Source organism: Meles meles, chromosome 2 (assembly GCF_922984935.1).
Source record: "Meles meles chromosome 2, mMelMel3.1 paternal haplotype, whole genome shotgun sequence".
Classification (NCBI taxonomy): Eukaryota; Metazoa; Chordata; class Mammalia; order Carnivora; family Mustelidae; genus Meles; species Meles meles.
Window position 1 is genome coordinate 70,535,522 of NC_060067.1, and position 1,153,433 is coordinate 71,688,954.

At 37.6% G+C, this 1,153,433-nt stretch overlaps 2 protein-coding genes, 1 non-coding gene and 1 pseudogene across 8 annotated transcripts; 2 read left to right on the top strand and 2 right to left on the bottom strand.

Annotated features, from left to right (window-relative positions):
• Positions 1-164,475: 164,475 nt before the first annotated feature.
• Positions 164,476-164,945, bottom strand: LOC123933446 (annotated as a pseudogene).
• Positions 164,946-294,194: 129,249 nt separating this feature from the next.
• INPP4B (inositol polyphosphate-4-phosphatase type II B) lies at positions 294,195-857,446 on the top strand. Of its 4 annotated transcripts, none has more exons than XM_045992576.1 (26): positions 294,195-294,273; positions 343,896-343,947; positions 376,966-377,064; positions 486,369-486,578; positions 489,603-489,647; positions 515,764-515,882; positions 517,914-518,030; positions 595,510-595,560; positions 604,200-604,279; positions 639,052-639,163; positions 648,110-648,182; positions 660,928-661,075; positions 685,130-685,260; positions 685,642-685,746; positions 698,510-698,618; positions 721,083-721,260; positions 734,026-734,229; positions 749,988-750,147; positions 768,455-768,627; positions 769,452-769,575; positions 770,535-770,652; positions 775,565-775,705; positions 780,300-780,397; positions 800,454-800,566; positions 804,363-804,517; positions 851,446-857,446. In XM_045992576.1, exons 4-26 carry the CDS (start codon positions 486,488-486,490, stop codon positions 851,576-851,578), a joined length of 2,778 nt encoding a protein of 925 aa, XP_045848532.1. In that variant the 5' UTR covers positions 294,195-294,273; positions 343,896-343,947; positions 376,966-377,064; positions 486,369-486,487; the 3' UTR covers positions 851,579-857,446. The 4 variants fall into 4 exon arrangements, with proteins under 4 accessions (XP_045848532.1, XP_045848550.1, XP_045848523.1 ...); XM_045992594.1 differs by having other exon boundaries at positions 851,451-851,571; XM_045992567.1 differs by lacking the exon at positions 851,446-857,446 and adding an exon at positions 850,014-851,411.
• Positions 350,281-350,384, top strand: LOC123937780. The gene has a single exon (XR_006817575.1). It is a non-coding gene; the product is annotated as a U6 spliceosomal RNA (small nuclear RNA).
• Positions 857,447-1,018,970: 161,524 nt separating the features above from the next.
• Positions 1,018,971-1,100,771, bottom strand: IL15 (interleukin 15). 3 transcript variants are annotated; one of them, XM_045998380.1, is made up of 7 exons: positions 1,100,405-1,100,771; positions 1,033,073-1,033,171; positions 1,031,895-1,031,992; positions 1,030,703-1,030,787; positions 1,024,605-1,024,649; positions 1,022,634-1,022,774; positions 1,018,971-1,019,967 (listed from the first exon to the last, which is right to left on the bottom strand). In XM_045998380.1, the coding sequence occupies exons 2-7, from the start codon at positions 1,033,082-1,033,084 to the stop codon at positions 1,019,860-1,019,862; spliced, it is 489 nt and encodes a 162-aa protein (XP_045854336.1). In that variant the 5' UTR covers positions 1,033,085-1,033,171; positions 1,100,405-1,100,771; the 3' UTR covers positions 1,018,971-1,019,859. The 3 variants fall into 3 exon arrangements, with proteins under 3 accessions (XP_045854336.1, XP_045854337.1, XP_045854338.1); XM_045998381.1 differs by lacking the exon at positions 1,100,405-1,100,771 and adding an exon at positions 1,099,859-1,100,230; XM_045998382.1 differs by lacking the exon at positions 1,100,405-1,100,771 and adding an exon at positions 1,072,443-1,072,950.
• Between the last annotated feature and the right edge of the window lie 52,662 nt (positions 1,100,772-1,153,433).

Below are 1,153,433 nucleotides of genomic sequence, written 5' to 3' on the forward strand. Positions count from 1 at the left end.
TCCGGCCTCGTCGACCTTCCAGGGCTGAGCCCACCTGCGCAGTCCTTTTAGAGAGGCCGCGGTAGCCCCGGGGTTCTCTCTCAACCCCATCCCGGCCGCGCCAAGCTGACGCCACCGGCCTCAGGAGAAGTCGGCTTTAAGGCTAGGGGTGGGGTCGTGGCGGGAGCTAGGGTGACTGGTACTGAGGTTTCAGTTGCCCCATGTCCTGGGTTTTCCTAAGGAGCCCTTCTCCGTGACCACCTCCACCCTACGCCCCGCAACTCATTTTGGAAGAGAAGCCCGGCACGTCTCCTCTTGGCCGAGGAGCATCCCTTGTCCTACCCCAATGAGATCTCGCTGATAGGGTTAGAAAGAGAGGGCCTGGGGTGAAGGCATGGGGAAGGAGGGTGGTGGCGGTGCGGTCATTGTCCGGAGTCCGAAAACTGCGCTGCTGGCTCCGCAACCTCCGGCAGGGAGGGCCCAGGCGGAAGGGTGTCTAGGAGCCAGGGCTGGTTCCTGAGTGGACTTTCAGGCTTGTAGCTGGGAGGGAGATGAGGATGCTGGATCTACACATACCTGTTTTTGCACCTCCCTGTGCCTCTGAAATCTCCTTCCTTTTGGGGGGTGGTTTCTGCCCCTGAGGACAAAGTGAAGAGGGACCCGCTGTTTTCTGTTTGGGGACAGGAGGTTTTATGAGCGTGAGGGTTTGCATATTGATTGGGTTGTTGCTGCTACTGCTACTGCTGCACAAAACTTACTGGAAAAACCTGAGAGGGTTTTCTATTACTCCTGTTTTAGTGGTGCAGATTCGCTCCTTTGCCTCTTTTTTTTCCTTCTCTGGAACCAGGACCCTCCCCCCCCCCCCCCTTCTGGGATGTGTTGTTTGAGGTCATTACATTTTATGACTCCAGGTGTTACATTTTGCATATCTCCTTCCCCTCAGTGTGACAGAACTTGTTTATAAAGGTGTGAGTTTATAAAATAAGTAAAAGCCCAGAAAACAGAGGATAATTTCTTCGTTTTCCCCTCAAGATGGGCACTCTATAGCCCTTTCATAGGTGTAAAACTACATTTCAAAGACCTTACTTGTAACAGGAACTTTCTTAATGGGTCCTGGACCAGAGGTGGTAGTAATCTGACTTACTGCTAAAGCAGCATATGAGGTACAAGGGATCACCAACAGGGCAGCTGGCTGAAGGTGTGCAAGAAGTTGAGTAAAAAGAGGACTGGGCAAGTGGGCATTGTCTTACTTAGTAGACAGAGAAATACATTATCTTGTGTTCCTTTGCAATATGTTCCAGTAAAACATTGATAATAAGTCAGAGTAAATGATTAATTGGTTTATGATAAGTATGTGGGTGTTAAAAATTAAACCTCTTACATTTATAGTAATGTAAAATGTTACTGCCGTGGAATGCTTTTTCAGCATATTTCTTTAAAATGTGATTTAGAAGATTGTCCTTGAAAGGTTATGAAATTTACATGTGGAGAGAGTCTAAATGTTCAGTGTCATTAAGAAACGTATGTGCTTATTGAATTATGGATCTTATTTTGGAAGAATATTCTCTTTGATTAGGCAAATCAATATTTATTTGTGATAAACTAATGACCAGTTAGAATGCACATATTTATAACCATGTTTTGCTTTTGATCTTTCCATAAACATAAGAAAACCCAGATAGACCAAGTTTAGTCTTCTCCCTCTAGTTGTTCAAAAAAGCACATGGTCAAAGTTATAGGCAGAGAATACTTTTAAAATGTTGGATTTGAACTTTACTTTGGGAGTGCCAGTTGACTGAATGACTTCATTTGTCATAAAATTTTTGTGAAAAGACTCAAACTCATCAGTTAAATTTATAAAACAATGTATTATATTTTAGTTGCATGAAATGGAAACTCATTAAGCTTGGAAGAAAACCCAGATATTTGTTTTAAATTGTATGAATTGAGAGTAATTCATCTCTTTTTTGAGACATGGGAGTTTCTTTTAGTACAAGTAATACAAGTCCCTACATGGGCAGCAGAGTTAACTTTTACTACTTTGAGGTAAAACCCAAGAGAGCAATTCTCCTAAAGATAAAGAAAAAAATGCAAACTGCTCTCATATTTCTTAGCAACCAGCTGGATTTCTGTTTCTGGATAAGTATCTGACATCTGAGAATACAAAGTTAAAAAAATTATGAAATTATAATTAGTGAGTAAAATGCTCACTGGGTGTGGTGCATAATCAATGAATCTTGGAACACTGAAAAAATAAAATTAAATTTAAAAAAAATTAATAAAAAAATGCTTACTGAATATCTATTACATATTCTTATTTCAGTGTGCAATTCCAGCCAGTATGTCTAATATTAGACATACCAATATCATGATTTTTGTAGTCTTTGTGGAATAAGTTCTTGCCTTTCATAACCATGGGGATTCTAATAGATAGAGATGTGCTGTTTTAAATAATCTCAAGTTAAATGTTAATGTTCATTTCAAAGCTATGTCTTTCTCTTCTGTATTCTCTAATTTTAAAACATGTCTTATCTTTCTAAAGCCTTAGGGAATTTGCTTCATAGGCCATTTTGTTACTACCTTTTTTATGTTGAGTTAGAAATTCTTCATTATAGACCTTAGGAAACACTCATAAATACACATACTTTCATATTCAAGCTTAAGAAATGAGGCTATTAGATAAATAATTTCAGCTTAAATATTTATTTTTAGATGCATCCAAATGATGATATTACAATCGCATATGTGTGTGTGCATGTGTGTGTGTGTGTGTGAAAATACACATAGCCTTGTTTTTCCAAAACTTTAAATGCGGTGTGTACCTAGAAAACACACTAAGATATGTAAGAAAATTCTAAGGAATCTTCAGAGTCTCAGGCACAATTGTCATTTGAATCAAGACTTGTTAGTTACTTGACTTTATACCTTTTCACTACCTTGTAGACTAACAGGAGAATTTTTAAAATGTTTTTGAAGTTTTATAGTAATATAACTAATATAATAATTTATGTTGTGTATATATCTGCAACTGCAGTGTTTTTCCTTATATCAGGCATAGTTGTAATCACTATCTTATTTCCTGGAATTATCTTGTTATAGACCATATACCATAAGGCCGATGGACTATCTAGGAGTTACAACTTAAGACCTTATACTCAATTATAATTTTATGAACATTGAAATGTCATAATAAATGTAATCCCAACATAGTGTGAAGAATTGGATTTCAATATAATATAAGTTCTTAAGTCATATTTTCCAAACCAACTTTCTCAAATTGCAATATTTTGAGTAAATCTTTCTCCTGCCTTGGGCAGTCATATCAACTAGGTTTCTTGAGTATGTGGTGAAGGCCTCAAAGTAGCACTAAGAGCCTCAAAGTAGCCTTAATAGAACTAAGTGAAATAGACTTGGCAGTAGTCATTTGGTTAAGCTGATTAAAGGAAATCTTGAGAAGTTTTCTAGATCATGTGGCTTTGATCAAAGATTCCTTTGAGAATTATCCAAATTAATGATTTCGAGGCGATGGAGGTAACACTTCCCTTAAAGGAAAAATTCTTTCTCCTTCTGTCTGTCTTTCCCTCACTTTCTCCCTTCTTTCTTTCTCGTGTGTTTCTTTCATCCATTTGTCTATCATCTATTTTTATGTGACCTTGTGGTTATTAAAATGAATCAGTGCAAAAGGCCTAATGTTGAAGTCACTGAATGACATTCTCTATTGTCTGCATTTCCAAGGATGGAAAACGTTTATAGGATACACAGGAAGCCTTAATACTCATGCTGATTTTAAATTACTGGAGTAATGGCAACATTGAAATCTCTAGTTTGATCTTCTGAGATCAAACTAAAAATAGAACTCTTAAAAATTTCCATATATTGTTTTAAATATATCTTTCATTTATAAATTTTAAGTACTTTAGAAGGAGAACCTGAGATTTTTATGTTTCTCAAAAAGGTGTGTGATTCTGAAAATTTAGGTAAAATGGTTTAAAGAAACCCTCTGATTATTTTTACTATGAAAAAACTTAATTGACAGAAATATGAGTCTTTCACTTTTCACTTAAGTTCTTAAAATAGGTAGTTATGCATATTAAGTAGACCAAACTGGGGACTACAATTGCAAAATACAATGAAGCAAATAAAATATACTACCTAACGACAGTAAAATAATCTATAGCAATCCTTTCTTTAGTCTTTCAAATGATCTCATTTCATTTTCACGGGGATTTATTTTTCTACTCAAAAGATCAGAGATGACCTATAGTGATTAGCACAACTGAAACACAAAGAAATTATTCACCTCTAGGAAAATAAGGTAGAACTAAAAACCAGTGGCATCTGAAATTGAAATTATAACCTGTAGATGAGGTGAGATTGTAGTTATGTCCTTAAGAAAGCTTATGAGTATCTTTAGTGATTTTCTAACATCCTGTGACGCCTTTTCAAACGTCTTCATATGTCGAATTTGTCAGCTAAACACATATTCCATCTAGCTCATCAGCATACATCACATGCATAATAGAATATGTTGCATACTGGGTGAACAGTATTAAAAATAACTTAAAAAAACCCAAACATTTCATGCCTTCATTAACAAAGCCCATAGCTTTTTATATTTACTAATCTAATCAGAACTTTCTTATGTGAATTTATAAGACAGGGCTGATTTTATGGCATGTGTAATTTCATGTATTTTAAAAGCCTTCTTATATTGAAATAATTATAAATAAATATGCTTCCAATTTATCTTCATGGATAAATTTGCTTCAAAACAGAGCATTTCCACTTTCCTGAAGACATCCATTGTGCATTTGGACTTAAAAAGACATTTAGCACTAGGTGGCAGTGTGCAATGCTTAGTAGCCTTGCGTCATTTTAATTGCAATATATTCATTATTAAAGCTTTTCTTTAAAACAGAATTTATTTATATTGTGTTAATGAAATTGAAATCAACTGGCAGCTAAACCTTTAACACTATGTTGAGAAGATCTATTGTTTGTAAGACTTTAAAGATTTGATGGTAATATTTAACATACTCTGCTTTTATGTAGGGTTTGCTTACATGAGGGATTGTTAGGAATTAATTGAATTAAATATGCCGGAATTCTGCTTATGATGGAGTAAGAGAAAAGAAAGGGAAAATTAAGTGAACATGATAGGGAAGAAACCATATGGCCATTCTAAAATAGACATCATATTAACTGTATTTTAATCCTAATCCTCTCACTACACAGGCTGAGCAAGAACATTTTTTCCTAGGGGGTTGAATGCTATGATTGTTAATTTTTTCCTCTATCTCTTTGCTGTTGGGACAATGCAAAAAAAAAAAAAAAGTGCAGATTGTCTTACTGATGCTTCAGCAAATCCCTTGCTATCCTCTGTAATAGTGTTGGCCTGGCCAGCACAATGACCAAATTGAGTTAGTTATGTAGCACTACAATTTACTGGTTATTAGGACAACTGAAGTTTATCTACACCATTTTTCTTGGTTAATCTAGATGTATATATCTCTGTATTTGGCTAAATGATTAAATTATGGGTCTTGGCAGAATTAATCCATTTATTCCATCATCGGTGCTCCAGAATGGGACCTCTGCATTGTTTAGCCACGTGGCTGGAACTTCCTCAGGAACGGTAGGTGTTTCAGCCATGTTTACTGGACATGGCTGTTGTAGGAATGGAGACCAACGGAAACGTTAATCAACATAAATTGACATAATTAAGAAATATGCTTCTTTAAAAAAATTTTACAACGTAAAATTTCAAATCTAATAAAACTCAGAATAATACAACAAACTCACAAGTACCTCCAGCCAGCTTTAACAATTGTTAGATCATATCTATTCTTGTGTCATCCACAGTCCCACTTGCTTTTCCCCTCCCTCAAGTTCCTGAAATCAAATCCTAGAAATTATATCAAAGGAAATGCCTTTGTGAAGTAGTTGTTTACCAAAAATAGGGGCTGTATGAAGGGCAATTTAAAAAATAATTGTTGCAGTTAAAACACTACATATTTCACTTAAAAAGTCTGAAATCTTGATATCAGGTAAATTAAGCTCTTGACTTTGTTTCTGGAGAATATGGCAGACTTTATATAATTAGGGAAATAATTTCAATTAAGGTTATATCTCAAGTATATTTTTAATTGCTAGAAGTATGTAACAATCTTCCTTAAACATGTTAGGTGGTTGTACATACTTGATAAACCAATGACTACATTGGGCTTCTTGGTTTAAGAAAAATGTTGACTGCACACCTTATCATCACAGTTCCCTTATGTAACATTTTGCTTCTAAAGAGGCAGACATAGAGCAAACCCTTGGCATGCAAGAATTCAGTTTGCATGAGTCAAGATTTTACCATTAATCTTACAGGTACTTGACATATAGTAATCTGTAGTTTTGCTGAAATGAGTTTAAATCACCCAGTCCTGGAAACTGACCTTTCAGTGAATGAGCTTAGCCAGTGACCAAGAGGTTATACCTCTGGATGATTTTGTGCTCCAGGTAACATGGCACTTCACATTCTTGGGCTAATTATCCCTGATGCTTGTATTTCAGAATATGGGAATCTGAGAGTTGCTCCTCCCCTTTGAGAATATCGTGAATATTCTAAAATATACCTATTGGATTTTGTATAGAGTTAGGATTTTAAATAAATAAAGTTCTTTCAGATTTCAAAAAACTGATGGTAACCACTATGTAAATCTTTGAGACATTATGTGTCTAAGAGAAAATATAATTCCATAGTAGCGAAAACAAGTAATTTATATTGAAAGGGTTCATATGTCATGCCATATTTTTCATATGTATGAATTATATGGGGAAAAAGCCCCTGTATGCTTTTCTTAATATTAGACCCATGATATTTTGACTTTATTTTTGAAATTTACTATAATGTTTTCTTTCCTGGGCTGTTTTAAGTCTGCCTCCCAATTTATTCATGTTATTCATACTTCCACTTCTCATTTTATGTTCGGGTGGGAGTGAAGAATGGTACATACTTAGAATAGTGTAATGAGAAATAATTGAGCCTGTTGGCTTCCAGTTGATTTCTGGGATTCTTTCTTTCCTTTTTTTCCCCTACTCATTTTCCTCCTTGATTATAAATGTAATAAATTTCCATTGAAAAAAATTTGGCAGGTAGAGACAAATCTTAAGAGTCAGAAATCACCTGAAGACAATATTGTTAACATTTTATCATATTTCTTTCTAGGTTTTCCTGTGACTATCTTACAAAAGTTGAGATTAACCTGTGTTCAAGGGATGTGTGTGTGTGTGTGTGTGAGAGAGAGAGAGAGAGAAAATAAGTGTTCTAGTTATTTTTCCACTTCCAATTTTGTTGTTCAATTCAGGTTAGACGTTGATTGAGCAATGTACCAGGTAGTATGTGCCAGGTACTGCGCTTGTCTTTGTTCTAGTTTACTACAATGAATACAAAAGAAAAATTACTTTTACCATGCCTGTTAACAATTTCTCTGTCATTTTTTAGTTGCTATCTGTTAGGCCTATAGATCATTATCATTTGTTTATTCTTATTCTCTCAACTTAGACTTTTAGCTTATTGTAAAAGTCTTTTGCTGTTGCTACATGGTGATGAGTATTTCCTGTATGACCCCATTTTCTGCTATTCCTTTTCTATATTTTTCACTGTTATCTGAGGAGTGATTTCTAGAAGTAGTATACTGGATAAAGGGCTTGAGCTTTTTAAAAAGATCTTAATACATATTGCCAAATTGCTTTCCAGAAAAACTGCACCTACTTCCATTCTCCCTGAAAGTACATAAGTCATATCTCCACCCTCAGCAGGACTGAGGGATATTATTTTTTTTTTTTAAAATCTTGTTATTGGGAAAGGTGAAGATGATTGTTAAAAACACCACCAATATCATCATCAATAATCACAACAATAACACTTACTGAACATCTCTTACAGGCCATTCATCATGCATGACCTTTATACTATCTCATTTAATCTTTACAACTGTAAGAGAAGAATATTATCATCCCATTTTAAAGTGGAAAACTTATTTTTTGAGAGGTTAAGTAACTCATCCAAGGTCAGGCAACTAGGAAGTGGTAGAATTAGGTCCTGGCCTGTGGTTGATTTTATTTTAGCATTTTTTTAATTTATTTTTTCAGCGTAACAGTATTCATTGTTTTTGCACAACACCCAGTGCTCCATGCAATACGTGCCCTCCCTATTACCCACCACCTGTTCCCCCAGCCTCCCACCCCTGACCCTTCAAACCCCTCAGGTTGTTTTTCAGAGTCTAGGCTTTAAAGTGCTACTTTCTTGTTGCACGATTGTTCGATTGGACGAAGTTGAAAAATTTTGAAAGTCTTATTTTCATTTATACTTTTTTTTATATGAATTCCTATCTTCAACCGGTTTGTGTATTGGAACCTTGGTTTTCATCATTTTCAATATCTTTTAGGAGTTAGGGGCACTGTTTCTTTTTCATTTATGTCATCTATACTATTTTCTTATTTTCTATAACATATAAAAGTTGAAAATGTGTCTAGTAAAGTTGAATGTCATATTTCCATTATTGTTTGTTTTGCTTAGATAATACTTTCTCATTCATAGAACAGATTAAAATTTCCCTGAATTATTCTTCCCCTAAAAGAATTTACATCCAGTTCTTCAATGACTTTTTCTCTTGAGTCCACCTGACATTGTGATGGTGTATGGTGTGAGATAAGACAACTTAATTTATCTCCTAAAAATAGTTAAACATGTTCCAGCAGCAGTTTCTGAATAATCAATCCATTAATTCCCCATTTATTTGTTATTGTATCACATAATATCATAAATTGTCTTATTGTAGAGGTAAGTATACACACTCCTTCTTAGTGGGTTTCTGGTTCTGGTATGCATAGTCTAGTTTTCCATCATTTCTTTTATTAATATCACACAGGTTTAAATGTTTTTATTTGCTTAATATCTGATAAGATTGATACCCTTTTCTTGTTGAATTTTTTCTGTGTCTATGTGTAGCTTTTAAGATTCTCACTGATATTTCTTCCAGACTCATTTTAGAATAATTTGATAAGCTGTCCCCAAAATAGTTGTAGAGTTTTCATTGAGTATATAAATGAACTTGAGGAGAATTGACAAGTTTACGAGATCTAGTCTTCTTATCCAGGAACCTGGTGTATCTCTCAGTAAAGTTTTGATATGGAGAATTTTTCATGCTATATATAAAGGCTTATGCTAGACATCAATTATTTTGCCAAAATACTTTCCTTTCTCATGTTTCATTCTTCAGACTGACCAAGGAATAATAGAGCCTGTTCTATGCACCATGAGTCCACATTAGTTTTGCTCATTCATAGTCATATGTTTGGCCTAATGGCATCTCTTTGCTCCTGGAAGGAGGGACCCAGGAGGTCTGAAAGTTTCTCTTTCCCATAACTGGGTTACAACCTTGTTTTAAACAAATATTTAGGTTAAATCATGTTACTTAAATTATCTCAAGAAGATAACTTTAGTATAAATATTTAAAACATCAATATGAATAATTGTGCAACTTCAACAGCTTACTAATGAGATATCATAAAATTGTCCAAAAATATGTATTACTTTGTATGTCAATAGCATACAAGGCAGCAAGCATTTCTCAGTTTGATACTTGGTTTCCAGTTGTCAAATCCAACATAATTACCTTTAAGATCATCAATTTTATCCCGTTACAATGGTGTGGCAGGGTTGGATAACTAGCCGGAAGCTGTAACTTATTCATCTGTGTCTATACTCCAGTTAATGCAGATTTTTAGAATGGAAATCTGGAAGTATTTTCACACACACAATATGTTCATGAGTTTCTTAAATGCTATATAGCTATGTACTCCAGCTCTCTCCCACTGATCATGGTATGTTAAACAATTTGTTACTGGGATCATTCAGAAGATAATGTCTTACTTTTACTAACTTGAGTCCTCCAGATTTTTTTGAAGGGGACACTTATTTATTTCAGGCTAATGGATCCTACTTCTGCTGGCATTGTGTTACAGGAAATTACAGATAAGTAAGAAAAGTACTATGTATATGTGTGTGGGGGGGTGGTCTTCAGGCCTTCTCATCTATACTTCCAGTTCTAGTTTTATTACTTCCAAGGGCAATTCTGTGTGGTGGAATTGTGCATGTAAGTTATATATGAGCTACAAGTATTAGGTGAGGTGGTAAGAACCGTGTTCATTTCCCTGCCTAAAATTGCAAGAGCTCGTCCATGGATGGGTCACCAAGTCAGATTCTAGTAACACCTACTTTTCATTTCATAGGTTAAATAACTGAGATCAACAACAAAAGACAACAAGAGAAGAGCTTATAATTTGCTTCTGTTAAGATTTTCTAATTTCTATGCCAAGGTTTATATATTCCTTTTTAGTTGAATGCTTGAAGTAACAATGCACTAGCAGTGATGAAAATCCTCCCAAAGCCTCAAGAGACTTTTTCTACCACTTGTTGAAATTTCCCTGTCAAAATCTCTTGGGTAATATGATGCTAAGAAAGAATATGTGAGAGAAAAAATAGACTAGTGCAGACAGTATACAGCAAAGAAAATGTAATCTGTTTCTAGCTCAGAAACATTAATTATAATAAAAAATGATAAAAACTCACTGAAAAATACAACTTTAGTTCAAGAAGGTACCTTCAAAGACCTTTAACTATTTCTGTGCTCCATTGTAAGATGACCAACATTTTCATTTGTTTGGGACTGAGGAATTTCAGGACTAAAACGAAGAGAAGGTAGAGCAAATGGCATGGTTGGTTATCTTATCTCCACAAACATGGTGAAAAGTTTAGGGAAGTAATAGGTATAAGATTATAAGTAGTCTATTATATTCAGGAGAAAGAAAAGACAATTTTTGATTATTAAAGTGTTACTTCAACATTCTCTTGAATAAAAATGATATAAAATATGAACTCAAGTTGTCCTTTATTGGCAGAAGCTCGGTATTTTTAATTTACGTACTTATGCTTATTTATTCATAATTTATTCCCTGAATACTTCCAAAAATGATTTGAGATGCCTTACAGTAAAGCCATGTACAAAGATACTGAGCTTTTATAGCAGTTCAATAATAATGTAAAAAACACATTTTAGAGCTTGATTAAAAGTAGTATGCCCTAAATATTAAATTTGTTAATATGAATACTATCCAATTCAAGATCTGAAGTGCTCTAGGTAGAAAAATATATATTGGGAAATTTAAAATCTCTACCCAAATCCTGTGATTTTGGATAGAAAGCTAGCAATTATTTGATATAATAAGGCTCTCATCAGATAGTCTGGGTGAGGTACTGAGGAGAGGCCCAATATAGAAGAACTCTGGATCCATCCAAATAGGAACAGCAGCTTTCTTTCATATGCATGTTTTTGATTCTGACTCCATGTATTCTAACATTAGACACAGCTGTTTTGCATTGAAAAGACTGTTGGATTTATTAAAAGACCTGGTGTAGGTCTTTGTTCTTCCAAATCTAGGCCATAGTGATTTGGAGAAAGTCATTGTAATGTATCTGAGCCTGTTTTCTCATTATTAAGTACAGTTAATAATAACTCTCTCATAAATTTGTAGTGAGAATTAAGTGGGATTGTATATTAAAAAAAGACACAAAATATACTATAAAAGCATAGTATTAAAAATATTGATAATCATTATTTAATTATTTTCCTGTTATTATGTCCTATACTCAGAATTATCATTTAGGACTTGATTATAGTTCTAAATGTAACCAAGGATCTATCTACATTCAATTCATCTCGGATAGGGGCAGGTGGCAGGTGTCTTTAATAGAGAGATATACTTATTCAAATTTATACAAGTTAATTTTTTTTTTATAGTTAAAATTTTTATGTACAGGGGTACCCGGGTGGCTCAGTCTGTTAAGCATCTGACTCTTGATTTTGGCTCCGGTCATGATCTCATGCTCATGAGATCAAGCTGACTGATAGATAGGCTCAGCACTCAGAGCGGAGCATGTTGGGAAATTCTCTCTCTTTCTCTCCCTCTGCCCCTCCCTCTCACTGTTTGCATATGTGCATGTGCTTTCTCTGTCTCTAGTGAAAATTTTAATTGCAAATGTAATTAATTGACTCCATAGGTATAATAAATGAAATTCCTCATTTTTGTGTAGTAGCCATTGAGAACTAGAATAAATGACAAAAACGTAAGTATGTTTAAAAAAAATTAAATTGTCTTAGAGAAAATTTAAATTGCCTTAGACAAAGCATTTTTTTAACTCAATATTCAGTTTAACAATATTCAGTTTAACTCAATATTCAGATAAGGTATGTTTATGCAGATGGCAACAGTCTCTACTGTTGTAGTCTCTACTACTCTGTTATCTTACACTTGACCAACTTCACCTATGTGTGTTAATTGTCTGACTCTTGCAGGCATTTGAGCTTGTATCTTCTAAACTAGAAAACAAAAACAAAACAAAAAACCCAAATGGATTACATAGTCCTCAACTTATACTTTATGTATACTATCACATAAAAGAAAACTTTAGTAAAATGTAGCATATACTTCAATGTTATGTTTTCTGGTAGTGTTTTGGTTTGACTATACTCTATGTTACTTACAGCTTAAAATAGAATAATAGACTTGGCATTATTTTGTGAAAACTGAGAACCTAGTCCAGATTCTCATCCAAATATGTAGTTGTTTTCTCCTTTCAAAGGGAGAAGGGCTAAGGAATTATCTATGGGCACAGCCAAGAAATGTTTTCAAAAACAATTCAGAGTCTACTCTGATGAGTTTCAAGCCATAATCTCCTTATCTATAAACTGGTTCATTAACACCCACTTGCAAAAATGTTATGAGGATTAACTATAATAAGGAGTGTAGAGTGTACCATGTCAGAACATGGTAAGTCTTCAAGCTCTTTTATTACTATGATTAATACTTTTTATTATTATATTAATGAACAAGGAATTGAGATATTAGTCACCTGACAGTATTTTCTAAACTTTTGACAGTAGAATTTTAAATGAAATCCTAGTGTATAGAAAGATATGAAGACAATATGCTATTAAGATAGATACATTCTATAAGTTCACATTTTAAAAATATGCTTATTGATCATATCAATCATATCAATAGGGTAATCAATGAAAACAAGGAGGTTCCTTTGCTGAACACAATTACATACATAATTACATTACATAAAGTCTGGACATATAGAATAGTTGTGCAGTTACATCAACTTCATCATGCAATTCATTTTTTAATCGTTTGTTTTAAATTTCTCTTTATTTGATTTTTGTTCTTTTGGTATTTTTATTTTGTGTCTTTTTTTGCTTTATATGGCTTCTTCCTCTATATTACTAATTTCTCGAGGATGGAGACTCTTTTGGCCCCAATATCCAGTAGAATGCATAGCACATGATAGGTCTCAATAATGTTTTTTGGATAAATGAATAATCAGCAGAATGGGGCTTACTCTACCTGGAAAAAATCACTGTGCTGTTAAAGGTGTTAGAATTTGAAAACAACTGGTAATGGTATGATAAAATAACTGTTCTAAAAATGGTACTTTCTAGAAGAACTTTAATCTTTTAGTAAAGCTCTTGCTATACCAGGAATAATCTGGTCTTTGAAAAGTCAGCATGCATATGTGTGCATATACACAGGTGCACACATGCACACGTTTGTATGCTCCTTTATGCATGTGCTTTTATAAGAATTAGTGAGGGACAAAGTGAGGGAAGTGAGAAGGGAATGAACATTTGTGGAAAGCCTGCCATGTGCTTGGCACGTACCTGACCTGAATATGGTTTAACCTTCTTCAGGATATTTGCTACATTAGAGCCTTTAATATATATATTATATGCCCATTGAAATATTTATTACATTTCAGCAGGTGGAATATGGAAAACAATTACAAACACCATGTAGAACTTCTTTTTGAGGCTGAGTAATTTGTAGAGTTTTTTTTTTTTTGTCTTGTTTTTTAACCACACCTTTCTAATTGATGAAAATCAGCATAAAAGGTTAAGATAAACTGAAAAAGAAATCCTCATGGTAACTCACATATATGCTTGGTAACAAGCATGGTATACATGGTAACACACATATCTATTCTGCTGAAAATAACAATAGCTAGCATTTATAGAACAATAAGAGTGCTTCACTCACATTTCCTCTTTTACTCCCATCAACTGTATGAGGTAGGCACTGCTGTTACTCTCATTTTACAGGTGATGAAATTAAGGCACAGAGATTAAATATAACACAGTCTAGTTACATATTTAGGAAGAGGTAGATCCAAGATTCTGAGCCAATCCCTTAAGGAACCCACTCTTGCAATCTGACTCTTTGAATATCAGTAGTAGAAGTACGTGGAAGCCCTATATTCTTCTTGCCAGTTCTATGTTGGAGGTTCTTCCCTTGAGCGTCAACTGGTAAGAAAAGATGATGATTGCCCCTTTGAGGGTGGCTTGCAACAATGGTGCTAGAAACAAGGTGTGCTCTCCAAGTTGTGGTCATGAAGGGGGAAGGAGATGGTTCCCATCCAAAGAGGAGGTCTAGCTAGAAACAATGTAGATATCTGTAGGATACTTCCCTTTGCCATTTGTTTGTTCTTTAAGTTGGGAAAATGGTTATTTAGCTCTGGTTGGATCATACTGTTGAATATAAATATATATACTATCTGGAGACTTTATGATAATTATGAACATAAAATTGCCCAGCCATTGGAAACCTTTAGTCATGCACTTTGAACATTTTAACGAAAATTTTTCTGTGGCCTGAAAAACATCATAGGTGGAAGGAAACATCTGCTGTGTTTTTCGTGAGAGCTATAGAATCCAATGTGCTTCATTTACAAGGTCATTTTATATGCATTGGGCACACTTAAAAATTTTACTTGTCACTGAATTTTCTATTCAGAACATTCCACATAATTAGAAATAAATGTTAACCTCTGTAAAATGCCCTGGTTACAGCCATCTATAGAAGTTGGCAGCTAACTGTAGAAAAACCACTGTACAGGCTGGATTGTTTTTCCCTCCTGCTGTCTTAGAAGGTATATCTTGAGCACAAAATATATTTTATATTTAGGAAGGATTTGTTTATACTATGTGGTGCCAATGTTGCTAAGATTTATTTGTGCCATGGCTACTTATAGTACAGAGTACCAGTGGGACTTTATCTACACTGTAAGAACAATATATTTGAAGAAAATGAGCACACCTTGGGTGACAACTCTTCATTAAGATAAGCATGCATTAAATCTCATTCTATGAAAAGTCTTCTATTTCTTAACGGAAGACAGTGTTGTGAGCTAACATTGCGTGACCATTGCAGATTTGTTTGCCGGTCTCTATGGGGAGGTTCATTTGCAGATCACCCAATACAGAGGCTTAATCTCAGGAAGAGCAAAAAATACTTTTAGAAAAACACTAGAGGAATTGGTGGTTTCAGCCTGATCATAATTCATTGAAAGCACAAGGGGATCTATATGAGCCATGTTCTTTAAATTAATGGATAGTGAGAAGTCTTTCTTCACCCTTGTGAATCCTTGTAGAAGACATTTGCAGAGAAATTGCTGGAGCTGCTCCCCCATGGGGAGATGAATGTTTTAATACGCAAAAGCAGACAACTCACATTTCCTTTGCTCAACAGCACACTGAGCTGCAGTCTTACTGCTTTATTTTCTCCTTATAGCTTGTCTTCTTAACTTTTGTAGAGTCAAATAGAACCACTAATGTGAAGCCATATCCTTGGCTGACACATGAGGACTCTGCTACGTGGAACTCCCATGCAATTTGTGACCTATCTCTGGTGGAATTAATATCTATGGGTAGGTATGAGATTCTCCTGTTCATCCATTTGAATTTTCTACTGGAGTTATCAACATCAAAGTTAAACACTGGAAAATGTTCTTAGGGGAAGATATACCCCTAAACTCTCTTACCACTAATTTCTAGTAGAAGTAAAAGCCAATACAAGCTTAATTTTTAATACCCCCGCCCCCACAAATCAACTCCACTCATACATCTTGTCATCATCTTCTCCTCCTTCCTGGACAGCCAAACTAAGCGCCACACCTTTGCACACAACTTATGTTCTCATGGAATCATAGGGATCTCTACATGGCCATCATTCTTTATGTCTCCTATCTTCACTTGTCTGCTTCCTTCCAATGAACGGTGAATACATGCAAGATTTTCACATGTTCAAAAGAGTAAAACACCCTCTCTACTGCATAATCCACTCCAGCAACCCTCATTTCTCTTCCATTGGTTTCCTATATTTTCCCATTTCACTGAAGTCTGATCTCTACCCTCATAGCTCCAAAGAAACTGCTTTCACAAGGGTCACTAAGAGATTTTGTGTTACATTCCATGGGTAGTTCTCTGTCTTTGTCTCACTTGGCCACTTGGTAATATCAGATCATGTTAACCATTCCTTTAAAAGAAATTCTTCCTTTGTTTTTCTTTACATTGATTCTCCTTTAATTTTTGAATATTAATTTTTTTATTATGTATATAAAATGTACATATTACAAGAAAAAATAAACAACCATCCTTATATCCCTCTCTTCCAACTAAATCCCTCTTTATTTGGATTTACACGGAATTCTTAGATCAATTTGGATAAACTTGACCTCTTACAATGTTGATTATAATTTTGTGTCCATGATCCTAATGTAGCTCTCTCTTTCTCAGTGTGTTTCAATACAATTTAAACATTTGTCCTATAAAAGTCACCTACATAATATGTTTATTTCATTTTTACATACCTCACTTTTATTGTAGTTATTTGAAATGCTATCTTTTTTTTAAAATCACATTTTTAACTATTTGATAATCATATATAAAAATTGACCTTCTATTCAGCTATTTTACTGAGCTCTCTTGTTCTAACAATTATTTTTCTATAGCTTTTTGTTTTCTAAGTATATTTATTATAATCAGTCTATTACTAGTCATTGCTCTTGGTTCTCTGTTTATCTTAAGCTGCTTTTATTTGGGGCTTGCTCTTAAATAATAGTGTTAATCCCACGTTTATAGTTTTTCCTCTCAGCACTTTTATTGTTCCACAGTTTTCTGGCTTCTATTGTTACTATTAAAAATTTTCTGTCAGTCCAATTGCAGTTTCTTTGTAGGGATCTCTCTTTTCGTTCTGGTTAGGGTAAAAGGGAACCACAAGGAAGAGTGCAGAAACTCAGGAATAACAGTGACAGAGCTGTTGGAGAGAGAGAGGTTGCTGGAAACTGGAAGAGGGGAAGATTGTGTAGAATGGGAGCACTGAGCTTCTGTCAAGAGGCACAGTCCTGGGGATGTCTCAGAGAAGAGTAAAGGTTATAAATGCCTGGACTTGGTCCCCTCCCTTCCTCTGATCTGCTTGTGCTCAGCACTAGCCAAACTCAATCAGAAGACAGGGATCATGATAAGATTCATATGATGATAGACACAGGTCAGATAAATACAGGGGTAGAGAGTATGGTAGAAAAGCGTGGGAAGAGGGGATCTGGAGGGTTTAAGGCAAGATATTTAGCCCATTGTATTTAGTTTCTTTTTCTCTTCACATCTGTTTCCATCACTTTCTCTCATTCTTGTTCCTTTCTCAAATTTAAATCTCATCTTTTATTTCTTTAGGCATCTCATCCATACTTGTATCTGTCAGGTCTAATGTCTCAAGTCTTAAAGTTCTATAATTTTTTGTGTTCCTGCTGATTCTTGCCATGATGGCTGGTGTTATTGAGTTTATGTTCATTTTTAAATGTGAACACATTTTGACTAAAGTTAATCTTTGCGATTCTTAAGGGACCAAAGAAGATTTGCATTTATTTCTGCCAGATACCATGGACCTCCACAACCTTCTCTATATGAGCAGTGTCACTTAAAATTCAGACTCTTAAAGAATAGTTATAGATACCACTTTTCAGAAAAGGCCATCGTTTTCTATTTTTCTGCTTCCCTTTGGTTATGAGTGGAAGTTTTCCAGGCTGCCTTTTACAGACAGTACCTTACTTTTGAGTATTGCAGTTCTGTGTGGGGCTCAGGGTCATCTTCTCTCCAGGACACAGGTCCAAGGCCTTAATATCAGTTCTGCTTTACCTTGGGGAATTGAAGGTCTAGTTTTCTGGTATTAACATTTACCCAGCCTTTCTTGATTTTTTTAAATGTGCAACTGAGACATTTTCTTATATATAATTGCAATTTATCTGAAGTCTAGGACTTTGGTGTGAAAGGAGATGACCAGTTTTGTTTTTTCACTTCTTGTCTTACCTTGTATTCCTTCTCAATGTCATTTCCCTGCCTGTTCTTTAAACTTGAGGTACTTTGGAGTTCTCCAATTCTCTGTTCCTGTATCATCTTACATTTATAAATTAATTATTACTTTAATTCACCATCGATTATAATCTCTTTTTGGGCCAGGATCGTGTTGCCAATTTTCACCAATATCTCCCTAATGTTTAACATAATCTCTAGCACCTAGTAAATGTCCAGTTCATATCTGTTTGAAAAAAATAAGTGAATGGGTTTAATGTGTCCCAACAGAGAATGGTTAGTTTGTTGCACTGTAGGCAGAAGTGGTTGGAACAGCGGCAATCCTACAATGGATAAATGCTTTGATTAAGCTTCAGTTTTTTGAAGTTTGCCCTTATCTTCAGGAAATACAACTTTGCTTCTGGACTTCCCTCTCCTTTATACTGCAGGCAGTGTTAAATATTTTTACCCCTCTCTTAAAATATATATGCGTTGATAATATATGTGAACATGTAGAATTCTAAACAGCTGCAGTTGTTAGTGGGATTTTTCTGTCTGCTGAGAGGGATGTTATCGCATCTCTCCTGGTGAATAGTAACAAATTATCATTGGCCTTTTGTCCCAGTTGTTATGAGGACCTATTAGTTTGTGACTTTGTTAAATTGGAATGTTGGGCTTGAAGACTTAACTTCAAGTAGAACAGATTAAAGGAAATTAACTTTTGTTAATATTCAGAGCTTGCAACACCTTGATATATAGGAAAGCACTTTAAGTGCACCAGGGTAGAGAACTAGGGTGAAATCTGTATCAATACTGCACAGCTCTTATGCTGACAACTTGGAACTGACTGGTGTGTATGAAAGTCTTCCTGCCAGGAATAGGATGGAGAAATAGCTACTGTTGTGTAGGGGCAAACCAAAGGCTGACTTTCAAAATAAATGATTTCTGACTTTTCTAAATAAGAGGTGACCTACCTTGAAAGCAAGTGACTGTTAGAAGCAGTAAGGTAAGAACTTATGTGTGTTCTACAGTAAGCCCTGAAAACAATGGTGGGGGAGATGACTTTGGGAGCATATTACAGAAAAGCACCAACAGACCAGTGAACAAAGAGATGCTACCGCAGACTTCAGTAGCTGCAAAGGAAAAGCTATTTCAACAACAGTGACAAGCTTTCAAGAGCTTCTAACAATGAAAATGGTTATTGTGCTTTATCTTGGCTACTTGAGAGAGCTTGCTGGGTTATTCATTTTTCCTGTGAATCAGAAGCTGGAGAGTTGAGTTTGTGAAGACCATAGTGGAGAGAGCTCCTGTCAAAGTGAATGGAAACACAGGATTAGCTGGCTGTGAGATTCCAAGGAGAAACAACAGTTGAAAAGAACATTATTATAGATGAAGACACAGCAGCTGAAACATTGGAGAGGGAGACCTGTGCAGGAGGATGGGTATTGTGCCATTTCAAGAGATGAGGGGGGAAAGTTTTCTGTGTTTTCCTTGTTTGTGCTTGTGTTTAAGAAAATAATTTCACTTTCAGAGCATGAAAAAGGGGACAGAGCAGTATCTACTGGAACTTGGGGATTTGAGGACTTATGAGAATGTCTCTATGAGCAATACTAAAGAACGGCAACTTCTCAAATAAAATGCTGGGAAAAATGGTGTTAGTTCTTTTGTAGCATTGTCCTGAACATTCAAATGAAGAACTTTCTTTATATAATTTAAGGGTGTGTTAGCCTCATTCTTCTGTGTAGCCAAATAAATTTACAAACTTAACTTAATCAACTAAAGCTTAAGAAAAGCATTTGCCATCCTCAAATTTTGGCTGTTAGATCTTCTGGAAAAAGGAAGTCCTAGTCATTATTTCTCATGTGTATGTGTATTTCCCAAATAAATTTGTTAACTCTCTCTCAAACTACTTGCAGTGAAATGAAATTTGAGCCCATCAATGGAAAATGGGCAATATAATCAAATTAAAAAAACTATCTGGAATAGAGGGCACATAAAAAATGGAACATGTGAAAAGGGGCTTTAATTTTCTACTCCTGTAAAAATAAGAGAGTAAGCAAAGTGTTCACTGAGATCCCTTCTAGCTTGAGTGTTATACGGCTCTAAGAATCTGCAGTTTGCATTTTATTTCCTACTTCTTTACTCTGTCCTGTGCTATAACCAAACGAGACTACTTGATTTTTCTCAAACATACTCTCTGCTTGTTTACATTTTCTCTTTTCACAGTGTTCTATTTTCTTAATTCTGTCTCTTAACATTCTTCCCAGACTTTAAGGTTTAATCCAGGTGCTATGCTACTCTTCTATGGAGCTGTCCTTGAGTTCCGTGGCCGAAAGTGATCTCCAAGAGCTGTACACCAAAGCACTTGTGGTTCTAACGCTTTTCATATGCTTCTTTGTATCATGCTTATTTGTTTATATGCTAACTCTTAATACCTCTACTAGATTAAAGATATCTTAAGGTCAGGGATTTATGGTTAGGTTCCCAATATCACTGTGCTTTGCACATAATAGGCACTTCTTATTCATACATTGATTGGATTGAAAGTTGAATAAAAAACAAATAATTTGTTGGTAAATTGAAGCCGGCCTGATAAAGTCATAGTAAAATTTTAAGCTTATGTAATACATTTAGTGAAAATAATCAAACTTATGATCAAGGATCTAAAACAGGTGAATAGGACTTTTTTTTTTTGGCATTTCTACTGCAGGTAATGAGATGTTAGATTATCAATAGTCCTATTACTACATGTAATCTAGTAACTATATTCCCCCTGAAAAAGTACTAAATTTTCTAGAAGTCAAAAGAAAGAAAATAACCTATCATATTCATAAAATGCAAATAACTTGCCCTTAAAATGTATCAAGAGAAGCACAGCTACTAGACAAGTTTGACACGTACTTTAGCTCATCAAAGAGATTAGCACACAAATCCAAGGTCGTAGTACACAAAATTGCCATCATTTTTTCCCCTCCAGTATATCTCTTAGCTTTAATTTTTCTGGTGCTAAAATGCAAATGACTTTTTTTTAAAAAAGTCCTCAACACTTTGTCAAAAAATGTTATTTTCAAATCCAAAGGCAGTGATTTTCATTTTGAATTATTTCTAATTTATATCATTAAAATTAAGATTTTTTTAAGTTCTTAATGTTGTTTTTTTTAACAAAGAAAGGATCCTCTCTTTAAAGAAAAACCATTTGTATAAAGTGGAACAGTGTTGTGGTGATTGAACTCTCTTTTTGAGAGGGAGACATTGAAATTCTGTATCTGAATAAAGAACTGGGGAAAATGAGTTAGAGTTGAGATTGCTGATAGCTCATAACCAAAGAAATCTCCTCTTCTGGTATTACAGAGAGAAAACTTATGGACGGTGGCTTTGGGAAGAGTGATTCATAGCAGAAAACCCATAGCTTTGGAGTATAGTTAATTCTAAATTTCAAAGTAATCACTTACTTAATTGAATGGTTTTAAGACAACACTTACCAACTAACTGCTCTTTGTGTCTTAAAGCCAAGAGGGTTTAGTGGAAAGAAGGGGTTTAGGGAAAGAACCCAGGGGACTGACAGCTCCTGCATGCAGCTTTTGCTTTCTCACTGGAACTTCCAGATCAGGGCAACAGCTCTAGTCCTAAAGTGCTATCATTGCAACTGGAACAACCAAAAGTCCACCAAGTTTTGTGTGAATGAGTGTTGAATGTAGAGGTCATTTGAAAGAGAAAATATTTAGTGGCAGGCATTTAGTGTAGTTAGTGATTTATATCTGTAAACAATAAAGCACTTTTTAAAAGAGATTTTGTTTACTTATTTGACAGGGGATGGGGGAACACAAGCAGGAGGAGCTGCAGGCAGAGGGAGAGGGAAAAGCAGAATCCCTACTGAGTAGAGAGTCTGATATGGGGCACTGGGACCATGGACACAGGCACCAGGACACTGGGATCATGACTTGAGCCAGAGGTAGATGCTTAGCCAGCTGAGCCATCCAGGTGCCCCAACAATGAAGCACATTAATAAAAATAATGTATCTTCATCCTTTAAAATTATTGAGATAGAAATTCAGTCTGTTTCTAAAAAGGCTACATATTAGTATTGTGTCATTATCTCTACTTCAGTGGGTTGTTTTGGGTGTGGATAAATATACCCTTGTAGTATTTTACATCTTAATTATTTTTTATTCAAGTTGGGAGAAACTACATTTTCAGAAGAGGTATAAATACTGAAAAAAAAATAAAGAGACAGTACCATAGCAATATTATGCTAGCACGGGATGTTTACGTGTCTCATTCATACTTAAGAAAAATATTTTGAGAAGCTGTGAGATATCAGCAGCTTTTGAATGAAAGAATACTTGAAAACTTTGTAGTGAAAATATGGTAGTCTGTTCCCAAATACTTCTTTTTGCCTTCTGAGCTATCACAAAATTGCACTTCCTGGCCAAGATTTTTTTTTAAGTTTTTATTTAAATTCCAGTTAGTTAGCAGGCAGTATAATATTAGTTTTAGGTGTACAATACAGCGATTCCACACTTCCATACATCACCCAGTGCTCATCACAAATGCCCTCCTGAATCCCTATCACCTATTTCACACATCCCCCACCCGCCTCCCCTCTGGTAATCATCCATGCGCTCTCTATAGTCTGTTTTTCGGTTTGCCTCTCTCTCTCTCTCTCTTTTTTTAATCTTCCTTTGTTTGTTTGTTTGTTTTGTTTCTTAAATTCTACATGTGAGTGAAATCATATGGTATTTGTCTTTTTGTGACTAACTTAATTTCACTTAGCATAATACTCTAGCTCCATCCATGTCATTACAAATGACAAGATTTCACTCTTTTTATGGCTGAGTAATATTCTCTTGCATATACATACACACCACATCCTTTTTAATCCATTTATCAGCCGACCTGGTCCTGGGTGTTTGGGTGGCCAAGTGACTTGTTCTAACCAGTGACTTGTGAGTAATAATTAAATTTGCGTCACCTTTACCGAGCATCTAACGGCTAGTGCAGCCCACTTCAGATATTTAATTTTCCCTTTGCTATGGTCACCAACATCTTTTGGGTTGGTGGCTGCTCCCTAAACCCCAATCCAGTATCAGGAAATGCAGACCAGGTCACCAACATGTGGAGTGTGTAGTGAATGAGAAAGAAAGCTTTGTAGAAGACAGGAAGACTTAGGAGTTTTTGTTAATATAGCATGACCATGCATATTTTGACTAAAACCAAAGCAATTCCGAATAATAGAACCAGGTTAGAAGAGATGTGGAAAAGAGGATGGGAGGTTCAGCTCCACTGGAATTACTGAGGAGACCCAAGTCATGTGTATCATGTCTTTGGAAGTCTAATGGTTAAGGGCTGCTGAGTCCCCCCATTATTTCTCTTTTTATAAAATGGGAGTGATTATCTTAGTATTTACCTCCCAAAGGAGTGATGATTCAATAAGATGATGCACTTAAAGTGCCTTTCACAGTGTCACAAGGTAACCATGCAGTGAGATTTTGTTGCCCTTGTTTTACCATTATTGAAATTGGGATGAATTGTAACAGTTGTTAGGAATCTTGAAATCTTTTGGTCAAACTTCCCAGCCAGTTGGGGAAAATCTCTTTTACAATATCTCTGAAAGGCAGTTATTCTGCTTTTGCTTTGTCTCCAGTAACGGGACTCAACTTTCTGAGGCAGGTGGACATTTTTCCATATAAGGAAACAAAGGCTGTCTTTCCATAGCTTCTGCCTTTGGGTTTCATCCTGGCTTTTATGGACGACCAGAACAAAATTTAATCTTCCCCCCACAGAATATGCTAGTTCCTTCAGTTGGTCTTTTGGTGATACTTACTTCTTCAGACGTACTTTGATGTCACAGTGACCCATTCATGCTGTGTGTCCAGACCTAACCACAGTACTATGGAACCAGTAACACCTGTGTCCCTGCCAATCGAGTTAGCATTTAGCAGGTGCTCATTACATGCCAGGTTGTCTCTTCTTTACAATTCTATGAATTAATTTTTGTTAATATCTCCATTTTATACATAAGAAGTGGAGAAAAGCAAAAATACATCGTTTTACCTGTTTCTAAATAAGATTGTTGAATATATAGGAAAATATTTGCATATAGAATTAGAAATGGAAATTCACAGAGTAAACTACAAAATTAAAAATACATTAAATGAGAGTACATAGGTGGTGACAATTGAAAAAGAAATAATAATAATAATATATTAATATTAATCAGATAAACCAATAATATAATATAGGAAATGTGTATTTTTATCAGGCTTATTGTTAATTCAGATTAGTCTAAGCAACAAAGAAAGAACCTTGTCGCCCAAAAAAGGTATAGCCACCTTGTGGTGTCATGTTAATTAAGGCTGTGTGTGTTCCTAACATAATGTGTGAAAATAGAACACTGAACGAAATATAAATCTAACTGTTCCCTGAAAAAGTAGTATATAAATCAAATATATATAAATGCCTCAAGAGAATTCAGGCCCAAGAGAATGTAATAAATACTATATCTCCATTGAAGTTTTTTATAATGTTATTACTTAAAATGTAAACTAAAAATAAAATAGCAATTGACTGAGTTCTCAAGAGGCATTTTAATTCCTAAAAGAAATAACTGACCAGACAGACGCAAGCCTGCATATTGTGAAGATAATTCACAGTTTGCTAATAAAATGCAAGAGACAGATTAAATTCTTAACTGACTATAACCAATATAAAGTTATAATGGAAACCATGAGATAGAGTCCTCCTAAAATCCATCAAATACACAAGAACAACTTCAGAGAATAAACAATTTAAATTAGAATAAAAGGACTCTGAGTTGGCTAAATAAATGATTCTTCAAGCTGTAGAATCAAATTTTCTATATTAAAAGATGAAAAACAAATACACAAATAAAAGCAAACTAACCAACTATACATGCAAAAAAGGAGCAAAATAAAAAGTGGTCCAGGACACCACAGCTGTCCATTTGAATGGAGAATGCCCATTTCCTCCCCAGTGTTGTCACGGCATGGAAGGGTGATGAACTTGTCAGCTGAAGTAGAAAAAGTTCTTCCTCTGCACACAATATCTTTGTAGTTCTGTGAACTTAGAGTCTGTTAAATTCAAGTATACTTAAAATGAGGTAGGATTTATTTCAATTTAATCTAATTTAAGCCTTTCTAAGTTTGGATTTTAAGTCAATAGCCTAACCTGGATATATAATGTTTTATTCTGTGTTTTTAGAAGCAAAGCCTGAGACAGAGATTCAGGTGCTGTGACTTATTGAGGGGGTGCTCGTCAGGAAAAGGGCTGTAAGGGAAGAGGTGATACAGGCCAGGGGAGGGAGAAGGCTGAGCAAGGATGTGATTTCAGGTGCATTCTAGCCTTGGCTTGGGGGTGAAAGGAAGGACAATGGAGGCATAAATCACACAATAAACCACACCACACCTTGTCATCCAAGGATGTCAGCCTGTCATTGGCTCTGTGTGTTTGTGTGTGTGTCTGTGTGTGTGTCTGTGTGTTTAGGGGTGGGGTGGGGAGGAAGCAGTGATAATTCCCTGGTGAGGGGGGATCTGGACATGTCATCAACACAGCTTCCTGCTCTATTTTCCTTTCAATTTTATTACACCAATTTTAAGATCTTCAGAAATACCTTTTCTGTAGAACTCACTTGCTAGAGGGAGGAGGAATGCAGATAGAATTTGTGGCTTAAAAATTATGCTGGGTGTTTCACCCAGATTGGTAGATTGCTGTAGATTTAGATGAAGTGGGTAAAAGTCTTCATTTAGAATTCCGGTTTCATAATTTTCTAAGACTTACTTTGAATTTTCTAGTTGCCATTTTAAGACTTCCCACTTTGTGTGCTTAGTTTTTTCTCTGTTGCTTAGAGAGTGACTCAAATCTTAAGTGGACCCTATGTTCTGCCATCAGTGGGGTCCAAGATTTTACAAGTTGGTTTGAAAAAAGTGGATTAGACACATCTCAGCACATTTTATTCAGGCCACATGGTTAGGCAGGAGAGCCCTGGTCTTTAAGACACTGGGTATTTCAAAATGAAGTTGTATATTCAAACTGCGAACTCTTTATTTTCATCAGCATCTCTCTCCTCCTCAATTCTTGATCTGAAACATTTGAGTCCAGGAAGGCTGGGAACATGAAGGTCTGAGTCACTCCTCTTCCTGCAGTAAATACCACAAGGTAATCCCAGCACAACAGTGTCGAACTGAAAGTCATCCATTCCTCAACGAAGATTCATGAGCTTGTGAGAACCAGGTGTTCTTCTAGGTGCTGGGTATGCAATAAACCAAACTGACCAAGTCTCTATCTGAGTGGTATTCACATGGTAGTGGTCCAAAAACTCATACCCAAATGTAAGAATGTATTAGTGGGAGAGATACAGGATGGGTAAAAATAAAACAGGACAAAGTGTTAAGAAATGTTGGGTGGTTGCTATTTTATTTAGACTGGTGAAGGGGAAGGGGTTTTCTGATACGGAACAGTTGAGTAGTAATCAACAGAGCCATGGCGGTAAAGGGGAAAAGAGAATTTCAAGTATCAAGTGTTAAGTATGGAAAGGCATCTTGCAGAGAGGATAATGAGGCTGCTGGGATGGAACAGATGTTGGGAAGACACCCAGGAGCTCAACTACCTACAAAATCTTTCTTGATTTTATATTTATTTTTATTTTTATGTTATTGGTGCTGTTCTTACAATAAAGACTTTGAGGCATTCACCTGACTTTATTCAAAATTTGGTTCCAGTAGAAATTAAAATTCTACTGAAATCTAGATTAAGATACAATTGGAAACACATACACACACACATACATGAAAGATAAATGTATATGTATGTATTTAAAATTGCCTTCCTTTTTTGGTAGAAAATTCAGCCCTGGAATAGACTTGAAAAAGCGATGGAAATTTTACTTCAGCATAATGGAATTAAAAGCTTACTTCAAGTTTTTTTCTGAGAAAGCAGTTGTTGCTCAATGAAGGAATGGTGGTCTTTGAAATTCAGGTTGTATTAGAGAGGAAATGCAATGCTGGCAAGGCAAGGGCCTTAGAATGACTCAGGAGCCCCATGTTGTTCAAGGTGCTTCTCTCACACTTTTTCACGTAATGTCAGGAGGAACGTTTCTTATCATCTCATTCTGTAACATTACTGAAGTTCCATTTTTCTTGCTATTTTTGACTACTTGATTTTTTCCCCCCTCTCTGTCACTTTCTTGTCATTTAAGTGCTCTTTCTTACTTCCCTCCCTTTCTCCCCCTTCCCTTCTCCTTTTCTGGAAAGCTGGCTATTTATTTTTTCTAATTTTGGTGAAAGGAAACCAAAAGGCCACCCAGATAAATTTATCTAAGAAGTTCCAATTTCCTCGTGTCTTTTGTCATTATTTTGGTGTCTTTTTTATGTCATTGTATAGCAGTCATAAAGTAGGTTTAGCTGTTTTTATTTTATTTTATGTACAGATATGTCCAGAATATGAAGTGGCACAAATATGACGACAGAAGTGACCCAAGAAATGTTCACATAAGTTATTTAAAATGGATTTAATTCTAGTTGAAAGCCAACTTCCTGGGTGACGCACTGTGAGGGAGGCTGAATCCCTGACTGCGTGGTGTGTGTGGGTCGGCCTTGGCATACTAAGCACTTACCAGTTAGTCTCCACACTATTATGGCCTGTTGGGGCCCAGGTAGGACAGTCTGCCCGTCACCTCCCTGAACATGCCCCCTGGAAAAGAGATACCAAGTGGATGCAGGAAAAGCAGTAAAGGGCTGGGCAAGTCTGAAGTAGCTACATGTACAAAGATTAAAGCATTTCATACACAGTGTGACTTTGAAAAGTCTAGGTAATCAAGTGGAAAACAGGGAATAAAGAGGCTTGTAGTAGGCAGTTCGCTTGTGTTCTGGAAGCCTATCAGGTCTCTGACTGATGATTTCATTTCACACGCCTTTAGTTTTATGTTGCTTTTTAGCCATGGCTGGAAACCTCAGTGAAAAACTTTCATCCTAGAATCAGAATGATCAACCACCTTGTTGAATGAATGCACATAATGAGAGATATAGGAGCAGACCTATAAACAACCAAGAAAAGAATTAAATCTCATTTCCTCCTGGTCCACATCTTATTTATGCTTTATAGTTTTACATCTAGGACAACTATTTTGATGTGGAAGGCCTGGTGTCTATCAGCATTTTTGAGGGCTGTATTTAAGCTGAATCCATTCTTAAAGAACGCTTTTCTGTATATTTATCTTTCTCAGCCCCTTCATGAATTTCCTAGGGCTGCTGGAACAGTGCACCATAAACTTGGTGGCTTAGAACAAAAGAAATTTATTTTCTCACAGTTCTGGTGGTCAGAAGTCTGAAAGCAAGGGGTGGTCAGGGCTGTGCTCTCTCTAAAGCTTCTGTAGAAGAGTCCTTCCTTGCCCTTCTCCTCACTTCTGATGGTTGCTGGCAACCTTGGCATGCTTTGGCTCATTGAGGCACTATTCCAGTTTCTGCCTCCATTGTCACACGGTATTTTCCCTGTGCCTCTGCATGTTTCGTTTGTTTTTTGTTTCTGTTTTTATAAGGACAACAATCATGGATTAGGACTCACCTTTGTTCAATATGACTTCATTTTAACTAATTAAATCTGTAAAGGCCCTATTTCCAAAGAAGGCCATATTGTGACCAGTCAGGTCCAGGTAGACATGAATTTTGGAAGGATACTCTCCAACCCGGTACCCCATCCCCCGTCCTACTAGATGGTAAACATTTTTTGAAAGACAAGACTGTACCTTATTTGTTTGTATGTATCTAGAGTGGCACTTGGAACTCAATGGGTGCTTGATAAATGGTTGTTAAATCAAAAGGTTTTACTTTGAGCATTCAAATATACTATAAAGAAAAAAATGAGAGATGCAAATGATGCCTAAGAACATTTTTATATGTTTGTGTGTGTATGTATAAAATAAATACACACATATGTGTATATATACACAGAGATATATGCATATTTTATGTATCATTTATATATGATTTTAAAGAAGTTTGGCACCACAGAATAGTTACTATTTATTTTTTTTAAGATGGAAAGTAGTTTAGGTCTGTAGAAAAGGACTAAGTAGATCGTTTTGCCTTCTCCCACTTACTCTTAACTTTCCTGTGATATCATATTTGACATAAGGCTATGGGAAGTGTGAATACATAATTAAATATTCTTTAAAAAAGTATTATCATGATATTCTTGACAATCCAACTGCTTTTAACAATTCCTTAATAAGTGGAAATTGGCAACTTTGAAATTAGCCTGCTTTTTAATCTATTCTGAAAATTACCCCCTATCAAAGTTATAACCCTACAAAGGGAGAGTGGCAAAATATTACTTCGATTAGATATCAATGCCTAAAGACCCAATCGTGGGTGCAAAGGTAAACGTACTTCTCTGAAAGGCCTACCCGGGAAGAAAACCAGAAGACATGCATATTTGTCATTAGTCTGTCATTAGTCTGTTGTCACAGAAACGACGGTGACACAAATTTAGCACTATGACTTCCACAATAGAAAGTAGGCCTTTACTTTATTTTACTTTCTTTACAGAGTAGGTGAACAAGATCTCCTGTGAAGGGGGGGAAGAAAGTATCTTGTTTGAGTAAAAGCCAGCAATTGACAAAAGTGGAGACAAAAATTAATAATTACCTATGGAGAAAAAATGGGGTTTTCTGAAGTAGATTTTCACCTTTCCTTTAAAGCAAGACATCTTAATTTTTGAAATCTGTCTCCAAATAATACACCTGATTTGTAAAAAAGTAAACTGCATTGAGAATGATGCTAGTATATGTAATAATATCTAGAAATTAATGTAAAGTTTTATCAAGTTTACTTACCTAATTTGTCTTCATAAGATTCAAAAATCTTGCAGAAAGAGTTCTTTTGGGATGTCAGAATTTTTCTCATTACAGCTTACATTTAATGTAATGAGTAGCGCAAAAGTTAATTGTTCTATTAAACTAAAACATTTGAATGGCGTGATAGGCTTATATTTGTGTGGTTTTTGTTAAAATAAACTTTCTATTTTAGAAAGTTTTGGATTCATAGGAAAAATTATTAGTAAATACAGAATTCCCATAGAACACATATCAAGTTTCCCCTATTAATAACATCTTACATTAGTATGGTATATTTGCTAAAGTTAATGAACCAATGTTGATTTTTAATTATTAACTAACATCCATGGTTTGTTCAGATTTCCTTAGTTTTTAATCCAGTATTCTTTTTCTGTTTCAAGATCCCATCCAGGATACTATATTACATTTTAATTGTAATGTCTCCTGAGACTTCTCTTGGCTGTGACAATTTTTTAGATTTTCTTTGTTTTTTTTTTTTTAAAGATTTTATTTATTTACTTGACAGAAAGAGATCACAAGTAGGCAGAGAGGCAGGCAGAGAGAGAGAGAGGGAAGCAGGCCCCCTGTTGAGCAGAGAGCCCGATGTGGGACTCGATCCCAGGACCCTGAGATCATGACCCGAGCCGAAGGCAGTGGCTTAACCCACTGAGCCACCCAGGCGCCCCTAGATTTTCTTTGTTTTTGATGACCTTGACAGTTTTTAGAAGTACTAGTTGGGTATTTTATAAAACACCCTTTAATTTGATGTTTTCTCATGATTTGATTGGGTCTACAGTTCTTGGGAGGAGAATGAGGTAAAATGTCATTCTTATCACATTATATCAGGAGTACATACTATCCATATGTCTTCACAGTATTGATTTTAACCTTGATTACGTGGTCAAGAGGGGTTTTTATCATTTCTCCACTGTAAAGTTACTATCTCCCTCCCAAAGCTCTGCCTTTCCATATTGTGTTCTTTGGGTAGCCGACACTTAAGGAGTTTTGGGGTGTGGGGTTATGCTCCATCTCCTTGAATCTACATGCATAATTTGGAACTATTCTGCATGGGAGTATTCTTCTCTCCATATTGATTTATTCAATTATTTCTTTAGTGTAGACTCATGGATATTTATTTCACATTGGATTGTAATCCCATACTACTTTATGAATATTGTTGCCGAAGTTTATTTATTTTTGCCCATTGGGAACTCTTTCACAAGTTGGTTCTTATATCCTAGGTATAATTTTTAGGTCAACCAAATTGAATTTTAATAGTCCATGACATCTTTTTCCATCTTTGTACAATCACTGTATAAAATAATTTTGGAGATGAGGACAGATTATTTGGCCATGGTATTAGCAGGTAGCTTGACCAGATAGTAACATCCATTTTCTATCTTTGTTTTCATTTTTATCTTAGCATTTTGTTAATTTTTACCTCAAGAAAATGCACTTGTTTCACAATTTATGTTAATATATACTTGCTAATTATTTCATGCTCTTAGTAGAGTTTTAAACCTATTGGGTGTTGGGAAAAAAAGCTGAGGATGTGGACGGTGAGGGAATCCCCTGCCCTCACAGAAGTTGCCTCATCTTCTACTGATATTTTGCTTTTGCTTGAAGATCTTGTACTTGAACTATGATCTCTCTCATAGAGAAAAAACAGGCTTGGTCCTCCTTTATCTCTTTCACCTGCTTGCTTTTTTTTTTTTTTTTTTTTTTTAACCATTGCTCTCCTTTTGTCTCTGGCACAGCAATGGGGAAACACCTGCTAGGGCAAAGACTATGTGCCAGTCTCAAACCACTGTCGTGTTTGCAGCACCCCCTCAGCCTATAGGTCAAACCACTTTCCAGTCTAGGCATACCTGGGAGAAAGGTCCAGATTTTTTGTTATTGTTACTTTTCCCTCCTTTCAGGGACAATATCAAATTGGAAAGTCTGATGGTTTGGAGTGGAGTGTTTTTAAGGTTTCTAGAGAAATTGGTATCATGGTTTTTTTTAAATAGTTACCACCGTGTTTTATTTGGAATAAAAATTTCAGTTCAGAATATAAATACTGCTCAAAGACACAAAATATAGCACAATAAAAGGAAGTGAGAGGTAATATGTGGAGTTCTTCAGTTACTTTTTGGTTTTATTGTATATAGGACACTAATACACTGTAAATCATTGATTTAGTATTCATTTATTTTGTTGTTGGCACTATGATCTTTTAAAATGAAACTTTTTATTAACTTGGTTCTATAATCTGTGTCACTAGAAAGCTTTGCCAACCTCTTTTATGTGTTATTGTTTATTTCTTTATCTTTTTATTGCCAGTGACAAGATATAGAGCAAAGCTGAACACATAACACAAAACACCATTACATCACTTAGTAACATGGAGGTGAAAGCAAGACATGAAGAAAGTGATATTACAGAAATACTGTGTTATACTTACTGCATTAACCCAAACTGACTCAGACAAGTAAACCCTAGGCTCTGTTCATCTAGAAATTTTTTTTAGCTCCATGTGATGATTCGTCTGGAGAGGTTTCTCCTAAAAGACCCATTGGCATTCCTTTATCTTTTGTCAAACGGATGTTTAGAAAAACATGTTAATTTCCATTTTGAAATGACATGTATATGAAACATTTAAAAGCTGCAAGGTAGAGTTATTTTTACTTATTATTGGTTTGGAATATGAATAGTGTGTGTGTAAATCTCCTTTCTGGATTCAGGAAGAAAGTGGTGTGGACGAAACTCCCTCTACAGTGAGGCTGTTTTTAAATTTCACTTTTAACATTTTCAGGAGCTAGATCACAGGCACGTGGGGAGAAGCTGAGGCAGGACATATGGCATTAAGTACTTGAATGTACCTTATATTATGAATGTGAATTTAGTGTTGACCATAGTAAAGCCTTTTATTTTTTGGCATCTGAAGGATAAATAAAATCCTCCATCTGTGATTGGTGAGGTGTTCCAGAAAGGTTTTCTTCTAATAATTATAAAGGATTGTCGTGCTTTTTAAAATACAACCTGTCACAACCGTATAGCTAAAAAAGTTGGGAAGAGGTTATGGATTCTAGAATTCTTTGTTGTTCAAAAATATTTCATTAAAGTCAGGTGTTCTGATGTCTTTTTTTTACCTTATTTTGTTATGAATAAATTTAGATAAGTCATCAGTGAGGTAATATAATTATTTCTATTTTTCTCTAATGGTTTCCTAGTTCTTACTTAAACTCTAAACGTCCAGGTTGTATGCATCTCAAGATTAGGTACCCACATCCTTTATTACACCTTAGGCAAGAAGAACAACATGTTTGTAAGGATGGGATTGAACAGAATTTAATGGAATTAATAAAACATTTATATGTATTAGAAATACATGCTATAATTTTCTAGCTTTGAAAGGGGAGGAGGAAACAAAGCAAAACCAAGAAATTTGTTGATGAAGCAGTTGTCACTGCCTAAAACCAGAAAGTGCAATTTCTTTACTCAACAACCATAGCTATAAGGGAAACAGCACTTCTGGGGCAATGTAGGACAGGTACAATCCTGAAATTCCAAGCCCTTTCCCAAGTCCAGGGTGAAATGCCTACCACAGGTGTGTGGCCATGTGCATACCATGAAGTATATCATGTCCTGAAGAGGCTGTTTTCCTTAGAATGTAAAATTCAGTATAGAAGTGTGAAATAAATATTAGGGATTTTAATTTTTCTTAAGAAGCTCTGTCTCACATAGACCAGTGGAACAGAGTAAACATGTGTTGGAGAGAATGTGGAGAAAGGGGAACCCTCTTACCTGTTGGTGGGAATGCAAGTTGGTGCAGCCACCTTGGAAAACAGTGTGGAGATTCCTTAAGAAATTAAAAATAGAGCTTCCCTATGAACAGGCAATTGCACTATTGTGTATTTACCCCAAAGTTATAGATGTAGTGAAAAAAAAGGGCCATCTGTACCCCAATGTTCATAGCAGCAAGGGTCACAGTTGCCAAACTGTGGAAAGAACCATGATGCTCTTCAACGGACAAATGGATGAAGAAGATATGGTCCATATATACTATGGAGCATTATGCCTCCATCAGAAAGGATGAATACCCAACGTTTGTATCAACATGGACGGTACTGGAAGAGGTTATGCTGAGTGATATAAATCAAGCAGAGAGTCAATTATCGTAAGGTTTCACTCATTTGTAGAGCATAAGGAATAACATGGAGGGCATTGGGAGATGGAGAGAAGTGAATTGGGGGAAACTGGGTAGGAGATGAACCATGAGAAACTGAGAAACAAACTGAAGGTTTTGGGGGCAGTTGGGTGAGCCTGGTGGTGGGTATTATGGAGGGCACATATGTCATGGAACACTGGATGTGGTGCAAAAACAATGAATTCTGGAACACTGAAAGAAATTTAAAAAAAGTTAAAATAAAAAGTGGAGCCTTACTCCTATAAAAAATTATTGAAGACCCCCCAAAAAGCTTTGTGTATATGAATTGTATCATAAAAATTATATTAGAAATTAAAACCAGAAAAAAAAAGAAGCTCTGTCTCTCATTCAATTTTAAGTTGGTTGAGGGTGGGGACTGGGTAATTGTCTTCATACTCTCCTCAGAATTCCCATGGTAACTTACACTTAGTAGGTTCTCATAATCTTTTTGTTTTATGAAATTGAATTGTTGACTTTGGATTTAGGAAGACTTGGGAAATTAGAACTGCTAGTTGAATTTATACGTATTTAATTATTTAGGCATTCATTAGATAATTTTTTGAGACATTGTGTACCAGTACCATGTTTTATAGGGGGGGAATATTACTAAGAAAATATAGATATAGGGCCTCATTTTCACAGAGTGGGGTGATGCAAGTAAAATGGAAAAAAAATGGAAGTATTATTGACTAAATGGTCAGATAATTAATATGTAAATGAATACACAAGAAAAATTTCAAGAATATTTTGTTTTCTAACTTAACTGGTATATATCAGAAGACAGTTTATCAAGTCTTATAAATTTAATTTAAATACATTTACATTTATCAAATCATTGTGACAATTTGCAGGTCCTTGGTTGATTTTTAGATAAAACCCATGTGATATTTTGTTGAAGTTTGTCAGTAGTTATGATGCTCCTTTCTCAGTCAGGATGTGATTAATGGCATCAAACTTTTCCAATAACCTCCTCATCCAACCTCCCCAGGTCAGCATTTCTCTGCAGTCAGAGGCCAGCTGGCACCATATCCTTGAATCAGGGCAGAGCACACACCTGGATGTCAGTGATTCCCTTATGGCTTGGACCTACGGAGACCCTGGATTGGCTTACTGTCAGCAGCACCTCTACCAGTGCTTCCTGCTGTGCCAGCCACATACCCACCCTGCCTGCATTGTGCTACCCTGAGGCAGTAACAGCCATTGTCTATGACTCCACTGCCAAGGTCACCCCATTGAGTACCAGATGTATGTGTGGGTGGATGGAGTGTGTACATATTCAACCACAATTCCCCCTGCCCTATCCCAGCCTCTCCTGCCACTGCTCCATGGCAATATCCTTAAGCAGCATGTAATAAGGCAGTAAGTGTTTGGATTCAAAATAGATTAGTATTTTAATAGCCAGTGCAGAAAAATATGAGCATTGTATACTGGTATCTATGTAATATCTTTAATTTTTAAATTGCTAGACAAAAACCCTTCTGACTGGACATGGATAATTAGTAAAATCAGGAAGAAATAATGTTAATAAATAATATATACCTTTGTTGGATGACATTTTGTCTTGCAAGGATTTTTTGTGGGTGGGGAGCAAAGAGGCTTTGGGGTTATACATAAGTATATGATACATATGATAAACAAGAGCTGGTTGTGGAAAATTACCATAGTGACTTTGGGATTACAATATAAGGTTAATAACAATCTTACATATGAATATACCTATATTATGAGTGTAAAGCCTGCAAGTTAGTCAATAATATATTGAGATAATAATAAAAGTGTCTGGGAGAATCCTTTGTGTTCTACAGGAATTCAGTAGTTGTTAGTTGAATTGATTTTATGAAGCCACGGGCACAGTACTGAAAATATGATTGTATATATTAGCTGTGGTCCCATAACTGAAATGTTAATCTCAGTAGATTACTGCTCATATTTATGGCAGTAAAATATTTATGTTCTGAATCAATGAATAAATAATGCTGATGGATCAAGATATGGTTCAGTGTTAGTAAAAGAAGCTAATGCAATAGGAACAAAATTTTGTGGTGGATGCAGAATAAACAGATATGAAATATTTTATAATAAATGATAAATAGCACTATTAATAAGTGTTTAATGATAAATCCTTTTTTAAAATTTGTGGTAAAATATACATAGTAAAATTTATCTTTTTAACCACTTTTTAAGTATATATTCTATGACATTAAGTACATTCACGTTGTACAACTGATAATAAATCCTTATTAAGACCAAGGTCATGTTATATCCTGTAGGGTTTTTTTTTTTAAAAACTGGGAAAAAAATTCTTTTCAGAGTCACTGACTGTATATAGTTCAACTGAGTCTTGTTGACTTATGAACATAAGTCATAAGGAAGGTACAGGGAAAGAACACAGATTATTTGGTTCAAATTTCACCACTTTTAAATACATTCTAGTATATATACTAGGATGTTTGTACAAACTGAGGGTTGCTGGAGGGGAGATGGGTGGGGAGATGGGGTAACTGGGTGAATGGCATTAAGGAGGGCACATGATATAATGAGCATTGGGTGTTATATGCAACTGATGAATCACTGAACTCTATCTCTGAAATTAATAATACACTATGTGTTAATTAACTGCATTTAAAATAAAATTTTAAAAAGTTTTACATTATTTTCTTAAAAATATAGGCCACTTTCCTTTTTATGCATTTTTTGACATTAAAATTCCTTCAACATACACTGGATTCCAAAACACATTTTACTGATAAAAATCTATTTACTGATAAGATTAAACTTTCCTTCTTCAGTAATAAGCAGGGCAACTGGTGAAATCACTTCATACACAATATATTTGATAGAAAAAAAACTAAAATTCCTTGTGTTATCTTCACTAACCAACTTGAATATTTGATTTTTAATTTTTAAATACTGTATTCTAGATTAGCAAATCCACAAATATTTCAGGTAACAATATTAGTGCTGTTTAGGCATTGTAGTCTCATATTAAAAGATATTGATTGTTTTCATTTTGAAGTTTTTTGGCTTTTTATTTTGAATAGTTAAATAATTATTTTGACATTAGAAATCAAAGTATTCTGAAAAAATATCTTATGTAGCAATTTCTGTTGGTGTTTTGGTCATTAATGAATTAGATAAGCCTAGAGAATAATAGGGATTATGTTTGCATTGTCGAAGGCTATTTCTAAGTAAAAAATTTCTCGGTTAACTTCGAGCTTCTGTAGCATAACAATGTCCTAATGTACTCACTTTATACTCTTATTAATTGTTTATGCATGTTGTTTATCTAAAGTAAAGTAGTCTTGGGGCGCCTGGGTGGCTCAGTGGGTTAAAGCCTCTGCCTTCGGCTCAGGTCATGATCCCAGGGTCCTGGGATCGAGCCCCATATAGGGCTCCCTGCTCAGCAGGGAGCCTGCTTACCCCCTCTCTCTCTGCCTGCCTCTCTGCCTGCTTGTCATCTCTGTCTATCAAATAAATAAATAAAATCTTAAAGTAAAGTAGTCTTGTTGCACTGGAAAAGATGAGTACGATTAGGACTAAGCTTTATTTCTAACTAAATGTTACATATTGTGTTCCTCCTAACTGCATGATTCTTTGGATCTTAAAACAGAATACCATAAATGCCCTGAGAGACTTCCCTTATGTCATTTTCTTATTTATTTTCATAGAACTTCCAGTTTCAGAAGTCTTGTGAATTCTCTGCATTTTTATTTTCCATTCACCCAGTTCTACATCTCCCAAGGATGAAGCCCAAACTGTACCATTAGCTGTCAAGGTGTTTGATAATTAAGTCACTATTTTTTTCTCCTAACATCCCCCCTCTCTATCTGAAAAAAACATACTTATCATTTTAGCAACTTACTGTTCTCTAAACTTGTCTTCATGCTACTTTACATATTTATCAGTTTTCCCATGTAGTTCCTCCTGGAACATTCCCCTTTTTGCCAGATGAATATGGTCAGAGGCAGGCACAGTTATGGAAAAAACCATCATTGCAAAGATGGTTGTTGTTTCTGTTCAAGCCCCAGGAAGACTTCATGTTTTTTTCTTCTCCTGTTACCTTTTCAACTTGTTTCTTAAGATTTTTATGCCAACATATGGTTTAGAGACAGATGTTTCTTTCCTTAGAAATGTATTAAAGGTTTGAATAGATCAAAAATATAAAAAGAAGTATCCTATCAAATTCTCTCTCAACTTTGTCTCACATTTGCCCAGTTCCCAATTGGCCCTAATAGATAAAAATATCCAGAGATTTGTTGTGCTTGTATGAGCTAGTACACACATGTATTTGTGTGTTCTTTTTTTCCCTCTTTGTTTTTAGCCAGAGTGTGCTATACCTATACATACTCTTCTGTACAGCTTTTTTTTTTTCACCTAGCAATCTCTCCTAGGGATTTTCTACATAAGTGCATCAGCCAGGAGAAGTTACTATGTTGATTCTAAAATCTCCATGCCTTTAAACTACATAGATTTTTATCTCACACAATGTCTCTACTGTGGGTCACTTATAGTCTATACCAAGTCATTGTCTGTCAAGAATTCAGGCAGATTGAACAATATCTAGCTGGAACAGTGCTAGACTTATGACAGAGGGTAAAGTACTTTTTGGCCCTTAAATCTTCTGTCTGAAGTAACACATGACATATATGCCCACACATCATTGGACAAAGCAAGTTACATCTTTTCTGAAGTTCAACAGGGATAGATACATATGATTCTCCTGTAGGGAGCGGCATCATGGTAAGGGAGTTGAGAATAACTGGTGAATAGTAACCTAGTCCGCCCAAATCAGTAATAAAGATCTCAGTGTCATTTTATAGCTGCACATTCTTCCATTGAATGGATGTACCATAATTTAACTGGTTTCTAATTAATAGACATTGGGTTTTTAATCTTATTATAAATGATTCTGAAAGGCATTATTTCATATGATTGTGAGGACCTCTTTAGAATAATTCTAAGTAGTGAAATTCCTGGATCAAAGACATGTATTTGTAATGTTGATTGATATCACTAAATTACCTTTTGGTTTATAACAGCCAGCCACCTGCGAAAGTGCATGAGTTTTTTTTTATGTTCACCAACACATGGTGTCATTAAACCTTTTGGAATTTAACAGGTCTGCAAGGTACAAATGGTATTCCAATATAGTTCTAATTGAATTTTTCTTATAAGTGAGGTTTGAGTTTGTTTAATATATTTAAGGGTGATTTGAATTTCTTTTTTTTTTTTTTGAAAATTGTTCATGTCCATTGACTATTTTTCTACTGAGAGATTGATCTTTCTTTCTCTTGTTGATTTCTGGGACTTTGTTTATCTATTGAGGAGATTATCATTTACTAATTACTTTAAAAATCAACTGACTTTTGATTTATGTATTCTTGTTTTTTAATCATGATATTTGTGTATCTGATTCTTTGCTTTGCAATACTGAAGTTTTGAAATTTTAATGTAGTAAAATTTATTTACTTTCCCTCTATTACAAATGTTGAATCACCGTATTTGTTTTTCATGTTGCGTGACAAATTACCATAAATTTAGCAGCTCCAAATAACATACATTTATTATTTTACAGATTCCGTAGTTCAAAAGTCTAGGAACTAATGAGTGGGGGGAGGGGAGAGTCCTCTATCAGGGTCTCACAAAGCTGCAATCAGTATGTTGGCTGGACTGTGTTCTTTTGAAGACTCAACTGTGGAAAAATCTGTTCCCCAAATCACTCTGTTGGTGGAATTAATTTCTTTTCCTTCATAATTCTTAGAGTTTTGCAAAAGACAGAGAATGAGAGAGAGAAAAAGGGAGAGTAATTATCAAAATTGATTCTGCACATATAGAGCCACAATAATTATATACATCCCATTATCTTTGCTACATTCTGTTGGTTAGGAGCAGGCTGTAGGTCCACCCATACTCAGGCAGAAGGGATATACACAAAGACATGAATAGTGGGAGCGAGGGATGATGGTGGTCACCTTAACGTCTGTCCTCCATAGTCGTAATTAGAAGAGTCTGACCATGAGGTTATAAAGACATTTGTCATACTTTCTCTAATATATCTATGGCTCATTTTTTTTACATTTAAATATTTTGATCCATCTGGGGTTTATCCTGTTATACTATGTAAAGAATGGATTTAATTTAATCTTTCTCCCAAGGACTACTCAGATGTCCTAAAACCATCCATTAAAAAGTCCAACTTTGTACAAATCATTTGAGATGATAATTTTATCATATATAAGGTTATTTAAATATTTAAAGCTATTTCTGGGTATAGTAAACACAGCAATAACCTTCCAAAGATGTCTGCATCTTAATTCGCAAATCTACAAATACACTATGTTACATGGGAAAGTGGAATTCAAGTGGTGGATGTGATCCAGTTTCCTAATCAGCTGATGTTTGGATAGGGAAGTTATCCTGGATTACCTGGATGAACACAGCATTGTCATAGCGTTGTTAAAAGTGAAGACGCGGTGGGGGGGTGTGCCTGGGTGGCTCAGTGGGTTAAAGCCACTGCTTTCAGCTCAGGTCATGATCCCAGGGTCCTGGGGTCGAGCCCCGCATTGGGTTCTCTGCTAAGCAGGGAGCCTGTTTCCCTCTCTCTCTCTCTGCCTGCCTCTCTGCCTACTTGTGATCTCTGTCAAATACATAAATAAAATCTTAAAAAAAAAAAAGTGAAAGCAGGAGTCAGAAAAAGAGTCAGTGTCAAAGTGATATGATTGAAGAAAGACCTGACCAGCCACCTCTGAAATGTGGCAGGAACTATAAGATGAGGAAATTCAGACAGCTTATAAAAGCTGGAAAAGGCAAGAAAAAGAATCTTCCCGAGAGCATTTAGAAGGCATATAAACATGCTGATGCCTTGCTGTTAGCCCACCGAGACTAATTTTGACCTTAACCCCCAAATTTATTGAGGTATACCTGACAAGTGAAAATTGTATGTATTTAAGGTGTATAATATGAGGAGTTGATAGCATGTACACTATGAAATGATTACTGCAATCAAGCTAATTATGGTATCCATTGCCTCTCATAGTTGCCATTTGTGTGTGTGTATGGTGAGAGCAGTTAAGATGTATTCTCTTAGAAAATTTCAAGTGTACATACAGTATTGTTAAATATGGTCACCACACTGTACATTAGATCCCCAGGACTTAGTTGTCTTATAAATGTAAGTATATACCCTTTGACCAATATCTTCCCATTCCTCCCGCTCTGAACTTTTGGAAACCACCATTTTACTCTGCTTCTGTGGGTTCAATTTTTTTTAGATTCTACATAACTGGGATCATACAGTATTTGTTGTTCCATGTCTGGCTTATTTCACATAACATGTTCATCCATGTACTTGCAAATGACAGGATTACATTTCTTTATGGCTGAATAATACTCTATTATATATATTTAGCAGTTAAAATATAAAATGAAATAGAAGCTCCAAGCTACAATAGCAAAAAGAACAGCATAACAATAAAAGAGTTAGAAATTCTTTTTCAAATAAATGTGCAAAAATGTATTATTCTGATACCTGATTAAGCTTATGTTCAATTTGGTAGTTTTTCATTTGACTTTTTCACTCTAGTTGTATAATCCTCTTATATATATGTAAGTTATATATATGTATAACCATATAACTATATATATAGTTATGTTTATTCTGTCCATTTTATATTTATATGTAATTACTTTCTATATATAACTAGATCAGCTTATACATGCCATAGAAGTTAAGTGGTAAGTAGTGGTAGTTGTCACCCTTGCACCTAATGGTAGTGGAATCCCTTCAGTGTTTTCTCTATCAAGAATGTTTTTTAGATAAATACTAGTAAGGATTTAGCCATTAATTTCTACTAGTTGAGTAAAAACTCAAGCAAGAATGTGTATTTGTTTGCCAAATAGTTTTTTAAAATTTTTTTCCCTCACTATAGCACATACCCTCCCCAATGTCCATCACACAGCAACCCCATCACTCCCATCCACTCCCCTCCAGAAACCTTCAGTTTGTGTCCTGAGATTGAGAGTTCCTTATGGTTTATCTTCTTCTCTCATTTCATCTTATTTTATTTTTCCCTTCCTTCCCCTATGATCCTCTGTCTTGTTTCTCAAATACGTCATACGTCATATCAGTGAGATTATATGATATTTGTCTTTCTCTGATTGACTTATTTTGCTCACCAAAATACCCTCTAATTCCATCCACGTTGTTGCAAATGACAAGATTTCATTTTTTTTTCATTTTTTTGATGGCTGCATAGTATTCATATATCTATCTATACCTATATCTGTATCTATATCTATAGATATATCACATTTTCTTTAGCCATTCATCTGTTGATGGACACCTAGGCTCTTTCCATTGTTTGGCTATCATGGACATTGCTGCTATAAACATTCAGGTGCACGTGCCCCTTCAGATCATTACATTTGTATCTTTAGAGGAAATACCCAGTAGTGCAATTGCTGCATTGTAGGGTAGCTCTATTTTCAGTTTTCTGAGGAACCTCCATACTGTTTTCCAGAGTGGCTGCACCAGCTTGCATTCCCACCAACAGTGTAGGAGGGTTCCTCTTTCTTCACGTCCTGGCAACACTTGCCAGTTCCTGACCTATTAATTTTAACCATTCTGACTGGTGTAAGGTGGTATCTCACTGTGGTTTTGATTTGTATTTCCCTAATGCCAAGTGATGTTTTTCACTTTTCCATGTGTCTATTGGCAATTTGGATGTCTTCTTTGAAGAAATGTCTGTTCATGTCTTCTGCCCATTTCTTGATTGATTATTTGTTCTTTGGGGATTGAGTTTGAGAAGTTTTTTTAGAGATTTTGAATACTAGCCGTTTATCTGATATGTCATTTGAAAATATCTTCTCCCATTCTGTTGGTTGTCTTTGGTTTTGTTGACCGTTTCCTTTACTGTGCAAAAGCTTTTGATCTTGATGAAGTCCCAATAGTTCATTTTTGCCCTTGCTTCCCTTGCCTTTGGCAATGTTTCTAGGAAGAAGTTGCTGTGGCTGAGGTCAAAAAGGTTGCTGCCTGTGTTCTCCTCAAGGATTTTGATGGATTTCTTTCTCACATTGAGGTCTGTCATCCATTTTTAGTCTATTTTTGTGTATAGTGTAATGAAATGGTCCAGTTTCATTCTTCTGCATGTGGCTGTCCAACTTTTCCAACACCATGTGTTGAAAAGACTCCCTTTTTTCCATTGGACATTCTTTCCTGCTTTGTCAAAGATTAGCTGACTATAGAGTTGAGAATCCATTTCTGGGCTCTCAATTCTGTTCCATTGATCTATTTGTCTGTTTTTGTTGCCAGTACTATACAGTCTTGATGATGACAGCTTTGTAATAGAGCTTGAAGTCTGAAATTGTGATGCCGCCAACTTTGGTTTTCTTTTTCAACAGTCCTCTGGCTATTGAGGGTCTTTTCAGGTTCCATATAAATTTTAGGATTATTTGTTCCATTTCTTTGAAAAAATTCAATGGTATTTTGATAGCGATTGCCTTAAATATGTAGATTGCTCTAGGTAGCATAGACATTTTCACAATATTTGTTCTCCCAATCCATGAGCATGGAACATTTTTCCATTTTTTTTGTGTGTTTTCCTCAATTTCTTTCATGAGTTCTCTATAGGTTTTGGAGTACAGATTCTTTGCCTCTTTGGTTAGATTTATTCCTAGGTATATAATGGTTTTGGGTGCAATTGTAAATGGGATCTACTCCTTAATTTTTTTTTCTTCTGTCTTGCTGTTGTTGTACAGAAATCCAACTGATTTCTGTGCATTGATTTTATATCCTGACACTTTATTGAATTCCTGTATGAGTTCTAGTAGTTTTAGAGTGGAGTCTTTTGAGTTTTCCACATAAAGTATCACATCATCAGCAAAGAGTGAGAGTTTGACTTCTTTGCCAATCTGGATGCCTTTTATTTGTTTTTGTTGTCTGATTGCTGAGGCTAGGACTTCTAGTACTGTGTTGAATAGCAGTGGTGATAGTAGACATCCTGTTGTGTTTCTGACCTTAGGGGAAAAGCTTTCAGTTTTTCTCCATTGAGAATGATATTCGCTGTGTGTTTTTCATAGATGGCTTTGATGATATTAAAGTATGTAACCTCTGTGTCTACACTGTGAAGAGTTTTGATCAAGGAAGGATGCTGTGCTTTGTCAAATTCTTTTTCAGCATCTATTGAGAGTATCATATGGTTCTTGTTCTTTCTTTTATTAATGCATTATATCACACTGATTGTTTTGAAGATGTTGAACCACTTGCAGCCCAGCATTAAATCCCATTTGATCATTGTGAATAATCCTTTTCATGTACTGCTGATCATATTGGCCAGTATTTTGGTGAGAATCTTTGTATCCATGTTCATCAGGAATATTGGTCTGTAATTCTCCTTTTTGATGGGAGTCTTTGGTTTGGGGATCAAGATGATGTTGGTCTCATAAAATGAGTTTGGAAGTTTTCTTTCCATTTCTATTTTTTGGAATAGTTTCAGGAGAATAGGTATTAATTCTTCTTTAGCTATTTGGTAGAATTCCCCTGGGAAGCCATCTGGCCCTCGGCTCTTGTTTTTTGAGAGATTTTTGATGACTGCTTTAATCTCCTTACTGGTTATGGGTCTTTTCAGGTTTTCTCTTTCTTCCTGGTTCAGTTTTGGTAGTTTACATGTCTCTAGGAATGCATCCATTTCTTCCAGGTTGTCAAATTTGCTGGCATATAGTTGCTCATAATATGTTCTTATAATTGTTTGTATTTCTTCCATCCAAGTACTAACCAGGCCCGACCCTGCTTAGCTTCCGAGATCAGACGAGATCGGGCGCGTTCAGGGTGGTATGGCCGTAGACTAATTGTTTGTATTTCTTTAGTGTTGGTTGATATCTCTCCTTTTTCATTCATGATTTTGTTAGTTTGGGTTCTTTGGCTTCTCTTTTTGTTAAGTCTCATCAAGGGTTTATCAATCTTATTAATTCTTTCAAGGAAACAATTCCTAGTTTCGTTGATCTATTCTACTGTTCTTTTGGTTTCTATTTCATTGATTTCTGCTATGATCTTTATAATTTCTCTTCTTCTTCTGGGTTTAGGCTTTCTTTGCTGTTCTTTCTCCAGCTCCTTTAGGTGTAGGGTTAGGTTATGTACTTGAGACCCTTCTTGTCCCACTCTTCTTCTTCTGGGATCCCAATTATTCTCATATTGTTTCATCTTGTGGTATCAATTATCTCTCAAATTCTCCCTTCATGATCCAGTAGTTGTTTATTTGTCTTTTCTCATCTTCTTTATTCTCCATCATTTAGTCTTCTTCTTCTTTTTCTTAAATATTTTCTTTATTTGACAGAGAGAAATCATAACTAGGCAGAGAGGCAGGCAGAGAGGCAGGCAGAGAGAGAGGAGGAAGCAGGCTCCCTGCAGAGCAGAGAGCCCGATGTGGGGCTCGATCCCAGGACCCTGGGATCATGACCTGAGCCGAAGGCAGAGGCTTTAACCCACTGAGCCACCCAGGCGCCCCATCCATCATTTAGTCTTCTATATTACTAATTCTCTCTTCTGCCTCATTCATCCTAGTAGTAAGAGCCTCCATTTTTTAATTGCACATCATTAATAGTGTTTTTTTTTCAACTTGGTTAGATTTTTAGTTCTTTTATTTCTCCAGAAAGGGATTCTCTAGTATCTTGTTTGTGTTTTTCAAGCCCAGCTAGCATTTTTATAATCATCATTCTGAACTCTAGTTCTGACATCTTACTAATGTCCGTATTGATTAGGTCTCTAGGTATCGGTCCTGCCTCTTGTTCTTTTTCTGAGGTGAGTTTTTCTGCCTTGTCATTTTGTCCAGAGAAGAATAGATGAATGAGAGAAGAAAATGCTAAAAGGTAACAACAACCCCAGAAAAATATACACTAACTAAATCAGAAGAGACCAGAAACCAGGAGGATAAGAAAGAAAAAAAAATGTATATATATATATATATATGATTAAGCTGGTGAATAGAACAGAGGCACACACTTGATTTTGGGTGTATTTTCATCTATTAGAAGAGATTGCCTCCTAAAACTTTAAAGAAAGAAAAATTTATAGATAGGTACATGATAGATAGATAAGGATAAACACAATGAAGGGATGGAATATGACTGTAAAGCATAAAATTAAAAAAATATTTTTAAAAAGGAATTGATAAGAAGTCAGTTGAAAAAAGGACAGAATGTCATCAGGCTGAAGACTAGAACAAAGCCATGTGCTAGATTGAAGGTATATTTTGGTCTGTAAGAAGAATGTGTATCCAAAAATTTTAAAGAAAAAAATACTTATATGTATACAAAAAATAAAGTTAAATACAATGAAGGGATAGAATATGACTATCAAAATGAAAATTAAAAAAAGATTTTTAAAGAGGTATTGATAAGATAAAATAGTTAAAACAGGAAAGAGGAAATATTAAAAAACAGAAAAAGGAAAAAATAACAGAAATTAAAAAAATTAACTTCAAAAATCTAAACAATCATAGGAAAAAAAAACATGAATTCTAAGTGTTGTATTCCCCTAGCACTGGAATTTCACAGTTCTCATTGATCTGTAAACTTGGTCTTGGCTGGATGTTCTTGCTGATCTTCTGGGGGAGGGGCCTGTTGCAGTGATTCTCAAATATTTTTGCCTGAGGCAGAATTGCACTGCCCTTCCCAAGGGCCAGGCTATCTGCTCAGGTTTGCTTTCGTAGCTTTTGTTCCTTGAACTGCTTTCCATACAGCTTTGGAGGATGGGAATGAAGATGTCAGCCTCCCAGTCTCCAGCCCTGGAGGAGCCAAGAGCTCAGGGCCTCCCTTTGCAGTGATCCCTCAGGCAAAAGCAGTCAATCACTCCTGTCTCCATGGTCTCCTGCCGAGCTCTGTACTCACCCAGCCTGTGACCAAGCATTTCTGTATCTGGCACTTGGCCCCACTTGGAGTCTCCAAATCCAGCAGATCCCTGCAGTGTGCTCCAGTGCCATTCCTCCTGGAGGAGGAAGGAGAGAAGGGTGTTTCCGGATATGCCACTTGTGGGGTCCCTGCTACAAGAGCAGTGGCCTGACTATGCCTCGGATCACAGTTTAAGGTAACCCCAAGCTGAGAACACACTCCTCAGCTCTGTCTCTGCAGCTGGCTTCCCCGCTCTGATACCTAAGAGTTCTGTCACGCTCAGACACATCTGGTCTTTCTGTGACCCCATGGATCCCGAGACCACACAGTCCCTCCCCACAAGGACTCCACCCCCCACTTAGCCTTTGGAGTGACATCCCTCTCCAGAGTAGACTTCTAAAATTAATGATTTTGTGCTCCTCTGCTCTACTGCTTTCCGGGAGCTGGTCCTTCATCCCATGGCCTATCTTCCTATGTATATCACCTTGGATTCAATTCTCCACAAGTTCTACCAGTAAGCTGTCACTTTTATGTTCATAGAATTGCTGCTATTCTCTTCAGTCTTCTGTTGAGTTTGTAGGTGTTCAGAATGGTTTGGTAACTAGCAGAATTCCTGGGACCAGAGGAAGTTTAGATCTTCTACTCCTCTACCAGCTTGCTCCTCCTTCTTGCCAAACAGCTTTTTAGTGGCTATGGAGAACACCATGTGACTTTTCTTTAGATGTATTAAATAACCATTCATTCATCTATTTTAAGAAAATCAGTTGAATACAAACTATGTGCCAGGTACTATTGTAGGCACATGGAATATCATGGTGAATGAAATGAACAAAGCTTATATAATGACAGGAGAGAGGGAGACAATAAATAAAAATTATGATATATGAATACATTGAGTTAGTTCTAGAAGATGATACAGAAGTGCTACTTCAACTCTTATAACAAAAGATAGAAAGAAAAACACAGAGCAGGATAAGAAATCAGAAGTGCCAGGGGTGGGGGTAGGAAAGTTTCAACTTTAAAGCAGCATAAACTTTATAGGGAAGGTGACATTTAAGAAAAATATTTTAGAATGTGAGGGACTTAACCTCAGAAATATTTGGTGGACGTTTGTGTGAGAAGAGTATAACAGTGCAAAGACATTATGGCAGGAATATTCCTGGGTTGTTTGAGGACCAGCACTGTTCATTGTGGCTGGAGCCATGTGACTGAGGAGAGAATAAGAGACAGAGACAATAGTTGTCAGATTATATGGACCTTTTAGTTCAGTGTAAGAATTTTTGACTCTTACTCTGAGTGAAATGGGAAGTCTTCAGACATTTTGGGGCAGAGAATTGACATGATCTGACATGAATGTTAAAGTAATACATCTATTCTAAATAGTATTAATGCATTTTATCATAGTGAATGATCTTAGAGTTAGCCATATTTAGTCATAATGCAAAACCCTTCAAAGTATTGATGGATTTTGTTTGTTAATATTTTCTTTAGGATTTTTATAGTGATAGTCAAAAGTGAAATTGGTCTAGAGCTTGTGTTGGTGTGTGTTTTGAATAGTGTATATATCCTCAAGGTCAACATCAGGTTTTGCTCACTTCATGAAAATAATTTTGAGAGGTTTTCTTTGTTTTTCTACATTTTTTCAAGTTTAAAGAGAATTGGCATTATCCTTTAAAAAAAAAAAGTTTCCTGGAATTCCCCTGGGAAACCAGAGACATATTTCTCATCTCTCTTCTTGCATTAGACCGTAGAAGAGAAGACACTTTGTAAAATTCTGTGTAGTTAAAAAAAAAAAAAGTAAAGTAGTAGATATTATTGGGTTTTTAGGAAATTATTTTATGATAAAATGCAAAGAAAAGACTGAGTTTTTTCTTACACAAAAACATTGAAAATGATTTTACTCTTAATTTTGAGTGACTCTCACATCAAATTCAATCAAAAGAAGATGTGGTATATATACACAATGGAATACTATGCAGCCATCAAAAGAAATGAAATCTTGCCATTTGCGACGACGTGGATGGAACTAGAGCGTATCATGCTTAGTGAAATAAGTCAATCGGAGAAAGACAACTATCATATGATCTGCCTGATATGAGGACATGGAGAAGCAACATGGGGGGTTGGGGGATAGGAGAAGAATAAATGAAACAAGATGGGATTGGGAGGGAGACAAACCATAAATGACTCTTAATCTCACAAAACAAACTGGGGGTTGCTGGGGGGAGGTGGGATTGGGAGAGGGGGAGGGGGCTATGGACATTGGGTAGGGTAAGTGCTATCGTGAGTGCTGTGAAGTGTGTAAACCTGGTGATTCACAGACCTGTACCCCTGGGGATAAAAATACATTATATGTTTATTAAAAAAAAAATTTGGAAGGGGAGGCGAACCATAAGAGACTATGGACTCTGAAAAACAACCTGAGGGTTTTGAAGGGTCAGGGGTGGGAGGTTGGGGGAACAGGTGGTGGGTAATGGGGAGGGCACGTTTTGCATGGAGCACTGCGTGTTGTGCAAAAACAATGAATACTGTTACGCTGAAAAAATAAATAAAGTGGAAAAAAAAAGATATACAGAGTTTTCAAAGCCAAAAAAAAAAAAAGTATTTGTTGAGAATTTACTGTCTGATTTTTAAATAAATGTATACTTGTGTCTTAAGTAATTGATAGCTGTTATAAAAACCCATTTAAAGATTTGATATTGTATAAAATATTTTAAAGAACTGGTTCTGATGTTTTCTGTCTTATATTCTACTAACTATTCAATTTTATTATTTTTGCACACAGAAGGGGTGACCAGTGCTATCTTTTAAATCTTACTGTCTTCTAACTATAAACTGAAAGAGAAAATAGAAATCCTCATATTAAAATCTGAAGACTCTTAGCTTTAACAACCTGAACAAGTTGACATCTTAGCTTGCACACTGAGACCTTCCATAAAATGAAATGACTGTCTCAAAGAAAGATCTGCATCCTTATGTTCAATGCAACATTATTTCTAATAGCTAAAACATGGAAACAACTAAAGTATCCATGTGGGGTGTGTGTGTGTGTGTGTGTGTGTGTGTGTGTGTGTGTACACATACATAATAGCATACACAATGGAATATTATTCAGCCATAAAAATAAGGGAATGTTGCCTTTTGTAACAACATGGATGAACCTGGAGGCATTATGCTAAATAAAATAAGCCAGACAGAGAAAGACAAATTCTGTATGATCTCACTTAACATGTGGAATCTAAAAAATGTCAAACTCAGAAACAGAGAGTGAAATGGTGGTTGCCAGGGCCTGAGAGTGTGGGAAATAGGGAGATGTCATTTAAAGGGTACACACTTTCAGTTATAAGATAAGTAAGTTCTGGGAATCTAATGTACAGCATGGTGGTTATAGTTAATAACAAGATTTTGCATATGCAAAAATTGATAAGAGATTAGATTCTAAATGTTATCACCAAAAAAAAAAAAAGTATACAAGTATATGAGATGATGGAAGTATTAATTAACCTGATTTTGGTAATCCTTTTGCAATACATATGTGTATCTAATCATCATGTTGTCCAACCTAAATTTAAACAATGTTGTATGTTAATTATATCTCAAGGAAACTGGGGATAAAAAGGATACTTTTCATATCATTTAGTGGGTGAGCTATTTGAGGGAAATCCTGGTACCTATTGGAGTGCTTTTGGCTTCACAAAACAGGATTTTTAACTGGAAGTGGAATGAACAATGGGGGATTATTTTTCTCCCAAGACAAGAGAAGTGGAAAGGGATTCCAGGATTATTTCAGCAACTACACAGGTCCAGACCCCCTGGGAGGCTTTTCTTCAATTTTATTGACTTTCCCTCCTTCTCACAACATAACTACTGCTATACCAAATATGGCATCTTCTCAATAGTCCTCAAATTCAAGAAGAAAGAGGGAAATATCTTTGCACATTTTTTCCCTTTATCAAGAAAAAATTTTCAGATATATTGTCACTGGAAATGAATAAGGCAAATGCCTACTAAATATTCTCTGGCAAAGGGAAGGGGGATTACAATGATTTCCATGTACCAATCATGATTCATTCCCTGGGGCTTGGCACATTACTGCCTGAAACCTGATCCAAAATAAGCCCCTGTTAAAAAGAAGAAAAGGGGAATGTGTTCTGGGTAGGCATTCAAGTGTCTGCCTCAATACCTAAGAGCCAACACTTAGTGATCTTTGCCAGAGGAGCATAGAACCATCGTGAAATTTTCATTTCTATAATCTTATATCTGCAAGTCACCAAGTGCAAGCAATGGTTCTCCTATCTCCAACAGGGTCTTCATTAATCTGCATGCTGATAAGTGCAGGCCCATTTCTCCAGCCAAACTCGCTTCCTGAGTTCCAGAGCCATATATCTATGTAATGGTCTAACCCATAATTAGATGTTCACTTGGATGTCTCATAATTACAAAGAACTCATCAGATCCACAGCTGAACTGGTGATCTTTAGTCCATCCTGCTCCCCCCCGTGAAGTTCCTGACTCAGAAAATGGCTCCCCTATCCAGAGTCACCATGGTTCCTGCCACTTCATTTAAACTTAATTCTAGTCACTGAATTTAATAATTTTGACTGCTGAATATCTCTCAGATCCATTCATTTATATCCATCTCTATTCATTTGCTATGCAACATAGTAAAATATCGTAGACTGAGTGGCTTATAAACCAGCAGTTAATTTTCTCACAGTTTTGGAGGCTTGATGTCTGATATCAAGGTGTATCAGAGTCGAGGCCTCTCTCCATGGCTTGCAGGCTGCTGCCTTCTTGCTGTCTTCCTGTGGTCTTTCCTCTATTGCACACATCCTTTGCATCTCTCTATGTGTATGTATTTGCTCTTCTTATAAGAACACCAGTCAGATTAGATTAGGACCTACAGTAACAGCCTCATTTTAACTTTATCATTTCTTTATAAGTCCCTGTGTCCAAATGTAGTCACATGCTGAGGTACTGGAGGGTTAAGGCTTCAACATCTGGATTTGAGGAACACAGTTTAGCCCACAACACCATCTCAGTTCTAGTTTCTTAACTTTGGCTATTGTCTCTTGCCTGTATTACTGCAACAACTTCTTTTTCTCCCAGTTATTTCTTTGTTCTCCAGGTAGAATGTTCTTTATGCATTATGATGACATCCCATTTTTAAATGTCCTCAATGATGTTTTACTACTTTAACCTGGTGTATAAGACGCTTTGTGATTTGTTTCTGGTGAATCCCTCCATCTTTTTTTCTTTCTTTCTTTCTTTTTTTTTTTTTTAAGATTTCATTTATTTATTTATTTGAGAGAGAGAAAGAGCTCACAAATGAGGGGGAGGGGCAGAAGGAGATGGAGAAGCAGACTTCTCACGGAGTAGAGACCACGTTGTGGGGCTTGATCCCAGGACTGTGGGATTATGGCCTGAGCTGAAGGCAGGTGCTCAGCTGACTGAGCCACCCAGGCCCCTCTGAACCTCACCATCTTTGTGTCTGGACAATTTTTCTTCCACCACATTCCTCATTAAATTTACTTTCCAGCCATATTGATCTTTCAGATTCTCATAATGACTTGCTCTACAAACTCTGGGTCCTCAAATACCCTTTTTGTTTGTAACTTGCTTCCAGTGTGGAACAATTAGCTGTCTTTTACTTTCTTCATCATCTTGTGCCATGCAACACCTTTAATCACTTGCGGGCTGTGAGAAATCACAAGCATAGTACCAAGAAGGATACACCAAAAGAGACCCTCAACATTTAAAAAAATTAATTTACTTGTTTTTTTAATTCTGGTATAATTAACATAATAATAATGTTAATAATAATAATGATTCAGCAATTATATACATTACACAGTGCTTATCATGGTAAGTGTACTCTTAATCCCCTTTACCTATTTCTCCCTTCCTCCCATCCACCTCCCCTCTGGTAACCACCAGTTTGCTCTCTCTATTTAAGGATCTGATTTTTTTCATTTGTCTCTTTTTTATTTGTTTGGTTTCTTAAATTAGACATATGAGTTATATCATGCACTATTTGTCTTTCTCTGCCTGACTTATTTAACTTAGTATTATACTCTCAGGATCAATCCATGTTGTTTCAAGTGGCAAAATTTCATTCTTTTTTATGGCTGAATAATATTACATAGTATATATAGTACCACAACTTCTTTACCCATTCATCCATGAATGGACACATGTGTTGCTTCTGTATCTTGCTATTATATAAGTGCTGCAATAAACAGGGGTGGACATACCTTTACAAATTAGTATTTTTGTATTCTTTGGATAAATATCAGTAGTGGAGTTACTGGATGATATGATACTTATATTTTTTTTATACTTATATTTTTAATTTTTTGAGGAATCCCCATACTGTTTTCCACAGTGGTTGCACCAGTTTGCATACCCACCAATGGTGCATGAGGATTCCTTTTTCTTCTCCACATGCTTGCCAGTACTTGTTATTTCTTCTGTTTTTGGTTTTAGCCATTCTGACAAGGATGAAGGGATATTTCATTGTGTTTTCATTTGCGTGTTAAGAGACTCCCAACATTTAACACCTAAGTAATTAATACAAGTCCCTAAATAAAAATAATCATTATATTACTAATATCCTAATGTATTTTCAGGATTATAATCCAACTATTATGAAAACGTTAATTAGGAGTTTACCTTTAGAAATTAAAACACTAAGAGATCTATCAAAGTCATTGGATCTCTTCCTTCCTTTCAGAGATCTGTATATAAATGTCAGTTATTGAATATTTCTTGAGAAAATGATTCTGTAATTTCTAGTGATTCCCTTCCATTAGATCACAATTCCTTTAATTTGGTGCCATGCAAGAATCATTAGGATCAGAGAGGAAGCATGATTCTTAAAGCAACCCTTTAAGAGCCGTGTAAATAAGCACTGGTACTTTATAGTTGACTGAGAATCATTACCTTCTCTGCTGCTTTCATAGAGATACACTGGCTATAAAAGGAATGAAACCAGCAGTTGTTTGTTTGCCTGGTATAAATTATTACTCACTTTTGGGAGAAAGGAGATTGTTATTTCTAAGATTTCTGTGTGTACCTTCAACCTAAAAGGTGTCATATTTTCTTACTGACTTTAAAAGCATTTGAAAAGAACTCACACTACTGCTTTTGATTTTTAATTATTCAGCAACCTCTTACATAAGTCAAAGAATCACTTCACCTTCATCTAAATTACATGCTTCTTCAATTACTGTACTCAGAATGATCTTTACACAGTCTAATGTTATTATACTTCTTCCTAGAGACAGTATTTGTACTTCTAGAAATTTAAGCAATGAAAATAATCCAAAAGAGACAAAGATTTTATGCACAAATATATTCCTTGTGTTGTTATTTGCAATTTGAACAATTAAAAAATCAGAAGAAGAATATTTAATAGTAGGATAAGAATTTAATAGCATTTAATAATGGGACAAGAATTAACTAAAATTGGATAAGTAAAATGTAAAAATATTTATGAAGAAGTTGATGTACTAGGGAATAGTTTTTATTATAGTGTTTAGTTTAAAAAAAGCAGGAAACAAACTTCCAGATACAATAGATCAATTATTAAAACACACTATATACAGAGCAAAGATGGGAAGAGATACAAGAAAATGTTAAAACTGAATATCTCTAGACTATAGAATTGTAAAAGCTTATTATTTTCTGTGTTTTTATCTATTTTCTGACTTTTCTCTATTTGATATGTACTATTTTTATAATCTGTCAACATTTATTTTAAAAATTACATTTAAATAGTCCTTTGATAGTATGGACAATTTTATTTTATATATGAATTTCTGTAAGTAGAATGTAAAATATTAGTCATGTTATGCTTTTAGTTATGTTAAACAAGGAAGATAATTGAAGATAAGTATCAAAAGTGTTTGCTTCCATGAAGCACCTGGGTGACTCAGTCGGCTGAGTGTCTGGCTTTGGCACAGGTCAGGATCCTAGAGTCCTGGGCTCCCTGCTCAGCGGGGAGTCTGCTTCTCCTACTGACACTTTGCCCTCTCATATTCTTTCTCTTTTTCTCTCTCTTAAATAAGTAAAATCTTGAAAGAAAACAAACAAAAAATCCCACCCAAAATTATTGCTTCCATTATTTTTTCTATTTAAAGTTTTTTTTTTTAAGTTTTTAGTTAAATTCTGGTTAGTTAACATATATTTTATTTTATATACATATACATATATATGTATATATTAGTTTCAGGCGCACAAGTTAGTTTCTGAAGAGTCGATTATGATTGTTTGATCTGTATATTTTTCAGAATTGTCCAATCTTTCCATGGTATGTATACCTTTTCATATGTACAATTTAAAATAAGCAAAAAAAGCAAATAATTATTTAAAATATATTGGGACTATTTAAAATATATTGGGACTAATGAGTTTCCGTTAGAAATGGGTAGAAGGTGATCCCTAAATATATATGGGGAAAAGAGAATTAAGAGATTTTGTAAGTACCATTTGTAAGCAATATTGGTTGTAAAGCATTTAATAGAGGTTGAATATGAAAATTTATGCTGTGTGATGACATTTCAATAGACATTAATCCCAGTCTTAGAATCTCTTGGGTTTTCTTAATCACTCATCCTTTTTTATTGTAAATGACCAGTGTGTTATGTGTACATGGGTAAAGTCCAGTAGTACCAGGGGCTTATCAAGAAAAGGACAAGCCAGTCTCTCATAGTCCCCATCCCACTTCTCAGACACACTTTAACCATTTAAACCGTTTTGATCTTTTTCTGAATGACTTATTTCACTATTTCACTTAGAATAATACATTCTATCTCCATCCTCGTGGTTACAAATGGAAAGATTCCTTTCTTTATGTCTGAATAATATTATATATATATATATATATATATTTAGATATATAAAACATCGTCTCTTTTTTTTTTATTAACATATAATGTATTATTAGCCCCAGGGGTACAGGTCTGTGAATCGCCAGGTTTACACCCTTCACAGAATTCACCATAGCACATACCCTCCCCAGTGTCCATAACCCAGCCACCGTCTCCCTCCCCCCTCCACCCAGGAACCATCAGTTTGTTTTGTGAGATTAAGAGTCTTCTATGGTTTGTCTCCCTTCTGATTCCATCTTGTTTCAGTTTTTCCTTCTCTACCCCCAAACCCCCCACTTTACCTCTCAAATTCTTCATATCAGGGAGATCATATGATAATTGTCTTTCTCTGATTGACTTATTTTTCTCAGCACAATACCCTCTAGTTCCATCCATGTCATTGCAAAAGGCAAGATTTCATTACTTTTGATGGCTGCATAGTATTCCATAGTATATATAAACCACATCTTCTTTATCCATTCATCTGTTGATGGACAACTAGGTTGTTTCCATAGTTTGGCTGTTGTGGATATTGCTGCTATTAACATTTGGGTGCAAGTGCCCCTTCGGATCACTACATTTGTATCTTTAGGGTAAATACCTGGTAGTATGATTGCTGAGTCATAGGGTACTTCTATTTTCAACTTTTTGAGGAACCTCCATGCTGTTTTCCAGAGTGGTTGCACCAGCTTGCATTCCTACCAACAGTGTAGGAGGTTTCCCTTCTCTCTGCAACATTGCCAGCATTTCTCATTTCCTGACTTGTTAATTTTAGCCATTCTGACTGGTGTGAGGTGGTATCTCATTGTGGTTTTGATTTGTATTTCCCTGATGCCAAGTGATGTAGAGCACTTTTTCATGTGTATGTTGGCCATTTGGATGTCTTCTTTGCAGAAATGTCTATTCATGTCCTCTGCTCATTTATTGATTGGATTATTTGTACTTTGGGTATTGAGTTTGAGAAGTTCTTTATAGATTTCGGATACTAGCCCTTTATCTGATATGTCATTTACAAAATATCTTCTCCCATTCTCTCATTTGTATTTTGGTTTTGTTGACTTTTTCCTTTGCTGTGCAAAAGCTTTTTATCTTGATGAAGTCCCAATAGTTCATTTTTGCCTTTGCTTCTCTTGCTTTTGGCGATGTTTCTAGGAAGAAGTTGCTGTGGCTGAGGTTGAAGAGGTTGCTCCCTGTGTTCTCCTCAAGGATTTTGATGGATTCCTTTCTCACATTGAGATTCTTAATCCATTTTGAGTCTTTTTTTTGTGTGTGGTGTAAGAAATGGTCCAGTTTCATTCTTCTGCATGTGGCTGTCCAATTTCCCCAACACCATTTGTTTCAAGAGACTGCCTTTTTTCCATTGGACATTCTTTCCTGCTTTGTCAAAAATTAGTTGACCATACAGTCGTGGATCTATTTCTGGGCTTTCTGTTCTTTTCTGTTGATCTATGTGTCTGTTTTTGTGCCAGTACCATACTGTCTTGATGATGACAGCTTTGCAATAGAGCTTGAAGTCTAGAATTGTGAAGCCACCAACTTTGGCTTTCTTTTTCAGCATTTCTCTGACTATTCAAGGTCTTTTCTGGTTCCATATAAATTTTAGGATTATTTGTACCATTTCTTTGAATAAAAATGGATGGTATTTTGATAGAGATTGTATTAAATGTGTAGATTGCTTTAGGTAACATAGACATTTTCACAATATTTGTTCTCCCAATCCATGAGCATGGAACATTTTTCCATTTCTTTGTGTGCTCCTCAATTTCTTTCATGAGTACTCTATTGTTTTCTGAGTATAGATTCTTTGCCTCTTTGTTTAGGGTTATTCCTAGGTATCTAATACCTAATCATAATATACTCATATATACTCATAATACCTGCTCATAATTTGTTCTTAGAATTGTTTGTATTTCTTTGGTGTTGGTTGTGATCTCTCCTCTTTCATTCATAACTTTATTTATTTGAGTCCTTTCTCTTTTCTGTTTGGTAAGTCTGGCCAGGGGTTTATCAGTCTTATTAATTCTTTCAAAGAACCAGCTCCTAGTTTCATTGATCTGTTCTACTGTTCTTTTGGTTTCTATTTCATTGATTTCTGCTCTGATCTTTATGATTTCTCTTCTCCTGCTGGGTTTAGGCTTTCTTTCCTGTTCTTTCTCCAGCTCCTTTAGGTGTAGGGTTAGGTTCTGTATTTGAGACCTTTCTTGTTTCTTGAGAAAGGCTTGTACCGCTATATATTTTCCTCTCAAGACTGCCTTTGCTGTGTCCCACAGATTTTGAACCATTGTGTTTTCAGTATCATTTGTTTCCATGAATTTTTTCAATTCTTCTTTAATTTTCTGGTTGACCTATTGGTTCTTGAGTTCTTTAGGATACTCTTTAGCCTTCATGTATTTGGGTTCTTTCCAAATTTCCTCTTTTGATTGAGTTCTAGCTTCAGAGCATTGTGGTCTGAAAATATGCAGGGAGTGATCCCAATCTTTTGGTACCAGTTGAGACCTGATTTGTGACCCAGGATGTGATCTATTCTGGAGAATGTTCCATGTGTGCTAGAGAAGAATGTGTATTCTGTTGCTTTGGGATGGAATGTTCTGAATATATCTGTGATGTCCATCTGGTCCAGTGTTTCATTAAGGCCTTTATTTCCTTGGTGATCTTTTTCTTGGATGATCTGTCCATTTCTTTGTGGAGGATGTTGAAGTCCCTTACTATTACTGTATTATTGTTAATGTGTTTCTTTGATTTTGTTATTAATTGGTTTATATAATTGGCTGTTCCCATGTTATGGGCATAGATATGTAAAATTGTTAGATCTTTTTGTTGGACAGACCCTTTGAGTTCGATATAGTGTCCTTCCTCATCTCTTATTATAGTCTTTGGCTTAAAATCTAATTGATCTGATATAAGGATTGCCACCCCAGCTTACTTTTGATATCCATTAGCATGGTAAATTATTTCCTACCCCCTCACTTTAAATCTGGAGGTGTCTTTGCATCTAAAATGAGTTTCTTGTAGACAGCATATTGATGGTTTGTTGTTGTTGTTGTTTTTTATTTTAATCCATTCTGATACCCTGTGTCTTTTGATTGGGGGCATTTAGTCCATTAACATTCAGGGTAAGTATTAAGAAATATGAATTTAGTGCCATTGTATTGGCTGTTACTGTGTATTGTCTCTGTTCCTTTCTGGGCTACTACTTTTAGGCTCTCTCTTTGCTTTGAGGACCCCTTTCAATATTTCCTGTAGAGCTGGTTTGGTGTTTACAAACTCTTAGTTTTTGTTTGTCCTGGAAGCTTTTTATCTCTCCTTCTGTTTTCAATGATAGCCTAACTGGATATAGTATTCTTGGCTGCATGTTTTTCTCATTTAGTGCTCTGAATATATCATGCTAGTTCTTTCTGGCCTGCCAGGTCTCTGTGGATAAGTCTGCTGCCAATCTAATATTTTTATTATTGTACATTGCAGACTTTTTGTCTCGGGCTGCTTTCAGGATTTTCTCTTTGTCACTAAGACTTGTAAGTTTTACTATTAGATGATGGGGTATGGACTTATTCTTATTGATTTTGAGGGGGGTTCTCTGCACCTCCTGGATTTTGGTATTTGTTCCCTTTGCCATATTAGGAAAATTCTCTACAATAATTTGCTCCAATATACCTTCTTCCCCATCTCTCTTTCTTCTTCTTCTGGAATCCCAATTATTCTAATATTGTTTCATCTTTGACATCACTTATCCCTCAAATTCTCCCCTCGTGGTCCAATAGTTGTTTGTCTCTCTTTTGCTCAGCTTTTTTATTCTCCATCATTTGGTCTTCTATATCACTAATTCTCTTCTGCCTCATTTATCCTAGCAGTAAGAACCTTCATTTTTTATTGCACCTCATTAATAGCTTTTTTTATTTCAGCTTGGTTAGATTTTAGTTCTTTTATTTCTCCAGAAAGGGATTTTATTTCTCCAGACAGGGAGAAATAAATATCCTCCATGTCTTTTTTGAGCCCGGCTAGCACCTTGAGAATCATCATTCTGAACTCTAGATCTGACATGTTACCAATGTCCATATTGATTAGGTCCCTAGCCTTTGGTACTGCCTCTTGTTCTTTTTTTTTTTTTTTTGTGGTGAGTTTTTCCCCCTTGTTATTTTATCCAGATAAGAATATATGAATGAGGGGCGCCTGGGTGGCTCAGTGGATTAAGCCGCTGCCTTCGGCTCAGGTTATGATCTCAGGGTCCTGGGATCGAGCCCCGCATCGGGCTCTCTGCTCCGCAGGGAGCCTGCTTCCTCCTCTCTCTCTGCCTGCCTCTCTGCCTACTTGTGATCTCTCTCTCTGTCAAATAAATAAATAAAATCTAAAAAAAAAAAATATATGAATGAGAGAATAAAATACTAAAAGGGTGGCAAAGACCCCAGAAAAATGTGTTAACCAAATCAGAAGAGATCCTAAATCGTGCTGAGAAGAAAGGGGGTAAAAGAAGTTCTCTCTCTATAGATAGATAGATAGATATATCAAGAGCCACCCACTTGATTTTGTGTCTGTTTTGCTCTCTTAGAAGAAACTACCTACCAAAATCTTAAAGAAAGAAAAACATATATATATATATATATATACACACACACACACACACAAACACAAAAATAAGGGTAAACACGATAAAGGGATGGAATATGACTATAATGATGAAAAATTTTTTAAAAATTTCTAAAAGAGGGGTTGATAAGTTGGTTGGGAAAAGAAAGAAAAATAAAGTGGAGAGAATTTGCTCAGGCTGGAGACTAGAACAAAGCCCTGTGCTAGATTTAGGGTCTATTTTGATCTATTTGAAGAAGTTATATACCAAAAAATTTTTAGAAGAAAAAAACCCTATAGGTATATGAAAAATAAAACTAGATACAATGAAGGGTAAAATATGACTATAATGATGAATTTTCAAAAATATTTTTTTAAAGAAAGGTATTGTTAAGATAAACCAGTTTTAAAAAAAAAAAAACATTACGGGCACCTGCGTGGCTCAGTGGGTTAAGGCCTCTGCCTTCGGCTCTGGTCATGATCCCAGAGTCCTGGGATCGAACCCCGCATCAGACTCTGCTCAACAGGGAGCCTGCTTCCTCCTTCCTCTCTGCCTGCCTCTCTGCCTACTTGTGACCTCTGTCTGTCAAATGAATAAATAAAATCTTTAAAAAAAATAAGTTAAAAGAGGAAAGAGTAAAAGTTAAAAAAAATAGAATAAGAAAAAAATTTTTTAAAAAATTAATTAACTTTCCCAAACTAAAGAATTATGGGGCAAAAGCCAGGAACTCCATGCTTTGCTTTCTGCTCCTCTGGAATTCCGCTATTTTCCTTGATCAGTGAGCTTGGTCTTGGCTGGATGTTCTTGCTGATCTTCTGGGGTAGGGGCCTGTTGTAGTGATTCTCAAGTGTCTTTGCCTGAGGCAGATTTGCACCACCCTTGCCAGGGGCTGGGGTGAGTAATCTGCTCTGGTTCCTTCTGGGGAGCTTTTGTTCCCTGAACACTTTCTGTAGAGCTCTGGAGGATGGGAATGAAGATGGCGACATCCCAATCTCCAGTCTGGAATAGCTGAGAGCTCAGGGCCCCACTCCTCAGTGCATTCTTGGCGAAAAGCACTCAATCACTCCCATCTCCCTGGTCTCCGGCCACACTCCCAGCTCACCCAGCCTGTGACCAAGCATTTCTGTCTCTGGCACACAGCCCCATTTGGAGTTTCCAAACCCAGCAGATTCCTGTCACTCTGCTCTTCTGGTGGCTCTCCCTGATCTGCCACTTGTGGGGTCCCTGCTCAAAAAGCAGTGGCCTGATTGTGCTGCAGGTCACAGTTTAAGGTAACCCTGAGCTGAGAGCTCACTCCTCGACTCCTTCTCTGTAACCAGCTTAACTGCTCTAATACCTGTGAGCTCCGCTACACTCAGACACCCCCAATCCTTCTGTGACCCCGTGGGACCTGAGACCATGCTGTCCCCGTGAGGGGTCCACCCCCACTTAGCCTCTGGAGCAATATCCCTCAGTGGAGCAGCCTTTTAAAAGTTCTGATTTTGTTCTCTGTTGCTCCACCACTTGCTGGGAGCTGGCCCCTCCCCTCCCCACTGCAGTCTATCTTCCCGTTGCTTCTTCTTTTTTTTTTTTTTTAATATTTTATTTATTTTTTTGACAGAGATCACAAGTAGACAGGACAAACATATGGGAAGGAAGAAAAGAGAAAAAAAGGAGAGAGGGAAACAAACCATAAGAGACTCTTAAAGACAGAGAACAAATTGAGGGTTGATGGAGGGAGGTGTGCAGGGGATGTGATAGGTGGTTGATAGGTATTAAGGAGTGCACCTCCTATGATGAGCACTGGTGTTGTATGTAAATGGTGAATCACTGAATTCTATTCCATAAGCCAATATTGCTCCATATGTTAAATAAATAAATAAATAGAGGTAGGATGCTTAAACTAAAGCGTAATTGCAAAGAAAATACTAGGGATAAGCACGATGTACTCAGTCGCCTTGAATTCCCACAAGCCAGTGAAAAAGTATGGCTCTTTTGTGGGGTGGGTGGAAATTGTGAGATAAAACATATGAATATAAATATGTTTTTGTCTAAGAAGTTTTGTGTATATATGTGAAATATTATTGCATTTATACTAAAATGATTATGAAATTTTTTAAAATTTATTTATTTTTTCAGCGTAACAGTATTCATTGTTTTAGCACAACACCCAGTGCTCCATGCAAAACGTGCCCTCCCTTTTACCCACCACCTGTTCCCCCAACCTCCCACCCCTGACCCTTCAAAACCCTCAGGTTGTTTTTCAGAGTCCATAGTCTCTTATGGTTAGCCTCCCCTTCCAATTTTTTTTTTTTTATAAACATATAATGTATTTTTATCCCCAGGGGTACAGGTCTGTGAATCGCCAGGTTTACACACTTCACAGCACTCACGATAGCACATACCCTCCCCAATGTCCATAACCCCCTCCCCCTCTCCCAACCCCACCTCCCCCCAGCAACCCCCAGTTTGTTTTGTGAGATTAAGAGTCATTTATGGTTTGTCTTTGCATAGTTACAGCATGAAGGCAATGAAGTTCAATGCCAGAAGTGACTGTCAATGCAAATGTAATAGAAGCTTGAAAAAATAAACCATATCTTATTTAGGTTCTTCTATTAGCTAATGTAATAATTTTAAATAAATGCTTAAATACTACTTTAAGTATTTAACTTTTATCAACTTTATCAAATTTATTAAGATTTATCAACTTTAGACATTTTTTCTACTTCTCACTATGAAACATGGCAGGTCATCTCATTTATATAATGTCCTCCACACAATTCCTCCTCCTTTTCAATTTTGAATAGTTATCTAGTTTAGGAAAGGTCTTCAATTATGCATCTGAATAACTTTTGATAATACACTTGAATCTCTACTCATATGTCCTAGCCTTTAGATGGGCTTTCCTTGTCCTCACTGTGCCCCAGGAGGTTGTCAGCACCTCCCTTCCTCTCTACACTTTTTCTAACTCTGTCTTCCACCCTCTGTTAGCTATATATGTTAGATAGTATTTACATTCTGTTCTGAACCATAATCAATTTTTTCATACTTTCATTCTATGTCTGTTCTAAAGATGGTAAGATTGTTTTTTCCTTCTTTGTGGGTATAGCTACCCAAGTATCCTATTACTTGAATCAATCTAGCATCAAGGTTAAATGAGTGCTGTTGTTTTCTTATGCTCTACTAACTGCTCAAAATCATGCCGCATGTTGGTTGCTTTATATTTGTAACAAATAGTTTTCTTGCACAGTTTTTTTTTTCTCCCTCCCCAGATGTCCCTCTCTCTTCTCTTCCCTCCCTTAGGTAATCCTGAAGAACTTTTTTGACACATAGTGCTAATATCTTTGACTTAATATTTTTTATATTGATTGGAATCTATTTCATCTCCTCCAAAATTTTCTACAGGTGGCCCAGTGTTTTACTCTTTTAATAGAAACCAGTTGCTTTCTAGGCTTGCTACATAGCTGTTAAGATTTTCTTTCACTATGCTCTGAGTCATGTCCACTGTTATTTCTTATGTCTTTCTCTTTCTTTCATTTTTTTAAAAGATTTTATTTATTTATTTGGCAGACAGAGATCACAAGTAGGCAGAGAGGCAGGCAGAGAGAGAGAGAGGAGGAAGCAGGCTCCCCATGGAGCAGAGAGCCTGATATGGGGCTCGATCCCAGGACCCTGGGATCATGACCTGAGCCAAAGGCAGAGGCTTTAACCCACTGAGCCACCCAGGCGCCCCTGTCTTTCTCTTTCTTGATTGACATTCTCATTTTGATGAACCATCCTCAAGTGATTTCCTCTAAGATGTGGATGCAAGAAAAAAAATAATGTAATTTTTGAGTATATGAAAATATATTTATTTTACCCCACATTTGAAAATAGATAATCTAGGTTCAAAATTTTTTCCTTAAACTCTGAAGGCATTACTCTAAATTTATTTTCTAGCATTTAATTATGATAATGTCATGTTGTCATTTGCTTTTCTTGAACTTTATTTTTATGTTTGTTGCTTTGGAAGCATTTAGGATATTCTTTTTATGCTTCAGGGTATAAAACGGCATGAAGCTCAAGCTGCTCACACTTACTGCATGTGAATATTGAAACCAAATTCAAAGGTGAGGGGCCTGACTTTGGGAGGAATGGACATAAAAAATAGCATGAATGTGGAAGCATTGTAGTAGTCTTAAGTTGAAAGTAATGACCAAAATGAGATGAAACATACAAGGAGCATACAAAACGAGGCTGCCACTATGAAAGTTTTAGAAAGAAGATTTGTAGTAAAAACAACAGGATATATATTATTAAAAAGATGGTTGAGTAAAGTCATAATTCATTAACTTAATTCATTTTTGTTGGTTATAGAAAGCATTAAAGCATTAGGTAAGCAGACAGGCCATAGATGGTTTTGGCCACATTGATAGTTACATGGGTAATAACAGATATGATGATGTTGATGATAATAATGATAATTAACAGTTATTAAGCACCTGCTATGTATAGTATACTATTTTAAGATATGCTATAATAAATATTGTTTTTTTTCTTTAAACTGAGAGCACAGGCTTAAAAAATGGAATTTATCAGCCCAAGGACATTAAGAGGAACTTCAAACAGCACTCTTTTGTATGTTTTGCTTTTTACCTATTGTACAAAAACAAAAAATGATTTATTAGTATGCATAATGTTATAGAGAATGAAAGAACATCAATCTCTTGCATACCTACCACTTCAGATTAAGAGGACATTGCCTTTGAGGCTCCTTGGGTGTTTATCATTGTAACTCTGTTTATGCTTCCTAAGAGATAGATACTAACTGGATTTTGCTTTTTCTTCATAGTTTTATCATATATGTTTCTATCCCTAAACCTGTATTATTATTATGTTTTTCATGCATTTGAAGTCATATAAATGAAATTGTGTGTTCTTCTATAGCTTTTCACTCAATGTTATATTCCTAAGATTCACCTGTGTAGTTGCATGCACTTGTTATTCATTAATTTTTATTGCTACATAGAGTTGCACAGAATGAACATAACAGAATTTATTTATCCATTGTCCTCTTGGAATATTTTTTGCCAATACAGGGGATTTTAAATGAGTATTTTGAGAAATATCTATCATCTATCTATATATATGTTTAAGATTTTTAATTTTCTACAAATGTGTCTTAAATATATACATATATTATATGCACATACTTATATCCTACTACTTAATGCCAAATTGTTTTCTAAATTACATTTTAAAAATTATTTTAGCCATTTTTATTGCTGCTTTTGTTAAGTGCTGCTGTCTTCTCATTAGCTCATTTGTCACTTGTGATTCATTTCTAGGTATCCTTTCTTTTTTTTTTTTTTAAAGATTTTATTTGTTTATTTGACAGACAGAGATCACAAGTAGGCAGAGAGTCAGGCAGAGAGAGAGGAGGGGAAGCAGGCTCCCTGCTGAGCAGAGAGCCTGATGTGGGACTCGATCCCAAGACCCTGGGATCATGACCTGAGCTGAAGGTAGAGGCTTTAACCCACTGAGCCACCCAGGTGCCCTCCTTTCTATTTTTTTATGATAACATTTTAAACATTAGAAATATCTCCCAGTTCGTGTCTTGAATTTTCACTTTCTTTATGATATCTTTTAATGGGCAGAAGTCCTTACGTTTAATACAATCTAAGCATATCAACATTTTCCTTTATGATCTCAGCTTTTTATATTTAACTTAAGAATTATTCCTTGCTTTAGGGTATTAAAGATATTCTATCCTATCTTCTTAAATTTTTATGTTTTGTCTTTTATATTTAATACACATAGAATTACTTTTGTGTATGTTATCAGTACAAACTCTAATGTTATTATTTTTTCCCATTTTGTCTCAGCTTCTCTTACTGAAAAATTCCTCCTTTTTCTATGAACTTTCAATTCAAGTCTCTAATAAATCAAGCTTCCATATATCTTTTATTTTGGACCTTTTATAGTGCTCTTGTCCTATTTATCTATCCCTAATCCATACTATCTTAAACTGTAGCTTGATATACTTAATACTTTATTTATAACTTAAACATACTAAGTCTTAATATCTGGTAAGACACATCCCTTTACTTTGTTTTGATAATCCTTAGGAGTGTCTTGGCTATTCTTGATCTTTTTCTCTCCCATAGACACATTTTAGAATAGGCTTGTAATAAGGAGATATATGAATGGATGGATGGATAGATAGATAGATAGATAGATGGAATTAATACCTCCAAAACCAAGTCATTGATTCTTTACTTGTAATTGCGTGGCTTCTGTGGATCAGTTTAGGTAAAACTGATATCTGTATGATATACAACTAATCAGAACATGGTATTTGTTCATTTAGTTTTAATTTTTCATTTTTACTCTTCATCCCCTGATTTTAATCCTTCTCATCACCACCAATTGATCGCCTGCTTTGATTTTGTTCTAATTATTATTAAGTATGAGCTTACCTTCATATATTTGTTAGCCATTCAGGTTTCTCTTTCTGTGAAGTTCATATCTGTGAACTCTTTCTGTGAAGTTCATATCTGCATCTTCATGTGATTTCTGGTTGGTTTCTAATTTTGCAGAAATTTTTTAATATCCTATATTCTTTTCATAATAGTCTATTAATTTTCTCATTTACATCATTAAAGGAACAGAAGCCTTTAATGTTAAATACATCAGTTTTCACCTAATAGTTTGAGTTTGGTGTCTTATTTAAGAAGTCCTCATGCACTTAAATTCATAAAAAATATTTTCATATTTGTAATATTCTCGTATTTGTTAGCTTCATATTTTTCTATTTCATATTAAGGTCTTCCAACTTTTGTGCATAATATAGGAATGATAAATAGTATTAATTTTCATCATATAATGAGCTGGATTTCCTAACATCAACTTTATACAATCTGTCTTTTCCTTACTGCTAAGCTCTATTTTCAGATCTATCAGGAGGAACATTTGTTCCATTGTTTAATTTTTTTTCCATAATTGCATATAGCTGTTATTACTGTGGTCTTGTTATGTGTTAAAATGTGGTAGGGAGGGAGTCCTTTTATTTTCTAACTTGGTGTATCTATCCAGGGATACACAGACAGACACACAGACACACACACACACACACACACACACACACAAACACATGCACACCATGAAATAAGTTTATTAACTTCTTAAAAATATATAGCTGGAATTCTTGGTTAGTCTAATGTTGAATTTATAGATTAATTTGGAGAATACTGATTTTGGGAGTATTTGTAGCATAATTTTTTCCATTTATAAATACATTATGCATTTATTCAAGTTTATGAATATTTTTTAGGTAAATTTAAAAATTTGCTCTCTGTAGGTTTTTGTAATTTTTGCCAAATTAATTTCTTAGTAGTTTTAATTTGTTCACCATAATGAATGATATCATTTTTTAAATGAAATTTTCTAGATGGTTATTAGTAATTTAGGAATGTTTCTGAATTTTGCAATTTAACCTGTATTTGGACCTTGCTAAACTTTTTATTAATTCAAAGTTTTTTTCTGTTGATTCTAATGCTTTCCCATGTAGATGATCATAGTGACATGACAATTTTGCTTCTTTCTATTTCTTATGTTTTTTTTATATTAAATAACCATGATAAGTTATCTCTGTCTTATTTCTGAATTTAAAGGCTCTTTCAAAAATTTCTTTGTTAAATATGGTATTTGCTTTAGTATGTAGCCATTAAACATGTTATAAAGTTTAGAAAGTGTTTAATTATTTCTATTTTCTTTGGCATCTTTGGTTTATTTTCTTTGCATAGGTTGTTGAATTTAAAGAAATGATATGTTTTGTACCTGTTGAGAGTCATATGAACTTTACATAGTAGTCTTCTTTAATTTCTTTTCCATTTAGTTTTCTTTAATATTTTAAATGAAGCTTTAAATACTTTCAAAAAGGTATTGCTTATATTTTCTTAAATTTATTCCTATTTTCTGTCTTTATGCTATTTTAATGTAGTATCTTTATTGCATTTTATAACTCTTTGTTGCTAGTGTTTAGAAATGCAACTGAATTTTGTATATTGATTTGTTTTCAGTCACCTTGCTACAATGTTTTATTAATCCCAGTAACAAATACATTGTGTTTAGAACTGCACCTTATTTATTTATTTTGTATTTTCTGTTTGACTTTTGAATCATAGTTTTTTTTTTTTTTTTTAAAGATTTTACTTATGTATTTGTCAGAGAGAGAGAGAGAGAGCACGCACAAGCAGGGGGAGCAGCAGGCAGAGGGAGATGCAGGCTCCCTGCTGAACAACGAGCCTGATGCGGGACTCGATCCCAGGACCCTGAGATCATGACCTGAGCCGAAGGCAGCGGCTTAAACCACTGAGCCACCCAGGCGCCCTGAATCATAGTTTTTTTGTGCACAGTTGATTAGTGTTTGGTATTACCATCTTTCTAGGACTTTGAGATCTCTAAGGAAATCCTTACAGATGCATTTCTTTTTTTAACCTGTAGGGCTTGAACCCCAACTGCTGCAACAAATGCATCCTTTACTTTATTTTGCCCTTAATTCGTTTTTGCTCTATTAGTAGTTGCGTTGAAATATGTGCCCTGCTTACAGTTCTGTTTCTTTGTTTAATTTAATATTAACTGAGTTTCTGCTGTGGGTCAGTGCTTGTCCAGACAGTGGCCTGGGTGCTGGGAATACAGAAATGGTCAAGTCAGTCTCAGCCTTTCATTAACTGAGAGTCTGGTGGATTTTTGGCAGATTTGTTCCTGCTTAATTCTTTGTGTTGCAAAGGATAACTTATTTTCTTCAAGGAGCTCCATTTCTGATGGGCTGTTACTAGAAAAAAAACACTCTATGTGTGTGTTTCATGTTTTTTAATCTTTGTGTTGAAGCAAATAAACATGTGTTATTGACCCATTCCTGGTTCTATGGCACTGTTGCCATTCATTCTTTACTTCATGTGGCATCTTGGGACAGTAAAAAAGTTAGTTCCGTTTTGTGCCAATATTTTGGTTTGGTCACAAATATCTGTCTGGTCATGGAGACATAGAGTTAAGGTTAAGGTATAGAGAAAACTTGCATGATCAATCCGTTTGGAGATTATTTTTGGTAACTTTTTATCTTGTGTTTCTAAGAATGTCTTGGACAGTTCATTTTCAGTTTTGAAAGTCAGAGTAATGTCTGAATTAAGTTGGTGCTGTTGTCTCACACCAACTCTTTGCTAATGATGTGGAAAGCATCCTTCTTCTGCTTATGCTATGTGGCTTGGAAAGACTGCTGTGCTTAGATGTGGAGTGATTTTTCCATTTAGGATGTCTCTCATGACATTTTCCATTCTAATGACAATGAGAATATGGCCGAGAAATCTGTCACTTTTTCTGAGTCCATGGGAATGCTTTTGATTTCCCTGTTTGACCTCACCTTAAAGCAGTTTCATAAGGTAAAAGAAAAAGACCTTGGGGAAATGATTAAATAAATGATTATACTTTCATATGATAGAAAAAAAACATTTTTTTTTCCATTTTATTTATTTTTTCAGCGTAACAGTATTCATTCTTTTTGCACAACACCCAGTGCTCCATGCAAAACGTGCCCTCCCCATTACCCACCACCTGTTCCCCCAACCTCCCACCCCTGACCCTTCAAAACCCTCAGGTTGTTTTTCAGAGTCCATAGTCTCTTATGGTTCCCCTCCATTGGGGAGAAAAAAAACATTTTAAAGGTATTTTTAATGTCAGACAAAAATGTTCATGACAAAATACTAAGTGAAATTAATAAGACAAACTATTATAATTCAATCCATCTTATTAATATTCATTTAGACATGAATTGATAAGTGAGAGTCAGTATTTTTCTCTCTCCCACCCCAAACCAAGTTCCCTAATATGCATGCATTGTTTTGATAAATGGAGGAAAATTTTCTAAAAAAAATACTAAAATTTAAAAATTACACATATACAAATATACCCAGTGGAATTAAACATGAAACATTATAGGAATATTTGTTTCAGAAGTGAAAAAAACTCAATATCAACTTTTAAACAATTATCTCTTGGTTCCTGCCATTTGAAGTTTATTTTGAAGTTTACTGTTAACCACACTGGGTGCTAAAATTGTGGGAAATGGGCTGATGAGCAGTGAGAAGGCAGAGTAAGGCAATGTGAGACCATCTGGGTGGAAAATCAGTGTTTGGGAGGATCATATCGATCGGTGGCTGGTTTGGTTAGCATTCAGTGGGTGGGTAAGTAGAAGAGTCTGTCTCAGGGTTCAGATTTTAGGGAAGGGTTATGGCTCTGGAGATAATTATAACTTAGAAAGAAGGCAAAAAGAAGACATTTTGGTCCTTGAGGTTATAGTACAGAGAGACAAGGTAGTAGGGAATTCCTCTGTACGAAGACGTGGGCAAGATATCAAGCTAGTAATTGAATGCCTGGGTCGCTCAGTGGGTGACCTCAGCTGAAGCTCAGGTCATGATCTCAGGGTCCTGGGATCGAGCCCCGCATCAGGCTCCCTGCTCGGCAGGGAGACTGCTTCCCCCTCCTACTCTGCCTGCCTCTCTGCCTACTTGTGATCTTTCTCCCTCTCTCTGTCAAATAAATAAAATCTTAAAAAAAAAAAGTTAAGAACCATGTTGCTGGTAGAGCATGGTATAGGCCCACTGGAGGCCTTGATCCTGAACTTCAACATCAACTCCTTCCTGACCTACCTGTCTCCTGCTGGCTGCCCCCTACCACCTGTGGTGAAATTCATCCTGGAATCTGAGTGGACAGCATGCTAATGCTATAGGCAGAATCCCATTTTAGTTGTCGCTACTATAATCTCCTTCTAGTATGAAGCCATTTTCTTTTCCTAGTGAACTGCTCATAGAAAATGGTATTCAATGAATTACTGAAATCAAATGAAATGAAAGAAGAACCTTCATAAAACAGCAGAATTTAAAAGTCCCTCTTCATGTGGCAGCCAACTTCTGAGGTAAAGTCATTGATGCTTTCAAAAGAAAACTAGATGTCAGGCACTTTCTTAGGCATCTTATCTTGGATAGATCATGTCAATATTCCAATTACCTATTTCCTTTCTATAAAATCAAGATATGTGTACTCCTGCTGTGAAGTCCAAAGTCAAAAGTTAATAATGTGTATGAAAACACTTGATAAACAATGAGTTTATACAAATATTAGGTATTATCATAGTTTTTCTTTAATATACAACATTCTGAAATGTTGGTAGTTTTCTAAAAGTTTGCAATGGTGTTAGTGTTGGGTGTTAGGGAACTAGGGTGAAGTGTGGTGCTTATCGAGTAGTATGCCCATGCTGATGTTGTACTTTTACCTTCTAAGCCTTTAAAAGAAAAAGGAAAACTTGGGGCACCTTGGTGGCTCAGTCATTAAGCATCTGCCTTCAGCTCAAGTCATGATCCCGGGGTCCTGGGATTGAGCCCTGCATCATGCTTCCTGCTCAGCAGGAAGCCTGCTTCTCCCTCTCCCTCTGCCTCTTGTGTTCCCTCTCTTACTGTGTCTCCCTGTGTCAAATAAATAAATAAAATCTTTTAAAAAATAAAAGGAAAAGGAAAACTACCATATGATCTAGGAATTGCACTACTAGGCACTTACCCAAAGAATACAAATGCTAATCCAAAGGGATACATGCGCCCCAATGTTTATACCAATGTTATCCATAATAGCCAAATTATGGAAACAGCCCAAATGTCCATCAACTGATGAGGGATACAGAAGATATGATACACACACACACACACATATATATTTATATTTATATATAAATATATATTTATATATATGCACGTATATATATTTATGTATATATATAACTATATATATATTTTACACATATATACATGTGTGTATATATGTGTATATATATTTTCTACACACACACATACATATATTTGGAATATTGCTCAACCATAAAAATGAATGGAATCTTACCATTTGCGATGCCATAAATGCCATAAATAGAGCTAGGGTATTATGCTAAGTGAAATACGTGAGTCAGGGAAAAACAAATACCGTATGATTTCACTCAAATGGGGAATTTAAGAAACAAAACAAGCAAAGGAGGGGGATAGAGAGAGGCAAACCAAGAAATAAGCTCTCAACTGCAGAGAACGAACTGATGGTTACAGGTGGAAAGGTAGGTGGGAGGATGGATTAAATAGGTGATATAAGGAGTGCACTTGTTATCATGAACACCAGGTCAAGTATGGAAGTGTTGAATCAATATACACCTGAAACTAATATTACACTGTGTGTTAACTAGAACTAAATAGCAGAAAGAAAGAAAGAAAGAAAGAAAGAGAAAGAAAGAAAAAGAAAGAGAGAGAGAAAAAAGGAAGAGAGGAAGGAGGAAGAAAATAAGGCAACCTCTGAACCTGGTTACCTGGTTTATTTATAATATGGGGAGAAAAAAGGATCTCAATCTGAAACAATACTCTATTCTGTACCATATTTTTATGTAAATAAAATATTCAAAGTATAGTGTAACTTATTACTCAATCAAATTAGTTACAACAGTTTTCTGCCCCAGTTTGCATTTCTTTTCCCCCTTTAGGCTCACTAGTTATGAAAATGTATCTGTTAGGACTTTTTCAGTTCGTCTAGCATTTTAACAAATATTCAAGGAGATGCAGCAGAAGCAAGAGAAAATCTCTCTTGTATAACACTCTGGAAATTCAAATTTTAGTCTCAGATCTATCTTAGAAACTCCATTTTCTGTTCTCTTATATAGGCATTTTTATCTCATTCTCTTACTACATTCAAAGATTTTAAAAACTTATGTGAGAGATATATATTTGAGAGATATATTTGAGAGATATATTGAGCTTCATAGAATAAAGATACATTATTAAAGTTATTAATATATGCTTTACATTTATCAAGCACTTATTGGATAGGATATCATAATTATTATGCTCTCTGCCCCATGGATCAGCATTTTGGGGGACGTTGCTAGGAGGGACAATGTCCATATTTCTTAAGTTGATTTCAAGACCCTCCACAATCAGAAGTGGTCCTTTTGCATCTATCTGACTTCTAGGGCTTTCCTCCACTCTATCTGAATGGCTTTATTCTCTGTGCTCATTGTATTTCTGCCCTCTCTTCCTTGTAACTTTCTGAATCTTGTACTAGTTTGTCTTTGACACATTTTCTGATTGCTCAAGTCTACATCAATCTTTCTGAACTCACATAGTGCTTATATTGACTTGGTTGTTACTGTGTTTCCTCATATTACTATTTGCCTTCTTATATGTAAGTCTTTTCTCCCCCTTATCCTGAGAGTAGTTTTTTTTTGTTGTTGTTGTTGTTTGTTTTTGTTTTTGTTTTTTTTTTAGCAAGGACTCGCTACCTGTTATAGGCTATTTTATCTTTTAAGCACAAACCTAGTGTTTTACCCAAAGCAGAGTTTGGATACAGATTTAACATTGACTATTATAATTCCCAATTACTGTTGTATAAAATAAAACAGCTGATGGTTTAATGTCATAAAATGAGTTTGTAAAATGGATAGGTATGGTACCCAGAATATGGGATTTCTAGTCATCCTGATCCCGGCACTTATTTTAATAGATTTTATTTTTTAACTGTTTTAGAGTTACATCAAAATGGAGTAAATCATACAGAGAATTCCTATATACTCCTACACACAGTTTCCCCTATAATTAACATTTAATGTTAGTGTGGCACTTTGATATAATTAATGAAGCAATATCGATATATTACTATTAACTGAAGCTCATATTTTACTCATATATCCTTGTTTTTAATCTAATGTTATTTTTCTTTTTTAAGATCCCGTCCAGGATACTACGTTACATTTAGTTGGCATATGTCTTTAGAGTCCTCTTGATCATGACATTTTCTCCCATTTCTTGTCTTTGATGAACTTGACAGTTTTGAAGAGTCTGTTTAGATATTTTGTAGACTGTCTCTCAGTCTGGGTTTGTCTGATGTGCTTTCATGATTAGATAGGAGTTATGTTTTTTTTGAGGGGTGAGGGGGATAACACAGGTAAAGTGCCATTTTTTAAAAAGATTTATCCACTTATTTGAGAGGGAGCGCATGTGGGGTGGCAGACAGAGGGAGAAGGAGAAGATCCTTAAGAAGATTCCCTGCTGAGCATGGAACCCATTGTGGGGCTTAATCCCATTATCCTGACATCATGACCTGGGTTGAGATTGAGACTTGGACATTCAACAGACTGAGTCACCTAGGCACCCTGAGTGCCATTTGTATCATATCATATTGAGGGTACATACTATTGAAATTATTTTTCACTATTAATATTGACCTTGAGCACCTGGATGAAGTAGATTTCTTCACTGTAAAATTTATTCCCTCCCCATTTTTTAGAGAGAGGTAGAGGGTGAGAGAGAGAGAGAGAGAGAGTGGGGGAAGAGGCAGAGGAAGAGGGAGAGAGAATTTTAAATAGTTTCCACATGCAGTGCGGAGCCCGAGATGAAACTCAGTCTCATGACCCTGAGATCATGGCCTGACCTCACATTAAGAGTTGGATGTTTAACTGACTGAGCCACCTAGAAGCCCCTCCCCTTTTTCATACGATTCCCTTGGAAAGAAATCAGTGCCCTCAGTCCACACCCGAGGAGAGCAGCATTATGTTTAACTCCTTTAGGGCGGAGTATCTGTGTAAATTATTTGGGCCATGTCTCTTATCCCTGACTTATTAATTTCTTTACAGCCATTTATTTGTATCTTTGTGGACTCATTGATATTTATTTTATACTTTGGATTATAATCAATACAACTTTATTTATTGCTTAAATTGTTCTAGCTTTGGCCAAAATGAGCTCTTAAATTTGTTCCTAATACTTTTTTATTATGCGCCCATCAATCTGGGGTTTCTTAGGTTTGTTTTTGTTCTTTTTGGCCTTACATGATGATCCAGGTTGATCTTATTTATTTCTTGCTTCAGTCCTAGAATCAGCCACTTCTTCAAGGATCCCAGGTTCTTTTTATTGGAGAACAGAATTAGAACTAAGATATGAGCACTACGTAGATTTGTTTCATTAAGACTCCCTCTGCTGACATAGCAAAGAAATATGCATGTATATTAACTTGTGCACACGCACACATCTCTATTTAAGCATATTTATCTATATGAAGCTAAGAATTATATATTACTAATGGCTTCAACTGTAACCATTACCATATGAATTATTCTAGTCTCCATTTCTTGCTTATTTGTAAACATTCACCCTAATAGGAGAAACCCAGCTCTCACCATCTATCACCCATTAATTGAATTGCTCAGGTCCAGTTTACATGTATACTCTTTCAGAACTGTTAACTTATATCCCTTTGAGAATAACTTTATCAACTAGAATACAGTGCTTACATGGGCTTCTTTTTGTTTTTAGTCTTAGAGATTCCATTTGTTTCCAAAGTCACTTAGGTCCACATCATTTCCCCCAGCCACATTCAGTGAATATGTTTATACATTTGTAATACATTGAGAGTTATTTGTCACTGGCTATCTTACTTCCTTGGATCCCCTGATCTCCAAAATGATGTATTTAAAAAACTTGTAAACATTAAGTTTTGCTCTTTGTGTTGTGTGTTATATGGGTTTGAAAAATGCATAATGTCATAAATCCACCATTATAATATCATGCATAATAATTTAATTACCCTGAGAATTCCATGTGCTTCACCTATTCATTTCTCCCTATCCCCTTCTAAACATCTGTCAACCACTAATTTTTTTTTTAAATATTTTATTATTTATTTATTTATTTGACAGAGAGAGAGGTCACAAGTAGGCAGAGAGGCAGGCAGAGAGAGAGGGAGAAACAGGCTCCCCACTGAGCAGAGAGCCCCACGCGGGGCTCGATCCCAGGACCCTGAGATCATGACCCGAGCCGAAGGCAGAGGCTTAAACCACTTAAACCCAGGCGCCCCAACCACTAATTTTTTTTTTTTAAAGATTTATTTATTTGACAGATAGAGATTACAAGTAGGCAGAGAGGCAGGCAGAGAGAAAGAGAGGAGGAAGCAGGCTCCCAGCTAAGCAGAGAGCCCAATGCGGGGTTCGATCCCAGGACCCCGGGATCATGACCTGAGCTGAAGGCAGAGGCTTTAACCCGCTGAGCCACCCAGGTGCCCCCCAACCACTAATTTTTTAAACATCTCTGTATTTTTATCATTTCCAGAATATCATATAATTAGAACCATATAGCTTGCAACCTCTTCAGGTTGGCATCTTTCATTTAGTGATATGCACTTCAGGTATTTTTAGCATTTATGGCTTCAACAGATTTTGCTCTAGGTAAGCTGTTCTTGGCTGTGATTCTCTGTACTTTGCCTGTCTTCACAGGGGTGGTGGCTTACCCTGTAACCTTAATTCTTTGATTGGTCTAAGAATAGTTGTAGATTTTTAGTTTGGTCAGCTTTTTTCTTGCTGTAAACATGGGAATTGTGTCTTCTAAGTCTTTACCTACAGGAACCAAAATTCTCTGGCATTTTTCTTAACCTTAAAAGTCTTAAAATCTTTTCTTCTTATAAAGCAAGTCCAACAAGACACATTTACCTGCTCTCAGCCATTCTGCCATTCCTCTCAACCTGATCTATATTGACTATTTCCCACCCAGAACCTCATACTTTTGGTGCTGAACCTGCCTCAGTAACTGGTAAGAAAGAGGTGGGGGGGTAGTGGGAGAAAGTGGGTAATATGCTACATGAAGTGTTATTACATTCTCTATTCTTTCTAATGTATGTTTTCTATCATTTTAATGTTTTGCAGAGTACACAGAGGATCTAAATTTCTGTTTATCATAATCCCAATGTAGCAAAGTGTGGTGTTTCAAAAAAATTAATCTTTCACAAGGGATGCATAAAAATGAAACTAGGAAAACTAAACACTGAGAAGAGAGGAAATGAAGCCAGGTCAATAAAAATTGTCTATACATGGTGCTACAGTCCTCTCTCTAACATAAATATTGCTAATAGGAAGATCTTTACCTTATTTTATTTTATTTTTATTATTTATTTTTATTTAAATTCAATTTACATCCAACTTATTTTAAAATAAGGTTTCTCTAAAAAAGATTAGCAAGACAAAAAGAGGGTTAAGTCATTCCAGTTGAACCATTAACTAACAAGTAAAGCAGTGGCTTTTCTGTAGTAATTTTTTAAAAGACAGTAATTAAATTCTTTTTTTTAAAGATTTAATTTATTTGTCTGAGAGAGAGAGAGCATAAGCAGGAGAAGCAGTAGAAAGAGGGAGAAGTGGGCTGCACACTGAGCCCATATCACGATGTGGGACTTGATCCCAGGATGCTGGGATCATGATCTGAGCTGAAGACAGACACTTAGCTGACTGAGCCACCCAGGTGTCCCAACAGTAATTAAATACTTAGTTAATGTTTATTTTCTCATGGAAAGACTATTTTCATAGTTTTATTTTGCTGTTATATTCAATATGTTTAATATTTTAATGTCAATTTTATGTACTTTAAATGAAGACTTATATCTTAATTTATAAAGACTCATTCTTACTGACTCCATAGATTCTTCTCTCCATTGCAAAATCTTCCCTCCAATCTGATTTTTCATCTGTGATTTTTTAAACACTTCTCAAATTCATTAAATCAAAGATAAGAAATACTCATCTAATCCAGCCACAAACATTCACTTTATATTTGTGTCTTATCTGTGCCTATGAATGGTGCATGTGTGTCTGGTGTCAGGAAAATCATCTCTTTATAAGATGACCTATTCCATATTGAACAACACTGGCTGTCATGAGGTTTCTTTATATAATGACTAAAAGCTGTTCCCTCCTATTCATATCTACACAGAGTTAGAACCTGCTCACAGCTGGACAGAGGTGGAGAGGAGCCAAGTCCAGACCATGGGAGTAGGAGCAACAGCAAGATGACTCCTCAGCAGAGGCAAACTTATATGGGACAGGCAGAATGAAGTTTTCTTTGTGATTTGGAGAAAGAAGTGCCTACCTAGTCATCCCTATAGGATAAATCTCTATGTGAACAACCTCTCTCCACTTCTGTTTTCTTTTTTTAAATTTTTTAAAGATTTTATGTATTTATTTGACAGAGAGGGACACAGCAGGAGAGGGAACACAAGCAGGGGGAGTGGAAGAAGGAGAAGCAGGCTTCCTGCTGAGTAGGGAGCCCCATTCTAGCTCAGTCCAGGACCTGGGGTCATGACCTGAGCTGAAGGCAGACGCTTAATGATTGAGCCACCCAGGTGCACCCACTTCTGCTTTCTTAACAACTACTCTTATGCCAGTACTCAACTCTACCACTGTCTTATTGAAAATCTGCCATATTGAGATTATCTCATATGTATGTAAAGAGCCACAGCAATGATATGGTGCATTGTTTCAATACTTCTTAGTTCACAAGTTTAGTGAGCATTATGAGATTGATTTTTCTAAAGCCTCTAAGGTCTTGAGATAAATGAGCTTTTAGGAACTCTCTATATTTCATTAATTTTATATTCACAACTGAAAAAGAAACAATCATCTAACTTCTGACACCTTTATGAGATGTACATTAAGATCAGACTCAGTCTAGACAGAATTGAATTTTCGGTTAAATTGAAAGTTGTTTTCTTGGAATTTATTAATGCCTAAATTCCTTAGTACTAAATGCATGTGTCCTAAGCATGTATCAGGTCAAATATAACTTTGCTTTCCTGTCCTACTTTCCTCACCATTTTGTATTTTGAGTATGTCCTGTTTATCTATCCCTGAATGTTTCTTCCAACCTATCTCTCTCTCTGTTTCCTCTAATATTCAGCCTTAGTTAGAACCCTCAGTACTGCTTTTCTGGAATTTTGTTGAAGGTCAGAGATGAGAAAATCTACTTGATTTTATCATATGTTGAAAGGCAGATACTTAGCTTTATGGAATTGACATTAATAAACTGTTATAATAATGTTCACTTTTAAAGAAAAGATGTAATTCTCTCTAAATTGAACCTGAACTTGTTTGAACTGTCATTGAGGTACCAGAAATTGCCCTATTCTTTCTTTCTTTCCTGTGAACATAAAAGTAATGATATTTGTTTAATGAATATGAGCTCATTTCTCTAAAGAGCACTGCAGATATCTCTTCCTATACCTGCTTCCACCTTAGTTTCGAGCTCAACTCAGTATGTCTATAGTCTTTGCCACTCCATTTTGAGGTCTTTGCCACTCTGACCCTACATCACCATGCAATTTTAATGACCTTTTAGCTTTCTTTTCATCCTTCCTGCTTTTCTTCTTCCATTCTTTTCCTCCCTTTGTTTATTTTTTTCTCCAGAGTCCAAGTCTACTTTTCTGTTCTTTAAAAGCCAAATACGGCCTCCTGATCTCTTAGGTGGAACATGGACCAACCTCTCACGGTTTCAACCACTACTTTTTTTCTTTTTCTGTGAACATGGAATATAGGAAAAATAGAGGAGGAGTGCCATAGTAGTATTGACTCCAGTGTACCACACTGGTATGGAATAATTAATAATAATAATAATAAAAGCTAGGAGTTCTAGATTTGTAGAAAGAAGAGAAAGCAAAAATTTTGATAGGATAGTAAACATATAACTAATGTGTCATTGTCTTTTTTTTAATAATATCCTCTGGTCTTTACTATTGGTGGTTTATAGATCCATGCAGATCCCAAATTATATGGCATCTATATTTTAAAAATGTTTTTCTAAATGACTTACTTGAGATCTTATATGATTAAAACATTATTACCAATATTTAGATTTTCCCACAAAACACCATTCAACCCATTATAATAAATCTATCATTTTAATAATGTTAATTATATAATAATTATTCAAATTAATAATTAAAATCATGATAAAGCTATTATTTTAATAATTTCATTGCTTATAACTGCTATTTATTAAATTGATCTCAGGAGTGCCTGGGAGGCTCAGTTTGTTGTGTCTGACTTTTGAGTTTGGCTCAGGTCATATCTCAGGGTAATGAGATCGAGGCTCCACAGTCAGCCTGGAGCCTACTTAAGTAGGCTCTCTCTCCCTCTTCCTGTGCCCCCATTCTGCTTGTGCTCTCTCTCTCTCAAATAATAATAATAATAATATATATATATATATAAAAATATGTATATATATATAATTATCTCAGAAAAGATATTCTGAATTTCCTCTTAGGATTCCAAGGACATTTGCCTGTGATTCTGTTAGTGACTAAATTAGAATAGGCTCTAATGGTAGATCACTAAAAATCAGAGTTGTATTAACTCTACTCATGCACATGGAAAGCTGCCTTTCATGTTTGCATGAAAGGAAATAAGTTGATAATTCCATTTGTTCTCTAGAAGCTACAATGGTTCTGACTCTTATGTGTGTGGGCAAGTATAAATGCTCTGAATTTAGACCCCAAGCCTCCAACCATCTTTTTCAGTATGAATTGATTTCTTCCCCAATATTAAAAGTCATATGTTGCCTGTGCACAAATATGTATGATGGAGAGGTTAGGGAGTAGCAATTTATAAAAAACTATAGACTCAGACAAAAAATTACATAGGAAGTAAACATAACCCTTTCTATTCCTAGAAGAGAAACTATGGAAATCTTTCTAAAATAATGATTCCCAACAAAGTAGTGTTGGTGAGTTGTATGCTTACCTTGTAGGAAACACCAAAGGGTCTTTCTCAATCTACCCACTTGCTTAGTTCTTATAGCTCCTCCTTCCCACTGTCCAACTGCCAGCACTTACCCCTTTGGTGTTCTCTATCATTGTGTCACTAATACTGATAAGAGTATGCCACATTGCTCAGGAGTACTGGGTAGGGGAAAGCTCTCTAACTACCAGCTTTTAAGAGTAGGTAGTAAGATGACAGAGATCTATTGGAAAACCCTGGGCTGTTTCTGAATCTGTGTTGTAAATCTCTAGGTAACTTGCCTTTTTTTTTTTTTTTTTTTTGAGTTCTGAGGAAAAATCTGAAAACAAGTAACAAGTCACAAAAATCATCTTTAGGCACTACATGTCACCAGTTTTCTTTGGATGACTCAAGTTACTATATTATCTGTGTTAGGAGAAAAAAAGAATAAGGAAGAATTGTGTGCTTGAGGTTGAATGGCTCAATAATAAGCAGACAGGGTGGGTATTAAGGAGGGCACATATTGCATGGAGCACTGAGTGTGGTGCAAAAACAATGAATACTGTTACGCTGAAAAGAAATTAGAAAAGTGTTATGAATGAAAAAAAATAATAAGCAGACAGAAAAGAAGATAAAAAAGCAAACATTTGTTGATTACCTATGCTAGACCAGGAGCTTCAAAACACACATTTCACAGTATTATGTGTGAATGCCATTCACACATAATATGCCATTTTCTACAGAAGAGTGCATTGAGACTCGGCTTAAATGATCTGCTCGAGGCATATCTAATAGGGCAGAATTTCCAACATCATGAATAGTTGCTCTGATGAGCCCATACTTGGTATCATGTTCTGTTCTCACCATCTTGAAGTTCTTAAAACCTTTTGAGCAAGAGGATCCACATTTTCATTTTCCTCTGGGCCTTATAAATTATATAGCTCTTATTTCTGGTAAACTATGCCAAGGTCTCTCATAGAGTTCCCTAAAGATGTACACAGAAAATTCCCAAGACCTGAAAGGCAGACTGAGAGAAGAAGAAGTAGCTCCAAGCCTTGCATAAGAACTTTGTGTTCTGGAACCAGGATATTGGGCTTGGGGGATGTGCCTCCCTCAGAAGAAGAATCATTGCCTCATAAAATAGTATAAGTGGTTGCTGGGTGCCAGTGTGGTTTGATGGTTTAATTTTTCAAATTTCTATTGCTATGTAGCAAATTACTACAAATTAGTGGCTTAATTCCGCACATATTTATTATGCTACAGTTTCTGTGGGTCAGGAGTCTGGGCATGGCTTAACTGGGTACTCTGCTCAGATTGCTACCAGCATGCAATCAAGGTGTCGGCCAGGCTGCATTCTTTTCTGGAGTTCATGTGTTTGTTGTCAGAATTCAGTCCTTGGGATTATAGGATTTAGGTCCTAGAGACTAGGCCTGGCTAGGCCTCCTAGAGGCCACCTGCAGTTCCCTGACATGTGTCTCTCTCCATAGGGCATTCACACATGTTTACATGATGACTTCTTCAAGTAACTCTCAAGGAGAGTTAGTCCTTGATCCCAGGGTGATCTAATGTAATCACAAGAGTGACATTCTTTTACTTTTGCTATATTCTGTTGATTAGAAGCTAGTCATGTGGAGAGAAGTTTACACAAAGCCCTTAACAATAGGAATGAGGAGTATTGGGGATAACCGTAGTGTCTGTCCAGCACATATAAAACAAGTCCACCATTGTTGAACACTCTGCCTAGGTGGGCCTCTCCCTTCACACAGATTGCCAAAACCACCAGGTTTGGGACATAACATTCGTGAGATATAAGGAAAACAATGCGGCTACTCACTCCTCCTCTGTACTTATGTCTTCTATAATTTTTTGCATTTCTTATTGCTATTCTACAAGTCAGATTAAAAGCAAGTTCGAATTGAGTTCATCATTCTTCATGATCATTCTCAAATCCAGGCCAGAGTATGTGTCTGCATTACCTGACAGTGACTGGCAGATGTGGCATTTAATACCAGGTTTGTGTAGCTCTGGATTTCACAGTCTTCACTGGGATAGATCCGGGTCTTGTGGGGTCTGAAATTTATATATTTTGGGGGACCCTACATTGAGTAAAGGAATGTAAAATAATTTATAAGATCAGATACAAATTGAATATTTAGAATGAGATAAGAAATCACATAAGAAATCACAACAAATTACTCAAAACTTGAAGATTCAGTCTCTTTTTTTCTGAAATCCTTAAGTACTTTACCAGAAATGCTTGTGTAGAGATGCTTCCTAGTTGCAACCTGGTTTTGTCCCATTCACCTAGAATATTCTATAGCTCCTGGTAACTTCCAGTGCTCCTGGCGGGTAGTGCAAGTGATGGGCCTTAGAGCTTTGTTAGCTTTCCAGTAAGTGTGCTTCTGCATCTCACTATATCCTCACTACTTGAAAATCAACAGTATTGCTAACCTCTGGGAGCTTGTTCAAATGCAGATTCTCAAGCCTTATCTACACTTGCAAAAGAAAACCCTACATTTTTGCAAAATCCTAAGTAATTTATATGCACATTAGTGTTTGAGAAGTACCACAATATACCACATACTGAACAGCATTGCTTCTTCTGTGGACTGCACCCTACTTGTTTTTTACTTGGCCAGAGCCAAGTAGAGGTAATAGACCTTAGCCCACAGCTGGTAACAATCTTGATAAGAAATAGTAAGAGCATGTCAAACTGCTTTAAATTAATACAAGTGTTCAGGGTCAGACAAATTATATCCTTGGATATAGAAAAAAATTTATAGCTATGATTAGAGAAAAGCCACTAGCAATCTCTGAAGAATCACAGGAAAGCAGAGAGGTGCTTTTTTTTTTTTTCAAAGAAAGAAAAAGATGAATTCTGAAAATTACTGGGTCATGAGTCTGACAGCAATTTCCTACAAAATTTTGGAAGGAATTATTAAATGGGTAGCTTGTCAGCTCTTAGAAATGGTGATCACCAGGAATCATGCCAAATTAACTTTATTTTAAAAAAATGCTGTCTTTTGAACAGTGAGATGTCTAAGGAAAGTTATAGGTGTGATAGTTTTGATTTTAGACTGGTATTGATAAATTTTCAAAGGATATCCTTATATCCTTAGACACCATATGCATAAATGTGGTGCAGGTAATAGTATAGCTAAAGAAATTATGGTTCATTGAATAATTGTTTCTCTAAGTTGAATCATAAATCATTTGAGGAAAGGAGTTGATAGTGGGTCCCTGTGTTGATCAGGGTTCAGTTATAGAGGTGAAACTCCTAGGAATAATGTGAAATAAGGCATTGTTTTTTGAGATTTGACTTTATACAATTATAAAAACTGGATCAAATTCTGTGTAAGTTGTTGCTTTTGCTGGACCTGAAGTCAGCACTGCAGGAACTCAGGAAGAAAAGATTGATGTGAAATTGGGGAAAATAAGGACAAATAGAAATGTGTGATGAGTGTGGTCTAGATCCTGCCTCAGACTCCGTATTTCCAATTCTGATCATGGAAGTATCTGGCAGGAGAAGCTGGGGGCCAAATATGCTCCTGACCCGGGAGTGGGAGAAGCTTGGATGGGGCTGTGACCCTGGCAGCTGCTGTATGCCAATGAGATCAGCCAGCAGATTCACAATCAGTCTGTAGGAGCTGCAAGAGCGCCTGGCCCAGTGCTAACTTTCCAAACTTAAAGATGACTGCTGCCTTACTTTTGTCTTCCTATCTCACTAAATTTCTCTTGTAGCCAATCTTAACTCAGAGCCATGGGGGAAAGGAATTCTGGGAAATGTAATTCCCACTTCACTGAGTTGACATAGTTCAAAATAATACAATCACAAAGCACTGTTTTTGGCCTTATCTTGTTGATTTTTTTTTAAATAATGCAAAGCTGTGAACGATTATACATGCTGGATGGCAGGAGTCCAAGAAAAATCTCAAACTAAATTCTCATCCTTCAAGTATCACATTAAATGGGAAAAGTTCTTCTTGACTATACTCAGTGAACTGGTACCCCAACCTCTAATATCCCAATATATTCACAGACCTTAACCTATTTTTCCATTGTACATATTAGGATCTGTTGTATGCAGTTATTGACTTAGTATTGCTTTGTCACCTCTACCAGAATGAAAGTTCCATAAGAGCAAGGACATTGCCTGTCTGCTCAGTGCTCAATCTTTAGCACCTAGAATAGAATGACACATAGAAAGCATTCAATAAATACTTATTGAATGAATCTATTATGAAACAATAATAATAAACATAACATTGTATGTGGAGGGATAAAAGAACAATTACATTAGTAAAGAATTAAAGATATCTAAATTAAGAAAATATCATGAAAGAATATAAGTCTGGAACTTTTGTTGATATAAGCACAAATTTCCAATCAAATTAGAAAATTAATACATGTTTTATTTATATTAGTAGAAAAAAAGGTGGTAATATTCAACTGTACTATATGTGGAAGGTCAAGAAGTATTATCTTTTTAAAGACAAAGAGCTACCATATCAATAGTTTAAAGAATAAAAATTACATGGTCATACCAATTAATGCAAAAAATATTTGACAGAAATGCAATACTCAATTATAAAAACTCTTACCTAACTACGAATGGAGGGGAACTTCCTTAACTTGAAAGAGAACATCTATATAAAAAACTATAGTTAATATCATACTTTTAAAAAAGATGTTATTTATTTATTTTTATATATTTATGTATTCATTTATTTTAGAAGCATTTATTTATTTATTTATTTTATTTAGAGAGTGAGAAAGAGAGTGTGTGCATGCAAACAGGTTGAGGGGCAAAAGGGATGGAGAAGGAAAAGGAAAGATTCTCAAACAGATGCTCTACTGAGCCCTGAGCTGGACATGGGGCTCAATCCCATGACCTTGATATCATGACCTGAGCCAAAACTTAGAGTTAGATGACCAATCAAATGAACCACCCAGGGGTCCCCATCACACCTTTTTTTTTTTTTAATCATCATACTTAATGTTGAGAAACTATATACTTCTGAGATTTGGACAAGGCAAGGATGTCCACTCTTACCACTTCTATTCAGTCTCATACTAGAAGTACTAGCTAATGTAGTAACACAATAAAAGAGCATGAAATTTATACAGATTGGGAAGCACTTGTTTGCAGATGACGTGATTGTCTATCTAGAAATCCCAAAAAATTGACAAAAAAAAAAATTCCAGAAGAAATAACCAAGCATAGCAAGTTTGCAAGAAAAGGCTAATTGTTTTCTTACATACCAGTAATTAAGATTGTTTTCTTACATCCCAGTAATTAAGAATTTGAATTTGAAGTTTAAAAAATGCTATTTACGAAAGTACTAAAAATGGAACATTTAGGTTTAAATCTAATAAAGTACGTATAGACGTAATGAGCACTGAGTGTTATATGAAACTAATGAATCATTGAACAGTACATCAAAAACTAATGATTTACTATATGTTGGCTAATTGAATTTAAATAGAAATATATAGAGAATCTATATGAGGAAAACCATAAAACTCTTATGAAATCAAAGAATATCTAAACAAATACAGAGATATTCTGTGTTGGTGAATTGGAAGATTCCGTGTTGTTAAAATGTGGACTCTCCTATTTGATCTATACACTCAATGCAATCCCAACCAAAATCCTAGCAATGTATTTTGTAGATACTGATTAAAGTTTATGTGGAAAGGCAGGACAACTAAAATAGACATACCACACTGAAGAAGAGTGAAGTTGATGGACTTATACAAAAAGATTTCAAGACTCATTAAGAGCAATAATAATCAACAGAGCATAAGATTGGTGAAAGACAATTAATGAAATAGAAATAGCACCCGGAAATAGACTGACATAAATATAGTCAACTGATCAACCAAGGATATTCAATGGTGGAAGGATAGTCTTTAACCAATGGTGATGGAATAATTAGACAATCATGTACAAGAAAATGAAACTGAACACAGAACTTAACATCTTTCACAAAAATAAAATCATAATGGATAATAGAGGTAATTGTAAAAATGTGAAACTACAAAGCTTTTAGAAGGAAACATAGGAGAATACCTAGGTGACCCTGGATTTGGGGGTGACTTTTAAATACAATGCCAAAGGCATGATCCATAAAATAATAATTTAAAAAATTGGTTGGACTCACTAAAATTAAAAACTTCTGTTCTGAAAAAGACATTGTTAGAATAAAAAGACAACCACAGGTGGGGAGAAAATATTTTAAAAACACATATCTGATAAAGGACTACTTTGTAAAAAGTATAAAGAATTCTTAAAATTTAAAGAATCTGATTTTTTAAATGTGTAAATGATCTAAACTGACATCTCACCAAAGAAACCATACAGATGGTAAATAAGGATACAAAAAGATTCCCAACATCATTTGTCATTCGGGAGTTTTGAGATAAAACAATGACATGCCCCAGCTCTTTGAAAAATACCAGTGGAATTTTGATCAGAATGGCTCTAGGCAGTTTAGACATTTTAACAATGTTTATTCTTCTGATCCAAGAGCATGGAATGGTCTTCCATCTTTTCATGTCATCTTCAATTTCTTTCATGAGTGTTCTGTAGTTCTTCGAGTACAGATCCTTTACCTCTTTGGTTAGGTTTATTCCCAGGTATCTTATGGTTCTTGGTGCTATAGTAAATGGAATCGATTCTCTAATTTCCCTTTCTGTATTTTCATTGTTAGTGTATAAGAAAGCCACTGATTTCTGTACATTGACTTTGTATCCTGCCACGTTACTGAATTGCTGTATGAGTTCTAGTAGTTTGGGGGTGGAGTATTTTGGGTTTTCCATATAAAGAATCATGTCATTGGTGAAGAGAGAGAGTTTGACTTCTTCATTGCCAATTTGGATACCTTTTATTTCTCTTTGTTGTCTGATTGCTGTTGCTAGGACTTCTAATACTATGGTGAACAAGCGTGGTGAGAGTGGGCATCCTTGTTGTGTTCCTGATCTCAATGGGAAGGCTGCAAGCTTTTTCCCATTGAGGATGATATTTGCTGTGGGTCTTTCATAGATAGATTTTATGAAGTTCAGGGATGTTCCCTCTATCCCTATACTTTGAAGCGTTTTAATCAGGAACGGATGCTGGATTTTGTCAAATGCTTTTTCTGCATCAACTGTGAGGGCCATGTGGTTCTTCTCTCTTCTCTTATTGATTTGTTCTATCACATTGATTGATTTGCGAATGTTGAACCATCCTTGTAAGCCAGGGATGAATCCCACCTGGTCATGGTGGATAATCTTTTTAATGTGCTGCTGGATCCTGTTTGCTAGGATCTTGTTGAGAATCTTTGCATCCATATTCATCAGTGATATTGGTCTGAAATTCTCCTTTTTGGTAGGGTCTTTGCCTGGTTTGGGGATCAGGGTAATGCTGGCTTCATAAAAAGAGTCTGGAAGTTTTCCTTCTGTTTCAATTTTTTGGAACAGCTTCAGGAGAATAGGTGTTATTTCTTCTTTGAAAGTTTGATAGAATTCCCCAGGGAATCCATTAGGTCCTGGGCTCTTGTTTTTTGGGAGGTTTTTGATCACTGCTTCAATCTCGTTGCTGGATATCAGTCTATTCAGGTTGTCAATTTCTTCCTGGTTCAGTTTTGGGAGCAAATAATCCTAAAATTTGTATGGAATCAGAAGAGACCCCAAATTGCTAAGGACATATTGAAAAACAAAAACAAAACTGGTGGCATCATGTTACCTGATTTCAAGATTTACTACAAAGCTATGATCACCAAGACAGCATGGTACTGGTATAAAAAGAGACACATAGACCAGTGGAACAAAGTAGAGAGCCTAGATATGGACCCTCAACTCTATGGTCAAATAATCTTTGACAAAACAGGAAAAAATCTACAGTGGAAAAAGACAGTCTCTTCAATAAATGGTGCTGGGAAAACTGGACAGCTATATGTAGAAGAATGAAACTCGACCATTCATTCTCTTACACCGTACACAAAGATAAACTCAAAATGGATAAAAGACCTCAATGTGAGACAGGAATCCATCAGAATCCTGGAGGAGAACATAGGCAGTAACCTCTTCGATATCAGCCACAGCAACTTCTTTCAAGATATGTCTCCAAAGGCAATGGAATCAAAACCAAAAATGAACTTTTGGGACTTCATCAAGATCAAAAGCTTCTGCACAGCAAAGGAAACAGCCAACAAAACAAAAAGGCAACCAATGGAATGGAAGAAGATATTTGCAAATGACAGTACAGACAAAGGTTGATATCCAGGATCTATAAAGAACTCCTCAAACTCAACACACACAAAACATATAATCATATCAAAAAATGGGCAGAAGATATGAACAGACACTTCTCCAATGAAGACATACAAATGGCTATCAGACACATGAAGAAATGCTCATCATCACTAGCCATCAGGGAGGTTCAAATTAAAACCACATTGAGATACCACCTGACACCAGTTAGAATGGCCAAAATTAGCAAGACAGGAAACAACATGTGTTGGAGAGGATGTGGGGAAAGGGGAACCCTCTTCTACTGTTGATGGGAATGCAAGTTGGTGCAGCCACTTTGGAGAACAGTGTGGAGATTCCTCAAGAAATTAAAAATAGAGCTTCCCTATGACCCTGCAATTGCACTACTAGATATTTACCTCAAAGATACAGATGTAGTGAAAAGAAGAGCCATCTGTACCCCAAAGTTTATAGCAGCAATGGCCACTGTTGACAAACTGTGGAAAGAACCAAGATGCCCTTCAACGGATGAATGGATAAGGAAGATGTGGTCCATATACACGATGGAGTATTATGTCTCCCATCAGAAAGGATGAATACCCAACTTTTGTAGCAACATGGACGGGACTGGAAGAGATTATGCTGAGTGAAATACGTCAAGCAGAGAGAGTCAAGTATCATATGGTTTCACTTATTTGTAGAGCATAACAAATGACATGGAGGACATTGGGAGATGGAGAGGAGAAGGAATTTGAGGGAAACTGGAAAGGGAGATGAACCATGAAAGACTATGGACTCTGAAAAAGAACCTGAGGGTTTTGTAGGGGCCGGGGGTGGGAGGTTGGGGGAACCAGTTGCTGGGTAATAGGGAGGGCACGTATTGCATGGAGCACAGGGTGTTGTGCAAAAACAATAAATACTGTTACGCTGAAAAAAAATTAAAACAAACAAACAAACAAAACAATGACATGCCATTATGAAAGGTGTTAGAATGGCTAAAACCTCTAAAACTTTAATACCAATTGCTGGTGAGGATGCGGAGCAAAACAAAAGCTCATTCATTTCTGGTGGGAATGCAAAGTGATTAAGAAACTGCCGGTTAGCAGTTTCTTTTAAAACAAAACATAATCTTGGCATACGATCTAATAATTGTAGTATTTATGTATTTACCCAATTGAGTAAAATACTTATGTCTTCACAGAAACCTGCACATGAATGTTTGTAGTAGTTTTATTCATAATCACCAAAGCACTGAAAGCAACCAAGATGTCCTTTGTTAGGAAAATGAATAAATAAACTATAGCACATCTATATAATGGAATATTATTTATCAATAAGAAAAATACACTATCAGGTGACAATAAGAAAAATGACCTAGTAAGGCACAAAAAGGCCTAGTGGAATCTTAAATGCATATAGCTAAGTAAAAGCAGCCAACCTAAAAACACTACATATTGCATGATTCCGATTATATGGCTTTCTGGAAAGGCAAAACTATAGAGATGGTAAAAATACCAGTGGTTGTCAAGTGCTCAGGGAGAGCAGAAGAGGGCTGAATAGGTGAAACATGGAGGGTACTTCAGGATGGTTAAACAATTCTGTATTAAATTATAATGGTGGTTACATGACATTGCATATCTCTCAAAACCCACAGAACTTTAAAGCACAATAAGTAAAACTTAATGTATGCAAATTTAAAAATCATTTGTATGTTGGGGATATTTCTAGGATAGAATACAGAATTAACAAAATAATTTAGCTGTATTACATAAGTATGAAACAACTCACTGAATGGAGTGAGATGGAAAGAAAGTTGTAATCTTTGGAAATGAGTTAAGTCCATAAGAATAAAACCAAAAGAAACATGTATAAACATTGTATATGTTGTTTCTCACCTGGAGACAAGTTAACACTTCTGGCACTGCTATACAAGTGTACTGTAATTGAATAGCTAAGTAAATGGGTGACACATGGTGGGAGCCAGATTTATCAATGTTGGAGTGAAAATTTACAGATAAGCAAGAGGGGAGGCTAGAATGAATCATGATAATGGATTAGAGTTAGAACCAGCAATATGAACTCATGTTTAGCTTAATATAGATACAGATAGTTACATACAGAAATATTTTTAGATATGCATATAACATGGGTAAATTTATAGACATATTATTTTTTTACCCTGTGAGCTGAAAGAACCAAGAAGCAACTTCATCCCAATAGCAATAAGCACACCTAACTCTCAATGCTTGGTTCTAATGTTACCTCCAATAATAAAAACAAATAAACAAAAAGACCACAAAAACAGATTATCTAGGAGAAATGATTGATTTTACATATGAGGCAGAATATATACAAGATGATCCCAGAGAATCTTATGGTACCTAAAAATAAGGAAGTATTTAAACAAAGAATTGAATAAACAAAATCAAACAAACAACTCTCCCCCAATTGATGTGGGTATTTCAGAGAAATACAAAGCTAACTGAGAGAGCTCCCAGTAACCAAAGCTGGAACATTCCATGAGCAAAATAAAAAAAGCAATACTGTGTTGTAACCCACAGTACAAGATAAATATCCATGGGCCCATACAGGTATAAATATCTGATTTAATAAATAAATAAATAGGGGACAAAGACAAATATCACATGTAAATGATTTCCAAATAATGCATACTGATACTCTACCCTCAAGGAGAGGGAACTGAACTACTCATTTTTTTTTAATTTTAATTTTTTAAATTTCTTTCCAGTGTATCAGAATTCATTGTTTATGCACACAGTGGTCCATGCAATACGTGGCCTCCATAATACCCACCACCAGGCTCACCCAACTTCCCACCCCTTTCCCCTTCAAAACCCTCAGGTTGTTTTTCAGAGTCCATAGTCTCTCATGGTTCATCTTTAAATATGTATTCTGCATAGTGACATTCTTCCAAAGAATACACTATAGAAAAGGGAGTCAGGGGAGAGTAAGTTTACAGTGGAGAAAGCTGACAGACACCACCTTACCAGGGTATCACGGTCAGCATCAATAGTAATGTCATGTTCACTTTTGATATGCCATGTACTTTTGATATTGTGCTGACAATGTCACTCTACATCTCTTGTCTCTGTCCTTAAACCCATAACCCCACTGCAATCACGAGGAAAACATCAAACAATTCTGATTGAAGGACATTCTACAAATACTTGACCAGTAGTCCTCAAATTTATCAAGGTCATCAAAACAAGAAAAGTCTAAGAAGCTGTCACAGTCAAGAGAAACCTAATGTAATGGTATATCAAAATTGGATCCTAGATATTATGTAAAAACTAAGGAAATACTGAATAAAGCATGGGCTTTAGTTAATAACAATATGTCAATATAGTTTCGTTAATTATGACAAATGTCCCACTCTAATGTAAGATATTAATGATAGAGGAAATTGAGTACACATGGTATGTGGAAACTCCTCTATCTTTGCAATTTTTCTGTCAGTCTAAAATAATTTTAAGATAAAGAGTTCAATTTTTTAAAAAGACAAACATAAAGTACAGAAGATTTAATCAATGAATTATTTGGCAACCAGGTCATAGATGGAATGGTTGATTAAAACTAGAATAGTTGGGACGCCTGGGTGGCTCACCTGGGTAAGCCGCTGCCTTCAGCTCAGTTCATGATCTCAGGGTCCTGGGATCAAGTTCTGCATTAGGCTCCTTGCTCAGCAGGGAGAGTTCTTCTCTCTCTGTCTCTGCCTGCTTGTGTGCTCTCTCTTCTCTCTCTCTCTCTGAGAAATAAATAAATAAAATATTAAAAAAAATAGAATAGTTATATGGTACTTAAAATTGAATAGTTATGAAGTAGTTGTAATTAGAGTGTTTATAATTCTTGCCTTCATATATTTCAGCTGCTGAATATAAAGGTATTGTGCTTTGTGTAGCTTACAGGGGTTCAACAAAAAATGGAAGCAGATATCAAATTAGATTGAAAAACAGAATTTTATAATGACTAGAGCAGTCCAAATGTGACTAATCTGCCTTTGGAGGGGGATAGAACACTTCTTACTGATCTTTAAGCAGAGGCTAAAGGAATGTCACAGAGAAGAATAGTTGGATGAGAATGAGCCTGAAGGTGCCTTCATCTCAGATGCAGTGATTACATGAGTGTTATCTAACTCCACTATGATTGCATGAGTTCAGGTGGCTGCAGGCAGGCCTCAGAAACTAGTTATTTTCTTATGATGTCCAGATGGCAAGTTTTTCTCTGATCATCTTGGAATTACACACTCTAGGTTGGAAGGGAGAAATAATTATTGAGCACTGTGAGGAATGGCTTTAAGAAAAGCCTTTGAGACTGTATTTATGAATATGCCTTCTTCTTTACTCTTAAAAGGAATACTAACAAATGACATGGAGGACATTGGGAGATGGAGAGGAGAAGGAAGTTGAGGGAAATTGGAAGGGGAGGTGAACCATAAGAGACTATGGACTCTGAAAAACAACCTGAGGGTTTTGAAGGGGCTGGGGTGGGAGGTTGGGGAACCAGGTGGTGGGTAATAGAGAGGGCACGTATTGCATGGAGCACTGGGTGTTGTGCAAAAACAATGAATACTATTACGCTGAAAAAATAAATAAATTAATTAAAAGAAAATTCCATATCAAAATGAGTAGAGAAGATAATAAAATTTAAAAAAAAGGAATACTAACAAAAAGTTTAAGAAAACAAAATGAAGACATGAAACAAAACCCCACAGTGGTTTTATACTGGATATTATCATTCAGTTTTAAATATTATCTGGTGTAATGGTGCTTGAGGCCAACTCAGTGACTAGGAATCACTTGGAGGGCAGGCATGCACTACCGTTATCCATGGGACCAGATGGCTGTCACCTGCTGGAAATCCATTTATTTATTTATTTTTTCAGCGTAACAGGTGTTTTTGCACAACACCCAGTGCTCCATGCAATACGTGCCCTCCCTATTACCCACCACCTGGTTCCCCCAACCTCCCACCCCTGCCCCTTCAAAACCCTCAGGTTGTTTTTCAGAGTCCATAGTCTCTTATGGTTCGCCTCCCCTTCCAATTTCCCTCAACTTCCTTCTCCTCTCCATCTCCCAATGTCCTCCATGTCATTTGTTATGCTCCACAAATAAGTGAAACCATATGATACTTGACTCTCTCTGCTTGACTTATTTCACTCAGCATAATCACTTCCAGTCCCGTCCATGTTGCTACAAAAGTTGGGTATTCATCCTTTTTTTTTTTTAATAAACATATAATGTATTTTTATCCCCAGGGGTACAGGTCTGTGAATCACCAGGTTTACACACTTCACAGCACTCACGATTCACCTGCTGGAAATCCAGATCAATTAATTTTCTTCTGAGAAAACAGCACCAGCAGAAATTTTGGTCACCACCCTTTCTGCTACTACTACTGGCAAATGAGTATTACCTTGCTTATGTGTTTTTATGTTCATCCATTTTCTCTTCACAAATCTCTACTTTGTGATTCGTGCTCTAAAAGTTATAGAACTTTAGGAATACAGAAATGAATATGAGATGGCAGTATCTTCTATCATGTCTTGTCTTTGACAAGTGTATGCATCGAAGTTCAGGCAACTAGTCCTTCCTGTAAAAAATAGTTTAGCCAATAGATCTCAGATCAAGAAATATCTTAGTATATCTAACACAGGGAGAGTCATAATTGCATATGTACATTTGTGTGCATGTGTGCAGCTTACATGATTTTTAAAACTTATTTGTTTTTATTTGAGAGAGAGTTGGTGGGGGGAGGGCAGAGGAAAAGGGAGAGAAGCAGACTCCCTGCTGAATGCAAAGCCTGAGGATGTGTCTTGAAGCTCAATCCCAGATATCATGACCTGAACCGAAATCCAGATTAAGTTGCCCAAATGAGTGAGCCACCCAGGCACCATTCGTGTGATTTTTGAGAGACCGTTTGAATTCAATTAGAGAGCTCTGTCACCTTGAAATATAAGTACATGGTAGCTAGATCATCTGTCATTTGTAGGCTTTATATTCCTTGGCAATGGTTTCTGTGCAATAGGAAATATAAATAAAGTGATTTTTTAGTAGAAGACACTGACCTTTGGGTTTTATGTCTGCTCTAGTATCACACTAGTGTTCTAATTTCTTTCCTGATATTAATTATGGTCAAATTAATGCTATGGTGTATGACAAAGTGCAAGAGAGAGCACAGACCTATTTTTTTATTGAGAATTTGCAGGCATAACAGTCTACTATCTCTTTCCCATCTTTCTGTCTCTCTCTCCCTCTCGTTCTTAAAGATTTCATTTATTGGGACGCCTGGGTGGCTCAGTTGGTTAAGTGGCGGCCTTCGCCTCAGGTCATGATCCCAGCATCCTGGGATCGAGTCCCACATTGGGCTCCTTGCTCGGCAGGGAGCCTGCTTCTCCCTCTGCCTCTGCCTGCCACGCTGTCTGCCTGTGCTTGCTCTCTCCCTCTCTCTCTCTCTCTCTCTCTCTGACAAATAAATAAATAAAATATTTAAAAAAAAAGATTTCATTTATTTATTTTGAGAGAGAGAGAGAGGACGAGCAGAGGCAGAGGGAGAAAGAAACTCAAGCAGACTCCATGCTTGATCTCATGACCATGAGATCATGACCTTAGCTGAAATCAAGAGTCGGAAGCTTAATCAACTTAGCCACCCAGGTGCCCCTGGCCCATCTCTTTCTTGTCTCTAGAGTGGGAGGCCTCTAATTTTTACTCTCCAGCATCAGTTTCTAAGAGTATACATGTCCTGGATTCAGAGCTCAAGAGCAATTGTACCGCTAGCCTAGGTCTTTAAGGCATCAGCTTTCGTAGTATTGATTTGCTTTTATACTTCACACTCTTCTATGACCCCTTTGGAAAACCACTTTTGTTATTTGTGTACATGCAGTTCTCCTTACCTAGACCCTAACCTCCTTCACTGTTGGACACTGTGTTGTGTTTATTTGTTTATTCCTTCCTGTTTCACGATGGTGTTTTGTATTTGCTTTTACACCTCCCAGCTACTGCTCACACTGGACCATCAACCCTTTCCCTGTTCATCCACCTACTAATATCCACACATTATTTTAGGGCCACCTGAAATGCCATAGCCTCTGAGAAACAGATTGTTCAGTTGGAATTAATCACATCTTTCACTATATTCCACTCCCCTTTGCTTTGGTCTCTTTTGTACCTATTTCCTACTGCTGTGTATTTTATTTATGTCTTACACTCACCCCAGAGAAACACACGTGCATATACTATGTCATAAGCTCCTAAAAGACAACCATCCTGTTTATCCCAGCACAAGGACTAGAATCTCCTTCACACATGCAGGTGCCTCATAAATGTGAGCTGAATAATACACCTCCAGGGTCTTGTTAAGATAGTTTCAGAAGCATCTCTTCTCAAATGGCTCACAAATTTATATCCCCAGCCTGGACCTCCCCTTTACCTCTTTTGTATTTATATATTCAATTTCCTACTTATCTACAGTTGGCTTTCTAATTAGAATCTCAGAGTTAACAAGACCAGAAAACTCTTGCCTTGTTTTCCTCACTAAGCCTCCCTTATCTCAGTAACAGTGAGTAAGCCTTGATTTCCTTCCTCTCATCGTCCATATCAAATTCACTAATTAATAAATCTTGCCAGTTCATTTCCAAAATATATACTGAATTTTACACATTTTCACTATTTCCATAACTATAGCCCTGGTCTAAGCCTCTGTCAACTCTCCCTTGGATTAATGCCACCATCATCTTACCTACACTATACTTACAATCTCCTAATCAGTCTTCTGACCTCCATTATTGCTCCCCTAAAGCTAGTTCCCCACACAGTTGCCAAGAAAACTCTTTATGGCATACATTAGACCATGGCATTCCCATTTTAATTTATTTATTTTTTCAGCGTAACAGTATTCATTGTTTTTGCACAACACCCAGTGCTCCATGCAATACGTGCCCTCCCTATTACCCACCACCTGTTCCCCCAACCTCCCACCCCTGACCCTTCAAAACCCTCAGGTTGTTTTTCAGAGTCCATAGTCTCTTATGGTTCGCCTCCCCTTCCAATTTTTTTTTTTTTATAAACATATAATGTATTTTTATCCCCAGGGGTACAGGTCTGTGAATCACCAGGTTTACACACTTCACAGCACTCACCATAGCACATACCCTCCCCAATGTCCATAACCCCCTCCCCCTCTCCCAATCCCACCTCCCCCCAGCAACCCCCAGTTTGTTTTGTGAGATTAAGAGTCATTTATGGTTTGTCTCCCTCCCAATCCCATCTTGTTTCATTTATTCTTCTCCTATCCCCCTAACCCCCCATGTTGCTTCTAGATGTCCTCATATCAGGGAGATCATATGATAGTTGTCTTTCTCCCATTGACTTATTTCACTAAGCATGATACCCTCTAGTTCCATCCACATCGTCACAAATGGCAAGATTTCATTTCTTTTGATGGCTGCATAGTATTCCATTGTGTATATATACCACATCTTCTTTATCCATTCATCTGTTGATGGACATCTAGGTTATTTCCATAGTTTGGCTATTGTAGACATTGCTGCTATAAACATTCGGGTACATGTGCCCCTTCGGATCACTATGTTTGTATCTTTAGGGTAAATACCCGGTAGGGCAAATGCTGGGTCATAGGGTAGTTCTATTTTCAACATTTTGAGGAATCTCCATGCTGTTTTCCAGAGTGGTTGCACCAGCTTGCATTCCCACCAACAGTGGAGGAGGGTTCCCCTTTCTCCGCATCCTCACCAGCATCTGTCATTTCCTGACTTGTTAACTTAGCTATTCTGACTGATGTGAGGTGATATCTCATTGTGGTTTTGATTTGTATTTCCCTGATGCCGAGTGATGTGGAGCACTTTTTCATGTGTCTGTTGGCTATCTGGATGTCTTCTTTGCAGAAATGTCTGTTCATGTCCTCTGCCCATTTCTTGATTGGACTGTTTGTTCTTTGGGTGTTGAGTTTGCTAAGTTCCTTATAGATTTTGGATACTAGCCCTTTATCTGATATGTCGTTGGCAAATATCTTCTCCCATTCTGTCAGTTGTCTTTTGGTTTTGTTAACTGTTTCCTTTGTTGTGCAAAAGCTTTTGATCTTGATGAAATCCCAATAGTTCATTTTTGCCCTTGCTTCCCTTGCCTTTGTCGTTGTTCCTAGGAAGATGTTGCTGTGGCTGAGGTCGAAGAGGTTGCTGCCTGCGTTCTCCTCAAGGATATTGATGGATTCCTTTCTCATATTGAGGTCCTTCATCCATTTTGAGTCTACTTTCATGTGTGGTGTAAGGAAGTGGTCCAATTTCATTTTTCTGCATGTGGCTGTCCAATTTTCCCAGCACCATTTATTGAAGAGGCTGTCTTTTTTCCATTGGATCTTCTTTCCTGCTTTGTCGAAGATTAGTTGACCATAGAGTTGAGGGTCTATTTCTGGGCTCTCTATTCTGTTCCAGTGATTGATGTGTCTGTTTTTGTGCTAGTACCATGCTGTCTTAATGATGACAGATTTGTAATAGAGCTTGAAGTCCGGAATTGTGATGCCACCAACTTTGGCTTTCTTTTTCAATATTCCTTTGGCTATTCGAGGTCTTTTCTGGTTCCATATAAATTTTAGGATTATTTGTTCCATTTCTTTGAAAAAAAAAAGGATGGTATTTTGATAGGGATTGCATTAAATGTGTAGATTGCTTTAGGTAGCATAGACATTTTCACAATATTTATTCTTCCAATCCAGGAGCATGGAACATTTTTCCATTTCTTTGTGTCTTCCTCAATTTCTTTCATGAGTACTTTATAATTTTCTGTGTATAGATTCTTAGCCTCTTTGGTTAGGTTTATTCCTAGGTATCTTAGAGTTTTGGGTGCAATTGTAAATGGGATTGACTCCTTAATTTCTCTTTCTTCTGTCTTGTTGTTGGTGTACAGAAATGCAACTGATTTCTGTGCATTGATTTTATATCCTGACACTTTACTGAATTCCTGTACAAGTTCTAGCAGTTTTCGAGTGGAGTCTTTTGCATTTTCCACATATAGTATCATATCATCTGTGAAGAGTGAAAGTTTGACTTCTTCTTTGCCAATTTGGATGCCTTTAATTTCTTTTTGTTGTCTGATTGCTGAGGCTAGGACTTCTAGTATTATGTTGAATAGCAGTGGTGATAATGGACATCCCTGCCGTGTTTCTGACCTTAGCGGAAAAGTTTTCAGTTTTTCTCCATTGAGAATGATATTTGCGGTGGGATTTTCATAGATGGCTTTGATAATATTGAGGTATGTGCCCTCTATCCCTACACTTTGAAGAGTTTTGATCAGGAAGGGATGCTGTACTTTGTCAAATGCTTTTTCAGCATCTATTGAGAGTATCATACGGTTCTTGTTCTTTCTTTTATTAATGTGTTGTATCACATTGATTGATATGCAGATGTTGAACCAACCCCGCAGGCCTGGAATAAATCCCACTTGATTGTGGTGAATAATCCTTTTAATGTACTGTTGAATCCTATTGGCTAGTATTTTGGTGAGAATTTTTGCATCTGTGTTCATCAAGGATATTGGTCGGTAGTTCTCTTTTTTGGTGGGATTCTTGTCTGGTTTTGGGATCAAGGTGATGTTGGCCTCATAAAATGAGTTTGGAAGTCTTCCTTCCATTTCTATTTTTTGTAACAGTTTCAGGAGAATGGGAATTAGTTCTTTTTTAAATGTTTGGTAGAATTACCCTGGGAAGCTGGCCCTGGGCTTTTGTTTATTTGGAGATTTTTGATGACTGTTTCAATCTGCTTACTGGTTATGTGCCTGCTCAGGTTTTCTATTTCTTCCTGGTTCAGTTGTGGTAGTTTATATGTCTCTAGGAATGCATCCATTTCTTCCAGATTGTCCAATTTGTTGGCGTAGAGTTGCTCATAGTATGTTCTTATAATTGTCTGTATTTCTTTGGTGTTAGTTGTGATCTCTCCTCTTTCATTCATGGTTTTATTTATTTGGGTCCTTTCTCTTTTCTTTTTGATGAGTCTGGCCAGGGGTTTATCAATCTCATTAATTCTTTCAAAGAACTAGTGCGTAGTTTCATTGATTTGTTCTATTGTTTTTTGGTTTCTATTTCATTGATTTCTGCTCTGATCTTTATGATTTCTCTTCTCCTGCTGGGTTTAGGGTTTCTTTCTTGTTCTTTCTCCAGCTCCTTTAGGTGTAGGGTTAGGTTGTGTACTTGAGACCTTTCTTGTTTCTTGAGAAAGGCTTGTAGCGCTATATATTTTCCTCTCAGGACTGCCTTTGCTGTGTCCCACAGATTTGAACCATTGTGTTTTCATTATCATTTGTTTCCATGAATTTTTTCAATTCTTCTTTAATTTCCTGGTTGACCCATTCATTCTTTAGAAGGATGCTGTTTGGTCTCCATGTATTTGGGTTCTTTCCAAATTTCCTCTTGTGATTGAGTTCTAGCTTCAGAGAATTGTGGTCAGAAAATATGCAGGGAATGATCCTAATCTTTTGATACCGGTTGAGACCTGATTTGTGACCCAGGATGTGTTCTATTCTGGAGAAGGTTCCATGTGCACTAGAGAAGAATGTGTATTCTGTTGCTTTGGGATGAAATGTTCTGAATATATCTGTGATGTCCATCTGTTCCAGTGTGTCATTTAAGGCCTTTATTTCCTTGTTGGTCTTTTGCTTGGATGATCTGTCCATTTCAGTGAGGGGAGTGTTAAAGTCCCCTACTATTATTGTATTATTATTGATGTGTTTCTTTGATTTTGTTATTAATTGGTTGATAGAGTTGGCTGCTCCCACGTTAGGGGCATAGATATTTAAAATTGTTAGATCTTCTTGTTGGACAGACCCTTTGAGTAGGATATAGTGTCCTTCCTCATCTCTTATTATAGTCCTTGGCTTAAAATCTAATTGATCTGATATAAGGATTGCCACCCCAGCTTTCTTCTGATGCCCATTAGCATGGTAAATTGTTTTCCACCCCCTCCCTTTAAATCTGGAGTTGTCTTCACGCCTAAAATGAGTTTCTTGTAGGCAACATACTGATGGGTTTTGTTTTTTTATCCATTCTGATACCCTGTGTCTTTTGATTGGGGCATTTAGCCCATTAACATTCAGGGTAACTATTGAGAGATATGAATTTAGTGCCATTATTAGCCTGTAAGGTGACTGTTACTGTATATTGTCTCTGTACCTTTCTGATCTACTACTTTTAGGCTCTCTCTTTGCTTAGAGGACCCCTTTCAATATTTCCTGTAGAGCTGGTTTGGTGTTTGCAAGTTCTTTCAGTTTTTGTTTGTCCTGGAAGCTTTTGATCTCTCCTTCTATTTTCAATGATCGCCTAGCTGGATAGAGTATTCTTGGCTGCATGTTTTTCTCGTTGAGTGCTCTGAATATATCATGCCAGCTCTTTCTGGCCTGCCAGGTCTCTGTGGATAAGTCTGCTGCCAATCTAATATTTTTACCATTGTATGTTACAGACTTCTTTTCTCGGGCTGCTTTCAGGATTTTCTCTTTGTCACTAAGATTTGTAAATTTTACTATTAGTTGATGGGGTGTGGACCTATTCTTGTTGACTTTGAGGGGGGTTCTCTGCACCTCCTGGATTTTGATGCTTGTTCCCTTTGCCATATTAGGGAAATTCTCTCCAATAATTCTCTCCAATAGACCTTCTGCTCCCCTCTCTGTTTCTTCTTCTTCTGGAATCCCAATTATTCTAATGTTGTTTCGTCTTATGGTGTCACTTATCTCTCGAATTCTCCCCTCGTGTTCCAGTAGCTGTTTGTCCCTCTTTTGTTCAGCTTCCTTATTCTCTGTCATTTGGTCTTCTATATCACTAATTCTTTCTTCTGCCTCATTTATCCTAGCAGTGAGAGCCTCCATTTTTTATTGCACCTCATTAATAGCTTTTTTGATTTCAACTTGGTTAGATTTTAGTTCTTTAATTTCTCCAGAAAGGGCTTTAATATCTCCAGAGAGGGTTTCTCTAATATCTTCCATGCCTTTTTCGAGCCCGGCTAGAATGTTCAGAATCATCATTCTGAACTCTTGATCTGACATATTACCAATGTCTGTATTGATTAGGTCCCTAGCCTTCGGTACTGGCTCTTGTTCTTTTGTTTGTGGTGATTTTTCCGCCTTGTCATTTTTTCCAGATAAGAGAATATGAAGGATCAAATAAAATACTAAAAGAGTGGCAAAGACCCCAGAATAATGTGCTGTAACCAAATCAGAAGAGACCCCAAATTGTGGGGGGGAGAAAGGGGATAAAAAGAGGTTCAGAAAAAAAAAAGAGAAAGATTTAAAAAATAAAACAAATAAAGAAAAAATATAAAAAAGAAAGAAAAAATATATATTTAGATAAACTAGTCAAAAAACGTTAAAAAGACAAGGGTAAAAGTTTTAAAAAATTTAGCAGAAGAAGGAAAAAGAAAAAAAGAAAAAAAATTGAAAAAAGAAAAAAAATTGAATTAGCCGTCAGACTAAAGAATCATGGGGAGAAAGCCATGAGTTCCGTGCTTTGCTTTCTCCTCCTCTGGAATTGCGCTGCTGTCTTAGGAATTGAGCCTGCTTTCCTTGATAGATGAACTTCGTCCTGGCTGGATATTTTGTTGATCTTCTGGGGCCTGTTGTAGTGACTCTCAAGTGTCTTTGCCCGAGGCGGGATTGCACCGCCCTTACCGGGGGCCGGACTATGTAATCGGCTCTGGTTCGCTTTTGGGAGCTTCTGTTCCCTGAACGCCTTCCGTAGAGTTCCGGAGGACGGGAATGAAAATGGTGGCCTCCTAGTCTCTGTCCCGGAGGAGCCGAGAGCCTGGGGTCCCACTCCTCAGTGCGCCCCCAGAGGACAGCACCCAATCACTCCCGTATCCCCAGCCTCTAGCCGCGCTCCGAGCTCACCCAGCCCGCGACCAGTTCAAGGTAACCCCGAGCTGAGAGTTCAGTCCTCGGCTCTGTCTCTGTAGCCGGCTTCTCTGTTCTAATACCTGCAAGCTCTGCGACACTCCAACACCCCCGATCCTTCTGTGACCCTGCGGGACCTGGGGCCACGCTGACCCCGCATGGGCTTCACTCTGGTTTAGCCTCTGGAGCAATGTCCCTCAGTGGAACAGACTTTTAAAAGTCCTGATTTTGTGCTCCTTTCCTCCGCCACTTGCCGGGAGCCGGCCCCTCCCCCCGTGGTCTATCTTCCTGTCGTTTTAGATGCACTTCTCCGCCAGTCCTACCTTTCAGAAAGTGGTTGATTTTCTGTTTCTAGAGTTGCTGTTCTTCTTCTCTTCGATCTCCCGTTGGATTTGTAGGTGTTTGCAATGTTTAGATAGGCTATCGAGCTGATCTCCTGCTACCTGATGTAGTCTCAGCCTGCTACTTCTCTGCCATCTTGACTCCTCCCCTGGCATTCCCATTTTAAAGTTCCCCAGTGGCTTCTACTTAAAATCAAATGTAAATTACTTTAACCAATCAATTAATTAATTTTTATGGCTATAGTAATTTTTAATGAATATATAATATAAAAATATAAATTACGCCATAAAAAACATAAAAGAGGGCTTTTATTTATTTATTAATTTTGCTTGTGCTGAGCCGGTAACCTGAATGACTGCCATTTATTTACTTATTCATTTTTGTTTTAATTATTTATTTATTTTTTATTGTTTTATTTTATTTTTTATTGTTTTATTTTATTTTATTATTTATTTTATCTTATTTCACTTTTTTATATTTTAGTATTATTTAATTTTGTTTTATATTTATTTTTGTTTTAATTAATTATTTATTTAAGTTATTTATTTTCGTTTCATTTTGTTTTTAATTTTGTTGTGTTATATTAGTCACCGTAAAATTCTTAACTACGTCATCCAAGATCCCACACAATCTGAATCCTGAATAACCTTTGACTCTTTCTCTCTCCCCTTTGTTCACTGTGCTGCAGTGACATCGGCTCCCTTCCTGTCCCTCACATGTGGGAAGCTTGTTTATTCCTGCCTAGAAATTTTGTTTTTGCTATATTTTCATTTCAGAGCTTTGCAGGATCATCTACTCTGTATCCTCAAAGAGGCTTACTGTGACCACCTTGGCTAAAAGCACCCTCAGCTATCCTCTACCATGATTTCATCTTCTTCTCAGCCCTTACTCAGTGCAGAATGCATTTGTTCCCCCACTTCCCTCTCTAGAATCTAAAATAGTGTCTGTCTTGATATGTATTTATTGACTGACAGATAGACTAATGCCATCTCTTCAGCAGTTCATCTTGCTTCTCTAGATAATTGGTTCTTTGGTTAAAGATTTTTGCCCTGTCTGGAAGCTGTCAATACACCTCACAGCTCTTTCTCATGCTTGACTGTGAGCCCCTTAGACATCATGCTTCTCAGAGAATGTGGCACAGAGTAGTCCTGAATAGATGAGCACACGTGTTTTCTCTTTAATTCTGTAATCACTTTTTCCTCCCTCATTCCTTTTCTAATGGAATTGCTTGTTAGTTAGAGGAAACTTAAATTCCTATTAGCGCCTTTTAAAACTGAGATTGGGGAATTGATGAGGCCTATAATTGGTAAAAGAAACTCTGACCTAAGGAACTTGCCTAATGAAAGAAGGTGGTAGGAGGGCAGTGGGAATAGTTTCACTTAATAGAGGAGATGAAGATTTGATGCTCATGGTACCAGTTTATTAGGCAGGAAAACCAATGCTATTAATTCATTGGAAAAAATGATCTGTCAGAAAAGTTCATTTGCTCTGTAAGCTGAGAGACTGGCTTAGGTCTTCTCACAAATTACAGCCCTTTTACTTATATTAACATGATTAAAAATTTATCTTTATTATAAAATTTTGCATTGTCTAACTTAATGTTTTAAACTGAACATTGATATATGACCTAGGTCTTAGACTTTACACCCAACTAAGGGGATGTTTCACGTTCATTGGTAAACTCTCATGACTAAAAAATAATATAATTTTGTAAAACAAACAAATGTACAAGCAAACTGTTATCATTATTCTGCAACCATAACTCAGTCTGTTTTCAGTGTTTCCATTTCGGTTGCCTCACACTGCACACTTCATGCCAAACCCTTGAAAATTATGCACAAAGAGCTGAAATAATGAAGTTGTCCTTTATTTCCCACTCCCCAGCCCAAGATCATCTTCCCTCCTGAAATGTTCTGGGCCCCTTGATAATGACTTCTGATTCTAAAGAAAGATTAGAGTCTCTTTCCCTCCTGTTCTCCACCTCTGAGCTTCAAATAACCCCATTCCTCTGTCTTCACATCAAAGTTCCCATTCCCTAAGTGACTTTCTTCCACCTAGATTAATGAGGAAAAGCATATATTTGTCAATGAGTAATAACATCTCAATCTGTGTATCCAAAGGTATTTGTACCTTTAAAATACAAATTCCTGGAAAGAACCATATCTTTAGAGTAATAAATCATCTGTGGTGGTATTTCAGACACAACATTCATCTATATCATATTCTATTCATCTACTCTAATGATGTCATAGTAAGTTAAAGGAATTTTAAACTCGGTTGTATATAGCTTGGTTTTAGTTTACTAAAATACCACAGACTTATTCATTAAGGTCTGGTTTCAGTTTGGGACCCAGAGAAGTACTTCAAAGTGCTCTTCAGAGTATGGTGGGAACCTCTTTTTGTCTTTCTCACCTCACCGTGGTCCTTCTGGCTGAGTTTACAATGGAGACAGGCACAGCAGCTGTGGGCAGCATGAGCTTGGTAATCACTCAAAGTGAGCATATGCAAAATGAAGTCATTATTGTTTTCTTCTTTTCTCTGAGCCATAGTATCTTTTTTATTTCCTATCTTCATTGAACATTACTAAACATTTACTTAAACTAGAACCCTGCAGGTCATCTTGGAAAAATTATTCTTTCTCAACTTCCATATATATTCATTCATCAAAACATAAATTCTACCTCTTATCCTCATTTCTAGATTAATTTTGGTCTTCATCACATTTACCTCAGGTCATTACAGTAACCTCCTATCTGATTCCTTCTTCGTCTTTCCACACCAATCCATTCTCTGTACTTCTAACAAGTTTCTAAAACATGAATCCTTCCCTCTTTCCTCTTTCCCATAGAATTATTACAAACTAAAGAAAATTCTACTCCTTTTCCTTGATAATTACGTTTTGACTTTTCATGATACAGATTTGTTTCCTCATGTTCACCCATGGAAATCTGTTCTTTAAGAGCTCCAAGTTCTTTCTTTCCCTGTGACATGCTTCTGTGTATGTTGCTTCCACTACTTGAAATGCTTCCCCTCCTGAGGCCATTCCTACTTACTGTCGAGACTGTACAGACACATCTTCTGTGAAAACTTTTTGGTTGCCATCATCTCTGGCAAGAGTGTGTTTCTCCCTACTTTCTGTAGTAATTAAACCCAATATATGCCTTTATCATAAAGCTTATTGCTTTGGTTAACAAATGCTTGATAATTTGCCTGCTGTCTCCAGTAGACTGTAAAGAGCTTGAGAGAAGAGTCTGTTAATTATACATTATTATTATTTTTGTATCACTTGACAACATACATGGCATCTGGTAGGTGCTCAGTAAATATTAGAGGAATAAAAATCACAGCCAACATGAATCGATCCCTTATAATATGCCAGGCTGATTCTAATCACTTTAACATGAGTTACTTCATTGTGGGACATCTGGATGGCTCAGTTGGTTAAGCATCTCCTTCAGCTCAGTTTACAATCCCAGGGTCCTGGCATTGAGCCCCACATCTATCAAGCCTGATCAGTGGGGAGTCTGCTTCTTCCTTTCCATCTCCCTCTGCTCCTCCCCCAATTCATGCTTTTTCTCTCTCTCTCAAATAAATAAAGTCTTTAAAAATTAATTATTTTATTGAATTCTTACAGTTTTTGAGGTAAATAATGTAGCCAGTACTTTCAGTGTCCTGTCCTTATTGTCCTTTGACTCAACTCTGATCTCAGTCATTGCTGTGACAGATAGTTTTGTGTGAGCTCACACTTGTGTTGAGTGTCTCACCTCAAACAAACTATGTGTCAATCTGTTTTTTGTCTCAGGTTTTCTCCAAAACTGCATGAAGTCATTATATCTGTGAGATTATCACAAAATGAAGGAGACTTAACATTCTCAGGGCAGCCCCCACCCATAGGTGCACAAGAGCTGCTGGGTAAATACTCCAGCCTCCCTCCCTTCCTTTGGATCAAAAACTCTCAGAGGCATTCTATATGTTCATAAATGTCCCAGCTGAATGAACTTCCTGTTGGATATAGAAACAGCTTTGATAATATAGTCCTGTAGAACTCTGTCTCACTTGTCAATTCTCACTCCTTCCAGAGACATTTCCCAAGTAAATCACTCACGCACAGATCTTATCAAGTTCTACTTTGAAAAAACCCAAATTCAGGTAAATGCTTCTGCTATCCCCATCGTATCAGAAATAGAGGCACATAAAGGCTAAATATCCTCCCAAGGTCCTACAGTGGAAAGTAAGGAAGACTGGATTTGAACTCAGATAGTCTAGCTTCAGAGCCCATTTTCTTGACTACCACTCCATAGTGAACAAAGATTATAACAGATGTAGAGGTCTCAAATTGCATGATATAAGTCATCTACTCTAACTGTGTTTAAAACTTACAGTTGACAGATTAAAGTTCATATCCTTGACCTAGATTTAGAATACAAAAGTACATTGCTTCTTTGATGTTTTCTCCCCTCCAAATAAATTCCTAATATTAAGTTCCAAAGTGTGTGTGTGTGTGTGTGTGTGTGTGTGTGTGTGTGTTTTCTAGGAGAAGAATGGTATAGAAGAGTGACAGAGGAGACATTACAGTGTTGAAATTTCCCATTTTTAGAAGCTCAATTTTTAAGATTTCACAGTGGAAGCCTCTGAATAGTGGTGCTGTGGAAAAAGGAATGGCGATTTATGTCATAATCTAGGAGACCAGTGTCACCTGAACCACTAACTAGTTCTATGGCCTTAGGTGACTCTATTCTCCAGTCTATGTCTCAATTTCCTAAGGTGTAGAATAAAAATACAGAGCTTATTGTACATGTGTAGAATGTAGAGAATGAATCTAATGTGTAGAAAAAAGATAAAGTGGATATCCTTACTTTTTTTTTCTGTTTTTTTTTATTTATTTATTTTTCAACGTAACAGTATTCATTGTTTTTGCACAACACCCAGTGCTCCATGAAAAACGTGCCCTCCCTATTACCCACCACCTGTTCCCCCAACCTCCCACCCCTGACCCTTCAAAACCCTCAGGTTGTTTTTCAGAGTCCATAGTCTCTTATGGTTCACCTCCTCTTCCAATTTTTTTTTTATAAACATATAATGTATTTTTATCCCCAGGGGTACAGGTCTGTGAATCGCCAGGTTTACACACTTCACAGCACTCACCATAGCACATACCCTCCCCAATGTCCATAACCCCCTCCCCCTTTCCCAACCCCACTTCCCCTCAGCAACCCTCAGTTTGTTTTGTGAGATTGAGTCACTTATGGTTTGTCTCCCTCCCAATCCCATCTTGTATATCCTTACTTTCTTTTAGAATCATGCAATCACTTAAGAATCTGTTGAAATTTCTGTGTATCATCCCCACTGTCTCTCCCCCACCCCAAAAGCACATGCGCAAGTGCTGGTGTAATTTCAGAGGATGGTGTCATCTGTGGACCTTCTAGGTAAGAACCCATGGGCATGATCTTTATATTCCATTCCAACTCTATCCTACCACGGTCTTTGGTTTTGGTAAAGAAGCACTCACTGAATTCATCCTGCTTAAGATTTTTCTACAAGAAAATTTTACATATTTGCCAACTGAGACTCACCATGAATGAATTATTCAATAAGAATCCAGGTGATTTTTAAAAAGACGTTACTTAGAAGGAGCAAACATTTATATTTTACTTGCATCTTATTGTGTTACTATTCTATGTTTGAATATCTTTTTAAACCATGTCAGTGGAATATGTAATTGGCTGACTGGTGGGCTATGCTCTAAAAATATTTGCTGTACAATATAAATAAATTGAAAGGTATTAGGAACATGATTGATTAAATGAATAAATATTCTTATATATTTCTATCACTGATTCCATGTCTGTGCTTAGGACATTTATGCAAATATTAGACTGCTCCATGCATTTCTACAGGAAGCTATATTGATTCAATATCTCTATTTTCTTTAAAGAGAAAAAATCTCATTAAGTGAGAATCTAATGAGCTGGAAAAAAATCAACAGACTGACCTTGAAGAATGAATGTATTTATTGGAAAAAAAAAAAAAAGAACACCTTGTTAGCTGGAAAGGAATGGTAGCTTTGATTTATATTGTATTTGTTTCATAAAATTAGCACCTCTTGCAGACAGTTTCCCGTACATATTTTATTAGTTGAAATCCTAACTTATAAAAGAGAGATAATGATAATCTAAAAAGCGATGCTCAATTTTAATCCAGGTTGTATAAGTAATAGAAAGGAGGCATTCTATGCTGTTGTAACGGTTTAGTTAATCTTTCTCTTAGGAATGATATGAATTATTATGATATTAGCAAGGAAAATCCTGTACACTTTTCTGAATCTAAATAAAACAAAACAAAAACCCTAGTTCTATTTTGTTAATTTTGTTTTGAGACAAAGTTACTCTCAGGTGACTGATAAAAAGAGGGTAAGGAGATTCATCAGTTCCAACCATGAGATCACTATCTATTTGTCTACTGATGCTGTGTAGGAACTCTTCTCCCAAGTACAAAGTGATCAGTCCAGCCTGATTTTCTGTGCTGTGTTTGGAGAGAGTGTTTTGGTGCAATATACAACTCAGTGTATGTTAGGGCTGAGAACACACCTAAGTGACCATGATTCTTGTGTTATATTTTACAGCATTACATATCCAGTCTTTTATTTTATTTTATTATTTTAAAGATTTATTTATTTTAGAGAGCAGGGAGAGGGAGAGAGAAACCCAAGCAGACTCTGCACTGTGTGGAGCCTTAAATGGGGATCCATCTCATGACCCTAAGATCAGACCTGAGCCAAAACCAAGAGTCAGAATATTACTTGATTGCACCACCTAGATGCCCCTAGTCCTTTATATTAGCCTGTCCATCTTATGTCATCTTGGCTCATAAGCACCTTACATATTTTGCTTGCCTTCCTTGTCCCCCTGAACCTCTGGTTAGTCATTTCAACTTTTCCATTGCCTTGCTAATCTCTAATACTGAGTCACCCAATTGTCTGATTTCTCCACTATCAGGTAACCAAGATTTGTTGCAGAAAGCCATGAAATTGTTTGGGCTGAGGTCTGTGAAGTATCATGCTCTCTCCTCTCAGCTATGTCCTCAGCATGGCTTAATCTCCTATTTATCTGTTAAAGACTTTTAGAATATTTCTGATAACATTGCACCAAATCTTTTTCACTATTTTCAAACACTTGATTATTTGCCAGTTTGCAGAGTAGATAACCTACTCTATTTTATTGAACTCACATACATTCCCTTCTTTAAAGATTTAAGGCCTTTTTAGCCAAGTCCAACTTCTTGGCCTCTTACTCAAGAGGATTCTCCATGCTCTTGCTCCAGCATCCGTGCTATGGTGCATATATCTGCAGGTCTCCAGTTTCTTAAGTTTTTTGGAGGATCATTTGTTCTCAGAGTATATTTTGATTATCACTGATAGTGGGAGGTGGAAGAGTAGGAATAGAGAGGAGGGTACCTATTCTTTTGGTGTTGCATAATAAACAAACCTTCTGATATCTAGGGTAACTTTCAAGAACATCTCTGGAGGAATAGTGGCTCTCTGATTTCTAATATGCTACTGGGAGAACAGCTGGTTCCTCTTTGTTCTTGTCAAAATAAGATGGTTATGTTCACAGGGTGGGATCCCAGTATCATCAGAGCGCCAACAAAGTTATTTTTTTGTTGGAAAGGAACTAGAACATCAACAGCTTCTTTGATGTCAGCTCGGTATGGTGCTGTGCCAGCTATTTTCTGACAGTTGCCTTGAATTTTTCATTACTATATAAAGCAAGAAATGACCTTTGAGGGTTTCAGTATCTGTTTGAAGTATGTACTCATTCCTGTACTTTTTCAATAACCATCTTAAAAGGGTCAAGAAATGAACACAATGATTTTAGTTAGAAAAGAGTTTTTATTGATGTCTTGGTTTACTTGTAAGTTTTTACTTACTGAGTACAGATTAAATGCAGCTTATATTTTGAATGTAAATTAATGAATGAATGAATGAAAATAAACATACTGTTTATTGTATACACATATGTAATTTTGTCTGACACATTAAAAAGGGAGATAGAAAATATCTTGAGAATGTGATAAAACCTTTTTTTAGGGAGGAAAAATTTATGCTGTCATAAATTGAGTAACAAAATTAGCATTTTGTCATAACTTTTTGAACTTGAAATAAAATGTTTTAAAAGTGGATCAGCTCGGGGCGCCTGGGTGGCTCAGTGGATTAAGCCGCTGCCTTCGGCTCAGGTCATGATCTCAGGGTCCTGGGATCGAGCCCCGCATCGGGCTCTCTGCTCCGCAGGGAGCCTACTTCCTCCTCTCTCTCTCTGTCTGCCTCTCTGCCTACTTATGATCTCTCTCTCTGTCAAATAAATAAAATAATAAAATCTTTAAAAAAAAAAGTGGATCAGCTCAAAGAATTTTAAACAGCAGTTTAGTGCTTTTAGGAAGCTGTCAATGAGTAACGTTAGTCATGATTTCCTACAGAGTTTTCTTGTTGTTTCTTTCTTGTAACACGGAATAATTTCATCTAACTGGACTACATTGCTTTTTTTGTTGATTTTTTTAAAATTTAAATTCATTTTTTACCAAGCAAGGTTTATGTTATTATCTTGAAAAATGTCTTAGTTGCAGATAAATATGAACCTTAGTTAACATTAGCTCTGACATCTCTTTTACTCTGATAGTATACCTAGTACATTGATTTGTTGTTAGCAATTTCCTATTTCCTTGTGATATTTTTATTCTTCCTTTAGAAAAGCAGTAAGTCCAAACTAAATATGTTCATGATTTTCAGAATTCTTCCTTAGAATTTGATATTGTAATCCTCAAGCTTGTTTCCCTTCTCAGTCATGTGTCAGTTTCTCTGGTTAAGTTTCTATCCTGTTATGCAAGGGCAATATCTTAAGTATTTATATAATATGTTATTATATATTTATATAATATCTGTTTGTTTCTTGGTGTTACATCTTGTGACTGAGGATTAAAGCCAGACAAGGAAGAAATCAATTAATAATAACTGGGGGTTGCTGGGGGGAGGTGGGATTGGGAGAGGGGGAGGGGGCTATGGACATTGGGGAGGGGAGGTGAACCATAAGAGACTATGGACTCTGAAAAACAACCTGAGGGTTTTGAAGGGTCAGGGGTGGGAGGTTGGGGCAACCTGAGGGTTTTGAAGGGTCAGGGGTGGGAGGTTGGGGGAACAGGTGGTGGGTAATGGGGAGGGCACGTTTTGCATGGAGCACTGGGTGTTGTGCAAAAAGAATGAATACTGTTACGCTGAAAAAATAAATAAAATGGGAAAAAAAAATAAAATAAATAAATAAATAAATAAAATAAAATCTTAAAAAAAATAAAAAAAAAAGAATGAATACTGTTACGCTGAAAAAATAAAATGGAAAAAAATAATATTGAGGTAGTATTTCTCTTAAATCTATCATTTTTATTTCATAAGTAAATGTGCTGAATTTTACAAAATTACAAAAACCTTTCTTTAGTGCTGACAAGTTCACATACGTGGAGAAAGATCTTGATTGAATATAATTATAAACTTTTGACCAATATTCACAGTGTATAAGGTTCAAGTAAGAAGGTAATGATATCCAGGTAGAAATGACTTTAAATGACTTCTCTAAGATGGCATGGCTAGAGGCTAAGATGTCATTCTTGTCCTGATATTCAACCTTTGACTTAACACAGCATCTTCAAATGTCTATCTTCCCCCTCCCCAGGCCCCCAATATACATTGTATTATACTACAGGGATTGAAGAAAACATAGTTAGTTGTTCTTTCTGTCTCTTAGAATAGAACAGTGTTTAGCAGTGGATTATATCTAGCCTCACCAGGCAGGGAAATTCATGGAAAAATTTGGGTTGGCTTGCTGCAAAGTGCTTCTGTGGGATTGTTTTACTACTGGCAATATGCCATAAACTAGCTTTAACCAGAGGAGTTAGCTTAAGGTAGCTATTTTTAACTCTTGACACCTTACAGGATTATGGTGGCTCCCAGAATTACACTCAGAATTTAAGTTCCTAAGTGATCTACCTTACCCACCTCTTCTAAACTCTGACAACCTACACATATGGGGGGATGTGTGGAGGGGAAATGCAGTTGGAGAACCAAGGTGAGTACATCCATGGATTTCTTTTGCTCCACTGAAATATCAACTACAGTGATTCCATGAGCCCTTCCAGCTCTAAAAGGTTTCCAGAATGCGAGGGGAATGCAGAGTGGGGCATGAATGTGTGTACTTGGCATACAATTGGAGACAGCTCTCTCTGCCTGAGACAGTTAAGGCCATTAACTCCTAAGCCAGGGACTTGAGCTGTGTAACACACTTTTATTTTAAATTCAATTGTGTCAGGGTTTTATGTGGGATATAGAAAATCAGAATGGTCTTTTTTGGCTCACAAGCTGAATCTGGCCAGCTTCCATGTCTACACAGTTGGCCTTGTGTTCTGAAAGATTTTGAAATGGTTTATGTTCCACCCTTGCCTAAAACTGTGTTAACATGTCTTAACTGTTCCTGTGTGACTGATTCATATTTGAACGGACAAAAAGTCAGAGCTGCTGCAATGTTCCATTGTAACAGGGAATCCATCACACGATTCACTTAATATCTGATGAAAAGGGCTGTGCAACCTTTCTACCTCTGTCAATGTATGAAAAATAGAAATAATCAGTATCATGTGGGTTTGGTTATCTTGACAGTGACTTTCAAGTAATTTTCCTAATATGGAATAGGCTTTAAAAAATCTCTCAGAACAGGGATTACAGTGAGATCCTCTGTAAACACTTCTCAAAAAGATACAAAATTAATTGAAAAATATGACCCAGTAATCTGAAAATATTTTTATGAATGTTGAACTAGACACATTTCTCAATCTTGACTACATGCTATTTTGATGCTCTGTGTAGAAAGGCCTTTATAGAAATGGCTGAAATAAATTAAATACTTTATACATTTTCTTTGTTTTCAGAGAGGATAATCAATATGCAAAAATATCAAAAGGGACTCATATATAAAGCTTCAGTCAGTTTTCTAACTCGTAGAACTGAGAACTCCTGCTACCATGACCAGTAGATAAAATGGAAAATATTGTAGAATATAATTAAAAATAGTCAAGATGTGGATGTTTTTAAGCCAATAACAAAAGATTACTTACTTTATGACAATGTATTCATTTATGAAAAATATGTTAGGTTTGTACCACATTCTTAGAAAGATAGCAAATGCTATGTCCTGGTCCCAAAGGAGCTTATAGTCTGTCTGTGTGTGTGTGAATGCATGTGTGTACGTGTGTGTGTGTGCACAATATGGGAGAATACAAATAAATAAGAAAAGATAAGACAGTTTGCTTTGTGCTATATTAGAGGCCTTGTGCACATTTTCGGGTTAGGGGGAGGCCTGAATCCAGTTTTGCGAGGGATGTTCAGGGAAGAATGCTCAAAGAACTTGTCATCTGAAACTTAAAGAATGGATGTAATTTAGGCAGAGAAGAGGATTTGGGAGTGGAGAATGGTAATTGATAATGATATTCCCAGATCTAACACAATTGCTTGACCAAAGGCAAAAGGAGAGAAAAGCTTGTTCAGGAAACACTCTCCTTTGGAAACTTATTTTCAGTGGTTTTTTTACACCAAATTTATTACAAGAACAATTTGAATTTTTAAAATGATGAAATTCACTTTTAGTTTTTTTATAATTAGCAGTTATTGTATATTGGGCTTCTTTAAAACATGGCTACCCCGTTTTTTTGGATTCAATCACTGAAAGTATTTTCAGCATAATTTATTGCTCTTTAAGGGTATCTTGACTTTTCAGCATAGTTGATTTCCTCTCTAGAACTGGCTGTGAAAGCGTTTATAAATGTTGACACTAACTTCAAGTATATTGCTGGTTATTCATGTAAATTTTGAGTTTATATGGAACAGTCACCTTTTATAATTATTTATTTTGCTATATTTTTCTACTAAATTCTCTGATTTTGCATTCTTCTCTGTGTATCTCTTCTGAGTTGAAAGACATTTTCTTTGCCTTTTCCACATGTGACACAACAGAGAAGCTGTTAAAATGATTTATTGCCATTTCTTAATATGATAGCGTAAGAACAGCATTTTCCAGATTTATTTGTTCAGAGACTGTGTTCTCAATCCCATGATACTATCTATTTAATTTGAAATGTGGGTTTCTGAATATTTGTGAACTTTAGCAGTTGTATATTTAGTGACTGCACTGACAGATCTTGGTTTGAACTACTTAAGTCTTGGCTTTAATTATTTAAGGTGAAATATCATTCAGAAGTATGGCAGCAAACAGATTTTCTGTTTTGTTTTTTATTTTTGTCAAAGAAAATCGGAGGACTTCTGCTAAAAAATTTTGCCTTTTTTTCCTCTGCCCCTTTAAAAGCTTAATCATATGTTCTTTTCTTATTTCTAATTATATAGGAATGTAGCAGAGTTGCCTCATGGTATAATTAAATAATAATATTATTATTAGCAATGCTTTATATAAGATGTAGACTCAAAAAAAATGATATAGGCTCAAGTTTTGGTAGAAATACAAATTACTTTTGTAATCCTGGGCTAATCACTTAAACTCTTTGTAGCTCAACATTTTTCCTCATTTATTTATTTAATCAGAATGTATTGACTAATCACTGTAAACATGGTGGTACATTCAGTTTGGAGGGAATTTGGTGGGGGGTGGATTTTAAAAATAAGTAGGAGAAACTAGACACATAGAAAATTGTTATAATATGACTCAAACACTCACACACGTAGACATCATAAATGCAAAATAGAGTGTTAATACTGTGAGAGAACTAGTATAGAATGTGGTAAGGATTCTCAGGATAGAAAACTGAGTTTGAATTGATAAAGAGGAAACGTGAGGGTGAAGCATATGAACTTGTATTTGAATAGAATTTGAGTTTAGAGAAATGTATAGAAGAAATGGTGTTAGAAGAAAGAGGTGTTTTTTTTTTTTGAGCTTTTAAAAAAATTTTTTTTAATTCACATATATTTTTTGTCTCAGGGGTACAGGTCTGTGATTCATCACTCTTATCCAACTCACAGCATTCACCATAGCATATACCCTTCCCAGTGTCCGTCATCCAGCTACCCCGTCCCACCCACCCCCCATTCCCTCTAGCAACCCTCTGTTTGTTTCCTACCCTATGGTTTGTCTCCCTCTCTGGTTTCATCTTGTTTCATTTTTCCCTACCTTCCCCTATGATCCTCTGTCTTGTTTCTCCAATTCCCCATATTGGTGAGATCATATAATTATCTTTTTCTGATTGACTTATTTTGCTTATCATAATGCCTTCTAGTACCATCCACATTGTTGCAAATGGCAAGATTTGGGTTTTTTTTATGGCTGCATAGTATTCCATTGTATATATATACCACATCTTTATCCATTCATCTGTTGATGGACATTTAGAAAGAGCTTTAATATAGGTATTGGAGTCAGGAGACTTTGGAGCTAGAAGGAAACAAGTAATTTAATAATTTAATTTAATTTAATTTAATTGGATTATAAAGTGAATTGAGGTTAATCATGGAAAATAAGGGTGAAAATGTAGGTTGGTGAAAAATCATCAAAGTTCTTCAATCCAAACCAGATTCATTGTGTTGACCTTGAGAAGTCATTGGGGGTTGTTAACTAAAAAAAAAAAAAAAAAAAAAAAGGAGAGAGAGCCCTTGGCAAGACTTAGTTTTAAATCCTATGTCTTCCATTTTAATGGCTTAAGGTAAGTTAGAGATTTTTAAAGAAAATTTGTTTTCTTTTCTATAACATAAGACTAACAACATGGTCTTGCTGGGTTGCTGTAAAAATTGGGGATAATATTGTATGAAGTGTCTGACATATAGTAGTTGTTCATTGAGCATTGACAATTATCTGTTGAGTGAAGAACCTTTAATGGGTGAATTCCAAGGTTGTTTTCTGAGCTATGTTTCTGTGATCATTATGTGATATATTTTCTAAGGGTATCACAGACTCTCAGAATCAAATATAACCTCAGAGGTTGAGGTCTACTCCCTATTGGGGGCTAGTATCCCCATCACAGCTTTCCTGATTGTATTTCAGAATATCAGTCATCTGTCTTCTTGGGGGGAATTGTAGTTCGAGAAAATTGTTATTTTTCAAAGCAGTCCTTTCCATTGTTTAACATTTAATGGCTTGAGAAGTTTTCTTTACACTGATCTAAAATCAGCGGCTTTCTAACTCCACCCATTAGTTCTTTAATCCTCTTTCAGAGCTATCAAGGAGTAGCACCCCTTCCACATTTCAAATCTTAAATATCCAACGTGTGTATATAGTTTTCTTTCGTGAGTTCCATCATACTTTCACCCCTAGGAGTGAAAGCTTGGGTCTTTCATCTACTCATCATATGACATAATTATAAAACACTTTATTATTTTTTTAAAGATTTTATTTATTTATTTGACAGAGAGAGAGAGCGAGAGAGCGAGAGAGAGCACATGCACAAGCAGGGGGAGAGGCAGAGGGAGGGAGAGTAAGGGAAGCCTGCTATGGGACACGATCCCAGGACTCTAGGATCATGATCTGAGCCAAAGGCAGTGGCTTAAACAACTGAGCCACCCAGGCACCCTACAAAACACTTTACTCTCTTGGTTGGCTTTCTTTGTGTTCATTCCAACTTTTAAAAGCCATTTTTGAAAATATAATTCCAAGAACTAAATAAAGTCTCACTGATGAGGCCTAGAGTTGAATTCATCAGATTTTGCTTGATCTAGAGTCTAGATCAGTCATCAGCTAAAGCTTATGGAATTTTACAAAATGCATGAAGCCAGGTCTGCCTCTAAAATATTCTGAGTCACCAGGTCTGTAGTTGAGCCCAGATATTTACACTTTTAAAAGGATATAGATAATTTTGATATCTAACTGGGACTTAAGATCCTTCAGTATACTTAGTGAAGGAAGGAAAATCACATAATATTTTTGGGTAGCCACATAACATTATTTTTATGTGCTGAACTTAGAAACAAAATCTCTAGAGCTTTATCCTTCCTTCCTTACTTCCTTCCTTCCTTCCTTCCTTCCTTCCTTTTGGTTCTTTTCTTTCCTTTCTTTCTTTCTCTTTTCTAAATTTGTACACTGCTTCTTCTTCTAGGACCTAGATCTAAGACTTTACATTTATTCCTATTATATCTCATCTTGGCCATCCCGGGTCATCATTTTATTCTACCCATATCATTTTCAATCTCACATACCTTATTCAGATAACCTTTAAGGATTCATTAATTTTGGGTAGGCATTCCAGGATGATAAATATAAGGAAAATTACAGATTCAGACCTGTCCTTTATTTATCACTACTCTTCTCTGGTGAGTATTATGTATTGCTCTCACTTTTTTCATATTTGACATATTTATTATTTTGTTTAATGCTTTGAATCACCTTTCCTTTCTAAGTTATCATAGCACATGACTTTAACATTGGAAGCCATTGAGACAGTGGGTCTCAGAATGCTATAATGCAATGTCAGAACCCCCCGACCTAGTACTTAAGTGATGGACAACTTTTGGCCCTTGCAAGCACCTCATAAAATGACACCACTGTAGCTTAGTTAGGCTTATCTTGGCCGCAAGTATCATGAACCCTAACTTAAGATATCTTAAGTAATGAGTGGTTTCAATATCTTATATACCAAGAACTCTAGAGGTAGGATGGTCCCAAGGTTAGTTAATTTGGCAGTATTTGAATGTCCTCAAAATCCTACTTTACTTTTGTCTTTCTACTCTGCCCTTCCCAGCATTTCCTTTCAGGCTGACTTCTTTCATGGCCTCAAGATGGGTGCTGAGACATATCAGTATCCAAGAGCAGAAGAGGAGCCCTTTCTTCTTCTTTATCTGTTTTTAGAATCTTCTCATCAGTCATCTTCCCCTATTTCATTCTCCTGAACATGTCCCAGCAGAAAGCAATCAGGTGCAAAGTGCACTAGACAAATAGTGACTCACTCCCAGGTCTAGTACAGGGGCTAGATCTGGAGATCAGGCCATTGCCCTTGATGTTGATAGATGGTTTGATACCTGGTCACAACCGGGGTTTAATGAGCAAGACCTGAATGAAATTGGGATTATATGAGCAAGGAAGAAGGGGAGTGGGTATGAGAAATAATTTCTGGGTGAGAAACTACCAGTATTCATTATACGATGAAAGCTCAACAACACTTGCCTTCTTCAGAGAGTAGATATTATTAGGCCACTGAAAATGTTATCAAAATAACATTTTATGAATGGTAGTTTGTTGCTGAAGATCAAGCAACCAGTTTATGGGGCAAAGGTAAAAGAATAATCTGCTTTGTTGACCACATGGTAACATTCTATTTCTCTCTAAAGCAAATTAATTAAAGCCCAACTTTAAAAAAATACTCCATGCATGGTTCCAGATTAACACTATGTTTGTGATTCTTTGCCCTGGGTGGATATACTCCATCTTGCTGAGAAGAGAGATCTTCATTTCTTTGAAGCAATGACTCTTATTTTTCCTTCAGTCTGATGTCTTATAACAACTCTTTTAAAAGGAATTAGAGTTTTAACTTTGCAACTGGGACATAATGGGGAGAAAAGGACAATTGAGATCACTGTCAGAGGAAAGTAACTGGGGGAGAAAAAATAATCTTTAAAAGCTGGATTTTAAAATACAGATTAAAAATTTGTTTGAAAAAGTTTGTAAAAAGTCAATGTAATATTATTTCTAATTGATCCTGGTGAAGCTTAAAATCAGGAAAACTGAGAAAAATAATATCGGTAAGATGTAGTCTGAGGAATTCATGCAATATAAAGTACTCAATGGCTTTCAGAAAGAAAACCCAAGGTGAATGAAAATCTATGGCTATTATTTGATTTTAGTGTTAACCTGAAGAGAAGACATAACAGATTTATGAAAATAGATAGAATGAAAATGTTTGTCATCTGCAGAAGAAAATGAAATCTGCGACAGGAATAAGACTTTCCATTTATTGTGACCTATGTATGTGTCAAGAATTTACCCACTTTGTTTCATTTAATCCTTGCAACCCTTTGAGGCAGGTGCAATATGGGGAAGGTATAATCATGAAAAATTATGTAATTTTAAATTTCGATGCACCATACAAATGCAAGGTATTTTTAGTGTTTTTCTGCACCCATGCCTGTCTATTGATGAGCATACTGGCTCGCCTCAATTCTAAGGAAAATATACCAAAGCCCATGCATGCATGGGTCAGAGCTTAGTTATACAAGAATCATGAAGCAATTTTACCTGGCACTATTCTCAAAACCTTGTTGTGTTTAATAAGTTCTGTAAATCAGGAATGAGTTACAAAATCAAATTCATGAGCCATATCACACTTTGAAACTGAACCCATCCATATTGCAAATATACATATATTCTTAAAATTGGCAAATATTAGCACCTTGAATTCAATAACTCTGAAGCATTTAAATTTTTTGTTGTGTTTTGTTTGGTTTTGGAAAGGATACATCTTGCTGAATAGCATCGTGCTGCATTGAAAATACTGCTCCAAGAATTTTTAAGCCTGGATATAGCATAATTATGAAAAAATTCATTTCAATGGTAAATATTGGTGTGGACAGAAAGGGAATATACAAGGAAAGAAAGAATAGGTATATATCTCAATGTGCACTTGGCTTATTCACGTACAAATGCACTGTTTGGGTTCCAAGTAATTATTTTTGCTGCTTGTCAGGACTTGAGGTCATCATTGCTTCAGCCCAAATAAAGAAGCTCATTACTAAAAGATGTCCTGGAGAACAGCATGACTCATTTACTTGAGAAACTGAATACAAAAGAAACCCCTAGCTAATAATATTTTGGAGTTATTTTTGAGAGAAAAAGAGATATGGTGGAATTATAAGAGGCATAAAAGAAAATTCTGAATGAAAAATTCACACTCTTCTTCATTCCAGATCAACTACTTTGGAAATGAGCACAGATTCCACATATGACATTAAGTATGACCTTACTTGGAATTGTACTATGTTTTTCTTCATATTTTTTAGTTGCTGAAGGTAGAAATCAGTCATCAAGGTAATGCCTTCTAGGGTTTTCTTAGTAATCAGCAAAACTGAACCTGAGCATTTGTGAGAAAGAAAAAAAATAAAACAAGAAGGAAAGGAACAGAATTATAGGTGGGATTCAGACAGGTGGTAACAAGCCATTTACAGAGTTTTTAATAACATTACACATAGTAAGCATCCTAGAATTTTTTGTAGCAATTTGCACAAACAGAAAATGATACTGACACGGTTTTTAAATAGTATCTTTGTCATAAATATATTGTCATACAGCTCACTTCTTTTATCCATAGGGGGGAAACAATTTATTGAAAAATATTTTATTTCCTCTTTGAGAAACATTTCTACTATGGATGAGCTTTAACAGTAAAATTCATCTTGAAAACAAATTTGTGAAAGATTTGAGGTTTTCTCTGTTTGAAAAGACATATACTCCCAAATGTCCCTAGATCACAGCAAACCTCCAATGTGGTCAAAAGGAGATATGGAGAGAGGGGGATCAATATGCAAATTTGTTTTGAGAGGTTCTCCTGGGCTGACCTGGTCTTCATCATACCAGCTGCACTGCTGATGTCAAGATGATAATCAGCAGGTTGACAACAAATCGATTTTGGCTTCACTCTAAAGTAGGTGCAAAAGCCTGTAGCATAAGTAATTCAGCAACCTCAAGCTGGCTATCAAGTCATATTGGATATGCTTAAATATTTTATGACAAAGACATAGTACATTATTATTGTTACCCTCCCACATACAGATAAAAGTTTACCTTTGAAAAAACTAAGTATTCAAAATAAAATTTATGTCACTTTATTAGCTCAATAAATAACAAATTGTTGTTAGGCCAAATCCAATTAGTGTAAGCATGGTCTTATAAAACTAATGCTGCAAATATTCTGTAACATTCCGTTTCAGCAAAATGTTTATTTTGACTGAAAAGTCCTGGCTGTGACATTTATAGGTCTGACAGAATAAAGGCTTTATCACATATCCTGAGGCTTAGAGCTCTGCTCTGCACAGAGCTGTTTCCACCTGGGCAGGTGTGCTAGGAATTCCTTACACTATTCTGAAGCAGATCCGTAGATTCTAAGTCAGTTTGGGGCTCAAAGGAAACACTTTGGAAGTGCTTCCTGGGTCACTGAATTATAGTAACTATCTGTTAATCCATGTGCTTCTTTTCCTTTTTCATAGAGAAAAGGAAAATTTGCTTTTCTTCAAAGACCTCTCAGGATGTACAGCAAATATGGCCAACAGAGAAGACACATCTGGTCCTTCTTCGTTGGGGAATTTATAGGAGGTAGAGTCTCTGCTCTCAGGCCATTGGCAACTGATAATATAAAATATGATGTTAGCTGAAGAATTATGGATCTATAAGACTCCTGTACAACACTTGCTGCCTGACAGCTGCATTCTATGACTCTTCCAAGGACAAAAGAAGGGCTCATTAAGTTCAGAATTTCCCCAGCTAGTTGTTTAAAATTAAACAGTAAAGCTGTGAAAGGACAGAGCCTCCTTCTTCTCCTCCAGTAACCAGCAGGGTATTCACTTCTGACAGAGGAAATACAGATAGTTCCAAGCCTCAGGGACAGGTGGCTCAGCAGAAATTCAGGCTGTGAGTCTTGACTATAGAAAAGTTACACGGAAAAGATCCACCGAAGGGAAACTGAGGACACACGTGGTGTGTGGCCTCTACCCATGAGATTTAACACTGATCTTTGCCAGGACAAAGATTGCCAGGACAGCTTCCTCCTGGATCAGGATTTCATTTCTCAAGCTTGCATTCCCCTGCTCACTAGACTACGTGGGCCTCCTAAATCTCTGCTCTCCACATAGAACAACTTCAGTTTTTGATGTGATTCCTTGATCTTTACCTTATGTGGCTGGCTTCTGTTCTTCTGGCTCTGAAAAATGTCTATTTTCTTCAGCAGGTCTTACAAGAAACCTCAACTTGGTTGTCTGTAGGCTTATAGTGTTTGTGTCTCAGTTTTGCATATTATGAGGCAGGCCCTAAATAGGAATAAAATAGAATTGCGCATCCTAAAAATGTTAAATTGTTTAAAATAATTTCTTTTTCTTTTTGAAAAGCAGATATGTCTTATTCAGTTTGGACTGCCAAAGCAAAACCGTTTACCATAGACAGGATAACTTATAAACTACAGGAATGTATTTCCACAGTTCTGAAAGTTTGAAGTCTGCGATCAGGACGTCAGTGTGGTGGGGTTCCACTGAGGACCATCTTCTCAGCTGTAGATGGGTGACTTTACATTGTACCTTCACATGGTAGAAAAAGAGTGAGCAAGCCTACTGGCCTGTTCTTATAAGGGTACTACTAATCCCATTCATGGGAGCTCCATCCTTATGTCCTAATCACTTCCCAAAGGCCCACCTCCAAACACCATCCTTTTGAGAGCTAGATTTCAACAAATGAATTTTGGAGGAATATGAACATTCAGTCCATAACAGAATGTATGTGGGGTCTGATATGCTTTGGGGATACTGAAATAAATAACTTTCCAAAGTACATGGAGATTAGAGAATTTGCGGAGTGAAGCAACAGCCAGGTTAGGAATGAGACAACCCAAGTTTCTAACCAACTGTGTCTTTTGGAAAATGCACCTAATCTTCCAGACCTCAGCAACTCTTCCCTATTTGAGTGATTTTGCTTAAAAATTTAAAAAATTTAGGGTTCAAAAAATTAAAAAAAAATTAGGAATCAGAGTCAAATATGGACTAAGTGATGAGCCCATAGTATCTGTCACACCATTAATTTCTGATCACTGGTTCATATGTTTCAGCTGCCTTCCAGGAAGTACTCTTTCTAGAATAGAAGATCAGAGTCATGGGGTTAGAAATGTCTAGAGGAGGCCTTGGAGGAATATGAATTTAAAAAGAACTGCTTCTTCATAATTTTCATGGAATTGGGTTGAAAGAGAGAGAGAGAGAGGATGGAAGTTATGTATTGGAAGAATTTTTTTACTTCAAGGTGAATACATCTTGTTTTCATAATTAAGCCCACCTTCTATTGCACTGTCCTCCATAGCTCTCTCTCTCAGTACCTGAGGGTCATTGTCATTATTGGACTTGTTTTTTGACTCTGTTAGCACTCATTACTTTGGAAGGGCAACAACAATAACACTTCTACTTTTGCCTTTTATTTACTTTTACTACTCCTCTATCTAATGTTTAACACTCGATGGATGAAACTACTGTACCAAGTTCTGATTATATAGCATATATTGACCTTTCATTGTCATATCCCGTTTTGATATTTCTCAGCATCAAATTAGTTTGACAGTTGTAGTACAAATAAGGCAAGTGCCTACAAAGTCTTGAGGCCTTTCTACAATATTTATATTCAGTTTTTGCATACCATATTAATTCCTTACTCTTCTATTTTAAAACTTTCCCTTATTAAGTTCTGTCATCTGATATTTTGCATTTTATCTCCCTGATTTAGATCCTTCTTTCACATTAATTTATCTAAAAGACAATAGTATACGTCATAACCCTTCCCTTAGAAACTTCCGAAACTTCCCACTACCTATACATACGGATAATGGTTTAAATTCTTTAACTTGGCATCCATGCTCATCATCTGACTTAAAAGGTACTCCTCATTTATTACTCCCCTGGAAGAATCCCCTGATCAGGCCATGTGCCCAGGGCCCTCCAAATGGATCCCTCAGCCTGTCCCCTGTGTGTAAGCCACTGTTGCCACCAGCTCTCAGACCTTTTTTCATTGCTTTGCGGTGATCTGTATCCCCCTCCTACTTTGTCCTGGCTTACATACCACCTTTGTGGTGAGACCTCTCCTGGCTCCCTCAGGAGCTTCATCCTACCCTGTCACCTAGGGCAGGTGACTCCTGCCTCCCCTACCTCTACATCTGCCCTACAGAGCCATACCCATTTCGTAAGTATCATAACATGGTGCAAAACAAGATTTTTATTTCTTGCCACTGTTTTCCTATTGAGTTACATCCTTCTTTAAATATAGGACTCTTATTTTGTCAAGGCCATTTTAAAACAAGTTTCATTTTTGCCGAGTGGTACCATTATGAGAGACTAATTTGTTTCTCTTTATATTTTCGTATTTTCCAAATATTCTTTACTAAAAAATATTGCAGCTATTATTTATGGTAATAGTTACAAGTCGTTACTATATGCTAACAACCATATAGCATAGCACCGTAGAAAGTACAGTATTATAGGTATTATTATTTCCATTTTACATGTCAGGTGATTTGTTTTGAACCTTAACCCAAGTCTGTCTGACTTGAAAGCTGAAGCTCTCAACCACTGTAGTCCTTTTAGTCCTTTAGTCCTTTTAATCCTCTCATTTATCTGGAGGAATCTGTAATAGAAGGAGGATATCATTCAATTTTTTATTTCTCTTTGAGTTAGTTTTGGCAAGTTGAGTTGTTCAAGGAATATGTGCATTTCATCTAAGTTGTTGAGTTAAAAGGCATAAAGTTGTTCATAATATTTCCTTTTTTCTTTTGTAGAAATGTTTATTCTTTCATTACTGATTTTCTTTTTTTTAAGATTTAATTTATTTATTTGAAAGAGAGAGAGTATGCACACGTGCACACACGAGAGAGAGAGAAAGAGAGGGAGAGAGCACGAGTATGGAAGATGGAGAAACAGGCTCCCCACTGAGAAGGGAGCCTGGGTGGGCCTCCATCCCAAGGCCCTGAGATCATGACCTGAGCCGAAGGCAGACACTTAACCAACTGAGCCACCCAGATGCCCCTCATTACTGATTTTCTTAATATGTGTTTCCCTTCTTTTCCCCCCTGACTAGTTTGCTAAGAGTTTATCATTTTTTTAAACTTTTCAAAGAACCAATTTGTGTTTTTAAAATTTTTCTCATTTGTCTATTTAATGTTTCTTCCGTTTCTGTTGTTTTTTTTTTTTAAAGATTTTATTTATTTATCTGACAGAGAGAGAGAGAAATTACAAGTATGCAGAGAGGCAGGCAGAAAGAGAGGAGGAAGCAGGCTCCCCGCTGAGCAGAGAGCCCAATGTGGGCCTCTGTCCCAGGACCCTGAGACCATGACCTGAGCCAAAGGCAGAGGCTTAACCCACTGAGCCACCCAGGTGCCCGATTTTTTAAAATTATTTTAAAAATTCAAGTATAGGAGCACCTGGATGGCTCAGTGGTTTAAAGCCTCTGCCTTCGGCTCGGGTCATGATCCCAGGGTCCTGGGATCAAGCCCCACATGGGGCTCTCTGCTTGGAGGGGAGCTGCTTCCCCCTCTCTCTCTGCCTGCCTCTCTGCATACTTGTGATCTCTGTCTGTCAAATAAATAAAAATCTTTAAAAAAAATAAAAAAATAAAATTCAAATATAATTAACGTAGTGTTATATTAGTTCCTGATGTATACATACAGATTATAAGTATCAGTATAATGATTATAAATATCAATATAATGACTCAACAATTTTATGTATTAGTGCGCATAACGGTAAGTGTTCTCTTAATCCCCTTCTGTTTTGCCCATCCCTCTTTCCTCTTCCCCTCTGGCAATCACCAGTTTGTTCTCTATCCTTAAGGGTCTCTTTTGTTCTTTGTTTTTTTTCCCCTTAAATTCCACATATGAGTGAAATCATATGGTACTTGTCTTTCTCGGACTGACTTACTTCACTTAGCGTTATACTCTCTAGATCTACCTATGTTGTTGGAAATGGCCAGATTTAATTCTTTTTTATGACTAATATTCCATTATTAGCATAACTTCGTTATTCATCCATCAGTGGATACTTCACTTGATTCCATATCTTGGCTATTATAAATAATGCTGCAATAACATAGGGGTGCACGTATATTTTTGAATTAGTGTTTTTTATTTTCTTGGGTAAATACCCAGTATTAGAATTACTAGATCATACGGTAATTCTATTTTTATTTTTTAAGGAAACTTCATATTATACCAAGTCTGCATTCCCACCAACAGTGCACATCCTCCACTTCCTCCCCAACACTTGTTTCTTGTGTTTTTGATTTTAGCCATTCTGACAGGTGTGAAGTTATATCTCATTGTGGTTTTGATTTGCATTTTCCTGATGTGAGTGATGCTGAGCATCTTCTCATGTGTCTGGTGGTCATCTGTATATCCTCTTTGGAGAAATATTTATTTATTTATTATTATTTTTTTTAGCACTTTTTTTTTTTAAAGATTTTATTTGTTTATTTGACAGAGAGAGAGCACAAGTAGACAGAGAGGCAGGCACAGAGAGAGAGAGGGAAGCAGGCTCCCTGCTGAGCAGAGAGCCCAACGCGGGACTCGATCCCAGGACCCTGAGATCATGACCTGAGCCGAAGGCAGCGGCTTAACCCACTGAGCCACCCAGGCGCCCTGGAGAAATATTTATTAATGAATTCTTCTGCCCATTTTCATTTGGAATATTTATTTTTTGGTGTTGACTTATAAAAACTTCTTTATATATTTTAGAGATTAACCCGTTATCAGATATGTCTTTGCAAATATCTTCTTCCATCTGTGAGATGTCTTTTTGTTTTGTTGATGGTTTCCTTTGCTGTGCAAAAGGTTTTTATTAAACTATAAAACATTGATCAAAGAAATTAAAGATGACAAATGAATGGGAAGATATTCCATGCTCATGGTTTTAGACAACAAATATTGTTAAAATGTCTATACCATGCAAAGCAATCTACACATTTAATGTAATCCTTATCAAAATACCAATAATATTTTTCAGAGAACTAGAACAAAAAATCTAAAATTTGTATGGAACTACAAAAGACCCCAAGTACCCAAAGTAATCTTGAAAAGAGCAGAAGTGGAGCTATCACAATTCCAGATTCCACGATATACTACGAAGATGTAGTAATCAAAACAGTGTGATACTTGCACAAAAATAGACACATTGATCAATAGAGCAGAATAGAGAGCCCAGAAATAAACCCACGATTATATGGTTAAAGGAGAAAAGAGCATACAATGAGAAAAAGATAATCTGTTCAACAAACGTGTTTGGAAAGCTGGACGTCCTTACATCATACACAAAATGAACTCAGTGTGGATTAAAGACCTTGGGGTTACTGGATAGTTCAGTCGGTTAAGTGTCTGACTCTTGATTTTTGGCTCAGGTCATGATCTCAGGGTCATGATCTCAGAGAGATTCTCTCCCTTTCCCTCTGCCCCTCCCCACCGCTCTCTCTCTCTGGAAAACAAAACAAAAAACAAAAACAAAGCAAAATAAAAAAAAGTTTGACCTGAAACCGTAAAATTTCTAGAAGAAACATAGATAGTGCTCTCTTAGAAATCAGCAGTAGAAACATTTTCCTAGATATGTCTCCTTTGGCAAGGGAAACATAAGCAAAACTAAACTACTAGGACTACACTAAAATAAAAAAAGTTTCTGTTGTGATTTTAATATTTATTTCCTTTTTCTTACTTTAATTTAATCTTCCTTTTTCCGGTTCTTAAGTCAGAAAACTTCTCTCTTGTTTTCTAATATAGGCATTTAAAGCTATATATCTTTTTTTTTTAAAGCTATATATCTTTTTATATTCACTATTTTAGTTATGTCCCACACGTACCATTGTGTTGTATTCTTGTCATACTGTTTGAAACATTTTCTAATTTTGTTATTTTTTTTTCCTTTGACCCATAGATTACTTAGAAATAGATCATTTAACCTTCAATTATTTCTTTTTCTATTGTAGATTTTTAATTTCAATTTGGAAAAAGAACATGGTCTGTGATATTTCAATCTTTTAAAGTATATTGAGGTTAGTTTTATGGCTAATATTTTCAATTATGGTGAATATTACATGTGTTCTTTTTTTTTTTTATTTATTTATTTTTTTTTTTACACGTGTTCTTGAAAGGAATGTATGCACTGCAGTTGCTGGGTATAGTATTTTATAATTGTCAATTCAAGATTTTTGGGTGGTGATATTAAGATTACTTTTTCTTTATTGACATTTTTGTTTTCTTATATGAATTACTGAAAAAGGGGTATTGAAGATCAATTATGATTATGGATTCGCTTGTTTTTCCCTCTAGTTCTATCAGTTTTTGCTTCAGGACCTTTTAACTCTATTATTAGATGCATACATATATTTAAGATCATTATCTCTTCCTGATGAATTGACCTTTTCATCATTATGAAATGTCTATCTTTATCTCTTGGAATATATTTAGCTTTGAAGTTTACTTTGTTTCATATTAATATAACCAGACCAGCTTTCCTGTTTCCTGTTTACAGTGTACATCTTTCCCCATTCTTTTCCTTTCAACTATTTGTCTCTTTAAATTAAAATTTTAAATGAGTCTTTTGGATCCTAGGGTAGTTCTTCTTTTTAACTTTTTGAGGAACCTCCATATTCCATACTGTTTTCCAGGGTGGAATTTAAGAAATGAAACAGATGAACATAGCAGGGAATAAAACAAAAAGGCAAACCAGAAAACAAAACAAACTCTTAACTAGAGGGAAGAAACAGGTCTACTGGAGCGGAGGTGGGTGGGGATTCGTTAAATTGGTGATGGGGATAAAGGAGGGCACTCGTGATGAACACTGGGTATTGTATTTTAGTGATGAATCACTAGATTCTGTACCTAAAACTAATGTTACACTGTATGTTAAACAACTGGAATTTAAATAAAAACCTGGAAAAAGAAAAAAGAAAAATAAATAAAAGAGTCTTTTGTTGCTAGCATATGGTTGGATCTGACTTTTTTGTTCAGTCTTATAAAATCTGCTATACAATTGGAGTATTTAGTTCAAGGATAGGCAAAGTTTTTCTGTCAAGGGCCAGATAGTAAATATTTTAGGCTTCATGAGTCATATGGTCTCCGTCACAACTATTGAACCCTACACTGTACCACAAAAACAGCTACAGACAATATGTAAATGGAAGAGGCTATTTTTCAATAAATATTTATAAAATAAATGGGCAAAATTTGATCTGCAAGTCATTGTTTCTCAACCCCTTATTTCGTCTGTTTGCTTTTCTGTCTCTGTTTACATTTTATATAATTATTAAATTTGTTGCATTTAAGTCTATCTTCGTCTTACTTCTTTTCCATTTTTCTTGCTTTTTTTTTGTTTTTTTTTTTTGTTGCTCCTTTCCTGAGTACTTTGGGCTAATTGAATATGTTTTAATACTGTTTTATTTATTTGCTTGGCTTCTTAGCTCTTTAAAAAAAATCAATACAGTATATTCTGTAGGATTAACAATATCTTATCCCTAACTTACTAAACTCTGTTTGAGTCAATATTCTGTTTAACACATGACCCTTTCACTTTATTCACATTTGATGCTTCTTACTTTCTAGTTTCTAATTCGCATTTCCAAAGTATTATACCCACTCAATAGTAGAATTTTATTAACTTATACCTTATATATTGTGCTGTTATTAAAAAATTTTCTACTTTTTCATATATTGTAAACTCTACCTTACAATTTTGTTATTATTGCTTTTTAATAAGAAATAAGGAGAATAATATAATCTCTTTATTACTCACTATTTATTTTTTTTCAGTGTTCATCTTTCTTTCCTGTAGATCTACCTGTTCATATGCAATAATTTCCCTTCTTTTTTTAACATTTCTTGTAGCTTATGTTTGTTGTCTAATTATTTTCAATTTTAGTTTATAATTAAATGTTTTACCTTATTTTTGAAGTATATATGTGTATGTATATATGTGTGTACATATATCAATTTTTAATTTAATTTAATTTTTATTATTTTTATTTTTTTAAGATTTTATTTATTTATTTGACAGAGAGAGAGAGAGCACAAGCATGGGGAGAAGCAGAAGGAGAGGGAGAAGCAGGCTCCCTGCAGAGCAGGGGAATCCTGATATGGGTCTCAGTTCCAGGACTCCAGGATCATGACCTGACCCAGAGGCAGTGGCTTAACCAACTGAGCACCCCTTTATTTTTATTTTTTAAAGATTTTATTTATTTATTTGTGGAGAGAGAGAGAGAGTGAGCGAGCACACAAATAGGGGGAGCAGCTGGTAGAGGGAGAAACAGGCTCCTGCTCCCAAGGAGCCCAATGTGGGACTCCCATCCTAGGACCCTAAGATCAGGACCTGAGCCAAAGGCAGACACAACTAACTGAGCCACCCAGATGTCCCTCGGTTTTTCATTTTAAATTAATTTTTTTTTTCATTTAAGATTTTATTTATTTGTTTGACAGACAGAGATCACAAGTAGGCAGAGAGGCAGGCAAAGAGAGAGGAAGGGAAGCAGGCTCCGTGACAAGCAGAGAGCCCGATGTGGGGCTCAATCCCAGGACTCTGGGATCATGACCTGAGCCGAAAGCAGAGGCTCTAACCCACTGAGCCACCTAGGCATCCCTTAAATTAAAGTTTAAATTACATTTGTTTAATCTTTAGAGAGAGAGAGTGGGAGGAAGGGCAGAGGGAAAGAATCTCAAGCAGTCTCTGCACTGAGCATAGAGCCCTACTCGGGACTTGATCTCACGATCCTAAGATCATAACCTGAGCTAAAGCCAAGTCAGATGCTTAACCAACTGAGACACCCAGGTGCCCCATATTTAAATTTTTAAAATCGAATTATAGTTGACACACAATGTTACATTAATTTCAGGTATACAGATAATTATTTGACACGTCCGTACATTATGCTATGCACATCACAAGTGTTGTTACCAAGTGTCACCATGGAACTCTATAGTCAATACAATTGACTATATTCCCTATGCTGTACTTTTTATTTCCATGACTTATTCATTCCATAACTGGAAGATTATTCTATCCTCTTGCTTCACCTATTTGCTTATCCCCCTCCCTTCTGGCAACCATAAGTTTGTTCTCTCTATTTATGGGACTGTTTCTGCTTTTTGTTTATTTTGTGTTTTAGATTCTACATATAAGTTGTATCATGTGCTGTTTGTCTTTGTCGGATCATTTCACTTAGCATAGTACCTTCTAGGTCCTTCCAGGTTGTCACAAATGGCAAGAACTGATTTTTTTATGGCTGAGTAATAATGAATTTTATATACATGTATATATGCATACATATATATATATATATGTACATATATATACACATATGCCAAGATACGGAAGTAACCCAAGGTTCCATCAATAAATGAATTTATATAGGAAATAATGCTGCAATAAACATCGGGGTGCATATATCTTTTCAAATTAGTGTTTTTATTTTCTTTGGGTAAATACCCAGTAATAGAATTAATGGATTGTGTGGTATTTCTACTTTTAATCTTTTGAGGAATCTTCATACTGTTTCCTACAGTGGTTGCATCATTTTGCATTCCTACCAATAGGGCTTGAGGGTTGCTTTTTCTCCACATTCTCTCAAATGCTTGTTATTTTCTGTCTTTTTGATTTTAGCCATTCTGACAGGTGTTAGGTGATGTCTTATTGTGTTTTTTTTTTTTAAGATTTCATTTATTTTTCAGAAAGAGAGGGAGAAGGAGGGAGAGAGATTGAGAGTACAAGCAGGGGGAGTGGCAGGATAAGGGAACAGGAGAAGCAGACTCCCGGCTGAGCAGAGAGCCTGACAAGGAGCTCAATCCCAAGATTCTGGGATCATGACCTGAGGCTAAGGCAAATGCTTAACCTATTGAGCCACCCAGGTGCCACCTTATTGTGGTTTTGACTTGCATTTTTCTGATGATTAGTGACATCGAGTATCTTTTCATGTATCTGTTGGTTATTTGTAGGTCTCTTTTGGAAAAATGTCTATTTAGGACCTTGCCTATTTTTTTTAAATAAAGATTTTATTTTTAGGGAATCTTTGTACCTAACATGGGGCTTGAATTCTCAATCCCAAGATTTAGAGTCACATCCTCTACTAACTGAACAAGCAGAATGTCCTTGTCTGGTTTTTAATTGAATTACTCACTTTTTTTTTGTTGAATTGTATAAATTCTTTATGTATCTTGGATATTAACTCCTTATTGGATATATCATTTACAAGTATCTTCTCCAATTGTCTTCTCATTTTGTTCATGGCTTCTTTTGCCATGCTGAACTATATTTTTAATAGATATAAAATTCTTTTTTTTTTAAGAATTTATTTATTTATTTGACAGAGATCACAAGTAGGCAGAGAGGCAGGCAGAGAGAGAGGGGGAAGCAGGCTCCCTGCTGAGCAGAGAGCCCCCATATGGGGCTCCATCCAAGGACCCTGGGATCATGACCTGAGCTGAAGGCAGAGGCCTAACCCACTGAGCCACCCATGCACTCCTAGATATAAAATTCTTAAATAACAATACAGTTGGCCCTTGAACAGCACAGGGATTAGGGGCACCAAATCCCCACGCAGTTGCAAACTGTGTGTAACTTTTGAATCTCTGAAACTTAACTACTAGTAGCCTACTCTTGACCAGAAGCCTTACCGATAATGTAAATGATAGATTAACAGACATTTTGTATGTTATATTATACAAGCTAGAGAAAAGAAAATATTATTAAGAAAACCATAAGGAAGAGAAAAAAAACATTTACAATACTATACTGTATTTACTGAAAAAAATATCTGTATATGTGGACCCAAACAGTTTCAAACTGTGATGTTGAAGGGTCAACTGTATTTCTTTTCCTTTTACAGCTTAAAGATGCTGTTCCATTTTTGTCTGGAGTACCTTGTTCAGATGAGAAATGAGCACTGATTTTTATTGGTCCCTGTAGTAATATGCCTTTTTCTCCGACTGCTTTTTGTTTTCAGCAGGTTGACCAAAGATATACTTTGGTGTAGTTTTCTTTGGTTTTATCTTTTTTGGGATTTCCTCAAATTTTTGACTCTGTGGGATGCCAGGGTGGGTTCAGTGGCTTAAGTGTCTGCCTTCAGCTCAGATCATGATCCTAGGACCCTGGGATCCAGTCCTGCATAGGGCTTCTTGCTCAGTGGAGAGCTTTCTCCCTCTGTCTGCCGTTCCCCTTCTTGTACCCCCACTCTCTCTGACAAATAAATAAATAAATAAGATCTTTAAAAATATTTTTGACTCTGTAAGTTCATTTCTTCCCCCATCATGGAGTATATTTTTAGTCATTATTTCTTTAAATACTTTCATGTCTGTTATCTTTTCTTTTTGAGACTCCTAGTGTGTGTGTGTGTGTGTGTGTGTGTGTGTGTGTATGTGTATAATTTGTTCATTCTTCTTCAGACATTTGTTTCTCTGGTCCTCAGATTGTGTAATTTCTTTAAAAAAATCATTTATTTATTTTGAGAGAGAGAGAGAACTTGAGCAGGGGGAGGGGAAAAAGGAGAGAAAGAGAGAGATTCCCAAGCAGATTCCATGTCATGTGTGGAGTCTACCATGGGACTTGATCTCAAGATTCTGAGATCAGGACCTGGGCTGAAATCTAGAGTTGGACCCTCAACTGACTGAGCCACCCAGGTGATCCATATTGTGTAATTACTCTGATTTTTTTTTTAACTTTTTTCTTCCATCTCCAACTTGTTATGAAGCCCATATAGTACATTTTAAATTTTATTATTCCTCGTAGTTGTAGAATTTCTATTTGCCTTTTAAAGCTGCTTCCATTTCATTTCTCTTCTGAGATCCAGTATCTATTCTCTCATTAATACCATATTCTTCTTTAATTCTCTGAACACATGTTCCATTGGTTCTTTATTTGTAATGGCCTTTTAAAAGTCATTATCTGCTAATGCAAGATCTGTGTCATCTCTATTTATTTTGATACACTTTCTTTACTACATATCCTATTCTTCTTTTGTACATCTAGTAGTTAATGTATACTTACATTGTAAAAATCTACCACATTAGAAGGTATTAAAGGACTATCTTTATGCTGGCTGGCATGGACTCCAAAATCCACCAGCATCCACAAAATCCACTGCTTGATCTCCAATACTCTGTTTCTAATACCTCTGTTTCACTCTTAATAACTCTCTAAAAGCATCATGTTTTCTTGCCCTACTTATGTACAGCCCAGTCATTGCCCAAGAACTTATAGGGACTATTACTTGGACATCTGAGTCCTCACTTCTGCACAGTTCCCCCCTTTCTGACTCCTTGCTGTGCATATTCCAGGGACTTCAGCTTCTTTGAACTCTAATCTCTGCCTTCTAAGCACAGCAGGACCATATGTTGGCCTGCATCTCAGCTTGCTTTATTTAGGTTGGAAAATTGTTTTTAATGAAGAGAGGTGGGAAAATTGTGGAGCTTTCCTTTCACTCATAAAGTATAATTTTAGGCTGCATGTTGTATAATGCCCCCAAAGATTAGCCTTATATTTTTGTCTAACTTTTGGTTGTTTATAGTGAGTGGACTAATCCAGGACCAGTTACTCCACTGAGGCCAGAAACAGAACTTTCTGAAGGGTTCATTCTGATTGAGGTCTACTATTCTTTTCTTTCTTCTATTCTTTGCTGATTTGAAGTTAATATGGTTGATTTCTACTTTTTAGAGAATGACCTTATAATACTTGTTGGCATACTTAAAATCTTAAATTAACTAATCTCTATTGCCTGCTCAACAATGCAAGACATCACAATTTAAATTCAATCATATTCCTCCTTTTTTTGTAAAATAATTTATTTGTTGTTCCTAAATAAGCATTATTATTAATATTATTTTAAATACAGTTTTGTTGATTAAATCTACTCACATGATCATTAATTAATCATTTTCCTTATTTCCCATCCCTCTTGTGTTTCAGATTTCCCATCTGGGATCATCTTCTTTCTGTCCCAAATTCTTTTTTTAAAAATTTTCTTGGTGTGGATCTATCGGTGATAAACTCTGTCTTGATATATCTGAATACTTATTTATTTTATGTCTGGTTCAAACTACAGTTTGGGAATAGAGTCTTAACTGACAGTTACTTTTCTCAGTGCTTAAAATATATTACTCTACTGTCTTCTGGTATACATTTTTATTTTGAGAACAGCTGCTGTTCTATTTGTCATTTGCTTCCTAATAATTGCACTTCTTAGATTCAAACCCAAGATGAGGGTTTTCAGCTTTGTTGAAATCAGAAAAAGAAAATTAAGGAAGTATTATAGCATGGGAAAAGCAGGTAGTTGAAGATGTGGATTTAATGGAAGATCAGCCTGGTTCCATAAGACAATCTGCATCCTGAGGGTACCATAAAAATGTCACAGTTAATGCTGGGAATTGGCCTTGGTATCCATTCATTATTCTTTGGCAGTGGGCTGTCCCCAGTGGGAGTATGGAAACTCTTAAGATATGAGGACAATTATTAAGAGAATGGTAGGTGTAAGTTCAGTGGCTGGTAGAGAGGATACGGGCATGGCACCTACACTGTCTGCTAAAGTAGTCAATCTTTTATTTCTTGCTGCTTTTAAGACCTCTTTGTCTTTGGTATTCTATAGTTTACTATTGTCACTGGTATAAATTTGTTTTTATGCATCCTGCTTGGAAAACGCCATTTTCTGGATTTCAAGTTTCAATTCTGGAAAACTTTTAGCCAATTATCTTCTTGATATTGCCTCTTCCACGTGACAAAATTTAAAGAAGACTGAATGCGTCCTTAAAATGTTGCCCTAGCTGCCTCACTTGCCTCACCTGCCTCACCCTAGGCCAGGGAGGTCTAGCCTCTCCTCCATTTTCTCTTACTTCTTTTTCAGGGAATTTGATTGGTCACATGTTAGAACTTTGCATTTTTTCCTCTATCTTATGTATATTCCATTACCTTTTCTTTCTTTGTTGTATTTTATGTAATTGCTCAAGTGTACCTTTCAGTTTATTAACTTTCTCTGAAGTTGTACCTGATTTTGTATTCAATGCATCTATAGAGAGTGTAATTTTATTTTTTTTCTAGATGTTACCTTTTTCCTTTTAAAATTCCAATTGACTTTAATATTCTATTGTGTTTTTAGTTCCTTCTTTTACATATTTAGAGATTTTTGAAATATTCATTTTATGTTGTATTCCTGACAATTACAGAATCTGATGTCCTTGGCAGTCATATTTTGGTGTTTGTTGCTTCTTTGGACTCTCCTTTATGAAGGCCTCTTTTCTTTTAGGTTGTATAATTTTAGATTGTTTGCTCATTTTTGGCTTTATAAAAATTCTGGGGATTCTGAGAGGTCTGAGATGAAGTTATATTATTTTGGAATAGATTGAATTTGCTTCTTTAAGTTAGTTCCTCTCCTTGAAGCTTTTCCAGGTTTATAATCAGTATAAAACCAAGGCTAAAAGCTATGGGGGAAGAACTTACGGTTAATTCACTTTTAGAAGAGTGATTTTCTTTTTGTCTACTCCAAGCTAGGGATGCTATAGATAAGTTTCCCCTTGTCACTTTCCTATGGTAGAAGGCATTTTTTCAAATTGTACATTTTCTTGGGGTTTTAGATATTCTGAATTACAACTCCTCACTTTTTTCAAACCTAAAGCCTTGTCCATTATTTCCTACCAGGCTAATAAATAGTAAAGCTTCAAGATTTTAATATTAGTAAACAACATGAGGACATCCATGCTTTTGCATGTGGATGTTCCTATTGTTTCCACCCTGCTTCATTCTGCCACTTTAAAGTTGTTTATGTCTTATGAGCTCAGCAGTGCAGTTTAAAGTATGTTTGTTGTATTTTATCAAGCATTCTAGATGTTCTGAAGGAGAGGGCTTTTTAGAATTCTTAGTGCCAGTGTTACCAGAAGCAGAAATTCTCTGATTGGGCACCACATAGTTTTTAATTTTGTCTCCTTTTTTTTTCTCTGTAATACTTTGATATGGAATATGGAGACATTCAACTATAATTCTCTTTTCTTAGATTGTTTATTTATTTATTTTTTTGCATTTAAATATTGTTTAGGTTTTCTGAACATGGATTCAGCATTGCAAAATGTTTTTCCAACTGCATTACTTTTGATGTTCATATGCTTTACCAAAATTATTGGTTCCTAGAATGGGGTAGAAAGTAAGAGTTAATGTAGTTGAAATTTTTTTGATGTCTATTAATTTCCAAATTTTTGGACTGTTTTACCACTTATTCTACTGCATTTAGACACAGAAACCACCTATAATAAGAAGTGACTGTCTGACTAATCAAATTAGAAGATAGACTGGGAAGGTTTACTATAAAACAGTGTAAAACTTCTGGCCTTGGGTCAAGCCAAAAATGTTATGAAAGTGGGAAAAATGTTCATGTCTCTTCTAAATAACTATTTTCCATCTTAAGAGCAGTGATATATATAACGAGTTATCATAGTGATTAGCAGGAACAATAAGTCCATAAAATGTGTCCATAGCATTTTTCAAATATAATGTTAGTTCAGTTACATTATGAATATTGAAAAGAAACATTATTTTTTTCTTTCACTGCTCCACGTCACTCGGCATCAGGGAAATACAAATCAAAACCACAATGAGATATCACCTCACACCAGTCAGAATGGCTAAAATTAACAAGTCAGGAAATGACAGATGCTGGAGAGGATGTGGAGAAAGGGGAACCCTCCTCCACTGTTGGTGAGAATGCAAGCTGGTGCAACCACTCTGGAAAACAGCATGGAGGTTCCTCAAAATGTTGGAAATAGAACTACCCTATGACCCAGCAATTGCGCTACTGGGTATTTACCCTAAAGATACAAACATAGTGATCCGAAGGGGCACGTGTACCCGAATGTTTATAGCAGCAATGTCTACAATAGCCAGACTATGGAAAGAACCTAGATGTCCATCAACAGATGAATGGATAAAGAAGAGGTGGTATATATACACAATGGAATACTATGCAGCCATCAAAAGAAATGAAATCTTGCCATTTGCGACGACGTGGATGGAACTAGAGCGTATCATGCTTAGTGAAATAAGTCAATCGGAGAAAGACAACTATCATATGATCTCCCTGATATGAGGACATGGAGAAGCAACATGGGGGGGTAGGGGGATAGGAGAAGAATAAATACTTTTAATTTAATGTACTAATCGCTTATTTAAGCCTCCTGCATTGATACTAAAATTTCCCTATTATTGATGTTATTTCTAGATTCTTTTTTTTTAAGATTTTATTTATTTATTTGATGGGAAGAAAGAGATCACAAAGACAGAGAGGCAGGCAGAGAGAGAGGGGGAGGCAGACTTCCTGCTGAGCAGAGAGCCTAATGCAGGGCCTGATTCCAGGACTCTGAGATCATGACCTGAGCCGAAAGCAAAGTCTTAACCCACTGAGCCACCCAGGTGCCCCAGTTTCTAGATTCCTAATGGTCCTCTTTCTCTTCTGTTTTTGTAGGTGGTACTTAATTTTATTTCATTTTTAGTGATGGCACTTTATTTCATTTTTAGTGGTGTATCTGTATGTCCTATTGGAAATTTCTTTTGACATTTCAGCCCACATTTTTTTCAGTATATGTTTCTAAAAGATAAGGATATTAATCTTATGTAACCATAATATGGTTATCACACCTGACACAATTGAAATAAATTCCTTTTTATATCTAATACCCAGACTACATTCAAACATTCTTCAATTTTCTGTTGGCAAAATTGTAATGAATGATCTTCCTTGATTCTATATGCTCAAGTAAATTAACCTTCTTATCCCAGCTAGCTCATAAGTTAGAAATACATTCAGAGCCAAAGCAAAGAGATAAGGTGATAAGGAAATTTAATAATTTTTTTTGAAGATATAAGTATTGGTACTTTATTAAAACGGTAAAAAATACTTAATAGCACACAACATTGTCTTCTATCTTAAGGTTGTTTTTTTGCATTAATTTGCTGTTTTTGAAGCTTATTTTTTATGGTTTTCAATATGGATGTTTCTCTTTGAGGGTTTTATTAGTTATTATGTTTGATTTTGGTTGTTGTTAATGGTGTTTGTTTTAGGCAGAGCAAAATCCTTAGCTTAGTAGTAATACTAAAATATCTTTCTGGAACCTTTTTAGGTCATCTTATGTAAAAAGCTAGAAAATCGTAGGGCAACTTATAAGGGAAAACCTGAGAAATAAGAAAATTTGAGTGGAATTCACAAAGGATTTGAGATCAGCACTGTGCTATAATATAGCATAAAATCTCTCAGGATTTTGAGAAAACAGTAGCTACTCTAGTATTGATTTTTTAACTTAGGAACTCTCATGGACATTTACAAGGCTACACACCAGAACTAAAGCATGTCAGCTCTGCCTGTTTTCAATAAATAGCATTTGTAGTTACTTGTGGAAGATACAGTACCTTGCAAACAGCCTTTCAGACAGCCTTAGAAGAGAAGCTTCTGTTTTAAGTCCTCAATAGTTAATTCAGTAAAATTCAGTAATACTGCAGGCAGCAAAATTGATAGAAATAGTGAAGTACTCAATAATAATTTTAACAGACTACAATTTAGTGGTAAAATTGGTAAAGATAAATTTTGCAGAAACGACAGAAATAAATTTGCTGAAGCAAGGATTAAGAAAGCCTTTAGTTTAGAGGAACAGATCATCTAAAATTTTTTTTAAAGATTTTATTTATTTATTTTCTTATTTATTTATTTATTCGAGAGAGAGAGAACATGAGAGGGAGAGGGTCAAAGGGAGAAGCAGACTCTCCTCTGAGCAGGGAGCCTGCTGTGGATTCCATCCTGGGACCCTAAGATCATGACCTGAGCCAAAGGCAGTTGCCTAACAACTGAGCCCCAGGCACTCCTAAAGCGGCTTTTTTAAACTTTAATATGTCTACTGAGCACTTTAAAATGAAAATTCTGACTCAGTTGGTCTAGTTCAGTGCCTGGTTAACCTGGTAACCAAACTATTCTTCAGTTTTCTCGTCTGTAAAATGGAATAATAGTATACCCAGCTGTCAAAATTGTAATGAAGCTTGAATGTGTAAGACAACAACTCAAAACAATGTCTGATATATATTTGGCAGTGGTTAGTATTTATTTTAATTATTACAGTAATAATAAGGTACTTCTAAGGTAATTCAGACTAAAAGATTAAAAAAGTAGTTTTCAAAGAGTAAAAGTTTTTTTAAAGTCTTTTATTGCTAAATTGCCTATGGGAAAATATTTTGATTATTTTTTGACTAAACAACAGAGAGTGAAAAACTTATGATTAAATACGTAAAATTATCAGTGAAATTAGGGTTCGTCATTTAGAGAAAAATGTTTTCATTAATTGTTCCTAGTATTTACTTTTTATTGTGCTTTAAACATGGTCTGTGACTTTGTTGTTCTTATTTCTGCCTTTTCTCTGGGATATATTAAGCATACATTTCAAAATGTCTGTGCCTTGGTTATTATCTTTGTAGTTTTTCATTATTGATGCTTGATCTAGATATAATTATAATTCAGAGAAGAAAAAGTTTTTTCTCTCTCATTGCTTGCAGACAAAGATAAATAGGTGTTTATTGTATTTTTGTATTCTATTCATGTTTTCTTCCCAAAGTTTAAATGCAGAAAATTTTAAAAACCTACAATTACAAATGTAATAATTGTATCAAAAAATAATAAGCAAAGGAAAATTAGAAAGGTATCAAATTGGTAGAAATTTTGGTATTTGCAAAAGGAAATAATTTAAAAGGTCAGATATAACACTTAAAATCTGACTCTGTTTCCTGGATAATGTAGCTGAAATTAAAAATAAAATCCCAGGGCACTTGGGTGGCTCAGTGTTAAGCCTCTGCCTTCAACTCAAGTCATGATCTCAGGGTCCTAGGATCTGGCCCCGCATTAGGCTGTCTGCTCAGCAGTGAGTCTGCTTCCTCCTCTGTCTTTCTGCCTGCCTCTCTGCCTACTTATGATCTTTGTCTGTTAAATAAATAAATAAAAACTTTAAAAAAAACCCTCAAACATGTGTACTATCAAATATGCAAATATGTTTTAAAATAGAATATACATATATTTTATACTAGATTCCTTTTTATTGAATGGAGTCAACAATGAATAATATTGAGAGGGGGAATATATAGGTTGAAAATATGGAAAATGGCTTGTGTTCCAGGGAAAACACTAATGTTCCCTCTCCAGTTGCTGCCCTGAATTTTCAGACTTGTAGATGCTAAGAAAGAACATTTATAGATTGAAATCTGCTCTTTAATTTCTTTCTGATTGTGTTTAAAATCAGGGATCACTCTTGAAACTTCTTTGTACCTTTTTTTTTTTTTTTTTCAAGTGGTATATACACAGATGGGTTGGGATTCCAGGACCACTTAAAAAAATGAACTTTATTGGAATATAACATCCACATAGAAAAGGCAGCAAGTATAAAGTGTGCAGCTTGATAAAGTTTTGCAAGTGAACACACCTGAAGATCCAACAGTCAGCTCAAGAAAAAGAATAGGATCTGTACCTTAAAAGCTCAGGTCATGATCCCAGTGTTCTGGGATTGAGCCCTGCACTGGGGTCCCTGTCCTCTCCCAGTCACTACCTCACAAGAGGTCCCCTCCACATTATATATATATATATATATATATGACACACATATATATATATATATATACATATATATGTATATATATATATATATATGTATATATATATATATATAGGACACACATATATATGTTGTCATATGATATGTGCTTTTTTGCATATGACTTCTTACCCTGATTATTGTTTGTGATAATTATCCATGTTCATGTAACTGTGGTTTGTTCATTCTCATTAATGTGTGGCATTTCATTCTATGAATAAATCTTTATTTCTTAATTAGTTCTGCTATTAATGGAGATTTGAACTGTTTCCAGTTATCCCTTACTATGAAGAGTGTTATTATGAACATTTTGTACATAATTTTTGGCAACCAGTGTGCCTTTATAGTGATTATAAACCTAGTTGGAACTCGGCCAGCCACGAGGTGTGCACATGACCACCCTTAGTAGGTATTACCAAACTGTGTTCTAAAGTTACACCAGTTTCCATCCTCTGCCCTTCACAAGCAGGATATCACATTGTTCCATATCCTTGCAACTCTTGATGTTATGTGTCCTTCTTATTTTGGCCACAGTGGCATCTCATTGTGGTTTCCAAGGGACTAATAAAGTTGAGGAAATTTTAATATGTTATTTGAAAATTTGAATACCTCCTTTTGTAAAGTCTTTTTCTTGTCTGCCTTGTTCTTGTTGATTTGTAGGACTTTAAATACCCTGAATATGAGTCATTATATGTTGTATGTATTGCACGTTTCTCCTTATACTCTGTGGTTTGCACTTCATTCTCTATGTGGCGTCCTTTGATAAACAGAAGTTCTTCATTTAAATGCAGTGACCTGTATTGTATTTTCCCTTTATAACTACCACTTCTTCTGTGTTCTCTAAGAAATCATTGTCTACTCCAAAGGGAAAGATATTCTTTTCTGAAAGCTTTATTGTTTTGTCATCCATGTGTTAGGAAACAACCCTCTGAAGTAATTTTTTTTTTTTTTTTGGTATGTGTCGGAGTTTATATTCACGTTTTACCCCAAATGGATATATAATTTGTTCAGAATCAGTTAGTGGAAAAATTGCCCTTTACCAAGTGCTCTACATTGCCTGATTTACCTGTGTAATTAGTTATCATAATTTGTGTGGGTTTTTTGTTTGTTTTTTGTTAGTTTTGTTCCATATATATATATTTTAAGATTTTATTTATTTGTTTGACAGAGAGAGATCATAAGTAGGCAGAGAGAGAGAGGAGGAAGCAGGCTCCCCGCTGAGTAGAGAGCTGGATGTGGGACTGGATCCCAGGACCCTGGGATCATGACCTGAGCCAAAGGCAGAGGCTTAACCCACTGAGCCACCCAGGCGCCCTATCTGTTTGTTTTTACACCAATTCCATACTGTGTTAATTATGAAAGCTTTACAATAAGTTTGATATCTGGTCATTGAAGGCCTCCAGCTTTGTTCTTCTTCTTTTTTTTTTTTCCATTTTATTTATTTTTTCAGCGTAACAGTATTCATTCTTTTTGCACAACACCCAGTGCTCCATGCAAAACGTGCCCTCCCCATTACCCACCACCTGTTCCCCCAACCTCCCACCCCTGACCCTTCAAAACCCTCAGGTTGCCCCAACCTCCCACCCCTGACCCTTCAAAACCCTCAGGTTGTTTTTCAGAGTCCATAGTCTCTTATGGTTCGCCTCGCCTCCCCAATGTCCATAGCCCGCTCCCCCTCTCCCAATCCCACCTCCCCCCAGCAACCCCCAGTTTGTTTTGTGAGATTAAGAGTCATTTATGGTTTGTCTCCCTCCCAATCCCATCTTGTTTCATTTATTCTTCTCCTATCTCCTACCCCCCCATGTTGCTTCTCCATGTCCTCATATCAGGGAGATCATATGATAGTTGTCTTTCTCCGATTGACTTATTTCACTAAGCATGATACGCTCTAGTTCCATCCACGTCGTCGCAAATGGCAAGATTTCATTTCTTTTGATGGCTGCATAGTATTCCATTGTGTATATATACCACCTCTTCTTTATCCATTCATCTGTTGATGGACATCTAGGTTCTTTCCATAGTCTGGCTATTGTAGACATTGCTGCTATAAACATTCGGGTACACGTGCCCCTTCGGATCACTATGTTTGTATCTTTAGGGTAAATACCCAGTAGCGCAATTGCTGGGTCATAGGGTAGTTCTATTTCCAACATTTTGAGGAACCTCCATGCTGTTTTCCAGAGTGGTTGCACCAGCTTGCATTCCCACCAACAGTGGAGGAGGGTTCCCCTTTCTCCACATCCTCTCCAGCATCTGTCATTTCCTGACTTGTTAATTTTAGCCATTCTGACTGGTGTGAGGTGATATCTCATTGTGGTTTTGATTTGTATTTCCCTGATGCCGAGTGACGTGGAGCACTTTTTCATGTGTCTGTTGGCCATCTGGATGTCTTCTTTGCAGAAATGTCTGTTCATGTCCTCTGCCCACTTCTTGATTGGATTGTTTGTTCTTTAGGTGTTGAGTTTGCTAAGTTCCTTATAGATTTTGGATATTAGCCCTTTATCTGATATGTCGTTTGCAAATATCTTCTCCCATTCTGTCAGTTGTCTTTTGGTTTTGTTAACTGTTTCCTTTGCTGTGCAAAAGCTTTTGATCTTGATGAAATCCCAATAGTTCATTTTTGCCCTTGCTTCCTTTGCCTTTGTCGTTGTTCCTAGGAAGATGTTGCTACAGCTGAGGTCGAAGAGGTTGCTGCCTGCATTCTCCTCAAGGATTTGGATGGATTCCTTTCTCACATTGAGGTCCTTCATCCATTTGGAGTCTATTTTCGTGTGTGGTGTAAGGAAGTGGTCCAATTTCATTTTTCTGCATGTGGCTGTCCAATTTTCCCAGCACCATTTATTGAAGAGGCTGTCTTTTTTCCATTGGACATTCTTTCCTGCTTTGTCGAAGATGAGTTGACCATAGAGTTGAGGGTCCATTTCTGGGCTCTCTATTCTGTTCCACTGATCTATGTGTCTGTTTTTGTGCCAGTACCATGCTGTCTTGATGATGACAGCTTTGTAATAGAGCTTGAAGTCCGGAATTGTGATGCCACCAACTTTGGCTTTGTTCTTCAATATTCCTTTGGCTATTCGAGGTCTTTTCTGGTTCCATATAAATTTTAGGATTATTTGTTCCATTTCTTAGAAAAAAATGGATGGTATTTTGATAGGGATTGCATTAAATGTGTAGATTGCTTTAGGTAGCATAGACATTTTCACAATATTTATTCTTCCAATCCAGGAGCATGGAACATTTTTCCATTTTTTTGTGTCTTCCTCAATTTCTTTCATGAGTACTTTATAATTTTCTGTGTATAGATTCTTAGTCTCTTTGGTTAGGTTTATTCCTAGGTATCTTATAGTTTTGGGTACAATTGTAAATGGGATTGACTCCTTAATTTCTCTTTCTTCAGTCTTGTTGTTGGTGTACAGAAATGCAACTGATTTCTGTGCATTGATTTTATATCCTGACACTTTACTGAATTCCTGTACAAGTTCTAGCAGTTTTGGAGTGGAGTCTTTTGGGTTTTCCACATATACTATCATATCATCTGCGAAGAGTGATAGTTTGACTTCTTCTTTGCCAATTTGGATGCCTTTAATTTCTTTTTGTTGTCTAATTGCTGAGGCTAGGACTTCTAGTACTATGTTGAATAGCAGTGGTGATAATGGACATCCCTGCCGTGTTCCTGACCTTAACGGAAAAGCTTTCAGTTTTTCTCCATTGAGAATGATATTTGCGGTGGGTTTTTCATAGATGGCTTTGATAATATTGAGGTATGTGCCCTCTATCCCTACACTTTGAAGAGTTTTGATCAGGAAGGGATGCTGTACTTTGTCAAATGCTTTTTCAGCATCTATTGAGAGTATCATACGGTTCTTGTTCTTTCTTTTATTAATGTGTTCTATCACATTGATTGATTTGTGGATGTTGAACCAACCCTGCAGCCCTGGAATAAATCCCACTTGGTCATGGTGAATAATCCTTTTAATGTACTGTTGAATCCTATTGGATAGTATTTTGGCGAGAATTTTTGCGTCTGTGTTCATCAAGGATATTGGTCTGTAGTTCTCTTTTTTGGTGGAATCCTTGTCTGGTTTTGGGATCAAGGTGATGCTGGCCTCATAAAATGAGTTTGGAAGTTTTCCTTCCATTTCTATTTTTTGGAACAGTTTCAGGAGAATAGGAATGAGTTCTTCTTTAAATGTTTGGTAGAATTCCCCTGGGAAGCCGTCTGGCCCTGGGCTTTTGTTTGTTTGGAGATTTTTGATGACTGTTTCAATCTCCTTACTGGTTATGTGCCTGTTCAGGTTTTCTATTTCTTCCTGGTTCAGTTGTGGTAGTTTATATGTCTCTAGGAATGCATCCATTTCTTCCAGATTGTCCAATTTGTTGGCGTAGAGTTGCTCATAGTATGTTCTTATAATTGTCTGTATTTCTTTGGTGTTAGTTGTGATCTCTCCTCTTTCATTCATGATTTTATTTATTTGGGTCCTTTCTCTTTTCTTTTTGATGAGTCTGGCCAGGGGTTTATCAATCTCATTAATTCTTTCAAAGAACTAGTGCGTAGTTTCATTGATTTGTTCTATTGTTTTTTTGGTTTCTATTTCATTGATTTCTGCTCTGATCTTTATGATTTCTCTTCTCCTGCTGGGTTTAGGGTTTCTTTCTTGTTCTTTCTCCAGCTCCTTTAGGTGTAGGGTTAGGTTGTGTACTTGAGACCTTTCTTGTTTCTTGAGAAAGGCTTGTACAGCTGTATATTTTCCTCTCAGGACTGCCTTTGTTGCATCCCACAGATTTTGAACCGTTGTGTTTTCAGTATCATTTGCTTCCATGAATTTTTTCAATTCTTCTTTAATTTCCTGGTTGACCCATTCATTCTTTAGAAGGATGCTGTTTGGTCTCCATGTATTTGGGTTCTTTCCAAATTTCCTCATGTGATTGAGTTCTAGCTTCAGAGCGTTGTGGTCTGAAAATATGCAGGGAATGATCCTAATCTTTTGAAACCAGTTGAGACCTGATTTGTGACCCAGGATGTGATCTATTCTGGAGAAGGTTCCATGTGCACTAGAGAAGAATGTGTATTCTCTTGATTTGGGATGAAATGTTCTGAATATATCTGTGATGTCCATCTGGTCCAGTGTGTCATTTAAGGCCTTTATTTCCTTATTGATCTTTTGCTTGGTTGATCTGTCCATTTCAGTGAGGGGAGTGTTAAAGTCCCCTACTATTATTGTATTATTATTGATGTGTTTCTTTGATTTTGTTATTAACTGGTTTCTATAGTTGGCTGCTCCCACGTTAGGGGCATAGATATTTAAAATTGTTAGATCTTCTTGTTGGACAGACCCTTTGAGTAGGATATAGTGTCCTTCCTCTTCTCTTATTATAGTCTTTGGCTTAAAATCTAATTGATCTGATATAAGGATTGCCACCCCAGCTTTCTTCTGATGTCCATTAGCATGGTAAATTGTTTTTCCACCCCCTCACTTTAAATCTAGAGGTGTCTTCGCATCTGAAATGAGTTTCTTGTAGGCAACATATAGATGGGTTTTGTTTTTTATCCATTCTGATACCCTGTGTCTTTTGATTGGGGCATTTGACCCATTAACATTTAGGGTAACTACTGAGAGATATGAATTTACTGCCATTATATTGCCTGTAAAGTGACTGCTACTGTATATTGTCTCTGTACCTTTCTGATCTACTACTTTTAGGCTCTCTCTTTGCTTAGACGACCTCTTTCAATATTTCCTGTAGAGCTGGTTTGGTGTTTGCAAATTCTTTCAGTTTTTGTTTGTCCTGGAAGCTTTTTATCTCTCCTTCTATTTTCAATGATAGCCTAGCTGGATAGAGTATTCTTGGCTGCATGTTTTTCTCATTTAGTGCTCTGAATATATCATGCCAGCACTTTCTGGCCTGCCAGGTCTCTGTGGATAAGTCTTATGCCAATCTAATATTTTTACCATTGTATGTTACAGACTTCTTTTCCCGGGCTGCTTTCAGGATTTTCTCTTTGTCACTAAGACTTGTAAATTTTACTATTAGATGATGGGGTGTGGACCTATTCTTGTTGATTTTGAGGGGGGTTCTCTGCACCTTCTGGATTTTGATGCTTGTTCCCTTTGCCATATTAGGGAAATTCTCTCCAATAATTCTCTCCATTATACCTTCTGCTCCCCTCTCTCTTTCTTCTTCTTCTGGAATCCCAATTATTCTAATATTGTTTTGTCTTATGGTGTCACTTATCTCTCAAATTCCCCCCTCGTGGTCCAGTAGCTGTTTGTCCCTCTTTTGCTCAGCTTCTTTATTCTCTGTCATTTGGTCTTCTATATCACTAATTCTTTCTTCTGCCTCATTTATCCTAGCAGTGAGAGCCTCCATTTTTTATTGCACCTCATTAATAGCTTTTTTGATTTCAACTTGGTTAGATTTTAGTTCTTTAATTTCTCCAGAAAGGGCTTTAATATCTCCAGAGAGGGTTTCTCTAATATCTTCCATGCCTTTTTCGAGCCCGGCTAGAATGTTCAGAATCGTCATTCTGAACTCTTGATCTGACATATTACCCATGTCTGTGTTGATTAGGTCCCTAGCCTTCGGTACTGTCTCTTGTTCTTTTGTTTGTGGTGATTTTTTCCGCCTTGTCATTTTGTCCAGATAAGAGGATATGAAGGAGCAAATAAACTACTAAAAGGGTGGCAAAGACCCCGGAAAAATGCGCTGTAACCAAATCAGAAGAGACCCCAAATTGTGGTGGGGAGAAAGGGGATAAAAACAGGTTCTGAAAAAAAAAAAAGAAAAAAAAAAAAGAAAAAAAAAAAGAAAAAAAAAGAAAAAAATTTAAAAAATAAAACAAATAAAAAAATATAAAAAAGAAAAAAATATATATATTTAGATGAACTAGTCAAAAAACGTTAAAAAAGAAAAGGGTAAAAGTTTTAAAAAATTTAGCAGAAGAAGAAAAAAGAAAAAAGAAAAAAAAATTGAAAAAAGAAAAAAAAATTGAAAAAAGAAAAAAAAAATTGAAGTAGCCGCAAGACTAAAGAATCATGGGGAGAAAGCCATGAGTTCCGTGCTTTGCTTTCTCCTCCTCTGGAATTGCACTGCTGTCTTAGGAAATGAACCTACTTTCCTTGATAGATGAACTTCGTCCTGGCTGGATATTTTGTTGATCTTCTGGGGGAGGGGCCTGTTGTAGTGACTCTCAAGTGTCTTTGCCCGAGGCGGGATTGCACCGCCCTTACCGGCGGCCGGACTAAGTAATCGGCTCGGGTTCGCTTTTGGGAGCTTCTGTTCCCTGAACGCTTTCTGTAGAGTTCCGGAGGACGGGAATGAAAATGGCGGCCTCCCAGTCTCTGGCCTGGAGGAGCCGAGAGCCTGGGGCCCCACTCCTCAGTGCGCCCCCAGAGGACAGCACCCAATCACTCCCGTATCCCCAGCCTCTAGCCGCGCTCCGAGCTCACCCAGCCCGTGACCAGTTCAAGGTAACCCCGAGCTGAGAGTTCAGTCCTCGGCTCTGTCTCTGCAGCCAGCTTCTCCGTTCTAATACCTGCGAGCTCTCCGACACTCCGACACTCCGACACTCCGACACCCCCGATCCTTCTGTGACCCTGCGGGGCCTGGGGCCATGCTGGCCCCGCGTGGGCTTCACCCCGGTTTAGCCCCTGGAGCAATGTCCCTCAGTGGAACAGACTTTTAAAAGTCCTGATTTTGTGCTCCGTTCCTCCGCCGCTTGCCGGGAGCCGGCCCCTCCCCCCGCGGTCTATCTTCCCGTTGTTTTAGAATCACTTCTCCGCCAGTCCTTCCTTTCAGAAAGTGGTTGATTTTCTGTTTCTAGAGTTGCTGTTCTTCTTCTCTTCGCTCTCCCGTTGGATTTGTAGGTGTTTGCAATGTTTAGATAAGCTATCGAGCTGATCTCCTGCTACCTGATGTAGTCTCAGGCTGCTACTCCTCCGCCATCTTGACTCCTCTGCCGCTTTGTTCTTCTTTAATATCACCTTGGATAATCTTGGCCCTTTACATTTCTATATAAATGTTAGGTTGTAAATTTAATATTAAAAAACAAACTACTGGGGGGGCGCCTGGGTGGCTCAGTGGGTTAAAGCCTCTGCCTTCGGCTCAGGTCGTGGTCCAGGGTCCTGGGATCGAGCCCCACATCGGGCTCTCTGCCTGGCGGGGAGCCTGCTTCCACCTCTATCTCTGCCTGCCTCTCTGCCTGCTTGTGATCTCTGTCTGTCAAATAAATAAGTAAATTATTAAAAAAAAACAAACTACTGGGATCTTTATTGTGATCATACTGAATACATGGGTCAGTTCGGGGAGAATCAACATCCTGTAATAACGAATCTTTCAATCAGTGAGAACAATGTGGCTCTTTCCATTAATTTGCCTGCTTTATTTTTCCTAAGTAATGTTTCTCTAAGTAATTTTTAGTTTAGAGGTAAAAAAAAAATCTTTTGCTAGATTTATTCCATGGTATTTGAGGTTTTATTTCTATTTTAAATGTAGACTTTGATTTTCTTCTAAGTAGTCTCCATGCCCAGCTCCACATCCAGCTCCACAGCCAGCATGGAGCTTGAACTCATGATCCTGAGATCAAGAATCAGATGCTTAACTGAGTGAACCACTCAGAGAACCAGAATTTCTATGTTTTTGTTTGTTGTTATGTGGTAGCACAACTGATTGTTGTACAATGGCATTAAATCAGTAACCTTGCTAAAATTACTAAATAAATGAGACTAATAGTGTTTCTGTGGAATCATTATTCATTATTTTAATTTTAAATATATTTCATTATTCATTAAAACAAATGGATTTAAAATTATTGATATTTTTATTTAAAACAAAATTTGAATTTTTATTTTTAAATATTAACTGAATAATAGCGTTAACTGATATTTAGAGTAAAAAGGAGCTGGATAAAAATGTAGGATAGTGTGTAGGCATTCCAGTAAGTATTAGAAAAACTGAAATTACTATTTTGTGTCCTCATTTGCATAATACTCTTGAGTAGGTGAGTCTGCCACTCTGTTTTTTTGTTTCCTCATCTGTAAAAGAATAACCTTGGACTAGATACATTTAAGTTCCTTTTTACTAGGGGTATATGACTGAGACAACTTTTGGGTAAATGTTTGTGCTTTCAGAATTTTTTCTTTCTTCTACTCTTTCCTTTATAGTATCGTGACTCTGGAGACAGTGATTTCATTTTGGAGTTGGGGAGTAGGTGGGGGACCACATCTACTCAGCACTCCCATATTCCCTGATCAGGGTACTTGGGAACTTCTGTCTCCCTGGGGCACCGCACATTGGTTGTGGGCATAATGGGATTCTGTCTCAGATTCATGGTTTTAGATATTTCCCTCCCTCTTCTAATGCCCCGTAGTAGCTCCCATGTAAGTGTAGTGTTAAATGCTGAATGCTAGTTTTCTCAGAGAGTCTGGAATTCTCTCCAGGCTGTGCTCTGAAAAGCAGTCTGCTAGTCCTACTGTTCTTATTACCACATTCATGTGGAGGTTTAACTTAGAGGAGGGAAATGAGGATTTGATATTTGACCTCTTCCTCTTCTGTCTTCTTTTCCTTACAACCTTTGAGCCTAAGATAGTTTTCCATATCCTTTATATCATACCCTATGTTTTCTTTCCTAATTCTATTATATAACTTCATGATCTAGTTTTCTAGTTCTGACTTCTAATATGTTAATGGCAACTAAGATTGTGTTTTTAACAATTAAAAGGAAAGCCTGATTTTTCAAGACCATCACCTTACTATCAATCTAGAATGTTGCTGGTGAAGCTGTAGTCTCTTCCTTTCCTATTTTATTTGCCTTGTAACAATCCTAATCCTTCTGAGACAAGTGCTACCCCTGCAGAAAGGTGAAGTCAAACATAGAGAAATCCAAAAGCATTGCATATGGTTTATATTTCCAAATAATGACATCCTTGTTTTCTGTTGGCATTTCACCTCTCATATTCCTTTGTCTTCTGCTTCTGGTCTATCTGACATACTAGTTTGTTCAAATGTTCTTTAAATTTTATGTGGCAACAATAAGGACTTACTATGCAATTTCTATATGAGACATAGTAAGATATTTATGCCACAAAAGTTAGCTTTCTTATCTTTGTTAATAGATATTTAGAACATGGAAGTGAGCATATATTTATTAGGAAACACCTCCTATGTGCTGAGCATTGAATCAAGTACTAAAGGGGATATGTGAGAGGCACAAGATACAAATACTCTTGAGGAACTTAAAATATAGTTGGAGAGACATGACAGCGTAAGACAACCCAAGAAGGCAATATAAATTATATGCATTGACTATAATTGCTACACAAGGTCAGAGACTGATAAAATCAACAAAGTCCAGAGTACCTGGGGATCACTTTGTGGAGAAGTTGGCATTAAAACTTTGACAGGGTGGTAAATTTTGAAGGTATTGAAAAGTAAGAATTCAATCACAACCAGAAGGAACAGACATGGTAAGTGGAACTGGTGAGAGTAACATGGGAGTTTTTGAGCACTTCACCTGACTGAAGATGAGAGATTATATTGAAGATTAAGAGATAGAATATTGATTGTATTTTATTGAATTTATATATAAAACTCATAGAATGCTCAAGAAACTTTAAAAAGAGAGTATATCCAGTAGACATATTATACAATTTTTAGCTGATTCCCCCATGAGTCTCTTAAAATTCAGATTGTGAAAACTCATATCACAGGATGTAAAATGGGAAGATATTGACTCTTTAAGACAAAAGCTATCCGATACCAAAGTGATTTATGAACTCAGGTCACCTTGTAGAAATTCCCTAGTAAAAATGTGAGAACTGGTTAGATAACTCCTACATTCCTGATCCCAAAAAGGGTGGGAGGTCTAGAGATTAAAGGCATATTTCTTTGGAGTAAACTGAGGGTCCATTAGGAATGTACACAAGGATGTATGTTGTGGGGTGTTTCCTTTTTTTTTCTCCTCCTACTGATAAAAGAGGTGGTTCAACAAAACTCAGTGAGAGTTTAGTATGTGTCCCTTTAAGTTTTGGTTGTGGTTGTGGAGACCGGGGATGGATTTCAGATGACTCTAAAGCCAAGATGAGCTAGTGAGCATTTATGGAAGAGAAAGGAGAGTTGCTGAATTGAGAGTAGCCCATTTCTCCAGGGTTTGTAGGAGAGCTCCCTGTGCAGTAGATGTGGGCCATGAATGTGAGGGAGCAATCATGATGCTGTCCCAGAGAGCTACCCAGGGGCTTCAGCAGATAGGGCTGAAGGTGTTAGTTGGAGCTGTGGATGTAGTAGGTGATAAAATGAGACAGTGTGACTCATATCGAGGTAGTACACATGAAAGCTCCTCAGTGACTGGAGAAGGGGAAACAATCCCTGAAAAACCTAGAAAAGCATCCACTGGTTGAGAATCAGCTTTAAATACAAAACAGCTCTCTTAGCTCAGTGAACAGAAAGTAAAATTTCCTTCTCCAGTTACCTCTTCTTTCCTTACCTTCCATTTTCCACTCCACTCCCGTATCCCAGAGGCACTGGGACCAAGCTTAACTGGGCTGGGGAAGAGGGACATGGGGTAAAAATACAGGACCAACATATCCCTCTTCATTTGCTGTTGGTTTGTACTTGCAGCAGATCCTAGCTATGGAGGGAAGGCAATTTAAACCTTAAACCTAATGATATACTATATGGTGACTAACATAACATAATAAAAAAAATTAAATAAGATTTTTTTAAATTTATTTATTTTTATTTGTTTATTTACAGCATAACAGTGTTCATTGTTTTGGCATCACACCCAGTGCTCCATGCAGTACGTGCCCTCCCTATTACCCACCACCTGGTTCCTCAACCTCCCACCCCCCCGTAGCTGGGCATTCTAAATTCTAAATTGAGAATATGTTTGCTGGGTTAGTATAACTGTAAGATTTTTTAAGCTCCAAGTGATCAGGGTAAAGACCTAATTCTTGTTGCCTCAAAAAATGTTACATTAGTTTAGTAGGACTGCCATAACAAATTACCACAAACTGGGTAGCTTAGAATAAGATAAATTTATTCTCTCACAGTTCTAGAGGCTATAAATCAAGAATAAAGGGATCAACAATGTTGAGAGATCGACAATGTTGAGAGAGAACAATGTTCTCTCTGTAAACCTAGGGGAGAATTGGTTCCATGAGTTTCTCTTAGCTTCTGTTGTCAGCAATCCTTGGCATTTTTTGGCTTGTTGACTCCAATCTCTTCTTCCCTCATCACATGGTGATCTCTCTCTCTGTGCCTTGTCTTCATGTGGCATTCTCCTCTCTGCATGTGTCTCTCTTTGTGTCTCATCTTATAAGGACACCAGTCATGTTGGATTAAGCTCCCCTCCTCCCATATAGCATCATTATATCTGGAAAGACTCCATTTCCAAATAAATTCACACTCACAAGTACAAGGGTAGGACTTCAATATATTTGTTGGGGGACATAATTCAACCCACAAGAGATGTTATATAGACTTTGGTCTGCTTGATTCCAGCAACTTGGAGTTGGGGACTGTTGGTGTCAATCAAAGTCCGTTCCCAGTTTCTTTATTTCTCATCATATATGCTGTGTCTTCCGAAATATACAGTATGAAGTTTGAGTCTAAAACAGTGTTACTTAGTCTGTCCCTATCAGGGGTGCAGCTACTAGAAATACTTTTTTATGTTTTGTCCCTTTTCTTCTGTTGCCATTACCAGTATTTCTCTTCTTTAACATCCTCTGAGCATTTTAATGAGAGACTGGGGAGAAACACAATGGACTCTGCAAGTCAGTCTCATGTTAATCTGGTCTCCATGTTTTGTTGTTGTTGTTGTTGTTGTTGTAGTTGTTTTTATGTTTCAGTTCTTTGTATGCATTGTCCCAGCTCCCTGGAAAGACATATTCTTACTTACCTGCCTTCCAGACCTAGTCTTGCAAATTTCCTCTCTTTTGTGAAATTTTCTTAGACGAAAGAGGGCGGATTGTCAGCCAGTGTGCATCGGTTCACCTATTCTGACTGACTTTATAAAGTTTATTTTTAAAATCTCCCTTTCCTGACTGTACAGTATCCTTTCGATACCTTCTGTTGCTCCAACACAGTGTATATTGTTTAATGTTTTAAACTTGCTATTTACACCAATTACTTGAAATTATTGTCTAAAGATGTTTTTTTGGGTCATTTTTTGTTTACTGTTTTCTCTAGTCAGTCCATACCCTTGGTTTGCACTAGGAGCTCATGAGGTGTTTTCTGAACGGGATTGAATACTGACAAGAGTACACAAGGGCCAGTTGCTTTAAGAGAATCTTAAACTATATCATACTTTCTTGAGGGCCTTCTTTAAATTAAAATCTTTAGCAAAATCAAGAGAAGCCAGTGCAATAGTGTGGTTGCAACTTAACTCATCTTCCTGAAAATTTTTTTTCCCACCTGCCCAAAGACATACATGACTATTTATTTATTTATCTATTTCTGTCATCACGGACTCTGATTAACAAAAGACAAATTCAATGATATCCAGTAGGATATTATTTTAATTATTCCACCACATGGCTCAGAGGCAGAGATTTTCAATGAGGTAGTGAGATTTTTTTAAAAAGGGGAATAATGATAATAATATTAATAATGTTATTAATGTTATTGATAATTATAGTAGCTAATAATCATTAGTCCTATATCCTTTATATATTTTATTTCATTTATTTATCAGCTCTGTGGAGTAGGAGGAATTATTATTTGGATATTACAGATGAAATTTAAAGGTTTACAAAGTTTAATGTTCTTGCCCAAGGTCACATAGCTAGTAAGGTGTTATATTGATTACAGTTATAGGACTATTCTTATAATGACTGTTGTAGTCAATTAATCAATGATGCTTTTAACTGTTAACATTTGTCCAAATAACCTTCTTAAGGGAATTTAAATTCTTACCTAGCTATGTAACATTCTTTTCTGGAAAGCTGTTGCTCAGACTTGAATTTCTTATTCTCCAATCTGAACATTCAGATAATGATGCAATAAAATCTCTTAAGGAATACTCATCAAGATTGTTATATGCTAAGAGAGGGAATAAGACATATTTTCATACTTTTGACTTCTAGAAAGTGCTTTCCTCCTTGTCGCGGCATAGAAAAGCTCTGAAATTGCATCTTATGAGCAGGGTAATCTGCAATTATTTACAGAGTCATCCCATACTATCTCATGTTATCACTTCTGTGGAAAGACAGAATAGGAAAACACCCAAGCTTTCATGAATATTTTAAATCCCATACTCACTGCAGGAGGAAGAAAAGTAAGTTTAGATAATTGCCAATTCCATTTCAGTTAGTTGTATTCCAAGTAAACATTCTGTCCCAACATGGCTTACATCTTATCTTTTGAAACAGTGGAAGCTAATGCTTTTTCATGTTCAAGTGCTTATTTTCTTCCCATGGGAGAAGAGAGAGAAGCAAAGAAAACAAGGCTGAGTATCTGCCACAGTATCTGCCATGTTCTCAGCTGTAGGAGGGGGGGACTTTTGATAAACTATTTGGCATTTATAGCAAGTACTTCCCAAGGCATCTGCTGAATGGAGCTGAGTATTTTGCTAAATGATTTTCCTCTCTGACCTTTATTACTAATGAATCTTCTTAAAGAAGTATTTAAAGAGCAAAAAGAAAGGTTGTTTTCATTAATCTCTTTTCTCTTTGCCCACAGAACCCAAAGAAATGGTGTTACCTGGCAAGAGATCTGCTGTTTTTTATGAAGATTCAGATCAAGGTAATGCTTATTTTGAACTGATAAGTTTTTTAGTCTGTTGAACTCTGACACATTAAACTAGTTGGCTTTCTTTGATTACTGGTTTTAGCTATTGTATAGCTAAATCAAAAAATCAAATCATTATCTGAAAAGTAGAGGGAATGATTTATGATGAGCATCGTATCCATGAAGTGAAGAGTAAATTTTAAAATATATATAGCTTATCAAAACGTTATGGATAATGGTTAATTTTATGACACTTTGATTTCATTTATGTTAATATGTGAATAGGATCTTGACAAGAAGATTGCATTCTCTTTGGAAATAGCCCCAATTAGTGTATCATATTTCCAAATGATAGACAATAAGACAATTAGATTCTTATCGGGTTACAGTGATGAGATTTTCCTTTCATTTAAGCATTAGTCAGATGGCTTTACCTTTTATTTTTTGAATATGTGAAAATTTCAGTGCAAATTCCTAGAAAACTTCATCAAGCTTTTATAAAGGCACCCTCATGCAAAACATATATTTTCTTTGGAAGATTGAATTATATCATACAGTTGCTGAATAGCATGTCTGATTATACTTAACAGATTGCCTATTTAGTTGCTAAATTTTCAAATTGCTATGTGATTTATTTACATATGTTGGCCTAAGAATATGAACACTCATGCAAATATTCTAATGACATGTATATGTAAATGAAGTGTGGTTATAGATGCATATAATGTGTATATGTTTTATGAATAAAACTGCTATCTCAAAATAGTTTTTTATAGAAATGTTTCTAAAGCTTAGAATTGTGATGGGGAACTGGACCCATCTCTCAATACTTTCTATTCATACAGTTGTGAAGAGAGGGTATAACTGTATGTATATGAACACAAATAATAGAATTATTGAAATGTACATTAGGCTGCATATTAATTGGAATTAATTGGGTTTTATTTTTGACAAATCATTGAATTCCTAAAAACAAATGAGTGCTGAAATAAAGGTAGCATTTAAATTTAATAGACATTAGGAGAAAACTTGCTTCTGAACTTTAATTTGCAGTTGAACAAAAATTTAGGCTGAATTGCAAATTGGGGTGTTTCTACTTATTTCTGACTTCCAGTTAGTTCTTCAAAAGATGTACAAACCCCTTAGGGAAGCAGCTTTTCTCCCCTAAAGGGGATTTTGAATTGTGGGCACTCTATTTAAGTTTTATCTATATTAAAATGTTAATTCAAACTATAAAATATCTTAAAAATGGTTAATGGCATCAATTGAGGGTTGCCTTTTGCATTGAACTATTAACTGTGATTCGTCAAAGAGAGACATAATGAGAACTACCTGGACCAAATGTGGAAGAGGGTGAAGCTGAGCTATATGATATAGGCATAGGGAGATAAGTGGTGGTAAAGTGTTTGCTGAGGGTAAATTGATGAATGACCCAGTAAAGAGAGGGGAAAGGAAAAAAGACCGAATGAGAGGAAACCAATAAAGAGGGTCAAGGATCTATGAGCTTTAGAATGAAAATAAAGGATAAAGAGAGCACGGACTATCCAGGATGCATTCGTGTGATATTTTTTTTTCAGAGGTCTGCATATGATAATATTCAATTATACTAACCTTTTATTTTACATATGTAAGAGATGGATAAACTTATTTTGAACTGAATGTAGTAAAAGAAAGAAGGGTAGAAGGAGGGATATTTCCATTAACATGGTAGAGTTTTCAGAATTGTGTACGCACAGTAACAAAACCCCTTCTCCTCAACATGAAAGTAAAGAAACAGTTCTGTATACTCTAGAGTCCAAGTGCTTTGGTCTGACAGAATTCTCAAAGACCTTATGCTTTAGCATGTGTGTGTTTATATGCAGGTTGGGAGTGGAATGTGGATGAGTATTTGGGGTGGAGAAAATGGTGTTCACATCATCATCTCTCTAAGTTAGACCTTTTGATTCATTGAAATAGGGGTGTTTGCAATCTTATAGAAAATTCCTATTAATATGACAGAGTGCTAATTATTGATGCTCAATATTTATTATCTCAGATGGAATATAGACACTTAAATTTCAATGTTTAATGTGCTGTTGAGTTTGTTTTACTAGTGTCTTATTGAGAATTTTTGTATCCATGTTCATCAGGGATATTGGTCTGTAGTTTTCTTTTTTATTGGAGTCTTTTTTTTTAAAGATTTTATTTATTTGACAGAGAGACAGAGAGAGAGGGCACAAATAGACAGAGAGACAGGCAGAGGGAGAGGGAGTAACAGGGTCTCTGCTAAGCAGGATGACTGATACGGGGCTCCATCCCAGGACCCTGGGACCATGACCTGAGCTGAAGGCAGATGCTCAACTGACTGAGCCACCCAGGCACCCCTTTAGTGGAGTCTTTATCTGGATTTGTTATCAAGGTAATGCTGGCCTCCTAGTAAGAATACTAGGAAGTTTAAGACACACTAGTAAAGGTGTTATTTTTAGACAAATGGGACCATTCAGTTTCCCCAGTTGAAAACTAACACACTTTTGTGTAAGATTAACTGTGACAATGGAGTTCAGGGAACAAGCTGTTGGAACAGCATGCACTTTCGCATGGGAAGATACTTAAAAGTTCTGCATTTGACTCTTTTACAGGGAGTGATTTAGTCACAATATTCTGAATTTTGTCATTCAAAGAGAGAAGCAACTTCAACTAGTCAGGTCAAAATATCCTTCTATACACCCCTAGAAAGATTATGTACAAACATAGAGGCTGGTTTTTTTTTTTTTTAATTTATTTATTTTTTCAGCGTAACAATATTCATTGTTTTTGCACAACACCCAGTGCTCCATGCAAAACGTACCCTCCCTATTACCCACCACCTGTTCCCCCAACCTCCCACCCCTGACCCTTCAAAACCCTCAGGTTGTTTTCAGAGTCCATAGTCTCTTATGGTTCACCTCCCCTTCCAATTTTTTTTTTTTATACACATATAATGTATTTTTATCCCCAGGGGTATAGGTCTGTGAATCGCCAGGTTTACACACTTCACAGCATTCATGATAGCACATACCCTCCCCAATGTCTATAACCCCCTCCCACTCTCCCAACCCCACCTCCCCCCATAAATGACTCTTAATCTCACAAAACAAACATAGAGGCTGTTTTTACATGTGTTTTATATGTCCTAGAAATAGATAGAATTTCATTAAGAAAATTTCATGTCTGTAATTTATTTTTATTATGTAAGAATATCAAGTTTTTTTCCTCACATATATTTAACTATAGGTAACTGTAATGAGATATTAAGGATCTGACTTTTTTTTTTCTTATTTTCTATACACATATAATGTATTTTTATCCCCAGGGGTACAGGTCTGTGAATCGCCAGATTTACACACTTCACAGCACTCACCATAGCACATACCCTCCCCAGGGTCCATAACTCCAATCCCCCTCTCCCAAACCCCCTCCCCCCAGCAACCCTCAGTTTGTTTTGTGAGATTAAGAGTCACTTATGGTTTGTCTCCCTCCCAATCCCATCTCGTTTAATTTATTCCCCCTAACCCCCCATGTTGCATCTCCATGTCCTCATGTCAGGGAGATCATATGATAGTTGTCTTTCTCCAATTGACTTATTTCACTAAGCATGATACCCTCTAGTTCCATCCATGTCATCGCAAATGGCAAGATTTCATTTCTTTTGATGATTGCATAGTATTCCATTGTGTATATATACCACTTCTTCTTTATCCATTCATCTGTTGATGGACATCTAGGTTCTTTCCATAGTTTGGCTATTGTAGACATTGATGCTATAAACATTCGGGTGCACGTGCCCCTTCGGATCACTACGTTTGTATCTTTAGGGTAAATACCCAGTAGTGCAATTGCTGGGTCGTAGGGTAGTTCTATTTTCAACATTTTGAGGAATCTCCATGCTGTTTTCCAGAGTGGTTGCACCAGCTTGCATTCCCACCAACAGTGTAGGAGGGTTCCCCTTTCTCCGCATCCTCGCCAGCATCTGTCATTTCCTGACTCATTAATTTTAGCCATTCTGACTGGTGTGAGGTCATATCTCATTGTGGTTTTGATTTGTATTTCCCTGATGCCAAGTGATGTGGAGGACGTTTTCATGTGTCTGTTGGCCATCTGGATGTCTTCTTTGCAGAAATGTCTGTTCATGTCCTCTGCCCATTTCTTGATTGGATTGTTTGTTCTTTGGGTGTTGAATTTGCTAAGTACCTTATAGATTTTGGACACTAGCCCTTTATCTGATATGTCATTTGCAAATATCTTCTCCCATTCTGTGAGTTGTCTTTTGGTTTTGTTAACTGTTTCCTTTGCTGTGCAAAAGCTTTTGATCTTGATGAAATCCCAATAGTTCATTTTTGCCCTTGCTTCCCTTGCCTTTGCCGATGTTCCTAGGAAGATGTTGCTGCAGCTGAGTTCGAAGAGGTTGCTGCCTGCGTTCTCCTCAAGGATTTTGATGGATTCCTTTCTCACGTTGAGGTCCTTTATCCATTTTGAGTCTATTTTCATGTGTGGTGTAAGGAAGTGGTCCAATTTCATTTATCTGCATGTGGCTGTCCAATTTTCCCAGCACCATTTATTGAAGAGGCTGTCTTTTTTCCATTGGACATTCTTTCCTGCTTTGTCAAAGATGAGTTGACTGTAGAGTTGAGGGTCTATTTCTGGGCTCTCTATTCTGTTCCATTGATCTATGTGTCTGTTTTTGTGCCAGTACCATGCTGTCTTGATGATGACAGCTTTGTAATAGAGCTTGAAGTCCTGAATTGTGATGCCACCAACTTTGGCTTTGTTCTTCAATATTCCTTTGGCTATTCGAGGTCTTTTCTGGTTCCATATAAATTTTAGGATTATTTGTTCCATTTCTTTGAAAAAAATGGGTGGTATTTTGATAGGGATTGCATTAAATGTGTAGATTGCTTTAGGTTGCATAGACATTTTCACAATATTTATTCTTCCAATCCAGGAGAATGGAACATTTTTCCATTTCTTTGTGTCTTCCTCAATTTCTTTCATGAGTACTTTATAGTTTTCTGCATATAGATTCTTAGCCTCTTTGGTTAGGTTTATTCCTAAGTATCTTAGAGTTTTGGGTGCAATTGTAAATGGGATTGACTCCTTAATTTCTCTTTCTTCTGTCTTGTTGTTGGTGTACAGAAATGCAACTGATTTCTGTGCATTGATTTTATATCCTGACACTTTACTGAAATCCTGTACAAGTTCTAGCAGTTTTGGAGTGGAGTCTTTTGGGTTTTCCACATATAGTATCATATCATCTGCGACGAGTGATAGTTTGACTTCTTCTTTGCCGATTTGGATGCCTTTAATTTCTTTTTGTTGTCTAATTGCTGAGGCTAGGATTTCTAGTACTATGTTGAATAGCAGTGGTGATAATGGACATCCCTGCCGTGTTCCGGACCTTAACAGAAAAGCTTTCAGTTTTTCTCCATTGAGAATGATATTTGCGGTGGGTTTTTCATAGATGGCTTTGATAATATTGAGGTATGTGCCCTCTATCCCTACACTTTGAGGAGTTTTGATCAGGAAGGGATGCTGTACTTTGTCAAATGCTTTTTCAGCATCTATGGAGAGTATCATATGGTTCTTGTTCTTTCTTTTATTAATGTGTTGTATCACATTGATTGATTTGTGGATGTTGAACCAACCCTGCAGCCCTGGAATAAATCCCACTTGGTCATGGTGAATAATCATTTTAATGTACTGTTGAATCTTATTGGCTAGTATTTTGGTGAGAATTTTTGCATCTGTGTTCATCAAGGATATTGGTCTGTAGTTCTCTTTTTTGGTGGAATCCTTGTCTGGTTTTGGGATCAAGGTGATGCTGGCCTCATAAAATGAGTTTGGAAGTTTTCCTTCCATTTCTATTTTTTGGACCAGTTTTAGGAGAATAAGAATTAGTTCTTCTTTAAATGTTTGGTAGAATTCCCCTGGGAAGCCGTCTGGCCCTGGGCTTTTGTTTGTTTGGAGATTTTTGATGACTGTTTCAATCTCCTTACTGGTTATGTGCCTGCTCAGGTTTTCTATTTCTTCCTGGTTCAGTTGTGGTAGTTTATATGTCTCTAGGAATGCATCCATTTCTTCCAGATTGTCAAATTTGTTGGCATAGAGTTGCTTATAGTATGTTCTTATAATTGTCTGTATTTCTTTGGTGTTAGTTGTGATCTCTCCTCTTTCATTCATGATTTTATTTATTTGGGTCCTTCCTCTTTTCTTTTTGATAAGTCTGGCCAGGGGTTTATCAATCTTATTGATTCTTTCAAAGAACCAGCTCCTAGTTTCATTGATTTGTTCTATTGTTTTTTGGTTTCTATTTCATTGATTTCTGCTCTGATCTTTATGATTTCTCTTCTCCTGCTGGGTTTAGGGTTTCTTTCTTGTTCTTTCTCCAGCTCCTTTAGGTATAGGGTTAGGTTGTGTACTTGAGACCTTTCTTGTTTCTTGAGAAAGGCTTGTACCACTATATATTTTCCTCTCAGGACTGCCTTTGCTGTGTCCCACAGATTTGAACCGTTGTGTTTTCATTATCATTTGTTTCCATGATTTTTTTCAATTCTTCTTTAATTTCCTGGTTGACCCATTCATTCCTTAGAAGGATGCTGTTTATTCTCCATGTGTTTGGCTTCTTTCCAAGTTTCCTCTTGTGATTGAGTTCTAGCTTCAGAGCATTGTGGTCTGAAAATATGCAGGGAATGATCCCAATTTTTTTTTTTTTATCATGAAAAAACTGTATTTAGATTTAGCCAACTGGACTCAGTTTAGATGATCCCAATTTTGTTGGCAACATCCAAAGCATCATAGTCAGGGGCCAGTTGAACGTATGCCTTCTTCTCTCCATCAGGCCTGATTAAGGTGTTGACCTTGGCTACATCAATATCATAGAGCTTCTTCACAGCCTGTTTGATCTGGTGCTTGTTGGCCTTGACATCCACACTGAACACAATGTGTTGTTGTCTTCTATTTTCTTCATGGCTGACTCAGTTGTCAGGGGGAACTTGATTATGGCATAGTGATTAAGCTTGTTTCTCCTGGGGGTGGTCTTTCGAGGGTATTTGGGCTGCCTTTGGAGACGCAGAGTCTTGGGTCGTCGGAACGTAGGTGATGTGCGGATCTTCTTTTTTTTGTGACGGTGGGTGCCTTTCAGCACCGTTTTCTTGGCCTTCAAAGCCTTTGCTTTGGCTTCGGCTTTGGGAAGGGTAGGGGTTTCCTTCTTAGCTTTCGGTGCCATCTTCGTAAAAGGGATTTCCCAATCCCAATCTTTTGATACCAGTTGAGACCTGATTTAGGATGTGATCTATTCTGTGATGTGATCTATTCTGGAGAATGTTCCATGTGTGCTAGAGAAGAATGTGTATTCTGTTGCTTTGGGATGAAATGTTCTGAATATATCTGTGATGTCCATCTGGTCCAGTGTGTCATTTAAGGCCTTTATTTCCTTGTTGATCTTTTGCTTGGATGATCTGTCCATTTCAGTGAGGGGAGTGTTAGTGTCCCCTACTATTATTGTATTGTTATTGATGTGTTTCTTTGATTTTGTTATTAATTGGTTTCTATAGTTGGCTGCTCCCACGTTGGCATAGATATTTAAAATTGTTAGATCTTCTTGTTGGACAGACGCTTTGAGGATGATATAGTGTCCTTCCTCATCTCTTATTATAGTCTTTGGCTTAAAATCTAATTGATCTGATCGAAGGATTGCCACCCCAGCTTTCTTCTGATGCCCATTAGCATGGTAAATTGTTTTCCACCCCCTCCCTTTAAATCTGGAGGTGTCTTTGTGTCTAAAATGATTTTCTTGTAGGCAACATATAGATGGGTTTTGTTTTTTAATCCATTCTGATACCCTGTGTCTTTTGATTGGGGCATTTAGCCCATTAACATTCAGTGTAACTATTGAGAGATATGAATTTAGTGCCATTGTATTGCCTGTAAGGTGACTGTTACTGCATATTGTCTCTGTTCCTTTCTGATCTACTACTTTTAGGCTCTCTCTTTGCTTAGAGGACCCCTTTCATATTTCCTGTAGAGCTGGTTTGGTGTTTGCAAATTCTTTCAGTTTTTGTTTGTCCTGAAAGCTTTTTATCTCTCCTTCTATTTTCAATGATAGCCTAGCTGGATAGAGTATTCTTGGTTGCATGTTTTTCTCATTTAGTGCTCTGAATATATCATGCTAGTTCTTTCTGGCCTGCCAGGTCTCTGTGGATAAGTCTTATGCCAATCTAATATTTTTACCATTGTATGTTACAGACTTCTTTTCCCAGGCTGCTTTCAGGATTTTCTCTTTGTCACTAAGACTTGTAAATTTTACTATTAGATGATGGGGTGTGGACCTATTCTTGTTGATTTTGAGGGGGGTTCTCTGCACCTCCTGGATTTTGATGCTTGTTCCCTTTGCCATATTAGGAAAATTCTCTCCAATAATTCTCTCCAATAGACCTTCTTCCCCCTCTCTCTTTCTTCTTCTTCTGGAATCCTAATTATTCTAATGTTCTTGCATCTTATGGTGTCACTTATCTCTTGAATTCTCCCCTTGTGGTCCAGTATCTGTTTGTCCCTCTTTTGCTCAGCTTCTTTATTCTCTGTCATTTGGTCTTCTATATCACTAATTCTTTCTTCTGCCTCATTTATCCTAGCAGTGAGAAACTCCATTTTTTATTGCACCTCATTAATAGCTTTTTTGATTTCAACTTGGTTAGATTTTAGTTCTTTAATTTCTCCAGAAAGGGCTTTTATATCTCCAGAGAGGGTTTCTCTAATATCTTCCATGCCTTTTTCGAGCCCGGCTAGAACCTTCAGAATCATCATTCTGAACTCTAGATCTGATATATTACCAATGTCTGTATTGATTAGGTCCCTAACCTTCAGTACGGCCTCTTGTTCTTTTGTTTGTGGTGAATTTTTCTGCCTTGTCATTTTGTCCAGATAAGAGGATATGAAGGAGCAAGTAAAACACTAAAAGGGTGGCAAAGACCCCAGGAAAATGCGCTTTAACCAAATCAGAAGAGACCCCCAAATCGTGGGGGGGGGGGGGGGAAAGGGGATAAAAGAGGTTCAGAAAAAAAAAAGAAAAAAGAAAAAAAGAAAACAAATGAAAAATATAAAAAAGAAAGAAATAATATATATATTAGATAAACTAGGTAAAAAACGTTAAAAAAGAAAAGGGTAAAAGTTTAAAAAAATTTAGAAGAAGAAAAAAATGAAAAAAAAATTAAATTAACCGCGAGACTAAAGAATCAAGGGGAGAAAGTCATGTATTCCATGCTTTGCGTTCTCCTCTGGAATTCCGCTCCTTTCCTAGGTATTGAACCTGCTTTCCTTGATAGATGAACTTTGTCCTGGCTGGATATTTTGTTGATCTTCTGGGGGAGGGACCTGTTGTAGTGACTCTCAAGTGTCTTTGCCCGAGGCGGAATTGCACCACCCTTACGGGGGCGGGGGCGGACTAAGTAATCCCCTCGGGTTCACTTTTGGGAGCTTTTGTACCCTGAACGCTTTCCGTAGAGTTCTGGAGGACGGGAATGAAAATGGTGGTCTCCCAGTCTCCAACCCGGAGGAGCCGAGAGCCCGGGCCCCACTCCTCAGTGCGCCCCCAGAGAATAGCGCCCAATCACTTCCATATCCCCGGCCTCTGGACGCGCTCCAAGCTCACCCAGCCTGCGACCAGTTCAAGGTAACCCTGAGCTGAGAGCTCAGTCCTCGGCTCTGTCTCTGTAGCCAGCTTCCCCATTCTAATACCTGCACGCTCTGCGACACTCCAACACCCCCGATCCTTCTGTGACCCTGTGGGACCTGAGGCCACTCTGACCCCACGTGGGCTTCACTCAAGTTAGCCTCTGGAGCAATGTCCCTCAGTGGAACAGACTTTTGAAAGTCCTGATTTTGTGCTCTGTTGCTCAGCTGCTTGCCGGGAGCCACCATTCCCCCTGAGGTCTATCTTCCCGTCGTTTTGGATTCACTTCTCCGCCAGTCCTACCTTTCAGAAAGTGGTTGATTTTCTGTTTCTAGAATTGCTGTTCTTCTTCTCTTTGATCTCCTGTTGGATTTGTAGGTGTTTGCAATGTTTAGATAGGCTATCGAGCTGATCTCCTGCTACCTGATGTAGTCTCAGCCTGCTATTTCTCCACCATCTTGACTCCTCCCCCGACTTTTTTTTTTGATGTACACTAGGTTGAGATCTAAACTTAGTACAAACGGTTTTAAGAATTGAAAATAAACTGTATCATAAGGTTAGTGTATGTTGCTTAGGTTCAAGAGCACTAATAAATAAACTGTAAATAAATTGTTTAGTTATGTGTTTCACTGTAGTTTATTATACAGGCTGTAGGAAACATAGATGTAATATCTTTTGAGGTTTAAAAGCATGAAAATCTTCTGATATTTTAAGAGCTTACTACATTACGTATATTTTATATTATTTATTGCATACCTACCTTAAAGTAACAATGGAAAGTAAATCATCAATACTTGCGGGTTGATTAGTAAGTTAATGGCTGTGAATTTAAAGGAGAAGTAGAAATACGTCTATGGCATGTGATAAGAGGTGTGATAATTGTCACATTGCCTGAATTAGGTGCTGTTTGTGATTCATGTAATGCTATGCAGGAATATAGGTATAGCATCAGGCCAAGTATGCTCCCAAAGAAAGCTTATAGTGCAAGTCAGAGAAGAGATCACAGAGCATTTTCTTACAGAAGTGATTAAAAATAATTCTTAAAGAGGATTTACATGACAAAGAGCTATTATGATAGTTTTAGATAATTTTTTTTGCTTCTATGGTTTTTGCCATTTGAAAAGTTCTTCTTATGTTTTACTCCTCTGAGGAATAGAATCTGTGGGTTACTCCATCTTTTTAAAACCTGTTTTAAAACTCCCAATACTATAAGGCATCTCACTGTCTAAAATCAACTCCTGCAGATAATATTCAAGCTCTTCCATCAATCCCCTGCCTGTATTTCTTCCTTTGTCTCTCTCTTACTACACCTCTTACCCTAAACATTCTTGTCTTTCTTTAAGCTAATACTCCACCCTGAATGCCCAATCTTTCTCCGTTATTCCTAAGCCTACATAACCTTAAAACTTCTCTTTAAGAAGCCTTCTGAATTCCTCATGACACTACAACTATTTCTCTCCCTTAACCCATATTCACTTGGTAAAGTGCTCTAGATGCTGCACTGTCACTGATTTACATAGATTGCTACTACTAGTTCTTATGTGTACAGGTGTATATATGTGCATATGTATAAGTATCATTTTATTATATATAGGTACATACACAGACATGGGATTTCTTTCCTTTAATATGAATGTAAAGAAGATTCTTTTGCCATCCATTTTTACTCCCACTTTGAGTGAAGCACACAAACTTTGAATGAATGAACTCCTTGTATCACCATGATTTCCACTAAAGTAATATTTAAAGGCTAAAAGAGTGCTTTGTTCTTTGAGAGTTATAATCTAGCTATGTTTTGTATTATTTAAGATTGCCTTGAGAACCTACTGTCCTTTTATCACATCTTTTCAATGAGAATAAAATCTAAATTCAAATACATTAACTTATAAAGAAAACAATTTTTTTTAATATTTTTGTTTATTTGACAGAGAAATCACAAGTAGGCAGAGAGGCAGGCAGAGAGAGAGGAGGAAGCAGGCTCCCTGTGGAGCAGAAAGCCGGATGTGGGGCTCGATCCCAGAACCCTGGGATCATGACCTGAGCCGAAGGCAGAGGCTTTAACCCACTGAGCCACCCAGGCGCCCCTAAAGAAAACAATTTTTCACTATTGAAACATTCTCTTCACCAAGAGAAGATTGCCCAATTCTATCACCCATTGGCTTTTGCCACTTTGCACACATGTCATGGAAGAAAATTCTAACCTGAGCCACACAGCTAAGGCACTTGTTGTCCACGAGCAAAACCCTGCCTTATAAAGACAATACCTATAGCCTATCTCACATTAGAACCAATAGCAAAAAAATGTTTTGTAATTTGTCCCCTCATTCATTTATGTATTCATTCATTAAATCAGTGTTTACCTACTATATTCATCAATGTTCTAGTTTGGAGTGGGGGTACATGCAAAACTTGAGAGTCTCTTGTTCTACTCACATACACACATGCACACCTTACATACATATATACATACATACATACACACATACAGAGACTACAGAACAAATCTCTTTACATGCTTATAGAAGCATGCTCTATGCACCTTATCATTTTTCCCAAGTTCAGTTTTTTCTGTGTTTTTCTATACATCATTATTCATGTTGATGCTTGGAAGCCATTAAGGCTGTCCTGAAAGCTATTTTTAAGTTTGCAATAATTGTTGAACCTCATGACTAAGAAGTTTGTGGCCATTTTGAATGTGTGTGTATGTTTGCATATATGCAGTCTGAAATAAAATATTCTCTGCTTTACAGTATTTTCTTTAGGCCATGATCTTAGAAGTACCTAAATACTAGGTGTGGAAAGGGCGATTGTTATTTAGAAAGTGGAGATGAAATTAACGACTGTTGGGGTTGGAGCAGGGCTTTTGGGAGTCAGGGCTGTCTGGGAATTGGTACTTCCCAGTAGAGGACAAAGATTTTTGAGGAAATTGGTTCCTTTAAGGCTTTAGCATGTGTGTTAGTTTTCATTTCTTTGGTTTTTTGATACTAACATTAGTTTGGAAGGGGAACAATTCATGGCAAACAAAGTAGTGTGGGCAGAGGCAAATGATTTATGACATGGGGTGTCCACTAGACTTTGCAAGTGCATTTTAATGTACGTTTGTCCCTTTTTCTCTCTAGTTATATATTTTTAATGCATTTGGCATTTAAAAAATTATGCCACTAGATGTCAGCAGCAACCTCCCAGGGTTCCTGTGGCCTTAATTCTTAATGACAACAACAAATTGGTACTCTGTTAGAACATCTTATCTGAGAATAGTAAGTACCTATTCTGAAAATTTAAGAGGCAGTTTTTGAGTTATGAGGAGGGTTACACACATAAAATGTCTTGAAATTATTTTTTAAACAGGTTTCTGTTGACATGTAACCACTTACTTTTACTTCCAACATTCTCTCTACCAATGAGATGACATGAAGAACAATGTTTGCAGCTGAGTAGTTTGTCAGACGTTGTATTTGATGCCAGAGCTCTAAACTTCTGCTTCAATGCTTTATGATTCATTTATGCCATAATTGCATGAATATTTGTGGTTGGGTTTATTTCATTCTGTTTTTGCAGAAGCATTTTGGTACTACAGCCCATCAGGTTGTGTGGTATTAATTTTTCAGCATCCACATCTGTGTGCTGTTTATTTAGTCATGTCTAAACTTTCTTGGATCTGTGTTCTGTTGTTATAAGACACTCAGAACACTTTGATAAATGCCAAAGATTCTGATAGATGTTTGCTCACCAGTAGACAAGGAAAACAACCTAGAAAAAAAATATATATGTTTTCCATGAATTATAATACATAATAATTGTTTACTTCTTGAAACAGCAGTAAGATGACTTCAGATTTTTTTTCCAGAAAAAATAAGACAATTATAGTCCTGGCCAATGTTCAATATATCCTAATAACATTTTAAATAATGCAGTTAATATCTGGTCAAATCAGATTCACATTAGCAGAATGATTCAAACTAATCTGCTGGATTTTAGTCTTGAAGTAGAACTCAGGTGATTGACTATTAGTTGATCAAGTACCAAATGATTTTTAAATAACCTTGAAAAAGATAGAGTTACTTCCATGTTTCTCCCTTAGAAAAATTACATTTTCACTGCATTAAAGAATATCTCTTAGGAAAAGCTGGAAATGAGAATTATGAAAATATTTTCTTTCCTGAAACCAGTCCTACCAAAGAAGTTATTAATGTAAATGTTACACCCACATCACTTTAAAGATTTTTTAAAGATTTTATTTATTTATTTGACAGAGAAAGACACAGCGAGAGAGGGAACATAAGCAGGGGGAGTGGGAGAGGGAGAAGCAGGCTTCCCGCTGAGCAGGGAGCCCAATGAGGGGCTGGAGCCCAATGAGGGGCTCGATCCCAGGACCCTGGATCATGACGCGAGCCGAAGGCAGATACTTAACAACTGAACCACCCTGGCGCCCCACTTTTAAGGTTTTTAAAAATTGTTTTACTTGGTGTAGTGAGGTAGGGGCTAACTTAACTAGTACATAATCCAAAGAAATAATTCCTTTCATACTGAAGTTGTTATATTTGAGAGTTATTGGCTTAACTTCATAAGATTATCACCAAGTTTCTTATTTTTTGGATTTCTGTTGTAGAACTATTAGTAAAAGGGACTCACCGAGATTTCCCCCCCACGATTGTGGTTATTATTCTTGAATTATGTTTATAGATGGTAAGGCAAACATTTGAAATCATTCTGCAGTTACTTGACCCATGTACTTTCCTTCCATTGGCCAGGTTCCATATAAGTGCTGCTGAAAAATGGAAGGCAGATTATTAGCTGGATGTTCAGTTAAGGAACTTTCAACATTAAACCTTGTGTAGAAGCACACAGCTGGCTTGATATAAAACCATCCATCCTATGTTTCCAGTACTTAACCTTCCAGAAGGGGTTAGGGCTGAGATGTGACCAGAGCATCTGCCTGCAGTCTGTCTCTTTCGTCTTTTACAAATAGTTAAACGACACGATGTTCATGAAGTATTTTAAATAGAAATGCTTCCAATTCTAAACAAACTCTTCTAGCTCCACATCAAGAAACTGACTGCTTCCATATATACCAGTGCACTTTTCCTCAATGTGTTCATTTGCTGGTGCATTGACATAGATTAAGTTAAAGTATAGAGAGGGTCAGGTTACCTTCAGGCCGTTGCAGACGCTGAAACACCTCAACCTGATCATCAAGGGCCACTTTTTTGAGGCTGCATCATAAACCTTCCCAACCTCATTTCCACCTGATTCTTCACCCAGATGTTGTCTCATAACCCATACATGAGGAATGATCCAGCCTGTGTATGATTTACTTATTTCTACCTTGATAAATTTGCATTTACCATTACTCTTCTCTCCTCTCTCCTAACTTCTTATTCTTCATTTCAGAGACAGAAGAGGGTAACAGGGACACTTGTGGGAACCAGATGGTCTATATTCAAATCCCCTGTTGGTGATTTATTAGCTTACTGCTACTAGACCGAATGCAAGCTCTTTAACCCGCAGAGTCTCATATTGGTTTCCTGTACAAAACCATGAAAAAAGTACTTAAATAATTGAGTTAATGTTAGTATCAACTTACAACATTACTTTTTACAATAGCTATTGGAACATAGTAAGTGCTTAATATACATTAACTACTGTTGATTTTGTCACATTAATCTGAAAATTTGCTTTTACAAAATTTAGTCTCAAACTGATTATTCTTCACACAGTCGTTATTAATCTTATTGGTGTGTGGATATAGCTGTACCTGTTATCCTACCTGTACTTTCATATTTGGTGACCTACACATCTTATCCCTTTGGTACTCATAATCAGTAAATAGGATAATAAGACTTACATAGCCAAACCTAGGGTTATTGCGAAGACAAAATTAGAAAATAAAGGTAACAATGAAATTGGCGATGATTACTGCTTATCCTGCTTTTGTTACATGTGAAGAACAGGACTAGGAGCTTTATTTACATTGCACTATCACTTAGCATACATGTATTTTGTGGGTGATGGACAGGGAAGCAGCAATTCATGTTAAGACCTATAGAGAAGAGAAATAGAATACACGAGTACAAAAGTCAAAGAGAAATGGAAATATAGAATTGGGTTCACAAGACAATTTACAAGCTAAGTTGGAGTCTGTAAACTACCACAGAGTTCTACTGAAGTTCTGTAACTGGGTGTGTGACTTACCTGAGAGAGAGAGCGTGAGAAGGGTCACTATGAAAGAACAGCCCCTCCCCCCAGTACAAGTACTCACACTGACAGATGAAGCTCAGAGGCATCTGGGTCTCCAGTATTTGTAAAGCTAATATATAGATATAATAATGTTTTCTTGGAGCGAATGAATTTATTCTTCTAAAGTCTACCATTGAAAATTGTATCAGATGTATAATTATTGTGTTTAAAAAATGCTAGGAGATATAAAATTACTCTTGTCCTAATTTTTGGACAAGTATAAATATAGTTAACAACAGCAATTAATCATATAATAAAAATGTTAGCATCCATTTTGCAAGGAAGAAGCTTGCTATTTGATCTAATTGATGGTATGACAGCTGGGCATAGATCAGATATTAGAAATTTATACAGGATGTGTGAGGGGCTTTGGAGATCATCTACTTTTACTTCACTGAAAATAAGTGATGTGCTTCCTATTATAATATGCTTACTTTTTCTTTTAAATTTATTAAATTGCTAAAAATTTAATAGATCAATATTCTGTCCTTATTAGACCTCATGCAGCATGTGGTAGATACCTCATTTTTAATTTTGTTTGATTTTGGAGTTTAGTTTGAGAAACTTTTTCTTCTTTAGAAAGCTACCACACTCAAATTCTGTGTGGTACTGGCAGGTTATGGATAATAAAAATAGCAAATATTTACTGACTACTTTTTTGAGGTCAGACACTGTTTTAAACAGAATACTAAGATTTAGGGACTAATGGTATCACTGTTTCATATTTGTCATAATAAAACTATGGAACAAACACATAAGGAACAGAACTCATGGGCACAGTCTACAGATTGGGTGACCTTAGGTGGGTTTGCTCATGTGTCCTCAGATAGCTGAAATCAGCTGTGGGTTGGTTTTGCTAATCTTGGCTGAGCTGATCTATGTGTCTCTGACTTTGGCTGGGAGAACTGGGCTGACTCAGCTTTGCTCTACTTGATGGTTCTTCCCCCAACAGTCCAAACTGAGCTTTTTCTCCTGGTAGTATCAGGGGTCTGTGAGACAAAGAGCAGAAATGCTTAAGAGATTTTTAGGTCTATGCTCTGAACTGGCACAAAGTTAGAACTAGCACAAACACCTTCTATTGGACACAAACACAAAGAACTGGCACAAACACCTTCTATTGGACAAAACTAAATCTCAGGGTTAGTGTGAAATCCAAGGATAGGGAAATAGACTTCACCATTGGATGAAAAAGGCCACAAAATCACATTGCAGTTGTTTGAATACAGAAAAGGGGAAAACTGGAGCAAGTTTTGCCATCAATCTATCACAATCTCCTTTCTACCTGTGAGAAAACAGCAGTTCAGTGAGGTTAAGTAACTTGCTTCTAGGTAAAATTTACCTGGCCTAAAATTCACCTTCATTTTCCAGATCCCAGGATTGAACAAGGGGTGGGCATGGTACCTGAACAAATTAATCACAGTCCTTCCTTGAGACTTGGTATACAAGAAAAATACTTCCTTTAGGTTCAAAAATTGTCAGAATGTTGACTTAGCATCACCAGTAATCTAGTTCTGCTATTTGGAGAAGACACTGAGACAGTTGAAAAAGAGACAGAGACAGAGACAAGAGACAAAAGAGGCAAGAAACAGAATGATTAGCATGTAGGGGAAAGATGAAATTATGTCATTTGAGCCACTAGGTGCAGCCATACTTGAAACTTTAAGCTAACTAGTTCCTTAAAATAGTAAGTTTCTTTTTTTCGTTGTTAATCTAGTTTGACTAAGGCCTCTATTACTTGAAGCCTAAACTATATTATTAAACAATGATGGATTATTTTTGCATAAAATGGCTACAGCAATATATCTAGTCTTATGCGCATTTCCTTGTGTACCTCCTCAGCACCCCTTATCAAAAGGTGAAGACTCTTTTCACCTGATTGGGTTTGTGTCTTCTCTGATGATCAGAGTCCTACAGAAGCAATGTTATGGGATGTCCAGAGCTAGGCCATAAAGAGGGTACAAAACTCTTTCTGGACACTTGCATTTGGAATGCAGTCACCATGTTGTGATAAAAGTCCAGACCTCATGATGTAGCCATTTATAAAGTGTTCTGACTGATGGTTCAGCAGTTAGTAGTCAGTGTTATCTCCAGCCATGTGTGGGGACAATCCTTCACATGATTCCAGCTCCCAGCCTTGGGTCAATTCGGGCAATGCTGACTGGAACAGAGACGCTCTATCTTCCCATGGGCCCCACCCAAGTTGCAAATTCATGAATAAAACAAATGTTATTTGTTTAAGCCACTAAATTGTGGGGTAATTTGTTAGACAACCACGTATAGTTACACTCTTATCCTGTAACTCTTTTTAGGATTCTCCTTTCTTTTTTTTTTATTTCTTTTCTTTTTCTTTCTTTTTCTCTTTTCATTGAGGTATAATTGACATAAAACATTACATTAATTTCAAGTAGTGACGATTTTTTTTTAAGAGCGAGCATGAGTGGGGGCAGGACAGAGGGAGAGGTAGAAAGAGAATTTTAAGCAGGCTCTGGCATGGAGCCTGACATGGGGTTTGATCTCACAACCCTGAGATCGTGATCTGAGCTGAAATCAAGAGTCAGACACTTCACGGACTAAGCCACTCAGCTGCCCCATGACTTGGTATTTTTATGTATTTGTAAATGATCACCATGAGTCTAATTAACATCTGTCACCAACACATAATAAAGAGTGTGTGTGTGTGTGATAAGAACTTTGAAGATTTACTCTTAGCAACTTCCAAGTATGCAGTACAGTATTATTAACTATTGTCACCATGCTGTATATTATGTTCTCATGATTTATTTATTTTATACCTGGAAGTTTGTACCTTTTGATCGCCTTTACCCATATCCCCTTCCCCCAACCTCCTGCCTCTGGCAACCACCAATTTTTTCTCTGTATATGAGCTCATTTTTTTCTTAAGATTCCAAATATAAGTAAGATCATACAATATTTGTTTTTCTCTCTCCGACTTATTACATTTAGCTAATGCCTTCAAAGTCCATCTAGGTTGTGCAAATAACAAGATTTCATTCTTTTTTAAAGGCTGAATAATATTCCAATGTGTATAAACATACCACTATTTTTATCTATTCATCTGTTAATGGAAATTTAAGTTGTTTCTATGTCTTGGCTATTGCAAATAATGTTGCAATGAACATGGATATATTTTTCTGAGGATTCTCTTGTCTTACTAAGACACATGTCAGACTCTCCTTCTACCAGTGACTGCCATTCCACTTTTACCCATGACTTTATTTAAACTCACTCTGATTTTCCAAGTAGACATGGTCAATTTTTATTGACTCTTGCCATTGGCTTTGTGGTGTAACTTTGCTTGGAAGGAAATGACCAGGGAACATGTTTTGGGGATATCCATGTTTCTCTATGTCCTCACTAAAAGGCTGGGGCTCCTGACTTGATGAATTCAGCTCTCATTCTCCAGTGCTATGCTGTCTACCATGGTGACAACTAGGCACATGGAATTACTTAAACTTGAGTTCATTAAAATTAAGTAATATTGGCAATTCACTTCCTTAGCTATACTAACCACATTTCAAGTGTCCAATATTTATGTGTAACCACTAGCTAACATGTTAAGCAGCACAAAGTTATAGAGCATTTCTATCATCTCACTGTGTTCTTTGAATGGTGCTGCTTCGATTTGCAACTTGCACATGCGGTCCAAGGTCATCTCCTTTAAATATTGTCATGCAATGGCAAAAACCTTTTGACCTAGAACAGAACTCTAAAGGATCTAGTCTCTATTTCCTAGGTATAAGCTCCAGGAGAGGACAGAGGTGAGAATCCCAGCTCCATTAATAAAATTATGTTTCATTTACATTCACATGAAAAGGCTGCTTTTTGTAGCCTTACTTACATTCTTTCTCAGTCCCTCAATTTGTGGACGATGGTTTATTTTCTTGGCTACATTGGTTCCCTTTTTACAATCCTGCCTGAATTTGGGAACAATTCAATTCACAGAAGTTATCCTAGTAACAAAAGATATCCCTCTGAAAATACTTGGGGGCTCTGTTCTCTCAGCAGAGAGTCCTCATGAGCACACAGGGCTTCTGTTGACTTGAAAGTGAACTCTGGCTGTGGAGCGGATATTACTCCCTTAAAAAAGAAAAAGAATAACTTCAAGGCAAAAGGGTCTGTATTCTCCCTGGGTATAAGTTTCCTTGAAAGCTTGTTTATTGATTTTCCTTGTAATAACTGAGCTTGCAAGCTATAAGAGAAAAAAAAAGCAAGTAGAAGCAGGGAAATAATATTAATGATCAAGTTTATTCATCAGCTTTATCTCATTTTTACTCAGTTATTATGTACACTGTGAAATAAAAAACACCACAAACCCCAATCCCATTTTTTTAATGCATTGCATAGAATTTTGATGATCAAAAGGGAAAGCAAACACTTAAACTCTCAAGCAAAGGTCCATTGCCATTAAAAGTGATGGTGACCAAATTAATGTCATTATGTGAGGAAAAAGTTGAAAGTGGGTAAAGTGGAAAAAATGTCTGCTACAATAGGGTGATACCTGGTATGGTTACAGTGGTGTTGATTTGATCTCTAATTAATTTGCCACACTTCCTAAAATACCCACCATTAGCATTATCCTCATAGGAAGATATCTTCCTAGATTTCTGAACCATCTGAAAACTTTTTAAAAAAATTTTTATTTATTTCTTTTTTTTTAATAAACATATAATGTATTTTTATCCGCAGGTCTGTGAATCGCCAGGTTTACACACTTCACAGCACTCACCATAGCACATACCCTCCCCAATGTCCATAACCCCCCTCTCCCTCTCCTAACACCCCTACTCCCAGCAACCCTCAGTTTGTTTTGAGATTAAGAGTCACTTATGGTTTGTCTCCCTCCCAATCCCATCTTGTTTCATTTATTCTTCTCTTTTCATTTCTTTTGATGGCTGCATAGTATTCCATTGTGTATATACACCACATCTTCTTTATCCATTCATCTGTTGATGGACTTCTAGGTTATTTCCATAGTTTGGCTATTGCAGACATTGCTGCTATAAACATTCGGGTGCACGTGCCCCTTCGGATCACTATGTTTGTATCTTTAGGGTAAATACCCAGTAGTGCAATTGCTGGGTCATAGGGTAGAAGTAGACAAAAAGAAAGACCCAAAATCAGCATTCCTAAGACGTTATCTGTATTATCTGTTTAACCAGGGCCATATATAGGTATCTTTGACTTATAGGGTAAACCAGAAGGAACACTGCTAACATAGGATTAAGACCTGATTATGGATTTCATGGAGCATGGGGTGTTATATCCAAACAATGAACCGTGGAACACTACATCAAAAGCTAATGATGTACTGTATGGTGACTAACATGACATGATATTAAAAAAAAAAAAAAAAAAAAGAAAAGACCTGGCTGTGATTTTCAGACAACTTCTGGAAATATTTCTTATTTTTTGCTTAATAGCTAAAAACTCTCTTAAAAATGTTACATGCAAAACTGCATAGTATATAGTGTGGAAATTACATAACCTATGTGTACTCTGAGGCCTGTCATTATCACAAGAATACATGATTGATGATAGTCACTCATTCTTTCAGTAAATTTTATTGGTCTCCTATATGGACCACCAATCCTGGATTCTGGGGATGTAGTATTCTACTAAACAGACCTCTTTCTCTTGCTGGATCTTATATCCAAATAAGAGGAGACAGACAGTAAACAAAATAAGTAACTGTATAGTATTTTATACAAGGGTTTTGGAGAAAAGTAAAGCAAGAGAGGGGGGGACAGGACATTTTGTAGTGGCAGTAAAGTTATATGTTTAAGGAGAGAGGCTTGGAGCTCTTCACTATGAAGATGTTATTTGAGCAAAGACCTGAAGGAGGTCATGGGGCCAGTGAATGGTTCTGATCAAATCAATGAGATGGTCTGACTTTCCTTTTACAAGAGTTACTCTGGCCACTCTTTGAGCATAGAAAGAAGAGGAGACCAGTGATTAGGCTATTGCAATAATCCAGGCAAGAGGTGGTAGTAAACAGGGCCAGGGAAGTAGTATTGAGGTGATAAGTGGCAGAGATAAAGTTCAGTCTCAGTGTGTGTGTGGCATCTCTGAGGCCCGTGCTTTGTCTGCAGAAATGCAAGCATTTCAGGGGAAGACTGGGTGAAAGAACCAGAAAATAAAACTTTGAGGGAAACACTGGGGAGAGAGCAGAAAGATCGTATAGAAAATGATGTCACACATGCCAAAGCCAATGCAAATTTTAAGAAAGAGATATGAACAACATTCCACACTGCCCAGAATTCAGTTATGAATGTATATGAAGGAGGTTACATCCAATCTGATAAATAGAAAGCCATCAGTGACATTATTAAGAGCTATTTTGGTGAGTTTACTGAAGCAGAAATAACAGATTGAGATTGGGAAATAAAAAAGGCATATACAGAGGAATATAGATTATTCATTTTTGAAGCTTGTAAAACACAAACTAGTGAGTCCAAATATATATATATATGTATATGTGTATATATATATAAAACCACAATTTTTACCACAGTAAAAAATACATTTATACTGTAATCTACTGTACATGCATACACATACCAATATACATATAGATATGACATAATTACTACTTTTTTATATGTGTTATGCACTTTACTTTCTATTTGCCTATTTAATTTCTTTTCAAAATACTGACTAAACTGATTTTATAACCTTCTCTAAGGTCTTGACTCATGATTTGAAAATCATGATTATGGGCAGCAGTTAAAACAAAAGTTTAAAAAAAAAGTTTTCCCCTCAGAATTATTGCACACAGTTTCTGCATGCCTGTCAATCATATCTGGGCACTTGCGTTGAAACTTTCAGAAACATAATCTCTCCCTTATATTTGGAATTTCTGTCTTGCCATGTGTAGTCAAAAAACTGAAAAGCAGGGGGCCCCTGGGTGGCTCAGTGGGTTAAAGCCTCTGCCTTCGGCTCAGGTCATGATCCCAGTGTCCTGGGATGGAGCCCCGCATCAGACTCTCTGCTCAGCGGGGAGCCTGCTTCCCTTCCTCTCTCTCTCTCTCTCTCTCTCTGCCTATTGTGATCTCTGTCTGTCAAATAAATAAAAAAAAAAATTCATTCACACGAGAATTGTTAAAAAAAAAACTGAAAATCAGTAAGAGAGTTAATCCAAACTTATCATAATATGATTAAGACTCAGTGTGTAAAGAGCCAAGCAGAAAGGATGACTACCCAACTTTTGTATCAACATGGACGGGACTGGAGGATATTATGCTGAGTGAAATAAATCAAGCAGAGTGAGTCACTTATCATATGGTTTCATTTACTTGCAGAGCATAAGGAATAACACGGAGGACATTGGGAGATGGAGAGGAGAAGTGAGTTGGGGGAAATTCAGAGGGGGAGATGAACCATGAGAAACTGTGGACTCTGAGAAGCAAACTGAGAGTTTTGGAGGGGATGGGGTTGGGGGGTTAGGTGAGCCTGGTGGTGGATATTAAGGAGGACACATATTGCAATGAGCACTGGGTGTGGTGCATAAACAATGAATCTTGGGACACTGAAAAAAATAAAATCACATACACACACAAAAAAGGTCATCAATACCAAAAAAAAAAAAAAAAAGGCTCAGTGTGTAGTAATGACATTGGCTGTGTTGATAGATAAGCATTTCTTGTGGACTAAACAATATGGGTCCATATCCATTCTTTGATTTCATTCTGTCTCTATGACATGCAAACTGGAGATCCATAACCCATGACCGAGTGGTTTAACTGTGCTGTATCACTTCAAGCTCAACTGGGATTTAGAATGGATCACTCTTGAGGAGTGCTTGGTATATACTAGGCTAATGAGTATTTATCAAATGAACAAATGGCTTTAAGTAATACATTTTTTTGAAAGTCAACAAACTTCACATACATCAATAAAAATGATAGCTTCTTGTTCTGTAAATCTATGCTAATAGATAGTAAATCTCATTGAAAATTACAAAAATAAGCTTTACTTTAAAGGAAATTTAAAAGAGGGAGCAGTAGGCCAAAGGAGGTCCCTTGCCCCAGGAGGAGACTATCACTAAATTGAGCAGAAGGATGAAATTGAAGATCTTTGAGAGAAGAGGATAATGAATGGAGGGGACATATTAAAGGCAAGTGTGGGGGGAGTCCCTTAAGCAGGAGAAAGGCCACCTCTCCCTGAGGTTGGATGGTTCCAATAATGGGCAATTTTGCAGATTGAGAATAGGAAGGTTGTTACTAATGTTAACCAATCTGTAAAAATCAAGATTTTCTGATGAGAGTGAGAGGTTGTATGTTAACCTCAAGGTGCTTGAGAATAGCATGGTATCTCTGGAACTCTCCTTGGGTAATCTAAGGTAAAGACATTCATAGACATGACATGGTTGTCACAGATTTTTGTCTTCTCATTGGTTTAAGGCCAAGATCATAAATTGGTAATTCACTATAACTGAATAGGCCCCATCAATGTGTTTTATTGGTTTCTCATTATTTTAACCGGCCGTATTTTAAAAGATTTTATTTATTTATTTATTTATTTATTTTATTTTTAAAAGATTTTATTTATTTATTTGTCAGAGAGAGAGAGCGAGAGTGAGCACAGGCAGAGTGGCAGGCAGAGACAGAGAGAGAAGCAGGCTCCCCGCCGAGCACGGAGCCCGATGTGGGACTTGATCCCAGGACGCTGGGATCATGACCTGAGCCGCAGGCAGCCGCTTAACCCACTGAGCCACCCAGGTGTCCCTCGGCCATATTTTAAAATGAGTAGGCTTACCTCAAATTTTGGATTTCCAGGTTTAAAAAACCAGCCAGAAGACCTGAAATAATATACTGGAGCTGAGCAATGTCTGTTCCCTTTAGAAAAGGCCTGCATTCTCCTTTTAGCTCAGTCCCCACTGTCCTACAGTATTCATTTACACATATCACTCACTTATGTGCTTGCAGGGCCCCTCTAGGCATGTGAGTATAAAATTCCTGCTTTAAGTCTCAGCCTATGGGATTTGTTTTGAAATAAGCAGTGAAGGTATGCTACCTTATTTAGCTTCAGACTAGGGTGGTCATAGCTCAATGGATTGATGGTTTTAAGGTTTGGTCACTAGCCCCTGAGGACTGAGTTCTGAGTATTAATTCATGTCAATAAAACATATGAGACAGATTTATAAATAAACACATATCCTGACCAGACTAGATGATGAACAGGCCATCCCTTTCCTACACGTAAGGCTACTTAGCAGCCTAAATTATTTATTCATTTATTGATATACTCAAAATTGTTAAGTACCTGCCATGGGTTAAGAAGTCTGCTAGCTTCAGGGATCACAAAGATAAATAAGATAAATATGGATACATATCCTCATCTGTCTCAGATAGCTAAAAACCTGGAGGGGTGGGGGACAGAAAATTTAACAATTATGATAGTGCCATACTCTGGGTATTCCAAGGTACTGTGAATTTTCTCATAGTCAAATCAATGACCTTAAGTTCTGGAACCTGATTGAATTAGCCGGGTAAAGGGGAGGAGGAAAAGTTGTCCAAATGAGGGGAATTGCATTTAGAATGTTTAGAGATATATGAGCATGAGATTTGGGGGTGAACTAAAAGAAACTGCCTGAGAACATATAGAGGGCAGGAGTAAAGGTTGAGAGATAAGACTGAGAGAGTGGCAGAGGCCAGATCATGAATGATCTGGTAAACCATTTCAATAGCTTTGCATTTTATGCCACATGCAACAGGAATTACCAAATGGTTTTAATTTGAGAAATGATTTCTATTTAGGAAGATCATTAATATCAGATCATTTAGAATGATCCATTCTAAATCCCAATTGAGGTTAAAGCTCCTCAGCAGAATTAATCCACTCTGCCATGGGTCATGGATCTCCAACTGACTTGTCATAGAGACAGAGTAAGATCAAGGTAGGGAAATTAATACATATTTAGTTGTGAAGAATGCAAAACAAAGAGAAAGGCTGGCAGCTTGGAAAAGCTTTCTAACACATACTGAGTACCTAAGTATTTTCCAGCACTATGACACGATCTTGTGCATTATTTCACTTAATTTTTACAATAGTCTTATGAGGCTAGGTTTTATAATCATTCCAGTTGTAGAGATGAAGAAATGAATGTTTAGAGTGATTAAGTAAATTGTTTCAAGTAGCATAAGAAGTAAATTGCAGAGTTGGGAATTCAATCACAATAGGGAAAACTAACGCTCTTAACCATTAGGCTCCCTGACTCCAGTTGCACTTACCCAGGAGCGATATATGATCTAGGGCTGTAGAACAGGCTGAAGAGACGTTGACTGTATTTGGAAGTGAGGAGAGTATGATTATTTTTGTGAGTGTGGATGGAAGGGGTACTTTTTGAGGATTAACTGGAGAGAAGGATAACATCTAGGCTTTTTGACCTCATCCATTAAATTGATGATTGGCCAGTTTGTGGAAGATTATGATAAATTCACGTGAATATGTTAGAGTTAAGGTGCTATGGGAATGCCTATAGGAATTGCAGGAATTGTGATCTAGGTTAACAATGGAAAACTGATAGTCCCGGACACCAAAGTAGCTGCCAGATCCAGGTGAATACGGACCATTTCCCAGAAACTATGTTTGGATTGGGAGAAGCTGTCATAGGAATAGTCTCAGAAATAGTCAGAGAGAGAGAACGAACCACTGAAGGACAATGGTAACAATTGTTGGAGAGAAACCTAGAAATGTGGTGAATTTTAAGAAGGAGATAATGACCAAGAACATAGTTTCCAAAATGCTAAATAAGGTAAGAACACAAAAATATAATAAATTGAATGATTGGTCAGATGGCAAAGGGCACTTTTGGGGGAAAGTAGGGGAAAAAGTCAGATTACCATGGATTGAAGAATGAATGGGGGTGAAAAGTATGTAAAGAATTGACCTTTATTTATCTAAAGATATTTGTGAGTGGAAGAAATGAGGGCAGTGTCTGTGAGGAATATGGAATTGACAGAGAGAGGTTCTTGTTTGTTAAGTAAAAGTAATCTTCTCTATGTTTACCTGCTGGTAGGAAAAAGTGAGTAGAAAAGGAGAAGGTGGAAGATGCAGGTAAGAATAGACAAGTGATTGAACTTCTTGAACAAGTCATAAGGGGCTAACATACAGAGCATTGGTGGAAGATCAGTTTTAAATTGAATTTTCCCACAGTAATGGTATTAGTCTATTTGGGCTGCTATAACAAATATACCAAAGGCTGAGTAGCTTTAAAAAACAACATTTATTTCTGGAGGCTGGGAAGTGCAAGATCATGGTGCCACCAATTTGGTTCTTGGAAGGTACCCTCTTCCTGGCTTGCTGATGGCAGCTTTCTCCTGTGCTTATGTGGTGGAGGCAGAGAAAGAGAAAGAGGGAGAGAGGGGAAGAGGGAGGAGCAAGCTCTGTGGTGCCTCTTCTTACAAGGACACCAATCTCGTTATGAGAGCTCTACCCTCCTGACCTTGTTACCTCCCAAAGTTTTCACCTGCTAATACATTCACCTTAAGGATTAGGGTTTCAACATATGAATTTTGGGGGGACAGAAGTTTTCAATCCATTGCAGTAATAGAAAGAAATGGTTAAAAAAATACGTGAAAGCGTATAAAGGTGCAAGTTTTGTGGTAAGAAGTTAGAGGAATTCTATATGATGGCTTCCGTTTGTTCTGTGAAGTGATGGAGGTCATAAATTCCTTGGTTGTATGTTTTAAATAAAGTAGATGTCCCAAGGGGTAACTTACTAAATTCATATAGTTCATATAGCATCTCACTCACCAACATGCAATGAAATGCAATTTCATTTTCTTACAGTAACATCCTTATGACAGAAGTCTGATTTGTTGCTGAAAATTAGCTCTCTCAAAGTGTGTTCATGCGCTGTTCATCACCCCACTCCATCTTTATCTCCCTCCCCCTCATCATGCCTTAGTGTGTTTGTTTTTAAGTTTGCCTCACATGTGTTCTGGAACGAGTTCCTGTTGTTTGTCAGTCTGGCCCTTTTATCTTGCCATCGTGTTTTATCCTGTGTTGCTGATGAGCCCTGAATCCTCTGCGCTGTGAAACACACCTCCTTCTATTAGTTACTCCTACTTGTGTGCCCTCCTTGGCTTTGGGAAGAGGTACCACTCTCCTTTTGTTTCAAGGACAGTCATTAATTCTTTGAAAGTTAAGTGCTAGATTTTGGATACGACATGTCCCTCCACACTCTGAAGAAAATGTTCTCATATTGATCTTCCCCAAATGGTAGAATTTCAGAGACTGGCCACACTTCTGCTTTGTTAGTCTGGTGCTGCTGGCAAAAGGCAGAGGCTGTGTGGGTCCATTTACATCTAAGCTTTCTTTCACTGCTATAACATTTCCTGTCTCCTATATGCTTCAGGGTTTGGTAACAATGCACTGTCTCAGAGAGGGGAGCCTCTTTCTATTTTAGGACTAACTCTGAGGAATGTAGATAATTGCCATACTTATTCTTTCAGGGATAATGGGTTATTATTAGGAAATTAAACTGCCTTAGAGAATTTGAGATATCTCTATCTATAGATAGATATTATCTATCCATATCCATATAATGTATATATATCTATCATATATATATAAACATATGTCCCTACATAAATATATATCTCATGTATCTATAAATATTTATATCTATATAGATGTATGTACTATATCTGTAAACGCCAAACACCCTGCACCAAACCCTGTACTAGTTTGTTTACTAGGACTCACTGGTCTCATTGTTGTTACTTCTATTCTCCTGAAGCTCTTGACATCTCCAGATTTCTCAACAATCTGTTTAAAGTTATCCTGTCATCTTTGCCTCTCAAGATGTCCCTTAACAGTAAATCTGGGTGTAATAGTATTGTGGTCTAACCACTGAGTACAACTAACTGCAAAACATACTAATGTTATTGTAAGGTATCTACTCATCTTTATAAAATGTGAGAACTGCCTATTAATTAAAAAACCTGAGATTTCAAATACTTATTTGTTGTTTGTGAGCAAGTAGCTTTGTTTGGAAGAACCAATATGATGGTTGGGGGTGAGGTTGGCTGTTGGGACACTCTTCATGAAACTTCTCAGATTTAAGATTCATTGTCCCAGGTGGTGGAGCTGATGCAGTCACTTCTGTCACTGCATTTTGGCAGTTTGGAGCACCATGACTAAGTCATGTATGTTAATTAAAGAATGGGAATACCCTTGAAAGGGTCCGAAGGAGAGCAAGGTGGGGGTGCCTGGGTGGCTCAGTCCATTCAACACCTGCCTTAGGCTTAGATCATGCTCTCAGGATCATGAGAGCCTGCTTCTCTCTCTGCCTCTGCCCCTGTGTAAGACAATAGGTACAAAAGTGGAGTTACAAGTCAGGAATATCTTTAAAAAGTAGGCTTGCAAACAGGTCTCTCAAACTCCTAACTTAGACCTGACTTGGGTGAACTGTCAGTGTGAGTGAGAGCTTCTTTACAATAACCTGATTTGGTTTAATTTATTTTATGTTGATCTATCACAATATCTACATGTTCCTTATACTTACTCATGTTTGAGAAACAGTAGTAGTTCACTGTCAACCTATGCAGATGTTTATTATGATAGGGTTTGGAAGGAAATACCCCACAGTGCCAGATTTTCAGGTTCTTCACAGTTGATTCAGTTCTCTGCATCAGGGTAGAGGTACCAGCCCCTGACTTTTGGGAGCTTTGAATATAAACAATGATCCACAAAGTACCTAATAGGGAGAAAGGGTAATTTTCCAGCTGGCATTCAAAACAAAATCCACAATTTCACTTACATCTATATATACCTGGCAAACAAGAGGGCAAAGCCCTTGGGGTATCTGGGTGGCTCAGTTGGTTGAGTGTCCCACCCTTGATTTCCATTGCGATCATGATCTTGGGGTCATGGGATCAAGCACTGGGTCGAGGCCCATGTAGGGCCACATGTGGAGGTGTGTATGAGCCCCCGAATGAGCCCCTTGTCAGTTCAGCATTCAGCAGGGAGTCTGCTTCTCTCATTCTCTCCCCGTCTCCTTCTGCCCCTCCCCACCTCATGCTCTCTCTCTCTAAAATAAATAGATCTTTAAAAAAAAAAAAGGCAAAGCCCCTTTCCTTTCCTTGAAACCTCACCTTTTTCCTTGCTAATCAATCCTTCTTGTTACTATTTTTCATTCCCAGGTGTTTCTTGTTTCCGGTGCTCATTTCTTCCCATTGCACCTGTTGGCATGTGGCTGCCTTTGATGTGGTTGGATCTGTGAGGCATTCCTTCAAGGATGGCCTGGAGTTGACCTTCATGATTTTCTTGATTATACCAATTCCCTTGGTTATACCAATTCCCTTAGGTTATACCAATTCCCTTGGTTATACCAAATTCCTTTTAGGTTATACCAAATCCCTTTTAGTGGATATGAGGTGGGAGCTTGTATACCTTCTGATTATTTATATTTTATTCCCCTACTGTGCAAGCACCAGGTAGAGGGGAGTGTCCACTAAACATTATGGAAACAGAATGGTCTCCTCTTGCCTAGGAAAGTCAGGGGTAATCATGACTGTCATCTGTACCTTCCTGACACTTTCATGCAGAACTTGTATTAACAATGAATGGCATGCTGACCAGACTGTTCTCACTGTGACTTTTTCTGTGATTTCTGCTGCCTTCTTCCAGCTCACTTGTTCCCACCAAGTTTCCAGGAATGGCTCTCTAGTCTCTCATCAGCCCTGAAATCTCCCTAATAAATTTCATTATGGCTTAAGGTAACAGAGCAAATTTCTGTTGTTTTCAGTCTTAGCTTTGCCTGATATATGATCTTTACATGTTCTGAAATAATGAATGTTTAAATCATCTGATTATCAATCTTATTATATGCAATATTAACAATATTCTTGACCTAGTCTTTTTTTTTAATTTATTTATTTTTTCAGTGTAACAGTATTCATTGTTTTTGCACAACACCCAGTGTTCCATGCAATACGTGCCCTCCGTATTACCCATCACCTGTTCCCCCAACCTCCCACCACCAACCCTTCAAAACCCTCAGGTTGTTTTTCAGAGTCCATAGTCTCTTATGGATCGCCTCCCCTTCCAATTTTTTTTTATAAATATATAATGTATTTTTATCCCCAGGTGAATGGATAAAGAAGATGTGGTATATTGACCTAGTCTTTATACTGAAAATTAGCATGAAAAATATAAATTTAAGACATTTCACTGATGTTTAAACACAATAATTTCACAGAAAGATTCTAAGAAGAGATTATAATCTGAGGTAAAAAAAGAAAAACACCTGCTGCAATGCAAGAATCAAAGATTTTAGTTCCTTGCCAATGATCCAGGGCAAAAACAAATGAGTAATAAATTGGGCAAAAATATGATGGCTGGGTGTTTTCTTAAATAAGAATGCTCTTCATTTTTTATAGGAAGGAATGAAAAGGTTAATAAAATTTAGAACATATATTTAGACAAAGAGAAATTCTTTACTTACAATGGAAATACATACAAAGATATAGTTCTATAGAAATCTAACTGACTAGTGATCTTAGGGTCATGGAGTTTGAAATATGCTTCCCTATGGCCAAGTTGAAGAAATACTAGATATACCACAGAGAAGAATTGTTAGTATCATATTTAACTCAGTATTGTGCATTTATGGGAAATACAAACCATACAACTTCTCCATTTAGTGCATTTCATAAGTTACAATGGCAACTTATAACCTGATGCCTCAATTTTATTATATAAGTGCCCAAAGACTGAGCCAGATTCCTCATTTAGTGAGCTTAAACTTTATTTTCCCCTTTGAGACTTTAGAAGTTAGTACTTGGCATCACCATGGGCATAGACTGAAGATAACCTATCACCCTTGTATCCTATCTTAACTAGAGGGGCAAATTATAATTCCATTTCTGAAAACCTAGCTAATTATTTAGTTATTAGATCATGGTTGAATGACCATCATTACACAACAAGGATGTTGTTGGTGACATGACAACTGAAATTTTGATAGAGAGATAAAGGCAAAATTTGATTGGAACAGTTTCAGAGAAGAATAGAAAAGACAATTTAAGGACCAAGAGTACAGGGAAATCTATCAAGATGTTTTAGTACACAGGGATGTAGAGAAAGGAGCATTGTTGCTGAAGAAAAGTTTTTTTTTTTTTCATTTTTTTAAATATGGGAGATATAGCAGCATGTTTGCAGGCTGATGGTAAAAAAGGTTAAGAAGAAGAAACTGTGTAGAAAAAAGAAAGAAATGTTGAATGATGCCCTTGAGTAATCAAGAAAGGTTGAGATCTGGTGTGCAATTAAAGGATTGGTTTTAGCCAAGAACTTATAGAGTTCACCCATAATGATGGGCCAGGCTCAGAATATACAGGTGCAAATTAAGTTAAGAAGGTGGATATGAGGTGGGAGCTTGTATACCTTCTGATTATTTATATTTTATTATTGAAGTAGAAAGCAAGGCTGTCAGAGAAACATAAGGATGGAGGAGAAGGTTTTAGACATAAATAGAAGACAAAGGTATCTAATAGTCCCTGAGGCATGTGGAAAAATGAAAGTATTGGGGATGTACAGTACATTTGCTAGCCTGTGTTAGGAGTACATTGGCGATAGAGATCATGGATATAAAGTGACATCAGTCAGCATGGATATGACCTTTTCTCCAGACACATTCACAACTGCACAGGTCAAAGTATAGAGTAGGTGGGAAGATATTTTTACCAAGTGTGTGTTTTTCTCAAGTGAGATGATGAAGTGCCAGAGACTCAAGGTAGTTTTAAGTTTGAACAAGAGGTTGTATGTAAATGCCAACCACGACATTCAAGTTGGGTAAGAAAGGAGTCAAGGACATGAAGAGATAAAGTAGTCTATGCTGACCAGTGGTAGTCCAATGGATTGCAGATCTTAGGGACCTAGCTGAGTTGGGAGAGAACTGAGTTGGGCTGCCAGGTATCAGAATAGCCAGTTAAGACAATAAGCCAAAATAAAAATTAAGTCAAACCTTTAGCCACTTAGTGATTATAAGTATAAACAAGAGACTAAACCAAAGAAAGCACTGACATCTTTGTTCCATATTTCCATGTGAACACTGCTGGCTGGGTGATCAGTGATCAACAAAGATACGAGGAATCACTTTACTACCGGAGGGAGTACCAAATAAAAGATTACTATAGTCTTATGGTCCCAGGACCCAGGGAAAAGGACAAAAAGGAAGGACTAACAGTGTGAAGAAAAACTTCTTCAAGGTTCCCTTCTGCTCCTCCCAATTGGAAGATCTAGGCAGACATTCCCGAGGAAGGCCGTAGTCCAACAGTTCGTAATAAAAAGTCCTCAGAATAATGGTGTTGAGCCAAGAATATAGATATGTCTGACAGCATGGCTGGCCTTGGGGTCCTGAGTCCCTCACGACAGATCCCTTCAGAGACTGTCTTGCCTGAGCTGTGCATCAGGTCTGGTGTGGGGAGGGCTGCCTATCCTTGTGAGGCCAGCCAGGTAAAACCTTTCTAACTGCCTAGCATCAAGTCTGAAATATCACACAGAGATTTTTAGGCCAGGAGATGGACTACTCAGTTTATCCTGATGAAGTCCGAAAATTGTTAGTGACAGGAAGTGAGTTAGAAAAACTGAGAAATGAGATGCTTGCAACTGAGGTACAGAGACTCTAGATATTGGTATTGATGACATCTAGGGTTTGGTTATAGAAATGAGTGGTTCTAATGTAGGAAAAAATCCTTTGAGAGAGGAGAGGCAGAATCATCTCTGGAAATTAAAATTGCAGCCTCATGACAGGAATTATGCTGGAGAGAGAAACGATGACATATCCTTTTGGTGTAAGATACTTAAACATTTATCTCATCTATGTCTTTTTTTCGATGAAAAATATTTCATGAAAAATTATTTGACTTGAAATTTATCAAAATAACATTTGTATCAGGAGTTTGTCTAAAAAAGCTGAAGATCTGTAACTGCATTATTTTCTTTTACTGGAAGGGTATGTTCAGACAAACAGTTGCCCTTATGAGATGACTGCGGTTGCTTATCTTTATGTAAAAAAAGAAAGAAAGAAAGAAAGAAAAACAGATTCATTTCAACTGGAGTATTTTTTCCAACTTTGTCAGGGGATAATTGAAAAATATAATTGTATATATTTGAAGTGTACAATGTGGTGTTTTTTCAATTACTTCTTTTAAACTTAGATTTATTTATTTGTTTGAGAGAGAGAGAGAAAACATAGAAAGAGAGGGAGAGGAAGAAGCAGACTCCCCGCTGAGGAGGGAGGCTGATGCAGAGCTTGTCCCAGGACCCTGAGATCATGACTTGAGCCCAAGGCAGACACTTAACTGGCTGAGCCACCTAGATGCCCCCTTGGTGTTTGGATAGACACACACACACACACACACACACACACACACACACACACACATTGTGGAATGATTACCAAGATCAGGTAATTAACAGATTTATCAACTCACATGATTTATTCCTTTTCTGTGTGTGTATGTGCGTGTGTGTGGTAAGGACAGTTAAGGTCCTGTTTTTCTTGTAAGTTCCCAGTGTATGGTCTAATCACATAAAGTAATGAACAACAATAAGCTTTTGTCATTTAATCATATAGAAAATCTCACTAAGAATATGTTGTTCAAACCGTTTTCAGTTGAGATTGATAGTTTTATCTAATTGGATGGGATTCTTAAAAGAAGATGAACAGAACATTATCCTGTGATTAAAATCTACTGCCAGAAATAATAAATTTAGCTTACCTATTCTGTTAGAGTATTATTTTGATTTATATGCTAATATATATAATTCAGTTTCACAACTGATAGCAGACTTTTGTTTTTTAATTAATGACAACTCCATAAATTTAGTTTTTCCAGGAATAAGGCTGATGGTGTTGGTTGGGGAAAGCTAAGCAGTATCATTGGGGAGGGCGGGATTGGGGTTACTTGGCTTATGTTTAGCCACAGAGGTCTTTTCACTGAAGTCTATTATTTGAATGTCTTATTTTCTTGGAAATTATGTAGCATTGTACAACAGATAATTTAATAACAACTTAGGCTGCTTATAACTGACATCAACATGTAGATGATGAGATTCTAAGAAATTTTTTAAAAAAATTCATCATTGGGATAATAAACTACAACTGACATACTTTTAAACTAAAAGAAAGTGACAGCTTGCCAACCTCCCTATTGTGTTTCACTCTCTGACTTACCATTCTAAGAATAAATGCATACAATGGAGTGTGCTGGGCAGCAAACAAGGTTTTATCGACTTCCTTGCTGGAAGTAAGTACTTTTATAAAAACAAGAAAAACATGCAAAGGAAGTAATATAATAAGGAATTTTGCAAGAAAAGAGTGGAACTGTAAACCCACTTTTGCATGGCTATCCTTGGTGTTATCCAATTTGCCCCCTCACTAGGCTTCTCAACTGGCTGGCTGGCAAAGGGTATGGTGAACTGAGATGTGCAAAAATGGATGACAGCGTAGTGCCTCATTTTGAAATGTCCAGAGTTTTGCAAGTAGTAGCTGAGTATAAGACAGGAATACGGGGGTGAAATAGACATTCTGATGCCAGGATAAGACAGTTTGGGTGTAGGCAGTGAAGTGGTAAAGTTGGGTAGACACTGGTGGGGTAGTTTGTGTAGGAGGTAGAAATTGGTACAAGGTGGGAAAAAGGAGTGTTTGTGCTACAGAGGTAAGCACTGTGTCCATTATTGCCTTCCACTGATATGTGGATATATTCTGTTCCCTCAGCTAGATTTTGTGCTCTCTGGGGATAGAAGCCACAATTTATAATTGTTTCCTCAAGCCTCCTGGCACAGTTATGGAATGAGGTTGGTCGTTGTATGAGGATCTCTTATGAAGTTCTCTTGTGGCTTTCTGACCTCTTGGGGTAATTGTCTAATTCTCAAAATCCTGGCTTATTCTCCTGGAACTTGACCTCTGACCTGATCGAAGTATCTGCGTTTAAGTTCTTTCTGGCCCGTTCCGTCCCTTTCAATCCAACATCTTGATAAGAAAATTGGCTTCATTTGTGTGAATGATATGTATGTGACTACTGAGACCTATGCCTGATAGTTAAAATTTGGTTGCAGTTGCATTATAGATCATAGACAACTTAGTGCTCTGCTGGCTAGAGCACTGTAGCTGCCTTAATGAGCTTTATGTAACATATTTAAATTCTGCTGCACAATTTATTAAATCATATGTGTTGGATAGGTTCCTGGCTTTGTGTCATGCTGCTAACCACACAATACAACATCTTATTTTTCCTTCAACCAGTTATTTCCAATCATAGGCTTATGCATAGTATTTTAAAAATGAACTGCTAATTTATAGATAATTGCATGAGGAAAGTGACAGCTGCATTATACTTGATCCTTTGCTTAAAAAAAAAACACATTAGGAACTAAGACATTCAGATCTTTTGCATGGGGAAAAATGTTTTCAGCATTATTAAATCTTTTTCAATGTATTAATTTTTTAAAAATTTATTTTTAGGGAAACAGAATAGTTATTCAGTTTAGCACTTAGTTATTCAGTAGTTATTCATAGTTATTCAGTTTTGGACTTCCTGGCTAACAGAACACATGCTTTGACTTTGGCAGAGATGTTTCAGAATTAGCTCCATGTTTAGGACTCCTCAGTCTCCTGGTTTATTGCTGGACTTCAATTTCAGAACTCCTTATCTTTGTACGATACTGAAGCAGGGTCAATGATTTTGATGTATCCATAGTTGAGGTTATTTTGTCAGGCGTTGCTTTGTACAACATATAGATGATTTTATAATTTTTACCACACAGGCATAGGGGTCGTTTAACACTTAAAAAAAATTAAGAAGGTGTTCTAGATACAATAAATTGCATTATAATTTTTAGAGATTACCTACCCCCGACACATCCCCCTACACACCCACAAGCAACCTGCAAAGTCTCTACGTTATAACTGGACTGATAATGATATGTGGGTTTTAATGAAGAAAATTGTTGTTTTTGAGTTTTATCTCCTACTAGAGAAAAATACTTTCCTGAGGGACTTCAGCTGGTATGCCCGTACATTTAGTAAAAGCAAATGTATTTTTCAAGCATGCTAAGTAATTTAATGGAGAATATTTTAGCAAATTTAATCTGAGAATATTTTTAAGCTCACTGGTAAGTCTCGTTGGCAAATGGAAGGAAATGAATTATAAAATTGTAGGAGGGATACTTTCTATTAATATTCTGTATTCTTTTTTGCCTTAAATGTTTATTTCTCTTCCAGTAGTTTTTATTTGTTTCCCACTAATCTATTTAAAGTAATGATAAGGTAGCTGAGAACCCAACCTGATTTGTTCCATCTGTGGTTTCTGAACAGAGGTCTCTAATGGGACAAAGGAATCATTTCACATGGTCCATAAGGTTCTTTTCTGTGTAAAGACTCAGTATTAATCTGTTTTAAGAACACTGAGTAATTTTCCATAGATTTTAAGTCAAAAGGTGGTGCTCAGGTTGTCTATAACACATCCCATGCATTTCAGAGGAGGCTATGAGGTCCGGAAAAGTGAAGGGCTGCCTGTCTGTGATGAGTGGCAGAGTCAGAAGTAGAACCTAACCTTCTGGTTCTCCCTTACATTTATTTCTTAGAGCTTCCACAGAGCTCCTTGAAAGGAAGGCATGAACAAAGGAGAATTTGTAATCTAAAGTCATTAGTTTAGGGACTTTGTTCCTGTGAAGTATCTACCTGTTTCCTGAATTGGCCTGAGGAATTACAGAGAAGAGAGAATGAAAGCAGTTTACTCAAGAGTCACAGGATAAATTGAGGTTCCCTAAATGAGGTGACTAGGATGCTGTGATTGTGTCTCTAAATCTAGATTGTCAATGGGTAAGTAGGTGCAATTTTAGGAATGGTTTTGAGACTCAGGGTACCTGCCCTGATATTTTCTTTAATGGTCTCCCTATCCCTGCCTGATTCTAATTGTTTGACCCTATGAAAAAGGTACAATTTGACTATTAAAGTATTAATCAGGGGAAATCTTTCTAGTAGCATGTTTTCCAAACATGGACCTTGTAACATATGCTGTATTATGTGGATCCTGAGAAACTAACACTAACAATGAAAAGTCCGCCCTTTTTAGGCATTTTGGACCTACTGGTCTTTTTTTTTTTTTCGAAAATGTTTCAAAAACACATTCTAGTGTTGGTGTCAAAAGGGCTATCATTTTCCTTTGAGGTTTTTTTCCCCCCTGGGCTTTTAGAATTTGCTAGAAAATGTAGTGACAGTTACAGCTAAAGATAATGTTCAGCTGAGAAGGAAATGAGACACATTGGAAGGTGGAGGTGCACTTAGAGCTTCGTAGTCTCAGTGATGGATCTAAACAGATGGTTCCTGACGAATCCTTAGCTCCGTCAAGTCCCGCAGGTCGGCTGGTCATCACAGCATCGTACACTTTATGATAACAGAGAATTACATGCAGAATTTGGGGGAAAAAATGCCAAAGAGACTAGTTGCTGGCTATAAACAGTTTTTAGGGTAGGCTTCTTAAAAATAGGTTCCAGGGAAAAGGTCCTGTGCTCCTGGTTCCTGGTCTCTGGAGGTGGGTGTGGGGGGAGGTGCTGAGGGTCTTCTAGACTAATTTCTAAGCCCTTGCTGTGCTTTACAAAGAGGTCAATTTCACTATTCACTGGGATAGAAAAGTCAGTTTTGGGAGCCATTTAAAAAGCCTAAATTGGCTTTTCTAATGAAGTTGAAGGCACCAGGGGAGGCTCTCTAGGAGGAACAGGAGGCAAGCATTTACAATTCTTTCTCTGGTCCTTTTTGCCAATTCTCCAATAGCTCCCTGCAGGGAAGCGGGTTTCTTTCAAGATTGTTTCAATGTTAAATTGACACTAAATCAAGAGCACAGTAAGCCCCTTAACCTAGTCTTTTTAAGTGAAGAAAATTTTGAAGGCAGCCAGGTCTCCTGTGGGGAACTGATGCAGAAGAGGGTAGACAGTAGATAAAACCACTGAAGAAGGTGGGGAATGAAAAGTTGAAATTAAAAGACTGTTATTTTTATTTTTAAATATGTCTTTCTGGTCTTGTATATCTTCCTCATTTCATTGTTTGTATTATTTGTTTTATATGGTGAGGTTTTTTTTTTTTTTTTTTTTTTTTTTAGAGCAAAAGAACAAGAACTACCTCTGAAACAATTTTCTCCATGTTATATTTAGGCCAAGACACTCCAGAGCATCCTTTCTATACCTGCATGACACCTGGTTGGCTCAAGCTCTTAGGCAGTTTTTTCGTGCTTTGTAACAGACCTGAATCAAATAATAATGGATCAATAAAAGATTCCCTATTGTGTTTTAAAAGGATGTTAAGAACCAGATCCTAAGTTGAAGGCCTGGTCTTGATGGTGACTAGATCTCTTGTCACCAATACAGAGCTGAGTATGTCATTCCCTTTTCAAACAAAACTCCAAAGTATATACAGGGTATTTTATTATGGAAAAGGTTATTAAATATATAAATGTCAGTACATTTTGTTATGCTGATGGTAGTTGCCTTCTATCTATTTATCTATCTATCTTGCAAGATAAGGCAAGATTGATTTTTTAAAATTCCATGAAACCAGAATTTAGTACTTACGTGTGAACTTAATTCTAGAGGGAAGGAGGGAATATAGAATATTTTCTAAAGAATTACTCAGCTATACATGAACATGTACATTTATGTAAAGTAGAATGTGTTTCCTTATGAATTTTTTTTTTCAACTGTGAGGATTTTTTTTTTAAAGATTTTATTTGTTTATTTGAAAGACAGAAATCACAAGTAGGTGGAGAGGCAGGCAGAGATAGAGGAGGAAGCAGGCTCCCTGCTGAGCAGAGAGACCCATGCGGGGCTCGATCCCAGGACCCTGGGATCATGACCTGAGCCGAAGGCAGAGGCTTTAACCCACTGAGCCACCCAGGCGCCCCTGTGAGGATTTTTTTAATGCTTTAGAATGTGAGTTGTATTGTGGCTCATGCTATACCATCAGCTTGGGCTACTTTTTAAAGAAGTTTAGTATCAAAGATTTTGAGACTTAATATCACTAGGTAGAGAATTGTGATTAGCTCTTCAAATATTTTATGGAATTTTTGTTCTAAAATGACTCTGAAACAAAGAGTCTATGTAATTCTGTTGAAATAATTATAATTTCTTGATTTAAACCTAAAGAAATAGATTGTCATGGGCAGCTTGGTACTATCTGTTGGAAGTGCTCTTAACATGTTATTTGTGTAAGAGATTGCAATTTCAGAAAATTCCATTCAATTTGCAAATATTGACTGTCTACCAATATTCTGGGACCTTCGCTTGATCCTGGGTACTAGTCTTCTAAGAAGTCCATAACAAAGAAACATGTATTTAATTGCTGTGAGAGATTCATTTTCATTGGCATATAAGTAAGAGATTCCATTAGCACATATGTGAGGAACGCATTCCCATTAGCGCATACATGAGAGATTCATTTCCCTTAGTGTATATCTGAAAGATTCGTTTCCACCAGTGAGTACACTATGTACAGCAGTGATACACAAACAGGACTTAAGATGTCTCAGGATATCTACCAGAAATGAGGATCTCCTAGCTGAGTCTTAAAGGAAGGGTATTTCCAGGTAAAAATATTATGGGAAGTCTTTCCAGAAAAAAAGGAAATAACATGTGCAGAGTCATAGAGGCAAGAAATATCATAGTGTATTTAGGGAATTGTACATAGTTTTGCAGTGTTTCTTATCAAAATCTTGCTCTCATTTCAATATTCACAAAGAAAATAAATAATATAGGAAATGACCTTCAGTTAGCTACTAAAGAGGATGACTTTGTACTGATTAGGGTTCATTCTGGTGATGAAATGAATCTGCAAAGCATTTTGAAGACAAAATTTTCAAAAAAAATCTAAGATAAGAAAAAAATGATGTTCTAGAAAGGGCAGATGTCTGTATGTAGCTTTGGTGTCTATTCATGAGCTGTGGGTCATAGGAGAATGAGCAAGGCAGAGAGCACAACAGCCAAGAGTTGTTTCTTGGAGGCGAAGAGACATAGAGCAAAGTTCACTCAAGTCTGTCATGGTGGGATGGGGGTTCACAGAACGGTAGAAAGAGCTGGGCAGAAAGAGAAACAGGAAGGCTAAAAGGAGGGACAAAGCCGAGATTGGTGCAGAGACAAGGAAGATGTCTCCCTGGCAGTATAGATAGTGCTTGAACCTGATAGGGATCAGAAGGGTGGGATGCAGGGCGCCTGGGTGGTTCAGTGGGTTAAAGCCTCTGCCTTCGGCTCAGGTCATGATCTCAGGATCCTGGGATCGAGCCCCACATCGGGCTCTCTGCTCTGCGGGGAGCCTGCTTCTTCCTCTCTCTCTGCCTGCCTCTCTGCCTAGTTGTGATTTCTCTCTGTCAAATAATAATATATATATATATATATATATATATATATATATATATATATATGAAGGGTGGGATGCATATGGTGGCTGAGAATCCCACATCCCAAACTGTTGGGAGTGTCTTAGCAAATAACATCCATATCGTTGATAGTCAGCTGGACTGTGTCCTCTATTCCTAGCAATGTAAATGTGGCACAAACAAGTCCATGACCCAGCCCCTTGCTTTCCACATATTTGCTGTTTCTGGCTGCCATCTTCCTGCTGGCTTTTGCCTGAAGCTTCCATGACCTGAACAAGCCCAAGGTTTCTGTTTTTCCTTCAGGGGTTTTCCTAAGGAAGGATGACTGAATAAAAAAAAAAAAGAAGAATTAGCAATCTCATTGCCCTTGTGTCCCATTTTGCTTTGAGTCCTGGAAAAGTGAAAGCTGAATTTGCTTCCCAGCTCAGGCAATCCTATGCTTATCTATTTCTCTATACAAACCCTAATCAGAGCCTTATCAAATTCTCAATGGTTACTTTCTCTTTTTCTCCATTTTTTTTTCACTCATAAATTTTGTGATCTGGTATTGTAGCTATTTTAGAAAGTCTTCTGAAACCCTTTTGAAATGAATTAATTAATTAGTAAAAATAATCAAATAATGTTTCCAATCTCATGCATTCTTTGGCATAATCCTCTCGGTTCTTCTCTGCCTTGGAGCATATTCTTGATTCCTTGTCAGTGGGTCAGTTTCATATCTTTTTCTATTTGTTATTCCTTCTAAGTAACTCTCAGCACTCATGAGCTTTCAATAAAAATGAAATCCCTCATTTTTCTTGTGGCAAAACTCTTTGTTTCTGACCAGATTTTTCAAGAAATTTGAGATTTTTTTTTTCCTCCTGAAACCATGACTCTTTCCAGTGAAAGGGAAAGAAAACCCTGCCATACATCTGATTTTTTAATCTCCAAAACTACTTAATTTTTAACAAGTCTGGGTCATCATCCCTTATCTCCTATAAAATGGATATATACAGCTCTTCAATTTTTGGTTTGGATGACCTGCTATCTAGCTTCTAGAGAATGGAGATAAGGAAGACACATAATCTTTCTCTCAGAGTTTTTTTTCTCTTAACGAAGATTTATTTTTCCAAATTTTAAATTGTATATGAAACCCAAGAATAAATGAAAATTATCCTTTATAACTGAAGTTGTTTCTTGGGCATGTTATAAACTTTAAAACACATTAGATACTACACTGAAGTTCAGAGTGGCTGATAGGAATTATCAAAGGCGAACAGTAGTCTGGGGATCACTGATCTTCCTTTGCATGAAAATGGTGTGAAGATATTGTTGGTCTGTGTTTTATTACTCAAAGTGTTCCTGTGATTCTTTGACATCACCTGTACTCCAGCCTTCATTGTGAATCCTGACTACTGAGTATCAGGGCAGCTTACACAGAGAGCCAACTAGACTGAGTCTGGTTTACAGTTTGAACTTTGTTTCTTGACTTTGACCCAAGATTCAACTATAGATTGCTTATTCAAGGGGCAAGAAAGGTCATCAGAATTTCTCCCTACTCAGCGATATTAACCTGTGGTTGGTAGCTTTGTCATTTCCTCCCGAAGATCGTCTTAACTTTAACTTTTTGTTAGTTGAGAACTGGAATCTTCACTTAACCACACTTAAACATTTAAACTCTAGCATTCTATAGAATTTCTCAAAAGCTTATGGGCTATCTAGGGAGTAGAAACCACAGTCTTAGTGTGTTAGAAGCATTCTAAGTCTCAATTCCAACTTGATTCTAGAGTTTGGAAAATCTGATCAAAGTTTAGGGGTTCAGTAATATCCAATGTTGAAAATGTGCCTTCTGGAACTTGTAAACCTGTGCCTTGTAGTTTGTTATTAACTTCAATAACCCAGTCTTTAAAATCAAACATCTACTTATGGCTCGTGTAATCTATGCAGTTAATTTTTTGTTATTATGTAGCAATGCATTTTTATATACTCACTTATTTAAGTCAGTTGTTTGGTAAATATTTTTAATGCTATGGATAAATTTGCACATAGAAATGTATTTGATTCTAGAGAAAGTATAACCGATGTGGGAGTTTAAAGACAACTTAAGCTTGGTAAGAAAACTCTAAATCATTTGTATTTTTAGAAATGGTTGTAGATAGTGGAATTTCAGTAGAATGAAAGTAGACCATATCAAAAAGCCATACTATGAAATTTTCACCATGGAAGCCACTAAAATATTTATTGTTTATAAAACATTTCTTCGCCCTTGAACAGTCTTTGAAATATTATTCACTAAAAATGTCTCCCCAATGAAGGATTTTTCTAAAGTGCAATCGGCTTTTTTTTCCTTACCTCTTCTCTGAAGTCAGGAAGGATATATAAAATGGTAAATATTCAAATGTTCTTCATATAAAGTGCTATATATTTTCCTGCCTCAGGCAAGTATAGGACTGTGTTGGCAGAAGTCAGCTCATTACTATTAAGTAATGTTGCTATGGCTTGTAAAATTGGGAAGCAGCATATATGAACCCATAGCATTCCTTTGATACATCACTGACTGTTATGCTTTTCAGAGTTAGGGAAGACATACTTAAGCCTGACTCAGGAAATAATGTAAAAAAATATATATATCTACCTTTTGGGCAGCAGTTTAAATATATTAAATTTTAGAGGTGTTCAAAGTCACATATATGTTCTTAAGGTTTAGACATTTTAAGTCACACATATGTTCTTTAATTCACTTCCCTTTATTTATATATAACTAGCAGGTAGCATTCAAATGGACCTTTTGTGGTTTGAACAATCACGCTGGCTAACTTTTTTTGTAGTCTTATACCAATTTAGTCCAATTAAATTTTTCCAAATAATTAGTAATGGGGAAGTGTCTTTTTTCTCATGTACGATTACTATGACCAACATATATTTAATTATAGATATTTTGGCTTTTTCTTTCAAGCTGAAATGTCTGTTGCTAAATATCAAGATTCCTTTTCAAAAATAATGCTACTGAACTCTCAGGAAAATCCTGTCAAGTATTAATGGCTATACTAAATCAAACTGAAAGACTGTTTTTTGTTTTTTAATTTCTTAATTTCAAACTCCCTTTATACCACTTTCCTAAATTCTCAGGTCTTTCTCAGTTTTGTGGCTGTAGAGCTATTTGGGAATTACTGGTAGTGGAGTTCTCTCTTGCCTAAATACTGTAGTAGAGGGAAAGACCTTTTTATAGTAGACTTCATGTGGTCAACTTAGAGTAATCTCCAGTCTGAAAACATTGACCTGTTCATAGCTCTGCAACACCCAATCATATGCTCTTGGATACGTTATATGAAACTCTGGCATTAATATCTTGGTTTCCCATGAAGGATTAAATATGTGCAATCTTTTTGTCAGAGCCATTCATAAAGGTTCAGATTTCCTCCTAAGAATGTCTCATTTTGTGTTGCTTCACAGAAGCCACATGAAATCTTGGTAAACCTATCCACTGGGAATTCTTGTTGGATGGCAGCAAGTGCTCCATTTGCAAACATGCTAACAACAAATATCCTAAAGAAAGTTTTACTTATGTATATAAATTGAAGGAGTTTTGCAATGGAAAAATCCAAGTTATACCTTCCCTGATTTATTTATAGTCACTCCACCTCCATAAATACCCTATGCTTTAGCCTCCCCAAATCACATCTAGTCCTGAAATACACCATGGCTCTCTTTTCACTTTGTTTCTCTAGTATGTCCATCAAGCCTGTTGCTACCTGGCAGACATACACTCATTTTTCCTGACTCAACTCAAATGCTGATTCCTCTTTAATGCTTTCCCAAATTCCCTTCCCTTTTTCCAGCAGATTGGTTTTGATATTCCCTTTTTAATTTTTTTAAAATTTTTTTGTTAACATATAATGTATTACTTATTTCAGGGGTACAGGTCTGTAAATCATTATCTTACACCATTTACAGCACTCACCATAGCACATACGCTCCCCAGTGTCCATAACCCAGCCACCCCATCGCTCCCACCCCATCCTCTCCAGCAACCCTCAGTTTGTTTCCTGATATTAAGAGTCTCTTATGGTTTGTCTCCCTTTCTGGTTTCATCTTGTTTCATTTTTCCCTCCCTTCCCCTATGATCCCTTGTCTTGTTTCTTCAATTCCTCATATCAGTGAGATCATATGATAATTGTCTTTTTCTGATGGACTTATTTCGCTTAACATATACCCTTTAGTTCTGTCCATTCAAGTCATTGCAAATGGCAAGATTTTGGTTTTTTATGGCTGCATAGTACTCCCCTTTAAAAAATCACCCTATGGGGCGCCTGGGTGGCTCAGTGGTTTAAACCACTGCCTTCGGCTCAGGTCATGATCTCAGGGTCCTGGGATCGAGTCCCGCATCGGGCTCTCTGCTCAGCAGGGAGCCTGCTTCCCTCTCACTCTCTGCCTGCCTCTCTGCCTACTTGTGATCTCTCTCTGTCAAATAAATAAATAAAATCTTTAAAAAATAATAAAAAAATAATAAAAAATCACCCTATATTTGTACCTGTTGTAATACTTAATAGATTATATTGAAATTCTCTTGTTTGTTTACATATATAATCATATATCCCCAGATCCTCCAGGCTTGGAGAGTAAAACATATGATCATAATAACTTGAGGAAAAGGCATTTGTCTGGCTTCTTTTTCCAAAGTTAGTAGTCATGGGATGTCCTATATGAACCTGTTAAATATTCCTGTTAATTTTCAAGTGCTAGACAGCAGTTTTTTTCTTTTGTATTATGTTCTACTGATGTTCCTTGGAAGGCACCATCACCAAGAAGTCCTGTTTAGTGCTCTGAGTGCCTTACAGAAGTTTTTATAAATTACTCTTTTAGTATTTCCTCTTCCACCAGACACACAAACAAAACACACTGAGAAAAGGTGTCCTTTTATTCTAGAGCTACAGCATTGCATTTAAATACAGGAGGAGCTTATTTGTATATGTAATACACATGTGCTATATTAAAAATGACTTAGAAGTTCTGGGCAGTATTGTTAGAGAACAAAAAAATGCATAAGAAAGGTTTTGATTGAGGAGTTTCAGTTATCTAGAAAAAGTTATCTCAAATTGCAAAGATAAATTATTCTGAGAGGCTTTCTCCCTTTATCACATATGTATGTGTGAATACATATGTGATATATAATCACTGCAATACCTTTATTATATAATACATTCTTCCTTTCCCAAAAGCTAAAATAATCTTTTTTTTTTTTTTTGGCTTCTTTCCAACCCTACTGATTGATATCATATAGGTACCAAAGTTATTTTCTATTAAGTATTTTTATAATAACAAATTTCCAAAACAGCATACTGTTTCTTTTGATAATGAAATGCCAGATATCACTTCCCTGTCTGTCTCTCCGAATTCCATGGTAGGAATCCCTGGGAGGAAGATATTTTTACCTTCATACATCAATACTCAATGGAAATATTTTCTATCTTGCTCCAGTAGAGAAAGTACTTTGTTATTTGTTTTTCAAGGGATTATACTCTTTTTGTTGAGAAATGATTGTTATAATCATTAAATACTCAAATTAAGACATTGAAAATTATTAAAATATGAATGCAAAAGAAAAGAATTATGGTCTTTTCATAAGTTAATCAAAATAATTAAAATTAATTTGAATCTTTTGGAAAACAATCCATAAAAACTGCAAAAGTTGATGTGGGAAGACAACTTAAAGAGATAGACAATTTTAAAAATCTAGATTTATTCTATATTAAATTGTTTTGTAAGTATCTTTAAATTCTCACTTTTGTTTTGGGGATCCCCAAGACCACCTCTAGGTTTGATGATTCACCAGAAAGACTCACAGAACTCAGAAAGCTGTTATAGTTACAGTTTATTTCAACAAAAAGATACAGATTAAAATCAGTAAGATGAAAGTTACATAAGACAGTGTCTAGAAGAGACCAGGCATGAGTTTCAGCATTCCTTTCACAGTGAGGTTGTATGGAGAACACTTAACTCTCCCACCAATGATAGGTGAGATGTATAATGTTTGCCAACCACGGAAGCTCACTTGAACCTTGTGTCCAGGGTTTATATTGGAGTTCAGTCACATAGGCATGGAGACCACATGACTGACCTGACCTATTTAGTTAGTCTCTAGCTTTACTGGGTGTTTACTGTGTGGTACAATACTCCAGAGCCCAAAGTAAATAAAATAAAATTAAGTTAAATTAAAAAAGAAAGAGAGAGAGAGAAGAGAGGCATTCAATATACTGTGTTCTTAGCATAACCTATATGCTGTGGCCTGAGGTCTCAGGTATACAAAAACAGTCTTATCAAGTAAGATATTCCAAGAGTTTAGAAATTACCTCCCAGGAGCCAGTTAAGAACACCTCCTTTCATTGGAATGTATAGGATTTGAGCATGCAAAGTCTGCCAATTTAACCCTTTATTGAAGACTTCACTTTGGAGACATCCAAGCTGAAATGATGCATCATGATTACATTGTATTTAAGAAAAACTGTGGTCCACCAATTCCCCATGGATATACTCAAAGAAGAAGGCTTGTTCCAATCTCAGAAGATTGACAAAGATGTGTGTGTGTGTGTGTGTGTGTGTGTGTGTGTTTCAGCTGAAGTAAAACATTTAAAGCAGCACATACCATTTTTGATTCATTTTTTTAAATTTTTAAAAAAGATTTTGTTTGTTTGACAGAGAGAACACAAGCAGGGGGAGTAGGAGAGAGGGAGAGGGAGAAGCAGGTTCCCTCATGAGCATGCAGCCTGATGTGGAGTTTGATCCCAGGAGCCTGGGATTATGACCTCAGCTGAAGGCAAACACTTAATCACTGAGCCACCCAGGCACCCTAAGATTTCTCTTTTATATTGGCTTTTTAATTTCCTCTTTGTCTCTAACTCATCTGCCAAAAAGTGCGTCTAATGAGCTTTAAATGATCGTAAAATTCTCATAGCCATGAAACAGCATACAACATAAGGACAGAGTGAAGATTAGAAATATATATTACATATATAGTATTTATGTTTATATAATACATAATTATAATGATATTATATATGTGTGTGTATGTATCATACACACGCACACCATATATATGTGTGTGTGTGCACATATATATATATATATGCACACATGTATATATGTATATAAAGTAACCAGGTTATTCTCAACAATCATAAATAGAAATGGTGCAAAAACCATCATCATCCAACATATTTAAATACTGATCATTATCTGATGCTTCTTCGCAGATATGGCTCCAAACTTCAAATATCAAATAAAAGATACTGAAGTAGACACATGTAAGGAAACAAGCAACAGAGTTTTAAATTGGGGATGTGGAAGGTCCTTTTTTGTTCTTCTTTGTGCTCGAAAGCATGCCACCAGTGAAACAGACCTGTCTCCACACAATCTTAACCCCCTGCCCAGTGCAGAGAGGATTTGGCTGCATATACCAAATCCGTGGGATCAGATCCTCTCCTTGCTGCACACATTTTTGTTTTACACAACTGCATGTAACTTCTCTCCTAAAGAATCTCTTTTCTGCACACAGGAAGGGTCCCTGCCAGCTTTCTTAGGACTGAAGGGGAATATCAACATGGTTATTCTAAAGATATTCAACTGTGCAATATATGTTAGAACTATAGTAACCACCTTAACGTTAGGTATGGGATCTGACATGGAAGACAAAGACTATCAGTGAGGGAGCCATCACTATTTTTATAGAATTACCTATGTTTTATTTAATCAGTTGTAGCACATTAATGATAAATTAGTAAGAAGTTATTTATTTGGATTGTGCTCTGCTGAACCTCACAATATCCCAACCTCCAGTACTCTGGATTCAGTCTTACAGAAAAATTATTCTTCCACTCAGTGCACAAATTCATTGTTAATTTTTTGGCATTTTCACTCAAGAGCTCTGTAAATATCTAAATAATAATCATGAGTACAAAATTATTTTTTACCTTAAATCAGCTTCAAAATAATTTCAATAAAAATGTGAGAACAACCCAAAAAGTATTGATAGTCACATTTTTGTCCCTGAGAAAAATAAATATATCGAGTAATGAACTATTGATTGAATGTTGATGAACCTGAGTTTATCTTGAAACTTCTATCTTGGATTGGTGAACAGCTAGAGTTTGATGTCCCTTCACTGATTATGAAAGCAGGTGGGTTGGAACAGCTCTAGGAAATACAGGTTCCTGACATTTTCTTAACAGAGATACCTATGCATACAATTTAATTAATCAAGCAACTATTTATTGCCATCTTTTTGCACAACAAATGCTAGGTGCTAGTGGGAGGAAAAATCAATATTGTATTGGATAAATATACAGAAAAATTGGTACTTATGAAGGTAGGCTTCATATAGAAGCAAGGCAATACATTTTGTTCCAAAACAAACATTAAATATTTAACATGTACACAAAATTATAAGGCAAGCCTGTAAGTGCGATTATTTTCTTTCCAACTAAAAATTACCATACCATAAAATTAGCATCAACTTGTACTTCCTTATTTTCATGGATTGCATGAAGACAATATTCCAGAATGTGTTGGTGTATCATCTCTGTATGTTAAGAGTATACTTCATCTCCCAGCTCTTGTTTTTTTGCCTACATGATTACTCCATGATAAGGCTAGTTAATTATTTTGTCTGAATGAAATAGAGTAGATGACAGAGCAGTGATTGAGTCAATGAAAAAATTTGTACACCTTTGCATGTACATCAAGATAATTTAAAATACTGACTCTGTTGACCTCTTATAATATAATTAGTGTTCATTTTATTACTTAAGCTGCATTATTTATCCTGATTAATGTAACTTTAACTTTATTTTATCCAATAAAATAAGTTGCTGAGTTTATCCTGTAAATTACTGCAGTTTTATTTTCATCTATCCCTAAATCCTGGCTAGTAGATGAGGAAGTTATTCTATAACAGTGATGTATAGGAAAGTATTAGTGTAGTGAACCTAATTATCTGGCTTCTCAAATTTTTTTCTTATGAGCCTGCCCTGCAGCCCATCTCATTCATGTCTTTGAATGAAAGTGACCCTGTCTTAGGTAGAAATTATTATAGGTGAATTAGTGATGATTTTTTTCCTTTTTTTTAAATTAATTAATTTATTTTTTCAACATAACAGTATTCATTGTTTTTGCACAACACCCAGTGCTCCATGCAATACGTGCCCTCCCTATTACCCACCACCTGGTTCCCCAACCTCCCACCCCCGCCCCTTCAAAACCCTCAGGTTATTTTTCAGAGTCCATAGTCTCTTATGGTTTGCCTCCCCTTCCAATTTCCCTCAACTTCCTTCTCCTCTCCATCTCCCAATGTCCTCCATGTCATTTGTTATGTTCCACTAATAAGTGAAACCATATGATACATGAGAATGAGGCACTAAGGGCAGGGGAAGAAGGAGAGAGAGAAATTTTAACAGGGGCTTAAGCAGGGCTCAGTCTCACAACTCTTTGATCATGACTTGAGCCAAAATCAAGAGTAGGACACTTAACTGACTGAGCCGCCCAGAGGCCCCTAGTGACGATATTTTAATGAAATATAGAATATTACATATATTTTATCAGTGACATAATTTAATAATTTTAAAGATCATTATTATGTTTTATGTGTATTATAGAAATATTGTTCCTTTTCTAATGTTTATTATTTTATTGACATCAATGACAGGAACTTCAAAAAAGGATATAATAATAATTCAGATTTTTAAGGTGTTGCTTTTGCTTTTTGTCTTTATTTATTTATTTTTTTACAATCCTTGTTAAGGTTAAATTGGGTAAGTATTGTTTTATAACCACAAGGAAGAAAGAGAGAGAGTGAGGGAGGGAGGGGGAGAGGAAAAAAGAGAGAGTCTCCTGTCAAGGAATTTCATTAAATGTTCTCTCTGGGGGAAAAAATGTGTCAAAAAACTAGAGAAGTTGTGGAAATTGAGAGAATAAATTAACTTCTTGTAAAATCATTTTCCACATCATTAGAACATTTGTTTTCAAATGTCAGAAGCAGATGAAATAATTTTACTAGAGATATTGTTTCAAGGATGAGGCTAAAACTCACAGAGCACTAGAACAAATGAAGGATACAATACCTCCCAAAGGTATATATTAAGACTAAATTGTGCATTGGGCAGAAAAAATAGTGCTTTTTGTGAGTGAACTTTGGAGTTGTTTCTGTAAGGACTTGGGATAATTATACATGATGAAATATTGTACAGCATAGACAGCAATATCTGCCAGCTGTATTTATTAAGATTGAATGTACATGGAGAACTAAAATGCCATACAATACAATTTGTTATGTTAAATTTTAAGAAATTTCAAGGCAGATTAAAAATGACATTAGAACAAATTGACTGTCTTTGCCTTCTGCTATAAATCTTCCCTTACTGTGGGCTTTTTTTTTCTTTCCTTATCATTAACAACCTTCATTTCCTTGGCTTAAACAGACATCTACATCCTTGAAAAGCCTTTAATTTTTTTCTTTTCTTCTTTCTCTTTTATTTTTTCCTTATTTTTTTGACTTCTATTATCCACGTTTGCTTTAATGCCAAAATTAATGACACTTTTAAATGTTTTCTTTCATTTTAAGCTTTAGACACCTGACCTTTCCTGAGTATATAATCTCTTTTTTCTTCAACTTTCCCCAGTTTCTCAAGGGCAGCTAATTAATTAGCATCCATAGCAGAGGAGGAGAAACAGCCACATTTGCTTGCAATGCCTTTCATCTCAGCATTAAATTGCACTTAGAATTCATAAAATCTGGTCTGGTTCAATAGACTATTCCATGTTTAAGACTTGCAGTCCTGGCATCCTCAGGTTAAGTGGAGTCAGTTGCCCTGAACAGGATGTTTCTCTTCTTTATATTATAATAGGAGTATAATGCCTGTGTTAGGAAATGATATTGACCTCAGATCCATGGCTCATTAAAAGACGGTACAGAGCTTAGAAAAGCTGGTACAAACATAAACATGTGCTTTAGACTGTTTAAAGCACCATGTAATTGCAGTCAATTCTAGCATAAACTGAGTGAAACTATAGGAAAGTAGGATTTTCTACATGCAACCTGATGCAACAATATAATTACATACATTGTGTGTAGAATTAAATAAAAACCTGGTCATCCCAGCAGCCTCTCCGCATAAATGTATAGCTTTGGGGCTGGACAGGATTATTCTCTGAAAGAGATTTGTTCAAGACAATTTACTAAAAAGTAAATGATGCTTGGATTTTCTGACTCTTGTGAATGGCTGTGAAGAGTGTCAGGCTTACTTTTAGGCTGGTAGTATACATCAAAGCATACCCGGTGCTGTGATAGTAATTGGAGTCCTAAAATACACCATGAATGGGAGAAGAAACCCACGGGCCATCGTGGTCAGCTCTAGTTTGCCCTCATAGCTGAAGAACCTCTCCCAAGGCCTAAGCCTAAAATCCAAATGAGATGCCTTGGAAGTGGAAATAAGAAGACAGTTGAAAGGACATTTCTGGTCTTGGCAGTCCAGTTCCAGAACTGTGTTTGGTGAACCAGCACTTCTCTCCTAAAAATGAAACAACGGTGCTGTGTGTCTCTGTGTGTGCGCGCACGTGTGTGTGTGAAGAGGGGGAGGGAGAGAGAGAGATTGAGAGACAGAGAGAGACTGCACTTTTTTTATTTTATTTTTTCAGTGTTCCAAAATTCATTGTTTATGCACCACACCCAGTGCTCCATGCAATATGTGCCCTCCATAATACCCACCACCAGGCTCACCCAACCCCCCACCCTCCTGCCCTCCAAAACCCTCAGTTTGTTTCTCAGAGTCCACAGTCTCTCATGCTTTGTCTCCCCCTCCGATTTCCCCCAACTCACTTCTCTTCTCCATCTCCCAATATCCTCTGTGTTATTCCTTATGCTCCACAAGTAAGTGAAACCATATGATAATTGACTTTCTCTGCTTGACTTATTTCACTCAGCATAGTCTCTTCCAGTCCCCTCCATGTTGATACAAAAGTTGGTTATTCATCCTTTCTGATGGAGGCATAATACTCCATTGTATATATATGGACAATATCTTCTTTTTTGTTGTTGTTTTGTTTTAGAGGTTTTTTAATTTTTTTAAATTTAATTTTTTTTTCAGTGTTCCAAGATTCATTGTTTATACACCACATCCAGTGCTCCATGCAATACGTGCCATCCTTAATACCCCCTGGCTATATCTTCTTTATCCATTCGTCCGTTGAAGGGCATCTTGGCTCTTTCCACAATTTGGCAACTGTGGCCATTGCTGCTATGAACATTGGTGTACGGGTGGCCCTTCTTTTCACTACATCTGTATCTTTGGGTAAATACCCAGTAGTGCAATTACAGGTCATAGGGAAGCTCTATTTTTCATTTCTTAAGGAATCTCCACACTGTTTTCCAGAGTGGCTACACCAACTTGCATTCCCACCGACAGTGTAAGAGGGTTCCCCTTTCTCCACATCCTCTCCAACACATGTTGTTTCCTGTCTTGTTGATTTTGGCCATTCTAACTGGTGTAAGATGGTATTTCAATGTGGTTTTGATTTGAATCTGCCTGATGGCTAATGATGATGAACATTTTTTTCATGTGTCTCTTAGCCATTTGTATGTCTTCTTTGGAGAAGTGACTTCACCTTCTAACTAGCTGCAGGTAACTCATTAAATAAAAAGGCTTAAATTATGCACTTGCTGGAAACTGCTTCATGTCAAGCAAACATCTTTGATTCTGATTTTCTATCTTTTTCCTTTTCATGGTTATTAAAATGAATAGCCAGCTATAAATAAAGGTTCAGGTTGTTTGGCAATAGTTATTTTAAAGGGGAAATGAAATGCCTTTTTAATTTGGAAACAAACCTAAAACAAATGATCATGTTAGTTAAAGCGTTTCCCTTGGGGGATGTGATAGGTAAGAATGGGCAATAGGATTTGGCATGGAGTATGTAATCTTGGAATGCAGTATAGTTGCAAGAAATATTTTGATTTGCCTTCCTGTTGGTTTCTTGGCTGGGGTTCCTGGCACAAAGTGAGAAAATCAAATTAATAGGAATATGTGAAGTTTTAATATTTTATGTTAAAGTGCCATTTTAACATTAGTCTAAAAATGATCAAGCCGAGTTTGAATTCACCAACTAAGACCAGTAATTAGATTTATGCACTGTGATGTTATGGTTCCAAATCAGAACTCAAAGTGGATGAAGAATAAGGCTAGCTAAAACCAGCCAGCTTGTCCATGGCTGAAAAGAAAATGGAACAGTTAGAAGAGACATTACATCTTCACTAAAAGTTGCCACCCATTTCTAAATTTAACCACTCAAGTCTCCAGTGTCTAAATAAGATCATGGTGTATCCATTTTTTTCCCATTATGTTCAGCTAGCCAACATATAGTATATCATAATTTTTGTTGCAGTGTTCAATGATTCATCAGTTGCATATAACACCCAGTCCTCATCCCAACATGTGCTCTCCTTAATACCCATCACCAGGTATATCTATTTTTTTTTTAATGTATTGACACAGTAAATGGTGTTAAAAGGTATCTAGGTCTTATTGCCCTCTGCCTGACTTAAGGAGAATGTTCTCTTCATACAGTGGGAGCGATCATTTGTTTTTCTGGGTAAGGACGATTCCTCTATATAGAATCTTTTTTTAAAAAAGATTTTATTTATTTATTTGACAGAGAGAGATCACAAGTAGATAGAGAGGCAGGCACAGAGAGAGAGAGAGGGAAGCAGGCTCCCTGCTGAGCAGAGAGCCCGATGCGGGACTCGATCCCAGGACCCCGAGATCATGACCTGAGCCGAAGGCAGCGGCTTAACCCACTGAGCCACCCAGGTGCCCTCCTCTATATAGAATCTTAAGGAGTCTCCCATAGAATAGTGTTTTCTGCTCGATAACCTCTTGTCAGCTCTTCATCTTCTAGAACTCAAACCTCTATATCTTCTTGGCCTTTTGGCTAAGATCAAGTGTAGAACTCAAACCTCTAAGTGGGTTTGAAGTGCTGATGGTGCCAGAGAATAAACTGTCTCCATCAACTACATGCCAATGACACACAATTCCTATAATGATCTTCTTTTAGTGCATCTCAACCTTTCTATAAATATTATTTTGGAATACCTGCTTTACTACCCTGAAATAAAATTCAGAGATATCATGCAACCTACCTATGTACATAATTTAAAAAATAAATTTAATACTAGGAATGGAGAAATAAAAAGTATATTAAGTTAGGGGCTCCTGAGGGGCATGCACTTATTCCCTAGCCAGCTGATACAGAAAAAGTATTAAAGGATTACAGCTTTATTTTCTATCTCCTTTCATGCTCCCCCTCCCCCCCATCAAAGTTCTCTTGTCACTGGCCTTCACTCCTTTCTCTCTGGTTCCTCCCCACCCCCAACTTTTGTTTTAGGTCCTTGCCTTTAAATCCGGCATGATTTTGTGTCTTTAATGCTGTGACAAGTGAACGCTAATTGGTTCTCACTTGAGCAAAGATATCAACAGGAAATCTGTGCCTGGTGTACCACAGCCCAACCCAAACAGCATGTCAAGTGTCAATTATAAATGTTGCTTTTCTGTGACATTGTGGGGGTGCCAGGAAACCTGTAGCCCCAAATTATGTCTGTGACTTTTTGAAAATGCCTTTCCCCCAAGCTTCTTGCTCACCCACTTGAAGATAACTCTACCCTCTTAAAAAAAAAATAATGTTCTCCTTAAATAAGCCAATATACAACTGACACCCTGCCCACATTCCACTGGGAGGGGGGGGAAGCAAAACAAAACAAAACAAACCAACCACTATCCTGAAATAAAATTCAGAGATATCATGCAACCTACCTATGTACATAATTTAAAAAATAAATTTAATACTAGGAATGGAGAAATAAAAAGTATATTAAGTTAGTGGCTCCTGAGTGGCACAGTTGGTTGAGCATCTGACTCACCAGATTTCGGCTTGGGTCATGATCTTGGGGTCATGAGATCGAACCCTGCCTTGGGCTCTGCACTCAGTTTGGAGTCTGCTGCAGTTTTCTCTCCCTCTTCCTCTCTCCTTCCCTGATCTCTCCTTCTCTAAAATAAATAAATAAATCTTAAAAAAAAAAAGAATATTGAGTTACTATAAAATAATATGTCTTTCAGTAGGTAAATACTCATGCAGGACTTTACCAGAGGACAAAAAAATAGCCCTGCAATTTTTAATGCCATTTCAGTTTCCAGAAACTTTTAGGGGATTCTGCTGATCCCATTAAGATCCCTGCTTTAAAGAAAGTATATTAGGTGCCTCCTCAAGTGTTTGTATTTTAGATAGATGTTTTCCTGACTTGCTAAAGCAGGAGGACCCTGTCTTCCAAAGAAATCATATTCAGAAGTATTATATATTAATAGTATATAAAGCAGATAAAAGCTCTTCCTCACTCCAGTCCACCGCAGTGGCTATCTCTGAAACACTGCAGGTCTAGGGGCCTGGATATCTGATTGTTTCAGTGACATTTTGAGAACTAAAAATAACTTGAATTAGATGAAAGAAATCTGTTTTTACTAGTAAGGAAGTACATTTTTCCTTAAATTTTCCTTTTTGCCCCCCTTAGAACAATACAGTAATTCCCTCAGCCTTATCATTAGAAAGAATTTTTAGGGATTAGAAAAGATAAATTAATGTCTCTTGGGAAGATGTCTCTGGAGTGTTTTATACAATTCTTCATTGCACAGTTAAAGGAAATAACAAATGTTTGAGTGCATGAGATGTTCTACGAACTAAATGGTGGTCTAACTTTAGGTCAGTTATTCATGTCTAAAATAAACTAATTTGAGGACAGGCTTTCTAACATTCTCTCCAGTTCAAAATACAGATTGAAAGTTTATCTTGTGAATGGATTGTGATTATACAATTTTCTTTTACTAACCTTTTAGTGACAGATCTCCTTTATATTTAGTCTTCTTTTTTTGGAGTAGCATATCGCAGAATCAACATCTTCTAGAGTCAGAAGAAACCTGAAGAATAGCTATCTCAACATCTAAATTAAAAAAAAAACAAAAAAGGAAACAAAGCCTAAGGATCTACATTTTTTCCCCAATATCACACACAAAGTCAGTTGATAATGAGAAACATATGCTAGAGACAAAGTCTATATCATCTAAAACAATACTTCCCTGAAAAGAACTTAAATTTTTACTATTATTTTGGACATTATCGGATACTTAGAATTAAATCCTCCTATCAAAACAAGATTATTTTTATTAACTGGCAGGAACCAGAAATGTTGCAGGACTAGAGGAGGTCTGATATGGTTGACCTGTGGGTGACTCACTTCCTATTATATTCTAAATGGTCAGTCAGCAGGCCTCATGGGCTTCATTCAAGAGACCATCAGCACAGTCTTCTAATAAATAATGCCATAAAGGTCTGCCTTTGTATTTCTATTTCTTCTGAAAAGGTCAATTCATGTTTCATTATTAATTGATCTCAATATGGCAGGAGTCTTTCTCGATATACTCTAAGTTTTAATAGGCATATATATATTTTTTCTTTTTTTTTTTCTTGAAAACTTACTACCAGAATTGGCTCAAAACACTACAAAACCCTATCCATAATGCCAATAGTTCCCAAGCAGGATTCCACATCATAAACACCTGAGAAAGCTTTAAGACCACATTGGTCTAGACTGCACCTCACACTTACTCAAAGAGGAGCTCTAGAGATGGAGTGCATGCAGGTGTGTCTTAGGACAGATTATCCAGCATCCATTTTTGGAGGGGTTTACATTTTTGGAGGGGTAGGAAGGTTAACTGGAAAGTACTGTTGAAAATAACCCTCGTAAGAAATTGGAAGAAAGGTGGGCAAAAGGAGAAGATGACAGAATGCAATTGCAATATAGGGAGGCCTCTGATGACTTTATGGGGAGCCTTGGACATGGCCCTAAATTAAGGAAGGATGTGGGGCCCAGTCATTGGAAGTAGACTCTTCCTGGATAGAAGTGTAACCTAAGCATACAATTTCTGTCTGCCATTTAGGCCTTGCTTAGAGATTCAACTATGACCTATCAACAGCCAACAGTCTTAGCAGCAAGGGAAATGAATCTGGGGCCTGGCAGGTTATCTAAGTGCTGGCTCCACCCAGATTCACTTGCTTTATATAGTTACTTTCCTCATCTAGAACAGCTTTTCTTGGATTGTGGTTGGTTTCTTTTCCTGGCTAACCACAAGAAAAGAAAGTTAGTATGACCAACTTCAGTCATCTTCTGCTACAACAATACTCCATCAGCTTGTAATCATTCTGGATTACATTCACCCTTGGCGGGAACCTCTACTGGTCTTTATGGCTTAGCTAGTGAGCTGATCCAAGTCTCTGAAGGGTCTGAGCTCCAATTCCCCTTGTCTATCTCAGGCTAAGGTCCACCATCATACTTGCCAACTTACCATTGACACTGGGTAAGAGAATACAAAGAATTGCCCAAGTCATCTACAGATTGCAAATGTATTATTTTCTGTCCTCACTGAGTAACAACATCCTTACCTCTTCATGACAATCAGAGTCAACAACACTCACAGAAGTATAACTCCTTCCCTTATCTACTAGTATTTTGATATGAAGAGCCAAGAGTGATGGGCAGAATTTATAGGTCAATATTCAACAGGACTCTCTCTAAACTACTTTAAGAATCAGAGTAAATGCAATGCAATCTCAATATGAGTGATTTTAAAAAAAATAAAAACCAGCATGTTGATTTTAAAATTTGGAAAGGTGAAGGAACTAGAATAGCTGAAATATTTTTTAAAGATGGCCAAAGGTAGAGAACTCACACTATCTAATTTCAAGATTTAGTGTAAAATATAAAACTATAGTAATCCAGAGAGTGTGGTAATAGAAAAAGGATAGATGTATAGATGAATAGAAAAGACTGGGAACCTCAGAAATAGATTTATATGTACACAATCAAGTGATTTTGACAAAGTTACAAAACTAATTCACTGGATAAAGGTAGTCTTTTAAACAAGTGATACTGGGAAAACTAGGTATCTATATGCAAAAAAATGAACTTCAATCCATACCATGCACCATATACAAAACATAACTCTATATGAATCATAGCTCTACATGTAAAAGCTAAACATCTAGAAGAATACATGGGAGAAAATCTTTATGACCTTTGGTACAAAGATTACTTAGATATGATACCAAAAACATGACCCATAGAAAAATTATAAATTAGATTATCAAAATTAGAATTTTATGCTCTTCAAAAGACTGGCTAGGCCACAGATGGGAAGAAAATACTTGTGAAACACACATCTGGTATAGGGATTATATTCTAGAATATATAAGGAACTCTCAAAACTCAACAAGAGAACAAAACAACCCAAACCAAAGCAAAATAATTGAAGAGACACTTTGCCAAAGAGGTAAACAGATGAAAATTAAGTACATGAAAAGATGGCCAATATTATTAGTCATTAGGGAAAAGCACATTAAAGCCACAAAGACCTATTAGAATGTTTAAAATTAAGGGAGGGGAGAGAGAAAAAAGACAATAAAAGTCCATACCTATACCAAGAACTGGTAGGGATCCAGAAGTCTCAAATGTTGCTGGTAGGCGTATGGAACAGCTGCTTTCAAAAACAGTTTGGAAGTCTCTTATTGAGGTCAACATATACTTACCATATGATTCAATAATCTTTCTCCTATGTATTTGCTCAAGGGAAATGGAAACTTCTATACATACGTAAGTACACAAAAAGTTGTATGTTTGTAGCAGCTTTATTCATAATAGTCAAAAAATGGAAACTATGCAAATATCCTTCAATTGGTTAATTTATAAACTATGATACATTTATACAATGGAATACTACTAAACAGTAAAAAGGAATGGACTACTGATATATACAACAATATAAGTTATACTAAGTAAAGAAGCCAGACTTAAAAGGTTACATACTGTACTGTATGATTCCATTCTGGAAAAGGCAAAACTATAAGGAAAGAAAACTGTATCAGTCATTGCTAGGCATCAAGGAATAGGTAAGAGTTGATTGCAAAGCAGCATGAGAAATTTTTTTTTCTTTTTAAATTTTAATTTTAATTCCAGTTTAGCTAACATACTGTGTTATACTAAGGAAATATTTTGGAGTTATTGTATACCTTGATTTGGTAATGGTACCTCAATTATATGCACCTGAAAAATTCAGAATTATATACTCTAAAAGGTAAATTTTACATTATATAAATTATATCTTTGTAAAATAAAACTTTTAAGTGGTTCAATGGGGCTTTTATTGTGTCCCCTGGTAGAAGTTGTTACTTTTGGGAATTAAGACTTCTAAACCCTCAGAATCTAAAGTTTTGCTTTTTTTTTAAGGTTTTATTTATTTATTTGAGAGAGAGACAGAGTGAGAGCATGATGGGGTGAAGGTGAGAGGGAGAAGCAGACTCCCCACTGAGCAGGGAGCCCAGTGTGGGACTTGATCCTGGAACTCCAGCATCGTGACCTGAGCCAAAGATAGATGCTTAACTAACTGAGCCACCCATGTGCCCAGAACCTAAAGTTGTGAAGATGAGAAGCACAAATTTCCCAGTATCAGTGGCAATGATAGTACTTAGGACAACATGTCATCTTTACCCTTGTTTTCTAGATCCATATGTTCTACCTAATTCAAGTTGCACCATCATACAATGAAATATGCCGAGTTAGGTAGATATGTAGAGATATATAGAGATAGGTAGAGTTGCAACAGATTTACGAAGTACAAGAGGTTCAGGAAGAAGAAATTTTAACAGCAGAAACCAGGAGCCAGGAAATGCATAGCATGTTTCAGTCTGTTTCGTTGGAGTACTAAGTATAGGCAGGAATATACTGGGATAAAGTCTGCAAAGGAAAGTTGACTTATACTATGAGGTTATGCTGAAAATATTGTATATAATTCTGTAATACATTAAAGGGCTTTGAGAGACAACTTGGCAGACGATCATAGCTGCACTTTAGGGAGATTGGTGGGTCAGGATGGATTTATATGGTTCAGGAGTAAAGGTGGTTGCAATGACCCTGTGACTTTCAATATAGCCAGCTTCCAAACCCCAGAGCATTAGTGTTTTTACCTATGTCTACATTCTCATTCCCATCTAGATCTCTAGAATTTTCTTTTTTGGTTGGGTGAAATTTCAGGCTTATCTTAGCTTTTCAAGTAAGTTTACATTAAAGTAGTTTGGTTTTTCCTTGCCACTGACCTTATGCATAAATACGTACACTTCTAGTTTTTATATTTTAGAGGACGAAGATTTAACCCTGAATCATAATCCCAGAAGTTGGTTCTATAGCCAACTAACTGTATGCAATCATCTATTCTGAGACTTCCTTCTTGGCCAGAAGGGCCTGTGGGCTCTTGTCATTTTTCTTGCTCTTGAAAGCCTTATATTTTTCACTAACGATGGGTAGACTGTTCCTAGACGTATAAAGTGCAAGCCATATGCCTGGTTCTTTATGTGAGATCTCCTTTAATTTCTAAAACAAACCCCCTGGAGACATTTTCTCAGAAAGAAACAAAGCTTAGAGAAGTTAAATGCCTCATTCCTATTTACACAGTCAGTAAGCAACTGAGACAGGACTGGGACTTAATAGTCTGATTCCAGAACCTATACTCCCAGCCTCTCTGCTATGTCCAGGTAGAGACCATAGTCAGACATGTCAGTGCATTACTGTTACTGGGCTTGGCTGTCTCCACTTTGTGGAGCTGGATTCCATCAGCATCATGCTTAGTACCTGATGATGGAAGAACCTTCCAATACATAGATAACAAAGTCCCAGCCAAGTGGGTCAGGACTCTGCAGAAAGAGACTGGAGGACCTGTCAGGAGACAAGAAAAAGCCAAAGCAGGAAGATCAGGTGAGGGGTAGAGAAAGATTGAGCAGGTACACAGATACTGAGAACTGCCCCCAGTTATACCAGGTAAGCTAGAAGTCTTACTGATGACCCATCTGGTGGTGGTTCTATACCCCGTTATGCTGTGAGTATGGTCAACATATCTCCAGAATTTAGGCTTTCTAGTGCCAGACCATGAAGATTGATCCAGCCTCAGGAAGACAGGTGTTGACAGACATGTCATATTCAATGATTTCCTTTGTTTATGAAGTCCATGCTTAAATATATGGGTGGGCATTTGGTGTGTGTATTTATAGCTACTGAACTCCTGCAGCCATTAAAATCTAACAGAACAGCATGAAAATAGCCTCAGGCTATGTTGACCTTCCATTCATATAAAATGGCTTGTTTATCAAGCAAATGAATATTAAGGGTTATTAGTCCTCATTAAGGGATTTTAGCAAATTAAAAGGTTGATAGATAGTACTCTTCTTTATCCTTTTGTTCCCAAGGCCAATGCTGGTGATGTCATTGGACATTAATAAGTTGTAGCTGTTCAGCAGCAAGGAAAGTAAGCACAGGCATGCATACACACACAAACACAGAATATCAATCCCATGTTAAAAATTTTTATTTCCAAGAGCCGAATCTTAGAACAACCTCAAAAACTCCAGAAAAAGAAAATTCATTTGATTGATTTTTTTGTTGTTATTGTTAAAATGTTATTCTCTGTTTCTAGTTTGTGAGTAGGAATATTACTGAATTTGTTTAAAAAAAAACAAGAAAAGCTTAAAGGGGGTACTTTTTCATTGATTATCTCTTCCAATCTTAATGTTAATATAAAGATGATTGGTTTCTATAACTGTTACATATTTTATGTTTAATTTTTTTTCTGATTATAAAGACAATAAATTTGTATTTAAATATGAAAACATGCTATGAACTTTAAAAAAAAGAGTCACTTATAATGAATCTCTCAGGGACATCATTATGAATATTGTGCTTTATTTCTGACAGTCATTTGACTTTTTTTGTGGAAGTAATGCTTTTATCTCTAATTACTTTTTGTTTTAATTTAACTTAATACTCTTCCTCATCTTTGTACTTTATTTATTTTTTAAAAAGATTTTATTTATTTGTTTGACAGAGAAAGACACAGCGAGAGAGGGAACACAAGCAGGGGGAGTGGGAAAGGGAGAAGCAGGCTTCCTGCTAAGCAGGGAGCCCATGCAGGGCTTGATCCCAGGACCTTCAGATCATGACCTGAGCCGCCCAAGTGCCCCTCATCTTTTTACATTTAAATTTTTCTTTCATTTTCTTTTCTTCCCAAGTTTTTATTTAAATTCCTGTTAGTTAACATACAGTATAAATCATTATTTATTATTTGTTTTCTTTAGGTATATTTCCTGTAAATAGATTTTTTAAATTTTCTTTAATCTGAGATTGCATATACATTTTTATTCTTTTATTGCAGAAGTAAAAATGTATATCTTGCAGAATAATTAGAATTAGGAATTAGGGATTTTGTGTAAACCTCCCCACACCTCTTAATATTTTGATGTACACTTTTCAATTTGTGTGTATATATATGTAAATGTATACACATTTATTTATTTATCAAGTGAAATAACTATTTTAAATATGAGATTGATCTATTGTTTTTAGTGTTCTTCATTACATAAGAAAATATTCTGACTCTTCATATCATTTCGGATAGTTTATAGAAATATCTTTAATGGGAAGTAGCATCTCACTATATCACTGTATCATAATTTTTTAATTGGTTCCTCTGGCTGTTTATATTATTTCCATTTTTTGCATTAGTAAACAAAGTTATAGTGAATGACCTTGTAGCTGCCGTTGACATATCAATCACTACTTCTTTAAAATGAAATCTTAGAACTGAAAATTCTGAGGAAAAAAAGGGTATATGATATATTAGGATTTTGGTTCAAGGAAGTAAGATATTTAATTTCTTCCTTCAGTTGTCTTGTTCATGTTTTATGTTTGCATGTTATCTTGATTTTTCTTCTTTGCTCTTAAGTCTCTATTCTTTGTTTTCTTTTAGTAAATAGAAACATTTACATCCAGTTTCTATTGGTGCTTTACTTTAAATTCTTAACACTTAATCTTCATAATTATAATCAGTAAGTATAAAACTGATTATTAATCCTTTATAACAAATAACAATTTGTTGTCTGTTTCATGCTTCTAAATGAAAGGGATTAACTTGATTTTGGCATTCCACAGTGTTCATCACTGATATTCTATCCTGGACCCTTGCATTGCCATTTGTATATGTAGCTGTACCAGGTACCAGATGGCAACAACCCAGTCTAGGCCAAGAAGGAATGACCCCAGGACTGTGTGAAACCTTGGTGGAATAGTAAACACAAAGCCCAAAAGAGACATAGCTGATATGGCTGCAGTGGGCAGCAGATTTGGCAAAGAGATTCAGGGGCCAGCAGACCAAGCAAATAGTTTGAGATGGAAATAGGGACGCCTGCGTAAGGTTAAGCAGCAGGATGGGCCTCAAGCACAGTGGAATTATGTAGGTGGGTCACAAGCCAGACTCTCTAAGCCTTGAGGAAAATATTTTTATGGGATAGCGTAACCTACTACCATCAAAGTCTTGGAATGAACAGGATGACAATAAACAGGATAAATCAACAAGACTCTGAGTTGATTTCTTCCCAGGCAGAGGCCTTTCATGCCTTCCTGTTCAGATCAAAACATTAGCCTTGTGGATCACTCAGGTAGACAAAGTCATCAGTCCAGAGAGTAAAGTGTTTCACTTCCCTGAGAAAAGTCAAGTTGCACTCACTACCTCAGAGAACACATATAACCAAACAAATATAGTTTATTTGAACAAATATAACATTTGTCTGATGCATTTTAGTCCTTTGTCACTTTTTTTGGACTATCCAGAAATACATTTCCAAGATAATTAGTTCTTTTAAGCAAACACTTTTTAAAAGTCCCTTTTTTGTTTCATTTTTTTCCCATATTCCATATGCTTTAATTTTATCAGAGTGAAAATTTTCACTGACTGAAAGGTTTCTAAAAAATTTTAATAGCGTTATCTGAAAATCTCAAAACTATGGTGACAGTTGCTATAGAAATTCTTAGAAACAGATCAAAACAATTAAAATAGTCTTTCAACTTGTAGATGAATATACATCTCAAATTTATTAGTTTTCCTTTGTGGAATAATAAATTATTTAAGAAATAGTAAATATAATTATTTCAGCAAATTGGATAGATTTTTTTAAAAGATTTTTTTCATTTACTTGACAGAGAGGGAGAGAGAGAGTGCAATTAGGGGGAGCAGGAGAGGGAGAAGCAGGCTCCCTACTGCAGGGCTCCATCCCAGGACTCTAGGATCATGACCTAAGCCCAAGAATCTACATGCCCAGGTAGATTTTTTTCGAAATACACAACTAAGTGGTTGTGTTTTAAAACCATCTACTCCCTGTACTGAAAAAAAATCTCTTTGTCTCAATATTATTATTCTCTAAAAAGGTATATTCTTTGCATTAAAATGTCAATTTAACCCATTCTTAAATCTATTACACATTTAATCCTCACTCATATTTTATGCCTAGACTTTTGTTTCCTATATTAAAATATGTAATTACAAATTTCCTTGAGCTTCCAAATCTAATCTGAAAGGTAAATGAAGTTAATATAATTTAATTATCCTAATGTCTACAGAACTGTTCTGATTAATTTATTAGCAGTGATATTGCTTTACTTTTTAAAGTACTTGACAGTTTTTCAAGTGCTGTCATATCTTTTATCTGACTTGATATTTTAACAAGTAAGATAGATATTAACCATATCAAGGAGGATAAAGTTGAGATGGGATAACTTGTTTGAGTATGCCTGGTCTAGAAAAACACGAAACATCCTTTGTATTTTTTCTCACATTCTCAACCCCATCTATGTTTTTAATCTCAATTTCTTAGTTAATAAATTGAATGTTTTCTTTATCTTGATAATTTATCTCAACAAGGGATCCCAACCTATTCTAATAACATACATTTATTTATTTATTTATTTGATTTCTGACTGCCAATATTTATTAAATGTTTTGGAGAAAGAAATGCCTTTCGATTATTATAATTTTTCTTTTTTGAGACCATCCCATTTATTTTAGGATTGTAACCATTTATCTGGCATTTCCATAACCAGGAATTTAAAAAATGTAGAGATCTGTATTTTTCTTTTACTTTATTTTAGGATTTAGAGTTATAGGGTCCCTTTAGCTGTCTCAATTAATACACACCAAGTTTTCTTTACTTCTCATGTCTGCAAGAGTCCAATGTGGGTATTTCTAGTTAATAGGCAATTTTTCTCCATGAGGTTATTCAGGGAACTCCGGCTCTTTTCACCTTTTGATTCCACCATCCCCTGGGGTCTCTGAGTTCTCTGCCTCTGGTTTATCTCCTTCTTCAGAGCTTCAGACTGGAGAAGACACAGTCCATTTTTACATTCTAGCAGTGGGAACGATTCACATGGACAAATACGAAATGTATCTCTGATTGGGCTGCCACCTTCCAGAATATATACCATGCTATGAATTAGAGTAAATTTTGGTGGACAGTTAGCCATCAAAGCCACAGAAGATTATAACTATGCATACTCCAAAGATGTGACACTATTTAATAATGAGACGCCAACAAGGAAGCATGAGGATGGTGCAGGGAGTTTTTAAGAGCTTGACCACAGGTACACAGGGAGGGAGCAATGTTCTACCTCTCCCGCTTCTCTGATTGGTTGTATTTTAGAATCCTGTTTACCTCAATCCCCATCTGATCATGTGGAAGATTTGAGCCCAAGGCAGAGCTTACTGGCCCCACTTTTTAATATCTTGTCCTCAACAATGCATCCACTAATGGTTTCAATTGGACTGTCTCCTTTTTTTTTTTTTTTTTTTTTGGTTTTAAAGTTGATTTGTATTTTGTTTTTTGCTTTTTTTTTTGTTTGGAAGTTCAATTTTTTTTTTCATTTTATTTATTTTTTCAGCGTAACAGTATTCATTCTTTTTGCACAACACCCAGTGCTCCATGCAAAACGTGTCCTCCCCATTACCCACCACCTGTTCCCCCAGCCTCCCACCCTTGACCCTTCAAAACCCTCAGGTTGCCCCAACCTCCCAACCCTGACCCTTCAAAACCCTCAGGTTGTTTTTCAGAGTCCATAGTCTCTTATGGTTCGCCTCCCCTCCCCAATGTCCATAGCCCGCTCCCCCTCTCCCAATCCCACCTCCCCCCAGGAACCCCCAGTTTGTTTTGTGAGATTAAGAGTCATTGGGATTGGGAGGGAGACTGTCTCCTTTTTTGAGGGGAAGTCTTCTAGCATCTATTACTTCAGATGAAAGTAAAGCCTCACTATTTCCTTGTCAATAGCTGTTACACTATAGGTGAATGGGGTTAAAAGACTCCTGTTTTAAATAATCATCCTTAAAATCTACTAGAGCATAAAAGGAAGATCAAGTTGTGTTTTTAAAGGATTTTTCAGTTCTAGAAGAATTGCCGTATTAAGAAGTTCCTGTGGTTTAACTATCATAAAAGATTTGATATTGCAAATGGAAAGACTCTCGAACATTACCTAGTATTGAGATTGCAACCTATTTTTTGAACTCTGTCACACCTAGTTGATATCCATTTATGGACTGAATATTAGGAATTTGACAGAAAGTCTTCATACTATGGTTAAGCTCTTTTATTTTTAATCTTTTTTAAAATTATGTTCAGTTAGCCAACTTATAGTACACCATTAGTTTTTTTTTTTTTCCCTTTTTATTTATTTATTTTTTTCAGCGTAACAGTATTCATTCTTTTTGCACAACACCCAGTGCTCCATGCAAAACGTGCCCTCCCCATCACCCACCACCTGTTCCCCCAACCTCCCACCCCTGACCCTTCAAAACCCTCAGGTTGTTTTTCAGAGTCCATAGTCTCTTATGGTTCGCCTCCCCTCCCCAATGTCCATAGCCCGCTCCCCCTCTCCCAATCCCACCTCCCCCCAGCAACCCCCAGTTTGTTTTGTGAGATTAAGAGTCATTTATGGTTTGTCTCCCTCCCAATCCCATCTTGTTTCATTTATTCTTCTCCTATCCCCCTACCCCCCCATGTTGCTTCTCCATGTCCTCATATCAGGGAGATCATATGATAGTTGTCTTTCTCCGATTGACTTATTTCACTAAGCATGATACGCTCTAGTTCCATCCACGTCGTCGCAAATGGCAAGATTTCATTTCTTTTGATGGCTGCATAGTATTCCATTGTGTATATATACCACATCTTCTTGATCCATTCATCTGTTGATGGACATCTAGGTTCTTTCCATAGTCTGGCTATTGTAGACATTGCTGCTATAAACATTCGGGTACACGTGCCCCTTCGGATCACTATGTTTGTATCTTTAGGGTAAATACCCAGTAGTGCAATTGCTGGGTCATAGGGTAGTTCTATTTTCAACATTTTGAGGAACCTCCATGCTGTTTTCCAGAGTGGTTGAACCAGCTTGCATTCCCACCAACAGTGGAGGAGGGTTCCCCTTTCTCCACATCCTCTCCAGCATCTGTCATTTCCTGACTTGTTAATTTTAGCCATTCTGACTGGTGTGAGGTGATATCTCATTGTGGTTTTGATTTGTATTTCCCTGATGCCGAGTGACGTGGAGCACTTTTTCATGTGTCTGTTGGCCATCTGGATGTCTTCTTTGCAGAAATGTCTGTTCATGTCCTCTGCCCATTTCTTGATTGGATTGTTTGTTCTTTGGGTGTTGAGTTTGCTAAGTTCCTTATAGATTTTGGATACTAGCCCTTTATCTGATATGTCGTTTGCAAATATCTTCTCCCATTCTGTCAGCTGTCTTTTGGTTTTGTTAACTGTTTCCTTTGCTGTGCAAAAGCTTTTGATCTTGATGAAATCCCAATAGTTCATTTTCGCCCTTGCTTCCCTTGCCTTTGCCGTTGTTCCTAGGAAGATGTTGCTGCGGCTGAGGTCGAAGAGGTTGCTGCCTGCGTTCTCCTCAAGGATTTTGATGGATTCCTTTCTCACATTGAGGTCCTTCATCCATTTGGAGTCTATTTTCGTGTGTGGTGTAAGGAAGTGGTCCAATTTCATTTTTCTGCATGTGGCTGTCCAATTTTCCCAGCACCATTTATTGAAGAGGCTGTCTTTTTTCCATTGGACATTCTTTCCTGCTTTGTCGAAGATTAGTTGACCATAGAGTTGAGGGTCGATTTCTGGGCTCTCTATTCTGTTCCACTGGTCTATGTGTCTGTTTTTGTGCCAGTACCATGCTGTCTTGATGATGACAGCTTTGTAATAGAGCTTGAAGTCCGGAATTGTGATGCCACCAACTTTGGCTTTGTTCTTCAATATTCCTTTGGCTATTCGAGGTCTTTTCTGGTTCCATATAAATTTTAGGATTATTTGTTCCATTTCTTTGAAAAAAATGGATGGTATTTTGATAGGGATTGCATTAAATGTGTAGATTGCTTTAGGTAGCATAGACATTTTCACAATATTTATTCTTCCAATCCAGGAGCATGGAACATTTTTCCATTTTTTTGTGTCTTCCTCAATTTCTTTCATGAGTACTTTATAATTTTCTGTGTATAGATTCTTAGTCTCTTTGGTTAGGTTTATTCCTAGGTATCTTATAGTTTTGGGTACAATTGTGAATGGGATTGACTCCTTAATTTCTCTTTCTTCAGTCTTGTTGTTGGTGTACAGAAATGCAACTGATTTCTGTGCATTGATTTTATATCCTGACACTTTACTGAATTCCTGGACAAGTTCTAGCAGTTTTGGAGTGGAGTCTTTTGGGTTTTCCACATATAGTATCATATCATCTGCGAAGAGTGATAGTTTGACTTCTTCTTTACCAATTTGGATGCCTTTAATTTCTTTTTGTTGTCTGATTGCTGAGGCTAGGACTTCTAGTACTATGTTGAATAGCAGTGGTGATAATGGACATCCCTGCCGTGTTCCTGACCTTAATGGAAAAGCTTTCAGTTTTTCTCCATTGAGAATGATATTTGCAGTGGGTTTTTCATAGATGGCTTTGATAATATTGAGGTATGTGCCCTCTATCCCTACACTTTGAAGAGTTTTGATCAGGAAGGGATGCTGTACTTTGTCAAATGCTTTTTCAGCATCTATTGAGAGTATCATATGGTTCTTGTTCTTTCTTTTATTAATGTGTTCTATCACATTGATTGATTTGCGGATGTTGAACCAACCCTGCAGCCCTGGAATAAATCCCACTTGATCGTGGTGAATAATCCTTTTAATGTACTGTTGAATCCTATTGGCTAGTATTTTTTGAAGTAGTGTTTGATTCATTAGTTGTGTGTAACACCCAGTGCTCATCACATCACATGCCCTCCTTAATACCCATCACCCAGATACCCGAACCTCCCACCCCCTTCCCCTCTGAAACCCTCAGTTTGTTTTCCAGGGCCCATTGTCTTTCATGGTTTGTCTCCCTCTCTGACTTCTTCCCATTCAGTTAAGCTTATTTCCTCTTGTGCTCTTCTCTCTCAGAACAGGGACAATTGCTGCTTATAACATGACCCTTTGCACTTTATCATTGCCTATATAGTTTTGTTTTCTCTAATAGGTAATTTTAAAATCTTTCCTAGAATAACGATTTAATTTTGCCTTCTTTCTTTAGTGTTTATTTTACCTGCATTTAAGAATTAATCAATCAGATATCCTATATAATATATTGCTTTCAGGAATGAAAAAATACTATTAGCTTTCTTTTTTTTTAATATTTTATTTATTTATTTGACAGAGAGAGAGAGAACAAGTAGATAGAGAGGCAGGCAGAGAGAGAGAGGGAAGCAGGCTCCCTGCTGAGCAGAGAGCCCGATGCGGGACTCGATCCCAGGACTCTGAGATCATCACCTGAGCCGAAGGCAGCGGCTCAATCCACTGAGCCACCCAGGCGCCTCTACTATTAGCTTTCTAATTGAAAATGTCTTGCTTTTGAAAATGTCTTCCTAATTTGAAAATGCAGGAAGCTAGTAGTGTACAAGCGAAAATAGCAGATAGGCTAGGATAAGAGGAAGGTTCCCATGCCCTTCATGTAGACTTTCAAAGGAATAATGCATGTAAATGAGAAAAACCAAATTAAATTAAGTTTATAACCTACAGTATGTTGCCACAGATTCCAATTTTTATATTCCTATAATTAATCGTGCCACTCATTAACTTTACAGTATCCTTTTAAGTCTTGTTACTTAACCATAACCTCATGCTAGTTAATTATGGAAAATATAAGGCAAAGAGATTTTTTTTTTAGAAATATAATTCATTCAGGTACCTTAAAGCACTTAACATACAGGATGTACAAAATTAGCTCCACTTGTCAGATAATTTTAAAGCCAGATATTAAAAATGAGCACATGGAGGATCCTCTCATTTAGATCTGGACCAGTTCTAAAAGAGTATGGTTCATTGAAAGTATGGTGTGCTCCAAAAGAAAATGGGAATTCACTGAAGACAGAAACTGTTAACCTACTTTTCCCTGTAAATGAAAGTTTAGAAAATAAAATGACAAGAAGTATACAACTGTGGAGATAATGAAGCTCGCCTACTGAGTTGGACCACCAGGTGAGATGAGTTTCATAGTTCATTATTTTAATGAGGAATTGATGCCATTGAGCAATAATAAAAGGATTCACAAGAGGGTTTTAATTGTTTTTTTTTTAAAGAGCAATTGACTTTTGAAACTATGCTGAAATACAGTGGATTAGAAGACAAAACCTGAATTCTAGATCAAATTTGGAATTTTTCATTTCACATGTCGTTATTATGAGAGCTAAATGAGATGAATCTGAAAGTGATTGATGCAGGTACTAGATTCAGGAACTCCCTCAGTTACATGCTCTCTCTTTTTGGAAGCTTTTTGGATCATGCCCCCTGATGCTGACACTGGGTTTGATTGGCTGTGAGTGGTATTTGTTTGGATATTTGTGTCTCTTTGCTCTTTGGAACATTAAGGAACAATATCTCTTCCTTTCTCACTATTTTATCCACCTCCTTGGTGACCATAGCTCTTCCAAAATGCCTTCAAAAATATTTATTGACTTTAATTGAGTAATTGAGTTTCAAATGTAAGTGAAATTGTAGCACTGCTTTTGTTTCTTCATGGTTTTTGTTTTGTTTTGTTTTCTTTGTAATATTAGGTAGGTGAAGCTATTTAGGGAAGGAGGGAAGTCCAGCTTGAAAACAAGAGCTTTAGAATCCAAAAGGATGTGAAACAGGAAACAAGAAAAATTTAATAAGCAAGTCCTTTGGCATTCCCTTGAAATGATACAATTCCACAGTATTTTTGAGTTTGTGGGTCTCTTTAAGATTTATTCATTATCATTGTATTTGCAAGGAACAGTGTAGAACAGAGAGGAAAGAGAACATTGCTCCTTATGGTCTCAGTTCACTAACTCATTTTATGTATTTTGGCGCTAATATGAACCAATTTAGTTTGATAGCCTTGTGGCAAAGGTATATGTTACACTTTAGCAGGGTACCGTATTAGACAAGCTAACCAAGAATACCTTTTTACAGAGGAGATGGTGCAGAGAGGTAGTGAGTCCTTTTATAAGAAATTGATTCTATGTCTCAAATTTTGAAGCATTTAGAAGTTCAGAGTAGAATCTAACCAGGATGAGAGAGGAAGAAAATATGCACCTATGCAGTCAATAAAAATATATTTATTTAGGACTCACTAATCACCAATTGCTTGCTACAAATAGTGGAAAACAATAAAACAATGAAGGACAGGAAGAAAGTAACAATTATCAACACCTGCTTTGGGTCCTTAATCCCGTGTTCTGTCTGCTATAGTATTTGATTCTCACATCAATCGAGTGAGGACGAGATCACCTCCACATCACTTATAAGGAACTTGGGGCTTGGTTAAGTACCCTATTGAAGGTGATTTTGATGATAAGGGAATGACAGAGGCCTGAAGTTCAGATCCGTTCTATTTAACATCCACACCTTTTCAACAACAGTTCTCCCTCCCTACTGTGGATAAGTATTGGGGGGAATACTGATACAATATAGGCTTATCTACAGGATTTCTTTTGAGCTACATGCACCGGAGTCCATAAAAGAGATAAATCATCTCTGAGGACATCTTCTGTTTCTCCACACACTGCTAGGCAGGCTTCAGGCAAAATTGTGATGTAGATGAATGGTGTTTCTTATCCCAAGCTGTCCTTGCTAACCTTCCCACTTCTTTTCTTCCTTCGGTCCTCTGTCTACTTTCTCTTCCTTCAGGTCTTCTGTCTACTTTGTACCTGTAAAAACAAGAAAGAGCTGGGGTCAGGCATCATATGTATTGGGTTTCAGTCACTATATTCACTACCTTTCATTTTTTTTTTACTACCTTTCATTTTTAAACTGTTTTTCTTTAAAATAATAATATATGCACGTAGTTAAAATGTACTTCAAGATACAGCAACAACAATAAAAAACTGGTAGGCACTGCTCCACCCCTCCTGGCTTCTGAACCCCACTCCCCAGAGGCAAATATTTTCAACTGTTTCAGCCATTTCTTTTGGCATTTCCTCTTTTCTTTCCCTTAATAATAGGCCTACACTATTAATTCTTTATGTACTCAATTTTAAGCATCTTCTCTCCATGACGTTGAGGATTGAATTATCAGATCTTCCCTTAAACACACCCTTCCCATCCACCAGCAAAGTTATAATCACAGTCTGGTGAAATCCGTGTACTGTGTTTACAGTTTTACATGTTGCTGACAACTGAATCACATAGTATATTATAATTTCATTATTTTTTTCTAAATGTCTCCATTTTCCTTGGCGTTAATGTCTGCAATATTAGCTAGGACAGGTTCCCCTGTTGAAAAAGAGACCAAAATGGCAGTGGTTTGGAAGATGGAGTTTATCTCTGTCTTATCTGACAGTCTGAGCAAGCTGAGTAGAGCTGGTATGACAGTTCCAGTGGCAGGGACTCAGACTGCTTTTATCTTCTTGTTTTGCCAGCCTTACCACCTGGCTTCCACTTCATGTTCTAAAAATGTTTCTTTAGCTTAACTGTCATGTCTGTTTTCCTAAAAGTGGGAGGGGAGGAAGATGTGGAGAGCACCCAAGTAGCAAATACTATATCCCATTGGCCAAAATTTTGACTCATAGCTATATATAACTTCAAGGAGGATACAGAATATAGTCTTACTAGGACATCTGCATGTCTAGCTAAATTTGGGGGGTTTATACTAAAAGAATGGGGGAGGGATATATGGAGACTAAAAACGGTGTCCCCTGCCTTGCTTTCTACTCAAATTTTTTTTCTTTCTCTTTTCTTCTTTTTTTTGTTATTGTTTGTTTTTTTAGCTTTTTAATTTAAATTCAGTTAATTAACATATAATGCATCATTTGTTTCAGGGGTACAGGTCTGTGATTCATCAGTCTTACACAATTCGCAGCACTCACCATAGCACATACTCTCCCCAATGTCCATCACCCAGCCCTCCATCCCTTCCGCCCCCCTCCCCTCCAGCAACCCTCAGTTTGTTTCCTGAGATTAAAAGCATCTTATGGTTTGTCTCCCTCTCTAGTTTCATTTTGTTTCATTTTTTCCTCCCTTCTCACATGATCTACTCAACTTTTTTTCTGACTTTTGCTTCTACTACTGCACAGCCATTGTCCATTCTCAGATCACCTCTACATCCTAGATTGCCAAATGCTATGAGCTCTTCAATCAATTGGACATTTCTTACACTGAAATTTTCTCCAATTCTATCAACTATACATTTCCTGAAACTTCTATTAAAGATTACAAATGTTTTTCTCTTTTTTGTATGGTTATAATTGTGAGTGGGGCAAAATTTAAAATTAATCAATGACCCTATTACCTAATATCTCTTTTATAGTTTTACTTGTTGATAACTAGTAGCATACAATGTCAACAGAGTTTTAGACACCACATCTTGATTTTCAGTAATTATATCATATAATCATATAATTTGTGAGAAAGATCTTACATTTTCTTACTCCAGGGAATAAATTAATATTATAAAGCTAATGTTCTGTTTGGTCTTCAAATGCAGTCACAGAATAAATAAAATCTTTCCTGGAGTTGAATTATGTGTTGTATTAGGTTGCTGAAGTTAACTAGTTAAACTAGTTAAAGCTAGTTAAGCTAACTTAATAAATAATTACAGTTAGTCGACAATAATATTATTTTAAGCATCAAAGTAGGGCAAAAATCCTATCTTAATTAAGTTTGATAATCTAAGCCCAATCCATTTTCCTGTGAAATGATTTCAGAAGTAATGGGTCCACAATTTTAAATGCTTTGAAGAGAGAGAATATCATCTGCTGGACCTTTGATATTTTCCTTAGAAAATATTGCTGCAATATTCTTATGTGGGAATTGATCTAGTTTCCCACCCTTGTCTTGATTTTCTTGTTCACATGTGATTCAGATTGGAAAAATGCTGCTCATCATCACATTTACTGTTTAATAATTTGTTGCTTTCAGTCTTAACTTTTTTAAAAAAGATTTTATTTATTTATTTGAGAGAGAGAACAGAGGGAGAGTGAGGGGGAGAAGCAGACTCTCCATGGAGCAGAGAGCCTGATGTGGGGCTTGATCCCTGGACCCTGGGATCATGATCGGAGCCGAAGGCAGACACTTATGCGACTAAGCCACCCAGGCACCCTTTAACTTTGAAATTTTATGAAATCCTCACCCAAACTTCCACCGAATTGGCTAAGTACTTTAATGGTAAGTTTTAAAAATAGTCCAGGCAAAAAAACCTAAACTTGATATACTCCAAATAATGAAATAGAATGAGGCTTGAATGAGGAACTGTTACAGTAGAGTTTATCTTTTTGTAAAAAATTGAAGTATAACAAAAATATAGAAAATTGCACAAAACAAAAACATACTCTTCCACAACTTAACAAAGCGAGCATCCCTGTAACCATCATCAATCAGGTCAAGGATAGAACATTGCCAGCCAACTAGAGGCTCTCTTTGCATCCCAGTGGAATTGCTAACCCCACTCCCCAAATATAATTAAATCACTTGATTTAGTGACTTTTTAAAAATGTGGTTTTCCCACTTAAGCATGTATGCTGACTAGTTACTCTCTATAACCTGTCCTGTTCTTGAATTTACTTTATGTAAATAATATGAAGCACACACAAATCTTTTCTATTTTTGTTCTATGTTGTTTATGATATTGATTATGTTGTTGTAAGAAGCTATAGCTTTTAAAATTTTTGGTGCTGTATAGCATTTAATTTTATGAAATGAAAATTTATTACATTTTAGCTATCTAGTCTATTGTTAATGGGTATTTGAGTTTTCATTTTGGAAATTTAAAGATAATGCTGCTCTAAATATTCCTGTGCATGTCTCTTGGGGCACAATGTGCATATTTCTGATGGGAACATAGTTAGGATTGCAGTTATTACATCTTAGGTTATGTCTACCTACAAATATTGCCAAAATGGTTTTTCAAAGTGATATCTGTTTATATTCCCCCTAGCAGCAAAAATGGGGTCCCAGTGCTTCACATCCTCATCAATAGTGGTGATTGAGAGTGTTTTCAAATGTATCCAATTAAGTGGGTTTCTAATGGTATCTTGTTTTAATTAGCACTTCTCTGAAGTCTAATGAGCTTGAGCAAGTTTTCATATAATTATTGACAAATTGGCTATCTACTCTTTGCAAATGATATATAAAGGCCTGTAGCTCTTTTTCTATTGTATTGATTGCTTTTTGTTTGTTTCTTTTTTAATTGTTAGGAATTTTTTTTTTTATTATTTGTTAGGAATTCTTGATTGTGTTGCAAAAATCTTCAGCTCTGGCTTATCTATTTACTCTCTTACTGTGAATTTTGATGAACAGAAGTTCTTCCAATTTTTCCCTCATTTCCTTTGTGTTTAGTGCTACTTTAATTCTTTTAAGAAACTTTTTCTCTATGCTGAGTTCTTGATGTTATGTTACCATACTATTTTTAGAAGCTTTATTGTTTTCCCTTACATATTTAGACCATTTATAAAATATAGTTATTCAAATGTCTTAGGAAGAATTACTGAAAAAATATCTTTACCCTTCAATTTTATTTTTGCACTCTCTATTTAATTCCTTTAATCCATTAGTTTATCTTTGTACCAGTATCTCTTATCTTAATTACTGTAGCTTTACAATATTTTTTTTGAATGGGAGAAAATATTCATTTATTTTTTATTTTTTTGATTTAATTTGTATGTGTGTGTGTTCCAAAATTCATCATTTATGTATCATACCCAGTGCTCCATGCAATACCTGCCCTTTTTAATACCCACCACCAGGCTCACCCAACCTCCCACCCACCTCCCCTCCAAAATCCTCAGTTTGTTTCTCAGAGTCCATAGTCTTTCATGGTTCATCTCTCCCTCCAATTTCCCCCAACTCGCTTCTCCTCTCCAATTCCCAAAGTCCTCCATGTTAGTGCTTATGCTCCACAAGTGAAACCATATGATAATTGACTCTCTCTGCCTGACTTACTTCACTCAACATAATCTCCTTCAGTCCCATCCATATTGATACAAAAGTTGAGTATTCATCATTTCTGATGGAGGCATAGTATATATGGACCATATCTTCTTTATCCATTTGTCCGTTGAAGGGCATCTTTGTTCTTTCCACAGTTTGGCAACTGTGGTCATTGCTGCTATGCACATTGGGGTACAGGTGGCCCTTCTTTTCACTACATCTGTATCTCTGGGGTACATACCCAGTAGTGCAATTGCAGGGTCATAGGGAAGTTCTATTTTTAATTTCTTAAGGAATCTCCACACTGTTTTCCAGAGTGGCTACACCAACTTGCATTCCCACCAACAGTGTAAGAGGGTTCCCCTTTCTCTACTACCTCTCCAACACTTGTTCTTTACTGACTTGCTAATTTTGGCCATTCTAACTGATGTAAGGTGGTATCTTAATTTGGTTTTGATTTGAATCTCCCTGATGGCCAATGATGATGAACATTTTTTCATGTGTCTGTTAGCCATTTGCATATCTTCTTTGGAGAAGTGTCTGTTCATGTCTTTTGTCCATTTTTTAAAAATTAATTAATTTATTTTTTATTTCTTTTCAACGTAACAGTATTCATTGTTTTTGCACCACACCCAGTGGCAGGCAGAGAGAGAGGTGGGGAAGCAGGCTCCCTGCCGAGCAGAGAGCCTGATGCAGGGCTCGATCCCAGGACCCTGGGACCATGACCTAAGCGGAAGGTAGAGGCTTTAACCCACTGAGCCACCCAGGTGCCCCTGTCCATTTTTTGATGTGGTTCTCTGTTTTGTGTGTGTTGAGTTTGAGGAGTTCTTTAAAGATCTTGGATATCAGCTCTTTGTACTGTCATTTGCAAATATCTTCTCTCATTCCATGGGCTGCCTCTTCGTTTTGTTGACTGTTTCCTTTGCTTTGCAGAAAATTTTCGCTTTTGTGTCCTTTGCCTTTGGAGACATGCCTTGAAAGAAGTTGCTGTGGCCGATGTCGAAGAGGTTATGTTCTCCTCTAGGATTTTGATAGATTCCTGTCTCATGTTGAGGTCTTTCATCCATTTCGAGATTTTTATCCTTGCAAATGGTGTAAGAGAATGGTTGAGTTTCATTCTTCTACACATAGCTGTCCAATTTTCCCAGCACTATTTATTGAAGAGACTGTCTTTTTTCCACTGTATATTTTTTCCTGCTTTGTCGGAGATTATTTGACCATAGAGTTAAGTGTCCATATTTGGGTTCTCTATCCTGTTCCATTGGTCCATATGTCGGTTTTTGTGCCAGTACCATGTTGTGTTGGTGATCACAGATTTGTAGTAAGGCTTGAAATCAGGTAACATGATACCCCCAGTTTTGTTTTTCTTTTTCAACATTTCCTTAGCAATTAGGGGTCTCTTTTGGTACCATACGAATTCTAGGATTGTTTGCTCCATCTCTTTGAAAAATACTGGTGGAGTTTTGATCAGGATGGCATTGAAAGTTTAGATTGCGCTAGGTAGTATAGACATTTTAACAATGTTTAGTCTTCTGATCCATGACCATGGAATGGTCTTCCATCCTTCTGTGTTTTTCTTTCACGAATGTTCTGTAGTTCATCAAGTACAGATCCTTTACAATAATTTTTGATTTGCAATAAAGAAGTCCTCCTACTCAGTTGTTCTTCTTTAATACTATCTTGGTTCCTTCTTCAGCATTTTTTTAAAAGATTATTATTTTTTTTTTAACAGAGAGAGAGAGTACACAAGCAGGGGGGTGGGAGAAGCAGGGACCCCGCTGAGCAGGGAACCCGATGTGGAACTCGATCCCAGGACCCTGGGATCATGCCCTGAGCTGAATCTAGTTGCTTAACCGACTAAACCACACAGGTGTCCCTACTTTGGCATTTTCATTTACATTTTTAAATTAGTTTGTAGTACCACTAATAAACCTGCTGGTATTGTATTAAGATTTCATTAACTATAGAAAATATGTGCTGCTTTCCTCATTTGCCTGTGATAATCCTAGTTTATACTTATAGTCCTGGTATCCTGTCTAGCTTAATATTTCTCTGAGGTGTTGTTTTTATTTTAATCTTTCACTTATTAATTAACTAATTAATTAAATTACAATAAGCAAGAAAAATTTTGCTAGACCACTACTTTGTAACTTCAGTTCCTGTATGATCTCTTTTAGAAGTGGAAGAGACACATGTATAGTAAACAGAAAATAACCAGCAATGATCCACCTCTCTTTTTTCAATTAATTCCTGTCACAATGATACTAATAGCTTCCATTTAAAGACAACAAGCAGAATGCTCACTGATAAAATAAAATGAACTCAAACACGAAGAACTAGGGATAACTAACTCATTCTGATGCAGGTGATGGTTAGAAGACTGTACGATTTGATTTTTTAATTTCCATCAGTCACCTGCTGTACATGGTATATTTTGTAAATTGTGCCTTAGAAATGTATTTGTCAATTAATGAGTGCTCTGAGAAAAGGCAGAATCAATACTTGTGAAAATATTCAGGAGGAGGCATTTTAATATGAATAACTTTATCCTACAAATTTGATAACCTAGAGGAAATGGACTTATTTCTTAAAAGACATAATCTGCCAAATTTCACTCAAGAAGAAATAGGAAGTCTAAAAAAAGGAAGAAAAAAGAAGAAATAGGAAGTCTTAAAAGGCCTGTATATATAAAAGGAATTGACTCAATAATTTATAGCTATTTAATATAAAAAAATACCAGGCCTACATAGGTTCATAGGTGAATTCTACTAAACATTAAAGGAAGCAATTACATAATTTCTCTACAATCTCTTCCAGAAAGCAGAATCAAAGTGAATATGCCCCAAATCATTCTATGAGGCAACATTGTTCTAATACTAAAAATCAGAAGACTTACAATAAAAGAAAACTATAGGTCAATAGTTTCATGCATATGCATGCAAAATTCTCAATAAAATATTAGTAAATCAAATCAAATAGTATATAAAAGGAATTATACATCACGATCAGATTTATTCCATGTATGCAAGGCTGGTTCAACATTTAAACATCAATTAATGTAACCTATCACATCAACAAGCTACAGAAGAAAAAAATCATGTGATAACAATAGATACAGAAAAAGTATTTGACATAATGCAACTTCCATCATGACAAAACTCTCAGCAAATTAGGAATAGAGAGGAACTTGCTCAACTTGATAAAAAGCATCTAGCTAACATCATACTTAATGGTGAGAAACTAGAAGTTTTATGAGAATGAACTAGGCAAGGATGTTCCTTCTTCACCTATGCCTTTCAACATCTACTGGAAGTCCTAGCTAATACAATAAGACAAGAAAAGGAAATTAAAACTAAATAGATCTGGAGGGAAGATATAAAACTTTCTTTCTTCACAGACAACATGATCATTTATGTAGAAGATCTTAAAGGTTTAGAAAAACACTCCTAGAACTCATAAGCAGTTATGGCAAGGTGGCAGGATACAAGATTAATATACATAATTAATCATTTTCTTGTATACCAGCAATGAATGAATAAGTGTGATTTGAAATTAAAAACATGTTACTATTATATTCACAATCCAAACAATGTTTATTAAAAAAAAAAATTGGAAGGGGAGGTGAACCGTAAGAGACTATGGACTCTGAAAAACAACCTGAGGGTTTTGAAGGGTCAAGGGTGGGAGGTTGGGGGAACAGGTGGTGGGTAATAGGGAGGGCACGTTTTGCATGGAGCACTGGGTGTTGTGCAAAAACAATGAATACTGTTACGCTGAAAAAATAAATAAAATGGAAAAAAATATATACCAGACTTATATATGGGAAACCACAATTCTGATGAAAGAAATCAAAGAAAAACTTAGTGGAGAGATTCCATGTTGAATAGGAAGACTCAGTGTTTCAATAGGTCAGTTTATCCCAACTTGACCTGTAGATTAACAACAATTCCAATATACATCCCAGAAAATTATTTTAAAATTATTTTGTGGAAAAACTGATCCTAACGTTTATATGGAGAGGGAAAAAACCCAGAATTACCAACTCAAAAATGAAGAAGAACTAAATGGAGAACAGGCACTATCTTCACTTTAAGACTACTATGACAGTAATCAAGCCAGTGTCAAATTGGTAAAAGAATAAACAGATAGATTAGTGGAACAGAATAGAGTTATAAATAGACCTGCATAAATGCAGGGTAAACTAATTTTTAACAAAGAAACTAAGGTGATACAATGTAGCAAAGATAGTTTATTCAACAGATGGTGTTGGAATGGCTAAAAATCCATAAGCAAAAACAAAAGGAATAAAGAAGAAGAAGAAGAAGAAAGGAGGGAGAAGGAAAAGGAGAAGGAGGAGGATGAGAAAGGAAAAGGAGGAGGAGAAAAAGAAGGAGAGAAAGAAAAAAAAGAATCTAGAAACTGAACTTTAAATCCTTCATGAAAATTAACTCAAAATGGATCATAGACCTAAATGTAAAACACAAAACTATAAACCTAGAAGAAAACATAGGGAAAAGTCTACACATCTTGGGTATGGTGATGACTTTTTAGATAAAACACAAAAAAATATAACCTGTAAAAGAAATAATTGGTCAGTTGGACTTACTTAAAATTAAAACTTCTGCCCTGTGAAAGACAATGTCAAGGGAATAAGAAGATAAGCCATATACTGGAAGAAAATATTTGCAAAAGACAGATCTGATAAAGGACTTTTATCCAAAATAACAATGAGCCCTTAAAATTCAACAAGAAACAAACAACCCTATTAGAAAAATGGATGAAAACATGAACAGACACCTCACCAAAGAAGATATACAGATGGCAAATAAACATAAGAAAAGATGCTTCACACCATGTGTTATCAGGGAAATGCAAACTAAGGCAATAATGAGATTATACCCCTTTTAGAGTGGCCAAAATTTAGAACACTGACAATACTGACCATACACAAATAATAATAATAATAATAATAATAATAATAATAATAACAACAACAACAACAACAACAATAAAATAAAAAATCTTAAAAAAATAAAAAAATAAAGATTGCTTTGTGTGATAGAGTTACAACTGCATGATTTTGGATATGATTTTCATGGCATATGTATTTCCCATTCTTTTATTTTCAATCTTCTTTGTCTTCATAATGTAGATATTTTTATCATTGCTAAAATATATTTTTTTAATTTTTTAAAAAACTTATTTATTTATTTGACAGAGAGAGATACAGCAAGAGAGGGAACACAAGCAAGGGGAGTGGGAGAGAGAGAGGTAGGATTCCCACCAAGCAGAGAGCCCAGTGTGGGGCTTGATCATGACCTGAGCAGAAGGCAGAGGCTTCACAACTGAGCCGCCCAGGCACCCCTGCTAAGATGTTTTAATTCAGTCTATGTTCTTTTAAATTTTAAATATTTTAATCTAATCCATTTATGTTTACTATAGTCATTTAAATTTTGTTTTGAAATCTAACATTATTTTGTGGCCCCTCAGCTTTTTTTTTTTTTCTCCCTTTGGGTTGATTTTTTTCCCCCTATCAAATTAGAAATTATATATTCTTCCATCGGTTTTTTTTTTTTTAGTATTTATTCTAATGTTTACAACATACATCCTTTACCTATTAAAACTGAGAATTAATTGGCATTTTCCCGTCATCCTTGACAATGCAAGCACCTTTGCTTCGTCTTTAAGTATATGCTTTTTCTCTTTAAGTATATGCTTTTAGGGGCGCCTGGGTGGCTCAGTGGGTTGAAGCCTCAGCTTTCAGCTCAGGTCATGATCCCAGGGTCCTAGGATCCAGCCCTGCATCCACTCTCTGCTCTGCAGGGAGCCTGCTTCCTCCTCTCTCTCTCCCTGCCTCTCTGCCTACTTGTGATCTCTGTCTGTCAAATAAATAAATAAAATCTTAAAAAAAAAGTATATGCTTTTATTGTTGGATATTTAATTCTTCACTTATATTTAAAATTGAAAAGGTATTATTTTTTATCTTGTACCATTAGCATTCATATACATCCACATATTTCTTTTTTTTTAAAGATTTTATTCATTTATTTGACAGACAGAGATCACAAGTAGGCAGAGAGGCAGGCAGAGAGGGGGCGGGAAGCAGGCTCCCTGCTGAGCAGAGAGCCTAATGCAAGGCTTGATCCCAGGACCCTGAGACCACAACCTAAGCAGAAAGCAGAAGCTTAACCCACTGAGCCACCCAGGCACCCCCATCCACATATTTCTTCCTGTATTTCTAATCCTATATTTTCATTGGTCTGTATCAAGTACATCATTTACTGTTTCCTTTTATGTAGGTCTACTGTTCATGAGTTCTTTTAGGGTTTTTTTTTGTTTGTTTGTTTTTTGTTTTTTTTTGTGCATTTTTTTTTTTGGCTAAAATATCTCTATTTCACCCTGATCCTTGAAAAATATGTAGTTTTCATAAAGAACTCTAGGTTGGCTTGTATTTTTAAAGTACATTAAAATATCATTTTATTTCTTCAAGCTTACTTACTTTTTCTATAGACAAGTTAGCTGCCAGCATAATGGTTGCTACTTTGAAGTTAGTTCTTTTTTAAAAATTTCTCTTTAAAGATTTTTTTTCTTTACCTTTAATTTCCTGCCAGTTTACCATGTGTTTAACTGGAGGTGTCTTTTTACTTGTTGAACTTTGTGTTTGTGTAGTCTCTAAATCTGTGGCTTACTGTCTTCATTCAATTTTGGAATGTTCTCACTTTGTATTCTTTCAAATAATACAGTTACTCTTTTCTCTTTTTGTTTTGCTCAAATTATCCAAAATTATAGACCCCCATATATATTCCCTTTCCTTACTGTCATTTTGGCATTTTTCTCCTTTTTTCCTCTTTATGCTTCATTTAACTGTTTTCTCACAACTCATTTTCAGGTTTACTAGGTATTTTTTTTTTTTTTTTTTTTTTTTTTTTTTGCTGTTGCTATTTTACTTTTAAAGCCATCCATCAACTGAGGATTCCTGGAGGGGAACTGGGTGGGGAAATGGGCTAAATGGTGATGGGTACTGAGGAGGGCACTTGTGTTGAGAGCTGGGTGCTGTGTGTAATCATCTGGTGTTTGTCTTTCTCTGACTGACTTACTTAGCATGGTGCTTTACGGCTTCATCTATGTCATTGCAGATGGAGGGGTTTCATTCTTTTTTGTGACTGAGGGATATTCCATTATCTTTCTTTACCACACCTTCTTTATTCATTCATCTGTCAGTGGACACTTGGGCTCTTTCCAGGGTTTGGCTTTTATAGGTAATATTTCTGTAAACATCAGGGAGCATGTTTCCCTTTGAGTTAGTATTTTTTTATTCTTTGGGTGAATACCTAGTGGTGCAGTTGCTGGATTATAGGGTGGTTCTGTTTTTAACTCTTAGAGAAACCTCCATCCTGTTTTCCAGAGTGGCTGCACCAGCTTGCATTCCCACCACCACTGTAGGATGGTTCCCTTTTCCCCACATCCTTGCCATTAAAATCATAGAGAAGAACATAGACAATAATCTATTTGACATTGGCTGTAGCAACTTCTTACTAGATATGTCTTAAGGCAAGGGAAAGGAAAGCAAAATTGAACTATTGGGACTTCATCAAAATTAAAAGCTTCTGCACAGCAAAAGAAACAATCAATAAAACTAAAAGGCGATCTACAGAATGGGAAAAAGTATTTGCAAATGACATATCTGATAAAGAGTTAGTATCCAAAGTGAATAAAGAACTTATTAAACTCAACACCCAACTAATTAATAATTCAACTAAAAATGGGCAGAACACATGAATTATATTTTTCCAAAGAAGACACAAATGGTCAACAAACACATGAAAAGATGCTCAACATCACTGATCATCAGGGAAATGCAAATAAAAGCTGCAATGAGATATACCTAACACCTGTCAGAATGGCTAAAATCAACAACACAAGAAATAGGTGTTCCTGGGGATAAATTTTTTTTTAATATTTTATTTGTTTATTTGACAGAGATCACAAGTAGGCAGAGAGGCAGGCAGAGAGAGACGGGGAAACAGGTTCTCCGCTGAGAAGAGCGCCAGATGTGGGGCTCGATCCCAGGACCCTGAGATCATGACCTGAGCTGAAGGCAGAGGTTTTAACCCACTGAGCCACCCAGGCGCCCCTAAAATTGTTTTTTAAAAAAGAACCAATGGGGGTGGGAGGTACATGAGACAGTTGCTGTGAGAAATAGGAAAAGAGATTGATTACAACAAACTGGGGGTTGCTGGGGGGAGGTGGGATTGGGAGAGGGGGTGCGGGCTATGGACATTGGGGAGGGGAGGCGAACCATAAGAGACTATGGACTCTGAAAAACAACCTGAGGGTTTTGAAGGGTCAGGGGTGGGAGGTTGGGGGAACAGGTGGTGGGTGATGGGGAGGGCACGTTTTGCATGGAGCACTGGGTGTTGTGCAAAAAGAATGAATACTGTTACGCTGAAAAAAAAATAAATAAATAAAAAGGAAAAAAAAAAAAAAAAAAAAGTCAAAAAAAAAAAAAAAAAAAAAAAAAAAAAAAAATTAAGTCAGACTGCTGTTGAAGACCCACATAAAGTAGGAAGCATAGATGTGTAATGGAGCCAGTTAGTATGATTTTTCAATATTCTTTACAATATTCACACTATCAGGAGTCAAAATAAAGAAACTGGGAAAGTAATCTCCAAGTTAAAATGTATTAAGTTCTCTGTTATGAAGTTTTTGTCTTTTCTAACCAACCAAACTGTAAGTTCTTTGAGAGTGGGAACCTGTGTTACACAATGCTTAATATATAAATATGAATAGATATGATACTGATATTTTCTATCCTATTTCTTTAAGTGCAGACTACAATAGTGCTGAAAATGTCTAATGTTACAAGAAGTTCATTTGTTCATTCCTATCATAAGATCTGAAACATCTTTCTTAACTTATTTATATACATTGTAGTCAGTTTTCAACCCCAAAGAGAATAAAATTCATATCAATGTAAAAACCTTAAAAAATCCATCAAGTTCTTAATTTTAGTTATCAAATTTACTGTTTCTAGAATTTTATGTTATTATTTTTTATGGGTTCTAGTGGGCCAAAATATCCAACCTGTTTTGTTTTGTTTGTTTGTTTCTTATCTCTTTGAAGTTAATAAGCCTGAGCACTTTAAAGTCTATTCTCATATCTGGAGGTCATAGTATTTTATTTCTGTTGTTTATTGTATCTGGAGAATTTCATTCCTAGCCTTGTACTCTTATTTTAGATTATGTGAAATAGTGTTTTTATTTTTATTTGGGGGGTTTTTCTAACGGTATTTTTGTATTGGATAAATAATTTAAATTCTTTCATGACACTATTCTCCTTCAAAGAGGATTGATGTTAGCTTCTAGACACCTGATGGTATTGCTAATGCAGGACTGCCTCAATTCATCTCCAGTCATTGTGATGACTTGAAGTCAAGCTGCAACTGCAGTGAAGGGCTGTTCACTTCTGGTTCACTTAGCTTCTGACATAAAGTCTTTTCATGTTAAAGGGATGTCATGTTAAAGGGATGGATTTACCTACCTCCCCAACTTAGGTGGGATCTGGACTCCAATCCCATTCTTCCTTATACTGATAGGTTGTATAAACTGATTCTTAACTGAACCTCCAGATCACTTTTGAAAAAGTAGCCCCAAAGTCAGGCTTATCTTCCTGGACCTCTATCCTGCTCTGCATCCTGGTCTTATATTTTGTTTACCTTCTTGTTAGCTCTACAAAATCTGAAAACACATAATTTTTTATAACACTTTATCCAGTTTTCCTAGTGTACTCAATAGTAATATTACTTTGTATTAACCAGTCTACCATTAACAGAAATAGAAGTCTTAGTAAAATTTATTTAGTGTACTTGTTAAAAAAAAAACAAACCACAAAACTGAACATTACCCTATACCCAGTATAAATATCACTAATGGGTGTTTTTTAAATTTAAAAATAAATTAAAATACTAGATTTTTTAAAAATTTTAATTTGGCAAAAAGTAAAAGGGAAAAAATAAAATGGAAATTTAGTGGTTTGGTTGTAATAGAAATACAATTTTAATTAGTTTAGATATGAAAGTATTGGCTTATTTAACCAAGTTACTGAAAAGGGCTATGACAAGGCTGCCCATAGGAATGACCAAATTTAAAGAGCAAAACACTGAGAATGGTACTTCCCTAGGTTCTTGTGCCTCTACTCCTCTTTAGTTATTGACCTTATTCTAGTACAGACAAGCTTTGTCATTATGGCAGGAAATGCAACTAATGATAGTGTTGAGTTTACATACTTAAATCTTGCCACCAGAATGGGGGAAGAGGTTTTTTCCACTCTATTCTTTCTACCAATATCCTTCTTTCCTTCTTTCTACCAATATCCAATAAGAAGAATTGCAAGAAATGCCTAGAAAATACTTAGCTTAGGTCCTATGCTTGTCTTTGAATCATCACTGTCATCAGTTTCTACAGTGTGGCTTAAATACTATGACCATCTTTAGACCCATAACTAAGGTCAGTTTCTTTAAAAGGGGTTGTTCTTTTTGACCATAGTAGATGCTAGCCATGGAATTAGGATCTGTATGTGGGAGAGGAAGAATGTGAGAAGGACAATTGGCAGATGAAAATAATTATCCCTGTATGTTATCACATAAAACCTTCACAAATAAGTCCTATTTTGCTTTCAACACATTTTATTTTTTCCTTCATACCTTTATCCATGTCATAGTAAACTTAGTCTTTTCTCCAAATGTGCCTTGTGTTCTCATGACCCTGTGTTGTTTTCTTGCCTAGAAATACCTTCTATTACACAACCTGTTATTATCTCTGCATTTTTAAAGACACAGCTTAAGGATCACCTCTGCACATTCTCTTCTTTCTCTTTCCTTCTTCAATCAATCAAACACACACACACACACACACACACACCACTTACCCATTCTGGAGATTCCTTCAACTCATTTGGAAATAAATAACCTCTACTTCTTGAAACAGCCCCTCTGCATTCATCCTGTTTGAACCGATCTTGTTATGTACATTATGCTACATCTAATTCTTTTTTTTTTTTAAGATTTTATTTATTTATTTGACAGACAGAGATCACCAGCAAGCAGAAAGGCAGGCAGAGAGAGGAGGAAGCAGACTCCCTGCTGAGCAGAGAGCCCAATGTGGGGCTAGATCCTAGGACCCTGGGATCATGACCTGAGCCGAAAGCAGAGGCTTTAACCCACTGAACCACCTAGACACCCCGCTACATCTAATTCTGATCAATTCTAGTTCAGTTGCCATTCATTATACTTATATACTCCTATTTGCCACATCAAAAATGAGGCCATAAACATTTGTTGAATGCATAAATGAAAGTCAGCATCCTTTAAGGGTTAGACCTCAACCCAATAATCAGTCAATATTGATTGACTGTCTGTACTCCCAGGATGCAGTTCTAATGTATGCTAAAGAATCTCCTCACTTTTCCAGCAGTATAGGGTAGGAAAAAAAACAAAACAAAGCAAAACAAAAACCAAACACTGGACATACTTTTTATCTACTAATTACCTTTGTTTCCTTCCTTAGTCCTGGAGGAGAACAGAATACATCCATCTGAATGGTAGTATATTCTGTTTGCTGCATTATAGAGGATAGTTGGTTAAAAACTTCTTCCATAAAAATGGATGAGAAGAGAGAGTAATAAAGCATGGGAGAAGTAGATTCACTTTTTGCATTTCGTGGACATATTGTGACTGTACAGAAAAGAAATATTTTGTGTCATCTCTCTGGTTTTCTATTTGCTACCCCCTACAGCAGGCCTTCCCTGTTATGCAGCCTGGGTACTTACTTGTGTTTATCATTTGTTTAGAGAACTCCTTGGGAAGAATTGGCCTGTCATAGAGAAGAACTATATCTTCCCTGCAAAGAAAGTAAACATTAGGAATTCTATAACATAGTGGGTTCATATTTATGAAACCCTTGTCAAAAAGATGAATGAAAGAGAAACCTGAATAATCTGAGCACAGATAGAATAATCACAGCAAAAAAAAAAAAAAAAAAAAATGGTGCTATGGGGCACCTGGGTGGCTCAGTGGGTTAAAGCCTCTGCCTTCGGCTCAGGTCATGATCCCAGGGTCCTGGGATCGAGCCCTGCATCGGACTCTCTGCTCAGCAGGGAGTCCACTTCCTCCTCTCTCTCTGCCTGCCTCTCTGCCTACTTGTGATCTCTGTCTGTCAAATAAATAAATAAAATCTTTAAAAAAAAATGGTGCTATAGTAACTTGAGAGTGACACAGGAGTCTGAAGTGCACTGACATTCTATAGAGTTGCCAAGGCAGAAGAGTGTTGTCTAGGTTATGCTCTGGTATCATGGTGAAAGCTCTTGTACCAGGTAGCTGTGTATCAGAAGCTTCAGTGGTAGCACATACAGCCAGTTGCAAAAGTCTCCCAAATAGAATCCTTTAATCATATCTTAGTTATATGGGGCTTCCATTTGGATGAGTAAGGCATTGAGGAACCATAGCTTTGTGGGTGTTTTTAGATGGGGATATAGACCACAGAATAGAAGGAATGTTCATCCTTTAGCATCAAATAATATTTATTTAAGAAAATTCTTCAAGTGTTAAGAACAATTAACTATACTCTGTCATCTTAGGGAGATCGATTTTTTAAATAGAAAAAGAGGAGGTGGATGTTTTGTTTTTGATGTTTGATGTTTGATGTTGATAATGATGATGATGATGGTGGTGGTGGTCATGGTGGTGATGATGTAACAAATTCCTTCAAACTAAGTGGATTAAAACAATGTCCATGTATTTTTTTCATGGTTCTTTAGGTCAGAAATCTGGGCATGGTATAACTGGGTTCTCTGCTTAGGGTTTCATGAGGCTGAAATCAAGGTATGCGCTGGGCTGAATTCCTAACTAAAGCTCAGGTCCTCTTTCAAGTTCATGTCGTTGTTGGCAGAATCCAGTATTTGTGGTTGTAAAACTTAGGTTCCTGCCTTCTTGATCAGTGTTGGCTGGGGTTAATCTCAGCTTCTAGAGGCTGCTTTTAAGTCCTTGCCACATGGTACGCTCCATCTTCAAAGCTAGCATGGGAGAATCTCCCTCAGCTCAAATCTCTTTAACGTTAGGAAGGGTCATATTCCTTTAAAGGATTTACCTGATCAGGTCACTCCCTTTTGAATAATTCAAATTATATTATCTTAACCATAGAAATAATAATCCATTATATTCACAGTTTACCCATACCAGCGATGGAAATACTGGAGGTCATCTTAGAATTCTGCCACCACAGAGGGTCCCTGGTTTAGGAAGGTGACTCAAGCAGAATATGTATGATAGATTAGAAATATATGGAGATATAGCTAATCAGTGTCATCTTGCATAACATTTGCAATCACATAGTAGGAGCTTTATAGAGAATGATGTTGAGGATTCACCCAGATGGAAAGATCATCACCATTAAGCAGAGGAAGGAGAAGTGGCAACAAATACATTATACGTTTACCATCCTTGACAATTAGAGGATTTCCAGATAGTACTGGTAATAGACAATGTCAGCTTGAATCAGAGGAGATACATTAAGAGTGGAGAAGAACGGGGTGCCTGGGTGGCTCAGTGGGTTAAGCCGCTGCCTTCGGCTCAGGTCATGATCTCGGGGTCCTGGGATCGAGTCCTGCACCACATCGGGCTCTCTGCTCAGCAGGGAGTCTGCTTCCCTCTCTCTCTCTCTGCCTGCCTCTCTGTCTACTTGTGATCTCTCTCTGTCAAATAAATAAATAAAATCTAAAAAAAAGAGTGGAGAAGATGTAGAAAATATACACACAATGAGGCTGTAATGGACCTTGGACTAGGAAATCAGATGGAGAAGTGAAGATGATTCTGCTCTGGAGTGTCATATATAGGCAGTTCCCACAGGTCCTCTAAAGGTGGTCAGGTCAGGAGTGCACAAGAATCTGAGATAAGAGGACGTCTGGGAGCCTGCACAAGAGTCTCATCAGTGAAAGCATCTGTCTTACCAGAAACTAATTCTTATGCAATTAACAAAAAAAATTTTTAATAAAAAATAAAAGGGTCTGAATGTTGCACATATCCCATAGTGGCCCATATTTTCAACAGAGGCCATGATCCGCTGTGCCAATCTTGTTCCATGTCTTGGATCACCACTGATTTTCACTGATGTTTCTTTTCTGAGTTTCCTTGTGTATTCTCTTCTCTTGGTCCAGGGAGTTTTCCCAGTGAGTTTTCTCTTTTTCTAATCATCAGGCAATTTCATGGCCTTTCTCCTCAAAGTAAGGCTATTCATTTAACAGGATTGAACTGTAAAATCTTATAGTTTTTCTCCATTTTATGTCCCATCTCTACCCCAGTGCCCTATTGTTTTAACCATTGTGAACAGGCATGGTATGCACATGGAGATGTTTCTAAGCCATTGGGCTTCTGAATCCAGAGCTCAGGAGAGAAGTTAAGAGCTGGGAACTTGTTTTAGAGCTGTAATTCTTCACTTTTGGTTAACATCATCATTAAAAATAAATCTCTGACTTTCCTACACTGGTGAAGAGAAAACAAAATGAAAGGTATCACAGAGTTAGCAAAATAGTTTTGTTTATATTGTTAACATTTGTAGCTCTGTTCCACTTTGGGTTTCTAGGAGTCCAGTGAAATTAGTTTGTCATAAAAATAAAAAGCTTCAGTTAGTGCAGCAGCCATTAGTTCAGCATCCACTTTGTGCCAAGTCACTTATACACGAGACAATAATGGTGAAGTTCTTTAATCAAATGGACTCCAGAACTAGAATATTTGGTTCCAAATCTCAGGGTTTTTAAAATATTTTAATTTTTTTTATTTTATTTTTTCAATGTTCCAAGATTCATTGTTTATGCATCATTCCCAGTGCTCCATGCAATATGTGCCCTCCTTAATACCCACAACCAGGCTTACCATCCCCTGCACCATCTCCTTCCCCTCAGAGTCCACAGTCTTTTATGCTTCATCTCCCCCTCTATTTACCCCAATTCACTTTCCCTTTCCTTCTCCTAATGTCCTCCGTGTTATTCCTTATGCTCCACAAGTAAGTGAAATTGTATGATAATTGACTTTCTGTGCTTGTCTTATTTTACTCAGCATAATCTTTTCCAGCCCCATCCATGAACAGACACTTGTCCAAAGAGGACATACAAATGGCCCACAGACACATGGAAAAATGTTCATCATCATTAGCCATCAGGGAGATTCAAATCAAAACCACATTGAGATACCACCTTACATCAGTTAGAACGGCCAAAATTAACAGGACAGGAAACAACATGTCTTGGAGAGGATGTGGAGAAACGGAACCCTCTTACACTGTTGGAGGGAATGCAAGTTGGTTCAGCCTCTTTGGAAAACAGTGTGGAGATTCCTTAAGAAATTAAAAATAGAGCTACTCTATGACCCTGCAATTGCAGATACAGATGTAGTGAATAGAAGGGCCATCTTTACCCCCAAAGCAACATGACCACAATCGCCAAACTGTAGAAAAAGCCAAGATGCCCTTCAGCAGACAAATGGATAAAGAAGGATGTGGTCCATATATACAATGGAATATTACACCTCCATCACAAAAGATGAATATCCAACTTTTGTACCAAATCTCAGTTTTTAACTACCAACCTTATGATCTTCAGTAAGTTATTTAGCCTTTGTGTCTGTTTTCTTATCTATAAGATGGGGATAGTAATAGCATTTGCCTCTAGACTTTTTCTGTGGATGAATAAATCATTCCACTTAAAGCAGTAACAACAGTGTCTTATAATGGCAAAAACTAAGTAAATGGTAACTGTTATTATATGCATCATACTAGCTCATCCACACAATTATCCAACAAAGAAGGGAGAATTTTTGAATTTGTCAGTGAGAAAACTGAGGTTCAGGGATACCAAACAAAACAAAGCTTGTCAAATAGCTCAGAGTGAGACAGAATGGAGTTGAAATTAGAATCGTGTTGACCCTTGTGATCATGTCCTTTTTACTCTGCTGTGATCTTCTGCATTCATCCCCTATGCTTGTAATAAATACAGATGATTGACAGTGACAAATACTTCTTTTTCTCCTGAATACTTACTTTGGACTAGATTTAATTGATGTCCATCTGATGCAATGTCTAGTGCACAGTGACTCCATAAGTGGCAGGCAGCTGTAATCATCATCTATTTCACCATGAGCTGTTTAAAACTGACCTAAATGGACAATTTTCTAAATTTTTAGCAGATCCATATAGCTTACCTTTCCATTGGTCAATGTCTGCTTCTCTCTCTCTCTCACACACAGAGAGATTCTTTTTTAAAATTTATTTTTGGTATATTTGGTCAAAAGTAGGAAGAATTTACACTTCATTTTTATTTCCTTATTTTACATTTATATTTGACTACAGAGAAATTGGATATGGTAAAATGGTAGGCCACCAGATACAACAAAATCAATGAATAATGGACAAAGAGTTTTCATTTTTTTTCTTGGTTTTCCATTGGAAAATATCTAAGAAAGTATAGTACGAAAAATTCATATACACTGGATATAAAATCAACTCTTTCAATAACATTGAAGGTTATTTTTTGGATATTTTTTATTTTACTTTTTGTAGTATAGAGTTGTATGAATTTTAATACATGCATGGGCTTGTGTAAGAACTAATAAAATCAGGCTACAGAGTAATTTCATCGTCCCAAAAAAGCTCCTCAAAGGTTATGCTTTAAGTGAGTCTTCGGAAAAAAAATTAAATAAAAAGGTTAAGCTCAGAGATACAGGAGGAATAGGAAAAATGAAAAAGGAAAGATTCAAAATTCGAACAAAATCTGAAGACCTGAGATTTTCTTCTGAGTCTGCTGCTAATCATCTGTAATTTTGTGGAGATTCTTATCTTTTTTAAGATCCAGTTTCTTCACCTTAAAAAAAGTATAAGGCTAATGGGTCCTACTGCTCTTCCTTGACTTTGAATTCCAGAATTATAATTCTGTGTTAAAGCATGTGAACCCAAACATTTCAGAAATAATTCTTACTTTAGTAACTAAATAATTATATTTCCTCTATTCTTTTATTTTTTTTAAGATTTTATTTATTTATTTGACAGAGATCACGGGTAGGCAGAGAGGCAGGCAGAGAGAGAGGAGGGGAAGCAGGCTCCCCATTGAGCAGAGAGCCTGACTTGGGGCTCAATCCAGGGACCCTGGGATCAGGACCTGAGCCGAAGGCAGAGGCTTCAATGCCCAGGCGCCCCTCCTCCATTCTTTTCCTATGATCTACTTCTGAGATGCAGTCTTTTGTTTATATCCATTTCTTAATCTAACTATTGGAAAACACATAAACTATATGAAATTACATTTTCTTTAATTCCTTCCAAAATGTCTGATTTGAATTACTATTTCATCAGTGTGATGACACTTTGCCACATTGCTACTTAAATGTGATATTTAAATTGATATGTTTTAATACTTTTTGGTAGTCCATCTTCAACAAAAGAAGATGAACCCAGAAGAACAAGTAATGTGAGAACTGCAACTTTTTTTACATTGTTTTTTACATTGTTGCATTTCCAGGAAGTTGTGTTAATCTACCTTGGCAAGGCAAGGTGAGGGAAAATTAGGGCATCCTCCACCCAAAGTTTTCTACAGGATTTATTTTGCAGCTGACTATTTTAACCCATGATTTAAATCAGAGTCATTTTCCCTTTCATCTGCACTGTTTCTTTTAAACTCCCAAGAGACACCGTGCTTGAGAAGTAGGCATTTAGTGCCTGGAATCATGCCAGCTTTTTGTTTATTGCTTCATGGATACATTTTGGGAAATTAGTGGCAGAGTATTCTCTCATTATGTTACTGAATCTTATTTTCCCTGATGACTGTTTAGCATCCCATCTGGGTGTGAAAATCTGGCTGGAATGTGGCTCCCTGCTGTGGACTGCCCAAGGAGGTAGGATCAGTCCTGCTGCAGGGAAGGGAGAGTACACTCTGGGCAGTGAGCAGCAATCCCTGTTTGCAGGTGTCAAAGGTGATGCACATCAACTGTGAATGCGTGAGTTGAAGTGAATGTATGTCAACTATTTTTATGTCTCCACACCCAGGGAATGAAGAAGATCTATCTCTTTAAAGGTGTCAGTTTGTCAGTAGAAACAGTGGCTGTAGGCATGGAACCTTTTGGTAGACTCAAGGAAAGCCAACTGAGTAGAGTGAATGGTTATGAATTAAGAATGTAAGGGCTCTTGGCTTGAGCATGCTTGAGCCAGGTGAGGGCCTGCTTCAGCCATTACCACTGAGTTTAAGCATGAACTTATATTAACCAAGAATATTTCTATAGCATGAGGCAATGCAGTGGGAGACTGGCTAATTTAGATAAACGGACCCTCGGTATTTGTGTATTCAAACTTGGAGGACTCTGCCATTTCCATGTATCCCTAATGGGATCATGACACATGATTTTTAAAATGTAATTTAAGGTAGGGATTTGAGTAATATGCACTGTGAGACTGATAGGCGGGACTAAGTCGTTAACTGATGTGTGAATCTAGATGGCTGTCAGCCTCTATATATTGATACTTCTTGCATTTTCCATTTGTTACTGTATAGCTTTTTATGTAGTGATTTAAACATTTTTCTTTGTAGTATGTGATGGACAAATATATTCAGAGAACATGAGACTGGACAGAAATTTTATTTCTGAAAAATTCAGAGTTCTTTATAAAGATGTATGTATTATGAATTTTACCAAGGATGTATAGATATAGTTTCCCACAAATATTAAGAATCTACTGTTGTGGGGCACCTGAGTGGCTCAGTCGGTAAGCATCTGCCTTCGGCTCAGGTCATGATCTCAGGGTCCTGGGATCAAGCCCCTCATCAGGCTCCTGTTCAGTAGGGAGCCTGCTTCTCCCCTTCCCTCTGCTGCTCTCCCTGCTTGTTCTCTCTCTCTCTCTCTTAAATAAATAAATAAAATCTTTAAAAAAAAAAGAATCTACTGTTATGTTATTATTATATGTCTGATGGTAACCCAGTAGGCCCTATTAATTCAAAGCAGAGATAATCTTTGTAGTACCGTGTACCCATCCTTTAGCCCTGTAATCTTGAAATGATTTTACTATACATAATATAAGAGAAAAAGAATATGCATGTGTTATATGTATATTAATTTGCACATTAAAATGCAGTATTAACAAATCTATGTTTCAGTTAAGCTTAGGTTCAGGGACATCCAATAGAACAATGATTTAAAACAGAGAATAGTGTTTTCAATTAGATGAAATTTAACTTTTCTTCCATGTCACATCTGAAGGTTGACAGTTAGTCTATTTGGTCATTTCATGAGGTCAACATATAAAAAGCTCTTTTCTGAACTTCCGTCCTCACATGGGTCTTTTGTCTCATGGTACAAAGTTGTTACTGGATCTGTAATCATTACATTCATATTTTAAGCAGCAGCACTATGATTGCATTACATTAGCCAAAACTTAGCTGCAAGGAGTATCAGAAAATGACAACTTTTATTCTAAGTGACAATAAATCAAGCTAAAAGTTAGGGTTTAATTAATAAGTGGGGAAGAAAGAATGGATACTGCAGTAGGGAATTAATTTCAGTACAGTGTATGTGAAATGTTTGTAAAGCTTAATTTCTCTTAGTTCTTTAGGATAAACACTAAATAAATAATAAAGCAGAAGTTTTAATATTTTCTTTCTGTATACAAGTGGATCATTTTATGCACCTACTTGGATGTGCCCCACCCCCACACTGGAGGCAGAAACAAGAAGGATAGAGTTTGTTTTCCAATTCAATTTAGGAGAGAAGCACAACTGGAAAATATCTTTCTTCTCCACCTGTCCTCCTGAAGGTGATAGTTTGGCAGAACTGTTGGCCACACCTATGCATCCCATACAGTGGGCTGAGGAAACGAGTCCTTCAGATAACTGAAACATTTAAGAAGCCAGTTTATTTTTTGTACACAAATGAAAAAAATATTTACTTTATACATTCTTGGGCCAGATAAAGTGTTCAAATCATAGCTATTGTGTGTTACATGCTTGCCATTATTTGCTTTTCCTTAAAGCAAATGAAACAACATAAGATCTGGAATGTTATAGATATTTATTTTTATATACCAACATATATTCTGTGGTGGTCTAGAAAAACTCATGAATTAGTGTTTAAGCATCCAGATCCTAGTAAATTTAAGAATTGGCGACCTGAATTGTATGCATTAAAGTGCCCCTTTTCTAGTTCATGTATTTTTTTCTAATTTGATCCTCAAAAATATCCTCAAGATAGTTTTAAAAGTATGAGACTAATACAGACTCATAATTTCAAAGTTGGTGATCCCATGTTTTAAACTTTTAAGGCCCTGAGAAAGAAAGCAATTTTCTCAATGCCACACAACTAGTTAGGAATAGAGTTATAAACACACAATTTCTGACTCCTGGGAAATATTCTTTCCAAAAACTTGTTGTATTTACCCAGAGTTATTAACTGCAAGTGAGAGAAACATTTACTGTTAAAGTAAATGTCACTTCAGGGGCACCTGGGGGGCTCTGTCATTGAGCATTGGCCTTTGGATAAGGTTATGATCCCAGGGTCCTGTGATCGAGCCCCGCATCAGACTCCCTACTCAGCGGGAAGCCTGCTTCTCCCTCTCCCTCTGCCCTTGCCTGTGTTCCCTCTCACTGTGTCTCTCTCTGTCAAATAAATAAAATCTTTTAAAAAATAAATAAATGTCATTTTATCTTGAATATTATTTACTTAACCTCTATTTTCAGTAAACACATAATCTTAACAGTATAGAGAATATCAAAATTACACTGTCCAGTAGAGTAGCCATTTAAATTAACTAAATTAACTAAAATGAAAAATCTAGTTCCTCATTCCTACTAGCCACACTGCAAGTGCTCAGTAGCCAGATATGGCTAGCGATAGAAGTCACTAGTGCAAATTATAATTTGACAGTGCCAATTATATAGCTTTTCCAACATCATAGACAATTCTATTGGACAATGCTATGTTAGAAGGCTTCTATAAATTACTTCTTGGTGAATTATGATTATATATTCTTGTTTCAACTGGTGCATGGGAGTGACAGGGATAGTGAACAAACAAACAAACCAGCAGTAATAAAAGGGCTAAGAACATAGTTGACTCAGAAATATTTTTCCTAGGCAAGAGAAAATAAGTATGTGTGAAATTAGGATAATAAGCACCACTAAGCAGATAAATGGTTTTTAGGAAGTCATCAGCACAATGGGTATTTATAGATGGTACTCTAGATAAGCTTTTTAGGGAAAGCATTTTAGATCATGATCTTTTTCAGCAGCAAAGCCATTTGGGGACAGTGTTTTCTTCAGAACCCTATCAGTGAAGATTCATTTATTTATTTACATATGTATTTAAAATTTTATTTATTTATTTTAGAGAGAGAGTGTGTGGGGAGGGGAGAAGCAGAGACAGAGGGACAAGCAGACTCTACACTAAGAGCAGAGCCTGACATGGGCAGCTCTAACCCAAGACCCTGAGATCATGACCTGAGCTGAAATCAAGAGTTGGATGCTTAACCAACTGAGCCACCCAGGCATCCCATGAAGTTTTAAATACTTCAGATTAACATGATATCCAACAGTGTGGAGCTGAGCATAATACTCTTTCAGGGAAGGGGAAAAGAGAATTACCTAGAGAGGAAAAGGAGAGAAAACTGGGTCAGTCACTTAGAATCAAAACATGCATATGATCACACACTCATAGACCTTTGTTCTGATTTAACTGAAACATTCAAGTTCATTTTTATGACTTTTGCATGGCAGTATTGTGCATCTGATAGGACCTCGATGGTGAATTAAATTAGCCTCTCATCAATTACTAGGCGGTCTCTGGGATCTTTGACCCTCCCACACAGCCTCACAGCCTCAAGGTGAATTACATACACTGACACACTGGAAAATTGTTGGGGACTTGAGGAGGGAAACATGATTCTGAAGTCTCAGGATCTAGTCCTTCATTGGGCTCCCTGGTCAGGGGGAGCCTGCTTCTCCCTCTCCCTCTGCTTGCTGCTCCCCTGGTTGTGCTTTCTCTCTCTCTGACAAATAAATAGAATCTTTAGTAATAGTAATAATAGAGACAAGCTAGAAACTGACTTTGAGAGCAATAGGTGGAAGATTACAGTTTATTAGGAAAGAATTGTTAGAAGATGTAGAAGGCTTATAAATCCTTCATATTTGAGATTCCTGACATAAAAAATTCTTTTTTGAGGCCATTTATAATATTTGTTTCTAATCCCTCTTTTCTCCAAACTCATTATAAGTTGAAGGTGTGGTATTTCCATGCAGGTGAGAGAGGAATAATTGCCCTTTTACTGGCTATTGCCTTATGCAAGGAGATCAAGGAAGGGAAGAAGTCCTGGGAGTTCTGCCTAGAAACTCCAAAAGGAAATCTCTACCTTTATTTTCAGGAAATGTGATGGCAAGTGTAGCCATCACTGTAGCTGTTTATAAGTAGTGATTCATTCAACAAAAAACAGCAATGCTGCCCCCCCAGCGCGCACGCACACACACACACACACACCCCACACACTTTTTAAATGCTTGCATTATGTCCTGAAAATACAGCAGTAAATAGATAATAGAAAGTATCTGGTGGGGAGTGCCTGGGGAGCATAGAACCCTATTTGGTGCTGACATTTGGGCATGCTGCCTGCTGTCCCAGTCTAAGAGGGTCTGCTGTATTTGCGCCCTAGAGCAGAAACATAACCATCCATGTACAGACAAAAGGTTGATATCCAGGATCTATAAAGAACTCAAACTCAACACATGCAAAACAGATAATCATATCAAAAAATGGGCAGAAGATATGAACAGACACTTTTCCAGTGAAGACATACAAATGGCTATCAGACATATGAAAAAATGTTCATCATCACTAGCCATAGGGAGATTCAAATTAAAACCACATTGAGATACCACCTTATACCAGTTAGAATGGCCAAAATTAGCAAGACAGGAAAACAACGTGTGTTGGAGAGGATGTGGAGAAAGGGGAACCCTCTTATACTGTTGGTGGGAATGCAAGTTGGTGCAGCCACTTTGGAGAACAGTGTGGAGATTCTTCTAGAAATTAAAAATAGAGCCTCCCTATGACTCTGCAATTGCACTACTGGGTATTTACCCCAAAGATACAGATGTAGTGAAAAGAAGAGCCATCTGTACCCCAATGTTTATAGCAGCAATGGCCACGGTTGCCAAACTGTGGAAAGAACCAAGATGCCCTTCAACGGACGAATGGATAAGGAAGATGTGGTCCGTATACACGATGGAGTATTATGCCTCCATCAGATAGGATGAATACCCAACTTTTGTAGCAACATGGATGGGACTGGAAGTGATTATGCTGAGTGAAATAAGTCAAGCAGAGAGAGTCAAGTATCATATGGTTTCACTTATTTGTGGAGCATAACAAATGACATGGAGGACATTGGGAAATTGAGGAGAAGGAAGTTTAGGGAAATTGGAGGGGGAGGTGAACCATGAGAGACTGTGGACTCTGGAAAAGAACCTGAGGGTTTTGAAGGGGTGGGGTTGGGAGGTTGGGGGAACCAGGTGGTGGGTAATGGGGAGGGCACTTTTTGCATGGAGCACTGGGTGTCATGCAAAAACAATAAATACTGTTACACTGAAAAAATAAATAAAAAAATTTAAAAAACAAAAACAAAAACAAAGCAAAACAAACAAACAAAAAAAACACAGATTATCAAACAACTAAAAACAATAGTGGAACAACCTTTCCACTTCTCCATCCCTAACAGGGGATATGACTTGATACCTTCTGTTCTTGAAAACTAATATATTTTTTTAAGGAAGTATATCTTCTCTATACATTTGTGTATCTTCTCTATAATTATTCTGTTGAACAAGGTTAATATCATGCAAGAAAAATGAAAGCCTATACATAGAGGCTTAACATATTGTCAGTTAAAAAATTGTTTTGTACATAGACATCTGAAAAACTTTAGAGTTTTTCTAGTTTTTTTTTTTTTTTTTTGGATCAGATTGAAAGACCAGAATCCAATCTACATTCTCTAGAGACCAAGAGATCTGTCAGGCCAATGTTGGTGTCAAGCTTTGTGTTGGCTAGGTCTGGAGCCCTTTAAAAACATGTGAAGCTGCATCACATACATATAAACACACACATGACAACCTATAAATACTTTACATTAACTAAATCAAGTAGAGAGTCCTCAGAGACCCTCGGAGGGTATGAAAATAAAAAGTTATCACTATCGCCTTTAGTATAGTTTATATGTCTGCCTATATAGAGTTTTGTAACTAATTTTATATTTAAATAAAATGCTTGGGGTGCCTGGGTGGCTCAGTGGGTTAAAGCCTCTGTCTTCGGCTCACGTCATGATCCCGGGGTCCTGGGATTGAGCTCCACATCGGGCTCTCTGCTCAGCAGGGAGCCTGCTTCTCTTCCTCTCTCTCTGCCTGCCTCTCTGTCTACTTGTGATCTCTGTCTGTCAAATAAATAAATAAAACCTTTTAGGGAAAAAAATAAAATGCTTGTCTGCTTCTCCATACGATCCAACAAAAAGCGGGAATGGTTAAATAAATTATTCAATATGTATAAGGTAGAATTGATGCAGCGTTAGAACTTGTGCTTTTCTTTTTTTCTTAAAAAATATTTTTATGGAAATACACTCATGACAAAATGTTGAGTAAAAGAAATCAGAATGTAATGTTATCTTTTTGTTGTAACACCCTATATATAAGAATGAAAAGAATAGTATAAAATATAGCATGAATTAACTTTATTAATATAATGCTATATATACTTATTCTATTTACACATTAGATTATTTTTTTAATGTTTTTCGATTTTGCAATTCTTCTATACTAAGTATATATATAATCTTTTACAATATGAAAAAAATCAAAACTGAAACTCAAAAACCATTTTAAGTCATTGCTTTTCTTTGTGTTTTAAAGAATTTGCCTTTGATATTGACATTTTCAGTACTTCTCATTTTATAAATTGATGTGAATTCAGAGTAAACTGATTTCAGTATTATTTTCCTAGTGAAACAGAAATATTGCCAGCAGCTTCCTTTTGGAATTTTAGCACTTTCAAAGCCAGAATGTTGCACATAAAAAAGATTGAAAATTTCTTTAGCAAACATTCTTAAGTTCCAAAATATTTGAGAATATGTATTTGAACAGCTGTGTTTTAATCTGATATTTTTAAATTATGTAGTTTTTCTTGATGCAGGAAGTTTATCTTGGTCTTTTTTTTATTAAAATAGTAGTTGTGTTCAGAACAAATTTTTGTGGAGTTAGGGGCATTTGTTTATCAAATTGTAGGTTCTTGTTTATAAAAGGGAGTTAGTTTCCAGCTCGCTGGAGCTTTAGTTGGTATTGCCTGTTACAGATCCTGGTATTCCAGAAAAAAGCACAGTCGCCTTAAAGGCAGACAGTAGATATTGTACCACAGTGAATACAAATTGTTAATGAGTTACCACTGATTCTTAAAGGACACTTACCATGTTATTCATTGAATTTCCTCAAAAGAAAGATGCTTACAGATAAAGGGATTTTATATGGCAGTAAGTCTGATTTTGAAACTTGCTGACAATCACCTTCTAGAATTTAATCTTATTTCAGAAGGATTATCTAGTTTAGAATAAAGGGAGTTCTGAGTGATTCAAACAAAGATTCGTTCAAGTGAAAAATTACCTAGGTCTCAGTCATCTAAATTTGTGCATTTATCTCAATTATTATTTCTCCTGATACTATCTGAAAAGCCCGTAAAATTTATGGTGAAATGTTTAAGATCTGATACTAGTCTCATCTAAGCTTTAACTCCAGTAAATGGTGGCATCATGTGTAAAAGCGTGGAATCTGCAGGGCAGATAGAAAAGCCCTTTCAACAGAACCCTCTTAATTTGGACATTAGGATATATACAAATAAATAGGAAATCTCACATGTGCTCATATGAGATCATCCTTGAAATGGAGTTCCTATCCTTCCAGTTACTATTTGGGGACACCAAAGCAAGGAATTTTATTCTATCCTGTGTCACCTACAGGAGACCTTGGGCGGGTTGAAGGACATGATGTAATCCCATTACCCCCATACTTGGCCCATCATAACAGAGGTTCTAATGAATGAGAACCAGTGGTTTGGGAGCCCAGACAGGAAAAAATGTTGCTAATTTGAGGGTAATTGAGATGATATTAACCTTGAAGGCCAGAAAAAAAAAAAGCACAAAATAATGCCCTTTAATCTGTGTAGTTGTGAAATCTATAGAGAGATGAGAAAGGTCCCTGACTGGCACATTTTTGGTGTCCACCTGATACCAAAGAGCTGACAGGGGCAAGTTTGCTGCTTTATTTGGTATCAGAAATACCATTTGCTAAGAATTACAGTGGCTTAAAAAAAAACTTGATACCTTGGATAAATCTCAAATAGCTTTATTATAGTTATTAAACTTTAAGTGTCTAAAGAAATGTGGAGGGAAAAATAATTTATTTTAAACTTTTGTTACAGTTATCCTTTGTTGTATAACAAATCAACCCAAAAGGCTTAAACAAAAATGATTTATTATTTCTAATAATTCTGGGGTTGACTGGATAGTATTTCTGTTGGTTTTTCTTGGGCTCAGTCTTTTGTAGTGTCAGTGAGTTGGGGCTGGCCTCTGCTAGGGTAGATTGGCCAAGCAGCTGAGGATTCCATCCTGAATTTCTTTGCTTGAAGTGGTCTCTGGTCACAATCCAGGAGGGCAACGGAGAAAGCTATGAAGTCTATGGAGGCCTGGGCCCTCTCATCATGTTATTATTGGTCAAAGCAAGTCACAAAACCAATCTGAACTCAGGGGGAGGAAACACAAACTTCACCTTTTAATGGAATAAGTAGCAGAATCAAATGGTCATTGAACATGGGAATAATTATTGCAGCCATTTCTGGGAAAAAAAGAGAAATCTACCTCAGCATTTTATAAGAAGAAGTCAGGTGGATTTACGACAAGGGGACTGTTGCTAGGTGACCAGTATAGGGGAAGCTGCTGATGTGAAGAGTAGAAGCAAAGAACAGCCTCAAATGACTGCCTCAACCCTTGTGCATTGCTAAGTTGATTGTTGACCTTGACTAGGATGAGTATAGTCAAAGTTTGTTTAGGACAGCTTTGTTTATGTCTGCTGACTCAGAGTCAAAATAAATGCAACTTTCTCTTTTCCTCTCAAAATATACAGTTTTGGTTAACAAATTTTACACTCACATTAAGTATAGTTTGACTACATACATTTTATACCTTGAGATTTTATTATGCTATGGTAAAAATGTTGACTAATCTCTGACATTTCCACAACATCGTGGATCTTTTGGAGGAGGAGGGTATTTGGAGAAGGGAAACGAGAAAAAGTTCACATAAAGGAACTTCTGTCGCTGATATATTAGTTTGTAGCTGTGGCAACTATTAGTTAGAAGGTGCCTGTTGAATGAGACTGTTTGTTGGAGCTGCCCAAGGACTAACATCATTAGAGAGCAAGAATGAGAAAGAAGTAGCCAGAGAGAGAAGAAATACCACCAAGAAAGCAAAGACTCAATTTCCATCTCCTTATCACTAAAAATTAAATAATATACCAAACCTCACATACTCCAACTTAAAAAGTAATTTCAACTAGTTATTGAAAAATATACCAAAATAAGCATTTCACTTAAAGGAAAATACAGGGGCACCTGGGTGACTCAGTGGGTTAAAGTCTCTGCCTTCGTCTCAGGTCATGGTCCCAGGGTCCTGGGATCGAGCCCCACATCAGGCTCTCTGCTTGGCAGGGAGCCTGCTTCCCCCTCTCTCTCTGCCTGTCTCTCTGCCTCCTTGTGATCTCTGTCTGTCAAATAAATAAATAAAATCTTTTAAAAAAGGAAAATACAAATAAAGCAAAATAATGACAACAATAAGAACATGGGAAGGTCATTGTTGTAATATTCAAAGAAGTAAAATTGAAGCAATCTTGAAATAGTTTTTTTTATGTAATTAATGCTCCTCTTTTTGCCTGCCAGAATTTTACTATCTAAATGTTTGATATATCATATGTAATTGCCTAATGAGAGGCAATAGTGAAATTCCCAGTTCTGAAGTCAGGTTTCCTGGATTCAAACAAAGTTTGCTTTCTCTTAGTCATGTAACTTTGGGCAAATTACATCTCTGTGTCTCAGTTTTCTCATCTGAATAAATGGGGTTGATAATAATAATAATAGTATCTACATATTAGTAGTATCTACATTATCTTACATTATGAGACAAATGAGTTACTATAAATAAAGCACTTTTAAGAGTAGTAGTATAAAACAATATAAAAGAAATATTTGAAAAATATTGAAAAAAAATATTGGCTATTATTTAATTATTGCTGTTGGCATTGGACACTGACACAAACATTTCACAGTGCTAAATGGCAACATGTATTAAATACTATAGAAATGTTCCTCACTTTGTCCCAGTAAACATGCTTCTAAAAATCTACTTCATGAAATAATCCAACAGAAGGGAAAAGATCTAGTCTAAGGAACGACTAGTTCAGTGTTATTTTCTTGTCATGGCAAACACTTTATTTGCTTTATTTCCCAACTTTGTTTACAATACTTGAAGCACCTAGGGTTATTAATATTTTTCTCCTGGTGTTACAGATTAGAACTGGGATTCAGATTCTGAATGGTGAAATCCTAGATGCAAACCAGTTAATGACTAGTTAAATTTATTATTGTAGTGTATCCATAAAGCAAATACTATGTAGTAGTTATTTTAAAATAAGGAAAAACAAAACGAAATATCTAATATCATTGTTCAATAAAAAAGAACCAAGGCTCTTTGGAGAAATGGTTGAGTCTAGCACTGGTTAGAGTGAACACATAACATGGTCACAGAATGTCTTCCACTGCCAGAAGATAAGAAGTGCCAACAACAACAAACCACAACAACACCCTGAAAGACACACACACAGTGCTAAGGATATGTGAGAGGGACACAGAAGCCAACTGGAAGAACTCTCAGTGACTGAAGCTAGAATGTTTTGAATAACAAAATAAAGTATTATTGGATTGTAATTCAAAGTATAAACTAATTACTCATAAATCCATACAGACCTAAATGATTGAACAAAAAAGTAAAGAGGGGAAAAGAGATAAATCTCCTACGTAGAAGAATTGCAAATAATTTGTGCAGATGCTCTGCCTTTGAAGTGGACCATCCTTCCCACTCCTTAAATGTGGTCTGTACATAGTGACTTCTTTCCAAAAACTAAAGTATGGAAAAAGGGGAAGAAGAGTAACCTTATAACAAAGAAACCTGCCTAGACATGCCCTATTTAGGTGATTGAAGTTAACATCAAGAGTAATAAGTCATAACAATAACATGTACCCTTGATGTGATGGGATGAAAATGACACTTCACCTCCATGGACTTCCTCCCCAAATCCCAATCCAAGTATGAAAAAACATCAGGCAAATCCCAACACTTTATAGAGTAAGTGACTGGTCTTTTCCCAAACTAATTATCAACAACAGGGAAAGTCTGAGAAAGTGTCATAAGTAAGAGATATGAAGCCTAAATGCAATAAGGTATACTGAATGGGATTCTGGAATAGAAAGACAGTAGTCTGAACAAAGTGTGAACTTTTAGATGAGGATAATTAATATTGGTTCATTATTGATAACAGTTGCTCATACTAACGTAAGATTTAACAATAGTGGAAACAGGAAGGGATACGTGGGAACTCTCTTCACAATCTTGGCAATTTGTATATCTAAGACTGTTGAAAAATAGTCTATTTTTAAAAAGTTTTTTTTTTTAAACAAAACAAGACTCTTACTCTTCTTCTCTTCATCTATTCTGGTCAGAAAAGGAAAATACAGAGCATATAAAACAATGAGGGTAAAGGACAGAATACACCACAGGTTTTCAGGCTGAGACAACAGCTAGAGGTGTGGGATAAAGAGAAGCATTCAACTGACCAAGAGATTAAGTGTTAATTTTGATTGAAATAGAAATGTTGAATATCTCATGTTGTAACTGCTAATACCTTAAAAAGAATCAGAAAAGGCTTTGAGACCTTTCTGAGTTATTCAAGGGAAATGGGGCTTTGAAAGCTACTTTGAGAAATAAATAATATTGTTTCTTGATTTCTCATCACAAATCCAATTACTTCAATAAACTTGTTAAGTGAAATATTTGTCGGATAAAGGAATGCATTCACACACAAACAGGTATTTCAGTTGACTGAGTGGAATCTCACGTGCTATTTGTACATCACTCTCCCCCTTTACAATTACCTCCAGTATTTGTTGGCATTCATGAACTTACTCAGGGCTTTGTGTCCGGAAACTGGAAAACCTCGACAGGGTTTTGTTTGAGGTGAGGAATGAGAGGAGGCAGATGTCTGGAAGGAAAGACAAGACATCTCTTCGGTATTGGGTTGCTTGAATTGGGTGGTCTCCTATGGAACAAGAGAGGATACTCACAATAAAGACTCTTTTCAGGAGCCTGGCATTCTAGGAGAAAGGTGAGGCATTCTAGCTGGTGGGGTTATACATGGCCCTGGTGCAAAGTGTATCACAGTGTTGGGAAAAAGACTGTTTCCTGGCTCTGCAAGGAATCAAGCACTGCTTCAGTAAAAATTGCATCGGCTGTCTTGGCAGAGAACAAAAGTGTTCTCACAACTGCTTCATTCTGCAAGGTGATGGTAAGCTTCCCTTCTAGCAGGATTTGGGTAGCAGAAGTGTAAGTGGAAGCAGGACAGAAGAGGGGGAATGTCTGCAGTTGAGATAATTGATAGACTCTTTGAGACGGGTGGGTTTTTTTTTTTTTCCTGAGGCAGGTAGAGTCTCAGAATCATTGTAATTTCGGCCTAAAAATGAATATGGGGGCATTCAGAGAAAAAGACATTGACAAGGTTAGCTAAAGATACACATGCATTTAATTTGATCCTTGGAGGTGAGAGGTGCAATATTGTCTGTTTTTCAGATAAAGAAAATGAGGCCTAGATAGATTCAGATTAAGGCCACACAGCTAACAAACTGGTAAAAGTGAGACTCAAGTATAGTAATTTATTTTTTGCATCATATATGTATAACCCAATATGTATGGTAATTAATCTCCAGTTAGGAGAAATAGTACATTAAACACCAATAGCAAAATGTACAGTAAATAAACTGTCAAGTTTTTAGTATGTTATGACAAACTGTTATTCATTTTGGTTTTATAATTCATTTTGGTTTTATATAATATTCTTATGGGGAAGTTGATTTTTTCCCTGATTTTTGCTTAGCAATCACAGATCAACAAGTATAAAGAATATTAAATAAGGAAGCTGTACCATGCCTCCTTCAAGTGGACTGGCCCATGCCCATCTTATGAAGAGTTCTATTTTACACTCACCTTACTCACTATCAAAAACTTTTACAAAAGAACTTCTTTACTCTTTGGTTAGAACATATTATTTATAGATTGATTATGCTACTGTTAATAGCTAGCACTTTTCTCTTTATGAGTCATTGAATTATTTTTGGAACATCTCTACTTCCAGGTGACATAAATTTCAATTTGCATTTCCCCCCAGCTTCTCCCCTCCCCACACCGCACACAGAGCAAAATATTTTTTGAGCATATTACTTAAAGTTTTATAGACTTCTAGTTACCTGGATTTCCTTCCATCCACTTGAACAAACCTTACTAAAGCAATTGAAAGTACGTGTGCTTCTTTCTCTTCTCATGTGTTTTTGTAGTTTCACTTGATAGCATTAACAAACATAGAGTATAGATTCTAAGTCCAGTCTTGGGCCTTTAAAAACTTACTTGTAATTTTGTAGCTCTCCTTTTTCCATTCTATAGCTATCCATGAGTAGATTTATTTTCTTAACCATTACATGATTATGTTTTCATCAGATTAGGGAAATGATCAGAGAAGGTGTTCAAGACCACTAAGGCCTTACAGTAAGAGCAAATTGGCAGCAGTATGTGTAATGTGTTTGGGAAGAGAATCAGCATGGGCCTCATGTGCATGCCAAATTGCTGGGTAATATAGCAGTTGCTGGATCCCACGATGCACAGTTGTAACATATCTTTATTTTTTTTTAAGTGACCCTTTTCCTTGGCATGATTAATATTCTTTCATTTAAACATAATTGCAGAAGATGGTGAACCTCTCATGCCAGCCATTATTTCTAGTAATTTCTTAGTAGCATCCCCTTCATTATCCCCAGTCCCTATAGACTCAAGATCAGCTGGAACAGGAATCATATTGTTGCAAGACTCTGGGATAATTTCATACAAAGAACAATATGCCTACACTGTTGCCCAATTGAGAATAATTGTAGTAGTTTCTTTTCCCATCAGGTAATCTGAAGGAAGATTAATTATTGGAAATAATTATTACAGAAAGAATGTAACTCTTATCTATTTCAGTTGTAACCTAAAGTTCATGAAGAATTGTTGTCTGCTGACTTTGATGATTTTAAAGATAGCATAGTGATCATCTAACAGTAACTTGGTTAGTCTGTTTTCTTGCCCTTGACTTCCAGGAGGACTTGGGAAGCTGGATCTTAAAGCTATCTGCTATAGAAATACTTGAATACTTTCCTTTGTATGGTACAAAACTTGGAGAAAAACTCCCTAAAGCTGTTAGAGGAATATAAAATATGTCCTTATTTTTTGTCCTCCTAGGTTTCATATCCTTTCTTCAAAGAGTAAACAAAAGTATGTTTTTCTAAACCTGACAGATTTTCCTCAGCTCTCTTTTCTTTCGTTCTGTTCTTTATACTGAAAATAATGACAAGATATGCCACTTTCTGCCCCTTCTAGCCCATATTCTACACGATTTCAGACATATTTATTCCAAAAATCTTACAGTGATGAAATGAGAGAAAAGAGTCCTGAGTTACTCTTTGCTCTAAGGACGAATCCCATACATATTGTGCAATTACGAACTGTCCTCAACTGGGGCCAGATGCTAACTAATAATACAAAGTTCCCTCTGTCAATTAATGTATCAGGCCTGCTGAGCTATGAAACACTACCATCTAATCTGCCCCAGAAGCTGAAATTGTGTGACAGGTGGGTTACCTGATTTTGACCCAATTTATTTAATGTGTCTCTCTCTGGTTTAATTTTACCCCACACAATGGTACAGATTCCCTTTTCTAAAGCCCACCAAATATTTCAGGCATTTTTTTTGAGGGAAAAAAAGAACTAAAGAGAGAAGATTGGATATTCAATACATATATTTGTCTTCTTTTAATATTTGGACACAAAAATGGACCAAATAAACACATTCTTTGTAACCTGCATTGAATATTTTTTTTCTTGGCAGAATCAATACCTCATTTTAACCACAGTTATCGATGAGGTCTTTAGGTCTTAGTCTTCCCCAAATAAACCAGATCTCTCAATTAGAGATCCTTAATCAAGAAAACTTTACAACTACTAAATTATCTTTAGATGCAGGTTTAACAGAGGAAGTAACAAAGAGAGTAAATAGTATATTGGGCTTGTTTCATGTTAAGATTAGTAATATTTGCTGCACACAGATTGCATGCCTGAAACCAAGGGCTGTGTTGTTTAACTCATATAGTCTTTGCAGTAACCTGCAAATGCCATTATCACTTGATACTTTTGAAATTGGGAAGTTGAGTCCGGGTTAACACAGGCAGTTGATGGCAGAGATAGGGTTGGAATCCAAACATGTCATCCACATCCAGGCTCTTCATGGGGCCTGCTTTCTCGACTAGGTGCTTGTATGTGTCAGTGACTAGACTCATCAGCAAGACCTGGATTCTTCATTCCATGCCCCTGCCACTTTCTGTACTTTACCTTAGGTTCTCAAACAAAGTCTGTTTTGCCTTGAGGCCTTTGCATTTGCTGGTGTCTTGTTGAGAACCACTCTTCTTCACTCTCTACATTGATTCTTTACTATCCTTATGGCTTTAAGTAAGGCATCTTCACCTCTGGGAGGCTATCCCTCACCGCCCAATATAAAGTAGGTTTCCCCTCCCCTAATCTATGGGCATTCACATTTCACCAGCATTCACTTTCATAGCTCCTTCCTACCATGTATCACATTCCACAATTCACGTTGCATATGCAGTATGTGTTTACCTGCTTGCTTGATTAATGCCTGCCTCCTCCCCCTTCATATTCTCTCCTTAAATGATGCTCCATGAATGCAGATGCCGTGTAGCTTTGTTTTAGGGACCCTATAAAATGTTAGATTGTTAGAAGAATTAAGGCACATATACAATACAATGTCTAACATAGTGGGTTTAGCAAAACTGTAGTTATTTTGTGTGTGTGTGTGTGTGTGTGTGTCTTTTTGGTAGGGATAAATCACAAAATCAAGGCATGTTTACTTTTCAGTCATAGGAGTCCACAGTCACAAATTCCCCAAGAACATAAAGTTAAGGGGAAAAAAATTTCTGTCTGAGAGCTTAAGTTTCACATGAAAATGTAATGGATTGCAGTCAGAATGGGTAAATCACTTCACAGAGGTAGCAGACAAGTGAAACCCAATTGTAGGCTGAGTGATATTGCAAAATTTCTAGAAGACAGCATCTGTTACTGGCTGAATTATGACCCCCAAAATTCATATGTTGAAACCCTCTCCATCAGTACCTCAGAATGTGCCTATGTTTGGAGAGAGGGCCATAAAGAAGTGACTAAGTTAAAATGTGTCAGTTACGATGGGGCCCAATCCAATCTAATAGGTGTCTTTGTTAAGAAGAGGAAATTTGAACACAGAAAGACATGGGGAATGCGTTTGCAAAAAGGAAAGAATATGTGAGGAAATAGGGAGAATGTGGCCATTTGTAAACCAAAGAGAAAGGTGTTAGGAGAAACCAAACCTCCCGACGCCTTGATATTGGACTTCTAGACTCCAGAAGAGTGAGGAAATAAATTTCTCTTGTTTAAATCTTCTAGTCCATGGTATTTTGTTAGGCAGCCATAACAAACTCAAATAGTATCTAAGAATCAGAAGAAAGCTGGACGTTCAATGACAAAGAGATAAGACATTAACAAAGGAAAACCTTGTAATTTCCTGTTTAAGTATTGCTCGAGGAAGAAGTTCATGAATTTTGTGTATTCTTGTGTTGTTGGAAACATGAAAACAAATAGACTTTTTAAGCTTTTCCCACCTAGTTTTATTGAGAAGTAATTGACATGCCTAACTGCATAAATTTCAGGTGTGCAACATGATGGTTTGATTTACGTATGTTGTAAAATGATTCCCATAATAGGTTTAGTTAACACATTTCATAACATATAGATACAATAAAAAGAAAAGAAAAAAATTCTTTTTGTGATGAAAACCTATAAGGTATGCTCTCTTACAAATTTTTTACATATCATACACCAGTGTTAACTATAGTCCTCATGTTACACATTATAGGCATACCTTGGAGATACTGTAGGTTCTGCTCCAGACCACCACATTAAAATGAATATCACAATATTCATATATTGTGGCTCTGTCACAGTGCCACTTCATATACAGTGGCTCTGTCATTAAGCGTCTGCCTTCGGCTCAGGTCATGATGCGAGGGTCCTGGGATCGAGCCCCACATCGGGCTCCCTGCTTGGTGGGAAGCCTGCTACTGCCTCTCCTACTCTCCCTGCTTATGTTCCCTCTCTGGCTGTGTCTCGCTGTCAAATAAATAAATAAATAAATAAATATTTTTTTAAAAATTTAAAAAATAAAATGAGTATCACAATAAAGTTAGTCGAAATTTTTTGGGGGGTTTCCTGATGCAAATTAAAGTTATGTTCACACTATACTATACTCTATTAAATGTGCAATAGCATTATGTCTAAAAAAAGAATGTATATAACTTAATTAAAAAATACTTTGTTGGGGCACGTGGGTGGCTCAGTTGGTTAAATGTCCCACTAGTGATTTTGGCTCACGTCATGATCTCATGGATGATGAGATCGAGCCCTGCATCGGGTTCTGCACTTAGGGGGAATCTGCGTGAGATTCTCTTCCTCTCCCTCTCCCACTGCCCCACTCCTTGCTTGTTCTCTCTCTGTCTCTCTAAAATAAATAAATTTTTTAAAAATACATCGTTACTAAAAATGCTAACCACCATCTGAACTTTCAGTGAGTCATCATCTTTTTGCTGGTGGTGGATCTTGCCTCAATGTTGATGGCTGCTCACAGATCAGGGTGGTGGAAGCTTGCAGTGGCTGTGGTGACTTCTTAAAGACAGCAATAAAGTTTGCATATTGATTCCTTTTGTGAAAGAATTCTCTGGGGTATATGATGCTATTTGGTAAGACTTACCCACAGTAGAATTTCTTTCAAAATTGAAATCAGTCCTCCTTAACCCTGCTGCTGTTTTATCCATGAAGTTTACATAACAATATTCTACATCTCTTGTTGTCATTTCAACCGTCTTCATAGCATCTTCACCAGAAGTAGGTTCTTTGTTTATCCACTGGAAGCAGCTCCTTTATCTGTTCAAGTTTTATCGTAAGATTTCAGCAATTCAGTCAAATCTTCAGGCTCCATTCATGATTCTAGTTCTTTCGCTGTTTCCACACATCTGCAGTTACTTCTTCCACTGAAGCCTTGAATCCCTTGAAGTCAACCATGAGGGCTGGAATCATCTTCTTCCAAACTGCTGTTAATGTTGCTATTCTGACCTCTTCCCATGGATGGCAAATGTTCTTAATGACATCTACAATGATGAATCCTTGCCCAAAGATTTTCAACTGACTCTTCTCAGATCCGTCAGAAGAATCACTATCTATGCTAGCTATGGCTTCATGAAATGTATTTTTTAAACAATAAGTAAGACTTGAAAGTTAAAGTGACTCCTTGACCCATGGGCTCCAGAAAGGATGTTGTGTTAACAGCCATGAAAACAACATTAATCTCATTGTACATCTTTATCAGAGCTTTTGGGTGGCCAGATGCATTGTCAATGAGCAATAATATTTTGAAAGAATTTTTTTTTTTCTGAGCAGCAGGTCTCAACAGTGGGCTTAAAATATTTAGTAAACCATATTATAAACATATGTCATCCAGGCTTTGCTATTCCATTTGTAGAGCATAGGCAGAGTTGACTTAGCATAATTCAGAAGGGCCCTAGAATTGTCAGGACGGTAAGTGAGCATTGGCTTCAAGTTAAAGTCACTTGCTGTATTAGCTCCTAACAATGTAGTCAGCTTGTCCTTTGAAGATTTCAAGCTAGACACTGACTTCTCCTCTCCAGTTAGGAAGTTCTAGATGGCATGTTCTGTCAATACAAGTCTGTTTCATCTATGTTGAAAATCAATTTAGTGGAGCCACCTTCATGAATTATGTTAGCTGGATCTCCTGCATAACTTGCTGCAGATTCTCGTGTTACTTCACCTTGCATTTTTCTGTTACAGAGACAACTTCTTCCTTAAACTTCGTGACCTGTGTGCTTGGGTGGCTCAGTTGGTTAAGCATCTGTCTTCAGCTCAAGTCATGATCCCAGGGTCCTGGGATTAGGGAGCCTGCTTCTCCTTCTCCCTCTGCCTGCCATTCCCCCTGCTTGTGCCCTCTCTCTGCCAAATAAATAAATAAAATCTTCTAAAAAATTAAAAATTAAAAATAAACTTCATGACCTAACCTCTGCCAGCTTCCAACTTTTCTTCTGCAGCTTTTTCACCTCTCTCAGCCTTCAGAGAATTGAAGAGAGTTAGGACCTTGCTCTGGATTAGATTTTAGCATAAGAGAATGTTGTGGCTGGCTTGATCTTTTATCCAGGCCACTCAGACTTTCTCCAAATCAGCATGAGTCTGTTTCACTTTCTTATCATTCATATGGCCACTGCAATAGCACTTTTCATTGTATTCACAATGAGGCTGTTTGGGGCAAAGAGGCCTAGCTCTCAGCCTTTTCTCAGTCTTTGACTGCCTTCTTTACTAAGCTTATCATTTCTAGATTTTTATTTAAAGGGAAAGAGGTGTGTGACCCTTTCTTTCAGTTGAACACTTATCAGGCCATTGTAGGATTATTAACTGGTCTAATTTTAATACTGTTGTGTCTCAGGGAAACAGCTGGTCAGTGGAGCAGTCAGAGCACACACAACACTTATTGATTAATATCTCCATTTTATATGGTCATGGTTCATAGTGCTCCAAAACAATTAAAACTCTAACTTCAAAGATCACAAGATCACAGATCATCATAACAAATATAATAGTAATGGAAAAGTTTGAAATATTTTGAGAATTACCAAAATGTTACAAAGAGAGAAAGTGAGCAAATACTGTTGGAAAAATTAAAAAAAAATGGTTTCAATAGATTTGTTCCACGCAGGATTGCTACAAACCTTCAATTTGTAAAAAGTGCTGTGATCTAGGAAGCTCAATAAAGTGAAGCACAAAAAAATGATATGTGCCTGTATGACAACTTTTATATCCATTTATGTATCGGTGGACACTTAGGTTGTTTCCATGTCTTGGTGATTATAAATAACACTGCTATGAACATGGGTGCAGGTATCTTTTTGAGCTAGAATCTTGTTTCCTCTGAATATGTTCCTAGAAGAGGTATTGTTGGATCAAATGGTAGTTTTATATTTAATTTTTTAAGGACCCTCCATACTGTTTTTCATATTAGCTGTATCAATCTCACCATCAGTGCACAAGTGTTCTTTTTTTTCACATCCATGCCAGGATTTATTATCTCTTATCTTTTATTTATATAATGGCCATTCTAACAGGCATGATGTGATATCTCATTGTATTTTTACTTTTATATAATGCCAAGTGAGCTTGAGCATTTTTTTATTTGCCTGTTGGCCATTTGTTCATTCTCTTTAGAAAAATGTCCATACAGGTCCTTTGCCTATTTTTAACTGGATTATTTAGGTTTTCTTGTTTTTGGTTTTGTTGTTGTTGTTGTTGTCCATTGCGTTGCAGGAGTTCTTTGTATATCTAGATATTACCCTTTATCAGATATATCGTTTCAAATATTTCTTCTCAGTCCATAGGTTCTTTTCACTTTGTTAATGGTTTCTTTTGCTGTGCAGAAACCTTTTAGTTTACTATAGTCTCTCTTGTGTATATTTGATTTTGTTGTTTGTGCTTTAGATGTGATTTCTAAAAAATCATTGCCAAGACCCATGTCAAAGAGCTTTCTTTCTATGTTTTTTCTAGGAGTTTCATGGTTTCGGGTCTAACATTTAACTCTTTGATCCATTTTGCATTCATTTTTGTGAGTGGTATAAGATAGGAATCAAGGGGCGCCTGGGTGGCTCAGTGGGTTAAAGCCTCTGCCTTCAGCTCAGGTTGTGATCCCAGGGTCCTGGGGTCAAGCCCCACATCGGGCTCTCTGCTCAGCAGGGAGCCTGCTTCCTCCTCTCTCTCTGCCTGCCTCTCTGCCTACTTGTGATCTCTGTCTGTTAAATAAATAAATAAAATCATTTTTTAAAAAAGGGGGATCAAGTTTTGTTTTTTTACATATGAATATCCAGTTTTCTCAGAAAAAAAATGGATAAGATGAAAGAAGAGAATGTGTTTTCCTCATTGAGTATTCATGGTTCTCTTGTCCAATATTAGTTGACTGTATATGCTTGGGTTTATTTCTGGGCTCTTGATGCTGTTCCATTGCTTTCCATTGGTGTATTTGTCTGTTTTTATGACTGCACCATGCTGTTTTAAATTTAACTTCTGTAACTTTCTAGTGTAGCTTGAAATCAGGAAATGTGATGCCTTCTGCTTTGTTCTTTCTCAGGATTTCTTTCAGGGTCTTTTGTGGTTCCATTAAAATTTTAGGAATATTTTTTCTACTTTGGTAAAAAAAATGCTATTGAAATCTTACAGAGACTACATTGAATCTATAGATGACTTTTGGTAGTATTGAAATGTTAACAATATTAACTTCTAATCATTAAACACAGGATATATTTTCACTTACGTATGTCTTTTTCAATTTCTTCCATCAACATTTTGTACTTTTCAAAATAAAGATCCTTTATCCCTTTGGTTAAATTATTTTTAAGTATTTTTGTTTTGTTTTGTTTTGTTTTTATTGCTATTGTAAGTAGGATTGATGCCTTTATTTGTTTTCCAGAAAATTTACTGTTGATGTATAGAAATGCTACTGATTTTTGTATATTAATTTTATACCCTGCAACTTTACTGAATTTATTAATTATTTCTAACAGTTTTTTGTTGTAACAAAAGTTATACAAAGTCATGACATCTGCAAATACAGAAAATTTTATTTCTTCCTTTCCAATTCTGATTTTATTTACTTATTATTCTTTTTATTTCTTTATCTTGCTGGATTGCTATATCTAGGCCTTCTAGTATTATGTTAAATAGGCATCATAAGAATATACATCCTCTCTTATTCTGATCTTAAAGGAAAACTTTCAACCTTTCACCATTTAGAATAATGTTAACTGTGAGCTTGTCAGATATGGCCTTTATAATGTTGAGATATATTCATTTGTCAAGTGTTTTTATCATAAATGAACATCGAATTTTGTCAAATGCTTTCTCTGCATTAAGATGATCATGTGATACTTTTCTTTCATTCTGTTAATGTGATCCATCACATTGGTTGATTTACATATGTTGAATCATCCTTGCATCTCAGGGATAAATTCCACTTGATCATGGTGAATGATCCTTTTTTAAGGTGTTGCTGAATTTGGTGTGCTAGTATTTTTTTTTAAAGATTTTATTAATTTATTTGAGAGAGAATAAGTGAGAGAGAGTATGAGAGAGGAGAAGGTCAAGGGAGAAGCAGATTCCCCAAGGAGCTGGGAGCCCGATGCAGGACTCGATCCTGGAAGTCCGGGATCATGACCTGAGCTGAAGGCAGTCGCTCAAACAACTGAGCCACCCAGGTGCCCGTGTGCTAGTATTTTGTTGAGAATTTCTGCATCTATGTTTATCAGGGATATTGGCCTGTAGTTTTCTTTTCTGGTCGGGCCCTTATTTTGGCTTTGGTATCAGGATAATGCTGGTTTTGTAAAATGAGTTTGGGAGTTTTCCCTCCTCTTCCATTTTCTAGAAGAGTTTGAGAAGTATTGGTGTAAATTCTTTAAATTCATTGTAAAATTCACCAGTGAAGCCATCTAGCCCTAAGTTTTTCTTCATTGAGAGATTTTTCATTGTCTCCTTATTCATAATTGGCCTACTGAGATTTTCTATATCTTTCTGTTTAAATATTGATAGGTTGTGTGTTTCTAAGAATTTTTCCATTTCTTCCAAATTTTCCCATTTTTTGGCAATAGTTGTTCATAGGACCCTTTATGATCCTTTGTATTTCTGTGATATCGGTTATGATGTCCCCTTTCATTTATAATTTTGTTGATTTCGGTCTTTTCTATTTTTCCCTTAGAGAGTCAAGCTAAGGGTTTGCCAATTTTGTTCATCTTTTCAAAATCAACTTTTAGTTTGGCTAATCTTACTTTTCTATTTTTCCTTTTGTCAATCTATTCCTTTTCTGTTCTCCATTTTATTTATTTCTGTCATTTCCTTTGTCATTTCCTTTTTTCTGCTAACATTGGGTTCAGTTTGTTTTTATTTTATTTTATTTTATTTTAGTCCCATAAGGCATAGAGTTAGGTTGTTTATCTGGGATCTTTCTTGCTTCATGATGTAAATGTTTATTGCTATAATCTTTCTTCGAACTTTTTTTGCTGTATCCCATTAGTTCTGGTGTGTTGTGTTTCCATTTTCATTTGTCTCAAGAAATTTTTTTTTATTTCCCATTTTTAAAGATTTTATTTATTTATTTGAGAGAGAGAAATAGTGAGAGAGCATGAGCAGGAGGGAGAGACAGAGGAAGAGGAAAAAGCCAGTTACCCACTGAGCCAGGAGCCAGAAACAAGACAGGATCTCGAAACCCGGGGATCATGACCGGAGCTGAAGGCAGACATTTAACTGACTGAGCTACCCAGGTACCCCTTATTTCCCCTTGAATTTCTTTTTAATCCACCGATTTTTCAGGAGATTGTTGCTTAATTTCTTCTGTTCATTAATTTTTCATTTTTTCTTCTTGTTATTGATTTCTCGTTTCTTGCTATTGTGATCAGAGAAGATATTTGCTATGATTTTAATCTTGGTTTTGTTAAAACTTGTTTTGTGGCCTAACGTATCATCTATCCTAGAAAATGCTCTATGTGTACTTGCAAAGAATGTCTATTCTACTTTTGTTGTATAGAATATTCTGCATGTATCTGTTAGGCCCATTTGGTCTATAATATTGTCCAAATCCATTCTTTTCCTTATTCATTCTCTGTCTAGATGGTCTGCCCATTGTTGAGAGTGGGGTATTAAAGTCCCAAACTGTTCTTGTATTACTATTTATTTCTGCTTTTAGTTCTGTTTTTTTTGTTTTATGGCTTTGGGGTTTTGTTTATGTTTTTGCTTTATATATTTAGATAATAAACCCAATGTTGGGTACATAAATATTTATAGTTCTTATATCTCCTTGATGGATTATCCTTTTTATCATTATATAATGATCTTCTTTGTATCTTTTTTTTTTTAAGAATTATTTATTTTAGAGAGAAAGAGTGCAGGGTGCAAGGGCAGTGGGTGGGGGGAGATGGAGGAGGAAAAAAGGGAAATAGAGGTTCTCAAGCAGATATCCTGCTGAGCATGGAGCCTGATATGGGGCTCTGTCTCACAGCACTGAGATCATGACCTGAGCTGAAATCAAGAGTCGATCGTTAAATCAGCTGAGCCACAGAGGTGCCCCTCCCTTTACTATTTTTAGTATAAAGTCTATTTTGTGTGCTAGAAATATAGCTACTACTGTTTTCATTTTTGTTTTGTTCTTTGTTTTGGTTACCATTTACTTGAAATATCTTTTTCCATCCCTATATTTTCAGTCTCAGTGTGTCTTTAAGGCTAAAGTATTTCTCTCACAGGCAGCATATCATTATATCTTGTATTTTTATTCATTTAGCCATTCCACGTCTTTTTATTGGAGAATTAAATCCATTTTCATTTAAGGTAATTATTGATAGGTAAGGACTTACTATTGCCATTTTGTTATTTGTTTTTGGTTGTTTTGTAGATTCTTTGTTCTTTTTTCTTATTGGGATGTCTCTTCATGGCAAACACACTTCTGGGGGCCCTTGTGATCCCCAACTGCTAGTTTCACTCTTGTGAGATCTTTTACCCTAGAGTGTGGGTGGAACTTGTGGCTTGTTTCTAACCAATAGAAGATGGAAGTGGTAATAGAATATTCACAATTGCATGTATGTAGCATGGTTATATAACATTGTATGTTTGTTAAATAATATTTTAGCATTCATTTTGCTGGAATCTCTTTTGGTAGCTTTGAGATGTTAATGAGCTATGTTGGAAAACCCCATATGACGGATGTGCAGGTGACCTCTAGGAACCAAGAGTAGCCTCTGGCCAACTATCAACAAAATACTGAAGTTCTTACTCCTCCGCTGAAGCACTGAATTTCACAAGAAACCAAATTCTGCCAATAACTTTAGTGACCTTGGATATAGATATTTCCCCAGTCAAGCTTCACATGAAACCAAATCCTGGCTAACTTCTTCACTGCAGCCTTGTCAGATCCTAAACAGAGGACCCAGTTAAGATGTGATGATATTGTTACACAGCAAAAGATAAGTAACATACTTGGTTTCCCAAATAGGCTTCTTTCTAGGGAAATAATTTACTGTTTAAACCAAAGTTAAATAACCTACTTTATATAATAGTGATTTCTTATTATAAATATGTAATTAAGCATTCTGCATATTATTTTGCTCACATACCTATTTGCTTACTAAAAAAATTTGGGTTAGTCATGTTGTAATTATTGTTTCAGTTCATGTGTCCACTACTGTTCTTGTAAATCACTAGATTGCCATTTTGCTTTACACCAATCTAATAAGCTTAGGGGTTATAAGTCGACTCCTGCAGGTAGATCTATTCTTCATGGAATAACAAAATGTGACTTCATTCATATAAATACTACTTTGAAAAGCTTCTGTGGAGACTGCTGCTGACCTTCTAAATGGACCTCCTGTCTTTACCACCAAGTACTGAGAGACCTGTATTATATTGATAGTTCTCTATCTATATTTACGTGTTTTACATCTTTAAACATAAATGCTTGTATATCCCTGGTGTTCCAACCTGCAGAGGAAAAACATTTCTCTGTGGGTGTTTTAAAGTTGGCTATCATTGACTGAAAGTTGATGAAAGTTGGCTATCATTCAATTTAAAATGACCAAAAGTGGGGCGATTAGATCAGCCAAGCATTCCTATAAATGGGTAGTTAAAATAGTTGTTTAAGTTCAGTGCATTGGCTAGTTTATAGATAAGTAATTCAAATTATTACTTCTATGAAGTTGTTGCTTGGATCCTCAAAATCTAGCAGGACTTTCTAGTTAGCTAGTGATAAACAGGGCCAAGAAATATAAAAAATATTTTTTCCTATATAATCTGCTTTCTTTTTTTTGTGAGAAATTAAAATAAAGTAGGAGAAAATATAAAAACTAAGTATTAAATGCAATTTATATTATCACAACACTAAGTATTGTATTGTAACACTAAGTATTATTTAATAATTTGCTTTATTGTGACTAAGTAACACTATGCTACTCATCTTAGAGTATTGATGGAGTACCTGTGATGTATAAAGCTCTTTCACGTACTCTAGGATACACACACAAGTAAGTGAAATGTAGCTGCTGGTCAACAATAAAGACACAAAGAAAGGGATACATTTCTTACTATGCTCTATATACATGCTCCACTAGAAGTATTCTAAACAATTTCTAATTTTTCACACAAGCACACATTCTCTTATCTCCTCTGTATCTTTGCACTTGTTTTTCCCCAAACATCATCTTGGCTAGCTTTTGTTCATTCATCAAAACTAGCTCAGGTGGTCTTTCCTCTGGAATATTTTCCCTGACCATTCTTTTTTCTACAACTAGATTAAGTATCACATTCCATACCTTCAATCACCAGGGGTGTGGCACCTGGGTGGCTCCATGGTTTAAGCCTCTGCCTTCGGCTTGGGTCATGATCCCAAGGTCCTGGGATCAAGCCTCACATCGGGCTCTCTACTCAGCAGCGAGCCTGCTTCCCTTCCTCTCTCTCTGCCTGCCTCTCTGCCAACTTGTGATCTCTGTCTGTAAAATAAATAAATAAAATCTTTAAAAAAAAATCACCAAGGGATATATATTTTTACTGTCACACCACTTTGTATGCTCCATTGTAGTTTCTCCTTTCCTTCCCTCTCTCTGTTCCTACACTATCATTTTTCTCCGTATTCCAAATAGTAAAATTTTTGTAAAACTCTGCTCACAGACCTCACACACCCCACACCCATATCTGTGTTTGTGTGTGTATAGTATATAGAGTGTATGTGCATATATGCATAAATGTATACAAATTCATACATTTATTAATATCTTATAGATGTAAAGATGGCACATAATTTAAAAATAATAAAATATGAGATATATTATTAAATTCCACACAGCCATTGATTCTCAAATAATGCTTTCATCGATTTTTGCACAATTTTTGTGCCTATGCCAACCTATGGTTATCTATGATGTTGCCATTTTTCAGGCTATTAAACACTTTTAAGTTTAATTTGCATGATTAACATTTTATCCGTTCCCTCTTTAATTCCAGATAATCGATAAAGCAACAGGTTCAGTCTTGATTTGTAGTGCTCTCTGTTATTCATGGTGAAAATGCTCTATCTATACATGGCCAGTTTCAAGTGCTAACATGAGCTCTCTGCAAAGTTAGGAAGAGGTGCTCTGTAGCTCAATTTATGGTTTTTCTACCATATAGTTATAATCAAGCTATGTGAGCCCATATAGTAAAATCTCCTAAATTAATTAGGAAAATGAGTTCTGAGTATTCTATTTTTGTTTCTAATATAATTTATTAAATTATAAGTTTACATAATATACTTTTTTAACATAGTGACTATGCTTAATAGCTGGCAAATTTCCTGAAAATATAACTATCAACTCTAGTGCGCTAGCTCAAATTGAGGCCAAATGGGGTAAATCTTATAGTAAAAGTTCAGAAATTGTGTTTGGAAAGCCCAGAGAGGGTAAAAATTAATTTTTGGTAGAGTATTTAAGAGAAAAATTAAAGTTATCACTATCTTATGGACATTTCTTCTACATTTTCATGTTTGGTTCATAAAACATTTTCATATTTATAATGCCATTTATAGTAGACCTCATTATAAATACCCATGATACTGAAAGAGCCAGGATTAGAAATCCCTTTTATATACGAACACAGCAAAATTTGGGGATTTTAAGTTGTTTGTTGCAGGTTGCTTTTATGTCTAACTCTATTCTAATCTCCGTGGACAATGTAAAATCACATAATCTAATTCCTGTCTTACAAGAGTTTTTCTGTTCGTCAAGGGAAACACAAATAAGAAGAGGGAGCAGAAAGTAATTCATGGAGTCATGAGTTAAGATGGAGCTGACTGTATTAAGAAAGACAGGTTGGCATGTGATTGTCAACAGCAGACTGTTGATGTGTGAGTCCTAGCTCTGGCACTGACTAGTCATCTGAACTTTGGCAAGTTATGTTAGTCTTCAGTGTTGCCTTTTCTTATCTGTAAACTGGGCGTCATATTAGTACCCATTCTAGACCTGAGCTTGCTTTGTGTGTATGTGTGTAGTGTAGAATAGGGCCTTGAACTTGAAAAACATTGGCCTTTTCCAATATTATCCTTATTATAAATCATTTATGTCTTTTTAAATAAAATACTTACAAATAGCAAGACTCTTACAACAGAAAATATACCACATTCTGCCAGTGCTCAGGCAGTCCTTTTCTGTTACATTTGAATTTTTCCTTGTATTTAAAATTCTAGGTTTGGACTTGATTCCATTGTAGCAGTTGTGGAGGAGGAAGTGATATGTTGCAGTGTAAACCCTTGAGTGTGATTGTAAACTACAAATGCTGCTTTTGGTTTAAAAGCCTTAGGTTGATAGCCATAGCCTGGGGAGGGGAGGCGAACCATAAGAGACTATGGACTCTGAAAAACAACCTGAGGGTTTTGAAGGGTCAGGGGTGGGAGGTTGGGGCAACCTGAGGGTTTTGAAGGGTCAGGGGTGGGAGGTTGGGGGAACAGGTGGTGGGTAATGAGGAGGGCACGTTTTGCATGGAGCACTGGGTGTTGTGCAAAAAAAATGAATACTGTTACGCTGAAAAAAATAAATAAAAAAATAAAAATTAAAATTAAAAAAAAAAAAAAAAAGCCTTAGGTTGAACCACCAGAGTGAGAAAGGGTGATGGGAATGATAGAGATTGGGTGAATGGGTCCTAAAAGTGACTTTTGTATCTTTCTTTCCCTTGATGACGTTATTTATGAATAATTTTTAAGGCTTTGGTATTTCTGCTTTACTTATCTATAACTATTATCTTTAGATTTATCTCTATTTTATCTTTTGATATATTATTCTTATTTGGTTTCCCTTGTACAATGAAGGAAGTTAGAGGCATATATCAGGGAAAACGGTTGGCCATAATGTAGAAGTCCATGCTTGAGATCTTGATAGATTGTATACTGTCAAGGTAAAAGACATCTTTTTATAAAAATCTATTTATTTCCATTGTAAAAGCAGCTTATTTTGAGGCTTAGGAGATGACATTTCCAAAGAGTAAACACTTTTTTCCTGCCTTTTCTATTCTGGATAATTCTTCCTCTAGAATATAGTTCTAATCGATGAGGAATTTTTGCCTGCTTTGCTCGCTGCTATAGCTTCACCACGAAGTAAGTGCCTGGTGCATATTAGAAGCTCAGTAAATATTTGTTAGGTAAACAAATTAGTCCCACCTGGATACTGAGTGGAAATATAACTGTATTACATGTGGACTATTGGGAAACTACAAATGATATCCAGCCTAGTTAAAAAGCATTAGAGTGCCCACTCTACAACTCAGTGGATTTGTAACAGCTATGAAAGGGCACAGTCAGGGATTAAATCTCTTAAATGTAACCTGGGCACAGGCAATATGTAATTTTTCATCCAGCACCTTGAATTATTTGAGCCACTAGGCAGGTGATATACATAGTAGTAACTATAGGGTCAAGGGTGTAATGGTAGAGCACAGTTATCATAAGCTTCATTTTTGTGACAAGTATTGAATACGTCATGTTTGTACTAGTTCTGTTTTCATGCCAGATTTTCCAGGAAGGTCTACGTTGAAGCAGGCATGAGTCTGAGGTAGATGATAGTTGCTAATAATAGTAATACTTGAGTGCTTTCAATATGCCATCTCTGTCCTAAGCATTGTACACTCGCTTTTCCTCTTAATACTGACAAAGGCTCTGTGCATTGTGTATTCTGATCATTCTGCCTTCTTGATAAGGAAATAGGAACTCTGGGGTGCTTATGTTATTATTATATGTTTATGTCATTATTTGTTTCTGCAGAACGTTTAAATTCGTAATACAGCAGCAATAGAAACATCAGAAAGACAGTGAGGTGTGGTGGAAAAGTAGATGGTTGGTTGAAAACTTTGATTGAGTTATTTAATCTTGGTCATCTCACAAACTACTCTGGGCCCAGTAGCCTCATCTGTTAATATAGAGTAGGTCTTTAAAAAACGTTGCTATAGTTCTTGTTTTGATTTTCTCTTCGAATGAATCCATCTATGTTTCTGTCCAATAGGAACTCTTATTCTCCTTTTTTCCTTATCTTTCTTCTTTCTTCTTCTTTTTCTTCTTCTTTTTTTTTTTCTTTTTATTTGGCATCTCATCAGGATTCTGCTAAACTATGGGTCAAATGGGATTTGGGGCTGAATGGAGAGCCAAAATGATGTGGCTAACACTTCCTAAGGGAAACCATATTCCACAGTAAATTTCTCTTCCTGTGACCCCTCTCAGAGTCAAAGTTATTTCAGCCCAATTAAGGATTAACAAGGCTTTTGTTGGATAGCTTGAGGCTCTCAGTGCTAGCTAACTGTCATTAAGGGAATCTGTGTTCCAGTTGCTACTAAATCTACATATTCATTCATTCATTCATTCTTTCAGTCAGCCTGCAATGTAATATTTAATGAAGACTGCCTATTTGAAGTCAGTGCCATAGTGGGTCACAATGAGTGTCTCTTTCCTTATGTCCAGGGAGCTATGCCACTGAAAGTAGGGCATTGTGTATAAACAAACAAACAAACAAACAAACAAAAAAACGTTTTAAGTGCTAAATGAGAAGCATGTACTAGTTACTGTGAGGATATGAGAAAGCTTGCTGAATTCTAAGACTCAGGGAAACCTTTATCAACAAGAGGGTATTTGAGTTGAATCCTGACAATTTTGAAAAGTACTCTCTTGATAAGTTGGCGATTTTCTGTCCCCAATGACAGCACAGCAGAAAATGACAGGAGAACATGGTACCTCAGGGGATATTCTCATTCTCTAAGCTTCAAGTAACTTTATCCAGTCAGGGTAAGGCTAAAAGACAGCATTGAATGTCAAGAGGGCCTGCTCATCATGTCCACATAAGAGATGAAAAATAACCACACAGGGTTCTCACGGAAGAGAGATCATACTAGGCTGGTGGCTAGTGGGAAAGCTTAGAGGAAGGGTGGGATATGAACTGGAGCTTAAGTAAATGAGAGGCTAGCAGAGTCTAGGTCAGGAAACACAAAAAATCAGAAGGCTGAAGAATATTCCAAGCTGGGAAATACAGAGTGCAAGGAGAGAACCAGCTCTCCAGATAAAGTTGGGGGACAGTGAGACGAGAAAGTTTAGCTGTAAACAGCTAGATCTAAAGTTGGAAGTGGATGAGTTCAGATTTTATAATCTCAGTCACATAATCTCAGTCATATCTCCTAATATCTCTGAATTTTACTTTAGTCACCTGCAAGATAGGAATAATACCACTTTCCCTACCTGTTTAAAATAATCAGTTGAAATTATACATATAAAGGTATTCTGTAAATTGTAGAATTCTGTGCAAATAAATAGGTACATGCATAGCCAGCAAGTTGTAAGTAAAGAGACATGAGAAAATTGGAGAATGCAGATTGTCCGTATAATTCAAGATGGGTTTGATGAGGAGGAGATTAAAGTCGAGAAAGTGGTGGCGATAGCACTGGTGCACATGAGAGACTGTAGTCAGAAGTCATTCGTGGCTTTCTTGAGCTAAACTTGATAGACATGTGATTTAGCACAAGGAATCTATGATGGTGCACTGAATCCTCCACCACACACTTGCCTCCTTTCACCACACTAATGTGATCCAAGTCAGAGTTAATAGTTGGAGATTTGTTTTAAAGAATTATTTATTTATTTGAGAGAGAGCAAGTGAGCATGCATGCCTGAGTGGGAGGAGGAGCAGAGGGAGAAGAGGAGGGAGAGAGAGAATCTCAAGCAGACTCCGCACTGACATGGAACCAGACACAGGGTTTGATCTCATAACCCTGAGATCATGACCTGAGTCCAAATCAAGAATTGGACGCTTAGCTGACTGAGCCGCCCAGGTACCCCTAGTTGGAAATTGGAATTTAAGAGTGAGAGAGAGAGAGACATACTTACATACTTTTTTTTTTTTTAAGCAAAATAAGGTTGAGAAACAATCCAGTGAAGATTACCCTTCTCTAGCCAAGTGTATGACTGATTTTTAAAGTTTTTATCTTCAGGCTGAAATACCATGATAGACTACCTCAGGAACAAAATTCTCCTCTTTCTGCTATACTGTCTTAAAGAACAAAGAATTGCTGCCTATCCTTGCCGGAGACAAGACATAAATGGATGTAAGGCCTTGGACATGAAGGAGAGGGAAAGGTTTGTTAAAAGAAAGAAGTGGGTGCCTGGGTGGCTCAGTGGGTTAAGCCTCTGTCTTCAGCTCAGGTCATGGTCTCAGGGTCCTGGGATCAAGCCCCGCATCGGGCTCTCTGCTCGGTAGAGAGCCTGCTTCCCCCTCCCTCTCTGCCTGCCTCTCTGCCTGCTTGTGATCTCTCTCTCTCTGTGTCAAATAAATAAATAAAATCTTAAAAAAAAAGAAAAGAAAAGAAAGAAGCAACTGAGTGGCACAAGATTCAAGCAAGAAGATTCAGGAGGAGTATTTTCTGTCAACAAAAATAATGCACATGAGATATGTCCTGAGAGACTGGGTTATAGTGAAAGCTGCTCAGGACACACCAACTGACTGCAGAGGTAATTTCTGGATCTCCATCCTCCTGAAAGCTCTCTGTGAGTTGGCATACACCACTTTGTCTAATACAACAATTAACTATTCTTCAGGTTTTTTTACATATGTGCCTGACTGACCATCCCCAGGGGCCCTCTCCCCACTCTTAGTCACTATCATGTCAATATGTAGTTCTCTACTGTAGAAAGCAAGAGGATACAGAGAACAGTAAAAGGGACAAATAAACCAACTGACAGAAGACTGGGTGCTGGGGTTAGTATTTACATTTCTCTTTCTCCTGAAGGAACTGGGAGTCTTTGGGTAAGGATTGCAATAGATGGAGACCATTGTGGCGTATGGAAAGCTACATCTTGTGCAACCTACACAAAATCCCCACCACTGTCCTCCCCACCACTGTAATTCTTCAAAATACATATAAACATATACAAGCAAACATAAATATATTACATATAATATACTATGCAAATGATTTGTATTAATTTGTATAACTTATGCATTATATAATTAACATATTTATATATTATAAGTCACACATTTATTAAATTATATATTTAATATATTTATATACATTTATATAATTTATATATTACATAAATGTATAATATTTATTTATAATTTATTAAATTATACATATAATTTATTAAATTATATATTTAATATATTTATATACATTTATATAATTTATATATTACATAAATGTATAATAATGATGTCTAATATAATGTATATCATATAATATATATATATTATACAACATAATTATATAATAATATGTAACTATATATTTATTTACATTTATTGAATACTTATTTATGCTTATCACCCTTTCAATGAACATTTACTAAGTGCCAACCACAGGACTCACCAAACTGGAAGGCAAATATTATTCCATCACATTTTATAATGGAGAAAAAAGAGATACAGGCAAAGGGAAAGGAAGACTCTAGTCTAAATTCAGAGAGTTAACAGGAGGGGGAGTTGGAATATTCTGACCTAGATAAAAATTTCCTTACTTTAAAAAATCCCAAATCACTAAATCCTTGCTAATTTCTCTGTGCATTCTAATCCTACAAGCAGAGGAGCAGAGAGTCCTCTTCTGTAAATGATAATCATATGCAGTTTGTCACTGACTTGTGCTTCTGCCAGAAAAAATGTGGTTGTGAGAAGCAACATTATATTTCAGTCTTTTCAACTTCCCACCAACTCCTCAGGATGGCTAAGAGCCTAAGTACACCATTGCATCACAGCATTAGTGTTAATTTCTCACTCCTTACTGGAGGAACTTTCAGGAGTGGAGACATTCCAGAGCTTGTCCGCACAGCTATACTTGGCCCTCAGCCCTTCCCTAGAGATGCGGGCCAATACCCCAGTGCCTCTCTGAATAAGGGAGGCAACATCATTTCCTTACAACTCCAGCATTGAGCAGAATGGTATAGTTTCATGACCCAGTGATATAGAGCTTTTAAGATCTAATTGAATTCAGCAACAGGACAGTATGACAGTCAATCTTCAAAGACAGGAAGAGCTTTGAAGAGAGAAGATAAAATTAAGAGGGCCTACTACTGGCAATCAAAGATGATGAAATCTTTATCATTAACTATTTCTGAAGCAATAATAGATAACTGAAGAATGTAGAAAATGGCTAAATATTTCTAAATTTAGTTTAATAGTCCTGGTATAAACAAGAAAAGCAATTAATTCATTCATTCACTCATTTATTCAATTAGTGAATTTTTACTGAATGCTTTTAACATACCAGGCATGATTAACCACTGTTTTTCACCATAGCTTTTGAAAATACCACTTGGCTAAAATATAGGTCTGTGTTTTCTTTAACTGCTGTTCTTTTTTTTTTACATCCAGAATAATCTGATTCTAATTTACTGTCTACCATTCCCTTGCCAAGACTGTCAAAGTATCATTTTACTTAATACCATGGCTGTTATTAAAACTTTTTCATATTTGGGCTGATGTTTTCAATCTCTAGAAAGATGTGAAGCTATCATTTTCTTATCGCAGGGGCATGATTTTGTTGTTTATATACGAATTTTCAAAGACTGAGCACATGGTAAGAATGGAGTATTGTTATTAAAAAAAAAGCTTACAATAAAGATTCTTAGGTGTTTATGAGCACATATAATCACTATTCATCTACTTTAAACATAAATGTTAACCAGTCCATGTGAATAAAGGTCAGCTATTTTATTTACATAACTAATGCAAATATTGCTCCGGTTAGCCAGATGGGTGGGGGTGAGATGTGAAGATGTGGGATCCAAACAATTAGAGGGATGAAGAAGATAGGGAAGAAATGAAGAAGATTAGAGCTGGGTGGATTTGAAGATTTTCTGGATGCCTAATGCCTCCAACTAGAGGTACCAAGGCCTCTCTTTCCTTTTCCCACTTTGCCCTCTCCCATTTCTGGGAGACAGCAAAGGATTGAGTGAGGACTTCCAGAAATCTTTGGGCAGGTGGGGTGGAACAAGCAAGGAAAATTTTTAATGAAAGCCAGATAGAAAAATAGGAAGGTAATCATAAGATACAACTTTAGAATAAAAGAGACTATCCGATGAGAGACTTTCGGTTGTTGTGGGTTGGAAGAGGATAGGTCTTCCTTCATGGGCGGGTGTGTGTGTTGGGATGTAGGAAAGAGGAAAGAGACCTGAAATGAGGGAGAAGGAGTGCAATTCATTAGCAGGTCGCAAGTGCTATGCATATGCTACAGGTGATAAAATCTGTGATCAGGGGTTCACCTGAGTTCTGTAAAAGCACTAATATGCAAAAATGTTGAAATGCCTCAGATTGTTAAATCATTGCTAATACATTTTCTTTTCTTCTTCTTTTAAATCGACTTTAAAATGGCTTTAGCCATAGAGCATCTTCTGAGTGTTAGGTTTCCTGCTAAGTTCAGAATCAATGCAGATAGGCTTTCATGGTGCTTATAGTCTATTGTAGGGTACTGAGTCTTCCCCCCATTCAAATTAGCTGAAAATTATGCCCACCAAAATTTCAGTTTTTATTTTATCCCTCTCCCCAAATTATAACACTTAAAACAATGTTAGCCCTATTACTTCCTAATTTTAAAAAATTGCAGTAAAATATTTCTTAATTTTTCATAATGCACTGAAAATTTTCAGTGGATAAAGGAATAGGTGTGATGAGGGCTCTAATTTAATTTTCAGATGAGGATTCGGGAATTTTTTTTTTTTTAAGATTTACCTATTTGAGAGAGAGAGAGAGAGAGTGCGTGCGCATGTGAGCAGAGAGAGGGGCAGAGGGAGAGGGAAGAGAGAATCCCAAGTAGACTCCCTGCTGATCATGAAACCCAACTTGGGGCTCACTTCCAGGATCCCAAGATTATGACTTGAGCTGAAATCAAGAGTTGGATGCCTAACAAACTGAGCCACCTAGTTGCCCTGAAATGAGTATGCAGGGATTTTTTTTTTTTTTTTTTTTTTAAAGAGAAAGAGAAAAAAAAAGTCTGGGACCCCTGGGATGTCCTTGTTTAGCAAGAGAACATATTATTAATGTCACTGAAAATCAGTTCAGTATTTGGTATGAAATAAAGTACATAAAGAAGCAATTTTGTTTTGTTTTCCTGTTCTTTCATGGACACTGAAAGATGATTTGACTTACTTAGTATATACTGTAGTTCTCTATAGGGAGGCACAAACTAATTTTTTCTTAGTTTTACTTATTTCCTGCTTTTTCATACATGTTTTTTTAATGAGAGGGTCTTACTGCTTCCTGAACCTAGTTAGTCATCTAAAACAATAAATCATATTTTGTAGACAGAGGGAAGAAAAATAAAGTTTATTTTGTTTTCCGACCTATATATTTCCTATATACAGAAAATTTATGTATGAGAGTCAGTATTTGTTATATATATACATACATATGCATATATATATATATGTTTATATTTAGTGGCTCTAATTACTATATTCTTTATCAGTAGAGAGATGAAAACATCATCTTTTCTTTTGTGTCCCCCTGTGTTTTTTTTTTCTCATTTTATTTATTTTTTTCAGCGTAACAGTATTAATTCTTTTTTTTTTTCCCTTTTTATTAATTTTTTCAGCGTAACAGTATTCATTCTTTTTGCACAACACCCAGTGCTCCATGCAAAACGTGCCCTCCCCATCACCCACCACCTGTTCCCCCAACCTCCCACCCCTGACCCTTCAAAACCCTCAGGTTGTTTTTCAGAGTCCATAGTCTCTTATGGTTCGCCTCCCCTCCCCAATGTCCATAGCCCGCTCCCCCTCTCCCAATCCCACCTCCCCCCAGCAACCCCCAGTTTGTTTTGTGAGATTAAGAGTCATTTATGGTTTGTCTCCCTCCCAATCCCATCTTGTTTCATTTATTCTTCTCCTATCCCCCTACCCCCCCATGTTGCTTCTCCATGTCCTCGTATCATGCTTAGTGAAATAAGTCAATCGGAGAAAGACAACTATCATATGATCTCCCTGATATGAGGACATGGAGAAACAGTATTAATTCTTTTTGCGCAACACCCAGTGCTCCATGCAAAACGTGCCCTCCCCATTACCCACCACCTGTACCCCCAACCTCCCACCCTTGAGCCTTCAAAACCCTCAGGTTGCCCCAACCTCCCACCCCTGACCCTTCAAAACCCTCAGGTTGTTTTTCAGAGTCCATAGTCTCTCATGGTTCACCTCCCCTCCCCAATGTCCATAGCACCCTCCCCCTCTCCCAATCCCACCTCCCCCCAGCAACCCCCAGTTTGTTTTGTGAGATTAAGAGTCATTTATGGTTTGTCTCCCTCCCAATCCCATCTTGTTTCATTTATTCTTCTCCTATCCCCCTACCCCCCCATGTTGCTTCTCCATGTCCTCATATCAGGGAGATCATATGATAGTTGTCTTTCTCCGATTGACTTATTTCACTAAGCATGATACGCTCTAGTTCCATCCATGTCGTCGCAAATGGCATGATTTCATTTCTTTTGATGGCTGCATAGTATTCCATTGTGTATATATACCACATCTTCTTTATCCATTTATCTGTTGATGGACATCTAGGTTCTTTCCATAGTTTGGCTATTGTAGACATTGCTGCTATAAACATTCGGGTACACGTGCCCCTTCGAATCACTATGTTTGTATCTTTAGGGTAAATACCCAGTAGTGCAATTGCTGGGTCATAGGGTAGTTCTATTTTCAACATTTTGAGGAACCTCCATGCTGTTTTCCAGAGTGGTTGCACCAGCTTGCATTCCCACCAACAGTGGAGGAGGATTCCCCTTTCTCCGCATCCTCGCCAGCATCTGTCATTTCCTGACTTGTTAATTTTAGCCATTCTGACTGGTGTGAGGTGATATCTCATTGTGGTTTTGATTTGTATTTCCCTGATGCCGAGTGACGTGGAGCACTTTTTCATGTGTCTGTTGGCCATCTGGATGTCTTCTTTGCAGAAATGTCTGTTCATGTCCTCTGCCCATTTCTTGATTGGATTGTTTGTTCTTTGGGTGTTGAGTTTGCTAAGTTCCTTATAGATTTTGGATACTAGCCCTTTATCTGATATGTCGTTTGCAAATATCTTCTCCCATTCTGTCAGTTGTCTTTTGGTTTTGTTAACTGTTTCCTTTGCTGTGCAAAAGCTTTTGATCTTGATGAAATCCCAATAGTTCATTTTTGCCCTTGCTTCCCTTGCCTTTGCCGTTGTTCCGAGGAAGATGTTGCTGCCCTGTGTTTTATATTAAAGCTTTGCAGGAAAGGAAGCACATATTTCTTGAACTACAGAATACCGGGATGTAAATGTGGATCTCAGTATTAACTTTTTTTTTTTTTTTAAGATTTTATTTATTTATTTGACAGAGAAAGATCACAGGCAGGCAGAGAGGCAGGCAGAGAGAGAGGAGGAAGCAGGCTCCCTGCCGAGCAGAGAGCCAGATGCGGGGCTCGATCCCAGGACCCTGAGATCATGACCTGAGCCGAAGGCAGTGGCTTAACCCACTGAGCCACCCAGGCGCCCCCTCAGTATTAACTTTGAATTTAATCTTAAAATATAATCCTACTTTTAAAAAGTTACCCATATTTGGAGAAATTTTTATGACTGTGTAGTAAGAAAGAAGACAATCACCAGCACAATGTAGTGTTAAGAACAGAGATCCTGTTATAGATCGCCTGAGTTTCAATCCTGGTTCTTTTTCTTTGTTTCTCCTATCTATAAAATAGGCATGCTCATGTTATAAGGTTAGGCAGACTGAATGATTTGATATTTATAAAGCACTTAGAACAATTTAGCACATAGCACTATATGGCTGTTGATAAGCAAAAGTAAGTAAATCAGTTCTTGATGGGTTGGAAATATAGTAAAGCATACAGAGGACTAGGTATAAAGCAATAATAATAACTCATGTTCATCTGCAGTGGTGGGTACTTTTGCATGTTCCTTTGCTGGTTATAATTGTGTGCCTTTCCCTGATAATATGGGCCCTTTGTACTTCTTAAATGATGTCGTTGTCCCAGAAACTTCTGTTTCTACTCTTTTTTTTTTTTTGAGTTTGCTGCATATTATAAAACCCAAATATGGTAGATGGTTTACAATGCCACGTAAGAAGGAATTTTTTCCAATTATGTTTTCATCAGGCAAACAGCTCTGCTCTGATGGGGATAAATAATTATGATACTGTTATGAAGTTGATACTGTCTGTTTCAGAAGGCTATAGAATTGAACAAACACTGGCCAGAATTATCTTTCAGCTTTTACAAATATAAGGTCAAAATAGAAATGAATAAAGGAAGACCAGGTAGTCTTCCCTTTCCATCTGGCCCTCCAGTGGCCATCTAGAATTTATTAGACAGAGAAACAGAATGTATATGTGTGTAAAATCCTGTGTAATTCGAAAATACTCTTTCTTATTTGTATGCATATACAGACTAAAAATGTGGGTGGAATGTTTAAATAATTCATTAATTTACTATCTCATTCATCTAAAAATTTAAGAGAAAATCACAACTTAATTTATATTTAGCTTCTATTTTCTGCAAAATAGTTACATTTGAAAAGGTCAGGACAATTGACCTATAAGTATTAATAATCCTTTTGCAATTACCAAAATAATTTGTTCCATGTGCCTATAAAATGTTTCCCAGACTTACTGGATTATTACCTACTGAGAAGTTCAAAAATATCTATTTGATATTTTTTCCAACTGAGAAGCACTTTTTGCCTCAATCCCTCGATAGCACTGAATTGTGTATTGAAGTGTGTCCTAGCAAATAATACCTTCAGTAGCTGTTAAGTTTATCTATGATTACCTAACAAGATTAGTAATGTATTTCTTTTCTCTTAATGTAGCGGTGATGGGAAAGAAACCATTGTTTTGTGAGAGTTGTCACTTTTGAGTATTTTTGGGAAAAACCTACAAAGTACCCCGTGTTCATCAACTTCTTTGGGATGCTTAGAAATTCACATGATATTAAGGAGAGAGAGAAAGGAAATGATGATGACCGCACTGAAATCCAAAAGGCACGTCCTTTCTTTATTTCTCCATTTTATAAGTCCCGTTTTTATGTGAGGGAAACTGGAAGAGTTTCCGGTAAGCAAGCTGACTCCAGGGTGATTCAAGCATTCAGGTATTGTTGGGGCAGACTTTGGACCTTAGTGAGTCACCAGAAGTAATGAAGGTTCAGATCCTGAAAGTAAGGCTGGAGCCAGGAACTGACTTGAAAATGCAAGAAACAACTTGAGAAAAACAACTTTCTTGGTAAGATCAGACTACTCTTTCCCCTATAACTTATAGATCTATCCAACAGTAAATAGAAAAAGAAAAGAAAGAGAAAAGAAAAATCAAAACCAAGTTAAAATCGGAGTCAATGAATGTAGGAAAGAAAGCTTGGCCTTGAGCATACAGACTCCTGTTTTAGCTCCGGAACTATAATCCTTTAATTGAAGCTTTGCTCTGTCCCATAGCATTCAACTGTTACTAACAAATTTCATGAAGTGCCTATTTTGAAAACACGGTTGTTTTAGGCAAGCAGCGTCTTGAGGAAATTTGTGTTTTAATTGCAAGAAGGTAGAATATGATTTGAGAGTACCTGAATTAGAAATGTTTTTTATTCCTTTTCAGGAGCATAAATAAATAAACAGGAATAATGAAAAACCTTCCTTAGAGTATGTAATGAACTGTGTGGTTAGAGAAGAATTTAAAAATGATTACTTTGTGGTGATTTAGGACAAGCACTGTGATAATGTAAGGGATATGCCTTTCTCTGTGTACTTTGCCCAATGTGCATGAATTTACTTCATCGTTCTTACAGGTCCTAGAAATTTTGGGGGAAAAACTATATTTAATGAGAATGAAATAAGTATTACTTATTTCATTCATTCAACCTTTGAATGCATTAACTAGAATGAAGAGATTTTTCTCATTCATTTTACCTTTACTACTGAGAATAGGAGTACTCTGTTTTTAGCCTCATCATCTCCATTTAAGGGAAGGCTGGAGGGGCAGATTTTGGGCTTACCACCACCTTTTCTTTCTACCGGGAGCAAACGTCTGGAAAAATAACAAGTAGTTCATGACCAGAAACTTCTGTCTTTCTTTTTGTTAAGGCTAAGCTGTGACTTAAAACCCAGTGGGTTGAACAGTGGGGTCCTCTGCCCACCCTCAGAGCTGATCTCAGTCATGTTGCTGTATGTAGATTTAAATGTATTCAAAAGATGATTCTCTTTTTTTTCATGTAGCTATTCAGGATGTAACAGTTTTGCCAATTTGTATAGGGAATTGAAACCTAAAACTCCAGTTCCCATCTGCTCTTAACATTGGCTGAGAAACCTAGTGCAAAGTAAATTACCTACACCAGTGTCTTTTCCATCTAACCTACACCAGTGTCTTTTCCATCTAACCTATATATATATATATAGGTTATATATATATATATATATATTATATATATATATATAGGTTAGATGGAAAAGACACTGGTGTAGGTAATTTACTTTATATATATATACACACACACATACTTTATATATATATACACACACACATATATATATATACACACACATAAAAGTAATTTACTTTATATATATATACACACACACATATATATGTTAAGGAAATCCATATATATATATATATATAATATATATATATATATATATTTGGATGTGCAGGATCAGATACATGTAAACGTAAAATGATTGCACTGAAACCACTGATCTCTGAGGTTGACTAGGCTCTGACAGTCAATCACGTGACTGTTGAAAGCCGGAGACTGCTCTTACTTGAAACTGAGGAACATGAAATTTACTCTTAGATAAAGTCCAGTGGAACTCAGAGATAAAAGGGGAACTTCACCTTTTCCTTTACATTTTTTATGAGTTGCTTATAATTTTGCACATATATGTAATTGTTTGTGGACTTAGAAATTGACATTTGCAGGGGTGCCTGGGTGGCTCGGTGGGTTAAGGCCTCTGCCTTCAGCTCAGGTCATGATCTCAGGGTCCTGGGATCAGGCCCCACACCGGGCTCTCTGCTCAGCATGGAGCCTGCTTCCCTTCTTCTCTCTCTGCCTGCCTCTCTGTCTACTTGTGATCTCTGTCTGTCAAGTAAATGAATAAAATCTTAAAAAAAAAAAAAGAAATTAACATTTGCAGAAGCTTGCAGTTCTTATTAATCCCTTGCAGAGTCTCCATATACATTGAACTTCATGTAGGCTATAGAAATCTCTTCCTCCCTTTCTTCTTCCCTCCGTTCCTTCCTTTCCTTCTTTCTCCCTCCATAGAAATTTCTGAACTTAGCAGATTTGGGGTTAAGTACTGATTCTGCTTCTTTCTGGCCTTGTAGCACTGCAAGTTACATGTTCTCTTCAAGCTCAGTTTCTTAATGGAAAATGCAATCATTCTCTTTCCCAGACTGGAGACTGACCTTTCCTGCTGCCTGCTCAGTGTAGTAAACAGAGATCTTCCTTTCACTGCTTCTGCAGACCCTTCACATTCAATGAGTACAAAAATCATTTCGAGTCTTCTTCATATCATTTCTCAGCTTACTCTCCACCATTTCTGTGGCCATTACCCTTGTTGAGATTATTGTGACAGTGCACTTGAAATAATATATCAGATATTATTTCATATATCATATTCATATTCATATATTTCATATATCATATTCATATATCATATATAAATAATATATCAGATAACAGGCACAAATACCTTCTATAGTATTTATTTATACCCTTGATTTTGTATCTTATTATCTGCAGCCAGTTTAATCTTCTTAAGGCATGACTCTCATCCTGTAATTTTTTCCTTAAACCTCTTTAAATGGATTTCTTTGTGAAAAGAATGAAGGCCAAACCGGAAGTGCTTCTAACACATGAGTGTAATATTAGCTTGATTAGGCTCTGACCATCAATACATTTTCTCTGACACTTCCTCAGAATTTAAATTCAGACTCTGCATTTTTGGCAAAGATACCAGAAACTAAGATTACGAATTTCTCAGCATATCATATCAGAAGTCATTTGATGTTTATTTGTTCCATTACTAAAAATGGTAACTTGGTGAAGGTGATGGCTGCTGGGTTTCTCCACTGCAGTTACTATGTTTCTTTGGGCACAGTAAGGATCTTATGAGGACATAATTTGAGAATACTTAAGTATCTTGTTATTTATCACACTTTCACCACTAATTTTAGTATCCACTGATGTTTTTCTGTCTGAAACAATTATTACTGTGGTGTTTGCCAAATGGTGATTTTCAATTTCAATCATTCCTTCATCTACAGATACTAGTTGGAAATTTATGGTAAGGAAAAGTTTATGCTTTTCTATATTTATTCATTGATCTTGTTCTTTCATTATTTATATTTGTAAGGACAAATGAATTCCTTAGATTATAATCTATCACAATCATTATTTATTTTCTTGTTCAGTTTTCCCAGACTTGGCCTTTGGGAATTCCCTTCAAGTTGGCTCCTATATCTTTTTCAAATGTGTCCATCCTTACCCACTTCTTAAATTACTTCCATATATTCTGACACCGCAAGATATTTCAGACTCATCTTGTACTTTCCCTGCCCTAATTCTACAGCCATATATTTCTCCAAGGACTCACAGTTTTCTGGTATTGAAGGATTGTATTTACAAACCAAGATTTGGGCACTAGGTGGACTCACTGGCTTTGGGGTATCACAATACTAGTACTCTTGAGAATTCTCAAGATCACGACAAACAAAGAATGACCGAGGACCAGTTCCATATTAAAGGAATCTAAGGAAACACAACTAAATGTAAAGTGTGATTTTTGCCTTGGATCCTGGACCAAAAGAGAACATTATGAGTAATGAAATATGAGTAAGTTTTGTAAGTTAAATAATGTAGTATGTTATATTATAATTTTATACATACTGATCTCCCTGTCATGGTGAAGTCAAAGTAACATGATAATCCACATATCATTGATTTTGAATATCACCCCACACTTGTCAGGATGACTAAGATCAACAACACAAGAAACAACAGGTGTTGGCGAGGACGTGGAGAAAAGAGAACCCTCTTGCACTGTTAGTGGGAATGCAAATTAGTGTAGCCACTCTGAAAAACAGTATGGGGTTTCCTCAAAAAGTTAGAAATAGAAGTGCCCTGTGATTCAGCATTCACACTACTGAATACTTACCCAAGTAATACAAAAATACTATTTCAAAGGTACACATGCACCCTTGTATTTATAGCAGCATTATTTAAATAGCCAAGAGTCTCCATATAATGTATTTCATTGTGTATATACAATGAAATGTTATTCAACCATGAAAAATAATGAAATCTTGCCATTTGCAAAGACATGGATGGAGTAGAGAATATAATGCTAAACAAAGTAAGTCAGTCAGAGAAAAATACGGCATGATTTCACTCACATGTGGAATTTAAGAAACAAAACAAACAAGCAAAGGAGCGGGGAGAGAGAGAGAGAGAGAGAACAAGACACAGACTCTTAACTATAGAGAAAAAAACTGATAGTTTTGAGAGGGGAAGGTTTGGGGGGGTAGAAAAGGTGATGGGGTTTAGGGAGTACACTTGTTGTGATGAGCACTGGGTGATGTATGGAAATGTTAAATCACTATTTACTACACATGCCACTAATATAACACTGTATGTTAACTAACTGGAATTAAAATAAAAACTTGAAAAAGATTCAGGTGTCTACAACTGAAGAAACTTATATGAGTTAGGGGCAAGATAACTTAGAAATAACTTTACCATTTAGGAACCTTGAAATTAATTATTATGTATATCAAAAGTTACCTAATTAATCTCCTTTTTTTAAAAAGATTTATTTATTTGAGAGAGAAAGAGAGAGAGCATGAGCAGGGGGAGGGGCAGAGGGACAGAGAGATAAGCAGACTCCTCGCTGAGTGTGGGACCCAACATGGGGCTTGATTCCAGGACCCTGAGATCATGACCTGAGCTGAAGCCACACAGGAACCCCTAATTATTCTCCTTTTGATGAACATTTATGTTGCTTATATTTTCCATGAAAATATATAAGGCTATATTAAATATATTTGGTTCAAACATTTTCAAACAGTTGAAAATCTACTTGGGATACATTTCTTTTTTTTTTTTAAAGTGTTTTTTTTTTAAGATTTTATTTATTTATTTGACAGGGAGAGAGATCACAAGTAGGCAGAGAGGCAGGCAGAGAGAGAGGAGGAAGCGGGCTCCCTGCGGAGCAGAGAGCCCGATGCGAGGCTGGATCCCAGGACCCTGAGATCATGACCTGAGCGGAAGGCAGCGGCTTAATCCACTGAGCCACCCAGGCGCCCCTTGGGATACATTTCTTGAAGTGACGTTGACTAAATAATTTATGGTACAGCCATAAGCAATATGAAGTTATTAAAACTTATCATATAGATCAATATTTGGCTAACTATAGCCTACGGGCCGGATCATTTGTGTCCACCCACTTGCTTTTTGTCTAATGCTGCTTGCCTGCTACAGTGCAGAGACAAGACTTGTGTGACTTCAACTGGGACCATATGGCTCAAAAACCCTAAAACATTTATTATCTGACCCTTTTCAGAAAATGTTTCCAGGCCCTGATATAGATTATTATTAATATGTAGGCTGACAATATTGCTGAGTGCAAAGGAGGCATTTTTATTACATATCATATGTATTACATTAATATTTAATAATAAAGTTTAAATCAAATATCCAATTTATTTAAAATTATGTAAAATTGTGAGCAAGAGACTCAGCAAGGTTGTTCACCAAAGTGCATAAGTAGTTCTTTTTTTTTTTACATTCTTATTTATACTTTTCTGCATACTCTACATTCTCTTAAAAGTGTTGTCATAGATTGTTTGCACATTTATACTTTAACTCCTCAAACCCCTCTCTTCAGTCTTCTGTGCCTGAAACTAGTGAAACAAGACAGCAAAGATCACAAGAGACTTTGAATGACACTTCTTAGTTTTTAAGTAGGGTGAGCACACATGGCAGATTGCCTTGGGGCAGGGCTGGTTTGTGGCAATGTCAGCTCAGCCATGAGTTTCTCTTACTTCTGTGGTGGTTCTTCACAGCCTCCAAAGCCACTCTTTGTCTCTTATGTGTCCTTTGAGTGCCGATGACCTCTGGGCTCTGTCATGGGCCTCGCCCCTTCTCACTCTATTCGCTCTTCTGGGATCTCCCCCAATTCCCATAGTTTGGTTTACACCTGTATACTGATGACTCCTAATCAGTACTGCTCATATGCAAAGCAATGCTTTCCAGGTATTTTTAAGGTATCTCATATCTCATGTAATCTGGAAGTTGTCCTTGATATTTCCCCTCCCCTCCATCATCCATTCCTCCAATCAACAAAAATCTCTGGCAGCCTAACTTCCTAACTATTTCATACATCAGTCCTCAGCCTTACTACCACTGTGCAATTCTCTTATTCTTAACTCTGTCACCACCGTGCCTTTAAGTTACCTAAACAGACCACAGTCAGAAAACTCAGTCCTAAATAACAACCTGAAAATAATAGAGAGAGTGCTCAAGTCACTCTCTTTTTAAAATCACTTCAGGAGACCTGCCATTGCCTAGTGATGTTTTTTTAAAGTGTAGTCCATGAACAATCTTTATCACACTCCCCCCATCCAGGATTACCTATTAAAAATGTAAAAAGTCTGCAGCCCAAAGTCTGGCCTCCATTACAGTTACTGAATCAGAATTTATGGGTGATAGAGGCCTAGAAATTTTTATTCTTAACACAACCAGATGATTTTCATGTGCTTTAATGTTCGAGAACTACTGGCCTAGACCTATATCAATCATCCCAAGGTATTTATGAGAGCAGCCAAAGCCTTCCACGGTGTTGTTCTCACTAATTTCTCTAGCCTCATTTCCTGGATTTCCCGACTAAAACTTTACACTCTGTAATATAAATTTCTGTACCTTCCTGCTTATACCTTTCTGTTTAACTTCGGTATATCTTTACCATTCCCCCTAACTCCAATACTTCTCCCTGCTTGCTTCACCTGGCTCATTCATAAATATATTAAAAGTCTTCACTCAAGTGTCTTCTGCTGTAAGACTTCCTGATCTCCTTTGCACAGACTTTGCAACATGGAGCTCTGTCGCCTGAATGTATCACTACTGAGCCCTGTCATCATGCCTGGCACGCAGTTAATACTCAATAAAATTTTGACAACTTGAGTTTGAGATAGACTTATATGAAGCTTCTTAGAATGTATGGATTCTATCCATTATTTTTATTGCATAACAAATCACCACAAAACTTTGAGGCTTTAAATAACAACTTATTTAGCTTATAATTCTGTGGGTTGACAGTTTGGCTGGGATTGGTTGAGCAGTTCTTGTGCTGCTACAATTTGGGCTATTCACCTGTCTGTGGTCAGCTGCTGGCCAGCTGGGTGGCTTTGCTTCAGGTGGCTTTGGCTGGGTGATTTTTCGCTGGAGCAGTGACAATTTGCAGTGACTCCTTTGTCTTGTAGAAGGCTAGACTGACCAGTCTTGAGATGTGTTCAGATGGAGGCAGCAGGTTCTAGGAGAGAGACAGAGAGAGAGAAAGAGTGGGAGAATGAGGTGGGAAGAAAAACTGAAAATTCTTTTAAGTATTATTCTCAGAACTGGCACAAAATCCTTTTTGCCACTTATTAGCTAAAGTAAATTACACCACCAGCCCAAATTCATGATAGGCAAGTAGACTTCACTTCTTGATTGGAGGCACTACAAAGTATTATGGCCATTTTGGTCATCTACTGCATGGGTCTAATGTATATGAATTTATAGTTGTCATTTATAAGTAAACGGATTCTAATATTTCATCACTACCATCACTCTCACCTTGTAAATATTCTTATTTTGTTTTATCTTCAAACCATTCCATTGCCAAATGTTACTGTTTCTTCTCTAGCTCTGTTACCAGAGTACCCTTTGCATCTATTCATGGGCAATATAAACAGGCATGTACCATTCAATTAATTACTTGGATTTGGTTAAGTCTTTCAAATGAAGCTAACATTCCCAGGCACAGCAAACTACAGACTCTGAGAATGGACATACTACGCATCAGAAAATGTACCATCCTTGTATACTTGAATGTTACCTTTCATTTTCAGCTTACTGCCTTAAAAAATTGACAGTACCTTGCTTTCATTCTGTGGTATCAGTTGACCTATTTTCTGTTTTGAAAGTGATATTCATCTTTCTGCCTACTAGAGGGGTTCTTCACTGCTAAAAAGAACTTCCCTTAAAGGGCAAGCAATCCAAGGTCAAGTTTGCTGGCCTCTTCACTGGCAAGGTGGGCTACACTCTGACTTAGAGCTCGTGCTCTGAGCCCTAGCATTCATTATTAAAGTCTGTGCCTTCCTGTCCTGATTTCCATGGTCAGTCTGGGAACTTTAACTTTATTGGCATTTAATTTCATTTTCTCACCAGACCTTAAAAGGAAATCTAGCAATATCTGATATTTGCAAATAATATGAAATGCGAGAAGGGCATGGAAATTATTAAGTAGGCTTTTAAGTTTCCTACACTAGGGACTTTTTTTTTTTTTTTTTGGCCTTATTTCTCTAATTTTCCTCCTCATGGATTCTGAATTAAACTCTCAGCAATCTTTACTTTTTTTCTTTAACACTAAAACAGATTTTATGCAAGCACGTGGGAACTGGGCATTTCTGTTTCTAAGAAGCAACATAATTTCTTTCTTATTTCTGAGGACACCTTGGTCACAGTGCTTTCCTGTTTGTGGCCTCACTGAAGCTTAGAACATCCAAGCCTGTCATTCACCAAGGGGAAAAAGTCATAGAATTTGCTTTGTGACCTGGGGTATATGGGATGTACGTGTACATTGCAAAACTTAATGCATAAAGCTGCTACTTTCGATACAGTCTGGCTCATGAAGAGATGGGATTTAGCTGCTTATAATGAGAATTTGATGTGACTGGAAATTGAACAGAAGCATCTTTTTATTGAAGGTGGTGAGCCTTATACCAATCATTTAGTGCCAAAAGTTACTGTTTTTCACATTACTTTCCAACTATAAAACATTTCAGAACCCTATAAGAAAATCCTTGTCCTTGTTCAAGCAACAAAAAACTTGGTAACTTTTTCTTTACATCCACATGATGCAAAATAACATATTAATATCTCCTTACCCCCCCTTTTTAAACATCTGTCTCTGATGTTCTTCATGTTAAAGGTCTTCCTTCCCTCCTTCTAGGTCAGAACCGTCCTCTGATGAAATCTCATTTTTCCCTCTTTTCTTCTCCTGTGAGAATCTCAAGGAAGAAAAGAAAAGAGAAAGAAAAATAGAAACCTAGACACGATGCTGGAGATTTGAAATGTACATAGAAACTTTTTGAAAAAAAAAAAAAAAGATGTGTTTTTAGACTTTAGTTAGAATCTTTCTTACAATGTGTGCATAAACAAGCATTTCAGTTGGTACAGATCTTTAAAACAGGAAGAGTGCCAACAAAACTTGAGTCAGACATTTGAATTAGTTAGGGGGAAAGCATTCTATTTCTTGTTCCATTCACAAATCAACTTTAGAAACAGTCATATGAATTTTCTCATTCAGTTTTTCCATTTATAAAATGGGTATCAATTCAAGTAAAAAAAATTTGTGAGTTGATTTCTGTTTCAGAAGTGTATTTTTATTTCATCTCAGATATCATTTTTAAGCAGTAGTACACTCTTACCTACCAGAGAATATATTTAGAAAAATTAGTGAGTAGATATTTGTAATTTTAAAAGAAAATTTGTCTTTTAGTGGACCTGATGAAAAAAAATTAAATTTTTTTTATCTTCCACAAATAAGTGAGTTATTCCATTAGTGAGTTTAGCTCTACTTTATATATTCTGTTGAATTTCAGTTTGGTTGTCCTAAGTATTTTTCTCTGGTTTGGCAACTAATCCCTATATAAAAGCAGGATACTAAAAGGATCACTTCAGTTTTTAGCAAAATGAGAGTAAATGTTTTGTCAACCTGTGTGAGGCTGATTTTTTAAAAAATCAATACCAGCATTTATGAGCTTTCAGGATTAGGAAGATCTTAAATGCCACACACACAGAGCTGGCTGTCCTCACAGCTGTGGAAGAGAGGACAGAACAAGTCTGTCATTCCCATGGGGGGTTAGGTGTGTTTAGAAGAGGTACAGGGCAGTGGCAGAAGGGCTTTCAGAAGATGTCTTACAAACTACAGGCTTGCAATGTTGAGGGTTAAATGTTGTCAACACACTTCTGGGGTCATCTCCAAAAGAAAATGGTGCTGCATCAACCCCATTTTGTGAAGTTAGAGGGAAAAAAATTTCTTTACTTGTATTTCCTGCTTCTCCTCTGATGTGATGTTATGAGAGGTGAGGATGCTGGGGGGAGTCCAGTCCCCCTACACCACCCAGGTGTCTCCAGGAAAACTGGGGAGCAGAGTGACGGCCACACTGATCCTACTGTAGACTTCATTTTAGTGGGTATAAAAGCTATCTCTGTGAGTTAGATGTAAATAAATAACTCAAAACATTTTCATCATGTAATGTGAGGAACGAGAGGAAGCGATAATAAAGAGTAATTCAACAGCTTTCTTTTCTCATTATTTTGGTGTACTTTTCGCAAAATGTTCAGTTTATGCACTGAGCATTTAAAGTTAATTCCAGGGTTAGGCATACTACTGTCATAATTAATACATGTGTTGAATTATCCTTGGTTTGTTATAAAGGACTATGATGAAAAGTTTCAATATGTAAAAATGTGCAGGTGGCACTCTGGAATTAAACCACAAAATATATTGATAAACTGATAGGTATGGGGGCGCCTGGGTGGCTCAGTGGGTTAAGGCCTCTGCCTTCGGCTCAGGTCATGATCCCAGGGTCCTGGGATCGAGCCCCACATCGGGCTCTCTGCTCCTCGGGGAGCCTGCTTCCTCCTCTCTCTCTGCCTGCCTCTCTGCCTAGTTGTGATTTCTCTCTGTCAAATAAATAAAATATTAAAAAAAAAAAACCTGATAGGTATGATTTTATTAGTTGGGACCCTGTTCCATATGAAGGAACTACAAGTTGCTTTCACTTTTCTTTTCTTTTCTTTTCTTTTTTTTTGGTTGAGATGGGTACACTTTATTTTTTGTTTTATTTCATTTTTTTAAATTTAATTTAATTAATTTTTTTCAGTGTTCCAAAATTCATGTTTATGCACCACACCCAGTGCTCCATGCAATATGTGCCCTCTTTAATACCCACTACCAGGCTCACCCAACCTCCAACCCCCTCCCTTCCAAACCTCTCAGTTTGTTTCTCAGAGTCCACAGTCTCATGGTTTGTGTCCCCTGCCAATTTCCCCTGACTCACTTCTCCTCTCCATCTCCTAATGTCCTCCATATTATTCCTTATGCTCCACAAGTAAGTGAAACCATATGATAATTGACTCTGTCTGCTTGACTTATTTCAGTCAGCATAATCTCCTCCAGTCCTGTCCATGTTGATACAAAAGTTGAATATTCATCCTTTCTGATGGAGGCATAATACTCCATCATATACATGGACCATATCTTCTTTATCCATTCGTCTGTTGAAGGGCATCTTGGTTCTTTCCACAGTTTGGGAACTGTGGCCATTGCTGCTATGAACATTGGGGTACAGGTGGCCCTTCTCTTCATGACATCTGTATCTTTGGGGTAAATACCCAGTAGTGCAATTGCAGGGTCATAGGGTAGTTCTGTTTTTAATTTCTTAAGGAATCTCCACATTGTTTTCCAAGTGGCTACACCAACTTGCATTCCCACCAACAGTGTAAGAGGGTTCCGCTTCTTCTACATCCTCTCCAACACTTGTTATTTACTGTCTTGTTGATTTTGGCCATTCTAACTGGTGTAAAGTGGTATCTCAATGTGGTTTTGATTTGAATTTCCCTGATGGCTAAGGATGATGAACATTTTTTCATGTGTCTGTTAACCATTTGTATGACTTCTTTGGAGGACTGTCTGTTCATGTCTTCTGCCCATTTTTTGACTTGATTATCTGTTTTGTGTGTGTTGAGTTTGGGGAGTTCTTTATAGATTACAAGTTGCTTTAAATAAGACATCCTTATTCTTTTATGCTCTCAAATATTACATGCAGTTACTCATAAAAATGAGAGGTAAATGCTCCATTTTTAATCTTGGTGCATTAAATACAAGGTATGCATTAAAAACTAACGTTAGAAAAATGCTCCTCAAGTTACAAAAATAAAACAAGCAAAAACAGACAGTAAAATAAAATGGTGGCAGCATAACCACTCTGCTACCTCGGGTTCTCTCTGGCTCTTAACACACATCCTGTCATTTCATCAGTCAGTGAGAACATATTCATTTCTTTACATCTCACTGCAAAAAAAAGTTTGCTTTTTGTCAGCTAAATATGAGGAGCATTGTCATAACTGTGAGGGCATTTGCCCTTTAGCCAACCAACCACTGCAAGAATTGCAGAGCCACAATGACAGAATTACCGTGCCTTGGACACCACTAGCATGCTGGGTCTCAACCGCCCCCCCCTCCTTTGGGCTGCATGGAGAAGTAAGGCTGCTCTGAGTCCTTGGAGATGGGAGGCACATGGGCCCATCTCTAGCTAATGAGCAGTGAGAGGAGGTAATATGTGTTAATTCCAGGTCAAGACTATGGAAACCCCCTTGTGATCCTTGGGTCTCTCTTCAGCTGCCAGGAAATAAGGAGAGGGAGTTCCCCCTAATGTTGAATCTTTAAGAAACTGAGGCCTCCTTGAACCCAGGTTCCTAACTCCTACATAGAGCAAATTCTCCACCACCTCTCAACACCCATTACATATTTATGAGGAGGAGGAAATGAAACTTTCTTATGTTATTTCACTGAGATTTCCAGGTAAATTGTTAAGAGCAGCAACCTAGTCTAGCCTGAATAATTCCTATGGATTGGATAATTTCTTCACCTTTAGGCCTTATATTCAGGTATATTATTAATACTTGTTTCTAGATGCAGCCCTATTTCCTCAACATTTAGCTATCATCTTCCTTCTTTCCTTATTTTCTGTTGCCAAATTTAAATTGTTGTCAGTGTCTTATTTGGGCCAGGACTATTAATTTTGGAAGAGGGGGAGGGGAGGGAAGGTAGGGGGCAAGGACAAATAAATGCTGTGAACCCAGAGGACAGAGCGGAGTCAGCCTGGATAGCAAGCCAAAAGGGACAGAACAGGCAATGAGTGACCTGAGGCCACAGGATGGTCTTGAATTTCAGGAGTGAAGGTTGTGAAGATGACAGAAGAATGGTGCCATGTTTAGTGCCTATGGGCTCTTCCAGAAGTGTGAGGCGACAGGTGTAGGTTCAGGGTGTAGAATTCAGAATGAAAGAACGGGAACAACATTTTAAGATGGAAAAGGGCAATTATGGTTGTCTTGGTGGATACTAGGGATGTAGATTTAGAGCCTGCTAAGGAAGTTGAGTCTTAGAGGTAGAAGCACAGGGGGAGTGAGGCCACACCAGCTTGGAGAAGTCATGTTTCAAATACAAAGGTTAGAAATGGTGTTGACATTGTTGCTGCGCAACCTGTTCATCATTTCTCGTGGCTCTGGAAGAAGAACCAGAACCGAGAAAGGGAGGTAGGGGACTGAGCCCGCAGACAAAACCAGAGCTCTGCAGGAAGAGATGTTAGAGAACGGTGCAGTGGGGAACACTACTCTCTCTGAGAGACCTATGTTGGGGACTTCAAATCTATTTTTATATATTACTTGGCATGTGAGTTATATCAATTCCATCTTATTCTTCATCATAGATATTTCCTGCCACTACCTTTATAATTTATTCTATTTGTCAAATACCATAATGATTCTCCACAATTTGGGGGTTTATGTTTACCCAGGTAGGGTAGGTTTTGTGATGTAGTGTGGACATTAAGAAAAAACCCTCGAGGGGCACCTGGGTGGCTCAGTGGGTTAAAGCCTCTGCCTTCGGCTCAGGTCATGATCCCAGGGTCCTGGGATCGAGCCCTGCATCGGGCTCCCTGCTCGGAAGGGAGCCTGCTTCCTCTTCTCTCTCTGCCTGCCTCTCTGCCTACTTGTGATCTCTGTCAAATAAATAAAAAAAAAAAGAAAAGAAAAGAAAAAACCCTCGAGTGGGTGTCTGCAGTCTTGAGCATATAGCCAGACCCTACCACTGACAGCTGCCTGTGTGACCACCAGCAGGTCATGTGACCCCTCTGGCTCAGTCACTTCCTCTGTGGAAGCCGTGGGTCTCTGTGTTTGTGGGAGCTGGGGGAGGGAGAACTAAATGAACTTCAAAACCTTTGTGTCTCTTCAGTTCTCAGTGGTGAGTCTGACTTTCACAGAAACTGCAGTTCTGGGAAGTAGCAGAGCTTTACACACTCTTCCTCTTTGCCTCTTGTCTGTGTCAATCTTAACATCTGAACCTAAAATCAGCTCTAACTTTAACCCTTTCTTGGTTTTCTTCTCTTCACAACTATACCTCCCTACCCTGCAAACTGCCAGCCTTCCTCCAGCGATGTCAGCAGCTGTGAGTGCCTATGAAGATGCCCCCCCTTGCACCATCAACTGCTCCAGGCAGCCTCTTTGAAAGCTTCTCTCAGGATGAGCAGCTATGTGAAAACCAGACTCGGGTATAATACCAGAGTCTGGCTGCCGGCTCCCAGTGGTAACAGCAGGGCTGTTTTGTGTGGTATTGGTTTTGATACATCAGTGAAAAGAGAAGAAAGAGCCCGTCTTGGCCCTCTGTCTTCTCTTCTCCTGCTTATATATATATGGGGAGATAGTTTATATATATATGGGGAGATACATGGGGAGATAGGTATCAGCTTCGATGATCAAAACTGCAATCAATACTTTCCTCGGCAATTTGTGCATCTCTTTAGGCCTTTATTCTTCTTGCTATAACTGCAAAGCTCACCTTTATGACTCAAAATGGAAATAAAACTGTCTTAGGTGATATAAAACATTTTTCTCAAATAACACATCAGCAGGAAATCTCCACATGCATATCCTGCCCTCCTGTCAAAATGAACTTACCCCAGACTGAGCTAATGGTCTTTCTCTCTGTGACCTGGGCTATGTCTCCTTCCCAGGTGACCCCATTTGGTCAGTGGTACTGCTTTCTTCCCAGTCTACAAGTCTTGCATTCTTCCTTACTTCTTCTTTTCTCTTTATCCCTCGTAACTTGTCAAACATTAAGTTCTTTTACCTTTTTTTCACATTGTCTCTAATATTTTTCTCTTTTTCCTATTTCTATTACCACAACTGTAATCCATATCTTCATTTAATAAGTGGTAACTCTTTTTCTTTAGTTTCATACAAGTCGAACTCCTGTCTGGAGTCAGGGAGCCCAGCAATACCCACCTTAGTGTTGGAGGGGCTGTGGGATGCGGTGATGTCCCAACTCACTTGGCAGTAGGGGAAAGAGAACCGACTTGGTGGACCAGAAAATTCTCCTGGTCTTGCTGGTGTGGAAAGAGGAGACTCCCACGGGTACTGTTCAGGAACTATACCTTTGACCATGAATGGCTTTATGGACAAAACCATCCTCTGGCTGTTGAAGTCCTGGGTTCTGATTGCAGCTGGGGCTCCCGGCTTGCAAGCCAGTGAAGCTCTGAGCCTCGGTTTTTTTTGTCCACACCTAAGAGGTTTAAATTCGTCCCATCTCTCATCTCAGGCCTGTGTGCTCCACAGGTTACCTACAGTTAAGAACTCTCCTCTCTCACCAAATAGGAAAAAATAAATATATGTACTTTCTGCCAATGAGCAGAAACAGAAATGTTTTTAAAAAATTTTTTTTTTCAAGCAGTCTCAGGGCCCTCACCCGAATAAGTTGGCTCTGAAGACTATATAAATCAACTGTAAAATGCCCATTTACAACTCTTTAGGGCCTAATAAATACATGAGATAGACTGCATCGTAACTAAGTCTTACAGATTCTCCCTCCTTGACATTTTTCTGGTCTGCTCTCCTCTCCACGCGAGGGCTGCTATCTTTACCAATATGCTTACCAGCCCTCACCTGGGCTTCTGACTAGCTTTCTCAATATGCTATCTTTGCCCTATTTTCTCAGCCTCCAATTTGTCCTTCCCAGTATGCCAGAATGTCCTGTGTAAGACCTAAGGCTGCAGTCAGATGGCTTTAGGAACTTCTGTAGGCTCCACTACCTGCCCTCTCTCCCAGACATCTTTGCCTCAATATGGTTGGTAACCATCCTGCAGCCCAATATTTTGATTCTTCATGGGTTTCACTTTTAATCCTCCCCAGTGAGTAGATAGAATTCTCCTTACCTATGTGCCTGCAGGAGAGGTTTTCACCAAGTCCTTAGGAGCCCAGCATGGATGCAGTTGATATTAGGAGTGTGCTTAAGAATTCCCAGGCAAAGAATTAGGGCAAAGCTCTCCAGTCAGAGAGACCAGAATCTGCTGAGGCTCAGTGGCAGGAGAGAACACAGTATGCTTAAGGCATGATTTTCCAAACTTCTTCTGACTGTGATAGTTGGTTACACATAGGTTTTTCATCATGATACAGTACACATATAATTGGAAGAGGGGGACTCTAACAGGTAACACTGATGTGTTTCTCTTCTCCCATTTCATTAAAATAAAATGCTGATCCTGACCAAATAAATTGTTTTCACACTTCACTAAAATCCATTAGAGAGTTTGAAAGTACGAAAGCATAGTTTTGAAGTGCAGACTGGGTGGAGCCCAGGGTGTGGGTTAGTTTGAAGCAAAATGAAACTGGAAAGGAAAGCAAAAAATCCCTTGGTGCCTTGTCTTCTGGTTAGGCTTGTCTATCATTAACCTAAAAGCCACCAAAATGTACCAAAGTGTTTAAGTAGGAGGGACTTGGGGAGTGTGACATGAGAAAGTTTGTACAATATTCTTGCTGCACACTGATTTGTGTGTGGGGGGCGGTCAAGAATGGGTATGGAAGACAGAGGTATTTTTTGTTTGTTTTTTGTTTCGATTTTTTACCTTTTCAAGTGAGAAATGACGGTGATTAGAATAGAAGGGAATAAAGGAGATGGAGCAGTGGACACTTTGAAGCTATTGAAAGTATATGATTTGTAGGTTTTATTGATAGTAGATCTGGGGTATAAGGAAACAGAAAGGGTCAAAGGTGACCCTGGGTTTTCAGCCAGTGGAATTAGGATGATGGTATACCCATTCATTGAGAAGGGAGTACTTGAAGAAAATCAGGTGGAAAGTGTATGTTGGTGTGATCTTCTCCAGCAGCAGAGCCCAAAACAGGTTTAAAGGTGAGTGGCTTGCTTGGGAGTTGATCCCAGGAAATGTCAATGGGGCAGCAAGCAAATGAGACAGAGAAGGGGAGGTAGGTCATAAAAGAGATATTCTCAAGGAATTTACTATGGAGTATAATAGTTCATTCCTGTTAGGGAACTCTAGAAGACAGTATGGAACCTGTGCCCACAGAGTTATCCCACCTGAAAAGAAAAGAAATTGAGGTATTTATGCCCAAACCCTTCTCCTGTCAGTTATTAACTGACTAGTGGACATCAATTCTTTGTCACTTCTACTTGCCATATGGAATAGTCAGAGTGAGCTCCATTTCTTCAGACAAGAATTGCAACTGTTGCAAGTTGGAAGTTGGGGGGTAGGAACTGAAATAATAAAGCCAGAGAGCTATGGGTAAGACACAGACAGCAGCCTCTGCTAAAAGGGGTTGTGTGGAGAGAGAAAATGGAGGCAGCCATCTTGAGCTTAGTTGTAGAATGCATCTGACCTAACTTTCAGACATACAAATAAAGGCATCATCTTAGGTACTTAAGTCTAGACTTTGGAAGAGGCTGGAGAGCTACAGTCATCTGAGCAGAGGTGATAATCCAAGAAATGGTCAATATTGTCTATTGAAAGAAACTACAATGCAGGCACGCAGGAGAGACTCTGCTTTGGCCCTGAGGAATCCCAGTCTTAGTGGCCTGATAAGGGAAAAAGATACTGAAAGAAACTGACAGTAATTCTTGGAAAATTGAACAGAAACAAAGAGAGTCGATGCTCTGAAAATCAGGGGAAGATAATACTCAGAGAAAGAAGGAGGATCTGCAGTAACCAGTGTTCCTCAGAGGACCAAAAATGTGCATTATGTCTTGAATCAAGGAGACCTTCATGGAGGTCTCCATAACAAAATCTGTTTTGGTGGAGCAGTGGAGATTGAAGATGGAAGGAGCATAGGGGGTTGTGAGCATGTAGTGTAAAGCAGGACTGTGTTCAAACAGCTGTGTGACCTTGAGCAAATAATTTGCCCTTTCTGAGTCTTATTTTCGTGATCTCTAAAATAAAGATAACAATTATTCCTGCCTCATGGAGTTACCATGATATTAAGAATCAAATGATAAAATACTTAAATCTGTGCCTGACAGATGATAAACATTAAACAAATAGTAACAATTGTTAGTTTTATTCTTTATACTCCACATATTTCTCTGAAAATCAGTGTTGCTCCTTCTTTAATTTCTCTCTAGTCCTTGGTGTTATACTTTCCAGGCAGATCTCTGGGTTTCAGTAATATGGGAGGCCTGCCAAATGTTCAAAAGCCTCTACTTACCAATCTACTGTAGGAATCTCATTTCTCTGACACTGTCTTCTGATAGCTGGTGCAGAGTTCCAGTAAGAACATTCTTTTTGCTCCCCAAGAGACTTCAAGTTTCAAGGAAGGTTATTTATGATGGGGTTAACTTATTTTATGAATAAGGCGCCTCTATTGTTATCTCATGAGGTGACTTAGCCTTGCTGCTCTGAATGTGGACCCCAGACAAGGAGCCTCAACACAATCTGGGGACTGGTAGGAATGCAGAAACTCGGGCTCTATCTGAGACTTGCTCCTCAGAATCTTCATTTGAACAAAATCTCTGGGGGGTGCACATGCCCATCGAGATGTAAGCAGTGTGCTCCTAAGAGCTCACAAAGCATTGTATGATGCCACAAACATTCGATCTCAAATAGCTTCCTCACCTAAATTATATTATTTCAGAGAATATTTCACAACTTCCTTGTGACTTTGTGGTAGAAACCCCGTGACCTAATTAGTTGGTGCTTAGTCAATTGCTACTCCTCTGAAATGGTCCCCCAACAGTTTGGCTGTTATACGAGGCAGATTCAGAACCAGGGCAGGGATTTAAACAAGGGACTCGAACTGTCTATTGCATCAGAGTTCAAATGAACCTGAAAAGGACTTAAAATAAAACCTCAGCATCAGCCAGGGGATCTCTTTCCACAAAAATAGATAAAATTGGCTCAAATCACTATTCCATGTCCTTGTGCCTCTTGCCATCCAACTTTTTGAATTTTGCCATGTGTCATGGACATTTTCTTGGCCATATGTCCCTTAAGCTTCTGCTCAGCTATATTTAGTTTGCAGATCAATGTACCAATCCTTGAATGTGAGAATTCCATTCTGTGTCAACACAGATACAGAGCTCTACTTGCGTCATTTTTCAGAAATAATAATAATAATAATAATAATAATAATAATAATAATTAAATAATTAGAAACACACAATTCCGTTGTGTGCAGGATGAATTATAACAGGTTTGAGGAGATGGGAAAGACTCACCATCCTTAAATACAAGCAATGCAATGTTTTATGTTTTATACTAGCCAACCCTTGCCATAAAATGTCCCTTGGACATTTTTACGATGGATTCTAGCTTCCTGCCTTATCTTTTCATCCTCCTTTCTCTACTCCTTCTTACTTCTGTGCAATTTTAGAGAGGAAGTCATAAAAGGAAAAAGCCCCACTAATAATTTCCATTTTTTAAGGCACTGTAATTTAGTATTTAGGCTCCCTTTGTAACCCAGACTCTGCTGAAGCTTTGAAAAGGCTACTTGCCATGCCATGTAACTGAAATGTATAAACTCCCTCAGAAACACATGGCTGAGCATGGTGGATGGGAGATTATTCAAGGAAATTGGATAGGTAGTCATAAAGTAATGAATGTCCACTTATGGAAAGAATAGATTCCTCTTTCCTTTCCTACTTGGTGTCGCTCCTTGATTGGAACACTTATAAATTTGTGTTGTCACTTTCTAAATTTTTATTTTATGTATTTGTTTATTTGTTTGTTTGTTTATAGGGAGTGTTGGGGAGAGGCAGAGAGAGGAGAGAGAGAGAATTTTAAGCAGGCTCCATTCCCAGTATGGAGGCTAAGGCAGGGCTCCATCTCATAACCCTGAGATTGTGGCCTGAGCCAAAATCAGAAGCCAGATGCTTAACCAACTAAACCCCCCAGGCACCCTGTATGTTGGCACTTTCTAACTGGGGAGAAATGCCTAATATATGCCAAACACACTACTCAATGATTTATATACATCAACTCTTTCATACTCATAACACGATTGGCAAGGTAAATGTTACTGTCATTTTATACTTGAGGAGACTAGAATTACTAAATTTAACCATGTTAGCCAGAGTGACACAGCCAGGTAAGTACCCTTGTAATTTAATTACATCTCTGCTTCTCCAACTAGACTGTGGACTTTTCTGAAAACAAGGAACCACGTTGTCTTAATATGTGGCTTTGAAGTGTTTGGTCCTCCAGTAAGTTGTAAGGCCTCAATAGTTCGGATTGAATGAACCACTTCAAAGCACAGAGGATGAGAGAAAAACCTAGTTTCTTGATAATGAAATAAAAGATTCATATATATGAATATACTTTTTTGTGCTAGAACTGAAAGATCATGAGGTAGGAGAGATAAAAACTTGAAAATAACTTCTATTCTAGGTACATCCGCTTATCTAAGAGAAGGTAACTTTCCTACCTCAAAGGATGAAATAAAGAATGAGGTAGGCTACCCTCTTGAACTATTCTTCTACCAAGATTACTAACATCTTGGTTTGCTCATTTTCAGTTCACAGACCTTAATTACGTACCACACAGCATGAATCATCCTGTCTGTTTCTACAGAGAATACCAATTTGTCTTCCAGACTATGCAGCAAAGCAAACTTTCCTTCTGCCACTACAGAAAAGAGTGAGAAAGAAAGCACAGCAGATTCTGCTCTGTATACCACCTGGGGAGCAGTTTCCTCTCTGAGATGATAAAACCTGACCTATGACCACCCCTTAGAGTGGGTGAACTCTAATACTTAGAGTGTAGAACTCTAATACTGGATCATTTTAATCAGAGGCAATGGCTTGCCATTGTATCACCTGGACAAGTCCTTCACCCCCTGAGAGCCTCAGTCACCTCATTTTAGACAAAGGGCCAATTCTTTCAGAAAGTAAGAATTTGCCATCCTGTTAAAACAGATTCAAATATAGCTGGCTTTTAAAATGCTCTTTTCCCTTCTGCCGCTATACTGGGTTGTTACCCAGTCTGTTTATTGACATGGAAACCAAAGCAAAGGTAACACCTCACTCATCTGGAATTTGTTTTTAAATCTCAGGGCTCTGGCACAAGGCCAGGAAAAGTTGTTACCAGGAAGTAAACAAATAAGAGTTCTGAACCATCACAGGCCCCATGCCTTCTACATCGTAATGTCTATTGCCCTGCTTAAGTTCCTCAGGTCATTCGTTCACATCTCTATGATGGGTGCTTTCCTAGGTCAGGCCCAATTTGGATTGATTGAGGGGCTATACTAAGAAGCATGAACTCTCTCTCCCACCCATTATATTTACTTTCAAAATATAGTCACCCTAGAATGAGGTTAAAAGAACAGACGTCTTTGTCCTTTGAATTCACCTAGGCTACCTCCCATAGCTTGCTCCTTCCATACCTCATGCTTGACATTTTTGGTTCCTGCACCTCTTCCACACTTAGCTCCATAATTTCAAGTCCAATATTTGGTTAGACCCCCTGACTGGGGTCCAGGTTAATTTCCTTTCTAAAATTTAGATCACTCTCCTAAATTTTACCCAGGCCTTCCCCAGAACCCAATGTGCAGCCATCAACCTCTGAGGACCATGGGTTCCCTGCACCCCCCCACTGTGTCAGAACTCATCAGAGTGCACAGTTACGGGGGTGGGGAGATTGTATCACCGGCAACAGTGTCGTGAGTGAGGTTAGAACATAGCAAGCTGGAGAGAAAACCATAAAACAATAGGCAAAGGAACTAATGAAAACACAGACTTTGGTATAGGATGTGGGGGAATTGAAAGGACTCTGTATAAGAAGTTGGGAGACCTGGGGTAGGTCACTGCTTATGTCCCTTTAATTAAATCACATCACTCCTCTCTTAACATTAGTGTCCTTATCTGTAATTGAGAAAGCTGGACAAACTCTCAAGTCCTGCTTAATTTTGACATTCTGTCTTTCTAAGGGCAACAGAAAACATACATTTCTGAGGACCTTACAGAAATAATTTTATTACAGCACCGTGTGATAATTAATATTCACAATGATGACTCTGGGTCATCAAGGAAAATTACATTATGCCCAATGTACTTTTAAGGAAGGCCTCATAAAGTTTAATGTATTTTAGAATGATCTTCTGTCAGAAAGTTAAGTGTAAAAAAGCATAGGCTGTATTGCTACTTAGAAAGGTAACTCCTCTGTTATACTGAAAAAATGGCATCAGATTTTAAGGAGTCTACAGAGTGAAGCTTTAGTGTATCTATAAAGCTTTGATCAAAATAACTACTTCATACTGAAGTGTTTACCAATACTAGAAAGGATTTACAAATTAAACAATTCAGCCAGGTTGTTATGGCAGCAATTAAGTCTGTTCCCTCATTAATATGTATCTTAAGTTCTAATATGTTAAGCTCATGACATACTGTTTTTCCTCTATAAAACAGGGCCATCTGAGTTAGCCTCTTCTGCTAATTTACATATTCATCTTATCACTTATATTTCAAGAAGTAGACTTTTCCTTTGATGACTTTTTTGGTTTTGTTTGGATATGTGTGTTCTTTGAAATGCTTTGGTATTATTCCATTGCTGACAGAAAAGCTTAAAATGCTCAGATTACTACTTACAATTTCCACTCATTTGCCATCAAATTCATGACTCTCTGTGTTCACGCATGCTGGAAATATTATTCTTTAGTGATTGATACTTAGTGACTTGGTTCTTCCATCACTTCAGCATTTCAAGGATATAGCTTCACAGTCATTGGACAGCTTGAGAGATGTGTTTACTTTCCAAAACTGTCCTTGCGAGCTACTCTCCAACATTACCACCATCATGGTAATGTTGAGTCTGAGCCTGTTTTCCACCATCAAATGTAACCCATGTTAATAACAATCCTTACCCTATTTCTCTTCAAGAACATTGAAGGATTGGGCACATGGTTGGCTCAGTAGGTTGGGCCTCTGCCTGTGGCTTGGGCCATGATCTTAGAGTCTTGGGATCAAGCCCTGCATTGGGCTCTCTGCTCAGCGGGGAGCCTGCTTCCCCTTCTCTCTCTGCCTGACTCTCTGCCTACTTGTGATCTCTCTGTGTCAAATAAATAAATAAAATCTTTAAGAAAAACGTTTAAGAAAAAAAAACATTGAGGGATTTTAGCCTTTTTCTCAATCTTTAAGTATTTAGGCTCTCAGATAAGTGGTGATACATTCATGAAGTTGAGCTGTTGTTACCTGAATATTTCAAAATGAATGATTTCTCCCCAAAATATTTTATTTTCAAGAAAAGAACAAATACAATACATCACTTTCTTAATTGGTCCCAGGATTTGTTCTCCACACATAAGGAAACATGATACAGTAGAGAGTGAGAAGTCGTTACTGCAATGTAAATGACTAGAGATGTCATTTTCCTTTCAGGAAGGGTAAAAGCAGTCTTTTTCTGCCAGCCAGGCCTTGAGCAGCTTCGCTCAGCACACTGTGTTACTTCAGCCAAGTCACTTAACCTTCATGGTTTTTAGTTTTCCTGAGATATAAAATGGGGTATAAACTCGATGACCTCTGTTGGCCCATTTGGCTCTTTCACTCTTTGATTTGCTGGCAATTCACAAGATGAAGGTCACTTTCCTTTTGCCAAGTGTTGCTAATTGGGTTGCAGAAAATTAGTGCAGAGTGTTGGAGACACTCATAAGCAGTTAGTGTTTAAATTTTACTCAGGCAATCCTGCAAGGATTTGGGGGTTCAGAAGCTGAAGTGTCCTTCAATATATCTGAGGAATCCCCAGAACTTGGAGGGAGGCTTAAAGTATTGTCACTATTTTGTCAGAAGGTTTATTATTAAAAATGGTCTGGCCGGCGTTCTCAAAGATTTCTGAGCCTCTTCTAGAAAGAAATAACTATTCGCACAAAAATTATTGATTTCAGGGTAAACTCTCTGAATTTGCAGGAAATAACTGCTTCACTTTTGGAACTTACCTACTGTACTGATTGTCTTGGTTATAAAAGTATAAAAAGTTCAAAAAAGCAATGGGATCAGGAAGAGGAGTATAAGGAACATATGTATCGTAATACAATGAGAAATGTATACAGAGCCAAAAGTATGATTTTTTTTAAAGATTTTATTTATTTGATATATATAGAGAGATCACAAGTAGACAGAGAGGCAAGCAGAGAGAGAGGGGGAAGCAGGCTCCCTGCTGAGCAGAGAGACCAATGTGGGGCTCGATCCCAGGACCCTGAGATTAAGACCTGAGCCGAAGGCAGAGGCTTAACCCACTGAGCCACCCAGGTGCCCCCAAAAGTATGATTTTGAAGAATCTTGGGGGGAAAAAAGCTCAAAATATTAAGTTAAAATAATCTAGACGAAGGAATTGATAATAGGCTCTTAACTTGAAAAGGATCACAAAATATTAATAGGATTCGTGTCTGCATGGCAAGGATTATAGCTGCATTCTATATTCTTTTTTTTTAAGATTTTATTTATTGATTTGACAGACAGAGATCACAAGTAGGCAGAGAGACAGGCAGAGAGAGAGAGGGGAAATGCTCCCTGCTGAGCAGAGAGCCTGATGCAGGGCTGGATCCCAGGACCCTGGGATCTTGACTGAGCCGAAGGCAGAGGCTTAACCCACTAAACCACCCAGGCGCCCCTGCATTCTTTATTCTTTATATTTTTCTGTAGTATGTTAATATTATTCACAAAGTCTGCATAACTTTTTTAAGATCAACAAAGTATTGAGAATTCAGCATCCCTTTGGACTGTTTCTTCTGTGTCCTCAAGGGTATGTTTTGTCCAAGTTGCATTACTGTTGAATAGTGTGGCTTTTTTTTTTTTTTTTCAAACTGACTAAGGATATAAACAACTTTAAAACATTGTTTGAGGATTCCCATATTTCTAGTTAACGATAATAACTTGCAAATATATTACCAAACAGCTTTTATGCACTTCCATTTTCGCTAGCCAGTTTGACTTTTTGGACATCTCTGGGGCAGTGTGACATTATTATTCTCTCACTCATAAGTGACATATTTTCTGATGTCTATCCCTGTGTTACCTCAGGCTACTCAGTTTCTCCATTTGGGACATAATACTCAGGTTAGAAGGACTCCATTGTTGGTATTTTATTCTACCAAATAAACATTTCTAAATAAAGTGAAACAAATTGATTCTGAAGGATGAAAGTCTCTGTCATTTTTCCTGAAGTTGACCTCCCAAATTATTTGAACTACAGACTATTTTGTGTATCTGTATTCGATCTAATATCTCTTGTTCTTTGCATAGACAAGCTAAAACATTGTGTGAAAATGAATGTAATGGAGGGTACAGGAGGCTTTCTGGGAACTAAAGAATGGATAACTAGTTGTCCACAGGTGAGCTTGCCTTTTCAGTGAGAGCAGGGGTTCTACAGCAGACCCCTTGTGTCTCTGCTTCTGTTTCTCTGCAGTTCCCGTGAAGACTGGTTAAGAGTTCCAGGTCTCTGTCATTTAGGACTTACTCAATGATCTTGTGTGAGTTGCTCAGTTACCTTTCTTGTGCCATAGTTACCTTCTTTCTACAGTGGGGTAAAAGCATTACCTACCGCCTAGGGTTGATGAGAGCATTTCACACGTTCCCACCATAAATACTCAGGATAGTGTCTCACTCAAGGTTAAGTGCTTAGTGCCTACTAGGTATTATCATTATCATCATCATCGTTATTGTGATCGCTAGGTATTAAGTGTGCCGAATATTTACCCTATCATGTCCTGAATTAATACAGGTGCTGTTTCCCTGGTACATTGCATTCTGATATCACCTACCAGTGACTCTGTTTTGTTTTGTTTTGTTTTTCTACACACCTATAATCAGGGTCCCTGAGAGGCAAAATGTAGATTTATAGAAATAGTATGTAACTGAAAAATTACAACTCCCAGAATGTAACCATAAAATCCATTTGATTTTTTTTCCCAATGTCTCTGTAAAATATATTCAGTAGAAGTTTTTGCTCTATTACTGGAGGGAAAAATCTAACAAGTTCATTACTATTGGGTAATAGGAAGTGCTAAGGTCACTTTATATACAAAATACAGTCTCGATTCAGAAAATAGGCTGTCTAGTCCAATGTATTAGTCAACATTCAATCTTCATTTGGTTCCCTTTTCCAGCTGAGGCACAGTTTTAGTGGGCCACTTGTTTGGGGGAGTCGAGTCTGATCCACCTTCTCCACACTGGCTTCTCTCTCCTTCCTTCCCCTCTGGGGCTATTGCCTTCAATCTTATCAGAGTCAAAATAAGGTGGATGAGAGCAATGTAAGGGCATGAAGATAGTTCTTTCTTGAGTGATAACATCACTATCTGTTTTGTTCTTTCCTATCCTACAAGGATTTTTTCTTCCAAGGATGCTTCCATAGGTTCTTTGGAAGATCCCTTCTGATGGCAACTTTTGCCAAGACTTGAGAAAAGGATTCCATTTATCCAGTGGCAGCAACCCACTCTGCCTGTGGTTTTGTGGTGGGCCCCACCATGTGGTCACTTTCCATTCTCTTTCCCCCTCCATTTCTCCCCGTCAAGAAGTCCTAACACCCCTAGGCCTGCTTGAACTCCATGTGTTCCCGTGTAGAAACCACAGAAAACACTACAAATTTGTTCTGATGAACTTTGAAAGCCAGGTTGATGCCAACACATTAGTAACCCTGGAGTTACGCTGCCAGAGCACTTAGTCATCCGATTTCTCCTCGTGTAGATTTCATAGGAAGAAGTCAGATATTAGCTCTCTGTGCTCCCACGCACACCCACCCACCCACATAGGCACAGCCTGTGGTAGTCACACTTTACACCCTCTATGTAGGCCCCTTGCAAAGACCCTCCCTAGGGTTTAGTTACAGGGTACAATTTTCTGCAGAGAAAACTTCTACACAGGCTTTTCTTCACAGCGATCCAGTCTTTCCTTGTTTTAGACTTTCATACAGAGTAGTGGTTGCAATAACCATGTCGCAGCCTCCTTGGTCTTTTCCTTGGGTTCCTCTGGGGGAACACTTTCACACTTCCTTCGATGCCTATTATCTTTAACACCTTGGCATTTCATTTGCAGTATCATATTTAAAATCCATTTTTTTATGGGACAGGTAGGTCTTTTACATACAGTTTAAAAATATGCCACAAATGTTTCAGTAATTGTATTTAACATATAATCTGTCAACATTCAAAGTTAGAAATAACGAAGGTCACATGAAAATCATTGCAATTTAAACTTTGGGAAAGAGTTGCAGATTTTAAGATGAAAAAAATGTCCTGCAATGAAGTGGAACAAATATTACTGAGTATCATTGGGAATTTTTTTTTTTTTAATGTGGACTCTATAATTGAATTCTAAGATTAAGAAAAAAAAAGAACACTTATACTATGATGAAGTAAAATGACCTTTTAGCTACACAGTTTGAAGTTTCACTAATGGATTTAGCTCCATCAGAAAGAAAAGTTCCATTTCATTTTCTGCCTATCATCCACAAATATAATAGATTATAATGCTAAAGGAGAATTAATCACATGACAGTGGAAATGAGTTTGCATAAAATTCATTTGCTTGAAAATAGAAGCACTCATATTTACCAAAATTGCAGTTAGCTAAGAAGTGATATGGTAACAGCAGAGTTAAACTGTAGAACAAAGTGCACCACTAAACTTAATTGGAAACAGCATTTATATAGTGGTTGAAATAGAGGATTGAAAATGTGAACCATGGTAATGTAATGTTTTCTGTTGGGATTAATACATTTAAATGTTAGAATATTGTATTTTAATATGTAATTGTGAACAAAATGGACTTTAAAGTTGTACACATGTATCAGTATTTGAGAAATGGTCTTCCAAATTCTCATTAATTTAATTTTTAGACCCAAGAAGTATGATTTTTCAAAAGGCTTTTTCACCCATGATAATGAGAAGGATACTGTTTTAAGCATGTAAATGTGCATTTTTTTCTTTCACTGAACATCTGCTACTTTATTTTTTTATTACATGATCAAACCAATTGATGCTCATTTTGAACAAGGAAGATTTATGGTGTTTGCACTTTAGAAAAGATGAATTGTGAGTTTTTGTTGGTATATGTAACATCTTATTTAGTCTTACTGAGATATGTGTATTAAAAAAATCTCATTATATTGATCTGGTAAAATGACTTTATTGGTTTGCAGTATTCCTAATTTGAGAGGGAAATGAACTTCCTATGAAATTGGTTATTTAAAAGAAACGAGTATCAAATTGCTGTGGCCCTGGAAGCTAAGATTAATTCATAACCCAAAAAGAGAAAAAAATTTTATAAAATTTAACTCTTTACTATTCAAATCCATAGTCCTGAATTAAGTTTCACAAGTCATCTTAAGCAGTTGTTTCATGCGTATTAATCAAGTAAAGACAAGAAAGATTATTTAAAGGTTGCCAGAATTTAAATTTTGTATCAGAGATGAGAGTCAAAGCATCTGCTAGTTTTTCTTGTTAGATAGTTTTCATATTTATAAAATGAGATGATTTATTCACTTCCTGATAAGGAATGCCATGTTATCCTATACTAGGGAAAAAGTTTTTGATTACCCTTTCAGTCAGGGTCTAATTAGGAGATAGAAACCGCATTTCAATTTGGACAGAAGAAGTTTAACATAAAGAATTAACAACTTCAAGAGAGGATTAGAATAACTAATAATAAGTAGTTAGAAAAGATACAATTATTTCCTCTGGGGCTGACATTGAGTGCTTAAGGACTGTTTCCTCCTTCCTGCCTCCAAGCCTGACATCCAAATCTTGTTAGAGTGGGCAAAGCCACCGCATAAGATGGCAGAGAAGTTCTGGTGCCTCACTGGCAGAACTTGCTGAAATATGTCCTCCGGAAATTATGGGAAATCGACCCTCTGTTTACAGGAAGGTGTATCCCCAGAGCACTCTGCTCCAAAACCACCTGAGAGGTATGTCAGAGAAAGCTACTAGTGATGAGTGGTGTTGGCAGTAGAACTTCAGGATCTGGACCCTGGAAAAGCAGCCATTTATGCAGTTCCTGGGTAGTGGAGAAATAACTTGTGCTGAAGAATTGGACACTGGAGAAGCCACATACACTGCAAAAGCTGAAGGCTAGGGACATTACATGTCTTGCAGGAACGTGGTGCATACGAAGCTATGCCTGTTGTAGAAGTTGGGTAGGTGAGTAACCTTCATGCTTCAGGAGTCAGCTGAGCAAGCACACAAAAACCAGGAGGGAAAACCCTTTCTCCTGCAGTCTCTCTAGTGCTCTCTACTCACAAAGCTTAACATCTTCCCTACTGAAAATAGAAAAATATATATCTATTAAAAAGCTCACCTCCATTTTCTCAGAGCAGTTACTGAAGGTTGCATTTGGAGCTGCGAGGCAATACACTGATAACTGGCACAAATAAAGTTAATAGAAAAGCATGCTTAATAGTTCTTTGATCCTGAATTAGGCCTGCTGTGCTAGTCTCAAGGGGTGTATGCCTTGGGTCAAACCCATTGTCCTGGCCCCTGTCTTATCTGGGCTCCTGCCTAAAAACCTGTATTCCATTCAGAGTACGTTGGTATATTTACCCAAGAGTGTTAACCAACCAGAGCCCACATAGACCTTTGGACTACCTAATATCCTCCTTTGCAGAGATGTTTCTTTTCTCTTTCTCATCAGTTCTTGGGTTTAAATCTGATTTACAGCTATGAGGTGATTCCTTTCTGCTTTGGTTTCCTTGTTTGTAGAATGGCAGTAATATTGGCATCTATATCACTGTTTTGCAGTTCTAAGGATTACATGAGTTAATTAATTTAAGTTAGCTATTTATCACCATATTCAGCATGTACTGGACACTCTGTAAATATTATCTATTATGTTAACCTAAGTGTTCATTACTAAATTAGGTATTGTTATTGCTCTTGGCCTAAAGATATACTGGCTTTAGGAAATCTCTACCAGGAGCTCCATAGGTTGCAGACTAATAATATCTCAAACACTATGACCCCCCACCCTGTCTTATTGTCCAAGCTAGTGGTAAATCATCCTTCTTAATTTAAATAAAAGAGAGGAAGAAGTTGAAAAAGGATTGTGGAAAAATATTGTCTTTATGGCCAAAATACCTGGCTTCTGAACTGAACTTCTTTATTATTAGTTGTGTTATTGATCTTTGTCAAATTATTTAACCTCAACTCTCTCCTTCAATATATATATATATATATATATATATATATATATAGTCACATGCATTGTTTATACACACACACACACACACACACACACACACATCCCTTAAGGCACATTAAATAAGATGATGTACATAAAGCATCACTCCTAGAAAAACAAAGGTATTCAACTCATATTACTTTTATTATAAAGCAAAACTTCCTGTAGATACAAAGGCTGTCTCAGGCTTCATCCAAGTGGCAGAGGGGTATTTCTTTTTTTTAAATTAACTAATTAATCAATTAGTTTTGAAGAGGGGTATTTTTTTAAGGTTCTATTTATTTATTTATTTGTCAGAGAGAGAGAGAGAGAGCACACACAAGCAGGCAGAGTGGCAAGGAGGCAGAGGTGGAGAGAGAAGCAGGCCCCTTGCTGAATGATGCCTGAATGGATCCCAATGCGGGACTCGATCCCAGGACTCTGGGATCATGACCTGAGCCAAAGGCAGTGGCTTAACCAACTGAGTCCCCCAGGCATCCCGAAGAGGGGTATGCCAAGGTTGCTGTTGAATTCTAGGAAAATTAGGGAAATGCACACAAAAGAACAGAAGCTCTAGTCTGGGAAATAGAGAGTCGAGAATCACGATTGCTGGGTTTCTCTAGTCTGGTTCAAAATCCAGTTATGGAATGAGTAAGTCATGGGAATGAAAGGCCCAGCATAGGGGACATAGTCAATGCTACTGTAATAGCATTGTATGGTGAGAGATGGCATCTACACTTGTGGGGAGCATAACATAAAGTGTAGAGTTGTTGAATCCCTATGTTGCACCTGAAACTAATGTAACATTATGTGTCAACTATACTTAAAACAAACAAATGAACAAACAAACAAAACCAGAATTTTCATACCTGTGATACTCTGGCTACTGAGAGATTTTTTCTTCTTCATACTACCCTATCAAGTCTTCATACCAAAGCTACATTGAGTCTGGGTAACAAAAGATGTCCCTTCTTTTCACACAAATTTGACCTTATTCTTTGAAAATTCAATAGACTGGGCTCAGTAAATGAAAGGAATCTCATGGGTTTTTTTGGTCTGGTTTTCATTTTTCAGGGTCTCCATTTCCATCTCTCCCTAAGATATTCAGGACAAAAGATGGCGTGATCTTGTAGTGTGTTTCGTTTCATTTCGTTTTGTTTTGTTTTCTGATCCTGAACCAATAAAATGGTTGTGAAATTCTGTTTATTCCATCCCTTACATATGAAAATGATAACTAGAGTCTGTCTGGTAATACTAATAGACAGAGGAACTCTGTGAAAAAGTTCTATCTTCCTAAACAAAGTTATTTGGAATTAAGAGGGAACAAAATAAGGAACCCAAAGCTGAAATGCTGAAAAGGAAATGTGACAAAAATGTTTACAACCGTATTAATGACAATAATTTCTACTGGTTGCCTGGCATATATGCTAGGTTATAAGTTACTTTAATATTTAAGAATATACCTGGGTGTATTGTAGAAAAGGTTGAAATCAACTGAGTATGCCCAGATTTGCCCAGAATCTGCTCTCAGCTACTGAATAGATATAAGTGCAAAGGATCAGCTGAAAATCAAGGGTAGAGCTCTTGTTTCTTTCAAGGGGAGGGTCTAATTTTAATGGGTCACAAAATTTAGGGGTACAAAAATGTGACTTTATATACCTGGCTATTTCAAACTCCAGTTCTGCTTTATGGCAGCAAACATTATCATTGTTAGTTCCCCATAAATTCAGAATCACCTCTTATTCTCCACTCCAGGTGACACTTCAGTCCTGGGGGGCTTCTGTCCTTTTCTGGAATAAAGGTGGGCAACATGAGGACTTGTTTCTCATTTAGCCTTTGACCTATGTACAAAATCATCTGGCCCTAGGTCATAATCTTTATTATCTTATCTCCTGATTATTTTTCTGCCAAGTAAGGACCATGCAGTCAATGTCATTTTCTGTTGCAGTATCAGTTGTCATGATCCAATGAAAGGAATCTCATGTGTTTTTTTGGTCTGATTTTCATTTTTCAGGGTCTTCACTTCCATCTCTCCCTAAGATATTCAGAACAAAAGATGGTGTGATCTTATAGTGGGTACCTCAAAGGGGTTTTGCCCTTTTAGATTTATTGGCATCCTCTCTGTCTCTATCTCCCTCCCGCCTCTCTTTCATTCCTTTCCACCCTCCTAAGATCTACATAATTCATGGTGCACAGAAATATTTAGCTTTTCTTCCACAACATTCTCTGCTGCAGGAAATTTTTGGGTTGAGATGACCTGATATTCCTCAGGATCTCCTGAGTTCCTCAGATTCCTGAGGAATACCATTACCATTACATGGTAATGATGCTTGTGCCAATGTGGTGTGGATGTCCCCAGGTACCTATTGTTCCCAAGGACTCCAGATAAGTTGCTGGGCACAGATCTCCTCTATTTTTGGTTTCCTCAACATCTGGAGCAAAAGAGTGGACAGGGTCAAGGACTTTTTTTTCCCCCAAAAAACTTTCTCTTGCTTATTTTCTTAACTCTGTTTTCTTTTTACCTTTAGATAATTAATTTAAAGAAAAAACATAAATTAAAACATTTTATGGCTTTCCCTTTGGTTTTGTCATGGAAACTCCTTCCTGAAACAAGATAAGTTTCTAAACCAACCTATTAAATATACTATAACCTCTGTAGCCCTCTCACTCTTAATCATTCTCCTTTATCACAAACTCTAAATTTTCTGATCTCCTCTAAAACCTGCCCCACTGAAATAAATCAAATAGTCAGGTAAAGTTGGGGAGACTCTAATGGGACTATTAGCCCATGATTTAGAGAGTACATATTTATTAATATAGCCCAATACTGCATTAATGTCAGTAGCTGCCTCAAATATTGGCTTATTAAAAATTTGGAGAATTAGCATCTATACATTTTTCTGTGTAAATTGCTTCCCTACCCATACATATGCTGTTGAATATTAGAACTAAACCACAGACCAGAATATTAATTGTTAGGTCACCCACCATGATCTCTTTTAAAATCTCTGGGGAAAATATGACTCAGTCAACCAGTACATTTTCTGTTTCATATAACTTGGCATTACCTGTAAATGTAAGGAAGGTACAATTTATGCTTTTATCCAAATCATTGATTAAAATTTTAAACAGGGCTCAGCCAGGTGTTACATAATGCCAGTTATAGACAGAATCAGGTATGGGTGACTGACACATTTCAGCTCAATCTAATTATTAAAATTCAGCTCACATTTTATCATCTTTTCAACAAAGATATCAATATTGACTTTTAAAAGTGCTTTCTGAAATTAAGAATAAACTGTATTATCAAGAACTGTTGGTGTACCTGGATGGCTCAATTAGTTAATCATCTGCCTTAAGCTCAGGTCATGATCCCAGAGTCCTGGAATTGAGCCTCACATCGGGCTCCCTGTTCATCATGGAGCCTGCTTCTTGCTCTCCCCCACTGTTCGTGCTCTCTCTCTCTCTCTCACTCTCTTTCTCTCAAATAAATAAAATCGTAAAAAAAAAAGAACTGTTATCAAGAGAGATAATAAAGTGAGAAAAATGCAGACATTTTTGTTGTTTGTTTAAAAATTATGATAAAGGTCCTCTGTAACAGTGGTTTTCACCTGAGGGTGATTCTGCTTTCTTTCTCCATAGAGAGAAAAATCTGAGGAGGTTTTGAATTGCTGCAATTTGTACGGGGGGTGTCCCTGGCATCTAGTGGATAGAGGCCATTTCTGGGGCTAAGCATACTTTAATATGTAGAACACTTCCCACAGCCAAAGACTACCCAACCTAAAATATCAATAATGCCACTGTTGAGAAAACCTGCTCTACACATTGCTCTTTAATGCTTATACTCATTACTTCTTTTTTTTTTTCATGCTCCTTACTTTTAAAGAGGTGTTTTTCCCCAATTATAGAACTCTGCACAATTCATGGTGTTAGTCTCTCCTTTAACTCCATTAACGAGAAAACCCTAATGCTAAAATCTCATTATTTCCCAAACAGTATTCCAAGTCAAAACATACTATTCATTGCTCTGAGAAGTAAGAATATCAAGATCTTTTTCTTTATTGTAGATTCACAAAACATATTATTATTTCAAAACCCGAGGCCTCTGGTAATACAAAATTTTTTTAATGTTATTTAAGAAAATAGACTTATTTTGATAAAGGATAGCATTTTTCTCAGCACATCTACTTATTCAATAAACTCTGTCTCTCAATAATTTTAGTACCATTATTTCGATTAGGCTACTTAGTAAAGGCTAGAAGCACATACTCATGTTAATTAGGTACTGAAATTAAAAGTTGTTCTTGAATTAGTTATGATAAGGCTAATTGCCTTAGCAAATGACCCCCTGGATACTCATGAGCAAGTGACCCCCTGAATTCTCATGTCTGAACATAGTAAAGCCTTATTGTTGGCTTATGTCACTGCCTAATTCAGTAAGTAGGCATGGATGGTGTGAAATCTCCTCCACATAGTCATTCAGGGGTATGGTCACCTTCAACCTCGAAGGTGCATTTATCTTCAGAAAGAAAGCATTCTTTATGAAAATAAAATGTCTTTTCTGGATACTGGATCCACTTTCATCCCCTTCCTATGTTCTGTTCCTCGTCAGAATTGCTAAACATAGTAGCAAAAGTCTGAACTTCTCAACTTCCTTACTCTGATGTTCTGGATGCAGGTTGGTTTCTGCCAAGGAGATTTCTCATCATGAGATCTGGACAACGCAAGGGAGACAATGACATTTAGAAGTGCAGATGGGCTGGATCCACTTCCATTTATCTTCAACGTATGGCTTCAGGGTCATTTTAGAAGGGGAGGTAATGTGGGGAAGGCACACTAGATCCATAAGCTCCTTAGATCATAGATCACTTTGTCTTACACCGCTTGGCAAAACCTTGTCATAAGGGGACTAGGAAATGTCACTGCAGTCTGGGCACAACTTGCCATCAATAACACTATGCTATGAAAGAGAACAGTTCTTGGACAGTCAGCTCTTCATTTCTGCTCCAATGAAGAAGAGGTTTTTTGTTGCTGTTTTTGACAGAACTCTAAGAAGAGAATTATAGTTACTTAGAAGAAAAATTTGGACAAGGTATTTGAGGCAAAGAGTAAAATGTTGGGCACATATTGAAAAGCAAAACAAAACAAAAACAGAACAAGAAAACAAAGTCCTAAAGATTTCCTTTTGTTTCATATAGATTATTCAAATGAATTTGCTTATTCAAGTTGGGGGTAGAGGCTGGGACAGTGAGTGATTTCGTATGGTAAAGAAGAGAGGAAACTGACATTCTAGGAAGATGTTTCTATATTAGAGGAATGAGGAGGCCTGATAAAGACAAGGGAGGACAAACAAGGAAAACGGGGGGAGACCATGATTGCCCAAAGTTTTTGAATTTAAAGCAATGCTTAGATCTGTGTTTGGAACAAGATAAAATGAAATGATACAGGAGAAAACCAAGAGAATAGAGGTATCAGCACCAGGGTTTCACTCTGTAAACAAAATTGCAGCATCATCAGAAATGCTTACAGAGTACACATTATTTTTCCTAGATAGTGGCATTGTATCAGTTAGAGTTCAGTGCAACAGAAGAGAAAACAATGCTACGTACTTCAACAGAAATAGTGCTAGGTACTTCAGGCAAAAAATGGGTTTAATATAAAGATTAGTTGTTTACAAAAGCCTTTAACAAACTGGAGGAGTAGAAGTCAGGAAGCCACCACAGGACTTTTGGTATCAAAGATTTTACAGCATTCCAGGCTCCAGAGATCAGCAACTGCGGCTACCTCAGCTGCATTGCTGCCAAGTCACAACCTCCCTCCATCCACCAAGCAAGTGAAAAACATGGGGTCCAGCTGCCACTGACACCCACATCTGCTGGAGCCCATCTGCACTTCGAAGTGTCATTGTCTCCCTTGAATTCTCCAGATCTCAGGATGAGAAATCTCCTTGGCAGAAACCAAATTGCATCCAGAACATCAGAGTAAGGAAGTTGAGAAGTTCAGACTCTTGCTACCATGTTTAGCAATTCTGACGAGGAACAGAACATAGGAAGGGGATGGAAATGGATCCAGTATCCAGAATAGACATTTTACTTTCATAAAGAATGCTTTCTGTAATCGCTCATTTCATTAAAAGCTTAGTGATTTTTTTCCTTCTATATATTATATTAGTAAAGTTTTTCTTTATAAAAGTTATCTAAAGTGTACTAATTGATTTGATCAGAAATGCAAAGCCTATCTCTTCCAGTCAGTTCCCCCTACTCCCAAAGACCCCTTTAACCAAAGACCTTTAATAGAAGCACAAAATATAAAACAAATTCAAAAGGAAAATTGGAGTATTGGAGCTGGGGAATGGTGTGGGATTTTATTCAATCTGGCCAGTGTCCTGCTCACCAGGCCCTCCCAGGCAACTTTACAGGGAGAATCAAAGAAGCAGCTTTGAGACTCCCTGGTCTGGATTGAGTAATGAAGATTTTGTTCTCACATCAGCAAGACTGTGTGAGAAAGAATAAATTGAGGCAAGGGGAAGGAGGCAGCAGTGATTTAAATTGTGTTCTTTACCAGACTATCGATCAAGTATTTTGATTGAACTGGCTGGTCAAGCTCAACTTGAGCTCAACTACCGTGACTTCCATTGAGTTGATCAGCTGTTATAATTGACCTCATTGACAGACTGGTTGACCTAATACAAATAAATCTTCAAAGACAGTATCCTTCTGTCTGGTCACATTCCTCATTCAAATATACTTTGAAACATGTTCTACTTCAGTCAGGAATGCTTTTTTGTTGTTGGTAAACTGTCATGTAAGTATGCAAAATAAATGTCATCCAGCTGTTTTATGACCTCCCCAGGCACTCAGGTATCTGGGTGACAAGTACAGCAAACATCTAGCAGGTGGTGTGAGCAGCCTAAAGCAAGCCTTGTATTCTCAACCTGGAGATAATCCAAACTTTCTGGTTTGTGAAAGGAGGAAGAGCTCTGGTTCATATCTGCTATCTTAGAGCCATGATTAACAAATGAATGTCTCCTCAGGGTGATGTGTGTGTGTGTGTGTGTGTGTGTGTGTGTGTGAGAGAGAGAGAGAGAGAGAGAGAGAGAGAGAAAGAGTTGGCAGGGGGAGGGGGACTTGTAACTTTTCCCCCCATGTACAGGCATATGTTGGAGATATTGTGGGCTCTGTTCCAAACCGCTCTAATAAAGCAAATATTGTAATAAAGCAAGTCAAATGATTTTTTTGTTTCCTAGTGCATATAAAAGTTATACATGCACTATTCAGTAGTCTATTAAATGTACAATAGCATTATGTCTAAAAAATGTACAAACCTTAATTTAAAAATAACTTGTAAAAATGCTAACTATTAGCTGAGCTTTCAGTAAGTTGTAATATTTTTGCTAGTGGAGGCTCTTGCCTCAATGCTAGTGGCTGCTGACTGATCAGGGTAGGAGTTGCTAGAAGTTGGGATAGCTATGACAATTTCTTAAAATGAAGTTTGCACATCTATTGGCTCTTTCTTACATGGTAGATTTTTCTGTAGTATTTGATGCTATTTGATAACACTTACTCACAGTAGAATGTCTTTCAAAATTAGAGTCAGTACTCTCAAACCCTGCTGCTTCTATATCATTGAAATGACAACAAAAGATTTAGAATATTACATAAACTTAGTTGATATAGAAGCACTAAGTTTATGTAATGTTTTACCCATCTTTTGTGGTCATTTCAACAATCTTTGCAGCATCTTTACCAGGAGTAGACTTTATCTCAAGAAAACACTTTCTTTGTTCATCCATAAGAAGCAACTCCTCATTGACTGTTAAAATTTTATATAAGATTGCAGCAAATCAGTCCCATCTTCAAGCTCCACTTCTAATTCTAATTCTCTTGCTATTTCCACCACATCTGCAGTGACTTCCTCTATTGAAATCTTGAGCTCCTGAAAGTTATCCCTGAGGGCTGGAAATAGCTTCTTCCAAAATTCTATAATGTTGACATTTTGACTTCTTCCCATGAATCATTAGTGTTCTTAATGGAATCTGGAATGATGACTCCTTTCTGGAAGTTTTTAATTGAACTCTCCCAGATCAGAGCAATCACTATTTGTGGCAGCTAGAGCCTCATGAGAAATGTATTTCTTGAATAGTAAGACTTGAGAAAGTTGAAATGACTCCTTGATCTGTGGGCTACAGAATAAATGTTGTGTTAGCAGGCATGAAAACAACATACATCAGAGCTTTAGAGGCTAGGTATATAGTCAATGAGCAGTAATATTTTGAAATTAGTCTTTTTTTCTGAGCAGTTTGTCTCAATAGTGGGCTTACAGTACTCAGTAAGCCATGTTGTACAGAGACGCACTGTCATCCAGGCTTTGGTCTTCATTTGTAGAGAACAGACGAAGTAGATTTAGCATAACTCTGAAGGGCCCTAGGATTTTTTGATTGGTAGATGAGCATTGGCTTTAACTGAAAGTCATTAGCTATATTAGCCCCTGAGAGAGTCAGCCTGTTCTTTGAAGCTTTGACGTTAGGGATTAACTTCTCTTCTCAAGCTGTGAAAGTCTTCGATGGCATCATCTTCTAGTATAAGTCTATTTCATCTACATTGAAAATCTGTTGTTTAGTGTAGCCATTTTCATGAATTGTCTTGGCTGGATCTTCTGGATAACTTAGTGCAGCGTCCACATTAGCCCTTGTTGCTTCCTTCATTCATTCTGCACTTTGGTACTATGGAGACGGCTTCTTTCCTCAAACTTCATGACCCATCCTCTGTCAGCTTCCAGCTTTTCTTCTGCAGCTTCCCCACCACTCTCAGCCTTCATGGAACTGAAGAGAATTAGGGCCTTGACGTGGATTAGGCTTTGGCTTAAGGGAATGTTGTTGTTGGTTTGATCTTCTATCCAGACCACTCAGACTTTTTCCATATCAACAATAAGTCTGTTTCACTTTTTGCTTTGTTTTGCTTTGTTTTTAAAAGATTTTATTTGAGAGAGAGAGCACAAGCAGGGGGAGCAGCAAAGGGAGAGAGAAGCAGGCTCCGCATTGATGTGGGGCTTGATCCCAGGACCATGGGATCATGACCTAAGCCTAAATTGAACTACCCAGGCACTCCCGCCCCATTTCTCTTTCTTGTTTTTCATGTGTTCACAGAACACACGAAATTTTTTTCAATAACTTCATTTGCATTTACAACTTGAATAACTGGTGCAAGATTCCAAGATTTCAGCCAGTCTTGGCATTCAATGTGCCTTCCTCACTAATTTTAGTTATTTCTAGCTATTCATTTAAACTGAGAGATGTGTGACTCTTCCCTTCACTTGAACATTTAGAGACCATTGCAGGGTTACTAACTGAATGAATTTTAATATTGTTTTGTCTTAGGGAATAGAGAGGCCCAAAGAAAGAGAGAAAAATGAGAAATGGCTAGTCAGTGGAGCAGTCAGAACATTCACAATACCAGTTTTTTGCTGTCTTGTATGGTTGCAGTTTGCAGCATCTTAAAACAATTACAATAGTAACATCAAAGACCACTGATCACAGATCACCATAAAAAAGTATAGCAATAATGAAAAAGTTTGAAATATTGGGTTAATTACCAGAATGTGACAGGAGACACAAAGTGAATAAATGTTATTGGAAAAATAGCGTGTTCCAATAATGCTTGATGGCCACAAACCTTCAATTTGTAAAAAACACAGTATCTGCAAAGTACAATAAAATGAGGTATGCTTGTACAGAAAAAGAGGCCCAAACAGAGCCAGGATTAAGCTCATGTAATTTCATACTTCAGCATTGTCTCTTTTTTTTTTCTTTTTCTTTTTTAACTGAATCTTTTTGTGTCCATTGGTTAAAAAAAAAAAAGAAGAAAAAGAAGTGTCATTCATAACTATAAAGATCTTCTTGCAGTATCTAAGTTAAAACAAGTCATATTTCCATAAAGAATTTATTTTATTAAAACAATTCTGGTGAAATACTTCCTTAACCTTAATGCTCATGCCTGCAATATGGAAATATGGACATGTAAAGATACTTCTCATCTTGAAATTAGCTAAAATTTCAAAGTAGCTTTTTCGCAAGGTGCAATTTATATGCTTCTTGGTGTTTACAGCAAGTGAATCTTTCCAATTCTTTAAGGCAATACTTAGTATGAGTCATATTTTCTGCAACTGGCATATTCGTTCAAGGCATCTTTTTATGATATCACAAAGACTTATGATACCCACTGTTACAAATATTTAGGCAAGATAAATGTGAGTTTGCTTGAAAGATTATAGCTCAAGAATTTAGCTTCATGGTTATGTAAGTTCCTATTATATCTGATTTTAAATATGTATATATACTCACATACATAAAATCCTGATGCATTTACTAGAATATAGTTAGAATGTCAACATTATTTTTATAAGTTTCTGCCCTGTCACTGAGTTTGCAAGAAATTATTTTTAATGTATTACCATTTTTAACACACTCCAGATTGTTGGCTGCCCTTCTTGCCATGTGGATTTAACCAATTTAGCAGTCGGTGTTGAATGTGTTCCATATTTTAAAAAAATAATGCTTACAAAGAAAGAGTATGGGAAGCCGCTTACATAAGGATTTAGGTAGATGATTAACAATGAAAATGAAGCTATGCTTTTTAGTGCTTGCCCTATAAAGGTCATTCATGGTGATCATTTCCCAGAATCCTTAAAGTTCAGGTGAGGGGTTTCTTGTTGTTTTTTAAGGTACAGAAATTTAAAAAAAAAAAGATTTGGAATGATAATTTTCTTGAAATAAGAATTTATACATCCTGTACTCTAGCTTACTTTAGATTTTTATTCCATCATTTTGAAATGAAGATTTGAAAAATTCTAGGTAAATTTTGAAGTAATTATTAAATATTTTTGGAGTTCATGTGGTAGGATATTTTTCATTTTCCTTCCCTCCCTGTCTGTCTGTCTGTCTGTCTCTCTCCCTCTCTACATACACACATGTAGGTGTGTGTGTGTGTGTGTGTGTGTGTGTAACATCTGCTATCTGAGAACTGACTTATCTTCTGTTTTTTTTTCATTCAGGCAGCATCTTAAATATATGTACACAACCTCCATCAAAAGTATCCACTTTGACTTCTTTTTAAGAAACTTCTCTGCTCACTCTCACACCCGACCTACGCCCTATTTCTCTCACTTCCCATTCCCATCTCTGGAAATCTGTGTCTGCTGATATTCCAGAGCTTAGCAGCTTTCAGTTTGAATATGTAAACATTGCTTAGTTTGAAAGTTTTCCCTTGCTATTTATGAATCACAGCCATTGTGCTGTTAATTAAGCATGATTACCATAATATCTCTTATTTCCTGAAACTTATGTATAGTAAACTCCTTTAAAATTATTTGGGATTGGTTGGAGTAGTTTCAGATGGAAAAATGGAAAGTTACATTAAGAGAGAGCCAAATTTCTATAGCACTCCCCCCCAGATCAGTCCCATTCAGACTTCAGACGGAGGTGTTCTGGGAGCTGGTAACACACACTGAAGTCCAAGATGATTGCCGCATGTGTGGGAGACATGTACTACTTCATTTTCTCTCCCTTCTCTCTCCAGAGTTCAGCATAACCAAATGTAGGAAGAAACACAGAATTCCAACAGGGTATTTTTTTTTTTATTTGAACATAGTTGACACACAATGTTACATTAATTTCAGGTGTACAACATAGTGATGCAACTTCTCTATACATTATGCTATGCTCACCACAGGAGTAGTTACCATCTGTCATTATACAGCACTATTACAATATCATTGACTATATTCCCCATGCTGTGCCTTTTATTCCCCTGATTTATTCATCCCATGATGGAAACCTGTATCTCCCACTCCGCTGCACCCATTTTGCCAATCCTACCACTCTCCTCCCCTCTGACAACCATAGTTTGTTCTCTGTATTTATAGGTCTGCTTCTGCTTTTTCATTGTTTATCCATTTGTTTTATTTTTTTTAGATTCAACATATAAATGAAATCCTATAGTATTTGTCTTTTTCGCTGTAATACCCTCTAGGTCTATCCATGTTGTTGCAAATGGCAAGATCTCATCTTTTATTATGGCTGAATAATGTTCCATTATCAATATGTAAATCTTTATCTATGTCACATTTTCCTTATCCATTTGCTTATCAGTGATCACTTAGGTTGCTTCCATATCTTGGCTATTATAAATAATGCTACAATGAACACAGAGGTGCATATATTTGAATTAGTGTTTTCATTTTCCTTGGTTAAATACCCAGTACTAAAATTTTGGGATCATATATTATTTCTGGTTTTTTTTCTCTTTTTTTCTTACTTTTCTTTTTTTAATTTTTTTTAATTTAAATTCAATTTGCCAACATATAGTACATCATTAGTTTCAGATGTAGTGTTCAATAATTCATCAGTTGTGTATAACACTCAGTTCTCATCACATCATGTGGTTCCTTAATTATATTTTTAGTTTTTTGAGGAACCTCCATACTGTTTTCCACAGTGGCGGTACCAACAGTACACAACGGTTTCTTTTTCTCCACATCCTTGCCAACATTCATTTCTTGTCTTTTTGATTTTAGCCATTCTGACTGGTGTAAGGTAATATCTCATTGTGGTTTTGATTTAAATTTTCCTGATGGCTAGTGATGTTGAGCATTTTTTCATGTGTCTGTTTGCCACCTGTATGTCTTTTTTGGAAAAATGTCTATTCAGATGCTCTTCCCATTTTTGAATTGGGTATTTTTAAGGGTTAATTTCAGCATTGAGGAAATGGCTCATGACTTTTACCTTAAACTGTACATTGGGGCAATATATTTGGTCTCAACAAAAAGCTGTCTTTAGACAGTTGATGAAGGTTATTGACATTAACAACATGATAGTATTTATCAAACTAAAATAATTCTTCCAAAATTAATCACTTAAGAAAGGCATAGTATATTCTCTAGACTATAATTTTTTTTCAAGTACCTCCAACTTTTTCTATTAAATGTATCTTATAGGTGTTAACTATTAACTACCTACCATGAACCATAAGAGTATACACTATAAACATCAGTTTCACGGACCACAATTTGGTTTTTAACATCAACAGAACATTGAAGGGGAAATGCAAGATTTGTGCAAGACATCAGGTGTGGCTAAACATCATACTGAATACTTGGCCAAAACAAAAAACACATTAGGTAAGACTATAGCTCATTTCAAATACATGAGATAGAAGTAATGCTTGGCTGTCTACTTTTTGTGGCAGGAACACGGTTTTAAGATCATAATAACAGGAGCACAAGGAAGATATAAAGTTAACCTTTAGAAATTCCCATGGTATTGTACTGAAATGTCAAACTGTAAGAAAAAAATAATAGCAGAAGTTTAAAAAATATTTTTACTAAGAGTAATTATATGTTATTTATTAAATTGCAATTGGAGCACTGGGTGTTGTGCAAAAACAATGAATACTGTTACGCTGAAAAAATAAATAAATTTAAATACTGAAAAAAAAAATTGCATTAAATTCCATCTGTATGCCCAGTTCTGTGTTAGGTTTGGAAATACAGAGATTCTTACAGTCTAGCAGGATAGACAAACATGTGACCAGGTCACATGGGAATTATGAGGGCAGATTCTTTGAAGGGGGGGGAGACTTCATCTTCAATTAGGTATAGGGATTTTCTAGACAAATGAGGCAACTCTGAAAAAAAAAATATTTGAGAAGTTGTAGGTGAGGAAGAACATGAGATATTCTGGAAACTGTACACTTATCAGCTGAAACATGGGCTTTTATAGATGATAATTAGAAAGCGCCAAGGCCTGGTATGCCATGTGTATCTGCTTCCTTGATTAGAGCTTATCCTATGAAAATAGATCAATGGTACAAAGGTTTCATTTCATCCTTTAAACGAGTTTACTTGTTTAGCTGCTATTTTTGTTTTTGTCTTTCTTTATCATGTTTCCCCAAATCAAGTGGTCTCGTGAATCATAACACACACACGCAAATGAGGAAAAGTCTATTGAACATTTTACTCTTAAAAATGTCATTTGCAGTGGTGCCTGGGTGGCTCAGTTGGGTTAAAAGTATCATTTGCCACTTGTTTCAAATTCCCAAAAAGTCATAGGTCACATAGATCGGAGCAGAGGTTTAAATGTGAAAGGGCTATGCATTTGAGAGATGAGGTAAGTGAAATCTAGAAAAGTTTAAGTGACCTGCCCAATAGGCCTGGCAGATCCTTCACCAGAGGCAGACAAGAAAATCAACATCAGCTCTCCCATCCTTGGCTATTTTGCCTGCGTGTAGTCAAGTTCATTGATGACAGGAGGGAAGATCCTAGGTTTCCAGATGCTGAGAAGTGCAGGAAGAGGCATCTTCAGTTCTGGAGAGGCCAGGGCACGCTACTCTATGTGCAGCTGCCACATCTTTTGATTTCAGAAGACAACAATTTCACTAGGAGGAAAATAAAATCTAAAATTGTAGAAAGACAGGAAATGATGATGACACAGTCTTTTGTTGATTTTCAGGTGGTTAAATATTGGTTGAATCAATGGTCACTTATCCTTTCCTGCTTAGAAATTATTCAGTTCCAATTTTGAGAAGTTAAAGTCAGAAATGTTATCTGAAGTGGAAAATGGCGAGAAGGAGGAGAGCTAATTATCAAAGTATAGACAGAAAAGAGATTTAGCAAATCAGCTAACATTGTTTATAGAAATATTAAATATAAGACTTTAGCTTTCATGAACCAAGTATTGAATGTTTAATTCTTATACAGTTACTTACTTTTGGACTATTAATCTGTCAATAGTTTTACTTGCTTTTGAAAAAAGAGGGCAATTATGATATAACTATACAGATGGTCCCCAACCTATGATGGTTCAACTTTCAACTTTATGATGGTGCAAAGCTGATTCAGCTTCAGTAAACATCATACTTTGAATTTTGAATTTTGATCTTTTCCTGGGCTAGTGATATACAGTATGGTACTCTCTTGTGATACTAGGTAGCAATAGTGAACCACAATTCCCAGTCACCATGCACTCACAAGTGTAGACTGCTGATACCATTATTTACCCATATAACCATTCTGGTTTTCACTGTTAGTACAGTGTTCAAGAAATTACATGACACATTCAATGCCTTACTATAAAATAGACTTCATAATAGATGATTTTTCCCAATTGTAGGCTAATGTACGTGTTCTGAGAATATTTAGAGTAGGCTAGGTTAAGCTATGATGTTCATTAGGTTAGGTGCATTATGTGCATTTTTGACTTAAGGTATTTTCAACTTATGATGGGTTTATCGGAACATAACTCCATTGAAGGTCGAGCTTCCTCAATCTTCTGTACAGTTTGTATACAGATCCTCTGTATAGTGATGACACTTCTTAGTCTTGCAAGGTTTTGCTCTGTGGAGAGGAATGCAGTCAGAGAAGGGTGGGAGCAGACCCCTCGAAGTCAGGTCCTAATATAAGCACCATCCTCATCCAAGTTGAAGGCCAGCATGAGATTGGGGATATTAAACATGATGTAAATATATAGACTTTGGAGAAATGATGGGACATCCAGTTGAAAATTTTCTAAAGGGAATTGGAAATAACAGCTTGAAAATCAGGGTTGAGTATGTATGTTTTGGATCTTTTTTTAGAATGGATAATGGAAGACTGGAGACTGAGCGAAATTTCCATGGAAAAAGAGTATGGGGTGGGAAAAAAGAGGATGATGGGGATGAACTTGGGAAATGTCTACACACATATAATTTATTGATTTAGATAACAATAATGTCTTTGCAAACAATATATAAAAATACATATTATATATTGTATTATATTTATAGATAATATATTATAAAAATTATATATATTATATCTATGTTATAGAAATTATTTAAATTTCTATAACATTATTAAATAAATAATGCATTATATATTATACACATATATATTATTACCATAAAAACAATTACAATTAAGGAAACACCAGGCAGTCTGTATGGATTGGCTCATTTTAAACTCACAATCCGTTGAAATAACTTATGAGATTAGCCCTGTATTACAGATGAGAGAACTGCTATAGCTTGATTACTTTCCTTGCACTTCTACTTAATAAATGAAGAATAATAGCCATGGCAAGGAAACTGCTCCCTTTTGCTCTCCTGTCATAGAGCTTACTCTCATTTATGTACAGACCCTCATAAGAAATGTCTCGAGATCTGCCATGGGTGCAGAAATAGTAGATTGCCTGAAGTGAACGGAGTGTCTGCTTGGAAATTTGTTTTTGTTTAAATGACATAAAATTGTTGACATTTATCTGGAAGCAAGAAAATCAGATTTACCTCTCTCCATGTAGGTAGATGAACTAAACTCTCCTTCAGCTTCTCTCTATCATGGAGTTGTTACTTAACTCAAGAAACAACAGCAGCAGATGAAAATGTGTTTCCAAGTGCTCAGGGAACTTTTGTTGAATCACCAACTGACTGATGACATTTCTAATGTTTGGGATTCCTCAACAAATTGTGCACAAGTGTAGTCATTTGTACAACCCCTCATGATGATATGTGCTTCTTTTGGTAATGCATGAAAATTGAAGTTGTTTTAGATATTTTAATATGAGCATCACACTGGAAGAGACTAGAGAATGAACACTTACTTCCCAGGTAGTGTATTTTAAGAACAAATGGTATTATTTTCAGTAACAATTAAATTATGCTGTATCTGTGAAAAAGAGTACAACAGATGTACTTGCTATTAGATAATTATAGAAATATATATAGTTTTCCTCTCTTAGGTTAAAAACATTACCAGAAAATTTGAAAAAAAATGTAGAGGTAAGGTATTTTAATAAATTAAAACCTGATGACATTGTATAATCTTTGCATACTTGGATCTCTTTTATTCTGTGATGCCCATATAAAAATATAAATAAATGGATATATATATATATCCATATATATATATCCATATATATATATCCATATATATATATATATCCATTTATTTATATTTATTTATTTATATTGAGAGATATATCTCTCAAGAAGAATTTTTTAAAGATTTTATTTATTTATTTATTTAACAAAGAGAGAGAGATCACAAGTAGGCAGAGAGGCAGGCAGAGAGAGAGGGAGAAGCAGGCTCCCTGGTGAGAGAGATCAGAGCAGAGAGCCCGATGTGGGGCTCAATCCCAGGACCCTGAGACAATGATCTGAGCTGAAGGCAGAGGCTTAACCCACTGAGCTACCCAGGTGCACCAGCATAATACAAAATTTGAAAGTATTTTTGATGACTTGAATTTGCAAGTATGGATCACATAGGATGGGCTATGTGATGGTAGAGAAATAAACAAATTCAAGATTTAAAGACTTAGAAGAACAAAAACTATTCTCTCACTCAAGATACATGTCTACAGTGGATTGCCAGGGTGCTAATCAAAATCTTTACGACTGGAAACCAAGATGACAGAGTTTCTACCATCCCCAGCAAAGTCAGCCAGTGGCAGTGGCAAAGAAACCTTGACAATTTTGAACTTGCTTTCAAAGTATCTACTCAAAGATGACACCCATAACTTTTTCTATTTCATTGGTCAGAGCAAGTTCATGGCTATGTCGTACTAGTAAATACAGTCCTACTGTGTGCATAGAAAAGAGGGGAAAGGAAATATTTGGTTGACTGGCACTGATGACTACAATACTTGCCCTGGTTTTATGTATTCAAGGAGGCAAATGTGAGGTTTGGATATTCACAAGTTGTCACCACAACTTTCAAAGGCAGGTTGTATTTTTGCAGCTTCTTATGAACATATTATTTCATTTGTTTATGTATTTTGCTAATGAGACCAAGGTGAAATTTTTATTACAATTTTGCTCTGTTTCACCTCACTTTGTTTCTCAAATAAAACTGTTTTTCTAAGTCTAGTCTTTTAAAAAGTGTAATATGGGAATTGAGGTCAGTGATTAAGAATGGATTTACTCCTGAGGTGCTTGGAGGGCTCAGTGGGTTAAGGATCTGATTCTGGGTTTTGGCTCAGGTCATGACCTCAGGGTTGTAAAATCAAGTCTTATGTCCATGCAGTCTGCTTAAGATTCTCTCTTTCTCCCTCTACCCATCTCCCCTGCTCACCTCTGCTTATGAACTCTCTCTCTATAAATATATATAGAGACATATATAGAGACATGTATCTATCTATCTATACAGATAGGTAGAGAGAGAGAGAGAGAGAGAGAGAAATAAAATGGATTTATTCCTTCTTAAAAAAGTCAACAACAGGGGCACCTGGGTGGCTCAGTGGGTTAAGTCTCTGCCTTCGGCTCAGGTCATGATCTCAGGATCCTGGGATCGAGCCCCGCATCTAGTTCTCTGCTCAGCAGGAAGCCTGCTTCCCTTCCTCTCTCTCTGCCTGCCTCTCTGCCTACTTGTGATCTCTCTCTGTCAAATAAATAAATAAAGTATTAAGTATTAAAGAAAAAAAAGAATAATGAAAAAAGTCAACAACAATTCTTACTATGTTCATAGGGGGATGTTGAACCAACTTGAAATGTAAAACTCAATATTATTTTTATTATTTGATTTTTAGAAGTATTTTTGTACATTTTAGAATCCAGGGCAACATTGGTTTCTATTTGTTAAATATCAAGACAAACATTTGAGAGCTTATTGTTTTGAATCTTTAAGCTAAATAAAGATCAGACAAAGAGCTACTGTATAGTCCTCCTAGAATGATGCACAAATTTTCCTACACTGATTTGAAAGCAGACTGTCTTTTAAGAAAAGCTTTTTGATTGTTGCAGAGCAGTGAGAACATTTGTCTTGTGTATGTATTCATGCACTGAAATTGAACCCATTCAAATTGTAATACTGAGGATATATTTACAATACATTTTGAACATTGCCCTCCAAAGATAAAGGGTGAATGGCACAATCACTTCTTAGACCTGTAATTTTAGGCACCGTGCACTGAAATGATTTTCTGATTCACTTATTTCTCGAGGCTCTCTTTCTGCCATGTGTTTCATTTGCTTTCTAAGTGCATTAATTAGTGGTCTCTGAATCTCTTTCTTAGCACTAACGTAAAAAAATCCTAATACTTACCATTATGGTTTATAGCTCTTAACATACAGAAAAAAAAAGGTAAGTTTTTCCACAAGCCCATAAGGCAGCAGGTGAACAGATGAATGGCCTTTGAACAAAATTAAAAGATCTGAATTTATCAAGCCTCTTTTCATCCAATTATCCATTTCACAATTATAGTTGATTATTTAAATTTTTAGATTCTAAATATATGTTTCACTTTTACTCAAGTATTTTGATATATTCCATTCTTACTCTTCTTTTATTAAATGTTTCCTTTGCTTTGTGAATAATTTATACATGCATTTATTTTTCATCAAATAGTTACTGAGTGTCTATCTTACTTTGTGGCAGGCTGCTGAGCTTTAACTGACGTGCGTCCCTCCCTCTTGAAGCTTGCTGTTTGGTAAGGGAGACAACCATTCATTAAATAATTGCACAGTTTAAAATTGCTACTTTCTTAAGTTCTGTGAGCTAGAGAATATGGGATGATTAGAGCATATAACAGGGAGATCTCCCCTTGTTGGAATAGAGTGGAGTGGTTAGAGAAATGTTCTCTGAAAAAGAACAGAATGGTTAGAGATCTGAAAGAGAGATGAACTAGGAGCAGGTGGGTATAGTGTCTCAGCAAGGGGCACAACCTATACAAAGCTGGTGGGATGGCTGGAAGCAGAGTTAGTCCTGGAAAGGGCACAACCAAGAGCAGTAAGAGGAGCAGGGACCTCCTCCTAAAGAGGATGGAGAGGCCAGTGACAGAGCATTTACAGGTCTCCAGCAGTTTTCATTATCCTGTGAATAAGGAGGCCTTTGAAAGTTCTTAAGCTGAAGAACAATATGTTTTGAATAGGGTCATTCCAATTGCTCTGCAAAGAAGGATTGGACCTGGGAAAGATCAATGTGGAGATAAGGTGGGAGGATCTTGTTACACCTGGGCCACAGATGACTCTAGCTTGCGTCACGATGGTAATGGTGGCAACGGGACAAGTGGATATATCCTAATAATAATGAGAAAATAAAAGGAAATTGACGAATTGAAAATAGGAATTAGATATCTATAACACAATTTTCTGAGGTCTGTTCTCAGTGCAGCATGACTCAGCCTTCAATGTCTGGCTCTTGAAACAAAAGTAAATTTAAACAAAACATCATTTATTTAAAATATTCTTGTGCATTAAAAATGGATGAATATGTATATGCTTATTAGTTCTATCCAGGTTAATCAATGCATTAATATCAATTTTTACAAAGAAATGGAGAACTGTTCTTTGTAGATGGCACTAGCAATTCTGTCTCCTTTGTGGAGAAGCAGTCCACCTCCGTCTAGTGTCTTCCTTTATTTGGCACGGACTTTCCCCTTAGCCTGAGACTGTGGAATTGACAGAAACTGTGACCTTCATACAGGCTTGTTAAAAAATCTATTCAAGAGAAATTGTATTCTGTTCAGAGAAGGACAGTGCCATTTTACTCAGGTGTGGATTAGATAATAGTAAATCATGTTGTGATAATGTTGAAAGCTACATCATCACTTTGGACTCATAAAAGAGAAATTACTTCTCATAGACTATACAAATGTGCACAAGCAGCTACATGCGGTCAATTTGTCTAACACCACTTCAAGTTTTTATATTTTCTTCCAAGCTTTTGATGCTAGATAAGCATTTTTATTTATATAAGGTTTATCATTTTTCTGACTGATAGCCAAGGACTCCCCTAAGTCACAGTATTAGTTTACCAGGAAAATCTATTCATTCTGATACAAAAATCTTTCAACTGAGAAATTAGATGAAGGCTTCCTCCAGTTTCCTTCCGTTCTCTCCCCTCTCCTCCCCTCTCTTTCCCCTTCATTTTTCCCCTCCCCTTCCCCATCATCTTCCCCTTGTTTTCCTTTCTGTTTAAAGAGTGACCACTTACCTTGGTAATGACTCTTTCACACCCACATCATTTATCCTTCAGAATATCTATTGACTTTTTTCAAACTATATCCAGAATCTGGACAGTTCTCACCACCTTCACCATTACAGCTCCCATCTAAATCAACATCCTCTCTATTTTATGTTCTTGCAATGACCATCTGACTAGTCTTCTGGCTTTTAAGCTTGTCCCTGGGTTATATTCTCCCTGCAGTAGTCAGCAACCCCTGAAAAATATCACCTGTATTATAACACTCCTGTAAGTAAATGGTTCTTTGGCTGCCCATTGCAGAATAAGGGCTGTGTTCCCATCGTAGTCCTTAAGACACTGCATTTTTACTGCCCTCGAGCTCACTCTCTGGCCTCATCTCCTCCTCTCATCCTCTCTAGGGACACCCTGCCTTCCTTGCTATCTCTCAGACATTCTAAGCATTCTCCCACATTAATGTTGCTATTTTTAATGCCTAGATGTTCTGCCTCCAGATACTGTGATTTGTTTCTTCACTTTCATCAGGGATGTACTCAATTATTGTCTTATCACAAAGGCTTTTTCTGACCACCTTGTCTAAAACGGTATCTGTCATGCCATTCTCAGTTAGTTTTTCCTGCCTTTTCTTCATTGTCTTCATTTTTTTTTTTCCACTAGAATGTAAGCCCTGTAATAGTTGGGACTTGAACTTTTGTTCAGCCTAGCATCTCCAGCATTTACAATGGTGCCTCATATCTAGCAAGTGCTCAATTACTTTTGGTTTAAGGGGAAAACATTGCTATAGTTCACATTTTCTAGGAGCTGGGAAACCAAAAACTGATTGTTCCTTAGAGACTCCAGAAGGAGTGCATCTCTGTCCACACTCTGATTTTAGGATTTTGACCTCTAGATCCATAGGAAAATACATTTGTGTTGCTTTAAGGCACGAAAGTTGTGACAGTTTGTTTCAGTAGCAATAAAAACTAATAATCATCTGGAGGTGTCTGAGATGCAACCTCATGATCCTTTTTAACTCAGTGCTTCAGGCATGTATGGATTAGAATTAGCACACATGGTACTCATGATATTGTTTGCTAAATATTTCTGGATTTTCTTTTGGGTATATGGCAAAATTAACTGTTATTGCCCCCTTAAAGTGAAGTGTGACCATGTGACTTTCTTAGAAAGACGACTAGTTAATGGAAGTAGCATGTGTAACTTCCAGGTAACGTTTCTAAGCCTTTGCAAATTTTGCCATACTGCCATTTTTCTTGTTACTGGAGTGTAGAAATGTTTTAAAGATTTATTTATTTATTTGAGGGGTAAGGGAGTAGTAGAGGGAGAGGGAGAGAGAATCCCAAGCAGACTCCATGCTGAGCATGGAGCCCAAGGTGGCTCAATCCCCTGACTCTGAGATCACAACCCGGAGACTGCAACCTGAGCTGAAACCAAGAATCTGATGCCCAACCAGCTGCACCACCCAGGCCCCCCGTGAACATAGAATCTTGATCAAATATACTCTCCATGAGCCTGGTCTCCTGACAAAACAATGAACACATTCTCTCAGAAAACACCAATGGACTTGTAGTGTGAATGAGAGATCATTTTGTGCAAGCTGTTGAGATTTGAGGGCTACTTTGTCAAGGTAGCAAAATCTAGCCCAAAGGTTCTCAAAAGTTTTGATCTTAGGATCTTTTTTACAATCTTAAAATTTCTTGACATCCCAAAGAGTTCTTGTTTATGTGGGGTTATCTATCAATTTTTATCATGTTTGCAATTAAAAGAGACATCCTTAAATAATTCACGTAAAAATGAATTCATTTTATGTCCATATAAAAATATTTTAAGGAAAAAACTATAGTTTCCATAGCAAAAATAGTTTTATGTGAAGAGTGGTCCTTTTATACATATTTGTAAATATTTAAAATGTTTAACTTTATATGAGCCAGCTGGATTTGCCTATCTGCTTTCACAGCATTCAAACTGTTGCCATTTGTTGTGGTTTAAGTATATGGAAAAGATCCAGCCTCATGTAATTATATTATATGGTTGTAAAGGGAGAAGTATTTTAATACCCTTTTCAGATAATTGTGGATATTCTTCTTTGATACTACACTAGAATTCTGTAAGTAGTAGTTTTTTAAAAGTGAATTGCAAAGTGGTACTGAAATCATATTAATGAACTTCTCATACTGCTACATGAGTTCCTTTGGTCTGTCATTTTTTATTATTCAAGTATAATTAGCATACAATATTAAATTAGTTTCAGGTGTACAATATAATATTTCAGTAATTCTGTACATTTCTCAGCATTCAACCATAAGATTCGCAGAAGAAAACATAAGCAGTAATTTCTTTGATAGAAGCCATAGAAACACTTTTCTAGATATGACTCCTCTGGCAAGAAAAACAGAAGCAAATTTAAGATATTGGGACTAAATCAAAATAAAAAACTTCTGCATAGCTAAGGAAACTATCAACAAAACAAAAAGGCAACTTACTGAATAGGAAAAGATATTTACAAATGATGTATCTGATAATGGATTAATATCCAAAATATATAAAGAACTTACTCAACTCAAAAACAAAAACAAAAACAAATAATTTAACTAAAAAGGGCAGAGGAACTGAACAGACATTTTTTTCCAAAAAAAAAAAAAATGCCGAAGACCAATAAACACATGAAGAGGTGTTCACTATCACTAATTACCAAGAAATGCAAATCAAAACCATAATGAAATATCACTTTACACCTGTCAGAATGGTCTATCTTGCACTTTAAATGGACATGTGCATGTCTCTGGAAAGGCATCCATTTGGTCAACTGAAAAACCTTGATTCACTGAGTTTTGCAGATCGTCTACATGTTAACACATTTCTTTCTTTTTTTTTTTTTTTTAAGATTTTATGTATTTACTTGACAGACAGAGATCACAAGTAGGCAGAGAGGCAGGCTGAGAGAGAGGGTGAAGCAGGCTCCCTGCTGAGCAGAGAGCCAGATGCTATGCGGAGCTCCATCCCAGGACTCTGGGATCATGACCCAAGCCGAAGGCAGAGGCTTTAACCCAGTGAGCCACCCAGGTGCCCCAACACATTTCATTATACAATATCAAACCCAACATTCTTTCGTATTGCTAACATAACCTGTAAAAGAGATTTTTATGTATCAAGAAGTTGTTAAGACACTATTGCCAGATATAAGTTTTACAAAATTCTAACATTCTTTTCATATTCAAATTCTATTGAATTTGTTTTCCTTGAAGTAGCAAAACTCATTGTCTGTTTTCAAGAAATACTCAGTTCTGCAAATATCAGCAAAATAGTCAAGCCTGAATCGGTAGTTTTTAGGTTAATTATTCTTTCAAGTAAAAGTGGTTTGTAATGAAAAGAGCAGATAGTTCAATTTGCAACGCAAACAGTAGTTCCCATAGATGACCATTATGGACACAGCTGCTAACATGGCTCTTAATGATCTCTGCCCCTAGGAAATCATGCTTTTGTGTCATTCTTTCTCCTTGATAGAGTTGGAGCTGGTGACTTGCTTCTAACAAATAGAGTATGGCAAAAGTGAGGCAGAGTCACTTCTGTGATTGGATATAAAAGACTATGATTTCCATCTTGCTGGATTTCTCTGGTTCTTCTCAAATGCTTGCCCCCATGGAGAGAGCAACCTGGAAAGGAATGGAGAGTGCCCTCCCAGCCAATAACTACAGGGAACTGAGGTCCTCAGTCCAAGTACCCCAAGTAATTGAATCCTGCTAACAACCACATGGATAAGGTTGGACATGGGGAGGGATCCTTTTCTCCCCAGTTAGACTTTGACATGCTTGTGGTTCCAGGTGACACCTTGATTGCACCCTTGTACGAAACCTGAACCAGGGGACCCAGCTTAGCAGCACATGAATTCCTGACCCACAGAAACCAAGATAATAAATGTATGTTGCTTTAAGCTGCTTGGTTTGGGCCCAAACTCTTCAGAAATAGATAACTAATACAACTATCTACTTCACTATATAAAAGTATACAATTCTACCTTTAATTATATGGTCAATTTTTGTCACAGAGGATATCAAAGCACATCTTTAAGTTCCAAGATGTAAACATTACAAATTTTTACTAATTCATCAAAGATATTCTTAAAATTAATTTTGGTGCATGTTGATGAAGTACACAAAATCTGCTAGTATGAGTTGGTTCTACTGCCTCAATTTGTTCTAAGCACCCAATAATTTTACCCACCATTGTATTCATACCATCGGTGCAAATGGCAACACAGTGAAAGAGGACACATGCCAACATAGTAAAAAAGATGAATAATGTATTTAATGTATTGAGAATTGCTTTGATTTCACAGAGATCCTGAAAAGTTCCCTGGGATCCCTAGGGATCCTAGGATTACACTTTCAGAGCTGCTGCTATAGACTATCCCAATTATCACATCAGATGAATTGTTAATTTGCCATCCCCAGTCTATATATTACAACATAGTGAAATTGCTCAAAGGAGGGCAATGCAAAATTCTCTTCATTTTAAAAGAAAACTAGTTTTTATAAGGTTTTGAAATTCTGCCTATATAGAGTGTATGCACATGATTGACTCTGTTTATCAATTCACGACTGTTGAAACATCACCCCTGCATTTACTACCCATTCAGGAGTATGTTTCAAAACAGCGTTGATGATCTCTGTGACTTGCTGCTGCTCATAATGACATCTTAGTTTTTAATCATTAAGGAAGACATTGTTAGTATGTTTTTGTGTATGTGTTTGTGTGGGTGTGTGTTTTGATATGAGTTCTATAAGTAGGAATCTGGTACAGCTTGAATAAGGTTTATAACTATTTCCAAGTACATATTTCATGCTTGCTTCAGCAGCACATATACTAAAATTGAAATGATGCAGAGAAGGTAAGCATGGCCCCTATGCAAGGATGACATGCAAATCCAAGTACATATTTCACTTGTATCTTATTACTAACATTGGTACCATAATGAATAATAATACTTCTTTGTAATAGGGAATTCAGAAAATAAATATGTATAAATAAAAAATTATGCATTATCTTTCCACTAAGATAAAATCATTGCTAACTGTTTTGTGTATTTTCTTTCAAGCATTTAAAATTCACATGAGTAATAGTTTAAATTTTCTTTAACAATATTAACAGGCAATTTGAACCCTAGAACTTGCTTTCAAACTTCAGGTCATAATTGTCAATAAATTAAAGACAAATGTACATTGATTTCATTGTGAGGAATCATGGTTTCACATCACAAAGACAGCAGTATTCAATTATCCAAAATGTTTTTAAAAAGCTAAGGCTTTTTCACTGTAAGTTAATTTTGTATATACTCTTAAACATGTTCTATAAAGTGATAATACAAGATATATTTTATTGGCCTACCTTTCACATGCTATCCTATACATTTTATAGATCTAAATTCACATGTGTACATGCATTGATGTACAAATTATAAAGCAAAGGAAAAAACATAATAAGAAACACTCCAGGATTAGCTTGTATTTTTAAGTGATAGGGGTAACATGTTTCAAGTTCCTGAAAATTGATTTTTTTAAATTAAACATGGAACCCTAGATGTTACCAGGCAGCACTAGTGTAAAATGCAGGTGCTGTTCCTGTATGCGTCCTACTCTAGAGCATGTCATGGTAGATGAGCTTATCTCAGATGTCTGCTTGTCACTGAGGCTGAGCTGATCCTTTATAGTTGATTGGCACATCATGGCCAAAATTAATACGCTAGCCAGACCTCTGATAGACTGTTAAACTGAACTCTCTCATTATTTCTCCACCTTGATTTCTACCAAAGAGTTGATAAAACTCCCTAAAAACACAATGAAAAATCTGAAAATAGGTGAATATTTTCTGTGACTACTGCTCATCTCTTTTTCACGCTTAAACCTATTGATTTCAAGATGAAATAAGTTTTTAAAATAAAAGTGTTCTTAAACCATACAGCTACAGCATGTTCTTTCCTGACTTCTATCTTTGAGGGGTCAGAGAAGGGTAGATAGATAGATAGATAACCATTTTATATTTAATGGCCAAGGATTCTTGCTAATAAAATCTGGGTTCTAGGCTGTTATTAACCTCAATTATTGTTTACAAAGCTCTGTCAGTACACATGGCATTTAATGTTTGATGAAATTGTGCCAGACAAATTCCCCTCCGTGAGGAAGCTCCAAGCTGAAAATAGGGGAAGGATGCAGGAGAGAAATTGTGGGAAGGACAGAGTGATTAAGAATTGCAAAGTTGGGGAGGAGTCAAGATGGCAGAGAAGTAGCAGGCTGAGACTACATCAGGTAGCAGGAGATCAGCTTGATAGCTTCTCTAAACATTGCAAACATCTACAAATCCAACGTGAGAGCGAAGAGAAGAAGAACAGCAACTCTAGAAACAGAAAATCAACCACTTTCTGAAAGGTAGGACTGGCGGAGAAGTGAATCTAGAACGACGGGAAGATAGACCGTGGGGGGAGGGGCCGGCTCCCGGCAAGCGGCAGAGCAACAGAGAACAAAATCAGGACTTTTAAAAGTCTGTTCCACTGAGGGACATTGCTCCAGAGGCTAAAGCGGGGTGAAGCCCACGCGGGGTCAGCGTGGCCCCAGGTCCCGCAGGGTCACAGAAGGATCGGGGGTGTCAGAGTGTCACAGAGCTCGCAGGTATTAGAATGGAGAAGCCGGCTGCAGAGACAGAGCCGAGGACTGAACTCTCAGCTCAGGGTTACCTTGAACTGGTCGCGGGCTGGGTGAGCTCGGAGCGCGGCTAGAGGCTGGGGATATGGGAGTGATTGGGTGCTGTCCTCTGGGGGCACACTGAGGAGTGGGGCCCCAGGCTCTCGGCTCCTCCGGGACGGAGACTAGGAGGCCGCCATTTTCATTCCCGTCCTCATGAACTCTACGGAAAGCGTTCAGGGAACAGGAGCTGCCAAAAGCGAACCCGAGCCGATTACGTAGTCCGGCCGCCAGTAAGGGCGGTGCAATCCCGCCTCGGGCAAAGACACATGAGAGTCACTACAACAGGCCCCTCCCCCAGAAGATCAACAAAATATCCAGCCAGGACGAAGTTCATCTATCAAGGAAAGTAGGTTCAATTCCTAAAACAGCAGCGCAATTCCAGAGGAGGAGAAAGCAAAGCACGGAATTCATGGCTTTCTCCCCATGATTCTTTAGTCTTGCGGCTACTTCAATTTTTTTTTTCTTTTTTCAATTTTTTCTCTTTTTTCTTTTTTCTTCTTCTGCTAAATTTTTTAAAACTTTTACCCTTTTCTTTTTTAACATTTTTTATCTAGTTTATCTAAATATATATATATTTTTTCTTTATTTTTTATATTTTTTCTTTATTTGTTTTATTTTTTAAATTTTTTTCTTTTTTTTTTCTGAACCTCTTTTTATCCCTTTCTCCCCCCCACAATTTGGGGTCTCTTCTGATTTGGTTACAGCGCATTTTTCTGGGGTCTTTGCCACCCTTTTAGTATTTTATTTGCTCCTTCATATCCTTTTATCTGGACAAAATGACAAGGCGGAAAAAATCACCACAAACAAAAGAACAAGAGACAGTACTGAAGGCTAGGGACCAAATTAACACAGACATTGGTAATCTGTCAGATCAAGAGTTAAGAATGACGATTCTGAACGTTCTAGCCGGGCTCGAAAAAGGCATGGAAGATATTAGAGAAACCCTCTCTGGAGATATTAAAGCCCTTTCTGGAGAAATTAAAGAACTAAAATCTAACCAAGTTGAAATCAAAAAAGCTATTAATGAGGTGCAATCAAAAATGGAGGCTCTCACTGCTAGGATAAATGAGGCAGAAGAAAGAATTAGTGATATAGAAGACCAAATGACAGAGAATAAAGAAGCTGAGCAAAAGAGGGACAAACAGCTACTGGACCACGAGGGGGGAATTTGAGAGATAAGTGACACCATAAGACGAAACAACATTAGAATAGTTGGGATTCCAGAAGAAGAAGAAAGAGAGAGGGGAGCAGAAGGTCTATTGGAGAGAATTATTGGAGAGAATTTTCCTAATATGGCAAAGGGAACAAGCATCAAAATCCAGGAGATGCAGAGAACCCCCCTCAAAGTCAACAAGAATAGGTCCACACCCCGTCACCTAATAGTAAAATTTACAAGTCTTAGTGACAAAGAGAAAATCCTGAAAGCAGCCCAAGAAAAGAAGTCTGTAACATACAATGGTAAAAATATTAGATTGGCAGCAGACTTATCCACAGAGACCTGGCAGGCCAGAAAGAGCTGGCATGATATATTCAGAGCACTAAATGAGAAAAACATGCAGCCAAGAATACTCTATCCAGCTAGGTTATCATTGAAAATAGAAGGAGAGATCAAAAGCTTCCAGGACAAACAAAAACTGAAAGAATTTGCAAACACCAAACCAGCTCTACAGGAAATATTGAAAGGGGTCCTCTAAGCAAAGAGAGAGCCTAAAAGTAGTAGATCAGAAATGTACAGAGACAATATACAGTAACAGTCACCTTACAGACTAATAATGGCACTAATTTCATATCTCTCAATAGTTACCCTAAATGTTAATGGGCTAAATGCCCCAATCAAAAGACACAGGGTATCAGAATGGATAAAAAAACAAAACCCATCAGTATGTTGCCTACAAGAAACTCATTTTAGACGCAAAGACACCTCCAGATTTAAAGTGAGGGGGTGGAAAACAATTTACCATGCTAATGGGCATCGGAAGAAAGCTGCGGTGGCAATCCTTATGTCAGATCAATTAGATTTTAAGCCAAAGACTATAATAAGAGAAGAGGAAGGACACTATATCCTACTCAAAGGGTCTGTCCAACAAGAAGATCTAACAATTTTAAATATCTATGCCCCTAACGTGGGAGCAGCCAACTATATCAACCAATTAATAACAAAATCAAAGAAACACATCAATAATAATACAATAATAGTAGGGGACTTGAACACTCCCCTCACTGAAATGGACAGATCATCCAAGCAAAAGATCAACAAGGAAATAAAGGCCTTAAATGACACACTGGATCAGATGGACATCACAGATATATTCAGAACATTTCATCCCAAAGCAACAGAATACACATTCTTCTCTAGTGCACATGGAACCTTCTCCAGAATAGATCACATCCTGGGTCACAAATCAGGTCTCAACCGGTATCAAAAGATTAGGATTATTCCCTGCATATTTTCAGACCACAATGCTCTGAAACTAGAACTCAATCACAAGAGGAAAGCTGGAAAGAACCCAAATACATGGAGACTAAACAGCATCCTTCTAAAGAATGAATGGGTCAACCAGGAAATTAAAGAAGAATTGAAAAAATTCATGGAAACAAATGATAACGAAAACACAACAGTTCAAAATCTGTGGGACACAGCAAAGGCAGTCCTGAGAGGAAAATATATAGTGGTACAAGCCTTTCTCAAGAAACAAGAAAGGTCTCAAGTACACAACCTAACCCTACACGTAAAGGAGCTGGAGAAAGAACAAGAAAGAAACCCTAAACCCAGCAGGAGAAGAGAAATCATAAAGATCAGAGCAGAAATCAATGAAATAGAAACCAAAAATCAATAGAAAAAATCAATGAAACTAGGAGCTGGTTCTTTGAAAGAATCAATAAGATTGATAAACCCCTGGCCAGACTCATCCAAAAGAAAAGAGAAAGGACCCAAATAAATAAAATCATGAATGAAAGAGGAGAGATCACAACTAACACCAAAGAAATACAGACAATTATAAGAACATACTATGAGCAACTCTACGCCAACAAATTTGACAATTTGGAAGAAATGGATGCATTCCTAGAGACATATAAACTACCACAACTGAACCAGGAAGAAATAGAAAACCTGAACAGGCCCATAACCAGTAAGGAGATTGAAACAGTCATCAAAAATCTCCAAACAAACAAAAGCCCAGGGCCAGACGGCTTCCCAGGGGAATTCTACCAAACATTTAAAGAAGAACTCATTCCTATTCTCCTGAAACTGTTCCAAAAAATAGAAATGGAAGGAAAACTTCCAAACTTATTTTATGAGGCCAGCATCACCTTGATCCCAAAACCAGACAAGGATCCCACCAAAAAAGAGAACTACAGACCATTATCCTTGATGAACACAGACGCAAAAATTCTCGCCAAAATACTAGCCAATAGGATTCAACAGTACATTAAAAGGATTATTCACCACGATCAAGTGGGATTTATTCCAGGGCTGCAGGGTTGGTTCAACATCCGCAAATCAATCAATGTGATACAACACATTAATAAAAGAAAGAACAAGAACCATATGATACTCTGCATAGATGCTGAAAAAGCATTTGACAAAGTACAGCATCCCTTCCTGATCAAAACTCTTCAAAGTGTAGGGATAGAGGGCACATACCTCAATATTATCAAAGCCATCTATGAAAAACCCACCGCAAATATCATTCTCAATGGAGAAAAACTGAAAGCTTTTCCGCTAAGGTCAGGAACACGGCAGGGATGTCCATTATCACCGCTGCTATTCAAAATAGTACTAGAAGTCCTAGCCTCAGCAATCAGACAACAAAAAGAAATTAAAGGCATCCAGATTGGCAAAGAAGAAGTCAAACTATCACTCTTCGCAGATGATATGATACTATATGTGGAAAACCCAAAAGACTCCACTCCAAAACTGCTAGAACTTGTTCAGGAATTCAGTAAAGTGTCAGGATATAAAATCAATGCACAGAAATCAGTTGCATTTCTCTACACCAACAACAAGACAGAAGAAAGAGAAATTAAGGAGTCAATCCCATTTACAATTGCACCTAAAACTATAAGATACCTAGGAATAAACCTAACCAAAGAGGCTAAGAATCTATACACAGAAAATTATAAATTACTCATGAAAGAAATTGAGGAAGACACAAAGAAATGGAAAAATATTCCATGCTCCTGGATTGGAAGAATAAATATTGTGAAAATGTCTATTCTACCTAAAGCAATCTACACATTTAATGCAATCCCTATCAAAATACCATCCATTTTTTTCAAAGAAATGGAACAAATAATCCTAAAATTTATATGGAACCAGAAAAGACCTCGAATAGCTAAAGGAATATTGAAAAAGAAAGCCAAAGTGGGTGGCATCACAATTCCGGACTTCAAGCTCTATTACAAAGCTGTCATCATCAAGACAGCATGGTACTGGCACAAAAACAGACACATAGATTAGTGGAACAGAATAGAGAGCCCAGAAATCGACCCTCAACTCTATGGTCAACTAATCTTCGACAAAGCAGGAAAGAACGTCCAATGGAAAAAAGACAGCCTCTTCAATAAATGGTGCTGGGAAAATTGGACAGCCACATGCAGAAAAATGAAATTGGACCACTTCCTTACACCACACACGAAAATAGACTCCAAATGGATGAAGGACCTCAATGTGAGAAAGGAATCCATCAAAATCCTTGAGGAGAACACAGGCAGCAACCTCTTCGACCTCAGCCGTAGCAACATCTTCCTAGGAACATCAGCAAAGGCAAGGGAGGCAAGGGCAAAAATGAACTATTGGGATTTCATCAAGATCAAAAGCTTTTGCACAGCAAAGGAAACAGTTAACAAAACCAAAAGACAACCAACAGAATGGGAGAAGATATTTGCAAACGACATATCAGATAAAGGGCTAGTATCCAAAATCTATAAGGAACTTAGCCAACTCAACACCCAAAGAACAAACAATCCAATCAAGAAATGGGCAGAGGACATGAACAGACATTTCTGCAAAGAAGACATCCAGATGGCCAACAGACACATGAAAAAGTGCTCCACATCACTCGGCATCAGGGAAATACAAATCAAAACCACAATGAGATATCACCTCACACCAGTCAGAACAGCTAAAATTAACAAGTCAGGAAATGACAGATGCTGGCGAGGATGCGGAGAAAGGGGAACCCTCCTCCACTGTTGGTGGGAATGCAAGCTGGTGCAACCACTCTGGAAAACAGCATGGAGGTTCCTCAAAATGTTGAAAATAGAACTACCCTATGACCCAGCAATTGCACTACTGGGTATTTACCCTAAAGATACAAACATAGTGATCCGAAGGGGCACGTGTACCCGAATGTTTATAGCAGCAATGTCTACAATAGCCAAACTGTGGAAAGAACCTAGATGTCCATCAACAGATGAATGGATAAAGAAGATGTGGTATATATACACAATGGAATACTATGCAGCCATCAAAAGAAATGAAATCTTGCCATTTGCGACGACGTGGATGGAACTAGAGCGTATCATGCTTAGTGAAATAAGTCAATCGGAGAAAGACAACTATCATATGATCTCCCTGATGTGAGGACATGGAGAAGCAACATGGGGGGTAGGGGGATAGGAGTAGAATAAATGAAACAAGATGGGATTGAGAGGGAGACAAACCATAAATGACTCTTAATCTCACAAAACAAACTGGGGGTTGCTGGAGGGAGGTGGGATTGGGAGAGGGGGAGTGGGCTATGGACATTGGGGAGGGTATGTGCTATCTTGAGTGCTGTGAAGTGTGTAAACCTGGCGATTCACAGACCTGTACCCCTGGGGATAAAAATACATTATATGTTTATTAAAAAAAAAATTGGAAGGGGAGGTGAACCATAAGAGACTATAGACTCTGAAAAACAACCTGAGGGTTTTGAAGGGTCAGGGGTAGGAGGTTGGGGGAACAGGTGGTGGGTAATAGGGAGGGCACGTTTTGCATGGAGCACTGGGTGTTGTGCAAAAACAATGAATACTGTTACACTGAAAAAATAAATAAAATGGAAGAATTGCAAAGTTGGCATTGCTTTGCTCAGTAGGTAGACAGCAAGGAGAACTTGAATGCTGGGAAATGATGCTCAGATTTGGAAGCCATTCAGTACAATAAAACCAATAACTAGAAGCAAGGAAAGGTATCAGAAAGGAGAGTCTCACTCTTTAAGTGAGAAATCCATATCTGCAGCTCAGAAATTTCATCATGTTCACAATGGTTTCTCAGCACCATCTCTTACTCATCGTGTTCCCAAACCAGCAGACCTCAAACTTGAACCTCATCAGAATCCATGCAGCTGGGTAGGGCTTGTTAAAACCAGTTGCCATTACTGGACCACATGTTGGTCAGAGTATCTGAATCAGTGAGTCTGGGGTCTTGAATTTGCATTTCTAACAAGTTTTCAGATATGGCTGCTATTGGAACCACCTTTCGAAACCATCCATCCTAAACTAGTATCTCCAATTCCTCTTACATCTTGTCCTCCAAACTGCAGCTTAGAGTCATCTCCAGTTCTTACCTTACAATCAGACAATTCCCTAGTGCTGTCTTTGCTTTCCTAAGAATGTCCTTCAGATTTGTTTTAGCTTTTTGAACTGACAGCTGTTGATCAAATTAGATCTTCCTCCCTACCATTCCTATGACTATGGCTAGCCATAGTAGGAACTACAATCCTGCTTTGAACACCTGCTATATGCAAGACTATATAGTAACCATTTTTAAATATATTATCTCATTAGATAATGCTACTAGATCATCTGTATGATCTCCACTTACAAGGGAAAAAATTCATTTGCAGCGAGATTAATTTTATTTGCAAGATTAAATCGCTTGCAGTGAATATTACAGAAAGGATATAAATGAACATTTGTCTGACACCAAAATCCATGTCTTTATGTCCATCTTGTGTTCAGACCCTGCCTGAAGGCCACCTCTTTCATGCAGTCCCCATGCATGATTGGGTCAGTGTAATAGTGAACCCTCTCCCATCTCTCAGCTACTAGTGATCTCCTTTATATTACAAGGACTTAGTATGTATGAGGTGGCATTAGCAATCAGTACAGAAGGGATAGATTAATCAAGAAATGTCACTTGGGCAATTAAATGCTTGTATGACATAATACACAAATAAATAGCAGATGGAATAAAATCCTCAGTGTGAAAAATAAAACTGAAAAATTTAAAATAAGACATAAGATGCCAAGGTACAAATGTCATATGAGTGGTAAATATGAACACCTGTTGAAATATTTTAAAAAAAGATTAAAAAATGAAAGTTAAACCATAAGCCAGGCAAGTTAGTTGTAGTGAATTTGAACAGTGAAGGATTAGTTAAGGAAATATATAGGTAACTGTTAAATCTTCATGATTCACAGAAGAGGAAAACCAGGTGGCCAATATGTTTATGAAAATATGTTCAGGATCCAAAAATAATAAGGGAAATTAATATTGTATATCAGCATAATATAAGTCCATACACATCAGATTAGTATGTCTGAACATTTGCAGAGATGTGAATCCTTGGGAATTCCTGTGGTGTGCTGGTGTGTAACTTGCTTAATTACTTTGGAGAGAAGTTTGAAATATCTACTAACATTGATAATGTGGGTATCTATGACTTATTCATTCTACATCTAGGTAAATACTCTGAAACATCTCTTCAAAAGACACACAAAGATTTATGTGCAAGGACATTTATGACAACATTCTTAAGAATAGGAAAACATTGAGAACAAGCCATATGTTCTTTCTTTAATATTTTATTTATTTATTAGAGAGAGAGAGAACAAGCAAGGGGGACAGACAGAAGGCAAGGGAGAAGAAGACTCCCTGCTGAGCAGGAGAGGGGCCTGTCTCAGAACCCTGAGATCATGATGTGACCCGAAGGCAGACACTTAACTGACTGAGGCACCCCTCCCCCAATCCACATGTTCCTAATAGGTTATTGGATAATTAATTTTTGTGGTCTATTTATACAAAGAATATAATTCCTCAGTTAAAACAGATAAACCAAATCTATATGCATTATCATGATCCGTCTCATATACATAATATTGAATACAATTAGTAAATTACAATGAGTATAAAAATGATATTGTTTTTAAAAACTTAAAACACACAGGAATCCTATATATTACTTGTGAATCCAAACAACGAGTTAAAGTAAATATATGATCAAGAAGAATATATACCAATTTGGGGATGATGGTAACCCCTGCTGAAGAGGAAGGAAAATGGGATGGAGGTTAGCCTTGTGTAAGGAATCTTTTGTTTATTATTTAGATGAAAAAATCTGAACCAAATATGGCAAAATGTTAATGCTTGTTAAATTAATGTGGCAAACACTTGTGTTATTTTTTCTCTTCATTTATTAATTTTTTGTGATCAAAAGGGAACATTTTAACAAAGTCTTCCATGGTGAAAGATTTTGAATATTCTGGCTTAGTCAAAATGCAACCATTTTCTTTGCTGCAAAACTTTTCAGTCATTAGTATGCTAATGGACATGGTGAATTGCCAAGAGGATAATGTCTAATGAAATAATTCCCAAACTTATTTGACCATAGAAATTTTTTTTTTTTAATAAAACATCTATTAACATCTCAAGGATCTTTTGGGAAATGCTGTTATACATCACAGCACTTAACTTTCTCTGATTGTTTCATATAATTTAGCTTGATTTCTATGGTTATAGTCTCCATCTCCTCGAATTAGTACCTGTCTTACTCCTTATAACTAGGCATGTAATGGACATATATGTAATAAATACTTTGATAGCTTGTTTGATTTTTCTGAGAAATTATGTTGCAAACCATTATACTCGGTATAGGTTTTGGGGAGAAAGTAGTGAAAGCAATCATTGTGTATAATTTTATATGGAAATAAAAAAGCAAAACTCAAGAACACAAAGATCAACACAAGGGTTAACAGTATTTTTCAAAGAAATGGAATATAATGATGACAAAACATTGCCAGAACTAGTTGCTGGAAACTTCTTTTCTTCATTTATTCATTCACCTCATCCAACAAGTATTGTGAAATATCTAAAGAGAAATTATTGCTTCCTAACATATAGGAAGTCTATACAATCCAGTGCATAAGATTTCCCAGAATTAAATGAATGATTTCTCAAACAACTCAACCCTTTTGAAATTATATTGAGTAAATCCTTTCACAATTTTATTAAATAATTAATTCATATGAAGATTTATAAATACTAGGTGTATCTCTTTGGTTTATAAGCGTATAATTTGACACAACAATAAATAAAATTGATTAAGAAAAATTTATTGATTTACATTTTATTTTTCATTGTCCACACCTAAGACACTGTTAGCCGAACTTAATATCAGAAAGAAATTTGCCTCATTTCTACCCTTTTGACAATTTACAATATATTAAATACAGATGTTTGATGGAAATATCAAAATTTTAAGTAGATATGTAAGATCTAGTACTAGGGGTTAATAAGTTAACCCTTGTCCATTTGAGTATTTCAGAAAAGCACTCTGTGATTCTCATTTCATAACTTCTACCATTTATACCATTTTATATTTGGTGAAATGGTGTGGCTATTTGCTTAAAGATAAAACATTTGAATCTCATTCTTTTTGAATTTTTTATTTTATTTTAATTTCTACAGCTCTTTAAAAATCATTTTAGGACTTACATAAGAGATAATTTCTGCCCTTTGCAGAAACTAAATTTGTATTTGATAAAATCTTGTGAAATATAATTCAATACTTTCAATATTATTCAGGTTAATTTAGAATTTTGACATTCCTATGAGAAATTCACATTAATCCTAAGAAAGTAATCTGTTTTTTCAAACTTATTCTTATGTTGGAATCTAATGCTGTAAACAGCTTTTTAAATAGTTTTACTGAAAAATTCTACAGGTACCTAAAAGTTTTCAGAGATGTGATTTTTCATGTTTTGTTATTTTAGTCTGGGAAGTATAGTGATATAAACGTGTAACTTCTCTAATTGTATTACCTTTTAATACTGAACTGAAATGTTAATGATAAATTTATTTTATACAGAGTAGAAGGCAGGTAGGGAACATTATCTGCTTTAGGTGCTTCTGGTAGTACTTCAGCACCCTTTGTATAATGTTATTATGAATCAAAATAAAGTTACAATTAATAATTATTTGAAATTTTTCTGCCAGTAGAGAAACTCCTATTTGGTTTAAGTGCACTGGTAGACCTTTGCAGTATTTTAGCCAGATGTTCCTCTTAATTGCCTAACTAACTTGTTTCACTATCTGTTGAAATAATATGACTCAATTCTGGCAGTTAACAGGAGTTAATGACAGGACATTAACTCACTACTTATAACTGTCTGGATAATAAAATGACATCACCAGTATTCCACTTAGGCTATTATAAGACAATGAAATTATCTACGTAAATGAGAGTTACGTATACATTATGAAGATAAGCATGTAGTATTTATTTTTGTAAACAATTTCTTGAATGAGGACATTTTTCAGTTCGACCTTCATTGAACAGATGTAACTAAGGACATATATATCTTAGAGTATTAATTCTCTAATATTGTGTCATTGTCAAAGTGATCGTGCCTTCCTGTTGCTCCTCGTCATTTTGCCATACCTATATGGAGGCCTTGCTTGAAAAATAGGTGAGTAGTGTCAGGTTTGGTGGAAAGGTAAACCTTGTTTAAAAGAAAATCAGAATGGATAATGTTTTAGTTATTTATTGCTACATAACAAATTACTCTCCCCCCACACACAAATCTTTGTGATTTATAGCAGCAAACATTTATTATCTTATACAGTTTCTGTGGATCTAAAATTTAGGAGTAGCTTAGCTGTGTGATTCTGGCTTGGGACCTTTCATGAGGTAGCAGTCAAGATGTTACATTCATCTGAAGGCTTGACTGGGATGTGAAGATCTGCTTCCACGATGGTTTAATCATATGACTGGCAGGTGGTGCTGACTTTCAGTAGGATGCCTCAGTTCCTCATTTGGACTACCCCCTTTGAATATGCTCTTAACACTGCAACTGGTTTCTCTTAAAGTGAATGATACAGGAACAAGGAAGAGGTCAAATGCCTTTGATGAACTAACCTTGGAAATCACATACTATTGTTTCTGCAATATCATATTGGATATACAGGTATCCAATGTGGGAGAGAACTCTGTAAGTGTGTGAATATCAGAAAATGGTGGTTATTGGAGGAAACTACCTTAGAAGCTGGCTACTAAAGGAAAGAAGAAAAGGAAAAAGCATGTATAATTTGAATGAAACACTGTACCTTGTCTTTGTTTCATGACAATGAGTATCTCAATCACTGAAAATAATTTCTGGCTGATTTTTGCAAGGTGAAGTAGCAAAGAGGTTTTACTTTGCCCTCTGTACAAATAAACCATTTTTGTTCATGCCAATAACTTTGAAGTCTAGGTCATACAGAAAGTTGTCATTTTATGGTGGGGCAGCTCTAGTGCCATACATCAAGAAGGTGACAGAGCTCGAATTAGAAAAGCAGGGCCCAGGGTTCTTGTCTTTTAACATTTGGTCATAATCATTGCTCCTTGCCTGTTCAGAAGTACCCCCCAGGAGATTCCCCAGATACTTATTGCTGAAATGGATCAATATTATGCATCCATCTCCAACGATTGCTATATGAAACTGTAATTCAGAGAGATGTCAACTTGTATCTATTCCACTGGTAGATGCACATGCTCATATGTGTTAAGACTTTTGTGACACATGTTGATGATGAAACAATAGGTTTGTAAACAAATACAGTGTGTCATTTACCTCCACACACACTTAACTTTGCAAACATCAAGTCATAGCGAAAAGAAATGCATCATTCTAGCCAAGCAGCTGAATCATAGCTGTAAAGCTAAACCTTCAACATGAAAACCAGGAGTGGAGCAGTGAAGAGTTATGAGCGCTATAAAGGTGGATTAAAGGAGAAGAAAAGGAATTATTTGGAATTATGGCTCAGCATGTTGTTCTCACATCCTTTCATTGGAAACAATCTCTACTCTCACAAGGTGAGCTGTCAAAGTAAATGACAAGATCAACTTGAGATGTTTTGAATAAGAGATGTTAAGGTCAGTTCAGTTCAGATGTTTAGTCTTTTTTTTGAGACCAAGATATATTCATAGACATACATTGTTTCTGATGAATGGCTAATTAGTTTGAAGGGGAAACAAGGATGCACCTGGTATCTTTCTGTACCATGGGATTACATTTCCTGGATATATTTTACTCTCTGATTCCAGGAAGTCAACGGCCAGTTTTATCAGCTGCAAAGTACCAGGTATTTTTATACTTAATTAGGCTAAGTACCTGATTTGTGACACCTGAGTCAAGACTTCAATAAGGTCATCCACCTCAAAGAGATCAACATCCAAAACAAATAGGTCTACTACTGCCTTGCTGCTTGACACTCAGGATATTTTATAGACCCAATGACTGTTATTAGAATTAAAATGTGTTCTACTTGTAGACCCTAATTCCTGGCCTCTTATAAAAATCAAAAAAATTGACAAATAATTTTCATATAGACTTGTAGTAGGAGTAATGGAGCTCTCTTTGGATAACTCTAGAATTTATTTCCTGAGTCTTTTGTGCAGAAGGTAGAAAACGGGGATAGTGAAGGTTATACTGCATTTATCTTTTTGTCCAGTCGTATATAAACTAGATGAAAAGATGAATGCTCAGATTCCTGACATGAAGAAAAGTTTAATAACAAGCCTATTTACAAAGATGTGGTCAGGATTTAGAGAAAATAACAAATATGGTTCAGTGCCCTAGCAACTGTAATAATAGAGAACTATTGTTATCTTCAGGTTTTTAAGGGCAGAGGAAGGGAGAGGTAGCAGAATCCAGAGTGAAGTGAGTCATTTGAAGTGTTGTGGTTTCAACAGAGGGATGCAGCTGACCGGTAGAGACCTGACTAGGAGGAACCAGGAAAATAAATACGCTGTCCTCATACGCCTGTTGACCTCTAATCTCCAGTACTAAACCCAGCTGGGAGCCTATCGATGTTACTCATATAGGTCAGACTCTGGAGCACAGAGCAAGACAGAAAAATGTGGGGTATGGATTCAGAGGGGCAAAAGGAAGACATCAAACATTAAAGCACACTTATAATTGGCAAAATTCAGATAAAAATATACGTTCTTATTCCCAACCCCTCTGAAACTAAAAATTAAAACAATGTATGATTATCTCTAGACTCTGATCGCCTAGGTTTGAATCCTAGCTCCAACATTGACTTCTGGCAGGTGAGTCTTTAAAGAAGATAATCATGGTGTTAAGTCCATAGGTTGTTGGGAGGAATAAATGAATTAATATTTATAAAGCATATAGACCAGTGCTTTGCATATAGCAAGCATTATATGGCTTTGCTATTATTATTGACTTAAGTCCCACACACTATTCTATATTTGTATTGTTCCTTTTTAGGACAAATAATGTGTATTGAGTTAACTTCGATTCCTGTTGTTACTATTTTTCAATAGTCTTTAGCATTTGGCTATAACCTGGCGTTAAATATGTAAGTTGAAGTAATTGAATGGAGATCCTTAAGGGCCTCACTTCTAACTGAAGGGGGCAGGAAATATTTTCCTGGATATTCTCATAACAACCAGGAAGTGTGGTGAATTTCTTTACTCTAGAAGATGACTAACTGGGTTGATCCTATGTGAATTAAATTTGTGATGAAAAAGTTTAGTCAAATGCTTCAGCTTCCTCCACTAAATCAATCCCTTTAGGAAGCATTTAAATGTGCTTATTGCACAGAATGGTGGAGACAAAAATAAGTCTTTAACTTGGAACAATGCCTCTTCTTGAGATTTATTATCTAATTAAACAATTTCCCAATAAAAAAAAGCATTTAAATTGTCACAGGAACCAAGAAACAGCAGTAATAATATTAGCAACTAGTGTTTGCAAATCACACTACAGTTTACAAAGAGCTTTACTGGCTCAGTGGTTTTCAAGCTTTTGTACAGGTATGATGAACCCTTTGGTCATCATATATATATATATATATATATATATATATATATCAGGAAAATGTAGTGTTCTGGTTCAAGCTCACATGATTAGCCCTCTTTTCCTTACTATGAGGTAACTCTTATTGAGGGTTGCTGGGTTTCTGAGGAAGGCAATGTGTAAGCTACTTTATTCGTTTCTTTCTAAATTCCTTGGGTGCAGGATTCTATCATCCCACTGCCTTTTGGAGTTCTGTTCCAAATATGTAGTGCTGGTCCTCAGACAGTGTCCCTGAAAATATTTGTGTTAGTGTGGAGGGAGTTCTCACCAAGTAAGAACTTTGAGAACAACAGGAAAAGATGAGGAAAATTAGGAAGACCTTAGCATTTCTTTTTCATGCCCCAATGTGATTGTTTGAAACTTACCATCACATCTGTGACCAAGAGTTAGTGGAGTTTGGGATTTTAAATTCCCCAAATCCCACATTATATAATCCATCCATGTAAACATGGATGGATTGTTCTTCTCTGTCAGCAGAACACATTCAGTCTTCTAAGCAATGCACTTTCAGGAGGCCATTGAAGGCAAACTAAATTAAGCCTGGTTTTTACTACTAGCAAGATATTTATGCACACAATATTTAAAATATTCTTAAGGTGTCATGTGCGTGTGTGTGCGCGCACGCATGCATGCATACTGTCTCTCTCCCCCACCAGTCTCTTTCAGTCGCTTCTCCCCACCTCCCTCCCTCTCTAAAGACTTGTTTTTTCAGGCTCTAAGCTGAGTTCTCTGCACCATCTCGTTTAAAACTCAAATTATTATTATTGGGATAAGGAAATTGTGGCTGGTTTAAGTACCTTAGGTAAAGTCTTAACTGTTAGAATCTGTCCATAGCCTAAAGTCTTAACTGCAATATTAAACCACTTGTACAAGCCAGTACATTTCATCTCCAAAACTGACAACAACGATAATAGCAACACAAATTTTAAATGTCAATAATCTGGGAAATGTCAATATTTCATAGTAAAAATAAAGGATAGCACAAAGTTTAATTCTATCGTATGATCTATGTCTTTGCTTAGAAATTTTGGGGGAAGAATTTGGTTTTATCAGTTCTCTTGTAATTGGTGACATGTAATAAATAATTGGTCTCTAAGTGGCTTCTGAGGAAAGAATGAGCTCTGATTCAAGGGAAACAACATGAGGACTGGTGAGGAAGGGACATTTTCAAAGCTTGCTCACTTTTTGCCTATACCTTCATGAAGATCTGTTCCAGATTAAGAACTCCTGGAAGGTTGCTTTATTCCAGTCTTGCATTTGCATATGTTTGAGTTTCAAACATGGTTGATTCTTGCTTATCATTAAATCTCAAACCAGAGATTATCTACTTAGAGACTGGTATCTTTCTAAGCACCTCCCCTCTCTAACCAGCTCCCTATCTAGTGTCAGAATCGCATGACTGTTAAAACGAGAATCACTCTGTGGAATTATTGTATTTATTTATTTATTTATTTGCTTATTTATTTTTGTCTGTTACTTCTTACAAGAATATAAACTCTATAAGGCAGGAATCTTTGTTCTTTCTCTGTCCTCAGTGTTTAAAATAGTATCTGGTACATATAAAGCAGTGTGTATAAATATTTGCTTATTAATATTCTGAAGATCTCGAGGTACTCTGTAATAACAATTTCAGTCGTATACCCTTTCAAGTAATATTGATAAAGAGTTCTCAATGACATTTTAATCCTTAAAATATAATGTAAATTAAAAAGCTGTACAAATGGAATAAAATATAGAATTTTAGATTCAATATGACTTTAACCATAAAAGTTTGAGAGAGAAAACTTGTAAAGATGTCAAAATATTAAAATAGTTGCTCTCGTGGTGAGTTATGAGTAATTTTCTCTTGTACTTATAAAATAGTATAATGAGAACAAATTACTCTTATACAGAAAATATAATTAAGAACTGAAAAAATTCTAAGTGGATCAATAATAATTTTCCAATGCTAGTTTTGTTTTCAGATATACTTTCAAGTTATGTATTAGAGCCTCTGCCTAGATAGTTGACAAAATGACAATAATGATGATTAAAATGAGAGACAGTAAGAAAGCAAGAAAGAAACAAATTTGAGGGAGCTAGAGATATGAGAGTCATCTACTATATATTTTTTCATAAACTTGCATAAGTTTAACCAGTAATATTTAAAATTATCAGTCTTTTCTTGTTTATTTATTTATTTTTAAAAGCATTTATTATTATTTTTTTAATTGGCAGAGAGAGAGAGCACAAACAGAGCAGCAGGCAGAAGGAGAGGGAGAAGCAGGCTCTCTGCTGAGCAGGGAGCCCAATGCAGGGCTCAATCCCAGGACCCTGAGACCATTATCTGAGACGAAGACAGCCACTTAATTGACTGAGCCATGCAGGGGCTCCTTTTCTTGTTTTTTTAAAAGATGGGACCTAAAGAAAGTTATTGAATATCAACCAAGATGATCTGAAAATTTGTTACATAGACAAACATAAGCAAATAGTAATTCATTTGGAGTTGACATACTACTAATGTTTAACAATATCTTGAGTTTATGGTGGCTGTATAGGTGGGATAAAAAATCTATGGCCTGACTTACAGGTCAACCACCTGTACATCAATGATAGCAGGAGCTCTGTCTTTCAGGTAACTTGTATCTCCAGGGCCCAGTGGGGTGCTGAAAGGGTCTCAACTACTTTTTAATAAGTTAATATATTAGTCATCATGATTTTTATAATATTTAATAAATGGAGTCAAAAGTTATTTCTTCTGTTACACTATGATATTCTTATATACCAGATTTCATATTTTTGTTCTATGTTTGAGGAAAAAAGTTGTCTACCTAGTGACTGAATCTTCTGTTTCAGTCAGAGTCCATTGAAATTGCAATATTTATGCTCATCCTTTAGAGTATTATAAATGGCCATATCAAATCAAATTTCATCAACTTAAATATACACATAAGAAATTATCTAAATGTTTTTCTGGAGTAATAAAAGAAAAACACAAAAAGTTAAAAATATACTCCAATAGTGACTTTAAACCTCATTCTGAAAGTTATAGCTGGGGGGCGGGAGCACAGAGAGATAATTCTTCCTTCTACTCTAATTAGATTTTAGTTATGAAAATATATCCATATATTCCCTTTAACTCTATGCTATTGTTATTAAACTTTCCATTTCTTTAAAGTATTTGTTCCTAACCTGGACTGTAATATTAGAATCAACCTGGGGAGCGTTTAAAAATACCAGTGCCTTCTTCCCAGCCTAGATATCTTTATTTAATTGATCTGGGGTAGTCTAGGTATTGGAGTGTTTAAAAGCTCCAGAGGTAATTTTAATGTGCAACCAAGGCTGAGAGCCACTGACTGAAACTGTTAAAACATTTCCTTACTTAGACAACAGTATTGTTTTCCAAACTAACAAGCTGACTTTTGTAAGCTCTGGATCTACAACTGGTACTAACTTATTTACAGAAGTCCTTCTAAACAATGTCTATAAATGATTGCTAGATGATAAAAAGTTTTTCCTTTTAGGCAGAACGTTAAATCACTTGCCCTCATGTTAAGGTTATTGTAAAGGGTAATTCTGTACCACTTTTAATAATTTCTTTTAAGTTCTTCTTAGCATTATGTCCTGATCTCTACTTCATTGGAATTATACTTAATGTTTCCGTTTTCAAAAGTATATTGGAGATTACTAGCACTTTGAAGATTTTATTCTTTGACTAAAATTTTTAGGATGAAATTGAAAAATGAACTTATGAGACAGTTAAAGTAGGAATAGCATATTGAACTAACAAAAATGTACTCTCTGGAACTCATAAAGAGGGAAGAAATTTGAAAATTTTAATACAACTCTGCTTTATGTAAGACTAGAAAATGAAACAAGATATTCTTCATTTCCCAAGATCTCAGAAACCCAAGTCATGTTCAATTTGAAACTGACAAGTCTATTTAAAGGATAAATTAGTTTAGAAAATTTGGGGGAAGATATCCACTGTCTTTTTTTTAAATTTATTTCTTATTTTTTAATAAACATATAATGTATTTTTATCCCCATGAAAAAGTGCTCCACATCACTCGGCATCAGGGAAATACAAATCAAAACCACAATGAGATATCACCTCACACCAGTCAGAATGGCTAAAATGAACAAGTCATTTTCATTGGCGAGGATGCGGAGAAAGGGGTACCCTCCTACACTGCTGGTGGGAATGCAAGCTGGTGCAACCACTCTGGAAAACAGCATGGAGGTTCCTCAAAATGTTGAAAATAGAACTACCCTATGACCCAGCAATTGCACTACTGGGTATTTACCCTAAAGGTACAAACATAGTGATCCGAAGGGGCATGTGCACCTGAATGTTTATAGCAGCAATGTCTACAATAGCCAAACTATGGAAAGAACCTAGATGTCCACCACTGTTTTTAAACTGAGTTTCCTGTAGTTTAGTGGTTTAAAAATGTTCTTTATATATTGGTTTAGTAATGTATTATTGAGTGGAGACTTAAGGGATTTTATACTTTTATTTCTCATTTACCAATGCATCTTTAAATTTAAAATGTGGCTCTCGAGGAAACTCAGACAATCTTTAGTTTATTTCCGAGAATGCATAAGACAAATACAAATAATAGAATGTCTAACTGTGGGACAAACAAAAATGAGACATAGTATCTAAGGTCTTTTACTCCCAAGCGCAGTTGATAAGGAAGGGCTATAACTTTGCATTACAAAATAAGTCAAATTAATTTCATAGAACCATTTAAAGTCAGTCTATCCTGGTAGGGGTTTTCTACCTGTGTGTGAAGGGGAAAAGGGAAGGTGTTTAATTTTTTTTTATTGTCAACTTGCCAAATAAAATGAAATCAATGTGCCACAAGTGAATTAGATATACGTTTGTTCTTTACCATTCCTACAATAGCTACTTTTTGAGTAAATGAAAAAGAAATCAAGTAACTTGTTGGGGTTAACTTGCCAGTTAGGAGAGCATCTGAAAACGTAACATTTCTCCAAGGGGGCTGTGGGTTAATTGAAGGCCAGTCTTTGGTCAGCAAGACAGTGATTGGTGGTGGCAGTCTATATCGGGTTAATCATAGTCACTACTGTGTCTCTAAACTGGCTGAGATGAACCTCTAAAGGATATAATGGCAGAGTGGCAGCTCATTAGCCTATATAGACTAATTAAACATCTAATTAGATTCTTACTTGGAAATACCTTCATGTGATTAAGAGTCCAGAGTGACTCAGCAAGCCCACAAATTGGATTATCTGGATCTTCAACTCTCATAAAAATAATGGTGTTTGAAGAGTTAGCTTGGTCTCAAAATAGTAAATGACAAACTTAGGACTTAATTAGATGTCACTTATTTCCTCATTTATTTATTAAGTAGTCAATTCTGGGACCTCTATTTTCCTTTCTTATTGCAATTTTAAAATCATTGTACTGAGAGTTTACTTTAAGTCAGACACCATACTAAGCAATGAGCATGTATCATATCGTTGCATCTTTACAACAATAGTATGAGGGAGGGGTCCTGATTCCTCTTTTATAGCCATGAGAAAACTGAACCTGAGAGTTGAACACCTGGTTCATGTTGCTACAGTTAGTAGAGAACCTGGACACCATCAACAAGGGCATCATGTTGTACACCAATGCAAAATGCAAACTCACTTGGTATTAGCTTAATCATTCAATATTCTTTAAATTGTATTTGTTCTACTCATGTTTCTCAATAATACTATCTTCCAAAGCTATTTTTTAAAAGATTTTATTTATTTAGTTGAGAGAGAGAGAGCAAGGGGAGGGGCAGAGGGAGAAAGAGAATCTCAAGCAGACTCTGTGCTGAGCATGGAGCCCGACCAGAGGCTCAATCTCACAACCCTGAGACCATGACCTGAGCCAAAATCAAATGACTTAACCACTCTGAGTCCCCAGGAGCTATTTATAGTTATTTCTTAGTTGTCTGCTTTTGCTACTTTTAAGAACTATAGGCTAACAATCTGGTGCAGGGTTTTGGCACAAACTAATTTCTTTGGCCAGGCTGAGACCTAGAAGAGTGTTCTTAGGATCCTGATTGTTTATCGCAGGATTTCTCAACTAGGTATTATTTACATTTGCAGCAAATTATTCTTTGTTATGAGGGACTCCCTGTGCATTTTAAATTATTTAACAGCACCCCTAAACTCTACTCATTATATGCCAATAACAAACCTCCTGCTTCTTCTGTCCCTAACTGTGACAACCTAGAGGGTCTCCATAGTTTACCAAATGATTCCTGTGGGCAAAATTACCCCTGGTTGGGAACCATGGTTTATAGTGTCAAGAAATGGTATTAAATTTTTTTTTATTAATCATAGTTATTACCATGACTATTTTGTGAAGTTCTATATAGTGGTTGCCAAAAAAAATTGCACTGAACAGAGTTAAACAAGGAAGAATGTTATCAAGACTATTGCAATAGGGAAGAAAGATTAAACTCAACTCTGTGGAAACAAAAAGGAGAAGAGTTTTAAGCACTGTGATGAACTAACAGAAAAGTACTGGGAGTGCTTAGTGGGGCACTTGGTCCCTGTGAAATGTGATTAGGCCATCTGTGTTTGTTCATTGATGCTTATGGAGTTTAGACTCCTTACCTACCCACAGAGACTGGGAGATAAGGGTACTATCTTTCTTAATAATTACATTTCAAAATAATGACACATGGCTCCCTGAGAAAAATATTCCTGGGTTGTGAAACTGGCTAGAGGCTAGGAGAATATTTACATATCAGATGAGTAAAAAAAGAATCTACAATTGCAAATTTTTAAAAGAAAGACAATTACATCATCTCTCTGATATGTGGAATTTGAGAAAAAAGGCAGAGGATCATGGGGGAATAGAGGAAAAATGAAACAGAACGAAACCAGAGAGGGAGACAAACCATAAAAGACTCTTAATCTCAGGAAACAAGCTGAGGGTTGCAGGAGTGGAGGAGTGTGGGAGAGGTAGGGTGGCTGGAGGATGGAGATTGGGGAAGGTATGTGCTATGGTGAGTGCTGTGAATTGTATAAGACTGGTGAATCACAGACCTGTACCCCTGAAACAAATTATACATCCTATGTTAATAAAAATTTTTTTTTTAATTTTTTTTTTCTTTTTTACAGATTGAGAGAGAGAGAGAGAGATTACAAGTAGGCAGAGCAGCAGCCAGAGAGGGGAGGAAGCAGGCTCCCTGCCAAGCAGAGAGCCCGATACGGGGCTCGATCCCAGGACCCTGAGATCATGACCTGAGCTGAAGGCAGAGGCTTAACCCACTGAGCCACCCAGGCACCCCTTAATAAAAATTTTTTTAAAAATAAATATTCAAAAACAAAAGAGGTTGGGGAGTGGGGTGGGGTTTATAGTTAGAAAGAAACTGTCTAAAATTTAGTCAAGCTGATGGGAATGGTAAAGCCATCTTGGTGATGGTTACGATGATGCTTTTATACTTAGGGTGAATTTAGGACATGTCATTTTTAAGTCAGTGGTTGGGTTGAGATTTATGCAGCCATCACACTCTCTCAGTAAAAAAATGTCTGTAGAAAGGTCTGCTGTTGGTTCCATGGCCTGCTTTATTGCCCTCAGCTTATGCCTACCTAAGTTTCCATATCTTCATTTTATAGAGCTGACAACTCACACCCAGAGTTTCATCAACTCTGAGTTTAAGCTGCCATTGCTCTCAGCAAATGATGATCATGCATTTTCCAAACTGAGATCCATTTTAAACAGTTGTGAACATTATCAGTTAAAATAACAGGGTAGGTGCTGTCTTCATTTCTCATTTCTAATGGCTGATACATAGTAGGAGCTTAATTGTAGTTTGCTTCATACATGGATGACACCTGGGTCTCTATCTTCATGGGTGTTCAGCTATGTCAGAGTTACCTTGACTCTTACCTAACAAGTCCTCAGAAAAGCAGAAACTTCTGCTGCCTGGGGGAAGTTTTCTGGACTTATCCTCTAGAGGTACAGGGACACAGCTGATAGACAAACGTCCTGGATTCTGTTGCGGACTTCAGTGGTCTCTTCATTCCATAGCAGTTTAATCAGCTAGTATCAGATGTTTAATATGAGCAAGATACTGTGCTAACCACTGGGAATTAAAAGGCAAGATGCCATACCCTTAAGGAGCTCACTATTTCAAAGGAGTCTGACTATACTCTTGGATACAATAGTAAATGATGAATAGGGTTAAAGGCTATGGGAGCAAGAAGAAAATATTAATTTATGCAGTGACATTGTGGAAGGTATGGAGACAGGGTCATGGAAGGCAAGACCAGATGTGGGACAGAATTTCAAGGGCAACATATGTGAACAACTTTAGAGAAACCAGAGGGTAGAAGTAATGCTTTCTTATATCACCAGTCAATAACAGATAATCATGAAATAGCCTTATGCTTTCTCTTGCCACTGCCCTCTAATAGACTTCATTGAATTTTCTTTCTCAATCACTGGGGAAGATTTAAGAAAGATCCCAGATCTTTCCAGGAGGAATACTCCTTGGGTATTAGAAATTTTCTGATATTAAAATATATATAATTACATATTATAATTTTCACCTCTAATTCAGTTTAAGGCATCTGCCATCTTTCCAGCTCAGTTCTGATGCAAGAATTCCTCAGATCAACAGTGGGGAAGGGAAGGAGGGCACTATCTATTTTTTCACTCTTTCTTCATTTTGCTCTCACAGTTCTTTTTTCCCAAAACTCTGTAGCTGTGGGTCTTCCATGGTTGAGGAGGTAGGAAGGGGTAGGAACTAGAAGTAAAGGAATAGTTGCAAGCATTAAAGGTTAAAAGGTATCTGTTTTCTGGTGCTCTTATAATCTGACATAGTGCTCTGTGTTTCATATGCCCCATAGCTATATTTTTCTATGATGGATGCTTCTTGAACAGAGTCTGGATATGGGGAGGTGAAAAGCCCAACCTTCCTCTTCTCTAGGCTAAGAAGTTTTCCAAAGAGCCCCAATACCTTATCAACTTTAGATGGACTGGTGACAGGTGACAAAAAGGAAGGTAAAGACATGTTTAGATTATCTCAGTAAGTCTGGGTAGGAGTGTCTAGCAACTCTCTTTAGAATGTGTGAAGTACATTTATCACCTGCTATCTTCAATTTTAGGATCTCAGCCAAGACTTTATGGCAACAGAAACTTCCACTAAAAATCCAGCTACATTTAAATTTGTAGAATATTTACTGCTTATACAGCACTAATATACACTGATGACAACAAACTGTGTTAGAACATGCCTGGGGATTGAAACCAGACTTACCAAACATCAAAACAAACTTTTGATATTCATCTAAACTATGGGAACATGTGTTCTTTTATCTGAAAAATGTGGGAAATGGAACATACTTTTCAGTATTGCTATGTACAGCACAGTGCCTGGCATCTAGTAGGTTATCAAAAATGTGTCAACATGTTCTCTCTTTGACCCAAACAAAACTCTTTAAGTAGGTATTGCAGGAATTGTTTGGGAAACAAACAGAATACTGGGCATAGTAGAGTCATTGCACTTAGGTGAAGGATTTATTTTAAGGATCTTGATACCATATTAAGCGATTTTAACTTTCTATACCTAATCAAAACAAAGGAAAGAGAATTTAAAATATAACAGGACAATTTCAAATCACTTACACTTGAACTTCAAAATCATCTTGGTTTCCACCTGTCCTCCTTTTCTCTGAGATTGAAATTTCATTGGTTTGCAGTAACTATAATAAAAATGATATTTATAGCCAATATTTATTGAGCACTTGATATGTACCAGACACTCTGGTAAGCAGTTTAATTACATAGTCACATTTTATTCTCAAAAGCTTACTGCATGGATGAGGAAATTTTGAGTTTGGAAAAGTAAACAATCAATGGAAGCCCTACCTCCAGTTACTGACAAGGTGGGACATGAACTCTGGTTGTTCAGTTCCAAAACCTGTGGGCCTACTGCCTCCCTGTTATTTCCTAAACATCCCCACAGAAAATTTCCTTAATCACCAAAGAGAGAGAGATTTAAAAACAAGAGAGTGACCACCATTTGTAATTTTTAAAATTATCTCCATATGTGTAATTTTGCATATTTGTATACTTTTTAATTTTTAAGTCTTTTTATGTTTGTTTTTTTTTTTGCCTGATTTTTTTTATGTTATCCTTCATTTTCAACACTAATCACCACACAAACCACCTGCAAAGGGTGGAAATTCTTGGTGACATCCTAATATTTATCCTTCCATGGTTCCATTTTATATAACAGTATAATGATATAATTTTATATGATTTTTAAGCATTTATATGTGTATTTGTAATCATATTGCAATTATCAAAACATGAAAACGTGTGTTTCATTCATTTTTCTGTACCTTCCTTTTCTGATTCAACAGAAGAGTTGAATAGGTGCAGGGGAGGAAAAACTTTTTTCCTCTACCCATCTTAGGTTTATTGGTAGAGTTCATCTAAATTAAACTAACAAAGAAACAGGTTAACAATAGAAAAACAGTTTATTAAACAGGCAGTGTACCTTATGCAAGAAAAACCTCTGATGAATAACTCAGAAGGGTGTTAGACTTGGGCTTATGTAGCATCTTAGCAAAGAATAATAATTTTGTCGAGAAGTGACAAGACAAAGAAAAAGGACTTTGGCCTTCCAGGGTCAGCAAATTGAGAGAGGTAAATATACATGAAACTGATGATAAGTAAGGCTAATTCATAAGGTCTGTTTGTGTTGGTTCTTTCTCAGTGCCATCTCGCCTACAGTGATAAAGTTGTTATCCCCTTCTTGCTCCAGGACAAAGGGAAGAAGGCACCTTCACAAAAGGAATTTATGTTCAGTTTTCAGGTAGGTCAAGGGGAGGGCAGAAAGCTTTTCTTCTTATATCTGATTCCTCTCAATGACCTTCAGTTCAAAACAATCATTATCCAAGTGGCATAGTTTGGGGAGACATATTCTGCTACCCTTCAAAGGACATACTTTCAGATCAACTGACAAATCTCTAATTCACCCTATTTAATGACTAAATAAAATTCCATTATATGATATATTATCATTCACTTATTCATTGCCATATATATGGACATTCATGTAACAAGGTTTTTGTTTTGTCTATTTTTGGTGAAAATGAACAGAGGAACAATAATCATCCTGTATGTAACTGTTAATGAACTGGGTTTTGTTTTGTTTTTTTTGAGATTTTATTTATTTATTTGACAGACAGAGATCACAAGTAGTCAGAGAGCCTGGCAGAGAGAGAGAGAAGGAAGCAGGCTCCCTGCAGAGCAGAGAGCCTGATGCGGGGCTCGATCCCAGGACCCTGGGATCATGACCTGAGCCGAAGGCAGAGGCTTTCACCCACTGAGCCACCCAGGCGCCCCTGAACTGGGGTTTTTATTCTATGGAAATAATCCCAGTAGTGGGATTTCATGGTAGAAAAATAAATGCATTTATAATTCTAATAGATGTTGCTATATTGCTTTCCAAAAACGCTGTAACTCTTCATACTCACAGAAATGCACTGGGTGTGGTGCAAAAACAATGAGTACTGTTAACGCTGAAAATAAATAAATTAATTTAAAAAAAAAGAAATGCATTAGACTGCTTTTTCCTCCTATATCCCTGTTATTTGGTGTTACAGATCTTTTTAAAAGTTAGAAGCCTAATAAGTGGGAAGAGATACTTCATGGTGCTTTATCTGCATCTCCCCCAAGTACTGGTAAATTTAAATCTTTTTCCTCTGTGAACTATTCTTTCAGAGTTCTTCACCCATATTTCTATTGAGCTGTCCTGCCTTTTTACATCACATATGTATAACTTGTGGTCTTCCAGTTTTGTCTAGATTTTCCTATCCCTTGACCCCATATGTTGCCTTTTAATTTATTTTTACAATTAAGTCTATAATTAATCTGGAATTTGTTTTTTGCATATGGCATAAAATGGGAAAATTGTTATATTTTTAGATAGCTCATTGTGCCAACATAATTTTTTCATAACCTATTCTTTTTCTACTGATCACATACGGTGAGATCCATTTAAAGCTCTCTCATTCCATTGATCTATTTGTTTCTACACCAGTACATAACAATTGTGGTAATAATGTAGTGGCTTTATCATAAGTTCTTAAGTACCTTCTCATTGTTCTTCTGTAACATGATTTTATTAACTGTTGTTGGACACCTATTCCTACTATAAATCCGGAATTATTTTATCCAGTTCTTTTTAAAACATTGTAAGGATTCTGTTTGTAATTCCATTAAATGTATGTGCTAACTTTGGGGAAAATTATTACTTTTACGACGCTATGGCTTCCCACATAAGGACCTTCCCATTTGGTTCAGATGTTGTTTAATAACTTTTAATACAATTTTAAGTTTTTTCATATATCATAAGTCTCATACCATTTTTATTGAAATGCTTGTAATGTTTATAAGTATTATGAATGGTATATTTTTCTCATTTCATTTTTAACCTTATTATGTCTAGAGAACATAAAGGCTAACAGCTATTTTTTTATATGTAGTTTCAAACTCCCTTATGTTATGTACTCTTCCATTATTATCAATGATTACTTTTACTTTCCGAGAACTCATGATCAAGGACCCAAGTATTTCAACCCACTTACTATTACTTACTTGACTCTTCTTCCCTCATTTTGAAATTTCTGATCTGATCTGATTGTTTGCTAGAGTATTTTTCCAAGTATTTTCTTCATATACTATATATGGGTGATAACCTCTCTCTTATTACCTATTCTCAAATACTGTTCTTTCATTGTTATGGGTGATGGATATTTTGGCTGATGAAGGAATTCTAGTATTGTCAGGCTTGTCTTTCAATTAGTTGTAAATTTTAATCCAGTGTACAGGGCTTCATATGAGAAATCTCATTCCAGTCTGGTTTTCTTTTCTCTTAGGCAACTCTTTTGTGTTTTTAAGCTCATATGTTATTTTCTTTGTTTTCAGACTTATGAAATTTTGATTGCACAGGCCTAAGAATATGTCTTCTCTTGTCAGTGAAATGTATAACTTGGTGAGCCATTTCAAATGCCTTTTTTTTTCCATTTTATTTATTTTTTCAGCGTAACAGTATTCATTCTTTTTGCACAACACCCAGTGCTCCATGCAAAACGTGCCCTCCCCATTACCCACCACCTGTTCCCCCAACCTCCCACCCCTGACCCTTCAAAACCCTCAGGTTGTTTTTCAGAGTCCATAGTCTCCCATGGTTCGCCTCCCCTTCCAAATGCCCTTTTATATTATTCTTCCACTTAGGAAAATTATTCTTCTACTGTAATTCAGTTATCTTCAGTAACTTTGTCTCCAGCTGGTTTTTTTTTTTTTTAATCTTTGGGGAATTTCAATCATTAGGATATAGTTCTACTGTTTCTGTCTTCCAAATCTCTTATCTTTTCCCTCATATTTTCCATCTGAATATATTTCTTGTTTGTTTGTTAGTTTTGATCTGGTCTTTGTAATATAACTCTTGGTCTTCCATGCCATGATTTTGTGTCCTGGTGGCAATAATCCACTCCATTTCATTTAATGAAATATCGAGTTTGGAAACCAAGGTTTTTTTCTCTGCATGTATGCATGCACATGTTTATAGGCTTATGTATGTACATGAGTTGAACTAAATTTTATTCAAATATTCATTTAGTTGTGTGGGTTTTTTTTCCAGAAGATTTTCTATTTTTCTGGGCAGGTTTTCTAATTACTCTAATATTCCTCATCTCTGGCTGTCAGTCCTCCAAAATGGATGCCAAGTTTTTTTTTGTTAATTCATTGCGGCTGAGGTTTATTGGGATATTCCACAGAGGGTAGGTAGAAGGCACTGCAATTTCTCTATCTGTGGGCCTGTGATACAGGACCCAACAGCTAAGTGTCTTGATGAGCTGTTGAAGATTTAGCAGGCAAATTGGTCAATGTGATTAGGCCATCTGGGTTTACTAATTGGTGTTTATTAAAGGTTAGCTACCTACCCTCCTACAAAGACTGAAAAATAAGAGCACTACCTTTTTTTGTTTTTAATTGTAGTTAAAAAAGAAAAACAAAAATATGAGATCATGAGATCTACACTCTTAACAAAATTTGAAGGTAGTGTATTGTTAACTATAAGTATAATATTGTACCACAGATCTTTAGAACTTTTTTTATCTTGCATAACTGAATCCAATTCCCACTGAGCAGGAACTCCCCATTTTCTGCTTCCCAACCTATGGTTAATCATGATTCTACACTGCTTCTATGAGTTTCCCTACTTTTGATGTCTTATATGAGCGAAATAATGCAGTATTTGTCCTTCTATGACTGGCTTATTTCACTCAGTATAATATCTTCAAAGGTTCATCCTTGTCACATATGACACAATTTCCTTATTTTTTAGGGATCTTAAGAGATATTTGCAGACTTCACACTTACATTCATTGTAGTACTATTTACAATAACCAAAATGTGGAAGCAATGAAAATGTCTACCCATGAATGAATGGATATAAAATATATATACAAATAATAGAATATTATTCAGCCTTTTAAAAAAGAAGGTACTTTCACTTATTTATTTGACAGAGAGAAAGAGAGAACAAGCAGGGGGAGTACCAGGCAGAGGGACAGAGAGAAGCAGGCTCCCCACTGAGGAGAGAGCCCAGTATGGGGCTCAATCCCAGGATCCCAGAATCATGACCTGAGTTGAAGCCAGACACTTAACTGGAGCCACCCAGGCACCCTACTTCTAGTCTTTTAAGGCTATATTTTAGAGGAGATTTAGATTCACAACATAACCGAGAAAAGGTTCAGAGATTTCCCATATGCCCCCTATCTCCACACAAGCACAGTCACCCAAATAGTATCACTCACCAGAATGGTATATTTGTTACAAAGGATGAAACTACCTTCATAACAAATGCAAATAATCACCCCAAATCCATAGTTTACCTTAGGATATATTCTTAGTATTGTACAACATATGTTTGGACAAATGTATAATGACATATATTCATCATTATAGTATCATACAGAGTAGTTTCACTACCCTAAAAGTCTTCTGTGCTCTGCCTATTCATCCTTTAGCACACCCCTGCCCCCATCAACAACCACTGATATTTTTATTGTGTCCATGGTTTTTATTTTTTCAGAATGTCATATAGTTGGAATCATATAGTAGTTAGCCTTCTTAGGTTGGCTTCTTTTACTAATATGCATTTAAGTTTCTTCTATGTTTTTTTCATGGCCTGATAGCTCATTTTTTTTAGTACTAAATAATATCCCATTGTCCAAATGTACCACATTTTTCTTCATTCACGTATGAAGAACATCTTGGTTGCTTTCAAGTTTTGGCAAGTATGAATAAAGCTGATATAAATATTTGTGGGCAGGGTTTTTTCTGGACATAATTTTCAATGTCATTGGATAAATGCCAACAAGTGCTGTTACTGGACCATATGGTAAATGCATGTTTAGTTTTGTTAAGGAACTGCCAAGTGTCTTGCAAAGTAGCTGTACACTTTGCACTCCCACCAGCAATTTATGAGATTTCCTGTTTCTGCACATCCTTGCTGGTATTTGGCATTGTTAGCATTCTAGGCTTTGGCTTTTCTAATTGGTATATAGTGGTATCTCATTTTAACTTTAATTTCTATGATGACATATGATGTGGGACATTTTTTCATATGCTTTTTTGTTAACTTATTTATATATCTTCTTTGTTGAAGTGTTTGTTCTGGTCTTTTGCCCATTCTTTAATCAAGTTGGTTTCCTGTTGTAGAGTTTCAAGATTTCTTTGTATATGTGGATAATAGTCCTTTATTAGATGTGACTTTTGCAAATATATTCTCCCAGCGTGTGGCTTGTCTTTTACTTATATTGATAATTTACTTATATTGAAAATTGTCATTCACAAAGTGGAAGTTCTTAAATTTAATGAAGTCCAGTTTATCAATTATTTTTTTTTATGGATTGTGTCTTTGATACTTATCTGAAATATCATCTCCATACTCAAGGTCATCTAGGTTTTCTCCTGTGTTATCTTCTAGGAGTTTAATAGTTTTGTGTTTTACATTTAGGTCTAAGATTCATTTTGAGTTCATTTTCACGAAAGGTGTAAAGTCTGTATCTAGTTTGTCTTTCTTTTTTTGTCCCTCCCCCCCTTCCTCTTTCTTTCTTTCTTCCTTCCTTCCTTCTTCCCTTCCTTCCTTTCTTCTTTCTTTCTTTGCCATATGGATGTCCAGTTGTTCTAGCACTATTTCTTGAGGAGATTACACACTTTACTCCATTATATTGCCTTTTTTTCTTTGTCAAAGATCAGCCAAAAATACAGGGGTCTATTTCTGGGTTCGCTATTCCATTTCATTTATTTATTTATTATTTTGGCAATACCTCACTGTCTTAATTACTGTAGCTTTATAGTAAATCTTGAAGTCAAGTAAGGTCAGTTCTTAAACTTTGCTCTTCTCCTTTAATATTGTGTTGGTTATTCTGGGTCTTTTGTGTTTTCATAAAAATGCTAGAATTAGCATAAAATAACTTGCTGGGATTTTTATTGGAATTGCAGTGAATCTATAGATCAAGTTGGGGAAGAACTGACATCTTGACAGTATTTAGTTTTTCGATCCATAAATATAGAATATATCTCCCTTTATATAATAGTCCTTGATGTTGTTCATCAGTTTTATAATTTTCATCATATATATCATATACATTTTGTTAGATTTATACCCAAATATTTTATTTAGGAGGAGGATACTAATATAAATGATACTGAATTTGTAATTTAAGGTACTATGTGTAAATTGTTGGTATATAGGAAAACAATTGACTTTTTTTGAAAATTTACTTATTTATTTTTTTCAGCGTAACAGTATTCATTGTTATTGCAAAACACCCAGTGTTCCATGCAATACGTTCCCTCCCTATTACCCACCACCTGGTTCACCCAACCTCCCACCCCCGCCCCTTCAAAACCCTCAGGTTGTTTTTCAGAGTCCATAGTCTCTTATGGTTCACCTCCCCTAAAATTTCCCTCAACTTCCTTCTCCTCTCCATCTCCCAATGTCCTCCATGTCATTTATTATGGTCCACAAATAAGTGAAACCATATGATACTTGACTCTCTCTGCTTGACTTCTTTCACTCAGCATAATCACTTCCAGTCCCGTCCATGTTGCTACAAAAGTTGGGTATTCATCCTGTTTTTTTTTTTTTATAAACATATAATGTATTTTTATCCCCAGGGGTACAGGTCTGTGAATCACCAGGTTTACACACTTCACAGCACTCACGATAGCACTTACCCCCCCCAATGTCCATAAACCCCTCCCACTCTCCCAACCCCACCTCCCCCCAGCAACCCCCAGTTTGTTTTGTGAGATTAAGAGTCATTTATGGTTTGTCTCCCTCCCAATTGCATCTTGTTTCATTTATTCTTCTCCTATCCCCCGAACCCCCCATGTTGCTTCTCCATGTCCTCATATCAGGGAGATCATATAATAGTTGTCTTTCTAGGATTGACTTATTTCACTAAGTCATAAGAATTATTTCTAGTTCCATCTACGTCATCACAAATGGCAAGATTTCATTTCTTTTGATGATTGCATAGTATTCCATTGTGTATATATACCACATCTTCTTTATCCATTCATCTGTTGATGGACATCTAGGTTCTTTCCATAGTTTGGCTATTGTAGACATTGCTGCTATAAACATTCAGGTGCACGTGCCCCTTCGGATCACTACGTTTGTATCTTTAGGGTAAATACCCAGTAGTGCAATTGCTGGGTCATAGGGTAGTTCTATTTTCAACATTTTGAGGAACCTCCATGCTGTTTTCCAGAGTGGTTGCACCAGCTTGCATTCCCACCAACAGTGTAGGAGGGTTCCCCTTTCTCCGCATCCTCGCCAGCACCTGTCATTTCCTGACTTGTTCATTTTAGCCATTCTGACTGGTGTGAGGTGATATCTCATTGTGGTTTTGATTTGTATTTCCCTGATGCCGAGTGATGTGGAGCACTTTTTGATGTGTCTGTTGGCCATCTGGACGTCTTCTTTGCAGAAATGTCTGTTCATGTCCTCTGCCCATTTCTTGATTGGATTGTTTGTTCTTTGGGTGTTGAGTTTGCTAAGTTCCTTATAGATTTTGGATACTAGCCCTTTATCTGATATGTCGTTGGCAAATATCTTCTCCCATTCTGTCAGTAGTCTTTTGGTTTTGTTAACTATTTCCTTTGCTGTGCAAAAGCTTTTGATCTTGATGAAATCCCAATAGTTCATTTTTGCCCTTGCTTCCCTTGCCTTTGGCAATGTTCCTAGGAAGATGTTGCTGTGGCTGAGGTCGAAGAGGTTGCTGCCTGTGTTCTCCTCAAGGATTTTGATGGATTTCTTTCTCACATTGAGGTCCTTCATCCATTTTGAGTCTATTTTTGTGTGTGGTGTAAGGAAGTGGTCCAATTTCATTTTTCTGCATGTGGCTGTCCAATTTTCCCAGCACCATTTATTGAAGAGGCTGTCTTTTTTCCATTGGACATTCTTTCCTGCTTTGTCAAAGATGACTTGACCATAGATTTGAGGGTCTATTTCTGGGCTCTCTATTCTGTTCCATTGATCTATGTGTCTATGTGTTTTTGTGCCAGTACCATGCTGTCTTGATGATGACAGCTTTGTAATAGAGCTTGAAGTCCGGAATTGTGATGCCACCAACATTAGCTTTCTTTTTCAATATTCCTTTGGCTATTCGAGGTCTTTTCTGGTTCCATATAAATTTTAGGATTATTTGTTCCTTTTCATTGAAAAAGATGGATGGTATTTTGATAGGGATTGCATTAAATGTGTAGATTGCTTTAGGTAGAATAGACATTTTCACAATATTTATTCTTCCAATCCAGGAGCATGGAACATTTTTCCATTTTTTTGTGTCTTCCTCAATTTCTTTCATGAGTAATTTATAATTTTCTGTGTATAGATTCTTAGTCTCTTTGGTTAGGTTTATTCCTAGGTATCTTATAGTTTTGGGTGCAATTGTAAATGGGATTGACTCCTTAATTTCTCTTTCTTCTGTCTTGTTGTTGGTGTACAGAAATGCAACTGATTTCTGTGCATTGATTTTATATCCTGACACTTTACTGAATTCCTGAACAAGTTCTAGCAGTTTTGGAGTGGAGTCTTTTGGGTTTTCCACATAAAGAATCATATCATCTGCAAAGAGTGATAGTTTGACTTCTTCTTTGCTGATTTGGATGCCTTTAATTTCTTTTTGTTGTCTGATTCCTGAGGCTAGGACTTCTAGTACTATGTTGAATAGCAGTGGTGATAATGGACATCCCTGCCGTGTTCCTGACCTTAACGGAAAAGCTTTCAGTTTTTCTCCATTGAGAATGATATTTGCGGTGGGTTTTTCATAGATGGCTTTGATAATATTGAGGTATGTGCCCTCTATCCCTACACTTTGAAGAGTTTTGATCAGGAAGGGATGCTGTACTTTGTCAAATGCTTTTTCAACATCTATTGAGAGTATCATATGGTTCTTGTTCTTTCTTTTATTAATGTGTTGTATCACATTGATTGATTTGCAGATGTTGAACCAACCCTGCAGCCCTGGAATAAATCCCACTTGGTTGTGGTGAATAATCCTTTTAATGTACTGTTGAATCCTATTGGCTAGTATTTTGGCGAGAATTTTTGCATCTGTGTTCATCAAGGATATTGGTCTGTAGTTCTCTTTTTTGGTGGGATCCTTGTCTGGTTTTGGGATCAAGGTGATGCTATCCTCATAAAATGAGTTTGGAAGTTTTCCTTCCATTTCTATTATTTGGAACAGTTTCAGGAGAATAGGAATGAGTTCTTCTTTAAATGTTTGGTAGAATTCCCCTGGGAAGCCATCTGGTCCTGGGCTTTGTTTGTTTGGAGATTTTTGATGACTGTTTCAATCTCCTTACTGGTTATGTGCATGCTCAGGTTTTCTATTTCTTCCTGGTTCAGTTGTGGTAGTTTATATGTCTATAGGAATGCATCCATTTCTTCCAGATTGTCAAATTTATTGGCGTAGAGTTGCTCATAGTATGTTCTTATAATTGTCTGTATTTGGTGTTAGTTGTGATCTCCCCTCTTTCATTCATGATTTTATTTATTTGGGTCCCTTCTCTTTTCTTTTTGATAAGTCTGGCCAGGGGTTTATCAATCTTATTGATTCATTCAAAGAAAGAGCTCCTAGTTTCATTGATTTATTTCTATTGTTTTTTTGGTTTCTATTTCATTGATTTCTGCTCTGATCTTTATGATTTCTCTTCTCCTGCTGGGTTTAGGGTTTCTTTCTTGTTTCTCCAGCTCCTTTACGTGTAGAGTTAGGTTGTGTACTTGAGATCTTTCTTGTTTCTTGAAAAGGCTTGTACCGCTATATATTTTCCTCTCAGGACTGCCTTTGCTGTGTCCCACAGATTTTGAACCGTTGTGTTTTCATTATCATTTGTTTCCATGATTTTTTTTTCAATTCTTCTTTAATTTCCTGGTTGACCCATTGATTCTTTAGAAGGATGCTGTTTAGTCTCCATGTATTTGGGTTCTTTCCAAATTTCCTCTTGTGATTTGAGTTCTAGCTTCAGAGATTTGAAGTCTGAAAATATGCAGGGATTTATCCCAATCTTTTGGTACCGGTTGAGACCTGATTTGTGACCCAGGATGTGATCTATTCTGGAGAATGTTCCATGTGCACTAGAGAAGAATGTGTATTCTGTTGCTTTGGGATGAAATGTTCTGAATATATCTGTGATGTCCGTCTGGTCCAGTGTGTCATTTAAGGCCTTTATTTCCTTGTTGATCTTTTGCTTGGATGATCTGTCCATTTCAGTGAGGGGAGTGTTCAAGTCCCCTACTATTATTGTATTATTATTGATGTGTTTCTTTGATTTTATTATTAATTGGTTTCTATAGTTGGCTGCTCCCACATTAGGGGCATAGATATTTAAAATCGTTAGATCTTCTTGTTGGATAGACCCTTTGAGGATGATATAGTGTTCTTCCTCATCTCTTATTATAGTCTTTGGCTTAAAATCTAATTGATCTGATATAAGGATTGCCACCGCAGCTTTCTTCTGATGCCCATTAGCATGGTAAATTGTTTTCCACCCCCTCACTTTAAATCTGGAGTTGTCTTCGCGTCTAAAATGAGTTTCTTGTAGGCAACATATTGATGGGTTTTGTTTTTTTATCCATTCTGATACCCTGTGTCTTTTGATTGGGGCATTTAGCCCATTAACATTCGGGGTAACTATTGAGAGATATGAATTTAGTGCCATTATTAGCCTGTAAGGTGACTGTTACTGTATATTGTCTCTGTACCTTTCTGATCTACTACTTTTAGGCTCTCTCTTTGCTTAGAGGACCCCTTTCAATATTTCTTGTATAGCTGGTTTGGTGTTTGCAAATTCTTTCAGTTTTTGTTTGTCCTGGAAGCTTTTGATCTCTCCTTCTATTTTCAATGATAGCCTAGCTGGATAGAGTATTCTTGGCTGCATGTTTTTCTCGTTTAGTGCTCTGAATATATCATGCCAGCTCTTTCTGGCCTGCCAGGTCTCTGTGGATAAGTCTGCTGCCAATCTAATACTTTTACCATTGTATGTTACAGACTTCTTTTCCCGGGCTGCTTTCAGGATTTTCTCTTTGTCACTAAGACTTGTAAATTTTACTATTAAGTGGCGGGGTGTGGACCTATTCTTGTTGACTTTGAGGGGGGTTCTCTGCACCTCCTGGATTTTGATGCTTGTTCCCTTTGCCATATTAGGAAAATTCTCTCCAATAATTCTCTCCAATAGACCTTCTGCTCCCCTCTCTCTTTCTTCTTCTTCTGGAATCCCAATTATTCTAATGTTGTTTCGTCTTATGGTGTCACTTATCTCTCGAATTCTCCCCTCATGGTCCAGTAGCTGTTTGTCCCTCTTTTGTTTGGCTTCTTTATTCTCTGTCATTTGGTCTTCTATATCACTAATTCTTTCTTCTGCCTCATTGATCCTAGCAGTGAGAAACTCCATTTTTTATTGTACCTCATTAATAGCTTTTTTGATTTCAACTTGGTTAGATTTTAGTTCTTTAATTTCTCCAGAAAGGGCATTTATATCTCCAGAGATGGTTTCTCTAATATCTTCCATGCCTTTTTTGAGCCCAGCTAGAATGTTCAGAATCATCATTCTGAACTCTTGATCTGACATATTACCAATGTCTGTGTTGATTAGGTCCCTAGCCTTCGGTACTGCCTCTTGTTCTTTTGTTTGTGGTGATTTTTTCCGCCTTGTCATTTTGTCCAGATAAGAGGATATGAAAGATCAAATAAAATACTAAAAGGGTGGCAAAGACCCCAGAAAAATGCGCTGTAACCAAATCAGAAGAGACCCCAAATTGTGGGGGGGAGAAAGGGGATAAACAGAGGTTCAGGAAAAAAAAAGAAAAAAATTTAAAAAATAAAACAAATAGAGAAAAAATATAAAAAAGAATGAAAAAAATATATATATTTAGATAAACTAGTCAAAAAACGTTAAAAAAGAAAAGGGTAAAAGTTTTAAAAATATTTAGTGTAAGAAGAAAAAAGAAAGAAAAATAAATTGGAAAAAAATTTTTGAATTAACCGCAAGACTAAAGAATTATGGGGAGAAAGCCATGAGTTCCGTGCTTTGCTTTCTCCTCCTCTTGAATTCCGCTGCTGTCTTAGGAATTGAACCTGCTTTCCTTGATAGATGAACTTCGTCTTGGCTGGATATTTTGTTGATCTTCTCGGGGAGGGGCCTGTTGTAGTGACTCTCAAGTGTCTTTGCCAGAGGCGGAATGCACCGCCCTTACTGGGGGCCGGACTAAGTAATCTGCTCAGGTTTGCTTTTGGGAGCTTCTGTTCCCTGAACGCTTTCCGTAGAGTTCATGAGGACGGGAATGAAAATGGCGGCCTCCTAGTCTCCGGCCCGGAAGAGCCGACAGCCCGGGGCCCCACTCCTCAGTGTGCCCCCAGAGGACAGCACCCAATCATTCCCGTATCCCCAGCCTCTAGCCACGCCCCGAGCTCACCCAGCCTGCGACCAGTTCAAGGTAACCCCGAGCTGAGAGTTCAGTCCTCAGCTCTGTCTCTGTAGCCAGCTTCTCTGTTCTAACACCTGTGAGCTCTGCGACACCCTGACACCCCCGATCCTTCTATGACCCTGCGGGACCTGGGGCCACGCTGACCCCGCGTAGGCTTCACCCCGGTTTAGCTTCTGGAGCAATGTCCCTTAGTGGAACAGACTTTTAAAAGTCCTGATTTTGTGCTCCATTGCTCTGCCACTTGCCGGGAGCCGGCCCCTCCCCCCGCGGTCTATCTTCCGGTTGTTTTAGATTCACTTCTCCGTCAGTCCTACCTTTCTGAAAGTGGTTGATTTTCTGTTTCTAGAATTGCTGTTCTTCTTCTCTTTGATCTCCCATAGGATTTGTAGGTGTTTGCAGTGTTTAGATAAGCTATCTAACTGATCTCTTGCTACCTGATGTAGTCTCAGCCTGCTATTTCTCTGCCATCTTGACTCCTCTCCTACAATTGACTTTTATGTCCTACAACCTTGCTGCAAGCACCCACTGATTCCAGGAGTGTTTTTGCATTGTTTTGTTTTTGTCATTTAATTTATTTTATTTTATTTATTTATGTGATAGAGAGAGATCACAAGCAGGCAGAGAGGCAGGCAGAGAGAGAGAGAGAGGGAAGCAGGCTCCCTGTTGAGCAGAGAGCCCGATGTGGGACTCGATCCCAGGACCCTGAGATCATGACCTGAGCCGAGGGCAGCGGCCTAACCCACTGAGCCACCCAGGTGCCCCTTGTCATTTAATTTTTTTTAGATTTTCTACATAGACTATTATGTCACCTATGAACAAAGATAATCTTATGTTTTCTTTCCAACCCATATATCTTGTATTTCCTTTTCTTTTTAAAATTTTTTTAATATTTTATTTATTTGACAGAGAGAAATCACAAGTAGGCAGAGAGGCAGTCAGAGAGAGAGGAGGAAGCAGGCTCCCCGTGGAGCAGAGAGCCTGATGCGGGGCTCAGTGACCTGAGCCGAAGGCAGAGGCTTTAACCCACTGAGCCACCCAGGTGCCCCCTCATTTTCTTATCTTACAGTGTTAACAAAGACTTTCCACTACCATATTACAAAGGAGTGGTGAAAAGGGACATCCTGGGGGTGCCTTGGTGGCTCAGTCTTTAAGTGTCTGTCTTAGGCTCAGGTCATGATCCCAGGGTCCTGGGATTGAGCCCAGCATCCAGCTCCCTGCTCCACGGGCAGCCTAGTTCTCCCCGTTCTACTCCCGCTGCTTGCATTCCCTCTCTCACTGTGTCTCTATATTAAATAAATAAATAAAACCTTTTTGTTTTTTTTAAAGGGGGAGCATCCTTGCATTGTTCCTAGAAACAGCTTTTCACTATTTATTACAAAATAGTTTATTTATTTGACAGAGAGAGACAGAGAGAGCACAAGCACAAGCTGGGGGAGTGGCAGTCAGAGAGAGAGGAGGAAGCAGGCTCCCCGTGGAGCAGAGAGCCTGATGCGGGGCTCAGTGACCTGAGCCGAAGGCAGAGGCTTTAACCCACTGAGCCACCCAGGTGCCCCCTCATTTTCTTATCTTACAGTGTTAACAAAGACTTTCCACTACCATATTACAAAGGAGTGGTGAAAAGGGACATCCTGGGGGTGCCTTGGTGGCTCAGTCTTTAAGTGTCTGTCTTAGGCTCAGGTCATGATCCCAGGGTCCTGGGATTGAGCCCAGCATCCAGCTCCCTGCTCCACGGGCAGCCTAGTTCTCCCCGTTCTACTCCCGCTGCTTGCATTCCCTCTCTCACTGTGTCTCTATATTAAATAAATAAATAAAACCTTTTTGTTTTTTTTTAAAGGGGGAGCATCCTTGCATTGTTCCTAGAAACAGCTTTTCACTATTTATTACAAAATAGTTTATTTATTTGACAGAGAGAGACAGAGAGAGCACAAGCACAAGCTGGGGGAGTGGCAGGCAGAGAGAGAGGGAGAAGCAGGCTTCCCACTGAGCAGAGACCCCCATGTGGGACTCAATCCCAGGACCTTGGGATCATGACCTGAGCCAAAAGCAAACATTTCATCAACTGAGCCACCTAGGTACCCCTGAGTTTTTCACTATTAAGTAAGCTGTTAGAATCTGTAGATATTCTTTATCAAGATGAGGAAGTTTCCTTCTAGGATATTCTTAGCTTGCTGAGAGATTTTGACATGAATAGAAGTTGAATTTTGTCAAATATTTTCTCTATGTCTATCAATATGATCACATGATTTTTTTTTCTTCTTAAGCCTATTGATATGATGGATTATATTAATTGATTTTTGAGTGTTGAACCTGCCTTGCATACCTGGGATAGATCTTAATTTGTCATGATGTATGATTCTTTTTATACTTTCAAAAATTCAATTTGCTAATAATATGTTGAGGATTTTTTTCATCAATTTTTATGAGGCATGTTGGTCTGTGTTTTTTTAAATATAATGTTTTGCATGATTTTGGATTAGAGTAATGCTGGCCTTATAGAAAAAGTTGGGAAACATTTCTTTTGCTTCTCTCCTCTGAAAGTGATTTTAGAAAATTAGTGTAATTTCTTCCAAGAGTTTGATAAAATTCACCAGTGAACCCATCTGTTTTCTGCTTTCTGTTTTGGAAGGTTACCAATTATTTATTCCATTTCTTTAATAGATAGAAGCCTATTCAGATGTTCTACGTCTTCTTGGCATTATTTTTCTTGATGCCTTACATTTCAAAGTGATGGGTCCTCAGTTCTTGAGAAAGGCATTCCTGGGTTTAAAATTGGCCATAGACTGTGAGAAGAATTATATATCAAAGAAGTTGAGAAAGAGTTGACAATTAAATTGATTCTTGAGAAGCTACTCAGTTCTAAATTATCTCTGTAATCACATGGTCTCAAGGGCAGAGAGATTCAGTTCACCTGATGTACTTTATCTATCCTTTGGTGTTCAGGAGACACCAGTTTATTAAGTCAACCTTCTCAGGATGACACAGTTTCATGTGTCAAGCTTTTCTCTGGAAGTATAGTTTATCCAACCTTGCCCTTGGGTTCCAGTTCCTCAGAATCTTGCCAAGCCCTATACTTCAGGGAACAAAGCTTATGTGTGTTCTCTCATGCTCGGCATCCCTAGCTTCTGATAGCACTGGCTATTAGCAAAACTTTTAGAGAACTTTGTGGAGGGAAGGGAACTCCTGAATTTAACTTGCTATTTCTATAATCCTTTCTCATTCTCAGTGAGACTATCATAATTTTCTAAAGCTATAGAGAGGCACATTAGGAAAGCTTGGGACCAGGCAGTAGAAGATTGGGGTGAGGAGGGAGGGAGTTAGGGAGGTCTTTAAACTGTCACTAGCAATCTCAGTGAAAGTCATATTTTGGAATAATAGGGTCAAGGAAGGGGGAAAAAGAAGTAAAGGTAGGGAGTGTATAGATTACTCTTTCAAGATAGAGTTTAAATAATTTCTTAACAGCCTGCAAATTTGTCTTTTTTTTTAATTGGTTAAAGGGCAGAATACTTGGAAGATTGCTGAATTGGTAATTGGTATCTTTCAACAATAATGACCGCTGTGGAGTGATGGATAACATTAATCCCAGGATAACTTATTCCATGGGATGCCTGAATAGTTACAGGTTCAGTTTTCTGGTAAAAGCAATTCCTATTCCTGCTCAGTATGTCTTAGACAAAAGCTAGCTTGTAAATAAAAATTACTATAAAAAGCAAAATTTTATCATAACCTGTGCTACTTAATGAAATCTTCACTGGCCTCAGTGAGTCTGTCCAATAAAAGAGATTATAGTTATATATCCACTCAAATCAATACAATTAAAACCTATTCTAACTTTTTTTTTTTGCATAGCTTTAAACCATCATATTTCCTGATTTAATCTCCTTTTAATCAAGTGGTATATGCTAACAATAACTCCTTCTGGTATTTGACTATTTTTTTCCATGATTATTATTTTTTTCTACTCTCAGAATGCTGGGTTGTTTGCTTATTGGTAAGTCAAGTAAACAACCAGAGTTTTTCTCAGTGATATTAAACCTATTTCCAGCTCCCTAGATAGGTTGAATACTTTTTACAGAAAAAGATGTTTTTCTTTATTCTTGAAGATCCAAGGCAGATCACAGGAATAAAGAAATAGCTTCTGCATTATCTAACTACAAATATGCTGATAAGCAGTCCTTACAGGGAGAAAAGTCTTTCCAAATACCTTTTCAAAATGCTTTGTACATTTTGGAAAATTTCTTTCCTCTCTTAAACCCTGAGACTAGATACTTACACAGACGCACAAGTTTGCCTTTAGGTTGCCCTCTTTATATTTGACAATTCCAACTCATGGTTACTTTTTCTAATATTCAAAAAATGCCCTGTAAATATTTTCTTCTAATCTAAACTGGAATATTTCAAGTTCATTCCTTTTTAAATAAGGCTTCTAAAATAGATATATTATTTATAATGACAGTGGCTTCCTCATAAAATCAGAGTTATCCTTTACTTCCTTGTAGCTACAAATCTCTCATTTATTTCTGTCATTGCTTTGTGGGAAGTGACTTTTAATCATTAGAAAAATGATGTGATTGGACAAGTCTAGTATATTTGAATTGTGACCATACATTGCTTGGGTTGGCATTTTTGACACTGACTTATTTCCCTGACTTATTTGGTGACTTAATCACCAAAGAAAAGTTAATATAAATATTTTAAAAAATAAGTTGTAAAGGGGAGATAAGCTGGTTATGTCATGATTTGAAGTACCTTTAAAGGCTTATAAATATAGCCATATTAAATATGCATAATATGATTTTTATTTAATTTTATTTTTTCAGTGCTCCAGGATTCATTGATTATGCACCACACCCAGTGCTCCCATGCAATAAGTACCCTCCTTAATACCCACCATCAGGCTCAACTGATCACCCACCCCCTTTCACTCCAAAACCCTTAGGTTTTTTCTCAGAGTCCATAGTCTCTCATGGTTCGTCTCCCCCTACCCCCATTCTCCTTCTCCTAATGTCCTCCATGTTATTCCTTATGCTCCACAAGTAAGTGAAAACATATGACAATTGACTTTCTCTGCTTGACTTATTTCACTCAGCATATTATCCTCCAGTCCCATCCATGTTGATATAAAAGTTGGGTATTCATCCTTTCTGATAGAGGCATAATATTCCATGGTATATATGAACCATATCCTCTTTATCCATTCATCTGTTGAAGGGCATCTTGGCTCTTTCCACAGTTTGACAATTGTGGCATTGCTACTATGAACATTGGGATAAATATGGTCCTTCTTTTCACTGCATCTTTATCCTTGGGGTAAATACCCGGTAGTACAATTGCAGGGTCATAGCATAGCTCTGTTTTTAATTTCTTAAGGAATCTCTATGCTGTTTTCCAAAGTGGCTGCACCAACTTGCGTTCTCACCAACAGTGTAAGAGGGTTCCCTTTCTCCACATCGTCTCCAACACTTGTTGTTTCTTGCCTTGTTAATTTTGGCCATTCTAACTGGTGTAAGGTGGTATCTCAATGTGGTTTTGATTTGAATTTCCCTGATGGCTAGTGATGATGAACATTTTTTCATGTGTCTGTTAGCCATTTGCATGTCTTCTTTGGAGAAATGTCTGTTTATGTCTTCTGCCCAATTTATGACATGAATATCTGTTTTTTGGGTGTTGAGTTTGAGGAGTTCTTTATAGATCTTGGATATTAGCCCTTTGTCTGTAGCATCATTTGTGAATATCTTCTCCAATTCTGTGGGTTGCCTCTTTGTTTCGTTGACTATTTCCTTTGCTGTGCAAAAGCTTTTGATCTTGATGAAGTCCCAAATGTTGATTTTTGCTTTTGTTTCCTTTGCCTTTGGAGACATGTCTTGAAAGAAGTTGCTGTGGCCGATGTTGAAGAGGTTACTACCTATGTTCTCCTCAAGGATTTTGATAGATTTCTGCCTCACATTGAGCGAGTTTATCTTTGTGTATGGTGTAAGAGAATGGTTGAGTTTCATTCTTCTATACATAGCTGTCCAATTTTCCCAGCACCATTTATTGAAGAGACTCTCTTTTAACCACTGGATAGTTTTCCTGCTTTGTCAAAGATTATTTGGTCATAAAGTTGAGGGTCCATATCTGGACACTCTACTCTGTTCCACTGGCCTAAGTGTCTGGTTTTTTTTTTTTTTTTTTTTTTTTTTTTTTTTTTTTTTTTTTTTTTTTGCCAGTACCATGCTGTCTTGGTGATCACAGCTCTGTAGTAAACCTTGAAATCAGGCAGGGTGATGCTCGAGTACAGATGCTTTACCTCTTTGGTTAGGTTTATTCCCAGGTATCTTCTGGTTCTTGGTGCTATAGTGAATGAAATTAATTCACTAATTTTCTTTTCTATATTTTCATTGTTAGTGTGTGAGAAAGCAACTGATCTCTGTACATTGATTTTGTATCCTGCCACATTACTGAATTGCTGCATGAGTTCTAGTAGTTTCAGGGTGGAGTCTTTTGGGTTTTCCATATAAAGTATCATTCATCTGTGAACAGAGAGGTTGACTTCTTCTTTGCCAATTTGAATATATTTTATTTCTTTTTGTTGTCTGATGCTGTTGCTAGGACTTCTAGTACTATGTTGAACAATGGTGGCAAGAGTGGACATCCTTATTGTGTTCCTGATCTCAAAGAGAAGACTGTCAGTTTTCCCCCATTGATAATGATATTCGCTGTGGGTTTTCCATAGATAGATTTTATAAAGTTGAGGAATGTTCCCTCTATCCCTATACTTTGAATCATTTTAATCAGGAACAGATGCTGTATTTTATCAAATGCTTTTTCTGCATCAATTGAGAGGACCATGTGGCTCTTCTCTCTTCTCTTATTGATTTGTTCTATCACATCGATTTGTGAATGTTGAACCACACTTGCATTCCATGGATAAATCCCACCTGGTCATGGTGGAAAACCTTTTTAATGTACTGTTGGATCCTATTGATTAGGATCTTGTTGAGATTCTGAGCATCCATATTCATCAGGGACAGTGGTCTGATATTCTCTTTTTTGGTGGGGTCTTTGCCTGGTTTGGGGATCAGGTTAATGCTGGCTTCATAGAAAAAGTCTGGAAGTATTCCTTCTGTTTCCATTTTTTTGAAACATGTTTATGAGAATAGATATTATTTCTTCTTTGGATATTTGGTAGAATTCCCCAGGGAATCCATCAGGTCCTGGGCTCTTGTTTTTTGGGAGGTTTTTGATCACTGGTTCAATCTCATTACTAGATAGTGGTCTATTCAGGTTGTCAACTTCTTCCTGTTTAAGTCTTGGAAGTCTCTAGGTTTCCAGTGATGTATCCATTTCTTATAGGTTGCTTAACTTATTGGCATATAGCTGTTGATAATAATTTCTGATGATTGCTTCTATTTCCTTGCTGTAGGTCATGATCTCTCCCCTTTCATTCATAATTTTATTAATTTGGGTCTTCTCTCTTGTGGATTAGTTTGGCCAGTGGTTTATTGAACTTACTAATTCTTTCCAAGAAACAGCTTCTAGTTTCATTGATGTGTTCTACTGTATCTCTAGTTTCTAACTCTTCATCTCTCCTCTAATCTTGACTATTTCCCTTCTTGTGTGTGGATTTGGCTTAATTTGTTGTTGATTTTCCATTTATTTAAGGTGTAAAGAGAGATGGTGTTTTCTGAATTTTTCAAATTTTTTGAGGGAGGATTGGATGGCTATGTATTTCCCCCTTAAGACTGCCTTTGCCTTATCCCATAGGTTTTGGACTGAAGTATCTTTATTCTCATTGGTTTCCATGAATTGTTTAAGTTCTTCTTTGATTTCCTGGTTAATCCAAACATTCTTAAGCAAGGTGGTCTTTAGCTTCCAAGTGTTTGAATTCCTTCCAAACTTTTTCTTGTGGTTGAGGTCCAGTTTCAAAGCATTGGGATCTGAGATTATGCAGGGAATCATCTCAGTCTTTTGGTAACAGCTGAGCCCTGATTTGCAACCCAGTATGTGGTCTATTCTGGAGAAAGTTCCATGTCCATTCAAGAAGACAGAGTATTCTGTTGTTTTAGAGTGGAATGTTCCATATACAACTATGAAGTCCATCTGGTCCAATTTGTCATTCAAAACTATTGTTTCTTTATTGATTTTCTCCTTAGATGATCAGTCTATTACTGAGAGTGGTGTATTAAGGTTCCCTACAATTAATGTATTCATATCAATGTGACTCTTTATTTTGATTAACTGTTGTCTTATGTAGTTGGCTGCTCCCATATTGGAGCATAAATATTTACAATTGTTAGATCTTCTTGGTGAATAGATCCTTTGAGAATCATGTAGCATCCTTCTGTATCTCCTTTCTTTTGAGGCCCATTGGCATGAAAGATGCTTCTCCATCCCTTCACTATCAGTCTGGATGTATCTTTAGGTTCCAAATGTGTCTCTGTAGACAGCATGTGGATGGGTCCTATCATTTTATCCAATCTTCAAGCCTGTGCCTTCTTATGGGAGCAGTTATGCCATTCATGTTGAGAGTAATTATTGAAAGATAAGTTTTTATTGATATCATGTTGCCTGAGAATCCTTGTTTTATATATTGTCTCTGTAAATTTCTGTTCTATGTTACTCTTGGGTTCTTTCTCCTTTTATAAGATCCCCCTTAGTATTTCCTGTAGTGCTGGCTTGGTGGTCATATACTCTTTTAAACCTTGCTGATCTTGGAAACACTTTATCTCTCCATCCATTTTGAATGTCAGCCTTGCTGGATAAAGTATTCTTGGCTGCATGTTTTTCTCATGTAGTGCCTTGAATATGTCTTGCCAGACCTTTCTGGCTTTTCTGATGGTCTTTCCTCTGTACATAAGCTATCTCTTCCCCCTAGCTGCCCTTAAGACCTCTTGTCTAAAATCATGACTTGTGAATTTCACAATTAAGTGTCTGGATGTCTTTCTAGACTCATTGGTCTTGGGGGGTGTCCTTTCTGCCTCTAGGACATGAACACTTGTTCCATTCCCCAGATTAGGGAAAATTTCATCCAGAATTTGATCAACTATATCTTCTAGTCTACTCTTTTGCTCCACCCACTCAGGGATCATAATAATTCTGATGTTGGAACATTTCATGATGTCATTTATTTTCCTAATTCTGTTTTCATGACTTCTAAGCTATTTGTTCCAGGCTTCCTCCTCTTCCTTCTTCTCTATAAGTTTGTCTTCAAGGTCACTAATTCGATATTCTGCCTCAGTTATCCTAGCTGCTAGAGTATTTAGATTAGACTGGATTTCATTGATAGCACTTTTTAGTACTGCCAGATCAGCCCTTACTTCCACCCTTAGAGTTTCTATGTTGCTACTAATGGTCTTCTTCATCCTAGCCATTGCCTGCCATTGTTACCCTGAATTCCCTTTCTGACATATTGTTTATGTCCATATCCAATAGTTCTGATGGAGAGGGCACAGTCTCCAGAATTTTTCCTCTGTTGGGTGTTCCTCTTCCTAGTCATTTTGGTAAGGTGGTTGAGGGAATGTATAGCTGAATATATCAATATCAACCACGATCTAGGCAAGGTGCACCCTGGAAAGTTTCAGGGCAATCAGAGGTCACCACCAAAAAGAAAGAAAAAAAGGAAAAGGAGAGAGAAAAAGAGAAAAAAAAAACAGTGAAATGAGCCCCAAAAGTAAGATTTATAAGGTACATATACAAAAGTGAACAAACAGAAAGACCGACAAAAGTAAAAGACAAAAAAAAAAAAGAAGAGAAAAGAAAAACCCAGCCAAAATGAACCCCAAGAATAAGATTTACATAGTACAAAAACAAAAACAAATACACAGAAACACCAACAGAAGACTAAGATGGGAAGGTGGTTATAAATCTTCAGTGTGGGTGAGGAAGGTTATTTTGGTTCTTCCTGGGTGTATCTTGTTATTTTTGTTAAAGGACTCAACATTCCAAAGATACAGGGAAATTAAAACAGACATATATCTATATCTATATCTAGATGTAGATATATACAGATATATATATATATATATATATATATATATATATATATAGTATTGAATAGGGAAAAGGATTACCTTGAAGCTTATATCAATATGTATTAAAATGAAAAAAAGAAAAGAAAGAAAAAAACACACAGATATATGTATGAAAAATTTCAAGTTAAAAAGTTCTTATAGAATATGTTATATTAAACTTCTAGCTGTAATGGTAAGTAGGTTAAAAAATTAAAAAAAAAGAATTGTGAGAAGGAATCTAAAAAATAAAGAAAGAAGAAAGAAAGGAAGAAAAGTTGTATCTATGAAATATACATGTTTTAGGGCAATACCAGGAGCTTAATAAATTGTTTTCTCTGATGTTTGGGTTTTACAGTTTTACGGGACTCTGTGGTGGTTGTCCTCTTGTTCTTTTGGCTTGTCTTCTTGGGGAGGGGGCCTGCCATTTTGTTTTTCAGTCAGAAAACTTGGGCTGAGTCAACCTGCCCCTATCAAGGGGCTTTGCTCTGTGGAAACTGGTTTTTTTTAGGCTTTTGTTCTCTGGAGGTTTTTGTTCTTTTGTGGCTTTTTGTGGCTTTTTGGCTTTTTGGAGGTTTAGTGGAAAACAAACTGTCTTCACCCAGACCTCTGCCTCAGAGAGAACCCTTAGTCTGCTCCCCTGTGGATGGTCCAGAACACACAGAGTCCCTCTCTGAAAACTCTGCTGAACACCACAACCTCCCACAGGTGGTGCGGGCCCCCAGCCACTGTCTCAGTGGTCACCCAAGGCCCCCGCTTGTCTCTGCACCCTGTGCCTCTAAAACTGTGAACGATATTGGTCTGGGCGAGCCTGAACCTGGGTGACTGCCATTGCCAGTACTGCTGTCTGGGGTCCATGTCCACTCTGGGTGTGTTTACACCCAACAGAGGCGCAGGTTATGGAAGGCTGTGGGCCGAGAGACCCCGACTAGAGTCCACGCTGGGTTCTTTCAGGTGCGGGCTGGGTGTGCTCAGATCCTGCAGTAGCACAGGTTGTGGAAGGCTGCAGCTGGAGGGATCCTGACAGGAGTCTGCACTGGGATCTCTCATGTGCAGGCTCTGTGTACTCAGCCCCCACAGCTGGCAGTGGAAGGCTCGAGGCCCAGACACTGTGGGCCAGTGCCCACACTGGTCTCTCTCAGGCATGGGTGGGGGTGTGCCCAGCTAGAGTAGTGGTGCAAGCAGCAGAAAGCCATGGGTTCAGGGAACACGGAGAGGAGGCCCCACCCAGTCTCTCTGGCATGGGTGGTCACCGGGGTGACCATCCTGGGACCGTCGGCTTAGGCCCTTGCCCACGATTGCCTGATTCCACCAGTTGCCCCTTAACATCTTTTGCTCTTTTTGAGTGCCTTTAACAGTCTCCAAGTTAATTCTGGTCGCCAATCACAGAGCACTCTCCTATTGGGGTATTACTTTCCAAAGGGTTGGTTCTGGTGGCTCCCACCCCTTTCTGTTTATCCTCTGATACCAGTCTGAGTGTTCCCACTCCATTTTACCTCTCCACTGATGTTCTTCTGCCCCTGTAGAGATCCAGAAGTGTATAATCTTACTTCTCAGGCTGATTTCATGGGTATTCAGAGTGTTCTGGTAGATATTTAGCTTACTTTAGGGGACCGGTTGAAACAGGGTCTCCTACTTCTCTGCTATCTTGCCCGGCCTCTGTATAATATATCTTTTAACTGAAGTTTTGTCTTTTAATTTCATTATCTCATTTTCTGTGCCAAATAAGTCACAGATCACATAACTGTAAATAGTCATCTATGTAAGCTTATTTGGAAAATTTGTTTAATTTTTGTACACATTTCCAATGGGTAGTGGGAGGACACATATTAGTAGAGGTAAGCCTTTTCTTTCTTCTAGTAGCTAATATGCTGAGTATGCCATAGACTTCCAGTGCAATGACTGATGTGACTGATAATAGACTGGTAGGAGGGGATGAAGTCTATTACTGGAAAATGTGATTGTTTCAAGATAACATTGAAAAAGTCCATAAATTTGAAAGCAAACCAAGAATTTAGACATAATTTTCTTTCTCTAAGTGAAGCATGTTTATGGATATAATTATTTACAACTTTGACTCTGGTTTGTTTACCCTGTGTTTAGTCAATAAAACATTTGCTTAAAATATACTTGAGATGAGGCAGAGATTAAGCACAATGAAAACACTGTGGAATTAAAGCCTGTTTGGAAGTCTTGGGGCTTATTAATCTCTTCTATAAAACCTTGAGATTTTCATCATTAACAGATGTAGACTTGATTCTCTATTGTATTTTTTTTAATGTAAATTCTCCAGAAGATTGTGCTGAAAATTGGTTTTACTGAATATCAAGATAAATGTAATTTTGGCATATTGCATTGCTTATTGGTTTGCCTTTATGTGATTCTAACAGTTACAGTTAGGATAGGCTTGCTGGAGCTCAACATTGTTTACTTATTACCTGGTATTACTCACAGCTATAGTAATGAAATGTGACATGGCTAATAAAGTATAAGGTAAAAGAGGCCTGTTTCAGATGGGCATGCTAAAGAAGCATTGTAGCTACAAACATTCACATATGGTATTTTATGGAGGGTCAGAATAAGGCAAGAAAAGTTTCACATTATTAATTACAGATCCATTTTATCCTTATTACATAGCTATAGATTTTTTTCATACAGACATCCCTTGTTCTTCCTCTTTTTTTCATCATTCACCAGTTTATAACTCTGTCCAATAAGTAATAGTGAATCTACATTGTTCTTAATTTATTTTATATATATCTGTCTTAAAGTGATACTTTACATCATTCTATCAAATATTGATAAGTAATTCTGCTGATAAGAAATTTATTTTTGTCTTAAAATTAAAGCTTAATTATTTACTGTAAGGACTGAGGCATATATGTGGATAACTCAAAGTGTGAATAATCTAGTTATTTACACATTATGCTTGGCATAGCTGAGATTAAATATAATGAACAGAATATATGGGTATATATTTGCTGAAATGCAATGGTTAATGTCTTTACCATAAAAGGATTTGCATAAAACAATAAGAAAAACAATGACTTAATAAGAATATGACAAATGTTTGAGAGAAAATATAGTCAATTAAAAATATACGAATAGGGGCGCCTGGTTGGCTCAGTGGGTTAAAGCCTCTGCCTTTGGCTCAGGTCATGATCTCAGGGTTCTGGGATCGAGCCTCGCATTGGGCTCTCTGCTCCGCGGGGAGCCTGCCTCCTCCTCTCTCTCTCTCTCTCTCTGCCTGCCTCTCTGCCTACTTGTGATCTCTGTCAAATAAATAAAAATAAACCTTTAAAAAATATATATGAATAAAAACCCTCATACACTAATGGTGAAAATATAAGTAGGAACAATTGCTTAGAAATCTGTTTGACAATAGCTACTGAACATAAGCACATGTGTTCCCCATGACCCAGAATTTCTACTACTATGTACATTTATATATTTATATTTATATAAATATAAAATATATATTATATTATACATTTATATATTATATAAATGTGCATTTATATAAAGATGTTTATAAGAATGTTCAAAATAGGGGCACCTGGGCAGCTCAGTGGGTTAAAGCCTCTGCCTTCAGCTCAGGTCATGATCCCAGGGTCCTGGGATCGAGCCCCACATCGGGCTCTCTGCTCCGCAGGGAGCCTGCTTCCTCCTCTCTCTCTGCCTGCCTCTCTGCCTACTTGTGATTTCTCTCTGTCAAATAAATAAAATATTTAAAAAAAAAAGAATGTTCAAAATAGCGCTATTCATTATAGTTAGAAAGTAGAAATTCCTTAAACACTCATTAACAATATAATGCATATATAAATTTTGGTGTAATCAATAATACTGTAATCTACACTATTTGTAGATTTATCCACATTATTTGGTATAATCAATGATACTGTAATCTACAGTAATGAGAATAAATACTCAAGGAAATGGGTGAATATCTAACAAATAATGATACTGAGAAAAATTAGCCAGACACTAATAAAGAATGTATGTTATATAATTCTACTCATATTAAGATCAAAATTAGGGGTGCCTGGGTGGCTTGGTTGGTTCAACAGTGGACTTTTGGTTCCCCCTGGGTCATGAGCTCCTGTCCTAGGATTGAGCCCCACATGGGACTCAATGGGGAGACTACTTGTCCCTCTCCCTCTTCTTTTTCCCCTCCCCCACTCTCTCATGCAGTCTCTCTCTCTCAAATAAATAAATAAATAAATAACATCTTAAAAAAATAAAGTTTAAAAATGGCAAAACTGGACTTCTGCCAAAATGAAAGGTAGTAAGTCTTGTAAAGTCAACAGAACTGCTGAAAGACCTATAAAAGATAGATAAATTATAAAAATCATTCTCAATGGAGAAAAACTGAAAGCTTTTCCGTTAAGGTCAGGAACACGGCAGGGATGTCCATTATCACCACTGCTATTCAACATAGTACTAGAAGTCCTAGCCTCAGCAATCCGACAACAAAAAGAAATTAAAGGCATCCAAATTGGTAAAGAAGAAGTCAAACTATCACTCTTCGCAGATGATATGATACTATATGTGGAAAACCCAAAAGACTCCACCCCAAAACTGCTAGAACTTGTACAGGAATTCAGTAAAGTGTCAGGATATAAAATCAATGCACAGAAATCAGTTGCATTTCTGTACACCAACAACAAGACAGAAGAAAGAGAAATTAAGGAGTCAATCCCATTTACAATTGTACCCAAAACTATAAGATACCTAGGAATAAACCTAACCAAAGAGACTAAGAATCTATACACAGAAAATTATAAATTACTCATGAAAGAAATTGAGGAAGACACAAAAAAATGGAAAAATGTTCCATGCTCCTGGATTGGAAGAATAAATATTGTGAAAATGTCTATTCTACCTAAAGCAATCTACACATTTAATGCAATCCCTATCAAAATACCATCCATTTTTTTCAAAGAAATGGAACAAATAATCCTAAAATTTATATGGAACCAGAAAAGACCTCGAATAGCCAAAAGAATATTGAAAAAGAAAGCCAAAGTTGGTGGCATCACAATTCCGGACTTCAAGCTCTATCACAAAGCTGTCATCATCAAGACAGCATGGTACTGGCACAAAAACAGACACATAGATCAGTGGAACAGAATAGAGAGCCCAGAAATCGACCCTCAACTCTATGGTCAACTAATCTTCGACAAAGCAGGAAAGAATGTCCAATGGAAAAAAGACAGCCTCTTCAATAAATGGTGCTGGGAAAATTGGACAGCCACATGCAGAAAAATGAAATTGGACCACTTCCTTACACCACACACGAAAATAGATTCCAAATGGATGAAGGACCTCAATGTGAGAAAGGAATCCATCAAAATCCTTGAGGACAATGCAGGCAGCAACCTCTTCGACCTCAGCCGTAGCAACATCTTCCTAGGAACAATGGCAAAGGCAAGGGAAGCAAGGGCAAAAATGAACTATTGGGATTTCATCAAGATCAAAAGCTTTTGCACAGCAAAGGAAACAGTTAACAAAACCAAAAGACAACTGACAGAATGGGAGAAGATATTTGCAAACGACATATCAGATAAAGGGCTAGTATCCAAAATCTATAAGGAACTTAGCAAACTCAACACCCAAAGAACAAACAATCCAATCAAGAAATGGGCAGAGGACATGAACAGACATTTCTGCAAAGAAGACATCCAGATGGCCAACAGACACATGAAAAAGTGCTCCACATCACTCGGCATCAGGGAAATACAAATCAAAACCACAATGAGATATCACCTCACACCAGTCAGAACGGCTAAAATGAACAAGTCAGGAAATGACAGATGCTGGCGAGGATGTGGAGAAAGGGGAACCCTCCTCCACTGTTGGTGGGAATGCAAGCTGGTGCAACCACTCTGGAAAACAGCATGGAGGTTCCTCAAAATGTTGAAAATAGAACTACCCTATGACCCAGCAATTGCACTACTGGGTATTTACCCTAAAGATACAAACATAGTGATCCGGGGCGCCTGGGTGGCTCAGTGGTTTAAGCCGCTGCCTTCGGCTCAGGTCATGATCTCAGGGTCCTGGGATCGAGTCCCGCATCGGGCTCTCTGCTCGGCAGGGAGCCTGCTTCCCTCTCACTCTCTCTGCCTGCCTCTCTGCCTACTTGTATCTCTCTCTGTCAAATAAATAAATAAAATCTTAAAAAAAAAAAAAAACAAACATAGTGATCCGAAGGGGCACGTGTACCCGAATGTTTATAGCAGCAATGTCTACAATAGCCAAACTATGGAAAGAACCTAGATGTCCATCAACAGATGAATGGATAAAGAAGAAGTGGTATATATACACAATGGAATACTATGCAGCCATCAAAAGAAATGAAATCATGCCATTTGCAATGACGTGGATGGAACTAGAGCGTATCATGCTTAGTGAAATAAGTCAATCAGAGAAAGACAACTATCATATGATCTCCCTGATATGAGGACATGGAGAAGCAACATGGGGGGTTAGGGGGATAGGAGAAGAATAAATGAAACAAGATGGGATTGGGAGGGAGACAAACCATAAATGACTCTTAATCTCACAAAACAAACTGGGGGTTGCTGGGGGGAGGTGGGATTGGGAGAGGGGGAGTGGGCTATGGACATTGGGGAGGGTAAGTGCTATCGTGAGTGCTGTGAAGTGTGTAAACCTGGCGATTCACAGACCTGTACCCCTGGGGATAAAAATACATTATATGTTTATTAAAAAAAAAAAATTTGGAAGGGGAGGCGAACCATAAGAGACTATGGACTCTGAAAAACAACCTGAGGGTTTTGAAGGGTCAGGGGTGGGAGGTTGGGGGAACAGGTGGTGGGTAATGGGGAGGGCACGTTTTGCATGGAGCACTGGGTGTTGTGCAAAAAGAATGAATACTGTTACGCTGAAAAAATAAATAAAATGGAAAAAAAAATCATATTTTCAAAGATACCTAAAAGCTGTGGAACCAATGGGTACTATACACACTAAAAGTCAGGAGTGATGAAAGTATGTCCAAAGTGAGCTGAAGACAACAGCTGTTTGTTTTCCTGTGGTATTTTCCTATGCGGACTGGAGGCTGAGGATCATGGGTTTACCAAAGAAAAGTACTACTCCAATAAACTCTTAGTGCTCATTCAGCATAGAAGGAACAAAATTAGAGAAATTTGGGATTTCACATGCACAGCTAGTTTAGTATGCAGTATTTTTTGAGGCTTTGAATGAACTAAGGTCCTCAACCAAAAGCCTCTGAAAGCGAAATTATTATCACTTTATTCACAATTTAAAAACAGTTGAAAACCCTAGTAGTAAAATTATAATGCCAAGTTGACAATGAGAAGATACCAGAACCCATTTTCTTTGGACACTTAAGGGTTCTGGGTAAACCGTAGGCTGAGAATTCAAGCTAGCTATAGGCAGAAGGAAGCTACTGCAAAAAAGAGATCAGAGAAAAACCTTGATTCTTTGAGGGGTGCAGATATAACTTGCTACTCTGCCTTTTCAGGCATTAATACTGAATTCACATTATCCTGAATTTGCTTCATTATGAAACAAAATAAAATATTAGTGTGTATAACTCTGTAGTGAAGCTGGTATTCCATTGCATTACTAGTGGTACTATAAATTGATACAATTACTATGGAAATAACTTGGAGATATATCTCTGTCTGTTTGTAGATAAATACATAATCTTAAAATAGACTTGAGATATACTACTTTTTCAATATTTCATTGGACCTTTATAGAATATGCATCATTAAGATGCCTATGATATAAGACTTTTTCTATCCATGACACAATAACTTTCTTAAGTTATCCTTCTACTGTAAACAACTATCAGACTGGACAAAATGTTTAACAAATGACTGTCTGCTGTTATCAAGCAACAGACAGGGAAAGAATTTGATTCTTATAAAAAAAGAAAAAAAAAGTGAGGTGAGCCTCACATTCTTTCAATGTTTCTGATTTGGAGCAGGAAAGCAATCCTACATGGAGAGTGGAGATGTCATTGAGAATAGAAGGCAAACACTGAGTTGAGGTTGAGGTTACTAGTGCAAGGATAGGGTGAGATTTCATGTGGGACTAAGAGTAGCATATAGATAACAATTTCTGGTATCTATAATGTTAGAGGAAATGATTGTTCAGCCATCCATAGTAGAAAAACATTGCTGAACACCTCAATCAGTTGAAACCCGAGGAAGATCATGCTTTGGAAATAATGGCCATGCCATAGAATAAGAGCCACATCCTGGGTTTAAAACAAAATCAGAGTAAAACTTCCCTAACAAAGGGCAAAAAGACAAACAACAAGATTGGGAGGGTCCTCCAGGAGTTTATCTGCATGTCAAAATTAAATATTATTTAATGGGAAACACCATAGTCAAAACTACTTTCAATGTAAAATCTGCAATGGTTATCATAAAATAAAACAAAATGAAAATCACTGGTCATGTAAAGAAGGAAGAAAATGTTTCCTAGAATCAAAAGGGAAAGTAGTCAACAAAAACAGAAACCCAGATGACCAAGATGTGAAAAGTAAATAAAATACTAAAACCATCACAGGCTGTTTATATTAATAATTTTAAATAGCTATTATAAATGTATTTAAGAGTTTAAAGCAACTATAGAAAAAGTGAATGATAAAGTATCATACCAAAATTCTAGAACTAAAAAGAAGCACAAAATCTGAATTTTAAAATGCATTACTGCCTGAAATTAACAGCAGGGTGAAACTGCAGAATGAAGGGTAAGTGAACATTACAGATAACAGAAATTATCCAATTTGAGGAACAAAGAAAAAGGTGTTTGTTTTTAAACAAACACAATTTCAGTTACATTTAAAGTAATGTCAAAAGGCCTAGTAGGTGAAAATAGAAAGGAAAATGTTGGGGCAATAAAATGTTGAAATAAATAATGGTCAGAAACTCCCCAAATTTGCTGAAAATAACATAATACACGGAACGAATAAACTAAAAAAACCACAAGTAGCTTGAGTACAGAAAGAATCGCCTCTAGTCACATAGCTAAATTGCTGAAAACCAAAGACAAAGAAAAAAATAATTCAGAGCATCCATAGAGAAAGTGCACATTACACGTGGGTGAACCATGACACAAATTATGAATGATTTTATTCTCAGAAATAATGTCAGCTAGAAAAAGATATCCTTAAAGTTTTGAAAAGAAAACAAAAATTCAATCAGTATTCCATATCTAAAAATACATGCAACAAAACTGAAGGTAAAATCACATTTTTCAAAATGAGGGAATTCTATCTAGGCAGATCTGCACTACAAAAGAAGGCTAAAGTCTGTTCTGCTGGCTAAAGGGAAGTGATGCTAGATAGACTTTTTTCAACAGGAAAAAATGAACAGTGCTAGAAACCATAAATATGTTGGTAAATATGAAAGCCTACATTTTACATTATTATTTTTTTCTTTAACAGAAAACCAACTGCTTAGAATAAAAATAACATTTTCTGTGGACAATATTTATAAGATATGACAACAATAGAACACAGAAAGGGGGAGGGCAAATGAGATTATGCTGTTATTGTAAGATTCTTACATTTTGCCTAAAGTAATACAATAATAGTAAAGTATGATAAATTAAGGATGTAATTTATAACATTTAAAGATATTATTTAAAAACATTATATAACACAAAACCCCCCACAAAATTTAAAAAAAAAATAGGTCCACAGCCTTTCATCTAACAGTAAAACTTATGAGTCTTAGTGACAAAGAGAAAATACTGAAAGCAGCTTGGGACAAGAAGTCTATAATGTACAATGGTAGAAATATTAGATTGGCAGCAGACTTATCTACAGAGACCTGGCAGGCTAGAAAGAATGGCATGATATATTCATAGCCCTAAATGAGAAAAATATGCAGCCAAGAATGCTATATCCAGTTAGGCTATCCTTGAAAATAGAATGAGAGATAAAGAGCTTCCAAGACAAACAAAAATTAAAAGAATTTGCAAACACCAAAAAAACCCTACAGGAAATATTGAGAGGGGTCCTCTAAGCAAAGAGAGAGCCTAAAAGTCACAGACCAGAAAGGAACAGAGATAATATACAGTAACAGTCACCTTACAGGCAATACAATGGCACTAAATTCACATCTTTCAATAGTTACCCTGAATGTAAATGGACTGAATGCCCCAATCAAAAGACACACAGTATCAAAATGGATAAAAAAAACAAAATCCATCAATATGCTGTCTACAAGAAACTCATTTTAGACACAAAGACACCTCCAAATTTAAAGTGAGGGGTGGAAAACAATTTACCATGCTAATGGACATCAAAAGAAAGTTGGGGTAGCAATCCTTATATCAGATCAATTAGATTTTAAGCCAAAAACTAAAATAAGAGATGAGGAAGGACACTGTATCATACTCAAAGGGTCTGTCCAACAAAAGATCTAACAATTTTAAAAATCTAAGTCCCTAACATGGGAGCAGCCAACTATATAAACCAATTAAAAGCAAAATCAAAAAAACACATCAACAATAATACAATAATAGTAGGGGACTTTAACACCCCCCCCACTGAAATGGACAGATCATCCAAGCAAAAGATCAACAAAGAAGTAAATGTCTTAAATGACACACTGGACCAGATAGACATCACAGATATATTCAGAACATTCCATCTCAAAGCAACAGAATACACATTCTTCTCTAGTGCACATGGAACCTTCTCCAGAATGGATCACATCCTGGGTCACAAATCAGGTCTCAACTGGTACCAAAAGATTAGCATCATTCCCTGCATATTTTCAGACCACAGTGCTCTGAAGCCAGAACTCAATCAGAAGAGGAAAGTTGGAAAGAACTCAAATACATGGAGGCTAACGAGCATCCTACTAAAGAATGAAAGGGTCAACCAGGAAGTTAAAGAAGAATTGAAAAAGTTCATGGAAACAAATGAAAATGAAAGCACAACTGTTTAAAATCTGTGGGACATAGCAAAGGTGGTCCTGAGAGGAAAATATATAGCAATACAAGCCTTTCTCAAGAAACAAGAAAGGTCTCAAGTACACAACCTAACCCTACACCTAAAGGAGCTATAGAAAGAACAACAAAGAAAAGCTAAACCCAGCAGGAGAAGAGAACTAATAAAGATCAGAGCAGAAATCAATGAAATAGAAACCAAAATAACAGTAGAAGAGATCAATGAAACTAGGAGCTTGTTCTTTGAAAGAATTAATAAGATTGATAAACCCCTGGCCAGACTTATCAAAAAGAAAAGAGAAAGACCCAAATTTATAAAATCATGAATGAAAGAGGAGAGATCACAATCAACAGCAAAGAAATATGAACAATTATAAGAACATATTATGAGCAACTATACACCAGCAAATTTGACAATCTGGAAAAAATGGATGCATTCCTAGAGACATATAAACTACCAAAACTGAACCAGGGAGAAATAGAAAACCTAAACAGACCCTGAACAGACCCATAACCAGTAAGGAGATTGAAGCAGTCATCAAAAATTTCCCAACAAATTAAAGTCCAGGGCCAGGTGGCTTCCCAGGGGAATTCTACCAAACATTTAAAGAAGAATTAATACCTATTCTCCTGAAACTGTTCCAAAAAATAGAAATGGAAGGAAAACTTCCAAACTCATTTTATGAGGCCAGCATTACCTTGATCCCAAAACCAGACAAAGATCTCTCCAAAAAGGAGAATTACAGAAAAGTATCCTTGATGAACACAGATGCAAAAATTCTCACCAAAATACTAGCCAATAGGATCCAACAGTCCATCAAACGGATTATTCACCATGACCAAGTGGGATTTATTCCTGGGCTGCAAGTTGGTTCAACATCTGCAAATCAATCAATGTGATACCATACAGTAATAAAAGAAAGACATAGAACCATATGATAGTCTGAACAGATGCTGAAAAAGCATTTAGCAAATTATGGCATACTTTCTTGATCAAAACTCTTCACAGGGTAGGGATAGAAGTTACATACCTCAATATCATCAAAGCCATCACAGAGAATATCATTCTTAAAGGAGAAAAACTGAGAACTTTTTCCCTAAGGTCAGGAATATGCAGGGGTGTCCACTATCACCACTGCTATTCAACATAGGACTAGAAGTCTTAGCCTCAGCAATCAGACAACAAAAAAAAATAAAAGACATTAGAATTGGCAAAGAAGTCAAACTCTCACTCTTTGCAGATGATATGATTCTTTATGTGGAAAACCCAAAAGACTTCATTCCAAAACTGCTAGAACTCATACAGGAATTTAGTAGTGTCGGGATATAAAATCAATGCACAGAAATCAGTTGCATTTCTATACACCAACAGCAAGACAGAAGAAAGAGAAATTAAGGAGTCAATCCCATTTACAATTGCACCCAAAACCATAAGATACCTAGGAATAAACCTAACCAAAGAGGCAAAGAATCTGTGCTCAGAAAAGTATAAAGTACTCATAAGAGAAATTGAGGAAGACACAAAGAAATGGAAAAATGATCCATGCTCATGGATTGGAAGAACAAATATTGTGAAAATGTCTATGCTACCTAAAGCAATCTACACATTTAATGCAATCTCTATCAAAATACCATCCATTTTTTCAAAGAAATTGAACAAATAATCCTAAAATTTATATGGAACCAGAAAAGACCTTGAATAGCCAGAGAAATGTTGAAAAAGAAAGCCAAAGTTGGTGGCATCACAATTCCAGATTTCAAGCTCTATTATAAAGCTGTCATCATCAAGACAGTATGGTACTGGCACAAAAACAGACACATAGATCAATGGACTAGAACAGAGAGCCCAAAAATAGACCCTCAACTCTATGGTCAACTAATCTTCAACACAGCAGGAAAGGATGTCCAATGAAAAAAAGACAGTCTTTTCAAATGGTATTGGGAAAATTGGACAGCCACATGCAAAAAAATGAAATTGGACCATTTCCTTACACCACATACAAAAATAGACTCAAAAGAGTTGAAAAACCTCACTTTGAGGCAGGAATCCATCCAAATCCTTGAGAAGAACACAGGCAGCAACCTCTTTGACCTCAGCCACAGCAACTTCTTCCTAGAAACATCACCAAAGACAAGGGAAGCAAGGGAAAAAATGAACTATTGGGACTCCATCAAGATCAAAAGCTTTTGCTTAGCAAAGGTTATAGTCAACAAAACCAAAAGACAACTGACAGAATAGGAAATGATATTTGCAAATAACATATCAATTGAAGGGCTAGTATGCAAAATCTAAAAAGAACTATCAAACTCACCACCCAAAGAACAAATAATCCAGTCAAGAAATGGGCAGAGGACATGAGCAGACATTTCTGCAAAGAAGACATCCAGATGGCCAACAGACACATGAAAAAGTGCTCTACATCACTTGGCATCAGGGAAATACAAATGAAAACCACAATGAGATACCACCTCACACCAGTCAGAATGACTAAAATTAACAAGTCAGGAAATGACAGATGACAGATGTTGGCAAGGATGTGGTGAAAGGAGAACCCTCCTACACTGTTGGTGGTAATGCAAGCTGATGCAGCCACTCTGGAAAACAGCATGGAGGTTCCTCAGAAAGTTGAAAATAGAGCTACCCTATGATTCAACAATTGCATTACTCGGTATTTACCCTAAAGATACAAATGTAGTGATCCGAAGGGGTACGTGCACCCAAATGTTAATAGCAGCTAAGTCCACAATAGCCAAACTATGGAAAGAACCTAGATGTCCATCAAGAGATGAATAGATAAAGAAGACGTGGTGTATATATATACAATGGAATACTATGCAGCTATCAAAAGAAATGAAATCTTGCCATTTACAACAACATGGATGGAACTAGAGGGTATTATGCTGAGCAAAATAAATCAATCAGAGGTCAATTATCATACGATCTCCCTGATATGAGGATTTGAGAGGCAGATGGTAGGTTTGGGGGTAGGGAAGGAAAAAATGAAACAAGATGGGGTCGGGAGGGAGACAAACCATAAGAGACTCTTAATTTCACAAAACAAACTGATGGTTGCTGGGGGGTGGGGGTATGGAGAGGATGTTTGGGTTATGGACATTGGGAAGGTTGTTACGGTGAGTGTTGCGAAGTATGTAAGCCTGATGATTCACAAACCTGTACCCTTGAGGCAAATAATACATTGTATGTTAATAAAAATAATTAATAAAAATTAAAAAAATAAAAACATTATACAAAGAGTTATAAAAATTCATGCAAATGCAACAGAATAAAATTATATATATGCCATCTATAAGAGATGAACTCTTAATATAAAGACACCTATATACGTTGAAGTAAAAGGATGGGAAAATATGGAATTTTGGATACCATAATGAGAAATTTGAAGGCTGATGTAGCTTCAAGACTAGGATTATTACATGAAAAGAAGAAATATCTCATAATGCTAGAAAGGTCAATACATAAGGTGACATAACTATTCTACATATGTATGCACCTGAATAACAGAGCTTAAAATGCATGAAGCAAAAATTGGCAGAGCAAAAGGAAGAATACACAAATGCTTAGTCATATTTAGTATTTTTAATACTCCCAGTTATTGATAGAATCACTGGACAAAAAACAAACAAACAAACAAAAACTAGTGAGTCTATTAAAATCTTGAAAACACCATCAAGTTGATCTAATTTATATTTGTAAAATACTATTCTCAACATCTGAAGAGCATACACTTCTCCAGCACTTATGGAGCACTCACCAAAAGAGACCATATGTTGGGCCATAAAAGAAGTTTCAAAAGGTTTCAAAAGACTGGCATTTTATACAATAATTTCTCTGATCATAATAGGTATGGTGGAATTAATTTAGAAAAAATATTAGAGACCTGGAAGCTAACCAAATACTTGGGAATTAAGTAGCACATATCTGAGTAACTTAGGGTACAAAGAAGGATTCCCAGGAAAAATTAGAAAATTCTTTAATCTACGTAAAAATTAAAACACAACATAACATTTATGGGATGCAGCTAGAGTAGTACTTAGAAAAAAATGAAGGCTTTTAAATGTTTATATTAGAACAGAAGAAACAATTCATATTAGTGACCTAACTTTTCACATTAAGAAGCTAAACAAGGGAGAGGAAATTAAAACCAAAAGTTGAAGAAAAGAAATAATAAACAATCAGGAAATCAATGAAATTTTAAAAAAAGACAAAAAGTTCAAGGTCTAAGTATTGTTTTTTTCAAAGGATTAATCAAACTGATAAACTTCTACCAAGACTGACCAAGAAGAGTTGCCTGGGTGGCTCAGTGGGTTAAAGCCTCTGCCTTCAGCTCAGGTCATGATCCCAGGGTCCTGGGATCGAGCCCCACATCAGGCTCTCTGCTCCGCAGGGAGCCTGCTTTCTCCTCTCTCTCTCTGCCTGCCTCTCTGCCTACTTGTGATCTCTGTCAGTCAAGTAAATAAATAAAATCTTAAAAAAAAAAAGACCAAGAAATGAGAAAGTACAAATCATAAATATTGGATTTGAAAGAGGATAATAGCACATATCCTAAAGATGTTAAGAGAAATATAAAGGAATGTTGCAAAAAGTGGACAATTTTAAATGAAATAGAGGATTTATTTAAAATTCAGCTTTTGGGGCCATCTAGATGTCTCAATAGAGCCTGTGACTCTTGCTCTTGGGGTTTTGAGTTTAAGCTCTACACATTGGGTACAGAGATTTCTTAAAAAAAAAATCTTTAAAATAATTTTAAAAATTAAACATTAATAAAATCTCCTTGTCAAAACTGACACAAGAAGAAACACAAGATATGAGCAGTCATGTATCTGGTAAACAAATTACATTTATAATTCCAAACCTTCCCATAGAGAAAACTCCAGGCCAATGTGACTTCACTGATTAATTATATCATACACTTAAGGAGGAAAAATTTCCAATCTCATACAAATTTTCATAAAATGTAAGAAGAATGAACACTTCACACCCAAATTTATGAAGACATCATGATTGCAAAACTAAACACATTAAAAGAAAATACATATCATTATCCCTCATGAACAGAGACAAGAAATCCTTAACAAAATATTGGCAAAATGATTCCATTACATATAAAAAATAATATATTATGAGCATTTGGAGTTTGTCCCAGGAATGCAGATTTTTTAATATTCAAGAATTAATCATATATTGCACCACATTAGCAGAAGAAAGGAAGATATTATATGAACAACTCAATGAGTATAGGATAAGAATTTGAAAATTTCAACACCATTCATGATAAAAACTCTACAGAAAACATCGTATTTAAAATCAAAATGTTGAATACTTTCTAGCTAAGATCAGGAAAAAGTATGTTTGCTATTCAACGTTGTCAAGGTCTCAGTCAAGGCAAAAAGATAAGAAAAAAATATAAAAGATACAGAAGTCATAAAAACTCAAAGAAATAATTAAAATTGTCTTTATTGAGAAAAGATATATTAAAATTGTCTTTATTAAGAAAAGATATATGTATGTAAGAAATCTTAATTTCTGGAGTACCTGGGTGGTTCACTAGGTTAAGCATCTGCTTTCAGCTCAGGTCCTGATCTCAGGGTTCTGGGATGAGTCCAGCATGGAGAACAGTGCTCAGTGGGAAGCCTGTTTCTCCCTCTTCCTCTGTCCCTACCCCTTGGCCATATTTTATCTCTCACTCTCTCTCTCAATTAAAATCCAAATAAATAAATAAATAAATAAATAAATAAATAAATAAATATTTTAAAGATTAAAAAAAGAAATCTTAATTTCCACTACTGGAAATAATAAATGAATATAGAAAGCTCATAGGACCCAGGGCCAATTTTATACAAATCTAATATATGCAGAAACAATTAGAAGATAAATTTTGGATACATTATTTTTAAAAGCATTCCCCAAATATAAAATATTCAGGGATTTTTAACAAAATATTTTAACAAAATATTTTTTAATTTAATATTTTTAAATTAAATTATATTAAATTAAATAATTTATTTAATAAATTAAATAAATAAATAAATAAATAAAATTAAATAATATTTTAATATTTTTAATTTAATATTTTTAAATTATTTTAAAAATAATTTTAACAAAATATATGTTAGACTTCTGAAATGAATGTTATAAAATTTTGTTAAGAGAATTTAAAGAAAATCTTTAATCCATGTTTATGGATTAACTCCATTAAGAAGTATTTTCTCCAAAAACTGCTCTATAAATTAAATGCAATCCCAATTAAAATCCAAGAAGTCTTCTCTGGAGGTAGAAATTGACAAGCCGATACTAAAATTATATGGAAATAGACAAGACCTAGAATAGACAAAATATCTTGAAAAAGAACAAAGGGAATTTGCAGTCCCTAATTTTAAGATTTACTGTAACGCTATTAAGATCCATCTAGTGGCATACACGTAGATAAACAGGTCAGTGGATCAAAATAGTGTGTCTAGAAACAGATCTACATATAATGGTCTATTGATTTTTTGATATAGGAACCAAGGCAATCATTGAGAAAATTCTTTGCAATTAATGTTGTTGGAACTGGATAAATTTAGGTAACAAAATGAACACCAGCTTACCCTTACTAGATGAACTATATTCCAAATTGCAAGTGCTAAAATGCAAACCTTCTAAAAACAAACAAAGTAGATTTGTCTCATGAACTTTTGCTGGCGATGAGCCCTAATACATGGTAAAACAAACAAGCAAACAAAAAAACCACAAGCCATAAAAAAAAATTGAGAATTATAGTTTAAAAATGTGTAAAACATTTTTTTAGAAGATTTTATTTATTTATTTGGCAGAGAGAGATCACAAGTTGGCAGAGAGGCAGGCAGAGAGAGAGAGAGAGAGAGAGAGGGAAGCAGGCTCCCTGCTGAGATCGGGACTCAATCCGAGTCCCTGTAAAACATTGTCATTGGGGGCCCCTGTAAAACAGCACCCTGTAAAACATTTTTGTTTGAAAGAAACCATTAGGAAAATGAAATGGTAAGTCATGGATAGGAATAAAATATTCCTAACAAAAAAGTATTCCAACAAAAATGTATTTGACAAAAGATTATATCCAGAATATAATGCCGCTATCACAAAATAATGAAAAGATAAACTTCCCCATTAAAAATGGGGAAAAGGGGCGCCTGGGTGGCTTAGTGGGTTAAGCCTCTGCCTTTGGCTCAGGTCATGATCTCAGGGTCCTGGGATTGAGTCCTGCATCGGGCTCTCTGCTTGGCAGGGAGCCTGCTTCCTCCTCTCTCTCTCTGCCTGCCTCTCTGCCTGCTTGTGGTCTCATTCTGTTAAATAAATAAATAAAATCTTTTTAAAAAAATGGGGAAAAGGTTGGAATAGAGAGTTTCAAATGAACATGTAACAATGAGTGATGAACATGGAAAATACTTAAAATTACAAGTTATTAGAAAAATGCAAATTAAAGCCATATTTATCACTACATATGGACTGAATATCTAATACTAGGAAGATGAATAGCTCCAAATGTTGGTGAGAATGTAAAATAATTGGACTTCTCATACTTTGCTAGTGGGAGTATGAAATGTTGCAATCCCTTTGGATATCCTGAAGTTTTAATAGTTTATGGGAATAAAAGTTTACTACTTCTTTTCATACAAATTGCAATCTGATTGTTCTTGGTAGGTAGAAGGCCTTCGAATATATAGTAATATAGGGAAATAAGTCTTTCCTTTTATGGGGAAGAACAAGGAGAAGTGTGTGGGAGAATTATTAGGTCAGGTCTGGAATAAATGTACAAAGCATCTATCTACACACTATCAACCCAATCTCAGTCATGTGACTATGCATGATTGCACAGAAGGTTGGAAGGGTAATCTAGATGTGTACATAGGAACAAAGGGAAAAGAATGTAGTGAATGGCTAGCTCGTGCCAGCATTATTCACGCTGCTGTTTAGTTGTGGATTGATGTGGGGGGCAATTTGTATAATCAGAAGAACTGTAGTTAGGGAGTTTAATTGTAGGTTCTAGTAGTAAATGTGTGTTACCTTGGACAGGAAATATAAAATATAGTGGGTTAAGAGTATGGGTTTAAAATCAGATCCATTCAGATCCCAGTTCCTTAACCTAGCTAAGGACCCATTGAAGCAGTTCACATAGTGAACATTAAAAAATAGACAGCTATTGATACATTTGCTAGTTCTTAAAGATTGACATTTTTATTTTATAAAAAAGAAATCATGATACTTTCTCTTATCCATTCTAGGACTGTCTTGAAGATCAAATGAAATAGTGTCTAATGTTCTGAAAAATAAATTATTTTCCTTCTCAGATGAGGGAGTATTGATCTATGTGATAAACATCACAAACAAAACTCGGATTTTGAAAAACATCTCTTGAGTGAATGTTATTCATTCATAAGCTACAAAAACTTAGAGATATACAATATCAGTCTAAAAGTTAAATACTGTTTTTGTTTTGTTTTGTTTCTAAATGAGAACATTTCTACTCTAGCAAGGTGCTCTAAAAAACTTTGAAAGAAGATTGAGGATCTGTCTTGTTCTTTCTGGCCTAAGATCATAGTCTCCTCTGTCAAAATAATGTAGTATCTCCTTTAGTGTCAGGTTGAAAATGTATCTGTGCATACCTTCTCTGAAAGTTATTTCCATCTGCTCTAAAGGAGCAGACTTATCTGTTGAAATCTCATACAGAACAAAGATTCTCTGTAGATGGCAATCTCTGCTTCAGTGCCCCCAATGACAAATTAACATTCTGATAACGTCAGTTCCCCCTTGATTGCTTATTTTTTATAGTAGAAATCATTATTAATCAACAACTAAATACAATACCCTTAACTCCAATTGTTTCCACAATATCTGAACAAAGAGACCTTTTTCTAAAGAATTATTTAATTTACTGATGTTTTCTTTCAGAAAGTTAGTTATCAGTTATTGTTTAAGTTGCTTTTTACAATATTCTGAAATTTGGGGTGCCTGGGTGGCCCAGGTTGGTTAAGCCTCTGCCTTCAGCTCTGGTCGTGATCCCAGAGTCCTGGGATCGAGCGCAGCATCAGGCTCTCTACTCAGCGGGGAGCCGGCTTCCTCCTCTTTCTCTGCCTGCCTCTCAGCCTACTTGTGATCTCTGTCTGTCAAATGAATAAATAAAATCTTTAAATAATTAATTAAAATATTCTGTAATTTAATTGATAATATACTCAGGCTCTTCTAATTCTAGTGTTTGCTTTTGGATGCCTTAAGGTAAAAATATTTGAAGTTGTGCTTTCAACTATAAAGATAGACTATATCTAAGATATCCTTTGATCATTGTCTGTGGTTTATGTCTTCATATACTTGAAAAATTCTTGTGAAATGTATGTATATAGTCAGAATGAATTTCTGTTGAATTCCATGAATTTTTAATTGGTGTTAATAAAATACTGATTATCTTATTTCCTTAAAGCATACTTTTTCGCCCTAATGCTTTGAAATTTGTTGAACAAATCTATATTGAATTTGTAAATTATGAGACACATAATTTACAGTTGGTTGGGTGGCTCAGTTGGTTAAACATTTGCCGTCACCTCAGTTCATGATCCTGGGGTGCTGGGATCAAGTCCCACATCCCACATTGGGCTTCTTGCTCAGCAGGGAGCCTGCTTCTCCTTCAGCCTGTTGCTTCCCCACTCCTCTCTGACAAAAAAATTAATCTTCAAAAAAATTTTAAATTATATCAATTGTTTAAGCTGCTCCTTTTTATGCTGTTGCTATTATTTATCAGCTTCTGTTTCCAAGTTAGCAAAAATTTTCCATTTTAATCTGACTGCATATGGCAGGCCTCATATATCACTCACTGGATGGCTTTAGGTGCCGTTTTCTGGTTCTTTTTAAGTTAAAAGTGCTTTTCTTAAGATACAGTGATAAAAGAACAACATGTGATGTTCTAGGACAAGAAAATTTTTTCCAATATTTTATGGTAACCCTGTTATATGATGCATGAGTTGTCTCATCTTTCTCAACTGCTCCAACACTAAGATTCATATTCCCAAGAAGTAGTCTAGAGATTATCAGACACCATCCTGCCCTGTTTAATCGGGAGCCCTAGATTCTAGGGGTAAGAGGTACCACATTTTAGTACCACATTTTCCTTTAGTGTTCAAATAGCAATAATCTTGAGTCCCCATTCTATTTAAGAAACTTAGGCCGCTCTCCAAGAATTTCTAAGAATCGTGAGTGAGTGAGTGTTCCTGAATTTCACAAATCTATTCTGGTTGTTGCTCATCGCTTTACAGCAGGCACCTTTCCCTACTGCCTGTAATTGGATAGTTACTTTATTTTATTTTTTTTTTAATTTTTTTTGTTTCTTTGACAGAGAGAAATCACAACCAGGCAGAGAGGCAGGCAGAGAGAGAGGAGGAAGCAGGCTCCCCGCCAAGCAGAGAGCCCGACGCGGGGCTCGATCCCAGGACCCCGGGACCACGACCCGAGCCGAAGGCAGAGGCTTTAACCCACTGAGCCACCCAGGCGCCCCGGATAGTTACTTTAATTCTGCTTTAGCTCCTTGTCTCTCAGTTTGATCCAAAATACTCCCATGGCTCTATATTAGTCCATAAAGCATAAGATTTCAAGTTTACTGACTTGACTAGGACCTAGGGAAACTATGATGCAAAAGTGGAAACCTAAGAAAGACTATGAAATATCACTATTTCTTAGGTCCATTAGTAATATCCACTCACAAAGAGTTCTCACTCGCCTTTGCTGTATGAACCGAATGTCAGGGGGTGGGGGGGCAGTATTATGGCAAAGTGAGTTTTTTAAAAAAAGGTCAAAAAAATGTTTCTATGCTGATTCTATTTCTAGAGTGTTTTCTAGACTACTCGGCACAGTGTCAGAACATAAGGACAGTCAACAAAAGGAGTTGTTTTTTTTTTTGAGGATTTTTTAAAATTTATTTATTTTTTCAGCGTAACAGTATTCATTGTTTTTGCGCAACACCCAGTGCTCCATGCAAAACGTGCCCTCCCTATTACCCACCACCTGTTCCCCCAACCTTCCACCCCTGACCCTTCAAAACCCTCAGGTTGTTTTTCAGAGTCCATAGTCTCTTATGGTTCGCCTCCCCCTCCAATTACTTTTTTTTTATAAATATATAATGTATTTTTATCCCCAGGGGTACAGGTCTGTGAATCACCAGGTTTACACACTTCACAGCACTCATGATAGCACATACCCTCCCCATGTCCATAACCCCCTCCCCCTCTCCCAACCCCACCTCCCCCCATCAACCCCCAGTTTGTTTTGTGAGATTAAGAGTCATTTATGGTTTGTCTCCCTCCCAATCCCATCTTGTTTCATTTATTCTTCTCCTATCCCCCTAACCCCCCATGTTGCTTCTCCATGTCCTCATATCAGGGAGATCATATGATAGTTGTCTTTCTCCGATTGACTTATTTCACTAAGCATGATACCCTCTAGTTCCATCCACGTTGTCGCAAGTGGCAAGATTTCATTTCTTTTGATGGCTGCATAGTATTCCATTGTGTATATGTACAACATCTTCTTTATCCATTCATCTGTTGATGGACATCTAGGTTCTTTCCATAGTTTGGCTATTGTACACATTGCTGCTATAAACATTCGGGTACACGTGCCCCTTCGGATCACTATGTTTGTATCTTTAGGGTAAATACCCAGTAGTGCAATTGCTGGATCATAGGGTAGTTCTATTTTCAACATTTTGAGGAACCTCCATGCTGTTTTCCAGAGTGGTTGCACCAGCTTGCATTCCCACCAACAGTGGAGGAGGGTTCCCCTTTCTCCGCATCCTCGCCAGCATCTGTCATTTCCTGACTTGTTAATTTTAGCCGTTCTGACTGGTGTGAGGTGATATCTCATTGTGGTTTTGATTTGTATTTCCCTGATGCCGAGTGACATGGAGCACTTTTTCATGTGTCTGTTGGCCATCTGGATGTCTTCTTTGCAGAAATGTCTGTTCTTGTCCTCTGCCCATTTCTTGATTGGATTGTTTGTTCTTTGGGTGTTGAGTTTGCTAAGTTCCTTATAGATTTTGGATACTAGCCCTTTATCTGATATGTCGTTTGCAAATATCTTCTCCCATTCTGTCGGTTGTCTTTTGGTTTTGTTAACTGTTTCCTTTGCTGTGCAAAAGCTTTTGATCTTGATGAAATCCCAATAGTTCATTTTTGCCCTTGCTTCCCTTGCCTTTGCCGATGTTCCTAGGAAGATGTTGCTGTGGCTGAGGTCGAAGAGGTTGCTGCCTGCATTCTCCTCAAGGATTTTGATGGATTCCTTTCTCACATTGAGGTCCTTCATCCATTTGGAGTCTATTTTCGTGTGTGGTGTAAGGAAGTGGTCCAATTTCATTTTTCTGCATGTGGCCGTCCAATTTTCCCAGCACCATTTATTGAAGAGGCTGTCTTTTTTCCATTGGACGTTCTTTCCTGCTTTGTCGAAGATTAGTTGACCATAGAGTTGAGGGTCTATTTCTGGGCTCTCTATTCAGTTCCATTGATCTATGTGTCGGTTTTTTTTTTTTTAAAGATTTTATTTGTTTACTTGACAGAGAGAGATCACGAGTAGACAGAGAGGCAGACAGAGAGAGAGGAAGGGAAGCAGGCTCCCTGCCGAGCAGTGAGCCTGATGCGGGGCTCGATCCCAGGACCCTGAGATCATGACCTGAGCCGAAGGCAGCGGCTTAACCCACCGAGCCACCCAGGCGCCCCTATGTGTCGGTTTTTGTGCCAGTACCATGCTGTCTTGATGATGACAGCTTTGTAATAGAGCTTGAAGTCCGGAATTGTGATGCCACCAACTTTGGCTTTCTTTTTCAATATTCCTTTGGCTATTCGAGGTCTTTTCTGGTTCCATATAAATTTTAGGATTATTTGTTCCATTTCTTTGAAAAAAATGGATGGTATTTTGATAGGGATTGCATTAAATGTGTAGATTGCTTTAGGTAGCATAGACATTTTCATAATATTTATTCTTCCAATCCAGGAGCATGGAACATTTTTCCATTTCTTTGTGTCTTCCTCAATTTCTTTCATGAGTAATTTATAATTTTCTGCGTATAGATTCTTAGTCTCTTTGGTTAGGTTTATTCCTAGGTATCTTATAGTTTTGGGTGCAATTGTAAATGGGATTGACTCCTTAATTTCTCTTTCTTCTGTCTTGTTGTTGGTGTACAGAAATGCAACTGATTTCTGTGCATTGATTTTATATCCTGACACTTTACTGAATTCCTGAACAAGTTCTAGCAGTTTTGGAGTGGAGTCTTTTGGGTTTTCCACATATAATATCATATCATCTGCAAAGAGTGATACTTTGACTTCTTCTCTACCAAATTGGATGCCTTTAATTTCTTTTTGTTGTCGGATTGCTGAGGTTAGGACTTCTAGTACTATGTTGAATAGCAGTGGTGATAATGGACATCCCTGCCGTGTTCCTGACCTTAACAGAAAAACTTTCAGTTTTTCTCCATTGAGAATGATATTTGTGGTGGGTTTTTCATAGATGGCTTTGATAATATTGAGGTATGTGCCCTCTATCCCTACACTTTGAAGAGTTTTGATCAGGAAGGGATGCTGTACTTTGTCAAATGCTTTTTCAGCATCTATGGAGAGTATCATATGGTTCTTGTTCTTTCTTTTATTAATGTGTTCTATCACATTGATTGATTTGCGGATGTTGAACCAACCCTGCAGTCCTGGAATAAATCCCACTTGATCGTGGTGAATAATCCTTTTAATGTACTGTTGAATCCTATTGGCTAGTATTTTGGCGAGAATTTTTGCGTCTGTGTTCATCAAGGATATTGGTCTGTAGTTCTCTTTTTTGGTGGGATCCTTGTCTGGTTTTGGGATCAAGGTGATGCTGGCCTCATAAAATGAGTTTGGAAGTTTTCCTTCCATTTCTATTTTTTGGAACAGTTTCAGGAGAATAGGAATTAGTTCTTCTTTAAATGTTTGGTAGAATTCCCCTGGGAAGCCATCTGGCCCTGAGCTTTTGTTTGTTTGGAGATTTTTGATGACTGTTTCAATCTCCTTACTGGTTATGGGCCTGCTCAGGTTTTCTATTTCTTCCTGGTTCAGTTGTGGTAGTTTATATGTCTCTAGGAATGCATCCATTTCTTCCAAATTGTCAAATTTGTTGGCATAGAGTTGTTCATAGTATGTTCTTATAATTGTCTGTATTTCTTTGGTGTTAGTTGTGATCTCTCCTCTTTCATTCATGATTTTATTGATTTGGGTCCTTTCTCTTTTCTTTTGGATGAGTCTGGCCAGGGGTTTATCAATCTTATTGATTCTTTCAAAGAACCAGCTCCTAGTTTTGTTGATTTGTTCTATTGTTTTTTTGGTTTCTATTTCATTGATTTCTGCTCTGATCTTTATGATTTCTCTTCTCCTGCTGGGTTTAGGGTTTCTTTCTTGTTCTTTCTCCAGCTCCTTTACGTGTAGGGTTAGGTTGTGTACTTGAGACCTTTCTTGTTTCTTGAGAAAGGCTTGTAGCACTATATATTTTCCTCTCAGGACTGCCTTTGCTGTGTCCCACAGATTTTGAACCATTGTGTTTTCATTATCATTTGTTTCCATGAATTTTTTCAATTCTTCTTTAATTTCCTGGTTGACCCATTCATTCTTTAGAAGGATGCTGTTTAGTCTCCATGTATTTGGGTTTTTTCCAGCTTTCCTCTTGTGATTGAGTTCTAGCTTCAGAGCATTGTGGTCTGAAAATATGCAGGGAATGATCCTAATCTTTTGATACTGGTTGAACCTGATTTGTGACCCAGGATGTGATCTATTCTGGAGAATGTTCCATGTGCACTAGAGAAGAATGTGTATTCTGTTGCTTTGGGATGAAATGTTCTGAATATATCTGTAATGTCCATCTGGTCCAGTGTGTCATTTAAGGCCTTTATTTCCTTGTTGATCTTTTGCTTGGATGATCTGTCCATTTCAGTGAGGGGAGTGTTCAAGTCCCCTACTATTATTGTATTATTATTGATGTGTTTCTTTGATTTTGTTATTAATTGGTTGATATAGTTGGCTGCTCCCATGTTAGGGGCATAGATATTTAAAATTGTTAGATCTTCTTGTTGGACAGACCCTTTGAGTAGGATATAGTGTCCTTCCTCATCTCTTATTATAGTCTTTGGCTTAAAATCTAATTGATCTGATATAAGGATTGCCAACCCAGCTTTCTTCTGATGCCCATTAGCATGGTAAATTGTTTTCCACCCCCTCACTTTAAATCTGGAGGTGTCTTCGCGTCTAAAATGAGTTTCTTGTAGGCAACATACTGATGGGTTTTGTTTTTTTTATCCCTTCTGATACCCTGTGTCTTTTGATTGGGGCATTTAGCCCATTAACATTCAGGGTAACTATTGAGAGATATGAATTTAGAGCCATTATTAGCCTTTAAGGTGACTGTTACTGTATATTGTCTCTGTACCTTTCTGATCTACTACTTTTAGGCTCTCTCTTTGCTTAGAGGACCCCTTTCAATATTTCCTGTAGAGCTGGTTTGGTGTTTGCAAATTCTTTCAGTTTTTGTTTGTCCTGGAAGCTTTTGATCTCTCCTTCTATTTTCAATGATAACCTAGCTGGATAGAGTATTCTTGGCTGCATGTTTTTCTCATTTAGTGCTCTGAATATATCATGCCAGCTCTTTCTGGCCTGCCAGGTCTCTGTGGATAAGTCTGCTGCCAATCTAATACTTTTACCATTGTATGTTACAGACTTCTTTTCCCGGGCTGCTTTCAGGATTTTCTCTTTGTCACTAAGACTTGTAAATTTTACTATTAGGTAATGGGGTGTGGACCTATTCTTGTTGACTTTGAGGGGGGTTCTCTGCATCTCCTGGATTTTGATGCTTGTTCCCTTTGTCATATTAGGGAAATTCTCTCCAATAATTCTCTCCAATAGACCTTCTGCTCCCCTCTCTGTTTCTTCCTCTTCTGGAATCCCAATTATTCTAATGTTGTTTCATCTTATGGTGTCACTTATCTCTCGAATTCTCCCCTCGTGGTCCAATAGCTGTTTGTCCCTCTTTTGCTCGGCTTCTTTATTCTCTGTCATTTGGTCTTCTATATCACAATTCTTTCTTCTGCCTCATTGATCCTAGCAGTGAGAGCCTCCATTTTTTATTGCACCTCATTAATAGCTTTTTTGATTTCTACTTGGTTAGATTTTAGTTCTTTAATTTCTCCAGAAAGGGCTTTTATATCTCCAGAGAGGGTTTCTCTAATATCTTCCATGCCTTTTTAGAGCCCGGCTAGAACGTTCAGAATCGTCATTCTGAACTCTTGATCTGACATATTACCAATGTCTGTGTTGATTAGGTCCCTAGCCTTCGGTACTGTCTCTTGTTCTTTTGTTTGCGGTGATTTTTTCCGCCTTGTCATTTTGTCCAGATAAGAGGATATGAAGGAGCAAATAAAATACTAAAAGGGTGGCAAAGACCCCAGAAAAATGCGCTGTAAACAAATCAGAAGAGACCCCAAATTGTGGGGGGGAGAAAGGGGATAAAAGAGGTTCAGAAAAAAAAAGAAAAAAATTTAAAAAATAAAACAAATAGAGAAAAAATATAAAAAAGAATGAAAAAATATATATATTTAGATAAACTAGTCAAAAAATGTTAAAAAAGAAAAGGGTAAAAGTTTTAAAAAATTTAGCAGAAGAAGAAAAAGGAAAAAAAGAAAAAAACTGAAAAAGAAAAAAAAATTGAATTAGCCACAAGACTAAAGAATCATAGGGAGAAAGCCATGAGTTCCGTGCTTTGCTTTCTCCTCCTCTGGAATTGCGCTCCCGTCTTAGGAATTGAACCTGCTTTCTTTGATAGATGAACTTCATCCTGGCTGGATATTTTGTTGATCTTCTGGGGGAGGGGCCTGTTGTAGTGACTCTCAAGTATCTTTGCCCGAGGCGGGATTGCAACGCCCTTACCGGGGGCCGGACTAAGTAATCGGCTCGGGTTCGCTTTTGGGAGCTTCTGTTCCCTGAATGCTTTCTGTAGAGTTCCTGGAGGACGGGAATGAAAATGGTGGCCTCCTAGTCTCTGGCCCGGTGGAGCCGAGAGCCCGGGGCCCCACTCCTCAGTGCGCCCCCAGAGGACAGAACACAATCACTCCCGTATCCCCAGCCTTCAGCCGCGCTCCGAGCTCACCCAGCCCGCGACCAGTTCAAGGTAACCCCGAGCTGAGAGTTCAGTCCTCGGCTCTGTCTCTGTAGCCAGCTTCTCTGTTTTAATACCTGCGAGCTCTGCGACACTCCGACACCCCCGATCCTTCTGTGACCCTGCGGGACCCGGGGCCACGCTGATCCCACGTGGGCTTCACCCTGGTTTAGCCTCTGGAGCAATGTCCCTCAGTGGAACAGACTTTTAAAAGTCCTGATTTTGTGCTCTGTTCCTCTGCCACTTGCCAGGAGCCGGCCCCTCCTACAAAAGGAGTTTGTTTGCATGGCCTGAACATCATGATTATGTACTTCGAATTATCTAGCTAACTCTATTGTCAGATCCTTTGCATTAATCTGTGGAACAGAACAGAAGAAAGCATGAATGTAGTCAATATTATTGGTTCCTATCATTATGACTGTTATTAATTTTGTATTTCTGGAGACTATTATACTCCTCCAAACAAGAGTTCTCCTTTTGCAGGACCTTTATTTCTGGGGACTATGAATAAAAGAAGCCAAAATTAAATTGGCATCATTATCTCTTCTCATACTAAGGATAATCTTTTATGTCATTAAATAAAAACATTACATTATTCATTGACCGAGCATATCATCTATATTCTAGTTATTATTCCAAGTGTTGGAAATAAATGATAATTAAAGATATACTTAAGTCTCTTTCCTTATGAAATTTGTATAGCATACACTCTGGTAGAATCTATAAATTCTCCATTAATGAATCACACAAACTAAGATATAATGTGTCACAAAGGAGAATAGATACCATTAAAGCAAATGTAGGAGGGACCAACTCAAGGACGTCAAGAAAGGCTTTCTTTAATCTCAGGACAAAGCACTTTCACATGATTTACTCCTCTGGTTCATGGCTGCCTTGATACAAAACGATGCACACATAGCTTGTATATAAGCCTAAAATATCATTTAAGTAGTCTCTCTCAGAACAAACCCAGTCCACCACAGAAACAAATTTTTAAATATTAAAGCTAATAAGTGATCAGAAATAGTGTTCAGGGTCTGAGGGGGGGTGTGGTCAGTAAGTTGATTTTCTTTTCCTTTCATGTTTTGGAAGTTAAGTGATTAGTAGGCATAGAAATCAGACAAATGGAGCTCTAAATAACAGCTTTATTGCTGATAAAAGCTTGATTGGATGATATGGCATATTTGATGCTAGATTGAGCTTTGAATATTTCATTCTAGAATTAAATTTAGCCACCCAATCTGATGGAGCTGAACAAACGCAGAGCCCATTATTCTAGGAATACCACAAGATAGGAAGCAGAAAAGAATGCACAATTTCTTCTGATTCAAAACCAAGTGAGAAGCCCAAGTGAAAAGAAAGTCAGAAGTATTACTCTAGTGCAATTCTTTTAAAAATAAGAATCCTGAGGAATGGAAATCCCACCTCCATTCCAGCCATATTCTTTTTGTTCCCTTAACCCATTAGATTTGACAGGTAGCCCTATGGCTCATCAGAGTTAAGTCTAGCCCCTACGGAGGAGGACATTGTTGGTTCCCAGGAAGTCCTGCTCTTTATTCATGAAGTTGAGAATGACATTGCTCCTCTGCATATCTGATGGAAAGTGTAATTTTACTTCTAAAGCTGCCCTGTCCAATACAGTGACCACTGGCTGTGTATGGCTAATTAGGATCAAATTAAATAAAATCAAATTAAACAAAGATTCAGTGCCTCAGTAACACTAGGCACATTCCAAGTGCCCAATAGCCAGATGTAGCCAATGGATACATTTTAGGACAGAACAGATAGAACATAACTGCATCATCACAGAACAATCTATTGACGGGGTATTGAAATAGATTAGGGTAGTGCATGCATGAACTCCAGAGCCTTGCTGTACCCTAAGGTAGCAATCCACTGTTTTTTGTTTCTCACCTCAAATTATGAATAGCCAATATGTTTCATCAGAGTTATGTAATTCCAACATATGACAACTAAAAGACGCTCAAAAATACAATGCCAATATATTTTGTCCAGTGTTGGATTTTAGGGGGTAAAGCGGGACCCCTCGGAAGCTTAGTAGAATCAGTTTCCCCATGGTTATGGGTGCCTTGTAATACTGTAGTGAGGACCAACCACATGTTCTGCCTCACAATTTTTTTTTTTTCCAGTCTTCCTTTTCACATTTTTTCAGGTCTTAAGTAACTTTCATCTCTTTAGGGACAGTAGAAATATTTTCTTCTTTCTTTTTATTTATTCCCATTCAACTTATTTATTTAAACAAAACATATTCTGTATTAATAAAAAAGCAAAATGATATCATCTTACATAAAACAAAACACATTAGTCGAACAGGCCCTATTAACCTTATAACTACAAAATAAAATTATTTGAATATTAGAATGTTCTATTTTTGGAGAAATAACTTTTTTCTACATTAATATACCTAATATCAGAGGACACTCCCAAATGAAAAACTGTTGCAATTAAAACTCTTACATTTTTGGGGCACCTGGGTGGCTGAGTGGGTTAAAGCCTCTGCCTTCAGCTCAGGTCATGATCCCAGGGTGCTGGGATCAAGCCCCACATCAGGCTGTCTGCTTGGCAGGGAGCCTGCTTCCCTTCCTCTCTCTCTGCCTGCCTCCCTTCCTCTCTCTCTGCCTGCCTCTCTGCCTCCTTGTGATCTCTGTCTGTAAAATAAATAAATAAAATCTTAAAAAAAAAAAACTCTTACATTTTGCTCAAAGAAAACATTTGCGAACTGATAAATTATATCATAAAATGAAAACACTATTAGAAGATTACAATTATTCTTTTTAATAGATATTAACATTCAAACACAGTTTCAATATTATGAAGCAACTTTTATTTTCTATTTTAACTAGGAGGTAACAATGTGCACGTTTTGCATAATAATATTAGTATACGTCTGTATTGGCTAAATTCTGACTGACAGTATAGTAGGCTAAATATTCTTTAGCAGAGCATTTCAAATTCTACTAGTCAATCTATGCAAAAGTGACTAAAATCAGTCACACAAAATTCCAGTCTCATTAATAAGGCATGGTAACTGCAAGTAACTTAAAATACATATATGTGGGCGCCTGGGTGGCTCAGTGGTTTAAGCCGCTGCCTTCCGTTCAGGTCATGATCTCAGGGTCCTGGGATGGAGTCTCGGCAGGGAGCCTGCTTCCCTCTCACTCTCTCTGCCTACTTGTGATCTCTCTCTGTCAAATAAATAAATAAATAAAATCTTAAAAAAATACATATATGTATATTTATATATATATTTGTATAATATATACATTTTATATGTATATGTGTACATATGTATTTAATATATTTGAGTATAGTAGACACACAGTGTTACATTAGTTTCAGGTTTACAATTTAGTGATTTTGCAAGTTTATACACTATGCTATGCTATGTTCACCACAAATATAGCTACCATCTGTTCCATTATAATTCTATTATAGTATCACTGACTGTATTTCTTATGCTTTTTATTCTGATTTACTCATTTCATAACTGGGAGCCAGTATTTACCCTCTCCCCTTTACCCACTTTGTCTAACCCCTAGCCCCTTTCCCTTTGGTAACCATCAATTTGTTTTCTGTATTTATAGTGCAGATTCTACTTTTTATTTATTTATTTTTTATTCTATTTATGAATGGGATCTTATGGTATTTGTCTTTCTCAGTTCGACTTATTTAACTCAGTATAATAACCTCTAAGTCTATCCATGTTGTCTCAAATGGCACGATTTCACACCTTTTATAGCTATGTAATATTCCATCCTGTGTGGGGGGTGGGGTACAACATTTTCCTTATCTATTCATCTACTGATGGACTCTCAGGTTGCTTCCATTTCTTGGCTATATTTAGTAATGCTACAATGAACATAGGGGTGTATATGTCTTTATGAGTTAGTGTTTTCATTTTCCCTGGGTAGATGTCCAATAATGAAATTAATGGATCATACAGTATTTTTATTTTTAACTTTTTGATGCACCTCCATACTGTTTTCTACAGTGGCTGTACCAGTTTACATCCTCATTAACAGTGCATGAGGGTTCTTTTTTTCCACATACTTGTCAACATTTGTTTTTTATCTTCTTGATTTTAGCTATTTTAACCAGTATGAGGAGATATTTCATTGTGGTTTTGATTTGGATTTCCCTGATGTTTAGTAATGTTGAGTATTTTCCATGTGTCTGTTGGCCATCCATATGTCTTTAGAAAAATGTTTGCAAAACCTTCTCCCACTTAGTAGGTTGCCTGTTAGTTTCATTGATTATTTCCTCTGTTGTGCAAAAGCTTTTTATTTTCATGTAGTCCCAATAGTTTATTTTTTTGTTTGTTTGTTTTCTTTGCCTTAGGAAACACATCTAGAAAAATGTTGCTATAGCCAATGTCAGAGAAATTGCTACCTGTGTTCCCTTGTAGGATGGTTATGATTTCAGGTCTCACATTCAAGCCTTTTTTCATTCTGAGTTTATTTTTGTGTATGGTGTTAGAAAGTAGTCCAGTTTTATTCTTTTACATGTAGCTGTTCAGTTTTCCCAGAACCATTTATTGAAAAGATTGTCTTTTTTCCACTGGGTATTCATTCTTGCCTCTTTGTTATAGATTAATTGACCATATAATTGTGATTTTATTTCTGAGTCTCTATTTTTTCCTATTCATCTATATGCCTGTTTTTGTGCTAGTACCATACTGTTTTGATTGCTACATGTTTGTAGTTATCTTGAAATCCAGAATTGCAATACCTCCCATTTTGTTCTTTTTTAAGATTGCTTTGGCTATTGGAGGTCTTCTGTGGTTCCATACAAATTTTAGCATTGTTTCTCTATTTTGGTGAAGAATGTTGTTGGTATTTTGTAGGAATTGCACTGAATTTGTAGGTTTCTTGGAGTAATATGGTGATTATGACATTAATTCTTCAAATCAATGAGCATGAAAAATCTTTACATTTGTTTGTGTCATATTCATCTGCTTTTCTCCATGTTTTACAGTTTTCAGAATACAAGTCTCTCACCACTTTGGTTAAGTTTATTCTTAGGTATTCTCCTCTTTTTGGTACAACTGTAAATTTCACTTCCTTTTGAATGGTAAATATTTTTCCACCCCTTCACCGTGAGTCTGTATGCCTCTTCAGGTCTGAGGTAAGTCTCTTGTAGACAGCACATAGTTGCATCTTGTTTTTTTGTATCCATTCTTTCACTTTGTGTCTTTTGCATGGAGAATTTAGGTCATTATACCTAAAGTAATTAGTGATAGATACACAGTTATTGTCATTTTTAAAATTTGCTTTTGGGTTGTTTTTGTAGTTCATTGTTCCTTTCTTCTTCTCTTGCTCTTTTTCTTTGTGATTGAGGAGTTTTGCTAGTGTTTTGTTTGGCTTTCTTTCTGTTTATTTTTTGTGTGTTTTGTGTTTGTAGTTACCACGAGGTTTATATATAACATCCTAAATAAATAGCAGACCATATTAATTTGGTGGCCATTTAAATTCAAATACATAGAAAGAAGAAGAAAAGAAAGGAGAAAAGGAAAGAAGGAAGGAAGGAAAAAGAAAAGAAAACAAAAAGAAAAAAATCATTTATTTTCTTTTTCCTCTTCTCTTTATTACTTTCTTTATATTTTATGTATATGCTCTCATATTTTACACCTTTTCTTCATATTTTTCTTATTCTAATTATAACCATTTGTTTTCCATTTAAAGAAATTCCTTTAACATTTCTTATAAGGTTGGTTTACTGGTAATAATCTCCTTCTTCTTTTGTTTAACTGGGAAACTCTATCTCTTCTTCAAATCTGAATGAAAATCCTGCTAGGTATTTTTGGTTGTAGGTATTTTTCTTTTAGCACTTTTTGTATATCATGCCACACTCTTCCGGTTTGCAAAGTTTCTGCTGAAATATAAGCTACTAATCTTACAGGTTTTTCCCCCTGTAGGTAACATTTTATTTCTCTCTTGTTGCTTTTAAGATTTTCTCTTTATCTTTAACCTTTGACATTTTAATTATTATGTGCTATGGTATTGAACTCCTTGGGCTTATCCTGTTTGGAACTCTCTGGGCTTCTTGGACTTGAATATATGTTTCCTTCTCTAGGCTAGGGAAGTTTTCAGTTATAAATCCTTCAAATAACTTTTCTACACTTTTCTCTATCTCTTCTTCTTCTGGGATCCCTGTAATGTGATTTTTTTTTTTCTTGATGTTGCCCAAAAGCTCTCATAATCTATCCTTTTTTTTTTTCTTTTCTGTAGTTGCTGTTCAGGTTTCATTACCCTGTCTTTCAGATCAATGATACATTCTTCTGCATCCTTTAATCTGTTGATTCCCTCTAGTGTGATTTTTATTCCAGTTATTGTATTCTCCAACTCTGATTGATTCTTTTTAATATTTTCTAGCTCCTTATAGGATGTCTCACTGAGTTCTTTCATTCTTTTCTATTTTTTTCCCATTGAGTATCTTTATTCTCATTACTTGAAATTCTTTTTTTTTCTAAGACTATAGTTATATATTTGAGAGGGAGTGATAGTGAGAGAGAGCACAAACAGGGAAGAAAGGGAGAAACAGGCTTCTTGTAGGGCTCAATCCCAGGACCCTGAGATCATGACCTGAGCTGAAGGCGGATGCTCAACTGACTGAGCCACCCAGGTGTCCCTACTTTAAATTCTTTAACAGACATATTGTTTAACTCTGTTTCATTTAATTCTTTTTCTGGGATTTTTTTTTTTTTCATGTTCTTTCTTTTGGAGCATATTCCTCTGCTTCCTTATCCATTTGACTTTTTATGTTTATTTTTAATCTAGATTAGGTGAAATAGCTACTTTCTTTAAAGTTGAAGGGGTGGATAGAGCGCCTGGGTGGCTCAGTGGGTTAAAGCCTCTGCCTTCGGCTCAGGTCATGATCCCAGGGTCCTGGGATCGAGCCCCGCATCGGGCTCTCTACTCAGCAGGGAGCCTGCTTCCTCCTCTCTCTCTGCCTGCCTCTCTGCCTAGTTGTGATTTCTCTCTGTCAAATAAATTAGATATTTAAAAAAAAAAGTTCAAGGGGTGGATTGGCACATGGGTGTCCCCCTTTGCAGACTATATGTGCTTGGTGATTTTTGCTGGTTGGTTAGATCTGTGGCTATATATGTTCCCTACTCTTTTAAACCATCACTTTTTATAGAAAGAATTAATTTAAAATAATAAAAGAAAATAATAAAGTAAAAAAAGAAAAGAAAAAAAAGGAGAAGAAAGAAAAGGATAAAATGAAAAAAGAAAAAGAAACTAAGACAAATTTAAAACGTAAAGCAAAATAAAACAATAATAACAACAAAAATAATAAAACACAACACTGAAGCTTGCTTTTTGTGCTCTAGCACCACAGATCAACTGATTTAGCTTGTGGATCTGGACTCACTAAACACAAGCTCACTGTGAGCTGGACCTTGTTCTGGTCTGGGCTTTTAAGGTAATGGGGAGGTGAGGGGGGCAAGATGGCAGAGGAGTAGGGGACCTATTTCAATTGGTCCCCTGAATTGAGCTGGATATCTACCAGAACACCCATGAAACCAGCCCGAGATGTAAGACTATACACATCTGGATCTCTACAGGGGCAGAGGGTCATCAGTCAAGAGGTATAAAAGATGGAGTTGGGATTGCCAGAAAGATATCAGAGGATAAACAGAAGGGGGAGGGAGCCACCAGGAGTGAGCCATTGAAAAGTAATACCCCAATGCGAAAGTGCCCTGTGTTTGGGGACCAGTGACGTCTTGGAAACCAGTGGCTGTGAGACAGGAAGGAACTGATAACAGCACACAAACACACAAATGGGCTTAAGAGACAATTGTTGGGACTGGGGGACTGCAGGAGCAGACCTAAGCCCATGGTCCCAGGTTGGCCATAGCAGCCAATGACTAAAAGGACTTAGCACAGGCTTGAGTCAGTGGTCCCTAGGGCTGGCAGCTGATGCCACCAGGGCTGCCACCACCACTGCCCCCATGGCTGAGAGTACCCAGCTTGGACTGGAGCCCATGGTCCCCGGAACAGCAGCCACTGGGGCCCGGCTTGCCCAGACTGGTATCACTCGCAGTTTTGGTGGCATGGGATATAGAGACAAGGGAGGTACTTTGTCGACCACTGAGAGGGTCACTGTGGTCATGCGCCACCTGTGGGAGGCTGCGGTATTCAAAGGGGCTTGCAGAGGGGGAGACTGTGTGTTCTAGAAAGTTAGGGAAGGGCAGTCTGTGACTTCTCTCTGAGGAGGAGGTCTGGGTGCGCCTGGTTTGCTTTGCTCTGATCCTCCAAAAAGGCGTCAAAAGCCACCAGAAAACAAAAGCCTCCAGAGAACCAAAGCCCAAAAACCGGTTTTCAGGGAGCCCAGCCCCTTCACAGGGGACAGGGCAACCCCACCCAAGCAGGATTGACTGAAAAACAATGCGGCAGGCCCCTCCCCCAGAAGACAAGCTGAAAGAACAAGAGGACAATCTCTACAGGGTCTCCATAAAACTGTAAAACCCCAACACTGGGAGAAAACAGTATATTAAGCTCCTGGTATTGCCTCACAGCTTATATATTTCTTAGATACAACTTTTCTCTCTTTTTTTATTCTTTCTCATGATTCTTGTTTTTGGTATTTTTTCTTTTTCCTTATCATCACAACTAGATGTTTAATACAACATATTCCATGGTAACTTTTTAGCTTGAAATTTTTCATACATACACTTTCAAATATAGATATTTTCAATGTAGTCATTTTTTTCCTATTCAATACTACATACACACACACACACACACACACACACACACACACACGTTTTACTTTCCCTATATCTCTAGAAAGCTGAGTTCTCTAACAAAGATAACAAGATAGGAAGAACTGGAATAGCTTTCCTTGCCCATATAGAGGGATTATAAAGCCACCTTCCTGTCACTGCCTACCCCATTCTATATTGTTTTTGTTTTTTCTTTAGTCAGTCTTTTGGTTTGTTTGTTTGTTTTTGTTCTTGTACTTTATAAATCTTACTCTTAGGCTCATTTTAACTGGGTGTTTTTGTTTGTTTTTAGTTTCATGTATTTATTTACTTATTTATTTCCAATTGCTTCAAAACTTCCCAGGGTGCACCTTGCCTGGATAGTGGTTGATATTTTTGGCAATACATCCCCTCAACCACAACTCAACAGAATGATAAGGAGGAGGAGATCCCAACAAAGAAAAAACCCAGAGACAATGGCCTCTCCAGCAGATCTAATGCATATGGGTCTAAAAAAGATGTCAGAAATAGACTTCAGGGTAGCAGTTATGAAGACAATAAGTTGGAGAAAACTATTAATGGCAATATATATTTGTTAAGGGCAGAAGTGAGAGCAGATCTGGCAGAACTTAAAAATGTTATCAATGAGATAAAATCTAATCTAGATACTCTAACAGGGTAAATGAGGCAGAAGAACAAATTAATGATTTTGAAGACAAACTGGTAGAAAAGAAGGAGCAGGAGGAGGCCTGGAACAAATAGCTCAAAATCCATGAAAACGGAATTAGAGAAATAAATGATACCATGAAACGTTCCAAAGTCAGAATTATTGGGATTCCTGAGGGGGTAGAAAGAGAGAGAGTATTAGAAGATACATTTGACCAAATCGTAGCTGAGAACTTCCCTAACCTGGGGAATGAAACAAGTAATCATGTCCTAGAGCCAGAGAGGACACTCTCCCCCAAAAGATCAATGAGGGCAGATCAATGCCCAGGCATGTAATAGTAAAAATCGCAAATCTTAGAACAAAGGAAACCATTTTAAGGACAGTTAGTGGAAAGAGATTCCTTATATAAAGAAGGAGAAACATCAGAATAATGTCAGACCTGTCCAGAAAGACCTGGCAAGCCAGAAAGGGCTGGCAAAACATATTCAGGGTACTAAATGAGAAGAATATGCAGCCAAGAATTCTTTACACAGTCAGGCTGTCATTCAGAATAGATGGAAATATAGGAAGCTTCCAGGACCAACAAAGACTGAAAAAATATGTGACCAGAAGCTGGCCCTGTGAGAAATATTGAGAGTTCTATAAAAGGAGAAAGACCCCCAGGAGTGAATCAGAACATAGATATACAGAGACAATTCATAGAAACAAGGATTTTACAGGCAATACGATGACAATAAAGTCTTATATGTCAATAATTACTCTCAATGTGAATGGCCTAAATGCTCCCCAAAAATGGCACAGAGGTGCAGATTAGATGAAAATACAGGACCCATCCATATGCCGCCTACAAGAGGTTCATTTTGAAGCTAAGGATATATCCAAACTGAAAATGAAGGGATGGAGAACTATCTTTCATGCCAACAGACCTCAAGAGAAAATGGGGTAGCAATTCTTATAACAGACAAATTAGATTTTAACCTAAAGACTATAGTTAGAGATACAGAAGGACACTATATTATTCTTAAAGGTTTATCCAACAAGAACTAACAATTGTAAATATCTATGCCCCCAAGAGGGGAGCAGCCAACTACATAAACCAACTGTTAACCAAAATAGACATAATGATAATAATACATTAACTGTAGGAGACCTTAACACTCCACTCTCAGCAATAGACAGATCATCTAAGCAGAAAATCAACAAAGAAACATGAGCTTTGAATGACACACTGGACCAGATGGACCTTATAGATATAGATAGAACATTCCACTCTAAAACAACAGAATACTTACTTTCCTTGAGTGCATGTGGAACTTTCTTCAGAATATATACTGGGTCACAAATCAGGTCTCAAATGACACCAAAAGATTGAGATTATTCCCTGCATATTCTCAGACCACAGTTCTGTGAAACTGGAACTCAACCACAAGAAAAAGTTTAGAAGAAATCCAAACACTTGAAAGCTAAAGATCATCCTACTCAAGAATGTTTGTGTCAATCAGGAAATCAAAGAAAAATTTAATCAATTCATGGAAACCAATGAGAATGAAGACACATTGATCCAAAACCTTTGGGATATGGCAAAAGGGGGGGGAATACATAGTCATCCAACCCTCACTCAAAAAAAAAAAAAAAAAGAAAGAAAGAAAGAAAGAAAGATCGATCTCAAATGCACAAACTATCTTTATACCTTAAAGATCTGGAGAATCAACAACAAATTAAACCTAACCCATGCACAAGAAGGAAAATAAGATTAGAGCAGAGATTAATGAATTAGAAACCAGAAACACAATAGAACACATTAATAAAACTAGAAGCTGATTCTATGAAAGAATTAATAAGATCAATAAACCACTGGTCAGATATATCCAAAAGAAAAGAGAAAGGACCCAAATTAATAAAATTATGAATGAAAGGGGAGCTATCGCTAACACCAAGGAAATAAATACAATGATCAGAAATTATCAACTGCTATGACAACAAATTAAACAACCTCAAAGAAATAGATGCATTCCTGGAACCTATAAACTAGCAAGACTGAAATAGGAAGAAATTGACAACCTAAATAAACCAAAAACCAGTATGAATTTTGAAACCAGATTGAAGCAGTGATCAAAAACCTCCCAAAAAACAAGAGTCCAGAGCCTGATGGGTTCTCTCGGGAATTCTACCAAACATTCAAAGAAGAAATAATACCTATGCTCCTAAACCTGTTTCAAAAAATAGAAACAGAAGGAAAACTTCCAGACTTTATCTATGAGGCCAACATTACCTTGATCTTAAAACCAGGCAAAGACCCCATCAAAAAGGAGAATTTCAGACCAATATCCCTGATGAATATGGAAGCCTAAATTCTCAACAAGATTCTAGCTAATAGGATCCATCATTATGTTAAGAGGATTATCCATCACAACCAGGTGGGATTTATCCCTGGGATGCAAGGGTGGTTCAACATTCCCAAATCAATCAATGTGATAGAACACAGAAATAAGAGAAGAGAGAAGAAGCACATGGTCCTCTTAATTGATGCAGAAATAGCATTCAACAAAATACAACATCTGTTCCTGATTAAAACTCTTCAGAGTATAGGGATAGAGGGAATATTCCTCAACTTCATAAAATCCATCTATGAAAAACCCACAGCAAATATCATTCTCAATGGGGAAAAGCTGACAGTCTTCCCATTGAGATCAGGAACATGACAAGAATGCCCACTCTCACCACTATTGCACAACGTACTATTAGAAGTCCTAACAACAGCAATCAGAAAACAAAAAGAAATAAAATGTATTCAAATTGGTGAAGAAGTCAAACTTCCTCTCTTCGCAGATGACATAATACTCGATGTGGAAAACTGAAAAGTCCCCATCCCCAAATTACTGGAACACATAGAGCAATTCAGTAATGTGGCAGGATACAAAAATCAATGCACAGAAATAAGTTGCTTTCTTATATACTAACAATGAAACTGCAGAAAGAGAAATTAGAGAATCAATCCCATTAACGAAAGTACTAATACAAGATACCTTGGAAGGAATTTAACCAAAGAGGTAAAAAAATTATACTCTAGGAAATACAAAGCACTCATGGAAGAAATTGAAGAAGACACAAAATGATGGAAAAACATAGATCAGGAGAATAAACATTGTTAAAATGTCTATGCTGCCCAGAGCAATCTTTATTTTCAACGCCATCCCAACCAAAATACTATGGCATTTTTCAAAATGCTGGAACAAACAATCTTAAAATTTGTATAGAACCAGAAAAATATCCAAATTGCCAAGGAATTTTTGAAAAAGAAAAACAAAGCTGGGGGCATCATGCTATTGATTTCAAAGTTTACTACAAAGCTGTGATCACCAAGACAGCATGGTACTGGCACAAAAGCAGACACACAGACCAATGGAACAGAATACAGAGCCCAGATAGGGACTCTTTCTCTATGGTCAAATAATCTTCAACAAAGCAGGAAAAAATATCCAATAGAAAAAAGGCAGTCTCTTCAATTAATTGTGCTAGGAACATTGGGCAACTATATACAGAAGAATGAAACTGGACTGTTCTCTTACACCATACACAAAAATAAGCTCTAAATGGATAAAAGACCTCAACATGAAACAGGAATCCATCAAAATCCTAGAGAACATTGGCAGTAACCTTTTCCACATCAGCCACTGCAACTTCTTTCAAGACACATCTCCAAAGGCAAGGGGAACAAAAGTGAAAATGAAGTTTTGGGACTTCATCAAGATAAAAAGTTTCTGCAAAGGAAAGAGTTGACAAACAGAGGCAACCCACAGAATGGGAGAAGATATTTCCAAATGGCACTGCAGACAAAGGGCTGATATCCAAGATCTATAAAGAACTTCTCAAACTTAACAACCAAAACAGAGGTAAGCCAAAAATGGGCAAAAGACATGAACAGACAGTTCTCCAAAGAAGACATACAAATGGCTAGTAGACACATGAAAAAGTGTTCATCATCACTAGCCATCAGGGAAATTCAAATCAACACCACACTGAAATACCACCTTACACCAGTTAGAATGCCAAAAATCAACAAGGTAAGAAACAACAAATATTGGAGAAGTTATGGAGAAACTTACATTGTTGGTGGGAATGCAAGCTGGTCCATCTATCTTGGAAAACAGTGTGGAGGTTCCTCAAAAAATTAAAAATAGAGCTATCCTGTGACGCAGTAACTGCACTACTGGGTATTGACCCCAAAGATATAGATGTAGTGAAAATAAGGGTCATATGCACCCCAATGTTCATAGCAGCAATGTCCACATTAGCCAAATTGTGGAGAGAGCAAGGATGTCCTTCAACAGATGAATGGATAAAGAAGATGTGGTCCATATACACAATGGAATATTACACAGCCATCAGAAAGAATGAATACCCAACTTTTGCATCAACATGGATGGGACTTTGAAATTATGCTAAGTGAAATAAGTCAAGCAGAGAAAGTCAGTTATCACATGGTTTCACTTATTTGTGGAACATAAGGAATAGCATGGAGACATTAGGAGAAGGAAAGGAAAAATAAAGGGGGAGAAATCGGAGTGGAAGATGAACCATGAGAGACTATGGACCCCAGGAAACAAACTGAGGATTTTAGAAGGGAGGGGAGCAGGAGGATGGGTGAGCCTGGTGGTGGGTATTAAGGAGGGCATGGACTGCATGGAGCACTGTGTGTTATATGCAAATAGTGAATCAAGGAACACTACATCAAAGTCTAATTATGTACAGTATGTTCACTAACATAACATAATTTAAAAAAATAAGGTAGTGGGGAGAGAGTGTTCCCATATTTCCTAGGCCTTTTTGTTTTTTTGATGAAAAATTTTAAGAATTTATTTATTTGCAAAAGAAAGAGAGAGAGAGCACAGCAGGGGAAGCAGAAGGCAGAGGAAGAGGGAGAAGCAGGCTCCCCACTGAGCACGGATTCCAGATGTGGGACTCGATTCTGGGACTCTGAGATTATGACCTGAGCTGAAGTCAGATGCTTAACTGACTTAGCTACCCAGGTGTCCCTCCTTGGCACTTTTAAACCACAGCTTGCTTTTTGTTTTTTCCCTGTGCCCCTGCAGAACCAAGTCTAGGGTGGGTTTGAGGATCCTGGATTTGTTGAGGTCATTATCTCCCTATGATGATCTGACTCCCCAGTTATGGCATTGGACCCATCACTTATGGCATCTAGACTCTACTCCAGTCTGGGCTTTTAAGGTGGAGGGGGAGAAAATGTTCCTTAAATTCCTCAGCCCTTCTAAACTGCAGCTTCTTTTTTATGTCTCAGTGTGCCTAGGACCGGTGTGGGCTTGTGGACTCTACACCTGCTGAGCTCACAAGCTTTCTGTGATGATCTGACCAGCCAGTTATGGCATTGGGACCCACTAATTAAGGCATCCCAACCTTCCCCTTAGGGCTTCCAAGCCCTGCTCTGGTCTGAACTTTTTTAGGTTGAGTGGGGGAGAGCATTCCCATAGCTTTTCAGCCTTTCAAATCCTGGTTTCATTTTCTGTGCGCCAGCTTAAGGAGAGCTGGTGTGGGTTTGTAGACCTGAGTTTGCTGAAGTTGCAAGCTTACTGAGACAACTGGACTTGCCTAATATGGCATCCAGACCCTACTCATGTCTAAGCTTTTAAGGTGGGGTGGGAATGGAAACCATGTCATTTTCCAATCCCTCTGACCTGGAGGGTCTTCCTGCAGGTCCTCTGCCAATTGGCAAAGTTCTAGAATTGTCTCTTTTATATGCTAGTTGCTCTTTTAGACCATGGACTTTTCTCTGTGCCCAAGGACAGACGGATCTGCTTCTGGTCCCTCAGTCTATCCTCCCCACTGCCATTCACGGTGTTAGGGGTGGGGGTTCTCGTTGTTACTGTATCTCTGTCTCTCTTGCTGTTCTCTCTATCTTTGGTTGTGCAGTAGCTGTCCAGTCAGCCCTCAGTTCTTCTTCAGGAAGAATTAGTCTATTAATAGATTTAATTTGGTGTGTTCCGTGGAGGAGTAAGTTCAGAGATTTCCTACATTGCCATCTTTTTTTTTTAAGATTTTATTTATTTATGTGACAGACAGAGATCACAAGTAGGCAGAGAGGCAGGCAGAAAGAGGAGGAAGCAGACTCCCTGCTGAGCAGAGAGCCCGATGTGGGGCTCGATCCCAGGACCCTGGGATCATGATCTGAGCTGAAGGCAGAGGGAGGCTTAACCCACTGAGCCACCCAGGCGCCCCCAACCTACATTGCCATCTTGATGCAGAACCTCTTCTGCCTGTTTTTCTAACAGAGAGAGTGATCTGTCTCTAGTGTTCATTCCTTCTGCTCTTCTCTCCCAATTGGGAGGAAGGCTTAGATGATAATTAAACAGTTAATCTGCTTTTTAAATTGACCCTTTTTGTTGTCTCCTTTGTGCAGCACAAATACCATTGCCTACATCTGAATATCTTCTTTCCTTTTGATTTTGGTCCAGACATTTGTTTTGTTTTGTTTTTTTTTTTTTTCAAGATTTTATTTATTTATTTATTTAACAGACAGAGATTACAAGTAGGCAGAGAGGCAGGCAGAGAGAGAGGGGGAAAGCAGGCTCTCTGCCGAGCAGAGAGCCCGATGCGGGGCTCGATCCCAAGTCTCTGGGATCATGACCTGAGCTGAAGGCAGAGGCTTTAACCCACTGAGCCACCCAGGTGCCTCCAGACATTTGTTTTTTAACAAAGTCCTCTGAATTTTTTGTTAGAGAGACTCCTGTCCTGAAGATATGAAGTCATCCATATCTGGATCTACCAAAAAATATCATATTCATGCAAGATTTAATTACCTTCACTTCCCTAAATGGCATAACTATCTCAGAGGTACTTTGTCATAAAATCAGACAACATCTAATCTAGGTTCAGAGCTCTATCATTATCCTTCTTGGATTTTCTTTAGTACGTTTCCTCTAATTTGTTCTTTTGGAGTCATAGTACATAGATATCTTGAACAGGTGCCTGTGGGGCAGTAATGTGCTAAGAAACTGGCTCTCTGGAAAACAAGTCCAAAGTTTTAGTGTTTGCCCATTTTCCAGGTATAAATACTCCCACCATGACTGATTTCGGCTATTGAGAGAATAGTCACTAAATGCAGATTTTGGGGGAAAGCTCACAGGCTGGATCAGCTGCATTTCCAGCACCATTTCCAGGAACTACAATACCAACCTTCCAGTCTGCAATCATAGAGCTACACTGAAACGAACCCAGTAGTGTTGTGTGTTTTGACACTGGTCTCTAAGTGTCTGCTGCTCAAACATATCCCCAGCTACTGAATCTCTTCCTAGAACAATCAGGATTTTCCAATCACGGTTTCCCTATTGCACACATTAAGAAATCTACAAGAACATATATCTCAATAGCTTGCTAGGTCCCATCTCCCTCAGGAGAAGTCATTCTGGTCTGTTCTTAGTTCTTGACCCTCTTTGTTTGGCCTTAACATATTAGGCCCTCATAAACCCTATCTAATGTGGAAACTAACTTCTATCATTAGTTTTTGTATAATTATTGTTTTCTGCACTTCAGACCTACCATTTTAGAGGACAATATGTGGTTTCACCTAAAATCTTTCCTTTCAAAGGAAACAGCTTATCAGCTTTAGTCTGTCCTTGTTTTGTTTTGTTTGTTTGTTTGTTTGTTTTGTTTTGGCCCTAAGTCCTAAGGGTTCTCTTTGGTCAACCATAATCATGAATTTATCATCTGTAGCCAGCTCATTTCCTCTGATATATTTTTTTGTGTTTTTATTTGTTTTGACATTCATTGAAAGTTAATTTTTCAAGTTGTTTTGGGGAAAAACATTTTATTCCCAGATGATACTTGATCTATGGGGTATTTTGAGGGTTTTCCTGTCATCTCACGCTGCCTGTCTTTCCAGTTCCATGTTTTGGAAGATGATTTTTAATAGGTGACAGTTTATGGCATTTGACTGGTAGTATTTACTGCTTGTGCAAGGAGCTCCTAAAAATAGCAAAATTTTAAAGCTGCATTTTCTCAAATTTGATAGAGCTAGTTGAACTTTAAACAACAAAAATATGCACCTTTTTCTTACAATATTATTGTTTTCCTATATTATACATGCCTATAATTTTAATCCACAACATGCGTTTTTTTTTTCCTGGGCTTGTAGTAAGGGACTTAATAAGCAATCACTAGGATTCTTGTAGGTTATTAACTTTCTCCATTTTAATTTAAAATGATTTCCCAACTAATACCCACATATTGCTGCCATATGTCTTTTTCTCTAATATTTAACTATTTCTTTGTTTCCTCACTCTCATGAGGGTACTAAAGGTAATGTTATTGTGATGATTATTACTTTGGAGCTCACTCACAGTAATGTCTTTTACTACTTCCTATGCACTAAAATACACAAAATGCCATAGATAGATGTTTCCATCTTGAGAAGTTTTAACTACTTTTACCAAGACATAGATCCCAGTCCTCTCTAAATTTTCTAGTACTAAATCATATACTTGTCAACTTATTTGGGGGTAATTAAAATCACTGATCTCTTTGTGTTTTTGTCTGAAATGTGGTTTACAATTTTACCTCAGATTCAGTAGAATTAATCCTGTTTTTCCCAAAGCCAGTGAAATCAAATCATCTGTGGACTTTTTAGAAATGCAAAATACCCCAATTATACTGACTGAGCCTCTTGAGTCCTCAAGTAATTTAGTATACAACATATTTAAAAACAACTTGTTTAATATATAAATCAGCTCACTTTTTAATTACTCACTCAATACCATTTTAACCTCTTAATATGTAAAAGGAGGTATGATAGTGTACAGTCAGAAAAAACAGATTAATATAACAACATACAAATAAATAACCACATAAGAAGACATCATAACTTAAATAGGGGCGCCTGGGTGGCTCAGTGGATTAAGCCGCTGCCTTCAGCTCATGTCATGATCTCAGGGTCCTGGGATCGAGCCCCACATCGGGTTCTCTGCTCCGCAGGGAGCCTGCTTCCTCCTCTCTCTCTGCCTGCCTCTCTGCCTACTTGTGATCTCTCTCTCTGTCAAATAAATAAATAAATAAAATCTTAAAAAAAAAAAAGAAGAAGACATCATAACTTAAATAAATGAGAGTTCCAAGGGAGGGAGAATTTAGAGGAGCATAAAGATGAGAAGGCTTTGTTGGGTTGGTGAATTTCTAATGGGCAGCCACCTGATGAAAGGTGGCTCTAGACAGAGGAAATTTGCAGAAGCCACGAAACAAAAGCCTTTTTGAAAATGGCTGAGACAAAATCCACATAGAGAATATTCTGAACTTCAGCTTGAGGAGTATTTTTACATTTTTATTATATGACTATGAAAATAACACCCCAAGAAACTCCCTTTTCTAATATGACTTTTGCCCTTAAGATGTTTCTGATACTTCTCACACAGAACTATATTTCCCCTGGATTTCTGTTGTCTGTCCTTCCTAAAGTGCTTGCAGGTTATAATTACCACATTCTTCTGATTATCCTCTTGTCTTCAATTATTATGCCAATTTTACCAAAGCCCTGATTATCAAATCATTCATTTTACTTCCTTCATTATTTAGTTATCTGGCTTTTGTATAGACAGATGTGTGCAACCTTTCTTTGACTAATTGAGCTTCATAATATCTTGATGGTAGACTGCGATGGAGATGGTCAGCTGCTCTATCGGAGATCCTGGCTCCTCCTAAAGAATAGAGTTAGGAATGCTCAGCCCCACTTGCACCCAGAGAAATCATGTGCCATGTCTAGACCTGTCCTATAAAAGGCTCTCATATGATCCTCATTCTCTCTCTTCCCTCAATTCCCTGATGGATTTCCATATTCAGGATGGCTAAGCCACTTGCTTGCAAGATGATGGAGACTCTCTCAGCCCAGGTTCCTGAAGGACTTCATTAAAAAGAACTCCTTCCTTGTCCTCCTCAGCCAAAAATTGGACCAAGAGATAATACAAACAAGATTGAGATTTCATGGCTAGCTATTTAAAAGCTAGCATTACCATAACTTATATAAGAATCCAGTATTTTTTAAATGATTGAATTAAAGTATAGGATTTTCAGTTAATATAGACAGGTTTTATATTTACTTATATCTATGTAATATTTCTGCATTTTTTAGGTGGTCACAGCTCTTGTCTGTGAAAATGGGGCACATAGATCTGTCAGGCTCCAAGAACAGAAAAAATGCATACCTGGTGGCAGTCAGGAGGATAACTAACGATAGCATTTTTTTTTTTTTTAATTTCAATACCGCTGAATACTTCTCCTGCTCATCAGTTGAAGGAAATCTTAATACAAATGACCATACATTGTTCAACAGTTTTATTTTAATTTTACTCCATAGTAGAGCTGGGACTTAGGATCTAATTCATTATTAGAAGTCTAATTACCTAAATTATCCCAAAAGGAAAAGAGAGATCTGGATTTTACAGGTTACAAAGGATTTGTAGCAGAATTAAGACTAGGATTCTGCATTTCCAGATCCCCATGTTTGTATAGATTTCACTATTGCATTTTGGTTATCTGCATCAAGAAAAACAAAGCAGAAGAGAAGTTTTCCTTTCCAAACACTAGTGTCTGCATTTTGCATTGGGTTCCAAATTTCTTTTAAAACTATGGCCCAGTGTAACTTTATTCTCCTCTGGTGAGAGTCAAAGAAAAGATGAGTTTATGATCTGCAGAGAAAGAATAGATGGTGTCTCTGATTCAGCAATTCACATCTCTGCTCTGGTGCAACAGGTTACCCAGAAGAATGGTAGACTGATGGAGAATCAAATTAGTAAGTGTATGGAGTCGATATAAAGGTCTTTAGAGCTGGATTGCTATTCAATGATTCCAAGGTACTGATATTGGATATTTAAAATGGGAGCATAAAGAATACTAAGATATTGGAGATGCATTCAAGGGGAAGAAAAGGAAGCTTAAAGAATATATATTATGACTCAATATAAAGAAGAACTTTCTAGTTGTCAAAACCATTAAGAGATAGAGAAATGAAATCTTGCCATTTGCAATGACATGGATGGAACTAGAGGGTATTATGCTGAGCTAAGTAAGTCAATCAGAGCAAGGCAATTATCATATGATCTTCCTGACATGAGGAATTTGAGAGGCAAAGTCAGGGGTTTGCAGGTAGGGAAGGAAAAAATGAAACAAGATGGGATTGGGAGGGAGACAAACCATAAGAGACTCTTAATCTCACAAAACAAACTGAGGGTTGCGGGGGGCAGGGAGATAGGGAGAGGGTGGTTGGGTTATGGATACTGGGGAGGGTATGTGCTATGGTGAGTGTTGTGAAGTGTGTAAGCCTGACGATTCACAGACCTGTACCGCTGGGGCTAATACTACATTATATGTTAATTTAAAAAAATTTTTAAAAAGCCATCAAGTGATAGAATATCTGGTTTTCTTCCTGAGATAGGGGACTACTGAGCCCAGTATCATTGACTGTGACATCTTGGTCAGGGTATGGGGTAGAGGTGATTTAAAGCGCATGAGTGAGCAGACTCAGTGACATTTTTTCCCACAATGATCTGTATAGTCCCTTTCTAGCTTGAGATTCTGAGATATGCATGTAAAGTTTGCCATTTAGTGCTACAAACTACTTATGATACATTATTGGTAAGATTTTCTTCTTTTACTTTCTTTTTTTTAGAAGATTTTATTTGTTTATTTGTCAGAGAGAGAGAGAGAGCACACAAGCAGGCAGAGTAGCAGGCAGAGGTGGAGAGAGGCAGAGAGAGAAGCAGGCTCCCCACTTAGCAAGGAGCCCAATGCGGGACTGGATCCCAGGACTCTGGGATCACGACCTGAGCTGAAAGCAGCTGCTTAACCAACTGAGCCACCCAGGCATCCCTCTTTTTCTTAATGTACATCTTCTCTCTAGTAACACATGCTTTTTCAAAGATTTTGAAAATTCAAAAAATGTTTGAAAAAAGGTAAAAATTGTACTGCAGTTTCATCATCTATATCAGGTTTCATAGCTGCAAATACCAAATAGACTCCAGCTAGTTTATAGAAAAAAGAATTCATCTGAATACATGAGGGAGGACTGACTTTTCTATCAGACACAGTGGGCACGGTACCAATGACCTTCTATGCTTTTAGGGGCTCATTAAAATGTTTTAATTTCTTTAACATCTGAAGAAAAATGGAAATTTTACTTCAAAAAATTTACTACATAATAGTATTATATTTATCTTTATAAAAATGTAGTCATAAGTTCCAATTATATAATATATATAAACCATATGTAAGTCATTAGCTATAATTATACACACACACACACACACACCCCTCCCTCTAGGGAGGTGTGTCTGTGTGTGTATGTGTGCATGCGCATGTGTGCGTGCACTCCTGCCGATGCACACACACACACCCACACACACACACACAAAAGGACTGATGCATGCAAACATGTGTAGGGTCCATCAAAGTCTTGGGACTCCTGGGTGGTTTAGTTGGTGAAGTTTCTCTTTGTTTTGGCTAAGGTCATGATCTCAGGGTTGTGAGATCAAGTCCTGCATAGGGCTTCCTTGCTTAGTGTGGAGTCTGCTTGAGATTCTCTCCCTCTCTCACTGCCCCTCTCCACCCTCAAAAAAAAAGAAAGAAAATCTTCAAAAAAAAAAAAAAATCTTAATGAACAGAGGCTCAGGCATGAGGACTGCCTGCACTGGCGCTCTGAGACCAGCCAAAGAAATGAGCACCACCCAGAACCAACCTCCAGTTAATGCCTCTGCCTCTGGCACAGCCATTCTCACTCCCATCTCTGATGTGGGCCTGAGGTTGATTCTCTGCCCCTACTGCCGCAGAGCAGAAATGGCAGCCCTCAGGATGGATGTCCAGGTTCTGTCGATCTTGTGCTTCAGAACTGAAGCTTTGTAAAACAATATCTTATCAGCAAAGCCTAGGTCACCTGCTTCCACCCTAGCTTATATCACTGGAGGGATAATTTAGACATGTGAGGAATACTGGCATCCATCCTGGTGATGTATAAACTTGAAAGGCGGGGCATTTCCCAAATATAGGAGATGTGTTCCAAAGGTTCTAAGCAGCCAAATCCACCATTCAAAAACTCCAACATCTTGATACATTAACATCTAGACTTTCTGGTAGGCATAAGTTCAGTTTTTATTTAATAAGTCAAATAAAAGCTAGAGTTTCAGTTACTGGATACTTATATTATTGATACTGTTAACACTATTTGAATTATCTAATTTAATTTTTAGTTAAAAATAACAAAATAACTTTCAGAAAGGAACTATTGTTACTTTTCCATTTTATAAATTAAGAAGCTTAAAGAGGTTAAATAACTTGTTCATAGAGATAGTTAAGGATTAGGGAAAATGGGATTTTATGCTTGGTGTTACCTGCTACACTACACCTATTATGTACAAAATATGCAATTGTAAATCCTGCTTTTTACATTTAACATTTTGGCATAAGCCTCTTTAAGTCTTAATTTTAGACTTCTTTTATTTTTTTAAAGATTTTATTTATTTATTTGACAGATAGAGATCACAAGTAGGCAGAGAGGCAGGCAGAGAGAGAGAGAGAGGAGGAAACAGGCTTCCCGCTGAGCAGAGAGCCTGATGTGGGGCTCGATCCCAGGACCCTGGGATCATGACCTGAGCTGAAGGCAGAGGCTTGAACCCACTGAGCCACCCAGGTGCCCCTTAATTTTAGACTTCTTTTTAAAGGTTACATAATATCCCATCAAATTAATATTACACAACTTTTTTAAAGACTTCTTTTTCTGAATACTTAGGTTGTTTGTACATTTTCCCTTTTAAGTCATATTGTAGTAATTCTTTGTATATACATTTTTTTTCTTTCTTTAAGATTATTTCCTTAGAATAACAGCACAGAGTTAGAACTACTAGATCACAGTCTGAGAGCATTTTTTGAGAAGCTGACACCACATTTTTATTTACTTTAACAATGAAGAAACAGCCTCATTAATTCTTCTGTTCAACATTTGTTACATGCATTGCATGTCTTCTAAGAACTCGGCATAGTTCCTGTAATACCCTGATGAATATTTGATAGTCACTTATCAAAAAGGTGTTACAGCTTAATGCTGCTAAAATAGGTTGTGCTCTAAATGAGTATTTTGTGTTAATTATATAGGGTGAGAAGACTTCCTAGATTTTCTGGGACAGGGTAGGAATACCTCTGGAGCACTTAGAGGTTGAAAATGTCATTCAAAGAAATTTCAAAATGGCACTAAGCATGAAATTTTTTTCTTCTTTGCCAGTTTGTTAGATGAAATATTGTCAGCCATTGTTTTAATGGTTATTTCCTTGAGTACTAATGAGGTTGAACATTTTCCATATGTTCATTAATGACTTGTTTCTTCATTGTGAAGTATCTTTTGGTGTTTTGGTATTCAGTATATGTATAAAATAGATTTTGGTGAATTGCATTATTTGCAAATAATTTTGGATCTGCTTTGCTTTTTTTTTTTAATGTAGAGAAATTTTTTTATATAATTCAATCTACCAGGCATTTTCTTTTTTAATTTCTTTTGCCACTTACAAGCTTCAGAAGTACAACTGATTTCTTCAAAAAGGCATATAATCAATTCCATTTTTATTTATTTTTTTATGTTGTGTTTTATTCGTATTTAATGCCATGATATATCTGGAATTTATATCTATGTCTAATGGGACATATTTGATTTTATTCTAAACAGTTAGACAATTATCTCAACATTATGAAAAAATCCTTTCCTTCTCATTAATTTGTGGTGCTCATTTTATCATACACCTATTTTAGGTTTCCATCATATATGCATCCATAGAGTCCTATGCCCATCTGTCTCAATTTCTACTATAAAGAAAATAGTTATTAATTTCTTTCCATCAAACTTTCTGAGGGCAAGAATTGGGGTCCCTTTAAGAGACATAGATCTTGGTATATGACTAGAATTCAATATTTGTTGAATGAAGGCATAAAATAGGATGTTTCTGGAATTACCTATATTTTCACAGTAATTTGTACATAATTTCTAAGCCAGTTCTGCCTGCGTTAAATGTATCACAACAATGTATTTTATCAGGAGAGCAAAACCTCCCTGTAGTATTCAAGTTCAGAATTTTTGTCATGATCCATGACTCTTTCTTCATATGAACTTTAGAAAATTTTAATAAGCTCCAAAAATTACTCCCATTAGAATTTTGATTGGAATTATGCTAAAAATATAAGTTAGTTTGGAAATAAGTGGTATTTACCTTGTAAATACTTTCCTATTCATGCATTTGTTATAGCTTCTTATTTCTCTTTACAGCTTTTTATTCATAAGTAGCTTATTAATTTTGCTATTACTGCTATAGTGATTCAAGATCACCAATGCTATTGGGAGTTGCATTCATTTATTTTGAAAATTTATTTTCTGTTTATTGCTATGATATGGAAAGTCATTGTTACAAATTCACCTCACATCCTGAGACTTTTCTTGAGTCATTTTATTAATTTTAATGGAATGTTTTGTAGTTTTTTAGTTAATATGAAGATCGTGTTGAGAATAATCTCATTGTCAGCTAAATTTTACTTTGTCTTTACAATAAGGGATGGGAATTGGGAAACTAAAATAAGATTTGTGAAAACCTGCTTTTGGAGGTAGAATCAAATTTCACATCTATTCTAGAGACAGTTAATTATTTTAGATCCTAATAGCTATATATATCATATGTGAGGCAAGCTTTTTTTTTTTTTAGATGTTTTTGAGATTTAATATCAGAGCAGTGCATAACTATATTGTAATCTGGAAGACTCACGTTTGGACAGAGCAATGTACTGAAAATATTCTCAAATATTTAATTTTCTGCATTGGTACTAATTAGTGGTTATATTCTACATGTATTTAGATATTTGGACTATTAGTTTCTATTAATACTACAAGTCAATGCACAAAAAGTTAGGAAAGTAAAAGCAGGCAAGTCAATATAAAGGGTTGAACTTCTGGGTCAACAAAATCGGTAGGTTGCATGTTGTCCATGTCTATATTGATTTAATGAAACCTAGTAGAAATCTCCTTTTTACTCCTCACAAAAAGAAATCACCAGGTCCACTTTTCCTCTTCAATAGCTCTGAAATCTATCCCTCCCTATCCTTACCACCACTGCTTTAAATTAAGTCTTGATCATCTCCTGCTAAAGCTTTGTAATAGCCCCCAAATTAATCTATCTAATGTCTTCCTCCTCCAGGTTCTATTTCTCATGGCTACTCACTACTCCATCTAAAACACAAACTTGATCATCTTGTTTCCTTGCGTGAAATCTTTATGGCTTCGGGGAGCCGAGGTGGCTCAGTCAGTTAAGCCACCGACTGGGTTTCAGTACAGGTGATCTGCGGTCACGGGATCAAGCCCTGCGTCCAGCACCACGGTCACGGGAACTCTGCTTGGGCTTCTCTCCCTCTCCCTCTACCCCTCCCTGCCCCCACACTCGCTCATTCTCTCTCTAAAATGAGTAAATAATCTTTAAGAAAAAAAAAAAATACTTTTAGTGTCTCCTGGACAGGAAGGTCTAATCCTTAACATGGTCTACACGGCCTTCCAAAATAGGCAGCCTAGTCTAGTCGTTATGAGAATGAGTCCTAGAACCAAATGCTTGGGTTGAAGACAGGTTCTGCTTCTATTAACTGTGTGGCCTTATCCAAATATTTGCAACAGTCTATAAACTGGGTAGCTTTTATTTATATTATATGGTTTCTCCTTCATTTCCTGTATTTATTTCCTGACTGCTTTGCAGTTACCCAAGGGCATTTTGCAGTTTTGTTTCTCTGTTTGTTTTTTAACTGCTGGATCTTTCAAGGGATGAATGTATGAGTTTTTCAGAACTGATGAGGACCTTCATATCAAACAATTTTCTGACAGACACAGCATGCTCTCTCCCTGATCTTCTCTCAACTCCGTTCCACTCAGCTCCTGCCTTTGGCCTAATATCCCCAATCCTCTCTCTGATGGGAGATCTTCACCTGGACTCACCCAAACTGTCTGGAAACAACAAAAGGCACCTCAAGCCCAGCTTTCTTTCATGGGGCAATATGGAAAAGGCAAATAACGAGCTTTGAATTTAGATACATGCCTGTCACACCAGGACACTGGGGTAGAAGGAGGCAGGATGTGATTGATGAAAATATCATTCAGGGCCACAAATGGAATGGATAGAGGAACCAAAGAAGGCACCAATTTCAATAACATAAGGTGGAGCCCAATAAAGTCTAGTCCAATTTTTTTAAAGATTTTATTTATTTATTTGTCAGAAAGAAAGTGCAAGAGTGCACCCAAGCATGGGGAGAGTGAGAGGGAGAGGGAGAAGCAGGCTCCCTGCTGAGCAAGGAGCCCAAAACGGGACTCAATCTCAGGACCCTGGGATCATGACCTGAACCGAAGGCAGATACTTAACTAACTGAGCCACCCAGGCATCCATAATCTAATTTTTTAATATTCCATATTTTAATTCTAATCAGTAATGTTTAATCCAACTTAATGTCCAGAAATTGTTCAAAATAAAGTTTTACATTTTCAACTTAAAGACAAAATTTATGACCTAATTAAGGCATAATGATCTACTTGATCATGTTTTGTGAAGGTGATGATAAATGTTAAGTAAGGCTTTTGATTGGCATTAACTCTGTGGGATGTTTGTTTAAAGTGACCACACACTTTGGTGGGTTTGGGTAAATATTGGTTCTTGCTACATGATGAAAGTTGACAAGGTGTAGCACCATAAGGGAGACAAAATGAGTCTGAAAGACTCAGGCTCACATAATACGGTTGGCCCTTCTGCATCAGAAACTTATTCTTTGGACTTGCACAATTTTCTGGTTTACATTCAATATATTTCATCATCACTATGTGAGGTGTTGCCCTTGCTCTGTGTGCTCTACGCATATTTTTTAAAGTTATTTCAAGGGCTTGTTTAGATACTGTGGGTCATATGACCTCTGTACACCCACATTGCAAGGTAGACTCATTACCTCTGCAGATGTAATGACACCTCAAAGTATCAAGAGGTGTGAGTCTATTTAAGTGATAAGAGCAAGACACTGTCATCCACAGTATGTACAGCAGAGTACAATGCTTAGTCTTGGGTGGATTAAAAGAAAGGTAAGAGAATGAATTACAGTTTTGTTCAAGTGTTAGAATAAAGCAACTACCTCATACACCTAAAGGCAATGACTAATTACACCAAAGTACTTTATGCAAAGTCTACCTCAATAAAGCTAACTATAGCAAACTTAGGACTTTTCCACATAATTGGTAAATTATTTTTATCTTTTGTGTTTAAAACTCAATTGATGGTTTTCATTTTCTCTTTTTTTTAATTGTGTTATGTCAGTCACCATAAAACACATCATTAGTTTTTTATGCAGTGTTTCAAGATTCATTGTTTATGTACGACACCCAGTGCTCCATGCAATTCATTTTCTTTAGCAGCAACTGAATGACTAGCTTCATGCTTTCTCCTGTTCTGAAACTATTTTTTCAAACACTTACTTTGAAAGTAACTCTGGTTCTATCAGGCTAAAAAAAATTAGATATCTTAAGAAAAAGCATAATAAAGTGTTTTATTTTCCCCAAATTAAGCATACCTGGTGTGATTTAAAGCTGACTCTGTAGTTTTCAGCCCCCGTATTAAAAACAATTTAAGGGGCTCCTGGTGGCTCAGTTGGTTAAGCATCTGTCTTCGGCTCAGGTCATGATCCCAGAGTCCTGGGATCCAGCCCTGCATCAGGCTTCCTGCTGGGCAGTGTAGCCTGCTTCTCCCTCCTGCTTGTGTTCTCTCTCTCACTCACTCTCTCTCTCAAATAAATAAATTAATAAAGACTTTTTTAAAAATATTTTATCTATTTATTTGTCAGAAAGAGAGAGAGCCGCAGGCAGAGGGAGAAGCAGACTCTCCGCTGATCAGGGAGTCCAATGCGGGACTCGATCCCAGGACTCCAGGATCATGAGCTGAGCCAAAAGCAGACACTTAACCAACTGAGCCTCCCAGGCATCCCAAATTAATAAAATATTTAAAAAATAAAAATAAACAAAAATTAAAACCATTTAGAATGGTGAGAGATATTTGAGAATGTGAGAAAATCTTAGGTCACATTTGCATTATTGACAAGGCTGAAGGAAAGTTTGTTTTGAATAAAGTATAATGATTAAAGAACAATTTAACAATAAAAGTTATTGTTATTACTCTCTTTTTTGGCAGATAAAATGAAATCTTGGTAATTAATAATACATTTAGAATTTGAAAATTATTCCTGATAATAAAATAAGAAAAGAACCAGGTTGCATTGTTTGGTACACTTACTGAATGACAGATAACTATAAATATTTTGATAAACAACATGACATAATTGGTAAAATATATAAAATGCACCGTCTCTGGAACCAGATCATAGTTTCAAATTTAAATATTGACACTTAAACTAGTCATGGGACTTTGATTGAATCACCTCACCTTTCTTGGTAAATTATTTCTCTGTCCATAAAAGGTGGGTCATAATAGTACTTACCTTACAGGGTGTTATGTGAGGGGTGGGAGGGAGGAGTCCCCAAAACCACCTTCAGGCTTGATGATTCGCTAGAAGAACTTCCAAGATTCAGAAAAACCATTAACTCCCAGTCATGATTTATTGCAGAGAAAGGAAACAGATTATGATCAGCAAAGGGGAAGCAAAGTCCCTCTGCCAACTTCCAGGTGTTCCTTCCCAGTGGAATCTCATGGGGATGAGCTTCATTCTCCCAGAAACAATGTGTGACGAATTGTGTGGCGTGTGGTCTGCCAGGGAAGAAGCTCAGCCAAGCTTTGATCACTAGAGTTTTAATGGGGATCAGTCATGTAGTTTCATTAGGGGTCAGTCACTAAGCATGTAGCACACTATGACTAACCTCAGATACTCAGGCTTTAGCCTCCCCTTCCCCCAAGGGAAAACAGGTGTTCACCATAAATATATCTGGTCAAACTGAAAGAACATAGGCCAAGGCACTGGCGGACAAAAACTCTCTTATCAGGCCGGCTATTTCAAGATCTCAGAGGTTATCTTCCAGGACCTGGCCAAAGGCCAGTCTTGTAAACAGTCTTTTCATTAGAATGTGCAGTGCATTGGAATGTGCATTGAGTAACTTGGGCCTGCTGTGTTAACCCTTGCCTCACCTGCAGTGATGAGGAATAAATGAATTAATACATGCAACCTAGAATAGCACCTGGTTTGTGTAAGCAAATAAATAAGGGTCAGCTATAATTCTTCCCCATAGGGTGGTTGGGTTATGGACATTGGGGAGGGTATGGGCTATGGTGAGTGCTGTGAAATGTGTAAGCCTGATGATTCACAGACCTGTACCCCTGGGGCAAATAATACAGTATATGTTAATAAAAATAATTTTAAAAGAAGAATATAAATAAGAAATAGCTATGTCCCATGATTTTGTGATGGTAAGTCTTCAAGTTTGGAATGATGGGTATTAGGAACATATGAAATATTTTAGCTAGGTCTGCATTAGTAAGAGAAGCTCCCAGTAAAACACCACGATCTAACATTTTGTCCTTTGTCCTTTACAGAGCTCTAAAGTTAGCAAAGCAATAATCGAATAGCAGAACTATTTGAGGAATACAACAGTAAAGCAGGTACAAGAATGATTCTCAGTAATTAATTAACACATAATACTCATTTAGACTGATGAATAATTCAATCTTACAGTTTTTACATTTTAATTATTTTACAATATTTTACAAAATATTTTACAAAATTGCTAGTTTTACAAAAATGCTACTTTGATGTCTTAGAGTATGTGTGATTGTATGTTATAGATGGCTGACCATATCCTAAAGAGGAATTGATTTCTAGGTATACACTAAATTAATCTTGAGAGTTTCAGGGAGGCCAGGCCTAGATAGAAATGTGAAGGAATTAAGTAATAATAATATTTTTTATTAAATTAACACGTATTCATTAAAGGCCTGTTATTTGGCAAACACTCATCTGTGAGGTAATTGGTGATTTTATAGAATTGAACAAAACAGCATGGTCCATTGCTAGCTACCATTAAGGTGCTTACAGTCTTGTGGAGGTGACATGAAATAAATAAGCAAATATCAACGCATGAATAAAAACTGTGATAAGTGCTATGAAGAGAAAGAGCAGTTTGTGGGAGAAAGTACTAGGAGACAAGGAGTGAATCTATTGTGGACTGGCTAAACAGAGAGTATTTCTCTGGAAAATAATTTTTTTTAAGATTTTATTTATTCATTTGATAGAGATCACAAGTAGGCAGAGAAGAAGGCAGAGAGAAGAAGAAGCAGGCAGAGAGAGAGGAGGATGTGGGGCTCGATCCCAGGACCCTGGGATCATGACCTGAGCCGAAGGCAGAGGCTTTACATTAGACAGTGTTTCCAAAGGTTCTTTCTTGGAAATATGTATTTTAAGAGGTTCCTTATATGTCTGAGGCTGACCTTCCTTTTAGGTAATTTGGCCTATTCAGTGGCTATGCATATTAAATTATAATAGGTAACTTACTAATTTACTAGGATCTAGATAATTCAGGCTAGAAAAAAAAAATCTGTTTTGCTTCAGTGGTTTAGGTTTTTCGGACAGAAGATTTTTCTTGACCTGAATTATATGGTTAATTGTTTCAAATCCTGATTATAATTTTCATGTGAAAATAATATGGAGTAAGGTCTTACTAAATAATTCTCTTTATCAGTATTAGTAATATTTGTTCTTTTAAATCAGGCAAAGGAAAACCATAAAAAAGTGTTTGCATCTCAGCTGCTGGGAACCTTATTCCTTTCCATTGAAAATATCCTATTCTCCTTGATATGTTCTCATAATTTAAAAAAAGTCTTGGGTGCCTGGGTGGCTCAATGGGTTAAGCCTCTGTTTTGGGCTCAGGTCATGATCTCAGGATCCTGGGATAGAGCCCTGCTTTGGGCTCTCTGCCCCCGCCCCTGCCTGCCTCTCTGCCTACTTGTGTTCTCTCTCTCTCTCTCTATCAAATAAATAAATAAAATCTTTTTTTAAAAAAAGGCTTAAAATGAGGAAAGTGACTATATTAGCACCTAAGTGCTATAAAGTGTATAAAGTGGGGAGATTTTGTATAAAGTGGGGAGATTTTGTATTTATAATAATAAAAGTGTCAAAGAACCAGAATATTAGAGTTAACTTACATTTATTCCAGAAGTGAGGTACTGAGAAGCATCTGCATTGAAAATGGCATTGACTTTTTAAAATCAATTCAGCATTTTTCATTTCAGTTAACTTAAGACAATAATTTCAGTTATTCTTAAGACAATAAGAAAAATACATGAAGAATTCCCTAGAATTTTGTAATTTAGAACAAAAAGCCTTATTTCATTCCTAGAAAGACAAGAGACAGCTGTCCTTTAATTACAGCTCTCGCCATTCGCTTTCTACTAGAGATGTCTCAAATTTGGAATCTAATTAGAAATCTTAATTGAAATGGCAGAGGAAAAAAGAGAAAGAGAAAAAGAAAAAGAAAAGAAAGAAAAAGATCAACATGAAAACGTGAAAGTAGGGATAAAAATAGAAATTGAAAATATCTTAGCCAGATTGAACGAGTCGGCCTCTGGGGAACGTGTTATCTGGCATGAAACTGAACTTGCTGTTTTCTTTCAGGAGGAATTTTCTCAACCAAATGACTAGCCTTTTCATCTTTATCAATTGTAATTTCTAGGAACTATGTAGTGCTCAGTGTAGAAACAATGTTTTTAAAGTTTTGAAGCCTGAGTTGAATCCCTGTTCCCTAACTTATTCCCTGTCTGACCTTGGACACATTTTCTAACTATGTGCAATCTCAGTTTATCTATCTCTAAAATGGAATTTTAAATCCCATGCAACATGGTTTCTATCTTAGTTGTCTTTTGACTTACACAGTGAACAGTATATAGTAGCAGATCTAGATATATTAAGTTCTAGAAAGGAAAGAAAGAAGAGAAAGCAGTAACAGGAAACAAAACTAAATTTGAGAATACATAAAATAATATCTAGCACAGAAAATGCAAATACAAAACATTCAGAAAGTACTTGTTGATTCTGTACCCTGGAGGCAAAGACTTGAAAGTAGATTCATTAATCCCTTTACTCAAACTTTTTTTCCTTATAGAAACATTGGATTCTGCTCATCAGATTGTAAACCCCAATATAAAAGCATAGTGACATATTATTTCTGAATTAAAGCACTTTGCATGCTGTTAGACATGATAGTTCCTTGATTAATATTGGTTTGAGTAAAACAGTAAATTAATCGTGCCAGGAAGAGGGTAAAATGCATTGTCCTATTTCCTGGTTTACAAAAACCATATCTAACATTCTAAGCAAAAGCAGTTGTCCTCTCTATGAATGATTTAATTCAGTGATAATGCCCCCACTTCCTGCTGCTTCTCCATGCATTCTGCTCTGATCAGATTAGCCAACTTCCTGTTGTTTATGCATATTCTACATCTGTAGCTTTTTGTTTTTGCTTTCCTCACCTTCTTCAATGTTTCCTTCTTTTGTGTCTATTGTTCTTACTTGCTTCTTTAACTGCTCTTCTCTTTTCCTTCCCTTTTATCTATCCCCACATTTTTGATGCACAAATCTCTCAAAGTCCAATTAAATACCATCTCTGTGAAGCAGTGCCAGGTATTTCCTGAGATAACTATCTTAGCCCCCCTTTTGTTTGTCTGATTATTTGTTTTCAGGCACTGTCCCTTATTCCCCATCTGGGAAAAGTAACATGAACATGGAGTCTGTGAAACTCAACTGTGTATGTTAATGGCTCTTTTCTTCCATCCTCTACTTTATTGTTTCCTTTTACCAAAAAACTCACCAAAGGAGTGAACCTCTGCAAAGGTTACTCTTTGTTTCCACAGTGGTGTCTGGGTTACTGCTGAGATGAATTTAGGCCATGAGTACTGGGCTGCGGTCACATCAGCTGTCTGAGTTTGATTATAAAACTTTCTGTGTAAAAACAATGTTGTCTGTAAATAGACAGCATTATTCATTTTCAATCTGTATGCCTTTTAATTCTTTTCCTTGAGTTATTGCATTAGTTGACCGAGTGAAATTGAAGAATGAAATTGAAGAAAACACTGGAAAGTATTAAAAAAAAAGTGGAAGTCTTACCTTATTCTTGATCTTAGCAGCAAAGTGTTGAGTCTTTCATAATGCATTTCTATTGATAGCTGTAGGATTTTTATAGATGCCCTTTTTGGGTTAAAGTACTTTCCTTCTATTACTAAATTGCTGAGATTTTTTTAATTGTAGAGTTCTATTTTATGCATGTTGAATTTCCTCAAGTACTTTTTCCTGCATCTTTGGGATGATCAAATGTTTTTCTTTTTTATTTTTTTGATATAATGAATTGTATTAATAGAGTTTTGAATGTTAACATAGTTTTGCATTCCTGGAAAAAACCCTCTGCATGCTGATTTGTCCTGGAAAAAACCCATTTTATATACTATTGATTATATTTGTTATAGCTAAGATTTTGTTGATGATTTTTTGTGTAAGTTCATGACATATCGGTCCATATTTTTCTTTTCTTATAGCATCTTTACTTTTTTTTTTTTTTTTTTTTTAAAGATTTTATTTATTTATTTGACAGATAGAAATCACAAGTAGGGAGAGAGGCAGGCAGAGAGAGAGAGAGGAGGAAGCAGGCTCCCCGCCAAGCAGAGAGCCCGATGCGGGGCTCGATCCCAGGACCCTGGGATCATGACCTGAGCGAAAGGCAGAGGCTTTAACCCACTGAGCCACCTAGGCGCCCCTAGCATCTTTACTTTTGTATCAAGATAATGCTGACCTCATAAAATGAGTTGGGAAGTATTCTCCATTTTCTATTTTCTCAAAGGGTTTGAGATTAGATTTGAGAGTTTGAGTGTAGATTTGTTAGTATTCTTCAAATCTTTAGTACAATTCACCAGGAAAGCCGTATAACCTGGAGTTTTATTTATAGTATTTAAATATGAATTCAATTTCTATAATAGGTACAGGACCATCCAGGTTATCTATTTCTTCATGGGTGAAATATTGTAATTTTTAGTCAAGAAATTGTTCATTTTCATCTGTTACCTTTTTAAATCTTCACATTCTTCAGGATAGTTCTCTTTATTATTATTTTAAGGTCAGTGATCTATAATGATGTCCTCTCTTCCATTCCAATATTGTAACTTACAGCACCTTTTTATCTTGGTCCATCTGGCTGGAGTTTATCAATTTTATTTATCTTTTCAAAAAAACCAGCTTTTGGTTTCATTGATTTTCTCAATTGTTTTAATTTTCAATCACATTGATTTCTGCTTTTGTTTTTATTATTCTCTTTCTTCTGCTTGCTTTGAGTTTAATATACTCCTTATTGTTTCCTAAAATGACATTTTTAGATCATAGATTTAAGACTTCTAATGTTAGCATTCTAAATTTCTGTCAGTACCACTTCAGTTGCATCCCACAAATTTTGATTATTTGTATTTTCACAGTTACTTCTGTGACTTTCTCTTTGGCCTAATGGTTATATAGAAGTGTATTGCCTAATTCTCAAATATTTGAGTTTTCCAAATATCTTTTTGTTATTGTATTTTAGTCTAATACCATTGTGTTCTGAACACATGATTACATGATTTCAATTTTTTAAAAAATTGTCCCAGTTTTATGGCCTATGCCAAGAAATGGGGACTGCCTTCAGGTCAAAAGCACAAGGAAAGTGAAAAATTCACCCTTATGTGGTTTACTTCTCCATGATTTAGCTTCTTTTCTTTTTTTTTCTTTTTTTAGGATTTTATTTATTTATTTGACAGACAGAGATCACCAACAGGCAGAGAGGCAGGCAGAGAGACAGAGAGGAGGAAGTAGGCTCCCTGCCAAGCAGAGAGCCCGATGCAGGACTCGATTCCCGGACCCTGAGATCATGACCCGAGCTGAAGGCAGAGGCTTAATCCACTGAACCACCCAAGTGTCCCCATGATTTAGCTTCTTTTCACAATTTTCCTGCTTTTGTTTATGTTTTAATATCATCAGGTAGCTTATTTTTTGTGTTTACTTCTAATCAGTGGAGATACAGTGTTTTGTTGCATTGATCCATCTTTGCTAGAAATGGAATGCCCAAAAACTTTGCATATATTAATTTATTTCTCTCTACAATTAATTAGGAAGGTATCACCATTATGCCAATTTATGTTGGGAAAACTAAAAGATAGTATGGTTAAGGACATTGCCCAAGGTCCCAGAGTAAGTGGCAGAGACTCAACATTCTGGATCCATAATAGGTTATTTTTTTTTCTTTTCTTTTCTTTTTTTTCACCCCCTTAAGATTTATTTATTTATTTTAGAGAGAGAAAGGGTGTGAGCTCATTCCTAGCAGACTCCCCTCTGAGCACTGAGCCTGACAGAGGGTTCCATCCCAGGACCCTGAGATCATCACCTAAACTGAAATCAAGAGTCGGATATTCAAAGCCTGAGCAATGCAGTTGCCCCCAAAATACATTTCTTAACCACATTGCTGTACAACCCCTCTCATGACAAATTACTGTAACAGTAAGTGACATGTGGGAGGGATTCAGATACCAGATACCAGACTAACAGTTGAATTATAAAAGAAAGACCACAGAACGATAACAAGAAATAGTCAAACAAGGACACATTTACTAACTTTTCAGACAAAGAATAAAGGGTGAGGAAATTCTCAAGAGTATTTTACTAAAGGGAAAAGAGCCAGGAAATGTTAAGTGCTAAAATATGTGTGTGAGTAGGTGGGTGGGGAAGTGTGGAAATGGGGTAGAGGGTTAGAAGAAGAAGGGAGAAAAAGATGTGGAGGTGGGTGTTTTGTTGGTTACTCTGCTTAAAGTCTTGAAAGCAGTACTTTGGCAAAGACAGGATATAAAAGGAAACTTTTCTATTTACACACTGTATCCATATAGAAGATGCTCAATAAATGCAAATCCTATGAATTCATGATTGTGGGTATTTACTTTCCTTACTTCTTATACTTGGGATCAAAGCAATCCTAGAAGTTGTAGGGCTTCAGTCTGAGATTGAGAAGATGGGAGAGGTAGAAGGAAAGTTTATACATGTTTTATTCAGTATTCAGGCATAAATTAATGACATACTTTTCACATAAAATTTGAGTTTGGATATCATATTGCCTAAGTGACAATCCTTAGTATACTCTAGCTGATCACAAAAGATTAACCCACGTTACAAAGGGAATTTGTCAAATCAATCCATGATTTCCTTAATTTCCATGAGATGCACTAGAGAAATGCTAGAAGAATTTGCAGGTGGAATAATGGCTTGAACCTTACTTCTCAGTCTCATTCTTTTTATAATATTCTGTCCAATTCAAGTTTAGCAACTGAGTTCTCTTTTTTTTTCTTTTTTCATTACATATTGTTTGCTCTTAATTTCATTGTAGTGCAGTTTCATTGAGTAAACATTTTAATGTAGAATGTGTGATTTTGTACATATTGGTGAATAAGGGGCCCTGCTTGCAGTGGAAGACCTGAGACTCATTATCTTTATGCAGTAGGCAGTACGAATGAGAAAACTTAGTTATACCATATTATGTTCTTTGTAGATAACCTCAGGCACTCTGTGAACTTCTCTGGAGAGCTAAAGTGAAATTATAATTATCACATATATACGTTTATTCTTGTCTGTTATAATAAAAAACAGAAGATAAAATTTTAATTAAATTCATCATCTGTCTTACTTTGAAATTTCAAATTTCAAAAGAAAATAAGCAACTAATTATCAGAAACTATGGATAATTTAGTCAATACTAATTGGAACTTGAAATATATCCTCATAAGGAATTCAGTCAGTTCTGTGAATTAATAACTTTTGATGTCTACATTAGAAATGTCCTGCGGATATAATCAAAGTTTCAGTTTTAGTCTTGCTTGAGCAAACGGTGCTTAACTGGCCTTGGGTGTTTGGATGCAATAGTGCGCATAAGGATTTGAGACATTTGATGTTGCTGAAGCACACTTCCTCGGAGTCCTCTTCTTCAGTACAGGTGAAAAAAAGAATCAAACTCTAGCCAAATTAAAATTCTTTCTGTATATCTCTGCTTCTTAAGATAGGCTTGAGATGGGCTGCTAGGAGTCATTATATTTGGAATATACCGTTTGTTGAATAAATGTGTCAGCAGAGGGGCACCTGGGTGGCTCAGTCTGTTAAGTGTCTGCCTTCGCCTCAGGTCATGATCCCAGGGTGTTGGGATCGAGTCCCCTGTCAGGCTCCCTTTTCCCTCTCCCACTCCCTCTACTTGTTCTTTCTCTCCCTTTCTCTCTGTCAAATAAATAAATAAAATCTTTAAAAAACAAAAGTACCAGGCGGGGGGGGGGGGGGAACCTGACATCTTAAGTGCAGGCAATAAACTCCTATCCTTTATTTAGTTTTCCAGATCACAAAGAAGGACATTAAAAATACCCAAACATCTAGTGAACTGCTGTATAACCCTCTTGTATTATTTCTTTAAACCTTTGCTGGGTGATAGCAATTTTTTCAAAGTGTCTTTGGGGTTTAAGACCAGGTTTTACAAGTTTTTGTTAAGTAAGCAAAATCTAGTATGTCACATGAGGTATTTATAGAAGAAAAAGTTTCCGTGAGATTTCTGTCTTTTCTGGAATATCCAATGAAAGTTCCTTGCCTTTGTATAACAAGTAAGAAGCAATCAAGAATGTCATGCCCTGAAGAAAAGGGTAAAAAGCTCCGAACAAAAGACTTTGTCTCTAATCCTAGCATGGCCACTAACCAGCTGGGCCCATTGAGCTGTCCTACATCATTTCTAGGCCTGAGTGTTCCCATTCCTTAAATGAGACAACCACTGGTTTCTTGAAGTCTCCTCAATGTTATATTCTGTTACAACAGTTGATTATAACATTTTAGAATGATGATGGGAAGGCATATACAACCAACCTGTTGCAAAGAGATGAATGAAATCAAATCAAGCATATTTTGATGTCTACACTTTATAATTCTTCAGGATGCTTTTGTTGTTATGATGGACCCAGCAAAATCTAACAAATTAAATGGCAGACTATCTATATTCCCAAAGTTTGTCCAAGTGCTCCCCCTCAGAACATCAGGTCACTGTTAAAAATCTATGTAAAATATGGTGCAGATCTGGCGTGATGCTGAGTTCTCAGGAATAAAGGGGACTTGCCACAAGGATTGGCTGAGCCTCTCTCTTCTGCATTAAATACAGTGGACACCAACATTGTTCTTATCTTAATTTGAGACAAACGAGCAACAACAGACTGACCTTGATTCTCTGCATTGCTGCTTTGTGTTCTGTCTTTTGGAACATCAAAATTTTGCTAGTTTTAGTGAGTATTCATTTAATATGCATTTTGACTCAGCAATATTTCTTGACTGAGATTGCAGTCTCCAAAAGAGAGCCCCATGATTCAAAGACACAAAAGAAGAAAATGTTACCCCTTTGTTAAGTAACCAGAATGGTGGATCTGGAGAATTGGATATGTTCAAACCCTTAGAGTTTTATTTAAAGTTTCAATTATTTATTTAATTATTCAATTTTATTTATTTAGAGCTTCAATTATTTAGAATTTTTATTCTTTTTTTTTTTTTTTTTTTTTTTTTTTTTGGCAGCTTGTCCACCGCAAGTATATTCACACCAGGACCAAGTAAAAGTTATACAGATGAGTATGTCTCAATGAGATATAATGTTATAAACAGAAGTATAACAATACCTACGATGGTGCATTATTTCATTTTGTTTTGCTTTGTTTTGTTCTTTCCCAGAGATTCTGGAACTTAGACATTAAAGGCTATATTGATATGTTATAGGTTTTCCAGAGACTTCTATTTTAAGAAAGAAAATAATATAAATAAAATAAATGTCTCCTAGACCTTCCTCCAATTTCTCTATATTTGCCCTAGTATCTTTTGAAAATAATAATAAAATTTTGAGGATTTTTGTATGATAAAATTAAAAAATGATGGCAGGTAGAATAAAGAAAGGACTCTGGAATTAGAAATTCAAATGTACTTTCTTGTTTCTCCAATTAAGTGGAGCAAATTACTTTTTAACCTTCAGTTCTTCACCTATGAATCTGGAGTTACAGCTTAAATCCGTTGTAAAGATTAATATTATGTATATAATGTGAAAAAACAGAGTATGGCACATAATATATACTCAGAAAAGGCACATAAATACTCAGAAAATAGTGACTGCTATTGAATAAAATGAATTTCAAAAGCAGTGGTACATTAGTAGAACCTCCTTTGATATGGTATTTATAAGAAAAGAAAAGGAAGTATACCAGCTAGTCAATTGTATTTTATTAAATCCTTCCCCACCCCCCGTTTTCATGTGTCACTGTAGTTTGAATCAATGTATATCCTAAGACCCTTCAGTCCAGACATGTTAAGTAAATTGCTGGACTCTAGATGATCCTGCTTTTGCTGACATTAAGACACTAGTTCTTATTGTGAGCTACATAATACATGTCCTAGCCAGGCTCCAACACTTCCCAAAGTATGGCATACAGTGACCTGGATCTATTTGGCTAGGTATTCAACAGAGATGCTTTGGTCTGACCTTGCCAAGAGTCCAGCAGCTGAGCTAAGGCTGGAGAAAGCAAAGATCAAAAGAAGAAAGTGTGGGTACCATCAAGGTTGCGTTAGGGCTAGTCAGTGGAAAAGGTCAAATACAAAGAGGCCAACAAATAGGGGAATAAAACTGTAGGTGGGTGTCAAGGGCCCCAGGCAGACAATCCAGATTATAAAATTCTGGGTAGAAGTTAAAGTGCTATAGGCAGGTTGTAAGCCAGTGGCTGGAGAGACTAAAGCCCAAGCCAGGTTCCATGATAGCTCTTGGCATCAGACTAGAAATTCCATTAAGTGATATGGGCCTTTAGCCCATGTTGGCTCTTTATTGGGCAGAATCCCATATTCACTTCTCCCAGTTTATGAACATGGGTTCAAGGTAATCTTCTGTGCCTTAAAATGGTGCTTCTCGTACTTGAATGTAGATGGAAATCCTCTATGCCATAATGCAGTTTCTAATTTAGCACATCTGGAATCTGGCTCAAGGTTCTGCACATCCAATAGACTTCCAGGTAATGCATATTGCTGGTCTAGGGACCACATCTTGAGTGGCAAAACCTTAAAATATTCGTTGCTCTTCAGTCTGTCAGTGCTACTTCCTTGTGATAAAGACGAGGAGAATATTGCTGACTAACCCAACACTTAGCCCCAGAAACTAGACTTTTGATCAATCTGGAGCCCTGATAACTCTCATCTTTATTCTCCTTGTGATAAAGAAGGCTCATATTGAATTTAATATTGGTAGCAAAATCATATGGATGATGTGGAGAATTAAATTTTCTACTGACACAGTTGGCTTCCCCAGGCAGAAATGTTGCCCCTGAATGTTATTTCGTGGCTCTAACAGCAGTTATCTTCTGCCTAGTCAAGGGCCCCATGAGTTAGGAAGGAAGGCCTTGCCCTTAAATACATGCCTGATTTTTTTTTCAGGTAAAATATCAAATTTGCCAATTTATGCCATTTTTTTTTTTTGCAAAAGAAACCTCTTATCTGAAACCATTTTTTTTTTCAATTCTTCTATTCCTTTCAAATAATGTAAATTAGAATAAATCCCTATTATTGAGAATAGGGGCCTGGTTGCAGAACTTTGAATATCATTATACTACAAAGATAGTAGCCTTTAAAGTACCCTGACATTTCCAATGAGGAAAAAGAATCTGAGTAGGTAGAGGTAAATCCCCATTTGCATCATATACCTGGTTTTACCTCTTCTTACATAGCATTTGGCTGATCCCTACATGCCTTGTCCATCATCTTGTAAATTTCAGGAGTGTAGAGTGTAAGGCATTGTGAAATATATCTGGTTTATCAGAATGTCCTGGCTTCAGAACTTTTGGGACACTGGCATGAAGTTAACACATTTAGTGGGTTAACTACTGAAAGGCTATACCATCACCATAATAGAGCATTGCTATTCTGTTTATTTTTGAAATGGATTGAAATAATCATTTATTCAACATTTTATATCAAAGCACTGTTTGGAAACCTAAACAAAAGCCACAGGTATATAGTGACAGCAACCCTCCAACACTGCCTACCTGGACCTCAGCCTACCTGGACCTCAGCCTGAACAGGCTAGGGAACATCTTTAACCAGAGGTACACTTAGAACCTGAGCACAGCCCATCATATGATGCTTTACATCCCTGTCATCCTGGGATGCCACCTAGACCACAAGCACCTCCCGCCCAGTGTCCTTTGCCCCTTGTATCATCCTTATTTTGCTATGGGCTTAGTTGGCCATGACTCAATCTTCCCCTGATCTTCTCACTTTTAAAATGTTACATAACAGGGGCTCCTGGGTGGCTCAGTGGGTTAAAGCCTCTGCCTTCGGCTCGGGTCATGATCCCAGAGTCCTGGGATTGAGCCCCACATCGGGCTCCATGCTCGGCGGGGAACCTGCTTCCCCCTCTCTCTCTGCCTGCCTCTCTGCCTACTCGTCATCTCTGTCTGTCAAATAAATAAATTTTAAAAAAAATGTTACATAACATCCTTGGGGTCTCCTGTTCCTATGAAAAAAAGTTTCTTTCACCTTCTACCTCTTCAGAAAATGTTTCCTTAGTCTCTTGGTATTAATGGAAACCCGATTTTCTGGGGTTTCCATCTTCCAGGCTGCCTGCTCTAATATAGACTGGCCATATACTACAGAGACCGGAGGCGGGGCTTCTATCTTCCTAGTAGTCACAAGAGGCCCTTTAAGCTATTAGGACCTTGTTTAAGATTGCAGATGTCTAGCTGTACCACACCTCTACCCCTATTTGTTGTGCTCTTTGGCCAAATTCCTGCTTTCTTCAGACTTTCCTAGTAGACACAGTCTTCCCTCGTTCCTAGTCCTACCTTCTATCCTTCTGGGAGATTTCAGTTTCCGTGGAGATAGCCCACTGAACACTCATGATGCACAGCTTTTTCTTCTTACTAGTGCTAGTGACCAACAATACCGCACAATTTCTGCGACTCATTTATGCCTGTGGCAGTCCCCTAGACTTCTCATCACTCAGACCTGAATTATTCTCTCATCTTCCAGTATGTTACATATTCCCCTTTAATGACTTCCCAATCCAATCTAAAAGCAGTTTGGTCTTACTTGTATTATTCTATTCTTGGTTGCACTCTTCTCTCACTGCATCAGTAGGCCAAACCCCTACACTGTCGACTAAACTATCCTTCTCCATAAGACTGCTGAGCACTGTTGGAGAAAGCCACGGAGATAGGCTGAGATCTTTACAGATCCGTGGTCTCTAGGCCCTGCTGGACCCATAAGTCTGCCCCCATTTTTCCCTCATCTGGTATTCTCAAAGGCAAACCCAAACTCCACCTTTCTTTTCCAAGCTCCTACCCAATTTCCTTCCCACTTCCTCTCAACACATGACTTTGCCTTTTTAGTTAATTAAATTTACAGTGAGAATTTAGGACATACCAGGGATATAAAGAAAAATATAGAAAGTACTTTTTACCTATTACTCAGTTTAATGAAACTTTCCCAGTACTATTAAGTTTCTTCTGTTCCCCTTTCTGATCACATCCCTCACACTCATCCTCGCAAACATCCTAAAGATTCTGATCTTAGTGTTTATCATGCATATCACTGTGACTGTACTTCGTGTGTATGTATCCCTACATAACATAGAACTAGAGTACCATTTTACATGTTTTAAAATTTTCTCTAAGTATGATCATAGCCCTCCCTGTGTCTTCCTGCCCCTCCTCGTTCTTTCTCCTCTTTTCTTTATACTTTGTGAAGTTAATCAATGTTGATATATGAAATGAAGATCCATTTTGTATAAAATGAAGAGGTTACAGTGTATTTGTCCATTTTCCTATGGACATTTAGGCATAAGGGCATTTGATGGAATTTATCCTGTTTCAATATTTTTAAATTGAAGTTGATTTAATATGAAAATTCTTTTGTCTTCTGGTATGTATTTTCAAGAATTTTTCTAGAATATAAACTTAGAAGTAGAATTGCTTTTCAGCTTATATCATTGATCTGAGAACTTCTATTCTAACATAAGCATTTAATCCTATAAATCTCCCTCTAAGCACATTTTGATATGTAGTGTAGTGACTGGATTTGATATAAATGTACATCACACACACATTTTTTTAGTTTAAGGTCTGTTTTACAACCTAGGATATAATCTTAGTAAATATTCCATGTGTACTTTGAAACAAAATGTATATTCTGTTGTTATTGAATGAGATTTGCAGTAACTGTCAATTAGGTCAAGTTGTTGGTAGTGTTATTTAAGTATTATATATCCTCACTGATTTTTTTGTCTACTTGTTCAGTCCATTGTTGAGAAAGGAATGTTGGTATCTCTGAGTATATCATTGTGGATTTATCTATTTCTCCTTTCACTTATTTAAATTTTGCTTCATATATTATGAAGTTCTGTTAGGTGCATTTACCTTTAAGATTGTTTCATCTTCTTAGTGAATAACCATGTTATCATTATATAATGCTGATATTCTTTACATAAAATCTATTTTATTTGGTATTAGTATAGTATAGTCACTGCAATTTTCTTTTTTTTTTAAATAAAGTTTTTTTTTTTTTTTAAGATTTATTGGACAGATAGAGATTACAAGTAGGCAGAGAGGCAGGCAGAGAGAGAGAGAGAGGAGGAAGCAGGCTCCCAGCTAAGCAAATAGCCCAATGCGGGGCTCGATTCCAGGACCCTGGGATCATGACCTGAGCTGAAAGCAGAGGCTTTAACCCGCTGAGCCACCCAGGCGCCCCACTGCAATTTTCTTTTGATTAGTGATTCCATGATATAACTTTTTCAATCCTTTTACTTTTAACCTATCCATGTCATTGTATTTAATTATAAATATGAAGCATATAATCAGTTTTTTGTAATCCAAGCTGATAATCTTCTCTTTCTTTTAATTGGTGTGTGTGTGTGTGTGTGTGTGTGTGTGTGTGTAGCTTACATTTAATGTATTATTGATGTGGTTTGATTAAAAACAAACCTTTTACTATGTATCCTCTATCTATTCCATTTGTTTTGTTCTTCTCCTCTGCTTTGAAATTTATTTATTTATTTATTTTTATTTATTTATTTTATTTTATTTTTTTTAATTTTTTTTTTAAGATTTTATTTTATTCATTCGACAGACAGAGATCACAAGTAGGCAGAGAGGCAGGCAGAGAGAGAGGAGGAAGCAGGCTCCCTGTTGAGCAGAGAGCCCGATGTGGGGCTCGATCCCAGGACCCTGAGATCATGACCTGAGCCAAAGGCAGAGGCTTAACCCACTGAGCCACCCAGGCGCCCCTGAAATTTATTTTATATTTTTTGTTATTCCATTTTAACTCCATGATTGGCTTATTATTTATACTTATTTTTAATAGTTATTAGTAATTACTCCCAAAATTACCATGAATGTTTTTATTAATTAGTCTACCTTCAAATATTTCAGTGATATAATTGCATACTATACTTTTAGTGTAAGAACTATACAACAATAACTCCTCATTCATCCCTGTCATTCCTTCTTGCTATTGTTATATATTTTTTTCTACATGTCATAAGCATTTAATACATCGCTACTATTTTTGCTTTAGGCCTGTGGTTAGCAAACTCTGGTCTGTAGACCAAATCCTGAATATTAATTACTTTTAAAAATGAAATATTGGGGCGCCTGTGTGGCTCAGTGGGTTAAAGCCTCTGCCTTCGGCTCAGGTCATGATCCCAGGGTCCTGGGACTGGGCTCTCTGCTCCACGGGGAGCCTGCTTCCTCCTCTCTCTCTGCCTGCTTCTCTGCCCTGGTTGTGATTTCTCTCTGTCAAATAAATAAAATATTTTTAAAAAATAAAAAAATAAAAATGAAATATTGTACACAATCACACCTCTTTGTTTATGTATTGTCAATGGTTGTTTTTACATGACCATAGCAGAGTTGAATGGTTGTGACAGAAACTGCGTATTCCAAAAAGCCTAAAATATTTACTATCTGTCTTTCACAGAAGTGTGCCAGCCTCTTCCTTAGGTGATTATCTTTTATAGTCACCAGTCAGAAAAGATGAAATTAACATCTACTTTCATTTATATCATTTGTAGCACTCTCCATTTCTTTCGTGTCTAAGAGATACAAAAGAGATCTAAGTATCTCTTATGTCTTGCTTGAAGAGCTTCCTTTGGTATTTCTTGCAGTGCAGTTCAGATGATAATGAATTTGTCAGTTTTTGTCTGGATAAAAGTCTTTATCCCTCTTAATTTTTACAAGTTATTTCTACTTTTAAAAAATTTGGAGTTTTTCAGAGTCCATAGTCTGAAAAACAACCTGAGCATTGAGTAGGAGGTTGGGGGATCCACGTGGTGGGTATTAAGGAGGGCACGTATTGCATGGAGCACTGGGTGTGGTGCATAAACAATGAATTCTGTTATGATGAAAAGAAATAAAATAAATTTTGTAATCAAGAAAAAAACAATTTAGAGTTGATGTTTTTCTTGTTTCAGAACTTTCAATGTCACCTAGGTACTAACAAGAAATCCAAAATATTTTCTTATTTTTGTTACTCTGTGTATAATTTGCATTTTGCTTTGCTTTGGTTGCCTTAAAATTTTCTCTTTATTTTCATTTTTCAGTAACTTGAATACAATATAGATAGAATTTTTTGTTTGTTTGATTTGCTTATATGTTTATTGGGGTATGTGTATGTCATTACTGATCTCCACTCTTCAGGCTTTTCCTCATAGCTTCTACCTAACAGAGGTTCAGTGTTCATGCTTTTATGCCTCCCCCAGTGGTAGGCTGCTGCTACTAGTTGTCCAGTGTTTGCTGGACTGGTAGTTGGGATTAGAGACATTCTCTGTTGTACTATTTCAGCCTTGACTTTAGGCAAAATCTGTATTCTTGGGTCTTGGGGATAAGGCTTTCTCAGGGGTCCTGTCCTTCTCTTAGCAATAGAGTATCAGAGGATCTCTGATCTCTCTGCAGCTCTCTTGATTGCAGTGAATCTTCACCTGTGCCCTGATGACAACACTCTGCAGTTTTTGTTCTACAGGGAGGAGGATCCAAGTGGTGTCTTCAGAGACTGCCAGCTTCCCTCTCACAGGCTTGAATCGCCAAGAGATGCTTTATCCAGATTCCCAATTTGTTTCCAGTCTTTCTCCTGAGCATCTGGTGAAGATAAAGAAAAGTCTGTTAGTGAATGCAGACTACCCTTGAGTTTATGGCTTCAAGTATCTCTAGACTTTCATAGTAGCCCACTCTTGACTTTCAGTAAGTCATTAAATATTCTGGCTGAATTCGTATGACCAGCTTATGTGAGGCCTGACATCTCTTCCTTCTGTGGAGGGAAGCTCTGTTCCATGAAGGCATTTACTTTTTCTTAGGTATCACGCTAGTTGGTTCCTCTGAGACTTCTGCTCTTAGAGTAGTTAAGGAAAAGTTGTGATTTTTATATATTCAGCTTTTTCTTGAGTTTATAGTGGGAATAATAGTCTTTACATTTTTGTATATTCTAAACTGAAGCTGAAATTTCTGCGTTACAAATAAATTTCCCTAGTATATAATTTGTTAACTCACTTTGTATGGTATCTTTTACTTATAGAAATTTTTTATTTTAAAGTAGTCAAATTTATTAATATTTCCTATATATACTGTGCTTCTGAAGTCAGGTTGAGAAATTTTTTGCATTCCATAATTCATAAATGTGCCTTACTTTTGAATGGGAAAAAATTAGGGCATTGGGAAGAATATCCCCAAGTTTCTGTTCATACTTTTCAAATCATGCCTCATTTTATCTTCACACCCCCCTTCCTTTCATTACAGCAGATTATATCACTTAATTTTTTTCTTGCCCCATCAGTCATCTCCTTTTCTCCTTACTCTTAAATTTCTCTCTTTTCTGGCCATGTTCTTTCAGCATTTATATATGCTCAAGTATCCCCATTCTTTTTAAGAAAAGCCATCGTTTTTTTTTCTGTATTATTTTATTTTCTCCAGTTTTATTGAGAGATAACTGACCTATGTCATTGTATAAGTTTAAGGTGTAGAGCATGATGGTTTGATTTATATATATTATGAAATAATTACCATGGAAGACCTAACATCCATCTTCTCAAATAGATACAATAAAAATAAAATAAAATAAGAAAAAAAGAAAAGAAATTTTCTCCTTATAATGAGAACTCGTAGGATTTACTCTTTTTTTTTTTTTAAGATTTTATTTATTTATTTGACAGAGAGAGAGAGATGACAAGTAGGCAGAGCAGCAGGCAGAGAGAGATGGGGAAGCAGGCTCCCCGCCAAGCAGAGAGCCCAACGTGGGGCTCGATCCCGGGACCCTGAGACCATGACCTGAGCCGAAGGCAGAGGCTCAACCCGCTGAGCCACCCAGGTGCCCCATGTAGGATTTACTCTTAACAGCTTTCCTATATATTGTATATCAGTTTTAGCTGTAGTCAACATGTTGTACATTATATCTCTAGCACTTATTTATCTAATAACTACAAGTCTTTACTTCCTGACCACCTTCCTCCAATTTCATGACTCCTACCCCCTGCCTTTAGTCACTGCAAATCTGATCTTTTTCTCTATGAGTGTGTGTGTGTGTGTGTGTGTGTTGTTTGGATTCCAGATATACATGAGATCATATAGTATTTGTCTTTCAATAACATTTCACTTATAATGCTTTCAAGGTCAATCCACGTCATCACAAATTACAGGATTGTCTTATTTTTTTGTGACTGAATAACATTCTTTTGTATATGTCATTCCATAATTTATTTATTTATTTATCTGTCTATGGACACTTTTGTTGTTTCCCTGTCTTGGCTATTGTAAATAATGTTGCTATGAATATGAAGGTGCAGATGTCTTTTTCAGCTAGTGTTTTGTTTTGTTTTTTTCCCCTTTGGATACATTTCAGAAAGTTGTATTGCTAGATCATATGGTAGTTCAATTTTTTTTTTTTAATTGAGGATCCTCCATGCTGGTTTCCATTGTGGCTATACCAATTTACATTCCCACCAACAGTTCCCACAACGGTTCCCTTTCTCCACATTTATGGCATCACTTGTTATCTCTTACCTTTTTGATGATGACCATTATAACAGACATGAGGTAATATCTTATTGTGGTTTTAAATTGCAATTCTCTAATGACTATTGATGTTGAGCATCTTTTCATTTACTTATTGGCCTTTTATATATCCTCTTTGGAGAAATATCTATTCAGGTCCTTTGTCCATTTTTTATATTGGATTATTATTGGTTTTTGATGCTGTATTATATGGGATTTCTACCTGTTTTTAGATATTAATCCCTTTTCATATATTTGGTTCACAAATATTTTTTCCTATTCTATAGGTTATCTTTTCAATTTATTGATGGTTTCTTCTGCTGTGCAGAGGATTTTTAGTTTGATGGAGTCCCACTCACGTATTTCTGCTTTTGTTGCTTATGCTTTAGGTGTCATATCCAAAATTCCATTACTAAGACCTACATCAAGGAGCTTTATTCCCATGTGTTCTTCTAGGAGTTCCATGGTTTCTTACATTTAAGTCTTTTATAATCCATTTTAAGTTAATTTTTGTGAATGGTGTAAAATAATGGTTAAGTTTTATTCATTTTTAAAGTGTATTTATTTATTTGAGAGAGAGTGGGGGAAGGGGCAGAGCAAGAGAATATCTAAGCAGACTCCCTCTGATTGTGGAGCCCAACATGGGGCTTGATCTCACAAGCCACAAGATTAAGACCTGAAACAAATCTGAGAGTCAGAGCTTAACTGTCAGAGCCACCCAGGTGCCCCAAGTTTCATTCTTTTACATATGAGTATCCAATTATCCCAGCACCATATATTGAAAAGACTGTCTTTTTCTATTGAGTATTCTTGGCTCCCTTGTCAAGTATTAGTTGAGCATATATGCTTGGATTTATTTCTGGCCTTTTGATTCTGTTCCATTGGTCTATTGCTCTGTCTTTACATTACCACACTGTTTAGATGACTATATCTTTCTAGTATAGCTTGAAATCAGAGAGTGTGACGTCTCCTACTTTGTTCTTGGGATTTCTGTGACTATTTGGGGTCTTTTGAGGTTACCTCTGTGTTTTAGGAGTACTTTTTCTTTACTTTGGTAAAGAAAATATCATTGGAATCTTGATAAGAATTGCATTAAATTTATAGATGACTTTTGATAGTATTTATATTTTAGCAATATTAATTCCTCCAATCCATGAATATGGGGTATCTTTCCACTTATGTGTGTCTTCTTTAATTTCTTTCATCAATGTCTTATAGGTTTCATAGTAGAGAAATTTCACCTCCTCAGTTAAAGTTACTCCTAAGTATTTTATTGTTTTTGATGCTATTTTAAATGGGATTTATTTATTTATTTATTCATTCATTCATTCATTTTTAGAAAATTCATTGTTGGGGAACCAGGGTGGCTCAGTCAGTTAAGCATATGACTTTTTTAAAAAAAATTAATTTAATTTAATTTCTTTTCAGAATTCATTGTTTATGCACCACACCCAGTGCTCCATGCAATACTGCCCTCCATAATACCCACCACCAGGCTCCCCCAACCCCCCATACCCCTCCCCTCAAAACCCTCAGTTTGTTTCTCAAAGTCTGACTCTTGATTTTGACTCAAGTCATGATCTCATGTTCTGGGTTTGAGCCCAGAGTCAGGCTCTATGCTCAGCATGGACTCTGCTTGTCTCTCTCCCTCTGCTCCTCCCCCAACTCTATCCCCCCCAAATAAACAACTAAATACAAATTTTTTAAAAATCAATGTTAGTATATATAAACACCACTGAATTTTAAAAGCTAATTTTGTGTCTTGCAACTTTACTGAATTTAGTATTGATTCATTGATTAGATATAACAGCTTTTTGGTTGAGTTTTTAGGATTTTCTATTTATAAAATCATGTCATCTACAAATAGAGAGTTTTACTTGTTCTTTTCCCATTCTGATTCCTTTTATTTCTTTTTCTTCCTGATTGCTCTAGCTAGGACTTCTAGAACTATGTTAAATGGGAGTCATGAATGTATGCAACTTTGTCTTATTCCTGATTTTGGAGGAAAGTTTCAACATTTCCCCATTGACTATGATGTTAACTATGGGATTGTCATTTTTTGTTTTTATTGTGTTGAGATATGTTCTTTCTATGACTAATTTAAGAGTTTTTATCATGAATGGATTTTAAATTTTGCAAATGCTTTTTTTGCACCTGTTAGATGAAATTATGTGATTCTTTCCTTTAATTCTACTAATGTGATCTATTACATTGATGGATTTGTATATGTTGAACCATCCTTGCATACTAAGAATAGATCTTACTTGGTCATGGTGTATAATGTGCTGCTGAATTTGGTTTAGCTAATGTTTTATTGAAAATTTTTGCACCTATATTCATCATGGAAATTAGCCTGTAGTTTTCGTTTTTAGTATTGTCTCTTCTGGGTTTGGTATTGGGATAACACTGGTCTTATAAAATGAGTTTGGGAGTATTCCCTCCTCTTTAAGTTTTCAGAAGAGTTGAAGAGGATAAGAGTGAATTCTTTAAATATTTGGTAAAATTTACCAGTGAAAACATCTGGTTCTGGACTTTTCTGTTGTTATTGGGGGACTTTTGATTACTGATTCAAATTTTTTTACTAGTAATTGGTCTATTCATATTTTTTATTCTTACTTATTCGGTCTCGGTAAATTGTATGTTTCTAAGAATCTTTTTCCATTTCTTCTTGGTTTTCCAGTTTATTGTTATGCAGTTGATCATCTCTCTTTAAAAGATTTTATTTATTTGAGAAAAAGAGAGAGAGAGAGACGAGCATAGAGGAGGGGCAGAGGAAAAGAGAGAAGCAGACTCCATCAAGCAGGGGACCCGATGCTGGGCTTATTCTCAGGACTCTGGGATCATGACTTGAGCCATAGGCAGATGCTTAACTGATTCAGCCACCCAGGCACTCTCATCATGATCATCATCATCATGAATTTGTGTGTTATCAGGTATAGTGTCTCCTTTTTCATTTATAATTTTGTTGATTTGGATCCTCTCTCCTTTTTCCTTGTTAGTCTAGCTAGGAGTTTGTCAATTTGTTTACTTTTTGAAAGAACCAACTCTTAGTTAATCTTTTTTTTTTTTTTTTTTTTTAGATTTTATTTATTTATTTGACAGAGAGAGATCACAAGTAGACAGAGAGGCAGGCAGAGAGAGAGAGAGGGAAGCAGGCTCCCTGCTGAGCAGAGAGCCTGATGCGGGACTCGATCCCAGGACCCTGAGATCATGACCTGAGCGGAAGGCAGCGGCTTAACCCACTGAGCCACCCAGGCGCCCCTAGTTAATCTTAGTTAACCAACTCTTGGTTAACCTTTTCTATTTTTTTGTTATTTATTTCATTTGTTTCTGCTCTAATCTTTATGATTTCTTTTATTACAATAAATTTGGCTGTTTGTTCTTCTTTTCCTAGTTCTTTAAAGTACAGTTTAGGTTGTTTATTTGGGATCTTTCTTCTTAATGTAGTTATTTCTGTGAACTTCTCTCTTAGAACTTCTTTTGCTACATCTCACAAGTTGTTGTTTCCCTTTTCATTTGTCTGAAGAAACATTTTTATTTCTCTTTTAATTTCTTCCTTAATCATAGGCTATTCAATGTACTGTTGTTTAATTTCCATGTGTTCCATGTGTGAATTTTCCAATTTTCCTCTTGCTTTTTATTTCTAGTTTCATGATGTTTCAGTCTTAGTCTTCTTGAATTTGCTAAGACTTATTTTGTGCCAAACACATGGTCTATCCTAAAAAATGTTCCATGTCATCTTGAGAAAAAAAAAATATCTTGCTATTGTTGGGCATAATGTTCTGTATATATGTGATGATTCCATTTGTTCTGTAATATTGTCCAAATCCACTTTGCTCCTGACTGATTCTTTGTCTAGATGATCATCCATTGCAGAGAGTGGGGTATTAAGGTCCCAAACTATTATTGTATTTTTGTTGACTTTTCTGTTTAGCTTTGTTTTTATTTTTGTTTTGTTTGTTTTTTACTTAACTTTGTTTTGCTTTATCTATTTAGATGCTACAGTATTAAGTGTATACAATTGTTGTATTTTCTTGATGTATTGATCTGTTTATCACCATATAATGATCTTCTTTGTCTCTTTTACCATTTTAAATTTAAAGTCTTTTTTGTCTGATAGAATTATAGCTACCCCTGCTTTATGTTGGTTATCATGTTCTTGAAATGTCTTTTTCCATCCCTTCATTCTCAGTCTGTCTTTAAGGCTCAAGTGAGTCTCTTGTAGACAGCATATTGATAGATCTGATTTTTTAAAACCATTCAGCAATTCTGTGTCTTTTATTGGAGAATTTAATTCATTTTCATTTAAAGTAATTATTAGTGAGGGCTTAATTTTGCCATTTTGTCAATAGTTTTCTAGTTGTTCTATAGTTCTGTTGTTCCTTGTTTTATTGTTGTTGTTGTTTTATCTTGTCTTTTTTGAGTTTTTTTTTTTGGTATTTGTATGCTTTGAGTTTTTGCCTTTTTTTTTTTTTTTTTGAGTAGTTACTACAGGATTTCTCCTTATGGTGGAAAATCTTAAAAGATCTTAAACTTATATTTTAAACTTAAATTTAAAAATATATTTTAGAAAAATCTTAAATACCTTAAACTTATAACACTCTAAACTGATAATAATTTAACTTCAATAGAGTTTTTGAATTAACACTTTTACTTCTCTTCCACCTCACAGTTTAGACTATTGCTGTTACAATTTACATGTTTGTTCGTTTTTTTAATAGTGTTCATAATAAGAAATCATTGTAGTTATGATTCTTTAAACTACTTTTTTTAACTTTCTAATTAGGATTGTAAGTGAATTATACACCACTATTACAGATTGTAGAACTATCTATGACTCTATATTTACCATTAAATCTCTGGTGAGATTTACACTTTTTATATTTTTATGATCTAAATTAGTTTTCTTTTACCTTATTTTAAAAAAGATTTTATTTATTTATTTTTGTGTGTGAGAGAGAGTGCATGAATGAGGAAATGGACAGAGGAGACGCAGACTCCCTGTTAGGCAGGGAGCTCAAAATGGGGCTTGATCCCAGGGTTCTGGGATCATGACCTGAGCCAAAGGCAGGTGCTTAATTGACTGAGACCCTGAGGTACCCAATATATATATTTTATATATAATATATACAACATATATATTATATATATTTATATTATATATAAAATAATAAATAATAAAATATATTTATAAATATATATATATAAAATAATAAAATATATTTATATATAATATATAAATATATATATATATATATTTTAAACTTTCATTCAAAGAACACCCTTCAGCATTTCTTGTAAGGCAGGTCTGGTGGTAGTAAATACCCTCAGCTTTTGTTTGTTAGTAAATTCTTTTTCCTTACTTTGTTTCTGAAGGATAGCTTCACCAGGTATAGAATTCTTGTTTGATAGTTATTTTCTTTCAATATTTTGAATATATCATTACATTCTCTCCTGTCCTGAAAAATTTCCGTTGAGCAATCTGCTAATAATCTTATGGGGGTTCCCTTGTTTGTAACTTTTCTATTTTCTCTTGATGCTCTTAAAATTCTTTCATTGTCTTTGACTATAGACAATTTAATTATACTGTGCCTCAGTGTAACCCTATTTAAGTTTAACTTTTTAGGACCTTCTGGGCTTCATGGATCTGGATGTCCATATCTTTTCTTTTCCCCAGATTCAGGAACTTTTCAGCTATGCTACTTCACACATATATAAGTTTTTGTCACTTTTTCTTTCTCTTCTCTTTCTGGCATTTTCATAATGTGCATATTGTTTATTTTATTCTCTACTATAATTTATGTAGGCTTTCTTCACTCTTTATCATTCTTTTTTTCTTTTTCTTCTCTGACTGGTAATTTTCAAAGTCTTATCCTTCAAGTGAGTGATTTTTTTTTTTTCTTTTTTTTGCATAGTCAGATTCTTTTAAAACTCCCTATTGAGTTATTCACTTCAGTTATTGTATTTTTCAACTCTAAAATTTCCATTTAATTGTGGTTTTTTTGATGGTAGCTATTTCCGTATCCAACTTCTCATTTTGCTAATGCATTTTTTCTAATTTTATTTAGTTGTGTGTCTGCGCTTTCCTGTAATTCACTAAACTTCTTTAGATGATTGTTATGAAATCTTTATTTGACAATTCATAGATCTCCATTTATTTAGGGTCAGGTATTGGAATGTTATTAATTTCCTTTGGTGATGTGGTGATGTTATATTTACCTGTTTGTGGGGTGTGGTGTGCATGTGTGTGTGTGTGTGATCTTTGTGTTCTTATTAATTCTATTTGTTTATTTTAATAATTAAGCTCCTCTCCTAGGCTTACAAATTTTCTTTGGTAGAGACAGGTCTTCAACAGTCAACTCAGTTTGGGTTTCTGGGTTTATTTTCTGGTAATGTCCCTTAGGCAGGTGGGGCCTGCTATTATGATCTTTTTGGGGCAAACTCTGAAGGGAGTGTCTGGGGTGGGTGCCACTGGCTGAAAATATTTTTATAGCATTATGGGCTTGGTTTCCTACCCAACTGAAGCTGTAGGATTGGGCTCCATGCTTGCCTGGATTCTCTGGTGAGGTTTACTAGATGGTCAGGACTGGGTTCAATATTTAATAGTAGGTAGAGCTATGAATTGACTTCCCTGGCCTGGCAGGGCAGTAGAATGGGACTCTGGGCCTGTATAATTTGTTTGGGAACCTGAATCAAGCCAGAGTGTGCACTGAATTCCCTGGTCAGGTGAGGTAACTAGTTTTGCTCTGTAGGTAGGGGAAGCCACAGGCTGTGCTCTCTGTTCAAGTGCCACTGTATATTGGGCTGTTGAATGAGCTATGCAGATTTCCCCATGCTCTGGTTAGGTTCTTTGGTTGGACAGACTGAAAGTTGTATTAGAGATAAGTGGGGTTACAAATTAGATTCTCTGCCCAGGAGCAGTGGGAAAAGCAGCTCTGAAGCCATAAAGCTTTTTTTGTTGTTCTCCTAACTCAAGACAACCCCACCCCAAGTTTCCTGACTAAACACAACACGGCCACTAAGTTTGTTCTGCAAACTATTGGCTCTAACTGTCCACCTCTCAGCTGGAGTGCCACAGGTCCACACAGCTTCCGGAAATTGCCAGGTCTTCAGTTCAGATGGAGCTGGAAGACAACCTCTACAGTGTATCTCAGCTCCCTAGACTAGGCAGTAAGGGGAGGGGCTGCTCTATTTACTATCAATTTCCCAAACAGGTTCTCTGGTTGAGAGGATTGGGAGCGAACCTCAGCCTTGTCTGTGAATTAATCCCCTTGTCTCTGTGTAGCACTGGAACACTTTAAACTGGCTTTGCTCTGGGGGTGATCAGCTTTGTCTGCCAGACTCTCAGTTTGAGTACCGTAAGTCCATAAATCTTCCAGGAGGTGTCATCAGAAGATATTCTTAGCTCCCTTGCTTGGGCAGAAAGAGAAGGTACTACTGCAAGGTAGACTCAATTTCTCTGGTTAAGAAGGGCTGGGAACTACTTTCTCTTAATTTAATGACCTTGTTTACTTGAGAAACACCCATTGAAGAAAGTGATGACATTGTTTCCTCAGTTGTTCTTCTCTGCTTCTCCTCCTGTCACTGCCAGTGCCTTTACCAGCTAATTTCTCTTCTCTTTCTCCTGAATGGTTTTGTGCCTTAAGGTTCAATCTTCAGTCATCCTTTTTTCTTACTACATGCACTTGCTTTCAGTGCACTTCAATTTCTACTATTAGTCAATGATTTCTAAAAATATACTTTTTGAGCCTTAATATCGCGCTTAAAATCCAGACTTATGTCTGTTTTCTGAATGAAAACTGTTTTCTGAATATTTTAAGACATTTCAAAAACCACACTGTTAGAACTAAACTCATCATCCTTTACTAAAATCCCTCCTTCTTTATACTTCCAGATAGTTTAGTAGTCCATAATTTATTGGTTTTTACCCGAATTCCTCTCTTTCATCATCTCAATTATAAAGTGCTTCTAATTCCATTTCTAAGGCTAGGTAATTCCATTTAAGAAATTGCCCTTTATCCCATTTAGTAATTTTCTTTGGAAACCAGATTCTCTTCTCTCGTCATCTGTTTCTATTTTGACCTAGATTCTCTTTTTTATTTTCTTTTCCTAGAATATTATAATAATCTCCAAACAAGCTTGTTACCTCATTAAGTTTCCACGTTCTAGTATATTCTCTACTTTGACATCCAGTAAACTCTCTAAAAATCAAATATAATCATGTCACTCTCTTACAATAGGTATATTTCATGTGGCTTCTTTTTGCTCTAAGAATTAAGTTTAGTCCTCTAGTTGACTTTTTAAAATATAATTGTGGGGAAAAATAATAAAATAAAATATATTTGTGGTATGTAAAAATTTAAATCTATTCTTGTGCATGATCTCCCAACCAAAAAATTTCCAAATAGACAAAGAAAAGGAACTATTGTACTTAACCATAACCGTAGGTAAATGCTGTATTTACCACCAAGAAAATGCAGTGGTTTTCTAGAGCTTTTCTAGTAACATAAATGATTCTTTCTGAAGAATGTCCCTTGTTAGTAGGTATCATATGTGAAATTTTTCCTCAGATGCAACAAAGGTAGAATGAAAATGATTAAAATCATAATGGGTTGTCATATGACCCATGTCTTGTGTATTTGGCTTCATTCTCTGTGAAATTGAATTTATTTTTCAGTTTTGAATGAGTGAGATATACCTGTAAGGGGACCATGTTAGTGTTTGTAGGTATCTTCAGTCCTCTCCATCCACCCTCACACAGAGAGTTGACATTTATTTTATGAATTATTCACCATAGTGTGCTGAGCCATTGTTTTGCTACAATTTACCCATATTGCCTTATTTAGGTTTCCTTTTCAATTTTTAAGATAACTGATCAAGATTAGGGATTGAGTTTTTGGTGAAGAAGTATAAGGAAGTTAACAAAGTCCTTGTATCCAAGTCCCACATGCATGGCAGTCTTCCACAGATATTATCCCACTAATGCTAATGAATTTTTCATAGAATATGGTTCCATGAATATGTGTCTGTCCTTATCAGAAGGAACTTCTAAATTTAAATAGAAATTTAAAAATAGAAAAAAATAGAATTAAAAAAATAGAAAATAAAAAAATAGAAATCATTATCTTAATAAAAATTATAAATTTTCAGGGGCTCCTGGGTGGCTCAGTGGGTTAAAGCCTCTGCCTTCGGCTCAGGTCATGATTCCAGACTCCTTGGATCTAGCAGGGAGCCTGCTTCTTCCTTTCTCTCTGCCTGCCTCTCTGCCTACTTGTGATCTCTGTCTGTCAAATGAATAAATAAAATCTTTATATATATATATATACACACACATACATATGTAAATTTTCAAATTGATGGATTTGGTCTAATTGATAGCACAATGGCCCTTTACCCAGGCTTTTATTCTTGGTTGTATCCTGAAAAACCAATGTATATTTATCTGCAACTTTATTATAATATTTTCTAAAGATTCAAGATGCTTTCTGGATTTAATTTTTGCCAGATGATCTTTGAAAACCAGAGCAGAATTGTAAATGAAGATGCTTTGTTAAAACAACAAAGACTAAGGCTGTGGATTAGTGAAGTTGGAGACCAAATCATTATTCCAAACCAAACCTGATTGTCGCTATCTCTTTAAACAACATTGGGCAAACATTTAAAGATTTTTTTATACATTTTAATTCAGGTGGTAACTTGACTCAAAACAACATCGATCTTTTTTCTAATTCATTCTTGGTCATGTATATCAGGCTAAATATCAAAATGAATTTGAAACTATTTGAGGCTATCTACATAGGGTATTAAATTCTTGGAGAGTCTTTTTTCCCCATGCTGATTTTCATGTTACCATTATTTTCATTTCCCCTTGAGCGTTAGCTATTTGGAATTATGATTCATTCTTTTCACCATATACCCTGATCATTAACCAATTAAAACTTTATCAGGCAGAGAAGCAAGAGAGTCTATGGATAATGATGAGGCTGGAAACTCTCTTATACAACTTGTTGGCTCAAATTGGAAGAAGAGTATCATGCCAAATTATCTTTACGTGCTCATGAATAATGTTCTAACAAAGGTGGATGGAGACATGAGCATAAAGCACAGTTCTAATGGAAGGAATACTAGTAATATCCACCTTGGTAACACATGCTAATGCCTCGACAAGATGTTATCTGCTCTTGCTGCTAAATTTGATGCATATTATTTAGCAGCCCCTATTGCTATCTACTATTTTACAGAATGAACTAGAAGACAAAGAATACAGCTTTCAGGATCTGCAAATCCTTCATATGACCATAAAATAATTGCATAGAGAATACCCATTTTACTTAGAGTTTATGACACATTAAGTGGGTGAATTGATCTTAAAAATAAAAGTGAGATAGGCAGGAAGGAATTTGTAGTTTCTACCTATCTTTAATTATTTATACTGAACTCTGAATTAACTGAGATTTTTGCTTTTTCTATTTCCTAAATGCAGAATTTCAGAGTGGAATATAGGCCTTTAATGTGAGAAAACATCTATATTAAACCAGGAATCATTGTCAGTAACATTTGGACACAGAAATTTGGAAGATTAAATAAGTGTGAAAGTTGATCATGGAAATCAAAGAGGAAGGAGCATCAGAAGAAGGCCAGCACTTTCTTCCCACACCCCAAGCAAATGATACTGGGGACTTCCAGTTCACAAGTAAGTGTATGTTCCCTTTTCTGTAACTCTCTAAAAATGCAAATTAGATCAACTAAACACACACATGTGTGTAATCACAGAAACCTTGGTTCTAACAAATGGTATGAAATCCACTTTTCCTCATTTGCACTATTTATTTTATTATAGTGTGTCTATAATGTGCTTCTCATTTTTTATCTTTTTTAAAAGATTTTATTTATTTATTTGACAGAGAGAGAGAGATCACAAGTAGGCAGAGAGGCAGGCAGAGAAGGGGAAGCAGGCTCCCTGCTGAGCAGAAAGCGGATGGACTCAATCCCAGGACCCTGAGATCATGACCTGAGCTGAAAGCATAGGCTTAACCCACAGAGCCACCCAGGTGCCCCATTATCTTGAGTGAGATAGATGATAGTCTATGAAATGGTTAAATATCAAATAGTAGAAACAAATTCTTGAATGTGTATTAAGGCATTAATAAATACTTTTTAAGTACAACTTGTATTTAGCATTTATATAATCTCATGTGAAATCATTATTTGGGGGAGGCAACCAGGTGGCTCAGCTGTTGAACATCTGCCTTCAGTTCAAGTCATGATCCCAGAGTCCTGGGATCAAGCCCCACTTCAGGTCCCCTGCTCAGTGGGAAGCCTGTTTCTCCCTCTCTCACTCCCCCTGCTTGTGTTCCCTCTCTCACTGTGTCTCTCTCTGTCAAATAAATAAATAAATCTTTTTTAAAAGGAATTATTCTTTTAACATAGAAATGTTCTCTTTAAAGATTTATTTATTTGACAGATAGAGACCACAAGTAGGCAGAGAGGCAGGCAGAGAGAGAGAGAGGAGGAAGCAGGCTCCCAGCCAAGCAGAGAGCCCGATGCGGGGCTCGATCCCAGGACCCTGGGATCATGACCTGAGCTGAAGGCAGAGGCTTTAACCCGCTGAGCCACCCAGGCGCCCCTAGAAATGTTCTCTTTAAAATCAAAAGCATGTAGGGGCACCTGGGTGGCTCAGTGGTTTAAAGCCTCTGCCTTCAGCTTGGGTGATGATCCCAGAGTCCTGGGATCCAGCCTGCATCTGGCTCTCTGCTCAGCGGGGAGCCTGCTTGCTTTCCCCACCCCCCCTCTGCCTGCCTCTCTGCCTACTTGTGATCTCTATCTGTCAAATAAACAAAAATCTTTAAAAAAAAATCAAAAGCATGTAAGTTAAAAGCACTAGGGCACAACGGTTACCGTAGACATGTAGATTGTCACTGCTATACCTGAAAGCACTAAGTCACATAAATCAAACAAGCAAGGAGATTTGCCAAGATTTGCATTTGGGCACTAGAATTGGTTTTTGTCCTACTCAAGTAATTAAAATCATTGGAAAAATTGTGTTTTCTCTCATGCTTAAAATTCTAGAGTTTAAGTTTTATTTTTTAATATGAATTGTGTTTTTTCTTTTCAGAAGACTTTAATTTACATTATAAAAATAATCTTTAGAAAACAGTATTGGTCGGAAAAGCTTTCTAAGAAATTTGGTTGTCAAAGCTTACGGCAGTTGTTAATAACTTAAAAAAAAATCTACACTACTTGAAAAGAAATCGACCTAATGATTGTCACTCTCATCTCTCTTGGAAAGTGCAAAATTTTTAACCATGGTATTGTTAAATGTCAGCAGGAGAAAAAAATAAATGGTTATCATGCAAAAAACTCTGGGGATGCCTGGGTGGCTCAGTTGCTTAAGCATCTGCCTTTGGTTTAGGTCATGATCCTAGAGTCCTGGTATCCAGCCCCGCATGGAGGCTGAGGTGGGGGGTGGGGGGGGGGTGATGCTCAGCGGGGAGTCTGCTTCTCTCTCTGCCTGCATCTCCTGTTTGTTTGTTTGTTTGTTTTTTGTTGTTGTTGTCTTTTTAATGATTTTATTTATTTCTTTGACAGAGAGAGATAGCCAGGGAGGGAACACAAATGGGGGAGTGGGAGAGGGAGAAGCAGGCTCCCCGCTGAGTGGGGAGCCCATATAGGACTGAGCCACTAAGGCATCCATCTCTCCCCTGTTTGTGTGCTTGCTCTCTCTCTTAGTCCCTGACAACTAAATAAAATATTTTTTTAAGTGTTAACCCTGTCAATAAAAAATAGTTTTTATACAAAGAGGTCGTTCTAACAATATATTAGTGTAAGTTTAAATTGTATTTGGAAAATATACCAGTAGAAATAAATAAGAAAATTATTTTAGTAATGTCCTTACATTTATTACCAAATGGTTTACTTTTACATAAATTTTATCTGCTAGTTTGGCCACCCGTGAGTCATAATAAGTGGCATCCAAGTTCTCATCCACTTTTGTTTAGGAACCCCTGAGATGTGTGGCCATCAGATACCCACATTATCACGTTATAGCACATTATCACTTGCCACAGCCTGATCTTGCTACCTTCTAACCACTACATGTTCTCAGCCCTTACTTTTGTTCTCAGGCGATGCCTTCACTTCACTCTAAATCATTTAGCCATGTTATTAGATTTCTTAAAAATCAAGAAAAAAGGAACAGAGACATTTATCAGAACATTGATTTGAGCTATCCGTAAGTTGGCAGAATAACCACCACCATAATGTCTTTCATCACCTTATTAGAGATAGCTCTTTAATTAATAATTTACTATTTACAGCAGGCTGGACTGATTTGAAAGAAAAATCTATATGAGAGTACTTTTGTGGGGTCATCTTTTTAAAGGCTTTGCCTCTGTCTACATGCATCTAAGAGAAAATAACAATTGAATAATACATTTTACACTTGTCAAAGCTACAAAAAACAGTTATTTTTTCAGTTTCTTTATAGCCAAAGAGCTAAGTAGATCAGTCAAAACTTGAGCCACATTTAGTTCTGCTACAAATATGTACTCCCTGAAAATGGACTGCTTATAAATTTGGACAATTAACTGAGGTAATTCTTTCTGCCAAATAATGTATTTCTATGTTCTGGGTAGGGTGAAGCATAGTAATATATACTGACATTTTTTTGATAATAAGTTAAATACCTTTCATCTGAATTCTTACTCACTATTTATAGGTATTCAGAAGACTCCAAATGAGCCACAGTTGGAGTTCATCCTTGGTAAGGAATTCTGTCTTATTTATAATGATAAATAGAATAGTAATTTATATATACAGTTTATAACTTTAGGTGCCTATATCATTATATTACTACTTATATCGTTATATAATTTACAAACTTTTATGAACATTGTTCTATAAAAAGCTTTCATTCTTCAAGGTGTTACTCTGAGGTGGGTGGCGGGATGGGTAAAATAATAAAGGAGATTAAAGGTACACTTATTATGATGAGCACTGAGAAATGTTTTGAGATTATTAGATCATTATATTGCATACCTGAAACTAACACAACACTGTTTTCATTATACGTCAGTTTTTAAAAAATAATAATAATAAAGCTGAGGGGGGAAAACATCATTCTATGTGATGTCACTTCTCCCAACTTGTAAGTAAAGAATCTGAGCTGTGGAGTAGGTCAGTTCACTACCCAAGGGTATAGGGTTCAGTGGTGAAGGGTTGTACCTCTCAATCAGGTCAGCTGACCACAGATCTGGTGTCCAGCACTCATCCTAATACAGTGACTGGACTTTGCTGCTAACCAACATTTCTCAAAATCCATGTGTTTATTTCTTCCTTGAACTGGAGACTGAGCTCATGTAGTTCTCCTTTATGCCATATACAAGGTTCCTACTTCTTTTTTTCAATGTCACATATTAAAAAAATTCCTTTCTCTTCCACCTTGATTTTGTGGACAGATCCTTAATATTTGCGAATTTAACTATAATTCAAAACTTTGGTTGGCTTAAGCAACTTTAAAGATCTGTCACATGTAGAAATTTGTAACTTGGTCCAAGGATGAGTTAAAAATGTTCATTCTGTGGCTGATCCATTGCTTAGCTTAGTTAGTGGGACCTGCTTTGTGTCTGAATTTGCATGACTGCAAAATGTCATTTGGGAATTAGCTGCAAAATGGTATTTGAAGAGAGTAAAAATGTGGTTCATATGAACCATTTAGAGAGGGTTTTTTTCTTTTTATGATTCTAAAATGTTTTGAAAACAATGAGGTTTTATAGAGTAATAATACAGGTATTCAATTTCCTATACAGAGACCAGATATCTAAATCTTTAAATATTAATATACATGTTTTATGAAGTTATGGGAAAATTGAAATACATACATTTACTATCTATAGTAGTTTTTAGTGTTTTGAAGTCTCAATTATTCCGAATATATATTTCATTATATGATGAAATAGGTTTCAAATTTATACCCTTTGCTCAAAATAGTAAATTTTGAAGTATAACTTTTTGAGATAGTAACTAAATATAATAGGTTCACAGCACAATTGAACACAAAGTACAGAGATTTTCCATATGCCCTCTAGCCCCATAAATGCATCGCTTCCCCTATCAGAGTTGTACATTTGTTACAGTTAAAGAACTTATATTGACACATCATTATTATTCTAAGACCATCATTTACATTTGGGTTCATTCTTGTTGTTATATATCCTATAGATGTGGATAATGTATAATGGCATATATCTACTACTAAAATATCATACAGAGTATCTTCATTGTCCTAAAAATCCTGTGTGCTCAGACTGTCCATCCCTCTCTACCCTAACTCTTGGCAACTACTGATATTTTTTTAACTGTCTGTCTAGTTTTATCTTTTCCAGAATGTCATATACTTGGAATCATACAGTATGTGACCCTTTCAGATTGGCTTCTTTCACTTAGTAATGTGTATTTAAGTTTCCTCTATGTCTTTTCATGGCTTGATAGTTCATTAGAATATTCCATTGGTTGGATGTAGCATAGTTTATTTGTCTACTCGCTAAGGGATCCCTAATAAGGGATATCTTGGTTACTTCCAAATTTTGGTAATTATGAATAAAGCTGTGTGCAAGTTTTTGTGTAGACATAGTTTTCAACATCTTTGGGTAAACACCAGGGAACACATTGTTATGTGATAAGAATATGTTTAGTTTTGTAAGAAATTTCCAAATTGTCTTACAAAGTGCCTGTACCATTGTGCATTCCCACCAGCAATGCATGAGTGTTTCTGTTACTCCACATCCTCACCGACACTTAGTGTTGTCAGCATTCTAGATTTTGGCACAATTCATTAAAAAAAAAATTATTTTTGTTACAAATGTAGCTAAATATGCTGTAAGTTAAGGAGTCTGGATTTTTTTTATTTTCCCAGATATTAAGAAACAAATGTGAAAACTCAAGAAATGTCTGTGGTAACACCAAAAAGTTATATATATATATATATATATATATATATATATTTTTTTTTTTTTTTTTTTTTTTTTTTTCTCTAGAGAGTTCTCAGATGGTGTCAGATTTAGAAAGAACTTGTTTCAGAAAGGGAGCTGAGTAGCAAAAGAAGCCTCGGTACCTCTTGACTCACTGTAACTTGCTACTTGAGACTTCATCTATTTACCTTTCATTTTTAAGGGAGGAAATTCTTTTTTTACTTTTCTACTAGGATTTCAAAGAGTAAATATTTGTTAGAGTAACTTAGTGTATTTCGAAACACAGATAATATCTTTTTATTTACACCCTGGAGAACAAGGTGAAACCTGAAGGTGGCAAAGACAATTGGGGAGAGACTGTTAGTAAAACATGGACACCAGCTTTCAAGAGACAGGGAGCCTAGGCCAAATGCATATTCTTTTTCAAATGAAGTTATCTGTCTTGTTCAAAGACCTACCTCTATTTTTTTGTTTTGTTTTGAAAGCCCAGTCAAATTCAATGACAATGCTGTCGTCACTTATATTTCTGGCTTTAAATCAAAGACTTAAGAGAGGAGCAGCTGTGAGAATTTGTTCTTAATAATATTCCTCTCATAGGGCGCCTGGGTGGCTCGGTGGGTTAAGCCGCTGCCTTCGGCTCAGGTCATGATCTCAGGGTCCTGGGATCGAGTCCCACATCGGGCTCTCTGCTGGGCGGGGAGCCTGCTTCCCTCTCTCTCTCTCTCCCTGCCTACTTGTGATCTCTCTCTCTCTCGCTGTCAAATAAATAAATAAATAAAATGTAAAAAAAAAATAATAATAATAATATTCCTCTCATAAAAAACTTCAATTTTCTTTTATCATATTTATTCAAAAGAGCCACTAGAATTCTTAACAAAGATAATTTTATCTTATCATGTGGGGAAAAAAATGCCTTACAAGTAAACAAATTACTTAGAGTCTTCAGGAAATTGTGTTGTTGATCCTGGATGATAAATTCGCCAAACTGTTTTTTATGCTTCTAGCATTTTAAAATCCTCAATTGTAGTATTTCTTAAATTAAAAAAATAAAAAGACTTTTAAAAACTACTCTTTCAAGGACATTAAAATTGAACTCATGTACGTTTTACTGTATTTTTTTGGTACTTTTTTCTTTGAGTTTTTTAATCCCACATATTCTTTACAACTTCGCCTGCTAACTAGTTAACTTCATAATAATGAGAGAATAATAGTTTCTTAAATATTTTTGTCATTATTTAAAAATGCATATGCATTTAATTAAAAAAAAAAGACATCTTAATACAAAAAAATTAGAGAATTAAAGTTGGAGGCTTTTGTTCCACTTAATCTTTCAACTAAATTATTGATATTTGATTCTTGATTCTTGCCAAAATATTTAAATAAATTGAGAATTTCAGTGGTTTTGCTTTTAAATTGGGAAAACAGCTACACTAATTTTCCTAGGTGTCATATTGCTTTCTATGTTATTTTCCATTGAGGATTTGTTTCTGCTTCGTCTGTATGCCATTATAAAATCACTGTATCTTGCTGAAGTTCCTCTGCTACATCTTTATTCAAGTAAATGAGGTAGGAGATGCTCAGTCAATTGAGCAAGCTAATTGGTTAAAAATGTCTTGAGAACACAAGTTCAGCGTTTACTGAAAAAGTGAGTATTTCAGGTCCATTGCCATTACATTTCTAGTGGTTTACTGAATTTAAATTATGTAACTCACCCTTACATCTGCAACCTTACTTCCACATTTTTCTCATTCTTTCATTTAAATGTGTTGATACCTTTATGTCTACAAAGAGGGAAATAATTAAAAACTCAAGAGAATACATATTTTCTTACAGTTTAATAAAATCGTTTTTTATTTTAACAAAGTAAACATTTGAAAAGAGGGATCATGGTGGGGTGCCTGGCGGCTCACTGGATTAAGCACCCAACTCTTCATTTCCCCTCAGGTCAAGAACTCAGGGTCCTGGGATGGAGCCCTACCTCAGGCTCTCTGCTCAGCAGGCTAGTCTGCATGTCTCTTTCTCTGCTCTTTCCTCTCCCTCCCCCTGCTTGCATATGCTCTCTCTCTCTCTCCAAGAAAGAAAGAAAGAGAGAGACAAAGAAAGAAAGAAAGACAGACAGACAGACAGGAAGGAAGGAAGAAGAGAAATCACTTCTTAAAATCTGGGTACATTTCTTTTGAAACTATTGTGGAAAATACATAGAGAAGACAAATCTTGACAAAGATATAAAAGAACTATTAGCTATTTCTTAAGTTTATCCTCTCATTTATGCTTATAAATGATGCTTTTATACATCATTATGCTTTTATACATCTTCATTTACTGGCTCCAAAGTCAATAGAATACTTATGAGTATGTTTTCATATTTTTATGTGGATACTACATATTATAAATCCAAAACAAATAGCCTCTAATGTATGTTAAAACAGAGAGATGGCGTGTGTGTGTGTGTGTGTGTGTGTGTTGTATGTATTCTTTGTGTTCTTTATTTGACACTGTGAAGTTATATTTTTAAAATAATTTATACCTTGACGACTGATACCTAATGGAAACCAATGACTAGATATAGGGTGCATTGAAAGACACATTTTAGACATCAGCAGCCTCAGTGTCAATTATGATAGGAATGTAAGGCATGGATGCTGGAGTGAAATCTCTAACAATACAAATCATTCACATACACATTTCATTGGGAGCATAGAAAACTTGTAAGTAAATAATTTCAGGCAGTGTTAAGTTCTATGTAGATAATAAACAGAACAACTCTATAGAACATGTTTGGGGGAGATATAATTGACTTGGGAGATAGAGGGACTATTTTATTTTATTTTATTATTTTTTATATTAACATATAATGTATTATTTTCACCAGGGGTACAGGTCTGTGAATCATCAGGCTTACATAATTCACAGCACTCACTATAGCACATACCCTCCCCAATGTCCATAACCCAATCACCCTCTCCCTACCCCCTCCCCCTGGCAACCCTCAGTTTGTTTTGTGAGGTTAAGAGTCTCTTATGGTTTGTCTCCCTCCTGATCCCATCTTGTTCCATTTTTTCCCTCCCTACCCCCATGATTCCCCACCCTGCCTCTCAAATTCCTCATATCGGAGAGATCATATGATAATTGCCTTTCTCTGATTGACTTATTTCGCTCAGAATAATGCCCTTTAGTTCCATACCTGTCATTGCAAATGGCAAGATTTCGGGGTTTTCTTTGATGGCTGCATAGTATTCTATTGTATTTATATATACCACCTCTTCTTTATCCATTCATCTGTTGATGGACATCTAGGCTCTTTCCATAGTTTGGCTATTGTGGACATTGCTGCTATAAACATTCAGGTGCACGTGTCCTTTCGGATCCCTACATTTGTATCTTTAGGGTAAATACCCAGTAGTGCGATTGCTGGGTGGTAGGGTAACTCTATTTTCAACTTTTTGAGGAACCTCCATACTCTTTTCCAGAGTGGCTACACCAGCTTGCCAACAGCATAGAAGGGTTCCCCTTTCTCTGCATCCTCGCCAACATCTATCATTTCCTGACTTGTGGGACTATTTTAGATATAGAAGCCAAAGAAGGCCTCTGTGTATCTGAAGGAACTTAGAATGTGGAAAATTATTTGGAAAGTGTCCATACCGAACATAAGACCCAAGTGACTTTCTCAGTGGGAGGGCCTGACTATAGTAAATATTTATGCAGCAGGTAATGGGGTTGTAAGAATGGGAATACTGGAGCTCAAGGGTAATAAATTGGGTTGCTGGTTTGATCATGAATGAAACCAAGTTAGGAGTTGATCTGGTCTTATAGCAAAAAAAAAAAAAAAAAAAAGTCTTCAGAGGAAATGGCAGAATAGTGAAGAACTACTTGTCGGATGACTGGAATGCCAAAGTCAGAATAGGATAATTCTGGGATAGAAGAAATACTGATCTGCTGAGATCCTGGCCCCATGGCCTCTTCTAGTCTCCCTCTCTCCCTCCCTCCCTAACTGCAGGGTAACAGGATCTGCCCTGGCTGTTGGGTGCTACCAAGATTCTAGTGAGCAAGAGATAGAGAGAGAGAGAGAGAGAAAGTTCAAAGCCAAAAACTTGTTAAATCCTTTACCTTTTGTAAAAATATTTTCTTTTAAGAATCTACATTTAAGTTATGGTATAAATTTTTTCCAGAGACTTTTTCCTCTTGAAAGAAAATGGATCAACACCTCCCCTAAAGGTTTTATTAGTATGTAAAATCAGACTAATCTGAGGCTCAAATTATTTAACAGAGACTCACTTCATTTTTCAGTTTTCTCTAAAATTGAGAATTTATTATAGCAATGACTATTTATATATATATTTCTATATTTATAATATATAAATTATAGCAATGGCTATAATTTTCATAGTAATATAGTGAAAGCTGTCATAGATAAAAATCAATAATAGACAATGTAAAAATAAAACTGTTATCTTGGCAATATGGTCATATATCATCATACATTTTCAGACATAGTTAACTCTCTTTATTTCCATTTTATCATTCCATTTCTAGACTTTTCTGCTAACACCTCAAATTCAGAATGGGTGAAAGAAAGTACAGGAAAAAAAAAAGAAAGAAAGAAAGTACAGGCCACTGTATTTTATTCTCAACTCGAATCAATTAACATATGTTGTTTAATTTTTATAGTGAAACATATAGTCTTAAGACGGAATACTATACAGTCATAAGAATGATCTGTCAGAAGGATATTTTATCAAACAAGAGAATATAAAAATTGTCAAGGCAGAATAACAAACTACATGTACAACATGACGCTTATTTAACTCTCTTTGTACGCACAAAAGAATAAGATTGGAAGAATAGGTATGAGTATCTTTAACTGTGGTTATGACAAGTAAGTAGAATTCTTAATTCCTTTGTTCTACTTTCTCACATCTTCCAAAATCTCTGCAATGTGCCCATTTAAATGTCATAATCAAGTGTTGTCATTTTGAAAAATGAATAACCTGGGTGCTTGGGCGGCTCAGTTGTTTAAGCATCTGCCTCGGGACCATGTCATGATCCTAGGGTCCTGGAATTGAGTCCTGCATCAGGCTCCCTGCTCAGCGGGGAGTCTGCTTCTCCCTCTCCCTCTGCCCCTGCCCCCTGCTTATGCTCTCTTTCTCAAATAAATAAATAAACAATAGATAAATAAAAGCTTTAAAAAAATGAAAACATAAAAATGAGTAACCTGAGTAAGCTGAACAACAAAAAGGGCATAGCTAAGGGAGTAAAATTCTGCTTTTTATCTTCAATTAGCTCATTGTGTAATTAGGTCAAACTAATACTCCTGAAATCATTAAGAGACCTTTAAGAGCTGAGTGATTTTTAGGGTCCCTAATAATAAAAGAGATTTTGTAAAGAATCAAACCAGTATAGGAAGTAGTCACAAAAGTCTTTCTAAGGAAGACTAACTGAAATCAATTCAAGTATGAAAATAGGATTAAGAATAGAAAGAGGAAAGGAGGAATTACATTCCAGACTAGGAGAGCAGCATAAACAGACTCTTGGTGCTTGGAACAAGATAAAGACTTCAAATCCAGAACACACAGACATGCAAAAGGCATGCACTAAGTACTTATTTAATATTATACCAAGCTTTATATAGAAAGGCCAGCCATCTTGTCTTCCTTGAAGAGAAAATGGAAAACGTGTTCTCAGACTTGATTTTTGATTCATCTACTTCTTGGTCTTTTAGAATAGTGGTATATATAGAAAAATTGGTGATTCCAAGCATTTTATAAAAAATTAACTTCACATTCACTCTGTAAGCCATGCCATTTCTGCCATACATAATGTGACTAAACCGGCAAATTGAAATTTACCACTTGTGAAAACTATTTTTCTATGGAAATGGAGATTAAAAAAAGCAGTCTCATGGATATGCAACCCACTGTACAGCTATATTAGGTACATGGTGTGTACCATCCTAGAATTCAGTAATTAAAATTCAATTTTATTACAACATTACATTATGACACAATGACAAGATGTCCCTAGGTAGATAAATTCAAATATTAGAGTGAATTTCAGAAAGGAAGGTTATTAAGCTTTGCCCAAGAGGGTGTTGATTTTAAATACTTTGTTATACTGTTGGATCGTATATAAGGTTATGTGCACTGACTTTGGATTTTGTATATAGAGCCATTATATTTCTCATAGCCTGGTTAGAGAGGAAAAAACAAACAAACAAAAAAAAACAGCAACAACAAAAAAACCCAGAAAGTCATGTAAATTATGCAATCAGTTTTCTGCATTCAGAATTTGAAAAGCATATTAAAATATGCTCAGATTGACAAGCTGCACGAAAACAGTCTCATCTCTTTATAGACACAGCTTTTATAGCTTGCTAGGGCCTTCATTAACCTGCATGTCAGGTCCATTCATACTTTATGAATTGTTATAAATCAGGAATTGTTTTATATGTTTCTCTAAAAGAAAAAAAAATCCTAGAAGGCCAAACTTACCAATTCTCTCCTATGTTCACACTTGTACTTTCCTGTTGGTCTGTGTTCTATAAATGATTATAAAGCTCTGACTTTTTTTAAAGCTCTAATGGGAAAATGGAAGATTTTAGTCTATCTTCCTTAGTATTTTCACCCTATACACAGTATGCTGCTCCAGCTAAAGGGAATATCAAGCACAGAAGTATATTTTTGTATTTAATTTTTACTGATAAGATATTCATTCTTAAAAGCTGTAAGATAATCTTCCAGCCATAATAGAAGTATCTAGTAAGAATTAGATCATGTCTGTGCTTGTCCTACTTTGTTGCTTCATCATACATAGTTTGCCATTCTCTTGATTCTTGCAGTATGATATTTCCCTTACAAAACACAGTTTTCCACTGAACAATAATTTTCAGGGAACCTTCTAAATACGAGGCATTGTACAAAGTGCTGGGATCACAGTAATAGCACAGGAGTAGCTACCATTTTCTGAGAATCTATGATACTTACGATATTATGAAATGGTGGTTACCTCTTTACAAACAGAATGCCCTATTTTCCTCACCACAACTCCACAAGGTGATAACACTAAACATAACTAACATTTATCAAGTGTTTATTTACCATACATTGTCCTCAGTAATTTAATAAATTGATTACTTTAAATTTCACAATTTAATTATGAGATAATTGTTTTACTATCAGTTACTTTTATTTTATAGGAAAGGAAACAGGCATGAACTGGTCAAGTAATGAGCCCAAGATTTGAACCCAGGAATCTGAATACAGAGCATTCTTTCCTATATTATGTTCATCTGCGAGCTAAAAAATCTAAAATTCCCAATGGTCAACTTTCAAAGATCTTATGAAAGTTGAGTGACAAAGTCAGGATCCAAGTTGAGGGGGTACCTGGGTGACTCAGTCAGTTAAGTGTCCAACTATTGATTTCTACTCAGGTCATGATCTCTGGGTGAGGAGACTGAGCCCTGAGTCAGTCTCCGAGCTGGGCATGGAGGCTGCTGGAGATTCTCTCTCTCCCTCTGCCCCACCTCCCCCCATTCACATCCTTTCTCTCTCTCTCTCTAAAAGGAAGGAAGGAGGGAAGGAAGGAAGAAAGAAGGAAGGAAGAAAGGAAGGATCTAAGTTGTGTTCTGATTCTGAAGCTCCTGCTTTTAACCACCAGGCTCTATCCCTTTCTTAATGATTCCTGCTTCCCAAGACTTTCTAGGAGGTGGTGGAGACAGACAATTACAATGCTAGGCAGATTATGATAAGGGCAAAAGGTATACACTGACAACTATAGAAATACTGAGTAAACAGTAATTAAATACAACTGCGGCCTCAGAACAACATCTCAGAAGTGGCATTTGAACCAGATCTGGAAGGATAAGCAGGATTTCAGTTGGTACAGAAGGAAAACAAGAGACAATTCAGGCAAAGGGAATAGCAAATTTCATGAAACAAAAACCTAGAGCTCATTTTCCAAGATGATGCATTTAATGCTCACTTATGTATCCCTCTTTATTACTTATAATCCCACAACAAAAATAAATTAAGACTCTAGGATTCTGTTGCAATATTTTACAATCATTGCACATTTATTAGAAACTGGATTTAAAATTCTAAATGAACAGAACCCTTTAAACATTGTCTATTGCTAGCAAATTGTATTTGGGTATCAGGAACAATTGAGTCTTACTGACTTTGGGGTTGTGCTAGATGAAATTCAAAAAAGGCTTAGCCATGCTGAGCTGGACTCAGTAAACTCTGTGGCCATGCTGTGCCCCTGACAACTGCCTCCCTGTTCAGAGTTTGCAAACAGAAGAGTCTTCCCTTTCTTTAAGCTACCTCAATTTTGACAACACCGGTTAACTTGCAGTATATTTGAGGAGACATTTTCAGAACAACCATATACCAACAGCACAACAAAAATAATAGACAACAAATAGAAGTGGATTTGCATTTCAGGCTCAGAGTTCAGTCTACAGTCTGAGTGGGGAGGCAATATATTCACCAGTTAAGAGATGGGAGTGTGAAGCCAACTGCAAGCATTTGAATCCTGTCTTTGTTACCACCTGGCTACTTGACCTTAGAAAAATTACACAGTGTCTCTGAATCTTTGTTTTCTTATCTATAAAATGGGAAGGGTATCGGTATCTACCTTATAAGATTTTGTTAGAATTAAATAAGTTAATGTACATAACGCACTTAAACTAGTATTTGACATATACTTAATGACTGGTTAAGCTTTATTGTTTGGAATATAACCTTGGGTGAGTATTCAATGAGGACTTCCTTGAGCAAGAAGTCTTAACACTATATTTTGGGGAATAATAATTGCTGTCATTTATTGAACTTCTTCTAAGTGCCAGTTATTAGGCCATTTTTTATCTCTATTTCTACAACTGACCCTTTAGATGCTTCTCACTATTCATGTTTCACAGATAAATTCAGTCGCTTGCCCAAGTGTATAAGGCTAGGAGGTGGAGGAATATAGATTTTAACTCCAAAGGCCATGTTCTTTGTGGTTGAATATTAAAAGTGCAGAAATGGGAAAGAGAAGACATTAAAGGCTATCTATGACCTGCATTATGTTTTTGTACTGCTGAAATAATTAGAGATTTAACTGGAAGAAGAGAAAATGAACCAATTAGAGCTTCCTAATAGGTCTGTTGTGTGGGTAGTGGTTTCTAGAGTCTCAGGATTGAATGTGTGCTGCGGTCGGAGCACAGCCTGTTCTTGTTGACACTGGTCTAGATTCTAGATTGGCGCTCTTCAGGAAGTCGAGATCTGTGACATCGTTAATAAAGGAGAAGTATATGAGAAATCAAACTTCTCTTCCCACTTCCTGTTTGCCGCGACCGTATCACTTAATTAAAATTATGTTGTGATAAAAGTATATTGATTCTTGTCACATTTCTTTCTGAGTAATATAACATAGGTGTTTTCAATTAAAGGAGGTCTTTGACCGGGTCTAACCTCACAAGCCAAAACTGATTCTTCACATAGGTTTGGCGAATTATTTGTTAAATTAGAGGGGCTCTTTAAAATGCTCCCTTTCTACCTTTATTTGTGTCTTTTATCCATGATCAACATGCCCGATCTAGTTTATTACTCTTTTTGTGTGATTTACCTAATTAATTTCGTCCCTCCATTGTCTAATTACTGAGATCCTCTGGTCACTGGAACAGGTCTACCTTTGCAGCATCTGTTGCTACTTATGGGTAATTGGGGAATCAGGACTACCTAGGGGCTTTGTTCATTAGGTGGTTTTGCTTTGCATAAAGTTGAAATCCAGAGAGGTTGTAAGGCAGCAAGATCCCCTGATGCTGCTGTCTGTGTGACTGAAATTTATCAGTCAGTCTTCTTGTGGAGCAGATGGTATCCAAATGTATCCTCGGCCACCTGGGAACCGTGCCATGGGGAAGAGAAGAGACCTAGTAGAGTGGAACGCAGGATTAAAGAAAAGTCCCTTCATATTTCTAATGTACAAAACAGTCATTTCCCAAATGATTCTTACTTGAGCTTTGACCTTTTGCAATTGGCAAAGGTGGTACTATGCCCATTTCACAATGGAAGAATCTGATTCTCAGAGTTAAGTGACCTGCCTGTGGTCTTATACCGGGCATGAGAAAGCTGCATTATGTTTTCAAGTGTTCAAGCTTTTCAAATGTTCTACCACTTACTCTTTTATTACGCCTTCTTTACCAAGGACAAAAGATTGTTCTTGGCTGTTATCTATAGTGGTAAGGTCTCAGAAGTCCATTTAAGGAAAAAGGTATTCCCAGGTCAAAACCTGTCCACATTCAGAATATCAGTTTTAATCCCACACAAAAAATACCCTCTCACTCTAAGCAATTTCACAGTCAGTGGCTTTAAGCAACATTTAATTTGTTTACAAAGTTTGTAACTCTTACCTTCACTTTTCCATGGAGCTCCTAACTCCCATTTTCAACCAGCTGGTAGCTATCTCCGCTTGTTCATCTAAAAGCTGATTTCTTGATTCTAATTCCTGTCCCTCCCAAAATGTTGTTCTGCCATGATGCCCATCTGCATAAAGAGCATCACTATCCATTTAGTTATGCCAATCCCCAATCTATAACCCTTTCTTGAATCTTCTTTCCCCCTAATCTCACATTAAATCTATCACCAAGTCCTATAATTTCTATGTTGAAAATATTTTCTGAATTTGACTAACTCCTTTCTTTGCCACTGCTGTTGTTCAGTTCTGAGCAGGTATCAGTTCTCACGGGAGCCAGTTAGGGGAGTCCTTATGGGAAGCTTTCATCTGCTCTTGCCTTGCATTGTCCCCACCCGACAGAAGAGCCACGGTCATCTTTTCAAACTACCAGTGTGATTTCTTCACATGCCTAGATAAAATCCTCCAATGGCTTCCATTTCGTTTAGAATAAAATTGAAATACCCTATCACATTCTGTAAAGATCTTGAGAAGCAGGCCATTCTCACCATACTTATGCTAACCTTCTAGCTCATTCTTCATCGACCTTGGTCTTCTTTTTGCTTCTCAAACAAGCCAAACATTTGGGTTTTCGCAGTTGTTATCCTCCCTGAGCTGGCTCCTTGGTAAGTTTTAGGTCACGGCTCAAACATCACCTCATGAGAGAAGCTTTTCCTGATCCACCCTCCCTCCCAACACTCAATTTTAAACACCCTGTTTAAAATTCTCACTAAATTATTATTTTAAATTTCATGTCCCACTAGAATATAAGCTCCATTAAATAGGGAACTTCTTTTCTTGTTCACTGCTGTGAAACTGTCACCTAGAATCATGCTGGGTACATTTAGACATTCAATAAATATCCATGAACTGAATGCACGCATGAACGCCATTGCTTTTTTCCTCTCACATTTCTTCATAAAATAAGTGTATATATTTAGATATGCCCTTGAAATGTTTTTGTAATTATTGCTAACACAATTATTTGTAAAAAGTAACTCATTTAAAAAGTTCTAATAAATGCAACTATTTAATCATTGGTATTTTGTTATTAACAAGTTATTAGGAGGGATAGAGCCTTACTGCCCTTGGAAAACTTCTAGAAAGAACTGACAGAAAGAATCAGTCATAGGTCGAGCCGAACAAGGGCATTCTGTAACTAGATTGTGTAGCTGGCAATTGCTTACCTGTGTAGAATTTTATGCCTAAAATTCTTCACAGAGTCACTTCAAGATTCTGGGGTTATGACAGCATCACGAAGCAAGTAATCTTTTTATAGAGATGTTCTTAAAAGCATGCAAAAACAAGTAACAAGAAGCATAACAGACAACTAAAATAGTAGAAATTCTCTGGTTTCAGAGATTTGAGCTTACTTTTAAGCCTATACTACATAACCCTGAGAGAAGACAATACAAGGGCAGCATTTGAGACCATGGGCTGCGCGGTCATCCTGAGAGCATCTGAATCCTGATTCTACTACTACTGGCTGCCTGCCTGTGTGACTCTAAAAAATTCATTTTTACTGGGGGCAGGGTTTGTGGATTAATCTGAGATAGTGTACTTAAAGCACTAAAAATGGTGCTAGATGTATAAGTGATCACTGAGAGGTATTATTCTAATTATTGTCTTGGATTAATCCCTTACCCTGTCTAAAACTCTGATTCTTTATGTGTAAGTTGCGGATTTTAATTCTTATTTCACAGGGTGTTTGAGCAAATATATGTGAAAGTGAGAAATGTTAGTACGTTGTTAGAAATTCAGTCCTTTTTTTTTTTTTTTTTTCACGTGTTGAATCAGATCTTCACAAATTCTCCGTGAGGAGAACTGTAATTACCATCCCCATTTCCAGATGAGAATATTGAGACTCCATCACAAATCCAGTCACCCAGTTGGGACTGGGATCTATGACTGGGAACCTTACTATATAAAACAAGTAAGAACTATCAAGGAGACCTTCAAACAAAGGGTATCTCATATTCTTACCTTACCTAGTGTATCACATATCCTGGGAGAGTGGAGAAGGTGGTTCTTTAATTTGAGTAGTGTAAACTACTTCTCCTTTGTTCTGAAGCGTCCTGTATAGCTAAGGCTCTGAAGCCCTCTTCAGTCAGCTAGCAGGAGCTCTGCTGTGCCTTAGGTTTGAACTGCTCGCCTTGAAGGCCACAATTTTTCTAAGAAGTATCTTCTTTGTTTCCTTCAAACTCTGATTCTCCTAGAACCACTATCTCCTACTTTTTGAATTTTCTAAGCTACACTTTTTTCCACATAGTGTTCAACTTGTTCTGAATAATTAGATCCTTCCTGCCCTTAGTCTTTTCCACATTTGCTTTCTCACCTACTTACTCACTTGTCTTCTTTCTCATCTTCTGTGTCTCCTGGATCACTAGTCATTTCTAGCTTTAGCTTATCTGAACCAAAACCTTGTTTTACTTCCTGTGAGTCAACCATCTTATGATGGGAGAACTGACACCCTCAAAGCCTGATTTTTCTCTTGTCCACAGGAAAATCACACATATGTTTGACTCAAGAGATTCAAGAAAGATGGGGTGTTATATTCTTCCAGCTCTTTAATACTCCCTTGCCCAAAATGATGTTATGGTTGGAGACAAGTAAAACAAGAGTCTAACTATACCCTCAGGACCATTTATTCCTCCCATTCTTCCTTCTCCCCTCTTATTTTCTATTTATGTAAAGCTTTGATGTAATGCTTTGAAACTACTTGTAAAATATTTGGCATTAGAGGGACAGCAGTTCAAGGGACAGCAAAAAACTATGAATTCCACATATAGATATTAAGTGCAGCACATTTATAAAAAAAAATTCCTGAAAAAATTTTTAATTACCTTAATTTAAGCAACACCTCCTAAAATGTAAGCCCTTAAGTGTAATAGATACAATGCTACTCTTCTAAAATATTTTGGTTTGGGAAGGCATGTCTAAAAATTGCCTCAATTTAGGGTTTGGTGAAAGCCAGACCATGAGTCAATGTGTTGTGTGTAAAGATGTCCAGATCGAACAACTGCTTTCCAGATTGCTTGCTACTTCCTGCCCAAACAAATGGATTCTTTTAGGAGACCATCAGCCCCTGAAGGCAACATTCCAGACCCCTATTTCCTTTATTTGTCCTCAGCCTTCCAAATAACTCCTAGACATCAATCATTCTGTGCCCTTAGAGTTCAACAACTCTGAGTGCACTTCTCTTTGCCATCCATCTTTGGTGATTCAGGCTCTGACTTTCCTGCCACCCCTCCTATAAGTGTCTCCAACAGCCCAGTGGCCTCATCTCTTGGTTTGGAGGTAAAACAGAGAAGCAGGAAGCTACTCCTCACTAACCCACATGCCCTTCTGGACCCACTGATGGACCCCCCTCCTGCCCTGATAGGAATCCTGTTGGTTCCCATGTCAAACTGGTAGTCCTGGGAAAATGCTGCCCTCTTGGCCTCTGGGCAGGTAGAAGGCTTAAGGTTGTTCTCTGTGTTGTTTCCTCTTACTTCCACCATCCTAGTTTTAACACTAGAGATTTCCATTAACTGACTCACAATATTTCTTTTAGTATTCGGAGGGACCTGCTTCCATTCTTGAAATAACGTTTTCCTCCTTTCTTACACTGCACATATGTTCCTGCTGAAAAGAGCAACAGAAATCGGCAAGCACTTGTTTCTGCAGTGGAACGTGAGTCTGGAGCTTGCGCACAAAGAGCTAAGTCTATATCCATTGTGAGGCCATGAGGCCAGACCAGTGTGGGACCTTCGGCACATAAGGCTGGATATCAAAACTTGAAGGGACATGGGCATGGACTTGTTTTTAATTCAACTGTCTGAGGATGGAGTCTCAGTCACCAAGGTAATAGTCACAAAAACAAGACAAAATAGTATTTTCTGAGGATTGACATAAGAGAAGCTGAGGGAGCTGGCGACAAGCTGGAGAATGGGAGTCTTCTGGTACTGACAACAGTGATTTGAACAAAATTTGTTCTTTTTATATGCAAATATGCTGTCTTCTGTACAGCTGGCTTCTTCAGTGCTCCAGAGCACAGACAATCAAAGAGCATTTCCCGAGAGCACCATTGTTCCAGGAAGAGGTTCTTTTTTTCTCTCTCTCTAGATTCCTCAGTGATACTTAAATTCAGAACCGGTACTGAGTGGGTAGTTTATTTTCATTTGTGTAATGTTCCACACTAAGGAAGTGAATTTCATCTTCTCAGCCATTTTTTTTTCATCTAAAAGGCCAACATGTTTTTATTTAACACACACAGAGATATGTGTAAGATATGGTGACATATTTGTATATTATTCTGTTATGGGGAAAAGGAAAAAAAAATATATCAGGACTTTTTTCCCTTACAATGTGAATCTAGCTTTTTACATGAAGGAAATCAGCTTAATTTATAACTCAACCAGTTATAATGAAATTGAGGAGCAGTAGTGCTCAAATCTCAGTGTAGCAAGAATTCCAAAGCAATGTTTCTCTAACAAAATCTTTTGAATTCCCTCTTGCAAATTATTCCCTGTGTTCCTCAATAACTCTGTCATCTGCTTCCTCCCTAAGGCATTAGTCCCATCCTTTCCTCATGTTTTATTTGGGTTCTATTATCAGAGTATTGAGAGTCTTAAAATTCTTGTTACAAAGCTAAATCACCATTGAATATGCAGAGGAGCAGACAGAACAGAATGACATTATTGGGAAAAATTATTAGATACTGCTGAATACTCTGCTATTGGTAAAAAGCAAATTAATAAATATAGTCTTCATCTTTGAGCCACGTGTTATGATCCACAAATCTGACTGACTAGTGAAAAAAAAAAAAAAGAGAAAGAGATGGAATTTAGTGGAACAATGAGGTAGCAGCAGACACATTATTGTTTTGGACATGTGCTAACACAACCAAAGTTTAAGCCCAATGCTATCTGATACAGAGTAAGTATACAATACATTTTGTTTCTGACCCCCAGCCCCCATCTTCTTTGCATGCTTCTTGTATTATCTTAAATGAGAACAACCTTAAAATTTGTTTGATATTAGCATTTTATTGTTGTAATATAGGAACCCAAAATAAAGCATTTTTTCAGTATGTCTAAAATATTTTTGCATGAGGATGGCTTTTTTTTTTCCTGTGTGTGTATGTGTGCATTGATTTCTTGTGTTTTGTTTTTGTTTTTTTTAAAGATTTTTATTTATTTATTTGAGAGAGCAAAGGGGAGCTGAAGGAGGGAGAAGTAGACTCCCCACTGAGCAAGGAGCCCACAGCTAGGCTTGATCCCAGAACCTTGAGATCATGACCTGAGCCACAGGCAGACACTTAACTGACTGAGTTAAGTCAGTTAACTCTGTTACTAACTCAGTTAATTAAGACAGTTAACTGACTGAGACACCCAGGCACCCCTTGGATTTATATCTTCAACCTTAAACACTGAATTGCTTATTTCCCCTTGACCTTCTAAAAACCTAAAATTAATACTGTTGGTTCATGTTATGGGGCCGTACGTATCCTCCTTGAAAAGTCAGGCCCTGATATTGAATTTGGGACCTTTTTTTTTTTTTTAACTCATTATTTTAAAAGACAAAATAAAACCAAAAAAGGAAAAGAGAAAATTCTAAACATTAATATTTTTATGCCAACTTATATATATTTTTTTATTTTTCCAACAAATTTTCTTATGTTGGCAGTTATGCATGGTTCACAAACTCTTGAGGGAAGTATGTGTTAATTAAAATCTTCCACACAACAGTTAAGGGGGGAAATAACACATTTTTTTTCTCTATAAGGACTTACAAACAGTTGCTTAATTGAAGAAAAAGCTGTGGTGGGTTAAAAGAGATGCGTTCCTGACCCTAATAACCCCACATCTTGTAAATATACAGTGATGACTTCAATGACCTCCTCTTTCACAGTGATGAGAGAAACATATGTTAGAGGGCAAATTTGAGATGGCAGAAAAGAGAACACAAAGGGAAAATGCCAAATGAGAAAAATTACAGAAAGTAGCCTTGATTAGCTGAAAATATGCTAAAATGAACAGGTATGGCAAGATGTAATGCTAGACTCAATGAATTAAAGATTCTTAAAGATTCTATAGAGAATACTGAATGTGCATAGAATTTTACATTAATGGCCATAAATCTGTCAGTATGATATCAAACCACATTTTTTTAGAAGCAGACTTCAGAAAATATTTAAAAGTGAATAGAGTATTCCCAACTACTTAGGAAAATCTCATTTTGTGGATATTAATATGAAGCAGATACACTCTGCTTTCCCCCATTTTACCACTCACAACTGAATTGTCATGGATTGCAGTACCCTGGGAACGAAGCAGTACTGTCTTCTGAATCCACTCAGGGGATCTGAACTGTAGAGGTTGGCAGCCTAGGCTTCAAAAATTGTTGTCTTAAAATTCTGGAGAGAAAGGAAGAATAAAGAACAGAAAGGAAGAAGAGACAAAAACAGGAAAGCATATTATACGTTTTATAGTGGAAAGCAATTAGAAAAGGGCTGTTCGGCTTTTTAAGTGTTACATTTTTTAATGTATGCTGTAAATTTGCGTAATCTCGATTTAATCACTGGTATAGGATGGTAACTGTGAAACCATATAATGGAGTACAGTAATTTATTGGACTGGAAACATAACCCAAATTGGCTTATCAGTTGATTAGTGGCATCTAATTTTCGGGAGTACAAGGAGAAAGATATATATGTGACATTTATAAGAAACCTGACCAAACAAAAAGAATTTGAGAAGTAAATTAAAACTGTATTCTAGGCTCCAACAGCCTTTCCCACAGCCTTGGGGAAGTGGCTAATTCTCTCAGCCATAGTAAGATAAGTAAGAATGGTGCTGTTGAAGGAGCCTAGAAGCCAGATGGTTATTTCCCTAAAGACCTATTTCTATAAGGCTGCTTTTCTTTTCTTTTATTTGCATATAATGTATCATTTGCCCCAGGGATACAGGTCTGTGAACCATCAGGCTTATACATTTCACAGCACTCACCATATATGGCTGCTTTTCTATTTAAGATACCTCATCTTCAATGCCCTGGCCTTTTTGGCTCTTGAAGGGCATGGATATATCCCTTCCATTTTCACTATGAAGAGTCTGCAGAGGGTACAAGAGGTAAAATTTCATCAAAGGAAAAGGTATGCTTCCATCAGGCTATATTGCATTCTAGCTATAACATTTATTTTTATTTTATTTTATTTATTTATTTGAGAGAAAGGCAGAGTGAGAGAGCATGAGAGAGGAGGTCACAGGGAGAAGCACACTCCCCATGGAGCTGAGAGCTTGATGTGGGACTCGATCCCAGGACCCCGGGTCATGACCTGAGCTGAAGGCAGTCGTTTAACCAAGTGAGCCACCCAGGCGCCCCTATAACATTTATTTTTAGTTACAAGAGAAAGCTTACTAGCATTTGCAGTCTTCCTTTTTTTTTTTTTCTTAATTTTATTTATTTATTTTGACAGAGAGAGATCACAAGTTGGCAGAGAGGCAGGCAGAGAGAGAAGGGTAAGCAGGCTCCCCCCGACCAGAGAACCCGATGTGGGGCCCAATCCCAGGACCTTGAGACCATGACCTGAGCTGAAGGCGGAGGCTTAACCCACTGAGCCACCCAGGGACCCCTGCAGTCTTTCTTTTTGATGAAGGAAGTATACAGAGCAGAGGAGTAAATCTTTCCATAACTGGTTGGGACATCTCGGGTGTTAAGATAATGCCTCCCTGTGAGCCATTGCTCTCAGTATAAAGGTACACTAACCTCCCAGTTACACCCCTGCTCATAGGGTGAGTTGACAAAAATTTACATGTAGCTCATCTGCCTGGCAGACAGAAAATAAAGCTTCTGTTGTTTTTGGCTTCTTCCTTTGGAAGAGCCTAGTCAGAGGTAAAATTAACAAGTGTAAGTGTACACGTCTGATTTCACAGAAGGCAACGTATTAATGATACCTATGATCTAAAATTAACAAATAATCCCATAAAATGTTTTAAAAGATTTTTATTTACCTATATAAAAACAAGCAAATACCCCCAAAATCACAGCAATGAATTTAATAAAATATTTTTACTGAAAACCAGAAAGTTACACAAAATTAGGACCAACCTGGACTGTCTTAACCTGTTAACTACCATAAGAATATTGGGTAGTAAAATCCATTTTTGTGTCAAGACATAACTATATTCATATTAATGTTAATAACATCACTGTGCCTAGCATTGCTTCATATAATCTTTATAATAAATCTATGAAATATGTCCTTTTACATCCATTCTAAAGACTAAAACATAGAGAGACTCAAAGAGATAATTTTTCCAAAGTCACATAACCCCTTAGGCTGGATCCAGGTTTCAAATATAGTATTATCTTAAGTGAAAAAGCCATTCCTCTGTGTTCTTTATGCTATACTGTGTGGTTTCTCCTCTAAGCCTAACTCTCCTTTTGCTCATGTAAGAACAGAAAATAGAGATGTGAAAATTCTTGTCAAAGTCCCCTGCCCCCGTCTCCTTTGCTTGTGGCCATTACTTTGTTCTAGAGGAGAGAGGATACACTTTGTAAGATGTCACTGATACTGAATGGCAAGAAGAGAAATGAAAGGGAGTGAGGCAAGAAAAATGACCTGACTTCAAAGAAGAAAGAGTTCTTAAGAGAAAGAGAGAACTGCTTGGAGTCAACTGTGAATTCATAGGGTCCCACTGTCTCCTGGCCCTCTCTTGTGGAAGCCTGTGGCAGGCACCTTTGCTTATTCCCACACTCCATATCCATTGAAGGTCCTAGAATGTTAGGATTTGGCCAGTGCTGCCGAATTCAAAGGCACCTAAATGAACAGTTGTGTTCTGCCTCTGATGGTTATTGCTGGGACTGAACTCTCTGGCAGCAGAGTCTAGAGACAGTTCGAGGCTTCCAGCCAAAGTAGGCATGAATGCTGGCAAGACGGAGTGGACTCAAGAGACTTGACATGATTTAGAAATGATGGCCAAATGAAAAGAAAGCTGATATTTTATGAAAACAGTATTTCTGGATAGAGACAATATTTAACTTAACAAGAACTGTGCAGACCTTGTCCCTTAGTTCCTGCACCCTCGTGCATGAGAACTACAAGAGCAAAAGATGGTCTGTGCAATCTTCCTAAGATGGCAAGTAGTTGCTTGAAGCATCTAGAGCAGAGGGTAGAAAATTCTGGTCCTTAGGTCAAATCTAGTCACATAGGTACGTCGTGTGGTTCTTACGGCTTTAGCCTACACAGTGATGACTGGGATTTCAAGCCCTGGACCAATCCTCAAATCAAGCCGTGGTTTTCATTTCTTCGGGCAATGAATCTGAATAGAATTCCCCTCTGCTAATACAGCATAGGCTTTCCAGTTTGCTCAGTGCCTGGGCCTCCTCCGAGATACTGAAGCTTCATTTATTTTTATCCTTGCACTTATACCAAGGATTCCCTTCTATGGAGTGAGAGCTGTCTGGCTCCTGTATGAATCTGAGCTGGGGATGCTGGTGGGCATCTCATTCAAAGCACTGGCAGTAGAAAGTGAACCCTCATGTTGCTAGTAACTGTAGAAAAGTTAACAGAAAAAAAACAAAAAACAGAAAACAAAACAAAACAAAACAAAACAAAAAACCCAGTAGCTCAGAGCTGTTTTATTTTTCTTAAATAAAAGTTTCAAATTATAGCTTTAAAAAAAAAACATACTCATTACTTCTATATCGCTCTTTTTTTTTTTTCCTTTTCAGTAAAAAATAAAACAGACTATTTAGTGGACACAAGCACATTTGAATCCCAACCTATCAGCATCTTGTATATGTAAACTCTTTTGGACTTTGGGAATATTTTAAAATAGCTCAGTCCAAAACAAAACCCATAAAAAGGCAGTAATGAACATTAAATATATCTATATATGTATATATAGAAATACAAATATAGATCTATATAGAAAGAGATAGTAGATAGATGAATGAATGATTTCAGAGAGGCATTTATTAAGTACCCATTTAGTTCAAGAAATTCTTCAATGAATAAAACAGAACAAGAGAAGCAAAACCCAAAGTGTGCTTTTAGTCTTCTGAGTTGAGAAAAGCCATTTATGCAGAGCAGAGTTTTGTTTGGGTAATGGGCAGTGGCAAGTATGGTTGCAAGACTGAGAAATGGAGTTTCCAGGCTTCTCTATTGGCTACCAAATATTTCTTATGCAGGTTAGACTTTATGGTGATCAAATGAGTAACAGCTCCATGAAGCAATCCAGTCACTCATCATTTATTACCCTCCAGTGGGACAGTTTCACTATGTATAGATCCATGGTGTGTATGGGTTTCACTGTATGAAATGCAATGACTCATGCACTGGTTTGGTATTTAGCAAGAAATCTTGGACCCGGTGACAGTGTTTACAGAGTTATCTGAATATGACTGAGTCAATAAAAACATTTTACAAAATAATAAAACACTAAATATTGGCAAATGTTGATATTAACATTGGTAAATATTAGTATAAGGATACTGGTAAACTTTATTTTTCATAGAAAAGTCCATTAATAAAAAGGGGCTAATATCTTTTTCAACTCCACCCTGAGAGCCAGGTAAACAGATGAAGAAATTGAGTGTCTAAGAACTTGTTACATAACATCACATAACTAAAAAATAAGGAATGTGGGGATACAGCTCAGGAATTCTGAATCATTTCAGGGTCTCTCTATGATATCTTACTGCATAAGCATGAAGGAACAGAAAATCCTCTGGGCTGTTGGGAAGAAAAGAGGTATGGGCTACCTAAGATGTGAGTTCAGTTTTTGTTTCCTGTGCCCGTTTTTAGGTACAGAAAATAGAGAATTACAAAGTGCCATTATTGCTACTTTTACTTCTTCTGTATTAGGATATCTGTAAATTGGGTTGGACAGAACATTTCAGTTTAATGAAGATTTTCTGTTTTTATTAGGAGTGAGTCTGAGAGTTTCACTGATAAAATGGAGAACAGCTGCTCACTTCTGGGAAATAACCACAGCCCACAGTCAAGCCTGATAAGAAATCTGAAAAGGAGTAACTTATTTTGAGCAAAGGTGTCAAAAGCTCATCAGGTAGAGATCAGTAAACCAAGGAAGAGGGAAAGATGCATGTGTTTGAGGCAAATAAACTCTAGCTTTAAAATCCAGGAACAGATAGAGTCAATATCTGTAAGTGGAGAGAAAACTGTACACTCTGAACAGATAACCAAGCGAATGAGTGATGAAGTTAAACACATTCATAAGGCAAGTAGAGGAAATGATCAAAGTAACCATCAAAGAACAGTAAAGTCTAAATCTAACTTTTTTTTCCCCTTCCGGAGATATGTTGATGTTGAAACCTCGCATCAGTATTTCCTAAAACTGTAGATCTCTTGGGTCAGACAAGAGAGAATCATGGCAGTAGGTCTTCCGCAGAGAGAGGCCATTGTACAGGAGAGGAACTCAGTATGCCAAGAAAAGAAATGGAGCTAATGGGGAATGATGTAAACAAACCACCAGGGTTTCAATAATGGAAATGTGAGCCCCTACTATTTCTGGTTTTTTTTTTTTTTTAAGATTTATTTATTTGACAGATAGAGATTACAAGTAGGCAGAGAGGCAGGAAGAGAGAGAGAGAGGAGGAAGCAGGCTCCCAGCCAAGCAGAGAGCCCGATGTGGGGCTCGATCCCAGGACCCTGGGATCATGACCTGAGCTGAAGGCAGAGGCTTTAACCCGCTGAGCCACCCAGGTGCCCCGCCCCTACTATTTCTAAGTCTCTTGTTCTTAATATGTAAAAATGAGAGAGTAACTCAAAGTTCTGTTTTGAGAAATCAAAAGATAATTAGCAAAATGCTTCAAAAAAATAGGGAGGGGTAAAACTGTAGCTGTTACTTTTTCCACATACGCTTTCCTAAGCTCTCCTGTATTGACAGAGGCATTTAAATAGAGGTGGGTTAAATAAGGAAAAATCATGATAAAATACCATACAGGACTAAAAGGATCTCAAAGTCTGGCAAGAAGAGTTAAAAAGGTAAGAAATTTGCCCAGCATTGCTTAGCTAATAGAACTAGCCAAAAAACAGACCTGTTTGATCCCAAAACTCCTGCCTTTTTTTTTTTTTTTTTAAGATTTTATCTATTTATTTGACACACAGAGAAATCACAAGTAGGCAGAACAGCAGGCAGGGCGGGGGAGAGGGGAAGCAGGATCCCTGCCGAGCAGAGAGCCGGAATTAGGACTTGATCCCAGGACCCTGAGATCATGACCTGAGCCAAAGGCAGAGGCTTAACCCACTGAGCCACCCAGGTACCCCACAAAACTCCTGCTTTTTCCTCTATCCTATTCTGCTTCTGTAAATGAGATGATCTGTAAGCCACTGAAAGGTGATAATTACATTTAAAATTTCCTTTGCTTTCAAGTTTTGGATTAAGCCATTGTACCTCTGTCCAAGCAGATGAAGGTGCTGTAAACTGCTGCGGTGACAGAATATAGCTTAAAAGCACTGTCCTTCTGTCCCTTCCTGCAGCAGTCAGAAGTGTGGGCTAAGGATGGGATAGAGCCCAAGTCCTTCTCACCCAGGGACCCAGACAGAAGATCCCAGTCTCCCCCAGGCCACCTTAAGACACCAGCTGAGCATAACTTGAACCCCCTCTGATGAGGACACTTTACAACAGACTTAGCCATCCAGCTGCAGGTAGTAAAACTACTATTTCAAAGCCAGGGGAGAAGAGACACTGGACATGCTGAAAAGGAATAAATTTTTGGATTTCCCCCCGAATTGTGGGAATGATTGTGGGAGGAGAAAATATTCAAGGAAATATGGTATGGTGCTGAGCTTCTGTAATATGAGCCTGGTGTCTCAAGGGAAAGTTCTTACATTTGTGTCCCCTAGGCAAGAATTAACCCATCCTTATTCCACATTTCTCCCTCCCAGACTTGGCTGGAATCCCAGACAGAGGGCGTTTCTAACCCTTCCTCTGCCTCCTCTGCCACTTGCCTGTGGCTTGTGTGCAGCTTTGGTGGGGTAGGGCCTCTCCCCAGTTTTCTGTCGCCGTGTTTGATCATAGCCAATAGATTGCTATGAGCCAAGACAGGGTGCATTGGTACATTTGAACTATTCCCGCCAGTGTCAATAAGGAACAGTATAAAGTTTCCTGGATATAGCCCAACTCAGCCTACTTTGTCTGGGAGTGTGAATTAAAGCCCAGGGTTTCATGACTAATTAAAGTCGCTCAAGTCCCAAAGCTGTGTGTGGAGTCACACGTCAGACCCGGCATCCCAGGGCGGTGCAGACTAGCAGGAGCGGCAACCGTGGTCAGTGGAAATGAATTCTCAGCTCCGCAGCACGTGACTTCCTATTTCTGTAAGGTACTTCCAAGGGACTTCCTCTGTAAAAATCAGCCTGAGTCCCAGGAGATTTCATTCAGCGCCGTTGCTAAGTTTACTTCCAGCTCGGCACAGAAGTTTTCCCTGAGACACGGTGCTAGTTTCTTTTCTCTCTCTCTGCTCTGTCATTGCCAGCATGCAAGGATCTGGTGGCCCCCGTTCGTGATCGGAAGCTGAACACACTGGTGCAGATCTCAGTCATCCACCCCGCGGAGCAGGGTCTGACAAGATACTCGAGCACGGAAATTGTGGAGGTGAGTGAGCGCGCTGAGTGTCTGCCTTCCTCTGCCCGGCTGTCGCCTTCTCAGCCTCTCTCAGACTTTGAGCAAACAGCTGAAAAAAGTTAGCCCGTGGCCTGCAGCTATGCTATGTTCCTGTCCTCTGTCATTTAGGAACGCATACCTGAGGTTATGAAGCATGCATTGCTAACTTACCAGAATAAACAGATGAGAGAAAAGCTTGCCTTTGTCGTAGACCTTCTTTTTCTTTAGTAAGGAGGGGAAAAAAAAAACTCACTTTGGATCCTTAAATCACCAAGTAGAGGAAAAAAAAATTAAAGAAAAATTGATAAAATTAAATATAATGAATACTTAATTTGGGAGGACTAAAAGAGAGTGATAAAGTACCCCCAGGGAAGTTAAGTGTTCTTGTACTTTTCATTTTATCCTGTGTTCTTCAGTCTGCTGATGGAAACTTTGTATTATTTGCTATTTGTGTGTGTCTTTTTAACGTACCATGTTTTTCAAAGAAAGGTAGATGATTAATTTGAGAAACTGTAATGTTTCTAGCTGAAGGGTGTAAATATTACTCATCAGATGAGAGATTTCCTATTTACATTTATTATTACTAATATAACATGCAATATGTGTCGGGAGGAAACTTGTTATTGTATTGGATCAGATTCAAAAGAGGAAGTGTTTCCCTTTTGATTATTTTGTTCTCATTACACTTACTTCACGAACTTAATGAATGAGAAATACTGGAACATCTGGGACTACAGAAAGTGTGCTTCAAACTCCTTAGCTTTTTTTCAGACTTGTAAGTCCTGTCTGTTTTGACCGAGGAGTTTCTCTGTAAGGAACGAAGTAGCTTGCCCCACACTGGGTTTGCTCAATGCCAGCCTGTGCCTGGCTGCCGGAATAAATGATTCAGACTGAACTCGACTCATTTTTCTAATGGGAATGACCCAGTTCCTGCATGTAGCCTTGAATATGCCCTTTGGAAACTTTAGGTTCCAATGCTGGTATAATTTTTAGTTAATGCTATAGTTGAATTAACAAAAATAGTCTCATTCATACAGCGAAAACTTGACTAAAATTGTAAAATTGTTCATTTCTATGAAAAAAATTCAAGTACTGTTCCAGTTTCATTATTCTTTAAATATATGTATATTGTCAAAACTTAAAAGAAATGATTTTGACACATTTCAGTTGTTTATGTTTGAACACGCATAGCTGTTTTGGGCTGTTTTATTGACTGTCTTTTTCCAAAGTGTCTAACACAGAGCTGAACAAAAAGTATTTGTTGAGTAAAAGGAGAAAGAATGAATGACTAAATAAATAACTCGGGCTTTCAGAAACTCATAGACACCTGGTTTACTAAATTCTAACAAACATCTCAATGATATTTGGCAATATAGGTGTAAAATTTAATGTTGGATGTCAGCTCTCTCAAAATGAATTCTGAGGCATGGAAATATCCAAGGCACTGCATCCTACGTTAGTAATTTCATAGCCCCAAATCCATCATATTTAGTTTCTTTCATTAGTTTTCAGATCGGTCTGAGAAAAAACACAGCTGAACATCTCAAAACAAATGGACATTATCAGAGCATGGCTTTCAACTGAATCATTACAGAAAGGAAGTAAATGGTAGTTTATGAGAAAATAGCTTCATTTTAATTCGATCAGTCAATATCTTAGCTTATTTGCATGAATTTCAGGTCAAATCCATCAAATCTATTCTAAATGGACTGACAACTGACCTTAAGGAAGGATTCTGCATATAATGCAGAAAAAAACAATAAATTGTTTTTCCAGACTGTTAGCAGCGCAGACACTGATGCTGTGCCGTTTACTCTCAATAGCTCTATCAGAATTTGGGCTCTGGGCCTTGCTGTCGCCCGTGAACATCAGTTGGCGATTCAGATCTCTGTTCCAATAGGACGATTTCCTAGAAAAACAAACAGACTCAGACACGCTTGCTGCGTTCTCATGTGTCACTGCATGCTGCCGACTGCAGTTGCTACTTTATGGAATCAAAATTGTCTGCTTGTGCTGTTGCAGGGAACAAGAGACCCACTGTTTTTGACTGGTGTCACATTCCCATCTGAGTATCCCATCTATGAGGAGACCAAAATAAAGCTAACAGTCTATGATGTCAAGGATAAGTCTCATGACACTGTAAGTACTTGTACTTACTTCTTTTTCGGGGGGAGTGGGAGAAGGAGTTAGATTTTTCCAAACTATTGGGCTTGGTTGGATATAACTGGCATTTTTCAAAGAGGGCATTTATACTGTGTTTATGCTTGTCTTATGTTTATATTTTACTGAGGATTCCCCCCCCCATCTTTCCACGCCCAGTTCATTGGGCTTAGTGCCAAAGTGGCAACTGGTTAGGAGCAAAAGCTTTCAGTAGAGAGTTTTCTCTTTCTCAGGAAGGCTGGCTTGATGTCTTGGTTTATCTTTCTGTTGTTGTTCTAAGGAGTTGTCGAGGGAGTCATAGTGTGGGCATACGGCAAGGGCAAGAGATGAACTTTTTATACTGTTTTAAAACTTTCTGGATACTGTAATTATTCTACAATAGGAAGTTGACAAAGTGCTCTATTTGGACAGTTTATTCCTGGACAATACTGTGTTGAGAGACACTCCCTCTATTTTCCTGAAGTTGTTCCTGGCACCAAAGCAAACAGAGGGGGGTAACGAGAAGCACTAGGCTCACGTTTTAATTGGCCTCCTTGTGTGGAGTTCACGTGAAGCCCCAGTGCTCTTTTGTCCTAAATTTTTCGGTCTTCCTACAGTGTCTGACTTTTCTTCCACCTGAATCAGACTGCCTGGTTAGACAGTCAAGGACCCCACACTGTCTCTAGAGGCCATTCTTAAAATTCCTGGACAGAAGATAATGCTGTTGGGTGGTGCTGAAAAGGCAATGGCTTAAAAGGGGCCCTCTCCTTTAAATTTCTCCAGTCCCTGTGGAGTTCTGTCGGTTTCAAGGCAGGGAAGCTATGGCAGTATTGATGATCCATAGTGAAGCACATGCCAGGGAACACTTTGAAGGCCGAGAGGCCTTTAGTTTCCAGCAGAGTTCCTGTTGAAGGTAAGCGGGCCTGCTGGACATAGAGAATCACTGATACCTTGTCTGGGGAAAACGTCACTTTAAACTCTGCCCTCCTGTAGGTTATGGTTCACATAGATAGTGGGAGGAGGTGATGCAACCATGCAGGGAACTAGTAAGCAGAGAAATGATTAGGATGATGGGAGCTGTGGGATTTTTCTGTCCCTCCAAGCACACGATCAGATTCAATCCCCCCAGCAGTCCCAAGGCATAGTCGCGGGTAGAATATGGCAAGGGCAGAGGTCTAGAAACCTCTAGACCTCACGGGCATGAATGTTACAGAAATGAATGTTTCTCCTAAACTCTTGAGTTTGTGAAGTCCTTAGAAACATGAGAGAAATATTAGATACGTAAGGTATTTCTATCCCCTTTACTCTCCCTCATTTAAAATGTGCATGGATGTTAATGCTTTACAGATAGATAATTAGCCTACTCATTAATTATGCTTCTTGTTGGCTTCTATTCTGGAATCTAATTATTTAAGGTCTTTTAAAGACTTCCTTCTTTGATCAGAGGTGTCATCACATAAAAGTATTGGATGAACTGGATCCCTGCTATGATATAAGACTGTGAAATTTGAACATACTTAAGAAATGCAACCAGCTTTCACTTACTAAGAGCTGTTAATTAAGGCATAACCTCTTCCTCAAAATAACTAACAATTAGCCCCGGTGATGGAAGTGTAAATAGAAATACAGTTTATTAATATGCTAATAGTCCCCATGGACATACAGTCTTTATCCTGGCCCTTGTTCTCTGACTTCTTAAGATTTTCTTTGGGTTGGGGGTGGGAAGGGGGGAAGCAGGAAATGGTCTTCGAGTGCAGTTTATAATTGTGAGCACTTAACAACCTAAAAAATTTCAGATCATAGTACTTTTTTTTTTTTAAAGATTTTATTTATTTATTTGACAGAGAGAGAGATCACAAGTAGGCAGAGAGGCAGGCAGAGAGAGAGGAGGAAGCAGTCTCCCTGCAGAGCAGAGAGCCCGATGTGGGGCTCGATCCCAGGACCCTGAGATCATGACCTGAGCCGAAGGCAGCAGCTTAATCCACTGAGCCACCCAGGCGCCCCCAGATCATAGTACTTTTAAGGCCTAAGAAATGAGAATATGTGTATGTCTTTTAGAAAATTAATAAATTTTCTGCATGTATTTAAAAGTAGTTTAAATATTTGATCCTAACAAATCATTGATCATGTTAGGCTGACCCAGAACAATGAGATTTTCTACTAACTAAAAACTAATGAGTTGAGTCAGATGACTAAGTTGCTTGCCCTTTCCTATTGAATTTATCATCACTTGGAATTCATCAGTCAAATAAATGTGTTACTTTGCCATTTCATATCCATTAAAATACCTATTAATATTAGATATTTTTAAAGAGAAATGATAACCTTTCATCTATGCCCTTGATACAGCGATTATGTGACTGGTTGTTCTTGTATGCCTCTAAACATTGGACCTAAGATTGATTATCTCACTTAGTAACATCAGCAGATATGCAATCCATCACTGTAACCAATGAGAAGAGTCTGTCCATTCCCAAGTACTGTTGTTTCCTCCTCCTACATCCTTCATCCTCCTCCTTCACTGCAGGAAGTCTTACACTGTGGCAGGTGGATAGATAATGCTTGGCAGGTGGGGAGGTGGGGTATGGTGGATGACAGGGTCATTATTAAAATCAGAGTGACCTTTTTACTATTTTCCTCTTTGTGAGGAAACTGTTTTCTCAGAATGGGCAGCTCTAACATCCAGCTATTTCGGTAGGGACTTTAACTTGAAATTGAAGCCTATGGCTAGGATAGGAGAGCCCAAGTTCAAACAGTGAAGTGTTCAAACAGTATATATCTCCTGGATATATACTGATTAATTGCTCTATTTTAAACTTCCTGGAAACTGAAACAACATAGACACAATCAGCCCTAGGGAATCAAGCTGGGACTGTGGGTCTTTCATATGTTACAGAAAAAAACTCAGAAAAAGGTGAAATTTAATAGGAAAAGAAAATCAATTTTTGTCTTTTTTCCTCCCTTCCCATGCAACTTGTGTTTTGGAAGATACTGAACAAGGCTCTTTCAACACCACACTGAGGATAGCCATCAATCTGCTGATATATAATTAGGTCACAAAATTGGCTTTGCTCACGATAGAAATTTGACTTTCTATGTTTTGCAGAAGTTCACATTGCTACATTTGTTTAGTTTTTAGAGGAAATAAATGTTTGCTGTATCCCCAACTTGTTCGATGTCTAGTTTATAGGACAGAGTCCTGTGTCCAATAAATATGGATCATTTCTCAGGTGAGGATATATGTCCTAAGATATTTTTTACTGCTAGTTACTAGCAATTCTCCATTTGTACCTTTCAGAAAAAAGTGACCTTATCAAGATTGGATGTAAATTTATTATACTGTGTGAGATATATCCAAGGAAGCTAATCTCTAGCACAATTCCTTACACAGAAGTGTCTAGTTAAGTTTTTTGTGTTTCTGTATGGAAAAGAAAATGATTTACATTTAGTATACTTTGACTCTGATTTTCTACACTAAATTCTTAGAAGATTACGTCTAATTATACTCATTGAGATAGAAATTCTGTAAGCCCATCTTCTCCTTGTAGAAGATATAGCATAGCTGGTAAGGAAAAGAAATTGCTAAAATTGATCACTAAGCACATGCCAAGCGCTGTGTTTAATAAGTTATACATGGTTTCTTCTCTAATCTCCAAAAAATTCTTTGAGGGAAGTATTACCTTGCCCATTTTAAAGATGAAAAAAAGGAGATTCTGAAAACTTCAATAGGCCAAGTCAAAGATCCTTTCTTCTCTGCAGGATACATAGGTTCTTAGGGTTACCCTCATTTCCACTTCCACACTACGGTATTTTGACTTCAGCTGATGCTTTAAAAGCATTCTTCAGTTGGATCTTCAAAATTGATTCACTGAGGGAAAAAAAATGTCAGTATGCCAGTATGGGGGAAAAAATATATCCAAAATGTTTAAGCACTTAGATTAAGCATGAATAACTAATTGTAAATGTTTAAATAAGTTTTATGCAGTGGCCAGCTAGTATTCATGAAAGAATAGCTGTTATTACCTGTTGTAAAATGGTTAAGTTTATGTCTTAAACTTTTGCTTTTCACCACCTGGACCTTTCCTGTTGTGTATACTTCATGGTTCTCTCAGCTTGCTAGCTCAGTTTGCCTTTTGTAATGTTCTGGTCTCTGTTGTAACATAGTTTGCAAGAAGAGTTATTGATTCCTTACAGAAGTAGTTGAGGATTCTAAGATGCTGCTGCCCTCCACAAATAATTTCACTTCCTTTTTTATCTGTTGATGAATGGTATATATTTACAAAGAGCATGTTTATATTTTATTGAGGATTAATTTGTATATAACAAAATGGACAGATCTAAACTTCAGTTCAATGAGTTTGATAGTTGCATGTGGCCACATAACCTTTACCCAATGTAAGATATAAAATATTTCCATCATTCCAGAAAGTTCCTTTGTGCCCCATTCTTGTTAATAGTCACTCCACATACTCTGAGGCAACCACTTTTCCATATATACCAGCATGGATTTGTTTTGCTTGTTGAAATTTAAGTGAATAAAATCATAAATATGTGTTCTCTTGTGCCTATTAAACATATATTTTTGAGGTTCATATATGTTGCTGAATGGAATTGTTCCTGAATAGTATTATGTTGTTGTGATACCACAGTTTGTTTATTCATTCTCTTATTTACATTTCTCTACATTTAATTACTTTTACTTTTGACAACAATGAACAAAGTGTCTATGAACATTCCAGTACAAGTATTCGTGTAGATAATTTGCTTTTATTTTGAGAGGTAAATACTGAGGAGTTAAAATTGTTAAGTCATAAGGCAGATGCATGTTTAACTTTCCTAGGACCTGCCAACTGTTCTTCAAAGTTATTGTATGACTTTATTCTACTCTTCTGTGTGAGAGTTCTGTTAACTAACCCAATGATGATAATGTTGATCTGCATTTAGCATTCTAGTGGGTATGAAGTGGTTATCTTATTGGGTCTTAATTTGCATTTTCCTGATGACTAATTCTGTTAAGCACCTTTTCCTGTGCTTGTTGGCCATTCATCTTTTTTTTTTTTTTAAGATTATATTTATTTATTTGAGAGAGAGAGAGAGAATGATAGGAGGAGGGGCAGAGAGACAGGTAGGTTTCCCACTGAGCGAGGAGCCAGAAGCAGGACTTGATCTCAGGACCCTGAGATCATGACCTGAGCTAAAGTCAGATGCTTAATTGGCTGAGCCACCCAGAAACCCCTCTTTTTTTTTTCAAATGACATTTCTGCTCAAGACTTTTCCCTTTTTAAAAAGTGAGTTTTTTTATTGTTAATTTAAAGGAACTTTTCATATATGTGGATGTGCTCTTATGAATATATGTTACCAAAAAAGGGGGAGATATATGTGTTACAAGTCCTCTCTCCTCTTTTTGGCTTGCCTTATAATTTCCTTAATGATGTATTTTGACTTTAAATTCTGAGTATAGTTTGTCAATCTTTTCATTAGTGCTTTTTGTACCTCCAAAGATCATTATGTCTGAGTCATGAGAATATTCTCCAGGGTCTTTCCTCAGAACGTTTTATTGTTCCAGTCTTTACATTTATGAATGAGATAGGAATCATATTTTCCCCTATGTAGATATCAAGTTATCACAGCACTGTTTGTCAAAAATACTTTTTTCTTCACTAAATTTAGTGGGGACTTTGACTAGAAATTCAGTTGTCTACTGATAGGTGTAGGTCTACTTCTCGATGATCTGTTCTATTCCATTGATCATTTTGTCTAGCTTCATGACATAACATGACTATTGTAGCTTTATAGTAAGTCCTGAAATCAGGTAATTTAAGTCCTCTATCTTTGTCAGCTTTGTTCTTTTTAATCAAAGTTTTGTTTTTGTTTTGCTTCTAAGAGCCTTAGTTTTTCCACATAAATTTGAGAATAGCTTGTCAACTTCTTCACAATGACTGTTGGGATTTTGAATGGAATTGTGTTAAATCTATAGATTAGTTTGGAGGGAATGGACATCTTCACAATGTTGAGTCTGTTGATCTGTAAGTATGGTAGGTATATCATTCCATTTATTTAGGTATTTAAATTTTATCAGCAATATATTTGTGTTCAGATCATTTGTGTGTGGTCATAATACATTTTAAGACTTAGGTATTTTTGATAATTTTTCATGCTAATGTACAAGGTATTTTTTTAAAAATATAGTTTTAAACTCCTGTTGTCAGTAGAGCTGATCTTAACTGTAGGCTTTTCATAGATGTCTTTTATCAGATTGAGGGATTTCCCGCTATCCCCAACTTCCTGTGAATTTTTAATCAAGAATAGTGTTGAATTTAGTCAAGTGACTTTTTTTGGTATATATTGAGATGCTCAAATATTTTTCTTATTTATTCTGTTAATGTAGTGAATTACATTAATTGTCTCTGTAAGTTAAAACAGCCTTGGATTCCCCCAGCAATATTTTCATTTTGTAGCAGTCTCACCTCTTTCTCAAGCTTCATCCTAGTGGGGGGGGGGGGGGGGCGGGGATTAACCTCTGCTCTTCTGCCTCACATTGGAGAAAGCCCTGTGCAGCGCATTGGTGAATCTCTCAGCTCTCCTGTATACTGAAATGTACTCCTTCAGTATGTGACTTTCAAGTGGGAAGGAGTAGGTGGTTGGGCAAGACCCATGCTACGCCTAGGGCTCTGTAGGATTCAGATCTCTCATACCAGGTAACGTGCTCATTAAAAGTTTATTGCAAATTCAGCTGGTGTCTGTGGAATATCGTCTTCCCCCTGCTACTCAGCCAGGAATAATATGGGACCATGGGCATTTCTTCCTCCAAGAAGGGTCTGTCATTTCCTGGATTGCATTTTATTTTGGTTTATTTGCATTTCCATCTCTAAGTTTTTCCCTCCTCTGTTGTTCACATATCAAGTACATTACACTCCATGCTACCCTTTACATTGTTTTTCCTTTCTCTCTTACTCTTGTTTTCTCTCTGTGCTACTGTCTGCATTTGCACAGTACTCCTTCTGTATCAACTGTCCAGGGATTTTGTTTGGTTTTTGTTTTTGTTTTTGTTTGAGCTCCCACAATAGAGGAAAGAGTATTCAATACCTCCTTACTTTCCATTAGAAAATAATGATGTTGGCATGAAGAAAGACTGGCTATTTGAGAGTGAAATAAGAAAACAAATTGACTCATGAAGTAAAGTATGTTTCTTAAAAAAACCTTTGGCCTCTGCAGAGTGGCTATTTGACTATAAAGGGCCCACATCCTTATTTCATGTAAATCAGCAGAACTGTGTTTTGGATATTTTCACACTTGGCTATCTACGAATGTGTGAGTTGTAGAAACATTGTTTAACCTAGTTGAAAACAACAACAACACAATAATACCTAGAATTAATGTGCCTTTTTCCAATTAAAATAGAAATGATGAGGTAGGGCCACCTTCCATTCTCTTTTCAAAGCTGGGACACTTAATGTTAATCACAACATAGAGAAACATAATTTATCCTGTGTTTCTTTATGGACTCTAATTCGACTGAGTCCTACCTCCATTGAATATTCAAGAATGGCTTTTAAGTTTTTACTCTTGTAAGTTTTTGAGCATGAGCTATCACTGGAAAGAGTGGTTGGGGGAGTTGCCGGGTAATTCTTGTTTGAGTGCGTTGAGTCCACAAACTGGAATTTAGTCATGTCTATATAAATCTCATTTGATGGGTGTTGCCCAGAAGTTTTAGGAAGCTCTCTAATGTCTTATCATAAGAGAGCAAAAATTTAGGCAGTTACGTTTCATCTAAGAATACAGTCTACAACATAGCAATCACTTTAATACCCAAATCTGACAAGTTTTTTTTTTAAAGCAAGAACCAAATTTCAGTTAAAAACAAAGATATATAAATTATTGAAATAGTATTCAGTAGAGTTCATCTGTGTGGAAAGAGAAAAATATGATTCGAAAAGCAAAAATGGTTCAATATCAATATATCTATCAACATGATCCATTTTATTGGGGCACCTGGGTGGCTCAGTTGTTAAGCATCTGCCTTTGTCTCAGGTCATGGTCCCAAGGTCTTGGGATCAAGTCCTGCCTTGGGCTCCCTGCTCAGCAGGAAGCCTGCTTCTCCATGTCCCACTAGCCCTGCTTGTGTTCCCTCTCTTGCTGTGTATCTCTCTGTCAATAAATGAATAAAATCTTTTAAAAAAAGATTCATTTCATTAATAACTTAAGGAGAAAACTCATTTGATTCTGTCAATGGATCCTAAAGATGCATTTAATAAATCTAGTGGCCACATCTAATAAAAAAGTAGATTATATTATAGAAATATAAAAATCTATCCTGGACAATATAAATGTTCTAAATAATGCAGTGGTAAAGTCATTTCAACTAAACACCAAATTAACCACTCTCAACATTATCATTCAACATTTTCTTGGAGACTGTAGAAAATACAGTGAGAAAATTATATTACTTATATGAAATTTGGAAGGCGAAAGCAAAACTATTTCTCTATTGATATGCTTAAAATATATAGAAAGCCCAAGAGACTTTACATAAAGACCAAATATGATTTTGTAAGTTGGTTGGTTATAAAAATCAACATATTTAAAAATCAATAGCTTCCTTCTTTTATTGAAAAAATTACATAGAAAAGTATAAAGTCTTATTGAAGACTATAAAATAAGATCTTTACCAATAGGAAAACTTGTGTTAGAAAAAAATTATAATTAACATAAAACTAATTGATCTAAACTCAATTTATAAATTTAATATAATTTCAAATAAAATACAAGTGTTCTTAAGGAGAAGAATTTGGGGGATTGGATACAATGATCTTAAAATTTACTGTATTAAATCAATACCCAAGGATAGCCAAGGACATTTTTAAAAATAGTAAGATTTACCTGATCAGGCATCAAAACAAAACATATCGCTACTGCAGTCAAATCTGTGTGGTTTGATCATAAGAATGAACAAATAGAGAAGTGAGAGAGAATATCACATCCAAGAGCAGATTCCAGGATATATAGTAATTAACTCCATGAGATGGTTCAACTGAGCAGGTAAGAAGGATGGATTGTTTAATACAAAAGGTATTAGTGGGGCTCCTGGGTGGCTCAGTGGGTTAAGCCTCTGCCTTCGGTTCAGGTCATAATCTCAGGGTTCTGGGACCAAGCCCCACATTAAAAAATGTTCTTGGAAACATTCTATATTTTCTTGGAAGCACAAAATTAAGATAGCAATATGATCATCAATTTTTACTCATAAACTGACAAAAAAATTAAAGACCATTGCTGGTAGGGATGTGGGAAAAAGTGTACTGTCATGCATTGCTGATTTAATGTGAAATTTTAAAACTTTAAAAAAAAATCTGCCAGCATTTATTAAAATGGAAAGTGAATGTCCATTTTGATTTAGCAATGTTACTCCTGGTTATTAACCTCTTAGAAGTAAAATACTTGTACTTAAGGATATATGGAAAAGGATGTTTGCGCATTGCTCAAATAGTGAAAAATTGGAAACAGGGTGAATGCCTATCAGTAGTGGAATGTAGAATGAATAAATTCTGGTGTGTCCAAACTAGGGATATTCGGAAACCTTAGGAAAAGTGGTCGTAATTAATCGGAGTTCTAAAAGCAGACTTGGAAGTTTCAAGAGGGACTGTGAAATTGAGAACAGCAAATGCCAAAAACGGTGTGTAATATAATTCCATTAAAAAAAATAAAAACCCTGTTAATGAAAAATGCCTTATATACATGTGTGCATTGGTTTTGTATTTAAGAAATATACAATTGTGGATGACTGTCATGAGTATGTAGAAAATGCAGGAGAATAAAGGCAGTGGATTGTGTGGGGGAGGTGGGGTATGGATGATGTGGGCAAAGGAAACAGAGAAAAAGGAGAGTGTGAGTTAAAATAGTTACAACACAGTCATGTCAATGGATTTTCTGAAAGATTTCCTTATTTTTAGTAAAATAAATGTATCTTTCAAAACTGACCGTCATTCCCATTACTTTACACAAAATATATTGTCCTAAGAGGAGTGTTACTTTTGCGTCCTGAAGAGTCAGTGCATCGGGTCCGTGGGTGGTCCTGGATGAAAGGGAACTGTCCTAAACAAGTGGCAGCCTGGAGGAGTACTGGTGGGGACAGGGAAGGGGCTTCAGTGCTGGGGAGATGGGAAGGACCCACTGTCAGGGATGACCTGTGTGGAGTGGAGGACGCAGCTGAGAACATCACGGAGCCGGGTCAGAGCAGAAGAGGAGGAAAATGGCAATCATCTGTAATACTTGATGAAGCCCCTGGGAACTCCCCGAGACAATTGAGGGGGCACTTGTAGGGGTCTCTAGGACCTGCAGTCTCAGGAGGAAGCACGAGCTTCCCATGCTACATTAGAGACAGTAAGCTGTACAATGACTTGTGGTTCAAAGTCAATCTAGAAGTGTTTGTCCTTCTACCTGCTAAGATTACTGACCGCTGAGATATGTGAGTCTAACTTGGGCTCTGAACTGAGTTATTTCTACTTCAGTTTATTTCCCTCGCTCCTACAGCTTTCAAGTATCCCCCAGTTGTTACCATTTGTTCTACGTCTCAGGCCTTTAGTGGCTGGCTGGCCCCATCTCGTTCAGGCGGCAGCGTTCTTGGCCCAGCTGATGTGCGTGGGGAGGCTCAGTGAACGTCCCATCTGATGAGGACCACCCCAGAAGCAGACCGACCTGGGCACTGAGGACACGTGTCTGGCTTCGGCTTCCCATTCTCTCTTGGTTTTGCAGGGCTGAGATGTGACGTGTTGCCAAAACATTTCTTCTGTTGAGAAAGGAGCAGAAACTAGTGATTTAAAAAGTTAGACCTCTTCAGCTAGGAATAGCTTTTAATTACCTTAAGTTTATATATGCAGCCCAGAAGGAACAAAAGGAAATTCTAAAGAAACGTAGGCTTTCCTTAGAGCCATGTGAATGGAATGATAATTACAACTAAGTTCAAGCTGGTATTTAAATTCACGTGAAAATTATTTTTAAACTTACCAAGAGGAGTCATGTACACCAAGGCAGAAGGTGATGTCACATCCTGAACACTGTTAAGGGACATCTGTTTCCACACCACAAAGATTTTCTTCTCATGTTGCCATGAGCCAGGTTACTTAGGTTTCATGGCATTAAGTCAAGCTGTCTTTTAAGATGTGCTCATTGAAGTTGGAGCCAAATGTTAAGGTGGCAGCTGTTCCTTATACCATGTCCTGAGGAATTCGGTGTGTGAATTCACGCAGTTATTGGTCTTTCATACAAACTGGGGTTGTAGTTTTTAACCATGATAGAGGAAGCAGCCTTCGGAAGGCACTATGGATATTTGTTTAATCAGATATGGTATCTGTAGGGATATTTACAATTTTAAGTATTATTCTGATATTTTTTAATTGCTATTTTGGTTTTATGAAAAGGACACTGACAGTCATATTAGTGGTTTAAAATGTCTGAAAGCATTTTCCCAAGAGGATCTGAATTGGACATAAACAAGGGATCACCTACCTCAACCTGCAGCCGGCCCCCATTCAGAGCATTTGGTATAGTGTATGTTATAGATTTGCTTTTCATTCCTAAGTTTAAGTTGAGGTGTAGTGAAATGTACATAGCAGCTTTATCTGGCCTCAGACAATTTCAGAAACAAATGGAGGCCTCATGACAGAAACTCTAGACAGCTGCATATATATATATATATATATTCACACATACATGTACACACATTTTAAATATGAATATGTACAGTGAGTAATATAGGGCTTTAAACATTAAGTAAGGCTTTAAACTTTAAATTCCAGGATCAAGTTCATTTGTTGCCAAAAAAGAAAAAAAGCCAAAAATATCCTTAAGGCAATGTTAGTATTCAGAGAAATTTTCCTCTCTTTGTAAATGGAAACTTTCCAGTTAGTGTAGGTTTGTTGTTTTTTTGCTTTAAGATTTTTTTTTTTTTTTTTGACAGGAAGAGACTCAGTGAGAGAGAGAATACAAGCAGTGGGACAGGGAGAAGCAGGCTTCCCGCTGAGTGACTTGATCCCAGGACCCCAGGCCCATGACCTGGGATTCTTAAGGACTGCACCACCCAGGCGCTCCTGGTTAGTGCAGGTTTAAAGGCAGAAGTGTGTCTTTCAGATTCTGCTTCGGTGCCTTCTCCATTCTGCTTTCTCCAGCATATATGTACAGTACTGACTTTCCCTGGGCACTAGCTTCCTTGACCTTGAACTTGCAATCTGCAGAAGTATCTGAAAAGAAGACAATGTCAAATCATAGATGAACTGCAATAAAGTGTAAGACGTATCTGAAAACCCCATCAGTGGCTATAAAAACAAGATTTCTGAATGCTGTTATGGGAAAAATGATGTGTACAAAGTGTTGGAAAGAATTATAGCGAGAACATTTCAAACAGGGCATCAAGAATGCACCACTTTGGGGCACCTGGGTGGCTCAGTTTGTTAAGCAGTTGACTCTTGGTTTGAGCTCAGGTCATGATCTCAGGTCTTAGGATTGAGCCCTGTGGGGGCCTGTGCACTCAATAGGGAGTCTGCTTGAGATTCTCCCTCTCCCCCTGCTCCTCCCCACCTCTGCTTGTGCGTTCTCTCTTTCTCTCAAATAAATCTTTTTTTTTTTAAGAATATATTGGGGTGCCTGGGTGGCTCAGTGGGTTAAGCCTCTGCCTTCGGCTCAGGTCATGATCTCAGGGTCCCGGGATCATCGGCCTCTCTGCCTCTCTGCTCAGCAGGGAGCCTACTTCCTCCCTCTCTCTCTCTGCCTGCCTCTCTGCCCACTTGCAACCTCTCTCTCTGTCAAGTAAATAAATAAAATCTTAAAAATAGTGTTATATATATATAAATAAAGTGATATATATATATATATAAATAAATAAAAGTGTTATATATATATATATATATATACATATATATATATATATATATATATATATATATATATATAACACTTTGACCCCTCAATGATTCCTTCTCAAATGGGATGCCACATTGAGAGCAAAGAACCGGAAGCTCTAATCTCAGATCTGCTACTTAGTTGTGCAGCTTTAGACAAGTTACCCATTTGGGGACTCAGTGTCCCCAGCCATAAAATGATGATACATCCTGGTCTGTCTGCTATTGGAATGAAAATAGACTAACACACACTTAAAAGTGCTTTGGAAACAAAAATCGTAGTCGAAAGGTAAGTACCGTCCTCATTTACTGCAGATATTGTTCAGTTATTATTCTTGCCCTCAGGGCATTCTTTCCTGAGGGACATTGATGTATTTCCAAGAGAAGGATTGGTGGTTTCATGGTATCAGACTCCCCAAGGTTAGCCATGTTTCCAGTGAACTGATTGGTCTGGATATCCCGGTGGTTCTTGTCTGGTGGTTTGTGGTTGGGTGCAAAGCCAGTGCTGTGCACCAGCCATGTTTCAGTTTGAACACATCAACAGCAGTAAATAAGAATCTATTTTCTCTGTTGCTATTTTAGCATTTTATTAATCTGGCACTCTGCAGTTTGATACTCCAGCATTCATTTCGTGAGTGAGTGTGTCTTTCCAAAGGGGAGAAAAACTGAAAAAGATGATTACTGCAGAGATATGCCCGTATTTTCCGTTGCAGTCATTTTGATACCTGCTTCTCTTTCTGACTTAAGAGTTACAAACAGCGGTGCACCTATGGGTCTGTCTTCCGAAACCACTGTAAGAAAGAATTTGAGAGAGAAAAACCCTCTTCTTTAAGATTCACTTTCCAAATCATACTTGTACCTAATGGGCTGACCAGCGAAGCACCTTGTCCCTCTTTTTCATTCTTCCAACTCTGAGTCATCATCTGGTTTGATTTTTGAGACATCATTCAAACTGCCTAAAAAGAAAGGCTTTTATAGGATTCTTTGACCTTGGATGGAGCAGCAAGTAAAAAGCAGTGAATAAAGAATTCTTTTCCACCTTCCTCACAAACTTACTTCATTTTCCATCTAACGACATTTGTTAGACAAAAGATTAGCAGAATGTTTCTTCTCTAGCCTGACCTTAGGAAATTCATGAATGCTTAACTAGATGAGATTGTTTGAAGAACTTCTGAGGCCACAGACACCCAAAAATTGTGAAAAAAAAATTTTTTTTTTAATAGGGAAATGGTTTAACCATTTAGACTCTCAGAAACATCAAAGATAGAAAGAAAGTCTTGAGTGTTCTTTATATCAATTTGATATTTGTTGTGATAAATTTGACAGATGGGCTATCCGTGTGGAAATATCTAAACAAGCATTTGGAAAAAGGTGCGTGGAATTAAGGGAAAATGACAAGATCTGTATTGTCTAGAAACATCTGCCTAACAGTAGCTTAAATAATTATTCCTTATTTTTTTTGCTCTCACAGCGAATGGAAAAGGTGTAGTATATCAGATTCTGTCTCTTTAACATTAGGAAACCAACTCTGATCCAGACTCTTTTTTGGATCTCATTGACTAGAATTGTATCTTATGGTTTCAGTAATATAGCAAGGGATTCTGATAAAGCAAACATCTGTTCTTCCAAACTTTTTGTATTGGAATGTGCAAAAAAGAAGCAACTTGGAAATGACTTTTGAATTAGGCAAGTAACCACAAGATTTGGAAGAAAGATTTGAAAGACATCCTTACAGAAGTGATCTTTGAAAATGAGAGAATCAAGAGAGGAAAGTAGGAGAAAATGATCAAAGTCAGAAACTTGGGGAATGCCAACGTGGAGGAGAGCTGATCTCAGTAAAAAGGCGAGGAGCAGGTGGCTCAGTCATTATCCAACTCTTGGTTTTGGCTCAGGTGATGATCCTGAGCTGTGGGATCAAGCCCTGCATCCCTGCATTGGGCTCAGCAGGGAGTCCGCTTCAGATTCTCTCCCTCTGCTCCTCCCCCAACTTGGGTGCTCTCCCTCTCTCCCTCTATCTCATACATAAATAAATCTTAAAATGAAAAGGTGAAAAGTAACCTCTCACCTGTGAGAATGGCTACTGTAAAAACAAATAAATAAACAACAAACAAATAAATAATTAAAAAAATTAAAAACAAAAACAAAACCAGAAAACAACAGGTGTTATTTCTCCATGGCTAAGATGTGGAGAAATTGGAACACTTGTGCACTCTTGGTAGAAATGAAAAACAGTGAAACTGCTATGGGAAACAGTATGGAGGTTCCTCAACAAAATTACGAATAGAATTACCATATGATCCAGCAATCCTGTTTCTTGTTTCCAAAATTTTCAAAAAAATTGAAATCAGGATCTCAAAGAGATATTTGCATACCCATGTTCAAAGCAGCACCTTTCTTAATAGCCAGGAGGTGAGAGCAAACTGAATGTTTACCAGTGGATGAGAGGATAAACAAAATGAGGCATTTATGTATAATGGAATATCATTCAGCATGAAAAAGGAAAAAAAAAATCCCATCAAATGGTATAATGGAGAACCTTGACAACATTATGCTACATGACATAAGAAGGTCACAAAAAGGCAAATTCTGTATGATCCCACATGCAGGAAGTATCTAAAACATTCAAATTCATAGAAACAGAAAGTAGAATAGTGGTTACCAGAGCTGGCGGGAGAGGGAAAAGGGAAGCTGTTGTTTAGCGAGTGTGGAGTTTCAGCTTTGCACAAAGAAAAAGTTTTGGAGATCTGTTTCACAAAAGTGTGAATATACTTAACTCTACTGAACTATACATTTAAATATGGTCAGATGATTAATGTTATGTGTATATATATTTTTTCTTTTTTCTTTTTTACCATGGTTAAAACAGCAACAACAACAACAGCAACAAAAACTACCTTAGCTTTCTGCTTTGGTAGATGTGGGCTGGCGACCACAAAGCTGAATTTCTCACACGTGCCCATGTGACGCTGATGCTGCTGGTCCTCTGGTCATTCTTTGGGAATCAGTACTCTAACATGAGACCTATCATGTGGGGTGCCTGGGTGACTCAGTTGGTTGAGCAGCTGGCTCTTGCTTTTGGCTCAGGTCTTGATCTCAGGGTCTTGAGATCGAGCCCTACTTTGTGCTCTGGACTCAGTACAGACTCTGCTTTGAGATTTTGTCTCTCTCCCTCTGCTCCTCCCCTGCTCTCTCTTTCTCAAATAAATAAGTAAATGAAAAAATCTTTTTTTTTTTTAAGATTTTATTTATTTATTTGACAGAGAGATCACAAGCAGACAGAGAGGCAGGCAGAGAGAGAGAGAGGGAAGCAGGCTCGCTGTCGAGCAGAGAGCCCGATGCGGGACGCCATCCCAGGACTCTGAGATCATGACCTGAGCCGAAGGCAGCGGCTTAACCCACTGAGCCATCCAGGCGCCCCTAAAAAATCTTTTTTAAAAAGCCTTATCCCTCAGTACCATAATCTTCTGTTTATAGGTCTAGTTCTGTTTAGAGTGTGAACTGCTGAAATAGGGACCATCTTATTTGTCTGTTTATCCCCATTTCTAATCCACTGTTTGTTCCTGAATAAATTTGTGTTACATAAATAAAAAAAGGGGGGGTAAAAAGCAATACAGGAAAAAAAAATGAAGGGAACCAGTTAGTGCAATCTCCAAAAACCAAATTAGGGGGCAACTTTTAAGATGGAGAGGGGGGTCAATGTTGCCTAAATCTACAGAGATGTTAAGGAATATGAAGAAAGACTACTGAATTTAGTGGTTAGGAGGTCACTAGCCTTTTAGAAAATAGTTAGGTGCTGAGAAAAAGCTAGAGTCCAAGGGATTAAGGGGTACGTGAATGCTGATGCTGTATCAATACTGGTTAGCAAAACAAGGAAGAGAAAAGGAGTGCGAGTGGATATAAAGAAAGGGATTAGTTCAGGGTGAATTGGACACATTTGTAGAGATCTAGGCCACCTAAGCAAGCTGTGGGAGTCCTCAGGAATTTTGGGGTAGTGGGTAGTGGGAGGCTCCAGAATAGAAAGCTGGATATTGCTTGGTAATTCGTCTTGCCATTACCTGAAATTCCTGAATTATTATTATTATTTTTAATTATAAAATTTCCTCTGTAACAGTATATTTATTAAAATCCCTTTCTTAGATCAGTTTGCCAAGTGTGAAATAATGTTGGTTTCTCTGGTAACAAGTAGATTTGAGAATTATTTTTTTGATGCATTTGGAGATTCTGATGGGAAATGAATTGTTATGTGAAAATCACCAGTAATATGACTTCCTTAAAGAACATGAGTACTGTCTAAACACTTCTTGATGTTTATAACAATATCAGTAAAGATTACTTTAATTAGTTTGACAAAATGCAGGAATCCAAAAGAATTATAATAAAAGACAATTGTATGGAAGAACAAGAGAAAGAATATATACGAAATTATATTCAATTCTGGTTTATATGCTCTTTCCCCATACAGTCTCAAAAATAGTGCAAGTCCTTTTTTGTTTTTGTTTTTGCAGTCTTTATTCTATGTCTTCCAAAATGTTTACCCAAGGGAGTTTTGCTAAGAAATCCAGATAATTGAAAAAAATTATAAGAAAAAGAATGTTAGGATGAAAAGTGTATCTTTGTTTGGAACAATAGCCTTTGAGATTATGGGAAGGATTGTAAACTATACCCATCTGAAACGACTTATTTCCAGGCTCCAAAGCCTATTAATTCTGTAAGCATGGGTAGTCACTTCATCATTCTTGGTTTCAGTTCATTAAACACATGAAATGGTGATAATGATAAATATGACACAGGGTGGTTATAAACATGAAATGAGGTGATCGCTGTGAATCTAGCACAGTGCCTGACATACAGTCACCACTCACTGCCTGCTTTCTGCTGTGGCTGTTGTTTTTAATATTATCCTGATGATAATGATGATGTTTATATTTTAACACCATGGCAAACTTTAAAGATTTATTTATTTATTTATTTGACAGAGATCACAAGCAGGCAGAGAGGCAGGTAGAGAGAGGAGGAAGAAGCAGGCTCCCCGCTGAGCAGAGAGCCCGATGCGGGGCTCGATCCCAGGACCCTGGGATCATGACCTGAGCCGAAGACAGAGGCTTTAACCCACTGAGCCACCCAGGCGCCCCCATAACGAACTTTAGAAAGATATTCATTTTACCTTTTTTTTGTTGTTTGTTTTCTTTAACAATGACTGCAGGAAGATTCTCAACTTGGAATATAATAAAAGATAGTGTTTCCTGGGGCGCCTGGGTGGCTCAGTGGGTTAAATCCTCTGTCTTCGGCTCAGGTCATGATCCCAGGGTCCTGGGATCGAGCCCCGCATCGGGCTCTCTGCTCAGCAGAGAGCCTGCTTCCTCCTCTCTCTCTGCCTGCCTCTCTGCCTACTTGAGATTTCTGTCTGTCAAATAAATAAATAAAATCTTAAAAAAAAAGATAGTGTTTCCTTTTTTTTTTTTTTTTTTTTTTTTTTAGATTTATTTATTTGACAGACAGATCACAAGTAGGCAGACAGGCAGGCAGAGAGAGAGAGAGGAGGAAGCAGGCTCCCTGCCGAGCAGAGAGCCCGATGCGGGGCTCGATCCCAGGACCCTGAGATCATGACCTGAGCCGAAGGCAGAGGCTTTAACCCACTGAGCCACCCAGGCGCCCCATAAAAAAAAAAGATAGTGTTTCCTAAAAGACTCTTTAGCTTACATACTTATGTTTAAGTATGTTTTTATATTCTGTAATTATATGTAATCATCCTCATCCTCATCATTAACAACAATCCCGTCATAGCACTACTTTGTATCACACACTGTTCTCTAGGCTTCATATATTTACTCATTTAATCTCACAAAACACAAGGAGATAGATACTGTTAGTAGTGTCTCCCATCTTCCAGGTGAGAAAACTGAGGCACGGAGAGAGCCAAAACTTGGAAATAGAAGTGCTTAGATAGGAACCAAGACATTTAGCTCGAGTCTGTGCCCTTCTTAATCACTACATTTTAAATGTCCATAAGTAGCATGGTAAATGATACTTATTGTCTAGATACCTATTATATTTTATCATAAGAATGTTTTTACATGTATATATTAGGTCTCAAAGGGAGCAATTCGAACAATTTCACTAAAATGTATTTTTCTCTAAGTATTTGAGATTTATGATCTTAGGCTTTCAGAACCTTAAAAGGTCAAACGTTGTTACTCTATTCATCTTCTCAAACACTTTCTGCTTTATGAAAGGGCACCAATCTATTCAATATAGATGCAAAAATAGAATTTATGACACATACAGGTCTTGGCTCTTCAATCAGAGCTCTTTCCACTATGCTGCGTAACACAGTGTCAGATTTTCAAAATAGTAATTGTTAAAACCTGCTGCTATTTGAAACTGATCCTTCTTTTGGCAAAGAAAATAAATGATTCAGTTTAAAGCCCTCTGTATTTCAAGTCCAGAAGAGAAGTGCACTGCCTGTCCTTGTATTTATTTATTTGTAGGCAGATACAGAGGCTAAGTCCTTGGTTCAGGGCCAAGATTCAGGTAAAACCTACCTAAGCCGTCTTGTGAGATACTATTTGTGGTACTATCAAGGGAGCAGGACTCAGTGTGGTAAAGATACTCAGGTATTCACTTCCAGTACCAGAAGATTGAGCTAATACTTTTTCCTGGAGAGGAAACACTTTTGCTGACGATTGGAATGGGAAGGATGTTGTCAGCCTTAGTTTTTGTCCTGGAGAATACGTCAAGCTGCTCAGACAGAGACACACTTTCCTACTAACTGTCAGAAATCATTTGGGAGACAGAGTAAGGACTTGGGAAGGGAAACCTGCCTTTCACTGAAATACCTCCCAGGCCTCTGGATACTTTTCCAGCGTAGAACCAAACCCAAGTGATATTTGCTGCCTTTATCATATTTTTCATCTTTCCTTTTCTTTAATGCACAGCATTATTATGTAGATGTAAGTCTTGGGGAATCTATTCAGAGTCTGAACTACTTTTGTCAAGGTGATTTATTTTTAAGGAAAATCTAAAAGAGACTTTAGAACTCTAGACAAACTCTGTGGGGACTCATCACACAGAGATCAGTGTGCTTCGTGAGAGGGAGTAATTTTTCAAAGCATCCTGCTGGACACTGTCCCAGGCTGGTAATTGATTGTGATGAAGGCAGACATTGGGGATGAACACACATGGGTTTGAGTATTGGCTGTCAGTGACCTTAACATTTAAGCCTGGTATCAGGTCTTTTGTTTCTGAAAGGAGGTATAAATGACAGAACGAATGTAAGCTGCAATATTGTCTAAGTATTCAATATGTCTATTTCTGTTGATCTATCAGTGTGTTCCATCATGCGTTTTCTTGGCATTTGACCTCAGCCAAAGCAATGAGACATTACCTTATCTACCGATATTGGGTTTTTCTTAGAAGCATTGGAGGACGAAGGCCTCCTTCTTAGGATATGAACTGAGATTCTCAGCAGTTTTGTTGTCTCTTGGAAAGAAGCTGTCTGAGAATGTGGCCAAGAACGGGGAAAAATCAGAACCCCGAGAGTTGAGCTGGTATTTAAGCACCAGGATTTAGATGTGCTTCAGCAAGAGCAACCCCTAGAGACTTCAGGTGCTGACTTAGAGGAGATGACATCCTCTACTGTTTCCTCTACTTTTTCCTTTTCCTTTTTCCCTTCCTTTCCTCTTACCTTCCATCTTTCCTTCCTTTTGGCTCCCTGTCCCTTGTCCCCTTTCTCTGTCACTGTCACCCACGGAGAATGTCCAAGCTCCCTAGCCTGGCATACAAGTCTCTTCTTGAAGCAACCCCAGCTTATTACCTTAATAAATGTCTTTTTTCTCTCTCTCTCTCTCCTACAATCACCTGGAGGCTTGTTTTCCTATATTTCCTCTGCAGGTTTGTTTTTCTTGGATCATTGGACATCCTGTCATGTCTCTATTCCTTTGTAGTCGCTCTTTTTCCTTTCACCAATCCTCTTCTCATGCTCCCCTGCTTATTTTTCCTGTGCAACTTGGAAAACATTCCTTGATGTCCTTTTCCATTTATTTAGGTCATAATTTTCTCTGATCCAATGAGAATTTGTACAAACATACATTCCGGCAATTCCTTGTTTTTTGTTTTTGTTTATGTTGTCATATATGATGTCATTCTAACTAGATTGTATGCCTTTTGAATTGCAGGTAGTATCTTTTATCACTCCATAACTTCACTTTCTCATATTATGGGGTTTTTTGAATGAACAAATAAATATGTACAACTTTTTTTTTGATAAATGGTTACATGCTTTGTAGACATCAGTTATTATTATACAGAACATGAAGGAATAAGACATTAATTACTAATATTTTGTGATTGAAGGAATAAAGATATTATTGTCCAAAATGTTGAATTTTGGAGAAGAAGGACATTGTTATTTGGTTTTGGAGATACCAAAGCCAACTGATTTTTATTTGATAATGGTACTATTAAAAATACCAGAATTTAAGTCAATGTTTAAAATTAGAGATACAGAGGAGAGGGGCTCCTGGGTGGCTTAGTTAAGCATTAGACTCTTGATTTGACTCGGTCATGACCTCAAGATTGTGAGATCTAGCCCTGCATCAGGCTCTGCTGTCAGTGGGGAGTCTGCTCAAGATTCTCTCTCTCCCTCTCCTCACCCTCTGTCCCTTTCCCTGCTCCTGTGTTCTCTCTCTCTCTTTAAGATAAATAAATAAATCTTTTACCAAATGATACAGAGGAGAATAATCACTTGATACTAAGCCATTTGTTATTATAATTATAACTTAATTTTACAATGTTAATTGGAAGATGTATGAGAAAAGAATGAACTGTTTTGAATCCAGAAGCAAAGATGGTGACCTCTTTTGAATGGGTTATTTTTCATGTATAAAGTTTTTCTACCACTTGGTCTCATGTGGTTGCAAAGGCAACACAGCTTAGGAGAGGGGTTACTTCATAGAGTGGTGAGATTTTTGTATGTTTGGGTATTTTGGTATAGAGGGACAGAAATGCAGTGTGGTGGGCTGCTTACTTGTCCATCAGTGGGCCTGGCATGCAGTTTTCTCCAATCCTCTGTTTTCTGTTATGATGGTTAATTAACTCTCTTTAGTCTAGGATAAAACTCATAAAGGATTCAAACCATACCCCCCCCCACCCCCGCCAATCCAGAGGACACACTGGGATCTGGTCAAATACATAAACTACATAGAACTGCAAAACAGGTGTAGACCTCTAACCCTATTGCAGTGACAGGGCTATGAACCTGCCATAGAGTCTCAAACGCTGTGTGGAGCGTCTGTAGGGTGATTGGAGGAGATTTGCTATTATGTGTTAATCGGCGGCAGAAGAACATAAGGTTAAAAAGACAAGCCATGGTGGCAAGCAGATCTGTGTTTGAGTCCTGACACTGCCAGTTACCAACCACATGACCTTACACATCTTAAGTAACATCACTAAAGCTTCAGTTTCCTCTTTTGTGAAATAGAGATAGGAAGAGAACCCTCCTCATAGGTTAAGGGTGTTGAATTAGTCATATTGGGCCCTTAGAAGAGTTCCTGGCACACCAAGTTTCCACATATGTAATTATTTTCATCATGCCCTTCAATATTTGACATTATCTGTTAGAAATTTTACATGAAGCTGAGTTGAGAATTAGAGGAAGTTCTGAGAGATTGTGTGCTAAAGAAAGGTCACTCCTCTATCTTTAAACTACTTGAGACAAGGTGGGAAAAAAAAATCATGCAGTTATTAATCACACAAAAGCTGGGGAACCTGGATGGCTCAATCATTTAAGCATCTGCCTTTAGCTCATGATCCCAGGGTCCTGGGATTGAGTCCTACGTCTGGCTCCCTGCTCAGCTGCTTCTCCCTCTCCTTCTACCCCCTCCATGCTTTCACTCTCTCTTTCTCAAATAAATAAATGCAATCTTAGAAAAAATATTTTAAAAATCATACAAAAGCTTTTGAGCTCACATTTCTGGATGGGAGTGGAAACAACTGAAGAAAAAAGAATGTAATGGAGTCAAACCAGACCTCCTCCCTTAATATAGAAATGTCTATGGACAAACTAACCTAACATGTGACTCAGTGAACAGATATAGGACGTTCATCCTAGGGAAGCAAATTAGAAGTATTCCAAATAAAGATAATTCTATTTTACTATAAGAAATCAGGAAGAAAAAAACACACAAAGAACACCGTATCTCTTCTGGGGGTCTCATGTGACACAAGAAGAACTCAAAGCATTTCCCGAGATCAAAACCAGGTAATTGGCAAAAGCATACTGTGAACAGAGTTTTCTCACAGAGATTCAAAAGAAAAGGTTGGTTCTCCATGTCCTCATATCAGGGAGATCATATGATAGTTGTCTTTCTCCGATTGACTTATTTCACTAAGGGGGGGTAGGGGGATAGGAGAAGAATAAATGAAACAAGATGGGATTGGGAGGGAGACAAACCATAAATGACTCTTAATCTCACAAAACAAACTGGGGGTTGCTGGGGGGAGGTGGGATTGGGAGAGGGGGAGCGGGCTATGGACATTGGGGAGGGGAGGCGAACCATAAGAGACTATGGACTCTGAAAAACTACCTGAGGGTTTTGAAGGGTCAGGGGTGGGAGGTTGGGGCAACCTGAGGGTTTTGAAGGGTCAGGGGTGGGAGGTTGGGGGAACAGGTGGTGGGTAATGGGGAGGGCACGTTTTGCATGGAGCACTGGGTGTTGTGCAAAAAGAATGAATACTGTTACGCTGAAAAAATAAATAAAATGGGGGAAAAAAAAAAAAAAAAGAAAAGGTTGGTTGTAGAAGACTATCAGTTGTCCAGTCAGCATTTTCCCTGAGAGAAAACATAGACATGAATTCTTGTGTTAACAAGAGTATTGTTGGTTTAAGGACTGTTCCATAGTTTTTGAGTTTTTTGTTTTGTTTTGTTTTGTTTTTATTTAATTCACATCTACTGCATCCATACCCTTGTCCTTCTCTGAATTAAGAATTCTAGGTTGTCCATTAATACGTTTCAGATAACATTGGTTTGAATGATAATCTGCCATAAGTAGATGTGCCTTATATAGCACACCTATAAGTAGGTGTGCTATATAAGAGGATGCTGCAGGGGTCAAGGATACTATCTATAAGTGAAAATCAACAACAGAGCTTTAGTTTTGTTTGTTTGTTTGTTTGTTTTGGTTTTTGGTTTTGTTTTTAAATCCCCCTAACCTTCTTAACATCCTTGTACATGTTCTTTTTGTTTCTGAATGTGATTTTATAATATCTTTTACCACTCTAAATTATTGGCTTACTCAGCTGCTACTCATGAAGTTGTTCTGAACTAATTATAAGACCATGTTAATTGTAAAGACCTGCAATGTAATTGGCCAGGTACAAACAGAATTTTGCATTTCTAGGATGATTTCTATTTACGTGGAATCACCTAAAAGAAATTTCTCTTATTTTATTATACCTAGATTATAACTAAGAGTTAATATTTGTAATCAATGTGAAGCTATCAGAGTATTTTTTCTGCATCTCCCTTTATATCCTTTGACATATACAACTCTACCCAGAAAATCTAGCCTCACAACATAAACTGGTGCAGGCAAGCAGCCAGCATGACCAGAATCCTTACACGATACCCAGGGGAATATTCTGTGCTCCTTGTTCCTGTGAGATAGAAATGCAACTAGTGTCCTCAGAGGAGAGCCCTATAACATGCTATGCCCCTTTATTTTCATTATATACTCATTTGTGGAAAGAACCATAGCCTTGCTCATTTGCCCACTGGCAAAGCCTTCATGTTTTTTTCCTTTATTATCAGAAATGCAGTCCCTTTCTTAAATGGGGTTGTGAGAAATGAGAATAAGCAGCTGACTAGTGAAGAAAACCATGGATATCGATTCCAAGCAGTTCAATGATATTGCAAAAGGCATGCATTGGGAAGAACCTGTTCATAGCCAAGTGTCAATAATCAAGAAAAGTCTCCCAGTCCTCCAATTACACAGCTCTTAACATTCCATTCTGTTCACCAGATCTTCCTTAACAGAACTGCGACAATGTCATTCTTTGGGGTAAATCTGTCCATGCCTAATAATTCACTCTCATTTCCCTAATCCTAAATGCACCTTATCATCACTTATTCTTAGTAAAAATATTTCACTTAATCTAAATTATCCATTACATTTTTCTAGCTCTTTCTATTTCCTCCTATATGTTTCCTGAATCACCAAAGGCCTGTAGAGTAATTTGTCATTTGAGTGCCTAACATGTAACAAATTTGTTTTCTAAAAACAAGGAAAGATGGGGGTAAGATTTTTCAGGACTGAGTTAGGGAAGAGAACATATCTCTTGTACTGAAGAGGTTTAGAGCTATTGTCCTGTTTTGAGTAGCACCAGGCAATAGGAAGCTTATGTCTGGCATTTATTTCTTTAATTGATGATTAGTGAGGTGGACTGGCCATGGCAGGATGTCAGATACTCTGAGGATTAGAGTATTTTATTTTATTTTTTTTAAGATTTCACTTATTTATTTGTCAGAGAGAGCACAAGCCAGGGGAGTAGAAGGCAGAGGGAAAAGCGGACTCTATACTGAGCAAGGAACCCATGTAGGACTCGATTCCAAGACCCTGGGATCATGACCTGAGCCAAAGGCAGACGTTTAACTGACTGAGCCACCCAGGTGTCCCAGGACTAGAGTATTCTAAAACGTTCTTCCAAAACTTCTGAATTTTCTATGTTCAACATTATATCTCACTTAAATGTAAAACAGGTTTTTGAAACCTCAAACTATTGATGAACAAAAGTGATTGACTGTATTCTAAATTCCCTTTGAACAAATAAGCTGGTTATTTTGTTTTCTCTGCCTGTGTTGCCCCACTCCATCCCACAACCATTCTCTACACTTCTCTGTCCTGTTCATACCTCACCTACCTCAGGATCTGAGCATTCTTTCTTTCAGCTTTGCATGGAATCCAGCCTGTGTAAATCTCTTCTAGAGCTCAGAGCACGGCAGGAGGGAGAAAACTGACCATGTATAGACCCCTTCCCACTCCTGCCCTTGCTCGGTTTCTACAATTGGCTGTTTTCCTCTCCTTCTAGAGTCCTTGTTCTGTCATTGGCAATACTCCTGGCCCTGTCTCTCAGCGGGTCCTGGATAAATGCTGTCTCTGTTCCCTTCCTTGTTCTTCCCCCTAGGGTGGAGACCAACTGCTGGGGCTACATTCTGTGGTGCTTCATGGGGCCATCTTGCATTTCTTGACCCTCCTACACCTCAGGAAGAGGTTCCTTTTATTAATCCTCTTCAGTTACACCATTTTGAGTGTGCCATCTGTTTCTTACTGGGCCTTGACTGATGCAGCTAATGTAATTTGCTTCAGTCAGGAAATACATTGTTTTGTATTTGTTTGTTTATTCATTTTACCTAGAATTATGTTGGTGGTGATACCTTTAAACTTCATTCCACTGTTTCCTCTTTATTGACTGTGTTTTATTTATCTTTGCATTTTCTGAGTCTTCAGCCATGCCTCAGCACATTGTATCTCTCATAGGATGTGTTAAAGAGATCTTCCTTCAGTTGAACCAAATTCACACTGAATTCTCGTATGTTTATTGCCTCAGACACCATGAGGAATAATGCTAAGCTGCACATAGATTATTGAGTGACAATCTGCCTACATAACATTAAAACGGTCCTTTATATAATCATATTGCACATTATTCTCCTTTTTCATTTATGTGATTTACCTTAGTTATTCTCGTGCAGAAACTTAATTAATGACTCTTTTAAAATTAGAAATAGCTCCCTCTGATAATATTTTATAGAGCCATTTATTCTTTAGTATTTATGCAAAAATTATAGTTGTCTTTTTATAATATGGAAAGACACTTTTAAAAATTATTGTTGAATTAAGGTATGTAGAGGGTCAATTTACATGATCAGGTTGTAAGGTCAAGTGGAAGTTACCCCGAGTAGGTGAGGAAGATGTTATTTTTGATGAGTATTAGTAATTTAGAGAAGAAAACCATTGTAAAAACATAAAATATTTTTTAAAAATAGAGATGTATGATCTATAATGATGCTTTGTGGTTTTATGCCTCACTGAATCTTGGCTGCTTTTGCAAAGCAATGCATTATAATGAGCTGCTGTGTGAAATGACTAATGTTGTGAATACACATCGCATTTAATTGATGTAGCCACATGTCTGAAATAAATGTTCCTTGTAGCGTCAAGTGTAAACCTCTCTAGATTCTTCAATGTGCACTGCCCACATCTGAGTATAAAACTAGGAGTCTGAAAACTGCCGTTTCCACTGAAAGAGCAAACTGCCAATGTATACTTCTTTGTATGTCCTCAGCCTATGACTTATGGGTTGTTTTTATTCTAGTACATTATCTCTGTAGAGAAACATACAAAATATTCTCCCATTTCTGCTAAAACCTGCCCTTCCTTCTCCATGGTCTCCGTTGATTTTTGCATCTGCATGTGTCTAGTTTATTAAGAAGACTCAGCTCAGTGGGGAACAAACATGAAATGGTTTTATTTTTCACCAATCTTTGCTCCCCTATTGTGTAATGTCAAATTCCTCCTCCCAGCTGGGTAGCGGTTCCCTTAACGACATCCTAGGCAGATACCATAGCTCTCGAGTCATTTCCCATTATTCAAATTCTGTCCAGTTGAAATTTCCAATTGCATTTTTTACACAGAACGTTCCTTACAACATCATGAGCCAGGCTCAGGGCTCCCGGATCCATCTGGAGGGGGTCTGGCTTGCTTTTCCAGTCCTACCAGTTCCTCACTTGGGAGCTCAGGCCAGGATTGGTTGACCTGCCTTTGGGCACTTTCTTCCTCTCACTTTTCCTTGTGTGCTGAGGAGCGGAGAAAGGAAAGGAGAAAGAACAGTTGTCTCTTACTTGACCGAGCTGTTGTAATTTTCTCTTTGTTCATTACCACTACTTCTGAGGCCATGGCTCTCCCATGGCAGGCATTCGTGCACTTGTTGGAGGGCTCTGATGGGGGGCCTCTCTTCTGCACAGTCTCTAGAACCTGATCATGGATCGTGGACCCCATATCCTCCTCCTACCTGAGTCCTCTCACTTGGCTAGCAGACCTTTTCTGTGAGGTGTCGGAAGAGGGTTCCAGTCCAGTTTTCTTCAAAGAGGCACACTTGATTGTGGGAAACAAATACTAAAAGGACAAGCTGCAATACTAAAATGACCTCTGTCTTTGGTCTTTTGCCAACCTACTTTAACTTTGCTTACACAGATACAGGGAAATTAGGAATACCCTGCACTAAGGGAAACCAGTGAGGTCTAGAATCCTAGTTTCCATTAGGGTTCTCTCAAATCCCTCTTATTTAGCTTCTTTATAAACAAGAAGGAGATTTTACTTCCCATCAGGCCAAGAATCTATGGCTCTTGATGACCTCTTTTCTCCTTTCCCTGTGTTTCAATTTTTTTTTATAAAGATTTTATTTATTTATTTGACAGTCAGAAATCACAAGCAGGCAGAGAGGTAGGCAGAGAGAGAGGAAGGGAAGCAGGCTCCCCACAGAGCAGAGAGCCCGATGTGGGGCTCGATCCCAGGACCCCGAGATCATGACCTGAGCTAAAGGCAGAGGCTCAACCCACTGAGCCACCCAGGTGCCTCCCTGTGTTTTTTAATTGACGAGGAAGTCAAGAGGTTAGAGTGATGGTTATGGGTAGTAGAGATATTTCACCTGTCTTAGAAAGCTCTAGAAAAAGGGGAACCCTCATACACTGTTGGTGGGAATGCAAGTTGGTGCAGCCACTTTGGAAAACAGTGTGGAGATTCCTCAAAAAGTTAGAAATAGAGCTACCGTATGACCCAGCAATTGCACTACTGGGTATTTACCACAAAGATACAGATGTAAAGAAAAGAAGCACCACATACACCCCATTGTTCATAGCAGCAATGTCCACAATAGCTAAACTGTGGAAAGAACAAAGATGCCCCTCAACAGATGAATGGATAAAGAGGATGTGGTCCATATGTACAATGGAACATTACTTACCCATCAGAAAGGATGAATACCTACCATGTGCATCAACATGAATGGGACTGGAGGGGATTATGCGAAGTGAAATAAGTCAAGCAGAGAAAGACAATTATCATATAGTTTCACTTATTTGTGGAACATAAGGAATAGCATGGAGGACATTAGGAGAAGGAAGGGAAAAATGAAGGGGGGAAAATCAGAGGAGGAGATGGATCAGGAGAGACTATGGACTGTGGGAATCAAACTGAGGGTTTTCAAGGAGAGAGGAGTGAGGGGATGGGTTAGACTGGTGGTAGGTATTAAGGAGATCATGGATTGCATGGAGCACTGGGTGTTATACACAAACAATGAATCATGGAACACTTCATCAGTAACTAATGATATATAGTGACTAACATAGCATAATTTTTTTAAAAGGAAAATATAAAATTAAAAAAAAATAAAGCTCTGAAGATGTAAAGCCTTTATTGTTTGCAGTTCTCTGTAGCATACAGGGTACTTAGATTCTCTATGTTTTTAGCATTAAGCATTAATCAGCAATTTGGAGTAATGGGAAAAATCCCATTTAAGGTAACCTTACCTGTTCTCATATTCCTGTGGGCCGAGGCACCAGAGAGAGCTGTTAGAAAGAGCAGCAGTGAAATAACTGAGCTATATCTCTTTTCTGGAACCCCTCCAACCTCACACCCTGTCCCCCACTACCTCCCCTCAGGAGATTCTCTTAACCAGATCAGTAGAAAAAGCGCTGGGAGGGAACAGCCTCTCAGATTCTAGTCTGGTTGTTGCAGAGCTCAGCAGCATCCTGTGCCTTCACCCTTCCTTACCTCAGATAATCCATCTTGGGAAATGCAGATGAACCTGCCTGCCCCTACTTATCTTTCAGAGCTGTTGGAAGACAAATGAGATAGTATCTGAAAACCCCTTGGAAGAAATGTGATGTATAAATCTAGGGCGGTGTTATATATGAGACACCACCTTAATCATTCTTCCACCCACCACAAGACGAGATGTCTTCGTGCTGTTCTAAATGTAATAGAAGGATCCCTAGACTCAACAAGTTTTGAAATCACGGTTCTCCTTGGCTTTGAGCACTATCTGACTCTACTTCTTTAGGCAAATTTTGTCTTCTCTTCGTGTTTATTTCCATATCTAAAAAATGTGCAGCAGAATAATAATAGTATTTAGCCTTTGGAGGCACTGTGAGGGTCAAATACACAAGAGGTGAGACTAGTCTATGAAATGTGTAATGTACTTGGATATGTATGCGTGTCTATGACTATATATGCATATAAAATAATAAAACTCTATATAATTTTATATAATATACTCTTATACCTTTCCATATGAACAGGTACATGTCACACATACCCCTTCCAATTATGTTAGTTACAGGACACTATTGAAAGGGTGGCCCTCGAAGTTTCTTACATTGATATACACAAGTGAAATCGATGATTCACTGTAACTCATTTTTGTAATGATTTGAAAATTTGTCACAGTTCCCTGTGTGTCTACATGTACGTGTGATACCAGACTGTGTCACAGGTTACTAAACTCGATTCCAAAGCCATACTTTTTCATTTTTCTCCTTTTACCTTTGTGTTAAATGTTTAATCTCACCCTTATGACTGATTTCTTTCTTTTCTGTCCAGTAATTCCCGGTTTAGACATGCATACATTTTAGATGTGTTAACTACTCCAGTCCCCCTTCCTACCTCCACTGAACCTTTGAATTTGTGCCAGACACCACATCCTGTTTCTTCTCTGCTTCTTTCTTCTGTATCTACGGGTTGTTTTCTTAAATCAGCCTTATTAAAGCAGAGTCACCCTTATTCCTTCAACCAAACTGTTTTCACCAGGTGCTGCCTCGAGCTAAATTATTATAGGAAGCAAACAAATGGAATAATATATTTGTTTTACCTTTTCTATTTTTGTCCTTAATGAGCTACATCCTTAATTGCTGAGCTAATCAACAAATGGAATGATGTATTTGCTTTTCTTTTTCTTTTTTTCTTAATGAGCTACACCTTTAATTGTTGAGCAAATCAATAAATGGAATGCTATATTTACGCTTTTTTTTTTTTAAATGGACTACTAAAGTTTTTCACCCACAACCTGTAATTCTGGAAGTGATTTTGTAGTTTCCTCCATCTGAGCTGTTTTCTCCTACCCATTCACCCTCAGCCTCTCCTCCATCAGAATAATAGTCCTCAACTTCATAGTCAACTTAGTCATGCTCCTGGGAGACCTTCCTACACTCCAGTCATTAGGGATTTTACACCCCGCTCCTGAACTCCTATAGTATCTGTTCCATGTTTATATCACTTGCCGCCCTTTCTGGTTATTTGAGTAAATGTTTTTCTCTTGTACAAGTCTAGTACTTTTTGAAGTCATGTTGTATTTGCTGTTATATTTTCCGTATCGCCAAGCATGATACCTTAAACAAAATAAATATAAGACCAAAGTTTGTTGATATATGGATTTCTAATATAGTTTGTATGTTGTATGTTGTATGTTGATAAAGACTTACAAATTTAGTTATTTTATATTCTTTTGTCTACTAGTATATAACTTGTCCACTAATATTAATCTCCTACTGTGATAGGTGACAATATATAGCAGTAAATAGGGCATGGGTGTTCATTATGCTTACAGAACTTGGAGTCAGATAGACACAAACAAACAGATTAAAAATTGTAATCAATGCTAAGAAGAAATGGGATTTTGAGATAATAATAGAAGGGAATTTAATTTTAGAAAGAATAATTAGGGAAAAGCATCTTTGAGTAAGAGCCATTCAGCTGGAAACTTGAGGAAAGTCTCTCAGCATATATATCCACTCACATCTCATTGACTGAAATCTGGTGGCCAACTAACTCTAAATGACAAGGAAAGCTGGGGAAATTGCCAATCCTGACAAAACTGGGGTTCTGGGAATAGGGAAGAAATTAACAAGAGGTGGGCAAGTGGTAATGTCCGTTCCACCGACTCACACTACCCGTGCCTTTGTTAGAGATCAGGCTGGCCGTACAGGTAGGATCAGTTCATTCAGAGTCTTGAGGATATTTTAATTTAATTTTATCTGACTTAGGGAACCACTGAATGGCTTTAAGTAGAGAAGAGACATAATTCTATTTGTATTTTTCAATGATCTCTCTAGCTATTATGTGGAATATGAACTAAAGGGGGTTAGGAATGAGCAAGTAGAGCAAATGGTGATGGTTGGACCGGCATAGTTAACAGTGGAATGGAGAGAAGTGGTTATTTTAGATATCCTTAGGAGACAAAATAGATTAGACTTAATAAACAATAGGATAAAGTGGCCAGGTAAAGAGAAAGTATCAAGGATGACACTGAAAGGGCGTACACAAAAAATAACACATATACACAAACTATATGAGATAACTTCATAGGTGTGTATATATAAATATTTATATTTATAAATATGCAAACTCAGCTCCTACAAGAAAAGTACTGGTACAGATTTTGAGTCACCTGGGTAGGTTTTTCAAACTATTTGCATGACTATTGGATATTAGAGTCGGCATTTTAAAAACGATAATCACTTTTTTGGTGAACTGAGATAATTAAAAGGTATTCTCTCATTGTAATCACCATAATCATCATCTTCAACTCTTATACAAAATTATGTTTTCCTTTCCTGCAATATGTAAATCCCTGACCTGGTTCCTGTGGGATTTGTAGAATTAACATAGACATTATCCAATCACTGAAATGACCTAACTTCTTCATAGCCTACAAAGGGATTCTAGCATTAACTATTTTCAGTCTACCAGTAACTACACTTGGGCTTTGTAATATGAAGTAGTCTTTGAAAATAAAAATGTCTGAGATGTATTTTTCAGGGTGACTTGCTGTGAACTTCCCAGATCTCAAATATCTTTACTCCTGTAGTGATGGTTTGGAAACACTTTGATTGTTGACGCTTTCTACCCAGCATGAAAAGGCAGATGATTTTAGATGTCAGGAACAAGACAAAGTAGTAAATATTGTTAATAATAGTAGTAAATAACCAAATCTTATAATTTGACTGTGTTTTGTACCTGCTAGATTGGCTGCCTATTCATCCTTCTAGGTAGTGGCCTTTGAAAATATTAGCTTAATTACTGGTATGTGTGAAATATATTTTTTTAAGATTTTATTTATTTATTTGACAGAGAGATCACAAGTAGACAGAGAGGCAGGCAGAGAGAGAGAGAGAGAGGGAAGCAGGCTCCCTACCGAGCAGAGAGCCCGACGCGGGACTCGATTCCATGACCCTGAGATCATGACCTGAGCCGAAGGCAGTGGCTTAACCCACTGAGCCACTCAGGCGCCCCGTGAAATATTTTTATATTAACATTAGAGCCAGAATTCATATACATGTTACCAGAATCCTGATCTCAGGGTCTATGATGGGGGCCATTTTATGTTTAAAATTACCTCAATAAGCTCCTCCTATATATGAAAAGCTCCTCCTATATATGAAATCTACCTCAAAAGGAAACATTTCCTAACATTCTAGTTTATTTTTTAAAGATGTGAAGTTATTCCTACACTAAATACTAAATAATGGTAGTTTTCACAAGTCCCAGTTTTTTAAATGAGCACAAAATCCATACTTAGAGAAAATGACATTAAAGTTCAGCATAACTGAATGAAAATGGATTTCCTGCCTAAAAGGGTTATTTTAGCTCTACAACAAGTCATATACAGTAGGTTGTGAGATACTAAGACCTAGAAATCGTTGAAAAAAATTGGATCAAGATAGCACAAAGCTTAAAGTAGACACAATCGAATTGTTATTTTTGAATGAAGAGCTCTCAACATTGATGGTGGTGATGGTGGTGGTGATGGTGGTGACAAAAAAGGAGAGAAAGGGGGGGCGCCTGGGTGGCTCAGTGGGTTAAAGCCTCTGCCTTCGGCTCAGGTCATGATCCCAGAGTCCTGGGATCGAGCCCCACATCGGGCTCTCTGCTCAGCAGGGACCCTGCTTCCTCCTCCCTCTCTCTCTCTGCCTCTCTGCCTACTTTGAATAAAAAAAAAAAAAAAGGAGAGAAAGGTACTTAATATATTTTGGAAAACATATACAGAGAATTTGTTATCTGACAAAGGTTTAATCATTTTGGTATTTTTACAACTTGGTTTTCCTCTGCTACAATCAGTTAGGGTAAGGAATTTGGATGGGTGACAATGGGAAGAGTTCTAGGTGATGAACATAGAAAAACACCTGAACAAAGGGAGAACTGTAAACTGTAAACAAATAAACTTACCTTTGTTAAGCATTTAAATTCTAGGCATTTCAACTATTTCTCTATTTAGTCCTCATGACAGCATGAGGTTAAGTACTATCATTACTGTGACACTTTTTGCAAATGAAGGAGCCAAGACGTGGCTCTATTAAGTATGTGGCCCAGGATTGCAAAGCTAGTCGTGAGTGGAGACCGAAGAGAACCAGAGAGCCATTCCAGAGCCTGTGCTTTACCAGCCTTTTTTACTGCCTTTTCAAAAGGTAAGAAAGAGCCCTGTGGCTGGAATCTTTCAAAGGTGGTTTCCCAGCACAGTGGACAATATGGTAGATGCTCAAGGCATGGTGTAGCGGTGCCAACTACGGCTACCGTCATAAGCCCCTCAGAAAGCTAACAACACTCAGCTGGAATTCCTTTCTGAGGGATCTGAACTGATTCTTCCAACTCTCACCAGGTCAGTCACTGAAGTAAAATAGGTCAGAACAGCCACTTAGACAAGGGTATTATCTGGAAAGGCAAGATTACTTTCTTGGATTGATTGTTCCAGTAAATAGGGGCTCTCAGAGGGCTCTAATGCAGCCTCCTCACTGCTGTTCAGTTGAGACACAGCAGTTTTGCTTCAAGGTATATACGTGAGGCACTTTCGTGCATACAGCTTCCCAGGCTGGCCATTAAAGAGTCTGGGGCCTTGGGAAATACATAGTAACAAGTTTTCCCGATGAATCTCATAATTAGGGAAGTGAAGGAGATACAGCTCAATATGGTTCTTAACCTTGGCTTCATGTTGGAATCTGGAAGATTCAAAAAATACTGATGTCTTGATCCTACTCCCCAGTGTTCTAATTTAATTGGCCTAGGGTACAGCTTGAATATAAGTGGATTTTTTTAAAGCTCCCCAGCAGATTCTAATGGGCAGCCAAATTTAAGAATCTTTGCTCTAAGCAGAGCTGCTCAACCAGTGTTCCCTACATGTTCTTGTGCTAGAAATTGGAAAGTGTTTTCAACTCACTGAGATTTGATTCTTCTCAGCCATTAGGGTGGCCATGAGTGTTTGGTGAGGCAGAAGTGGCTGGTGCTCTCTGACTATCTATGAGTAACCTTTTCTCTTTACTCCACTGAACTCTATAAATATGATCATTTTCTAGGTCTGTCATGATTTAAAACAGAAAGGTTTGCCTAGTTCTAGAATAGAGTATCTGGATTTTGAACTTTCCACATAATTATAAAGTTCAGGCAGGGTTGCAACAGTCTCCTAAAATTTCTTTGCAGCATTTTTTTTATTTGCTTTGTATTAGTATAGAATTGCAAGAGCTTTACATGCCCACACACATAAAATGAATAAATAAATTGTATATTCATACTAGTATGGTAGTTAAAAAATGAATGAACTCTTTGCATACATTGTAAAAAACAAGACATCAGAAGTAAAAACTTACAGATGAACACAGATTTACTAAAGATGTAAAAAAGCATGGAGCAATAAAAACTAAGTTGAGGACAGTTACTATTTTTGGAACTGGAGGAAGAGAAATGGGATCAAGAAAGGAAACACAGGGGCACCTGGGTGGCTCAGTGGGTTAAGCCGCTGCCTTCGGCTCAGGTCATGATCTCAGGGTCCTGGGATCGAGTCCCGCATGGGGCTCTCTGCTCAGCAGGGAGCCTGCTTCCCTCTCTCTCTCTCTGCCTGCCTCTCTGTCTACTTGTGATCTCTCTCTGTCAAATAAATAAATAAAATCTTTAAAAAAAAAAAAAAAGGAAACACAAAAGGCTTAATGTGTTTCGTTATCCTACATCTTTCCTTACAAGCAGAACTAAATCGAATATGGCAAAATGTCATGATCAGATTAATGGGAGGTATATGGATATTTGTTATATTATGTTTTCTTATTCTCTGTAGTTGTCTATGAGTTTGAAATTAATTACAAATTAGTTAAGAGGTCGGGAAAGAAAAATTACTATAGACTAAAACACAAAAATCATAAAATGCTAATGCCAAATCACCTCATTCGATACCCATATTATGTTCATGAATATGAGGTCTTTCTTACAGAAAGGTGAGGTCTTTTTCCTATCGCCCATAGATGACATTATTTTTGAGGTTTGTCTGAGGAGAAAGAGAAGCCATGAGCACTGCCCGCCTGCACTTGTACTTACCACGAGAGAGGTGATTTCTTCTGCCTCTTCTCCTCCAGCTCCTCAGCAGGGCTACTGAGCTTGGTCTTTACCTCCCCACAGGCCAGGATCCATAGCACTTCTACCCACTCCCACTTGCCTGGTCAGTCTGCCCTCTCAGTCTGGCTTCCGGGGTCTCCTTCCTCAGCCACAAGCATAGAATGTGAGTTTTCAAAAATAGACTTAGCAGAACCCTACATTCTCTCACCTCCTTTACTTGGGTCATTCTGGTTCCAAGCCTGGATAATTTCCATCATTCAGATACTTGCAGCTACCCACAGTACTGAATGTGGCTGGAGAAATTTGTGAAATCATGCTGACCAGATTCTCCTATGAATGTCAGATGCTCCAACACTGCTATTTACTTTCCTTCCCATGCCTTGTCACTGCTCTAATGCACTGATCACCGTGAAGTCCCCAGACTCATCAGGTGACCCGTCAAAGCATAACATCATTCTCTAGAAACTAGAGTCTAGATAACTGAAGGTAGTGAGACAATCTGTGTTTTCCTCACATTGTTTCCTCCTCATTTCAAACATTAATGTAAGATTTATATTCTTTCTGTACTTGACCCCTGTCTCTGAGATCATACGTCGTCTTTCACATGTTAATTGTCCATTGGTGCTCTTGATCTTTCTTCCTTATGGCTGTAGATTTTAGAATTCTCATGTGGTTTTGTAGTAGACGCCTAACCTCTCTTCCTAACCAGTCATTTCCTCTGTAATCAACCATATTCATTGCTATCAGAAGGATCTTCCTAAAAATACTAGTTATTTTATTTAACCAGCTCCCCCTTGGGTTCTTAAAGTAAGGCGAATTTTTTTATTATCTGGCTCCAAGCTACATTTGTACTCTTGTTTCTCCTGAATTTTCTCTTTTTAGACCTTACATCCTCATAATACGAACCACTCATCTGTGTTTATTGGTTTAATAAATACTCATTACTGGCCCCTCTCCCTTCTGTCTAGAATGTCTTCCTCCCCTTCTGTCCTGGCAAAAATCTTACCCTGTATGTAAAGGTGAAGCGCAAATCTCACCACCTTTGTTTTGTACATTTTGAGATCCCTTAATGTGATACTTTCTCCCTTGGAACTTGGGTTGTGATCTGTATCTTTTCTCTAGCACTCTATTATTTTCGATGCTGTGAACTAATTGTTTGAATAGTCTATTTTGTTTTTGCCCTTATAATCTTAAAAATTCTGGTGAATACACCTGCACAGTTCTTATATTTGTAACCTTAGAGCACCTGTGAGAATAGATGCATTTAAGAGATGCATTATTTGACTCATACTATCTGTTTCTCTTGAGGTTAAAAAAGAATTCTGTTGGAGGGGAAGTGATCAAGGCTGTCTTTATTTAAAAAGGGGTTCTGTCAATGAAATTAATTGGCCTATCTTGAGAATCAAAGCTTTGATTTCCTTAGCCCCATGTTCTGATAAGCTGAGTGGCTTCATAAATTGTTCACGAGTAGACACTGCTTGCCTGAAATGCATTAGTCTTGCCAGAAACCTGTAACAAAAATTCAGAAGAATCTCCTTTGTGTTTTAATATAAAGATTCTCTGTGCAAAAAAGTAATTACTTTTCTCAGCTGCGAAGGTCATAACTTTTCATAATAGATAGGAATATGTGTTTAATAAATAAACTTAGCAAGTCTAGTTTATTTTCTGGGAAACACGCCTGGGCATACTTCTGTCCCCATTGTTATGATTATGTGTTTAGTGAGTGCCAGATGTGATGTAGACATTGTATAGAAGCAGAATATTCGTATGGTTTCTGTTTGTTAGAATTCAAACTGATGAATAATCTAAAATCATGCAACAGTGACCCTTGTCCCTAAGGATATATTCTATTGAAAACAAAGGAAACCAAATTTGCCTCTAATTAAACCTCTTCTGTCTGGGTTGGTAGATTATATGTAACACAGAATCTTTGCAGCCCCTCCTATGCAGAAGTGAAGTCTACTTTCCCACCCTTTGAATTTTCCCTGCCCTTGTGACTTACTTTGATCTGTGGAATATGGCAAGAGAGACTTTGTGGGACTTCTGAACTTCTCTTTCTAGAGGCCTTACAACTTCTACTTTGCCTTCTTAGAATCCTCCAGCAGCATGAGAAAAACCCAGATGAAACATTGCGCGGAGAGAAAACACTAGATGTTAACAGCTGTTCCAGCCATCCTAGCTGTGGCCTCAGGCATGGGAGAGAGGGCGTTTTAGAGCATTTAGTCCCCACCAAGTGACTGGCTAACTGGGCTCCATGAGTGAGCCCAGAGGAGATGAATAAAACTACACAGTGCACTCACAGAATCATGAGAAATAATATAGCATTATTGTTTTAAGGCACTAAATATCAAGACTTGTTTGTTATGCAGAAATAGGTAAACTGATACCCCAAGCTTATGTCGTTGTGTCTCTTTAAACTCTGGAGGAAGCACAAGCAGAATTTCCCATTCACATAATAGCATCTAAGGTAAACCCAAAACAAAGATCATTGCAGTGAAGGACCGGACCTCTCTGAGCTACGGTTTCCTAATTTGGAATGTGAGGACTCTGCAGTTAATTAGTTAACTAATGCAGTTAAGATTGTTCTTTGCTCCTGGGGCGCCTGGGTGGCCCCGTTGGTTAAATGTCTGACTCTTGATTTTGGCACAAGTCATGCTCTCAGGGTCTTGAGATCGAGTCCCGCCTGGGGCTCTGTGCTGGACATGGAGCCTGCTTGGTGTTTTCTCTCTCCCTTTGCTCCTCCCCACCAAAATAAAAATGATTGTTCTTTGCTCTGTATCTCATAATGCCAGTTTATTTTGATAGTTGGATTTTCTGAGAGAACTGGAATTCATGATTCCAATTTTCTTCTTTGTCCTCTCCCTGAATTGTTCTGGCAAGTTTATTCCGTGAGTATCCAGGTTAGATAAAAGATACAAAATGGAAATGAGTGAGACTTCCAAGTATATGGGGCAACAAGAATCCTCCTACTCTGCTTTTCCTGTGAAAATCTTGTATCTCCTGCATATAGATGGGCTGTGCTCATCTAAACCTATCCTGGATTGCCACATACTTACGGATGGAAAGCTGCTGGCACAGTCAGGAAGGTGATTTGTGCAAGGTGTCTATATATTCCACTGCATTTTTAGGTGTAAGAGTTAGCACGCACATTTGCTGAGCCCATGACCCAAGGCTCTAAGAAGACTTATCATGCATTAATTACCCAGTATGCTGGGTTAAAGGCAGACTGTGACTTTGCTGTGGAGAATTGTCTTGTTTAGGTGGGTTTGGGCTGTTGTTTTCCAGGTCTCTGCATCTGACTGGTCGCATGCATTTGACTTGAGTTCTAAGGTGTTTACTAGATGTTTCGGGTTTTGCTCCATGACCTTGAATAGTATTAGGTCCATGAAATCACCCAGTGGGGAAGTGACTTAGATCGCCAAGAGTTGCACAGAATTTCACTTAGCATTGGAAATAAATTGATGAAGATTAAAATGCATAGAATTTTGGCACCAGAAGATACTTGAGAAACCATTTAGCGAGGAAAGTGGACTCGTAGAGCAAGAGGTGCCCCTATCACAAAACTAGTGAATGGTACTCTGTGCAGTTTGAAAATAAACACTCTATGTTATTCTGCATACTATTTGAAATTAGAGAACTATCTTCAGTGCTATGATATTATGGCCAGTGCAGCAGAAATACTGAATATTTCTTTATACAATATTTTCCCTCAAAAACATGGAAATGGATAACTGAGCAAAGGCAGTAATCAGATCATCCCGGGTGCCCTTGACTATGCATGTGTATGTATGTTTATGTGTGTATACATGTATATACATATGTGCATACATAGATATATATGGGGGGGAGGGGTTCCAGGGCAGTGATTCAGCCTGGTCACCATAGAAAAGGAATAGAGTCTGAAGAGAGAAGTAATCACTTAGGCTGACTTAGAAACCCTCTGAAAGCGCCAGTCATACAAAACATGCTCCCATCAATGTCCTATAATCTGATTAGCCAGGTCATTTCCTTTTAGGGGAATGGAGATTCCTCCTCTTTTCCTCATTTAGCCTTTAGGAAAATCAAGGTGAAGAGCCTGGGGTTCCCCCTAGAGGCTAATGTTTATACACACAACTTAAAAAACAGATTTGCAGTGTAGGGACTTTGGTGTTTTTAACATCTTGAAAACTCCCCCAGTGAATACATTAGCCTTGTCTCTACTCAATACCTCTACAAATCTTAACAGGATGAAAGTGGAATATTCACAGTTGCATCTCATCAGTTAAAGACTGAAGACATGGATACTGTTTGTTTTCTGATGAACATTAAAAAAAAAAAATGCATTTAGTGACTTTCAGCCTTGTAGTGTGCGCTCCGTGGTAGTATATTCGGCTTCCGCGGTCTAAGGTATATAATAATCTCAAAAGTCAAGTGAATAGGGGTTTGGTTATCAGAGTAGTGAGCTGGGAGCTTTAGTTCCAAGCCACTCTATTCATAATTGAATAAGCCACTTGTCATCCACCAAAGCTTCCACGGATACTTTGTCTCATCCCTGTTGTAGGACGCTGCCTCTTGCGAAGTGGGCTGCATTCGTCAACAGGCAGACACAACCCAGGTGCTGCTATGAACATCAGTTTCTCGATGGCAAATCCTGATAATATGGGGACTCTAAAAATGGGGCATTGCCTTTTCATGGGTGTTAATTAATGGACAGCAATTATGAGAAGCAGAAGGGTTTCTTTCGTTTGTTTTCTCATTTCTTACTTTGTTCTCCTATTGCAGCGATGTTCCATAAGCCACCAAAAGAGAGTTGAAGTCCAATCCTATTAAATTAGCAGAGGACTTTGTTAAGTTCCTGGTGAGACATAGGAACATACGGTAGAAAATAATATCTGTATTTATCTATCTCTCGAAATTTAAGAGTACGAATTTCATCTCATACAGAATATTTTAATACATTTCTGTAGCATAGTTACTACAGAGATGACTGTACTTTTAATCTTTTTTTCTTGTTTTTCAGTCCCAAGGATCTAGAAAGAAATGAGGGAAGAACCAAAGTTGATGCATTTGCTTTTGTAGATTTTGTTTTGCTTTTTTTGCTGCTGTCTTAAAGCTGCCGATTGTGGAAGGCCACTTGGGAAGTATTTGTGATGCTTCCTTCAACTTGATCAGGATTTGCTGCCAGGGCCTATGGTAAAGGAACTCCTGTAATTTACAGGAACACAAAGCGGCCTTTAGAAGCACATTCACTGAACAGACAGCAGGAAAAAACACACTCTTGGCCAACAAGAGTAAGGAGGCCCACGTCTGGAAAATCTCACTGAACACGCCATCAGGAAATATTCATTACTTTCATTTTAAACAGCAGCTTCCAGGATCTGTTTTTATATTTATAGAATATTTGGCAGCAAGCAAATGCAATCCTGAGAGCTACATTTTATTTAGTATTTTGCTTTAGCTTTTTGAAATTCCACTGTTAAAGCTGTATAGAAAACAATGAGCTCACAACTGTGGTTTTGACATTCTTCAGTGGGCTCAAGTTTAATGGATCTTGCTTCTTTATTATGCTGCAGCAATTAGAATACATCTTGGGCAAAACACTCAAAATTCTTAGAATGGGTTTAAATTGAAGAACTTTAATATAAAAATGAACCTGGGACTTTGTGTAAAAATCTGACTTTATAAAGCCATTAATAGTCATCTGGGCTACCTTATATACTTTCTATGTTGTCTTATTGAACACATAGAGTATCTGTGAGAAGTACTATATTCACCTTACACGTGGAAGCATTTTTTATGGAAGGAATGCCAAGACTGGAGTTGGAAGACTGAGTTCAAGCCCCGGGTTTTTCTTTCCTAGGGTTGAAATGTTATTTTGTGAAGTGAGGACAATAATGCTTGCTCTTACTGCCCCCATAGGGTCATTGAGTCAATCACGTTCCGTCAGGAGACAGAGGTTATCTGAAGATAGATACTGATATGTATTGAGCATGACTATAAGTAATTAAGTAGGCATGATGTTTTTATGAGGTAAAACTATCACAAAGGTGGCAACTATAAGAGGTGGCGACCACCTCTCGAGCTGGAGGAACAAAGGAGAGAGGTTGCAGTTTTTAAAACTGAGAACCTTGAAGGAAAGCATCAGTAGAGCTAAAATGTAGCTCACTGTTGAGGAAGTTGGACCATAACGTCCCGAGGGCCTGAAATCTACTGTACAGAGGGAACAGGGGAAAGCTAGCACTCATATCTCTGAGAGGTCTCTTGAGGGCTGCAGACGTTGGAAGTGTTGCACACTGATTTTGGCTCATGCAACAGAATGGAACAGTTGCTCCTGGTGTAAAAAAGTATAGGCAGGGTAAAGAAGCATAGGTTCTAAAGGGTGGTGCTCTTTAGAACTGCAAGGAGACTGGCCTACAGGAAGGACTGGACCTCTAGCCGTCCGAGTCTCCATCTAGCACATCCTGGGGGAAGAACCTAACGTAGAGCCAGTTGGCAAAGCAGGACTATGGTTTTGAAAGGCCCAGCCCCAGCAACACAACATAGAGTGTAGACAGTGGACTTGCAGCTGAAAGATCGCCACTGGCACGGTTGTATGTTAAACTGCATTGAAAATTGAGACACAAACATAGAATATATTTTGCAATATAAAGAAGACTTTTATAATCATTAACATTTTGGGGAAAAATTCTGGCATAGGTACCCGTAACTGACTTCTGTGTTATCAAATATCTTACCAATAGCAGGGTACTTAATATTTACACCATGTGAGGAGCCTCTTACAGTTGAGGCTCAATGGCTGATGAATAAATATGCTTATTCTGCTATAACATAGTATGAATTAGAATGTTCATATAGGGGTACTTGCGTGGCTCAGTCAGTTAAGCAACTGCCTTCAGCTCAGATCATGATCCCAGGGTCTTGGGATCGGGTCCTGCTCTGCTTGCCCCTCTGCATCTGTCCCGCCCCCTCCCCCACTTGTGTTCTCTCTCTCTCTCACGCATGCCCTCTCTTACATAAATATATATAAAATATTTTTTAAAAAAGAATATTAATATAGAAGAGGTAAATCTAGTGTAAGGGGCAGGGGTTGAGCATTTGAATTATATTGATATTGGTGATATGTAAGAGAAACTGACTTAGGTTTCAGTTTTGTGTTCTTTTGCCAAAGAAAATACTTGAAAGAATGATCAAGAAGACAGTGTTGAATGTTATACATCATGTCCTCTGATGGATCTCTAAATTATCTTGCAGTGATGGTAATGGAAATGTGGCCGCCAATTACTGAACATAGAATGTGACAGTGGATCCACTTTTATCACTTTGCTTAAATAAATCAAGGGCATACCATATGCTCCAGATGACACAGCATACCCCAGAGTGCTCTGAGAAAGGCTAATAGAGTAGGCTGCTCTGAACGGTGGAAAAAGCAACATTGAATCCCAGTTGCTTAGCTTCACATGTCATGGTAATTTTTTTCTATGGCTTATTGTATCTAAGGACATAAGAAGTAGCTTTGATTGTGGTGATAACAGTCTGTGTCCTGCAGCATGATTATTTGTAGAGGGTATTGAGTATCTCAAGAAAGAAAAAAAAGAGTCTCCTTCTTTCTTCTTACATGAAAGAGAATAAACAGATACTCCAGTCAGATAGTGATGATGGCTTTGGTTTTTAACGATTTCTCTGACAATACTGATTTCAGAAAGATTTGGAATCATTGGAGCATAAAACTCTTGGTTTGTCTCTTTTTAAATGCTCTGAACAATAAGGAAGCGGATATGTGATTCCTTGATTGCTTGGCAGTGGGTGGCGTGGGGGGATGTAAAGAGGTGATTTTTAGAAAGGACATTGTTTTGGTATTACATTCAGATAGAGTGATTGCTATTCCTTTATTGCCCACAAAATCTTCTACTTCAAAAAGCGTTTTGTCAATATACAATAAATCTTTATAAAACATTTTATTTTTGGAAATTGTTGATGTTGGAAAGGCCTATATTTTCTATTTTCAATGAAATCGAATATATTTATGCTTCTGCAAGAAAGTGGAAAAGCTGATCCATGAGATTCTTCTGGTTTCCAAATCACTCTCTGGTTTTGAACTATGTGGTAAGGGGTAGTTTGATTTCCATTCTCTTAGAGTACTGATTAGTGATAAGCTACCACATCAAAGTAGATTTTTCCAACACACAAAAAGAGTACAACAAACAGGGCAGAAAATAGCATCCATTTCATGTCATCTTCCCCCCCCACCCCCAATTTGGAAAGTGATTCACAAATCTTGGTTTTATTTCTTGGTTATGAGTTGTTCTTATTCTCTGAAGGGAAATAATAACAGGTATGTCAATGATGGGCTATCTTCTTTGATATCAAAATTATATCTAAATTAAGATAAACTGCTGATCGTTGACCCAGGTTAATTTATTTTAACTCAGATTATAAATAAAGGTCTATCACCATAATGATCTTGGCTACTAGACAGAGTATGTAGCAATGGCTAATAAAGAGCCAAATATGGTAGAAATTTGGAAGAGGAACAGAAAAATCTCTCTTTCCAAAGTAGTGTAAAAACACGAGGAAAATAACATCTGCTCCACTTTCCTCATTGGTGCTGGCAAGGCTGAGCTGTAAATACTAGATTCTCAGACCATCAGCCTCCAGCTTCAGCACTGAGCTGGCTGTGAAGTGCATGACATCACTTTTCTCTGCAGCGGAACAGCTCCTGGGAGTGGGCAGTCCCTGAAGTTGACATGGGAATTCTTGTGACAGATGAAGCTTTGCTCTGCTAACCTTCTGCAACTTTAGAGGGAAGGACTCTTACCTCAAAGTGTCACTATGGATATTTTAGACCATTCTTGCCCCGGTTGAGCCCATATTAGTTTGCAAAACTGGAGCCTTGTTACTTTAGATGAGTGTGTTGGTAAGGTCATTTGAGAGGGTTCTTTTATTTCCTTATATCCTAGATTTGCCCTTGTCCATTGTAAGGTGAGAAAAAGAGAGAGAGAGAGAGAATAGAGACGAGGTCTTCTATATCCTAATGATTCCCAGTGACTCCTTAATCATCTATACTGAGAAAGAATAGGATGGTGGGGCAGGTGGCTGGTACTGGAGCTGCAGCATTAACCTGATTTGGGTCCACAGTCGACTGGTTAATGATAACCAGTCTCAAGGTAAAATATTCCAGAAATGAAATATTTTCCTTAAACAAGACCAAACACTGAAGTGACTGGGTGGTGAGCGTCTTCATTGAAATGGCAAAAGTCAACTCATTTCTCATCCTCTGCCAAGAGAATTAATAATGGAACAATTGATTCAAGGGCTGATGGAAACAAAGGCTCTCCTTGGTGACCTCTTTGCAGTAGCAGGGTTGGGATAGGACCCTTTACAACACCCCTTCCTCAGATTTAATGCCCCTGCCCCACGCTATCCTATGTCATACGTAAAGGCTTTAAGATGGAAGAATATTCATCAGATGAAGCTCATAGTTTATCTTTGTTACTGGTGTGCACTTTGCCAAAATGTGCGAATGTATATGCACTCACATGATGGAGGTGTGATTTTGTTTTATAATTATATAGCAGAATTTATGGATTGTTGTATTCAGATGTTCTCTCATGTTTTTGATCATTACAGTTCCTGTCCCTTCTCTTTGCCTCAGAGGAGCAGGAAATTGTTCTGATTTAGGATGGGGATGTTTAACCTCCAGGTGCGAGTGCTGTGACCCTATTGCTACTCTTTAAAGGAGAATGTCCCCTTTTGCTGACCCACCTTTGCTATTATCTATGGACCTAAATCTAGCAGAAAATGTTCACCTAGTAGAGTCTCTCCCCATGTCATAAATGCTTTCATATTTCATTTCCAGTCTTTTATATTATGCTAATATAAGAGTCTCAGGAGAAGAGTTCACATGGAAATCATTTGCTCAGTTACTTTAATTAATAAGTTATTTTAAATTGTGTTTTTATTGAATTTTAATATTTTTCACCTTGATTTTTCCAGTTTGGTATTTAAATGAAAGTAATAGCATCATTGCTAATTTAGCTAAGGGTGAATAAATTAACTTCATTGTGAATTTTTTGACCCTGAGGCAGGTGTTCAAACAAGTATTGAGTTGGCTTACTCCAGCCTTCATTTTGCGTGATAGCCATGATGCAATACTTTGAGAGCTTCATCATGATAGGGGCTGTACTTTCCACTCTGAGCGCTGGCCAAATAATAATCAGGTAATTGGAATGTATACAGCACTTTCATTTGAAAAAGTAATGCACTCTACCCTGACTCTTTAAGACTCTCCTTATGTTACCCCTATTAAGCAGGTAGGTGAAGAATTTTGGTACCACTGGATGGCGCATAGCAGATAATCGATAAACACTTGTTGAATCTCTATTAACATTGAAATTAAAGTGATATCAATCTTTTCTTTAAGCACTCATTTGTATGGTTTGAAAAATATATCACTTATCATATGACCTTACAATGGAATAGAATTAAATTAATGAATCAAATGGAATAAAATATCAAATGTGGTTGCTTATCTGGGCACTTCAAGACCAAGACCACACTTTGGTTAGCAGAGAGATTGCCTCCACATTCTTGTAAAGGAAGGAGGCACGGAGCAAAATGGAAAAGTAAAACAACTGTAGAACTTAATGAAGCCTGTCTCTTTTATACCTGTTGCATCTGGACCTGGTCAGTGATAGGGCAGCAGCACCACTAGGACTTGCCTTCTGTGTCCTTTCAAATGGTGAGGATTTCGTTTGTGGAACTTACTCTGCTTCTTAGCAGGACTTCGTGTACTATCAGATGCTTCTGATGTTCCACATTCCCCCTTCACATAAAAATATTGAAGGATTCCAATTTGACCTGGTATTTCAATTATTTACATAGTGTAGGCTTGAATTATTTAATATTTGTCTTAGTTTGGTCTTTTTTTGCTGAGTTGCTAGAGCCATAATTTCATTTAGAAAAAATTATTTTATTAAATAGTTCTCAAACCTTCTATTATAATTTTTTAAAAAATATTCTTTGTCCCCTTTTCTGTTCTTGGCTTTAATTTACACTTTTTGGTTGTTATTGCTTATCCACATGGTACCTCTTACATAATTTTTTTTATCTGGTTTGGTTTATGAAAGAGAATTTTATCCTTTTCCACATCATCAATGTGTTGGTTTTTTTCTAGTCTCATCTCAACCTCTATTCATTCATGTTATTTAATGTTTGAGGACATCTTGCCTTTTTGATTCCTTCCATGGGCCTTCTCACTCCCAAAGTCTCCTTAAATTATTGAGAGATAGGGGGCAAGATTCAAAAAGAAGGAAAGTGAAGTGGAATAAAGCTAATGACCAGTTCATCTTATAGTCCTAATGGTTGGATTTAATTAGGAAGCCAACAGGGAAGATCTATGTTCTTCTCCTCTTGGAAAAGAATGAAGATGTGTTATTTTTGTTTTAGTTCCTAAATTTCTAGGTTGCAGAGACCATGTATATTTAAATCTAAGTGTCCATCTCAGCACTATATAAGATGTGATAATGATGTCCAATAAACTAGAGCTATTTCTACTATTGTTTGTTTCTTTCTATAATCCCATTTCATTGTTTTCATGACTACATATGCATGACTTGATGAGTTATAACCATATGTTTACATCAGCAAACTGAGGTGGACAGCTGAGGTGAAAAACAGTTTGCCCAAACTGCCACAACCACATAATAGAAAAAAAAGATCTAGAAAACATTTACCCAAAGGTTTACTTACTAGGCTAGGTATACACTGAAGACGAAGCATTAAAAATTGTAGGGAAAATGGGCAGTTGGAAACCTTCATCTGTGTAAGCATAAATCCTCTATTTTCTTTGGTTATTCTGGTTCTTTTGATCATCGCTAAATTAAATCGTATGTGAAACACTGTGACGGTTTTCTAATGAAGACCGCTGGAATTTATGGGAACTGAACTTTTAAGTTTGACTTAATTAAATGAACCATCTCCCTCTGCTCAGTTCCTATGTTTTCTAGTTAATGTGGCTGTGATTCATGTTTTGATGTCCCACCAAGTATGTGCTTGTGTGAGTGTGCCATTTCTCCAGTCATCGGCACTGAGGGACATCACCACATCCCTTGAGCCATACATGGCATTTGAGAGCCTCCTGTCACACCTTTATGAATGTAGAGTATGCATTTTTCTCCAAATCTGTTTCTTGTCACTATTTTTCAAATGCTTTATTTTTCAACAATATTTCCCCTCACTATGACTTTTTTTAACATCAGAAGAAAATGATCTGATAGTCACTATAGATTCCTCTCATCAAGAAACGTCTTCTTTTTCCATAGCTCTGTCACCTCTAGTGTGTCTTATAATAGAGTCTAATTACTTATAAGTACATCTGCTACTCTATAATGTCTCTTCTTCTACTAAAGAATAATATTATGACTTTGTAATGCATAGATGCCTCCATAAAGACTTTTTTATTGTGCATATTTCCTCAAATATAAGTGAGTTAGGTGCACTTCAACGTTAGTAAGTTGTGAATTTAAGACTGCATAGAAATAAGCAGAACCAAGCAAAGTTAGCTTAGAATAATTTAAGGAGCGCTTGTAAAGCACTCTGTACAAATCAAATGAGATGATAGACACCAAGAGAACAATGTTTTATTTTAAAATACTCCAGATAGAGAAAATACTGTTGTGTGCTAACTGAATGACATATGATGGCAAAAGAAATGTGCAAAATAAGGATTATTTCATATCTTTATATTTTAAAGAAAAACTATCAACATCTTAAATGATGTGAGTGTTTATTGCATTGTCAAACAAAGTTATGTTCTTGTTTCTTGGATGATTGATGAATGTATTGCTGGAAAAGGAGTTGATTTTCTTGCTTTATCTGGTATCTTTTTCTATTCATGTAAATTTGTACCTTGTAGAAGCTATATGATTGTGAACTCTGTGATTATGCTGAATAGGCATGATGGAAATAAAAAAATTTGTCACATTTACATTTCCCATTATGATGCCATCCTTTGAGTTTCTAAACTTCAAGGTTTGGGTAAAGGGCCTATAAAATACTTCGTATAAAAATATACATGATAGGGGCTCCAGGGTGGCTGTGTCAGCTGAGTGTCCGGTTCTTGTTTTTGGCTCAGGTCATGATCTCAGGGTTGTGAAATTGAGTCCCCATGGGGCTCTGTGCTGAGCATGGAGCCTGCTTAAGATTCTCTCTTCTGTATCAAGGACTAATTATGTATTATACAGTGGCTAACTGAACATAATTAAAAAAAAAAAAGGTTGTCTCTCTCCCTCTGCCTCTCTTCCCAGCCCCTCCCCATTCCCATGCACATGACCTCTTTCTGTGTCTCTCAAATAAATACGTAAATCTTTAAAAATACATATACCTTATAGACATTTGCAAAGACACACACACACACACACACACACACACACACACAAAATATGTATATATAAAATTCCCTTTGAGCTGCCCTGTTCTATAGTCTGGTTCCTCCTAGAGTTTCTCGGTATTAAGGAGACTAATGCTCTCTTTTCCATATGCAAAGGTTTTTCTTATTTATGTGGCTATAAAATAAGGGGACTATTTTAGGGAATGTTAATGGATTAAAATGAAATTATAGCCATTATTAGAAAGACACCCAAAGTACACTCAATATTAAAAATAGCTTAAAAAGCACAGGAAATTTCATTGTTAATAAATGTTATTAGGTTGCAGCTTATTACTTAGCAGAAGTGATACTCAATGAGCTATCTATGGGCCAGAAATGTAATACTAATATTTATAGTAATTTTATGTTAAATTTGTAGAGTACCTTACTGTTTGCACATGTATTATCACTTCTGAGGCAGCAAACAAAGGGTACGAGTAAAGGAAATGGTTACTCTCTTACTAGAGACAAAGAGTCAAAGAGATTAAATGAGTTGACCAAATTTACAATTAATTAGTGGCTGAGCTATCACAAATAGCTAACTATTGGACTTCATCGGCATACTCGGTGATGCGGAGGTAAATACATCAGAATATAGGGTAGATAAAAGGAACCATAAAAGGTAGGTGGGATGGTTTGGAGCTATCAGTCATTGTTCTATCCCATCAGCTGGGAACGCTGACTATGAAATTCATATTTTAAAAATGGGCAAAACTCCAATTCCCTAGTTTAGGGAAAGGACAATTTACATTAGTTTGATTTATTATAAACTTTCAGGTATTTTTCAAGCCTTCACAGGTATAGGGATTTATGTGAGCTCAGAAGCAAAGATATTCTTATAATCCATTAAATAAGCGCCCTATATCTGTCTGTCACTTCATCTCTAGAGTGCCAATATCTTAGTCACTACGGTATATGAAATACATCCCTTGGAGTGGCTGTGCAGTCTGCTTAGGTCTTGAGAAGTTAATCTTCTAGTTAGGAGATCAATTCCACTGGTTCCTGTGTGAGTGGTTACACTGGAAAGCATCCCATTTGCTCTATAGGAATGACCAGAGACCACAAATTGTTTCCCATAGGCTTCTAGGCTGCTAATATTCAAATTTCTTCTAATTCATTGTGTGAACTGACAGGATAGAGATGAAATCCTTCTTCTTCTCACTGATGATTTCACTTCTAACGAAACAGAGGGATGGATGAAATATTACCCTTTTAAGTTAATGATGTTGATTTGTACTTGACACACTTAAAGTAGTTGTCATTCTTTGGTTTGCCTTTCTCCACTAATAATAGGGTTTCTTTCCAAATTTCTTTATGATAGCATTCACTTATAAAAATGGTTTATAGAACCCTTGGAATGAGGCCACTAACTATTCTAGCTTTAAATGCATCCACATAAGTAATAATCCATTCAGCGTTGGTACTAGCTTTTTATTGGTAATTAAAATGATCTGAAATCAAAATGAGAGTAATATATAAAGCTCAGTTTCAAGATCAAGGCAGTAAGCAAGATAGTTCAGACTGCCATTAAGGAACATGAATGCTTTTTCAGCAAAATTTCTCTATACAAAATGTATGAAGTCTATTTTGGAATTGTTATATATTATGAAAATGTTCATATTCTTTTTTTAAAAAGGGTTTATTTATTTATTTAACTGACAGAGAGAGAGTGAGAGAGAGAGAGAGAGAACACAAGCAGGGGGGAGTGGGAGAGGGAGAAACAAGCTTCCGACAGAGCAGGGAATCCTAATCAGGGCTCAGTCCCAGGACTTGGGGATCATGACCTGAGCTGAAGGCAGGCGCTTAATGACTGAGCCACCAGAACACCCCGAAAATGTTCATATTCTTATATACTTCTCCCAGTAACTTTAATTTAATTCTTTGTACAAATATGCAGCAATTCTCACATTCTGGCAAAAGCAGCGATTGTGTTTCTGATGTGGCTCAAGCTACTCTGAGATCTCCTACCTTGAAGTAGATTCTTTATCCTCAACATACCCAGCTTCTAAGAAAAACTGAGCATTTGACAGCTGAGAGCCTGTGGGGGAAAGGTGGAGAGGTCTTGAAAGGTTGAGGAGAGGAGGATCAAGACCAATTTCTTCCATTTCTCAATTTTATCTAGTGTTGTTTCAAAAATCAGATGTGATAAAATTGGATCTGTCAAGTTCTTGGTTAATCAATACTTGGACTACATCTTCACTATTGACTTCAGTAGAACTCACCTCTTCCTAAGGCCTTGCAGTCACTCTTGCGAGATTTCGCTTTCCCATATGCTAGCAGTTAATAATGTTGCTACTGATTTTTGAGAGATTTCCATGATTGAGGTCCTGGGATGTGTGTGTTTTAAAAAGTACAGCATTTAATGCTAATGACTATTCTGAGAGATCCTACTCTTTCTGTTCTGCATGTAAGGAGCCTGAGGAGTAGAAAAGTGTTTAACAAACCATCACAAGTTTAGCATCTTACTACATGCTTATATCGCACAGTTTCCCTGGATCAGGACTACGGAATCCTCTGCCCAGGGTCTACAATCAAGGTATTAGCCAGGCTGTGAGCTCTTCTGGAGGCTCATCTTGAGAAGCACCTGTTTCCTCACTTCTTTTGGTCCTTGGCAAAATTCAGTTACTTCTGGCAGTACAGCGGTGACCCGCTATACTTTTGTTAGCTTTTGACTTGAGGTTGCCTCAGGTCCTAGGAGCTTCCAGTGGTTTCTTGCCATGTGAGCTTCCCCAGCATGGCCATTGACTTCATCACGTATACAGGTAGGATCTCTGGCTCCAGTATGCTAAAAACAGAGCCTTACATAATGCAGTATAACCACAGGGTGACATCTGATCGTCTTTGCCATGTAACCTAACAATCACAAGACTTACATTCTGTCACCTTTGTCGTATTCGAGACTAGAGCCAATCATACGTCTTGTCCACACTCAAGGCAAGGGGAGTACACAGGACAAGAATACAGGAGACGGGGATCATGAGCCACCCTGAGGTTTGTTGATCACGTTGAGTATAAATTCACCAAGGTCACACAGCTGCTGGAATTCGCAGCTAACTGTTACTAATTTAAACACCCATGTATTGAGTCCTATATTTTCCTATCTACGTAAAATACAAATGACATAAAATACAACTATGTAAGGTTGTCTGCATGTAGTTCAATTACCTTTTTTAGAGAATTTTAAAATTTATTTATTAGAGATTGAGAGCAAGAGCCGAGGGAGAAGGAGAAGCAGACTCCCCACAGAGCAGGAAGCCTATGTGGGGGGCTCAATCCTGAGACTCCTGAATCATGACCAGAGCCAGAGGCCGACGTTTAACCTACTGAGCCATCCAGGCGCCCCGCAATTACTTTTCAAAGTGTAACTTAACTGATACAATTTCTACATTTGGGGCTCTCTTAATCTTAATTTACCCCTTAAGATAAAATAGGTGTATATTTTATCACATCTGCTTAGAAACATAGATAAGTGTCGTATTGAATTAGACACCAAATAACACTGACATAGGGAGACTCTGCTTTCAATAAAGTAATGAATGGGTCAAGGGAGAGAGGAAAGTGGCTTTCCTTCAAATGAGTCTATTTATATATTCACTAGTAAGCACACTAGAACCTGTGGGGTGTTTGTCTGTTTAAAAAGTGGATCCTAATTTTGTCATCAGAATGTCTATAAAATAACGGCAAATGCGTTATGAATGGCACTTTAAGTTCCTGGAGTAGGGTGCTAGAAGTACGAAGTTTTAGGTCCTTTTGTTCAGGAATGGAGATGAAAAAACAAAAGATCTGCAATTGTCTTTTCTGCAAATGGTAAAGACTGACTAGAAAAAGGTCCTCCATGATTTCAAGCCTTCAGAGGCTCCTCTGCGCTGAGAGGCTCAAGAGGACCCCACGTGGAGTCATGTTTTTTAGAGAAGAGGAAGAGCCTTACTCAGAGGGGAGAGAGTGTCTGGCTCTCGCATCTCCAGTTGCTTCTGCTATCTGTTATAGCCTCTAGTAACTCGGGGAGCAAGAGATCTTCAAACTAAGTCTTCCTGTCTTTTTCGTGTGGACATTGGGCTGCCTTTCCTGTAGGTGAACAGGGATGGAAAAGCTCCCACTGCTGTTCCCTTCACCAGATATACCTCATGTATTCCCAGTTAGTAATTTCAGTTAATAAGATCTCTCCGTTTGATGTGCTTTCTGTGGTATTAAACACACCCTAGCTTGGAGGGACTTTCATTTCTGTAGTATATAAATAATAAGGCTTTGCTGTAAGAAGACAGTGTTGTAGCTGAGAAAGAAAAATATTTCTTTGTAGTACTCTGAGGAATTCACGTAGCTCATTTTAATTTGTTCCTCTGCTTAATAATTGCTTTTCAGTTTTACATGAACTACCAATAAGAGGAAAATGTTGTGTTGTTTAATACTGTATCAAAGCATGAGAAAATAAAAGATCTATAAATGGGAATAGATAAATAAGCAGGAACTACACTGCCTTTTTTTTTTCTTTATGGAAAGAGAGAGAGGCAAAAAAAACACAGGTAAAGGAAAAAAAAAACTGATTAAAGTTCAGAGTCAGGATTTATGAGGTCACTTGAAACATAGTTCACTTTCCTACACTAAATAATGTCTCCTTCAGTTTCAAAATGTGGTAGTGAGAATGAATGAGTTAGGCAAGAGGATGTGAAGAATTGTGGGAGGGAAGTGCTTTCCCCCACCTCTCTGAAGGCTATCCAGCTGGCAGATAATAATAGGGTTCTACAACCTAGCAGTAGTAAAAGGAACCCATCCTTCCAAGGGGAAGAATAATTTGTCCTTCATCATTTATTAAATTCCCAGGACCGAACGTATTTTTTTGTGTTCCCTGATTATTCTGCTAGCTCCTTAGTAAAGAGTCCCTGTGCTTCTGCGTGCTTTATAGATGAGCCCAGGAAAGCAACACTTCCTTCCTAAGGTTCCTAAGGTAACCTATCTTAATGCTTTGTTTTCCTTCTCTTTTTGCACACAAGCATGGCTATTAAGTCACTATCAGTCACTGGTCCCAATAGGAAACAGATGGCACTTGCAAATTAGGTTAATTCCAGGAGAGTTTATTTACAAAGGGACTATTTGCAAAGTAGAACCACAAGGAGTAGCGCAGTAACCTGGTTTAATAATGGTAGAGCTATTATCACTCCTACATCTGAAAGAGAGAAGTGCGGGCAGCTTCCAGAAGACACCTTGAGGGAAGGCCCCTTGGTGAAGGGGCATGGATGGCCATAAACTGCCTCTCAGGAAGGGAGCCAAAGGCATATATATTCTGACCTCACCTTCCCCTCTGGGAACCCCTAGCACCATCAGGACCCAACCAAAAGCCGGAGGAAAAGGAAGACCCATGATGTAGTCCACCGAGCTCAGCTTCCAGAGACAGAAGACAGGGTAGAAAGGGATGGAATGTGTGACCTGGGTTGCAAAATAGGATTGGGTACTTGGCACAAGTTCCAATATATGGAAATGAGAATCTTGACATACAAGTGTTGTTTTTATGGCTTGTGATAATCAAAATAGATTAATAGAAAATACTTACTACGAAGGAGGCATTTAGGCTTTGAGTGTCTTACCTTGTTGATCTCAAAAGATAGGAAAAACAAAAAATGACCTACTCATTCGTTGGGCCTTTTGTGAAGGCAAATGAGCAGATTGTTCTATGCAGACTATGTTATTTTTTTTTTCTAGGTTGCCTTTATTTATAAACTATTAGGACAATTGGATGACTAATCTCTTGTGTGACATTTAACCAACTGGATTTTTTATTAGAGTATTGGTTAGATATAGGTCAGTATCCAGGTGTTAGGATTCTGGGGAAGGCAAGGTGTCAGACACATGTGGAGGACAGTCTTTTTTTTTTAAGATTTTATTTATTTATTTGTGTGACAGAGAGATCACAAGTAGGCAGAGAGGCAGGCAGAGAGAGAGGAAGGGAAGCAGGCTCCCTGCTGAGCAGAGAGCCTGATGTGGGGCTCGATCCCAGAACCCTGGAATCATGACCTGAGCCAAAGGCAGAGGCTTTAACCCAATGAGCCACCCAGGTGCCCTGGAGGACAGTCTTGAAAGCATTGGCAAAGCAACACATAGGCAATTTGGGAACGATATCATTGATAGCAGGTAGATAAGTGTTGACAGATGACTTCTAGAATGCAAAATTAGAGATAATTATATTGGGTACATTCTTTTAAATGTGTGTATTTATATACTACTTTTTCCTCACCTTGTCCTAATGCTTTCAAATATGAACATTTAACAGTCGGGTGAAAAAGACACCATGAAGAGAGTGAAAACACAGGTTACAGTAACACTTACAACACATATAAATTACAAAAGACTAAGATCCATTGCATAGGGGCACCTGGGTGGCTCCTAGTGTTAAGCTTCTGCCTTCAGCTCAGGGCATGACCTCAGGGGTCCTGGGATGGAACCCTGCATGGGGCTCTCGGCTGGGCAGGGAGCCTGCTTCCCCCTCTCTCTCTGCCTGCCTCTTTGCTTACTTGTGATCTCTGTCAAATAAATAAATAAAATCTTTAAAAAAATTTTTTTTTAAAGATCCATTGCATATATAAAATGTATTAAGGACACCTATAAATAAGGAAAAAAAAATACCAATAGAGAAAAAGGGCAAAAGGTTTGAATCAGTGCTCCAAAAGAGATCACTTACATGACCAATGAACATTTAGGAATCAGCCTTATTAGTCGTCAGAGAAATGTTAATTAAAACTACAATAAGGTATAATTACGTATCAACAGTTGGCAAAAATGTAACAAGTCTAGTACTTTCAAGTATCAATAAAGATATAAAATTTCCATATGGTTGGAGGTAAATGATATAAGCATTTTGGAAAACAATTTAGCATTCTAGTCAAGTTGAAGATGTGATCTCTGAAAACTTAATAATTCTTCTCCTGGAAAGTGATTTGTACATGTGCTGCAGAATACACATGCAAGAATTTCATAGCAACAGTTCATTCCAGCCAATACATGGAAATAATCTAAATATCCACCAAGAGTAATAGAGATAAATAAATTATGGTGTAGCCATATAATAAATGACCAACAAGCACATGAAAAAATGTTCATCATCACTAGCCATCAGAGTGATTCAAATCAAAACCACATTGAGATACTACCTTACACTAGTTAGAATGGCCAAAATTAACAAGACATTAAACAACATGTGTTGGAGAGGACGTGGAGAAAGGGGAACCCTCTTACACTGTTGGTGGGAATGGAAGTTGGTGTAGCCACTTTGGAAAACAGTGTAGAGATTCCTTAAGAAATTAAAAATAGAGCTTCCCTATGACCCTGCAATTGCACTACTGGGCATTTACCCCGAAAATACAGATGTAGTGAAAAGAAGGGCCATCTGTACCCCAATGTTCATAGCAGCAATGGCCACAGTCGCCAAACTGTGGAAAGAAACAAGATGGCCTTCAACAGAAGAATGGATAAAGAAGATATGGTCCATATATACAATGAAGTATTATGCCTCCACCAGAAAGGATGAATACCCAACTTTTGTATCAACATGGATGGGACTGGAAGAGATTATGCTGAGTGAAATAAGTCAAGCAGAGAGAGTCAATTATCATATGGTTTCACTTACTTGTAGAGCATAAGGAATAACACGGAGGACGTTGGGAGATGGAGAGGAGAAGTAAGTTGGGGAAAATCGGAGGGGGAGACAAACCATGAGAGACTGTGGACTCTGAGAAACAAACTGAGGGTTTTATTTTTTTAAATATTTTATTTATTTATTTGACAGAGAGAGAGTTAACAAGTAGGCAGAGAAGCAGCCAGAGAGAGGGGGAAGCAGGCTCCCTGCCAAGCAGAGAGCCCGATGTGGGGCTCCATCCCAGGATCCTGAGATATTGACCTGAGCCGAAGGCAGAGGCTTAACCCACTGAGCCACTCAGGCGCCCCCAAACTGAAGGTTTTAGAGGGGAGGAGAGTGGGACATTGGGTGAGCCTGGTGGTGGGTATTAAGGAGGGCACGTAATGAATGGAGCACTGGGTATGGTGCATAAACAATGAATTCTAAAACACTGTAAAGAAGTAAAATAAAATAATAAATTACTATCTGGCAATGAAAATAAATGAACCTGAGCTATATGCAACAGCTTGGATAAACCTCAAAAAAATGTTGAGTTAGCAAAATAAGACAGAGGAATATATATATGGTACTTATGTATTTTATATTAAGTGAACAGGTAGGCAATAGAAAGGCATGTTCTTTTGTTTAGGGGTCTGTTTTTGGTAGAAATGCTCTAAGGAAAAGAAAAGAAATCATTATAAAAGGACAATGCTTATCTCTGGTGGGGAGGGTTGGGATAGCATTGGGAAAAAAATTCAGAAAGAATTTTGCTGGTCATGTTGCGTTTCTTCCATGGTGGGTATACTGGTGTTAGTTTGTCCTCTTTAACCTGTACCTATATGGTTATGCAGTTTTCTTTCTGACAAAAACAGATTAACAGCTTTTTAAAAGTCCATTGTTTTTTTATTTTCCATAGTCTGCAGTATGAGGACTGATACTGCCTGTCACCCAAGGGTGTTTGAAGGCACTGTTTTAAAATTTCACATAGCATTTAGTTGTTGAGAATCTAAACATGAATAACATAACACGAATTCTGAATATAGAGTAAATAAAGATTAGAGTTGCACTAATACTGCTTTCTTTCTGGTATATGCAAAACAGATCATCCTTAAGGTGTACGTGGAAGCTTTGGGGTTAGAAAGAAGAAGAGCTAACTTCTAACAAATGTGAGTTGAGGAAGTAGGGTGAAAGCTTACCACAAGGTAGATTGGACTAGATGAGTAACAGGACCTGAGCTGAAGCTAGGGAAGAGAAGCCTCCTGGGCCCCAATTCACAAGCAGATGTTAAGAACCAATTCTGTAGAGATTTTGGGTTTTTTCATTGACAGGTTTGATCTGAGTTACTATTAATAATGAAAATGGGAGAAGTGAAGACGTTCCCATGGAAATGGTCAAATGCCATTCTTTTTATAACTCCTCCAGCTGCTTTGGGAATTCTTGGACCTTTAGAGAGACTTTGTATTTTTTTTCCTACATTTTTCCCAGGAAATAGCAGACAGAGCATTAGGCCATCTGCTTGAGTAATAGACATTATCTCTAGGCGAGCTGAGAAGGCCAGAAGAGCAGGGAGGGTGCCTTGGGAGCCTTTACCAAAGGTGTGGTCACTCCCTAAAGAATTTATCCATTCAGTATTCAGAGGCAATTCATCAACTGCCTAAATGCAGCATGTATTAAAACACAAAACAAACAAACAAAAACAGGTCAGTTTAGTCCTGTCACAATGACAAGGTCATGCAGTTAACTTACACTTTTGGATTAGAAGGCATTTATGGACAAGTCCTCCTCCCTTCTGGTACATGTGAACCCCATTGTGATGTAACATCTTCAAATGTTATCTTTATATGTGTTTAAATGTACTATCATTTTTCTAGTTTTCCTAATTTCTACAAAGCTGATTTTGAAAAATACAGGCTTGAAAGGAAATATATGGGCACTAGCAAACCATCCTCTCTTTTGAGAGACTGCATCCTTTGCTCCAGGGTTTCTCAAATGCACTCAGGGCCACCTAAGGAGCTTGTAAAATACAGTTCTGATTCAGCCATCTGGGGCCGGACCTCAGATTCTGCATTTCTAACAAGCACCCGGGTGATTGCTGTGCTGCTGATCCAATGCCTGGCCTTGAGGAACCAGAGCACAGACAGTAACTTAGGGCCCCAGCAAATCCAGCTGGACAGGCCCATGTCCACCAATTCCTCGTACCTGTGATCAAACTGCACCTGAGATGGTTCTTCCAGGTAATCTGTCTTTTGTGTTTCCAGGTTTTCACTGTGGATACATGTCTGTGATTTTTAAAGTTTTTAAAAAAAAATAAAACTTTGAGTTTAGGCCCAATTCCATTCTGAGCTAATTGCGAGACCAGGGAGATTCTGGTTAAAGGGAAACCACTTTCAATTATAAAATGAAGTTCTGGGGATCTAATGTCTAGTGTGGTGACTACAACTAACAATACAGCAGCATATGCTTGAAAGTTGCTAAGAGAGCTCTTAAGTGCTCTCACCACACATAAAAAAGGTGACCAGTGTGAGGTGACTGATGTGTTAATTAACCTGATTGTGGTAATCATTTTACAATGTACACATATATCAAATTGTATACCTTAGATATATATGGCTTTTTTTGGTCAACTATATACCTCAGTAAAGCTGGAAAAAATAGAATTTTTATTTTACAAAAGTGTGTTTGTTTTTAAAGATTTTATTTATTTATTTTTTATTTATTTGAGAGAGTGAGAAAGCGTGAGCAGAGGGGATGGGTAGAGGGAGAAACAGACTCCCTGCTCAGCAGGGAGCCTGATGTGGGTCTTCATCCCAGGACCCTGGGATCATGACCAGAGCCAAAGGCAGATGCTTAACCCACTGAGTCACCCAGGCACCCCTGTTAAGTTTTGATTTAAATTATTCCTGCCTTTTCTAGTCCTGATGCCTCTTAGCTCATAAATGATAGAACACTCTGGCAGAAGTCTTCATGATGACGAATGTGATCTTGTCTTTTTTCCCTTCTTTTTTTTTTTTTTTTTAACTTCCCTACTATATGTGTTTTTCTGTTTCTTCTTCTTTAAGGAGTTTACCTATTCATGTCCCAAGGTCATTGAGAAATATTTCTTTTATTTAAAAATAGCATTTAATAGTCCTCTGTTCCGTTGCTCTTTTTCTGAATATTGGTATATCTATGAGAGCTGGCAGTCTATTATTACAAAACCTGTGCTAAACGTCAAGCCGTGTTTACCCTACTTATGCTTTATTTTAAAGAAAGGGAAAAAAGCCAAGAATAAAGTCGCACTATAGTGTCATAAATTTCTTTTTTTAAATACAAAATTTTCTGAAGTCCCTGAAACGTGATACTGTAAGCACAAACTGTCATATTATACAGCTGTCATATTACATAGGAATACACTGTGAAATAAAACTTGTACAAGACAGCTGTCCTCAAAGTTAGCTTTTTTAAGGAGGTAAGAGTATTGGCATGGTTAACTCCCTTAAAGAAATTTCGGTTGGCTTAACTGGAACACATTTTTAAAATTCCTTACTGGCAGATTTCTGTAAGAGCTCAGACTCTAATCTAGAAGTGTGGGTAAGAAATGTCTAGTTATGGACCAGAGGATACACTGACAACCTCAGGGTTTTCCAGCTTGGTGGTACATTCAGTGAACATACTTGTCTAAACACTGATGCATGACATGGTCTGTGGCCTGTAAAGACCACAATCAAAGACTCCAAAGATAGAGAAAATTTTGAAGCATCCAATACTAGCTGCCAGGGCACTTCAGATTGACCCCGGAGCCCAGACATGTCATGAGACCAGTTCTCATAAGCCGGATTCTTTGTATGTTTCTGCATCTTTCCCATGGCCAAAATTTCCATTGATTTTATTTTTTAAAAAAACTTTTTATGTGCAATGGATTTAGTACTGCCATTTAAAATAATTTTTTCATTGTATTTTATTTCTTTTCAGTGTTCAAGAATTCATTGTTTATGCACCACACCCAGTGCTCCATGCAATACATGCCCTCCATAATACCCACCACCAGGCTCACCCAACCCCCACCCTATTCCTTTCCCTCCAAAACCCTCAGTTTGTTTCTCAGAGTCCACAGTATCTCATCGTTTGTCTCCCCCTTCGGATTTTCCCCATCTCACTTCTCTCCATCTCCCAATGTCCTCCTTATTATTCCTTATGCTCCACAAGTAAGTGAAACCGTATGATAATTGACTTTCTCTGCTTGACATATTTCACTCAGCATAATCTCTTCCAGTCCTGTCCATGAAGTTTCCATTGATTTAAAAAAAATTTCTCAGCCGCTACTGAGAAATCCAATTGAATAGATGGTGCTGGTCACCTCTCCCACAGACATTTGAATTCTGCTAAGTTTAAAATTAATTAACATCATTGGTTTCTGAGACAAGGTATTACCTCTGAGATGTGAGAGAGAAGAGGGTTTCATTTTCAAATTACTGATTGGAGTACAGTTGTATTATACTAAGTTCTTTTTGAAATTGATGCCTGAGCTCTGCCAAGCCAAGCTCACAGTACTGCTGGGTCTCAGTACATCTACCTTCCCGCCCTGGTACCTCTGCTGTGCTGACATCCCCCCCCCCCCCCACTTCCTTGTCCCCCTACCCCTGTCCCACAGACCCGCCCAAACCCTCACCACCATTCCCGGACAATGATCCTCTGGTGGGCTGGTAGGCTGGAACAAGTCCTGGAAACCTCATCTTGCAAAATATCTTAGTAACACCCACATGCAGTTATTTCAAGCCGGTAGCTTTGAAACAGGCCAGGGTGGGAGTATTTACTCTATGGAAATTGACACACTCTATAAATCATAGCTTCCCCTCCCATCCCCACCGGACAAGAACCGGTTGTTACACTTTACTGGCGCACTACTGTCTTTAAAGGCAGAGTCCCATTCAGCATGATGAGATTAAAGCCCCTGAATTTTCCTGCATGTGGTCTCATCTGGTCTCAGCTAGTCTCTCCAAGAATGAACACCCTTCTTTGAGAATATTTGAAAGTTTCTACTTGGAAACATCCAAGGAAAATTCACTCTAAGAAGTGGAAGAGTTAAAAGTACAACTGTTGATAAGAAGAATTTATGAAAATGTACCTTGTCTCTCGTGTCCCTGTGAATGGACTTTGCTCATGCGCTTAGTTTTCCTCTCATACTTTTTGACCCCATTCGCTCCAATGTAGCCTTCCTCTTTAGGCACTGGGGCAGCAAGATTATTAAGTATAAACTTGCTTTAAGCACAAAATATGCATTATATACCAACCGTTAAGAATTTTAAGTGTTAAGATTCTATGTTTCAGGCGTTTCTTTGAGACAGTGAGGTTCTTAGACAGCTGAGAAGATACATTTTAAAGCCGTGTATGGTTTGAGGGCATAGGAATATTTTGGCATTTGTTGAATAATTATAGTTTAATGAAATTGAATTGCTTTACCGAATACTTGTGTGTGTGTGCATGTGTGTACCTACTTGGCTCTGACTTCCAGTTCACATGGTAAAACAGACAGAAAAACTTTAAGAAATGGAAAAGCCATCTCAACATTCAGCTGCCGCCCCAGTGAAGATGTAGAGTGTGACACACTTTAACTTAAAGAAACCCAGAGCTGGATTTCCAATGCATATTTTAAGTCAGACCCAGCGATGTGCACAATTGTGTCTATGTAGAAAGAGGCTTTTCATCAGTCCTGTTAGTGGGTCTTTTGTGCTGGCAAGGGGAGGTTTGGCTTAAAAATCAAAGGTGTTGTTCTTGTCTTTTATATCCTTCCAGCATGTGCATCATTATTTGCCATTGGGCTGCTGATACGGTTCAAATGCAAAGATACAACAATGAAGATAACTTCCAAATACTACAGCCGCAGAAACTTGCCAGATGTGCTGAATCCATCCATAAATCATCTTATTCATAAAGTTGCTTCAGTAATTATAATTCTGTTGTCCTCATTCAGTTTGGGCATATATTTTTTTCAGCGCACAGAAAATAAAAAGTAAAAAGCACCTCAGGCATTAGGGTACCAAGCTTCTTCTGAATATTCTTGTATTTCAGGAGCTGTGCTCTTCTTCAGTATCCATAATGTAAATAAGATGTAACTAGTACATTTATTATTTAGGCTAAATTTATTAAAATAATTATATTCACCCACAAATATTCTTATGGCCAGTTGAGCATTATTATCCTCACAGATGAATGTAATTATATACACAGGAAATTTATATACCAACTTAATTTCTCTGCAGTATCAAAGTGCTTTCTATAAATATTTGGAACAAAATAAATGACTTGAGGCTACCCAATGATTATCCCTCTAAAACCTCAATATCTAGCTTTGCCTGTACTCCAGAAAAAGTAGAATAATGGTAATAAGACTCTAATTTGCAAGTGAGTCCTATTGTTCATCTTTTCCATTTTGACCTCCTGTAGTCTGTTCTCCATAATCAACCTAATACTCATAAAATATAAAGAAGATCACATCAGTTGGCTCAAAACCCTGCTAGAGATCTCCATTGTCATTAGAAGAGACCTTATTACTAGAACCCTGCCTTTCTTTGACTCTACCTCCCAGTTCTTTTCCTTTTGTTCAGCCACTTTTTTCAGTCACTCTGGCCTCAGGGCAAGATTCTGTCTTGTCCTTGAATACTCTTCTCCCTTGTTTTTCATTGAGCCAGCTGCCCTTCTCCTTCCCCTCCCCTCTTTTCCCTCCCCCCCCACCTTTAAAAATATTAATTCACTCACAAAGATTTCTTAAGGACCTACTATGTTGTAAGCACTACTCCATACATAAGAATAGTTGCAACCCAGAACAAAACCAAAATCCATGCTCAACTTGTCACAGAATTTGATCTTTCGTGGTAAACAAATAAATGAGACATCAGAAGATGATAAATGCCATGCGGGAAAAATTTACCAAGGTAAGAAGGTGAATGTGCACTGGGTTGGGGCTGCAGAAGACCAACATATGCAAAGGCGTGGACGTAGGTAAGAGCACGACAGGTTCAGGGAAACTGTGATGTAGAGTGGCTGGATTACGGGTACATGTGGCTAACATCACATCCATGCCTGAAAAAGACTCTGTAGGGAAAAAAAAAAAAAAAATTGCTTAAAAACTTAAGATTGACCTAGCAAATACGAAAGGCAAATCCTAAATGTTGAGGATTGCCAGTGATGGTCAGTGTGTTTCTCAAACTGTTGGTTTCAGGTTCCGTTTATACTCTTAAGTATCAAGAATCCCAAAGGGCTTTTATGTGGGTTAGTAACTATGGATGTTGTATCATTACATTGTGCACCTGAAACTAATGTAATGTGTGTCAACTGTACTCGAATAAAAAAATTAAATAAAACATGGACCACCTCAACTAAAGTAATGGCATGCTTACCACATTAGAAATTAAAACTCAGAAAGTTAAAAAATAATAAATAAAGCTCAGAAAAATTAAAAACCTTTATTAATTTATTTAAAATAACAAATAATAAACCCCTTACAGGTTAATATAAATAATGCCCGTTTTAAAAATTACTGTATTTTGGAAGGTTCAAGAAGCACACTGAGAGAGTGGAATTGTTTTACCACTTTGCAAATCGCTTTACGATTCGATTTCTTTGGAAGATTTTATAAATTTATTTGAGAGAGAGAGAAAGAGCACACAAGTGGGGGGAGGGGCAGAAGGAGAGGGAGGAAACAGACTCCTTGCTGAGCGAGGAACCTGATGCGGGGCTCAGTCCCAGATCAGTCCCTGATCCCTGGGATCAGGACCAGAGCCAAAGGCAGACGCTTAACCGATAGAGCCACCCAGGCGCTCCTAATGTTCCATTAATAGCAGAGACACGTTGTCCTGTCTGCTTCAGTATGCAGGCATTTGGTGAACTCTCATTTCGTGTGCACTCTGGAGAACTCCACTGTACACTCATGAAAGAAGAGTAAAAAAGGAAAACACCATCTTAGAATTATTATGAAAATAATCTTGACCTTGCAGGTCCTCCAACTGTACCACACTAGAGAACTGCTGATCTATGGTTTGAATAAGATGTAAATTGCAGGCATTTTGTGTCCTAGCTACTTCTCACATGTCACAGGATTCAGTGTGCACCTGGTTTATGAGAGTAAAATGAGCCCTCAACTTAATGAGATTGTGTTCCCAATTTTGTAAATCAATCTTTTGAAAAGTCAAATACATTTTTCCTATAGAAACATTATTATGTATTGTTATTACTTTCCTGGGAAGAGTTTACAATATTGAATTGAACACCTCTGCTCTTTTAAGACAAGACCTAGTGAGCCATGCAGTAGACTGGCCACTTTGTAACTGTTCCTTTGAGAAGAGTCATCCCTACTGCTTATTTAAAATGCCTCAATCCCCTTTCCTTCTGGGCAGGGAAGCTGGGAGTTCTACTTCAGTTTCCCATTGCTTTTTGTGTAATAGATGTATAGTATGATTTCAGCCCAAGCTACAGGCAACTCAGGAGAGGGGTTCAAAGTGTTGGTTTTGGAAACTGCACATTCAAAATGAGATATTAGCTCCTCTACTTATAGGTTGACAGTTACTTCAAATTTAAGCCTTGGGTCATGATCTCAGTGTTGTGAGATCAAGTCCCACCTCTGGCTCCATACCTGGTGTGAAGCCTGCTTAAGATTCTCTTTCTTCCTCTCCCCTCCTGCCCCTACCCCCCCCCCAAAATCATGAGCCTCAGTTTTCTCATGTGTTTGTTTTGAGTATCAAATGGGAAGGCAATGCAGTGAAAGAAAATTCGGAGTGAATTAGAAACATCAAGGAAAGGAACACAAGCAAGCAGGACCCTGGTATCATCATTCGGTGATTTCTCACAGACAGCCAGTGTTGTGACCTACTGACCAGATTCTTAGATACTTCAGTAGAATTCTACAGAGGAGACACTAGTGTGGTAGTAGAGAAGAGTTCCTGCAGTTATCCCATTTTTGCCCAGGGTTGAATGGTCTTCACTGGATAACCTCACTGAAAGCCCCTCCCCTCGGTGCCTGTACACACCATTTGTTTTCAATCACACACACACACACACACAGAGACACACACACACAGGGGGTTGATTTTATAAATCCATTGATCTTTACCCAGCCCTTGGTGTCTTCTTTTGGCTGGGGTTAGAAAAACCCGAGTTGTAAATGATCTCTTAAAATACTGAATGTCATCACAATCATTTTGTTTTAAAGCTACCTGGGAATTATTTAGCCTTGTAGTGTAGGAACTAATGACTTTTCAGTGAGCAACAGATTAATAGACATGTGCCTCTGTTGATATTACTGTTCTCCATCTAATGGCTTGTTCATTAACTCATGACTGTGGTCTTAATTGGGGGCTTTTAATACGTAAGGATGGTGTTTTTGAGTCTGGCAATGTGATAAATTGTGTCTGTTTCTATTCCCTGAGGCTAATAGATTTTGGCTTTTAAAACTCTCATTAAGCAGCCCTAGGGAAGACAATTAAAGTCACCATCAGTCTGGGTTCAGAAGAGGCACGCTGCAGGGGAAGGGGTGCAGACTTTGGAAGACTTTTAAACCATTTGAAGTCTGATCTGCAGCTTGTTGTCCCAGTGACCCCAGGCATATTAATCCAGTTTTCTGAAACTAAGGTTTCTTATCTGTAAAATGGGCAAAGCAGTAATAATACAACACAGAACTGCAGGAATTAAATGAGATATACAGGTAAAAAAAAAAATGCGTGCATCTCTGAAATAATTAACCCGTAGGTCCAGGAAGTGTAGTTGTTACTTCCTTTGATTCCATTATCCTTATTTATCAATTTTTAAGATTTATATTATTTCTTTACAAGGTAGAAATTTTCTAGGGTAGCTCATACTCAATCTAGTTCTAATTCTGGAATCAAGGGATCAGTTCTAATGGCTTTTTCCAGCACATTTTTTTTTTCTTTTCTTTTTTTTATACTGGGGAAATAGAGGAGAAGAGGAAGGGTGATAGAAGGAGCAAGCAGTGGTGGAGGTTTGACCTGATAAAAAGCTGTTAATATGGATACAGGCTGTTTGGATTGAGCCCTGTATGTAAGGGTATGATCGCTAGAGCCTCCTGTGGGACTCTAGAAGTCAGGAGGAATGAAGGTCTCAAGTAAGAATGAGTGACTGTTTAGCAAATCCCCAGTTAATGTGTTCAGGGCCCGTAACGCCTTTTAAGATTGCATTTCTGCAATGCAAGGAGTTCCTTTATTCTTTATATCCATCTTAAAAATACTCAAACATCTTAACACTTAAAATTTAATACTTAAAAAAAAATTTCATGGCCTTACATCATACAGCTCTTTGGAGGTCTGTCCTGATCAGACTTGGCTCATCGGTGCAGCACGAGAAGCCTGACGGGGTCCGAACAGGGCTGCCTTTCCCGGCCTGGTGTCCCTTTCTGAAAGATCCAGGAGGGTATGTAGGCAGAGGGTCCTACCCTCAGAATAGACGTATCAAGACTTCTTTGACTTCCTTGAATCTAGACCTGAGTTTTATCATCTCATATTTTCAGCCCAGCTTGTATCTTTCCAATAATCTCTGACAAAGGAAAGGAATGTCCAAAGATATTTTTGCCGTTCAGTATTTTTTCACCTGCCCATATAGATCTCTGTAATAGTTGGAAAGGGAAATGGAATAAAATGTGGGTAATGGCAGGGACACTCAGAGTTATGAGACTCTGGAGTCACATTTGCAGTCACCATTAACCTGAAGAACCACATGACTCCTGTATGACTGGTAGAATTTAGTATAATGGCGCATTCATATAGCAAAATTAAAGTCTTAAAGAGCCACCGATTAAACATAAAGGGACCCGTGTGACTGGAGAGCTGTGGTGTGAACATCCGTGCCTAAGCGAACTCTAGGACTCCATGCATCCAAACTAAAGAGCACTTATATTTGTCTTACTATTATTCCTTTCAGGCTTAGAAGCTCATAGAATGTTCTTGTGTACACAATTTCATATTTTTTTTAAAGATTTATTTATTTATTTTAGAGGGAGCTCCTGTGTGAGTGCATGAGTGGGAGGAGGGGCAGAGGGAGAGGGAGAGAATCCTCAAGCAGACTCCCTGCTGAGGCCACAGGACCCAGAGATCAGGACCTGAGCTGAAACCAAGGGTCCAGTGTTTAACTGACTGAGCACCCAGCCCCTCTAATATGTTTTGACATGTGAAAGATGATCACATTTACCTATTAAAGACCAAGCCAACATGTCATACTCAATAATTACTGGATTATTTTTGGATAGTGCTCAGGCTTCAGGGTAAACTCTGTTTTAACTAGGAGAATTACCTGTAATTATGCATTTGTAACTGGTTTACCAAAGATTTCACTCAGTAGACCAATGTGTACTGGCATTTTCCCCCTCTCCAATCGTATTTAACTATGTTCTATGGGATATCACTTTTTATCTCTTAACCACACCTTTGGAAGAGTCTTTAAATTTCCAGTAACTTTCAGATGTTAAGAAATTCAGTTTGGGTAGGATGTTGTGGGTGGGGCAGGCATTGTTTCATCCAACACAACCTAGAAACAAGCCAGACATACTACAAAAATCACATTCGAAGACATCATCAAGCAAGTGGTGAAAGTAATAACGAGATAAACTAAAATCCCAGAGAAAGGAGAGCCTTTTGAAGTTGAGCTATCAGGAGCTGTGAATTTTCCTCCTTGGGCATTTGCTGATTCAGAGAGTTAGCTGAAGAATATGGCTTTGCCTGGACCCTGGGCTGCTGCTGCTTGGAGTAAGAAAAATCAGTAAAACTCTCAGCACGCATGTTGGAGGAAGTAAGAAACTGAGACTTCATCAGCTTCAAGTCAATGAACACTTTTTTCTCAGAAGAGACTTGCTGAATTCTGAGCTTTGCAGGAGGCTAAAGATCCAGGCCAAAGTCTTATAAAAATGAAGTGAAGGCTCCCACCGTTTCACAGTGTAGGAAACAGGGAGAGAGACAGGCAAGAGAGAAGGCTCTAGAGGGAGTGGTGGTGAATTGACACAGAGGTACTAAAAAGCTCTCTTTCACCTGCAGGCATTTACAGATTGTCCCCGTAGCTAGATGTCTGAGCATCAAGGCTCTGCTTAACATGAGGTGGCAGCTGGCAGACAGAGAACCAGCAGAGATTTCGGGTTTTATGTGTAGCTGAAATGACAGATTTGGAGCCCAAAGGGGACTCAAACTCGTGGCTGCTCTGCCTCTGAAGACATTTACCAGATTTTGAAGCTGAATGGGGCACAGTGAAAAACAGGCATGCAGAGACCTCTGAGAATCTCTAGCATTCTTTTAGGGGTGAGGGCCAAAGACTCCTCAACTAGAGCTTCTTGGTTGGAAGTCCGGGATGGGCGTGTAGGTATATACCCTCTACAACATGGATAGACCCAGTATCTTTGTTCGCTCACTAGAGCTGCCGTAAGTAACTGCCACAGACTGTGTGGCTCAAATGACAGATTTTTTTTTTTTTTTTAATTGAAGGACTAGAATCTGGAAGTCCAAGATCAAGGTGTTGACAGGGATAAAATCTTCTGAGGCCTCCCTCCTTGCCTTGCAGATGGCCACCCTCTTGCCGGTTCTTCCCATGGCCATTCCTTCATGTTCACATCCATGCTGTCTCTTCCTCTTCTTACCAACCCTGTTGCCTTAGGGTCCCACTCTAATGGCTTCGTTTAAACTTAATCGCCCTGTCTCCAAATACAATCACATTCTGAGGTACTTCCTGGTGGTTGAGGCTTCAACATGTGAATTTGAAATTAGGGTTTTGGCGGGGATGAAGGAGTGAGAGAAGTGGAGATTCAGCCCACAAGCCTGAGTCTCACACGAATTCCAGCTAAGTTCTGTTCTGAGTCAGTTCGTGACTTGATGATGAGAGCAATCCTTTCTCCACTTGCATAAGAAAGGAAAGGGCATCTCTGATAGAAAATAATATCTGGAGCTTTTACAGATGCTTGGCATTAAAAAAAAATACCAAATACCTTCATACCCTGAAGAATAAACCCTGTTCCTTATCTCAGGCATGTTTTCGTGCAGATGAACGTCTACCATTCTCATCTGTAACATATGTCACTCATAAGCACTCTTCTAGACCAGACCTCCAAAAACTTGACTGTGTGTATGAATTACTTGGGAACTTTATTAAGATGAAGATGGTGATTTTGTATGTTTGAAGTGAGCCTGAGATCATGCATTTCCATAACAAGTTCGTAAGGGATGGTCCTCAGACCATCCTGACCAGCTGCAGACCAGCAGGCACACTGAAGTTTAAGAAACCTTGCCTGATAATGTCTAAGACCTCTTCCAACTCTGAAAGTCTGTTATTTTTTCTAATTTGTTTTCCAAGAGTACCTCATTCCATTGACAGACCATTGACAGACAGGAGACCATTGTCTCCTACCTTTTTTCCAAACTGTCATAGGATTTGGACCTATGAGGCCCACACTCAAAACAATCTCATTTCTTTTAGAGCAGTGGTTCTTAACTTTGTGCATTGGAATTAAGTGGGAAGTGAGCCTTGACAAATACTGCTGCCTGGATCCTTCCCTCAGAGATTCTGATTTAATTATTTTAGAACACAGCCTGGAAACTGGTATTAAAAAATATTCCAGAGGATTCTAATGCGTTGTCAAGATTAAGAACAATTGTTTTAGGATAGCACATTTTTCACCCCACTAAAAATGGTACTGGGCCTATTTTTCTTCTTTTTTAAGATTCTATTTATTTATTTGTCAGAGACAGAGAGACTGCACAGGCAGACAGAACGGCAGGCAGAGGCAGAGGGAAAAACAGGCTCCCCACCGAGCAAGAAGCCCGATGTGGGACTCAGTCCTAGGACCCTGAGATTATGACCTGAAGGTGGAAGCTTCACTGACTGAGCCACTCAGGAATCCCAGTGTGTTGGGCCTCTTTTGACCTTTTTTTAACCAAGCTAGTTTCTGTAAAAAGTAATTAAATACTAATAATGGCCCACCTGCAAAATAATTGGGTTTTATCCATTGCTGACAACTGAAGGAATTTTTCTCAGGAATTTTTTAATCACTTGGGGTTGGATAGTTGCTCTTCATAGACTAGGAATGTGATTTCCACTTTTGCCAGACTCCTCTCCACTCTCTATTATCTCTCACACTCAACTTACTTCTTTCATTAACCTGTTTGGAGCCTTTGGGCTCTACACTATCTCTACAACATTAATTAGTAAGATAGTAAGCTAGAAATTAAATATATCCAAGGAGAACATTTAAAATGCACCTCCCCCAGCGATATTTCATATAAAATTTTCACATCACAGAAGTATTTTTTCTAGGATCACTCTAAGATCTCTTCCATCTTTAAGGTTCTGTGGTATGAATCATTTCAGTTTGTACGTGGATCATTTTCTCCACCCACAACAAAATTTAAACAGTTGGAAAGTCAATATCTAAGAGTGGCTGATAAGTTTTACACAATTCAAGATGCTTAATAATTATTATGATATTTTTTGACCCTTGCCGTGTTAATCATTACTACCTATGGGTGAGAAATACCTTGTTTCCTTAAATCTCTGAGATTGCCAGTGTTCGTAACAGTCACTGGATCACAATAAGTAGTTAACACAAGTCTGCTGACTTTAAAAGAGTGAATTAGGATTTAATATGAGTTATTTCGCTTTATTTCTTCAGAGCCATAAACGGAATCCAAATTTTTATTTAAAATAAATGGAGGCAGGTCACCTGGGTGGCTCAGTGGGTTAAGCCTCTGCCTTCGGCTAAGGTCATGATCTCAGGGTCCTTGGATCATGCCCCGAATCAGGCTCTCTGCTCAGTGGGGAACCCGCTTCTCCCTCTCTCTCTGCCTGCCTCTCTATCTACTTGTGATCCCTCTCTCTGTCTAATAAATAAATAAAATCTTGAAAAAATAAAAAATAATAATAAATGGAGACTCTAAATTATGCTGGCTGCTGAAACAAATATAAACATCCAAATTTCAGTGTTTTCGCACAGAGGAAGCTTATTTCTTGACCATTGTGGTGGGCAGAATTGTACAACGGCCCCAGGATTGCTGCCCCACATTGTACACATTCTAGTCCCTGAGACATACTTCTGTGATTAGGTCATGTTACGTGGCAAAGTTGCCTAAGAAAGGGAGATGATCTTGGGGGGGCAGGGAGAATCCGTCCAAATGAGGTAAGCCTCTCAAAGAGAGTGGATTCTGAAGCCAGATATCTGAAGTGTGAGAAGAATTTGGTGCAAAGTAGATTATCTGTTGCTGGACTTGAAGGTGGAGGAAGTCACATGGCATAGAATAAGGGTGTCTTCCCAGAGCTGATAGTGGCTCCCAGATGGGAAGTGGGAACCTTGGTCCTAGAGCTGCAAAGAACAGAATTCGGCTCACAGCCTGCAGAAGTTGAAAGCAGGCCTTGTCCTAGACAAGCCTCCAGATGAGGATGCAGCCTTGTCAGACCAGGGCAGAGAAACAGACACATGAGACCTGGACTGCTGACCTATATATAGCATGTGAGTTAATAAGTGGTTGTTGTTTGAAGCAGCTAAGTTTGTGGCGATTTGTTACATAGCAGTAGCAAACTGATGCAGTCATTTAATAATCTAATACTGGGAATGATGCTTGCCAGATGGCTTTCTCTTGCCTACAGCTCTGCAGTCTGACAAGGGCTGGACTCCTTGAAAGGAGAGAGAGACAGTGGAGAGGACATACACCATCCACTTCTGAAAAGTCCAGTTTGGTTGCAGCAAACATCACTTATACATATATTCTATTGGTGAGAACACGTTACATGGCTGTTTCTCAAAACAAGGCTCCCTAGGCATATAGTCCTAACTGAGAAGCATCCTCCCCCCAAATTAATATTGTGGAAGGGAGCTAAACATTTCTGTCCCCATCAGGTTTCCACATGTTTGAATATGAAGGCAGTTTGGTATCTCATTCCATGTGGAACAAGTAAATGTTATGAAATTATATATTCCAATTTGAGGTACATAGAGAATTGGAGCAACATTTTTATTAGAGAAAAAGATGTGCTTCAATGATGCATTCATTATCAGAGGCCCCATCAGATGTGACAGTGGTCTAAGAAGATCTGGGTCCTTTCCCTGGCCGGAGGGTGTTGGAGCACCATTGCAACATTATCCCCTCTGCCTTCCAGCTGAGCACTTCCAAGGAAAATTTCTCCTTCTTCTCCGAACAGTGAGGAGATGCACTTGCACAAGGCTCAGGCATGGACACCCTGGTGCACAGAGTCATGGCAGTATGGCTTTCCCCTTTTCTGGATCTGCATACTCAATGGTACATGGCATTCTTCTCACTTATGAAGAATGTGGCAGTTCCCATCATCCTCCTATGCTCCAGGCAGCGGTGCCCATGGTCTTTGTGAAAAGGCTGGCTAGGATAAGGAGTGTTTCTCCCTGGATTGGAGTACTAGAGTTCTATATTCATCCATTTCAGAGGTAACTTCTGGCTTAGGGAACCATTAAAGTTTATGAACTAGTCTATAGGGAGTTCATGAAAGATTGAATATAAGTCACTATATGCTACCTGGCATTTTTTTTTCATTTTTCAAGGTAATTTTAGTATCTAGACATTTCAGCTTATGGAAAAAAGAAATGAATTGGTTTTACAAGAAACTTAAGAAATATTCAAGACGGAATATATAATCTACGTGATCACTTTTACTAAGAGATCTTTCTTTATTTGATATCATAAAAGTCTAGACAAGAGAAAGCTATAAGAACTTTAAATGTGTAGTCCGGCAGACATTCTTATGTTCCAAGAAGGATAGGGGGTGGGGTATGATAAAGAAAACCAGGGAGAAGTACTGCTAATAAGACCAAAAAAGGGAAAATGAATTCCAAAAGAAGGCCAGTAAATCTCAGGAGGCCTGACATTGCCCATGAACTGGAATATTCCACATGTCACAGTGACAGTCATGGCTTCACCCCTTCCTCATCAAGAGGCCTCATCTAAATCTGTCCAGGGTTTTGTTTTTGTTTCTTTTGTTTTTGTTTGTTTTTCCAGTGACATATTCCTCCAGCCGTCCTTGTCCCGGGTCTCTACCCTCTGCTTTTTCCCTGTGTCCTCCCTCCTCCTTTCTCCTTTCTTTTTGTCCCTTCCCCCCCATATCCTCTTTCTTCTTCCCTTTTCTTTCACTCCCTCCTTTCTTCCCCTCTCAGTGTCAGTTACTATTCCAAGTGCTGAAAAGACGTACTACAACAACCTATGAGGTCTATTAGTACCCTATGCTAAAGGTAGCTAACGTAAAGACAAAAGGCAACTGGCATAAAGAGGTTAAATAATTCTCCCACTATGACTCAAGACAGAGTTGGGATGCTTCAGGGGGCTCTGATAATGTCACTCCTCTACTCAAATGTTTTACATGATTTCCTATCAACTACGAATTGCATGAAGTCCCAATTCTATAACATGATAGGTACCAAATGGCCCCAACCTCTCTCCCCAAACATATTTAACTCTTGCCATCTCCCCAAAAGACCCTGTTATGCTGTTATCAGAATACTCTCATTCCCAAACACAAATGACATTTTGCAACTCCATGACACATGCCCATTATACCACACCCTGTTTGTTTTGTTGCCGTGATCTTCCTTGCCTAAAGCTCCTACTCATCCTTCAAAACCAGATGACTACTTCTGTGAAGCCTCTCCTAACATTCACAGTTTGATTTATTCCTTACTCTGAATGCCCACAGAAAAATGCTCACATTTCCATAATGGTATGTATTACTTTGTACCAGATTTATTCATATATTTTTCCCACTCACTAGTCTATGAAGACCCAAAGGGAAGAAATGGGACTTTACTTACTGGCAAACCCAGTGCTTGCCACCTGGTATGTGTTCACTCTAATGAGGAATATAGATTATGCAAGAAAAGGCATCATCAATGTGTAACCCTATATACCACACATCTGTAGCATCGACCTTAAATTTAAAAGTTTTAGGCCTATCCATATAGACTATCTTAAACAAATGTTGCATGTGAAAATCTGACTTTATAAAAATTTAAAATTGGTTTATAAAAGTTTAAAAATACTTGTATTATGTAAAGGGAAGTTCATTCTCTATCTCTATCTCTCTCTCCTTCACACATATACACACATTGGAAATGGCAAACTAGTCCATGGATATCTTCAGATTTTTTCATAGTATACAACTTTGTGTTAAGAATCTCTTTTTTCCTCTGAAACAGTTTATTTGTAAAGAATAAGTGTTCTACTGATAAAAATCAATATAAATTTAATGACCATATTGCCATAATTGTCATTATCATTCTACTCTATTTAGCATTATATCACATTATATCACACCACATTATATCATTATATTTGGTGGTTGACTGTGGGTAATAATTGGAAAGTGAAACTGTGGATAAGGGGGAGAACTAGTCCCTCTCTTTCCCTCTCTCTCACTCTCTTTTTCTCTCTGGTTTCTATTTCAAAATCACACAGAAAATGTTTGTTTTTCTCTATGGGTTTGAACCCGGTGTCCTACACAAACATAAGGATATACATATATAAAGAGAGAGAGAGACAGAGACAGAGAGACAGAGAAACAGAGAGACAGACAGAAAGTGTATAGTGTGTGTGTATGTGAGAGAGATCATATATATGCACACATTTCTATGGTCCTTTGCAGTCCCCTGTTGATAAAAAGATTCCTCGTCCTTTGAGGCCAGCTAATGATTTTCAGGTAATGAGACTGAATGGTACGTCTGAACATCCTGGACCAAAGAACATTAATGCAGCTACCACACTGCACATGCTCTCAGCCAGTGAGCGCTGTCGTGACATCCTGAGTTGAGAGTGTTCTGCAAATTGTGTTGTTTACTCTGTTGGGATCTCTCCTGTCATTTATTTTGTGCTCTGGCGAACAATTCTCAGTCATAATGACTGACAAATTGTGCAAGTGATAGTGCTGGAACTGTCATAAAGACACAAAGAAAGAGCATTAAGCTGGAAGTTAAAATGCAGTGTTTTACCCATGGCTTGAGGCTTTTTCCAAGGAAATGGAAACTGTGCTAAAGATGAGTAGGCCCTAAGGAGCTAGTTCAAGTCTTCTGACATCATGAGCCGTATTATAAGTATCCCTTCCACCTGAGAGAATTGACCAGGTATGGTCAGGTATGTCAGGACTTAAAGGGTTTCAAGAGAATTATGATGGGCGGTGTTGCACCTCCAAAGAGATTTTGTGAAAATGACCCCCTCAACTATTGATCGAACACGTGTGCCTAGGGTTCCTCTCTTCCCAGCCATCCCCTTTCCTCTGCTCTCCATGTAAATAGAGTATGCTTGTCTATGGCCCTGTATTCATTTAATATGTTTATCTAATCCTTACTTCAAATTAAGATAGACTAGATTTAGGTTTTGGGTGTTTCTTGCTTTTACTAGCTTTTTCTTAAGTGAGAAAGATTGTCGTGATTCCTTTTCATTTGAAACATTTTTTTCTTAGAGAAACATCGACTCAGCTGTACATTAGAATCAATATCTGGGGGCAGGAGAGAGCACCAGGAGTTTGAAAGGTCCCCAGGTAGCTCTAATGTACAGCCAGGATTAAGGATCACTGCTCAGTGGAAGATATATGCCTACTTACCATCTAAGGAGTTGATATTTCACTTGGAACAGTTTCAAACATATGAAAAGCTTCCCCAGATGACTGGTTATTTTACATTATTTCCCTCTCCCCCAGTTGAGAATTAGTTTTCAAATGAATTTAGGTAATGGTATCTGACAATTTGGCCCAGAACTCTCAAGTGGGAGAGATAGCCTATAAAGACTGTGGGTTTTGGTGCTCATTTGGAGAATAAATGTTTATTGAGCTTGCATGGAATGACTTTCTCTATAACAACTCTCTCCTTCCCCTTGAATATGGGATGAGGGCTGCTTTTTGAGGAGATTAAAGGTGATTCACCTTAAGCCTAGATGTCTCTGTATTGGGTGAGGAGGGATGGGGTGAGGACCTGGCAGTTCTGTCTACTTAGGAAAATCAGGAAGCTTAGCGACGATAAAAGGGCAGCTTTGCCATGCTGCAGCAGGTGGTACACCCAGGTGCCTTCAGTAATGATTAACTCCAGAGTCCGAATCGATGCCTAGGATGGAAAATGACACCCAGCACCTGTGTGAAGCTTCTGCACTGCTTTCTATTTCAAAGTCACACGGAGAATGTTTGCTCTTCTCTGTAGGTTCGAACCAGTGTCCTACCTGAACATAAGGATCCCCTGCCGGAGGTTGGGGTAAGTGTTTCTTATGTTTCTGAAGGGCACATGCATCCCTTCTAAGTTAATTGTTTGGCTTTCCGCTGACCTTCAGTTGTCTGATCGCTGACAAAGGAAATTGAGTTCAATTAACAGGGCGTGACAACGCAAGGGGCCCTGTCACATATTTGGTGAATTATATGGAAGTCAATCCTTGTCTCTGGGAAATCACCCTCAAATGGATCCATATTTAGTTTCGCTGGCTAGAGACAAGACTAGAAATTGCCCTGCAGGTTGCCGAGAGGCAACGCGGAGCCAGCATTCCTGGACCAACAGAAGGCTAGGGAAATCGCAGACGTGAGCTCTACTGCTTCAGGAAGGAGGCAGAGAACAAACTAGCCACGGGTCTGTGCTGTTTTCTGCTTCCTGCTATACTGTAGCACAGGTCCAAACAGAAGCTGCCGCCAAAGTGCAGTCCGGCGCTGCAAAACCCTGCGAAGGTTTTCCCGCTCCTCTTCACTGCCATATCGAGGCTTTTAGAAACTGGACGAGCAGGAAGAGAACAACATGCTTTTTGCTTAGAAAAGCCTGGAGTAGGTGGTGGCAACTCCTAAGGGGGAGCACAGCAGGCTGAGGCCCTGGGATCTGTACAGAGAGGTTGAAAAAGCCTCGAAAAAAGTTGGGTCTAAAGAGGCCATGGGACTGAGCCAACTGTAAGGCCTATGGGAAATTCCCCACAATCCTACAGGCAGTTGACAACCTTCTTCCAGTTTCCCTGTGCAGCATTGTCTTACGTACCGATCATTTCGTCATTGGCAACAGCCGCCATCTGAACCTGCCCAGGAAGCCCTCCAATACATGCACCAAAGCTTAAGTTGAACTGATGGAGAAGAATGTCGGCCATCTCTGCATTTGATTGTGAAGGAGAAGGAATAGGGCACTTTGTGTTCTCTCGTGCCCGTCAGGACCTTCTCGTTTTTTTCCCTGGGTACAGGTTGAATAATTCTCTAGGCCTCAGTCAGAGGGGACTCTGACTGACTCCTCTGACTCTGAGCTGTTTTCCCGGATGTGATAGAACGAAGAGATTAGCCTCATTTCCTAAATAGTGCATCTCCTGAAATGCTCACCTTCCCTCTCTTGCAACACTACCTTTACATCAACTGGCCGTGTCATGTTACTAATACACCAGTGTCTCTAAACTGACTTTGTTTTTTAAAGATTTATTCATTTATAAGGATACCTGGGTGGCTCAGTCGTTAAGCATCTGCCTTTGGCTCAGGTCATGATCCCATGGTCCCAGGATGTAGTCCCACATCAGGCTCCTTGCTCAGCCAGGAGCCTGCTTCTTTCTCTGCCTGCTCTGCCTGCCACTCCCCCTGCTTGTGCTCTCTCTCTGACAAATAAATAAATAAAATATTTTTTAAAAAAAGATTTATTCATTTATTTGAGAGAGACAGAGAGAATACATGCACACATAAGCGGGAGGATGGGCAAAGGGAGAGAATCTCACTTAGACTCTGGGAGCAGAGCACAGAGTCTGATACGAGGCTCCATCTCATGACCCTGAGATCATGACCTGAGCTGAAATCAAGAATCAGATGCTTGACTGACTGAGCCACCCAAGTGCCATGAATAAATTTTTAATAAAAGTCAAAGTAGTACCCATGGTAACATAGCCCATATTGAGTTTTATTTTTTTTAGCTTTAATACTGAACACAGATTGTATTTAATGCAATTTTGTACTTGAAAATTTTATAATATTGAGTCAATTGAAAATAGCTTAAAAGTAATTACTGAAAAAAAAATGCCAGTGTTCTTAATGATAGGACAATTTGAGACATCTAAACATACCACTTTCTCAACTATATTCCAATTGGGACTGATTAAGAGATCCCCAGGAGTCAGAGGTCTGTAAACGATAGCCTGGGGGCCAAATTCACCAACTGTCTGTTCTGAATGTGTTCATTTATGCATTTATGCTGTTTTCCCACTATCATGGCAGAGACTTGAGCTAAAATCAAGAGTCAGACACTCAACCAAGTGAGCCATCCAGCACCCTTAAATTGGCTTCTTCTGAAGCATTGTGAGAAGGTTGCTAGCTCCAAGCACTGGAGGTTCTCTGAACTGATACCATGGTGCATTTGGTATATTGTTTTTGACAAAGATTCAGCCTGGGTCAAAAGAAAATTCTCAGTTGACATCTTGTGACATGTCTGTTGAATCAGTTAGGAATGCATTCAGAACCAAGTCGCCTGACAAACAGTGGCTTAGAAGTAACAGACTCATTTTTCTCATGTTAGAAAAAGATCTGCGGTTATGGTCCAAGGCCATAGCTACTCAAAAAATGACTCTGAGCAACCAGGTTCTATCTACCTTCCAGCTCCTCCTTTGTTAGAGTATTGTCCAGTCAAAACATTGAACCTTCAGAAGTCACAGTCCAGGTGGGCAAAACACTGAAGGACGAAAGGCAGCTGATCTTTTTCCTTCAATTCTGGGAATCAGTCACTTTTGGGGAAATTTCAGTTGGTATATTGCTGTGTACCTATCACTAAGAAGACAGGAGTGCCCAAGCAGAAGAGAATCTGGGTCAGTTCCCATTGGAACAAAATCAATGTAATGATTTTAGTAATGAAAAGTGAGCCAAATAGGTATTAGATATTGGTAATGTCTGCACACTCCTCCTACATGTTAAGGTCTGTAAGAGCAAAGAGCTTATTTATTTATTTATTTATTTTTAAATGATTTTTTTGTTGTTGTTGTTTTGTTTTTTTGACAGAGATCACAAATAGGCAGAGAGGCAGGCGGAGGTGAGGGGGGAAGCAGGCTCCCCACTGAGCTGAGAGCCTGATGCGGGGTTTGATCCCAGGACCCTGAGATCATGACCTGAGCCAAAGGCAGAGGCTTTAACCCACTGAGCCACCCAGGCACCCCTTATTTCGTTCACTCTAATAACCCTAGCTTTGTGTATGGAAACTAGTAAATTAGGATATATGTATTCAATGAGTTAGAAAGCATACCATTATTTTGGTTTGCCAACCATCTTAAGTTTTTAGAACCACCAAAATGAAAGGGGGCATCTAAAAAAAAATTACAGTGGTATATAAATCTTAATAATATGTAAAAATCTAGTATGCTTTTTGACACATCAGAACTTGATAAAATGGCAATTATATAGACCTAAGTCTCAAGTGTAGTAAGAACGAGCCTAAATAACAAGGCCACAGGCCCTGGCATTCTAATACCCTCAGAGTACATAATATTGTGGATAGAGAAGAATCGCCACATCTTAAGCACCTATCATGCAGCCCTGGTTAGTTTATATCTCATCACTTAATCCTCAAAATATTTCTTTGGTCTGAGAGTTTTAGCTTTTGCCCAGACTTGGCTCTGCCGTTACAACCTGCTAAGAACTCTAGCTCTTGACTACTCTGATTTAAAAAATGAGCTAAAACCTTTTATTATAAATAGTTCAAATATGTTCTATACATTTCTTTGCAATGCATTTTTAAGCAACATTGATTGGATACACCCAGACCTTTTGTTGATGTCTTAGGGAAGGAGATACCAATATGTGCTAAGACCTTTTGAGGTATATTCCTAGTAAAGATGTAATTTTTAAATATACAACTTTACCCTAAAATGCTTTTTAATGTTTTCTTTGGACCGTTTGTCCACTTTTAATAGATTTCCTCCCAAGTCTCTTTTTTGTACTTCTGATTTTTTTTTTTTTTTTTTTTTTTTTTGGTGTGAGTAGTTCATGTATCTTCTTTCCCTGCCTATTTGATGGGAAACAGTGGAACCATATCTGTTAGGGTTGTCACTGAAGAAAAAGTACATGGGCTATGAAAAAAGGACTATACTGTGAATTACATGTAGGGCATGTTGTATATGAGCCTCATGCTATCAACTCCCGCTTTCCAAGGCCTTTCAGACTTGTACCACAGTTCTTGTAGATTGTTTTATAAGAATAGGTCAAAGTATTATTGATATATTCATTTAACCTCCAAGCCAGCATTTTTCCATGGAAATATTGTGTGTGCTACAAATGTGTGCCACATATATAATTTCAAAATTTCTAGAAGCCCGTGCTTTCAAAAAATTAAAAAAGGAACAGGCAAGATGAATTTTAGTATTTTGTTGAACCCAACATACACAAAATGTAATCATTTCAAAATGTAATCAATACAAGAAATTAGCAATGCTCAATTTCACACTCTTTTTAAATACCATGTTGTATAAATGTGATGTATGTTTTATGGCTACATATGCACATCTCAGTTCAGAGTAGCCACAAGCCTCGTGCTTGAACCAATGGTTCGCCATTGGATCGTACAGTTCTACACAGTACTTGGTAAAACTTGGGAGTCTCTTGGAAATTGTGGTATACAGGAACCCTCTATTTTGATTAGAGGCTTTGCGAGATGAACATAGGTGACAGAGGGTAGGCCAGCTCACAGCAAGGTGTGCAGAGCTGTACATCTTCTGGCTCCTTATATAGTACAGATCAACCAGGGACCCCTGAGGGCCTGCTTCAGAGACCTGTGCAACCCCAGAAGCAATCTGAATACTTGTGACTTGCTCAGAGTCCCTGCAAGGGCTGGTAGGATAAACTGCTTATTTGTACACTCCCTATAGAGAGGAACTGGGATTGAAGCAGATGCCCCAACTTTTTTTTTTCCCCCTGTTTGCTATCACTCTCCAGCCAGGTGAGGGACTGAAGTTATGCAGGAAGCAATTCAATGATCATCTGCTCTGGGCGCTTGCAACCAGAATGATCATCATGAGTGTCGCTCTCTCCTGAGCAGGTAAAAAAGGCCAGAGACCCATGTTGAGCAGGCAGAGAGCCTGGCAGAAGGAGAGAGAATTGCCACCTGTCCTGGAAATAAAGCCCAGTGTAATGGGGATAAAAGAATGCTAGACTAAAAAGCAGGAAACCTGGATTCCAACTTGGCATCTGCATATTAACTAGTTCTGGGACCATGTGTAAGCCAGTTAACTCCTTTAACTTCCTGCTCTTCCCAACAATATACCAAGAGATTTGCCTGGCTTACTTTGCTTCTTATAACAGTAATGATGTGAAAGATAGAGTTATCACACGCAACTTTTTCCTGCAGCGGTTATGACGGGGAATGGTGAAGTAACTCGTTCAAGACCACAGATTTGCAAGCGAGAAGATAGAGAAATAAGGCCTGACTATACCCATTAGTGGATAGCCTGTTTGGGGGCTGGGAGAAGTGATTTAAATGCCCATATTTCCATTTTTTGACAGAATAACATTTAACATGACACTCCAGACCTCTGAGCTCCAACTCCAGTGAGACTTTAATTTTTTTGTTTCTTTCACATTTTTCCACTGATACTAGACCTCCCAGTTTAAAACATTTAAGATGAGTGTTTAGAAACAGCACTGAAGACAAGATGGAAAAGCTTGTTCCTTGAGTTATATTTGAGACTTAATTTTTTTTAAAGATGTCTCTGATATTCCATGGTTATGATTACAGTGACAGCAAAGATAAAATAGCTTTATATTCAGTTACTCTCTTATATTAACCTTAGTGTGCTCTTTTCCCTCCATGGGAATTTAGGTTTCAGAAACAGAGAAGACTGTTTCCTTCTAATTCATTCTTTCACAGGAGTCCAGTAGATATCCGTATAAATGAATGATGTGTTTTATTTATGTTGACATCAAGCAAATACAAAAAACACCTACCGGGGCACCTGGGTGGCTCAGTGGGTTAAAGCCAATGCCTTTGGCTCAGGTCGTGATCTCAGGGTCCTGGGATCGAGCCCCACATTGGGCTCTCTGCACAGCAGGGAGCCTGCTTCCCTCTCTCTCTCTCTCTGCCTACTTCTCTGCCTAGCTGTGATCTCTCTCTTTAAAAAAAAACAAAAACAAAAACAAAAACACCTACTAGAAAGTAAATATAGAGGCAAAGCAATTGTTAGGGTTTCACGTCCCACTGTCTTCAGGGATTTCATTAATGTCCTTTATGCCACACGTAGTCACCATGTACAGTTATTTGTAGAATAAAAAAGATAATATTTATACCTAAATAACACCTCCTTGGGTTTGACAGGTTTTCATAACACAGTGCTATAATGTCATTACCTAAATTAGTTTCTAACACATTGTATGATTTCTGTAAAATCTCTTGCTATCTTTTAAGATGAAGCCTGTGGCTGCCAGTTACGATAGAAAAGTTAGACCCATGGGCATTGTCCTTGGTCCCCTGCAAACACGTACAATGAGGCAATAGGCATACGAGGCAGCCGTTCTGTTCTGGGCACTGGGCATGGCTCAGAGATGGACCAGCCAGAGTCCTGCTTCCATAGCAGCCCCTGAGCTGGTGGACAGAGGAGATATTCAGCGGCTGTGGTCACAACTCTACGGGCAGCTGTGCCTCATGGGGTTTATGTAGCTCATGTCTGAAAATAGCCACTCCACCTGTCTCTCATTGCTACATTCCACTCTGGAGCATTTGTCACTGTTATTGATGAAAAGACCTCAGTAACATTCATGACATGTATGGTCTGTTTTATTCACTCCAAAACCATCCATACCTTCAACATTTCAATAGGCAGAGAGAAAATCATTGGAAATTTTGAGGCATCATGAAATCTCTCATCAGTTAAAGAGTTTTCTTTGAGAATAGACTGAGGAGTAGGGATTTAAAAACTCTGATAATCAGGGAAAGAGGAAGTGGGATAGACATGCTTAACTACCACATGCTACAATGAAATTCACTACAATATACAATCCGCACGTTAAAATTGTTTTCCTTTCCTACATTTCAGCGAATTATAGTACTTTGTAAATACCTGCGGAAAGAACATTCTGATATCTATATCTAAAAGAGTGACTAACTTGAAAGCTAGTTTTTATGCCAGTCGTTCACTCATTCACTGTCAGCAAAAATGTATCACATGCCTACTGTGCACTAGGCACAGTGAGAAAACAATAACATATAATGTTTTGTGAGAAAACAAAACAAGCCTCTTTGTGGAGCTTCAAATCTTGATTATTTTCAAAGGCGTTACAAAATAAGCAAAGAAAAAAATATATATATTATATATATGTATATGTATAAAAAATAATATGTCGTATGGTGATAAGTGCCAATAGAGAAAATCCAACAGGATAAGAAATAAGGAATGGGGAAGGGGTGCTCATAAAGGATGGTGTAGTAGTTATCGCTCATGAGGTGACATTAATGCTTCTCTTCAGCTAGATCTCTCCCAGGTTTTACTCTACCATTTGCTGAAAAGTTACTCTAAATCCCTTCATGCTTCGCTCATATAGCACTTGGACTTCTTCTTCTGGCTTGACTTACTCTCATCACTCATTGACGTATCATCAGAGCCTTGCCACAAATAGTATTTTCACCTGACATCCTTCTCCTAATAATTTAGTCTCATGCTCTTCTGGCTTCAGCGAGTTGATGTCTAAGCCAGCTCTGTGAGTTTCAAGTTAGTTCATTGGGTTTATTCTTGCTAATGTGTAGGCATCACCATTTTAGAACTGAGTTGTATTTCCAGTGTTTGTCTTTAATTGAAACAGTTCTAAATTTTAAAAAAGGAGAAAAAAATTTGACCTGAAGCAGGTCTTTCTTTTGCTTAATGATCACTAAGTGTGGATGCAGCCTATTGTGTATGAAATAACCTCACACTTTTGGCTGAGAAGACCCAGTTGTGCTCAGACACCTTAAGTCCAGGCTCTCATTCTAGGGCAGCCCTGCAACAGATCTATGAAGAGAGAATGCACTGGAAAATACAGTGGGTTGACTTCTGGTAAAGTATTACAGTATGTAAGGCAGCAATGGCCTAGATGATATGGGTTTGATATTTTCATGTTTACTTCTTGACCTTGAGGGGAGAACGAGAAATACTATTTATGATAGCCCACAATATTGTGACTTTAAATCAGAAGTAGCCCAGAATATTAAAAAGAGATGAAAGATTTGTATCCTGGAAAAGAAAAACCAATTTGGAGTTTTATTCTTTACATTATGAGTCAAAAAGTGTAGAAAGGAGATATTTGTAGATAGTCAACAGCCAGTATGATAGGTTAAAAAAGCAATTTTAGAAAATGTAACAGAGTAAGTACCTTTCTGTTTTGTGTATTGGAATGAAATTGTCCCATGCTAGTATAGAAATAACAAAGGAAACAAATGCTTTTAAACATTGCTGTGATGGGGGAGAAATACAGCATTTCTATTTATAACTTGTACAGAGTCCCACATAAAAATAGCTCCAACTAACAGATTTGCTCATATCTGGAATACAAAGTTGTCGCTGCCAGTGACTTGAGGAATTCTAATAAGAACGACGACGGCATTGGTAAATATTGAAAGTTTATCATCTTTTCTTCTATCCAGTTTTCATAGGGGAAGAAAATTCGCAGAAAAGTCCTGGCTTTGGTGTTACACATTTTGTTCTTTTCTAGGCTCCTGATCTCTTTGTTTTTAATGAAAAAGTCACCGTTTGCACCCCTGGACTTCACCGCACGAGAAGGCTCAATTATTGTGTCTCAGTCAGTTACAATTGTATCTCTGCAAGTGAAATATTTGTCAGGCTCATGCAGTCAACATTGAGTTCTTCTAATTTTGTGTGATTGGTGTGACAGCAAAGATACTAAGGACTTCTGAAGTTAATGGACACCATTCTGTCTTATTTTCAGCGAAGCTTCCTGGGCTATGCCAGTTTTGAAGTGGGGGAGCTTCTGAAGTCAAAGGAGCAGCTGCTAGCCCTGAGCCTGAGGTGGGTCTCTCTGTCTGCAGAAATGCTATAAAGTGAAGAGCTGATGACATTTACTGAAGGATGGCTGGGCTCGAAAGCCCCAATTCCTACAGATGTTTAGAGGTCAGCTCTCAAATGGCTCACGTTCTCCACAGCAGCAAGTTACAGTGAAACAGCAACGGTTCAGGTTCACACTGAAGTTCATGTTTCCCGTTGTCAAAGGTTATCAGTCCGTATGGGGGTGGGGGGAATGACATGATCATTAAACTGATGAAATTCTTTGATAGTAAGAATAGAAACAATGAGCAAGTTATTGAATAATTTTTCTGTTACTTATTGAAATGTGACTTTTTAAGTCAAGTAAGCTTCTGGGTTTGAACTATGTTTGTTAGTGGCAACATTGCAAGTTTATGATAATGGGGGGGATATTGATTATTCTCTTTCTTTTAAGCTTGTTTTGTTGCCATCCTATTAAATATAAAACATACGTTAAACAGACTCATACTGAAGCAAGCAGTAGAGCAGAAGTAATTTTGAATATGAGTACTATTTGTTTTGATAGAGAAGACCAGACAACAATCTTTAGGAAGTTACATAGTATTTTTTAATTTTTATTAACATACAATGTATTATTTGCCCTAGGGGTACAGGTCTGTGAATCATCAGGCTTACACATTTCACAGCACTCACCATAGCGGATACCTTCCCCAATGACCAAAACCCAGTCGCCCCATCCCTCCTCCCCACCACCCTCCAGCAACCCTCAGTTTGGTTTGTGAGATTAAGGGTCCCTTATGGTTTGTCTCCGTCCCTATCTTTTAAAGCTAGAAGAGTGTTAAATAGAATAAACTTTTTTTTTAACTTCATTATACATTCTCAACAATAGTATGCTGTTTTCTAAGTATATAATAACTCCTATAATTATGTACACATAATATATACCTTGCAATATTTATATAGTATAAACAAATGTAAGAATTGTATAGGACAGTCCTTGTAAATCTCAAGATGTTCTTCTTTTGATGAAACACACAGACCACTCCCAGGGAAGAGACAGTGTCTTAAATGTGCTTGCCCTCTGTGTTGCCCTGGCAAGGACCCACTTGTAACCAATTTATTTCAGTAAAAATGCTGTGGCTTATACTGGAATCTATACCGAGGTCTGTCTCCTTTTCCTATTTTTTCCTGATCCTTATATTTTTGCATTTTTTACTTAAGGGAGTATAAAGTAATTTAAAGTAGCTCATATTCATACAGAAAAGTAAGTGTTAATGGGTTCTAACAAAGCCATTATCTTCTTTCTCTGCTATGTCTCTTAAACATCTGTTATTTTGTTGTTCTTGTTGTTCTTGTTAAATTTTATTTGGGAAGACATTTTAAAATCTTCACAGTTTTGTGGCGTTGTTCCCCCATGAAATTTTGCTGTGGTGATGTTCAGCTTGAAGTTTGTGTGGATCAGCTGAAAAGTCTAGCTAGCAATGTCGCTGATATTCTAGAAATATATGTTAGCGTCCTAGCGTGGTGGGGAGACCTGACCAGAGTGCCCCTGGATTCACGACATGTGATGTCAGGCATTAAGTTAATTCAGGACTACTAGCAGGACCCGTGTTTTCTAGATGGGATGCATAGCCCCCCCTTCCTCCTCTTGCTGACTCACATTTGATTGGTAGAATCACATATGATTCTACCATAACTGCCATTGACATCAGCACAACACTGCACCTTTAGATACTACCTTTGAAACAGAAATCAGGGAACCAACGAATTCTTAGTGAAATGAAGGTTAACAAACACAGAAAACCTTAAGGTGGTAGAACAGGAAGAGAAGGGTCAAGTTTAGAGTACTACTCCTGTAAGCAAACAAGGAATAGAATCAATACATATTTCCACTTTTGATCTTAACACCTTTGCCTAATCCTCATTTGATTTTGATTATATGAAAGGAAAACAAGTCTAACTACAAAGAATTGAGTTTTCTAGAAAAAAAAATTTTTTTTAAACTAATTTTGAAATGGCTGGATTGTTATGCTCTCCCTCCCTTTTCACGCTTTGCCAAATTTGTGAATTTCTCTCTCCACGAATAGACACTTTATAGACTTATCATAGCCTTTTGATTTCAGACACTTCATGTTTTTTACTTCAGATGTAATTCATCTTCTCTCCCCCGGCTCGTGAGTCTCCGAGGTACTCTGCTGGAAGAACATTAGGTTAGGGATAAGAAGTTTTTTTGGTTTTTTTTTTTTTTGGTTGTTTCTTTTGTTTTGTTTTAATATTGCTTTGTACTGATGATATCTGCATTTTGTTCCTTTAGATTCCAGTCATTATTTTTTAAAAGGTTTATTTATTTATTTCAGAGAGAGAGAGAGAAAGTGGTGGTGGACAGAGTGGGAGGGATGTGAGGAAGAGATCTCAAGCAGACTCCCCACTGGGCACAGAGTCCCACTCTTGAGCCTGAGATCATGACCTGGGCCCAAATCAAAAGTCTGATGCTTAAGCCACCCAGGTGCCCCTTCCAGTCATTATTTTTAAAGCTGTAGCATTCTCAGATTCCTATGAAACAAATTCACAGAGAGAATACACACTTGTACAAACATTCTCTGATAGTGAGCTTCCCCCAGATCTATGTAGTTTTGTGTTCACCATCCCTTTGAGTTGTTTCTTCTCAGATAATTCCAGTCCCAAAGCACTCAAACAACTCCACAGAGCACCATTGTTTAATGGGGCTACTATGCCATTTGTGCTTTGAACTTTTTAACAGAATTTGGGATTGAATTCTTTTTTTCCCAGAGAAGATTGAAAAGAGTAAGAAGTGTGTGTCTTATTTATAGATTTAGGCTCAAATTTCATGAAATATCATATAGTCCATTTTTTTTGAGTTATTGAACAAAATTTACTTGCATGTATTAGAGAAAATTCCTCCACTATGCAAAGTGGTGCCTACTCATAGACGTCATCTTCCTTTAAATATGTAGTTACTAAATTACTGTCTGAGTGTTCTAGCATCACAACTGGACATGATATTAGTACTAACCCTTTTACTGTTGTATTGCATTTACTTTGTTTTGCTAGCCTACCTTTGGTGTTCCTGTCTCCTCTGACTTCTTGTAGATCTGAATTTTATTTTCTGTTCTTATTCTTGAATTCATTGCCACATCTCCCTGACTTTCCTACTGCAATGTAAACAAGCTAAGGTCCTTGTATAGAGGATTACAAATGAAGGCCTGAGAGACACTAGATAATCTTATAATAATAGTAATAATAAGAAAAAGAAGAAGGAGAGGAGGAAGTTTCTACATGTTTTATGCTCAGATAAGCATCTTAGAGATATTGCCTCATCGACCCTTATTCTTAATGCCATTTTATAAATGAAGAAGGTGAGATGTAAAAAGCAGTGAAGTGATCTGCACAAAGTCACAGTGTCCGTAAATGGGAAAGCCAAGGTACAGAGCCCCACATTTCCAACTGCAAAGCCTGTGCTTTAGTGACCCACTTCTTGTGTGTTTTGACAAAGGAGAGAACTGAGAACTTGTGAAAATGTATCACACATTATGCGACTGAGGTAATGGAGAAACAAAGCAAGGACTCAGGAGCAAAACCGCCCGTTCACGATTTCTTCCACTTCGGTTTCACCACAGTGCCTCGTCTTACAGTGAGTGAAGACATAATGAGTGTCAACATGCCATGAAGAACTCAGACAGATGAGCAGTAATGGCAGAAAGTGGGAGCCAGCCTGCTTGGTGGAGGGAGAGGCTGTGGGAAACCTGTGGAATCTGCTCTCACCCTAGAAGCTCGGCATCCTCAGGTCCCAAGCCTGGGCTGCTGTCTGAGCACCTGACAGTCATTTGCCCTGCTAACCTTATCTGGATGTCTTAGGGCCATGCAAGCAGAAATTTGAAACATCATAGTCCTGTTTCATTATTTAATAAGAGAATGGCAAGATTAGCTCTGACTCCTGGAATGGTGCTAGCAGTTGGGAAAAATAACGTCGCTCTTAAAGTATTCAAACAACCACCAAGGCAGAGATAAAGGGGGGGAAGGGTGAAACTTCTTTTTTAGGAAATCCTTCTCAGAAGGAGTGAGACAGATGGATGTGTTTTGACCTTGTCTCTGTTGCATATGAGCTTCGTTGCCTATCTCCTCGCAGTTTAGGCGACATTCAGTGCTCATTCATTCAACAAGCACTTATGAAGAGCTTGCCATAGTCTAACTACAGGATTAGGTAATCTTTTGCAGTTGGTGTTACTAATAACACGAATAATGAAAAAATCATATTGTTTATTGAGCATCTACTAGCGTGCAAACAAAGTACGAAGTGCTCTTCACGCATGATCTTGAATCTATGCCGCATTATCATCCCTGTGTTACAGCAACTTTCTATGATCCCGCAGCTGGTGAGTGTACAAGTAAAATTAGAATCCAATTTGGTCTGCCTCTGGAGCTTGTTCTGTTTTATTTTCCTGCCTCCTAAGAAGCTAATAGAATCTTTGTTTCCTTCTCTGTTTTATATTCTGTCCTTTGGAGAGTTTCAGGGGCCTCATTTCTTTTTTCTTAATGCTTTTTCTTAAAATTCAATTTCATATGCCCATGACATAGTAGAGGTTCAATAATTACTTGCTGGAATTTTGATTCATGAGGACAACTTCCTTATATTTGTATGGATGCTTGAACGTAAGCCAAGTACCATATATTTCTGAATGGCATCCACCTAAATTAATGCATATAAGGCAGCCGGAGCATTAGAATATATCGGAGACAAGTAACTTTGAGAGTAACAGTGAGGGATAGATTGTAACATGATTGAAAAGATGTAAACCTTGTTTAGAATTTACTATTTCAGGGCAGGCTACTTTACCTTGTGGCAGAAACTTCCAATAGAGCACTTACCTAGTGTTCTATTATTTCTTCTGTAATCTTTTGCAAGTAACCCTCCAAGTTAAGCAAACATTTATGTAACTTTATCAGAATGGATGTGGCAAAATATTCTTGAATTTATTCATAAAAAGAAAATTTGTTTTCATTTATTACTTCTGCCACATTTACAGTCACGCTGTCATGTAACATAAAACATAAACTTCCATGATCCTAAATAGACATATGGTGTAATGTTTTATAATACCCAGATGTGTCGGAGAGACTATGAAAGAAATAAACAATACACGCCTACCGTTTGTTTTTAAATTTCCCCTGTTTTATGTAGCATTTATATGTGTACATATTTATGCATACATAAATATGTCATAGATTGTGTGGATGGGTATATGTTTGTGCATCTGCATTATTTTGGCATTATTTTGCTCTTTCACAATCTATGAATACTTATTTTCCACTGTTGTCAAATGTATGTGCTTAGAGAAGGTAAGGTCGAAATCATGAAGTGTTTAGATTTTTAGTTTTTGGTGGTTTGTTTAATTTAACCCTCTTAAACACAAACACGCACACACACAGAGATACACATTTCAATTTTGTTTCTATAAGTAAGAAAACGATTTTTGGGGGCTCCTGGGTGGCTCAGTAGGTTAAAGCCTCTGCCTTCTGCTTGGGTCATGATCCCAGGGTCCTGGGATCGAGCCCCACATCGGGCTCTCTGCTCAGTGGGGAGCCTGCTTCTCTCTCTCTCTCTCTGCCTGCCTCTCTGCCTACTTGTGATCTCTGTCTGTCAAATAAATAAATAAAATCTTTAAAAAAAAAAAAAGAAAAGAAAACGATTTTTTAAAAAACCACATATTTTTAACTGAATCTTCCAAAACCACTTTTTTAGCTTGAGAGCTGGAAGTAATGATAAGGAGGGATTCCTTGGGCTATGACATGCAGTTTTCTACATAAGCATACTCAAGAGTGATAAAAAGATGAAATTGTCATGAATGTCTCACAGGTTGGGAGCATATGCATGTTCTTTAGCCCACGGGGCAATGGATCAGAATAAGTTTGTTACTGAAATGCAAGACTATATCTGAACCCCCACAGTCCTTGTTGATGAACAGGGGCCATAGATAGAAGAGTTTTCAAGGATAAATTTCTTTTTCATTTCAATTGGAATTAAATTTTCATAGTTTTCATTTCCTATCACTCCTCTTTTCCTGTATGCAAGTAATAATTATGCAAGTCTTCTTAATTTAAGCATTAAAGTCTTTAAAATTCTATGTATGATGAATACCTCTTTAACAACATCTTTTCTTATCAATATTTATTTGAACTTCAGAAGAATTTACAGTCAAATATTTTAATAGTCGTGTATATTTTGAATATATCTCATTCTCGTTTAAAAGTCTTGCAATTAGCTTTTTTAGGTATCAGAAAGTAAGATTACAGCAGAAAGTTCTTGATGGTTCCACAACACTAATCCTTATGTATGTCTAAAACATTTTCTATGTTAAATAAGAGCAATAGACTTTGGCAGCTGAAAAAAAAAAACCCTTCATTGAGAGGGAATAGCACATCCGTGATTATTATAAAACGGAATAGTATTATACTTTATTGAATGCACCAATGGAAAAGTCAGAAGATGAACATGGCATGCAAAAGCTACTTCATTGACGCTTTTGCATAGAACTTACCAAAAATGCACGTTATAAACCCTAAAAGCAATGCATCAGAACTCTGCATTTTTTTTCTTTGCGAGTGATCAAGCAGGAAAACATGCCAGTCAGTAGCAAGTGCACTCGCGCTTGATCCAGATGCACCTGTAAGGGGAGAGAAAGTCTTGTGTCTGCGGAATGTTTCCTTCACGGTTTTTGGCATGACCCAAGTAGAGGTAACAGAAACTGTCTCCAATTCTGACAGACTCTGACCTTGTACATGTGCAGGAACAGGTATTTAAGCTTTATGATGGATTAAGTATGTCACTTGTCTCATCTTATCCAATCTTCTAATAACCTTGCCTGGAAGGGGATACATTCCTGCTTTACAAAAAGAAGTGAGCTGAGGAACACGGTTTGACTTTCTTTAGATCACACAGCTGGGACGGGATGGAAAATGGGAGATCAAGAGAGAAGTGTCCTTGGTATCAAGGATCTCCTGGAGAATATATATTTTGTTTAGAATCTTAATTAAATAATTTTTGAGAACAGAAGAGATCTGGCCACTACGGCTTGTCTTTAGACAACTTTAGCGACAGAGAGTGCAAAATCAGGAGGCCACGCATCTTTCCCATTTTCAGACAGGTGAGTGTCAGAAAAGTGTTCCTTTCTTATCTTAAATCCGATGTCCTTGGCATGGCCCCCGCTCTCCTTCGTGGAGTTTAGGAGAACAAGCTTCATGCCTTTTTGCTCTGATCACATTTGAAAGCAGCTCTTGTCCTTCTTTAAATCTTTTCTCCTTTTTTTCTGAGGAAGGCGTGCGATGTGGTAGAAAGAACAGCAGGCTTTTATGCCAGACTTGAGTTCAAGTCCCAGCTTTGCCACCAGCTGTGTCTCCCGAGGCATGTTACCTGCTCTCTGTAACATCTGTTAGCAGAAATAGTCATCACCTCCCTTCGAGGGTAATTCTGAGCAATTAATAAATGTAGTAAAGTCCTGCGCACTGTCTTGCATTAGAGAAAAGCACTCTGTCAGTACTGTTTTCCTTGCTGCTTGAATTAAACTAATTCCCTCAACCATAACTCAGTGTTTGCTTCATTTGCTTGTTTAGTTTGTTGATGTTCTTTCTTTCATTTCTTTTAAAGATTTATTTGTTATTTGAGAGAGAGAGAGAGCAAAAGGGGGAGGGGAGAGGACAGAGGGAGAGACTCTCCAGCAGACTCTCCATTGAATGTGGAGACCCATGCAGGGCTCGATCCTGTGACTCCTGAGATCATGACCTGAGACAAAACCAGGAGTCAGACGCTCAACTGACTGAGCCACCCAGGCACCCCTGAGTTGATTTCTTAAAATGTAACATCCACAATTCTCTAAAATGGTCAGTGGCAAGGGGGTCAATTTCACTTTTGATCTGAAAATATTTTTATTATCTGAGAAATAGATACCCGAAACCTAAACTCTGGCTTTAATCCCGCTAATATCAGATATAGCTTTCTATCAGATGGCAGATACCAGCAAGAGGCATATGGAGAACAGTTTGGTGAAAACAGAAACAAAGTTGGCCAAAAATTTAATTTTTTTTTTTTTTTTACTTAAAGCTTTAACAATATAGCATTGACTTCAGGACAGAAATTCATAAATGTAACACAGTGTCAATGGTTGTTAGAGCTTACCGATGCATTTTATTGCTGAATATATCATAAACTTCTACAGAAGTAAACTCGAGTGACATTTCTCAGGACCAGACTGTGAGAATAAAGGGAGATACCAAACACAGAAGTAGAGGCATTTGCTTCTCCTAGTCATTATGCATCAATGTCCTTTGGAGACAAATCATCAAATGGCTTTAACATGAGCCACTTTCTAATTATTGTTAAAATTATATCAATTTAGTATAAAATCAGAATATGCAAAGTGTACAAATGTCATGAGATCAGAACAGTGGAGAAATGGAAAGAGCATGTGATTAAGAGACATATTTGAATACACACATGCCCGAAACTTGCTCTTCTCTTGCTTAGAAGGGTGGAGTACTCTGACCTCAGTGAGCTCATCTGTGGAATGGGAACAACAGTAGTTCCCATCTCAACAGGATTCTGGTGAGGCTCACAAGACTTACTAATGTGAGATGTTTACAGTGGTACCTGACACAAAGTAAGCACTCAATAAATGTGACCTATAATATTTATCTATTTTTTATTGATTAGCTAGCCTAGCGTCAGGTTTTATTGTGTTTTGTTTTCGCAGATGATGCTCAGACATACTGTACAGAGCCTATCAAACAGTACCTGATGCAAAGCAGGTGCAAATCATGCTCATCACCTATTATTAAAATTACCATTATTATTTGGCATTTCATTCAACTAGACTGTCTTTCATTTATAATTTAAATGGCACTGCAGTTCTATATTCTGCATTTTTCTTTATGTTCCTAATCCATTTTCATGAGACTGTAGGTATGACCATGGAAACCAATTAGCACTTTCTTAGTTTGCATTATTCAAAAGATGTCATATTCATCAGATTGCAAATTAGAGTTTTCAGTCACCGAAGGGACAGCACATACTTAGAGCACACTTTAATAGCTTCTCCGTTTGTATAGAAAAGCCTGAAATCGTTCCTCTTTTAAAATGCAAATCACATGAAGTTAATATCTGTACACAAAGACCTACCTTCTTAAGAAGTTTGAGAGCTAATTTAGCTTTGAAGATAATTTGCAGGAATGTCTAGGCCTGGAAGGAATTATATTTGACCTGAAAATTTGGTATTGGATTTGCCCATATTTACCAAAGTCACTTTCTTCATTATCACCCTACATTTCTATTGCTCTGGACACATTTTATCAGCTTTTTCTAAACATTGTTTTGTTTTGTTTTGTTTTCTAACACCAGTATCCCTTCAGTTATTCGTATATGTTCCTTTTTAAAAAAAAAATGTTATTGTATTATGTTAGTCACCATACAATACTTCATTAGTTTTTGATGTAGTGTTCCAAGATTCATTGTTTACTTATAACATCCAGTGCTCCATAGAATCCATGCCCTCCTTAATACCCATCTCTGGGCTAACCCATCCCCCTCTTTGCCTCTAAAACCCTCCATTTGTTTCCCGGAGTCCATAGTCTCTCCTGGTTCATCTCCCCCTCTGATTCCCCCGCTTCACTTTTCCTTTCCTTCTCCTAATGTCTTCCATGTTATTCCTTATTCTCCACAAGTAAGTGAAACCATATAATTGACTTTCTCTGCTTGACTTATTTCACTCAGCATAATCCCCTCCGGTCCTATCCCTGGGATGCAAAAGTTAGGTATTCAACCTTTTTGATGGCTGAGTAATAGCCATTCGTCTATGTCCTTTTGAATGAAGGAGTTTTATGTCAAATAAGTTTGAAAATCCTCTACTAAAAAAATGAAGAAGGTCACTTTCCTGGAGGACTTATCAGTGCCTTCATTAGTCCTCAAGGCCCTGTGACGCTCTCTGGAGAGAGACATTGCTCACAGCTTTCCCGAACTAATCTGAACACAAGGAGCTTCCTTCATGGAACACCTATTAACAGCTTATCAGCTGCTGCATTCCAAGAAACACAGCTGCATAATTTAGCAAGTGCTGATTTCGAACGAGAACAACCAGGTGTTTTCCAGAGAAATATATGAGTCTACATGTGTTATCCACCATTTCCCCCATGGTAAGCCTGTTTTCTAACACAGGCATCGGTAGAAAGGCATGTGGTCTTCATCCACATAAACACTCACTCCTATCCACTCTCCACCCCTGCACGTTATGCTTCTCTGGAGCATGCCCTTACCCATCCCCCTTTTTTCCATCCCTGTCCCCCTGTCCTTAAGCATTGCCTGCCCCATGGCACTTCACATTCATGCCATGAGCTGTGCAGACACCTGTTCATGACATTTGTACAGAGCTATAGGAAAGGAATAACAAAATACACACTGTTTCTTTTGCGTTCATCGACCAATGTATTTCCAGCTTGCATAAGCAGACATACGCTTCTTTTCACTATTACCTACTCTTGTAACGACCCCAAACTGAACTTTGTTCTCCCCGTGAAAGCTGTGCTTTCTGATGCTTTTCCTTTCTGGGTTAAATTAGGAACCATCAGATAACCTTGCCGTAGCCAAAGCTAGAAATCTCAGCATCTTTTTTTCTTAAAAAAAGCATTTAAAATTTCTTATCTGATTAAACGTTATACCCCTTCCTGTACCCCCCACCCTGTATGTGAGAACATGTATGAACTTTGTGTGCAAAAACCTCGGCCAAGAAATACAAGATAGTAACTCTGCTTCTTCAGCCTCATCTGCAGCCACACATTACCCTTGACACTGATCACCACTTCCTCTGTCATTTATAGTGGCTTGTGCACAATTTACACTTTGCAAAGGTGGAGTCTGAATCCTCGTATTTGTCTGGAACCCCTCTTGTTGGGGTTTTGAGCTCCGTTTCAACCTCGGCCAACCAGAGGGCAGAACAGTGTTTGCACGTGTCGATGGTGCACCTTCGATTCTGTCCCTCACTGATAACCAATTATGTCTCCTCCCTTTGGCGGTACCTCTTGCCCAAAGAATAAGTCTTACCCATCCAGAACACCCTGGTATTCCCCAGATTTACTCTTATTGGGAGCTTAGAAACAACAGTCTCCAGGCATGTCAGTGGAAAGTTCTGGTCACCAGCACCACCCACTCAGGCTTCTCAGTCTCCTGTGACCAAATGACAGTCAGGCTTTTGAGTGGGTGCCTGAAGAGCAGGTCAAAACACATCACCATCCTAGCTAACAGAGGCTTCATGATCACTGGAAAGTCGCCATCGTAAATTGTGTTTCCAGTGAGATCTGAATTTGCTCTTCTATTTATGCATTGTCAGTTCTATTTAATACGTAGGAGTGAGCTGTGTTGGAGGTACCACCCCTGAGGGAATATGGAAAGTTGCTTGCCCCAGGGCTCCTGGGTGGCTCAGTCAGTTAACATCAGACTCTTGATTTTGGCTCAGGTCATGATCTCAGGGTCATGAGATCCAGTCCAGCAACACCATGAAGCCAGCTTAAGATTCTCTCCTTTTCACTCTGCCCCTCCCCCACTTTCCCTCTAAAAAAATAAAAATAAATTAAAAAAAGAAAGAAAATTACCTGTCCCTTGACAATGTATTCCCCCTTATAGCATGCTCTAGGTAAGGATCTATTAAGTAAAATTCATTGGTGTCTCTAGTTCTGTAACATAGTTTAGCTATCTCATAATGAAAGTACAGTTGAAAGAGATTGTTTGCAGTAAGACTTCAGTAAGGTAAAGAGTTGTCAGGAAAGGAAGACAAATATTCTATTAGCGGAAGGTAAGGAAACTAGAAAATATTTTAAAAAAGAGGTTTTAAGAATGCAGAAGAGAAGGATAAAATCAAAGACAAAAAGATAAGACGTAGACTGAGAAAGAAGAAAGAATAGACAAGTTTATTTTGCTGTACTTAATTACATTTAGTACTCATATATGCAAATTTCTTCCAATGCATGCAAACTGTTTTGTAGGCTGCACTGTAATGAGGGATAGTCGCTTCTAATAATGGGCTCAGCCTATTTTATGGGTGATCTTTTGGGTTCCTTGATCAACGTACATAATCTTATTAGAATAAGAAACGTCTAATAGAAATACCCAAATGCCTGATAGATAAATTAGGTAATTAAAGAGTCTTCTTTATAACACTGAGGGGCAGTGATGAATTTGTTATGCTATGGGAGAGTTTTATATCCTGCATATGAAGAATTTTTTTAAATTAACTGAAATCATTGAATGAAGATTTAAGTTAACCTGATCTAAATGGTTCTGGGCATATATCACATTATTACAAGCAAAGGAAATGACCAAATTTGTTTATAGATACATGCTGAATATTGCTTCCTTCTTGGGTTCACACATGTAAATTGGAAAGTAAATAGGCACATTCCTTTGAACTTAGTATAAAATTGATTGTTAAAAACAAATTTAAGATGCCATAATAAACTTGATCTAATTCCCATCCACCCATTGAAGAGCAGAGCAGATAACTTGAATTTCATTTTATCTTCATTTGTATCTTCTTCAACATTGATGCAGTCTCTCTCATTCAAAGCAGATTTGAAAATTTCAATCCTAAAGTTAAAAATGGTGTATGGTGGGGATTATTTTTTCTCATCTAGAATCAAACTGAAGATTTTCGAAAGACTTACACAGTAAATAGGAGAGACAGTCTCTAAGGGTCCTTGGGTTGCTTGTTTGTTGGGCAGACTGCCAGCTAACACTAAATTTCTTGGCTATTGAGACATACCTCTAGTACCACTAAAAATGAATTGCTTCTAAGACCAGTTCTATTATTGCTTCTATGATATAGCCTTTAAAGTACTTTAAGATTGTTAGGCCTGTGACTGTAACATAGGAGGGAGTTAGAATTCCATTACTTTCACCAGGAATGCTAATTACTTTGCTTACATTTCCCCATGAGTAAATATCATTTACTAATCATAATAATGCCACTGAAATTAAATTAAAAATTGTGTTCATAAGTTAGATTTTAAGGAAAAGATCCCTCTATATTTTGATAGGAAAAAAAAAGTTTACTACCTACTCTTTCATGCATCTCTTCCTCCCTTTAGCCCCCAATGGTCCTTGAAACAAGTACTATTCTTTTTATAAGTGATTTTATCTTTCCTGCCAAATTCATTTGAAGAATATATTTAAATAATAAAGGATATTTAGGAGGAAATGGTAAAAACACATATAATTGGTTGCATAGTATTTGTTAGTTACAAAATTTTGTTAATTTCTCCAATGTTGTTTTTCTAAATTCTTTGAGTTCAAAAATGCTAGTCATGGATGTGAGATGGCAGCAAATTTTCCTTTGTGTTTCAGAGCTAAGGTGAGTAAAAGATGGATATATGTATTTTTTGGAAAGTCTTTTTCCTTTTTTATACACTCCAGGTCCATTCCACAATGAAAGCTTTACAAACCTTCCTTCTAATGCCTTCTCTTTAGAGAGATGCAGTCAGAAAGAAGGACTGATGAATTTCCAAGAGATAAGGAGGGTTTTCTTCTGGAACTGATTTTGAGAATAGAATCATGAACAACTCTGAAGCTAGAGAGGCAGAGAATGGAGAACAAGCAACATTTTATAACAACGCATGAATACTCATTCTGGGAAAAACTTTCCCTTTCTATTTTTGAACGATTCGTATTACTAATCTGCACATAAGTTGATTCATGAGGGTCCAATGCAGACTGTAGGATGGCTGTGTAGATGTTACATTAGCTATGACTGGAAACCAAGTCACATTACTTCTAAAAATTGTCATCCTTCTGCCATTAACTAGACGTTAACTTCAAGAAGGAATGTGTGCATGTGTGTGTGTGTGTGTGTGTGCGCCCGCGCGCATGCTCTTCAGTTTTATTGGCTTAAATATGGAGACTTTGGATTTGATGATTAGGTAAACGCTAAGGTTTTTGGTGCTAGGAACCTGAGGACTGTCACTGTCTAGGAGGATGGATGGGGAGATGGGGAAGAAGGGGTGAGGTTTGCAGGCAAAAAGAGGTGGGGGGTTGGGGCACCTGGGTGGCTCAGTGGATTAAGCCGCTGCCTTCGGCTCAGGTCATGATCTCAGGGTCCTGGGATCGAGCCCCGCATCGGGCTCTCTGCTCTGCAGGGAGCCTGCTTCCTCCTCTCTCTCTGCCTGCCTCTCTGCCTACTTGTGACCTCTCTCTCTGTCAAATAAATAAATAAAATCTTTAAAAAAAAAAAAAAGAGGTGGGGGGTAATTTTTGCATTACTGAGAGGACCTAATTAGTGAATTATACAAGGAAAAGGTATTGATTTTTACTGGATAACTTCTGTGTTACTGAAAGACAGCCCTTCCTTAATCCAGTTTTAAGAAGTCTTTAGAAACAGAGGTACTGCTTAAAGTTTTGAGGAAACCTCATAATCTTCATCTGTAATTGAGAATAAGAAAACCTCATAACGTTGATATTGAGATTTTTAGAAAGTAATACAGGCAATGCAACTGACATAGTGCCTGGTACGTAGACCCAATCCACACTGGTCCTCTTTACCATCATCATCGTCGTCATCAGCATGAGTGTCCCGTAGCACAAAGCCTAAATAGCTTTCTCTTACTTCAAAAATGAGTCTACACCAACTCCAGGATGTTTGCACCTTTCTTTCTTAGGTCATACACGTCCTCCACCTATGGTCAGCAGGTGAACCACCCAGAGTTCAGTGAGCGATTAGTGCCAGTCACATTGGGAAGGTGACATATGAACGAGAACTTGGCGAAATGGACCCTGCAGATCTCAGCCGCAGAGTGATGGCAGCAGTGGTGATGGTCCTGCTGCTGCAGCCAACGTAGAGAACAGTAAAGAGCCCCACGAGGCCAAAGTTGAATGAGCGGGACGAGGAGGACAGTCGAAGAAAGAAGGCCAAGGAGGTGGCAAGGGTCTAGGAGCTGTAAGGAGTGAAAGCCGTTGTGCTGCCTTCATCCTTTACTCTGAGTTCAGCCAGAAGTCATGCAGGGTTTTGAGCAGAGGCATGAGCAGACTTGTAGTGTGAGCTGTGTGGAGAATAGACTCACCACCGGAGGGCAAGAGAGGGAGCAGGAGGCCAAGTACCAGGTGTTTGCTCTAACCCGGGTGAAGAGTCATGGTGTCTTTCACCTGGGAAGTAGTTTGGAGGTGCTGAGAGTGACCACACACTGGATATATTTTGAAGACAGAATGAACACGATTTGGTGACAACATGGATGTGACCTAAGAAAGAAAGGAAACAACAGTGAATCCAAAGATGCTCGTTTAGACTGTGGAAGCAGTGGAATTGCCCCTAACTTAGTAGGGGAGGGCTGCAATGAAGCAGGTTTTAAGAGAAGGACTGAGAGTTCACTTTTGAACATTATCAAGTTTAGATGAGCTAAGTTTGTGAGAATGAATTAATCAATAGACTAATAGAGAAAACTAAATAAAGCAACCAGGTGAAGCCTCAGAAAATATTTTAAGCTACAGTCAAGGGAAGCAAACATATGAAGAAATAAAGAGGGAAAGTTATCAGCAGTCACTCTGGAAAACAGTGTGGAGATTCCTCAAAGAGTTAAAAATAGGGGTGCCTGGGTGGCCCAGTCAGTTAAGCGGCTGACTCTAGATTTCAGTTCAGGTCATGATCCTGCGGTCATGGGATAGAGCCCAGCGTCAGGCTCCCCGCTCATCAAGGAGTCTGCTTGAGGAGTCTGTCTCTCCCTCTCCCTCTGCCCCACCCCCACCCCATCCACATGCTCACTCTCTCTGTCAAATATATAAATAAATCTTTTTTTTTAAAGTTAAAAATAGAAGTATCCTGTGACCCAGTTTTAAAATTCATTGACAAAAAGATATTTTATAAAGAATCTGTACAAGGCTCTCGATAAAGCCCTTTCATATTTCAATTTATTAAGCAAACTAGGATGGGGAAGAGAAAGTTCAATAACATTGAAAATATAATGGCTTAAATAAAACGACACTGGGAGAAGGAGTAGTAATTTGATACTTCAGAAAACAGGCTCATGCAAAGGAAAACACTCCTGTGAGTTTCTTCTTTACCACTCACACAGAACACTTTATTTCTGACATCTCTGATCACCAGATGTGGGGGTATCTGTGGAATTGGGAGGCACCACCCTCCTAGTACATGGATGTGTTCAGCAACCCAGAAGCTGTCTGAGCCTTGGGCTTTTGAGATTTTAATGGAGGTTGATCACATAGGTAGCTTTAGTCATTTACTCTACTTCCAGCCCCTCTCCCCTTCACAGAAGGTAGAGTGTGGGCCTGAAAATCCTAAGCTTCTAATCATGTTTTGGTCTTTCTGGTGACCAGTCCCCATCCAGGAGCCCACCAAACATTGCCTCCTTAGAACAAAAATACTCTTATCATCCAGGAAATTCCAAGGGATTTAAGAGCTCTGTGTCAGGAAACAGGGTCAAAGACAAAATGTTAGAACAAAAGATGCTCCCAGTGCTCTTATTACTTAGGAAATTACAAGGGTTTTTTACTAGGCACAGAATATAATATATACTTCTATTATTTCACAATCAGTGAGGCAGATGCTAAACCCAAGCAATATTCCAGATTTCAAAATACTCCTACTAATTGTGTCCCCTCATTTCTTCCACTGTTTTCACCAGCAGTACCATCACCAAAAGAATAATAATAATTACTGGGTGTTTGCTTAGGATGTCTCATTTTAAGTCTCAAAAAATCTTATAAGGTAGGTGATATTATTATCACTATTTTATAGATGAAAAAAATTAAGCTTAAAAGTGTTAAGTAAATTGTCCTATACCACATCACTAGTAAGTTCCAGAGAAAATAAACAAAAATAGAATGGGTTAGAGGGAAGATAATTTATAGGCCAAGCAATTTTTAAGGATGCAACAATAGACTTATTTCAATCAAGAAAGATGGGCCAGATCCAGTAATCAAAGTCATATTAAGATAAAACTTTCAAGACATCTGCAAATGTAATTCAGATGGGTTCTCTATGAATAAAACTAAAGTAATGAATAATGACCAATATTGAGTTATGTTCTAGCAATTTCTAAAGTTAGAGGTTTTAAGAGTGTTACAGACTGAATGTTTGTATCCACTCAAAATTCATCTCTTGAAGCCCTGACCGCCACTGTGAGTTATTTGGAAGTGGGCTCTTTGGGAAGCAGTTAGGGTTATGTGGAGGGGGCATTAGGAGGGGGTCCTCACGATGGAATTAGTGTCTTTATGAGAAGGGACACCAGAAAGCTTGCTCTTGCTCTTCATCCTGTGAGGACACAGTGAGAAGGCATCTGTCACAGATCAGGAGGAGATCCTTCACGAGAATCTGACCATGCTGGCACCTTGATTTCAGCTACCAGCCTCTACAACTGGAAGAAAATAAATTTCTGTCATACAGAATTCTGTCAACAGAAAATTGTATTTTACGGCAACCTGAGCAAACTAAAACAAAGAGTTACTAGACCCTGATAGAGTCATTGGAATAGACTTTCAAAACATGCTCTTATTTCATCAAATGTGTTTTCTTATTGTTACTAGTATGAATTAAATTATAGAAGTTCCCGCCATTGTGGTTAGCCACAGACATGGGCCTGTGTTCTATAGGATAGGGTTTTCAAGAATAAGTTGCCAAGAATAAGACCTACTTCAAGAGAGACCAAGTGAAAATTAGAAGGCGGCGAGAGGGTAAAACTGGTTACTATGTTTGAGAATGCTTAGTAATCCAGGATAAATTAAATAGATTATAATAGTTTATGTAAATGATGGAGATATCATTTATTGGACGGCTTGCGCCTGTAACAGAAGGGGTTGTGACAGTCCGTGTAGCTTTTAGTCATGAGCTTCCACGTTATAATGTGAAGGCATTTTGTATTTTGGATGCTGTCCATTCCACAACTGCCACCGGAAATAAAGTTTTGGGGGTTCTGAGGGGAGCTTTGGGAAGAAGCTTTTTTGCCTCTCACAGTACCAAATGAGTCCCTGGTTATGATTCAGAAAGTGAGAAACTCAGCGCAGCAGTACTTTGGAAGGCTATCATTGATCTGAACGTTCCAGATTCCACGTGTTACTTAATGGAAGAAGATGATACTGCCAACAAGAAACAATTCTCTGAGTATGTAATGAAAGTAACTCCAGACATGGACAAGAAAGTTCACGCCGCTCTAGGGGAAAATTCAGACTTAGAACAAAGTTTAAAAGAAGAGAGAGAATGATCCCCAGAAGTCTCTTGCTCAGAAGAAAAATCACGTAGTCCAGAAGACAAGTTGCCTCAGAGCTCGGGAGCAGGCTGCTGAGGACTAAACTATAACCACAATTTTATGAAGATTTTTCAGATAAGGAGGATAAACATGTTGACAAGCAGCTAAAAATAAACCACCACCATTTTATCTTTTGGTTTTCAGAAACCAGTTTTAAAAAATCGGATGTGACCTTCTGATTCCTACACTTTGGTGACCAGCCCCTGCACTGTTGCTGACTCGGGAGGTGGCCTTGAGTTTGTCTCCTGGCTTCTCTGTCTACAAAATGTCTACAAAGTGAATTGGATGATACTTACTCTCTGCTCTACATTCTTTGGTTTTATTCAATCCTAATTCTGAGGAGTTTAAGGAAAAAGAGAAAACAGCTGTATCCAAGGTTATATAAAGTGAGGGAAACTTTTATCTGTAACACAGACTTCAGTTCTCAAAAATTTTCAAAAGGATATATAGCAATTGCTCTTGAATTGAAAATTCAACTCTTATGACCTTTAGTTTTTACAGTCTTTCTACTTCTTGCCAAAACCCATTCTTTTTCTTATATGGATTCTTTTTTAGAGAAGTGATAAAGACCTTTTAATTGCTAGTAGGTAAACTGTCTTATAATCAGAAATCTTAGAATAATGTTTTAAAAGGTGATATCTGGAGGAACAATAAATGACTTTCTAATGCACTTTATGTTGAAAAACTGGGACAGGACATTTGATCTATTCAAATGTATCTTCAAAATCTATTTAGCATGAATAAAAGCAGTATACTGTAGCCTTGTAGCAATGTCTTGAACTTTGATTTAATTACTTTCTTTCCTTTTAATAAAAATTTCCGTAGGAATCTTTACTGTTGTATCTCAACCGCTTTACCTGTGAATCAGTCCCATTTTGACCTCTAAAATAATTACCAGGTGATTTAACAAGGCCGTGTTAAGACTACATAGCAGAACAAGGTAAAGTAAGAAAATGGGAAATTTCAGGCCTTTAAATACTTTAAAATTAGTACTGCCTGAGCTAAACTGTGTTTCCTTATTGTGGCAGTAACCATTCCTCATTCTGACCAAACAGAAGCCCTGAATTCCCAGGCTATCCCTTGTCCACATTCCACCCATCATTTTACCCGTTTTGTCTACTCCCTACCCTAGCCCTGGGGCCCTCTGGACCCCAGGTGTCCTCTGATGCCTGAGGTCCATCCTCATCCCTACCTGCACTGTCGGTCATTTCTATTCATTTAACTAGAAGCTGGTTCTCTCTGTTGTAGCCCTGCCAAGTGGCTGCCCTTCATACCTGGGGTGGGATGAACATCTCTTGAAAACTCTCCTGGTTTGAGCCTCATGGCCTCTGACATGCCATTAGGTTCCCTGTCATACTAAGGTCATCTAATGACACCACTCTCCTCATTTCACAAGGATTTTAACTTGTGATTCACTGTGTTGTCTTCAGCACAACTCCTCTCATCCATCTTGTGAATTCATAGCCACATAAATTATCTTTCCAGATTGTGGGCCTCTCAGGCCTTTCTCTGCCCTACTTCAGCAACCCACTCCTGTAGTCATCCCCTAGATCTTGTCATTAATCCCACCCCTCCAGAATCTTAACTTTAAGTACTCTGTTTTCTGATTTCTTTTCTTTTTTTTTTAAGATTTTATTAATTTATTTGACAGAGAGAGATCACAAGTAGGCAGAGAGTCAGGCAGAGAGAGAGGAGGAAGCAGACTCCCCACTGAGCAGAGAACCCGATGCGGGGCTTGATCCCAGGACCCTGAGATCATGACCTGAGCCGAAGGCAGAGGCCTTAACCCACTGAGCCACCCAGGTGCCCCTGTTTTCTGATTTCTATCTCACATTGTGCCAGCATACTCTTTCTCGTTGTTCTTTGGTGGAACCAACTCATTGATGCTCAAGTCATGTCTGTATTCTTCATCACCCCCTCCCCCATACCCACTCTTCTTTTCTTATCCAGTTGAGGTTCCATGGTCCATCATTAGGAATCACCAAACAATTCCCTCGAATATATCCTCAACTCCTGGGCCACTCTTCAGTTACTATACTTCCTGGGCAAAATAGATAAATGTAAATAGAGGATAGGTAGGTAGGTAGATAGATGGATAGGTAGATGATGAATAAAATAAAAATAAAGGCTACAACAAAAAAATGGATAAATTCAACCTTTAGTTCACCTACTCCATACATGCATCCTCGCAGCTGAGTGAGCTGGGATAACCTGACGTCCATGCTTGCAAGTTTCATTTGGTTCAGATGTCCTTGCTACTGTTGTGCGGTCCTATATTTCCCTGGTCCGTTTGCTCTCTCACTGTCTTGGACCATTATTTTACACCTCCTTCTTCCCAGAACCTCCACAATATCTCCCCTCTTCCTCATTCGCAGCCAATTTATCTGGTTCCTGTTTCACCGAGAAGAGGAATTTGACCATTTCCCATGCTGTATTTACCAACCTACCAGCCTGCCTTCCTGCTGTTATAAATGAACTCTGCTTGATGTCTAAAGTCAATCCCTCCACTAGCTTTTTAGATTCCATATCTTCTCAGCTATCTAAGAACATTATCCCCTTTTACTCTTGTGTCTTGTGTTATTCCCTCTCTACTAGATCAAGTCTGTTAACATGAAAAATTTCACCCAGTCCCCCACATCTTCTAATTTATGCTCCATTTCCCTACTCTTCTGTATAGAAGAACCATTTCAAGAGCTGTCTGCACTTTGCTCTGGTGGTCTTTTGAATCCATTCTCATCAGGATTTCATCCCTATCATTTACCTAAACAGCTTTTGTCATGATCAGGAGTACATCTCCTCCATGTTGCTAAATCCAGTGGAGAGTTCTCAATGTTCCTCTCCTCGGCACATCTGCACACTGGATCACTATCTCCATAAAACACATTCTTTAGATGGTATCTGAGATACTGAACTTTATTCCTTCCTACCAATAGGAAGCTGGCTATCTCTCTATTTCTTTTGCATGTTGATCCTTATCACCCTAAACTCTAAGCTTTGAGGTGTCCTATATCTGAGTCTAGATACAGACTTTTCAATTTTCATTCATTCGTTCACTCACTTCCACCCACTCTCAAAGCTTTTGATATCATCTATATTCTGATGATCCCTATTTTTATCTCTATCCTTGACTGATCCCTTGAACTCCGGACTCTCACATCTAGTCACCTGGTATCTTTACTTGACCTTTAAATAAATGTCACACACTTAGAATGTTAAAACTGAAATCCTCATTCTTGTTTGCTGCTTACTCTTTCCCCCAAAATCTTATTTATTCTCACAGTCTTCCCATGTCAAGAAATTGCAATTCTGCCCTTCCCATCATTCGTGCACTTGCTAGTCTCTGATTCCTCTTTCTCTTATTCTTCATATCCAACCAATCATAGTATCTAGTTCTTTCTACCCTCAGAGCAAAAATAGAATCTGGTGTGTCTCTACTTCATCCTAATTTCTTCTAACTTACATTCATATTTCTCTCTTTGCTTCCCTGTGGTCTATTCTCTGCACTGAAGCCCAGATTCTCACTTTAAAACTTGTGTCAATTCAGAATCTCCTTTCAGTGTGTCACCCCACTCACAGAGGCGAAATTCTTACAGTGGCCTATGGAAATCTAGATGACGCCATCCACCATTGTTTATGGTAGACAGAATGTGAAGATGTCCCCTAAGATTCCCACCTCCCTGGTGTACTTGCCATACATGATACTTTCTCTCTGAGTGTGGGTGGGTCTTGTGAATATAATGGGATAGTTACTCCCCTTATTAGATTGCCCATATGCCAAAGCTGATGGGAAAATCACTCTGGTCATTTTATCTAGGTGGCTGGGAGAAACTTGTATAAGATTCTTATATTTCTTATATATATATATTTTTTTTTCTTATATTTCTCTAGCAGACTAGAGAAAGAAATTCTCCTGTTGGCCTTGAGAAAGCAATCTGATCTCTGTGTATTTCCTTTGGAGAGGGCCACATGGTGAGACCCTGAGGTGACCTCTAGGAGCTGAGTGTCAGTAATCTCAGCTGAGAACTAGTAAGAAATGGAGGCTTCAGTCATTGAGCCACAAGGAAATAAATTCTTCCAACAACCTGAATGAGCTAGGAAGTGGATTCTTTCCTAGAGTTTCCACGAGGCATGAGAATGCAGTGTAGCCTACATCTTGATTTCATTCTCTTGCAGCCCTGAGTTGAAGACATGGCCCAGACCTCAGATCTATAGAAATTGTGAGTTTGTGGTCATTTGTTATGGAGCAAAATAAAAATAACGCATACCTCTCTTACTTAGTCTTCTCTCCTTCTATGCTACCCGGCCTTAACTACAATGGTGTCCGTGCTTTTCCTTGAATATGGGAACCAGGTTCCAAGGCCTTTTGGACCATCTGTGTCTTCTGCCTGAAAAGATTTTCCCACAAGAAAGATATATGGCTTGCTTCCTTCCTTCCTTTAGGTGTTTGTTCAAATGGCATTGTGTTAGACAGGCCTTTCCCAACCACTGAATATAAAGCAGCAGCCCCAACCCAGTGCACATCCACCTTCTTACTTTGGTTAATTTTTTCCCCATGGCATTTATCATCTTCTGATGTCTCATTTATCTGTTTACCATGAAAGTCCAAATTCTGTGAAAAGTTGAGCATGGATTTTGGTTTTGTTCTCGGTTGCAACTATCCGTATGTGTGAAATAGTGCTTACAACATAGTAGGTTCTTAATAAATCTTTGTGAATGAATTAATATTTTCTGGGTTTTGACCTTATTTTTAAAGGGTTTTTGGGCTAAACAGAGTTTTGGATTAAAATTATTAAATTATTAAAATCATATTAGAGGATAAAAAAGAAGCAATTTTTAAAACCAAAAGATTTTATAACTTAATAACAGAAAAATGTAAAGCAAATCCAAATCCAATTAAGCATAAAAATATAGACACTAAGAATTGCTTGGTTTCAGAGTGCATGCCCCATTATGCAATTTAAAGCTTAGTGAATGTCTTACTACATAGGTTTGAATTATGTTATACTCTAAAATTATGTTTATACACTGTAAAACTTTGACCATATACTGTATAACTTTTTTAATGCTAGCTTTAAAAAAAAAATCTCTTATCACTATTTCCTCTCGCTAAGAAACTGACATAAACCCAAAATCACAACTCTGATAATAATATGTATAAATCAAACTTTGAGTATTAAATATTGACCCATCACTAGTATAATACTAATTATTTAATAATTGTCTTAATTATCCATGCCTATTATCTATGCAATGTTTTCACAATGTCTCAGAATTTTTTTTTAACATTTTATTTATTTATTTGACAGAGAAAGAGATCACAAGTAGGCAGAGAGGCAGGCAGAGAGAGAGGGGGAAGCAGGCTCCCTGCTGAGCAGAGAGCCGAATGCAGGGCTCGATCCCAGGACCCTGAGATCATGATCTGAGCCGAAGGCAGAGGCTTAACCCACTGAGCGACCCAGTTGCCCCTCTTAGAATATTTTGATTGGCTTAGTGACATTTACAAACCATTCTTGTAAAGAGTTGCTGCTCCAGGAGTAGGTCTATTTTTAGTAAGAGAAAAAAATGGTCTCAAAAATATAAATAAATAGATAAATACACACACACACACACACACACACACACACACACACACGCTTAAAAAAAAAGTCTGCATTAAGTCAGGTTTCCCTAACAATCTAAGCATAGCCTGTTATGGTTTTTTTCTCCCTATTATTTCCTTTCTCCTCCGATGGTCTTTGCTTAATAGGTGCTCTTTTCCTCTTAATTTTCTTTCTTTCTCTTACTGAAAATAAAAATTCAGACAAATAAATATAATAAAATAAATTGAACCAACAAAAAGCCTTAGCAATAGTTTCTTTTTTGTGGGTCTAAATGTAAGTAATTTTAGATGGTAGATTCATTCCGTGAATTGGGGCCATTGGCTTGGGAAATTCACTGAACTTCCAGCATGAGCACCTCACTCTCCAGTTTGATGAAATGTCCCATGGTTCATGTGAACTTTTTCTCTCTCATATGACACATCTCTGTCAGCAGATGTCTTGCAAGTATAGAGCATGGGATAAATTGACACTTTGACTCTGCCATTTCAAATCTATGTTGCCAGAAATTACATTTCATTCACCTAGAATAGGATAAACTTTTAGTGATTCAGATTCTATACTCCCAGACTAAATGGCTGTTTTTATTTGCTATTAATTCATTATCAGAGAAAATGGCTATGTCCTTTCTCATTCATTACATTTTGTAAATTAACACACATAAAAATTGACATTTTATTGTTGTAGATGTGTAGATTCTTGTAACCACCAACACAATCAGGAAATAAGAACTATTCTCTCACCACAGAGAAACTCCCTCCTATGGCCCCTTTAATTCATGCCTCCACCCAGGCCAACCCATACAACCACAGCTTATGTTCTTTATCACCATAGCTCTTTCTTTTTCAGAACGATATATAAATTGAATTACAGGATATATATCCTTTTGAGATTGGCCTCACTCACTCAGTCTTATGCCTTTGAAATTCATCCAAATCATGTATATCAACAGTTTTTTGTTTGTTTGTTTGTTTGTTTAATTCCTGAGTAGTAATCCATAATATGGCTATATTAAAGTTTATTTAACCATTCCCATTAAAGTACATTTTGGTTGTTTCTAATTTGGGGTGACTATGAATGGAACCGGTAAAATACTCATCTGTAGGTTTTTTCAATGACTCTAAATTTTCATTTCTTTAGGGTAAATACTTATAATTGGAATTTCTGTGCCATATCGTGTGTTTTGAGTTATTTAAAAACCCGATCTGCTGTTTTTCCCACTAGCAGTGTATGAGAGTTTCAGTGGCTCTTCATCCTCATTAGCCATTCTAAGGTGTATAGTGGCATCCCATAAAACTTTAATTTTCACTTTCCAAGTGACCAACGATGTTAAGAAATTTTCCATGACTTATTTGCTATCTGTATATCCCCTTTTCAAATATGTTGGTTCAACCTTGCCCATTTATTAATTAGGTGGTTCTTTTTTTTTTTTTTCTTTTTTGCTGGTGAGTTTTGAGGACTCCTTATAAGTTTTAGAAACAAATTGTTTGTCAGATACATAATTTGCAAATATTTTCTTCTAGTCAATAGCTTGTCTTTTCATTCACATAACATTATCTTTCACAGAGCAGAAGTTATCAGTTTTTTTTTTTTTAGAAGTTATCAGTTTTGATGAAGTATTGATTTCTTTTTTAAATCATGCTTTTGGTGTCATATTTAAGAACATTTTGACTAAGCTCAATTTATGAAGACTTTCTCCTATATTTTCTTTTTAAAATTTTATACTTTTTGTGTTTCACACTTAGATCTGTGAATCATTTTAACTTTTGTTTCAGTTGTGAAATCTAAGCAAAGATGGATGTCTGGTTATTTTAATACCGTTTGTCAAAGAGACTGTTTACTCTTTTTCCATTGCATTGACTGTAACCTTGTCAAAAAAGAATTGGTCATGTTGCCGCTGTATTGTTTCATTTGACACTATATCTGCTCTTTCACCGACACGACACAGTTTAATTGCTGTATATTTACTGTAAGTCTTAAAATCAGTAAGTACAAATGCTCCATTTTTGTTCTTTCTTGAAATTACTCTGGCCATTCTATTTCTTTGCCCTTATTTAAAACTTTTGAATTAGCTTATCAACAGCTACCAAGAATCTTGCTGGGATTTTGATTAGTAGTACATTAAATCTATAGGTCAGTTGGGGGAAAACTGACATCCCTATAAAGCTGAGTCTTCCAATGCCTGAACACGGCATGTCTCATCATTTATTTAGATCTTCTTTGGTTTCTTCCATCAGCATCTGTAGTTTGTAGCATATAGGTTTTAGACAGTTTTGCACTTAAGCACTTTGTTTGGATCTACCATAAATGATACACTTTTTGAAAATTTCAGTTTCCAGTAGTTCATTGCCAGATTATTGGTGAGTTGAAATTGTGTCTGTGAAACTTTGTACAATAATTTCAATATCACTTATATTTTCAAAGCTTTTGTGGTATAGTTAGGACCTGTCCTTCATCTTTGTCACTCAGATGACAGTCTGGGACCTGGGGGGATGGTCCAGTCCATAAATTATTTCTCCAAAGTCTCTGATATGCTACTTAGAGTCATGCGTGCACAGCTTGAGGTGGCCGGGTGTTTATGAACAATGTTAAGAAGTCCCTTTCTTGAGCTTCTTCCTCTTCACACCCTCCCTGGTATGTTCCTGTTTCCCGTGGCTTCCCTTTTAGATGCCTAGCCAGAAAGCTTGGGGTTTATTTTCTTCCTTCTGCTATGCAACTGCACCCTCTTCTGGGGCCAAGAAGCAGAAGAAAAGAGAGAGATAGCAGGGATTCGCCCTACACCCTTAGGATCTCAATTCCAGAGAGGAGATTTTCCCTCCTTCATCATTTTAGGTTCCTGCAATTCCTCCCTGCTGCCACCACTGGATTATTTGGAGGCTGGGACATGAGAGAGTGGAAAAAAGAAAAGTTATTTCCCAACTCGTCTGGAAATTCCTCAGGAAACCCCTTTTCTGTTCTTTGTGCCAGAATTTGAGAGCTTCTCCTGAAGCTCTATCTGTTTACCCCATTGCCCACCTCTAGGCTTGGGGCTTTATTGAGTACAGATGGGGAACGACGATTGGGGAAAGGAGTGAACTCACTGCTGGTTCAGTGGTATCTAAAATTCTGATCTACCCCCAATAGGCCTGGTGCTATTTACTTTGAGTCTGTGCATCCATCCGGGTTTTATAGCTGCATTCAGTGGATGCAGGAGAGTAGAGTGTGCTTACTTGTCCTACCTGCAGTACTTTTATGTACCAATGGGCATACCGTGGCATCCTATTAATTTTACGTAATTTGGGTTGCCTACGAATCCTGACAAATGCATGTACAAGGTGCCCACTTAAAGGATGTCTATAATTTAAAGAGTTTATACTTCATATTTACATTGAATCAAGTTTCCAAATATAACTTATCATATGTATTTATTTAATAGACATATGAAGAGACAAAGATGTGCTTTTTTTTAAGATTGTATTTATTTATTTGAAAGAGGGTGAGTGGGAGAGAGAGCACAAGCAGGGGCAGAGGAGAGGGATAAGCAGACTCCCCGCTGAGCAGGGAGCCCAACAGGAGGCTTAATCCCAGGACCCTGGGATCACGACCAGAGCGAAAGTCATATGCTCAACCGACTGAGTCGTCCATGCGCCCCTGGAAAGATGTGCTTTGACAATTTATTTGTTTTGGGATAATTATTTATATTTGAGTAGTACTATTTTTAGCAATAAAGAGGGCCCTGTTTACCAGTTAGTCTGAAAACTGATAGTCAATGTATTCGTGATGTGCTCTTGAAGCTCTGCGACCCAGACCGTATAGCTATAGTAATCATTACCATACGTTAAAGCATTCTTGTGCTTCTACCTGAGGTCCTTTGTTTTTAGCCACATCAATCTTGTGAGATAAGTAAGATGGTTTCATTTGTTCATAGCTAGGACATCTTTATAGCTGCTGCATTGCCTGCTCACGGTCACACAGCTATTTACTATAGAGTAACCAAGGCCTTTGTTACTCAAAGTTCACTGCATTTTTCACCAAGCCATCCTTCATTATTTAATGGTATGTACATTGGCATGGATCAGTTCAGACCAAAACTATTGAGCTGCCCAAAACCCTTGACAAGTCTTGATATAAGGCCTTGAAAGACAGGCTGTATTTCCGTGTCTTTGGGTAGGCATTAGACAACTTTAAGAGGAAAACCTGACATGGATGGAATGGAAAAGAAGGTCCCTGGAAGGTGGAAGTAGATTCTTCAAGGGTAGTAAGAAGTGACAGAACTGCTTGGGATGTTGCCATCATGAAGGAACATGTGCAAGAGACGTTGTAGAGGGCTAGTCAGCAGGGTTTCGTGACACCGTGGAAGGTAGGGGCAAGGCATGGGTGAAGATGGAACATTCTTTGGTGGTGGTGGTCTTTGGAAAATGATATGCTCTTGATGTGAGCGAGTTGGATTTAGAGGGAGAGTTAAGTCTCAAGCTTATAGAATATAAAATATTCTAAAGGAGTTTGGAGTTCTATATCAGGAAATAAGGACAGACTAGGGGGTAGAGATTTATGATAGATCCTCGTAGAAGGGATAGTTGAATAGCGGATGGAATGTCTGAAAGAGTGCTCATAATGAGCATGGAGAAGAAAACCAGGGGAAAAACTCAGAGTGTGGAAGCTATAATGTAAAGAACTACTGAAAGTTTTATTTGAGTATGAGTTTGAAAGTATTATAGGGCTTCTGACATTTATGAATTTCAGCCAGAATAGAGGTGTGCTTAGTTACACATACTTAATGGAACTCTCCCTTCTTTGAGCCCTAAGTAAATCTAGCATCGCCGGTAAATGCATTCACCAGAAAGATCATCAGGGTGCACTCACTCACTCACTCACTCCATTTGTTCACCTATGACCTCTGTTTCTTTTCCTGCCCCGGTGAGATTTGTATTTCCCAGGTACATGTCTAGACAGTTTCAATGCAAGGCATGTCTCACAGCTGAAGATTCCTGTGCCTCGCACCAAGACTACTTTATATTCACAAAAACCGACAATGTTAATGATGGTTTCTCCCTGGATGTTTAGAGTCATTTGCTGGTTCGCATCTCTGTGGCATTTCCAAAACAGAGCAGTTATTTACATGTTGCTCTTTAACGTTTCCAGAGCTTTCGTTTTGTTTTGTTTTGTTTTTCCTTTTCCTTTCGCGGTAGTAAGAATGGTATAGGAGGTGGTGAGGAAAGAGTGTCGTTAAATTGTCCTTTGTTAGGAGACTGTTTTATACCTCCTTTCATTCAGTCCTCTAAAAAGGTTGGTATGTTTCAGCCCGTGAGGTTGAATATTTCATTAGAAGCTATTAGGGGAGTTATTTTAAAGGCAGATTTGGAAGAGCCTTAATCACTAATCTACTCCGTATGCTGAAAATCTGAGTGAAAAGGAGAACAACTTTGTGTTGCTGAAAATTTCTGCTACTTCGCCTTCCATCTTGTTGGCATGGTTAAATATTTAGGTGGAAATAGCCCTCCCTCCTTATTCGCAGGGAATACATTCCAAGACCCCCAGTGGAGAATGTGGATAGTATCAAATCCTATATATACTATTTTTTTTTCCCTATTCGTACCTACCTACAAAAAAGTTTAATTCATGAGTTAGGCACAGGAAAAGATTAACAACAATAATAAAGAACAATTGTGACAACGTATCATAGTAGAAGCCATGTGAATGTGGTCTCCCTCTCTCTCAAAAGAGCTTAGTGTGCTCACCCTCCTTCTTGAGATGATATGAGGTGATAAATGCCTATATGATGAGATGACATGAGGTGAATGACAGAGGTGTGGTGACATAGTGTCAGGCGACTGTTGGTTTTCCAGTGATACGTCAGAACTCCTGCTGTCGAGCACAGGTAACTGAGACTTCAGAAGGTGACACTGAGAAGCGGATAAGGGGGAGAAGGGGGATTACTGTATTTCCCAAGTTTAACTGGAAACTTCGATGTTGTGATCGAAATGCTGTATCGGCCGTGAAGTAGTCATCTTTTACTTCTCTTACAGCTTTCTGCATTAAATAGTGCTGATGATCTGTCAGCTTTTGAAATGGCAGTTTTTTGCTGCTGTTGTTCATGTAGATTGAAACGGATATTTATTACTGCAGCCTGTTCTTATTGCCACATAAATGGCTAGGAACCTGTGTAAAATCGCTTTTGAGGCTGGGTTCAGTCAAATCTGTACCCTTGTATATATGCCAAGATGCTGTGCCATAATGGCAGTCGAGTATATATGTATCCGTGGGCTATTATAAGAAAAACCAGTCCTTTTATTCGACTCTAAGTGTTTAGTCACCTCTCTGGTTCGGCATGCCTCTGCCTTGTTTGGTTTGTTTGTGGGGAAGGAAGGATGGGAAACTGAGAAGTGAGGGGAGACTGGCCTGTACCTGAGCTCTTTCCTGAGGCCGTATCGGTCCATGGTGGCTTGTGGCGTCTGTGAGAGAATCAGATGATGGAAGCACAGGAGCGATGAGAGCAGGGCACGTGAGTGCTGATATTGTAGAAGAGCTGCTAGAGACCAGCTCTTCGTTTTCCAGCAGAGGAGACTGAAATCAGAGATCTGAAGCGTTACATCTTCGGTCACATAGCTAGTTAGTGGCTGAACTGGAAGTAGTATTTAGATTTCCTGATTCCTAGTCCAGGCGTCTCTTCCACATATCTTCCATGTAGATATGATGATTTCCACTAAATTCAGAATTTTGGTGATGAACAATGGTTAAGCTGTTCTTACTACCCCCCCCCCAACCCTGATGGGTGATACATTGGAAGCATAATTAAGCATTTAAGAATGATTTTTTTTTCTTAATTTATAGGAAATCACCTTTGAAACAGCCTTTGGAAACATGAAATACATACTTCAACCTTGACTTTCCTGACTGAAAAGAAGTGTGGAATATCCATACTTTGTGTGTGTTAAATTGTTGCAGAATAAATAGAAAACAGCTTCCATGTTTTATGTTCCAGTCCATTGACAGGATGAACCATGCTTTTGGGTGTCTTGGATTCAGCTCTTTAGTTATAACTTGGATTCCCCATTTTGTCTCCACAAATCTAAGATGAAGAGACATGCTTTAGGGTAGTCAAAACTCCCTATCCAAAATGGTTTTGGGGAAAAAAAAAATTAGAATCATTCTAGCATCACTAGATTAAGCAAGCTCCTTGTTTTGATTCCACTCTGGGAATAAGTGGTAACCTATAGAAGATAAAATGAAGATCAAATGAAGCTTCTCCCTCTCCCTCTGCCTGCCCCTCTGCCCAAAGGCATTACAATTATTTAAAAAGCATCCAGATAATTTTTAAAAATATTTTATTTATTTATTTGAGAGAGAAAGAGCACAAGCAGGGTGAAGGGCAGAAGGAAAAGCAGACTCCCTGCTCAGCGGCACATCAGGCTCCCTGATGTGGGACTCGAGCCTAGGATTCCATGATCGCGACAGGACTGAAGGCAGCTGCTTAACCAACTGAGCCACCCAGGGGCCCTAGATAATTGTGGGGTTTTTGTTGTTGTTGTTGTTGTGTTTTGTTTTGTTTTTAAAGATTTATTAAGATTTATTATTATTATTATTATTATTATTATTATTATATAATAAGAATATTATTATTCTGCAGAGCGGGAAGCCAGACGCAGGGCTCAATTCCAGGACCCCAGGATCATGACCCGAGTCAAAGGCAGATGCCCAACGACTGAGCCATCCAAGCGCCCCCCCATATAATTGGTTTAACAGGACTAGACAGAGCTATAGTTCAGAAGCTCGTTCCCATAGTACATTGCTTAAAACTTTGAAAGATTCAGCCGCATTGTAATTAGTTACAAATCTGTATTGTTGGCACTACTAGGGATATAAGCTTCATAATATGTTATTACTAAGTCTCTATCTTTAATTAACATGCAGTCATTGTTTGAAATGAAATTTTTGGGGCACCTGGGTGGCTCAGTTGATTAAGTGACTGCCTTCGGCTCAAGTTATGATCTCAGAGTCCCAGGATCCAGTCAGGCATCTGGCTCCCTTCCCTGCTCAGTGGGGAGCCTGCTTCTCTCTCTGATCCTCCCCCTTCTTGTGCTCTCTCTCTCATTTTCTCTTTTAAATAAATAAATAAAATCTTTAAAAAAAAAAAAGAAAGAAAGAAATGAAGTTTGAGATCCTATAATATTTTACTATAGTCTTAGATGCATATTCTCATAAAATTTCTGGAGAGAATGACTCAGTTAGTTGAACGTCTGCCTTTGGCTCAGGTTATGATCCCAGGGTTCTGGGATCAAGTCCTGCATCAGGCTCCCTGCTCCATGGAGAGCCTGCTTCTCCCATTCCTTCCACCTGCCGCTCTGCCTACTTGTGATGTCTCTCCCTCTGTCAAAATAATAATAATAATAAAATCTTTAAAATCAAATATCATATAATACATTAATGACATAGGAGTCTATTGATGCTGCTGCTGTGACTAGCACTATTAGCATTGTCTGCTACTACAATGAAGACGAGGGGTGGAAAGAGTGATGAGTAAAGTGCTGAGCACTTTACACCAATCATGCCACAATTTAATCCTTACAAATGAAGTTCCATGTGGGTTAAGTTCTTTGCCCAGGGTCATGCAGCTAGCAGGGAGGCCAAACTCTCGAGTGCACACTTTTAACCACTGTGGCATATATTGGTTTATAACCTAGGCCCTGGAGAGACTCTGAAAAGCCTACCCTCTGTTTCAAATCATTAGGGCATTGTTTGATTCAGTTCCGTGAAAAAACTTAGCAAGTTATACATAAGTTTGCATTCCTAAAAATGAATCGAGCTCAATTTGTTCAAGCAAAAATTTTTAAGCAACTCCTACATGAAAGAAAAGATATTCGTAATTGTTATTGATGATCAGCTTGGGGGAAAAAGAAACTGCAGATCTCTAGAAAAAGCTATTAGTGGTGCCAATAAGAGCTCTTATTAAAGTCTTTATTTATTAGGTACTAAATAATTGTACAGAGTTAAGTCACATCATGATTTATGACAAGTTATTATGTCATTTTCCAGTGGGAAAATGGTATAATGAATAAACTACCCCAGAATTGGAGCTAATGCAGTGTTTTACATCATCATATCGTGTCATCTATATACACATCTTCGTGATGAATATTTAAAGTTCCTATATTAATTGCAAATAATTGAGTCAATATGATGATTTCCATTGTTTTGAACGTCACCCAAAGCATCGTATTTCACATTTTAATAAGAAATCTTCATTTTAACCAGAAATCACTTTCTTTTTCTATGTGCACAGTTTTTATTTGATTACATTATGACATTGGGTGTGCATCTGTCACCAGAATTTTCCTATTTCAGTTTCCTTAAAAGCATAATTCAAAAGGTGTGTTTTAATTTATGCTTTCTATATTTTGAGAAAAACCTGTCATGATCTAATAACATAATTTGGTTTCCTTTTCACCTAACATATTCATTATTTTAATGAGCATTTTGGAAAAATACTTGATACAAATTTTCCTAGTCCTCTTTTCTGACATCTTCTATGACAAAACAGTGACATTTAGAAGAAACTGGTTGTAAGACACCATCTGTATCCCAATTAAAAATAAATTTCAGAAAAAGAAAAAAATTAAGGATCACATTTCTAATATTAGTCAATTAGCCTAAGAAAGAAGTTATGGCAAAATGTCATGCCTATGGAATGGTTTGCTGTCTATCTTCAAAATGGGAGTCAAGGGGAAAATATCAGTATGTGTCACAATTTTCCCATGTTATGATGGGCCCATTTATTCTGTATATTTTCTTGCTCAAGGAAATGAAAATAGAGAATCTTAATGGTTATTCATTTTATTTTTTATATTTCATTATTGTTCACCAGAAAATTCATATGTTGAAGATTATAATGATGATGAAAATCTTAATAATAAAATAACCATCATCATTAAATAAAGAGTTTTTCAGTGACCCACATATGTGAAAAAGATAGAAACTCGGATTTCCGGTTTTACCATTTGGTTACCTTAGTTGACTCTTTCCATCTTTTTGAGTCTCTGATTCTTTATCTGATGAAGTAAAGGGTTGTACTAAATTATCTCTGGTTAACTTCTGCTCTGCATATACATTAATTTTCTTATGTTTTCTGGGAGAGAACCTTCTTTACCTAATGTCTTAGAAAGAAAAATGGTGTTAGGGAAAAGGCACAGAATCAGATTTTGTGGCCAATGGACAGTCAGAAAGGAATATAGGGATGTTTACATTCTTTTCTATTTTTCTATTTTATTCAACTATAGTTTCTTTTTCTTTTTTCTTTCTTTTCTCTTTTTTTCTTTTTTTTAGATTTTATTTACTTACTTGACAGAGAGAGAGAGAGAGAGAGAGCGCGCGCACAAGCAGGGGCAATGGGAGAGGTAGAAGCAGGCTCCCCGCTGAGCAGAGAGCCAAATGTGGGGCTTTATCCCAGGGCCCTGGGATCATGACCTGAGCCTAAAGCAGAGGCTTAATGGACTGAGCCACCCAGACCCCCCAGTTGTGGTTTCTTTAACTGATATACACAACATCCCATGCACTTGGTAGAGGAGAGCCACGGTTTATGCTGTTGTGGGGATGTGGTGTTGCCAAACCGGACACCAATGCATGATCTCTGTGCCCGCTTCTAAGAGCCTGGAAGAAGTTTCACCGCCCTGAGGTAGCTTTGACAGTCCCTGCACTTACCTCATAAACTCGTGGTTAACCAGGCTTTTGTTTTTGATTTTTTTAATTAAAAACAACAACAACACTAGTAACATGTTTGAATGTTTTAAAAATAGATCTGTTTCATTAAAAGTAATGAAGGTAAAGAGCAGTATTTGTGGTTTTTGGAAACAAACATGTTTGCGCTTACTTTAAGGAGAGAGAAGATGCTTACCTTTCCATTTCATTTATTTTTGGTTGCAGAACTTCAGATGGTGGCAAAGTTGTTGGCACCATAGAAGTCAGTGTCGTGAAGATGGGGGAGATTGAGGATGGGGAAGCCGACCACATCACCACAGATGTGCAGGGACAAAAGGTAGGGTCTCAGTCAGCTCAATGCACACATTAAATTAGAAGCGATCAGTTTCGCCAGATGCCAGAATCATCACACCCCTGTGCACTATGAAATGTCATTATTCGAAAGCCAAATGAGAAATCAGCTCTGGAACTGAAGTGCCCTAAGTAGGCTTCATCTGCTGAACCAGAGGGTCTACTTGCACGGAACTATGCAAAGCCAGGTGCCATTCAGAAACGCCTCTTCTTTGCCCCTGCTCCCCTGTTGACACTGACTCCTTGCAACGGGAACAAAAGTATTGATCACTGCTGCATTCTGCCCTAATTAACCCTACGTGAGCTGCACAGAAGATTCTGGGAGGGCTGTTGCCGAAAGTAACCGCTCCTCCACTCTCAAAACTCTTTAGAAAGAGATGCAATTTGAGTTTAGATTTCATTTGTATGGGAAGGAGCACAGATTTGACAATGCTGTGCCTCATGAAACTGCAGAGAGAGAAGTAGGAAATAGTGCCAAGCAGCGGGGACAGCTTTGGAGGAGGGGCGACGCCAGCTGGAGGTGAAGCAGCTTCCTTGAAGCTGAGCATAAAGGTCCCAGTGCATATCAGTATGTGTCCAGGACTTCTCCTTTCTTTTCTCTAAGAAAGAGAAACTTGATATAAGTATTAACCTAAATTCCTGTCTTAGGAATGCAATTGCCTACTTTACTGAGCCACGGGGGAGGGACTTAAAACTGCATCTTTTCAGGAAAGATTTTGTATATACACTGTAATTCCTACCTTTTCATGAAGGAGTATTTTCTAATGATAAGGCCTTTAGTGGCTTACTTTCTGGCTTAGTGGCCCTTATCTGGGAGCATATTTGATTTTGGGTGCTGAGGAAACATCTACATGGGAAATGGTGTTTCTCTAACACAACAAATACTGACTTTACAAAAGAAATCTAAGACGGCCCTTCAAAAGAATATTGTTCTTGCCCCAGAATAAGCTAGGGTCTGGTCTGCTGGGCCAAGCCTTATTGTTCTCTGTTCCCCTGCTCTCCCTCAGAACATAGTGAGGGTCCTGAGAATATTCCAGGGAGGGTCAAAGTTCCAAACAGATTGCCTGACAATGGGAGGGCTGTCCTGAGTTTTGCAGCAGACCCTCTCCAGGTTTGTGTATTCAAAACACCAGTTGTGGCTCTTAGGATGTGTGCTTCTGAGACCCCGATTGTGGGACCCCTTCACTCGATCCCTCTTTCCTTTGGAGTTCTGTATAAGATGGGTATTAGTCATCACTGCATGAATGCTTGCATCAAGATTAAGAAGGAAAGATTTGGAGGCCAAGTGGCAGACTGAGTACAAAAATAGACAGATAAGACTGCCTAGACCTATGGCAGTATGCCAGGAGACCAGTAGCAGAAACACTTCCCATTTCAACACAGGCCTAGTCTGACTGCTCCCAATCTAGTACTAGTCACGTCTCTATTTTCACCCCCTGACTCCTTTACTGTGTTGCTATTATGAGGCAGTGCAAATTGAATCAGACTCTTTGCATAAACAGAGAACTTGACACCCAGGAATATACCCCATCAAAGCCCCACATAATGTTTCTGACTTAGAAATGTGAACTTAAAAAGACTAAACTGAACTGTTCTGGAAATAGGAGGTGGCAGTGTCAGCGTGGACCATGTACAAGTCATAAATTGGCCAAAATGATAAACATATCAATCATTGTTGGTGTTAGTTCTGTCCCGTCTGGGTTCTTAGTAAACATTGACCTTTTGCGAATTTTTTATGAAGTTATAATAAACTCTGTTGGCAAGCCTTCAGAATCTTCATAATTCATGAAGAATATGCAGTAAGGTCCACTGTGCACACTATTCAGGAGAATTATGTGGGAATAACTTTATCTCAGTGTTTCACAAAGGGTTATCAGAATTTTCTGGAGTGTTTGATAGATACACGCAAACTCCTTTGCAGATCTGCTTAATCAAAATCTCTATGAAGTGTATTAACACAATCTCCTAATGGAGACTGAAGTCCTGAAATTAGTGAATGACTGAAACACAGGACAAGACAAAGGGACTGAAATTGAGGTTATTTGTAAAAAAACACTACTCTCCGGAGTTTGTATGAATGGACGAGAAAGAAATGAAACTGTTAGCACCAGTTCTGTGGGTGAGTGACACGCCATTGCTCACATAAATCGAAGTAGGTAGAAGATTATAGTACCTGTTTTAATCAGCTTGGGCTTCCATAATAATAAAATACCACAGACTGAATGGTTAAACAACAAAAATGTATTTTATCACGGTTCTGGAGGCCAGGAAGTGCCAGGTCAATGTGCCAGATGACTTTGTTCCTGGTGAAGGCTCCCTTCCTGGCATGCAGACTTCCTTCTGTGTCCTCACATGGCCTTTCCTTGGCACATGAGCACAGAGACAGCCAGTGAGCTCTGGTGTCTTTCCTCTTTTTATAAGGACACCAGCCCAATAGGACTAGAGCCCCACCCTTATCATCTTCTTGATCTTTCATTCCCTCCATAAAAGCTGTCTCCAAATCCAGTCACATTGGGTGTTGGGGCTTCAGCAGAATGAATTTTGAGGAACACAATCCAGTTTGTAACAATATCCCTGGTGTAAATCCATTTGAATCTTTAATTTCATAAAACCTCCAGAGCCTGGAATAAAATATAAATGAAAAGCCAAGCTCTGTTCTCTCACATTAACTTACTTGTTTCCTCAAATCATATTGTTATGATATAGTTCTCATCAAGAAAGATGGTTCAGAAGGTCATTCACCATACCACACTGGTTCAAGCTTTTTTTTTTTTTTTTTTTTAAGACTTTATTTATGTTTTAGAGAGTGAGAGAAAGGTAGAGAGGCAAGCAAGTGGTTTGGGGTGGGGGAGGGCAGAAGAGAGAAAAATCTCAAGCAGGCCCCCTGCTGAGCACAGAGCCTGATGCAAGACTGGATCCCACCACCCTGAGATCATGACGTGAACAGAAACCAACAGTGGGATGCTTAAGGGACTGAGCCACCCAGGTGCCCCGCTCAAACTTTTATTTGACTTGGACGTACATACTGATAGAAGACAAAGTGTTAAAATCACATAGCTAGAGAAAGAAAAATTCACAAGAGAAGCAGTAATGTGGACATTTTACAAAGTTCATATAATAGATGAAATGTTGCATTAGGTATCCAATTTTTTTTTTTTTACATGTTGGAGTCATCTTTGACTCATTTCTTCCTCTCATAGGCTAAGTGAGTATGTCAGCAAATCCTGTTGATTTTTGACTTTTAAATATATCCAGGACCCAGTGGCTTTTGAGGCCTTCCCTCTTACAGCATTATCTGTCACATACATGTTTATGGTGGTCTCTTAAATGTCCCTTCTTCCTCCTTCCCGACACCCCCATCATCATCTTCTCAGCAGAGCACTTATTAAAATGTAACATGGAATATTTCATTCCTCCATTGGCTTCTCAACTCCCTGAAAGTATAAATCTAAATCCTTTCGGGACCTACTTAAAGTCTGTGAGTGTCGGCCCTCATTACTTTCTTCATCCTCTACTCCTATTCCTTGCTCACTTCCATCTAGACTCATTAGTTTCTTGGCTGTCTATTTAACATTCCAGGTGCATTTCCAATTCAGGTCTTTCACTTTGTTTTTCCATCTGCTTTTTTAGCATTTTCCCTAGGGTAAATATGTGCTTCATTCCCCCACTTCCTTCCAGTCTTTTTTTTTTTTTGCAAACTGTGACCTTCTTACTCTGCCTTCTCTGCCCTATATCCAAAATTGCCATGCCTACTGGAAACATTCTATCTCCTTTCTCTACATCATTTTTGTCTTTTGTACTTAGCACTGTCCAACATCATATATATTTTATTTATCTCATTTATTGTCTATTTCCCTCAATAGAATTAAATTCCATGAGAGAAAGATATTTGTCTATTTTGTTCTCTCCTTTACCCTTCCCCCTAGTGCCTAGAATAGAGCCTAGCACAGGAAAAATGAGTGAATGAGTAAATGACAAGTCAATTTTACCTGGAAGAAATAAAATCCAAATTTGTCTCCTAGAAAGGATAAAATTTGGCTGCATATAAGGCTGTGTACAAACTAATTGGTCCATAAATAAAAACTAGAGTGAGGATGCAGGAAAGAGTGCAGAATTATGAAGGAAAGAGGAAGAAACTTTTAAAAACAACCTTTTGATTAAAGAGTCAAGAAAAAAATATGCTGCTACAGAAAGGAAAATGAGGAAGGAAAATGATCAAATCAGGTGATAGGTAGGAAAACCAATGTAAGTAACAGCCAACAGGATCTAGTGAGATGGCCATTGCCCTCCGCTCTGCCCTGCCACAGAGGGCACTTGGCTTCTTGCCAGGGGAGGGGGATTGTTAACAGACATCCTCTAGTGAGGCTCTGCTGGAGCTGAATTCAGCTCCTGCTTTGTCTCCCCTTTTGTTTACTGTCTTTATTATATTTGAATGTGGCACATGGCACCGTACCAATGACCAAAGTAGTGGTGATTTCTACAGAAGGAAAGAAAAGTCTTACATATTTATAACGGTGACAGAGTTGGTATAAGTAGAGTAATATACATCTTATTTTTATTATGAGCCTGACCTGACTAGCATTTTGATGATAGTATTTTGTGGCCCTTCTCAGGTCATTTAGCACCCATATTTTGAAGCGGTGTTTAATCAGATACTCATTAGCCATGGTCAGGGAAAAGGCAGAATCCCAGGGGAGCTAAGGACAATCTTGAAAAGTTCCATCCCTTTATTTTTCCCAAATACAGAAGTGAAAACAATATAACTAACTTAACTTACTTTATAAGATATTTGCAGACATGTAATATTCATCATTCATTTATCAAACAATACTACCTTCTGTGTTCTAGGCAGTCTACCAGGTTCTAGATGTTCAATAATGAACCAAGTAGACACAGACGCTGCCTTCTAGGGAATTAAACAATAATAAAATAAGCAAGTAATGTATTGTTGATCAGATGGTACTATATGCTATCAAAAAAATAAGGGTACAAGGACAAGAGAGTGTGGACTGTGACCATTTTATGCTGGGTGTTCAAGGATGGATTCACTGGTAATGTGATATCTGAACTGAAACACGCAGGAAATAGGGGAGCAAGAAATGGGCATCTGAGAGGAACACGAATTCTAGGTAGATTAACAGCAGGGGCAAAGACCCTGAGATGGCAGCATGTCTCTAATGACTGGAACTGGGGGTTGAAAAGGAGAGTGGAAGGAGTTGAGGATAATGTCCACAGGCAGGGAAGACAGATTGTATACTCCCTTATGGGCCACTAGACTCTGAGCTAGGTGGAAAGACAGTTGAGGATTTTTGAGTACAGGTATAAAATAATCTGATTCATGTTTTAAGAGGACTGTCCTGGCTGTTGTGTTAAATATGGCCTGAAAAGAAGCAGGGACAGAAGAATGGAGCCTGTTCATTGCAAAGATTCAAGGCAGAAATGAAGATGAGTTGATGAGGTGAATCAGAGACAGTGAAATGTGGCCAGACTCCAGGTACCAAAGAAAACCAAAGAATGCATTTACCATCTGTAGTGACGATGAAAAATGAAAGGAACAGGTGCAGAAGGACCAGAGATTTTGAGATGTTAACTTTGAAATTTGAAAGGGATGCATACATCCAGGCAGTTGGAGATTTGAGTCTGGAATTCACGTGAGATGTCCAAGCTAGAATGACATATTTGTGACTAGTCAGCTAGCACTTGGATGGTATTTAAACCATGAGACTGAATTAGATCACCAAAGTGTAGCAATTTGCATACTTTATACTCCTAAAATTGGCATTTATGGGATTTTATCTATTAATATTTACTGTATTACAGATTTTGCTTACTTAGGTTAGACCTGTGGACATCTATCGCATTAGTAATTCAAACAAATGTTTAAAGCAGAAGAGTAAACAAGCACACATACCATTAGCTGTCAATGTGTTAGGGCCGCTACAGAATTCCACTATAAGCTTATAAGAGAAAGAGAGAAGCAGATGAATTGTGCTTTCATATTATTATGGAAGCAATTTTTGTCTTCTCCCTGTGCCAGATGTTGCAGAAGGTGCAAAGCCAAAAGTTATCAGGGACCCCTGGAGACTCCAGGCCAAACTTGGGCAACCATGATTTGAGGAATAAACTGATACATGTAAAAGTGCTGGTCTTTGTCCTTTCTGATCATTGTCGTCCTTACAATTTGGTTAATTTCCTAGCCCAAACCATGGCAAATTGGTATGTTAGTCGATAGTCAACATCATTAAACTCCAAGAAATTTATATATCTTATATGTCTTCCTCTTGGTCACACTTACCATCAAATGACACTTTTTAAAGCACTCCTCCAAATCAGTAGGCTTGCGGTGAGTGCTGTGGGGGAACAAAAAGCACGTAGTGTTTGTTACTCCTGCTCAGTATCACAAATATGAAATTGTTGCACTGAGAGCACACACAGTAGTAGTGCGTAACCCTGAAAATATCCATCATAATGACAGCAATAAACAGTACATAGCTCGGGCCTCCTTAAACCTGTGTTTAATGATTTCAAGTCATTTTAATCTTTGCATACTCTGTAGCATCTAGCACAGTGTAAAAATGATTCTAGGTCCAACTGTAAAAAAATTAAATAAGCTAGGCTGAGGAAATAAGCACTGTGGTTCTTGGCTTCGGAACTCTCAATTTAAATATGACACAGACAGTACACTTGGGAAACAACTGAGGAAAATAATTAAAGTCCAAATACAAAAATATTAATTTAGTAAATATTTATTGGATTTTTCTGTTTATGTCCATGGATTTAAATCTTGAGAGCATTGTAAATAATAAAGCTTTAAAATACAATAAAAATGCAAAAAAAGAATGTTAATAGGTTAAAGTTATTCTAAATATCTGCCTTCTAGTGTAGATGGAAGATACAGTGTATGAAAGTTCTACTTCTATATCCTTTGGTAAAATAATATAGACCTTCTATTAGGAAATCAAAGTTGACTTTGATTATGAAGAGAGCTCCCTCCACGTAGAGAAGCAGTTTCTCAAGATAATAGCCTGCTCCCCATGAATTATGGACTTCCTTACTAAAAGGGTTTAATATAAACTATTTCTATAAATTATGTTGTAGATGATAATCCTGTTTGGAAAGGAGGATGGCTCGAAGCTATATACATAGTTACTATGTGGAAGGATACGAAGGACAAATCATGAAAGGATTTGAACACCAGTCTGAGAATACTGAATTTGATTGGCCAGTAAATAAACATCATACATTGTAGAGCAGAGCACTGGTATGATGAATATAAAGTTTATGAAAGATTATTTCAACAACTCTATATAGACTGAAAAGAGTAGAGGAAATACTGGGAATAAGAGAAATAAAGAATTTTAAATATACCCAAGCATCATCGCACATTGCTCTAGTGATTTGGGAAGTACATTTTCCAAATAGCTGTGGAGTAAAAGAAAGGATCACCTCTGAGTTCTGGTTTGCTCAGGAAAATGAGTTAGAGGACACCAGATTCTAAAAGCTATTTGCAGTTATTCATTCCTTCAGTAAAACGAACCTCAATAGAAGCACGAAAGAAATTATGAAAGCACATTTTTCCCTATCAAGAAATGTGATGCATGTTTATGATGGGGGAATAAGTAGTGGACTATACAAATACTAAAGCAATATTTAAATCAATGCTTTAAATTATCTTTCTTCTTAAAATGCTTGATAGATGTAAGCATTCCATCATTAACAGTGACTTCAGTGGCCATGAGTCTCCAAGAGGGCCAGTGCCTGGAGAAGAAAGAGTGGAGGGAGACAGTTCAGAGATAGCCCAAGCAATCTTGATACACCCTGCTGGGGAGGGTGATCTGAGCCCTTCCGAGTCTCTTGAGCAAAGCCATGCATGCTACAGAAGTTTGGCTGCTTCCCTTATAACTCCTCGCCAAAGATGTTTCTGAGTTCTGGGTTTTGCTTTTATTTGCATTTGTTTGTTTATGTCTGATATAGTTGGTCTAAAAATTCACTCTCCTCTCTACTCAAACTACTACACTCTCCCCACCCTTTTTTTGGCTAGAGATAGAAGGAAACTCATGAAAAAATCAATGCCAGTCATGCTGGTCTCTGTCTGCGTGAGAGTAAGTCTCTTGTCAGTTTCCTGGGGCCAGAAGAGGTGCTTCCTCTGTTAATTACAGTTTCAGAGGGAGTTAAGGAAAGGCCATCACTTAGTGCTGCATTGTCTGGCATATTGTTACCCATTTCTGCTTCACTCCCCAGGACCATTGCAATGTGCTTGTCTGTGTCCAGAGCAGTGTTGGCTCTGTAAGAGCTCATGAGCATAATCTATTAATCATAGATTCTAGATTCATGATCTTTAGATCAGATTATTTACAAATCATTTATTTTTATGTCAGCAATTTATAAATCAGAGATCAATTTATTTATAAAGTTTCCTCCTACTTTATGAACAAGTGTGTGCATTGTTTTGCCACAGATGAAAATCTTCTTTTGCCTTATGTAATTTTATGGTACAACATATTTTATCTTTTATTTAAAGCTTTTACTTAAAAATCTAGAAAATAATTTGCTTTTTATTGATCTCAAACTATCCCAGGTGACAGAAATGTAAAACCATTCAGTTTATCAATGTGATTTGCTGCACTAAGAACAGATTTCTAGCACGATGGGGACAATCCTTGTCCATTTTTTGCTTTCCTTTCTAAGTAGTTTTTAACTATAACCAAGATGTAGTCTGTAATTATGCAATGCAATAATATAGATGTTTAAATAATCACAAGTTAAACAAGTTTCATAATAAAGATAAAGCTGAAAATAGTCTTACAAAAATGTCTTTCAAAACTTTTTGAAACCATGTGCCTAGCCTCATGTTTTGCAAACAAAATGGAAAAATTTCATTTCTTAATTTCACTATTTTCATATGTGTGTTTTTTCTTTTATTCTTCCCTAGTGTGCACTGGTATGTGAATGTACAGCCCCAGAAAGTGTGAATGGAAAAGATAACTTACCTTTTTTGAATGCAGGTATGTATCTCAGTTTGGGAAACTTATGTAGTTTCATATAAAGGTAAGTGTTAATTTCTGTGAACTCATGTTAAACGTGGGCAGCATCCTCACAGAATCATTTGTGAACACTTAGCACATGAACTGGTAATCACTAGAAACATCATCACTAGTGGAGTAGGGATAGACATTGTTCCTGGGTTCTGGCTCATGGAGCGGAAGACTGAATCTGGGACACAAAGAAGGCCGAAGTGAACGTTAAAGTGAAGATGACAACAGAAAAGAAAGAAAAGAGCTCTCTAGAATGAGTGAGGCAACTCCTGAATGAGTTGCCATTGAGGGCTTTCATGGTTCATCTTTTACAGGAAACTGACCAGGGAACTTGGTAAATTTTTTGTCAATATCATGGTGGATTATTGAATACCAGGTATATATTTAGAATGAGCACTCTGGACTTGTAACTATCATGAGAACAAACAAGGTGTTCTTGTAAATATCATGTCTATTTCTCCACCTCTGGGATTTCTGTGAGCCTGGTTTTATCCCATTCCCATGGTCCCCTACCTGTCTCTCCCTACCTAGCCTGTCTGTCCCTTATTCAACATGACAACCCCATAAGAAAGATATAAAAATACTTTGGCTATTTGGCAAAAAAAAATTCCTTTTAGCTCTGGATTTTGTATTATCTTGAAATAAGACACATTAGAGGACAGTAAGCATTAGAAATATGAAGCTCTTAGCATGATCTAGAGGGAGGAGGAAGGAGTAAGGGGAGAGAGAGCCGCAGACTCCCTGCCTAGGGCCCGGAACCACCCAGGCTCCAACAATCAGAAAGGTTGACTTTCTAATTATAGAATTCAAAACAGAGTTGTTAAAACAGTAGATATATAATTCAGTAGGAAAAATTCATATGCGCGTTTATACATTCCTGGGAGTGTATGTATAGAATGTGTTGCTTGCAGTAATATATTTGAATTTCAACAAGGCACTAAACCATGTGTTAAATGATAACTTTGTGAATAAAACTGAAACTTATAGTACAGTTAAAAATGTGATAATATGTGTACATAAATTATGGATCTACTTTTTAATGAAAATGTAAATTATGTTACCATTAATACTAAGAGTAAACAATGACTAGTACAGTGACAAGCAGCAGGCTAAATGCCTCCTATGTCTTGGCTTGCCTTCTGACCTGTGCTGTGAAAAAGGCACTGTTCTTATCCTCCTTTTACAAATGAGGAAATTGGTCAAGGTCACCTACCTGGTAAGTATCAGGTCCAGAATTTAAATCCAGTTGTGATCCCAAGGCCTTTTTCTCTTAATTACTAGGCCATGCTATTACTTAAAAAAAAAAATTAATTAAAGTTGGTGCAACAGCAGAATAAGCCTGAATATTTTCCTAACCCTGCCATGTCATAGGTTTACACAATAGCAAAGTTGGAATAATAATCACCTTAGTGAATGATATGGAATTTCAAAGGCTTAGTAATATACACCTGCTAAACTATTAGCGTTTTTCGTTGCCAGCAATCTCTTATAATAAGGAATGAATAAAGGGAAGGCAACTCTTCGACTATGATTATACAGACAGAGAATGCAAAATAAAATGTAACAACAGCAAAAAATCATGAATTATACTTACATGGAATGAGGGATTATACCAAAGAGGAGCAGCTCCTTAGCCTGTGAGCAAATGACATTTTTAATTTCATTTCATTTAGGATGTGATATTGAGAGGGATGTGCAATGAACAATGATGGGTCTACCCAGACAGCCATGGATCCTAAAAGTACTTGATATGTTTTCAGGCTGGTTAAAATAGCTAATATATCCTCAAATGGTCCTCCTCCCATTTAGTTTTCCACCTGAAAATTGACCAAACCTTTAATCCTTTAAGGTACCCAGATAACCTACTGAATTTACTAAATGCCGATTTCGAGAAGTAAAATTGAACGTGGGACATATTAAATTCATGTTAAATACGTTTGAATGAATAGGGTTATCACCACAATCATCTACACTATAATTATAAGATAACTTTTTAATAATTCACTCATCTGAACCTTGTAGGTTTTACGCACAAAGAAATGCCATTTTAAAATACTGATTAGTTTAATATAAATTTCATAGAGAAAAATGGCTTTCTAAGGAAGAAAATATATTACTTAAGGAAGAAGAGACAGAAGGAACATAGTAAAAAATAAATCTGCACCTCCTCATACCCATGCCATAAAATCCGTAAGGCATGAGTCTTAGTAGTGTACTAACTCTTGCCGATTGCTCGTATGCTATTCCCGATGCATAAATTGTAATATGACACAGACAACTGACATGGAACTGATGGAGACAGCTGCATTCTGCAATTTAACTATACTTACTTAGCGGAGTGAAAGACGATTGATTCCTGCCTTTCTGCTTTTACGGAGGCGACAGTTGGGTGGTGATTCTCCACTTAGTTCTAATGCTATTGCATATTGTCTTTAGTCCACGCAACCCAGAGGAGCATTCAGATCCTAGGATACTTGCCACAGATATTTTCTTTGAGCCTTCTTATATTAGGGAAGGATAAGAGTAAATGCAAGTCAAATGTCATAAAGCTAGATTTTTAAAAATGTGTTTAAACTACAACTGAGTGCTCTGTATGAAATATTTATGCTCAAAATATGAAAGCGTGTTGTGTGGGTTTAGAATATGTATGAGTTTGGCCTGTGCATACCTTTGTCTTTTGTTCTATTTACTTTTCTATCTAAACTCAGCAACTTTGGAATTAATCTATTATATTCCCGTGTGTGGTTTTTTCTTTTCTTTCTTTTTTTTTTTTTAATCTGTAGGCAAAGGGAGCTACTGACACTCTTTTCAAGTCTTTGTATTAATGTGTTATATGGAACTTGCCAGCCTCAAGTGAGTTATGAAGTACTTACTGAGTGAATGGAAGAGAATGTCATATCTCATAGCAGCTCTTCACCATTCTATTTATATCTCTAGAGGCTTAATTTATTATTCAGGAAATTCACTTATCTATTGTAAGACTAACAAGAAAAAAGCTCTTCCCCCTAAGTTCTCACCTTTTTCATGCCCTGCTTGCCTTGCAAGTCGAACGTATATGTTGGGAGTCAGGGGAATGGAGGTCAGAAGGAGAGTAAGGATGAGTGGGAGGAGGGCAGAACTTGCAATTCCTTAAGAAAGATAGGTAAGAGCCTTGGCTATATGGGGAGATGCATTCCTTTCAGCTGGTGCATTTACATTCTCTGAAACTAGACACATTGGAAGACATGGTAAGTGTTAGAAATGCGAGGTTCTTACTTAGTTTGACTCTCTGACCATGTAAGTCGTACCATAAAGTTGTTAAAATAGCAGATTTACGTCTCTCATTATCTGCTTATTCATTTAAGCAAAATGGTAGTGAGAACACTTAAAACTGCTTGGTGGTGGTGGGATGGGGAGTAGGGAAGTACAGTCAGGCCTCTCACACGCCCTGCTAAGTCACATCAGTCTAGGAACTTGGCTGCCCCAGAACCATAACAAATGAGTTCTTGTGGCATTAATATAAGCGCACCAGACGGGCTGTCAGAAGAACTGGTGTCGAAGCCTGGATTTGCTAACCAGCAGCGTGACCCCAATACCTGGGTCAGACCCGTCAACATTGATTCTTTTAAAATGACCACGGTAACCTGCACAGCCTTTGACTTCCTTTTCTGGCTCTTACATGTTTGAAGTCTACATAGCATAATTTAGCTTATCCTATTCGCCTTCTTTTTAGAAATATTTCATAAAAGTACTCATTTTAATCCATTTCACAGGGAGTCACATATTAATTTTTTTGTCATTGTTACAGTTGTCTTTCTTAGAGGTTATTTCTATTTAGTAAGCCTGATCAGAAATATGCTTTTTCAAAATTCTGTCAAGAAGATAATTCCCTCTGGAGTCCCAATTCTCCCAGTTTTCCTTGTGAAAGTATAATGCTGCAGAGTACTTCAGCCCATGGACCCTTCCATTACTATGCCAAATCTAAGGAGCTAATGGGCCCTATCATAACATTTCCTCCTTTCTTCCCATTTTGAGTGAATTTTCCCCTGTCAGCAAGCATTAGATCTGATACAGCCTCTTCCTTGTCTGAATCCATACTTCTTGAGTCATGAAATTATCCTTTATATTCCTTGAAGACCACTTTCGCGCTGTAATTTAACGTACATACTGTCCTTCATATTCACAGAGAGTATATCTGACAGCCGAGATTTCTGTGACCGTATAAGTTGGAATCTAAAATAAAAATGTGGGGACTGCCCTGCTCTCAGTCCTCAATCCATGCAGTCCCCTTCCTCTTTGGAGGATTTATTGGTATTTTGCATTTCTTGCTTCACAGACGAATCATACTTTTTCTCAAAATAGGCCACTATGTCTTTGATTCTTTTTCTCAAATTAGAGTTAAGCCATCCACTACTTTGCAGAAGATGCTAGATTATATGCTATTTAAGAAGAAAGAACATTGCGTATTTATTTCTGTATCTCCGTAGCCAAAATACAATAGGAACTCAATAAATACTTGTCAAAAGACAGATAGCAAGTGTATCTTATCAATTCAGTTTATACTTCAGATAAATTACTTTCAAATTCTCATTTTTTAAAAGATTTTATTTATTTATTTGATTGAGGGGGAGACAGTGAGAGAGGAAACCCAAGAGCAGGGGGGAGCTGGAGAGGGAGAAGCAGACTCCCCTCTGATCAGGGATCCTGACTCTGCTTGTTCCCAGGATGCTGGGATCATAACCTGAGCCGAAGGCAGACACTTAATGACTGAGACACCCAGGCACCCTGATCAAATTCTCATTTTTAAATGTTTTCTGCCTCTAATCAGTAAAGCATGTGACTCTTGGTCTTGAGGTCTGGAGTTCAAGCCCTACGTTGGGTATAGAAATTATTAAAAAAAAAAAAATGTTTCCTGCCTCTTATGACACCATAGGTTTTAGCTGCCTTTCACAATACCTAAATATTGGGGTAGCACTCTCCTCACTAAGACTCCTATCCAAAGACATGCGTGACGCAGAATATATTAAGAGATTGTTAAAAATATGTCCCTCTTGGGGCACCTGGGTGGCTCAGGTGTTAAGAGTCTGCCTTCCGCTTGGATCATGATCCCAGGGTCCTGGGATTGAGCTCTGCATAGGGCTCCCTGCTCCACGGGAAGCCTGCTTCTCCCTCTCTCACTCCCTCTGTTTGTGTTCCTTCTCTCACTGTGTCTTTCTCTGTCAAATAAATCAGTAAAATATTTTTTAAAATGTCCCTCTTTACTCATTTTAAGTTCTCATGAATTCCCTCCAAAAAGCAAATTCCCTATTTCCCCCTTTCTTTCTTTCCTTTCATGAGCTATGAAATCTACTAACTTACTGATTTTTAGATGATGTCATTTTATATAAGCAGAGATATTTCTGTTGTATTTTCCCCCATACTAATTTAAATAGATTTTGCCCTTGTATTTGTAAGTCTCTGCTGTATAAAATTTGGGGCCATTTTGAATACCTGCCCTTGATCCTTTTTATTTACTCACTAGACTTCTCTGCCCTTTGCTGTTTTAACAAATATGATAGAGTCTATTACCTTTGCCCATTTGGAATTTCCATACATTTTCATTATGGAGTCTATATTTCATTATGGAATATATTTAGAATGTTAAATAGCTTCAGTGGAAGAGTGAATGTCATTATCTAGTAATCAATGGATTCATCTCTTAGCCACCTTTAAATGCTTCAGATGTCTTCCTGTAGTAAGTCCTCTACCTCCTCCACTGCCCATCTTAGGTAAAGCTAGAAGAAAAATAAAGGCAAGAAGATGATATGGTGAAAAAGCTATCATTTTGTGGACAAATGTGAGGAGAGCTTTCTACTCAAGTTTTTTTCATCCTTCACTCCGATGCCTGTGCTTCCTTAAAGTGAGGTTTTCCATTTTGTTCCCTACTTTTGCATTTTCCTCTCTCAACTCACACAGTTGTTGGTGCTCTCACTGTTCTCTTTTTGGTGAAGGTAATGGTGGGAAACATCGAGCTCCAAGGGTTAGGCTTATGTCTGTGGAATAGTTACATTTACTGGGCACTGTGCTATGTGTAGGAGATAAAATGAGGACAAGAAAAACAGCACAGTCTTGGCCTTCCCAAACTTCACACTCTAATGCGGGACGTGGAATAATAAGGAGTCAGTTGTAGCTGGTAACTGGTAACAACCATGACAGAGATGGGGATGGGAAGGACAAAGAAGACAAACCTATAGGGAGGGATGGGGTAGAAGCCAAGGAAGGCTTCCTGGAGGAGGTGCTAGCACAGCTGAGTTTACTCAGAGCCAACAAAGAGGGTTGTTCCTCTGAGATGCAGAGAATTCCTTGAACAGAAGAAACTGGTGAGAAACAACTTGAGTTCAGAGAATTATAGGTCATTTCAGGTTGCTCAGTGTGAAATATGAGCCACCTTCTACCTTTATTAGTGGTATCCTTTACTTTAATTACTGAACTAGAATGAACAGAGCAAATCATTTAAATTGGAAAGAGTGACTGGAAATCATTTCCTGACCATCTAAAATCTAAAATCCAAATTCTACACACTAACCTCACCAATTATCATCAACTTGAGACTAAATGCCCACAAAATATTATCTTTATGTCCTATTCTGACATCTGTAGTAGTTTTTCTTATTCTGGGCCTTAGTTGAAGATGGAGGGCCAAGAACTGATGGGTTTGGCTAGACGAGGAAGCAGTACTTTGTCCAATACAGCTTATATCCTATTTTCCAGTCTATTCTTTCCTTTTCTTCTTTAAAAAACAAGACAAACAATAACATAATTTAAATTTTATAACAAACCTAGAGAAAAGTAACTAAACCATTTTCAGGAGTTCATTTTTTTAACAATTGATTTTATCTCCTTTTTTCCATATATATATAAAGATTTTATTTATTTATTTATTTGACAGGCAGAGATCACAAATAGTTAGAGAGGCAGACAGAGAGAGAGAGAGAGGAGGAGGAAGCAAGCAGGCTCCCTGCTGAGCAGGGACCCCCCCAATGCGGGGCTGGATCCCGGACCCTGGGATCATGGCCTGAGCCAAAGGCAAAGGCTTTAACCCACTGAGCCACCCAGGCGCCCCCCATCTACCTATCTATCTATCTATCTATCTATATATTTTTTTAAGATTTTATTTATTTATTTGACAGAGAGAGAGAGATCACAAGTAGGCAGAGAGGCAGGCAGAGAGAGAATTGGAAGCAGGTTCCCCACTAAGCAGAGAGCCCATTACGGGGCTCGATCCCAGGACCCTGAGACCATGACCCAAAGCAAAGGCAGAGGCTTAACCTACTGAGCCACCCAGGTGCCCCTCCATCTTTATTATTTTTAAAGATATCTCTCCTTGCTATGTTTTCTGAGTTCCTCTTATGTCTTCTTGCCATCTCTTTTCCATAACCATGCTTAGGATAGTGTTTTAGTGACTTCTATTTAGGTTTTTCAGTACTTATACAACCTTAAAAAGAGACAACCTACATTTCAGATGTCTATAAATCTAAGATATTTCCAAGTACAAATGAGGGAATGTCAGTATCTAATTGGATTACACAGACATATCTTTAGTAAGTATAATGTAGCATTTGGAAAACAGGCAATGTATGTACATTCAGCAGAATAATTAAACTATTAAACAACTGCATAGTTAAAAGCTACAGAATGAATTCTCTACAACAATCTGTAGGACATTAAACTAATGATTTTTGTAAGACTTAAAGCCAATAAAGTCAGAATCCATTTAAATACGTGACTTCTACCACCTCCTGAATGCAAGAAAGTTCACGAAGATAGTCACAGATGAGCTTCCTCTCGAGAAATATATTAAGGACAACTAGAGAAAATAAGCATTTGGCTTTTTGATGACCCTTTTGTCCCTGAGTCTAAATTTATAAAATTCCTTTTCTGTCTACTGACATTCCTAAAACAGGCACAGGGAAAAGAAAGAAAAAAAATCCTCCCTGTGGTATGTCTCTGGTTTATCTTTTCTGCCCTAGTTTGCTTTTAACAGCCATGCTTTGTTGTTTTCCTTTATGAATTGTCTTTGTGTTGGCATTGTTGAACATTTCTTTGGCATCTTTATTTTGATAATTCATTGTTGGAACAACTTGGCTTTGGCAATTGCTGAGCATATTACCTTGTTAAAGAAGCCCCGCTACAACGTCTGAGAAAAATATAGACGTTTGAGTTGTGCTGCAATTTGGGGGGGGGGGGGGAGGGGAGATCTGCCATTTATTTTCCGTAACTGTGCTCACCATAGGAAGTTATCCTCAAGGGGAATGTATCAATATTCGGACCAGCTTAGAACTTTACTGTTATTAAGTTATCCCAAGACCATGATGTGGTCCAAAATATCGCCACTACTTTTCTCTTGGCAGAATCTGTCACACGATGTTTTTAGCAATTGTTTTGGCAAAAGCAGTGAAAAAAATGAAAAGCATAGGCACAGGGGTCTCTTTAGAGAATTTATAATAGAAATTAGATAGTAATCTGAGTTGACGGGCCTATTGTATGGTCAGAAATATATCTTCTATATAAAGAAAAACTTGGCATCAATAAAGAGCCAGAGCTGAAAATGATGGACTCATTCCCATAGCCAGAATGAGTGTGCAGAATTGTTAGAATTGTATCTCTTCTGTAGGGAAGAAACTTTAAAAGATTGACAATTGACACAAGCATTCATCATTTATGATCCATTGTTCAGTATTTGGTGCATGAATACCATGCCTTACTATTACATGAAGATGATAAAATCTCCCCATTATCAACACTGTAAGAATTTTGAGTTAAGAGCATATTATCTGGTCTTTTTTGTAACCAGTGCAATAAATTTGCATGATAATAAAAAGTTGAGCCATATTTTTTTTCATTTTTAAGTCATATTCCATTATATGGTATTTTAAGATACAGAGTAGGTGTTCTTACTCTATGCATAGTAGGTGTTTAATAAGGAATGCTGCTGGATTAAATTGGGTTGTAAGGTGGATCCCACTATAGCTACATTGAAATCCTGATTTAGTACTAATGAATTAGGAGGAGTCAAGATGGTGGAGGAGTAGCAGACTGAGATGACATCAGGTCGCAGGAGTTCAGCAAGATAGTTATCAAACCATTCCGAACACCTACAAACTCAACAGGAGGTCAAAGAGAAGAGCAGCAGTTCTAGAAACGGTACTAATGTTTGGAGACCTATGAGTTTCAAAAGATCATAATCTATGACATAAAAATTAGATGGGGAACATAATTGGGATTTTCTTTTGGATGATCAAGTTGCCTGATTTTTTTTTTTAATTCATCCCAAGTGTTTTCCTTAAAAACAGCAGCATTCCCACAGAGTCCTTGTATGATATGTACCAGGTGGTCAGAGGAGAGTTCTGGAGCTCATTAACCCAACTGCCTTTGATTTCTGCATAAGCTATTTTAATGAAAATCTGTATTTAAACACACCAAAAAGCATTAAGTTAAAAACAATGTGATCCAAAGTGGAAGATTAGCTTTGGGATAACTGAGAAAATGAAAAATTTTATATTTTGTAATCTGATTCAAAATACGGATTTTCTAAAAAATAATCATTGCTTTATAAAAGACAAGAAAAATGAAGGATTCTTATAAAAATTCCATATAATCTTGAAGAAAAAAAAAACAGAGGTTTAAAAGCAGCACATAAGCTGAGTATACATAAGCCAAGTAACTGAATATGTACTTAGGTTACTAAGAAAAAATTTGGACATTTCAGAGATTTTTTTTGTCTTAGTATAAAGAAATGGGTTTATATTCCTAATCATGTTAGCTATATTAGAACTCATGACACCCATCAATGGTTTAACCTGACTGACCGTATGTTAAATTCAATACATGCATTTTTTTCTTCTCAAACTCTAGAGATAGAACAGTAGAGATTGTAGTAAAATTCTTACATCTTTGAAACATTGTAACTTTAAAAATTAATAAGGTATCATAGTTTCTTTTATTGGCTGGCTTATAATACAGATGTAAGAAAATATATCTGATGAGGCCTAATATCCAAAATATATAAAGAAATCATAAAACTCAATAGCAAAAAAGTCAATCAGATTTTAAAATGGGCAGAGGACCTGAATAAACATTTTTCCAAGGAAGACATACAGATCTCCAACAGGTACGTAAAAAGATGCTCAATATAACTAATCATCAAGGAAATGCAAATCAAAACCACAATGAATGGTCACCTCACACCTATTACAATGGCTATTATTCAAAAAGATAAGAAGTAACTAGTGTTAGAGAGGATGTGTAGAGAAAAGGGACCCCTTTTGCACTGTTAGTAGGAATGTATATTGGTGTAGGCACTATGGAAAACAGTCTGGAGGTTCCTCAAAAAATCAAAAATGGGATTTCTATGTGATCCAGCAATTCCACTTCTAGGACTATATCCAAAGGAAATGAAATGAAAACACTAACTTGAAAAGATACATGCCATCCCCAGGTTCATAGCAGCATTATTTATAATAGCCAAGTGTCCACTGATGGAAGAATGGATACAGAAATGTGTTGGGGCACCTGAGTGGCTCAGTGGCTTAAAGCCTCTACCTTTAACTCAGGTCATGATCTCAGGGTCCTGGGATCGAGCCCTGCATGGGGCTGCCTGCTCAGCAGGGAGCCTGCCCCCCCACCACCGCCTGCCTCTCTGCCTACTTGTGATCTCTGTCAAATGAATAAATGAATAAATAAATAAATCTTTAAAAAAAATGTGTACTATACGTAATGGAATATAACTCAGCTATAAAAAAGAATGAAATCTTACCGTATGCGACAATATGAATGAACCTTAAAGGAATTATGCTAAGGGAGATCAGTCAGACACAGAAAGACAAATATCATATGAGCTCTCTTATATGTAGCATCAAATCAGTCAATCAATCAAAACAAAAACCAAGCTCATAGACACAGAGAACAGATTGGGAGTGCCAGAGGTAGGTGGTGACAGTGGTTGAAACGAGGGAAGGGCATCAGAAGGTTCATATTTCCAGTTATGTAAGTCTTAGGGATATAATATACAACACGATGGCTATAGTTAATAATACTCTGTTTGAAAGTTAGTAAGAGAGCACACCTTAAAAGTTCTCATCACAAGAAAAAAAATTTATAACTATGATGGTGACAGATGTTAACTAGACATTGTGGTGATTATTTGGTGACAGCATACAAATATTGAATCGTTACATTGTACACCTGAAACTAATGTAATGTTCTATGTCAATCACCTCAATAAAAAAGAAGGGAAATAAATATAATTATCTATGAATCTGTGATAATAATATAATTGATAAAATTTAGAGATAATATTTATGTTAAAATATAATCACTTTGGATATATAGCTCTAGGTTCTATTTCTATTTTTTTTTAAGTGTACATACAACTCTAGATTTTAAACATTTTACCTCAACATGCTGAACATATTCTATTGTCTTCTGGCTTCTATTGGTGCTTTTGAAAAGTAAACACTGGCTAATTCTTAGCAGTGGATAGGTAGGTATACTGGAAACTTTGCGCCTGGTTGTTGAAGAATGGGATGTTGGAAATCAACATTTCTGATATAGCATCAATTCTGATAATGATAATGTCTACACAATACTTCTGAGAATGGATGATTGCAGAGGAATGGATGAAGCGATCCTCATTTTAATGTTCCAAAAGCTATTGTATATTTACCTAAGTAGTGAATGAGATACGGTCTTATAGGACATTAAATTTTTGAAAGGAATTTTACCCTATACGTTGAGGTGACCTGGCCCATATAACCCATGCTTCATTTTAATATCAAATTTTGTTTTAAATCAGCTTTTTTGGTAAACTGGAGTTAAATAATTATAGCTGCTTTACTGGCAATTGACTGATATTTTCTTACCCACTAAGCTTTGGTGCATGAGTATAACAAAGGCAATCATTGCTCAACAACAGAGGAAATAAATTTCTGACCTAAAATACGTGGCTGGAGAGTGTGGCAGAACGCCTCATGAAAATGTATCAAATATTATTTTAATATCTGGCCCTCCGCTTTTTCCCTGAATCTTAAAATCATTAATGGCATGGTCCTAAACACTTGCCATCCACAAATACAGCTTGTTCACAACCTTATTGTCTTGCTTCTGGTAATATGTGGTATTAGGAAAGTATATTATTGACTCATTGGCACTAAAGTATGCATAATATTTGAACTGTAATAGCTCTTAAGACAACGAATAAACCTTTCTAGCATTTAAGAAACAAAGCAATTTTAGTAGTGGGGCCATTTGAAACCTCTGAAATAACATGTCAGTTCTCACCTACTGTCTAAGTGAGCAGAGTTGACTAACAATTATCAGAAGAAATTAAGAAATATTATTTTTCTATGTATTATATGTTTATATATATTTTATGTATATTTATAAATACATATGCTTTAACAAAATCTTTAGAAGAGAAAGAAATTAATAGGTGGCAAACTAGCAAGACACAATAGCCACATTTATGAATTGGAACCTGATGTATCACTTTTTAATTTAATAAAGACTACTTGTCCCAGAAGCTACTGAAAATTCTTAGAAATTCAAATACACTATTCCATTATGATAAAAACAAATTCTTGATTAAATTAACAATTACAATGATACACTGATTAAGGATTTTGTTAATTGATCTTTCTCTAATGGGCATATATTTATAATTTAACTATTAACCTGTTGTGTTTTTCTTCCCTCTCAGTGCTAAAGAACCCGGTGTGTAAATTATATAGATTTCCCACATCTGACAATAAGTGGATGCGAATCCGGGAGCAGATGTCAGAGAGCATACTTTCTTTTCATATTCCTAAGGAATTGATTTCTCTTCACATAAAAGAAGATTTGTGTAGGTAAGAGAAAATAATTTATGATTGTCTCTCACGTTCTTTTTTTCTAGAAAGCATTTTTTCTTAAAGTATGATCATAACGTAAAAATCTAGACTTGCAACTGTCCAGTGTTGATGGCCACTAACCATGTCTGTCTGTTAATCATTTGAAATGCTACTAATCCAATTTGACATGTTCTTTAAGGATAAAATACAGATTTTGAATTCTTATCCCACAAACAGTAGAAGACTGACTTTATGATGATATATTAAAATTTAGAGTATATTAGGGTTAAGTAAAATATGTTATTAATCTCACCTGCTTTTTTTAACTTTAAAAATATGACTACTAGAAAGTTTAAAATTATATATATGACTCTCATTATGGCTTGCATTATATTTCTATTGCATAATTGGTATCTAGCTAATCATGTGAGTTTTGACCTTGCTAATAATCCTTTTATCTTTATCTCATCTGCTTACGATTACTGTTTCTGCAAGAAATTCCTACTTGACTCTTCTTGGTACTACTCATCTGTAACAAGACTTTTAGATGTTTTTGGTCCAAAAACCTCTTTATTTATTGTTTTTAAAAGAGAGAGAGAGTAGGGGACAGGTAGGGGGAGAGAGAATCTTAAGCATGCTGGGCATGGAGCCAAATGCAGGGTTCAGTCTCATGATACTGAAATCATGACTGAGCTGAAATCAAGGATCAGCTGCTTAACTGACTGTGCTATCCAGGCACCCCCTTAGATGACTGATAATGTATGCTCTATGAATGGACAGTGTTGTCATATAGCAAACTTAAATATGTTGCCATAATAAAACAGAAAGATCTGGGAACTGATTGTCAATAAGAATATCTCTGAGCCATGACAACTCAAATAATTTATTTTTTCTGCCTTATAAACCTCTAGTGACTTTAAAATGCTGAATACTACATTACATTAAATACTGTTAAGGCCATAAATTTCAGAAAATTGGCAAATATTTTTGTAACGTTTGTAATTGCTGAAATACATAGCAAAGTGTGAAATGTCTAAAATTGGGATCTCTGGCCTACGTCCACCTTAATACACCAGTTACCTAATAGTAGTGCACCGTTTGGGTAGACTCTATAGTCCCCAAGCATGCTGTATTGATCTAAACTAGTGAACAAACAATGGACAAGGCAGGTCAAATTTGGCAGTATTGACAGTATATTTTAGGTAGCAATGACTGCACAAATACTATATTTCTGATTGAGGAGTAAGAGAAAGAAAAATAAAAGAAAAAGCAGAGCCTAGATTTTAGAGAAAATCAGGCAGGAAACTGGGTTGCAAGAAACAACCTGGATTTAGGAAAATAAAGATTAAAAGAGAGACAGAAGATAGATATTTGAGAGTAGCAGATTGAGAATAATCAGGCCACAAAAACCAGAGGAAAGTTATTGTCTCAGGACAAGAGAAGCCATAGCATGTTCAGGAACCTGAACAGACTACCTATAAGAGCTGGCTATAAGGATGAATTAATATAAGCCAAATAATTCAGTATTATCCTTTCCCAGAGCTAGTACTAAACATATGTAATGGGCAAAACAAATTCCCAGGAAGGATAAGCAAACTTAGGGAGTTTGTATCTTTGAAGTCATAAAAGAAGTATCAACTTCAGCGTTGTTATATTCGTGATTATGGGACACTAAGAACCATTCCTACTAGTGTCATGTAAAGATTACATTTCACATGGAAGGTCTGGGAAAGATAACTCTTCCTCACAGGTGTTGTACAATAAGGAAGGACTCCTTAGAAAAGCATAAGGTCAGGGCGCCTGGGTGGCTCAGTGGATTAAGCCGCTGCCTTGGGCTCAGGTCATGATCTCAGGGTCCTGGGATCGAGCCCCGCATCGGGCTCTCTGCTCCGCAGTGAACCTGCTTCCTCCTCTCTCTCTGCCTGCCTCTCTGCCTACTTGTGATCTCTCTCTCCGTCAAATGAATAAATAAAATCTTTAAAAAAAAAAAAAAAAAGAAAAGCATAAGGTCATAGGCAGTGCCTTTATTTCAGCTGAGAACCATAGAAGAGAAGTTAGATGTGGTGGATTTAAGCAGTTAGAGATAGACCTTGCCCTAAACATGACTCCTGATAATTCAATCTAAGTTAGCCAGTCCTAAATTCTCACTAAAATATCTATATCATGTCAGACTCTCCTGGCCTGCAAAGTTCCTGTTGAAAATCCAATTATAGCCTTATGGGTTTCCCTTGTATGTAACTGTTTTCTTTTCTCTTGATGGTTTTAGAATTCTCTATTTATAACTACTTTTGCTATTTTAATTACTGTGTGTCTTGGCATAGACCTTCTTGGATTGATCTTGCTGGGGAATTTCTGTGCTTCCTGGGACTAAATTTCTGTTTCCTTCCCCAAATTTAGGAAATTTTCAGCTATTATTTCTTTAAATAATTTTTCTATCCCTTTTTTCTCTCTTCTTCTGGGATCCCCATTATTCGACTAATCTTGTTACTGGATATTTACCAAAAGAATACAAAAACACTAATTCAGAGGAATACATGCACCCCTTTGTTTACTGACACATTATTTATAATAACCAAATTATGGAAGCAACCAAGTATCCATCAATAGGTGAATGGTTAAAGCATATGTGGTATATATATACCATAGAGTTAGCCATAAAAAAAGAATGAAATCTTGCCATTTACTACAAGTGGATGGATCTAGGGAATATAATGCTAAGTGAAATAAGCCAGTTAGAGGAATACAAGTACCACATGATTTCACTCATATGCGGAGTTTAAGAAACAAAACAAATGAACAGAGAAAAAAAAAGAGAGAAACCAAAAACAAACCCTTAACTATAGAAAACAAGCAGATGGTTACAAGAGGGAAGGTAGGTGTGGAGATGGGTAAAATAGGTGAAGGGAATTAGTAGTACAATTATTGTGATGAGCATGGAGTAAAGTATGGAATTGTTTAATCATTGTATTGTGCACCTGAAATGAATATAAAATATAAAACCATATGTTAACTATTCTGGAACTAAAATTTTAAAAATAACCCATAAAGACACAAAAAATGGAAAATGGTGTCCATTCACAAGATATGGAAATCTATTAACATACTACCACATTATTAAAATGAAAAATAATAAATCTTTCTTAAAAAAGATTTTATTTATTTATTTGAGAGAGAGAGATAGTGAGAGAGAGCACGAACAGGAAGGAGGCAGAAGGAGAGGGAGAAGCAGACACCCTGCTGAGCAGGGAGCCCCATTTGGGATCATGATCTGAGCTAAAGGCAGACGCTTAACCAACTGAGCCACCCAGGCGCCCAGGGTTGAAAATCTTAGTTGACAGACCACTAATGCTATTTCATCTAATAATACAGCAAGCTCGTGAGAAAGAGGATGAAGAGAAAGACTCCTAATGTTGCCCCAGTCTGTCTGTTTTGTTTGTTTGTTTTGTTTTAAGTTTTATTTACTTATTTATTTGAGAGAGAGTGGGGGTAGGGGCAGAGGGAGAGAGAGAGAGAGAGAATCCCAAGCAGACTCCCTGCTGATCCTGGAACCCGATATGGGGCTCGATCTCACGACCACAAGATCATGACTGGACCTGAAATCAAGAGTCAAACACTTAACTGACTGAGCCACCCAGGTGCCCATCATCCATCTGCTTCTGTTATCAGTTTAGAAACTTCCTTAAAGGCTGAGCAGCTGACCTTCTGCATGTCTAGTACTTTCTAGTCCTCCACAGTGCTATCTTTAACCCCTATCTCCTCTCCATTCCTACTAATATCTCTCTGTCTAGCCCTTCACTGACAGTAAATCTCAGGGGGAAATACTGAGTAGGGAATAAGGAGAAAGCAGCCATTCCATATACCATCTGCCTTTTTGACCCCTTTTCTGTTTACGTCTCTTATTTAACTTCTGAGAACTGTACTAGAATTATGTGTTGGGAAGGGAAGCGGGAAGGGTCTACTTACAAAATACTTAGTATAACACCTTGCTTTTGAGAAGTTTATTGAATTCCTTCATAATCATGATGCTCTGGGAATTGTTCAGAGGAGAAAAAGTCCATTTCAGTCTTTAAAACCAAAGTATATAAAAATCCGATAGGTCTCAGGGTGCCTGGGTAGCTCAGTTGGTTAAGCGTCTGCTTTAGGCCCAGGTCATGATCCCAGGGTCCCAGGACAGAATCCCACATTGGTCTCCTGCTCAGCAGGGAGCCTGCTTCTCCCTCTCCTTCTGCCTGCTGCTCTGCCTACTTGTGCGCTCTTTCTCTCTCTCTCTCTCTGTCAAATAAATAAGTAAAATCTTAAAAAAAAAAAAAAATCTGGTAGGTCTGAAAGTTGGCCAGGCACTGTGAAGAGCAGCATATTCCATATATCCTCTGCTCTCTCCATCACCTTTTCTAGGTAAATCTTTTATAATTAGTTTTTAAAAATCAAACATTTCTCTTTCACATTTTGTAAAGAAGAGGAGAGGGAAAAAAATTCATGCTGAAGACTCAAAAGGAAAATTGGAAAGATAGGGGGGAAAAAAAGGAAAAACTGACTTGCCATCTCAGTAGAGTGTAAGAAGGTATGGTTATTATGAAACAAAATCAGAACTCCATGGAAAATAATTATCATGCTTTAGGGAAAATGCTGTAAAATAGAGGGGGAAAATGGAGGGAATAATGAAATTTTAAAATGAAGCAACCAAATTAAGTCCACAGAGCCAGGAGAAAAGAACAGAGCTGACACTGAGAAATTGTATCCATAATGTGGAAGGCAAACGTGGTAAGCTTATCTCAAATGCTGAATGAGGGTGAAAAATGTTCCGAATGATGAAAGAGAAGATGTTAGATATACAAGGCACAGAGCTGGGTACTACTTAATGATTTCAAGTGTTCTTGGGGAAGAAAAACTCATGCAAAAGCTTGAAAGAAAACAGTAAAAACTTAGGCAGCTTTGGTGTTTTGTTTTGTTTTTTTTTCTTTGACATGGTAAAATCAGGGTAACCTTACATTTCCCTGCAGAAGCCCATAGAATAACATCTACTGATTTTTTTTTTTAATATTTTATTTATTTGACAGAGAGAAATCACAACTAGGCAGAGAGGCAGGCAGAGAGAGAGGAGGAAGCAGGCTCCCTGCTAAGCAGAGAGCCTGATGCGGGGCTCGATCCCAGAACCCTGGGATCATGACCTGAGCTGAAGGCAGAGGCTTTAACCCACTGAGCCACCCAGGCGCCCAACATCTACTGATTTTTGAGAGGAAAAGCCAGTGGCCTACTTTATTGTATAGGGCCAGGTTATGAATATTTTATGAGTGAGGGTGATGGAAATGACATTAATATTTAGGAGTTCAAAAAATGCCATTCACAAAACTTCCTTAAAAAATTTACTTGAAGATCTATTCCACCCAATGAGAAAATCATTTCATTAAAAATTATAATATACTATAAGTTGATGGATAAAAATTAAATTATATTATAAAATTTATATGACATATCATAATGTAATAAATTAAAAATATGAGTGGGTTTTTCTCACAAAAGAACTTACATCATTTCTCTTGGGTGGGTGGGATCTCCAGCCTGGACAGAGCTTTACTGTGATGTTATTTTCTCAGCTTCTTTTAACCCTAGTCTTACTCAGATCCCAGAAAGTATTTTACTTGCCTTAACCTCCCCACTAAAGCCCAGAACTTAGATGAACTCTCTTACCTTGTTTGATGAAGACTACGGGTGACATAGTGCTGTTGTCTTTCAACACTTCACATTCACAACAGTGCAAAATGCTTCTTTTGCATGCTTGGAAATCTCTCCTGGGAAAATTATATTATATTACATTGGATTTTTCAATAAAAAGTAATATATGCACACTACAGAAAATAGTATAGTAAAAAAATAAAGAAAATACTAAAAAGAAAAAGTAAAATTCCTCTAAATTTACCACCTAGAGAGGATATTGTGTCTTTATTTTTTGCATCATTCTCATCTTCGTAAGCCTTCTTATGGGAAGCAAAATTTTGTTCCCCATGGCTGTTATCCCCTGGTATCACCCTTAGTTTTCCTTGTATATCTGAGTGCATACGTTATACATCTGTGATTCTACTACGTAATTGTAAGGGCCTAATTAGCCAGAGGGAGCCATTTTGTGTTTATTCAGTGAACTTAGATTGACCCTGCCCCTCCCAGAGGAACTTACTTGCAAAGCCCAGATACAAGGGCGGGTCAGGCCAGGTGGAGACATCCAATCAGTGGGGTGTGCATATATCTACTAGGGTAAATTGAAATTCAATTGGCCACCCCTGTGTGACCTAGCATGATTGTGAAGTTTTCTCTGTGTGTTGCTGACCTAACATGACTGTGCAGTTTTCTCTGCATATTGCAATCTCATTGGCCACCTGTGTATAGCCAGGCTCAACCACCTCTATAAAAGTTAGTCTGTGAGGCTGGGAGGGGTCACCTCTTTGTAAGAGAGGTCGCCGAGAGGTCGCCGACCAGTCGGTTTGATTCTCAATGCTTGGCACGAAATAAAGCTTTGCTTGACCTTCGTTTTGTTATCAGTCTCGCTCCTTTGATTACGGACCCCAACAATAATGTTAAATAAAAGTGTAGGCTACTCATCAGTGAAAATTATTGCATCTGAATTTGTATGTATATATAAAAAGACTAGAAGGAAATGTAGACTAGATATATACTAGAGCATTACTTATACATATATGAACATATTAACAATGATTATCTCTGGATGGTGGATTTAGAACAGTGATTTGCTACATAGCAATAGAAAGCAAATACATAAACCTTTATGAATAAAAGAATAGATTTGCCAGTTAACCATATCTTGATTTCTTTTAATTTAAATAGTTTACTTTCAAACAGCGAAGTCTATTCAAAATTTGGTTCTCCCTCATGCTTGGTCTAAAAAATTGTTGATGATTATTCTGTTTTGTTTTGTCTTGGAAAATTACTAGTCATTTAGAATTTAAGTTTTCCCCCCTTCCCTACCTCAAGAAAATACATAGGTAAGTGAGAATGGGCTTACTGTGTTCTCATGGCAACAGTGACAAACGATCCTTGATTCCTTGTAGTGTCCCTTGGATGCATAGTGGTTTCTATGATGGGATGACAGATAACCACTGAGATGTCATGGGCTCCATGCGGCCTTTGAGATATTTAGAAAGTTTGCTTTATTTTGAGTTTAGTTCAGTATTAATCCTTTCAACATTGTTGTTTAATTATTTTACATTACAAATTTTAGTTACCTGGAATTTATTTGATTACATTTATAAAATGAAATGCCAAATTAGCCACATTTCTGAAAACTTAGATAATTTCTTCAATATCACTTTTTCAGTGTTCCATTCCTTTCTTGCCTCCTTATAATACCAGTTTCCATGCCTCTCCATTGTCATCACTAAAATGATTAAGAAACTTAAACAGTGACAACAACAAAATTCAAAAGAATCTGACATATTTGGAATATTTGCTCTTGACATTCAAGAATATGGCCTGCTAAAATCTTCTTTTATACATACAAATACACCATTGTAGTTTTTCATGTAGCTTTTGTATGCTTATTATAAGGATTAATATACTTTTTTGGTTTTTTGAAAGAGAATTCTTGTGGACTTGTCAGTTCTACTCCTTCTATTTGTCCTTTTTATTTTCTTTCTTTTTTTGAAACAGACTTCTTGCATGGACTACATGCTGCTTTTATTTCTGTTTTGTTTATTTTTCTCTTTTTTTGAGGTATAATTGATATATAACATTATATTAACTTCAGGTGCACAATGTAATGAATTTTTTATTCATTTTTTTAATGTTCACTCCACCTACTCTAATCCCAACAACCATTATGTCTTGCCTGTGATGGTGCAACAGTCTATTAATGGCTTTTCTGCCTGTAACTTTATCGTCTTAAAATACAAGGCTCACATTACAGACTCACACAGTCTGATTGAAATTATTGTAAAATGCAGATTTCCAATAAGAGTTTCCTTGAGCCCTGATATTTAACCTTTTAAGAACCATACTAGAATAATGTGTTCAGAAGAGAAGAGGGGAAGTTCTGCTGCAGTTTACTAAATTACACATAAGGGATTAGTAATTATAAAGTAAACCAGTTCCTTGATCTAGCATGCCTGAAGGATAGGGAGAAATGGCAACTGGCTTACTATGGTGTTGTTATAATGGAAAAGGACAGAAGAATGACATGTTAAAGACAACTCAGAGATCCTAAATACACAGAAAGTGTGTGTGTGTGTGTGTGTGTGTGTGTGTGTGTGTCTTTGTCTGTGTTTATAATGCTTTAAGTTTTATAGTCTTTCAGCTTGGGTTGCACACAGACAAGTTATGTAGGTCTTGCCAAACTACCACCTATAAAATTTTTATAGCTTGTTTTAGTGTTGCCACATATTTTGTTTATGTTGAGTGTTTTCTTTGGATTTTGTCCTACTTCAAAGGTTTGCTGTGCTCAGTCTACTTTGAAATATGTTAGTTACTAGAGAAAATGATGGTACTTGTAAGAGTTGAAGCTTCATGACAGCTACAAATATGGTGTTAAATCATGGTGTGCAAAGTGTACGTTTAGATGGGAGGTTCTGTGACCATATTGTGTTTGGCTTTATCAAAAAAGGACACCTTCTACACTTTAAGACAATATCTGAAAACCTATCTCAGTACAAAAATTTTTAAATAAATGAAATATTCAGTGAAAATGAACTCCATGGTCTGTAAAACTCTCCAGGAAAACAAATAGTTTGATTTATGTCATATATTTTTCTCTTTTGATCCCAGGGGTGGGGCAAGAAAGAAGCTTTCTGGCATGTATGCTGGGAGTTTAGAAGAAAAGAAAGAATATTTTATAAGAATTAACTTTAAGACTTTCTTGGGTTTTATATAAAACATAAATATTGTGTGTATGCTGTAGAGAAAAAATCTTGTAAGTAAAATATAAAAAATATGTACCAAAAATACTTTGGTAGAGAAAAATGTGATAGTGTTGGAACATACAGTTGTTTTTTTAAAAATATTTTATTTATTCATTTATTTATTTATTTGACAGAGAGAGAGAGCATGAGCAGGGAGAGTAGAAGAGGGAGAAGCAGGCTCCCCGCTCAGTAGGGAGCCCAGTGTGGGACTTGATCCCGGGACCCCGGGATCATGACCTGAGCTGAAGGCAGTCACTTAACCAACTGAGGCATCCCTGGAACATGTAGTTTTATCACTCCTTCTTTGGGAGAATGTACATGCCTTGTCTTGTATATTTGTGTTTGTAAATATTATACATATACTAAGTTTGTAGTGATAAAGTATTTTATATCAATGGGGCAAACAGTTTTTTCAACACTATATTTTCAAGTGTTCCATATTCTATGTTGTATAGAAATATTATAGAACTCTAAGTATCTATGTACCTATATCCCAAATCTATTTCTTGAAGGTAATGTATTCTTATATATGAAAAAGATTGTTGGTATATTTTGAGATCCCAGGCTGAAAGCCTAGTTGCTGCAGAGAGATAAATGTTTGGGAGACTTGTTCTACATGCTTACTTAAATATTATCATATGCCGTTAAATTGGTTTCCTAAGCATTATATCTAGTTCGAAAGAGATGCTGAAGATATTTCTCACCTGGTACCTTATCTTAACACACATTACAAATTTCATTAAAAAACTCCCATTTATTTCAGACTGATAACACTACAGAAGTGCCTTTTTAAAAGTGTTAAAATTATATCTTAGGAACTATAAACTAGAACTAAAATATATCCAGGTAAATTCTTTTTCAAAAACATCTTCACTATACAAAAAGATACATAGTAGGATTGTACGACACAGTGACCCAGCCTGTCCATTTGACATGATCTAACATTCTAAAATGTAATCTACATATTTTGTTGCAAGATTTATCAACAGATAAGTCTTCTCCTTCACATGGCCTATAAGGCAGACAGGACCCTGTCTACCTACTTCTCCAGCCTCATTCGATGCCTTATTTATGCTGGCGTGGCTGAAGCACATGTCTTTGAGAGGTCTATCGACATTTGCCTACTTGAATGAAATAAAGACACACTGAAAATCTTTACTGACCTTAAAGAAACATTGATTAGAGGGAAAAGTGAAAGGGAGCTAGCCATTCTGTTTAAGTCTCACATATATCAAACAGACGTCAAAACAATGAATCTCATAGATGTTTTATGGCGTTCTCTTTCACTGTTTCTCTTCGTTATTTTTTTTCTCTGTCTCCCTTGCTTGCTTTCTCTGAGAAAAATCGTAAGTCCGAAAGATCCAAAGATGAGGAATAAAAAATATTATGTGAGAACACCACTGGTGATTCATGCCTGATTAGTGCTGCTTCTTCGGTTCATTTTTCTTCATGCAGTGTTGACACTCAGTTGGAATACTATGTGTATGTTACTTATCATGGAAAGTGCAACCGGCCCTACCGCCTCCCCGTACTGAGGGCAGATGCTGTGTGCTGTTACGTTCATCATTATGGTTTCTTGGGATCACTTAATGAGAGGTCCTGTAGAGCGCTTAGTATCGTCAAGCTGGCGGTAGAAATATGTGTTTTATTTTGGTGTTTGGATATTACAATGTCTGCACAGGAATGAATATGGCAAAACTCATTTAGAGTTTTTGAGGTTTTTTTTTCCTGTTGCGCCAAGATTCTTGATTTAAAATGGATTGAGTGGAGGAAAGTGTGTTGTAATGATAAAAACACAGAATTGGAATTATTATGGACCTTAGTTCAAAAACCTGTATCTGCCACTCGGTACAAGCTTATGATTATAGAAAATTACTTGATCTTTCGATTTCCAGATTGTTATAGGTAATAAAGTTATCATTTACCTTACAGGGCTACTGTAGTAATTATATGAGCAGTCAGGACAGTTCAGGGTTTTGTTTTGGGATGTGTGTGTGTGTGTGTGTGTGTGTGTGTGTGTGTGTGTAAGTACAGCTGTGATTTGAAAGCTGGCTTCCCCAAACTCCACTTAATAGCTATGTGACATGGCACAATTTACCTAACTACTCTAATTTTCAGTTTTCCCAACTGTAAAGAAGGGATTAAATAATGAATGCACATGGTGATTTAAGGTTTAAAGGGAAGCATTGATAATAAATGCCCAGTATGCACACACATGGGTCTTTAATACACTCTTAGCATCTGTGTAAGAATCCTGTACACAGAAGCCACTCCATATATGAAAGCTATTATTTTTGTTGATCTTAGCTGAGGGCTCTAGAGCTTCAGACAGAAAACTGAGTCTATAATTTATTTTAATCTCCTTTAGCTTACTAACCTAGCATATCTCATAGATACGTGCACTATACGGTACCACACATTCCCAGTGGGCAGCAAAGCAGCACTGGCATGTCTTAAGCCACAAAGCTGGTGTGTTTGGACCTGAGGCAGTGATCTTGGGATGAGAGTCAGGCTGCAGATGAATTAGGGCCTTCTGGGTTACAGAAAAGGAAGAACTTGTCAATCTTCTTATGCTGTTTCTGGAATCTAGCATACTACCTAGCATATAGTAAGTAATGTAATATTTTTCCTAAGAACAACTGAAACCGTTAGCAGGAATGACATGATTGTATTTAGCAAAAGGGAAGCGCATGTGGAGGGATGAAACGATTTAGGGGATATTACAGTCGCCTCGGCTGGTAGTAATGGTGCCTTAGACTAGGATGGTAGTGAGAGAAATGGAGAAATACACATACATCTGCGAGTTTTTAAGCAGCTGAAATCCATAGGACTCCATGATGGATGATATCTGGAGGTAAGGTGTTGAGGATGATTCAAGCATTGTGGCCTTCATGACCAAACACGTCAGTATATGTCATTGATACAGAGCATAGTAGGTGCTCATGAGGTTCAGAAGAAAAGAAGAAGCCCTCATAACTTCTTTCTTGAACCATCTGGGTCTGTGCTGATGCAGTAGACACGTGCCCCATGTGGCTATTTAGATGTTTTGTTTTGTTTTTTGTTAAGATTTATTTATTTGACAGAGAGAGATCACGAGTAAGCAGAGAGGCAGGCAGAGAGAGAGGAGAGGAAGCAGGCTCCCCACTGAGCAGAGAGCTTGATGTGGGGCTCGATCCCAGGACCCTGAGATCATGACCTGAGCTGAAGGCAGAGGCTTAACCCACTGAGCCACCCAGGTGCCCCCCCCCATGTGGCTATTTAAACTCAAGTTAAAATGTGTTAAAAATGAAATGAAATTTAAAATTCCATTCCTCAGCTACCTTAGTGACCTTTCAAATACTTGATGACTTTCAAATACTTTCAAATCACATATGGCTAGTAGTGATCACATTAAAGAGCACAGCTATAGAACATTTCCATCATCACAGAGAGTTTTACTGGGCAGCACGAATGTACAATAATCAACAGTGGCATCTGTAATTTGAAAAAGAAGGGCTACAATATAAAACTCTCCTTTCTTCCTAATCCATTAGAATTTAACGTGGAGAATGAGAACTGTGACCTCAAGCTTTCTACTTTACCCTTGTAGGTAAAAGATAAAAGATTTCTTGTTCTTTTCTTCCAAGTTGTTAGTATCTAGATACACATTCTGCACAGTTATTTCTAGTGGGAATGAGATTGCATAATGTTTCTAATGGAGAGTCCTTCTAGCATAGTAGTTTAAAATACGGACACCAAAGATGTAGCTCCGGAGCTTAATCCCAGTACTGCTACTCACAATCTGGACGACGCTGGGGAAACTACTTGTCTTCTCTAAGTCTCAATTTTCTCATTAATAAAATGAGGATAATAATAATAATACCTATTTCAACAGGCTGTTGTGCATATTGAATGAATGGATATTTGTAAAGTTCTTATTACAGCACCTGGCATAAATAAGCATAATAAACACTGCATAAATGTTTGTCAAATGAATAGAAAACAAATAAGAATTTTGTCCTGCTTTTGACATTCTTGGCAATTATGGCAGCCAGCCCTGGCTGGTAAGTGAACACCTACAGCAAAATATTTGAATGAGCCCTCTGTGGAGCTGGATGGAAGCTGCATTCAGATGAGTCCCCCAGGTGAGAAACTTCAATCATCCTCTTCAGGAAGAAGCCATACTCCCCGGGAATTAAAATAAAAAAGAGAACAAGATTTATAGTCATAGAACCTGGACACAGGTCTTGATTCTGCCATTTACTAGCAGTTTGGCATTGAACAAATCACTTCTCATTCCAGTCTTCTCATTTGTCTAGAGCAATGTTGTTCAACAGAACTTTCCATGATAATGGAAATGTCCTATAGCGGACTGTGGAGGATGATATAGCTATGTGGCTCGTGAGTGCCAGCTCAACTGAATTTATAATTGTGCTTAGTCTGACTCTGGAACAATGATCTCCAAGGATTGCTTTGAACATAAGAAAAGATACGTTCTATACAGAAGGATTTGTGATTACCTGGAAAGCTTTATGGTGTCCACCGAAGAACCCTACTGCCAAGCGTTTTTTGCAGCCACTTGAATGCCATCTACTTGTGAAACTGAATTGAGTGATGTCTGCACTCCAGGTCCAGGGATGGAAATTGGAAGGGAAAAGGTTTTCAATTTCTAAAATTATGGGCAGGAATAATAAGAAGGCGCTGAGAGTGCCAACGCATTTTCTTGCTTTGCCAGTTGAACTTTCAGGTACAGTTAGTGGTTTTCATGGGTCCTCAGGATGGAAAGGCGTGTAATTGATAAATGGGGATTTCAGAGAAACCTCGCGCATGTGCTACCACTTTAAGCATTAGCTCAGAACACCAAGCTTTAAGACACTTAAAAAAAAAAAAGTCATCCATGTTTGATAACTTTAAAATAGACTTCAGAGTGTAAATACGACGTTACTTAGAAGTAAATAAACACATACTCACCTGTATCAGGAACAGCAAATAGTCTTTTAGGGGTGGAGTAAGACATGCTTATTATCCCTCATTTTTTTTTTTTTTTCCAATGCAGTTACCTAAAATGAAATGATGGAATCTGGCTGCTTATCAGACACACTGCTTCTGTGATTACAACTGCATCCTGTAGTTACTGTGTTCTGATGTTTAGTCTTTGCGTATAACTTGGAACCTTCCTTAGTGTACAACAGCCACTTCGTTTAATGTCAAGTGAAAATCAGAGGGAATGACCACTAAGACTAGCCAGTCATTTTTCAGTGAAAGGGTGACTCACAGACTACAGTGTTAACCACATCATCATTTTTTTATTAAATGCACTTTTTTTTAAAAAGCCCATGATTTATGGATGCCATATTTATCCCTGTATGGGTTAAACCACAGACGGCTTGAATTGTTGGTTGAACATAACTGTGAAAAATATTGTGAAACTTGACATCTAGTTGAACTTTGCTCAGTTTTATGTTGTCTCCCAACCACTTTATGAAATTGAAGCCACCCACCAGTCATTTATGTCATCTGGTGTTTGACTGTTTAATATTTATTTTTTTTTTCCTGATGGGCAATATCTGCTGTGATTTCTTTTGGGTTTGATTTAAGGTCTGATTTTGCCTAATGAATGAAAGCAGCTTGGCTAGTACACTTTGCATCCGTGAGCACCCACATGTAGTGTCAGTATGATAACTACTAGAAGGTTCTGGTGAAGTTGTAGAGCTCTTTTTATTCTACAGAATGATATGGTGCAGCCCATTGTAGGGAAGTGTTTCTATTTACTTAGATAATAACAATTTCAAATAACATTTTAATGCCTTTTTTACTGAGCCATAGCCCATTATATATAAATTTTTATCAGGCTATTAGGTCTTACTGCATTCTTGTAAATGAATTAATTATTATTCTCAGGTACTCTTCATTACCATGATTACTTTTCATAATTTCAGGAATTTTTGAATTTGCACACCCAGATTTTAAAGTTGTATTATTCTGGGTTCACAATTCTAATAAACTTAGGTGTTCACATGTGGTGCTTTGGCCTCAGAGATTTCTTGGGCATGTCCCTTAAATGAGCTAAGCATCTCTGTAGTTATTTTTCTTTTGAGGAAATCTAGAAGGATGTTGCTGTGGCCAATGTCAGAGAAATTATTGCCTATGCTCTCTTCTAGGATTTTCATGGTTTCATGTCTTACATGTAGGTCCTTAATCCATTTTGAGTTTATTTTTGTGTATCATGTAAGAAACTGGTCCAGTTTCATTCTTTTTTCCTCTTTTGTTGAAGATTAGCCAAGAACATCTATAAAATATGGTGAGAGAGATAAAAAACCATGAAAGAGCTTGAACTGTGTTCTAGATTTTTCCATCCCATCCCCTTTCCCCAACTTTTGGCACCAAACAGAGAGGAACATATACTTTTGTGCTTTTGTGTTGGAATCCCTGTGTAGGTAGTGTATTAGTGAGTGTTCTTCAGAGAAACAGAACTAATACTGTGTGTGTGCGTGTGTGTGTGTGTGTGTGTGTGTGTGTAGAGAGAGAGAGAGAGAAACAGAGACAGAGATTTATTATTAAATTATTATTTTTTTTTAAGGAACTGGCTCACATAATTGTGGTGGCTGACAAGTCCTAACATCTTCATGGTTAAGTCCACAAGCTGGAGACATAGGAGAATCTATGATATAGTACTAGTCCAAAGACCAGTGATTTTGAAGCCCAGGAAAAGTGTTTCAATTTGATTGTAAAGGCAATAAAAAGCTAGTGTCCCAGTTCAAAGTCAGTCTGTCAAGAGGACTTCTCTCTTACTCAGGGAGGGGACAGCATTTTGCTCTATTCACCTTCAACTGATTGGATGAGGCCCACCTAAAGTGAGGGCAAGGGCTTTACTCAATATACCAATTCAAATGTTAATCTCACCCAGAAACACTTACCATAGCATTTAACTGAATATTTGGATACCTTGTGTTCCAGCCAAGTTGACACATAAATTAATCATCTCAGTAAGAAATGGTATATGAAGATACACTTTCAAATCTTTCTCTATCCCTGAGGAAGACTTGACTAATCCAGACTTATGGACCTAGATCATACAAGGTTAGAGGACTCAACAGTGTCTCATTTATCTATTGCATTTATTCATTTTAACTGGGGCAGAGGTCAACATTCTACTTTAGGTTAGATTATATCCTGACTTTCTCTCAAATTTCAGGAAAATAAAAAAACAAATAAAAAAACAAAAATCTGAAAGCAAACATATCTTGAAAAATTCACCCAAACTAAGGACTGTGGTAGGACAAAAAGATGAATGAATAACACAAGTCTGCTATACTCAGAGGCTCAGAGCAAATATTCCCGTTGGAATTCCTCCTTGAATACATCATCGGTAGGCTTTAAAACTGTGTTTTAAGTACAAGATAAACTTTATCCTTTTTAAACTATGTTGTTTTAGTGATCTTAAATCCAATTTTCTTTCTTTCTTTCTTTTTAGCAGCAGAAACTTTTTTTCATACAGAACTGCACATGGAATTTCAGTATTAATAAAAAAAAAATTTTTAACTGGAGTTGGTGTTTGGCTGGAGTAAGGAAAAGGGCCTGATGCCCGTTCATGTAATTGACTTCTCTTTTGTTAACACCCTCCCCTGTTCCCCTAGCCACAACAGCCCTGGGGGTATAGGGAACAAAGTTGAAAAACTATTCATCTATTTAATGTTCTTGCAAATGCTTTATTAAGTATTATATGTAAAAATGTTAAAGCAGGTTTGGCTATTGTCTTCCAGTTTCCCTAGGACTTATTTTGTGTTCAGTTATTTCTCTTTATTCTTTTTAGAGTTGTTTTTAATCTCATTTCTCTCTTTATGCTAGTCAAAAGCTTTGTGTTTCAAGCATGTTATTCTGTACTTAGTAGTGTGTTCCTTTATGGAAGGAAGGTTCAGAGGATCATAGTGACCTCCAGAAAGTGCAATTTTGCTAAAGAGGAAAAGCATGTATTTTTGAACTATTTAAACAAAGGAAGACAAAACAAGCCATGTAGACAAAAAGTGCATTATAAGGTTATTTCCAGAGAGCAGCATGAATATTTCATCAAGTATCAAGAATATCATACTTTTCCAATTGGTATACCAAAATCCAGAGTATAAAGATATTTCTCCAAAAAAGAAAAAAAAAGATATTTCTCAAGTAAGGCTTAGCAATCACCTGCCTCCTTTGAGATTTATTTTATCTGATATACCTTTTATTTTTATAGGTAGCAAAGCAAAAGGAATGGATGGCAGTAAGTGCCAAAGAATGTTTAATGTGTAAGAGGCTTAGTCTTATTAATATTTGAATATTCAATCTTTTCTTTCCAACATCTTTGTGTCTACCTCTTGGACTCAAAGAGAGTCCTAGCCTGTCTCCTAGAAGATTTCTTTTAAAGATAGAGCTCTAGTGAGAGTAAAGTAATGAATCCAAAAAAGACTGTATGTGGTTAGGAGGACAGTGGATTTTCCAGAAAGACATTTTTGTTCTTATTGTTGTAAAGTTGCAACTGAAGGAGATAGCTTTTGAGAGCAGAAGCCGTTGTTACTGTAAATAAATGAGAATTTTTATAGAGGGAAGGAGTATTTTTAAAAAATATTTTTCTGTAGATTAAAAATGCATTTACACAGCTCATCTCTTTCACCATGCACACCAAAGGCTTAGTGAAGATGTGTATTTAACCGTAACATCAATGCCAAGATTGCTCTCTAGAGAAATGTGGCGGCATGCAGAGACTGGGCTCTCTCTATGGGTCTTATAATACTGGACACCAGTATGCACTTGAACATATTTTAGAGAATATCAGTTTTCATGCAGGGCATACCTAGTAGCTGTGCCATTCTATCTAAAAGGTTCAGAAGTAGAAGTATTGAATTATGACTTATCTTTTGTTCAAAGTTAACTTTAAAAGTACATGAAATCTTACAAATGTAGTCCTAGAAGTCAATAGCTCCACTCGCTCCAAACCCCACTCATTCAGCTTATGTTCATTAAGTATCTTCAGAAACAAGGCACTCTGTTTTTGGTGTGTTTTAGTTTAGTTTGTGTGTGTGCGTGCTTCTTTGTTTTTACACTGGGGAATTCATGGGGTGAGGAAAGAGTGCACATGGGGATTATAGTCTAAAAGACTTGGTATTCTGGTGACTCCTAGACTAACAAGCTATTTCATTTAGATGCTTCCATCTGTGAAACAAGAGGTTTCAAATTATTGTCTGAACTTCCTTCCAACTGCAACATTCTGTGAGTTTGTAGTAGGTTTTTTTTTAACTTTATCAAAAAAGATCGATTAATTCTTGTGTCCCATAACTTGGCTAGTTTAACAGGATATTTTGGAATAATCACGGTGCAAGATTGGGTGGAAAGTGACACGTGTGGTCACTCCACCTCTAACATCTGTTGGCACAACGACAAATAATAGGGGAAATCGGTAACATGAAACATACAGACATGTACACAAAAAGACCTTTATCATAGAGGCACAAAAATACTTGTGCTTTTTTGAACTCTGTTTATGATACATATATCATGAAGACTTTTTGTCTGGTGCTTAACCAGCCACTAATCTATAACTGACAGAGGATGCTTAGGGAATTCCATGCCTGGGGGAAACCCATCAACTATTTGGTGGCAGGCCAATTAAGTTGGATCCCTTTGAACTTGGAGAGGACAGCAATTTGTCCTAAGAAGGTGAAACAAAGTCTGAATAGGCGCTTGTCTTTCCTGCTCACAGCGCCACTGCCATCAGCCACATCTGACAGCTTGCACAATGCCTGGTCTGATGATACGGTGTCCCACATAATATCATTCCTACCAAACAACACTTGCTATAACAAAGGAGGTGCAACAGTGAGCTTGCCCCACTATCCAAAAGCCGCAAACCTGATACAATAGTGGAATAATATTAATCATGAATGTTTCAGCTATGGTACCACTGTAGGGGGACAAAACCTCAGAACTGGAGTACTGACCTCCAGGATGAAGTCTGTATGCTAAACTAACAGCCGATAAAAGATGTTATGCCCACTACAGGTAGAACACACAGCTCTGGGAAACGGGGTGAGCCTTTTTTCAATCAATCACAATGCCCCACTAGTGGATTTGTGTTTCCTTTCCCTACCACCTTAGACTTTGCCAGTTAGAATCCTGATTCTTGAGGCATGGGATGGGGTAATTCTGTCCATAACCCATAAAGAGTCCTACTCATCTGGAAGCTATGTTTGGTTCACATGTGATCTGGTTACCTAGCACTACGATGCGCTAGCAAAGATAGCAAAGGTTACTGTACTTATTACCATGAGGAAGTAGGGCTGCTCCTCATAATCTGAGCAAAAGAAATATGTCTAGTACTTTGGTGTGCTCCATGCCCAGAGGTGAGTGGGAAATTATAGCAACTAAGATTCCGTAAGAGCAGGGAAACCAAGGGTCTAATCAATTGGAATTAATGTCTGGGTCACCTCATAAGGCAGCAACCTAGACCAGCTGAAGTACTAGAGGAATATGAGGAAAATCGAGAATGAGTGATAGAGGAGAGTGAGGAACATCAACTAAGGCCCCTAAGATCACTAAAGGATCAGATATTGTAGCATGGTTCATGACCTCATTTGGGGGAACTGCACCTGGCCATCACTTTGAAGGATTACACTTGAACTCCCTTTTAGGGAAGATATGAGGGTGCTATTTTATATGCTACATGAATATCAAGAAATGATGGAAATGCAAGTTCTCCAGGGGGTTGCCTGTCATGGGCGCAGGTGATGTACTTTTTTATACTGGCTCAACCTTAAACTCTGCTCAGGTTTTGCCCACTTGCTCAATGGAGGGCTCCAGATACTCCCACCATTGTCACTTATGTCCTAACACCACCAGCTGTCTCGGCCTCCCCGCAGGGTGAAGACCAGATATTAACACGCCCCCAGTGATATCTACCCTGGAAAGATCCAGAGTGGCTCTGGTACCTATGACCAGATGCAGGACAGTTCTGTCTCTACTGGGACATTTCTTCCTCAGTAGCCACTCAGAAGAGACAACTGGAAGTGCTGAGGAGTTAATGTCCCATATGATGAATCTTTACCAATGAAATACTATAGAAGGTGGTAAGGAACTGGTATATAACTGTTTCTCCTTCCATCTAATAAACTTTTCTAAGGTGCTTTAGTTCCATATAAGTTATCTGGAACTGTTAACATGACGAAGGAGCTAACCATGTTTTCTTGTGAAGTTCTGCCCGACTCGGTAACCTCCCACTTGATGTCTACTTTCTCTTTGTTCTACAACACCCCTCTTACCTCCCCCTTGCTGACCTGGGACTGCTTGATCCCAGTCTACTTTCTAGGGAATCTGGCTTGAGATACAAAGCAAGGTCCTCCAATGTCAAAGCTTTATTGGCTGAGTAAGAAATTGAAATATAGTATAAAAACTCTTACCTTCCCAACTGAAAAGTTTCCTGATTTGGGGACACCCATGTACCCACTCAGTCTCTTTTTTTTAAGATTTTATTTATTTATTTGTCAGAGAGAGATGAACACAAGCAGGGGCAGAGGGAGAGAGAGAAGCAAGCTTCCTGCCAAGCAGGGAGCCCAATGCAGGGCTTGGTCCCAGGACCCTGGGATCATAACCTGAGCCAAAGGCAGACGCTCAACCTACTGGAGCCACCCAGGCTCCCCCCGACTCAATCTATTTTAATGCATTGATATAATTAATGTCTTTCATTTTTCTTAAACTTACAACCACTCTCTTACTATGTCCCATTTTGTTTTCTAACTTTTTCATTACTCTGCTCTGGTTTATTATACCTTTATTCTATAGTCCCCCTGTATTTGAGTTTTCTTCAATGCAGAGAAACCTTATGTTGGTTGTTTTTCCCTTTTGGAATGTGTAGCTGTTCAGTGACATCATTTAGAACAAATGAGTGGTGAATGACAGGTTTCATCTGTATATTTCAGTATATAATCTTTGACATATTGAAGGAGTTTAATAAATTTTAAACAGCAGATTATGGACTCCTTTCAGCTTATCTCGAGTCACTCCCCCAAAACACTAAACTTTTCTCACCTCGCTTTGCTGGGCTTCTGTTAGGGAAGGAGATGTACTCCATCCCAGTTTCCTACAGTGTGTTCAATGGCTTCGCTGTCACCCTTCCTTCTCTCCCTTGCCACCTCTCTTTTCATTATTCTTTTCTGATAAGGATTCAGAGACAACATAAATTGTAGACCCACGGTACATCTATTACTATTAAATAGGAATACTTAACTAATATTTTCATCATAACTGTTTTTGGAAGTAAAGCCTGAAACCTTATGTATTAAGTTGACATATCACACTTGGCTATCTTTCTCACATCTGACCTAATTGCCCAGATTCTTCTAGACTTCGTTATCTCAGGCTTTCGGAATAACTTGTGTTTGTTGGTTATTGTTGTTTTGTCCTGAATTTGAATACTCTGCTATCTGAGTGCACACAGAGAACTGGACGCCCCAGTTCTCCAGGCTCCCCCACCTGTCTCAACTTGGGTCATGAACTTTTTTACCCTCGTTGGCTATTAATTAATCATTTCTTTTCCCATGAATGTTGTGTAATGGAAGCTAATCTGTGGAAAAGTTAAGAATGAGATTATTGTTCACAAAAATTGTAAAGACCTCAGATAAAAGATGCAACAGTACCACACTGCATCCCCTTTGAAACAAAACAAAGGCAGCTACAAATATTTGAAGGCAAGTCACATTTTTGCACACCATCCATTATTCTTGCATTTAACAGGATGTTAAAGATTCTACATCTTCTGAATTTATTAGCTTGATATTTAGCATGTTTCACAGCCAAAATAGCAAAGAAGGTTCATTATTGCTAGTTAAATTAGCCTCATGAAAATGTTGTTGGTAAAAGGTTACAGAAATGAATAAGAGATCTAACCAGGCAGCATATTAGACCATTTATCATTATAATTTAAAAAGGCATTCTGATGATTTGAATTAACTTGGCTAAAGGGTAGAGAATTAAATAAAAGGTAATAATTAAAACTTAAATGGCATGATTAGCTCTTCCTTTTGATAAAGAAAAGACAAACTATATGCGTACTGCATTTACTTATATTGTCTTCTTGAGAGAAACCGAGGCCAATAAATTATACCTGATTATACCATTTATGAGCCTTTAAAAAATTTTACAGCAGGGGGCGCCTGGGTGGCTCAGTGGGTTAAAGCCTCTGCCTTCAGCTCAGGTCATGATCTCAGGGTCCTGGGATCAAGCCCCGCATCGGGCTCCCTGCTATGCAGGGAGCCTGCATTCTCCTCTCTCTCTGCCTGCCTCTCTGCCTACTTGTGATCTCTCTGTCAAATAAATAAATAAAATCTTTAAAAAAAAAAAAAAAATTTTACAGCAGGATGCCTGGGTGGCTCAGTTGGTTGAGCATCTGCCTTCGGTTCAGGTCATGATCTCTGGGATCAAGGCCTGCACTGGACTTCCTGCACTACGGGCAGCCTATTTCTTCCTCTCCTTCTGCCCTCCACCCACCCTGTTTGTGCTCTCGCTCTCTCTTTCTTTGATAAATAAATAAATAAAATCTTTAAAAAAATTTTGCAGCTGTATTATGTATAAACTGGGTTACTTGAATATCTTGTTATTCCTTCAGACATAATCAGAAAGCCCGTCCCACATTATTTTTTTCCACATTATTTTATTTTCGATGACTGAAGCCTAGAATTTAGCTGTTTTTCTATTGAAGTTTTAATGTTTCTTTTTTAACTGACTGTCCCATATATGTGTGTATGTATGTGTGTGTGTACAGTAAGTTTTTGTCATCATCTTTGTGAATTTTTTATCAGTGAGAATATTTATTAACTTGTATTTTTTTCACCTCTTCAGCATACAGAACTTTAATGTTTGTGTGACCTAAGCTATTCGTATCTTCCCTTGTGTTAAAATTACTTTTTTAATTTTATTTTAATTCCAGTGTAGTTGACATACAGTGCTATATTAATTTTAGGTGTACAATATAATAGTTCAGCAATTCCATATGTTACTCAGTGATCATCAAGATAAGTGTACTCTTAATCCCCTTCACCTATTTCACCCATTCCCCCCCACCACGTACCTCCCCTTTGGTAACCATCTGTTTGTTCTCCTAAGTTAAGAGTATGTTTATTGGTTTGTCTCTTTTTTTGTTTTGTTTCTTAAATTCGCATGGTATTTGTCTTTCTCTGACTGGTTTATTTCACTTATCATCATACTCTGTAGATCCATTCATGTTGTTGGAAATGGCAAGATTTCATTATTTTTATGATTGAATAATACTCCATATATATATATATATATATATATGTATTTGCATATGTACCACTTCTTTAGCCATTCATCTATTGATGGACACTTGGGCTGTTTTTATAATTTGGCTATTGTAAATAACACTGCAATAAACATAGGGGTGCAAATATCCTTTTGTATTATTATTTTTGTATTCTTTGGATAAATATCCAGTAGTGCAATTATTAGATCATAGGGTGGTTCTATTTTTAACTTTCTGAGGAAACCCCATACTGTCTTCCACAGTAGCTATACCATTTTGCATTTCCACCAACAGTGCAGGAGGGTTCCTTTTTCTCTGCATGCTCACCAACACTTGTTTTTTGTCTTTTTAAGTCATTCTGACAGGTGTGAGGTGATACTCATGTGGTTTGATTTACATTTCCCTGATGATGATTGATGTCGAGCATCTTTTCACGTGCCTGTTAGCCATCTGTATGTCATCTCTGGAAAAATGTCTGCACACGTCTTCTGCCCATTTTTTAGTTGGATTATTTGGTTTTTTGATGTTGAGCTGTATAAATTCTTTATACATCTAAGATACCAGACCTTCACTGGATACATCATTTGCAAATATCTTCTCCCATTCTGTAGGTTGCCTTTCAGGTTTTTTGGTGGTTTCCTTTGCTGGGCAGAAGTTTTTTATTTTGATGTAGTCCCAGTGGTTTATTTTTGCTTTTGTTTCTCTTGCCTCGGGAGACATATCCTGAAAGATATTGTTATGGCTGATGTGGGAGAATTTTTTTTTTTTTTCTAATGAGTGCATAGAGCTTTCCGGAAATGGATGGCGAATCAATTTCTAATTAGTTTGGCAATGTTTATTAGGTGTTCCTTGTCTGTGGGCTTAAAATCAAAATAAATATTTTCTCCTCGTTTATATTTTTAACAGAAACCAGGAACTGAAAGAACTTGGTGAGCTTTCTCCACACTGGGACAATCTACGGAAAAATGTCCTTACTCACTGTGATCAAATGGTGAATATGTACCAAGATATTCTGACAGAACTTAGCAAGGAAACAGGTATAAAAGCAATAACTTTTTTTATATATTCAAACTGAATTGCATTTCATGTATGTTAGGTGAAAACAATAATACACATTGTTGTTATGGATATAGAAGAGCCAAAAACTTTTAAAAATCTTTTTATCTCTCATTCTAACATCTCGGCATGATAGACCAGGAAGAAATAGATTTCCCTATTTTACCTCATGGGATTATTATAAGAATAACTGAGAATTTTTTAAATTGAATTTCTATAAAGAAAAGCAGCTTATACAAGATATATATTTTTTTCTGAAATCCTTGTAATATTTTTCCATGTCAAACATTCTCTTCAACATACATGCACACACACATTTATTATTCATTTACTATTAACGTTCAATTTTTTTTTCTGCCTAGGGTCCTCTTTCAAATCAAGCAGCAGCAAAGGAGAGAAAACATTAGAATTTGTTCCAATAAATCTACATCTGCAAAGAATGCATGTACACAGCCCTCACTTGAAAGGTAGTGTATATAATATTATTATTATTTTTTATATATTTTTTATTTTTTTATATATTATTTTTTAAGTGGGCAAATTATTTGAGTGTGTACTTTTTAAAAAAACTTGATACAGGCAGAATTAAAAATTTTAGAATTATGTTAAGATGAAGATGGAACAATTGAAGTTGATAATGACCCTGAATACTACAAAGGGACTATAGTATTTTTGTTGTTGTGTTTCTGAACACTACTTTAAAAATGTGGCACTCGGATTGAGTTTCAGGTGACTATGCAAAACAAATGAAAACATTCTTAAGTAGTCTCAGTGATGGCTAAAACCATGCATGCTAGTGTCTGAATTTTTAAAAAAGGAAAAAGGAGAAACAATACTTGTTCATTTTATGCTTAACTTGAAAAATCAAAGCCCAGAGATGGACTCATAGGCCGTTTTTCTGACTTAGTGGTGATTGGCAACAGTCACCCCCTTCTCTATCAGAAAAAAAAAAAAAAAAGTGGTAAAGTATTTTACCATACTTAGACATGAAAAACATTTTGCAAGGAAAAGTGTGTAGATTTTTTATAAACAGACTTCAGTAAGGTTTATTGAATATTGAATATTGAATAAGGTGAATATCATATTGTATCCCTTGCCACACTACATAATTCCTTGCTATTTCTTAGGAAAATATATTTTAAAATATTCTTTCCCCTCCTTTTCCTTTAACTTACTGCTACATCAATTTCTGTGCATAAGTAGAGTGATTATCCTCCTCTATTCACACACAGAAAAAGTCCCATATTATGGTTTTTGTCCCACATCCTTATTAAAAAACTCTTCACCTCTCTTCCCTCTCAAAAGTCTCTCTATTTAATGATAAATGCTGTGGTCATCTTGCTAGTACCCATCTTCCGAGGGAGCCAAAATTTACTTTAGATCATCCAGTCTTCCGTGGTAAGTGTTTGGATATGCAAACATACAAAGATACGTCTAGAGATTCATGCTAACACCCTATTTTGTAGCTATTGTCACAATATAGAGGTTCTATATTATAAAACAATATAGAGGTTTTACAGAGTTAAAATCTGTGTCCCGCTTCAGAATCATCTGAAATTTCACAACCAGAAAAGTTTACCATTTTTCTGAGTTTGTGCATACATTTGTGTTTATACAACCAGCTAATATGCAGGTTTAAGTGTAGTTATGGAAATGTAAAATTTTAGTAGCTTCGGTAACCTTAATCAACTATCTGAATTTTTTTTTTTTAATTTATTTGACAGAGAGAGAGGTCACAAGGAGGCAGAGAGGCAGGCAGAGAGAGAGGGGGAAGCAGGCTACCTGCCAAGCAGAGAGCCCGATGCAGGGCTCGATCCCAGGACCCTGAGATCATGACCTGAGCTAAAGGCAGAGGCTTAACCCACTGAGCCACCCAGGTGCCCAACTATCTGAAATTTTAACTTAGATCCTTTTCACCAAAAATTATGTCAATGAAAGAACTGAAATAAAAGTGAGATAGACTGGTCCATAGCATTTAGGAAATCTTAACTGATTACTAAGTATCTGTCAGTAGTTTGAACATAACATCTAATGGTTTTAAAAATCATCAAAATCAAAGTATCAGCAAATAATAATTAAGAAGCTACGAGAGTTAAAGACTATCTGACAGGGGTCCCTGGGTAGCTCAGTTGCTTAAGCTTCTGCCTTCAGCTCAGGTCATAATCTGAGGGTTCTGGGACCAAGCCTCATGTCGGGCTCCCTGCTCAGTGTGGAACTTGCTTCTCCCTCTCCCTCTGCTTCTTCCCCTGCTTATGCACACACACTCTCTGTGTGCCAGATAAATGAATAAAATCTTAAAAAAAAAAAGAATTCTTCACTTCTGGGTTCAAATTTCCCCCTTAAAGACATCACCATTTTGAAGTAGGATCTATCCTAAAGCCTTGATTTGAACTTGATTCCATCTGTAAAGACCATATTTCCAAATAGGTCATATTCAAGGTATTTTTCTGGGGAGCATAAATCAACCCATAATAACAAGATAGATAAAGGAATTTCTTCTTTGTGATGACAAATATCAAGTAGTATAAAGAAAAGCAAAATTTTCATCTTACAGAACTAGGGTAAAACTCTTAAACTACAGGGTTTTAACTGTAGTTTTCAGAAAGACTTCTTTTTGAAGACCTAAAGGAGAAAATGTGGGAAAAGATTAAAAATCTTAATGGCCAAGAATTAATGCAAAGGTACTGAATTCTACTGCATACTGATTTTTCCCCCAAGGTTACTCATGTAAGATATATATATATATGTGTGTATATGTATATATATATATATATGTGTGTATATGTATATTATATATTTAATTTTATATACATCATATATATGTGGTATACATAGCTTATATGTAATTTGAATATTAAGCTTCCATGTTTTAAAATATTTATGATTTTATAATAAGTTCAAAATTTATTATTTGAGATTGGAATTCAGATAAAGTAAGTGCTTATAGACTAGATCACCAACTATATGTTTTAATATAAATTGAAAACTTGACTGAATTTTGGAGTTCTGCCACATACTTCTTAGATATTGACCAAGTTAATAACTTTTCTGAGCATTGGTTTTCTTATTTACAAAATAAAATGGCTGAAAACTGTAGATGGCAGTCAATCAAATTTCTACTTACTTATATAACATGTATTCAGCACATTAAATGAATTGCAGTTAAATTTATTTAAGATCCATGTTTACTGATTTGAATGTTTAGCTGAAATTACAGACAACATTTTGCAAGGTAATGATGCAAGTATGATTGGCCAAGCCTTGGTATTTCACTGGGAAGTTTTTTGGATGTAGTCTAGATTTATTTTCATTCTTACCATTAGTAAATTACATCAATCCACATTTGATTAATATGCCTGCTATATTTGGAGAGGCAGCTTTGCAAACAATATGAGGCAGATTCACCAAATACAAGGCTAATGTCTAGCTCTAGGAACAAGTAACTGAGCAGAACTAATGTTGTCATGTCTCATACTGACAAATGAAATAACTTCCATCCAATGTCAGGTGCCCCCAGACCCATTAATTTTTCACCCTTGTTCATTACTTAAATTAAATGCAACAAATACAATCCCAATAGAGATCTTAGACAGCAGTCACAATAGCAAAGAAAAAACCCTGAATTTAAGAAGAAAATTTTCCACCTCAAATTTTATTTTCATAGAAAGTCAGTGATAAATATTATAAAATATAGATTCTTATAATATCATTCTCTTTAAGTTATTTTATTTTATGTTATAGATATATAATAGCATATTGTAATATATAACAAAGAGAGAGAGACAGAGAAAGAAAGAGGAAAGAAAAGAAAGAAAAAGCCTTCTATAGTGTATCATAAAGCTATAGTTGGAATCAGGTGGGACATAAGCCAGAATTTATTGTGTAAGTATGGATGAGTCAGCTAACCTCTCTGCCCCTAGTTTTCTAATCTCCATATTGAGGGAAGGAACAAATGAGGAGCTGTTTAGAACTCCCTGATTTCTGTATCTTTAGTTTGGGTATATCACGTCATCAATGAAGTATAATTACTTTTAGATGTTTCATGATGTTGGTAAATTGTTTGGACTATTTTGAAATAGATTTTCCTTAAAATTCCTTGTTGTTTTGTGATTCTTGACAAAGTCATTTTGTGGATCATTTTGAAGTCCAGGATTATGGTTAAATTGTTCCCTGAAATGAGATCAGCATGTCTACGTTTTTTTTTTTTTTCATTACCACTATTTTTATAGTTGCAGGAATTTTAAAAAGATCTTCTGGGGAAAAAAATAGACTTATTATCTCATATCTATTATTAAATGGCTTTTAAAGGCTATGAGGCAGCCCTATTATTAACTTTCAAACCAACATACTATCTGTAGCTTAATGAGATTCAACAACTTGAATTCTACTTCCACATTATGCTGTGTATGATGCCATTTTCACAAAGCCTAGGACAATTTTTGAGATATAAACTATCAAAAGAAGAAGACTTAAATTATCAAATATGTATATTTGATATATAAACTATAAAAAAATTATCAAAAAACAGATTATATTATTTTAAGAAAGAAAAAAGGACATCTGATTTTTTTTTTTTGCTCAAATTTTCTGTAAAATAAATGTCCATCTAGATTTTTGTAGTTGTTTCTTAGTATCAAAAATCTGAAAGCTTTTATTCTATACAGTTAAGGGCTGAATATCATAAAGATACATAATTTAAGCAGCAGGATAAAATAAGGAAAATTTTAATATGACACAAATATTACTGATCAGATTGTTCCCTTCGAGTTTTATTTTTTATTGATTATTTGTTTTATATGTTTTTCTATATGCTCCCTCTTAGAGGAATACAATAAATTTCAGTTAGTTCTAACTAAATTTTAAAAAGTACGAGTGCTCTAGCCAAGACTGAACATGGTACTTTAAGTGTATACCGTTCTTTTTAACTAAACTAAGAGACCAGGAAATGAATCCCATGCGCTATCTACGTCTGTCTACTATTTTCGTAGTAATTGCAAGTGGCATTCAGGGCGAAGTGGCCAAAGAGATAAACCCAGCATTTCCAGTACTGTGAGATTTGTAAATACTAATTATCAAATACCATTTGTAAAATACTAAGACTCCCAAGAGTTATGATTTTGTGTTTTCCAGTAAGTGGGGTATTTAAAAATTTTAGTGATTAGTGTGAAGTATGCCAGAACGGATTTCAAACTTAAGGATTATATAGCTCTATACAGTTTATGTTCTCATTTTAGATCATGTAATAAACCAAAGAAACCTATAGCTGAACAGGACAGCTTAACTTCACACAAACTCCGGGAATAACATTCAGTAGCTACTTTCTAATTGTTTCCTTCAGAGCCACTCTTTAGTTATTAATGATTGTGGGACCATTCCAATGTGAAGATAGGGGTTTCCCACACCATCAGTTTCCCAGTGCTCCATGGATGCCAACTGAGTGTCTGAAGTTTCAGCTCAATTCTGACATTATCTACCTGGAGACAGCATCAGATTCCATGAGCTAAGGGCTCTGTCCGCAAGACTGCCCTCCACTTCAGATGCCAATTACCTGTACTTTTGACCATCTGGCTGTAAATCAAATGTTCCCCCCTCCTTGGGTTTAATTAATTCAGTAGAACTGTTCACAGAAGTCAGAAAAACATTTCACTTACTAGAACACTGGTTTATTATCAAAGGATATAACTCAGGAACTGCCAGGTGGAAGAGATGCACTGGCCAGGCATGGGGGAAGTAGGTAGAACTTCCGTGCTCTCTGAACCCCTCTCTCCTAGCACCTCCACCACAGAAGCTCCCCAAACCTAGTCCTTTTGGTTTTGTTTTGTTTTGAGATTTTATGACACAGGCAGGATTAATTAAATAATTGGCCCTTGGGAATGGAACTCAATCTCGAGCTCTTTTCTCCTCTCAGGTGCCTAGGTAGAGAGGAGGGATAGAAAATTCAGACCCTCTAATCCCTTGGTTGAGCGCCATGGCAACCAGGCTCTGTCCTTAGGGCAGGTCCGAAAGTCACTTCATTAACATAAGAAAAGACATCTTTAAAGCTCTCAACGCTTAGGAAATTCCAAAGGTTTTAGGACCACCTTGCCAGAAAAGGCAACAAAGATATTTACTAAATATATTTATTTCCTACCCTTGTTAAGCAACAAAAATTCAACTGAGTAATTTATGAGTTCGAATTGTCTTTATTGAATGATTCACGAATCAGGCAGCATCCTACCTAACAAATAAAAGAGAGCTCTACAGAGCTGCAAAAAAGGAAAGCTTTTTGAATGTAGGAAGTGGGGAAAACAGGAAATTATTGGCAAAGGAACCCATTATTTGAGGCAAAGTCATCCTTCTAATGGAATGGAAGGGATCTTTTAGTAAAATTTCCTAGTTGACCAAGAAATTCTATGTTGACTGGTTAAAGGTTACATTCCTGGGAGGTTGAAACTGCAGTTAGATTAGGTATTAAGCCTTGGTTTGCTGATGTGGTTCCTTTGACAAAAGTGACTATTTTGAGCCTCTGGCTTTTTTTTTTTTTTTTTTTTTTAGATTATAATTCACAATATCACAGTTATCAGAGTTTAAAAATTAACACTTCAAAGCGTCTTTTTGGAGATCCCAAATGTATGAAGGTAAAGATTATATATGCCTAAAGTTTTTGAGCCTCTGCAAAATGCGTACTTAAGGATCCCACCTTTTTGAGGAGTGATTCTAATCAAGGTAGATAGAATCAAAAGGCAACAAAGAAAAGTGAGAGAAGCAAGAGAGACCTTATTTGCTCTTTCAACATCCAGACATAAGCCCTACTTATTGTCTCTACAGAGAATGCCTCTTGGTATTAATGGAATATCAAGGTTGGCTTGCGAGGTGCGGAAATGGGAAAAAAGGTTTCTGGAATATAGATAAAGTATTCAGTTCTGCTAGCTGTGCTGAAACAACAGTACTACTTTTTACTTGCCTATTTGAAATGTATTCTATGAAGTTCAAAAGTAAAGAATATTTGGGAAACTCTTGTGTGTTTTAGTTCCTGGTCACTTTGCCCTTGAAAACATATAACTATATTAGGAAATTGGCTCCTTTTTCATTCTTATTTTTTTCAAATCCTGATTGTTGTGCTGCTAATGATTTGTAAGTTTTTCTTAGAATTTCATATCCCCAATCTGCTTTATTGTTAACTTCCTGTTAATATATTGTTTAAAATGATAACAAATGGTAAATAAAATTACAAAAATGATAGTTTAATGAAAATAATGAGAAATAAAGCATCTGATCTAAGAAAACATTGAATATTATAAGGCTAAACTTAAGAAAAGAATACAAACACTGTACTTTTGTTAGTATATTTACTTCTTACAGAAGTATGAATTAACAATTCTAAAACTATTTTATTTGTATAGTATGGTTAACCGAATACGTAAATATAAAATAGGGAGAGTCCAGTTTCTCAATATCAGAAAAAGAAGTTAGAAACAAAGAAGGAAGAAAGGCTAGAAGGAATCCTGTAATGCTGAACTGAAGTCAGAGGTAACAATATGGACTCATGGGTTTGTTGTTGTTAATATAGATATATAGACACAGGGGTGTTTGTGTGTGTGTGTACAAGTTAGTATGCATATACATGCATATACTTCCTACCTCTGGCACTGAAAGAATTGAAAGCAGTAAGAATGAGTATACCTACCCCCAGTATTTGATTTCTTTTTTTAAAAGAAAAGATATTTATTTATTTGAGAGAGAGAGGGAGGAAAGGGCAGGACAAGCAGACTCTCCACTGAGCGCTGAGCCCAATGCTGAGCTAGATCTCAGGATTCTGAGATCTTGACACTTATCTGACCAGAGTGCCCCCAGTATTTGATTTCTAAACACCATTCTCAAGTAAAAAGAGCTAGGGTTCTTTGGAAAACTGGTTGATTCTAGGGCTGAGGCTGGGAAAATGTAAGATGAGTCTAGAGTATCTGGTGGCTCTAGAAAGTAAGGAGGTGCTAAGAAACAAACAACAACGATGGCAACAAATGGAGAGGGTGACATAGATAAATAGTACAAGAGCCAATGGAAGGAGTTCCCAAAGGACAAAGCTAGAACAACTTAAACATAACAATAGTGTTAGATCATAAACCGATACCTATGAGCCCTTACTGATGTTAATAAATAACTGAGGGCCACCTGGGTCTCAGTCGGTTAAGCCACCAGCTCTTGATTTTAGCTCAGATCATGGTCTTAGGGATTGAGCAGAGAGTGGGGCTCCACACGCAGAAGGGAGTCTGCTTAAGCATTCTCTCTCTCTCCCTCTATCCCTCCCCCTACTCTCTCTCTGTCTCTAAAATGAATATATAAATATTTAAAAATAAATAGGTAGATAGATAGCTGAATATATAAACTAAAGATAAACTATTCTTCCCCAAAGAAATCCAGTTAATAAATGTGGAATGAGGGAAATGGAAAATCACCATTCAACCATAGCAGTAATAATTGCCACAGGCAAGATATATCAACAGATGCTAAAATTAGTGGGCACAGGTCTAAAAAGAAACTGGGTATTGTACTGTCTTAAAATATGTCTCCCTAAATATTTAGTAACTTTACAGTGAAGAATCAACTATAGATAGATAGTGGCAGTCAACACTTTGACCCATGCATCAAGTTTAATTAACATGAAGTAATATATAACAACTTAACATACTCCCTGTTATAATGCACTGAGAAGGGCATATGGCTTCCACAGTATCCTACTCAATAGTGCAGAACTTCAGTCTAAATATGAGAAAACATAAGACAAACCCAAATTGAGGGACCAGTACTCTTCAAAAGTGTCGAGGTCGAAAATGAAATGCTGAGGAACTGTCATGGATTGGAGAAGACTACATGATAGCAACATGAAATGTGGAATTCTGGACTGGATCCTGAAAGAACAAAGGGTATTAGTGGAAAAACTAATTTTAACATATTATCTACTACATTTAATGTTATAGTACAAGATTAATTTCTTAGTCTTGATAGTCTCTGACTGTATAAGATATTAACATAGGGAGCATAGTGAAGGGTATACAGAACTCTGTTCTAATTTTGCAACAACTCTGGAAATCCAAAATTATCTCAAAAATAACAATTTTCAAAAGTATTTAAACAATAAATATATTTTTGTATTTTAATGAAAATTATGTATATTTTCAAATATATAACATGTTATTTTGCTATACATATGTATAGTGAATGATTATTATAGCTAAGCTAATTTACATATTCATCTCACAGAGTTACTGGGCTTGCTTTCTTTCGTGTGATGAGACATTTTTAAAGGAATTCTGTATTTCTTCCTATTTTAGACAGCATAATAAAACAATTCAAATTTAAAAAACAAAGATAAAAAATAAAATGGAATTCAAATTTTATAGAAACATTGACAGCAATTTAGCCTAGATACCTCATACAAGTAGAATCATGCATTATTTGTCTTTCTGTGGCTTATTTCACTTAGTACCCTCAAGGATTGTCCATATTGTCACATGTTACAGAAGTTCCTTTCTTTTTAAAGTTGAATAGTATCCCATTATACATATACAGCACATTTTCTTTATCCATTCACCCACTGATGGACATTTAGGTTGTTTCCACATCTTGCCTATTATGAATAGTGCTTACATGAACGTAGAGGCACTCATATCTCTCTGAGATCCTGATTTCAGCTCCTTTGTATAAATGCCCAGAACTGGTATTGCTGAAGCATGATAGTTCTACATTGTGCAGGGATTCCAATTTGTTCACAGCATGGCTAACACTCACTGTCTTTTGTTTTTTTGATAGAAGCCATTTTTACAGGTGTGAGATGGTATCTCATCGTAGTTTTGATTTGCATTTTCCTGATGATGAATAATACCCTTTAACATTTTGACATATACCTGTTGGCCATTTGTATGTCTTCTTTGGCAAAATGTCTGTCTATTCAAGCCTTTAGCACATTTTTTAGTCAGGTTATTAATTGTTTTACTATGGAGTTACAGGAGTTCATTATAAATTTTGGAGATTAACTTCTCATCAGATATATCATTTGCCAATATTTTCTCCTCTTCTGTATGTTGTCTTTTTTGTCTATAGTTTACTTAATTATACAGAAGCTTTTCAGTTTGATGTAGTTCTGCTTGTTTTTGTTGCTTATGCTTTTAGTGTCGCATCTGTAAAGACCAGTCATCATAAAATTTTCCTCTGTTTTCTTCTAGGTGTTTTATACTTTTAGGTCTTATGTCTAAGTCTTTAATCCATTTTTGAGTTGATTTTTGTGCATGCCATAGGACAAGGGTCTGATTTCATTCTTTTGCATGTGAATTATCATAAATTCTCTTTGTTCTTTTATAGAATATGGTCCATGGATGGATATGTATTCATCCTGATCCCATTGAGATATATATATTTCAGATTCAAATATGTTTTTTTTTCTTGATAGTATATATAACTTTTTTATTTCTTCAATTAAAAAAATAATACGTTACATGATCTCTAAGGACATATAAGAGAAACTGAAACAAGCCTCAGAATATTTATTTATTTATTGACATTTTTGAACACCTACAACATGGATGAGCTCATAAACAGGAAATAGAATGGAAACAAGGGGCACCTGGATGGCTCAGTGCGTTAAAGCCTCTGCCTTCAGCTCAGGTCATGATCCCAGGGTCCTGGGATCCAGCCCCGCGTTCGCTCAGCAGGGAGCCTGCTTCCCTTCCTCTCTCTGCCTGCCTCTCTGCCTACTTGTGATCTCTCTCTCTCTCTCAAATAAATAAATTAAAAATCTAAAAAAAGGGACACCTGGGTGGCTCAGTTGGTTAAGCAGCTGCCTTCGGCTCAGTTCATGATCCTAGCGTCCTGGGATCGAGTCCCACATCGGGCTCCTTGCTCGGCAGGGAGCCTGCTTTGCCCTCTGCCTCTGCCTGCAACTCTGTCTGCCTGTGCTTGCTCTCTCTCTCTCTAATAAATAAATAAAATCTTTTAAAAAAATTAAAAAAATAAAAATAAATTTTTTTTTTTAAATCTAAAAAAAAAAAAGAATGGAAACAAGTAAAAGTCAGAACTTTGGATATGAAAGAACTTGTTTATAACTTTGGAAGTTCTTCATTATAGTTGGATTCAAGATACACACAGGCCTTCTTTTAGATTTAAAAATAATCAGCTCTTTATTATGAAGAGTAGACAATATTTGAGTAACTTGCTTCTCTTCCTTTACCTGCTGCTTCCAAGTTTCATGGTTCCTTCATAGGTGACTAAAATTCCCCTGAGCAGAGTGGATGAACAAAGAGAAAATTTCTGCTCCTAGAAAGGAGCTTTGGAAAATGCTGAAACTATGTGTGAGTTGAAGAAACAGATTCACTAGGAAGCTAGTGCAACTTAAGTTTGGGATTCTTCCTGTATATGAGCCTCTTCTTCTAAGATCCTGCAAAGGGCCTTAGCAACTTGTTTGTGGTCAGGTGTTTTGCTAGGTTCCAGTCACTAATTTAAACCCCTGGCTCTCCATCCGTGGATTAGATGTCAGAAGACTGTGGGTGTAAGGTCTTTGGGGCTTCAGACAAAGCAGGTCATTTCTCAAGGTTCTCAGAGTTCTCATCAAATAAATGAAGGTAGACTAGAATTTTGTTTTGGGAACTTTTGGGTGCTTTCATGACCATTGAGAAATCTGTGACCCTTTTCCATGAAGTAGAACAGACGTACTTATACAATTTGCACATACTTAATGGACTTTCCCGAAACTATTTTCATAACCCTAGATTAAAATCTCTTGGATAATGAAGTCTTTAAATTTCATGCAAGTCTAATATTCTGCTATATTAAGAAAAGCTAACTTCTAGTTTATTAGTGACTTTTTGAAAGGGCAAGAGATTATCACTCTAACCATCTATTGATGGCCGTTCAATAAGTGCCTTATTGATAGGTTGATTTGGGTTACATTCTGGGGTTTTTTTTTTATCTGTTTGCTTTCTGTATTATTTTGTTTTGTTTTGTTTTGTTTTGTTTTGTTTTGTTTTTTTAAAGATTTTATTTATTTATTTGACACAGAGAGATCATAAGTAGGCAGAGAGGCAGACAGAGAGAGTGAGAGGGAAGCAGGCTCCCTGCTGAGCAGAGAGCCCGATGTGGGACTCGATTCCAGGACTCTGAGATCATGACCTAAGCTGAAAGCAGCAGCTTAAACCACTGAGCCACCCAGGCGCCCATTTTGTTTTGTTTTGTTTTGTTTTGTTTGTGTGACCTTGAGTTCTCTCAGTTCTCCTGAAGCCTTTCACTTGAAGACATTTTTTATTAAGAAAAATATTTTAGATGCCTTTGGACTGAACCAGTATAAAGAAGTTATGGTGTTTACCTGAAGCTAATAAAATAATTTATGTTTTCCCTGTAAATGGGAACTGAAAAACAACCAGTGTCAATACCAAAATCAATTTGGAAAGGATCTACTATGAAATTAGGTTTCTCAAATAAAATGTAGTTTAACAAGAGATGTTCACTCTGTCTTCCTTCTTATGGGGATACTTTTCATTAGGAGGTAAAAATGATGCTGTGTTTTGAAGCAATAAACTTAATATGTACCAAACTTGAAGGCTTTCAATATCAAAGGATTGAGTTTCAATTTAAATGTATTGATTTTTTATTTAAAAACAAAAAATCTTGGCGGAAAATAGATCTAGAGACATTTAATGTATTCTTTCTATGTCATCTAAGAAAATTGCAAAAGCATGCATTCAAAACTGTGTAGGATTTAGTATACACAGACAGGAAACTACTCTGTATAGATTTTTTAAAAATGTACTAGTACTGTTCTGCCCTTGAGCTGAGATGAATTAATATTTCGTTCTTCCTCTGTAAATTTTCTCTGTAAAGATTGTTCATTATTGTTCAATTTCAATATGATTGCAAATTAAATGATGCAAAACTCAATAAAGTAAAATACACAAAAGACCAATTAACATGTTATCTCAGTAAGTATATAGAAGAATGAGGGAACATACTGTTCCACACAGTAGCATATAATTAAGATGTAGTCATAAATCAAAGAAATATTTTAACTTGTTTAGGTGCACAGGTGGCTTTTAGAAAGATTGATTAGCTTCTCTTGCCCCCTTGAGATGAGAGTTCATAGTTATTCCTGCAAAATTAAACAGAATAATTTCTCAAACTTCCCACAGTGTGTATGCTTCAATGCAGATAGCATGCTGGAGAAAAATGTTTGCAAAGTGTTCATCTCCTTGTCCATTCCTGTTCCAGATGCTCTCTACGATGTCATCACTGTGGGGGCCCCAGCTGCCCATTTTCAGGGATTTAAGAATGGTGGTCTTCGGAAACTACTCCATCGATTTGAGATGGAAAGAAGAAAGTAAGTGATGACACGATGCATTAATGATATTATCTTCCCTTTGGGAAAGTTTGTTTATAAGGTTAAGATAAAGAAGCTTGGTCCATCGCAATGAATAGTTCTTGACATCTCTAACCCATTAAGTAACTTAAAGTTGTCAAATGTCCAAGAAAATATTTGAACAGAAATGAAATTAGAATAAATGAAATGCCTGAGTTTGTTGCTTATGGAGTAGCACTATGCTGGCAGAAAAATCTTCTGGAAACCATGCTACCAAAAAATAAGATATATTCTGGTATCAACTATGGCTCATTCAATGGAATGGTATTCATGTGGAGATTTAGTTGAAAATTATCTACTTTAACTGTGAAGCCCAAGACACTTGATGGAGAGCATGAGTCCCAATTATGATTCTGACCATACTAGTGATTTTCATTGGGGCTGAAGGCCAGGCACATAACTCCCTATCATTTAATTGTGTCGTTTGAAAAAGAGACATCAATGTAGAACTCTGTTAAATGGTGAGATTAAAACAGTAATCTTGTATTCCTTAGGGACAAGGCATAACACAAAAACCAAAGTATTATCACTGTCACTTATAATTTTATTATACTTCAATTTTTTGTGTGTTCAGTTATTTTAAAATATTGCATCGGTAGTTCAGTCCCCAGGTACTGACCCCAACATATTGAGTTTATCCTGTAATATGCGTATATTCATGTAAACCATCAAGAGTGTTATTCAGGTGTGAAGGGTAAATTTCCTTTCCTCTTCAAGTCGTTACTCTTCTTGGATTACAATCCCAAATTTTGAAAATTAGGGGAAAATAGTTATTCTTAGTCATAGTTGGTTTAGTAAGAGTATTAGAAAATGGGAGTGGCAAAAACAGAATATTCTAAAAAGTTTTATCATGTAACACATTTGTTATTCAGTGTCCAGATTTTCAGGAAGAAAGCATTCAAAAATTTGGAAGCGTTCAAATTGGGACACCTGGGTGGGTCAGTTGGTTGAACTTCTGACTCTTGATTTCAGCTCAGGTCATGATCTCAGGGTCCTGAGATGGAGCTCTGCCTGGGGCTCCACACTCAGGGAGGAATCTGTTTGAGAGTCTCTCTCTCCCTCTCCCTTTGCCCCTCCCCACTGCTGGCACTGTCTCTCTCTTAAAAAAAAATTATTTAAAGTAAGTTAGAATTGTATAAGTAATATACTATTATATTAATATATAAACTAATAACATAGCTATATGTTTTTTCTTGTTTTAAAGAAATTGACTTTGGGGTTGCCTGGTGGCTCAGGTCTGATAAGCTTCTGACTCTCAATTTCAGCTGGGGTCATGATCTCAGGGTTGTGAGATGAGCCCTGCGCTGCATTCCACAGTGGGCATGGGGCCTGTTTAAGATTGCGTGCGCACTCTCTCTCTCTCTGTACTGCTTACCGCTCTCCCACTCACATGCTCGCTCAGTCTCTCTCTCTCTCTCATTAAAAAAAACACACAAGCATGGAAGGAGGGAAGTAAGGAAGGGAGGGAGGTAGGGAGGAAAGGAAAGAAGGCAAAAAAGGGGAGGAGAGGGAAGGGAAGGAAAGAGAAAGAACAAAGGGACTTTGGTACAATAAAAGTTAATAAAGTTTAAAAGTTAAAAAATTTTTAAAAAGTTAATAAAACTATTAACTTAGATATAATCCTTATTCAGATTACTCCAGGTTTCATTTTTGTGTTTGGTTGGTTGGTTGAGAGGACATAGATAGAATTCTATGAAATTTTATCACAGGTGTAGATTAGAGTAACTATCATCAAAGTAATCATAAAGGACTATTCCATTACCACCGAGGAACTCCCTCAGGTGATCTCTTAATAGTCACAGCCTCCCCCAAAACCTTCTGCTGCAGAATGTTATTCTGTTGCCTTATTATTTCAGCAGGGAGTAGAAATCAGAATTGCAACCAGGGGCTTCGAGGGGAGAGGAGCTCCTATTTAATTCATGGAGGCTGGCAGCCAGTTATCACAGACCTCATGGGGAAAGGATGCCATCTCTTTGCTGAAATGGGACGGGAGTGGAATACAGGTTACTGTCCAGGTGCTGTGCCAGGGAGGGGCTTTTCTCACTGACCCCTTGCTGCACCATTATTTAAGTGGGGGAGCAACCTGCCATTTTTCTGATATCACCCACAGAATAGACAAGTATGAGTAAAACTTTTCTGTTCTGTTTGGCCACCCTTTACTAGTTGTTTGGCTTTTCTTGGATGCCACTTTTACCTGGCATTTTGCATCACTGGGTTATGAGACAAGGAAAAAAAAAAAAAAAACAAAACTGTGGAACTCACTGTCATGTTATTTCTTGAGTTCCAAGGCACCCAGTCAGACTGCCTTCATTTTTCCACCTTTTAGATTCTTCTGATAAATGACTTACAGGTTTTGTCTAGAGTGATTTTTGTAATTAGAGAAGTAAAATAGATTATATTTACTCCATCTTGCCTGGAACTGGAAGTCTCTAATCTTGAGAATTCATCTAATCTATTTGTTTTTCTCAATCAAACGTTAGAGTTTATAACACAGTTAAAAGACTGAAAACTGTCCACAGGGCACATAAATTGTAGTTGAGCATATAAAGAGTTGGCATATGATGATACATGGAACCTAACTGTGTAACTGTGTAAAATCCTAAAATATTACTATATGCTGCTATTAAAGAAAATGTTGAGATGTGTGATTAGATTCTGAATAGGATTTTTTTTTGAGTCCTAAATATCTCCATGAATATCTGAATTTTTTACTATTCTTCACCTCTCACTGGGATGTTTATATGCATATAGTCACACACACACACACACACACACACACCCAACTTTTAGGATCAAATTTAAAATAAAAGGATAAAGAGCATCCAGTGTTTATAAACATTGATTTGCTTTAGGTTTCTCAAATGTGTTATTATCCCATTATTTTACTAATGACTTATGGATAAAATTCAATGAAGTTTTTTAATTAAAAATATAGTATGGTGTGAATCTCAAAAGTATTCCATAGGGCAGTGATATAGGACAAAGACGGCTTGCTGAGGCAATACACAGATAAGCAAGGTTTCAGCCAGTCCATCAAGTTAAGAGGTGATATAAACAAAGACTTCCAGCATAAAGTGACATCATACTATGCAAATTATTTTTCTGTAGGCTCTTTCAACAATAAATATTGCATTGTCAGTCAAAAGCAATAACAGGAGTAAATATGACTATATGAAATGAGTAACTTAGACTAGCACATTTATTTGCATTTGGCAGTGCAGAAAAGCACATTAAGTGAAGGAATTTTCTTCAACTCTGTTCTTTTGCTACTTCCCCAAAAGATAGTCCAATATTTTAGGTCAATTTTTTAAGGGAACAACCATAGCTATTACACTACCTCACCTCCATTTATTTTCACCTCAGCTATGCTAATGAACTATTGTCCTGTGAGAACACATGTAATTTATGTGTCTGTTCCTCAGGGATCTGTCTTTTGATTAATACATTGAATACATAATGAGAAGGGGTTTAGTATAAGAAAGCCTTGCTTACTGGGGCACCTGGGTGGCTCAATTGGTTAAACTCTGACTCTTGATTTCAGCTCAGGTCATGATCTCAGGGTCTTGGGATGGAGCCCCATGTTGGGCTAGCACTCAGCAAAGAATCTCCTTCTCCCTCTCTCTGCTCCTTCTCCCTCCCCCAATCATGTTCTCTCTCACTCTCTCTCTCTTTCCCAAATAAAAAAATGAATAAGATATTTTAAAAAGAGCAAGCCTCGCTTGTAGTGTTCATATAATGTGATTTAGATCACATAAAAATGCATTTTAAAAGCTACAAGATAATTAGTAAGAAGAGTGATCTCTTTAAAGAACAAGTGTCTGTGTGTATTTCTTTGTTCAGAAACCTTCACGGGGTCCACAGTCATCCAGTGGGCATTCAAAACATCTGTGATCTCACTCCACCAACTTTCTACTTTCATCAATCACCACCTTCTCCTATAGCTGCTTCTTAAATGCTATATAAACTGTTTCCTTAATGGACCTCACACTTTCCACCTCTTCTTCTTTCCTTACTCAGTTCCCTTTTACAAGAAATTCTTCTGCTTTCATCTTCCCCCTATTTTCTATTTCTTTCTGTCAAAACCATACACAAAATCCTATTCAAAATTCTGTGCATCATCCGTCCTAAGATTCTATCCTCTCCATTATGTCTTCCTGATTTCCCAAGTTGATTTGACTCCCTATTCCTAATATTTTATTTTTACTCCCCTTATAGCCTTATCAGGTCAGGGTTATGATGTATTAGGTTTGTTCTTGTGTGATACTCCTGTAACAGTTTGTGGTTTCCTTGATGAAGAGATAACCTCTTGAAATTTGGATCTTTTGGAGTTCCCCAGAGAGTATTTGGTATACAAGTTCAAATTCAGCAGGCATTGGAATTCACGTATGAATCAGTTACGGTCTCTGATTTAAAGTGCTGAAAACACCAGTGGGAGATCAGGTTTCACAAATAATAATAATTCAGTACAATCATTATTACATAAAGGCTTCTCAACCTTGACTGCGTATTAAAATTACCTCTGGAGCTTTAGAACATTTTTATCTGTGCCAAGATATCACCCCAGACAAATTAAGTGAAAGTCATGGGAATAAAGCCCAGGTATGGGTATGTTTTAAAAGATTCCCAAGTAAGAATAATGTGTAGCAAGAGATAGATGTGAGTGAATAGTGCTGGGAGAAAACAGGAAGGGTGTGGAGAATAGAAACAAGAAGAATAGTGACACAGTTGAGTTGAACTTGAAAAATGTTCAATATAGACTCTCAATTGAGATGTATCAGGAAGAAAGAAAATTTATACAAGGTAATATATGTTGATATAAGGAAGAAAAAATTACATCTTGCTTAGTGGAAATGTGTGTTTAAAAAATCCCCAAATCATTAATAGTTGCAGAACAGAACCAAGATCGGAATAAAGATATAACAATTTTGATCTGATGATGTGGGCTCGAGTAACGTGTGAACAAATAAAATTGAACATATTATAAGGATTTTCATGCCATAAACATGAGATTTTTCTGAGACAAAACCCTAATTGCTCATGTTACTTTTCTAAAGGACCAAAATTAGGATGTTTGTAGGCTGTGTATTCAGTTGTTACAGCAAACATCAAACAATGTTACATCAAACTTTCCTGGAGTCAGTGATTTACATGGAAGCTCTTTTTTTTTTTTAAGATTTTATTTATTTATTTGACAGATAGAGATCACAAGTAGGCAGAGAGGCAGAGAGAGAGAGAGAGAGGAGGAAGCAGGCTCCCTGCTGAGCAGGGCCAGGACCCTGAGATCAAGATGTGAGCCAAAGGCAGAGGCTTTAATCCACTGAGCCACCCAAGTGCCCCTACATGGAAGCTCTTTAAAGCTTGTGGATCCTCCCCCAAAATATGATCAATTTTTTACTTCTGCTGTTGCTTAAAAGAAAGGGGGGAAATTGCCACAACAACACATATTTTGCCTGCTTTGAATATTTGTGATTTCAGCAGGAATTTCAGGCTCAGACAGAACTTTGACTGAGTAGGATCATGACCTGAAAGCATAACATTTTCCTCAAGATGGAAGAGCACCTCATGAAAACCAAGAATCTTTATAAAGAAGAAAAAGTGCCAGTGAAGGGCAATGTCAACCTCATGTGAGAATATTAATTCCCTGTGATCTGCCTATTCATTTGGAGTAAACTCAGAACTAACTCCCTGCAAATGACCTAATGTCACATGCCTGTGGACGTGCTCTGGTGTTCCCACCCCTCTCCCATCTGTTCCAGATAGGAACACGGTCAACATTTACTACCCCACAATTTCAAACGGAAAAACGAAAAAGAAAAAGATTACTTGGAAAAGTCATAAGGAAAATGAACTAAAATTTTACTGACAGGAATATTGTAGGCTCGCCTTGAGCCTGCCACAGCCTGAGACTGTATTACAGTTTGGGGGACTTTTCTGATGGAAAGTAGAATATTAATACAAAGGGTTAAACAAACCAGTCTTACCTTTATGAGATCAATGGTTATGTGGTCATATGACCAAAACTCTGAGGGAAATTTTCCTATTATAAGGAGAAGATGTTTCCTCGTTCTCTATTTTAGAAAGAAGACTTCTTGGGTAAAAGGGAAACTGTTGCATTAGGCAAGGAAGCTCTGTGTAGCCTACAGTGCGGCAGACATTCATTTAGCCAGAAATGGGACCTGGATGCAACACCTCATACCACTACCTTTGATATATGTATCCTTCGGATAAAATCACTAACCACTGCTTAATTTGGGGAAACAAAACATAAATTAAACACCTGAGATGTCTAAACAAAAGTTTTCCAACTTATCTTTTTTTGTACTCGCTCCAGTAACTAGGCAATAGTTACAAAAAAAAAGTTTGTTTTAAACCTTTCGTTTTCATACCTAAGACTAAGATTCTAATTTTTTAAATGAAAAGGAATTAGTGATTCAGATATATTCGGTGAAAGCAATAAGACTGCATCCATGATTTGATTTGGAGAATGAATTTTTCTTTTTTTTTTTTTCTACTGAAGCTCTTTCTCTATCTCTAGCTTGATCTCTGGATTTCTCTTAGAAATTTGTCTTGTTCACTAGCAGACCAGTTTAGTCTGAGATCATGATTCTGTTTAGCATTTTCTGTGTACCAAGAAACCATGCCATATATCTTTTGATTAGAAATATCTTGATCTTTCAATAATGTGAATTTAAAAATATTTTCCATTAATTGTTTTCTTTTTTTAATTTTAGTTCCAGTGCCGTTAGTATACAGTGTAATATTAGTTTCAAGTGTATGATATAGTGAAACAATACTTCCATACATTATGCTGTGCTCATCACGACAAGTACCGTCCTTAATCCCCATCAACTATTTAACCCATCCCCCCCCACCTCTTCTCTGGTAACCATCACTTTGTTCTCTATATTAAAGAGTCCGTTTCTTGATTTTTCTCTTGTTCTCTCTTTTTTCTTTGCTCATTTGTTTTGTTTCTTATATTCAACCCATGAGCAAAATCATAGGTATTTTTCTTTTTATACTTTCTATACTTTCTATTATACGTCATTGGAAATGACAAGATTTCTTTCTTTCTTTCTTTTTTATTTATTTATTTGACAGACAGAGATCACAAGTAGGCAGAGAGGCAGGCAGAAAGAGAGGAGGAAGAAGGCCTCCTGCTGAGCAGAGAGTTGGATGCAGGGTTGGATCCCAGGACCCTGGGATCATGACCTGAGCCGAAGGCAGAGGCTTTAACCCACTGAGCCACCCAGGCGCCCCAAGGTTTCTTTCTTTTTTATATGGCTGAATAATACTCCATTGTATAAATATACCACTTCTTTTTTTTTTAAGATTTTATTTATTTGTCAGAGAGCACACTATGCAGTAGTGTGATTACTGGATCATAAGGTAGTTCCATTTTTAATTTTTTGAGGAACCTCCATACTGTTTTCCACAGTGACTACACTAGTTTGTGTTCCCTCCAACAGCGCAAGAGTGTTCCTTTATCTCTGGATCCTCACCGACATTTATAGTTCCTTGTGTTTTTAATATTAGCCATTTGAACAGGTGTGAGGTGATAGCTCATTGTGTTTTGACTTGCATTTCCCCGAGGATGAGTGATATAGAGCATCTTTTCATGTGTCTGTTAGCCATCTATATGTTCTCTTTGGAGAAATATCTGTTCGTATCTTCTGCCCATTTTTTAAATTGAATTATTTCAGTTTTACGTGTATGTTTATTGGAAAATGGAGAAAAGTCAAAGTAAAGATTAAAATTGGCTGTGATCTCCCTCCTGAACAAGACAGTCACTGGTGGCATACAGGTGTGGTCTCATCTAGTTCGCTTTTACACATATAATTTACACCCTTTTTTCTTCTATAAACTTAAAAATTCAGAATGGCTTAAAATGGTTAATTCTTCAAAATATATCAATTGAATGCTCTACATTGAAAAAAAAAAATCTATGTGTTTGTGGTTCTTTGGAAGTCATGACCAATCCACCAAAGGTAGTCTATTTTAAAATATCAGTCTTATAGGTTATAGTTAAAGTTCATGTCCTATTCACTTCCAAATATATTTTCTTTCCTTTTGAAAAAAATGCTTTATACCACATTAAAAAAAACCCACTTTATATCACACAGGCCCTATGGAAATAAAGACTAGGTATCTACCCGTTCATTTTTCCTTTTGAACCAACACCGGGCAATACATGATTTTCAAGGAGACAGCAATTTCACTCTTTGTAGATTATAATTTGATTCCTTGGGGGTATATTTTCTTCCACCTATGACTTAGTCTTCCTCAGCCACTCTTAGCTCTCTGCTCAGTTCATCTTTGAGCCAATACAAAGTGAGGGCTGCCAAAACTATGGCCCAGGTTTCTCTTCTCCATGTGCAGTTCCCTGCCTGTAGCTAGCTCCCTGTATAAACAGCATCAAATCTTCCAGAGAAAGTGGATTTTTATCTCTTTCATATGTATAGTTTGGAATAACAAGAAAATGAACTGTGTTTAAATAAATAGTCATGTTGAGACTTCAACATAGTGTGCAAACGGCATGATTAGGATTGCAAGGCATTGAGCTACTTGTGATAGAAGGGAATAGAAGGATATTTCCTTTCTTTTTAAGATTTTATTTATTTATTTGACAGACAGAGATCTCAAGTAGGCAGAGAGGCAGGCAGAGAGAGAGGAGGAAGCAGGCACCCTGCTGAGTAGAGCATCGGATGCAGGGCTGGATCCCAGGACCCTGGGATCATGATCTGAGCTGAAGGCAGAGGCTTTAACCCACTGAGCCATCCAGGCGCCCCTAGAAGGATATTTCTAAGTTGCATATGATCCAAAATGAATTTGTAATGCAGTTTTTCTCCTTCCTTATTCTCTTTTTAACTATACAGAAATAAGATTTGCTTATAGCACACAAATTTAAAGAATAAAGAAGCATTTAAACTGAAAAGCCTACCTCTTCCGCTATCTCTACCTAGAATAAAGCAATTAGAACAGCTAAATGTATTTCCCTGTGTAATTTCTTCTAGGCTTCCAACTATTTGAATTTTCAATGGCTATGACTCAGTCCGCAAACTCAAGGTTCAAGGGACTGTGATGTTCTTAAACTTTCCACAACTAAGTTTAGGTTTTTTTGGCTCCATTCAGGGTTAATGCAGAAACTTTCATTTTAGAAATTCATAGACGCCACTCCCTAAATGGATGGAATCATAGCTTGGGCACAGAGTAGCTTTGTGACATTAGTCAAATTGCCTCACCTCTCTATAACTTAGTTTCCTCATTTGTGGTATGGAAATACTACTTACCTCATAGGGTGGTTCTGAAGATTTGATAATTTCCTATACACCAAACGTTTTATAACAGTGCCTGGTACTTAATGAGGGCCTAACAGATACTAGCTATTTTTATCTAAAATATGTAAACAGGTATATTTTCACTCAGAAAAATGTTTTGGCAGTGCCTCATTTCAGTTCATGTAGATCTCATTTTTTCTAAAAGCGATGTAGCATCTTATTAAGTGTAGCATAATTATCTAACAATATTGATGATCATTTAGGTTATTTCTAATTTTTTGTTATAACTACCCATGTTCACAGGATACACCCTTATTTTTATGTCCCTAAAAACTGTATTTCTTTTTTGATAAACTCCTAAAAGTGGAATTTCTCAGTTGAGGTGGTAAATTTTAGAGATGTTGTCATGTTTCCCTCCAAAAAAGTTGTATCAATGTGCATAAAATGTCTAATTGCCCACATATTCTCAAGCTCTGGGCTACTGACACCATCTCTGTGTGAAGCCCGGCTATGGCCCATGAGGTCCAGACATGCATTTACAACCATCTAGCAGACAGCTCTACGTTAATGCTATCATCCAACCACTTCAATGTCAACATATTCAATCATCTCTCAATCTTTTTCCCTCAAACTTCTCTTGAGAATCTCTTTTCTTAATAAAAGTCACCACCGTTCACCTAGATGTTCATTTTAGAATCTGGAAATCATTGACTACTTTTCTTCCTTTGCTTCCACCTCCAGTAAAATAAAATCAGTTCTTTCAGTTCCGTGTTCTTATTTTTCAGGAAGTCATTTATTTCAATAATAAATAGTGGATTTGGACAATTCTAACCCATGAAATCACCATTTTTTAAATATTCTACTGCCAAATCTCTTAATTTGGCAAGGTTAAGAGATTAATCTCTTTCCAGACTGGCTCTCATCCAATCTGTTTTTCTCACTTTGGTTGGGGTAATAGTTCCAAAAGAAATATACAATCTTGTGATTTCATAATGTTGAACATTTCTTAGCTACTTCTTGCCTGGGGTATAAAGTTCAAGGCACATAATATATTCATGTGTCATCTGGTCCCACTTTCTTCTCCAATTTCATCTTTCACCCCATCCTCTATATGAACCAGACTAAATTTCCTCAGTTTCAGGGCTGTCTGAAAGCCTTCTTTGACCCATTGGCTAGACTGCTGCTTTAAGCCTTCTGTATACAATCATCCCTAATTGTCTGTCTTCCCCTCTGGACCATGTGTGCCATGAAGAAATGGACTGAGTACGTCTGGTTTACCACAGTATCCTCAGGAGCTAACTTCTAAGTGTTTGCTGGGGGTGGGGAGGTGAATAAAAGAAGTGAAAGGATTACCCATCACAGGACTATCTCTCCTCTGTCTGAAAATATCAGTGTGATTGTATCAGGTAACAGAAACATAGGAAATAATTGTGGAGTTGGGAAATAGAAATAGAGGAATATTTGTAGAAAATGTCTCATAAGCTTTAAAAGCAACCATTTTTTTTCAAGTATTAGAACATTAGTGTTTGCTTGCACCTCACTAGGAAGGGAAACTATACTTTTATGTATTCTGAAAGGGGAGAGATGATAAATTCTGTAAAATTAGCCTAGCGTAAAATCTGATTCAATATTAGTAATGCAGTAGTGACTTTAACATTTCAATTGGTGACATTTTTCCAATCACCAACCAAAAAGCTTGTGAAGCCAAGTGTGATCTGAAGTGTAGGCAAAAAGCACTGTATGTAGTATGACAGTTGCAGAATTCTTAAAATTAAATCTTTCCCTTAAAGAAATGACTTCAATTATAAATGAAAATAAGTTTGTTAAAAGACCTAGAATTTCTAGTGATAATAAATTTGGTGAAGAGAAAAGTATCTAAAATGATAAAACACATCATCAATCCTATTTGAGGATTTCAGAAAGCCATGGAACTTCTCACCCTTCCATTTCCTTGTTTGTACTATTGATGTGGCTGATTTCTTTTGAAATCATTTAATTATTAGAAAGAGTGGTTAAGGGGCGCCTGGGTGGCTCAGTGGGTTGAAGTCTCTGCCTTCAGCTTAGGTCATGATCCCAGGGTCCTGGGATCGAGCCCCGCATCGGGCTCTCTGCTCGGCAGGGAGCCTGCTTCCTCCTCTCTCTCTGCCTGCCTCTCTGCCTACTTGTGATCTCTCTCTGTCAAATAAATAAAATCTTTTAAAAAATAAATTAAAAAAAAGAAAGAGTGATTAAAATCTTGAGATTTTAAGGAAAGATTTATGAAGTATATCATCACTATCTTTCAGGAAGATAATTTGAATAATTTGACTTTCACAATTAAATGTTTTAATTTTAAAACTATTAAAATATGATTTCTGCTTTTATAGGGGAAGAAAAAGTAATCAGCAGGAAGATTAGGACTTAAAAGATATTATGTGAAATCTAATAAGCAAATTACATGAAGAAGGCTTTTTTACTTAAAAAGCTAAATATGAAAAGATAATATGGTTTGAAGACTTATTTTTTATAAATCCAGAGTTCTATTTCTCGTTCATTATAAACTGAAAAAAAAAATTTAAATCATGACACTGTAATGTCATCTCAACTAGTATGCATTTAATCCAAAAAAGAACTCTTGTACTCAGATTAAACACTGAGCAATTTCCAGCATATTTTTAAACTTCTCTATTAGCTTAGATATTTAATATCGATTGGTCTCAAAGACAGCAAACAATAGAGAAGAAAGTCATCTATAAGTAAATTCTCAGAAAATAAAAAACACTGTGTTTTCTAGAGCTTTAAAATAGTAAAAGTACTAACTTGAAAAGAAAAGAAAAAGTTTTGTATGGGACCCTGTCATGGAAGAATCACACAACTGGTTTGTGTAGCATAAGAAAAAAACTGTTATTGCAAAATCTTCGTTAGATGGCACTTTGCCTGAACAATTCAGTGTCTTCTCCCCTGTCATGAGGTCTGTGTTAATAAGTAGTTATTGCAGTGGTTCTATTAGGAAGACGATGGCTTAGCCTCCAGTGGTGTCAGCACAGATGCAAAAAAGGAGACCGATTACAGAGATACTTGGGAGGGCTTGGCAATTGCTTGGATTTTGTGTGTTTGTTTAGAGTGGGAGGTAAAAATCTAGAGATATCAAGCAAGACTCCCAAGTTTCTGTGCAGCACACACGTGTATGGTGATGACATTCACTGTCCTTGGCTCAAAAATTCCAAGAGTGTAAAGAATCTGGAAATGATGGGGCGCCTGGGTAGCTCAGAGGGTTAAAGCCTCTGCCTTCAGCTCAGGTCATGATCTCAGGGTCCTGGGATCGAGCCCGGCATCGGCATCGGGCTCTCTGCTCAGCGGGGAGCCTGCTTCCCCCTCTCTCTCTCTGCCTGCTTCTCTGCCTACTTGTGATCTCTCTCTGTCAGATAAATGAATAAAATCTTTTAAAAAAAAAGAATCTGGAAATGAGGGAGAGAGAGAGAGGAAAAGTGGGAGATGGGAGAGGAGAAGGGAGAGAAAAGAGGGTGGTGGGAAGATGAGGGAAGGGAAGGGGAGAGAGAAAAAGAGAAGAGAGAGAAAGGATGTAAGTGTAGTCAGGACAAGAGCCAAATCTGAAGGGTATTTGTTTGCTATATCAAGTCCTGGCAGCTCATCCAAGAGACTGTAGGGAGTCACCGACAGGTTTTTGTCTGAGGATTAACAGGATTAGATTTGTATTTTGAACCACATGAAAAGCATGAAGAAGAGCAAATAATTAATCCATTATAATACTAACGGAGAGAGGAAATGGGTGACTATGGAGTTAGAGATTTTAAGAAAACTTTTATAGAATTTAAATCTAACTGAATGAAAATTTAGGGAGGCTAGGCAGGGTTGAGGAACTCTTAGTACTCTGGTTTATACAACTGGGTAAATGTACGGGTTGCTGGGAAAGCGAATACAGGAAATAACCCATTGATTTCCATTGCTTCGTTAATAAAGTCAGTTGTATATATTCAATATGAAAATAAGTGTTGGGAAACAACAAAATGATTTTGCTGAGTCTGTGCTTTTCTTGCAATTAAAGAGCCTTTTAAATGTTAGAACCAATAAGGAATCTCAGAGATCACAAATTCTCCTATTTACTTTATTATTGATGAGAATACTGAGATCAAAGATTAAATCACCCATACAGATAATGATAGAACCAGACCAGAAAATTAGACTTCTGTCCCCACTCTCAGATTCTTCTTCCATACTTATTCACCCTGGTGCAATCAGTAGATATTTAACACAAAATATAGGCTCTTAATAAATGAACAATTTTAGTTCTAACTAATAATAGATGACCTTTCCAGAATCGATTTTGCTGCCCACCAGATAGAAATTTAAGAAAAAAAAAAAAAAGTTGGTCCACTCAACTCATTATGGGCTTTAATGAGAACATAATTTTAAGAGATAATCACTTCACCTGCATAATTACAAAAAATACATTACTGGATATGGTGATTAACACTATTTTAAACTGCCTGAAATTGTTTTGTGTAGTAGTTAGTAAAAATGTTTTTAGACATTGGTTCTCTCTATGTAACCCTCCCAATACACCTCAGGAAAACCACTTAGGAATCAAAATAATAAAAGGAAAAAGTAAACTTTTCCAAAGATGATCATAGATTCTATTCATAATAGTAAGATATTAGAAACATCTTGAATGAATGAATAAGCACTCTTTGTATCACTGGAATAGAGCACTATGTAGTCATTTCAATTAGTTTGTGGATTATGAAGTATGTAGACATGTATATTAAAACGGTACCTGGGGACACCTGGGTGGCTCGGTTGGCTAAGCAACTGCCTTTGGCTCAGGTCATGATCCTAGAGTCCCAGGATCTAGTTCCACATCTGGCTCCCTGCTCGGTGGGGGGTCTGCTTCTCCTCTCACCTCTCCCCTCTCATGCTCTCTCCTCTCATTCTATCTCTCAAATAAATAAATAAAATCTTAAAACAAAACAAAACAAAAAACTGTACCTGCAAGAAAACATGAAATTATATATACAAAGACGTCAGGCTAAACACGGGTGAATGTTTTGGAAAGGATAGTAGTTTACGTAGAGTGATGCAGATAGATGCAGACAGGGCTCTAGTTCTTTTAGGATACTTTTGTTTTCTATCTCCCTTCTTTTTTTTTTTTTAAGATTTTATTTATTTATTTGAGAGACAGAGAGAGAAAGAGCTTACGACAGAGATCACAAGGTCGGAGGGGTGTTTGGATAGAGGGAGAAGCCCCACTGAGCAGGGAGCCCAATGCGGGACTTGATTCCAGGATGCTGGGATGATGACCTGGCGGAAGGTAGACAATCAACTGAGCCACCCAGGTGCCTTCTCTTCCTTTTTATTTTGTTGTACAATAAGAGAAATATCTTTGCAAAATCCTTTTTCGACTTCTCCTTCTAGCAAATATGGAGAATGAGGTAACATGGAAAAAAAACCTCCAACTACAAAATCCATAGAAAGTTAAAAGCCATATGACATCCTTTGTCACAATGCCATGTGACATTGCTTCTAAATGAATGTCTGACCTCACAAGAATATATAAGAGTCATAGTATTGAGGGTTGTTAGTAAAAAGCTCTGAAACTATGGCTACTCAAATGATATTTAAATTTGCAAGGTCTTGTGAGAAGATGAGTGAGGTTAAAAAAAAAAAAAAAGTTATTTATTCCCTGTTTCTTCCTCTCTGCTACCAGCCCTGGCTTGTGGCATTTAGAGGACAAACATCATCATACTCAGCCACCAGAAAGACCTCTGACCTTTTGCCTTCCTCAGTGTATTCACCTAGTAGCAGTCATTAAATATTTGTTGAAAGCAATTTATTGTGAGATGATTTTCAGATTCATTCTTTAGTCTAATCTGTGTTATAAAATAAACTCGTACATCTTCTCTAATGAGCTTTAATTAGATGAGAATGTCTTCAATGCTTTTTTATTTTAATATTTATAGGCTGTACCTACCATTATATTACTAAATAAAAGATGTTTCCTGTTTTAGTTATTGTATTATAATTTTTCCAAATTTAAAGTAGGCCAAATCATGTTCATGAGGTGGTAAAACATAATTAAGAGTTCAAACTGTGTGATAATGAAGAACTGGGGATAAATGTTGGTTTTACCATCCATGTTAGTTGTTTGATCCAGGAGAAGTTACTTAACCTGCCCAAGTTTCAACTTCCATATCTGTAGGATGGAATAGTATTTGTTCCTCAAAGTTTTGTCAAGATTAGATAATAATCTCTACAAAGCATTTAGCATAATTCTAGTCCTGTAATGTAGACTCTGTGATTATTGGCTATTAAAATGAGAGAAAGAAAGAGATTTGGATTATTAGTATAAATCCACAGTACAAATTTGCTTTATAGAACTCCCCATGAAAATACCTTTAGGTTTAATGGGGAAAAAATGAAATGGCTCTTAAATATATTTTCTGCTTTCCTGACTTCTTATCCTAGACTCATAGTCACCAACACTATAATATCATATTCTGGAAACACTTGCTTACTTTTTCCCAGATTTATGAAGGTATAATTGACAAATAAAAATTATATATATAAAACATATATATAATATATAATTGTTATGTGTTATATTTTTGAAATTATCACCACAAATTATTTAATCTACCCATCATCTCACATGGTTATTATTTTCTTATCTTCATCTTCATCTTTGTCTTCTTTTATTCTTTTTTGTGGTGAGAACACTTGAGATCTATCTTCTTAACACATTTCAAATATACAATACAATATTGTTAACTATAGTTATAGTGCTGTACATTAGATCTCCAGAACTTATACACCTTGTGTCACCAAAGCTTTGTATCCTTTGACTAATGTCTCCCTATCTTCCCCTCCCTGCTTCCCTGGCAACCACCATTCAACTCTCTGCTTATGTACTGTAATTTGCATACCCTGGGACTGACCTATTTTAAGGTCAGTGATATGATTGGTGATATGACAAGGTCAGATATATGATTCAGTGGTTTTTAGTAAATTTATAGAGTTATGCAATCATCATCAATTCCAACGTTTAGAACATTTTCATCACCCAAAAAAGGTCCCTCATGATCATTTACAGTCAAAGAAATTTTTACTTTGACAGTGAATTTGGGAATGGTTTCTATTCTTGTACTTAATCTTACTCTATATTAGGCATGCAAATGGATATAGTCCAGGATGGAGTTGAAAAGTTTTTGAGATGAGAGGGAATCAGAGGACATTTGGATATTACTCCATGACACCTTTGCAGAGGAGTGAGCATGAAAATACCAGAAGCCATACTAGGCAGAAATAGAAGTGATCCGACCCTTGAAAGCTAGCAAAGGAATTAGGACAAGTGATTTCAGGAATAAATGGAAATGGGCCATGGAAGGAAGTGAAATCATATGGGACTTTATTTATTTAAAGGTCATATAAAAGTGACTGAAAATTCTTGAAAGGGCAAAAATAGAGCTAAGGAAATATTGTATATAGAAAAGAGGTCTTAATGGTTAAGAAATTGCCGATAAGAATTTCAAACTGAAGGGGCACCTAGGTGGCTCAGTCCTTAATCATCTGCCTTCTGCTCAGGTCATGATCCCAGGGTCCTGGGATTCCTGCTCAACCGAGAGGCTGCTTCTCAGTCTGCCACTCTGCCTACTCGTACTCTCTCTCTCTCTCTGTCAAATAAATAAATAAAATCTTTAAAAAAAAAAGAAAGAAAAAGAACCTCAAACTGAAAAGTGGGATAGTAGAAGCCACTGTAATCGAGACAATAGGCAGATTTTCATTGAGGGTAAGTTGAGCTGAAATGAATTTTAGGACGTTTTCCCTCTTAATTAGCATCACCTATCACAAAGCTAATAAATGGCAGAATCAAGTATATATTCAAACACTGACTCTTAAATTTCTATGAAACCAATATTTGTTTCAAAAAGAGTTGATTCAAAGATAAACATTAATTTAAGCTTCGATCATATAACTAATGTAATTATGTAAGTGAAATCCATACGAGGTAAACAAAACAAATACCATTTTCCTCTTAGTTCTTTTATCTAAGCTATACTTCTAGCAAAAAATAGGAAAGATGCATGGGGGAAAACAGAGAGGTATGCTTTTACCTTCTACAATTTCTTGAAACATGTTGTTAAACCCTGTGAAGCCAAAAGGGTATATTCAAGTGCACTAAGGTGTAAATTTTCATTTATTATCCACATAGTTTTCTTCTCAGTTAGAACTGAGAGAATGTCTGTCCCTCCCTCTGGATTCAGGAGATCGTTTTTTCACAAGCAGTGCTTGAGTTGGGAAAAAATAAGTGGAAATAGCCCTTAGGTTTTTCTCTGGAGATTAAGTTCTGCTACAGAAGCAGAGGCGCGTTATTCTTTATCATTTTTTTCTATATTCCTTAACCCTAATCCTCTTCTGCATGTGCCCCGTCCCTGATCTTTCTCTTCACTTTCCCTCCTTGTCTCTTCCTCATTTCTCATCTATGTTCTTCCATGACTCGACATACCAGCATAATGGCTCGGTTGGGCAAATGGGTCAAGGGTGGAGATGGCGATGGCGTGGGGGAGGAAAGGCGCAGAGAAGTGGCAGAGCAAGTCCCAGGATCTGGGTGTGGGCAGCAAGCTAAGGGAGAATTGCTTTATTTTGCTCTCCTTGCCTGCCCCCTGCCTCCTTCAACCCTAAGAGTAAGTCAAGGATTTCGGTGTCTTAGAGTAAGAAACGGAGATGGGAAGACCAGTTTGTGAGGTAGAAGATGATGGCTTGCACCAGGCTTGTTGCAGTGAGTGTGGAAATAGATGGTTGAAATCCGCTTATGTTTTGAAAGAAAAGGAAGAATTTTCTAGGGGGAAATAATGGGTCAAGGTTAAGGAGGAGGAAAAGAGACATATGCCACATCAAACGGACTTGCCATCACCTGAGATGGGAACATGTGTATAAGGAGCTGTTGTTGAGGAGGGGGAGCAGATAGGGAGCTCAGTTTGGGACATGATAAATGGGAGCTGTGAAGAGGAGAGCTTTTGTTTTTAATTAGAGTTCGGGGAAGAGGTCTAGGCTAGAGACGTGGATTTGGGAATCATCACAACTGAAGTATTTAAACCAGAAGATTAAATGGAATTACTTAAGGAGGGCATGGAGACTAAAAAAAGGAAGTGCCCCCAAGGGGTGATCTTTGGAGGATCACTAGTGGGCCAACACTAGAGGATGGGGAGATAAGGAGGACCAGCAAAAAGCAAATGAGGTGGAATAAACACAGAAGAACAAAAAAGCCATTGGTTTAGTTGTATTCTGGTTAGCAATTAGAGTCTATGAATACGAATGTTATTTCACTATGTGCTTTATTTTTCTTTACAACTTCAGAATATAACATCCCTGGTAACAACATGTACATGCCCCTGTGAGTTACGGGTGTGTATGTGATGTGCATATTTTCTAATTAAACCGATATATAATTAAATAGATATATATTTAAGTATGTCTATATGCATATACATATATATACACTTTAATTCACTGCTTCATCAATAGAAGAATAGTATGAAATTAATTTCAATTTTCATTGTCCAAGATTTGCTGTATTTACATCTTATATTTTATATTATATATTATATTTATATTTATATAAATATAAATAAATATATTTATATTATATATTATATTATTTATATTTTTTGTCCAAGCAAATACTTTGTCTTTCTTCTGGTTTTGTCTGATTGATAGTTAGTTCAAGTGTTTGGATTCAGTTTAAATTTCAGACCACTATAAAATAGAGTTTAGCTATATTCTTTTTATCTCAATAATTAAATTATACTCATAACTTTCCATTTAAAAAGCTATAACTGTTAAAATATATGACATGTTTAAAAAGTAAGGCACTGAATAGGTAAAGGAAATTTATGCACACTTAAAATTATTTTGTGGGTGGTGATATTTTTTTTTCCATACCATACTATTTCATCCTGGATATCAACATTGGCTTTTACTGTGGAAAATGAATCTTTCTACCTCACTAGGTAAGATGCTCATCATTAAATAACCTAATGGGGAGAACCAAAGCCTGCTGTGTTACTTAGCTCCAATGAAGACTGACTTAGGAGCAGGGGGCAGGAGTTCTGGCAGCATCCCACGATGGAGACTGGGGAAGGAGAGGAAGAGGAAGGGACTATGCTGGGAGGGAAAAGAGGAAAGGATGATGAAAATAGTGAGGGGAGGCAGGACTGGTAATGAGAGGGAAGCAAAACAACATGAGCTAGATATAAAGACGGGGTACAAAGCTAGCCTTGTAAAGGGTATCATGGAAATGAGAATAACTAAGGAACAAGGAACTTGAAACTTAGAACGAGAAAAAGGACCTTTGTCAGAGGCAGGGCATAGCAAGATCAAGGGTTTAGAGGGGATTCACAAACAAAGCAAGGGCAGCAGGTGTCTCTAAAAGTGCTCGGCTGTGCCTCTGCATCATCTGCATTTCCTGAGCTGGTGGTTACAGTGCTACAATCCACTAAAGCAGAATCTTTCAGTGTTGCCAGGAAATCTGCATTTTTCAAACAAACACCCAGGCCCTCTCCTCATCCCCAAGTGAATCATATGCCTGCTAAAATTTGAGGACCACTGAACTATTAATTAGAACATGTAGAAATAAAGATCATGTAAGAAATAAATCTTGAAAATGTGTGTAGTAGACTCGAAAGGAGAGGATAAAGAAATGTGCAGAATAAGAAATATGTAGGAAAAATAATGAAAGTAGGTATACGTGGGTGGCTCAGTCTGTTGAGCGTCTGACTCTTGGCTTCTATCAGGTCATGATCTCAGGGCCCTAGGATGGGGGGATCAAGTCTCATGTGGGGCTCCATGCTCCAGTCTGCTTGGAATTCTTTCCTCCTCCCTCTCTCTCCCCCCTGCCCCTCCTCCTGCTCTCATGCCTTGACATGCTCTCTCTCTCTCAAGTAAATAAAATCTTTAAACATAATAATAATGATGAAAGTAGGTAAAATTCAGGAATAAAGTAATAATGAACTGCCAGGGAAGTATGAGATGAGTAAAGAAGTAAGGCAATGGTGACAGGAGTCAAAAGAATGCATGGGATTGAATTATGAGAGGGCAAGCATGACATCCTCAAAGAGGACAGTTATGGGGCGAGAAAGATAGAAGACCACACATGGCCTCCGGAACTCTGCTTCCCAAGAGCTAAGCCGTGGGAGGCCTGTAGGTACCCAGAAGTTGAGAGCAGAAAACAAATTATGACAAGAAGAGCAGATTAGTGGAAAGGGACCATCAAACAGCTACTACACGTTCTTTCTCTGTCCAGTCTCTTGAGTCTTTCTCTGCTGTTAGAGGTGCTGGGTATCAAACATCATCCCCACCCCCATGACCCACCAATATCTTTAGATAATCCCTTTCTTTGCCAAAATAACACGGAGTTGTTTGCTTTCTTAATCCACTGTGGCGGATTGAACCTTGTATCTGGTCTGAGTACAGATGAGTAAGGGGTACATCAAAAGTGGTGATTTTTGTTAGAGGCCTTAGCACACTCCTGAGTGAGATCAGATGAACCAGGAAAAGTTTTAGGTGACTGGCAGGGACGACTGTTTTCTTACTCTTCCTCACCACTGTTCTTTGTTCATTTGCTTTAATTTGCATTGAAGTACATACAATAAATAGTTATGGTGTGTTTTATTTTTCGGCTCCCACTTCTGAAATGTAGAAGTCTGTAAGGACACAATTAAGAGCAAATTCTAAGTGTCTCACACTACTGAAGTGTTCCTTAGCCTTCACAAACCTGTATCCCTCATCAGCTTATTGTCCTATCTTCTGAATAGTCCAAGCAATGAAGGATTTTTCTTTCAATCGCTGCAATAAATATATAAATAAAACAATAGAAACAGTCATTATATGTTTACAAAAAAAGAGTGTCGTCTTACCAAGGAAACTGATACTTTCCCATCAAAGTCATTAGTGTATGGAAGGGGAGGAAGAGTGCTCCTTAGATGTTAATTTTTCTATTGGATTCTAATATTTCTAAATAAGAAATGGAATTACGGGAATTTTAATAATTTAACTGGTAAGTGTAGAGAAAATACTCAAGAAGTACTCAACACAGAGTGCAGGATATATGAAGAATGCTTTGACAGTGGATGCAAAGGGATGTAGGCAAGTGCTACGCCAGGCCAGCGGAGGGAACTTCCCTCTTCTTTCACTTTGGTGGGTGTTTCCCTGGTTTATTCCTCCCCCTGCCGAAATGCTTCCTTTGTCTTTCCTTATCAAAAGATTCCTTCATGCCATGGAATCCTTACCCCTGTAGTATGCTTGACCAATTCTTAGACGATGATTATAAAAGTCAGTAATTCTTTAATTAGTAATCACTTTTAGATTTTTCTTTACAAGTGAAATGAGAAACCACTAGGAACAAATTGGGTAATGATAAAATAGCCTAGTGAATTTTTTATGCTATCAATATTCTTGTTCTAGCCAATAAATTTCTCCTTATGCCCATTAATATATTTTGGCATTAATATATTTTCTTGGCATTAATATATTTTCTTCCCATTTCTCAGCTATTAAAATTTACTCACTCTGCCCTATCTATCATGGGGGAATATATAGGTAGTACTTACTGAATGCTTGCTCTGTGTTGGGCATTTTTGTAGGCATTTCACATGAATGATGACCAAGCTTACCCACCTCTTAGAATTCTTGTATACTTATTCATAATTTCCTGTGGAGGAAACTGAAGCCTGCCTAAGGTCACCATGCTAGTAGGTGGCGGAGCCAGGATTTACATTCAAATTAGCCTGAATATAAAAGCTCATACTTTCACTCCATATTAATGTGACCTCAAATTTATTAGTAATGAACAATAATTTGTTTTGAATACTAATACCTGACATATGTAATTATAAAGAATCTTCCTTGTAGTTGAGCAAAACTTGATTTATTTCGCTTTTAAAATCTTTGAAAAACAATCTTGGTTTTAGAAAAGATCTTGGCCATTTTGCTTAAAAAAAACTCTTAGGACATATGAAAACCTCTTAGAATAGTTCTTATCTGTTCAAAAGGAAATCATGCTATTCGGAGTTCTGTTTCTCATTTGCCATCTGGTACTAAGGGCTGCAAATGCTTTCTGCTTTTTTTGTGTAACTTGCCTTTATCTTTGTTGTTCCAGTACTGGATACCAGTTTATTTACTATTCGCCTGAAAACACAGCCAAAGCAAAAGAAGTTCTCAGCAACATCAATCAGCTACAACCTCTGATAGCAAACCATGCAGACCTACTGCTTAATTCTGCAAGCCAGCATTCTCCAGACAGCTTGAAGAATTCTTTAAAGATGCTTTCAGAAAAAGTAAGATCCAAATCACCACTAACAGTGGGGAAAGTCAAATCCCCAAATCCCCATGGGTGTTGCTTTCTGCATACATTGCCTTTCGTAGCATCTGGAAATGTAAAATAGACCAGGTTAAAACGTAAGCTTCAAAGTATTGCCAAAGGATCAAAATGAATAGGCCTCATTCTATTCTCAAATCTTACGAAGCATTTTTTTTTAAGTAGGAAATGAAACCTATTATTGGCTGAAGTATATTTCCTCTTTTTCTTGACATCTTTCATTCTCTTTGGTGCATGGTCTTATTAAATGAGTTAAATTAGATTTTGAAAATTTCTTTATTTTCCTCCGGTGACCAAAAAATTTTTATGCATATAAGGCTATATGTTTGAATAGGAGCGTCACTTCGTTTGAAAGCACAACTTTGATGTGGATTCTTATCAGTAGCATGAGGTGATTCCTCTGCCTTGGTTTGCTTTCTACAACATTATCTACTGGGAGAAGGTTTTTAAAATTTCCAAAAATATTAGCTATTGTTTGAAATGTAATGGGACCTAAGCCTTAATTTTTTCAAAGATGACTTGCGCCTGTACATGCAAAGAGGTAAGATAGTCTGGCATGGGTAAATACTGAACATCGACTTCCATATCTAATTAAGGCAGCTGAACAATTCAGAGAGATCCAAGATGGAAAAGAGAAATTGCAGCTTGATTTTAAATACAAAACCAGTTGTCCTGGAGTCCAATTCCAATACACTTATCCTTAACCTTCGCATTCTGAGAACATCTTGCAGTTTATTATGAGATAGTTCCAATAAATATGACCTTGAAGAAGCTGAGCAAAAAAAAGATATCATTTAAGAATAAAATAACTATAGTTTGTCATGTCTCTAAAGAACAGATTCATAAAAACCTGGGTATTATATATGTGTGTATTTTTGATCCATATATGTTAATTTATAATATTAATACCTGGCACTTATTGAACATTTTAAAGTGTATATTACCATGTATTTTTCTTACAGAAAAAATAATATCTATTTTCATTAAAAATTAGCTCATATCTATTCAACAAGGTCCACTGAATTGTCTCATAAATTAAAAAGTGAAAAATGACAACCTAAGGCTTCTAGCTCAAAATGCAGCATTCTTTCCATGACTCAACAGGTACTTCCTTCATGAAAAGGAAAGAAAAAAATTGACCCACATTTCACAGATACCCTACTTTGCCAAATATTGTGCTTTATGGCTTACATTGTTTCATTTAATCTTCAAATTTAATTTTCCAATTGTGGGTACATATTAGCTCCTTCTCACAAAGGACAATGGTTGAAGCTCAGAGCCATTAAAAAGAAGATGTGTGAAATCATACAGCTAGAGTCAAACCTGGGGTTCAAACAAAACCAGGGTTCAAACCCAGGTCTGGTTAACTCTGGAACGGAAAATCTTTCTGGTATCTTCTGTGTAATGTATGTGCTTTGACATTTCCTTTTTAAAAATGTTTTAACATCTTTTTGTTAGATATACTCTTCAGTAATACTTCAGTATCCTAATAGTCAATAAATATGTCTTATAGTCGATAGATATGTTATGGCTAGAAAAAAGTGGGGGGAAAGAGGAGAGTATTATATATAGTAAAATAATATAATCTCAGTTTCGTTGATTGCTTTTTTGGACTTGTAGGTGATGTGAGGTTTTTCTGGATTCACCTAAGCAGAAAATCTTAGCAAATAGGACATAACTGCAGTGATTACAGAGCAATATTTATATTCTTCCTGTGCATTGGGCAGGGGGTTGTCATTTCATTTACAACTTGCTGCAAAGATTGGGGTGGGGGATGGGACAGGGTGTGTATTTTTCCTGTAATTCAGAATTGCTCCAACTTTCTCCTCTCTGTTTTTCTACTAAGTAGACACACTTCATCTACTAATACATCTGTGAGCCCTTGAAATCAGGGGGAACTTTTTTAGGTTGAGTTTGCAAGCCATGCATTATTTTAAGAACTCATGCCTGGAATTTCTAAGAATTTTTGAAGTTAACAGAGTTTTGCATAATCTATCAAGATGGCTAATAATTTATGGTTTAAAATAACATATGATCCATGAACTTAGCATAAAATGTAAATATTCTTAGTGGCATCTTAAATTTTATTATAATTTAATATTAGAAAGATGTAGCTTAAAATATTTTCGATTTTTGTTGTTGTTGTTGTTGTTGTTTTAAGATTTTATTTCTAAGTAATCTCTATACCCAATGTGGGGCTCAAACTTAACCGCCACAAGATCAAGAGCTGCATGCTCTACTGACTGAGCCAGCCAGGCGCCCCTAAAACATTTTGTGTTTGAGATCAGGGTCTTTCACACTGTGGGTTAGAGCATAAAAATCCTTTTTTTGTGGAGAGGCCTCTTGTTTCTTTTAGAGTCTGAACTGTTATGTTTACAAAATAAGTACTTTGGTTGTTTTCTTTGGAATTCATTCATGTAGCATATTCAATACATAAAAAGAATTATCTGTGGTCATACTTACCAAAGAAACTCCATAGTCAAATATGGGAAAGTTCTCTGTACTAGGCTGGGGAGGTTGGGGAAGGCTGGGGGCAGCCCATGGGTAGTGTAGAGGAGGGATTCGATTACTTTGTAATGAAATGGCATCTCTCCTCTTAGGTAACATGTTGCCTCTGGAGCTGATAGCAAAGAACACATTATCAGATCAATATATACACAGAGTCTGGAGTGGAAAGCAAAGGACAACAGAGACAATCGCATATTCAGAGAATCTCAGAGCAGCAATATTTGTAGATCTAAAGTCAATTCATGTCGTTTCTATTGTTACTGATAACCAAGCCATAAGACTAAGGTTCCCCAGCAAAATTCCATCCCTCTGAACAACTACTGGTGGAAACAAACAAATGAACAAACAAATACAATTTATGAAAAGTAAAAATATTTACTGAGTTTGTATTAATTATCAGGTGTGGTTTCTGATACTGGGTGCAGAAAATGGAATAAGACACAGATCTGTTCCTTTTTTTCCAAGAGATTCAAGGCTCTCGATGATAATGGTTATTTATGATCCTAAGGATGATGATAATAATAGCTAGCATTACACTTTAATAACTGTAAGTGAGGTATTATTACTTTCCACAAATCCATGAAGTGGACATTATTATTTTCAACATTTAATCTTTTTAATCCTATGAAGTAAGTATTGTTAATATCCTTATTTTATATGGGAAACTGAGGTACAGAAACATATATAATGCACCCAAAATCACACCTTGTGAGTCTAGCTCCAGATACTGTGAGCTTAACTGCTATACAATATGGTGAAATGTTCCATGAGTTCCATGATGGACACTTGCATATGCAGTGAAGGAAACAAGTAAGGATGTGGGGGTGGGAGTGGGGAAGACAAAACTGAAAGTTCATGAGAATAAAAATGTTTTATAATTTTTCATGTCCTAATGAGCACAAACTAAATTAAATTGTTCTAATTTTTAAATTATTAGTATATCTTCTGATAAATGACTGGGTTTGTTTGTTGCATATTAATCCATGAAAATAATGAAGAAATTATTTAATATTTTAGGGTCATAACAAAAGACAGACTCTGAGTTTATACTAATAGGTTGAACAGAGAAGACAAAGCATAGGCCAAATTTTTAACATAAGACCTGAAAGTTTAATAATAGGATGTGATAAAAATATATTTTCCTCGGGCGCCTGGGTGGCTCAGTGGGTTAAGCTGCTGCCTTCCGCTCAGGTCATGTCTCAGGGTCCTGGGATCGAGCCCCACATCGGGCTCTCAGCTCTGCAGGGAGCCTGCTTCTCCCTCTCTCTCTGCCTGCTGCTCTACTTGTGATCTCTCTCTCTCTCTCTGTGTCAAATAAATAAAATATTTTTAAAAATTAGTTATTAAAAAATATATATATATATTTTCCTCAAACTCAACACACACAAAACAGATGATCATATCAAAAAATGGGCAGAAGATATGAACAAACACTTCTCCAATGAAGACATACAAATGGCTATCAGACACATGAAAAAATGCTCATCATCACTAGCCATCAGGGAGATTCAAATTAAAACCACATTGAGATATCACCTTACACCAGTTAGAATGGCCAAAATTAGCAAGATAGGAAACAACGTGTGTTGGAGAGGATGTGGAGAAAAGGGAACCCTCTTACACTGTTTGTGGGAATGCAAGTTGGTGCAGCCACTTTGGAGAACAGTGTGGAGATTCCTCAAGAAATTAAAAATAGAGCTTCCCTATGACCCTGCAATTGCACTGCTGGGTATTTACCCCAAAGATACAGATGTAGTGAAAAGAAGAGCCATCTGTACCCCAGTGTTTATAGCAGCAATGGCCACGGTCGCCAAACTGTGGAAAGAAAAAGATGCCCTTCAACGGATATGGTCCATATACACGATGGAGTATTATGCCTCCATCAGAAAGGATGAATACCCAACTTTTGTAGCAACATGGATGGGACTGGAAGAGATAATGCTGAGTGAAATAAGTCAAGCAGAGAGAGTCAAGTATCATATGGTTTCACTTATTTGTAGAGCATAACAAAGAACATGGAGGACATGGGGAGATGGAGAGGAGAAAGGAGTTAAGGGAAATTGGAAGGGGAGATGAACCATGAGAGACTATGGACTCTGGAAAACAACCTGAGGGTTTTGAAGGGGCGGGGGGTGGAAGGTTGGGGAACCAGGTGGTGGGTAATAGAGAGAGCACATATTGCATGGAGCACTGGGTGTGGTGCAAAAACAATGAATACTGTTATGCTGCAAATTAATTAATTTTAAAAAATGCAAAAAATATATATATTTTCCTTTATTTTAGACTGAAAGTATGCAGGACTATGGAAAAGAAAAGGGAGAAAAAAGTAATGTGATGAAATTCAAACTGAAAAATTGAGGACCTAAGTATAGACCAATGTATGGGTATTTATCACTACTAGCTTAGACATATATGTGACATTAGCTTTTTTTTCGTAATTTTTTTATTTTTCTTTTTTTTCATTTCATTTTATTTTATTTATTTTTCAGTGTTCCCAAGTTCATTGTTTATGCACCACACCCAGTGCTCCATGCAATACGTGCCCTCCTTAATACCCACCACCAGGCTCACCCAACCCTCCACCCTCCTCCCCTCCAAAACCCTCAGTTTGTTTCTCAGAGTCCACAGTCTCTCATGGTTCATTTCCGCCTCTGATTTCCCCCATCTCACTTCTCTCCATCTCCCAATGATGTCCTCCGTGTTATTCCTTATGCTCCACGAGTAAGTGATACCATGTGACATTAGTTTTAAAGCCCATCACATTCTTTATTTCACATAGATTGATAAATCCTGTTTAGAAAATCATTATTATTATTGCTCACTAAAAAACAGTATCAAGCACTTAATTATGTTTGGTATTGGACTAGATGCTATAGGACAAATACTACATAGAAATGGCCCTTAACTTTTACCACCTAAAATTCTAAAAAATGGCTTGTGTCACATTATGACAATTGCTAAATGGTAACAATAACAGGGTTTTGTTACAAATATTAGAGGCTAAGCTCACATTATATTTAACAAAATCTCACAACTTTTGATTTCTAGTATCCTTTAACCTTAATATGATATGCTGAAACATCCTACTCTATTCAAAACAAAGAAAACAAAACTTTTTTTTTTTTTAAGAGGGACCATCCTATTGAAATTTACCAGCCTACCAGCTGCTGCCTTTTTTTAAAAAATATTTTATTTATTTGACAGACAGAGATTTCAAGTAGGCAGAGAGGCAGGCAGAGAGAGAGGAGGAAGCAGGATCCCCGCTGAGCAGAAAGCCCAATGCGGGGCTCGATCCCAGGACCCTGGAATCATGACCTGAGCTGAAGGCAGAGGCTTTAACCCAATGAGCCACCCAGGCACCCCAAAAACAAAACATTTTATTCCAACATTTAACTCAGGGTTTTCTTAAGAAATATGCTGGGGTTTTTTTGTTGTTGTTGTTTTGTTTTTTAATGACAGTGCCAGGAAGCCAGTATACTAAGAAGTTGAAGATACACATAATATATTAATTATGTTGATCACTTAGGTACTGAGAAGAAATTCTTATTTTTGTTTACTTCAAACACTCCTAGATCTATCTCAGTTCCAAACTAAACAGAAGAACTTAATGAGTAGAGGTTCTTCTGTTTGTTTTATTTAGAGTTGGTGAAAGTATATATAAAGGGATATAAAAATAAATAAATGAAATGAAATTTTGTGAAAGTATTTCTATTCTTTTTATATTCCTCTTTAAATGGTAAACACTTAATTGGTGAAATAAGCATATACTAAGCAAAAATGAACCAGGAAAATATGACCCATAACCAGAAGAAAGATCAAGCAACCAAAAGAGATCCCAAACGACAGAAATAATGAAATTAGCAGATAAGGACCTTACAACAGCAATTATAAATATGGTCCATATATTTAGGGAAGGTGAGAAGCACATAAATGGTGAGGAAAAAATGGAAATCTAAAAAAGAATAACATAGAGATGAGAGAATTGTGAAATATAATGTCTGAAATAAAAATATATATTAGGTGGGCTTAGCAGATTGGTCACTTGAGAAGAATAAATAGTGAACTTGCAAACATAGTATTAAGAAAAAGACATAAAAACATAAATAGAACAAAAACGACTTATAGAACAATACCAAGAAGTCTCGCATGCATGGAACTGGAGTTCTGGAAGAAGCAGAAAGGAAAACGGAATAATATTTGCTGAAGTGATGATGAAGATCTTCAAAATTCAATGAAACAGTGAAACTATAGATCCAACAAGCTCAATGTACTCCAAGCAGAATAAACATGAAAAATGAAGGTACATCACCATTAAATTGTTGAGAAACAAAGATAAACTGAAAATTGAGAAAAAGAAAGAGAGATATGTAACAAAATTATTCACAGGCTTCTTATTAGATACTATGTAAGCCAGAAGACAATACAGTAATATCTTCAAAGTATTCACACACACACACACACACACACACACACACACACACATATTCTATATTCTATATCAAGAGAAGATATCTTTCAAAAATAAAGAAGAAATAAAGACCACTGTAGACAAATAAAAACTGAGAGATTTCATAGAAAACTTGCACTACTACAAATTTTAAAGTAGTCTTCAGGCAGAAGGAAGTGATAACGTTTACAAAACATAAGGAGTGCCAGAAATGGTAAATATCTGGACAGTTATAAAAAATTTCAAACTTTAATTTACTTAAACATATTTACTCTTTAAAATAAAAGTAATACCCAATGGTGCCTGGGTGGCTCAGTCAGTTATGCATCCAACTCTTGATTTCATCTCAGGTCATTATCTCAGAGTCCTGAGATTGAGCCCCGTGAGGGCTTCAAGCTCAGCATGGAGTCTGCTTGAGATTCTCTCTCTTTGCCCCTCTCTCTGACCCTCCTTCCCATTCAGGTTCTCTCTCTCTCTCTCTCTCAAAAAAGAAAAAAAAAATTAGAAAAAAATAAGTAAAAGTAATATCCAATGTATTATGTGGCTTGTAACTTATTAGTGTAACTAATTAGTGTAAGTATAGATATAGTGGAATAGAATAGAGAATCTAGAAATACATCCACACATATATATTTCAATAACTTTAGACAAAAATGCAAAGAATATTCACTGGGAAAATGACATTTTTTAACATAAAACTCAGAAACAATTGGAAATCCTTAGGCAAAAAAAAAAAAAGAAAGAAAATTTCCTTATCTTTACCTCACACATCTATAAAAATTAATTTAAAATGGATCATAGATCATAAGATCATAGATCTTAATATACAAGCTAAGAGAAAGAAGCAAACAAATGTCTACACGACAACATAGAAAATTTCTGTTATCTTGGGTTAGGCAAATATTTCTTAGAACACAAAAAGTAGGAACCAAAAGAAGAAAATAAATGATACCTACGACATCATCAAAATTAAAAACATCCATTAAAGTTTTCAGGAGACACTAGTCAGAAGTCACTATTAAAAAAATGAAAAGGAGGGGCGCCTGGGTGGCTCAGTGGATTAAGCCGCTGCCTTCGGCTCGGGTCATGATCTCAGGGTCCTGGGATCGAGCCCCGCATCGGGCTCTCTGCTCTGCAGGGAGACTGCTTCCTCCTCTCTCTCTGCCTGCCTCTCTGCCTACTTGTGATCTCTCTCTCTGTCAAATAAATAAATAAAATCTTTAAAAAAAAAAAAAAAATGAAAGGAAGTCATTCAAACGGCAATTTGAAAAGCTAGACAGAATACATTTATTAAAAACACTTGAGGGGCACCTGGGGGCTCAGTGGGTTAAGCCTCTGCCTTCGGCTCAGGTCATGGTCTCAGGGTCCTGGGATCGAGCCCCACATGGGGCTCTCTGATCAGCAGGGAGCCTGCTTCCCTCTCTCTCTCTGCCTGCCTCTCTGCCTACATATGATCTCTCTCTCTGTGTCAGATAAATAAAATCTTAAAAAAAAAAAAAAAAAGGAAAAACACCTGAGAATAGGTTGTGACTTCTGATCTTGAGAGACTTTCAGATAGAAATAGGTAACAGTGCTGGTGGTGGGTAGAGATGGGTTTTAGAGACTGGGGCATAAAGATGATAGTTGAAGATATCGAGAAATGAGTTTTATCACCAATAGAAAAAAAATGCTTTCAAGGTAGTGTTTTAAGATTCTTTAGGATCCACTTAGGATCCAAACATATTTTAAAGGAGCTGGAATGAGGAGTCAAGAAAGGAAACTGAAAAGATCATTCAAGAAGGAGGAGCATGGAGCATAAATAGAAGAGTGCACTTCACAGTTTACATCGAACTACCACGAGGCTTTCACAAATAGCCATTGTAATTTTGTGCAAACTAGGGAAAAGTGATTATGTGATTTAGCCAAGGTCAAGTGAATAATTCGTATGATCTGCCCAGATGTCAAGTAACTCTCCTGAAAGTTCAATGTTCTTTTCTTTGGGGAATGTTGAACACATATTAATGTACTAATTCCAGTGTATAGCACTACTGCCCTATGAAATGATTAAAGCTTATCAAACCGGAAGTGCCTAGATGGCTCAGTTGTTGAGCAACTGACTCTTGGTTTTGGCTGGACTCATGACCTCACTGGTCCTGGGATCAAGCAGTGTAGGGCTTCCCCACTCACTAGGGAGTCTGCTTGAGAGATTCTTTCCTTCTGCCCTATCCCCTCAATTAAATGAATAAGTCTCTAAAAAATGAAAATAACCAATCTTAATGTGGTGATAATTTTGCAGTATATCTAAATGTTGAAATCTTATACTGTACACATGAAACTGATAATACAGTATGTCAATTATACCTCAATAATAAAAAAGAAATCAAATGGTATCAGAGAGGGACCAATGTAGCTGATGAAAACAGTGAAGCTAACTGGGTGCAGAACAATAGGGAGTGGTAGGGTCTGTGAAAAAAATAAACAGGATTCTTTTTTGCCGTATACATGGCTACTATAATAATAATAATAAACCGTTTATGTCATGGGCTACTTCTGTATTGCAGGTGGGATTAGGCATCACTTTGAATTTTTTCAGTTAAAAAAGAAGATTCTAAATAGAATGATACTTGGGGCGTAATTTGTTGAGATCTCTAGTTTAAAAGGGTGGTTTTAAATAAACATATTCTTAGCTATTCCTCTGCCATTAATGTTTAGGAACCTAGGAAATTCACCCCCAGGAGAGGTAATTTTACTGGTTTTATACTTGCAAATAATTCTGTATGTTAGTTTGAAGAATCCTTGTATAAAAATATGAATTGAAAAAATGTCAGTAAGGCAAGAAAACATTTCATTTTTAAGATAACATTTCTCTCTTTTAATATCAAACGAAATGATCAACCTTGGGTTCAGAGATTATGCTTTTTTTTTACTATATTATTAAACTATTTTAAATAAATTGTTTTTCCTACCCTTAGGATAACATTTAGACAGCCCTTTTTCTTTCCTTTAATGCAGTGTGAGCTGAGTCAGAAAAGGAAAACATTTTCAATACTTTGAGCCAATGGGCAACTCGGAGACACAGTCACATCTTTCTTAGGATTTTAACTTCCCTAATATCATCTCAGTTGCAAGAACAGCAACATTTAGATGTATCAAGTGATTACATTAATCAAGTGATTACATTAATCTCTTCAAGCTAATTTATTTTGATTGCAAAACATCAGGGTCTACATTGGTCTACATTTACTAAGTATTGCTGGTCAAGAAAATTTGTAGATCATATGGTTATAGTAATGGAATATTTAGCTATTTTCTAACAAAGTACAATTCTGTGCAAAGGATCTTGGTGATTCAGAGAGTTTCCAAAGAGTCAAATCAATTTTTCAATGTAGACACAAAATGTTTCTCTAAGATTTTTTGAGTTCATTCAGTTACCCCCAAGAAAATTCTGGTTTGTAAAACTGCAAGAATATGGTATATTATCTTTGATGTCTTTGGTGATAAATCAACCCAAATGAGATTTGAATAAGTGAAGTGGAATCTCTGTGCATGCATGCAATGGGAAGAAAATGATGGCAATTATAAGAACTGTAGATTTCATTGGGAGTGAATAGATATTCAGCTCCATAGTAATTAGGTGACTGTTATGGAGACTGGAGCTGTAGTAGCAGGAATTCAAAGAAGGCAAGCTGTTTTTCTCTAAAAATAAACCAAAAGAATTTATTGAAACTATCAATAAGGAGATAGTTTAGTTAAGCTGAATGGAAGTAAATTTGCATTTTAAAATATTTAAATTCACATTGATGATCCATCCATGGTGTATGAAAATTATGTAAATAACATGTTTCCCCATTTTGCTTTAACTATACTGCTTTGTCTGAGTACCGTCTAGCTAAATTTTTCATCAGTATTTTTTTTGGTAATTTTCATTCTCATTTTAACACTTCATTGTGAACATCAATTAACACTTCTCTTTGTGCCTTTTTGGTATAAGCTGCCTTTTTCTTTTGTTTTCCTAATGTATTACCAAAATATTTTTCAACCTTTTATTCTTGTATATTCTTTTCTTAAATATCTGTTGTCTGCTTACCTTCAGAGTGCTCTCAGTATGACCAATAGATTAAAAGAGTATTTAAAAACATCCAGTAAAGTTTAACAGTGAAGACAGTTGCATTGGCAATTGTAGACATGATTAATTATAAGAGTGGATAGATATCCAAAGCAGTCAGGAGCTTGGGGTTTAGAAAGAAGGGGGAGAAGAACAGAAGCATGCAGGCGATGGTGGGTGGGTAGGTGCTATGGAGTAAGGAGAAAAGCTACTGAATTTGTTAGAAAACTCGGGCTCTGTTCCATTTGTATTACCAGTAAGCAGTTTGTTCTAGGACAGGGCACCATTCTTGCTTCTTAGTTTCCTTCTCTGGTTGATGAAGAGGTCTGACTTTAAGGTCTTTTCCAGCTCTGGAAGTTCGTGATCGATTGCAAAGGCTTAACAACTTCCTTTAGGAAGTTGCATGGGGTTGAGCTGGTTTTCTTTAATTGCTGACACTCACAACAGGGGTTTTTTAGGGATAATTTAGTAACCATTACTTAGACGTGGCACTGTTGACTGCACATTGAGAATGCCTCAAGAAAGGATTACCGTGATATAAACATTCGGGTACCCGTGCCCCTTCGGATCACTATGTTTGTATCTTTAGGGTAAATACCCAGTAGTGCAATTGCTGGGTCATAGGGTAGTTCTATTTTCAACATTTTGAGGAACCTCCATGCTGTTTTCCGTGAGTTACAGCAGTGGTGAAGTCAGCATTACATCCAAGTATCTCAATTAAATGGTGATGGTATCAACTAGTATTCAAAATAATGCTTTGAGTTAAAGGGCTCCTTCCTAACAGATTACCAGGTGTGAATGTGTTAGTAATATGAGTCAATGCTTGAGTTACTTCTCTACTTTTTAACTGAGTAAATTATTAGACCACGTGCATGTTAAGCATAGTACAATACAGAAAATCAATTATGACCTCCTCCAGTAGAGTAGGGTGAAGCTATTAAACATTTCATCAGGAAATTGCAAAGTACTACTGCCAAGTTCTTTAGTGTTGGGAAGCCGTCATTTCTATAGTACTTACTAAGTATTTACCACCAGTTTGTAAAAATCTGCCATGGCAAGTTTCACAGCAGCCTCATTCACACCAAGCATTTCTGGAAACATTTGGTGGAGGAAGACAGTTTAGGGCGTGATAATAAGGAATAAAAACCAAATATTTTCATGGGAATACTGCCTGTGCTATCTCTACTGTTAAAATCTACCCATGATGCTAAGAAGGAAAAAAGTTTTCTGTGTCTAGTTTAAGATGTATCATCCTTTCTTTAGCCTTTCTTTCTGCTTAAAATACAGAATATACACAGTCTCATCACATTTTCTTTTACGGTGCATTTGGAATTACTTGAAAAGTGTAGCAGGTAAATGGTGTTCAAATGATTATCTCTAGTGAAATTCATCTTCAAAGACAGAATTTGGATCTAAAAGAGAGGGGGCTGAGGAGACAGCTGCTGTTTATAGTGCCCTCAGAACCGAAGCATTAGCTTTCAGAACAGGAGGACTCAAGGCCTTGGCAGCATCCCAAAACTCAACTATTTTCATTGATTGGTATGAATCATTTTCTCTCTCTGTTGCCTGTACTTTTTTCACCAGGCACACCACATATGTGCCAACAAATCTGCTGTTGACCTTTTCATAGCTCTATGCTGGGATGCCTACCACAGTGTTTCTAATCCTTGTCAATTTCTTTCCAGACAGAGCTTTTTGTACATGCCTTCAAGGATCAGCTGGTCAGAAGTGCTCTTTTGGCCCTCTATACTGCCAGACCAGGAGGTGTCCTTAAGAAGCCACCGTCTCCTAAGAACAGCATAGAGGAGAGCTGTCCCCAGGACCCACCCCCGCCGGTGAGAAGGCAGGACTCCATACCACATCATTCAGACTATGATGAGGAAGAGTGGGTAAGTGTCATGCACATCGCTTGCCTCCTCAGGTTTAGGCCTGAAAACTAGAGCAAGAAAGATGAGCATCTCTGCTTTTCATCAAAACAAGTTGGAAAGTAGTCATAATACAGATTGTGGATAAGTAGGCCACATTTTTTTTTTCCTTGGTGGCAAATTATGAATGCAAGTTTTATTCCTGATCACATTCATTTAGCATAAAAATTTATATATATATATATATCCTAAATGTCATAAAAGCAAAGATGCTACAATTATACGATTCTATAGCACTTTTCTGTATTTATTGCCAAGGTAATATAAACCATTAAAATGGTGTTTTTTAGGAAAAGAGTAAAAAACCACCCATAATCCACTACTTGTTGCAAATATTTTCTTGTTGCAATCCAGTGTTTCAGCTCTAGACATTCTTCAAGAAGTATTAGCATTTAAATGTCAGTGGACGCAGAGATCTCTTAAATCCCTCCTGTTCATGATTCTATTATTTAAAGGAAGATGTTGCACCAGGTTCTCTAAAATTGGCCAAAGGATGGTTACATAAAAGCCTCTGAAAATAGTTAGTAAAAGCAAACAAAAACAAAAACAAAACAAAACAAACACACACACACACACACACACACACACACCGAAGCCAGCATGGTAATAAGAACTCTAGTTGGACAGAATAAGAGAAACATGAAGGTCCTGGGCAAAGGGGGAACAGAGTTATTCCTGAATAAACACATATTGATTACCCGGGAAATCCCCAAAGTATGCACACCTCACACCCAGAGAGGAAGCTGTTTGCTGTATCTTGAGTTTAACCAAGAAAATAGTATTCCAGCCATACAGATGGTAAATAGTTAATGATTACTTTTCCTGCCACCCTAGGATTTAAGAGCGTTCAGGGAGTAAACTATTTGAAAGGCTTGGCTCTCTCAAAAAAATTGCTGTCTGAAGGGCTATGAAGTGATGCCTGCTCTTTCTTTTGATAAAATTTCTATCACAGGAAAGACAGAGCTGGGTTCCAAGAGGTAAATGCTGAATAAGTATTTCTGATTAAGATTGTGTTTCTCCCACTGAAGCATTTTCAAAAGAGAAAATCTAATATTTCTCCTTTTTACCTTCACCTTCTTCTTCAATTTATTCACAGCTCCAAGGCGTATGTACCTCTTAACCTCTCTGAAGTTCAATTTTAACGTAAAGTGAAAATAACAGCCCCTGCTCTGTTTAGCTCTTCAGATGGTCATGAGATAAATGACTTACCTGGACAATAATGCCCCATTACCTGGAAAGGCCTAGGCAAATGCTTTGTAGTACCTCAGTATTATTGCTGTACATTGTCTTTTTTAAGACGCACACATTAAATAGTCTTATTATGGGGATTAATACTATCCCTTGAGGTAAATGGGGAGACTGGATCTGGCATAAAATGTGTACTGGGAGTTTTAAAGCTTTGAGTAGATATAGAAAGTAACTTGTCTTTCATTTAATTAAACATATAATGTTAACCTTTTGACAAATATTTTCTGTTTTTACGTTAAATGAAGTGAGAATTTTGAAATTGGGCGTCTTTTGTTTTGATCATTTTCCTTTTTTTTCTTTTTTTTTTGTATTGTAGTATATTTTATTTATTTTTTATTTTATTATGTTATGTTATGTTATGTTAGTCATTAGTCACCATACAGTACATCATTAGTTTTTGATGTCGCATTCCACAATTCATTGTTTGCATATAACACCCAGTGCTCCCTGCAATCCGTGCCTTCCTCAATACCCATCACCAGGTTTACCCATCCCCCCAACCCCTTCCCCTCTAAAATCCCTCAGGTTGTTTCCTGTAGTCCATAGTTTCCCATGGTTCGTCTCCCCCTCTGATTTCCCCCCTTCATTTTCCCCTTCCTTCTCCTAATGTCCTCCATGCTATTCCTTATGTTCCACAACTAAGTGAAATCATATGATAATTGTCTTTCTCTGCTTGACTTATTTCACTTCGCATAATCACCTCCAGTTGCATTTTCACCCCACTGTCCTGCAAACCCTCCCCCACACCTCGCTGTTTTCCTGCTGCTCCAAAGTGTCCCTGTCCTGCCTTCCCTCCTTATTTCCTCTTCTTTCCATCATTTTGAGACCTTCTGTATGTAGTGCTGCAAAGAGGAAGGTAAGTGACACTAGATCCTTAGGTTCTAGAACTCAGTCTCGTGGTGGATAAAACGCGCTAGCGAATTGTTACAAAATGTTGTGACCATGGTTGAGAGAGCCAGTTGGTAGAAAATAAGCTCTGCTAATATGACTTCCGCTCAAGATTGTACGTACAGACCCTTTCACGAGGGGTAGAGAAGGAAGGGCGTGAGAAATGTGCAGCGAGCAGATGAGGTTTGTGGTGAGCCCGTCTGTGTTCCTACTCACCTGCTCTGCCTGGTTGATTGTGCCACGTGCTGGAGACAGCGTGAAACACCCAGGGACAGGAGGACTCCGTGGCCTGTCCAAGGCTTTGGAAAGACAAATGACAACTGCAGAGCAACTCCAGGTTGTAATAGGATAAAGCTGGAAGGAGTCTGGTGGTCATGTGGATCCCCAGAAGTAAAGTTCTTAAGATGTTAAAGGGAATAGAAAGTTAATCCTTCAGGAAAGAAAATGACTTTCAGATGGGCACACAGCACCTGAAGTATAAGGAGAGAGTGTGTGTGCATGATTATACCATTAGTTGTTTATTATACCATTAGTTGGTATATACCATTATACCATTAGTTGTTTGCTTCAAAGATGGTGGAAACTGAGCATGTGTATACTTCAGAAACCATTTGAGAAGCAGAAACACTTTGGGGAGGCTGGGTGAAGCTGGGTGGCTTCTTTTGTGTTTGTTAAAATATTTTCCCAGTTGTGTCTCAATACAACTGACATGTAACACCTAATTAGTTTAAGGTATACATGACAATGACTTGGGAAATCATTACCATGATAAATTTAATTAACATACATCAGCTCACATAGTTGATCTATTTTTCCATGAGAGCCTTTATCATCTACCCTCTTTGCAACTTTAAGTATACAATGCAGTATTGTTAGCTATAGTCACCGCACTGTACATTGCATCCTCATGACTTACTATCTTACAACTTTTCGACCCCCTTCATCTATTTATCCGACCCCCTACCCTCACCTCTGGCAACCATCAGCGTGTTCTCTGTTTCTATGAGTTTGTTTTTTGTTTGTTTTTAGATTCTGTATATAAATGAGGTCATGCAGTATTTTTCTTTCCCCATCTGACTTATGTTCACTGAGCTTAATGCCCTCAGGGTCCATCCGTATTGTTGCAAATGGCGGCAGGATTTCTTTCTTTTTATGGCTGAATGATAGTCCACATATATACCACATTTTCTTTGTCCATTCTTCTGCTAATAGATACTCAGGTTGCTCTCCGTATCTTGGTTATTATAAAAAATGCTGCAATGAATGTGGGGTGCTGATACTTCTTTGAGATTCTGATTTCCTCTCCTTCAGGCATATGTGTCCTTAAAAGTGGAATTGCTGGATCATACGGCCTGTCTATTTTGAGTTTTTTGAGGAACCTCCACACTGTTTTTCAGTGTCTGTATCAATCTACATTCCCACAACGGTATACAGGGTTTGCTTTTTCCACATCCACACCCAGCATTTGTTATCTCTTGTCTAACCATTCTAAGTGGTATGAAGTGACATCTCATTGTAGTTTGAATTTGAATTTCCCTGATGATGAGTGATGTTGAGCATTTTGCCATGGCCTATAGGCTATTTATATGTCTTCTTTGGAATGATGTTTATTCCATTCTTCTGGCCACGTTTTAAAATTTTTTTCCATTGAGTTGTATGAGTTCTTTGTGTAGTTTGGATATTAACCTGAGTGCTTTATTTTATCCTTAAAGTAGAATCATGTGCAAAGAGAAGGGGACGAGGAGGACAGGCTGAGGAGAGGGGTAAAACTTTCAAACTGGCACCAAAGGAAATGGGTACAGGCCCTTCCTAGCAACATTTGGAAAACTTAGGAAGAATTTTGGTCCTTGTGTAGGACCTGTCAATGTTGCCGTAGGAATCAGTGCGGTTATTGATTTACCTTTTATTATTCTTCTGGGAATACTTTCCTAGTCTTGACACTAGGAAAAGGTCAGACTGATTTGTTCTTCCAGTTGATATGGAACAGTCCTGTCAGTTTCTCAGCTGTTTTGGTTTCCTTCACAGGCAAAAGGATAGAATAATAATAAAGATTTGCATCTCCCTCTTTATCTTCTTTCATATAATTTCTGAATTTCCTCCGGAACCCACTGTTGCTAGAAAGTATATGAATACTTTGTCTAAATTTACTACAATTACAAGGAAAATCCATCCCACTCAGAAAAGTTGCTTCTAACTCTCTCCTCCTAATTTGACTCTATGTACAAATATAACTAACTTTGATTGTTACACAACATTCTAATTGATTTTCCATAGCTAACACTTTCTATTAAAAAGATACCTTGGTTAAAAGATAGAAATCCCTTACTTAAAAAATATCTACCAAAGTCATAACCATTTAATGTTATTTTCAAAGCTTTTTCTAACTTTGAGAAGTTGAGTAAATCCAAAGAAAATGTAGCTAATTGAAAATGTCTTTAGAGACAGTGCTATTAAATGAATTGGAAACATAACTTTGTGAACCACTTTTCTTAGTTAATTAGGTGTTAGAAAAGTTTCAGCCCTGATTACATGTTTAATCAACTTCCTAAAATAATTCAGTGTTTTAAGTTAATTTAGTTAGGTTTCTGTGATATACAAAAGTATTCTCTGATCATTTAAATTGGTTTAGATTTGCACATAAGATTCCAGTAGCTCCATTTAAAAAATTGTTTTATTTAATGTCTTATAATGATTGTAGTTTTTTAACAATCACTTAACTTGAACAACTGTCTTTAAACTTCTTGTAATAAATATTGGGAAAGTAAATATATACTTGTAAATTACTCTTGAATTCTACTCTGGTTATATAGAAACCTTTCTTTGTGAGGTTAAGAGAAAGAATTTCTATTAATTCTAAATTAGAGTGAAGCTGTTCTTTTTCAACCTGTTTTGTTGGCAGAATTGATGACATATGAATCTGGATAATAATTATCTAGTCAATATGGAAGAGATTGAAACTAAAATAATCACTGACAAAAAAAAAAGTCTGTTATTTGCTGAATTTTCTTATTAAATGATTGAATGCTTTAAAGATTTATTTTCCTGAAAAGTTAGTAAACAATTAAACCCAAAGGAATGTGGAGATTTTATGACAATCTGTGCAAAGAAATAAACTAATATAACATTCTTCATCTTTTAGCTGGTAAAAATGACATATTGCTTTTCTTTCTCTTTATCTATACAACAGATGCTTCTAGCAGCTGGGACTCCAAGATTAGTTTGTCCAAAATATGAAAGCATGTCATCCAACTAAAGTATTAAGTTGACCCAGTTTTTGTGGCTTCCAGTAATTATACTATTCTCTAGAACACTGTGATTTAACTTCAACATTACTACACTGATGGGTTCGGGGCTAAATCTGTCTACCCTCATTCAAAAATTGTTAAAAAACAACAAAAAAAATAAACTTCTGATCCTTTATATTCTGATCCATTCTAGCAAAGAGCAGAAGTAGGAAAACTATTCTTATTACTTAGTCATATCCCAAATTCATTTTTTAGTTGAACTAAATTTCTATAACAGGCAACATTTCACCATCCAAATTACCCAATTAATTCCATTCTTTGTGTTGTAAATGTAAATGAGATTTTAAATTGTATTCCTTTGCTTAAGGTAAGGGAACATTTGCTATGACTTCTTATGGTAAAATGTGTTCACAACACATAAGCACAATAGAGGATCCACATTAATCTAAAATAAATTTTCAATAATTTTATAGGTTATAGAAGCAAAAGTATAAATTTATAGTAATATTTATGTCTGACATCCTGTGAGTAAAGTCATATATAACCTGAAAAAAAATTGCGGGTTCTCTGTAACTCAGTATTCCCAAAGATTGCATTTTTCAATGAGATTTACATAAACCACTTTCTGGCATGTTCTTTACTAACATCTCACATTCCACTTTGTCCTACAACTTTCTCTATTGATGTCTAGAACAAATATAATGCTTACGCTTCCCAAGAGTATTGATAGAACTATTTATATTGCCATAATTAGAACTGTAAGCATACATAGTTGCAAAATATTATATTAAAGGCAAAACATATTTAGCCAACCAGATACCTCCGCAGGCAGTCTGAAATGATCTGTATTCTCAACTGCACTTGCCATCTTCTATTTTCATCTTAGACCTTATCTCTAGGGAAAATAGCTCAGGCTGTGTATAATGCAGAGATACCTATGCAAATTAATAATTCAAAGAGATCTTGTTTAGTCCTCTGACTGGCTAGAATTATTTTATGTGAAGCCATTGACCTGATCTTAATAGGAAGGGAATAAATCTCATTCTTTAGAGGTAATTAATTCTTATAGACAACAAAATATTAACTTACGATTTAACTTTTCTAAAGCAACACCTTATAGCTTGGTTACCCAAAGGAATAAAATTTCCACTAAATTATAGCCATTTATTTCCAAATTTTATGTTATAGAGAGAGATGCATGTATGTGTGTGTGTGTGTGTGTGTGTGTGTGTGAGTGTGTGTATCTGCATTCAACTCTAAAATATTTTGTGTAATAAAGCATTATTCTTGCCTCTTGTGATGATACAACCTCATGAATACTGAATTATTATCATTTGTTTATGTATCTGTTTCTTCCATGTGTTCATGCTTCAATAAAGTAAGCTCCTAAGGGGCAAAGCCTGTATCATGATCACTGCTGTATCCTCACAGTTAGTAGGCTATCTGCACCAAAAAGGTACTCATGTTTTGTTTGTAGAATAAATTAATGGCTCTGAAATTTGCCCTCAAATTATTCTTGTTTACATTCTTATTTTGAAACATGGACTATTCAACTTTAACGTGTCTCTGAACTGTCCTGCGCCTTTTCCTTTACTAGAATTCATGAATTCTTCTGGGGATTTTGTTTTTCTCTTCTAGTCAAAAGCACCCAGCTATATCCCTCTCTCCTTAATACATATTTCCCAGCGTCACAATCAACCTGAGAGGTAACTATTCAAGTCCTCTTCCAATATCTCCAAACATAAAAAGCAGTAAAATTCAAGATAGATACAGAACATCAGAGATAACCAAATAACATGATGAAGAACATAGAACATGATGAGTTAAGGCCTTCAGAAGCTTCCAGAAACCCAGTGTGGCAATTTTAATTTTACTTGAGTTTTCAATTGCTAATTACGAAGGTCCTAGTTACACACATGTTACCCAGCAAATATGATTGGAAATGACTATTTTCCCCTTTCCCAGCTTTTTCTTTTTCATCCCTAGTAGGGTTGCCTGGTTTTGTTAAACTTACAATGAGGGGGGGATATTGGAAGCATCCATTCACCCCATCGGAAAGGGCAGGTAAAGACAGGAAGTATTAAGCTAGTTGTTCCCTATGTGGCAACTGAAATGTGTTCTATCATCTGTTTTCTTGATGGATGGGAAACATTCCTGAACTTCTCCAGTCCATTTCACTCAGGAGAAATGTGCTTTGAATACTTATCCAATATTAAAGTCCACAAAAGGTGATTAAGCAAAGTTCATGACTGTCCATTAAAATGCACAAATGTTCTATTAAAGAAAAGAAACCCCAAATGAGATCTTTATGTGCATGCATATTCATGAAATCCTGACAATTTCTCGATTTTCCCACATGAAGTTAATACATTCACCTTCAGTTCCCTGTTTTATAGTACCTAATACAGTGTTTTATACACACTAGTTCAATATATTTTTCAGAGTTAATGTAGGAATAAATGAATAAATGGATTTGCTGAATCAGCAGTTCATCCTCCAACTCAAACTAGTGTTTTTAACAGAGATATTTTATTTTTATCAATGTAGTGGTGACTTTCCTGTGGTATTATATTGAATACAATCTTCTTCCTTGGATACATTATTGGCTCTTACAATGCCTGATTCAACATCAGATATTTTCATTTGCCTGTGTGTAATGAATATGCAAACTTGAATGAATATACACACATACTTTAGAAATTTATGATTACATTCAAATCAAGTGCTCTTAAACATTAGTACATTCTAATGTGAATAGTGAGACATTATTTTCTATATAGAAATTTTTGAATCTCCATAATTTAATGAATAGTTAAAAGAAATGCTGAAGCAGGACACCTGGGTAGCTCAGTCAGTTAACCATTCGACTCTTGATTTTGGCTCAGGTCATGATCTCAGGGTCGTGAGATCTATCCCTACATTGGGCTCCCCAGTGGGCATGGAGTCTCCTTAAGATTCTCTTTCTCCATCTTCCCCTCCCCACTCCACTCATGCTCGCTCCCTCGCTCTCTCTCCCTCAAACATAAATAATTAAAAAGAAGTGCCGACGTGTATATAGGCAGACTGTTGACTTGATATATTAGGGTACATTCTGTTAAAAAAATTAATCCTGGAAATTGATTGTATGCAACACACTAACTGATAATGTCATATAATTCAGCCAGTTGTGCAACTATCTAATGGTGTGCAGATAACATCCAATTACTAACTTAAAATTAAAAGCTTTAGTTAATCAGTGGATTTTTTGTTAATAAATGCTTTATGTAATGTTTTCACTGAATTGAAAGCATTAGCATTATGTGGCATTTATTAGATTGAATGCAGTCATTCAGAGAGCAAGCTTGGTTCTAACTTTAATTTGAAGATTCATATGATAATACTGCAGTTGTATTTTTTACTTGTAAGTCACCGTTTGTTAAGTTAATCAGCAGATGTTAATTAAGCATCAGTAGTGCGCAATAGTGCTATAGATACTTGGGGGAAAACAAAGTATAAAGTATGGATCCTCCAAAAGCTATATCATCTAATTCAAGTGAATGGCCAGAAATCATAAAATAAGCAGAGCTATTGAAAGGTACAGAATCTTTCCCAGATGGAGGTAGTTGTGTAGTACACATTAACCATGTCAAAAATATTTAGGGAGAAGTTACATAAAGGTTGGAGAGGATGAAAAAAATCATCCCTTCCTTGCTTCTTTTATTCATTCATTCACTCATTTATCCATTCTTTTATCTATTGCCTAATGAGTACCAGGGCCTGAGAATAAAAGGATTAATTAATAATAGTCCTTTCTCTCACTGAGCCCACTGTCAAGCAGAGAGGATAGAGTGAACCATTCTTGGACATGATGACACTTGAAAGGGTGAGAATTTGAAATGGAAGAATTTGATAGAAGATGAGAGAAGGCATTCTAAGCATAAAAAGCAGTATGTGTCAAGATAGAAATATTAGTTCCTCCAAGGTTTCCTTCATATCTTTGATGTTTAGCACTGAGCAGGCTTGTAGCAGATGCCCAGAAAGTATATGCTGAGCTAATTAGTAGCATGTTTCGAAGACAGCAAGGAGACTGACTTGGGCAAGTTTTCATTTTGAAGATTGATGAGAAATAGGGAGAATTATGTAGGTCGACACAACTGCAGCGGTGCCTCCGGGCTGGGAGGAGAACGGACAGTTGCTGCAGAAGGTCTGCTTCTGATGAGAGGAGCGATGGTGATGGATAAGGTGGATGTGCCCTCTTGTGTAGACCTGATCGTGTGATAGCTGATTGTATGGGTCTGGCCAAAAGCCAAACCAGGAGAATATGGAGAAGTCTATTAAAGAAACAGTAGCTGACTAGCGGAATCCACTTGTAGGACTAAGGACTGGAATTTCAGGGTGAGACCAGCAGTGTGGTTATGAGGAAACAAAGGCCAGGGATTTTTTTACATGAGTAATTAGGTGAAGTTCAGCAGGAGGATTAATAGGAAGCGAAGGCTGGGGAATGTCTCTTAATTCTGGTGGATGTCACATGTTTGGCTATTGTCAGTGCACACAATATGCATGTCTGTATGCATGTGTGCAGTGTGTGTGTGTGTGTGTGTGTGTGTGTTTGTGTACACTACCTACCGTGGGCCATACATGTGCTAGTTTGTGCCACAGAGTATTTTAAGTGCAATTCCTTTAGCCCTACAGTCTGGCAAAGTAAGGATTTAGAGAGAAAAGCCAGCAAGCTATTGAAAGAATGAAGGTTTGCAGTACTGAGGAAGGAGGCCAGTCGAGTACAACTTACTCTCAGTCAAGTCAAGGATAAACTAAAGCTTCTCTTTGAAGATGTGATTGCCTATATTAATTTGCCTGCCCATTCGAATCAAAGTCCTCAAAAATTGGTAATGACAAGTGGGAAATTGTGCAGAGATATAGATACAACAAAGCTACTTTGGGCCCCCATTTCAGCTCTCAGTCAATCTTCACATTCTTGCTGATCAAAAATTGGTCCCAGAAAAATTGATTATATAAGCATTGCTAAACTTTTCTTTAATTTTATTTTTTAGGTTAAGTGCTGATCCAAAGGAGTCAGGATTTTTTCCCAATGGCACCAATCTCATAGATGTGTGGCATGCAGAATAAGCACCATGTGCCCTGCCCTCATGGCTCACTTTGCCAGGTTCCCCTGACTACTCACTGACAAGTCCATTAAATTTGTGCATCTGTGGCCACAGGCTTGACCCGCACCTTAGCTTAGGTCCTAACCCAGAAATAAATAAGGACCAAAATCAACACCTGATTCGGAATGGAATAAATATTGCTATTTGTTCCCTGTTGCCCTTTGCCTCCAAGAAGATGGATTGTCTAAAGGCTCCATTAAGGTCAAGGACACCAGCTAGGCTCCACTTAATAAAGGGTAGACTGTAACCAAGCAATTTGCCATTACTTACTTCAGCAGGAGACATAGCAGAATCATGGTTGCTATTTCTGGGGAGCAGGGGAAAGGCCCAGCCATCTGTTTTTCTGATACATTGTTGTTTTCGTTTGGTTTTGGTTTTGGTTTAATTTCTTTTGTTTTGAAAACTCCCCAGTGGCTGAGAAACTAAGCAGGGTCGTACCCATGACCCGAGAAGGGAAGGATGGAAGCACCATGTACTATAGTCACATTCTTATGCTTCCATTTGTCTTTGCCCTACTGACCAGCCTTTTCTCTTTGTGGGAAGAGTCTGTGATCTTAGTAGGGGAAAAATGGAGTAGACTGCACACATACTAGCAATCTAAACAAAAAGAAGCTTCCACATGGACTGTTCTCATGAGTGAAAATTATCAGAATTGGAATGCATTTTTGACAATCATTTTCTTTTGTGTGAATGCTTTCACAGAGGTATTATGGAAAATGGTTTGTTTAGGAGAGAAATCAGATATTCAAGGTTTCCTTTCAAGAATATTGCCTACCCATTTTAGCATCCTAATTTCAAAATAATGATTTTGCTAAGAATAATTAATAATTATCTCCTAGAAATTTAATTATCTTCCCTCCCTATAACTTCTTCCTTGTTTTGTATCCCAGTCACATGAGTAGATTTTGGGTTTTGATGCTGACACTGTCCTCTCTTTATGTTAGTCACTTACGTCCTTTGACCCAAGCTCATTGACATTTTAGCTAAGTGATTGTTCCATCCTTGATTGTATGACCCTCTTGATTTCAAACTTAAGGGCACAATGTGAACAGACTGTCCTTTTCAGAGTCATCTCTTAGTGATTTGCCATTGGACTCCTTTTCAAGTCTCAGATAACTGACACATACTCTCGCTCATGTGAGCTGACACACACCTCTTCCTGATCCTTCCTGTGGCTCCTTCTCCTGACCTTACTCTCTCTAGCCTGTCCCCATAGTTTAGTAATCTCACAAAGAAGAATTCCTACTGTGTGCCACTATTCTGTGGGAAATTCTAGGGGAAGAATCAAGTCTCCAAAACCAAGTAGAATTTCTAATTTAGTTATACCCATTTTAATGTGGAATGTTATTCAATATCTCTTAACCTGAGGTCTCCTCACCTCTATAGACTGAGTCCATAATGTTGATCTTCTGTGGTGGTTTTGAAGGTAGATTAGCTAATTTCATACACTAGGTGAAAATAAATAGCAGCTCTCAATCTGTCTCTGGGTTAGAGTCCTCTTTCTTCTCTTCACTCCTTTGTTCCATTTCTCTTTCTCTGCCTTTCCTCCAGACCCTGTTCAATGTCATGAATACATAGCCCTCAAACAACTCCTAGACTAGTATGAGAGACAGCAATGCAAATCAATGACTTTAATCTACTTTGTAGATGCCCTAAAGGAAAAAAGAAGCAGTGACCAACAAAACTCAGCTTATCTCCCCACCAGCTGGGCAGGATCTCCTCTCCCAAACATAAAGACCAGCTTGAGTCTGCGTGGGGTCTCCTGCTGAGTGTGTCTTCAACTAAAAAAATTTGATTATGTATGGATCATCTATCAGTCTTGCATAAAATACGGCTCAGCAAACATCCTCCCAGCTTATGTGTCCCCGATGTATTTAATGACTTAAATGTTCTTCTGCTGTTTGCCACCTAACCTCTTACCCTATGGTTGTTGGTCTCATCCAATGAACATACTTCACTCTGCATCTCATGTCAATAAAGGTCTCTCTACTGACTGCAAAGATTACTATTTCTGTGAGTATAATCCTATAGCCCAAATTATCTATAAAGGAAGAACAAAAAAGGGTTAGAATGTAAAATTATCCTTTTATATATTCTCATATTCTCGCCCTTGGAAATGTAATTAAAAGAAGTTGGTTAACCCCTTGAATTACTTTTTATAAGAAATACAGCATCGATATGACTTGATTTTTGCTCAAAATATAAGGTTCTTCCCAACATGGACAACAAGAGGAGAGCTGAAAATTTATCCAATGTACAAAGCTAATCTGGAAAATTAAGAATAATCCTCTGCCATTTTCCCCCGTCAATAACAGTGTTTATTCCCAGTGTTAACTGGAGAGTTATGTCATTTTTTTTTTCCATTCAACAGCTTTAAAGATGTAGTTGCTGGTGGAAATTAAGCCGTATTTAGAATAGGGACCAGTAAGTTTGTTATTGTGGTCTGAAATATAAGCTCCTCACCAAATCCCAATATGAATGATGTTAGGACCTCAGTTTGCTTACCTTTCCCCACGTTCCATCCCAGAAGAAGTGAGATTCCTTAGGTCTCCTGGATCATAGCTGAGGGGTGCTTCCACCTAATTTTCTCAGACAACAGGCAGGGCATAAAGCAATTTATGGTGTGACTGGTGTCTTAGTTTCCCTTAGAGGGGAAGTACTTGTAATCTTTTGGTGGAAGAAATCTGCCTTTAAAGGAAAGATTTTTATGATTATTTATGATTATTAGCATACTTCACACCCTGGATTATAAGGTGATGAATAGCAAGTTTGATTCGTTTAGGAAAGCCAACAAGAATAGGGTATGATTTTGCCAATTATAATAGTTTTCTAGGCACTTTCATGGAAACTATGTTGTTTGGCTCCCACTGCAGCATGATAAGGACGGCAGGGCATTCTAAACTGTGGATGAACCAACTGTGGCTCCCCAGAAATGAGGCAGTTTTCCCAAGGTAGTATGTCATGTAGGTGGACCTCGAACTTCTCTTTTTAAACTTTGAATGTTCTACTTTTCCCCTTCAACTATAGTATACATATCTGTACACTCCCATATCTATTTATTACATTATTCAACTAATTTTGTCTTTATAAGACAATCATCCAATAACCTAAACTCAATTATAGTTCTTTCTTCCTAGATTTGTTTTACCCAAAATTAGTTTCAGTGTTTATAAACTAGTAAAATTAACTTGGATAAAAATGTGCATTTGGGTAAAAATGTATAAACTACTAAGGAGTATTACATGTATATATACACTAATCAATTATTAAATACCAATTGATTTATAATTTATATAATAAATACATATAATTTATATATAAACATATATGTAATATAGCATATATAAGTAAATATGTATAAATATAAGTAAGTTATATTTATAATTTATAAATATAAAAATTACCAATATAAATAAAATACTATTATCAATCATAAATACTAATTGATTATTATCTTTGCATTAAGTGCTACCCCAAATAGCTCTTAAAAGCTCTTTTACAGAGAAAGATGAAAGAAAAGCACCATAAATCCCTTTCGTTCTTATGTGATATGTAAGATACAACTAATATGTATATTAGGGTCTTTCAGAGAAACAGAACCAGTAAGATACATATTATTTATTATAAGGAATTGTCTCACACAATTTTGGAGGCCAAGAAATCCCATGATCTGCCATCTGCAAGATTCGCCATCTGCAGGCTGGAGACCCAGGAAAGCTGGTGGTATAATTCAGTCTGAGCCTAAGGGCCTTAGAACCAGAGGAGCCTGTGATATATGTTCCAGTCCAAGTCGGAAAGCCTAAGAACCCAGGAGTACTGAGGGCAGAAGATCAATGTCCTGATTCAGTCAATTAGGCAAAAAGGATCACATCTTGACTGCCTCCGCATCTTTGCTCCCTCTCAGGTCTTCAGTGGATTGAATGAAACCCACCCAACTGGGGAGGACAAACTGCTTTATGAGCCCACTAATTCAAACATTAATTTCATCCAGAAACACTCTTACGAATACACACATAAATAATGTTTAGCCAAATTATCTGGACATCTTGTGATGCAATCAAGTCGACACATAAATTTAGCCATCACCCTTGGAGTCAGTGACTCCATCTAAATGATATGGAGAGAAGAGCACAAAGGGAAGCTAGGGATGAGAGGCTACCATAATGATAACTATATTTAATTTTTTTGTTAAAAAATAACAACTTTTATGAATCAAAGAATTTAGTGTTGTGAATTGCCCTAAACAAAAATGAATACTAATCAGAATTGTCAAGTTGGGTGACAAGAGGCCCCCTAGTGGTAGGGGCTGCTTCCTAAGAAATAAATCGGCCACAGTGACATTAATGGCTGTAGCACATAATATTGAGTAGAAGTTCTCAGATTTAGAGTGGTCAGAAGCACCCGAAGAGTGTGTCAAAATTCAGTTTAGAGTGCCTTCTTCGTAATGGTTCTGACTGACTTAGTAGGCACCAATGATCTGTGTTTTAATTCTCTGGGTCATTCTGTTAAAGGTGATGTAAAGACCACACTTGAAGAACTTCTGTTACCTAGAGCAGTCAAATCCATAGAGGCAAAAAGTATAATGATGGTTGCCAGTGGTGGGGGAGAGAAGAGTGGAGAGTTTGTTTTGAAAGGGCAAAAGTTTCATTTTGGGAAAATGAAAAATTCTAGAGATGGTTGTGGTGATGATTGTATAATAATGTGAATGAACTTAATGTCCCTGAACTAACTGTACACTTCAAAACGGTTAAATGGTAAACAATGTTAGGTGTGTTATCACAATAAAAAGGAAAAACAAGAAGTTTGAACGCAAATTATAACTATTCTTTAAAAAGTGTGTCTTTTCTTTCCTACTAAGTGTCGGTAAGGGAAACAGATACATCCAGTTTAAAACATCATAGGTTGTGTTCAATTATGGATTAATATTGTACAGTATTTCATCATTGCTTTATGACTTAGAAAAAATAATGACCTAAATAAAAAAATTATAGGACTTAAATTTTGCTTTATGAAGATCAAACAGATTTCTTCTTATATATTCATAGTCTGGCCAAGTGAATGGGAGTGTTAGAATTAATCACTGAGTCTGCTTTCTTATGATTGTTCCTCTACCTGCTTCTCTAAAATGGATTCGTCAGATTTTGCCTTATCTTGTTTTTGCAAGAAAAATGTGTATTGATACTTACGCTCTTTTCAGGATAGGGTGTGGGCCAACGTGGGGAAGAGCCTGAACTGCATTATTGCCATGGTTGATAGACTGATTGAAAGAGATGGTGGCAGTGAATGCGGCGGTGGTGGCAGCAACGACGGAGAAAAGGACCCTTCTCTAGTGGACCCCATCAGAACTCACCCAAGGGGTAAGGAGTCATTTTTTCCCAATCACCGACTGAGTAAACAAAATGAGAAAGTCATGATAAAATGAGATAGAAAAAGAGGAGTCAATAGTGCCTTTGAGGAAAGTGCTGATAGCATGCTTTTCTACTGCTCTGGCTTGGATGATAGAAGGCTATTTATCAAATTGCATCTCAGTTGTGTTTTCAGAACTGCTTGCAGTGCTCATTTTTTTTCTTTTGCTACATAAAAACCTTCTTGAAAGAAGAACAGTGTTTTCTTTTAAAGACTCTGACCAAATTTAATCTACTTTGACACAGTCCTCCAAATTTTTTTAGGAAGCAAAACAAGCATCTGCTCTTAAAGCTCCTAGAAACGTCTACGGATATCAGGACGCAGTATCCGCAATGGTTCCTGAAAAGAATGCAGTATGATAAAATGCTTTTTACCTTATTCTGGGGAATATTTTTTGTGAATTATCTCAAAAACATTAAGAAGGTTTGGTTCCATATAAGAAGAATATGTTTGTGTGTATTAGTAAGTCTCGGTTCTCATGGAGACATGTATACACACACATAGTTACATATACATGTGGGTGTCTGTGTGTATAGGTAGACACACAGATATATAGATACCTTCAAAAGTATGGCTTATTACAAGCTTGACCAGAAAATGTGATAATCAAATTTTAACTATGGTTGTGTTCCTATAAATGGCTCTTTCACCTTTTTTTGGTTGTTGTTAACTTGATTAATTTTGATGACAAAAACCCAGACAAATATCTGCACTTCTTTACAGTAGTAAGAACTGCTGTTCAAGTAGTCCCAGCCCTCTTGGTAACTTAAGTGTTTGGAGAGAATACCCAGTGTTGCCCTACTCTCTTCTTCTGAAATCTGCATTTCCTGTTACTTTAAGAAAATGAGTCAGAAGAAAATATGGACACTTATAAAATTAAATGTATGTTTTCCCAATTTGTTTTCCTGATTTTTCATTACTTACATTTTCAGCAGGAGTTTAATTACGTGAAACATCAATCTTTCTTTACTTGATTAACAGTAGAACTATTTCTAAATCATGTTTATAAACTAAAGTTTTCTTACTATAGATGGTCCTCATCTTCTATAGTACATTCACATGGAAAAGTTTATACTAATATTCATTATGTTTATACGTACTTAGTTTAACTATATATGGGGATCTTCTTTTTTAATATCAGTTTTATTAGTTAGTGGATCTAATGTCAGTCAGATTCTATGTGAGCCCCATAACTTTTACATGAATCAAAGTGAAAGCTTGTCATAACTTATGTCATAAAGAAGTAGTATACTTCAATTTTCTTTGATTGAACATTTATTGACTATCAGCCACAAGCCAGACACTATGCTGAGCTCTGGAAAATGAGGTAAGGAAGGTGAAATCATGTTAGGGGCTTGTTATGTCCATTGATGGGTTTTCAAGGCATAATACTCTTTTAGCAGAAATAAGATGAGAGGTACTGAATTTTGCCATATTTGTTTTGATGTTCCCCAAAACTTCTCATTGACAAGAGTTCTAGAATATTTGAAATTATATATTTTACCTATATCTTGTATTTTATCAGAAGGTTGTTTCTGTGGGATCAAAATTACATTTTAAAGAGTAAAAATATTTGGTAGGTAATATTCGGTAAGATTAGATGAATCACTTTCATTTGAATGTGAGGCATTGTCTGAATATAGTCTAAAACCAGACAGAAGCTTCTGTCAATGTAGAATTCAAGCTAGATGGGATTTGTGGATGGTTAAAGTCCAATTATAGCATAGTGCCCTCTAAGTGAATTTATTTTCAATTTATGATCCATATTTATTTCATGCATACTTTTTTATGTTATCAACATTTTCAGGAGATCAAACACTCGAAAAGTATAAAATGAAATACATACTTTAGTCTAATAATGATTTATTATCATATTGTCAAATAATTTCAAAGTTAAAGCTTTTGTTAACATTTTACATGTTAGACAATTGTGTACAGAGTTCATGTTTTAGAGAGGACATCAGTACATAAAAGAAGATGCATTTACAAATAGATGTTTTACGGATGAATCTGTGCTCAATTATACTACGAATAGATTATGGATGCTACTGCATAGTTGGAGTGGGATTGATTAGCTTAATCGATTATTTAACAATAATTTACTTTTATTATGTAATAATAATATACTAATAAAATACTTACGGTTGTTTTAGACTTCTTCTTAAAGTTAGGAAAAAAGCATTTTCAGTTTCTATCCTGATTTTTGTCACATAAAGCACTGCAGTAGAGAAATTAATAGTGGTTTTTTGTGCTGATATAAAGCAAATGAATAACCAAAAGTCATGTTTTTACCTATGCTATCTCGCAAACTATTTCATATGAAGATATTTGAGATACACATTTGCTAATTATATTGTGCCCCAATTTACCTGTAGTTTTAAATTTTATTAGAAAAATAAGAATTTGGAAAATTTGCAAGGGTAAACAAATAGGACTATGTATGATTTTTATCTTTTTATTTCAATCAGACAGAGACGTTTTTAACATACTTGATGTTTACCCATACACACACACACACACACACACACACACACACACACACAGAGTAACGAAGCTGGAGTACACACTGTAAATATAGATGTACTTCTTGATATCCTGCATATCATGATATAATGGATAGTTCCTGAGAAGCATTTTCTGGAAATGAGATTACAATGACTGTAAACGAATTCATCAAAAGAGAAACCACTATTTTAGAAATGTAATTATTATAATTTCACTGAGTTAACATGTAACACATCTCTGAATGTTGAAGTCTTCTACCATATCCCTGATATTTTCCTCAAAGTCAGATCATGAGAAGTGGAATTATTTTATAAGGAAGAGTTATCCCTTCTCCCCCACATGTGCATTTTTACAATTATCAATTCATATCAGTGTAGACTCATGAATATTTATGTTATTTTTTAGTTTATAATCTAATAATATTATAATAATATATATTTGAGGCTCAAACTGTTCTGGAGTTAGCCATTAGGAGCTCTTTCAGGTTGGTTTCAGTGGCCTTCTAACAGGTTGTCCACCCATAGGCTAGTTACTCCCTTGTTTTCTTTCTTACTTACTCCTTTACTTTTTTTTACTCATTCCCCTTCCCTCTGGCACCATGAGGTAGTCTAGGTTCAGCTGTTATTTCTCCTGCCGCAGCCCTAGGTTAAGCCATTTTCCAAGGAACTCTGGTTTCTTCTATTAGAGAATAACACGTAGAAACCAACCAACGGGTAGGAACATTTTGATGGTTCTTTTTAGCAACAGGTACTCTCACCAGCAGTATCTACAAGCACCCTTTTAACCACGGTCTTCCCAGCCTTACATAGTTTCCCTATTTTCATGCCACTTTGGGTGAGAAACATTATATTGTAATCTGTAATATATTGTAATTTAATGTGTATTTTTTGTAATTTATCTAGTTATTAGTGAAGTTTGACATTATAAAACTTAATACTATATTTCAAATTATTATTTTTATAATAAAATGCATTTCTTCAGTAGCTCCAGTTTTATCCCCAGCTCATATCTGGGATGGAAAAACCATTTCTTCTTTTCTTTTTACGATTAATAAATGAATTGATTCAGTGAATGACTGAGTCATCCAGAATTTATACGAATGTATGATGTCATAAATACTGCTATGCATTTGTTACCGCATCACTTATTGGTGATTCTTTGATGTTGTATCAGTTTTATTTTGTTTCTTGCTATATTAAGTTCTACAATTCTTTTTTCTAGAGAGGGACAGCAAGAGTGCAAGTGGGGGAGGAGGAGCAGGAGAGAGAGAAAGTCTTAAGCAGGCTCTGTGCCCAGCAGGAGCCCTCTATAGAGCTCAATCTCACAATCCTGACTGAGATTATGACCTGAGCCAAAATCAGGAGTTGGGTATTTAACTCACTAAGACGTCCAGGCACCCCATGTTCTGCAAATATTTTTGGTCAATTTCTGGGATTTTTATTCTATTCATGTGGTTTTGACTATTTATTATGTTTTATGCTGGGATATATTTTGAAATCTTATAAGGTAAGTCAACCCTATGACTGTCAGTTTTTCTTTCTTCATTATCATCTTTTATTTTTACATTTTAGCTGTAATTCCTGTTTGTTTTGCTGGCATATATGTATATCATGGTTAAACAGATGGTCTTCTGAATTGTTGCTACCTTTTTCCATTTTTTAATGTTTATAACCTGCAGATATTTTTTAAGGTGCACATTTTTATTTTGCAGTATGTTTATTTAATAATGTTTTAAATCTGTAGTTTTGAGAGTTTTTCATTTGCTTTAGTTCTAGGATTTTACCAAATATCTTCATAAATCTCTTTTCAGGACTAATATAAATAGAGCTGATGGAAATAAAACATTCTCTGTTGTTCTGAACACAAATAGTGGAATACCTTTTCAAGCTTACATGGCTTATATATATATTTATATGTGTTCTTAATGAACAAGTTTTTTTCTTTTACTTCCCTACACTCAAACATACTTAAAAACCATCTACTATATGTACGGGACCACATGCCTTCAATTTCATAATAAACTGAAAACTTAAAGATAAAAATCACTGAATATTAGAATCTTAGATTTTAATGTGCCCTTAAGCGTTACATAATTAAACCTCCTAAATTGTGTTAAGAAGCTTACCTATAGTATCTGCCAGTTTTCACCTAGCCTGTGGTACACATCTCCACTGATAGAAAACCATTTTTTTTATTTTCTAGAATGGCACACTCCAGATGTTGATCTAAATATGTTTCCTTTAATTTTACCCACTGGCCCAGATCTAATTCTGTGCAACAAACAGAACAAATCTACTTTACTTTTTCCACATTATAGTCTAGCAAATCGGAAAACAACCATTATGTCCTTTTTGCCATTTTCTGGTCATTTTTCAAAGGAACAGCATCAAACCCAGAGTAACAGAGGGGGACCACTTTCCTACTTTCAGAATCTATTTTTCTATTAATGATATCTAAGTTCACACTGGCTGTTTTGCCAGCCAAGTTTTTTACTACTAACTTCATTGATACCCATAAATCTTGCTCAATTTGACTTATCCTTCAGGCTTTCAAGATTCAAATAATATTTAAGTGCCACTATGTGCTAGACATTGTGAAAGAGTAGGGACACAAGGAGATTAAGACATGGTCTGTCTCAATTCTACTGACGTGATTGATGGGTAAATCCAAGACTGCAGTATACTACAGTTCGCAGTACACTCAGATAAATAGCTGTTTCTTTCATCCATCATATCTACTATCCAGCTCAGGTTTATTTTATTCACATTTTACAAACATTTTCTGTTCATTCACACAAGTAATAGATACAAAATGATGGGAAAACAGAAATAAATACAGATCCTTGAGGCACATCACTAAAAAAAAGTGTATGCACTGAAATACTCTTGTTAATCATAACTGTTTGGGGATATGTGTTGAAGCAGTGATCCATTCACCCATTCATGATATTGCATGCCTGAATTTCTTTGTCGTTCACAAGGTTACCATGAAATGCCCCGTCTCTGAGTACTTCATTCTAATCTGCTCAGCTACCAGTCCTGTAAAAAAGGAGATGAAATTCCTCTGATGTAACTTTTCTCAGTGAGCCCGTGCTGGTTTCATGTCGTCACTGCTTCCTCATACAAAGGAGATACGCAGATCATAGCACTGGTTAGAGTTTCATGCTCACCGATACTCATGTTCTTCCCTGCTTCCCAATTTTCTTTTAGCTTACAAGGTACATTTCATATCTTCTAGTGGAACCTGAGAATTCACATACACCTTTTACTTTATCTCTGATTGCCTCCTGTTAACATAATTGTTTGGTAACCACCAAGAATTTGTCAGTAATTTATCACAAATTGTCAGCGGCTTCCTATGCCGAAGATGTGTCATCTGAAAAAAGTGCCCCATCTTCCAAATAGGAACAAAGGGAAGGGTTTAGCTAATCACTTTTTTTAATCCAATCTCTTTCTTATGTTTTATTTTAGGTTGGCCAGAGTAGTTATCTGCCTAATAAATTTAAAATAATTAAGGATTAATTAATGAACACGGTTACACATAAAATGGTTCAGGGCATTCCGTTTATGGAAGACACACACTAAATTTGTGTTGGTTAGAAGACAGAGAAGAAGATCCTTTCATTCACTCAATATTTGTTGATCATCTACCCTGTGCCAGGCATTGTACCCAGGAATACATGCAGTCATCACCCTGCCCTTGCGGTCTTGTGGGTGAACAAGTTGTATTTTAAAGAAGATATTCAGGGATTTTCCAAAGACAGAATATACAACAAATTAAAGGACTTAGAAGAGAGAGTATGCATTTGAGAGTCATTAGCAGATAGATAGATGAAACTGAATAAACAAGAACAGGAAGAATTATACAAAATTAGCAAAATCCATAAAACAGAGTGTTGGCTTGTAGACATTGCCTTCAGCTAAGGAGTAGGAAGAACTAAGGCGTACAAATCAAATGCAACTTGGATATCAAACAAAGGTGTTGAGAGAAAATAATCACATTGCTTAGTTAAACCGTACTGCATTCACATTTTTGTGACAAGCACTTGCCAAGCCTTGCCATTCTTGCCTCCCTCCTTACAACAAGCTTGTTGAGGAGGTTCTGTTTTTATCCCCATTTTATAGATGAAGAAGTTAAGCAATACTTCTAAGACTACAGAACTGGTAGGTATCTGAGCAGGATTCAAATGCAAAGTGATTCCTGATTGAATTTGTCAAGAAGAATCTGAGTCTTTAGAGCAACTGTTGGTGAGATATGCTTAGATCTTAAGAGCAGTTTTGCATGTGGATTTTCTTGCCTTTATGTTTAGATATTAGTCACATCTACTACTTCACTTGTTTGCCAAGTTTTCTGCTGATTTTCCAAAACCCTAAATGCCCAGACCCCCACCTGCCTCTTCATACAGCTTTGTCCCAGTGCAAATGGACAGGGTCCTGCACACAGCAGGGCCCTCTGCTCTGGTTTTAATGCTTTGTAATCACCATCTTGCATTTTTAAAAGTTGTATCTTTGTGTTTTAAATAAATTCCTATAGGGCAATGGAACTGTACTTGGAACTTTAAGATTCATTTCACCTGTGGTTCTGCCTCTCAGGTTCTCCAGTCCCTGCCCCGCAGGTTCTCCAGTCCCTGCCCAGCTTCCCCATCCCCGCCCCAGCCCAGTGACTTCTTTCTGTCCCATTTCTTACCTACCAAAGAGCCTGGGTGCAGGGGTGAAATACTCAGAGTCAGTCTGGGTACCTTTGAGACTCTGCATACATGTGTCACTGAGCCTAAGGGAGCATGACATGAAAGAGTAAATAGAATTTCACCATGACAGGTTGAGAGAGATACCACTGAGGAAGAAAGGAAAAAGGTTGTTTACTCCTTTTCAATGGAAGTCTCTCACATTTTAACTTTTCATTGAATTCTGAAAATTATGTAGTCATGCTTTTTATAAGGGTTTCTAGTACAAAGGCCCTCAAGCAGCATACAGGGTAACATGAATGAGTCAAGTGAATTGGATAGACACTGGGACAATATATATATCCCTCCAAAAAGAAGGGCCACCACTCCAGTTCTAGCCAATCCTTCCTACAAAGGAAACTGAAACTAAAATTGCTGTATCTTCTGATTTTTCAAGTAAATGTGAATTTTTATATGAAACATCCAAATTCTTGAAAGGTTGATTTTTTAAAATTGTCAAAATATGAGGAAGACCAAACAAAATATCTTTGAAGACCAAATAAGGCTGGCCCATGAGCCACTAGTTTGCAGCCTCTGAATCTCTGATTTATTATAAATGCTGTTTTAAATATTATCTCCTCTACTAGACTTGGCTCTGTGAGAAAATATGCCAAGTATTTCTGATTTGCTCTCAAATCTCCAGAGCCTGACATAATTCTTGGCAAGTAATAGAAGCCAATTTTATGAAATAAAAGCCTAGTTACCTTGATCTATAACTGCTACCTGACAAGAAATGCTTAGGTATCTATTTTTTATATTATTGAGTATTTTCAACATAGTGAATATTTATGCATACATACATGAAAATCATTATCTTATCAAAATTTATGTTCAACATTAGACAATTATTTCAGTGGTTTTATAATATGAAACATGTCTTTTATTTTGCAAAGTGCAAAGATCCAAGCACAAAGCATCATTTTCATTAAAGGGCTTAAGTATTAATATTCCTGAATGTCATGAATTTCTACACGTAAAAGTTTAGAATTACATTGGGAAAGGAACATCAATGAATCAGGCTTTAAAAAACTCCTAGGTCAATAGGTTAAAAAAAAAAAAAAAGTACACTTACAAGTTAAAACAAAACAAAACAATAGAAATAATCAAAAGATACCACAGATATTTTTATTATACACTTAGAATTTCAATAATAATTATAGATTATGAAATTTTCAATATCCAGTCAGAAAATTAATGCTTCCCTTAAAAATTGTGCAGTGAATTTGGATGTAACAAAACAACACTTGACTCAGAGTCAAGATTCTTGGCAAGTCCTCAACTTACTTATTTGGTTATATAACTTTTGACAGATTACTTACATTCTCTGGACCTTAATTTATTGGTAAATTAAAGATCATCTAACAATTCTGGAGGTTTCTTCAATTTCTACTGTTTTATGATAACACAGATACCTCATTATTTTGAGTGATTTTTTTTTCTTTCAGTCATTCAGCATATTTTAATTGAGTACCTACTATGTGCCAGGTGCTATTCTAGACACTGAGGATACAAAAAAATGAACAAAACAGGCAAGACACCTGCCCTCCTGAGGTTCATATTCTTGTCCCAGAGAAACATTAATACAAGAAATTAAGAGAATTTACACAATATATTAATGGTAGCAAATAATGTGGGAAAAAATGGAGCAAAGTAAAAGGCTTTGGGAATATTGTTGGAGGACAGGAATTGAAATTTAAGGGGAGTGGTCAATGGCTTCACTGAGAAGTTGATATTAGAATGAAGACAGATAGGAAAAGATGTGAGCCATGTGGATATTTGGGGGAAGGATATATTGAGCACAGAAAACAGCTAGTACAAAAGCCTTGAAACAGTAGTGCCCCCGTCATCATCAGTAAACAGCAAAAATGCCAGTTTCGTTTGAATAGAGAAGGTGAAGAGAAGAGAGTAGAAGATGAATTTATACAGGCAGCTTGGAGAAAGGATCATGTAGGACCTTTGCATAGACTTGACTTTGACTCTGAGAAAAATAAGAGCAATCGGGGGATTTTGAACAGAGGAGTAACTTAATATGACATAAATTGTAATACCGAGTCTATTATGTTGAGATTAGGCTATAGATGGGAAGGCAGAACTGGTATAGACTGGTTAGAAAGCTAAGTAATTGTCTAGGTGAGACATGACTGTGGCTTGGACTACCAAGAAGAAGGTGGCAGGGGAGGTGATAAAAAGTGGTTGGACTCTGTACTTATTTTGAAAGTACTGCCAATGGGTTTTTCTGATAGTTTGGGTGAGAGAATGAGAGAAAAAGTGGAGTTAAAGATAATTGAACAATTTCTGGCATGAGCAGCTGGAGGGATGGGGTGATCATTTACTGGTTGGTGAAGACTGGGTAGAACAGGGTTTGTGGTGACTAGGAGCTCATTTGGGATATGCCACGTTTACATGGTAATTTCCGGTATGCACTAAGATATAAGAATCTGGGACTCAAGAAGGAGGTTCAGGTTAAAGACATAAATTTTGATAAATAGTACTTTTATCATGATGAGCACTGAGTAATGTATAAAATTATTAAACAACTATATTGTGCAGTTGCAACTAATATAACACTGTATGATAACTATACTGGAATTAAAATTAAAAAATTAATTAAAAGGTTGGAAATTGTCAACATATAAATAGTACTTAAAACTGTGAGACTGAATAATGTCAACAAAGAGTTGAGTGTTCAGAGCAAAGGGAATTAACATGCAGATTACAACTGGGGATGTTCCCATGTCAACAGGTCAAAAACAATGGTGGAACCAGCCACAGAGTCAGAGAAGGAATGGCCAGTAAAGTAGGAGGATGCTAGGAGAGTATGATATCCTGACATCTAGGATGAGAAAGTATTCCAGGGGGAAGTGATCAGCATGCCTAATGCTGCTGAAAGTGGAATGAGGACTAAGTGACTTTGGATTTATCAGTGTAACAGTCACCGGTGGTACTGACAAGAATTCCCTAGAGTGGATGAGGACTAAACCTAAGTGGTGGGGTTAAAAGGAAGAGAAAGAAAAGGAACTAGACATCTCTTTTGAGGAGTTTGAAAGGAAGCAGAGAAATAGGGTGGAAGCTATAGAGGGAAATAGGGTCAAGTGGGGGCCATTTCTAAAGATGGGAAGAAAATGGCTTATTTGTGTGCTAATCCGAATGCTCTGGAAACAAAGAATTATTGATAATGTAGGAAGAAGGGGAGAGAATTGCTTGAGTGATACTTCTAAGTAGGTGAGAGGAGATGAGTCTGGTATACAGAGAGAGGATCTGGTCTTAGCTGGAGAACAAACAGTTCATCTTCAGAAATAGGAGAGAAGGAGGAGCAAAAGCAACAATGTTAGTAGGTGGGCAGTCATTGGGTGACATATAAATTAGTTTATTATTGTAGTAATTTTTTAAGATAGTAGCTAACATTTTGGGGTTGCTTAACATGTGCCAGAAACTTTTAAAAATATTACCTGTATTATTTAATTCTTGCAACACTCATAAAAATAATTTGATGTATTTAATGGATGAAGAAGTGGAAAGTTGAAAACACTTGTGCACTATCAAGCCCAGTCCAGTGACAGAGCCTGGCTTCTGACCCTGGTGGTCTGAGTTGAGAGCCTGTTCTAACTACTATGCTGTCTTGCTTCTGTTCTTTCCAGGAAAAAAAAAATCACTAATCTTACTCTGTACAGATAATTTTTTGCTGTCATCCTTTTAACAAAATGCTAAGCTTTATTAGACTCTAATTGGTTATATTATAAGATAAATTTATGAAAATCAATCCTGTAGATATCTGTTAAAGTTTTATTATGGAATTGTACCTTAGGCAGAAATTAAGAATTACCATATATTCATAAATTACACTTGAAAAATTATTTAACTTTATCATAAATCTGGTGATGCTCATACCCACAGTGAAAGTGAGATAGGGAAAAAAAAGAAGAGATTCACATTCCCCATGTGGGAACTTTGGGGCATATGATTATTGAGTGGAATGACCTGAGAAATAGTATTGCTTACATTGTGTTTGGTCCCTTGCCTACTTTCTCACTGCTTATAAGTTAAATCTATTTACATGAGTCTTTGTTGCATTTCTAGAAGTATTTTTAAAAAATAGTACAGTATATACTATGGGTCTTGAACTTTACCAGAAAACTGCTATGTTCACCTTGTTCACTTCAGGATAGAAGTGCATCTCCTCTTCCCTTTTCTGGATTTCTGTGCTCTACTCAGGCTTCAGTGGACTCAATATCCACTCCTTCTGTCTTCTCAATCTTAGGTAAGGCACAAAATTTAAATGACAGGAGCTCTCTGAGGCAGATGTGTTGGTAATTTCAGATCATCAGGATCTGTGACCTATGCAGCTTATTCTTAAATGCTTAGCATATTTGTAGGCCAGAGTCCTGAGATTACAGGTTTTTTTAAGGCCAAAAGGCAAAATATGCCGAAGGGATACGAGTGTGTGACTCCTCCAGGTTCATCATAACCCCCAATTCAAAACTTCTGTGCTACAACAAACACAGAGCTTGTTTGATTAATGGATTTAGTTCCTGGAAACTGTCTTAGCAGAATTTACTTAAGGCTTTCCACTTTGTGCTACAAAATGAGAAGTTTAACCAGGATATCGGTTGATGCATTTCCTTTGCCATTTTTCTAAGAGCACGACTGGAAAGTTTTATGACACTGTGTTCTTAGGCTGGCAGTATTTAAACAAACAAGGTTCCCTTGACACAAGAAAAGGTTGCCTTTGTTCTAATAGCAGCTTGTTTTGAGTTGAGCAGTACACTCATTTCTAATACATCGGAAGGTGCCAAAATCAGTCACTTACCTTGGACCGTGGTTCATTGGACACTATGATGATTGCATTTTAAGATTCGTGTCTAGTCTTTGTGTGAATACCCGTGGGGCCTTAAACTGCTCTGAAGGCACAGACTGCTCTCTGTGCAACCTTTCTCCAGGGTCACCATAAACCCTGCTTCCATTTGCCCTACCAATACCCATTATTTCTAGCTTTGACCTTGCCTCTTAGCTTTTGGCTCTCACTCACACATAGTCTGTACTTTCTTATTTCCCTCCCTACCCCTGCTTACCTCTTTCCCTATCCCTGCTATGATAACTACCCAGTAAGTTTTTTTTATTGTTTTTTCCCCCTCATGGTTTCAGGCTCAACATGATTTCCACTGTATTCTTGCCTTGTCCAAGTCCTTCAGTCATGTCAGCCCCTCTCCTCCTCCTTCCCAGTCCCTGTACAACAACCTTTGGTCAGTTTATGACATCTGTTTATGGGACTTGATATCATCAAACAATGCACCCCTCCCAGACTTATCCTACAAAGCTTTGCACTTTGGGTGTTTAACTACCTGCTGGCCATGCAGCTTCCTCGGACTCCATCTGCACAGGACTCCCTTCAAATGTTCAGTCAACAATACAGCTGTGAATGAATATGATCTTCTCACCAGAGATGAACCCTGTTGCCTCTAAACTCTTATTCCTTCTAAACATGTTTTGTCAGGTCCCCAGATTTTTATAGCACTTATCAGACTCCCTTATATGGTAAGTATTACTTTACACCTCTTACTTTCCCTTCTATATTTTAAGCCCCTTGAGAGTAGCAGTCAGGAGTTAGAAATATAAGTGTCACCCATAGGACTCACTTCCAAAAAGTTGTCTCTGGCTAACGAATGACTATGTGTCTCATGATAGCAGTGAGGAAAGGAGAGAAAGTGATAAAAGGAAGATAGGTTAGCATTTATTAAAGTACTATAAATACAGACTGATTTTTTTATTCCTGGACCAGAGCCAAGAGATGGATGATAAAGATGGCCAAAGGGTTAGGAAGGCTCAGAGGGAATTCTGAGTAGCTGGGGAAGACATTTCAAGGCAGCCAGGCCTCAGTGGGTGTTTTTCATTCCCTGATTATTCATCTAGCACATTATTAGCTTATATGCTGGAGTATGTCCAGATATTTGGAGGCAATGGGCAGGTGTCCATGATCTATGACCAAAGATGGCCACGTGTATTATACTCATACAAAGGAGTTTAGCTGTGAAGTATGTGGAGAGGAAGCCTGATCATTGACCAACCCCTCCAAGTTATGCTGTTCAGATTGTAGAATTGTACCCGAAGGACTAGACCTTCACTCAGAGGGCACATGGGTAGTGGTATGTGGGCTGATATAGGACATAGGTCCATCAAAGCAAAAAGGACTCTGAGCAGGGATATCAAAATCTGCCACTGCCAGCCCCTAATTGTAAAGCCATTGCCCCTTCTGTGTGACCTGAGGTTTGAGCACAGTATCAAAGCCCTCTTGGCTATGTATTTGGTCTCTGTTCTCACAACCTTGGGGATTTTATCACCCTCCTTAGAGGCCCTTCTAATTGTTTAGCTTCCTAGTGAGCATCTTCTTCACTGAGGTGAATCCTAAAAGCTGGTCTCATTTCTTCTCTATCTCTTTGCATAAAGTTTAATGGGCACGCAATCTTTTAGCTTTTCTTTTCTTTTATGTCTGAAAAGTTGTGATAACAAAAATAACAATGGCTGTAAGCTTGTGTGGAGTTGATTATTTTAAATGAGCAAAGAAGACCAAACACCTGAGAAGAAAATGGCTCAGAAATTGGAAAGAAAACATTCTGCTCTGCAGCAGTTAGTTGGTATTTGGCTCTTTTATTTTCCTCCTGAGTAACATAAGAGCCATTGAGCTCAGGGGACGTGAACATCCTGTACAGGAAATAGATGGTGTATGGAGGGGGTGAGGGGGGGCACCTGGCAGTCGTTCTTTGAATTCTTCAGTGAGCGTCACTTGAATATGTTATAGAAACAAGTGAAGGGCTGGAAAACAGGCTCTGCTTGGATGGCTTCCAGGACACTTCACAAAGCTCAGGAAAAGCTCAGCTAAGCTACATGCATTTTGTGCTTTCCTAAGGAAAGACTCTGCCTTTTGGTCTCAGGGTTAAGGAGTTTCAGCAAGTTTTTATAGAGACAATAAAACATTCTCTTTATATTCCCCTCTGTCAGTGAAAGGAGCCCAGAGGGATAGAATTGAGGTTGTGGGCACTTAAGTGTCTGCTGAGCCGGTGAGCTCCCAGAGAGGTGTTTGTGAAGTGACTATATGGTGAAGAGACCCTAGCCACCTAGCTTCACTGTGTGTGTGTGTGTGTGTGTGTTGTATAAAATCTTAGTTGAAACTTGAAGTAATTAAACTCAGAAAACTGGATGTGTGCATTTCAGGACTTCTTATTTTGACTGGATAGCCCAAAATGAACACCAGTTCATCCCTACCAGAAAAATGGGCTTTATCTTGAGAACAAAGTAAGCACCATGGAAATAGTGAAGTAGAGAGAGGCAGGAAGGTAAGGGGGAAATGACAATGGTCTTAAGACTGTCAAGAGCTGTAGCTTTTTTTCTCCTCCCAAAAATATTTTTGAAGAGAAAACTAAAGCATTGGCTGTTCCTTTGTGAGAATGATTTGGAAAGCTCATTGGAGCAAAAAGGCCATTTATGAACTGACTCCAGCCTTTCTTTGACCTGTCATACACCATTGTGTTTATTTGAGAACCTGAAATTTATAGTGAGTGAATATTAACAGGGACCAGAACTTGTAGTCATTGCAATTTGCATTTGCCAGTGCAGTTTTTTCTGTATCGGCTCAACTTAAATTGTTTCTTGGCCAGAAAAAAATGTGATGTTAGCTTTCTCACTTACATTTTTCTATAGGAATCTTCCTACTATCTTTAAGGCATTCTGCTTCACTCACAAACTTGTATTTTTATGGTTTAGAATTAATGTCTTATTATACTGTCATTTGCCTTAAATTTTAGCCACAAAAACTGTATATAATTATAGTAAATGGAGACACTGAATATTGTTGGCTTTAAGCAGGCAGCTAAAAATGCCCCTAAGTTTAAAATATTAGTGTATTTTTTTTTCCAGGTTTTCAGTTTAATTCTATTAAGATTAGAAATCAGACTCATTTTTTCTTTATGTGATTGCAATTTATGAGTAAGAATCAACTGGTTAAATAAGTATGAGGATAGGTGGGTATCCTCATACTTATTTGGTATTTGAAGTGGGTAAGGAAATTATCCTGGTGCTAATGAAGAAATGTGCAAGAAAGATCTTCAAGAAGAACCAAGAGTTATATTAAATTTTAGCTGTCACTGAGTGTCTTTCAAGAGAAGTGTGCCCTTAAGCTAATTTTCCACTAACTAGGAAGCGCATATCACACCCTTGACCAACTTACTGATCACTTGACCCAAGAGAGTATGATGCAAGGTTCCTACACTACCCGCACATGCTATGTATAAAGCCATATAGATCAGGTACTTGAACGGAGTAGGGACAACCTAGCTCTACTTCAGCCTAATAAGGTAGCGCCACCTACTGCACACAAGCTTTATTTATGTTGGAGATTCTTGAATAGAAACTGCTCTCTACAAAACAAACCACGCTGCCGCCTATGTCTGTTCTCTTCTAGATGTAAATCTCAGTCAATTTATTGAAATATTTGTTTTCCTAGTGTATATACGTATGTGTCAGTGAATCAATATATGTATGTAAACATTCGTAGTGGGAATTACAGAGTGGGAGAAAAATGGGAGATAGAAGAATGTAAATATGAAAAAAAAGAATAAGGCATATTCCTTTTAGATGTCTACTGATGTGTCTTTTATTCTGAAAATAAGACTGATGTACCTTCATATGCCGTTTTACATATACTCATGACATAAAAATCAATAATTAGCCAATGCTTGTTTTAAATGAACCATTGTCCAAATTTCATGGTAGGCTGCCCACAAGTGAGTCCTTCATTAAATGATTACAGATTTAATAGGCCTTCATTGTATTCCCCTTTGTCTGGTGTTTTTTTATTCCTACCATAACATGTAATTCTACAATATTTTAAAATAATAACTCATGGGCACCTGGGTAGGTAGCTCAGTGGGTTAAAGTTAAAGCTTCTGCCTTTCGCTCGGGTCATGATCCTAGGGTCCTGGGATCGAGCCCCGCATCGGGCTCTCTGCTTGGCAGGGAGCCTGCTTCCTCCTCTCTCTCTCTCTGCCTGCGTCTCTCCCTACTTGTGATCTCTGTCAAATAAATAAATAAAATCTTTAAAAAAAATATAATAACTCGTAATGTTCCAATGTATTTTGCATTATAGCATCACATAAGCATTTACATAAAGTATTAAAAAGAGTGCATCTTTTTATTAAGTTGGGGTCATTAATTATTCTTTCAACCATTTTGATTTATTTCATTTAGTCTGTTACAACACAACATAAAATAACTAAGTGACGGTCTATACGGTACAATAGTGATGATGATTTTTTTTATCATCCCCTATAACTCTTCCAAGGTCTGAACCGGTTATTGACCATTTACATCATTCATGGTGAAACTTACACTTTTGTGCTGAGAAGATCATATCATTTCAGATCCTGAATTATAATTAATTTTCAACATACATTCATTTCTGTTAAATTTCATTGCCATACTACTATTAATTTATTTGTATGTTAATGAAATGTCACACCGTCTGGAATGTGCAGGATTTGACATTTATCAGTGCCTTGATTTCCAAATAAACTAAAATATAATATGACTTTTTCCCATATCATATGCCAACATCATGATTATATACTTGAAACAAGTCAAGTATCTAGACATACAAAAACTAAGCATCTGCCTTCAGCTCAGGTCATATTCCAGAGTCCTGGATGGAGCCCCATGTTCAGTGGGTTCTGCTTCTCCCTCTAACTGCTGCTCTCCCTGCTCTCCCTGCTTGTGCTTTCTTTCTCTCTCTCTCTCTCTCTCTCACCCTCTCCCCCCTCTATGTCTCTCAAATAAGTAGAATTTTTTAAAAATATAAATAAATAAAAACCAAAAACTTTTGTTATATTTATTGTAACTTTACTCATTCAATTAAAACTGATTGAGGGGCACCTGGGTGGCTCAGTTGTTAAGCGTCTGCCTTTGGCTCAGGTCATGATCCCAGGGTCCTGGGATCAAGACCCACAGGCTCCCTGCTCAGAAGGAGGCCTGCTTCACCCTCTCCCACTCCCCTTGCTTGTGTTCCCTCTCTCGCTGTCTCTCTCTCTGCCAAATAAATAAATAAATCTTAAAAAAATAAATAAAAATAAAACTGACTGAATATCTGCTATATGTGAGACTCTATGCTAGGCTCAGGTATTAAAACAAATTCCTTGCTGTCAGTGAGCTCCCTTTCTTGCAGAGCAAATAGTGTGTGGATAGTTCTAGAACAGTAAGAAAAGGAACTGTAGGCATAAAGGCAAGTAACTTAAACTTCAGTAAATGAAGTGGAGGTGGGTGGCGGCAGGACAGGGAAGTACACATTGTTCAGTTCACCTGGGACTCTAGACTGCGAGTGAGGATGTCCTGTGAGGTGAGACTGGACCAGTAAGCAGACTTCAGGTAATGGAGGCTGTTTAATGCTTTTGGACTTTATTCTGAACGCGTTAGTGTTTTCACAATGTTGAAAGTAGGGCAGTGAGGGAGTGAATGATGGGATGGAATTAGATTAGATTAGAAAGTCCCCTCCAGGGACTCTGGGGACACTGTTAAGAAAAGGTTCAGGTAGGGCATGACTGGAAGGAGAGGGATAGTAACAGATCCAGAGGAGACTGAGAAGTGATGAAGGCGGAGGGCAAGGGGACAGTGACCAGTGGGTTCTACAATGGTAGAACTAATTCAATGTCCCCAAAATGTGAAGATCATAGAAGAAGTCCAGGAAAACTGGTTTCCAGCCTGGAAGGAGTTTAGTGACACCATCCACTGGGCCATAGGCAGTCCCCAGACTGGAGGTGAGCAGGCCAGAGAGGAGTTCTACTGTACATACGGTAAGTATACCCAGCAGAGAGATCCAAAGGCGGCTGATGGCAGACATCTGGAATCAGAGAAATTTGGATCAGATGTCTTCAAATCGAATCATTGTGAATCCTTAGTAGTGTGTGTACCTTGACTAAGAAGAATAACCTGGTTCCATCCCCGAGACCTTCATCTGTCCTCCTGTTTTTACACCCCCTTCCTCCCTGCAGAGGACTGGTATGAACAGCTGTATCCCCTCATCCGTACACTGAAGGACTGCATGGGAGAAGTGGTGAGCCGAGCCAAGCAGTCCCTGACCTTCGTGCTCCTTCAGGAGCTTGCGCACAGCTTGCCCCAGTGCTTGATGCTGACGCTCAGAAGGGACATCGTCTTCAGCCAAGCAGTAGGTGCCTCTTGGGAGCAAGCATGGGGCTGGGTGGCTAAAAGGTATCCTTGATGATGGTAGAGGTCTTCTTTTGGTAGTTTCATTTTTTGAAAGGGGTTCCTTACTTGAAGTTTTAGTATCAGTTTTCCTAATCCATAATAAATATGAACTGAACGGAAACAGCTTATGAGATCTTAAGGATTTATTTCTGCAGAGAGGTGGCCAAGTCTCTGAAATGTATGCTCTGTTTCACAGTGCAGAGAATCAGGGAAGAAAAGGCCTCCCACCCTGTCATCGTATTATGCCCTGAGGTCTCCACAAAGCACACAGTGGAAGGAAACGGGTGGCTGCCTTGCACACAGGTGGTGGCAGAGACTGGCAGAAGGGATCTGTTTGCCATCTCCCATTTCTATAGCTCCCTAATGAATCCCAGGACAGGGCCCCATAATGATCTCTTATACGTTTTGTTTGTCTATAAAATAAGTTTGCAGGGCAGTAATGCTTAAAGGCAAGATTTAACAGGAACACTTCATTGCCTTCAGCCAACCCTGTCTCATGACATCAAGGCTGGTGTCCGTCACAGTGGCTGTCCTGGGGGCCTTTCTTTTCCCTTCTGCCTCAACACCCACAACTGAGTTTTATAGACCTACACGTGGAGGAAGGGAGACAGAAGGAAAGGGAATATTTTAACCAAACTGTCCATGTCCTCCACTAGTCCATGAATGTTTCACATACCTGAAAAATTTTAATTAATTCTGTGATGCCTCAAAAATCTCAAGGATTTTTCAATTAAAGTTTGCTGACTCCAGTCAATTTCTTCAATGACTTTTTTTTTCTTTTAGCTTGCTGGATTGGTTTGTGGTTTTATCATCAAATTACACACAAGTTTGCATGACCCTGGGTTCCTACAGCAGCTTCACACAGTGGGATTGATAGTACAGTATGAAGGACTGCTAAGTACATATAGTGAGTATCGCTTTAGTACATGTTAAACTCATACTCTCATTCATAAGGATATTTGATCTATAGATTCTGCAGTTAAACATAAAAATGTGGAATAAACCTTGATGACCTAAGCATTACAGAAATAATGTAACTTTCAGTTCTTTTCATTCATTGACCTTGTAACTGTATTCTTACACCCATTACGTTTTGAAAATGGAATTATAGATTATTTCACAGAGTATGAATAGTGGTGTCTGGGCAGACATCTGGCTTTTTAATATAAAAGGCTCTCTGCCAACATAGTTTCAATGACTGGATTTTTAAAGTCCCAACTCTCTAATGTGTGGAACTGGCGTGGCTATTCAGCACTTGACACGTGTCTAGTCCAAATCAATATGGACTAAATATGCACACCAGGTTTCAAAGACTAGTAAAAACTAGTTTTATTTAAAAAAAATGAATAATTTTACATTGCTTTTTAACTGAAATGATATTTGGGATATACTGAGTTAGAGTAAAATATATTATTAATATTAATTTCATATTTATAAATTTTACTCTTTTAAAAATATGGCTATCAGGAAATTTTAAATTGTATATGTGATCTGCATTATATTTCTATTGGATAGTGTGGATCTATCTCTATTTCTAGAAATCAAATATCATGCCTGTCAATGGAAAGAGAGCTGCATGATACTCTGTTTCCTAAAGGAGTTAAAGCTTCTCTGTAGTCTTCCTGCAAATGTGTACATTTTTCTTCTCCCTCAAAGGGTACTTGGACTGTTGGAGTCCACTGAAATGGTTCTTATTTCACTGGTGAAATTCTTCAACCTCTGAGGAAAAGCGTTTAGAGTATATTCACTGCATTCAGAAACTCATTCACTAAAATGCTAGAACAAATCCCAGCAGGGAGATGTAGTACCAAATGACATTTTCTTTAAATAGTATGTTTGTAACAATGCTCCTTTTCCCTTGTGTAGGTGATGAAATCGGAATGCTAGAGGACATGGCTGTTGGCATTTCAGATTTGAAGAAAGTCGCATTTAAAATAATTGAAGCCAAATCCAATGATGTCTTGCCAGTTATAACCGGAAGGCGGTAAGTGGTGCCCCATTTCTTGGGACCAGGCTTTGTTAGATATTTGTCTTAACTCCTGACAAAGGAGCCAAAGAGAATTAAGGTTTGGTTTGGAAAATTTTCTTTTGTTCCTTTTTTTCTGATTTGGTGGAGAAAGGAATGTAAGCGACATAACAGTGGAAGACCTTGAAAAACTAGAAGGCTCATGAATGTTTATAAATGTGTACCGTAGTGAGGTGAGCATGGTGATGGTCCCCCATGAAATATGAGGAATTTCCAAAGAATAACAGGCACGAGAAGAACACTTTTCTCTTTCTTACTATCTAGTCCAAAGCTCTAGGTGTTTTTACTTTTGCTGGAATCATTTGGTTAATAGAGTCATAATTCCTGAAATGACTTTAAATTAAATTCTGTTAAAAGCAGCAACATTTTAGAAAAGATCTATTTCTGTGTCAGGGGCATATACCACCATTTTTCTTAATTATTTTTGACAACTCACTCACAGACTGAAATTTCCGAGAATGTTTTTAAATAAATAGCTTCGAAGGTCGGTGAATGATGGGCAAAATATCAGAAATAATTAAGAAAAATGATGGTGCATAGAGTAGACCTCCAACAGATGAGTTATATCCTGTGGTAAATCATTTTAGTCAGAAGCCCACCAAATTATAACCATTCTGGCATTAGCACTTTTCAGTGCTGCATGAGGATATTTGAAATTTGAAACATTCTTCGATCATAATGAAAAAATATGAATGTGCAAAGAGAAAATTCTTTTCATGGTGGAGAGAGATGGAAAAGAAAGTAAGTGTAAAAGTTCAAACTGAACTTGCTTTCTTGTCTATAGTAAACATACGTTATTTTAAACTTTGTATAAAGGCTGCACACAGAAACATGAATGAATGAAAGGTGACTATTTCATATACATAAAGAAAAAATATCCTCATAAAACTAAATATATCATCTGTGAACTAATGCTTAATTTTCCATGCACTGGAAGAAAGAAGAATAAAATTGTTTGTATACACACCTGGAAAATAATACCATTCTATATGATCAAAAGTGGGAAACTGATACTTTTATCACAATTGATATGGGAAGTTTACCAGGCCATTTGGTATAGCAGAGGACAGATGCTTTTTCTGAGGGAGTCTGTAGGCTGTATCTAAATTCAAAAGTTACAAACCAGATGTGAGTGGAACTCACAGAATATGGCAAAGTGAGCAGTTTCGTAAACCCTCTCTCCAAACAGCAACATTGCAATTGGACAGAATTGCCAAAAACAATGACCTTGAGACGAAGGAAATAAGTCAGATGTGCACACAAACTTACAAGTACTTATAATGAAAAACTAGTGGATATTGATGAAGACACATACATGGTGTCTGTGGCACTCTTGCCCGGAGTTGCTCCCATAAAATCCAGCTCAGTCGGCACAGTTTTAAGTGGGTAACACAGGCTGAAGGACCAGCAGTTTCACTACCAGAAGGGGCTGACTTGATTTGGATTGGAAAGCGGAAAAAAACACACTCCTAAAAAGTTGTTGGAAACAGTGGTGATTTAGATGACAATTTCATTCACAATAGTGTCAAAAAGAATAATTACATCAGACCAAATTTAACAAAGTACTCTAAGAATTGTACACAGAACACACAAAATCGTGCTTAGAGAAATTAATAAGGTCCAATAAATGGAAAGACAGTCCGTGTTCCCAGATTAGGATACTCAATATTGTTTGGATGGCAGTTCTCCACAGACCGGTCTATAGATTCAGTGCAATTGCTGGCTAAATCCCAGTAGTCTTTTGTGAAGAAATTGGCAAACTAAACCTAAAATTTGTATGGAAATGCAAAGGACCCAGAATTTCAAAAACAATTTTATAAAAGGGCAAAAGAAGACTTACACTTTCTGATTTCAAAACTTAATATAAAACCACAACAATGGAGACCCTCCAGTATGGGCATAAGTATACGCATACAGATCAGCGGAACAGACTGTAGAGCCCAGATGTAAACTATTACCTTTAGGGTCAGTTGATTTTTGACAAAATGTGCCAAAGCAATTCAATGGAGAATGAAGAGACTTTTCAAAAACTGTTGCTGTGATAATTGGTTATCCATACACAAGGAAAGTCATTTAGAACCTCAATTTATACCATGCACAAAAACTAACTCACAACAGATCATTGGTCTAAATGTAAGAGCTTAAACTCTGAAACTTCTAGGAGAAAATATTTATTAAGTTGGGTTAGAGAAAAGTTCTTAGATAGGACTAGAAATTCTAGATTCATAAAATACACAATTTGATAGATAGGATTTAATCAAAATTACAAACTATTAAAAAGCAAAAATATCATTCTATCACTAAGTAAATGAAAAGACAAGGCACATAATTGGGAAAATATAGGCAAATCATATATCTGATAAAAGACTTGCATCCAAGGGGAGCGAGGTGTCTCAGTGCGTTAAGCCTCGGCCTTCAGCTCAGGTCATGATCCCAGGGTCCTGGGATCGAGCTCCACATCTGGCTCTCTGCTCAGTGGGGAGCCTGCTTCCTCCTCTCTCTCTGCCTGCCTCTCTGCCTATTTGTGATCTCTGTCTCTCAAATAAATGAATAAAATCTTAAAAAAAAAAAAAAAAGACCTGCATCCAGAATATATAAAGAAATCTTACAACTCAATAATTATGAGACAAAAAACCCTAATTTAAAAGTAGGCAAAGGAGGGGCGTCTGGGTGGCTCAGTGGGTTAAAGCCTCTGCCTTGGGCTCAGGTCATGATCCCAGGTCCTAGGATCGAGCCCCGCATCAGGCTCCCTGCTGGGCCAGGAGCCTGCTTCCTCCTCTCTCTCTGCCTGTCTCTCTGCCTACTTGTGATCTCTCTCTGTCAAATAAATAAATAAAATCTTAAAAAAAAAACTATTAAAAAAATAGGCAAAGGATTTGAATAGATATTTTGCCAGATAAGATATATGAGTGGCTTATACACACATGGAAACATGGTCAACATCATTAGTCATTAGGAGAATGCAAATTAAAACCAAAATTCAATACCACTTCACTCACAGTGGAAATCATCATAATCAAAAAGTCAGACAATAAAAAGTATTTGCAGGGATGTGGAAAACCTAGAAACTTCATACATTGCTGGTGGGCACATAGAGTGGTGCTTCCACTCTGGAATCAGTTTGGGAGTTTCTTAAAAAGTTAAACCTAAAATTAATATATGACCCTTAGGTACGTACTGAAGAGAAAACGAAACCATATGTCCACAGAAAAACTAATGCTCGAATGTTGATGGCATTATTCATAATAGTCCAAATTGCAAAGTACCCCAGGTAGCCATCAGCTTGTGAATACATAGGCAAAAACATGGTTTATCTATACAGTAGAATGCTATAAATAGGAATAAAAAGGAATAAACTACTGATACGGCCTACAACACAATGACTTCAGAGACATCAGGCTAAATGAAAAATGCTAGATACAAAAGACTACATATTATATGATTCTGTTTATATGAAATAGGTAAAAAGGTAAAATCTGCAGAGATAGAAAAAAGATCAGGGGTTTCCCAGGGCTGGCAGTGGGATTGGGGTGTGAAAGCCAACAGGCATGAGAGATTGTTTGTAAAGTGACGGAAGTATTCTGAACCTGGATTATAGTCAGGATTTCACAACTCTATAAACTTGCTGAAACTCTGAATTATACACTTAAAATGCATGAGTTCATGCCGGTTCTATTTTAATAAAACTGACAAAAAGTTATCATAAAACATTATATAATTGTTTCACCTTTAGCGCAACCTTTACACATGGACAGACTCATTAATTCCTCTCAGATTCTTGAAAGACTTGAAATAAATAAACATCAGCACTCTGTTAGCCGGGCTTTTGTAAAGGGCACTGAGAGCAATTTTAAAAAGAAAAAAAATGTGTCCATTCATCAGAGGGTAGTGCTAATAACATCCATGCTTGCTGGATTCATGGTATTTCCTGGTTCTCTGGTTCCACGCTCAGGGAAGAAACAAGTCTGAGTCCATCCTCTGGAGTAGTTTTGTCTCAGGATGGTTTATCCTAGACAACTAAAAATATTTCCACAAAGAGACTCACGAATTGTTGAGTCCTTCTTTTCTCAATACATGTATTACAATCCCAGCACTATAGATAGCTCCAGAAACACATGGATTTTCATAAATTCTGAGCAAAACTCTTCTACATCTCAATACTCAGTTCACGCTGCATCGAGTGATGTCAAGTTTAAAAATATACAAGCAAGTCTTCTTGTTGACCATGGTCTGTGAATCCTGATTTAAATTTTCAGCACTGAACATTAGGGGTAGTTTTCAGTGGAAATTTCCAGTGTGTGTGTGGGGCGGCATTCCTGTGATATGCTCATATTGCAAAAATGATCAGAAACCCAAAGGTTACATCTTAAGTAATGAAACCATTCCATTTCCATCAAGGCATCACAAACAGGGAGGTTCATCAATAACAGGAACAATCAGGCCATGCTCAAAAATATCTTAAATGATTTGGTTTATTAGTTTCCCTATATTGAAAAATCCATTATTAAATTACTTTTTTTATTCTTGAGACTGACTGGGTTTTAAAAATAATTAAATCAAGAAAATAAATATTGAGTCTCTTGGGCACATAACCCTGGTATACAAATGAACTAAACATTTTTTCCTTTCCTAAAGGAACTCAGAGACATGGAGAAATTTTTTTTTAAAACTGTAAATAGTTCTTTATGCCAAGTAATTTAATAGTGAAGTGAACAAAATGATTGCCAAATTAATGCCAGAAAATAAGCAGATAGCGGCCCCAAACCTAAATCAGTTCTACATTCCAACTCCTTGTTTCTGTCCAATGACTCTAATGTAACAGCGAGTGAAATAAGCAAGGCTTCTTCTCTTTGTCCTCCGCTGTCCTCAGTGAACATTACGTGGTGGAGGTGAAGCTTCCCGCGCACATGTTTGAGACTCTGCCCTTGCAGATTAAAGAGGGACAATTGCTCCATGTGTATCCAGTACTTTTTAACGTTGGAATCAACGAACAACAAACTCTGGCAGAGAGGTAAGCTTCAGGTAGAAGGCTGGGACTTCGGTGGTTGTTTTCAGTTGTGGGTTTTCCGAGCAACTCCCACCCACACAGAATTCAGGTAGACTCTTGGGCCTTTTTATCGTAGCAAGTCATTCGAGATGGCAAAGAGAAATATTCATATTTCAGATTCCTGGCCCACATCAAATTTAAACACGGCAAAGGAATGAGGAAATATTGAATGCCAATGCCAAATTATTTACATGGATTAACTTTCTTCACAGTTCCAAACACCGCATGTGTATCCAATTTTAACATGCTTGCATTCATATGTATTTCAACATTGTAGAGACTCAGCCAACTGGGTCAAACTTTTCTGGACCTAAAATACTGTCCATTTTTCCCTTTTCTTTTGTTTACTAAAATAGTTGTTATTGGGGGAGGTTAGCACATCTTTTCATAATACTTGCTTAGTCTAACAACAGATGATTGTACACAGTCCTGTGAGTTACTGTCAAAAACGCTTTTTTGTGTCTTATTACATGGTTCACATGTAGAGATTATCGAAATTGTGATTAAGACTTAAAGTTCCTAGAATACATTTTTAAAGATTCTGGAGAAAGAAGTTGCCATCCTGCCATGGGGCCTGGCTGGAAAATTTCTCTGATGGGCAGAACTTTTGGAGAGTTTGACAGCCTTCCATATTTAAAATGCTTCTCGTACATAATTTACTCTCCAAATGTGTCCTTCCCCCATAGGTATCAGTTTAAAAGCACCTAGCATATTCTTTGCCATGACTTGGTAAGTATGTGTTAAACCTGTATCGACATCTTTTACTAAATTAAAAATGCCACTACACCCACTACATTTCTAGTCCTCCTGAATTTCAGTGACAGTCAAGGTGCCTGTTTTTATCTATTCTCTCCCAGTGATTTTTCCTTCTGTCCCTCTTATCCAAAAGGTATTTCCTGGACAGCACAAATTTTCATAATTCTCACTTGTCAGTTATAAAATTAGATGGCAGCTTTGTATTTCAAGTTTAATTTCAAGTTGTGTAAAAGCATTAATCTCTTATAATATGCATAAATCAGAATATAATTTTATTCACTGCGTGGTACAAGAAGTTTACTTTGATAATTGAGCACTTTTCCACATCAATCCCTAAAGGAAGATATAGTCCAGTTATATGGGTATATGTGCCTCACAGCAAGTCTGATGGTTGAGATAAATGATATTTATGAATATAAATTATACAATTTGGAGGAAAAAAAAACTCAGCACAATACTTTCAATCAATTGTCTCTTCTTTGATATACTAGATTACAGAATGTTTTGGTTTTGACTTAATAAATTAAGGCCTTCGAGTGTGGTCTTTAGAGAGATGTGAAAGTCCCCATTTACAGGATTTTCAAGGAAAAGTTAGCATTGTAGTTACCATTGTATTTTCAAGCCCTCTACATTAGGTTAATTTGCATGATTTATGTCATTGCGACTATTTCAGCTGTTAGTCACTTTGTTTTAAAAAGTCCCTTCCCCTGGGGCAGCTGGTTGGCTCTTAGGTGTCTGACTCTTGATTTGGGCTCAGGTGTTGATTTTCAGGGTCATGACACTGAGCCCTGCATCAGGCTCCATGCTGAGCTTGGAGTCTGCTTAAGATTCTCTTTCTCCCTCTCCTTCCGCCCCTCCCCCATCCCCTCTCTCACTTTCTCTCAATTAAAAAAAAAAGAATAAATAAATATAAAAAATAAGATGTCCCTTCCCTTTCTTCTCTCTTATCTCTCTTGCATATTTTATACATGTGTGTCTGTGTGTGTGTACACACAAACATACATATACTTTTTTTTCATATCTGGAAGCTGTAAAGACATTTAAAACTTGAAACAGAGACAAAGATGGCAAAGTAGAGAAAAACTCAAAGAGAAGCAAGAAGGCTGGCACTCTGACATCAACTAACTACTGATCTGAATAGATCACTTCCTCTCTGTTCTCAGAACCTTATTTCTCTGATTCTTAATTTTGAGCTTTACCAGGCAACATCTATAAATTAGGTATGCTATGTAATCCTGGTGTAATATTTTACTACATATTTACCTATTGCCAAAATGTATGTTACATGTATCCATTCTTAATTAAGTAAATACTAATTATTCCGGATTACCCTAACAAAATACCTCAGAAGGGGTGGTTTAAACAACAGAAATGTGTATCTCATAGTACCAGAGGCTGAGAATTCCAAGGTCAAGGTACTAGCCAGTTTGTTTCTGGTGAGAGCTCTCTTTGACTTTTTCTCTGTGGGCTCACTTGACCCTCTATTTTGTGTACACAGAGAGAATGAGCTCACCGGTATCTCTTTTTACAAGGACATACTAATCCTATGGGATTAAGGTCCCACTCCCATGACCTTTAATTACTTCCTTAGAGGCTCCATCTCCAAACACAGCCCCTGGAAGTTGAGGCTTCAAAATGTGATTTTGGGGGGAGGACATAAACATCAAGTCCATTATGATGACATCACTCCAGCAAGAATGATATTTTTAAAATACCATTTGTTTTATAATGTCTGAAAAAGTTAGAAGTGTATTCCAGAGTTCAGAAAAACTTGCCTGTAGATTTTCCTGGGTCTATATTCCTATTCTCCAAGTTTAACAGTATAGATATTGAACATTGACCTTGCACCAGGCACTACTGTGCCAAGCTGTGGGACACAGGGAACATGCCGTGTAGCAAGAAAAATGGACATGATCCCTGTCCTAAAAAAAATTACTATCCCATAAGGAAGCCAGATCAACAAGTGATACATGACAGTTTGACTCATGTAATAAGAAAAGATGTGGAAGGGGCAAGAATAAGGGAGGAAAGAAAGTGATTCACAGATGGGAGAGGAATTCATCAGGGAGGTTTCATGGAGTACATGAGCCTCTCATAAAGCCTGAAGGATGAAATGATCAAGCAGACAAGGAAGATAAGACATTCTAGTGAGAGGGAGAATAGCATGTGGAAAGTCGCAAAGGCATCAGTATGTTGCTGCTTGAGGGAGAAGAGGGTAACTCCATTCCCACAAGGGTTTGGAAGCCTTTGTGGAGAAGATAGATGTGAAACTATGGAGGTTAGACTGTCATTACAGAGAGAGAAGAAGCAGTGAAGTTTAGTAAGCTGATACGAAGAACAGGTATTAGATTCACTTCTCCAACATTTCATTTATTACACGTGCAGCTCCTGCCACATAGTCAATGTTAAGTAAGTATTTGTTGGGTGAATAAATGATATGAATTAATGAATGACCATGGTGTAGAGGATAGACTGGAAGGGAAGGAGACTGAAGGCATAGTGTCGGAGTTTTGGGGAGGCTCTATACCCAGGCTGGAGTGAGTGTAATTAAACGCCTACTATATAATGACAGTGTTAAAGAAAAAGAAAGAAAGTCTGCCAGACATGTGAAAAGATCGATGCATAGTGGATGGAGTGGCAAAAATAGAAGAAATCCAAAAGAGTGCCTAGATTTTAACCTGAGTTAATGGCAGAGTATCGGGGACATGTTTAATTTTAAGCAAAAGGAGGAAGTCATTTCAGTTTGGGCTTATGTTGCCTTTGAAGGGGTTGGGATAATTCACACTGAACCTTTCAACTGATATCTAGAAATACAGATTTGGATGGAGATACATATTAGAAGCCATTTACATGTGATGCTTTTATAGAGGGACAACTTGACCATGAATTTAAATCTGGGACACGCTTAAAAAAAACACAAGGTCTGTGATATACAGGTAGAGAGTTTTGTGGTAACAGACAGAAGAAGCACCAGTACAGAGGCTGTCTGACTTCATGGTGTGGACAGAAAATAAATGTTGGGGGGGTGTGCCTGAGTGGCACAGTCAGTTAAACATCTGACTCTTGATTTCAGCTCAGGTCATGACCCTCAAGGGCATGAGATCAAACCCTGCATTGGGCCCCATGCTGGGTGTGGAGCCTGCTTGAGATGTTCTTTCTCCTTCTCTCTCTGCCCCTTCTGTGTGTGTGTGTCTCTCTCTCCCTCCCCTTTCCCTCCCTCTTAAAAAAACAAACAAACAATAGAAAAAGAAGTGTTGACAGTCATAAACCACTCTCCAGAGATTGTAGAGGTCTGTGTGTGCCTGCAGCAGCTGACAATATATACAAGACTGTGTCCAGCCAGGTGTCTGCCTTTGGTGCTCTAGACCCCTCCTCAGGCTGTCATGGATGAAGAGGACAATTCAAGGGATGAAAAAGAAGAGGCAGGGTTTTTGGCACTGTAGAAACACCACCCTGCAGAGTCAGCAAACTAACATTAACTACATATCAACCACGCACAAACACAGGAGCTGGTGCTATAGATTTGGGTGTTCGTCCAACTTCACATTTGATGATTGCAAAAATAGTTTGGTGTGTGAAAGGGGATTGGTGGAATCAGGGCCAGTGGAGACTGGAATGTGTTTAAATAACCATTGTACAATGTAGCTTTAAAAAGACTCATTAAAAAAACAAAACAAAACAAAACAAAACAAACAAAAAACTCCTTAGGAAACTCTTGCCACCTACTTAAAAAGGAGGGGTAAAAAGTGTTAGTTCCGGGAGCTTCTTTATAACCCGTAACTGGGTTTTTTTCTATTTTTAGGTTTGGAGATGTCTCTTTGCAGGAAAGTATTAATCAAGAAAATTTTGAACTTCTAAAAGAGTATTACACAGCATTTATGGAAAAGATGCCACCTGATTGTAAGTATGCAGCCTCAGAAAGTGTCAATAATAATTTCTTGATTATAAATTCTCAGGCCAGACATAGAGGTCAATGGGAGAAAGACGCATGGGGTAAGGATGGGAGATCAACTCTGAGATTATCTGAACCAAGGAGACTGATTGCCGAGGTGGCAGGGCTGACACCTGCCTTCCTGCCTTGATTGTGCTCTTGATGTCCTGCTGCTTATGCTAGAACATTAATTTCAGGGCCGCTGGAAAATACCAAAAATCTAAAAATAAGAAACTTATAATTGGAAATCTCAGTTGAGTCCAATAAAAATTTTATGTAATTCTTAACCATGTAAGAGCCTTTAATAAGTATTTAACTTTCTGATTTATAATCTGTATCAGATCACACATATACAAGGAGAAAATCAGGTAGAATACAAGTTTGTACAGGTAATAAAAAGTAACACGGACAAAGGAATTAATTTACTGAATATATTTATTGTGATATTTATGTGAAACTGTTAAGGCATCTAGGCCTGTAGAAATGTATCTTTTGGAATTTTTTTTTTTTGTCATTGTTCACTTCTTTTTCCCCACAAAATTAAGCATATAGCATTTGAGCATTTCGAAACCAAAGAATCAGAAATGTGTTTGGGAATGCCTGGGTGGCTCAGTAGGTTAAGCCTCTGCCTTCTGCTCAGGTCATGATCTCAGGGTCCTGGGATGGAGCCCTGCATCAGGCTCTCTGCTCAGCAGGGACCCTGCTTCCCCCACTCTCTCTCTCTACCAGCCTCTCTGCCTACTTATGTTCTCTCTCTGTCAAATAAGTAAATAAAATCTTTTTAAATTTTTTTTAAAAATTCAAATTATATATTATATTTAAAAGTAGATTGTTGGCAAAGTCTGTGAAGGACTTCAGTACTATATAAAAAAACATTATATCACCTTAAAAAGAAATATGTGTAAGTCATTGTTGAAATATGTATGTCATGAGTTATTGCCTGAGATATGAAATTTTTAAAAAATCCCTACATTCAAGTCATTTAAACTCTTCATAGAAACAAAAGCTTTAAAAACTTGAAAATATTGAACTTCATATAATATTCTGCTAATTAAATATAACTAAATGTGTTTACAACTTGTAAATATATTTCATCCTTGAAAACATAGTAGACTTTTGCTTCAGACCAATTGTATTTCATTAGATGGACAGTTGTCTTAACACAGTTTTTCCTGATACTTTATTTCTTATTATGTCAACATATTTTTGAGATAACACTGTCATAAACTTGGCACAGAATTTTGTGACATTACTTTGGTTGTTTTCCATAACAAACATCCAAACCTGACCTATGTAATTATACTGACATATGTAGGATTATACCTCATGCATAAATATTATAACACAAAGCCTCATTTGAGTTACACTCCATTCAAGAAAGAAACTATAAAGCTTTATTAACAGTGTGAATAGAGGTTAAACTATTTGTAAAGGAGGAAAAAATTACCATATTGGCTCATACCCATAATCCATATAATCTATTGTTTCTTTCACAAGTGAAATTAAGAGATAATTTGTGTCAGTGTTAAAAGGGTAAATTAATCCTCTAAAAACATGACTTTCACTTACTAATCCATTTTAGATGTGTTGTTCATTAACTTACTAACCCTGGTTTTTTTTTTTATTATTGTTTATGAATTAAATACTTGAACTCTACGTGTTTTTGAAGTAAAAAATTTCCCTTCCCCCCAAATTTTTGTTTTACCTTGAGGGATGTCCTTTACTTTTGTGGGATTGAATGAATAAATCTGTTTCAGCTGATATGAGAAAACATGTATGATGGGAGACTATCCATAAGTACAAGGAAAGAAAGATTAAAGAACCCACAAAAAATGGAGAAATTGTTAGAGATTGGGGGTTATAAAACATTGCTGTAGTTAAATGAGAAGGATTTCAGCCAGGACAAGGTAAACAAGAATTTACAAATGCGATGAAGAAAAAGGGATTCAAGAGAAGTTGTTGTATTTGGTGGTTAGGAGAATTGATGACATTCCATGGAGTCATTTACATAAAAACATGGGCTGGAACCACATCAGAGGCATTTAAAAAGAGAACTCGTGTTGTACAAGCAGACTACCAGAGAAAAAGCCACCCTCCCAGGAAAGTTTACAGTGACTACCAGGCATGAAAAGATAGGCTGAAAATAGTAAGATCAAAGAAGAGGGTTTTTCTCTTTTGTTTCTCTTTAGTTTCATTTTCTAAGAGCAATGAAAATTTTAAAGACATATAGAAAGTGCAGGACAGTGGCGAGGGGCTTAGGATCTGCTCTGTACCCTACCTGGGGTTCCTACAGGTGGGCACAATGGTAGGGTCCCTGGAATTAGCCAGAAAGCTGAGGAGGGACCCCAAGAGAGAGCAGAGGACTATGCTTCCCATATGATACAGAGATAGAACTTTACTTAAGAGGAAAGAAGGAGAATTCTGGCTTTTAGAAAAAGAATCTGCCATGCCTGGCTGAAACCCCTGTGACACATGAAGAAATCCAATACTAGGTCACAGATAATTCTTTAAGACTGGGGTTCTGAGTACATAAGGTTTGGAAAGAGGCCAGTACACTTTAGGCCTGCTGGTCTACCACTGTCTGTCAGGTCTTCCTGGTCCTTAGGTAGTGTCAGAGGAAATTGCCTTGAAAAGAGTTTCTTCACAAGCACTATATTCACTTTAAAAATCAGATTAGTCATGGTTTTCCCTGAATCCTGTCAAATTCTTTTAGCATAATAATTAAAACATCTTTAACTATAATTTGTAAAAGCTGCGCATGAGTGTCAAGCACTCTGATGTTTAGTTTTGCTGAGCTAAGAGTTAGTTAACAGGGTGCAATTTATTTACACCAAAATATTTTTGTGTCCTTTGAGCTTATATTTTCAGTTAACACTTTCCATTTTTTAGTGTCTTTATTTATCTTACCTCTCATTTCAAAAATAGACCAAGGGAGCAAAGCTGGTTCAGTGAAGGATAAAATTAGAAAGAACATTATAATATTAAAACACAAATTAATGTGAAATATAAAAGTAACAGGACTCCATTAGGACAAGAAAACATTCAGATGAGAAGATTTCCCAGAAGTAGACAAAAAAGAAAAGCTTAACTATGAATACAATGTTGAATATCCAAAATCAGATTTTATTAAGTCAGAAAATGAATCAACTCACCCTTCATATCTAATTCCTTGTCTTTTAAAATTATTGCCATATAGCCATTGAAAATTCAACAAGGGTTTTCCAACATAGGACAGAACTCTCTAATAAATCTATAATTTTTTCTAGAACAAGTATATAGTAATAGTTTCCTGAGTAAAATTATTGGATTTTGTTTCTCTCAGAAATGAAAAAAAAAAAAAAGAGAGAGAGAGAGAGAGAGAGAGAAACAAAACAAGCAGAGTTACCAAGGTATCATTATGTAAAATAAACTTACAAATGGTTACACATCAGACTGTTGCTAAGAAACAGACAACTAGCTACAGTATTTTCAACACATACCATGGTCTGGAAGAAATCAGAACTAGGTCTTGGCAAACTTCTTTAGCTGATCACACTGTTGGACTTTCCATACGGTTCAATACCATAGAGTGTGGGAGATCAGTGACTGGCTCACACGCTAACAGGTACCTTGTGTTACAAATGGATAAAATCACTGAAGAGCAGCATATAAATCAGTCCTTGGAATATTGAGCATATATCAGAGAGAAGAATTGCACCACATTTGCTCTGTTTATTAATGGAAATTAAGGCAACTTAAATGGATATTTCCTTTAGCTAGTAATGATATTATGAGCTCTGGTTGCAGACCAGAAAATATGTGATGTAATCAATACTGACAGCATCAGCTATGTGCCCCACATAGATGGGAAATGCTCCATAAACAAAATAAGGTGCATCTGAATATCAACCCACTTACTGTTTATTTACTTAAAATTGGAGCCCACATGTTTTCACACTTGCAACATGGCTTACTGCTGCACAAGTTTAGACATGCTGTCTTCAGTTTCTCAGAACAAGTGGTGGGTATTTCTGGATCCTGCTTTTCAGAGCCCTCTGTCCTTAGACTACCACCCATCCTAAGCCTGGTTCCCCAGACATGGGCAGCCTCTGGAATAACCTGAACTTATAAAATGGGCAATGAGGTAAGGCACGTATCTCAAAAGACATTAACAAACACATGCAGAGACATGGAGTTGCACACACACACAGACACGTAGACACACTGTCGCACTCATGCACACACCCCACTAAATGACTTCCAATAATCTGAGTTGGTTTTTCGTTTTGGGTTTGTTTTTTTATTTGTTTGTTTGTTTGTTTTCATTTGGCAAAGGGACATTCTGACATAGGTTAAATATTTCCCAGTTTTAAAGTAAATTTCTGAGTATCTGGGTGGTTTATTCAGTTAAGTGGCTGACTCTTGATTTCACCTCAGGTCATGATCTCAGGGTTCTGGGATTGAGCCCTGCATTGGGCTCTAGGCTCAGTGGGGAGGCTGCTTCAGGATTCTCTCTCTCTCTCTTTCACTCTCTCACTGCCCCTTGCCCTTCTTTCTCTCTCTCTCAAATAAATAATTTTATTAAATAAAGTAAATGTCTAAATTACTAACTTCTTCCCCACATATAGCAATACTAGATCTCTTCTGATGATTCACATTTATATATATGATATTAATATATATATATATATACACTCTTTCTGAACATTAGGACAGCCTCTCAACATTTACAGAACAGTGACACCAGAGGCTACTGTTTCATTCTGTCAACATAAGCTTCAGCTATGGGTGATTAAAAAAAAATACTGTAAGACCCATCCCCCATCACCTTTCTCCCTCCTCCCAATAAATCTTTTCTCTCTCCTTCCTTTTTACTGTCCATAAACTTTAAAGGATAAGATCAGGAAATGCAAGAAGAGATGAACCATCACACAGAGTCAGATAGAGAAGGGTGTCTGAATTAGACATGTTATGCTAGCCTAGGCTGTACTTCGGTAAAACAAAAAAAATAATACCAAATCCTTAGTAGCCATATCAGTCCTAGCCCTGTCAGGAAAACACGTTTGAGGAATTTGCTACAGAGCATTGATGATTGACATTTTAAAAGAAAAGGGGGTGGGAGGAGAAATTAACCAGGGATCAACATAGCTACCCCGAATTTAGCAATAGCAGGAAACTGCTACCAGCCCAGGTGTTAAAGGGACTTAAGTCAGATGTAGTGTCACCAGGGCACAAAAACTAGAGCCACCCAGCTGTATCTTTGCTCTTGGGTGGGGGTTGTCCGGTAGAAGCTGGGACCATGGACAGAGCTATTGTCTCTGGGAACCGGAGCTATGCAGAAGCCACAAATGCCCTCTTAGAAAGCCAAGAGATCAGGGGAGAAATGAGCTGGTTTCTGTCTCCCTCCTTCCTTTAATATCCCTCTTAATCCTCATGGTCCAAACTTAATTATGAGTCAGTGGGCAGTTGCCTGTGATAAAAAGCCAAAGGGAAAAAAGTACAGATAGATATGAGAGCAAATCAGCAGTTGACCAGCACCGTCTGCCCCTCTGCCACTCAGCACCTCTTCTTGCCTTTTACCCACACAAGAATAATCTCAAACAATCCGTATCTGGATGTGGGGTTAGCTATTTGTGTTTTAGTAAGCATTCCAGATGATTCTGCTGTATAGTAAGATTTGAAAAGGTTAGACTTGTAAAATGTTATAGATTAGCTATCAAATTGTATGTTTTGTGTTTCTTTTATACCCCAGACTTGAGTGTAAAACAAAGTGAAATTCCCAGAATGTTTAAATGTTGTATCTTTTATTTATTGTTATTTAACAAGCATTTATTGACCTAAGTGAAATGTGTAAATAAAGCAGCTCAACTGTAATCATGATTCTGGTCAATGTGAGATTACCTTGATTTATTATGCCAAGCTAAATTAATGTGTCTAAGTTTCTCAAGTACAAGGAATAATCTGAATATTGGAGATTTTTGGCACTCTCAACAAACATGAAGATAAAAGAAGATATAAGATTCTCAAGTTAACATGTGAATGTTTTCCCAACAGGAACTATAAATTACTGCATAATTAAATTACCACTAATCATTTCTGTTTTACAGACATCCAACTTTGATACCATGTACATGGCCAGATATTCAGATGAGAAATCCAAGTACTCATCCAAATATTTCACTTAATTTCATTCAAACATATGTGTATTTGCAAACATTCAGATGGCTGAGGAGATTTTCACATATTACCCATATGTTTGGCATTGCATAGACATTAAAGATGAGTAAAAGGTATTGGCAGTATAGGAGAAATTATTTTATAATGCAGGACCACCTTAAGGGTGGAAATGTTCCAAAAAGAACAGATAACAGTGAAATTTAAAAATGACTAGCTGTCTCCAATTTTTCTCTACCTGTCATTTTTTTCCAGTCAGCCTTTGGTCTACATAACTTTACTAACACTGGTTTTGTCAGGGGTTTTTTATTGTTAAAGCCAATGTTCAATTCTCTGTCCTCCTCCTGCTTAATCTAGTAATAGGTTTGACATTGTTAGTTTTTCTGTCTTTCATCACTCACTTCCAGGCCACCACACTTTTCTGTGATTGCCTCTACTCTCTGGCTGCTACTTTTCAACCTCCATTACTGATTATTCATTATTTTTTTGACCTCCAAATGTTGGAGTGTCCCAGGATTTAGTCTATGGATGTCTACTTTGCCCTTATTGAACAGTCTCTTTGCTTTAAATACCATCTATTCATTACTGATCTCCGTACCTACATCACCAGCCCCTTTCTCTTCCTGGGTCTCATATATCCTGCTCACCACCTCAAATGCTACTCCTGATATGCCCTTAAAAATTTACCTTTCCTACAATCATCACCACCTTAGTTTTTAATCAATTCTAGCTTTTTATGTTGCATTGGCAAAAAAAAAAAAAAAAAAAAAAAAAAAAAGTCATCCTTTATCCTTCTCTTTTCCTTACACCCCACTTTTAGTCTATCAGAAAATTTCACTGGTTCTATTTCCCAAGAATGTGCCACCAGTTCCCACCACCTGTCTTACTACCACTCTATGTAAGCCCTTGTTACTCTCACTTTCAGATTATGGCAGTAATGTCCTTCTGGTCTCTTTGGTTCCTCTCTCAGCCTCATTGAGTTTTTATCACTGTGACTGAAGTGATCTTTTAAAAAGGAAAATAGGGGGCACCTGGGTGGCTCAGATGGTTAAGTGTCTGCTTTCAGCTCAGGTCATGATCCTGAGGTCCTGGGATCAAGTCCCACATCGGGCTCCCTGCCTCAGTGGGGAGGATGCATCTCTCTCTCCGCCTCTCTCTTTCTCTTTTGCTCCTGAATAAATAAATAAAGTCTTTAAAATAATAAATAAAAATGGAAATAAAACCATGTATCTTCTCAAACTCTTCCAATAGGCTTAATTTTTTGGTAAATGAAAAACCTGAATTCTTACAATGGTCTCAAAGGTTCCCTGTAATCTGGCAACAAATCTGCCCTTTGACTCTCCTCTCTTACCTCTCTCCCTCGCTTGCTCCACTGTGCCCCACACTGACCTCTGGCTGTTTCTTAGACATTTCCTCTGCCTTACATCCTTTCCCCTTATATGGCTTCTTCACTCATCTCTTTTAAGTCTTTCCCCAAATGTCACTTATTTATTTATTTATTTATTTATTTATTTATTTATTTATCAAATGTCACGTTCTTAGTGAGGCCTTCCTTGACCGCCACCATTGAAATTGCAGTCTCCCATGCCTGGTCCCCTTCTCCATAGCATCTACCATCATCTAGTGTACAGTACATCGTTTACCTTGTTTGGCTCTGTCTCCTCAGAATGTAAGCTCCATCTCCTTGTCTATATTTTGACTATATCCCAACTACCAAAAATAGTATCTAGCCCAGAGCTTAGCCTCCAAAAATATTTGTTGAATGAATGAATGAATGAAATAGATGAGGTCATTTAGTTGAATGTTTTAAAGAATCAGAGAATAATTGGGATCTTGTAAATAATCTATACTATTCCAAGGAACACTCTTTCTGCTGGTAATTATTGGGCAATAGTAGGATTCTATAGTCAAGTGGTTTTGGAATTCACATTGTCACTTTGGAAGTTTTGAAAAGGCTTATAGTCTAGCCAACCAACTTGTTATGTAAAGGAGCAGAGAGTAAAGAATTCAGGCTTTGAGGGTCAAAGGATGTCTGTTAAAGACCTGTACCCCTGGAGCTAATAATACATTATATGTTTATAAAAAAATTAAAAAATTATTTTAAAAAAAGGATGTCTGTTAAAATCACTCAACTGGATGCTGCCATTGTAGTACAAATTAAGCCATAGACAAGGTGTGAAATAATGAACGTGGCTAAATTTTAATAGAATTGTATTTAAAAAACACATAACTGATTGAGTTTAGGCTGCAAGTCATAATTTGTCAGTTCTACAGTGTCTAAAGCTATTTAGTTTTGTTGAAATAGCATTTTATTGCCATATATATATACACATATGTATATATATATGTATGTATATGTGTATATACACACACACACACACACACGTATATATATATACACATATATACACATATGTATATATATATGTATGTATATGTGTATATATGTGTATATATATATACGTGTGTGTGTGTGTGTGTGTGTGTGTGTGTGTGTGTGTATAAAAATACTCATGAACATCTTGCTGAATAATGCTCCTCGGGACATAGTTGAACAAATACATAGCTTGTGAATGGGAGAGCAGGGACTAAGTTGCATGTTTCCTGACCCCCCACTTAAGGGCTTCTGATTTTAATTTAAAATCACAGATTTAAAAACTTTTGAATATTTCCAGCAGCACCTTTATTTTCTCTTTATAATTTCTACATGCTAATAAGTATAAACTTATTTTCAACTCATTGCAGAAGAAACTCTGATGTACTTTCACCTTCAAGCTTTTAATGCTCTCTGATGTTGATAAAAATTTAAGAGACATTTTTTTCCCCTGATATGTCCCTCGAAGCACTCCCATGACTTTTTGAAAGGACAAGGGATGCAAAACAGTATTCAATTTTAATTTTTCATGTGCAGGTAAAACCACAGGCATAGACTTCTAGTGTTCAGTAACTTCTACACTAGATGGAAGCAACAAATACAAGCAACACCACAGGTAACAAAGATAGACACAACATCACATATGTCCATACAAATGGCCACCTCCCTCAGTATTGACTTCTACATCTTCTGTGTTACTTCAGGGTCCTCACAAATTAGATGTATCTCCCCACCACCCTGGGCGCCAGTAGCCGTATCTTGCTCTAATTTACATAGGAAAAGTCTAAGATTGGTCTTTTAGTCATCCTTACATTTTTCTGCATTCTTTCCTTCTCACGGGTCACGGGGCCTCTTTTTTTTTTTTTTAAGATCTTATTTATTTATTTGACAGGTCACAAGCAAGCAGAGAGGCAGACAGAGAGAGAGGGGGAAGCAGGCTCCTTGCTGAGCAGAGAGCCCGATGTGGGGCTTGATCCAGGACCCTGGGATCATGACCGGAGTGGAAGGCAGAGGCTTTAACCCACTGAGCCACACAGGCGCCTCCTGGGGCCTCTTCTATGTGTAGACAAAGTAGACTAGGTCTTGCATTACAGATTCTACCACTCGTCAAAGATTGGCTAGACTCCCACTAAACCAGGCTAATAAGTCTGCATAAAATGGCACAAAATCAAAAGATATGAATTCAACCGAAAGCTCACTTAAGTGAATCACTTGATGTTTTGAATGCCTCCATATCATTATCGACTAAATGAGAATAACTAATATGTATTTGCCAGTACTTCAAAGTACAGTTTGCCATTATCTCACCAGAGAAAGGAAGTTCATTTTCCCAGTGTCAGTTTCTGGACTGAGAAGATGTCACATTGCACTTATGAATGTGAGAGTGATGGATAAGATCACGACAGTGTGCGCTCTGAGTTTCTCAAGAGACTTCTATTTCTCCTGTGTACAAACAAGTCAACTTATTGATCCAGTTAAAATTGATTGTAAAGCTCTTCCTATAGTTTGAAACAACCTGCCTCCTTTGTCCATTCAATACACTCTTTTCTTCTGTCTCATCTGTATTCCTTCAAATAGCTATCTATACTAACTTTAATGAATTGTTTTCGTATAATCACTGCTTATCTGATAATCTTTTTAAAAAGCTGGGGCTCCTGGGTATCTCAGTTGTTAAGCGTCTGCCTTCAGCTGAGGTCATGATCCCAGAGTGCTGGGATCAAGCCCCGCATTAGATACCCTGCTTGCGGGAAGCCTGCTTCTCCCTCACCTGCTCCCCCTGTTTGTGTTCCTGCTCTTGTTATCTCTCTCTCTCTCTCTCTCTGACAAATAAGTAAATAAAATATTTTAAAAATATAAATAAATAAAAAGTGTATATTTCTTTGTGGAATACTCTGATAGAGATGAAATCTTGAAATCATCACCCCTAGAATGAGTTCATTGGCCCCACAGTTAGGAGTAGTTAGGAGTAGGGTAGATACTAAAAATCTGGGGCACCTGGGTGGCTCCGTGGGTTAAGCCTCTGCCTTCGGCTCAGGTCGTGGTCTCAGGGCCCTGGGATCGAGTCCCACATCAGGCTCTCTGCTCAGCAGGAAGCCTGCTTGCCCCTCTCTCTGCCTGTCTCTCTACCTCCTTGTGATCTCTCTCTTTCTCTGTCAAATAAATAAATAAAATCTTAAAAAAAAATCTTAGGGCTCACCTTCCCTCTTGGAAATACATATCACCTAAATTAATACAAGTCTTCTATGACTCCAGTTACATCCAATAAAAAGCCTAACAATTAATGGTAAATAAAAATTAGTTCCAACTTTGAGTTAAATATCAAAGAGGAGACAACTAGCAACTTGTGATTTAACTTTTGAAATCCTTTGCTTCCAACTCTCTAATTCACTCTACTGAGCATGCCGCTCTGTCAAACGTTCACTACATACTATTCTCCTTTCCTCAACCACAAGTGCAAGGTCTTTTATTTTATCCTGGTTTGTATTTTCTCCCACCTTTATTTCTTCATGTTTCCAATTCTGCAAAACTAAACTCCAGATACAGCAGAACTCGTCTTTGACATCAGGTAAGGGGGTGAAACTCAAGACTCGGGGATAAAATTATCTGTATCAGGTGGGTCAGAAAAGAGAAGTCTGGCAACATGGGTAGGTTAATCTATTTTGTTGCTATCAATAAGTATATGAGAACCCGAGGTTATAAAACTAGAGCTCACTCCAAGTCAAAAAAGGAGCTACGTGAATGAAATAAAATGTAGAACTTGTATTCTTATTCTTGTTATTATTATTCTTACTCTTTTCCTTTTATTTTGGAGCCTCCTGAAGCAGCTTTATATCCATAATCTTCTTCCTCTCCTTTACTTCATCTGTACCTTTCTTGATACCACAAGAGTTCTTTATTTTATTCTATATAGTATGAAATATTCAAGATCTCATTCTTCCTTGCCTCCAGGAGCCTAAAGAAGCCATGCCAAGACCTGAAAGTGCTGGGCTGCTCTTTCTTAGAGATGACCTTGTTATATATCTATGTCTCCATGCTGCCATTTGGCCTTGACATATTTCACTGGCAGCCTGGCTGGTACATGATCAGGGAGGTGGGGCATTGGAATTACCACAAAAGCTTCTTCCCTTTCTTTCCTAAGCTCCGAGAAATCTGTTCTTGCTTTGGTTTTCAGACTTTCTGTGTGTAATGTGTGTTCTCAACAGGACTTTTCTTGCTATTCTTCTTGTCAGAGTAAAATACAGGGACTTGGAGGTTACCTTGGGAAAAAGAGAAGGCAGCCACTCACCTGCCTTGAGTGCTAAGGACCTAGGCCACTTGCTTAACACAGGCACGAACATTCCAAGCAGTACAACTGGGGTCAGAAGAAGACTGAGCTAGGGGACAGGGGTGCCAGGGTAGCTCAGTCAGTCGCTTAAGCTTCTGACTCTTGATTTCCTCTCAGGTTATGATCTTGAGGGTCATGAGATTGAGCCCCATGTTAGGCTCCGTGCTGAGCTTGAAGTCTGCTTAAGATTCTCTCTCTACCCCTCCCTGCTCACACTCTCTCTCTCTTAAAAAAAAAAAAAAAAAAAAAAAAAACCCTGAGCTGGGGAATCTGTGTCAAACCCCTTTCCATACTCAAATTTTCTATTATCTGTGCATAAAACTATCTCAGGTAGTATCTGAGGAAAGTAAATTTTTTGAGAGTCATCTCCCTACAAACCATCCCCCAACCCTTTGATATGATTTGAAATTGTTCAGAGATTCAGAAATCAATCATGACTATTCTCTTAAAGAAAATGAAAATAGGAAAAAATATTAATATATTATAATTCTACTCTCCTCCCTGCACATCAGGTCCCATGGCCTTCAGTGTAAATTAGTGAGTACAGAAATCCCTAAGGATTTTTTGCGCATTGTTTTTAATATATTTTAACAATTACGTTTAAAGTTTGTCTTTTCATTTGCTATGGGTGATGCAACCTTGAAATTCATTTAAAAGGAAACAATGAAAGTGCATAGGTCAAAAATATTATTCAGCTCTGTTCAGGTGGGGAGTTTGATATTTGATTTCTTATATTGCCTTTTCATAAATTGTTAAGTTGGAAATACAATTTAAATAAAGCCAGTTTCACTGGGGATTTTTTTTATATTTTTCAAGATTTTATAGCATTTGAAAGTACATAATTTCCAATTTTAAGACATCTCAATGGCTTTCACTTAATTGCATTTGTTTGCAATTTAACATTTAACTATAATTTAACTATACATTTAACTATAATTATTTCAGATTTAATTATAGAGAAGATTTGATATCACAGAATATAGTACTAACCAAGATGGACTGTGAAAGTATTCTTTATATGTTCATTTTTCATACTTAGAGGTACAGGCCTTTCTAACTTGTTTCTCTTTTTTCTTTGTAGTTGTTCTGGTTTATTACTAGGTAACAAATTATGCCAAATTTACTGATATAAAATCAGAATCATCTTATTTGTGCTCACAGATTCTGTGGGTTAGGTATTCAGACAGAACATGTAGGGATGGTTTATATCCACTCCATGATATCTGGGACCTCCCCTGGAATGAAGATTGGTGGGGAGGGGTCTCTTAAATGACTAGGAACCAGAGTCCTCTGCAAGCTTCTGCACTCACATTCTGGCACCTGGCCCATGCTGAGTCAGGGCTGGACTTGGCTGAAACCATTGAGTGGAGTACCTGAACAGGAGCCTCCACGTGGTTGAACTTCTCCCAGCTTAGTGCCTGGGTTCTTATAGGTAATATCTCAAAAAAGGGAAGGCAGACAGCAAAGTTCCAAGAGAAACAGACAAAGCTGCATAGTCATTTATGACCTGACTTCCAAAGTGACATAGCATCACTTCTGCCAAATTCTGTAAGTCAAGACTGTTACAAGCCCACCCACATTCCAGGGGAAAGTATGTAGACTCCTCCATCTCTCAGTAGAGGGAGTGTCAAAGAATGTGGAGCCACATCTTAAAACTATCACCATAGAAGTGATTGGTGTGCTGCTTTCCAGAGAAATTCTTTCTTGTCTTTTTCTCACCTCCAGAGCAACAATATGCATTTGTAATATGGCTGGCAAGTTAAAATATCTATATAGGGGCACCTGTGTGGTTCAGTCGGTTAAGCATCTGCCTTCACTCAGGTCAATTATCCCAGGGTCCTGGGATCAAGCCCCAGCTCCCCACTCAGGGGGGAGTCTACTCTTCCCCTCTGCTCATGCTTGCTCTCTCTCTTTCTCTGTGTCTCAAATAAATAATCTTTTTTTTAAAAAAATGCCTATATAACCATGTGTTTTACCTTAGCATATTTTTTATTGCAAACTACAGAAACCCTGACTCAAACTGGCTTGAACAAGAAAATTTATTAACAAAACTGAAAATTCCAATGATAAGGCAGGCAACCCTTCAAGGGAAGTTTGTTTCAATGGCTTCACAGTATCGAAAGGCACTTTCCAAGCCTACTTCATCACTCAGCCACTCTTGGTGTTGACTTTATCTTACATCAGGTCATCTCATGACTAAAGGATGGCAGGCATGGGCAATTATCCACATGCTCAACCAGAGATAAAGAGGATTTTTCTTCGCTCTTCAACATTTGAGTCCTGAGTTTCACTCAGCTGGCCAGGACAGATCACTTACATACCCCTGAAATAATTGCTGAGGTCACAGTCAAGTTCTGATTGGCTTAGTTTTAAGTCCCCATCCCTGAACTTAGTCCAGACGCCAAAGGGGTTGGGATTGTATCAGTTGACTTCAGAGTGAGGGTATGTACTGACCCCATGTAAGTTCTGTGCCTGCTATGAAGTGTGAAATGGGTGAAATAGGTGCTGGGAACTCAGCTTTAATTTCAGTTTCATCTTGGAACACTCTCTGGCAACATAAAGTCGTAAGATCATGAGGTGATGAAGCTATTGCCTTGGCCTCATTAACATCACAGATCAATCAGCTAAGAGTTTACGGTCCTATTCCCATTCACTTGTCAGCAAGCCATCCTTTGATTAAGGTCAATGTCATAATGAAGAGACCCCATCTAACAGAACAAGGAGAAAATTGGTATAAAAAGTGACTCTGAATTTGGCTATTCTGTGCCACTGGGGAGTAGTAGGAAACCATTTATAGGGTTTGTGAAGGTTTGTGATTCTGATCTTTGTTTGCACCTATACGCACCTCACTTTGGATAAATTCTGACTTTTGCCTGAGAAAGTAGACTTGCTATCTGAGACTGTGAATGCTTTCCTAAGAACTACTAATGTCTTCCTCTGTTTTTCAGAGTTGACACAGAATTTAACAATGTAGGCACTTCTGCCAAGACTTTTATTAATTGTTTTTCTCTTCAAGCCAGTGAAGCATGGCAGGGTTATTGTCCTCATTTTTCAGATGAGAAAATAGGGACAGAGGGTTAAGCAACTCACCTAAGACCACATGTCGGAGCAGGGACAGAGTTGGCATTGGAAATCACTTTCTGGGAATCTTGGCTCCGTGCTTCCTTTAAAGAAAAATAATGAAAGTTTCAAACAAAAAAGTAACAGATCATAAAATAATAAACACTAGGGAACCCATCACTCGGCCTCAGAAATTTTGTAAGAAAAATTGCAGATAGAATGAAAACCCCCTTTGTACCCCTTCCAGTTCCAATCCCTTACTTTCCCTTCTCTGAGAAAATCAAGATCCTGAATTTGGCATCTTACATTATCATACACGTTTTTACCCCACATGTATTATCCATAAAATATATGGTAGTTTTTCGTATTTAACTTTATACTATTACTGTTATTTTGCATGAGTCCTATAATTTTTATTGTTTTGCTCAACATAGTTTTTTACTCTATACTCATGCCAATATATACATGCTTAATATAGCATGCTTATTGATTTTCTCCACTATATAATATTATATTTTATGATTATATATCACTGTATCCATTCTCTTTATGAACATTGAGATGGGTTTTTTTCTGCTGTTTAATATTAAAAACAATAATGCAATGAACATTGTTGTACATTTCATCTGCTTACTTTCTTGAGCCCCATTTGAAAAGAATGCTCTTACTGAGATAGGTATGTAGATTCAATTACCCTGTCTAAATTCTGTGCTAGAGTAATGCAGGAATGAGTAGACAAAGCAAGACTTATTGGCTAATTTACATTTGAAGAGATTCATTCTAAGTTTAAAAACCAATCCATATTCCCCATTTACCAGGATTTTCAGTTGATTTATCAGAATCTATCATTATATCTTGAAATCTCACTTACTAATCCACGTCATTACTAATGATGCTTCCTTCTAGAACCAGCCCTGAATTTCTGTGACCTCTGCGATTTTTGTCAGATTGAAAAAAAAAACTGGCAGCAACCAAAGTATTGAATTGGTAGAGATGTGCTCTGAATAAAGCAAGTTTTATCATTACAGAAATAGAAATAGTGGCCTGAAAATTTTAAGAACATCAAAATATCTTCCTTCTAAAAAGCATGCCCTGAGAAGAAGGGGTGCCTGTCTATCCTAAAGTGCTCTCTTTATGGAGTAGAAATACGCAAAGGATGACCATTTATTTGATTTCTATTTCAGATCTTTATAGTCTGTTTTAAATGACTGATCTAAAAAAAAATCCTCATGTCAACAATGAAACTAAATTATTTTAAGAAATCCCTGTACTTGATTCTGGAGTCTCAGAATTCTAAAGAAGCCAGTTCATTGTGTTAATACTGGAACTGCCTTTTAGTACCACCAGCTAATTGTGAAGGTGCTAGCACAGATTTGGGGGAAATTGCTGGTGTAGGAATTTGGAGACTGGATTTGTTTTTTACTTCCTCTGACTATGAACCCTGGGAAAGTCACCAAAACATCTTGGACATGGGGTTGCCCTAAGTCAGTAATTTGCAAATTTTTTATGGTGACTCCAGGTTGTTGCTTCAATTTTGAGGGTTAGGACAATAATAATAAAAATGATGGTCACCATCACATGGAATAGAATGGAATATATTCAGGGAACAGTGTCTGCGATTAGGATAAATATTATTTCATAAAATTCTTGTTACAGAAGGGTATGTGTGTCTGTGCCTGTGCACATAATGCTGCAGGTGAAATGCTTATTCCGGATTCCTTTCAAAAACATTTGAAAGCCACTTATACCAGGTGACTTCAGAAAGGACCTCAGGGGAGCCCCTGGGTGGCTCAGTCGGTCAAGTGTCTGCCTTTAGATCATGATCCCGGGATCAAGCCCCATGTCGGGCTCCAGGCGCAGCAGAGAGCCTGCTTCTCCCTCTACCTGTGCTCCTTCCCCTCGTTATCTTTCTCTCTTTCTTGTTCTGTCAAATAAATAAATGAAATCTGAAAGAAAGAAAGAAAGAAAGAAAGAAAGAAAGAAAGAAAGAAAGAAAGAAAGAAAGAAAAAGAAAGAAAAGAAAGAAAGAAAAAGAAGAAAAAGGAAGGAAGGAAGGAAGGACCTCAGGGACCTCTAAGATATAGTTATACCCCATTTAAAATTCCTAGTAGCTCCTATTTTTTTTAGGATGAAGTCCAGATTTCCCAGCATAGCAGAGAAGACCCTTCATAATTCCTGCCTCTGGGACCAGGCCTTGCAAGGACATAGTGAACCATGAGCTTTGACAGTAGTGCTTCATGTCTCCATGCATTTGCTGACATTTTTCCCAGGACCTCAAATGCTTTCTGTAGCCACGAAGCGTTATCTTTGCTAGAAACCCTTTCCTACCCAGCTATTCTTTATGAGATGGCACACTCCTTCCCTTGGGTCTCTATTATTATTTTTACTGATTTAATGCCATAGCCCACAGTACACTTTACTAAAGTTAGTGATGGTTTAAAAATCTGTCTTCCGCTACTAAACTGTGAAGACTCTGAGGTCAGCTCTTTGTATCCTAAGAATTTGAGTTCTTTCCTTTTCTTATGCATATACTGTGCTCTCCCTTTTTCTCAAAATAACTTTATTCTTTAAAACAGCACACATTTGGGGTGCCTGGGTGGCTCAGTGGATTAAGCCGCTGCCTTCGGCTCAGGTCATGATCTCAGGGTTCTGGGATCGAGCCCCGCATCGGGCTCTCTGCTCCGCGGGGAGCCTGCTTCCTCCTCTCTCTCTCTGCCTGCCTCTCTCCCTACTTGTGATCTCTCTCTCTGTCAAATAAATAAATAAAATCTTAAAAAAAAAAAAACAGCACACATTTACTTTAAATTGTCTCAAATGATGTGAAAAGGCAGTTGAAAAATCATTCTAAATCCTACAGCCTAATAATGACCGATGTCTCTCTTTGCCTTAATGCCTCTAGAGAGACATAAGCACACACACGCACACACACATAATGTATACAAATAAATTCATTCATTGATTTGTATTCATTGATATGAATAAATTCATTTCATTCATTTCATTGATATCGACATTTTTCCTTTCAACAATGTCAAGGACACTTTCCCTGTTAATGGTATACCCATACATAATTTTAAATGGCTGCTTAAATTTTAATTCATTAAAAATAGTGCTGGTAGACCTGACTTCCTGTTCCTTTTATTGTGACTATGAATTAAAAAGTAGCATTATTGTCCTTACTTTCTTTGATCAGCTGTAGAGTCTTGAGCTGGTTTTGTAACTCTCTTCAAGATATTCCCTTATGCCTTCTTCCCTTTATCTCTGGACTGTGTGCTATTAAACTTTCTGTATATCAGAGAGTCCATCAAGCAATGTGATGTTTTTAGTCAAACCCTGTCTTTCTTAAGAGAATCATCTATAATTACATCGTAAGGGTTCAACTTCTGATGGTTTTTCCATTAAGAAACTAATACAGTGGGGTGCCTGGGTGGCTCAGTGGGTTAATCCGCTGCCTTCGGCTCAGGTCGTGATCCCAGGGTCCTGGGATCGAGTCCCGCATCGGGCTCTCTGCTCAAGCAGGGAGCCTGCTTCCTCCTCTCTCTCTCTGCCTGCTTCTTTGCCTACTAGTGCTCTCTGTCTGTCATATTAAAAAAAAAAAAAAGAAAGAAACGAATACAGTGGAATCATGCATATATTTTATGTAGATATTTTTAATCTCATCGCCCTACTATAGGAATGCATTTCGATTGTACCCGACCTTTCCCTATTCTGTGGTTATGAAATTCTAAATGATATATAACAGTTTTCAATGGATATTTTTATTTTACCGACCACTTTCATTCTTTGGCAGATAAAGATTGCTAGTATAGTTCATCAGGAAACTTCCTTACTCTCTGGTGCTATAGTCAAGAACTATTCAGATGTATTATTTTAATAAAATGAAACATCTGGTATAGTTTTGAAAAGTACAGAGTCACACTATGATTACAGCTTATTTGTGCTGTGTGTGAGTGTGTGAGTGTGTGTTTGAGTGTGTGCACGATGTGTGTGTTTGTGTGTGAGAGAGAGAGATCTAATTCAGGAATATATCAGTTTTGTTTCACTGTTACTGGAGAGCCTACACACAGTCCATGCTACTCTTACATTTCTCCTGTTTCCAGCCTCAATTAACACTCAGGAATTCTTCATCCTTCGGGTTGTGGATTCAACATTAGAGCACATTTTCATACTGTACAGGATTAATCCAACAACTCTCTCAGAAAGACTTTTGTTTCCATATCTACATTCTGATCTTGACCCCATCTCGCCCAGTGTCAGAGACATTTGTGTCATAATGTGCATTGCCTTAGGTTTTAATAAAAATGTGTACCATTTGTGACCTATGCTTTAGTTATGAGTATGTAGAGATCTGAGCATCATTTCCTGCTCCCTATCTAATTATCTCATGTAATTAACTATCACCTCTCATTTTTTCCCTCTTTCCAAGCCTTACCTGTGCTCCTTAATAGCAGTTCTTCTCAGCCAGGATAGATTCTGCCCTCAAGGAACATCTGGCAATATCTAGAGACATTTTTGATTGTTGCAGGAAGGGTACTACTGGGTTCTAAATTGTAGGGGTCACTGATGCTGCTTACCATACCACAAAGCAGAATATAGGTCCATTCCCCACAACAAAATGTTATCCAAGCCAGAATGTCCATAGTGCTGAGGTTAAGGAATCTTGCTGAGAAACTGACTCCTTGTGTTTTATTTGAGCCTTCAGATTTCTCCCACTCCTGAGGTGTTCAGTTTAACATATCCTCTTGATTCAGACTAGCTACTTAGTAGCAGACAGTGGTAATAGTAAGATATAAAATTATATCTCTTGTCTCATCTATGTCATTCTTTGGTTGAAGGGAGGCAGCAGCCATTATCAAATGTTTCACTTGTTAATAAAATAATTGTGTATGAAAACTGGCATTACCACAATAATAGCACAGAATAGGTAGTGAGGCTTATTTCTAAGTAAAAAATAAAGCTGGAGAGATTAATAACTATGATTATCCTCAGATACTCTCTGTTCCAAATGTTATTTGTTGTTATGGAAATTCTATTTGTACATATATTGAGCAAATCTCCATAGGCAGCTTAATACTAACACGATTTCCCTTTCTTTCTCTTTTTTTCCCCCCAGACATTTCACATTTTCAAGAACAAAATGATTTAAAAGGATTACTAGAAAATCTCCTTCAAAATATCCAAGCCAAAAAAAGAAAGAATGTAGAAATCATGTGGCTAGCTGCAACGGTAAGCGTTCTCCAGCTAGGTCTTTGTCCCTGTCACCATGATGATCAGCAAACATCATGGAGTGTCACTGTGTAGCATCCAACCTCTGCACTTGGGGTTACCAGATGTCATTCTCCATTATCCAGGGGTTTGGGTATTTTCATTGCTGTCAGTAGTTCTATCGATATGTTAGAACACAAGATGGAAGAAGGTGCACTCAACGAGGAAGAATTACCTATTGGTTTTTCCTGTACATTCTGGATGTCATTTGACACTTTGTGGCTAAAATGAAGTGTCTGTGATTTTCTTGATATTACATGTTGTGATGTCAGTCGCCCATTTCAATCAGGATTTTGAAGTGCTGCTCTAGAGACATAGGGTGGCAACAGAATGTGGTTATCAGATCTCTGACTCACAGCCTCAGTAAGGCTCCTGGACATCTTGTTCAATTAATGAGCTTGTAAATGCATTTGTTAATTGAGATATTAGCATAGAATTTGTTACTGATGGATTGCTGTTGGGGTAATGAGCTACATTTTCTCTGGTTCTTTCTCATTTAGTGACACCCTCAGGGCAGAAGTTCTGCCTTATTTCCCACCCCAGGTTTCTAGCAGAGTGAGGGAGAAAAATACTACCTGTTATTTCTGAAACTCTTACCTGGCAACCATTCAGGTGTAGCGCACGTGAACTTACAAATTTTGTTAAGCGTTCAGACCCAAAGATCCTTTCCTAATGAGAGGATTTTTTCATCAGAGAAGGCTCATATTGGAGATCTTCATGATGACGGCCATAATGAATGCCATATTTGTAGTTCCTGTACAGTGTTGCTTGTGTAATTTGGAGTTCAGTCACCAATCTCCTGACAAAACTCTATTCACGCTGTATCAATAGTGTTTAAAACAAAGCCTTGCCCTACTACCAGTGTTCAATTATAATCCAATATTACTTACTCTCTTCTGGGAAAAAGGAATGGATAATTTACCGTGAGTCTATATAAAATAATTCACCAAGCGCAAGGCAGAGGAAAGCTGCTTTAGCTTCCCTTCATGCCCTCTTGGAGCCCCAGGGAAGAACATCAAAGTAACAATATGAAACATTGCTTTCAGGCAGCTCATTTACCCTGGTCCCATTTAGCCCCATACCGCATTACAGGAGGGGTGTTTTTAATAGTTTTCCCCCGTTGTGGCTGCTCTTTATATCTTCAAAGACTGCTATGGTTGTTAATTCTCACAAAAATTTCACAAAGGTAGGTCATGAGCTATTTTTGCTATTTTTACTAATAATGGGATAATGGGAAGGTAATTTGATCATTTACCAAGGCTTTCTGACGACTTAGGAACATATACCTATGCCGTTATACATATCATGAAGTCGTGTCAACGGACAAATGAAGGATGTACGTGTACACACACAAATGTATACTTTCTCTTAGTCTATGTAGTTTTACCACTTGAATATATTAAAAAAGTTTTCCCACAAATCTCATTTATTCCTGAAAAATCTTTTTTGAAACTTGAACACTGACCAAATACGGCTTTCTCACAACTTAACAGTGGAATGGATGATTGACTGCCGTGACGCATACAGGGCACCCATAATGTGCAAATTTAGCATTATGTAGGAACACTGACTTTATTATTACAGCATTTCTGTAGCTGATACTTCAGTTTCAATATCCTCTTTGTGAACCAAGGACTTGGACTTTTAAAGTGAAGAAATACAGAAATTCCTGTTGCTTTTATTCGTCTATTTCATTATCCTCTCTTTTAAAAATATTATTTGTATATTACTGTATTAATATTTTACATTCTATTGAAAAAATACAAAACTATTTGCTTTTGTCTTGATTGAGTTTTAAAAAATAAAAAAAAAAAAATGTGGGGCACCTGGGTGGCTCAGTGGGTTAAAGCATCTGCCTTTGGCTCAGGTCATGGTCTCAGGGTCCTGGGATCGAGCCCTGCTTTGGGCTCTCTGCTCAGCAGGGAGCCTGCCTTCTCCTCTCTCTGCCTGCCTCTCTGCCTGCTTGTGATCTCTGTCAAATAAATAAAATATTTAAAAAATTGTTTAAAAAAATCATTATCTCATAATTGGTCATTGAAGTCAATATTTCATTATTATGAATATAGCCCAGACTTTTTTGTTTTATATCAAAATTTCAAAATAGTCTTTATTTGAAAAGGTTAGAGTCTTCCAGATGAAAAAAAAGATTTTATGGTGAAACCATTCCACCGTATTTCTCTAATCACTTACGTTGGAAATAGTGAGAAAGTACTAAAAGTCTAATAAAGACTTATAAATCCTAGTGTAAGTATCAGAATCACAATTAAAACATGATAAAAACCCTTGATAAACTGTTTTAGTGTATCTTTTCATCAAAGCAGATTAACCGTTAAGGGCTCCTTGATGGGAGGTAATAAAGCAAGACTTTATCATATCATATTAGATTTATTTTAAGTGCATGTTGATTAACATTATTGATACTAATGTAGTGTTGGTCTCTCATATCAGAGCCCTGCCATGGGACAGGGAAGAGAGAGGGAGAAAGGAATGGAATTATTCTTCTGCTAACCATAAGGCAATGAGACAAGGGATTATTATGGCTCAGAGACTTTTCTCTTGAATTACATTGGAATAACAAAAAGAAAGAATTTGCAAAAAGAAACAGAATAGAAAGGACGCTAAAGCCTTGGTCCTTGGCATTAGGCTAAACCCACATTATCACCCAAGCTCTGTCCAATTGTGCAAAAAGAAAGAATTTGCAAAAAGAAACAGAATAGAAAGGAAGCTAAAGCCTTGGTCCTTGGCATTAGGCTAAACCCACATTAGCACCCAAGCTCTGTCCAATTGTGCACAAGTTACTTAACCGAGCTAAACCTCAGTTTCCTCATCTATAAAGTAAGAAAGATTACATCTTCCTCCAGGATTCATGTGCAGTTATTAAAAGAGCAAATCTAGGGGCACCTGGGGGCCTCAGTTGGTTGAACATCCAACTCTTGATTTCGGCTCAGGTCATGATCTCTGTCTGGGTTGTGGGATCCAGCCCCGTGTCAGGCTCTGCTCTCAGCTCAGAATCTGCTTGGGACTCTCTCTCTCCCTCTCCATCTGCCCCTCCCCCTCTCGCATGTGCACGCGTGCTCTCTCTCAATCAATCAATAAAATCTTTAAAGAAATGAATAAAAGAGCGAATCTATATGAAATTTATTAGCATTATACCTGGTACAGCAGATATGCATTTCACAGTGACCCTTTGGTGTCCTTCTTCTTACTCATTGCGTTGATGAGTGGCTAGTGGTTCACTAACTGCTACATAGTGCCCTGTAAATGTTTGAAATCTCATAACCTCAAGCCCAGACTCCCAAAGGATTCTTAAAGGCAAAGTAAGAAAATGTTAGCTATTTTGAATTCAAACCAGTGTCTGATCCAGAAAATACAGTTGTGTTTTCCCTTCACAGTTAAGGTGTCGCTCCTAAGCTGAGACTTTACTGTCATCCACTATGGCTAGGGCTGGCCCACCCCCCCCCCCACCCCGACCCCCTCAGGGAGCACTGCTGCCTCTGCTGGATATTTACCATCTCATAGGGCTGCCACAACCCCACGCCTCGCACATCACATACAAAGAACTAAATAAATTCAATCTGTTCCACTAGCTTTTGAAATGAAACGATAATGTTTTTCACTCGCTAGGGCCAATTGAACCAATTGATGATCATAAATTAACATAAATTTGGAGTGTTTAGATAAGAAGCGTTTAGGTGAGTCCGACACTTTAGAGTCCTCTGCAGATGAGCAATAAACTGTTTGTCCATCTGTGTTGCAGATCTGTCGCAAACTAAATGGTATTCGTTTCACCTGTTGCAAAAGTGCCAAGGACAGGACGTCCATGTCGGTGACCCTTGAACAGTGCTCCATCTTGAGAGACGAGCACCAGCTGCACAAGGACTTCTTTATCCGAGCCCTGGATTGTATGAGAAGGTAGCCCGCATGTCTTCAACTTTCTTTTAAAGACATTTTAAAGTTTGGGGTCTTTTGTTTTCCAAATACATATTTTACTGGCAGACTAAATATTTAGTGACTTCCCCGTATTTCCATGGCTCATAGCTCATGGTGTGAAGGATAAAATAATGTTAAGTATTCCCCCTACTCATTTTAGGCAATAAAAGAAACGTGGCTGGATTTTGATAATAGCTTATTAACTCATTTAGATCCAAGTTTTAAAGGGCTCTGGTCCTTTCATGTATAACGTTGAAGAATAATTTCTTTATATATTAGTAATTATGAAAATACACAAAATAAAACTCAGCCGTTATCCAAAGAAAATGTCTCCTAACCACAACTAACAGGTGATCTTCCCAACGTCTTATAAGGTCTCCGGGTCGGTCACCTCCTTCCTAAAATTATTTTCACATCACCCATCATAAAGATTTGATGACAAGGATACTTTAGAATAGAGAATTAATGTTGTTACTCTGCCGACATTTAGAACGCTATGCCTGAAGTCATGTCTCTTGATTCATTTCCACAGTAATTAAATCTAAAGTCTAAGCCATAATGGGAAGGAAAAAGTGTCTCATTCACAGTGTCTGTCAGCAAGGACACACGTTAATTAAAAAGTTAAACGAAATTGTCCTCTTTGCTGCAAAGACTGGCTCAGAAGCACACCAGATAGCATGGGACAGGCTCTCTATTTCCAGAAGGGAATGTCCTGTGATGCTGTGGAGAGAACTGCTTCTTATCTGGCCTATCATTAACAGCCCTCCCCTTTTTTAATGGCTGCAGTTTTTCAGTGGGGACTGGACGCTTGCCTGCACTTGCCCTGTGCCTGCACGCTTTCCCCACTACATGAGAGATTTCTGGAGCTTTCTCTGTTTCCCCATTTCATGTCTCTCGGCATTTTCATTGTTCGTGGAGTTCTATCATGATTTTTTGATAAATGTACAAGGATGTCTTAGAGACCTGACATGAACATCTCAGCCATATAAAGTGCATTTGGTTGATATAAAAAAGTTATTTTAAAAATAACCTCTCAGCACTAATGGGATGAATTCAGAATCTGAAGCTGAAATCTTCTAATGTGCAGAAGGAGAATACAAATGTCACTATGGTTGGAACAAATGTACTAGGTGGGGAAAGCAGGTACACATGATATTATAGGTCAGATACACACCAGAGGACTACAGTGATTCAACAAACATGAATTATCTAGAAGATGTAATTGTGGTTTGTTTAAGGCGGAAATAAAAGAAGACCCTTAAATTAGAAAGATGAATCTTTCAAATTTGGTAAATAAAAGGCATATTTATCATATACATGTTCAAATATAAAACCAGATAGTGTGATATTGCATAAAAGTTCTATAGAATCGACATTATCTATGTAACATACTTGATCACAACCTAAGATTTATAGGGTTCATGTTTGGATTGTTAAACAAGGTAGGGTCTAAAAATTTTAATCCAATCACACTGAAGATCCTAACTTCCATACCACCACTTTTCTGGGGAGTGAAAATATGTATTTATATGTGTGTGTGTGTGTGTGTGTGTGTGTGTGTGTGTGTATACATATATATATTTTAGAAATTTCAAATCTGTTGAATTTATCATTTGGTTTTTGTGAATGCACGAGAGCTGTATGAGGCTGTGAGGGCTTGTGTGTGTGTGTGTGTGTGTGTGTGTGTGTATGTGTGTGCTTGCGTGTGTGTGCACATATGTGCACGTGTTTAAAGGAAATAAGATTTGTCCTTTCCTTTAATAACTGCCATAATTTCCTTCTTTGGATATGCTGTATTTCAGTACAAACCCCTTGTTTTATGAGTTCTGGCAACATGCAGTAAACGAGAGTGTGGGGTTTGGGAGCTAGACGACCTGAGCTTTCATGCAGCCTAAATGCCACTTACTAGTCATGAGCAAGGTTTTTTTTAAGTCTTTACCCAATTTTTTTTTTTTTTGAGAGAGAGAGAGAGAGAATGGGGGTGGGGGAGGAATGGGGATTAGGTAGCGAGAGGGAGAAGCAGGGTCCCTGTGAAGCCAGAAGCCGGAAACAGAGCTGGAGCCCAGGACCCCGGGATCATGACTTGAGCCAAAGGCAGATGCTTAACCCACTGAGGCACCAGGTGCCCCAGCCATGAGCAAGTTAATGCCTCTTAGTGCATTAGGCAAGTTAGTCAACCTCTTGATGCCTCAGTTTCTTCATCTGTAAAACAGATGTAATAATAATAGAAACTCTTCTTAGGAGTGTCTTGAGGATTAAATGCAAAGTGATTACACAGTCATTACTGTATAATATTTGTTAGTAAATAAAAAATAAATATCAATATTCATGATGTTAACATTCTGATCTTCCAGGTACAGTAAAATCTAGTCAGCTATGATCCCAATAATCTTTGTGAATATACTGTGACAAGTATTGACTCAAATACTATATATGAAAATGAAGTCTACCGCCAGTTCTTATACATAAGGTTTCAAATGCAATGCTTTATGTGCTCAAGAAAATAGTTCTTTATCTTCCACCTTGAAGTGCGCATGTGTTTACAAATGTTATGCTAATTACAGATGGATTGTATTAATTAAAATAAGCCTGGATTGGTTTCTTGTAAGTATTTTATGTGAATTTAAGTATGACCTTGGAATTTGAGTCATAGAGTTGGGGTCAAAGAATCACTCTAGAAATCTCGTCAGATCTGCTTTACTTTATCAGCAACGAAGCTAAGCTATAGAATGTTTTGGCAAAGACTATTCAGACAGAATATTATTAGTGTTCAGACAGAACAGTATTGAAAGTATTAGAGCCAGCACTGGAACATAGATGTCCTTGTTATATTTTAATATTATTTTCTTGGTACCAGATGAAACAAAATACCATCACTTAAAATTATTTGGTAATGTATCTGACCCTTTTAAATCTGTTACTTCAATATGGTTGGCCCTTGAGCAACACAAGTTTGAAATGCATGGGTCTACTTATTTGTGGCCTTTTTTTTTTTTTTAAAGATTTTATTTATTTGACAGAGAGAGATCATAAGTAGGCAGAGAGGCAGGCAGAGAGAGTGAGAGGGAAGCAGGCCCCCCGCCGAGCAGAGAGCCCGATGTGGGACTCGATCCCAGGACCCTGAGATCATGACCTGAGCCGAAGGCAGCGGCTTAAACCACTGAGCCACCCAGGCGCCCCTGTGGCCTTTTTTTTAAAAATAAACACAGTACATTACTGTAAATGCACTTTATTTCTTATGATTCTCCTTATAACCTTTTTTTCCTAGCTTACTTTATTGTATATGTATTATATGTATATAATACATATGTGTACATATAAGTACATATATGTGTTATATGTATATAATACATAAAACACACAAAATATACGTTGATTAACCATTTATACTATCAGTAAATCTTTCTGTCAATAGTAGACTATTACTAGTTAGGTTTGGGGGACTCAGATATTATACATGAATTTTCCACTTTGCCGGCAATCTGTGCTCCTAACCCCTGTGTTGTTCAAAGGTCAAGTGTATTATATAAATCTTATAAATCATCAAAAACCATGTCCTTTTAGAAATTTGAAACTGTGTATAAGACTAGAGAAATCTGCCCAAATCCTGAGACCTTGAAGAGCAGACTCTAGTTCTAGAATATGAACTGTCTTTCCACTTTATCTATTATGTCTACCATTGTACTGGGGCATTGAGTACAGTGTCCAGAGTAAAACAAATAAAACAAGGGTTGAATAAATGAAGAACAGTCCAAATAGGATGTCATTCTGCTGCTTTCTGTTTTTCACAACCATGTAACAATTTTGTCTTTTTTATTTTTTTAAATTATGTTTTCAGTTACATTCGAGATAGTAATTTGGTTCTTGCTTTCACGTCTAAGCCTTATTTCCGGGGGTTGCCCTAGGGTCTCTAGAGTTCAGTGGTCAATGATAAGCCAGAGGTTGCACTCCAACAACTCAATCCAGTAAAGCCTCCAACCCCTTTTTCGATGAGCATTGTGGATTGTGAACATATTCAGAATTTAGGAGTTTTCAAACCTGCTCTGCCTTTTATTTCTACCAGCCCTGTTAGGTCCTCCTAGTTGGCCGGGGTCTGTGAAAGTTTATCATAACTCTCTGTAGAGCTCCGTGGAGCTCTCGTATTCAGGATCTCTAGGTAAATGAACAGCTAGTTGTCTGGGAGTGGCCAGGGGAGGGGGTCGGGGGGTGGGGGGACTGCTATCTCAGGCTAGCCTGGAGGTTGACTGTCAGCATCCGTTTGCTGGGAAGAGCACTCTGTCTCAGATAATGGTGGGAGTGGCATTTCCTGCTGTCCGCATTCAGGGCAGTCCTGCACACCACCACCCCACCTTAGCAGAACTTGAGCTGGGCGAGGGCAGGAAGAGCACACACTTCCCCTTCCTCTTACCCATTGTGGGCAGTTTTCCAAGAAGCAACAGTTCTCAGCTTTTTTGCTTGATTTCTGTTGATTACCAGATCCTGAAATGGTGGGGTTTGACCGTGTTTTCCATTCTCATAGGTTTTGGGGAGAAAGGATTTGTAGAACTCTCGGTCTGCCTTCTAGGAAATCCCACCCACAGACACGGGCTTTAAAATGTGCCTCAGACTGTTTCTGGGGCTTTTTAAAACTATCTTTTATTGTTTATAGTTGGCAAGATCTGAGATGGATCCAGGGATCTAAATTTTTTAAGAACTTTACTAATATTCTGGGACACAACCTTAGATTTTAAAAAAATCAGTGTTTTACGGGGCTTCGATTTTTATGCTTTTGGAAATCTTGATTTTTCACTTTATTTAACATCAGTTGCTGTTTATTTTACCTCTGACTTATTCTAACCATCTTTCAGGCTATTTGCTCTGTATTTTTTTAAAGTTCACCAAGGTTGCAATATCATTGCTGGTTTTGGGGGTTTTTTTGTTTTGTTTTGTTTTTTGGTTTTACTCTTTCCTTATCTGTATTAAATTTTTTTTATTGTATTGTGCTTCTCTAAGTTTCAGGTTATTTATGGATAAATGAAACGTAATAGATAAAGAGAAATAAATAAAGCTTCATTTGGCTGCTTAGTCAGAAATTCCCTTGACAGAATAAGCTCCATGAGAGCAGGTATTTTGGTTCTCCTTTGTCCATTGCAATCTTTCCAGTACCTAGAACGTGCCTAGTGGTAGTAGGTTCTTTTTTTTTTTTTTGATAGTAGGTTCTTGATAAGTATTCAGTGAATGAGTAGATGAATGAATGAATAATGTAGGTTTCTAGAATGTTCAGGTCACCTATATTAGGAAGTTTTGTGCGTACATAGGCATTTAGAATTAAACATGAAATTATTACTCAGTTATGGCATATTTATCAGCAAAATTCCAGAAGATGAAATTGAAGGTTTGGGAGAGGTTATCATACCAATTCAAAACATACAGGCCACAAAAAACCTACCTTAACTCTCCTTCTGAATCCACCCTTTGTACTATATTCAAACATGTCATTCTCTTTTCCTACAGAGCCCTTATTACCCACAGGCCCACACTCCTGATTCTTGTGGCTCTAGTTACAGTTTGCTTGACTGAAGTAGCCCAAGGGCCTCTTCAGATGAGCCAACTTGGCAGAGTAACTAGGAAGATCTGGCCCTGTGAGGAACTCTTAGTACTTGTCTGTACTGCAAGACAAAACAATGATTCTCAATCCTCCTTAGAAACACTGGGGGGCTTGGGGGCTGAATGGCAGGAGTCCCGCCCCAAATCGGCTTTAGGTTAGAGACCAGGTGGAGGACCACTTGACTGAGACCTCATTTAAGCCTGTTACCCTTCAGTGTTTATTTTACTTTATTTGGCTTTGTGGTAAGACTATAAACCTGGTATATCTATCCTTTCCTTGAGTTTTGAAGTGTACATGTATTGACAAATTTTCCCTTGAATCCTCTATAATGGAAATTTACAAAATGGTGGCAGCATAATTGGCAGATTTTTTTAAAAGAGAGGGATAGTGCAGTATTAGCTCTCAGTTTTTGGTTATGGAATCTCCACTGATGCTAAGAACCATTTTGTCCCAGTGCATTTATGGGAAGCAATTTTAGCAAGGACTTTTAAGCTTATATTTCATTAATAGACAATTAGGAATGGATTTTAAAATACAAATTTGACTGGATTATATAATGTCATGCTTTATCAAAAATGATTGTGTTGGGAAATTTAATAGCCACTAAAAAGTAAATGAAAATGACAATGCCCGTGCAGTCTTAGTTCCCTTAACAGGAACACGGGGATTATGTGTGTCAACAATGTAACAATGTGACACCATATTGCTCAGTTGTCTGTAACTTTTATTTTCCTTATGCTACATTACTCTGCAATCTGTCATTCTATAATAGCTCCTTAAAATTAGGATAGTTGATATGCCATTAGTAAGATTAATCAGGGTTCATTTCAGCATATAACCATTTGTTACCCTTTAGATACGAGGCTTTCATCACTCCATTTTAGTAAATATTGACTTCATAAGAGAAAGACCAAAAGGCCCATCAGATTTATTGAGTTTTATCTTGTTGAATGGCACATTCTCAACATGTTGCACCTGAAATTTATTTTGCTTTTATTGCCTAACTGATGAAATGTTCTGCTTTATAAATAAGTGACCTTTAACCAACTGATGTCAGTAAAGATTTTTTCTCATGGCTTACTTCTTTGTGGGCTTTACTTTTGAGTCCTGTAGTTCATTCGTGTTAAAATAGAAAACATTACTTCTTTCCTTGGTCTTGTTTTCACTTCATCTTGTTTTCCTTTACTTTTTTTGGATTGTACAACCCGGAGAAACATTGCCATTATTTATATTCTCTGCTATTTCAAAAATTGAAGTGAATAATAAGCATTGTAGGCAGAGGTAAATGAAGCGTTCAGTGATGCCCTGACTACCCGAAAAGGCTGGTTTATGCAGACCAGCATAAGAGGGAACAGTTTTTCCATTAGCACCAAGTGTTCTCTCTTCCCTGGAGAACTTCAATAGTGTACTTGCGGCATCTCTTCCATCCATATCTATGACGAATAACAGCAACAAGCCCAGGTGGAGTCACCTTCCTCGTAGGGTTGCTAACAGTTATGTGAACACTGACCCCATTAAGATGTTTTGGCTTCAGTTTACCATAAGGTAAAAGATAGTGGTAAAGAATACACTTTTTAAAAAATCAGGTATCTTTTAACAAGATATCCGCAGATGAACCACCAAGGGGTGAACTTGTTGGAGAAATCAAAGAACGACCTACAGAAAAACTTTCAACTTCCTGAATAAAACGTATGTGCTGATTTTAGGATATCTTCTTTATACACTTATTGTGTGTCATATTATTTTGATTCTAAGTCATGATTTGGAGGCCTCGTTCTCTTTCCTAATTTGTTTTGTGTAGAATATTTGTTTTCTACTAGTAGTGGCATGAGACCCTGTGCTTGTCATCTGAGCACCTACCAGCTTTGCACATACCTTCCCAAATAAGTCACTTCTTTCAATTCTTGAAATTATCACCTCAGGGCCTAGAAATATAAGTGTATGGAATATATATATATATATATATATATATATATATATACACACACACACACATATATATATATACATACACACACACATACATGTGTGTGTGTGTGTGTGGTGTGTAGTTTAATGGAAACAAATATAAATGAATTTAATTGAAGTAGATTTAACTTCTGCCACAAATATGAGTTTTTTAAGTCAGGAAGATATGGGGTTGAGTCCTGATTTTTACACTCATTGTCCATACATCTTTGGACAAATTAATCTCCCGGGCTCAGTTTCCTCATCTGTAACATGGGGGTAATGATGTCTCTGTTCTGTGGTGGTTGTGTTAAGTGAGATTGCTAACTGAAAGTCTCTGTGCCCAGTGGCATCAGGCAGTCTGCTTGCTCCCCATGCTCGCCCCATCTCCACCTGCCCGGCCTATTTTTCTTGGCCTGTGTTTCTCCTCCGTGCCTTCTCTGACACTCCTGAAATTGAGAAGTATCCCTGGTCTTCAAGATCTCAGGGAAAAAGTCCCAAGAGTAATACTTGGTTTCTAAATGGCTTAAATTCTCTCTCCGTGCCTATGGGCTAGATGGTTTGTAAATCTCGCGAGACGCCTGCCAGTGGTAACAAGAATCTAGGTGCGTCCAAGCCTGGACAAGAGGGTTAGAGATCATATGCCGTCCTGGACAGCTGTGCCTTAGCATTCAGGGAGTAGAACATGCACATGTCCAACCTCAAACACCCACAGACTTCCCTAGTGAGTTAGGATATCCAGTACATAACAAGCCAAGAACTCCACCTCAGGAGATGGCCAAATATATCAGGAACAGGAGTATGTCATCATCCTATTCAGAGCCAAAAATAAACATTTATTGATATCTTCTACAGCAGAGTGCCATGTTAAACAAAGGTCAAAATACATTTGTAATAAGAATAGGAACTAGTAATCAATGAATTCTTGCTATGCATAAAGAATTATATAAAACATTCTATACGAGGAACCCCTGTTAATGCCCACAAGGATAGTTATGAGACAAGAGAGGCCACATGCCTAAAACTTCTATTACCAGAGTGGATCAGAAGGGGAAAGGAATCACTGTGGGCAGGGCTGCTCCTGGGGGAGGTAGGATTTGAGCTGTATCTTGAGGATGAATATGATTTAGGGAAGCAGCAAGGAGGAGTTAGGAGTTCTGGACTAGAAATATCTAAGTGGGTGAACTAAGGGTCCTATTTGTGAATTCATTACATTTGTTGAGTGTTTGTATTTATGTAGACCAACAACTCATTGTCTTCGGCAGGTATCATGTTTGCTTATTTTTTTTTTTAAGATCTACATTCATACATAGTTCTAGTCCTCTTCTTTAGTGTAGTATTCCCTCATATGACTAGACCACAATTTGTCTATTCCCCTATTGAATTTTAGGTTGTCTCTGATATTTTGCTATTACAAACAACACTGAAGTAGCCATACTCATATGAGTATATCCATGAATACAAGTATTAGAATGTCTCCAGTATAACAAACATAAAAGTGAAATGGTTGGGAAGGTATTTATATTTTCATTTCTACTAGATGTTACCAGATTGTTCTTCAAAATAGCTATACTATTTATATCCCTCAACCCATGCACCTGTGTTCCCATTTTCCACATGCCCAAATGTGTGCACTATACAGGTTTTTACCAGTCTGGTGGATGAAAAGTGATATCTAGGCTTAATTTATATTTTCCTGATGATAAGTGATATTGAACCACTTTCTAAACATTGATTGGCCATCTGTGTTTCCACTTCTAGCATCTCATCTTTATTATTATATGTTTCATATAGTGGAGGTTTGCATATAATTCTAGTTAAGTAAGGGTTCTAGCATATCTACTGATTTATTGTATTTAAGTCAAGTTGTAGATAAGAGAGCTTCAGGAATGATAGTTTTTAAAAATATTTTTCATTTGTTTTGTTTGTTTGTTTTTTCCAAAAAAATAAAAGCACAGTGGAGTAGGCCAGAAGGATCTCTTCCATTTGGACAGAGAAATGGAGTGTTTTGACAGGAGCCTGTGATATGATATGAGAAATTTTAGTGCTCCAATTTAGACAAGGGATGGAGACTTGCAGCTGAGACGTGTGTACACACAACACACAGACACACACACATATACACAGAGGCAAAAAGGGAGGTGACCGATGCTATTGCACTTGAAAAATGAGGTGTGGCAGAGACTAGTCCTATAAAGGGCTTGCTTTCTTTAAGAAGCCAGAGATGCAGGTGGTCCAGGCCTGAATGATATGTGGAAACCACATCATTCCGACCGGCCAAAATCTAGAAAGTCTGTTTCTGCTCCTGGGAAAGTTGAGATGCAAGAATAGAGGAAGTGAGTGGGCGTCACCACAGGCTGCTCAACCCACACACCCCCTTCCAAGAGAGAAACAACTCGGGATTAAACACCTGGATATGAAACAAATATCACAGTTCTATCTCAGACCTTGCTTGCTTTTAAAGTTGGCAAATTTCTTAGGGCATTTTGTGCCTGTATACTAATGCTTCCCAGATCTCAGTCAATCATTAAACCACCTAATAAGTTTTTTCCACAAGTGTCACTTGAATAATCATTACCTTCAACCTTGTCCTAAGCAATGATATTCATGAGTTCATGGACTTGAGGTGCCTGTTATGTTTGTCCTAACACCCATGAGAATAAATCCAAAACTGCTAAAATCAACGTCTCGTCAGTGTACTGTATAAAAATATGTGCCTTCATCAGCGTGTTTAGTCTACTTGAGTAAACACTGTCATAGAAAGGTTTCAACCCTCCTTCTGACCTAAATTTTTCTTGTAATGCTCCAGTCTTTAGCCCAGGAGAACAAACTGAAGGTCTCCATTGGCCACTCTCTAATAAAAAACTAAAACTGGGAGTCAATAGGTTTATGGAATAGCAGTCAAAATGTTGCAAACTTTTCTCCTGATCAGAAGATCACAGATGACAGAGAAGTTCAAATGTCTGGCGTAGTGGATTTATGCCCAAGGATAATTGCCTCAAGTCCTATGAGCAAAAATGTATCATGTGGAATTACACCTCATTCTCTCCCACTCATTGAGCCTATCAGGATTCAGATGAGTGTGAATGACATCATTACAGGGATCAAGAGGGTAATTTATAAAGCATGTCATTTGGAAAATTGGTAGTTTATTATAGTAGAAGAAAAGCACATGTGGTATTTCTCATGTATCATAGCATTGTTTTGGCAGACACGTTGCTCTGAATTCTTTAAAATCTAAGAATTAAGCCAGCTTGGTGAAGAGTGGTGAGTGTAGTTCAGCAGTTAAGAGGAAGGACTTTGGGGATAGATGGCCTGGTTCTCCACTTCTTGGCAGTGAGAAGGAAATGCTAGGAACTTTGGGGTTATGCGTAAAGTGAAATAGTGTAGATGAAGAAATTGGTAACAGGAATATCAGGTAAGTGCTTGATAAAGTTTAGCTATTACAGTGTTGATTTCCCCAGCATCTTCATCTCATAGGGCTCTTGTGAGGATTACATTAAATGATCGTCCAAGCACATAACAGAGTACATGGTAACATAGTTACATAGTAAAGATCAGTAAAAAGTAACTGCGGCTTCGGCTGTGGCATTGTCAGAGGAACTACGCTTATTGCTACCACCTTCTTTGTCCTAATGGCATCTCATCAACCTGTTTGTACTAAACTGCGCATTGGTGTGATTTCTCGAACCATACTGAGGAAAGCAAAAGAAACAGCCTTTGCAGCAACAGCAGCCCCCAAGAACTTGTCCAGATTCTCAGGCCTCACCCAGTCCTATTTAATCAGAAACCATAAGAGGGGGGCCCAGCAATCAGCGCCTCAACACACTCTCCAGGTGAGTGTGGTGCATACTTAGGTTTCATAAGCTCTGGTCTAGTGTAAGGATAGTAAGCATTTTTAACAGTTTTGCTGAGATAAAATTCACATACACTTATCATTACCATACCATAAAATTCATCCACTTAATAGTGAAGGAGAGTGAGAGGTATAGAATCAGTTACTGATGGGGATAAAAGATACAGCATAGGGAATCTAGTCCATGATATGATAATGGTGTGATATGGTGACAGAAGGTAGCCATGCACTGGTGAGCACAGTGTAACATAGAGAGGTGTCAAACCACTACATTGCACCCCTGAAACTTAGGTCAATTAAAAAAAAAAAAGAATGCCTCGTAAAATATACGGGGTATATTTATACCAAAAACTTACTTCTTGTTTATCTGAAGTTTAAAAAGAAAAAATTCACCCATTTCAAATGTACAATTCATTAGATTTTAGTATATTCACAAAGTAGAACAACAATCGTCACAGTCTAATTTTAATCTTTTTTTAAAAGATTTTACTTATTTATTTGAGAGAGAGTCTGAGAGAGAGAGAGCATGAGAAGGGGAGGGTCAGAGGGAGAAGCAGATTCCCTGCCGAGCAGGGAGCCCAATGAGGGACTCAGCCTCAGACTCCAGGATCATGACCTGAGCAGAAGGCAGTCGCTTATCCACCTGAGCCACCCAGGCGCCCACAATCTTACTTTAGAAAATGTTCATCAACTATTCTGGACATTTCACATGAATAGAGCCATAGAATATGTGATCTTTCATGAATGACTTCTTTTTACTCAGCGTACTGTTTTCAAAGTTCATCTGTGTTGCAGGCATTTTTCATTACCGTGTAAAGTTCCCTCTCTGTGAGTAAATAGTCTTTGCATTCATTTCTACAGCATTAACGTTAGGCTTGTTTATGATTCTCCAGAACAACTCGAGTATGTGTGTGCATTTGTGTATGGGAGTGGGGTAGCGAGATATGGTTGTGTGTGCATGTGAGTTTTAATTTCATGGTTTCCCTTTTGCAGAGACTCCTAAAAAGCTCACAGACAATTCTGTGATCCATCTACTAGAAATAGATAGCATTCTTTAATGGGCCTTAAAAAAAAATATATAGTGGCTTCATTCCTAATTTATTTTTATGATATAACCCTTGCATTTATTGTTTCTTTTCCACTTTCATTCTTGATATCTTACTGAATTTTATGTATCCACTTAAACTGCCTTCAATTCTTTTTAAAACAAGGCAGGATTTAAATACTAAGAATAAAACCACATAAAGCGTCCCCTCTATCCTAAGCTAAAGACTTACTACATATACACTTAGCACTTGTCAAATCAAGTTGAATAACACTGATTTATAGTTTTTTTCAAACTGCAAAAAGGAAAATTCAGTCTCTTACATCTGAATTTATGTGTTTTCAAAGTGAAAGCTGTCCTCTCAACTATTTGAGAAAATAATAACGTTATATTTTTATACGCTTCAGAGCTTGCAAATCACCCTGACTGCTCTTTTGCCCTGGAAAATAGGAATAAAATAGATATCATCCTTTGTTCAGTTTCTGTTCCATAATTTAATTTTATAACAAGAATTCAGAGATGGAATGTTTATAACACAGACAGTTTGATTTTGTGATAAAGATTTTTTTTCTCTTGGAAAGACTGGAACAGAAGCGAGAAAAAGGCATATTAGAGCTGTCAAGAGATATCATTTTTGCCAGAAAAGAAGAGGCAAATGCCTTCCTCTTCGTGAGAACAAACTGATTTTATAGCAGCTGCTCTTAAAATAGATACATGTATTGAAAACTCCACCATCTCTAGTCGCAAAGAAAGAAAGACCATTTTTTCCAATAAGAAAACAAAACCTCACGTGCCTGTATGTGAGGTACATATGATTAAATATTACATGGTCATAATGTCAGAGGAACGGAGGCAGCTGTGTGGTGCCTCCATGGGTCCAGCTTGACTACGTGAGAAAATGCATGGTTGCCATTTTCTGGAAAGCCCAAACTCTGGCAAACGTTTGCTGAGTTTAATCTTTTTCCCCCCGGTTGGTTTGACTTCATATATACAATTTTATTGTGCACGTTAATAAGTTAAAAGTTCCTAGGGAATTGTGTGGTTCCTGAACAGACAGGAGAGACTGTACATAACTGAAAATTAATTCTAAGTAATGGTGCTTTACTTGGGGAGTAAACAAATCTATTTTTAGCAAATAATATGGTTTGATATTCATCTCGTCAATTATAATCTCCCCCCAAATGCAATGCTTAAAGTTCTTTTATAAATTTAAACTTCAGGGTGGCTCAGTGGGTTAAAGGCTCTGCCTTCAGCTCAAATCATGATCCCAGGGTCCTGGGATCGAGCCCACATTGCATTGGGCTTTCTGCTCAGCAGGGAGCCTGCTTCCTCCTCTCTCTCTGCCTGCCTCTCTGCCTACTTGTGATCTCTGTCTGTCAAATAAATAAATAAAATCTAAAAAAAAAAAAAATTTAAACTTCATATTACTGAGGTTATGATTTCAGACTATAAAGGAAAGCAGAAATTGTTTTCCATGTCTATTTCTGCCAAGTAAAAAAAGTTACTTCCTTTGCAGTGTGGCTGATACAGTTTTAGCATAAATGTGTGGATGTTTATTTTGCCATCTTTGCCCACACCCCTTGAAGAACAAAAGAAGGATGTACTCTCTTGGTGTGGCTGCGGGGAATGAGAAGAAAATGAAAAAATATTAAGTATTTTTAAAAACCTTCAGAATTGGGGATGACAGCACATAGATGTTAATTAAAAAAAATCAATTTATGTGTACTTTAAACGTTTTTTAACTTTAATTTGAAAGTTAGCAGCTGCCTCTTGAATATCTTTCTCTCGAGCCAAACGTCAAAATAGTATTAGTACATGCTGCCTGCACATTGCTAAACTCTGCTAATTTCCTCCTGGAGTTTGGTTTGTAATGGAAGCAAAATGTTGGTTTAATTCGATCACATCGAGGAAAAAGAAAACTGAAAGAATATTGAAAGAATCTGAAACCATGTGTTTGGAGGGTAGGCGGGAAAAAGAAGTTTTCTCATTTATATGGAGTTTGGTGAGGTAAAGGCCTGCATCACCTTTCATTTCTATGAAGTTCTTCCTGTTTCTCATGGCCAGGCCCCGTTGGCCAGGGTGGGTGGGGAGGGTCTTCCAGGCAGACAGGGCTCTCTCCCCCTTACAGAGGCAAGCCTTCTGCTTCTGCACAACATCTAGACTGATATTTTCCCCAGCGGCTAAAAGAGAGACTTGCCACAAGGAACATGGTGTGTACTCCCCCTACGTGTTTATTTCTCCTTGAAGGAAAATGCTAGGTGATCTGATCTTTTTGCCATGTTTCTGCAAATAAATAAATAAATAATGAGCAACTGTTCAAGGGGTGGTGTTGTTCATGTGTAGAGAAACTTCTTGCACCATTACCAACACGTGGCCTTCTATTGCCATTGATGCCAAGATAGCTAAAGGCAAAATACAGTGTTTTGACAGAAGATAAATATTTTATTGAAAAATCTGAACAAGTGTGGTTAACAACGATTTTTTCCATTTCTGTCAGAGTCGAGGTCTATAAATATGCTTTTCCTGTTCAATCACTTTTGGAAGAGAAACTGGATATCTTCGGCCCCAACACCTCACCATGTTCTATGTTAATGAATGTATGCCTCGTAAAGTAACTATTTTTTAACCTAGATACTGTTCTTAAGTTGATAGTAACCGTTTAGCTAAGTTTTGTGGGATTTTCAAAGGAAGATTCTGTACCTGGCTTTGGCTCTGGTGGTCAGGAGCAGGCATGCTGGAGGATGGCAGGGTCTGAACTGAGAGAAGGTGTGCCTCTCGGAGCAGCAGCAAGAATTTATATGGAATTACAGGAGCGAGGTTAGATCTCTGTGTTTGAGGAAATAGTGTAAAACCACTTTGAGGAAGAGTCTAAAGACACTTTTTTTTTTGGCAAAATGAATTTTGCAGCCTTGTAGGACTTATGATCCTAATAAAGTCACTGAAATGGAAAAGTGAATTGCAATGAATCTTTTTAATGTTATTTTTTGACTTACTCTGAAGGCCTAACCATAGTTAGTAGATACACTGCACACACACAACATATATACATAAATATAAGTACTCTAACTTTTATATATATATACATACATATATATAAATTATTTTTATGTTCCTTTTGCTTAGATCAAAAATTTGATCTTGTTTATAAATTGCACCTTCATCCAGAAGACCCAGTCATTATGACTTTGAGAGATGTGCTTATTCTTACACTCCTCTTTGAGCCACTGAATTTAATATTAAGTAAAAATAAATGTAACATGAAGTAAAGAAATACCTGACAGCGTGTATCTCATTAAAATGAGACAAACTGAGAAAAAAGAATACCTAGGAATTGACACATCAACTTCCCCCAAATATGCCAGGCAGATGACTTTGCTCATTATTTTCATGGGTTGGCAAAGGGCTACAAGCTTTAGGTACAGAATAAAATGTTATCTTTCAAGCCTTCATGCTATTCGCCTAAAAAAAAAATCCGTTTTCAAGCTACTTCCATTTCTGTGCGCCTGTAACTTTTCATATTAGTGGTATTTTAAGGCTGCAGTGTGTGGACAGGGCCTGGGAGATTACCTAGTGACCCTACCAGCCAAGGCAAGGATTCTTTGTATAACCTCCCTGACAGATTGTCAGCTAACCTTTACCCGCACATGCCCAGGAGCAGGGAATCTATTTCTTTGCTTATCAGTCCATCCTGTGGTTGGACGGCTATGCATTTTATAAAACTTATCTTCATGCTAAGCTGACATCTGCCACCCAATAACTTCCAGTTGTTAATCCACTCATCTGTTCGGATCAACATACAGTGCATCAGTATCTCCTTCCTTATGTCACCCTGCAAGTATTTGAAAATCTTTGCTGTGTTCTGCTTAATCGTTTCAATCCCCTTACAATGTCAAGTAGATACAGTCCCTTCTTCCCTTCTCTATTGCCACCATCTCTCAAAGCATTCTTTGTTTTTAATGCCCTTTATAAATAATTACAAGCAAAATTGCATTTTATATCCTACATGTAACATGAAGAACACAGAGTAAAATAAGACAAAGATCTGTATTTCCCTACTCCCTCCCTCCCTGCCTCCCTCCCTCCCTTTCCTTCTTTCCTTTCTTCTTTCTTTTCTCTTCCCTTATAAAATGCATACTATATTTTTTTAGGCACTTTACAAACATGAACTCCCTTAAACCTTATTTGAAACCTTATAGATTAAGCCTGTAATAAGGAAACAGCCACAGAAAGATTAAATGACTTGCTCAAGTCCGCACAAGTAGGAAGAGGTAGAATCAGACCATCTTACTTCACATCTGAGCTTCTGAGGGCATAGGCTCTTTCTCCTGATCTATGTTCAGTCTTTTTGTTCCTGAATCCATAAATTGTGCGACCGTTACAAAAGAATTTTGTCTCACTGTGTAATAAGTGGAAACATGTAGTCCTTTGTCATATACACTGCTGTCTAGGAAGGTTTCTTCCAGCTCTACGGAGATGATTGATATTTTGTAATGAAATATAAATGTATATATTTTTATCCTTGTCAGCCTTGCCCCTAAAAAAATAAGTATAATAACCCCATTGTATATTTTCTGGGCTTTAAGAAGTGGGGCTCAATTTTATGATAGAACATACTCTTAGCCTCTGATACCAAATTAATAGGTAGTTTTAAAGCCCTGCATTAAACAGTTATATAACTAAGTAAATAAATAAGTATTTTTAAAAAGATCTTTCATGAGACACTTTCTCTGGGCATGGTGAACTATCTACATTGGAAAATCATGGAAGATACAGAACCAGATATTAGCCGTGTGTACATAGCATGGAGCAACTCTAGAACAAACCTGTGGCTGATTCTTAGACTAAACCAGACAACAAAGTCTTGAATAAATTTGAATATTGGTGAGAGAGACCATCTGGACTTGGTTAAAGTTCACTTTGGTTTCCCACTGAACAAGCAGTGCAATGAGGTCAAAGAGAACAGGATGCTGGTGAGCAATTACACTTAAGCCAGCACTTGCTTTTTTCTCCTGAAGGCCCAAAGCACAGGGATGGGAAAGTGAAGGGAGAAATCAGACCCCTGAGTAACTCTACATTATGTCATCATTGGGGCACAGCCATCTCTCCCTCCAAGGTCTATGTGCCAGCACAGAAGGCAGATTGGCATACATGATTATGACCTACTGTGCTCTTCTGTCTCCAACATGGGGCCTGCATAAACTGACTTTGGTTTATCATAATTATTCTTTCATTAAAAAATTTATTCCTAGTAATTATTTATTTAAAAATATTTCTGGGGCACCTGGGTGGCTCAGCGGGTTAAAGCCTCTGCCTTCGGCTTGGCAGCTCAGGTCATGGTCTCAGGGTCCTGGGATCGAGCCCCACATCGAGCTCCACATCGGGCTCTCTGCCCAGTGGGGATCCTGCTTCCTCCTCTCTCTCTGCCTGCCTCTCTGCCTACTGTGATCTGTCAAATAAATAAATAAAATCTTTAAAAAAAAATATTTCATTCACCGTAAGAAGTAGATGGCTTTGAATATTCTCTTACATCAAAGAAGGAAGCAATTTTTGAATGCACGTTATTTACCAAGAATCATGCATCATATTGAAATTACATATATGGGGGTGCTTTGTGACTCAGCCAGTGAAGCTTCTCACTCCTGATTTAGGCTGAGGTCACGATCTTGGGACCGTGAGATCCAGTCCCATGAGATCCAGTCCTGTGTCTGGAGCCTGCTTGGAATTCTCTCTCTCCTTCATTCTCTGAACCTCTCCCACTGACCTGCACACACTAGTGTGCTCTCTTTCTTAAGAAAAAAAGAAAAAGAAAACAATGAGAGAAAGGAAGGGATGGAGGGATTAAAAAAGGGAGGGAGGAAAGATACACATATGAATATGATGTGTTCCTGGTCCCGAAGAAGCTCAAAGCCTATTGGGAGAGCATCATATACAAATAAATAACTACAGCTTACATTTTTTATGATATTATATATAAACTGCTTTGGGAAACCTAGATAAGGGAGCAGATAATTCCCACAGGGACTGTGGGGCAGTGTTATGACCACAGAGAGAAGGTGACCTTAAGTCAGTATTATTACAAGACAGGTAAACTGAGAAAGAACACAATCCACCCACAAGAGACTCTGAAACTATTGGTTACTCTAGAAAATTCAGCATGGTTTGCTAGGGGCTAAGATTGGGATATAATGACAATAAATATTAAAAGTAGATCACTTCATCAAGTTATACTCTCTGAGAAAATAATGACCTTAAGAAGAACTAGAGAAGTGACTTTTATAAGTATCTAAGTTTAGGAGCCTTTAGCCCTCCACAAACACACTGGTTTCCTTGGTGATTCTAACTGGCCTGCACTTTTCCATTTGTAACTGGTTTCATCAGACTGAGGCAGGCAAGGCAGTATATTTGGGCTAGAAATCTATGACTCCATCAGAAACCTAATCTCTCCTATTAGTTTCAATTTTAGTTGACCTCCTCTAAAGACTCATAAACACTATTACTGCTCAACCCAAATGAACCTCCACTCTTTATTGCTAGATTGAGGGAAAGCTGTGTTAGAACCAGATACCTTGCAACAGAATATCATAAGCTGATTCTGCCCAAGAGCCCATCCCACTGGTTTTAATATGGGATTCAACTGTTTCAGCAATATTAGAAATGTGTTTCTGCAAATTAGAATTTCATTTTAGGGTTTGTACTTTATTATTATTTTTTCTAATCTTGAACTTTTCTTGCCTTTCATCATAATTTTTAAGCAAGAGTAATATATGAATTCTGCAGTGCTTTAAACATAATATTGAACCGTAGAATATCTAGCTTTTTGTTCTATTATATGCTGTTGGAACAAAGAACAGATTGGATCTAAAATAGCTTCCTCAAAGATACACTAAGGAAAAAAAGAGAACAAAGGCACAGTCTGAGAAATAATAGCCCAGTGATACAGTGATGTTCATTTTAACATCATTTGTGAAAACCAGGGCTTGTGTTTATTTGAGTCAGGCCAAAAATCAGAATTAGTCCTCATTTAGTCCTCATTTAATCAGTATAAACTGATTAAAATATCAAATCGGTATACAAATAACTATTACTCTAAATCTCTCTTGTGCTAGTGAGCTTCTGATATTTACTAGGGCTAAGGCATGATTAATTTTAATCAAATGCATTTATTTTTTGAGTAACTAGCATGGCCCAAGTCATGGACACTGTCAGAAACAGTAACGGTTGGCTCTCTTGAAGGGCCTTGACTCAAATGGTATTTTACATATGATTCTTCAGTATAAGGCACATTAGGTACCTAAAATATGTTCTTTGTCCTAAAATAACTCCAGTCTGGTAGGAGAGACAAGGCATACACAAATAAAGAAGATGCAAGGCTGCATGTAGAGAATGCCATCTGGTGAGATCCAGAAAACACTCTAAGTGTTCACAGGAGGCCAAGATCCTCTGACGCTCACTTTGCCTGGAGCACTGAAGCTGAGTCTTGGGGAATAATGGACTGAAACAAATACATATATTTTTAAATTTCCATTAAATCTTTGGCACCAACGTTTCTAGAAATTCTAGAAATGTTCAGTAAGAAGCAAAAAGAACACTGCACAAGGGAAGAAGAAAACAAATTTTGATATAGCATAAACATCAGTAGTGGAATATTACCAGTTCCCAATTTTACGCCTTCATTTTTTTTGCCTGTGGCTAGGGAAGAATTTCCATTATCTGTATATCCAGGTAAATTTATTTCTGGTTTGGCTTAGGAGCCTTTGCTAATGTTCATGACAGTACACACTGACCTCTTAATTTCAAGTCCAGCACTGGGATTGCATGTGTGAAATTGTCTTTTACTTCTGAAATAGGTACTGAGAGTTTACGTTTTTTGAATCTTAAGTGGAAATGGATAAACTCAGCGAGTTCCTTGAAAGAAACTTTGCTTTAGCTCTCATCTTCGATCACTAACCAATATTGGAAAGGAAGAATAATAAAGATGATGTAAGTGGCAGCCAATGAGGAATTTGACTATAGATAAATTTTCTGTAACTTTTTAAAAATATTTTTTGAAGACTTATTTATTTTAGAGAGAAACAGAGTGTGAATGGGGGCAGGGGCAGAGGGAGAGAGACAAGCAGACTCCCCACTGAGTGGGGAGCCCAAAGCAGGGCTCTATTCCAGGACCCCGAGATCATGACCTGACCCGGAATTAAGAGTCTGGGGCTTAACCAACTGAGCCACCCAGGCACTTCGATTTTCGTAATTTTAGAATAAAGCAAACAGATAAAAATAATGCAGATAGAAAGATCTCGTTGCTGGTTTTTAACATCCTCATAATAAAATGGAATATTTTTATCATTACAAAAGTTCCTGTGAAATGTGCTATATTTCCTAATTGTTGGTGTGTTATGCGATGATGTATTTATAGGTTTCCATCTGTAATTAGTTATTTCTATGGTGCCTGTCAGTCTAGAATATGGGTACCCTGACATCACAGAAGATAATAAACTTTAAGAGAAAAACTTGTGAGTATTTTTCACCTCTGGATCATTTGTGTGGTTGACAAGTGAGAGGAGAGAAAATTCTCTGCACAGAGCCTTCAGGGCTCCCAAGTAACCAGGGTAGGACAAAAAGGGGATTTCAATTACCAAATACAGCACAAAGTTGACTTGTATCTTTGATTTCCTCTTGTCACTAGTATTGCTCGAATTTCCAGAGGAGGCTAGAGGACACTGGACTTCCGCCTTCATCAGTGTACCTGTTACAACCGCGGACGTGACGCCTTAGCGTCACCAAGCCTCCGCAGGTTTAGGTTTGCCGATTTAGCACGCGAGGCTGTTGGTTTCCCTGTAAGATGTTTCTGTGTCTTCGGGCTAAGTGGCTTCCAATCATCTTTGGTACTTCGTTACTGACTAAAACATCCAATCATAGCTTCTTTCTGGGGCCTGATGCATAAGTTGTCCTGGGAATCAAAAGTCCTTGAGGGTGACTTTCTCCATCTTGCCGTTACTCCCTTCCTTAGAGTAAATTTTGACAGGTACCCAGCATCTTGTTCTCTTTATGTAGTCTCTGTGTCATAAACCACTGCATCTCATTTCCTATTCAAGGGTGTCTTTGAAAGTCTAGCATTTTGGAAAAGAGAGATACCATTTAACAGTTTATCTTCTATAGGCTGATTTTTCTTTTTTTTTTTTTTTTTTTTTGGTAAGCCAAATTTACTTAGGTAGCACTGTTAATAGTTTAAGCCTCTCTCACTTAAAAGAAAGCATTTCCAGCTCATAAACTATTCATAAACTACTAATTGCTTTGGTGGTGGTGGTTGTTCTTGTTACAGGATTCACAGGACTGCATAGAATGAAACTTTGAATAAAAAAGAAACATCTGTAGAAAATTAGATTGGGGGGCCCCTGGGTGGCTTAGTCGGTTGAGCACAGGACTCTTGATTTGTTCAGGTCATGTTCTCAGGGTGGTGAGATCAAGCCCCGCATGGGGTTCTGGGCTCTGCTACTCTCTGTCTCTCCTCCTCTCCTTCTGCCCCAACTCCCCACACTCTGTCTCTTTAAAATATATAACTAAATCTTGAAAAAAAAATTAGATGTATACAACATATAACTCTTATGACTCGAAATGACCACTTTAATTCTAATCCTGATGACCCAGAATATAATGTCTCCCTTTGGTTAACTTAAATACCTCTGTAATTCCTTTTTTGTACTCTTTTAAGGAATTAAATGGGCATTATATCATCTAGCCTTAAAGGAATATATATAAGATTCAGAGAAAAGATAGAAAATAACTTTGCTACTTGACAAAGACCTGCTTTATTTTATGAATTTGGGGTTGACTGTTGTATTGTATTACCATGGCCTCTTCTGAATGTAAAGTCCAGATTCCATCTCTACCTCAGAGTCACATTTTTTGATATATATAGCAAAAGTGTTTGCAGAGTTCGAACCCCCTTTTAGGTGTGTCTTAGGAGTCCGTGATTGTCAATATTACCAGTGGTCTCTTTAACCATCAGACCAATTTCAATGCACTGTGCTATTGAAAATGAATGCAATATCGTTAGCCCCATGGTTCCTGTGACTTGCAATTATAAATACACAGAGTCGGTCCACAGAAATATTTTTTGAATTAATGAGGCAAAATAAAAAATCTGGAAGCTTCAAACTAGTGAATGGACCCAAGCACACACGCATGCACACACACTTGGTCATTCTTATGTCATAAAATGCTTAGGCGATCTTTAGCTGATGACTGTGGTTAAAGTTAGCTGACTTCGAAGTATCTGTTCAAGTTCAGTAGAACAGATTGTTCTAAATAAGGCAACACAGGTTTAGAGACCTTCATCTATTCCCATTTTACAAACAGGACGTAATAAAAATGGCATCCCTATGTATATATATATATATTTTTTAAAGATTTTATTTATTTATTTGACAGAGAGAGATCACAAGCAGATAGAGAGGCAGGCAGAGAGAGAGAGAGGGAAGCAGGTTCCCTGCTGAGCAGAGAGCCCGATGCGGGACTCGATCCCAGGACCCCGAGATCATGACCTGAGCCGAAGGCAGCGGCTTAACCCACTGAGCCACCCAGGCGCCCCTCCTTATGTATATTATTATCTCCGTCTCCTAAATACTTCATTCCCAAAGATGCCATTATCTGACTGTGGATATATTCAAGCATGATTTAGGAAACCTTTGTGATTATCTAGCCTCTTATAATCACAGCACTAGTTTTAGTAATGGATCAGAAAATATAAAAATAAATGTGGCAAATCCTTAATCCATGCAAGCAGACACTCACAACTAAGTCAGTTCTCCATAAAAAAAAAAAAAAAATACGATTCTTTGAACTGTCTGTGGATATATCTGAGTTTTAGATTACTGTGTGTGTGTGTGTTGTGAACTAACCCAAACTCTGTGCTTTCTGCCCCAGAGACAATCACTTCCCTATCATCATGAGCCATCTTCCCTAAGCAGCACAATAAGGATAACAAAACCCATTTCAGTCTCAATTTGTTTAATTCCCAGATAGAGCTTGAAGTGAGGCTCTAAGGAACTTGAACTTGTAGTAGTGATTATCTCATACATGTATAAAAAAATGTTTAGATACAGTAGTGATGTTTCCTGATACTACTCTGAAGGCATTCGCTTCTACAGAAACAGATGAAAAACAAAGTGTATGGCTTAGCATATTATTACACTGAATAATGTACATGCAGTAGTAGCCAGGTTTGGGTGTATTTTATTTACATATAACAGAGCATAATAGAACAACATATAGCATGACCAGAGGATTTTCTTAGTGACCTGTAGAACATTTCCACCAGAAATTTCTAAATAAATGCATAGAAATGTTAGCAAGTTTAGCTGAAGAAAATATATGAAGGCAGAGATGAATGATATGTCTCTCTCATAAAAAAAGATACATGATAATATATCACTAAATACATTTAGTGATAGGTTGACTGGAATCATAAACTAGTTCTAAGAAAAAGAACAGATGTCTCCAGTGTCCAAATAACTCCCTAAAACCATTTAGGCTTTTAGGAAGACACCTTCATTCAGATGGCTATCCTAGGCGTCATTCAGTATTCTATTACTAAAGTACTAAATTACATTCTGTGGACATGAATGAATGATCGCGCCTACTTACACATTTTATAGAGCAGAATTCAAGTAGCAATAATTAAGCCTCAAGGGAATGAGAGAATGGTTGTTAAAACCTATGTCAGAGGTAAAAATCGACACTGGAAAGACCTGAATTTGGATTCTTGTTGCAACAGTCTTGCTGTCTGGTAGAGAAGTTAGCAGTTGGTAATTCAGTGCCCTTGGACAATTTTCTAGAGCTGGATGATCTCTTCCATGATTCCTGGAAAAGAAATCGAGGGATTCAAGTAAATTCTGAGTTAAGTGCCCAAGCCTATCTACAGTATTTTTTGAGAAGTTGGGCCATGACTACAATTGTAACTTTTATTTATGTGAAGATATGGTGGTCCGCTATTAGGACAAAGAATACAAGACAAGATTTCTCATTTTTCCTAACAAAATACCAGCACTGGCACCAATATCACTAGAAATGGACAGATTTCCTTTCTGTTATTAACACAGAATGTCAGCATGCAATTGTGTCTGCCTGAGATTAAGCATTACTGTTTCTCACCAGATTCCTTCTCCTTACTGCCTTCTGGAAGCTCACCTTCTGGGTAGCTGCCAAAATTCATGTTTCAAAACAGAAATCTAGGGGCCCCTGGGTGTCTCAGTCAATTAAGTGTCTGCCTTCCTTTCAGGTCATGATCCTGGAGTACTGGGATCCAGCCTGATTTGGGAATCTGCTTATCCCTCTCCATCTTTCTGCTTATGGTTGGTCTCTCTCTCTCTCTCTCTCTCATGTGCGTGCACATACACACTCACACATACACGCATGCTTTCTCTCTCAAATAAATAAAATCTGGAAGAAAGAAAAAAAAGCAAGGGAGGGAGGAAGGAAAACAGATGTCAGTCCCCTACTTGCTTAGGAACTTTTCAGTTGCCTCCCCTCCCCCGGCCTCTTCTCTTTCTCTACAGCCCTTTCCTCCCCACCATCCCCTGATTGAAGACATTGTCCTTTGCACACACCATCTGTCTCTGCTGTGCTTCGACCTCCTCCTATCTCCTCTGCCTATGAAACGGCCACATATTTGTAACATCTACCTTGGATGATACTTCCTACATGGTGGTTCATTGTTCCTCTATGTTTGAGTGTTACCATATTGGCATTCATTGTGAGATCTCGGTATCGGTATTGATTTAGATACCCTCTCTCCCTCTAGTCTTTGAGCCCTGAAGGCTGAAACAATACTAACTCATCTTTTTAGCATCTACTGCAATGCCTGGTACATGGTGAATGATGAAATGTTAGAAATTCAGAATTACAGTTCTACAGTAAATGATGAAAAAGTTGAGGTAGCTTAGACTTTAGGCTTAGAGAGTATCTAAGCCACATCTCTCAAATAACATTTCAGTTTTGTTATGTTGCGGTACACACCATCAGTTTGTCAAGCCCAGAACTTGTTTCCCCACCACTTCCTCTGAGGCTCTTTTCTTTGTACAGTATGGTTCCCGTTTGCCAGAAATCTTCTTTATTAATACTTTTCTTTGAAAGGAGACTTTCGGGGCGCCTGGGTGGCTCAATGGATTAAGCCGCTGCCTTCGGCTCAGGTCATGATCTCAGGGTTCTGGGATCGAGTCCCGCATTGGGCTCTCTGCTCTGCAGGGAGCCTGCTTCCTCCTCTCTCTCTGCCTGCCTCTCTGCCTACTTGTGATCTCTCTGTCTGTCAAATAAATAAATAAAATCTTTAAAAAAGAAAGGAGACTTTCTTCCCTAAAACCTTGTTTAAATCTCATCAGTAGAGTTCTCATGCTTGTTTGGAAGCTCTAAAATGATTATATAGTGTTTAGAGAATGGGGAAAATAGGTTATTTGTACATGTCCTGTCTCCTGGGAATATTTATACTTATAGATGTTCCCCAAAGTGGAATACACAATGCTTTGTTACCACAATAAAATTAATAAATCATATTTTAAAAATAATCAAATATTGTTTTTATAAAGTACTTGAAAAAACTTTAAATATGATGAGGGTTTGATATATTTTTTTTTTTTCTTTTAGAGAGGGTAAGAAAGAGGTGGAGGAGGGGCAGAGGGAGAGAGAGAATCTTAAGCAGGCTCCATGCCTGGCACAGGGTCCAATGCCGGGCTTGATCTCACGACCCTGAGATCAAGACCTGAGCTGAAATCAAGAGTCAGATGCTAAACCCACTGAGCCACCCAGGCACTTCTAATAGTCTATTCTTGATCAAGAAAGATTTGAACATTGATTCCAAGGAAGTCAGAACAATATATCATTTCAGTATAGTATGTCATTTCATAGTTTATTTAAACCAAAGCCATTCCAAAAAAGAAAAAAGAAAAAGAAACAGAGAAATGAGAGCAGTGGAATTATATTTACTTATAATATCAAAATAATCACATTGTTTTCCTTTAGTGGCAGGTTAGATGAACACATTTTTAAGACAGCCCTGGATTTCATCCAATACTAAGTGAAAAGAAAATTGGAACATTTTCCAGGTTAAAAATCAAGATAAAATGATATCTAATCTAAGCACGTGTATGTAAGAAGAATACTTTTTGTCAGAGTTATTTAGATGATTACAATGATTTTCCACCTAACTTTGTGAGCCATCATGACTTTGGTATGTGAATATTAATTTGAGTAAGTGATTTAGTTTTCTAATTAGTCTGTGACTTTGTTTTCTGAACTCTTATGGGGCAATATTTCCTAATTCATGCTCCTCTGAATACTAGTTACCTTTATGATGTTAAGTAAGTGTTCCAAGAAAAAAGAAAGCTTTTCTAGTCCATATCTCCTCAGAATATCACAACAGATGTTATAGGACATAATGTTAAAGTATTAATATTGTCAGTAATAAACAGCGAATAAGACCTAAGTATACATTTCAATGAATAATCATAAAGTGAATACCTGAGAAACAACTGCTGACATCGAAGAAATAGTGTCTTTTCAGCTCCCAAGAGCCCCACCCTTTTATATGTTTAAATCTTCTGAAAATTCTGTCAGGAAAGACAGTTGACTTTTGTTAACACTGCACATTCATCTATACTTAGGAAATACAATACGGGAAAATCCGTCTTAGCAAACCAGGCAATTTAAGCACAGTAAATTTTGGCCAGTATTGCGTTCAAAAAGAATATTTAGCGAAAGTCAATGTATTCCTTGACTGTAGAATTTTTCAGGGAATTAATGTTATTTTATAAAGATGTGCTTATTTACATAGAGGAGCATAGAGGGAACACAAAGAACCCATGTACCTGTTTTAATTTATACCTATATGCATTTGTTCTGCTTTCTATTTATTAACATAGAAGAACATGGATTATACTTAAGTAATCAGATAGCAATTTCTGAAGAAATAAATTTTAAACAAGTAATTCCTAGGGAGTAAATAAGCTAGTTTAAGAATAAAAGAGCAACCTCATTTCCCCTTAGAAATTATTGTGCATTTTAATAATTTAGTTTGCATCAAACCTTTCTAATTATCATTATCTCAATTATGAAAGTTTGACTATTTATAATTATTCAAGGCACAAATATTTGAATAAAAATCTCTCTATATATTAATGATTTCTAATTGAAAGTGTTATAACAAAACGTCATCAGAATTAAATGATTATTTCAGGTAGATGAAGATGAATTGTAAGATTGAGTGACAGTTTTTCTGTGCTTGTATGATTATATTAGGCATGGAATAGAAACATAAGAGAAATAGCATCATTAAATGTGTAATAATAAAAGCAAGAAAGCTATATTCTATAGGTAAAACATCTTTTGGTTAAAACATATGCTGTTCAACAGCCCATCCAATTTGGATTTGCAGACATTGTTAGTATATATAAATCATAAGAACAAAATATTATTAGAAATAATGGTTAAATATTCTTTGAAATCACTACTGTGGACTGCCACTTTTATAAAAGATAGTTCTGTGTTACACTGTATGTTTTTCATTAGTCGTTAATGGAGAGATCGTGTAGATTACTTCATTGTCATTTATCCAATGTATTTCGATATGTGTGACTCCAATAATAACTACCATTTATTGAGTACTTAATATTTAGTGAGGTATGTTAAATACACTATTTGTGTGCATGTCTGTTTATGTATGTATAGTTAACTTTCATGTCAACCTATCTATAACAATACTGTTGTGATCCCCATTGGAAAGAAGACAAAATGAGAATTTAGCCAAATTTTATAGTTTGTTTAGGTGATATAGTACCAAGAGGCAAAGCCAGATTCAAATCTAGGATTGTATGACTCTCCAGTATATAAAAACTGTGCTATACCTACATATAGAATTACTGTATACTACATATGATGGCATTGCTGAGATTTTTTTTAAAACAATTACAGCAATGTATAGGCTAATTATCTGTATTTTGGTATTTAATCAACCATTTACTTTTTATTTATCATTCTCAATGAGAAGTATTTTAAGATAATGAAAATAACTGCTAATCCCTGATTTACTAGAATGGAATCCATTAAGATACAATCCTCTTAAACAAAAGCATAATTGTCCTGATAAATTTTGGCTTCATACTTGCATGTAGGACTCTTAGGTCACTACTAGACTAACTTTATTTATACAAAGTCAGTTCTTTGTAATCCCCTAAACAACTTCTTAGAAACTAGTTTCAAGGAATTACTGACGATTATTTTGAAAAAGGAATTAAAAGAACCGAGGTGCCTGGGTGGCTCAGTCATTTAAGTATCTACCTTCAGCCAGGGTCATGATCCTGGAGTCCTGAGATTGAGCCCCACTTTGGGCTCCTTGCTTAGCGGGGAGTCTGCTTCTCCCTCTGCCCTTCATCCCACTGTGGCTCTGACTCTCACTTTCTCAAATTAATAACTAAAATCTTAAAAAAAAAAAAAAAGAACAAAAGTAAGTATTTTAGCCATGTGGTTTAAGAGCTCAAGACACCCAACAAAACCTTATAAACTCAGCTCTTTAAATCAATGGCACGTCACATGGATACATGACCCATGGAACTTTGCTAATTGATTTGTGGTTTGGAGTAATTAGATCTGGCATCTGGATCGTCTTCCATATTTCTTGGCACTTCGTCTTTTAATGAATCTTGCCAATTACCACTTACATTTTTGGCCATAAAATTAATCCCTGCCTATTGATATATTCACCTTTCTGGAAAGAAATATATGGAATGTTTACCACAGAACCACAAAATTCATATTTTATCCAAGTGCAACTATTGTACCAAGTCTTGAGTATCAATCATAGCTTATATGGTTGGGTTTTATTGCTTTCCTTTCTTCATTTTATGTTTTTCCTTCAAAATTTGTTATATGTAATATATACTTCTTGATGTGGACTCAGTTGTAATATATACTTCTTGATGTTGCTGTTACTTTTTAATCCCATATTTTCCGCCTGTCCCTTCAGCTTGACTCCCATCCACCAGACCACTTACACTGTTTGGCTGCATGTCACGGATAACTACTCCCTTGTCAAAGCCAATGATGTAAATAACATTCTTATTTGTCTTCAACAGTGTTTCTCAAACCTGAATCCTGCATTGACCTCATTAAGAAGAAATAATTATTGCATACCTTCCTTTCCGACAGAAATTATCTTTAGCATAGTTTTACTTATATATGCCCAAACACAAGGCCAGGTAGAAGCTCCCTATGCCTTTAGCTCTGATGCAACTATAAATCAAAACAAGTGGACAAATGAAATAAAACCAACAAAACTGAGTTAGCACAATTCATTCATTATGGTGTGATACGTTTTTGCTGAAGTTAAATTGCATATGACAGCAGTTTTTAGGTTGCCTGTATTTTTCTGTGACATATGATACACTTCTGCCATGACTTTTTTTTTTTTTTTTTTTTAACTACTGTAAAACCTTTTTGGTAGCATGTACCATTATTTCAGTTTTTTTGTCATCTAGCTCCAAAGCTTCATGAGTGCATTAAGGCAATTTCTATTTTTCTGTCACTGTCCATGATCATAGTGTCTACTAGTTGGGGGCCAACATAGTCAAAAATAATTAGGCAAGTCTTAATTCCTTGTCTGTTGACTGGAGCTCTGTCATTTCTTCCCTCCAAGGTGTCTTTGGCTTTGACAAGTTCTCTCTGTCGTGCTGATGCTGTGTTATTTGCCTCACACCTTAATTATTTCAATATCCTCTTCACTGACTTTTCTGTTTCCAGTCTTTCTTCTTCAGTCCATCCTGCAAAGTATCATTTTTTTAATTTAATTTTATGTGTGTATAATTTAATTTAATTTTATACAATGTATAAAATCCGAGGAGTGAGAAAGTGACTCCTTCCTATTAGAGATGGAGACTGAGAAGTTCTGTCTCATTGTGTGAGAGCTGAAGAATATCATCAATCTAATTGTTCTGCCCACAATCCCAGCTTTACACCCCATGGACTACTAATGAGATCCTTGTCTCCCTCTGGAGGCCTCTGCTTTCTCATCTGAAAAATGAAGGGGTTGGACCTGGTGATCTCTAAGGCCCCTTTAGGCTCCAACAATCTGAGTTGAGGAAAAACAGTAAGCAAATTAGAGTTCTAATTAGTGTTCTAAAATTCATTGTTTATGCATCACACCCAGTGCTCCTACAATATGTGCCATCCTTAATACCCATCACCAGGCTCACCCAACCCCCGACACCCCTCCCCTCCAAAACGCTCAGTTTGTTTCTCAGAGTCCACAGTCTCTCATAGTTTGTCTCCCCCTCTGATTTCCCCCAATTCACTTTTCCTTTCCTTCTCCTAATGTCCTCCATGTTATTCCTTACGCTCCACAAGTAAGTGAAACCATATGATAATTGACTCTTTCTGCTTGACTTATTTCACTCAGCATAATCTCCTTCATGTTTTTTTAAGTAGGATCTACGTCCAGCAGGGAGCCCAACACAGGGCTTGAACTCACAACCTTGAAATCAAGACCTGAGCTGAGATCAAGAGTCAGATGTTTAACTGACTGAGCCACCAAGCATTTCCCCCCCGCGCAGAGTATTTTTAAACTGATCATTCTAAAACCCAAGTATATCATGTAGAATCATATATCTTGTAGTTTCATTTCATCTCCTTGTCAGACTATGCCCTATTTCTCCCACTCATCCTCTCACCTTTCTCCTATGTAAATACATGTCACTACATGCTTATTCAGCACACATGTAACAGCACAGAAACATGGAAAGCACCACATATCCTTGCTTCTTTCTTCTTTTTCTTTCTTTTTAGTACTGTGCACTCTAACCCTCCTTCCATCCACCTGAGTCCTGCTGGGGCAACAGGCATAAACCAGAGCTGTCCTGGGCATGATAGGACATAGAGTCACCCTAAGCCCAAGATCACACTGAAAACTCTTTAGATTTGAAAACTTCTTTCATTTATGGCAAATATTATATCTCTTTCTCTAATTATTCTGAGTATGTTGAGCTATCCTTCGTAGACTTTAAGGCCCTGTATGCAGATACCCTCCATAGTTTCTTATCCAGGGTAGAATGTAGGGAAAAAAGTATAGCAATTAAGACCACAAACATAGGAGTCAGAAAGAATGAGATTCAAACTATCTCTACCTCTTATTGCTGATGTAATCTTGGATATTTCTGAGTTTTCCCTTTTGCAAAATGAGTCTTTGTACTCCCCTTATAGTAGTAGTATGAAGGTTGAAGATCATTAGCACGAGGTGACTAGCCTTTGTAAAATGATTTGTATTTGATAAATGGTAACTTTTCTTACTAACATTCTATAAGCTTAGCTTATGATTTTATGAATCGGAATTATATGAACCCATTCCTTAATTTTCTTCCTGGAATTCTCAATGGTTTATAAGTTGGAAAAATAGCAGCTGTAGAGATAGATTGAGAAAGTTTAATTCTGCACCATATTAGTCTAGAAAAAGGAACTGAAATGCCATAGGGATTGTTGAGGAACAGAAAGATCAGAACGAATCATACGCATGGTATTCAGCTCCACTTCCTCCCAACCCTGAGAACATTTCTATATAGGAATGTGCTGGACACCATGTCCTCACAAAAATCCGAGGAGTGAGAAAGTGACTCCTTCCTATTAGAGATGGAGACTGAGAAGTTCTGTCTCATTGTGTGAGAGCTGAAGAATATCATCAATCTAATTGTTCTGCCCACAATCCCAGCTCTACACCCCATGGACTACTAATGAGATCCTTGTCTCCCTCTGGAGGCCTCTGCTTTCTCATCTGAAAAATGAAGGGGTTGGACCCGGTGATCTCTAAGGCCCCTTTAGGCTCCAACAATCTGAGTTGAGGAAAAACAGTAAGCAAATTAGAGGGACCCTAAAAAAGACAAAAATAAGAGGGGAAAAATAGTCTTTTTCTAAGGTCTGTGTCTTTGTGTCTTACTCAGTTGAACAGAAGAGAGTCGATACAGAGTTTGATTTCTGACCGAAGTGCAACAAAGCATGAACCAAATGGACAGGAAAAAAACCAAAAAACAAAAACCTATTGTGTCCTAAATATTCTCTTGGTCCTACTATAATGAAACTACTGACACATTTTTTTTTAATTTTAATCAAAAAGTTAACTGTAAGCAATTACCACAGTTGGCTGTGAGTGATATTTTGTACCCTCCCAGATAGCCATCTATTTGGCAAACAACACAGCTGTTTCAAGAATTACTGTAAAAAATTGTTGCAAGTGTCAGAAATGATGAGTCCTCAGACTTAGCCTGATTATCTGTGTTGGTGTAGTTATAAAAGAGGACAGAGAAGGGGGAAAATTGATCTAAGATCAAATACTGTCTCCTGGATCTTATGATTTATAATGGCTACCTCTGTTATAATTCACATAAGGCAGTTTCCCTAGGACGTTGATTCACTTCACCCCCTCTGTTTCAGAGATGGTCTCTCATGCATTTGTATTTCTTCTGCTTTACTCCAGACCCTTGTAACTTTTCACCCAGACCTCTGCAGTAATCTCTTAATTCTTCTCTTTTCCCTAATCTCTTGCCTTCTGGTCTACTTCCTGAAGTTCAGCACTGATTATGTCTCTCCCTGCTGCATAGATGCCAAAATTTTATAGCCTGAAGTTTAGGGGCCTCTGTCATTTCAAGATTAATCAACTTTTCCTACAACAGTGCCCCCTCTTTTCTAATCCTCTTAGACTGTAGTCAGTTCACACTATTCAAGGCACAAAGTCAATACTTAAGAGTCTTTCATAAGTAAAGAAATAAGTAAATAAACGTATGTCTTTGAGGTTTTTTTTTTAAAGATTTTATTTCTTTATTTGGCAGAGAGAGATCACAAGTAGGCAGAGAGGCAGGCAGAGAGAGAATGAGGGGAAGCAGGCTCCCCGTGGAGCAGAGAGCCCGATGCGGGACTCGATTCCAGGACCCTGAGATCATGACCTGAGCCGAAGGCAGCGGCTTAACCCACTGAGCCACCCAGGCACCCTGTCTTTGAGTTTTTAAGCCAGCATTCCCTCAACTTATTTCATCACAGATATCTTAGGAAATGTTATTTTCCTGAGATTATGTTCTATATCACTAGAGGGACTGAGGGGTACAGATCAAAAAGGGAAGTTAATCGAGATCCATAGTCAAGTGACTAGAACTGACACTGGAACAATATCATTTTAAAAAGGAAAAAGAAATACTCGGTACTAAACAGAAAAACAGGAGGAAGTAAGTCTCTGGTCAGTAGAAAACAGCAGAATATCTTTTCTTTAAGATTTTATTTATTTATTTATTTATTTATTTATTTAGAGCATGAGGTGGGGACAGTGGGGGAGAGAGAAAGAGATTTTCAAGCAGACTCCACGCTGAGCGTGGAAAATGACACTGGGTTTGATCTCAACCACCCTGAGATCGTGAACTGAGGGGCAATCGAGAGTCAGATGCTCAACCGACTGAGCCACCCAAACACCCCTGGCTGAACATCTTTTAAGATCATTTATCAACCCCAAATAAATGGTGAAGTTCTAGGAAGCCAGTTAGAAGAACTTCCCAATGACCAGAATCAGGAGTCATATGCTGGACACAAAATCCAGATAACTAAAAGTCATTAACAGGATTAGATATTAAAAAGGGAGGAGAATAATGCATTCTAGCATAATCACTTTGATCGTCATTTATATGGATAAAAGGCTTCAGATTGGTAGTGCTTATGTTTGTACAATCATACGGAGGCTTCCTTCCACATAACCTTGTGAAGAAAGAGTCAGTTGAGCAGAAATACATGCTATTTTGGAATCTATATGTGAATGTAAAGTGTGAACCCTTGGGACCAAATGACAATGAGCTTCAAAAGTATATGCAAAGATGCTACTCCAAACACATGATCAGTAGCATAGATGTTCTAATTTATTGGGACACAGATTGTTAGAGGATTAGAAATTTCATCTTGGCTTTATTTGCTTGCTAAACCAATGAGAATATATTGCAAAAATTTCTGGTTGTGTCACAAAATAGAGATGAAGCTTCTAATTTGGTTACTTCCCCCTATCCCCCTCCTCTAGCACCTGGACACATTTATCTTCAAGTCCATGTTCAGATGAATCAGGGAATGTTTTGAAGCTAGTGGACCCCAACTTAGTATGGACTTTGTTTTAGGACTTTTTGATAAACAGTGAAAGCTGCCTATTTTGTGGCTAGTCCTCAGCCCATAAGTATCCACTTTTTTTTTTTTTTTTTTTCTGAAAAAGATAGCCAACTATCCCATATTCTTGAATCTCCCTATTTCCTTTTTCCTTTGTTCATCCAAGCATACCTACCTCACAAATCCTAGCAGTTTCATTAATCCTATTGACCCTTTGAGACTCTGTGCTGACTTCCTTCTTCTTTCCACTGACAAGGCTCCGGACATAGTTGAAATAGAATAGAATGGTGCCTTCCATGCTTCACTACTCATTCGTTCATTATTTGTAAACTAATTTCTGCTCTGAAAATTCTACTGAAAGTCAAAGACTACAAGCCACATAATTATTGAATCTGGTGACCTTTATTTACTTTGCAACCTCCTTGCGTCTGCTGCAGATTCGACTCATTGATTACACCTTGTTTTTTTCTTTGATTCTGTGACTGTTTTCTGTGTTGCTGTCTATTCCGCCTCCTTTCTCATGGGCTTTTCAAAAACAGTCATTCCGCATAGTTTTGTCCTCAATTCTCGTCTCTACTCATCATATACTCTCCACGTGGGTGGCTTTATCAAATTAGCCCATGTCTTTCAGGAAAGTTCCAAACTTAGGGTATAGAACTACATAATCTAGATACAGTCGAGAGCTGTCTTTCATGACACGTATTTAACTAAAGTCTTGTGTCAAATATAGTATATTTAAGTAGAATGCGTTTTCCCCTATAACCTTATTTTATTAACTCTTCCTCTCCTTGATCTTTCCCTATCTGAACTCTTAAATATATCCTATTTTTCCTTATTATTTTTGTTTTAGACTCTGCAACTCTTCACCCTTCCCCTTCACTCCCAAGCCCAAGCCCTCATCATTTCTCCCCTTGACTATTGAATAGCCTCCTAATTGGGTTCCTCCTTATCTCTAGTTTATCCCATCCCTGCTGCAGTCCTGGCTCAAACCCTCCTTCTGCTGCTGCCCCCTGCTGCCCTACGACACATAGCTAATCTCGCCACCCTGCTGCTCAGTAACCCACCCACCTTCTAGAGAATAAGGTCTAAGTTTTTGCTGTCAATCACAAACATTTGTGAAATGGCCCCATCTTTTTTCAAAACACTGTAGCTGAATTTCTTACAGCAAACTAGTTGTTTATTTTAGCAATGCCTAAAATAAGTAAGTAACAAAAAAGAGATTAATTTTCTTTTAATTCAGTTTCCCTGCCTTCTTGTACCATTATTATAACCAAAGCAGACTATGGGTCATTCCCAAATGCACCTGACATTCTCATTTTCACACCTTTTCTTGTAATTTACATTCACCCAATCTCACCTAATTTCTAGCCCTTGAAATTCTATTCATCCGAACTGTCCATCACAAAAGTCTTTTTCTAAGATGTTGTCCCTGACTTTTGGATCTCGGTAGCAGGGATTAAAGATAATATGTGTAAACTATTTTTAGTTATACCTTGAGGTTATTTGTCCTTGGTGTATTTCATATTTTATATTCTGCCTTTTTCAAAGTTATGTAAGTTGTATTGGTTTTTACCATGTGCTTGTATCCAGAAACTAAATTCTAAGATTCTCAAATGTATCTTACTCTCTTTTCCTAGGATTTTCATAAGCCTTCACTTTTAAGAGTTAATAACATAAATTACAGCTTCACACTGTTATACCATGTGCAGGAGATGGTGAGAGTAAAGGGAAAACTGGGAAATAAAAATGGGAAAAGACTGGAAGGTGGGAAAAGAGAGAGAACCTATCCTTCTAGAGAAGATGACAAGCTCTCGAACAGTACCGGGACAAAAACTGAGTGGATTCTTTTGGAGAGTGGGCCAAAGTGAACGTTTGGGAATGCATGACACTAGGATGTTGAGTTGGTTCGTACTCAACTCTGTCCATTTCAGATGCAACAAGGAAGCCCAAAAGCAGGGCACCATCTCTGAGAAAGGTTGACAGCATTCATTCAGCTGACCATGATACCATGGCACCAACAGTGGTGGGAGGGGATCGAAACCCAGAACAGAGTATGGAGCAGAAGGATGTAGCTGATCTTCCTCCTTGAGATTCAGGAGCTTCCGTCTCAGGGCTGAACAGCAAAAAATAGTTCCACCTCCCTGTAGATGGCTAAGTAAGCTCCGCTGCTATTTTGATGAGCTGTGGGCAGCTAGGATGCAGCTGGATTTTCATTCTCTAACGTTGTCCGGGAAATGTTCTTAGAAAGCAACTAGAGTGGGTTGAGCCTCTGCCTTCAGCTCAGGTCATGGTCTCGGGGTCCTGGGATTGAGCTCTGAGTCAGTCGGGCTCTCTGCTCAGCGGGGAGCCTGCTCCCCCACCCCCCATTCTCTGCCTGCTGCTCTGCCTACCTGTGATCTCTCTCTGTCAGATAAATAAATAAAATCTTAAAAAAAAATAGAAAGCAAGTAGAAGAGTGCATTGGTTTTGCTTGCCATATGCGTAAATGGATAGACCAGGATTTAGTGAAACTTAATAGTGAAGTCAGAGTAGTGAAGGCAGGAAAAATGCTTCTGTTAATACAAGAGCAAGGCCACAGGCCACAGTGGATCAGTCAGGCTGTGCAGTGAAGATGGTGTGAACTGGTCTCACTGGTTGATGGATGGAGGTGGGGTGTTTTACAGGAAGCAGAAGAATCTGGGCAATCTGAGATGCTGACCATGAATGTCTGAGAGTAGGTGAGGGTCGTTTACTGTGCTGAGAAGGAAGAGAAGGGGCTGATTTGGTATGGTGGCGGAAGAGGTAGACAGAAGCTTTGGCCTTGAAACCGTGAGAGGCAAAACTTTTCCTCTACCCTCTTAGAGTCTCTGGCTGGGCCTGGAATTAAATTGCCCTAAGACAAACAGAAAAGCATACAGATTTCACATGTACGTGGAAAGCTTCACCAAAAAATGAATCCAATGAAGTGTCAAAACCTAGATGTTTTTATACTAGACTAAAGAAAGAGAGGAAATTGTGGGAAAGTAGCTAAAATATGGGTGGGGGGGTAAGTTAAAGGAAGAGAAGAATGATTTCCCTTAGGTCTGTTGCACAGAATTCTCTGTAGAGAAAAGCGAGCATTGACTCCCCATCTCCTGCAATAAGAATGTTTGCTTCTCCTCGTAAGTGAAGGGCGACTTCCCCATGGGAGTTTTATTCCTGTTCTGGAGAAGAAAAGAAAAGGTCAGGGCGTCCCTCTTGCACATGCTGTGTTTTTTTGTTTTTGTTTTTGTTTTTTTTTTTTTTAAAGATTTTATTTTTTTATTTGACAGATCACAAGTAGGTAGAGAGGCAGGCAGAGAGAGAGAGAAGGGAGGAAACAGGCTCCCCGCTGAGCAGAGAGCCCGATGCGGGGCTCGATCCCAGGACCCTGGGATCATGACCTGAGCCGAAGGCAGAGGCTTTAACCACTGAGCCACCCAGGCGCCCCGCACATGCTGTGTTTTAAGTGCCTTTAGCTCAAGGTAATCCTTTTCCAATGTGGCATATTTGGGAGCGGCAGATTCTGCCCCCCCCCTTTATAATCTTAGAATGTTTGTTGGCACCCAAGTGAAGATGTACTATTTGTGTCTGTGATCCAGAGAAGAGGTCTAAACTACAGAGATTTCAGATTTGTCAGCAAAATAATGGTGGGATAGTGGGATAGTCAAGGGACTAGCTGAAATCCCTTAGGAAACGTTTCTACAGTATAGGAAAGTAAAGCACGCCGTCCTAAATCCTGGGGCACCTCAACATTGGCAAGAAGGGGAGGAGAAAGAGCTGGAACTAAGTTGTAGCATGTCTTGTCCAGGAACTCAGTGTCTGCACAAGGGCTGAAATTTAGCATGAGGGGCAAGGCAGAATTTTGAGTTTACTGATTTTCACTCTTGCAAATGTGTAAGTGCCTTTGCATCATCTCGTAATGATCTGATTGGGTAGATGTTAACATTCCCTTTTAGTTATTTATTCTTAAAGATTGTATCTATTTATTTGACAGAGAAAGACATAGCCAGAGAGGGAACACAAGCCGGGGGAGTGGGACAGGGAGACGTAGGCTTCCTGCTGAGCAGGGAGCCCCATGTGGGACTGGATCCCAGGACCCTGGGATCCTGACCTGAGCCAAAGGCAGACGCTTAACGACTGAGCCACCCAGGTGCCCCTAACATTCTCTTTTAGAGAAGTAGAAGTTTAACCAGTTAGGTAAGGAGAGAGCTGAACTGATTTTCTTTACTTTTACGCAAGTCCTGGTATTTATTTGTTGCTACCGCTAGCTGCTACATTTTCCAGGCTACTTTCAGAATAACATCGGCTATAATTTTTCGGTATATATGGACTTTGATTTTTATTTGAGAGCTTAAGGGCCACCCCTGGAGTCAGGCCGTCTGCTCTACCAGGCCCCCAGCTCCACCAGGGAAGCTAGCTTGCAGTCGATTTACCTCGTGATTCCTGGTCTGGTGCTTATTTGGGGCATGTTAATTTTCTCTTAACTTGGGGGTAAAAATTATCCCGAACTCTAGGAGAGTGGCAAACTAGAGCAGTGAGACAGTGGTTGTTTATATTTTCAAGTACCAAAGGAGCAAGCATACTCACAGAATGTGTTTTAGGGACTGGTTTCCTTTCTTCTGACTGTTATTCCGAAGCAATTAAAGCTAAATCATCTTGTTGGCATTCCTGTACAAAGAAAAACTAGTTAAGTTGCAAGGGAAATAGAAAATGAGTTATGGGTCTATATTTACATCTGTGTACTTATTTCTTTGTAGAATTTCCTTATTTATCTGCCCACTAAGGTACATAAGATGAAATGTGTTTTTGTTTTGTTTCTTTTAAAGAAATTTCTTTAAACAAATGTCATTCTCCATTTCGGTTCCTATCCAGCCAGACTGATGGAAAGTCAGTCTCTGTTATTTTGAGCCTTTCTCTTGCCACAGGTCTTACCTTGCACTGAAACTTCTAGAACTTGTCTATATCAGTCATTAGCCACCGATGTGCCCATTTCCTATTCATTGTGGTGACTTCATGCCTCTTTGTTTCATTGCATCCAAGCCAAACTCAAGATAAGGGAATCTTTGACAAGACCAGTGACAGGACTGGGGACCAGCTGGCCTGGGTGCATCCGGCTTCCCTCCCCCTCTGGTTGTCCTTTGTCCCCAGGCACCCATGCAGAAGGCTTCACTCCCCCCACACCAAACTTTGCCCTTTTGTCTTCTTCCCAATTAGTGCTCTCTGTCTTTATATGTCCCTTTCCTTCTCCCTCTGCCTCTCTTTTCTCTCCCCACCTTCAAAGATCCTTCCTTTTCCCCCTCATTGGCCACCTCACATTTTCTCTGTCATGAGATTAAGGAAGGGTGGGTCTACTTAGTTCTGGCAGCTCTCACTTCCAGCACTGCTAAAATTCCTGGGACACATGCTTTAGTTTACAGCCTAACATGTAAGAGAACACAAAATAATACCTCAAAAATGATTTTACTACTGTCTTACATACATGTAAATACAGCGATCACATTGCATATTAGTCTTGTCTTATCCAAATAAAATTAACCTTAAATACCTCCTTATAAGCTTTTTTCTTTAGTCCTTTAATCATTTATGATATTTCTTTCTGGATCTCATCCAAATATTCTTCTTTCTAAAATTCTAAGATCAAAGCTGGAATCAGTTCTCTGATAATCATCTGATGGAAGCAATTATACTTTCTACTCATTATGTCCCCCTCCTTTCTTTTTTTCTTCATGAACCTCTGAGTGGCTCGGTCGGTTAAAGCATCCAACTTCTGATTTCAGCTCACATCTTGATCTCAGGGTCAAGAGTTTGAGCCCCCCAAATTAACATAAAACATATTTAGACTTGATACCAAGCCACTTTCCTATATTTCCTTGAGTTGCATTTCTGGACATATGTACTTTCTGTCTCTTCAAAGCAACGTTTAGATGCTCTCTGAAAGTGTCACTCCGTCGAGCCTCGCTTCTTCTGATAAGACGCTATTCCTGTTTTCTGGACACTTTATAAAAACTAAAAGAGTGAAGTGGAAGAAGAATACAAAAAGTGATACCAGGGAGAAATTAAATCAAAATAGTCAAATAAGTCACATTTTTTTTTTAAATTCTGAAAATAGGTAAGAATGAGTAATACCTTTAGAGACCGAACACAGCGTCAGCATGCTTGGCGTTCTTTGGTTTTTGCTCCCTGCCTCAACTAGTTCTTATTGAACCGTCACCTATGCTGTTAGCAGAAAAAAACATGCACCTCCAGAGTGCTGCCGTTGTGTTTGAATAGAATCAAAGAATCACAGGAAGGTAGAGATGAAAGTAATTTTAGAAGTCACTTAAAGTAATGTAATAACTAGCAAGAAATCACAGCTGCCAGCTTCAGAGGGAACAAGAAACCTTGTCCTTGAAGGAACCCAGTCATAAAGTGAGAGGAATATGATTTTTCCACTAGACAGACAGGGATAAAAATCCCCCATCTGCCTCTTGAACAAGTTTTGTGACCCTTGTGGGCCCTTGGAGATAATAACACCAACCAGTTTGGCTGTTTGTAAGAAATAAACCAGGTAACGTCTAGAAAGCTGCCTTCACAGGGTAGGACATGATGCATGGGAGATCTTTTTCTTTACTTCCAACAAACTCTCTTTGCTTCCCAAGGTAGCCCAGACTTTACACTAGAAAAACTGAGTCTCTGAAATCAACCTCTTGATTTTTTCCTCTTCTCTAAGCCAGTGGAGCACTTCTGATGCTCAATGTCTTCCATCTTCTTCTCTGATAAGACGGGTTCCTCAGCTCACCATCACGTCCTGGTTATTAGGCTCTGGTATCCTCTCATTCATAGCAACTCCCCCTCCTCAGAACATGTCCTGTTCAGAAATGCATGCAATGTCCTATGGGGAGGACTCCTGCTTCCTTGGGGTTGTGTTTTGCTTAATACTGCTCTTTCTTTTATACCAAACTTGTCCAAGAAGACCAGAAACACTCTATGACCCAGACATTCAAAGGAGTGACAAGGTCTTACATATTCTGAGTAATTTCTTCAATTAGGGGATTTTCCTATAATATATTTTGAATTAGATTCTGAAATCCAGTTAGAATGAAGAAACCATCTTAAACATGGCCAGTGATGCAGTGGCCACAAAGGCTAATCTTTCTTCTAGGCCACCAGAAATTATCCCACCTCTGACATTGTTTTATCAAAATGTTCCCTGTACTTAAATAGTCCTAGAAATATACTTCTAATATTCTAGTTATGAATTAAATGTTTGGAAAGCTTTGGTAATTTGACATTTAAGAGTATTTTGAGTTTTAAATTTCAGGACCTTGCTCTAAATTGACACAAGAATTCTTTCTCCTCTTATTTTATTGGACTACCATATAAGCAAGCTGCAAAGCAGGCTAACTACCTTCTCAGGATCCTTTCCCTGCAATTGTTATTGTAAAGCATTGGCAAGGCCTTCAGATTTAGTTTCTCATCTGTAAAATATGAAGTTCAACTTGAAGATTTTCTGAAGTCACTTTTAGTCCTGAGAATCTATGATTCTATGATTTCTGTACCCATCTCAAAGAGTCCTACATTATATTCATTTTTACACAGATCAACAGGCTTAAAATCTGACACAACTCAGCAATCCAGGGCCCGAAACATGGTGCTCTATTAAGATTGATTTATCTGATGATTGTGGAGTCAAATAAAGCTCTATAAAATATTGGCTCTAAAATCTTAGCTCATAATTTCAAGATGGTGTGCCCACAGCCCCCAACTTGGATGTAATTAAATGTGAAGTGATCTCATTTTAGCACAGGAGGAAATCAGCTTTCTGGTCAGAAAAAATGTTTTTCAATTTAGTATTAATTGGGAATTTTCCTTTGGGAGAGCTGGAAGAGCTCTAACAGTTAAACGAATAAAGTACCAAATAGCACAACTCTTCATGAATGATTACCCAGCAGGGGAAGACAGGAAGACTCTTGGTTTTGTTTTTAGCGATCTGGGTGGTTTGAGAGGGTACCTGCCTTGGGGGACATGTCATCCACCATACACCCTAGCCACCCACAGAAAAGAGGGGGAAAAACACGAATATCATCAAGTCATGGACATTGGGTTTTATTTAAGGAAATGTTTCCTCAGGTAGCAGTGATGTATTTAAAAGTGAGACATTTCTTTTTACTTGTTTTTAAGGGATGGCTTTGACAGGTCTATAAAGAAGAAAAAAATCATTTTCTATCCTGCAGCTTCAGTAACTGCCCTTAAATGATTGATCATGTCACATTTTCAGTGGCGGCAACATGGTAATTTTTTCCATGGCGATCTACCAATGATGGCTAAAGTGAGCGACTCTGGTTGGTCAGGACACCTTGCAAGGCAGCCACTAATTAGTTGTTTTTCATAATCTGCTGGTGAGGAAATTCCTAATATCATTACTCAACACATCCTTTGCAGTTTACCCTTGCAGAGTGCTTAAAAACTCATTTGTGCTTATGAAGAAATGACCATCTGTGCAATCCTTAGTAGAAAGAATGAGACAGCCCCGCGAGCACCCGTGCCCACATTGCGACATCGTCCGGGCCTCGAGCCTTACGTTCCGTGGCAGCCACCCCCACCACGCGGCTTTTGATTCTAGCTGAATAATGGAAGTATTATGTGTGAGGCCTTTTTTCATGTATTATTCTAATCTCCAGAGAAGGAAGTCAGTAAACAATAAAGTAATTCAATTATAAAACTATCTATCCAGAAACAAAACAAAAACCACAACCTTTTAATTTAGTAATTTTCACTTCTAAGGCAAATTCAGCAAACAGACTGGAAAATGTGAAATGTGCTCTGGCAGGTTTCTTTGTTTTGCTTTGTTTTTGTTTTTGTTTTTAAATCTAGTATAAATTATTCTCCTGTATTTGGATTAAGGACTTCACAAAATCCTTTCAACTTACTTTTTGGCCAGTAGTGTACTCCTTAGCCAGAGTCTTTATACAGGCAGTTCCAGAGGGAGAGGGTGTTTCTATACTATTACATTGATTGATCGTGGTTACTATTTAACCTAAATTTGTAATCAGAATATAATATTTATAATATGATTGATAGATAGATGACAGAGAGGTAGGGTTCATCCAGGAGACTACACTTGTCTCCTAACAGGGAACACTGGAGAGGCAACAAGGTTTCAACAAAGTTAAGATTTGCTACAGATAACTTTTACCTTAAAACTGGACAGGAGGGAATGGTAGTGATATCAGAGAAATAATATTAGGCAAGGAAGCTTTTCCTAATCACAAAAATACTACAAAAACTACTGCCTAGGGGCACCTGGGGCTCAGTCCTTAAGCGTCTGCCTTCAGCTCAGGTCATGATCTTAGCGTCCTGGAATCGAGCCCCACATCAGGCTCCCTGCTCAGCGGGAAGCCTGCTTCTCCCTCTCTCACTCCCCCTGCTTGTGTTCCCTCTCTCCCTGTGTCTTTCTATGTCAAATAAATAAATAAAATCTTTAAAAAATAAATAAATAAAAATTAAATTAAATATAATAAAACCTACTGCCTATTTCCTACCTAATGTGCCGTAGAATGCTGAACAGGCAACCAGGTCCCTCATACGGTTGACAGTGGGAATTATGCAAGTCCAGAATAACTCTCCTCTTGCTCAATAAACCATGTGTTTTATTCAGAGATGCTGCTATTTAACATTGTCACTGGCTCCAGAGTCCTTAGATCTTCCCAAAGAACAAGGAAACAGCAGAGCACAGCACAACATGACTGAACGAATGCTTTAAACTAAGTCAGACAGATGCTCAAAGTAGTTTTCACCGCTGCTGCCCGTGTGGCCAGTGACGCGGTGAAATGCCTCATCAAGAGTGCCTGTGTGGGAGGTTCTCAGGGACCGCATCTGGTTGAAGGGGGTCCCTGGAAGCTCGGGGCGGGTCCCCACGGCACTCTTCCTGAGACTGAGTAACAACCGGTTTTCTGCCTCAGAACCTGGAGGAGCTCATCAAGATCAAACCACGCCTTGACACCCGAGTGTGACTGAAATTCTGATAATCCTGACAACTGATGAAACAGAACCTAGAATTTTCATTTTCGACTCACATGAGCATGGCAGATTTCAGACGTGCCACAACGGCTGCCGCTTTTACCAATGACCGTTTTTCACGTGCACAGAAAATCTTTTCTTTTCCGAAGAGTCGCTCTGCAGATACGGATCTCTTTTCAGATCAGGAGTCCCTTGGAGATAGATTCGGCCTCATCTAAGTACGATGAGCAGCGGAACACATAGTTCATGAGCCGAACTAACAGAAGGGTGCTGAGTCGGGTTTGTTCAATGAATCGTATGGCTGGCAAGGATGACATGTCGGGTGTATCATTCATTTTAAACACCAAACCATTTCCATAGATCATTTTTATAACTGTAAATGCATTATGCAGTATAGTGACAATAGGTGGCGTGTTTCAAGGTGCCAGGAATGTCTGTTTGCTTCACTACATTCTGTGTTTCTCATTTCATTTTCCAAAAAATGTATTTGTCAGATTATTTTTTATGGGTTGATCCATATTTTAGTTTTATTCATGGAGTCTTATTGATTGGTGCTGTTATGCTGATGTGATTGACTCTTCCTGGTACATACACATTCAGCCCACGTGAATACCATCTTAGTGTCTCTCTGTTCCCTCTCACACAAAAAGCAAAAGGAATCTCCTTTTTTTTTTTTTTTTAATGCAGTTGTCAATGTAGTACAGGAAGAAAAAGATGCACGGGATGCTTTTGGGGCTGTTTAGCATAAAAACTCCATCTGAAACAGCTGTGTTATGTAACATAATGTGTTGTATTTCAGGATATTTAAGGTTGAGTTTCTTTCCTGTGTGAATGCTATATACTATTTTCTTTTCTCCCCTGACTCCCCCTCCCCACCCCTGTTTAACAGCAGACAAACCCAGGGAGCACTGAATGAATCCGATGATCCCGAAACAGGCTGTCTAACTGACAACAAGCCAACTTCTCGACACTTCTATCCTGTCGCCTTGCTGCTTGTCAGCTCACACCTGCTAGTTGTGTGGCTTATTCTAAGTCTTGCGTTACTCTTAGCCAAATACCAATAACTTTTATGTTGTATTCCTTTCTTTTCTACAAATGACAATGGACTTTAAATTACGGGGGGCGATGCTGTAATATTTCTACATTTTCAGATTCACAGAATTTAACAAAAAAAAACAAACCAAATGTTTGAATTGTAAGTGTTTTGTTTGTTTTTCCTAAAAATCTACAAAAAGAAGTACTATGCATTAACGGAATTATTTTGCTCTTTTGTTCATGGAAAAGTATTTCCCACTGTTAACTAGCTCAAAAGAATTTTTAAATTACTGTCTTTGGAATAAGACAAAGAACAGAATCCTGAAAGCTTGAAGTTCTGCACCTCCCGTTTCTCTTCCCATTCAGTTTATCAAAAACAATTAAGAATGAATTGGCACAATGCGCTGAAACCCTGAGACAAGTCTTAGAGACGTGGGAGGTTCCAGACTTGATTTTCACTGTGCTAATATCTTGTTGCCGTCCGCTGATAGAACCTTCTGTTTGATTCCTTAACCTGTGAGTTATGTTAGTTCTTGGCTTCAATTGACCCTTCACTGTCATGCAATTTTAAGGAGAGAGTGGCTCTTTATGTTTTGTAATTAAATTAACCTGTTTGTAACTATTGTTTGGGTTGATTTGGCTCTCGGAGTACTTTTCTATTCTTTTTAACCAGGTCTTGTTCGTGTCCCACACGTCATTTTCAGCACCTGTGACTTTTGTACTGTCTGTGCACAAGCCCCCTTCCTTTATAAAGCAGAGACTTGGACCAGGCTGTTGGGAAAGCCATTCTTCTCTTCGTTGCACAGCTAAAATAATGAAGTAAAATAGAGATGAAATTTTCCTTTAAAAATCTATAGGGCCAGACTTAATCAATTAAATGCCTTATTCTTAGAACCTGCATCCTTAGGGCTACATGTAGATTTTAATGTGTTTTAAAGAGACTGAGAAGTTAATTTGTGGAAAAGTTATTTAAAAAAAAGGCAGATATATTTATGAGACTAAAGTGAAGCTGTATTGTGGAGAAAATTATATTTAAAGAGTTTATTAAACCTTAAATATCTGTTAAGAGCAAAGAGACTTGAATCATCACTTTCCGAGGGCAATAACGGTATTGGGCCTGGCCTAGGATTTAACTTTGTAAGATGTATCATCATTTGTGGAAAAAAAAAATGTAGAGTTGAATCTTTGTTATTTTTACTTGGACTGTTGCCGCAACTCTGCATTGAACAAATAAAGCATATTTATTTATTCTGTGTTTCATGAAGTTGTACTTTTTCCCCTTTCCCCAGAGAAGGATGCCGCATAGAGAATGTACTGAAGAATGTCAAATGCAGGAAGTATGCTTTCAACATGCTACAGCTGATGGCTTTCCCCAAGTACTACCGACCTCCAGAGGGGACTTATGGAAAAGCTGACACCTAACTTTACCAACATGCAAATAAACAGGAACACAAACATGCTTCAGTCGGATAATCTCCACCCTTTTAACTTTTTTACCGTCACGAATTTGTGGAGGGAGGTAATCAGGGATGTTTGCCCAGATCTAGGCATTATTTGAATTAGCTGTTAGCATATTACGCTGAAAGAAATCCATTTACAAAATCTCAAGTAACATTGTGATTCTAGTTCTCAGTCTCAGTGCATCGCCCCTCGCTGGCTGAGATCAGCTCAGGACGGGGACATTTCATTCATGGAGTCCCTCAGCCAGAGGCATTCTGAGGAAATGTAGGCTGCCACAGAGGTAGGACAGGTGACTCAAAGAGGGGCTCTCGACCTCCAAAGTGAAGACAGGAGAGAGGCAAAGGGGAGGGAGACTCAGACATGTTATTCCACAGCTGTTCTTACGTGTAACCTTAGAGCCCATTTGTGGGACTTGGAAAATATTTTTCCAGTGAATTAAAATTCGGTAATGTCAACGCATGAACTTGATGGCAGAAGAGGGTTGCAGGTGTGCTTGTAAAGACTTGGGGCCTCTGGGCAAGATGAGACCAGTCCTCCCGCACAGGTAGATGACAGTGTTAGCAACACGGTGAGAGACTTTTCCACAACATGGTATCTTTTCAAAACTCTGACGAGAGTCATGTGACCCCATTACAGAAGTGGTGATAGGAAAAGTTGAATAGTTTAGTAGAAAAAAACACCACGAGGAACAGCTACTGCAAGGAAATGAAAGATGATCAGCCTGCTGATGTCAAATGTGAAAATTCCCATCAGCCTGAACTTTATGTAGCCAAGTTCATAAGAGTCAATAAACTATCTTTGTGATGTTTCCCAATAGTCCTCTTGTTACAGAATATAGATGGTGGAAGTGTGCCTGTCTGGCTTACTATGTGTGAATAAACATTTTAAGACCTATGCAGCCATAACTAATGATAAACTCAAACAATTATTTCTGGTAGCCTGAATTTGGAATTTATTCTCCGGAAAATTGCACCATAGGTTTTCCAAAATTCCAAATTAGAAATTGCTTTGGAGATCATCGTGTATAAGGCCAATGTAATTGGGTAAATTAAAGCACCAGGAAGAGATGCACCCCAGTCATCCAGCTAGGTCATTTTAGAACCATGATTACAATCTCTTCTTACCTTCCTGGCCTGTGGATTGTCTATTCTCCAAATTGCCATGCTAAAAATATACGTGAAAATTGTGGGAGAATGCTAGTTAGTTAAATAGAATTTGACATTTATTGCCAGAATTGAGCCTTGGAGTATAATGGTCTGAATAAATGAAACCTGTTTTCTCCAGATGTTAAGAGTTTATTCTTTTTCCTCATTCATTGGAAGAGCATGCTATCCAGAGCATAAATTTCCCCTTGGAAATGCTGGAGGGCTGTTACGTAGACATCTCCTGGCTGTGCCCACATTCAGTGGATGATATTATGGGTTTTTTTCATACCTAGTGTGACAGCTTCTTGGCTAAGATGTCTGTTGAACTAAGGACTCCAAACAGATCTTTAGGTTCATGTTGGGTTTTTCAGATTACTACAAATTTTCGATAACTGTTTGGCACTTTTCATACTAGAATTTTCAATCCATTATTTTAGCTAGTGACTTGTGGGCATTGTATTTGAGATCATCTACAAACAGTTTCCAGGTTTTTAAATAAAAAGATGCTGTGTACTATAGATCTATTTACAGACCAGGTTTCTTGGTGTTCTCCCTTATGCTTCATTCTCCATTTCAGTGACTAAATATAATTTTTGAATTGGTCAATTTTATTTGAAAATGATAGGATTTGGGGTTATTTCCATGATCCCATTGGATTTAAGATAAAGAGGTTGGGATGACAGAGGTTTCCTTGAGTAACAATGAAACCTCATTCAGTATATCAAAGAGTGGTCTGTTTTCCAGGAGACCGTAAATGAAAATGTATCATCTTGTAAATACTCTTATAAAGTCATCTTTGTTTGTATTTTTTAAAATGAGAACTCTTGAGTCAGATACAGAAAAAAATATTTATTAAATAGAAAATCAATAAGTAGGGTCTTCTGTTTGGGGAAGATATCCCAAAAATATATTTTCTTTTTTTTTTAGTAAGTTCTGATAGAGAAGTCTCAAAGGCTAGAGATTACTGCAATACAAATGCATAGAAGTTTTCTTTAATTATTAGCAGAGTCATCTGCCTTTCCCTTTATAAAGCCTGTATCTGTGCATACTGTTAAAAATTGATTTAACCAAGAAAATTCATGTTTCATACCAACAGCAATACTGCTCCCTTCCTGAGAGCTATTCCAAGTACCACTGGAAATCCACCTCACTGTTTCTTAACTTTTTGCAGTTTCCTAGATCAAAGACCAAATGTTAGAAAGTTTTTAAACCTCCTTTGTACAAACACAGCCTAGTCATGCTTTCCTCTCTCTCTCTCTTTTTATTTAAAATATACACTAGCAGACCTATTTCAAGAGATCGATTGAGCCAGAAACTGAACCAAGAAAATGACATTTCCAAACAAGATCAAAAAAATTTTTGGCTAAAAATATGTTTCCCTCTAATGCAGTTATCAAATCTGTAGAGCTGTTTGCAGAGTTCTACAGAAAACATATTTAAAAACAAGGGAAGAAGAAATCTTGATTATGTTTGACCCAGTAACAAAAGACCCAGAGCCTGAAAATATTCCACAAAACAGCTCAACATTAAAGTTTCAAATATTTGATTGAAGCAGACCCACATTTGGATGCAATCATTAATTTCCTATGTGGGTGGTTGGTTTTTCTTTTTTTTTTTTCTTTGTAAATATCATCTTGGATCTTGTCTGTATCCTGCCAAAACAATCCTTTGGTGTTTAGTCAGTCCAGTAATCCCATGAGTCAGAGCCACAATTTGATCCTGCTGACAAACTGCTAAAATGACCAACTAACTAATTAGAGCAGTATGGCCTGTGACTAACCTCCAGTTCTTACTTTATAAGACAGATCCCTGTTTTTGTTCTGAAAATCTGTGAAGTCTTAAAAGCCAGCATCTGGGTGGAAGATACTTTCCTTTTTTGCCCCTTTTCCCCCTCCACTATGTATGGTATTGTGCATAAAATAAGACTTTGAGTGGAAAAGAAAAAGATCTGTATGGAGTAATGCAGACAACAAACCAAGCCCCTCCTCGTGTAAAGTACGATGCATGAACCAAGGAGAAAGGATACTAGCAGTGCACTAGAACTGACTCATGCAGACTCATGAGAGTTAAATTAAATTTAACTCTCATTAAATTTTCAGGAAATTTGTGAGCCTGTTGTTAAACACACCATCATGAATTATTAAATTATCAAAAGTAATTAAATACATTTTATTAAAAACGAGGATCATGATCAAAACTTACTACTTCCTAATCGTTTTCCTTCATTTTACTCTTTACCTGTGCTTCTGAGGTTATTTATGTCCGTTGTCTCTGCACAGTGGAAACACTGTATCATCATGGGCTACTGTGCATCTCCTCCTGACTCCACACCCAGGAACATCACATAGGTAGCTTGAAATTGACCAGAGTGGGAGTATTTGCATCCAAAAATGACCCAGTGCTGCAAACTGGGACCTTTAATTCCTGGAAAAACAGTTGTTAAACATGTACCAGCATACAACTGAATGCCACCTTTTTTCTCCAGCAAACAACAAATAATTGAAAACATTATGAAAGTATTAATATGGCATTAAGTGCAATCAGGCATCTTCAGATGGCTACAATTTTGTTTTGGTTGTTCCTTTTTTTTTTTTTAAAGTAGGCTTAATTTTTTTTTTAAAGATTTTTTTTATTTGACAGAGATCACAAGTAGGCAGAGAGAGAGAGAGGAAGGGAAGCAGGCTCCCCACTGAGCAGAGAGCTCAAAGCCGGGCTCGATCCCAGGACCCTGAGATCATGACCTGAGCCGAAGGCAGAGGCTTTAACCCACTGAGCCACCCAGGCGCCCCGGTTGTTCCCCTTTTAAAAAACACCTATTAGACTATAAGTAATATTTGATATTTATATGTTCTTCATAATTAAATTATATACTCATACAGATGCATTTAAAAATGTATCTCTCTTGATGTTCTGCAAGGGAAATCTTAGCAATGCAGCCGTAGCATAAGCAATAACAACCATGGGCTAAATTCAGAGAAATGTTAGCCTAATTAGAATATCACTGAAAATGTGCTTTAGTACAAATTTTTAAGTTTATAATTTTAGCATTTTCTAAAAGCAGGAAAAATGGTACCATATCACTGTGTCCAGATTCTAATAAGTATAGTTCGGTTGAAATCCACACTTTTAGATTAGGCAAATTAAACTCTGGCAGTATGCTAGAACATTACAGACGTTTTAGATGTTTGATTTCCAAGCAGGATGGCATATCAGTTGTCTAATTCAATATGCAGGGCACCTTTTGTAATCTTTAGGATAAATCAATGTTTATCACAGATTTAAGAAACTGGCCCAAGAAAAACCATGATCAGCAGTTAGGGAGGGAAGCGAGCCTGTTGAACACAAAGCATCCCTAATAGCTGGAGGCTTTACAAATTATGCACCACTGAAGAGAATGATTTGCTGAGCGTTGTGTGGTTGATTGACAATTTAAGTGTGAATTGACATTCATTTAGCTCAGCTGCAGTCGGCAGAAGCTATGCTTTCCCCCCCCCCCATATTTATATTTTATTGCTTTACAAAGAAAGTCCCAATATATTATATCCTTTGTTTCTTTGGCAGTTCTAAGTTAGAACTTTCTACGCACACAGATGCTACCTATAGCAAAACTATCTTTAAGAAGAGGAAAATAAAATCAATGTTTAGATAAAATATTGTGAACCAATTAGGTATCAAGTTAAGATATGGAAATTTTATTTTTACTTTCTAAGTCATGGTGCACATTAATCAGTCTTCGAATCTTATTTCGAAGCACGTAAGAGAGTCTAAAGCATTTCTGATGTCAAAGAAACAAAGCCTCTCTGGCTACTAGTACCAAGGAGGTAAGAAAAAGAATTGTAAGGCAATATCAGCCAAAAAATAAATTGTACATGCAATTAGTTGTCCTCAGCTTGAATATCATAGATTATGTGAATATTTAGAATTATAAATCAAAAAAGAAAAAAAGGCTCACAGTGAAGTACAGTCCCCGGAGAGTGAATATCAAGAAAGATAAGACCTAACACAAGCAATGGTGCCTGATAAGCCAGACCTTGTTTATCTTTTAGTAAATTGAGTTCTTTAAGATGATGTTGCACTTTCCTACTCATAGCATGAATATATTCACAGGCTTCCTAAAATCACTGAAATGACTCTACAGTCGCAAAGGGGCATACATAATCCAGCAGTCCAACTCTAATGATCACTTGGTACGATTTCATTGTCTAGCAGGCAATATTGACTCACGTATTGGCGAGATTGCTTTCCCATCGATACAGGTCCTATGATGTTTTTATATTACTGTCAATATTAAAACAGTATTTCATGTCAGGGGACTTTTCAAACTTTTCAAAGGCAGGCTCCACAGATGTGTAAGTGGAGAGACACTCCCGTTTCCCTGCACAAGTGTGTTCTTTGTACACATATACTTCTCATGTGATTATTTTATTATATTGTTTAACCTAACATCTAATTTTCAGACTCTTGTGGTACTTATCTGAAATGGTGGCATTTGTTTTCGTTTTATGTTAAGTATATATTCTAGATGAGCCAATAATGTGTATTCCTAGCAAATGGGGCAGAGATAGGTTAGATCATGTTATACTGGCATTTGAAGAAAAATCATTTTATTTTGTTGTTCCATGTAAACCATATTCATTGTACACTGTGTGTATATTTTTGTTTAAATAAATGTGATTTTTATTTTTTTCTGTTTCCGTCTTTTTCTCCCTATCACACTTTTTTTTTTCATTTTCATCAGTGTAGCAATGTCTAAAAGCTAATTTATATAGCAGGAGAGTGTCCTAAATAATTTCTTCAAAGACAATAGACTAGTTTTTGGCTAGACCACAATTACAGTGCAAATTTTACATCGATTCTAGTTAGTCTCATATTCACTAGCAGAATGTATCCTTAAGGGTTGTCATTCTGTAGGAATAAGATAAGCCATGGTCTAGGAAGAAAGTTCAAGAAACAGATGTTAATGCTTCAACACTGGGCAAATCACTGACCTTTGTAGCCCAGACGCTGGTGGAGTCACTTGAGGAGAACCTCATAGGCTAGTTGGATCTGATAGTTCATAACTCATTCGAGTAGCTGATACTAGAGCGCACATTCCAAAGTTGTAATTATATCTTGTTGCCAAAAAATTTACCAAACGAGGCCCCTGTTTGCATGTAAAAAAAGAATGGAGTTTTGCCATCTGGAGCATTTCAAGAACATTGTTGATCCTGCAGCAAGAAACATTCCCCTTCTGTTATGTCATCATCATTAATATATGTTCGTACTAACATGTCTTTCTACATCTGAGCGGGAGCAGTCCGTAGGTAGCCTCATGGTGGGACAATGCATAATGAATTAGGGCGAAATGCTGCCTGCCGTCAAACCAGAAGCGGGAGTGTGCTGCTGTCTTAAAACTCCAAGCCAAGGTACCTTGACTGCTGTAAGTGACATTCCCACTCAAAGTCACCACACAACAGGGACTCAGAAAATGTGTTCCAGGGCCATGTTTCAGTATCTCCAGAGGGTAGAATCAGGATATCAAACCAGCTCCCACTCAAGGCAAAAATAGCCACATGGCATGATTCTGTGGGTCCCTATAGCAACAAACACCGGGTTTTCTGTTCTCCCAATGGTCCTGATGAATCAGGGTGACTGAAGAACCAGTTTTTTAAGTAAATATTAAGTGAAAAGGGAAATCATGAAAGCATATTTGGGTAGAATACCAGGAATGTGGTGTTCAAATGTTAAGACCTTTCTACTTCCTAATCCATAGGACTTTGCTGCTAGAGCCCTTGGTTACAGAATTTGGTGACAGCAAGGGTGATAATGACCTGCTTTTGCTTCGTCGGGTGGCTTCTCAGTTTTTAAACCAGCTGACCATCAGCCGCGTCCCTTGTGGATTATTCCCTTCCTCTGACCTGAGCATGCTCTCCTAAATATTCTTTAGGCTCAGTTACTGCGTCTACTTCCCTTGCCTGTTCTTTCCATTTAGGAATTTCCCAAGAGTTTAGTTCAAGGTCTCTGTTATTTCTAAGGAGAAAACCAAACACCGGCTAAAGAATGTGGGCATTGAAGTCACAGTGTCTGGATGCAGATCTTGGCTCCCCCAACTGAATGCAGACACATGTCAAGTTCCTCTACATCTTCCAGTTCTGATCTGTAGAATGAGGGTTGTAGTAGGACTTACTTCGTATTTCTTGGTGAAAAGGAGGTGCAAAAGTGTATGTCTCGCCCTTTGCCCCATGCCCAGTGTGACACCCAGTACCCATTCCCAGTTTAGTCCCCTGAAACCCCATCATCTGCAAATAAAGGGTTGGCAGACTAAGAACTCCATGTTCTCAGGACATTCACCATGACAATTCAGGATATCTGGGGTTCTGCCCTTGAGGCCCCCCCGGCACCATATTTGGAAGGCAGAAGGAAGACAGCCAGGAGCGGGAGGGTATTGACCCTTTCTGCTCCAGGAGGAGCAGGGGTTGGATTCCCATTTCTACTGCCAGTTCCCCAGCTTGCCACTAGGGGTGGCTGTGAACTCCACAGTGGTCACAGTAGAGCATTTTTCAGGCCTGTAGGTGTCAAGAGTAATTTCTGACAAAAGGACCAGAGGTGCTTGAGGCCAGAAGCTTGACAAGAGTCTGCTTGGGACATGAAGTTCCTCTAGCCATTCCCATGATTAAATACACATCAAATTCTCCATATTACACATATTCATTTTTTTTTTCTCTCTGCTAGAAATAACCAGACTGTGTTCTTTCCCCACACTAAACCCTGACTAGCGATACCATCCGTCTATAGGACATACTCAATACATTTCTTTTCAGTAGTTGTTGCTGATTAACTGATTTATCTTTGATTTTTCCGCTGGGCTCTAGTGCCACCTTTTACAATATTGTTTGGCCATTTTTGAATGTATCTGTTTGGGGGTGTTCATACCTCCCAGGTCACACACCACCGTCTCAGCTTTCCTGTCTGTTCACATCTGTGCCCCAGTCACACAGGTTTACAAGCTCCAGTCAGCTTTAACTCGTCCATCTCCGTCAACATATCAATGTTCCGTTGGTCACCAGATCTATACATTTTACCACCACATCACCTCATATCTGTTACTTCCCTTTCTTCTGACCACAGCTATTACTTTTGTACACAGCCTTTGTTACCCTCAGAACTACAGCTTTGTCCAAGCTAAATGAAGTGTGGTATTCAATGACTTCCATGATTTGGCCTCACCTTCCCTACCAAGGCTGACTTTCTATCTCCTGCACCTCTGTCTTCCGTAGGTAACCACACTAGGAGCCAGCATACACAACATGTCCCTCAGACACACACACACACACACACACACACACACACATACACACACAGAGTCTCTTTCTCTCTCTCTCTCTCTCCCCTAGGTTTTCTCTGAACTATTTCCTTTTTCTCACCATTCCCCCAAACTATTGCTCCAAGTTTAACTCATATGCTTCTTATTCCAAAGCAGTCTTCCCACATCATGCTAAATGGAATGAGTCTCCACTATTCTAATCTTTCCTTACTATGCCCTGTAGAGTTCATTCATTTGTACATTTCTTCTTGGATTCATTTAGCAAATACTTTATAGAGTGTCTGTGTTGCTGGCAGGCAGCTGGAGCATCATGGTTAGCAGCGGGCAAGAGGCTTAGCTCTTCCATTCACAGACCTCACTGTCCAGTCTAGTGGTGGAAGCAGACAAAAGGGAAACCAACTAACAAAACAAATACATAATTATTAGTTATCATGCTTGATAGGAAATGTATAATCTAGGAGTTCTGGCAGAGAATCATGGTGTAGGTGAGAGGTACCCTTGTGTTAGGTAGGGGGTCCGGAATGATCTCTGAGAAGACATCACTTAGATGAAGTCATAAAGAGGGAGGATGCCCAAGGAAAGGGGGGGTGGGTACAAGCACCAACAGTGTGCCTGGGGTCAGTGCATGAACCACAGAGTACAGGGCTGGGGGAGAGATGAGATTAGGCTTAGAGAAAGGCTTTCAGACCAGGAAAGGGAATTCAAGCTTTGTTTCATGTGCTATTAGAAGCAATTACAAAGTTCCAAGCAGGGGAACGGAAGTGACTAGTTTACGTTTTTAAAGGATCACTTCAGGAACAGTGCAGAGGCTGAATGATGAGGAACCAAAAGTGAAAGTGATGAGGCAGCTAGAAAGAAAGCGCAGGTAGTGAGCGATGGTGCTAGACTGGGGCAGAGACGGTAGAAACAGAGAGAAGCAGAGAGTTCCATGGAATGTTCCAGGAGTGAGAATGGCAGGACTTGCTGGAGGACGGGTGGTGAGGGAGCTCGAGGGGATGGGAGTGACTGGGAAGTGGTGGTGACATATGGAGAGTCAGAAAGTGGGGGAGTAGGTCTGTGGGGAAACCAGTTGTTCTCTTCAAATATGGAAGGTCTAACTGCCTAAGTCATCCAGTCCAAGCAGAAATTCGGATTTGCCCATGGAGATGAATCTAGGGTTCGCAAAAGAGTCTGAAGTGGGAATAGAGGAGTGTAAGCTGTCAGCAGGTGTAAATGAATGCAAACACTTGGAATGGTGGTGAGCACTTGTTGGCCGAAAGTGGCAAAAACTTAACTAACCGAAACAAAAGGCAATTTCTCTCTCTCTCTCTCTCTTTTTTTTAAAGATTGATAAACATATAATGTATTTTTATCCCCAGGGGTACAGGTCTATGAATGATTGATGGATTGATTTGACAGAGACAGAGAGAGCACAAGCAGGGGGAGGGGCAGAGAGAGAGAGAGAAGCAGGCTCTGCAAGGAGTAGAAAACTGGACACGAGGCTCAATCCTTGGATGCTGGGATCGTGACCTGAGCCTAGGGCAGATGCTTAACCAAGTGAGCCACCCAAGCATCCCCAAAAGGCAATTTCTCAACTCATCAACGGAAAAAGAGCAAGGCTGAGGCTTTAGGCATATCTGTCACCTGATATTTAAATGATAATTTTAGTTCTCTTTCTCATTCCTACTCTTTCTCTCTCTCTCTCTCTCTCATTTCTATCTTCTCTGTCTCTATTCCCACACCCATGGATGGGGGGGGGGGGGCAGGATGCGGGAGAGTGTTCTTTCCTCTTAGTGTAATATTCCAGAAAGTCTCTCCCAGTTCCAGGCTTACATGGTATTTTAACATAAGTCTCATGAGAAAAAAAGAGATGCTTTCTCTCTCAGCAATCATGTGAATCCCCAGAAGGATTCTCAGTCCACTCACTGTCCTGGGAAGAGGCTCTGAGGGGCTGGTGTGGGCCACCTTTCCACTGCTATGGCAGGTGAGGTGCGGCACCTCAAAGGACAACTCTTCACATTAAATGGCATTGGCAAAGAGCAACACCACAAAGGAAGAGACACAGGAAAAGTGGACACCCACATCATCTGGGGGTGAGAAGCAATGGGAAAGAGGCCTGAGACCGGGACCCTCAGGGCTCTATCATTAAGAGGTAGGGTTACAGGAGAAGCAGCCTGCTTTTGATAAGAATTGCTTTACTGTAAAATTGCATTTTATTTGGAGTTAAACTCTAAAGTCACTAATAGGATAAAAATGAAAAGTCATTTCACCGAAATAAATGTAACTAAGGAAACAACTATAATACTACAGTGAGAGGCAAGAGGTTTAATGGTTTCTGGATTTGCCATTAACCCTGAATGAATCAGTTCATTGTTATTTTTCGTTTGGGCAATATGAAAACTGAAGATAGCACAACTCTCTCTGTGCGTGTCCCTAGTCAACTTCATGAACAAGAAGTGAATTCATCTGAATGCCAGGATTCTCTGAAACAGGCATTGCCTCTAGAATATGGTTTTATTTCAGAAGCCCCTAACTTATTCCTAAAGAAAAGTATGAACTTGAACTGATTTTCTTTTTTCAAGAGAAATAAAATAGAGAGTTAAACATCCTTTCACCTGTTTCATGTTTTTAGATGAGAGCATCATCTAAAATAACATTTGTGTTTGCTCATAATCCTTTATACAATTTGCCATTCCTTAAGCAACTTTTTATTTGGTGAGTGTGGTCACAACCAGATATGCAGAGTTTAGCCAATATGTTGCTTCCATTTTCTGGTATTTGTTATTTGTCTACCTACAGATATGACATATTCTTTTAGAAAATTGACAAGAGGGACTATTTCCCAACTAATTCCATGAGGCCAGTATTACCCTAACATCAAAATGAGGCAAGAAAAAAGGAATTAGAAAGTAATATAAAGTAATTACAAAGCAATACAAAGTAATTGCAAAGAAGTAATCAATGAATTCAATAAGGTTGAATCAACAAGATCAATATACAAAAATGAATTGCATTTATCTATTTCCGACAATAATCCATTTAAATGTAATAAACAATACCATCTACAAAGGCACAAAGGTAAGTCAATTAATATAAGGATAGCTTTTTCAATAAATAGCACTTGAATAATTGGATGTTCATATGCAAAATGTAAGCCTTCATGAATACCTCGGAACTCTTACAACAATTAATCAAATTGTAAATGTAAAATTATTAAACTTCTAAACAAAATCACAGGGGAAAATATTTTTGAGTTTGGATTCGGTAAACAGTTCTTATATACAATAGCGTAAGCACAAATCATAAAAGTAAAATAATTAATTAATTTAACTTTATTGAAATTGGAAACTTTTGTTTTGTATTTAACATTGTTAAGAGAAAGAAAGCCTAGCCACAGACTAGAGGAAAATACACGCAAGTCATATATCTAACAAAGGATTTGCAACCCACAATATAAGTAACTCTCAGTGTTCAACAATAGGAAAACAAGCTATTCAATTTTAAAAAATCATGAGCGAAAGATCTGAATGGACACCTTGCCAAGGGAAATATATGGCTGGCAAATAAACACATGAATAATTTTCAACATTATTAATCACTATGGAATTGCAAATCAAAACCATAATGAGATACCACTTGAGTATATGGAGCAACTGGAGCTCTCATACATTGCCGCTGGTGGGAATGCACAGTGATACAGCTACTTCGGAAGATAGTTTGATGGTTTCCTAAACAGTTAACACATGGTTAGTGCATAACCCAATCACCTTACTCTCAGGTATCTACCCAAGAAAAATAAAAATGTATGTTCATATAGAAACCTATACATGAATGTTTATGGAAACTTTATAACTACCAAAACCTGGAAACAAGACAAATATCCTTCAACCACTGAATGGGTAAAGAAACTGTGACACATCCATACATTGTAACACTCTTCAGCAACACAAAAGCATGGACTATTTCTTTACACAAAGATACTGACCAATCTCATGTTCATTTCACTAAGTAAAAAAAGTCAGACCCAAAAGATCACATTCTCTATGCTTTCATTTACATGGCATTTTGGAAAACAAAAACTGTAGGAACAGAATAAAGGTCAGTAGTTGGCAAGATTGCATGTGAGAAGAGGTTTGACAGAAAAGGGATAGCATGTTGAAATTTTTGGATATAACTGAACTATTCTGTATCTTGATTTTGGTAGTACATAGAGTACACTATGCATTTGTCAAAATCCATGATCTGTAAAAAATGAAGAGTGACTTTTACTCTGTGTCAGTTTTTTAGATCATATGCCAATTTTTAAAAATTAATTAAAATTTTAAAATAATAAAATGCAAATTAAAAACCACAAAGAGATACCGCCACACACCTACTAGAATGGCCAAAGTTGAAAAGACTTACTATACCAAGTGTTGCAAAAATGTCGATAAATCTCAAAGTAATTATGTTGAGTGTAAGAAGCAAATAAAACTAGACCACATACTGTATGATTGTATTTATATAAATTAAAGAAAATATAAACTAGCCTCTAGGGATATAAATAAACTGGTGTGCACCTGAAGACAAAGGTCAGAGATGAGAAATGCATTACAAAAGGGCACCAAAAACTTTTGGGGGTGGTAAACTACCTTAATTGTGCCAATGGTTCCATGATATAGATAGGTAAATAGATTGATGATAGATGGTTAGATGATGATAGATAGATAGATAGAGAGAGAGAGAGAGATAAAAATCCATCAATTCATACACTTTAAGTGCCATATATTATATAAAATTTATATCCAATAAACCTATTTAAAAATGAAAGGAAGAAAAACCACAAATCTTACAAAAACTCTTCTGAAGGATATAAAGAATAGAACACTTTCAAACATGTTCTTTGAAGCCAGCATAATTGTGATTAGGATACCTGAAAAAATATTACAAGAATATAATCTCTGGTCAGTGATACTTACCGTTATAAATACAAATATCTGCACAGAATATCAACAGCTGAATCAATTAGGATATTTGAAAAAATGTATCACAAAGAGGCTGAGTTTATTCCAGGAATGCAAAGTTGATATAATATTCAGGTTTCAGTCAATATTTAGTGTTTCACTCAACACTAAAAACACACTGAGAATTAACCACACTTAAAGAATAAAAGAGTAAAATCACATGGTATCTCAAGAGACGCCAAGAAAGTATAGAGTAAAATTCAACAAACTGGAAGTGAAAAGGAATTTGTTTTACTTGATAAAGAGATATCTTGAAAACTTAGAGCATACTGAATGGTGAGATATTCGTATTATGCACCTGAAAAATATGTTCCTTCCTCTCCACACTTTGGAATTGTATCTAAGATCCTGACCAGCACAAAAAGAAAAGAGTGTGTGTTATGAATTCTAAACAATGAAATGAAACATGATTATATGATTTTCATGTGGATTTTTTAAAATTAGAAATAAAATATTAGAATTAAGAAATGAATTTACCTAATCATTCAACATAAGTGAAGAGAAAGCAATTATATTTCTATATACTGGTAGATGAAAAAGTAGGAAATATACCTTTTCAAATTACACAATTTTCAACTGCATATCAAATGCAGTAGAATCAATATAACAAAAAACACACAAGACCTCAATGCTATAGATTCAAAACAATCCCAAGCAAAATCCCAGCAGGTATTTTGGTGAAAATTGGCAAGTTGATTCTAAACTTTACATGGACATGCAAAGAGTACTAAAAAATCAAGGCAAACTTTCATAAATTGAACAAATAGTACACATACACTGAAATACAGATATTTAATGCACAAGGAAGGTAATGCAGTATTAGTGCTAGTTTAGATGAAAAGTGCAGAGAAGTAGGGAAAGATGGTACATTCATTAAGTGGCATTAGGAAATTGTCTCCTATGATCTCACGGTCTTGAGATGGAGCCCCAAGATTGGCTCTGTGCTTGGCAGGGAGTCTGCTTGAGATTCTTTTTCTCCCTCTCCCTCTCCTTCTGTCCTTCTGCCTGATCTCACGTATTCCCTCTCTCTAAAATAAATAAATACTTTTTAAAAAGGATTAAAGCATCTATATACTAATGAAGATCATCTTTATGACTAGCAGTAGCTAAAGATCTCTCAAACAGGACACAATAGCCCCAACCATCAAGAAAGCATGGATAAATCTGTCTTTGTTAAAAAGAAGAATTTCTGTCCTAAGGAGAACATAAAAGCACTAACCATGAACAAAATGTTAACAAATGACAATTATTTTTAAATGAACTGCTATTCAACAAATGATATCATTAAGAGCATTGAAAGAAAAAAGTAGAATGGGAGAAGGTATTTACAATATTTATAATCAGCAAAGTACTTGTTCCCAGAATATGTAAATCATCAAAAGAAAATAGGTCAGGTAATCCAATTAGGGGTGCAAAAGAAGATATGGAAAAATATGTAGAGTACTTATCCTCTTTAGTCATTTGGCAAATGCAAACTAAAACCACACTGAGAAACATATAGGTAGAATGGTTAACATTGAAAACCTGACGGGTCAAAAAATTGGTAATAAAATAAGGAACAGCTGGAAGTCTCACATACCGGTAGTAGAAATCTACAGATTTCTACAGATCTGTGCAGACAGATATGGGCCGTATATACTAAGCTGAACATTACACACACCCCAGGACCAGCCATTCCGCTTTTAGCCAGTGACATACCACGGGTAAGGAGGTGGGAGCATTCTGCCCTGGGTGAAGGAAATTAGAGAATGCCTGTCCATAAAGAGTCTTATAACAAAAACGACTGGAGGGAAAAAAAGAAGATGAAAAGATGGCCTGATTTTTATTATAACTCTGCCCTAGAAATTCTAAATAATGTCAATGGTCAAATAACCTTTCCCAAACGTCTTGTCTTGGTTTAAGTTCTGAACAGTTGACATAATCAATATTGATCATTTTAATATTGTTAATTTTGATAATAGATGTCAGCATCACACCAGCCATTTTAGTACATATCCTTTAATAAACTCTGTGTGTTATGTAAAAGGTGAATTCAGAGAACTAGTTCTCTCATTGGTCTCTCACAAAGGTGGACTCAGTTACATGTGTCCCTCTTATACATGTAAGTTCCTTACAGTCCAGAATTGTTAAAATGTGTGCCTCCAACTCCTGCTACATTGTATGTTCCTACACAAAAGCATTAGATTCAAAACCAGCAATGATTGCACAGCAATTGTAAAAGACAAAGTCAAAACTTGGGTCATCCCGATTGTCATTCTACAGAACCACCTGAATGAAGTTCTTGTCTCTAACATTTGAAACATTAACATAAGGCAGACTGAGAGGTCTACCATTTACTCTTTGAAAATGCAAATTTTTGTTCATATATGTAATATTTTACTGAATTTAAGAAATATCTTTAAAAAATGAAATGTCTTGTTTTCTTACATTATTAGTTTTAAAGCTAAAGAGCAAATTAGGAAAATGACTGTTACTGCTTTTTACCTGATTATTACTAATATTTATTTTGTTGGATGGGTGAAGGTGCATTAAAAAATGATTTGCCCTGGTGTCAAATACACTATGCATGCCACTGATCCTGGTTATACGTGCGATCGAAATGCATAATGCATACACACCTGAGGACACACCTTACTAAGAGGTATAAAATAAATGGAGATAAAACTCCAATGCTCACAGATGCAGTTCCAGTATACGGGAGTTGGGAGCTGGATGCTGAGTGAATGCAGTTCCCCGGGGGAAAAAAACAGCTGGGCTGGGTCCCTCTCATTGCTTAGAATGCAAACTGCCTTTGTAAGGGCTCATTGCAACATAGACAGTGAAAGCTATTTTAGCTTCTGCCTGTTTTTGTAAAAGCAAAAATCCTCTTCTTTTGGCTATGGAAAACAGTACTAATGTGAAAGCAAAGTGGAATTAGCTGGACTTTCGAAAAGCAGGGGACACGGTGCTTTGGTTCATAAATTGTTTCTCATGTAAGTACAAAGTGGTAATTTTGAAATTACAGCTACACAATGGTTAAACGAATAGGTATTTTGTAGGTAGAGCTAAGTTACTCCCTGTCTGAGAAAGAAGTTACAATAAAGAAAGAGGAAGGATTGAATAAACTGGAAGCAGATATATGGGTATAAACTAATGTTTCTATGTGCCTATGTTTAGGATGTGTAATATACACGCAGAGATGGAGAGCACATGGAAAGGTCTGTATCCGTATATTCCCCAGCTCTGTGCACTAAGAGTACCTAGAAACAGTCACACACCAGAAGCAATGAATACACTTAGCATCCTCATATTGATTTATAAATTCCATTTTCCAATATAAGTGGTTTTTTCCCAAGGTGAGGGTGGAGAAAGTACAAGGTGAATCTGGATCATCTTGAGGTGTCAGAAAGTAAAGGTAGAAAAAGCCAACAAACAAAAGAACAAGATCAAAGCAGCACGCAGACAGAACATTTCAAAGGAACACAAGCGCCAACTTGAAAGAGCCTCCGATGGCCACGGTTGGAACAATCAGAGGCACACAGGAAATAATGACAGCACTGGATTGTTAATCAAGGAATAAAATAGGAATTTGTGATAAAAATGATTGCATGAATAAATAAATAAATCAAAAAGAAGAGAGAACTTACCCTTTAGGATTCCAATTAATGAATAGAAAAAGAATATAAGTAGAAAAGTCAGCATTATTCATGACTCCAGTGGTCACTAGTAATAAAATGTGTTTAATGCTGCAATTGTTATAATGCATTATGATGAGCACATGACTTCTCTGGGATTCCCAAAATTCATGAACTCTGTCTAATGGTTAAAAACTATAAGGCAGGTCCAAATTCAGGGACAGTCACAAAATACCTGATGAGTACTTTTCCTAAATTGCCAAGGTCATGCGTTACAAAACCTCCTGAAGGACGGTGACAGACTGGAGGAGACAAAGGAGACATGACAACTGAAAGCAATGTAGGTCCTGGAACAGGAAAAGAAACATTGGTGAAGAATCTGGGAAATCTAAATAAAGTCTGTGGTTTAGTCGATAGCACCGAACCAGTGTTTATGTGTGATGTTGACATTGGGAGGGGCGAGAAGAAAGTCCCCCGGAAATGTTCCATACTGTCTTTACAGCTCTTCTGAAAGTCAAAGGGTATCTAAAAATTCAAAGAAAATTAATTGCTTATATCTTCATCTGTGACAGCTTTGCTCTCTCTCTCCCTCTAATTTGCTCAGAACATGAACCAAAAGAGAGAGAGAGAGAGATCCTATAGATTAATTTCCTAAAGTCTCCCTTAAAAAATAATTTTTTGTAGGATTTATTAGTTTAGAACTGTGTAATGTGATGACAAATGATAGATTAAGTGATTTTTCCAGAACAGCTTTTATTACTCAACTTTTTAAAAATTGTCTGAACACCGAAGAAGCCTGCATATGAGAATTTTACACCTTTTTTTCTTTTCAAGATTTTATTTATTTATTTGAAAGAGAGAGAAAGCCTGTATGTGGAGGAGCAGGGGGGTGGGTCAGGAAGAAGCAGACTCCTCACCTAGCAGGGAGCCCCATTCCATTTGGGGCTGGATCCCAGGACCCTAGGAGCACATGGGCTGAAGGCAGATGCTTAATAGACTGAACCACCCAGGCACCCCTTTAGTACATCTTTTTAGTAAATATGTTTTCCAAATTTACTGCTTTAGGGAGTGGCTGGAGTAAGAGATGAGATATAAATACCTGAGAGAAAACCAATAGCTTAAGTTTGATTTCAAAAATCCTAATGTACAAATAAGCTCATGAGAAAAAATTTGTATTTCTGAGACATTTCTTGGAATTATTAGTTCTTAGAATATTTGAGAAGGAAAACCATAAGGATATTAAATGATTGTGTTCTATACCTGAGGGATGATAGTAAAGATTACTTTTTTTTTTGAAAGGATAAAAGATTTTTATTTTTTATTTTTTTTATAAACATATAATATATTTTTATCCCCAGGGGTACAGGTCTGTGAATCGCCAGGTTTACACACTTCACAGCGCTCACCATAGCACATACCCTCCCCAATGTCCATAACCCCCTCCCCCTCTCCCAACCCCACCTCTCCCCAGCAACCCCCAGTTTGTTTTGTGAGATTAAGAGTCACTTATGGTTTGTCTCCCTCCCAATCCCATCTTGTTTCATTTATTCTTCTCCTATCCCCCTAACCCTCCATGTTGCTTTTTAATTCTATGTGTTTAAGATAAACAAACACATATTTGTTTTTTCTGCCTTTACATCGTTTCTACACTAATATCTTTTCTAGCACAGATTTTTCTCCATTTAGAGAATGTAAGCATTCAACATTTACAATTGAGAGGATTATAAAAAGCTTTTCTGAATAAATGAATTCAACTTTCACAGATGCTGCATGTATAATAGTTTGAAATCTTTAGATCAGCTTAGACCAAATGCTAAAAGTGTTCTGGACAAGGCAGGGAAGCACTTAGACAAGTGTAAGCGAGTGAACATGTTGTCCAACTTTCAATGCCTTGGAACCAGAAACCAATAAGAGACTAGCCCTCCCCTCCAAAAAAGCCACTTTTTTAATACATTAAGATGCATAATGAATTTTCAAGAGGAGAAAAAAGAAACCTGCCTGGAATCCATAATTGATTTTGCTCACAGATGCTACACTAGGAAAACATCTGAAGGCAATAGAGTAAATCATCAAGGAAGCTAAAAGGCACCTGCTGCTGCGCCGTGGTGACTCCACCGCTGTTAAATCCAGAGGCAGGGAGACAAACAAAGAGGAATTACTTCCTGATGCCATGTAATTGTAACTACTTGGAAGATTCAACTTTGAGATGGACTTTGGTGTAAATTTTAATACCTTATAGGTATTGAATAACTGAGTTTAATGGGTTAGGAATGGAGCTTTGATGAAAGGTGGTTGCATTAGTGCCAAGGTGTGGAATAAAATATATCCCTTCTTTTGAGGATAAAGACGGTAAAAAACAACTGTTAACAAAATTCCACTGAGTGAATTTTGAGGATCATATTGGATTTATTCAACTACTCACGCATCAGGCAGCATCCAGTCCAGCAGACAGAAAGGAGCTCCGAGGAGCTGTATGAAAGAAAAGACTTTTATAGGGGGAAGGAGTTGGAACGAGGAAGCTATACTAGACTATACTAGAACATGGGCTGGTTATTGCAAGGCTACTTTCCTTATGGTGGGGGCCTGTCAGGCAGATTACCTGACCTATACTTATCACATGCCTTAGGATTCCATTTCCAGGAGAGCTGAAACTGTAATTCAGGTGAGTCTTGATTTGGTGACATGAGGCTTAGCGTAAGGGACTCCAATTTGGGCCTATTGTCTTGTTTATAGCCCTACTACACCGTTTTTACGCTGAGCGCTGCTCATTGAACTTCAGGTCTCTGTAAAGTTATATTCCATATGAGGGTTTGTAGAATATTTTTCCAGGTTTTATTTTTTTGTTTTTGTTTTTTTGTTTGTTTTTTGTTTTTTCCTGTTGAATACACAGCCATCCACCCAAAATGATGCAGGTATCATTTTATGTGCAAAAGATAATGGTCCCCCCAAAATGGAGTACATTTTTGCTCTGTTCTTTGTTCTGGGTATAATTAAAAAATAAACATATGGAAAAAATATATGAGAGAAATAAATTCCAGTGATAAAACTAATAAAAGTGGGATATAGGTTAACTCCACTATTGTCTTACTAGTGTTCCTATGTCAGAAAGTTACTATTTCTTATGCTTAGTTTTCTCCATTTTTCAATGAAGTCAGTGCTGTCTATCCAAAAACACACGGAAAGAGTGATTCATTTCCTTGAAACAATACAATATTTTAAAAGATCTGGAGCCCTTGAAACTTGGGCATCATTTATGGATAAGATATTATTAGTTGGGTCATGAATTCCTTTTTGCATGCTATTTTTGATAGATGAGATCTAGATCAATTTAAACAAGTAAAATTGTTTTCTGATTTCTCTGTTTCCTAATAAAAGAATAAATATGCATCATTTTATTCTATCTCTATAAGATAATCAGAAATGTCCTTAAGATGCCTGCTATCCTAAATGAAGAAAATCTTTTTCTAAATTGGGCTTCTATTAACTAGTAATATTTTCACCTTTGCTATCATTCTTCTCTTTCCTCTTGACTACGCTTTATAAGGGTACTAACCGTTGTTCTTTTTTTTTTTTTTTTTTTTTTTTTATTTGACGGAGAGAAATCACAACTAGGCAGAGAGGCAGGCAGAGAGAGAGGAGGAAGCAGGCTCTCTGCGGAGCACAGAGCCCGATGCGGGGCTCGATCCCAGGACCCTGGGATCATGACCTGAGCCGAAGGCAGAGGCTTTAACCCACTTTAACCCACTGAGCCACCCAGGCGCCCCCTAACCGTTGTTCTTAAAATCATCTGTTGTTTCTACTTTTATTTTGTAGATTTACCGTATTGATAATTGGGACTCTCAGGTAAGTATAAGAATCCTCTCAGAGAGAAGAAACTGTAATCAATTTAAAGATCATTTGATTTATCTGATTGGGCAGGGCAAGTGTCCTAGTCCCTTCCACAAGGTAGGAAAGAATAATCATTATTTTTACTCTGCAAAGCAGAAAACCAAAAACACAGAAGGGAACTAGTCACATGAGTAAAGAAGTCACATCCTTGAATACAGCTCATTGTCTAGCGTGTCACCACTCCAATGAGTTGGATGTGGTTCTCCTCTACCCACCCCTGTGATCAGAGTGAGACCGTAGAAAACCAACAGCTGCAACACCAATCAGAATTTGCTTTCATAATTGTATATATCAGTGATTCCTTTGGGAAGTTGTACATGAAGAAACATTCTTCCTGGACTGATGGAAACTTGGGGATCACTTTGGAATTAACTTAGATACACAAACAGGCCCATGACTAGATTCAGTTCAGTTCAACAAATACCTTTCAGGCATGTCTTCTGAGCTGAGCACTGTTGTAGGGGATTGGATTCAAAAATGAACAGGATTTTCACAATGAAGTGCGTAAGGCAGAAAGAGAGCTACAATTTTAATATCACATGGAGTGATTGAAGAGGACAGAGGAAGGGCATTTTGCTGGTGCTAAATAGGGAGAAGGGATAACGGGAAGCTTCCTAGAGGATACTGAAATTAAATCTTGGCAGATATCCAGGGTTAGCTAGGAGAACCGACTAAAACATTTTACGCCAAATCACCTAGAAAAGACTTGAAGTAAAAAATTGGTGTGATTACTAGCAGTTTCATGCTTTCGATCTAGTGGTGGTTTCACAAAATGATTTACAGGAAGGGTAAAAAAACAAATAGGTTTAGTCAAGAGGATGAGATGAGAGATAGAGTACTTCTTTTATGGAGAAAAACATGGCAATCATGAGCTGTCTTTGGGCATGCCCCAATTTACCGTGTTCTTTAAAGTCTATCTGTTCGCAAGCTCGTCTGTGCTCGGTTTTAAATTTCAGATAAAAAGCTGATCTTTAAAAATGAAAACAACCTATTTATATTTATTTATTCATGAGAATTCTAAATGGACAAAAGCAAGATGTGCTCACACAGTCGAAGATGTGCGTGTATGTTTGTATGTGTATGAGTGTGTGTCTACGCACATCCCAAACAATACAACTCTATTTGCATTAAACTTAAGTCAAATCAATTTTACAGACATGTGGGCTAGAGCTTTGGCACTTAATTCCTCTTGATCTTCCACCTGGTAAACTTCATTTCGCACTGTGTTTCTCTGCAGTTTATTTTTAATATGGCATTTGTTTGGACATCATTAACGAAGAAAATAGCATCCAGGAAGTCGCAAGATGCAGAAGAGCGGTTCAGATACTTTTGTGAGAAAACAGTGAAATAAATTTGCATACTCAGCTGGGTTTTTTTTAAAGATTTTACTTATTTATTTCAGAGGAAGATAGAGACAGAGCACGAGCTGGGGGAAGGGCAGAGGGAGAGGGAGAGAGACAATCCCAAGTAGACTCCATGCTAAGCACATGGGGCTCGATCCCTGCACCTGAGATCATGACCTGAGCCAAAATGAAAGCGTCAAGTCGGACGCTCAACCAACTGAGCCACTCAGACACCCCGTATACACAGCTGTTTGTCACACAGTCAAACTAAGTTGAAATAAACACAGAAATACATTCTACTCAGGAAGTCTGGAAATAATTATTAAGTAGACGTCAAGGGTGTGCGGATCAATGAGCTACGTACGTAGGGATAAGGAAAAACCCACATCACACATCTTACTTCACAGAAACAAATACTTCAGCTGTCAAGCATCTATTATAGACTGGCTCAGTGACAAGGGGACTGACTTTGTTCTACTTCACCTCAATTATTTTCACAACAGCATGGGAAGGTAAGGAAAGAAGGCTCAGAAAAATTAAGCAGGCTATTGTCAGTCACATGGCTAGAATTCAACCCAGCGCTTGTTGCTCTGTCCCCAGTACCCGCGGCAGCATGCCTAGCTCATTGAATTTCAGCAACCATAGCACCAGGAACATGGTATAGCTGGACTCACAAGAAAATAAAATTTGTGGAAAAACCAAGTTTATGAGATAGAAAAATCAGGAGATACTTGTATTTGAAAGGAATTTGTATTGAAAATCTTTTTTCTCATTAAATTTTGAGTATAGATGTGACACAATGTTACCTTAGGTTCAGGTGCACAACATAGGGGTCAACATCTCTATGCGTTATGTTACACTCGCCGCAGGGGAGCTGCTGTCTGTCACCAGACAGCACTATTACAATGTCATTGAATATACTCCCTATGCTGTACTTTGATTCCCGTGACTTTGAATAGAAAACCTGAATATCTGTTGTAAATGTGTCTGGACACATGACATGCCGGGTATCGTGTTAAATGATTTCAGGAGATTTTCTCACTTAACCCTCAGAATGATTGTATGAACTGGATGTTGTTATTATTATACTAGTGAAAGGAAATTACGAGCTCTGTTTCAAATCTGAGTCTAGAACCTGTTTTTCTCCCAACCATTTGGCAGACTCCTCCTAAACTTCCTTCCTTGAGAGAAGTCATACAACCATGACCAGTTATGGAAACAAGGTAGTTCTCCTCAGACAGTATATATGAGTAGGAAACTAAAAAGTCACAGACATTTTCCATTTAAACAACATTTTACAACCCTTCTCTCTACCCATGATTTTTGGGATTCATTACTATAAGCTGCTTAAGTCAATAACACCTACGAAGAGATGACCCTCTCCTGACTATTATACAACTCAGGAAGTATCTGCCTTTAGGAGAGAAGTCATTTGAATTTAGAGACTTGAGAAATAAAATAAGGAACACTTCTATTACTTTAAAAATGTGTCCTAGATCATTTCCTTTGTCAAATGTGACCGAGGTTAGAAATCTTAGGCAAGAATCTCATCTGTAAAAAAGTGTGCTTTAAGTGAACACTTACTGAATATTATTTCCTGTAATTTTGGTTTAATCTGCTGTCAGCCTTGTGATGGTAAAACAGCTGCCATTATTCATTTCTGTGGAGCTCACAATCCTCATCCAAATACCAGGCCTATCTATCAGTCCAGCTCTATTTCCGGTCACAAGGGGTCACATTGCTATTTTTCTTCTCTTCACCACCGTGAGACCAAAAAAAAAAAAAATTTTCTGGATTGAATGACTGTCCCCTCTCTTGGAAATCCATTTTCTAAAGATTGTTAAGAGAACATACTTGCCCATTTTACGAGCAACTGCCACCAGTCTTGACTACTTTGAAAGAGCAGCTCCTGACTCTGAGGATATTTATTCTGTCATTTAAATCTGGACTGAGCTCTTGTTTTAAGAGAATAACAGATTGTTGAACCATTATTAGGACTGGTTCTATGAGTTATGCAAATGAAAGTCTCCATAGGCAACCTGGTCACCTTCCAGCCTCTGCAGAGACCCAGGCAAAGGCCAAGAGTGTCCAAAATCTAGTTTAGAAACGACACAAGGGCACCCTGTACCATTTCCTTTTGGTGAAAGGAAAGCGATAATGGTGAGGGAATTCCAGTTGTCCCAAGGTAATGATAGAGGTCATGCTCATAAAATACATGGAGTTGAATAATATTTAGCTTGAAATAATCCAAGCCAAGCCATCCACTTACAGCTATTAGATTCCTTTTGATAAGTATTAGTGACCTCTTGTAGTTAGAGGTAGGTAAAAAGATACAGCTTTTCCTCTTCCGCACTGTTGACATGAAAGCAAGTCTGACTGAATTCTGTCACACATGAGATATTTAGTAACCAGATGTAGGAAGCGAGCACACAAGTCCTTCTGTCTGCTCCAACTGTCCCTTGGGCCTTCTGTCAAAACCTTAAAATGAAAAGTTTACCTCGAGGCAAATGTGACATGATTTGAGGTAACCACTTTAATCTGGGTCATGTGAACAAAAGTGGGCTGAGCAAGGGCTAAACGTAAGACCATCTAGGCATGAGAACCAGGTAGCTAACTCCACGGGGAGAGGATGAAGGGCCAGTCCACATTCCTACAGCCTATTCATGCACCTTTCTCTGCCATGTTTCTGCCATCCGAAGATCTTAGACACCACTCATTTCACCAAAGAAACAATCTCTAACCTCTGTTACATAAATTAAGAAAATTGCCGTACTGAGTATAAATAGGGGTGAGTATAAATAGTGGCCACATCTGCAATCTGTCCTTTCGATCAAATACTAGCTAGCCTTCCCTGGTGGGAGTGCCGATTAGAGCTGACCATGCCTACAATGTAAACTTAAACTAACATTATGATAATTGGAAAACATTTTTGTAATAGAAATGAGAGGCAAGGATTTGGAGATTTCATTTATTTAAAATTCTACTTAATCTATTTAGTAAGCTCTCACTCGTTGTATTTCCAAGATAACCTTGTATTTCCAAGATAACCTAATGTATTAATTTATATAACCCTAAGAACTTAAAGTAAACAATAGCGACACTTTTTTTAAGAGTTAAAACAGAGTAAGAATCTGGCCCATTTGTTCACTACATCTTTTCTAGTTTCTTAAGGAAATAGGACCACAGTATAGAGAAAAGAACATAAACTCTGAAGTCCGATGGGTTTGAAATCAAACCCCGATCTTCCACGTCCTTGCTTTGTGAACTTGGACACCTGGCCAAAGAACAATCTGTTACATGAGAATAATGATGTCTACGCCATGAAGTAATAGTGAGGGTTAGGTGTAATAATGAACAACATGTTCTTGGCACAAAAGAGACACTTATTAAATATGAGTTATCATCCTATTTGTTATCAGAGTAATTTGAAAGTAAAACTAGTTTTTTTCATTTTAAATAGGTAGGAACGTGGAATCTACAATTCGAAAGGCTTACTAGTCTAGTACTGTTCTTTGTTCCGAGTGTGGAACGTTAGTGTCCTGGGTTTATAAAGGGAAATAGGGCCGAAAGTTCTTTAGTCTATTTAGTAAAATATCCATGTTCTTCGCTGCTTTTTTCCTAGTTGCCCTCTTTAGAAAAACGTTTTAATTGTTTATTAGCATTTTGCCTTTCAGAACTGTGTTACAATTATAGTTACAACAAAAAAGGAGTTAATGTACAAAAAAGGGGGGTCTTGTCCTTGTGGTTGTGGTTTGTGATTTATTTATCCTCTTTTGCTGGGTACAGAAAATGAAATGTAGGGCTTATATTCAAAGTTTTTAGAGGATATTCCTCCTTTTAATAAACAGATCAATACCACACTCCTCTGCTCTGTGAGTGTAAGAACCTCCTAAGAGTCCTTTCTTAAGGACTGGTCTTCAATACACGTGGAATGAAAAACAGAGAATAAAATTGTTCAGCTATTGATTTACCAGCAAGGTTTAAAGGGCCATGTTTAACAACAGTTGGCTCTAAAAGGCTATAATAATCTCATGAGGAATTGCAGGACCTAATTTGTTAAAACCATGTTTGTATCCTTATGCAGGGTACATCTTTGCTACTAATTCTCATTAGCCTGCGGAGAAATATGTTGACTTTGAGCCTTTGTTTTAACTGCATTTGGAAATGAGAGCTACCCAGTTAGTGATGAAGGTCATTGTAGAAGTGAATGCAATAGTTACTGATATCTGTTTTGCAATTTACAAAAAAAAAAAAAAATCTTTCATATAAGTAGGATTTGTAGCAGCTGTGTTATAGACCATAAATATTTTGAATGTTATATTTCTTGTTCTTCATAAAAGAAATACAAATGAAGTGATTACATAACTGAATTTGACAGCAAAATGAAAATGTATTTTTATGTGAATATTATCTGAAGATAATGAAAAACAAACAACAGCAATGCTTTCTTTATTCTTTCTCTACCCATTCCTAGGGAGGTAAAAAAAGAAAAAAGTTTGCCATTTTATGAAGTTGTCCACAGTGGTCAGGCATGTCTTAAAATTACTCCCTGTGTAAAAATTACACTTTTAAAGGCAAGAGTACAAATGGGGGTAGGATTCCTAAATTATTCAGCTAAAGTCTGTTCAATCGGCTGTGAATTACTCATAAAACCACATGCTCTTAACGAAGACCTTGAAGACATCTGCCTAGTCCAGGCTCAAGTCTGCTGTTTAACTTTTTTTTTTCCATAGCATCATTCACAAATTATCCTCCAGCCTTCTCTGCCACACCTATAATGATGGAGAACACACTCCCTGGTGAGGTACCACCGCACTCTTGGAGAAATTAACATGAGGTCACACAAAGATCAGATCTGGGATCTCATGGTGACAGGTTCTTACTAACTTAGGGGGGCTTTGAACTTGACTGTCCTTATCTGGTAAAATGAGGGAGTAGAGCTAAGACATGCGAGGAAGCTCTTCACTTCAGCTTAAATGATTCTTTAATGTCAATATCTTCAAAGCCTCCCCATTCTAAATTTTTTAAAAAGTAAAGCTGAAACCCCTGCCATTTCCTACCCAGAGCTAAACTCTCTCACTGTCCAGTTTTTGTTTTTTTTTTTCCTCTATTCCCTGTAATTCCTACAAACCAGAAATTAGAACTACTTCCTGGGTAAGTATACATAATAAGTAATATCAGATTCTACCCATCACATCAGAAAACTTATTTTCTAGTTGACCAACCACCAATATTGCAAAGATTAAACAATGGACTAAGGGTCTGACAAATTGGTTGTTTTGTTGCAGTTATTATTTTTCCCCTTCGCGAGCCAGAGATAATCAGAAAGATGTTAGATCTGCAGTTTTTCATATTCCCCATCATCCATTCACCTAGTTGTTTTAGGCGATAATTCTTACTTGGATCAGTAATATCATTAGAGGTTCTAAAAGGACAATTATGTAATCCTACAATTTCTCATACATTATTAGCTCATTTTCTTCTGCATTACTCCTTGACCAAACCTGGTAAATTTCTGATGGGCTGTATTGCACTACGTCTAGTTTGTTACTTGGCTATTAAAACAGCACCTTACTACCCATGCACATATTGACATTTGACTCCAATTTTTTTTTACTGTATTTATATTCAGCTAATCATTCCACAATATTTTCAGTTGTTTCATCTTTTTTTCAAAAAAAATAAAGATTCTATTTACTTATTTGGGGGAGAGAGAGAACACAAGCAGGGAGAGGGAGAAGCAGATTCCATGCTGAACTGGGAGCCGGACTAAGGCTGGATCCCAGGACCCTGAGATCATGACCTGAGCCAAAGGCAGATTTTCTACCAACTGAGCCACCCAGGCGCCCTTCAGCTGCTTCATCTTTTCTGCAGCCCAGTTTACTCAAGGCAAATATTATAACAGGTATCATTCTAATTCATTGATTGTTTTTATTGGGCAGCTCTGAGAACTTTGCCCTCATCTTCAGGACCTTAAGTGGGATTGCCATTTAGTGTGTGCCATCATTTATATGCTAAAATAAATGCTTGTGACTTGATTATGAAAATAGCCATCTTTAGAGCTGGAATTGCCTCCCACCTGGTAAACTTTTCTGCATTTGCAGACTGCACCTTCATTTCTAGGCCACAGATTTTAGTTTCGTTTTTTAGTCAAACAACACCTATTATAAAGGGTAAATTGCCAACTTAATATCTTTCCTTCCAATAGATGGAATTTATACCCTAATGGACTTTTAAGAAAGACTCCAGGGCCTATGTTAATGTAAAATTTTGAAGTCAATTATATTATCTCTGTAATTCATTTGATTAGTCAACTAATCAAATAAAAAATATGTTAAGTAGTTACACAATGCACAGCTTATTTCATTAGTTTCCAGCCAAATTTTTATTATGACAATGACTTTTTAATGCATACCTAATTATTTTCAATTAGATAACAGGTTTAAGGCACCAATGCATTCAAAAGACCTTCTATCTAGACAAGTCTCATTTTTCTTGGGCTCATGCAAGCATAGGTTGTTTTTATTCCACTGAAGTGTTTAATCCTGTTAACCAGAATTAATAAGAAATATTTAAGCATGCTGAATATTGATTTTTTGACAAATGTTCTTTCAATTTACACTACTAAGACTATGTAATCCTACAAAAGCAACCTCAGTCTTTTCAACAGCATAGTTTCTTTCCTTTCCAAAGTATGCTTAATCATTTTCATGGGACTATTTTCACAAAAATTATCTCTTCCAGTATATGTGTTCCAATATACTGCTAAAAAAGCAAAATGTTAAATCAGAGACAAATTTAGAGTAAGAGACTAAATTCATGTAGAGACTGGAAGGCTCTAGTTGTCTTTGGCGGAAAACATGCTTCCTTTAAGGTCACCATGGACAAAAGTTAAGTTGTTATTGATGTTCCTGTTCTGTGGAATTTCAAGAACAAAATAGCAATGCTTTACCTAAGAAACTGGTTTCCTTTCCGGGAACACTTTAATTTTCCCACATCAGTTAGTGATCATTTAAGTCAAAAGAATTGAGAAGGCAGTGTGTCACAATTTATGGACAATCAAAACATGAAAAAAGAAAGGGAAGAAATGAATAAATAAATAATGATAATTTTGAAAACGTGTTAAACATCGATATTGTCATAAGTTATACGAAAGCCAAGATAGTTGGCTTCAATAGAAATGATACCATAAGTAAGCATTTCCACATTCTGACTTAATAAAAGTTACCAAATGATGGAAATGTCATCCATTCTTATCACAGTTTAAATACTTTTTTCTCAATGTTATGACAATTTTCAGTTCCCACTGGCTAACGTGTTGAATTTAGCAGCAGGCACTATACAAAACTAACAGAACTATAAAATATAACCATAGGGTAGATTATACTTGCGAATCTTGAAATATTTGAGATGAAAGTAAACTTCAATAGACATAAATTTTTTAGTCAAACTTCGTTGATCATAAGAAGCTGAAGGTATATACCTAACTATAACGCCACTGTCTCCTCCAAAAAAGACACTGAGGTTTTGGGGTTTTGTTCTTGTTTGTTCTTTAATAATCAAAGATCAATAAATGAAGCAAGTGTCTTAGTTAAAGGAAAGACTCAAATATCCCCATACTCTGCCCACCTCTTCTGTGGAGGTGACAGAGAACTTCTACATAATCTCTTAGAGAGTATGTGTCCAAGGCTTTGGCATTCGCAAGGGCGATGGATATAAACTTACTGTCATCTAATAGAAAATGGATGGCTTTGGCGTTAGGCAGATATGGATTCAAATCCTGAAATTTTTGCCTACTATATCAGGCAAGTTACATAACTCCATGTGTCAAGAACCATAATTACCTCCACTTGACTCAATCACCTGATGACTAAAGGAACTGATGTTTGTAGAAGAAATGAAGAAACTATGTATGTGTTGGTATAAATACTTTGACTAGGGAAATGCCAAGACTTGGAGTAAATTTCTGGCTTTAGAAGTAGACCAAAACAGTAAAACTCCAAGAATACTGGAAGAAAAGAGAGAAAAATATATAATTTCCTCAATATGAAAATAAAGGTGAATAGCACACAGCTTTTTCTTTTTGCTCTAGTAAATGAGAGATAGAATTGTCCATTCCTGCCTTCTTTGTGTTCATGCTAAAGACTAAGCAAATAAATTGAGTAGACTTGTCTTTCCAATAAAAGACCGAGTTGTGGGAGAAACAGAATATTCTTGGGGTAATCTTACCAAAAGACATCTGTACTCCACCGAATGTGAAAACATCTCCCAACATCACATCTAAAGAATACTGATGTTTGTAAAACAAGATAAAACAAGGCACCTGGGTGGCTCAGTTGGTTAAGTGACTGCCTTTGACTCAGGTCATGATCCTAGAGTCCTAGGATCAAGTCCTGCATTGGGTTCCCTGCTCAGAGAGGAGTCTGCTTCTCTCTCTGACCCTCTACCCTCTCATACTCTCTCTTTCTCAAATAAATAAGTAAAATCTTAAAAAAATATAAAACAAGATAAACACAAAATATGTGCTATCACATTTTCTGCAACTAGTGGTTGATTTCCATTAGAATGAAATGGATTAACATTCTCTTCATTTTTACTCTTCTGTGTTTATGATTCAAATGTATTTAGTTTGTAAAAGTCACCAATGGTATATATGTCGGGGTTATGTATCGTCGGTAATCAATGTCTGGAAAGAATTGAACATTCTAGTCTTTCCATTATGAAGCTTTTAAAATGTATTTTTGGGAGCAACCAATGAATATCAATATGCAAACACTTTATCTTTAAACACCTCATAATATAAAAATCAATTCAATTTTTTCTTTCTTGTGGAAGAAGTTTATTAGAGAAAATGTATGTTCATTACCTTACATTTAGCATGTTAAAGACAGTATTGTCAACATTAAAAAATTAATTTTAGTCTACACTAAGGTATTTTATTCCCCCAAAACATATAATATATATGTTATAAACCAATGGCAATTCTGTCTTGAGTTTTCTTCCTTTCCTTCTCTGTGTGTGGGTTATTTGAGATGTATTGACAATAAAGATCCTTGATTCTCTTCTTTTGTTTGTTTATTTGCCCTACTTTTAGAGTGGCCATTGGCTTATCCCATTTGATGAAGTCTTTCCTGCTCTCTTGTTTAGTGACTCTCATAAGTAACGATAGACTATCAAGTGCTTTCTTGGTGGTGTCTCTTTCTTTCCGGTGTCTCTGACACTCTTCATACTCTGAAAAACAGTAGAGATTTTGCTTAATAACAAGCTTTAAGTTCTTATTATTTGGTTGTGATTGTTTTTGTTAATTCTTAAACTTTATTACTTTCACATACTTTCTGAAGTAACTGACATTAGGAAACTTAAAGTGACAGAAAGCACCCAGCAAATGTGTATCCCTGGGAACTTTTGTCATATTATTTTCAATAAAAATGATGTAAGCAACGTATCTGATACTGACATCACAAACTTTATAAATGAGGCCTAGCTTACTTTTCAAGAAAATACCACCTAAATGTTCTTTATTTTAATATTGTTTCATAGGATTAAAATTTTGATAGCATATGATTCAAGTTTCACATTATTCTTCATTATTTTGCAGGCATTGGTTCATGAGATATAGTTATTTGATATGTTGAGTTACTATTTTCATGAATTCCCCTGAGTTTTCATAGACCCATCATCTTTTTCTTCCTTCTTTCCTTTCTGGTATAACTCTCCTGGTTAAGGAAACTCATCAGTGGACCTTCTTCAGGAAGCCTCAAACAGGAAGCCTCTCTTACTAGTCATTAGTGCAATGTTTTGTACTCAGTGATTTCAGTAAGAGACCACTGGCTGGATGAAACAAAATTTAAGATGAACTTGAATGCTTCCTATTGCTGCTGTAGCAAATTACCACAGACTCACTTACCATAACACACATGCATCTTCTTACAGTATTGGAAGTCCAAACTGGGTATCACTGGGTGAGTCATGGTTGGAATTTACCAAGGTGTTAGCAAAGCTATGTTCCTTCTAGAGGCTCTAGGGAAGTGTAGCAGGTTGAACAGTGACCCTCAGAAAGATATATCCACATCCTAAACCCTACCTATAATATGTACTAATATGGTAACCACTAGTCCTTGTGCCTAGTGAGCACTTGAAATATGGCTTGTACAGATTAAGACATATTGTAATTCCATACAAATTTTAGGATTATTTGCTCCAGCTCTTTGAAAAATACCAGTGGAATTTTGATCGGAATGGCATTAAAAGTATAGATTGCTCTAGGCAGTATAGACATTTTAACAATGTTTATTCTTCCAATCCAAGAGCATGGAATGGTCTTCCATCTTTTTGTGTCTTCTTCAATTTCTTTCATGAGTGTTTTGTAGTTCCTTGAGTACAGGTTCTTTACCTCTTTGGTTAGGTTTATTCCCAGGTATCTTATGGTTCTTGGTGCTATAGTAAATGGAATCGATTCTCTAATTTCCCTTTCTGTATTTTCATTGTTAGTGTATAAGAAAGCCACTGATTTCTGTACATTGACTTTGTATCCTGCCACGTTACTGGAAATGTTGAAAAACAAAAACAAAACTGGCAGCATCACGTTACCCGATTTCAAGCTTTACTACAAAGCTGTGATCACCAAGACAGCATGGTACTGGCATAAAAACAGACACATAGACCAGTGGAACAGAGTGGAGAGCCCAGATATGGACCCTCAACTCTATGGTGAAATAATCTTCAACAAAACAGGAAAAAATATTCAATGGAAAAAAGACAGTCTCTTCAATAAATGGTGCTAGGAAAACTGGACACCTATATGTAGAAGAATGAAACTCGACCATTCTCTTACACCGTACACAAAGATAAACTCAAAATGGATAAAAGACCTCAACGTGAGACAGGAATCTATCAGAATCCTAGAGGAGAACATAGGCAGTAACCTCTTCGATATCAGCCACAGCAACTTCTTTCAAGATATGTCTCCAAAGGCAAAGGAAACAAAAGCGAAAATGAACTTTTGGGACTTCATCAAGATCAAAAGCTTCTGCACAGCAAAGGAAACAGTCAACAAAACAAAAAGGCAACCCACGGAATGGGAGAAGATATTTGCCAATGACAGTACAGACAAAAGGTTGATATCCAGGATCTATAAAGAACTTCTCAAACTCAACACACACAAAACAGATAATCATATCAAAAAATGGGCAGAAGATATGAACAGACACTTCTCCAACGAAGACATACAAATGGCTATCAGACACATGAAAAAATGTTCATCATCACTAGCCATCAGGGAGATTCAAATTAAAACCACATTGAGATACCACCTGACACCAGTTAGAATGGCCAAAATTAGCAAGACAGGAAACAACGTGTGTTGGAGAGGATGTGGAGAAAGGGGAACCCTCTTACACTTTTGGTGGGAATGCAAGTTAGTGCAGCTACTTTGGAGAACAGTGTGGAGATTCCTGAAGAAATTAAGAATAGAGGTTCCCTATGACCCTGCAATTGCACTGCTGGGTATTTACCCCAAAGATACAGATGTAGTGAAAAGAAGGGCCATCTGTACCCCAATGTTTATTGCAGCAATGGCTACCGTCGCCAAACTGTGGAAAGAACCAAGATGCCCTTCAATGGATGAATGGATAAGGAAGATGTGGTCCATATACACAATGGAGTATTATGCCTCCATCAGAAAGGATGAATACCCAACTTTTGTAGCAACATGGACGGGACTGGAAGAGATTATGCTGAGCGAAATAAGTCAAGCAGAGAGAGTCAAGTATCATATGGTCTCACTTATTTGTGGAGCATAACAAAGAACATGGAGGATATGGGGAGATGGAGAGGAGAGGGAGTTGAGGGAAACTGGAAGGGGAGATGAACCATGAGAGACTATGGACTCTGAAAAACAACCAGAGGGTTTTGAAGGGGCGGGGGGGGTGGGAGGTTGAGGAACCAGGTGGTGGGTAATAGGGAGGGCACGTACTGCATGGAGCACTGGGTGTGATGCCAAAACAATGAACACTGTTATGTTATAAATAAACAAATAAAAAAAAAAAGACATATTGTAAGTGCAAAATACACACCAGATCTCAAAGACTTAATATAAAAGAAGAATGTAAACTGTCTCATTAATAATCTTCTTTTTTCTCTTCAGTAATCTTAATATAAATTACATGTTGCAATGGTAATTTTTTGAAAATTTGATTTTTAAAATAAATTGTTAAAATCAATTTCACCTATTTCTTTTTCCTTTTTTTTTTAATGTGGCTAGAAAATTTGAAATTACACGTGTATTTTGTTTCTATTAGACAGTGCTGGTTTCTGTCCTTGACTTTCATTCTTAGAGGAGAAACTAATCTCGTTACACAGCAGCAGCAAGGTACAGTGACCAACTTCTGTTCTAATTTCCCGTATTCTTCTTTATTTTTCCAAATGAATTAGGTCACAGAGATGATATGGCTAGCTTTGGGGCATTGACTTTTTCTTCCTAGCCTCAGCATTACTGATTCAGAACTCAATAAATATAAGAATAAGTAAATAAACAAATGAGCTGACTGAATAATCTTTTGAATGAATGAATATATTGAGCAACACCAAAATCATACGCTTAAATATTTTAAATGTTTATCTTTATCACTGATGTTCAGTTCTCACAGTATGTTTCGAGTATGTGTGTGTGTGTGTGTGTGTGCGTGTGTGTATACGCACACGCACACGCACATATATATATTTCATAATCTCGTAAATATACAATTAGAGGAAAAAGTCATGTTTATGCAGTGAAAACAACACTCCCGCCTAGTACAAAATGTTCTAAACTTACAATATCAAAAATGACATATACCCTAACTATTCTCTCAGTTTATACTAATAATTTTCAGCTTTTTTTCTTGCTTGTAAGCAAGTCAACTGAGATATTACTACTTCTCAGAAACTTTGAACATGGACAAAGTTCTCCAGTCCCTTTAACATTGAGTGGACTTATTAGCAAATAATTATATGCATGAGAAATCTTATGGGAAATCCATATGACAAGCAACATAAACTAATATTCATTGATTTAACTAATTTTTATGAGCACATTTCATGTACCAACCACTGTACTTGTTAATTTAAATGCATAATTTCATCCAATGTTTAGAATATTAATAAATAAATAATAATAATAAATAATAAATCTTACATCATTTCCACATTTTACTAATGAAGAAACTTACAGAGTTTGATTAACTTGTCCATAGTAACATACCTAGTGGGTATGGTAGAAACTGTCATAAAGTGCAGAAAGTTTTATTTGATATGAATATTTCACTGAGAAAGAAACAAGCTATTTGCAAACAGGAAGACTTCAAAACTGAAAGTGTTTGGCTCTTAGCTGTTACAGCTCAGTTTGTAAAATCTGAATGAGGAAGCACCTTGCTTTCTATTTTGACTGGTTACTAGTCACGTACGTTCCTTTTAAGGTAGTAGCACCCACATCAGCCCATTTACTTGTTGACAGCTGATCAGCTGGGAGCTACAAAGTTTTGTTTGAAGTCCAAGTCAGCATTTCAGGGGAAATCAGAACCACTTAAATTTTGCTTCTGTGGCTGTCGGTGTTTGGATTAGGGACATACTCAGACCGTGGGTTCCACTTCGAGTTTTCTTTAACATGATGATTCAGTCTTCATTTTTATTCTAAGGCCCTGTTCTACTACAAAAAATATTTGTATGTTTTGAAGCTTTATATACTTCAAACAAATCTTCAGTAATCATATCCAGGGAAGCAATGTTATATTTAAATATTAAATAGATACAATAACCACTGTGTATTTGTAAACTGGCTTCATAAGCAGTTGCAGAAAGAGTTGTTTGTCAGCAGTGACTGATGGCAGGTACTCCTCAGAAGGATGTCTCCAGTTTCCGCCATCCCAGTAGTCCTTCTCCAATTTTTTTGGTATAACAATTTCTAGGATTTCCTTTGGAAACTATGCCCATAGTGTTTGAACTTAAGATACATGAACAAATTTATGCTTCATGCCACTGGCATGTGGCAGACTATTAAAACATTATATAATGAACAAGGAACCTACCTAAAAATTGATAATCCTTTAGTTTTATCCAGGCTCTGCCACTAGCTGTCTGTAAAATTTTGGAACTCTTACCTAATTATCCATGTGTTTACACTTACAAAATAAAGGGTTTGGTCTCTGTAGGACTTCTGGAGAAGTACAGTGGCTAACTGTGGCTTTGCCTCAGAGAAGGTCTGAAGATTCAACCCTCAAGGAATTGCTAGGAGTTGATTTCTATTAGACCCAAGATGACTGAGAATCCAAACCGAGCACCTGTATCTCATTTTATTTTTAAATATTCTATTTATTTATTTGACACAGAGAGAGAGAGATCACAAGTAGAGCAGCAGACAGAGAGAGAGGGGAAAGCAGGCTCCCTGTGGAGCAGAGAGCCCGACGCGGGACTCGATCCCAGGACCCTGAGACCATGACCTGAGCCGAAGGCAGCGGCTTAACCCACTGAGCCACCCAGGCGCCCCCCTGTATCTCATTTTTGAAATTGTTCATTGAGTAACGAAAAATAAATATTGATCTGATGAATAGCAATTCATAATGAGAGGACATAGAAAGAAGAATTAGTAAAATACCAAAGAATTCAAGAGAATTTTCAAGAGCTGAAGGACAAAAGCTCCAGATTGAAAACACTTTCTAAGTGCCAGGTAAATGCATGAAAAAGTCCCATTTTCCAACAAATATTTATGTAATTTAGAACTAAATAAGTAACAACAAAATCCTAATAGTTACCAGAGAGCAATAGACATGTCATCTATGAAGGAATAGCCAGATTGGCACCAACCTCTTTATCAATAACATTGATGCTAGATAGTCATGGAGTAGAGTTTTCAGAAATATGACAGATATAGATTTGGACTAAAATTCTATGTCTAGCCAAAATTTCAGTCAAATGTTTGGAATAAACACATTTTCAGACATACAAGTTTTCAGAAATATTACTTCCCACACACTCTTTGCTTTAGCAAAACAATATAGTTATCCAAGAAAGACAAAGGCAAGTTCCGGGAAACCAGGGTTTCTACCCAACAGTATATTGCACAATGACCACTTCAAAGCTATCCTGAAAAAAGGCATGTCCAGATGACAGGTAAGGAACAGAGTGTTCTAGGGAAAGGCAGTAAAACAAACAAATGCTCCATAAAATGCCTGATAAAATAAACAGTTTAAATATAATATTAGGATAAAGGCTCATAGAAAAAAAGGAAATTAGAAACTCTTGGTGAATGAAAAAAAAAGCATAAAAATAAGCTGTATGTCCTTCAAATAAACTATCTTTATATGGTTTATTGAAGAAGCTAAAATTAGTAATTTAGCTATTCTAGAAGTTTGGTAGATTAAGAGACAAAGGAGTAAATAGATAACTTCTAAAATTGAATAATTGAAAAATAATAGTAGAAAATCGTATTTAGGGATATGAAAAGTACAGCAAAAAGAATCAGCTAAGAATCAAAAGGTACAAACTTCCATTTATAAAATAAGAGGTGTGATGTGCAGCATGGGGGCTGTAGGTAGTAATACGCTATTGCATATCTGAGAGTTGCTAGTGGAGTAGATCTTAGAAGTTCTCATCACAAGAAAGATAACTTTGTAACTATGGTTGGTGATGGACTATAACTAGACTCAGAGTGGTGATCATTTCACAATATGCAAATCTTCCTTGACATACGATGGGGTTATGTCCTGATTAACCCATCAGAAGTTGAAAATCTCATGAATTGAAAATACATTAAATACACCCAACTTACCAAACATGATAGCCTAGAAAATTAGCCCCCCTTAAACATGCGCAGAGCACCTACATTAGTATACCGTTGGGCAAAGTCATCTAACTCAAAACCTATTTGATAATAAATTGTCAAGTGTCTCTTGTGACTTACTGAATACTGTACTGAAAAGGAAAAAACAGAATGGTTCTAAGTACATCTGTCATTTAATCTCACGAGCACACGGTGGACTGGGAGCTGCCCCACCAGGAGAGAGTATCATACATCCCATTGCCAGCCCGAAAAGAGATTCCAGGTACAGTTTCTACTGAATTCGCATTGCTTTCACATCACCGTGAAGGTAAAAAATATTAAGTCAAACCATCATAAGTCAGGGACCATCTGTATACAGATACTGAGCCATTATGTTGTACACCTGAAACTAATATATTATATGTCAATTACATTTCAATTAAATTTGTTTAAACATTTATTTAAACATCAGCTAAAAGAAATAAAAATGGTTGCCTCTAGATAGGCAAACTGGATTATGAGGAAGAGTATGTACCCTTTCATAAAGCTTTACTATTATTATCTGGTGATTTTACCAACTTCATAGCACACAGTGATAAAAAATCTTTTAATATTTTTTAATTTGTAATAAGGATATTAGGAAATATTTTTAAATATTTTTGATGTGAGGAAACAGAATATACATTTCTTTGTATAATATGATCTAAATTAGCAAAATAAATATTAATAATACATTTTTCTTTTCTGTCAGACATTTGTTTTATTTATTAAACGTTATTGAGTATTTATGTATTTAAATATATTATATATAAATATTTTATATGTGTATCCTATATACTTATACACATACATACACTGAGAAAGGAGGCAAGAAGAATTTGGGAAGCAAATGTCATGTGGAATGAACTTCTGATGAGACCTTAGTCTTTCGTGTTTAGGTAGGGCATTTTGACATTGGTGGTTTGTGGTGTCTATACTAAACCAGCTGGGTTTTTACTTTGTGAAGTTCCCTTTGCATTAGTCACTAGGTATTTTTTACTTTGCCAGGTGGCTGCAACTTGTTGTGGTTCTGACCCTAAAAGATATTCTGTAGAGGCTGGGCCAAAGGCATGGGCCGTTAGCCAACACAGATGGCCTGAGAGTGCAGATTGCTGCAGTCTGACCTTGAACTTGTAGCACAAGACAAAAGCCTTAGCAAAGAAGTGCCCTTGGCAGGTGCAAAGGCCTCAGGCTCCAGGTAGCTTATTATAATGCAGGTACAGCTTGGCCTCTTATTGTTGGCTAGGCTAAAGTGGTATTGTAATCTGCATGTATATTATAAGAAAGCAAACTTACATATGAGCTATAGAACACTAGGAAGCTTCTAGCTTTAAATTGTTAAAATATCATGTGGTTAAGGCTTAAGGTCTTTTGCAGTAAGTGGCACTCTTTTTTGCATTCAGGTCATAGGCTGAAACTGTGGAGCACTTGACCTTAAATCCTATGTCTGGGCCAAAGTCCCAATCACAGAAAATGAAAATAGTAGAAGAGAATGTCTGGACGAGTTTCAAAACGAGAATTATTATAGCTGGGCGTGTGAGTATCACAGTTCCCAAGGAATTTATGAGATGAAACAGAAGAAGATGGTCTGGACTTAGAGGACCACATGGCTGAGGCACGGGCCCTCCTCAGGATCTTGGGGGCCCCTGCTTTGGAGCCTCAGTGGTAGCTTTAGTTCAGAAATTCTGACACAAGTACTGCTCTAAAGTGGAATCCTTTTCTAGAAGACAGGGTATTTTTAGGCTGAATTCTTTCTGAGAAGCAAACAAAGGGTGCCGCTACAACACAGGCACAAGGCATCTCCCAGATACCTAGGAGTCAGTCCTAAACATGGAGCTCGTTCATCCTCAGGCAATGAAAGCTATGAGGTTTTGAATAAGGTGGGGAAGAAAGAAAGAAATCTCAGCTAACACCTGGCTTGAGAGGAAGGGCTGCTGCCATTGCAAACAAAGATGACAGTGTCTAAGTCAAGGCCACCCTCCTGAGGAGACTGGAGGCTTCTGGATTGACCCATGCCCCACACATAAGGTATAACCATAGTGACAGAAGTGAGCATTTGCTGGGAGCCTCCTCCCAATTAAATGCACAGGTTATAGATTCCAGACAAGTAGATTGGCTGACACATCATCCAAGTTGGAGCTCTGATAGTCACCATCTACCACAGGTCCTCCTCAGACAACAGTGGGATGGCCTTTGACAACACTGCATTCCAGGTTTAGGGAACAGGAATGTTACCAGGGATCATTCTTCTAGGGTTAAGGTTTGGCTTATATTCTAAATTGGGTGGGTGTGAGATTAGGGTTCATTTCAAGAATCCTATTTGAAGGGGTGCCTGGGTGGCTCAGTCAGTTAAGTGGCTGCCTTCAGCTCAGGTCATGATCCCAGGGTCCTGGGATCAAGCCCCGCATTGGGCTCCCTGCTCAGCAGGGAGCCTACTTCCCTCTCCCTCTGCCTGCTTCTCTGCCTACTTGTGATCTCTCTCTCTGTCAAATAAATAAATAAAATCTTTTTTAAAAAAAATCCTATTTGAAGAGTCTTCTGGAGTAAGAATGAGGAGTCTTGACATTGAACTAAGAATTTTTTAAAGTCCTAGAAGATTCACACCCTTCCCAGGCTGAAGTTGCTGAAAGAAACCCGAACTCTACCCAGATGTGGTGAACTCCTCTGATGGAACTGAGCTGAATTACAGATGGGGAAGGATAACTTTTGGGCTTTAATCTATTTTTGAAACCTAAAGGAGTCTGGTTTTGGACTTTGTTTCCCCTCTATTTAATTTGCAAGAGTATTTATTCTTTGAACTTTTATTTATCCCTAGAAATTTAAGATTGACAGAGGGCTTAAAGGTAAAGTTAGGGCATCTTTATTTTTGGAATTTTATAAATAGGTCTTTGTGCCTTTGTGATTGGAGTATCGTATTGTTATCACCTAGTCTCATTACAAAACTTCTGATAACCCTGTATAGGACAACATGTCTAGATGTAACTTGGTTTGAAAATTAGAATAATAATGGTTAATTTTTTGAGATTTTACTTTTTGATAGGTAGAATCTTTATGTTACATATGTTTGTAATTATATACATGTTACAGAATAGCAATGTCACTATGTATATATTACATAATAATTAAATAGATCTCTAAATTTGTAAAGTCTAAACCTCCTTGGCACTTTTCTCCTCTTTGAGAGACAGTCCACCTACAGAGAGCACAAATTCTACTTTGCTCCTCCAGGGCCAAGCCATTCCCTAGTTGAACTTGGTCTCACAGGGCCAAACTTGCCTGTGGTTGGGTAGGTAAGTGCTTAATTTGGGACTCCAACTAGCTTACCCTTTGGTTTCTTACACAAAACTTGTTCTCTAACTTAGTCTTTTTTAAAGATATTTTTTAATTTATTTGACAGAGAGAGAACAAGCAGCAGGAGCAGCAGTCGGAGAAAAAGAAGCAGGCTTCCTGTTGAACTAGGAGCCTGATGTAGGGCTCAGTGTGGGGCTCAATCCCAGGACTCTGGGCTCATGACCCAAGCCAAAGGCAGATGCTTAACCTACTGAGCCACCCAGGCACCTAACTTAGTCTTTATCAATAATAAAGGCATTATTACAAGCTTCACTTCTACTCTTTATTTCTCAATTTATTAGGTATTTGGGCATCATTATTTACCTCTTCTTAGATATTGTAGTAGTGTATGTGCATGGGTACTGCATTATTTATATATGTACAAATAAATGAAAATATATGTATATATAATATACAAACTTGTGTTCAAATATACTACACATAGGAGTATATATACATATATATACACACACACACACATATATCAATCTGTGACATCTATATGTGATATATGTGTGATAGAATTTTTTTCATGATCATAGACATAATGCAATGCACATTCACACACACAAATACATCTAATCATTCATATAGAAATACATATGTTTTGTCTGGATTATGGAATTACTAGTGATATTTTATTTACCTTCTTAACACATTTCTATATTTCCATTTTTTTCTGTTTATTTATTAATCAGAAAAAAAAAGTGTTTAACTACATTCAGTTGTCACCATAGCTTGTGTCCTGTCCCTTCTTTCTGAAAATGTTACCCTTTTTCTTCTTGAAGAATGTCTTCATAAAGGTATTGGGACTACATCCCATTCAGTAGATTGCCTTTGCATTCCAAATGAAACCATTAATTAAATGAAAAGGCAATCTACTGAATGGGATAAGTTATTTGCAAATGATACAGCCAATAAGGGTTTAATATCCCAAATATATAAAGACCTTATACAACTGAACACCAAAAAATACCCCAAACAACCCAATTTAAAAATGGACAGAGGACCTGAATAGACATTTCTCTAAAGAAGACATAGAGATGGCCACCAGACAATAAAAATAAGCTCAACATCATTCAACATCAGGGAAATGCAAATCAAAACCACAGTGAGATAGCACCTCACAGGTGTCAGAATGGTTAATATCAAAAAGACAAGAAACAACAAGTGCTGGTGAGGATGTAGAGCAAAACAAACAAACAAACTCTTGTGCACTGTTGATAGAAAGGCAAATTGTTGCAACCACTGTAGAAAACAGCAGGGAGGTTCCGCAAAAAATCGAAAACAGAAGTACTACACGATCCAGTAATTCCAACTTGGCATTTACCCCAAATAAACAAAAACACTAATTTAAATAAACTCCTATGTTTATTGCAGCATTATTCACAGCAGCCAAGATATGGAAGCAACCCAAGTGTTCATCAGTAAATGAATGGATAAAGAGGAAGTAGCATATATACATAATGGAATATTACTCAACCATAAAAAGAATGAGATCTTGCCATTTGCAGCAACATGGATGGACCTAGAAGGTATTATGCCAAGTGAAATAAGTTAGAGAGACAATTATATGATTTCATTTATATGTGAAATATAAAAGAACAATGAACAAACAAAAAACAGAAACAGACTCATAAACTCAAATTAAACTGGTGGTTGCCAGAGGTGTGGGAGCGGGATGGGGTAGGTTTTAGAGGTACAAACTTCCGGTTATAAAATAAGTCAGGCAAATGAGAAGTGGAGCAGGGAGAATATAGTCAGTAACATTATAACAACACTGTATGGTGACAGATGATGACTACACTCACTGTGGTGAGCGTTGAGAGATGTACAGAACTATCGAATCAATTATGTCATACACCTAACTCCTGCAACTGTGTGTCAACTATACTTCAATTAAGGAAAAAAAAACTAGCTATAAATGTTTTGATTGATTTGATTTGATTGATCGACTGTACCATTTGGTAACCCCCTTTACCGTGTGACCTACTTAAGAGGAAGAGCCATGTTATCTTAGTTCAAGTTTTTACTATGTGCACAAAACAGTATGCCTTGAAAAGAGAATACGCAGTCAGTATTTATTGGTATGAAGATTCTACAACATGAAAACTTCCGAGGCAATTGGGTTAAATCCCAGTGAAATAATTGCAGAAAACGGAAGGAAAAACAACCCTCCCAGTTACATGCGATGAGACAATGCCACAAAGCCGTCATGCAATAAATGGTCCAATAAGCTTGTTGAAAAAGCATGAAAAATAAGACTGTATTTCACGCAGGAGAAGAATTAGATCAGGCTCTGCTACACAATATCTGATTTAAGGCAAAATAATCAAAGTGTGTTTGAAATCAAACCTACGCAAAGCGATCATGGAAACATCTTGAGGTCCGCTTAGTATTTCCTGAGAGGCCCTAACAACTCCTCCTGCCGAATCAACAAATCCTGTTGTTCTGCCTCTCGAGGGCCTAGATGATTGTGTAACAGGCTGCAGGTGTGAAGTCTTGAAGCTAATTTTCTGTTTGAGGAGCCTGTCAGGCACCATATCCTGTGATGTGCAGCCCCTGCCATCTCAGGAAGGCCCTCAGGGGAACCAGCTCCAGTGCGGGGCACACTGAACTCACGTCCACTGCAAGAACAGCTGATTCCTGCTCATCACCACAGACACCCCTCCCTGCCTTCTGGTGTCATTGACCTAATGTGCAACTTGAGCATGCACGGTTTTAAAAACGCTCCAGGCGATTCTAATATGCAGTCAAGAGCGAAGATCACTCCTCGATCATGTCTTGGGACTTTAATGTACTTTTTCCCTCTATCCAAAGGTTGTCCCAAACAGACACACCTACTTTCCTCAGACTCCAGTGAAATCACAAGGGTTTGATTATGGCCGGCCTGGACTTGTCAAGAGAACTCCTTTCTCACCTTACGGCTCCATTTCCAGCTTAATGGTGCTTTCCAAAACATGATTCTTCCTCTCAAGAAAAATGCACTTTTGTCGCATAGAGTGCTAGTAGCCTGTTCTGTGGATGTGCCAGAGTTAGGGGTGAATAGTGTGCCAAAGGAGGAAAAGGAAGAAAAAATATAAATACGGTTGAGTATAGAGACGACTTTTCCCACCTCATATTCAACAATTTCACAGACTCTCATCTGTAACAACTGGTTTTAGAATTCCTTGACTGAGAAAAAGCATATTATAAAAGGTATCACAAATTTTAGAAGCGGTAGGAAAGTATAAATGTCTTTACTAACCCAAGTAAGATCTAATTCTCTGGGGGCGGGGGGCTCGGGGTAAATGCTTGCAAGTCTCATTCTATTATTTAGCTTATAGAAAATATACAGAAGACATGAGCATTCATGGACTCTTAATAGTAATTCTGTGTTTCCTTCAGGGTTCATTGGCCAAAGATTGGGGTTCCTGTTCTATGACATCTGAACATGGTGATAGTTTGATCTGTCCTTCTCACCACTTCTAAGATGTTTATTGCCATATCGTCTGGCCCATGGTGGTCCCAAAGTCTGGAAGGTCATCTTTATCCCTGCTTCCAGATGCCAGAGCTATTCAGTCATTATGACTTTTTTTTTTTTTTTTTTTTTTTTTTTACCCCTACTGAAGAAGTTTTCACTGATCAGTTTTTATTCCTGGCCTGGGAGCAGTAAAAGTGATACTCGAGCTGAAAGTAGTTGGTCCTTAACTATCCTTTCTAACTACAAACCATGTCAGTAACATTACATTTCCTGTTGGCCATAAGGGAATGAGAGAACTATCAGAGCAGTCATTTATGTGATGAAATATAACTATATTGTTGAGTAAAATACAGCAATGGGAAGTTAAATAAACCTTCAGTGTGTTAAGTAAACCTACAGCTTGAAGGAAGTTTGCTTGTTAATGAAAAGAGCCGATCAGATCTGTGATACCGACGAAAATCATGGACAAAATGGCCATATGAAAGGTTTGAGAGCAATGACAGCACCATTTCTTTAAATGCTATCAACATGGGCGTATGTCAAATAGAAATTGTCTTTGTTCCATCCTCACAGGCTATGGATATCTGCCTAATACCTCTAACCATTCTTATCTTTCTTTCTGCACAGGACAGTGTGCCCTTACTGTTGTTAGGTAATGTAGAATTTGCATTTGGAACAGTGCTTAATTACTCATAATTTTTACTTTCATGTAATAAAGCATACAGTCTAAGGAATAACTACATACCAAGTCTCAATTTCTTAAATAACTCCCACAAATCATCTCTCCTTGTCTAGTTCCAGTGACCACCTCGTTAAATTTTACATTCTCATTAGCCCTGGGAAAACCCCATTTCGCTAGCAAAATTGTTCTTACTATTTTATCTTCCACACACCTAGGGCACCACTAAGGGATATTCTCTGTTCTGGCCTAAAATGGAACCTTGGATTCTCCCATTTTCTTCACTCCCACGAACTTTCTGAAATACATTTCTGTCATGGAAATTAAGTGTATTGGAGTTATAAAACAGATCTAAGATGGTAAGAAGTTTTGGAAGATTCAGAAACCTTGCATTTGTTATGTCCTCTTACACTTGGTGATGAGAAATAAAAAATTATGAGCCCCAGATCTTGAGTGTTGCATGGATGAAATTAAAACAAACAAACAAACAAACAAAAAACATAGGCATCCGTTTCAAAGGTACTAATTAGAAAATTTAAGTGAAGGAATTGTCACAAGTGATTTTGAGAGTGTAAAGCACTAAATTATCCATTATTCTGGCTAAAAAGAAAATGGAGACGATAAGAAAATATTTACATGTCAAAAATTTCAATTACATCTATGCTAATTCATAGCCAGTTTTTGTCAAATCTGTTTCCTGTTAGAGGGAATTTTTTTCCTCCCTCTTAGTTATCCTTCCAGGGGAAAGGAATGAATTAGTGGAACTCCAGGACTCTCTTTGCCCTTTTATTGACCTATCCCTGAGTGAGTTAGGGACATACCTGACCGGTAACTTAGGAAGAACAAAGTCCTCTTCATTCCTCTTGAAGAAAAACTGCCTGTAAGTTCTCTTCCGTTCTCTGTGCCATGCAGCCTACCCGGATGTCACCGTAAGGCAGAGATGGTTGCCTGATCTAGTTGCCTATGACAGCGGAAAATTCTGATGATTTAACTGTTAAGTATCAGGAAACTCATTTGGCTTCCGTGCAACTTCTCTCTATTAATAGTGAAGGTGATACGCTGGCCTCATTTGCTGCCCCTTTTTTTCCCCGAATTTATTCAATACTCATGTAGAGAGAAGGAACAAAAACACCAGGATTTACCAAATATTAAAGAACTTTGCTATATTTGTAAATTTGCTTTTGTATTTTCAAAGAAACTTTGACCTTTAACCCATGTATCCACTTCTATGTAACAAACCACCTCAAAACTCAGTGGCTTAAAATGATTTATTACTGTTTCTCCTGATTCTTTGTATTGGCTGGGCTCAGGTGGGCAGCTCTTAGCTAGCATTTCTTACGTGGTAGCAGCTGGTACATGGGCCGCTGTTGCTGGATTCAGTTGGTGCCTGGGGCTACATGTCTGCAATGTCCAGGCAGGTCTGGAACCACAGCTGAAATGGCAAGATCAGCTCTCTTTCTCCAAGCACCCCCTTCATGGGGCCAGCTAAGTCTTCCTCACATAATAAAGAATGGGGTTTTCCTCACAGTTGGACTTCCTTTTCGGGGGTGGCTCCTCCCAGCATATGTGTTTTAAGAAAACAAGGTAGGCACTGTAAGTCTTCTTGGGACGTAGGCTTAGAAGTCACAAAGCATCCTTTCTGCTATTCTAGAGTAGGCAAGGCCAGTCCTGATCCCGTGTAGGAGGGGTTAGCAAGGACACTGATTCTAGAAGCCTGGACACACTGGACATGAAGGGGTTAGCCACAACCTATGATATTGAAAACATGAATATTTGTTATAGAAAACTCCATTTATTAGGATGTTTATTAGAAATAATTGTTTTTGAGGGGATACCTGAGGGGGTCAGTTGGTTAGGCATCTGCCTTTGGGTTAAGTCATGAGCCCAGGGTCTGGGATCGAGTCTCGGGCTCCTTGCTCAGCAGGGAGCCTGCTTCTCCCTGTCCCTTTCCTTCTGCCTGCTGTTCTGCATGCTTGTGCTCTCTCTGTCAAATAAATAAATAAATTCTAAAAAAAAAAAAAAAAGAATTGTATTTGTTTACTTAATGTTATAATTACTTATCATAGAAAGCTAAAATCTCAACAATCTTATAAAATTTAAATGCTAAAGATAATTAAATGTTAATTATTATTTCATTCAACATAATATAATTTATTCAATAAGTTTTAAAAGATTGTAATTTGTTTCCACTATGAAAACTATCTGAAAGATCTTCTTTCTTGTATATACTTTTTTTTTGGTTAAAATAAACAATTCTGCCAGTTTAGTTTTAGAGCGTAGCATAGATTCTATTTCTTCCACAGCAGGAAAACCGTAAAAATGTGAAATGCTTATATGACCACAAGGAGATGGTAGTAACCAGAGCTAAGAAGGCTGTAATCCTCCAGAGTCAGGTATGTGGAAAAAGAATCCAGAGGGCAGGGGCGCCTGGGTGGCTCAGTGGTTTAAGCCTCTGCCTTCAGCTCAGGTCATGGTCTCAGGGTCCTGGGATCGGGCCCCGCATCGGGCTCTCTGCTCAGTGAGGAGCCTGTTTCTCCCTCTCTCTCTGCCTGCCTCTCTGCCTACTTGTGACCTCTCTCTCTGTCAAATAAATAAATAAAATATTAAAAAAAAAAAAAAAAAAGAATCCAGAGGCCAGTGTGTGCAGTAGAATATTGAAAGAGTAGATGGCATTCCCTGTTTGGGTAACAAGAGCACATCCAGTTCTAGTCTGATCTTAAAACTAGAAGGCCATCCAATTCCTGGTTACATGGAACAGGTTTCCAAAGCAGAACTCAGAGAAGGCAGGGCCCTTTGGAGCCACAGAGTTAGGGCTGGCAAACAGGGACAAGGCAGAGACTAGGTTATTAGTAGTAGAATTTATTGCAAGAGTATGCATGTCATGGTTTTATGTAAAGTAATTGTTGCTACTGTGATATATAAAGCACCGAATATTAGTGGTTTTTCATAAAGGAACTTTATTTTTCACTTAGCTTTTAGATGGATGTTTCTGATTGATGAGTGTCTGTCCTTCACACAGTGATTCAGAAACCCGTACTCTTTCTATCTGAAGACTGTCAGTTTTATCAAGAGGATTTCAAGGTTGTCATGCCCATATGCACACAGCAGCCAAAAGAGGGGGAGTTGAATGAAGGGATTATGAGTAAGAGATTTTTATAACCTAGGGATGGAAGGGACACACATAACTCCAATCACACTCTGGCTAGAACTCAGTGGCATGACCCATGCTAACTGGGAAATAGAACATTAGCCATGGCAGAGACAATGGGAATGGGATCCAGCTGTGTTCACAGGAGGTGGAAAACAGGGCTCTGGGGAGTAATTAGTCAGTCTTTCCCACACCTAGGGATTGGAATTTGAGGAAGAATTAGAGAGTCTTGGTACTGACTCTAAAGAACTCTTGACTTTGGTAGTCTTATGTTTCCTCCTTCTTTATAGGCAAGAAGAGTCCCATAATCTTGAGAAGGGCTAAATGAACAAGGAGGTGTAGTGATCCAGTCTTGTAGCTCTAAAAGAAAAAAGATTGCCATGAAGGGACATCGCATCTACAAAATCTAATTTTGACCAACAATAATTCTACTAATCAAAAGGATCTAAATGCAGATGACCTAGAGAGTTTCAAGGGGGATCAAATAAGCACTGCTGAAGAAGCATGTCATAGAGAACATGGGCTCAGAGATAGTGCCAACAATGAAACAAAGAGCTGTTCATAGAGATAATCCCACATTTGTAAGAAAATTGAAATTGGGTGAGTGCTGTCTCTCTCATGGAAACGGTAAAGAAATGTCTTTCTGAAACCTAAAAATTTCCTACAACATTAATGCTTTTAAGTGGAATACACAATGCTGGCCGGCTTATGAGCATTTCTTTTACTTTTACTCCCCATGTTTGCCTTGATTTAGTATCAGCAAAATAAAAAGTTACCACTGAAATCAGACTTAATCCTTCATGACATTCTATCAGCCTCAAGGCTTAAATAACAAATTTCTCTCTAACTTTCTGTCTTGTATTTTTAAGCATATAAGCATTTGTATTTTTGCTTTTGTATTAACTCTATTCCTTAGCTGCAAGGCATTGAAAAAGGGCTCCACTCTCTGCATTCCGTCATCTGCTTTGGTAAAATAAGCTTCCCATGACTTAGGCTGACTCTCGCAGACAAGAAACTCAATGGAACCATGGACCATGGTACAGTGGGAGCATCTGAGGCCAGAGCAAGTTGTGAGGGAATCGACTCCTGCAAACTCATCAATCTGTGAACCCCAGAATGAAGTAACGGTTTAGAGAGGACATATTCCTTTTGAGACATCCGAAATGACAGCTGGTGATTTTCTTAACCAGTGTTCATCTAATTCATTCCCCTAGCAGTGTGGCTTTGCAGCAATTCATGAGGGAGGAAATGGTTGCCTAATTGCCCAGAAGAATTTCCTGGAGATGCTTCAGTAGTAACAACTTGTCTTCCTCTGCCTATGATCCATGAATAACAAAACAATTGAAAACGAAAGTCAGACTGAAAATATTACAATGGCATCTCTAGTCAAAATAAAGCACAGCATTGAAATAATTATCTGAATAAATCACACCTCCTCCCCCTCCCCGCAAAGTACCCATAACTTTCATAGCTCAATTTGAAGCTTTCTACTCCTTGAAAACAAAGTGTAATTTAATTATTTTTTCACTTTATTTGTGAACACATTCAGCCAAAGGGATAAGGTGCCAAGAAATATCCCACCTGCTCTGCTCAGCTCTCTCCCAGCCTAGCCTGTGTATTCTTAAAGGCAACTTCCTTCCATGAAAGGATTTCTGGAGTAGGGGTCAGACCACGTGGGTTCACTGTCCTGTTTCCCAGTTATCACTTTGTTTATGGAGAAGTCACTCCCTTTCTCTGGTTCTCACCTATAAAGTGGGGAAGCTGGGGTATCCTGGAATCATAACTAATTCTATTATTCCATAATTCTGTTTTCCCACAAAAGAAACAGCCCCTAATTATAAGCTTTAGTGAAGCATCTAGCATGCAAGTGTCCATTTTACAACCTAGGTTGTTAACCCTAAGTTCCCTTTGGACGAGTCTATCCAAAATTCATTGAAAAATCTATTTCCTTTGAATTTTCATCATATAACAATGGTAGATTTTCTAAAAATCTATCATCTGCCTTTGTGGGCCCATAGAAGTTTTTCTCCCCTGCATAAAGCTACCTGGGTAATGCTGACTCAACAAGCAAGTTTTACCATAATTCAGTTAATACTTATTGAGCTATATATATGTATATATAGATAGATAGATAGATAGATATTTATATCTGATTAAGTGACATTGACATGAGACTCCTTTGCAAGGTTTAAACAGTATTGTAGAATATTCCATTTTATCAACTGCTTTAGCTTTCTGTCATGTAGACCAAGCTGGCTGGTGATCAAGTATGATGATTAGAAAATGTGCTCTCTTTTGCCATTATATTTTCAAACTAACTGTTCAGTCCATTTTTTGTTTGTGTTTGTTTGTTTGTTTCTTGAGTCTGTTCCCACCAGTTCTGTAAGTGTATATTCAACCCTCTTCTTCCAGAGAAATCCAGAACTGGTCTCTTTGATGATATTCTTTAAGAATGGTGGTCAGAAAAAATGAAGCTTATATATTTAGACTGAAATGATTGAGGTGTGAATTTGAATTGAAACAAAAGGAAATGAATTTTTAGAGTGCAGAGCAATGTTTGAATTTATTCCAAAACGAATCCTACTATTTTACCAAGACATCGTGTGGCTTTTAATAAAGATAGTATCCCCCCCAACAAAATGAGTATATCACCTGTCATTTTTCTTGTGATTTAGAATGAGCAAAGTGAGCTGCCGCATGAAAAATGCATATTTAACAGTAAGTGACAACAGTATTATCTCTCTTATTGTGTGCTAATGAGGTCACCTTTCAGATGTTCCATAATCAGGAGCCTCATTCCACCTATCAATGCAGTATTGACTTCTTGGTAAGGAAAGTTGAGCAAAGAGAATTTTTCGACAATTTCAAAGGAATAAAGCAATGATGGTAATAGCAGCTACATCTAATAGAAATTATGTTTGAAGCCCAGAAACTTGACTTTCCTCAGAAAGTAATAGCTCCTGAGTTCCCAGCACTGTAGTAGATGTTTTATATATATTATTTCTAATCTTCAGAAAAGCGTTTGAGCTATAAATTATTCCCACTGCGGATAGTTGCTGGAACTGGCACTTAGAATGTTTAAATTTCTTCAGTGTCCCATAGGTGGAAAATGATTGAACCAAGATTTATATGCAGAATTGCCCAACTCCAAAAATCTTTCACTTTCATGGGTCATTTCTCCACCTGTGTTACCTACAAGGGCAGCCACTAGCCATAGGTGGCTTGCGGGTACTTGAAATGTAACCTGTCCAAAATGAGATTTTGAAAACTCAGTGCTAAGAAATTTAAAATATGTCATTAATAGTGCTATTGTCTGAATGCTTGTGTCCCTCCAAAATAAATACGTTGAATTCCTTAGGCCCAATGTGATGGTATTTGAAGGGCCCAAGAACCCTTAGGAATAGGATTAGTGTCCTTAAAGAAACCCCACAGAACGTTCTTGCCCTTCCACTGAGTGAAGATACAAGAAGATTGCAACCCAGAAGAAAGCCTTTGACAGACCATGATGACAATGCGATCTCAGACTTCTAGCTTCTAGAACTATGAGAAATAAATCTATACTGTTTATAAGCCACCCAGCCTATGGCATTGTTGCAACAGTCCCAACTAAGATAAATCGTTTTCTGCTGACAAGCTGTTGAAATAATATTTTGGGTATTTAGGTTAAATGAAATATCTGATTAAAATTAACTTCATCCTCTTTTAATGCGACTGCTAGAAAATTTGTAACTACTGTGATGGTATTTGTAGCTCACATTATATTTCCATGAACAGCATTCTCCCTACAACATTACCTTTTATAAAGATTCATAACACAGATCATATCTTCACCATTATAATCTCAGAGGTTTGGGGGAAAAAACAAAATTAGTACTTAGAAACATTTATTGAAATTGGAAATGTCTTCCAATACCATCTGTTAATAATAGACTTTTAATTAACTCAAGGAATTCGAATTAGCTTAGTAAATCTAGCTGTTACTCTTTAAATTATCTTAAGGCAAGGATCTTGAACCATTACTCATTAAAGTTCACTTCTAAATAATCTGATCCACACTGGTAAATTAAATACCATTTTATGTATTTATTTATTTAAGATTGTATTTATTTATTCAGAGAGAGAGGGGAGAGTGTGTGTTTCGGCAGGGGGGAGCAGAGCAGACTCCCTGCTGAGCAGGGTTCCATCCTAGGACCCCAGGATCATGACATGAGCTGAAGGTAGACACTTAACCAACTAAGCCATCCAGGCACCTCCTAAATACCATTAAAAAAAAAATGAAATGAAAAAAATTCATGCCACCTGATAGAGAAATTGCCCGAGATCCATGGGAGCTTCCCCTCAATGAATCTGTAACAAATGTATTGTTGGCTTTGAGGCCAATGTTACTCAGTTCTTCCTAAAGTATTATCTGTGAAAAAATTCAGCCCAAAATATAACACAAGTCATCTTGACTAGGAGAGGAATTTATCTGAAAAATTCTCATACTTGAAGCAATGTCACAGGAATCCTTACCAACATTTCTCATCTTCTTACCTTCCCCTAACAGTGTGAAAGGAACCACCCCTCACAAGCTATGAAGCTTACCCAGACTCCTTAATCAGACTTCTTGCCCCTAATAACAAGTTTCATCTTTACCAACCCAGGCAGCTGCTTTATCTGTGAGCTCAGATTTCAAGCATCAGAGCTAGACCCATCGTTTTTATTCCTGCATGGTTCCTCCATTCACGCCCATCTATCTGTTCATTTCAAATTACGTTGTGATAGACTGCACTGCGCCTGCCACTGTTATACGTGCTTGGGACCCATCAGTAGACAATAAGCTAATCTTCCCAATCCTCCTGGAATTTTAAGAGGTATATTGTAAGAACTTACTGGTATGGATTATAAATACTGTGGATGATTAAAAAATCCCAGGGCTACTGGAAAAATTGGTTATCAAATATGCACAGTGTATCATCAATCAGCTGGATTGATAGCTGTTCAACAGACCCTGAGTTAAGCCTTCTTCTACATATTATCTCATGCAATAATAGATATTAAATGATGTATGTTGAGAAAAAGTCACAGAAAGATTTGAGTTCATTTGAAATGTTTTTCCCCCCCAAATCTCAATCCATCAAATTACACAAACTCGCATCACATATGAACTTGCAACCAGCATCAGTTTCTTCAAATCAGTTTCTACAAATCACTGGTCTTAGGACAGAGAAATGGAGGAATTGGGGAAGAGAAGTCTATGGCCTGAAACACTGTCAATGAACTTCAAACCTCCCCTTCACTGGACCCATCTAAAATTCACAGGTAACATGAACATCATCGCCAGCCATCGGAAAAAATCAAAGAAAAGACATCATTGTAGCTGCATAGTCGAAATCCCTAGGCTAGTGACACAATTGGACGAGCTACAGTCACAGGCTCTGGTAAGTCTTGTCTTGGCACCGACCAGCTGTGTAACCTCCAAAAAGTGGCTCGTGCTTTCTGAGCACCTGAGTTCTCACTGGAAAAATAAAGGTGTCGACGAGATCTCTAGCATCCTATGCTGCTAATCCTGTACCTAAAGGATTCGTAGCAAATATTTCTTAAGTTTGACATAAAATACTTTTTTCATTCTCACTCTTTGCTTCAGTAAAATCCTGTGCTACAGAATGAGAGATTTTTAAGTCTTACTGAAAAACAGAATGGAAGATAAAGAATACTCCTTCATTTGGCTTAAAGGAGTTCAGCTTTGGAACAAGAGTTCTCTTGGTCACATTTTACAAAGCAGATAAATGTACACTTTTTTTTTTTAAATAAGATTCCTTTCATTAGCTTTATTTAAGAGCCCTGGAGGGATGCTTGGGGTGGCTCAGTTGGTTGAGCATCTGCCTTTGGCTCCGGTCATGATTTCAGGGGTCCTAAGATCATGTCCCACATCCGGGTCCTTGATCAGCGGGAGCCTGCTTCTCGCTCTGCCTCTGCATCTCCCCCTGCTTATGCTTTCTCTCTCTCCTGCTGACAAATAAGTAAAATCCTAAAAATAAGAGCCCAGGGAAAGAAAACTTTTTTTTTGCAATGTTAATTTAAATATATATATAGATGTACATATATAATACATATTATATATCATGCTATATATAATACTTATATACACACACACACACATATATAATCTCAGCTTTTCTGGGGAAAGCTAAAGATATGAAGATAGTACTTCTGTGGTTCTGTTCAGTCTTTCTGAATCCTTTGTTTTTTGTACTAATTCCCTGGTCAAAGAGTCGTGGTGAAATTGAAGAGAGATGGGACCTCTGCTTTCCTAAGACGCCGGTGCAGTCCCTAGGAAGTCACGGGTCACAGGAGACCGTGATTCACTTGAACATTTGCCACCTTAATCGGGGATTTCATCTTCACTTTGACAATTTCTCATGGCACTGTGCTTGTTAAGTCCTTTTACAAAATTTGCTTCGTGAACTTTTGTATGTGCAACCCATTATTCTATCTTTAAGGAAAAGATTTTACCTGTTTGTTATCGTTTGTTCCCTGGCTAACTTTAAATGTTCTTTGAAAAATAATTGTACAGTTATTATTTTTACCTCAGTGCTTTGTTTTGTTTCATGTTTCACTATTTATATATGTTTGGGAAAATCGACACAGAATTTCAATTAAGGCAGAACACTGAGAGCTGATTAAAATGCTTAGGCCAGCATCCCTGTTACTTGAGCTCCCTGTCACCTGTCACTGATGTTAGACGTGGGTGGATGTAGATAAGGACCCCACAAAAGGCCAGGTAGAAAATACACCAACCCACACAGGCTTTTATGATCAGTAGTGATTGATGCGAGAGATGGTTTCTTAGCTTTGTTTTAGAAGCAAATTTATTATTTTTCCTAATCATTAAAAAAAAAAAACTTGATCTAAGTTGATAATTTGGAGAATACAAAAACTTACTGTTACATTGGTTTGTTGAAATTCTAAGCTAATTGACATTGCCAGCACCATTATATAAAAATACTCTTTTAGGGAATCTTCTCCAGCGTGGGGAACTACCTTCTTTTCATTGCCAAATAAATAAGGTTTTGTGCTTTCGAATGTGTGTATCTTTGATTACTGGTGAACCGAAATGTTATTTATTGTTTACTTCTTCTTTTGAGAATTTCTTACTCAGGTTTTTCTGATTTTGGGGGGGAGATCCTTATTAGTTGGCATGAGTTCTTTAAGATGATCTTTGGCGGTGACAGTATTTAGAAGCTAGCAAATCAAACTGTTTTCATTCTCAGAGATGCCCATTTCCTTATCATAGCCCAGAGCTCCCAGTCAGATGCACCTGGAAGGAGCAAAACCCTGTTTATTGCATGAACTTGGGAGAGATTTTCCATGGTTGCCCTCCACATGAGAGCTAATCCAGATGGCTTATTGCCATATCTAGGAGGACATGACAAAGAGGATGGAAAAATCCTCCCCTTCTGGAAGCCAAAGGGATAGAACAGTAAAGAAGGAAGAACGTAATCTTAACAGGTCTGTCCCTCCTTCCAATCCCTCAGCAATTCCCTTTCCAGAGGAGGGATGCTTTGGTCTTTAGAACTATACAGATAGGGAACACATGGAATTAGGCCAGAAGTTTACTCTTGTTATAAATACAATCTGTGTATCTGAGTATCTCCTCATAAGAGATCATAACTCCCTTATTCCATCAATCTTCGCAAGTCATTTTCCCTTTATGCTGCCTGCCTTTTGTGTTCTTACAGCATCAGAAGGGATGGAGTGCTGGGACTTCTCAGAATCCTCCCTGGTCTCCATGGGAGAACGGTTCCAGTGTTTAGTCCTCAGACCGCCGACAGCTGGGTATGATCGGTCCCCTATAGCAGTTTGAGCTAGTGCAGGGGCATCCTTCATGGGAGTCCCTGATTCTGGCCATTTGCCTCTAATTTCTAAATCCTTGCCCACTGTGGCCTCTTCACCTAGATCCAAGTAATTTTTTGTCTCCTCCACAGGTACACCCACCCGTAGCTCTGTGTGGCTTCCTTGGCACGCACAAGCTGGTGGGGACTAAAAACTCTCCCGAGGCTCTCACAGTCTAATGAGTGACACTGCAGAGCCCTTACTCCAGGATCCTGATGAAAGTAGCCACATGTAATTCTTTTCCTGGCACATCTCCATGTGGCCTACTCCTTAACTTTTTGGATGTTTTAAAAATCAGCTCCCCAAGAAGTAGACCCAACCGATGTGGGATAGGGTGGGAGATAGCAATCAATAATTCAAGCGTGCCTTTCTTCTCCACTTGTATCTTCTCGGGCATCCCACAATGTCTTGGGCCAGGAGAAGTGTATATATCTTTTCTCTAAAAAATATGTCCTTTGTCCCCTAAAATTTCAAAATTCACAGCTGAGCATTTGGGTGAAGTGCTGCTAGCTGGAAATAGAATTAAATAAGGGCAAAAATAACATCTCCATTACATAATTAAGAATAAAAACCATATCCATCACCTTTATAAAAATTAGTGCTAATTTCTTTTCCATTTTCATCAATGTTATTATAAACAAAACTGTTATATTTTTATGTAGAAAAATATAAAGATTTTCCTTCATGATTTTAAAAATATATATATATCTTAGGGAGGTCCTTCTCTAGTCAGAGATCAGAAAAATGTTCATATAAATTGTGTTTAGCATTTTATAATATAATTTTGGATATAGACTTTTCAGTATAAGTCTGGGATTTATTTTGGTGTATGATGGGAACTAAAAATCAGATGTTATAATTTTGTAAATTATCATCTATTGTCTCTAACCATTTGATAACTAGTCCTCCCATTCTCTTACAGTTGTTGTTTCCTTCAACACAAACAAAATTATTATGAATGATAGAGTTATCTTTCTTGTTTTACTTATCTGTTGATTTTTTTTTTACCAGTATTGTATACTTTTGATTTTAAATCTTTCCAATACTAGGTTTGTTTGTTTTTCTTAGCCTTTCTTGCTTATTTATTCTTTCAAATGAATATTGTCTTAAAGTCTAAATAAATCTAGCTAAGGTTTGGGGTGCCTGGGTGTCTCAGTGGGTTAACCCTCTGCCTTCGGCTGAAGTCATGATCTCAGGGTCCTGGGATAGAGGCCTGCAATGGGCTCTCTGCTCAGCAGGGAGCCTGCTTCTCCCTCTCTATCTGCCTGCCTCTCTGCCTACTTGTGATCTCTCTCTGTCAAATAAATAAATAAAATCCTTTTAAAAATCTAGCTAAGATTTGGGGCGCCTGGGTGGCTCAGTGGGTTAAGCCTCTGCCTTCGGCTCAGGTCATGGTCCCGGGGTCCTGGGATCGAGCCCCACATCGGGCTCTCTGCTCCACAGGAGGCCTGCTTCTTCCTCTCTCTCTGCCTGCCTCTCTGCCTAGTTGTGGTTTCCCTCTGTCAAATAAATAAAAAATATTAAAAAAAAATCTAGCTAAGATTTGATTAGAATTACATTAAACCAAAACGTTAATTTGAAATGAATTCATTTCTTTGAAATATTGTTTTGCCAATAAGAAATATGGTATGTGTCTCTCTGTACGTATTCCGTAAGGTTTTAGTTTTTGCTCTTGTGTGCCACAGAGCTCTTATAATGGTTGATTTTAAATATTTTATAATGTTGTCAATATTTTATTATGACCTATTTGTTTTAATTGATTATAGATGATATAAAGTTGTTTATATGTTTAAATATAGTCTTAATTGCCTTCCTTTATGAACCTTTCAGTAAGTTCTATTTTAACTTCTAAATGAAAAATCTTATCATTTGCATGTAATTATTTTCTTCCCCCTGTTCAATAGGCAAGCCTCTTATTTTTTATTCTTATTTCATATTCTTATATTTCAGAAGAATTTCAGAAAAATATTAAGGACGGGAGTTATAACTGGAATCCTTGTCTTAGTCTTGATTTTAGTGTAATATCTCTAACAGTACATTATTAGAATGGTAGGGACTAATTTCTTAAAGAAAGGAAGTTGACAAAGACTTCACAAATGCTTTAAGACCTATGGCTCTTAAGTCTCTCTCACACACGTATGCACGCACATATATACTGTTTAACCTGAGAGTTTAAAATGTTCCTTAAAGAAATTCAACAGGCATATGGGGAGACTGCGGGTTCACACAAGATGAATCAGCAAATGGAAATGGGCTGTACTAGTTTTCTGTGGTTGCTATAACAAATGAACACAGATTGGGTAGCTGAAAACAGAAATCTTTTTTCCTACAGTTTTGGAGGACAGAAGTCCAAAATTAAGGTGCTGGCAAAGCCTCACTCCTTTTGGAGGTTCTAGAGCGGTTCTTTGCTTCTTCCAGCTTCTGATGACTATTGGTATGTCTTAACTTCGAGCTGGCTCCACTCCCATCCCCTGGTCACACGGCCACACTGCCTCCTCTTCTGTGTTATCTCTCTCGCCTCTTTCCTATCAGGACACTTGTGATCTATGTAGAGCACAACCAGCTAATACCAGGTAATTTCCTCATCTCAAGATCCTTAACTTGATCACATGTGTGACCATATAAGGTAACATTTACTCTTTTGCTATATAAGGTAATAGTCACAGGTTCCAGGGATTAGGATATGAACATACTTTTGGGGGGGCCACTACTCAACTCACTACAAGGGGAGAAGTGAGTCATTGGCAAAGACCTGACATGTCCTTTTCCTAGTGGCAGAAATTAGTAGCCCCCTCATGTATTTGCTCGAAATGCCATACAAAATACCATAGACCGGGTGGCTTAAACAATAGAAGTTTATTTCTCACAGCTCTGGAGACTTCGACATCCAAGATCAAAATGCGTGGCCAGGTGGATTTCATTCTGAGGCTTCTTCTCTTGCCCTGAAGGGTGAGTCCTTGGCATCTCACATCTCATACTTCTTATGAATCAGTTGTCCAGTAAATGTTGTTTTAGTAAAAAAAAAAAAAAAAAAAAAAAAAAAAAGCATATATTTTCTTTAATCATGAGACACATTTGATAAAATCTCAGTAAAAGAACAATTTCAATATAAAATAATAAAGCTACCTTTTTTTTAATAATCTGGTCAATTTTTTTGAAAGGAAAGGACAGCAGAAGTACCATCTATGACTCCAGGTCTGCAAAGTATATGTAGAGCTTAAGAAATTAATGAAAATTCCACCAATAAATAAATAAAAATAATTAACTAAAAAATTTAACAGGTGTGTTTGAATCAAAATTTCAGTAGTATCTAGTACTTTGTCTTGTTTTGTAAAGTTCTTTTTAATTGTTCAAAATTAAAAATTCATTTTGAAATTAAATTTCCTTTTTAAAATTCCTTTTAAGTTATTTTGTTGAATTCTGCCTCTTGTTGATCAATTCTTGAAATTCCCTTGATTCTCATGTTATCATTATTTATTATTGGAGTCTAAAATTTAATCATTTGCAGATAGATTTTAAGATTTCTGGTGTCTTTTTCTTATTCCAAATGTTGTTTCCTTCTAGTCTTCTCTTTGTTATAAAGCTCATTTTTAGTTACACAAATAACAAATTTACATACTCTCCTTGAAATCCAAAGCATTGCAAATCAGACTAAAATCCCTGATTTTGGTTTTGGTTCCCTTTCCCCAAAGGGAACAGAGCTTTATTTTTAAAATTTTAAAATTTTAAAATTGCAAATCAGACTAAAATCCCTGATTTTGGTTTTGGTTCCCTTTCCCCAAAGGGAACAGTGCTTTATTTTTAAAATTTTTCTGACTCATTTAGAGGATGAAGTAGGTGTGCGCCTCCATTTCTTCACTGTGCATATTCGTTTGCTTAACCATCATTTCCTGAGGACCCCGCTCTGACCCTCCGGACACCTCTGAAGGTCTCATGAATGGAAGGGGCAACTCGGGTGTGGATGGAGGAAGTCTGTATTATGGATTCCTAATTCTAATCCGTAGCTCCCAGTTTCAGACTTAACATGCACAAAGAAATTTAAGAATTTTACCATTCTCCTTGGTATTGAAACTGTATTATTCTCGGATACTAATTTTGTTGAAAAAAGAGAGAGAGAGAGAAGAAAGGAAGCCAAATCGGCATCACCACATGTTGGTAGTAAAACCCCGAAGGACAAATAGTTCCAAGAGCACTTTAAATCGCATAAGTAAGGAAATGAAAGCTTGTTAAACAAAGTCATTAAGGCAAATGCCCACTCAAAGCAGACATAGTGAGCCCGATAACAACTCCACTAAATGTTATCTCTAAAGAAAGTTGCATTCGTTGTGCTTAATCTACCTCCAACGCTCTTAAGGAATAAACTCCTGTGTACTGAGTTTATGGAACGCGCAAGGTAAATAGTCCTTGGAAAGCATATTGCCGGCTGTTAGAAGAGACACATATCATTTTAAACTAAAGCTTCGGCATCTGTTTCAGGCTCTGATTACAAATGATGGAACTGACAATAATTACACTTGCTTCATAAAAAGCAAAGGTGGTGATTAAAGAGGATGTGTGATCTTTATTCAAAGCAAACTGCATCTGCTGTGTTTTCTCTTGTAACTGGCTGTCTGGAAGTCTCCCTGCTCCTGCCAGAAGGGAATGGGGCTCTCTTGTCCCTTAGGATATCTGACTCAGCTTCCGTGCTTTCCTTCTTTGCATCTGAAACCAGAAGAGCTCCCTAATATAAAGTTTACCGTTAACAGGGTTTGAAAATTGAGCTCCTGTCTTTACCTACATGTGGGCTGTAAAAGAGATTTCAACATCGTGAGGAAGGAGATCAGAGACATTCTGTTATCCTGCTGCTCTCGTCACTGTATGCTTTTCCCCAAGACTAGGGTTTTGCGTTTAGATCCCTCGCAATAACAGCAGTGGGGTGGAAACTTGGGTATACATCAGAATCATCTGATGTAAAAAATACTAATGCCTGGGTCCCTGAGGGTCAGATAGAATTTTCTACGATGCAGTTAGAACATCAGATCTCTTTTAAGGTCACTGCATGAATAGCAACTCCCGGACTAACTGACATCACTCAGGTGACTCATCTGAACTCTTTCAAGATTGTAATCATTCGAGTAATGAACTACAGCTACCTTCAGCCCGCTGCGGTATAGATTAAAGACAGCCTAGACAAACGTCTGCACCGTACTCTTATATTAAGTGTATTATCCCATATGCAATAAAGTAGATAACGTATTTGAAATGAGACTTCAAGGGGGGAGGAGGAGCCTGCCGGCTATAAGGAGATGGAGAGAGAACTCCCCGTGGAATAAGGGCATGCCAAGGTACCGCTGGGAAAGCACACTGCACAGAGGTTTCATATGCTTGAGACTGGAGTGCATGCACGGGAGGCACTGGATAGGAAGCACGAGCTAAGCTACGACATCCTCACGCCCTGTGCTAGAGTCCTCCAGCTGTTGGTTCTGCAGAGAACAGTTGGCTATGGACGAGATGAATAAGATCAAAATGGATTCCTCCCAGTAATGACCTACCCTAATAGCACGGAATCAGGATCGGAAGGAACGGTCCTTTTGGGAAAACATTCGTATAGTACAGAGGCTAGAAAGATGGACTTAACAGGCAATTAGGTCTGGGTTTGAATCCCAGTTTTGTCACTTCCTCACCAAACTACGTTATTTCTCTTAAGCTCCATTTTGTCACCACAAAACGAGAACCACCATACTCTCTACAGACTCTCCACAATCTCAAATTGTTCCTACTTTACAGATGTTGCAGAGTAACTATGGAAGTAGTTGTTTCTTACATCTCTTTGCTGGGGAAGACCAAAGAACAAGACTTTATAAGTATAATTATTCCCACCACCTTGGCCCACCTCAGGGAAGGGCTTTCAAACATGTTTCCTTGTTGTCAGACTGCTCAGTTTTCACAGAAGGATAGCAATCCCATCCCGGTCTTGGGACTGTTAAAGTATGTAGAGAAACATTTCAACAACATTGTGTAAGGGTTGCAACAGACATTTTTTTTTTTTTTTTTTGTACAACCTGGAATTTATTGCTGCCTAATACTTATCTAAAACTCAATACAGGGAGTTAATATTTATAGCTCTTAGATTAGAATTTAATATCGTATTTGCTTAACACATGCACTGCTCCTAGCAAATTTTGTAGAGCTCTGCTCTAGACACTTCAAAATTTATTCTTTGATCAAGACAGATGTGCAAACACCCATCCCTTTAAGGCATCTATAGAGCTGTGCTTCATGTCAGACATTATACCACCGATCAACATGTAAGAACATGAGAAACAGCCTTAGAAAACACACTGCTATATTATAAGAATATATTGCAAGGTGTGTACTTTCTCAGGCCCCCACAAGAAAAATTCTCTCTGGTCTCAAAATAAAGAGAAGCCATATTTCTCTTCATTAACTAGATGTATTTTTCCCTCCTGGAAACTATGAGTTATTTGGCCAATCATGTATGTTTCTACATTTTCTCTAGATGTTTTAGAACAGAAGTTGGGACCCACTCATAGCTATTATACAGGGCCCCACGACTCTTACTCTTGGCTTTATCTTTTTTTTTTTTACTCTTGGCTTTATCTTATTTTCCCCTCATACATTTTTCTTTGTAAAAACTTCCACATCTGTCATTTCTTTATTTTGTTAGAGCAACAAAATACGCTGTTGTGCACTTTGTCCTGTACTTTCAATACTTTCTGGGAAACGATCAGGCAAGCATACATACCTATATACAGAGATGGGTACTATTACTAGCTAAGGGCCTGGGCCTGATTCTCCAAGGCATTAGGACCTTTGCGGTGGAGGCTGACATGGTCAAGTTTGTACAGCAGAAGGAGTGCTCTGGCACCAGAGGAAGAAAGGATAGAGGAAGGTAGACTTAGTAATGTTTCTCAAAAGAGGTTTAGGACCCTGTATCCCCATTTCCTTGGTATTTGTTAAGAATGCAATTTCTAAACAAAATCCAGGAATCTGCTCTACAAATGATATTTTGTTCACACTTGAATTTGAGAAGCACTGGCAGAGTCCTAAAGATCCATTAAGAGATCCTTTCACTGGGGCGCTGAGTGGCACAGTTGGCTCAGCCTCCAGCTCTTGGCTTTAGCTCAGGTCATGATCTCAGAGTCCTGGGATCGAGCCCCGCAGTGGGCTCCACATTCAGCACAGAGTCTGCTTGAGATTCTCTCTCTCCCTCTGCCCCTCCCACTGCTGCTGTCTGTCTCTCTCTCTCTCTCTCTCTAAAATAAATAAACTATTTTCAAAAAAGAGCTCTTTCACTAAACCAAGCAAACAATGGGGTTGGGAGTTCAAATAAAGGAAGTGACAGTGAAGGCTGGGAAAACATCACCTTTGAGAGATGCTGAGTTCTAGACGGATGGCTTCCCCGGATTTCTAGCCTTGTTCTTATGAGGTAAATGCCCAGGACTATAGGACTGCTTGAAACACTAAGGACACAGATATATAGATATAGACAAAGACATAGATAAAGATATAGATATGATATATAGATAGGTAGACATAAACTTCTTAATCATAACAGTAATATGAGAAAGGAAACAATTCAGCCCAGCATGGCTCAGAGTAGAGCGCTTCAGTAGAGTTCGGGCACTGCTGGGTTTGGGCCTTCTGCTTTTGTCTGGAACCTTATCAGAGGCAGTTGGCTCAGGGAAACTGTGAGAGACTGAGCTCTCCTGACAGGCAGCCCAGAAGCCTTTAGTTTCCACAAGAAACAATTTGCTATTATCAGAATTGAATTCCACCAAGTTTTTACCCCTGAAGCGATTGGTGATGCCTCAGGCAGTGGGTGAGTGAGCAGCATATCCCTCTCTGGTTTGGGTGAGATAAAGGCTAGTCACATCCAGGAAAATGAGGGCAGGACTCTGAAAGGACCTGCCTATTTTAATCCTAGAAGATTTTTATGTAGTAATAACTCAAGTGGTTTCTATTCAAAGCCAGTAAGAATGTTGAAAAATCCCTCTCATGCTGCCAGGCCCACGGGGCAGTCCCTGCAGGGGGCTCTTGGTAAGTGACAAGCTCATTAATAATGGCATTGCCTTTCTTCCCTGTGTGTTCTTTCACAAGAAAAGATGGCCAGTGTCTGAATTATAAATAAAGCCAACTTCTGATACCCCTATCCTTTTATTTTTTCCCCTTATTCTACATATGTGCTGCCCACTCATCCAGGTTTGTGACAAGTCTCATTCTTATTCTTCTGTAGATTGAAGGAATGTCTGAAATGGATAAAGGGTAGAATTTCTTTCTTACTGTAAAATCTTTAAAACCATGGCAGGTTACTCAGAGAGAATAGAGAGAAAGCACAGAGTGGTTGGGGAGGGTTGTCCGAAGAAGGATTGGTACAAAAGTCCTATAGTACTTTATACAATAATACAAACGTACTATTTTCTTATTAAGACTTGAGAAAGCGTCGTGAATGAAACAATCTGTCCATCGATTTCCTTTTCTCTGTACTTCCTTAAGGAGAAAAAGCCAATTAAAAGACTACAAAAGTTTGGGATAGGGGCATCTGGGTGGCTCAGTGGGTTAAAACCTCTGCCTTCAGCTCTGGTCATGGTCCCGGGGTCCTGGGATCTGGTTCTGCATCTGGTTCCCTGCTCAGCGGGGAGCCTGCTTCTCCCGCTGCCTCTGCTGCTTCCCCTGCTTGTGCTCTCTAGCTCTCATTCTCTCTCAACTGAATAAATAAAATCTTGAAAGAAAGAAAGAAAGACTACAAAAATTAAAAGCAGAAATGGAAAAGCAAATGAAATCAGGTAGTCTGGTTTTCTGTTAGCAAAAGCCAGTGTTGAGATAGGGCAGGGTCTACCTCCTCAAAAACATTTAATATTAAGCCACATCTGGATGGAGTTAAATGGAATGCCACGATCCTTATACAAGCCAGGAAGTGAAGTGTCCCAAGTGCTAACTCCAGTACCACTATCAGGTTCAGGAGTCTGGAAGAGACTGGTTAAGGCCCCAAACCCCTAAGCCAGCAACGGGAGGGTAAATGACCAATGGCACAGTAACAGAAAGTGATTTCCTGCTCACAGGCCAATGCTTCTTCAGCACTTCAATAAGAGTCACCTGAGAGAGATCCCTGCATTTATTTTCTTCCAGAATCACTCAGCCATCAGAAAGGATGAATACCCACCATTTGCATGGACATGGATGGAACAGGAGGAGATTATGCTATGTGAAATAAGTCAAGCAGAGAAAGACAATTATCATATAGTTTCACTCCCATGTGGAACATAAGGCATAGAATGGAGGACATCAGGGGAAGGAAGGGACAAATGGGGAGGGGAATCAGAGAGGCAGAGGAACCATGAGAGACTATGGACTACAGGAAACAACCTGAGGGTTTCAGAGGGGAGGGGGTGGGGGACGGGCGAGCCTGGTGATGGGTATTAAGGAGGCTATGGATTGCATGGAGCTCTGGGTGTTATATGCAAACAATGAATCAAAAACTAATGATGTACTGTATGGTGACAAACATAACATAATAAAAAACAATAATAATAAAGAAATGTACCAAAAGTGCCTTTTTTTAAAAAAAAGGATTTTACTTATTTATATATTTGAAAGAAAAAGACAAAGAACATGCAAAGTGAGGGGTGAAGGAGAGGGGTGGGAGGGAGAGAAGCAGAGAGAGAGGGACAAGCCAACTCTGTGCTGAGTGCAGAGCTGGTTGCCGGGCTTGACTGATTCCAAACCCTGTGATTGTGACCGGAGCTAAAACCAAGAGTTGGAGGCTTAACCGACTAAGCCACCCAGGAGCCCCCAAAATGTGCCTTTTAATTATTTTCTACATTTTCAGAAGAAACAACAATTTCCCTAGAGGCAAGGATCATTCTTTTGAGAAAGAGAATTCTCGCTGATTTCCCAGATTGATGACTGCCTAAGCAGCGAGACCAGGTAATTTAATTCCAGAATTTGGGAATACAGTTCTGGTAGTAATGGGAATTCCTATATAAGACTGTTGTTTTCCTCACAAGGATCCCTGGATTCCTGCAGCCTATATGATTGACACTTAATGAACTAATCTATGAAATAATGGCTAGTGCTTTCCACCTCTTTGGCTGAAATCAGTGATTCTTAGCCTGGGATGTGTGAAAGGAGGCATGGAAGGTTTTCATATGGTTTTCAATAACAATACTACTACCTAACATTTTGGATACCATGTCGTGTCATACGTTTGCTGTATTGTATGCACTTTTCATTTATTCTTTGAGAAACACTAGAAATATAATGATTTGTCCTCTAATTGGTTGGTTCTCAAACTCTCAGATGCATCATCATCACCTGAAGGGCTTCTGAGAACACAGACTTTGAGGTTTCTAACTCTGTAGGTCTTTGGTGGGGTCTGAAGATTTTCATTTCCAGCAAGTTTTAGGTGATGCAGATAACACTTGCCTAGGGTCCACAATTTAAGGACCCCTGTAATTTGGGTAACCCTAGGAAATGATCTCACACAGCTAACAACTAGAGGAAATGATTCTAATACAAGTCTATGTGATGCAAAGCTTTAAAAAAATCCAAGGACTCTGCATTTATCTACAATGTAGTTGCCATAGGGTTAACCAAAATGTGGCATTTCTTTCCTTTTGATGGGGAGAAAGGAAAGTGTTGCAGTCAGTAACCGATTAGGTGAGGTTAAACTAAGTCTTCTTGATGAATTACATATGAGAAACAAGCTTTTATTTAATATTATGTCCAGAGTAGGAAGGAAGGAAGGAAGGAAGGAAGGAAGTCAGTCAGTCAACCCCTGAGGTCTGAGAAGGGAGAAAAATGTAGAGAGACTTGGGGCATGACGGTGTTGGTAGCAGAGTGAGGTCCTGTGACCCTATAAAAGTCCCCTTCAGCCAAAAACATTAATATTTTCCAAGCTGACATATGAGGCAATAAATCATTTTGTAAAGAGGTTAGCATTGCCTAGAGATACTCTAAGATACTGGATTAATGAAAATTTAATTTTGTTCTTCAGCTATCTTGAGTTTTTGTTTTACTTTGTAGTTGACTACATCTTGGGTTCAAATCTAAAACTCTAATGATTTACAGGCACCTCTTACTAGGAAGAAGTAAGGCAGAAGTATCTGCCTATCAAAGCCAAAAGGATATTTTTGAGACCCAAATCTGCCAGTTCAGGGAATTTCCACCCCTATTTGTACATCTGGATAAAGACAGAACATGAACACAAAAATGGAAATAGGCACGCCTGGCTGGAGGGGAGAGGTGTTATTTTTCCAGTTGTTCTTCTTCCCAGCAGGAGGGATGTGAGGTTAGAATTTCAAATTAGTTTTATTGTCTTAAGGCAAATATCAGCACACAGGTCTGGTCCAGGGAGAGACAGACCCAAACCTTACTTAAGTGCATAACGATACCTACCTTAGATGTCTGTGGCCTTATATGTTTTCATAGCCATCCTGTGAGATGGTTATTATTTCCTTTTCCCAGATAGGAAACTGAAGTTCCAGAGGCTAGTGACTGCCTGCTGTCACCTGCTGGGAAGTGGCAAAGGAAAAATTTGAGTCCAAATTTATGAGGCTACAATGCCCATGCTCCTGCCTTTACATCCCATGGCCAGGATCTGTCAGAAACTCCATCCATTTCCCCTCAAGAAGCAGAATTGAAATGTGCAAGACGTGAACATCTCACCCTGCTGTGCCTTTTCACTTGGAGGGTTCATCCTTGCTTCATGCTCTGGTCAGGGACTCTGTGGGATTCCCACAGGAATTCTGTGGGAATCACGTGCTTTTTTGATCTCATACTTTACTGACTTCCGTGTCTTCTTTACTGACATCTCTGGCCTTTGCCTTTGCAAAACTGCAATGAAGTATATATATTTTTAAATATCACCAGAGTGAAATGCAAAATATAAATGGTTTAAATAGGAATTCTCAAAATAGACGTGAGAAACTGCAGGTGAATTAAAAAAAAAAAAAAAGGTCTGAACTCAAAGTAGAAAGCTAGCTCAGCAGAACTTCACGATTGGGGGATATTGGGCAGAAAAAGAAGAGGGAGGAGATGGAGCAGGAAGGAAAATGGGAAATTTAATAATCCTATGTGGAACTCTTAGTTTCTTCTTTTTATGTAACACTAGAGAGATTTGTATGAATATTACAAAAGACACAAACTTCGATAGGATGGAAAATTTCAGTATAACTGTCGCATAAATGATAAGGAAAAAATTATGTGTAAATCGATGAAGCCATTAAAAACAGGGGAAAAGAAGACAATAAAGGGAAATAAGTAATGCATACAAAGTAAAATGTACAGAATAAAATCGAATAAATTCATTTAAGCACTTGAGTACTTCCCTTTGAAGGGCAGATCATAATATTTACATGTTTAGAAAATATTACATATTCATAAAGAACAAAGTATTAAATCCAGGTTGAAATTAAAGAGACAGTTAAAGAGATATTACTCAAATGTATTTGCAATCACCAAGAAAGCAGGAATGGCTATACTGATATAAAATGAAGAGCTTACAGCTAGATTCACTTACCAGAATAAAGAGAAGACTCTTATAACTATGAAAGGCAAAATTTATGAAAGAAAAATAGAAATCTGAAAGAGTCTTGCACATACATAAAATAAAAATCACTTAAAAAGCAAAGAGAACTTATTAAAAATAATACATTTCAATCTATTTCTTTAAAAATACAATGAATTTCATAAATAGAAATAAGTAATAATGCTCAACTCTCAAATTTCCTAGTATCATACAGAACTTTAAATAGCTTGAGTGAAACGCGCTTTCTGTTTGTTCATTGCACTTGTGAAAATCCTGTTTACCAATTGAGACGCACACAAAAACCTTGAATTAAAACAAGTACAAATCTTCCAGACGAGTTCTCTAATCCTCACTAGTTTAGGAAGGAACTTTTATTACATAAAAATTATAAAATTAACTTTGAGATAGAGGTTGAATCAAATAAGAACTTAAATTTTAAAAGAACAGATGGGAGAACAATAAAAAAGAGAAACAGTTACACAAAAATCTGGTAGACATCAGTCTCTTCTAAGAGAAAAACATGTAGCATTCAACTTAAATACTAAGATTTTTAAAGGCAAAAGATTAAATATTAAAACTCATATTCATATCAGTCAAAATTTTTAGTAGAAATCAAAAAGAATTCACAGAACTTACTCTAGTAAATAGAACATAATAAATAAAAGACTCTGTGATGGTTAATTTTATGTGTCAAGTTGACTGGGCCACAGAGGGCCCAGATAGCAGGTCAAACATTATTCTGGGTGTTGTGAGGAGGGTGTTTTTAGATTAGATTAGTGTTTAAAGCAGTAGACTGAGTGAAGCAGATTGCCCTTCCCTGTGTGGGACAGCCTTACCCAGTCCATGGCCTGAATGGGACAGAAGGCTGAACCTCCCCCATGTAAGAGGAAATTCTTTCTGCCTGATGGTCTTTGGACTAGAGCAGTGGTTTTTCTCCTGCATTCAGACTCTAACTGCAATGTTGGCTCTTCCTGGGTGTCGAACCTGCTGGCTTTCCGACCAGAACCACACTGTTGGCTCTCCTGGAGCTCTCGCTTGCTTTCTCAACCCTGCAGATCTGGAGCTTGCCAGCCTCTGCGTGTAATCATAGGAACCAACTCCTTATGATAGATTTCTTACATATATGGAGAATCCTAACATAGGTTGTCTCTGAGACTCTCCAGAAGGGCCAGACAGTCCGGTCGCAATCTGATTCTAAAATCATAGCCCTGGGCTCCTCTCTCCAAAACTGCTCACTCTGCTGAGGGACAGAGGCACCTGACTTTGAACCTGACATTCTGCACTTGGATTTATGTCCCTGTTGTGTTAGAAAGCATATTTCTCTGCCGACACGACATCCCATGAGCGCTGTTATGGCCAGTATTGAAGTTGTGGCTGAAAACTCTCAATTCCCTCTTTGTGGGCAGTTGGCTAAGCCCCTACGTCAACCACTTCCCTTATCAGGCTCCCATGCTAGGCAGCCACGAAGTACACACACACCTCAAGCTGCCCTGGGCCAGGTACCAGACAACTATGAATAGTTGCTGTGCCCCAGAGTCTGTGTGATTTTTCAAATTATCCAGGGCTCAGACCCCAGGGATACCTAGTTAAATTCATCCTTCCTGCCGTCAAATAAGCCTGCTCTTACAGTTCCAGCTTGCTCTCCCCAAAGACAATCCCATGTGTGACCCTGGCAGCCTTCTCCCATTTGGAGCTTTGAGTGACCAAAAGCTCTGCCTTTCATCGCCCAGAGTGTCATTGTGTTGTATCACACTATCAAAAAGGATCTTTGAATCTTAATACATCTGGTCAGACCATCCCCGCTAGGAAGAAGATCATAGGACTCCATGCAACACCCTTACCTGTGAGGCACCTGAGGGGCTCAGTTGGTTAAGCCTCTGTCTTGGGCTCAGCTCATCTCAGGGTCCTGGGACAGAGCCCGCACAGAGTTCCTTGCTTAGCGGTGAGCCTGCTTCTCCCTCTCCCTTTGCCTCTCTTTCTGCTTGTGCTCACTCTTGTTATCTCTGTCACTATCTGTCTCTCTCTCTCAAATAAATAAGTTAAAAAATTTTTAAAAAAATCTCTTGTCTACTAAAATGAACCCTCATTGAGGTAATTCTAATAGGGAATGTCTGTGTCATTTCCCGTGACACATCACAGCCTGCAGAGATCTTGCAGCAAGAGAGGCTATGTAAGTAAGTCATGACTTCAAGCTCTAATTTGAAGTGTCTTCTAAATGCAGAGACTTATCTGATACAAGAATGGTGCCAAAGGGGCGAGACAGGTGAATAACAATGATAAACATCTGTCTGGGTATCCACCCTAAATATGCTAATTAGATAAGGCACAACACGATAGAGTGGAAGAATGGAGGAAAAGGAAATCAATAAAATGAAATCTGAAATTAAGAAAACAGCAGATGTAAAAAGAATAAATAAATGACAAATCTTTGAAAAACACTTAAAAATTATATTCACTTCACATAAGCATGATTAAGAAAAAAAATAGAAAATATATAAGATTAGGGGCACCCCGGTGGCTTGGTTGGTTAAGTGTCTGTCTTTGGCTCAGGTCATGATCCCAGGGTCCTGGGATGGAGCCCCATGTCAGGCTCCCTGCTCAGCAGGGAGTCTGCTTCGTCCTCTCCCCCTGCCCCTCCCTCCGCCTGTGCTCTCTTTCTCTCAAATAAATAAAATCTTTAAAAAAATAAAAAAGAAAGAAAATATATAAGTTTAGAGAAGAAAAATGAGAAATAATCACAGAAAAAAGAGAAATTGGGGTGCCTGGGTGGCTCAGTTAAACATCTGCCTGCCGTCAGGTCATGATCTCAGGGTCCTGGGATCTATTCCTGCATCTGGCTCTCTGCTCAGCAGGGAGCCTGCTTCCCCCTCTTTCTCTCTGCCTGCCTCTCTGCCTGCTTGTGATCTCTGTCTGTCAAATAAATAAATAAAATCTTAAAAAAAAAAGGAGAAATTACAATAATATTAAGATAAAACTCTGAGGAACTATGATACCTAAGAATTTGTTTAGTAAAAAACAAGTCAGACTTATAAATATGAAACTATAAAATATTACTATATAAACATAAAATAAAATCAGAGTAATTACAATAGCATTAGATGTTCTAAAATAGGAATCTGATGTCATAAAAATATCAACCTTCTCAAAATTAATATATAAATGTAATGCAATTTCAATTAGAATGCTAATAGAAGAGAGTGAGGGTAGCAGATTGGATCCAATTATCTAATGAGAAAATCTAAATGCCGGAGAAAAACCAAGAAAAGTATGACGAAGAAAAACAGTGAAGGGAGAAGTCTTGCTTTACCGGGTATTGACCATAGTTAATCACATTACTATAATATTGGCATAGGAATAGAGAAACAGGTCAAAGGAAAAGAGCAGAAAAACCTATAAATCAGTCTTATGTATGTGAAATCTTCAGATGCACAAATAGAGGAGAACATTACCACATTTGAGTAGGAAGGATAAGATTTGTTTAACAAATGCTGTTTACACAAGCTGTTATCAATATGAAAGGAAGTATAACTGAATCTCCTTCCCACGTGATCTATAATGATTTCAAGTGGATCCAAAACTCACATTAAAATAAACTAATAAGGTGGACCCAAAGAGAAAAAAAGAAGACGCTTTTCACTTTGAGTCAAGTCTGAGTGTTTGATTACTATCTAGGAATGAACGCTGTATTGCTTTAATTGAGCCCGAAAGTGAGACTTACAGTGGCCTTAGTTTTCATCCAGGGACAAGGGAAGATCACCACACATGAATGACAAAGAAGAGTGAGAGACAAGAGACAAAATCCAAAATGTGTTGGATGATGTCATCAGTCATGTGTACTCAGTATGCTGATTGGTTCTGAATAAGAACATACAAAAAAAAAAAATCAGAGCCATGATATGCACAATTTTTCAACACGATGAACAGAGCATGGTTTAATCAAGTGAAAATAAACACACACAAAAAGACATCCCATGTTTTCATGTTTGCTTGTACGTATATATATGAACACAGAGGAGCTTACGGAAGAAGGTTATCAGCTTTGATTACCTGGTGGAGTTGAAGAAGCAAGTGAAGGGTTTTGCTCTGCCTTTATAAACTTTATGTTATATGCTCATTTTACTTGTTACAGAAAGCTCATCTTTTAATTTGAAACACAGCAAATAAAACATTTGGCTGTAGAAGCTGAGTAATGTCCCAAGCATCCTATCGTCCAAGGCCAGGTTGGTGAGAGGCTCTCAGAAGTGTGGGGTCTCCTAACAACACCCCACAAACGAAAATATTAGTAAATTGTGTTGTCTGTCACAATTGTTATCAAATTGTCACTGATGCCAAGTTATAGCCATAGGTAATTTGTTCTCTTACCTTATATTCCGCCTGTTCTAGCCACAAGTAGCAACTGATAAATCAAGGAGGCTGCCTAAGACTTCCTGCTCGATCCCAGTGTCCCACTTGAGGCAAACCCATGCTGGGAAAGGAGAAGAGCTTTAAACTGGGTGAGAATTTGGATTTGGCAGGCGGCGGGTATGTGTGTGTGTGTGTGTGTGTGTGTGTGTTTGTGTCTGTATGTGTGTAAAAATTTTTTAATTTATGTTAGAGAAGGAAAGAGGGGGAAGCGAGGGGCAAGGGGAGAGAATCTCCAGGAGACTCCCTTCTGAGTGTGGAGCCCAACACGGAGCCCAGCCTAGGGCTCAATCTCACAATCCTTGAGATCGTGACTTGAGCCAAAACCAAAAGTCAGCCACTTAACGGACTGAGCCACCCAGACATCCTGAGAATTTGGTTTTCTGATTCATTCTCCCTTTTCACACATATTTACTGAGCAAGAGCCTACAATGTGTTCACCACTGTTTTAGATTTGAGGAATAAATTGGTAAATGTACCCCCACACACATGAAGAAAAAGAAAAGAAAAAAAAAGCCTTGCCTTCAAGGAACTTACTAGTAAAGGAATATAGAAAATAAATAAAATCATGAAATCATTCATTAGTAGGCAGGAAAAAAAAAACAAAAGCACAGAGGAGGATATGGGGTGCTGGAGTGGGAGCGAGATTTGAAATTGTAAATGAGATGGTCAAGGAAGATAACCTCTGAGCAAAAACCTTGATGCACATCATAGTTACCCTGACTAGATTTCCCAGGACCTGAAAGAGAAAGGGGGAAAGAGACAGAGATTTTTATCATCTGAGAGTGATTGGAAAAGCTATAGAATTTACATGAATTTTAATCCAGAGGCAGGAAAGAATATTCCACAGAGTGAATTTGGTAGGAACAGGAAAGAAAGAATAAAGTATCCTACTGAGTTCAAGCTGACTCACTTTAATGAAGTGATTATATATAATTTAAGGATAGGAACATCCAAAACCAGACTCCACGACTGCCAACATCCTATACGCTTAAAATGTGCTTGTTTGATGTTCCATTTGCACACCAGCCAAAAGAAAGAAAGAAAGAAAAAATATATATCTCCACTTGCAAGGTCTAATCTAAATGCCTGTGTGTCTTCCTTTACAGCCCTTCCCACAACTGGACTCCTTTATAGTCCAGGAATAGTTCTATGATTTCTACATGGCTATTATTTGAGTTAAGAGTGTAGCTCATCTCTGTGGCTTGTAGATAAGAGTGCACTTTTCAGGGTAGATGTCTGGAGGACTGGTTTTCTATAAATTCATTGTGTTCCTAAAGGTCAGAGCTTTTTTTCTTGCTTCCTTGAGATATAGCATTAGTATCAGAAGACATGGTCCTCACTTCATATTCATAATCCAGCAGCTCAGGGAATGAATTAAAAGAGAACTGCTCTGTTTCATTTGGTATTTTGTCAACAGAAAATATAAATATGCTCACAATTAGAAATAGGGGATATGGGGCACCTGGGTGGCTCAGTGGGTTAAGCCTCTGCCTTCGGCTCAGGTCATGATCCCAGGGTCCTGGGATCAAGCCCCACATCGGGCTTTCTGCTCAGCGGGGATCCTGCTTCCCTTCCTCTCTCTCTCTCTGCCTGCCTCTCTGCCTACTTGTGATCTCTCTCTATCAAAAAAATAAATAAAATCTTGAAAAAAAAAAGAAAAAAAAGAAATAGGGGATATGATACTACTTTTCCCAACTTCATGATTTAATCTATGTCTTGATAAACAGCAAGGTTATTTCTGAAGCTTATAGGTTGGTGGAGAGACACCTAAGCACATATTTATTTTCAGACCTATAATTTTATAAACGGATGGATTAGATTGTCTATCTTTATAACTAGATTGTAAGCTCTATGAAGTCTAACATTTGTCTTATTAACTGTTGTTTAAAAAAAAAAAAAGAGGGCGCCTGGGTGGCTTAGGTGGTTAAACAACTGCCTTCAGCCCAGGTCATGGTCCCAGGGTCCTGGGATGGAGTTCCACATCATCCTCCCTGCTCAAGCAGAGAGCCTGCTTTTTCCTCTGCCTCTGCCTCTCTCTCTCTCATGAATAAATGAATAAAATCTTTTTTTAAAAAGTAACTTTTTAAATGTAGAATTTTTTTATAATAAAGTCTATGATTATATGTATTGACCCAGCCTTAAATAATGTGTCATTTACAACATTTGCATAAATTGTGGAGTCATGCACTTAGCATTATAGAGGAGAGGGGTATTTTTCAGAACCAGACTGACACAGAGGGCAAGAACAGTGAGGAAGGAAATAATTGTTTAACATTGTCCTTCCCAGGTGTCTTGTTTGCATTATATTACTGACCTATTACAACTATTTTATATATAGTAATACTATTATCCTAATTTTACAGATTAGGGAACTGAGGCTGGAATGAGTCAAGTAACTAGCTCAGATTCATGTAGCCAATAAGTAATAGAGTAGACATTCAAGCACAGTTCTGTGTGTCTTCAAACCTAAACTTTATTGGAGCTGCTGGGTCTTAACAAAATCTCAATTATTTTGACAAGAAGAGCCCAACTTCATTCTCATCTATACCTTTTTTCATTCAGACTATCAGGGATTTTTCTCTTTTTTAAATTTAAAAAAAAATTTTTTTTAAGATTTTATTTATTTATTTGACAGAGAGAGAACAAGCAGAGGGAGCAGCAGAGGGAGAGGAAGAAGCAGGCTCCCCATTGAGCAGGGAGCCCGATGCAGGGCTTGATCTCTGGACTCTGGGATCATGACCTGAGCTGAAGGCAGATGCTTAACAGACTGAATCACCCGGGCACCCTCAGACTCTCAGGGCTTTTTAAAGCTTTCTGGTAAAGCTCGCATTGACAAAATTGGAGCCCTAAAATTCCACTTCCTGTGACTCGTGACTTTGAGGTACCTAATCTTGTGTTTTTTTAGAATGGCTTAGCAATACATAATTCAAATAAAAGTAGATAGTTAAGAGACCATGTTGAAATAGAGTCTTAATTCAAAAGAAATTACTGAGGTCCATGTACTAATATGGAAAGTATTTTCTTTGTTTTGTTTACACAACTAACACTAGTAGGTTGCCCTAAATCTTGCTCTAAATTTATTTATGTGCCTTGAAGTATGGCATGTTCTATAAATCTAGATGGTCCTGTGATACATGTAAGTTCAGATCTGAGCAGGAATCCAGGCAATACCAAAGGGAGTGTTTAAGGGACTGGAAGTTTAAAAATGGGCAAAGAATATGAATAGATATGTCTCCAAAAAAGATAAACAAATAGTCATTAAGGACACGAAAGATACCCAATGTCATTATGCAGTGGGAAAATGCAAATCAAAACCTCACTGAAATAGCACTTCACACACATCAAGACGACTATAACAAGAAAGACATAATGAGTGCTGGCGATGATGTGGACAACTGGAACCCTCATATACCGCTGATGGCAACATGAAATGATGCAGTCATTTTGTAAAACAGTCTGGCAGTTCCACGAAAGGTTAGACATAGAGTTTCCATATAACCCAGCAATGACATCCCTAGATACATACTCAGAGAAATAAAATACATCAGTCCCCGTAAGATCTTGTACACAGGTGTTCGTATTATTCATAGTAGCCCCAAAGTGAAAACAACCCAATTGATGATTTGGATACATACAATGTGGTATGTGTGGATATATGCTATAACACGCATGAACCCTGAAAGCCGCATGTGAAGTGAAAGAATGCAGTCACAAAAGGATCATTTATTGTGTGGTTGCATTTCTATGCAACGTCCTCATTCAGCCAATCTATCCAGATAGAAAAGATAGAAAATGCATTGGTGGTTGCTTGGTACTACGGGTATGTGGGTGAAGGAAACAGGGAGATGATCGTCAAATGGCCACAAGTTTTTTGTGGGTAGTGATGAAAATGGTTTAAAATTGAATGTGGTGATGGTTGTACAACTCCAAATATGTTAAAAATTATTGAATTGTATGCTTTAAATGAGTGAATTGTCTGGTCTGTGAATTATATCTCCATTAGGCTGCTATTCCTATAAATAAAAGAGAGAGAGAGGGAGCTTGGAGATCACTGTTTCCAGAGATGGGACAGGATTAAGAAATCCCACAGGAGACGACTGGGATACAGCAGCTGGCAACACAGGGAGAGGAAAGCACAGTGGCTAGAAACAGAGAATTGTAGTTTTGGCACAACTGAGGAGACGATTGCCCGGTATATATGGCCCTTGGTAGAGGAATGCAGCCATTATCAACTCATGGTCTTACACGGAAGGGACCAGAAAATATTTACCTCCATTTCTCTCTCTCAGTCTAATCTCTAGCTAGTGTCTCCTTGGTCAAAATCAATTGGCCCACTGGCATGGTACAGTCCCCAGAGGTCAGACTTCTAGAGCACAGAGGAGGGAGGAGGGAGAAGAGTAGATCTGGAGAGACATAGAGCGCCCATCCACACAACTGATTCTCTCTGTGATGCACCGCGTAAACTCTTTCCCCCTCTCTTTCCTCCCTGGCTGCTTATTCATCAAGGCTCAAGTCAAGATTCACCCCCCTGCAGCCTTTGACACTGCATAGTCAGGGAACCTGATTATTTCCTTCATAGAACTTACCACTTTGTCAGTCTGGATTACCACAGTGCGAAATGGGATTGCCATAGACGTCCTGGATTCACATCCCAACTATGTCCTGTACTACATGTGTGACTTTGACCAAGTCACTCTCAAAGCCTATATTTTCTCATTTGTACAATGAGAATAATAGTCTCACTTCAACATGCTATCAGGAGGATTCATTCAGATACTCCTTATAAAACACTCAACTAATGCCTGTACAAGAACCACTCACCAGGTCTCAGCTGTTTTGACGGTGATGAGTGAGTCTTATTAGACTGTGCGGTCCTTGATGGAACTCTGTTTCACTCTTCTTTATATTCATAGGGTCTAATTCTATCTGGGTATATCCTAGGCATCCATTCATTATTAAAACAAATGAATGCATGAATGAACACTCTTGCTTCTTGTATTGGCCATTAAAATACCCCCTAATCTCCTAATAACTCTGATGTCCCTGTGGTCTAAAACTTGAGGTACTAGGCTTGCTCTATGTCCCACCTCCATTCACTCTATCTTGTGACACTTTTTTGATTGCTTGAATCCCTCCTCTATATCCTCATTTCTTGGCTGGACCATAAAAAACAACTTCTAAATAGCTTCCAGATTGTTTCTTCACTCCTATCCAATTCCTTTCTCATGCTAAAGACTGAATGAGCTTTCTAAATCCACCCAATAAAAACCTCTTCTTCCTTGCTTCAACTCTTTCATGGCTACCCATAGCCTTCCAGGTAAAACCCAACCTTCTTAGCCTTGCACTCGTATCATTTAGGAAATGACCCTCTGTGCTCCTCTGGTGTCATTTTGTACCACTCCTATAGACTCCAGTTCTTTGAAATACTTGCCATTCCCCAGCAGATTGCGCTCAGCGTGAACATTGTCTTGGCTCTTTTGTGTGTGTCCTGTCGTTGTGTCCTACTTGTAACTCTTTAATCTCTCCCTCCTACACCCTGAGTGCCTCTCTCTACTGCCCAGGCTAAATCCTTACTTGCTTCAACACTGAGCTCCTGTCACCTCCTCCAGGAAATTTTCTTGATTTTTTCTTATGAGCCAATTTCATGTCCTACCTTATGCTTCCTGCTTTCAGCCACACTGCCCTAGTATACAGTTAGCCAAAATTTCTGTTCATTTTTTTCACTTAGGGTTTTCACTCTATCTCCCTGATCTACTTGGAAACATTCTGTTCTTTTTAACTTTCTTCAAATTTTTGTTCAACTTTCTCCTCAACAAAGGCCTCATCAAACTAACCCATTAAATACTGCAGTCTGATTTCTACCCACAGTGTCCTGCATTCCTGATACCTCTTACTGGTTCTACTTTTTCTTACCTTTTTTTCTCCCCACAGCACTGTCACCATCTGACATCCTATTCAATATATCTATTTATAGTATTCACTGGATATCATTTTACTTAGAGAAGGGATTTTTGTCTAATTTGTTTACAGATATGTCTCAAGTGCCTAGAACAGCACATGGCAAATAGTAGACATTCTGAAATTATTTTTTGAACTCATTAATCTTTACTTTTATTTATTTATTTATTATCTATATTTATTCCATCTACTATAATTAGATATATAGATCAATATAATTATCTATATTTATTCAATCGAGTCCCACATCAGACTCCCTGCTCATTGAGGAGTCTGCTTCTGCCTCTGCCCCTCTCTTCTGCTCATGCTCTCTCTCTGACTTGCTCTCTCTCTGACTCTCTCTCTCTCTTTCAAATAAATAAATTTAAAAAATAAAATAAATAAAAATAAAAACTTAGAAACTTTAAGGATGGTCTAGGAATCTGTATTTTTAACTAGCACTTAGGGGACTTTTAGTGAAGACCACGTTTGAGAACCACTGAGTCGAAACAGTTTCATCCTAAATAACCCCAGACTGTCCAAAAAAAAAGGAAGATTATTTCCTCCTTGATTTCCCTAGCATGGACAAAGAACAATTTACTCCTGGTGCTCAGTCATCACTCTTCCTCAGTCAGCGTGCATCATTTTGTTTATGTGTATATACTTATACATGTAGATAGATAAATGATGATAGATAGATAAACAGACACACACACACACACACACACACACACACACACACACACACTCTCCCCCAACAACGTGAGACCTTTTCTGACATTTGGATCCAACACAGAACAGAACACTTAGAAACAGCAGTATGAGCCAATGTTCACATTACCATAATCAGGGAGCCAGGGTGAAGTCAGAGCTACTGAACCATGTAATGCATTAATTGGGTGGAAAATAAGGAAGTCTGCCAGGGTTTAGATTGAACACAAATTGAAGATATGGAAATCTGAGTTAAAATCTTTCCTTAGTTCCTACAAAAAGAGATCTGCTCTTTGGAGAGTGTAAGAACGCTGCTCAACGATGAGATGAGAGTAGATTGCTGGCAAAGGCTGAAGGAGGATGGTGTCCGTCATGACCTCCTTTGCTAAATGGCTCAGGCTCAGTGTCTTTTTTTTTTTTTCTTTGAGTTGCCTGTGTTTCATAACTTTTAATTTCTCCAAATCTAATGTTTCACTGCAAAATTAAGGCAATGCATAGATGAATTAAACCTTCACAGGGAATGATTCCGCCAGGAGGTCTGTGGGTGCTCTGTGGATGGGTGCCTTTGACTTCCCTTGATTTTACACTGTCATAGGATGGGTCTCCCATTTTGTGTGGCAGCACACCCTGGCGCAGAGGGTAAAGGTGACATTGAAAGGAAGGATGAAATGGAATCAATTTTCCTGAATAAAAGAACAGTGGAGAGAAAAGTTCTTTCCATCTTTTAAATCATTAGGTTTCCTTCTATTTGATATGTTTTCTTTATAATCACATTCTAGTTGAAAGAGCACATTTGTTTTTTATTAATTACAACTTATTTTTTTTTTCATTTTCTTTGGCTTAATCTAGTATTCATTTTCTAAATTCTAAAAATAAGTATTTGTTGGCACAAGAGCTTTAAATGCTTTTTTTCTAATATAAATGTTTAAGGTGACAAATCCCTCTCAAAAGACCACTTTGTCACAACCCACAGGTTTTGTTTTGTAAGCTTTTCATTGTCTTCTACTATCACACAATTCTAGGAATTATTTGTTTCTCTTGCTCTTTTATTTACGCATCATGAATTATTTAGCATTTTTTTTATTTCAATATAGAGGAAATTTTAAAGAAGATGGGATTGGGAGGGAGACAAACCATAAGTGACTCTTAATTTCACAAAACAAACTGAGGGTTGCTGGGGGGAGGGGGAGCTGGGAGAGGAGTAGGGGGTTATGGACGTTGGGGAGGGTGTGTGCTATGGTGAGTGCTGTGAAGTGTGTAAACCTGGCGATTCACAGACCTGTACCCCTGGGGATAAAAATACATTATATGTTTATAAAAAAATAAGAAATAAATAAAAAATTTTTAAAAAAAGAAAAAAAACTCCTAATTTAATTGTATTGTCATTAGATCTCATGGTCTGTATATCTGTGGTATCTTTGAAATTGGTGTCTTTGTCCCCTTAATGATAAAATGTTGAAAGAAAATTTCTATATATGCTTGAAAAAAATATGCATTCTTTAATTGTTGGCTGCAAAACTGTATATATGTGCACTAGTTCAAATTTGTTAATTATGTTGTTTAGATCTGTATACTTCCTGACATTTTCTGTGCTTGATCTATCAGTCAAGAGAGAGATGCTGAAATCTATGATGGTAGACTTTTCAGTTTCTCCCTTAATTCTGTTTCAGCATTTTAAAATTAGTTGCATACATGTTTTAAGTTGCTATGTCTTCTTAATCCATGGAAACTAGATGATACTCCATCTTTACTAATACTTCATATATTGGAGACCCTGGGTTGCTCAGTTAGTTAAGCATCTGCGGACTATTGATTTCCTCTTGGATCATAATCTCAGTGCTGAGATCTACCCCCGTGTTGGGCTACACATTGAGCATGGAGTCTGCTCAAGATTCTCTCTCTCTCTTTCCCTCTGACCCTCCTCTCACCTCTCCCTCCCTCTATAAAAAAAAAATAAATAAAAATCATTTATTAGCACCCATTTTATCTGATATTAATTTAAATAAATTTTCTTCTGATTGTTATTCACTTTGATTTGCTATTCATTTATTTTGATTATTATTTGTCTTTTTATATGTATTTTTATGATAACTTCATCATTTTTATATGTCTTTTTACATAACTTCAGTCTCATTCTTTGAATGTTCTTCTGCTCTAAGTGTCTTTACTTATTTTTTTATTGCTTAATCTATTTACATTTATTATAATTATTGATGAAGTTGTATTTGTTTCTGGTATTTTAATTTTTTATTCCAGTTTTTCCTCTTGTTTCTAAGTTTATTATTTTGGGGGGGACTGGTACCTTTTTTTATATGGCAAGAATTTTTGCAAGCTCTTACATACTTTGTTGCTTATATACCACATTGAACACTCCTTCATCATGTTAACACGTTATGCATTTCTTGATTATTATAAACCTATTTATCTTTTTTCTTGGATTTAATAATTTTTAAGACAACATAATTTTAACAGGGTTTTGGTTATTTTTCATATATCTTTCTTTTGGGGGGTATTTTTTATTTTTTTTTTTACATCTGTCTCAGGCAAACAGTTTACCTGTTTGCTTTTATTTTTTTATTTATCTTTTTATTATTAACATATAGTGTATTATTTATTTCAGGAATACAAGACTATGATTCATCAGTCTTACATAATACACAGTTCTTACAACACATAGCCTCCCCGATATCCATCACCTAGCCACCCCATCCCTTCCATCCCTCCTCCCTTCAACAATCCTCAGTTTGTTTCCTGAGCTTAAGAGTCTCTTATGGTTGGTCTTCCTCTCTGGACTCATATTCTTTCATTCTTTCCACCCTTGCCTATGATCCTCTGTCTTGTTTCTCAAATTCCTCATATCAGTGAGATCATATGATACTTATCCTTCTCTGATTCACTTATTTCACTTAGCATAATACCCTCTACTTCCATCCATGTCATTGCAAATGGCAAGATTTCATTTTTTTAAATGACTGCATAATATTCCATTGTATATATCTACCACATCTTCTTTATCCATTCATCTGCCGATGGACATCTGGGCTCTTTCCATAGTTTGGCTATGGTGGACATTGCTGCTTTAAACATTGGAGTGAAGGTGCCCCTTCAGATCATCACATTTATATCTTTAAGGTAAATACCCAGTAGTGCAATTGCTGGGTTATAGGACAGCTCCATTTTCAACTTTTTGAGGAAGCTCCATACTGTTTTCCAGAGTGGCTGCACCAGTTTGTATTCCCACCAACAGTGTAAGAAGGTTTCCCTTTCTCCGCATCCTTGTCAACATCTGTCATTTCCTGACTTGTTAATTTTAGCCATTCTGACTGGTGTGAGGTGATATCTCATTGTGGTTTTGATTTGCATTTCCCTGATGCCAAGTGATGTTGAGCACTTTTTTATATGTCTTTTGGCCATTTGGATGTTTTCTTTGCATTAATGTCTGTTCCCTTCTGCCCCTTTCTTGATTGGATTATTCCTTGGATGTTAAGTTTGATAAATTCTTTTTAGATTTTGGATACTAGCCCTTTATCTGAGAAGACAGTTGCCAATATCTTCTCCCATTCTGTCCATTGTCTTTTGGTTTTGTTGACTGTTTCCTTTGCTGCGCAAAATCTTCTTATCTTGACAAAGTCCCAATAGTTTATTTTTGCCCTTGCTTCCCTTGCTTTGGCAATGTGTCTAGGAAGAAGTTGCTGCAACTGAGGTTGAAGAGGTTACTGCCTGTGTCCTCCTCAAGGATTTTGATGAATTCTTGTCTCAGATTTAGGTCTTTATCCATTTGAGTCTATTTTTGTCTATGGTATAAGGAAATTGTCCAGTTTCATTCTCCTGTATATGGTTGTCCAATTTTCCATCATTTGTTGAAGACACTGTTTTTTTTCCATTGGATATTCTTTCTTGTTTCATTGAAGATTAGTTGACCATAGAATGGAGGGCCCATTTCTGGGCTCTTTATTTTGTTCCACTGATCCATGTGTCTGTTTTTGTGCCAGTACTGTACTGTCTTGATGATTACAGCTTTGTAATAGAATTTGAAGTCCAAAATTGTGATACCACCAGCTTTGGTTTTCTTTTTCAACATTCCTCTGTTCAGACCTCTATTCAAGGTCTTTTCTTGTTCCATACAAATTTTAGGATAATTTGTTCCATTTCTTTGAAAAAAAAGTTGATGGTATTCTGATAGGGATTGCTTTAAATGTGTAGATTTCTCTAGGTAGCATAGACATTTTCACAATATTTTTTCTTCCAATCCATGAACAGGGAATGTTTTTCCATTGTGTGTGTGTGTGTGTGTGTGTGTGTGTGTGTGTGTGTGTGTGTGTCTTCCTCAATTTCTTTCATGTGTATTCTATAGTTTTCTGAATACAGATTCTTTGCCTCTTTGGTTAGATTTATTCCTAAGTATCCTATGGTTTTGGGTGCAATTGTAATGTGATTGGCTCCTTAATTTCTCTTTCTGTCTTCCTGTTAGTGTATGGAAATGCAACTGATTTCTGTGCATTGATTTTATATCCTGACACTTCACTGAATTCCCGTACAAGTTCTAGATGTTTGGTGGTGGAATCTTTCAGGTTTTCCACATAAAGTATCATATCATCTGCAAAGAATGAGAGTTTGACTTCTTCCTTGCTGATTCAGATGTCTTTTGTTTTTTTGTTGTTGTTGTCTGATTGCTGAGGCTAGGACTTCTAGTACTATGTTGAACAGCAGTGGTGATAGTGGACATCCCTGCTGTGTTCCTGACCTTTGGGGGAAAGCTCTGTTTTTCCTCATTGAGAATGATATTTGTTGTGGGCTTTTCATAGATGGCTTTTCTGATATTGAGGTACATACCCTCTACCTCTACACTGTGATGAGTTTTGATCAAGAAAGGATACTGTACTTTGTCAAATGCTTTTTCAGCATCTATTGAGAGTATCATATAGTTTTTGTTCTTTCTTTTATTAATATATTTTATCACAGTAATTGATTTGCAGATGTTGAACCCACCTTGCAGCCCAGGAATAAATCCCACTTGGTCTGGTGAATAATCCTTTTAATGTATTGTTGATCCTATTTGCTAGGGTTTGGTGAGAATTTTTGCATCTATGTTCATCACGGATATTGGTCTGTAATTCTTTTTGGTGAGGTCTTTGTCTGCTTTTGGGATCAAGGTAATCCTGGCCTCATAAAATGTGTTTGGAAGTTTTCTTTCATATATCTTTCATAGTATCTCCTGGATTTGCCTTTTCTCTTATTTATGAACTATATCCAAAATTACTTTCAGTCTGGGTTTATTGTACCATATTTCTAAAGAATTGAAAGTCTTTATCATGTCCTTCTATTTGAATGACAGAGGTCAAGAAGTAAATATTTTCATGTTTCTGCATACTAAGGCTTTCTGAGTGAAGAAAACAGAATTCTTAGTTAAAGGACAAACATCGAAAATTTAATGGGAATTGAATGAATGGTTAAAGAACTCTATGGAGATTTTTACCTGCCTGGAGATTCCTGTTTATATTTCAAATGGAGACAAATCATAAAACCATTTGAGTGTTGTAAGCTAAGATGGTTGCCTTATTTTTCCCCTAGAAAGGGTTTTTTTTTGTTTGTTTCTGTTTTTTTGTTTTGTTTTTGTTTTTAACAATTTTTTTAAATTTAGTTTAATTTTTTTTTCAGTGATCGATAATTCATTGTTTATGCACCACACGCAGTGCCCCATGCAATATGTGCCCTCCTTAATATCCACCACCAGGCTCACCCAAACCCCCACCCGTATCCCCTCCAAAACCCTCTGTTTGTATCTCAGAGTCCACATTCTCTCATGGTTTGTCTCCCCCTTCGATTTCCCCAACTCACTCCTCTCCATAAAACCCAGGGACTTCCCTCTTCTTTTCCAAGAAGGATTTGTTTACATCAGGGAAATTAGGTTTGTCTCCTTCTCTAAGAAGAAAACGTGGCAGTTGATCCAAATGAACTTCTAAATTCCTAATTTCAGGGTTCCTCCTCCATGGTCCCCGAAGGTGTAGAGTGCTATCTGACTCTAGTTGCATAGCTTCTGGATTGAGGCACAGTGGTATGGGCATAGTTATTGTTTTAAGTAATAACTCTGATCTTAGCTCCAGAAACTTCATGCTTGCTTTCAGGATAAAATTAAATAGCTTTAACAACAGTTTAGCCATATATATCATTGTAGCCTCTTTTTATCATACTTTAGACAGGATTGCATTATTTCTTACATCCATTTTTCAACTAAAAATTTTTATCAACCCAATATTTTTTTTTTTCTCTCACTTCCCTTTTTATTTGTCCTCTAAGACCTGCAAAAAGCAGTACCAGGGAGGGAACCCGCCCTCCGGTCCCTGGAAGGGGCTTACCCCCTAACACCGCATCCAAGATATAGCGAGCACCTCAGGTCCCTTTCCTCTAAGGGGAAGGTTGTTTCACACACACACACACACACACACACACGCACACACACACACACACACACATGCACGCACATGCATGCTCTGGGCATTGCATAGCTAGAACCCCAGGGATAGTCTATTTGCCTGTTTTATCAACCCAATATTTTTCCTCTATAATTGATCTTTGCTTCTGTCAACTTTCAAAAATTTCTCTTTGTCTTTGATATTCAGGCACATCATTTTAGTGTGGCAAAGTATGAATTTTTCCTTAATTCTTTTCTTTTTGCCCTATTAGGGTCTTTCAGGCTGAGATCTTTTATTTTGTTTAGTTCTTTGAAGTTTGTTTCTCTATGACTCTATTCTAACTGATGTTTCATAATTGATATAGGAGATTCTTTTAAACTTATTTCATTCTTGTTTCATATTACTTCTTTTCGTATGTTTATTAGACTTTTTTCCCCTTTTTTGCCCTTTTGTGTTTTTTTGTACTTTTGCTCTAATGAAATCTTTAATGACTAAGTTATTTTTCATCTCTTTAAGGAAGAAAGAAGGAAGGAAGGAAAGAAAGAAAGAAAGAAAGAAAGGCCTGAAATGAAGTCCCCTGCCACTGCTCCAGCAAAGCAGATTTCATTAGGGGAGTGTGACCTTTATCCAGTCAATCTGGAATTTTTCTGTTCAACAGGTGAAGATATCTGTATGATAGACCCTTGCCTTTTTCCCATAGGAAGGTGACATTTCCTGAAAGAAAGAAATTTCAAAAGTTCATAAATAATAAAAGCTTATAGAAGTAGTAATTTTCAACAAACCAAAAAACTGTTTTTAAACTGGGAGCACTCAAACCAAAACATGGAATGAAGCTCAGAGGTATATTGTCATAAGCAGCTTATACAGTGAGAAAGTGGTGACTGTTTATTTTTCACAGTAATTGGTTATAATATTAGCATTTTTTAAATGACATTGAATCAACCTCAGGAAACCCTGTGAGTTTTGCTTACAATTACCAGAGGCACAAGCCTGAAATGACCCAGGTCAAGTTAGTCTTGTAAAATAAACTTAATTTAAGCTTTATTGATATGACTAAACTGGTTTTGTATGCTTAGGGAACTTTTAAGGCTGATCTCTTCTTTTTTTTTTTTTTTAACACACATTTTGTTTTCTTCTACTAATTATTTCCTTGTCCTGCCCCATTTCTGACTATAAAAATCTTCCATTTTCTATTAGCTCCTTAGAGCTCCTTTCGCTTGCCAGATGGGATGCTGCCCAATTCATGAATCATTAAATAAAGTCAATTAGATTTTTAAATTCCATCAGTTGGATTTTGTTTTTTAATACTCCTGGAATACTTTTGGAATCTTCAGAAGTTTTATGATTTTGGCCTGTGAGCTCATTTTTCCATGCAGGTACTGGCTACACTGTTAGCCAGTACATGTTGGAGGAAAGCCGTCTCTAGTTCAGTGAGCCCCAGTGAGCTCATGGATGATGGATAGATAAGCCCTAGGATAGAGAGACTCAGAGTCTAAACGAGAAATACAAACATAAAGCACTTTTAAATCCCTCCCCCAAATAATTCTTTCATTTCCTGGAAATAAATGTATTAGACGTATCCCTTTACATTGTAATTCACCAGCTCTTGGAAAATTTGATGGGGAAGTGTTTGGGAAGTGACTGTCTAAAAGTAGTTCTTGATCTTTTGGGGTTTTTTATTTTTTATTTTTTTAATCTGATCCTTATAGCTACAAGGTCTCTTATCTGGCATGGATTTCTTCCAATGACGTCTCCACTGGAGTTTTTAATAGCAGCAGGCGCAAGGACAGGCAGAGTTTGTCCCTGGGCAATGTCAAGGGAAACACAAAAGCCAAGCTACAGTGTTTCCTTCAAACTGTATCTTCCCACAGCCTCACTTGGTTTTTTCTTTCCCCAGGTAAAGCCACATCCCTATATAAGACTTCAAAATAATCCTGGTCACACTAGTTTCAAATCATTTTCTGGAGTTCTTTCTCTCCCTCCCCACTTTTATTTGCTTTTCCTTGGACCTGGACCTAAGGTGTTATCTTAAAATGAAATATTGCTCCATAGTTTTTTAACTAAACTTTTATTTTGCTGTGGTCATATATTTCCATGCAGTACTAAGAAAGAATATAGAGAGATCCCAAGTACCCTTTGCCTAGTTTCTTCTAATGGCAACACTTTACAAACTATAGTACGGTATCACAGCTGGGGGATTGACATTGGTACTGTTAAGATCTTCACAGTTAAGAATATTTCCTACACCACAAGTATCCCTCAAGTTGTCCTATTACAGCTATACCCAGTTCCAACCATCTCCACTGCCCTTCTTAACTCCTGGTAACCACTAATCTTTTCTCAGTGCTCTCTCACTAATCTGTCAAATGTGGAAGATGATACTAGCGTTTAACTAGGTGTAGGAAGTTAAAAGAACAGTATCAGTCTCCTTGCAAGTTGTAGCTAGCTCACGTGTGATGCGCCCTTCATCTCACAGACATCATACTTGTCATCTGGTGCAAGGAAAGTCAAGCAGTCCTTCCTTTTTTTTTTTTTTTTATTAGACTTCAATTCTGTTTCTGGAGATTTTATGAAATAGCCAGGGTCAAAAATGTTAAATAAACCCACTTGTTTTATCAAGTATTTTATCAAATACTAATGCTTCCATGTGCATTAGTACAGAGCCCTTATGTTTGTGAAACCTATTCATTGACCTCTCCTTCTTTCACACCATCCATCTTGATATCTTATCTAACTTAGATGAACTGAAGGTTATTTTCACTTCTGAGGAATCATATGTCAGCATGACAGAAGTGTTGTAGATTATAGTATCAATTGCAAATAGTGTATAGTAATGGTCCCCGTTATTTCACAGAAAGAAAATCTTACAAAACTGTAATTCTCAACTTAGGAAGAATCCTTTTCCATGATACTTTATATCTCAAAGTAGCACAATCGCTTCCACTGATTTAATTTAAAAGAATGTGGTATAAAATATCCTCCCTGAAAAATTTATTACCCACTATTTAGTCCAGGGTTACTATGGTATCCATATAACACCATCTTTACACAGACAAAACTAATTCATTTGGATGAGTTAAATGATCTTTTGGTACAAGTTCTCTATGTTAGAATTATGATTGTATAAGTAAATTTTATTTCTGATTTAAATCTGTTTTCCACTTATACTCTATGTACTTTTCAGTATACTATTAGCTATACAATTGTTTATTTTTTATATATTTGCTATCACTTTGATAAGAAAAATTATCTAATATTTCAAAAAGGAGCAAAAGGATTGGGGCACCTGGGTGGCTTAGTGGGTTAAAGCCTCTGCCTTCGGCTCAGGTCATGATCTCAGGGTCCTGGGATCGAGCCCAGCATCAGGCTCTCTGTTCAGCAGGGAGCCTGCTTCCTCCTCTCTCTCTCTCTGCCTGCCTCTCTGCCTACTTGTGATCTTTGTCTGTCAAGTAAATAAATAAAATCTTTTAAAAAAAACAACAAATAACAAAAAAGAGCAAAAGGATAACTACCTGTCTCTGTGATGTCATATTGGAGCATTACCTAACAGATTCACTTAAAAATTATATCATCCTCTAGGGAGGTTCCTTTGTTTGAGTTCACTGTATACCACCGGATTCTGTGAAGTTACATATTAATTTTTATTTGGAAGAGACATCAATGATTTTTGTCAGAAAACTCCAAAGGTTATAGCTTTATGGCCCTATGGGACAGGAACCTATTTTGTTTCTCCCTTATAACTCATATTGCAGCCTTTCTCTATGGATTGTATAAACCTAATAATCAAATGATCCTTGAGGCAAAGTTATATCTAGTTCAGTTTGCTCCTTCAAAGCGAATCAAAAGGGGCATTAGAAACGTACCTTTGCTGACTTATTTTCCCTTGGCCATTTTCCCCTGTGCTGTTTTGTTTTTATTTCTGGTTCATGGTCAGCTTTGGTTCTGGTTCTGGTCTGCACAAGGTCAACAAGTGATTTCCTGTTAAGTGGCAACAATATTTAAGAATCTAGTTTCGGTGCTCTGTACGGAAATCTTGGGCATCGATTCTCCGAAGGGAGAGACTACAGGAGATCAGGTTTGTAGTCTGCTGTTTGTACATGTTTTGGGGGTCCTATGACCATTCTCCTGTTCAGTGACTCACTAGGACTCCCAGGACTCGAAGGGCTTTCATCATGCTCATGGCTATGCTTTTATATAGTGAAGTGACACAGTGCAGAACCAATAAGTGAAAAGAGCTCATCAAGGTGGGGCGCCTGCGTGGCGGTTGAGTGGCTGAATTTCAGGTCTTGATCTCATGAATATGAATATGAGTTCAAGCCCCACAACAGGCTCCTCACTCAGGGCAAAGTCTGCTTGAGATTCTCTCTCTCCTTCTGCCCCTCCCACTCTTGCTCTTTCTTTCTCTCTCATTCTCTCTCTGAGATCAAATAAATCTTTAAAAACAAACAAACAAAAAGACTGATCCTGGGGTCTGGAGGGATCCAAGCGTAATGCCCAAAATTATTCCTCACCAGGGTTACAGAGAACATCCTTCTTCTTCCAGCAATGTGCTAAGGCAGCATGTATGGAGTCTTTCCGCCCAGGCAAGCCTACTTAAGACACAGAGCTGAGGGTTTTTACTGGACGCTGGTAAGGCAAATTCTCTCTACTCTACGGTACCCAGAATTCTATACTCCCAGAGGAAAAGCAGGTATTCATCATAAATAACAATATTTTCTACAAACAGTCTAGGCAGACTGGTACCACAGAGTTCAATGCTCTGGGCATGAAAAACACAATTAATTAAAAAAAAACAATTAATAAAAAAGGGAATATTCATAAAGTCAAATTCCCACATGTCAACCACTCTAAGTCCCACAAGCAGGCCATTTTAAAGGAATGTGAGAATCCAGCAACATCAAGCTATTCTGTTCAATTTTTTGCATAGTATGTTTACCTCTATTTAAGCTTAATATAATTAAGAAAATATGTCATGCATACCGGACATAATTTTTGAGACTGGACTCTGGTGCAGTGGGATTTTTGCGTCCCACATTTACTTGTGCCTGAAGGCTGAGGTGATTGGTCCGCAGCTGCATGTTGACTGCTAGGGAGTGAATTGTGTCCCCCTCAAATTTATATGGTGAAACCCTGCCTGCTAATGTGATGGTATTTAAAGATAGGGCTTTGGGAGGTAATTGAGGTTAGATTAGGTCACGAGAGTAGGGCGCTTGTGATGGGATTAGTGTTTTTGTAAGAAGAGACTGGACAGCTTGTTCTCCTCTGTCAGGTGGGGATTTGGGGCAGGTAGCCATCTACATACAGGGAAGAGAGTCCCCACCACAGCCAGACCACACTGAGACCTTGATCTTGCCCTTCCAGTCTCCAGAACTGTGAGAAACGAATGTCTGCGGCTTAGGCTGCATAGTCCGTGGCTTTTGTTAGGACAGCCCGAGCTGACTGAGAGACTGTCTCTGCCATCCAATAACTGAGAAGAGCCTTTACCTCTTATTGTGTGAGTTTAAGTGATTTTCCTTTTTTCAAAGTGTATTAATAAACAGGATTATAAATTAACTTAAAATTCTCGATCTCCAGGGCGCCTGGGTGGCTCAGTGGTTTAAGCCACTGCCTTCGGCTCAGGTCATGATCTCAGGGTCCTGGGATCGAGTCCCGCATTGGGCTCTCTGCTCGGCAGGGAACCTGCTTCCCTCTCACTCTCTCTGCCTGCCTGTCTACTTGTGATCTCTCTCTGTCAAATAAATAAATAAAATCTTTAAAAAAAAAAAAATTCTCGATCTCCAGTGCTGACTGGTTTACAGAAACTAGTAAGTGTACGATCTTTTTAATTTTGTTTCATATTGACTCTTGGTTTTGACTCTGGTCATGATCTCATGGGTTCTGGGATCCAGCCCTGGGTTAGGCTCCATGCTCAGTGGGGAGTCTGCTTGAAGAGTCTCACCCTCTGCCCCTCCCCCACTCACGTGATCATGTGCGCATGCTCACTCTCTCTCTCAAATAAAACTTTAAAAAAAAAAATAGGAATGTGACCTTAGAGGTTGTATAATGTGGGCTCATGAGCTTCTCTGGTCTGCTGAAATTTCTGTATAAGGCAGACAGTTTTCAATTACCTATCTTTCATTTTTTGCTATGAGGTAGAACTTGGTACATGGGTTGAAAGTTGTGATTAACATGGATGGATGAGAATCTATGCAGAAAAATAATGGAAAATAAACACAACTGTGTAGACAAGGTAATGGAATATAGTTGTTGTTGTTTTTTTTTAAGGAAATAGAGAACAGTTTTGAACTAAAATAAACTGTCCGGTTGTTCCAGAATATGAAAGAATATAGTGAATGACAAAATTTAAGTGGTTATAGCCAACTATAGATTTGCAGAAAGTAAATTTTCTTTGACTTGGATTGTAATACATACCCAAAAAGGATGTGCCTAAAACGAAGCAATGAAATGTTTTGGTGCAATTTTGATGGGTTTACACATAAGGGGAGGGGGAAGCTTGTGAGTCCTTTACTGCCAAAGATTATATTAATGCAGCCCCAGAATTCATAATTTTCTGTTGGCTAAGATGACAAATTAATCTTGAAGTGTTCAACTCCTCTTAATAAAAAAAAAATACTAAAAATTTACTCTTTTGCTTTTGTGCAGTTTTTCAAACAACAGATGACTCTGTGACAGAGCGTACCTCATCAGAATAACTTTTTGTTTGTTTTCTGGCTTTGTAATAATGCCCTTGATTATTTTTTTTAAGACAAAGAACAAAAATTACTTCTGAAAGAGCAGAGATATCTTGCAATTAATAGGTTACTTTTTGCTGTATTTATTTTTAAAATACTCTTTTGACATTATGATTAATAGGTAGCCAGGCTACAACCATTTATTATTCTTAGGCACCTATGTTCTTCTCTTAATTACGTGTCTAACCTTCTCTGATAACTCTTTTGATTTTGCTCTCCTAAAATCAGGTTCTAGATTCAGAAGAGTATTTTTTTCAAGATGCTTTTAATGCCTAAATAATGTTTGGGGTTTTCTAGAAGTCCCTGAGTACCTACAAAGATTTTTCATCTTATTAAGGAAGGAATACTAGTAATAAGTAGGTTGTTTGATAGGCTTAGGATTTCTTAATTAGTTCAGCACTATTATAAAAGCTACTTAGGAAAAACTATCAAATCAGGAGAAACTATGCCTTCCCTGTTAGTTTTGTACAGGAAAATGCCATTAACACAAACTTGTTTCAGGGATTAGCCACATTACAGAAAGAATTGGAAGTCTTTGGGACTGAGGCCATGACCTCATTGTTCATAATGTTTGACCCTCAGGAGAAACCTGAATCAAATCCTCAAGATACCATTATGTGTTATAACCCAATAGAGCATTTTATTCCCCTTGAATTTTATAATGTTTCTACTACAAGAAACTAATCACTGCTGTTTAGTCTTATCATCAACAGATGGCTTATACTTTCCTCTCATGTTTACCTAAAGGCTCATTATAAGCTACGGTCTAGGAATATGGTCCTCAATAAAGAATCATGTCCTTAGGGCCTCAGAGAAAAGGCTGTACTCATTACCAATACTTCTAGGGATAAACTTTAAAGTACAGGCTTCTAAGCCAACATCATTTAGATAGCTATTATATTTACCAGGGGACTGATTCCAGATTTCAAAAGCTCTTTTTAATCAAGATGCATACAACCTCATGAAAGCAGACTGTTGATCAAGATCCAGTGGAAAAAGAATTGATTTAGTAGGACTAAATGAACTTAGAAGAAATAATTCATTTTTGTATTTTGTTGGTAATACTTTATTTATTTATTTATTTGTTTAATTTATTTTCGGTGTTTCAACATTCATTGTTTATACACCACACCCAGTACTCCATGTAATAAGTGCCCTCCATAATACCCACCACCAGGCTCACCCAACCCCTACCCTCTTATCCCCTTTACCTCCAAAACCCTCTGTTTCCTCAGAGTCCACAGTCTCTCATGGTTTGTCTCCCCCTCCAATTTTCCCTAATTTTTAATGTACTATTTTCTGATAAATATATGAACAAACCATTTCTATTAGTAGAATATTCTTTTGCAAATTAAAATGATAATTTTTAAAAATGGTTCCTTTTATTTATTGACCCTTCAGTGATCAGGGTCAGATACGGAGTCTGCTTTTCAAGGTCATGTAGTTACTTACATACGTTCACTAAGATTCTGTCCTTTTTAACCAGAATGTAATTGGGCAAATCAATTGTGCAGTAAAGGAGTAAAGGATGTGACTGGAGTATCATATCTGAGAACAATTCATATATATATATATATATATATATATGTATATATATATATATATAAATGAGTTACATTTTTACTGAAGTAGCCAACCCCAATATTCACCAATATTCACCAATATACTTGGCATTTATGCAATATTTAAATAAAGACAAATGCTAAGTGTTATTCTGATTTCCTTTTACAAGTCTCTTCTCTCTTTGGTTTATTGATAGCAACACTATTATAAAAAATCATTCTACAATGCTAACTTTATCATATCCCTCCAATGAGTAATTGTTTTCTACAAATACTTGCTGTTACATAGAGTCCTAAAAATTCTTTCGGACTATTTTTGTCTCTGGTTTACCTTTCTAGATGTTATCAGTCCTTCAAAACTCAGCTCAAAACTCTGGATCTATGAAAACTTTCCCTAACCCTTTTAATAAAGTTATTTTCCATATAGCTCTAATCATATACTTTTATATCCTTGGTTAGCATTTCTGTTGAAATTTTTGGTTTATGTTCCCTCTGTTTGCTGTTTAGTACCAGGAGAGTGACTGTGTCTAACATCTGAACCAAATTTGACCTACTTCAGAAAACCTACTAAATTGATTTTCCAAACATCATCTAATATTAAAAGCCTCCTTGATTATATTATTAGCTATGTGCTACCTCATGACAGCTATCAGATCTTTCTCTTTATATTTTTAAAATCATGTGTGGTTATCTAGCATTTAGTATTCTTTCTCCTTTTTTTTTTTAATGGACTTTAAGGTCATTAGGGCAAAATCTGTGACAGACTGCATGATGTTTGTATTCCACATGGCTTATTGCTTTGCTTTCATAACAGTAGATACTCAATAAACATTTGTTCATTTTTGTCTCACCAACATAACTAATTTTAATTTTTGTCCTTTTTTGAATAGAACACAACTTTAAATTGCTCATAAATATCTCTCCTTCCTTCCGTCCTTCTTTCTTCCCTCACTCCTTCCTTCCTTCCTTCCTTCCTTTCCTTCTTTCCTTCTTAGTAGGACATGTACATTGACTTGAATATAAGGCTGGTTTTCTCAGTGTTTTCTAGAAGTATACAAATAAAGCAGTATACTCTTGGCTAGTTGTGATCTCAACTTTCAAACTCAACTCAACCCGGGAAAACTTAAAACTGCCACTTCAAGCCAAGCTTAGTAGGTGAATTTTCTTCCATTTTCCATGCTAATACCAGACTCTGCTTCATTGCATAGAATATAAACGGAAATCATGGAACAATACATGCCAACAGTGTGAATTCTAGAAGGCACTACTCTGCCTTGCTTTTTCAGTCAGCAGTTCCATAACAATTCCAACTCCTTTCTCATCATGCTTCTAGTGGTGGATGGCTACTCATTAACATGGATCATTTGTAGTGATTGTTTAATTTCCCACTTACAATATTGTGTAGACTAGTTTCCAAGATTTTTTAAAGATTTTGAGTTAATAAACTGTAACCAAACGCAGAGTTTAAAATTTGAGATCTCATTTTGATGTCTAGTTAGTCTTTTGTCCTTACTACTCTACCAAAGTTGTGGGGGGGGTTAGTTTTTATTTTGTTCTGTTTTCTTAGCAAAGTTGCCAATTTCCTACAATGCACTAAATCCAATGGTCAGTTTGTCATCCTCGCCGAACCTGACAAACCCCAATATTTACCACCGCTGACCACATCCTCCTGTTCCGTATGCTTTCTTCCTTTTCCAGTTACCTCATCTGTGCTCCTCCTCCTCACTGACTGACACTCCCTCCTCATCTCTGATATCTTAATGCTGGGATACATTAGGGAACTGCCTGTCTTGTACTCAGTGTCTAGGTAACTTCACCTAATCTCACTTAGTATCATAGTTTTAAAATGTTATCCATAGGCCCAAAATTCAATTTCTCTTCTGAACTTCTTTCATTTTCTTTTATGCATATTCAATTTAAAATATCTAAAATGAGGGGTGCCTGGGTGACTCAGTTGGTTGGGTGACTGACTCTTGATTTCAGCTCAGGTCCTGATCTTGGGGTCATAGGATGGAGCCCCACTCTCAGATCCACACTCGGTACTGAGCCTGCATGGTGTTCTCTCTCTCTCCTTCTGCCCTTTTACCCCGCTTGCAGGTGCTCGCTCTCTCTTTCTAAATTAATAAATATAATCTTTTTTAAAACATTTTTAAAAATTAAAAATTAAGAAAAAATGAAATTTCCAAACAGAGCTTAGGACCTTTTTTCTAAAATTGCTACTCTTACAGTCTTCTCCATTCTGGTTATGGGCAACGCCACCCTTCCAGTCACGTAGTTTCCCTTCCTCTCATACCTTATAACTAATCCATCAGCAATCCTACCTCAGAATATACTTTGACCGTATTTCACCACATTTGCTGCTGGCTTTCATTCTGACGCAATCTAAGATCCCCATTGTAGTTATGGAAATAGCTCCTAGACTATGCTCTCTGCTTCTGCCTTTTGCCTGCCTTGTCACATTCTCAACCCACAATATGCAAGGTAATCCTTTAAGAATAAATCAGATCATGTCACTCTCCTTTCCAAAATACCTTCACCTCAATGCACTTGTACTTATTACTCCCTATGCCTGGAATGCTCTCCCCCCCAAATAGCCATGATTTCTTTCCTCATCGTCTGGGTTTTTACCACATTCTTAGCAAGGCCTTACCTCATCACCTTGCTTAAACTTGTAATAATACTTTCCCACAACATACACACTTCTTATTCCCCTTACCAGGTCTTTTAATTCACATTTATCACCCTCTAGCATACTATGTGTTGTGCTTTTTTTTTTTTTAATTACTAGCCTCATCCCTTTGGTAAAATGTAATCTTCCTAAAGGCAAAGCTCTTTGACTAGTTTTTTCACTGTTATATTTCCAGTGTCTGAAGAAGTACTGGGCATATAGGAGAGAACAGTAAAGGCTTATTGGATTTCCTAATTAATTAGTTTAAAAAAATTGCATAGGACCAAACCATAATAACCTTTTGAATAAAGATATCTGCATTTTCCATACAGATATGTTTAGTTGGAAATAATGAGAAGCTATAAAAAATTATACATATTTGCATGTAGCATTGTGTTTAATATAGACTACGTTTATTTTTATCTGTTTCAATTTGCAAGGGGCATATAATAGCTGTTTCAGTTTGGAGGTTGACAGGCATTTGAATAAGTCTCACATTGCCAGCAGGACAACTGACCCATCCTCTAACTTCTCATCTGACCACCCAGCAAGACATTCATTCCAATTTCAGATTATCTCTATGGAAAATTTTCTCTACATTGGCACTCACTTCAATGTCATTAGTTTTCCAGAATATTTTTTTTTTCAGATGCTAAACTGAAATCTCCAATGATTTGTTAATTATTTCCTCTTGCTCATTGGGGTACAACTCATTGGGGTACAACTGATCATTATTTTCATCTTAAGTTAGTTAATGATTATGAATTTATTATTGCTGTTTTTCCACTTAAATCTATATTTATACACATACACAAATAGTATTTATATTTTGTATTTAAACCTTCAAAATTACCAACTGCCCTCCAAAAATCTTCCTCTTCCAAGCATCAAATATTTCTCTTACATTTATCAGTCATTAACATAAAAAGAAAGTGCTAAATGATACCTCAGAACATTAGATTCCATCATTAATGGATATAAGAATTTGTTCTCATGGGGTGTCTGGGTGGCTCAGTGGGTTAAGCCTCTGCCTTCAGCTTAGGTCATGATCTCAGAGTCCTGGTATCGAGCCCCGAGTCAGGCTCTCTGCTTGGCGGGGAGCCTGTTCACCCCTCTCTCCCTGCCTACCTCTCTGCCTACTTGTGATTTTTTTTCTCTCTCTCTGTCAAATAAATAAAAAATCTTAAAAAAAAAAAGAATTTGTTTTCTTAATTGTGACCCTATCCATGTCTGAAAAATGACCTTAGTTATTATCACAAGAATATAAAATTTAATAGACCTCCAAAATCATAGAAATCTCAGAATTAGAAGGCAACTTAAAGTTACCTAATTCAAAAAAAAAAAAAAAGGAAAGAAAAGTTATCTAATTCAATGAATGTTTGAATTGGATGGTTTAAGCGATTCTGTCAGCTTGTGCCAAGCTGACACAAAGGGAAGTGACAACTGGAAAAGGATGTCACACAAATAGCTCATCTTTGGAGAAGAGCTATCATGCCTTGGATAAAAGATGTCTTATTAAGCTTTGTCCCTGTCTGAGAGTAGAGAGAGAAAATTCAAGCAAAAATTCACATCACCTTGTATTACTATCAGAAGGATATTTTGTCCCCTGGTACCTTAACCCAACCTGAAGCTTATTGCATTGTACATGGTTTTCTCCTTCCTATTAGAAATAGCAGGTCTCAAAGCAACAGAAGAAGAAAAACATGGTAGTGACTGCAGAGAAGAACAGGAGATCACAACACCCACATATTTGCATATGCCTCATATATTTATACCCAACTCTTTGCTGTGAAAGTGCCTAATAGAAGTCCAAGGAGGTAGGGGAACCACCTCACTTATAAAGACACCAGAGAATCACTACATGTAACATTCATATGTTCAAGTTTGCATTTCATAACTTACTTGATGATGATGATGAAGATGAGGATGGTTATGTAGTTTGTAGGCATAAATTTAGTAATAGTATTTTTACCTGATAAAATGTATAGACTCTCACCGGAATGATCCAATGTTATTTAAAAAAAAAATACATCAAAAACCTAATCTGGTGTCATGTCTACCCCATTCTCCATTCTAAACTTCCTCCTGCATCTCAAATTGATCTTGGATTTCTTTCTTATCCTCAATATCTATAACCAGTAATTTGACAAATACTAGATTCCTCCACTGCTATGTAGAAGAATTTCCTCCTTCCCAACTTTACTTTCGAGTATCAATTTCAGACTTTCATTAGGTATTACTTTGATTTTTACAACTGGTTTCTCACTGTTGGTGATCCCAATTTTATTTTATTTTTTAAGATTTATTTACTTATTTGGGAGAGAGAGACAGCATGAGTAGGTGGGGAGAGAAGGAGAGAGAGAGAATCCTCAAGCAGACTCCCTACAGAGCAAACCAGGGCTGATCCCAGCACCCTGAGGTCATGACTTGAGCTGAAATCGAGACTCCGACACTTAACTGACTGGGCCCCGGTGATCTTAATTTTATTTTTTTTTCTTAATTTTCAATTAATCTTTCCAAATGGAACTCTTGTCATGTTCCTGCATGTAATTATTTGTCTCAAAAGATCTCAATAAATCCCTTTTGAACGAAAGTAAATGCAACTTCCGCTGTCTTGAACTTGGTGTCCTTCACAAGGTGATTAAGTCCGTATTTCCTCTCTTTTCTTCCTTCAGTTCTCAAATTCCCGTGGTTCTCCAAAGTGAACTGCTGCAGATTCTACCTCAGAGTTCCCAGCCTCCATGCTCACTCTGTTCTATTTTTGAAGGTCTCCTTTGGCTTTTCAAATCTTTCTTCTCCCTCAGCATCCACCTGATAGTTTCCCATAGACTATTTCCTTGCTTCCCATCCCTTTTCCTTCATCCCTAGGTTGATAAGAATTTCTGTTTCTTTGAACCCCTATAAAAATAGTTACAACTCTAAAGTTGTCATTTTCTTTCTTGCTTTAGGTATATGTGCCTCTGTTATCTTTTCTTCCTGAGCCCCTGGCTTCATGCTCTTGAAAGTGGAAAGAGGAAACTAGTCCTCTTTTCATATTGCTTTAAGTTCTCAGTGCAATTTCTGACACTTAATAGTTATTTAATATGAGTACCTTTGAATTGAATATACATTTAATCTCTCTTTTCTAATTCAGTTATACAGAATTTCTATTTGGAGTAGTACAAAGGAACAGACTAACCATAAGATATTTGTTCTAGTTTTAGTTAAGCAAACCAAAGTTTGACAGCTTTACAAGGAGTGAAATACCAAGTCCAATGATGAGGACTACATAATGAAAGCAGGCGACATCTGGGCATCAAAATCTCCAGAGTCTGAACCGCTAGAAAATCCTTATGTCTGGGTATGCCCAATGACCAGCCTTAATACCACAGCTTCAAAATTGATAATTACACATAACGAGGCCGCTGAAAGTTTGTTGTGTTTGCTTCGAGACTAACAATGCCAGCTCTGGTTCAAATTCATTAAGAAGTATGTTCGTAATGAGAAAATATCTTAGTGCCAATAAACTTCTCATGGGATTGAGGCTGGGATGCAGAGCTCTGCTGACCTTAGGAAACATTATTGCCAAGCCCATCCCTTAGTATCTTGGAAAATCACTGGTGCCTGAAATGTAACTGCAGAGTGGGAAAATAAACAGGTGTAAGAGGTAGGCGACACTAAGATAATACTCCAAGGACTAATTTGTGGCCTTGAGGAAAGCAAAGGGTCTTGGGTCTTTAACCTCCTGTCAGACTTTAGTGTATGTGTCCACCTGGCTTTTGGACTTTTTCAACTGAAACATCTGACATCTAACTTCAGTTTGAAAGTTTCTGCTGTTAGAAAATATGATTGGCAGGATTGGAATTTCACTTTTCTTTGGTCTGTGTTACCCACCGCTCAGGTTGGAATTTTTTTTTTTTTTAAGACTTTGTTTATTTATTTGAGAGAGAGAGAGAGATGGGGAGAGCACAGAGGGAGAAGGAGAAGCAGGCTCTCTGCTGAGCAGGGAGCCCGATGTGGGGCTCGATCCCAGGACCCTGAGATCATGACCTAGCGGAAGGCAGACACTTAGCCAACTGAGCCACCCAAGTGCCTCTGCAATTTCTTTATGAACACCTTAATGAGAAAAAACTTCATATTTTGTTTTGCTTTGTTTTTTGAAGTGATCAACAGCTCAGCAGCATCAACTTGGTGCCTCGAGAGCACCACTGGTCATCAGGCGAGGCAGTGATGCAGGAGGACTGCAGCAAAGGGTAAGTCTGGATTACTCAGGCTCTGATGAAACCTCTGCATCACTCTCAGAAGCAAATTTGCCTTTTCTGTTTGGTTTTGGGTCCCTTTAGTCTTTCTTTAAATATGCCCGTGAGAGTGCTATGAAATGTTGGTTCTGACTTTCAGCTAGCTGCCCTGTTTGCTCACAACACCATTCCCTTCTCCTTTTAAACCTTACTTGCTCAAATTCTATTATCTAAAGACTGCTTTGTTTTGTGAATTTTCTATTCTGGAACACCTATAAGATGTATACCATGGACCACTTTGTTCTGGAGTCCTAGTTAGGTCAAGCACACCTTGGTGTTACCAACATATTAGTTAGAGACAGGTTGAAGAATGAGCATCAGTGTGTATAGTTATCACCTCTGGTATAAAGGAAAAGAAGTTTACATCTACTCATTTATCTGTTACTACATTCCCAGAAAATGGCTGGGTGGGTTTCCACCAAATTTGGTCAGACCTAAAATATGGACTAGAAGGTGTCGTGACATTACTCATGGGGGGGAGAAATCACAAAGAAGCAGACTTTCCTCCTCTCCCTGAAATGAGGGTTCGTGGGGGCCCACATGATTATTAATCAGAAGAAACACATCATCGTGTTAAAGGGTGCAGGGGAAAGGAACAAGCTTCAAATCTCAAGTCAGGAGAGGAGTACTTTCAATCCTAAACTGCAAGTTTCCAATCAAACTACCTGTCATGTGGGAATTAATTGCTTTAGAGTGAATCGAGTAGAAATGTATTTTACTTATTTATTTATGCTACTTCCACTGTCTGACAAAGGTTATGGTTCTCCTAAAGAACAAAGGATAGGCCAGAAATTTTACCATTTATTTATTTATTTTAAATTTTACTTATTCATTTGAGAGAGAGCGCGTGCGTGCACACGTGCACGCACGAGCCAGGGGAAGGGCAGAAAAGAAGATGCCCCGCTGAGCAAGGACCTCCCCCCTCACCCCCATCCCCAACGTGGGACACGATCCCAGGATTCTGGAATCATGGCCTGAGCTGCCTGCCCTGCAGCATTCCACAAGCGAGGCCACAAGAAGCCAGACCACATCAGGCAGCCTCAAGACAAAGACAGCGAGAGTCCCTCACCAAGTCCAGGAAAAAAAAGGCATGAAATTCTGCTCCCCCCCAAAACCCCCTCTCTAAATAATTAATATTCCACCTCCCTCGTTACCAACTGTCAACAAGAGAGAGAAACCCAAACCCCAGGTGCTGCTCTCCCTTGAGCTTGCCCCCCTCACACCCAAGAGTGCTCTCTCTTTAATAAATGCTTCACTCGGCACCGCTCAGTCGCAGTCTGGTCCATCCTTGAATTCTTTTCTCCCGAAGGGATTAAAAGCCTCAGCAGACATCCTGGAGACAGGCTGGGCACAGGCCTCAGGGCTAGGTGGTCTCCCCACTTCATGCAGCAGCACTTACATACTGTTATTTGGTGTGTGTGTGTGACAATTCCTCCAGCCTTTGCCTTAGTGGTATCATTCCCTTGGTATAGGTTGCAGTAACAAGACGTAAGAAATAAATAAGTTGACAGCATGTGGTTAATAAGCAGATTTGGTATCTGGCTCCAAATCCCAAGCTTATAATCACACTGATTCTAGTTCATGAGCTAGAGTTCTGTTTAGAAAACGGTTGGAGTGTACCACTGTTTATATATGGTAGAAATGATCCTTTCTGACTCTGGAGAAGTCAGTTTTTTGGTGTTGTTTTTTTTTTAAGATTTTATTTACTAATTTGACAGAGAGAGACCACAAGTAGGCAGAGAAGCAGGCAAAGAGAGAGGAGGAAGCAGGCTCCCTGCAGAGCAGAGAGAGCCCGATGTGGGACTCCATCCCAGGACCCCGGGACCATGACCTGAGCTGAAAGCAGAGGCTTTAACCCACTGAGCCACCCAGGCGCCCCTGGAGAAGTCAGTTTTGTGGAAGTAGGACTTTGATTCTGACACGATGAGTTAGCAAAATGTCGGGTTTTCATTTATCCGGACAAGATTCTCTGCCTCTCAGTGGACTGTCGACAGTCCCATGTCACTGAAGGCAAGATGCCCACAAGTGAATAAAAATTGGATAGTGAAACAAGATGGGATTGGGAGGGAGACAAACCATAAATGACTCTTAAGCTCACAAAACAAACTGGGGGTTGCTGGGGGGAGGTGGGATTGGGAGAGGGGGAGCGGGCTATGGACATTGGGGAGGGGAGGCGAACCATAAGAGACTATGGACTCTGAAAAACAACCTGAGGGTTTTGAAGGGTCAGGGGTGGGAGGTTGGGGGAACAGGTGGTGGGTAATGGGGAGGGCACGTTTTGCATGGAGCACTGGGTGTTGTGCAAAAAGAATGAATACTGTTACGCTGAAAAAATAAATAAAATGGAAAAAAAAAATTGGATAGTGGATTGCACTCAGGAGAAGCCTCGTTTTCCCATCTTCACCTCTCACTGGCCGTATAAACAACTTAATGTAATATTCCTTCCCCCACCCTACTGAACTTAAATTTTACTAAAACATGAGGTAATATCCACGGCTGTCTAAAGAATTTCTAAAGGATTTTGACATGATCTAGTGCAATGTTTAATAAAACCACCTGAAGCTATAGTTCTGCATGTCAGACAACAGAGAAAACATCCTGGGAGTGTGATAGCTTCTGGTCCCTACAATATTTTCTCAGATATAAGATTTTTATTTCTATTTCTTAGAAAAAGTCAACTCGAAGTTCTCCTCCAGGGAAAATAATTCAGTCAAACCCCAGGTCTTTTTAGTGTACTTTCCAGAAACCAGCGGTGTTACTGAGGGAATAAGTTCTTCATAAGATAACTTCTTAAAAAATATTGGGGAGCCTGAGTGGCTCAGTCATTAAGTGTCTGCCTTTGGCTCAGGTCAGGATCCCAGGGTCCAGGGATCAAGCCCCACATCCAGCTCCCTGTTCAGTGGGGAGCCTGCTTCTCTCTTTCCTTCTCTCCCTGCTTGTGTTCTCTCTCTCTCTCTCTGTGTGTCAAATAAATTAATAAATAAACCTTTTTTAAGAATAAATAAATAAAAATAAAAAATAAAATCGACCACAATATCCAATTTGAGGAGAGCACAGCACACTATTATGGAAATAACTGATTTAAATATAGCATCAACGGTGATGCCGATTTCCAAGATTATAGCTTGCATTGAAGCTTTCTCAGAAATCATAATGCTAAGGCAAGTTCTTTTAGAGCTTATCTAAAGTGACACCAGATAACAGACATGCATCTGAAGGCTTTAATTTTAAAAGTCCAGGCAAGACATGGAACAAACGTTTTTTATTGTTAACTTCTGTGTTGAGGGGTCCCCAAGACCACCCCCAGGTGTGATGATTTATTAGGGGGACCCACAGGACCCAGCCTATGGTTATACTCATGGCTGTGATTTTTTTCTTTTTTTCAGCAAAAGGATACAAAGTGGACTCAGCAAAGGATAAGGCACATGGGGTGACATCTGGAAGAAACCAGACGGATGCTTCCAGAAGTCCTCTCCCAGGAGACTCACATAGGATGCACTTCATTCCTCCAGCAACACGTGTGAAATGTTGTCCACCATGACACTCATTAGAAACTCAGTGCACAAGTCTTTAATTGGGGGGCGGTGGGTGGGGAGGAGGCGGGCTGGGGCTGGTCACATAAGCACTCCCTGCCCAGCGCCTGACAAATTTCCAGATCCCCCGAAAGAAAGCAGGTGTTCCATAAACCACATTATTTGTACAAATACTTGAGGCACCATAAGTCACTCTTACCAGTTCTGGAAATGGTGAGAACCCTCCGGAAATCCAAGGTCCCAGAGGTCAGCCAAGGGCCAACCATTTAATCAGGTCTAATCTGCCATCCTGTCCAAGATAAGCAGGTTCTGCCTTGCTATATTAACTCCTTCTATATACCGTTTTCAGCTCTAGGGACTTGTTCACCAGTGCAAACAGACAGAGAGAAAAACACTGAAATTTGGAGAGAAAGGGGAAGAGAAGCAGCTCCTCGATGTGACATCTGGAGGCAATGATTTCTGAGCTATTTCCCCCAAGAGAGGACTGAGCCCCCAATAAACCTGTACCATTTCAGATGTCTGGAGCTACACCTGATGATGAGAGATTAAATGCGAGGGGCGCTGACATTTTCAAGTGCAACTGCTCTTAGAAATAATAATTAATTTTAACAGGTTCAGATCACAGAACTCATGCCATGTGGCATGAAATAAGTCTTCTCCTTCCCAGACCTGAGTGATAGTCCTTTTTTTCAGTCCTCAGGAGGGACGCCAGCTACCTCCTGTTCATGGCCTGGCTTCAGTGCTCCCCAGCAGCTCGAAAATCGGAAGGATAAATTCCAATCGGCCGACCTCAGACTCTTGGCTCAGGGATAATAGGAGCTAATTTAGTTCTTCATGATGATATGATAATGCTCCTTCTCAGGGGTCTGAAATGGAAATCAGCTCCCAAGCGAAACACCAAGAGGGAGGAAACCACGGAACCGGAAAATAAGTTTGGCGCTTTGCTGCTAAATTTTGCTCTTTTTCTAGAAACCCTGAAACTGCATTTGCATGCGGTTTGGGTTTGGAATCCTCAGGAAAAGGTGAAGGAAAAAGAGTGCCTGCCGTCAGTCACCATTGTGACAGTCCTCCATCTTCCCTGGGGGGCCAGGGCATAAGAAGAAACGGATGAGAATTTGTTAATTGTGCCGAAGTGTTTCAGACAGATCTGATTTTATGCTAAGAATACAATTAAATTCTCTGGAATACCCTCTCCAACACAAGAATGTCTTCCTGGGGAGCATAGGAAGCCAGGAGAAAGGATTTAAGAATGGGTTTTTGCAAATTGTTCTTATAATCTCCATGCCTGCCCCATAAGCTTTGAAAAAGCAAAAACATTAAAACATACATCTGTAGATACTTTCTCACGTTCTTTATAAAGGCTTTAATTTTGCCATTTTCCATAAGGTTCTGATTTATATTAAAAGTCTATCACTTTGTCTTTGATCTCAAGCAATTAAAAAAAAAAAACACCAACTTTCTATATAATGCTCCTGCAGTTTCAAAATTTCTCATGCTCATGAATTCATCCAAAGTCTAAAATATTCAAGGAATATGTGTTCATCAAACAATGTTAGAAGAATTTTATGTTTACATTATTTTGTGATTTTTAAATTTTTTTTTCAATTTTAAGATTTTATTTATTTGACAGAGAGAGAGAGAGAGAGACATAGAGAGAGCACAAGCAGGGGTAGTGGGAGAGGGAGAAGCAGGCCTCCCGCCAAGCAGAGAGCCCGATGTGGGGCTCGATCCCAGGACCCTGGGATCATGACCTGAGCCAGAGGCAGACGCCCAGCAACTGAGCCATCCAGGCGCCCCTATTTTGTGATTTTTAAAGATGGAATTCCTGCAAAGCATCATTATCCATATGACTAACCATGTGGGTGCTTCTCCGTTCATAGCTACAGTGATTCTTCTTCAGAACCGATGCCATGGTTGATGGTGTCCCTAAGACTTACTTCCGTGTTGTCAACATGTCTGTCCTCCGAAAGGAAGAGTTCTTTTTCTGGTAATTGCGCTCAGTACTCTTCATGTGTAAAATCCTTCTCCTGAAAACTGTCAGAAAAATATTCATATGGCTTCATTTTTACAAAGACATATTACAAGAATATTTTCAATTTAATATAAAAATGTATATTTATTCTTTTTATAACTGTTCCTGTAAATGATTAAAGTAAAACCCGAAGTGAGAAGGAATGTGGACTCAGGTCGCTTCAGATTAATCTGTGGTGTTGGAACACGTGTAAAAAAACTAAGCAATTCCGACAGCTGTTGTCTTAGTAAAGCTAAACAAAGAGTATTGAAAAACCAAGAGGGACAGCTGGGTGACAGGGCAAACAAAAGCATTATGTACAGACGTCGACCAGACATGAGCTCAGCCTGGGTCAGACTCTATCTGCAGAAACTTAAACTTCAGGCTCAAAATGTTTGTGGGGTGCCAGCTGTCTAGGCATTTACTTACCATTCTTTTTTTTTTTTTTTTAAGATTTTATTTATTTATTTGACAGACAGAGATCACAAGCAGGCAGAGAGGCAGACAGAGAGAGAGGAGGAAGCAGGCTCCCCGCTGAGCAGAGAACCCGATGTGGGGCTCGAACCCAGGATCCTGGATCATGACCTGAGCCGAAGGCAGAGGCTTTAACCCACTGAGCCACCCAGGTGCCCCTTACTTACCATTCTTTTACCAGCCCTGCCTCCTTCTGGGGATCTGATAATCAGATTTCATTTCACACTTTGTCCAAATTAAGGGCCAATCTAGAATTCTCCAACCTGCTTTCTTACTCTGTATTAGCAGATTATTACATTTTTTCCCCTCTTAGAAATGCAAGTCCAGAAGACATACCGATCAGTTTATGCTCAGCACGAGAAGGGATTGGAGAGGGTATTTCTGAGAATTTAATTTACAGTGGAAAGTGGCTCCATCTGTAGTGATCAATGCCCCCTGGCCAGAAAATGATTATTTGCTTTAGTTGTGTCATTTTACTTAGGAAAATCAAGAAGGTAATTCAACAATAATTCAATCACTTCTTTCTCCTCCCCTGAACAATTATCCTTTTTCTGACCAGGTTTTAGGAAGAAATCAACCAGTAAGGGTCCATCTCCATCGCTACCCTCACCACGTGTTATTGCCACAAGGGGAGGACCCAGTTAAGGGAAGGCCTATTTCAAATAGATGGGAACTAAGGAGGGACAAGGGGAAGGGCTGCTGTCAGAACCAGCCACGTAATTTGCGGGGCTCAGTTGCAAAAGAAAAATGCAGAGCCTCTTGTTCAACTGTTGAGAATTTCAAGACAGGGACAGCAGAGCCCTAACCAAAGTGTGGGGCTCCCCTGAGCATGGGTCCCTGCGCAACCGCACAGATTCACATACCCAGGAAGCCTGCCTTGTTTACACCAGCAGCCACACTCCTCTGAACCTGCCTGCCTACTGCAGCTTAGGGGCAGTGGTAGGCGCTAGTCTGCATGTCGAAGTCCATTCTCCTCTCACTGAGGTCTCTTTCTCAGAGTCCTCTAAGGCCCCTTCTGGAACTTAGTTATTATTGGACAAAGATGTCACGAAGCCAAACATTCAACGGATGTCTCTGTGTTGAAAGCCTCGTCTAAATCAATATCATTTTTGGTTTTGTGTGTGTTGTTATTTTTTTTTTTTTATCATTATAGGAGCCTCTCTGTCTTCTAAGTCATTCATGACTACAAACGGGTGGGAAAGGAAATGGGCCGGACTCGACTCCAAAACAGGACTACCGAACCCCTACCACATCATCTAACCCCTCTCAATACTCTAACAACCACCACCCCCCACTCCCCTTGCATGCCTGGACATGTATTTGGCACCTCTGCAGCAAACAGTCTTGTGAGACACAGAGACCCAGTCAGTCTGGATGCAATGGGTTGGGCAAATATCGCATTGACTCTATTCTTCCCTGTCTTTATGTCAAGATGGGCTTTGACTCAGCATATCCCTCCTATCAATTCATAGCATTTTCAACTCCCTCTTCTCCACCTGATTATTTTGTCAGGGCTTAATGTGTTAAGAATTAAGCACACATATTCATATGCAAATTGTACGTGCCTTTGGTCAGGGCCCCTGGGGCCCCATTCCCTTCTCAGACAATCCAACTTGAAATTGGGGCTTAGCCCACACCCTGGGATCTGCTGGGCTGCAGAGTATAGTTAGTTTCACATAGACCTACGTGGAGTCCTCAACAAGTAACTCAGTATTTCCAGCTTCTCTTCCTTTCAAAACTCCCATCAAATCAGGACAAATACATTCATCTTGACACACTGATAAAGATTCTGGGGGAAAAGTATTGAGAAGGGCCACGGGGCTGTCCTCAGCTCAGGTTAAACCAGCTTCATCTCATAAGAATGGTGGCAATCAAATTTGTTTTCACCTCTCTCAAAAACATAATTAGAATGCAGGGTGAAGTATATGAAAAGGGATGGGATTATTTATAAAAGTTTTAGAATAAATCTCTCTGGGTCAGGAGATTTGCCCAGTGGCAGGAATTTAATACATAAGCATAACTCTTTAGAGAGCTCTTGCTCCGGGGATTTCCTGCCCTCCCCCCAAAAAGGGGGAATTTGAGGAAATGAAAAATTTCAGAGAGATGTTAGGAGTGGATGGGCAAAACCCAATTTGATCTCCACTGTAATGGTATTATTTGATTTTTGCATTAAAGAATAATATCCATAATGTGAAGATTATGCCAAGTACTCTATAAAAGGATACAAACCTTGAGGCAGTCATCTCTGACTTGCTTCCAATTGTGCTTGAAAGGACACACACACAGATATGCCAAGAAGTGCAGTGTCAGCAGAGCTTTTTGGGCTGACAGATTGAAGAAGGAGGCAGCTGGGTCCCACCCCGGAAATACAGAGACTCATTATATATGAGAAAAAAAATATCCTTTAGAGGTTGAAGAGTTTGTCTGTTGGGTGAGTATGGGTATACTAAAAGAATGAAATGATTATAAATTAGACTTCCTTGACGGAAAAAAAATCGTATCTCATACATCTAGATATAAATAGTTACATAGCTATAAGCACAGATACATATGCGTACACATAGGTACAAGTAGGTTTCGGCTGAGTGTATATGTTCTTTGAGAGTAATTATATACAGAAATGTGTTGCTGTCTGGCACAGCATCCACGTATGAAAGCCCAAATTTCACTTTTGTACCACTTTTGACCTTTATAGAGAAAGGTCAGAGAGCTAACCGGAAGTAACCGCTAGGTTTTATTTCACTTGTCACATCCACAGTGGCTTCCTCAAGAGCGTGTTGAGAGCAATCATGTGTGTGTGTCTGAGACCAGCAAGAAAGATTACACAGAAGGAACAGTGATGTCTACCATGGCATACAAAGGAAAACTTCTTAAATTTTCCATCTCTGTTCTGGACTTAACCAAGGTTTGGGAAATCAATGGAGGAGGGTAGATTTTTAGGTCATGGGTGATGAAAATGGCGGGGGGGTCATGGAGACATATGGTCTCCCTTCATGAGTAACCAACCACACGACCACATCTTTGGGATCCGCTGAGGTCCTCGCACTGAGGGCCTGAGCAGCTACCTGACTGCTCCCAGCTAATGAATGAGTGTGGCTGGGGTACTAGAACCAGGTAGTTTCTACTTGACCTGAGCGTCTTCTAAGGAACTCTTTTGAAACTCTTCTCATCTGGTCTTCCTTCCTTTCTTCTCTCTTTTGACAAGTGTCATACTTAAATGTCCTCTGAGGGCTCTCTGCCTCATTCTGTTCTCTCACTCCTCTTTCTCTCTGCTACAGCCTTCACAGGTGTTTTCTCAATCAATAACTCAAACCTCTAATTCATCTTATTTTTGGGAAAAAAATTGACAGACAGGATAAAAATTAACCCTACTCTTGGGAGAATATCTTAACAAAACATTTATTCTCTTCTCTCCTTCTTATTTCAGTAAAATTTACGTAATATAAATATTAATTGATTCTGAGGTTAACACAGAAGCTCCTCCTCTTTATAAAATTTTCATAGAAATGAGCAGAGCTATGTATGTAAGCAATAATGTATCATCAGCCTCCACCACTAGTAGTCGAGTTGTGCACAATGACTTTGGGTTTGAGGACCATGGATTTGTATATGTTTTGCCCAACCTGATTACTTATAGGTGGTGAAGATACTCCGATGATTAGACTAAGTGCAGAGAAAGAAAAGGATCTATTCTTCACATACATTTGGTTCCTGACATTAAGCTTTGGATTTTACCTATATTTACTATGGCAGAAATGATTTCTGTATCTCTTATTATTGGCTCAGAATGACTCATTTTTTAATCTGATACAGTATCCTGAATTTTTTTAAAGATTTTATTTATTTATTTGAGAGAGAGAGAGAGCACAAGCAGGGGGAGCAGCACGCAGAGGGAGAAGGAGAAGCAGGCTATCTACTGAGTAGGAAGCCAGATACAGGACTCGATCCCAGGACCCTGGATCATGACTTGAGCCGAAGGCAGCCACTTAACCGACTGAGCCACTCAGATGCCCCAAGTATCTTGCACTTTTTTAACATGGTTTATACATGGATATATATTATATGAACCCAGTTCTTGTAATCACTAAAAATCAAGGCATTGCATCAACAAGTCAAATCAACCCCAAATAAACAATTTAACATTAACTCAGTGGATGACACAGAAGTTGTCATTCCTCCTTTATTTCACAGGCCCAATGTTTCTCCAGTCTTGACCTTGTATATATCAGACTAGCTAATGACAGGAGAGAACTTCTCATGTGGATTATTTTTCCCACTGTGAGGTCTTTTGGGTTTGGCCAATGGTCACTTGGATTCCTATTCTTCCTACTCCAGGCTTTGCCCCTCTTTCATTCCAACAGTACAAACCCATGCAATCTGTTCTGACATCACTACCAGCTACATTTTTATCCTTACAATTACGGTCATGAAATGACAACATGAAACCCATAGTGTCCAGTCAGCTCTGATAAACAATGAGTTCAAGGTATTGGAAAAGCTTTTCATAGAAGACATTTATTTTATAAAGGGGCATTTGCCATGTACCCACTTTAAATGGCAAAGACTTTTTATTGTATTGGATCTAGGATATATATTTCTCTTTAAATATTCATGAACATTATGAATTCCTTCTCTTTAAACTTTGTTCCCCAAAGTTTGCTTTTATAATCTTATAAAAATCTCAAGTAAGGAAAATGAAGGAGAGGCACCCCAAGGAAGAAGCTAGCAAACGGTACCGAGAGAGAAAGCTTGGTCTCTTCTAGATTTGAACAGATTTACATCAGATCTCCTAAGGAAAAAAAAAAAAAATCCATCTAACATAGGCACATGTGTTATAGAAAGCAGAAGGAATAAGTTCACCAGATAGTGAGTGGCACATGGCTTGATGAGCAATTTCTTAGATGGCAGCAAGATATTTTCCTGTTAGGATTTTAAAAGACTGATCTTTCTTTTTCTGGTGAATAATTATTTTTTCATTCTCCCCAAAGGATTTATTTTTTTTCATCTTTCCTATATTATTTTAGTTCACTGTAGATGCTTCTAAAATTCTTTTCATGAGTTAGAATTTCATTCTGCTTCTAGTGAATCCCTCTGAGAAATTAGGGGGAAAAAATGGAAGTCTGTATCATCTTGGTTTCAGATCATATTTTTGGGCCCATCTCTAATTTACGGAATAATAGTTAGAGATTAAAAAGAACCAAACAGATTTCTTGGGAAGAGTTGACTCTGCATTGTAACTAAAGCACAAATAATAATTTCTATAGAAAAAATCCTGGGTTTTGTTCACTATCCATAAGGCATATCTGGAATTTCAGTTTATCTGTTCATAGTCATTTGATGATGCCCCTATTTAAGGATAGATACATTATTTTTTAGACCATCTCATTGAACATTTTTCCTTAACTTTAACCATGGCAGGTTAAGTTTTAATTTAGTTGGGATCCATTGTTGAAATCTATGCTTATTATTTAGTTCAATTTATTGACAGAAGTTCAAGTCTAGAGAGAACTACGTCTCTCTGATATCTATGTTTAAAAAGGGTATCAGTGAGTTAAGTGAGTCTGAGAGACAGTCCCTACAGATTTTGTTTTGATGTATGTGGCCATCCATTAAACTAGTGATTCAAGCTACCTTACTGCCCAATGTGTCCAATTCAGCTGTCGACATTATGCACCATCTTTTCTTAGATCAAAGAAATGAACGATAAAGGGAAAGCTCTGATGTCACCCCTTAGGTGCTAGGGACACATAGAGTCTATTAGTTTTCCCTTTACAGAAACAGGATCGCACCAAGGTCAAAGGCTGATTTTTTTTTTCTTTACAGAACATTGAAACTGCAGATCTCAACAGCAAACTCCATGTCTACCTTTTTTGGTGGGTTGCAAGTTACACAAGATTTTACCTTCTCATTTTTGGGTCTCTACTTTGTTTGGGTTTATATCTAGGTTCATCCATCTCCGCAGCTGTATGATCTCGAGTAAGCTAGTCTACATCTCTAAGCGTAAGAGCCCCCTTTATATTAAATGCTCACCTCAGATATACAGACAGTATTTTTTTTAATATTACTACAGTATTTAGCAAAGTCACTAACAAGAATAAAAAAATAACATTGTAGGGGTACCCAGGTGGCTCAGTGGGTTAAGCCTCTGCCTTCGGCTCGTGTCATGGTCTCAGGGTCCTGGGATCAAGCCCTGCATCGGGCTCTCTGCTCCGCGGGGAACCTGCTTTCCCCCTCTCTGCCTGCCTCTCTGCCTGCTTGTGATCTCTCTCTCTCTCTGTCAAATAAATACATAAAATCTTTTAAAAAATTAAAAATAACATTGTGTTTAAACTTTCTAAATGCAGTAATTCATATTTGAGGTAATGTCTTAAAGAAATAATCTAACATATAGAAAAAGTCCTATGAATGTACAAAGATGCTCAGTGGTGATATTAACAGAAGTGATGCTGGCAGGGCCAATAGCCCTAGAGGGAGGCCCTCAGGTCTATCACCAATAGGTTTCTGGGCTTTGCTGGAGAAAGAATTTAAGAGTGAGCCACTTAGAGAAAGAGACAAAGATTTATTAAATATAGAAGAAAGGAGCTACTTTACAGACAAAACAATGATCTCTCCTCTAAGATGAGGAAGATGATCCCCCTTTGCCTCTAATGAAGGGTTTTATACATTTGTTTAAAAATTAGCTAACTGGGGTGCCTGGGTGGCTCAGTGGGTTAAAGCCTCTGCCTTCAGCTCACGTCATGATCCCGGGGTCCTGGGATCGAGTCCCACATGGGCTCTCTGCTCAGCGGGGAGCCTGCTTCCCCCCACCCCCATCGCCTACCTCTCTGCCTACTTGTGATCTCTGTCTGTCAAATACATAAAGTCTTTTAAAAAAAAAAAATTTAGCTAACTCTCTGGAGGGGGGCTCTTTCTTTATCTTGGAGTTCATCACTTACGCTGGGTGGTTAGTTCGTCCATTGTCTTAGGGTTATGGAATTACTCACAGGAAGCAACGTTAAAAATGTACAGCCTTTGTGGCTTTTACTGTCAAAGGGAGTAGGGTCTTGTAGTTTTCCATGAATTGGATCTTGTGACCCTTTTTATGACCAGCTGACTTTTAGGTTAAGGGTCAGCCTAAAACCAAAACAGGTTTATGTTGGTCAACTTGTCTCTCAAGTCTGCCTTCCCTCTTGCCTCAGAAGTTAAAAAAAAAAAAAAAAAGATAATAATGCATAATGTCAGAGAACTGTTAAAGATTGTTAATAAGGTAATTTTATGAAATCAGGAAAATTATGACCAAACAGTGAAGAGCAAAGCTAAATTTATTGTGCCATCAAAACTTTGTAAGAACATGAAAATCCAAAAACAAAACAAAACAAAATCAAGGCTGTCTGGGTGGCACAGTCAGTTCAATGTCCAACTCGTGGTTTTGGCCCAGGTTGTGATCTCTGGGTCGTGATCTCAAACCCCACACGGGGCTCCAGGCTCAGCATGGTGTCTGAGAGAATTGAGATTCTCTCTAGCTCTCCCTCTGCCGCTCCCACTGGTACAGGCTCTCCCTCTCTCCCTCCGGAATGAATAAACAATTTTTTTAATTCACAATCATATCAATAATTCTTTCAAAATGGTAGATTCACTTCTGTGAGTCAGAAGTGCTGTTTCCTTTGTTTTTCATAATTTTTATAGTGCGGTCATATTTCTTTTATAAATAAAAAGCAGCAAGAAACTTATCATCTTTATCTGAGGCCTGGAAGCCTGGAATGGAGAAAGGAGGATGTTCTTCGAGCTGGCTTTTCAGCACTGCAGATTGCTAGAGTGGAGGCTGCTTCACTTAACTGGAAAGTCTGAGAGTGGGGTTCACCTTCAATCCTGAAACATGCAGCCCAAGTCAGAAGAGTTCTTTCATAGTCTTTCTACTTCTGTGAAAAATAAAAAATAAATAAAAACTTAAAAAAAAAAAATTTCTGTCAGCTTGCCCCATCAGCACTACCATTAGCAAAAAGCCCAGAAATCTGAAGTACTAAGAAGTCAGCACCTGGTTTATAAATCTTGGAGCAGCAATATTTCAAATGGGGACCTTGGGTTTCATTAATTTCACACATATATGGAAATACTCTCCACTACTCAGCAGTCCTACCCCTTCAGCCTCCTCCCAACCTCTGACCTCTGTCAGCTCATGATCCACAATTCCTAACGCTGAGGAGCTAGATACTCTATGTGGCTTCTGCTTTTTGTGATCTGATTCCTAACTATTACCACTTATCTCATTCCATGTCAGTTATCCCTTGCGCTCTTAAATATATGCCAACGCCACTTACCCTGAGCATTCTGAAACCCCAGCTCCTGGAACACATTTACTTGAAAAAGATTTTGAGAAAATCACTTCTCCTTAACCTCTGAAAACTGTTTGAAAGGAACATCTTCCCCATTCCCAGTTCTTAGGCATCAAAATCGTGTGAGAAGGAAGACAGCCCTCGCTCCCCTCGCTATTTCCAGTTGTTCCTTCTGCTTTTCTTTTTTTTTTTTTTTTTTTCCTTGACTCACAACCTCTTTCTTCAATTTCAAAACGTCCTTCTCCCTGTTAGGGATCCTCCTAGTACGAAAGCCAGTACAAGGACAGTCAACCCTTCTCAGACAGTCTGTCCTTGTACTTTCTTTCATTCTTCTGAGAGTTTTTGGCAGCACACTTAAAAAGGAATTAGAGCGTCTGAAACAACATTTAAAAGAACAGGTATGTTTTATTGAGTTATCACCACTAGAGCGCCACCGCATTTCTCATCTTTATAAAAGCATCCGCTGATAATAGCCCATTTCCTTGATCACTCTTCAGGGCTGGATCCGTGTATCCAGCCAAACAGTGGATCCCACCACATGGGAATGGTGTATTCCCAGGCGGAGCTCTTTCCCTTTGCATAAAATGAGAAAGTTGTAAAATTTCCCAGAAAACAAGACCTTTTGTTGGTGACCATCTGATACCACCCTGGGCCTTTTCCAAACTCTTTTTTGTAGCGGGTTTCATGGACTGAGCAGTTCAAAGTTCTGAGCCACCTACGTGAGGATTTGTACTGATTTCAGCTCAGCAACTTTTACCCGTTGATCAGAGCATGGTGGTATTTGGGGGTGACGTCAGCAAGATAGCAGAATGGCCCAGACCCTCCCACAGAGATACCAACTCAGTAATAATACACAGACCCATTCCCTTTGTGAGAAATCAGAAAAGAGTTAAGAGCAAGAAACACCACATGAGCAGGAAACACCACATAGATTCCAGTAGGAAAATTCATGGCACCGACTTGCCAGTCTTTCCCCCAAGCTCAGTGCAGTATGACTATGAAAACAAACAAACAAACAAACAAACAAACAAACAAACACTCTCAGTTTTTCACCTTTCCACGAGGAAGGAAACAGAGGACTAAAACACAGGTCCAACATGCAAATCTTTCAGAGGCCCCAAAGGAGTGGTTTCTGTCTCACCAGAATCTGCCTGCCGACAGGAAAGGGCGTCAGGCTGGGAGCTGCTGAGAACAAAGGCAAAGGTTTGGCCTCACAATCACTCCACTCGTGGTAGCCCCTCCCCGTGGTTCACTGTGGAGCCTAGGGAGGGAAAAAACCAACTCCCAGCTTGTCCCTGGGGAGGGAAAGAATGGAACATGAGTCCAATGTGACAGCTCTTGGGGCGACTGCCTGAAGGGCTAATTTCTGTCGCTCAGAACTCAGAGAACTAATGAGACCCAGGCTACGCTAGAAACCTCGTGGCCACTGTGAACAAAAGGGAGCTGGATGGCTTGTAGCCCCTCCAGAAAACCTGCGTTAAAGGTAGCTAGAGAGGCAAATGCAGAATAATGTAATACTGTAACAGCAGTGCTCTAGACAGACACCAGAGGGAAGAGATTATGAGCTCCTGAAAAAAAAAATCTGCAAACCCTTCTAAACTGAAAATACTAAAAATGTACACACACAAGTCCAAAGAAAGCACATTGATTTTCACTGAGGCATTATTCACAATAACCAAGACACAGAAACAACTGAAACATCCATAGAGTGATGAGCGGATAAATAAGACATGGGATACACAAACAGTTCACTATTATTTAGTCTTAAAAAGGGAGATCTTGTACGTTGGGACATGGCTGAGGAGCACATGATACTGAGTGAAAGGTAGAATGGTGGTTTCCGGGGCTGAGGGGAGTGAGAAATGGAGATTTGTTGTTCATTGGAGCTATGGACTGATTTTTTTTTTTTTTTAAGATTTTATTTATTTGACACAGAGAGAGAGATCATAAGCAGGGGGAGTCGCAGGCAAAGGGAGAGGGAGAAGACTCCCTGCTGAGCAGGGACCCGGATGCGTGCCTTGATCCCAGGACCCTGAGATCATGACCTGAGCCGAAGGCAGACACTTAACCGACTAGGCCGCCCAGGCACCCCAGCTATGGACTGAATTGTGTCCCTCTCAATTCATGTATTGAAACCTTAAGCTCCTATATGACTGTATCATGAACAGGGCCTTGAAGGATGTGATTAAGGTTAAATGAAATCAGAGTAGGGCCCTGGTGTGTTGGAATTAGTGCCCTTATAAGAAGAGACAGAGAATTCCTGCTCTCTCATTGCACCCTCCCACAAGAAGAAGTTCTGTGAGCACACAGCAAGGTATTGCCATCCAAAAGCTGAGGAGACAGATATCACCAGAAACCCACATGCTTATTCCCTAATCTCGGATTTCCAGTCTCTGCTACTACGAGAAAACAAATGTCTGCTGTTTAAGTCAACCATCTCATGTATTTTGTTATGTGAGCCTGAGCTAATAGAAGCAGGCATAGAGCTGTACTCACGCAAGATGAACAAGTTCTAGAAATCTGCTATACAAAAATGTGCATTTAGTTAACAATACCTTACTGTATACGTAAACATTTGTTAGGAAGGTAGAGCTCGTCTCATGTTTTTTACCCAATCAAGAAAAAAGTAGTTGCGGGTGCCTGGGTGGCTTAGTCCGTTAAGCATCTGCCTTTGGCTCAGGTCATGATCCCAGGGTTCTGGGATTGAGCCCCACATCAGGCTCCTTGCTCAGCAGGGAGTCTGTTTCTCCCTCTCCCTCTGTCCCTCCCCCTGCTTGTGCTCTCTTGTTGCTCTCTCTCTCAAGTAAATTAATAAAATCTTTAAAAAAAAAAAAAAGAAAGAAAGAAGTAGTTGTATTTTCATAAAGACTCATGCTGGCTAGTGTGTACATTTTCTTTAAGCCCATGTTCTACTCCTATACATGCCCTTTCAAGCCTTCTTACCTCCTTCCAGCCCAGATTTTTTCATTAATCTCCGACATATTATCATTATTACCTACATCTTATTTTCTTTCTTTTGTATAATCTTTATTATCTTTTTACTTTAAAAAAGTGATTTGAAGAAAAAATAGAAACACAGGCTATAAAATCCAAAATATACAAAAGAGTACACAATAAAACATAAGACTTTTTCCTCTGTCTTCTATCTTGCAGCCAACAACTGTCTTCTCAGAGAGAACCCCTATTTCCTGCCTAGTTTTCCAGATAGAAACTATGCACAGGCAGGCATAAATACATTTTTCACACAATGATAGTATATTAAACACAGTGTTTTGCACCATCTTTTTTTCCCTTAAAACTATGCCTTGGTTGGGAATGCAAGCTGGTGCAACCACTCTGGCAAACAGCATGGAGGTTCCTCAAAAAGTTAAAAATAGAGCTACCCTATGATCCAGCAATTGCACTACTGAGTATTTACCCTAAAGATACAAACGTAGTGATCCGAAGGGGCACGTGCACCTGAATGTTTATAGCAGCAATGTCTACAATAGCCAAACTATGGAAAGAACCTAGATGTCCATCAACAGATGAATGGATAAAGAAGATGTGGTATATATACACAATGGAATACTATGCAGCCATCAAAAGAAATGGAATCTTGCCATTTGCGACAACGTGGATGGAACTAGAGGGTATCATGCTTAGTGAAATAAGTTAATCGGAGAAAGACAACTATCATATGATCTCCCTGATATGAGGATATGGAGATGCAGCAAGGGGGGCTAGGGGGATAGGAGAAGAATAAATGAAACAAGACGGAATTGGGAGGGAGACAAACCATAAGTGACTCTTAATCGCACAAAACAAACTGGGGGTTGCTGGGGAGAGGTGGGGTTGGGAGAGGGGGAGGGAGGTTATGGACACTGGGGAGGGTATGTGCTATGGTGAGCACTATGAAGTGTGTAAACCTGGCGATTCACAGACCTGTACCCCTGGGGATAAAAATACATTATATGTTTATAAAAAATAAGAAATAAAAAAAAAATATATATATATATATAAAACTATGCCTTGGTAATCATTTCACATAAATACATATAGATCCACTTTATTCTTTTTAAGAGCAACAATAAAAGTCCCTGTTCTTTTACAGAACAAAACATGTCTATGTCAATGGTTATGAAATGAAGCTCTGAGTTCGAACCCCAGACCTACCACTTACTAGCCATATTATCCTGGGCAAGTGATGTATCTCTCTGTGCCTCAGTTTCCTCATCCATAACAGAAGGATAATAGGGATGCGTGGGTGGCTCCGTCAGTTAAGCGGGACTCTTGATTTTTAGCTCAGGTCGTGATCTCAGTGTCCTGGGATCGAGTCCTTCATGGGGCTCTGCCCCGAGCATGGAGTCTGCTCGGGATTCTCTCCCTTTCCCTCTGCCTCTTCCCCTGCTCTCTTTCTTTCTCTCTCTCAAATAAATAAATACGTCTTTTAAAAAAAGAGAAAGAGAATAGTCATTTGTGCCTCATGGTTTAATTGAGAAGAAATAACAGAGTCAATACATATAAAACACTGGAAATGGTATCTAACTCACAGTAAGCACTCAACATTATTTTCTATTAGCATTTATCCAGTTTCCTATTGAAAGGTGTTAAGTTATTCCCAAGATTTTGTTGTTATAAATAACTCTATAACAAACTTCCTCATATAAAGCCATTTTGTACTTATGCAAGTATGCCCGCAAAATGATTTCTGAACATGGAAATTTCTGGGTCAAATATGTGCATTTTATACATTCATACATACTGCCAAGCCACCTTCCATTCAGATTAAAGTAATTTATTCACTAGCAACGGTGATAGGAGAGTGCCTCTTTATCCCACTCCTTCTATCATGATGGTCAGAAACTTGTATTGCAGCACAGTTCTAATTTTAATTACCTATTTATGTTAACTGTTTTTTCATATTTTAAGAGACTTCAGTGTTTCCTTTTCCCTTTTTTGAGGGTCAATTCACTCAGTTACTTGACTCACTTTTTAGTCTCTTCCTTTGTTTATACTAACACATTTTTCTAAAGTGTAGGTGGGCAGTGCAGAACCACACACTTCCCTTTCCGTTGAAATTGCAACCTCATGCTCAAAAATGCTGTGAAGCTGCTCTCTGGTACTTACCAGTGACCTCCAAAAGACTCGTTTAATTGTGTCTTCTCCATCAGAATTCTTTCTTTTGCTACAGAATTGACCATCCTTGGCCATTTCCCCTTCCTGAGGGCATTCAGGACACTTCTAAGTTGTACATTTCTGCTTCTCTTCAGAGTTCTCCACCCGCTTTTTGATTCTCTGAGGATGACCACATGGGCCACCTACAGTTAAGCTTAGGGTCTGCCATATAATTTATCATCAACCCAGGATAGTTTTTAGGATACAAGAGGTATTTTAATAATCACTCCAAAGGCAATAGTTGCAAATGGATTATGCCCCAACCAAACCATGACATACACTCACTCTAATCAAGACCTAAAACCATCTTTCTATCAAATGTTTTCTTCCTTCTCCAAAATCCAGAACTTTTTTCATATAGCTGTGATTCTTCAGCTTTGCCATTTATTTCTTGAAGTTGCATTCTGCTAAGATGAGATAAGGAGTAGAGTCTATTCATCCCAGCACGCTGTTTCTTTGCTGCACCCCAAATCAAGCATTAATCACTTGGAATCTTAAAGACATTAAAAACATTAGGAGTATCAGAGACGGAATCTTATCAGAGAGAGGACAGCATGGCCATGTCTGGAATAGTGATCTACCAGCTAAGGGGGTAACTTAAGATGAAGCATATGGTCAGTGAAGATGAGCTGATCTCTTGAAGTTCAATGCTCAACAGGATCTCTAGAAGCTCAAAGTAGCTACGTCCTTACAACACATGATGGAGTACTTCATTCTAAGGAATCTGAGGTCCCTGATATTGTGATATAGCACCACCATTGTTTCAGTTCTCTAGGACCAAAACACCAGAAGGAATTAACTTTTGCCCAGAGAAGGAGACACTGCCAGAATGAATGGTGGAAGGTGGACCTCTGACGGGCAGTCTTTACTGTGGGCTTTGAACTCCTCTCTCAAGGAGACAGCCTGTCCATACTACAGACCTGAGCCATGTAGCTGCTCTTGATGTTTCATTCAGGCTGGATTTGGGTTGCACCATGAGTCCCTGCTTCATCTCTTTCTACATCCGTATGTCAGCCTGGGGATAACCTTGTGTTCTTTGCGTAGCTGATAAAAGGATTTTTTTGTGGCTCAAGGCTGAAATGTATGCTATAAAGACTATGTTTGTGGAACAGGAATCCAGAAGGTGGGAAGCAATTCACCTCTATACAAGTTTTATGTGGGGGCAATTCAGAGTTGCCTACCCCAAATCTATTCCCACCTTTTTCCTCGCTAGCACATTCTCACCAAGGATCACACTAATGTAACAGTTTAGTTTACTCACTTTGTCCCACCTTCAATCCATTTTGTACGTTACTCCATTCAAATATCCACTTTAGTTATGCCAGTGTCTGGCTCAGATATCTATAGAGATTTCTCCAGTTTCTAATAATATTTAAAGCATTCACCTTTTTTTCCCTACCAAAAGCATAGCACAGCATACCAAATCCAATATACTTTGAGCAATTTTTTATTTTTTAGTTTGCAGCCATTAGTAATTTTCAAACACAGCCAATACTATGTATGAAAGCATTACTGCCTTTTTATTTATATTTCATTAATGAGGGCCCTGAGAAAGACACAGAAAGTTTGCACAGCTAGAAAGGGAAAAAGAAAACAAACACAGCAAGCTCTGACTTTGATACCTGCAATTTTCTTGCTAGAGTTTGCTTCTCTCTTGTCCGTTGGCTACCAGCACCAGGCCAGCATCCCCAGCAATACTGAGACAACAGTTGCATTTGTGACATCTGGGGTTTTTCCACTGGTTGTCTGGAGGAAGACAGAATTCTTTGTAGTATAATTTCATTGCATACCAGAGTTACCCAGAGGTCCCCTTAAGTCATGAGAATAGCAAAATCCCAAGAGACCTTCACTATAATAAGAAGTAAGAGTAGAGAATATGATGAGGATGTTTCATAGATAAAGGAAAAAATTAAATCCTATAAATCTATAGAACCATACTTATGCACAAAAGGGATAGCTCAGCAAGTTTGGGGAGCCCAAACCCTCAACATTCCAAATAAAGGACTGACCTTTCCCAGATCCTTGAAGATAACCTCAAAGTCCTTGAAATAGCTTGCCTAAGAGTGTCTTTGTATGCCTGAAAACTTGGGCCATGCCAGAGTGTTTGTGCAGGCCATGTCATATGGGGCAGAGGCTTTGGGTCATACTACACCGATTTGACCTCTGGAGAAGATGGAGAGTAACTAATGTCAGCCCTGCAGGGGTTATAATGCCTACAAGACTGTTCCAATGAAAATGCTGAACACCAAGACTCAGATGAGCTTCCCTAGTTAACAATACTCCGCATGTCTCATTACACATGGTTACCGGGAATATTAAGTGCTCTCTGTGTAACTCCAAGGTGGGGAGGACAACTGGAAGTTTGCAACAGGTCTCTCCCAGAATCTGCCTTATGGACATTCTACCTCTGGTGACTTTAATCTCTGTCCTTTCACTCTGAGAAGTAATAACCTTGAGTATAGTCACTTACTTGAGTTCTGTAAATCCTTCTTGCAGATCATTAAACCTGAGCGTGATCTTGGGGATCCCTGACACAATAGCTTTTGGTGGCTCATTTAGGGTTAAGAGAAAGTCTAAGAGCACCTAGGTTACCCGAAGTAAACAAACATGTGAAACAAGCATAGTAGCTAGCATAGTAAGTATCAGTACTAGTTACTAGTACTAGTACTGATACAGTAAGTATCAGTACTAGTTACTAGTAACTAGTACTGATACTTTATAGTTCACCACATGTTCTCTTTTGAGATTTTTTCTAAAATTCTAAGAAGTATTATCCTCATTTTTTTAGATAAGAAACTATATTTGTCCTTTGTGTAAAAAACAAACAAACAAACACCCCAAATTCAAGTTTATTGGATTAAAACAACAAACAAGTATTAGCTCATCATTTCTGAGAGTCAGGAATCCCAGAGAGGCTAAGCTGGTTGGTCTTGGTTCAGGGTCTCTCACAGGCTTGGGTCATGTGGGGTTGCATTGTATTGTAGAGCCTTGGCTGGATTCCAGCCTCAGCCTCTGAGAAGACTCACCCAATGGCTGTTAGCTGGAGCCCTCAGTTCCCTGCTGGCCATTGTCTACAAATCTTAGTTTCTCGTCATGGAGGCCTCTGCACAAGTTTGCCTAGGTATCCTCAAGACAGAGCCCTTGGCTTCCCTCAAAGCACATGCTGCCCAAGACAGAAACCATAGTCTTTATAGCCCGATCTCAAAAGTGACTTGACATCACTTCTGCCACACAGCCTTGGTCCCACAGACAAAACCTTGTCCAGTGAGGGAGGGTATACGCTCTCTGATGTTATCTTTCAGGTTCACCCCCACATGAACCAGAAGTTGGCTAACCAGGGTCTAGTCATGCTGTGAGAGGCAGAGCCCAGAAGAGGAACTCTTATCTCTAGACTCCAAATTCCTTGCAAGTTCTTCCATAGCTGACCCAACTCACTTACAAATATTTCCTTTGACTCTAAGGAAACAGCAATAGATGAAAAGCTAATTTAAGCCTTAAATCACAGCTCTAAGTAAATATTATCATCTCACCTGATATATCAGAATAGAGTTTCAGAAAATTTACCCAGTTCTAGTTATGTAATAAGACTGAGGAAAAGAAGCTAATCTATAATGATTTCAAATATATCCATAGTCTATTCTAAATTGCCTCTATGTCATGCTAAGGAGCAACACATAAACAAAATCACTCATCTTGTTCCTCCATTTCTCTATAATGTTATTTTTTATCTAATCTGAGATATCAATGATTGAATTGCCCAGAAAGAAAGAATTGTGCATTTTAAATTATGAGTCAGTATTTTAACGAATGTCCTGCACAATTCATGAATTAGTCACACTAGGCTTTCATTGTCTGGAAATTTCTTTCATCTCTTCTAAGAGACATGTTAATTTCTCTTGCCCTCAAATACATTGTTTGGAATCTACTAGACAATCCTTTTACATATATTCCATTAAGAAAACAATATGGCTTCATTATATGTCAGTATTTTTTTTCTTAAATTCTTGGTTGCTGCTGAAAGAAAGAAAGAAAGAAAGAAAGAAAGAAAGAAAGAAAGAGGGACGCCTGGGTGGCTCAGTTGGTTAAGCCGCTGCCTTTGGCTCAGGTCATGATCCCAGAACCCTGGGATCGAGTCCCTCATCGGGCTCTTCAGGGAGCCTGCTTCTCTTTCTGCCTCTGCCTGCCACTCCGCCTGCTTGTGCGCGCGCGCTCTCTCTCTCTCTCTTAAAAAAAAAGAGAGAAAGAAAGAAAGAAAGAAAGAAAGAAAGAAAGAAAGAAAATAAATGTATAATTTTAGTTATTCCATCAGCAATAACTATTTGATAAGAGCAAATTTATGCTCCGCTGCACTGTTTTCATGCCTTTTTTGCTTACATACAAACTTTTCCCTTTGATGCCAATTAGATTTTTACCTGCAGTAGGAGCAATACAGATGTCAGGAAGTGCATGGAAATGATGACAAATAAGAGCAATTGTGAACAAATTGTGCACACCCATGTGGCTGGGAAGGACGGTAAAATGCCACTGGTTCTATGATAAAGGTTGATTTCTACTCTGTTAAGATATAAAAGCCTGGGGCGTGTGGGTGGCTGAGTGGGTTAAAGCCTCTGCCTTCAGCTCAGATCATGATCCCAGGATCCTGGGATCAAGCCCCACATCAAGCCCCACATTGAGCCCCGTATTGGGCTCTCTGCTTAGCAGAGAGCCTGCTTCCTCCTCTTTCTCTGCCTGCCTCTCTGCCTACTTGTGATCTCTGTCTGTCAAATAAATAAATAAAATTTTTTAAAAAAAATATATATATATAAGCCTTTCTTTGAATCTGTGTACATCTACTTTGGTCCAAGTTTTACTCCAACAATGGTTGTGGGATACAACCTGGTTAATTTCAAGGTGCAAGTCAATTAGTGAAAACCAAACTGGGCCCCTTTCACCTCACTGATTATTCCCTCCAGCAACTTTCATGTTATATTTAGGATCTCTCAAGAACAAGTGAGAAATCAATTCAAAACACTAAGTCCGGTGTCCAAAAGAGAGTTAGTCATCCTTCAAAGCAGTTTATATCAACATGCAGGGGACCTCCACGGACAGAGCCTGGCAAGCCTTATTTGGGTAAAATGAAAAACAGAAACAATTGCCTTTGCAAAGGGAGAACTTGTGACTCTACTCTAACCAGCAGTTTCAATAAATGTGAGTAAATTCTCCAGAAAGGGTCAGGAACGGTTTCTGAGAACTAATGGAGTGAGACAGGTTGAGAGGCAAATGCCGCGTGGAGTTATATCATCCTGATATAGTCACAACATTCAGGAGACATCTCCCTTTTTTTTTTACTACAAACATTTGTTTCCAGTTCAGCTGCGTCCATTTTAGACACAACTTGTATTAGTTTCTGGTTTGCTGCCATAGCTAATCGCCACAAGCTCAACGGCGTAAAACAACACAAGTATACATCTTATAATTCTGGAGGTCAGAAGTCTGACACAGATCGCAGGGGGCTGGCATCAGGGAGTCAGCTGGGCTCTGTCCCTCCCTAGGTAATTCTGTCTTGGGGAGAATTGACATCCTGGCCTTTCCCAGCTCTTAGAGGTTGTCCGCATTCCCGGGCTCATAACTTCCTTTCTCCACCTTCAAATCCAACAATGTTGCAGCCATCTGTGCCTTCTCCCCCTAGTCAGTGGCCCTCTGACTCTTCTTCCATCTCCCTCTTCCACTATACAAATTTGCCATACAAATATGAGACAATTTATCTATTAGTAATAATTTGGGCTATGATCATTTAAATGCTCCAATTCCACGACTAGTTCCTTATCTCGGAGCTTCAAGATACTAAATGTTAACAAGAATTGGCTAAAGGCCTGTGGGAGAACGTCTCCTGCATTTTCAAAGAATGAACTATTATATAAGCACAGCATTTCCTTCATGAGTAAAATGTTTTCCAAGAGCCCTAAAACCCAAGGGCTCCCCAGGGCGCCTCATCTTCAGAAGGCCTGATTTAAAATAGACCGTCTTTATTACAGATGTAAATTGTGTGACAATTATGATTGGCCACATCTCCCACTCTGCACGTGGTGTCTTTTTTTTTTTTTTCTTTTTCCCTTTCCATACCTACAATTGTATCAAGAAAGGAAACTTGCTTAAGTGCAAGTATGCACACAGGTGGGCCACGGCCCATGGTCGGTAATTTAAGGGCACACTTTCATTTTCAATGTAATTAGCTGTCTAATTGAGCATCCAAATTTAGCAGTGCATTTGCATGTGCAATTAATTATGATTTAAAAGCCGTCTGCGTTAATGGTTTCTTTTCCATTATCTACAAATGTAATTACTGAAGGATGGATTGAGTTTGGAAATCATTTGGGAAAATGTTTTTGCACCACTGGAGCTTAATGCTGTACGTGGTAACAGTGAAATCAGAATCCCACACTCAGAGGCGTAAGGCTGAAGAGGGAGTTATTTGGTGGGGATGGGCTATAAGACAGGACCAGATTGCTGATTTGGGTATATGGTAATCTTTTTCTTGCTTATTGGAATTAACTCTAATTATAGTCACCATACGACTTCACTCAGTCAGAACAAAGATAAACCCTGAATTTGCAACAGTAGATTTTAGAGGGGAAAAACAAAACAAAACAAAACAAAACCCTCACATTAAAAAAAAAAAAATCTAAAGGGAGATAATATCTTAATAATTTTTCATAAATCACAAAATTAGTATCAAGCTCAGTTTAGGAACATTTGCACGGTTTTCTTGATTAAAGAAAGTAAAATATGACTTCAAAAAAACTAGGATAAAATTCAAATGAGGAGCCAGTAATAATTAATAGAGAACAGACTGAAAACATCGTCATTGGAGAGAACACAAAAATTTTGAATAAGCAGACTGTGTACTTTCCATTGGCTGAACAACTGAAAAACTCTGCTATTGTTTCCTGAGGAAAAACAAGCACAATGCTAACCTAGAATTTTTATAAATGGAATGCCCATAAGTCTGTGGAAAAGGGAAGCTCAAGAATCACCACAGACTCTGAGTTCTTGTATCACTGCCCTAAGGAGCACAAAGACTCTGAAGGATGAAGGCACACTGGGTTGGAGTATCTTTGAAGATAAACACTGGTGTATCTTCACAGGCGTAGTTAGGTTGGAGCCCGACTCTCTTACTGGGAAGTGCTGAGAGAGAAAGTGGCCATTGAGATACTGGGGTGATTCAGAAGTCGCGGTGGGGGGTGCAAAAAAGTCAGGTGTGAAAGAAAAAATCCTCGACCATCATTTTATTAAAGTTTAATTCTTTTAAATAAATTGGTTAAATAAAATTATTTTAAGTTTTATTTAAAATTATGTGCTAAATTTTTGAATTAGTAATTTAAGAAATAAATTTTAAACAATTACTTAGAATAAACTGTTTTAATTAAAACCAAACAGAACAGTATAAAACAGTAAGTAAAAGTCTTTCTTCCCACTCAGAATCCCGGTTCTTCTTCTCAAAGATGACCATAACATTTTCATGTATTCATCCAGAAAACAATATATATAGCTTCAAACGTTAGGCAAATTTTTATATCACACTGCAATCAATCTCTGTTTCGCTCTTCACTTTTTCTTCATATTAAAAGAATTTTGATTTCCTTGCATATCAAGACATTCAGATCTACCTCATTCTTATGGCTGCTTAAAACATAAGGGAACAGATTTTTTTTTTAAAGATTTTATTTATTTATTTGACAGGGAGAGAAAGAGAAAGTGAGGGAGAGAGCACAACCAGCGCAGAGAGAATGGGAAAAGCAGACTGCCCACTGAGCAGGGAGCCCAGTGAGGAGTTTGATCCCAGGATCCTGAGATCATGACCTGAGCCAGAGGCAGATGCTTAACTGACTGAGCCCCCAGAATTGAACAGATTTTTGATGAAATATTTGACTCTTCTCTAATTGATGGACATCTGGGTTTTTCTAGTTTTGTTTTTAATTTAAAATAGTGCAAAGTACATTTATGTAATTACCTTGGCATACTTTGGTGTAAGTATATAGAGAATACATTTTTAGAGATGAAATTGTCGTCAAATGACATGTACATACATACACTTTTAAATATTGATAGGTATTGGCAAATGTACTTTTAAGATAATAGTCATTACCACAAATAGTGTCTGAAATACAAATCTCCCCAACGCTTTTATCAATTCATCTTCAACATTTTAAGACTTTTCCCAAGCTCATGAAGAAAAAATATTGTGTTTTAATTTGCATTTTCATAATTACAATTGATACTGAATATTTTTCACATACTTACATTAGAGTTTGGTATCTTTTCTTTATGAATGACTTAATTATAGTCTTTATTTTTCTTCCTCTTCTTTTAAAAACATCTTTTCCTTGTTGGTTTGTTTCTATTCTAAGCCTTAACTTCTTGTCTGTTCTGTACGCTACATATATTTCCCATTTTATTTGTCTGTTGGGTCTTGGTCATGCTGTCTTAGTAGTGCTGAGATATCTCTGACTTTGTCCTGCTCAGTGTACTTTAAAGAATGGGATCATTGGCTTACTTTTGAGGTCTGTTTTGTTTTTTTCTGTAATACCAATTTTCTGTGGGAAATGTCTCCACTAGAATGTATCTTACACTCCAGTCTTGAACAGACTCTTGTCTGTGATGTCTATTCAGCCTCCGTTAACCTTCATAAAACTAAAAAAAAAAAAAAAGTTCAGTTTTTTTGGAATGGCAAACATTCTTAAGGCAAAATGACTTCTGGATTCTGTTTATCTTTCTGGAATCCCTGCTTTGTTTTCCCTCCCACTTTGTTCTGCTAATTTCTTACTAGGTTTTGTCAGTTCTTCAATACTTTTCAAGAAGATTCTTAAAATAGTTTATTCAGTACTTTTACTTGTGAGCAGCATAAAGTTTGTCAGAATAACTTAGTTTTCTATTTCCTTAATTTAAAGTACTCTGCTCCTACCCTTATTAATCTTACCGTTCATTCTATTTGGGGAAAGGTGGTGATTCTTCTGCTCTTTTTCAAGCTTTTTGAGACTAAAATGTATTTATTCTCAGGTTTTTGTATCTAGTGAACGTATTGAGGAGTATGATTCTTTCTCTGAGTACATGTTGGGCTGCATCCACTGGATTCGATATGTAGTTAATTTTAAATAGTAATTTAATAACTTTTTAAGTTATTAGCATTTATTGAATAACTAGCAGTTATTAAAAAGGGTTTATTTTTTAAAGCATCATTTATTAATTTTTTGGTCCACCTCCAACTTATCAATTCCTTATTTATGTTATTTTATGCTATCAATCATGAACCATGTGACATATGGTTTTTATGAGTTATAAATATCACTGTTTACCTAATACCTGAACAATTTTTGTAACTGTTACCTGTATTTAAAATGACTATATATGCTGGGGCACCGAGGTGGCTCAGATGGTTAAGCGTCTGCCTTTGGCTCAGGTCATGATCCCATGGTCCTGGGATCGAGCCCCACATCTGGCTCCCTGCTTGGGCGGGGAGTCTGCTTCTCCCTCTCTCTCCCCATTGTCCCCCCTCCCCAGTGCTTCCTCAATCTCTCTGTCAGATAAATTAATAAAATCTTTTAAAAAAATGACTATATATGCTGAAAGTTTTCCCTCTTCTGAAGTTGGGAATAAGTTTATGTTTCTTTATATTAGTTTATCCAACAGATATTCATTGACTACTATTATGTGCTAAGCTCTATCAGAGACTATGAGGACAGAAGAGTCAACAAAACTGACAAATCACTGTCCTCAATATAATTGACACTTCGGTGGAAGAATCAACCAATAAATAAATAAAGTTATTTTTAGTGACAATGCCTATGAAAACAAATAAAGCATTGTAAGGGAAAGGAGAATGGCAAAGGTGCTCATTTCAACAGAGTCTCCGGGGAAAGTTTTCTGCAAATCAGACATGGAGAAGAGATTTGTATGCAGTTAATAACTGACCTCATGGAGATCTTGAGGAAGAATATTCCAGAAGAAGAAAAAAGTTACTGGATATAACTTATCAGTTATGTCATTCAAATCCTCCATTCCTTAACATTTTTGGCTGTTCTCAATTTCTCAGAGATATTAAAAGATGTTTTTAAGATGTCTACTGTCATCAGACTTTGTAAACTTACATATATTTTTTAAATAGGAATTGGGGTGGCTGGGTGGCTCAGTCAGTTAAACAACCATCTCTGGCTCAAGTCAATGATCCCAGGGGTCTGGGATCGAGTCCTGCTTCAGGGTCCTTGCTCAGCACGGAATCTGCTTTTCTCTCTGCCTGGCACTCCCCCTGCTTATGCTCACTCTCTCTTTCTGTCAAATAAATAAATAAAATCTATAAAATAAGAACTAATTGTAATTGTTGAAATTGAAAATCTAGCTATGAAATATGTGTGTGATACTGTACTAGTTCTGAGTATTTAAAGAAAATTAAATAAATTAATTAAATAAATGGCTTGGGGGACGCTAAGATTTCTGGTACTAATACAATCCCCTCCAGAATTAAGTTATTCCAATTGAAGTCTAACATTTAGACTCTTGTCTAAGTACCCGAGAATGAAGTGGATCAGCCAATAAGGCCAAGTGTACAAGTCTTCCAAGTGATTCTTCCCACTGAAAGGGAAGAAAAATGGGGAAACCATACTACTCATACAACAGTGAAGTAGCTATGAAGAGAAATAAGTCTAGCCCACAATTCTCAAATAGGAAAGGACAACCAAGGATAACCAGATATATAAGGAAAACAGCATCATGAAAGAAAAGATAAAGAAAGATCCATACATAATACAGGAAAGATAAGACAACTTAAATCTTCTAATTATTATCCTGAGAGAAATTTGAGGTGATATTGCAACACAACATATTGCTAAAATAGAACAGCTGGAAGATACTACATTAGTTGGAAGATAAAGGCAAAGATATCATGGAAAATTAGAAGGAAAATTTAAATACACAACATCTGAGAAAGAACATTAGGGACAGAGACAACATGTTATGCCAATATCCAATTAGTAAGTATTCTAGAAGAAAAAACAAAAAAAAGAGGAAATAATTTTATCAAAGAAGAACAGAAGAAAATTTTCTTAAACATATTAATTGAGCAATGTTGTAAGGCCTTATGCTAAATACTAAAGAATTTAGAATTAATTCTATAGAATTAAGGACAGTAAAGTCCATATCTATAGGCTGCACTATATATACATAGTGTATATGTATAGTGTATACTATATACTCTGTGTGTGTGTGTGTGTGTGTATGTGTACTATAGTCTATAGGTTCTAGAGAACCAGTGGAAGGTTTTAAGCATGTGAGTAACGTAATCAATATTTTTCTTTTAGGAAATTATTTCCTATCAGCAGTGTGGATAATAGGCAGGTTAAGAAAAAGCTTACATTTTACTAAATCTCTTCATCTATATTTTCTTTGTAATTGTAATGAGGGTGAGTTGTTACTATTACCATTGGACAGTTCTGATTGAGGTCCTGCAGACTGTATATTGCCAGATCTGAAACTAAACCTCTTTTTTTTTCCTTGACATCAACATAACGTTCTTTTTCCTCATGATTTTTTTTTTTGTCCTTTGTTGACATTTCCTAAGTATTTGGCACCATTTTGGCAATAAACTTCAGTCTGCAATTGAAACGGAAAACATTTCTTAGAATTATCTAAGGATATATTATTCAATAACTGAGTGTTATTTAATAAATCTATTTCTCCTGTTCCTAGGAACAGAGATAGATGACATTTTCCAGATCCCAGTTTGATGTTGCCATGAACTAATTTCTAGCCAGTGGAAACTGAGGAGAAGTTGTGTGAACCTCTTTTTATCCTAGTGCTTAAAATTCTCATGTGATAATGAAAACTTGTGTGATATAGAAAAAACTGACATACATAATTGTGAGAAAGCCAAAACTTTTCAACTAAGATCAGGTACAAGGCAAGGATGCTCAAAACAAGGATGTTCCTTCACCATTCTTTTTCAACATCATACCGGAAGTTCTAGCTAATGCAATAAGAGAGGAAAAGGAGATAAAGGTACACAGATGGAAAGAAAACTCTCTTTATTTGCAGATGACATGATTATCTACAGAGAACATCTGAAAGAAATAACAAAAACTCCTGGGTCTAATGAACAAGTAGAATAAGGTTGCAGGACACAAGGTTAATATATAAAATATATAAATAAACAAAATATAAAATATACAAAAGTGAATTGCTTTCCTATACACCAGCAATGAACAAACCAGAATTTGACATTAAAAACAAAATGCATTTTACATTAGCACCCCAAGAATGAAATACTGAGGTATAAATCTAACAGCATATGGACAAAATACTTAAGAGAAAAACTATAAAACTTTGACGAATGAAGTCAAAGAACTAAATAAATGGAGATATTCTATGTCCCTGGGTAGAAAGACTCAGTACTGTCAAGATGACAGTTCTTCCCAACTTGATCTATAAGTTCAGAGGAATTCCAATCAAAATGCAAGCGAATTATTTGTGAATATTGACAAAGCAATTCTAAAGTTTATATGGAAAGTTGAAAGGTCCAGAGTAACCAACATAACATTAAAGATCGAAGTTGGAGAACTAACTCTACCTGACTTCAAGTTTACTATAAAGCTACAGTATTCAAGACAGTATGTTATTGGCAAAAGAAAAAAACAAATAGATCAGTGGAACAGAATAGAGGGCCCAGAAATAGACCCACATGAAAATAGTCAGCTGATCTTTGGCAAAGGAGCAAAACAATACAGTGGAGTAAAGATAATCTTTTCAGCAAATGGTGCTGGCTCATGCCAAAAAGATGAATCTAGACACAGATCTTACATAAAAGGTGAAAATACCTGTCACAAAAATTAACGCAAAATGGGGCATAGACCTAGATATAAAATGCATAAAATACAAAATTATAAAATTCCTAGAAGATAACATAGAGGAAAACCTAGATGATCTTGGGTGTGGTGATGGCTTACTAGATACAACACCAAAGGCACAGTCCATGAAAGAAATAATTGATAAGCTGGACTTTGTTAAAATTTAAGACTTTTGCTCTACAAAAGACAATGTCAAAAGAATGAGAAGACAAGTCAGAGACTAGGGGAAAATATTTTCAAAAGATACATCTCATAAAGGCTCTTATCCAAAATACTGAAAGAACACTTAAAACCCCACTATTGCCTGGTGGTGGGTATTATGGAGAGCACATATTACTTGGGGCACTGGATGTGGTACATACAAGGAATTTTGGAACCCTGAAAATAAAACTAAATTAAATTTTTTAAAAATCCCACTATTGATAACATTTAGAACAATATTGTCTACAATAGCAAAATTATAAAAGTAGCCCAAGTATCCATCAACAGATGAATGGATAAAGAAAATGTAGTCTAGATAACTGGATAGATAGATAGATAGATAGATAGATAGATACACACACACAATGGAATATTATTCAGCCATAAAAGGATGGAATTTTGCCATTTACAATGACATAGATGTAGCTAGAGAGTAGAACGTTAAGCAAAATAAATCAGTCAAAGAAAGACAAATATTGTACGATTTCACTCAAATCTGGAATTTTTTTTTCCCTTTTTATTAATTTTTTCAGCGTAACAGTATTCATTCTTTTTGCACAACACCCAGTGCTCCATGCAAAACGTGCCCTCCCCATCACCCACCACCTCTTCCCCCAACCTCCCACCCCTGACCCTTCAAAACCCTCAGGTTGTTTTTCAGAGTCCATAGTCTCTTATGGTTCGCCTCAAATCTGGAATTTTTTTTAAAAAATGAACAAAGGGGGAAAAATGGGAAAGAGACAAACCAAGAAACGGCTTCTTAGCTGTAGAGAACAAACTGATGGTTATCAGAGGGGAGGTGGGTAGAGGGATGAGGAAATAGTTGATGGGGATTAAAGAGTGTGCTTACCATGATGAGCCCTGCGTAAGGTATAGAAGTGTTGAATCACTATATTGTACACCTGAAACTGATATAACAGCTGTTATGTTAATTATACTGGAATTAAAACAAAAATTTAATAGAAAAAGCATCAACAACTGAAATAAAGCAATCCGGTTAAAAATTGGCTAGAGGCGCCTGGGTGGCTCAGCGGGTTAAGCCTCTGCCTTCAGCTCAGGTCATGATCCCAGGGTCCTGGAATCAAGCCCCACATCAGGCTCTCTGCTCAGCAGGGAGCCTGCTTCCTCCTCTCTCTCTGCCTGCCTCCCTGCCTACTTGTGATCTCTGTCTGTCAAATAAATAAAAAATATTAAAAAAAAAATTGGCTAAAGACCTTAACAGACACCTGGCCAAAGAAGATATACAAATGACAAATGGCATATGAAAAGATGTTCCGCATCATATGTCATCAGGGAAATTCAAATGAAAACAACACTACATAGCACTACACTTTTTTGGGGGTGGCCGAAATTTGAAACACTGACAACACCAAATGTTGGCCAGGACGTGGGACAACGGGAACTCTTATTCATTGATGGTGGAAATGCAAAATGGCTCAGCCACTTCAGAAGATAGTTTGCTAGTTTCTCACAATACTATATATGCTTTTACCATATAATCTAGCATTTGTGCACCTTGGTGCTCCTACCCAAGGAGTTGAAAATTTATGTCCAGAGAAAAACCCACACATATTTATTGTAGCTTGATTCATAATTACCCAAACTTGGAAGCAACCAAGATGTTCTTCAATAGGTGAGGTGATAAATAAACAGCTATACCCAGACAATGGAATATTATCCATCAAGCAAAGAAAAAAGAAATGGGCTATTAAGCCATGAAAAGACACAGAGGAAACTTAAATGCATATTATTAAGTGAAAGAAGCCCAACTGAAAAGGTTACACACTTTATAATTTTAACTATGTAACATTCTGGAAAAGGATAATTGTTTGACAGGGACTAGGGTGCATGGAGGTATGAATATCACGGACAATTTTAAGGGCAATGAAAATACTATGCATGTTTTTATATACACTAATACTGTGAAATACAGTGTATCACTGTGGTTGTAGATACTTGTCATTATACGTTTGTGCAAACCCATGGAATCGTAAACTGTGGATATGAGGGATTTATGAAGTGTTGGTGTAGGTTCATCAGTTGCAACAAATGTACTGCTCTGGTGAGACATGTTGATAATGGCGGTGGGTTATGCATGTGTGAAGGGAGAAGGTGTAAGGGAAATCGCTATATTTTCCTTTCAATTTTGCTGTGACCATAATACTTCTCTAAAAAAAAAAAAAAAAAAAATAGCCCTATTTAAAAAGAAAGAAAGAGGGAGCGCCTGGGTGGCTCAGTGGATTAAGCCGCTGCCTTCGGCTCAGGTCATGATCTCAGGGTTCTGGGATCGAGCTCCGCATCGGGCTCTCTGCTCTGCAGGGAGCCTGCTTCCTCCTCTCTCTCTGCCTGCCTCTCTGCCTACTTGTGATCTCTCTCTCTGTCAAATAAATACATAAAAATCTAAAAAAAAAAAAAAGAGAGGAAGAAAGGAAGGAAAGAGGAAAGAAGGAAGGAAAGAAAGAAACTAGCAAGTTAGAACCGAACAGAGAGCTGATCCTGACACTTGGAGTCTTTTTGCCATAGGGGCTTTTGCTTTTGACAGCGTCTTGTGTCTAGAGCAAGTAACAACAAACTCTTTATGTAAAGTGCTGGCGGTAAATATTTCAAGTTTTGAAAGCAACATGTAGTCTGTTGCATACTGTGTGTGTGTGTGTGTGTGTGTGTGTGTGTGTGTGTGTGTATGTGTGTGTGTGTGTGTGTTTACAGCTCTTTTAAAAATGTAGCAACCTTTTGGAAATAGCAGTGATGATTGCAAAACATTGTGAGTATAATTAATGCCCATGAATTGCACACTTCAAAATGGTTAATAAAAACTGGACCAGGCGTCTGGGTGGACCAGTGGGTTAAGCCTCTGCCTTTGGCTCAGGTCATGGTCTCAGGGTCCTGGGATGGAGCCTCATCGGGCTCTCTGCTCAGCAGGGAGCCTGCTTCCTCCTCTCTCTCTGCCTGCCTCTCTGCCTGCTTGTGATCTCTGTCAAATAAATAAATAAAATCTTTAAAAAAATAAAATAAAAACTGGACCAACTTTAAAACAAACAAAAAAAAAGCAACGCCTCTCATGATCTTTCTCCCTCTGCCAGCTTGGAGCAGCTAACAGACGGTAAGTGTGGAAGATGGTAGAGCAAGAAGATGAAAAAGCTTGACTGAATCATCGTTAGGAGAACCACCCAACAATTAGGACTAGCTATTACAGATTTGACATAAGAAACAATTCTTTATCATTTGGGGGAAATTATAATTATAATCTTAATACATATAATTATATGGTATAATTATAATTACTAATGTTATGATTTTACACATATATGTATATATATACATACATACATACACACACATACAAATAATTGGCAGCTATATCAAAAAACCTCAGGAAATCTCAAATACATATGACAAAATATCTAGTCTTTCCATTATCAAACAAGTGCCTAACTAAAAAAAGCCTGGTTTCCAATGTTGATTTTTATACCTTTTTTTTTTTAAACCTGAGATGAGTTATTTAGCCTATCTGAGCATCATGTTTTCAAGATTATAATACCTATTTCTTAATACTATTTAAGGATTATAGAAAAAGGTCCCTTTTAGCAGTGCCTGGCATGGAATAGGCCTTCAATGTATGTTCCTTCCCTCTTACAACTTTGGATGTTGCTATAAAATCAGCCAAGACCAAAAATACCACAGTAAAAAAGGAACAAAAACATTTCTTCATTCATGATGCCCTGGTGTGGTTTGATATGGAATCAATGACTCCAGTGTTTTTCCAAAATTTGTAGTGAATCACAAATCACAAATCTCTCTCTATTAGTTCTTTGTAGTTCACCATTTTAGCTAAATTAGGTTATAACTTTAATTTTCTAAAATAAATGAAGTGTAAACCTACAAATGGAAAAAAATCCATATCTTAATAAAGTATATTTCATTTGGATGTTCTTTCATTTCCTATTTATTCTCCAGGGCCTCTTAGAGCACAGCCAAATTGGAATCCTTAATTATAAGTAGCCATTTGGAATTGCTTAATCAATGGTGACTTACAACTGAATGCACAGATAAACTTTATTATCATAGCTACTTTCCAAATGAATTCTTAAGTATATATGTCTTGGTGTATCATGTAATTTTCCTCTGATTTCTCTAGATAATGTCAATTAGACTGATTAGAAGTAGATCTAAGTACCTAAACTATACATACACATTTTCTCATGAAGAGTAGAGATTTGTTATTTCTAACAAAATATTTACCCTAGAAGTGTCTAAGCTCTCACAAACTCTTGAAAGCTTGCAATGAGGACCCAGAAGGGTGTAAATGGGCTAATACTATGGTGCTATAATTCTAAATAATCATATGTATTTTTAAAAGACCTTTAATGTTTTTATAAGAAGAGATCTAGAGGATGTTCTAATCAAGCAACGGTGAAGAAAAATATTTGGGTAGTTTGATAACAGTCTCTATCTCTCTGTCTCTATCTCTTGGTTTGTTGCCTTTAAATAGAGTTATCTGGCAGGTGTTAAAAAGTGAGTTAGAGCTTCTGGGTGTATTTAACAGAGTAAGAGAGTATCCTGTGTCTTTCTACTCACTAATATTTTCTTTTATACAAATAAAAGTCTTTGATACTACTTATAGTAGGTCAAACATAATTGCTAGGGTGTGTTTATTTATAATTAGGGAGATTATTTAATTTCTGTCCCCAGGCTTAAGAAAAACCAGACTCCTTGAATCTTTTAGTTTATATTCAAAACAATTTTTTAAAGATTTACTTATTTATATTAGAGAGACAGTAATCATGGAAGGGGGGGATGCAGAGGGAGAGAAAGAATGAATCCCAAGCAGACTCTGTGCTGAGCCTGGAGCCCAGTATGGGGCTCAGTCTCACAATCCTTACATCACAGCCTGAGCTAAAACCAAGACTCAGAGGCTTAACAGACTGTGCCACCTAGGTGCCCCATTTAAAACATTTTTAAGACATTTGTATCTTGCATTCTTTTTTGATTGTTCAGAGCAGTTCTGGTATCAAATTTCTTTCAGGCAGCAATTTTATAGTTGTTCCTTGACTTCCATTTCTTAGAGACACAAATAGACTCTTGCAGAGGGGAAAAAAAAAAGATGACCCAAGCCAAGGTTGAAGGCTTTATTCAGCTGATAAGCATCAGGGAGAGCTGAGGACAGGTAACTCCTGAGTAGAAGCAGGTTGTGGTTTCAGAAGATGAGAAGAGAAGGACGTGGGTCCTTGCAGTCTGGCTGGGTCACAGTTTCCCCATTAAAGGCTCTGAAACTTGCAGTTGGAAATTTTCCAGGTTTTGTGGCTCTTGCTCAAGACTATTAGTTCAATGCCATTCCAAAGTCTGCCCTAAGAGGACTTTCCAAGACCTGTTTTTGCAAAGCCTTTCAGCATGGTGGTTAAGCAGTATAAGGGGAGGTGCATGCTGGGAGCAAAAAGCAAGCAAACAAGAAAGGGAGAGAGAAAGGAAGAGAGGGAGGAAGGAAAGAAGGGCTGGAGAGAGGAAAGGAGACAGGAAAAATTAGGGACTTCCTATTATGCCTGTTTTAGTCCTTTTAAACAGTACAGAAAAGGAACATTTTTCACACTATATGCTCTCCCAATTTATACCTTCCCTTGCTTTGTTTTGTTTTGTTTTTTTAATCCACAGCAAGAAACAGAAAAAGGTCTTTACCATGTCATACATCTACATTTATGCAGTATGAAAAACCACGATTACTTTTCTAGTTAGATTGGCCAGTTTCTTACTTTATCCTTCCCAGACTAGCCGCCGTACAGTTTATTCCTAAAGTCTCTTTTCTACCTTGTACTTAAAATTATTGCAATAGTTTGAATAATATGCTCACTTTTACACACTCAGCTGTTCCCTTGAGAACATTATTGCTTGTGCCTTGAAATATTTATAATCTCCTTTTTGACCTAGCCTATTTTCTTCAAGACTTTGGAATTACAAAATCTCAGAAATATTAGAGCATGACTTTAAAATATGCACTTAAATAAAAGATACATTTTTAAACAGAAAATAATACTTTCTCTATTCAGAGTAGTAATTGTGAAATCTACATTGATAGTTTTAGGGTGTCATAAAAGTCCTTTGAAACTTTCAGCAATGATTGGGCTACCGCCATTTGGAAGTCAAAAGTAATTTTTAACATAGCTTCTTTTTCATACAAATAAAACTTCCATTGTTTTGTGGGGGTTCAAACACACAAGTACTATCTATTGTCTCAGAAATGGTGATTAGCATATTGTCTCTCTTAATTTCAATCTCTTTCCCAGAAAAATATGACTTACACACATGGGACTGAATAATTATGAATACTAATTTTCTTCTTGGAAGTCACAGGTTATTGGAATTTTCTATACCTTTAAAAAATAAAAATCTCTGAAAGAATGTGCTTTGGCAATGTTTAAGCTTCTTATACTAATGGAGATGCACGGGTCATTATTAAAGATTGGCTTGTGGGTAATTTATACATTTTTAAAACATTAATTTGGTATAAGTCATTTTACTCTGCACTCCAGAGCCAGCATGTATGACTGTCAAGCAGATAGACTTGGTACTTTGCTGAAGTCCAGTGACTATTCAATTAATTTGCTCCCCTGGTGGTTAACGGGCCCAAAAAGACAGTAAAATCATTTCACTCCCTCCAAGTCATTCACAAGAGACTGACAGTTTATGTATGCTACTTCAAGAAGATGCCTTGGCAATTACCTACCTGAAATGGAGACAGAAACGAGCTTTTGGTGACGGGATAGTAAGCCTCAGATGCATAAAAGAAAACTATTTTTAGGTCAGCAAGATGCATCAGACCCAGGCCATAAAAACCCATTATCTATAGGGTTTGTTCTTTCCTTCCATTGTTTTTAGTTTGAACTTCTGGTGCTACCATTCATTGAATTTCCATTAATGGAACTATCAAGGACTGGCATGGGTGACCTGGGAAATGCAGGTAGTTTGACTGTGTAGAATGAGAGGGATAGGCCTTTGGGGAAAGTAAAACTGTCTGCTGTCCTTCAGGTCCTAAGTGATAATTAAATGGAATGTTGTGACTATTTCAACTTTAGCCAACATTTCCATACTCTAACTTAGAACTGCACATTCCTTCTATGTAACTATGTTCCTGAGACTCAATTGTTTGGAGTTCTATTATTTTGAGTTATGATCCTGAACAGCAAAGAAAGGAATAAGAATTTTCTATTTCACTAGAGGGCCCTGGTTATATGACTACTGACATGAAAATAAGCTACTCCTCAATAGTTTAGAACTAGAACATAGTAAATAACATCCTCAATGTAGTTTATGTCTAGTCATTCAAAGGTAGACTATTTCTATTAGAAGCCTTAAAGTTTTATCTTGGTTTTAGTAAGAAGTGAATTTTTTAGACAAATTTTAGAAAATTTAGACAAAGAAATTTTTAGACAATTAGCTCGGAAATATTTTCAAGGCCTCAGAAACTTGCCAACAGTCTCAAGCAGCAGTAGAAGACCATAGTGGTCTCTTACCACTCTGGAAGGAAAGAAGGAAGGAAGGATGGAAGGAAGGAAGGATGGAAAGAAGGAAGGAAAGACGGAAGGGAGGGAAGAGGGGAGGAAGGGAGGGAGGAAAGAAAGTCAACATGTATAAAGCATCTCCATTCTCTGACCTATAGGATTAATATTGAACTTGCATACATTCATAGAGAATAAGCTTCCATAAATTTACATCTGGAAAGGCAAAAGCATTCTTTCTCTTCTCTGCACTTTTCCAAATGGGAGCAGCTTACTTCATTGTGCAGCTGCTCCAATCCAATTCCATGAATAGGATGCCAACAGTTCAACTGGTTCCAGGACAAAGAGAGAACTTCCGGAAGTTAAGAATCACCCAGTTTCAAAGCACTTGCTCTCTGTTCTTGAACTCCTGATCCCCATTCAAGTACAGTTTCAAGTTGACTCAAAAGTTTCAGATGGAAGATGAGACCAGGCCTATTCATTCTGGATTTTCTGTGGTGGGAGGATGGCTAAAATGTGGACATAAACTGGGGTTGGGATTCAGAGAAATACAGCACGGGCTGGAAGTGATTAGTAAGGTACTGTCTAAAGAAGCTTCGTATTAAGCTGAGCAGCTCACCTGGGCTTCTTGGGCCAAAGAGGAATTGAGTTGATTGGAAATTTGGGGGAAATAAATACTGCCCCTCCAAATTTCCATTATACTTGAAAGTTAACAGCCTAAAACTGTTGCACATTTCAAGCTGTTTCCTGAGTCTGGAAGCTTTGTGATTCAGATTAATCCTGTGGTGACTGCTTCCACCCCCATTGTTTTCTTTATTAGGAAGCAAAGATTCCCATATGTTTCTGTGTAAGACAGAATGACTCAGGCGTTTTATATTTAATACACCCTTGGATAGCTGCCTTCGAATTTATATGCTGGTACAAGAGCATAGCAATCAACTGTGACACCGTCTGTTGGTAAAATGTAGAGAATGGCCTCGGAGACAGAGTTTTACGTTCTGGCTGGAAATATGCAGAAATCTGAATCTGCTCAATGCTATTATTTGCCAATATTGCTCAGATGGACTTTGGTTCCAGCATTAAATCTAATCCAGTGGTGGAAGTGATGGGATTTGCCTTGATCAATGCAGAGATGAGATGCAAGTTGCTTATCCCCTAATACTTCTTCTCAGCGGCGGGCAGCATGTTTACAAGAACTTCCCGGCACCTCCGAAAGAGAGAACTATATGAGAGAACTTCCATCTTTCTCAAGATGAGGTTGGCCCACATTACCTACAACCACGTTCTTCCTTCTGTGGCAAAGAAAGGGGAACTTTGAGATGTGTAGTTTGCGCAAGCCTCCAAATATCAGTGCAGAAAATCACAAGGAGAAAAAACGTAGTTCCCATATCCATTTTCATAAATGAGGTGGTTTTTTTCGCCATCAGTGAGTTTTAGTACCATTCCCCCAGTCAGAAGTGATTCTCCACTCCATATTTTCTGAGAATCAGTCTCCAATCACATCTTTACAAATCCATGGTTCCCAAATCCTATAGACTCTACCCTTGAAATATTTCTTAATTCTGTCTCTTCCTCTGCCGATTTCTTAGTGGAATCTCAGTAGCTCTTCCTGGATTATCTTAATGGATTCGTAATGAATCACCACCACCCAGTGTCCCCTCCCCCTCATCCGTTATTTATAAAACCATTATCCAAGCTGGTGTCAAAGTAAAAAACTGCCCTAGACAAAGTTAACAGGAAAGGAAGACTTTATTCAAGACTATTTCAAGAAGAAACAAAGAATGAACTCAACTCTGCTAAAACAGCAGGCTGGAGATTTTTGAAGAACTGGGACGGGAGGAAGTATAAGTCACCTTGTCATCTGTTTTTGCCAATGGCCCTCACCCCCCAGTAAGTAAACTTTCTCTTACCTTCATGATAGGAGGTGGTTTTACAACTGAACTCTGAACAAGTAGCCCCTGGAAGTTAGGCTCCTACCTCCCACAGAGACTGGGAGATAGGGGAGCAATCTTCCTTGATGGTTACATCTCAAAGGGAAGGCTCCCAGGTCCTTGAGAAAGACATTCTTTGGATTGTAAAACTAGCAAGAGGCTTTTAAAGAGATTTACATATATTTCAAGGGGACAGAGAAAGAAATGGCAATTACAGGTTTTTCTAAAGTAAATTTTCTAAGAAAAGGGAGGTCAGGGGCCTATAGACAAAGAAACCCATCTAGAGTTTAGTCAGGCTGAAGGGAACTTTAAGTCTCTCTTGGACCCTGGCAGTAGAGAGATGTTTCTAGAATATTAATGTGGACACAACAGCCCCCTGCTTAAAGAGTCTTTGTTTCTTGTTCTCATATAGAATAAAACTGAAATGCGTAACTTGTCTTGTAAGACCCTTGTCATCATCTGACACCCTAACTACCGTAGTTTTCTGTGCCTCTTGGCTTCAGACATTGGAGTCTTTGCAAATCTCTCTCTCTATATATATATATAGTGCAATACCTTTCTTGGCTCTTTGCTTCCTTACCATCAGATATGTTGTTCTTTCTTTCTTTTTTAAATTTTATTTATTTATTTGACAGACAGAGATTACAAGTAGGCAGAGAGAGGAAGGGGGAAGCAGGCTCCCCGCCGAGCAGAGAGCCCGATGTGGGGCTCAATCCCAGGACCCTGAGATCATGACCTGAGCCCGAAGGCAGAGGCTTAACCCACTGAGCCACCCAGGCACCCCAGATATGCTGTTCTTTCTATTAGGAATAACTTCTATTAGGGATAACTTTCTATTAGGAATAACCTTATTTGCCTACCAAACTCAAATTCCTTCTTTGTTACTGTCTCTATGAAACTATCCAGATGAAGTTATTTACTCCTTCACCGACCACATAGCAACTTCTACATAATTCTAGCGTGGACTTATAAAGTTATATTATCATGGGGTGTTTCTGAGTCTCCTGAGGGTTGGAGCAGCTGTAGGTAGTGTATATTTTTTATCTTATTTCACTAGTTCCCACTATGGTGTCAATTACTTTGGAAATACTTATTTAATATTTTCAACTGAATTAAAGATGTAGTTCTTAGAAATAACCCCAGGACCTACAAATGGAGCTCTTAAATGCTCTCAATGGTAGCAAAACATCATCTTTGACGTGTTTTTAAACACGTTTTTTATTATTTTTAAAATAATAAAATTATTTTAAAATATTTTAAAATATTTTAAAAATAATAATCAAGTATAAATTGGAACTATATTTGGATAAAGAATATAGTTAAGACTGTTTTTAAAAATCCATAGTAAGTATTTCGTCACATGATTTTTTTCAACGTGTGTCTGTGGTTTTTTTTTTAAATGCAAGCCAGTGTCTACCAGATTTTCTTTTTTTCTTAATGTGATTTTGAAAATTAGCACTCGAATTTTTTAAGCAAAAAACATATAACTTTAAATGGAAACTTAGATCCAAGGACTTGCAAGGACAATGCTGACTTAGATAAATGACATTGATATGTCTGTTAACAAATTAGTCTCAGCACTCTATTGCTGTTTGCAAAGCAACCCTTTGCAAAGGACCCATTATGTCCTCTGAGAGTTCTCAGTAAACATATGTTGAATAAACATTCTGGAATATTCCATTGTTTAAGCCATCACAGCAAAATAGAATTTAAGTGCTCTGGCTTAAATTAAAAAGTTTAACACATTCGCAGCACTGTGAAATCATGCTTCATGAGATAATGAATGCATTAGTCAGGCTTCTTGTAATGCTCAGACACTTTCCCACTGGACAGCTGCCTTACACCTGCTTGTGAATGAACTTCACTCACTAAGTGGACTTAGTTCAATTTCAAGGTGGTTCATATCTGTTAACATGAATTACTTAAAATCCCCAAAGCCTTTGGGGGTGGAAAAGACATTCTTTAAGGTTCTTTAAAAGGTAACTCAAATCTGGCTACATTAAGTTAACTCCACAGAGGGAAAAATGTATCAGGTCGTGTCTATTTGACAAAATATAAGATTGGAAGACTTTAAAAAAAATTGTTATTGTTGAATATAATTTATATACAGAGAAATATAGAAATCTTAAGCATACATGTCAAATTTTGACAAATGCATAAATTACTATAATCCACGCCTCTAACAGGGCACAGAATATTTTTATCACCACAGAAGTCCCTGTGATGACCCTTCTCAGTTGAACCCCCCCTGAAACAAATACCATCGATTTGTTTTGCCTCTCCTAGAAGCTTCTATAACTAGATTCTTGTAATAAATACTGTGCTGGGACTCTGTTCTTTCATTTTAGCATAATGGTTTTTGGTGAATTTTATAATGAGGAATCTCTAGATTTACCCATATTGTTTCCTGTTTCAACAATTTGTTCTTTTTTATTACTGAGTAGTATTTAATGTCTATACCAAGCCTTGTTGAACTATTCTCATATTGGTAGACAAATGGCTTGTTTCCAGTTGGAGCTATTATGAATAAAAATTCTATAAAAATTATTGTATTTAAGAGTACGATTGCTGAATTGTTTGAAAAGTATATTCTAGGCTTCATAAGAAACTGCCAAACCATTTTTCAAAGTTGTTATGCTACTTAACACAGAGAGATAAACAAGAGCTCAAGTTTCTCCGTGTCCCTTCTAACATTAGTGTGATCGATCTTTTTCAGTGTAACCATTTGAGATGGTAGGTAGAAGATTCTCATTGTGGTTTTAAATTGTGTTTCCTGGTGACTAATGGATTGAGTAACTTTTCACTTGTTTATTGGCCATTTGTGAATCTTCTCTAGTGAAGTATCTGTCAAATGTTTTACACATTGGATTTTGTGTCTTTTTATTATAAAGTTAAAAAGTAAAAGTAAAGTTATAAAGTAAAAGTTCTTTATCTATTCTGGGGGAAAATACTTGATCAGATATTTGCGTTAAGAATACTTTCTGCAGGGGGGCACCTGGGTGGCTCAGTGGATTAAGCCGCTGCCTTCGGCTCGGGTCATGATGCCAGTGTTCTGGGATCCAGCCCTGCATCCGGCTCTCTGCTCAGCGGGGAGCCTGCTTCCCCCTCTCTCTGCCTGCCTCTCTGCCTACTTGTGATCTCTCTGTCAAATAAATAAATAGAATCTTTAAACAAAAAAAAAAAAGAATACTTTCTGCAGGGATGCCTGGGTGGCCCAGTTGGCTAAGCGTCCAACTCTTTTTTTTTTTTTTTTAAAGATTTATTCGACAAAAAGAGAGAAGGTACACAAGCAGGGGGAGTGGGAGAAGGAGAAGCAGGCTCCCTATTGAGCAGGGAGCCTGATGTGGGGCTTAATCCCAGGACCCTGGGATCATGACCTGAGCTGAAGGCAGACACTTAACCAACTGAGCCACCCCGGTGCCCCTAAGTGTCCGACTCTTAATCTCAGCTCAGGTAAGAATACTTTTCCCAATCTGCGACTTGCTTATTTATTTTCTTAATCAACAACTTTCATGAGCATAGGTTTTATATTTGATGACATGAAGCTTATTGATACTTTTCTTTTGTGGCTAATGCTTAGTGAATCTGCTCTAAGAAAGCTTTGCTTAAATCGAAGTAGTGGAGGTCCTCTTTTGTTATCCTCTAGAAAGTTTATAGTTTTAGCTTTAGGTCTAAGTGTATAATCCATCACAAGTTATTTTTCCCTTATGATGTGAGATGCTCTTTTCTTCTACATGGATATCCGGTTCCTCAAGCACCATGCTGAAAATTTCCAATTTCTGCATTGAATTGCTCCAGTCTCTCTGTCTGAAACCATTTGACTTACAAGCAAGTCTGTTTCCAACCTCATCTGTGGAAGAAACCACTGTTGACTCTCCACGGTCAGACCTGGGATCCTGGGGCTCCCCTCAGTTTCTTCCTTCAACACCGTGCCTTTCACAGGGTGGAGGGGGTTTCAAAACCTCAGCCCTTGGGTCTCCCTCCAGTGGCTGACTGCCATTCCTTAGCACTTGGTGTAAGGCTTGGAGTTCCTGTGAAGTTTCCTCTCCCTGCCATCATAGTTAGGGAGGCTCCGTATACGTGTACCTCAGAAGGGTCTTTTCCAGCTATCCCGCCCCACCCCTGAAAAAGACTGCTACCATCTCATATCCAGGAGTGTGAGAGAGTTTCTCTTTGTTCTTTTGTTTTGTCCTCAGAAAACAGCAGGCTCGGGCACTCGTGCCACAAGAAGTGTCTCTCCATTCTCCTGCCTTGTCACCAGTGTCTTGCTGAGCATCCAGTAAAGGCCTGTGCGAAGGCGTTAGGAGGGTAGGACCCTAGAGGTCTCCAAACTCTTACACCCACCTATACTCAACATTTAAAAATCCACGGAAGTTCATCTGTTTTCTTCATACCACTTTTATAACAGTTTTCTCTTCTACTCTGCTAAAGATGAAAATATCCATGGATTCCAACTCCCCTAAGAGAACTTGGCTTGTCTCATATTTTAATTGATTATGTTACGTTCAGACCTTAGGTCTTTGATGGATTTAAAGAAATAAAGTTCGTTTGTTTGATTATTGGTTTGTTTGGTTTTTTTGGCCTTTGGTTTTGGCTTTGGTTTTTTTAGGATTATAGCTTATTCTCATTTTATCAGTGATCAATTACATCAAAATTAAAAATATGATACAAGGATAGACTTCTCCATCGACAGTTTTTTAATATCAGAGGGAAAGTCGTCTGCACTTAGCTTCCCAAAACACTTAACATAATTTTCCTTAAAAATTGTTGAAGTTTAATAGTTTTTGCACCCACTAAACCAACAACTTCTTTAACTTATTTAAAGGTTTTTGAGCAGTTTTGTAAAATACTTATATAATACTGAGGTTTTATTTTAGATTTTTATTTATTTATTTATTTATTTGACAGAGAGAGAGAGAGCGAGCACACAGCAGGGGGAGCAGCAGAGGGAGAGGGAGAAGCAGACTCCTCACTGAGCAAGGAGCCCAATGTGGGGCCCTTATCCTAGGATCCTGAGATCGTGACCTGAGCCAAAGGCAGATGCTTAACCAACTGAGCCACCCAGCTGCCCTGAGGTTTTGTTTTAACTGTGAGATCACTTTTTCCCTGTAAAGGCCTCAAAATGTTAACATTCTGTGACAAATAGAAGAACCAGTGTGACGTTTGAGCTATACTGACATCATTCCCCTGTTACCAACACTCTTTGAGTGAATTCTCTTTAAAAACAACCAAAACATGCTCTTTAGCAAAACAGATCACACTGGTGGCTCAACAACGAATAGTGTCTACATTTTCATAATAATTAAACACTTACTATCAATTGAAGCAAAGATGTTGGTATTGCTGTATTGGTATGAGTGGAAGCATATAGTGGGACTAAGGGAAAATGAGAATGAAAGAATTCTGGGGCACCTGGGTGGCTCAGTAGGTTAAGCCTCTGCCTTTGGCTCAGGTCATGATCCTGGGGTCCTGGGGTTGAGTCCTGCATCAGGCTTCTTGCTCAGTGGGGAATCTGCTTCTCTCTCTCTCTCTCTCTCTCTCCCTCTGCCTGCCTCTCTGCCTATTTGTGACCTCTCTCTCTCTGTGTCAAATAAATAAATAAAGTCTTTTAAAATAATCTCTATTCTATTTAGATATAAGGTATAAGCTTAACATTTAGTAATCTGAGGGCATGTGCTGCGATGAGCACTGGGTGTTATACTGAACTATTGAATCATTGAACACTTGCGTCGAGGACTAATTATGTATTCTACAGTGGCTAACTGAACACATACAAAAACGAAAAAAAATATGAGGAGATACATGGAGATGTTACAGTTATTGACAGCGGATGTGACCTGAGCAAGACTCAGGCATGAGGCATGGGACAGCTTTTGCTGGCTCGTGGAAAAATATGTCTGTAAATTATTTTTGTTAGAGAGAGAGAGAAGCCAAATTTAATAGAGCAGAACCTTCAGACATAGGTCTTGTAAACAAATCGGTACAAAGTTACCTTTTCTCCCTGATACATTTTGTACCAAAACATAATTTATCAAATTGGAATATTAATGAGATTTTGGTACTTTTATTTTTAAATAAGGAGAAAAAAAACTACCTGCAGGAAAATTGATTTCCTGAGCAGGCTGAAATGTACTTCATTTTGTAATACCAACTCCCAAGTACAGATAATGACAAATAACATTATCACCCCAAACAAATGATCCTCTCTTTTGAATATTTTTGTGAGGGAAAAACACATTAAGGGCAACACTGGGGGGGGGAAATTAAGTCATGATGTTAGCTGGAAAGGCACCCAAGAAAGAAGGGGGTAGTCCAATCCTCTCTGACTTAGTGAGGAAGGAAATTAAACAGAATGGAGAGAATGAGAAAAGAAAGGAGAAGGTGGGATAGTTCATTATCTAGTGAGAAACACTTTAGTGTCTTCTGAAGCTGCTGATTCGTAATAAAGCGCCCCCCACCCTCCTCAATATTCAAGACCACAGGAAAATGCCATATCTCTTCACCCTCATAACAAATCTTTAAAAATAATTTCCACTTTTATTGGATCACAGAGAAAAGAATTTGAGAGAAGACAAGTACTTTTGGAGCCAATAACCTCTAATGAGACTGTCTTAGGAGGAAAAAAAAAAACAGACTTGCAGTGAAATTTCTTTTTTATTTTTCCTCATCTCTTCCTATGATGGACAGAGACTTGCTAAACAATTAGATCCAAACAAACAATTGTTTGTTTTTCATGATTTGAAGAACAAATTAAACAGGATTCCTCTCCATATCGACCCCAGCTTTTCTTTCTTTGATGTGTTCCCCAAGTTTTACTTAAACTTGAGGACCTCTTGAAGCTGATGCAATGTAAACAGTCAACCACATATGATTTTCTTGAGTTTTTGTTTTTTGTTTTTTGTTTTCCCTAAGAGGAGTTAACACATTTTAAATTGAGAATGCTTTCTTGGAGGTAAAAAATTAATATGTGTTTTCTTTTAACTCTGCCTTACAATCATTTGGTATTATTAAACGAGCCTCTCGGTGATCCTGTTCTGCAGCCATTTGAAACACAAAAAGGTAGGGAATGAACTCTAATTGATGGAAATACAGAAAGTGCATTTTTGGAAATCTGGATTGTTTGGTTCTGTGGAGACCAGGGTTGCATATCTATTTACTATTACGTGAATTCTATTAGCTCTGCTCAGAGAAAACTCCTGAGTCATTTCTATGTGCGGTCATTTATACGTGCAGCCCCCTGTCTCAATGACACCAGCACAAAGGAGCTCACTAGAGGAGGGCAGGTAAAAAAACGCACCAGGAGAGGTATTATGGCCAAGGGACCAGAGGCACACAGCCCCAGGCCAGGACCTCGTCTCTCTGGCAGCAAATCAATAGGAAGCCATCATTAATTCAGAGATTCTCTCATTCAACAGCAAGTCAGAGCAAGGAGAAAGACAGGAAGTAAAATTCAAATATTTAGTGATGTTTGAGCTCTGAGGCTGGTCCGCGTGTCACTGAGAGGAGAAGAGTTATCTCTGGCATTTTATAAGTCAAGTCTGGAGCTACAGAACCCTTTTTCCAGGGAGCAAAAACTTCCCTACCATTTGCTTGTCTTCATGGCCTTCCTTTCTCTTTAGTCCATTTATGGCCAAAGCTCCTTATCATGGACACACACACTCCTTTTTCTGTTATATTATCTCTATCCATAGAGTTACATGCCACTCATTTCCTCTTTTAAAAAAGACTTTGCAAAACTCTGAATTCACCATTCTGCCCAGGGTAAAACTTTTCCTTTGATTTTTATTTTATTTCCTTAAATTTATTATTTTTTTCATGTATTTACTAGTTAATATCACAAAGTCCAGCAGAATGTTTCATGGCCAGCTCAGACAACAAGAATAACAGACAGAGGAAGAAAAAAGACTAGAAAGAGTCTAGAAAGGGATCTAAGTATATATGTAGATGAATAATCATTTAATAAAATGCGATTGGTTGACTTTTGGGGGATGTAATGAACTGAGACACGCCCCCCACCGGCTTCATACCTTGAACCAAAATAAAGGGTCAAATTATTTCAAAACCAAAATGAACCCAAAAGCCATCTGGAGGAAAGATTCATGGACTTTCATTTGGGCTAAGGCAAGCCGTTCCAAACCGGATACCAGGGACCAAAACCATAAAGAAAATATTTGATCGATTTAACCATGAGTACGTGGGCCTTGAAAATTTCCTGCCCAAAACATGACGGATGTACTTGATAATATGCTCTGAGTCTTTCTCATGCCCACAGGGCTTTCTTAAGGAACTAGGCACAGGGGGTTTTTGGGGGGGTGGTTTTTGGTTTGTTTGTTTTTATTTTGTTTTTATTTCAGCACTTACCTACTCTCTGTTCTAGGTTTTACTGATGAGAGATGATGCACGAAATAAATGATGGAGAAATAAGGTGCTGGTATACTTAATATCGGCCAGTGCTTAATACCACCCGTACACCTCTTTCACATACATACCAACACACGGAACATGGTTTACATCAGGAGTCTTAAGTAGGACTTCCTATTTCTCAATCCCTAACCTTTGATTCTGACTCTGTTGATCCACCCAACCACAAGAACCTGGAACCAAGAGAGAGACTTACGGTTTCCATTCACCCACCACTCAGTCATAGAACAAAAAGAGAGTATGGCTGGGCCAGAGAGAGCTAGATGAACATTCAGGCCCAGACCAAAGCACACGATGCTGGAAGTATGAGACAAGACAGGAGGCACAAGGCACACAAAGCTGACTTTTAATTTAAAAATCTTGGGGTGCCTGCGTGGCTCTGTAGATTAAACATGTGCCTTTGGCCCATGTTCTGATCCCAGGATCCTGGGTTGAGTCCCACATCAGGCTCCTTGTTCAGCAGGGAGCCTGCTTTTCCCTCTGCCTTTTGCTCCCCCTGCTTGTGTGAGCTCTCTCTCTCTCTCTAAATCAATAAATACAGTCTTTTAAAAAATGTATAAATCTTAACTACTAAAGGAAGGAGCCCTCTGGTCAAGTAAATTAGCTAGCCTTCTTCCTGGGAGAGGATGGAGAATGGGATGCAGAAAGGTCAGCTGTATCTTCTCTCACACGTCCCTAACTGAAGAAGCTGGGGGCATGTTCAGTCTCTCTTACAAGCAGGAACAAAAATGTGAGAAGGGGACAAGGGTCCCATTCAATATCATTGCATCCTTAAATTCTTCCAGATCCTTTGACAGGGAGGCATATATCTTAACATAATGATTAAAGGTATGCAAAAAGATTTGTCTCAAAGATATGTGCTGAGATAGTTTATAACAATAAGAGAGTATAAAGTACACAATATCCAAAAATAGAAAAAAAGGCTTTCATTAAGGAAATATATTCCATTTATACAGTAGACTGCCGTATGGCCATTGAAATCAGGTTAACAATAAATTAGGTGAAAATAAGTGATAAGATATTATGTATAATATAATTTGCTCTATATATTTAAGAAGTGTACATACATAAAAATGGCCAGTGGTTCATAGTGATGATCTCTAAGTGGTGGTACTATGTGTGATTTTACTTTTGTCTTTATTAAAACACAAATTGTCTGCCTGATCTTCCCATAAAGAATATGTAAGACAAAAATTAATGAATGGGGGCACCTGGGTGGCTCAGTGGTTTAAAGCCTCTGCCTTCAGCTCAGGTCATGATCCCAGGGTCCTGGGATCGAACCCCGCATCGGGCTCTCTGCTCAGCAGGGAGCCTGCTTCTTCCTCTCTCTCTGCCTACTTGTGATCTCTGTCTGTCAAATAAATAAATAAATAAATATAAAAAAATTAATGAATGAAGAAGAGTTGACTGGGTCAATCACAATGGAACACACAGTGGTGTCAGGAATCGGGGAAGAATATCAACATCTGGTCTATATAGGAAACACTTCCCCAAAAAGGAAGAATTGATTCAAAACACTCATTTGGGGCTGCCTATTGGAATTGCTATGGGTCTCTTCCATGTTACCTGGTTTTGTCTCACCTATCTGACCTGACATTATTCACTCTCGCCTGCAGATGAACCCATGTGAAGATCTGCAGGCTCATTCATCTATCCATCTAGTCACACACATTTGCAAATGGAATGAATGCATGATTTACTAGTGCTGTGGAGATGCAAAAAAGATAATAATTTCTCCCAAGTGAAACTTGCTGCAAACTTGATGCCTCTTCTGGGAAACAAATCATACCTGCTTGAAATTACTTGATTACACTCACAAGATAATATTGGTAACGTGACACGATGCAGAGATTTTTACTGAGGACTGTGAAGAGTGGGACAGATCCAGATGTCCTGGGTGCCATGGTAAAAGATTCTTGAGGAAGAATCAGCTAACCTTGAACCTTACAATGTATAGGGGATTTGAATTTGCAGAAAGGAGGATTTCATTATTCTAGGATGTCATATCTGATGAGGTTAGGGAAAGAAGAAGTTTTAGGGAATGAGAGATATGGGGTTGGAAAATTAAAGCAGGCTCATTTGATGGAAAGTTCCAGAACCCAGACTGAGGAATTTTTGTTTGCTCTCAAAAATTAAGAAATTAAAAAAAAAAACCAAAACTGATCTCCATAATTCAATTACTAAAATTCTCTCTGAATTTTCCTACAGAGCCATCCAGGCAATATCCTCCCCAACCAGCAAGAGCTGGTCCAGGATCACTGCACAAGCTGAACGCTAAGCACTTTTCTCCAGCCACAAAGAAACACCCCGTAATCCCTGAGACATAGCAGAATAAAGCTCAAACATGTTTGTTAGACCACCATGCTGAATAGGGCTAGTCATGGGGGAACAATTAAAGATCAGAGTCAGCATGCGTGTTGGTGGTGGGGATGGGGTGTGTTTTTGGCTTTCTTTTTCCTCTAGGGGCTCTCTTCTCATAGAATTGGTAATGCGAGCAAGAATTCTATGCCTAGGAGTAGCCAGACGGACTCTCTTCTATTTGAGGATTAAGGAAGAGTTCTATCCTTTATTAGGTTTTTCCTGATGGTTTATTTTTACTCCCTTGGCCTTGGTGCCGAGTGTTGAAATTCAGGGGATGGGCTTACAGTGTCAAAAGCCAGCAGCACCAACGCTGCCATCATGTAGCACAGCTCAACAAACTTGGAGTCGTCAGAGCCCACGCTAGTGACAGTCGCTAATACAAGTTTCTGCCTTCCTCTTCAGTATATACGTCTGTCTCAGAAATCTCTCAGGAAAAGATGGATCTGGCAGCCAGGATTTGTGTTCTGACACCATGATTTCTAAGCTGACCCCATAATATAAAATATAAATCCCAGGATTTTCAAGTGGTTGTATGTATCACCAAATAGCTGCAGACACTGGGGAGATACACAGATGTAAAAATGATAAAAATGATAGGCAGGTATATGGGGCCTATGACTAAAGACAGCCCATCCCAGTGATGTAAGGACCATTGAACTGAGCTGAGTATTTTGTAACACTATAAATGGACTTCAAATAAGCCACCGAAATCTCTCAGAAACGTCTGGAATGTCAAGGATACAAAAGAACCTAAGCCAATCTCAGAGGTGACCAGAAAAGCCAGGGAGGGATCAGGCAGTCTTGATCATTCTTTGCAAAATTTTACAGGCCCTATGTCGGGTGAGCTACTGGAATTCCCTGGTGACTGTTTAGGACCAGTCTCTCTGGAGACCCTGACTTCTTTTTTTCAAATACCGATCATCGTTTCAGTTTGATTAATTTTCCTGTAGGTGGTTGCTAGGACATTAAAGCAAGATCTTCCAGAATAACAATTTTGTTCTTAAGTTATTTGGGGAAACAGCTGTATAGAAAAGGTTAAATTATTAGTCTTCGGGGGGAATGATGTGAAGAGAAAATGAAAAATAATTTTGTCTTTGATCTAACAGAAAATAATCTGTGCAGCATGGAAGGACAAAGAAATCACAAAAACTTTAATATGAACCTGGAGTGAGAGATGCATGCCCTGGACAAGGCACTTGCCTTTTCCACTTTTCTGGAAGAAGGAGGAAGATCAAGATGGTTACAGGGGCAGAGAAACAGCATCCAGGAGGTGAAAGGGATGAGGCCCCAGTGACAAGGGCAATAATCCTGAAGTCAGGCTCACGGTATTGGGATGCCCTTCTTCACACATCATTTTCGGTCAGTTTCTACTCACTTTCAAAATGTTTTATTTACCTCCTTCAAAAGACACACTTTCACCCATCAGGCTCCTTTCAGGACTCTTGAGTTCCCATAACACTCCCAAGAATGTGCTTCCATTTAGTACTCTATTGAGATAGAGATAGACAGAACTGTGACTCTGCCTCCTTTTGCCCTACCTCATCCTCTTTGAGATCTGGGAGATTTAGCTGGGAAAGGTAGAAAACTCAGTTATGACACCCAAAATTCTATAGTACATATGATAGAGACAAAGGTAAAATGCTATGTGGTTTTACACTTGCAAAGTATGTCCAATGGTAAGTTACCCATTTGTTGGCCATGCAACAAATTCGATTATCCATCCTAACAATGGTGTCCATAGCCTTTAATTACTTCTAGATTCAAAAAATATTCCACTTCCACGATTCATTGCTAAAAGCAATCATCAGGTTTATTCTTGTCATCAATTGGCATAGTCAACAATTTATATCATTGCCTTAATAATGTGAGAATTGAGTTACTGAAAAATTATATGGTATTTCTAGAAGGGGTTTTATTCCTAGAGATTTGTTCTTAAAATTGTCTTTTTTGAGGTTCTATCAGTGAATTTTACTGTGTTGTGTTTCCTTGTATCTAGCTACCAATGGCCAGCCATGTACATGGCCTCCATATATATACATATATATCAGGACCAAAGAGGAGTTAAAGATGCTGGTGCAGATCTCTTCAACATATCTGAGTGGTCAGATATTTGGGGAGTTCCTCTCAGGGAGTCACACTACCCATTGAAGATACCCAAAGTCACTTGGGAACATCAGAACACCCTGGACAGCAGAACTAACACCCAGAATTGGGTAGATAAGTCAAATCCTCTCCCTTTAGACCAATTGCTAAAATCAAACAATAGTACTATAAAAAACAAATCTTTTTCTTCCCCTTTGGATAAGCACCCAGAACCTCCTTCAGGAATAGGGAGAAGAACACTCACACCTATACTCTAGAAAAACGAAAATAACTTTTATTCCCCACCCCCTCTTTTGGGGATATGTTATCAATCAAGTTAATGGCTACAGCTTCCAGAAAGATCTCAGAAACAACATGAATTGTCACTGATGTACTTGCTAGCTCAGGGGTCCCCATGGAAAGGATGTTCATTTTGTAGCTAATGTAAATTACAGTGCCTGTCTTTGTATTTCCGTGATTTGAAGTGACATTCTATTAAAGGTGTTCCTGACATAAACAGAATTAAGTGGTAATGGGAGAATTAAACAAGAATTACGGTTGGCTGGTAACCTTGAGACTAATGATCTTCAAGAATAACACAAAAGTCTTTCTTTCTCTCCATTTTTTATACTGTGATTTCTCTTTACAAGTGGCAACTTCAAGGATTAAAAAATTATAGATTAGTACCTCTGTTTTCTGTCACCTTTGTTTACTACCACTGCTCAGAAACTTCATCAATAATGAGAACTTGATAGTAGGTTAAATTAATCTAAGTTCCATGTTGATCATGACCTTGATACCTTGGTAACAATGAGAAGAAAAGTACTGACCAAATTGTCCAGCCTTTGTAGCTTAATGAGAGCATGAAATCATTCATTAGCAAGGGCAGTGAACTAAAGTCAAAGAAAGAGTAACTATGACCTTTTCAAAAGCGTTTAAGCCCCCGCTTCACCTGACTGTTGGGAGTTTTGACGCAATGCAACCTAGACATACTTGCTTCTTGACAATCTAAGGACAAAAAAGTAATATATATCAGATATATTACCAAGGTAATATATCAGATCAAAAATGAATATCAATAATGTAAGCAACTATATTCAGCAGCAGTTATCAGGTCAACATTGTAGGTGTTATGGTAGTGAGATAGGTGAGAGCTAGCAGGTAGAATAGCTTGAAAATGAGTTGGGAGAGAGGATAAGAATTTTGGGATATCACAGTATTCGCTGTAGTAGGTGGCAATTAACTGATACAATTTGCTCAAATAAGTGCTGAAGTTGAAATAGAGGTGAGAGAGGACACTGGTCAAATTAGCTTAAAGGCAGCATTCCCCCGGCAACCAGTTGCTAAGCCTAAAAGCCTCACAAATAGGCAATTTGTTTTGATACTTTACTGATGAACTTTGCTGGGTGGAAAGGACTGGAGTCCAGGAGGTATTAAAGTAGAACTCTTTCAAGGAAATCCTGGACATGTGCAAAACTGTACTTGTTTTTATCCAGAGGCTATCTTCAGTGGTGCTGGTTATAACTCCTGAGTAATTGCCTAACGAGAGTAAGAGGAAACCATGGAGTGCTCAGGCGAGGAGATAGGGAACAAAGTTATCTAGTATTTACTCTGTTCCAAGACCTGTAGTCAGCATCTAACTGAATTCACAATGATCCTGTCAGATGATATTGTTTGTGCCTTTTTAGAGACAGGAAAATAGGCCTAGAGTAGTTAGGCAACTTGCCCAGCATCAGGTGATGGAGGCCACATTTTGTTCCTTGGCTCTCCCGGTATCCACTCGGTAATGGTTCCTGGAATGGTGGCCTCTTGAAGAGCTCAGAGGCAAAAGCTCTCCTGTGTCTAATTTTATGAGTACTGTACCTTTGTTATCCAAAGTGTGGTCCTTGGACACCAATGTGGCACTTCCTCAGAGCTAATGAATCATAACCTGCATCATAACAAGATCCTGAGTTGGCATTAAAGTCTACCGAAAACTTTATAAGACCTGGCACTGCCTGACCCTGTGACTTAACAGGGGAGGAAAGGGATTCCTTTTGATTCATGGAACACTCTAAGAACCTGATGAAAACTGGAATTTTTCTAGAAAAACAATGTATCCACACTGATAAACACACTCATCCTTTCTTCCTGAGGGTTAGGGATTCACAGAAACCCGGGCATGTACAATCCACATGCCTGTAGACTCTAGGTTAAAAATGCCTTCAAGAGGTGATTAAGGAAACAGGGAAATCAATACAGTATAAAGAGTTTGGAAAGTGAAAAACCGTAGCCAAAAGAAAAAGCCCAATGATGGCCTCAAGCCCACGATCCAGAGATCATGACCTGGGCCGAAATCAAGAGTCAGATGTTCAACTGACTGAGCCACCTAGGCACCCTGGTATCGTCCCAATGTCCACTCTTTCGATCATCAGCAGTATGATTATGTAAGTTGAACCACATACATATTCCTAGAAATTGGCAAAACATTTTCTTTAATTCACTTACATTTTCCTAGCAATTTTATCTCCATTTCTTTATTTATTAATTTCTTCTCAGGGGACTTGATCAATAGTTATTTGGAATTTCACTCCCAATGCGAAGATCTTTCACATGTGATAAAAGGTGTTTTTCGAAGATGATGTTTGGGTGTTACATCGCTCTTGGGGACTTTGGGATATAGTTTCAACTATGATTTTAAGACCTGTTTTCAATAATTTTATAACTGCGGTTAGTTATAAAGCTGGATATTCCAGATTTTGTATTATTAACTGTAAATCTGCAGCAAAAAAAGACAAAAATATATATATTTTTTATGCTGATGAGACTCTCCAGATTCTCAACTCTTTTATATACCTAAAACCATAAAGTCATCAGGTGTTGCCTGCATTCTTCATCCTTTTCTCCCTTTCCTCGGACTTTAGAGAATGCTTTTTTTTAATCCTAAAAAGTCCAGTTCCCTCCCAGTAAGATGAACTTCTGGGTCATCTGGAACTGGCTCTGGACACACAGTGATATGAAAACAGATTCTCATCCACCCTCTCTTCCTAAATGAAGTTGTGATCTTGTCCAAGTCTTTACAAGTGTCTTGGTTTAGTCTTACTTGGCCTTTTACTAGTGTCTTTCTCTTCTCCATTTAAAAACAAAAAATTCAAGAACTCTTGGTTCTGAATTTTGCTTACATTACTTCTCTGTTCCTCACTGTCCATGCTGGAAGAGAATGTAATCTCATCTTGGTATAATTCCTTCACATACATTTCTTTACAAAATTCAGAATAATTCTGAATTGGTTGCTGATTTTACAAAAATACTACAAATAATTGTAAGTTCTTTTAAGTTTCTGAAGAAAAAAACCACAACTATTCAATTTATTTAAATCTTCATAATAGCTCAGACTTTGATTCTGCAGTGACAGTCTGATGAAGTAATATTTTGTGTACGTGACCAGTAATAAGTACATTTTAATGAAACTGAGACATTTGCAAAAGACACAATTAGGCACCTACATAATCATACCACCACTGAAACATTTCATTTTCTTCATTTTTATTTTAGTTTTAAATCAAATTTTTGACACTTTAAAAAGATCAAATTTCAAGGTTAAAGATAAATTAGTCATATTCTGGAAGCTTCTTTTTTTTTTTTTTTTTTAGATTTTATTTATTTGTTTGAGAGAGAGAAAGCCAGAACAAGCATGGGTAGGGGCAGATGGAGAAGGAGAAGTAGACTCCCCCACTGAGCAGAGAGCCTAACTTGGGGCTCAGTCCCAGGACCCTAGGATCATGACCTGAGAAAATGGCAGACGGTTAAGTGAGCAACCCAGGTGCACCAAGGAAACTATTTCATGAGCGAATTAAAATCTGAATTTATTAAACTATTACATTGCCTGGCTTTCTCTCTTTCTCAGTTTTAAAGGCTAAACACAAATCAAAATTGAGGTAAATTTCAATGTCTTACTCTTCACAATCACTGTGTTATCCTTGTTTATTTCAATCTGCTTAAAGAATGGGAAAGGCCTGGGGCGCCTGGGTGGTCAGTTGGCTAAGCCTCTGCCTTCGGCTCAGGTCAAGATCTCGGGGTCCGGAGATCAAGTCCCATATCAGGCTGTCTGCTCAGCAGGAAACCTGCTTCCCCCTCTCTCTCTGCCTGCTTGTGATCTCTTTCTCTCTGTCAAATAAATAAACAAAATCTTAAAAAAAAAAAAAAAAAAGAATGTGCAAGGCCAGAGCAGTGAAAATACCAACGGTGCTTGAGGCTGGTTTGAACAAGGCTGAACACTTCAGAAGTGACTGTCGGTTGAATCCACTGCAGCTGATGGCCACCCACGTAACTGACATCTCCAAGTGAACTTCACGTGGAATATAATGTTTGCTGGGCACCTGGTTGGCTCAGTCGATTAAGCGTCTGCCTTTGGTTCAGGTCATGATCCCAGGGTCCTGGGATCAAGTCCCGCATCAAGGCTCCTCCCTATTCAGTGTGGAGTCTGCTTGTCCTTCTTCCTCTGCTTGCCACTCCCCCTGTTTGTGCTCTCTCTCACTCTCTGACAAATAAATAAATAAAATCTTTTGAAAAAGGAATATAATGTTTATTAAAGGTAAGTAATAAATATGTCCCAACGTGCAGATCACATGTATATTATTAAAAACAATGTAACCCAAGCAATGAAGCTGTGTAACCCAAAACAGAGCTTAAGCATGTATGAAAGAGTTTATGAAAACCATCGACCTGTTATCCACACCGCAGCGTAAGAAAAATGTCACACTTTCTGTAGCAGAAGGATTTAATTCAAATTACACCAAAGTGTAATTTCTGTAGCAGAAGGATTTAATTCAAATTACACCATTACATTAGACTTCCAAAAATATTTTTCAGGGAAGGGTATTTTACCGTTGGCATCAATTTAGAGTCACTGACACACAGTGATCACAAAAGCAGACAGACTTTCAGCCAGTTTTATTATTCTCTCTGCAGACAATGCACCCACTTGAAGCCTACACCTCATGCTTTCACGGTCAGCCTTAGGTATGCCTGTGCTTGCAAATATTTATTCCTCGGAGCGCATTTTACGTTTGTTGTTTGAAATAAGACAAAGACGACTAAGAATGAAATAAATCTTTAGGGACATGTCAGCGTGACTGAGAAATAACATGGCCTCATGGGAAACCAAGTTCCTTCAAACAGGGCAAGTCTCAGCCCAATCAGGTGCCTTGCAGAGTTATGATCTCATCGTGTTGACAAGGGCTTATACTTCCTCTTATCTCTTTCGGCTCAGAGTTCAGCAGACCTCTCTGTAAGGGGAAAGAGTTCCTCTGCTTTGCAAACCTACCCTATCTTACCAAAGTGGGGCAGGGGGGAACCCTCTGCATTGGCCATATAACTCTTCAAAAAGACATTTGACTGAAAAGCAGGAAATGGCATCATCGTGGCCATTTAGTCGAAGTCTGGGGCTGCCTGTTAAGTTTCTTTTGGCAAGGAGAGGGGCTTTGCTGATCTCCAGAAGCTACACCTGTGAAACACTCAAGACTCGGGCCAAATGACTAGCAAAGATAATAACCATTTTAAAAGAGTACTGCTTTATGCCGGCAATTTGAATTAAATCCTTCTGCTACAGAAAGTGTGACATTTTTCTTATGCTGCGGTGTGGATAACAGGTCGATGGTTTTCATAAACTCTGGGACACCAAGAGCTTTTGTTATACTGAAAAAAGTGGATTTCTTGTCACATGAGATGTTTAAAGCGATGTTATTAATAATGCTATGTATAACAGCTGCTTTTATTTATTCATAAATACAGCACAAACATCTTACTTGTCACAAGGAGAGGATTTTCTTTTACTATAAAAAGATAATTAATTCAGCCTGAACAAACTTAATGGCGCATTTGCCATCTGGGCAAAGCAAAGAAAGCACCGGAATAGAATTGTGTGAAGAAAAAAACAATCAAAATATGGAATAAAAATACATGCTTAAGCTCTGTTTTGATTTCTTTAACAACAAATAACTTTCCACCCCAAGTATTGTGCTCATGCTCATTTGAAAGGAAATGTAAAAGGCAATAGGGCATTTAAAAATACATAGCTGAACGCAGACAACAATTTCAGGTGATTTCTTTCTGTCTTTATTTATTTTTTACACATGAGCAACATAAGCAAAATGTTTCATAGGTCTGCATCTCTTCTTGTCTACACCCCCGAGGGACAGAAGCTCTTCTCGAATAAAATCATCTAGATAAAAGTACTTTGTGAACTTTAAAGAACCATAAAAGTGTAAGAGAATTAATATTATTTCCATCAGCCTGGTGTGTCCTTAGCAGAACTCATAGATATACTGGGGGCTTTGACTTTATTAAATCACTCAGGAAAGTGAATTCCATTAATGACCCATGATCTTGAAAAGCCTTGAAAAGATGGCACCTGCCATCGGGGAACCATCACTGCCCTGACATTCAAGTCTCACCTAAAGGCTCTTAGCTGCTTATTCAGAAATGCTGCTTCTTTCCTTTCCTCTCCATAAACATCTCAGATCTCTCTTTTCTCCACCACTGTGCAGCTGAACCCCATGAGTCCCTGGAGGCTATGTGTTTTACTGCGCTTTCAAAGCTACCTCCTTGTCCACCACCCACCCACCAAGCCACACCCATCTCGCACCTTTCCATCCCGTTTTAACCATGCCTTGCCACCAGACAGCAAACGACCATTATTATATCTTGGGGCCTTCCTCTATGTGCTTTCTTTTTTTTTTTTTTTAATATTTTATTTATTTGGGGCGCCTGGGTGGCTCAGCGGGTTAAAGCCTCTGCCTTCGGCTCAGGTCATGATCCCAGAGTCCTGGGATCGAGCCCCGCATCGGGCTCTCTGCTTGGCTGGGAGCCTGCTTCCTCCTCTCTCTCTCTCTGCCTGCCTCTCTGCCTACTTGTAATCTCTATCTGTCAAAAAAATAAATCTTAAAAAAAAAAGATTAAAAAAAATATTTTATTTATTTGACAGAGAGAAATCACAACTAGGCAGAGAGGCAGGCAGAGAGAGAGAGGGGGAAGCAGGCTCCCTGCGGAGCAGAGTGCCCGATGTGGGGCTCAATCCCAGGACACTGGGATCATGACCTGAGCCGAAGGTAGAGGCCTTAATCCACTGAGCCACCCAGGTGCCCCCTCTATGTGCTTTCTTGATGAAGATGACTGGTCTCCCTTACCTCAAAGAGTTCTGGTTAAGAAGTGACTGAAAAGGGCGCCTGGGTGGCTCAGTGGGTTAAGCCGCTGCCTTCGGCTCAGGTCATGATCTCAGGGTCCTGTGGGATCGAGTCCCACATCCGGCTCTCTGCTCAGCAGGGAGCCTGCTTCCCTCTCTCTCTCTCTGCCTGCCTCTCTGCCTACTTGTGATCTCTGTCTGTCAAATAAATAATAAAATGTAAAAAAAAAAAAAAAGTAAGTGACTGAAAAATCCTTTTTTCAAAAGGGCTTCCTGGTGTAAAGATTCAGACCACAGATCCATTCCAGCTGGCCTCCGAACCCAAAACTTGATTTACACATTAATCCTGATGACAGAGGCATATATACTGCAAACAGGTTTGTTGGATTTGACAGCAAATGAATAATTACTTACCAAAGTTGGTCTCCATTAAGTGTTGCAAGGCGTTCATTAAAGGACTCCAGTAATGAGGTCCATGTAAGACGATGTTATTAGAAATACTTTTATTACCCTGGGATTCAGAGGTAAGGAGATTTTGACATCAACTCTTTTCTCAACTAGAAATAAAGCCTGCTGTATTTTTCACACATGCCAGAAAAAAAGCCTCTTTCTTTTTGGAATATAAGGCAAAATCTTTACCACCAATATCCTTACCTGGCCTGTAAGACCATCCGATACTTATCTTATCAGCTTCTTTCATTGCTTGCTCTGACCATAGCCACTCCGGCCTTCCTTCCTCTCTTTGAACGTGCTCTCATCCTCCCTTACTGAAGATTTTGGCAGGATGTTTCTCAGGTGGATTCCCCCCTACCCCCCGCCCCCCGCCCCGCAATCCGTCTTTATACTGCGGAGCAGAGCTCAGACACCACTGTTTGAAAGAAGCTCTGACAGCTTGAAAGGATCTGCCGCTTCCTTTCTGTGCTCACCTGGTGCCCTTCACAGAACTGGTAACCAAATAAGCACGCGAGTGGTTAATGGCATAACAGGATTCTCCTCCTGCAAAGTCAAGCCCGTGAGGGCCGAACTTAAGGCTGCCTCCCTCACGCGCGTAAGGGCAGCATCCGCCATCATGTTTGCACACAGTAGGTTTTCAACAAACCAGGTTACGATCCTGCTGAAGGAGTGAGACTTCCTTCACTAGAGTGAGGATGATGAGGAAAAATCACTTTTAGGGTGATGCTGGACCCTCTGGTAATTTTGCAAGCGTTGACACAGCTTGTAGAAACTCAACGTACAATCTTCCTTTTGACATCTGGGCAACAATCGCCTCTCCAGTTCCTCTAGCGGTCAACTGATTTTGAAATCTAGGATGAAAGAGGTAAAATATAGGACTGTCCAAAGTTCAGAAATACTGGAAATAAAACCAGTCAATCCTTTAAGTGGTAATCCATGAAAGTTTATTGAGCACACACCACAAAGGCAGCCTGTAAACCAGAAGCATCCGTATCAAACTACAGAAGGCAGCTCAGGGGTATATGGTTACAGAGTAGTGGCTTTAAAGGTGAGAGAGCAGTGATGATTTGTTCTTCACAGTGATTGGTTATATTAGATTTTTCTTAAATGAAAGGGAATTGGTCAATGGTTACCTCATATCAATCTTGGGAAACTGCTTAGGTTTTGCTTATGATTTTCAGATGCATAAACAGGAAATGATCCAGTCAGGTTAGTCTTGCCAAATAAGCTAAATTAGGGTTTGTTTGTATGAACAAACTGGTTTTGTCTGCTCTGGCAATTTTCAAGGCTGGTCTCCATTTGCTTTTTAACAAGGACAAAGTCACCGTTATTAATGATTCATTAATTTTTCTTCTATGTTCCATCAGATAGATTATACAATTAGGGGACTTTTCAATGAAGCTAAAGTTTGCCTTGCATAACAAATTTCTTAGTGAAAATAAAATTCAATCATCAGACACATTCAGAAGCACTGAACTAAATCTCTATGGAAATAGGATTTCCTCTGGGCAAAATATTTATACATGACATGCATATGTTAACTGTGACTCACATATGAATGCAGAGAACTTGCCTGAGATAACACAGATGAAGGAATAAAAATGCTTTCTCTCGTATTTCTGGTGGGGGGAAGGTATCGATCACAGACTTGGTTTTCATATCATATATGTTGGTTTGACTCTACGAGCCTCCGAATTTGACGGACGGAAAGAGTAACACATCAAAACACGTAGAAGCTCCTCTCACAAGAGTAATACCAGGAAAGAAAAGAATTCCATCGATTCTCTGTTCTAAGGTAAAAACTGAAAGTATGTAAAACTAGGCTTGTGACTGGGTTTTAATAATCTCTGGACTCACAGATGATGTGTTGGTTCAGTTTACATTTCCATGTCTTCTGCCTTCTAACTCATTTTTTGCTTATTGCCAGGGAGAGTATTGAAATGATATTCTCTCATGTATCTTTTTCGTCATTTGAAATTTTAAAGAGGTAACAATATAATCCATCAAAATGACTCCAGACTGTAAACCTAATTTTTATTAGGCTTGCCTTTGCTATTTGAGCTTCTAAATCTATGGATTTGTGCTTTCTTTATTATATGTAACATAAGGCAAATGCTTTCAGCATTTAGGGCAATAGGTGAGATAAAAACAACGTATTCTAGTCTGCACAAATAACATTAGGCTGACTAATTAAGGAGGACAGTTCAAGAAGGAAAAACTCTGAACACAAATGAGAAACTGATCTTGTTAAGAATTCAGGACTGAACAATAAAATTTAGGTTGTTTTACATAATTCTTTTCTTAAGTTAGCTAAGAATGTATTAGGAGCTGTACTTCTATGCCTTGAGTTCCTTAAGATTAAATGAACTGACCCAGACTAATTAACTAATGTGAGAGGTATTCCAATTTTGAACACTGGGAAATGCCAAATTTTAAACCCACCTGTGTTTGCATATATAACCAGAATGGATCATTGATTACTCAAAGATACTTTTGGTGATATGGCTGCCAATATGATTTTCCTTTCCCATCCCAGCAGACACTGGAAGGAGGCTAACTTTTGTTTAAGGATTAGATTGTCAACTTACAGTTAAAAATGGTGCATTTTTCCGATTCTCCATCAATAGAGAAGCTAGGAAGAAAAAAAACGAAAGGTAGATCTTTAAAAATCCATTTTGGATGAAATTAAAACAAGCAAACAAAACACCTTGCCACAATCGCAATCCCTAAACTTTCAAGTGTGGCTGTCAAATACTCTTTGTCTGGAGCGATATCAGGAACAAACTAGCTGACACAGGACTCTTCAAAAGTCTAATAGGATGTAGATTTCTCCAAAACTATCTCAAAAGAAATGTTTAAGCATACATTGACTAGAGCAATGATATACACAAGCATGGACCGGGTACTGGGGGATAAAAGAATGTTTCAATAGGGAATTAGTTCATATTGTGAAATGAAGCAAAATCAAACTCGTAGGACATCAATTCCTACCCTTTAGCCCCTCAGTGAAAAACGCCACAAGTGAATCAGGTGAAAGAAATTGTGAGGAGACAAAATATTCATTTTAGTGATAGTTTTATTTTAAAAAAGTTGTAAATTTCAGACAGTATAGTGCAAAAATATATATACAATTATTTTATGTCAGATAATGTTGGCTCTAACAAATCAACAGTTGTTTTTTTTTATTATTATACAAACATGGCCAAAAAAGTGAAAATAAAACACTTGCACTCAGGAAAACATGAAATATTAACATCATTACAACCACGAGTCCTCTATACACGATTCTACCTACCAGTGAAGGTTTATTATTGCCATTCCCACCCAAGATTTACTGATGCATCGTACATACCAGGTTCGTGCACTGTCTTTAGTAACAGGTGCTTTTGATATCAATAACTATGTTGCAGAGTAAAGCACCCATTCCACACCTATTTCTCCTTCCTCATTGGGAGTCAATTCTTCCTCCTTGTGGGACACCCACTGGAGAGGTGAGTGAAGGCTGGTGGTTAGGGGTTCCTAACTGGCTGGAGCACACAGCTGACCTTCCCCAGTGGTGCTCAGGCCCACCAGCTGTGTAATTCCACTCTTGCCCTTGAAGGAATGTCCCCTATGTCCTTACAAGGGGTAAATATCAGTGCAATTTCAAAGGATAAAGTAGGTACACAGTTTTATTCAATACTTTATATAATGCCACAAATATGTACAACTTCAATAATAAATTAAGAATAAGTGAACAAAATAAGTATGAGGACAGTTCATAGACACCATGTAATTCAATGCCATTTTTCTGCCTTCATTTCCAAGAGTTCATCCAATCCAAGATTCTGGATCATCCTCTTGTTAGAAAAACTGGTTTGGGCAGCCCATGTGAACGCAGAGGGTTTCACTGCTTTAAGTCGTGGGAAGATGTTTGTTAATAGCAGAAATGCTGAAGAGGATCAGTTACAATCAAGAATTATAGAACATTTGTACAATATGTAAAAAACTCTGAAAAAATTCTTTAATATTTTTCTCCTCCAGTTCCTCACATTCTTTGCATCCCGTTTCAGTTATGTTCTGCCAAATAAAAAGAAAGGATTAGATGGGAAAGTCTACTGTATCTCCTTCCTGGGAATATCACATTATTTGAACCACATGCTGAGGTCTTGAGACATGAAAACTTTGGCAAATTAATATCATGGTAGGAGGAACCACTGGAAAAGGGAACTGGGATATTTGACTGAGGTTTATTTTTTCTGTAGTAGGTTAAAGACATTGGAAAAATAAGCCATGGCTTTCCGACCATGAACTTCCTGCTGAGCGCCCTTGAGTGGTCATTTACTCTTCTGGTCATCTACTCCAGCATCACATCCATGCCTCCCCACGTGGCACACGGCACGCAGGGGCCTTGAAGTGTCCCTCGCCTGTTTCTCTCACCTATCCCCACCACCTCAAAGGACATAGTCTAAGTACACTGAGCTCATGCCTTTCGCCCACGCACATACATCATGCTATTAGCTATGACACCATGTTGGCTTTTCTATCTGTATGTCCCTCATCGCTATTTTAGCTACCACTACCCAGGTGAAGATCACTCAGGTGCTGTCTCCACCGGGAAGGCGTTCCTGAACCGAGGAATTCCCCAGGCTGGGATAAATGTTCCATCCCTACATTCTTAGACCTCCCTCCTCTCACATCATTTATTATATTGATATTAGCGAGTTTCATGCTTTTTATGCTACTATTCTCTAGGCTTTTCGAAGAGCACAAAGCCACACTCTAGCATTTAGCATAGGGCCTAGCACATGGTAGTCACCTAGTCATTACCAACTGAACTGAACTATTTGGGTAAAGATCACAAGTTGTAATTCAAACAGTTTCATGGCCAGCTAGAATCTTCCAAATGCAGTCACCACAAATAAACTATTTAGAGATTGTCTGAACCATGAAAGCCGTACCAGCAAAAACCAAAAATTAGATTTTACATCCATTAAGCATTTGAAATTCAGATTCACCAACATTTATCAAGCACATACTCTATGCCAGGCATTGTCATACTCCATATAGCACTGTCCTCCTGGAAAATCATCATGTCAGCCGACAAAGCAGAGATATTCACATCATGCATCTCAGTTGACATAATCAATGAAATTCTCAGACTGTACAGCCTGCCCGCTCCTTCCGCTAGATGTGCAGAACACACCACATCACGGTCACAGTGACCGTGACCATGGTCATCAAGAGCTCACCAGGGATGTTGTTAGGAGTTACTGTTGCCTGGTTCAGCCTTTCTGCCGATAACATAGGAATAACATATCACAAGAGTATTTTAAAGATCAGTATGTTCATTTCATAAATACATCAAGTGTCTAGAATACAGGCAATGCTTGGGGAGTTGGGATACAGCACTGAAGAAAAAAAAATACAATACAAAAATAACTGCCCCTTTGAAACTGGCATTCAAATAGGGAAAAGCAGACAAAAGCCATTAAGGAAAATGTCAACTAGTGGGGCCTGCAGACAAGGGGATGGGGCGTGAGAATGGATTGCCACGTGAGGAGCTGACATCACTGAGAAGGTGACACTTCAGCAAAGCCCTAGAGCAACCTGGCATGTTCTGGGCAAGTCCACAACGTCCAGCCATCCTAGCTGAGGAGCTCCATAGTTTTCAGTCGCCTCTGCCTAAACACCCTTCCCGGGAGATAAGGCTCATCCCCTCTCGTCCTGGTTTGGTAGAGAAACCTCTAAGGTGGAATCCCAGCCCTCTTACCTGCCTTCCTTTTGGCCGCTGGAGTTAATAAATAACTGAGCTATTACTCATTCCTTTCTGATTGCTTTATGCTTTCCTTTATGGTGGATCCCTTAAGAGCAGAGACCGATTTGGGCATGGTCCCAATACTCCTTGAATTATTAACATTTTTTTTTAAAGATTTTATTTATTTATTTGACAGAGAGATCACAAGCAGACAGAGAGGCAGGCAGAGAGAGAGAGAGGGAAGCAGGCTCGCTGCCGAGCAGAGAGCCCGATGCGGGACTCGATCCCAGGACCCTGAGATCATGACCTGAGCCGAAGGCAGCGGCTTAACCCACTGAGCCACCCAGGCGCCCAGTTATTAACATTTTTATTACTATCTTATTGCAGCATTTGTCCTGCCAGTGGGTAAGAAGAAGACATCCCCCAAAGTGAAACTGCTTGGGTATGAATCCTGGCTCCCCATTCCACCAACTGTGCTAACTGAAGGAAGTGATTTCAAGCCCTGAGCGCTCCAATGTCTTCAACCTTAAAATAGACACAAGGATAACTATCTCACAGATTTATTGTGAGGACGCAAGGAATTACCCCATTGCTGCTGAAGAGCAGCGTTGTCTGGCACAGAGTAATAACCGAATAAATGCAAATTGCCAGTCGTGATGCAAAACACTTAACTACGTAATTAGATTCATGTCTCTGCACTGCACCTGCGGACGAACACCTCGAGGGCAATGACCTCCCTGGTTCACCAGTGTCCCTCTTGCCCCAAAGTGCACCGCCTGGTGTCATGCAGTAAATGTCCATTGAGTAAACTGGTGAGCTAGTTCAGGGGTGTGCCCATGGTAGTGATGGCGACCACTCCACGGGCGTGAACTCCCCCTCCCAAGAGCGCCCCCAGAGGATCTGCTTATCCCTTACATCCAGCCAATGATCTGACCCAACCAAGCCATAATCATCAGACAATGCTCCATCCGACTAGTGGAAAACTCACCGCATTAGAAGATAAACTACTGTTCGCTAGGATGATAATGTTAGGTATTGTTTCATTAATAAGGTCAACATGACTGAACTCAAGCAAAACAACACGTAACTCCAGGAGAAAGCAGTTCATCGCTGTGACTTTGCAGCTGGGCTAAAAATAGAGTTACAGAGAATCATTGTGAAAAAAAAAAAATGATCTGTTACTCATGTTTACATAGATGTAATTTTGATTTTTTAAAAAAGTCAATCCAAATATTTTATAAAGAAGCACAATATCCCTAAGAAGTTTTATATAGGAGACAGTTTTTTTTTTTTCTTTTTTGGCTTTGAAATCAAATCCCAAACAAACTGACAACAAAACAATCTAAGAGGATGGTGATATTACATGGAAGACCGAACATAAGTCTAGAAAACACAGAAATAATAGGCTACTTTTTCTCCCTGAGAACATTTCCTCTTTGTAAAAGGGTGATAATGCCAGCCTGAGACTCTCCAAACATTAGTATGTCTAGTGCACTGAAAGAATTTTTAGAATAAGATTGTGTTGTTAACATTTTAAACAGTGATAGCTGCTGATCTTGCTATTTCTGCAAGTTCCGAAGTTCCAGAAGCAGAAGCGATTCCAAGAAATGGATTAGAAAAATCAGCGTCGGAGCACTGCCCTCTCACAGGCTGGCCAAATCAGAAAGGCACCTTCGGATACCACAGGAGTACATTTCCCACAACGCTTACTTGAACGAAAGCCTAAACTTCAAAGAAACATTGATGACTGTTTGGAGGTTTGACCACGGCTTGTTTGCCCTTCTGTTCTCACTGCTTCACACAGTGCCTGGGACCCTGCGGGCACCTCACAGCAGCTGCCCAGGATTGAAGGGTAAATGCTGCCCCATATAGATAGATAGACAGACAGACAGAAAGATAGATAAAATAATAGATACATAGATAGAGAGATAGCTAGACAGACAGTTAAAACAGGTTCAGAAATGTTTAGTGACTTCTAAAGTAACACAGCTAGGAAGAGGCTGAATCAGAGTTTAAATCTAAATTTCAAACACAGCTTCTTTCTATAACCCATGAGTTACAAGGTTATCTTCTTGCAATTAAAAAAAAAAAAAAACAGTCTCGGGAGTTTGGGTGGTTAATTGACTTCTCTCTGCTCTAGGAAAATGGAAGGCATGCTGAAGCCAAAGAGGCAGCCAATTTTTATGTGTAGTAGCACTAGCCAAGTGGTTGATAAAAGTCTGTTTTTTTCTAGTTTGCGGTGAAGTCTTCCTCCCAAAGCTAAGAAAGTCTTCACAGGAGCAATATCTATTTCAGAGAGATCTTAACTGAACACTAATTGATAGCGGACTCATGGTTCTCCACGCACACCCATAGCGTTTGTTTCCGATGAGGTGACACGCCTTCGGCAATGTCAAGGTATTAACGAGACAAGTTCAAGATCATTTATGAATTCTGATGGGTTTTATGAGTTGTGTTTATTTCTTTTCTCACATAGAGGGTAAGCAGTCAGAATCCTTTTCTGACAATTGTAGAGATTCATTCAAAATGTAGAATGTGGATGCATTTAAGCGACTTGTAGAAAATTTGATTAAGGGTTGTAATACACTACAGCACTGGAAAGGACAGATAGGGTGGATAGTTTTAAATTCAATCAGTTAACCCGATTTTGTATTTAATTGCATCATGATCTAATTGCATCACAAAACGTATAATATATTTTGTTTGACATTGATGGAAAAGGCTGTTTAATATTTTGATTTGGTACCATCATGAAAATAGCATCTCTGTAGCTCTTTGTCCCCAAGTCCCACAACCTCAACAATTACTTAGAAAATTCATTAATCATATGTTGTCAGAACACACCAAAAGTCAGATTTTAAAACTATACACCCTTCAGTAAATTTATGAAAATATACTTCTTCAACTTTTGAAAACTGGAAAACATAGCAATTTTCAAAAAAAAATAAATTATACTCACATGAGCATCACTTTCAGTATATAAAGTGGTATCAATATGTATAGACTGAAAGGAAATAAAATTAGATAATATGAAAAACTATGCTCTGTTTTAGATATAGTGAGAACAACCTACTGAAAACATTAAAGTAAGCTTTTTAAATTATTTTTTTATTTTGAGATAATTTCAGATTCGTATACAACTCTAAGAGCAAATAGAGATCCTGTGTCCCCCTCGCCATTCCCCCAGCAATAATACCATGCATAACCATAGTATGATATCACCACCAGGAAACTGACATTGATACAATCCACACGCCTTGTTCAGATTTCACCAGTTCGAGGTGCACTAAATGCGTGTGTGCAGTTCTACTCAATTTTATCAGATGTGTAAATTCATGTAATCACCTCCACAATTATAGTTACATCACCATTAAAATCCTCCTCCTACTATTTTATAGCTCAAACCACCTTTCTTTCTTTTTTTTTTTTTAATTAACATGTAATGTATTATTTGTTTCAGGGGTACAGGTCTGTGAATCATCAGTCTTACACAATTCACAGCATTCGCTATAGCACATACCTTCCCCAATGTCCATGCCCCAGTGACCCCATCTCTTCCACCTCCCTCCCCTCCAGCAACCCTCAGTTTGTTTCCTGAGATGAAGAGTCTCTTACGCTTTGTCTCCTCTCTGGTTTTATCTTGTTTCATTTTTCTCTGCCTTCCCCTATAATCCTTTGTCTGTTTCTCAAATTCCTCATATCAGTGAGATCATATGATGATTGTCTTTCTATGATGGACTTATTTCGCTAGCATAATACCCTCTAGTTCCAACCACCTTGTTGCAAATGGCAACATTTCGCTTCTTTTGATGGCTGCATAGTATTCCATTGTGTGTGTGTGTGCATGTGTATGTATATGTATGTGTGTATGTGTATGTGTGTATATAGATATGTATCTATATATATATATCACATCTTCTTTATCCATTCATCTGTTGATGGACAATCTGGGCTCTTTCCATAGTTTGGCTATTGTGGACATTGCTGCTATAAACATTCAGGTGCACATGCCCCTTCGGATCACTACATTTGTATCTTTAGGGCAAACCACCTTTCTTAACACACATTCCAACCCCAACCTTTCTAATCCCTGGCAACCACTTCTCTCCTCTCCATTGCTGTATCATTTCAAAAATGTTATATTAGTAGACTCATATAGTATAAAACTGCTTGAGATTGGCCTTTTGAATACACTATTTTTTGAGCAGTTCTAGCTTTATAGAACATGAACAGAAACTACAGAGAGTTCCCTTATATCCCCTGCTCCCGGACCCAGTTTCTCCTGTTATTAATATCTTGCATTTGCATGGTACATCTATTACAACTGATGAGTCGGTATTGATACATTTGTAACCAACGGCCAGAGATTGCATTGGGATTCAGCCTTGGTGTTGTATCTTGTACGTCCTGAGTTTTAACAAGTATATAATGACATGTACCCACCATTACAGTATCATTTGCAATAATTGCTTTACCACAAAGATCACCTGTGTTCCATCTATTCAACTCTCCTTTTCCCCTGACTCCTGGAAATTTCCCACTGATGTTTTTGTTGTATCCATAGTTTTACCTTTCCCAGAAAGATATATAGTTGGAACCACAGTATGTAGCCTTTTTAGATTGGCTTCTTTCACTTAGCGGATATGCTTTTGAGGTTTCTCTGTGTCTTTTCACGTCTAGAAGCTCATTTCTTTTTATTGCCGGATAATATTCTATTGTACGGATGGATGTACCACCGTTAGCCTATTCAGATCAGCTTTTTTTTCACCCAGCATAAGAATACTCTGGAGATCCGTCCAACCTGTTGTATCAGTAATTCTTTCCTTATATTCGCTCAGTATTATTCCTCGATATAACGTACGACAGTTTATTCATCCATTGAAGGGAATTTGGTCGTTTTCAGTTCTTAGCTTTACAAATAAAGGTCCATGAACATTCATGTGCCTGTTTTTGTGTGGACATGAGTTTGCATTTCTCTGATATAAATGTTGAGGAGTGCAACTGTTGGATCATATGGCGAATGCATGTTTTATTTTATAAAAAAAAACAGTCAAGCTATTTTAGAGGAGCTGTAAATTCTTATATCCTCATCAAAAATATGTGTGACCCAGTTTCTCCACATCCTTGCCAGCACTCAGCATTATTACTACTTTTTAATTTAAATATTCTTATAAGTGCATGGTGATGTCACTGTGGTCTTACTTTGCATTCTCTAAATAATGGATAGCCATTTATTGACATTTTCTCCCAGAAAAAGATATTCATATTTATAATTTCTTCATTTCTAATCTGCATACTTTTGTTCTTTTTCTTGCCTTGCCAATTTAGCTCAAATTCCAAGACTGTGTTGAATAGGAGTGGTGAGAGATGGCATATTTGTCTGGTTTCTAATCTTAGGGGGAAAACATTCAGTCTCTCTCCATTAAGTATGATGGTCGCTCTAGGTTTTTGTACATGCTCTAAATCAAGCTGAGAAAGTTACTTCTCTTTCCTTGTTTGCTGAGGAATTTTACTAGGAATCAATATATTCTTAAAATGCTTCTCCTCCATCAATTGATCCAATCATATGATAACCTATTTTAGCCTGTTGATAAGGTAGATTACAGAGACTGAGTTCCCAAATAGTAAGCATGTCTTGCATACCTGGAATAAATCCCATTTGTCATAGTATATAATTCTTTTAATACACTGCTGGATTTTATTTGCTATTTTATTGAGAATTTCTGCATCCAAGTTTATTAGAGGTATCTGTCGCTTTCTCTTTTGGTATCATCTTTGCCTGATTTTAGCATCAGGGTAATACTTGCCTAATTGAGTTAGAAAGTTTTTCTTCTTCTATTTTTGGAATAGATTGTAATAGATCTATTTTGGAAGAGATTGTAAAATTGGTGTTAATGTTTCTTTGTTTGGTAGAATGCTCCAGTGAAACCAGGTGGGCCTAGGGATTCTTTCTGGGGAGATTATTTACGGTGAATTCAGTGTCTTTAATGGTTATAGTAGTTTGGTGATTGTTTATTTCATCTTCATTACATTTTGGTAGTTTGTGGTTTTTGAGAAATTGGTCCATTTCCTTCAAGTTGTCAAATTTAGAGAATAAAGTTGTTTATAGCTTTTCTTTATTATCCTCTGAATATCTGCAGATTCTGTAGTGATAGCCTCTAATTTCAGTTCTGATATTAATGGTTTATGTCATCTCTTTTTTAATCTTTGTCAGTTTTTCTAAAGGTTTATCAATTTTATTGATTTTCCCCCAAATAATGAGTGTTGTGTTTCATTAAGCTTCACTATTATTTTTCTGATTTCAATTTCATTAATTTCTGCTCTTATCTTTACTTTTTTCCTTCCTTCTGCTTGTGTTAGGTTTATTTTGCTCTTCTCTTTCCAGTTTTTTGAGGTGGGAACCTCAACTATTGATCTGAGATCTTTCTTCTTTCTTAATATAATCATTTAGTTTTCTAAATTTCCCTCTCGGTAATGCTTTCTCTGAATCCCACAGATCTTGATGCGTTGTATTTCATTTTCATTCAAGTCTATGTACTATTTTATATCCTTTGAGATTTAATCTTTGACCCATGGGATATTTAGAAATATATTATTTAATTTCCAAGTGTTTGGAGATCTTCCTGCTCTATTTGTGTGATTGACTTCTACATGATTCCACTGTGGTCAAAGAACACACTCTGCATTATTTCAATTCTGATAAATTTGTTGAAGTGTGTTTTATGGCCCATGATACGGTTAGTCTTGGTGAACAGTGCCTGAAAAAAATACCAATTCCTCGTCGGTGGGTGAAGTGTTTTATCGATGTAAACTAAATATTGTTGGCTGACTGTGTAGTCCGGTTCTTCTATATTCTTTCTAATTTTCTGTCTTGTCATTCAGTTTGTTCCTTAGGAGGTGGTGAAGTCCTCAACTATAATTGTGAAATTGCCTCTTTCTCCTCTCAGTTTGATTAGTTTTAGCATCTTGTATTTTGAGGCTTTGCTATTTGGTTTGTACACATTTAAGATCACACTTTCCTGGTGGATTAATCTCTCACCATTTTGTAATGTATCTCTTGATCCTAGTAGTTTTACTTGCTGTAAAGTCTAGTGGTTTTACTTGCTGATATTAAGAGAGCTACATCTGAGTTTTACAATTATTGTGTGTTATATGTATCGGATTCCTAGAGCTGCAGTAACAAAACATCAAAATGAAGGCTTAAAACAACAATTTTATTCTCTTATAGCTCTGGAAGTTAGAGGTCCAAAATCAAGATGTCAGTAGGGCCAGGATCCCTCTGAAGACTCTAGGACAATCCTTCTTTACCTTTCCCAAGTCTCTAGTGAGTCAGGCAATCCTGGGCCTTCTGTGGCTTCTAGCTTCATCATTCTAGTTTCCTTTGCCTTGTAGCTGCCTCCAAGTTCAGGTGGCTTTCTTCCCTGTCACTCTCTCTGCAGTCTGTCCTCTCCTTAGAAGGACAGTGAGTCATGGAGTTGGGGTCCAACTCACGCCAGTAGGACCTCACCTTAACTAATTATATTTGCAAAGACCCTATTTCCAAAAAAGCTCACATTTGAAATTTCCAAGTAGACACGAATTTTTTTGCGGGGGTGGTGGGCAATACTCAACAACCCATTACAATATGGTATATCCTCTTCTCCTTTCAATTTCTACCCACTTATATCATTGTGTTTAAAGTGAATTCCTTGTAGACAGCAAAATATTGGTTTGTTTTTGTTACCAATTTGGCCAATCTCTGTCTTTTACTTGTATTCTCCTTCCTCTCTCCTTCTGAGATGCTAATGCTAAGAATTCTGTATCTTGGGTGCCTGGGTGGCTCAGTTAGTTAGACTTCAGACTTGATTTTGGCTCAGATCATGATTTCAGGGTCATGAGATCAAGCCCAGCATTGGGCTCCATGCTCAACACAGAGTCTGCCTGTCCCTCTACCTCTGGTCCTCCCCCAGTCTCCCTTCCTCTCTCCCTCTCTCTAATAAGTAAATTAAAAAAAAAAATTTTTTTTAAGAGTGCTGGATCTTTTATTATACCAAAGATCCCTGAGGCCTTTTTTTTTCAGTGTATTTTATATTATTCCATCTTCAAGTTCACTGTCTTTCCTCTGTCATATTCTTTCTGCTAGTGAATCTCTCCAGTTTGTTTTATATTTCGGTTATTGTATTTTTCAGTTCTGTCATTTCTACTTGGTTCCTTTTACATATTGCATTTCTTTGCTAAGACTTTGTTTTATCCAGTTGTTTCAAAGGTATCTGTAAATGCTTGTTGGCACATTTTTATGATGGCTGCTTTAAAATCCTTGTCAAGTAATTCCAACATCCAATCCATCTCAGTTTCAAAGTCTATCCAGAGTCATTTCTGAGTCAAGCTGTGATGTTCTTGCTTCTTGGTATAATGAGTGAGTTTCAGCTGTATTCTGGTATTGAACTTTATGTTAGGAGACCCTGGTTCCATTTAAATCTATATCAGCCACCCTGTTTAGGTTTAGGTTTGGACTTCTGTTTATAAGCTGTGGTTCCAATGACAGTATAGCTTTCAGAATCTTTGTGGGGCTAATTTGAAATGTTTGGTTCACTTGGTGCCCCCAGGACTCCCACTGGTCCTTGCTATGTCACCCCTTGTGGTGGAAAGCAATTCCCTGGCTGTAGTGGTCCTCAGTGGGGCTCCTGCTCTCTTTCGCCATGCAGGTTCTGCCAGGCTGGCTGGTGTCTCCAGGTGATGGGGGGTTTCCTAGCCACAGGACAGACAGCTCCTCCCTGAGTTAGGCCATGTTCCCTACAAGAGCTGCCAAGCTGCCCAGTTTCTTTGCTGGAGACTCGAGTCCCTGAACTGTGGTGACAGAGACCTCTTCATACCAGGCCACTGACAAATTGAGTTTTAAAGATAATTAGGATCTGAAAATTGTACGTAAAAGATTTCACTTAAGGATTTGCCAGGCTCATGAATTGCTACAAAAATATTGTTTCAAGTGAGATTTCATGAAGACTGACAGCAGAACACAGGGAGAGGCATACTCCATAGCAATCATACCAGAGAGTTTATGGAAAAATTAGTACTCACTTGAATAATACTGTCAATTTTTTCCAAATCCTTTATTACAAACTCCCAGTTTGCCTCTGTTTTAGGAAGACCTGCACTGATAGAGCTGAAAGCAAAACCAAAGAGCAAAACATTTTGAATGGATATAATAATACTGATGAATATTACTTGATGAATAATACCTGATGAATATTACAGGCAAAAGAGCAATCAAGATTTTTTTTTATTTTGATCAGTGAAAAGATAAGTGTTATCCTTGCCTTTGTGCATTCAACAGACTTGTAGATAAATATAAACACCAAATATATATATATATATATATATATAAACTCCTTGGTATCTGAGGCTAACTTAAGGACTGACCTACCAGGATTAGGGAAAAACCTAATTTGGAAGGCTAACTTATAAATAACCTGGTGTAATCTATCACAATGGAATAAACATAGCTCCTGATGTACCATAGTGCTCAGTAACTGTTTTTGAATGAATTTCTAGTTTTCTAGCAGAGGTTCCATTTGACTTTTAAGTCCAATAAATAGGCAAAATTCTTAAAATAAGCAATAATCATTTTCACATACAGGTTTTGATAGTAAGTATTCTTTACCATCTATGGTTCCCTGCACCAAGAAGACATTAGTAAGGAAAACTGAGCTGAGGGTCATATTACATAACTACAAGCTGGGTGCTTTGGGCCAACTATGTGCAGGGAATTAGCTACATCTGAGAGAGAAGAAAAAAGTTAATAAACATGGAAGTATATGAATGTATAGTAAGAAGAAAAACAAAAGGCCTAAATAAAGAAAGAAACATTTTGAACTGGAGTAGGATAGGGCTCAGAGGATGGGAGATGTCTGTGTCAGAGACAGATAAAATAGTAACATGGACAAGCCCTAAGTATCTATATTTTACTGCTGTGAAAATCATGTAAGCTATCAATAAGGAATAGGCTTCCAAGTTTAGTTAAATACAAAGAGGTCTAGTTTTTTGGAAGCATAGAGCACTCATTTGGAATATTACCCAAATGCAGAAATGCCCATTTGGGTGTTTACTACACCTAGTCAGAATCTTCGTAATCTGCCCTCTATTGTACCCAAATCCTTAGTTCCTAAGGATTTAAGCAAACTGAACACAAACCAGTTTAATAGAGAAGATACTGAAGAACAATGATCATGGCCATTAACATGATGCCATTTATGCTGAAAAATAAACTCACCCCAAAATGAAGACATGAATGCCAGCCTCTGTTAGAAAATGACAGTTTAAAAGTAAACACAAGTAGCATTGGATGGAAGTACTTCTCAAATATGTTTTCTGAAAAATATAATCACAGGCAAAGTGGTTAAAACTTTTAGTTAAAAAATGATACTTAAAATCATATTTTATCATATTTTTAGATGCCAAAAGGTAATTTTATCACAATTTCAGAATTAATGCTCTTTGTTAGAATTAATGAAGCTAGAATTTATCCTTCTTGCTTTCTCCCCACCTCCAGCTCTGTCTCTTATGTGCAAAATTCTTTAATATGTATTTCTCCAGGTGCATTTCAGTGATGATGATTTGAAGATAATTCACATATTTACTAACTTACATATATACTGCTATCACCACTTACTTTGTTTCTATTATCCTTATCTTCACTCTCATCTTCTTTTTCCCTTTTTAATAGTTCAGCACATATTTGTTTGATTGCCCTTAATTCTCCATGGCACATTCATTTTTTAAAAAATTTGGGTGTGGCTGACAGTAGTTGACCATATTTTATACAGCACAGGGTAATAACCTGAGTTACTAATAAAGGTGTACTAGACACATATTAACTTCATGTAACTATATGAAAATTCATTATATATTGATATCATTTGGAGGAAAAAAATGGATAAAAATAGACCCAGGTAAAGATACTCTAGCCATCCTAACAAGCGATATATAATAATTTTTCTTGGTGATTTAGGAATATAGTTACCATAGAATTTCTTACTTTTCACACTTTTGCCTACCTCTCTCACACTGTCAAAACATTTACAGTTTCAGACAATACCCTAACCACTGAGAATCTGTGCTTCATTTAGTCTACACCAAAGAGACAAATAATATCCAGACACTGTCATCAAAGACTAGACAATTCATTGATTAGATAGAAAGTTAAAGCACAAAATAAGGTAAAATAAGTGAACTACTACATTTACAATGACATGAAGAGCTAATCAGGGTGTTACTAGAGTTAAAAGATCTATTTCTTGTTACTTTTTTCAAAATAAGAATAATCCAGAGATCTGGGACATCTCAAGGTCTTTGAAGAGAGTCCTATAACTTACTATGAATGATCTGATCTGAGATACAAGTGATCTTTTATGAAAAGTCCATCTACTCTCTTTATCTAATTTTTCTTACCGAAATTCTCATTACTCAATGCCAGGGTAACTCCTTGAGTACGGAAGAAGAGCTGGCTATGGCAATGGGTTTCCAGCAGCCATCCATCCAGAAGACTTCCTACAATACAACCCAGGGCAACGAGTGAGGCATTAAAAACACAATTGGTCTAGCAGGGGGAAGAAAGGGAGGAAATTAACAGTCATTATGCACTTACTCTTTCAGGGGCTATTAGTTACTTAAAGACATATATCCCATCACATCCTCACAACAATCATATGGGGTAGGGCTAGCAGCACGCGGGGAAGCTGCCCATGCCCACAGCAAGTACGAGACAGCCAGGCTTTGAGACCAGGTCTCTCTGATGAACAAGTCAAACACTCTCCACTAGAGTTAAGTCCCTGAATTGGCAAATTCCAAAATTCCGTAGCGACCAGACACCTGCCATCATATAAACTACCGACTGTTCACTTAATTTACGACAGAAGTAGCTACTTCTACAGACCCTGAACAGCTAGCTGTCTGCAGTCTTTGGAATGAATTAAAATATTATTTGAGAATCTCAGAAGTAACAAATTCTATTTTTTCTAATTCGAGACAAGCGTGTGAAGAGCACACACTCCCAATTTCAATTCCATTTTATTAAAGCAAAAATTAAAAGCGAGATACATACAATGTAAAGCTATTTGTGCCATTCCTTTAAAATAGTATGTATTTACTGACCTCCCCACAAAGATCTGCCACGGCCTTGACATAAATATTCATTGCAATTAAGTTCTATAAATTCAATTAAACTATTTTATTTATTTTTGATATATGATGTATAAATCTTTAAAAGAAAAAAACTAGCATTTATCAAGGTGTTAAATGAGATACTATGAGAGTACATTCAACAGGAATGCTTTTTTCAACAATAACATATGAATCCTCCTATTACATATGATCTGACTCTTATGCATGAGTTTAATTACAGCAAACCCTCCTTATTACTCCCACCTTAGAATCATCCTCTTTGTCTGTATTATCTCAGAGCTTCAGATTTTCACAAAACTTCGTAATTTTCTTATCATAATTATCCAAAGTCTCTTTATTTCCCTGCATCCTTTTGAGTTGTATCCCAAATTCCACACTGTTCCAATAAAAGTACTTATTGACTGGAGCCTGAGCAAAACTAAGGGTGCTAAGGTGTTAATAAGGCCTTTCTGAAGCTACATGATCAAGCGGTGAAGCTTTCACAGCGCGTCTCCATGCGTACAGGAGGTTCGATTCTCACCGGGGGCGCAATGGACATCCACCGCCATGCCCAATCACCCCCAGCGGGCTCCCGTGAAGCAAGACTAAGCCTGAACCCAGAATGCTCCTGCCAAGCATGGTGGAACGCAGCAGGAAACCGCCTCCAAAGCAGCAAGCAAAATAATGACTGTGGAGGCCACTGTCACCGAGAAAGGAAATTCACAGCTTTGCCACTGAGGAAAGAACTGGCACCGTGCCCTGGGGGAACGCGACGAATCCGATTTTTACCGCGGCTTCCGAAGCATTCAACCTGCCCCTTGCTAGTTCTGTGGATCAGTAATTTTACCAGAAATAGGTGTGTGTGCACACACGTGCACATGTCTGGGTCAAAATGCAGCATGGGTTAAAGAAACCTGAGAAGGTAAAATATTCCTTTCTCTTTAGCCAGGACTCAAGGTGAACAATTAATATAACTAATTAATATTAGTGACGGTAACATTATAATAAGTGTTTGTACCTGGTGCTTTCAGGTTTACCAAAGTACTTCCTATGTGTGACCCCATCCAATCCCGGCAATCTGTTCCTGTGAAAGATACTACTCTTACTTTACGGCGAAGAAACTGAGGCTCTGAGAGGTCAAGCGACTTGCTTCCGGTAAATGTGATACCTGCGGCCATGAAAACTGACCTCACAGCCCTAGGTGGGCAGAAGGAGGAGGGATGCCAGAAACAGAGATGCATGGCCCCTTCCTCTAGGAAGCCGCCAACCCACCCCTCAGGAGTAAGAAAAAGCCACTGCTCCCCAGACACTTTAAAAACCGGGCTTTCCAATTCCTTGTGTGAAACAGAACTTCAGCTCTCTCACAACCATGGTCTCATTTGACTTTTCACAAAATACCTGTTAGAGAGAAGTGGTTGAAACCAGGTTGATGACTTTCTGAGAAGGCCAATGTAGGGATGAAGTAAATTATCCACTTCCTTTCATGTCATATTTTTCGAGAACCAGGAGAGCAGTGTTTAATCCTGGCGTACTAATTGAGTGTGATCATGACATGCGCTTGCCATCAGGCAACTTTGGCTTGTCCCTCATTCGTCTGGGGGCCTGGATCCAGGAACAAAAATAAAGACTGAATCCCGGCCTTGCACTCAAGTGGCTCACAGATTTGAAGCAGGATTTTTGTGTGTGTCTGTGACCTTGTGATGGGGTAACGCTGCAGGATGGCTGTTGACCTTATGGCAACACTGCTATGCTAGCAGGATGTCGCTGCCCAGGGGTAGGACGTCGGGAAGAGCTGACTAATCAACACAGCTGGGCAGCTCTAAGAGCTTTAATTCTGGAGTGACTTGTGAAAATAATTGTACACATCTTGCGTTCCATATCAACACCGTAGTCCTTCCCGGCGAGGAAATATAATCTAACACACCGCTGTTTTATCTTGTTTTATTCTGCTTGATTATTTACTTGCCTAGTCACACGTTCAAAGTAAATTTTAAAAGGTTTTAAGAGTTTTAAGTATTGGTTAATTCATCTATTCAAACACCACACACACACACACACACACACACACACATAGACACACACACCCACGAAAAATGAGGGCAAACCAATGTCTCAAGCTTATGTGACTATAAAGGATGAAAGACAGAAGGTTGCCTGGGTGGTTCAGTCAGTTAAGTGTCTGCCTTCAGCTCAGGTCATGATCCCAGGGTCCTAGGATGGAGCCCCATGGGCTCCCTGCTCAGCCGGAAGTCTGCTTCTCCCTCTGCCTACTTGTGATGTTTCTCTCTTTCTCTCTCTCCCTCCAATAAAAAGAAATCTTTTTAAAAAATGGAATGGAAGACAGCTTGGCTGCCCTTTACTCATTTAGCAAATATTTACTGAGTACTTACTACGTGCTAGGTATTTCTCTCTGACCTGGGGATACATCAGTCAATGCAGAAGACAAACCACCTTGACTTTAGTGAGAAAGACAGACCACGTACAGTATACATAAACTAGCTAGTTATATGTTTTATTAGAGAGAGCTAAGTGATTTAGGAAAAGGAAACACAGAATAATCGTGAACGATCTGGCTCTGATTTGGAGTAGGTTGTCAGGGTCAAGTTCAGTGAGAACAAAATGAGATCAAAGACATACAGGCAGCAAGGGAATGCGCCCCAAGGATACCCTAGTAACGAGCATCTGAAGCAGAGGGAAGAGCCGGAGCAAATGCACAGAGGCAGCGGCAGCCTCTGAGTTGAGGCTTGGAAAGGAAGCCGAAGGCGCGAGCAAGAGAAAGCAGTCGGAGATGAGATCAGTAACAGAGAGGGAGGCGTGGGTCAGACTGGGACCTTTCCGTCACAGTAAACATCTAAAGTGGGAAATCACGGCAGCACTTTGTCAAAGCAGATAGCTGATACCATCTGAAGGAGCTTGTTAAGAATCTGTCTTGGCTCCCGCATTAAGGACAATCTGGGCTGGGAGGGCAAGGCTGGAAGCAGCGGTCCCCTGACGACAGCAGAGCAGGAGACACACAGCAACAAGACAGGCTATGGGCTATGGGCATTGAAGGGAGGGGGCAGATCAGGAGGTTTTATTTTGGACGTGTGCAGTTTGAGAGTCTAGTACATATCTACATGGAAATGTCAAAGACGCAGTGAGATGTAAGAATCTTGAGTTCAGGAAAGTGGTTTGAGCCTGAAATCCACATGGGATTCCTGACACCGGTCGAGATCACCAAGCAAAAGGTAGAGAAAAGGACCGAACCTGAGCCAAGGTATTTCAACAGGAACTAGTCAGAGACACAAAAAAGGACCAGCAGGGGCACCTGGGTGGCTCAGTGGGTTAAAGCCTCTGCCTTTGGCTCAGGTCATGATCCCATGGTCCTGGGATTGAGCCCCGCATCGGGCTCTCTTCTCAGCGGGGAGCCTGCTTCCTCCTCTCTCTCTGCCTGCCTCTCTGCCTACTTGTGATCTCTGTCTGTCAAATAAATAAATAACATCTTTAAGGAAAAAAAAAAAAAAGGACCAGCAAAGAAAAACTCAAAGGAAAGACCAGCGAAAGGAGGGAAAATGAAGAGTGTGATGTTCTAGAAATCAATGAAAATTATATCCACGAAAAGAAATGATCACATCAAAGGTGCTGACAGGTTGAAGAAGACACAGATTGGGTCCTGTGGTGGGCTTAGTAACATGCGGGTGCTGGGTGACTCTGACAACAGCATTTTCAAGGGGTGATGGAGACAGAAGCCTGCCCAAAATGGGTTGAGGAGAAAGTGGGAAGAAAGGATTTATAAAAGGTTAGTGCAGGCAATATTTTGCCAAATACTGCTCTAAAAGGGAGAAAGAGAGTGATAATAGGTAATAGAAGGTGGGGGGAGATAACAGCATGTCTGTATGCTGAGGGAGACACTGAGGGAGAAAGGACCGTTGCCAGAGTAATGTTCTTGAATAGGCAAGTGAGGAGGAGATGGGACTTCATGTACAACTGGGCTGGTGGGTGGGTCATCCATCGTCATGGAAGGAAGGCTGAGGGTCAGGGCAGATGGCGGTATCTGGGTAGCAGAGAGCTGTGGTGGTGTATGTTCTCAACTGTTGCCTCCATTTTCTCGGTGAATTGGGACAAAGAGTCATCGGCAGAGAGTGAGGACAGGGAGGGAGTGTTGGGGGTTGAGAACAGAGGAAAATCTATAAAACGGCCATTGAGGTAAGGAGGAGAACGACAAATGTAAGTACAGTATGAGAGCTGTGCCCATTGGAAGTCGGGGGCCGTGAAGGGTCGGAAAGGAAGATTAGTCGGCACGTGTGTGTTTTCTTCAGCCACATTTAACTGCAAGGAAGCAGCAGGCCCGGCAGAGGTGGAGAACCGTGTTTAATCGGGGTGGTGTATGCCAGCGAGCTCGAGCAAGAGAGAGACACGGGACTTCGGAGTACACGTGAGGCAGTGTAATGGAGATACCCCCAGGAAATCTAATTTGATGTTTTTATGACAAAACTTCAAGGAGAAAGTGTTCCTGGAATCATATCGTAAAGAAGGAATAGATGTTAGATGTAAGTGAAGAGAGAGAGACAACATTCTTGGGGGAGGGAAGAGCCAAGGACATATGCAAACACAGTGTGTACTCAGAAGAAAGTGTGTCACCGGCTAACGGTGTGGAAGCAGGGGTAGGTACGAGTGGACAAAACAATCATGGGTATATGAAGCAGGGACCGGCAAACAGTCTCTTCAGGGCCAGAGAGTGAGAATGTCAGCCTGTCCTGCGTTCCCAGTCACACTACTCAACCTTGCTATGAGAGTGGGAAACAGCCGAAGATGATGCATGAACGAATGCATTCAGCACAGTCAGTTGGTGAATTCGACCCACGGACTATATAGTTTACAGACCTCTGACTCCTGGGGATCTCTTAATCAGCCCCAACTGGAAAACAGTTAAGAAAATGATACGTTTAAGACAAACCATAAGAGACTCTTAATCTCACAAAACAAACTGAGGGTTGCGGGGTGGGGGGGGGGTTATGGACATCGGGGAGGGTATGGGCTATGGTGAGTGCTGTGAAGTGTGTAAACCTGGAGATTCACAGACCTATACCCCTGGGCTAATAATACATTATATGTTTATTAAAAAAGTAAACAATTAAAAAATTTAAAAAAATAAAATAAAAAAGAAAGTGATACGTTTAAATGTCTCAGACTATCTTAGTACTAAGGGTGCCAGCGTTTTGTTCAGCAATTGCTTTTAAGCTGTTTTCAATTGACACTAATATTACAAAATTTTCAAATACAAAATTGCATTAAACACCATCTGTGTTCAGTATTAAAGCTAAAAAGAAAAACCAATATGGACTATGTTACCATGGGTACTACTTTGATTTTTAAAAATTAATTCCTGTAAGATCTGAAGTTGGTATTTAATTCTCTCATAAGGCCACCCAATATGTTAAGAGAGTCTATAAATCCCATAATTTATCAAGGCAACAAAAATAAATGATTACGTAAGATGTTTCTCCTTCTAAAAACACTATTTCATATAAAGTTTACAAAGTACTTGTTTTATATATATATTTTTTTTTTTTAAATAAAAACAATGTTTAAGTTTGGAGACAATGTTTAAGTATGGAGAATAGTGAAGACAAATTGCTTAGTTACATTGAAATGCTTCTAAAGCAAATCATAACATTGAGATGTCTATGCTACCAAGGGGGCACCTGGGTGGGTCAGTCCATTAAGAAGCCAACTCTTTTTTTTTTTTTTTTAAGATTTTACTAATTTATTTGTCAGAGAGAGAGAGGGAGAGAGAGGGCGAGTGAGCACAGGCAGACAGAGTGGCAGGCAGAGGCAGAGGGAGAAGCAGGCTCCCCGCCAAGCAAGGAGCCCGATGTGGGACTCGATCCCAGGACGCCAGGATCATGACCTGAGCCAAAGGCAGCCGCTTAATTAACTGAGCCACCCAGGCGTCCCAAGAAGCCAACTCTTGATTTCAACTCAGGTCCTGATCTCAGGGTTGCCAGATCAAACCCCATATTTGGTTCCGCGCTGGGCATGGAGCCAGCTTAAGAGTCTCTCTCTCCTTCTCCCCCTGCTTTTCTGCTCATGTGTGCGCATGTCCTCTCTCTCTAAAATGAATACTTAAAAAAAAAAATGTCTATACTACCAAAGACAAAGGCAGTGATAAAATCTGGAGACCTTAGTTATGATGACTGCTCAAAAAGCATTAATTAAATAAATGGTATTATCAAAAATGAATATAGAAACACCTCAGGCAGCTTATCATCTAAGGACAATGATGCACACACGTAGCTGGAAGGCATATATACACTGATTATAGTTCCATGTAGCAATATGTCTGCGTGTTTTCCAAATCATTTGGTGCAAAGTTCTTGAAAAATACATTGTGTAAGTGTTTTTGAAAAATGGTAGCTAATATAATTCTCTAGGGCAAGTACAATGGACAGCTTGCCCAGAATAGCACAGTTTTAATACTTAACCTACTGTCTAGGAATAATGAGATCTGTTCCTCCAGCCCACTTTCCAAAGTACTGCATTCAGAACACTTGAGAAAGGTGAAGAAATTCTCCCAAACCACAGCACAAAAGGACAAAAAGTTGGAAATTATGAGAGATCTAGAAATTCCAACATAGAATTGAAATGGAACTCCAGAAAGAGCAAAGAAAATGGAGAGGAGGAAATAATTACAAAATAATTTTTAAGAACTGTGTAGAGTTGAAAAAAGACACTAGCTTTCACATCAAAGGAAAGTAAAAAGAACTGATGAAAAACCTGGTATTTTTTAACTTAAATTCTCTATTTATTGATTGATTATTTATTTATTCCAGAATAAAGAAAACCAGGCTAATAGCATTCATGGAGTAAAAAACAAGTTACTTAAAAACAAGAATCAGAATGAATCTGATCACGGTACTTACAAGACCATAGAACGAATTTTCCAAATTTAAGGGAAAATGAATTTGAACCTAGAAAGATATTAGTATTTAAGAAAGAGGGCAAAAAATATTCTTTCATAAGAATTTCTAAAACGTAAGATCCACAGAATGTGAAATAATAGTGTGAAAGTGCATTTTGGAAAAATAAAAAGGCACCCCCCAAAATAGAGAAAGATGTGGGATATTAAAATATGAAGCATATGGGGTGCCTGGGCAGCTCAGTGGGTTATGGCCTCTGACTTCGGCTCAGGTCATGATCCCAAGGTCCTGGGATCGAGCCCCGCATGGGGCTCTCTGCTCATCAGGGAGCCTTCTTCCCCTCTCTCTGCCTGCCTCTCTGCCTACTTGTGAACTCTCTCTCTCCTGTCAAATAAATAAATAATATCTTTAAAAAAATAAAATAAAATAAGATAAGAGGCATAAAACAAGTAACATTTATATTCGGGTCTAAATAAAGGCACCATTCTTCTCAAGTCCATGGTTTTTTACCTGCTTCATTCATTCATTTATTTTGTAAAATGTGAGATCCTTGTGATTAGAAACCCTGTTTATCTTGTCCACTATTGTGCCTCCAACACATAAAAGCATACTAGTTTAATGTGATAAGGACATATTCTATGTTCCTTGGATTTGGTTTTTCATTTGTTTCCAACTACATTGTTCCCCTTCTCACAACCATCAACCCCTTAGCTGCACTTGCTTCCCCATCCAGCAGGTGTCGCAGTTAGTCCCTGTAAAACTACCCTAGGTAGCACTCTTAAGTTCCCTCCTCATTTCATGTTTCAGCTACTTTGATTTTGCTAAGTTCAAATTACAAGCTACAAAGTACTGTTGGAAAAAATGTACCATTATAATTCTTGAGACACAGCCTCCAATAGGCCATCTCTATATCTTGCTAATAATCTCTTGCTCTCTGACATTCTCCGACTTTTAAAGTCAGCTTATTGAGGTATAATTTCAGCATTAATAAAACATACTCATTTTAGGTATACGGCATGGGTATTTACACAACCAAAACTGGCAAATGCTACATATCACTACTTTTTTTTTCTTTTTTCTTTTTTTTTTTTAATAAGAACCAGCTTTCTTGTCTACCATGGACCATAGCCTTATTCACTTTTTGTATTTAAATTTCCCCAAAATATTCTAAAATCTTTAATAACTCCTTGATTTTTATTAGTTTTTCCTTTATACAATTTATCACTAAATTCTTAGGTGCGTGAAGTTTTGTGATTATCATGTCTTTCTGTAGTTTGTAACTTTTACCCATATGCATTATCCTTTGTATTGCTTAGTACTCGCCACTTGAAACCTAATTTTCCTGAGATTATCATTACTACACTCATATTGGCTAAGTATATCATTTTCTGTTCTTTCATTTTGATGCTTTTTGTACCATTGTATTTTATTTTTGTTACATGTTATAAATAGCCTATTTTAAAATTTGTCTTTCTGCCTCTCTACTTTTTTTTTCACTTTTTTTAAAATTTCTTTTCAGCGTAACAGTATTCATTGTTTTTGCACCACACGCAGTGCTCCATGCAATACGTGCCCTCCCTATTACCCACCACCTGGTTCCCCAACCTTCCACCCCCCCACCCCTTCAAAACCCTGAGGTTGTTTTTAGAGTTCATAGTCTCTCATGGTTCATCTCCCCTTCCAATTTCCCTCAACTCCCTTCTCCTCTCCATCTCCCCATGTCCTCCATGTTATTTCTTATGCTCCACAAATAAGTGAAACCATATGATACCTGACTCTGTTTGACTTATTTCACTCAGCATAATCTCTTCCAGTCCCACCCATGTTAAAATGTCTATACTGCCCAGAGCAATCTATACTTTTAATGCCATTCTGATCAAAATTCCACTGGTATTTTTCAACCAGCTAGAGCAAATAATCCTAAAATTTATATGGAATCAGAAGAGACCCCGAATTGCTAAGGAAATGTTGAAAAACAAAAACAAAACTGGCGGCATCACGTTACCTGATTTCAAGCTTTACTACAAAGCTGTGATCACCAAGACAGCATGGTACTGGCATAAAAACAGACACACTGACCAGTGGAACAGAGTGGAGAGCCCAGATATGGACCCTCAACTCTACGGTCAAATAATCTTCGACAAAACAGGAAAAAATATACAGTGGAAAAAAGACAGTCTCTTCAATAAATGGTGCTGGGAAAACTGGACAGCTATATGTAGGAGAATGAAACTCGACCATTCTCTTACATCGTACACAAAGATAAACTCGAAATGGATAAACGACCTCAACGTGAGACAGGAATCCATCTGAATCCTGGAGGAGAACATAGGCAGTAACTTCTTCGATATCAGCCACAGCAACTTCTTTCAAGATATGTCTCCAAAGGCCAAGGAAACAAAAGCAAAAATGAACTTTTGGGACTTCATCAAGATCAAAAGCTTCTGCACAGCAAAGGAAACAGTCAACAAAACAGAAAGGCAACCAACGGAATGGGAGAAGATATTGGCAAATGACAGTACAGACAAAAGGTTGATATCCAGGATCTATAAAGAACTCCTCAAACTCAATACACACAAAACAGATAATCATATCAAAAAATGGGCAGAAGATACGAACAGACACTTCTCCAACGAAGACATACAAATGGCGACAGACACATGAAAAAAATCTCGTCATCACTAGCCATCGGGGAGATTTAAATTAAAACCACATTGAGATACCACCTGACACCAGTTAGAATGGCCAAAATTAGCAAGACAGGAAACAACGTGTGTTGGAGAGGATGTGGAGAAAGGGGAACCCTCTTACACTGTTGGTGGGAATGCAAGTTAGTGCAGCCACTTTGGAGAACAGTGTGGAGATTCCTCAAGAAATTAAAAATAGAGCTTCCCTATGATCTTGTAATTGCACTGCTGGGTATTTACCCCAAAGATACAGATGTAGTGAAAAGAAGGGCCATCTGTACCCCAATGTTTATAGCAGCAATGGCCACGGTCGCCAAACTGTGGAAAGAACCAAGACGCCCTTCAACGGACGAATGGATAAGGAAGATGTGGTCCATATACACGATGGAGTATTATGTCTCCATCAGAAAGGATGAATACCCAACTTTTGCCTCTTTTTAAACTCAGTCTAAGTGTCTGTTCTTTTAGCAAGCAGAGTTTTTATCGCATCTTTGCATGTGCAGAGGGATCTGCTTGTATGTTTAGACTTACTACTGCCACTTTACTTTGTATTTTTTACTGTGCTTCCTTTACTGAATGTTTTCCGCTCCTGCCTCCACTGGTATAAAAGAGAAAGTCAGAATGAAAAGTATGCTTTATTAAAAAAAAAACCTGGGGAAACCAAAATCTGATATCAGTACTGTGTAATGATAACCCCCAAAGAGAAAAATTATATGGTGATTTCTTGTGAACACTGACACACAGTCACAGCTATGTGGGTTCAAATCCTGCTCTCTCACTATCTTAAGACGTGTATCTACCTTAGTCATTTTTTTTCCAAGTCAGGAAAATGGAGATGAGCATAGAACATACCTCCTATGACTATTGTGAAGATTAAGTGAAATTTTACATGGAAAGCACTTTAGATCTTGTGGGAGATGGGAACGATTCCGAACACCATCTATCAATATTACCTTGGCAACTCATCAAGAAGCTTCAAGAAAATATGGCAGGCATCATTATTATCAGCCTCAAATTACAAATAAAGAAAAATAAAACTCAGAAATTAAGTAATTTGCCCAACATCACACATGCTGAGAACGAACACATCAGAGTTAAGTCTTGGTTCCTTCATTCACATGCACATTTATCAAATATTTTCTGAGCCCTTACTGTGTGTCAATAACTCTTCTTCTAAGGACACAGCACTGAAAAAAAAAATTACTCATTTCCACCTCTCAATTTTTTAAGTACCACAGTGTCCTCAGTTACCGCTGTGAATGGTAAACACCGTGTGTGTGAAATTTTACACACAATGGCAAGAAAGACCCGACTAAAAAGGTGACACTATATTGACATAGAGACCTACCGTCAGCAAACAGTATCTGAGGAAATAGTTTTCTGGGCAGAGGCAACAAGAAATACAAAAACGAAAAACAGAGAGAGAAATACAAAGACGCCGCAGAGAAGTGTGTTAGGGAGAGCAAGGAGGCTCATTCAGACAGAAATTCAGGAGGTAAGGGGAGAGGGTTAAGTAAGGCAGCGTGGCGGGGAAGTGTGCCATCAGGTAAGGACTAGGATTTAACTGAAAATCTTGAAGCATGGTGAGCACAAGGAAGATGGGGACTGGCTAAGATTTTCAAAGCCACACACTGGCTGCCATATTAGGTGAGATTCTGGGTGGGCACAGGGAGACAAGCTGGGGGGCTGCTGCAATAATCCAGGGTACTCGTAACAGAGAAGGAGAGAGAAGGAGAGTCCGATGAACTGGACATTAGGTACGAAAGAGAGAGAAGTGTCAAGGACGACTCTGAAGGCTTTGGCCTGAGAGGGGAAGAGCAGAGTTGCCACTGATTAAAACAAAGGAGGCCCTGAAAGGAACAGGTTGAGAAAAAAGTCAGGACTCAGTTTTGAAAAGATTAAGTTTCAGGATTATTAGATATTGAATTTTATCAAGTTGTGGGGAGGAGAGGTGGATCTCAGCACAGAGATCCCAGAAAGAATTATGGGAATATTGATAATATACCAAATAAGAAATGAATCAGTGAAGGCAAAGGCCTGTTGGTCTTCACTTTTCAGTCCGGTACACCATTTACTGGGTATCCCCTGTGTGTCAGGCACTAGGGGCTACAAAGGGAATAAGCATAGACCCCGTTCTTCAGGAAATTACAGAAACCCACGCATACTTTCATTATAATATTGTGAATACTAAGACAGTTTGGGAGTCCAGCTTTTTAGGTTGAGAGAAAACATCCTCGAGGATACGACAAAAATAGATTACCCGAGAGGATAAATAAAATGGGTCAATCCAGGGAAGGAGAAAAGGACTTTCCAGGCAGAGGGAGAATAATGGGCAAAGGCGGAGAGGCATGAAACAATAGGAAACATGCAGGGAAAGTCCAACACTGCAATTTTTCTAGCCCGAGTTAGAGAAAGGGAGTGCTCGTGGTAGAGTGAAGGATGAGCAGGTTGTCATGGGGAGCCCTGCCTGACAGGAGAACTCGCTGTCTGTTCGTTGTCTGTGAGTGCCTCGGCATGATAAAATCTGCACTCCATACAGATCATCCTGACCACTGTGCGGAGGGCGTATGTGAAGGAAGCAAGACGGCAGGTAGGAGAATAGGTCAATTATTATCACAGTCATCAACAGAAGGACCTAACCTGAGGAAGAAGTAACAGGAATTGGAAAGTAGCCACAGTATTAGTTATCGTAGTATTACTGCCCAGCAAAATCAGCAGGGCTTGTTGGCCATGTGGGAATGTTGGTGAGGGAGGAGGAAGAGTCTAGAACGCCAAACCAGTTGTATGCTTTGATGTCAGCGTCATGAGGTCACTCATTGAGACTGGACACAGGCAGGACTCGTCGGAGGGGATGATGACTCACTCCGAGTTGCACACAGATGAATATGCAAATTAAAGCTTAAGAGATGGCAGGGCTGGAGATAGAATGCGTCGGCTTCAAACCATGAATGAGTTCAGAGGAGATCAAGCTCCAAGAGCGTGTAAAGAGAAAACCGCAGTGAGAAGAGAGAACAGCATCTTTAACCTTTCTTCAGATAATGGCTTCAGTGAAAGGATTCTAATTGCTTCAGGTTATTGGTCACAGCTAACGTGATCATACAGCAAGCAATTACAGCACTCTCATGGACTGTGAAGGCGCATCTCCTTGAATGTAAGCAGCACGTTCTTTCAATGGGAACATTTCTGAAAGAGTCGCGTCTTATAAATGATCTCTGTCCTCATCCTCAGAAGAGCTGTTATTAAAAAGATTGTGCTTCTTAAAGAATTGATGGTGTTTCACCATGCAGTTTCTCGGGAAAGAGACTTGGACAGATTTATGGGGACGAGGTATGTTGAGAAATGTCTTTTAGGATCAGTATCTGTGAGGGAGGGGAAGAATGCTCACTTGTACAGAAGGAGAAGTAAGGTCACTGTGCCACCACCAACTGGGCTTTGAAGTCCTAAAGTTGGGATGGCTCTCTGGAGTTGTACCAGTTGGGAAAAGCCCTTAAAACGCTCCCCTCCTGGGGCGCCTGGGTGGCTCAGTGGTATAAGCCTCTGCCTTCGGCTCGGGTCATGATCTCAGGGTCCTGGGATCGAGCCCCGCATCGCGCTCTCTGCTCAGTGGGGAGCCTGTTTCTCCCTCTCTCTCTGCCTGCCTCTCTGCCTACTTGTGACCTCTCTCTCTGTCAAATAAATAAATAAAATATTTAAAAAAAACAAAAAAACAAAAAAAAAAAAGCTCCCCTCCTACCAAAACACTGGAAGGCTGCCTCTGGGGCGTGGGTGTGATCCTGGATAAAGACAGTTTCTCCCAGAGAGGACTGTCCCCTGAGACTCTAGCAAGCAGCACTCCTGGCAGCTGTGGTAACCAACTCTTCATTCCTTAGGGACAAAATGGCTACAGCATGGCATCCATTACAAGTGACATTTATGAATGAAGGCAGTGCAGCATTTTTATCTCAATATCATTTGGTCATGAAGTATTAAACATAAATCTTCTCTGCACAACCCATTTTAAGATGCATTTTTAGTAAAGTACAGGTCATCTGAAATCCTACCCTATTGGGGATAAAGCATAGAAAGAGGATTATTCCTGAAAATTTTAAAAATTATGTTAAGATCGAAAAAGACATGCACTACAATACTCCTAGGGATTTCCTGAAAAATTATTTGGCAGTGGGAGAATAAAATAATAATGGTAAGTGTTAAGTTACTGAGCACTTAGGAGGAGAGGCAGATTTACCATAAAGTCAGCGGTGCTCCAACACCTCTGTCTTGTCCTGCCAGTGGTGAGAAAGCAACAGTCCCAGCCCTGTCAAAGGGGCACCAAGGGTGGGTGGCCCCAGCCTCTGGTCCATCTTCTACCTCCTAGAGGTCATACTGGGTTTGCAAACAGGTAGTAACTGAGGCAGGCGTCTATCTGGACTCCAGGGACAATCTAGCCCCAGCAGACCTTGTGAAGAATCTGGACCTCATCTATGACTCTACAGATATGAATACGATGCGGCAGGTCCACAATGTCCCAGGTTCTCAGCCACTTTACATTCCCTCCCCACATCTCTCACAGCAAGACCTACCCATGGGGTCAGGATGGGGGGTCAAGAGGAAACAGTAAGGACCTGGCCAAGATGTGGAGGCACTGACCTGAGATCTGGCCAAGTGAAACTCAAAACCTGGATTTCTCCGAGGCTTCCCTCCAAACAAGAAGGACTGCCTGAGCAGGAAGCTGTGGGGTCATCAGAAATGCCCTATTTCCAGTAATGTGTTATGAAATGCCCTATTTCCAGTAATGTGTTATCAAGGTCAGCGAATCCTTCCTAAACCATCAATAAGAAGAAACAAATTCCAACCTACTTTGCTACAGAAAAAAATAAATTTTGTCTAGCACCTAGCACATTCCCTTAGCCAAAAAAGGGACTATTTGCTCTATAAGAAAATACTAAAAGTCACGATCATCTAAAAGAGGACATCTGAGTCTACATAGAGATTTGAAGGAAATAAAAGTATATAAAGATGAGTTAGGAAGTTTATTACAATGATGATAACATTTTGTGATGTTTGTGGTATTTTTCTGTGCTTTTTTTTTTAATTTATTTGTTTATTTGACAGAGAGAGATCACAAGTAGGCAGAGAGGCGGGCGGAGAGAGAGGAGGACACAGGCTCCCCGCCGAGCAGCGAGCCTGATGTGGTACTCAATCCCAGGACCCCGAGATCATGACCTGAGCCGAAGGCAGAGGCTCAACCCACTGAGCCTCCCAGGCGCCCGTCAGTGCTTTTAATATCTGTAATTTGTGATTGCTCTTCCCCCTCTAAATAAATGCCCCCCAAAATCTGCTAGTCGACTAATTTTTCATTCATAATTTAGAACTCTTTTTCCCAAAGAGGGCCCAGACACTGTAAATGCTTGAGGCCCTACAAACCTGGATTCTCTCTTATTTGTGATACGCTAGACACTTCTTCCAAGCGCTCCATTGATTTAATCAGATAAATGTATGAGGCAGATGTTTTCAGTAGGAAGAAGACTGAGGACAAAGACTTTAAGGAACCTGCCATTAAATGACTCACGGAGGACAAGACAGTGTCAAGATTCGAATGCATCTCACTCCTGAGCTCGTGTTCTTTCAGCTCTGGGCTATACCGAAATACACAGTTTATAGATTCTTTTGATGCACTTGACATGCAGCCTTTCATATATCATTGAACACTTACTAAGTCCCTTTTTTGGCCAAGGGAATGCGCTAGGTGCTGGACAGTATCAGGCAGATGCTATAAAGCTCCTATCCCCACAAACTATACAGACTAAGAAGACCCAAAATGCTGCAAAAGAAAGCATAATAAAATCAAAGGATTAAAAAGTGCCACAAATAAATAAAGGAGGAATAATGAATTAAACATTCTCATCTCCCCAGTGGAAGAGTGTGAGCAATGGTGTGTAAACACAGGCTAAGTCTTCCTTTTATTCACATTGGGGAACATTGGGGAGCTAATGTTACAATATTTTAAAATTTCAACTCAAGATAGTGGATATATTTGGGATAACACATTATCAAAGTTTCATTTCAAGACTAATTAACAGATGTTTTCTGAGTGTCCATGATGTGACTGGCATTTTGCTAGGTATTTGGTGATCCCATTGAGAAAAAAATTTCAGATCTGGAAAGAATAACAGAGATCCTGGAATCTAACATCTTTTGTAATGAGGAAGCTGAGGCCAAAAGGATATGTGGCATATGTTTCAGGAGTCCTCTCTTTCAGAAAGTCTTTCCCTAAATGACAGTCACATAACCACACAGGCTTTGTGTTGTGGTTCTTGTTCTTTAGTTGGATACTTGTTTTATGTATATTGAGGTCAGGAGCTTTTTAACTCTTTTTTTTAAATGATCAGTGACACCTTTAACATCTAAAAGCTATGGACTCTTTCCTCAGAAAAACGCACATAAGTATACATCCATAAATTTAAATAAAATCGTTTTAAGATTAAAATTTCATTCCTCTAGAGCTCTCGAGATCCCAGGTTAAGGATCTTTCTTCTAGATTGTTGGCTTCATGAAATGACTTTTTCTTATACAAATCCATAATATATGCATAAAGTACACTTATTTGTATATCTCCTATAGTGCTAAACAGTGCAATAAATATGGTAGAAGCTTTGTTACCCAAGAAGAAAGCTGCAGCCAACTGAAGACACAGAACCAGCCTCATCACTATGCTTGGTCATGTCTTACACTATTTCATGATTTCTCTTTAAAAAAAAAATGTGGGGAGGGGCATGCGCCTGGATGGCTCAGTCAGTTAAGTGGCTGCCCTTGGCTCAGGTCATGATTTCAGGGTCCTGGGATCAAGCCCCATGTAAGGCCCCCTGCTCAGCGGTAAGCCTGCATCTCCCTCTTCCTCTGTCCCTCCCCCTTACTCATGCTAACTCTCTCAAATAAAAAAAATAAAACCTTTAAAAAAAAAAAGAAGAAGACAGTCATTACCCTTGTGGGCTCAGTTTTACAGTGGAGGTAAAATAAACATTCAAGTTCAAACTTAGTGTAACCACTTGAATAGGACTATATGTGCAATAAAAATTCACGTTTAGGAGAGGACAGCACCTGTAACATAGAAAATACTCGATAAATATCTGTAGGGTGATTGTGAATACATGAATAAATGAATAATAATGAATAAATGCTGCTGCAAATGGAGAGGGCTTTTGAATAGGGTGGCAACTGTGGTTGGTATTGAGTGAGTTGTGACGAGCACCAGGTATTGTACGGGAGTACTGAATCACTATGCTGTACACCTTAAGCTAATACTACACTGTATGTTAATTAACTGGAATTTAAATCAAAACTTAAAAGAGTGAATAAAATTTGAATAGGAAGGAGAATATTTCAGCTAATATAGACCCAGCATAAATAATGCCATCTGATTAAGAGAAAACCCAAGAACTTCCACTGAATAGAAAGTATTTAAAGGGAGTCAGAGGACACTGCAGGGAAGCAAAACTTATCATCCCAAAAATGTTTCTCTTTGGCACTGGATTATTGCAAGTTGGTTATTTTTTTAAGAAACAGAAGTTTCGGGGAAAAACTTTGGCCTTCCCCCTAACTGCCTAAAAGAATTTAGAGGCCTCTCCTTGGGAAGGGAGCTATCAGCATAGATAACAATAGTATAATATGAATAATGCAACAATATTAATATATGAACAATAGTATAATGTGAAATAATATGAATATATTATACGAATATAATAACAATTAGTATAATATAGTGGCAGACAGGCAGGCACTTAATAAAATCAGGGCTTCTGCATGGTCCAGCAAATATCTGTTTAACGAAAGGGCACTTGTTACGATGATCACTGGGTATTACATGTAAGTGATGAATCACTAAATTCTACTCCTGAAACCATTACTACACTATACATTAACTATCCAGAATCTAAATAAAAATTTGAAGAAAATAAATAAAAGGGAGCTTCCCCCACCTGTTCAGTAACTCCCCTCCCCCTTCAAAGAATTTACTCTTTTTTATCTTCCTGTGAATTGTCTTCCCTCCCTTTGAAGTCCCAGACCCAATCCCCTTCTCCTTAGCTCTGGATGGCAGGTAAGCCTCAACCGCTTGACTACTGGTGGGCCCTAGTATTCTTTTTTTTTTTTCTTTTTAGATTTTATTCATTTATTTGACAGAGAGAGATCACAAGTAGGCAGAGAGACAGGCAGAGAGAAATGGAGAAGCAGACTCCCTGCTGAGCAGAGAGCCCGATGCGGGGCACGATCCCAGGACCCTGAGATCATGACCTGAGCCAAAGGCAGAGGCTTTAACCCACTGAGCCAGCCAGGCGCCCTGGGCCCTAGTATTCTTATGGAACCCTCCTACACACATAATTCAATTTGATTTTCTCCTGTTGATCTGTCTCATGTCAACTTAATTCTTAGACCAGCCACAAGAATTTTGAAGGGGAGAGGAAAGTTTCTCACCAACAAAATAACATTTGACTCATCAGGCTAGGGTGGGATTACATGTTACCTAGAAAGTGAAGCTGAGGAATCCGATTTGATTTTCTAGATTCTTAGACAGTGATGTTACCTAACAGCTGTCCTTGACAGAAATTGGTAATTAAATGCCAAACTGAAGAGAAATAAGTCAAACGTATCATTTTTTAACATCAGTTTGTATAAACACTCAGACCAGTTATTCATCTATTACACAAACCATGGCCCTAATGTGATAAATAGTCCTTCTACTTTAATAAATAAGTTTGTGATTCCTGATAATCAATAGCCATTCTTTTTACAGGGAAGGAAAGACTTGATTTTTTTAAATAATTTTTTTAAAGATTTTATTTATTTGACAGAGAGAGAGACAGGGAGAGAGGGAGCACAAGCAGGGGGAGTGGAAGACAGAGAAGCAGGCTTACCGCTGAGCAGGGAACCAGATGTGGGGCTCGATCCCAGGACCCCGGGATCATGATCTGAGCTGAAGGAAGACCCTTAATGACTGAGCCACCCAGGTACCCTAGGAAAGACTTGATTTTTTAAGAGTGATAATCTGTCATTGATTTAATGCTGAGCCCATGTGTTAATTATTAGCTGGATAAGTACAGGGTTGGGTCATAATATGACCCAACCATATGAAATTTTCCAACTCCTCAGCACATATGCCTAATAGGAGCTCTCTTCTGGATTGTGGCCCTCTTTGCTACTATTGCTTCCTTAAGTGTATTTTTTTTTTAATTTGTTTTATCAAGTATTCATACCGTTTCTGTATTTTGACCAGGCTGCTAAAGCTTGTCAGTATTCAACCTCTTTACAAATCCCCTCACAGTATGACTGAGGTATAGTCCCTGGGGACTCTACCTAGGAAGCTAGCATCCATCTTGTCAGTTCAGATGAAAGAATGAACTAGAGGTCGTATCAGCCCGAAGGCATGACCGGAGAGGCCGAGGTTCAAGGGATAAGAATGCTTACTCCTCATTCAAAGTAACTTGTAGGACAAGTAGTTAATCAGCACTGATGAAATCTCTCACATAATAAGATATTTCTCACACTCCAAGTCTCTTGAGACGAAACAGGTCTCCAAAGGACCAGATGGAGCGGCACCAGAAGTTAGTAAGTAGCATCGGCTGACACAACCCTCAGGGCCTCCGATCAGCAGTGGCCACCTTCTCAGGAGACCCCTGCCCCAAATTTGCCCTTAGAAACCCTCACTTGCAAGGCATCAGAAAATTTGGGATTTTTGAACCTCCCCATTTTCCCACCACACCAATAAAGTAGTCTATTTTTGTTGGCAGTAAGAGCTCAGTGTCAGTTTTTATTGGCTTGCTGTGCACTGAGTGGACGAACTCTCATTTGGTTCAGTTACAGAAGTTTGATGGGGAAAAATCTGTAACTTGAAAAAATTAATTTTATTTGTGGACTTCAATTATCGATATTTTCCAAGGTTGGCCTCAGTAAAAAAAATTCAGAATTAATCATCAGTAAGTGAAATTTTCCTAGTGTTCACATTTTCTTTCAACAAATATGGATCTTAATTTAAGAAGAGGGTGAACAAACCTGGATATTAATGTATGAATAATTTATATGGGAAGCTAATAGTTAAACTTGCCTTTGTTGTTAAAACTGAACAAACGCTCAGAAAAAACTCCACAGTTCAGCGAGAATTATTTTTGGAGGAAAGGTACACTAGAAGAACAAAATCTTGCACTAATAATCTCTATAGCAGAGCACATGCATTCAAACATTGTATCTAATCTTGACTCTTCATCAAAACTTCTGAACAATTGTCTAGAAAAATCACTAAGTCTGTGATTTAAATTGAAACCCACAGTCTATATGGTGCCAAAGGAAAATAATGAGTCTTGGCCTTGGGAACAACAAAATGGGTCACTTAAAGTCTGGGAGTTGCATACAACAAATGGAGAGAATTGCCTTTCTGTACAAACAACCCCTTATCAAGCCAGTTAATGACTTAACTCAAGCACCCAAAGAGATTTTGCGGGTTATTACCTGAAAAGAAAGAAGGCTCTATAATAGGATAAAAAGGCCATGCAGAGTAATTGCCTTAGGGGAAAAAAATGAAGTTTTCTCACTTTCCAGTAGAAATATAGGAAACATAAATTATACAGGAATGAGAAATATGTTAAGGATCCTGTTATTTCACTTTGATTCCCTTGGGCACCCATTATCATGCTAGAACTTAATATTTCCATAAAACAAACACCATGAGCAGAAAAGAAGATGACAGAAAATTCTTTTCCCACTTGGGGCATTTCAACATCTGGGCTACCATGGGCCATTAAAGCACAACGAAACCGCCTGCCTGGCCTGCCACGTACCCTTTTATTTATTTATTTTTAAGGGGAAAATGTAAGGAAATAGCTAGTTTAGACTCCCTTTGGCTGCTGAGCAACCTTTTTCCAGGCAAAGCAAAAGATTACTACGACTGGGTTAAGGGGGTAGGAGAAGAATAAATGAAACAAGATGGGATCGGGTGGGAGACAAACCATAAGTGACTCTTAATCTCACAAAACAAACTGTGGGTTGGGAGAGGGGGAGGGGGGTTATGGACATTGGGGAGGGTATGTGCTATGGAGAGTGCTGTGAAGTGTGTAAACCTGGAGATTCACAGACCTGTACCCCTGGGGATAAAAATACATTATATGTTTATTTAAAAAAAAATTAAAAATAAAAGATTACTACGACTCTACTCCCCTTTAAACAACACATCTTCTCCTTTTTTACTTAGGTTAATTAAACACGCCAACTCATACAAAAAAGAGAGAGAGAGAGAAGGAAAAAACCATGTTTCATGGTGCATCTCATGCAGAGTTCAGAGCAAAAACCAAAAGGTGTTTTGGGGAAAGAAGAAAATTATACAATAATGGAAAACAGGCAGTCTGTCGGGCTCTGCTTGAGGAAGGCAACATAGGACAACTAATAAGCTGCAGAATTACAGGGAGAATTGAGGTGCGCTGGCTGAGCTGAATACCATAGATGTCAGCCCACAAGACTACAAAGACTGGGTGACCTGTAAATGGAGAAGCCTGAATATAGAAGAACTGGCATTAAAGGGTGCTCATTTCAGTTAAGAAATCTCCCCTCAAATGTTCAGTTTGTACTCACTGAGGACATCCTGGTGCATAGCAGCTCTCGGGAGCTATGCCTAGAGTAGCAAAAGAGGTGAATTAACTTAATTGATATTTGGTCTTTGAGAGTGTAACTATCCAAGGAAGACAGCCATAAAGCTTGGGTCTAATGTCCAGCACGGGTGGGTCCAACAAGGCTATATAGAGCCCCTGAAGGAAGGTGGGAGAGGAAAAGAGTGGTCCGATGAAGGATGTGTCCAAATTAACTGGGCAAACAGAACCCTGAGTTAAAACTAACACTCAGGTTCTGAGATTTTAAAAGTACACGGGGCAGCAACTTATAAAGATAATTTCCGACCACATTTTGTAAGACCCATATAGCCAAGATATAAAGCCATCCCCATAGAGGAAGCTTTACAGCAAAACTTTCCGTCAAGTGTTCGTTCGACAGAAACAGAACCAACCGACAAGTCTCTGATATTCAAAGAACAGCCAAAAAAATTAAAGCAGCAATACAATATTCATTTAGTGGAATGAAGCACATAAAACACAGGAGATAGCTCACTTCTGGACATGGTATTGGTGGCATCAGGCTTCCTGCCTTGAACACGCAGAGTCACACTCGCCCTCCAGCTATAATAAAATATTGCTATCCAGCTAGAAAATCAACACATTGGCTTCCAAAGCACACGGACGCGGTAGTTTTCCTATCAGAATCCTACAGCTTTATGAAGCCACGTACTGATGGAATGGCAGTATAAAAAGAAAATAAAACTGAAAGGAACAGACAAACAGCTGTTTCCCCTTGCAACTAAGGCATCACTGCAAAACATAGAGTAGTGGAGGTTCTTAGAGTGAAAACTCTTTTTGTTCTCTACATACTGAATGACAGCACCAATAGTCTTGTTCTGTTTTGGTTGCTGTTTTCCAAACTTTATTACCAGAAAAATCATTCCCTATGCACATGTTGCCCATAATATCTTCCCTTCCAGGGAGAGAAGTTATAGCTCACACCCCATTTCTAATTTAAGTGTTGATTTAATTTTCTTTAACACTTTAGAAACTCAACTGGATGCTTGGACTTGTCACAGCTGGGCCACTGACTTGGAGGAGAACCCAAGAGAATGGCCAGTGCTCTGTACCACGTACTTCACAAAGAAAGGCAAAATCAACTTTGCTAAGACAACGCAAAACAGCTCTGGCCATCATCTGCCATCACAATGTCTGTGTTTTAATATTCAGTACTTTATCCTCAAGAGCAGAAACAGGGATTGCTCATTAAAGAGCAATCATGCATATATCGTGACCAATGACATGCCAAATAAAAGATATTTCTGGTGACATAAAGAGAAAGAAGAAAAAAAAATGGAACACTTTTTTGAGAAGAGCAAAGTATGCATAAAAGTTGAAACCCAAGAAAGTCTTCTTGTATGAAGAAAGAAAAACAATTCTATGGCCATGCCAATGAATTTTACTATAATATCACGCACGTTCAACTATAAAATTTTTTCACATGTCTTTATGAGATCCAGCGAAGAAATTTCTAAGCTGTCAAACCAAAATAACTATTTCCAGCAACACAGACACTGACCAAAAATATGTTGTTGCTATGTTTAAAATAAAAGAAACTTAGAACAGCTCATTTAAGCTCTGAACTTAATAAAGTTCAGAGATGTCTAGTGACTTATCCCAAATTACATAGTTATCAAGAAAAACCAGGACTGGACTTTGTTTCACACACAAACTACACTGTTGCTAATACAACTGAGCAGGTTATAGTCTGTGAGGCTCCATCTGACCTGGTTAAGTCATGGGGGGGAAAAGCAGATGTCTATTACCGTCTTCATGATGAAAAAAAGGGTCCAATGCAAAGGGGCCAATAGAGAAATCAATGGTTTTCTCAAAAAAAGTTGCCCTCAACAGCCTAAGAAATATATGCCATATAACTGTGTTATTTAAAATCAACAAAATAATGCTTATTTGCTTTCCTTTTTCACAGTGTGCACCACTTCAAATATTCTGCTTCATAAAAATCCATGTGGTGTCCAGTCAATGGCAGCTTTATTAGATTAAGAATGGGATTGTTCTGGGGCGCCTGGGTGGCTCAGTGGGTTAAAGCCTCTGCCTTCGGCTCAGGTCATGATCCCGGGGTCCTGGGATCAAGGCCCGCATCGGGCTCTCTGCTCCGCATGGAGCCTGCTTCCTCCTCTCTCTCTGCCTGCCTCTCTGCCTAGTTGTGATTTCTCTCTGTCAAATAAAAAAAAAAAAAAAAAAGAATGGGATTGTTCTTAATTGCCTTTATATCTTCCGCAGTTTGCAGCAATCTTAAGCACACTGCTATAGGAATTGTAGTACTCAACTCAATTGCTTCTTAAAAGTGTATAAATAAAAAGAAAAACTATGATTGCCCTCAAACTTTGAAAAGAAACAGAAATGAGTGTGACTCTTAGTTAACCAACTCTTTAAAGCAGGGGGGAAATGGGATACAAAGGAGAAACCAAAGCTTGAAATCAAAACAGGGCAAACCAAACCAACATTAGCACAAATCACAGAAATATGGAGAGGTCACAAAACCTAATGTATGTGATTCTTGACCATCTGGATCTCCTGTTTTATAGGACCAGTGTGCACGGAAAGCTTGTGTTAGAACACTCTGAGGCAGTACTTTCTCTAGCACGATGTGGCACCAACACAGTCTGGCTATAGAGCAATAAGGCTGGTCTCTCCATAATGCCCACGGATGACATCCAACCCTCTGATCAGCGCCACATGGGGACAAAGGTCTACCATTCAACCCAAACCCGGGCTTGACCTCCAAATCTGTCAGTTACTGTTTGGAGTAATAGGATGTAGCAAGTAGAATTATATGCCCCCCACACCCCCCAAATCCCACCCTAAATGTGCATCTGATGAAGGATAGCCCCTGGGGTTGTGTTATGTTACACGGGTACAGCTGATCTTAATAGAGGGATTATTGAAGGGGGTAGGGAGGAGGTGGCTAATCTAATCACATGAGGCTTTAAAAGCAGAGAATTTTATCTTCCTGGTGGCACAAGGGAAAGCCAGGTAGTCTCAAATCCTAAGGAGGACTACACATGCCTTTGAGAGAGCCGCTGTAGGAAGCAGTCCCAGGGGCCTCTAGAAGTGGTGCATGACCCCTGCCGATGGCCAGCAAAGAAGTAAGGACCTTACTCCTACAAACACAAAGGACTGGGGCACCTAGGTGGCTCAGTGGGTTAAGCCTCTGCCTTCGGCTCAGGTTATGTTCTCAGGGTCCTGGAATCGAGACCCGCATCGGCTCTCTGCTCTGCTCAGCAGGAGCCCACTTCCCTCTCTCTCTCTGCTTGCCTGTTTGCCTTCTTGTGATCTCTCTCTCTCTCTCTCTCTCTGTCAAATAAGTAAATAAAATCTTGGACTGAGTCCTGCCAACAAGCTGAATGAGTTTGGCATGGATTCTTTCCAGAGCCTCCAGATAACAGCCCAGACTGGCAGAAACCTAAATTTCTACCTTGAGACCCTCGATAGACTATATAGTTGAGTCTGTCTGACTTTTGATCTCTGAAACTGTGCTATAGTTAACAGGAGTTATTTTAAGTCACTAAGTTTGTAAAGATTTGTTACACAGCATAGAAAACTAATATATGATGAAATTTATTTAACTTCCCAAACTGCTGAAAAATATAAAAAACCAAATCATTAATGGTTGTCATGAGAAGGCACACCATGTGCCTGGTACAGTATTTCACATGCAGTAAGAATTCAAGACATGATTACCGTACCTTTAAAGGTACCGTACCGTACCTTTACCGTACCTTCATTTTATGATATTTCAGAGGTTTCTGACACATTCTGGAAGTCAACCTTTCTGAGGTCCTCTGCAAACCTGTTTGGGTGCTACTTCTGCCTTTGTTCCCCTATACACTGAACAGATTTACAGGTTTGTGAGATTAAAATGAAGTTTTATGGGTTTTATGCTAAGTGAAATAAGTCAGACAAAGACAACTATCATAGGCTCTCACTGACTTGAGGAATTGGAGAAACAAGACAAAGAATCATGGAGGAAAGGAGGGAAGAATGAAAGAAGATGAAACCAGAGAGGGAGACAAACCATAAGAAACTCTTTTTTTTTTTTTTTTTAAGTTGGTCCAGTTGGAGGACAATGATTTTTTTTTTTAAGATTTTACTTATTTATTTGACAGAGAAAGAGATCACAAGTAGGCAGAGCTGCAGACAGAGAGAGGGCGGAAGCAGGCTCCCCGCTGAGCAGAGATTCTCTGATGCGGGGCTGGATCCCAGGACTCTGCGATCATGACTGGAGCGGAAGGCAGAGGCTTTAACCCACTGAGCCACCCAGGCGTCCCCCATAAGAAACTCTTAATCTCAGGAAGCAAACTAAGGGTTGCTGGAGGGGAGGGGAGGTGAGAGAGATGGGGTGGCTGGGTGACAGACACTGGGGAGGATACGTGTTATGGTGAATGCTGTGAATTGTGTAAGACTGACGAATCACAGATCCATATCCCTGAAACAAATAATACACTATATGTTAATAACAAAATGAAGTTTTATATCACAATAAAATATTCAGATGATTCTACAAAGCCCATGTAAAAACCAGTCTTGTTAACTTGTTATTTTGTATGTTTATTTTGTATGTCTTGTTAATTTGCATGTTCATCGTATACACGCCACACTTCAGTTGACCATAAAGTAACTGCAACATAAAGGATTCACATCCTCCTCAGTAAACAAAGGTCCCAAGGGCTCTAGGTTGTGGCTTACTGCTATATTAAAGAGCACCTGAAATATTACCTGAAACCTGCAAATCTAGTATCAACTTCAGTCAAACAGTTTAAATTCTGGCACCCAAACAGAAAGATCAAGTGCTTTGTTAATGTTCAACTTGCTGACTGGTTGAACTGCTCCGAGTAATAGGCAGTCACCAAAGTACAAATATGTGCTGAGAGAGAAAGGCAGGTCTTTAATTATGCTGGAATATTTGGAATGCAGTAAGAAACCAGAGTGTTTGCTCTGAGAGAGAGAAACCATATAATAAAACTGAAAAGAGACTGAATTCATGAGGCTATTGTCAGGATGACAGGATGTTCAATATGTCAGGCAAATATGGGCAGAAGTTAGGAAAAGGTAGACAATTACAGAATGTGAGTGGACACACACTGTGGGAAGGAAATAAACACATTACCTCTTATATGTCATAAGAGGCTGATGTGTTCAAAGAACCGCCATCTAATAGTGGGGAGCTCTGAGGACAGTGGGGCCAAGAGGTTATTATCCGTCTGAAGAGGGCAAGGAAGCCGTAGAAAGTTGCAGGAAGCAAAGAAACATCACCAGCATAGGAAAAATGGTGAGGAGATAAAGCAAAGCTGAGGTATTTGATTTAGGTACCATAACTCTCAGAGTAACATGCTAAGGGAATTGCCAAAAATAACAAGGCAATCAAATAAAACCATATCCTGCGTAACATAAAGCAACCATTTAACCAGAGACCATGTGAATAGTCGAGCTGAATGTCTGATCTTTGGCACACAATGAAAAGATGGATCATTGCATACTTTTTCTTTTTCAATGCCAAACAACTACGGGTCCTGATCCAGAAAACAAGGCTTCTGTTGAATTTGTAATTGGATGAAAAATGCATAAAGTCAAGAAGGAAATTTTATCAGTCTACCCCAAATTAATCCATTCAACAAATATGGATCACCCACTGCAATGCTCTAAGTGCTGGCTATGAAGTGAAGACACGACGGTGATCAAGGTCAATGTCATACCTGTCCTCGTTGAGCTCACTGTCCAGTGAGGAAGATGAACCCACAGCTATTACATCATAGTGGGAATTACTAGAGGAGGACACTATGAAAACACACAAGAGAGGTGTCTAGCCTGAAAATAGACTTTCTGAAGGAAGAAACATGAAGCTAGGGCCTCCAGGGCAAGCAGACATTCCTTAAGTGAGAAGGGGATGGGAGAGTAGCACATGGAGGGGGCCACATGTCTAAAAGCTAGAAGATAAGAAACTGAGTTGCGTTTTCAAGAAAATGAAGACATTCCCTAAAACTAGGACTATACTCAACATACATACTTGTCTATAAACTGGAGTATCTTTCCTTTGTTATTACTGCTTTTATGTCTGTTTTTAAATTGGGCAGTGCCAAACTAGAAGTGGTCAGGAGCCTTCCCTGATTTTATGTGTGAAGTTTGCTCTTATGTATGAAATCTACTGTTCAATCTAGATCCTGCGAATATTTTTCTATGGAAAACTGCTACTCCCAAATGTTTGAAATCCCTTGTTTTTAGTATAATGAGCAGGACTGTGTTCCCATTTTGTCATACACACCCACAAGATACTGTAGTATATAAATCATAAAGTTACTGAGACTACAAAACAACAAAGATATATGCAACAACATATTTTGTTGTGAAGTCACTTAAAAAGTAAGGAAACTCTAACCAATTGAAATGACATTGAAACTACAAGATTAAAACAACAAACAAAAAGCTAAAATCACTCCCCATCCCTATTCTATGCTCTTTAAGCCTTGGTTAAACACAGAGAGAAAAAAAAAAACTGAATTAAAACCTATTTCTCTTTTTGTCATCAAGGAACAAAAGTGACAGCTATTAAGAATTAATAAATTCTAAAAAATTCTAATAAATTCTATTGCTAAACCACTGACGATAATGTAACGATCAACTAAAGAGACTTTAAAACTCTCAAACTAGTAGATTTCCTCAGAGATACAAACAGATCCTTCCTTCAAAACATTAGTTAGAAGTGGTTACAATTTTTCTTTAATTATAAACAATTACTATGAGCTGTATAGATCTTAAACCATATCTTATTTCATATTATTATGTGCTAGTAATGATCACTGAAGTATATGGGAAAAAATAAAAGCGTTAGCCCTTGTATATAGAAAAATACTTACATTTCATCAATTGCGAAATGAAAACACACAGTGTTAGGAAGATGGCCACAACAATCCCGGCCATCCCACGCCCTTATACAACGTGACTTCACTACTCGGCCCACCAAGAGGTGAAGTCTCTTTCCCCTCCCACCAATCTGGATTGGCCCTCTCCCTAGAACCTGCTATGACTGAGAGGATGTGGCAGAAAACAACCAGCAATCTCCAAGGCTAGGTCCTAGGAGGGCTTGCCACTTCATTTTCTCCATCTTGGAATGTTTCCGCTGCCTTGAAAGCAAAACCAGGGAAACTACTAATGAAGAAACTACAGGCAGGGAGAGAAAAACTCAGACCACAGCCAGTCCCAAGTTCCCAGACATGTGAGTGAGGAAACCTTGGATAAGACCAGACAAGGCCCGCAGAAAAGTTGCCCACCCAACAGACAGAATCATGAGAAATAATAAAGTGTGGTGGTTTTGAAGCCACTAAATTTTGGGTGTTTTCTTATATAGCAACAGACAACCGAGTCGCTATATATAAATTTTTCAATCACATGGTTTAGAAAATAGGAGTTTGTAAATTCTTGTCAATATATATCCCTCAGACTATAACATGAGATCATCTAACCTTCCATAACACTCTGAAGTACTTTCACAACCTCCTTTTTTCCCAACATAACCTATGAGCTAGTTATCATTACTATCCAGATTTAAAGAGGAGGAAACAAAGTCTGATTAGTTTACCCAGTTAGTTAGTGTGTCCACAAAACTCAGTCTCCCTTTTAGTCTGTGACTTTCTTCAGGTCGGGCTTACCTAATGCATCTTTGTATCTCAAGCACATGCATGGCGACTGCAATAAAGAAGAGTATATTTTTAAGGCTGGATGGATGAATGTGTGGACAGATAGATGGGTGAATGGATAAATGAATCCGTTGGTGCCTCCTCTGCTATGTTAAATATTCAAGAAAAATAATATACATGTAGTTCCCCGCAAACACGCCCCCAGCCCCTCCAAGTTTTTTTCTTTTCCATGCTCATTGTTTTGGCTGTTTTTCACTTGAGTAAGTACCTAGATATTTCATATTCTTGGTTGTCTTCTCCTAAGTCAAATTCTACTTATCAATGTTTCTCTTCAAACTGAGAACTTGAAACTGAACATAATCCTGAGTTCATCTAAAACTACTCTCTGTAATCTGAACTCTGCATCTGTATGAAAGTAATAGTCTTTGTGGATTTCAAAAGTTTATCAGAAATAAAGCATCACCTTAACTAAAACAAAATAATTTCTAGGTTTTAACAAAAAAGACGAATCTCTCTAGAAATTTATTGTAAAATGCAAAATGCCTTGGCTAAATTTACAATCAATAAAAGTCAGCTAGGAAAATGTACTTACTCTCTAGTAATCTACTTGAATCGAGGGAATAAATGGACTCATTAATTTTGTCTAGCTTAAGAGCCTTCTTTAAATTGTACCATTGATTCTGGTTAATTTGGGTAGAATTAAAGAACTCAAATTGTTTTATTAATTCTTTCTACACACATTTACTTTGGTCAGTTTTAAAAGAATACAACTCCCTCCAACCCCACAGTTAAAATATAAATAATCTCAATGTCTTAAAGTGAAGGGCAGCTGGTTACAAATAAGGGACAGGCGGGGCTAGGCAGGGAGAGGCAGGCACGGGGCCATAGGATCAGGCTCACAAAATTCAAAACATAGGAGATGAAAGGAAACCAGAGATAAGGGAACAAACCAGACCATCCAGACTAGATGTCAGAGGTGGGGTCTTATATAACAGTTACTTATGACCAACCAAGAATTACTGAACCCTAAAAAGGATGCCACTGAAGGGGTTAGTTATCACTAGTCCTTACTCAACGGTGCAATCAATAAAGATATTAAACAGATTTAAGATCCTTGGTTAGCTTTCTATAAAAGATATCCCTAAAAGCCTTCAGTGGCAACCTGTAGGGGCCCCTCTCACTCCTGAGAGCTTTTCTCCTGTATCCTTGCTTACTAAACTTCTGTCACTCTACTCACTCTCCTTTGAGAGATTCATTCTTAGACCCCATGAGACAAGAACCTCTCTCTCCCACATCAGCTACAATTCTTATGTCTGGTTTCATGCCATCATTTATCATGATGACAGCATCACAGACCGGAAGTAACACTTTTCGTCTCTGTGATACCTGTGACACCCAGCAAGTCAAACATAATTTTGTGTTAATTTCTGTGGAACTATGAAATCATGAATTCCCTGAAATGGTTATGTTACGTTCTCATGAGTATTTTGGAAACATATCTATATTAATTTTATTGAACTTACTTTGGTATCTAGTTGAAAGAGACGTTCTTACAAATTAACTTTACAGAACTCACAAGAAGAAAAACACAATTTTATAAAATCTAGTTCTAGACAAAAAATTCCTTTGCTTTAAATATTTATATCATTTTATCTTCACAACACTATTCAATTTTAGCTAGAATACTGTAATACAGGCATCCATACTCACTAATGACTTCTCAAATTATATAGTTGCTGAAGATGAAGAAATCTAAATTTAGGGGTGCCTGGGTGGCTCAGTGGGTTAAGCCTCTGCCTTCAGCTCAGGTCATGATCTCAGGATCCTGGGAGCCAAGCCCTGCATCAGGCTCTCTGCTCAGCAGGGAGCCTGCCCCCCTCCCGCCCCCACTGCATCTCTGCCTGTTTGTGATCTCTTTCTCTGTCAAATATATAAATAAAATCTAAAAAAAAAAAAAAGGAAATCTAAATCTAGATCTCTAACCCATAACAACTCTGCCAAGGTTCTGTTCTTCTGCAATAAATTACAGCAGGGGTTGGCAAGCTAGGTCTTTAGATGACAAATCAGATTACAGCTTGTTTTTGTTTCACACTTTTTACCTTTTTAAAAAAATTAGAAGAAGAGTTTAAAACATTTAAAAAGAAGATTCTGTAAACAGAGTCCATATTTGGTGCACAAAGACTAAAACATTTACCATCTTGCCCTTAACACAAACTATTTGTCAATTCCTGACCAATGGATGTTTCTACCTGAATAGCCTATCGCTATCTCAAACTTGACCTAAAATCAAAATTTTTCTGTCCAGGTCTACAAAAACTCTTACAGACTACAGCAGAGAAAGGAGTACTTCCCAACACACACCACCTCCTACCCCTCAAAAAAAAAAAAAATTCTCCCTAGACAGTACCCTCTTCTGACAACTCTCCATTTCTCTCCTATTCAACACTGGCCTGAGTTCTCTATAACCCCAGCCAGTCATCTCTATGTCTTCCTGGATCCCTGCTGCTATTTGCAACAACTTAATTGGGCTTGTGTCTCCTTCAGGTTGAACTGTCTTAACTTCAATCTTTTCTCTCACTTTTTGACTCTACTCTTTGTATCCCTTATGGGTTCATTTATAACAACATTACTGTCACCCAAATTTTATCAAGTCTTCCTACTGCTTACTATTATATGTCTAAACACTATGGTACTTTCAATACATACATACATACATACTATGACACTTTCAAAGTCCTACTCACTCAGGTACCTTTATTTCCAAATTTTCCATTTACTTGCCAATAGCAAGTTTCTTATTTCTCTCCAGTGAGGTCGATCACTTTACCACATTCCAGTTATGTTCCATGCCTTCAAATATCTAAAAGGATAATTTTTTACTATGACTAATAATATCAAAAGAATAATTGCTAACAAATAATCAAGTACTACTTATCAGTTACTGTTCTAAGGTATGCATATATTTTTTAATTTATTTATTTATTTATTTGACAGACAGAGAGATCACAAGTAGGCAGAGAGGCAGGCAGAGAGAGGGGGGAAAGCAGGATCCCTGCTGAGCAAAGAGCCCGATGCGGGGCTCGATTCCAGGACCCTGAGACCATGACCTGAGCCGAAGGCAGAGGCTCAACCCACTGAGCCACCCAGGTGCCCCTATGCATATATTTTTAACTAACTTTTTTATTATGGCAACTTTGTAAGGAAGATAATGATATCATAGCATAAAGGTGAGAAATCTGAGGAACAGAGAAATTATACAATTTGCCCAAAGTTACACAGTGAACAGGTGGCAGCAGCAGAGCAGGAAACCAGGCAGCCTGGCTTGCATCCATATTTTTACCACTATACTATGCTCTTCTCAACTACACCAATGTTCATTCCTGTTTGGAAGATCCCTACCACCTAGCTTTACTGGAGGTTCCTACCTTGAAAATGTGACTTGGTCTAGAGAGAGCTTCTTCACAGTAGAGAGTAAAAACACAATCTATATCTAAACACCAGACAAAAGGTTAGCGTCAGGGTAAGAAAGATGGGCTGCAAGTAGATGTCTCAACGAGGACGTAAGAAGCCTAAGAGAAACAGAGGTTGAAGAAGACGCGTGTGCAGTAAATTTCCCCTTCGGGGGGTTGATATATTTGGGAAAGTGAGCGGAGAGTAGCCTTGGGGGAAGGCTTGATCCTGCCTCTCAGCTTTGAAATCCCTAATGGAGACCAGTGTGTTGGGTAGCCCCATTCTAGAGGCAATAAAATGTGACAGTAGAACCAGGACGAAGATCAGCCAGGCAGAGAAAAAGACTGAGAACACAACCAAGCCTCCTCTCTGGAAGCAAGTCAGAAGCGCCTCCCTAAACCCACAAAAGAATATAGAAGATGACTGAGAAGGAGCCAGCAGCGCGCCCAGGAGAGGCAGCGGGGAGATGGCATAAAGTAAGCTGACTCCAGTAGAACAGAGATGGCTGTAAAAGCATGACCCAGTAAGGTAGACTGAGGCTCAGAGGATCCGCAGCATCTGTCTTTCCAAAGGACGTCCATTTTAAAGAAAATTTCTTGTCTCTATCACAAAAGTAATCATACAACAAATTTTAATAAAATTACAAAGTGGTTTAACCACAATTATAAAACACATACTGAGAAAAAATAATCACATATCATGTACGCTTTTGTAATGCACAAACCCATCTCTGTAAACTGAGCTTTACTAATAACAGTGATGGTAGGCAAAGCCTAATGTCCCATAAAGAAATGTTAACCTCGGGTTAGCTTTTTCCTTCAAATATTTAAATAACCGATTGCATCAAAAAATTAAAATTTAGACAGAGAATTAAGTAAGCTTACTTAGATGATGAAAGTGAGGCCCATGCTTGTGTACATACATGACTAATCCTCAGTATATATACGTGTGTATGGCTAACACTCAGCATGCTTTGACAACCTTCTGAATACTATGTGCATTACGATACCAAGACAAAAATAAGCACCTTTCCCAATATCACCCACTATAAGAGAACTAGAAGGAAAAAACACTGAAAAATTAGTATTTAATTCAACTCCACCCTTCCTCCTGACAACTGAATAAACAGAGCCCTGAAAAGTAGAAGACAAACTTGTTTCTTAATCCTGCTGACTGGACAAAGCAAGTACACATTTTTGTTAAGGTGAGTGGCATACTGAGAGTGGAAAAAAAGAGTAAGAATTAAACCACAGATGCTCAAACACGGGGTGGGCAGATGTCACTAAGGTGGGCCATGCAATCGAAGATTCCAGTCAGACTTGCTTTGCTCAAATTCTTTCATCTTAAGTTATCCCATAGAAAAATCATACCATCAACTCAACAGATGGTAATAATAGTCATCGCTTACTGAGTGCCAGCTCTATTCCAAGGGCAATGCCAAACACATCACAGGCTTTAGCTCATGTGCCATTTATAGAATGCCTATGAGGTAGGTATGATTGCTAGCTGCACTTTATAAATGAGGAAACCGAGACCAGAGCCTAAGCAGCCACCCAGAGGCTGTGATGCAATGCTGCCCAGTGGTGGAGCCGTGTTTCAAATTCCAGTCAGCCCAATCTCTTCAACACCGCACCAGTCCTGAGCTAAAAATACCTCTGGCAAAACTCGCTACACATTTTTTTAGAATAATAAATTCTTAATAATAGGAATAGAATAGTAATTTCCTATGACAAGCAAATCTTCCTAAAACTAATTCCAGCTTCAAACCTACTAGCAAATCACTCCAGTATCCCCATCGTATTGAAGAATAAGAATGGATGCTCTTGTGGTTATTCTTTGGTATCTGGAAGAAATTCCCAGAATTTCTTTTCTTTCTTTTATCTTTTTTGGACTTTTATTAGTTATTTGAGAGAGAGGGAGAGAGAGCACACAGGCAGAGAGAGAAGCAGACTCCCCCGCTGAGCAGGGAGCCTGATGCGGGCAGGACTCGATCCCAGGACCCTGTGATCATAACCTGATCCAAGGCAGATGTTTAACCAACTGAGCCACCCAGGTGCCCCTGAAATTTGGTTAATAAATACAAGGTGTAAAAATATACAATTATAACTATCCAAAAACATAAAACCATTAATTATAGATACTACAATTATTTATTTTGATTCTACAATTATTTAACTAACAAAGCTAAGCAAATTACCCGAGACATCATATGAACTAAAATAGCAAGTTCTATGAGAAAGTTTGTAACAAAATGAATGAAAAATAAAAATTAAATAACCACTTATTTTCATGTTCATCATCTGTATCTTAGCAATATGTAGAGAAAATTACCTAATTCACATTACTGAAAAAATTATACAATACTTAGGAATGAACATGATAAGGAAATACACTAGAACAATATAAAAAATCAGTAAAACTAGATTGAAAAGCAAAAAGGACAATCAAACACTTTGAATTCTTGAATGGTAACACTGTATATTACAGAGGTATAATTCTCTTTCCAAATTATTTCATAAGAAATGAAATTGGAAGTGAAATTGACATAAAAGTTGAAACAGGAAGTGAGATTGACTCTATGATTTTTTTTTTTAAGATTTTATTTATTTGAAAGAGATCACAAGTAGGCAGAGAGGCAGGCAGAGAGAGAGAGAGGAAGGGAAGCAGGCTCCCCACTGAGCAGAGAGTCTGACATGGGGCTCTATCCCAGGACCCCGGGATCATGACCTGAGCCGAAGGCAGCGGCTTAACCCACTGAGCCACCCAGGTGCCCGACTCTATGATTTTTAAGTTCATGTGGAAGAGTCCACTGGTGAAAATAATTTTGAAATTAAAAGGCAATTAAAAAAAAAAAACTAGTCCTAGTAGATGTCAAAATTTACGACAAAATAAAAATAAGTGACTGATGTACTGACAGATATCTCTATGAAAGAATCTTGGAACAGCAGATAAGAGAAATGGTTACTATTTAACAAAGACTCTATGAAGCTACTGGTTAGGTGTTGAGAAAAATTATATTCTCCTCTCACTTCATATGACAAATTCCAGCTTTAAAAAAAAAGACAGCTAGGAAAAATACATTAAGTAAGCACCTGATTTCTGGATAGGCTTAAGGTAATTTTTAAAAAAATTCAACAAAATAAGATTGATAGATTTGACAAAACAAAAATGATTAAGTTCAATAAATTAATAAAATAAGGGATAAACAGACTAAAAGTGTCTAGATAAAAATTTTAAATGTACTGGTGACTTATATATTAAAGGATTATAAAACTTGGTAATAAAAAATATCTCCAAATATGAGAAACTTGAACAGATAGGTACAAAGAGTAAAAATGCAGACACTTTTAAGGAATTCAGTGTCCACAGTTACCAAGAATGCAAGATAGAATGAAATAAAATTTCTCACTTAACAAATTCACAAAAAATTACATTTTATTGTATTTTTTCTCTAAAGGTAATATAGTCACAATGTTGAGAAAGAAAACAATATGACAAGGTATTCATTTAGAAATCATGCCCTCATTCTCTTCCCTTTCCACCCTGTATTCTCTCCACCCTCTTCTCTTTATTTAAACAACCATTTTTATTAGCTCCTATGAATCCTTGACAGTTTCCTGATGAAATGCAAGCAAATTGAGAAATATATACTTATATTCCCACATTCCATAAATCAAAAAAAGACTACCATTTTGCATGAGGTTGAATTTTTATGAATTCAAGACTGTGCTGGTTGTTCTACTGCTTTTTATTTCTCCCCAAACCCACGATTTCTAAAATACATTAGAAAACTCTTGGCGGGGTGCCTGGGTGGCTGAGATGGCTAAGAGTCTGCCTTCAGTTCAGGTCATGATCCCAGGGCCCTAAGTCCCAGCTCAGCTGGGAGTTTGCTTCTCCCTGTGCCATTCCCACTGCTTCTGCTCTCTCACTCTCTCTCTCTCTCAAATGAATAAAAAAAATCTTAAAAAAAAGAAAAAGAAAACTTGGTGATTTCAAGTTTTTGCCAAGTTTACCATTCGTCTTCAGGATTTCTCTAGAGTAGCTGCTTTTTTGTTTTGTTGCCAAACCAAAGGATTTAATGAGTCAGATTTGTCTTTTTTTTCCCCCCCGTGCTCTCTTTTAGATGTTAGAATTGAATCATAGTTAGAAATCTTTTCAGTTACATTCTTTGGGGTTTTCTAAGTATTAAAGTCATCTACAGTTTCTCTTGTCTGGTGCTGTTGACTAACAGCTCTGGTAAAGCATCAGCAGTAGGCATGAGAGCTGTGCGCCCTTATCTGGTTTGTCTTTTGGCAGAAATAGCAGAAGTGCCTCTAGCATTTTGCCATTAATTATTATACTGTCTTTGGCGTGTGTATATATGTGTGATTGCATAAATTGTTAGGGTTACAAAATGTTTAACTCTTACTTTACTGAGTTGTCTCTTTAAAAAAAATATCTAGAATGGCTGTTCAGTTTTGTCAGATGAACACTCAGCATCTATAGAGATTAACGTAATTTTTCCCTTAGATCAATTATTATGATGAATTCTTTTTAGCAGAGTTCATAATTTTTCATTCCTGGAATGAACTCTACTTTATCATGATATATTACTCCTTGAATGAGTTACTGGATTCTTTGTCCTGATAATTTTCTGAGTTTTGCACTGATGTTCATAAATAAAATCATGGGTAGTTTTCTTCTTGTGAAATTTTGACCAAGCTTAGGTGGTCAACGATATTATGACCTCATGAAAATAATTTAAAGTTTATATTACTTTAAAAGAGGTTGAATCACACTGAAACCATCTCTTCTTAAAAAAAATCACCAGATAAGAGGCGCCTGGGTGGCTCAGTCGTTAAGTGTCTGCGGCTCGCTCAGGTCATGATCCCAGGGTCCTGGGACTGAATCGCCCATCAGGCTCCCAGCTCAGCAGGAAGCCTGCTTCTCCCTCGCCCCCCCCTGCTTGTATTCCCTCTCTCTCTCTCTGTCAAATAAAAAAAATCTTTAAAAAAAAAAATCACCAGATACAGTGTAATACACAAATGGTGTAGATAACAACTAATATCCAGAGTATCAACTTTAAAAAGATGTATGTTGTAATATTTAAGGTAACGCATAAGAGTAAAATATTAACTAACAAATTAGTAGAGGAAAGGGGGATAGTAAAAAGTTGATTAACCTACACAAAAGCAAGAAAGGAAGAAAAAGCTGCATAAAGAGATGGATGGGAGATATAAACACAATTATATCAGTACTTAAATGAAAATGGACTAAAATTGTCAGGTGGAATTAAAAACAAAAATATAAAACAGAGCCAAGAGACACGCCTGTAACATACGGGCAAAGACAGGCCGAAGGTAAACGGAAGGGAAACTATATATCCTGCAAGCATTAAATGAAATAATCTGGGATAACTGTATAATATTGGCAAAAGCAGAAAGTAAACCAAATAACAAGACAAGAGGGCACTTCATAACCATGAAAATGTCCATCCATCAGGGGGAATCACCATCCAAGAGAAAACCTTCTAAAACCATAGCTTTAAATTTTATCAAGAAAATGAATAGAAGCAAAGGAAAAATAGGCAAATTCACCATTATTGTGGGTGATTTAAAAATATCCCTCTCACAAGTTCATAGAATAATAATAAATATAAATTCAGAAAGCATAGGGTAGGTCTGGAAAAAAAAATACACTTATCTACCTGACTTGTACTCTGCATTGTACCAACAACGTCAAAATTCACACTTTTTTCAAGTTCTATTGGAACATTTGCCAAAGTTGACCATATGTTGGGTCATTAAGCAAGTCATTACAAAATTAAAAGGACTGAAATTATTCAATGCTTATTCTCTGACAGAATTCTGGCTGTGAAATCAGTAACGGGAAAATACCTAGGGAATTCTTAAATGCTTGAAAATCAAGCAATATGGCTTTTTTTTAAGATTTTATTTATTTATTTAACAGAGATCGCAAGTAGGCAGAGAGACAAGCAGAGAGATGAGAGAGGAGGAAGCAGGCTCCCTGCTGAGCAGAGAGCCCCATGCGGGGCTGGATCCCAGGACCCTGGGATCACGACCCGAGCTGAAGGCAGAGGCTTTAACCTACTGAGCCACCCAGGTGCCCCCAAGCAATATGTTTTTTAATAACAAATGAATCAGAGGAGAAATCCCAATGGAAATCAGACAAACAATAGATATGACATCATCATTAGACACAGAAAAAGTATTCCATTAAGGAGTGCGATTGAGGCAAGCAGGAGGAAGTGAAAATGGGCGACAAGTAGGAGAGGGGAGAGAGCCCACAGAAGGGAGGACTGTGGGGCTAGACATTTCTAAGGGCACACAGCACACAGACTGCACCTTAAGTAGTCGTTCTCAGGCAGAGAGAAGGTCAAGAATGTGTTACTAACTCCATCATCATCCCGGTTAAAGATGAGCCACAGAGCCTGTTTCATTCCCATCTCCATGTCGGGAGGAAAGCCCAGGCAAGAAGTCCCTGTGAAGTCCCTCAGAGTTCCCAAGAGGCGGCATATGCCTCTGTTCTGAGCCGATCTAGCTTCATCCCTGGAAGCTGCCACTGAGGAACACGGCTCCTTCCTTCCGGTGCATTCCCCTCCTTCTGGAACGTGCCCTCTGAGATCTGCCAGCAACGGGAACAGAGAATCTTTCTCCATTTCTTACAGCAGTGACTTTCTGTTGGAGCTTCGTTCCAACTCAGAACAGGGTTCTTTCCTTCTCGCACTACTGATCTGCTGGTGACTGTGGACCTCTGCTGTCACGGGGCCCTCCTGTCTTGCCATTCCTCTGTGCCATTCAGTAGGGCTTCCGGGACAAATTCTGCTTGGCCTCCGCTGCTTTTGCCTACACTGACACAACGCTGGATTTTATGGCTTTTCGCTCTCTCTGTTGTTTGTTACGGATGGTTTGTGAGTCACCCTGCAATCTCATGCCACGTGAGTTCCTGGCGGGAAATTACACTGGTCCCAAGCTACTGCGCTATTTGTCATGGCACCAGGAAGAATTGTTTTAAAACTCTAAAATGTCAGCACTCATGAGGATGACATGTCACCAAGGCTCACAGAATGGTGCCAAAGATATAAATTTATACATATTTTCTGGAATATGTGCTGAGCACCATTAAAATATTTATAATGTCAGACATCTTAATTCTCCTCTTTGGAAATTTTCCTTAACAAAATTGTCAGAAATCTAGATGGAGATTTATTCAAAGATATATTCACATAAGTATTATTTTTAATAACCACAAATGAATGCAATAACAATAGATTGTGATACATTTTAAATCAGAGCATTATACGCACATTAAGAATAATACTTACTTTACTTACGTAACATCAAAGGGAAATGTCACCGTCTGCTGTTAAGAAAACAAACTAAGAGGCAAATATTCCAACTTTTTTGTATCCACTATGTAGAAAAAATAACGATGCAATGAGTTGTCTCTTAGTAATTGCATTGCTGGATCTGATATTTTCCCCACTTTACGGTTTCCTATAGTTTCACTCTTACCATAATGAACACATAGTACTTTGATAATCAGAAAAACAGTAAGGAAAAAGATTAAAAGCGTGACATAAATTGAATTAAAGATGATGATTCAAGACCACCCACGCCTATATGTTGCAGTCCTGGCCAAAATAAAAAAAAGGAAAGCGTGTAGAAAAGAGATCTTATATAACCTAGTCTATACTCAAATTCAGCTTTCTAAATGCATTTATTTCAGAATCTAAAAAAAGAAAACAAGGATAATGATAAATACTACATGGGATGTTTAGTTAGCACAAACATCAATGGCCAAAATTTCTTGAGCATAGAGTCTAGTATGCTTCCCAATGGATTCCCCAAAATAAAAGCTACCTTCAAAGGAACAGCCTACAGAAATATCACCTCTCTGAATCCTTGTTACTGCAACCCCAGTGCTCATTAAGAAACATCTTACAGTTGATGGCCTGTTTTGACTATGCAAATTGTAAGAACGTATCTTTAATTCTACCTAGCCTATATTCCTCTCAATCCTCCCTCACATCAGACAAGAACAACTATCACAGGCTTACACAAAATAACCACATCAAAACGCTTCTGTTATGTAGTATCCCAAAGGAAGCCATAACTTAAAGTCTAGGAATCAAGGAGAATTAGAAATACAGAAAGCACGTGGCACTTTGCTTATGACCTCGAAACAACTGAGGGGAAGTTCCTGTTAATTTTTTTTGCATATTGCAAGTATGATTTCATTTAAAGAAAATTCCCCTATTTCCTGCCCCAGAATAGATCATAATGGGTTTTCTTAAAATAATGTGTCTATTTATTTTCATAAATCTCTTGTAGTGACAAGACAATTCAGAGCTATGTTGCTATTCTAAGAAAGCTATTCTATCCCTCAATATCCAAAATCCCATCCTGCTTCTTCCCTGAGCTCTCAGCAGCAGCAACTCCTAACATGTGTATACTCTGAAACTGTCACTAAGTTGTTTCTTGAGTTTGGGGAATTCCTAATAAAAATTCTAAGAAACAGAGCAGTTTCAAGGAATCATATGAAGCGAGCTCATCATACTTTTTCTTTCAATTTATATTTCCTTTATTATTTCCTGATGCTGAAAATGACTGCAGAAGAGAGGAGTTACCTTTTTCCTACAAGGATCCGTATTGTTTCAATTTTCATAAACACTTCTACTTACGCCTTTGTTTATCCTGATCTATACACACGTTACAGAATTTTTTTCCTGAAGGTATAAATGTAAACTGAAAGTAAAAATAAAATGTGTATTTTCACTTTATCAAAAAGAAGTCACTTCCCTTGAATTTCCATTTCTATGACTTTATTTTGTTTCATTCTTGAGATTGAACTTGACTTCACATTGTTCTCAATATTTTTCAAAAGCTTCAATGAGTCATTCAAAAAAATCTGATCTACTTTAATCTCTAATTTCCTTATGCTGGTGAAATCATTCAGAAACCGGATGGCTGGATTACATATTTGGTTGGTTTTAAGCATCTCAGTTCCTTTAAAATAATAATATAGGATCAAGTGAGAAATAGAATTTCTTCATCTTATATATGCAGAGTAGGCAAACCATAACCCACAGCCCAAACTTCACCCACCACCTGTTTTGTACATAAAAGTTTTATTGGGACAGAGTCACACCCATCCACGTCTATGGCAGGAATAAAGGCAGAGTGGACTAATTTGGTAGATCATTTGGCTAATAAAAGCTAAAATATTTACTTTCTTTTTTTAATTTAGCAATCTTAAATGTCACTAGTTTATTTAAAGGATGCACAAATGTTATGATATATAATTTCAAGGACCTTCTGACATTTTTTAAAATTTTATATTTTTTCAGTGTTCCAAAATTCATTGTTTATGCACCACACCCAGTGATCCATGAAATATGTGCCCTCCATAATACCCACCACCAGACCCACCAAATCCCCCCAACCCCATCCCCTCCAAAACCCTCAGTTTGTTTCTCAGAGTCCACAGTCTTTCATGCTTTGTCTCCACCTCCGATTTCCCTCAACTCACTTCTCCTCTCCATCTCCCAATGTCCTCTGTGTTATTTCTTATGCTCCACAAGTAAGTGAAATCATATGATAATTGACTCTCTCTCCTTGACTTATTTCACTCAGCATAATCTCTTCCAGTCCCGTCCATGTTGCTACAAAAGTTGGGTATTCATCCTTTCTGATGGAGGCATAATACTCCATTGTATATATGGACCATATCTTCTTTATCCATTCGTCCTTTGAAGGGCATCTTGGTTCTTTCCAGTTTGGTGACTGTGGCCACTGCTGCTATGAACATTGGGGTACAGATGGCCCTTCTTTTCACTGCATCTGCATCTTTGGGGTAAATACCTGTAGTGCCATTGCAGGGTCATAGGGTAGCTCTATTTTTAATTTCCTAAGGAATCTCCACACTGTTTTCCAAAGTGGCTGCACCAACTTGCATTCCCACCACCAGTGTAAGAGGGTTCCCCTTTCTCCACATCCTCTCCAACACATGTTGTTTCCTGTCTTGTTAATTTTGGCCATTCTAACTGGTGTAAGGTGGTATCTCAATGTGGTTTTGATTTGAATCTCCCTGATGGCCAGTGATGATGAGCATTTTTTTCATGTGTCTGTTAGCCATTTGTATGTCTTCTTTCGAGAAGTGTCTGTTCATATCTTCTGCCCATCTTTTTGACATGATTATCTGTTTTATGTGTGTTGAGTTTGAAGAGTTCTTTATAGATCTTGGATATCAGCCCTTGGTTTGTAGTGTCATTTGCGAATATCTTCTCCTATTCCGTGGGTTGCCCCTTTGTTTTGTTGACTGTTTCCTTTGCTGTGCAGAAGCATTTGATCTGGATGAAGTCCCAAAAGTTCATTTTCGCTTTTGTTTCCTTTGTCTTTGGAGACATATCTTGAAGGAAGTTGCTGTGGCTGATGTCGAAGAGGTTACTGCCTATGTTCTGCTCTAGGATTTTGATAGATTCCTGCCTCACGTTGAGGTCTTTTATCCATTTCAAGTTTATCTCTTTTTACGGTATAGGAGAACGGTCGAGTTTTGATACCAAGTTACTGACCAACTCCAGGCAAGATGCTGAAAATAAGTTACAAATATCTATTCTAAGAGTGGAGTAGCAAAGTCTCCACTCAGACACTCAGAAGTAAAACACAACATTATAACATCAGATTTTCAAGGGAAATATAATTTTTTTTAAGATTTCATTTATTTATTTGACAGACAGAGATCACAGGTAGGCAGAGAGGCAGCCAGAGAGAGAGGAAGGGAAGCAGGCTCCCTGCCGAGCAGAGAGCCCGACGCGGGGCTCAATCCCAGGACCCTGGGATCATGACCTGAGCTGAAGGCAGAGGCTTTAACCCACTGAGCCACCCAGGCACCCCAAGGGAAATATAATTTTGAAGGGGTTTAAATATGCCAACAAATTACACCATTAGAAAACCCTAAAGTAGGATATTTCCATTTTTTAAAAAGGCCGTTTTTAACGGTTAAGGAGTATAAAATAAGAAACATCTTATCCAAAATTCCGTATGGCCCATAACATACAGGATATTTATGTTAATATTAATAATAATAAAATTATCTATATACTCTTATTTCTGACTCTTACTGATTTAATAAAAGCTTCATATAATTCTAAGTCCAAAAGTGTAGTCACTCAATATACATGGTTGTACACTGGAACCTTCCTGAATTATTTAAAATATTTATTCAAAACTCATCGTGTATAAGAACCTAGTAACTGGTTTTGATCCTTATGGAACTTGTCAACCTGGGGGTAAAATTGCAAACAACTAACTAATGCACTGAGTGTTTGAATAGAAAGACAAAGAAAGGCCCATGTTAAAACACAGGGTGAAGCAATTAATTCTAAAGAGAGGAAGATGAGGGATTGGGAAAAACTTCAGTGAGAAGGTGACATTTGAGCTGGCCTTTCAGAATGAGACTTGTACCCTGGAAACAAATAATACACATTAATAAAAAATGCATAAAGAGATAGATTGAAAGTAAAAGAATAAAAAATGATATATTACTTAAAAAAAATTAGTGGGGCACCTGGGTGGCTCAGTGGGTCAAAGCCTCTGGCTTTGGCTCAGGTCGTGATCTCAGGATCCTGGGATCGAGCCCTGCATCGGGCTCCCTGCTCAGCAGGGAGCTTGCTTCCCCCCTCTCTCTCTCTGCCTGCCTCTCTGCCTACTTGTGATCTCTGTCTGTCAAATAAATAAATAAAATCTTAAAAAAATAAAAAATAAAAAATAATTGGTAGTGTCACTCCAGCAAATTGACATTACCCACAGAGCTCAGAATTCAAGAAGGTGGGTAAGGATGATAGTTCAAGAGGATCTTGAACGTGGCTTTACTCTTGCCCTGGAACTGATGAATAGAACCCAGTGCTGGGGATGAAGAAGCATTAAGTTGCCCCACATTCTAAAGAGAGTTTTACAGCTAGGTCCAGACACCCAGTCCAGAGCTAACTCAGGCAAGCCCTTACTACTTTTACTTCCTCCAGACCACCAACCTCACCCCAAGAACCGTTCCCACGTCCATACACAGAATACTAAAATACCAGGAAGGAAGAGAAAGGCAATGGTTAGAATCACAAGCCGAGGGAATGATGAGAAATGCTATGGAGCTATACATAAAAGAGACTGTGCTACAGACTGAATTGTTTTCCCCAAAATTCTTTTTTTTTTTAATTTTTTTTTTTTAATAAACATATAATGTATTTTTATCCCCAGGGGTACAGGTCTGTGAATCGCCAGGTTTACACACTTTACAGCACTCACGATAGCACTTACCCTCCCCAATGTCCATAGCCCCCTCCCCCTCTCCCAATCCCACCTCCCCCCAGCAACCCCCAGTTTGTTTTGTGAGATTAAGAGTCATTTATGGTTTGTCTTTTTTTTAATTTTTTTTTTAATAAACATATAATGTATTTTTATCCCCAGGGGTACAGGTCTGTGAATCGCCAGGTTTACACACTTTACCCCAAAATTCTTATGTCACAGCCCTACTCCCACTGTGATGGTGTTTGGAGATGTGATTAAGGTTGAATGTGGTCATAAAGGTGGGGCCCCCATTATGGGATTAGTATCCCTATAAGAAGAGACACCAGAGACATTATTTCCTCTCTCTCCATCACGTAGGGACATAGTGAGAAGGCAGCCACTTGCAAGCCAAGAAGAGTCCTCACCAGAGAAGCAAATAGAGGCCACCTTTATCTCGGACTTTCAGCCTCCAGAAGCCCAAGTCTGATATTTTGTTATGGTAGGTAGCCTGAGCAGTACAGACTGACATCTCATCTCCCGGGTAGACATCATATCAGCTCAAGGGATTTGCTGTTAAACCTACTTGACCAAAGGGGAAAAAAATATAATAATGGAGAAAAGCATCAAATTTTATTTCCAGTGTTTGATTCAGCAAATCTGAGGATCAAAGCTGGCCTCTTAGCAAGGGGACTCAGGTAAGTCCCCTTGCTTACCTGATGGGTAAGTCCCATTAGGGACTTACCTGGTGGGCTGTCCCACTAGTGGAGAGAGCTGAGAGGACAGGAAGAGGTTAAGACTAATCACACACAGAGGGCCAGCGTACAGACCGCTCTACCTGTGAGGAAGAACTCACACAATTCCCACAGAAATGCCCAACTCTAGAACCCTCCCCCCACAGAAAGTATCAATGGTGAGTTACTATTAGCCAGAAAGAGAAACAACATCCAACAAAGAATGACCTCCTATCAGAAGAGATCTTCTGAAGAGGCCCTTTTGCCCTACGTCCCCTCTGGGTCCGAATTTCCATCAGTGAAATCCAGAAGGAGGCTAGAAGGCATGAAAATGTGAACCACACCTTCTTCCCCCTACTGGTCCCACAGGTCTAACTTGAACTGGAGGAACATATGAAGATGAGACTGGGATTTTAAATGGACACCATGGTTAAATCATTAGAAGCAGCCAGCATGCTCTAGGACCTGACACTCTGCAAATGAATCATTGCAAATGGCTTATGAAGGACATGGTTCCAGAAACATTTCAGAGTTAGCATAAAGACATCTTAGATACCAACTGTTATGGAGGAAAAGGAAAGAGTCAATGACTGGTCAGAAAAGATTAATTTGTTTTGGATCTATTTAAGGCAAATTCCTATTTTCATCATTTTCTCCCATCCTCTAACAATATCTTTTTTAGTTTATTCCCTTTCAAATCCCCCTTTTAAATAATCTATCACCTAAGGCATTACTGTTATACAATATCAAGAATAACAAGAATTCTTATTAAGCTTTGTGTTGATGGCAAAGATCAAGGTTTTTGAGAAAAATGTTCAATTTCAAAGTTGGTCTTGGACACAGCCATGAATCTTAGTGGTTTGTTTTTTTTTTTTCTTTTTTGTCTCCACTTGTGCATCATATTCATTTAACAGCCAACTCTTAATACTGGTTTTACCTCCCACTTCACTGAGCTCCTCCATCACCTCCTAAGAACTTCTTTGAGATTTCTCCTGGATATTTTTCCATCCTCTCTATGAAGCTCCATCAACTCTATCAGGCACACCTGAAGAGGTGCATTCTTGGATACTTTTCCCTCTCCGATCAGGAAACAAACTACCTTGACAGCCAGGACAACTGATGAATTCTGCATATGGCATGAGATTGAAATTAGCAGACACACTAAAAGGCACAGAACAAGCATTCAGACCCATCCAATTTTCAAACAGAATGCCCCTGAGACATGGCTATGGCTTGTTGGCTTCCTAATTATCCCTAACTTCAAAAGGGAGGATGAGTAAGAGCACCTAAGACTGTGGTTTAAAGCTGGGTAGACTCAGGACAGTCTAATCCTTCACCTGTTAGCAACATGGACTCGGGCTTCCTAGCCCAGGGAGACTGCAGGTTTGCTCCTTCAGGAAACACCCAAGAAGAGGCAACACAAATACTTAGAAAACAAACAAAACTCTAACTCAGCTCTCCTGCCATTTTGCCCTGAGAATCTGCCCCAGGTTAAGTGACACCCTCTTAAAAACACTGTAACAATGTGCATTCCCCATGAATGCATAGCAGTAATACCAGATTACGGCTAACCTAATCAGGTCATTGGACCCTGTGTGGCCAAACATATGTTTGGGAAAATTTATCTTGTTCCCCCGCAATTTAATTAGTCCATACCAAAATGGAATTAGAAACAAAGAATGTTAGCTACTCCCAAGAACTTCCGGCTGGGCATCCATCTATCATAGAGAAAGTTCTTGATGAAGACATCAAGTGACTTGCTCTGAACAGCAAGGCTATGAAGGAATCCATATGCATTCCCATTAAGGTGTGAAGGTGCTATTCAGAGTTGTGGTGAACACAGAGGCACTCACTGCCCCAGCTGACAGCTCAGAGCAGGGTTCCTCCCCAGAAATGCCCCCAGTGGAAGGGAGCTGTCTAGCACAAGATCACAACATCTCTGTGTGGGGACTTGGCCTCCTTCGTTGGGAGTTGGAACATTCCTGAAACTCCATCTGGGCTGCAGAGCACTCACTCTCCAAGGGACGTGGACCCACTGGCTGAGGTCTCTGCTGTCAACTGCGTCCCTCTTCACCAGCCCCCTCTGCCTCCCTTACTTCTGTCATGGCTTCCTTCCAGTACATATCCTTCCGGAGAACACGTCCCAGCAGGCCTCCTGCATGTGCATTTCTAGATCACAGTCGGCTTCCCAGATCTCAACCTACAAAAACAGTCTATTCTAGTACCTCAGAAAATCCAGCCCTGGGAAACACATGGTCTTCACTGATACAGATTATTGCGGGATTTATTTTAATTTAACAAAGCAGACTATGAATCCCCAATGAATACCCAGAAGTTACAGAAAGTTATTTAGACAGAGAACCCTCTTTTTGTGTTGAAGACCTTCTGAGACTTTTTGTGGAATATACTCTGGAGAACATGAATGCAATTCACTCTGGCTCACGTTAGAATATAATTGCTAAATTTACTCATGTCTGTATGTCCTGTAATAGCAAAAGACTGGAAAGAACTTAAATCTCCACAGAGGACTGCTTAAACAAATCACGGCAGAGCCACAGAATGGAATATTATGCACCCAGTATGAAAAAGTATCCAAGATACAGATTTTTAAGTGCTAGAAGCAAGGTTACTCAATAGTGCGTATTTTTTTTTTAGAAAGCACTGAACATATGTTTATGTTTCCTTGTGCATGCTCAAAATATTTATAAAGGCATGAACTAGGAAATGATAACAGTGGTTGCTTCCATAAAAGGGAATTAAATGCAACTCAGCCCCCTCTGAATTTTAAACCATGGGAATACATTACCTTTTGAAAAAAATTAGAATATCAAAAATTAAAAGTGAAACACCGCAAAGTATAAAATAGCAGATATACATGAAGAGACTCTGCAAGAAAAATGTATAACATCTCTACAAAGTTCCTTAGATTATGAGCTCCTTGCAGACAGGAACTATGTCTTCCTATTCATTTTTGCATAATGCCCAAAGTCTTGCAGAATGCCTGAACCAGAGGAGGCAATCAATAATGTGTTGTTTAATTGATTCCTACTGCTTCCATATGGCAACAGATTTCAAGCAGCCCTTCTTTCCTTTCCTTCTCTTTTAACATTAAACAACAACAACAAATTTTTTTTAATGTAGGATCCAGGGAAACTCTAGAAATGGAGGAAGACTAGCAAATTCTTTTAACATATTTTCCTGGTTTGGTTTTTCTGTTATTAGCCTATAGTCATCTAAAAATTATCTGGAGCTATGCTGTCCAATACAGTCGCCACTAGCCATATGTGGTTATTTAACTATAAATGTAAATTAATTAAAATTAAATTAAATTAAAAATTCACTTCCTCAGTTGAGCTAGCCACGTTTCAAGGGCTCAAATGCCACATATGGTTTGTGCTTACTTTATTGGACGTGGCAGATGGAGAACACTCTCACCACTGCAGAAACTTCTTTTGGACAGCACTCAAACAGATATAACAGACTTTGGTTTCACTCCTATCCGGATTGCATTCTGACTTAGTCATTATAACCAACAATAAGGTTTAATGGAGATTAACGAATCTCCCTGGGCCTCAGTTTCATAGCCTCCCCTCACCAGGTCATTGTAAGGTCATTGTAAGGATCAAGTTCACTCGTGAACATTCATGTTCATACATAGAACAGGCCCCGACACACAGTGAGCACTTGAAAATGTTACCTCTCTGTGATTATCACCATCGTGACACCTCAGCATGAACCAGTCATCATAACCCTCACAGTCAGGCTGTTCCACCCTTCCCAAAGGTCCCACAGAAAAAGTGGCCATTAACATCCTTATCTCAGTGTTATTGAAGTACCAGTCTATAGTGAACAAAGCTTACATGAATTCCTTCCTCAGGAGGGCCTTGTGGAAAAAAAAAATGTTGGGTGATGTGGTGAGTTTGCATTCTGGTGCAAGCTCTATATTGGGTCAGATCCTGGAAGCAAATATTTTCATACTTTGGAATGCAATGGTCTAGTTGGATATGACTTTAAAATTCTCACCAAGAAGACGTCTGTCATACTTTGCCATGTAAAGAGCAAAGTCTACTACCAGCTAAACTGAAGGGGAAGAAGCAGCTGGGTCAGTCAAGGTGAGGTTTTTATAGCTAGTAAATGTGAATTAAATTTTGAAGAACATGAATCATGATGAGAGGAGAGAAAGAAGTGGAAAAGAATGGCCAAGGAACAATACCCAGGGTAAAGAAAAAGAGAGAAAAGACTCCTAGTTTTTGCCCTTCAAAAATCAAGAAGTATTTTCCTTTTATCCCAGAGGCCAAGCCATTTCTTTGCTACCTTGTGGTTTCCAAAAACAGAAAACCACATAGACCTGAATTTACTAGTAGCCAGTTTGGGCCTCTTTAGTGCTACTGTGCAGTATATCTTGATAGAATAGGATAGGAATATTAAATATATATAACTTTAAACTCAGAAAATATGATAATTGTATTTCTCTGTTTGACTTATTTTACTCAGCATAATCTCCTTCCCATTCCCTTGCTACCTTGTGGTTTCCAACAACAGAAAATCACAACAGAAAATCACATAGACCTGAATTTACTAGTAGCCAGTTTTGGCCTCTTTAGTGCAACTGTGCAGTAATCTTGATAGAATAGGATAGGATATTAAATACATGTAACTTTAAATTCAGAAAATATGATAATTGACTTTCTCTGTTTGACTTATTTCACTTAGCATAATCTCCTCCAGTCCCATCCATGTTGATACAAAAGTTGGGTATTCATCCTTTCTGATGGCTGCATAATATTCCATTGTGTATATGAACCACATCTTCTTTACCCATTTGTCTGTTGAAGGGCATTTTGGCTTCTTCCATGGGCTGGATATTATGGACATTGCTGCTATGAACACTGGGGTGCATACGGCCCTTCTTCAATGAATCCCGGAATACCACATCAAAAACTAATGACGTACTGTATGGTGACTAACACAACATAATATAAACAAGCAAACAAACAAACAAACTCGAAAGTGGGAAGGTATTTTGGTGACTTTCTGGCCCTTCCAACATCTGTAGTTAAAGATCAACGAGCCAAAAACAAAACAAAACAAACAAAAGTGTTCACGTGCGTGTTTTAGATGAATGCTCTTCTTTCGAATTCCTTGGGTATTTATATAAAAAGACCTACATAAAAATTATTCTTCACCAAAAATCAGGCAGTTATTACTAACCAATTTTCCAGTACTGCCACTATAGAAAACTGTTTAACTATTAAAGTGGACACTGTGATTTATGACGGCCGTAATGACACCACGTGATCACTCTGTGTTGCCACAGAAGACATACCTTATCTCCTGCAGCATGAGATGCCATATGACAATTTATAATGACGCACACTTCTTATTACCTGCTGATAATAACCTATCAGGGAAATGACAGCTTAATTATATAGCACGTCTCCTGCTGGCAAGTAACTGGATTCCAACGTTTCTAGGGCTTCTCACCAATCCCTTACAGAAACAGAGAGGGTAAGATAACCCCAATTCTCAGAAATAACACAATTAAGTAAAGAAGTCTAAGGCAGAGTAGATCTTTTAGATTAAATACGGATGCACTCGAGGCCACATAATCCCTCAGCGCCCTGATTCCAGACAGTCTCAACCAGAGCTGGCTATCGCTACTCTAATGTTTAATTTTTTTCCAGCTGATTAGGCCTCTGGTATCTCCCATTCCAAATACCCAGCACGTTATGAGATGCATCAAGTGATTAATTCTGAACACCAAGTCCCTGAATCAACACAATGGCCACAGATTTGCTGCAGCAGTCCCAAACGTCTGGTTTCTAAAGCATTACTTGCGGGCTCCTTCCTGAGGAGTAACCTGAATGTCTCAAGTCTCCATAGCAAAGCGGGAGCGCTTGTAAAACTGGTACGGGCAGGGCGCCAGGGTGGCCAGTCAGTTAAGCGGTTCAGGCCAGGATTCTGGAGTCCAGGAGTCCCACATCAGGCTCTCTGCTCAGCAGGGAATCTGCTTCTCCCTCTGCCCTTAGCCCTGATTGTGCTCTCTATCGCTCGCTCACTCTGAAATAAATAAATTTAAGATCTTTGGGGAGGAAAAAAAAAAAACCCCGCTAAGAGGCAGACTGTCTGTATTCATAAAATGTGCTTGCAATGGGCAGAGCGCTTGGACTCCTGAGTTGTATGGTGGTGCATGAGGCTGTTGGCCTTCTTTTCCCTGGACTGGATGCAGAACTTCTCTCTGACAGCGCTGCTGGTCTTTTCTCTCCGCCTGGGCTGCGTGCCTTCACCTGGGACACGGCTCACAGAATGCCTGCCTCCAGATTATGGACATTTCATCAGATGTTGTAGTTCTTTATCTCCCCTAGTCTCATGAAATATTCCTATTTAAGGAGTAGTTACAAAACTTTATTCTTTCTAATCTCTGCTTTTCTTTTTTCTCTGCGTTCTAACCTTTGCCTTTTCATTTTTCATGCTCCTCAGCTTGTGTGCAAAGAAAAATGGGTAACATCAAACACGTAGTGTGCTCCATTCCTTCTATGAGATTACACATTTGTTAACAGTGTTTAAAAGTCTGACCCTTGGGGTGCCTGGGTGGCTCAGTGGGTTAAAGCCTCTGCCTTTGGCTCAGGTCATGATTCCAGCGTCCTGGGATTGAGCCCCGCATCTGTCTCTCTGCTCAGCGGGGAGCCTGCTTCCTCCTTCCTCTCTGTCTACTTGTGATCTCTCTCTCTCTCTGTCAAATAAGTAAATAAAAATCTTTAAAAAAAAAAAAAAAAAAAGCCTCTGCCTTCGGGCTCAGGTCATGGTCCCAGGGTCGAGCCCCCTATCGGGCTCTCTGCTCAGCAGGGAGCCTGCTTCCTCCTCTCTCTCTGCCTGCCTCTGCCTACTTGAGATCTCTGTCAAAGAAAAAAAAAAAAAAAAAGTCTGACCCTTTCTATTGGGTGAATTTGTACAGAATATCCCCCAAATGTCTGCATTTTTGTAGACTAAAATGTCACACTTCTTTGGAAGGTTTTGGGGGTTTTTTTGTTTGTTTGTTTGTTTTGTTTTGTTCCCCCTGAGGGAGCTGATGGAGAGATAGACTAGGTGACTGCTTTCTGCGCCACAGCCATCCCATCCCTACGTAACAGAGGCTGTCCTATTAACTTAAATGACTAAATTATTAATGAGAAGATTTTTGACAAACATGGAATGGGAGCAAGAAACCAAAAGGTCTTATAGAATATATCATCTGGGATAGAAAACAACACAGAGGATAATCTCCATTCAGTTACAGAACACAGCCCTCCAGGCAACTCCCATTAAATGTCACTACTCCGTGCTGGGACCACAGACTGTTCATTTCTACAGACACAGAGTTTCTCTCTTTGAACTTGGGTAAACAACAGCAGTGGCGTTCACTATCTTTTCTTTTATCAGATGCTATGCAGACTACCTTCTTTACAGACTATTCATCACTAAAACGTTGCAATTTCCAAAACTACGGTTTACACAACATAGAGCCCATAGGCTCCTTGATAAAATCTGGGGCCTCCCTAATCTTATCAAAAGCACAGAATGGACTGAAAGCCTAGAGCACCACGCACTGATTCTGTCTTTAGACAGCCACGTGACCTTAGCAAGGTACTCTGTGTCTCCTAACCTCAGTTTATTTATCTTTACAAATAAAGAAACTAGACTGGAAGGTGTCCAAAGTCCTTCTCAGTGTCTAAGTACATGTACTGAGGTCACAGGTGGCTTATCAGCATATGGTCAAATCATCCACATTCTATTAATCCTCAGTGCCATCAGATTTGACACCTGAGGGAATTCCTCTGTTGTAATCATCTTAACTTTCCAGAAGAGAAAGAAAGTGCAGAGAAACTAAATGCATTCTCCAGTTTTACACAAAGAGGTAAAACTGGGGTTTACCATGTGTTGTCTTGGATTCCCAGTTTAAATCTTCACCAATAGTTGATTCAGCTCACAAGGACTACAGGGCGTGTGTTGTGCCTCGGGCTGCCTCTCCATATTAGGAGAGTCTAAAACAGATCTACTTAGCCCTAAAATCAAGGATTATAAAATGCTCGGGGCTTACAATCTGATATGTACTGATCATAACTAAAGGGCCATATTAGCGGAATTTGAATTGTTTTAATTTTATACCTTAGATCTAACTATCCTGTCCCAGCACTGGCACCATCAGCAAAATGCTGTGATTGTGCAATTTACTCTTCTACTTACTTCCAGAGGGCTACTTTCTGGGTCAGAACAACTAAAGTAAACATGTCACCCATAACAACTATGTGTCATCCTAAGCCACTGCCATTTAACAGTCACCTCTCGACCTTGGAGGATGGGGAAGATAGAAATTTCATAAACCCCTTTACCCTGTGGCTAAGCCACAATGCTCTTGCTTTTACCCTGGGATCTTTGAGATCTTTGTCCAATGTGGCTTGATGATAATAATGGTAAATATCATCATATATTTACATATCTACTGTTTCTTGGATGAATCACTTGGGAGAAGGAAAAATAATTAAAATCCCAGGCAGTTCCAAATTAAATAAAGAACCGGTAAGACCAACTACATTTTTCTTTGGAAATCTGCCCTACAGATTCTAGAGAAATAAGATGGTTTGTGTGGAATGTTAGTCCATGTTCAGATGCTAATGGCAAACCTGTAAAAACTCCCTTGGAAGAGAGGAGGAAATTGTATCTCAGTCCGGCCAGACCAGAGTCAGACAGCCTAGGGCCAGAAGCAGAAGAGGAGATGAGGAGGAAGGTTCTAGCTGCTGTACCTGTTTCCTCCCTTATTTTTCCCTGAAGAAGTAGGGTGAGGAGATGTTTGTTTTACTACACCTGTTAACCTTGACTGTCACTTTCTGGTTGGGCCTGGATTGCGGGGCATTCAGAACCTGGAAAATTGGCAAGACGATTGCATAAGCCCATGCCCTGGATCCAACTAATTGTTCTTCCCATCACTGCTGCAAGAGAGAAGGGGTACCCAGGACAAGGGACTGGGAAAGATCCGTGGAGAAGATGGTAATAGACTTGTGGGAGAGTCATGTAATTGTTCAACAGTATGGGCTCTTCAATCTGAAGGGAACCTCACCCCCACACAGTTGGGGGACATAAGCTAGAGTCAAGGGTTTTGTCTCTTGGCTGATAATGCTAGCCAATGATGATCTCAATTTAAGAAAGGGAACTTTACAGGGAAGGATATATAGTGGAGTCTCTATAGGAGAGAGACAAAATTGAAAAAAAATGTAGGCCAGATGGGAAAAACCAAATGGATCCGATAACAATCGAAAAAACTAAAAAACACTTGGTAGAACATAAGAAGGAGTTTGGAAATATGAATCAGGAGCAATAAATATGAAGAAATAACTGGATATAATAATTTTTTTTTAAAAAAACCCACAAGTGATCAAAGTAAAGAGTTAAGTAGATAGCCTGAATGTCAGAAATGAATACTGTTGGAAAGTGGCAGAATGAACCAGACTGTTAGATCAGGCAATATCATGCAAGGCATTAGGAACTAAAAATTAGATGAGGAAAAAACAGAGGAAGAATGAAGTATAGATGGAAGATGAAAGTAGGAATTGCAACTCTGTCTATTTGCCATCTGAAAAGAAAATAAGACAATTAGTGAAAAGATAATAATCAAGATTTTTCCTAAATGTTAAATATAAGACCTCAAAAGTAAAAAAGAAAATAAATTAAAAACACATCCCATTCACAGCCAGGCATATTTTAGTAGCATTCAAAAAGATTCAAGCCCTCCAAAAAACACATACAAATGGCCAACAGACACATGAAAAGATGCTCAACATCACTGATCATCAGGGAGATGCAAATCAAAAATCACAGTAAGATATCACCTCACACCTGTCCAAATGGCTAAAATCAAAAACACAAGAAACAGCAAGTGTTGGTAAGGATGTGGAGAAAAAGGAACCCTAGTGCACTGTTGGTGGGAATGCAAACTGGTACAGCCACTGTGGAAAACAGTATGGGGGCTCCTCAAAAAACTAGAATACCATATGATCCAGTGATTCCAATATGAAAATACTAATTTTAAAAGACAGATGCACCCTTAATGTTTACTGAAACATTATTTACAATAGCCAAATTATGGAAGCAACCCAGTGTCCACTGATAGATGACTGGATAGAGAAAACATGGTATAGATCTATAATGGAATATTACTCAGCCATAAAAATGAATGAAATCTTGCCATTTGCAATAATATGGATGGAGCTAGAGAGTATAATGCTAAGTGAAATATATCAGTAAGAGAAAGACGAATACCATGTGATCTCATGCATACACGGAATTTAAGAAACAAAACAAATGAACAAAGGAAAAATAGAAAAAAAAAACAGATTCTTAACTATAGAGAACAGAGATGGGTAAATAGAAGGGGATTAAGAGTACACTTATCATAATGAGCACTGAGTAATGTATAGAACTGGTGAATCACTGTATTGTACACCTGAAACCAATGTAACACTGTACGCTAACTACACTGGAATGTTAAAAAAAAATTCAAGCCAAAGAGAAACTTCAACCATATTCATTAGAGTGAAAGCAGACAAAGGTCAGAATGACGTCACGCTTCTTGAAAGCAACAACAGATGCAAGATAATGGAGCAGAGTCCCCACAATGTTGAAGAAAAACTAACCTTGGACCTAGAATTAAATACCTGGGTAAACCATTATTTACATGTGAAGACAAAGTTAATATATTCACAGGCATATAAAATATCAGAAAAATTAACCCTTTATGACCCATTTGAAGTAATTTTTGGAAAAAGCAAAAAGATATAGGAAGCAAAGATAAGAAAAGAATTTAATGTTTATGGTTGTTTAAATAAGCAAAACTTACAAAAGACTGCTTGGCACATAGTAAGTACTCAGAAAAAATGAGCAACTATTATCTTTGTTTTCAGTATTCTGTTAAATAGTTGTGCAGAGGGGCGCCTGGGTGGCTCAGTGGGTTAAGCCTCTGCCTTCAGCTCAGGCCATGATCTCAGGGTCCTGGGATCGAGCCCCACATGGGGCTCTCTGCTCAGCGGGAAGCCTGCTTTCCCCTCTCGCACTGCCTCTCTGCCTACTTGTGATCTCTCTCTCTCTCTCTGTCAAATAAACAAATAAATAAATCTTACAAAAAAACAAAAAACAAAAAACATTGTGCAGATATTGACATCCTCAACATTCTCCAAAACTGAAGGAAATGCTTTTTAAAGTTCTTTACTAAGAATGACATCACTAGGGGCGCCTGGGTGGCTCAGTGGGTTAAGTGTCTGCCTGTGGCTCAGGTCGTGATCCCAGGGTCCTGGGATGGAGCCCCACATCGGGCTCCTTGCTCAGTGGGGAGTCTGCTTCTCCTCCTGCCCCTCTCCCCTGCTCATGCTCTGTTTTACCCTCTCACTGGCATTCTCTCTCTCGAATAAATAAATAAAACTCTTAAGTAATGACATCTATTCAAGATTATTTAGCAGAAATCATCCATTCATTCCCACATTTGGAAGATCCCATTTAATCTTATGAAGTTCTTATCCAAATGCTTGATAATAACTTTCCCTGCATGCATCCATTAGCATTATACTGACAGATTTTCTACTATTGGACTATCCATACAATCCTCAAGTAAATCCCATTTGATTATGATAAATGTCTTCCTGGTGAGGGCAGGTGCGCCGTGCATTTTATTGTTAAATTAGCTAATATTTTATTTAGTATTTAAAAATGCTACTGACTTTTTGTTACTCTGTCTGTTTTGCTGAACTTACTCATTTTCATAGTTTGTTAATTTTCATGGCTTTCACTTATCAATAATGATAATTTTACCTCCTCCCTTTTAATCTTTATGCTTCTTCTTCATTTTTCCCGTGTGGTAGCATGTGCTAGCTGAAGCATATAGGCTTTGGAGAGAGACTTTTCTGTGGACCCTGGGCACAAGGTCTTGGTATGCCTTGCTTGGTACATCACCTGAAAACTAGTAAGAAAAGCACCTCAAGGAGTTTATGAGGATTCCACAAGTTAAAATGCTTGGCACGTGGCCAACAGTAGATGTTAACTATTGAAATATTTACTAAATATGTGTTATTGCTTCCAATATTTTTTCCTCTACCCTTTCTTCTGACTCACCCACCAGGTCCAGAGGTTTCACTTTCACTTACTGGAGGGTGTGTGATGTAACGCACTGGGCGTTACTATGGAAATAATGAATCACTGAACTCTACCTCTGCAACTAACAATACACTCTCTGTTAATTAATTGAATTCAAAGAAAAGAAAAGAACAGAAAAGAACAAAGGATACCTAATCCCATCTTAGAAGTTTAGGAAAATCGGGGCGCCTGGGTGGCTCAGTGGGTTAAAGCCTCTGCCTTCGGCTCAGGTCATGATCTCAGGGTCCTGGGATCGAGCCCCGCATCGGGCTCTCTGCTCCGCAGGGAGCCTGCTTCCTCCTCTCTGCCTGCCTCTCTGCCTACTTGTGATCTCTCTGTCAAATGAATAAATAAAATCTTAAAAAAAAAAAAAAAAAGAAGTTTAGGAAAATCTCCCCAAGAAAATAATATGAAAGTGAAACCTCTGGACCAGGTGGGTGAGTCAGAAGGAAGGGTAGAGAAAAAAATGTTGGATGCAATCATGCATTCCTGAGGAGAGACATGCATGCCCACATCCTTCGCCAGGACAGAAAGCACAGCATGTTTAGAGAATGGACAGCTGTTCCGTAGAAGTATACTGGATGATTCAGCTCTTCGGTTACCAATATTAATTTTTTCAGTAGATAACAATTTGATGAAAGAAATTATGTTTGGTTCGGTTTTTTACCCCTCAGAGCACTTGGCAAAGAGCCATGTACTGAAAAAGTGCTCAATAAATATTTGCTATCTTTAGGAAGGTTTCTGGTCCACTGTAAGTCTACTTGATTCAAAACCATAGCCTAGGAACCAATACTTTACAAACTGCAGAGGCTAAGAGTAATTTGTCTTGAATTAAGAAAGGTCAATATTTAGAAGAGAGATGCCTCAATATCAAATCTAAATCAGCCATCATAAAACCATAGGTCTCAAGTTTTAGAGTTCCTTCACAAAACAATGAGAAGAGTCCAGGGGTAAATTCTAATGATATAAAATACAGACTCTTAAAAATCTGGCATCCGGGATTACTGCAAGTTTTAAAGTGATGTAATAAAGTTGTTATGACTATGTATTTGTTTCCTTGGATTCTCAGGAGAAGGAGCACTAAATAAATTAAATAGTAACAGTACTCCTATTTTTATACATTTCTTTTCATCTTTTTTGTATTCTGAAAATTTTTTTTCAAAATACTTGGCAAATAGAATTAAGAAAATGAAAAAAAAATTCTACTCAATGAAATTTAGAAAATAGGGTGTGGAGTTTTTTCTATTTCCTTTTGTTTATTGAAGGATTTTTTTTTTTTTTTGCAATTTATAAAGTTATCCACTCATTAACAACTGTCACAAAATATTAAACACCACCCCCCTTTTTTTTAGTTCTGACAGGCTCATGCTAATCTAAAGAGCTCATATGCATCCTCCTAAAAATTAATATAAGGATTCTATCAGTAGCCTGGCCCAAATTAGATCCTCAGGAAATTCTGTTTCCCTTCCTGACCCTGACAATATGCTGGGATTGGTTTTCCAATGCTGGGGAATGGTTTTTCCATTTGCTGGGAATAGTTTTCCAACAGCCATATGATCACTGATGATTTATTTCCATTCAAATGTAGTCAAACTCCTTTTCTCAAAACCTTTTATGACTTGGCCCCTCACCAATATGTGACAGATTATTGACAACAAAAATAACATTATTAAACGTCTATTATGTGCCAGGCAAGGTGCTAGGCAGAAAAGGATGAGGTATTTCCCAAACTCCAGCCTTTCTAACTCCATCATCACAATTCTTGTCATCCTTGGTACCACTTTTGTCATTTACTCAAGAGGAAAGTCCATAGGAACACAAGTCAATATAATGAAATACTGCAGATACTATTAGAGAGGTATCCATCAGGAGGGGACAGAATGAAGGAGAAATGTAGCCAATATTTCCTGGGGGCTTGAGAGGAGGTAAAGCAGGGGATTGCCTTGAGAACTTCACAGAGTAAGTGACTCTTGAAAGACTGGTATATTAAAAAAAAATTAAAAAAAAAAAAAACCTCATGGATATAGAAAATAGATAGTGGTTTCCAGAGGCAGGGGGTTGAGGAGTGGGTAAAATGGGTAGAAGGAGTCAAAAGGTACAAACTTCCAGTTATAAAATAAGTAAGCCATGGGAATGTAATGTACAGTTAATACTGTATTGCATATTTCAAAGTTTCTAGAAGAGTAAGCCTCTCTTGCATGTGGGCTTTAGGGTAGGATGGGAAGAGACACACAATTTAGTCCGTAATGGTTACCTTCCCAAAAACTAAAAAAAAAATCTGAACTCCAAACCTATCTGACCCTAAGAGTTTTGGATAGGGTACTATAAACCTAGCAGTATGGCAGATAGTTATAGGTGTATGGAGGAGAGTTTAAACACAGTACTGAAGGGAGTCCAGTAAAAAGTACATGGGTTAGGGAAAACCTCTCCGCAAACGGGATATTGAACCAAGCCAATGAGGTAAGGGAGTAGGCTATATCTGAGAGAAAAGCAGTCTAAGTAGGGGAATAGCAAGTTCAAGGACCCTTAGATAAGAACAGAGAAGAATATGTGATGAGGGGCAAGGTTGTCAGTGTGACTAAAACAATGAGCTAAAGAAAGAATAGTAGGTAACATAACATAAAAATCACTTAGGGCCTTACTGACCATTATAATGGAATTTGGCTTTTACAGAAGTGAGATGAGAAGGCAAAGAAGGGTTCTGAATAGAGGAGGAGCACGACCTAATTACTGTTTTAACAGGATGGCAATGTGTGGCTGATCATCTCCAAAGATGGCTGCCATCATTGGCACCTTTCCTCCCTCAGTGAACAAGCATGACAAGCTACCCAGCATAGGTCTGGTCCATGTCCTCTCCCACTGAATTTGGGATGGCCTTCTGACTTGCTCTTCCCAAAAGAATGAAACAAATGTAAAGTCTGGGAATTCTATACCCAGGCCTTAAGAGGATTTGCAGCTCCCACTCCCTCTTTTATGGAAGCTGAATACTATATAAGAAGTCTGACAACCCTGAGACCATCACGGTATGAGAAAGCCCAATCTAGCCATGTGGAAAAGGCCAAATGGAAGAGAATGAAAGAACCCACACAACAGCCTGACCCAATACCTTGAACTTTCTCAGACAGTCTTTGGACAACTGGAGTCAGAGACCACAGACATTGTGGAATGGAAACAAGTCATTGTCGCCACGTCCTGTCCGAATTTCTAGCCTCTAAACCTTGAACAAATAAAATGGTTCTTGTTTCACACCATAAAATCTTGGAGGAGTTTATCACATAGCAATTAAAGACGGATATTAAAATTGACAATGAGACCAGGTAGTTGGTAGACACCTCATGAAGAGCAACAAGGCTACTCTTTCTAGTTAAAGTTAGAAAGGCAATAATATACTTCTTACTGAAGGCTGGAGAGAGGGCAACTCACATTACATAGTGGCCAAATGTCTGGCAACACCACAACAATATGGAAGAAAATATATCTAATGAACTTGTGGATCTGGCTAAGAAGATTTCTGAGCATAATGGCTGGCTTCATTCAGCTGCCTAGGATTCATTACAGGAAGAGAAAGATGAACTAAAGGGTTCATGTGGAATTTAGAGGAAATTGTTCAACCCAATACTCGCCAGCTTAGAAAAGAAAACTTTTTGTCATTCTCGCCTCTCCAGATAGCAAAAGATTCTCAAAGAAAGAAGCAGTCTTAAGACAAAGTTCAAATCCAAGGTCTATTCTTATAATGTGCTCTGAGGTTAAAGATCAAATCAAGTGCGTGGCTGGAAGATGCCTCATTAAGACCTTACGTGAAGGCAGTGCCTCCCAGCCCAGTCAGCGGGACAAAAATGCTTCGAAAAACCTTAAGGGTTTCTCCTACAGCTTTCTGACTTGCAGACAAAAATAAAGAGGGGAATATCGTGTCTTCTGGGTACGTCTTTCTCTAATGGAGTGAACCTCAATAAAATTTATAGGAAGCCCTCAGATTTAAAAGAAAAATGTACTTAAAACAAAAAACAGAAAAACAACCTCACCACCAGGTAAGCAAAAGGAAGGACACAAAAGGTCCTTAGATCCAACTCAGAGCAGGAAGTGGCCTCTTCAGTTGCTGACAAGCGCTATTTCTTGTGGAAAAGAAAGGTTAAAGGAGGAGGCCTTTCACTTTACAACCAGCCCAGATGAGGTGCCAGAGGTAGGAATGAAGAAACCTTCCAGAATGTTTCCTCCCCAGTGGCCTTGTAAGAGCTAAGGAGTTGAATGTGGTGCAAACTGTAGAATCATGATATAAACAACAAATTACTGTTTGTTAAGCCAGTGGTTTCTGGGTGTTTCTGATTGTTTGTTTTGAGGGTTTGCTTGTTTTGTGAGTTTGTTTGTTTAATGCAGGCAGGGCATGTAACAGAAGCTTTCTGGCCTGTTTCATTGAGAACAGGCAGTGGGGAGGGGCAAGTACAGCAGCAGGGAGACCAATCTTGCAGTAATACATGAGGCATGACAAGAGTGGCTTGGGTCCAGGTGGCAGCCGTGAAGCTGGCGAGAAGTCAGATGTGGGATACGCCGCAGGGGCAGCTGAACAAGCTGGTGGCAGATTAAAGTGTGGGGTATGGGAAAAAGAGAAGTAAGGACACCTCTGAGACGGACTAAGTGATTATGTATGCAGCTCCAAGAATGGAACTGCCACCAAGTGAGAAGAGGGAAACAGTGGAAGAAGCAGTTTGGAGGTTAAGCCAGGAATCCAGTGAGTCCTAGACCTTTCCTCAGAATTACTAACTAGACTGTTGTACCTAGGAGTCTGGAGTTCGGGGTCATGACTGGATACAGAAATCACTACTCTAGGAAGGCATTACCAGCCACGAGGCTGGATGAGATCACCAAGGGAGTGAGTTACACAGAGAAAGGACTGACCCCACTGACTCCTCTGTTTAGAGGTTAGGGAAACAGAACTGGGAAGAGACCAAAATGAGTGATTGTGAGGCAGAAAGACAAGCAGGAGGTGAGGGGAGTGGGGGGGACTGTCTGGAAGCCAAATGAAAACAACTCTGCTGAAGAGTGGACTGGAAAATTTCGAACTATAAAATGTTCAATTGAAGAATAATTGAAAATTTTAGAGGTCAGAGCTAAGAGTGCACAAGGGGCATTCCATTTCTCAAATTTCTATTAGAAGGCATACGAGTAAAATGCCCAGTGAGAATGAAATGATACAAGGGATTACTGAATGTGTCACAGGGCTTCTTCCCTGTGTCATTGTGATAAGTAGAACTCCCCCCCACCAACAACCAACCTTACAACCATTATATTTTCTTCTTGGAGGATCATTTTCAATTTTAATTCCTTTATTTAACAAAATATTTTGTCACTCTCCGGATCTCTTCTGCAGTCCGTTAGCACTTGGAAAAACCTTAGCATCAGGAGAAGCAGCAACTATGCATTACTAGAACATGATGAGCGAATATGCATTCAGACTTTTTTATCCATTTTTATATATCTATATAAAAATACATATTTTGTATACACATACACGCACATATGTATGCCGATGCACATACATATATATATATGTATATTTAAGTCCTTCCAAAAATGACCCGCAAGACACTACTAGAGTCACAGTGGGATAAAACATTGAAAAATATATGTATACATATAACCTGCTTCCAGATATAAAATGAGCACAAATAACACTGCTGAACTGAAATGAGACCAAAGAGCTTCTTATTTCCTACATCTGATTTCAGTACTGAGGAACTTGGGAAAAAAAAAGATAAAGCAAAATAATAAATATGTAATTAATAATAATTAGTCAAATTCACCACTATATAGCTAGCTAGTAGTGAGTATCTGCAGTACTGGCTAAAACTACAAAGGTTCTTTCAACTCCCCTATGGAATTTTTCCACTCAGTCCATTCCAATGGGATAGTAGCAAGCACTTAAGCATTGTTCAATCTCAACAGCCTGATGTAGCAATCTGCAACCACTGTGGAAGTAAACCAAAGAGCTAATATTGAACTAAGGAAAGCAGGTGGCTTCTTGCCAACCCTCATACCATAAAGCCTCTGAAAAAGCTTCTCAATTACTTGACAACACCACCTCGGTTGTGATATAATGGGAAAGGCTTCTGTTCTGATCTCTCCAGGAACCCCAGCTTTCGACTTGGATGGATGAATGGATAGAAAGATGGATAAATTCAGCACCCAAATCAATCCCCATGTACTTACATCAGGTTCTATCAGCAAAAGCTGATGCAAATTAATGTTCTCATTCAGGAACCATGACAGAAATCTCTCCAAGGAACCAAACACATATAGATACTCGCATGAATATCAGTAGATCATAAAGCTAATCTTTAAATATATAATTAATGATTGATGTCAATCATGCAAGTACCATATAAGCAGTATTACTTGAAAACCAACATTCTATCTTTATAACATGGTGTCAAAATGAAGTCGTGGTTAGTTGTCACTGCCAAATTGTGGGAAATACTTATATAGAAATATCATTCTTCATAAATACCTGTGATCTTAAATCTGTGCAGGTTAAATCCTCAGTTCTACCACTTAACTCTTAGGAATGTTACTCAGTTACCCTGTGCTCCAGTTTTCTCAGCAGTATAATACAGTTCCCACCACCACATAACTTTATTATGATGATTTTAAAAATACATACTTGGAACAATGCCCAGTACATAATAAGACCTCAACAAGTATTAGCTATAATTAACATGAATTATATTTCCCATATGGGAAATAATATATTTCCCATAATTTAAGTTGCTGGCAGAAAGATGGAACTCTCCGTATTATCATTAACTAACCTTCAAAAGAATAGGTACCTAATGAACAAACTTAACAGGAAGCTCTAAGAGATAAATGAAGAAAAGGACAGTTTTCTAAGTTTTAAAATGTTTTAAACACTAGCTGGGGTTCGAGGCCCACTTAAAAACCGAACTAGAGTTGTGGATATTTTCCTAAGAAAAATCCACTTACACTAACATTTCAGGGCTTCAATCATAGCCTTCCTGAAATCTACTCAGAGCCAGCAAACCTGAGATGGAGAACCTTCTGGGGTTTAAAATCCTTTAATTATCAAACTCTATTTCAATAAACTTTAAATCACTGATTTTCTCTCTCCTTCAAAGATGTTGATAAATATGTATTTCATTAACAACTAGTATGTCTTGCAAGAGAGCTGCTGACATTTATATGTGAATCTCACCGGTGAAAACAGAAAACATCAAATCATTTTCCTTAAGTCCACCAAAATCTGCAGTAAAATTCCGAATTTCAGGACTACAACTCCAAACCAGGTTCTGGAGTTCCCATGCCAGACTGTCAGAGAATAGTGAATCCAAAGTATGGGAAGCAGTGTCTGGCTGGTTCAGTCAGTAGAGCATGTGACTCTTGATCTTGGGGAAGTGACTTTGAGCCCCACATGGTGTAGAGCTTACTTAATAAAAATAAATAAATAGATTAATAATAAATTAAAAAGCAAAGTATGGGAACACTGCCGACTAGAGCTTCAGGACCAGTGACCAACCTAACTCCTCTGTGTCACTCCGTCACAGAGCCAATGACCCTGCAGGAAAGGCCATTCTGAGTATGACTAAAACTCTGAGGAGAAAACTCATTGAGAAATGAAAGAATGTGACCTTAAAACACAATAGTAACAAATCTTTAGAACTTTCTGAGACTTAACTTGATTCCATAAAATTTTAAATTCTTTGTCACTTTTTAAAGCTAAGAAGGCTCTTACTTTTTCTCTTCAGTCCCTTCCTTTACATATTTTTATGTTCTTTTTGTATCTCCTTCCTCCACCACACAGCTCTTCAACAAAACAACAGGAGTTGTTAAATTGAATCAATTATTGAACCTTGATGCTCTCAGTAGAACAGCCCACCTCACAGCCATTCCCTCTGGAACACCACAACCATCCAGAGCTGATCTGTTCATTCAGTCAAGTCAGCAAAACCTCCTTAGGCACACTGACAAGATAAGGATGCCTATCAGTTACAAGTAGATGTCATCACCCCTGTAATAACTTTAGAAAGTAGCTTTAAAAAACACAATGGAAAAATAGCTAGCGACAACAGCTTTGCTTCCAGTTTTGAAACTTCTAACTCATCCTGTTAAGAATCTGTACACATCGTTTAGGAATAATCTTGCATCATGGCTAAGTTGAAGCTCTCGAAATCTTAAATGCACAGCATTATATAAATTAAAATGAATTGTGTATGTCCGCAAAATGCAATCACAATAACACTGGGAAAAAATTAACTGGATTTTCATTTAAATCCACCTTGGATAAGGATTTTATTGCAACTAAGTTCTCCTGCATCTCTTCCAAGTTTCTAATACTGCTTTTTAAAGAGATGAGTGGCTTGTACAGGGTTGGAACTAAGAATACAAACCCAGGCCTGACTGCCCAGCAATAACCATTTCTGCAAGTTCCTTTCCATAGGAGGACAAGGGTCCTCATCCAAAAAGGGAAGGGTAGCTCGATTTTGCAAACAAAGGTAGCGACAGACTTGCAGAGTCCTACACACCTTTGTTCAGACCCAAAGGGAGTTTGGGAGGGGTCAGGGAAGAAACGAGGAGCTGCAGTACCTTTCTTGAACTCTCTGAGCTCGGTTAGGTGCAGAACTCAGCGCTCGGTGCTGCCAGACCGCGTCTTCTCGGCGGGGGCAGCCAGACGCACGTCCCTCGCCCTCCGCCGGTCAGCTGGCAAAGTCAGCGCAGGGGAGAGCCCCGCGCAGGGGAGTGCCCGGCGCAGGGGAGAGCCCGGCGCGGGACGCTGCCTCCCGCGCCTCCGCTGCCTGCAACACCGAAAGACTGGAGTGCACGGAGGAGCGGGGCGGGACCCGCCAGCGGACGAGCAAGCTGCGCACCTCTGGGAGCCGAGGATGGCGAGCACGGGGGGAATAAAGGGTCAGAAAGGGGAAAACCGCTCTGCGTAGTGCAGCCGAAAACCCGAAATCGCGGTCAAGTGTTCCGCGTGAGAGGGCGGGGCGGCACAACCCGCAGCTGGTGGCGGGAAACGGGTGGGTCGGCCCCGAGCTGGGAGAGGCCCGAGGCGTAGGCTTTCGGGGAAAATTCCATCGCCTTTTCAACCACCACCACCTCCCCTCCCAGAGCGGAGAAGCAGAACTCTACCTCCATCGAGTCCGGGCTGCAGGGCTGGGAGCGACAAGCGGCGCAGCGGACGGGCACTGCCACCAGGCTCCCTCAGCCTGGCGACTGGCTTCGACTGCGAGTCAGCGGGGGTTCCCCCTGGGTGCCCTGAACCCAGGGAGTCCCAACCCTCAGCGAAAAGAAAAGTGAAAGAGAAAAGAGCAAGGAGCACAGGGCAAGATAAACTTCCCCAGCGGCGGCTGGGGGAGGGGGATGTGGCAGCAGACCCTTAAAGATTGCCCCAGGTGTCCCCGGGTGTTCTCCGCCCTCTTGGCTAGGACGCTCCGCAGGTTTCTGCCACTGCCAAGTCCCGGGGTGCAGAACTTGGAGGGAGGAGGTGGTCAGGGAGCGCCGGCCCCGCCTCGCAGAAACGCCAGACCGCGGCTTCGGCCTGTGCCTTTACCTTCCCTGGCACCTCCAGGGAAAGCGCGAGAAGTCTCCGCGACCACCCCGGCCCCCCGCCCCTACCCAGCCTGGCTTAGGGCGGGAGGCTTCCCCGGAAAAGCCTGGAGACCTGGGCGCGTGGTTGACCATCCAGCTGGCCCAGAGGCAAGGGGAAAATGTGTAGTAGGATCGAGCTGGGCTGGGCGGCTACTCCAGACCAGCCTCTCACCCCGCAGCGCAGGCTGGAAGAAGTGGCAGGCTCAGGTAAAGTCTTGTGGGAGAGGACGGAATAAGACAGCTGGATGACTACTTTGTCCAAGGCAGTTGTGAGCACGGAGGTGAACCAGCAGATAGGAGCCTGCCCGTGGATCACTTTTCCACTGTAGGGCACACTGGATTGTAAACACGGTGCATGACCCCATTAAATGGGAACCTGTGAAATGTTATTAGGGTATTTCACAATTGAAAGAAGGGACTAAGTTCTTTGAAGCTCAGTCATCCTTATGCCACACACAGTCAGCAGAAAAGTCCTCATGCTCAGTTTTGGAAACACTCTGAAGAACCTTGAACACATGTGAATCAGCGAAAATCCCTAATGGAAGGTCGTCCCCAAATTTTCCAGTTATGTCACAGAAAAACTGATACGGTTCCTTGGAGTTTAGTAAACATTTAACTACCTTTTCTTTACAATTACCTATTAAAAAAAAAAAAGAAAAATAGAAGTCATTTAAATATCAATTATGCATAAAATTCCACATAAAATAATTTCATATTTTTATGAAAAAGTTGATCTCTAGATAGTCACATCAACAAAAAAAGGTGATATATAAAAATCTAAAAACCATTTTTTACAACAATTCAAAAATTCACCATGGTTGGGAATTATATTTAAAGAAATTAAACAGTCCTTTTCTGTCCAAGACAATGTTATGTTGAATTTTCTTGTAATAATGCCAATGATCTCAAATCTAATCTGACTTTTTCACAGCGATATCCTGAAGCTCTGATTTGCAGAATGGACGTTCATTGTGAGAGCAGGCGTGCAGCCAGATTGGATTCTGTTGCAAAGATAGTAGCCACAGGAGGAGGATGGTATGCATAGAGGTGAATATACAGATTAGGGATGGAGAAGGGGATTTACGTCCTATCAACTTGAACTGTGGAAGAGCATCTTGGACTCCTGCAAAGTGAACTCCTCCCATACCTCCTTCAGTATCCTTATGGATGCTGTGTGCTGTGCAGCTGGTAGCCGAAATAGATGTCCAGACAGTAAGACACTTTATTGGCTACATCTAGCCTCAACCAGCAGAGCCTTATATCATTGTTGCCAGAGGATGCATCATCACCGCTCAGACCCTGTTGTGCTTGGGCTGCCCAAGAGCACTAGAGAAAGCTGCTCTCTGCTCTTAGCCCAGGGGCTCCAGCTGCCCATGGAGTTGAATAGCATCAGTATCTGACATCGTGCTTTGAACATTTGATCACCATGAGCTACTGGAGAGGTCCTCACAACACTCTGGGAAACCGATGGGAATTTTCATCTTTCTTTCTAAAACCTGAGTTTTAAAGTACAATCTGAACACATAAGAATAATAAAATTGGTCTATAAATATTGATCCAGCTTCTAATATATGTGAGTTCTGCAACAAGATGGGCTGAATGGGATATAAGGCATTTGGTTAAGTTGGGGAGATTTTTAAAAAATTAACAACACAGTGAAAATGAAAATTATTCTAGCCATAAGATATGCTTTGCTGTATTTGCCTCCCAAAGATGTAGGTCAAATTCGTTTTCTTAATTACAGAAAATAAAGTATTTTTGAATTAGTTATACAAGTGTCTACAATTCAATGATGCTGGATTTTCGGCATAATTTGTTTTTGTTGCACTGCTATCAAACAGAGAAGTCTCATATAAGCAACTTGTATTTTCAGTTGCCACAGGGTGTTTGGCAAGATATTGAAAATTACTCAAACCAATGAACAAATAAATTCCACTGTATAAATTAAAAACAAAGACAAAGATTGATGAAATAGTTTGAAACCATTGTAAGATAACTCATAAAATTATAATGTAGAAAGAAGTAAAAATTAACCAAACCTCGCAGAAGGGACTATAATAACCACTCTTTGAATCTGCAGAATTAATAATAAAATCATAGTTCAATAAAATTTTACTATCTGATTTTTCATTCCAAAGATAATGGTTGCCAATTGGGCAGTTGTCTTTAAAATAAATTACTAATAAATGTTTCCTAATAGCTTTTGAGACAACGGGGAAGAAGTTAAAAGTTGGCTCGTCTGATTTAGTGTTCAAAGTCCATGACTGTGACCTTATCTATGATCCTAAGAACAAACCACAGGCCAAGAACTAAGATGACTTTCTGCTGTTTAAAAAACTTAGCCCAAGACCCCTCAAGTTTCCATTTTGATTAAAACATGCCATTAGCTCAAGGTTGACCCCCATCTCTGGTTTTTGTTTTTTGGGGGTTGTTCGTTTTTTTGTTGTTGTTGTTTGGTATTTTTTTGTGTTTTGTGTGTGGGTTGGTTTGTTTTTTTTGTGTGTGTGTTTTTTTTTTGGTGATCTTGATAATAGAGGGGGAACACTCTTTCTATTAAGGATTACTGAAGTTTTCAAGAGGTTCTTATATTTCTGCTTTGTCAGAGGTGCAGCAATACTAGAGTTCTTAGAGTTCCTTTTGTGTTCCTGAGTGCCTGCTCTGCACAAATGTTAGCTTTCAAGTATTCAATTTTTACAGCAATGCTATCAGTTATGAACTATCTCCATTTTACAGATGGAGAAACTAAAACCCAGAGAAATTACACAACTGTCCTAAGTTCCCATGCAACTGACTCGCCCAGCAAGGATTTGAACTTCAGTGATTTTTTTTTTTAATTTTATTTATTTATTTGACAGACAGAGATCACAAGTAGGCAGAGAGGCAGGCAGAGAGAGTGAGAGGGAAGCAGGCTCCCTGCTGAGCAGAGAGCCCGACATGGGACTCGATCCCAGTACCCTGAGATCATGACCTGAGCCGAAGGCAGCGGCTTAAACCACTGAGCCATCCAGGCACCCCGAACTTCAGTGATCTTAAGTATACATGCCTACCCTCTTCCACCTTTGAACGGACAGCTACCCTCCACTGCGTGTAAAACAAAGGGTTCCTGAGGGAGCCGTTCTTGAGGAAAAAAGCCATTGACTTCCAGGTGGTGTCTCTCAGTCCCATTTTGTTTGTTCTAGAGCAACTTTAGCCACTGCTAGTAAGGAAACTCATCAGTTCCATAAATTTCTGCTTCCTGATCTCATTGTATTTCTGTAATTAAACCACTATGGGTGTTGCAGCCCCACTACAAATCGGTATTTGAATAAAGTGACTGGCCAAAGGCTAGTGGAGCTCTGCTGCAGATTGGGCACAGCCAAACTGGCAGCTGGCTCCTGGTAGAGACATGTGATTTGTCTTCAGTTGAAGCATCAGATGTACTCAAGGCAAAGGAGGAGAAAGGACACCTACTTTCAAACTGCAGGGGAATTATAAACAGTTATCATAACATACTGAATTCTTAACATATTTAAGGGTCTATAGAATCTTTAATGTTTGTGTAGTTAGCAACTGCGGGGAGGGGTGGTTAAGTAGAAACAAGAGATCATTTCATGTGCTGATAATACTGTACTGAATGAAATTTGAAGAATGAGCTAACTAATCAAAATCTACTGCAAAGAACTTTACTTACCTTACTTAGATTTATAGTGAAAGTGTATCATAAATGTACACAATATGACTTGTGATGGCATTTATTTCAATGAGAAACTGTAAGAAAGGGATTTTACTTTTCATCATGGATAGGTGGAAAATTCATATGGAAAATACACATTTTCTTGAATTAGCTCTATAACTTAAATTTATGCATTTTTTACAACATGTAACCGCCTTAACAAAAAGATGTGAACCAAAGCCAATAGCAATGATAGGTGCATGTTAACATATCTGACCAAAAAAAAAAAAAAAATTAAACTGACATCACTTTTGATTTTGATTCTGTGGCTGGCAAATAGGCCCTGAATAAAAGTTTGTTGAATCTATTTTGGTAAGAAATAATTTCACTGTCTTTTCACAGATTTTGATTCTTGCTAGAATCAAAATCTGAGAATTCATAGAGCTACATGTAGATATGTGGATATGTATACATATATAAACACATATATACAAATACACATATACATTCATAATATATATGTATATGTGTATAAATGTACATAATAGTTCTTTGCAAGTATCGTGAAATAATTCAATAATTTACATAACTTAATTCTGTGGTCACTTTTTATTGCGTTTTTAACTAAACTGCCTTCAAAACATCCATCAAAATCAATTTTCAGAAACACTCTGACAAATATCAACTATGCCAATAGAAGTCTCATAATCATCTGTTAAAATACCATTAGTTTTGTTATTATAGGTATTGTTGTATGGGAAATGACCATGATGAAATGCTGGCCTCCAGTTACCATCTTGGAAGAATCAAAGTGAAAATACATACAGACCAAATTAAGATAAACAACATGATTTATTAAATCAATCTAAACCTCACAATGAGAAGCAAAAGAAAAGAGATCAGACACCAGGTTAAACACACTTAGGGAAGAGTGCATGGGGAGAAGACCCCACACCCGAAATCCTGGGTTACACAATGTTCATATAACCTCTCTCTCTGTCTCTCTTTCTCTCTCTGCCATATCATCCCTCTCTGATGATGGTGTAGTGATGAAGACCAAAGCTGAGGTGTGAATAAAGAGGGGATACAAAGATGAAATTTACCTAGGGCCAAAACACATGCTTGCTCTATTAGACATAGGAGTCAAGCTGTGTATTTCTAATTAGCCTCCTACACTTTTTGGACACAGAACATGTGAAGCTGGAATCAGAATATACTGGAAATGACCAGTAAATGGCCAATTTAAAGGTGATGTATAAAAAAGTCTGCTGAGAAAGTCACCATCATATATACGACTTTCTATCCTTTCTATCTCTAAGTAGTATCCTTGTTTGTTCTTGCATGTATTTCATTATACTATATATTTTTTAAAAAAAGATTTTATTTGGGGTACCTGGGTGGCTCAGTGGGTTAAGCCTCTGCCTTCAGCTCAGGCCATGATCTCAGGGCCCTGGGATCTAGCCCCACATCAGGCTCTCTGCTCAGCAGGGAGCCTGTTTCCCCCCACCCACTCTCTGCCTGCCCTTCTGCCTACTTGTGATCTCTGTCTGTCAAATAAATAAATAAAATCTTTAAAAATATTTTTTATTTATTTTTTTTATTTGAGAGAGAAGAGAGAGCATGAGCAGTGGAAAGGGCAGAGGTAGAAGGGGTTGGAGAAGCAGGCTCCCCACTGAGCAGGGAACCAGAGGCAGGACTCCATCCCAGGACCCTGGGATCATGACCTAAATTGAAGGCAGATGCACAACCAACTGAGCCACCCAGGCACCCCTGTACCTTCTATTTTTAACATGTCTTTCAGGTTACTAATTCACAATTTATATTTAACACATCTTATAAATTTGCCTATGCCTCACTAGCTACTTATGTATTGTCTATATTTAACACACATCCTATGATTTTCACCCATTTCTCAAAAGCTCTAGCCTACTTACTATCTATGATTAACACTTCTTAGGAGCTTTATCCATCTCACTGTTCTCTTGTATAGAAAAATCAAATGTTCTCTAGCAATATATATTTTAGTAATTCTTTACTAAATAAACTCTAATTTAATTCTAATTTATTTGAGATTTGTATGCCTAGAGGCTTTTATCACCTTTATAAATATCTGTCCTGCATCAGGTATTGATGTCCTTAACCATGACCTATGGGTCATGGCTGATTGTGAAGCTATATCCTGCACACTTACACCATTCTATCTTGGATCTCAGGGACTCCATGGAATGAAGCCAAATGTTTTATGTTCCTTTGGGATATATAACAATCTTAATGTTTTGGTACTCAGTAGAGGGGAGAAGGAGTTTAAATAGAGCTAAGAGATGATTTAATATTCTAACAATACTATTTTGAACAATCTTTTAAGGTTGACCTTATCAATCAAAATCTAGTTCAAAAACACATTAACTATGTAACTTTGATTTATATTATAAATTTATTTTATGTGTCTATTTATGGTTATATATGAGATCATATATGTATATATGACCCACTCCTGAAGCTATATTCTACCCATGTATTATATTCCAAGTGTGTTAGATGTAAAAAGAGTAGTGTTTACCAGTTTCCCAGAGTGGGTTTTGACAATTTACCAAACTAAACAACAAGCTTCTAAATAAACCATGGATTAAAGAAGAAATCACAGAGGATATTATAAGATACTTTGAACTGAATGATAATGAAAACAAAATATACCAAACTTTGAGAAACTATCTAAGAACTAGTTCTTAGATAAAAATTTATAATTATCAATACTGATATTGCAAGAAAAAAAGGTAAAATCCATAGAGTAAGCTTTCACCATAAGAAACTAGAAACAAAAGACAAAATACAAAATTAAGAGAGAGAAACAATAAAGATAAGAGAAGAAATGGAGAAGAAAATCAGTGAAAACAATTACAATGAAAAGATCAATGAAATTGGTAAATCTTGATCTAAATTGGTCAAGAAAAAAGAGAGAAAGAATAAAATTACCATTAGCAACATTGAAAGAGAAGATATCACTATGTGTGCTAAAGACATAAGAGAAAAATAATATTAAAGACAACTTATAGCAATAAATTTAACAACTTAAAAGACAAATTCCTTAAAAGCCACAAGTTACAAATACTACATAAAAAAATAATAATAATAATAATAAAATGTTTAAGTTATATCTATTACAGAAATTTAACTCATAATTAAAATTCTTCCCACAAAGACTCCAAGTCCAAATGGCTTCACTGGAAAATTCTAATAACAAAAAATTAAGAATTCTGGAACAAACAATCCTAAAATTTGTATGGAGCCAGAAAGGACCCCGAATTGCCAAGGAAATGTTGAAAAAGAAAAGAAAAACAAAGCTGGGTGCATCATGTTGCCTGATTTCAGGCTATATTACAAAGCTGTAATCACCAAGGCAGCATGGTACTGGCAGAAAAACAGACACATACATCAGTGGAACAGAATAGAGAGCCCAGATATGGACTCTCAACTCTATGGTCAACTAATCTTCGACAAAGCAGGAAAAAATATCCAATGGAAAAAAGACAGTCTCTTCAAAAAATGGTGCTGGGAAAACTGGAAAACTACATACAGAAGAATGAAACTCAACCATTTTCTTACACAAAACACAAAGATAAGCTCAAAATGGATGAAAGACCTCAATGTGAGACAGGAATCCATCAAAATCCTAGAGGAGAACATAGGCAGTAACTTCTTCAACATTGGTCTTGAACTTCTTTCAAGACATGCCTTCAAAGGCAAGGAAAACAAAAGTGAAAATGAACTTTTGGGACTTCATCAAGATAAAAAGCTTCTGCATAGCAAAGGAAACAGTCAATACAACAAAGAGGCAATCCACGGAATGCGAGAAGATATTCGCAAATGATACTATAGACCAAGGGCTGATATCCAATATCTATAAAGAACTTCTCAAACTCAACAACCAAAAAATAAATAATCAAGTCAAAAAAAGAAGACATGAACAGACACTTCTCCAAAGACATACAAGTGCCTAACAGACACATGAAAAAATATTCATCATCATTAGTTGTCAAGGAAAGTCAAATCAAAACCACAGGGAGATACTACCTTACACCAGTTAGAATGGCAAAAATTGACAAGGCAAGAAACAACAAATGTTGGAGAAGTTGTGGAGAAAGGAAAACCCTCTTAGACTGCTGGTGGGAATACAAACTGCTGGTGGGAATACAAAGCAGCCACTTTGGAAAACAGTGTAGAGTTTCCTCAGAAAATTAAAAATAGAACTACCCTATGACCTAGCAATTGGACTACTGGGTATTTACCCCAAAGATACAGATGTAGTGAAAAGAAGGGCCATATGCACCCCAGTGTTCATAGGAGCAATGTCCACAATAGCCAAAATGTGGAAAGAGCCAAGATGCTCTTCAATAGATGAATGGATAAAGATGTGGTCCATATACACAAAGGAATATTACTCAGCCATCAGAAAGGATGAATACCCAACTTTTGCATCAACATGGATAGGACTGGAAAAGATTATGTTAACTGAAATAAGTCAAGCAAAGAAATTCAATTATCATATGGTTTCATTTATTTGTGGAACATAAGGAATAGCATAGAGCATATTAGGAGAAGGAAGGGAAAAATGAATGGCAGAAAATTGGAATGGGAGATGAACTGTGAGAGACTATGGATTCTGGGAAACACACTGAGGGTTTTAGAAGGGAGGAGGGTGGGGGATGGGTGAGTCTGGTGATGGGTATCATGGAGGGCACAGATTGCATGGAGCACTGAGTGTTATGTGCAAACAAGGAATCATGGAACACTACAGCAAAAACTAATGATGTACTGTATGATGACTAATGTAACATAATAGAAAAAAGAAAAAATAATGCCAATCTCACACTAACTCTTCAAGAAAATATAAGAGGAAGAAACACCTCTCAACTTACCTGGTGAAGCCAGAATTATCCTGTTAAAAATTAAGATATTATATGAAACAAAATCTACACAGAAAGACCTTTGAAAGCCAATCAATATAATTCTCCATATTAATTGGATAAAGAGAAAAAAAAGCATTTATCAAAATTCAACACACAGCTGTAAGAAAGCTTCCTAGTAAACCAGAAATAGAAGGAAACTTTTGAACCTAAAAAAGGCTACAGCTAATATATTATTTTCCAATGAAAAATGAATGCTTTACTCCTAAAATCAGTTACAAGCAAATACACCTCCTCTATTCAGTTAGTCCTGGAGATCCTAAGCCGCGTGATAAAATAAGAAAAAAAATCACAAATATTAGGGAAAAAAAACAGTATTATTTGCAGAAAATAGAGTCCTGAGGAACCTATAAAAAACTATATTATTAGAACTATAATTGAATTCAGCAGGTCACAGGATACAAGATAAATATATAAACATTAATTATAGTTTTGTATACAGCAATGAGTAATTGGAAATTTGAAGTTTTTAAATATAATTTACAAATGTATCTAACATAAAACATTTAGGCATAAGTATTTAATAACATGTACTCTGAAAACTACAAAATATTGGTGAGGGAAACTGAAGATGGTCTAAATAGGGGCTGGCACGCTATGGCCTATAGTTTTGTTTTTTATTTTTAGAATACAGCTACACCTATTTGATTACATGTGGATAAGGCTGCTTTTGCAGTTGAGTGGTTGCAACAGAGCTCATAAAATTTAGCAAAGCTTAAAATGTTTACTAATTTGAACTTTACAGAAAAAGCTCATCAACTTTTCATCTAAATGTTTGGAAAGATACCACACTCATAAAATTGGAGGATTTGATGTTAAAATGTCAGTTTTCCCCAAATGTGTCTACAGATTCAATGCAATTCCACCAGGCTTTCTTCTACAAGTTGGTTGTAGCTGATGTTAAAATTGATATGCAGGGGCGCCTGGGTGGCTCAGTGGGTTAAGCCGCTGCCTTTGGCTCAGGTCATGATCTCAGGGTCCTGGGATCGAGTCCCACATCGGGCTCTCTGCTCAGCAGGGAGCCTGCTTCCCTCTCTCTCTGTCTTTGCCTGCCTCTCTGCCTACTTGTGGTCTCTCTCTCTCTGTCAAATAAATGGGCATTAAATTAAATTATTAACTGAATTATTATATATTATAAATTATTATTAAGTTAATTAAAATTAATACACTAGAAATACAAGGTCACCACACAAAACTACTTGTTTGTCTATATGTAAGCATGAGCAATTAGAAATAAAATTAACAAAGCAATACAATTTATAGAAGCATCAAAATATACTACACTTAGACATTAATTTAACTACATTTGTTCAAAGTCTAAAGACTAGAATTTTAAAGTGTTGTTCAGAGAAATTAAAGATCTAAATAAATGGAGAGATATACTATGTTCATGGATCAGAAAACTCAGTATTTTTGAGATACCAATGTTCCCCCATTTCTATCATAGTTTCTATGTAGTTTCTATGTAGTTTCAATGAAGATCTCACCGGACCTTTGTGAAGATTTGACCAACTGATCTGAAAAATGTATGTGAAAATGCAAATGACTAGCACTGTGAAACAAAACAACAAAAGATGGTGTCATGAATATCAACAACATTGTCAAATAAATTAGTAGAAGGTTGTTGTTTTTGGTACTGTGACTTTAAATTTAATGAATTAATGCATTGTATATATGAGAAGAAAGCATGTAAAATCATAATAAACAGTTAAAAATGAAAGCTACAAAAAAAAAAAAAAAAAATTGATATGCAAATACAGAGGGGCTGGAAGAGACAAAATACTATTATATAAAGAACAATGTTGGAGAATCTATACTACCAGATATCAAGATTTACTAGTAAGCTATAAAGGCCAAAGCAATGTAATAATGGCATAAGGACTAACAGTCAAATCAATGGAACAGAATAAAAAGTTCAGAATAAAGTCAAGATATATGATTGATCAGATTTGACAATTGTGCCAAAGGTTAAAAAAAAAAAAAAAAAAGGATAACTGTTCTAATGAATGACAGAGGAGCAACTGGGCTTTTTAGGGTTTCAACTGGGTTGAAAAAAAATTATTCACATACCCACATCATTCATAAAATTTGACACAAAATGGTTCAGAGACCTAAATGTAAAAGCTAAAAATATAAACCTTCTAAAAGAAAGCATAGAAGAAAATCCTTGCAATCTTGAGACAGGTAAAGATTTCCCCCACAGAACACAAAAGGCACTAACTATGAAAGAAAAAAAAGGTGAAACAGTTAGATTTCATTAAAACATGAAATTTTTCTCTCTTCAAGGTCCAAAATGATTCCTAGCATACTAAAATTTCTGGACAATGCTGCAGTAAAGGTCCTGTTTAATACTCAACTTATTTCTCAAATTTATTGGTCTAAGAACCATTTTAAAGTAGAACACCAATTAATCTTTTACAGAATTTGTATTCCAAAAATCACACTAGCAAAGTACTATTGATGACACATTCCTTTCTTCTGGAATAAACTCTAATATTAATTGAGGGAGAAGATTCATAACAGTAAAATAATTATTTTTTTCTATAGAATATGCTCTGTGTTCGAGTCAGTTACCTTTTCGTATGATGTTTTTAATGTTTGGGAGTAATAAACATTTCCCTATGGCAATAAACATTATTGAAAAACAGTATTTTTGTAATAGCTGTATAACAACTATTCACCTACTAATAGTCATTTACAACTTGATATATTTTTTTATTAAAATTCAGAAGTCCTTATAAAAAATTGGCTAAAGAATTTCAAATTTAAACTTAGGTTACACTTGCTTTGGTTAAAGGAGTCTAAGAAACATTGACAGGAAGAAGCTGTAGTCCTGGAAAATCCTAAAAGGAAACTCCCTATATTTCTACTTTACTTTGAGAGAAACCAGGGCATAGAGAAACTAGGTGATTCACATCTAATGATATATCCAACATAATGGCAGGCCTCAGAACAAATGCCTTAGGAAGTAACAAGAATATTACAAAATTCCCCAGCTGTAGATCTTAAATTAAGAGACAATAATGATTACATTCCACAATATTCTGAATAAGTACCCATCAAAAATCAGCATTTGTTCAGTGTGAGAAAGTATTGTCAATAATTAATTAAATAAACCACATTAATTAAACCACAGAAGCAACTCTTCTCATACAGCTGAAACGCAAACCAATTTTTAGATAGGAGTACTATGGTACCCATTTGGATTCTTTTCCAGTTATATGTGTTATATTCCAAGAAAGCATTTCAAAATTTACCATAGATCACATAAAGTCAGAAACCCATGCAAACACTGAATGCCCATTTTCCTGAAAAATGGCTTTCAAAGGGAAGAGTTGGCATATTCTGCTTGAAACATGAATAAGAAATGAGGTTATAGATTAGGCAAAGGGAAATCTTATGTTTGTGAAGTTAACTTTTATGTTCAAGATAGTGAAAACAGAAGAAGCATTGGAAATAGTTATGTGTGGTGTTCCAAGGTACTTTTATCCACACATGAATAACTAATTCTGGACATGTAAATTGTGCTGGAAGCCTTGTTGCTTCATTTGCTTATCTTACCCCAAAAATACACATCTTCCCTTTAAAATCTACATTTGTTTGCATTTATACCTAAACTTAGTTTGGCAAATCTAAGATTTGTGGATTTGAAATAGGCTCTAACAGACCTAAAACTAATGCTATCAAATCATCCCTTCACTAGCATTTGTTGATTAACTGTGCACTCAGAATTTACCACATGCCACCAATTATGTAGGAGTATAGAGTACAGTCTCTCCTTTCCAAAGGGAAAATATATGACATAATTGCTACCATTAAGAAGTTTGCAATGTTTTGTGATTGATTTTGTGTATTAACATAACTGCAATTAGTGATTTGCAGAAACTGCTAGACGAAAAACTTTGCTAGAATTTTCTATTACAATTACTTTGAGATAAAATTACAATATAGGTTTTGATTGGCTATTTTTCTGTGATTATTTAGTGGGAATTTCCAAGCTAGATGTGTGTTCTTTTTTTTTTTTTTTTAAGATTTTATTTATTTATTTGATAGAGATCACAAGTAGGCAGAGGCAGGTGGGGGGGGGGGGGGGAACAGGCTCCCTGCTGGGCCCAGAGCCTGATGTGGGGCTTGATCCCAGGACCCTGGGATCATGACCTGAGCCTAAGGTGGAGGCTTTAACCCACTGAGCCATCCAGGCCCCCAGACATGTGTTAATTCTTATGCAATCAAAAATTGAGAGAAAGGGAATTCTAGGATTAAAGTTTCAAAGACTGATCTATTTAAGCAAGTACCATTAGTCATGCAAACTTATCTCACAGATGTGGACTCACTGAGATAAGATATTGTTTTGTGATATCAGCTTGATGGTACCTGAAAAATATAAAATTGCGAAACAATCTAATATGGGCCTACGTGGGGGTTTTATTCATTTCAACAAAAAAGTTTCAAAGTAAACAGTAAAACATAGACTTTATAATGGTAGATTTTTTTAAGATTTTATCTATTTATTTGACAGAGAGAGAGATCACAAGTATGCAGAGAGGCAGGCAGAGAGAGAGGAGGAAGCAGGCTCCCTGCGGAGCAGAGAGCCCGATGCGGGGCTCGATCCCAGGACCCTGAGATCATGACCTGAGCTGAAGGCAGCAGCTTAATCCACTGAGCCACCCAGGTGCCCCTATAATGGTAGATTTTTTTAATTAACATGGAGAGAAATGGATGATAAAGTGCTCTTTTGACTTGCAAATAGAAAAGATCAAATACTAACTTTCCATACTGGATGTCAACCACAGCAGAACTTTAAGGTAATTGCCAATAAAATCAGATACTAACTTGATAGGTCGTTATTTAAAAAGCCTCTCATTAGATGATCCACTGAGTTTCATCTCTCTTTATAATCTTGTGTAATTATATTTATCCTAAAAAACACATCACTTTGCTATCTCCTACTCCTGTCACTTCAAATACACCTCACTAGTTCCTTTTCTGGTTAGTAATCGAAACTTGAAGCCAAATTCTCTTTCAAAAGCCATCTCAAGAGATTTCTCCTTCAAGGAGACTTTCCATATTCAATTCACGTTCCTTTTCCTTTAGAATAATTCCTTTGTACTTGAACTTTGAACATACTTGTTTGTGTATGGGCATGTGTTTGTTCTCAAGCCTTCTCAGGTGTGTATCTGTTTCCTTCTTGAGTTGGTGGTACCAGTCTGGCAATGGTTGGTCTTCCAGAAATCAGATTAATATGTGTCTCAGAGCTGGGACACACTGAAGAGAACACAGAGTGTTTATTTTGTTTGTGTAATAATCCCTATCTTGGGGACACCTGGGTGGCTTAGTAGGTTAAGCATCTGCCTTTGGCTCAGGTCATAATTCCAGGGAGGCTGCTTCTCCCTCCCACTCTGTTGCTCCCCTGCTTGTTCTCTCTCACTCTCTCTGTCAAATAAATAAATAGAATCTTTAAATAATAATAATAATAATAATAATCCCTATCTTATGGTGTTTGAGGGTTTTAGTTTTAGGGTTGGAGATGAGGGCCTGGCACAGGGGAGGCAGTGAGTATACACAGGGAACATGGGGCTCTGGAGAGAGATGGGTGTTGGGAGGGGATAAGGTTGGGGAAGGGGAGGGGAGAGAGAGAGATACCTGGGTTCAAATACTGGATTCGCCGTGCATTTCTGTGTAATCCTGGATAGGTCCATTTTTATCTGCAGTTTCAACATTTATAAAATGATGACAAGCATACCACAGTTTTTAAGTGTCGTGAGAATTACTTTAAGATAATTTACATGATAAAGTTTTCATTAGTGTGAACAAGTTGAAGTTGAGCTGTCACCAACAGAGGGCAGCTGTTTGGTTGTCAGGAGGCCTCATCATTTTAAATTCAACAAATTTAATATGGTCCAGCCTTCTGTTATATGATTTGAACGTTTAATAGTATTTGGATTGTATAACATCATGTGTCCAGATTCTCAATAACCCAATCAAATAACTGCTGTTTTATCAAAATATTCTTTTTCCTTTGGAAGGTGTATATATAAATGGGCACCACCACCAAGTCTCTTCCTTTCTGTTCCATCACCCAAACTTCCCTGATTCATACTTCGTTTCTTTCTGATGGTATGATTATGATCAAATATAGCTCTGGCCTGGAAAACCCTTTTTTCTTCTTTGTCTTTCCCTTTCTTTCCCTCCTTCTTCCTCTCTCCACCCCCAGCCTACCTCCTATTTGAACTGAAAACACACATACAATGAAATCGAACTTTACCGAGTCTATTGAAGCTTTCTGTAAACCCTCTCCCATTATGTGTCTTTCTGCCCTCCCCTTTTAAAAATACATCTCAGGCCTTCCTTCTAGCATCTTTTTCCTTCTCGCTAGAGTATATCTCCCAGGCGTTCCTTCAGGGAGAATCTGTTATTGTAGATCACTTATTACATGAAAACATTTTAATTTGGTTTTCTCTGAAAGAAGTCTTTGCCAGGCATGACGCTAGGTTGAAAGAACATCTTGAAGATGTTATTCTAGTGCCTTCTGGCTTCTGTTAAGAGGTTGTTGAGAAGTGAAATGTTAGCCCAGTTGCCACTCCTTTGTTCATAATCCATCTTTTCTCTCTGCTTTTCCTAACACTTGCTATTTTATTTGGTTCTCAGCAGTTTTTCTAATTTCATACCTACATATGATAATTTATATTTGGAATTTGTTGGTATTCCTCAGAATGAGCTCTCTGGGTCTTGTGAAAATCTCAGCCATTGTCCATTTAAATGTTGCTCCTTCATTCTATTATTTCTTTTTCCAGAACTTTGACTAGGCATGTGTTGGACTAGCTCATTCTAGCTTCTATGTTCCTCAACCTCTCTTTTATACTTTTGCAGCAGTTTGTCTCTATGAGCATCAATTGTATGATTTGTTAGTTTATATCTTCTGGCATGTTAATTCTCTTTTAAGAAGTTATTTGCAAACTTAGCCTTAATTTCACTGACTATATTTTTCCTTTCTAGAAGTTTAATCTTGCTTTTTACCAACTATGCCTGCTCATTTTTGATAGATGTTTGATCCTTACTCATGTTTTCTATTCTACATTTTGTTTACATAAGTTTATTAGTTACACTTATACATTTTGTATTTCTGATAATTCCAGTGTTTGTTCTGTGTTAATCCTATTGTCTCTCACTCACAACTCTTTGTTTTATTTATGCATTTTATGAGACTTGATTATGAGCATATGTTTGTTAAAATTCTGTGGGGCTTTGTTGAGGCTTGATGTAGGGATGTATTCAGCAAGAAAGAATTTGCCTACTTCCTCTCTGTCCCAGAAAGCTACAAGCCCAGATCTTCTTTACACCAAAATTCTTCAATCGAAAATAATGTGAATTGAAGTTCGAAGCCCTTTAAGGAACAGGCCTATGAACAAAAAAACATTTTGGAAAACTATTGTTTCTTTTCCCTTTACCCAAAGCCAGTCCTAGTCAGAAAAGTCTCCTATTTCATCACTTCCCTGTTTTAGGTAGTTGAAAGTCTGGGTTTTACACGAGACTCTTCAATCTAATTCTTCACTATACACTGGCCCTAATCTTCATCTTGACCAACTCTTAAGCACAGTCACTAAAACCAAAGCTCTAAGCAACCAGAGTTTATATTTCTCTCGGTCACTTGGTAGCTCTGAATTTCAGTTCCTCCTAGACTTGTGCTCTAGCTTCATTCCTGGCTTCAGAGAATTTTCATCCATTTCTGTAGATCCCATTTATTTATGTGATTGCTACTTTAAGATTTTTATTCACATTTAAAAAGGTTTTTCAGACATGTCTTCCAGAATTTTTTAGAATTTCCAGGAACTTGTAATGTTGCTTGAAACCATGGACCTCACGTGAATATTTTAATTTGGCACTGTGTTCACAGTTGATCAGACTCAAAGAGAAACGCTCAGCTGGTTGTGTTTAGTTCCACCTTGGTCAAGAGTAGAGTTTTCCTTTCATGGCTTCATCCCTGCCTAAGATACTTCTATATCAGATGGGAGTACAAAAGTCTGGGATTGTTGCAAAGGGAGCTAGACACAGACAATAGATTACATGGAAGGTCTACAGGGATAGACTGCTCAATGCTGAGTCTCTATCTGATGGCACCATCTCATCTACCCACTGCCTCTGGGCCAGGTCCTTTCTTTCACATCCGTCTGCCTTCTCCCTCCCCCAACCCCAATCACATTTAGTTTCTACAAACAAGAAGAAAACTATTCTGTGAGGGTATCTTTCCATGCAATGGCTCCTCTGGGCCATTATTTTTGCTTCCGTGTTGTCGTGTCATACAGGTGGGAAGATAGGGAAGAAAAATCTCCCTTTAGAGTATCTCTGAGAGAGCAGTGATAGAGACAAATGCACAGAAAACATGTAGACAAATTCTTCAAGATTTTAGAGAGGTTCTTAGATTCCTCTTGGGATATTGTTGTTTTCCCTTTAGCTGAGTAGGTAGTTTGCTTTTTCTTGGATCTCAGACCAATGACTTCATGCCAATAATGTTATTTTATTCTGGTCCATTACTATTGTTTTCCAGTTCCCTGTGCTTAAGTGTGCAGATTCGTTTCACTCAGTCCTACAGTGTCTTGGCCTGCTGTGATTGCTTCATGGCAATCGTACAATGTCTTCCCCGCCAGATCAACAGGAGCACTATTTGCTTAGCATTGGGACTACACTGGTGAATGGATCTGTCCCAGCACTTTGTTGTTACATTTACTGTCCCATGAAGTCAGAGTTTCGAAGAACAATACTGCTCAATAAATATCATGTGCTTGAAGCCTGTGGTAAATTCAGGTCTCATAGCTGCAATGGGACTCAAATACGATCTGACCTCTCCTTCAGGCAAATCTGAAGCTTATCTAGTAATTATGATTTGATTCAGGATTATTTTTAAGTTGCTAATTAAATTAGCTCTTCAACCAGAGCACAACTCTCACAACTGATTTGCAAACTGATAAGAATGAGAAAAACCAGTATAACAAGTTTTCTCCTTTACTCCTGACCGTGGGTCTGTCAGACTGGCACAAGTTGATTCCTTCTCTCTCTTTCTCACTCTCTGCCTCTCTTCCTTCCTCCCTCTCTGAGTTCTGCTCTGCTTTCAGAAGGGAAATGAAAAATGTCATAGTTTTTAAGATCTATTCTGCTCTCGTGGGGAAGCATTGGTTTGAAGGCACAGACTGAAAAGCTTCAGAAACTTGCAATAAGCTTAAATGGGGGGAAAAAAAGAGATTCAGGATATTCTCTCTTTTACCTTTTGTACTGAGGAATAGGATACTGGATTAAATATAATTTTTTATTAAATAAAAATTCAAAATCATGTAATTAATTTATTATATACATTACCAATGTTGTTAATAATTTCCTAAGACTGCCATCTTTTAAATCTCTGGACAATCTGAAAAACAGAATGAATTTGGTTTTTAGGTTATACTTTCATAAAATAAGTAGAAATTAATGCATACTTACTTTTTTAAAAGTTGGTATGCTCATAAACAAGATAGAATGTACTCAGAAAAATAACTAAGATTTATTTAAGCTGGTTCATAAATCTTTATTTTTTAGTCTCACTCTCGTAATTTGTTATTTTTTCAAATGGATTCTGAGTTTTGAGGATATACACATTTATTATATTTTTTGGACCTAACAACTTCCTTACAAAGGAACTATAAGATACTTCTTTTGGTCCAAAGGTGTCACGGAAAAATTACTGAGATACTAACAACACCATGAATGGAAAAAAGTTGGGAACCTCTGATCTGATCTAATATTCCATATGATGCATAAGGTAGTTTCTGAACAGATTCTAAGACTTAAAGCAGAGATAGATGTGTAACAAAGACAGAAGTGAACGAAAAAATAAATGATGTACTGTATAGTACCTATAGTAATGATATACTGTATAGTACCTCCGTATCGTGATTTTTTTAAATTATGAAGCGCAGCACATATCAAAGCCTTTATGGCTTCTTAAATTGACCCTGCCCATATTTGCTCAATTTAACATTAGAACGTTTTACTATTCTCTTTACATTGAGAAAAATCTCCTGTTTGTTCTGATCTCTTATCTGGTTCCAAAGCCCATACACAAACAAGCTTTGGGGGATTCATGGAGATGGGAAATACATCTGTATAAAAATACTGTAGGCTTCTTTTTATAAGTGAGTCAGTTACACTGTATAATTGTTGTCATCATTGTTGTCCATGTAATCTCGAATTACTAAGGGCTTAGTGTTCATTTAACAAATTTTTCTTAAGTCCACACTGCACAAGCATTATATTAAACCAGTGCTGTGTGTCACAGACTTTTTATTATGCCACACATGATAAACAAATCAAACTTGTCCTTTAAAAAATACACGTTTTACATAAAATAAAAACTAAAATGTTATTTTTCTTTACTTTATTCACTCATGGGTTGAGAAGTACTTAAACATTAGATGACTGGTAACTTGCAGATTAAGTTAGAATTATATTTTGTTAAATATTTAATCAATGAGTGGGTATAAAAATACTCAAACTATAGATGAATACAGAATAAAATGCACAAGTCCCATCTAGTTTACTTCTTCATTCTCTACCATCAAAATCCCATTTTCTTCTTCAGAAGTCAACTTTACCTGCATTGTGCAGTGCACCTTCTCATTATTCCATTATTTCAAATATTTCATTATTTTAATTTTTTCATTATTTCATATTTATGCAATTTTGTTGTCTCTTGCTTATTTCCCCACATTCATAAGTTTTGAAGCATTAGATTTATATATATACATCTTATGCATATATATATTATTTTCCCTATTTTTATTGAGAGATAATTACCTGTAACATTAAATTAGTTTAAGATGCGCAACACAATTATTTGATACAGGCATGTATTATGAAATGATTACCAAAAATAAATTTAGTTAACACCTATCTGCTCACACAGTTACTATAAATTTGTACACATGGGCAAATTTATATATAAAAAGACATTTATTGGAAAAATATATTCATACTTTTCTATAGTATGGGCTTACCATAATATAGCCAATCTCCTGATTGTGATTTTATTAGATTGTTTGTGGGTTTTTGATATTATAATAGTGCCTTATAAACTTTCTTCTTTATATATACTCGTGCACATATTGAGTAATTTTGTCATATATATTCCTACAGGCAAAATCCTTTGGGACAAAATATATGTGTTTAAAACCTTGACAGATATGACCAAAATGCCCTACAAAGTGGTTATAACCATTTGTATTATCAACAAAGTAGTAGCAGAGTGCTACTTTCCCTACCAACTGCCTTGGGGAAAAGTTTGCAATTTCATTTTTGGCTTATTCCATGATCACATTGTGACTATTCAACATAAGAAAATGTTTTTAGGTTTAATGTCCATATTAACAGAACTGGCCAGGTCATACATATACATTATGTCTCTATTATCTACCAATTTTTGAGAGAATTGTGTTAAATGACCCACTATGACTGGTCAGGTACTTTTGTCAGATACTTCTTAAATTTCTAACAGCTTTTCCTTTACTTTAAAGTTATTGTGTTAGGTGCATAAAAGATTCATAACATATTACATGTTGGTAGATTGTACCTTATAACAATTTATAAACCTGTCACATTCACACTGAATTTCTTTTGTCTGACTGGGAATACATGTTTTCTGATAGTACCATAAAGTATTTCTTTAAGTTAGTTTTTTGCTTGGTATGTTATTTTTGGTCATTTAGCCTTAAGCCTTTTGGTTTCATATTGCTTTATGAGTGCCTCTTTCAAAGCCCTAGTGACTAGAATTTTAACATTTGTTTTTAAAATTTATTTTATATAGCTTAATCAGGAAACTTCTATCTTTTGGAAAGAATTAGTTGTGGTTATTTATATATTTTGACTAACTGACCATCTATTTTGTTTTCTTTCAGTTTTTTAAAAAATATTAAAAATATTTTTTAAAAAAATTGAAGTTTATTGACATACAATGTTATGTTAGTTTCAAGTGTATACATAATGATTCAAATTCTAGACATTACTCAATACTCACCATGATAAGTGTAGTCACCTTCTGTCACTAGACAATGTTATTATAATATTATTGGCCATATTCCCTATGTTGTATTTTTCATCTCTGTGACTTATTTAGTTTATTTTCCATTTATACATATTATTGTTTTCTTCCTTACTTGTTCCTTTTTGTTGTATTGCTGGCTTGAATTAGGATTCTTTGGTTTGGAAATTTTACCACCCATTTTTATTCATCTAGAATTTTTTTGTTATTTCTTAACATATTAACATATAATTCACCCACAAGTGAGGTACAAAGACCTTGCATGTACAGTTTGATCAGTTTTAAAAATGCAGCTGTATAAATTACATTCTTCCCAAGATTTCCCTCATCTAAGAAATTTCCTTTTATTACTACCCTAGTCAATCTCTGCTGCCCAGCAACAAGCGCTGTTTTCATTTCTGTGACCAAAAATTAGTTATGTGAATTCTAGAATTTCATCTAAGTGGGGACATACAGCATGTGAGCTTTCATGTCTGCCTTACTTTAGTCAGCATGTGTCATAGATTTCCCTCCTTGTTTTTGTGCCTATCAGCAATTCATTCCTTTATTTTGCTATGTAGTATTCCATTGTATGAAATAATGGAGTTTGCTTATCCATTCACCTCTTGTTGGATATTTTGTTTGTTTCCAATGTGTCTTAGGAATAAAACTACAGTAAACATTCTTGTGTAAGTCTTTCTTCATGGACATGCACCACTATCTCTTTCCGGGGACAGACGTATTTAGTGACCAAGCTGCCTACTAAGGTTTCTGCAGAAGGAGGAGATGAGAGACACAGAGAGTTAGAAACATTTTGAGTCTATTTCTGAGGAGCAATTTCAACACTCAAAAAAATACTAGATATCTATAGATGGTGGGAAGTGTGGAAAGTACATTGAATTTCTTGGTCATTACCCATTGTTGAGTGGCTTTTTTGATAAAAGGTACATTATTTCCCAACTGCAAGTGGCCCAGAAAACAACAAAAATGACAAAGATTATTTTTAAGGGACACAATAATGTGGTTAGAGTTGGTTGATCAGACTAGAATAACACTGTAGCCTGAAAAATGTGTCAACATCAGCAAGGCATGACTGACAGCCCTGAAAGGGTTCAAAGGCCTAATGCAGTCAATCTTCTAGGAATACAGGGGCAATGTTCTGTGTGATGTGGTCTCCCCACTGCAAGACAAATGGGTCAACTTTTGGTAGGAGTCACAGGCCTGAGAGTAATACCATCTAAATCAAAAAGCAAGAGTCCTTTACTTTGTGCCAAGTCTCTGTTGGTGAATGTGTTGCCATGTCTGGTGCTATGGTGAATCAGCCAGCAATGGTGGCAGCTGAGTGTAAAAGCCTCCATTAATAGCTTGATTCCATGCATTCTCCATAGAAAACAAGCCCTTATCATGGGCATCTGCTTATGTGACTCAGACAATACTATCATTAATGATGATTTTATTTCTACAGTTCATGGCCCCAACAAGAACTATCTTTAATTAATCTGTAGTTTTCCAACTGACAAACCCAACAGCCGTTCATTGGCAAATGTTAAGGAGTAAATAAGTACAACAAAGCTCAATGAGGGGAGTATTGGACAGTGCTGTGAGAAATGCCTTGAGTCCTACAACTGAGCAAATTAACCAGGACTGCTTTTGATCCCGCATAGCTGGGACTCAGGTTGAATTATGGACACAGTGTGGGAGACATCATCAGATTTCAGTGTGGCCAAGCTATAAGTGAAGTAGACATTTAAAAAAATCTTCTTGAATCAAGAAAATCCAGTGGTTACACTTCTGGATAGTTTCTCCCAGTGAGACAGCTGCCACTTTTTCTTGGAAGTCAAGAAGCCACTGGAACCAGATCAATTGCATTCTTGAATATACCATTTCCATTTGATAAGTACAGACTCACCACCCCTCCCACCTTGTCAGTTACAGAGTCTGAGTTGAACCACCCCAAAATGGAAATAGCCGGCCAGAGAGAAGCAAGGGCTTCTATTTTTGAGAGGAAGCTAAACCAAGCTAATAGCTAGGTGGGACTGGGAGTGATGAATCAAAGCCCAAGGCGCACCTGCCAGGAGTAGCTGCCTACCTTGGTCAGACACTTCAACTGGCAAAATCATCAATTACAGCTGAAAGGAGTCTTCACTATAGGAGGCTTCACTATAAACTTTATGGATTTCCTTGTTCTTCACTCACATATTTTATTTTCCTTTGGCCTAGATTCAACTTTGTTATGCCATGCTTTAAAAAAAAAAAGTGGTCAATGTCTTTGTTTATTCCCCCTTTTCAATATCACATGGACAATTAATACTATTTATATAATTAAAGATTTATAAGTATTTTTCCCTGGAAGATTTAAAAATATAATAAAGACAAAAAAGCATAAAATATTAAGTCACAAATTGCAAGAATATGCTTATGCTAGAGTATGTTTTTAGTATAAATAAATATGGAACTCATGTCATTTTACCTTCTCCACACCATTTAACAAAATAACATTTTGTCGATAAACATTTATTGAAATTTTTTCTATGTACCAGAGGTATCACACAACACTAGAGATTCTGAGATGAATGGATAATACTTACCCTCAATTCATCTGGAAGTAAATGGATGATTACAATATAGAGTTAAAGTGTGTTTTTAGAGACAAATTCTGGATGCAGTGCTTACAAACAGGAGATAAAGCAAAACTAGGCTGGCTCAGATTCCAAGCGAGGTAGCTCCTTAGCTGAGTCTTAATATAGATAATACTCAGTTCAAAAAAAGAAAAGATGGTAAGGTTTGTCCTAGGAACTGGTAGCTGTAAATTCAAACACCCAGAACGTTAAGTAGAGCAGGTGTGGGTCCCAGGTTCTGGGAACCACAAGTTCTGCATTCTAGGTCATATATAGCATATACTGTAGAGCAGAGATTCAGAAGCAGTTTCACACTCGGATGCAACCGGAGGCCCACAGCGTGAAGGTGGTCTAGATATCTATATCTCTATCTATAAACATAGATAGTTTTTACTATTACCATATCTATGTACATAGATATAGATATAGATATAGATCTACATATAGATATATGATAGAAAGATATATGATAGAAAGAAAGCAGTGAGTACTTTCTTCAGTTGAAATAGATATATATATCTACATAAAGATAGATTGATATAGATCTATATTGATCCATCTATAGCTATATATCTATAGCTATATCTATCTATATCTATATATCAATATCTATTTCTATCTATAGATAGATCTATATAGATCTATATCTATCTATATAGATCTATCTATATGTATGTATGTATATATATATATATATATATATATATCAACTGAAGAAAGCGCACACTGCCAGAAGTAATTTTAAGAAATTCAAAGTAGGGGAGGAGTCAAGATGGTGGAGAACTAGCAGGCTGAGATGACATCAGGTAGGAGGAGATCAGCTAAATAGTTTATCAAACCATTCCAAACACCTACAATTCCAACAGAAGATCAGAGAGAGGAAGAGCAACAATTCTAGAAACAGAAAATCGACCATTTTCTGAAAGGTAAGAACTGCGGAGAAGTGAATCCAAAGCGATGGGAAGATAGACCTCAGGGAGAGGGGCCAGCTCCCAGCAAGCAGCAGAGCAATGGAGCACAAAACCAGAAATTTTAAGTCAGCTCCACTGAGGAACATTTCTCCAGAGGCTAAGCCAGGGTGAAGCCCACCCAGGGTCAGTATGGTCTCAGGTCCCAGGGGTCACAGAAGGATCGGGGGTGTCTGAGTGTCACAGAGCCCACAGGTATTAGAGAGGGGAAACCAGCTACAGAGACAGAGCCAAGGAGTGAGCTCTCAACTCAGGATTACCTTAAACTGTGATCTGTGGCACAGTCAGAACACTGCTCTGTGAGCAGAGACCCCACAAGATCCGGGGAGACCTCCCCCTCCGGAAAAGTGCAGGGATCTGTGGGGTTTGGAGACTCCAGGCGGGGCTGCGTGCCAGAGACAGAGATGCGTGGTCACAGGCTGGCTGAGTTCGGAGCACGGCCAGAGGCAGGGAGATGGGAGTGATTCAGCACTTTTCTCTGAGGGTGCATTGACGAGTGGGGCCCCGAGCTCTCCGCTCCTCCAGGCCAGCGATTGGGAGGCCGCCATTTTCATTCCCGTCCTCCAGAACTCTACGGAAAGCGTTCAGGGAATAAAAGCTCCCAAAAGCGCACCAACCAGATTTCTTAGCCCAGCCCCTGGTAAGGGCACAGCAATTCCACCTCAGGCAAAGACATTTGAGAATCACTACAACAGGCCCCTCTCCCAGAAGATCAGCAAGAAATCCAGCCAAGACCAAGTTCACTTACCACGGAGAACAGCGGAATTCCAGAGGAGGAGAAAGCAAAGCATGGAATTCATGGCTTTCTCCCCATGATTCTTTAGTCTTGCAAAGTTAATTAATTTTCTTTTAATTTTATTTTCTTCTTACGCTAAAACTTTTTTAACTTTTACTCTTTCCTTTTTTAACATTTTTTAACTAGTTTATCTTAACAATACCTTCCCTCCCCCCAAAAATCTTTTTGAATCTTCATTATTATAGTCATATTTTATCCTTCATTGTATCTAAGTTTATTTTTTGTATACATATAGGGTTTTTTCTTCTAAAAAATTTTGGGATACAACTTCTTCTACTAGATCAAAATATAACCTAAATCTAGCATAGGGCTTTGTTCTAGTTTCCAACCTGAGCAAATTCCCTCCACTTTCTTTTTCTTTATTCTCTCAACCAACTAATCTTATCAACTCCTTTTTTAGAAATGTTTAAAAAATTTTCATCCTTATAGTCATATTCCATCCCTTCATCGCTTTTACCTTTTTTGTGTGTGTGGGCGTGTGTGTGTATATATATATGTATATATATATATATATATATATATTCTTTAAAATTTTGGGAGGTAGTTTCTTCTAAGAGAGTAAAATATACCCAAAATTAAGTGGGTGAGTCTATTCTATTCACCAGTCTAATATATATATTTTCTTTTTTATATTTTTTCTTTATTTTTTCTTTTTTCCCTAAAAAATTTTTTTTCTGAACATTTTAACCCTCTCCCCCCCCAAGATTTGGAGTCTCTTCTGATTTGGTTAAACCACATTTTCCTGGGGTCTTTGCCACCCTTTTAGTATTTTATTCGCTCCTTCATATATTCTTATCTGCATAAAATGACAAGGCAGAAAAACACCACACATTTAAAAAAAAAGAAAAAGAAAAAGAGGCAGTACCGAAGGCTAGGGACCTAATTTATATGGACATTGGTAATATGTCAGATCTAGAGTTCAGGTTGAGGATTCTCAAGGTGCTAGCTGGGCTCGAAAAAGGCATGGAAGATATTAGAGAAACCTGTCTGGAAAAATAAAACCCCTTTCTGGAGAAATAAAAGGACTAAAATCTAAACAAGTTGAAATAAAAAAAAACCTATTAATGAGGTGCAATAAAAAATGGAGGCTTGTAATGCTAGGATAAATGAGGCAGAAGAGAGAATTAGTGATATAGAAGACCAAATGACAGACAATAAAGAAGCTGAGCAAAAGAGAGACAAACAACTACTGGACCACGAGGGGAGAATTCGAGAGATAGGTGATATCATACAATGAAACAACATTAGAATAATTGGGATTCCAAAAGAAGAAGAAAGAGAGAGGGGGGCAGAAGGTATATTGGAGCAAATTATTATAGAGAATTTCCCTAATATGGTAAAAGGAACAAGCAGAGAGGTGCAGAGAATCCCCCTCAAAATCACTAAGAATAGATCCATACCGCACCATCTAATAGTAAATTTACAAGTCTTAGTGACAAAGAGAAAATCCTGAAAGCAGCCCGGGAAATATGTCTGTAAAATACAATGGTAAAAATATTAGATTGGCAGCAGACTTATCCACAGAGACCTGGCAGGCCAGAAAGAACTGGCATGATATATTCAGAGCACTAAACGAGAAAAACATGCAGCCAAGAATACTATATCTAGCTAGGCTATCATTGAAAATAGAAGGAGAGAGAAAAAGCTTCAGGACAAACAAAAACTAAGAGAATTTGTAAACACCAAACCAGGTCTACAGGAAATATTGAAAGGGGTCCTCTAAGCAAAGAGAGAGCCTAAAAGTAGTAGACCAGAAAGGAAAAGAAACAATAACAGTAATAGTCACCTTACAGGCAATACAATGGCACTAAATTCATATCTCTCAATAGTTACCCTGAATGTAAATGGGCTAAATGCCCCAATCAGAAGACACAGGGTATCAAAAAGGATGAAAAATCAAAACCCATCAATATGCTGCCTACAAGAAACTCATTTTAGACGCGAAGACACCTCCAGATTTAAAGTGAGGGGGTGGAAAACAATTTACCATGCTAATGGACATCAAAAGAAAGCTGGGGTGGCAATACTTGTATCAGATCAATTAGATTTTAAGCCAAAGACTATAAAAGGAGATGAGGAAGGCCATTATATCATATTCAAAGGGTCTGTCCAACAAGAAAATCTAACAATTTTAAATATCTATGCCCCTAACATGGGAGCAGCCAACTATATAAACCAATTAATAATAAAATCAAAGAAACACATCAACAATAATACAATAATAGCAGGGAACTTTAACACTCCCCTCACTGAAATGGACAGATCATTCAAGCAAAAGATCAACAAGGAAATAAAGGCCTTAAATGACACACTGGACCAGTTGGACATCACAGATATATTCAGAACATTCCATCTCAAAACAACAGAATACACATTCTTCTCTAGTGCACATGGAACATTCTCCAGAATAGACCACATCCTGGATCATAAATCAGGTCTCAATCAGTATCAAAAGATTGGGATCATCCCCTGCATATTTTCAGACCACAATGCTCTTAAGCTAGAATTCAATTACAAGAGGAAATTTGGAAAGAACCCAAATACATGGAGACTAAACAGCATCCTCCTAAAGAATGAATGGGTCAACCAGGAAATTAAAGAAGAATTGAAAAAATTCATGGAACAAATGATAATGAAAACAAAATGGTTCAAAATCTGTGGGACACAGCCAAGGCAGTCTTGAGAGGAAAATATATAGCTATACAAGCCTTTCTCAAGAAACAAGAAAGTCCTCAAATGTACAACCTAACCTTACACCTAAAGGACCTGAGAAAGAACAACAAAGAATGCTAAAACCCAGCAGGAGACGAGAAATAATAAAGATCAGAGCAGAAATCAATGAAATAGAAAGCAGCAGCAACAACAACAAAAAACAACAGAACAAATCAATGAAACTAGGAGCTGGTTCTTTGGAAGAATTAATAAGATTGATAAACCCCTGGCCAGACTTATCAAAAAGAAAAGAGAAAGGACCCAAATAAGTAACATCATGAATAAAAGAGGAGAGATCACAACCAACACCAAAGAAATACAAACAATTATGAGAACATATTATGACCAACTCTACGCCAGCAATTCTAACAATCTGGAAGAAATGGATGCATTCCTAGAGACATATAAACTACCACAGCTGAACCAGGAAGAAATAGAAAACCTGAACAGACCCATAACCAGGAAGGAGATTGAAGCCATCATCAAAAATCTCCCAACAAACAAGAGTCAAGGGCCAGATGGCTTCCCAGGGGAATTCTACCAAACATTTAAAGAAAAATTAATTCCTATTCTCCTGAAACTGTTCCAAAAAATAGAAATGGATGGAAAACTTCCAAACTCATTTTATGAGGCCAGCATCACCTTGATCCCAAAACCAGACAAGGATCCCATCCAAAAAGAGAATTACAGACAAATATCCTGGATGAACATAGTTGTGAAAATTCTCACAAAAATACTAGGCAATAGGATCCAACAGTACAGTAACAGAATTATTCACCATGACCAAGTGGGATTTATTCCAGGGCTGCAAGTTTGGTTCGACATCCACAAATCAATCAATGTGATAGAACACATTAACAAAAGAAAGAACAAGAACCATATGATACTCTCAATAAATGCTGAAAAGCATTTGACAAAGTACAGCATCCTTTCCTGATCAAAACCTTCAAAGTGTAGGGATACAAGGTACATAGCTCAATATCATCAAAGCCACCTATGAAAAACACACAGCAAATATCATTCTCAATGGAGAAAAACTGAGAGCTTTTCCGTTAAGGTCAGGAACATGGCAGGGATGTCCATTATCACCACTGCCATTCAACATAGTCCTAGCCTCAGCAATCAGACAAAAAAAAAAGAAATTAAAGGCATCCAAATCGGCAAAGAAGAAGTCAAACTATCACTCTTCGCAGATGACATGATACTATATGTGGAAAACCCAAAAGACTCCACTCCAAAACTGCTAGAACTTGTACAGGAATTCAGTAAAGTGTCAGGATAGAAAATCAATGCACAGAAAACAGTTGTGTTTCTATACACCAACAAAAGACAGAAGAAAGAGAAATTAAGGAGTCAATCCCATTTACAATGGCACCCAAAACCATAAGATACTTAGGAATAAACCTAACCAAAGAGGCAAAGAATCTATACTCAGAAAACTACAAAGTACTCATGAAAGAAATTGAGGAAGTCACAAAGAAATGGAAAATGTTCCATGCTCATGGATTAAAAAAACAAATATTGTGAAAATGTCTATGCTACTTAAACCAATCTACACATTTAATGTAATCCCTATCAAAATCCCATCCATTTTTTTTCAAAGAAATGGAACAAATAATCCTAAAATTTATATGGAACCAGAAAAGACCTTGAATAGCCAGAGGAATATTGAAAAAGAAAGCCAAAGTTGGTGGCATCACAATTCCAGACTTCAAGCTCTATTAGAAAGCTATCATCATCAAGACAATATGGTACTGGCACAAAAACAGACACATAGATCAGTGGAGCAGAATAAAGTGCCCAGAAATAGACCTTCAACTCTATGGTCAACTAATCTTCGACAAAGCAAGAAGGAATGTCCAATGGAAAAAAGACATTCTCTTCAACAAATGGTGTTGGGAACATTGGACGGCCACATGCAGAAAAATGAAACTGGGCCATTTCCTTATACTGCACACAAAAATAGACTCAAAATGGATGAAGGAACCTCGATGTGAGAAAGGAATCCATCAAAATCCTTGAGGAGAGCACAGGCAGCATCCTCTTCGACCTCAGCTGCTGTAACTTCTTTCTAGGAACATCGCTAAAGGCAAGGGAAGCAAGGGAACTATTGGGACTTCATCAAGATCAAAAGCTTCTGCACAGCAAAGGAAACAGTTAGCAAAACCAAAAGACAACTGACAGAATGGGAGAAGATATTTGCAAATGACTTATCAGATAAAGGGTTAGTATCCAAAATCTATAAAAAGCTTAGCACACCCAAATAACAAATAATCCAATCAAGAAATGGGCAGAGGACATGAACAGACATTTCTGCAAAGAAGACATCCAGATGGCCAACAGATCACTCGGCATCAGGGAAACACAAATCAAAACCACAATGAGATACCACCTCACACCAGTCAGAATGGCTAAAATTAACAAGTCAGGAAATGACAGATACTGGCGAGGATGTGGAGATAGGGGAACCCTCCTACACTGTTGGTGGGAATGCAAGCTGGTACAACCACTCTGGGAAATAGCATGGAGGTTCCTCAAAAAGTTGAAAACAGAGCTACCCTAAGACCCAGCAATTGCACTACTGGGTATTCACCCTAAAGATACAAATGTAGTGATCCGAAGGGGCATGTACACCCAAATGTTTATAACAGCAATGTCCATAATAGCCAAACTATGGAAAGAACCTAGATGTCCATCAACAGATGAATGGATAAAGATGTTTATATATATACAATGGAATACTATGCAGCCATCAAAAGAAATGAAAAATTGCCATTTGGGACAACATGGATAGAACTAGAAGGTATTATGCTTAGCGAAATAAGTCAATCAGAGAAAGGCAACTATCATATGATCTCCCTGATATGAGGAAGTGGAGAGGCAATGTGGGGAGTTTGGGGGGTAGGGAAAGAATAAATGAAACAAGATGGGATAGAGAGGGAGACAAACCATAAGAGACTCTTAATCTCACAAAACAAACTGAGGGTTGGTGGGGAGAGTGGGGTAGGGAGAGGGTGGTAGGGTTAGGGACATTCGGGAAGGTATGTGCTATGAAGTGTGTAAACCTGGTGATTCACATACCTGTACCCCTGGGGCTAATAATACATTATATGTTAATTTAAAATTTTTTTACAAAGAAATTTAAAGTAATTCAAAGCATTTTTTTAAAATACTGAAATAGCTAAAAATAACAACATTAAGATTTGTTTGTGAGCCAAATTTAGCAACAGGTGGTGAATCTGCAGTCCTGATTTAGAAAGTACACACTGAAACGTTGTGTCAGAATCTTGTGGCTTAACCTCGTGACCACGGACAGATCAGTAAACTTCTCTGACACTGACTGCCCTCATCTATAGTCACTTCCAGTGCTAGATTCAATTCCAACATGAAGTTAAAAAATACTAAAAGCCAAGGGGCACCTGGGTGACTCAGTGGGTTAAAGCCTCTGCCTTCAGCTTGGGTCATGGTCTCAGGGTCCTGGAATGGAGCCCTGCATTGGGCTTTCTGCTCGGCGGGGATCCTGCTTCCCCCTCTCTCTCTGCCTGCCTCTCCGCCTACTTGTGATCTCTGTCTGTCAAATAAATAAATAAATAAAATCTTTAAAAAAAAATACTAAAAGCTGAAACCTATAGTTACATGATGTCATTGAGGTTACAGGTAGCAACCAAATTCAACTTCAATTTCCATAATGTTTTGATGGCATTAATTCTACTTTACCTGATATCATATTATTTTTGTGCCATAGTCTCTCCTACTAGCATGTAAGCCTCAAAGGACCAGAAAGTCAAGTTGGTTTTTTTCCCCCATCTTGATATGTCCCACAGATATTCATCAATGTGTCACAAATAGTACATGATCACAGTCAAAGAGTATTTTAAACTTTAAAAAAGAAAAACATTCAATTTTCCTTTTTTAATAAAGATTTTATTATTTATTTATTTATTTATTTTTTGAGAGAGAGAGAGAGAGAGAGAGAGAGAGTGTGTGTGTGTGTGCAAGCAGGGGAAGGGGCAGAGGGAGAGGGAGAAGGAAGATCCCCGCTGAGCAGGGAGCCCTATATGGCTTCCAGCTTCACTAGATCCCAGGACCCTGGTATCATGACCTGAGCCAAAGGCAGACACTTAACTGAGCCACCCAGGTGCCCTGAGAAACATTTAATTTTTGAAGACAAAAATGTATACATCTTTAACTAAATAATCTTAGGAAAATGGAATTTAAGAAAGCAATCTCTTAATTAAAAAAATAACAAAAAATGGTAACAGACAAGCAAACAAGAAACAAAAAAGACCAAAAATTTTCCTCCTGTGACACCAGGTCAAACACCTTGAATTCAATAAACTGTTTTCCTTTAATATAAAGGATACTGATGGGTTTAGTCACATGGTTAAAATATAGCATAATACTTTCTCTAAATTATGTTATTTTTTTTTTTTTGCCAATCATATTTTAGCAAGAGTATAATCCTCCTGCCTGAAGCACAGCTATTTCCTGAATACTTTCAGTTGAGTGTTTTCTGTGTTCTCATAATGCTTTGCTAATACCTTTATTCTAGGGTTAGTTATGTAAAACTGTGGTTAGTTCTTTACATATCTGTCTCTGCCCTGAGGCTAGGAACTCCTTCTAGGGCAGAAATAATATTTTATTCATCTTCATAGCTAAGATTATTATTACTGTTTGGAACATAGTTGGTGTAATTGGTAGCAATAAACAAGAAGTATAAAATTTTCAAATCTGGTTAAATTGTAGTTTGTGCTGCTCTGTGGGTCGCAACCTGTTTCTGGATAAAAGACAGATAGCAGCTAGAATAAAGTCAATTCTCAGCTTTCACTCGTAAATAGGATTTTTTAGTCCCAAGTAAGACAATAGTCTTTAAAGACTTGGTCAGATCAGAAAAAGCCATTTTTTTTAAAGATTTTATTTATTTATTTGACAGACAGAGATCACAAGTAGGCAGAGAGAGAGAGAGAGAGAGGAGAAAGCAGGCTCCCCGCTGAGCAGAGAGCCCGATGCGGGGCTCGATCCCAAGACCCCGGGATCATGACCTGAGCCAAAGGCAGAGGCTTTAACCCACTGAGCCACCCAGGTGCCCCCAGAAAAAGCCATTAAATTGCCCTAATCCTTCTTAACACTTGGCTGAGCTGAAATTTACAGCCTTCAACTGTGAGGCAAAGTAGAAGACCAACCAACTTCTAATTTTAATTAAAAAGAGAACTGCTCCCCTCAGTCTCCCCCAAATTCCTAACCCTTGGAGTCCAGAGCAAACAAAATGGTTGTCTTCTTAAATTAGTAAGCTTTGGGGTAACATGTTATGCCTTGAAAGTAAATACACTTAATTCTGATTTTTTTAAAATATATGGTTGGAATTAATAAGCTAGTATTTTATTTAGGAACTTTTAAACCATGCTTGTTAGTGAAATAAAAATATACTTTTCTGTTCTTCATTTGTCCTCATCTTGAAGTATTCCCTGGATTTTTCTTATTTGGAAGACTCAAGTTGTTTTCAAAAAGGTATTTATGTGGCAAGACTTCTGCATTCATTTGTATTGCTGTGTAACAATTTACTATATAATTAGTACCGTGAAACAATACAAATTTATTATCTCATAATTTCAGTGATTTAGGTGTCTGCACAGAGACCTGGGTCTCTGCTCAGGGTATCCTAGGGTTGAAAGCAAGACGTTGGCTAAGCTGAGTTCTGGTCTGAAGTTCCACAGGGGTAAAATCCACTCTCAGGTTCATTTGGGTTGTTGAGAGGATCTAGTTCTTGCTGGAGATTGACCAAAGCCATTTTTGGCTCATGGAGCCTGCTTCCCATTCCCTGCCCTGTCACTCTCTGCAAACCCTGGAAGTTGCTTCTTCAAGACAGGAGAGTCTGCTATTTCAGATCTCTGGCTCTCCCTGTCACTGACTTCTCCCACCTCTAGATGTAGGAGTTGAAGGGCTCATATATTTAGAAAAGGCCCAACTGGATAATCTCTTTCTTGAAGTCAACTGTGTCAATTAACATAATTCCATCATATTGAAATTCATATAAAATCATAAACATAATTTATAATTTTATGATTATAATTATACAATTATATATAATTATATAATTTTACATATTTATATGTTATACTTATATAATATATAAATATAATTTATAATCATATAATTATTATATATCAAATATTAAATATAATATATAATATATAACAATATATAATTAATATATAACATACTATAACTAATATATAATTTAAATATATTTATTATAAATATATAATTATACATATAATTACAAAAAAAATTAACTTCATCATATTTACACTACAGGAGGATTATGTGGGTGTATACACACAGAGTGAGGGATCTTGAGGGACATTCAGAATTCTGCCCACCACATCTATAGCTATTACGTTCCTTAGTTTGCATGGCAATTTGGCTAGGTATAAAATTCTAGGAACAGAGGTATTTTTATTCAGCACCTTATCTTCTTACTGCCAGTGATACTGTTGAGAAATACGATGTAACTCTAATTAATTTCTTTTGTAGTTTATCTGTTCTCTTGGAGCTTTTAGAATTTATCTTTAATTTTCTTCAGTGTCGTTCTAATGTGCCTGGGTTTTGAGTTTTCTTTCTTCCATTTTTCTGTGAATCCTTTCAATCAGAGTCTCTCATCTTTAATTTTGAAGATTATTGCCATTATTTCCTCAGCTACATCTTCTTTTCCATTTTTTCTTCTTCCAAGAGTCCTATTATCCCAATATTTAAGCTTTTATTTCTGCTATCCATATTTTTAAAGTTTTCTATTTGTTATCACCTGCTACTTTCTGAGAGAACTCTTCAATGTGTTATTCAACATAACATTTTCCTTTTCAGCTGTTATCTTCCCAGTTTATTGTGGCTCTTATTTCAATAATTTTATTTTTAATAGTTTACATTTTCATTTTTACTTCATTTTGATTCTTGTTTCATATTGTGAAGTTCTTTAAATCTTTAGAGAACATTATCAATGTTACTATAAAATATGAATCAATCTATTCCAATATTTCTTTTGCACACAGCATGTTTTGTCCAGTTTGTTTTCTTCCCTTTGAAGTTGTTTTACTTGTCAAGTGTCTAGTTGTTTTAGTCCATGAGCTCACATTGCGTGTGTGTGGTGAGGGGTGGAATGAGAGAGAAGAGGGAGACAGAGAAGAGAGAGAGAGTCACTACTTGGAAATATAAATAGGTAGTTGCCACAGCTGAATTCTGGTCTGTATCAGTTCCAGCAATGGTTTTAAGGAGAAGGGAAGGCATGATTCTCAGGTAAGAGAGGAATCATATCGCATGCACTAAAGAATTCAAATTCCTCTTGACCTCTCTCATTTTCTGATGTCCCCAAAGAAGAACTCTGCTAGTCAAAATTTTCTTTTTAAGGCTTTAGAAAGAAGCATATGTAGGAAGTGTGTTTTTTGTTTTTCAGCTTACCAAGTGGGATTTTTATTAGGGAAGAAAATTTCTTATAATTTCCCTATAGGGTCTTTGTTATCCAGGACTGAGTAATATCTTCATGCTCTAACTTCAAGGGAAGCTAGGAAAGCAATTACCTAGAATTATCCAGAATATTCACTGTCTATTATGGGAAGCAGGCTCTTCAAGCCAAGAAACTGAGGGCAAGGGACAAGAGTAGGACCCAAGAGTGTTTGGCAAGCAAAGTACTGGCAAGATTATATAGGCATTTAAGGACTATTATCCTTGCTTTACAAGAGGGAAACTAAAACTTAGCATTTATAATACTGAAATGCCGTGACTGCTGACAAATAAAGCTCCTTGCAGCCACTGAGCATGAAATCAGGCTGGATAGCTCCCAATGAGCCTCACAGAGTCATTTATGACTTCGGTGAGACTGTGCAGAGATTTGGATCCAGCGCCAGTCTCCTATTCATGGAACACTCAAAACTGATAGAAAGAGATATTTATTTATCTAGAAAGTAAAATATAATGTTCACCTAGGCTGAAGCAACTGTACTTATAAGACCAGTGCATTCTTTCTCAATAAGTAAACCTAAAATGGGGTTATGGATATATGAATACATGCATACAGACACGTGAATCAGAAGATTATTTTGTGTGCACAGAATCAACACAGAGGATTAGTTCACAAATTAAGTGACTGGGACTGACTTAAAAATAGGACCAGGTAGCTTAAATCTTGTTAACTAAGTCTTCTCCCTCTCTGGATAGTGCTTAGATGGACCCTAAAAATGCTATGCTTCCAGCTCCATCCCTAGGCCTTAAAGGTTGCAGACACCACTTTAAGGAGTATATATATCCTATAAAAGAACATATCTTGAGAATTCTGTGCTTTTAGATAATGTCAAGATCTTTGAGTTTATCCTGCAGTTGAATTATCAAGAAAGAATCTTATTTCTATTATTTCATTTTCTTGGTGGTGAGTTGGTACCTCAGTGTTGCCTCTAAATTCTGAAAATGAGTATAGATATTTTTCTCTCATTTTTCTTTGCTGAAATTCCTATAAATGATATGTTTTCAAATTGTGCCTTTTCTCTCATTTTTGTTGCTCTTCGTTAACAACACAGGGTAAACTTAGTGAAATTAAAATAACAATTAAACCTGACTAAGATTTTTCTAGTAAAAAGAGTACAATAGAAGCTTTAACTACAGTATTTAATCTTTTCTAAAAGCTTGCCTCCAAAATCTGTTTATTTTAAATACATTAGGTCTTATTTCCAAAAAGACCTTTAGATAAGAAAAGTTTACATTATTATTTTTATGGTTACATGTGACCAGATATTCAGAGATGTTTTTCATTAAGATGAAGGTATTATTATTTGAAATAGGTATCTACTCTAAACTGATGGTTATAATTCTTTAAAAAGACTAGATGTTATGGCAAATGCATTCTCCAAGTTTTCATTTTAAAAAAATTAATATTTGTATGATATGAAACATCTTCATTTAAAAAAAGAATAGTTTGTATTTTTCCCCTAAAGAAACATTTATATGATAGATACACAAGAAAAGCCAAGTTAATGTGGAGAAAATGTACTTTTGTTGGTATGATTTGTAGAAGTGAACACTTTCCAGAATTATCCACAAATTGTCTCAATGCAGCATTTAACTTCATATTTGGGGCATAGTCTTTATTTTCCAAAATCTTATTGATTAAAATAATTGTTATAGTTAATTTTGAAATACTATACTCAATATACATTGACATCAGAAACACCTTGATGTGTGAGCACCAATCTGTGAGCACCAGGATTCCTTGCTTAGCCAGCTTTGAAGAACATATAACATGTCTTACTCAAAAGGTTTAATGACTTTTATAACATTGTTATACTAAAAATATCTGACATTGGTATATGAAGTGATCTTAAGAATTATTTTACTTAGTAATGAACCTATGTAACAGTGAAAACAATATCACAGTGACATACAAGATGATTGGGAATTCTGTCACACTGTTCTCAGATGTAAGGAGGAAATGGAGATTTTTTTTTTTTTTCATAATTAATCTGTTGTTCTTGTAAGACCCATGAAACGGAGTGGAGGAGTTGGAGTGGGGGTACAAAATGCAGTGTCATCTCATAAATTTTCCCCAAGACAAACACTTACTAGTCGAGTCTGGAGATATTACTCAGTTTTGTCATGCCACTCCCTGCCCTGTGATTGTCTCTGGGCCCTTGTGGGTTGACCAGCAGTTTAATGGGTATAGGCACTAGCTTATATCTAGGTTTAATACCCTTCCTTATTCTACCCTTGATCTTTTTGGGATTCCTCAGCAATTCCATTTCTTTACCTGATCACTAGATTCTTTGCTCATCCCCTTTGTCAAAGTTTCTGACTCTGGCACCTTGCCTTAGGAACTGATCATCTGTTACTTTCTGACTGGTATCTATTCAGCTCTCACCATGCCTTAACAGTTTTTTTAATTCCATTTGTTCCTGGTTAAATGTTATCTGCCTTGTCCTGGGTTCAGGGCCTTTTGTCTCATTACTATAGCAAGTATTTCTGGCTATCTTGTCAGCCAACCCCGTGAGATACCTATCAAGTCTCTCTCCATAGTCCTTCCACAGTCTTTAGTACATCACACATGGAAGTCAAGGGACAGCCAACCTGGAAGCCTCACTCTACCTATGTGCACTGTTGCAACTATGTTGACTAGGAAGCCCTGAATTTGTGTGCAGGCACACCTCCAAGTCACCTTCCTCTAGACAACTAATAAGAGGCACAGCAGAAACTGGAGGAGCTCCTTTACTTTGCTGGTTATTTCCAAAACTAGTCTCTCTCAACCCCTAGGTTTGATAGGAGAAATGGGAGAAGAAAGTGAGTTTTCCTCCTTTACCCCTATTTCTTTTCTTCCCATATTTCCTCAAGAATGAAGATATAAGCTTTCCTTTTGTTTAACATCTTTTAAATTGCTAATCCCTACCCCATAGTTACCAGGACATGGCATTAATTTAAAAGGCATTTTTTAAATGAAAAAAAGTGGAAATATCAAAATGCATTGTAAACTAGAAGGGTACATGAATATTGTTTTGTGATCATTTCCGTGTGTGTGTGCGTGTGTGTGTTTTGTTTTGATTTAGGATTTAAAAAGTTGGAATGCCATGGCTTTTGTGTACTTGTCCTTGGTAAGACCAAAGTCAGAGAGGACTGAGATGTCTGAAGCCCTACGGTATGGAGGAAGGTTCATAATAAGTCCACTGGCCCTAGCTCTTGTATGTTAAACAGGAGCCAAAGGAATTCAGCAAAAACGTCTCCTTTACACAAAGCCAGCTGTGAATGCCTGATGGTTCACTAAAGAAGTCACTTGCTATTGTGACCACATTCCCATTTTGCCAGAGATAGTCCCAGATCTCACCTGTTATATCAATTTCCATTCTATTGAAGTTTCTTCTCAGATTATTTTTTTCATTCTTCAGCAAAGTATTATCATTAATCATGGTATCAGAATAATCACAGATGAGTTTGGTAGACCTCTACTTTATACCTCCATATTCTGCTATGGTCTTGTGCAGAAGTGGTTGACCCACTCATGGAAGGAACAGAGCTCTAATTTTAACTGATGGTTAACTCTGAAAGATGACCAGCAATAGCCTGACTCTCTTTTCTCAACCTATTTTGACTGAAAGGAATTAATACTTTTTTAAAGACAGAATGTAAGGCATGCATGATAGAATGACCAGTACTCCCATAAAAGTGGCTAAGACAGCTAACTCAACTTTATCAACTCAGTTGACAATGTGAAAGATTGGGAAGAGGTATCTACAATACTGCTGTCCCAAACAGTCAGTTGGTGTACCACCTAGTTGTTCTGGGCCTGTACAAAAGCCTGAACCATGCACAAAACCTCCAGCCAGCACACCTCTGAATATGTGTGTACCCTTGCATAGGTCACTTTTATCCATACTTTTGAAAACCAAGATAAAAAGGCTTATCTTATCAGAGTATTTGTGAAGATTAGTGGATAAATGAACGTATAGTATCTGAAACGCTGAAGTATAATAAGTTATAGCCATTAGTGATGAATAAACTTTGTATTTCCTGCCATTATTGCTATTTATATGCCCTCAGTTGACCTTCCCCTCTACTTAAATGAATGCTCAATTTTCTTTGACTCATTTAGCTGCTTTAGGTGAAAGTAAGTTAGGTATTCCTGACTTGCTTTGTTAGAAAGTCGGCATTCTCTAGAATCTTTTGTTTTTATACAGGCAGTGTTTCAATCTCCAGCAGAAATGGCCTTAGAAGTTGTATTATGGTTCCAGTCTCTGATTTGAACTGTGCTGAAATGAGTCCTTTGTCTCTGTTGGGGAGGACAATTTTTACTATTACCTTCAAGGTTCTTTTGGATGGTCTAAGAATTAAGTTGATGTGAAACAGATCAACAGGAGAAAATCAAATTTAATCACAAATGTACAGAGGCTCCATAAAAATATGAGCCCCACAGGATGTCAAGCAACTGAGCCATAGATGTCATCCAGAGCTAAGGAGAATAGACTAGGGGTCTGGGATTACAATGGGAGAAAAGACAATTCACAGGAAGATGAAAAAGAGTAAATGTTTGATAAAAAATGCTTGCTGGGATATACAGAAACAGTGTAACATAAGGAGGAATTTTAACAAACCCATTTTGCTAAGTTTCCCCCTGTCTACAACCCCTCGCTCATATTATACTGTTAGTTATCTATGGTGGTAGCTCCCCTCCCAGAGCAGGTCCTCTAAATTGTTTTAGGCAATTAAGGGAGAAGTCAAAGTTTCCTCCTGAACCTTCTGTTCCTTAAAAATAATCAGCCTAAAATCCACATGTGAAAGAGACACATATTGGGGTGACAAATTTTCCTCCCCTGCATCTCCAAATGTCTCCTTTCACATTTGCACACAATTAAAATTATTCTACTGTAACAACTGGAGTCCTGAATTTAGGTCTTGAAGGTGTTTGGAATTTTAAGAATAACAGGATTATTGGGTTGCAAGGGAATCCCAATAGATTTTATTGGACAGATGAGGAATCCAAAACCTAGAAAAACTTATATAATTTTCCCAAGCTTATACATTTCAATTCTGTTAACTTTATTTTTATAGATAAGGAAATGGAAACCCAAAGAGGTAAAACAGCTTAGGTCCTGTATCAAAATGTAAATGTCCTCAGAACAAACTATGAAATCAAGCAATAAAATCTATTGCCTGAAGTAAAATCTGTACCTAAAATTAGAGGTAAAATGCAATGGGAGTGTATTTTGTAAATAATAAACTGATGCATTTTTATTTCTCTATTAAATCATGTTCACTGGTAGCTTTAAATTTCCAAAGCTAAGCTCCAGACTTATTTCTCAAAGGAAAAAGAGCAAGGACACTGCCTAAAGCAAAGAAGCCAATAGTCAGCCTTGTGGTTCAAACCTGAATTTGTCACTCACTCTAATAATTTCATCATGCAAATCAGATGTCAAAAAAGAAAAGATTTCTTAAGTTATTTTATTTCACTCTTCCATAACTAAAGTGGTTTGATTGATGGACTTTCTTATACAATATTGTATAAGGGAAATCCTATCCAGATCCTAAGAAGAAAGGAAGGGAGATGGCTCCTTAAGGTACTGGTGAATGGTACAATATTGAGGCAGAGGAAGGAGAATGGGAAGTCACACCAGGGCTCTGGTTTGCCCTTGCTCACCTCCAAATGTGTCTGGTACCAAGACTTCAAAGAATGCATCATTTGACTACATTACTTCTTCTCTCCCTGTCTCTATACCTTTCTGCCACGTAACTTTGCAGTGCCTACCCCTGTGAAAAGGGTGATCTGCCTTGCCACTCAATTCTGAATTCAACCACTGACTTACTTTATCCAATAGATTGAAATAGAAGGGGCAGCAATGCAGTGGGAGCCTAAATTTCAAGCAGTCTTCCTGTCTCTGCTTGCTTTCTTATATCTCTGTCACTGTCATGAACATATGGCCAGGCCAGACTGCTGGAGGATGAGAAACACACAGAGTATCACTGAGTTGCCTTGCAACTGTCAAAACAGCTTAGATAAGTGAACACTTGGCTAACTTCCACACAGGTGAGTGAGTCCAGCCAAGACCAGTAAAAGTACCTAGCTGACTCCAAAATTGTGAGAAATAAATGTATAACCATGTATGCCTCTAAGCCTTTTTGGTTATTTGTTATGCAGCTTTATTTTTACCAAAAGCTAACTGGTATGGGGTTTTAAAAACATTAAAATAGGTGTGATAGTGGTAGTGGTATGGTTTCCCAGAAATACTAGGGAGAGGTTGTTCCACAGGAGAAGTCATTCAACATACTTTAGAACAATAGCAGCTGCTGAACAGTGGTATAGGTGAGCCTGATTCTGTCCTCTGGGTTCCTTAATGCTTGCCTGTGACATGGAAAAACTGAGATGTGCCCAAATGACACAGTGAGGGCAAGCAGAGATGCTAAGAGAGCCAGTGGACCAGGAGAGTGTTTGGGTCTGGCAGGTGGGAACCAGCACAGGCAGGCATGAGCCAGACCCAACCCGGTGCACCAGGCTTGGGAGCACAACAGAGATTAGTGTGGAGCTTTTCAAAATAGCTTGGAATTTAAAGGGACTTTACCTCAAGGCGCAGAAAATGATTATCAGATTGTTAATGAAAATGGCCATTTTATTTATTTTTTTTTCTCATCTACAATTTTGGCTGGGAGAAGTAGCCTTAACTCAGTCAGCTGATTGAAGTCTTTCCAGGTCTCCCAACAGGATGTTAGTGGTCCTGCCATGGGCTTCCCGACACTCTACCTCAGTTGCCCTTTCTTTTAAGATCGATCAGCGGAGAGACACTTTTATCCCATAACTAGAAATAAGAAAACAAATAAAATACTCCTGAAAACATAATTAAGACTGCACAAAATACAGCAGAAAAAGGAATGGAATGTATAGAAAACAAACTTCTAATTTATTTACAATTTTGCCTTTTGTTTTTAGATTATGTTTACCCAAATTGCATCCTTTGGAACATAAATGCCTCTTGAGGTAATACAAAACAAGTACATCATAAGCAAAATTCCCTCTAACAAAACAATATGGCAGTTGACCATGAAGGAAGATTTTCTACTTGCCCAGCAACAGTTCAGCCAATGAAAAGCCACTAAACACTGAACTCCCAGTTTACTCTAGTGGACTTTCTGATTATAACAGCCCCTTTGAACTTTCCTTCTTTACTCTATAAAAGAGGTCCCTCTCCTTTATTTCCCAGACTTGCCTATGGCTTTTACTATAGCTCACTTGCCCTGAATTATAATTCCTCTGCTATTACCAAATAAACCCTTTTTGTTGGTAAAATAACTAGCTCTTTTACTTTTAATGTCAAAATTACATCTCATTTTTGGTCAATGAGAAAGGAAAATAGGATTATAAGAATATGTTAAAATTTAAATTGCTGTTTACTCTGTTTTGTAAAAACTACTTGTTTTTCTTTATCCCAAACCTTCTTGGCATTATTCCCACCATTCAAATTATTTCTAATTTTTTAAAAAATAAAAGGTCAAGCTAACAAAATAATAGAATTATTAGATAGAATTAATAGATACTTTCCAGATGGTCTTTTTTTTTTCATTTAATTTTATTTTATTTCTTTTCTGCGTTCCAGAATTCATTGTTTATGCACCACACCCAGTGCTCCATACAACACGTGCCCTCCATAATACCCACCACCAGGCTCACCCAACCCCCCCACCTCCCTCCCCTCCAAAACCCTCAGTTCATTTCTCAGAGTCCACAGTCTCCCATGCTTTGTCTCCCCCTCCAATTTCCCCCAACTCACTTCTCTCCATCTCCCAACATCCTCCATGTTATTCCTTATGCTCCACAACTAAGTAAAACCATATGATAATTGATTCTCTCTGCTTGACTTACTTCACTCAGCATAATCTTGTCAAGTCCCATCCATGTTGCTACAAAAGTTGGGTATTCATCCTTTCTGATGGAGGCATAATACTCCATTGTATATATGGACCACATCTTCTTTATCCATTCGTCCTTTGAAGGGCATCTTGGTTCTTTCCAGTTTGGTGACTGTGGCCACTGCTGCTATGAACATTGGGGTACAGATGGCCCTTCTTTTCACTGCATCTGCATCTTTGGGGTAAATACCTGTAGTGCCATTGCAGGGTCATAGGGCAGCTCTATTTTTAATTTCCTAAGGAATCTCCACACTGTTTTCCAAAGTGGCTGCACCAACTTGCATTCCCACCGCCAGTGTAAGAGGGTTCCCCTTTCTCCACATCCTCTCCAACACATGTTGTTTCCTGTCTTGTTGATTTTGGCCATTCTAACTGGTGTCAGGTGGTATCTCAATGTGGTTTTGATTTGAATCTCTCTGATGGCTAGTGATGATGAATGTTTTTTCATGTGTCTGTTAGCCATTTGTATGTCTTCTTTCGAGAAGTGTCTGTTCATGTCTTCTGCCCATTTTTTCGGACATGATTATCTGTTTCGTGTGTGTTGAGTTTGAGGAGTTCTTTATAGATCTTGGATATCAGCCCTTTGTGGTGTCATTTGCAAATATCTTCTTCCATTCCATGGGTTGCCTCTTTGTTTTGTTGACTATTTCCTTTGCTGTGCAGAAGCTTTTGATCTTGATGAAGTCCCAAAAGTTCATTTTTGCTTTTGTTTCCTTTGCCTTTGGAGATATATCTTGAAGGAAGTTGCTGTGGCTGATGTCAAAGAGGTTACTGCCTATATTCTACTCTAGGATTTTGATAGATTCCTGCCTCACATTGAAGTCTTTTTTCCATATCGAGTTTATCTTTGTGTATGGTGTAAGAGAATGGTTGAGTTTCATTATTTTACACACAGCTGTCCAATTTTCCCAGCACCATTTATTGAAGAGACTGTCTTTTTTCCATAGTATATGTTTTCCTGCTTTATCAAAGATTAGTTGACCACAGATTTGAGGGTCCATATCTGGACTCTCTACTCTGTTCCATTGGTCTATGTGTCTGTTTTTATGACAATACCATGCTGTCTTGGTGATCACAGCTTTGTAGTAAAGCTTGAAATCAGGCAATGTGATGCCCCCAGTTTTGTTTTTCCTTTTCAACATTTCCTTAGCAATTTGGGGTCTCTTCTGGGTCCATACAAATTTTAGGATTGTTCCAGCTCTTTGAAAAGGAAAGTTGTCAGCTTTTCCCCATCGAGGATGATATTTGCTGTGGGTGTTTCATAGATAGATTTTATGAAGTTGAAGAATATTCCCTCTATCCCTATACTTTGAATTGTTTTAATAAGGAACAGATGTTGTATCTTGTCAAATGCTTTTTCTGCATCAATTGAGAGGACCATGTGGTTCTTCTCTCTTCTCTTCTTGATTTGTTCTATCACATTGATTGATTTACAAATGTTGAACCACACTTGCATCCCAGGAATAAATCCCACCTGGTCATGGTGGATGATCTTTTTAATGTACTGTTGGATCCTACTAGCTAAGATCTTGTTGAGAATCTTAGCATCCATATTCATCAGGGATATTGGTCTGGAATTCTCCTTTATGGTAGGGTCTTTGCCTACTTTGGGGATCATGGTAATGGTGGTTTCATAAAAAGAGTCTGGAAGTTTACCTTCTGTTTCTATTTTTTGAAACAGATTCAGGAGAATAGGTATTATTTCTTCTTTAAATGTTTGCTAGAATTCTCCACGGAATCTGTCAGGTCCTGGGTTCTTCTTTTTGGGAGGTTTTTGATCACTACCTCAATCCCGTTACTACATATTGGTCTATTCAGGTTGTCAATTTCTTTCTGATTCAGTTTTGGAAGTTTATAGGTTTCCAGGAATGCATCCATTTCACTGAGGTTGCTTAATTTATTGGCATATAACTGTTGATGATAATTTCTGAAGATTGTTTATATTTCCTTGGTGTTAGTCATGATCTCTCCCCTTTCCTTCATAATTTTATTAACTTGGGTCCTCTCTCTTTTCTTTTGGATTGGTTTGGCCAGTGGTTTATCAATCTTGTTGCTTCCTTCAAAAACTAGCTTCTAGTTTCACTGATGTGTTCTACTGTATCTCTAGTTTCTATCTCATTGATCTCTACTCTAATCTTATTTCCCTTCTTGCGTGTGGGGTTGGCTTAATTTGTTTTTGATTCTCCAGTTTTTTAAGGTGTAAAGAGCGCTGGTGTATTCTGGATTTTTCAACGTTTTTGAGGGAGGCTTGGATGGCTATGTATTTCCCCCTTATGACCGCCTTTGCTGTATCCCATAGGTTTTGGACTGAAGTGTTTCCATTCTCATTGGTTTCCACGAATTGTTTAAGTTCTTCTTTGATTTTCTGGTTGATCCAAACATTCTTAAGCAGGGCAGTCTTTGAAGTGTTTGAATTCCTTCCAAACTTTTTCTTGTGGTTGAGTTCCAGTTTCAAAGCACTGTGATCTGAGAATATGCAGGGAATGACCTCAATCTTTTGGTATCAGTTGAGCCCTGATTTGTGACCCAGTATGTGGTCTATTCTGGAGAAAGTTCCATGTGCACTTGAGAAGAATGAGTATTCTGTTGTTTTAGGGTGGAATGTTCTGTATATATTTATGAGGTCCATCTGGTCCAATGTGTCATTCAATGTTCTTGTTTCTTTATTGATTTTCTGCTTGTATGATCTGTCTATCACTGAGATTGGCATGGTAAGATCCCCTACTATTGGGTGCCTGGGTAGCTCAGTGGATTAAAGCCTCTGCCTTCAGCTCAGGTCATGAACTTGGGGTTCTGGGATTGAGCCCCACTTTGGGCTCCCTGCTCAGTGGGGAGCCTGCTTCCTTCTCTCTCTGCCTGCCTCTCTGCCTACTTGTGATCTCTCTGTCAAAAAAATAAAGAAAGAAAAATCTTTTTAAAAAAAATCCCCTACTATTAATGTATTCATATCAATATGACTCTTTATCTTGATTAACAGTTGTCTTATATAGTTGACTATTCCCGTATTGGGGGCAAAAATATTTCCAATTGTTAGATTTTCTTGGTGGATAGACACTTTAAGAATGATGTAGTGCCCTTCTTTATCTCTGACTACAATCTTTAGTTTAAAATCTAATTTATCTGATATAAGAATTGCTACACCAGCTTTCTTTTGAGGTCCATTGGCATGAAAAATACTTCTCCATCTCCTCACTTTCAGTGTGGATGTATCCTTAGGTTCAAAATGTGTCTTTTGTAGACAATATATGGACGGGTCCTGTCATTTTATCCAGTCTGCAGCCCTGTGCCATTTTATGGGAACATTTATGCCATTTATGTTAAGAGTGATTATTGAAAGATACATTTTAACTGACATCATGTTGCCTGTGAAGTCCTTGTTTCTATAGATTGTCTCTGTAAATTTCTGTTCTATGACACCCTTGAGTTCTTTCTTCTTTTATAAACCCCCCCTTAATATTTCTTGTAGTGCCGGCTTGGTGGTCACATACTCTTTTAAACCTTGCCGGTCTTGGAAGCTCTTTATCTCTCCATTCATTCTGAATGTCAGCCTTGCTGTGTAAAGGATTCTTGGCTGCACGTTCTTCTCAGTTAGTGCCCTGAATATGTCTTGCCAGCCGTTTCTGGCTTGCCAGGTTTCTGTGGACAGGCCTGACGCTCTTCTGATGGACCTTCCTCTGTATGTAAGGAATCTCTTCCCCCTAGCTGCTCTCAAGAGCTCCAGTCTAAAATTATGATTCATCAGTTTCACAATCAGGTGTCTCGAGGTTTTTCAAGAACGTATGATCTTGGGGAGTGATCTTTCTGCCTCTAGAACACAAATGCTGGTTCCATTACCCAGATTGGAAAATTTTCATGGAGAATTTGTTTAACTATATCTTCTAGTCTTCTTTCTTTCTCCTCCCCCTCAGGGATCCCAATAATTCTAACATTGGAATGTTTCATGGTGTTATTTATTTCCTTAATTCTGTTTTCATGGCTTTTAAGCTGTTTGTTCCAGGCCTCCTCCTGATCCTTTTTCTCTATCAGTTTGTCCTCTAGATCACTAATTCTATCTTCTACCTCGGTTACCCTAGATGTTAGAGAATTTATATTAGATTAGATCTCCTTGAGAGTGTTTTTCACTTCTTCCCTGGTGGCTTTCACTTTTGCCTTAATCAATTCCATGTTGTCATTAATGTTTTTTTCCAACCTAGCCATTGCTTGGATAATTGTTCCTCTGAAACCCCTTTCCCACATACTGTTTATGTCCATATCCAATAGCTCTGATGGAGAGGGCACAGTCTTTGCATTTTTCCTCTGCTGGGTATTCCTCCTCCTAGTCATTTTGGTGGAAGGTGGTTGAGGGGATGTGTAGTTGAATATATCATCCATGATCCAGGCAAGATGCACCCTGGAACAGTTCTGAGCAATTTGAGGTCACCACCAAATAGAAAGAAAAAAGAGAGAGAGAGAGAGATATACAGAAAAAAGAGAGAGAGAGAGAGAGAAGACCCAGCCAGAATGGACCCCAAAGGTAAGATTTATAAGGTATACAAACAAAAATAGACAAACAAAAAGACTGACAAAAGTAAATGACAAGGAAAAAAAAAGAACCCAGACAAAATGAACCCCAATTATAAGATTTATATACTACCAGAACAGAAACAAGTACACAGAAACTGACAGAAGAAAAAGATGGGAGGGTGATTATAAATCCTCAATGTGGGCGATGAAGGTTATTTTGATTCTTCCTGGGTGTATCTTGGTATCTTTGTTAAAGGACTCAACTTTCCAGAGATAAAGGGAGATTAAAATTGGTTTATATAGGGGTAGTATTGATTAGGGAAAGAGGATTACCTTAAAGCTTATATCTATATGTATAATAAACAAAATAGAAACAAAAGCAAAAGCAAAACACAGGTATATTTATGAAAAAGTTCAAGTTAAAAGGTTATTACGGAATTTGCTGTATTAAACCTCTTGTTGTAGTGGTAAATAGGTTAAAATATTAAAAAGAACAAGAATAGTGAGAACGAATTAAAAATAATTAAACGAATTAAAAATAAAAGTTGTATTTATGAAATATACAGGTTTTAGGGCAATACCAGGAGCTTAATATCTTGTTTTCCCCTGATATTGGGGTTTTACAGTTTTATGGGACCCTGTGGTAGCTGTCCTCTCATTCTTCAGGCGGGCTTTCTGGGCGAGGGGCCTGCCTCGTTGTTTTTCAGTCCATCTTGCTTGGGTTGAGTCCTCCTGCTCCTTATCCAGGGTCTGGGCGCTGTGGAAACCCGTTTGTCAGGCTCTCGTTTTCTGGAGGTTTTTGCTCTTTGGCGGCTTTTTGGAGGTTTAGTGGAAAGCACCCAGACCTCCATCTCAGTGAGAAGCCTCAGTCTTCTCCCGTCTGCGTGGTCCAGAACACACAGACGCCCCCTCTGCAAACTCCGCTAAGCTGTGCTAGGCAGTGCACATCCCCAGCCAATGTCTCAGGGGTCGCCCAAAGCGCCCGCTTGGCTCTGCACCCCCCATGCCACTAAACTGCAAGGGATATTGGTCCAGGGAGCCCACTTCCAGTGGCTGCCTTTGCCAGGACTGCTGTCTGGGGTCCAGACGCACCCAGAGATCCCAACCAGAGAGAGCCCTCTGAGATTTTTCAAGCCGGGGCTGGGAGTGTTCAGACTCTCAGCGGGGTCCTAGAGACCACCGGCTAGCACCCACATGGAGCTTTCTCAGGGGAGGGCGGGCAGTGCGGTTCAGGTCCCAGTATGCAGAGTGCAAAAGCCTGTGGTTCTAGAAAGCGCTGGCTGGCATCCACACCAGACTCTGTCATGTGCGCCAGCGGGAAGTGCGCCTAGCCCAGCGCTGGCACAAGCATCAGAAAGCCGGGGGCTCAGGGACCATGGCCTGGAGGCTTCCCGGAACTCTCTCTGGCATGAGTGGTCGCCGTTGGTGGCCGTCCTGGTCCTGGCTCTGTGGGCTTAGGCCCGTGCCCATGACTGTCTGATCCCACCAGTTGCCCCTTAAAATATTTTGCTCTTTTTGAGTGCTTTTAACCAGACTCCAAATTAATGCTGGTCCCCAATCACAGGTACTCTCATATTAGGGTATTACTTTCCAACGGGTTGCTTCTGGTGGTTCCCTCCCCCCTTCTGTTTATCTTCCAATATCAGTCCAATCGTTCCCAGTACTCTTTACCTCTTCACTGGAGTCTTCTGCCCCCATAGAGATCCAGAAGTGTATAATCCTACATCTCAGGCTGATTTCATGGGTGTTCAGAGTGTTCTGGTAGATAATTAGCTCACTTTAGGGGATCAGTTGAAACAGGGTCTCCTACTTCTCCGCCATCTTGCCCCAGATGGTCCTTTCTTGAGCTTGTATCAATGAAATCTGCAGGGACTGCTTTATGAAGTTGCCATATGAAAACTCAGACAGAGTTTGAGAATGCTGTTAATCTTTTATGGTAAGGAAATGATCTGTATAGGGATGAATGGAGGCAGAGGAAGAGCAGAAAAGGAGGAAGGGGATGGGGAAAATGAAGGAAGAAAAGGGGAAGAAGAGAAGAGTAGAGGAAGAGAAGGAGAAACAAAGGAAAAGAGAAAGAAGGCAGAAGAAGAGAAGGCCCTGTATTTTTCAGGTCTAAAATACTGACTTATTCTGTACTCAAGGAGCTCCTAGAACACACATTTCTGATTCCTTTCCCTAATGATGACCTTTCCCATGAAGACCACAGGCTATACCTTGATAATGTAGGTGGAGAAGAAATGGGAAATAGACAGTCATGGGGATTTTTGAGAGGTGAGGGTAACTACACCTTCAGGAAAAATAATTTCCTTGGCTGTAATTATGCAAACTAAGCACTTGCTGCAATGAAGTTCACAATATTCTTTATGTTTTGAAATATCCATAGCTCTGACCAGCAAGTGCAACAATTTTAAGATCCAATCATAGTTTTACTTTTTTGGAACCCCTCTTCTATCTTAAAGTTTGATCTTTGTGTTCTGGTTTTAAAAATAATGAATGGAAACTGCAGTATAGAATTCCCCTTCCCAAATGCGGCGAACAAAATTAATTTTAAAAAAGTCAAACCTTTGGGCGCCTGGGTGGCTCAGTGGTTTAGGCCACTGCCTTCGGCTCAGGTCATGATCTCAGGGTCCTGGGATCGAGTCCCGCATCGGTCTCTCTGCTCGGCAGGGAGCCTGCTTCCCTCTCACTCTCTCTGCTTGCCTCTCTGCCTACTTCTGATCTCTCTCTGTCAAATAAATAAATAAAATCTTAAAAAAAAAATCAAACCTTTTAGTAGCAATCAAATGAGTAGAGCTGACTAACTGAGAAAAACACATGACTCTAGACAGAACAAGGAAATACTGAGCAGCAATAAATCACTGCTATCCCCCAGCGAAACCATGCTACTGCATCAAGAAAGGTCTGAGCACTCTGAGACTCTCCAAATTTTGAGAAAAGCAATTAAGTAGGATCCCTTTCTTATCTACTGATTATTGGCTAAATTGCTGCTGGGGACAAACAACAGTTTCTATAAGGAACAATGTGCGTGGCTCTGTGTCTGCCATGAACTCCAGAGCCCCTCCTGAATTAAGGAAAGATTTCACAAGTTAAGGATTATCCTCAGGAGAATGAAAATCACTCCCAACGCTACCCTGAACCCTGAAGTATGTGGCCTGAATACTGGCACAAGACATTTAAGAAATCTCAGGACAACAGAGACTGAGTACGAAACTATGCCAAAAATATTCCCATATTGCCTCAGCTGAAATTCTTTTTACCTCTGTTCTCTCAATCTTTAGGAAAGCCGCTAGAATACAGAGTAAGTCTATTTTAAACTACAACTTGAGAGGGACACAAAGCTGGGTGTCAGTTTTGGTGGGAAGAAAATCTAGCAGGACCACTGTAAGACATACTCATGTCAGTTAGATTTTTTAAAAAGCAGCCATTAAAAGGTGCAGCAGCATGAATGATGATCTAGCTGAATGTCACTTCCAATCACCTCTTGGACTAATTGCCTGTGCAATAAAGCAGTCGCATGGAGATAGGTTGTGGCCCTAAGGTCAGAAAGAAGGCTGCAGTATAGCAGAGTGAATGTGATGACTCTGTGAAGAGCTACCTAACTCTGAGCTACATGGAAAGAAATTTTGTGGAAATGATGTTTGATAATAACGTGGCACAGATGAAGGAAAAGAAACAGTTTGCAAAATTAACCTAGAGGAAAGCCACAAATAGAAAATTCCACAGAGTTGCTTTATGCTATAGAAGAATGCAGTGAAACTATGAATTCAATAAAATATGAATTTAAACAAAAGATGACAGTATAATAGAGTAAGATAACAAGAAAAACTGCATACTTAAGGAAATAAATCGAGGACAAAAATAACATCATTATAGAATTAATATATAAATCAGAATCAGCAAGAAATGGAAGAGATGATAAAAATCAAATTATTGTCATAGAACAGGCCCAAGATAACCACAATAAGTACAGATAAAAATGGAAAAAGTGATAAATGAAATTAGAGGGAAAACTAAGAAAGATAATTTAACATAAAAAATAACAGGTATCGGAGGGAGGAGTCAAGATGGCGGAGAAGTAGCAGGCTGAGACTACATCAGGTAGCAGGAGATCAGCTCCATAGCTTATCTAAACATTGCAAACACCTACAAATCCAACGGGAGATCGAAGAGAAGAAGAACAGCAATTCTAGAAACAGAAAATCAACCACTTTCTGAAAGGTAGGACTGGAAGAGAAGTGAATCTAAAACGACGGGAAGATAGACTGCGGGGGGGAGGGGCCAGCTCCCGGCAAGCGGCGGAGGAACGGAGCACAAAATCAGGACTTTTAAAAGTCTGTTCCACTGAGGGACATTGCTCCAGAGGCTAAACCAGGGTGAAGCCCACGCGGGGTCAGCGTGGCCCCAGGTCCTGCAGGGTCACAGAAGGATCGGGGGTGTCGGAGTGTCACAGAGCTCGCAGGTATTAGAAGAGAGAAGCCGGCTACAGAGGCAGAGCCGAGGACTTAACTCTCAGCTCGGGGTTACCTTGAACGGGTCGCGGGCTGGGTGAGCTCGGAGCGCGGCTAGAGACAGGAGATACGGGAGTGATTGGGTGCTGTCCTCTGGGGGCGCACTGAGGAGTGGGGCCCCAGGCTCTCGGCTCCTCCGGGCTGGAGACTAAGAGGCCGCCATTTTCATTCCTGTCCTCTGGAACTCTACCGAAAGGGTTCAGGGAACAGAAGCTCCCAAAAGCGAACCCGAGCCGATTACTTAGTCAGGCCCCCGGTAAGGGCGGTGCAATCCCGCCTCGGGCAAAGACACTTGAAAGTCACTACAACAGGCCCCTCCCCCAGAAGATCAACAAAATATCCAGCCAGGACGAAGTTCATCTATCAAGGAAAGCGGGTTCAAT

Coding starts and splice junctions, on each gene's coding strand:
- INPP4B (XM_045992567.1), top strand. CDS start 486,488: ATGGAAATCAAAGAGGAAGGAGCATCAGAAGAAGGCCAGCACTTTCTT. Junction 595,561..604,199: donor ATCCCCTGCCGGAGGTTGGG/GTAAGTGTTTCT, acceptor TCTTATTTTCAG/CGAAGCTTCCTGGGCTATGC. Junction 750,148..768,454: donor CATCAGAACTCACCCAAGGG/GTAAGGAGTCAT, acceptor TCCTCCCTGCAG/AGGACTGGTATGAACAGCTG.
- IL15 (XM_045998380.1), bottom strand. Junction 1,024,650..1,030,702: donor AAATTGACAGTATTATTCAA/GTGAGTACTAAT, acceptor ATTTCCTTTCAG/TCTATACATATTGATACCAC. Junction 1,019,968..1,022,633: donor GTAGTTTATCTTCTAATGCG/GTGAGTTTTCCA, acceptor TTTATTTGGCAG/AACATAACTGAAACGGGATG.